Source organism: Pan troglodytes, chromosome 2 (assembly GCF_028858775.2).
Source record: "Pan troglodytes isolate AG18354 chromosome 2, NHGRI_mPanTro3-v2.0_pri, whole genome shotgun sequence".
Classification (NCBI taxonomy): Eukaryota; Metazoa; Chordata; class Mammalia; order Primates; family Hominidae; genus Pan; species Pan troglodytes.
Window position 1 is genome coordinate 146,390,537 of NC_086015.1, and position 1,153,433 is coordinate 147,543,969.

The window sequence follows — 1,153,433 nt, forward strand, 5'->3', positions numbered from 1 at the left end:
AGATACCTTGAGCTCCTCTCTCTGGCATGGCTTGGTTCATGTACCCATTGCTGACTCAATCACTCTGGTCAAGAAGATGTGGGGCTGCAATTTTCCAGGTAGATCCTCATTCTTGGAATTAGTTTATAAGAATGAGAGTGTAGGAGGGTGGGTCCCCAGAGGAAAAAATTAAAAGGTCTTGTACCAGATTTATTTGGAAGAAATCTGAGTGAGGAGATGGAGGACATGAGGACAGTGTTTTCAGCCTTCCTCTGTTATCCTGAGTAATTCTACATTGGCCCAGTCTTGCATATACGTTCAGCTAAACAAAAGCCCGGCAGTTAGTCAGGCCCACCCATGGGATATGGGCACCTGGTTGAGCCCATAGCCAGCTATGTTATCTTTGCTATGGGCTGTGTGTACTAAGAGGAAGTAAAGCCTTTTTATTCCTATAAAACACTGTGTGCTGGTCAAGCCATGTATCTGGGAGGCTGCATTAGCCAGAAATAAGTGTCTTTTCTTGATTTGCATTAAAGCAATGTAAAGGCTAGTAATGGTCCTTTTTCTTACTATGGAAGATGTCAACACCTGGTACCCTTTAATTGCTCAGGGCCAGGTGACCCAGCTTCTATGCCCCTGGAAGAGAATACTCACCCTTTGGGCTTCCATAAATGGATCACTGATGAATGCTCCAATTCTTCACCTTTACAGCTAGAGATAGATAGGAAAAATACCCCTTTACCACCACCACCTCCCAGGTACCTTTTAAAGCTTAACCAGAGAAGTGAGTTGTCCAGCAGAATAGCCCTGAAGTGGCTCCTGCCCATCCTCCCTACCCACATACCATGTTTCATCACAAGAACGGACACAACTCATCCCAGATCCTCCCACATTTTCCCTTGGGAGACTTTCTAGATCAACCCCATGTGGGTCATTAAGATTTTTTCCTTAATCCTTAATCCCCATTAGATAACCCAACACTGCATGTTCCCTTATCCTCACACTGCTCTGCACATCCTAAAGTTTGACCTTCTTCCATTCCTTTTCATCTGTCCAAACCCCTCCACTATGTTCTTAGGAGCTCACGGTCTGTCACCAGCAGATGCAAAATCTCATCTCTTTCCCTGAATGTCCCCTTTAGCTTCTCACTCCAACTGCAACCTTGCTCTCCCCAAGGACACTGCCTCCCTGCAACCCTTTCAGGTAGACACCTTTGATTTTATACCTCATGGACCTTAAAGCCTGGAAAGAGGGTAAGTCTCTTCCTTACTGTCCTTTGCTGCTTCTAATTAATCATTTCTCTTACTTTCAACTTCAAAGACCTCAGCCCCTTTGAAGCACATCATCAGATGTTACCACCTGCTACCCCACCTGGCTGTCATTCACTGACCTTAGTCCTTGGTGCCTCTGGCACTTGCTTGCTGCCTTTATCTCTACCACCAATGATAATGAGAGTTGGCGTTAGCCAAGTGCTTTCTCTTCTCCTGAAACTCTTCTAAGCACTCTGAAAGCATTATTTTATTTAATTCCTACAATGCCATGAGATAGTTGCTATCATCCTCATTTTATAGATGTGTAAACTGAGGTGTAGGGGGATAATTTGCCTAACAGCACACACCATTAGTGAAAGGGTCAGGGTTGGAAACAGTCTGACCCCACGGCATGTATAATGAAACACTACATTAAGCTGCTTCCTTGTCGGTGTTCCTGGCAACATTAACATCTATGCAGTTGACACCCTGGCCTCTCTGTCCCTTGACCTCCTGGTTTCTCTGCCCTATTACAGCCACCCGACCCTGTGGTCATACCCATGATCTTTTCATCAGTTACAACAGCACCATCTCAAAATACCAATTTCATGTTTTCTCCTCCTTGATGTCACCTCCTGTCTTTACAACTCTTCAATTGTAGTCCTCCCACTTCAGAAATTCCCCAGCCTTATTGAAAATCTCAAATCCAACAATTCCATTGACCCTGCCACTATTTCACTTATATCAGCAGCCCTGGAATTCTTCATTTCCTTTTAGTGGATGACGGCATCCGAACGGCGGGAATATTTCCCGATCCAGTTATACATTGCTATGTAGCAAATCACCCTGAGGGTGATTCAAAACAACAATGGTTTTATTTGCTCACAACTCTATGGGTCAGAAATTTGAGCAAGGCTTGGCTGGATGGTTCTTTTTTCTCTATATGGCATCAGCTGTGGTGTTTTATGAGGTTGTAGTCAGATGGTGACTGAGGTTGAAGCATCCAAGATGGTTTCACTTACTTGTCTGGAACCTTTGTGGTGATGGCTGGGATATGTCTCTCTCTGTCATTCTCTTCCTATAGGGATGCCTCCAGGTGCCTAGCCTGGGCTTCTTTACATGGCACCTGGACCTCAAGAGTGAGTATTCTAATTAGCAAAGGTAGAAGCTGCAGACTGCTTAAGGTCCTTCTCCAGAAGTTACCCAGCATCACTTCTGCTGCATTCTATTTGTCAAAACAGGATACATGGTGAGCCCAGGTCTGAAGAGAGGTGAAATATACTCCACCCAAAGACTGTACTGCAGAAGAGCATGTGGAATGATGAGGATTGTTGTGCAGCCATCTTTGGAAACCTAATTTAATAGTGACACAGCACTATGATTTCTCCTTGCAAGCACTGTATCTCCCTTATCCTCTCCCCTTTCCTACTTATATGGCAATATTCCTGACCTGGTCAATCCCAACTATCAGTAGGCTCCATGGCTGCAATTGAGAAGGTGAATATTTCTGGAGAATAATCACACAACTTCCCTAAGTATTCTGACTTTTACATTATTACCAAATAGTCTCTGAAGACTGCTAGACAATCTTATCAGTTTCCTGGATGTTCACTTTCCATTTTACGTCTTGTCTCCCTCCTTAAATCCCGAATAGCACTCCACTCCTCTAGCCTACAGTAGTTAACTAGGTAACTAACCCACTCCTCTAGTTAAGCCTACACTGGGGTTAACTTTATCTCACTATTTATAGAGAAATAGATACAATCAGATTAGAAGTACCTCATTTTTGTACCATTATATCCCTCAATTTACATGACTGCATTTGCAAACTTTGCCTTGTTCTGCTGAAGTGGAAAAATAATTTCTGATACCATCCAAGGCAAACCCTCCCACTTGAACATGGTATCCTCCATCTTTTCTCATCTCATCAAAAATTTCATTCCTACAAATATCTCTTTTCTCTCCAATATCATCAGTTTGTCTCTATGTAATGGATCATTCTCATTGGCATACAAACAGGCTTAATATCACCACCTTAAACGAAAAAAATGAGTCAAAATAAAACCCCTCTTTGACTCCGTGTCCCCCCTCAGCCACCAAGACATTTCTCTGCTTCTCTTCATACAACTCCTCCAAAGAATTATCTATACTTCCTGATTCTAATTCCTCATCTCCTGTTCCCTTTTCAAGGCTTTCCAATTGAGCTTCTGTCCCCACCACTGTGGAAACTGCTTTTATCCTACTGAAGCCTATGGTCAGCTCTGTGTGTTCATGTTACTTGACCTTTCAGGAGTATCCAACAAAGCTGACCTTCTTGAAGCATATTCTCTTGTTTTCAGTGGCACAGCAACTGGCCTGGTTGACTTCCTACCTCATCAGCCACTCCATCATAGTCTTTGCTGATTTCCCATCCTCTTCTGGGTCTCTGAATGTTGGAGTCTCCCTGGTTTCTCTCTGGGCATGTCTTCTTGTTGGTGCACTCTCATCTTGGTGATCACATCTAATCCCATGGCCTTAAATGAAATCCTTCCTCTGATGACTCCTAAATTATATCTCTAGTTAGAGCTTTTCTCCTGAATCCCAGACTTGCATATTCTGCTGCTTATTTCGTGTCTCCTTTTGAATGTCTAATAAGCATTTTAAATTCAACATGGCTAAAACAGAACAGTGGGTTTTAGCTCCTACTTGTACCCTCAATTGCTGCCTCTCACCTTTTCGTTTGAGCAGAGGGCCCCACCATTCATGTAGTATCTCTCAAAAACCTAGCAGCCACAGTTGATTCCTTGCTGTTGTCAACACTCTGCATCTGTCCATCCATTCTCAAGTCATTTTTTTCTACCTCCAAATATATTCTAAATTTGACTGTTTTTCCATCTCCACTGCTATTGCCCTAGTCCAAACCACCACAATACCTGGCTGTCCACCCTACTTTCACTTTCACTGGTTACAACTTATGCTGTTACTAATTGGGAAAGACATTAGAAAGTGGTTAAAATCACAGCATGTGGCATAAGACTGCCTGATTCAAATGACAAACTTATTAAAGTGAGAGTCAACTTATTGAAGTGAATATCACATCATAGCACTCTCTTACTTAAAACCCTTTAATTACTTTGCATTGCAATTGAACAAAATAAAATTATTAATCATGGCTTTAAAGATCCAATAACATCTGGCTCCCCACCAAACTTTCTGGATTCCACTATTGCCTCCCCCTTACCCACTCCATTTCAGCCAACTGGCTTTCTTTTGAGCGAGTTGGAGTGTAAACACTTCAAGTTCCTTCTGGTCTCAGGACTTTGAATGTGACACTTTTGCAAAGTTTCGAGTGGCTACTTTCTCTTCATTCACATCTCAATTCAAATGTTACCTCCTCCCAGAGTCCTCTTTTGGTCACTCTGGATAAACTGAATTCCACATATCCCCTTTTGTAGACACTCTATATAACATTACCCAGTATTCTTCATAGCAATTACTATCTGAAATTAGTTTACCCAATGATATAGTTTGGCTGTGTCCCCACTCAAATCTCATCTTGAATTGTAGCTTCCATAATTCCCACATGTTGTGGGAGGGACCTGGTGGGAGATAATTGAATCATGGGGCTGTTTTCCTCCATACTTTTCTCATGGTAGTGAATAAGTCTCACAAGATCTGATGGTTTTATAAGGGGAACCCCCTTTCGCTTGGCTCTCATTTCTCTCTTTGCCTGCCACCATGTAAGATGTGCCTTTCACCTTCTGCCATGATAGTGAGGCCTCCCCAGCCATGTGGAACTGTGAGTCCATTAAACCTCCTTTTCTTTATAAATTACCCAGTTTTGGGTGTGTCTTTATCAGCAGCGTGAAAATAGATGAATACACTCATCAAATCGTTTCCATGTTTACTATTAGTCTCACTGACCAGAATGTTACCTTTTTGAAACTAATGACTGAATTTTGTTAATTCTCAGAACCTCGACAAGGCTGGGCACATAGTAGGTACTCCATAAATATTTATTGAGTGACTGAACCAGTGCCTTTTGATTTTTTGAATACTGTAAGTTTCAATTCAAGAGCATGAGAAAAATCTCAAATAGCATCAAGGCATAAAATAAAAAGTAAAATTATTCTTTTGTCTGCTTTCAGGACCTCCTTTACCAGGTCCTACTCCCTAGAACTAAGTTGGTTTTAGAAGTTATAGAATTTAGCACTTTACATTACCCCTCTCTTCTCCTGACATTAAAAATCTTATGTTATTATTTAAAATGTCTTCTTTGGGTTACTTTCATAATCATAAACAGCATGCTTAAACCACTATTTCTTGGATACCTATTATGTAAGAAGAGAACATGTATGCCTCCTACACTTCCTTCTACTCTTCTCTGGCCCCTCCTCCTCAGCTTTGATCATTACTTTTACATGATCAAGGTTTATTACATTTATATTCCAATCTGTAACTATAATTAAGTCTTCTGTGCTTTGACGATAGGTTAGTTTCTTAAAATTGAATACCATTAAATAGCAATTGGAAATTATGATTATGTAAATATTATTCAGTGGAGAACCAAGTAGTTTGATTAGACTTGTAGAGAAGGAAAAATAATCCTAAATCACCAAACCTGTGGCACTCAAAGGCAAAAACTTCAATCTTCAAGGTCAAATGGATTTTCTGTTTTTGGCTTCATATTCCGTCTTCATTTGCTCAAAATCATACTGCATTTTAATTTGCTTTGGCTTGACATACAACATTTCTTGACAGCTTTGTTTTGTTTTTCAAAATCTTGAATTGTCTCTCTTTTCTTGTTGATACAAAAAATACAATAATAAAAACCAACCTTTATAGAGAAGTTACTGAGAACCAGACACTAAATATTTTACATGCATTATTTCATTTAATAGCCACAATGACTTTATGAAGTGTAAATTATTATTATTATTTTTGAGGCAAAGTCTCGCTTTGTTGAGCAGGCTAGCATGGAGTGGCACGATCTTGGCTCATTGCAACCTCCTGGGTTCAAGCGATTCTCCTGCCTCAGCCTCCCAAGTAGCTGGTTCTACAAGCATGTGCCACCATACTCGGCTACTTTTTTTTTTTTTTTTTGTATTTTTAGTAGAGACGGGGTTTCACCATGTTGGCCAGGCTGGTCTTGAACTCCTCCCTCGAGTTCCAAAGGCGGATCGAGTTGATCCGCCTGCCTTGGCCTTCCAAAGTACTGGGATTGCAGGCATGAGCCACGGTGCCTGGCCCCAAAGTGTAAATTATTTTATACCCATTTTTCAAATAAGGAAACTGAGCCACAGAAAATGTAAGTCATTGCCTAAGGTCACATATGTAGTTTGTGATTTGAGTCAGGCAGTATGATTCTGGAGGCTGAGATTTTCACCACACTGGTATATCTTTACTTGATTAGTAAGCTTATCAAGCGTCTTAGTTATACTATTATTGAAGTAAATATACTATTATTACTTCAATAATAGTATAGTAAGTATACTATTATTGAAGACCTTTTTAAGGGAGGCTTCTGACTTCCTGTTTAAATTTGTACTTCTGATTTTGATACTGATGCATGGCCGTCATTGTGAGATTTTATTTTATTGCACTTCTGGTTGGGTCCATGTCTTTCTCTTTCTTCCATTTTATTTAACTTTTAACTGACATCAAATGACAAATAAGTTTTTCAGAAAGGGTAACTGGGAAGTAAAATTTCCAAGTGCTTGCATGTTTAAAAAGTCATTGTATCCTCACACCTGATAGATAGTATGACTAGCTATAGAATTTAGGTTGAAAATGAACGTCTATCAGAACTTAACCAGCATTGCTGCATCTTCTAACATCCAGTATGATTGATGAAAAGTCTGATGCCAGTTCTTTTGCATATATATGCACACATATATATTAATACACATACAAGCACACATGCATACACATATATATATGCAAAAGAGATATGTATCCTGTTAATTCCCAGAGCCTAGACAAGGCTGGGCACATAGTAGGTACTCCATAAATATTTATTGAGTATATATATATGGCATATATGTATATGCCCCTCTGGAAGTTTTACTTCTTCTGTTTATTGTTGATATTTCAAAATCTCATGAGAATATATTTAGGTGTAGGCCTTTGTGTTCAGTAATTGCAGCATCCAAGATGGGCTTGCTACTGCTCTAGGAGTTTTTTTTTTTTTCCTATGGGTGTTTTATTTCCTTTCTTCCAACTCCTTTTTTTTCTCATCTTTTGGAACTCCTGTTGGGTTGGTATTAGAATTCCTGGATTGAAGTTAGAGCTATGATACAGTTCGGATATTTGTCCCCACCCAAATTTCATGTTGAATTGTAATTCCCCAATGTTGGAAGTGGGGCCTGATGGGAGGTGTTTGGGTCATGGAGGCGGATCCCTCATGGCTAGGTGCTGTTGTCCCAGTAGTGAGTAAATTCTCACAAGATCTGGTTGTTTAAAGTATGTGGCACCTCTCCCACTTTCTCTTGTTCCTGCTTTCACCACGTGACATGCCTGCTTCCACTTTGCCTTCAGCCATGAGTAAAAGCTCCTGAGGCTTCCCCAGAAGCCGAGCAAAGGCAGGAACCATTTGTTACAGCCTGCAGATTTGTGAGCCAATTAAATCTGTTTTCTTTATAAATTATGCAGTCTCAGGTATTTCTTTATAGCAATGCAATAATGGCTTTACACAATCTATCATATCATTTAAGTTTTTCTCTTCCTTTAAAAAAATTTCTTCTTCCTATTTTTTTCTTTATTTTTAATCTGTAATCTTTCTTTGACTTTGTCTTCTAGCTCTTATATAGTTTTTTTATTTTTAATTTTTGTGGGTACGTAGATGATATATTTATGGTGACATATTTATATATGTTTGTGGGTACATGGGTGATATATTTATGGGGTACATGAGATATTTTTACATAGACATACAATGTGTAATAATCACATCAGGGTAAATGGAGTATCTATCATGTCAATAATTTATCCCTTCTTTGTGTTACAACAATCCAATTATATTCTTTTAGTTATTTTAAAATGTATAATAAATTATTGTTGACTGTAGTCACCCTGTTGTGCTATCAAATACTAGATCTTATTCATTCTATCTAATTCTATTTTTGCACCTATGGTTTTTATTTTGACAGTTATTTTTTAATTTGCAAAACATTGTATTTGTTCTCTGTCCTGTGTTGAAGTGTTTGGTTCTGTTTTGATGGTTGTAGTCTCTTTTCAGTCTGTACATGCCTCCTTGGTAATCAGTCATTCTTTTTGCCTTAGAGATTCACTTACAAGCTGTTGATTTCCCTTAAATGTTTGTTAAACCTTGGCGGCTTGTTCCTTTTTGTAAAAAAAGGATTAGATTGATTAATATGGACCACTAAGGCAGTTTTAAAGTTTTCTTCTGTAGCTGAGTTGATCCATTTTCACAGCAAATCTCAGCATACTTCCCTTCTTAAAAAATGCCAAAATAGGATGGACGTTACTATGCAGAACCACTACTTATGTGAAAAAGTCAGTATTCTCAAGACGCTATGATTTCAGTATTTTTGTCCCCTCCAAAATTCATGCTGAAATTTAATCCTAAATGCAACAGTATCAAGGAGTTGTGGCCTTTAATAGGTGATTAGGCCATGAGGGCTCCCCTCTGGTGAAGGGGAGTCGGTGCCTTTATAAAAGGGCTTGATGGAGGGAGTTTGTCCCTTTCTGCCCTTCTGCCTTCTGCCATGTGAGGACACAGCATTCCTCCCCTCTGGAGACCACAGCATTCAAGACACCATTTTGGAGGCAGAGACAGGATCCTCAGTTAAACATCAAATTTGCCTCTTTGCTCTTGGACTTCCCATCCTCCAGAGCTGGGAGAAATACATCTGTTCTTTATAAATTCCTCAGTCTGAGTCTCAATTTATAAATCACCCAGTTTTTATAGCAGCACAAGCAGACTAAGACTTACAAGAGAAATACTCAACATTTTTATAGGACAGAGCTCTGGCTTTATGTGGAGGCCAATCATGTGGCTGACATGTTCACTAATAAACGTGGAAGTGAGAGATGTAGGAACTCTGGTTTGGCTGTTTTGTATTCTGCCCTTTAATTAATCACTCTGATTACAGCCCCCAGATACATTTTTGCTCCCTGAACCTTTCACTCTGAGCTTGGAGGTTCTCTGCATCTCCTCCAGGAAAAATGGTTCCAACTTCTGCTTGAGCCTTATTTTCTTTGCACTCTGAGATTCAGTTTTCTATGCACCATTAGCTTATTCCCTAATAGAGTCACATCTACTTTTGGCTTATATGATTTCATTAAAGTCTCTGGGTTATATGTATTTGGGGGCCAGTTTCACATTTTATCTAAGTGAAATTAGAATAAAGTGAGTATCATGGGAAGACTTTAGGTAAAAGACATCATGGAAAGTCAACATGTGGTTTGAGGAGAAGATGTGAAGGGGAGTCTGTCTTATAGATGATAGTTCTCCCATGGGTTAATGAGGCTGATTGTAAAGATTGCATACATTAAATACCCTAGAGCAAGTTTGTCTAACCTGCAGCCCATGGGGGCTTTGAATGCAGCCCATCACAAATTCATAAACTTTCTTAAAACATTATGAGATTTTTTTTGCAATTTTTTTTAGCTCATCAGCTATAATTAGTGTTACTGTATTTTATGTGTGGCCCCAGACAATTGTTCTTCTTACAATGTGGCCCAGGAAAGCCAAAAGATTGGACAGCCCTGCCCTAGAGGTTTTTTAATGGTGATAAATTTTATTTTATTTTCCCCCACAAACACCAGCAACATGAACTATCCCCTCCAGCTGCTGAGTATCTCACAGAGTTATTCCCCAGCCATAACCATTAACAGTCCAGTGGACCTCCAGGACTCACAGCATAGAACAATTGTTTGTATCTATATTGACTAGAGAAGAGGCTGGGCATGCTATGCTGGGACCAGCTCTGGCATCTTTCTAACTTGGTATTCTGTGTTTATTTTACAATAGCATACTTTTTCTCCCATAAATATTAGTTTATTGTGAAAATTTGAAAAATTCAGAAGAGCCGAAATATTAAATATCATTCAATATTTCTCCACTCAGAAAAAGGTTAATATTTCAGTGCATGTCTTTCTGATTTTTTGAGAAGAAATAGGTAGTATACAATATATACTTTTTATTTGACTAAAAAATTCATAGCTCATGTCTTTAAATATTCTTCAAAAACATGATCCTTTATGGTTACATGATGTTTATCACATGGCTATTTATAGTTTATTTAACTGTTCTCTACTTTTGATGTTTGAAATATTCCTGAAGTTTTCTGTTATGAATAATACTATGAGGAATTTCTTATTCATAAAGCTTTTTTGTACATTTATTAGTTCATTGAATTAATTCTTAAAATGGCAGATATAGGCCAAAGTGTTTCAATACATTTTGGAGATTTTGATACATAATGGCAAATTGCCCATCTGTTGAGAGTGTATCACTGGATACCCTTTTTGTTAGTGTGTAAGAATCCCCCTTTGCCTGAACTAGCATCTAAACTTTATTATCTTAAAAGAAAAGGGCTGGGAAAAAAGATTTTCCATTAGCATGATAGGAGGAAATATTTTTCAATGTTTCCCCATGCATTTTTTTTTTAATTCTTAGTGAGATTAAACATCTATCTATTTCATTTGCATTTCTTCTTTTGTGATTTTTCCCTGTTCAGATCTTTTGCCCATTTTTTCTGTTAGCGTGCTTCTCCTTTACTAATTTATTTGTAAGGCTTTTAGAGATGAATAATATTGACTCTTCTGTTTTATATATACAAATAGCTATAGATATACATGTATTAATAAGTATAAACAATGTTCAGGTCTATGATTTTTAGAATTTTAGAAAATTGATCAGTTTAACTTTTTTTGCCTAAATACTTTGTATTATGGATTTATTTGCTTTGGCATTTTTGACAGTTAAATCTTTAAAACATCTGTAATTTACCTTTGTGCAAGTGTGGTACGGAGATTTAACTTTATTATCTTAACAAATGGCCAGTTGTACCAACATCATCCACTGAATTATATTTTATTTACCCACCAAATTGAAATGTTATTTTTGAAATATAACTGAGCATTAAGATCTGCTTCAATGATATCAGTATTTTCTAACCTATGCACCTGCTTCCTCCTAAAGCAGTACTATAATTAATGTATTTTTATAATTATTTATAAAAATTATTAGTTTATAATGTATTTTTATAATTTATTCCTATATGTGGTAGACTTGCCTTTTCCAAAAATTTGAAAGCAATTAGTGACTGCTTATTCTTTTGCATAAACTTCAGAATAATTTAACTGTACTCTTTCCTATCCCTAATCTATGGAACCTACTGAATTAAGCCTGTAAATTAATTTGAAGAAAACTAACATGTTTATACTGCTCAGGCTTCTCCATCCAACATGGTCTATCTTTTCATTTATTCAGATAGTTAACTTGTTTTTATATAATTAGCAAAATATTTGCAATATAATATATTAAATAAACCCATAGAATAATGCAGCAATGTGGTTTGGCCCAAGCAGTCCTGGACTAGAAATCAGAAAACCTGAATTTTTGCCCCAACTTTACCACCAACTGGCTGTTTGAACTTGGACAGGAAGTATCGTTGGGCTTTTGTGTTTTCACCTGTAATATGAGGAAGGCTTGATTAAGTTCTCTAAGATTTCTTCCAGCAACAACAGTCTGTGATTCTATGAATCATGATGCAAAATTTGTATAGCACGTGTCCCCCAAAGGAGGAGTAATGTTACCATAGTTCACTGCACCAACGTCACAGGCATCCGCAGAAACTTGATTGGACATATTTACTCCTTAAATGAAATTCACCAAGAAACAGAACTGTGTATACGATGGACATAATTGCATCTCATATATTCAGCTTTCAGTGCTGTAATAAAAACAAATTTAAAACCACTCCGCAATGCCATTGTTGCAGTTCCAAAGCTAGGGTGAGATATGAGCTCTCAATGGGGAGGAGGTGGGCCTCATGTAGGAGGCATGAGCTGTTACCATTTTGCAAAGCTCCAGGGAAGAAAAATAAAAGAAACACAACGGCTTTGAAGGTCTCTGCCAAACTCTTCTTAAGAGCAATAGAATTAGGAGGAAAATGTAGCCTCTAAGAACATAACCAAGAATTTAATACTCCCCCTTGGAGCCTACAAAACAAAAATATAATCATCTTCATCTCATGATTAAAAAAGAAAACACGAAGCACAGTGGCTTTGCTCAATCTCTTTAATTGGATTATAAAGCTGAGATGGAAATTCTTTTGCAGTGAAGTGGCCCAAACGTTATGGCCAGGACAGAATAACTCAAAGCAGAGCTTCAGGTCCACCCAGGACTTTTAATTCCTGGAAATATGGGGTTTAATTTCTACATCGTAAATGGTTTTAACCTGCAAAACTTTTCCTACTGCTTTTTTGAAACAATTCAATTTCAGGAACAATAGAGGCTTGAACTCAGCTTGGTTTTGGCCATTAATAGCTCTCATTTGGATAAATATTTTTGGAAGCTCTTTTTTTCTCTTATAAAAAATGAACTGGTGATGCATAAGCAAATACTCAAAGAAGGGTTTAATATATTGATATATTAAACACAGATAGAAACACAGGACACACTGATGGAATGTATTATGGACGTAAGCCATAAAACTGTTTTCAATTTCTTTTGGTGTTAAGATACAGCATAAGAAACTGGTCAATTTCTGGAGTCTCTTGAGGCAATTTGCATATAGAATGTTTATTGCAGGATGGATGGCAGATGTGACTTTGAATAAGTGGAGCCAGTTCTGAATTTTGCCTCCCATCTCTGTCCAGGCTACCGGCATCTGGAGGATGTGGCCATGCTGCATTAAGAAAAATGATTCAAGCGATTGAGAAACAGTATTAGGTCTTCCTCACAGAATTTATATAATTTTAATTTAAGTTGTAGCAAATTGATGTAACAATGCTGAAGGTTTCTGTGAGATGAGCCCCCTTGAGGAACTCTTTCAAAATCAAGAGAAATATTTGGTTTTCTTCCAGCCCCAGAAACCTTTGATTTTTTTTTAAAGATGGTATAACATAAATTCACTCTGTTTGTATACACTGAGATCTTTTCCCATTTTATTGTGAAAGATAGCTTACTGTGAAGCCTCATTTACAGCCAGATTCTAGGAAAGCATTTAATTATATGCCAGGGGATGAAGTGAAGGTTTATGTGGGTCAAAGAGTGACGAAGATCCTATGAAAAGCGATAAGGATCGAAAGAGGTTCATTTGTCAAATTATAAAACCAAACAGATAATTTTCTTTGACTTCATTCCTACCTAAGAAAGACGTAGTGTGAACCAATCTTCCTGTAAACAGAACAATTCTTCTCTCTAGGGGTCCTGGGAAAGGGGAGGAGGAGTAGAGAGAGCTCCACAGGTTACAGCTCATTTCGGACTTTTCATTGTAAATGCAATGGTGGCAGTGGACGAGGTGCACTTTGTCTTCCAGCTGCTTTCGCGGCTATGCCCTAATGCTGCACATGCCCACCAGCCTCTGCTGTGCTGGTCACTTTTCCAGCCACCCTCCATGGGTTCCTAGTGTTTCTCAAGAGCAAATGTTACCTCCTCAGGGAGGACTTCCATGACCTTGTCATGTAAATGAGATGTACCAGTTGTATACGCTCATGATATTTTGTGGGTGTTTCCTTTTCAGCTCCCACCACTGTCCGTAAATGCGCATTTATTTGTGTGCTTAATTGGCTTCTCTGGCCAGGCTCTACATCCCAGTCAGGGTTCACTGATGCCTTTCCAGCACCTGAAACTGGCCTGCCACAGAGAAGCTGCCAGTAAATCCTTGGGGACAAATGAGTAAGCTTCGTGGTTTTCCAAGGAAGACTGGTCTCTATCCCCCTGTCTTGTCCAGGCAGAATTCGCCACCAGCTTGATTTCCATCTGTCTCTTTTGACTTTCTCTTTTCCTTTCTCTGCCTTTCTTTTCTTTCCCATGTTCATTTGTAACAACTTTATTGGTTTCCTTGTTTTTTCTCCCATGTTGCTCTAGAAGAAAACAGATGGGTAGAGGATTTCAGATGAATACTGAATATCACATCCCCATTGATGAGATCATTTCAGAATTTTCTAAAATTATTCTTCACGGTCACATGGCCAGGGAGAAAATATGCCTGGGTTTTTGAGAGTCGGGATGCTGCTGCCTGGCTTAAATCATTATCAAAGAGACAAAGGCTCACCAGGTTAAAACTGCTGGAAAGTTTTCTCTAGCAGTAGAGTACATTCAATAAATAGTCCTCACCTGGAGGAACGTGGGGTGAGAGCTCCTTCTTTTGTGTGTGTGTATAATTATTTGTCACTTTATCTAAATGTCATATCTGGGAGAGCTTATCTTTCTTTAGACATTTACAATAGCATCTACTATGGGACTGCCAACAGATTGCTTGGCCTGGGAAAGACTTTTTAACAGTGCAATGTTAATAGCATGAGATTTTCCCTTCTTCCCTTTATAAAAATGTGGGCAAATGTGTCAGAAGGGCAATGCTATGCCTTGAGCATAAGAAAGGCGTTCCAGGTATTATTGCCTGTTTGCTGTGTTTGATTTTCTCCATCCTTATTCTCTGGAAAATGAAGTGCATGTGGATTTGGCTCTTCCAGATAAGCAATCTGATCATTGTCAGGGTTAAGCTCATCGGTTGGCTAGCATGATATTAGAAGCTGAGTTGCTGGAGTCACAGAGCAAGCAAACACAGTCATAGTACCTGGAAACTAAATATCCTCTCTTCCCAGTGATGTCCATAGCTGTTTGGCTGTAGGTCAACTCTCTCCCCACCTATATCTCAGCCCGAGAAAGGCTGCCCTGGTGCAAAGCTGCAGCAAGTCTCAGCGTCTCAGTGCAGGCAGGGAGGTCTGTCAGTAACCTAGCAACGTGACAACAAAAGCATCCTCGTGCTGTTCAGCTTTCAAATAATGAAATGATAGTCACAACATTTTGCATTTAAACAGCACAGTTTCCAAGGACCTTAATGTCAGTTGTGAATAGAGGAAAGAAATCACAAGAACCTGCTCCTCCAGGGCTGGCTGACTCCATTATACAGACAGGTAAGCAGAAGCAAACAGGGCACAGAGGGCCATACGACGTGAGCAGAATTAGTGAGGAAGTATACAGAAAAAACTTCTAACTGCTAGAAAAAACTAAAGGAAAAGAGCTGTAAGCTAGCCCATTTTTTCTCATTAAACTTTACAACTCTAGGGAGCAGAGATTGTGTTCTTCATCTATTTTGAAAAGTACTAACCTTACTGATTGTTAAATTATAGATGAATTCAGTGGGTAGGTGGTCTATCTTACAGCCTAGCTACTGAACAGGGAATTAGCTATAGGAGTCTGCAAGACATTACTAATTTTCTACGTGTGTGATTATTCCATGATTGTTTTCTGAAAATGTAACTAATTTCTGATCCAAAGGTAGATACTGTTGTTTGTCTACTCCTTTGATAACAGTGGTGGTTTTAAGAAATGATCACAAATTTTTTGATACTCTTTCCATGGAGGCATAGGGTTTTTATACTCTCTCCTGGAGTCTGGGTAGGCTTAGGACTGATTCATCCAATAGCTTATGACTGACTCATCTAACAGAAGTGATGCTATATAGCTTCCTAGGCTGAATTATAAAAGAGGATCCACCTTCTTTCTTGTTCAATGGAACACTCATATTTGGAGCATAGGGAAGCCATATAAAAAGTCTGATTATCATGAGGCTACCTTGCTGTTTGGAAGTCCAAGCCACACAGTGAGGGCATGTGTGGGTGCTCCAGTTAACCATCCCAGCTGAGCTCAGCCTTTGAGTAATTCCCACTCAGGTACCAGACATGTGAATGAGAAAGCCTCCAATTATTCTGCACCCCCCTAGCCATTTTAGTCTTCTGATCTGAAGCCCCAGATGTCATAAAACAGATGCCAGCCACCCTGCTATGGCCTTGCCAAATGATCTATAAGCATAATTAAATTGTTGTTGTTTTATGCCACTTAATTTAAGGAATTTTCTTAAGCAACAATAACAACTGGGACACCAACAGAACCCCAATTTTTCACTCTTCTCTGCATGCTTATGTCCTGGATAAGGGGCTGTGGCCCTTTCTCAAATCCTGAGGGCAAAAGTTTATTTGTCTAAGGCAATATGGTCATTTTATTTGCTAAGGCAGTATGGTCATTTCATTTCTTTTATAATGTTTTTATATTGGGTATCAACAGGTGATGCAATTCTGGCCAATAAGACGAGTGGAGAAGTTGACTGGGGCTGCTTTGGGAAAATTCCCCTTAGTCTCAATAAGATTTGCAAGATGGGATAGATTTCAGTGCTACCTTTGAATGTTATTGTTTGCATATAATGTTTATACCTGTGGTACCCATCTTAGGGCTGTCAGGGGAGCCACCAGTCTAGGGGACAGGTTGAAGAGAAGAATGGAGAAGCCATGTCCTTGATGATGTTCAACACTAAGGATGCTCAATCTTGGAACTACCTCCACCTTTGAACTTCTTGCTACATAATATAATATTCTAATTGTTAAATCCTTTTTGTGGAGGGTTTAAAGAGATTCAGCCAAAGCTTCATAACTGATCATAGATGTTTCAGAGCATAGGTTCTGGTCCCAGAGATCTAGGTTTAAATTTTGGTTCTGCCACTTATTAGCTATGAAATTTTGAGTTGTTCTGTCTCTGTTTCTTCACCTACAAAATTAGGATAAGAATGTTTTCATTATGAAATTCTTATAAAGATAAAATAATTCATTTAGTAAGTACTTACTCAGTGCCTGCTATGTGCCAGGCATCATTCTTGGCACTGGGGGAAATGGCTTTGAGTGAGACAAGCTTCCAACCCTCCTGGTGCCTAGATTTGTGTAAGGGAGACATAAAAAATGAGTAAGTGAACAAGAGAATCTTAGATAGTGCCAAGTGCTATAAAGATTAAGTGAAGTGAGGTATGCAAAATGCTTAGCATGGGCCTGGCACACAGCAAGCAAGCAGTAATGTAACTTAGTTGGGGCTGCTATAACAAAATGCCGTAGACTGAGTAGCTTAAACAAAAAAATGCGTTTATTTCCCACAGTTCTGGAGGCTGGGAAGTCCAAAATCAAGGCACTGGCAGATTTGGTGTTTGTTGAGGGCCTGCTTCCTGGTTTATGATGGCTATTTTCTTCTTGTGCCCTCACATAGAGGAAAGACAGTGAGAGAGCTCTCTGAGGTCTCTTACAGAGACACTAATCCCATCCATTAAGTCTCTACCCTCATGATCTAATCACCTCACAAAGGTCCCATCTCCTAATACTATCACATAGGAGGTTAGGATTTCAACATATGAACTTTGAGGGGACACAAATATTCAGCCCGTAGCATTCTGCCCCTAGCTCCCCAAATTCATGTTCTTCTTGCATGCAAAATACATTCATTCCATCCCAACAGCTCCAAAAATCTTAACTCATTCCAAAGACAACACTAAAGTCTAAAGTCCAAAGTCTCATCTAAATATTGTTTAAATCAGATATAGGTGAGACTCAAAGTACAATTCATCCTGAGGCAAAATTCCTCTCCAGCTTCAAACCTTTGAAACCAGACCAATTATGTGCTTCCCAAATACAATGATAGGACCAATGTAGGCTATTCCATTCTGAAAGGGAGAAATAGGACAGAACAAAGTGGTCATAGGTCCTATGTAACCTGACAGGGAAAACAACATGAAACCTTAGAGTTTGAGAATAATCCTCTCTGGCCCCATGTTCTACCCTCTGGACCCATAGGGTGGTGGTCCTGCCTCCATGGCTATCCCTCGTTGGGGTTGGGAGGGCGATCACAGGCCCCTGGCTCTCCAGGGCTTGGGTCTCAAGATATAAAGGGGTCTATTATTTTTATTGTTAAAGTTAATACTATTCAAGTCATCATTATGGAAAGCGAGTGACAAAGAAGGCATGAGTGAAGTTTGACTTTGGCCTAAGGGTTGTAGAAAAATGAAGCATGTTCCCCCTGTTTCCACCCATTGGGATTAAGTAGTTGAGGCCTGTCCTCCGCAATGCACTGGTCTGAAATTTTACTGCTTAGGATCATGGAACTCGCTCTTTCTTTGGTTCTGTTCCACCTCAAATAAGCTGGGGAGAGGTGTGTGGCTATTATTGGGTGTGGCAAAGCCAAAGAAGGAGCTAATTCATGATTCTAAGCATGTGAGGGCTTGGCTTGTTATGAGACTATTTTAGCCTTTGTAGCAGCAGTAGTTCTAAATATTCCAAATACCTAGAAATTGGAAAATAATGACAAAAATAACTCAGTGTGAATTTTTATAGGAAGATATCAGCAAGGCATTTATAAAGTATCTTTAAATTGTAGTGATGTCCAGGACAGGTTAATGTTTGAAATGCCTTGACCCCCAGCTAAAAGTGGTAGAGAAAATTCTTTTGTCAAACGGTCCACTTCTAATCCTCATCATTGACAGAGCCTGGAACACCTTTTTTCCTTTTTTTTTTTTTTTTTTGCACTGTCTTATTTATTTCTCTAGTAATGTCTCTAATGACGCTTTTCAGGTTTACTTTTTTTCCCCGATATTCTCGGCTTGTGAGTGATAAATAGTGCTTAAGAACAATTTTGATACCCACATACTTCCAGCTGAGAGGCTTAGTTGAGGGGTTTCTTTGCCTGTGTGTTTTGAAGCGTTGCCTATGCCGTGGTGCTGGTTATGCTGAAGAATAGCTCCTTCTCACATTTCAATTCTCTGAACTGGGTTGGAATTCAGTCTGGCTGGCTTGCTAGGCAGCCCTTTATACTGGGCTGAGGTCTTGAGGCTGCTTCAAGCCCATGGACTAAAAAAACCACCACCAACAAAAAACCCCCCCAAAAAAACAAGTAATGTCTGCCCGGCCCTGGCTGCCAGGCTCTTGAGAACTGCAGCTGTGTGGCCATCCTGCCATGAGTGATAGGCCATGGCTACTGAACTGTGCAAAGTCTCACCTCCAAAACTGCACACACGACCTTTTTTTTGGTGTGTGCTCTTGATTCTGCTCACTGAGGCATTTCCTTGGAGCTCAAGATGTGCATTTTTTAAAAAAGGGGATTGCCTATTCCAAGGGCTTCTTGCAGCTTTGCAAAGAAAACCTGCTGAGTCACCAGGGGTGGCCAAATACTGTGGTCAGAGCTGACATTTGATGGTGGTTTGATGGAAGAGGCCACCTGAAAGTCAATTGTTAAGGCCTTTGAGAAGGAGTGAGTGGGTTCTTCCTAAAGAGGAGTAGGTAAGTAGTTGCCTTCTGGGACTCTATCTTTCAACCCATCTTTATCACTTCCCTCTTTAGTTTATCAAGAAAATAAATGGGCTAATGAATCAGAGAGATTTAACCTGAATTTGCCATTTATACTGTTTGACACTGGACAAGTTACTTAACCTCTCTGAGTCTGCTTTTTTTCTTCTTTTTTGAAAAATGGAAATGAAATAATACTTAACTCACGAGGTTGTTGGAGGATTAGATGAGCTCACTGCATGGCACAGTGCTCAATAAATGCCTCATTTTAGTTGTCTTCTTTGAAAATGCAAGTGTCACATTAAGGATTCCCCTAATACAATGAGTACTCCCTGTCTTAGTCCGTATGGGTTGCTATAACAAAGTACTATAGACTGGGTGACTTACACACAACTGAAATTTTTATCACACAGTTCTGGAGGCCAGAAATCTGACACTGGGGCACCAGCATGGTCAGGTTCTAGTGAGGGTGCCTTTCCAGGTTGCAGACTGCTGACTTCTTGCTGTGTCCTCACATGGTGGAAGGAGCAAGAGGTCTCTTTGGGGCCTTTTTTTTATAAGGGCACTAATCCCATTCATGAGAGCTCCATCTTCATGACCTAATCACCTTTTAAAGGCCCAACCTCCTAATACCATCACCCTGGAGGTTAGGATTTCAACATGTACATTTTAGGGAGACATGTAACGCTCTTTTGTCATCTAATTATCATTAGATAATAGATGTCAATCCATTAAAACAAGGATTGACAGGAATTGGGTAGAATTCCTAATTAGGTAGAATTAGGGTCCAAGAAGAGAAACAGGATCTTGCAGGGTGATAATACCAAACTGGTAATGGTACCAAAACACTGATTTTCTCATCTTACACCTTTCCCTGGGGTCAGGCCCTTTAGAGGAAACTACTATATATATTTAAATAAATATACATATTTAAGAGTTCTAAGGTACATACTTTTTTTCAGTTTAAAATCTCTGAATTTATGGCATTCATAATTAAAATGTTTAAATGGTATGTGAAATAATGCATCTTATAATTGATAGCATCTTAGTTTTCATAAATATGTAATACTTTTAATAAACAACAATAGTTTCAGGAATCTGGGGCCTTCATTGGGATTCCTTAGACCTGCACTGTCTAGCTGCTGGCCACACATGTGTTATGAGCACTTGAAATGTGGCTACTTCAAATTGTGATGTGCTGCAGTGCAATATGCTCACCAGCTTCTGAAGACTTTAGTATGGGAAGAATAATGTTAATCTATCTTATTAATACTTCTTTCATTGATTACATGTTGAAATGATAATATTTTGGATATATTGGATTAAATAAACTATATTATTAGAATTTATTTTACGTGGCTTTTAAAAAAGTTTTACTTTTTTAGGGTGGCTTCTATTAATGCTTCATGTGCAGCTCACATTACATTTCTCTTGAATGGTGCAGCCTTTGAACACAGATGCCAAAGATTATCTGCAGTCACTGTGTAGAAACTGGAAGGACTCCCACCCCAAATTTGGTTTAGATGTCAAGGCTGATATGCTGCACACATATCAATAGTGTAAAAAAAGGTTAGTTTCTTACATAATGAGGCTTTCTGGAGACAGCAGGATAGATCCCAAGCAGGTCCCAAATGGCTTGAGAGCAGGGAAAGAAGACTAGCTTGGGTTTTTATGGTGATTAGGGAATGGGGCCAGGGTGAGGGTTCTGACATCTAGCAGGTGCTTGCATTGCATGAAACTCCAAGGGAGCACCTGGGCTTTCTTATCAGATTTCTCAGATGGGGGACAGAAGGGGAAGAGGGAGGGGGAGGCTTAAAAGCTGTCAGTTTTGAGGGCTGATAATAAGTAAGTCTTATATATTATCTAACCCTGTGCCTTCATTTTACCCATGAGGACTCAGAAACAGAGAGGGGATGTGACTTGCCCAAGGTCACACAGCTAGCTAGTGCAGTGCTGGTGCTGGAATCCAGGCCTCTGGAGACCAGAGATTTACCCTCTCCTCCATAGCACCGCATGGAAAGCCACTGGGAAGACAAGAAGATTGTTTCTCCAGGGGCTGCTTGCCATATTTTGTGAATCTGTTGAGAAGGAGAAAGTGCTGAAGGATGATGGTGAGGCAAAGAGCAGCCACCAGGGTCTCTCTCTTGCTAGGCAGTCTTGGGTGAACTTCGCTGATATTGCTGACAAGGTGGCTCGAGAAAGTGACTTGAAACTTAAATACTAACTCAACATAAAATGAAAAGGAAGTTAAGAGTCTGAAAAAAACAAAATCCAAAAACAAAAACAAACTTGTGAGAACAGAGTGGGCATTGTGCACTCACTTCTTTTGACATTAAAGTGGCTTTGACTCGAGCCAGGAAGCTCACACACCTACATCTTGCTTCAGGATTAAAAACTTCCAAGAGAGGTTATTAGTCCAGGGACAGAGGTCCCTCATTGCAGGAGCAGAGCTTAAATGCTTTACAAAGAAAAGGAAATAAACTCATTGGAATTTGTTTTGATCCTTCCAGGAGAGTTGTTTTGAGAGTACAGTGTGCATTTTGGAAGCCCTGACTGCTTAAAAACACACTTGGGAAGGAATTGGTTTTAAAACCTGAATCTTTGCCTGGCTCTTGGCTTCTCTCAAGTGTTGGTAGGTTAGCGTTTTCTGTTTATTGTACCACACAAAAATAAATCTGGATTTGTTTTGTTTTTCTGATTTTTTTCTACCCTGGAAGTAGAGCAGATTTCTCAGTGAAAATGATTTTGGATAAAGTCTCAAATAATTAATTGCTGGTTCCAGCTGACAGTCGCTGGAACACTGGAACACACTCTCTCCGCTGCCTTCCAGGAAGAACAAGGATGGAAAGAGTTGACTGAGAACCAGATAGAGCTTCCTTTACCATGGCCAACCGAGAGAATTTCATAAATACCTGCACGTAGGTTCACAATTGTCTGGTGAATGGAACACAATGGGCTTAGAAAAGTAAAAGCCATGGACAATACCCAGTTGTATAGATTTAGTTTTGAACTGTCTTTTATTTGGTACTGTCGTTTGAATCTGGGGGATTTTATGGTTAAAATAATACCAACATATATCAAGTACAGATTCCATGCCAAGCCTGTGTAAGGGAGTTTCACATTGGTGATATTATCTCTATTGATTCTCTTACTTACTATCTGAGGTGGGGGCGGGGGTTGTGTTTGGAGGGGAGCACTCACTACTACCTAGCTGTGTCAGTTTTAGCATTGCTGTAAAGGATTACCCAAGGCTGGGTAATTTATGGAGAAAAGAGGTTTAATTGGCTCATAGTTCTGCAGGCTGTACAGGGAGCATGGTGCTGCCGTCTGCTTCTGGGGAGAACCTCAGGAAGCTTCCACTCATGTCAGAAGGAGAAAGGAGCAGGCACATCACCTAGCAAGACCAGGAGCAAGAGGTTGGGGGGAGAGTGCAACACTCTAATTTAATTAATTAATTTTTATTTTTTGAGACGGAGTCTCGCTCTGTCGCCCAGGCTGGAGTGCAGTGGTGCGATCTCGGCTCACTGCAAGCTCTGCCTCCCGGCTTCATGCCGTTCTCCTGCCTCAGCCTCCGGAGTAGCTGGGACTACTGGCGCCTGCCACCATGCCCGGCTAATTTTTTGTATTTTTAGTAGAGACGGGGTTTCACCATGTTAGCCAGGATGGTCTTGATCTTCTGACCTCGTGATCTACCCGCCTCAGCCTCCCAAAGTGCTGGGATTACAGGCGTGAGCCACTGCACCCGGCCACCACACTCTTTAATCAACTAGAACTTGCTTGAACCCAGAGCAAGAACTCACTCGTTACCTTGGGGACGGTGCTAACCTATTCCTGAGGGATCCGCCACATGATCCAATGCCTCTCACTAGGCGCCACCTCCAACATTGAAATTTGGACAGGACAAACATCCAAACTCTATCATTAGCTTTCCTTTGATGCTCAACTTATTAACTTTTTGGATTTAATGAAACAATAAGCATTTCTTTAATTATTAAATAACTAATATTTCTCTAAATAAACACACTACTTAACAACTAATCTGCCAAAACTTAGGAGTTTGAGATGTTTCTCCCCATTTAAACGTAGATTAGCAATTTATTTAATTAAACCCCTTTCAACAGTTAATTTTCACAAGTCCGATGTATCCCATTCTGTCAAACACTCTAAACACCCTTAAGAAGGAGATAAAACAAGCAGTGATTGAAGATCTTATTCTTACGCTTACACCATGGACTTAAATGTTTTATTATTTTTATCCTACTTGTGTCCTTATTTTCACTTTTATTCTCATACCTTCTCAGAATAGCAGTAATTTTACCCGACTAACTTAGACGGCAGATTTCGGGATGCACCAGCTGATTCTTCGTCTGGACAGAGGACCTTTTGGTTTTTAAGTTCAAAATGATTTAAACTATAGCCCTGGTTAGTGGCCCTGGCTGGTTCCACTTTTTAAAAAATTTGTTTCTTTTAGTAGTCATGAGATTTTAGGTTTTTGAGGCTTTTAGGCTTTTGATACTCAACTTTCTCACTGTCCTGAATTGTCGTTATGTTGGCTGGGTCTTTAAGTATTATTGGAAACACAGTTATACTTCCTAGTATCTCATTATTAATAAGTCCACTTAGAGGATTAAGCTTGTGTAGTAAATTATCTGGGCTATACGGTGGATGCTACATATGCCTTTCAGCTCTGCTCCTCAGGACTGAGGCACTTATTCCCTCAGTGGCCAGGGCCATTGCCTGCTAACCGCTCATAGCACAGTCCTTTCCTGAAATTGTCCTAGGATAAAGGGAGCTGCCTTGCCCCAGTGACAAGTTGAAGTGGGGGTACAAATGCCGATCCCCTGGCTTCAGTATGGGACATCTCTGAAGAGCCATTTCAATTTCAGAGCTCCCCATGGGATCAGCTCGGGGGTCTGTTCAGGGGTCTGCATCACCGTTCAGCTTTCCTCTCTGCTCCATCGCTGGCTTACAGGAGCTGTTCCCAAGAGGACACACAAGGAAACCTCCATCTCAGAGTTCTCTTTGAGGGAATGCACCTATGAAGGTTGGTGCCAGGTATAATTTTAAGAAGCAAAATCCAAACTAGGATTTTGAAGCTGGACCACTGACTGCATCTGCATGGGAAACTCCAAGCAAGACCTACAGAAGACTGATTTAGTTAAGTCCCTATTAAACTGTAGAATTATGCCAAATAACAAAATAGCTGCTGTTTTAAGCCACCACATTTTGGAGTGATTTGTTATTCAGTATCAGATAACTTAAACAATTATAAGTAAAAGACAACACAGCATTCTGGGGAGAATGGCAGACATTATTATAACTGATAAAGATCTAAATCGTCTCAAAGGGCAGAACATTGAGTGGTACATATGACTGTAAACTTTTATGGAAGGAGAAGTGGTTCAAGGTGAGACTATGAATGCACTAACAGGCAGTGGTAAATGGCTTGGCTTTTTAGTCAGAGGTCTGAAAGAAGAAATACTGGAAGAATGGGGATAAGGAGGTCCAGGAAAGAGGCACATAAATGGACCTATGGGAATGGTCACAAAGTGTGAGCATCTCTGTAATGCATGTTGATGCCAACCAGAGGGTATCCCATGGAAGAAGCACTAAACAACCATGAAGACGGAATGATGTGTTCAGTTGTCATTGGCCATCCTTTTTACTATTTACCTTAGGGCTGACACAATGCTGTCACAGTGAGTATATCCATAAGGATGGAGTAGCTGTGGTCACTGAAATAGAGGCTTACATATGGGCCCAATGACAGGTATTCCCACTTACCACGGCTGATCTAGCTACTGTCACTACTGAATGTGCTACCCTCCCGCAACAGAGACCAACACTAAGTTCCAATATTGCCCCATCCCTTGATGGCAAGTTGCCTACATTGGGCTCCTTCCACTGTAGAGGAGGTGGAAGTAATTAATTTTAACTAGAATCTACGCATATTCCAGGTACAGGCTTGCCTTTCCCACAGGACTCAGCCAGCATCACTATCCAAACAAAACTGAGTGTTTTGTTCACTGACATGGGATCTGACATAACAATTCACTGGACTGAGGAGCTCGCTTTATAGCAAAGAAAGTATGAGAGTGGGCACATAACCATAGGACCTACTAGTCCCATTATGTACTGCATCCTCCAGAAGCTTTTAGCCTGATAGAACAACAAAATAGCCTTTTGATGGTACTGCTGAGGTGCTAGCTTAGAGCAGATACCCTAAAAGGATAGGGTGACATCCTTAAGGATAGAGTATATGCCCTAAATCAACATTCATTATATGATGCTATTTCCCTAATAGGTAGGGTACATGAGTCTGAGAAATCGAGGGTACATATAGTGGTGGTACAGTTTACTGTCACTTTCCGTGGCCCATTTGAGGAATTTTTGCTTCCATCTCTACTCTAGGTCTACAGTTCCTGAATTTATCCACTAGGCAACACTGTATAAGTCTCATTAAACTTTAAACTATGAGTGGCACCTAGTCGCTTTGGAATCCTTATACCAGGAGACCAGCAAGTAAGGAAAAAGAGTCACCATTTTTGCAGAGTTAATTTACCATAATAACCAGAAGGAAGGACTAGTGTTTCACAATGGGGCAGGAAAGAATATGTTTGGCACCCAAGAAATTGAGTTGACTCTTGTCTGGCTAATTTTGAGGGTAAGTGGTCAGGTGCAGCTTGATGGCCTAAAAAGAGCATGGTAACCAGGAATTTAGATCTGTCAGGAACAGGGAACTCAAGATTGGCAGCGTTGCTAGCTGATGGTGTGGGACATCTAGAATAGGAAGCTGAGGTATCAGTTGAAAGGCTGAGTATCAGTTTCTGCCAAGGTAACAGCCCTCCCAGTTTGCCCCAGACTGTCCTGGTTTTATGACTGAAAATCTTGCATCCCAGGAAACCTCTATGTTCTAGTTGCAGACTGGAGACCAGCTGCAGTGGTGGGATCTGTTAAGTTCGCCCCACTAACCTTTCCCTTGCAAGCTTTCCCAGGAAAAGAGACCAACTGGAATCCTGGAGGAGTTGCTTCTAAATGGGATAGACTTACAAATATGAAGGGAGTGGATTTGAATGGTACAAGGAGTGGAGTGTAGGGAATGCTGTAGTGCACCCAGATCCTTCCTTCCCTATTAAGGAACTCATTCCCCAGAAATGTTGCCTGCTTATGGCTCATAGATAAGTCCCTCTTCAAGAATTTCCCTCAGTCAAAGGGAAGCTGCCTTGCCCAAGGTCATGATCTAGAGTAAAGCCTGATTTAGTAACTGGTCAATGCAGGGGTATGAAAGCCTGGCCTATTGCTTCACCTTGGGCCACTTGGAGGGCCATCCCAACTTTATGATTCCCCACGGGATTGCCTATGGCCTTTCTTGCAATTGTATTTCATTTCAACTTCTTCCTCTGTCCTGTTTCTTTCACTCTCTTATGGGAATTGTTCCCAAGAACACTCCACAGTAAACCCCCTGCCTGCCATCTCCATCTGAGTTCGTTTCCTGGGAAAGCTAGTCTGCAACATGCCATTTCATCATCTTGTTGCACCTGGCTGAACCCTTTGCAATGGGTCACTGTATGTAACCACCATAGTTAACAGATATGATATATAACAGAGACTCCCCATGTCTCTGGTTATGATACACGGCCACTAATTTTTCCATAATTTTTTGGCTTACCGACAACTTTTTTTATGTTCACTATTTCCTGCCAACCCACATTAAGGAAAAAATGCATATATAGTTGCCTTATAATCTCCAGAACACATTAAAAACACTCAAAACAATACTTTGGTTTTATACTTGTAATAAATCAATACAGATTAAGCATAATTTATTATGTTCACATTTCTTTTCCATTACAATTGCCATTTTGAATAATTTATATTAGCATTTTTGTTTTGAGTGTTATTGAGAATTCATGGCCTTTCATGGACACACAAAAACGTATTTAATTTAACTATAAAGTGTGATATCAATCTGTGCTCAAATTATCACAAGTTCCCCAGTCAGAGTCTCTTCACACAGGTTCCATTTACTTTTAATACTGACCGTAACACTCTTTAAAGCTTCCTTACTTATTCCAGACTCATCTGAATTTTCCTTTTCACAAGATATGGAATCTTCTACCCTCAAAGGATCCTGATTCTTCTTATAGACCAAGATTTGAGTGCTAGGGGTAATATCTTGAGTTGCTGATTGGCAGGATGCAGTTGCTGCTATTGGACCACTTTCAGAAATGACAACATTGGAGAAGATAAATTTGTGATCTCAAATTGATGTTACCAATTTGACACTTCATGTTGTTTTACCTTCTTTACTCATGGTTCCATTGATCACTAAGACTTTCTATCATATTTACAGCCTTATTTAATTTTTATGACAATTCTCTGAGGTAGGCATTGTTATCTCATTTACAGATGAGGAAGACGAGGCCTATAAGTTTAAGTGACTTGTCTAAGGCCAGAGGAACAAGTGGCTGAGCAGAATTGAATCCTAGCTTTTCCAAGTCATACTTTTTTGTAGGACTATACTTTTATTCACAGGGCTGAAGTCCCAGAAGCCAGGTTTCCACTTCCAGACCCTGCCTCTCTGGCCAGAGTTGATTGAACCAAGAGTGGATACCTGACCCAAGCTGGACCAACTAGATTTTTTTCTTCCAAAAACTCGGAATTAAGACTATGACCTAGTCAGCCTGGGTGGGTCTTTTGAAGAGAGAGGATGGAGTCTTGGGAGTTGATATTGTTACCTTCTGTTCATATGTATATAGAGACGCTTCTAGGCTGGCCTGCAGAAAGAAAACGAGAAGCAGATTGCCAGATAGATCTCCTCTTTTTGGCTTCCATCCTTCCCTTATTCCACCTTCCTTTTGGCTCCTGAGATACTCCTATATCTTCCTAAACTTCTTTTTTTTTTCCATATTGAAGCCAATTTGAGTTACTCTTCGTTACTTACAACCAATGAGACTTAACCAAGACAGAGGTCCTCTTGTCTGGTCATGTTTGTGGTGCTCAAGTGTTGCTGCACAACCGTTTCTCCCCCTCTCCCTCCTCCCTTCCTTCATCGTTTCTCCCTTCTTTCCTTCCCCTTTCCTCTTTTTATTTTTTTCTCCCAAGACTGCATTATAATTGTGCATTCAGATTACAGAGAATCCCTGTTCTAACCCAAAGCCATTTTCCTGCCAGGAATCCCAGAGCTACAAACTCTCAGCTTCAGAGGGAAAGTGAAACTGAAGAGTTTACCTCCCAGAATATAGCTTATAATCTGTTGTCTGAAGAAAATAAGCAAAGTCATTGTTCTTCCCTAAAGGCAGCCTCCTCTTAGTTAAGTAAGTATGTCTAGTTCTATTTATGTGAGCATCTGCAGCTCCTTTCACTGAGAAGGAAATAACAAGCACCTAGAAGACAAGAGAAAACAAGACAGGATTGTGGCCTTTTACATGTGTTTCGTCATCCTTCTTCAAGAGTCTTTAATATAGAAGAAGAGAGATTTGACAGTCCCTCCACCTGTTAGTGAAGAAGAGTTAAGATGCAGTAGGTTTGTTTAAAAGTATTTGATAAATTCCCACTCAATATCAGTATTCTTGCTTGCTGTGGCAAAGGGAAAACAAACAAAAAGAACCTGGAAATAACCCAGATTTTTGGAAATAGGTGAATGGCTGGGCAAACTATGATACAGCTGCACTTTAGAAAGCTGAGCAGTTATTAAAAAGAATGATTTACAGCAACATGTATTATAGGAGGTGCTCTATCTGGGGCAAAGACTGCTAGTTACACCTCCCCTCCTAGCTCCTCATAAGTCCACCCCTTTCAGTGATTTTTCACTGGGTACATAGCTGCCAGGAAAAAAAGATTATACTTCCCAGTTTCCCTTGCAGCCAGGTATAGCCATGTGATCAGTTAATGAGATATGAGGGAAAGTGAGATGAGCAACTTCTCTGCTGTGTTTTTAAAAGGAGGTGGAGGGTGGGGTGGGATGCCCTTTCTTCCCCCTTTCCTCCTCCATCTTATTTCCTGGAACCTGGCTGTGATGGAAAACTAACTTAGGCCATGAGGATGAGGGGTACTGCTTGGAGAAGGTGAACAATAAAACAGAAAGAGCTTGGATTCTTCAATATATGGCACAGAGTTCCAGAAAGTCCCTGGACTTCTGTTAAGTCAGGCAGAAATAGACTCCTTTTTTAGAAAAAAAAATTAATTTTCATTCTAATTTCATTTTTAGAAAAAATTTCTGTGTTGTTCATTTGAATCTCTGTTACCTGGAACCAAAGCCAGAGTCTAATTAATACCTTATCTAAGTAGAAATAGTAATTTAGTTGTGCAGTAATGTGTGTGGTATAGTATCTTTAAAAATATCTGTGAAACAAACAATCCATCTTGTACATAGGCATATGTGCCCAGAAACATTGAAATGATCATGAAAATGGTGGGAAAGTATATGGCCAAGTTTCTAACTTGGATGCCCTTAGGGGTGGGGAGGGAGGAGGGTGTTCCTGTTTTTCTTTAACATCTTTTCTTGTTGTTTGACTTGTTATAATAATAAAATCTCTTTTTAATTTACAGAAAAACATTATTTCAAGTCTTCTTGAAATAGGAGCAGCTAACATGAAATTGCTTATTTAAACCATGCAGTTGAAGGCTTTTGAGGCAGAGAAGCCCAGCATGTTCTGCTATGGTAGGGAGCTGCATCTGTCCTAGAGCTTCCTATCTGTGGGGTCGTTCTCTCAAACTTACTTCTAGATAGAGGTCGTGCTGGCTCTTTTATGTGGTTGGGTAAGTGCTATTGGGGGAAGACTGATTATTTTGCATTTAAAAAGAAAAACTATTGTGTTTTTCACAAAATTGTCTCTAGATTTGCTTCCATTGTGGAGTGATTATGGGAAGAGGTGGACAGAATGAGTGAGGGGAATAATTAAGCTGCAGGAAGGCATCTTTCTAGTGATTCCCAGCCAGCTGGCCACATTGCCCAAGCTCAGGGTGAGAAGCTCAGGGTGTGTCACACAGCCCTGCATTTACTGCCCATGATGAATACAACAACATCACCCACAGGGTGCAGAGACAGTTACATATTTGTTGATATGGCCTCAGTTGGAAATGAAAATTTGGAAATCATAGGCATCTTCCAGGTCAGTAAGCAGCAATAAAAGCTTTCAAATGCCTTTTCCAAGTTTTGTTAGAATTGTATGTGTGTTTGTGTGTGTGTGTGTGTATGTGTGTGTAGAGAGAGAGAGAGAGAGGAAGAGTATATATCAGACTTTTAAAGTGTCAGACTCAGTTCATCTCTCCTAGATCCCAGAAAGGCCCAGAAAGGAAAGGCCTGGGTGCATTAGTGGAGATTCTCTACAGATGCAAATTTCCCCCACAAAAGGCAGTTTTGCAAGACCACTTCAGTCTGCTGGCAGCCATTTCAAAATATGTCAAAGAAATATGTTTTGGGGTAAAGTATTTTGATTTCTTTCAGTTCCCACTTTGAACTTAAAATAAGTTTCACGTATTAAATGCCAACCTGATAGCTTTGGAGAAATTTGGGTTAGAGGTTGTTAGATAGAGACAAAGGAATGGAAACACAAATTGAGATAAACAAAAAAAGAGCAGGTTTTTTTTTTTTTTTTTTTTTTTGAGATGGAGTCTTGCTCTGTTGCCCAGGCTGGAGTGCAATGGCATGATCTTGGCTCACTGCAACCTCCACCTCCCAGTTCAAGCGATTCTCCTGCCTCAGCCTCCCAAGTAGCTGGGATTACAGGCGCCTGTCACCACACCCAGCTAATTTTTGTATTTTTAGTAGAGACGGGGTTTCACCATGTTGGCCAGGCTGGTCTCGAACTCCTGACCTCAGGTGACCCACCTGCCTTGGCCTCCCAAAATGCTGGGATCTACAGGCGTGAGCCACTACACTTGGCCAAAAGAGCAAATTTTAATATATCATCCCACATCTTCTTTAGCTGGTCTCTTAGTCCTGAGAATAGATCACTTCAGTTAAACAGTTGTGTCCTATTCCAGGAGGTGGCATTGCAGATGAGTGAGGCCTCTATACATGATGCTGGCAAACAGATCTTTAATAAGAGACATTTCTATAGAAACAAATGTTAATGTCTGGAGAAATCTACAGACTAGTTTTTCTACAGTCTCTGAAGCATCTTCAGATTACAGTGGCAATCTAACAGATTCTTTTTGGATTGTAGTTTGGAATTAGGCATTCAGTGAACTTTCTGAGAAGTCCATATATTATTGGGCAAGAAAGTTGTTTATATATAAGTTGCTGTTATTCCTCCTGAAGTTCAAGTCGTCTAGCGTCAGTCTGAGAGTCTTTAAGAAAAGCGTAGTTTTAATTTCTAGTGATTCTAAAGGACTATATTTTGACAATGGTTAAACTGCATTATAGGAGCATAGAAGCTAATTAATTTCCCTCCCACTTTATCAAGGAAAGGGAAACCAATGGCTTCCTTTGGCATTTCGTCCCTTCATAAAGTAGGAAAAAAAAAACCCCTTGGTTTCTCTTTTCTTCATAAAGTAGAAAAAAAGACAGTAAGAATGAAGGGTGTGGCTCATACACATTTGGAGGTATCTCTTTTAGGACAAACAGAAGGCTGTCAAAAAAGTATTAAATGAATTTGAACTGGCGTCCTTAATTTTACATTGGTAGAGTTTGTCTGCCATAATAAAAAGAATATGCATTTTAGGATCAGGTAGATCTGGGTCGAAATAGTTAATTTCCAAGTTACATTAGTGTAATAAGATGTAGAAATAAAACTTTTTTTTGCTATTAGTTTCAGGTAGACCTTCTAGACCATGAAATAACTTACATTACAAAGTGAGGTATGAGACTGCCATGCAGGGCTTGAAAAAGGAGGTGTTTAAAACCAGTTTTGGATTTCTTATCCTCTTCAGCCATCAAGGTTATAAAAGGGTTAAATAGAGATTAGAAGAAGATTTTTGTTGGGAAAGTTGAAGCATTTTTCTTTTAACTCCAGCCTAGGGAGAAGGTCTTCAATGGGGCAACCAGTGGGCTTGACATGTGGCCCAGTGGACAGGCACCTGAGTCATGTTTGAGACATCAGAAAGGCAAGAGACTATTGTTGCTTTGCTTCTCTGAGAGAGGAGTGAAAAGATATTGCTGCAAAGGGGATGACTTTACTCCCCAAGTTGACTGGGGCAGAGAATATACATTTCCTTTTTTGGTTCATGAAAGAAAATGTTCTACTGATATGCTTCCTTTTGACCAGATGTTGCACAGGTGTGTGAGAAAACTGATGAGGGGTTCTCTTAAATAGCAACCAAGAACACTGCCTGGAAGGGCAAGTTGAACCCAGCAGAGAGTGCTGTTGGGTACTGCTGGACTCAGTCGCACGGGAGAAACCCAGTACAGTGGGGGTTGGTGTGTCTCTGAAGAAACCAAAAAATGCCCCTCAAAACAAAGAGTCAGTTGTATGTAGCTATTAATCCTAGAAAGCACTGACATCAATCACACTAATGTGGCCTTTGGGGCTTACTACTAAAGGAGACTCATAGGACCCCAAATGACAATACCTATGGATCTATATTCTATTATAGGAAAAGGATAAAATATAGCATCATCATTAAAGCAAGGATGTACATCTTGGGCAAAGGCTACCTCCCAGCAAGGGGTCTGGAGACACCAAGGGCAAGCTCCAATCGTCTTCCCTCTGTCAGGCCATGGCAGGCTGCACTTGCTCTCTCAGATCAGGAACCACTGATGTGTTCACGGAATACCTAGTAACCAGGGAGCCCAAAGTGGAGTTTCAGCTGGGGTTTCTTATACCCTGCTGATGATATAGGTATATTTTTGCTATGCAACCAGTTGCAATGGCAGAGGCTTTGGGGCAGGGGGCGGGGGGCAGTCTTACTAAGACTAGGTCCAAATAATCAATCTTACTGCTGTCAATAAATAATGCTGACAAGCTGATAAAAAGCACCCAAAAGCTCCTTGGACATGTGGTTATAAAGTGACATTATTAATCAGTTGTTGACCGGAATTGTGCCATGCTGGTAAAATTCTTTTGAGTAAAACAGCTCAGGCTTACTCCACACCTGCTGGGGTTAACCTTCATAACATACTAACTCATGACGGTATCTGTCTAGTAAGAACATTTCTGCCCTTTACTTCTTGCTGCTCTCTAAGCCAAAATGGGGTGGAAGTAGCCTAGAGAACAAAGAAGGAGAATAGAAACTCCAAATGGAGAAAGAGAAAAAGAGTTGACCACATCTATTTTTTTTCTCAAAGCATATCTGATTTGGGGGGCAGGAAGATTTAATTCTAAATGAAGTTAAATCTTGTGACTATTGCATAGGGCGAGAAATAAAACTTTTTTTTTTTTTAACTAGACTGGAACTGATTTTATTATCACAAGTAGTTGGAAACTTTTAAAATTAATGATGAATGACCATAAAACCACAAGACTTGCCTTAAATTTCATCTAGAGGGCAGGGGAAAAATTACCTTGACAAAATGGGTTTGAATGGGTAGGAGGAGAAAATGATCAAGTCATTTGTTGATTATATCACATGAGTTTTATTCTTTTAATATATTGTTTATAAGATATATTGAAAATAAAATTGGAGCAGTGTTAAGGAATGTTCAAGCAAAATCAGAGATGTTAAAAACAAGTAAGTAAATAGATAAATAAAACTTCCCCCTTCCTACTCCCAAACCTAACTATAAACAAGCATTGGAATCTTTTTGCTTTCTTAATAAAGCAAAATGTTTATATACATCATTTGGTCTTAGGGTGAAGGATAAGGGATTAAGGTACAAGTTTCATGAGCTTAAGAGCTGATTAGCAGGATTAAGAGATATCTTGCACAGCTGAGAAGATTGCAGGGTTGAGCCCTGAAAGATGTTCTTCTAGGCCATTAAGGCAGGCAACCAGAAGCAAAATGTCAACTACTTTTTTTCCAGCTCCCTTACGGTTAGTTTGGGACTATGTGGCTGGGTTCTGGCCATCAGATGCAGGCAGAAGTGGTGTGAGTCACAGACCTTGGTTTTTAAAAGCCTGCTGGGTGGACCCTCCAGATTCCTCTTTATCTGCCACTGAGACCTTTAAAGGTCATGCTTTTAGATGGAGTAGCTGCAAGACAGAGGAAGTTCTGATCTGTATAGGGCTTTGCAAGAGCACGTTGAGCCACAGAAATGTTGGGTTAAACACAGGTTAAACTATCCCGACTATTTCATGGGAAAAGAACAATGAAGAAAAGGAGAAGGAACATGAAACAGTTTTCACAAACAAAAGTCTAAAGGTAGAATCAATATTTCTTTTAGGTCAATAGTTGATGGAGAGAAAAGGAAATAGGGAAAGAGAGAAGAAAAGACATTAAATAACTCTACTTTGTGGTTGTATTAAAAATCTTTTAAGGAAGAAAAACATACATATGCATATATATATGCATAGAATTTTCACAAGCTGAACATGTCATATAACCAGCACATGAGTCAAAAAGCTGTAGCCTTACCAGGATCTCAGAAGCTCCCTTCATGGCCCCTTTCAGTCACAGCCCCACAGGAACACTCACCATCCTGACCTCTAACCGCTATGGCTGCAGGTTGACCTTTTGCTTGACCATGTGGTTAAAAAAGAATATCACTCTCCAGCTCCACTAAAGTTTCTGTATTACCCAGAAACCAAGCTTCTTGAAATTTCTTAATTTTTCTAGTTTTTTTTATTACTAGTAGAGAAACAAGTAAAGACAACGAGGAATTAAATGAAACAATGATCACACTGATTTTGATCCTTAGTAAATTCTGTTTTAGTTTGTTTTAATTTTATTTTCTTTGAATAAATCTTATACATTTTTGTGTGTCCATAAGAATTTATAAAATTAGTTATACATATTTCCACAAAAGACATCTTATTACATTTAAAGTTAGAGATTTTATGAGGCAAGTTGTATGGTCATAATCCAATACAATTATAAACAAACAAATACTGGAGAGTAACCAAAATAGCACTACCTAGAGAATAAAAATAAATAGATAATACTTGGTCCAGTTGGAAATAAAAATGGAATTTACAATCTATTTAAAAGCAGTAAAAATAATACTTTATACAAAAACTTTAATGATCACTGCAAAAGCTAGTCTCATAAAAAATTTATAGCCTTAAATATCTTTACTATTATAGAAGAAAGACTACAACTAAACATATTCCCTATCTTAAAGATAGCAAAAATATAAAGTAAACCAAGAAGTGAGGATTACCGTATCTCATCAATTCAAGGCCTGCTTTATTTTTTATTCTGACATCTCTGAAATCGGAATGTGTCCTCAATTTCTGTTGACCACGTAGCAGTGTAACCTTGTTGTTATTGCCTATGCTTGTAAGAACCTGGCTGTCTTTCCTGGTGACATGATTGAAATCCCTTGGCATGTCAGTCAAAAAACCATTTAAGCACTGTTTGGGGAGGGAGTATGAGTACTGGTTGATGTCTGCAATATTTTGAATGACACTTCCAGAAGAAGATAACTAGCATTGAAAACTTACAGAGTAAGTATCAACAGTTTAGAATAAATCTTGGATGCAACAGCAGAACACTCTTAAGAAATACTACATCACCAGCACAGAGGACAATATTATGTGCAAAATATGAACACTGAAGATTGAATCCACAATGATTTAAAAGAGCCGGACTCTCAAGGAGAAGACATTTTAGAAATACCTTAAGCAAAATTATTTTTTCCTTTTATGGAGGCACAAAAGACATGATTAAAATTCATGCCTAAATACATCTAAAAGAGCTCTTCTAATAAACACAAATAAACATTTTAAATGATAAGAAGGCCTTATGTTCTAGATTATGTGAAAGCACTTTGTCTTTCTAAGTGATATCCAAAATAATGATGAAATGTGATAATATAGCCAAAAGCCACAGTTAAAGAAATAGAATACTAAAAGATTTGCATGCATAAATAAACGTGAAAACTAGTTTTTTGAAAAAGTTAGGCTCTTCGTGAGCCTACTTAAGAAAAAAGTGTGAGAGCAAAAACAGACAAGACTAGGAGCAAGAAGAGAGAGCTACAGATAAGGCAAATATTAAAACTGTAAGAGCATATGACATGCAGCTCATTGGCAGTCTATTTGAAAATCAGAACACTTTTTCTGTTGGTGGGTCAGGTAGTAAATATATTAGCATTTGTGAGCCAAGAGGTAAAATCAAAGCCATTACGTGGGCATTTAAATAACCATTTAAAATGTAATCATTAAACAGTGTATAAATCATTCTTAGTTCAGTGGCTGTAGAAAAACAGGTGGTAGGCCTAGGCTTGTGCCCATGGGCCACTGTTTGCTAACTTGATCCAGAGAAAAACAATGATTTCCAGATAATTACCACTTCCAAAAATAAGTGAAGAAGAGGTAGAAAATTTGAATAGAACAATTACTGTGGAAGAAATCAGAAAGGCACTTAAAGATTGCCTAGTAAAAACACACCAGGATCGGATGATTTTACAGCTGAGTAATATCTAATCTTTAAAGAAAAAATAATGCCAGTGTTAATCCAGACCATAGAAAACGATTAAAGATCATAGAAAAAAGATGAAAATCTCCCAAACTTATTTAACGAAGCCTTTGAATTAACATTATATCAAAACGAGTTGTTGCAAAAATAGTACACAAAATATATAGACCAACGTTGCTTATGGATAAAGCTGAAAAAAGTAAAAATGAAATATTAGCAAAAAGAATACAGCAAAGTATCAAATGGATGGTACATTATAACCAAGAAGGGAAGGCAAGAGTGATTGGATATCAATAATTGATCATATCAACAAATTGAGAAAAACCATATGACCAGAGCAATCAGTGCTGAAAGGCATTTGATCAACAAAAACAATAGTAAGAACAGTCCACAGCAGTCATTTATACCAAGAAACTCTAAATGGCAATAAAGAAAAACTACTTAAATATGATAAAGACTTTTTGAAAACAAAATAGAAAATACCATTCTAAGTACTGAAATGCTAAAAGCCAATCAATTAAATTCAGAAATGAGACAGTGGTGCCAACTATTATCTTTATTATTCAATCTTGTTTTGGAGGTCCTGGTGAATATACTGAGGCAAAATGAAATAGTACACACAAGCATGGCAGAAAAAGAGCTAAGCTGATCATATGATTTTACACCTAGAAAAAGAAACTCTAGTTCTAAATGTTTCTAGAACAATTAAGAGAATTTGAGAATGTTGGATACAAGCTTTTCTTTATTCTAGAAAATAAACCTAGAAAATGAACTCTAGTTCTAAATGTTTCTAGAACAATTAAGAGAATTTGAGAATGTTGGATACAAGCTTTTCTTTATTCTAGAAATAAGAACCTAGAAATAGAAAGGGGAAAACATTTCACTTACAGTGCCAACAAAGATGGCATTTTAAAATACGGATAAGAAAGTTCAAAACCTATGTGACATAAATGATAATATCAAAATGGAAGAATATAAATTAACATCTGAATAAATGGAAAAACTTATGTTCTTAGACGGGAAGAGTTAATACTATACAAAATCAATTATGTCAATATTAATATAGAAATGCCATGGGGGGTGGGTAATTGATGATGATGATCTTAAACTTCATATTAAGAAATTTTTCATCGTGGAAGAAAAATGCCTGTGAACAGCCAGTAAAAGTGCAGAAGGAAGCATGATGTAGAGGCACCTGCTTTACTAAGTATTAAAACACTAAGAGCCACCGTAATAAATCGATATGATATAGGCACAGGGATAGCTCTGTAGATTAGAGCACAGATGGACAATTCAGAAACAGATCCCAAACTGTTATAGTAATAAAACAGCACCAGACTGCCCATGACAAGAGTTCTCTGAGATATTCAGCCTTCTGCTTGAATAAAGGGAACCTGAATATCCCAAATCCTGATTTTACCTGGGATATTAATGGTTTCCTTATTTTTTTAAGCCCCAAAATATCTATAATATAACTTTATTACAGATCTCAAACTTATATGAAAATTCTCTATATTAAAATGTGCTGTTTCAATTCAGTAGAGGAAGAATGGTTTATTTAATAAATCATGTGAGTGCAACAGACTATTCATCTGGAGGAAAATTAAAAATGATTCATGTCTAGTATCATTTATAAAAATAAATTCCAAATAGATGAAAGGAATGAGACTTGTAGGGTCTGTTTAACCTGGTGGTCGTCATATCTTGAAAGTCAGCTTTGACTCCCGCGTCTCAAGTTATCCTGTCCCAAATCCTCACAGGCAGAAAGAAGGGAAACTGAAGCTGGCAGGGCAACAAGTGTGGCCAGTCAGAACTGCTTTGCTGTGAGGAGCTTGGAAGTGAAGGGCTTCAACATGAAGGAGACAAGGAAACTGGATATTGAGTAGGCGACTGGCGGTGTCTGCTAAAGAAAGCCAGTTGCAGAGAGAGAGAAAGAAAGTCTCTATTGGTATATTTTGGACATTGGCTGGGATCAATTGCTGTTACTACAAGACAGCATGGCTTACACGTGCTTCGATTTGCTTTGGCTCCTAGCCAGCCCTTTACTGTGGTACCTGCAGCTGCCCCTGGAAGGGCGGGAACACAAACTTCTATCTTAGGGACAGTGGGGAAAAAAAGTCCAAATATATTGTCTAGGAATCTCCCCAACTTTCTAAGTACAGCTCTTTGGCAGGAAAGAAAAACCATAACTACAGCTGCCTCTTCATACTTAACGTATTTTCAAAAAAGAGATGAAAGCTAGAAAACGAAGCAGAAAGGCCAACTGCTTCCTTCACCTACTCTTTTTTTAATTATTTTTTATTTTTTTATTATTATACTTTAAGTTTTAGGGTACATGTGCACAATGTGCAGGTTAGTTACATATGTATACATGTGCCATGCTGGTGCGCTGCACCCACTAACTCGTCATCTAGCATTAGGTATATCTCCCAATGCTATCCCTCCCCCATCCCCCCACCCCACAACAGTCCCCAGAGTGTGATGTTCCCCTTCCTGTGTCCATGTGTTCTCATTGTTCAATTCCCACCTATGAGTGAGAACATGCAGTGTTTGGTTTTTTGTCCTTGCGATAGTTTGCTGAGAATGATGGTTTCCAGTTTCATCCATGTCCCTACAAAGAACATGAACTCTTCATGTTGTATGGCTGCATAGTATTCCATGGTGTATAGGTGCCACATTTTCTTAATCCAGTCTATCATTGTTGGACATTTGGGTTGGTTCCAAGTCTTTGCTATTGTGAATAGTGCCGCAATAAACATACGTGTGCATGTGTCTTTATAGCAGCATGATTTATAGTCCTTTGGGTATATACCCAGTAATGGGATGGCTGGGTCAAATGGTATTTCTAGTTCTAGATCCCTGAGGAATCGCCACACTGACTTCCACAATGGTTGAACTAGTTTACAGTCCCACCAACAGTGTAAAAGTGTTCCTATTTCTCCACATCCTCTCCAGCACCTGTTGTTTCCTGACTTTTTAATGATTGCCATTCTAACTGTCTTCACCTACTCTTCTGCCGCACAGCCATCCTCCGCACGCCCGCTGCTTCTCTCAGGTGACTCCTGGGCCTGACTGTCCCACAGGGCCAGACACCAGAAGCACAGGGAATTGGACGTATCTCAGGCTATCCCCGGCCTCAGCTTCTCCCTTCCCAGCACTCCCTCCCTGAGGGTCCTCCTCCACAGGCTGCTGGGAAATGAATCCGAACCCCAGCACCTGTCTCTGGTAACAGGGCTAAGGCTAAGGTAGGTGAAGGGACCTTAGCCCTGTTACCAGAGACAGGTGCTGGGGTTCGGATTCATTTCCCAGCAGCCTGTGGAGGAGGACCCTCAGGGAGGGAGTGCTGGGAAGGGAGAAGCTGAGGCCGGGGATAGCCTGAGATACGTCCAATTCCCTGTGCTTCTGGTGTCTGGCCCTGTGGGACAGTCAGGCCCAGGAGTCACCTGAGAGAAGCAGCGGGCGTGCGGAGGATGGCTGTGCGGCAGGGCGCAGGAGGCCTGTTCACTGCCCCTAGGGCCTGGTGCTGGCTGGGGATGCTGGGAGAAGAGCTGGCCTGAGCTGTGGCCCCCCGAGGGAGGAAGTGGCACTTTTCCAAGCTGGCTAGGGAGTTGGGGGACATTGAGCTCCCACTGCAAAGCATCAAGCATCGCTGCAGCCATGATACCCATCGGAAGGAGTAAAAGGTGCTGGGGGGAAGGGGCAGCCATAAGAACACCCTGTCTTAGAATCTAGATAACCCTGCCCCCTGCGAGAGAGACGTTTAAAGGCGAGGTAAGTGAGGACAAAGACAAAGCATATCTAGACCCTTCAAGGCTGCTGTTTGGAGTTCTCTGACAGCCAGCTCTGAGTGGGGCTGTGTCCCTGGGTAGTGAGAGAGGCATGGCACTAACAGCACAGCCCCATCTCTCTGGCTCTTGCCAACCACTCCTGTTGGCTGAGCTTCCCCAACATGACATCCTCAGGGTGGCTGCCCCTCAGGAAGCGTGTTTGAAGGAAGAAGTGTGGCTTTGGGGTCAGACAGCCCTGGGCTTGAATCATAACTGGCTCACTCATTCATGAGCTACCTGACCTTGGGCAGGTGGCAAAGCACTTGAGGCTTAGTTTCCTTGTTGTTGATATAGAAATGACAAGCCCTCAGAGAGCTGTCAGAATGATTACACAAAATAATGAAATGGGCCAGGTGTGGTGGCTCAGGCCTGTAATCCCAGCACTTTGTGAGACGGAGGCAGGCAAATCGCTTGAGGTCAGGAGTTTGAGATCAACCTGTCCAATATGGCAAAACTCTGTCTCTACTAAAAATACAAAAATTAGCCAGGTGTGGTGGTGCATGCTTGTAATCCCAGCTACTTGGGAGCCTGAGGTGGGAGGATCGCCTGAGCCTGGTAAGTGGAGCCTGCCGTGACTTGAGATGGCACCACTGCATTCCAGTCTGGGTGACAGAGTGAGACTCCATCTCAAAAAAAAAAGAAAAGAAAAAAAAGAAAAGAAAAGATAATGAAACAGCCCTGGGCACAGAGTTTGGCACAAAGTCGGCCTTGCATCCATGTGAATTTTCTTCATTCTCTGAGGAAGCAAGGGCAGCTCCCAGGAGCCCATGTGGTCCACTTCCCTTCAGTCAGGCTCACCTGGCCCAACCTCAGGCCAGTGGGTGAGTATGGCTTGGTGAGCTGTCTTTTAATTTACTCTTTCATTACACTGGTGTCTGCTACTTTAACTGTTTTACTGTTTATTCCTTTTCCCAGAATAGTGCCTGGCACATAGTAGGTGCTCAATCAGTATTGCTGAATGAATGAATTCATTAGTTTCTTTTATCCTTAGACTACTTTGAGTAAAACCCTAAAAAAATCCATAATTTTCACCTGAACAGTTACTGTCACCTGGACAGTCATCCCCTTTTTTCACTTTAAAGTTTTTCACAAAGAACTACCACATTCTAAAGCCAGTGCCAGGCTTCAGAACTTACATCACCTTATATATGTATTAATTATCACCTTATATATGTATTATCACCTTATATATGTATTAATACACATATAAAGACTGCATCAAAAAGATATATACTTAGATGTAAAATAAGACAAAAATTCTGTATTCTTTAGAAATGACTGGCTACTGGAAATTTACTTCATTGGCCACTTGTTGGTATTTCTTGGCAATCATTACAACTTGCTCTGGAGTTTTGGCAAGGTGAGCAAATCTAACGTTAAAATGGTTTTCAGATGTAATGAAATTTGTATAAAAACTAAACTGAACAACTAATGAGGTTAAAATAATATATTTTGACAATAAACATTTATTAATTTCTATTTTCCTAGTTTATTTTCACATTTGGGAGCCAGTGGTTTTATATTGTGGCCTCAGACATTTTCGTAGGTCCCTGAAGAACTCACATGACATGGGCATTGCACCTAGAGTGCTTTGATGGATAAAATAGTCTCATAGAATTGTAGATGCAGCATGTTCATAATTTATTCTTACATAGAGTGGTTCTAGGTGTTAAGGACATCTGAGGACACTCTTCTAGCTCCGGCCTCTTCTCCACTGAGTCCTGATTCTCTTTTTATGTCCTACCCCACCTACCTTTTTTTAGTTTTCACCCTCTATATTGAAACTGTCTAATACATCAAAGGTGCAGTTCTCAGTTAATCAGACATACCCATTTGCATTACGAAGTCATTCATTTTTGTATTCCCTTAAGAAGGCGGGTTAGTGAATGTGAGCCGAAGGTCGGAAACAGTGGATGAATTCTTTGCGTCACTCAAGGGCATCTTCCCTTCCCAGGTAACCTGGCTGTCCCACGTGGCCTCTGGTAAAGGTGCTTTTGTCTGGAAATCCCCTGGGTGTCTCTCCTCCTCACTTGGCACTGGCTTCTCATCTCTCCAGTTCAGAGAGCAGATGGCAGAATGAGGTTGGAAAGGAGTGGTCGAAGGGCAGATATTTGAGACCTGTTTACTAACTTCCTTAGTAGATTTTTGCTACTCAGACTATGGTCTGAGGCTAAAGAACCCCTGTACCACCTGGAAGCTTGTTAGAAAAGCAGAATCTCAGGCCCTGCCCCAGAGCTGCCAAGTTGAAAGCTGCATTTTAACAAGATTTCCAGGTGGATTTGTGTGCACATTAAGGTTGGAGAAGCCCCGTACTAGTTAACATCACCTGGCTATACCTTAGGCACCTCAAACGTCTACTGCTATGAATCTGACCCAATCATCTGCCCCCACAGCTTGTCCCCCCTCCTCAGTTTCCTCTCTTCTGAATATCTGGGGTGCCTTAAACATAATTCTATCATAGAATTTGTTTATTATATGTTATGTTACACTTTTACTGCTTTCTCCCGATTAGATTATAACCTTCTTGAAGACAGGAATTATCTCTATTAATTTTCTGCCACCAGTGGCTTGCACTGAGCCTGAAATAAGTTTTTGCTTCTCTAGACCTCAGTTTTCCTAAGTATAGGGGCTGGGCTTCATCTCAAAGACTCCTTCCAATCTTAAATTCTGTGATTCTATAGAGCGCCTGAAAAAAATCAGAACTTTAAGGTTAAGAAGCACCTTGGAAGTCACCCAACTCAACACCTTCCTCCACCCCTGTCTTGCCCCACAGTACCCTCATTAAAGTGTAAGGCCTTTTGGCAACATCCACATCAAATGATTGTCCAACTTAAGCTTGGACATCCTAGTGATAGAGAATTTAGTACCTTTGTAACCAGTATATTCAATTTTCAGAAGGCTCTACATTTTTAGAAATGTGTTTCTGTATTTGTGAGGCTACATTATCAAACTGAAAGGGAATGGATATTGAAATAAAATAGAATAAAATTCCACAAGAGCCACTTACCAAGTGTGAGTTGAGTGGGGCAGACACAAAGGTGACCCCAGGGCTTTTGCCCCTGGTGTTCATGCCTTTGTATTATATAATCCTTTTCCTTTGAGTTTAGATTAAGTCCCATGACTTACTTCTAACCCATAGAATATGGCAAAGGTAATGGATTGTTAATCCATTACCTTGTGATTACATTATATTACGTGGCAAAGATGATGCCATTCCCATAATTATGTTACATTATATAAGTCTCCATGTCCCTGCTGTATTATCTTGTTATCTCCAGTGGTGGCTTTAAAGAAGCAAGCTGTCATAACTTCTATAGCCACAGGGAATAAATTCCACCATCAGCCTGAGAGAGCCTGGAAATAGTCCCTTCCCCAGGCAAGCCTCCAGATGAAAACCATCTCTGACTGACACCTTGATTACAGCTTTGCAGAGGACCCTCTTAAGCCATTTCTGGCCTTTTGACCCACAGAAACTGTGTAATCATATATGTGTGTTGTTTTAAGCAGCTAAATTTGTGTAATTTGTTACACAGCAGAGAAAATGAGTACACTGCATAATTTTAGGCATGGTTCTTAACTTCACTGACTTTCTGTAAACCAGAGATGATAATATCTACTACCTAGAGTTGTTGTAAGGATTGGAAACAATTTGGTGGCTGATAGTAGAAAATAAGTGGCAACTTTTCTGCTTGTTGTTATTGTTATTTTCTCCTTGCATCTCCTGAGCCTCAGAGCCAATGTCATGAAAGAGTTGTCTCCATAAGCTGTCTCTACTTTCTTGCCACTCAATCACTGGTCAGCCTTCTCCCCTCTAGTCTTGTCTGTACCACTATATTGAAACAGCTCTTGTCAAGGCTACCAGCAACCTCTAGTTTATATATCCAATGTTACTTTACTCTGTCATCAATTTACTTATCTTTCAAATGATTTTGCTGTAGCTGACAGACCACTCCTTGAAACATCTGGTTGACTTCCATGATAGCATGCACTTCTGGTTTTTCTCTTTGCTGTTCTTTCTTTCTTTCTTCTTTTTCTTCTCTTTTTTTTAACTGTCTTTGGCTAACATCCCACCTCTCCCCAGTCTCTCGGTTCCACAGGGCTTGGTGTTAAACCATCTTTTTCTTACATACTCTTGCCTTATATGCATTCATCCATTTTTAAAATCCATGTGTTTAAATAGCATCCTTAAGTCAATGGATCCCAAGTTTGTAGGTCCTTTTCAGTACACTCTTCTGAGCTCTAGACTCATATATCCAACTGCCATCTGGACTCCTCCATTTGGCTATTTCACAAGCATCTTAAATTAACATATCTAAAATGGAATACTCCATTCTCCATACTCCCAGACCTTTTCATTCAGCCTTCTTCTTTATCTTGATAAATGGTACCACCTTCTCCCAATTTGTTTCAACCAGAGATTAGGGAATCACCCTTGATTTCTTGCTTTCACTCATCCTCCCTGCCCCTGTCGGCAAGTCCTATATTATAACTAAAAAATATGTCATGAAAGTGTCCATTTTTCTCCATCTCTACTGCCACCACTGCAGTTTCCGGAACAGTGGTGACATCCCCCAAAGAACTAATTTTCAGACCACAGCCAGTGATCTTTTAAAAATTTAATTTGAATTATATTATTTGACTTTTTAGAGACTTTTAATGGCATGGCTTTCCTTTGTATTTAAAATAAAATTCAAACTTTTAGATAGCTTAAAGCTCTCTACTATGTGGGCCCCCTCACCATTTTCCTGTTCTTTCTTTTCCTCCATGTCCTCATTCAGCCACGCACTCTGGCTGCTTTAGTGTGGCCCAAATGTCAAATGTCAAATTTCCACCCCAGTCCTGTTTTAGTGTGTCTTTCCGCATACACAATAGTTCATTGTTTGATTGCCAGTATATAGAACAATATTTTTAGGATCTTATAAATTTCATTGAACCTCAATACCTGTTATTGCAAACACATACTTAACTGAGTTGAAAGGATGGCAATATAAACAGCAGTGACCACATTTGCCCCTCAGAGGCAATGACAACCATACCATAATTGCCTTGATTCTAAGGCCAGGTTCTTTCTACCTCAGGGCCTTTTTACATGCTGTTACGTCCCCTGAAATGTCCTTCTCCCTGATCTCTGAATAGCATCTTTTCATTGTTTAGGTCTCGGTTGAAATATAACTGTCTCAGAAATGTCATTTCTTTTTCTTTTCTTTTTTTTTTTTTTGAGACGGAGTTTCACTCTTGTCACCCAGGCTGGAGTGCAGTGGTGCGATTTTGGCTCACTGCAACCTCCGCCTCCTGGGTTCAAGCAATTCTCCTGCCTCAGCCTCCTGAGTAACTGGGATTACAAGTGCCCACCACCACGCCTGGCTAATTTTTGTATTTTTAGTAGAGATGGGGTTTCACCATGTCGGCCAGGCTGGTCTCAAACTCCTGACCTCAGGTGATCCACCCACCTTGGCCTCCCAAAGTGCTGGGATTACAGGCGTGAGCCACCGTGCCTAGCCTAGAAATGTCATTTCTTATTGTGTGATTTACTTTAGAATTCCTTCCCTCTTCTCTCTTACAGCACCTTATTTTATTTCCTGCACACATTATAGTTTGTAAGAATTCATTTGCTTGTTTGCTTGTCTTCCATCTGCCCCACCAGATTATAGGTTTCATGAGGGCAGGTTCTGACTGTTAGGTCAGTAAAACTTTGTTGATAGAATGTATGAATTACTAGGTTGGTGCAAAAGTAATTGTGGTTTTTGCCATTACTGTAATACAAGACTGTATTCTAGTTTTACCCGTTGGAGCCATTCAGAAACAATGTCATCCCTCTTATACAGGCTGCTCCTTCAATTCCTGGAAGAGACTCTGCTCCCCTATCCCAAACAAAAGTTCTTTGTCCCATGAGATAAAATATTTTCAACCCTCTCTTTCTCACATGATTTTGATGTTACTTTATCATTCTGGCAATTTATTCAACAAATGTACTCAATAAAATTATGAATACCAGATTGTTCTTTTGGACAGGTTCCAGTTGTATTTTGTCAATGTTTTTCTTAATATGTGACTCCCTCATCCCTCAAGAAATGTGAGGTCCATAGAGTTGAACAAACTCTAGTAGATGTTGACTGTCCAGCTCAGTTGAGAGTTGACCATGCTTTCATATTCTTTATTTTAATGTCCATATTTTATTCATTCATCCCAAGTGGAAGTTTCACAAAGTCTAGATGAGAAGGTGGCTTCATGGCATTAGTGGGGACATGGGACTGTATCAATTACGGGTCTTTGGGTGCAAGCAACAAAAAACTCAATTACTAACAATGGGCTGAACAATAAAGATGCTTAGTGTCTCCCATAACGAGAAGCTAAGGCTTTAGGCTTGGTTAAAAAGTGGCTCAGTGATGTCATCAAGGACCCAGTTCCCCCCTCTTTTCCTTCTCTGCCATCTTTAGTGTGTGACTTGGTTCTTCAGGTAGCCTCCCTCATAGTTTCAAGTTGGCTAACGTAGCTCCAGGCATCACCAAGCCCAGAGTCTGTAGAAAAGAGGTTTCTTCTCATGCATCTTTTTTTTCTTTTTTTAAAGATCCCAGAAATCTTTCCCACCCTCTCACTCTCATCCCTTCTCATCTCATTGCTCAGAACTAGGTTACAGGCCCACTTCTAAAAAACCAGTGGGAAAGAGAAGAGATTGAGATCACCATGATGGGATCAATTCATGAAGATCCTCTGAGAAAGGCCAAGTCTCCTCTGAAGCACAAGACCCCTAAGCCTTGAATCAATTCAAAGTTCTGTTAGCAAGAAAGACAGGGTGGGGGATGGCAACCAACCACATCTGCTACAGGGTGGTCATGCCTTTTGGTGCTCGGAAGCTAGCTCTATCTCAAAGTTAGCAAGTGGCTACTGTCTCATGAAATGAGAGCCACCCTTTTACAAATTCTCAAGTACTTTGAAGGGAGTTATGTGTTTTCCTGGGTGTGAAAGTTGTGGTCATACTACATTTTGTCAAACCTAAGAAACTATCTAGATGTACTACTACTTTATGAACCTCTAAGATTAAAAAGTTATTTTAAATTCTGACATAATGTCTTAACAGTAGTTGCATGACTCTTGAGTCTGTAATACTGGCCCCTTACTGCTTGGAAATTTCTTTCCTCTCTTGTGAGAGACCTGGCTATTACTCTTACTTTCCGTTGCATTGCTCGATGTGGAGCAAATGTAACTGCTTCATTTTTTGTGGATTTTTTGTTTTATTAGGTGTTATGAAACCATTTGTTGTTGCTTTGTGAGAAAGTATGAAATTGCGTTTGTTCCTATAACGACAACAATTTGCCTCACAAATGTAAAATTTACATCCCAGCCCTGTTCGTCTTTCTGCATACACAATAGCTCATTGTTTGAATGCCAACATGTAGGAGAACATTTTGAGGAACTTTTAAACATCACTGAACCCCAACACCCATTTCGCAACCACATATTTAACTCAGTTGAAACTATGACAATATGAACAGCGGTGACCAAGTTTGCCACTCAGAGGCAATGACAACCATACCATGATTGCCTTGATTCTGAGGCATATTGTGATTTTAAAGATGTTAAAATGTGGGCAGAGAAGCTTGTGGTAGAATTGATAAAATATGGTACATCTGACAAGCTTGCGAGTCTGTGGCTTAATGAAAACGATTGATGGCTCCATGTCCCTCATTAACGCCTGAGAGAGCATGAGCACTGCACCATGTGGAAAATGCAGAAGGCAGGTCACTCGTGGCATGAGTGGTTCTAATTAGATCAGCGAGACGTGGAGCAAGGCTCTTTGCTGAGCTGGTTGTTCAACATGAGTGGTCACCGCCAGTGCTTATAATTTTCTTATTGCTAATTGGACACATGCTTGTGTCTCTGTCACTTCCTGCATTTGTTTTCAGCTTCACTGCACTCTTCATCAAGGCAATAAGATTGTGCTAGAAAGGAAGGAGTGTGTGTTCGTGTGTATGTGTGTGGGAGAGTGAGAGAGAGAAAATGAGACATACTTATACACAGAGAATGAGAAAATAAGCCCACACAAACAGAGAGAAATATTGGTCAGTCTTGTGTTTAGTGAAGAGAAGAAAAACACCTTAAAAAAAAATAAAAAAACCAATTCCTGAGCTGATTGGCTCCATGAGCTGATTGGCTCCAGTCAGCCATGTGAAATGAAGGAGGAAAACACAAATCCTTTGTGGGATTCCGTGGAAGGCTGCATCAGCACGGTTGCCCTCAAGGACCCCCTTTCTGAGATGAGGTCAGGCTCCTGCCGAGCCTGTGTCTGAACACCGCAAGCCGTGGAAAACAAAACCAGGCCCAAGCCCAGACCTCCCTGCTGAGATACAGATTTCCAGGAAAAAAAAAAAAAAAAAAAAAAAAAAAAAAAAAAAAAGAAAAGGAAAAAACATGTGAGAACCATCTTGTCTGATGTCGAGGAATTGAAAAGGCACTTTCTTTTTTGGTGATTCGCTGAAGAAAATAAGCTCTTTTGGCAAAGTTCCACCCTGCCTTTAAAGTTTATTGTTCTTTGGCATCTTGGTCCCTGGACCACCCATTCTGCATGAGTCTTTCCCATGTGGCATGAAGTAGACTAAAATATCATCTTGCGCTTGTCACATTTAGAAAGGAAGAATTGTACTGACTGACATCTGTTCTCCACGTTGTCCTTTCCCCTCGCCCCACAACACAGGCAGGCTGTGGCCAAGGCAGTTTCTGATGTGATCTTAGTGAACCATGTCTTTTTTCTTGTTTCTCCTAGCCCTCAAATCATTAAGTTTGTTATTTTAAAGTTTGATTTTTAAAATTATACTACTTTTATTGGCAAAGAGCAGAGAAAAAGAAAAATTGTTTTTTGCAAGTACTATGTGGTATTGAACCACCACACATTAGTTAAGATTTTGTACTCTGCTGAGTGATAAAATGAAGTTTAAAACCTGGCTCCTTCACTTTAGGCCAGTTAATGCATCACTTTGGTCTAGTTTGTTAAGTTCTATAAATCTCAGTTTTACTTACCTGAAAAATGGGGATAATAATGGAAGAAGCCTCCCCCAACCTTTTTTTGAGGATTAAATGAGGATTGCTCATGCACAGCCATGCACTGCCTGGCACCTGAAAAATGTTTAATAAATGCTAGCCAGCACTGGCACATTGAAATGTTTGCTGGGCTTTAAGTTCCTTATTAGGCTTTAGACATTTAATCACTGTCAACCCATATATTCCCAGAAAGAGGATTCTGGCCTTGACCATGTTTCCATCCCACAAACATGCCTTCCATGGGCAGTTGCATCTACCTCCAGCCTGCAGATGCTTCTCTTCCCAGCCCCAGATTGACAAATTCACTTGCTGATGAAACCCAGCTTACAACTAATACTAAAATGGGACTCACTGATCTTGCCCCAGATGTGCTTTTCCTCTGAGGTTTCTCTTTTTCCATCACTTACCAGTCATTTAAGGCAGAACTTGGGCCTTGCCCAGTCCCCCTTCCACTGAGTCTCCATGTGCCATGTCCCTCTGAGTGTCCTCTGCCCCTCTGCTCTACCCTCCTCACTCCTGTCTTGGAGACCCTCGATTTCCTTGATTACAGTTTTGCTATAATGAACATTTTTTTTTTCTGTTTTTTGAGACGGAGTCTCGCTCTGTTGCCCAGGCTGGACTGCAGTGGTGCGATCTCGGCTCTCTGCAAGCTCCGCCTCCTGGGTTCACGCCATTCTCCTGCCCCAGCTTCCCCAGTAGCTGGGACTACAGGTGCCCGCCACCATGCCCGGCTAATTTTTTGTATTTTTAGTAGAGACGGGGTTTCACCGTGATAGCCAGGATGATCTCGATCTCCAGACCTCGGGATCCGCCCGCCTCGGCCTCCCAAAGTGCTGGGATTACAGGTGTGAGCCACCGCGCCCGGCCTGTAATGAACATTTTTAACTGGCCTCTCATTTCCATTTTCTCCATCTTCCAATCCATCCCTCACTCCGTGGCTCTATTCATCACACGATGCTTCAGACCTCCAGTGGCTCCACATTACCTTCAGCCTAAAATCTGAGCTCTGTAATAGGCCTGCAAAACCCTTCCTGATTTGGTCCGCCCCTTTAGCTTCGCCCATCTCTCATTTTAAATTCTTCATACTGCAGCCATATTGGAATGCTTGGAAGCTCTTCCCGATCAAAGGACATCCCTTAATATTGTATAAATGCTTCCCTTTAGAATGCACTTTCCCAATTTTTGGGGGGATGGTATTCATTTCTTCAGTGTTCGGCTCAGTTGATAACTTGTGTACAGCCTTTCCTGACCCTCACATCTGTGTTAGGTTTCCCTCTCATTGCATTCTAGGCATTCCTTAATCACAACTCTTACTATACTCCTGGAATGAAGAGAATTTGTTGGTTTTTTTAAGCTCTGTATCCATCATACTTTTCTTCAGTCTGGCACAAAATAGAAAAGAAATATTTGTTTCCTGAAAGAGTGAACGGAAGAAGGAAGGAAGGAGGGCATAAGATGTGAATCATTGTTTTGATGGGACTAAGTCTAAGAGTTAGATTGTCTTCTAAGGTACAATGTCTATACATTGATACTTGACACAGGGGTCTTTAAATTATGACATGAATTGCCTTTGCTCCATCTCAGTTACTTGCACATGAAGAGCACCCCAGTTGCTCATTATACTCCTTAGAATCAAAATAACATTGCCCACTAGGGCTAGGTCCTTAGGCCTAGAAGGAATTAACCAGCTTGCTTCCCAGGTTCTGTCCTTCTGACAATGGAGCTCACATAAAGAGTTTAAGTCCGCCGGGTGCAGTGGCTCACGCCTGTAATCCCAGCACTTTGGGAGGCCGAGGCAGGCGGATCACTTGAGGTCAGGAGTTCAAGACCAACCTGGTCAACATGGTGAAACCCTATCTCTACTAAAAATACAAAAAAAAAAAAAAAAAAAATTAGCCAGGCGTGATGGCAGGTGCCTGTAATCTCACCTACTTGGGAGGCTGAGGCAGGAGAATCACTTGAACCCTGGAGGTGGAGGTTGCGGTAAACCGAGATCGCGCTACTGCATTACAGCCTGGGCAACAAGAGTGAAACTCCATCTCACAGGGGAAAAAAAAAAAAAAAAAAAAAAAGTTTAAGTCCACCTTCTCAGCTACTTGTCTTAGGAGTACTGAAGACTCTCAAAGAATAAATGCCAAGATGCATTGGTATATCAACCTTGACTCTAGTCTTTCTCACTGTATATTATTGTTTAGTCTTTTTTTTTTTTTTTTTTTTTTTTTCCCCTAGACGGAGTCTTACTCTGTCACCAGGCTGGAGTGCAATGGTGTGATCTCAGCTCACTGCAACCTCCGCCTCCCGGGTTAAAGCGATTCTCCTGCCTCAGCCTCCCGAGTAGCTGGCGCTACAGGGACGTGCCACCATGCCCAGCTAATTTTTGTATTTTTAGTAGAGACAGAGTTTCAACATGTTGGCCAGGATGCTGTCGACCTCTTGACCTTGTGATCCACCCGCCTCGGCCTCCCAAAGTGTTGGGATTACAGGTGTGAGCCACTGCACCTGGCCTATTGTTTAGTTTTTATGTGCTAGTTTTCATTGTCAAGTGGCTTTGCAATAGTTCATACCATCTCCTCCACTTCAGTTTTATTATTATTTCCTGTTTCTCTGTAACAAAAAAGAAATTTTGACAACACACAAATACATCTGTAGATCTGGGGTGCTCTTTGAAAACTTGTGGGTTTTTACACTTTTTAACAGATTAAGACTTCTGAATCTTCAATTTACCCTGAACATAATTCAGTTCTGAGTATCTCTGGATTAGCTTACTTTTCAAAGTATTTATCATCAGCGCACTGATGGAGCCTTGTATTCTCTACCTAGTTTATTGCATTTCCAGAATTTTTGTACCTTGTTTCTTTAAGTAACAGAATTAAAGCAATGGAGAGGGGGGTAAAGGTAGCATTTATTAGGAGGACTTGCCCCTCTCTTCCATTAACTTCTGCTGACTGCTTTTTCATTCAGTTATTATAGGTCAAAAGTTAGTTTTAGATAATGGTGAATGCCTCTTGTTTCTTTAAAGGATCTCTTAAGTACCACGAAGGTCATGCTCATTCCTTAAGTTAGTAAACTTGGCAAGGGAGGGTACTAGATGCATCCAAGGGCATATAGCAAATGAGCATCCAAGTCTGGGAAGAGTGAACATGTTGACGTGTTGTCACTGCAAGATTTTGCTAATTGTACCCAGATGGTCTGATCTTTTATACTTTTTGTGACAAACTTCCTCTATCGGTCATTATCCTCCTTTATGACTGGATAGAGTTGTTGTTGTTGTTTTTTTCTCTCATAAGCACGGAAATTTGACCTCCTTTAAAGCTGACTCAAGATCCTTTAATTCATAAACTTGTACTCCTTACATACCCAAGACATGGTAAATGGGACTCACAGCTCCTCAGACTTTTTTCTCAGGTGACACCAGCCTGAAGATGAATCATAAATGCCAATTTGGACTCAATGTCCCAAGATCCCCAACATCTTCTCCTAGTAGTTCTCAACTCCTCTGCACACTTGAAAGAAAATTCCGGAACTTAGGCCCAAAATCCAAAGATGTGTGCTTAATTGGTTTGGGGCGAAGCCTAGGCCTGGTTATTTTAGAAAACTTCCTTGAATGATTTTCATCTGTGGCCAGGGTTAAGCATATTTTTGGCTATCTTGCCAATTTGGTGCAAAACCACTTCATCCTGAAAAGCAGGCTATGTAGAGCCATGGCCAAACAGGTCAGAACTTTGCTCTATTTTTAATTTAAGCCACATTTATTTTACACTGCAGATGCCAAAGCAGAATCCTTGGCTTATCCTTGGGAATTACAGACTGATGATATAACTCCTCTGTAAGGAGACAGACGACGCAAACAGAATCACTGAAAAGTCTTCTAGAGCAAGGGGTTGGGTGGAATTTGAACAGAACAAGCTGGCATGCCTTGGGAGTGAGTAAAATTATGCTTCTTGAACCTGTCAGAAGTCCTTGAAATAAAGCAGTAGATAAAAGGAACTAATGGTTATAATTTATTTAGTCTTTCCTGAGGCCCTTGGTTGTTCAAAAGAAGGGGACTCGGTAACCATGGAAGTAACTGGAGAGCTACTAGGGATTAAGGGCTGATTAGGAGATGGGATGCCTTGAGTCAGGAACAAATGGCCATTTTCAATGTGGTCAGGTTCGGTGGGGACCCACACAATAAACTGATCAACAAACTGATTTTTAAGATTCTTTTCTTGTTTTTATTATCCATTTTCAGAGCATCCTTTGAGAAACAAGGTGACTCAAGCACGGGGCTTATCAGCTCTCTGACCTCCTTCTGCCCACCTGTCTCAGCTCATATCCTTCCTTTCACCCCTGCTTGTCCATGACAGAGCAGCAAGGTCAAATGGCTGTTTGTCTGGCTTAACCCAGACCTTGATTCACATTCTGAGAATGTAAGCTCTTCTAAAGTGCTCTTCATAGCACGCTGTTCTTTATAAAAAGAACCATGGACATTGTAGGAACTGTTTTGAAAGGCTGATGGGTTGTGGTAATCCACTTAATGACAGGCAGACAAAGCAAGAACTGTAACCTGAGGAGCTGCTTAGAAATTACGTGTCTCTCCTCCCACCTCCAGGGCCTGCTACATTGGCCTGGAGACCTCATGTTGCCAGGCTGACCCAGGCCCCATGTATCTTAGGTCTTCTGGAAGATTTTGCTTCCCCAGCATCTGCTTCTACTTCTTTTAATCCTAGCACTGTTGTTTTGGCAAACTCCTCATCCCCCAACTCTTAATCCGTGGAATTCAAGCGGGAGCTGATACTACTTCCTCTTCCCCTCAACATATATATCTGAGCTCCAAGGGTGCGCATGTTCCTTGGCCTGGCTAAAGCATGCTACATTCCTTTGGCTAAGTGACTGGTCTAGGGATGGTTACCTGTTTCAAAATGGTTCAGTGAACTTTGGCCTACAGATCTTGTTGGAACTATTGAGAAAGAGACTCTCTCTGTGCTAAGCTGGTGATCAGGGACCACCCTGAGGGGGATTGCTTCTTGACAAAGAGAAAGAGAACAGAGGAAAGCAAAGAGATGGAGCAAGACAATTCTTGACATCTTTTAAATACCTGGATCCAGTCATATTTACCAGATATGCTTACCGGATTTTTCTGTTATATGAGTCAACAAATCTCTCACTCCACCTTTTTCTTGTTAAGCTTGATGAAGCTGTGTTTCTGTCACTCGTAGGATCTTTCAATAAGAGGCCCCTAGTATATACCTTCTTGCACACCTTAGTGTCCTGTCCCATTGGAAACAGTTTTCCCTGTCTCCTTAGGGGCAGGCTAAGGGCAGGGGTACACGTTGAGATAATCTGAAAAATGAGTCTATGCCTCTGAACCGGCAGGAGAGGGATAGGGTGGGGTGGAGGGTTGACTCAGGTGAAAGGTTGATTTTGACAGCAGTTTCCTGGAGCCGATGGTTCTCCCTTTTTGATAACCTCAACAGAGTAATTGTGAGGATGCAGGGAAAGAGGGGATTGGGAATGAATCCTTACGAGCATCTTCTAAGTGTCAGATACTGTGTCAGGTGCTTAACATAAGGTATCTCACTCAGTTCTTACAACAATCTTGTGTATATCATTGTCCCATTTTCACAGGTCAGAAAAACATATCAATAACAATAGCTACTATTCACTGAATGCTATGCTCCAACATTATTTATAATTCTACTTTATCCATTACAATCATAATAATCTGCAAGATATACTATAGATATATTTTAAAATATAGATTATTATCTATATTTTATAGGTGATGAAACTAATGTTCAGAAGAGTTAAGTAAGTTGTTCATGGCCATGTGGCCAAAGAGGACAAGTCTGTATTCAAAGAGACCTCATTTGGAAGCCAAGCTTGATATGAAACAGATTTTGACTTACAGTCTTGTGACAGGTGTGGCTGGAGAGATATTCAGGCTAATGAGGGCTTCTCAGCATGCCTGACTTCGGAACGGGAGGCACAGTCAACAGGACTGTCATGTGTGGCGTTGACCCTCAGTGCCACCTTGGACCTCGGTATGGTGACCACCAGCTTTAGTTAGGACCTTTGGTCAGGTTACTTGCCAAACATGATCTAAAGGAATTCTCTACCCAGAACGCTATAAAAACAAGAAGAAATAATTAAGAACACCGTGTAGAACACAGCTTTCATTCCAGTTTATATATTGTAAAATAAAGCCACACAGATCCTAAACATGCTAGGTGCTCTTTATATTTGAGAATCTGGTGTCAATTACTCATTAAAATGTCAAGTTGGCCAGGATTGGGAGGTGTCTGTTGGGCCCTATTAGTATTCTCTCCTTACATCGTGCCAGTCCTGGGAATTGTGTTGGTCCATGTGAATGTCCTGTGGTGACCTGAGTGCCACACTAACCCAGGCCAGCCCACTTCACATGTGTATCTTCTTCCTGAGGCAGAGTTGGTATCTAAATTACAAAGACTTCTCTTGTCTTTGAGAATGCAGCCACTCAGAGCTCAGCCTTTAAGGATTAGCAACTGTATTTCAGTTGTGCGATTTACTCCTGTTCCCACCCATGGCTCTGACACTTGTGGTGGGCTGAATAATGGCTCCCAAAGATGGCCACATCTAAATCCCTGGAGCCTGTGAATATGTTACCTTACACACTGGAAGGCACTTTGCGAGTGTGATTAAGGCTATTGAGATGGTACTATTAGGCTGAGCATCCAGGTGGGTCCAATGTAACCACGGAGTCCGTATAGAGCAGGGATCAGGTGATCCCAGTTAGTAGCAGGAAACGTGATGACGGACGCAAGAGGTTGGAATGATGCGAGGAAAAGGTTCTGCGCCAAGGAATGCAGCTAGCCTCCAGAAGCAGATAAAGGCAAGGAAACAGCCTCTTCCCTCAGATCCTCTGGAAGGAACCAGCTTGCCTACACCTGGGCTTTAGGTCAGTGAGACTGATTTTGGACTTCTGACTCCTAGCACTGTAAGGTAATAAACTTGTGTTGTTTAAGTACACAGCACACAAGGTAATAAACTTGTGTTGTTTAAGTACACAACACAAGATTATTACCTTGTAGTAATTTGTTACAGTAGCCATAGGAAACTGAAACAATGCTTCAGACCAAAGCTTAGGTGCTGGAGGAATTTTTTTCCTCCAGCAAATGCCTTATGCAACCACCTGCCGCACAGTGTTTTAATTACACATTTGTGAAGACATACTGACTTCCCTTGTTTCAGGTGGATGGGCCTCATGCTTCCCTCTGGCTCTAAGGAGGGAGATAATAACTTTTGGTTTGCGTGCATCCTCAGAAATCCTTCCCTTTACTTACAAGGCCTTTACTTTCCTTTTGCTACTTGAGTTGTGCTAGTCACCACTTCCCCGACCACAGCAGGTGCAGGTAAAAACTGTCCGCTTGCTTGTTCACTGGGTTTTACTGTGACAGAAGGGTTCTCATCAGTTGATGAATTCAACGTTAACCATTTAATTCACACTTACATGTTGCAATGTGAAGATATCCATAGAAGGATAGCCAATGGGTCACTGAGTGTCTTGAAGGGGGGACAAATTTATCAGAGGGCTGCCTCAGCCGGACAGGAGGGTGACTTGACTTGGAATATGACTTGGGTATTGGAGCCAATTAAACTCAGAAGAGACTGATTATCCTGCATTTTATGTCTACAATTGGACATATTTAATGCAAGTGACTAACATGAATACTTGCCGTTTGGGAGCCTTCTTGCCTTTAGTAGGGGAAGAAGAATTATTGGAAGGTTGCTTGGTAGCTATGAAGTCAGGGCAAAGGGAAGTAGTAATATAGAAGACAGTCTTAGAGATATTTAACTCAGGACAGCTGTTTTCAGATGGAGGCACTCTTTTTTAAAAAATGAAATGTTCACTGAAGACCTGTATGTGAGAGTTATCAAGGGAGAGCTTCTCTGGGTGCTGCAGGGGTGGGAGTTCCAGAACGGCCACAGGGTTCCTCCTCCTCACATGCAGTGTCCTCTGAGTGGCCTGATGGTTCAGTCCTGCACCATGGCGGAATAGACGTCCTCGGTGTTATGGAGCTGGACAGGCCCTGTCGACTGTGGGCTCTTTGGGCTTCCCTCTTTGTGTTCCAGGCTACCCGCTCCCCTTTGTGTTCCAGAGTCTGTTCTTAAACTGGGTACAGTGAAATTGATTCAGATTTATTTTGCTAAATTACAATCACATTTGAGTTGTGTTTCTCTGAAATTACACCCTGGCCCCCTTGATTGGAGTTTTCAACATTCCCAATCTTTTCAGTCACACGTTTACAATCTTTTGGTTTATTTCCACAGATGGCTGAACTCATGCATTATTCATGGGTGTTGCTGGTGGTGTCTCAGAGGGAAAATTCATTTCTGAGTGTTTTCTGGGTACCACAGTCACTGCCATGTTTTATGCACATGTGTGGTGATGGTCCCCATTGGGGGCGATGCCTACTCTCCTAACAGGAAAACCACCCATCAGCCTAGCAAGAATGGGGGGTGGGGTGGGGGACAGAGAAAACATGTTTCATGTTTCACTTTTTCCCCAAATTCCTGAATGAGGAGGGATTCTAAGTGTTGAAATTAGATGGTGTCAGAATCAAACTCAGCTTCAAAACTTGAGAAACTCAAGTTGTGATTCTCTGTTCTGTGGCAGTGCAAAATCCTCACGTTTCTCACAAACCTAAATGAGAAATACAATCTGAACGTTCTGGTACAACTCAACCGACAATGAGTACCAGCATCTATCTTCCATGCTTGCACTGAGTTCTGCTTAACCTCATACCCATGTTCTTTACTCCAATCAGTTGCTATTTCAGCTATAGTTGGTTGTGACTTCTTTCTTGTATTTGTGTTTAATGGAAAATGATGTTGAAGCAATAATTTTCTTTTTGCCAAGTGTCCCTCAGGGGCTGCCCGTGTATTACAGCTTCTGGTCTCCCTCTTTGCTCCTTCTTGCTTCTGCCCATGACCAGCTCTTCCCATACCTGGTTCAGAATTCCTATGAATGGTGGAGGAGGAACCACCTGTGTCCCAGAGGAGGAACAGTTAGGCCGGCACACACCTATTTGTGTGTGTGTGTGTGTGTGTGTGCGTGCGTGCATGCACGCTCGCATGCATACTTTGGTTACATTCCATATGGTTTAAACTGTTGTCCTGTCTCCCAGGGAATCAATATTTGTTCAGAGACCCTCAGGCCTACCCCTCTCCCCACAGAGAGCTCTCTGCAATCTTATGCAGCTATGCTACCTGCCTTCAGCACTTGAACTTGACCTGCTAATGCTGCCCTCCAGAATATCAGCCCAGCATGGGAGATGCATCAATGGGCTAATTACATACCATAGAGGAAAGTTTACCCCGCAGAGCAGGAACTCTTTTGAGGTTAAAGCCACCATAAGTGCTTGTGAAATGCTGACGCCTGGAGAGAAAGAGCTAATAATTCCCCCGTCATTTCCAGGCCACCAGAGAAAGCCAAATCTAGCTAGTGTTAGAGGGAGGAGCTGTCATTGTAACAAGTGTGATGACTAGAGGTCATCTTAATTGAGCTGCTAAATGGAGTTGTATTTTTTTTTCCTTTTTAATGTAGAAGGGTCATTGTTTTTATGGCTGTACTTGTTTCATCTTTCTTATAGCTGGCTTGGCTTATTGGCACAGCTGAATGTTGTGGACTGAAAATTATTAGGAGTATTTTTTTTACCTTCAAGTGGAAAGCTGCCTGTACTTCTTCCTAGGCTATCTGTTAAAGGTACTTAGTATAACGTGACTTGTGGTAGGTGAGAGAATGAATTGGATTTGCTTGTAGCTTCTTGGCATGTGTTTCTCAATGTTAGCGCTATATGAGCTACCTACCAGGAATTTGGTATACCTGTAGACCACTATTATCAAGGAAAAAAGGATTCACTACTACTTCATCATAAAATTGAAACTGCATTTAAAATGCAAACCATAATAGTGTTGTGCCAGTAAGAAACATGATACAGTTGATGATCTTTCACCGATATGTCCATGCCCTGTTTGGTGGAGAGTGAGAGCCACAGATGAGTTTTTCTATCTGGTCCATTGCTATTCCTAGTTTATATTTCTCCTAAATTTGAAAATCTTAAGTTGTAATTATATCTTTGGTAATGAAGGGACATGGAGGATGGCCCTGTGAGATTGTTCTGAGTATCTGAAAAGTGCATGACCTCCAAATTCAAGAGGACTTTCTATAGTCTTGGTGCCCACCAGCCCTGACTATCCTACTGTAGAAATCTGGATGTTTCAACAAGGAAGGTAATAGTGAATGGATCCCTCATTTATTCTTTGGTTGTATTTATAACTTTTCTTCCAGTTCTATCACAACATTTAGATGTGGCTTTGAAATATGCTCATTAATAAACCATATATTTCTCTCTCTCAGAAGACAAGAAAATAGTTTTAGAGAATAGCCACTTCCAGGGATGGAGTTGTCTGAAATTTGTTTTTTAAAACTCCAGATGTCTTATCCCCGACGTTAAAAATATGGTATCTCAGCTCTTGAAGTGATAGGTTCAGGACACCGAATGTAAACTGTTGTATGTAATGTGAGCAATGCAGTCGAAATAATTAGCTTTTTAAAAAATGACCTCTTGGCATCCAGTGTCATGAAGTAAAAAGTTATATCTTATCGCCCGCTTAAACTGTGAGCCCCTTTCCCCTTGACATTTAGATCATTTTGGTGAGTCAATGCCCAGAAGATCTTCACATGGCATGCTGAAAAACTCCACACTCTGGGGCCACGATTTTGTGTGATAAGCAACTTTAATGTTAAATCAAGATCATGGCTTAAGATGCCATCTACAAGCCAATGATTCCCATGAAAAGAAAATTTCGGTTGTAGCCTTCTGGTCCCAAGGAGGCTGAGAGATGGAGCAGGGAAGAGGAGCACTCGTCCCCATTGAGATGGCCTCAGGGGACCCAGCCTAGATCACAGAACTCCAAGTGACACACAGACACATGAGCTAAATAAATTCTTACTGTTCGTGTTGCTGAGATTTTGTAATTGTTATGTAGTTGACCCAGATACCTTATTTCTATTACTAACTCTGGAATCTGTTTTCATGCAGCAGCCGGAATGAGCCTTTTAGTCATATTTTTCAGTTACTTATTGCCCCCCGTGATTGGCTGAAATTGGTTCTCATTTCACTATGAATAAAAGCAAGGACTTTACCAGAACCTACCTGAACTGCCCCTTCCCCCTACTGGCTTCCACTCTGACCTTATCCTTCACAGCTCTCCCCACTGCATGCTCTGCTCTGGCCATGCTCTTTCCTTGCTGTCCTTGAATGTTCCAGACAAGTCCAGACACATCTCCATGGTTCACTCTCTCATCTTTAAGTCTTTGCTCAAATGCCATCTTCTCATAGAGGTCTAAACTGATTGTCCTGTTTCAAATACTAACCTCCATCCTACTTCCCATCCTATATTTTCTTACACTGCTCTATCCCCCCAACCCCACTGTGGTGCTATCACTTGGTAATATACCATATAACTTACTTTATTAGTCTGTTTTCACACTGCTATAAAGAACTACTGGAGACTGGGTAATTTATGAAGAAAAGAGGTTTAGTTAACTCATGGTTCTGCAGGCTTAACAGGAAGCATGGCTGGGGGTCTGCAGGAAACTGACAATCATGGTGGAAGGCGAAGGCAAAGCAAATGTGTCTTGCCATGGCGGCAGGAATGGCAGCGGGTGGGGTGGGATGAGACCCCTGCCCCATCACACTTTTAAATTATCAGATTTCCTGAGAACTCACTGTCATGAAACCAGCATGGGGAAAACTGCCCCCATGATTCAGTCACCTCCCACCAGGTCCTTCCCTTGACATATGGGGATTACAATTCGAGATGAAATTTGGGTGGGAACACAGAGCAAAACCATATCACTTAGCTACATCATTGTTAAAGTCTGTCATCTTCTGCTAGAATGTAAGCTTTATGTGGGCAGGAACAGTGCCTGGCATATTGTAGGCACTTATTAAATATACCTCTTGACCTTTATTTAGTCAATAAATATTGGTGACCACTGAGGTTCTCTCTGACTAAAGCAGGGTGTGGAAACACATTTTCATTTGCCCAGCAAAGACCTTCCTGGCCACCCTAATAGTATTTTGTCAGGATGATCCCAACGCATCTTTCCTGGTCTGTCTCACCAGCACAGGGCAATCATCTTCAAAATGGAAAGACTTTTCTTCATGCCTGTAATCCCAGCACTTTGGGAGGCCAAGGTGGGCGGATCACCAAAGGTCAGGAGTTCAAGACCAGCCTGGCCAATATGGTGAAACCCCATCTCTACTAAAAATACAAAAATTAGCCAGGTGTGATGGTACATGCCTGTAGTCCCAGCTACTTGGGAGGCTGAGGCAGAAGAAGGTTGCAGGGAGGTGGAGGTTGCAGGGAGCCGAGATCTTGCCACTGTACTCTAGCCTGGGCAACAGAGTGAGACTCTGTCTCAAAAACAAAACAAAACAAAGCCTTTTCTGTAGCAAGGTAATATGGTTTGGTTGTGTCCCCACCCAAATCTTAACAGGAATTGTATCTCCCAGAATTCCCATGTGTTGTTGGAGGGACTCAGGGGGAGGTAATTGAATCACAGGGACCGGTCTTTCCCATGCTATTCTTGTGGTAGTGTATAAGTCTTATGAAATCTGATGGGTTTATCAGGGGCTTCTGCTTTTGCTTCTTTCTTATTTTCTCTTGCTGCTGCCATGTAAGAAGTGCCTTGTGCCTCCTGCCATGATTCTGAGGTATCCCCAGCCATGTGGAACTGTAAGTCCAATTAAACCTCTTTTTTCTTCCCAGTCTCGGGTATGTCTTTATCAGCAGCATGGAAATGGACTAATACACAAGGGCTTTCAGTAACAAAGGACAAAATGTTATTGTGCATTTTTACTTCATTTATTTATCTCACATAAGCTAAGAGCTGATTTATACTCATTGGTGGTTTTGTCCAGCTGAAAATTGAAATACTAACTTGCAAACAAACATGATCAAAAAGGCTTTTCAGCTTGAAAATTGTGTCCTGGAGTTCACTTTTGTTTCCCCCTCTAAGCATAATCTTTTAACTGGTTCAATAGACTTTTTGGCAAAATTCTAGCTTGGCCCATTTTTGCTGTTATACAACTTTGAATAATGTTCCTATGGCTTATGCTCTTCAACTGTGGGCCAAATTTGTCAATTTATATTGGAAAGTATATTAGTTCATTCTCACACTGCTATAAAGAATACCTGAGACTTGGTAATTTACAAAGAAAAGAGGTTTAATTGGCTCCTGGTTCCGCAGGCTGTACAGGAGATATGATGGATTCTGAGGAGACCTCAGGAAACTTTAAATCGTGGTGGAAGGTGAAGGGGAAGCGGGCATTTCTCACATGGCAAGAGTAGGAGGGAGAAAGAGAGGGGGGAGGTGTCGCACGCTTTTAAACAACCAGATCTCATGAGAACTCTGTCATGAGAACAGCACCAAAGGGGGAAATCTGCCTCCATGATCCAATCACCTCCCAATAGGTTCTGCCTCCAACATTGAGGATTATAATACAATTCAACATGAGATTTGGGTGGGGACACAGTATTATGTTGTACTTGCTCTAGAAAAATTCTAGAGTCTTAGCAGAGTAGGTAAGAGAAGATTCTCTCTGTGCTCTAAAGATGAAGGCAAAGCTTTACTAACCTCATGCCCACTTCTGGCAAGTTTCATAACAGAGGGTGTCCTGTAGGGGAGAGGGGTGTACTGATAATCATGGAGTTCCAGATACTTCACTTTTGTGGTTGCTTATGTGCAGTTGACCTCCTTGTCCATTCCCCTGCCTGGCCACCAGAATGACATCCTATGCTGTCACGGGAGTCTTGCTTACTATACACATCTAACATTCTAAATTGTAGTATTTACACTACTATTGCCATCTCTACTTTTCTGCGCTAGTGAACTACATTTGAGTCATGGACCCATTTTTATTATGGTCAGTACTAACAACCAAAATGCATATTTGACAAATGTAAACAATGATGTCGAAATAAGATGAAAGTATATTGATCAAGATGAGCTCTGCCCTGTTAACTGAAAGATTAGCTGGGACAAACTGACCAACACCATCCTGATAATACATGGACAAATTTTAAAAATAGAAGGACTGGCTGGGCAAGGTAATCCCAGCACTTTGCAGGGTCAGGCAAAGAGGATTGCTTGAGACCAGGAGTTCAAGATCAGCCTGGGTAACATAGCGAGACCCCCATCTCTAAAAAAAAAAAAAAAAATTAAGGTTGCTGGGCATGATGGTGTGTACCTGTAGTCCCAGCTACTTGGGAGGCTGAGGTGGGAGGATCGCTTGAGCCCAGGAGTTCGGGGCTTCAGTGAGCTCTGATCATTTCACTGCACTCCAGCCTGGGCGACAGAGTGAGACTTCCTTCTCCTAAAATACATATAAAATAGGGGTAACTGTGAATCACAGTTAATACTACATTTCAAATGAATGACATGACTAGATGAAATAGTTCTGTTGCTTTATCTCTGAGACTGTCAAATTGCCTGTAGACCCTTGACAGTTAACCAAGCCTGATAAATACTGCTCCAGCCTTGGGGTACTGGAAGTGTAGTCCAGGGACCAGCAGATCAGCATCACCTGGGAGCTGGCTACAAATGCATACCCTCCAGTCCCACCCAGGGGTTCTGAATCTGTATTTTAACAGGATCCTCGGGGCATTCAAGACTCAAAGATTGAGAAGTGCTGCTCTAGACATCCCTTTCTGATTATGATGGATAACAGGAGGGCTGACTTACTCTCAATAAAGAAAAGCAGCAGGTCTTTAAGGATGGCAGTAAACACCAACTTAATTGGCAAATCCTAATTGAATCAATAATCATCTCTTCATTTCTAGCTGGTGCAGACTATGGGGTGGGGCCGGGGGACCGAAGGGGGTTCCTGGTCAAGATTTCACCAGGAAAAGGGTGCCCTTTGAAGACCCACAGCCAAGGATAACTGAGCCAGGATTGAGCCAAATTCTGATGCCATCCTCATCTTTGGATCTGGTGTTAATGAAAAGGAGACAATTGAAAGTAATGTGGTAGATGACGTTGCATGGTCACGGGGGCTTGAAGGGAGCAGTTTTTTTTTTCTTCTTTTGTTCAGGCAGCAGCTGTGGCTCCCTAAAATGATATCCCAAATGTGTTGCATGCCAGGGATTTAGAACTTGATGATTCACAGGTTTTGTGAGTTGGTGCTTTTATAGCCAGACAGTGGTGGCGGCAATGCATGTAGTTACAGCCTGAGGGTTCAGAACCGGAATATACACGATAGCAGCATCTTCATCACTTTGTAGCTACTTTTTAGCCGATATGCTCCTTATTGTCCCAGCAAACATGGCAACACCTCTACAGTCACAGCTTGCTCATGCTCTTCCTTTTTCCTACCAGTCCTACCTAGCTTTTGAAATCTTTATAGCCTATCCCAACTACTGGTTCCTCTAGGAAGCCTTTGATTTTCTGTAACAGATATCTCTCTCTCCTGAAAAGTCTCTCTAATTTAGTGGCTCTCAAACTGGCCGCACATTTTAAAATCACCTGGGAAGCTTAAAAAAAAAAAAAAAAATTTAGGCCACAGCCCAGGCCGGTTAAGTCAGTCTCTGAGTGTGGGGCCTAGGCATGAGTAGTTTCTAAAGTGCTCCAGGTGAGTCCAATGTACAACTGATGCAGGATGTTTTGCTTCTTAGTTCAGCTAAATCTGGGGTCTTGTCTCACGACCAGAAAAATTAGGCATGCAGACACATTGAAGGGTGAGGAGGGCAGAATTTATTAAGGGAAAAGAACGCTGTCAGCAAAGAGAGGAGTTCTCCAAGCAGATTGCCCCCTCACAATTGAATACCAGGGCTCCCACTTGTGAGCTGAAGAGGCCAGGCTCCTCCCTTGCATAAGGTACAAATTCCTGGTGGCTCCACACCATCCTTCCAGTGTGCATGTGGGCCCTTAGTCTGAGCCACTCCACATTGATTTATTTCCCTTACTGTGCATGTGTTAAGGGACGGAGTTTTTCACCATGGGCATGTTTAGGCAAGCCCCCTGTGCACAATGACCTGGGCAGGTGGGAGGTTCTCCAGGGACCCTCCCCTATCTTCCTAGGCATTTGGCTATCTTCTGCCTCTATCACAACCAGGGTGGTGAACCAGTACCATAATCCTTTTCCTTTTGAGCTTCCTTGTAACCCTAATTTGCTATGATTTACATAATTTTTACTTGATCCCTATGCCCACACTGAACTCCCAGAAGTCAGGAGTAGATCTTTCTCCCCTGAGTCCCCTGCAGCCTCTAGCACATTGCTCAGTGCACTTGTACACTGCTTCTCCTTCCTATCATTCACCCCACTGTGGGACCCTCATCAGGAGCTGTGTGGTTCTTGCTGCTCCCATCACCTCCATTTCTGGATTCAGGGATTAGGGGTAGGCAAAGTTAGATGTGGGTATGCTGGAGAGCCTAATGCTTCTAGGAAATTTATTAAGCAAAGTATTTTACTTTGCTAGAAAAAGTGTGCTTAATGGTATGGATAGCTACAGACTTCTTTTTGTCTGTCCAGGAACTTTTTGTTAGAATTATCTACTGCTACATAACAAACTACCCCCAAATTTAGTGGCTTAAGACAATAGTAAACATTTATTTCATGTAGTTTCTGTGGCTCAGGGATCTGGGGGCTGCTTAACTGGGTGACTCTGGCTCAGGGACTCTCATAAAGATGCAGTTACAAGATCAAATAGGGCTATAGTTATCTAAAGGCCAGACTGGGTGGAGGACTCACTTCCAAAGTGTCTCACTCACATGGCTGACAAGTTACTGCTAGCTGTTGGCGAAAGGCCTCAATTTCCTGCCACATGAACTCCACGTGACTACTTGAATGGTTTCTCCCAGAGTGAAGATCCAAGAAAGCAAGGCGGAAGCTGAAATGTGTTTTATAATTATGAGCCATTATCTCCATGTATCCTGTTAGCTACACAGGTTAACGCGGGAGGGAGCAACACAAAAGACTTGATGTTTGCTCACTGCAGGAGCCGCAGATGAAAGGGTTCTGCTTGATCCTCCAGAGGATGGGCATGTGCTGTAGGCTGGCAGGCCAAGTAACTGCCTCTGGGTGAATATGACTGGAGCAGAGGTGGGCAAGTGACCCAAGTGGCCAATCATGGTAGTCCTAGGATTTTGCTAGGGCAATAGGGAGAAAGCTACCCCATGGTCTTGTAGTTTGGGGATTATTAACTCTAAGAATAATGAAAGCTTGGAGCTGCTCATGGACATCTTTGCCATTGCATTGAACCTTTTGAGAATGAAGCCAAAATGGAGAACAGAGAGAGGCACAGCATCTGATGACCTGGTTTGGGTCTATAAAGACCCAATTCAGCTGTACCAAAGCTAACTTCCTAAACTTGTAACTTATGCAAGCAAAGAATTTCTTCAGTTAGACTGATTTTGATTTCTGCTTCTTAGTATCAAATGAGTCTTGGCTAACCCAGGCCTGGAGGTCTGGGGCCTCCTTGCTCACTCTAGGCCACTGTCCTCTCTTCTGTGTGTGGCCATTCTTCAGTCTCTGGTCTGACCAGTGTAAACTCCGTAAACCTAGGGTACATCTACCTAGTTCCCTGTCCCAATGCTGGGGCATTAAGGGTTCTTAGTGCATATTGACAGAATTGTGGTAAATTTTCTTGCAGCCTCGTATAGTGGGGAAAAAATTGTGGTCTTTGGAGCTATACAGTCCTGGGTATAAAACCTCCTCTGTCATTAATCAACTGTGATCTTAGGCCAAGTGCTTAATGTTTCTCGCAGGTTGTGTACATAAAGAAGGGCTTGTAATCTGATGTTCCCAGGGTGGTTGTGAGGATGAAATGAGATCATATGTGGAAAAGTGAGGCCCATATCAAAGGCTGAACTAATATTTTTTTCTCTTACCATTTTTCATTTCCCCATCTAGAGATAGTAGCTGAATGCTACCTAGACAGGACTTAATTCAATTCTGCTTAATCAGCATATTCTGAACACTTGCCATCTGCTAGATGACTAGATAATGGGGTGTCAGGAAGGGTGACTTGATAATTTTGCTTAACTGAGCACTGCCTGTAGACCAAGCATGGGATTGATGAGTTTCACAGTATGACTCTGTATTGCTTTTGGCCACATTATGAAGTAGGGGGCATTTGAATCTTGTTCCTTACATTAGGGTCTTGCTGAGGTGCTCTTCTCCCACTGACCAGTTCCCAGTGGGGAGTGGGGCATGCAGGAGGATGCAGCTAGGCAGAGACACTGGCCACTGTAGTGTTGCCTTGAGATAGTCCAGTCCTTCCTTTACCTATAGCCTTGCTTATTGGAGCTCCCCTTTCTTCCCCACTCATTGCTAAAACTAATCAATCTGTGTGATGAGGTGGGTCATCATGTCTGCAAATTAACGTACTTTCTGGACTCTGTTATTGCTCCTCTGTCCCATCTTCATTTATCCCATTAATGATGCCAACATCAGCAATTCCTAACCTTGATTATCAGCAGTACATTTTAAGGGTTTAATAAATGTTTGTTGAACAGAATGGATGACAGGTTGATGACAGTATTTGAGAGGCATCTGGAACCTTCCAAATTAAATAGGCAAACATCTTCCTTGAACTGCCTGTACACCTAGCCTAACAGCTGCCCTGCCATGAATAATGAATGTACCTGAATGCTTCAAATGCTTCAAGTACTCCAAGATTTTGCTTCAGGGCCATCCTTATGAACATCAGTTCTCCTTGAACTGTGCTGTTGATAGAGAAGGGGCAGGAGACTGGATCAAACTATAAGTAAATAAAGATACAGCATGGAATGTGGTTTTAAGAAACAAATTCCTGGAATGTTCCTTTCAAAAACATTTGAATTCATCAAATCTACTTGTTTTATTTTTGTGAACATTCTTTTTACAGTCTTCACCCTGCCCTAATCTGAAGGGTGGGAGAGGGAGAGATTTATTGCGAGGAATTGGTGGCTTATGTGATTGTGAGGACTAATGAGGCAAGTTTGGTATCTGCAGGGCAGGCCCTCAGAAAGGGTAGGCTGGAACTCTCTGGCATGAGCTGAAGCTGCTGTCCAGAGGTGGAATTTCTCTTTCTTCCCAGAAATCTCCATTCTGTTCTCACAGCCTTTCAACTGATTGAATCAGGTCTACCCAGATTATCTGGCATAATCTTCTTAAAGTCAACTATTTATGAACATTAATCTTATCTACAAAGTATACCTCCACAGCAACACCCAGATGAGTGTTTGAATAGCTGGGACTATATCTTAGCCAAATTGACACATAAAAATGGCCACGATAGGCCACCCTTGTCAACTTGGCACCCATATACGTCTCATTAAATCACATTTAATCTCCAAATAAAGACAATAACAAAGTCATACTTCCTCTTACTGCTACAAGTATCCTGCATACAACTGAAAACACATTAACCTTTCTCCAAAAGAGAATCAAAGTTCTTGCATAATTTTCATTTTCTTTGGATTTTCTATAACTTATTACTGTGATATAACTATTAATATATCTTACGTTAGAAGATGGAGTAAGAGAGGGAAGAAAATAAAAATATTTGCATAACATATATATTCATAACAAAATAAGAAATAACTGTTAAAGTCCTCATTTCTGCAACTGGTCATGTTGCTGTAGTTGGTGTTTATAATTACCTTTTTCCACTATCTATTCCATATTCTATTTGCACTTAGCTAGTTGTGGTTCTTGGGCCCACAGACGAACCCAAAACTTCTATCTAGCCAGCAGCTTCCAGATAATGGGGAACAGAAGACCAGTGAATTCCTTGAGCATGAGCCTATTTTTGTACTTCATTTGCTGTGAAGTGAGTTCCTTGATCAGAAGCAATGCTGTGTGGAATACCATGATGGTGGATAAGACATTCCATAAGTCCATGGATGGTAGTTTTGGCAGAAGCATTGCTTTCAAGGGAAGGCAAATCAATATCCAAGCAAGTAACTGTTCCAATAAGAACACAGTGCTGCTGGGTGCTGTGGGTCACGCCTGTAATCCCAGCACTTTGGGAAGCTGAGGCAGGTGGATTACGAGGTAAGAAGATCGAGACCATCCTGGCTAACATGGTGAAACCTCGTCTCTACTAAAAATACAAAAAAATTAGCTGGGCATGGTGGCACTTTCCTGTTGTCCCAGCTACTCGGGAGGCTGAGGCAGGAGAATCGCTTGAACCTGGGAGGCCGAGGTTGCAGTGAGCCGAGATCGCACCACTGCACTCCAGCCTGGGCGACAGAGCAATACTCCATCTCAAAAACAAACAAACAAAACAGTGCTGTCCTTTCCATGATAAAAAGTGGTCCAGTATAATCAGCCCACATCAGATCACCATTGGTGAATGGTGCCATATTAGGGATTTGGTGTTGGTCTCTGCTGCTGGCAGAATGGGCACTCAGCAGTGGTTGTGACCAGGTTGGCCTTGGTGAGTGAAAGTCCATGTTGCTGAGCCCATGCAGAACCTCTGTCCCTCTACCACCATGGCTACTTTGTTCATGGGATCACTGGCCAGGCCAGTGGCTGGGGAAAGAGACCGAATGGTATACCCAGAAGGGGTCACTCTTTTTGCTTGACTATTAAAATCCACCTCTGCCAAGGTCATTATTTCATGAGCATTCACATGGGACACAAGTATCTTTATAATCTTTGTACATTCAGAGAGGTCTATTCACATACCTTTTTCTCAGACTTCCTTGTCTCCATTTTCCAGTCATGATCTTTAACTCTTGACCAGCCAAAGCACTGGCCACAGCCTATAAATTAGCATAGACTCTTAATGTCTGGCTGTTTCTCCTTCCAAACAAAATGAACAACCAGGTGCACTGTGCACTGGGATTCCTCTTGAGCTCTGTCCTTTAGGAATGTTCCAGAAAGACTGTAGTGCTGTGGTTTTCCACTTTTGGGTGGTACCCGCATATGCAGAACTGTTTGTAGGTCAGATTTGAGTTTTCTCTTCCTCAGGCAACTGCTCCTGTGGAACTCCCCATGAGGCTATATGTGCAGGCTGGGAGAGAAAAGGTAAAAAATAATAGCAGAAAGACTATGGACATTTGGGCTACTTCCTCATGTAAATTATACATGCTTTCATGTAAATTACACATGCCTGCGAGAGCCCGATCTCTTATATATACCATTTCCATTTAATTATGGAGTACTGCTGTATAGGCTCATCTTTATGTCTTAGTGGGTCAGATAACATCCTGTTCATTATGGGCAGTTCAGATCACATGGCAACTTTGTGGTCCATGGTTAAGTATTCAGTCTCTACTAAGGCCAAGTAGCAGGCCATGAGTTGCTTCTCAAAAGGGGAATAGTTATCTGTAAAGGCTGGTAGCGCCTTGCTCCCACATTCTAAGGCTCTGTACTATGATTTATCTAAAGTGACTGAGTGCTGGGGGCAATGGCTCAAGCCTATAATCCCAGCACTTTGGGAGGCTGAGGCGGGTGTATCACTTGAGGTCAGGAGTTTGGGACCAGCCTGGCCAACATGGTGAAACCCCATCTCTACTAAAAATATAAAGATTAGCCAAGTGTGGTGGCAGGCGCCTGTAATCCCAGCTACTCTGGAGGCTGAGGCAGGAGATTCACCTGGACCTGGGAGGCTGAGGTGGCAGTGAGCCAAGATTATACCATTTCACTCCAGCCTGGGTGGCAGAGTGAGACTATCTCGAGAAAAAAAAAAGGTGCCCTACCACAGACTTTCAACAGCATCTCAATTTCTACTCCAGTTTCAAGTACCATCAGATCTGCTGGATCATCTCCAAATGTTAGAGCAGTTTGCACTGCACCCTGGATCTGTTGCAGAGCCTTCTTTTGTTCTGGGCCCCACTCAAAACTAGAAAGATTTCAGGTCACTTTGTGTATTGGTTTTCTAGGACAGTTGTAAAAAATTACCATGAACCAGGTAGCTTAAAACAATAGAAACTTAATCTCTCATTGTCTTAGAGGCCATAGTCTGAAATTAAGGTGTTTGCAGGGTTGCTTCCTTCTGGAGGCTTTGAGGGAAAATCTGTTCCACGCCTCTCTTCTAGCTTCTGGTGGGTTGTAGCAATCCTTGGTGTTCATGGGCTTATAGCTGCATTATTCCAATCTCTTCTTTAATTGTCACATGGCCTTCTTTCCTGTGTGTGTGTGTGTCTTTCTCTCTCCTTATAAGGATACCAGTCATTTGATTTAGGGTCCATTCTAATCCAGTACAACCTCATCTTAACTTGATTCCATCTTCAAAAGCTTTATTTACAAGTAATGTCACATTCATAGGTACCATTTTTTTTGGGGGGTGGGGGTGGGGGGACACAACCTTGGTAAATGAGCGAGAGTAGCAAATGAAGAATAAGTTGCCTCAAATTTAAAGCCATTATGCATCATGCCTTTTCTGGTTATAGGAGGGCAGATGCCACAGCTTATTCTTCACCTTAGAGGGGACATCTGAACATGCCCATACCACTGGCAATTTTGCTGGGGTTGAAGGCCCCTTCATTTTTGTCAGAATTATTTCCCAGCCTCTGACATGCAAATAAATATCTTCCGGTATGTCTAGAGTAATTGCTGCTACTTCTCGTGAGGTCCAAGTAACATCAATGTAATGGACCAGGCATGATGGTTTGAAGGGAAAAGTGATCAAGGTCCCTAAGGACTAAATTATGACCTAGGGCTGGAAAGTTGATATATGCCTCGGAAGCAGGAGAGTGAAAGTGTATTGCTAGTTTTGCTAGCTGAAAGCAAACTGTTTGGGTGGTTTTTACTAACAGGTATCGAGGAAAAATGCATTTGCCAGATTGATAGCTGCGTGCCAGGTACCAGAGAATATGAGAATTTGCTCAAGCTGGCCATTGCAGCTGAGAAGTAGTGTTACAGGTAGAGGCGTGAGTGGGGCAGGAGAGGGTTCTCCCCGTACCCACTAGAAATGTTGGGTGATGATGTGACATTTATCACATTGCCTCTCTAAAAATGATAATTCTGCAGCCAGGGAGAGACAAGCTCCTGATGGTCCACACCTGTTAACATTAAAAGTGTTAATTGAATACAGGCTCCAGGGAGAAACAACTCCTAGGCATGTGTGTTAAGAGACAAAAATGAGTAAAGTGTGATCTTCCAGGGGCTCGCTCCACCTGAAAAAGGAAGAAAGCCTCAGATGGGCATACGTCTAACTCCCTAAACACACTGCACGTGCTCACTTCCCAAGGGTAAGGAGGGCTCTGCACATGCAGGCTGCCCACCCTAAGGGAAGAATCATGGGAAAGACGTGAGCTTATAAAAGTCCTAGGATCAGGATTAAACGGGGCACTTGACCTTCTTCTTTAACCTTCACGTGCCCGCTTGTAACTTCCTTTTTCTCCTGTTCTAAGACCTTTTAAAGTAAACTTCCATTCCTGCTCTGGAACTTGCCTTGGTCTCTTTTTCTGCGTTATGGCCCTCAGTTAAATTCATTCTTCTGAGGAGGCAAGGACTGAAGTTTTTACAGCCCCTTATAGATAGGTCACTGGTAACTTGGGGTTACTCAGATCTTTCCCACTGGTGACAGTAGGGCAGGTGTGTAAGGCCACAGGCACAACAGCAGAAATAAACATTTCTGATTTCCTCCAATCTGTTCTCTCAATTCCTGTTTAGTGAGTGAAATCATCAATCATCATCTAGACTTTAAACTTGGGGTAATTCTCAGCCTTTCCATCTTCCTTAACTTCCATATGCAATCAGTTACCAACTTTGTAAATTTAATTCTGAAACTTATCTAGAACCTGTCTTCTCCATCCTACCTGATACTGCCTTAGTTGCATCTCTTGTCACCTCTCTCTTGGGATATTGCACTGCCGCTGGTCTTACTAGCACCCCTTCTCCTGACAACCCATGTAGTTATATTCTTTGCCTAAAAGATTTCAATAGCTCCCCATTCTCACAGGATTGTGGCCCAGACTCGTGTGGAATAGCTTATAAGTCCTCTAAGATGCCAGGCTGCTTCCTTCAACTGGAAGGCCTTCACTGTACTCTAGTGATCCAGCTCCACCTCCTGCCCCACAGACCAGCACCAATCATGTCTCCTTATCTTTCAAAAACTCTTATCTTTCAAGACTTCACTCAAATGTGGCTACTTTGAAGTGTTTCTTGACCATGCCTCCTCCTCCTTTCCCCTCTCCCATCTTGAAGGCAGGACAGCCCTCAGAATAGACATCTTCTTTCATGGGTCCTCCTTATTTAGACAGAATGCAGCAAGTGTCCATATTAATCATTTACATTTTTCATACCTTTAAATTTATTTTAATAAGCAGAGAACACATGCATATAGTATTGTTGTAGAAAATTAAAGTAATACAGATAAACCAAAAAGCATTCTTGATCTAGTTTTCCTAATCCTACACTGTTTGCTAATTAGACTATTATTCCAGGCTGTTTTTTCACTAACACGTCTTGGAAATATTGCCTTGTAAGTGCATGCATATAGACCCATTTCTGTAGAGTATAATTGCCACAGAGTATTCCCTAGTATTGGCGCTCTGTCATTTACTTAACTCTTCTTCTATTAATGAATATTTTTTTTCCTCCTAGTTATTTAAGCTGACAGGAGTTTCATCTCATTTCCATCTGGTATGTCATAATTCTCTCCCTTCTCTCCTAGTGTTTTGCAGTAACAAACAGTGCCCCAGTGAATATTGTTTTGTACACCTTCTTATGTATAAATGCCAAGGACTTATTTTGTGGAGATACCTAAAAGTAGAAATTCCGGATAGAAGATGTACATATTTAATTCTACATATTCTTGGCACATTTTTGTACTTGGTAGTTTTTTCTCTTCTCATACGTTGGTAAGAGTTCTTTGTATATTCTGAGGAATACTCCTCAGTCTGATATACAACACAAAGTGTGTATACATATTTCTCTCTAATCTTGCTTTAAAATTTGGTTTATTGTGTCTTTTGTCCTGTTTCATATTTTTATGTAGTGAATTTATTGTTTACGGTTTGCATCTGTCTTAGGAAGACTGTCCATATGCCAAGATTTACATATTTTTTGTTTGTTTAGCAGTTTATATTACTTTGAATTTAGTTTTGTATATGTTAGAGGTTATTACCTACTTTTCTTTATTTTTCCAAATTGATAGTCAGTTGGCCCATTAATTCCTACCCCAAATTGAAATGCCATTTTTATTAACTAAGTTTCTAAATATAGAAATTCATGGGTCTGTTTCCGTACCTCGTATTAGGTTTTTCTTCATCTTATTGCTTATTTCTGGGTCAATACTACACTGTTCTAGTTATTAGAGCTTTATCATATATTTTGCTATCTAATAAGAAATCATTCTTTTTTTAGCTGTCTTCTACTAGATGTTTGATGGATGGGACTGAGTCATTTGTCTGAATTTCAAGACTTTTTATATAGTTCGCATCTGTGTATGTTAGATGATATAAATAAATAACCCAGAAGCTATTGGTGCTGCCCTTTGTATTTTCAGGATCTCTGAAAGTTTATGATAAAAATAACAGCTTTTCAGGTTTTTACTCCTTTGATAGCTTAGTACTTGGAATGAGTTATTTCATAGGAATCTTATTCAGAACCAAATTAAATAATGCATATGTTATGTACAAAGCTCAAAAGGTACAAAAGAGAAAAGTCAGGTCCCCTAGTTCTTAAAAGGCAGTGATATTACCAGTTCCTTATTTAACCTGCTAGAATGGTCGCGCATTATTCATCCCGTTCTGCAACTTGGTGTTTTCATTTAACAATAACGTCTTGGAAATCATTCCATATCAGCACATATGCTGTTTTATAAAATGGCTGTGCTATGATTTACTTAACCTGATGGCAATTCATTTGTTTTAGTAGAATACCTTTCATATGTATACTTTGTGGCACATCTAGAATAAAAGTTCTGCACATGAAATTGTTGGGTCAAAGGGTATTTAAAATTTCAGCTTTGATTTATATTAAATTGCCCTCTAAAAAATTCCTTGAAATGTCATGAATGAAGACCCTGATGTCACTTGCTACCAGGCTTCAGACTTGCTCAGACATGCCCAAGTACCACAGGGAGCACCATAGAGGCCGTAGCTGGGAGCCCGGTAGAGGAAGTGAGTAGAAGTATGTGTGCATACACCCATGAATGTGTGTATGATGTACATGATAGGAAGTTCAGGGAAGACCTGTAAGTCAATGAATTAGAGTCCTGCTTAAAGCTCTAGTGATGAGTAGAAGCATTAGTGATTTGCATAAGGCTCTTTTACCTTTATTATTCATTAAAACTGGCAGTAAATAATAGGTTTGAATTTCACAGTCCTGATGCTAATCAAAGCACAGAGCATTTCTTAACATCATAAATTGTTACCCTTACCATAGGAGCATAAAGGGAATTTGGTTTTATGAATTGCTAACTGGGACAGTAGCCTCTGTTTGGCTCTTGGACTGATATAGAGGGAAGAGGGCTGGTAATCACATCACGAAACTGGAACACTGTCTTACAGGTTGGGTGGGGCACAGTTTACTCAATCTTGTATCGTACCTACCTGAAGTTGGCTGGGATACCTGAAACAGCCCAGATTAAATAGGCAGTCATTGTCCACATTAGCAACAGCTCATGATGTTCAGAGGGAAAGAGATTTTTGTTTCTAAGTAGGAAGAGGGTTTTGCCTGTGGGGCAGGAGGCTATTTTTGCTACACCATCTTAGCAAGTTGGTGCTAGTTTTAGATTGTGTACCCTCCCCTCCCCACTTGATCTCATTTCCATCTGGTATGTCATATTTCTCTTCCTTCTCTCCACTCCTGCCCCCTACTAAGGTTTGCCTTTTTTGGGTGGATCTTTTCTTTCCTTGGTGTCTTTCTCCACACAAAGAAAACGCCAAGTTCGCCTCCCTTCCTTTTAGCATGATAGGGACAGAAAAAAAGAGGAACCTTTTATCTTTTTGCCTTTCTTTTCTTTCTTTCTCCTCTAGTATCTATCTCCTTCCCCTATTTTTGTAGCTTTTGTGAACCCTGGTCATCCCTAGTGGGAAAGGCGGCATCTGTGCCCCTCTGCTTGACTCAGGTTTCCCTTCTCTGGGATGCCTCCCCAGTCCATCCCTGCTCTCTTCATTCCTTCAGTGACTTGCCTTGCTAGTCTGTTAGCTGTTTCTGGCCCACAGGATCCCTGCATCTCCCATACATTAGCTTTCAGTGCCCGCTTCACCTGGCACTCTGAGTACAAGAGCTTAGAACCACCAAATCACCTGGAAAGAGAAAATGACTTTAAATAAAGCATTAGCCAAACACAATCATACTTTGTAACAAAAATTTATTAGGATTAAGTCAAATTAGAAAACTTCATGCTCCACCACTTGTCATATTTACCTGAAATGACAAAGTTATACTTAGCTTGAGTATAAAACAACTTGTGCCCCAGAGATTCTGTTTGGAAAGCAAAAAAATTGATGCACATAGCAGTGTGCCTGATACCACCACAGTGAATGTTTAAGGCCTAACAGTGGTCAGCAAAGCATACATTTCTTTTAAGCTTTGGGTCCAAGGAAGATGTCATTCCCTACCTCCTTCAAAAGCAGACTCATCATAGCCTGGGCACCTAGGCCTGGAGCCTATTTTTTCGAGTCTAATATGAACATCTGGATTTCAAGAGGTGCTAGGCTTGAGGTATCTTTATGGCTTAAAAGGCACAGGTCATGCAGCTGAATTAAAAGCTACCATGTTGGTCTCTGGAATGCAGGCCATGAGCCACACCTTGTAAGGGGGAGACCTGAGGCCCTGTCCTTGGCTCCTCAGTGTAACCCACACATCATTGGCTCTGTTCCTCTCGCCCTGCTCCTGCACTGCTCATCAGCTGTGAATGCTGGAATTGGAGGACAGGTTGGGGCTCCTGCACAGTCTGCTGCCAGGTAGAGAGCAACACAGGCTGCAGAATCCTACCCTCCAGCATATCGCGGGGAGGGGGGGACCTGCTGCACAGCCAAGAAGTGACTCACATGCAGGCAAGGACGGGAAGTCTTGTTCTTCAGGCACAACGTGGTATGGGGAGAAGAAACCTGGTTTTCTTGGAATGGTCCTACTAAGCTTGAAAGTGGTGCTGCATTTAGGGCAGGGCACACCCAGCCATAGGCAACCCCTTCGAGCGATGGGAGAAGTAGCATAAGAAGGATGCCAGCAAGAACAATAGGTTCTTCAACTCAGTGTGGGCTCTGGGAAACCATCAGCAGTGGGTACGGAACACTTCTCTGGGCTCTGCCCTGGGGTCACTGAGAGCAAATGGGAGTCAAGTCCTCAAAATAAGAAACTTATCACTTACTAAATAGCTGTGCATTCCCTTCAGCTTAGGAGCAAAATGTTTACTCTCAGAAGCTTTCTTTTCTTACTTTTAAACTCTCCCTAATGGAGGGAATAAAATCCAGAATAGAAGTGAAGGGCCTGGAGAGCCGCATTCGCAGCAGAAATGCCCTGAAGACCCAGCACAGCTGTCCCATCCTCCAGCAGCTAGACTCCTGATACCCCCATCCCCACCCCAGTCAATCCAGTAATCAGAATGGCTGCTGTCAAAAAACTAAATTCATTTGCATAATAGAGAGGGATAATAAAATCTCATTTCTTCAGGCACCAGAGGATCCATGTGACAAGGCTTTGATTCTCTCCAATTTATGCTCTTAATATGTTTTTCAGCCTCTCCCCTGTACTGCCTCATCAGCTTGGCTTGTATTCCTCAGTGAGTCTTGCATTACTTGTGATTACATCTGTACTCTTCATGCCAATTAATTCAACTGGGATTGACCCAAAGTTTGCTCAAGCTTGAGTTCATAGCCTCCCAGGCCGAGGTCTCCCTCATAAATGTTTTCCTTGCCTGGCGTCTGGGGTGAAGCTTTCTGGTCCAGACCTAGCCTTGCAGGAGGACTGCAGGGTGAGGAGGCTTGCTCCTGGTAATTTATGGCTAGTTCATCCTGGTTTACAATGCATTCCACATCATCCTCTTTCAGCTGTTCCTGGTTGGGAAAAGAGAGAGAGGTGTCACTTCATGATGAAGGCAGAAAACAATAGCAGTCCTACAATTTTTTTTTTTTTTTTTAAACAGAATGCATGTTTTCCTTTCTGTAACTGCCCTGTCTGGCCTTGGCTGATGTTTCTGCTGCAGGCATGGTACAGCCTTTCCCTGAGTCAGCATTGAATATCTGATGCTGTACAGCCATAAGGGGTCTCTAAGTCTGAGGTAAGAGGTGTTAAAGAGCATGGTACTTTCATTTCCTCTTTGGGTTAAGGATGTTTCCACCACTGGTATTAACTAGGGTTGACAGGAATTAGGAGTTAGCATAATCCTATGATCTCAGAATAGGGGAAGATTCTCATGTTGGTTTTGTAACATTCCTGCCTATCAAAAAATCCTTGAAACACAGTTATTGCTACTTTTTTTTTTTTGAGACAGAGTCTCACTCTGTCATCCAGCCTAGAGTGCAGTGTTGCGATCTCAGCTTACTTCAACCTCTGGTCTCTGGGGTTCAAGTGATTCCCCTGCTTCAGCCTCGCGAGTAGCTGGGATTACAGGCATGTGCCACCATCACATCTGGCTAATTTTTGTATTTTTAGTAGAGATGGGGTTTTGCCATGTTGGTCAGGCTGGTCTTGAACTCCTGACTGCAAGTGATCCATTCACTTTGGTCTCCCAAAGTGCTGGGATTACAGGCGTCAGCCACCACGCCTGGCCTCCTGTTACATTTTACCTTAAAAGTGTGTCTTCTCAGCATATTTCTTGGGATGAGTATCACAAGTCTAGAAATGGCTGGAAGTCGGATAATGCCAGAAGCTAACTGGATCTGGCTAATAATAATTTTTTCCATACAGAGGTTCCCTTGAAAGAATTAAGATCCCAACTCTTCCTCCACTGGCTTTGGGAAGGCCATACTAAACTACTTGTAGAATGGGCCCTTGCCGGGGAATTTTTAGGGCAGTGGTTTCCAACTTTCGCCTGTCCCAGGATCACATGGAGGACTTGTTAAAATACAGATCATTGTTCAAGCTCAGGGTTTCTGAGGCGGGGCCTGAGAGTGTGAATTTCTAGCAAGTTCCCAAGTGAGGCTGCTGGTTTGGAGACTACTGTTTGAGAACCACTGCCTTAGGCTTCTGTGCCCTGAACACACCTGAGATGAGTTTTTGTCTGTGCACAGGGCTAGCCAGCTGGACACTTCTAAGGGCACTTGCAAACCTAAGACTGTGCTCTTCTCCAATTACCTGACCTCTGATTTGTTAGTAATGATTCTAAGTGCCTCTCAGCATTTTTCATTCCACTCCCTTGAGCCATAAATCACAGGCCTAATATTCAAAACCTCAAAACACAGCAGTTTGTGAGGATGCTTCTTTTACATTTTCTAAGGTCATTTTATGGTTAAAAATATTGGTAACAATAAAAAAGAATAAGCCAACATCAGCAACAATTGACAAGAGAAATGCTTCCTAGTGCAGTGAAGTTTTAAAAAATGCTTCCTCCTCAGGCCGGGCGCGGTGGCTCATGCCTGTAATCCCAGCACTTCGGGAGGTCGAGGCAGGTGGATCACGAGGTCAGGAGATTGAGACCATCCTGGGTAAAATGGTGAAACCCTGTCTCTACTAAAAGTACAAAAAATTAGCTGGGTGTGGTGGCAGGCACCTGTAGTCCCAGCTACTCGGGAGGCCAAGGCAGGAGAATGGCATGAACCCGGGAGGCGGAACTTGCAGTGAGCTGAGATCACGCCACTGTACTCCAGCCTGGGCAACAGAGTAAGACTCCGTCTCAAAAAAAAAAAATAATAAAAAAAGCTTCCTCCTCAATCCTGCAAGTAGCAGGCTTTTTGAGGTTCCTGGGCTCATCGATATTCACCAAGTCTGTCCCACAAGGGATATTCCCTCACCCTAGAGGCCTGAGATTTACTTACCCCATAGGCTTGAGGACTGGTAAGCAGCCTGGAAATCGGACCACACCATTCAGGTAATGTTGTAGTCAGCGGAGGACCAGAGTGGGTTAAAATTGGTTTCAGATACCTGGGAGGCCTGTTAAGGAATACTTGTCAACAGGGAGTTAGGATTTAGGAATCTTACGCTGCACAAACCTTTGTATGCTGAGACAGCTACGTTTGCCTTTAAATCCCCTACTCCCTCACTTAGGAAGAAATTTGCCCTGCAAAAATTGCTGTTTATAATCTTTGTTACACATACTTTTCCAGCCTTCCTGATAGCCTTTAATCATGAAGAAATGGTGGATGGCCCATGCTGCATCAGAAGTGTAAATGTGCTCTTCCCATCCTATCCCCAACTCGATGTCTCATTTGCTTAGAGAATGCATTCTTAAGAATTACCTTAAAGGATAACATAAAAGATTGTATTTTCTTAAAACTGTACACACGCATAGCTTAAAGTGCCAGTAAGTTTTACAAAGATGCAAGAGTTATTTTATAAAATGTTCAGTTATTTTAGAGCTAGGTAGTGAACATAGATTGTTTTCCAAAATACTTACTTTTTCACTATTCAACAGTCACTTTAAACTTCATACATCAATGGATTTCTATACAAAATTATGTAAATAAGTTGGTGCTGGGTTTATTCTGTTGTCTAGCACCTGTCTTTCTCATCTCTTCATTCCAAAGTGCTCTAACAAGAGAAAAACTTGTTCATCTAAAGCCATTGTTTCCTCCAATCTATCAATAATGAAATCCCCAGAGCTGCCTCAGGTTGCCTTATTTTAGTTTTTTTGCTCAAAGGAAAGCAGTGGAATTATTTCAGCATTCCGTCAGAAATGACTTTTAAGCTTTATATTACTTCCTGTGCTGGAGAATATTTCACTTCATCAACTTTCCAAAAAGCTATAGTAAATAGGGAAAGGGAAAAAATGGAGAGGAGTTATCATTGGTTGGATCATGAAGATCCGCAGCTGTGCTCAGGCACTCAGGGCATGAGATGATCTTGGAGATGCCTCTAGTGGAGTCCATCCATAGCTGGATAATTCACATGCCATTCTCATGATGCCCTGAGCATGTGGGCATAGAGGGAAGATGCAGCCCAGTGGAGGCTAAAGAATCTGGTACTTTTGGCTTGATGTATTTGTCACCAAAGCAGGCCATGCACCTGAACGAAGCCTTGTTATGATGTGAGGAGAGTGACTGGGAAGATGTTAGGAGGGCCTGCAATTCCAATTGCAAATAGAAAAGTTGATCCCTCCTTTCAGATGGGCAGCTGTTGTGCCCAGTTAGGTGAAGATATTAAAGTTCAGAGCCTGGTATTTGGTGTAATATCTTGTAAATATATCTACAAATCTGAAAAGCTCTTGATGTTCTTTTAATTTTCATTAGTGTTATTTCTTTCATTTTACGTATGAAGGAATTGAGGCCTAGAGATATAATTTTAAATAATCCAAAGGCTCCCTCTGCTATTTGAATCCTCCAATATCACCCCTAGAAGACAATTCTCAGGGCAGGGTCAGGGTTTGCAACCAGCTGGGTTTTCTGGAGAGCAAAGCACAAGATCTCGCCCCTGCTGGGGAGCTGCAGACTCAGGCTGGGGTACGTGATCTTTCTAGGGTTTATAGTAGGTATGGGTCAATAAAAATGTCTTTATGGAGGTGAGGTGGACAAGATATATGTACAACTGGAGTACAAATTTAAAAAAATCCAGCCAATTTTATTTCCAGGTGGAAGGATGGAAAAGTGACAGCAAGTAAGCAACATTTTTAGTGATGTCATGTTAAAAGAAAAAAAAAAAAGTTTGTCAAGGCTCTGAGCTTGAAAGAGGCCTGAGCAACTTCTGCTGAGAGGCTCAGCATACTGAAAAAGCCAAAATAATGTTACAAAAGTAAAATATAAGTTTAGGATTGTGTAATGAACACCCTTAAAAAATCCTGATGAGGTTATTATCTCTTTAAATCTATGCATAGTAGTGCTCCTTTATTTATGGTTTAACTTTTTATGGTTTTAGTTACCCATGGTCAACCACAGTCCAAAAAAATTAAATGGAAAATCCAGAAATAATTCACAAGTTTTAAATCGTGTGCCATTCTGAGTTGAGTGATATCTCGCACTGTCCATTCCATCCCACATGGGACATGAATCATCCCTTTGTGCAGCATACACATACTGTCTACACTACTTGGCCCCTAGTCACTTAGTAGCCATTGTGGTTATCAGATCGAAAAAGCATAGTGTATACAGAGTTTAGCATATGTGAGGTTTCAGGCATCCATGGGGGTCAGGGAACATATCCCCAGCAGATAAGGGGGTACTACTATATAATGCTATTGGAGTAAATGCTTAAAGGCTAAATGTGTAGCTTTTAGTGAGTATGAGGACTAAACCAAACAGTATCACTTGGCTCCCTCTGTGCAGGCTCCAGGATTTTGACTCAGACCCAGGCATAAATGCCAGCCCTGCCACTTTACTGACCATATGGCCTAGTCACTTATCCTCTGAGCCTCAGGCTTTGTTGTGAATATTGACTGAAATAACATATGTAGAAATGGTTTTAAACCTTGATATGCTATAAAAATGCCACTTACTTAAAAAACTGTCTGAGTAATGTTTTCTGGAGAAACTGGTGTCTCATTGTTTGATAATGATGGGAAAACGATACTGAAGGTAGAGATAAGAGCTTTGTGCTCCAGTCATTTGGTGTAGCACCCAGATTCATGGACTACTAAGTGGATGGAAATTTTAAGGTGGTTCTATACCCCTAAACAGCTATTTTTGTTAAACTTTATTGTTCAGGGGGCTAGCATGAGGTGGTGAGTGAGAGGTGGGTAGAATTAGTTGATGTAAGACTCTCCTGGGAATTACGTGGCATCATTTTGCCTGTCCTGGTATCCAAGTAGCTGTGAGTCAACTGAGGTATACTCTCTGTGGCTGTGAATGGGATACACAGAGTGCGGTCTGCAGCCATATCAAATGTGGAGCAGAGTCTGCTCTCCAGCATCTTGGTTTGCCCAGTGCTTGCTATATATTATGTGCACAATGGATGTTTGGATTTAGAATATAGGAAAATATTCAGGGGTGTATGAGAGATGGAAGTAGATTCAGAGGAACGGTGCCAGGGAAGAATGAAGGGGCAGATTACAGCCAACAAATGAGTTTTCTGAGAGCTAGAAACCTAAGAAAGGGGAAATCAAAGTTGGACTACTTGGGCCTGAGTTATCAGGCGGAGGGGACCTTAGGAAGAGTGGTAGTGGCATAAAATAAGGTGATTTAAAAAACCGTTTTCTTTCACTCACTCATTCATTTGTTCCATCATACACTCACAGGTTTTTGTTTCATGTGCCAAGCTAGTGAGGAACAGAGACAAGGCACCCATACAAGGAAAGGAACCATTACATTACAGAATAGAAAATTCCCTTTTCTCGAAACTGTGGTCTCATGAAGGCAGTCCCCTTCACCTGGATACAGTGTGGCGCTTCTTAGATACTTACGAAATAGTAGTTGAATTAATGAAGGCAACAGGCTCAGAGAAGGTAAATAAATTGTTCAATGGAAACTGCTGATTAGTTTACAGCAGAGCTAGGCCTGAATTCAGGGGCTCTTCTACCACACTGAGCTATCCTTCTTCTGTTATGAAGACACTGAGTAACAGGACTTGCCTAATTGGATAACCAATTTGGAATTGGGGACTTCCTGAGTTCTTCATTGCTGAGCAATGTCTGGAAAGTGGCTGGATCTCCAGGGTTACCTGAATTATTAAAAGGTAAGAAAACTCTTCTATCTGTTAAAAAAAACCCAACTGCAGATTTTGCAAAATGTGTTATTTTTCTCATCAGCTTCCAGAATGGGGGAGGGAGGTTCCCCATTGGGCATTTTTAATATGACTAGTTTTGCTTCTCTAATAAGCTAGAAATGCATTGAGACAAAAAATGTTCAGCTCTGGGGGAAAAACAATGACTTTTCTCATCTTTAAAGGGCATAAGTTTGAGAATAGCAGTATGGTTCAGGAGACATAAGTAAAAGCTGGAACTCTCCCCAGAATTTAACTTGCGTGAAATAGGAAAGACAGTTAGCAAGTGCATTTTCTCCTTTGGTCTGGGCTAACAGCAGGTCCAGAGCTAAATTTGGTGTTTAACTGAATAACATCCAAAATACCTGGTGACATTGATTGATATTTTGTTGTTGTTTACTTTAAATCATCATGTTTTGTCCATTGTATGTTGCTAAAACCAATGGGTACACAGCTTAAGCCTATGGCTTGTATGATGTGGCTTTGCATAGGTCAGTGAGAAGCAAAAACCCCAACGATCCAGCTCCACAAATGAGCACCTGCTCCTTTGAAGGACTAAACTCCATTGCACCTACGTGGACTGAATGTCTGCATCCCCCCACCTTCTAACATAGCTAGGGTTATGTTGAAGCCCTAGCCCCAGTGTGATATTTGGAGATGGGGCCTTTGGGAGCTAATCAGGGTGGGGCCCTTATGATGGAATTAATACCCTTATAAGAAGAGATGCCAGGGAGTTTGTTCTCTCTCTCCCTCTTCCCACCTTCCACAAAGAAGAGGTCATGTGAGACCATAGCAAGAAGGCAGCCATCTGCAAGCCAGGAAGACAGCCCTCACCAAGACCTGACCACTCTATTCTTTCAGCCTCCAAAACTGAGAAAATTTCTGTTGTTTAAACCACCCAATCTATGGTATTTTGTTATGGCAGCCCAAGTAGACTAAGACATCACTTATCTTGGGCCCTCTTTAAAAATCTTTACTTTTAGAACCCTGTGGAGCTGTGTTCTATTTTTCTCTGAACTTGCCTCATCATGAAAATCATCTAGAACGTTTGTTAAAAATTCAGATTTTAAAGACCTCTCTTGGAGATTCTGATTCAGCAGATCTGGGAAGTAAACGAAGACACTGAATTTTCAGCAATCATCCCAGGTGACTGATCAAGTGAATTTGGAATTCTCTGGAGTATTGCCCTCCCATATGAGATTCAAATCTTAAATAGTAGACAATGTTCTTTTTGTCTCCCTATGTCCATAAGCCATCATTTTTAGGGTGAGGGCAGGTATAAGGTAAGCCATAATCCCATTTGTCTCTGAACCCAGACCTATATAATGGTCTCTGCCAGTTGTTGCATCTTGTCTAAGGGCTGGGATAGATACTTGACTCAACAAAATGAATACTCAATGTTATACTTGGGAGTGGATTAACAAATGATCATATCTCAGCTTGTGGAAGAAGACTTTTTGCCTACTGGGAGCATTTGCAAGTGTTTATAGACTTGATAAATGGTCTTGTTATAAGGGTAAAATGCTTGTCAGCACACAGCTGTGAGAAGAAGGAAAGCACATTTATCTCCATATAGGATTTTCAGGAATACTCTACCCTACACCCTTTCATTTATATAGCATTTCCATATGTCTTATTTTCTCTTTACACTTGTAATTGGGTACTATAATCCCATTTTACAGATCAAGAAATGTGTAAACAGATGGCTTTTCTATTCCCTTCTATTCTTACTAAGATCTGGACACTAAAGATTGCTATATACTGTGGGGTGCTGGCAAATGGTTTAACAATTGACTCTCTGTTGGGGAAGAAAGGCTGGATTTGTAGCATTTCCCAATTTCCATGGTGTATAAATACTCCCACCATGGCTAATTTCAAGCTATTGACACAAAGTTACTGACTCTGGAGTTGAAAAAAGTGTTGGTGTGAACTGGCTTCACCATGCCACTGGTTATAGATCTCATGAGTTCTTATGGATATTTCCAATTCAAATATTTCTGTTTTTCAAGGACACAAAGAATCAAATGAGAATATTCCACAATGATTCATTTGCTTTCTCCTAGATTACAGACACAACAATCTCAGAATAATACTGATAATGCCACCATAATAATTACCTAAAACATTAAAATATTTTTGCCATATCCTTGCATTCTGACCTCCCATTTACAAAACTCCTGCAGTATAACTATAGATGGTTGTCATATATTTATATTGTCTGGACATATAGCCATTACAGACTATATTGTTTCCCTCTTAACTATCATTTAGTCCTAGCTAAATGATCAGGTGACTGCTGATCTCATGCCTACCTCCAGGCCTTTTGTCAATTTCTCTCTAGTCACCTTGATTGTCTGAAGCTTGTTCTTCAGTAGAGTTCTCAGCAAGGGTTCATGGGAACAATATTCTGAGGTCTTGTATGTTGATAATAGTTTGTGCCTATTTTGAAAGTCATTTTGCTGGAAATAAAAGCATTGGCTTATACTTTGAGCACATTAAATGTATTTTATTTCTTTTGACATGCAAAGTTGTTCCTGAAAAGTTTAATGAACTTGTGGAAACTTTCTTTCTACCACAAATCACATGCTTCCCCCTGCCCCCCAAGATGCCCAAAGGACTTTTTCTTTAAAGTTCATTAATTTTGTTAAAACTTATCTAATGTTGGTTGTTCTAGGTTGATGTCTCAGGTACATTGTGTGCTCTTTCAATGTATAGTTCCAAGGGTGTTATTTCAAGATCGTTTTTAGGAGCATTCTATTTCCTTGCTTTGCGTTTCTTCTTTAGGGACTCCTGTTCTCTAGATGTTCAATTTCTTAATCTTCAATATGTGTCACTTTCTCTTGAATTATTTTTATTTCTGATTTTTTTCTTCCCCTTCACCTGGTATTTCTCTTAAGATATTATCAATTGTGTTTATTCACTTTGGTATTCCTTCTAATTTAGACTTGATTTATTAAATGATTTTTTCTATTTCTAGAGTTTGTTTTTCTAATTCTTTCATGTCTTGTATCATTTTCTTAGTCTCTTAACTTGTTTGATGTAATATGTTATAATTTTGATTTGTTTTATGAGCATGTCTTTCTGGCATGTTTTCATTGTTTGTAGGAACATTATTCTATTCCACACCCTCATTTTTCTTATAATAGCTCTGTTATAGGAACTGACCTCTATTCGTTTCTATTGTTCACTTTTACGTGAAATTCATTTTCCTAAGAGAATAAGGCAGGATTTAGAAAACTTTCTAAGCTTCAGAGTTCTCTCTTCGGTTGTTTTTTCACAGTGTGAAGTATGGCGGTTTGCATGATGAGCTTTCCTGCTGTTTCCCTCCCCAGCTGATCTAGACCTAGTCTGTCTTTCCCTTGTCTCTACTGACCCTATCCTGCTCAATTCTAATTCCTCCAGGCAGTTTCTTCTCAGTATAGGGCCCTGTACTAGGAGGGAGCCCATGTGGATCCGTTTTGAAAGCTCTCAGGGGCCTTGACGACTCCAGCCTCTGTCTACCTTACTGAGACCATCTAGTTACTACTGTTAGAGAATGTGATAGCCCCAACTCCAGTTCTAAGGATGTTTTCAAAAACACTCCAACTATACTTTTCAGGGAATACCGTTGACTAATTAGAGGTTCTCCTGTCTTCAGGTCCATCCGATGCTACTCCATTGCTTCCTTTTTCCTGCTGCATATACTTGTGGTATTGTTGGTTTGTCTCTGCCCACTTGTAATTTTAGATTTGCTGTAAATGTGTCTCTGGGTTTTTGGTTTTGTTATTTAATTGTTCTGTCTGTTTCTATGTAGGGATTTGGAGGGATTGAAAGGCTATGCTTGTGATGTCAGTGCCATCTTCTAGGAACTGCATTTTATCTGATCTTCTATCTTTGTTGATTAGTAAAGTGTCTAGCATATTACCAAGGAATAGGAGAAACATGATCTAGTTAGATTTTGATATTGTTTTCTGTAGGGGCTGCTTAAGCTGACTAGGAACTGTCCGTGAGTCAAACAGTGTAGCTTAGAATTATCAAAATGAACTTCCTATATCACAACCAGGTGAGTCAGATGATATCTGAAACCATGGTTCTTAACCTTCCCTGGCTGTAGAGTTTTGTCTAAAAAAAAAAACCTCCAAAAAACTGCCTACATGCATGTTATTTGCATACAATTTCACATGACATTTCAGAGAGTTTTCAGATGTCTTGAAACCCATCCATAACCCCCTAGAGACCTGAGTTAGGAAACTCTGGTCAGGGATGATTAAGTATTAATAATGAGGGCAGATTAAAGGCTGATAAAGTGGTATGCTTAGTATCTTAGTTGTATTGGGAGTTGGTTTTAGCAATGATATCTATAGCATCTACCTATCAAATGTTAAGATAACTCTATTTGGCTCCTCAGAGCCAGCCAGGCAATCAAGGGACAGAGAAAGGGCAGTGGAGTTGGTTGGAAAAGTTAAAGGAAAGAAAGTTGTTCTAGGATACCAAAGCAACCAGCTCAAGTAGGGCAAATGGACACAAGATAAACAAGGGGCCATACTGGAATCATGAGGCTGGAGGAAACCTGAGAGTTCATCTGATCTATATCCTTGGATCTTAATACAGAAGAAAGTCGAAACCCAGTGTTTCCCTAAGTGTAGTCTCCTGACCATCTGCATCAGAATTTCCTCTTGTGCTTGTTAAAATACCATTCCTGGGGCCTTGAAGCTAATATCCTTGGGCAGGACCTAGTAATCTGCATTTCAACAATGCTCTGAAAACCACTGGAGCAGAATGGTATCTGGTCTGAAAGGCTCTGAGTTTGGAAGTGTTGCATCTATGAGCTGCATAGTGCCATGATAACAATATAAATTTTACCACTATTAGGTCTTTATACCTTTTCCCTTTGGGCACACAGATCAAAAGATTTCCAGGAATCTTTGCCACCTACCAGATACAGATAAAATCCATTTGTGCCATATGGATAGTGTTACATTTGGCTCAAGTTGTTTTGAAAGAAAACATTTCTGGAGAAGAATGCTGCTGCCACTTGCATAGAGTGAGCCTTGGCTTTTAGTGGCTTTCTGGTTAGAGGAAGTGCCACCAGACCTAGATGCCCTCTGTTAGCTTGTGGTGACTTTGACAACAGGCCTTTGAAGGTCACTTCCCTGACAATTTGTTGGAGAAATGAACTCTGAGAAGCAACTGTGCTCCTCCGTTCCAAGTCTTCTCTCTGGTTTGGGGAAAAATTTCCACTTGATTTCTGCTCCCAACACTGACTGGATGTAGTCCTATAAGCACTAGAGTTTTAGCTAGCTACCCCAGAGCTCACACTTAAGATAAGGGTGGCAGCTCATCCCATACTCCCTGGGGCTGGGTCCCCCACTTGGCTCCCAAAATGGAGTGTGTGCCTGAGAATGATGGTATCCAGCTTCATCCATGTCCGTGCAGAGGACATGAACTCATGGGCAAGGATCCCAGGGAGATGCATAATCATCTCCTGCCTCCGAAAAGATAGGAACCATTATGTCTGCACCAGCAACTGCAGCGTAGGCCCCACAGGTTCAGATTCTCAGAGCACTAAGTCAAAGAGGAAACTACCTTCAGTGCTTACATGGGGAGGGAGACGGCAAACACAAAACGCAAAGGGCTAGGGGTCTAGCTGCTGTGACTGCTGCTCAGTTTGAGCCAAAGTCTTCAAAGCTTTATGCCTAGATTTTTCTCATTACTAAGGAGATGCTAGATGCTGTGTTAGATCTGGTTTGGTAATTATTTGGAGATTGTAATTATTTTGTCTATTAGTTTCATAGGGCTGCCATAACAAAGTACACAAACTGAGTGACTTAAAACTGCAAATTTATTGTCTCAGTTCTAGAGGCTAAATCCAATATTTCTGAAGGCTCTGAGGCCAGCAATCTTTGGTGTTCCCTGGCTGGTAGATGCATCGCTCCAAGCTCTACTTCTGTCTTCACAGGGTGTTCTATGTCTTGACATGATCATCTTCTTACAAGCAAACCAGTGATGTCAGCTTAGGGGCCCGCCCTATTCCAGCACGACCTTGTCTTAACTACATCTATAAGTGAACCTATTTGCAAATAAGGTTGCATTTGAGGTACTGGGGGTTAGGATTTCAACATGCCTTTGTTGGAAGAAACAGTTCAGCTCAGAACACCTTGCTACTTCTAAGTAATCCCAAGTTTTCTGTATTTTTTTTTATTGTAGCAGTTAAAAGACAAGCTGAGTTTGAAGCATAGCTCTGTTCTTATTATCTACAAGTAGGCAAACTTCCTGAGCTCTTTGACCACAAAAAATGGAACTAACTAACAGGAGTGGCCTCATACAGGAGAAGATATACTTTCTAGCACAGTTCTGGGCACATAATAAGCATTCTATAAACGTTAGCTAACATTTTTTCACTGTGTCCCTTGAGTTACAGGTTTCAGAGATACATTTCAACCATCCCAAGTCAATTTACTAATATAACACCTTCCACATGCCCTGCAGTGTTCATAACATTTCTTCTTCTGGCTTCTGGAGCCCTAGGAAAAATATTGCCAAGTTTTTCCCTGAAGGTTTGCTTCTCTTCTCAGAGCAGTGCCCCACATAGAGGTACCAGGGAGGCACTGCTCATTGTTTCATGACTGATGTCACAGTTTCACAGCAGGATTTCAAGTGAGAACTTACACAATTAGGGTCCTGCCATAGGAATGATCCATGTTTCCACACAAGTGAGGTGTTTACTTAGAAGGTGGGTGTCTTCATGTTGGGCATCAGATTTTTAAATTTTTTTATTACACTTTAAGTTCTGGGATTCATGTGCAGAATGTGCAGGTTACATAGGTATACACGTGCCATGGTGGTTTGCTGCATCCATCAACCCGTTATCTACATTAGGTATTTCTCCTAATGCTATCCCTCCCTAAATCCCCCACCACTCAACGGGCCCCAGTGTGTGATGTTCCCCTCCCTGGGTCCATGTGTTCCCATTGTTCAGCTCCCACTTATGAGTGAGAACATGTGGTGTTTGGTTTTCTGTTCCTATGTTAGTTTGCTGAGAATGATGCTGTTCAGCTTCATCCATGTCCCTGCAAAGGACATGAACTCATCCTTTTTTATGGTTGCATAGTATTTCATGGTATATATGGGGCATTAGATTTTTAATGTCACCTTAGAGCAGCCTTTGTTTTTATTTAAGAAAAAAAACAGGGTCTTGCTCTGTCACTAGGCTGGAGTCCAGTGACAATCATGGCTCACTGCAGCCTCGATCTCCTGAGCTCAAGCAATCCTCCCCCCTCAGCCTCTCGAGTAGCTGGGACTACAGGCATGTGCCATGATACCCAGTGAATTTTTAATTTTTTTTGTAGGGACAGGGTTTTGTCATGTTGCCCAGGCTGGTCTCGAACTCCTGTGCTCAAGCAATTCTCCCACCTTAGCCTCCCAAGGTGCTGGGATTATAGGCATGAGTCACCAGGGCCTGCCTAGAACTCCCCTTTCTTATGTTTGTTTCTCCAGTCCCTGGGTGTTCTTGAGGCCACCTTCTAACTTTCCCAAACTCTATGGACTCCTGGCCATTTAGCAAATTCATTAGAATGCATGCCCTGCAGCTCTTTTAGGGAACAAAATGAATACACACACACTTCCCACCCCAGCAATGTTGACTGTAACCCATTGAGTTTGTTATACGAATCCAGGTATGTAACACTGGGTTATTTTTGAGCTATGGAATGAAGACTGTTCAGGAGACTTCAGAAACTTATTTTCTTTGAGCAGACACAAGGAGAGCCCTTTGTCTTTATAGGGTCACATATCACAAATCTCATCTCCTCCTAGACATACTTTTTTCTTCAGATGTAGCCCCTTTGAAGCCTTTTTTAAACATCTGGCCTCTACCTAGAACTACATTTTTTTTTTTTTTTTTTTTTGAGGTGGAGTTTCACTTGATTTTGCCCAGGCTGGAGAGTGCAGTGGTGCCATCTTGGCTCACTGCAACCTCTGCCCCCAGGTTCAAGCGATTCTCCTGCCTCAGCCTCCCCAGTAGCTAGAATTACAGGCTCCCGCTGCCATGCCCGGCTAATTTTTGTATTTTTTTTAGTAGAGACAGGGTTTCGCTATGTTGGACAGGCTGGTCTCGAACTCCTGACCTCAGGTGACCTGCCTGCCTTGGCCTCCCAAAGTGCTAGAATTACAGGCGTGAGCTACCGCACCTAGCCAGAAATACATTTTACAATTGCTACTTAGTACATGCCTCAACATTTTCTCAACCACACACATATAACTCTAAAATCCTTCTGTGATGCACTTAGATATATTCTGTTCCATTCCATTTGTCTTCTACTCTGTTTATACTGGACATTGCTAGCTAGTATCTGCCAATATCCAGCTCTCTTCTTTCAGGTGCCTGAAGTAAGTGCGGCTCTAGGACTAATTCTGGCCAATGTGCTATGGTTATAAAGGGATAGCATCACTTCTACACTGAAACACAGGAAGCCAGCAGGCTGACCCTCTCCCTGTTACAGTGACCCAGGGAGGCCTCCGGTGAAGGTGGTAAAGCCACCGATCAGAGCTGTTTGCATCACTGAATTGCTACATGGAGGACATTTGCCCTAGAGAATCACCACATCCTTAGCAGCCTTTGAGAGAAAATAAAACTTTGCTTGATGAGCCACTAAGAGTTTAGAAATGTTCACCACAGTGTAGTCTAACCTATTCTAATACAGTATTCTATTTCATTAAAAAACATGCTGGTTCTGAGTTACCTAAATGATTCCATGACCCATTATGGGTAGTCACATACAGTTTAAAAATCATTCTCCCACAGAATTGGCCACATCTGTAGCTCCAAAGTGGAGACAGGGAGCACCACAGAAGACGGAGAGCACATACTAGCACTGCCTTCCCTCAGGGTCCCAACTCTTTGGGATGAGTTGACTTGAGGACTACACAGTGTGTGACTACAGAGAGTTAGATTGCAAATGCTTTGGCAGGGGAGGCAGCAGGGACTAGTCCAAAACTGAGTGGTGGACTTTAGATCAAGATTCAGGCCTCATGGATCCTGTGTTTTGTCAATAGGCCTATGTGCCTTGAGAATCCAGACTACAAGTGCATCCTACTTTTATTAAAAGAAACTGCAGTACAAAGGCATGATTGCTGCTACTTTGCTCAAGTGGTTGAGATCAGAGGCCTCCATCATGGTTACGTCCTTGCTAGATACTAGAACTGCACTGTCCTCCACTGATCCTGCCCCACTTACCTTTCCTATCTTATTCCCCACACCGCTTCACAAACTTTAGTTTCTGATAAAGGGGAATCAGGCTCAATGTCACTTATGTTTCACTATCTCTCTGGGCCTTTGCAAATGCTGTTCCCTCCATTTGGACAGCTTTTCCTTTCAGCTTGGCACTTGGAAATCCTAAATCCATTCAATATAGCTCTACTGTCATTGCCTGTGAAGTACTATTGATCTTTTAGTTACCACTCTCTTAGGACTTGTCACTCTCTCTTACATTCTAATTATTCAAGTACAGTTCTCTTCCTGTTGCACTTTGAACCAGAGTTGCTTCTCTTACCTTTATTCATGGTGGGGTTCCACATCAGCAATAACCACAACACATACCCCCCCAAACCCACAACCCACTCAGAAAAATAAGATTTACTAAGGTTGACCTGGAAGGCCTTTCTAGACTATTGAGTTTCCAATACCCACCAAATACTTTACAGACTTTTATCTTTGCATGTTTTGTTCCTATTACCAGAAATGTCCTTCTTCAGTTTGTCTTTCTGGGAAGCCCCATTTATGCTTGAAGCCTGTTGCATAGATTGCTACTTACCTACTCAATATCCAGTCTCCCTCTCCCTCCTTACAATATAAGCCTGAATCTATGGAGGTGTTCTATTTCCTCAGAATGGGTGGCCAATGAAATAGAAGTTCTTGAGTGGAATTCTAGAGAAGCCTCTCAGAGCATCAATTTTGCCCTTTCTGCCTTCCTGTCTGGAATTGTAATGGTAATGGACTCTCTGGAGCTCCAGCAGCCATTTTGGGCCCAAGAAGCAAACTTGAGGATAGAAGCTATATAAAAATATAAAGAAGAAAGATAGGACTGTGGTGGCATCATGGAGCTCTGTTAACCATACATAGATTGTCTAATACCAGACTTCTTTTAGTGAGATTAAACACCACTATTTTCATTAATCCATGGTTATTTGGATTTTCCTGTTATACATAGTCAGACATAATCCTAATGGATACTGGATCCAGGACCCAATTCAAATAGTACCTCTTCTTTGTCACTATTCCTGTGACAAACACAGGAATTTCTTCACTGGGGTTTCCACAGACCTTTCTGTTTCCATTGATTATATCAGAATTATTTGACTATATATCTCCTCTCTTGTTAGACTGTGAGCTCCTTGAGGGAGGGGCAAGTCTCTTTCCTCTTTGTTTCCACAAATGCTTAATGCCCAGTAGGCAGAAATGAGTCTCCTCAATGTTTGTTGAATTGAGACTTGAAAGGGATTTAGGGCTTTATGTTAACATACAAATTCTTCTGGGAAAGGTATTATCTGAAACCTCCACCTTATTTTGGACTTAGTTGATAGTAATATAGTCAGGAAATGGCACAAGACGGTGGCCTTAGGGACAGGGGTATAGGAGACGGGTGGGCACTGGGCTGGACACTGGAAGGAAAGGTGGGAAAAACAGCAGCCATGGATCTCAGCCTGTCTGGATTTCCCTAGGGCAGTTCTTGTTTGCCCTTATACTTCCCTGTATATACAATCTCACTCCCCCTGGAAAGCCCTAGAGGAGACTGCCTGCACTAGAAATGCTTTACATTGCCCTCCAGCCTCACTGAGAGGCAAAGCTGCTCTCCTGAGACTGGGTATCACAGATAACTGGCTCCTCAGGCATATCTGTGAGTCTCTCCTGCAAGCCCCAACCCTGTCCCCTTGGTCCTCCCAAACCACTTTGGAAGGGTGCGTCACTCTTGAGTTGCAAGATTAAATGAATGTGTGTTTGGATAAGACGCTTTCAGGCCCAAGATCAAAGCCTTCACTGGCTGAGGTCTAGACCCCTTTCAGCGTGAGTATAAAACCTCCCTTTGGGGTGAATTATGGGTGCAAACGGAAAGTCCTGCCCATATCCACCATATCAACACATCTTCTCAGGAGTAGAGCTCAGATGGCTCCTTGTAAACTGGCATGCTGAGAAAATGGAACGATGTACTTTCTATTAAAACCACTCAAGTTTTATTGGCACGAACAGGTATGATCCTTTGGTTAAATAAAACCACTAGAGAGCAAATTAAACCATGACTCATGATATGATCATTCTCTCCTTGTAAAAATAATGTTTTGGTAGTTTGTTGTGTGTCCACTTTAATAAATAGTTCCAGGACCTTTTTTTTTTTAATTTGGTAAGGCACAGATCCGGATTTAAGCCAAACCCGTGGCAGGAGCTGTCCTGCTTGCCTTGCCACAGAAAAGAGAAAGCATCGAGTCGTTATACTATTTCACCCTCCTAAATCAAACCTTCCATTTACTACGATTATTTACCATTGCTTTGTAATTGTGAACAGGCAGCTGAGTGGAGCTGGAAGTCTATTCATTCTTTAAAGTGACATAAAGTGGCACTTGGAGTCCCAAATGATAATTGTTCTTTTCTCCTTGTTAATATCCAACTGCTGTTAGGAGTTCTGTGAAAGAAGATTCATTTAATGCCAGCTCTAGAAATTTCTGTGGGATTTGGACCTATTTTTTTTTTTGAAACCCAATTTGAAATCACCCTCAGGAATTGGGAAGGCTGAATTGATTGTGACCTTCAGCCAGAATTCGTCTCTAAATATTTTAGCAGGATGGAGAATTTTCCCTCATTTATATCCCACTACTACCGTAGTGGCCATGGGTGGGAAGTATTCTAAAATATAATATAATACCAGTTTCTAAAATATAATTTCTTTGTAGACATTTCTAACTCAACCTGAGTCTTAGGAAACTAGAATTTAGAAAGGAAACTGGATCTTATGAGATTTCCACTTCAACCTAATAGTACCTCAGTGTCTAGACATTCTCCTAATCATTTAAATACTTTTTCAAAAAACTTGAAGTCTTATGGGAACCAGCCTGCAATGCTGGGAGGGTCCCTGCTATTCAGTCATGTGTTCAGGGGCTTCCCCTACCCCACAATGAAGTCGTTGTTTATGGGTAATCTTCCAAGCCCAGCAATACTTATGACAAAATGATACAGACAGCTCTATATGAAGTTTCAAATACCTTTGATATTCCTATTGATATATCACAAATGGGGCTAGGGAAGGTAAATATGTGCTGATATCAATGGTTCTTTCCACACTATTCCATCCATACTATGGATGAGGTCCTGCTATTCTTGTCCCCAAAGTCTATTCAACTCTCTGATGTTCTGGCTCAAAACTGTACTATATATTTTTAAATCTAGGATACATGTGCAGAACGTCAGGTTTGTCACATAGGTACACACGTGCCATGGTGGTTTGCTGCTCCCATCAACCTGTCTTTTACATTAGGTATCTCTCCTAATGCTATCCCTCTCCTAGCCCCCCACACCCCAACAGGCCCTGGTGTGTGATGTTCCCTGCCCTGTGTCCATGTGTTCTCATTAGAACTACACTATTAATGGTGTCTAGCATTTGTATTGGAAGCTCTGTGCTAAGTACTTTACATGAAAAATCTCCTTTAATCCTAGGAGATAGTTTTATCATTATCCTCATTTTATGGGTCTGGAAACTGAGGCATGGGGAGGCAAAGGAGCCAGCCATGGCTACATAAGTATGAAGTGGTGAAGCCAGGATGTGAACATAGGCTGCAGCACTGTAGTCTAACATGCCCCCTCTTTAACTCTGGAGCTCAGTGCAGCATGATCCCTAGGCTTGAAAAGAGTTTACAGAGCCTCCTCTGAGAAAAGACCTCCACTTCTCTGCATTCTCTGAGGATGCTTCAGCAGCATCATACCTGAGGCTGTCAACCCAGTTGACAGTAACTTGGGAGCTCAGTGGCATGATTCATGGGGCTCGGATTGGTTGGGAGCAGAACTAGCTGCAATTTCTATGGCAGGGAGGGGTTATTAGAGACTTCCATTTGCGATGGTTGCAGTGTTAATATTTTTGCCACAGGTGTCCAGGTTGTTTTAAGGAAAAAGAAGGGGAGAGAACCATGGAACAGGAGCTGAGAACTCTTTCTCCCTGCTTTCTATTAAAGTTTTGAGGAGGTTCTATTCATGAGCTGGGTGTTTTGAGCATTTTAGTAATTAGATTACAGTAGAGGAAGTATGGGATGTGGTTTATAAACCAGAGCCTAGGAAAGGCTGCAATATCAGGGTTAGTAATATGCCCAGAGCTGAAAGATTCTCTTCTCTTTCAACCAAAAAAAGGGAGGTCAAGGTCATGGAAAAGGTGATGGTTTTAGAGGCTGGGAAATTTTCATATTCCATATGCCATCTGCTGACTGAATGCTAGTTATTTTCTCCTAATTGGGCTTCCTTTTTCTGTTGCTGATTTTAAGAGTGCTTTCGAAGGAGGGTATATGTGTGCTCTGGAGGCAGTAGTGGTAGGAAGGGGTGGGGGTCTCAATAAACCTTCCCAGGACCTACTTGAGAGCTTTGGTAAAGCCTTGGGCTGGTGCACACAGACCTGATGGACATACAGGCTGTGACCTTCCTGCAGATTTGGAGAAGGCCAAGCCAAGCATTTCAGAGCTCCTTCTATTGGCTTTGCAGGGTCACAGGAGCCCGATGCCATTCAGAGCTCTTGGAAGAAATCTGACGTTCTGAAAGGAGTCCAAGGCATTCTCAGTACAGGCAGAGGCCAGGGTCTCCCAGATCATTCTTGTTTACTGCCTGGTGACATTCCTTCCAAATCCCAACCTGCCTTTCAGCTGGGGCCTCACAGAATGTTCTTGCTCAGACTAAAGCTGCCATTGTTTTGTGCTGTGGGGCTATGTTCTTTTCTATTGATTCTTCCCAGTTTAGGGATGTGGCTGTAGATCTAGGTGGAGCTGGAAAGCAATCACACCAGATTTCAATGCCTGCAGATAACCCTCAGAATGGCATCTTCTGGTGCTTTCCCCAGGAAGCAAATAACTCAGATTAACACCAAACTTTTTAGCATAATACTTCCTAGTGTCTGACAGACTGTGAAACTGGTACCAGTGCAGGTCACCTTTGGGTCATGATAGCCCATGTCATTAGGAATCTTAAAGCAAAATGAGGCTCCACTAGTTCTGGACCTCACGAGGTGTGCGTCAGCAAAACTCCCCGTGTCTCAGACCCTTCTCTGTCTCGGTACCTTGGTCACCACTGTCCCTACGTACCTTTTCCTCAGTAATTCAGAACTCAAAGGTTGGATTATCTGAGACACTTTCCCTCCTCCTTCCTTCTGGTCCCACTTGTGTGTGTGTGTGGAGCGGGGTGCAGAATAACTGCTGGCAAGTGGGGAAGGCCCAAGAATGCTCAGCAAGACAGCTCAAGATCTGCACTGACTGGGAGGAGGTAGCAAAAGCTGATAACATTTCCTATTTTGTAGTTTGACCTTTGGCTTGGTAAGTTCACATCCTGGGTAAAGGTTTTGCTTTGCCAGTTTAGAAACTCACTAATAAAGCAAACTGATTTATTTGATGACTCGAAATAGCCTATTATGGGGTAGACATCAAAAAGTGCTATGGACAAGAAGGGAAAAAAAAAACCAACCAAATTCCTTTACCCCATCTTTATACTCTGGAAGTCTCCATTCCACTGCTTGCCTTTGCTAGCTTCTCTTGTGATTCTGTCTCATTTGTATGATTCACAGGTTACTGAAGCTGAAAGAACCTGGAGCAGATCGTCCATTGTTCTGAGTTATTCTAGCAAATTCTGTTTCTTTGCCCACACAGTGAAGGAGCTGACTATATAACTGTTCCCTTAGGGTTTGGAATAATTCCCAGTGCTGCTATTCATGAAGTCCAGTACAATTACTTTCCCATTTTCTGCTCAGCACCTTGTCCTTCAGTGCTAATGGAATAACAGTGAGTTCATAGAATTGTTACACCTACAGACCTTCTCACTGTAATTAGGAATGGCCGGGGTGAAGAGGAGCATTCACATGAAGTGAACTGCAAAGGGGATTTTAGAGATTAAAAAATTTCCCAGAGATAAGCAATTTGATTTTTCAAGAAGGGCTCAAAATTACACTAACTTCTTACTTTCAGTTTAACTAGGATGGTATTCTCCAGTAGATTCTGGTCTGTAGAGAAAAAAAGTCTTCCTGGAAAAAAAATTTAGGCTTTTGATCAATTTGTTTTTATTCAGGAAAGCTGAAGTGGAATTAATTTTAAATGTGGAGAACTGGTCATTGCTTCTACTGCTGACAATACTACAATAGGAAAAAATGGAACATTTCCTTCTGAACGGAATTGTAGTGAATTGAGAACTAAAGAGCTTATGGAAAATAGCCTTCAAATGATTATTTTTGTTTGCTTAAATGCTTGATTATGATGATTGTAATTTCAGCTATACATAGAGTATGGGGAAAAAAAAAGCTAAGCCTGGGCTCCAGTTATTAAAAAAAAAAAAACAAAACAAAACCAAAGAACATATCACATTATAAAATCCAAATGCCCATAGGTTTCTTGGGACTGCTAAGTATAAATACGCAGCTCAGATTCTACTTGTTCGCATTTTCAGGTCCAAGGGTTCTTTTAGGATCTCTTTAAAAGACTGCCCTTGGCCTTGGATCACTTTAACAACTTAGAAAGGAAACTTGAATTTTCTTGCTTTGTGTACAAAGGCTGGTCCTCTGAATTACAAAAGGAAGACTTTGGGGGGCAAATAATACATCTTCAGCTGGCTCAGGTTCTAGACATTGGGCTCATTCTGGTCACTGACCCAGCTGGTTGTAGGTACGATGATTTCATGATTGATTGTTATAGAGAGCAGATGCCTCCTCCTACAGCACCATCTACCAAGCAGAGCCCTATTGGCAGTGATGTTCCACAAAGACATTTTTCTTCTTTGCTTGGAAAGAGTAGGATCATAACAGAAATGTGGTCACTTTAATTTCTCAGACCATGATCAAGATGAATAATATTAATAAAACTTGAGGCCAAGGACATACAGCTAAAAATGGTCAGATAGAAGACTAGAGGACTTCAAATGACATTGGAAGATCCAAGGACTATCAAAGCAAGTTAAAGCTCTAATACCCTCTTACCTAAGGCAAAACAGATCCCATTGCCCCCTGCTTCCAGACTGCAAAATGCTCCCTGGTATGTCTGGTGCACAGGGAAGCAGTGGCAAGTGAACAGACATGGCTGGTGGTTGCCTTAGGGAGCTGGTGAATGACTGAGAGCATCCACTGTCAGACTTTAAACCCATTTTAGCCTGAGGCAGGACTGAGACCACCTGATGACAGCTGAGCTGTCAGTGGTAGGGATGACGGGAGGCCAAGGGCTCTGTAATTAGCATGGGTGGGAGGGATGCTTACAGGGCCCTTGTCTACACCAGCTCTGTTGTGGGGCTAAACAGAGGAGCTTAGCATTGGAGGCTCAATTCACTGCCTCCCAAACAACAGCAGCCAGTGATTCATCGTGCCAGTGACAAGGCTGCTCCGGTACAGTTTGACTTGGCTTTTTGTTTCATTTAGTTTCAAGAATGTTTCTGAACCATTATTTTTTTAAATGTCCCTTTGTCTTTACCCTTCCAGCCCTGAAGCTCTGGCGTAGGCTAAGGACTCTCAGAGACGCAGCAAGAGCACTTTATATTTGTCCTGTCCAAAACGAAGCTCACTGTATCGCTTTCTCCCAGATCTGTTTCTCCCTCTCATGCCCCCTGTCTCATTGAAAATGTCATCATCCACTTTCATGCTCAAGCATGGGCGCTACCTCCAACTCTTTCCTCTCCCTTCTGCACAACAGTCAATCCATCCATCAATAAGTTCTGTCTACTCCACCTGCCAAAGACCTCCCCTATCCATCTACCCATCTGTCCATCCATCTATTCATCCATCTACTCCCTTTATCCCACAGCTGCTGCCAGCACCCCTCCCTTAGGTGGCTGCAACCACCTTCTCACTGGTCTAGGGGCTCTGCTGATGGGGCCAGCTCCCTGCTCCACCTCCCCTCCCATTCATAGCCAGAGAGGTTCTTCTGCAATGCTGACCAGATCATGGGACTCCCCGCTTACAACGCCATCAAAAGCTTCCTGTGGCCCTTAGAAGGAGTGTAAACTCCTTACCCTGAGACATGTCTCCTTCGTAACTGCATGTGTTGACTCCTCTCTCTGCTCATCATTTGTACTTGCTACTTCTTCCCCTTAGTGTGGACTTCTCACCACTGTCCCTAGCTATCTTGTCCTCAGTAATTCAGAACTCAAGGGTCAGATGCTCTGAGAAACCTTCCCTGACCCTCCCTCCTATGGTCTTCTACAGCCTGCACCCATTATAACTCAGGGGGAGGAGGGAAACCATGTAATCTATTGTCAAAACTAGGACAGAGTTAAAGGGGGCACCTGTACATACTGTACATAAATAATAGGCATAAAATGGGATGGTCCAAGGCAAACCAGGATGTGTGGTCACTCCCTAATCATGGCATTTGTCACACCTGCCAGGCCTCCCCTACCTCACTTGGCAGACTGCAAGTTCCTTGATGACAGGGAATGACCAGTTTTTAATATAGTTGCTTCCATAGTTTATGTTCAATACATATTCGCTAAATAAATGAGCACAGGGATGAATGTGGCTGAAACAACAGGAATCTGGTCACGCATTCCCAGATTTGAGTCTAATGGGAAGCTATGTGTCTGTAAACACTGCCTGCAGGCCTCCATATCTCACAGAGCTAGGCCTTTTCTGTTTTCTCTGATACGCTGTCAGCCATCACACATAGCATAGAAAAAGGATACATCAGATTGCCTTGCTAACACCCCCCAAATTCTGAATTCCAAAGCACATCTGGCTGAAATAAAGCAGAAGAGTGGGTCCCAAAGTGTGTTCCATGGCAGACAACTACGTTAATAGATGTTAAATGGGTTCTGGGCCCAAATAAGTTATGAAAATTAAGCATCTTTCATTATTGCTGAGACCTTTCTAAACACTGTGAAATAAACACTGTTCCTTAAATTTAGATCCAGCACCTATCCCCTGTATCTCCCAGACTTCATGTACTGTGGAACCTACTTTGAGAATCAGTAAAATCATTTTGCCTGACACCTCTATGTAGGTGACAGCTTGGAGTCTTTCAAAGGCAGGGCCATGCTTTATCTCTTCCCAGTGCCTAGCAAAAGGACCTGACACACAGTTGATGCTCAAAAATGTTTGTTGCATATGGCCTGGAATGTTGTATGTTTAACTGAGGGCAGAAGTGCTTGGGATTGGGTGAAGCCACGCAACTCTGCCAGGCCGGCACTGCAGATGGCTTAGGAACAGGGAAGATTCTGACTGCCCAAAATGACATGGAGAATAGGGAAGTTGATAAAGCTCATCCTTCACATGCCGTCACCCTCCCTTTGAGCAGCACCCTCCTTGTCATCATCCCCTGTTCTGTCCCCACCTTCCCAGTGTCCACTCCCAGCTGATTTGGCTGTCAGTTTCTGCTCGTCGAAGTGCTAAGCCGATGAGACTTAGCCTCATCCAGCCACATTTCCCTTAGATGGTTCCTGCTGACTAAAACCTTTCTGGCCTCAAAGGAGAAGAGCTCAGGTGGTGGAAGGCCGGGAGGCAGGGTTTATTCTGAGTGGGACCTGCCCATGATACCCTCACATCATCTCTCACTCTACCCACTTGTGAGGCTGGCCTTAATCATACGCCAAAGCCATGGGTTCTGTCTCTTCACCCGAAGGGGACAGTCAGGGGGCCTCTCAGGTCAGCACTCAGAAAGGAGCAGGAAAAGTCTATTGGGCTGGAGACATCAGGAAAGGACAAACCCAGCTTAAAATACCTAGTAATGGAGGGGAAAAAGATAACAACCAGAACTTAAATCCAGCTCCCATGGACCAGGTTTAAAAAGTCTGTCTTGAAAGATTTTTTGCAGCATCACTTTACTTTTAGTTTTTCTGTCTGAGGTGCCATTCCTTTTCCCAAATTGATTACATGTTACAGAATGACAAAACTCCATAAAGGTACAAGTGGAATTTCCTCCTTTTCCAATGTCCCTTTTCTGTTTTAAAAAGAGGAGCAAAGTCAGGAAATGCCACAGTGAAATTTTGCAGCTGAGCCAATACGAGTTTTAAATAAGTCCAGCTGGAGGGGCTCTCACCCTACACCTCTGCTCTAAGCCAGTGGGGATGGGCCCGAGAGGAATCCCCCACATAGCCCTGCGCTCTGAAAAAGAAGAGCCATTCTCTGGGCTTGTCCTGGTCTAACCTGCTACTCCAGCTGGATGAGTGGCCATGAGCCAGGAGCTTTAGAACCAGCAGAAGCCTCTCCATTGAGCTTGTGGGATGAGGACACAGAGCCAGAGGCCTTATATTTGGCATAGAAGCCCCTTGCTGGGTGCTGACATGGTGCTTGGCTACCATGGGACAAATAATGATAATGTGTGTAGCCTCATATTACTTCAGGTCAGGTTTGACCTCCAAGCAATTCCAGCTCCAGTCAGATTTGGCATGAAATGAATTATGAAACACTTTTGGTTTTCAGGACTGTTTGGATTTCTGAACTACAGATAACAGCTCGTGGACTTACACTACTATTTCCATTGTACAGATGAATAAATTGAGTATCCGAAGAGTTAGGGAATTTGCCTTGGTGCATACAGCTGAGATCTGAACCCAAATTGGCCTAGATTCAGAGCCCATGTTTTTTTCACGATGTCCTATATCCTGTTACCTCTTGACCACACTGAGGTCCTCTACTCTCCTGTGTTTGCTGAGCAGCCCCTGTAGCTGGAGGTTGTCCTAGAGCTATAAAACGAGGTGTGTGGATTAGAGAATCCCTTCCTATGGTAATAGGAAGGTCCCTCATAATAATATGAGGTCCCTTCCCAACCTCATTTCCATAATGCTATGCAAACATGTATTATACTCTCTAAGATGGGCTCACAGCTGTGTGGACACCTCGGAAGAGAGATATGACCCTTTAAGGATCTCTTGCAAAATGTAGGACCCTGGTGCCTTTTGGACCAAGTGGCATATATGATCCCTGATCCCTCTGCACGTTGATGACACTGTTCTGGCTGTAGCGTAGGTGGTCTTAACTGAGACACATGCCTGGGGCTGGTTAATGCTGCCGCTGCTGGGGGAAATAAGAAAGACACTAATTACACTAAGGCTCTTATTTCTCTTTTACTGGGGAGTTGGGGCAGGGCAGTAAGGAGAGAGGGTTGTCCTTTAAATTAGAGCATGTGTAGGTATAAATCTTTCTCCCATCTATCTTTATTTTGGAGTGTGTTTAAGGTTACGCATTATATGCATTCCTCTCCCTATATACCTCTGTGCTTATATCAATTCATAAATAAAATATACAGCTGCTCAGCTGAAATGTATCACTTGTCTGCAAGATTCCTCCTGCAGGTTAACATCTCCTGCCAGGGGAGCTGCCCCGGTTTTCAGTGACTTTCAATGACCTACTTGTATGCATTGGTTCAGGCAGGGCTTAATAAGTGGCCTGGCAGATATGTGCGTCTGCATGTATTCTTCATTCTTTATTTTAGTATTATATGGCTTTCTTCGGCCAAAAATCAATATTGTATACATAAAGTTAGCTTTGCAATCATACCTTTTCCTATGAAACCTGATATGAACAGAAATTTTTGGAAATGGCTGGGCAGGAGAGACTAATTCATACTGTTTATCATTCCATGGCTGTTTTGATATTGTCATAATTGGCATTTTCCCTATAATTGCCCTCAGTATTGCCAGTACTTATAGGAGAGAGGACTTTCAAAATGAAATACACCTGAGGACTGGGTATTATCGTGGAAGTTCACTTTCTGTTGAATATGATCTGGGATTGAGTTTGGAGACTGAATTTTAGCGTGTTACTGTCAATCACAGCTTATCTGGGTCTTATTTGGCCTGGAATGGGAAATTCTTGAATAATGGGACACTCAAGCATTGGGTAGTCTCAGAGTCAAAAGCTGGTTTAATCACTATGATCAGATTTTAAAATAAGAATACTACAGTATTTACTAATACTGAAGAATCCCACCTTTTAGCAAAAGTCAATGTTTTGAATGTCTCTGTAACCCTTGCAGAAAGTATTCATTGTTAAAACCAAGCATTGAATTAGGAACCAGCGTTAAAAAAATAAATCTCATACACATCTATAAAAACAAATAGAACAAATACAATGAGATAATAAAAAATAAATTCATGTAAAATGTTGTAGAATATACTGAGCCCTAAGTCAAGCACTTGGTGCACTGAGAATAATTCTTTTTCTTATAAAGTAAATTACAAAAAGTTGGATAAAAAAATCAATGGACTATTATTTAGGTTCCATTTAATCTAGGTGCTTTAATAATGTCTTTCTGGCCAAATACAGTATTGATTTTTTATTGTTGTGGGATTCACTTAACCTCAAATAAAACTAAACAAAACTAAACCCAAATCGCCTACTCTTTCTTGCAATTGTTGTTTACAGCACGAAAGCACACACTGAATTTAGGCAACTGAGGGAGGAAGGGGGAGCGATTTAGGAGCCTTAGTTTCTGTCTGCTTTCAACTGACAACAACACCTTTAGTAGGGCAAAGCTAAAGTCCTTACAGTGCATTTTCAAATCTTGACAAGGCAAGGCACTCAATACGTATGCAACAAGGCAGCATAGAAATCTATTAAAAGAGCCTGCTTCGACAAAATGAGAAGTTCCAGTTTCTATTTTACATTAACTTGGTGAGGAAATCAACTGGATCCTAAATTAGCTATCCAAATAATGCAAGAAAATACATTTATAGACAAAGGAGGGCCTGGAGGGGTAGAGGGTAGGCAGTGGCAACCACTAGGGGTTTGAGCCAGCTCCCTCTGAGAGGCCTTGTGTATGATAACTTCTAATAATTGCCCCTTTTAAATCTTACTTCCACTGAAATTCCCAAGTCAGTGTTGCCATTTTGCAGATGAAAGAACTGAGTGGTTAAGTTACTTGCTTAAGGTGACACAGCTCAGGACTGGGATTCCAACCTTGATGTGTCAACATGCAGGTTCTTTGTACACATAGCCCAGGCAATAAATAGGATTATGTGTAAAATAACATTATCATGATGATTAATATTTATAATTTCAATTAATGCTTATGACACAAAATTTTTATCTGCAAAATGAAGAGCCTGATCAGAAGATCATTGAGGGTCCTAAATGATCTTATTTAATGATTTGGCATTAATGATTTAGAAAAAGCTGATGTTACCTCTGGCATGCCCATGAGCTGAATCTGGTTTGCAGATTAGTTTTGTTTTTCCTGCCTGATGTTTAAGATTGTTTTGACAAAAAGTTAAAATAAACAGGAGAGTTTATGTAAAAATCTGACTTCCAGTTTTTCCTGACAGATCAACGGAGACTGCACTCTTAAAAGGTAAGAGTGAGTTCTGAGTAGCAACAATTCACTTTAGATGTCTGCAATTCTCCCCTTTGCCATGGTTCCCATCAATCCTTACTACACTTTGTTACTTGTTTCTTTTCTCTTTCTCAAAGTTATTTGCATGACTTCCTTGCCCTGTAGGCATTTTGAGGTGGCTTTCCTGATGCAGACAGCAGTAAAATCTACTAGAAGAGACTTGCATTCAAGAACGTGCCGTTCCAGTAATCAGGTCTATGATCTTGGGCTAGCGCATTAACCACTCTGAACCTGATTCCTCTTTTGTTATTAATACATGGGAACAAGAATGGTGTGGAGATGATTAAATAGTCCATGAGGTTATACTCAGTAGATGTTAACTGACTCTGAGACATTCTTAGAAAAACATTTCTTAAAGAAAGGTTGCCCCTATCACGAACCCACAGAGGATGTCATTAACTGACAATGAGCCTTCAACCTCTCATATCCATCCTCATAGCTAACCTTTATCATCACCTACACCCTCTTGTAGGTCATTTCTCCCTTCTTTCCTTCCCTCTCTTTCGCTTGGCTGAGTGATTTTTAATTGTGCTTTCAGACCATTTCCAATATACCTGTAATTACATGGCAACATCTTTTCATAATACACAATGGAACAAGTGAGCAGAAGTATGCAAAGTCTCCTGCTCTCCCCTTAACAGCCTTTCACACAACTGCTCATGGCACCCCTCCCTTTCAGAAATGAGGCCCCCATACTTTCTGGTATTGTGGATCTTTCCTGCTTCTTATCACTCCTGTTTAAAGTGCCTGCAATAGTTAATAATGTGGCATTGCCCATCAGAGCTGGATAACTTTTTTCTTGAATTAATTATTTTGGTAAGGATTCTTAACAGGAGGCCTACCCTCTTCACAAATCTTAAGTGCATAATAATAGTATTGTTAACTGTAGACACAATGATGAATGAGGAGTAGATTTCCTAGATACTATTCATCTTGTATAACTGAAGCTATGCCAATTAAACAGCAACTTCCCATTTCTCCCTCCCCAGCCTCTGGAAACCACTATCCTCTCTTTTTCTGTGAGTTTAATTATTTTGGATACCTCATGTAAGTGGAACCATGCAGTATTCGTCCTTTTGTGAGTGGCTTATATGACTTAGTGTAATGTCCTCCAGGTTCATTCTTGTTGCCTCATATGGGAAGATTTTCTTCTTTTTTAAGGCTGAATAATATTGCATTGTATGTATATGCTGCATTTTCTTTATCCATTGATCCACTGATGGACACAGCTCAATTTTATGCTTTGGCTATTGTGAATAATGCTGCAATGAACATGGGATGCAAATATCTTTTGGAAATTCTGCTTTCAATTCTTTTGGGTATATACCCAGAAGTGGGATTGCTAGATCATATGGTAGTTCTGTTTTCCATAGCATCCGCACCATTTTACATTCTCACCAACACTGTACAAGGGTTACAATTTTTCCACATTCTTACCAACACTGGTTATCTTTCTCTCTTTTTTATAATAGCCATCCTAACTGCTGTGAGGTGATATCTTATTGTGGTTTTGATATGACTTTCCCTGATTATTAGTGATGTTGAGCATTTTTTTTATATACCTGTTGGTCATCTGTACGTCTTCTTCAGAGAAATATCAAGTCCTTTGCCCATTTTTAAATTGGGTGTTTTTTGGCTATTGAGTTGTAGGAGTTCCTTATATATTTTGTATATTAGCCCTTTATCAGATACATAGTTTGCAAATATTTTCTTCCATTCTACAGGTTGTCTTTTCCCTCTGATTGTTTCCTTTACATGCAGAAGCCTTTGACTGTGATATAGTCCCACTTGCCTATTTTTACTTTTGTTGCTTTTACTTCTGGTGTCATATCCAAGAAATCACTCTCTAAACAAATGTCATGAAAATATCTCCCTATATTTTCTCCTAGGAGTTTTACAGTTTCAGGTCTGAATTTAAATCTTTATTTTGAGTTGATTTTTGTGTGTGTGTGGTGTAGGGATCTGACTTCATTGTTTCACATGTGGATATAAGCTTTCCCAGTGCTATTCATTAAAGAGTGTCTTCTTTCCCCATTGTGGGTTTTGGCACAATTGTCAGAGATTAGTTGACTGTATATACATGGTTTTCTTGTGTGAAAACATATAGGCCAACGGAGCAGAAGCTCTCTATTTTGGTCCATTTGTTTGTCTATTTTTATGCCAGCATCATACTGTCTTAATTGCTCTAGCTTTGTAGTATAATTTGAAATCAGGAAGTGTGATGTCTCCAGTTTTTTTCTTTTTCCTCCAGATAGCTTTGGCTATTCTTGGTCTTTTGCGGTTCCATATGAATTTTGGGATTGCCTTTTCTATTTTTGTAAAAAATGCCGTTGGAATTTTACTTTGCTAGTATGGACATATTAGCCATATTAAGTCTTCTAATTCATGAACACAGCATGTGTTTCCATTTGTGTCTTTTAATTTCTTTCATCAACGTTTTATAGTTTTCAATGTATAAATCTTTCACCTACTTGTTTAAGTTTATGCCTAAGTATTTTTTGATGCCATTATAAATGAAATTAATTTTCTTTTTGTCTATTTTGTTGTCGTATAGAAACACAACTGATTTTTATATCCTGTAAATTTATTGAATTCCTTCTTGACTTTAAGAGTCAGCCATGATTGTGATGTATGTGCCTGGAAAAAGCAGTGGGAGTAGACCTTGGAATCCTAGTAGTGACAAGTAAATGATAACCGTTGGGTTGGATGCAGGTTTGCAAGGAATCTCAGGCCTAACTTAACCTCAAACAAGAGGAAAAAAAATCACCCATGGAGGCCCTTACAGAAAAACTGAGTTGCATTTTGTCAAGGCAAAGAATGGCTTTTTTATTGCATGAATGAGAAAGGCTAAGACAAGATTTTTACTTTCCCTGTTGAGTTCTACATTAGGTTTAGCCATTTGGAACTAGTGGAAGGGCTTCCCCCCACGTTGATGTTCAGGTTAGCCACTGTGTGTCCATTCCGTGGATGAAGATGGTGATTGGGAATTGGGTGTTTAGAGGTTGTACTGGGGCACACAGACAGGGAAGGAAGCCCATATAGATCTGCAACCTAGCCCATGTAGAACCTCAACCAGGTGTCCATCTCTGCCTATGATTGAGTGAGCCAGTGACCGTTTTGTTCTCCTTGTTGGATCATAGTCCAGAGCCTTGATGCATTTAGTGGCATGAACACAAGCTCTTACTGGGGAGGATGTGGCTCACTAGTACTATCTTCATTTCCCAAGTCTGAGGTGTGGCAAATACATTCCCTAGTCTTCTAAAAACCAAAGCTCAAGGCTGCTCAGTAGGGCATTGGCAATGCTAGACCTGCTGCCTTGGAACAGATGCTGCTGGTTAAGAATAGATTTCTAAGTGTTTCAGGATGCTCAAGTATAGCTGAACTATTTCACTTTTCATGGCTGGTCTATTCTTATACTTTGAGAGCAGCTTCCACAGTGAAGTGAGAACACAGAACATAACAGCACAGGACCTTTCCCAAAGACAAAGAAGATTATTGAGTTAGGCATCCCTGGGGCTTTGAGTAGGCAGATCTCTTATGAAAGCTTGCTCTGGGATTTCTGGAATCCAATCATTCTAGATAGTATGTGTCTTAAACTTTTTACCTTTTCTGCTGGAGGGAAAAGAATGTAGGTGTACAGGCTATGGAACAAATCCTGAGGCCACCATTGACAGTTTGTGATCTTATTCAAGTCATTTCATCTTCCTGGGTCTTAGTTTCCTCACTTCTCAGAGATCATTGTATTAAATGCAGTGATGGGTGAACAAGGTATGTATGCCTGTATTATTGTATGCTCGGTTCCTGGCATACAGTGGGTGCTCAAGAAATGTCAGTTCTCCTTTCTTTCTGATGTTCACATTTTTACTGCCCAAGCAGGAAGTGGGTTGAAAATGTGGAAAGAGCATTTAAAATTTTATCTGTTAGCCATCATTTACTTTCTTCTTCCCAGAACATTACAGCTCTTTCCTAAAGGGTAAAAAAAAAGGCCCTAAGAAGATTAAAACCAGCATGTAAATTTCAGCTTAGTTCAAAGCTAAGCCCCTTAAGAAACCTTTATTTGCAGAGCAGCTCTGTATAGGAGCTCTGAGCAAGCGCAGGGCCATCTGGGGCTGCTTGCTTTAATGGACTGGTTCTCAAACTGGCAACCATCAGATTCACTTGGAGAGCTTGTTAAAAAGCTTGTTGGGGGGACCTACACATTTTTTTTTTTTTGAGTTGGAGTCTTGCTCTGTCGCCCAGGTTGGAGTGCAGTGGTGTTTTCTTGGCTCACTGCAACCTCCGCCTCCTGGGTTCATGCCATTCTCCTGCCTCAGCCTCCCCAGTAGCTGGGACTACAGGTGCCTGCCACCTCATCTGGCTAATTTTTTGTATTTTTAGTAGAGATGGGGTTTCACCGTGTTAGCCAGGATGGTCTCGATCTCCTGACCTCTTGATCTGCCTGCCTTGGCCTCCCAAAGTGCTGGGATTACAGGCGTGAGCCACCACGCCCTGCCACACATTTTTATTCCTTACAAGTTTCCAGATGATACAAAGCTCCTGGTTATGGGCCCATACTTTGGAACCACTGCTTAGTGGGAGGAGGCATGCAGGCAGTTGGGACCCCTGGGTTCTGAGCCTTATCCTGGCTTTAAAGAGCTAGATGACCTCAGGTAGGTCACTTAAACTTTAGAAGACACAGTTTCTCTTTTGTCCAACAATTGGCAAAATGTATGATTTGGAAAAAGCATAATTTAGAGCAGAGATCGCTAATCTTTTCTCTATAGTGGGTGGCCATCCCAGACTCTATTTGAGGGCTGAGGGGAACAAATGTCTTGGCACTTGTAGCCCATTTGGAATGTTTGGCACACAGGTTGAGAAAGTCTGACTGAGTGGTTAAAAGCATGTGCTTTTAAGTCCTGGAAGCATTAGTGTAAGTCCTCACTTTGCCTCCCCAGGTGGTATTTTAGCTGTTTCACCTAGGTCTGAGCCTCAGTTTGGTCATCTGTGAAAAGGGAGAGAGTATTTGCACCTCTATCATAGGGTTGTGGTGAATATCAAGAGAGAATGCATGTAGAGCACTTGACATGCATATTAATTCTTATTAGCTGTTTTTATTTCTACTTCTAAAATTCTGTGATTTGCCCTCCTGCCCATTCTGCACCTCATTGGAAGAAGGAGATAAACCTCTTCAGTGTTTGGAAATGTATAAACTTTTTTAGGGGGAGTGAGGAATGCTTTAAAAGAGTGCTTCTCAATGTTTAAAATGCATTCAGATGCCTGGGGATGTTGTTATAATAAAATGCAGATTCTGATTCAGTAGGCCTGGGGTGGGGCCTGAGATTCTGCATTTCTAAGCAGCTCTCAGGTGATGCCTATGCTCCTGATCCACAGAGCTATGCTATGAGTAAGGCTATGCTTTGAGCAATGGCTCTTAAACTCTATTGTACATCAGAATCTTTGGAGGGAACTTTTAAAAGCCCAGAGTCTGATTTGGTACAGGGTGAGGCCTGAGCATCAGGTTTTTTAAAAGTTTCTCAGCAGCCAAGTTGGAGTACCACTCTTTAAAGCACTCTTTAGTAAAACATAGGGAAAAGTTGAATTGATTTGTGTTCCAGAAGCTGGAAGTAATTAATTTCCCTTCAAATAGGTCCCCTTTTCCCTAGGAGATTTGCAGATTTGCACTGAACTATGGCCAAAATAAGAACCTTTTAAACCTTTATTTTTAAGGCAAAAACCTGTTTAACATCTGCATTCAGGAAGCTGTGTTGTCCAGTAGCTCAGAAATAGGCCCAGGAGAAACAGCATTCAGGCCCTAATCCTCACCACTACCACCTTCACCATGACCTTGGGAAATCTTTTCATGTGTATGTTTCCATATTTTCTCATTTGCAAAACTTGGCTAATCCTGCAGAATGGCCACAGGATGTGTGTATGGTCAGATGCAGCTTTAAAATCACTCCTGCTGCCCAACTCCCAAATTGTTCTGATTTGCTTACTAAATTTTGACATTTGCGCAAAATGCATACTTTGTAAGTCTTGGAAGTTGGTAATATTTAAACTATAGTCTTCTATCTCTCTCCCTCTTTTAATAGTACCAACTGCTTCCTCTTCTATTCACACAAAGTTTAGGTTTAATGCACCCCAGAGCTGCAGAGAAATCAGCAAGAGGGCGGAAATGATTTTTTAAAAGCTGTGGCACGAAGATTGGCCTTGCAGGATTAGCCTTTTTCTTGGCCCTCTAGTGGAAAAGTCCATCTATACTTGAGGGTGGAGGTCATGCAGACAAAAAGCCTTCAGTAGGCAAGAGTAGAATGGAATAGCTGGGTGTTAGGGCCATCCTCTGCAGAAGATGAGACAGACGCATTCTCCAGCAGCAGTCCTTAAACGTTGGTGTGTATCAGAATCACCTGGGGATCTAGTGGAGCCCACAGTGACTCAGGCCTTTGAAGTAGTATAGGGCACAGTCCCTGTGTTTTTGCAGGTTCCCCTAGTGATTCTGACACTGACCAAAGTGTGAGAACCACTGTCCTAGAGTGTTCCGCTTTCCCTTGGTGTTTTTCAGTTAGTGTCTTCCCAACCACATTTCTAAACCCACCCAAAGCTGAAAAGCTTTCTTTTTATGGTATGCAAAATACTAGTTGTATATGTTAATTTTCAAACCACTCTTAATGTCAGTGGAGGTGTTTTTAATAAAACCAGGAGGGGCCAACCCTTGCAGAACTGCAGAGTGGAAATAAAAGAGGTTCAGAATCCTCATTATCTCAACTTGTCCTCCTTCACCCTAGGCAGAGTGAGAGGGCTGGGGAGAGAGGTGTTGCTAGCTGCTGGCCTGGTATATCTCACCTGGCACCTCTGCTAGGGGCTTTAAGACAGTGTTGTCCCACCTTTGTCACAGCGGGCCAGGAACCTTTTGCAACTCTGGATTGTGATGCAGAGGATGAGGAGCACGTTGCCTTGAGCATTAAAGCTATGGTGGATGGGGGATGCTGGAGGCATCAGCCCGCATTTCCTCTGGATGATTGCCCTAGTATATACAGGCAATAGGCTTATACATCTTTTCTTCACTAGCACTCAGCATACTGCCCAGAATACAGTAGGTGCTTAATGAATGCTTGTCTAAAAAGATGGAAAATCGGGTAGCAGAGAAGAACCAAAAGATGCCAGAAAATAGAAAGAAAAAAACATTGAAGGTGAAAATGAGGTGTTTGTATTAATAAATATTAAGAGGAATGAATTAAAGGGCTGAAAAAGCCCAAGAAAGGAGATGCAGGAAAGGCTGGGAGTCCTGAATGAGGTTTGTGTGGAGTGGGGGGAGGAGGAGAGAGCCCCTGAAACAGCCAGATAAGAAGGAAAAATAGCAGGAGGGAAGGAAATAAGAGCAGTGATGGAGGGACAGAGGAAAGCAGTAAAGAGCCAGGAAGATGGCGAGAGGGAGAGCTGGCAGAAAGGACAGATCCTCCAACCAGCCAGCAGGTTTGGTCTTATTCCTTACTGGGAACAGACAGAATGACTGCGTTTGACGAGGAGTGACTCAGGCTCAAGACAGGCAGAACTGGAGGATAAACCCAGATGGGTACAAGTGAAGTGGGTCACTGTCAAGAATCATCACGTTTTCTGGAATTCGATGTTTTCAAATTGCATAATCCTCCTTGTTCTCAATTATCCTCCACAAGAGTGTGGAGTCCCTCCCACGTTACAAGTCCGTCTCAGTTAAGCCCCAGACATGCACTTCTAATACCACGGAGGACTTCTTGGCAGCCTTCCCTGCCCGCCCTCTCCACATCCTGCCCTTCCCCTGCAGAGGGACAACTGGCTCTCCAGGCATTTCCCTTCCGGACTTCCAGTGTGACACACACGCTCTGGCTGCTTTCCTGTCCCCAAAGACTCTTACTTCTCCAGGGCCACTGCCAGCCTAGTCACAGCCTTTGTACAAATTAGAGAGGCCCACCTGGATCATGGGCAGATGAGAACAAGGCACAGTCTGAGACTCAAAGAAGTAGCTGTGTGTTTGTGTTGGGGCTGGGGAGGGGTGTGTAGAGGAGTGTTCAGGGAAAGTTTCAAATAGAAAGTGATATCTGAACTGAGTTTCCAAAGGGGAACAAATGTTTTTCCTGCTCCAGGTGGGTTTTTTTCTTTTTCTTTTCTTTTTTTTTTTTTTTGAGGGAAGGAGGGAAGGAGGCAAGGCCTCTTGGGGGCTGGAACAGCATGTGCAAAGGAGCAGAGGTGTGAAACAGCATGCTATCCAATATTGCTGGTGTGTTCTTGCATGAGAGGCAGCAAGAGGAGGACTAAGTGATGAGAATGAGGTTAGACTAGGTAGGAAGGTCCAGGTGTCTGGTTTTAAGCAAGGGAAAGACACAGTGAGACTTGCATTTGAGGATGATTACTTTGGAAAGATATTATTTGCTTTTTACATATGAGCATACTAAACCTCAGAGAGGTATTTATAAGTGACCTGCTTCATGTGACACACTTAATAGCGGAACTAGAACTTGACTCCACCTTGTGCTAAACCAGGGTCTCCTTACCTACACTTCAGGTCTGGATGACCTCTGAGATTTCCCTTGCAAAACTTGCCAGGCCCATTTGACCCCTCCCAAAAGCCAAAAAAGACTTAGATTCAGGCCGGCAGAGACACTGCCCTTGGTCCCCTAAAAAGATGACTTAAAACATCTGTTTTCTCCATTTCTTAACAGAGGAACTTTATTCATTCCAGGTTAGTCTTTAGAAAGCAAAACCAAAATACTCTACTGGACATTTACTGGCACGGATTTCCAGAAAACATATATATACTGAATGGGGGAAAGAGGATGAAGAGGTCTCTTAGACCTTTGTGGGAAGATGGCAACTAGAGTCACTTCTTAGTCACCCACTGGAATGGTGGATAAGTCAAACTGTATCCATTGTTTTGGGTCTCTTCCTGCCACATAACTTCATAATAGGTCTGCTTATGATAAAAATGCAATTGTTTCAGTATTTCTCCTTTTTCTGCCTCTCATACATAGGTGAGATTTCTCCTAGATAGATGGCCTCAGGGAGAAGAGAGGTGAAAAGAGCCATTAAAATCCAAACTCTGGTTGTCTGAGCCATCCAAGAAACACCCACGTTAATGGCTGTGCCTAGGAGGCGCATATGTTTGACTCCAGAAGCAACAAACACTCTGGTTAGACATGGGATGTATTCCCCTGTTAAGACAAGGAACCGAGAGAGGAATCCAAAGCCTCTTGATAAGTTTGAGTTTTACAAGAGAGGCACTTTGGAATAAGAGGGGATGTTATTGCCTTGTTCAGACATGGCTTCATCTTGGCAGCATTCAGGCCTTGGGTTAAGAACTTGGTTTCGAGTTGACAGACTTGATAAAAGTCCAGCCATGGCTGGCTCATAAACGAGACACCCAAGATCTATCTTCAGAAAAGCCAATATATTTCTATTATCACTGCTGATAAGGCTGATTCTCTTTGAAGTTTAATAATGACTCTTCCAAAAATGTTCCCTCAGACATTCAAAATCCATCTTGTATTAGTTTTTCTAAAGGCTGGTTTAACACCCTCCCATTCCTATTACGGCTTAAGTCCAGTGGTATCAAATGCTTCAGTCTTGACACATGGCTCTGTTTACCTGCAAGCCCAGGTGATGAGCACCACCACCCTTAGGGCTCAGCAGCCCCATACACTTTTCTGCAGCCTAGCTCCTCCTGCTGGTGTTTATAACTCAGGGTCAACAATTAATTTGGGTCTATGAATAATAACTCTGGAGAGTACTTTTATATTCTGATATCTGAACCTGAACCAGATATCAACATTATTATTAATTTCTGGGATTGAGAAAATGATTCCCTTCCATCTACTAAGGGAGTGATAAGGCAAAATCACAACTTCTATATCAATATCTGTTTGCTCAAGAATCTTAAATGCCAACTGATATGGGGCATTTGGGTAGGCTGAGAAAGGGAGGGTTGAGGGCAACTTTTCGAGAAGCTGTATTAAGCATTTCTTCGTTATGTTCTAGCAGGTGACTCGTGTTCCCTCCTCTTAACCCCCTCACTGAATCGCAGTCACTTGGTTAGATCAGCTGCTGCTGATGGGAATGGACATGCTGAGTGCTAAGCCCTTGATGTTCGTTACCACATTCATTCTCCTTGACAGTGATAGAAGGTAGATGATATCGTTTCATAGCTGAGGAACAGGCACAGAGAAGGAAATGTCCCAGAGTCACACAGTTCATAAGTGGTGGCAACTAGGACTTGAGGATCTGAACTAGGTCTCTCTGACCTTAAAGTCCCAAAGGCAATATTGTTGCTTTGGTAAAAATTCACAACCACTGGGGTTTCAACGTCTTTATACAGGGATGCTGTGCTGGAAGTGAGTTGACAGGAAGAGAGAGTCTAGAGAAGAGGCTGCCTATGAAAACACAAATACTATCCTGTGGAATGGTCTCAAGGAAGTCTTTTGGCAGATTTGACAGATCTGTTTAATGAAGAGCAATTCTATTTAAAGCCCCTCACCAAAACTAACTGCCCATCACCTCATTAAAAAAGAAATGACTGAAGATAACAAGGAGTATGTCTTTGGCCAGAAGTGGGCTGGCTGGAAACACGGCTTGAGTTACGGAACTGTCTCCTCAGCTTCTTTCCTGGCTTGTCTCAATTTCTCAGCTGTCAAGTGATGGAAAAGAATGCTCGCTATTCATCAAATTTATATTTATTTGCCAATGGACAAAACGGTCTAACAGTTTCCTTGTGGGATATTCTAATTGACAGTTTAAGCAGATTATGAACATTTGATTTTTTCCCCCCTTGTATGACCTGAAAAATCATAAAAATGGAATTTCTTTAAAAAAAAAAACCCTCTAAAATGTGAGACTGACAAATATGAACATTATTCTCCTTATTGTTCTAATCTAACCTTTCTTCCTGGACTGGTACAATGCTAATGCACCATCAGGGAGGCAGTGGGGAACATAATGGGGCCACCGGACAGGAAAGCAGAGGTTTGTTGGCAGAAGGTTGAGGCCTCCCCAGAGGACCTGGCCCTTTCTGCCCTTATTCTCAAATCCACACACCTTCCTGCCACCACAGGCTCGCCTCATAGAAAGCACTGAAAACCAGGGCAGATGCCTGTACTGTGAACCTGTCTGCTTTCAGTTTTCCACCTACTGTCTCAACCAAAGGTAACATTTGAATCTATCCTCTAGAACTGCTGGGAGAATTAAATGAGATAATGCATGCAAAGTGTTAAGTACTGTGCCTGGCATGTAGTAAGCACTTGAGTTTATTCTTATATCTTTAAAAACATGTCTTGCCTGTAAGCTCCATGAAGGCTAGGACAATGTTCTTTTTGATGAATCACCAGGGCCTGGCACAGTGATAGGTACATGACACAAGCTCAATAAATGCCTGTTAAACAAATACATAAAACCTGACCCAGGTCAGCAGCACCTCCTGCTTGGAATCCTGCCATCACCTGATCTCCCCGCTTGCCCTCTTGTCCCTCAACACATTCTCCACATTTCAGTCAGAGTGATGGTTCTAAAAAATAAATATGCCTATGGCTTCCTTAGCAGAAAATGCAACTCCAGAATATGGCAAACTCACTCCTACACTCTTTGGTATTTTCTCTTCTCAGCCCTGTCTTTCCCTGTTCTAGGCTTTTCTCAAACATGCTTTTCTCTTCTTTCTTTCCTCCTGGCCTGTACACATGCTATTTCCTTACTGTAGTTTGTATATGCATCCTTCGGGTCTCAGTGAAAATCTCACTTTCTCAGGGAGGTCCTCCCCACTCTCTGTCCGAGACACATTGCTCTGTTTTTCTCTCTGTGTCCTTGTCTATGAAACTTATGGTGCCATAGTTTGTCTGTTCTTTCTAATAGAGGGTTAGCTCAGTGATTGCCTGGTTTAGGCTCTGCAGAGAAGATGATGTACAACTCATCCCAATACTGTATTCGGTGCCTCTATGTTGGCAGATTGATATTAGCTATGGGGGCAATGTTTATACCATGGAAACTGGCATATGCTACAAAGCAGTTTTTACTTTTTCTCCAAATAGATGGTTGTTAAACACTTACCAGCACACCACTGGTTAATCCCATGAGAGCAGGAGGTATCTCTAATCTGTCCCACAGTGACTGGCTTATGATAGACCTCTGTAAATATTTACGGATTTAAACAGAAATTGACATGGCCATACTGAATTCTGCACATATGATCTCTTGACAATGATCTTAATGCAATTCTTATTTTTCAAATGAGTACATTTAGGCTCGCAAAGTGTAGTAACTTGCCTAGGTCACAGAGTAAGCTGTAGATGCCTTGAGCCTGCAGGCTGGGTCTTTGCCTCTGCCTATTGCCTTCTGCTGTTGTCTGTCTGCACCCACATTATCTCTAGCCTGGCTTGGGTCTCTGAATAGGCCCTGCAGCCTTTCTGTTCCCAGGCTGACTGGTCCCTCTGGCCTCTGTTTCCTGGTCCTCAGCCTTGCAATGATAGCCAGTTGGCTGCTTACCCACTTTCTTCCTGGATCAAGGTCTCCAGCCTGACCTCTGGGTGAGCCCTGCCTTTAAGGACCTACATGCAACCCACTAGACACAGGACATGGAAAACAGATAAGACTAAGAAGCCTCCAGCCCCATGCCTGTGACTCAGCAGTAGGCTAACCAAATCAACCCAGTTTGCTAGGAACTTTCCTGACTTTACCACTGAAAGGGGATTCCCAGGATTCTCTACAATCCTGGAAAAACCTGGATGGTTGATCACTCTACTTTGCCATGTGACCCATGAGCACACAGGCATGAGGCCATCAGAAGAAGGGAAATCCCAAAGGGGTTTTGAAACCACAGCATCCACTTAACCACTATGGTAGCTGAGCAGTGTGTCTGCCTCCACCTTCACCCTGACCACTGATTCTGTTTCTGTATCTCCATTTTGGTGAGTGGCTGGGACCAAGAATGAGCAATTTAACTTTCTAGGCCTCTATTGACACATATATAAAATGGAGATGAGAATCAGCTACATAATTTATAGGGGTCAGTGAAAAATGAAAATGGGGACCCCTTGTTTAAAAATTAAGGATTTCAGCCAGGCGTGGTGGCTCACGCCTGTAATCCTAGCACTTTGGGAGGCCGAGGCGGGCGGATCACGAGGCCAGGAGATCAAGACCATCCTGGCTAACACGGGGTTTTAGTAGAAACCCCGTCTCTACTAAAAATACAAAAAATTAGCCGGGCATGGTGGCGGGCACCTGCAGTCCCAGCTACTTGGGAGGCTGAGGCAGGAGAATGGCATGAACCCAGGAGGTGGAGCTTGCAGTGAGCCGAGATCGCGCCACTGCACTCCAGCCTGGGCGACAGAGCGAGACTCTGTCTCAAAAAAAAAAAAAAAAAAATTAAGGATTTCAAGATGGTGGCCACAGAGCATTAAACAAAGCATGGGGCCCTTCTGAATGGGGGTCTCTAGGTAACTGCTCAAGACTCATGACTGTGAAGCTCGCCATGGTGATAATAATACCCATAATTGAGTTCTGGGGGTTAAATGGCCAAATCACCAATAGCACTGAGCACAGTGCCTGGCCCAGGGTAAACGTTCAGTATACTGATGGTGGTGATTATTTCTGAGGTTTGGCCTGGCTTCCCCTGGCTTGCTTGGCCTCTTCCAGAAAGACACCTGAATTTTTACCTTGACACTGAAGTGCATCTGGTGATCTTTTGTAAGTCACTTCAGCTTCTCTTAGGCTCAGTTTTCCCCCCATAAAACATGGAGATTGCAGGAAATCTCTAAAGAGCTTACCAGCTCTAAGTCTATTTCAGCCAACTCCGTGACATTTATACACATGAGCAAGGTCTTCATGTTCTTTTCAAAGCAGCTTCTTCCTCCCTAGGCTTGCTAAGATTCTATTTGGACCTCAAGTTCCATTCATATCAAAGAGTCTCTACTTCCAACCCTAATTACATAAATCAAGGATTCTTAGATTATTTCTAAAGTTCCTCTAATTCAAAGGTAAACCCTCTTTACACATGAACAGTCTGAGGCTTGGGAAGGTGGAATGACTTGCCTAGGGTCATATAATGGGATAGGCAGATGGTAGGAATCAAAGCCAGGTCCTCCACAGTATTACATTATTTCTTTCTTGGCTAAAGAAACACCACAGCGTACCTTTATGATTGTGCTTTGCAATTATTCTTTGAGTAATTTATCATAAAAATGAACAGAAAAGCAAAAAAAAAAAAAAAAAAAAGTTCATTTGGGGTCACCAGATGATTTTTTTCCAAGTATGTCTCCATTTTTCTCAAACCCTGGACACCTGACTCAGGCTTGGTTTCATGATTTCTCAGTAGTTTTTATTTAGCAAGGATAAGGGTTTCCTCTCTTCCTAGTTGAGTGTAGGATTTCCAGACCCTTTCTTCTCATGTTTCTGTACTCTAGGGTGAATTCGCAGATGTTCCTTTAAAGGGGCATTTTCTTAACCTTTTGTTTCCCTGTATCTCAAGTGGTCTTGTGGGGATATCTAGTCATTCCCTTAAAAGAAAAGGTTGGAAAGAAGGAAGAAATGTTCTCAGCAATTCCCTGGGTCTGGTCCACGTGAATTCCCACTAGGCCTCTCCATGGGGCATCTGGTTATGAGCCTGGTGGTTGGAAATTTTGAGCTTTTCCCAAGGGTGAGAGTGAGAGGGAAAAAAAAGTCTCTGTCCCTTGAAATCCTGTTGCTTCCTAAAAACCACCCTCGTCTATGTTGCTGTTTTCACTCATGGAGCTCTGACTGGGCAATGGATCTGGCTCACTTTTTAAGTGATTTATTTTTTAATTTAAGTTTGCACTTTTCACATGAACTGGCTCAGGACCAGCCAAAACATGTGTTGCTTACTTGGGAGTAAGACTGTGATTTTATAATTTTTAGGCTTGCTCTTAGTTTAAGCCAGCCTTCTCCTGCTGCAGTGCTGCTGAACTGACAGAGGCTTTAGAGTCAACTGGAAAGGATTTTTTGGGGCTCCCCTCATCATTCATTGGCATCTAGAGCAACGTGCCATTTTCTCCATTTTCAAGCAGCTAAAAAGGAAGACTAAAGGCTCACATTTGAAAGGACTACGATTTTCCAACCAGTTTGAGCCTGCCTGCAAGTGAGCTTTGTAAACTAAGAACAGTTTCCAGTCCACACTTTCTTCCTTCTCCATAAGGCTGGGTAATAATCTCCTTTCTAGAAGAAAGTCACGTAAATCTGGGGCTGCTATGAATTTTCAACTGGTGTCAGACCAACATGAGAGCTAAAGTGCTCAAAGCGAAATGCAGGGGTGGTGTGGCCTTTACAAAACAAAACCAGAAAGTCTTATATCAAAAAAAAAAAAAAAAAAAGCCCAAATTTAGAATCTAAGTTTGTATCAATTTTAGAAATGGAGACTTTCTGCTTCCTGCCCACTTTCCTACACAAGAGAGGCACTCTACTTGTAGAACTTTTGAACAATCATTGAATAGGATGTGTAGGTAGATGGAGCATACACTAGAAGGACTAAGAAAATATCCTGTGTGTGCAGAGAGGGCAGTGATGAGAACTGCCGTAACCAGAAAAGATTATGTTTATGGGGCCTCTCCCATGCTCATGAGATTATATTAACACTAATAAGCACAGGTGGTCATAATTTTTGTGAACAGAGAATCAGAAGGAAAATTTAAGTTCTAGAAAGATATTCTGGGTCTAAAATCATTCATAGCTAAGAGTCAAACTGGATTGTTTATTTGGGAGGATGTCTGAAGTCCTCAGGCCTCTCATTTTGGAGGTCAGGAAGTAGGCGCCCAGAAAGGTCAAGTTACCCAAGGTTGCAAAAGGGAAGAACTCTGTAAACAACTTTCCCATCCACGTCAACCAAGACTAAAACTGGCTTCTCAGCCCATACAGACAATGGGAGATAGTGGTCTTTTCTTTAAAAGCAAGTCCATTGTGTATCAGTTGGCCCTTGCTCAATGGCTCTTGACTTGTCTACCACGACCAGGCCTCCTCTTAGCTGCCCAGCATCTCTCTATTGGGTAAGAGTGTTTATACTTTAGCAATAAAGGAAGGATTTGTATAGGATTTCACAGTTGGCCAGACTTTTCATACACATCATTCTCATGTGTCCCAAACATCTGTTTTGTGAGGTATGTGGTTCCCATTTTAACAGATAAGGAATGACTTAAGGGCATACAATTAAGTGGCAGATGTGGGGTCTGAACCCAGCATTCTTATTCCAATTCAAAATTCTTTTTGCAACATGATAATGCAAGTTGTCCAGGACATGAGAAATTCTTCTCTAGGAGCCAGGTAAAAGCAGATTTCCTTCCTGGGCAGGTTGGGTGCTTCTACTCTAAGTAACTACACTTTTTATCTTACAGAACAAAACAGCAGTAATGGGGAGAATTAGGACCAGGTACAGTTGTATTAGAAGCAGGTGATATGTCAGGTCTCATTACATAAAATAACAATATTGTGAAAACGTCTCTCCTCTCTGTAAGGGCATGTTTTCTCAAGATGCACATCTAATTATGGTGACAAGGGCGGGGAGAAGAACTATGTTCTGAATGTTCTTTTGTCTCTATGTGTGATTCTCACATACTTTGCTCTCATGTGTACTGAAATCAACCTAAGCATTATGAGAATGAAAAGTGAGGACTGTTATTCCATATTTTAGTTTCTTTGAGAACTTCCTAAGGTCAGCCTTAGAAAATATTTTGAAAATCCATTACACTTCCCTATCCAATGGGGAAAAGATTAAATCGGTTAGATTTTTGTGAGATAGAAACATTCTATTTGTCTATTAGACAGAGAAACAAAGCATTAAGCTCAGATTTTTATGGAGAACAAAACCTGGATGCTGAGAATTTTGTCTGTTACATCTTTTTTAAGTTACAGGGATTCAAAATACTGCAGGAAAATAATCAGTTGCCCTCTCACACTGTCAGAGGATATGGCATAACCTACTTCTGTCATTTACTGAACAAGAACTGGTGTGTGAGGTGGATGGTTAAAAATGTATTGCCACAAGGCTCAATCCAATAGCAAGTCAAAAGGAGTAGGAATAAACTTTGGTGGAAAAACAAGTGGTTTTTAAATGGTTGACCCTCAATTGCAATGTCACAAAAGCACCTCTACCAAAGGTCTGGCCTTGCTATTAATGCAAGCATGAGCACTTATATGGAAAGAGCTTGATCTGCTCAAACATTAATCCTTGACTATCTCTGAACCTGTCCCAGAGGAGAGAAGGAAGTGAGCTGCTTGATGACATACGCCAGAGCAGTGGGCATGGCCCTTCCAAGTGGGACACTGGCTTGCCAGGCCAGAGGGTGAGATGGGATCCAGTGAAGCCATCTGTTCCATCATCCTGCTTTTCTTTCTAGTAGCTGAAAACTTACCCTGCTTTACACAGCTGACAGAGAAGTAATTTTCTACACCTTCCTTCAGGCAACTCTCTCCTAGGGTAGCATCCCCAGCCTTCTCATTTTCAAAGCTGAGTCCCTCATGTCACAGTGTTTGGCCACCACCTGTTCATCCTTCAGCATAGCTGATCACTATTTTCTAATCATGTCAGTCATTTGAGGACCGAAGTCATCCCCGGGTTTTGTCTCTTATACCTCTGACCATTGCTTAGGCCAAGATGGCATACCAGCTCTAACCCTCGCTTTACGTCGCCAATGTAAATTTCCCAATCTTCCATCCCCAAGAACATACTCTTCTTTAGATAGACACTTTCTCTCCTTTCAAATATCCTCCTTCAGGTCACTCTTTGGGCAAGAAAGCTAACTAATTCCTCTTAGGAGACCTCGAAGCTATAATATTACACGAGAACAGAACATAGGCTGAGGAAGTTAAAAAAAAAAACTCAACAAAAATACCTATAATTAATTTATCTTTACTGTGGAAAACAAGTACCATGCCAGGGACTCCCACTCATACCATCAAATTAACCCTCATGGAGTCCTTCAAGGTAGGTTTGGCTGTGGCCACTTCCGTGGTTGTTGTAGAGCCTGAGTCTGCTGTGGGTGGAGGAACTGCAGTTCAGTGTCTTGCAGATTCTAAAGCTGTGCTCAGACACATAGGCACTCACAGAGGGCAGGGACCCGGTGATGGGAAGAGTTGCATGCTGCAGATTAAATCATGTCCCTGCCTTATTTTACTTTATTTTTTATCCTTCTATAGCCATAGGAACATAGCTCTACAGGTAATTCACAAAACATACCCAGGACCAGCTAGTTTTGGGATTGGCAGAGTCATCTAAGTTACAGCCCTGCTCTTTCCTGGCAGCCACAATGGCCAGAAACAACTCCTTACCCCACCCAATCCCATCACCTCCTCACAGCCTTTTTGGTCATAAGATTTCTTTATGATCCCTTGCCAGAATATCAACAGTTCTATTTGCCCCCTGAATCCTCCCTCAATATTCCAAGTCTTATTTCCATTCTGCATATAGAAATACCATGTCCTGAGAGCAGTGGAGGACTGAAAGTTCACAATCTTTTGACCTCTTGGCTTTGGAAAACACTCAGGTCTCCCTGCTTCCACCATTCTGGCTAGAGGCCAGGCAGCATCTTCCTCTCTGCCTAGATGCTGCTGGGGAATGGCCCTGGTTGGGGTGACGGCTTTGCAAATGGGCCTGCCACTCATTGGAAGCACAGAGCAGGGAGGCTGACGGGGAGTATATTTCACCTCAATTTCACAATGGGCAGAACTCATTTCTAGGAAGTGATCAGGCCAGGTGCAGGCATGGCTGCCCATGCCCCCCATAGCTGCCTCTCTGCGGGACTACGGATGTGAGGGCATGGGCGGGGTGGAGAGGGAGTTCAGCAACCCTCCTCTGGGCTCCCACTGTGCCTGTGCCCACCTGCATCCTACTTAACTCTCTGTAATGTGATTTTAAGCCTCTGTCTCCCCCATTGGACTGTGGGATCCATGAGAATAGGGTCTACATTTTCTCTTTTCCATCTCTAGCAGATGGCAGTTTGCTAGCACATTACTAACTGTTCAGTAAATGTGTATTGGACCAGTGGAAGGAAAAACATTAATACCTTATGTGGATCACGTTCCTTGCTGCTAGGATCACAAACTGCTGTATCTCATCAAATGTCAGGGTCCTGTGCTCCTTCCTGCTCACAATCCTCCCTCCACACTGTGCTGACCCTTCTCCCACTGACCTGTCCCACAGAGGGGGGTAAGGAAGCTGGCAGACAGAGCCATACCGAGTAGGTTTAAGGGAGGGACGAGGATGGTTCGAATTATAGTTTTCTAGGGCTTGAAAGGGGATTGTGTGAGTGACACAGAACAGCTGTTTCCACTTAAAATTGATTAGCAAGTATCGCTACAAATGAACTCAGAATTTAAAACAAAGCTCCATGGAAACGAATCATTCTAAATCATTCTAAACTGGCTGAAGTAAAGAAGTTTCTCCAGCTGATGACTAAAAAGTTCTCCTTTGGCCCTGCTTCTCCCCACTGGCCAGCCCTCTTCGAGGTTACACAGTAGAGATGGGATGAATCCCAATTCTTCCCTGCTAGCTGCTTGTCACGAATTTTAACTGGCCCCAAGCAAATGCCCTGGCACTGTCTGCAAAGCTGGAGGTAAAAATATCACCGGAGACAGAGGCAGCCGGGTTAGCCTGGCTCTGCTTTGGGGCAAGAGCCACACTCTTGGTGATTAACCTCAGAGCCTCCCTTGAGCCTCTTAGAATTGGTCCATCACTGCACTCAATAGTGAGTAACTGATGGGCTGCTGGACAGTGCTATTTCTATTAGCCCTGCAACACCTGGGAAGTTAAAACATAAAATACTGTTTGGTTTTTGAAATGGTCTCATTAGAGAGTTGAGTCTAATTCACAGAAACAAATAACCCTAAGGTGTGATACTCAAGGAAATTACAGAATCCTTAATGGCATACAATTGGGCAGTCTTAGAACGTCTGATACAGGAGGTAAACCAAACAAAGAACATCAGTTTTTGAGGATAAATTTAAAGTGCCTCAGCTATAAGCCCCAGTAAAGACAAGTTGTAGTATATCTTCTGGTCATCTAACTAATGGAAGTCAGTCACATTTTATTCCCATTATACTGGACACACATTAGCAAGCTCTGATCTCTCTAAAATTAGATCTTTGCAGAGATAGAGTTGGCTCAACCTGACAGGGCTGATGGGTGGTGAGGACCTCTAACGGCAACATGTTCCATCTGGGCAGATATTGTTCAGCTCAGCTTTATAAAGTGTTCTTTGTGCTTCAAGAGGTGATGTACTACTATGTGGCATGACCAAACACAACTCAGTGGCCTACTTATTTTTCCACTTCTGCTTCCCACACAGAATAAGTCCGTAGCTGGTCCTAGCCAAACATCCCTACCCTCCCAACAAGAACTGGAAGATGCCATTTAGTCACTTTCCTACATTTAAAAACATGTGTCAAGATCATGGCTCAGGAACCATAGATAATCAAGACCCAGGGGGTTGTATGTTCTTTGGTCAAAGAGATTGAATGATACTCAGAGGCTGTACCAATTTTAGGTTTTTACATTATCTTCTTTAATTGGAAGAACTCCCACTTGGGCAGAGTTAAAATAAACCCAATGTTTAATGCTTCCCTGGGGTAAAGCTAAAATGTGTATTAATTGTGGAATGGTGGCACGAACACAATCCCATGGCCGTATGCTGTGAAGAGCAGAGAAAGAAACATGGCCTGATCTGGAGAGAAAGTTCTCCAAATGTCAGCTGGGAAGGATCTTTAGCTGGTGAAAAGAGGAAGCAGAGCGGGGAGATGGTGACACCCAAGTCCTCTTGCCCAAAGTTACATCTATAAGGTTCTGTGATAATGTGTCTGGGTTTCTGAGCAGACAAGTTGTATTATACTTGGCTGACGCAGCCAGAATTGACGGACATTAGGGATGGGGAGTTGGAGGGCTTGGAGGTTAAGATATGCAGAAGAAACGGCCCAGGCAGAAACATTTCCCACATCTTTAGCCATTAGAAACCACCTGTCACTCACGAGATAAATTTGGCCCCTTGGGCAAAGGGGGTTGCTGGATTTCTTTCATTTTTGTCATGAATCCATCCAACATTTAAAATATGTCAAGGAGTTTGCCATCAGTGAAGACACAAGTGTAATTATGGCATAATCTCTGCCCTCAAACTTGCTCCTATTTTGGGGAAGACAGAAAGTAAACAGGCAGCTTCGATTTCTTGTGCTCAGTGTGCTGAGAGGGACTGGATGGGAAGCTCTGGGAGCATATAGGACTGGCAGATATTACAAATTTGGTGGCAAGAGGATCTCTGCTATATTGTGGTGCTTCCCAGAAGAGTTGGTTACAACCAGCAAATGATATTCTACGCAGTGAATTGCCTTGGGGATATACCTTTAGGATGGCACTGACAATGATGTATCACAATGATGTTAAGAAGATACCTTCTTGGCCCCATATCAGGCACGTAAATATGAAATAATGCACCCTGGGCATTGGATAAACTCTGACCTTCTGACATGGTCCAAAAATACAACTCTGGGGAAAACTAGGCCTGCTGGGAATCAGGAGGATATAATCAGGGAATGAGAAGGAAAAACATATTGACAATATTAAGAGCAAATTCATACTGAGCACTTAAGACGTTTTACCAGGGTTACTGCATTTGATTCTGTCAACAAGCCACTGAGGAAGGAGCTATTATTTCCATTTCATAGATAGTAACTGAGGCTCAGAGAGCTCAAGTAGCTTGCACATGATCACACAGATACTATGTGGTGGGTGCAGGAGTCAATCTCAATTCTGATCCTAGGGTTGCAGTGAGGATTAAATAAGTTAATACTCCCAAAGTGCTAGGAACAGGGCCTGAAATACAGTCAGCACTCAATAATCGTTAACCATGATTACTAACACAGACAAATCTCTGTCACAGACCTCCTCCAAGAGAAAAACAAATGATCTCCCCTCAAAGAACCAATCTAATGTCAACCCCTCAGTGATTAAAAACACTAATTATCTGGCTGAAAAGGAGGAAAAAAATAAGCCAAGAACTTGCCAGCTCCCTCTGTCCAACCAGCCATCAGGTCCACCAAGAAATGAGAACATGGTCACTGTGGCCAGGGCAGCCCTCCTCAGAGACAAGCTCCTGCCCGAGGAGCTACTGCTCCTGCACAACAGGGCAACAGCCCTCCCAGGAGCCCACACCAAAGGAGAACTCCTGCCTCATTGCCCCTCACTTTCCTCTCAGGTTGGATGTCTCAGTGTTACTGAGATTAAAATACTTTCCTTAGTCAAAATCCTTCTGATTCCCACAGCAGCAGGAGGGTGTGAGGTCTTTATGGGGGCTGAAAGATGAGATTTGGTGAATTACACTTTCCACCCTTGTTTTTCTCCCCCAGAAGATGTAGATCCTCTGGCTACAGGGATAAGCAGACACCTGTTTTCTTTCTTTTAAAGAAAGCAGTGTCTACAGATTTCCTTATGTATTTCTCAGGTTTGAAATGTTTCTATGTTCCATTTTCTTTTCTTTTGAGACAGAGTCTCGCTGTCACCCAGGCTGCAGGGAAGTGGAGTGATCTCGGCTCACTGCAAGCTCTGCCTCCCAGGTTCATGCCATTCTCCTGCTTCAGCCTCCCGAGTAGCTGAGACTACAGGCATCTGCCACCACGCCTGGCTAATTTTTTGTATTTTTAGTAGAGACGGGGTTTCACCGTGTTAGCCAGGATGGTCTCGATCTCCTGACCTCATGATCCGCCCACCTCGGCCTCCCAAAGTGCTGGGATTACAGGCCTGAGCCACCGTGCCCGGCCTCATTTTCTTCCTTCTCTCCCCATCCCAATCTGTTTGGAGGCCTTTGCATCCCATTGGGATTTCTAGTAGATTGTTGTAACCACCAGCAGTGGGGCCGGATGTTGATGTAGTCTTTTTATTTTTACTATTTCTCAAGCTACTTTCAAAAACTACACCTCAGGTTGTTTCACCATTGACTAATAAATGTTCTTAAATACATTTTACCCTTCTCTCAGTAAATCAAGGCTAGAATATTTCGACAGGAAAATGAGAAATAAACAACTGAAAACGATATTAGGAAGAAGCTGTCATTCCTGCAATCTTTAAAATAAAATAGATAAGCAAGTATTTTTGTGTTATTTCTTTGAAGAACTCAAAGTAACATTCAATTAACCCTGTGAAATAAATATGAGAGAAATATTAGGTGCATTTTTCTCATGAGAAAAACAGAGGAGAAAAGTGATTTGCTTGTTCACAACACATAATGTAGTTAAGCAGAGCTTGTAACTACATACAGACCTCACAATTAGCCAGTAAATGTAATAGCTAACCATCGGGAAGCATGAAGTGGCCCAAATAAGACAAAACAACCCATCTGTCACAAATGGCTGCTATTTGTGGGGTACGAACTTGCCAGAGTCCTCACCAGTTCTCCCTGACATGGAGTGGGGTCTCAGTGGCCATTCCTGGTCCTTTACTCCACCTGCGATACCCAGTTCTGCTACCTGCCTGAAGGTATAAGACCCCCTGTCTACACAAATGTGGACGTTGCTTGAATCCTGGAGACTTGTTGCATGGGACAGAGGCAAGGCAAAGAGGGTTAGTGATGAGAGATGCTAAAATTAACTGAAGATCTCTTGGGAGAGATGAGCTTGAGCTTGGCCACGCAAGATGTGTTGTCAAGGTGGAGAGGAAAGTAAAAAGGCATCAGAGAAGGCCACTAGCTCTAGGTCTTTGGGCAAGTTTCTTATCTTGACCTTGATTTCTTATAACAAATAACTTTGACTTATAATAAATAACTGTCAAACTAAAAACAAACCATCTACTATGTAAAGATAACAGAAATTGCCACAAATTTGGCTTCTTGAGTGGCAGCTAATACAATAAATATGGGAGCTCATTCATTGCAGATCCAATCAATAACTGGGTGCTAGTCTAATAACCAGGCCCCTGGTACCTGATTTGACAAAGTCCTTCAAAGGAGTTTGAGAATGAAAGCCAAAAAGACTATGGTCCTCAAGGTGCGCCCCAAACAGCCAGGACGCAGGCTTCCTGAGTTCTCTCCTGGGGAGTCCTATAAATGTCCTTTTTGACCTTGGCAAACCACTTTGGCTGCTGCCTCATGTTTTCTATCTGCAAACAGTAGCTAATGAGTGATACCTTCCCATGGGGTATGGGGTGGATTAATTAGTGAATGTCTGTCATTTGCTTTGAAGACCAGAGCTCTTCCTAATGTAAATGAGAAGTCAACTCCCTGAGAAAAAGAGGCTGCCTCACAGGACAGTGGCTGTTCTCCATCTGAAGGGATAAGATCTTCCCCGCGTTTTCATCTGTCAGAAGAAAGGGGTTTGTTTAATTAGCAGGCAATGTTTTTCTGGAACCAGCCTCTGAATTAGCAAAGAGGCTGCAACTCCCAGTGTATTATTATCATTTGTCTTTTCCGCTGCTGACATTTGCAGTCTGTTGCAAGTCACAAATTCCTAAAGGATAGACGTACTGGGGAGAAAGCTAAGTGGGGAAGGTGACAAGCCAGTAAGGATGTCTGCTGAAATTGAAACTTAAAACCTCGCAAGAAACATCTGCAAGCTTATCTGGGCAAAATGGTAGCAGAGAAAGTCGAGGTCTGGTGGGACTGGGGGTAAACGCCTTCCCATTTTGTGTTTCTATTTTCCTGTCTCTGAAACAGGGATGACAGTCTTCGGCGTTCTGTTCCTTTGGCATGTTATATGGGCTGGTGCTGTCACCTGTGTCCACTGCTTCAAGATTTTTGCCACAGCTTGCTCTATAAACATGAGTTGTTTTTCCATTGGAGATAGATCCCACTTAGTTCCCTGCCACCTGGATGGTATCTTTGGAGTGGCAGAGATGACAGTTTTTAACCACTGTCAAAAGTTATTTTGCTTGTTTCCTTATTGATAGGCTGCCACTCTCTACTGCACCAATGGTTCCACGAGGGCAGGCCCTTCATCCATCTTACTATCGTATCCTCAGTGCCTGGAACTGGCCTGGTGCATAGTAGTTGCTCAATGAATACTGTTTGAGTGAATTACTGCCTGTCGTCTGTACACTACTGTTCCAATGACATCAGATTCCTGTTTAGAAGAGGAGGAAGTTTCCATATCCAAAGCATTGTGGGTTGAATTATGTGTTAGTCTTCTTGTGTTGCAATAAAGAAATACCTGAGGCTGGGTGACTTATAAAGAAAAGAGGTTCAGTTGGCTCATGGTTCTGCAGGCTGTCCAGAAGGCATGGCACTGCCAGCTTCTGGTGAGGCCTCAGGGAACTTTTATTCATGGCAGAAGGTGAAGTGGGAACAGGCACAGCACATGGTGGAGGGTAAGGTGCCACACTCTTTTAAATAACCAGATCGCATGTGAACTACCAGAGGCAGAACTCGAACTTGCTTATCACCAAGGGGATGGCACTAAGCCATTCATGATCAAATCCCCTCCCATCAGGCCCCACTTCCAACACTGGGAATCGCATTTCAACATGATTTTGGAGGGGAAAAACAATCATATGCCCCCAAAAGATATGTTCAAGCCTTAACCCCTGATACCTGTAAATGTGGCCTTATTTGGAAGTAAGATCTTTTGCAGATATAATTAAGATGAGATGAGGTCATAGCATGGATCCCTAACTCCAATATAACTGGGGCCTTTAAAAGAAGAGAGAAATTTGTACATAGAGACACAGACGCATGGAGGAGAATGCCATGTGAAGACAAAGGAAGGGATTGGAGTGGTGCATCCATAAGCTAAGGGATACTAAGGATTGCCAGCAATCGTCACAGGCTAGAAGAGGCAAGGAAAGATTCTTCCCTAGAGCTATTGGAGGGAGGAGCATGGACCTGCTGACACCATCATTTCAAACATCTAGCCTTTAGAACTGTGAGAGAATACATTTCTGTTGTTTTAAGCCACCGAGTTTGTGGTACTTTGTTATATCAACCCTAGGAAACTAAGGCCTGAAGGTTATCACAGTCTAACAAGAAACCCTTTGGGGAATGAAACAGGAAGTCCTGCTCACCGTTGCTTAGAAGCTCCGTTTACTATGACCTCCACTGCAGAGCAAGGCAGTATGTTTTTAATCACAGCAGATTTGTCATAGTGGTAACAGACTGTGGATAGGAAGGGAGGGAAATAGGTAGAATTATTGAAGCTTCCCTTTGTGCCAAGGAACCTCCTGACCCTTGCTGGTCTGTCTGGTCTTCAAGTATGGCCACCTGAGGTTCCTTCCCACATTTCTCCCAGGGTTAGCTTTACTTGGCATGTTCACCCCCATGAATACTACCAGCTCTTCATTGGCTGCCTTTCATTTTGAGGCTTTGTGTTCTACTTTGTGTGGTCTGTATTCTGTTTCTCGTGAAACCACTGCAGCCTGAGTGACAGTTATGTTTTAGGGTATTTTTTCTCATACTTAATGGTTATATTATCAGTAAGGTCCAAAGAGTCAGCTGAAATGGTACATCCATTGCTCTGAATTATACTTCCTTTTCTAACTAAGGAATATTTAAGAATTCAATTCAAATATAGAGGGAATATCAATGGTTCTTGGTTCTGATTTTTAGCTCTTTAAGGAAGACTCTATTCACTCTAGAGTAGTGATTCTCAAACTTGTTTAGGCTATAGACCCTTTGGGAGTCTGAGGATGTTATAGAGTCTCTTCCCAGGTAAGTGAACATCCACACAACATCTGGATGAGGCCTTGTGTCCCAAGTTAGGAACCCTTGTTCTACCCTAACTGGATCATCTTTTCCTTCATCTCAGTTTGGCAAAAAGGGAAGCCACTTGGCCCTTCCAATGACTTCTCAGGAGAAGGGCTAGTTGTTGGAAGACAGTGGAGTCCTGACCTTTTGGTTGCTCTCATCTCTTTTTTCTTTCTTTAGATAATTCGCCAGTGTGATTATTAATCTTATGGATTAACTTGACAGGGACATGAGGTACCCAGATATTTGGTCAAATATTTTTCCGGGCGTGTCTGTGAGGGTGTTTCTGGATGAGATTAACATTTAAATCAGTAGACTGAGCAAAGCAGATGACCATTATAATGTGGGTGGACCTCACCAGTTGAAGGCCAGACTAGAACTAAGAGACTCAGTAAGAGAGTCTTCAATCTCTCTGGCTTACAATTGAGGCATCAGTCTTCTGCCTTTGGACTGGAACTTATACTATTGGCTCACCTGGTTTTCAGAACTTTAGATTCAGACCGAGCAACACCATTGGCTCTCCTGGACCTTCAGCTTACCAAGTGTGGATCTTGGGACTTCTCAGTCTCCATAACTACTGCATGAGCCCATGCCTTATAATAAATGTATGTATGTATCTATCTAATCTCATTGGTTCTGTTTCTCTGGAGAAATTTGACTAATACAACCAGGGGAAGAGGCAACAGGATCTACACCTCATTTTACCTTTGAACTAGTTCTTCCTCAGTGGTTCTTGGCATTTTTTTGTGTATGTGTTCAAACCAGAAACTCCTAGGAATATTTCTGGTGTATTAACTAGTATAACATAGGATGCTTACAGATTTTAAGAAAAAGTCTACCAGACTAGGGAGTCTGACATGGTCTTCACACAACTGTAATCATAAGAGGTGGTTTTGTTTTACTTACGGCCAACTGATCTTTGATAAAGCCAATAAGAACTAACATTGGGGAAAAGACACCAAAGAACACGAATAGACATTTCTCCAAAAAAAACAAAACAAAACAAAACAAACAAAAAACCATACAAATGGCCAGTAGGTGTATGAAAAAATGCTTACCATCACTAATCATCAGAGAAATGCAAATCAAAACTACAATGAGATATCTTGTTCCAGGCAGAGTGGCTGTTATTAAATAGACAAAAATAACAAATGTTGGTGAGGATGTGGAGAAACGGGAACTCTTATATACCGTTGGTGGGAATGTAAACTAGAACAGCCACTGTGGAAACTGCATAACAATTTCTGAAAAAACTGAAAATAGAATTACCATTGGATCCAGCAATCCCACTACTGGGAATCTACCCAAAGTAGAAGAAATCAATATATCAGAAGAATACCTGTTTATTGCAGCACTGTTGACAATAGCAGAGATACGGAATCAACCTAAGTGTTCATCAATGAATGAATGGATAAAGTAAATGTGGTGTATATATACACAATGGAATACAATTCAGCCATAAGAAGAATAAAACCATGTCATTTGCAGCAACATGGATAGAACTGGAGGTCATCATCTTAAGTGGAATAAGCCAGCCACAGAAAGACAGATACTGCATGTTCTTACTCATATATTGGAGCTTAAAAAATTGATTACATGCAGGTAGAGAGCGTAAAAGATAGATAACAGATACTGGGAAGGGTGAGTGTGGGGAGGGGGACGATGAAGAGAAGTGACTTAAAGGGTGCAAAGATACAGTGAGATAGAAGGAATAAATTAAATGTTTGATAGCAGAGTAGGGTGACTATACTTAAGAAAAATATATCGTACTCAAGTGATGAACACCTAAACATACTGACTTGATCGGTACACCTTATATACATGTAACAAAATTTTAAATGTACTCTATATTTGTACAAATAAAACCTAAAAAAAGATAAGTTATGTTTGCTTTTTTCCCTCAAATACAGCTCCATTTATAATACATATGCACCCTGAGGATACTGATATTTAAAAAATGGATTCTTGAAACTGGCTTATGTTAGTCTTTGGTTTGTCAGTTTAAGAAAAAGGTTACCTAATTTTCCAATTATTTAGTTGGTCGTATATACTTTGTCCCAATGTATACATTTTCTTTTCCACTATATTTGTCAGTCTGCTCTTGGTGGTAGAGGTGACAATCCAGGTGGAAGTTACATCCCCCTGAGAAGAGGCAGCTGCTTTTCACTATTATCAGAATCACCACTCTCCTTTACTTGACCTAAAGTACCTGCTCTATTGGGAGGGGGTAGAGGGAGGGGCAGAACAGCACCAGCCTTCCTTGAACAAGAGCCACTGAATTAGTGGGAGCAAGGTGGGGTCATTGCAATGCTCCCCAGGCAGTGGGTGAGCCTTGTCTAAGTCCAGAAACCTCTCCCTCTCCATTCCCACAGCACATCCTGGATCCTGAAGCTCCAACCACAAGCCTAGTGGGGAACCACTGTTGTGTCAGACCAATCTGGTTTTCAGTTGCAGCCAGGGACCTTCCTCTTACTAGTGTGTGACCTAGGACAAGTTCCTTAATCTCTGGAAGCAGCGTGTGCCTAGGGCTGAGTGAGAATGATAGTAAATGGAAAGCACTCGAAGGCAGTGCCAACGAACTGTGGATGCTCAGTAAATAGTAGCTGCTGGCTGGGGGCAGTGGCTCATGCCTGTAATCCCAGCACTTTGGGAGGCTGAGGTGGGCAGATCGTTTGAGCCCAGGAATTTGAGATCAGCCTGGGCAACATGGCAAACCCCATATCTACAAAAAATACAAAAATTTAGGTGAGTATGGTGGCATGCACCTGTGGTTCCAGCTACTTGGGAGGCTGAGGCAGGAAGATCACCTGAGCCCAGGAAGACAAGGTTGCAATGAGCCACGATTGCACCACTACACTCCAGCCTGGGCGATAGAGGAAACCCTGTTTTTTTAAAAAACAGTAGCTTATTTCCTAGCAATCTGCACTAAAACTCTCATGGCAGCCTCTTAAAGGGCTTCCTTTCTCTTCTACCTCTTCCACCTTGTACACTAATTCAGCTTAATCTTTTAAAAATAATATCATTTCCCTGAACAAACATTTTCCATGGAAAAATATTTAATAGTGTCCCAAATCCTTTACTCTGGCTGGTAAAATTGTGGATGCCTAATATTTTCTTCTTTGTTTCTGTCTCTTCTTATTAACCAGAAAAAAAAAAAAACCTTCCACACTTTTCCTTTTTCCATAGTAGTGAGAACAGTTCTGAGATCACTCTCTGGTGGCCCTCCTTGAATTTGTCTTTATTGGCTGTGTCACCATGTCACTTACCCTCCCTCGATCCCAGATTCTCCACACCTGTAAAATACAGTTCATACAAGGACTGAATGAGAAAATGCATGTAAAACACCCAACACAGTCCTTAAGCAATGGAAGCTTGGGTACTGAGAAGTGCCTGTAATACTGGCCTTGTTAAGTATTTGTTAACAGATCAGTGGAACATAATCAACTACTTCTCTCTCATTTCCTAACCCTCTATAACCGAAAACCTTACCCTTGGCCTCAGTTCAGAGTTCACTGTCAGACTGGGTTTTATTTTGGTAGGGTCAGCCTGGCTGTCCTTGTGTTTTCGTCTGTCTCTGACTGCATGCTTCCAAGGCCATGGCACTGTCTTCCACACCACATGGGCAAATCCAGGAGTAGAGGCTTCCTAAATTTTGTTAAGGGTGAGAGTGTTGTGCATAGGAGAAACTGACAGCCAGAGACACTCTTGGAAGGCCGTGGCCAGTTCCACAGGACATGTCCACTTGGGCTGTATGGGGTCTTCAAACCTTTGGACCTCATGCTGGTCAGTACTATGAGCAGCAGCCTCAAAAGGGATAGCTGTGGACTATCTATTGGTGCCTTGTCAGTTACTATTTAAAGCAAGTCCTGCAGACCTGGTCTCTGCCTCTAGGATCAGCTCAGGGCAAACAGAGGAGTGGATCAGACATCACTTGTGCATCTTCTGGAATGTACAGACATGCCCTCAACAAAGAGTTAGGCATCATAATATGTCCTGGTTCAGTATATTGTTTGTATCTGTTTTTTAATGGTTGAAACTCTAATATCACTTGGTATTGGTTTTCTATTCATGCATGCAAGTGCTCTGCGAAAACTTTATGTATTCATTTGTATGTGAGTATTTGTAAAAACCTCAATAAAAAGTTATTAGCAATCATGGAAAGAAAAAGTATAAAAATCTTGGATGTGCAGTAAAAGGAGATTTTGACTATTTTCAGACCCACACTAGATCTCAAGTCATCAGGATTCCTTGAGGCATCGAGGTCACCATTGTCTCTTGCCTAATACAACAGCCTGCTAAGTGGTCTCCAGGTTACTACACTTGCTTTCCTGCAATTCTCCACACAGCAACCAGAGTGATCTGTAAAATAGTCAATTAGGTCACATTATTCCCTTCCTTAAAGCTCTTTGATGGACACTTAGTTCACTTAGAATAAAATCTCCCCTCTTAGCCTTGCCTGCCGGCCCTGCGTGATCTGTCTGCCTCATTGCTTTCTTCAGCCTTCCTTCCTCCGTCTTCTCTCCCTCTCACCATTCTCAGCCACACTGGCCTTCTTTCTGTTTCTTCAATGCACTCAGCTCCCCTCTACAACGTGCCCCCTCCCCCCAGGCCTTTGCATGTGCTGGTCCTTCTGCATGGGATGGTCTTCTCTCAGCTGCTCATGAGGGTGGCTCCTTCTCATTTTCACTTTTAGAAAGCCCTTCCCCAACTACCTTCTCTAATGTAATTCCCCACTCCATGGCTATTCTCCATTGTGGCAAATAATGATCATACTGTGTAATTATTCTACTTGCTTAATTTGAGTTTTGTTTTCTCTCCTCAGTACATTGTTAGATTGTAAACTGCATGGTAACAAGGGCTGTACCTTCTATCCCCAGCATCTAGTACAGTGCCTGGCACTTAGTAGGCACTAAATAAATATTTGTCAAATCAATGAAGTGTTATATCTTTGTGCACTTAAAATTTATGGTCACTGGAGTCTATTAGGGGACCACTTTCTCTTGCCTTGTGCATATATCTTTTCCTCAGCGGTAATGATCTCCTTTTATCTGTCAGTAGATGGAGTATATACACTCAAGGATAAGCCTTCTTAGGATAATTCCAGTTGAAATAGCTCATAAATGGTCCCTGCAAGTATTCTGAGAGTACAGCAAGGAGATGGAAACATAGTCCTCTAGAGTTTCAACTAGAACTAACTTGTAGAGCCTCTTTCAAACAGGAAAGAAAGAGGAAGGAAGTCTAAATTCTCCAAAAATGGCTTTAGGCTACACTTCCTCTCTTAAAAAATCACTACCTCCCACAATTAGAGAAAAAAAAATCTGATAAAAGTAGACTTGTGGAGGTGGAACAGAGTTGGGGTGAATGAATAGTAAAGGAACTTTCCTCTTAAATATGGGAAAGAAGAAAAGGAAAATAAACTTAGACACTGGACCAGATAGTCCAAAAAGGAATCCCTTAGCACATACCATATGGAACAATATGAGTTTTAATTCAAGAGGAAAAGGAGACAGATTTTGGCAGTGTTACTTTTCCAGCTCCTTTTACTACCAGCAGATTGATTCCATTTCTTATGCCCTGAGGCTTTTCCTGTTTCCTGTCATGTGAACTTAGAAGCATTTTCCTCTACCCACTCCTACTCTTAGCCCTCTCCCCTTCCCTATTTTTTGTTCTTCCACAAACATCTTCCATCTATGGCCACCTACTGGAGATACAGAAATATCTCCTAAGATTGTTCTTATTCTACATGCTTGGGGGTAATATTCTAAATGTAACAGGATTAACAGACATTCTGACTTCAAAATCTTGATGAACGCATTCTCATACTGTTCAGCAATGTGGTACTAGGTGCAGATTTTCCAGGCTAAGGGAAAAAAATCATGAGATCATTTTTATGAAGAGCAGTGCAAATTCTTTCAAATTCATTCTAAATTCATTGAGCACTAACTAGTCTAATTCCTCTTTTATGTTCCACTAGAAGTTGCAGACTTAGATTTTCTAAATAGCTTGCAACCCATGTCAACAAGGCATTTTTCTATATGGACATTTTTTTCTGTATGCACAAGTACTATCTATTTTCTCTGCTTACATTTGTTTGATAAAGAATAGATCTCTATAAATCAGAATCTGAGTTTTCTTTAAATAAACAATTACATATGATACTATAATGGTAGATACACGTCATTACAAATTTGTCAAAACCCACGGAATGCATAACACAACCTCAATGTAAACTATGGACTTTGGCTAATAATGTGTCAATATTGATGTTAATAACAGAGGAAACTATGTGTGGGACATATGGAGTATATGGCAACTCTGTACTTTCTGCTCAATTTTTCTGTAAATCTAGAACTGCTCCAAAATGTAAGGTCTATTAATTTTTAAAAATATGAAAGTTTATAATCCCTTGGTTTTCAGATATTTGATGATATCAAAGATTGTTTTACTGAACTACTGTGAATAGCCTGAAAACACAGCAACAGTGAACCATAAAGAGGCATGTAAACTTCCACTATCTTAATGAGATGCTGATGTAACACTGAAGCCTGGATAACCCTAACTGTGTCTGACACATTCCGTTCTCCATCTTCCCGATTCAAAACCCTACACGGTATTCAAAGCCCAGTGCAATGCCATCCCCTTTATCAGAACCTCCAACCCTCCACCTGGAAGTAATTTCTGTCACTCCTACACCCTGGTGGTAATTTGCTTGAACTTTTCCAGCCTTCACATGTTGTACACAGGCCTCTCCTGTTTCTACCACAAGATGTCTTTAGCTGCTAGAAGATGTTTGGATTGTTCTCCTTGATTAGCTTGATTTTTCCCCCTAATATTCGCTTTGTTATGGACCCCAGGGGTTGTATGTTGGTAACAATGCCTGGATCATTCCTCTCTAATAACACTGTCCTTGCCTATCTGCAAGTCTGAATGTTTTGTGATGTTGCATATTCTGCTGTCAGTTTTGCTTGACCACATCTGACCCATTTAGGGATCTTGCCAGAGTCCTGAACATATAACTTATTGCCTACTGTGTGCCCTGAACTTTCCACTCGAGTTGACCTTTGCAAGCAGTACTTGCTCTGAAAGGGTATCAAAGTCAAATGACCAACTTTTAACAATCTAACTACACAAGAACAGGGAGATGTTTCCCAGCCTTAGCACAGCCATGACCCAAACAACACATTGCTCCATAATGCTCACAATAAATCCTATATATTGCATAAAGGATGTTTCCCATTAAGGGCAACCTTACAGCTCTAGCAATGTTTTTTGTCCGTTGAAGGTGAAGGTGTGTATGTGTTTGGGGTGGAGGTGGCGGTAGGGGAGTTAGTTGATGGGTGAGTAAAGAAAACAGATGAGAGTCTGAGACCAGGGGCTGACCAGAGTACTTAGTAGAACAACATGGCCAAAATGAAAAAATAAAGTTGTAGAACCCGTGCAGGTAATTCTCCTTTGCATTGGCAGCATCAGATCCCTATTGACATGTAATTTGAAATCATTGGTTAGCAAAACAATTTTGATTTCCCATTGAGTTCTTTGGGAGGGGGTGCAAATAACATTGGTGAAGCTGGGCTGCCCGACTCTGCCATCCTCCCATATGGCAGGTGTGCAGGCCACCTTGGCCTCCTGCGCGTGCTGCTCCTCATGGGCAGCTGCAGTCCGCCCATCGTCCCTGGGGCTGATGGAGACGTGCTCGCCTCTCTGGCAGAGGGAGCTTCACTTCTGTTCCATTCATCTCCCTAGCTGCTCAGCAGTTCCTCCTTTTGGAGGCTGCTGTTCCTCTCCTCTTCCGGGGCTTGGGCATCCCAGCGGCAGGACCTGGGAGCCCAAGCCCCCGGGCCACGTGAGCCTCGTGCCCCGGTGCACAGCAGCCCCGCTCCTGCCCAGCCGTCAGCGCTCACTTTCCTCCCAGCTTTTGTTCCGCACCTTTCCTCCCTACAGGTTCTGGCACTGCGCCTTGCTGCTGACTTGTATTTTTTTCTCCATGATACAGGAGGGAGGGTAATTAGGAGGAAATCCTGAGAATCTTCAAACTACTGGAAAAAAAAGAAAATGCTGGCGGCGCTATTCATGGAAAGTGGAATTTGGCCTGGCTGTGACCTCCCCCATGCCTGGCTTAGACTCCTGGTGGAGGAGACGGATGGTGAGGTGAGGAAAGCTGTGTGACCCGATCACTGCCGGCCAGAGCAATCGGCAGGAGCAGTGAAGAGGAGATCATTTTAAAGCAAACATGGACTTTAGGGCAGGAGAGTAGAAGGGTAAATCTTTATATATTGGAAGCCAAGGCATTTCTGAATGGAATGAGCTTAGCAGTTTTATTTTAAATTCAGCGCCAAGAGGTAGACAGTGGACTTGCCCTGCATCAAATCTCACATTCAACACTGGGGACAGCTAGCTCAAAATCTGAAAGGGACAGTCATGGTCCCTTTCTAAGGAAATGTTCCCAGCAGTTAACTAATCCGATCTGAATTGTGGAATAAATGGTGCTTTGAAATATGTGTCTCATTAATCTTCATTTAAATGTAGACAGCTAAGTGGTTTGGATGTTATTTTGAGAGTGTCTCTTTAACCAAAAATTTATTATTAATGGCAAATATTTTAGGGCATGGTTGGCTGAATTTTCCTGGGTGTCAAACACATACTGTTTCCTGAAAATCATAAAATGTCCTCCTTCTGTTCCTAACAGAAGTGACATATCCCATTGTCTTGTTTCCACAATGCTTAACTGTGTTATAACAAATGTCAATAGTGAATTAACTATCCCTTTGAATGTTTCAAATGTGACTTTTAATTAAGCACATTAACCTGATATATCATCATTTGAGAAGCAACTAAAATAAGATTATATGAATTTTAAACTTTTGGATGCCCGCAGAACATGAAAAGCACTTTATGAGGCTTGCATTAATGCATATTTCATTATAATGTAATTCTATATTAGATATTCCATTTATGCATAGAGCCAAAATAGTTTCCGCTCTGTAGTGACGCTGATTTAAATGAGTAAATCACAAGGAATCGAGAAATCTTAACTCTTTGTGAATCTCAGCATTATCATGCATATAAAGAAAGTCTTTGTGGGCAGAATCTTACCTTTAGTTAATAGAGTACAGCATTTTTTATTCAAGAGGGATGGGGTAAGAGAGGATGGATGAACTATTCCTTCTGTATAACATTAACTGATTAGAGACAATCCTGAGCATTCCCTGAGCATTTTTCATTTACTCCACATATAGCAGCTGATCAGTTTTGCCACACAGAGCAGTCAATAAGGCTGAAGTACACATGAGAGGGTTATGAGGGGCTGGTGGGCTGCCTTGCCCACATGGGTAAGGAGAACATGTGCAATATTAATGCATAAAGAAACTCTGGGAGCTAGATGCATGCTACTCTGCAGGGCTGCCTTAAAGTATCCTGTGTAATATTACTAATAGACCTTTTACAATTTTTATAGCTTCCCGAGTTATTTTTGAGTCAGTGCTAGCATTCAATTATTTCCTGTTGAATAGGGAACAAAACAGGCCTAAAGACTGAAAGGAAAAGCTGCTGTGGGGAGCGGTCTCTCCAGATGGAAGTTTTCTGGCAGATTGTGATTTGTGACTCAGAATGAGCCCAGATTACTGTGCCATATGGGTGGCAGCAGTGCCTGCAGACACTATTCAGTTATTCAGTAGGCTCCTCCTGAACTCCTACTATGCGTTGGTTACTCGCTGGGCACTGGGAAACAAAGATGACTAAGCGATAGTATCTGCCACCAAGGAGTCCATTCATTTATTCATTCATTCATTTAACCAACATTTACTGAGCATCAATGATGTGCATTGTATATTAGGGGAGTTGAGCACGTAAACATAGAGTAAATTACCATATGGTGTGACAAAATCAGTTATAGGAAAAAAATGCTCTGCAGCTTAGAGGTGGAGAGAGAGAGAAATTATATTTGGGACAGTCAGGAATCCTCACAGAAAATGTGACATTCAACATGAATCTTGAAGTAGGATTAGGAAATTATTGAGAGGAAAGAAGGACAAGGTCATTCCAGACAATGAGAACAGCATGAGTAAAGTCATGGAGTTAAGGTTTCATGCTTGGGAGGAAAAATAAGAAAATAAGAAATAGATTGTGGATGTAGCTTTTGGCTCATAGGGAGGAAATGCAACTAGAGAAATAACTTATGCAGGATCTTTCCTGTCATGTTAGAGTTTGGCATTATTCTGAACGTTGGGAATGGAAAATTCCAGAGCTCCTTTCTGTCTATCCTCATGGCAGATATCCCTAAAATGGCATGAATGGTATTCTTTCCTGCTGAGCCCAGGCCGACCCTTGGAATCTTTCTCTATGTAGGGTTCTAAAAAACCTCAACCAACTTACTGGAACTGGTACAAAGAAGAAGTATATTCACCATCTTGGTTACAGGCAAAGGAAGCAAAGATTTTTAAATAGGGAAATGACAAGTGTGTGCTGTCATTCTCTATCCTGATTTGATTATTGGGAAGACCATTTGAACCGGTGCACTGGAGAATGAATTAGAGTGGGGAGAATCTTGAATCAGGAAAACCAATAGGAAACTGTTTAATAGTTCAAGTCATTGGTTCTCAACCTGATGGCCCACTAATACATTTGAGATGCTTGTTACAAATGTCAATACCTAGGTTCCACCCTTGATGAATTAATCCAGAATTTAAAACAAAACAAAAGCCAAGTGGTTCATTTGTGCCCAAGGGTTGAGATCCACTTGTCTGTAAATCCGATCATGAAAACATTTATTTATTAGACAGAAGAGGTTTTATCTTTTTTAATGTATACTTAGAGAGGCGAGTGGATGACTTCAGGAAGATGGGAAATGATTTGCTTCCATTGGGCCTTTACTCATATAGTACTACTCATAATGGCTGCTTTCTTGATTGTCATCTATATCGCTGCTGACTTATCTATAGATATTTAATCCACCATATCAATCATCTGCATATGTATTTTTTATCCCCAATTTACAGATAAGGTAACAAAGTGTCAGAGACTTTAAGTAACTTGCTTAATGTCATAAGGTAATTGATGCCAACTACAACTGCCAATACATCTACTGTAGTATTTTAAGGGGAAAACTGATGAGAATGTGAATGTTTCTCTCTGGTTCAAAACAAGGTCATCCTTACCCATCAGGAACTGTGCATTTCATGTTCTGATTGGCTCAAATCCTCACTGTATGCACATTGCACAATTGTCCTGCCTAAGTGTGCTTTCACGCTTGTGATTTCTGTGAACAAACAGTACCAAGAACCACCACCTCCCACCCCCTGCCCAAATCAGAGACACGTTGGCTCACTTTAAATATCCTTTTAAAAACATCCATACAAATTGGATTTCTTTCCCTAATTGTTATTTAGCAAGCAAATAATGCTCCATGGCTGCCTAATTATTTGGATTGTTTCAGAACTAGTAAGCAGAAAACTAGTACTAGCAATAGTATTCACAGTAAACACTAGATTCTTGCTTTGTCTGAAACTTCTATTCTAGAGTCTCTCTATACAACCAAGGCAGCTCTCATAGCCAGCACCCATGCTATGCATTTAATTCAACAATGTGGGTCTCATTTATAAGCCAGCAGGCTGCTTCCTGACCTGGGGGATAGACCACGAAGGTTTGGCTTTAGGAGGGGCATGCTACTGCAACCAGGTGAGCCACATGGCTTGCCTAGCAACAAAGAATGCCAAGAACAGAACGCACGAGAGTGAAGAATTCCTGATTTTGAATCCAGTGCTTTCAACTACCAGATTGTATTAATTCCTAGAAATGAAACAAAGTAAGAGATGCTTTATTTACTGTATTTATTATGGTTTACTCTTTTGGCAAAATCTTACGCATTATGTTAGCTTCTTTTTTACTTATCATTGGAAGGAGACTCTAGAACCTTGTCTTTCCAGCTGTTTTTTGTGGAGCCCCAGGATTTCTTAGTGGATGAGGGAAACTTCAGTGGATGTCATGGGGAAGTGAAGGTGAAGTTGCACTCAGCTCTACAATTTCCATCCCAACTTTGACTAGAATAGTTTTGCTTTTATTAATTTTGTATTTGAAAAAATAATCTGCTACAATTGGTACAAAGAGCACTGCACTAGACATAAGAAATCTCTGGGTAAAACATTTGTATATGCCAATCAATTGGACTTCTTGTTGTTTTTAATAATTTGAAAATCCAAAATCCAATTTTGATCCTGTACATGTCTGGAAAAACTGGCATGAACATAGCTGAAAAGAGTTGTTATAAAGCCCATGAACTTGTCTCTTAGGAGATGTCTGGATCCACCTATAGGTGCTCAGTCATGGCCAGTGGAATTAAAATGGGTTTTAAAGATAAGGTCTCTGATTTTACAATCCTGGTCATTAGATTTCAAGAAAGAGCATATATTAGCAGATGGCTGTTGGAAGCAGACATGCTGAAAAGTGATAGATACCACAAGGGAAGATGTGAGTTAAGACTTAGTCACCCACTGCACTGGAGGGACTATCTCATAATGAATAGGAGTGTAGACTCTGAAGTCTGATGGATTTTGGTTCATGACCCAATTTGGACCCTTACTTGCTTTGTGATTTTGAGCCTCAGTGTTCTCTTCTGTAAAACAGGCTTAGTAGCAACCCTTACCTCATAATGTTATTGTGTGTATTAAATGAAATCATGCATGTAAGGTATGTATCAGTTTCTGGAAGACAATAAAGGCTCAGTAATAATATTCTGATTATAAAGTGACCTGAGTCATTTTTTGTTGTAGAAGCCAAAAAGTGCTGAGGAAAACAGAGCATTACAACTATATATATTAGCTAACTCATAATGATAGCCCCAGCTCATAAAGATATGCCAAGATATGCCTAATGAGAAGACTATGTAATGCATTTCAGAAAACTTTCCAAATAAAATCATGTTTAAAGTAACAAATTTTAAGAAACAAGGCAAGATGCTCATTTTGCCACTGCTATTCAACATAGTACTGGAAGTCCTAGCCAGAGATAATAGGCATGAAAAAAAAATAGCACCCATATTGGAAAGGAAGAAGTACAATGATCTCTGTTCACAGATGACATAATCTTATATATAGAAAACCCTAAGGATTCCACAAAAAATCTGTTAGAGCTAATAAACGAATTCAGAAAAGCTGCAGGATTCAAGATCAACACAAAAAATCAGCTGTGTTTCTATACACTAACAATGAACACTCTTAAAAGGAAATTAAGAAAACAATCCCATTTACAATAGCATCATAAAGAATAAAATACTTAGAAATAAACATAACCAAGGAGGAGACTTGTACATTGAAAAGTACAAAACACTGATGAAAGAAATAAATAGACATTCCATGTTTATGGCTCAGAAGACTTAATATTGTTAAAATGTTTACACTGCCCAAAATGATGTATAGATTCAATAACATTCTGGTCAAAATCCCAATGGCATTTTTTACAGAAATAGAAAAAGATTCTAAAATTCATGTGAATCTCAAGGAAATCTGAATATCAAAACATTGTTGAAAAAGAAGAACAAAGCTAAAGGTTTCATAATTCTTGATTTCAAAACATATTACAAGGCTATAGTATTCAAAACTGTGTGGTACTGGCATAAAAACAGACATTTAAACCAATGGAACAAAACAGAGCACCTAGAAATAAGCTCTTGTATGAGCAAATGATCTTTGATGAGTCAGGATCACACAATGGGGAAAGGATAGTCTCTTCAACAAATGGTGTTGGAAAACTGAATATCCATATGCAAAGGAACTAATTCGGACCTTTATCTTATGCCATATAGAAAAATCAACTAAAAATGAATCAAGGACCTAAGTATAAGATCTAAAACTATAAAGCTTTTGGAAGAAAACATAGAGGAGAGCCTTTATAATATTGGACTCAAATGATTTCTTGGATATAGCACCGAAAGCACAGACAATAAATGTAAAAATAGACAAATGGTACTACATCTTCTACATAAATTTAAAAACTTCTGCACATCAAATGAAACAGACAACAAAAAAGGCAACCAATGGAATGGAAGAAAATATTTGCAAACCACTGATAATGGAGTAATATTCAGACTATGTTAAAACTTCTACAATTCAACAATAACAAAATAACCTTATTGAAAAATGGGCAAAGGGCTTGAATGGACATTTCTTCAAAGAAGATATGCAAGTTAACAAGCATATGAAAAGATGCTCAATATCTCTAATCATTAGGAGACTACATAATAAGATATCACCTCATATCCATTAGGATGGCTACTATCATAAAAACAGAAAATAAGTGTTGATGAGGACATGGAGAAATTGGAATCTTTGTGCACTGTTGGTGAGAATGTAAAATGGTGCAGCTGCTATGGAAAACAGTACGTATGTTCCTCAAAAAATTAAAAATAGAACTACCATATGATTTAGCAATCCCACTTCTGGGTATATATCCAAAAGAATTGAAAGCAGAAGCTCCAAAAGATATTTGCACACCGGTGTTCACTGCAGCATTATTCACAATAGCCAAGAAGTGGAAGAAGCCCATATGCTCATCAATGAGTAAATGGATAAAGAAAATGTGGTATGTATAATACATACAATAGGATATTCTTCAGCTTTAAAAAGGACAGAAATCCTGTCACATGCTACAACATAGATGAAGCTTAAGGACATTATTCTAAATGAAATCAGCCAGTCTCAAAAAGACAAATACTGCATAATAACCACTTATATGAGCTATTTAAAGTAGTCAAATTAACTGAAACAGAAAGCAGGATGGTGGTTGCCAGGGGTTAGGGTAGGAGGAAATGGGGAATTATTCAATGGGTATAGAGTTTCAGTTTTACAGGATAAAAAAGTTCTAGAGATCGGTTTTACAACAATGTGAATATAATTGACACTATTGAACTGTATACTTAAAAATGCGAAGGTGGTAATTTTTATGTGCTTTTTACTACATTAATATTTAAAAAAAATTTTTAAAATACAGAAAATCTTAAAGTATTAGCTTCAGTTATCTGGAAAATTGACACAAGGAGCACATTGTTATGGCAGGCACCATGGTTTGCTACACAGTTCCTTTTATTTGTAAAACCCCAAATTATTCCAAATTGGATGACTAAACTATAGCTAATCTATATATTTTAAAGGAAACTATTTATGGATAGTATGGGAGAGAATATTATAATTTTATTAATAAATACTTGAGTCCCTACCATGAGCAAAGAGCTATTAAATTGCTTGCTCAATACCAAGGATATAACTGGCTTTTCTCTCCCTTGAATTGAATTTTCAGCCTCAGAGAGATCAGAAGCTTCCCTCCTTCCACCCCCCACCCTCACTCAGAACTGGCCACTGTGGATTTTCCGAGGCATTTATAGCCTTCTCTAAATTGTATTTTGTAATGTGTACTCTACCCGTATGTCACCTGATAGGAAACATCAGCTGAAATCAGTGATGAAACTGCCTACTACTTCCAAAGAGTTAAGGATAACTCCTTCACTCCTCTTGCTTGTTCCTTGACTGGATCTGATCATTCACACGTCCCCTGATGCAGTCAGGCTCTACTTGAATCTGGCAGAGCAGCTCCTTCACAGGACTGTGGACTTTCCCAGAGCTTTCCTGATGACCTGCTATAGCAGAATCCCCTGGGACACTGGAGAAACATATGGCTCCCTTGGCCCTAACCCCAGGCTGCCGGAATCCCAATCTTTAGTGCCAATGAAGTGAACTCTAAACAAGTGCCCCAGGGGATTCTGAACTGCTTCCACACTTGGAAACCACCACTTTAGAAGCCGCTTGGCAAACCTTGGTGCAGGTTCTTGGGGGAACTAAAGACAGGGAAGGGGAATCTGTAGCCTATGGTGACTTTGGCCTTGTGCCCAGATCCCTTTCTTCCTAGACTTGTGTCCTTTGTTGGACCCAGGCATCTGCCTGGGTTCTTCTTGTCAGAGCTGGAGTGGCACCAGTCATGGTCCCACAGTGGAGAGTAACATGCTTTTAGCTATTCTGTCCTTGAGGAAAAAGGTAAAAGAAGAAAGGAGGGATCTCTGAATGCTAATTAAGTGACTTTTGTGTATAAGAGATGAACATGCATGTCTCTTTAAATTAAAAGCCCTATTCAAACATATACTCACATATCTTTGGAGAGATACAGAATGTGTACTTCTTGTACCAGGCTGAAAAACTGGCTCTGTTATCATAGTGGTCTCAGGGAGTTTCAAGAAACAAAAGAGCTCTCATTGTGATTGCGATGTCAAAGTGTTATGGCCATCAACCCAGTTGTGCCTAAATACATTTTAAGAGGATTCATTATAAGTAAAAATAAACTGTGTTTTCTGTAATATTTCAGCTTGCACAAGGAATGTGACAAAGAGAAGGACATTGTAAATATTTTTGGCCTTATTTGGTCTTGGTATTTCTCTATGTCAGACTGAAAATCCTGACAAGCAGACAGAGCAGTGTTATATTTAACAAACACCTTCATGAAACCCATGGAGAGAAAGAGGGAGGGAGAAAAGCAGTAAGCGAGAGAGCTAGACAGCTCGGTTTAATCATTTATTTCCGATTAAACCATTCCCAACCAAAATTGTATGTACAGATCTTGGGACATAAATACATATACTTAAAAGGCATTCTTTAAAAATAATGCTACACCTGACTGCACCCCAATGGCCTTACAGGTGCTTGTTTTCACTCACAGCAACCACTGGGTAGAGGAAAAGAATCAGAATGGTCCAGGGCAAATCAATCATCTTTATGTTAAAAACAACTTAAAGCTGCCAGGGGATTACATATCCAGGCTTCAAAAGTATTACCAGAGTTATGAACGTGAGAATGGTGCCTGACACGTTCTCCCATTTTAAATATTAGAAAACAGAGATAAGAAAAGGTTACTTGCCCAAGTCACTCAGTTTTTAAGTGAAAGAGCTGGGGGTTTGAACCCATGTGTTTTGAATCCATGTTCCTCAACATCACACCACCTTTAACTTATTACATAAAAGAATGTTATGTGAACTGAAAAATTCTTCACTTCTGTTCTCTGATAAGCATTCCTGGCTTATTTATTAGTAAATTACAGCAAAGGAGTGGTTGAGAAAGCTGGGACCCTTCAGATGCCATAATTTAAATCTTATTGCTGTCTCCTACACAAGGCACTGTGTCAGTTGACAGCTTGAGGGATGGAATTTTGGTTTCTCTGTGCCACCACCTGCCACCAATGGTGGCAATCAACATCAATAATTATTTGTGAGTCTCCTGGAATTCTGCTTTGCTCTATCTCACAATATTCTCATTAGAGCTTCCTCCTGGTGTGGAGGTTCATCGCGTGGCCCCTTGGACAGGGCCCCTGAGCCTCCCTCCCTACTAGTATGTATTGTCTGTCATCTTTTTCTTTCATAATTAATTGCAATTTGCACAGCTGCATATGAGGTGAGTGGCTGGAGGGAAGAAATGCAGCTTCCGGCTCTTTTGCTTACCTACCCAGCTCAAGCCTTGGTTGAGGATTTTCTCTGCTTGAATCCCAGGCTGCTCATTTCTTATGCAGTAGATAGCATTCCTTTTCCCTGCTATCTTCTTTATGTTACATTCCCCCCTTCTACACTGGCATACTATGTTGTTCCTTAACGTAAATAAATTACTCTTCAGATTCTTTTCCCTGATGTTCTTAAGGCTTCCCATCACATTGTATTGCCACATCATTTAAAAATGTTGCAGTAGCTGGTGAACAATAGTTAATGACTAAAAGAGCAGACTGTTGAGAGCTATACTCTGGAATACTCAATAATCACGTCTACTCTGATAGTTTCTTTTCCTGTTCCAAAGCTGAGCTTGGTTGTATTCAGTTCTGATCATTAGGTTCATGTTAACAATTGTTGCTCAATTCACTGTTTTTCAAAATAATTATTAATACAACTCTGGGAGTGACAACTGCTTCTGTAAAAGGATGCTGCTGCCTGAATGATGGGGTGTGCTATGTACAATTATGGCTTCCAAAAGGTATTAACTGACATAAAAAAAGCAACCAAGTCAAAGACTAATGCATAGGAGAAATCTCAAAAGCACTGAGAACATAACATGAGAACTTTTTGCATCGTGACATTGTAAACACAATAATAAGTGACTTGGAATCACGGTTGATTAAACTGATGTTAGAAGCCCTCAGTACTATTATACCACGCTTCATCTCCTGAGCACCCTGTGCTTTGTTGTCAGCCAACAAACTATAATTTCATGCCTGACTGGCCTAATACAGTCTTAGGTTCCAGATTCTGTGCACAACCTCACCAGACCACAGAAGTTAAAGGAAAAGCAAATAAATAAATAAAACAGTAGGTAGAGGTCAAAAGACAATGCTCAACACCAACCTGAAATAAGGCAAGTCTCTCACAGGAATACATTCGGGATTTTACTATCATTTAACTGAAGGACTATTTTGATTACCTGCTGATTCAACATTAACTAGACATTTATTAGAGCACCTGCTTTGTGCCAGGCACAGTGGTAGGCCTGGAGGCTATAGTGGGAAAAATAAAACAGGTACTAATGAGTAGTTGGAATTTCTTAATGGAAAACAAGATGATTCTCCATTGCAACCACTCTATAGCTAGTGGAGGCTTTGAAGAGACACTTAGAGAGGTTTCAGTTCAGATCTTTCCTGGGGCTCACTTTTGTACCGTCTTCAAGATTTCTCTTGGAAAGGGGCATTAACTCCTTATCCTATCTTAGATGCAATCATATTGAGTTTTTGCCCTTACCTTATTCATCAGTTTACATTTCTGAATATACTCATAAAAGGTCTCCTGGTCAGATCTTATCTCCACTCAGTAAAGATTCTCTTAACATCCAGAAATCTATCTCCAGACACCCTTTTATGTGCTCTTTCTAGAATGACAATATAAATGAGTTGGTACAAGAAATGTGAAAAAGAGAGATTGGAAATTTATTGAAATTTGCTAGTTATTAGTGCAGAAGGCTTTATTCACTTCCACATATATTCTGCATTTAGGATCACCTGAACTTTATCACTTTTGCTGGTAGCAGAATAATTAAGCTGAATAGGACACTTAATTCTAAGAAAGTTCTAAAGAAATCCTTAAAATTTTTAAGACTATCCCTCTCACTATCCTTTAGGCTGAAAGTCTGTCCAAATGTCTTTTGGCACTTATATGGAATATGATAAATTCCTTTCGCTGGATGTATCTCAGGATAGCATTAATTTGGTGTGATCGGGAGGTGAATTTCTTTAGGATCTTTTTCACTGTTCATGTGCTGCTTTTGCAGTTCCTTTGGAGTAGTGGGGGCTTAAGGGGGCTTAGCTTTCATAAACTTTTGGTCTTGAGAATATATACCTGAGATGGGGTCGGTTTGGGAGCCTCCAATGCCTGTCAGTTTGGGAACTCCAGAGTAGGATTTTATAAAAATAGTCATCCATTCATAACTGTATTGAGTTACAAGGGAGGGCAAGAGAGTCATCCCAGGTCATAGTCGTACAATGTAAATTTAGACCAAGGGATGAAACGTGTTGGAGAACACCCTGCAATAATCATTATTGGGTATCTGTGAATTTAACACACTTTTCAGAATGGGACAAGTTGCTTGCCATGGTAGGAAAAGCTGTGCCAAATGTTTGAGGAGAAATGTGGAGAGGAATAACATTAGCTTCAGATACCAAATTGCAAATTAAACTTCCTGAGGATTTCCTGAACCCTGTTCAAATAAATTAAAATTTTGTTTACCAAAATGACTCTAATATGCAAATACAGAACACAGTGTTATATAGGTGCTAGGGATTGAAATTTTTTACAATCACATAATTTATTGTAATATTTAATATTATGATAAGACCGTTAATTTATCATATTTTCCCTGTAGTGTTTACTCACATGGATGGGGATAGATCCCGATTTCATGAAGTCTGAAGGTTACTTAATTTTGGAGGCTATTCTTAATAAAAAGAATGCACACTTTTGAATATCAACACTGGTCCCTTACAAAGGACCCATGCAGATGAAGAGCCCTGAAAGCTGAGTTTCACTGATTCTGGGTGAAACTACCTCTGGATGTGGAGCTGTGTTATGGGAATACCGCATCACAGTCAGGACCCAGCTCTGCTGCCACCTCTGTAGGAGGCAAAGGTGGAAACGTGGAAACTATGGTTATAAGGTTCATACTTTACTGACCATCATTGAAGCTGCTTGTTGGGTCCCTTAGGAAGGGATCTCTCAATGAAACAAACATTAGAGCTTCTTATTTTTTTTGAGACAGTGTCTAACTCTTGTCACCCAGGCTGGAGTGCAGTGGCACCATCTTGGCTCACTACAACCTCTGCTTCCTGGATTCAAGTGATTCTCCTACCTCAGCCTCCTAAGTAGCTAGGATTACAAGGCATGTGCTACCATACCCAGCTAATTTTTGTATTTTTAGTAGAGACAGGGTTTTGCCATATTGGCCAGGCTGGTCTTGAACTGCTGACCTCAAGTGATCCACCTTTATGACCAGCAGACCCTGATCTAAGAAGCTAGATGATTCCTCATGAGGTCACTTATAAACCTTATTGCTGATGTATTTCAGTTTATTATTGGACTATCTTAGATTTTAAACACCCCACCCAATGCCACCATCTACGTAGCAACTAGAGCAGGACTCACAAATAAAATAACCTTCAAGGCCAAACAGCTTCCAATAGCCAGATTTGTCAAGATTAACTTAAGGTTTTAAAATCAGGCAATGCTTGCAGACACAAACCCCTGTGGGCACCATAAAATATCACCTTATTTCAAAAGACTGAGAAAACTGAAAATGACCTGAAAAATTCCTATTGAGTGATCTATTTAATCACTCAGGTGGGGTATGGTGTATCTGGTGCATGTTCAACCTCAGGTGCAGGTGCATGTGCATGCAAATATACACGTGCCATGCTTTTAACCATGCATCTCTCTTTGAAAAGATCATTCCTTCTTTCTTATCTATATGTGAACAAATTGTCAAAACAACCTCAAATGCTAGATGATATAATCCCCAAATGCTAGTAATATAAAAACGACTGTAATAATACAAGTGATATCATTGCTGTACATAGAACCACACTTTTACTCTTTCTCAAATCTACAACTGTCCTATTTTCTAGTGTTTATTTCTTTATTCACTGAAATGACTGATATGGGCAGTTTAGACACCCAGAGGAGGAGATAATGGTTTTGATTGTGCTAGATGGTTTGACTCTGCTGAGTGTATCCTATAGACTTAACACCAATAGAGGTCATGGATATCTTTTTCCCACTTCTTTTCCTCTTTATTGTTAAGGAGACTAATTGTGTGTGAGTGTATGACAGGAAATGTTTTGATTTTTTTGTAGTGGCAAGAACAGGAGGGCATTCTTTTAAACATCTTTTCTTTTCCAGGCAAAGCATGGGAATGGAGGATGAGATAGTCAATTTTCAGAATAAGATGTTCTACCAAGATGTAAAGAGGGGAAAAAAAGTAATTTTCAACAGCTAGGCAAGAACTGCCACAAGCAGCAGTCGAAAAAATCAATGGCATGGTTTCCTAATGTGGTCTTGGATTCAGCAAGAAAATACTACAGAGAGAAAACTGCAGGAGTCTCTATTTTGTCCCCTCAAAATGAATTAAATGGTCTAGTGGAAGCTGAAGGACTCTGAAGATGGTGAGTCTACCACTGATTCTTCAGATGGTGTCAAAGATGATTCCTGGTTAGGTATAAAAAGCAGCACTTTTAGTCTGCTATTCATACATTAAAAATGACAGAGAATATACACCTAGAATATTTACCTAGTAGTGCTGCCTTGGAAACATGGTTCTAGGTCTCAGGAGTTTCCCAACAAGGAGTCTTTGTGCTCTTGAGACCTCAACAATGTACTGAGCTGACTACCTCAGCAATATTCTATCTAAACTAACACCCAGGTATAGTGATCAATGGTCTAACCAGCTTGCAAGTTATGGCTGAAATAGTGGTTTACCTATCAAATCCATGTAACTCCCAGAATAATTATGATTCTATCTTTTGCGCTGGCAATTATTTAAATAAAATATTATTTACAAAGGAAACAGCAGGGAGAAGAATCATGTAAATTAGATTCATTAAGTGGACAGATTCACTTACAGTTCATTTTGGAATAATTTATGCCAATTTTCTCTGATGTCATCTGTTGTTCAGGTTAACAATTAGCTCATTATTAACTGACAAAGGTTACTTTGTGTATTGGCAGAGGAAGGCATATTATTTGGGAAAGCTTCTATGACTACCGAGCTTTCATATGGGTGCAAGAGTTTATTTGCAAAAATCCAGCTCTTACTTTCTCAAACAATTCAATATCCTGATGCATTTATCTCTGTATTCTCAGGAGGCTTTGCAGAGGAATATATTTCTCTTTGCTAGTGTATAAGCAGTCAAGACTAAAAGAGAATAGGGCAAAATATTCATTCCAACTCTGTATTACTCTCTATTTTCTAATATATTAAGAGATACCTCTTTTACAGGCCAAGTTACAGATCTCTTAAAAAATCCAGTATGATGATGCCCATTTACAAAATTTTATGATGAGAAAATTAACTTTAAAACTCTTTTACAACTCTACCAAATGTAAGAAATATATGTCCCTAAGAAGGTAAGGCATTAGTCCATTTGGACCTTTTGAAATTCTTTGCTGTTGCTTGCAGTCTTTTATCTGTCTCAGCTGTGTGTAGTTTAGTGACTCTGACCTTGAGGAGGTAACAGAAATGGTGCCTACCATTAATGTGGTTTTTCTTTTAAAAAACAAAATGTTTCCTGGCATGTAATTGTTTTTTTCAAAAAAGACTTGACCCTGTGCAGTATTTTACACTTACATCATTTCCCCATTTATAATTCTTTCTTGTTTTAGTGTGTTGGAGGGAAAAAAAAGTGTTATGTAGTTCTTTAAAAACATTCAACCAAATAATAATAAACAATCGTAAGATTCTGAAGTATTTATCATGACTGTAAACTCTGAGAGCAGTAAAACTGGTAAAAGAGGATTTCCATAATAACTGGATGAGGGAGGACCCAGGAAAAATCTTGAGCTTTTTGCTTGCATAACAGAATGAAGGAAATGCTGAACATGGATTAGGTTTGGAAGATAATTCCTGAGTATGGTTTTGGATATAATGACTGTATCTTTGAGTCATACAAGAGGAAATATCAAATAAGTTTCATCTATATGACTGAAGTATAAATTTGAGTATAAATTCGTTTTTGTTTCCATGTTATTGTAATCCAAGTATACAGATGGAATCACCTAGCAATAGAAGACAGAGAAAAGAAGGGGGCCTTGGATAGAACCTTTATTAGTTCCAGCATTTAATGGAAAAGAAAGATGAACCTGAAAATGGCCAGAAAAGCAGGGGGAAATTCAGAGTATTGAGTTAGGGGAGATACGGGGAAGAGTATTACAAGGAGGAAGCAATCAACAGTATCATATATGTTGCTCAAAAGACACATCAGAGGAGAACTGAAAAATATCCATCTGGTTTAGCAATATGGTGGTCATTGCTGACCTAACAAGCTGCTTTAGTAAAGTTGTTGAGATGGAAACCAGATAAGCGGGTTGAGGAATGAGTAGAAGGAGAGCAAATGGGCTGGGCGCAGTTGAGGATAAAAATGATGAGAGAGGCAAAGCAGGATAGTTGGGTAGTATGGGTCTATCTGAAGTTGTTGATCAATAATAAATAAGGGAACCAGTCTCTGCAGGTGTGTAAATCTCTCCAACAGGGCTCATCTATGCAGATATAGTGTGCCCAAAAGCAACATGTTGCCTTCATCTCTGCTTAGGGTTTGTCCAGATGGGTATAAGAAAAAGATGGTGGAATCCAGACTGTTTGCAAGGGTGATATGGAAATAATGGAGAATGGATTCCAATCTGAACAAGTAGGAAGGTGGAGAAAGGACAGACATTAGTGAACTGGAGTCCCTATCAGGTCAAAGAAGGATCTCTTTTATTCATATGCCACCCTAATACAGCTTGTCTATAGAAGGAGGAAAATAAATGTCCTCTTTCAAGCTACTGAATGCAAAGATTTTTTTTTAATTAAGCTAAAGGGAAAAGAGACCTAGGTCCAGTTTTAACAATTCCCTCTTCCCTAGACTTCGTGGGAGGGCCCAAGCACAGACAAACCCAGCCTTATATATATATTCTTACCTGAATATAGATTTCTCCCAATATGCCAGTTGAAACTCTCTCAGCATAAAAAACCTATGGAAAAAATACTTTTGCCTTTTCACTTGGCTAAAAGAAGATTATTCTATAAAAAGAACTGTAGTCCAGATGATTAAACAATGGAGGGAGAGGATGAAAACCAAAACTTTACTCAGATGGAAACCTCCTTAAATTTTCCCATTATTCTTAATGAAATAAAGGCTGAGCTAACTGCTAGAGAAAACTGATTCTTGATGTTGCAGAAAATAAGCTTAAAAATAATCTTCTAAAGTCTTGTTTCTTTTTCTGTAGTATGTGTATTTTCTGTTCTATTTTAATATTATCTTATTTTTATGAAACCTTTGGTTAGGCTGGGTGCAGTGGCTCATGCCTGTAATCCCAGCATTTTGGAAGGCTGAGTCGGGGGGATCACTTGAGGTCAGGAGTTCGAGACCAGCTTGGCCAACATGGTGAAACCCCATCTCTACTCAAAATACAAAAAATTAGCTAGCTGGGCGTGGTGGTGGGCACCTGTAATCCCAGCTACTCGGGAGGGTGAGGCACAAAAATCATTTGAACCTGGGAGGCGGAGGTTGCAGTGAGCCGAGATAGTGCCATTGCACTCCAGCCTGGGCAACAAGAGTGAAACTCTGTCTCAAAAAAACAAACACCAAAAATTTGGTTAAAATGAAAAGGGAAAGAAATAAAATACTAACTATATAGAAAATGAGAGAAGAAATAGTAAGAACTTTATATTCAAACTCTACAAAATTTTTCAGATGACTCTTGTCAGTTTTCTTTATCAAATAATAAATATGCTCAAGAACAAGTCTAACTTTTCTCTGTTTTTCAGACAGAAAAAGAGAAGCAGATGAAAGGAAATAGAATTTTCTATTTTCTCCTCACCATGTAAGCCTCAAATAAAAAGCATCTAACAATTCAACGATCTTAACTTGGACCTGGTAGGAGACATACACTGAAGCAATGGCTACAACTCCAAAATATACCAATCTGTGAGGCTATGAGATGACAGGTCAAATTTTTCTCAGAAGAAACATCCTAGCTATATTTCGTCATTGAATGTGGCCATGTATTGGCCCAGTAATCTTCACAAGCATCACAACCAATTACTTAGGGCTTTAATAAAGAAGGGACCTTATGTAGAGTTTAATCAGATGGCAGTTGTGGGAAAGAAGCAGAAATAGTTTTGTTTGTTTGCATTAACAAATGGATGATGAGAAAGATAAAAGGGGAAATCAAGAAGATAACCCAAAGGAAACAGATAAATGGAGGAATAAAAATGAAATTCTATCTTCCCCCAAACAGAATCTGGCATAAGAAAATGCAGGCATTTTTGGCTAAACCAGAATTTAGATGGGAACTACATCTCTTTAAGGTCCAGAGTTATAAAGCACAGGGTAAGGAAAGGGCACCCGGATAGGGGAATCCTGTGCCCTGGGTTTTAGTCCTAGCTTTGCTGATCCTCAGTTTCCTTACCTGTAAGGAGAGAGAAATGCTTCTTGCCCTTTGCTATAACAAAAAGACCACCAATATTGTCCCCTGCCCCCACTCAACCACAGTTGTTCTGATAGACTTGGGACAGCTATCTTTTCAACCCTCTCTTCCAAATACTTGAGATGTATTTTATAGATCTGTGAGTAAGCAGCTATTTCTAATTCTGTTTTGAAAGGATTGTTCCAAAACCAAGATGATAAGGGGGATGCCATTAGAAAAATATATTTGTAAGGTGACAATCAATTTAAATTATCTCATAAAAAGATGAGTTCTGGCATATCATAAGTGAGGTAAGATTGCTTCCTTGTTTCTATCAGAAATAGGGTAAAACCAGCTCAGTCGAAAGCTGGATAAGAAGTTAAGCAGTAATTTTTTTTTTTTTTTAAGAGGGAATCTTACTCTGTCGCCAGGCTGGAGTGCAGTGGTACGATCTCCGCTCACTGCAACCTCCACCTCCCAGGTTCAAGCTGTTCTCCTGCTTCAGCCTCCTGAGTAGCTGGGACTACAGGCCCAGCTAATTTTTGTATTTTTAGTAGAGACAGGGTTTCACCATGTTGCCAGGATGGTCTTGATCTCGACCTCGTGATCCACCCGCCTCGGCCTCCCAAAGTGCTGGGATTACAGGCGTGAGCCACTGCGCCCGGCCCGAAGTTAAGCAGCTATTGATGGCAGTCTGTTGGACTTTATTCCATTTATTTCTTTGATTTTCATGTAAGCTTTCTGTGATTGAATCACAGGAAGTTAATATGCCAATTATTTACTTCCTGGGAGTCTAAGAAAGCACCTTTATTTACTATATGCCATCAAACAGAGCTATTACATTTTGTTGAATTTGTAAGGACAAAAACCAAGACAAGTGCACCATATTTCTAGAAAATAGATTCCAAGTGTAAAACAGAGGGCTAGGCATCTCTTTTTTTCATATAAAACCATGAGTGAATACATACTCCTTTTTTATGAAAGTATCTTTTGTTTGGCCAATAAAAAGCCAAATTCTTACAGAATACTTTGTTATAAGCACTTCCATTGTGCAATATAGTTTAGGTTGGAAAAGCTAAAAAATGAACTATACTTCCCAAGCCTATTAAAAAACATGGAGAATACCATATGAGAATCATGGGTTGTCAAGGTCTTAGGAGTTCATGAAATTGTGTCTAGAACGCTTTGGGTACGGGGGAGTTGCTGTTGTGGTTAAAAAACAAGGAGGGGCATTTCCTTCACTTTACAAATGAAACTGGAGCTTAGAGAGACTGGTTCAAGCTCATGCAGCCTGCAAAGCCTGGGCTCAAAATCAGAACTTCTGACTCCTAATCTTGCTGCTTTGTGACTGCTGGGGTTCAACTGCATGTTGAGATTCCCAAGAATCCCCTGATCTTGGGGCAGGAGGAAGCCAGCTGCCCCTGGTCTCTGCTGACTACAGCCATGGGGACCTATTCGTTCCTCAGTCTCCAACTCTCTGCCCCCAGCTACTGGCAGACGGGAGTAACACGCATGTAGCAGTCCCATCTTTGCCTATTTATTCTTTGTGAGGGACACTTAGCATTTTCAGACCATCACTGAGCTGGAACAAAGTAATTTTGCCTGAAGAGCCTGTAGCTGAGCTTAAAGGTGCTTACCTGAAAGGAGAGGGATGGTGATAATCTTTTTGCTCCTAAAGAGGTGGGTCCTGCCAGGTCAGCCCCGGAAGCTCTTTTCTTTGGACAGAACCAGGACAAGCCTCATCCCACAGAACTAGGGAAAAGCTTCAGCATGTGGTTGTGAAGGAAGGTGGGGCCCATCAACTGATGTCCTTTAATAATAATAACAAGAGCAGCCCTTTATCAAGGACCTAATTTTTCTAGGCCCTATGCTATGTATGTTAAGTATAATAGTGTGAATCTCACAAACATCCTGCAAGATAGGTATTATCATTGTCATTGTCCCCATTTTACAGATTATGAAATCAAGGTTCAGAGAGTTCAAGTAATTTTCCCAGTGTCACACAGCTAGTAGGTGACAAAGATCTGAACCTAGCTATTTGACTCATGCTCTGTGCTGTTCCAGGCGATTGAGTCTGAACTTGATTGGTAGGATGTGGTACATCAATGTTGTATTCATAACATAAGTTAACCTGGGGGTTAACTTAAGTGAAGTCTACAGATAGAAGAGAAGTTGATGAGACTGAATTAGCACAAAATACTAAAATAAGTATTCTGCCTATTTTTGAGTAGGATATTAATTGTAGAGCATCCCCCTATGAGAGAGCCACTCAGAGAAAAACAAGTTCACTCAGAGGTTTAGAGAACTCCATCTGCGAGGCAAGGCTGGGCAAGTGGCTTGTTTACCTCAAAGAACTGGCTCAGTAGGTAAATGGAGCAGGTTCATATAAATAGGATTCTACCTGGAGACAGGGAACCAACCACACATATTGTCTCCCCACAAGAGTAGTCTTTCTGCCTTCCTTGTTTCTTTGACTGGCATAAGCAGACTTCTAGTCATGAGGGCTGGAACCCCACAGTCACCTGGGGCTCCTACTTCCTCACAACTGGCACCTGCCTGGCCCTTTCTCTCTGCAGTCCTGGTACCCCCAATAATGCGGCATCAGATTCTATGGATTTGAGGCCAGAGTTTTCTGGCATCTATACTTTTCCTTTCTATTCCCATTGCAACTACCATAATTGAGGCCCCCGTGACTTCTCCCTAATCACTGCTGTTAGCTCTTTCTAAAACAAGACTATGTCACTCTTATGTCTACAAATCATCTGATTCCTCATTATTTACTGAGTCAAATCCAGACACCTTCACCTGATACTCAAAATCTTTTCAGATTTCCCTGAACACATCTTGTTAGTCTCTCCTCCCTGGCCAACCTTATATGTGCCAAGCTGCAATCCTCACTTAACCCCAAGCACACACAATAGTTTTCCACATTTGCACCTTTACTTGTGACCTTTGCTTTGTCTGGAAAAAGAAAACACGTATGTTGTGTTTGGTATTTTCTAGTGTTCAAAGTGGTTTCATTCACCTTTTTCCATTTGAAATTTACAGTTACTCTGTGGGGCAGATATGATTATACTTATCTTGCAGATTAGAAAATAGTGGCTCAGGGCAGGCCTGGAACTAGAGTTCCATAGCTGAGGGGCTGAGGGATCTCTAGCAGCCAGATCTTCGAACTCATTGCTGTGTCCACAGCTCCATGTTGCTTCTCTCTCCCCGTAATCTGGCCTTTACTTCAGCTCCCTCCAGTTGCTATTAGTCAAATTCCATCTTTTTCTCAAAGTTCAGCTCGAATCTACCAACAACTGTTAACTTTTCCAAAATAAACCCAGAATTGAGGGCTCTCTCTCCTTTGTGTTCTCACAGCTCCCTGCTCAACTTGCTGGGTACTTAAAGCAATTAGGGGAAAGGCCTGAGGGTTCCTACACAAGAATTTTATACCAGCAATGATCAAGGTTTTAAAACCTTTTTGATTATGATCCCATTAAGGCATACATGTTATATCACAACCCAGTGTACATGCACACACCCCTGAAACAAGTTTTATGAAACAAAATTTACTTCTAATTTCTCAATGCACTGTGATATTTTCTCTAGTCTACTATTTATTAAGAAGTGCTGGTTAGGAACCCACTAAATTGCTTGTGAGAACCACTAATGAGTTATGATCAGCAGTTTGAAAAACCCTGATTTAAATATTATTATGTCCCTTCTAAATGGCCTAGACAACATTTTCAAAGGTTTGCAAAAGACTGAGCTAGCAAGGAAGATAGGTACGTTCATCAGGGATTTAATCTGTAGTTCCCAACAGGAACACAAACAGTTCTTACAAAGGCTAGGCCGAGAAGGAAGGGCCTCAGCTGGAGAGCATCAACTTCTGTTTGTTGGAAGGTCAAGGAGAGGGATTGTTGGTGAATAGTTGATGGTGTGGGGGAGTACCCATTCCACAGTGGGATATCTTCCAAAGAGTGGGATTTGTAGAAGCCAAAGATTGAGGTGGGGAAGATTTCTCAATAAGGCATATCTCTGGACTGAGAAGAGACTTATGTACTCATCATAAACTTGAATATAGCAGGAAATCAGCTAGAATTTAAAAATAATAAAAATGTAATAAAATTCTTTGTTTATATCTGCAAAATGAGTCTGCAGGCCTTCAGGTCTATAAAGCTGTCACTGAATTTAGTATCATTTTAACTTTATGAAGCACTTGATGTTTGCAAAGTGCCTGTACAATTACCAATTACCATAATGTTCATCTTCTGAATATTTCAGATCAGAGAAGGCCTGAGGACTTTAGACTAAGAAAAGGGGGAAAAAAAGGAAAAAAAGTTGGCCAATCCAGTTAAATACCAGGCTTCTGAGCTTGTACTGCTGGAGTTGTTTACCATGTGGGGCACCTGCCTGGGGTACTCTGGGGACTTCTCTTCCTTCAGCACCCAGAGCCTGCAGTGCACACAGTCAGCCTTGGTCAGCCACCCCTCATGACTGACACCCAACTCGCTGCTCTTGGGCATTCCAGGCATAATTCTGTGTCTACATGAACCAGTGGAAGGAACGGCAAAGGGCTTGGCACCTGTAACCCAAGGGCTAGTCCATAGCGAGGGATGTGGGAAGAAGTGTTTGCAGTTGCTGGGAAGGGGCAGTGAGGAAATAAAGCTGCTACAGTCTTTCCTGTTTGAGGTATTAAACACATGTTAAAGGATTAAGGAAAGATTTGCGTAGCAGCCTGCATGAGCTAGAAATCACTTCTGGCCATGTTTATAGGCGACAGGTCAGTGAAACCTAATACACTGGTAGATTTCAAGGAATTCCAAGGAAATGGCTTCAAGGGATGTCAAAGGCAATGGTTTCAGGATGTGTCTGTTTCCTTTGGAAAAAGGTTAGCTCTCTGATGCTTCTTCCCCTACATTTAAAAGGCCACAGTGCCAGTCACTATTGGCGAGAGGCTGCTCCATGAAGCTGTGTGTGGCTCGGGGGCTGGTGGCATTCTAGTTTATCGGTTTAAGAAGAAAAACAACTTTTTATTTGAAAATGAATTGCAATTCAGATATTTTTGTTAGATTAGTTAAAACCTTTTGTTAGATTAGTTGAAATTCTCCAGTTTCTGACTATGGACAGGAAACTGAAATACTAGAAGACAAGCTTAGAGACTGATCTGGCTTTTTAGCTAAAAAACATTCTAGTAGACTCTGGCCCAAACAATTACACCACTGGATAATTTTCAGTAGTGGAAATTTAAGAATCAATATCTTAATGAAATGATACTTTTTTATATTAACTCATTTATATTGGGAACACACATTGAATGCTCTAAAATAGTTTTCAAAGTAGAATGAAACAATTTGTCTACATTTTTATCCACATAGAAAACTGGTGGGTATTTTGCAGGGCAGCTGTCCTGGATCATGGATTATTTTCAGTTTATTCTTCTCCCTGTCAGATCAGCTTCCATACAGCCACCAGTTCTCTGCATTATAACAAACAGGACTCTCTGGCTCTGTGCTTAAAGTGCTGCATTGGTTTCCTGCTGTCAATAAATAAAATCAATTTTCTTAACCGGGACACATGCGGTCCTACACAATCTGTGCACGTGATAATTCCCTGGTTTCACTTCCCACTAGTTGCCCTGAACTTTTCACCATTTTCTGAACACTCTGCACCCTGTTCAGGCCTGAGCTGTTTCCTTGCCACAAAGTCCTTCACACTCTCAGCCCTGCTCCTTACAGATTCCTACTCTTTTATCACCGACTTCCAAAGTCACTTCAGTGTGGCTTCCTGGCTTCTCCAAAGCTGTTTAGTTGGCTATACCCCTCTCTGGCTTCCATAGCACTTGCTGTGGTCTGAATGTTTGTGTCCCTCCAAATTCACACGTTGAAGCCTGACTCCCAAGGTGATCACATTAAGAGGTGGAGCTTTTGGGAGGTGATTAGGTAATGAGAGTTCTGCCCTCATGAATGGGATTAGTGCCCTTATCAAAGAGGCCTAAGAGAGCTTGTTTACTTTCTTCCACCACATGAGGATAGAGCAAGAAAGTGAATTCTGTGATCAGGAAATGGGTCCTCACCAGACATGGACATTGCTGGGATCTTCATCTTGGACTTCCCAGCTTCCAGAACTGTGAGAAATAAAATTCTATTGTTTAGAAGCTACTAGTCTAATGTATTTTGTTATAGCAGCCTGAACAAACTAAAAAAACACTTTTTTGCTCAGAACTTTGTGATAGCTCTCAGCATTTGTGGCTGGTGCCACCAATCTACCTCATTAGGATGCTGGCATCTTAAGGGCAATCACCATTTCTTTCTTTATCTCTGTGGCTTAGGAGAAGGCAGAAGACTTTTTTCCCCTTAGGGAAGAAGAATTAAAATTCAATTTAGTTAAAATAATTGAATAAAATATAATAGAATAATTATTTTTCTGGGGGAAGAAATATAATTTCTTCCAAACCAAACCAAACCAAACCCAAGCCTCACAGCAATAAGATCTGTGACAGAGAGGAAACTTTAAAGGATACTTTAGCCTGTACCACATCACTCTACCTTTAGCCATCCGAGTAACCAAAAAAGTATAAAATATTAACAAGAGAGAATTCTGATTACAGTAGGCACTGGGAATAAGGGTTTCATGCTTGACTTCAAAGGCTTATTCATTGTCCCTCCAGACCACTTGTTTTCTCTCTGCTGTAATTCTGTACTTTTCAGGTGGGTTATTCAGGCTCTCGCATCTATTCATGCCACACTCATCACAGGACCTTCCCCATGTTACTCCCTATTCTTGGAAAGCTCTTCCTCCCTTCTCATTATTTAATTTCATGTTAGGAAATCCCTGTTCCTCCATGGACACTTTCTCACATGACTGGAAGAATAGCATTTATTTCTTCAACAGGCTTTTCCTCTATTGACCACCAGCATAATAATCTCTTTGCCTGCTCTTTCTCATGAGTTGGTTTGACATACATTGAGAATCATCACCATCTATCTTGTGAAGTGAACCTTAATTAGGGAAGAGACATGTCTGCCCAACACTCTGTGTGATGTCTATCATAGCTTCACATGCAGACAAATGCTGGATAACTGCAGTCTGCGAGCTAGACCCAGGACTGTGTCTCACTGGCAGGTGGTAATATGTGAAGCTGGCAGCCATGGCCCATGCTGATAATGTGTCTCTGGTAGCTCATGAGCTTGTTGGCAGCCTGCAAATATCTTGGCTCCTACAATTGAAAAGGAGTGACCAAGTAATGATTAAAGAACATTTAAACATTATACTCTTTTTTCATGGGAAACAAATATTAAAACTAAATTCAATACTGGCAGCATTAAGGTAATACATATGTTTTTGTAAGTCCTATCATCTTTTCTTTATCTTTCTCTTTCTCTTTTTTTCCTAATAAAATGATTCAGTACTGACCTAGAAATCTTCAGTATAACATCACACTGCTAATAACAAAACACCATGGCTTCACCTGAAAGGTGCAATTGAAAGATTTCCTTTATCACAGTAAGGTACAAGAGTAATAATTATCATCAAAGGCTTGTATTGCTTTCATTGTGGAAGAGAAAAATTGCTGCACTTCTCTATCAAGTCAAAATTGCTATCTGTAGTATAATTTCCAGAAAAATAACTGAGATGATGGACTATAAGTTAGAAAAGTCATAAGTGAAACAACTGCATGTGCAGAACAGAGGACACAAAAGAACAGCTTAACACCCAGCTCCATCCATTTACTCAAAATCAAAGAAGAAGAATTATGTCTGATTTATAGCCCAAGTGAAACCTTTCCTTTATGGAAACTAAAGACTTTGAAATGGTATTAAAATACAGCTGTTGCAACTAAAAATTATTACAAGTATATAAAATAATGGAAATTTTAGTCACTCAGATAATAAATGACAATAATATACACATTACATGATGCCTGTCTTTAAGACATGTGGCTATCAGTAGGTATAAATAATAATAATACATGTAATGAGCACTGTTCTAAGTGTTTTGTGTTAATTCATTTAATTATCAAAACAAAGCTATGAGGTAGGGACTTCCATTATCCCCATTTTTCAGAAGAGCGATGGAGACACAGAATGGTTAAATAACTTTCCTAAAATTACATAACTAGTAAGTAGATAGGCTATAATAGCAAATCAATAACTTCTGGCCACAGACCAAGACTTGCTTCTGCTTGATAAAAACCAACAGTGGAATGTCTGTGTGTTTCTTTATACCATAGATGTGTTCCTGAAAAGCTCTCCATAAATCAGAAGTTTAAAAACAGAACTGTATTGGAATGACAGCTCTGTGGGAATTTCTTTACAGGTGCATCGCGAGTGCCCAGGATGGTGCCTGGCATGTGGTAGACTTGATAAATGTGATAAGTGAGTGAATAAATCGATGACGAAAGTCTAATGTGGTGCTTTGCACTGAGAAAATAATAAATGTATTGAATTTGATTTAAAGGAATTTATTTTATCCACTCTACAAGGGGAGAAGTGACCTTCTGATTTCTTATTTGTGTAAATCTAGATCTTCATATCATTCGTTTAAAGTGAAGTTGAAATATGAAAGCATTTTCATTTAATAGAAATATTATTAAAACTTTTCCAGGGAAAAAAGCAAAACAAAGTAGAGATACCAAAGCTTATGTAGAATCCCAGGATCATTGTGCAAAAATCAGTTACCATCTTGGGATCCACAATCACAGTGGGGAATCCATTGTGTCTAGGTAACAATTCATAAAGTCATACGTGTAGTCACTTGTCAGGTCTCCAGAAGAGTTTTATACCAACTCCAGAATATTGCAATGTATTTAGGCCATAGGGTCTTGAGAAAATTGCGCTATTTAACTGTTTTAAATGTGTTGGTTCTGAGAGGCCAGTGAATCAGTTGCTATCAGTAGGAAGCTGTTTTAATAACTAACCAACTTTACTGATGGATTCAGCCAAAACAGAGGATAGTATGTATCATTCCTATTATGTGGAAGAAGAAATTATGGAAGATCCAAGTTGTTACCTGAACAAAAGACTGCACATGTTTCTAGATACTGTTAAAATTCCCCTGTGTTGATTCCTACCCAAAAGTCATAAGAACACAGGAGTCCAGGAAGAAGCTGATGTTTTCTCCCAGGATTTTTTAGGAGATAGGATCTCACTTTGTTGCCCAAGCTGGAAGGCAGTGGCAAAATCATAGCTCATTGCAGCCTTGAACTCCTGGGCTCAAGTGATCCTCCTGCCTCAGCCTTCCTAGTAGGTAGGACTACAGGTGCATGCGACCATGCTCAGTTAATTTTTTTTTGTAGAGGTGGGGTCTTGCTATGTTGCCCAGGGTGGTCTCAAATTCTTGGGCTCAACTGATACTCCCACTTCCACCCACTAAGGTGCTGGGATTACAGGGTTTAGCCACTGAACCCAGCCTCTTTCAGGAAGCTTTAATTCCACTTCACTTAGGTGCTAAGTCAAAGACTTTCTATGGGATTTCTCTACAGCAGCACCTGTAAGGATATGGATGACCAAAAGCCAACCTAAATACCCCAAAATAATAATAGTATTCTAGGTGTTATTAACCAGGGGGTGGGAGTGATGGCTGCATTGCAGCCCAATGCAAGCTGGGCTCCTCCCTACAGCCAGCTTCCCAGGAGAAGCAGTTATAATGCCATGTGCATATTTATGTGAGGATGCCATTAGAGAATGTGTTTAGGAAGAGCCTTTAGGAAGCTTATTTCTTATGTTTACTTCAAATATTTTGAAATTTTGTTGCTTTCTGAAACTACTTGTGGAGTTATCTTTACATTTTGCAAGTGAGAGCTACCAATGATTTTAATTTATGGCTCTCCTGAAGAGTTCATCCCCCCATGAAATTCTGATGATACCAATGTCTTCCTTTCCTATGCTAGGGACCACCTGTGATTTCAAAGGACTTCGCGACCATGAGGTACAAAGCAAGACTTTGTGAGGGTCAACCATGCCTACCCTCAGTACCTAGTATATTGCCTCCACATAGTGGGTAATCAATAAAGTATCCATTGAACAAAAGATTACACATCCTTTGCTATCTCTCCTGCTTGCTACTGAAAGTAAAACATACCTCTCCTTTAGACAGGTGAGGCTTTTGCTGAACCACCAAAGAAGCTATCAGACTAAAACAACCAATTATACACTAGAAACACTTATGAAAATGGCATCACACTTATGTTAAAGCTACCAGAACTCACCAGATGGGCCACCTGAACTGGGTTCCTTGGATTGCTTAGGTGACACAGCCTGTTCTACTGTTGATTATGAATGCTGGCTCCAAGTCCATCAGTAACCTTGGATGTGCCTTTTTCCTCTCTTGGGCTCAGTTGCCTCATTTATAAAACTGGGATCACAGAACTAACACTCTTTGTTCCTGTGAGAGTTTTTTGTGAAGTAAACTCAAGTCAATCACAAGGCCACAGCGAACTACCCCAGTAAATGATTCATGGGTGTTTCAGACAGTCAGGATAGGGAAAAACCGCAGTACAGGATCATCATTTAAAATGGAAATTGCTGTTCACAATATTCATACCTATGACTTAAAATAAGCATGACTGTGTGGGATATAAAAAATTCTGTCAAGTTTTAGGAGGGGAAGGTTTTTCTTTCCTTTTTTTTGTTTTTAGTTAAGACTAAAATGCCATTTCATTTAAATCTATTAAATACGTGGTTTCCAAGCATCATTTTGAATGCCCCTGATATTTATGTTTACATTTCCTGAAGTGGATTCCCAGTCTGCCTTAGCCTGTATAATATGGGGTCTGGTACCCGCCACTTTCCTTGCCAGACTCTTAAGAATGGGAAATGCAAGCATTTTCAGCATCCACACATCCTGCTGTGGGCTTTTCATTTTGTTGGCAATACCTCAGTGCACTCTTCATTCCAACCAGTTACGGGAAGGAAATCTCCATCCACGTGGCTTTATGTAATTCTGTTACTGTGTCAACTTGCCAATCCATTGTTCTTTGCACTTTCTTTACACTTATAAAATGTTGGCAACCACATAATGAGTCCTTATTTTCAGTTGATGTTGGCATACAGGAAGTGCTAAAAATGATGTTAGGCTGCCCTTTTTATTTTGGAAAGGTCATTCTTATCCTGTGTCATTCACATTTGTGGGGCTAATTTATACACATGTTTAAAGGGAGAGATGGTAAATGAGAGAATGGAAAGAGACTCTAGAAAGGAGACAGTCAAGCAACATCATTAGTCACCTATGAATAAGGCAACATGAGATTCTCATACCAGCTGTAACACTGCAAATCCATGCAAATAATTTTATCTGATGTCTTAAAATATGAATAAGGGGGCATCAATTTCTTCTTCTTACTTCCTCATTATGAGAGATTGCTAGTGAGGATGATAGGTGGCTTTACAATTTTGAGTTTGTTACTAATAAAATCAACATGATTGGTGAGATAAGACATATGTATTCAACGTCACTCAGACAGAGAATGGCTTCTAAGCCAGAGCCAGGCTTGAATGTGCCAGATCGTTGTACTAATAAAACCTAACAAAGGATGGACCAACCACAGGAAGGAGGTCAGCTCAAGCAATAGGGATTTAAGTCTGCTGTGAGTGGCTGTTCCTGTCTAGGGAGTGAGACACTCAGGCTGGCTGTCTACACAGGGTAGCCTGGATGAAAACATTAATATTATCCACTCTGTCTTGCTCTGCTTTCAGACTCACTTAGCAGCCTTCTGATAATTAATTGGATTTTCCTGCTACATCAATGCCTGAAATGAAGGTGCCCTGGATAGAAAATATTGCTTGCTTGCTTAATTGATTCATTCATTCCTTCAACAAATATTTATTGAGTGTCCACTCCCTGCCAGGCATTGTTCTATGCCCTGAGGACATACCAGGGAATGAAAACAGACCCAATTTCTGTCTATGGAAGGCACATATCCTGGTTGGAGGGAACTATTAAAACAAAGTCCATTCTGTGTCGGGTGGTGGTTAAGCGTTATGGTGAAAAAAATAAAGCAGGAAGGAGTGAGAGAGTTAGCTCCTTTTAGACATTTAGATATAGCGCCAGGGAGGTCTCACTGATGAGTTGAATGAAAGAGGTAAAGGAAGGAAGCAAGCAAATGCCTGAGAGAAGAGCCAGTGCAAGGGCCTGGGTGCAGAAGGGTGCTTGGTGTGCCTGAGGAAGGACAGGGTAGCTGGAGCAGAGTGAGCCGAGGGGAAAGAGTAGGATAGGAGGGGCTCTACGGACCAGACTGTGACTTGAGCCTTCTTATGGCTGAAGAGTATCTCCCCCTGCCCATACCTCCCGCTCCACAATGGGGATATGGCAATTTAGGAATTTGGTGTCTGGTTTGTACTTCTGCCTCCTTTGAGCTTGGCTACAGTGAGTCCATCTCCTATCAGATTGAACCACTCCTGGTGTCTCTGAATATTTAACTTTCTGCCCCTAAAGAGTTGAGGATCTGATTCAGAAGTTGGGGATTCCTTCATGGTGGTGCTTTCTGTGTGACCAACAAAAACCTGTAACCTTGTTATCACACCGATATAGTACCAATAAATGTTCAAGATGTGAGCTCTGGACTATATCATGTAAGGAGTCCTAATTATTCATTGTTTGAATGGTGACTTTATGAACATACTGAGACATGAGGGTTTACAGGTAGAGTAAGAGATATCATGGACATAGGAATGTTAATCATCAAGTTTGTTTAGGTATCTTGATGGACTTTAGGGTCAGACTAATCTGGGCTTGAATCATGAAATTGACACTTACTAGCTATGGAAACAAAGTTATTTAAGTTAACTGGGAATTTGTTTCCTCCACATCAAAGAGGGTGGTTGTAAGAATTAAATAAAACAAAAAGAGTAGTTAAATGAAGAGAATTAAATGAAATAACATTCCTCCCTGCTCAGTAACATTAGTTCCATTTCTCATCTCCGCATTTCTCAATTTCTTCTTTGTACTCCATAATTTGGAATTGCTGCCCACGTTGAATCATAACGAACCTTAATTAATCATCAGTTTTGGCATCATAGGCTTCTTTCCAACAGGGGAGCCGCTGTTGCAGCAGAGGCCAACCCAATCAGTAGTACACTTGTGTTGTTATATCTCTAGACCCTCCCAGCCTCCTACAGAGCTGGGGAGGTGGAATGAAGTAATAAATGTAAAGCACTGAACACAGTGCTTGGCATTATTCATCCTCATTGAATGTTAAGTTTTATAATTTTTATTCTGTAGTTTTTGGAAAACTTTTAGGGAAAGGTATGTATATACTACTTATGCTATGAAAAAGAAAAAACAAAACTATGTGAGTGACTGGTTTTATTGATAACAATGGTAAATTAAGAGGGGTTTTCTACCTTTGAGTCTGAATATTAGGCATTAATTGAACATAAATTCAGTGATGATGTGATTATTAGTTTTATGGGTCAATCTGGCTAGACTACTCAGTTATTCATTTAAACCCTAACTTAGGTGTCATTGTTGACACCTAAGGTATTTTGTAGATGTGGTTAATATCTGCGATTGACACTAAGCAAAGGAGTTTATCCTCAATACGGTGTGTGGGCCTCATGCAATCAGTTGCATGGACTTAACAGCAAAACTTAGGCTTTTCTGAGGAAGAAAGAATTCTGCCTAAGGACTGCAGTATTAGCTCTTGCCTGAATTTCCAGACAGAGAGCCTGCTCTGCAAATTTTGGACTTGCCAGCCCCCACAACTGCATAAACCAATTCCTTGAAATAAATCTATATGTATATGATATGTAAAGTACTTCTGCTGATTCTATTTATTTGGAGAACCCTGACTGATATAGGTGTGTATGAAGTTATATATTCTTCTTTTTCTTTTGTCTAATTATTTGTGATACCTCATTTGCATGATGCAATTTTACTGAAATGAAACTAACAGCTCCAAACTACATAGCCAATTTCTTTCAGCCTTGTGACAATTTCTTTTTGGTCCAGGCCAGCAACCTGATCTCAGGATGAGGGGCTAATCTCTACACTGGTGGTGGCTGGCATAGCCTAACTTATGAAGTTCACAGGACACATTGCCTGGGTTCTGGGTGGACAATAGAATGAACATAAATGCCAAATGGATAATTTCCTCTAAAATAACAGATATATTAAGAGGCCACATAGTTGAAACTGTTTGCCTGCTACTCTCTAGGTATAAATTCAGAGCATAGCTAAGATACAAAAACTTCATTGTCTAAGTAAATATATATTTGTGTAGTGATGGCAGCACAGCAATTTCTAGAATGAATGTGCAGGAGGATAAATTACCATGAGAAGAGATATGACTGAGAGTGTAAATCTGCTTTTATTTTTGATAGTCTATCTATAATCATATGGAAATAAACCCCTGATGAAAGTGAGACAAAAACTATGACATCATCTGAATTTAGTGTCACTGCCTTAAGCTAAAAATTTTGATGGACTTCCACTTTTATTTTCTTGTCTTCAAGTTTTTTTTCACTTTATTCCTTTCCTTCATTGTAAAGCTTTCCTCGTAGCATTGTCAGAATTTGAACAAAAACATCTTTTATCTCATTTCTGATTTACCATGTTCTTTCTGTACATCTCATTGTGTTTACTCTTTAGTCAAATTTTTATAATTTTGAACAAACTGAGTTATCAGATACTTATAAGCAATGGCAGGGGCAGATTCTGCTTCCAAAGAGAGATCAACCAGGAGCAAAAACCAGCAATAACTTTCTAAGAACGAGCCTCCCTTAGAGAGACCAGAAAGTCTTCAGGTAGTTACTGAGATACCAGAACCTTTAAGAAATAATTAATGGCCAAGATGGACTTCTCTCAAGATGGTGGTAACCTCCATTTGTCCATAAAACTGAAGACTGAACAAGAAAGGATATCTGGCTATAGATAACAGAGCTATGAAAAAACAAAACTCTAACCTCAAAAACCCTCTATCTTCCACATCACCATTTCATAATTCTTGGAATGCTCTACTTTTGCAAAATTGCTTTTTAATTCTCACATTGTTTTACTTTTGCTTATCTCTGCAATCTTCAATTGGTTTCTCTTCACTTCTTTCTTAATTTTTGCTTTCTATTTTCCAGTCATTCCTCTAATTTGCTTTCCTTTCCTTCCTGCATTTCTCTTGCCTCCCCTCCCCTGTCCATTTTTACCTCTTTTTCTTCACCTATTCTTTGAATTTCCTTTCCCTATTCTTAATTCTTCCTCCTCTCCCACTGATCTGTTGTGGCTTTAATCATTTTTGCTTAGGCACTTAAAATCATCCACTGACTGACACTTTCTCACTGAAAGGAGAGGGATTTGTGACTGGAAAACTAGCTACAAAGACCCAACACATTCAATTTACAGTGCCGTTCTTTCCTTTCTTCCTTGGAGCTTTTACCTGGGATTAGAGATGGATGGCTTACTGCAGCTCACAATGGCAAAACACTTCAGACCTGACTTAGCCCCACGAATCACATGGCAAGGTATATCTGAGCTACTATGTTTACAGTGATTGCTAGATTTTTAAAATTGCCCTTCACTGGAAAAAGCTTATTCAAGTCTGCCTGGAAAACAAAGCAGTGCTATTTTATGATGAACTCTGATGAACTGGACTCATCTCCTTGGCCCACTTATTTTTGTTCCCTGTCCCCACCCCTTCATTTTTTACAGCATGAAACAAAAACAAACAAATGGGTTCCTGGGAGAAGGGTGCAGGAGCTTTGGCTGGGTTACCCTGGCCAGAGGCTGCTGAGACTGTTCATACAATGCCCTCAATCAAGCAGGCCTATTTGACCAGAAGTAAGAGCTTTACAAAGGGAGAACAGCAAAACAGCTTCTTCAGGACTATATGATTTTATCAACTGGCATTATTGTCAGGAAAACCTTACATAAATTTGACTCTGAGAAGTTTCACTTTAGCTCTCTGAAACACTTAAGTATGGACTACCCTGCTTTTTATTTTATGAAATCATTCCTTTTTATAAGTTTGGCTGTGAATTCACTTTACCTTTTGGTGTTTCTTGAAGAGCAGGAGTGCACACTTCAATGATTAAGAGCTTAAAGTAATTCTCTGCCTGCAGCAGGATCTGTGAGATCGTTATTATCAAAGGATACTTGTGGTCAAAGCTATACCACATTCTGAAGAGCCGAGCACTCTCTGCTTTCGTCATGTTTTTATCCAAGTTATTTGCTTCCTGGGGAGAAACAATAGAAAAAGGCATTGGGTAAATAGTCAAAAAGATTTTAATATAAAAATACATGTCAAACCAAATTAAATTTAACTACATTTAAAAAAAACCTTTCTAAGTATAGGCATTTTCATCTAAATGGTGAAGCAGTTTCCAGGCAAATTAGCTCATAAATCTTGCTATGTGGATGAGACCCTTTTGGAGTATTTCAACATTTATTTTTCTTAATAATCCCAATTTTATTAAATAGCTAAGAAATGCTATTTTGACATCAATAAAAATGACATTTCTGCTATAGTGCTGTTGTGGGAATTTTACAGTTTACTTCTGTCAAATTTGGATGATATTTATTTATGGATTACCAAAAGGTCAAGGCTAAAGTGAGGATAATAGTCTAATAAGTGTTATGCTATATTTTATTCATTTTGTTTGATAGAATATTACCAAAGGCTATTGGTTGATTTTTGATATATTTCTGCCTAGATTATGAAGAGTTTTGAAATAGATATTCCTGATGAGAAGATTGCAACAATTGAATGTGCTTGTCTGTCTCTTTTTTTCTTTCCCACAAGGGCCATAAAAGGTGAGAGGATGATAAGGAATTAAAGACAAAAGAGGAAGAGAAAGTGTTTGATGGGTGTTTTTGTGAGAGAAGAGGATGAAATGTGAAAAAAAAAAGGAAAGAAAGTGAATTTTTTTTTGTGAGCTTTAGAGACAGATAATAAAATGTAAGGAGGGTATCCAGTGGCATTTTTACTGTATTCCATTTTGTGTGTTAAGGAAATTTCAATCAGTTGTAATTATCCTTATCATTAAAAGCATTTATATATCTTAATGTGGGCTTTGTTGCTATGTCTGGACCCCCAGTTTTCATGCCCAAGTTGTGTCATGAGTTGCAGTCTGGTAGTAATATGAATAGTCTTCTGAGGATGTAATGACCCACGGAAGACAATGAAAGTCTACTGGACGCTCCACAGCCAGCCCTTAGATGAGCTCATATTGATTTGCTTTTATTTTTTTTTTTGTCCTTTTCTAGCCAGTTCCATCATTGGTTAATGATAAATAGCTGGACACAAAAGGCTGTGTTCTACCCATGAAACATATGTGTACCAGTAGATGCTTCTGTTCTATCCCCCACAAATGAAATGGAACTACAAGAAAGCAAAGTGTGCTTCACTTTTAGTCAGCCATTTATCCTTTGTTTAAAATGGCTGAAGCAGAGACTAACAATGAAATTAAAACCCAAACTTTTCATTGTCTTTTTCATTGATTGTCTTAAGATCTCTGATTTTTCAAGTCTTGCATTTTTCCAAACAGTGTCCGCTAGAGTATCACTGTTCACTTGATGTTGATGGAAATTCTGTGCTAATCATTCAGGAAAGGATGGGGTCTACAGTGTTAAATAGATTTCTTAAATGGAGGACTTCTCATTCATTGCAGCACTATTTACAATAGCAAAGACACAGAATTAACCTAAATGCCCATCAATGGTAGACAGGATAAAGAAAATGTGGTACATATATACCCTGGAATAATATGCACTCATAAAAAGGAATGAGATTATGTCTTTTGCAGGAACATGGATGGAGCTGGAGGCTATTATCCTTATTAAACTAATGCAGGAAGAGAAAACCAAATACCACATGTTCTTACTTATAAGTGGAAGCTAAATGATGAGAACACATGGACACAAAGATGGAAACAATATACACTGGGGCCTACCTGAGGGTGGAAGGAGAGAGAGGTCAGAAAAAATAACTATTGGTACCAGACTTAGTATCTGGGAGATGAAACAATCTATATTACAAACCCCTGTGACACAAGTTTACCTATATAACAAACCTGCACATGTATACTTGAACCTAAAATAAAAGTTAAAAAAGAAAGGAAAATGTAGAACTTCTCAGTCTTTCATTTATAAATGAGCATTGCAAATCTTCAACAGAAAGTGTGTCTCAAAGTTACTTGGCCATGGAATCCATTCCCATTCCCTACTGTGGGACACTGATGATCTTTTCCTGGACATTAGAGTTTCACAGGTCTCTGTTTTCTGATAGGGCCGGAGTGCCATGCCTTGTTATCTATAGTCAGAATTTACGCATATTTCCTCAAGAAAGGAAACCAGGGTGTCTGGTTCAATTTCTATCCTTCCCTATACCTTTCTCGAAGCATTTCTACCCCAGCAAAGGTATCAGATTTGCAAAATGACTGTTGCACACAGTGTTTTCTTCATCATCCTCAAACATCTGCAAATTGTTTCTGAGCCACTGTTTCTCAACAGCATATTGGGGTTCATCTGGCAAAGCAAAACTGCTCATATTGAGCTAAACTAGTTATGAAAAGCTCGGGGCCAAGGGTTGGAACTTTCCTTTTTTCCCACCCTTTCCTTTAAGAATAAGGATACACGGATTTTTATCCATCAACAATCATAGGTAATTTTTGATAGTGGATAATATCTACTGATGACTAGAAAGTCATTTAAAAAGGAATGAGAGCAAATTCCCATTTTTTGTTTGTTTTTAATGTAAGGGTGGGCAGTATTGTGGTGAGCTATACTGACAATCAGGGGCCGGGATTCTGGCAGCCAGTCTGCAGCACTGCAGCTGAATGATGTTCCCAATAATGATGGTCCCAAGCTATTGAATGCCCATTAACTCCCAGGCAGAATGCTAGTCACATTATCCAGCCATTATTTTTTTCAGTCATTAGTTTTTCAATTCTCACTCTATCAAGGTAGGTTGCATTGTACCTATTTTGCACATAGGGATTTTAGAGAGTCCTAGAGAAGGAAAGAAGTGAGTTCAAAGTCACACCACTAGAAGGTAACAATTGGAATTTTAGTCTAGGACTGCCGGACTCCAAAGAGAATGTTTTTCTGCAAGTATCTAATTCAGCCTTTAATTCAAAAGCGCAGACATTCTATTAATAGACTACGTAACTTCATTGGGCTGCAGTTTCCTTGTCTATAAAACGAATTGAGGAAATTGGACTGGCTGGTCTCTTAGGTCCTAATCATATGGAAAAGACTTTTTATTAATGACAACAGTAATAACTATACTTCTTGAACACTTACCATATGCCAGACACTATTCTAAGTACTTTTCATATATTAACACTTCAGATTCTTATAATTATTTGATGAAGTGTGGTCTATTATTATTTCTATTTTACAGATGAGGAAACTGATGTACTGGGATACATATAGGTTTTCAAGAATACTGAGGCCCCTAAGCAGGCAAGATTCCTCTTATCTAGATGGGGCCCCAGGATACAAGTGGAGAGCAAACTAGTGCAAAAGAGGAAGTCAGAGCAATGGAATGCTCCTCCTGCAGGCTGAGATACAGCAGGTATACATACCCCAAAACATAATGAAAATTTAGAGCTCCCCTTAGCTGGGTGAACTGCCAATGGCTTTGAAAATGTCCCCATAGAAACTTTAGTGTTAGGAATTTCTTTAGACTTCTAGATACTGGTTTCAAGGGTTTCCCAGGGTCTTAGAAATCCTCTCTTTTTCTCCTTTTTATTTCCCAAGGGGAATATATCAGAACTCATATGCACTTCTGAAAGAGCTTATACTCTATTTTTGGCAAACCTTCCAGGGATATTTATGGTCAGCTGATGGGAGCAACATACATTAGGTAGTATTTTGGAAAAATATTAACACATGCAATCTCTTTCTAAAAAACTTCATTTTATGTGGGTGACTGGAGATGTTATTCATTTCAATACTTTGTGAGGAATAAACTTGGATCTAATTAGAATAAAACATCTGTGAAATATGTTTTCCCAGGTGGGGAAAATACCACTGATGACTCAGCATTGCCATTTATACCGATCCTAGATAAAATGTTCAGAATATGTCTTAAATATCTTTTGGCCCAGTTCTGGATCCATTCGTTTATTTCTCTGAAGTTATTGATGACTTAATAACTTGGTTATGAAAGGCCATCAATAAATGAGTAGAAATAAATGAATTAGTCTAGTGTGTGCTCTGCTTGTGCACTGAGGGTTGAAGATAAATGTGCTAAGGGAAGGCCAGCCTTTGAAATCACCCTGGAACAGGGAAGGTATCTGATGAGGCAGCACAGAGAGCCAGCCCACGGGAGGGTCCAGATGGGCAGCGGACAGCAGGTAGCATCAATCTATCTGGATTCTTCTGAAGCAGAGATCAGCTCACACCTCAAGGACAATAGATGTGAGCAGTCATCACAAGTTGAATCTGGAACTTGGTGGTATTTTTCTTATCATTAGCAATATTTCTTCTCTTTCGAGGATCTTTATTCCAGAGGGGATGTGGTGTGCATGTTAGAACAAGCATAGGTTCCAGAAACTGAAGACCAAGATTTGAGTTTAGTTACAACATTTTAGTAATAATACTATTATTAATAACCCCAACTCTGAGCCTCATGTTTCACAGCTATAAATGGGAACTGGTGAGTCAAGCATGTTGAGTCTCAACTTTTATTTAACTAGATACTCTAAGCAGCAGAATGTTTGATACATGGGGATTTTCTGGCTCTTTTATTAATCTCTTTCTTTCTGGGAAAATTTTAGAAATGGGCCATTTGATATCTTTTTCTCCTTAAATAGGGCAATAGACCAGAGGTTGGGAAGTGACAGAATAGCATGCAGTGGATAGTTTTCTTTTAGGTGATCCCCTAATACTTAACACCCTCTAGAGAGGGAGCAACAGAAAAATTATGATGGTACTCTGTTTTGTGCTTATTTGAACCCCTGAGAGAAAACAAAAGGTTCTGGCAAGAAATCTGTGAAAAACAGACACCAAAGCAAGAAGGGATTGTTTATTGTATTAACTTTGATGAAAAAGAACTAGGCAAATGTAAATACATTCCTTTGTCAATATTCAAATATGAGGAATTTGCTAAGTGAACTGGATGAACTCTGCTTTGGGATAATCATATGGGATTGCTCCTCATTTCAGGGGGATTCAGTGGATTAAGTGAGAGAGGGAGGATTTTCCTTTCTATTTCTCAAGATTTCATACTCAATATTAATGTCAGTGGAAGTTGCATCAACTGATAACAAAGACAAATAATTATCATAATAAATCTGCAGAGCTCTTTATGGGCTCCAAGGAACTTTTTAAGGTAGTACATATGAATAGAATTTGCTATCAATACGTTTGCCCTACTGTCTCCTTCCAAATTGGAGTATATTTGTATAACAATTTCAAATGCATTGCCTTGATTTTCTAATTACCAAGGAGAGGATCAGATTCCATGCTTCTAAAGAGAAAGAATTCTGGGTTCTGAAGAGGGAACACAGTATATAATTCAAGGGGCAAATAGAAATATTTTTTTCAAATTTACATTTTAAAAGGTGAATCATTAATTCTTAGCCTCTGCATAGAAAGCACTTTATAAAAATATTCTCACCTTCCCAATGCCCAGTTAAATTCATAAATATTACCAGGAAGATAGAGTCAGAAAATACATGCCTAGAGAGAAAAAAACTGAGACAACTAGACACAGATGGATAAAACTGTTAAGATGACACAGAGATCTCACAGATAGACTACCAGATGGGCTTGGCTCATGCTTTAGCTACAAAGAAAGGGCTTGGTCCAGGTAACTTTGTCTGTATAGTAGATCCAAGTTAATCCAGAGATAAATAAATTCTTTGGTTCAGGAAAATATAATATGATAATTATGGTGGTCTTAAAGTGTATACCTATGTATTCTTTGATATTTTTTCCTTTAAAACATGGAGCTTACCTGCAGGTAGAAAGTAGAATTGTGGTTACCAGAGGCTGGGAAGGGTAGTTGTGAGGGAAGGATAGAGAGAGGTTAATAGGTACACAATTACAGCTAGATAGGAAGAATAAGTTCTAGTGTTCTGCAGCACTGTGGGGTGAATATAGTTAACAATAATTCATTGCATAATTTCAAATAGCTAGAAGAGAGGATTTTAAATGTTCCTAATACAAAGAAATGAGAAATGTTTGAGGTAATGGCTATGCTAATTACCTTGACTTGATCATTACACATTGTATACATGTATCAAATTATCATTCTGTACCCTATAAGTATGTACAATTATTACGTGCCAGTTAAAAAATTTAAAATTAAAATCTCTTTGAAGGAAAAAAAAGATGGGGCCTAATTTCTCTTCCTATTGGGTGTGGGTCATACTTAATGGCCCATTTTTAATAAATAGAATATAGCAGAAATGATGGTGTGTCATATCCAACAGTAGGTCATAAAAAGGCATTGTGGCTTTCTTTTTTGCTGTCTCTCTTGGACCATGTGCTCTGAGAAAAGTTGGCTGCCCTGTTGTGCGGACGCTCAAGAAGCTCTGTGGAGAGATCCATGTGGAAAGGAATTAAGTATGCCTGCCAATGGCCAGTAAGGAACAGAGGCCTTCTGCCAACATGGAAGTGAATCCTCTAGGCCCAGTCCAGCCTTCAGATGATTCTAACTTTAGCTGACATCTTGACTGCAACCTCATGAAAGACCTTGCATCAGAAACACTCAGTTAAGTTGCTTTCCAATTCCTGATCCATAGAAACTTTGAGATAATAAATGTGGGTTGTTTTAAGCCACTATATTTTAGGATAATTTTTTATGCAGCAATAGAAAATTAATACAATGATATACTAGAATAATAAATTCCAGATGTGAAAGGTATTGAAATAACGATTTGGAAAGAGATAATAAAATGTTGAGGCCTACATTTGCATAGCTCTTTACAGTTTATGAACTGTTTTCATAAAAGTAACATCTGTGGCATAGAAGACATATGTTCCCTCTTAAAAGTATATCAAAAACTATCGTGGGTCAAATATACCCATCTTACAGATTGAAGATTAAATACAAAGACAAAAAATGATGGACCAACTTAGAGAGAGGAGGAAGTTCACAGCATCTCACTGTAACTGCTTCATTGTATTCTTAACTAATGCCTGACACATATCATAATTCAGTTGGTGTGATAACTCTTTTATATACATGTACACAAGCATATGCATGTGCGCACACACACACGCACCCTAACAAATAATTTTCCTGGAACAAGAAGATCCTGGTTCATGCTAATAACAAAACCCAGAACCACTACTGCCATAGTAAAGGTAAGAGTCTCACGTGTAGATTTGTGATTCCGTTATTTAGTATTTTGTATGTGTCTAAAAACAAAGGAAAACAATGTGTCTCCCTATAAAACCACTTCAACATTGCTTTCACAATGGCTAGCCATGTTAGAATAACTGGATCATAAACATATGATAGGATTCAGGCGTTGGATAACTGGCAGCAAAGGACTGTGATCCTTGAAAGAAGGGAAGAAATGAGGTGAGCCCTCTACTCTCCTTGACTTGCTGCCTGTAAGTCATTCCCTTGAAGGTAAGGAGATAAAGTTCAAGCAGAGAACAGCAGTCTCACTGAGTTGAAGAGCTAGAGATGGGAGTTAGCGTACCGCTGGAGTGGCTGTGTACAGAAAGGAGGAAACTGCACAGAGAGGACACCCAGAAGTCTGTGGAGATGTTTCCCTTATGTCCTTGATTGAACACTGACCTGTACATGCACAGGTTGAGGTTCACAAAGGCTTGCAGGGAGAAACTCTTGTGAAATTGAGAAATAAATGGAGAGATTAAGATCACATAGTGCTAAGAAACACTGCAGTTTGGTCCAGCTAAAGCCAAAAGTCGGCTATTCTATTGAGACCTCAGAAAAAAGCATGCTTTATGAGTAAGGACAATGTTCTAGAATAATGACCATGCCCTAAAACCGAGGATGAAATGAAAATGTATCAAGGAAGGCAAGCATAGAACTAAGGCTTACAAGATTTTAATGGCTTGACTGAATAAAATTCAGCAACCTTTATAGAATACTCCACACTCCATTCAATGTAATATTCATAAGGTCTAGCATATCATAACAACTGCTAGACATGGGAGGAAGCAGGAAAGCATGACCTGCAGCCAGAAGAAAGGTAACCTATAGAAACAGAACTTGAAATGACTCAGATGCTGGAATTAACAGGCAATGGCATTAAAATACTCTAAAAAATGTGGTAGGGAATTTAAAGACAAAGAGACAATAAAAACACAAGTGAATATTTCAGAAGGATGTAAATTGTATTAAAAGAACAAAATGGAAATTCTAGAATCAGGCAAGGGAAGGAAATAAAGGGCACCCAAATTGGAAAAGAAGAAGTCCAGCTGTAACTGTTCACTGAGGATATGATTGTACACCTAGAAAACCCTAAAGATCCCTCCAAGAGACAACTGGATTTGATAAAGTAATTCAGTAAAGTCTCAGGTTACAAAATCAATGTACACAAATCAGTAGCACTGCTGTATACCAACACTGACCAAGCTGAGAATCAAATCAAGAACTCAATCCCTTTTACAACAGCTTCAAAGAAAGATAAAATACCTAGGAATATACTTAACCAAGGAGGTGAAAGATCTCTACGAGTAGAACTACAAAAACACTGCTGAAAGAAATCATAGATCCAAATAAATGGAAACATATCACATGGTTATGGATTAGAAGAATCAGTATCATGAAAGTGACCATACTGCCTAAAGCAGTCTATAGATCCAATGTAGTTCCTATCAAAATAACTATCGTTTTTCACAGAATTAGAAAAAACAATTCTAAAATTCATATGGAACAAAAAGAGCCTGAATAGTCAAAGCAATCCTAAGCAAAAAGAACAAATCTGGAGGTATCACATTACTGGACTTCCAATTATACTACCAAGGCTACAGTTACCAAAACAGCACGGTACTGGTATAAAAGTAGATACCTAGACCAATGGAATGGTCTAAATGGTGCTGGGAAAATTGGATAGCCACATGTAGAAGAATGAAAGTGAACCTCTCTCTCTCTCACCTTATAAAAAAAAACTGAAGATGGATTAAAGACATAAATCTAAGACCTGAAACCATAAAAAGTCTAGAAGATAACCTAGGAAAAACTCTTCTGGACATTGACCTAGGCATAGAATTCATGACTAAGACCCCAAAAGCAAATGCAACTAAAACAAAAATAAATGGGGCCTAATTAATCTAATAAACTTACGTGTAGCAAAATAAATTATCAATAGAGCAAACTACAGAATGGGATAAAATATTTGCAAACTATGCATCTGACAGGAAACTAGTGTCCAGAATCTATAAGGAACTCAAACGGATCAAGAAAAATAACAAATAATCCCATCAAAAGGTGGACAAATGACATGAATAGACATTTCTCAAAAGAAGAAATACAAATGGCCAAAAAATGTGGAAAAATGTTCAACATTACTGTTTGTCAGGGAAATGCAAAGTAAAGCCATAATGAGATACTACTTTACTCCTGCAAGAATGGCCATTATTAAAAAGTCAAAAAACAATAGTCATTGGCATGAATGTGATGAAAAGGGAATGCTTATACACTACTGATGGGAATGTAAATTAGTACAATCTCTATGGAAAACAGTATGGAGATTTCTTAAAGAACCAAAAGTAGATTTACCATTTAATCCAGCAATTCCACTACTGGGTATCTACCCAAAGGAAAATAAGTCAATATATCAAAAAGACACCTGCACATGTATATTTATTGCTATACAATTCACAACTGTAAAGATACGGCACCAACCTAAGTGCCCACTGGCCAATGAGTGGCTAAAGAAAATGTGGTATGTATATACCACTGAACATTTCTCAGCCATAAGAAATAATGAAATAATGTCTTTTGCAGCAACTCAGATTGAGTGAGAGGCCATTATTCTAAATGAAATAACTCAGGAATGGTAAACCAAATAACTTTTGTTCTTACCTATAAATGTAAGCTAAGCTATGGGTGTGTAAAGGCATACAGAGTGACATAATGAAATTGAGAGACTTAGAAGAGGGAGGTTGAAAGGAGCTAAGGATTAAAAAACTACACATTGGGTACCATGTATACCACTCCAGTGATGGGTGCACTAAAATCTCAGACTTCACCACTATATAATTGATCCATGTAACCAAAAACCATTGTATCCCCAAAGCCACTGAAATAGTAAAAAAAAAAAAAAAAAATAGCCATTAAAAATTCCTGGAACCAAGAAGTACAATATTTGGAATTAAAAATTTACTAGATCAGCTTAAGGGCAGATTGGATACTAAGAAGAAAGTGTCAGTGAACTTGAAAAGAGATCAATAAAAATTATGCAATTTGTAGAACACAGAGAAACAAGATTAAAATAGACTAATACCTAAGTGATATGAGAAAAAAATATTAAGTAGCCTAATGTATATAAGATTGGAGGGCTAGAAAGAGGGCAGTAGGAACATGGAGAACAAAAATTTTTCAAAAAGCAATAGTTGAATATTTCCCGAATTTGATGAAAAATATCAACCAAGAGTTCCAAGAAATTCAGTGAACCCAAATTAGGATAAATTCTAAGAAAACTAGGCATATAAGAATCAAACTTCTAAAAACTAGAGATAAGAGAAAAATCTTAAAAGCAACCAGGGAAAGACAGAGCATATTATGTTCCAGGAAATTAAAAAAAATTCAACTGACTTTTATCAGAAAAAATGGAGGCCAGAGGCCGGGCGTGGCGGCTCACACCTCTAATCCCAGCACTTTGGGAGGCCGAGGTGGGCGGATCACGAGGTCAGGAGATCGAGACCATCCTGGCTAACACGGTGAAACCCCGTCTGTACTAAAAATACAAAAAATTAGCCGGGCGTGGTGGCAGGCGCCTGTAGTCCCAGCTACTGGGGAGGCTGAGGCAGGAGAATGGCGTGAACCCGGGAGGCGGAGCTTGCAGTGAGCCGAGATCGCACCACTGTACTCCTGCCTGGGAGACAGCGAGACTCTGTCTCAAAAAAAAAAAAAAGAAAAAAGAAAAAACATGGAGGCCAGAACACAACAGAATGTGATTTTCAAAGCATTGACTTTCAAAGAAAACCATCAAACCAGAATTCTATATCCAGTGAAAAGCATATTAAGCACTATTTAACAGATAAAGAAACAGGAAAATTCCTAATTATAATTGGAGGTTTTATGTTAAATTTTTAAATTATTTTTCAAAACAATTTTTTTGTGGGCACATAGTAGGTATATATATTTATGGGGTACATGAGATGTTTTGATACAGGCATGCAATGTGAAATAAGCACATTATGGAGAATAGGGTATCCATCCTCTTACATTTATCCTTTGAATTGCACACAAGCCAGTTACGTACTTTAAATTATTTAAAAATATACAATTAAGTTATTATTGACTATAGTAACTTTATTTTGCTATCAAATAGTAGGTCTTATTCATCTTTTCTATTTTATGTACCCATTAACCATCCCCACCTTTCCCACTCCCCCAAACACCTACTACTCTTCCTAGACACTTCTAACCATCCTTCTACTCTCTAGATCCATGAGTTCAATTGTTCAATTGGGGGTTTTATCAGTAACTGATAAAATAAGTAGACAAAAAAACAAGTTGACATAATTTACACTTACTGAGCTATGCCAACTGGATTCTGCAGTTGTTTGGTATAGTATTGAAACAGTTGCAAGAATACACATTCAAGTACACACGGAATATTCACCAAGATATATCAATTGGAACCATAAAATAAGTATCAGTACATTTCAAAAGTCTGAAATTGTACAGATTACTATAAAGTCCAAACTGTTTACATTGGCTCATGTGACCTATATGGCAGACTAATTGCATTAGAAGTGCCATTTTTTCAACCCTGTATCTATGGCCTTTTCCATGTAAATCTGCAGTTCTTTTGACCAAATAGGAGTCATTTATTCATACACCTGTTTTTTAGGACGACCTCGTAATTTTCTCTGGTCAGCAGAATGTAGCAGCAATGCCAATGTATCACTTCTGATGCTCAGCCTCAAGAAACCTTGCCTGTTTTTGCTTACATTCTTGCCCTCTGTCATGGCCAGAAGAAAGACATACTCAGGGTAGCCCCCTGGTCCCAGATGAGATGAGAATCATGTGGTGCACATCTAAGGCACTTAAGTCATCCCTATTAAGGTTATCCTAGATCAGCTGACAGCTCTCCAACTCCAGACACATGAGCAAGCCTAGCTCAGATCAGCAGTTATCTAGCAAATTGTAGCTGACCCTAGATATATGAACAAGTCCACTATAGAACAACTGAACCCCATAGACTTGTGAGATAAGTATTTATTGTTCATGCCTCTGAGATTTTGCTTGTTATGCAGCATTATGTGGCAACAGATAACTGATCCTGCCTATATCTCTGACTCATAGCTTATAGTACTCTTGGTGGCTCACTGTAGCTATACTTGCACCTTTGCTATTTCTCGAACAGGTAGGCATGTTCCTGCCTCAGGGCCCTTGTCTTGTCTAGTATGGTCTTCCTTTAGACATCTGCATGAATAAGAGCTAAAGACTGGTTGGCAACTCAACCCTTGCTGGGAGGAAGTAACAAGCAGAGAATGATGCAGGTTGACCCTCTCCTCCTGGGAGACAGTAGAGCCTGCTGCACTGTGAGTTAAGGATGACACACTTTGCAGTAGGAAAAGACCTCCTAGACAACGGGCCCATACTCACAGCTTACTGGGTTTGGGTGAAGGGAAGGATTCCAAGGATGAGGAATATACTCTAGCCTCTTGAAATGAGAATATGCTTGATACTCTCGATAGGGTTGGGAAATGAGGCTGGCCAGGAGTTAACAGGGAAAGGATTACTCAAATGTTAACTGACAGGCTATCCTTACTGGGAAGAAAGAACACGTTTACAGATTGGATGTGGTGCAATGGTGAGAATGAAACAGCTTTGGCCTTTAGTTCTGGTTCAGCCCATCACTGGTTTGTTGTCTTGGGAAAATTAATTCTTTGAACTCCAATTTCATCATTTGTAAAATGGGAGTGATATAGGTATCTTGATTGGTCAAGGTAAAGATTAAATGTGATTATGTATATATACACATAGGTATATAATTGTTAATCACTTAATATATAAAAATGCTTATTAAAGTATAGCTGCCACCTTCCACTTCTTCTTCCTTGTTATCACTCCTACTTTCTAGAACATGTACTTGCAGGAACTACCGGTAAGATAAAAATATAGAATTTAGTCCTATGCAGTAAAAAGTTAGTAGGGAGAGGACATAATTTTGAATCTAAAAGCCATAAGTAAGTATAACCAAAATAAATTCAATGTTGGCCAAGGGAAAACCCAAGATATTTTCTCTGAAATGTTTATTTTATTTTTCTCAAAATACCATTAGTTACAATGACATTGAAATGACATAACATTACAAAAACTCTCACCTGGGTCACATCAAATTTTGAGACTCGTATTCTATTTCTGAAATATTCGTAGAAGTGTAGTGTGAAATTTACACTCTATGAGACTAACTCCAACAGTACAGGAGCAGTACATGCAGAAAGTATGGAAAAATGTTGATAACTGTTAAGTTTGGGGGATGGGTATGTTAAGATTCATTATTCTCTTATCTTTGTGTTTATTAGGAACATTTGAAAATATTCACAGAGAAAAATTTTATTTAATGACCATGATGACCCCACTATCTGCTAAATTAATCTCTTCCCTTCTTGAACCTACTTATATTTCCAACTCTTGCAACTCTGGATGGCCCTGAATAAGAACTATCAATTGTGCAAAAGAACAAATACTTTTATTATTCACCCATGGCCTCTTCCAGGCTTCAAAGGTATTCCAGGTTATGTTTTTCTGGGAGTTAGCAAACAAGTCTTCATTCGCTTTACACCTTTCATATTTTTACAGATACTTTGTTGTGCCCCTTCGTAGTTCTAGTCTTTCTGATGGAAAAATCCTAATCCTTTTAATCCCTGCTGCTCTGGCAGCAGGTCCCTCTGTCAGTTATTGAAGTTGCCCTTCTTCAGACCTTTCTCAGCTCTGCTGACTTTCATGTGCTGCAGTGACCAGAACTGATCCACCCAGGTTACACACAAGAATAAAGGACAACCAAAACCAGAATTTCAATGAAGGGACTTTCAGAAACAAAAGAAGATTGGAAGGTAACATCGAGAAACCATTAAGTAACAAGCATAGTGTTAGAAAATGAAACTGTATGAAAAAAGATGAAAATTATCCTCATCACAACAGCTGGCAGGGTGGAATGGGGAAAATTTATTTTAATGGGCTAATTCTATTACTTCCAAGCTCCAAACCAAACCATCAAGGGTGTCTATCACATTAGAAAAAAACTCAAACCTAACAACCATGGCCAATGGTCTGGCCCCTGCCCCTGTCTGTTTCTCCCACTTTTTCTCCATCCGCTCCCACCTTGCTTACTCAGCTCCAGCCATGCTGGCCTTCCTGCTGCTTTTGTGCACACCATAACTCACTGTGACTCCAATGCCTCCATACTTGCTGTAGCCTCTGCCAGACTACCTCTCCTCAACCCCTTCTCACATGGATTGTTTCCTCCACACATCATCTGGCCTCTGATCAAATGCCACTTCTACCCTGACCAAGTAGCCTCCTCGCCTGTTCTCTATCCTCTGACCTGCTTTACTGTGATCATGCTTTGAATGTATAGAATGCAGTTTACCTTTTTCTTATCAGTGTCCCCCAATAGAGTATATACTCTGGGAGGAAGAGAGCTTTGAATTGGTAACTCCTGAATCCTCACATCTACGTTAGTGCCATAGGAGTGGGTACCAAGAATTACTTGTATGAATAAATGAATGAATACATGCATGCATACCAGTTAAGAGTGGAAGCTCTGAAACCAAACTGTCCGGGTTCAAATTCCACCTCTCCCTTCTGTGTGTTCTTGGGCAAGTTTTGTCTCTGTGTACAATTTCCTTATTTGTAAAATGCAGATAATTATAGTACCCACTCAGGGTTATCTTGGAAATTAAGTGAGCAAACGCATATAAGGTGCTCAGAGCAGTGTTAAGAATAATAGCTAGTGCCCAACGAATATGGGAATGAGTACGATCAAATGGCAAAAGGGAAAAAGAGAAGCAATACTGGCAGCCTTTCTTGAGTAGCAGGAGTTTTCTATTAAAAGACTGAAGGCAAGTGTGGTGCTCCAGTGACTCTCACCTACTCTGAAAAGGTGTGCTTTCAAGTACAAGGAATCAATTACAAGGGAAACTTCCTGTTGTGTGGGAGGCTACCTGAGGGTTTTGTTTCTCACATTTAAGAGGCATAAAATTCACAACTGCAATATCTTCCAGTTCTCAAATTAGCACGTTTGCATGAAGTATGCATCCAGAGTGTAATATCTACATATGGAACATGCTCTCTAAAGCTTTTGTGCCTGGTACAAATAATTGTGTAACACCATTCACATTCTAAAGGTATTGTATGGCAAAAAGGAAAGTTGTGACATTACTAGTTAGCCACAGCTACAAGTTCACATTCCCAAAAGTTATTTTACTTTCCACAACAGAGAACAAAGAAGAAATTTAAAAACATATTAATATATATAATTTTAAATATATATATAGTTTATTCTTGATTTTGAGAGTGTATAATCAGTAACAGCTATAACTACCCACAAAATTTTTAGCCTTTGGTAAGTAAGAAGGGTTTTTGTGTATGTGTTAAGGCTGCCCATTACAAAGATTAACCTATTTGTTAATGCAAACCCAGTTTAATAAATGCAAATCAAGGGGAAACATACAATCCTCCTAAGAATTGGGGTTATGTTACATAATCCAACAGAGCAAGAGATGTTGATAATAAGACAGGTGTTGCCAGGCAAAATGAGAGCAGAGAAGTTCTTGACAGTTTGGGAAGTACCAAAAAACGGTCCAGGTTCAGCGGCAGCTGTGAGGACACTGCAGCTTGTTACCTCCCATCAGAGCCCACTGTTTCCTGTACTTGATACTGAAGATAAGAATTATCCCAATGTGTGGAGAAAACCTCTTTCTGAAACGTAAGTTCTTTGGTAATCAAACATTATCATGAATAAGAACACTTACAGTATATTTCTTAAAAATAAAATCATTTGTAGGTAGCAGCAGTTCAGGAGGAGCCATGTCAATGATAACGCTACTTACTTAACATTTAGATGGTGCTTTATGTGTCCTCTGCAGGAGGCCCCAAGTGAGAAATGTCTTTAAAAACATAGTGAGGTTTCGTATCACTTGAGGAGAGGGTATTATTTTTCCTTCTAATGATGTGAATTTAATATATTACCAATTATTATTTCTTTATTTCCCCTTTGGCCATCAGAAAGCTTACTTATGGTTTGACTACAGTAAGTCTATAAGGCCTTATGATCTACTTATCCATGATTCTTTTTACCCCTCTGGTTTTGACTATCTGCTCTTATTCATATTTTTTACTGATTTTTAAAATTTCTATAAAAATATTTTACTATTATATGTGGTGGTTTAAGCTGCCTCCAATCATTCATAAAATGAGATGGGTTTAGCTTAATTAAGTTGGGTCATTTTCATAAACCCAATTTCCCTTGATTATCGTAAATAACATCCTGGAGAGGCAGACGTTATTATCATTTACATTTTATAGAGAGGGAAACTGAGACCCAAAGGTGTAAACACCTTGCCCAAGACCCAAATATCACAGAGTTTTGACTGTTCTATGTTATGCTATCCTATTTCTCTAATAAAAAAGTAACTTTAATTGCTATAATATCTTCAGGTAAGGGTTATTACTGATTTAACAATGATGAACTTTGTTTTAAAGTGTCACATGAATGAGATAAAATAAAATACATTTAAATTGGAAAGGATTTAGGCTAGTAGGAAATTTTTACCAATAACGCTATATGTGATTGTAGAATATTAGGCAGTTAGAAGAAGATAGAGAATTTTATTTGATGAATTTTATAATTGTGTCTTTTCTTCTTTTAAAGAAAAAGGTATACAAGAAGGACAAAATTTAGATAAAAGTTTTGCTTGAAGGTAGGAGAATGAATTATTTGACCTACACAAGATGAAAATGCTTTTTAAAAATCAGCCACCACCAGACATTACTGACTATTCATTATAGCCCACCAGTGTAAGGAGATGGGCTTTGATCTCCTTTCTAAGGTCGCCAGGCTGGCTCTAATCCCAGTGCTTTGGGCATCCCTGCTGTGCTCCATCCTGCAGTTAGGTGTGTTTCCTGGACCATGGAGTCTGTGGAAACTGCCTGGCCTTGGAACACATGTGACAAAAAACCTCAAAGTACATGACAGCCAGGATGATCACCAACTTAATTTCCCAGCCTTTTCCACAGAGCACAGGCTGCTTTCTTTTTCACATCTGTGTGTGCCAGGAAAGCAGTGTCTTGCCCAGGAAAACTCACCAGTTGTGCCTCATTGATGGCGTTATTGGAAAAACAAGCATGAAATAAAAGAGAGGGATTCCCTTAGAATACAAATACGCTCATAACACAATTCATTAAGCAATATCACTTATTTATGATATTCTCCTATTATATCTATGTCTGCCTACTTCTAATTTCAGCAAAAAGGTGTAAAATTTCCCTACATTTGCTTATTTGTGACAAGTACTGAGTTTAAAATGGTAGTGCAAAACTGACAATGATAGATTCTACTTTGACGTTAGGTTCAAATTCAGTTTGGAGAATGCATTTCCCCTACTTGAGGTGATATGGTTTGGCTGTGTTCCACCCAAACCTCATCTTGAATTCTAACTCCCACAATTTCCATGTGTTGTGGGAGGAACCTGGTGGGAGGTAGTTGAATTATGGGGATGGGTCTTTCCCATGCTGTTCTTGTGAGAGTGAATGGGTCTCACTAGATCTGATGGTTTTAAAAACAGTTTCCCTGCACAAGCTCTCTCTTTGACTGCCACCATCCACGTAAGATGTGACTTGCTCTTCCTTGCCTCCTGCCCTGATTGTGACGCCTCCCCAGCCATGTGGAACTGTAAGTCCATCAAACCTTTTTCCTGTATAAATTACCCAGTCTTGGGTATGTCTTCATCAGTATTATGAAAACGAACTAATATATGAGGGAAGAGCTCATTGTTCTAAACAATTACCCCAAAGGATTTTCAGGTCTCTATAGATAATTGTTGCTCAATTAAGTCAAGGATGGATCACCTAGACAGTTTTTCGGGCCTCAGACCTGATAAATGAGAAGCTATCCAGGAGAAATAAGTCAATTTGTTGTTTGCGCAACATGCATTGGACATACTTTATGTAAATTTCACTGAGTTGGCTAGCTAGCAAGTTGCTGGGTAGGGATTTGAACTATGAAGTGCCTCATTCCAAGAGCCATCATGTACTTTGTAAAGTTTCCAGGCTTCCTGCTGCCATAGAGAGGCTTGCAAGTACATGCTAGTTCTAAGCATTCATATGCTAGAAGTTATCAACACCCTGAATTCCCTTGTATTTTATTGTAATCTCATTTGTTTTATCAGCAGAGGAAGCTCCGTTTAGAAATAGCTCCTTGGTCACATGCTGGACAAACATGGAACAGCCTATGGAACAGAACAATCATATCTCTATATAATGTGCATTGGTTTCTTTGACTTGCCTGGTGTTGTGAGCAAGGGTCCTCCTTCAGATTTTCATCCAGGTCCACGCCAACTCTGTTAAACAAAACCAAAAACTGGTCAATTCCCTGCTGCAGAAGGAATGAGACAGTCTTGTGTGTCAGATGACCTAACCCAAACACAATGTGAATCTGAGAAAAGATTTGGCAGAAAACTATCCTACCTCTTCTTGAATCAAAAGAACCTCAGATTTATACCAAAATAAGAACTTGAACAGCTGGGCCTCAGGATGCTGGAGAAATTAAGCATCAACAGCAGCTCTTCACTACTGTCTTTCCTGGCAAGGTAAGCGTCCCTGAGAACCTAGGACAGCAGCCATCAGGAAAAAGACCTCCATAGCCCCAAAAACACACATTCTGGAAAGAAGGCGACCTGGTACCTCTGCAACCAACCATTCACCAAAATGCCCTGGGAATTTGCGTGCCCAGCCTGGAGCAGGGTTTCTTGAGGCAGAGTAAACAGAACGTTTTTCTAGAGACTCCCCATAGGGAGGATTCAGACTGTGGAGCCTGAGGCATATACTATTTGGGGGCTCTCTCTTTAAGGAAAATAATACAAAAATATAAATACAAAATTGGGAGTGAAAGTGACTCTTCAGAAGGATAAGTTACAAAAAAAATTACATATGTTTTTAAAGCTGGCAAATGCAATAGACCTCTCAAAGCCCAGGAAAAATACAAAACATTTTAATTAATTAGCTGTCTGACACACTGCTAAAATAACTTTCTTCCGGAATTTTTGCCTACTGACTTTGCTACTCTCTTTATATGATAATGATTTTGTATTAGAGAATAAAAAGATAAGGCAGTCTTTCCTCTAGCAAGACTGATCAAAATTGTTGATAGTTGGAAGGCATTAAAGCACTCTTTCTCACACACAGACACGCTTGCTATGTGCCTCACTGCTACAGGGTAATGCCCTGCAAATGCAAGATTTCTGATAAATTTTATTTTATGCAATTCCCATAAGCAATGCACAGTGTACTTATCAGTGTACATGCTTTGTCATTGAATATATTCCTGAATTTCCATTTTGATGAGGCATCAATGAAAACTGCATTTTATACATCTCATGATTAGAAGAATTTTCAACAGAGTCCCCAGTCTGGCTCAGTCCATCTCAAACTTTGTTTTTCCTCCACTACCCACAGACTTCTGATGCCAGGCACCATAGGACACGTTTATATTTAATTCAGCCTTGTGCATTATTCCTGTAAGCTGTTCCTACTCCGGGGTGGACAGCCGTGGCTTAGCCATGCACAGAAGTGACTGCAGCCCACACAAATGTATCGCATTCAATCTAAACTAAATGTACTCTCAATTCAGCTTCCCCTTAGTTGGATCCCCCAAATGCCCACAGCTATTCCAATACCATTTGATCAGAGGAGAAGTATGAGGAAAAGGAAGCTGTAGTGGAAAGAAACAGCAGTTGAACCCAACTGTGTTGAAACTATGTATTTTTTTGCAAATCTTACAAAAATATAAGACCATGGGAACACAGTACTGGGGATCTTCCCAGGGCCTTGGAGGGCCAGACCAAGTGAGGGGCCCTGAAACTCAAACTTCCTCTGTTTCCAGAGAGCGTCCCTCTGCCTGCTTCAGCTGGAGTGGGGCAGGGTGGGAGTGCTGGGGAGAGGTCTGGCCCAAGCTCCACCAGAGCCCTTCCTGTGAATCCACATTTGCTAGACATTTAGGGACTTTTCTTCAACTCTTGTTCCTCATAAACACCTCCCTAATTATCTTCCAGTCCTGCTGTTGGGGTGGGGGAAGCAAGGCCATGTGAGAAGCCTCCAGTCAAGCAAATGTGTAACTCCTTATAAGGAGAACAGTAACGGTAAAGTCCCACCTGTTTAAAATACCTCTGATTCTTCACAGGTAAGTGTCTTCTGGACATGAATAGCCCCATCTCTCTAACCAAGGGGACAAATTAATAGCTATTTATTTTGTGCTGAATTTTTTGCCTTTAGGTCACTGGGAAGAGCCTCTGGAGGGGAGGAACCTTTGATTCTTGGGGTAGAAAAACTAGCTATTTGATTGATGTCATCTGAGAAGGAACAAGAAGGGGAAGGGGAGGAGAGAGGGAAAGGATGTCAGTGAGGAGAAAGGAGAGGGGAAGGGACGAGGGGAGAACAGCAGTGTAGAGAGGGGTGGGGGTGGCCTGCCTCCGACAGTGGGACCCAGGTGTGGAGGCTCCCAGCCCCCTTCTCTTATGGGGCCAGGCCACTCTCACAGCTGTGTGGTGGATCAGAGCCCTCCGGCAGGTGCTGGCTGTTCCCTAGAGGCTTCATTGCTGGATAAGCCCAGATCTCAGGGATGAAGCTGCTGGGCACCCAGGTTGGCCGTGAACTGAACTGAGGATCATGGGGCTCCCACCACTGTATCTGCTTAGGGCCTTTTTCTAGGTCTCTGTCTAGAAACCTGGAGAGGACAGAAATAGAATTTTATAAGAAGCCCAACATTTAACGTTTGAGGCAGCACTGAGGCCTTTCACTAAAGTGGAATCTTTTCTTTGCAGCAGCAATCAGAGCAGACATTCCTGCACAACTAGATGGGGCAGAGGAAGTGGATGAAATTCTTTCATTTGATGGGGACTCAGTAGAAGGAATCTCAGAGACCTGACTGGGAAGAAGACCGTACCTCCTACCACATCTCATCTCAGGGCAGGTCCAGAGCAGGACAAATGCCACAAGTGGCTTGAGGAAAGAGAACCTCCATGAAAGGTGCTTCCCTCCTGGGGAAGCCAGGGTGAACATGGTCCTTGCCCACACAGGGCATACGATTCGGGAGGTTCAATGAGGATAATATAAAAAATGTACCACAGCTTAAGCGCCATGAAGGAAATGATGCCTTCTTTCACTTGTGATATTAGCTACTTTTGATGAAAATCTGGCTAATATATGTTTCTTGGCTACCTGCCTCCTTAAATAGGGTGTAAGGGGGATATTCTAATCTTAACTGGAGGACTCAGCATTGCAACTGGTCCCATAAAGTCTGACACTTGCTGCTTTATAATGATTTCCAAGAGGTGTATGAACCTTTTTATGATCACATTAAATGGTCCCTGACTACTGTCTTTTTTTTTTTCAAATTATTGTAACTGCTAGTTAGATTGCCTTTATTTTTCCTGACTGACAATATGTTGACGTATTGTCCCTATGACCCCCACCCCTTTAATTTACTGTAGGACTAACCCTGACAGTCAAATTTATTTTTATTTTCATTTTCTATCTATCTATCTAATTTAAATATTATAGAAAGGCTTACAATCACACACAATTGTTCTCATAATACCCTTGCACCCCTTCAGACCAACTCCCATTGCCTTGGAGGGCAATTTTCTGCCTTTTCTCAATTGTGATATATAAGCTGACATAGACATACATGGCACCTTCACACAGCATCCCAAGGGGTATGCAAACATGCCAACTACATCTGTATCTCTTACTCTCCTCTTCAAGAAAGCAACTCAGAATATGGAACTGACATTATTTTAGGGCTAACCATGTATCCATTCACTTTAAACAAATTTTTACAGCTCTTTTTAATGCATGAGCATCCACTTTTGTGCACAAAAAATCATTTATACGTAATGAGTTTTTGAGAGATTAGAAAGAAGACATAATATTGTCCCAGTTTGTGGTGTTACACGTATATAGCAGCCCCCAGGTGAGATCACAGTATGAAGTCCAACCTCCTTAGGTGACATCCAAAGGTCTTTAGCACCTCTCCCTCAATGTTAAGCTAGCCACCCTTTCTGCTCATCTGATCTGGACAGTGTCCTGGGTCCGGTAACTGGACTTGTCCTTGTTTCTGAGCCCCGGTACCAAATACAGTCCCTGAGCTCTGGCCATACAATAATCTGCCAGTTTCTCTCCCATGGACTGGACCCCCTCCCTCCAAACTCCAGGCTGGTATTTTGGGCCATGCTGGCCACCACTGAACTTGTGGGATACCCTGCCTTCTTTCCTGAACTCCAAGAACTGTCCTTCCTTCTGTCTGATCACCACCTTGTCCCATCCACCACGATGCCCTTCCTAGGTCTCAGATCTCCCATCACTAGAAGTTACTGAGACTTGGAGTGAAGTAGCTGTACTCCTCCAACTCTGCTCTCTGCTCCCAAATAGAATTCCTTCTGGGCACTGGAGATCACCTTGCTCTGTCTTTGGCGACCCTGGCTCACCCTTTGCTCACCTGTCTGTTTATACCCAGGCATGCAGGGCAAGCTCTACAGTATACATCGGCCCTAGCTGGAATCTGATGACTTCATGATTACCCTGTAGTTGTTCAAGGGTCAGTGAAACCGAGATGTCAAGAGAGTTGTTTGGAGCCAGACTACCTGGGTTGAAAAATGTGGCTCTGCCTCTCACTTGCTCTGTGACCTGTGTCACTCACTCTGTCTCCATCTTGGTTTCCTCACCAGTACAATGGGGATAATTAGAGAACTCATTTCACAGGGTTGTGGTGAGGATTAAATAAGAAAATAGCTTAGGACCTGTTATATAGTAAGTTTTTAAGAATGTTAGCAGCTATTATTGATATTATTATTTTTCAGTACTTATCAGTGGGGCCAGAGCTCAGTTACTGATTACTTTCAGAGATAAGCCCTCCTAGTCCTTGTTTCTGCACTGGGCAACCTTTGAATATATAGCAACCACCACAATTGAGCCACAAGGAGCAGCCAGTGTACAGCAAGCATTTCTGGTCTCATAGCAAAACATTGTTTCTGTTTAAAGAGGGCCAAGTTTCCCAGGTTTTGATTTTTTTAAAATTTATTTTTTTTATTTTTGAGACACAGTCTCATTCTGTCACCCAGGCTGGAGTATAGCGGTATGTTCTTGGTTCACTGAAACCTCCACCTCCTGGGTTCAAGTGATTCTTTTGCCTTAGCCTCCCGAGTAGCTGGGATTATAGGCGTACGCCACCACACCCAGCTGATTTTTGTATTTTCAGTAGAGATGGGGTTTTGCCATATTGCCCAGGCTGTTCTCAAACTCCTGGGCTCAAGTGATCCATCTACCTAGGCTTCCCAAAGTGCTGGGATTACAGGTGTGAGCCACTGTGCCTCGCCTGGTTTGGAATTATTTATAATTTATTGGTAGACTAGTTAGGGTAATAAGGCAACAAAGAAGGAAAAGAAGGTGTCTGAAGAGCAAGGAGAAACAAGGAAGAGGGAAGAGCTGAGCAGAAAGCAAGAAAAGAAAAGGAAGGTGAAAAGGAAAGATAGAGAAATACATTACTATAAAGAACAGGTGCCCATCGTGGATAAATAACTGTAAAGGTGCATGCAGCCTTAGAAAAGGTAAGCCGAGGGTGGAGGGAAAATATAGAGAAATAAATATAGAAAAAATATAGGGAAATTAAGAACCAGTAAAGAATTAGAAAGCAACTAAAAAAGGCTGGTTAAAATTTTATATGATGTTTTGCATTCCTGATGTACCTTTTAATTTTAAGCAAGTTGAGTGCTGCCTCTATGGTATTCAAATGGAAATGAAGGCAAGCATTGCACATATTCCCAGCTGTGCCCTCGTACATCTCACTCCGGGTTCCTCATTTACAATGAGCATCAAGCTCAATTTTCAGAGCAAAACACATCTCTTGTGCACCATAATGCACCCTCCCTTCCTATTGCACTTCCACTCTTTGGTGAGTTTTATTAGACATATTAAAATCTCAGGATGCTCTTATACCCAACCATAGTTAAAAAAAAAAAATGACCCAAAGTTGGGTTTTTCTTAGAGGGAAAGCAAGGTAACTAACAAAAGCCTCACTTTTCTGCTAAAGCCAACAAATTCCATTCTGATTCTTACCACTTAGCATCTCCAAAAAGGCACTGAAATACTACTAGGGCTTAGTTTCATTGTGTGAATTCCAATAGTCTTAGGTGCAGTTTTGATTCTTTTGAGCCCCCTGGTGACAGGGGCTGGGTGGTGGGGAAGATACATTATTTCCTCTAAGACCTGCTTTTGATGGCAAAGTGTAAAAAAATGACATTTTCAGTAAGGGAAGAGTGGCTGGAGATTGAGCACATAAATACAGCTTGACAATGGAGGAGTCTGAAAGATACCCACTGAGGTTTGGGGACTATTGTGTAGCCATGAGAATATCACTTGGGGGCCAACATCTGCTACTGAACCCTGTATTATTTGACTAAATAATCCTGGAGCTTGTGTAAGACCAACATTAATACAATTAATAATTCAAATATTTTAATTTTGTTTTGGGAAATAAGAAAATGAACTAAAGTAAGTGAAAAAACTCAGTTCATTTTGTTATTTAAGTGTGGCACAGTAGTTAAGAATTTAGATCCTGGAATCGGGTTGCATGGATTCAAATTTCACTTCCATTATTTGCTACTTCTATAACTTTGAGACAAATTAACCTTTGCAAATCTCAGTTTTCCCAACTATAAGTGGGGATAAGCATATATCTATTTCATGAGCTATTATAAGGATGAAATGAGTTAATAAAATACATAAAATATTGGCTGCCATCTAGGAAGCACTCATGAAATATTAGTTGATGCTCTCCTTGTTAGTGCTGTTATTATAAGAGAAATGTGTGCACCCTACATTGAGTCATAGATACAATATAGGTTAAAGACAAGAGCGGCTTTTCCATAAATGACAGATGCTAGGATATAAAGGTCAATGATAGGATTCCTGCCATCAATGACCCAAGATCTAATGGGAAAAACAGATCGGAAGCAAAGAACCACAGTATGGTGTGATAAGCATTGAACATTAATTATTTGAACACACCAACAAAGAGCCCAATCAAGATGAGCTGTGGAGCAATTAGGTACGTTTCACAGAGGAGATGGACACTGAAAAGTGAGAATGAGTTTAATGGTAAGAGAAAAGGTTAGGGGAGGGGACTCCAGGCATGGCATGGGCAAAGGCATAGGGGGACAAAGTAGGTTGGAACATCATAAATAGCTCTGTGTGGCTAGACTGTGAGGGTCATGAACACAGAGGTGGACAGAGTTGCTTTGGATGACACCAGAAATTAAATTAAGGCCAAATTATGAAGAACCTTGAGTGCTATACTAATGCTTTTGCTTCTCTGTAGGCAGTAGGGGGTGAAATAATTACATTTATGTTTTAGAAAGATCACTGGAGGTATACATTGTGATATTAAGAAACTGGTGGTTGTCTTCAGGTTGGGATAGAAAAGAAAAAAAAAAGAAACTGGAGGCATGGAGGTCATTTAGTAGTCTACTGTAATGGTCCAACCAAGAGTTCATTAGGGTCTAACTAAGTTAGCAGTGGTGGAAAAGAAGAGAGAGATTTCAGAGATGTATACATGAAGGGGTGGTGAGGGCCATTGTGCATGACAGGCTCACTGTGGGAAGAAGTGGAAAGTACTGAGGTGTTTGAGTTTCTACTCCGGACACTTGAATGGTTCGCCCTACTATTAGCCATATTAAAGAAGGAGAAGCATGTGCATGGGAATTTCCCCCAAGGGACATCCTGTTAAAAGATAAAACCGAAACTCAGGGTCAGTAAGATCAGATCTGAGCACTTCTATTGTGAGTGAAGCAAAGTCAGCTCTCTACATTGTTATCAACTCAAGAAAAATAGCAACCCCCTCAGAGTTGTGTCTAGTTGCTTGTCTGAAGTGGAGATTCTGACCAAAAGGTAAAGTCTAAGAATAAGGAAGGGATAATGAGTTCTTCAAGGTCAAGATCAATGGACTGGGAATATTCATGGAAGCTGGAGAAGGGTGTGGCATGTCAAGTATATAAAGACAGTTTGCACGTCTTATTTAAGAAGGGTTAGAGGGAGAAGAAGGAAGAAAGGGGGGTTCTATAATTTGGGGACATGAAGTATGTGATATGATTGTAAGCCTCTCCATGGGAGATGCAGATGCAGAGCTGGGATGCTGCTGAGAGCAGTGGTGCCCCTCTGGGTTTCCACCACTGCATGGAGACACTGTCATTGACAGGTACTCATATACTTTGCTAGGTCCATTTTTCTACCCCTGGGACTTGTCTCATTACCAAATTGAAAACAGCTGGGTCAAGGATTCATGCAACATTCCTGTCCTGGTATTCCAAGGTTGCCCATATGCCATTTACTTTTCTCCTAGAGATTATGGAGGTGGGATGGATTTCATGAAACTCTATCGGGCTGATCAGACTAAAGAAGGGTCTGGTCTATCTTTAACTCTTTGCTGACACAGTTGACTGAAAGTACTAGGTAACAGCTAAGAAGAGGCACAGAGCATGAACATTAGGAGTTAGACATTCTGAATGGCTGTTCCTATCACTTACTTGTGTGACTATAGGCAGGAAACTGTACCTCAGTTTCCTTTTCCACAAAACAGAGATAGGAATGGTAAATATGTCACAGGCTGTTGTGGGATAATACATGTAAGGGGTGAATTGTTCCAAGATGGCCAATAAGAACAGCTCCAGTCTACAGCTCCCAGCGTGAGCAACGCAGAAGATGGGTGATTTCTGCATTTCCAACTGAGGTACGAGGTTCATCTCACTGGGGCTTGTCGGACAGTGGGTGCAGGATAGTGGGGGCAGCACACCGAGTGTGAGCCGAAGCAGGGTGAGGCATCGCCTCACCCGGGAAATGCAAGGGGTCAGGGAATTCCATTTCCTAGTTAAGGGAAGCTGTGACAGACAGCACCTGGAAAATTGGGTCACTCCCACCCTAATACTGCACTTTTCCAATGGTCTTAGCAAACGGCACACCAGGAGATTATATCCTGGGCCTGGCTCAGAGGGTCCCACACCCACGGAGCCTCACTCATTGCTAGCACAGCAGGCTGAGATTGAACTGCAAGGTGGCAGCAAGGCTGGGGGAGGGGCGCCCGCCATTGCTGAGATTTGAGTAGATAAACAAAGCGGCTGGGAAGCTTGAACTAGGTGGAGCCCACCGCAGCTCAAGGAGGCCTGCCTGCCTCTGTAGACTCCACCTCTGGGGGCAGGGCATAGCCAAACAAAAGGCAGCAGAATCCTCTGCAGACTTAAATGTCCCTGTCTGACAGCTTTGAAGAGAGTAGTGGTTCTCCCAGCATGGAGTTTGAGATCTGAGAACAGACAGATTGCCTCCTCAAGTGGGTCCCTGACCCCTGAGTAGCCTAACTGGGAGGCACCCCCCAGTAGGGGCAGACTGACACCTCACATGGCTGGGTACCCCTCTGAGACGAAGCTTCCAGAGGAACGATCAGGCAGCAACATTTGCTGTTCAGCAATATTTGCTGTTCTGCAGCCTCCGCTGCTGATACCCAGGCAAACAGAGTCTGCAGTGGACCTCCAGCAAACTCCAACAGACCTGCAGCTGAGGGTCCTGACTGTTAGAAGGAAAACTAAAAAACAGAAAGGACATCCACACCAAAACCCCATCTGTACGTCACCATCATCAAACACCAAAGGTAGATAAAACCACAAAGATGGGGAAAAAGCAGAGCAGAAAAGCTGAAAATTCTAAAAATCAGAGCGCCTCTCCCCCTCCAAAGGAACACAGCTCCTTGCCAGCAATGGAACAAAGCTGGATGGAAAATGACTTTGACGAGTTGAGAGAAGAAGGCTTCAAACGACCAAACTTCTCCGAGCTAAAGGAGGAAGTTTGAACCCTTGGCAAAGAAGCTAAAAACTTTGAAAAAAGATTAGACGAATGGCTAACTAGAATAACCAGTGTAGAGAAGTCCTTAAATGACCTGATGGAGCTGAAAACCATGGCACGAGAACTATGGGACGAATGCACAAGCTTCAGTAGCTGATTTGATCAACTGGAAGAAAAGGTATCAGTGATTGAAGATCAGACAAATGAAATGAAGCAAGAAGTTTAGAGAAAAAAGAGTAAAAAGAAGTGAACAAAGCCTCCAAGAAATATGGGACTGTGTGAAAAGACCAAATCTACATTTGATTGGTGTACCTGAAAGTGATGGGGCGAATGGAATCAAGTTGGAAAACACTCTGCAGGATATTATCCAGGAGAACTTCCCCAATCTAGCAAGGCAGGCCAATATTCAAATTCAGGAAATACAGAGAATGCCACAAAAATACTCCTTGAGAAGAGCAACTCCAAGACACATAATTGTCAGATTCACCAAAGTTGAAATGAAGGAAGAAATGTTAAGGGCAGCCAGAGAGAAAGGTCAGGTTACCCACAAAGGGAAGCCCATCAGACTAACAGCTGATCTCTCAGCAGAAACTCTACAAGCCAGAAGACAGTGGGGCCAATATTCAACATTCTTAAAGAAAAGAATTTTCAACCCAGAATTTCATATCCAGCCAAACTAAGCTTCATAAGTGAAGGAGAAATAAAATCGTTTACAGACAAGCAAATGCTGAGAGATTTGGTCACCGCCAGGCTTGCCCTACAAGAGCTCCTGAAGGAAGCACTAAACATGGAAAGGAACAACTGGTACCAGCCACTGCAAAAACATGCCAAATTGTAAAGACCTTCGAGGCTAGGAAGAAACTGCATCAACTAACGAGCAAAATAACCAGCTAACATCATAATGACAGGATCAAATTCACACATAAAAACATTAACCTTAAATGTAAATGGGCTAAATGCTCCAATTTAAAGACACAGACTGGCAAATTGGATAAAGAGTCAAGACCCATCAGTGTGCTGTATTCAGGAGACACATCTCACGTGCAGAGACACACACAGGCTCAAAAAAAAAGGGATGGAGGAAGATCTACCAAGCAAATGGAAAACAAAAAAAGGCAGGGGTTGCAATCCTAGTCTCTGATAAAACAGACTTTAAACCAACAAAGATCAAAAGAGACAAAGAAGGCCATTACATAATGGTAAAGGGATCAATTCAACAAGAAGAGCTAACTATCCTAAATATGCACCCAATACAGGAACACCCAGGTTCATAAAGCAAGTCCTTGAGACCTACAAAGAGACTTAGACTCCCACACAATAATAATGGGAGACTTTAACACCCCACTGTCAATATTAGACAGATCAACGAGACAGAAAGTTAAAAAGGATATCCAGGAATTGAACTCAGCTGTGCACCAAGCAGACCTAATAGACATCTACAGAACTCTCCACCTCAAAATCAACAGAATATACATTCTTCTCAGCACCACACCACACCTATTCCAAAATTGACCACATAGTTGGAAGTAAAGCACTCCTCAGCAAATGTAAAAGAACAGAAATTATAACAAACTGTCTTTCAGACCACAGTGCAATCAAACTAGAACTCAGGATTAAGAAACTCACTCAAAACCGCTCAACTACATGCAAACTGAACAACCTGCTCCTGAATGACTACTGGGTACATAAGGAAATGAAGGCAGAAATAAAGATGTTCTTTGAAACCAATGAGAACAAAGACACAACATACCAGAATCTCTGGGACACATTCAAAAGAGTGTGTAGAGGGAAACTTATAGCACTAAATGCCTACAAGAAAAAGGAGGAAAGATCTAAAACTGACACCCTAACATCACAATTAAAAGAACTAGAGAAGCAAGAGCAAACACATTCAAAAGCTAGCAGAAGGCAAGAAATAACTAAGATCAGAGCAGAAATGAAGGAAATGGAGACACAAAAAATCCTTCAAAAAATCAATGAATACAGGAGCTGGTTTTTTGAAAAAATCAACAAAATTGATAGACTGCTAGCAAGATTAATAAAGAAGAAAAGAGAGAAGAATCAAATAGACACAATAAAAAATGATAAAGGGGATATCACCACCGATCCCACAGAAATACAAACTACCATCAGAGAATACTATAAACATCTCTACGCAAATAAACTAGAAAATCTAGAAGAAATGGATAAATTCCTGGACACATACACCCTCCCAAGACTAAACCAGGAAGAAGTTGAATCTCTGAATAGACCAATAAGAGGCTCTGAAATTGAGGCAATAATTAATAGCTTACCAACCAAAAAAAGTCCAGGACCAGATGGATTCACAGCCAAATTCTACCAGAGGTACAAGGAGGAACTGGTACCATTCCTTCTGAAACTATTCCAATCAATTGAAAAAGAGGGAATCCCCTCTAACTCATTTTATGAGGCCAACATCATCCTGATACCAAAGCCTGGCAGAGACACAACAAAAAAAGAGAATTTTAGACCAATATCCCTGATGAACATCAATGCAAAAGTCCTCAGTAAAATACTGGCAAACTGAATCCAGCGGCACATCAAAAAGCTTATCCACCATGATCAAGTGGGCTTCATCCCTGGGATGCAAGGCTGGTTCAACATACGCAAATCAATAAATGTAATCCAGCATATAAAAAGAACCAACGACAAAAACCATATGATTATCCCAATAGATGCAGAAAAGGCCTTTGACAAAATTCAACAACTCTTCATGCTAAAAACTCTCAATAAATTAGGTATTGATGGGACGTATCTCAAAATAATAAGAGCTATCTATGACAAATCCACAGCTAATATCATACTGAATGGGCAAAAACTGGAAGCATTCCCTTTGAAAACTGACACAAGACAGGGATGCTCTCTCTCACCACTCTTATTCAACATAGTGTTGGAAGTTCTGGCCAGGGCAATCAGACAGGAGAAGGAAATAAAGGGTATTCAATTAGGAAAAGAGGAAGTCAAATTGTCCCTGTTTGCAGATGACATGATGGTATGTCTACAAAACCCCATCGTCTCGGCCCCAAATCTCCTTAAGCTGATAGGCAACTTCAGCAAAGTCTCAGGATACAAAATCAATGTGCAAAAATCATAAGCATTCCTATACACCAATAACAGACAAACAGAGAGCCAAATCATGAGTGAACTCCCATTCACAATTGCTTCAAAGAGAATAAAATACCTAGGAATCCAACTTACAAGGGATGTGAAGGACCTCTTCAAGGAGAGCTACAAACCACTGCTCAATGAAATAAAAGAGGATAAAAACAAATGGGAGAACATTCCATGCTCATGGATAGGAAGAATCAATACTATGAAAATGGCCATACTGCCCAAGGTAATTTAGAGATTCAATGCCATCCCCATAAAGCTACCAATGACTTTCTTCACAGAATTGGAAAAAACTACTTTAAAGTTCATATGGAACCAAAAAAGAGCCTGCATTGCAAAGTCAATCCTAAGCCAAAAGAACAAAGCTGGAGGCATCATGCTACATGACTTCAAACTATACTATAAGGCTGCAGTAACCAAAACAGCATGGTACTGGTACCAAAACAGAGATATAGACCAATGGAACAGAACAGAGCCCTCAGAAATAAACCACACATCTATAGCCATCTGATCTTGGACAAACCTGACAAAAACAAGAAATGGGGAAAGGATTCCCTATTTAATAAATGGTGCTGGGAAAACTGGCTAGCCATATGTAGAAAGCTGAAACTGGATCCCTTCCTTACACCTTATACAAAAATTAATTCAAGATGGATTAAAGACTTAAATGTTAGACCTAAAACCATAAAAACCCTAGAAGAAAACCTAGGCAATACCATTCAAGACATAGGCGTGGGCAAGTACTTCATGTCTAAAACACCAAAAGCAATGGCAACAAAAGCCAAAATAGACAAATGGGATCTAACTAAATTAAAGAGCTTCTGCACAGCAAACGAAATTACCATCTGAGTGAACAGGCAACCTATAGAATGGGAGAAAATTTTTGCAATCTACTCATCTGACAAAGGGCTAATATCCAGAATCTACAAAGAACTCAAACAAATTTACAAGAAAAAAACAAACAACCCCATCAAAAAGTGGGCAAAGGATATGAACAGACACTTCTCAAAATAACACATGTATGCAGCCAACAGACATATGAAAAAATGCTCATCATCACTGGCCATCAGAGAAATGCAAATCAAAACCACAATGAGATACCATCTCACACCAGTTAGAATGGTGATCATTAAAAAGTCAGGAAACAACAAGCGCTGGAGAGGATGTGGAAAAATAGGAACACTTTTACACTGTTGGTGGGACGGTAAGCTAGTTCAGCCATTGTGGAAGTCAGTGTGGCGATTCCTCAGGGATCTAGAACTAGAAATACCATTTGACCCAGCAATCCCATTACTGGGTATATACCCAAAGGATTATAAATCATGCTACTATAAAGACACATGCACACGTATGTTTATTGCAGCACTATTCACAATAGGAAAGACTTGGAACCAACCCAAATGTCCAACAATGATAGACTGGATTAAGAAAATGTGGCACATATACACCATGGAATACTATGCAGCCATAAAAAATGATGAGTTCATGTCCTTTGTAGGGACATGGATGAAGCTGGAAACCATTCTCAGCAAACTATTGCAAGGACTAAAAACCAAACACCGCATGTTCTCACTCATAGGTGGGAATTGAACCATGAGAACACATGGACACAGGAAGGGGAACATCACACACAGCCTGTTGTGGGGTGGGGGGCTGGGGAAGGGATAGCATTAGGAGATATACCTAATGTAAATGACGAGTTAATGGGTGCAGCACAGCAACGTGGCACATGTATACATATGTAACAAACCTGCACGTTGTGTACATGTACCCTAGACCTTAAAGTATAATAATAAAAAAAATTCATTTAAGGGGCTTGGCACAGGATCTAGCCCCTAGAAAATGCTTAGAAGCAGTAGCTGTTGTTCTTGTTGTGGTAGTGGTATTAATAGATATTGTTGTCTTTGCTACTCAGGCCTCCTGAATAAAAGATTTAACTGTGAAGATTTCCAGCAAAAGAGTTATGTTTTACCTTACCTCACCTGTGATTTTTCTCGTGATTTCTGATTCCAGTGGAGGCTTGTTTATGATGGAGGTTTTGGACTTAAGAGTGGGGATGTTCTGGCTGCAGAGATAAAATGTGTGGCTGGTGTTTACATGTATCTGACAATTTAGATATACATTTTGGAGTGTATAAGTATGCTGAAAACATTATGTTCTTTGAAAAATAAACAAGAATAAGCAAGTACATGTTCCAGACACAAATGCAGATCTACATCCTGTACTTTATGTTTGGCACAACTTCCCTTGAGTTTGAAGTACTTAGCTCTGCCAAGATGTAAGCTAATTTCAGGCTACGGATAAGAGTCCATTAGAAACTAGATTGAAAATGAATACACAGACTGATTTCTTTTGACCTAAGCTGCAAGCGTACTGACATCCTTTGGTAGGAAGACAGATGTAATAGCTTATCAAGGCATCTGGCCTTTCTTCCCTAAGGCTTCACTCTGGGTGCCCTGCCTGGGCAATTAGGGATTTATCAGAGTCAAATGCACATCCCCAGAAAAGCTATCCTTTCAAGTGGATTCGCTTTTTAAAATTCTAGTGTTACTGGGTGGGGAGTCTTCTCAATGTCAGACTGAACAAGTTACATGGGAAAAAAGGGGCATTTTATTACGGAATATGAAGTAGTTGTAGGAGCTTTATTTGTTGGTATGAAACCATAAATGGTTGAAAAACAAATCCCAGACTGTCAGGGGTCTGAGCGAGAAGTGGAAAACCTAAAACCTGAAAACCACTGTGGTTATTTCACAGTTAAATAAACAGAATGATATAATGCCAGAAGTGCATCTCCTTCCCTCACTTTTCAGTGTCCCAAGCTACGAGGAACTCTAGGTAGAATTGTGGCCTAATCCCAGCTTGCCATTAAAGACCATGCTTGGTGTGCACCATGGGTCAGCAGTGAGATCTCAGGGTGAGTCTCCACATTGCTGCTCTTTGATGTGCTCAGGCTTCAGTGGGAAACCTGGAAGGGAAGGAGCCTTAATGGGAATGCATTCTCTTGATGCAAGGAGCATATTCTCCCCATGAACATCATTTACAAAATCACAAGTATACTTTGACAATAAGGGGGGAATGCATGGAACATATATTTAATATATTTAAAGAACTGTAAAACTCCTCTATGCAATAATCCAGAAGAACATTTAACCCAGCCAAAGCAAATATTTTTGTGGAGTGATAGGAAAGAATCCTTAGAAGGTAACAACAAAGTTTTGCAAAATTGATGGATATGTACCTACAACACAATTCATTCAAAACATGAAATTCTAATGGTTGATTCTGAACTTCCCCCCCGCCACCACCTTACCACCACATTGGCTTTGACTATTAATAGGGAAAGATGGTTTCTAAGATGTTTTGAGAAGGCTTCCTCCCAAGACATGACTTTCGCTAACTGCCAATGCCTAGACTTCCTTAGCACGGGATAAAGCTCTTCATTCCTTGTTGAGGATTAGGCCTTACAAGGCAAGGACTTGGGAGAGGTAATATTTGAACTTGTATTCACACAAGATACAAGTGAATCAGACTTATTCCTGAGAGCAGAAAGAGATGAGAACAAAAGCCTAAGGCCAACAAAGGTATCTCCACCATGAAGCATGGAAGGCAGGCAGCGGGTGAAAAGGGAGTTGGAGACACAACATTATCATAGTAACAGCTAATATGTAGAATCTACACTAGGTAATATTCATGTATTATATAAAACATATGGAGTTTGGGAAGAGGATCTGAAGTTATTGTAACACCATGTATTTTAGTAATTAAAAGCAAAAAGAGATTTATAACCCTTTTCTTTATATTAACCATTAAAAAGCACTTGCAATTGGTTACTTTAATAATTTTGCACCAGTAAATCTGCTGCTTCAGGCTATCTATCACCAACATCCAGCAGACAGTACAGAATTATTAACCATGTGCACTGAAAACATGGAAAAATAGCCAAAGAAGATTGTTTCACCAACACTAATATATCACTAAAATTAAAATTAAAACAGCTTTGGGATATATAACAGTTGCCAAAACTATTGTTTAAGCCCACAATTGGAAGCAGATTTGATCTACAATCTCTAAAAATAACTGAAATCTTATTTTCATTTGGAGCAGTTAACACTCTGTAAGACCATATTATATTATAGACCATATTAAGACCAGATGCTATTAATAATAAATTCACAGATTTGTTGTATACACACACACACACACACATACATATATATGTACATGCACATATATATCTATATTTCACTTCTATTTTTACTTTTTAAGTGAAAAAACTTCTTCCCTAGTCTCAGAAGAGAATCAAGTCAAAAATACGTCTTAATAATGCATTATCTTGTTTTTTGCTAAAAATGAGTAAATATCTTAATTTTAAAAGGAAAGTTGACAGAAAGACAATGGGTAAGCTAGGAAGCTGCTACTGCATGACACATAAAAAGAGAAGAAAATAATTTTAGTTTCTTGCTGAGACGGATTAAAGTAAATCACTAGAAAAATAATGTTTTTCTCTGGTCAAATCTGCTATTAACCATTGGGCTGAAGTGCATGCTTGCGTGCATGACTATGTTAAAAAGAAATTAAATATTTAAAATTTTAAAAGAGGAAGAATTCATGGTTAACACTAGAATTATATTGAAAACTGCACCTTGATTTTGGAATCAGTGGTTTAAAATCAGGAAAGTGAAAGAAAATTGGCAATAATACTATTGGGAAGAAGTTGTCTTAGAGCAGAAGAGAAAGGCAAAGAGGAAAAGAGTAGCAAGAATATGTTGTAAAACAGGTTCTGAAATTATCATGAAGACTACGGAAAGTGCACAGCATGGAAACAGAATTAGCATCAATTTGGCAGAAAATAACATAATGAAAGTTAATTGGATGCTTGTGGCTAATGTAACACTCAGGCTGTTTTGGCCTATCATTCTAGGAGATCATGATGACAGCTTAAACAACTGTTGTATATGAACTGATATTTTTCCTGACACCACACTATCCACATCCTAAAAGCAGGGCAGGTAGACTATTTCATTCATTCTCTCCTTCACTCACTAACTCACCCACTCATTCATTCATGAAATACCAGTTGAGAATATATCAAGACCATTAGTATATGCTAGATATTGTGGTAGACATGAAAAATTTGTTACACTCATATATATCTTCAAAGTATATACGGTGAGTTTCATCAAACCTAGATGTAGTTCATGATAAGGCATACTATTACTTTATGTACATCTAAGAAGAAAAACGCTGTTAATTATATTTGTGACACCACTGATTATGAGACACATCTTGACTTCAAAAATGCTAAAGTGTGAAAAAACGTGCAGCTGGAATAAATGGATACCCACACAAAATAATAAAAATCCAGGGTTCAATAATAATGTCAAGCCATTACACATACTAGCCCCTGGATATTTCATGTATGGCTAGTATGTTATTTGCTGTCATTGGGGGAAAATTCAAAAGAGTATTTTGAAATCTTTCAAACAAAATGTTCTTTTTATGCTTACAAATTAAAAGATAATTCATGCTCTACTACTCAGCCGTAAAAAAGGAAGGAATTAATGGCATCCGCAGGAACCTGGGTGGAACTGGAAACTATTATTTTAAGAGAAGTAACTCAGGAATGGAAAACCAAACATCGTATGTTCTCACTCATAAGTGGGAACTAAGCTATGAGGACGAAAAAGCATATGAATGATACATTGAACATTGGGGATTCAGGGGAAAGGCTGGGAGGTGGGTGAGGGATACAAGACTCCAAATTGGGTCCAGTGTATACTACTCAGGTGATAGGTGCACCAAAATCTCACAAATCACCACAAAAGAACTTACTCATGTGAGCAAATACCACCTGTTTCCCAAAAACCTATGGAAATAAACAATTAAAAAAACTTTTGACTGAATTTATGCAAAAAAAAAAAAAAAAGGTAATTCATTCCCCTTTAAAATTCTGTGTCAAGCAACTTTTAGTCACTGGGTGGAATCAGAGCCAGGACTAGAGTTAGGCAAGGGAGACATCCTGTCTCTCAGGATCATGCAAGTGCTGAGCATTTGTATGAGCCCGAGAGTGAGTGCTTCCTTAGATTTTGCATCCTAGGTACCTTGTTTGCCTCCCCCAGTCCTGATCCTGGGTGAAGTAACAACTTTGCAATTGTTTTTAATATTTTACCCTTGGATCTTCTGGACTGCTGACTTTTTCATTTTTCCCTCTACATCTACTCTACCCCCTTTTCTCTACATTATCCTGGGCTCTGGAATGCAGACCAATGCAGATGGCATCAATTGGGTTATCGTGCTCTTTGGTCTTGAATAGGTTTAGCCAATAGGAAGCACTGGCAGGATACTGGAAGGAAAGAGGAGAGTGAGACAGGGTATCTATTTCTTCCTTCCTGCCAGGTCACCAGGCTTGTCTGTGTTCTTCTATCAAAGCCTCAGCTCCTTAATCCCTCTCTATCTACCCTACCCAGCTACCCTCTCTGGGTTCTGGTAAATATTCCCATTTGGGTATAGGGTGGTAACTGCTCTCCATTGATTCCAGTCCTGGGGTACTGCACTATTCCTTGTTTTCTAAAACCAGCTCATGTAATAGTTCCTTGCTAAGTTCCTTTAATTTACTCAGCTTGAATGTGCCATTGTTTTTCCTACCTGGCACCAGACTAGTGTAGAAAGCTATTCACATTAGTAAGCATGCAGCAGTAAAAAGGTTTCACTTAAACTGGAAACTAAGTTTTCAGGGACTTGAAATTTCTTAAGAAATCCATAAATATAATAAATCTTAAACATAGTTTTGCTTCCAGTCTTAATGTTAGAATTGTGTCTTTAAATGTTTCTCTAAGGTGCCTGAATATTCATGTACAACTGGACATAGACTGTTCCTATTCCTAGGCTGGATCAGGTTTTCACAAGAAATTCACATACAGGTTGTGGCATCTGACAATGGCAGATGTCAGGAGTGCAGATCATATCATAAGATATAGTAGGACCTACACAGGAGGAATGAAAGTGCTCCTGAACAGAATCCACTTATGATGCCTTAAATCAAAATATGCTTTATTAAATGCTCCAACTTAAACCTATGAATTCCATACAGATGTTAAGAGTTCTCAGAAGTCTTTCTAGAAGCTGAAATTCTACCTAGTGAGGTACATCTCACCATCTCAGATGGAGAAATCTAGATTCTACTGGCCTTCCTGATGATTACCTTGGTGAAACAGTTCATTTTCATGGTGAAAACACCAGTCTCAGAACTGTAAGTGGAAGGAAGCTCAGATGATCGCACCCTACCATGTCATTTTAAAGATAAGAACACTGACACCCACAAAGATTAGCTAATTTGAGAGAAGTTACACTAGTAGTAAGCAACAGAAGAATTAAACAGTTTTTTTAAAAAAATTTTAATTTGGCATGCTGCCTACCTTAACGAATAAAAAGGAAGAAATTATAAAAATTTAAAAATCCTTTGTCATGAATAGACTTTTATGAGAAGATTTAAGTGTAGAAATTATTGGAATATACTTATTGCTCGAGATGTCCATATATAACAATGCAAAGTGAACTTGAAATCTGCAAATATTGCAGTGTGGTAGAATGTGGCATTTCTCAAACTCTAGCAATTTACTTAGCACCTTTGTGGTTTTTTTTTTTTTTTTTTTTGTAGAACTGAAAGATACTTTCTTTAATGTTTTTAACTTTTCTGTCAGTTTTTGCTTCATGTATCCTGGGACCTTGTTGTTGAGTGCATCTATGTTTATAATGGTTATATATTCCAAATGAATTAACCCTTTCATTATTATAAAGTGTTCCTTTTCATCTCTCCATATGTCATAAGTCTATTTGTCTGATATTAGTATACTACTCCAGATCTCTTGTGGTTATTGTTTGCATGGTGTATCTTTTCCCATCCCCTTTCCCTTCAGGATATTTGTATCTTTGAATCTAGGTGAAATTAGTTTTTTTTTTTTAAATTCAGTCTGACAGTGTCTGCCTTTTGATTACATTGTTTAGTTCATTCACATTTAATGTTATTGATATAGTTGGATTTACTTCTTCCATTTTGCTATTTGTATCATATGTTTATTTGTTGATTTTAAAAAATCATATTTTTTGTTCTTTTCTTAGTGGTTGCTCTAGGGGTTACAATATACATCTCAACTTCTTAGACTCTGCTTTGGATTTATAATAACTCAATTCCAGTAAGATGTAGAACATTTGCTCCACTCTTACTTACTGAACCAGAAATAAGATTTAACAACATCCTTTGTGCTGTCATATATATTACATCTATATATGTTATAAACACAATTCGGTGTTGTTACTTTATATCAATCTTGCATCTTTTTAAAAAATTAAGAGTGAAAGAAGTATATTTACAAAGTTTTTCTATTAATCTTATTTACAACTTCTGTTACTCTTTATTTCTTCCTGTGGATTTGAGTTACTGTCTCATGCCACTTCCTTATTCCACTATAGCTTCCTTTCCTCACTCCTCATTTGTGCTATTATTGTCAAATACATATCTTTATATCCTATAGACACAATTGAATTTTATATTGTTTTTAGTTTTAAAAAGAAAGGAGATACAATATGTAATTATGCTGTTTTTTATAGTTAATACATAGTTACCTTTGCCAGCACTTTTTTTTTTCCACGTGGATTTGAATTGCAGTCTTGTGTCATTTCCTTTCATTAAAAAAAACTTCCTTAGTAATTATTGTCAGGCAGGTATGCTAACAACAAATTCAGTCTTTATTTGGAAATGTGACTTTGTTTTCCTTTCTGAAAGATAGTTTTGCTGGGTATTGGCTTCTTGCTGATAGTTTTTTAAGCATTTTATGTTATCTCACTGCTTTGTGGACTTCATTAATTCTGATAAGAAGTCAGATATTCCTATTATTGGAGTTCTCTCGTGTGTGATGAATAACTTCTCTTATTGCATCCAAGATTTTCACTTTGTCTTTCAACATTTTGAGTATAATGTGTCTTGATATGCCTTTCGTTTTCCCTACTTGTAATTCACTGAACTTCTTGAAGGTGTGGATTGATTTTTAAAAATCATATTTGGGAGGTTTTCAGCCATTATTCCTTGGATTATTTTTTTCTGCCCTTTCTCTTCTCCTTCCAAAACTTCCATTACACACATGTTGGTGTTCCAAATGGTATCTCCAGAGGTCTCTAATTATCTGCTCATTTTTTCTTCTTATTTTGTTCTTCTGATTATATACTTTCTAATGATGTACCATCAAGTTCACTGACTATTTCTTTTTCTAGCTCAAATATATAGTTGAGCCCTTTTAGGAAATTTTTCATTTGTTATTATACTTTCACCTCAAGAATTTTTAATTTTTGGTATAACTTTTCTTTTTTCTTTTCTTTTTTTTTTTTGAGACAGAGTCTCACTCTGTCACCCAGGCTAGAGCGCAGTGGCGTGATCTGAGCTCACTGCAACTTCTGCCTCCTGGGTTTGAGTGATTCTCCTGCCTCAGCCTCCGGAGTAGCTGGGATTACAGGTGCCTGCCACCACACCTGGCTAATTTTTTTGTATTTTTAGTAGAGACAGGTTCTCACCATGTTGGCTAGGCTGGTCTCAAACTCCTGACCTCAGGTGATCTGCCTGCCTCAGCCTCCCATTTGATAAATTAGCATTATCATTCTTTTACTTCTTTAAACATGGCTTTTGTTAGTTCTTTAAACATATTTCTAATAGCTGCTTTGAAGTCTTTGTTTTCTAAGTTCCGCATCTGTGCCCCCTCAAAAGCAGTTTGCATTCCCCTAGCCTGCCCCACACATACTCTTTTTTCCCCCTCTTTATTCCTGTACAAGGGCTGCACTAATCTACCTCTTTCCATGTATATGTATTTTTTTGGTCAAAAACTGGACATTTTAGGTAATACACTGTAGCAATTTTGGATTCTCATTAGCCTCCTCCCCCATACCCAGGGCATGTTGATAATTCCTGGTTTTATTTATTTAATGGCTTTCCTAGACAAATTGTTGGAAGTCTATTTTCCTTGCCTTGTGCAGCCTCTGATGGTTACTGCTCAGTTTTCTTTCTCCTTTGTTTTTAAGTCTTTCTAAAAGATGTCCCTGGGTCAGCGTAGCTTAATGTTCAGTTCGTGTTATTTTGGTCATAAGTTATGCTTAAGCCTCTTAAGTCAGAAAGTCTTTTCCTCTTGCTGATGGATCTTTGTGTGGCTTGGGGAATGCTGTCAAAACAGCCCCACTTTCATCCAGGCACTAGTAGCTCTCAGGGGCATCCAAGGGGGTGTAACCTAGCACCTTTGGACCCCCAGGCATGAATGTGATCCCAGAAGGGCCTTTTTTGTCTGTCTTTTTCCCTGTTTTATCTGTTGAACTTTGGTTGGTCTGCCTTTTTGTTTGTTGCTAGTTGTTTCAAGTGCTATTAGTCTCCACTTCATTGCTTGCCACTGAGATGTCTATTCATTTCAAAAAAACCTGAAGGCATAAGTTCCTCCCTGCTCCATTCCAAGTAAAGTCAACTCTCTTGGCAGGGCTGTGGAGCCGTAGACCTCCCATTTTACCTCTCTTGGAGTGATAATATCTACCCTACAAGCAAGCAGTCGGGGAGAGGATGGTGGGTCTCATCTTCTTGGCTGGGCCTACTTTTGTGGATACTCTACCCTCTGAGCAGAAGCTGGGAGAGGAGGTGATAGCCCCACAGTCTTCTCAGTTTTTCCCTCCTGAAATGGCACCTCTGTCTATAAGTAGAAGCTGAAAAGGTGGTGATTGGGTCCCCAATATTCTCAGCCTGCTGCATGTGGGATAGAACCTCTATCATATAGGTGGGAAAAGGGAGCATTATTTTTTAAAACTGCATACACTCAGAGCATTTGCAACACAGAGCTGAGGGTGGGATGGGAAACACTAGTGGTCTGCCTCTCCCAGGGTGAAACCAGAGCTCTCTGACGGGGAACTGGAGGAGTTCCTGTATTCTTGGTTGTATTCATTGGGAGTAGTGTTTTCATAACATTGAAACAGCAGTGGAGGGAGAAGAGCATATTCTGGCACAAATGTCACAAACTTGACATTCTAACAAAATTGAATAGATTTTCTTGAACAAATGCTTCTGGATTCTCTACATACCTTTAGATCAATTTCTAGAGACTTTAAACGTTTTATTTTATAATTTTCACTGGTTTAAATGCCTTTTTTGTTGAAGAGAATGTCTGCCAAGCTCTGCACAGAGGCATTCTGGAAGTCTTGCTTAATTGATGTTTTACAAGCTTAGTTTTATTTTAAAAGCAATAATGTCTATGAAATCATGTTGATATGCTAGCTAATGTGTTAATACCTCTTAACACTCAGGGTACTATAGGATTCATTGGGCCTATTTTAGTTTTGGGGTTTCTCTTTTGAGTAGTTCTACTTGTAAGTAAGTATTGATATTTTATGACTTTTTAAATTATTTCCCATAAATCTTTCAAAACACATAGAGAAAGCTTACTTATTTAAAACGGAGAATAATACTCATTTTGTTTTGTAATTCACATAGATCCATTGGACTGTTTTTGAAATCTAAGATACATTATAGGATCACTAAGATTTTATTTTTCCTGTATCTTTTTTTTTTTGAGATGGAATCTCACTCTTGTCGCCCAAGGTGGAGTGCAATGGCGCGATCTCGACTCACTGCAACCTCCGCCTCCCGGGTTCAAGTGATTCTCCTGTCCCAGCCTCCCGAGTAGCTGGGATCACAGGTGCTTGCCTTTGTATTTTTAGTAGAGACAGGGTTTCACCATGTTGGTCAAGCTGGTCTTGAACTCCTGACCTCAGGTTTTTCCTGTATCTTAAAAAGTATGCTATTTCTTCATTCTAGGAATTATTTCATCATTACTCATTATTCCCAATGATGCTAAAAAAGACCAAATTAGGCCGGGCATGGTGGCTCACGCCTGTGATCCCAGCACTTTGGGAGGCCAAGGCCGGGAGATCACCTAAGGTCAGGAGTTCGAGACCAGCCTGGCCAACATGGCAAAACCTTGTCTCTACTAAAAACACAAAAGTTAGCCAGGCATGGTGGTGCATGCCTGTAACCCCAGCTACTTGGGAGGCTGAGGCAGGAGAATTGCTTGAACCTGGGAGGCAGAGGTTGCAGCGAGCCAAGGTCGTGCCACTGCACTCCAGCCTGGGCAACAGAGTGAAACTCTGTCTCGAGAAAAAAAAAAAAAAAAGAAAAAGAAAAGAAAAAATACCAAATTAATATGAAAATAAAAAGATTAATGGTACTACCTAGATATAATAGTGAAATGAATCATCTTTATTATCCTTCAGTTTTATTATGTTGCCTAAAGTATCACATCAACTGTCAAAGGGATAAAACAGGAAATATTCTCTTTGTAGTCTACTTTTAGCTTTCACAGAACACAATTGAGAATTCAGATCTCATTTCTTATTTCTTACCTATAAGGCAAAAATAACAACATTTACAAAAATCCATTTCAAAATTATTAGACATATGAGAAGACAAATGCAAAGATACAGCAGGACTCTATACTGTAAGGATGATAGTCAAATTGAGTGGCAAAATCTTAGGCTATGATACTGCAGCTGACAATATCCTAGGTGATTTTTTTTTTGAACTCAAGAATCTATGCATCTGTAATACAATTCTAAGAAAAAAAAGAGGAAATATGCCATTCTTATCCAGTTATTGAACAAAAACTTTATGTAACATTTTGTAATATCCCACATTTTTAAAAGAACATATCCATTATCCTTTTATTTTTATGATGTTTTGTGCAGTTGTTCATCTTTAACCAGGGCCTATGGGTTCTCTTAATTTCAGAAAATTGCAAGTTGAGGCTGACAAGGATCTTTAGAATCAGAGTCAGGGCCTAAAAATCCTAGAGTTCATTTCAAAGTCCATTCCAGTTCATGACTCAAGTTCCTCCCACGGAAAAGTGATGGTCAGGATAGGGAAGGAGTTTAAATAATGTCATGATCAAAATTAACTAAAGCAATGTGCTTCTGAAGTTTTGATATGCATACTCATTACCTGAGGATCTTGTTGGGATAAAGACTTTGAATCAGTAGGTATATTAGCAGCTTGAGCTACCGTAACAAATTACCATAAACTGGAAATGGATGGTTCAAACAGAAATTTGTTTCTCATAGTTCTGAGGATTGGGAAGCCCAGGATCAAGATGCTGGCCAATTAAGTTCCTGGGGAGGGCTTTTCTTGCGGGTTGCAGATGGTGGCCTTCTCATTGTGTGCTCACCTGACTTTTTTTCTTTGAACACACATGCTCAGAGAGACAGCACTCTCTTATAAGGACACTAATTCTATCAGATCGGGGCCCAATGTTTATGCTTTCATTTAATCTAATTACCTGTTTATAAGCCCTATCTTTATAGTTACATTGGGCATTAGAATCTGGCTGGGGGATGTGATTCAGTCCATAGCAGTAGGTACTGTGGGGTCTGAGATTCATTCTGCATTTCTAACAAACTCTTAGGTGATTTGGATGCTGGTGGTCTTTGGACCGCATGTTGCATATTGGGGCTCTGAAGCCAAAGGCCCCAGGTTCTGCTACAGGACAGAGTGAGGGTATTCAATGATGATGAGCAGGACAACTCACAGCTAGCAATGTTCATAAGGCCTGTTCAGAAATAATGCTGCTGCTATTAGCACTGTATAATATTTATATGTAAGATGTCACCAAAGAAAGCATGAAGACATGAAGAGAATCCCACAATGGCAGCCAATTATTCAAGAAATAACCTCAGGTGAAACCGCCTCGAGCAGGGTGTCTTTCAGATACCTGAACCTTTTCTAAGCTATGCGAAATTCTCCAGATTAAATGTTCCACCCCTCCAAATCTGAAAGTCTATTTCCAAAATCCCCTTCTTTGGAACATTATTAAAAGTATGTTTTCAGCTAATGCAAAGAGACAAAAACATGAGTATCATAACAAGCAAGTAATGTTAGTACATAGAAGGAAAATAAAACCTCACCTAAATTTCCAAATTGGTACTTTTATTCACTCTAAAGAGGTATGTGCAGCTTAAAAAAAATCAAGAATTGGGCCATTTTGCCATCATTTTATTTGGACTGCTAATGAGCATCACTAGCCAGGAAACATGGGAACTGACTTTACAAAAGATCTGCATAAAAATAAAAGGAAAAGGAAAAGACAAAAGAACCCCTGCCGGGACCGCATTTTGACAATTTCTTGCAAGAGAGGCTAGTTAATTCTGGGCTCAGAAATACCAGTTTTCTCTAGTGATTATGTCAGTGGTTCTCAGAACTACTTTGGATATCTGCGCCTTTCTTTTCCTGGAGCATGAATTGGGCTTGTTTGGATGTGAGGTCAGGCCATAGTGCCCATATTCAGTTACCACCACTGGTATTAACTCAAAATAAAGCTCTGGAGGCTTCAACTGTAAATAGTGTAATATCCTTCTATTTATTCTGATTGAAATATGGCAGGCACAAAAATAGTTATCTGATCTTCCATGGCTTGAACATGAGACAATCGTTTTTGGGATAATGCAGACATTTTCAGGCACAGGTGACACAGCAAGAAGGAGTAACTTGAGGTCTCCATATTATAAGCACCTCTGAGAGTCTAGAATGAATGATGGCTTAGCTGCTCAGTCCTTTGTTTCCATAGCCTCAAACAGTACACCAGAAAAGCTTAAAATCTGCTGCCAGTATTCAATGTTTCCATTTCATTCCGCTTAAACCTTACCAAGGGCCAAGTTAACAAGGCACAAATCAGTGGTAGAGGATTAAGCAAATATACTTTGCCTGAAGCTATCCTTCTGCATCAAAGAGAAAGTCAAGATGGTCTAAGTAGAAGCACAGGATAGAAGCGATTCTTTCCAGCATTTTCTCTGCCTGGTTCTGTTTTCCAAGTGAATATTATTATTGAGCTGCTGCTTTTCCTAGAAGCTATGCAGGAAGATTAACTTGGATAGAAGCAAGAACGTTTGTTAGCAGATTTGTTTAAAAGAGTTATCTTAATATTAAGAGATCTTGACCAGCAATTCTTTTGATTCCCAAGATCGAAATTTCTTGGTGATGTGTTGCTGGGGTTCTGGGCTGCAGGAACAGCAGGAGAAGAAGGACAGTGAAAACTTAAATTGAGCTGAAGTGCTACAGTTGAATTTAACAGTCATTGAACAGCAACTGAGATTGTGTTTAACTACTTCAGGGACACGTCTCTTGAGAAGTTCACTTGTTTCCTAAGTAGGGCATTTGAGTTGAATAATAAAGCCCATTTGAAGAAATGCGGACTTTGTCTCTTTCTACCCCTTAACTCCCTGTCCCAATCTCCTAGGATAGCCCCTCTGAATTGTAGTAGAGGAGAGGGCTGGAGAGGATAGAGCCTTCTCTCTCACTTCAGGGCCCACACTGGACTTCTCCATGATCAGCCTAAATTAAACAGTTTTTTGCTTATTTGTTGCCTTGAGATGCTAACTGCAGCCCTGTACTGGGGACACAAAAATCTGGGGTAAGCAGGGCTATAATAGATTTATAGTGAGTATGGCACCTCTTACAGCCCCCTGCCTGCTTCAGGCATCTCCAACTCCCTGTATTCAAAATTCAACTTGTCTGACCTCTCAAACTTAGTCTTTCTTCTCCATTCTCTCATATATTAATAATATCACCTTCCACCTCGTTACCCAAGCCCAAATTCTTACTCATCTTCGACTTCTCTTACTTCCTATTTTCTACTTCTAGATGTCAGGATCATTTCACTTCCAAAACAGCTTCTGAATCCAGCTCTTCATTTTGATCCTGCTGCTTCTATATCTCAGGACTTTATTATATTGCTGCAGAATTATTTCTACCCTTTATCTTAGGGCATTGCTGCCAGAATTGTCTTCTTTTGCACTTTACTATTCTTCTTCTAATTCCTTAAGTGGGATACATAAATTTTATTTATTTTCAGTTTTTTTTTTTACTTTCATTTTAATTTCTCTAATATACTAAAAGTATTTAAGACTGCATATTTCCCTTTGAGTACAATTTAGCTGTGTCCTATACACTTTGGTATAAATGTTTTCTTTTTTCTTACTGACTAGATAACATTAAATTTTAGCGAGGATTTTCCTATTATTCAAGAGATAATTTAAAATAATGTTTCTTAATTTGCAAGTAATTAAACCTTTTTTGGTAATCATTTGTTGTTGATGACTTACAATACAACTGGATTATAATTAGAGAATAGGGCCTCTAATATAACTCTTTTGTCCTTCCAGCTGAATAATACTTTGGCTGGATGTAGAATTTTAGAATTATGTTTTTAACAATCCTTATAAATTTATTAAGAATTTCTTTATGTCTACAGGTGTCATTTCAGTGTTCTCTACATTCTATTGTTTTAGATAATCAGTAAGTAACCTGTTCTATCAGAAGGTCTGTAAGATTTTTTTTCCCCTCTTTGAGATGTGGGAATTTCACCAAAGTATGTCTAAGGTTTGTTTGTTTTTCCTCTTAATTCATCCTCTAAGGCTCAGTGGGCCTTTTAATCTAAAGGACCAAATATTTCTTTAGCTTGGGTCCTACATTCAATTTTTCCTTCTGCTTTTGGCTTACCACTTTCCTTCCACCTGCTACTTCATATCTTCTGCATTCCCATGGTTAATATGGTAGATCCTCTGAATTTGTTCTCCAAGTCTCTTTTATTTTTCCACGATTTCTACTTTTGAGGGCTAGTTCTGTGTCTTGAGGTATTTAACTCGATCTTCCAGAACACGAACTCTTATTCTCAGCAGTGAGCATTCATTTTTACAATTTGTTGCCTGAATTTAAAAAATTCAGAAATATCATTCTTAGTTCTAGAAAGCCCTTCCTGTGCTCTAATTATATCTTTGTTCTAATTACTTTTATTAATGTCTTCTCTCTTTCCATTAGTTCTACTATAAATAAAGCTGCCATCCCTGGTTGCTCAGCCAGGTCTCTCTTCCCCTGGTTACAAGAGTCCTCTTAAGCTGGTTGCAATTTTTAATTGTTTTATTCATTGCCTATTCATTTTTGTGTGCTCCCTCAATACCCGTACAGGTCTGCCTGTTGGGGTATTCTATCAGACAGGGCAGGGGTACAGAGGCAGGAGGTATGCCAGTAACTATTCTTGTGGGCCAGTGAACAACAAGCAGACAAACTCTTGCCCTTCTGCTAAGGCACTGATTGAATCCTTAGCAGTGGGACCAATACTGCCTATTGGGGAAGTCCCATTTCAGTCCGGGAGGGCCAGTAGTCAGTATGACTTGGTAACCTCATCAAATTCCACACCCTGTAGTCAGGAGAGACATAGTCCCCTACTAAGGGGACAGACAGATGAGCTCCTTCAGGGAACCACAAAATCTAAGGCCTTCTCTTTGAAGAAGGGTGAGACTCTTTCTCTGCTGCTGGCTGCCAGGTGTTGCAAGATGCAATGGAACCAGAAGTCCTGAACTTGCTCTCCCTGACAGGTCCTCTGGACTCTCTAACCTCACTTTTCTTGGCCCCCGAGAAGGAAGTGAAAAAGATAGGGGGCAAGGGCTGTGGTTTGTCTCTGGCAGCCATCTTCTCAGAATCCATGTTATCTCCTAAAGTGCAGGCGTGATGACCCCAACACCCTCAGTGGCCCCGCACCTTCTACAGCACAGCATCCGACCACTAATGCTTTTGAGCTATGCCCTCCCCCGGCTGGAGTTATCAGACCAGGCTCCTTCTCCTGTGTTTGCCATCATGCCAAGCTCCTCACATTCCCCAGACCCACACTGCAAATCCCTCAGACTCTCTCTGTACACAGTCCCCCACATCTGGAAGTCCCATCACTTTCCCTGTCTCTGACTTTTGGAATTCTTTTCACTCTCTAATCCAGGTGCCACTTTTTACAGGAAGCATTAGTTGGAATTTATTCCTCCCTCTTTAGCGCCATCAGAGTTCTTGTTCGTTCCTTAGTGGCAGCACATAATCTGCCTTTTCTTAGATTTTCTGTGCAACCGTCTCCCTCTTCCACCCCAAACTCTAAATAACGTGAAGGCAGGTTCCAGGTCTGGATCTTTCTTCTCTCTTCCCACGGTGTCTTACATGAAATGGGTGCCCAGGTTTTGTAGCAGGAATTGACAATGGCAAGCAGTTACACTGGATATTAGTGGACCAATTCTGATTTTTTCTTACTCTAGGTGGGAGAAAGGGCCAGGAAGCTCTGGCTAAAGTTTTAAACAGAGGAACTGGCCCTGAGCATCCAGGGATTTGTGGGCTTTCCCTTACAGAAAACACCTCTGAATCCTACAGGAGGAACTTCTAATTATTTTCTCCCACCTCTTGGTGATGTTATTGAACAGAGAGCAACGGGGTGTGGAATAGCAGGGACTGTGGTCCTCTATAGCTGCTGAATTTCATGGAGTGCCTCCTTCTCAATTGCCTGGGAGTGTGAAGGCAGTAAAGCAGAAGATGGCTGACTTAGGAAAGACCCAGCCCAGAGGTGTGTGCTTTTCCAAAGACTTGTCACAATAAGGACCAAGGAAGATGAACTGTGAGGGGGAAATGCCTCTGACACTTCAGGAAGTTTGAAAAGATGCATTATGCTGAGAGGTACAGTCCTGGGGGATGCTCAAGAGTTGGGGGTTGCCGTTTCAAAGGAGGCTCATTATACTAAAATAAGACTCACCCACTCATTCCCGATTACAGACTCCCACCTCAGAGAGATATGCTGGAAATGGTGGTGGGGCAGTGGGAGCCACTGCACAAGAGCGGTCCTGTGAGAGAAGGGGAGGCAGCTGGCGGAAAGAGGAACCACAACTTTAAATAACTCTAGAGAACTCTTCACCTGTCACCAGACCTCTATGTGACTCAGGAATGAGCAAAGAAAAGGCTGCCAGCTCTGTCCTTGACCTAGTCTCAACCATGGCTCTCCTTGTGAGCTTCGTGAAGTAGTTGTTCTCACTGTACCATTTTCTTGCTCTTGCTCTGGAAGCCATATTGCAGGCACCAAAATACAGAGATCAGTATTATTAACTGTGTGTGTGTGTGTACGTGCGTGCACATGCGTGTACGTGCGTGCACATGTGTGTACATGCATGTGTGTTATGGTAAAGGTGTGTTAGCATGCTCTAAGCAGTCTTACCTGGGTGAAAATATACTGGCTTTTTCTGGTGAGGGGCCTGTGCTCCCTTTAAAAATCCCATTAAACACACTGTCACCTCAAATAGACCATTTAAAGGCAAGGGCCAGTGCCTCGCCCAGGGCTAGACACATAGCAGGCACTTGAAAAATGTGCTGAAAATGAAATAGTCAGTGTTTGGTGGAAAGGCAGGAATTCAGTCTGATTTTTTCTTGTCAGCTTTCACATGATTTATCAATTGCATTTCAATTCCTCTTTCCCTTTTCACAATTCCTGTCACATGTGTATGTGTGTAGGTATACATGCATTTGTGTGTATATTTGTACATGTGTGCACCTGTATAGAAGTCTGTGCGTATGTATCTTATGTGTGTATGTCTATGTATCTGTCAATATGTGTATATGTCTGCATATCTATGTGTATCTGTATATTTTCATTGTGTTTGTGGTTCTGTATGCATGTGTGTACAAGCAAATCTTGTTTTATTAAGTTTTGTTTTCTTGCACTTTGCAGATATTGCATTTTTAACAAACTGCAAGTTTGTGGCAACTGTATGTTGAACAAATCTACTGGCACAATATTTCCAGTAGAATGTACTCTTTTCAGGTCTCTGTGTTACACTTTGGTGCTTTTAGAGATGTTTCAAACATTTCATCATTATCATATCTGTTATGGTGATCTGTGTCCAGTGATCTTTGATGTTACTGTTTTGTAATTGTTCTGGGACACCACAGACATTGCCCATGAAAGATAGCAAACTTAATGGATAAATGTGTGTATGTTCTGACTGGTCCACTTGCTAGCTGTTTCCCTCTCTCTCTCTCTCCTCAGGCCAGCCTATTCCCTGAGACAGCAGTATTGAAATTAAGCCACTTAACATCACTACCATGGCCTCTAAGTGTTTAAGTGAAAGGAAGAGTCACATGTCTCTCACTTTAAATCAAAAGCTAGAAATGATTAAGCTTAGCGAGGAAGGCATATTGAAAGCCAAGGTAGGCTGAGAGCTAGGCCTCTTACACCAAACAGCCAAATTGTGAATGCAAAGGAAAAGTTAATGAAGGAAGTTAAAGGTGCTACTCCTGGGAACACACCGATGGCAAGAAAGTGAAACAGGCTTATTACTGAAAGGCAGGAAGTTTTAGCCATCTGGATAGAAGATGAAAACAGCCACACTATTCCCTTGAGCCAAGGCCTAACCCAGAGGAGGGCCCTAACTCTCTTCAATTCTGTGAAGACTGAGAGGGGTGAGGAAACTGCAGAAGAAAACTTTGATGAAGCTAGCAGAAGCTGGCTCATAAGGTTTAAGGAAAGGAGCTATCTCCATAACATAAAAGTTAAAGGGAAAGCAGCAAGTTATCCAGAAGATCTAGTTAAAATCATTGATGAAGGTGGCTACACTAAATAACAGATTGTCAATGTAGACAAAATGGTCTTACATTGGACAAAGATGCCATATAGGACTTTCATAGCTAGAGAAGAGAAGCCAAAGCCTGGCTTCAAAGCTTTAAAGGACAGGCTGATTCTCTTGTGAGGGGCTAATGCAGCCAGTGTCTTTAAGTTGATGCTGATGGTCATTTGCCATTCTGAAAATCCTAGGGCCATTAAGAGTTATGCTAAATTGACTCTGCCTATGTTATATAAATGGAACAACAAAGCCTGATGATGCCACATCTGTTTACAGCATGATTTACTGAACATTTTAAGCCCACTATTGAGACCTACTGCTCAGAAAAAGATTCCTTTCAAAACATTGCTACTCATTGACAATGCACCTAGTCACCTAAGAGCTCTGATAGGGATGTAAAAGGAGATTGATGTTTTTGTGGCTAATACAACATCAGCCAGTGAATTAAGGAATAATTTCAACTTTCAAGTCTTATTATATAAGAAATATATTTCATAAGGCTATAGCTGCCATAGATAGTGATTCCTCTGTCACTATCTGGGCAAAGCAAATTGAAGATTCCTCTATCCCTATCTGGGCAAAGCAAATTGAAGACCTTCTGGAAAGAATGCAGCATTCTGGATGCCATTAAGAACATTCATGATTCATGGAAGGAGGTCAAAACATCAACATTAATAGGCATTTGGAAGGAGTTGACTCCAACCCTCATGGATGACTCCTGGAGGGGGTTGGGGGAGTGGGGCTCAAGGTTTCATTGGAGGAAGTAACATAGATGTGGTAAAAATAACAAGAGAACTAGAATTAGAAATGGAGCCTGAAGATGTGATCAAATTGCTGCAATCCCATGAGAAAACTTGAATAGATTAGGAATTGCTCCTTTTGGATGAGAAAAAAATGTTTTGCTGAGAAGGAATCTACTCCTGGTGAAGATGCCATGAACATGGTTGAAATAACAAAAAAGGGTTTAGTATATTATACAAACTTGATTGATAAAGCAGTGGCAGGGTTTGAGAGGGCTCCAATTTGGAAAGAAGTTCTATATGGATAAAATTCTATCAAGCAGCACTGCATGCTACAGAGAAATGTTTTGTGAAAGGGAGAGTCAATTGATGTGGCAAACCTCATGATTGTCTTATTTATAGATATTGCCACAGCCTCCCTAGCCTTCAGCAACCACCACCTCGATTAGTCAGCAGCCATCAACATTGAGGCAAGACCCTCCACCAGCAAAAAGATTACTACTACTCACTGAAGGATTAGATGATTAGCATTTTTTAGCAACGAAGTTTTTTTTAAGGTCTGGATATATATATTTTTAGACATACTGCTATTGCATACCAAATAAAACACAGCATTCTGTAAACCTAACTTTCATATGCACTGGGAAAATAAAAATGTTGTGTGACTGGGTTTACTGTGATATTCACTTTATTACAGTGGTTTAGAACTGAACCCACAATATCTCTGAGGTATGCTTGTACATCTGTATGTATATTTGTATATGTGCACATATTACATGTGTATATCTGTATATATGTGTATGTGTACATATGTGTGTATATGTCTACACGCATTCGCATGTATATACATATCATATCCACTATGAGTGGGAAATCAAATCATTTCATCATAGGAGCTAGACTGAAAAGAGTCTAAATGCCATCTTGCTTGAGTTTATTCCCTGAGTCTTGCAGCACTGCTGGAGGAGGATGGGGAAAGGATAAAGAAGAGGTAGTTATTTTGGTGGGATGGGGTATAGGAGAACATACTGGTATGCTGACGTTTTCCAATCAGTCTAAAGGGAGATACTGATGGTATAGGAGAGAAGGAAGGGATCGCTAAGGAAAGAGAGTGAGAAGGGAGAGAATCCATTGCTCAGGGGAGGAGTCTGCCTTCAACAGGAGAATGGGCGAGTCTTCTACTAGTTTGGGAAGCTCTTTCCAAGTCGGGTGACACTGCTTCACTGCTCTCAGGACAGAAACTGTAGTGGCAGACTTTGAAATGCCCCTACTAAGGACTGAAATTTGCCTTCCCCCCAAAGTTTACATGTTGAATTCCCAACCCCCAACATGCCTGTATTTTGGGATAGAACTTTTAGGACACAGTTAAGGTTAAATTAGTTCATAATGGTAGGGTCCTAATTTGGTAGGACTGGTGTCCTTATAAGAGAGAGGGAGGGGAACAGAGGGAAAGGGAGAATGGAGCGGGGGGAGAGGGAGGGAGGAGGGGGAGAAAGGGATGGATGGAGGGAGGGAAAAAGGGATGGATGGAGAGAGAGAGAGGGAGAGATCAGCCCCTGTCTCTCCATATGGAAGCACCAAGAAAAGACCGTGTGAGGACAGTGAGAAGGTGGCTGTCAGCAAGTCAGGAGGAGAGCCCACACCAGGAACAGACTCCGCCAGCACTTTGATATTGGTCATCTCTGACTCCAGAACTGTAAGTAATAAGTGTCTGTTGTTTAAGGCACCTGGTCTATGGTATTTTGTTCTGGAAGTCCGAGAAGACTAAGGCATTCTTCAATAACTCCCCCCATATGGCCATGGAACTATGGAAGAGCATCCTTCAAGGCCTACAGAGCCTCTAAGGAGTATCAGGATTCTGTAGATTTTGCTTTCCAGTTCAAAGAGCCTCATTCCATGCACTTCTTGTGGTCTGCTGCCATCCCATTCTACGTGGGTACTCAATCCCTCCATGTACTGCATTTAGAAAGCAGACCTAGCAAGAGAGTCTGTTTTGAGCACCAAAAAGTTGACATACAAATCTATGTCAAAAGTTGGCATACAAATCTCTGGACCAGATGCCCAGATGATCACTCACTAGTCACAAAACTAGTAAGTGATAATCCGGGCATCTGGTCCAGAGATTGAATTCTTAACTCCATCCAGCCTTACCATGAAGACTAGGTAGCAGATGTGGGAGGAAGAAATAAGGAATCATAACCTTAAAGCAGATTAAACTCGCTGTGCCTTAGTTTTCTTATTTGTAATGTGGGGACAGTAATATTATCTTTTTAGGCTTGTTGTAAAGAATAAGAAAGTTAATGTATCTCTGGTAAACAGTGTTGGCTCTTTTTTGCTGCTCCTCTCCCTCAAGTTCATCGCAGGTGATCCGAGGCAGTTTCTGGAGCAGAAGCAAGGACATCTGAGGTCTAAACATGAGCCTTTAAAAGAAATTACTTCTTGATTGTAACAGGAGAAGGAGATGGGAACAAGTGAAGCTGGGTGGCAGGTTTGAAGGTGAAAGGTGAGGGGTGGAAGGTGAGGAGGCCTGTTGGTTTCTGTATTCTTAAGTCAGTGTGAAACAAAGTCCTCAGCTGATGAAGAGCATGGAGAAGTGGCTGTGGTTGGTTTGTAAAGGATGCAGAAGGAATAAATTGTATGTCTAAGGGAAGGGCAAAACGAACCTTCTAGAGAAACCTAGTAAGCTTGCTGAGCAATATTGAGTGCCAATTTCAGTCTTGAGATCATGAATTTAAAGTGAAAACAGAGGCTTGATTGTGGGAATTTCTTCCAACATCCAGCAGCCCAGGTGCTGGCAGGGAGAAGGCATGGAGTTGCTTTCTGATTGATTGTCCTCGTTTGCAGGGATGTGTGCCCACTGTGTACTGAAGTCTGCTTTTATACACAATGATTGTGCCAACTTTTCATAATGCATTACGTTAATAATGAAGGGAAATATACTAGAGTTCTCACCTTGCTGCACCTTCATTTTCATTTTCTTGTCCCTTTCCCTTGATACTACATGTGTAAATTACCAGTTTATGGTAATTTAATTTGTGGAATGCTTTGGACCAAGAACCCATTTTCTTAGTTTATGTGACTTTGGTTACTATATTTTCTTTTCGTTACCCTATTAGGGTCTTAATCTCTGCCAAAGCAACAAAGGCACAAGATGGTAATGAACGCTGATACTTACAAAGCACTTACTATGTGCCAGGCACCGCTCTAAGCACCTCACGTAGAGAAACTCACTTATTTCTCACAACAATCCCATTTTGCAGGGGGGGGCACAGAGAGCTTAAGTAACTTGCAAGAGGTCACACAGAGAGTATCAGAGAAAGAATTCAACCCAGGCAGCCTTGCCCTAAAATTCATGCTCAGTACCTCTAAGTTTCTCTAAGTCACTCTTGAAAATAAGGTAAAACATTTGTGTTTCTTTAAAATATTAACTTCCTAGAAAATTTATAATAGGCCCCATCTACCTCTAACGGTGCTATCTCCTTCCGTTTCTATCAGTTTACGTTTATCTCCCTCTTCCCCACGTCACTAAGGATAAAAATTACCAGTACCATCCATCCGGCCAGCTAGCCAGCATGTATTTATGAAGGCCTACCCTGTGTTAGCGTGGGTGAGATGAAGTTGACCAAAACACTCTCCTTATATCCCCAGAACTCACAGTCTAGTGGGGGATCCAGATAAATGAACAGGCAAGTTACAACAAAGGATGCAGATAAACCCCAACAGGCACAAGGCCCTATGAAAAACAAGATACAAAAAGGGAAAGAACAGGTTGATGATGCTGAATTTATTTCAGCCTCTGTGGGAGTCCTTTTAGTGTCTGAGCAGATGCCAACTCATCTGATTGTGTTGGAGAAATACTGTGGCAACAAGATGCCAAGGACTGTGGTCATTTTGTTCTTGCATTTCCCGAACACAGGGAGTATGGAATGCTGGGAACTAAAAGTGATATTCTGAGGTCACTTTTAGCAATTTTGTCTCTTTGTCTAAATGGGACATGGCCAGAGTTCCATGAATAAACTGGACAGGGTCACATCCTAGGTGTGTTTCTGGCCATGATGGGTAATGACAGTGGGCTGAACAGAAAGAAGGCAGATTCTGGAGTCTCTTGCACATTGGGTCCAATCTGTACCCAGACATTTACTGGCTGTGTGGCCTTGGAGAAGACATTTAAGCTTTCTAAATGGCAGTGTTCTAATTTATGAAATGAAGAAAGTAATATCTTTCTTTAGGGATGTAGTAAGGATTAACAACGAGTTTGTAAAGTTCTTAGTACAATAGGCATCCAATCAACTGAGGCCATCAATATTTATTATTACACTTAAGCATGACAGTTAAAACTCTATGGCAAAATTTTCTTAAAAAGATCCTTTCTTGCCAGAGCAGTCATCTACCATCCTAGTTCTGCCTCATCTTGGGAATATCAGAAAGGGTGAAAATGCCTTCAATATGCAACTTATACACAATTGCTATCTTTTGAAGATTATCACTGGGCTGTACTTAAGAAGTGACATGATCATTTTAACTTGTGTTAGGTTGTTAACCTATACAATTACAGTTTATTATTACTATTATTATTATGTAATATTCTGGTGAGAAGAAAGGTGAGGGAAATCAATATTTGATTGTTTCTATCTATGAGGCATTGTGCCAAGTGGTTTTACATACATTTAAATATCACAGTTGCCCTGGGAGCTTGGTGGTAGCATTATTCACATTTTAAAGATCAAGAAACAAAGCTCAAATCAGGCAAGAGAAAGAAATAAAAGGCATCTGAATACGAAAAGGAAAAGTCAAATTATCTCTCTTTACTGAGGATATGATTCTATCATCAGCAAAGAAAATCCTCAAGACTCTGCCAAAAGGCTCCTAGACCTGATAAACAATTTTGGTAAAGTTTCAGAATACAAAATCAATGTACAAAAATCAATACATTTCTATACACCAATAATGTCTAAGCTAAGAGCCGAATCTAGAATGCAATCCCATTTACAACGGCTAGACATGGATTAAAATACCTAGGAATACATCTAACCAAGGAGGTGAGGTGAGAGATCTCTACAAGAACTACAAAACACTACTGAAAGAAATCAGAGATGGCACAAATGGAAAAATATTTCATGCTAATGGATTGGAAGAATATTAAAATGGCCAAAACAATCTACAGATTCAATGCTATTCCTATCAGACTACCAATGTCATTTTTCATAGAATTAGGAAAAACTATTCTAAAATTCATATGGAACCAAAAAGAGCCCAAATAGCTAAAGCAATCCTAGGCAAAAAGAACAAAGTTGAAGACATCACATTGTCTTACATCAAACTATAAGGCTACAGTAAGCAAAACGGCGTGGTACTGGTACAAAAACAGACACATAGACCAACTGAACAGAATAGAAAACTCAGAAATAAAGCCACACACCTACAACCAAAGTCAACAAAAATAAATAATGCGGAAAGGACCCTCTATTTAATAAATGATGCTGGAATGACTGACTAGCTACATGCAAAAGAATGAAAGTAGATCATAGTTTTCACTACAAAAATTAATCTAAGGTGAATTAAAAAATTAAGTGTAAAACTTCAAACTATAAAAACCCTAGAAAGAAACCCAGGAAATACCATTCTGGACATTGGCTTTGGCAAATAATTTATGACTAAGCCCTTAAAAGCAAGTGCAACAAAAACAAAAATTGACAAGCAGAACTCAAACTAAAGAGCTTTTGCACAGCAAACGAAACTATCAACACAATAAACAGGCCACCCACAGAATAGGAGAAAATATTTGCAATAGGAGAAAATATTTGCAAACTATGCATTCAGCAAAGGTCTAATACCAGAATCTATAGGGAACTTAAACAACCAAACAAGCAAAAAACGAATAGTCCCATGAAAAAGTGGACAAAAGACATGAACAGAAACTTTTCAAGAGAAGACATTCAAGTGGACAATAAACATATGAAAAAATGCTGAACATCACTAATCAGAAAACGCAAATCAAAACCACAATATGATATTATTTCATGCCAGTCAGAATGGCTATGATTAAAAAGACAAAAAAAAAAAAAAAAACAAACAAACAAAAACAAAACAGATGCTGGCAAGGGTGCAGAAAAAAGGGAACTCATACACTGTAGATGGGAATGTAAATTAGTTCAGTCACTGTGGACAGCAGTTTGGAGATTTCTCAAAGAACTTAAGACAGAACTACCAAATGGTTAACCCAGCAATCCTGTTACTAGGTATGTATCCAAAGGAAAATAAATTGTTCTACCAAAAAGACACATTCACTTTTGTGTTCATCGCAGCACTATTCACAAGAGCAAAGACATGGAATCAACCCAGGTGCCCATTAATGGTGGATTGGATAAAGAAAATGTGGTACATATACACTATAGAATATTATGCAGCCATAAAAATAATGAAATCACATCTTTTGCAGCAACATGGATGCAGCTGGAGGCCATCATCCTTAGCGAGTTAACATAGGAACAGAAAACCAAATATATGTTCTTGCTTATAAGTGGGAGCTAAACACTGGATACACATAGACATAAAGATGGGAACAATAGACACTGGAAACTACTAGAGGAGGGAGGGAGGAGGGAAGAAAGGGCTTAAAAGCTACCTATTGGGTCCTATGCTCATAACTTGGATGATGGGATCATTCATACCCCAAACTTCACCTATACTCATGTAACAGACCTGCATGTGTAACCCTGAATCTAAAATAAAAGTTGACATTATTTTAAAAAAGGAAACAAGGCTCAGAGCAGTTGTGTCACTGTTCAAGATCACACAGCCAGTGAGTATCAGAGCCAGTGTGGCCCTGGCCCTGTGCTCTGTCCCTATACAGCCTTCTGAAACAGGTATTATTGTCACAGCTATTTACAGATGAAAAATGGCAAATCCAGAGTAGTTCAAGACTTGTTTAAGGTCATAGACATATTGGAGAGGAGATCGATGACCCAGTCCCTGCAGTCATCGACTTTTTCCTTGAGCCTCCTAGAGGCAGGCAATATAGTAGAATGGTTAAGAACACAGGCTATGAGGTTTTTCACTGCCAGAGAAGGGAGTTAAAAATACGGAAAGGAAAAGACTAGAATGAACCCTGTGGTATTGAACTGGAATTGAAGATGTTAGAACACACACACAAATATACATGTAGAAATGAACATATATGTAAATCTCTACTTACCCCCACACACGCGTACACACACACGCACGTGCACACACGTGCGTGCACACGCGTGTGTACACACGTGTGTGCACATGCGTGTGTACACACACACACACACACAGAGTTCCTAATTCTTTTCACCAAAAGGGTCATTCATGAAGCAGCAGTGAGCACACCTAGCACCAGATCTTGGCTTCTAAATACAATTCTTCACGTAAAGGAACCAGGGATCCTCAACAAAATGGTTGATTCCAAGGTCTGGAGCAAGTAAGGTACAAGATGAGCCCAAAACATCTCATTGCGCCAATTAACAATAAAAAGGCTTTAAAATGATGAGAACATGTTGAGGGCGGAGCAGATGGATTAAAGGGGCTCCTAGTGGCCAAATTAAAGACAATTTGAACATCAAAATAAATAATGGTAGTTACAAATGAAAGTCCATTTAATAAAATGGAAAAGCATGAGTCCATGCTGATACAAATGAATAAATGAATGACTTGAAAGTTGATGAGGACTGAGATATTTATATAGCTTCAAAGTTCCTTTCTACAAAATACTTATTAATTATGGGGGGGTAGAAAGAGTAACTTTACAGCAGAGAAACCTGGTTGACACCATCTTAATTAAGTGATCAAAATGCAGGTCACTAGTAACAGGACAAGTCCAAATCACGTGCCAACTGTTGGCATGTGACAAGAAGAATGCAGCACTGCTTCTGTTTTTCCTGTCAGCAATGTACAGTCTGAATGTAATCATGAGGAAGTATCAGAAACACCCAGCATAAGGGATCTCTACAAAGTATCTGACCCGTAATCCTTAAAAATATCAAGGTCATGAAAGTTAATGAAAGATTTAGGAACTGTTCCAGATTAAAGGGGACTAAAGTGACACAAGTAAATGTAACACATGATTCTGAATTTCAGTCTTTTGATTTAAAGGGCTGAATGAACATGTAAAACCTGAATGATTCTGGTGGTTGCATTGTGGTTATGTAGGATTCTGGTTTGTCATAATTAGATGTTAGTGTATTTGAAAGTGATGAAGGATCAAGTGAACAACTTACTGTGAAAAATTCAAGAAAAAAAGGACATTATACTTGAAATCTTCTTTCTTTTTGAGACAGAGTCTCACTCTGTCACCCAGGCTGGAGTGCAGTAGCACGATCTCAGCTCATTGCAAGCTCCGCCTCCCGGGTTCACGCCATTCTTCCGCCTCAGCCTCCTGAGTAGCTGGGGAGTAGCTGGGACTACAGGCGCCCGCCACCACACCTGGCTAATTTTTTGTATTTTTAGTAGAGACGGGGTTTCACTGTGTTAGCCAGGATGGTCTCAATCTCCCGACCTCATGATCCACCTGCCTCCGCCTCCCCAAGTGCTGGGTGATCCATCTGCCTCGGCCTCCCAAAGTGTTGGGATTACAGGCTTGAGCCACTGTGCCTGGCCTGAAACCTTTTAAAGTTTGATATTTTTCACAATAAAAAGTTATCTTCCCAAGAATCAAAAATCTCAAAACAAAAGCAAGAAAGAATACAGATGCTGCAAACAGGGAGAGGAGTGAAGTGGTTAAAAACACAGGCGCTGGGTTTTAATTTTAGCTTTGCCACTTATTAGCTATATGAACCTAGGCCTACGTTATCTGTGTCTCAATTTCCTGGTCTGTAAAATAGGGATGATAATAATAGCACCAACCTTGGGTCCTTGTGAATTTAATGAATTGGCAACCACACAGTACTTAATAGCATGAGTTCTATAATCAGTGCTGAATACCGTTTGTTGTTTTTGTTAGAGGGAGGCAAAATATGATTCTATGTGATCCATTTTCCCCTCAGGGCATTTGCCAGGGAGAACAGTCTGTTGTGCTCCTTCTGACTTGTTTGGAAGGGTATACTTCAGCTAAAAACACTTGCCATGTGGTCAATCCAATTATTCAGGTAGAGGGTTATATATATCGATTTAATAAATGGAGGAAGTTTAAAATTAACAGATATGTTTATAATCTTTTGGTGTACACTTAGTTTTGATGTGGGGACCAATGAGGCTTAGCTTTTTTTTTTTTTTTTTTTAACTATAATCATCATATCAGGACAAAATATTGTATTTGGAATAACCTGGGCATCAGGATGAAGAAAAAGTGATCACACTGACAAGATGTCTGTTAAGCTTTAAAAATATATATGTATGGTTTATTATAAAGAATTAAAGTATATCCACTACCAAGAATGGCTGTCGGTTAACAATGAACATTTTTAAATGGCAATTAAAACAATGTACTGGCTGGAATGGAAATATAGACAGCACTTTGATGTGGACTCTTTAAATTTATTCCTTTTCTGCTCCTTGGGTACTTAATGTCAAACTGAAAAAATGAAATATAAGGGGCTGTTTGAGTTTGAGAATGGGTAGTGAGGCTAATATTTTGCAAGTCCTTTTTGATGCACATTTTTCTGGTCCATCTCCACTAATCAAATTCAGTTTCAAGAACCCAGAGTTCTTTTCCAGTTAGCTTCGGTTGACATGAGAACAGATAGCCTCTGACAAGGCCTTTTTACTCTCTCATTTGACAGTCCTAAAATGTTACTTTAAAACATTTTAGAAGGTTCACAATGACTGTTGCTAACATGACAAGATATGCTCCATCCACCCCATAGAAAAGGGTGAAAAACTCCATCTGGAGCTGAACTCTGACCTTGACCCAGGGATCCATCCTTCTTGACTACGCACCTGCTCCACACTAAAGAGCCACAGTGGCTTTTTTTTTTTTTTCCTAAAAAGACAGAATTTTTGATGTACCTTCAAGATTCCATTTATATCAGTGACATAATGGTGTCAGCTCTTTGAAGGAAGAAAGAAGAACAGGCAGAAACTAGTATTATATCGTTAAGTGCCCAAGAATCAATTACATCCTTGCTGAGACAAGAGGCAATTTTCCCATTTAAACTTCACAGATGTACGGACTGGCAAATTATTGTTGGGTTGTTGCTCCTTTTATTATAATTAACAATTAAAAAACCCATGTTATAATGTAATTAGCTGTTTACTGGCTCTTATTGGCACAGGTTGTAGCAGAGACTTTACTTTCAAGGATACGAACTACTAAAAAAGCATTTTAATCAACCCTTTTATATTCAGTCACTAGTATAGAACTATTTTGGCCCCACAATTAAACCACTGGAAATTTCCAGGCTCATTTGGATTTATAAGAAACATCTTATGGAAACCTATTGTTTCCTTTCTTAAAATACCCAGCTCAGAGTTTATTGATTCTCCATTTCTGGAAAATGTAGTAGCAATTTTTCTAGCCTTTTTGTCCTCCCTTTTGTTCTTGTTCATCCCTAAATAATTTAAAAAATATCAATTTAGGCTCATATTCTTAATGTTTTTCAAATATACCTGCATGCAGCATGCAGAAAAAAACATTTTTGCTCAGGGTCAAGTAGGCATTGTTTGATCACCCAGTGCCATGTTGGAAAAAGGAACTAGAAATAGGAATTATTTACGTTAATAGAAAACTGTTCATAATTATGAGAGCTAACATTTACTATGTGCCAGGCACTGTTTTGAGTACTATACTTGCTGTTCACATATTAACTCATTTAATCCTCACAAGGACCCTCTGAGATAATTTCTGTTATAATCCACAGTTTACAACAGAGGAAATGGAGCTGCCCAGAGGCTGAGTAACTAGGCCATGGCTATAGAACTTGTAAGTGGCAGAGCTGGGATTCAAACATAGGCAACTGACCCCAGAGCCCACACTTACAGCCACTACAGTTTACTGGTATCTACAAGGCATTATTGTGACTGTTAAAGCAAGGCCCAATCAATGTTTGTTTTTAAAAAACAACTCATGAAAACAAAGTAAAAGTTTAAAAAGCAACTACTTTGTATGCTGACTATCAGCACTGATGGGATTACTGAGGAATGTTTCACTTGCTTACTCTGTGCCAGGCTAAAGCATGACATAGGTTAAAATGCCCAGAATATATCCATGGAAATGATGGCAAAACTTTTGCTTGTGTAAAGCATTCATGCACATAACAGATCACTGAAGTTTCCCATATTGCCTTATGTGGTCTCAGACTCTAAATCTAAGAAATGATACCACTATATTTTTGCCACATAATTAAAACCATATAGATATAAATATTTAAGCTACTTTCCACATATTTAAAAAACTGTTCTGAAATCATCTTCCTGTTGCATCAGGGCATCTCATGTAGAAAAGCAAGTGATCTCCAATAATTAGCAAGTAACCTACTTCTTACTTGTATCCTATCCTTTTACAAATTAGGACTTGAGGCAACTCACAAGAAAAGATTTTGAACAAGCATTATATGCAATTTTAAAAAAAATCATGGGATGTGGGGCATATAGAAAATGGTGGTTTCAGAAAACTTAAGACTGGACATAGATACTACAACTGAGCTGGCATTTCAACCTTAAAGGGCCACAAGGCAACGGTGTGATGTTGGTGAAATGTGCCTCAGGTTCTGATAGTTCATCTTTTATCCTTGTTCCCTACCAGGCTGCTAGCACTTAATGCTGATATTTTTCTCAGTCATGTCTCCTGGGGTTGCTTCCCTCAGGGTCTCTTACTTGGCTGTCAGCTCATCTTTCAGAAACCACAACTTGGTATCTGCTCAAGAAACTACCCCTCCCCCATGCAGAAGAATAAAACTGGACTCCTGTCTCTCACCATATATACAAATCAACTCGAAATGAACTAAAGACTTAAATGCAGGATGCAGATTATGAAATTACTAAAGGAAAACATAGGAGAAATGCTTCATGAAATTGAGCTGGGCAAGGATTTTTAAAAATAAGAAAGCACAGACAACGAAACTAAAATTAGACAAATAGGATTACATCAAGCCCAAAAGCTTCTGCACAATGAAGGAAACAAAGTGAAGAGACAACCTAGAGACTGGGAGGAAGTATTTGCAAACTATACATCTGACAAGGGGTTAATATCCACAGTATACGGGGAATTCAGAACACTCAATAGCAAAAAAAAAATTTGATTAAAAATGGATAAAAGACCTGAATAGACATTCTGAATAGACATTCTGAATAGATATTTTTCAGAATATACAAATATTCAACAGACATATGAAAAAATACTGAACATGCCTAATCATCAGAGAAATGCAAATCAAAACCACGATGAGATATCACCTCACCCCAGTTAGAATGCTATTATCAAAAAGACCTCCCCACCCCAGAAAAAATGCTGGCAAGGATGCAGAGTAAAAGCAATTCTTTATACATTGTTGGTAGAAATGTAAATTGGTACAGCCATTATGGAAAATAGTACGAAGCTCTCTCAAAACACTTAAAAGCAGAAGTACTATATGATCCAGCAACCCCATTAGTGGGTGTGTATCCAAATGAAATGAAATCAATGTCACAGAGACAACTGCACACCCATGTTTTCAGTGTACTTCACAATAGCCAAGATATGAAATCAACCTAAATGCCCATCTACAGATGAATGGATAAAGACAGACACATACACACACACAGACACACACACGAATATTAACCATAAAACAGAATGAAATCCTGTTATTAGTGGCAACACAGATGAACCTGGAGGACATTACATTAAGGTAAAGAAGCCAGACACTATGATCTCACTCATGTGGAGTCCAAACAGTTGATTTCCTACAGGTAGAGAGTAGAATAGTGCCCACCAGAGGCTGCAGAGGGGTGGGGATGGGGATCAGGAGAGGCTGGTCAATAGGTACAAATGTTAGAGTTAGGAAGTTTTGGTGCTCTATTACACAGTAGGGTGACTACAGCATGTAAAGGTGAAGTGTACATTTCATGATAACTAGAAGATTTTCAGTGTCATCACCACAATGATAAATGTTGAAAGTGATATGGTAATTATCCTGATTTGATCATGATACTATGTATACATGCACTGAAATATCACATTGTGCCCCCTAAATATGCATAATTATGTATCAATTATAAATTAAAAAAGAAATTACCCCTCCCAGGAGAGCTTAGAGTAGATGAGAGACTTGAAAATGTGTTACAAATATTTATTGTTAGTATAAATGGGACATTTAGCAGAAGAATTTCTTTAGGAACTGAATCAAATGGTAACTTAGGCAGCTATGTTAGGCTGTGAGGATGTTTGGATGAGGTATGGGGTAAGAGTCCAACTTGAGATGTCATAATAGGACTGTGTGAAAGCAGCTTTTGCCTGACAATAGGAAGAGAAAAGGAGAGGAGAAGGTAGAACAGATAAAAGGCAGAGCCTGGCGGAGTCTATTTGTAAGGAGAAGAGTGGAAAGAGAAGTCTATCCGTGCTACCTTTCTAACCACAGTTCAGGCAGTTTCTAACCACATTTTTACATACACTTAGTGAACCAGACATGTCTCTGCTCTCAGCAAGCCCACAGTCTAGTGGATGATGCCAAGAGGCAGCTTCTCTCCATCACTCTGCACATCAGATACCTGCTTGCAGAGGTCTGAGAGGAGGGGACTGCACACCAAGATGGAGATCACCCCTCCAGAGGGAGAGGCTGAGTGTGTGTGGAGTCCTAGTCCTCAGAGCGTGTGTAGGATGAAGCTTCTGCATCAATGCCACGCATGACAGCAGCTAAGCGCTAGTAATACCAGAAGTCAGTACACAGTCAAGTTGTGTTCTCTCACTTGGCCATATAGACCAGCAGAGGAAGGAGGGCCTTAGAGGTCATATCTTTCAAATTTGTTACTTTACAGATGAAGAAACTGAAGCCCAAAAGATGTACTGATTCACTGGATCATGAATGGCAGAGCTAGAAACTGAAACCAGCCACTCTGGTGCCCTGTCCATTCCAAGTTTAGGCTCAAGCCACAGCGGCTTGACAGCTATTAGAATAAGAACGCATTTAGGGGAGACGGCATTTTCAGTCTTATCAGTTGTTTACACTTCAACGTTAATGACTTCATCAGAACCTTTTGGAGAACAGATTTGGAAAGAGGGTGAAGAGAGATAGGCACCTGGGATCAAGGAAAACAGGTTGTGACCACCAAAATCAAGCTTTGCTGACTCCCGGTGGGGCTCATTAATGCACAGCCACAAGTTCTGACCCCATCCCCCAGCCTGTGTGTCTTAATGCTTTATCACTTGGAAGGGGAGGATAGAAACCTCTTTTGACAAAACAGAAGTGACTGCCAGAGTCCCAAGGAAATTCTGAGGGTTACATACACTCACACACAACTTTCTCTTATGGAGAGGCAGATTCCATTGCTGGCATAGGGCCTGGTCCCTACCGTTGAATCAGTGATGTTCACAGGCATGCAGGAAAGGTGGGACTTGGAGGCCCTAGCTAGTCTACCTGGGGCCCTGTGGAAGGGGCAGGGCAGTGATAGCCATAGTGGAGAGTGGGTGCTTCAGCAGCTGTTCTTTTGCTGAGCCCAGATCTGAGAGGGGGAGGCCAATGAAGCTGCATGTGGCCCTCTGGGGGAAGCATCATCTTCACTCACATTGGATAGATTTAAGAATTTGTGTTGGCACTGTTGGTTAGCTGACATACCATATCCACCACCCTTTCAGCTGAGCCACCTTCCAGGTGGGCATGGTCACGTGACCCAGTTGGGCTAGGCAGACTCAAGCTGAAGTCTGTTGGGTAGGGTTTCTAGGAGATTTGCTTTCCCAATTTAAAAAAGGGAGAGCTAGATTCACCTGACATGCTGCTCTCTTCCTTTTTCCTTCCCACAACATGGATACACAGCAGCACTCTTTAGAACCAGCACAAGCCATTACAACAAGGATGACAAAAAGAGCCTCATCATTGATTTTATCCACTAGTTTTGGACTGCTTCCTCTAGGTTTCTTAATACATGAGAAAAATAAGAACCTATTTGTTTAGGCCACATAGTTGGGCATTTTCTTGGCTTTATAAAAGGCATCAGTCCTGGTGGTACTCAAGGCCTTTCACAGTCTGGTGCCCCTAAATCTTTCTCATCTCACCTCCTGCCATCTGCCTCCCTTCTCTAAGTCCCTTTCCTTCAATTCACAAGTCACAGCCCTGGGAAGCCTTCCCTGGAAGAACTAGTTGCACACAGTGCTTTGAGCTCCAGCTTCGTTTATGCCACTATAGCACATAGAACCATGAATTATTTGTTGATTTTCCCAGATTCCTGCAGTCATCTCTTAATTCAACTCTCAGCCCCTACCTTTGCCTCCCTGTAGAATACAGTGTATTCTCAAGACAGCAGAGGAGTTCTTTCAAATTGCCAGTTAGATCACATCCCTTGTTGCAAAATCCTCCAGTAGCTGCCCCCACCTCTTTTTTTTTTTTTTTTTTTTTTTTTTTGCGATGGAGTCTCGCTCTGTCACCCAGGCTGGAGTACAGTGGTGCAATCTTGGCTCCCTGCAAGCTCCGCCTCCCAGGTTCAGGCCATTCTCCTGCCTCAGCCTCCTGAGTGGCTGGACTACAGGCACCCGCCACCATGCCCAGCTAATTTTTTGTATTTTTAATAGATATGGGGTTTCACCGTGTTAGCCAGGATGGTCTTGATCTCCCAACCTTGTGACCCAATTCTTAAAGTGAAAGGCCGAGTCCTTACAATGGCTTATAAGGCCCTGTATGATCTTTCCACCCCTCTTACTTCTCTAAACTCAGCCCCTCCTACTCTCCTACATGCTCACCCTTCAGCCTCACTGGCCCACTTGATGTTCCTCCAATTTGCCAGGTACATCTCACCTTACAGTCTTTGCATAAGCTATTGCCACTGCTAAAATGCTCTTCCTCCTCCCAGTCTTTACTCAAGAGATAACTTCTCAGTGAGGCCTACTTGGACTACCTAATTCAAATCACAGCCCAATCCCATCCCTATAACCCAGACTCCATTCTCTCTTCCTCTGCTCAATTTTTTTTTCTGTACCACTTATCACCTGATATACTATATAATTTGCCCATTTGTTAAGCTAATTTCTCACGGCTTATTTTCTCTTGCCAAAATGAAAACACCCTGAGCACAGGCATTTTTGTTTATTTCAAATGCTCAGAACAGTGCTTGGCACACATGTATTTGTTAAGTGTGTGAATAAATTGATTTGTATAAGATGACTACACACCGGGTAATTACTATGTTCTAAACTCTCTCAGCTCCTGATGATGTATGTAGTGGGAACAGGCCCTGGAAAGGTTCTCAGTGCAGTAAACTCTTTGCCCATTCCAGTTACCTCAACTAGACTAGGCTCATTAATAGGCACAGGGCAAGTATTATCAAATACAGGAAAAATGAGAACTGCAACACTGATTTCTGAAAAACTATCTCATTACAATCACATTCCTACTTCATGCAGAAAAGGAAAACTGGAACAGTTCCAGGGTTTGGAGAGCTTTACCGAGAAAAGGTTGTTAAAACAAGCAGGCTGCCCTGGAATCAGTATTTGAAGGGCTCTCTTCCCCCTAGAATGGTGGCCACCTGGCTGATCTTGCCCACATTATTTTTTTGAGACGGAGTCTCACTCTGTTGACAGGCTGGAGTGCAGTGGCGTGATCTTGGCTCACTGCAACCTCCGCCTCCCAGGTTCAAGTGATTCTCCTGCCTCAGACTCCCAAGTAGCTCGGACAACAGGTATATACCCCCACACCTGGCTAATTTTTGTATTTTTAGTAGAGATAGGGTTTCAACATGTTAGCTAGGATGGTCTTGATCTCCTGACCTCATGATCCCCCCACCTTGGCCTTCCAAAGTGCTGGGATTACAGGCATGAGCTACTGCGCCTGGCCTCTTGCCTGCATTTTATTCCAGCTGAAGGCATTTCTTACCTTTGGACTCAAAACATGCTCTGATTAGACCAGCAGCACCAATCAGCCCTGGTGGTGTTTCAAGGAACTTTCCTTCCTTTGAACTTAACAGTGAAAGGGAGGTTAGCCTTAACAATGAAAGGTTATTTAGATATATCTTTTTGGCCAACCAACCCTTTTATGCAAATCTAACTGCACTTGATGACAGAAATCCATCTTGATAAGTTTGCTCTTGATTTCATGGAAGGGTGGACAGTTCATGTAACAAAGTTTTCTTTAGTTTCCTGACGTGTTTCAGGGCAATAAGAAATCCTATTGACTTTGAAGCTTTTTAAAAGAGATGGTTGCTGGGTCCTTTTGGGGGAGTTTATCCCACAAACAGCATGAAGATTTATTTTTATTCAAAAAATTGTGAATATTTTTTGTGTTTTGACTCTGCTTATCTCTTCAGTGGAAAAGTACTTTGTAACTGATAAGCATTTCAGCAGATCAAGGAGATTCATTACCCTGGCAGTTTTTCATTTTCAGATAAAAATGAGTAGAAATTATCCAATTTCTCTTTTTATAATAACGTCCAATACATTTAATGTTCAATTTCACACTGTCCCTTGATTTATAGCCTTTGCCAGATTAATCGAGATCTGGTGATATTATAAAAGGTGGGGGTGTTCTGTTAACCCTTGAAGCCCAGGAGGCAGGCATACAGAACACCACGGGAAATACACTGACTCTGAAACATACTCCAGAAAGCAATTAACTTATGTTCTATTTATTCGTGTTTCCATCTTGTCCTACCCAGCTCCAAATCTTGAGGAAATAGGCAGATTCCTGACAGCAGCAGAATCTTTCAGAAAGGAGTCTCAGAAAACTTTATTATAACCAACTGGAAAGTAAGCTGGAAGGTGCATATGAAACCTTTCAAATTCTGATGGTTTTGAAGTATAGATAACCTATATCTTCTATACCTTTGCATGCCAGGTTTTTATGAGGATGACTTGCCTTTCACTGTCTACCTCTCTAGGGGGCGCTGTGCTTTGGATGAAGCTTTCCTGGCTCTGTTACCTACCTCTTAACTTCATCTCTCCGGGTCTCAGTGTCCTTATCTTTAAAATGGACACAATAAGATGAAAAGTAAAGTATATGGCACATAGTAGCACTGTATAATAATACCCCCCAAACACTAAATTTCCCTTAATTTAGGCAATGTTTACAGCTCAAGTCCTAGCATCTTTCTCAAGGTGGCTCGTGAACTAAAGTGTGCAATGGTATGCAGACATGTGAATACAGTTCTGTCTGCAAATATATTGAAAATCATTCGATGACAGAAACTAGGTGTTAAATTGTGTTCGTTTGGTTTCCTATATAATGTAACTGCTTCATAGATATTTAGTGATGAATAACTTAAAAGAGAAAGAGGGGCAGAAGGAAAAAAAAGAAACCTCATGGGTTATCCTTTTTGCTTATTTGATAATTCCCTGTTTAGATTTCATTATGCTGGCAACTCCTGCAGTTCCTCTGGGCTGAAGAAGTCCTCATGGAAGAGCAACCTGTAATTTTCCTTTCCAGTGTTCGATTGCAACTTCTAACCACCGTAGCCCCTTCATGCCAGCTTCAGCCAGTCTGAGGGCACAGGCTGGAAAAGAGAATCCTTTCCACTCCTTATTTCTCCAGAATACGCCTATGCTGCCTCTGAAACACCTCCTGCCCATCCCCCCCATCTCACAGCTACTGCCCTAGGTCATCTTATCTCACCTGGATTCAGTCCCATAAATGCCTCTTCCCACCCTGGTCCATGCTAACCTCTGCTGCTGGATCAGTTTGATTCAGGTGTAGCTCCCCTGACTGGGGAACTAAATCCCTCAGCCTAGTCCCCATCGTCCTCCATGACCTCTCCACATTCAGCTCTCTCGACCTCACCTCCTTTTCTTCATGTCTCCCTTACTTTATCCTAATCAAGCTCATGTGGTCCACCCCACGAGCCCCTTCTGACCTCCCTGCCGCCGCTCATTTTAACCTATTCCCTGGTTGCCCAAATCGACCTTGTCTGCAGCCCAGGCCCTGATTTCTCTCAGGCAGGGCTCTCACGCCCCGCCGTCATCAAGCTTTTCCATCTGTCAGCTGGGGGAAAATGGCTTCTGCTGGCATCCCTTGACCTTATCAAGACCTCTTTTAAAGTATTTATCCTTCTCAGTTTTGTCTTACATTTTATAAAATATTATCTAATATTTTATATTACAAAAAATTGTATTTTCAGATGCCTTTTCTCTTCTACCTGATTATACTGTAAGCATCTTGTAGCCAGAACTCATGACTGGTTTGTTTTTGAATTTTAAAGAAGTTTCTTTTGCACTATAAACCCAATTCACCTGATTCTCTGAGTTGGAGGAAAGGCATTGGTCGATAGTGAGAGCCCTTGGGCCCAATGGCGTTGTGTTTCTTAGTGAAGTAGGTAACAAAGTCAAAGTTTTCAAGTAAACAAGCTTTAAATCCCTAAGAAAAGTAATTTAGTTCTTCAAAACTATTAAAATGTGGCTTATATATTTTCACTTCCAGTTATAGTTCTATGGCAAACTTTACTATTCAAAAAATTACTGACTCATTACAGAAAATTGGGAAATGCAGAAAAGTGGGAGCAAGGAAAAATGTCTTCACCAACACATTGCCTGACACGTTAGACTTTCACTATGTTATCTCAAAGGTAGGAATCAATGACATCAAATTTTTTGGGTGATATGGGGCCTTGGAATGAGACGGATGTATGCTGGGGTGGGTTTCAGAAGCAGCCAGTTCAGTGGCAGGATTTGTGGGGTGATAGGAAGCCCCACTGAGACATCTCCCCATAGCCCCCTAGCTTAGTGCCACACAGCCTGAAACAGTACACAAGTGTCCTCCTCTCCACTCTGCTCTGCCAACTCAGTAATACACCTGGAGGGTTAACAGAGTTACACACAAAACAGGATTGCTACCCTCCCTGCAGGGGCTGGCTGGGCCAGTGACAGAACTAGGAGAAACCATGTAGAAAGGAAAATTACAGACACAACAATCCTTTACCCAGCTTTTCTATCTAACCAGTCCCATGGGCCCAACCCATGTTTCTCCGCCCTTCCTCATCCTCAGATCAGGCCTTTCCTTCTGCCCTTCTGCTCTTCTCTTGCTCCGAGTTCCATCAAATCAGCCCTCACAGTACCTTTCCGGACACCAGGGCTGGGGGTGTCCACTGGCACCGGGAGAAGTGGGCTCAAACCTCCACGAGACTTCCACATGCGACCTCGTCTTGCGAGCACTGGGCAGTGGTCCAGTCCTACTGCTGGCAGGGTCACCACATGGCCTCCTTCTCACAGGCATGCCCCCTCTCCTGCCCTAACAGGCTAATGAGCCAGACGTTGACGGCGAAAATTTACTATGAGAGCACTTAGTATTAGCACTAGGAGGCCCTGTTGCTCATCACTGCTCACAAAACATTTTGAGGCCTTCAGCTGGAAAGTGCTATAATTGCAAAACAGCCTCAGCCAGATCTCGTTCAGTCCATCAGAAACTGATAGGTGAGTTACTGTTCTGTTCTAATGAGTCCCTTCCAATTTGGTCAGATGATTTGTGAAAATCAGATCAGAGGCAAAATCTTGCCTTCTTCCTGGTACAGATGGAAGAAGAAACTGTGAAAGTGAGGCTGTCCTGGATTTTGGTATAATACAGCAAAATAAAACATTGCCTTGTTACGGACTGTAATTTGTGACTAATTAGGTATAAATGCATTCTGGCTGGCCAGCTCCAATCTAGAGGTCAGCTGGTGTGTTTCCTAATGGACCAGCAAGAGAGAAGGCAAATGCTCATCACAGGGAAATGAGCGTCCTCAGCTGGGATGAGTCGGCTGTGTCTTTGTCAGCACTGCCACTCTGCCTGGGTGGGGTCTTCCTGAAGCCTTCCTTCTCTGAGTTAACTCTTACTTTTCTTTGATGTGTCCACTCTGAAGTCACTTTCTTCTCAAGGCCTTCCCTCACTCCCTGGATTATATATAACCAGGCATTGAGCTAGATTTCCCTGTTACATCTCAAACCATTGTGCACCATTCATGTAAAGCTCTTATTGGAGTATTAACATCTCACATTTTTGTGAAGAGTTGATTCAACCTATTTCCCCCACCAGACTTGGTCCTTCATGTCAGCAGGACTAGGTCTACTTGAGTTCCCCACTATTGTCCCAGCCACAGTGGGTGCCCCATAGCAGGGGCTCCATACATTTTGAATGAATGAATCACAGACTGCACTGGAAGAGACACTGAAGCTTCCAGAAGTGACACGATTGACCCAAAGATACAGTGCTCCTATGGCAAATTGTATTTTCTTGATTCCTAGTCCCACATTCCTTCCTCTGTTCGCTTGCAAGCCCTCTCCCCTCAGGATGAAGGTTGCTCCCAGAACTGCCCTGGTCCTTGGCCAGACAGGCTCAGATCCCACAACAGTCATCAGTGGACACAGGATGGCTGGAGGAAGTGGCGCCCAGCAAGGGCCCTGTCATACCCAGCTCCCTCAGACTATTACTGCATCCTGCTTCCTTTGAGGCACGATACTGTATTGCACTAAAGATCTAAGACTTTAGCTCAGAAAACAGCTGATATCTACTAGAAGAATGTTAGAGGCCCGAGGCCGCTCAACAGGCAGGAAAGTAGGTCAACTTAAATTCTATATGCAGGGGGAGAGCTACAGTTAAATGATGGGAGACATGTTATGATCCTACTGTTAGGGTCTTGGGGAAAGAACAATTCCCCACCCCCAGTCACTAAACTGGCAGTAGAAACAATTAAAGACCTTAGTTACTCAGGAACATCTATTTCGTTCAGAGAAGAAAAATAGCGCTTATGAGTGTTCATGAAATGATTTCAATCAAGAGCAAGACTATAAACTTAACAGCATGAATGGTATAGATAGAGCCAGGTGCACCAGGAAACACACTGTCTTTAAGTTAAATGGCTAGGCTCTCTCATATGGTCACTAGAAAATTATAGAGGGGAGTTGTTAGCTTGGCATTTCCTTTTTCAATAGTAAATCAATGAATCCTTCATTTTTACTAAATTGTTTTCCTACCCTCCAGGGAAAATATGACACAAGCATAATGCAGATGCAGAAAGGAAAGGCCAGGCTGGGACAAAACATTTAATTAAATCCCCTTTTATAAAACAACTTTCCTTCAGCTTGAAAAATGGATGAAACAAAATGTGCTTATACAGGCAAAACAATTAACCAGGTCCATAACAGTTTATAGCTAGCATGGATCAATCACAGGTGGTAGTCGATTCTATTGCCTGCCATGTGTGTCAGGGCGGTTGGTAGGGGAGGCAGTGGGGAGCTCAGTCTCAAAATGGGGGCCCCAACTCTCCACTCCCCTCACAGAGCAGCAGAGGCTTATGTGGGAGTTGGCAGTGCCCAGAGTTCTGTGTTTAAGGAACAGTGTAGAGACAGGTTCCATCAAGGATCTCCCTGGCGTGTGTTTGTGTGTGTGTGTGTGGTGGAAGCTGGAAGAGGAGTGTGGGGGAAGCCTTCTCCCCATTCCAGCCTGAGAAATCTAGTCCAGTCATTCCCAAACCTGTGCCTGAGATTCACCATCATCTGGGGAGGTTTTTAAAAACACAGATGCCCTATCCCATCCCAGACAGTGGAATCAGTGTGTCGCAGGGCAGAGTCAGAATATTCTACTTTGCTAAGCTCTCAGTCTGGAAAGACCCACAGGGTATGGGGCTCTCTGCTCCATCCAGTGCCCGCTTTGGCAGCAAAGGAAACCAAGTTTGGGGATTGCTCAAGCCACATGGTTCTTGAGTGGGGAGTGGACCCGAGTTACCAGAGACTGGCCCAGGGGACCTCAGCTGCCTATGCTGCCTCCAGAGCCACACCCCACCAACTCCAGGAATGTCAGTGCCCAAGAGGACTCAAGGTCTTCATGGATCCAAGAGCCCAGGGCTTTTGCTGCAATAATATGCTGCTTCCTGTGTTCTTACTAAGGTCTGTTCATTTGTTGATTTGGTCATTTATTCATTTCTTTAATTCTTCAGCATTAAACTTGTATGCTTGTCTACTTCATGCCCAGCTGCAGGTGACGGGGTTATAAAGATAAATGAGCAGTGTCTGTACCCTGGAGAATCATACAGCTTACTAAGAGTGACAGCCTATAATATATGACAATTCTAGGCACTTATTGCTTGCTAGGCACCATTCTGGGCCTTTTCACTGGGTTAACTCTGTTAATCCTCCTCAGTGACCATGTGCAGTAGGTGCTATTGCCCTCATTTTGAAGATGATGAAGCAGATGTGCAGAAAGGTGAAGTAACTTGCCTGAAGTCACACAGCTAAGAAGGGGAGGACCCAGGATTAGCACTCTGTTGCTTAGACTGCCTCTGAGCCGGTCTTCTTAGCCTTGAGCCCATGCTGCCTCTGGCTCAGCTCATTGTAGTTTCAGAGTTCAGTGGGGCACAGGGAGCAAGGGCTCAGTTCTCAGACGGATGAGGAAAGGACCGTGGAGGAGAAGTCACCACACTGAGCACCAGGTAGAAGGCAGGGTAAGAAGAAGAAGTGGGACAAGAAGAGCATCCTGAGCCATGGGGGCTTTGGGAGCAAAGACCTGGAGGCATCTCGCTGTGGGTTACCTGTCACACCTGGCTTGAGAGGTCACAGAGCCTTCACACATGTGACTTATCCCTTTAGTTAGGGGCCAGACTCCTAGGACTATGTCATTCTTCCCTGTATCCCCCCAACTCCCCTCATTCTCCAGCGCACCCAACGAATGCAAAGAGAGATGCAAAGAACACAAGGACCTGGGCTCTGAGAGGAGGCTGGAGTAGCCTCTTAAGGGCTCTGGCAGGTGGGAAGGAGGTGGTTCAGTGGAATGTGTGGCCATGAGGATAAAGCAGAAGTTAGTCATGTCAGAGGCAGAGGTGGCCCTTCTAAAGCTCAGGCACCAACCTCTGGGCCTTAAAATAAAGCCCTCAGCAGTTTTATTGCTTCAGGAGTTCAGAGACTGCCCTGGGGCTGAATTCAGCCTGCCTCTGACATTGTTGGTTTTCCAGAGCAGCAGAATTAACCAATGCATACTACATTGTTTTCATGCTCACTTAAACCACATTCAAACTGTGCTTACAGCAGGAAAGGGACAGTTAAGAAAGAGTGAATGGTGCAGAAAACACAAGGAGCATATGCTGACGGTGGCTGAGAATTTATGTGACTTTTGTTTGTCCCTCTCTTCTGCAGGGAGACCCACCTAGGGATTTTACAAGTGCTGAAAACACAGCAATTTATAATGTTTCCTGTGGGAAATCAACAAAGTCCTTTAAGGCATTTGAATGGTATCTTTAATCTCCACTGTGCTAATGCTGCTTGAGTTCTGGGAGGTTTCCCTTTTGCTTATCATTGGCAGAGTAAGGGGAAACACCCTATTCACTGGGTGCTCTGGAGAATGAGGAGAGTCGGGGTTACAGGGAAGACTAACGTGGTTCAAGGAGTTTGGCCCCTAACTAGGGGGACAAGTCATATACATGAAGGCTCCGTGACTTCACAAGGCAGAGAAGAGATACAGGTCATCCACAGTGAGGTGCCTCCAGGTCTTTGCTCTCAAAGCCCGCATGGCTCACGATGCTCTTCATGTTCCACAGGGTATCCCACCGGGTAAATGAAGCTGTATATGAAACGAGCTGTAGGAACCTGTCTGTGTTAGCCAAGGGCCACAGCAAGCCTTTGCTTACCAATGCAGGTCTTTACTGAGTGTAGTGATACTCTCTTTGATGTGAAATTCCAAAATGACAAACAGCTTGGTGGTAGAAAGCCACTTGAACAGTGTACACCCCAAAGGAGCTTTGCTGGTAAAACTGAAGCTGTTTAAATATATTCATGGACAAGAGGCTTTAAAGTAAGCCTGGCATAACTTTGGGGCATTGTTATTCTACAGAGCTTGGTCTAGAACTACAGATTTAAAGATGCTGTTCTTGAGAATTCTATTTACTGACTTGAGGGCAACTTTATTTGGTGACATCAGGAAGTTTGTCCATTTTCTGTGCTGTGCCCTTTCAGACAGGCTTACTCTCCTCTAGGATCTTACTGTGCTGACATATTCTTGTTAACCCAGTTTTTTTCTTTTATCATTCTCACCTTTCCAACCTTCCTCCCTTTCATCAAAACTTACCCATTCTAAGTTGCATTTTCTCAGGGCCCTACTTTTTGTTTGCCAAAGTGGTAAACAGTAACTGAGAATCTCATGAGTATTCATGAGTAAATGGAATGAGCTAGAATTCCTCTTGACTCTTTCCTCAACTCCTTCCTCCACTTTGTGGTAGAATATCTGCTTAACAGATATTCTAGGTACTCTCTGGAGCTTTAAAGGGCATTTCAGGCCATGTGAAAAAGGGTGTGGAGCTATGCCAGGGAGGGTGGGAAGTGTACTTATGAATAATGTGGGATCCCCACAGAAAACCTCAGATAAACACTTTTAACACAAACTAATATTCCTACTGCATCAGATACCTTAGCAGGTAATTATAGTCACTTTCTTACTAGACATTGGTCTCTCTACTTTTATCAAGAACCCAAGAGTTAGTCAAAGGCATCTTGGCAGTTAAACATATGCATCCTTCAAGCATTTAGTACAACCTAAGACTGTGATTGCTAATTTCACATCAGCCAGTATCTGTACTTTTTTTTTTCCAGAAGAAAAAAACCTTGTTATCTTTCAATGCAGAGTTATATTGAAGTGATCAATGTGTGCTCTGGATGGGCTGTGGTTTCTGTTTTCTATGCCAGCCTCCTTGAGGGCCCTCCTCTCAGAGTTCCCCATCTCTGCCCTGTACTATCAATTTGGCCATATGTAAAGTGTCCTTTAAAATACCTTCTAGGCAGTGTGTCATTTACTCATCCATCCATCCATCCATCCATCCATCCACTCATCCATCCATCTCTACTTATCCATCCATCCAGCCACCTACCCGCTTAACCACCCATCCCCTAATTACCCATCCATCCTTCTACCCACCTGACCACCCATACCCTTATTACCCATTCATCCTTCCACCCACCCATCCCTTAACTACCCATCCATCCACCCACCCACTCATCAATCCAACCATTCTGTGTGGTTTGGCCTTACTGAAATAGGAGAGGGAGACAGTTTGCTGAGGAAGGTGCCTGCACAGTGGAGCTCCACCCTTTAAGATCAACGTAGAGCAAAATGAGTATAAAGTAACAATTTTATACAAACAAGATGGGCTTCCTACAAAACAGTTTCTGAAAGGACTCATGTACTGTTACAGAGCAGCATCTCAGTGGAGATACGCCCTCATGTCAATAAAACAGACAATATATTTTCAGCTCCCAAGTTCAGAATGCTCACCAAGCTCTCACATGTTTAAAAACTGGACAATTATAGCATTGTTGGCTTTTGTAAATTGCTTGCTACCTATGTAAATTCTAACTTTAAACTCACATGGGCTGGGCACGGTGGCTCATGCCTGTAATCCCAGCACTTTGGGAGGCTGAGGCGGGTAGATCACCTGAGGTAGGAGTTCAAGGCCAGCATGGCCAACACGGGGAAACCCCGTCTCTACTAAAAATATAAAAATTAGCCCGGTGTGGTAGTGGGTGCCTGTAATCCCAGCTACTTGGGAGACTGAGGGAGGGAGAATTGCTTGAACCCGGGAGGCAGAGGTTGCAGTGAGCCGAGATTGTGCTACCGCACTCCAGCCTGGGTGACAGAGTGAAACTTCATCTCAATAAATAAATAAATAAACTCACATGTTGCAAGTAAGCGTTATTAGCACTAGAAAGTGAAATGGGACTGGTGAGTTCAGTTAGTAGAGACGAACAAAGGCTTGCTTAGGCATAAAACAAGATGGGAGAGGACATGATGTTGTGTAAGAAAACTGCCAGCCCATGGGGCCCAGTGGGGTGGGAGCTAGGGATGAATGACAAAGATTTTCCTACTAAGTTGGAAGAATGTTCTCTGAGGTTATGGTCCTCTGATTGTTTCTAGTACTTAAGCATGATCAACTGCCATTTGAGCTACATAAAGTATGACTAAGGACTCCATTTACAGCCTCTGGGAAAGAAAGAGTCTTTTGAATCCTCTGTAGCCTGCTCTGGCTAAAGAGACACATTAAGGTATGGTATAAAACAAGCCATCCCTGTAGGGGAACAGATTAGGGCTTGGGGGGCTGGGGGCTGGGGGCCAGACTATTACATTTGAGATACAAAATTACATTGAGAGGCAAGGTTTAAAATCATTTGTCTCACCACATGTTTTCCATTTGTGACTTCTCAAAGCCACAACAAAGGCTCTCCCCTCCTCGCCCATGTGCCTGCTATACTGATAAGGTGAACAGTTTTTTTTTTTTTTTAAGGTTTTCAGCATAATAGTGTTTTAAGACGTAATCTCATTTGCTGCTCCTTTAATTGCTGTTTTGTAATGTTTTATCTATTTTAATTACTGTTTTAATGTGCTGCTTGTACCCTGAGGTGCTTCTGTGAAGGGTACCATTTTAAGAAATGAAGAACTAGATAAACAAATAAATCCACAGGTAAGGGATCATATTAGTCTACCCTGTGTTTAAATGAGCATTTTTAATTTGCCTGGTATTGAGTGTTGACTAGCAATAGTCTCTTTTTCATGTGTAAGGACAGAGGTATGATGTCTAAGGTCCAACACAAAGCATACGTAGAGCTGGGAATAAAAGGCAATATTCCCAAGGGCTGTCCTAATTCACAATAAGTAGAATTTATGCTATCATGTTTAAGTTTGATCTTATGTTCCCAACAATTCTTTAGAAGTAGCAATAGCTCTAATGAAGGCAAAAGTATATATTTTCCACTTAACTGTAGTAGCAATTGAATTGTAGTTTTCTTGGCCAGGAAACAAATTCAACAGACCCAGTTCTTAACCTGAGTCATGTTACCCTTAGTCACACACACGACACGATTGCATTCCTTGGCTTACTAAAGCAGGAAATGGACCAGTGGCTTGGGGTTTCCTGACTGGATAAGTAGGTGGTGTAATGACTTAACATCCCTTCACTCCCCCACGGCCACACCTAGATTTTTATTTCCGTATTTAAGCACAAGCAAGGTCAAAACAATAGATGAAATTTAATAAAACAGTAGTAGTGACGCCTAAATGTTTTTACTGACTTCCTAAAAATGCTTTGGAATCAGCTTCAACTGCATTTATAAATGAAGAAGGAAATGAAGCTCAACACCCCAGCTACGAAATTGTTTGGTCCTAAATTGGCCAGATGCCGAGATTCCCTTTACGTAAACAGGGTCAAATGTGAGGCCAGCCAATTGTAAACTAAGATTCTAGCCTCCTATATTCTTACAGTCGAAGATGTTAATGAAGTTGCTAGGTTTCCACAAAGTTGAAGTGCAACCTCTTCCTATCATGAAGCCCAGGCAGATGCAACCAGCCCAGGTAATGGCACAGCAGCCTAGGCCACTTGGAACAAATGTGGTTCATGGAGTGCAAAAGAAATAACTTTATCATGCCCCACCTTTCCCCAACACACACGTACATACCTACTTTTTCAGACTCTGGAGCGGGGTCCTTGACTTTTTAATAGTCTCAGATAGTTTATTTTTAAGTCCTCTGGTTACTTCTAATCACATAAATAGTCTCAGCTTAGTAATATGTAATAATAACAATCCCTAAATTTCAGCTGGAGTGAGTCTTCCTACCCCATTAGCTTGGGCCTGCCACCAGGGGTGAAGAGGCAATCTTCTTATTTTCCTTCTCTTCCTTACCCCATTCCTAGTTGCTAGCTTGACTTCTCCAAGGTGAGGGGACAGAGGAAAAGGAAGAGGTAAATGGGAAAGAAAGGTTTCATTCAATTGGCATGACTGTGGCATATTTCCCTTTGGCTGTGGTGGATGTTGGAAGCTGGCCCATGTGGGCATTTGTGAGGTCTCTTCAGGGGCCCATCTACCCCTGGGCCCTCTGATGGGCAGTTTCCTGATATGGACTGTGTGTCCATCCACCACTGCCTTGGCCCCTGAACATCTAACTCCATAGCCCCGGTTTTCTTCTGCTGTGATCTTCTCACCCCTTCAGGTAACATTCTAGGTCAGAATGTAAGCCACCTCCACAGAGGCTCTCTCCATTACATCACACATGTCAATCAATAGGAAACACACTCTTTAGATACATTCTTGGTGGGAATGTAGAAACTTCTCAAGCTGTGGCTCACTCTGCTGTTGTAGACCACTTCAGCTAGTTTTTGACACTTTAGATTTCTTAGATGTGAGTCAGACAGTGAGTATATCACTGGGTTCCCCGGTCCTTTGAGGACATGCATGAAACTTGTCAATGGTCTCACTGAAGCCATATCTCATGGGCTTAAGATGAGGACAAACAACTTATTACCCCTTTCACATAGGAGATGTGATTCACAGGTTTACTTTGACCAGTGGAATGTGAGTAGACATGACACATGCCATGTCCCAACAGAAGTTCTTGGAAACTTTGGGAGTTTCAATCCTTTTGCTCCTTTCCTCTTCTACAAGAGAATAGCGTGCTACGGATGGGACTGCTCCTTTAGCCTGGGTCTAAGAATGAGAAAACAGATGGCACGGAGCTCCAAACAGAGTCAAGCTGAGCTGAGCTGCAGATGAACCCAGCAGAGTCAAGCAGATCTGTAGCTGACACCATACCCTTATGGAATTTGAACAAAACACTGATCTTTATGGTTGTAAACCATTGTGATATTAGGACTAGTTCCTGCAGCAAAAACTGGCATATATACTAGCCAAGAGGTGGCCAGGGAGGTATGAGATTAATAAGGTGGAGTGTGTCTTAGAATCCAAGTGAAGAAAGTGTTTCAAGTAAGATCAATTATGTTAAAAGTTTTTGATTGTCCAATAAAATGCAAAGTGAAGCTTGACCATTGGACTTAGCAACGCTGAGGGGAGTATCAAGACTAACAAGAACAGCTTTGGTAGAATGATGGGGCTACAGACTGCTCAGAGTAAGTTTAAGAAAGAGTGAGAAGAAAGGATTGGTAGACACTATGAATTATAGCTCTTTTGAAGGATTTTGCTGTAAAGGACAGCAGAGAATGGGGCTGTAGCTGGAGAGAAATGTTTTATTTTAAAAAATAAAAGTAATTAATCTGGGTTTTAAAATTATCCAGTGAAAAGGACAAAATAATGATGTGAGGGAAAAAAGAGACAAATATTGGAGTAATGTCTTCCAATAAGTAGAGAGGATATGATTAACAGGCAAGAAGAAGGGCGGGCCCTAACTGGAGTGAGGCCAGTTTGTCGGTTGTAATATGGTGGAAGGTGGAGCTTAAGGAAACTGATGCAGGAGGTAGATACACTGGGGACCTCGTGGAAGTTATCTTCTGACTGTTTCTATTCTCTTATGAATTGGAAAGATGATCTGCTTAAAGAGAAGGCAGGGGAAGGGGTGATGGGGGCTTGAGGAGAGAAAGTTGGAACCTGTTGCTCAGCAGAGTGGGAAGGTGAATGAATTAGGGCACTTTGGGATGATTGATGAGCAGCTCCTAAAGGCCCTGAATGCCTACTGGGTGCCAGGCACTGTGCTAACAGCTGAGAGACAGAGGGAAGAGGTCCAGACCTCACTTTTACCCTCAGGAGTCTCACAGTCTAAGGTGGAAAGTTGTCATTCAGATCCATTAGTGAACCATGAGTTACTTCTGGGGGGTGTGATCTATCAGGACGGGAAATGTGGGAATGGGGTGGGAGTACAAAGCAGGAAAGTACCTTAGCTGGGGCAGGAGGCTGCTGATGGGTGAAAGGTTCTCAGGAGAGATGACTGACTCTTAGTGTGAGGCATGGAAGAAGAAATAGGCGGTGTGGCACATTTGGGGGAAATTAAAATGCTTCAATATGGCTGAGATATAAGGTAGGTGTGTATGTGTGTGTGTGTGTGCATGCACACATGTGTGCACACAATCACATGTGTATGTACTCACATGCATGTTTAGAAGAGGGTTATATGTGTGACAAAGTGATTCCCAGAGACAGATGTGTTGAAAGCCATGATCAATATTCTGCCTTCCTGTTTCCCTGTGACATGCACCACATACTTGAAACTACCACCTTATCCCCCTCTAAGCCTCATCTATTGCAAATATACCTGGAGGAAGCCGAAGTTATAAAGTTGTTATTTATTTTTACAGCATGCATTGGGAGCTATGAGACACACTGCACAACCCAATGAGAAATTAATTATGAAGACGTAAACACAGGCCAGATTTCCATTTCACCTTGGTGCCCGACTGGTTTATGCAGACTGAGAATTTGGCTCAGTGACTGAAAAAAATTCCTAGCCAAATGTTTGTGTTGAGAACTGGAAGCAAAAATATTAAATAAAACACAAAACATCAAAAAGAATACTATTATATCATTAATTTTACAAAATACATTTACTCCTATAGTCTTGTGTTTCTTTTGTTGCCAGTAGAATAATTTTCTCTCTGAAAACCATTGCCTTAAAGTTAACCTTGAGAAAATAAAACAGGGCAAGTTGTTTTTTGCAAATGACTTGTATCACTATTTGAAATGGTTTCCAGTTAGTATTCCCTAATGGTGTTCCTGCTAACTTCCTACTAAAATCCTTTTCAAGGCCCAGAAAAAGCAAACAATTCCAATACTACCGAAAACCCTATGCAATGGACAAGCTTGTGTGGAATATCACAGGAGTTTTCAATACTCATAATGCTGACAATGGTTATTTTGAGAAAAGCAAACAGGAGAACAGAGCATTGTTGTCTGTCTAAAGATGGCAGAAACATACTTTGTTCATAGCCCCGCTGTCTACTCCAATTTGAAGAACACGTGCTTGTATCAACCAAAAAACCTATGACAACACATCATAGGGCAGGAATGAAAGGTGAATTAGGGATGTAGTGTCAGCTACACAAAGGCAGGGATTTCTATGTTCTATTTCTGTCTCTTGTTCTATGCTTTATTCATTGGCTGGCACACAGTAGAAGCTTAATTAATATTTGCTGAATAAATGTGAATGAATGAAGCAAAGAATGGGGGATGGAGGATGGCATTTTCAAAGACATATTGCATCCCGTGGGACTAAGTGTCCCATTAGTAAAATGGTAGCCATGGGTGGAGATCCCGGGAGTAGAACGTACTTCATTGGCCAGACAGCCTGGAAACTAAGTGGTAAGGACAGCAGAAAATTCTGTGCAAATAGGGCATAGCTCGAAAGATGAATGTTTGCTAGATCCTGGGCCCCGGGTAATAAATGTTGCAAACTGACCTCTAGCTATGGCTCCAAGAAAAGAATGTGATGAACAACCAGATGAGCATTGAGGGGAGCCAGGGGCAATCCACACACCTGTCCATTGGCGAATACTGAGTCTGGAAAGATTTCTCTATAGTCAAGTACTAGCAAAGACAAGAAAATTAACACAAAGCTTATCAAGATGTTTTACTGAACGAGGAAAAAGGAACATCTTCCTGCAGACCCAGAAAAAATGAGCTTCTGGAATCAGGACAAAGTTTTAGAAAACTGTTAGGCATCCTCAAACGCATGCAATTATCCTGGAGTAATAAGAAAACAATTGGAAAGCCACCAAGGAAAGAAGAGATTACATTGCTGGTGTTTAAGTTCATTCAACCTTATTGGAAAGCAATTTGGCAAAATGTATTTTGAACTTTAAAACATATTCTACCCTTTGACTTTCTAATTCCATTTTTAAGAATCTATCCTAAGAAAGAATTTAGAGATATAATAATTTTACATGAATAAAATAATCACAGTATCATTTATAATAGTCTAAGATTATTCCAGTATAATATGCTTTAATACAAATGTAAATAATTTTGAATTAAAATTTATTTTATATATAATTATAATATATTATATTATATAATATATTATATAATATGATGTATATAATATATTATAATATATAATATAATATATAATATATAATGTAATTATATACAATATAATTATATAATATAATTATATAAATATATAATTATATTATATAAATATATAATTATATAATTATATTATATAAATATATGATTATATTACATAATTATATAAATATATGATTATATTACATAATTATATAAATATATGATTATATTACATAATTATATAAATATATGATTATATTACATAATTATATAAATATATGATTATATTACATAATTATATAAATATATGATTATATTACATAATTATATAAATATATGATTATATTACATAATTATATAAATATATGATTATATTACATAATTATATAAATATATGATTATATTACATAATTATATAAATATATGATTATATTACATAATTATATGAATATATGATTATATTACATAATTATATGAATATATGATTATATTACATAATTATATGAATATATGATTATATTACATAATTATATGAATATATGATTATATTACATAATTATATGAATATATGATTATATTATATAACATATAATATATTGTTATATATAATATATTAATATTATATATAATATTATGTATATATAATACATAATATTATATATAATATTATGTATATTATACAATATACATAATATTATATATTATATAATATACATAATATTATATATTATATAATATACATATTATATATTATATATATTATAATATACATTATATCATATATATTGTAATATATATATTATATGTATATACACTATAATATATACATATATGTATATACACATATTATATATACATATATGTATATACACATATTATATATACATATATGTATATACATATAATATATACATATATGTATATACACATATAATATATATACATATGTATATACACATATAATATATACACATATACATATATGTATATATACATGTGATGTATACATATATGTATATATACATGTGATGTATACATATATGTATATATACATGTGATGTATACATATATGTATATATACATGTGATGTATACATATATGTATATATACATGTGATGTATACATATATGTATATATACATGTGATGTATACATATATGTATATATACATGTGATGTATACATATATGTATATATACATGTGATGTATACATATATGTATATATACATGTGATGTATACATATATGTATATATACATATGTATATATACATATATGTATATATACATATAATATATACATATGTATATATACATATAATATATACATATGTATATATACATATAATACATACATATATGTATATATACATATAATATATACATATATGTATATACACATATGATATATACACATATATGTATATATACATATGATATATACACATATATGTATATATACATATAATATATACACATATATGTATATATACATATAATATATATACATATATCATATGTATATATAACATATATAAATACATATATAATATAATATACATATTATATTGTATATTATAATGTATAATATAATATAATATATTATATAATATACATATTCATTATATTATGTAAATGTAATATATAAATATATAAATAATAAGATAAATATAATATATAAATTACATATAATTTATATATTATGACAAAAATTATTCTAGTCTAATATGCTTTAATACAAATTTAAATAAATAATTTTTATATTAGTTTGTTATTCAGTTCTTGAAAACATAAACTCAAAAGATAGCTAATAAGATTAGAAATTGGTCATGCTATTTTTAAGTAAAAAAATAGAATATCTGAATTTTACAGAGCCAATAAAATTGACTTTAGAAAAACGTACTCAAGTGTTAATAATAATTATCTCTGTGTGAAAGGACTTCAGATGAATTTTATTTTTTAAAATAATTTTCTGGTTTTCTCATTTTAGTTAACAAGCATGTATTATTTTACACTCATAAAAATTAAACACTGCTCAAATGCCTCCTATTGGTTAATGAAAAGTAAAGATTACTGTTTGAAACATACACATGCCATCCTCCTTTCCTTTGAGAATCCCACTGAAATGACAAAAGTGCTATACAAAATTGAATAGACCCATGGTGACACTGAATTAAAAAAGGGTAGGCTTCTTTTGATGGCTAGGTCAGAATAAACTGCAACCCACATAGACACAGGCTGCAGTGGAGGCAGCATAGCCAGAGGGGTAGGTGAAGAAATCCACAGCAGGCTGTGATGGCCATCACATGGGCTCAGCCAACCCACTCCCAGCACTGCAGCTGAGCTCTCTCAACAAAGAGAATGGTTTACCTTAGGGGGACTCATGTGTGGGTGCTATGCCAGAGAAGAAGAGAGAAAGGAGGCCTGAGGGGACATGAAGTGACCCCTAATGTTCAAATTGCATCCTATAGGTAATCAAAGAAAAGCAGACAGACAGTGCCACCAAGAAGAAAACCATTGGAGATGCTTTTGAATCATCTCCAAACACGGGGCAGCTTCATTACTGGCCAACTACAATCTCTACTGCAAATCTAGCACTGGCAAGAGTGTTATTAAAAAAAAAAGAGGAAAAGAAGAGCTAATTTTCATCCAAACATTTCTGTAGTGTTTTTGCAAAACAGCTATCTGTACTGAGTACAATGAAATCTGCATTAAAGCATATTTTGTCTCTAATGGGCAATTCCCTGTCTTAAGCAGTTTCTTCCAAGTGATCCTTTTTGGTAGAATCCAGCACTTATTTTTAAAAACTTTAGTTAAAATCTCATATACTGGTTACACAGTTAATCTTCAGGGTAGATGCAAAATGGGTGTTTCATTGCAACTCTTTGGATTTTACACAGTCATTTTTTAAAACAGTTTCATTAATGTTTAAAACACATACTAGTAAGTAAAAGACTGTAATATATTAAAACATAAGGCTTTATGTTTTAAAAGAGAAGTTAAGGATCCCAGGGAATTAAATAATGTAATCAAAACACTGAAATCTGTTTCAAAGCAGTACTAGTTCACCGATAACCAAAAAAAAAAAAAGGAGAAAAGGGGAAGTTCCCCCTGCTTAATGGTTACAAAAAGGACTTTTCTATATTGCTTTCACACTACATTATAGGTTTCCACATTACCAGGACTAGAGAATGAAAGAAGGGTATGAACATATATGGAGGATATGACCATTTTAAGTTTTACTTTTGGGATAAGACATATCAGAGTAACGCAAAGGCAAATTTGAGTATTTCCTCTCAACATGATATGATTGGCAAATATATACATACAATTAGTAATATATATGATTAATAATATAGAAATGTAAGGCCTTGATTACAAAAAATTATACTGGGAAATTTAATGTACTTCTTTCAGAATCTGACACATCTAGTAAAAATATAGGTAAAGATACAGACAATTTGAGTAACATAATCAAGAAACTCAATTTAATACGAAACTGAATCATCCTAAATGTAATAGTTGAATCAGATGATGATTATTGATGGATGCTAAAAACAGTGGGTAAAAGATTGTTAGAAACAGGATATTTATACTGTCCTTAAGTATCCTCCCACAGATTAAAAACTAATTACAAAGGTAAAAATATACCTTTGCAACTGAGGTTAACACTGTCACCACACGAACAAACTTAGCATTACCAATGGTGGAACAACCTGACCTCATGTGCCCATTAGCACACAACAGTATCGATGAATATTCTTGCCAAAAATATTCAACCTGAATTTCAAGCCTTGACCTAATTTCTAGTTTACAGGAAATATAGCACCGAAAAGAATACATTAATTGTTGCTGTGGGAAAAAAAGCAAGTCCAGGGTGTGGAATAGTGTATGAAACAACTGACCTGGTTTCTTCTGAAAAAAAAAAAAAGAAGGAAAAACTGATTAAAAGGACTAAAAAAAAAAAAAAAAAAAAAGACCAAATGCAACACATTATCTTGATTGGATCCTGAATTTTAAAATATCTTATAAGTTTTTGCAATAACTGGAAAAATTTAAATATGTACTGATAATACTGTCAATTGTTAAAAAATTTTCTAGGTACAGTAACTGTACTTTGGTTATCTAAGAGAATGTCCTTATTTCTAGGTGCAATGACGGTACTTTGGTTATCTAAGAGAATGTCCTTATTTCTAGGTGTAATAATGGTACTTTGGTTATCAAAGAGAATGTCCTTATTTCCAGGTGCAATAACGGTACTTTGGTTATCTAAGAGAATGTCCTCATTCTTAGAAGATGCATGCTTTAATATTTAGATAAGAAGCATGTGATGACTATTCTCACATTCAGATGGTTCAGTGAAAAAGCAACAAATTAAAAACCATTCACATAATTATATTTAATATATATGCATATTATGTATATATATGGAAAGGCAAGAATACGAAATCAGCAATTTATTAATAATGGGTGAAACTAGGTTAAGGGCATATAGATATTTATTTTACTATTAGGTTGAACCATACGAAATTGGCAATACTTGACCATTTTTTAGCTACAAATGACAATTTTACCTTGAATACACAAATTAACATAGGAGACACTAGAAAGGTGACAGAAGACACACCATTAAAAATGACTGAAGGAATCAGAGGGCTTCACAGTTGACTTTGATCTAGGTTTTAAAGACTAGATTATTTCTATATTATGTTATTTCAGAATATGAAAAAATGGAAAAGCCTTTAGTTCATGTTATGAATATAGCATATCCTTAATAATACCTAAACCCAGTAAAGATAGCTCCCTCCCCACAAAGGGAAAAAGAAAACTATAAGACTAATTCAAATTTATTATTATACATACAAAATTTTAGGGAAAAATAGTTATCTTGAGAATGTAAGGATAATTCAGTATCAGGACATCTATTAACATATTTCATCATACTAACAAATTAAAAGAAGAAGAAAACTGTATGATTATCTCAACATATTCTGAAAGTGCTCTCTCTATATAAATAATTCACTGACATTTCTAATCAAAGCTGTAAGTTAAAATAGGATTATTTTATGAGTGCTGAGCACTGCTCAAAGGACATTAACGTGTATCTTTTCCCATTTAATCTTTCTACATTTAATCTCCAGAGATAGATGCTGTTATTACCCCCATTCTACTTTCTACAGTAAATGCCTAGGAGAGAGAATGCTTGGTGCTATGGTTTGAATGTTTTTTGTCCCCTCCAAATTTCACATTGAAATTTAATCCCCAATGCAACAACATTAGGAGTTGCAGCCTTTGGAAAGTGAATGACATTGGGTGCCCATATGAAAGGGTTTGAAGGAGGAAGTTTGTCCCTCTTGCTCTTCCACCTTCTGTCATGTGAGGACATAGTGTGTTTGTCCCCTCCAGAGAAGGCAGCATCAAAGTACCATCCTGGAAGCAGAGAACCACCCTCACCAGACAACTAAACCTGCTGGCACCTTTATCTTGGACTTCCCAGCTTCTAGAACTGGGAGAAAATAAATTTCTGTTCTTCGTAAGTTTTCCAGTCTTAGGTATTCTGTTATAGCAGCACAAAACAAACTAAGACACTGGGTCATATAGTAATTGTATTTTTACCTTATAATACACTGCTAAAGTGATTTACAGATTGGCCGTATTATTTTAGATTCCCACCAGCAATGTATTCTCTCTAGGTGTGTAGCTTTGTATTTTCATTCTCTGAATAGTGTTTTGGCAAAGTAAGGTATTTTCATGATTTTTTCTTTTATGGATGATGTTCTTCATATAATATCTAAGAATCCTTTGCCTAATTCAAAGTCATAAATACTTTCTCTTATGTTTTTTCTCGAAGTTTTATAGTTTTATATTTTGATCTATGATCCATTTTGAGTCAATTTCTTTGTAAGTTCTGAGGTTTAAGTCAAGGTTCATTTTTTGGCCTACGGATATTGTATTAGGTTTCTATTGCTGTGTAACAAACTACCAAACCTTAGTAGCATAAAACAACACCTGTTAGCTCCCAGTTCTGTAGGTCTGATCTCTGGCATAATGTGACTGGATTTTCTGATTAGGATATCACAAGGCTGAAATGAAGGTACTGGCTAGGCTAGGTTCTTGTCTGGAGGCTCTGGAGGAAAATCTTTCTAATCTCATTCTTCTTGTGGGCAGAATTCATTTCCTTGAGGTGTAAACTATAGCTCCCTTTTCCTTTCTGGCTGTCAGCCAGGTATTATTCGCAGCTCCCAGAGGCTTCCAAAATTCCTTGCCATGTAGCCACTTCCAACTTTAAGCCATGATGGCGCATCAAATCCTCCTGAATGTATGAGTTCCTCTTCAAAGACTTGCCAGAGAAAACTCTCTTCTTATAAAGAGGTTCATGTGATTAAGTCAGCCTCACAAGGTAATCTTCCTATTTCAAAGTCTACTGTGTCATATTAAGATAATCCATCATATTTGCAGTTCCAAGGATTATGCAAGGCATGTGTATCAGGATGGGGAGGGGCAGAAAATGCTGGGAGTCATCTTAGAATTCTACCAACCACAGATAGACACTTATTCTAATACCATTTGCTGAAAATACTATCTCTATGCCGTTGAATTGTTTGTTAACCTTTACAAAAATCAATAAGCCATAGTTGTGTAGGTCTATTTATGGGCTTTTTCTTCTGTTTAGTTAATTTATATGTCTATCCCTTTGTCAATATCACATTTTTTGGTTACAGAAATGTTAAAGTGAGTCTTAAAATCAAGCAATCTGAGTTTTCCAACTTCATTCTTTTTGAAAATTGTTTTAGCTATTCTAGTTACTTTGCATTTCTTTCTAAATTTAAAAATCAGTTTGCCTGTATCTACAAAATGTCCTCCTGCGATTTTGATTAGAATTGTATGAAATCTCTTGATCAATTTACAGAAAATTGATGTCTTAACTATATTTAGTCTTCTAATTCATAAACACAGCAAGCCTCTCCATTAATTTAGTTCTTTCTTGGTTTCTGTTATTGGTATTTTGTTTTCAATATACAGATCCTGCATGTGGTTTGTTAGGTTTAGTCCCAAGTATTTACATTTTTTTGAACTATTGGAAGTGGTATTGACTTTATTAGTTTCTGTTTCCAATTGCTCATTTCTAGTAGTTAGATATGCAATTGATTTTTGAGTACTGACCATGTATCCTACAACCTAAAATCACTTATTTCTAGAAGTTTTTTTTTTTTTTAGGTTTCTTTGTTCTAAACAATTATAAAGGCTGAAAATTGGGCACTTTTATTTCTCTCTCTCTACACTGTGTGTATCTTCTTTATTTTTCTTGTTTTATTGCACTGGCTAAGATTACCAGGACAATATTGAACTAGAGTTCCTTCCTAAAATTAGGAACATTTGTCTCATTCTTAATATTAGGGAGAAAGCATTTGGCTTTTCACTATTAAATATGATGTTAGGTATAAGTTTTTTTAGATGTCTTTTATTAGTTTAAGGAAGTTTTCTCTTATTCCTGGTTTGCCAAACTTTTTTTTAAACATGAATAAAAATTAATTTTTATTAAATGCTTTTTCTGCATCTATTGATATGATCATGTTTTTCTTTTATCTGCTAATATACATTTCAGTGATTGATATTTACCTACTAAACCAGACTTGCATTCCTGAGATCAGTCCCACTTAATTGTAATGTGTAGCCTTTTTAAGTATTGCTGGACTTGATATTCTAGTATTCTGTGCAAGATTTTTGCATCTATGTGTATAAAAAAGATTGGACTATAGTTTTACTCTATTGTGATGATGTTTTACTTTTGTATTAGGGTAATTCTGGCCTCTTAAAATGAGTTGAAAGATATTGTTCTGCTTCTGTTTCTTGGAAAAGATTATTTAGAATTAGTGTTGTATCTTCTTTCAAAGAATTTGCCAGTGAAACCATCTGGGCTTGTAGTTTATTTTTTTGGAAGGTTTTAAACTCTAAATTCTATTTCTTTCTTTCTTTTTTTTTTTGAGATAGAGTCTCACTCTGTCGCCCAGGCTGGAGTGCAGTGGCACAATATCGGCTCACTGCAACCTCTGCCTCCCAGGTTCAAGTTATTCTCCTGCCTCAGCCTCCCGAGTAGCTGAGATTACAGGCTCCTGTCACCATGCCTGACTAATTTTTGTATTTTTAATAGAGACGGAGTTTCACCATCTTGGCCAGGCTGGTCTCGAACTCCTGACCTCGTGATCCATCCACCTTGGCCTCCCAGAGTGCTGGGATTATAGGCGTGAGCCACTGTGCCTGGCCAATTCTATATTTTTAATAGATACAGGATGATTCAGTTTATATATTTCTTCTTGAATGGGTTTTGGTAGTTTGTCAAGAATTGTTACATTTAATCTATTTTGTTGAACATATGTGCAGAGAAAATTGTTTGTAGTATTCCCTTATCATCAGTTTAATGGCTGTAAAATCTGTCATGATATTCTCCTTTCTTGCTCTGTTGCCAAGGCTGGAGTGCAGTGGTGTGATCATGGCTCACTGCAGCCTGTCTTCCAGGCTCAAATGATCCTCTTGCCTCAGACTCCTGAGTAGCTGGGACTATAGGCATGTACCACCATGCCTGGCTAATTTTATTTTTTGCACAGATAGGGGTCTCCCTATGTTGCTCAGACTGCTGTCAAACTCCTGGGCTCAAGCAATTCTCCTGCCTTGGCCTCCCAAAATGCTGGGATAACAAACATAAGCCACCTGATCTGGCCCCTCCTTTCATTTCTAATATTGATGATATGAGTCTTTTTCTTTTTGTCAGCGTCACTAAAAGTATATCAATTTTATTGCTCTTTTCAAAGAACCAGGTTTCGGTCATCGATTTTTCTCTACTGTTTCTCTATTACCAAGTCTATTGATTTCTGCTCAAATTTCTTTTTATCTTTCCTCTTACTTGTTTTGGGTTTAGTTCGCTCTCTCAATGTTCTAATCCTGGAAGATTAGATTGTTCATTTGAAAACTTTCTTCTCTTCTAATATAGGTTTTCAGTGCTATACATTTCTTTCTGAGCGCTGCTTTAGCTGTATTCCACAAATTTTGAGATTATATTTTCATTTACTTCAAAATATTTTCTAATTTCTCTTGAGATTTTATCTTTGACTCATGGATTAGTTAGAATTGCATTATTTTTCAATTATTTGGAGATTTTTCAGTTATTTTTATATTTATTTCTCATTTAATTCCATTATGATCAGAGAACAAACACTGTATGTTATCATTTCTCTTAAATTAGAAAAGGTTTTATGACCTATGCTATTGCCTATTTTGCTGTAATTGCAAGCACTTGAAAAGAATGTGTATTATGCTGCTGTTGGGTAGAGTGTTCTATAAATGTCAATTAAATGCAGCTGGTTGTTAGAATAGTTCTTCTGTACCCTTGCAGATTTTCTATCTACTTGTTGTATCAGTTACTCAGGGACAAGTACTGATGTTTGCAACTATAAGTGTTAATTTGTCTCTCTTCCCTTTCAGATTTATCAATTTTTGCTTTATGTATTTTAAAGCTATATTCTTAGGTGCATACACATTTTATATAGTTCTGTCTTTTTGGAAAATAAACTCTTTTATCATTATGTAATTCCCTCTTTAATCCTTGGAAAATTTTCTTGCTCTCAAGACTATTTGATTTAATATAGCCACTCCAGCTTCATTTTGATTGGTGTTTGCATGGTACACCTTTTTTCATTCTTTTACACTTAACCTATCTATATCATTGTATTCAAAGTGTGTTTCTTATAGACAGCATATAGCTGAGTCTTGTTTTTAATCTGCCTTGACAATCTCTTTTAACTGATGTCTTTAGGCAATTTAGATTTAATGTAATTATTGTTATATTTGTATTTAGATCTATCATTTTATTACCTGTTTCCAGTTTGTTTTCTCTATTTTTCCCCTCTGTTTTCCTCTCCTGTCTTCCTTGAAGTTATTTGAATTGATTTGTTTTCCATTTTAATTTACCTATTGAACTTTTGACTATATCTCATTGTGTATGTGTTTTAGTGGTTGATCTAGAAATTACAGTATGAGTATATAATTTTTTACAATATATTTTGAATTAATAGTTTACCACTTCAAGTGGAATGTAGAAAACTTACCACTTACAGGTCCCTCTACTCACTTTCCTTTTTGAGAACCCCATAAGACAATGTTAAAATTTTTCCTTCAATAACCATACATATTTTCAAAACCTTAAGAAAATATATTAAACAGATATTTACTATTTCTATTGCTGCTCCTTCATTCCTGCTGTTCCAAGATTCCCTCCAATACCATTTTCCTTCCATATGAATACATTCCTTTGGCATTCTTTTTTTAAAGAGCAGATCTGCTGGTGAAAAATGTCATACTTTTGTTCAGATTAGATAATTTCTTATAATCTTCAAGTTCACGGAATATTTCACCTGTCATCCTTTATTTTGTTTTTAAGCTAATTAAGTGAATATTTTGTTTTGGTCATTGCATTTTCCATTCTAAATTTTTTATTTATTTATGTATCTTCTATTTCTCTACAGTTTTTTTTTTTCATTTTTCCATTTGTTTCCATTGTGTATGCTCTTACTTCTTGGGGCATGGTTACAATAGCTGCTTTAAAGTCTTGATTCATTAATTCCAATATATGTGTCCATACTGGGTTAGCATCTTGTGAAATATTAAGATTTTTCCTGGATCTTGTGAGACATTAAGATTTTTCTGGGTATTCATATGCTAAAAAAAATTCTAGAAATTTGGATACTATGTTAGATAACTCTGGATCTGGAATGTTAAGTGACATAGGATTTTCCTGGGGAGAATGTTGAGATTTTGTTTTACCAGGTAATCAAACCAGATTTGGTCCAGAACGCAAGTTCTTATCTGCCTTCTGTTGCTGGTTGTTCCAATGTCAGTTAAGTTTGAAAGTCTTTGCAGTTGCCTTTAGATTTTTCCTGCATATGTGATACCCAGTGTCCAGTTGGGGAGCTGGGTAATGTTCTGACTTATAGTTCATTTCTTATTGTCTTTGGTGTATGCTGTTTAGGCTCAGACACATGCATATACAGCCTAATTTTGAGCTCGAAAATTTATAGACAACTTTATAGGGTCGCTTTCTCAAACTCCCTTTTCTCTACAATCTTCTCTACATTTTCTAGCTTCCCAAAGCCTCTTTTCCTGGTCCTCTGGCTAAAAACTCAGAGTTTTAATTTTCCCACAGCGCTGCATATTTTCTATGATTTTCCCATAACATTGCACCTGTTTCCAAGGCTAATCGGTGAGAGGATTAAGAGAAAAAAAAAATACAATGGGAATTCTCCCCCATGATCTTAGGACCAAAGTTCCTCTGGTTGATATTTTAGGTGCCTTTGTAACTGTTGCTGCCATCGTCACCTGTCACCTTATGATTGCTGGGATTGGTGAAAAGAGAATGAAGAAAACAACAACAAATCTAAGGCATATGTCCACTCTTCTGACCCACAAATGTCCCCTTTCCTTTATCTTGTTCCAGAAACAAAGAATTTCTCTTGTAGCTTTCTCTCTCTTTCTTATTTTATAATTCTAGTGTTAAATTGTCTATGAGTCCAGGCCAAGAGATTCCAGAGAGGAAACAAAACGAAAACTCACCACCAGTTCAATAGTACTCTGAATTCTGGTTTATTCCCCTAATATGTCTGTTACCATTTACTTTTTAGAATCCTTGTATAACTGCTACATGCTTTGTTCAGTGTTTTTAGCTGCATTCAGAGGGAGAGAAAGTGGGTGGAGTAAGTGTGCTTACTCCATTTTGACCAGAACTGGTACCCTTCTCCACAGCCTTTGAATAACAAGTTCCATCTACTGCATTCAAAATCACTTTTTTTTTTTTCAAACGTTGGCTGTTACCTAAAGTACAAATACATCTATTACTTAAAGTAAGGACACCATATTGGATAATGCTTTATGATAACAGGCTAATAAGTCTCCTTTAATAGACCAGAATGTCCATTGTTTGGTAAACTTAGTAAATGAGAGAAGCTTATTGATACCGATATTCTCAAGAGCACCTTCAGAGAAGACGACTAAGAACATGGCTTGTGGATCATAGCTGGCAGTTGTGGAGTTAAAGACTGTTATCTCTGGACCTGAGACAATTTGGCACGCAAAAATAAAGCGTATTAAAGAACCCAGATGGCACTGAAAGCAAATTTAGGAACTGCTAATTCATAACAATTGTTATAAACCTAGAATATTTTTAGGTTAAAAACAAGTTACTATAGTTATCCAATATCTCTAATGTAACAAGTCAAACTAGATTGATTTAAGCAATAAATATTTAGATTTATGAAATGTATTGTAGAAGAACATAAAGAAAATAGAACAAAACTGTAAAAGGCAGTACCAGGTATGGAATAAATCTACATTTAAATGAGTAAACTGGTTTTCCATGTTTCATGAGAGAGCATATTTCTCAGGTCTGCAGATTGATATTGATTAAATTGATACAAAGTATACAAATTTGCACAAAATCACTACAAAATATAATACAATCAATACAGCTTGATGAAATGTTACAAATTAAATATCTAAAAAGTTCCCAAGCAAAGATTATTATGTTAAGAAGGAGATAGAAGCATGTTTTAGAAAGAACCTTTTTGAGCTATTGGATAATATAATCCTTTTTGTGAGCATTTTTCTTTAAGGCGTTTATCATTTTAAATGCAGAAATAGGAGTTGCCTGTAAAATTGGTGAGTCTAATTACTATGGAAAATGGACTAAACCTTCCAGAGACTATTTCTATTTCCCATGTATACCATGCTTTCTAAATATAGTTAATTAATAATAGTTTATATGTGTATATGTGTCAGGGGGACAATAAAATAGTATTTGGGTAAGAAAAGGCTCATAGGTATCCTCTGGTACTGTTATAGCAATATTTGTTGAGCACTTACTGTGTGCCCTAAATTCTGTACACACAGAATACTCAATCCTTATAATGTTCGAAAGGGGTAGATATCATTATTCCAATTTTACAGATTAAGAAATTTGAGGAATAAAGACATTAAATTTATTGCTCAAAATCCTACAGCTTTAAGAGAGGGAGGCACAATTAGGACTTGCTCAGTCTAACTCCACAGTATATGTGTGTATTGATAGACTACATTAATATAACAATGAAGCAAACTGTTAAACCCACATGAAACTTTGAATGCTAGAAAGGAAACCAAACAGAACACAATCAATATTAAGATAACTTAATTATATATATTCCTCCATTGTATTAAATTAACATTTCCTCACCTCAGTAATAAAGGAAGTCTGTATGGAAGCAGATATATTTAACTCTGCTATTATTTAAGACTTAAAAATAGTACTAAGGACAGTTCTCTTTTTATCTTTGTATACATATTTGTGATGGCTGTTATCTTAAAACTTTGTAGCCAATGGGTATAAATGATAAATAAATCATTTGAGGATGGCTTTTGGTCATAAACCAAAAATTGAATATAAATATTTAAGTAAAATATTGATTGTGGGCTGGTGTGGTGGCTCATGCCTGTAATGCCAGCACTTTGGAAGTTTGGGATTGAAGGATTGCTTGAGCTCAGGAGTTTGAGATCAGCTTGGGCAATGTAATGAGACCTCATCTCTGCTAAAAATAATTTTAAAAAGATTAGCTGGGCATGGTGGTGCACACCTGTAGTCTCAGCTACTTGAGAGGCTGAGGCAGGAGGATCACTTGAGCCCAGCAGATCAAGGCTGTGGGGAGCTATGATTGAGCCACTGCACTCCACCCTCGGTGAGAGAGCAAGACACTCTCAAAAAAAAAAATTAATAGTAGAAGGATTGCACTATCTAAAAGTTACTCACTCTGCAATAGATGTAAGTCAATGTATGCAAACAAATTTTTTTATTGATTTGGGGAAGAGGCTGACGGCAGGATAGTTTGGGATCCTGAATAGGGTTGGGAGATGAGCATGAGGGTAACAAATTACTATAAGTACCGTAATTCTAAATTCCTGTAATTGAGGAAGACAATCTTCTCCACTTGGCTACTTTGGACTAATCTCATTTTATTTACCCGTAACTGTCCCAGGTCAAAAAGAAAACCTGCACTGAAGAATTTCTGTGTTGTATGAGCCAGTCAGCCCAATCACTTGTGATGGATGAAGATTTCCTGTGTTTGTTTTTAACAGGCCTGTCTTGGTTTAAAAAGTACATTTCTTTCTTCAAAGGATTTGTTAATCAGGGTAGATTGCAGGCATTGAGAATAAGCTCATTTATTCAGGGTGCCAGAAGAATGCACTAGTTGAGTGTGCAGGCCCTAGGCTTAGGCTTCCCAGATTGGAGCCCGATTCTGCAGCCTGGCGGTCGTGTAACCGTGGGCCACGGTGGCAGTTGTCAACCACCCTGGGAAGCGGCTGCTATCATCATCCCCATTTTATAGATTAGAAGCTGAGTCACAAGGAGGTTATATACTTTGCATTTTATTATCTGATATCTGGCACAGAGTAAGCACTCAATACAAGTCAGTTATTATTGTTAGAGTGTTTAGAGGTCAAAAATTGGAAGCTGTAAAGGTTATCTTGTTGAGGGCACTTTTCTAATGTCAGCTGGGAGACAAGTTCTGTGTTAGTCTGGCATTCAAGGCCTTCCACGCTGTGATTCAGATATTGTGAAGAGATGGGTCCTACATTCTCATTTGGGGAGCCCAGGAAAGGTTTGCACTGTGGTATGGGCTCCATTCTCATGAGCTATTTGCTGAAAGTTTCTTGGCTCCATGTGGTGCTGTACCCTAAGCCAAGAATGGGGTTACCATCTTGAAGCTTATTATCTGGTGCCACTGCCAGACAGCTCTGCCCTGTGGTCTTTAATGTTTATTTGTAAGCATGTGCAACCATTTGGTCGATAATCTTGTTTACTGGCTTTTGTAGGGCAAAGCCTAACACCTTTGGTCTTTTATGTTTCCTGGCTAACAGCAGAGCTAGTCCTTGGAGACTCCGGTTGGGTTTTCCTCACCGCCAGTATTAATGTATTCCACAGAAGGGAGGAGAACCAGATTTTAATCAAGAAACCATTCTACTTTATTTTACATGAAAACCTCCAAAATAATGCTGGAGGAGTCTTTTCCTTTTCTCCAGAATTTTAAAAAGCAAAGGTCTGATTTATTTTCAAAATACAACAGCTCCGGGACAAGAAATTTGAATGGTGCTTAGGACAAGACTCAATCAATGGAAAATTTGTTTCACATATAAAGATCATTATTTGTTTCTCTAAACATAGGATCATTACTGTTTTAAAGTCAGTTGCATCAAAGTGCAATTCATATTAATACTATCAATTTTTGCTTTATATAAAACATTTTCTTTGCATCCTACTGTGGTAGTTTGCGGCTGGATGGCAAATTTTATGGGGATTAAAAAAAAACTAATTCAAGTACATATCAAATAATTTCAGAGAGAAAAATGTAGACTCAAGAAGGGAAGGCCACGTAAAGTAGATAAACAAATCACATTTTAATTGAGGGTGTTTGGGTTCATTCAATATCACATTTGTCTTCGCGTCTCTTGGGTTTCTCCATTTATGTCATTTTATTAAAGCTCCAATTTACTTACTTCATGGTGTTTTTGGAGAAAAGTCTGACAAGGAAGTTGGTTAACGAGATGTAGCTCTGTAAACAAGCAAAGCCTTGCTAAATAGAGTCCAAATGATGGGTGACTATGAGTTTAAAGCCATAATGGAATTGAGAATTTCTTTGACAACATTATAAACCATGGTAGGAAAGTGGAGCATATGATGGTATCACTGCAAGTTAGTGCGTATTTGTATACACACAGTGACATATTCTTTAATGTTTATTCTATTACGTCCTATTTCCCACCCACTGATCGGTGCACAGTGACTCTTCCTCTTTAAGTGAGCCCCTCCTCCCTTTAGTATAGGTGCTAAGGAATCTACACTGCAGGCTCAGATTGCCTGGCCCTTGGCAACCCTGACATCTGACAGTATCAATATTAGCTCCATCTCCACTAGGGGTAGGAAGTCTAAACCAGCAGTTCTCAAAATGTGGCCCTGGGACCAGCAACAGAGGCATTTCCTGGATGTGGTAGAAATACAAATTCTCAGACTTTGACCAAGACCTAGTGGATGAGAAACTTGGGCTGGGGCTTAGCAATGTGGGTTTTAATGAGCCCTCTAGGTGGTTCTGATGTTCATTCAAGCTTGAGAGCCATTGGTCTTAACTTTTTCTGCCCTGTATCTATCTGTCTGGGTTTACTTCCTGGGTGCCCACAAATCTATGAACTTCAGTTTTTCCCCTTTAGTTTTCTCATGAATGGGTCTCTGGTCTCTCTGGGTTTCTGCCCTGATGTCAGATTTATACTCTAGTTCCCAGCTGAGATCATCACCTTGCTCACTAGACTGGAACCCTGTCAGCTCAATTCCCTAAACACATCACAGTCCTGCCTTTACTCATCTCCCTCCTGGCTGGTGGCCAAGTCTGGCAATGAACTGGTTGGGCCGTTTGGAGCCAGTTCCTGCTGGGTCATCGCCATGACCTGGCTGCCCCATGCTGTGCCCCCTGGCAAACTGCCATAACACTGGCCAGGCTGACTACCAGGCACTTCACCCCTGGATACCATGGTTCACATCAGTATCTTTCCTTTCTTACTAGGCCTTGTCCTATAACCTGGATAACTGTCCTAACCTGTTTAAAGCCCCACTATAATACTCCTCTCTCTCTGCTGAACCAGATATTAAGGGGCTGCATAAGTTATGACACCTATTTGAAGTCAGTGGATGCTTTTGGAAAACACTTTAAGAGAGGTAGGTAAATACTTTAGGATAAAACATGTTACTAATTTGGGGACAACTTCTTTTGGGGTAGAAAAAGAAATAGTAGAAAACAAATTATATTTTATTACTTTAAGGAAATCCTGACATCACTACTTTATGTTCTGAATATTTGAACTCACCTAATAGTGTATTCAGTACTTGCATTTTGTGGGGACCAGCATCCTCTAACTTGGTTTCCAAGCCCTAATTTTTCCATGCAAGGATCTACTTATTGAATTTTGTTTTCCAGAAACCTAAATACACCACCGTCTTACTAACAGTTCACAGGAGACTCAGTGCTATAGAGTTTAATGCAATCTGTGTACTCATCCATGGGAGCCTACAGGTAACCACCACTGTGAAAGAAATTGCAAGTCACATTTATGTGCTTAGGAAGTAATTCAAGAAGCATTTGAAAACACTCCCTATTCACCTTTAGTCAAAGCCTTTTTATGTGTTTAGCAATATTCACAGTACTTCAAGAAGTCCTTTTTTTCCTTGAATTTGGTTTAATGCATAACCAGTTGGCCTGGTTTGAGCATAAGGTTTCTTATACTAAACTTGTGAGACCTGCAGTGAATGGTTAATGAAAGTGTTTACATTTGTGGTTGTATTCATTTAACTTTTCATGAATTATGTATTCAATCCTACTATGTGCCAGGCACTATACTAGGTGCTGTAATAACAGACTCTTGACTGTAAGAATCTTCTTGGAAGTCCTTTTCTAGTCAGATGGATCTTTACGTGTTGAAGGCAGTAGGTATAAATCTGTCTTATAGATAATCGGTAGGAGTCAGGAAGGGACTGCATGATCATCAAAATGTATAGATTTGATAAATAAAATGTGATTTGCCTAAAGCACTGTTGTTACCTTCTGGGATATGAAAATGAGGACCCAGGTCACAAGAACATTAAACAAAGACAGCCACACTTTAAAATAGATTTACCCCTTTTCACAATTGACACCAGCTACCCGTTTCTGTCAAATTGTCTGCTCCTCCCATACTTCAGGTTTATAGCAATCATCTTCCAGAACTGCTTACTGGAGGGCCACTGACTGAAGCCTTTATCCCTTTTTCCTGTATGAAAGTGTCTAACTTGCGTCTATAGCATCCCTCTGGCTAAGCATATGGCTCACTAAGCAAGTATGTTTAAGCATTTCCTATGTCCCTGTTTCTGTTGTAAGTGCGGTGAGGAATTAAAAAACAATAAATTCACTTTATCCTTTGTATTATAGATTTTTCTGTATCAATCCTACTGGACTGTATCTTGAGGACAAGACCTGTGTCTTATTTTTGTAAACTCCATAGTATACCACATTGTACTGAATACAGATTGTTGAATGGAAGAATTGATAGATGAATAAATAAATTTCTAGGGACAGACTATAAACAGACATCATCCTAGGATTTGGAAGCCTCCTGGAAAAGTCAGTGTGGTTGGTACTATGTCATATTGTTTCACCTTATGAGTGAAGGTCAACTTGACTGCTGGGAAAGTTAGGGTAGGACCTGCCACTGTACTATTGACTAAGTCAGCAATACCAGAAATTGAACAGCGCAGCCATGCCTCATAATGATTTCCTTTGCTAGACGGTGTCACTCACCTGATCTGAAGCCAAGTCAACATGGGGGTTGTTCCTCCTCCAAATACCCAGACAGTGAAGAACACGAGCAGCAGTGTAGTGGTAAACATCATTTGTTTGGGCTGAGATTCTGTGTTCCGAATAGCTAAGGCAAATGCGATCGCTCCTCGCAAACCTTGCAGGAAAAACCAAAGGAGAAAATAAACGCCTTGCAGGTGTCTTTTTCATTTCAATGGATTCATCTTTACAATTTGCTGACACAATTTTTTTAAATTAATCTTTTTATTTTGAGATAATTATAGATTCATAAAGAGTTGTAAGAAATAAAACAGAAAGACACTGTGTACTATTTCTTCAGTTTCCCCTCAATGATATCATGCAAAACTATAGCTCAATATGTCAACCAGAATATTGACATTGATCCAGTCAAGATAAAGAACATTTCTGGCTGGGTGCAGTGGCTCACACTTGTAATCTCAGCACTTTGGGAAGTTGAAGTGGGAAAATCACATGAAGTCAGGTATTCGAGACCAGCCTGGGCAACAAAGCAAGACCCTGTCTCTACAAAATTTTTTTAAAAATTAGCCAGGCATGGTGGCATGTGTCTTTAGTCCCAGCTACTCGAAAGGATCACTTAAGCCCAGGAGTTAAAGGCTGCAATGAGCTAGGATTATGCCATCAGTCTGGGTGACAGAGTAAGACCCTGGCTCTAGAGAGAGAGAGAGAGAGAGAGAGAGAGAGAGAGAGAGAAACATTTCCATCACCACAAGGATCCTTCACATTGCCCTTTTATAACCACACCTACTTCCCTCCCACATACTCACTCCTTAATTCCTAACAACCAGTAATCTATTCTCTGTTAGGATGATTTTTGTCATTTCAAGACAGTTATATAAATGGAACCATGCAGTATATAGTCTCTTGGAATTGCCTTTTTTTTAACCCAGCAAAATTTGCTGGATAATCATTCAGTTTGCTGAATTATTGACAGTTGTTCCTTTTTATTACTGAGTAATATTCCACAGTCTGGGTGTTCTACAGTTTGTTTAACCACACGTCTGTTGAAGGGTATCTGAGTTGTTTTCAGTTTTTGGTTATTACAAGAAAGGATGCTAAAATTTACATACAGATTATTGTGTGAACGTAAGTTTTCATTTCCCTGAGATATATGCCCAGGAGTACAATTACTAGGTAGTATAGTATTTGCATATTTAGGTTTTTAAGAAATCACTCAATTGTTTTCCAGAGTGGCTGTAACATTTTACATTCCTACCAGCAATATATAAGTCATCCAATTTCTCTGCCTCCTTGGCAGATTGGTGATTTAACTTCTTCATTGAATTGCTTTTGGAACTCCATCAAAAACCAGCTGGGTATATTTGTGTAGGTCTATTTCTCAGTTCTGTACTTTGTTCCATTGATCTATGTGTCTGTCCTTCTTCTAATAGCACACTGTCTTAATTATTGTAGCTATATAATAAGCCTTAACATTGGGTAGAGTGATTCTGCCCACCTTATTTCTTGTTTTCAAAATTGTTTTAGCTATTCTAGTTATTTTGCATTTCCATAAAATTTTAGAATAATATTGGCTGTATATACAAAAGAAACTTTCTGGGAACAATTACTTTTTAAAAATCAAATGTGTCAGACAACAAAGAAAACTAAGCTTATGGACCACTGAAAATTAAATAATTAAATGACATTTAAAATTACTCCAGAATGATTACATAGTTTTACAAAATCTATAATCTAAACTAGTATATTAAAACCTGTTTTTTCTTATTTTACTTTTTCTTTTGTAATAATATGCTAATTGCATTTTTATGAATCCATATTAAATATATTTGCAAGAGGTATTAAAGATGAAGGGCTGGGCATGGTGGTTCACGCCTATAATCCCAGCACTTCGGGAGGCCGAGGTGGGCAGATCATGAGGTCAGGAGTTTGAGACCAGCCTGGCCAACATGGTGAAACCCCATCTCTACTAAAAATACAAAAATTAGCTGGGCATAGTGGCGCACACCTATAGTCCCAATTACTTGGGAGGCTGAAGCAGGAGAATTGCTTGAACCTGGGAGGTGGAGGTTGCAGTGAGCCGAGATCGTGCCATTGCACTGCAGCCTGCATGACAGAGTGAGACTTCATCTCAAACAAACAAACAAAAAACAAATACTAGAACTTGAAATCAAAATGTGATGACACTAATAAAAATAGAAATATAGACTTGGAAGAAGAGTAAATAAAAGCACAACTAGCAAAGGAAAGGAGCTAAAATGGAAGGTCTCTCTTGGGTAACACACGACATGCAAGACATTTATAGTCCCTGTTATATTGTGCAATAGGACAAATAAAGATTTATAATGACAGCTAGTATAAGCCAAAGAGGTAGTGATTTGGTTATTTTTGTTGAAAGGTTTGAATCATACATATAAAATCTCAATGATCCACTTTTTATAATATTTATTATAGCATCTAGGTTTCTAAATTTCTAAATCTGTATTCGTACATTAAAGGAATTTTAAAAAGTAGACACAGGGCAGAATGAGAAAAACTATAACCATCCTGGTTTTTGTTTCTAGGTTCTCAATTTAGAATATAACGCTCCTTTCTTACCTCCATGCTGAGACTATTCAAGAGACTAGTGGCGTAACACAAGATCCACAGGATTCGACTAGAGAGACTTAATATGTTTTGCCTGAAACAAGGAAATCTCCGAAAGAGAGAAGAACATGCAATCTGATTATAAAATACCTTCAAGGAACAAAATGTAATGGAGGAAGGAAATTATTCTAAATCTCCACGTAGACATGGAAATGGCCTATAGATAAGGAAGATAACATTTGAAGTAGATATTAATTAAAAAGTTCTTACACATCAGAAATTCTGAACACTTGAGATGGCTGTACTCAAGAAGAAAAGGCCCCACCAGAAGTATTTGTGCATTCATACCCAGCTGGGGATAAGAGTGGGGATATTAATACCCCTTAATACTGGTGACTATTTTAATAGTGTTCTCACCAGGAAATACAAATGGGATCATTAGGGAATGAGAACTCAAGGAAACAGTCGTACAATAGACTTCTGTATCTGAGGAGAGAATTTATAGGTCATGGTAAAGCTCCTAGCAGTGTTTAATCACAGTACAAGATTGGAGCTAGAAAGTGAACTTTCTGGCTGGGAGAGGGGGTGGCTCACACCTGTAATCTCAGCACTTTGGGAGGCTGAGGTGGATGGTAGATTACCTGAGGTCAGGAGTTTGAGACCAGCCTGGCCAACATAGTAAAACCCTGCCTCTACTAAAAATACAAAAAATTAGCTGGGTGTGATGGTGGATGCCTGTAATCCCAGCTACTATGGAGGCTGAGGCAGGAGAATCGCTTGAACCTGGGAGGCAGAGGTTTCAGTGAGCCGAGATCGCGCCATTGTACTCCAGCCTGGGCAACAAGAGCAAAATTCTGGCTCAAAAATAAAAAAAGAAAAAGAAAAAGAAAAAGAAAGTGAACTTTCAAATTTCTCCTTTCCTCAAGCTCATAGTGATAGAAATGTCCATAAAGCAGCACCATGGCAAAGTACGTAACGTTAGAAGTATTAGACAATGAGTTGCTAAGTATTAATAGTTCTCATTGATATAAATATTTGTAGTTTTTTAACTTTGTGTCTCTGTGACAAAGACGAGAAACTAGAATAAAAATTAAAACTTGCAATAAGATGCCTACTGTCAACTATTTCATGCTGGATATTAAGGGCAAGGAGGTAAGCAATCATTAATCTTACTAAGAATGTTTAATAATGTATTGTTATTATGTTAAACTAGGGTAACTATGCTCTTAAATCTAAATTATCTATACATGAGCAATTCTTGGTTTAAAAATATACTCAAATATATGTTATACTGACTTTTGAAAAAATCTATATCTATATATAGAACACTCTATATTTACAGGAGATGCAATGCAGAGATTTCAGAAACAAATGGAAAAGTACAGCCACTATCTCGTGGCAGGTTGAGAAACATTGTTAATCGGGGCCAAACCCCAAGATGTTGAAAAGAGGATGCCTTCTCAATGTTATAACCACCTAAGAAAACATAGATACAGGGTGTTTTTAGAGATGGGATCATCTGTCCATAGCCCTGGTAACATGTGGCACACACGGCACTGCGGCACTGGAAGCACGGGGCTGAGAATGGTGAGGCTGCCGGGTGGACAAAGTGAAGCTAATGTAGAGCTCCAGACGAGGTGGACTATTGTCTATGTCCTACTCATCCTTTGTGACTCTGAAGTTGCTTATCACACATTTGGAGCCTCGATAAATGTGAAACCAATGCTTCATTCATTGATTCATTTAATGTGTATGTATTGATTACCTCCTATGTGGAGGCTCTGGGCATATTGATCCTATCTTCTTAATGCTATGGTTTTGGGCAATAGAGGATTTTAGGATTGAAATAGATTATTAGGGTACCAGCAAAATACTAAAAATGAAAAATGAATATTGACTTAGGATTTTCTTTTTAGCCAAACATTATTTCCAAAAAACACACACCATTTCTCTTAAAAACTCAAGAAATCTAGAACTTGTCAAAACTTGTGTTTTGTATTGTTTTATGGATACTCTGAGTTTGAGTCTTTGGGTTTTATCTTTCTTTTTCTTTTTGTTTTGGCCAACTAATCAAAATAATTTTATACTTTTGAGGGTCGACAGACTATACCATTTCATTTTAAATGGGTTTACTTCACAGAGATTTTGACATATTTCATATGCCCAGTTGGAAATTTAGCATCACCTTGGGGAATAAAGGAATTACCTGCAATTAAATGTGGTTTCATTTAAAATTGGCCTCTAAGGGATTCTTATGTTAATTATGTTGATGTTCTATTCATAACAATAGAAAACTATTGAACCAAGGAAAGCTTTCTAGCAAGCACTCGTGCTGCAGAAAATGTGCAGCTTCCTGTTTATCTTCAAAGGGCAAAAGTGAAGCCTTTAATCAATTACAAATTTGCAAATGTGTTCTGAATAGGTGAAGGTCAGACATAACTGAACTTAAATCACAGGAATATAAATATTTCTTAGGGCATCTTGATTTAAGGTGCAAAGCAATAAACTAAAAGCATTTCCTGAGCACTCACTATATGCTAAGCTTTATCCCAGACACAGTACAAGAATGACAGAGTTTGGCTGCTCTGTTCGTGTTCATGGTCCTACAAACATGACTCTTTTAAAAGGTAAACTGTAAGAAGGTGTATTAGAGATGCAAAAGAGGATACTTTGAAAGTATAGTTTGATGAGGAAAAAGATTGCTATACCTCATGAGGGCCCAAATCGTGAGCATTGTCATGAACTGATGTGCAGCATTTAAGGCACTGAAATAAATGGTGAGGCAAAAGAGACCTTTGTGTACATAATTTTCTATGCCCAAATCTTTTTTTCTCATCTAAATTTTCTCAGTTCTTTTCTCCTATAACCCTCATCAAAACTTCACTGAATTCCAAGTTGTCTTCAGAGCTCAAATGAGACACTGTTTTCTCCACAAAGCCTTCTCTGACATCTGGGTCTGGGTTAGGCTGGGTTATATTCCTAACACAATCCCTGTTTGCCCTATCAGAGCCCTTATTACTGTACCTTGCAATTGGCCAGTTCTGTTTAGCTGTGACATCTAAAGCAATACTAAGCACACAGTAGGCACTCAATAACGATTTGTCCAACAAATCAATGAATGGATGAATTTTCTGATTCTTCAATAATGTCAGGTTACATACGGAAAAGTGATTGATACCTCCTAGATTAATGTAATGGTTTCAGAATAGTTTCTACAAGTTCAGTTTCTGCCTTCTTATTATTTATTGAGATCCTTTAAAACCTTATTTTGAGAGTCAAGAGTTCTGGTATCTGCCCTCAGGCCTGCCCCACAGGCCGCATGACCATAAGCAGGTTACTTCATCTAGATTTCTGTTACCTCATCTCCAAATGGAGGTTTACAACTAGACTTGTGTTTTTTTTTCACTAGAAGTGCACATCAGAATCACGTGGAACTTAAAAATATATGTAGTCACTCATGCCAGCATCCCGACTAGAGATTCTGATGCAGCAGAGGACGAGGTATATGAGAGCCCAGCTCCTCTCATTTCCCACTGCACCACCTTGGCCTAAGACCCATCTCACAACCTGCCTGTGCCCCAAACCACTCTCTGGTCTTGGCCTCGAGCCTCTATTCTCTTCTTCTTCCAGTCCATCTTGTTGATGTTCCTCAGAACAGCTTCCTCAAAACCTAGCTTTATGAGGTCACGATTCAACTCAGCAAGAAGAACCCAGTAGCTTCCCACAGCCCAGAGATACCTCTCACTCAGAACCCCACCCTACTTTTCCTGTTTACTTCCTCTTCTCCATTGAGAACTTCCATAAGCAAGGCAGGTCTCTCTCCTCCCATAAATGACTGTTATCCCCACCTCTGTGCCATGGCCTCACCATTAATTTCTTGCTTCAGTGCTGGATTTCTGCCTTTCCTTTGTGCTTCTCCAAACTTCACCCATTTGAACGATCTTTCTTCCCTCATCCCACTCCTATGAAGTTTTCCTGGAATACTTTAGTCCACTTTGTTCTCTCTTTCTTAGAAATCTAATGAAACATACTGCCAATGCCACTCGTATTATTAAATCATAGTCTGAAATGAATCAGTACTTTAATGTGGTCTTTTTCTCCGACTCCCAATTTTTTAGAAGTTTGGAGTTATATCTCCTTACATAGTTCTTATGTCTTTCATAATACCCAGAACACAAAACTCTGTAAATGCTTTCAAATCGAACTACTGTAGTGGTTTCAGGCCCTCTAGATATGGGATGGTGATATTCATATATTCATTCACTGATTAATTCATTCAGGCTCCAGGTGATAGTGGCAAACAAGACCTTAATTTAAAGGTGCTTCTAGGTTAATTATGTCAGGTGGTATGAAGAAAACCAAAGTAGGGTAAGGGGACAGAGAGTATTTATATGTGAGGGGAGGGATGTTAGCATGGTTAGGAAAGCCTCTCTGGTTAGGTGACATTTGAGCAGAGAACCTAATAGAGGGAGAAGCCATCTGGGTATCTGGAGGAAAATCATTCTAGGCTTCGGGAATAGTAGGTGCAAAATCCTGAGGCAGGCCAATGCCTGGTGTGCTTAAGCTGTGGCAAGGAGGCTGGTGTGATGGGAGCAGGATAAACAGGGTGGAGCTGGGAGGCAGTGGAAGGAGATAATGCCAGAGAGGTGACATAGCCAAATCATACTGGGCTTTTGAATAGCAAGGCTTTTGAATTTTATTTTGAGATAGTAAACTTTAGGAAGGTTTTAATGCAAGATAGTGATAGGATCTGTTCTATGCTTAAAAACTCTGACTCTGATAGGAAAACAGGCTGCTGATAGGAGGCCAGTGAGGAGGCTGCGTTGTTAGTCCAGGCGAGAAATGAATGCAGATCAGACCACTGATGATAGCATGGCAGGTGCTGAATGTATGTCAAAGGTTGATGTTTGTTGATGGGTCAGATGAGGGGTATGAGAGGAGAACTCAGCCCTGGAAGAATTGGGGAAGCCCAGGGGAAGAGCATGTCTGGGTGTATAAGGGCGATCAAGGGTTGTGTTCCCACTTTATTACATCTGAGCTGCCTATTAGTCTTCCAAGCAGAGAGGCTGAGTGAGTGATTAGATATGAGTGTGGAGTTCAGGGGAAAGGTTAGGATCTTTTACTGAAGAGAGTAGAAAGATATGAGGATAGTTGGAAGCTTGAAAAATGTAGGAAGATGAAGTTTATTTTGAAGCAGGTTTGTTCTTGCCTTGAGGCCTTTGTACTTGCAGCTTTTCCCACTTGCAGTGCTCCCCTGAGTCATCCCTTGGCTGTGCCCATCATCTCAGTCCTCAGAAAGGCTGCCCTGACCATCAGACCTAAGTGCTCTCACCTTCACCCAGGTTTTTTTTTTTTTTTTTTTGAGACAGAGTCTTGCTCTGTTGCCCAGGCTGGAGTGCAGTGGCACGATCTCAGCTCACTGTAACCTCCGCCTCCTGGGTTCAAGTGATTCCCTTGCCTCAGCCTCCCGAGTAGCTGGGACTACAGGCAAACACTACCACGCCTGGCTCATTTTTTTTTTTTTTTTTTTTTTGTATTTTAGTAGAGACAGGGTTTCACCATGTTGGTCAGGATGGTTTCGATTTCCTGACTCCGTGATCCACCCGCTTCGGCCTCCCAAAGTGCTGGGATTACAGGCGTGAGCCACTGCGCCTGGCCGTTTGTTTTTCATTGCACTGATCACCATCGGAAATGATCTTGTTTATATTCTGGTCTTTAAGATCTGTCTTTCTGTGCTGGAAAGTACGCTTGGTAAGAGCTGACCTCTGGTTTGCTGCCTCTGCTGTGGCATTTCCAGAGCCAGATGGCGCCTCTCATAGGGTAGGTGCTCTGCAAGCAATGGATGAATGCATAAGTGAATGGATACGAGGAGGTCATTTTTGTGTTTAAAAGTACAATTAGAGGCCGGGTGCGGTGGCTCACGCCTGTAATCCCAGCACTTTGGGAGGCCAAGGCGGGTGGATCACGAGGTCAGGAGATCGAGACCATCCTGGCTAACACGGTGAAACCCCGTCTCCACTACAAGTACAAAAAATTAGCTGGGCGTGGTGGCGGATGCCTGTAGTCCCAGGTACTCGGGAGGCTGAGGCAGGAGAATGGCGTGAACCTGGGAGGCAGAGCTTGCAGTGAGCCGAGGTTGCGCCACTGCACTTCAGCCTGGGTGACAGAGCGAGACTCCATCTCAAAAAAAAAAAAAAAGTACAATTGGAACCCAAAAGAAAATGAGCAGTAGATGGACAGGGATGCAGAACTGTCCCTGATAAATGGATCTATCCTTTAAAAGAAAAGTCCTTTAGATGCATTATTTTGCTGCCTGTCTTTCCATTTGGGACATAATCCATTGCAATTCCTTTTTTTCCCCTTTCACTTCAAATACTCTGAAGAAGTTGATTTAAAAGATTTAATACAGTCTTATTATCAATCTGTTAAATCAAACCCTGGTTTGGGTCTAGAATTGAATTACATTTCATTTTTACCCCTAATGGAATCCTGTGACTTTGCAAAGGGTACCTACTTTAAGCAAAAAATGCCAGTCTGATTTCAAAATGTTCCAGGATAATGCAATCTTGCTACGTGGTTCCATTTTCAGTTCAACATCATTTTATCACATGGAAGTGAAGCCAACAGATTGTTTTCAGTAGGAAAATCTTCTGCATTCAAAAATAAATTGAGTTCTTCTGGAAACTAAGCCTGTGTTAGACAAGTAGAGCTTTCCCTCGTCTCTCTTCCTGAATTTGAATCATTTAAACTTAAGGCTACTAAGAAGAAATGTGATATAACTTCTGTGTATTTTTATGTAAAGAGAAGTTTGTTTTTAGAAGCCCTGGGTAGCCAGAAAGGGTAATTGTAAATAGGATTAGCTCTGTCACAACTCTGAAGTCAACAAGCATAGATGCCTCTGGCTTTGGAAGTTTGTTTTTACGTGGGTAAGATGGATGTAATAGTAAACTGCGGAATAATCAGAATAATCCTCATTACTAGCTGAAATCTTCAACAGAGAGTTTCAAGAGAAAGGCTAGCATAGATCGGAAGAAAGTCAACATTCTGGGAGTAGTACCCAACTTATGGGCAGCTTGTGTTCCAAAGATCAATTTATCAATTTTCTGTTTAGGTCAGTGTTTTCTTTTAACTGGAGTGATTTTGATCCCTAGGGAATATATGGCACTGTCTGGAGATAGTTCTCATTGTCCACAAAGTAGGAGGGAGGAGTGGGGAGGCAAAGGTGCTACTATTTTCCAGTTGGTAGAAGCCAGGGATGCTGTTAAACATTCTGCAATGTTCAAGACAGTCTCCACAACAAAGAATTATCTGCCCCAAATGTCCATAGTTGCTGGGGTTGAGGAAACCTAGCATAAGTTTCCAATTTGGATCTGGAATTGCTTTTTCCCATGTGACATTATAAATAATGACAATATTCCTACTGCAGAGGGGTATTTTGGCAAATATGGCTATCTATCCACCAAAATCTATTCTTATATAGTCCACGATGTACTGTTATAACTGCATAAACTATATTTTCTATAGCAGCTCTTGCAGCTAGGTACAGCCACTTGACTGGTTCTGACCAGTAAAATGAGAGCAGAAATGGTGTGAGTCACTTCTGGTCCAAGGCTTTTAAGCAGCAGCTTCTTATCCTTGGCTTTCTTTCTCCTTTTACCAGCTGCGTATAAATCATGAAGTGGTTCCCAAACATAAGCTATATCAAAATCACCTGAAGGGCTTCTTCAATTTCCCTGCCGCCCCACCCCCCACCCCCTCCCGCCACCCAGATTTCAGGGCTCTATTCTGAGAGTGTCTGACTCAGGAGGTTCGTTCGTGGTAGGTCTGAGAAGCTGCATTTCTGACAAGCTGCCAGGTGATGCCAAGACTGCTGCTCCAAGGACCACACTTCTAGAATCCTTGTCTTAGGGAGTTCTGAAGTCATAAGATGGAAGCAGCCTTGTTATATTTGAATCACTGTCTGTAGGAGAGGCATCCCCCCAACCCCACCCAGTTCCATGTTAACATCAACCCTGGCTTGTGACATGAGCCAGAAAGCAATGGCTACTGTGATTAAACTGTTGAATTTTGGGAGTCTGTGTGTCACAGAAGCTTATATTATCCTATGGTTCTGCATCTGCCTATGCAATGTGTCTCTGTAGAATCACAGAATATTTTTTAACAGCTGAGGAAGCAGGTGCTGGGAGAGCACCTATCCCAGGTTATCCCTATTGACTCACCTGTGACAAAGCACGAAAATCATAGTTAGAGTAAGAATGTGAGTTCTAAGGACAGTTGAAGAAAATCTCCTTCGGCTTCCCTAGGCAAAGGGTCAATCCCAGGCAATGTGTTCAGTGGGTGTTCAGCCTCTTGCCCACTCCCTAACTTTCTGTGTCTTTCTCTTGCTCTAGCTCTGCCCCTTTCTCCAGCATCACTGGCACTTGGGGCCTTCATTTGGCTCCAAGTTCTCCCCAAGCCACCCTAATCTAAAGTGATGTTTTTGACTCTCCAGTGGAAACTTCCATCTCCTTGGGCAGCCAGAATGAGCTTCATGCCAGGAAGAAGGCAATTGGAAGAAATCTGTTAAGGAAGGGTAGCTCACAATCCTTCCTGAGAGGAGTGCATTTTAAATACTTGTTAACACACATGCTTTCACTTCGACTTGTGGCATTTAAAACAGCTTCAAGAAAGTGCAGTGAAATGTTTCAGCCACTGTAGGAAAGGTGGTGCGAGTGACCAGGTTCCTCTAAAAGGAGGGGAAGCCTGTGAATGACAGGCAGGGCACACACTTGCCCTGGGGTCTCCTCCTTCCCTCACATGGAACCCCCATTTCTCGAAGGTGCTTCTGGAACAGTCTTCCAGGCAGAGTCAGCAGGAGGCTGGGAGGTGGGGCTAGGACCCTGCCCTACTCACAGAGGCTTGGTCAGTCTGGGAAGGACTTGGCTGACAAAGCAGCATTTGAACCTCTCCAATATATCAGAACTAATGATGAAAATTCTTAAATTTCTTAATGACCCTATGGATGGATACTTAGCACAAGGCATTTTAAAGTGTAACTGCTTCTTGCTCATTTGCACATATAATTTATTTGAGTCAATCTTATTGACTTCTTTTGAACTCTATCCACAAAACCTGAGGGCAGAATTAGAGGGATTTGTGCCTGGCACAGATAGACTAATTTTTTGAACATGGTTTGCTTGTGTTAATAGTTTTCTAAGGTTTCGTCTACCCAATGCCAACACAAGCAAGCAATTAATAAATAAATTCAGGCAGAATACAGGGAAAATAATGTAGTCCATTTGTTTGCCTCTGTGGACATGTTAATTTGGTTAAAACTATCAGATACTTGTGATATCTGTGACACTTTGGATATCCTAAAAATCTAAATGTACACAGAAGGCTCCTGAACACAGGGAGAGGTGACACACATTCTGGACTGTCTCCTTTTATTACTCAGTTCTCTCAGAGGCTGGCATGTTCCTGTTGTCTGCACCACCTCAATACGTAGGACGGTCTGATTATCCACAAGATCTCGCTAGTGTTTCACACTCAATAAATGTCTAAGTAGATTGTGAAAATTTATATGTGTGAACTTGTTGGGGTGGGGGCACAATATATTTTACTCACAGTAACTGGTATTTTGAGTCGCAACATTTTTTATTTGTTTATTTTTATTTTTAGAGACAGGGTCTCACTCTTGCCCAGGCTGGAGTGCAGTGTGTGATCATAGTTCACTGCAGCCTCCCACTCCTGGGTTCAAGTGGTCTTCCCAACCTCAGCCTCCTGAGTAGCTGGGAGCACAGGTGAGCACCACCTCCCCTGCCTAATTAAAAAAAAATTTTTTTTGTAGAGATGGGGTCTTGTTTTGTTGCCCAGGCTGGTCTCAAACTCCTGGCCTCAAGCAATCCTCCCGCTTTAGCCTCCTGAAGTGCTGGGATTATAGGTGTGAGCCAACAGGCCAGGCTTGAGTTACATGTTTTGTTTCATGTATTGATGCCAGGAGTAAGTCACTGCTGGAACTAAAAGTAAAATATCAATGATTGTCCTTAAATGGAGGGAAGAGAGCAGGAGCCATGGGCCTTTGTCTTTTACAGGGATGTCACTAATGATTGTCCTTAAATGGAGGGAGGAGAGCAGGAGCCATGGGCCTTTGTCTTTTACAGGGATGTCACTAATGATTGTCCTTAAATGGAGGGAGGAGAGCAGGAGCCATGGGCCTTTGTCTTCTACAGGGACATCACTAGCCCTTAGCTTTTACCTCAGGCTGTCCTCAGCAGTGATTTGACAGTCAAACCTTCTTTGGAATAAAACTCTCAGTCTCTGATAGAATGTTTTCATGATACCAGGTGTGAGATTGAGTCCTATCTCTATGAAAGCACTAAAGGCTGTCTTGTCATCTCTGGTGGTTAAAGAAAGTAAAAGAAACTCCCATTGTGAGTATCTCCTAGGTGGTAGTCCCTGTGCCAGGCATATTTTACATGTAGATTCTAGTTTGGTTTTCAACACTGACCATTTAAGGTAAGTATTAATATCCCCATTTTACAGCCTAGGGCACTGAGGTTTGAACGGGATTAATCACACAGTTCCAGGTGGCTGAGCCAGCTTCAAAGCCTGAATTCACTGTACTTCATCAAAACAGTAGTTTCCATCTAGAAAATATTGTGGTGTGCCAAATAGCAAAACCTAACTGGCTGGTTAAAAATGCAAGAGCAGGTAATTTTTATCGTAAATTTACTCTGGAGCAAAGTGAAGAATGATAATGCTTGGACTTAATAATGGGAGAAAACAAGTGTATGGGGCAGGCCACAGTTCTAAGCTATTTCTCAGATATTCTGAATTCATCACAATCACATAACCTTTTCTCAGCATTGGAGACTGTGAGGACTTAATGGGATCTGCAATTCATATGGGTCTACTATACTTGTCTGCTTCGTCACAGCAATGCTGCTTGTGGTTATTCATTATCCAAGATGACTTTTCCTTGTGATTGCTCGACACAGTTGTTAAAACATTTTTTTTGTGGCTCATTTCCTGCATAAGCTGGTTAACCCTATCCCATCTGGAGACCTCAGAAGACCTACTCCCATAGCTTTGCTCACTAATGCCTGCTCCAAGCTGCATGGGGCATCACCTGGGAGAGATGAGGGCTTGGTGGAAGTTCGTCTTCTTAAATGGAGAAAGTCCTGACCTCTGCCCTGTTAGCTTGTTAGTGGCCTTGTACTGGTGAGGAAGAGGCAGTGGCATAATTAAAGACACAAATATGCCTAGGGTAGGAAGGAGATGTAGCATGGGAAGGTAAGAGAACACTGGACTTTAGGCAAAGGGGCTGCAAAGAGGTAAGCTTGGACAAAGGATTCCTGACAGTGTGATGGTATCAAATGGGCTAAATCAAGGGAGGGAAGGAAAGAAAAGTCCAGCTTTTAGAGAAGCCCAGACTCTCAGCTAACTCTTGTAGATAAATTTAAAGAAATCTTTTTTCCTAAGCTGAAGTTGAGTTTAGCCTGATTCTTGACTGAGTGAAATGTACAACTTTAGTTGGGTATATCATTCATTCACCTATTTATATACCAAATATTTATAGAAGCCTACTCACCTTCAAGTAGCGTGCTGGGTGCTTAGGTATAGAGATAAGCATTTTGGATTCACTAAGCTTCCAGTCTAGAGGGAGTATGGGCAGGCAAACTAAAAATCATGGTACAGCTTGATGACTACTAGGGGAGGAGAAGTATTGGGTGCTATGGAAACAGATGAGAATGATACAAACCCAGACCAGAGAAGTTACAAAGGCTTCTTATCAGAAGGGATGTCTAAATTGAGATCCAAAGAATGAAACAAATAAAGTGAGTGAGGGTGGGTGGATGTGGAAAGGGTTCCAGGCATAAGGACAGCCTGAGTGAATAGGGAGGAAGACTTTAGCATGCTGAAGGAACCACAAGAAATTCAATAACTAGATAAGCAGCATTATGCTGATCAGATAGCAAATGGAAGAACAAGAGGCAAGGCTGGCATCTAGGAGGGTCTAAAGCCAAACAGAATGAGATGGGAGAAATGTATTGAAGAGAGAGGTTCAGAAGAAAAACCATGAATTGAGATTCTGTTCTGAAACACGCTTCTCAAACTTCCATGTGCACATGAATTACCTAGGGATCTGTTAGAATGCAGATTTGGATTCAGGGCTTCTAATAAGCTTCTAAGGGATGCCATAACTGCTGGCCTAAGGACCACACTTTTGGATATCAAGGATCAAGACAGCATGGAAGTGTCCCCTTTACATGGGGACTGGTAATTACTGTGGGACGGTCCTGGTAGCTTATTGGAGTTCCATTAGCCTGGATAGTCATAGACATGGATTCTTATTTCTAGGCACTGCTGAAACAATGACCTTGGTTCTTCACTTGAGTTCCATTTATGTTTCCTTTCTGGCTGTGATTGATGTCTGCTGGATAAGGTCACTTTGGGATCAAAGTGTCAAATTGGATTCTCACCATGGCTTGATCAGTTGGTCACCCAAAAGACACTGGGAAAGGTGGTCTACACCTTGGCAGGGGCTCTTAAAAACTGTGCTTCTATAGAACACTGGGGTTCCATGAGCTGCAGAACAGTGCTCCACAAAACTTGAGTAGCAATGGCAGCCTTTTCACAATTGAGAGGGGAAAAAAAATACATGTTTATGAAAAAATTTTCTTAAAGTTTGTCTTCCATGCCTTTTTCTTAATCCTTTGGTGTCAGCAGCTAGTTGAATGTGAACGAGTGCTAGTGCACAACAAAATGAGTCAGGAACATTAATAGCACAGCCTGGCAACAGTTAGTGCTGCTGTTTCATGGTTATGTGAGCTCATGGATGAAGTTTTGTATAAATCCATGTACTGTGGTGACATTTTACCGGTTAAAACTTCGCGTAGTTTTTGTGATAGGACATATTGGGGTTTCAATGCCTTCTCAAAAGTGCAGCAGAAGTCAATGAATTTGAGAAACCGTGTTCGCTGACATATCATCTGGCTCCTACAACCTTCCCAGGTGCTTTCCTAAACTCCCTCCTTGTTAGACAAGCTCAGCAGCTCTGCACCCTGGCTCTTTAGCTCAGTAGTTCACAGTACCCAAGTCACAGTGGTTTCAGGAAGGCTGCCAGGGCTAAGTTGGGCTTGGCATTTCCCCTCCTTCCAGCAACTCCTGGTTCTTATTTAGTTTTAAATTAAATAAAAATCGCAGCACATAGATTTGAGTTAAAACAAGTGGACTGATCTTTGTAATATGCACCACATCAATAGGAAAGCTAATTTGTGCAAAGCACATCTCCTCCTTTAATTTAAACAACAGAGTGTTGCCTTTTTGGTTTCAAGGGAACTGAGAGCTGAGGCGGGGCTGTTCACTCGTGGCATTAACTAGGGCTATGCTCAAGAGCAACAGGAACAGTTTCAGGGGAGCTCAGCATTCCTCTTAAGCCCTTTGTGCTGAGTGTCACACGATATAGCAGAGCAGTTATGACCTCCTGGCCTTGAATTTAAAGAAGGTCTTAAAAATGTCTCAGGGTAAGCTCCCCTAATCAACTCTTAACTGCATTGGAGACACCAAGATCAGAATTTGCATTATTAAAAACTTCTCAAGACAGAGGAGACAGATTCCTGACCTTGACACCCAAGTGGCATTTTCACGTTCCTAGGCGTCATGTGTGTAGACGATTAGCCTACAGAAAATAAATCAGGTGGGATTCATGCTAGGTGAGAAATTCAATGTGGACCCTGACAGTCACTTCATTCAGTTTCATTGGCTTTAGAGGTAATGGGTGGAGGTGGGGGTGGAGTGTGGCAGTAGGGTCATCCATGAACAATGTGAGCTTTACTCAAAAACATTACTGAACTGGATCCATCTACACAGCTTCAAGCTCTTGCTTCAATGCTCACTAAAGGCCTTTCTCACCACCATGAGATGAGTCAGAAGTAGCTAAATCTTTCTTAAACTGTCACCTCCAGGTGCATCCAGATTTGGAGGCAGGTCTGCCTCAGGTTTTGTGGGGCCTGAAGCTTATAAATTTTGAGGCCTTTTTTAAGAAAAATAATACAAAATATCTTACTTATGCAAACTTTATATGCTCATCAGAACACACTGGTAGGGCTCCTCTCAGGATCTTGGACAGGGCCATGTGAAAGGGATCCTAAAGCTTAAGTTTATTAACTTTACAGAGAATCCACTTCTGCTTGGAAAGCTTCTCTGCCCAGTGCCAAAAAGGCATTAAGAAGTTGAGGGTAAAGAAAATGGACAAGCATTTATCATATGGTAGGTGTCACTGACCAAGACAGAAATTTTAGGTTCTTATTTGGTCTTTGAACCCCTGAGGTGTGCTGCCTTACTGAATCAAACTTGAGCCAAACCCAGCTTTCTCTTAAGGGCAGGGCCCTCATCTTTGTCTTGTTCACACAAATACCTACCCAAGAAAGTGCATCAATAAATGTCTGCTGAATGAATGACTATCTGGATGACTGTGAATGAGGAAATATAGAAATAAATCCACACTCCTTTTTTAGACTGAGTGTCATTGTTTACCTTCTCCAAAGAACTCTTTGCAAAATGTTTTGAGCTATGTGAAGAAAGGCTTCATCTAAACTTATTCATGAAGCAGGCCAACTAGATTGTGTCAGAGGGCTACTAAAGTCATTCTCTTATTGGATGAAAAAATACTCTAGTCATAATTAAGAAACATTAAACTATATTTATAATCAAATATTCTTTAAGGGGATTGGCTTTTTCTTCTGGGTTGAGTGGGTTTTGCTCTCACACACCCAGAAAAGGCCAGACAGTGTGTTGTTTGATCTATTTTGTTAACCTTCTCCTCTGGCTTCTGTTACCTTAAGTTGACCTTTCAAGTGCTTTGTCTTCTGGCAAATATATTTAAAACTTTAGGACCTAAGTAATGTATAGCTATCAGAATTCATGCAGAAAATCAAAGCTGAGTCTGGAGCATTCTCTTTTGAAGAAAAATACCACCCTGCGTGTGATGACCTCACCTGATACGTCACCTGATACCTGATGGGGGTCAATGGGTGCAGAGAAGATCCTGAGCCTAGGGCTGGGAGCGGGTGTTGTCCACATATTGGCTTTTTTGTGAACTGGATGGGGGTCAGGTTTGCATGAGGGACATGTTAGACATGCCGGGGTTGGCCTGGATTAGAAAGGACATGATTTTGATTTAACTTTTGTTCTCATGACTTTGAAGGTAAATCTGAGGTTGTGTCATGTAGATGAGAAGTTTCTAAGTTCAAAGTCGAGAGGCCTGGGTTCAACTCAGGGTTAAGAGATTGTGAGCAAGATACACAAACTCCCCATGTCTCATTGTTATTATTTTTTAATCTGTAAAAAGAGACCAATAATGGGATGCTGGGAACATGGTAGAGTAGGAAGTACCAGAAATTTGTTTCCCTACCTAGACAACTATTACACTGGCAGAATTTGTATGATGTAACTATTTTGGAATTCTGGAGTATATTGAAGGATTGCAACTTCTAGGAGAAGGCTTGGGAAGTAATTGTGGTTTATTTTGGTCAATTATAGTTCTTAGCACAGTAGCAAGTCTTCCAACCTTCACCCTTCAGCCCTGTGGCAGGCAGCTGTGCCAAGTGTTCCTGGAGCAGCTTGCAAACTGTTTGCAGGAGCCGGGGTGAGCAAAAAGGACTCTGTTCTCCAAATATCAAAAATCTGCGTTCTGATCACTGATGCTGGTTCTGATCAAAGAGATGCAGACAAAATCGCCACCATTGTTGTTGCACCTCCCCTTACTGGGAAGCTCCTTCCCTCGGCTGTAGTGATTGTCAGGAGATTTAAAGGGCCAGCACCCTTTTAATTTTTTTCACCTTCGATTTTCTTTTTCTCCTTTTGGGGGCCTGACATTAAAGATTAGGTCATTAAAAAATAACTACATACACAGAGAAATTAGGAGGTGACTTTGCAAGGCCAAGGAAAGGCATGGGCTTAGAAAAGACCTGAGGAGACCTTATGTTTATATCTCAGGCTGATTCCCAGAACAGAGACAGTCTACAACAACAAAATCAACAACAATAAACAAACAAACAAACAAAAACCCAAATCCAGCAAACCCTGGGAAAGGGGAAATTTGCTTTCCAGAGTTACCATAATATTAGACTCAAATGTCAAGTTTTTAACAAAAAATCACAAGGTATACAGAGAAACAGGAGAGTATGGCCATTCAAAGTAAAAAAAATAACAGAAACTATCCCTGAAAAAGACCTGATGGCAGATATACTAGACAAAGACTTTTAAGCGGACTTCAAAACAACTGTCTTAAAGATGCTTGAAGAACTAAAAAGAATATGTTGAGAAAGTTAAAAAAAAAAAGATATATGAACAAAAAGGAAATACCAATAAAGAGAGAGACATGAATATAAACACCGAAGAAGCTTCATGAACTCCAAGTAGATGAACTCAAAGAGATGCGGACTGAAACACTTTCAAAGTTTTTAAAGAATGTTGAAAGTACCAAGAGAGAAGGGACTCACACATATAAGGGATCCTTAACAAGATTATCAGCAGATTTCTCATCAGAAACTTTGGAGGTCAGAAGGCAGTAAGCTGATATAGTCAAAACGCTAAAAGAAAAAAATAAAAAACAAAAACAAAAACAAAAACCACTTGTCAACCAAGATTTCTATATGTGGCAAAACTGTCCTTCAAAAGTGAGGGAGAAATTAAGGCATTCCCAAGTAAACAAAAGTTGGGGAGGTTTCATTATCATTGAACCTATCCTTTAAGAAATCCCTCAAGAGAGTCCTGCAGGGTGAAATGAAATAATACTAAGTAGTAACTTGAGCCATATGAAGAAACAGAGAACTCAGTAAAGGCAAATCCATGGACAATTAAAAAGCTAGTATCATTGCATGGTTTGTAACTTCACTTTTTCTTTTCTATGTGATTTAAGAGATGAATACATTAAAAAAATTATCAGTATAAGCACTAATATTATTATAACTTTGGTTTATAACTCCACAGTTTATTTTCTACATAATTTAAGAGACTAATGCATATTAAAGAATTATTAGTTTGTATTTTTGGGAACACAATGTATAAAGATATAATTCTGTAACATCAACAGCCAAAAGGGGTGGGGACAGAGTTATAAAGGAGGCAGAGTTATTTTATGTTTTTCATGTTAAGCTGGAGTAAATTTAAATTAGAATGTTATAGCTTTAGGATCTTAAGTGTAATCTCCATGGTAACCACAAAGAAAATAGCTATAGAATATATACAAAAGAAAGGAATAAAGGAATTTAAACATTTCACTGCAAAGAATCAACTAAACATAAAAGGCAGTAGTGCAGTAAATGAGGGACAAGAATGCTGTAAGGTATATAGAAAATATATTTCAAAATGACAGAACCTCTTTCTTACCAGTAATTACTTTAAATGTAAATGTATTAAACACTCTAATCAAAAGACAAGTTTGGCAGAATGGATGAAAACATATGATCCAGCTATATGCTGTCTAAGGAGACTGATTTTAGGTCCAATGACACAAACAGATGAGAGTAAAAGGCTAGAAAAAGATATTCCATGCAAATACTCACCAAAAAACAGAAGGGAGTAGCTATACTAATATCAGACAAAATAGATTTTAAGTTAAAAACATTTACAGAAGACAAAGATTAATAAAAGTTCCAGTACTGCAAGAAGATATAAAAATTATAAACAATTATAAACATTTACATACCTAATGACAGACCACCATAACATATGAAGGAAAAACTGACAAAATTTAATGGAAAAATAGACAATTCTACAATAATAGTTGGAGACTTAAATATACCACTCTCAATAATGAACATAATAGCCAGATAGAATATAAGTAAGGGAATAGAAAACAGTATGATAAACCAACTAGATCTAACAGACATATACAGAACAATCTACCCAACGAGAACAACATACACAGTCTTCTCAAGTGCACATGAGACATTTTCCAGGATAGATCATACATTAGGGAACACATTAAGACTTCCTAATAAATTTAAAAAGATAGGACAACAGTGGAAGTTAGAAATCAATAACAGATGTAAAACTGGAAAATTCATGCATATATGGAAATTAAATAACATACTTTTAAATAATCAATGGATCAAGAATAAAATCAGAAGAAAAATTAGAAAATACTAAGAGGTGAATGAAAAGAAAACACAACATACCCAAACTTATAAGACATAGTGAAAACAGTGCTAAGACTTACTTTAAACACTTACATTAAAAAACAAGAACAATCTCAAATCAAGAACCCAACAACCTAACTTCGCAACTTAAATAAACAAGAAAAAGAAAAACAAATTAAACCCAGAGCTAGAAGAAAGGAAAGAATAAAGATTAGAGATAAATAGAATAGAGAATAGAAAAATAATAGAAAAAATAAATGAAACAAAAAACGTTTCTTTGGAAAGATCAATAAAATTGACAAACCTTTAACTAGATGGATTAAGAAAAAAGAGAGAAGATTCAAGTTACTAAAATTAGAAATAATAGTGGTGACTTTACTACCAATTCTAGAGAAATAACAAGAATTAGAGAATAACAAGAATAAGAGAGCACTATGAACAATTTTATGCTAACAAATTGAATAATCTATATGAAATGGATACCTTCCTAGAAATACAAAGCTTACCAAGATTAAAGCATGAAGAAATGAAAAATCTGAATTAGACCTACAACTAATAAGAAGATTAAATCAGTAATCAAAAATCTCCTCACAAAGAAAAGCTCCGGACTTCATGGTTTCACAGGTGATTTCTGCCAAACATTTAAAGAGAAACTAATACCAACCCTTCACAAACTTTTCCAAAAACCTGAAGAGGAGGAAGCAATTCTTATCTCATTCCATAAAGCCAGCATTACTCTGATATCAAAGTCAGAGAAAGACACAATAAGAAAACCACAGACTGCTATTCCTTATGAACATAAATGCAAAATTCTCAACAAAAAACTAGCAAATTGAATTCAGTAGCATATTAAAAGAACTATACACCATGACCAAGTGAGATTTGTTCCTGGAATGCAATGTTGTGTACAACATGCAAAAATCAATGAGTGTAATACACCACATTAACAGCATGAAGGAGAAAAGTACATGATCATCTCAATTGATGCAGAAACATCATTTGATAAAATTTAACATTTCATGATAAAAAAAACAACCAACTAGGAATAGAAGGAAACTATCTTAACATAATAAAAGCTGTATATAAAATAAAAGCAAATATCATACTCAATGGTGAAAGACTAAAGTCTTTTACTCTAAGGTCAGGAATAAGACAAAAATGCCCACTTTGACCACTTCTATTTAACATTATACTAGAAATTCTAGCCAGAGCAATTAATCATGAGAAACAAATAAAGGTATTCAAACTGAAAAAGAAGTAAAATTATCTCTGTTTACAGATAATATAATTTTATATGTAGAATTTCCTAAAGATTTCACAAAAAACCTGTTAAACCTAATAAATGAATTAAGCAAAGTAGCAAGACATAAAGTCAACATGCAAAAATCAATTGCATTTTTATACACTCACAGTGAACAATCTAAAATTAAAATTATGAAAATAATTCCATTCACAATAGCATCAAAAATATTAAAATACTTAGGAATTAACTTAACCAAGGAGGTGAAAGACTTCTACAGTGAAAACTACGAAACATTGCTGAAATAAATTAAAGAAGAAATAAATAAAGGGAAACATCCTATGCTTATGGATTAGGAGACTTAATATTGTTAAGATGTTAATACAACCCAAAGTAATCTGCAAATTCAGTGCAGTCCCTATCAAAATCCCAATGACATTTTAAAAGAAATAGTAAAACCTATCCTCAAATTAATACAGATATTTAAGAGGCCCCAAATAACCAAAACAATCTTGAAAAAGAACAAAGCAGAAAGACCCATATTTCCAAATTTCAAAACTTACAATAAAGCTACAGTAATCAAAGCAATGTCATATATAAAAATTAACTCAAATGGATAAAAACTTAAATGTAAGGCCTAAAACTATAAAACTCTTAGAAAAAGAATAGGACAAAAATGTCACAACATTGGATTTAGCAATAATTTCTTAGCTAGGACTCTAAAAGCACAGGCAACAAAAGAAAAAATAGACAAATTAAATTTCTTGAAAAATTTAAAAAATATTGTGCATCAAAATACAATGTAAACAGAGTAAAAAATGCAGCTCATGGAATGGAAGAAGATATTTGCAAATGATATGTCTGATAAAGGATCAGTATTCAGGAAATAGAAAACTCCTATAACTCTATGACAAAAGACCCCATTTAAAAAATAGCTTAAGACTTGAATAGAAGTTTCTCCAAAGAAAATACACAAATGGCTAGTAAGCTCATGAAAAAATGCTTAGCATCACTATTAATGAAGGAAATGCAAATCAAAAGAGCAATGAGCTATTACTTCATACCCATTGGGATGACTACCATAAGAAAAAGAAACAGAAAATAATTTTTGGCCAGAATGTGGAGAAATAAGAACATTTGGGCACTGTTGGTAGAAATATAAAATGGTAAAGTTACATTAAAACACAGTATGGCAGCTTCTCAAAACATTCAAAATAGAATTACTATATGACCCAGCAATTCTACTTCTGGGTATATATTGAAAAGAATTCACAGACAGGTTTTGAAGAGGTGTCTGTGTACCCATGTTTACAGCAGCATTGTTCACAATAGCTAACATGTGAAAGGAACCCAGGTGTCCACTGATAGATGAATAGATAAGTAAAATGTGATCTATACATGCAATGAATATTATTCAGCCTTTTTAAAAGGAAGGAAATTTTATAATATGCTATAACATGGATGAACCTTGAGGATGTCATGCTAAGTGAAATAAACCAATCACAAAAAGACAAATACTATATGATTCCACTTATATGAGGCTCCTAAAGTGGTCAAAATCAAAGAGACAGAAAGAATGGTGGCTGCCAGGAATTGGGAAGAGGGGGAATGAACTGTTCAATGGGTATACAGTTTCAGTTTTACAAGATGAAAAGAATTATGGAGGTGGACAGTGGTGATGGTTGCACATTTTGAATGTATTTAATAATACTGAACTGTATTCTTAAAATGGTTATGATGGGAAATTTTATGTTATTGTATTTTACAACAATAAAAAAATAAAAAAAAGAGAGAACAATAATGGCTATCCTATCTTGCCGTGGCTATGAGTCTCAAAACAGTGCCAATGAAAGGGCTCAGGAAGGTGTAAAGTGACTTTTGAGCATGGTATCAATGATTCCTTTACATAAATATGTAACATTACCATCTCTTCATTTGAAAGCTAAGAAGACAGCTTTTTAGTGAAAAATCCAATGTTCTTTCCACCATGTAAAAGAGTACTATCAATATTAACTTTTAATAAAAATGACATTAGAAATATAAAGAAGAAACTCAATCTCTTTGATGTTCAGATTCATTTCAATGTGAAAAGTGTACGAAACAAAAATCCAGTCAAATACATAAAATAAGTGCACCTCGGCCCAAGATGATTGTGCCCTTGAGTTCAAGCTGATAAGCTGTAACTAACGGTGCCAATGCCAGCAGATGATATGGATGCTCAATATGGAAAACACTGGGTCGCATTCTTTGGACATCAGAGTCATATGTAGGTAGGTGTCCTGAAAATTTGGTATGCTGTCTTTTTAATGATAGGAACTGGCTGATTGGCATTCTCATGAATTAAACTAATAATTTCAACCCCATTAATATGATAGGGTTATTGTTTTTCTTCCAGAGGGTAAGGATGCTTTAGAATAGGGCCAGATAGTAATATTTTATTTTTTATGAACTATATGATTATATATAGTTCACAACTCTGCCACTGTAGTGCAAAAACAGCCGTAGACAGTAAGTAAACAAATGGGTTGGGATGAGTTCCAACTTAATAATATTAATAAAATAGCCGTGGACCAGTTTGGATTCAAGAGCCATAGTTTGCTGACTCCTGGCTTTAGAATATCATAGAAATAAATTCTGGACCTCCTCACATCCCCTGGCTGTACACATCATATTATTGGCCTCTACCAGGTTTTAACGCAGCTCCAATCCTGCCGTTAAACAAACTTAGAAGGTGCGAAAGCCTGGAGAAACCATCAAGCCAGGTGGCCATTTGGGCAGACACTTCACAACCTAACATGATTATCTAAGGCCTTATATTTTTCTCAAAGCATTGTTTGTCAAATAAAGCAATGTTTAAAATGTAATATTGAAGCTTTGAAAATAAGCTGCTATTCTCCAGAGTAAAGTTACTGATGTTTTGATGGGAAAGAAGGAAAAGTGCTTTCCAATTCCTAGAAACGTTTTGAAAAAATGCAACCCAATGCTGGCTTCCCATTTATGAGTGCTCAAGTTTACCTTTTGCTTTCTCATAATAAAAGTCAACTCATTGCCAAAGTTTATTACTATTCTAAGTCAAAAATCACCTAACACTTGGCCGGACGCGGTGGCTCAAGCCTGTAATCCCAGCACTTTGGGAGGCCGAGGCGGGTGGATCACAAGGTCAGGAGATCGAGACCATCCTGGCTAACACAGTGAAACCCCGTCTCTACTAAAAATACAAAAAATTAGCCGGGCATGGTGGCAGGTGCCTGTAGTCCCAGCTACTCGGGAGGCTGAGGCAGGAGAATGACATGAACCTGGGAGGCAGAGCTTGCAGTGAGCCGAGATCGCACCACTGCACTCCAGCCTGGGCGACAGAGCGAGACTCCGTCTCAAAAAAAAAAAAAAAAAAAAAAAAAAAAATTCACCTACCACTCCAACTTCTCATCTTCCTTATGACTCTCTCTCTCTTACCCTAACATGTCTGGAAATGTAAGGAAGTACTGTCAGAGGCCTTCAGTAGGGCAAATTTAATTTTGTATCTCCATTTGTCTGTATTTGAATCAATGACTCACTCTCAGCTTGGGAGATGCCCCTTTTACCGTATGGACCGGGCTAGAATGGCACTGGAGGCAAAACAAGCCTTTTACTGCTTTCAGAAATGTGGATTTTGAGACACTTGGTTGGGTTTAGGTGGAATCTCACAGACCTGGGTTCAAGAATACTTTTGCTCTTGACCAAGTTTCATAACCTTTTTGAGATCCTGAACCTCAGTTTCTTCATCTACAAAATGTGTTAATATTTGCTTCACAGGATTAATTAAAAAATAGTCAGTGGCAAATAGCAAGTGCTAATAAATGTTCATTTCTCTCACTTTTTCTATATGCCCCTATGTACCCTAAATTGTATTTGTTCATGCTGATAGCAGGTTTTATTGTAAACTCTCATGTATCCCCCAATAACTGCCTCTGAGTACATTGTAAGTGTACAGCTACATAGGAATCACGTAAGGATCTCTGCAAAAGGTCTTTGAACAGGGAAAGACTGAAGGTAGGAAAATTAATTGACTAAAGATAAACCATAATCTCCAGAGTTTTTCAAGGTCAGAAAATTCATTTGGTTTATTTTCTTTTGGAAAGGGGCCTTGAGGTATGGTTTAAGCAATTAGAACACAAATGTCTTGAGAACAGAGACCTTGTCAGTTTCATCAATCAGTGCCCAGAACTCATCTCAGGCACCTGGTGAGTGCTCAATTAATATTCGTTTTCTCAACTAACAACTGAGCATACTTAGGTCTGATTTGCTTTTGTATTAACCGTGAGGAGTTTCTGGAGCTTTGCATAAGGAAGGAGCAGGGCTTTTATGGAGAAGGAACACGGGATAAGGGGCACTGGATAAGAGTGGCACCATTTACACACTATTTACCCTGAGCATGCAATTTATGAAATGATAATTCAAATTCCCCAGTATGAAAAATTGATCTGAAATGGGTCAGAGGAAAGTCCAATGTCCACTCTAGGCCAGTTTCTGACCAGATACGATACCTTGAAGCCATACCAACAAGATTCCCTCTAACTTCATTTCCCACTTGGAAAGAGAAATCCTGCTGTTGCTCAGCACTTACGGAGAATCAGCATAGTGTTAGGTACAATGGGATAAGGAGAAGTTGTTTTCCCAAAAGGGTTCTAAATTTTCTCATGGTTTTTCATGTTCTGTAAAATTCTGAGAAAACCAGCAGCACTAACACATAACAGAGTTCACATACCTGAAAACATCATCATGTGCTGAAAGTTCCAGGGGATCTTCTGTTTTCGGCCTAGATTCAGGAGGAAGGAGAGGGGATATATGTTGCAGGCTCTGGCAACAAAAATTGCCAGCTGTAGATAAGCACAGGGAAACATTGAGGAAAGTGTTGCTGCAATGATGGTTTGAATCCTTGAGCTTAAATATTATGTCCTCAAGCTTCTCTACATTATGACCCCAAAACCAGAAATAAACATGTCAATTCACATTTGTCCAACTTGCTTCCAAAATTTATATTTCAAAGTCAAGTTCTTCCCAGATATAATAGAGAACTCTGCCTTTCTTTGATACTTGCTTTAAAATTGTTAGCCCAATACCAATTCAATCACTGTAAATTTTCTAATCACATTTATATTGCTGACGACTGACTATCCTCAATTCTGCTGTAAAATGTGAGGCAGAGACCATTCAGATGCTGTGGCATTATCTTCCCAAGTGGCACTTTAGAAAGGATAAATGTGCTTCTGTTCATGTTTACCATCTTCCTTCTTATCAGTTTATATTTCCTATATCTAGCAAGCTTTGCATACCTTTTTCTTTGGTGAATTAATTTTGAGAGGAATTACCTGTCTAATGACATAATACAACTGTTGCTTTATGTGGCAATTTACTAAAATAAAAGTTTATAAATAAAAGTCTTTGAAAATATTGGTGCTCTTCATCTTTCCCTTTTTGTTGTCTTTGACTCCTTCCCCAATGGGCTATTCTAGTTTGTCCTCAATGGGACGGAGTTATTTGGCAAGAGGTAACTTCCTTTTAAAATCCAGGTTTTGGATGAAATTTTAGGGTTCAGCTGAATGCTCAATGAAAAGAGACTAAGAAGCAAATGCAGATGTTTAATTGGAACACAGTTTATAGAGAGGGATTGCCTCTGCTGGCTGTTCGGATTATCTGTGATCCAAGGTGGCATCTGCCCATCTTCCAAGTGGGAAGAAGGACAACAGTTGCTGACTGCCTTTGGGGACATTCCTAATGGCTCAACATCCTTTCAGATAGATATCCATTCCCACTGGAAATACCTCCTGTCCCAGGCCTAGAGCTAGGAAAACCCCCTGCATTAAAAGTGAGGTCTAGATTTTATCTGTCTTCATAGGAAAGGAAGGGTGCTATCTTATTCAGATGAACCTGTATTTGAACAATGCTTATGGTGTTGAAAGCACATGCATCATGCTAATTTCATTTGATCATCTATCCTATTTTTGAAGTCCTTATTGGAAAAGAGATTCTATCATCTTGCAATGAAAACATTTCCAAAGCTGAATAATCCTGGATGCTTCCTGATATACTCTAATGCAGATTAAGTCTGTTTCTCTATAAAGAATACACAGACATAATTTTTTTGTAAATGATTCATAATTATAGTTCAACATATTTTGAATGCTTGAAAAATAGATTTTCCTTTAATTTCCCCCTTTATTTCCACAGTTTTTCCAAAGTTCTTATCTTGAACCATAATTATTTAATGGAGGTCCTAATTTCTTAGGATGTTTTCCTCGCCTAACTAGAAATCACGTATCTGCCTTGTGTCTGAGCCTTGCAGTGGACTTTAGGAAAGTGCTTTAATGATTTAACAGAATACTCCGTAAAAGTAAGTCATCCGTTATCTTCTCTAATCACCCCATGTTCTGTATTGCAAAGGATACAAAGGCTCCAAGTATAAAAAGAGCATTAAAGATATGATTCTGGAACGTGAACAGTGCCAGGCCCATGTAACAGAAGATGACGTTCTCCGCCAAAAAGTTCATAAATTCAAACAACTGAAACAAAACATAAAACAAAAAACCATTAATTATAACTCAGGTTTGAGTGCACTTACTTTCTTGTAACTGTATTTGACAACTGACTGGGTCTCCTTTATCTGGAAGGCCACCCCTTTGGCCGTGTGCTTAGCCTCTGAAGGAGGATGGAGGCCCTGGCTCTTGACCCAGGGACAGATGCCACAGCCACATCAGCATCCCATTCTTTCCAACTGTAAGGCTGCCAGAGACACGCCTGGGTAATATTAACCAGCATGATCCTTCCATGGAACAATTCCTACTAAGATGACAAAATAGTCCCTGTAAAAGAAACTGAAGCTAAGTGATTTGCTGAAGGTGTACTGTAGTAAATGACACAAAGATTGTTTAACCTCTGTGCACATTACCCAGTAGATCCACTTGACTTCCCAGGTACTGAACAACTGTTTTTTTTAAGCTTAAACTAAATTACCCTTCTCAGGCAGGCAGGAGGGACAAAGTTGGAAAACTTGGAAACCTGAAATAAGGATGAATGTCAATTATATTTTAACATTAGAGTGATTGGTATATTTCAAATCCCAGACGATGAGACTCATTAAACTGACTGATGTAGGTATATCCATTAAATGTCTACAATTTCTAGCTGCTAAAAAGAAAATGATTAATCCCAGGGATCGGTTTATGCAGCAAGAACACAATAGATACATCAAATTCAGTCAGAAGAATAGAGTAATAACATGCTATGATGAGGGATGTTCCCAAGAGTTATTCTTAGACCATTAACTAAACAATTTAAGTTGAACATGAAAAACGTTCTCCAACTTTCAGATTAAAAGTAAAAGGGAAATGTTCCAGGGGCTACAACAAAGGCAGATTTGGAAGACTTTATTTTATGTTCCAGACCTCTCATTTGGAAGTTTCTGAGACTCCATTCCTGGACCTACATAAATCACCATGTTAGGTAAATATCTCTGGAGGCATTTCTCTTGACTTTTTAAGGACTCATTATTTTTTCATGTAATGTATTTACAGCCCCACAAATAATGCCCAATACTGTTCACTGACAGTTGACAGAAAGAAAAGTAGAATCTTGTCAGAAACATTATTTAAAACCAGTAATAGAAAGAAAGGATTAAAAAAGAAACAGCCCTTTGGTACAAGATAGTTTTCTCTGCAGGGGCAGCCATCATCAATTATCCTGAGTGCTTGCTTTACAACCCAGGCTGGCTCATGGAAACAAACACTGTCACCAAAATAACCAGAGAAAATTTGAAAGCAACAGGAAAAATGTAGGGGACAGGGAATATTTTTCTGCCTCATTATATCTTTACTTTTTCAAAAAGTGAGATTTGGCTATTGTCTTAATCTCCTCAGGCTGGTGAAATGAAATACCAAATACTGAATGGCTTAAATAACATAAATTTATTTCTCATAGTTCTGGAGGCTGGGAAATCCAAAATCAAGGTGCCAGCTGATTTGGTGCTGATGAGAGTCCTCTTCCTGATTTGCCAAAGGCCATCTACTTGCTATGTCCTCACACCGAGGAGACAGAGATCATCACTTTTGTGTTTCTTCTTATAAGGGCACTAATCCAATTTCTAAGGGTTCTATTATCACTATCTAACTCCCTCACAAGGGCCTCACCTCCAAATATCATCACAATGGGGATTAGAGCTTCAACATATGAATTTTTAGAGAACAAAAACATTCTGTCCTTAGTAGCTATTTAGTTTTTTAACATCAATAAACAAATGTCAAGGTTAAATTTTTAGTGCCTCTCTTTCTTTTGTCCCCATCCCAACTGTATTTTACCCTAGAGTGAACATTTTGCCACCTGGACTCTATTCAGCCTCTCTTTAATGGCCTTACTCCAATTTCCCTCTGAGGGCCCACTTCATTCCCTACTCTCAGCCCATGTGTTCATGCCTCCCTAGCTCAAATATGGAGCATATAATTTAGGACTAAACCACTCAAATCGGTGCATTTCTTCAGGCAGCATGTTTGGCTCAGAAATGAGTGTGACATGTTTGGGCCCAAGAAAATTCCATTTGAATTCAACAAGTTTAATGCAGGGAATGCTGAGACAAAGGCCCCCACCTTTTCACAGGATGAGAAATCAGAAAGATGCTGGCCAGGAAGCTGCTGGCCAGGAAGCTGCTGGCAGCCATTTTGGGATAACAGAGGAAATGGCCACCTGAAAGAGAAGCCAGTTCCTGATAACAGTATTTAATCTTCTGTATTCAATCTCTCCCAAAACAAAATTTACCCTTGGATTTTTGCATTGAAGAGATCACGAAATCACTTTTTGATTTGAAGTAGGGTTCTATCATTACTCTTTTACAGTCCTGTTTCAGTTAAATGAACAAAACAAAACACTTTTTCACTCTAAACAGATTATAAACAAAAGGGTGTGGGGTCAAATTTTTGTCTCTTTTCAGATAATAAGAAAGTCTGTTACCTTTGTCCCCCTCACCTCTGCCATCCAATTTTGACCTATTCATCATCTTAATGAAAGAGGAGAAGTATATGGAAAAGTCATTTTGTTTTGATTTTTTCTATTTGTTATTGAGATGTGATGGGAATCTTTGCTCTACATTTTACATGGAGGCCCATAATTTTAAATATTTGTTTTAGTGATTTGCTTCCTTTGAATAACCTAGGATTTTAACTTGATTTACTCACTCAACTTATTGAAATCTAACACTTCCCAGCATTACAAGTAACTGTGTACATACACATAGTACAAAAGTTTTGTTTTGCATTAAGGTCCATTTTTGAACCTGCTCTTTGTTCGTGTTATCTATTCTGCTGTCAATACTACACTCTTTTAAATTAATGTGGATCCATAATACATTATAATATTTCATAGTCTAGACTATTCTCACACCCTACATTATTCAGAATTTTCCAGGTTATTTTTGCATGTTTAAAGAAATGTTGCAGCCTGGCCAACATGGTGAAACCCCGTCTCTACTAAAAATACAAAAATTAGCCAGGGATGGTGGTGTGTGCCTGTGGTTCCAGCTACTTGTGAGGCTGAGTCAGGAGAATAACTTGAACCCGGGAGGTGGACGCTGCAGTGAGCCGAGATCACACCACTGCACTCCAGCCTGGGCAACAGAGTGAGACTCTGTCTCAAAAAAATAAATAAATAAGAAAGAATGAAAGAAAGAGAGAAGGAAAGAAAAAAAAGAAAGAAATGTTTTTCTTGAGTTTAATCACCCAGGAAAGTGCATATATCATATGTTTATAATTTAAGATTTAAAAAAAATATTAACAGCATCCCAGAATCACTCTTCTCTCTCACAATATCTCTTTCCATGATTTAACTACTATTAGCACCTCTACCACCACAAATTAGCTTTTCTTGTTTTTCAGTTTTATATGAATGGAATTGGACAATATATACCCTCGCATTTGTCATCTTTGACTCAGCAATATGTTTGTGAGATTCTTCATATTGTATTTAGTTCATTTAAAAAATTATATTAATGTATTACAATGTACTTATTCATACTACTATTAATAGACACTTGGGTATTTTCTAGTTTAGGGCTATGATAAATTTTGCTGCTAAAAATACAGGTTTGCCTTTCTGTAGAATTGTTGGGGCATAGTGCCATGCAGTTTCCCAAAGCGGTGGTATCAATTTGCACTCCAATCAGCAATTCTAGTAGCTTTACATCTTGCCAACACATTTTACTGATGTTTTCTGAAATGACACTTTTGCCTCTTGATATTGCCACTTGAACTTAGGAATCAACTTTTCAATTTCCACAAAACTTACCTATTGGCATTTTAGTTGGAATAGTATTAATTTATAGATAAATTTGGATAAAATGCACTTCTTTTTAATATTGAAGTTTGGATCCATGAATATCATATATCCTTATAATTATTTTGGCTTTCTTAAATTTTTATATAAAGATTTTTCACATCTTTGTTTACATTTATTCCTAGATATTTGATGTTTCTTGTTATTATTGTAAATAGTACCTTTTTCAAAGTTCCTTTTCTAATGTTCGTTGCTAGATTCACATATACAATTGATTTTTAAAATTGACCTAGTATTCAGGGCCTTAGTAAATTTAGTTAATAATTCTCACAGTTTATTGGTAGTTTCTTTTTGATTTCCATAGTCATGTTGCTTTCAAATAAGGATAGGTTTTTTTCCTTTCCAGTCATCACACATTTTGCATGTTTTTGTTTGTTTCATTACACTTGTTAGGACCTCCAGCACAGTGCAAAATACAAGTGAGATATGGGCATCTTTGTTTTTTTCCCAATCTCAAAATGAACATTTTTCACTATTTCTCTATCAAATTTATAGAAATTCTGAACAGATTAAAGAAGTTCCCTTTTGTCCTTAAGTGTTGGTTTTTATAAAATGTTTTTCCTTTACCTATTAAGATGATCATATGGTATTTGTTTTTTCACTTTTAAAATGTTGTTAATTACATTAATTGATTTTCGAATGCTAAAACAGTCTTGCATTCCTGCAATAAACCTTACTTGGTCATTATATATTAACCTTTTTTATATACCACTGGATTTAATTTGCTAAGATTGTGTTTAGGATTTTTGTGTCCATATATTTTATACAGTTTTACCAGGTTGTATTGGTAAAGTTACTCAGGTATCACAAAACAGATTCCTGTTCTCTTCCTTAAATGCTTGGGAAAATTCTAGGCTTGGATTATTTTTTTGTAGGAAGATTTTTAATTACAGATACAAATATTTTAATAAATATGGGTTTAGTCAAATTATTTACTTTTGGATCAGTTTTAGAAAGTTATGTTTTTCAAAGAATTTGTCATTCCATCTACATTTTTGTATTTATTGGCATACAGTTGTTCTTAATATCCTCAATATTTGTGTCTGTATTTATATCTTTTCCCATGTTATTAGGAAGTTGTGTTACTTTTTTTATTCTTGATGAATCTTGTAAGGTAAGTTATTAACTTTATGAGTGTTTTCAAGAAGCAACTTTGGCTTGTCGATTTTTCTGTATGGCACCCTCCCTTCCCATTTTATTAATTTCTCTCTTTATTATTTCCTGCCTTCAACATAGCTTAGTTTAACCTGTTTTTATTTAGTATCTTGATCCTTCAAGTCCTGGATGTCATGGCTGCTCATGTCAGACACTGCTTTTCTGTGTATGACACAGCTTTTCTAGTTGCTTTCTGAAAGAGAGCTGTCCTGACATCTGCAGTCTTTCCTAGCTAGCTCTTCTTGTATGTATATTTTTCCAGGTGAAAACCAATTTTTGTCAGTCCCTCCTACCTCCCAACAATTTTATGGTATTTTATTTTATGGTATTTATAATGTTATAGTATATATATAAGATATCATAAATATCATAAATTTATAAAATACCATAAATACCACAATTTTATGGTATTTATAATATATCATAAATGCAATAAAATTTGCATTTTATTGTACCACAATAAAAATGTATACAATTTAGAACAAAATAAGAGTTTTATAATATTTGGGAAAAAAGATAGATTGTTTGGAAAGATTTACAGTGAAAGTTGACTACTTTGGGTAAAAATCGCCAGAAACCAAAGATGGATTCTAGCTCACTCCTTATACTCAAATTACAGAAAAATAATCAATTTAAAGGAGAAAACAAAACCTACTTATGAATTATTCAATAAGTCATCAGTAATTTTGTACATAATTTTTCAATCGGGAAATTTTATAAGAATTGTTTGTATTAGTAAAAACCTGGAAACAAATATCCATAATATAAGAAATAGTTAAATAAATTATAGTATAATACATTCATGTAACAGCCTATATTTTAGGGAGTTCTATATGAACTAGTATAAAAAGATATCTAAGATCTATTGTTAAATAATAAACAATTAAAGAAATAAAGGATAAATCTAGCTGAGTATTAACATGTACATATCCATGTAACTTTCACTCACTTTATGGACATTTGTATAATTTTAATTATAATGAGGATAATTTTAATTATGCAGATGCCCATAGAGTGAAAGTTATATAAAATTTCTTAGATAAAATTCCTGACATGAGTTGTCCTCTGACGAAGGGGATACGTTTTCTTTTTAAGCATAGTAAAAATCTGCCCTTCAGAAAGAATGAAGCAATTTGCATCTCTACAAATGGTGCAGAGGGTGCCCTTTTCCCCATATTCTTGCCAAAGTAGTTTTTATCAGTTTTTAAAAACCTTTGACAATATGATAGAATCACTTATTTTAAATTGTAGATGGTTGTTGGCATTTTAAAAAAGGCTTCTTTCATGGCAATGCAACAGTACTGATTAGCACTCCTTTTGTCTATTTATATCATGTAACAACATTTCTTTGAATGAACAGTCTTCATAATAATTTCCTTCTTGGGGCATTTAATGAGAATCTGTGGGCAAATTCAATTTTGTTTCATATGCCAAAATCTCCTGAAGACATGTTTCAAAGGGAGAATCTATACAGCAAGACCAGCTGACAGAACCAATTTGACCGTTAGGACTTTAATGCCTAAGTCTGGCCCGAAGGAGTATGCAATCACTGAGGGAATAAACTTATTGGTCAATTTTGGATCAAATTTAAAAAAATAAAAAAAACTTCCACCCCAAAGCCAATAATAATAATCACAATAACAACACATTTCAAACTAGTCAATTCAGTGTGCAATATAAATAACTTCAAATCTACTTCCTCCCCACTCAGGGTCAGTAAAAAATAACTTGACTCAACTTTTTATTTATCCGGTACAGTAAACATTTATTTTGTTTCCATTACTTCACAGTTTGTGAGCATTTGGAAAGGACCCAAGTTAAAAGTAATCTTTGCTTAGCAGGGCTTTTGTTCAAGGGGCAAGGGGAAAGCAAGTTAATAGTGCAAACAAGACTGGGGAAGTATTTAAACTGCGTAAGAGGACAATCTGTGTTTAAAAACTCTGAACGTTCATGGTAACCATTCATATGTTAATTAAGTGACTTAATCTAGTTAGCAAACCATGTTCTCTGAAGACTTATTGGATACTATGCTTTTTATTGAGTTACTGTATTTACTAGAAAGTAAAAAAAGTCATATCTATTTTATAAAATATGTTTATCACTAATTCTGATTGACCTTTCTCTTCTATCCACACAAAAAAATGTAATTTTACCATATTATTATGGTTCATAGGGAAATATTACAGTTCAATATACCTGGCTAATACTAATTAAATTCACATGAATTCCTCAACATAGCTTTTATGAGGCTTGACACAACCTACTGACTTTCATCTACTTGTCTATGAAATGCACTGAAATTCATTGAAACCGAGATGTTAAATAATCTCAAAACTGCAATGAAAATTAAATGAAATGGTTATTTTCTTTAGAATTTTATCTCAGAATTAATCTTGGCTTATATTTTCATTTTACTTGTAAAATTCGTCTTTATTCCTAACTGGGAGCTTTCTACACAGAATATCTCAGATTTCATTTTTATATACTATTAAGTATATCTATAGCTATTTTGAACAAAGCTGGCATATAGGTGAATAATTTTTATTCCTGCATTGGGGAATTTGCAAATAAACATTACAATAAATGCTATTGAAATGATAAACTTTTGCTCCTATGATTTAATTTAATTAATATTTTGGGCTGAGTACGGGGACTCTATTGATGGTGCAGGACAAAGTGGGGCTTTCTAGGCCCCTCCCATTCTTCAGAGGGTGTGGCATGGAAACTGTGTCTAGAAGGGGAGATTCTCAGTGTGGTTGGGAGGTACTAAGTGGGGCAGGGGCTGCACAGCAGCTGAGGGCCTCTCTTTTACTCTCATGCTGTCACTGGGGCTGGTGGTCTAGGAGGCCATGTGGACCATAAGGCCTCCCACCCTGTTGCTGTAGCCAAATTCATGGTCATATCAGGAAATGAGCTTAACAAAGTGGTCATTGAGAGCAATGCCAGTCCCAGCATCAAAAGTGGAAGAATGAGTGTCACTGTTAAAGTCAGAGGAGACAACCTGGTGCTCACGATGCCCAGGATGCCCTTGAGGGGACCCTCCAAAGCCTGCTTTGCCACCATCATGATGTCATCATATTTGGCACAGGTCTCTCCAGATGGCAGGTCAGGTCTGTGACTGATGTTGGCAGTGGGAACATGGAAGGATATGCCAATGAGCTTCCTGGTTCAGCTCAGGGATGACCTTGCCCATGCCTTGGCAGTGCCAGGAGATGCAGGGATGATGTTCTGGAGAGTCCTGCAGCCATCACACCATGGTCTCCCGGAGCGGCCACCCATGGTCTTCTAGGTGGCATTGATGGGATGGATGTGGCCATGATTCCTTCTATAGTGCTAAAGTTGTCATGGATGGCCTTGGCTGGGAGGCTAAGCAGTTGGTGACACAGGAAGCATTGCTGATGGCTGTGAAGTTGTTTTTGCACTTCTCATGATTTACATCCATCATGAACATGGGGGCATCAGAGGAGGGGGCAGAGATGATGACTCTTTGGCTTCCTTATCTAAGTGAGCCCCAGCCTTCTCCATGGTAGTTAATACACTGGTGAACTCCACAACATAATCAGTGCCAGCATAGCCCCATTTGACTGGGGTAGGATCTCACTCCTGGAAGATGGTTATGGGATTTCCACTGATGACAAGCTTCCCGTTCTCAGCCTTGATGGTACTGTGGAACTTGCCATGGGTGGAATCATACTGGAACATGTAGGCCATGCAGTTGAGGACAGTGAGGGGGGTTGTTGATGGCAGCAATATTCACTTTGCTAGAGTTAAAAGCAGCACTAGTGACCAGGTGCCCAATACAGCCAAATCCATTTACTCCGGCCTTCACCTTCACCATGGTGTCTCAGGGATGTGGCTGGGGTTGCACGAGAAGATGTGGCTGTCTATTGAATGGGAGGAGAAGAGAGCTGCTCTTCGGATTTTAATTTTCACTCAGTTCCAAGTACTTAGGAAATATGTTTGAGGGGAACCCAATAATTCTCATGGGCTATAGAGGTGGCACAGGAGGTGAATTATAATAATGACCTTTACCACCAGAACATAAGGATTCTGAAGGCTTTTTTGCCTATTAAGGCCACGGTTCCCCAATGACGCTTCCTCTATAAAGTTGAAGATTTACAGTTACATATAGGTAAAGTGCAATCTTTGGAGATCCTTCTATATCTAAAGCATTATAGTAATATCAATATTACTACTTCTAAAATAGTAACAATGCTAATGAAATTCCAATTTTTTTAGGACCTAAATTGTACTAAGAAATGTATTAAAAGCTTTTACATACTTTAACAATTTTTAAAAACCTTTATGTTACAAAGTCAACAAAACTCAGGAATTGGTAATAATATTCCCATTTTACCATTGGGAAAACTACATTCAAAGGCATTAATGCACTTGCATTAACACAATAAAGGGAAGAGGTCAGTTGTCCTGAGTTTTGTCCAAGGCTCACACCATTTGTGCCAGACTAGGCAGCCTCCCCATTGTATACAATTCAGGCTCTGGAGTGGCAAGATGTTTGAATATTTGTAACACTTTCAAGTTTGCAAAGCATATTTTCATACATACATCTTGTTTGATCATCGGAACAAGTCAGGGGTTGGCAGGGAAGATATCAGTGACTCTGACCATATTTTTCCCAGGTTAAAAAAAAAACTTAAAAGGTAAATTTCTTTGTACCCAATTAGTGGAAGCAACAGTGTGTGGCTTGAGGCGGGGGATACTTATCCTCTCCCAAATATCTATCACCACTCACCCATCAAAGCCAACCCCTCCTACACTCATTCTCTCTCCCTGCCCCCAAAAAGCAAAACCAAAGCTCTTGCCATGTATTTGAAGTTTTAAGACAAACCCTTTTCCAAATAACCCTCTTTTCAACTCAATTTCTTTTTCAGACAAATTCTGTTTTGCCCTGTGCCCTACAGTAACATGATAATGATTATATATAGCTTTATATATGCATATAAATTATACATATAGATTATGTATATGCCTAGAGTAAGACAAATGTCATCCAGTTTGGCAGGCTGGGCCCCAAATCCAACATCAGATTCTTCAAGTTGTTTAGGACTATCCAGTCCCTGTAGTAGAGGAGGTGCACCACTTAAGTGTTCAGAGAGCTGCCCTTTATCATATATTTCTTTGTTTGAGAATTTTGGGGTTCCCTATGCACTCCTGCTTGCTACCCAGCCCTCTCCTGTCTCGTATATTTCATTGTCTTCTTTTAAACTTAATCTTGCTTTTTAAAAACATGAGAATTTCAAAAGCACAGCCTATAAAAACACAACAAAACACATTTTAGGAAGATGAATAGGCATCATTAAGTAAGTAAAGTTAATATAGGATATAAATGTAGTTACAGCTACAAGGAATTGAGCTTCATTAAACTGAATAAATACTGAATAAATACTGTAGCTAGATTTCCTGAAACCCTCAAGCTTATAACTTAAGGGGAAGGCCATTTTCTCTGAATTTGCTTAATTACTTTAGCCAGTAAATACTGATAATAGTATTCATATTTCTGGAAGTTTTCCACTTTGGACTCTTCCCTTTAAAAAAAATTTTTGCTATTAAAGTAAAAGTCATTGCAGGATTTTGTAAGGTTGCATTTAAGTTAATATACATTAAGTTAAGAATAGCTTCTCATGTTGGCACCTTGATAGAGTACTTATCATGATACTGCTCAGAGATATTGGTCATGAAATAGATTGACCTTAGATCCATTTTGATGAATTTAAACACAGGTACACATATGCACACAGAATTTAAACCATAAGACTTCAAGAGTAGAATTACTTTGTAATGTATATAGTCCAAACATCCATCCAATGCCTGATTGCTCCTATATGCTTGTTGAGGGGCTGCTCAACCTGGAACTGAATATTGCCAAAGGCAGAAACCACACTACTTCCTAAGGAAGTGAATGGCATTTTTGGACCTATATAACTGTTAGAAATCCTTCCTTATGTTCAGCTAAAATTTGGCTATTACTTTCAACCACTTCTCCTATTTCTTTGGTTCACAGAAAAATGAGTCACATAGGGTATCATTTTATTTTATATTGCTTGGCTCTAACAGCAGAGAGGGGATTTTTATCAGAATAGTTGCAGCAGTAGGCAATTCCACAGTTTAGGCAGCAACTGCCACTTTTCATTCAACAGTCTTATTAGTTTTGAAAGTAAACATTTTGCTTCTGTGAGTTTGTGGCTGACATATGAGGCCTTGAGTCTAGAATATCTGCAAAGGCTGTGGGACTCTTTTGGAGGACACTTATTTGAATGTAATGCTGGTTACATTCAAACAAGTGTCCTCCAAAAGATTTTCTCAGTAAATCTAATAGTACTGGTCCTTTGAAAGAACAAAAGTTGTAGAATAACACAATTAGTTTCTCTGTGGTTTTGCCAATAAGTACTAACTAAAGAAAATTGCCTAGTTGAAACAATATATTTTCTGTGCAGAAATTAAAATCGTGTCTTTAAAAAATCCCTTAATGAATAAGCCAAGAAAAACATTGATATTAATATTAGGTACTGGTATGGAAAATTCACACAGTATCACATTTTTCAAAGGTTAACAGTCCCTTTTATTTAACTTTTTTTTTATTTAGCTATTGCTGACCTCCTTCCTTATTCATCTTGTGCATATTATCTTAAGATTTTATTTTTTAGAGCAATTTTAGGTTCATAGCAAAATTGAAAGGAAGGTACAGAGATACCCCATATACCTCCTATCCCGACGCACGTACAGCCTCTGTCATTATTATTATCATTATTATTATTTTTATTTTTATTTTTTGAGATACAGTCTCACTCAGTCGCCCAGGCTGGAGTGCAGTGGCACGATCTCTGCTCACTGCAAGCTCTGCCTCCTGGGTTCACGCCATTCTCCTGCCTTAGCCTCCCGAGTAGCTGGGACTACAGGTGCCCGCCACAGCGCCCGGGTAATTTGTTGTATTTTTAGCAGAAACGGGGTTTCACCATGTTAGCCAGGATGGTCTCAAACTCCTGACCTCGTGATCTGCCTGCCTCGGCCTCCCAAAGTGCTAGGATTACAGGCATGAGCCACTGCGCCCGGCCCAGCCTCTCTCATTATTAATATCCCTCATTAGAGTTGTGCATTTGTTACAATTAATGAATCTATGTTGAAGTATCATTATTAGCCAAAGCCCATAGTTTACATAAATGTTCACTCTAGGTGTTAAGCATTACTTGTGTATCTTTTTGTCTTTGTAATTAGCCTATGCTAAACTCTTAGGTGGGAGTATGAAGAATACATGTCTTAGTTCTGGCTTCTATAATAAATATACCATAGACTGGGTGGCTTAAACAACAAACACCCATTTATCACAGTTCTGGAGGTTAGGTAGTCCAACATTAAGGTGGCTGCAGATCTGGTGTTGAGAGCCCATTTCCTAGTTTGCAGATGGCTCTTTGGTTGTATCTTCATATGCTGGAGAGCAGAGAGAATGAGCAAGCAAGCTCTCACGTCTCTTCTAATAATGGCATGAATCCCACTAGTGAGGGCTCCACCCTCATGACCTAATTATCTCCCAAAGGCCCCAACTCCAAATACCATTAAATTGGGGGTTAGGTTTCAACATGGGGGATACAAACATGCAGTCCATAGCAACACATGAAAAAAGGAAAGATTTCTAATTATGTTTTTTTAAGGTGTCTGAATTGAATACCAAAATCCTAGCCATTGCCAGTCAGATGAGTAACAACTGTTTAACACATGACTGAGGATACTCCACTCCATCCACTATGAGAACCATGTGCTCTTTCTAAATTAACATTTACTGCTAGCAACAAACAGAATATTAAGTCCCAGATATCTAGAGATGTGTTTGATCTCTTCAAGCCAACCCAATCCCTTGATAAAAGTATTGCAAACTAAAATACGTAGGATTGAGAACATTATTCAGTGATGTTTCATGATCGGCCATTACACAGTGGAATGCATTAGATCATCAGGACAAACACAAAACACTAGAATCAAACCAGTATTCATTCAAGCAGGCTTTGTCACTGCCAGTGCTGCACCTGTCTGAAATAACACTTAGTTTCATAACCAGCTCGAAGATTTCAAGAGCTTACTTGTTTTATGTTATGTTATTCTCAATAAACATTTTCATTATGTTAGTGTATATTGAGATTCCTTTAAAAAACTTTCTGAATTCGGTAGTTTTATATATTCTACTGTAATGGTACAACAGTAATCAGAACTTCTCAGAAAAATTTCTTTTACCACATTTCCCCCATCTCCAATTTATGAGGAAAAAGAAACGAGGACTAATTAAACTGATTTACTATTTAACTTGACCAAATTCATTGCTCAACTTTTCCTTTCGCTTTTGGGTCATCTTTTGGGTAAGATATAAAAGTAAATATTTTACAATTTAGAAGGTGAAGAGGCACAGATGCTTTTCTTGAGTATTTCAGAAAGATTTTTAATGTAATAAATGGAGGACATAGCACTCAACTTTATACTATATGTAAACAGTGATATTAAAACTCTTAATTTTTGTTCTACAGGTGGTTATAAGTTTACTTGATTTAACTAACAAAGAAAATAAAAAGCTACAACAAACAGTTAAAACTCATTGTCATTAGGCAGATGACTTTGAATTCAATTTCTGATCTATGGCAGAGTGGACTATGGAAAGGCATGCAATAGAAAGCTTGAAGCTTAGAGTAGAACATTGATTCTTTGGGACATGATAAGAAGTTGGAGAGTGTAAAAGAGGCTTTATAAATCAGAGAAATCAATGAAAATGAAAGACAAAAAATATATGACATTTGGATAATGTCATTCAATTGGAGAATAGACTATCAGATAATTTTTATAAAGGCATGGCTATAAATAAATCAATAGCTGATGAAAATTATGTTTGCTTAACTTGTTCCTTTGTAATGGATAGTTAACATATACTGACTGTAGATTGTCAATTTTATATTAAACTCCAGAAAATTCTTATTTTACACCGATTAAGTTTTTTGAGCTTTCTTTTGATGAGATTTATAAAGTTCCCCTCTGTAAAGCCTCTGTGCTGAAGCTACTGCACACCCTTGAGAATATAGGCAAAATGCCAAAAATTATAAATTATTACAGTGTAAGAGTGTATTTCTCTTTGCATCCAAGGAATAAAGTTATATTTCATATAAAGACCATGTATACATAAAACAGCTCTGAATGAGAGCTTTAGCTCTGACTTATTTCTGTGGTTTGGGGTCAATTTTGTTTTTGTTCTAATCTGCTTAGGTGCTTCAAAGTTACCCTACAAAGATCCCTGAGAAAGTGCTCTTGTATATGTGTATTTATGATGATTTTCAAAAATTAGTTTATCTGCAAAAAAATTATATACATATATATGGAGAAAGACTGTACTATAGATATGTGCTAGAAGCTCTTAGTCTCCACTCTCTAGATTAATCCCCTATTTGTTCTGTAAAACATACTGTCTAATGTCCTCTACACACTAAATGCTGACGCTTAGTAAGTTGCTCTCCAGTGTGCCCAGGTAACTTCTGCTTCCACCACATGAATTTTATGCTTAACAAGAGCCATGTTTGTTCCAAAATTTGTTTTTGTCTACTTTAAATTGATATTTGTAATTGCATAATTTGTATAGATTAAACGTGGATATGAAAGAAAGTTGATGTTTTTTTAAAAAACTAAGTTAAATATGCAGAAAGACTTGATAAAATTAAGTTGCTTAGAAAATATTACTAAATTAGTAGTGAGAAGGACAATTGTAAAATGTTGCAAAAATGTATATCCAAATACAGACAGATTCTTATATTTGCCAATGTCATTAATCTCAAAACTAAAGCAATAGAAAAACTAGAAATTCTGGTTGATATATTTGTGGTGTACTTTGTGAAAGAAAGGCAACTCAGAACTGTAATATTCAAAGAAAAAACATTGTCTTTATTAAAAGATTGGAAAATTAATATATAATTTATAAGTGAAAATTAAATACCTGAGATATTTGTGTCATTTTATAGAATGATTCTTTGCTTTAGATGACTTTTCCATTAATTAGCTGGTTCCAATGCACCTAGGCTCTGAGTGTCTATTATTTCTCTACTTCAATTTTTGAAAAATATTGAAAAATTTTCAAATTAAATTTGAAAAAATTTCAAATTTAATTTTTTCATCCGACTCTTATTACGTCTTCTTGTACCTGCTTCATATTACTAACGTTCTCCTTTATCTCTTTAAGGATACTAATTATGCCCATTTTAAATTCTTGGTCCATATGTTCCAGTAATTTTGCTTCATGTTTATGTTCTATGTTCAGCTTTTGGTCTGTTTTCTACTGGTTGTATGCATTGAACATCTTGCTGTTTTGGCCTGTGAGTCACATTTTCCTGGGGTCAAATTTGTTAGGCAAGGTATGTGGGGAAAGGCCCATATACACACTGGAATATCCCCTCAGTAATTTTCAGAAGGAAAAGGGTAAGCTCCAGGTTGGAGAAAAGCTTTAACACAACCAAATTTTTGACCATCAACGTCTGCCTGTTCACTTCTCCAAGAAATTCCTGTCAGGAATTTGCCTTTAAATCTTTAGAATGAAGCAACACTGAAAAGACACGATTTCTTCAGATCCTCCATCTTCCATTAGCCCAGAGAATTTGGGGGTGCAGAAGATCGAGAAAAGAATGCCCACGGGCAATTCTCGCACTTTCATCAAGTTGTTTGGCCCCAGACACCACAATGGATGCCTTGGGCTGGTGCAGTGGGGGTGGGCGGATGATCACCCCAAAACAGTGAGGTAAAGAGGGGAAGGCAGAAGTTAAAATCTTTGCCTGAACCTCTCTTCCTACTTCTGTTTCTGGCTACTGTCCAAGCTATGGCCATCCTTTCCCTTGCCCCCCACGACCTTTAAGACAACCTTGGCCTTTCCAGGTGTTCTCCTAGTTAATTATTACTTCTTCAGCTCCCAGCTTCCCCTCAATTATGCAGTCCCTCCAGGTTTAATTGGGGAGGAAGGAGCCAGCAGCTGAAGCTATTTGCTATCTCGTCAGCACTGATTTTTGTATTCTTTTTTGAAGTTGGAATTGCTGATTGAGAATGATAAATGGTATTGAGGTGTTCTCTACAGGGAAATATGCTCGGTTTAATTTGAGTCAAATTACAGCCCGTGTTAGGAGTACTAAGCCAAGGCTCAGTGGCCCAAGAGGCAGACCACTTGTGCAGTATTAACTCAACAATGTTTTACTCCAGCAATACTGGAGGACCTTGTCCAGGCATAACTCGGGGTATGATGTAGTCTGTGGCCTAAGCCCTCAGCCTGTCTGTGAAGTGGCACACCCTCCTTTCCTTGGATGAAGAAATCATTCATTTCAGATTTCTTGGGACTGACCTATTTTCAGACACTTTGGTCTTTTATCTGCATCTATACATAATTGTGTCTTTCCACCATTTGTTCTATATTTGGTCTAGAAAATAATAGTCATTCTACCCAAAGACATATCATTTCTTATATGCCTTATACTTCAGATGCTGAATACCCTGGAATTTCACCTTGTGGTAAATCAAACTGAATACTCCAAAAAAAGGGTAAAGTCACAAAACAGGCAATTTCTCAAACAACATGTATGGATAGCCCAAAAACTTGTCTGTAAGCTCAGCAAGAGCACCAACCATATTTGTTGTGTTTGTCACTGAACCTCAACTCACAGCGGAGAACTTAGCATATCATAATGCTCCATAAATATCTGCTGAATGAATAAAATTAATAAAAGGCAACTCTCAGGAATTGCTTGGTGGCACTGAAAGTTTGTATAATCATCCTGCACGGAGATTAGGAATATGTAATAAAACGTTATAGGATCTAAAACCTTGAACTGAGCAATTACACTTACTAGAATTTATCCTAAGGAAATAATGTAACAAGTAGACATAGATTTACGTTTAGGATGTTAACTACTTAAAATGAAAAGGGTGGAAAACCACCAAAACATATATCAAAAAGAGAATACTTAAACTACAGGCATACTACAGGAGATATTGTGGGTTTGGTTCCAGACCACTGCAATAAAGCAAATATAGCAATAAAATGAGTCACACACAATTTTTGGTTTCACAGTGTATATAAAAGTTATGCTTACATGATACTGTAGTCTATTAAGTGTACAATACCATTATGTCTAAAAAACAATGTACATGGCTGGGTGCGGTGGCTCACGCCTGTAATCCCAGCACTTTGGGAGGCCAAGGTGGGTGGATCATGAGGTCAGGAGTTCAAGACCAGCCTGGCCAAGATGGTGAAACCCCCGTCTCTACTAAAAATACAAAAATTAGCTGGTCGTGGTGGTGGGTGCCTGTAATCCCAGCTACTCGGAAGGCTGAGGCAGAGAATTGCTTGAACCTGGGAGGCAGAGGTTACAGTGAGCCAAGACCGTGCCACTGTACTCCAGCCTGGGTGACAGAGCAAGACTCTGTCTCAAAAAACAAACAAAACAAAACAAACAAAAGAAATGTACATGTCTTCATTAAAAATGCTTTATTACTAAAAAATGCTAACAATCACCTGAGCCTTCAGTGAATCATAATCTTTTTCCTGGTGGAGGGTCTTAACCTAGATGTTAATGGCTCCTGACTGATAAGGCTGGTGGTTGCTGAAGGCTGGGGTGGCTTTGGCAACTTCTAAAAATAAGGCAACAATGAAGTTTGCTAAATTGAATGACTCTCCTTTTATAAAAGATTTTTCTGTAGCATGTGATGCTATTTGATAGAATTTTACCCACAATAGAACTTCTTTCCAAATTAGAGTCAATCCTCTCAAACTCTGCGGCTGCTTTATCAACCAAGTTTATGTGATATTCTAAATCTTTTGTTGTCATTTCAACAATGTTCACAGCATCTTCACGATGGAATTTCTTGAAAATCCATCTCAAGAAGCCACTTTCCTTGCTCATCCATAAGAAACAACTCATCTGTTCAAGTTTTATCATGAGATTGCAGCAATTCAGACTGTTTTTAATTCTAGTTCTCTTGCTATTCCTACCACATTCGAAGTTACTTCCCCCACTGAAGTCTTGTATCCCTCAAAATCATCCATGAGGGTTGGAATCAACTTCTTCCAAACCCCTGTTAATGTTGATATTTTGACCTCCTTTCATAAATCACAAATGTTCTTAATAGCATTTAGAATGGTGAATCCTATCCAGAAGGTTTTAGATATACTTGCCCAGATCCATCAGAGGAATCACTTTCCATGGCAGCTATAGCCTTACAATATGTATTTCTTAAATAAGAAAGTCAAAATTACTCCTTGATCCATGGGCTGCAGAATGGATATTTGTTAGCAGGCATGAAAACAACATTCACCTCTTTGCACATAGCTATCAGAGCTCTTGGGTGACCAGGTGCATTGTCAATGAGCAGCAATTTTTTTAATTTATGTTTTATTTATTATACTTTAAGTTCTAGGGTATATGTGCACAACGTGCAGGTTTGTTACATATGTATACATGTGCCATGTTGGTGTGCTGCACCCATTAACTGATATACCTAATGTCATTTACATTAGGTATATCTCCTAATGCTATCCCTCCCCGCTCCCCCTACCCCACGACAGGCCCTGGTGTGTGACGTTCCCCTTCCTGTGTCCAAGTGTTCTCATTGTTCAATTCCCACCTATGAGTGAGAACATGCGGCGTTTGGTTTTTTGTCCTTGCAATAGTTTGCTGAGAATGATGGTTTCCAGCTTCATCCATGTCCCTACAAAGGACATGAACTCATCCTTAAAAAGAGCAGCAATATTTTGAAAGGAACCTTTTTTTTTTTTTTCTGAGCAGTAGATCTCAATGGCGGTTTCTTCAAAGAAACCATGCTGTAAACAGATGTGCTGTCATCCAGGCTTTGTTGGTCCATATATAGGGCAGGCAGAGTAGATTTAGCATAATTCTTAAGGGCTCTAGGATTTTCAGAATAGCAAATAAGCATTGTCTTCAACTTAAGTAAACAGCTACATTAATCCCTAACAAGAAGGTCAGCCTGTCTTTTGAAACTTTCAAACCAGGCATTGACTTCTCTCCAGCTATGAAAGTCCTACATGGCATTTTTGTTCAGTAGAGGCTGTTTTATTTACACTGGAAATCTGTTGTTCAGTGTAGCCACCTTCATCAATTAGCTAGATCCTCTGGATAACTTGCTACAGCTTCTGCATCAGCACTTGCTGCTTCACCTTGCACTTTTATGTTATGGAGACAGCTTCTTTCTTCAAACGTCATGAACAAACCTTGCTAGCTTCAATCTTTTTCTCCGCAGCTTTCTTGCTTCTTAGCCTTCGCAGAATTGAGGGGAGGGTCTTGCTCTGCATTAGGCTTTTGGCTTAAGGGAATGTTGTAGCTGGTTTTATCCTCTATCCAGACCACTAAAACTTTCTCTATATCAGCAGTAAGACTGTTTTGCTTTTTTTTGTTATCATTTGTGTGTTCACTGGGGTAGCATTTTAAATTTATTTAGAAAACTTTTCCTTTGCATCAATAAATTGGCTGTTTGGTGCAAGAGGCCTAGCTTTCGGCCTGTCCTGCCTTTTGACATGCCTTCCTCACTAAGCTTAATCATTTCTAGCCTTTGATTTCAACCCAGACATGTGCAACTCTTCCTTTCACTTAAACACTTAGAGGCTATTTTAAGGTGATTGGTTAGCCTAATTTCAGTGTTGTTGTGAATAGGGAGGCCAGAGAGGAGCAAGAGAGATGGCGGAATGACCAGTTGGTGGAGCAATCAAAACACAGACAACTATTAAGTTTGCCATCTTATATGAACATGGTTCATAATGCCCCTAAATAATTACAATAGTGACATCAAAGGTTGTGGATGACAGCTCATGATAACACATATAATAAAAAAACTTAAGATAGTGTGAGAATTACCAAAAGGTGACACAGAGACATAAAATGAGCACGTGCTGCTGGAAAGATGAGGCAGAGAGGCTTGCTCCAAGCAAGGTTGCCACAAAATTTCAATTTGTAAAAATTGCAGTATCTGTAAAGCACAATAAAGAGAAGCACAATAAAATGAAGTATGACTGTCTACAAAAGGCATTACACTTCCGAAGGCTCACCAGCATATACAATGTTTCTACAGTTTTTTTCCCACTAGATACTGTATCACACAGAGGAAGTTCTTCCCTTTTATACCTTGCCAAACATTTTTAAATTAATATGTCTTGAATGTTTTCTATTAAATGCGTTTTCTGCATCTACTGAGAGATTATTTTCTCTTCATTTGTTAATGTAGTAAACTATGCTCACAATTTTCTAATATTATTCTTATATTCCTGGGATAAATGCAGGTTAGTCATATGTATTTTTTTACATTGATGAATTTGGCTTGTTGATTGTTTACAACCTTTATATCTCTGTTTACGAAATTGGCATATATTTTTCATTTTTGTTACTCACATAAACTGATTTTCATTTCTGGAGTATTATCCTAGCCTCATGAAATCATTTGAGGTGCATTTCTCTTTTGTCTTTTCTCTTTCACGGTTTGTATAAAATTGGAGTGATCTATTCCTTGAAAGTTAGGTAGAACTCACCTAGGAAAAATTCTGGGCCTTGTGTTTTTGGGTGAATGGATTTTTAGCTACTGACTCAATTTCTTGAATGATTGCAGGGCTATTTAGGGTTTTTTTCTTCCTTCAGATAGTCAGTTATACATTTCTAGGAAATTGTCCATTTAAGTTTTCTGATGTATTTGCATAAATTGTACACGACATGTTCTTACTTTTTAATCTCCACAGCACCTCCAGTCATGCTCTTCTCTTATAGCATTGCTTATTTTTGCTCTCTCTCTCTGACTTATCAAAATTGTCTATTTTATTTGTCTTTTCAATGAAACAACTTTTGACTTGGTTAATCCTCTTTGTTTCAGTTTTCTTATCTATTTCTTTTTATTTCAGCTTTCATCTTTATTTTTTGCTAAATTCTGCATTCTTTGGATTTGTTCTGTATGTTCTTTTTCTAACCTCTCACACTGGTATCTTAACTCATTAAATTTAAGTCTCTTGTGCCTTTTAACATAAACATTAAAGGCTATAAATGCCTTAATTTCAATTAAATGCTACATGTAATTAGCTGCATCTGGAAAATTCGGGTATGCAGGTTTTATCATATTTATTTTATAAAATTAATTACAATCAAGCAAATACATAAATCTGCTTTTAAAATTAGAGCACTACTGATGACAGAGTCTCCTTTGATTACCCTTCTTTGCTTCCTGCCTCTCCTACCCTATGTAAAATATTTTTATTGAGAGAGGTATATTTATTAAAGTAGTAGTGTATTTTCATGTGTTTTAAAATAGGTATCATTCTGAAAATATGCTGAGAGTAAATTTGCTGGTCATAGGTTTGTACAGGATTACTTTTAATAGATACTACAAAATTGTCCTTTAAATGAGTATATAATTTTTCATCTTCTTGGGTAGTGTGTTAGAATATCTGCTTTCCTAAAACCTTACCAATTCCTAATCTGAGCAACTTAAAATTTTTTTCAGTCCTATGAATATTATCTTATAATCATTTTAATTTGTAGTCCCTGATTAATAGTGAGTTTGAGCAATTTCTGTTTATTGAGTAATTGAAATTCTTGTTTAATAAATAGCATGTCAATTTCTTTAACTATTTTTTTTTTTCCTTCAGCAAGGGCTTTATTTATCAGAAGGGCATTACGCTTGACCTCCAAATTTGGCTGACAATTTACTGATGAGATTCATAGCCTTTGAGTTGCTCTGGTATTTTGACATACTTGCTGGGTTCTGAGCCACATCCTGGAAGGCCACCATAACTTCTGGATCCTGCATGGCGGCAAGAACCTCTGGATCACTAAGAATTTCATTGAGTCCAGGCATTCCGGCCATTCCAGGCATGCCCCCTCCCATTCCAGGCATTCCTCCAGGAAAATTACCAGGCATTCTCCCAGGAAAGCCACTTGGAAAAGAGCCATACTGTGCTCCTGACTGTCGTCTGGCTTCTTCCTCCCTCTGGGCTCTCTCATGCTCTTCTCGAGCCTTCTTAACTCGTTCTATTCTTTCTTTGATCTCTCACTCTTCACGTTTTCGCTCATACTTTCTCCGATGTTCTCCAATTTTCTGTGCCCTAGGTTGAACTTCTTTCAGCATTGCACTAGCATCTTCATCATAATCCAATTTACAGGCAAGGGCAAGTTCATGGGCTGCTTCTTCCCAGTGGCCTAGAAGTCTGTGTGCTTTCGCCCGCCACTTGTAAGGCTGAGCTGAATCAGGATTTATTTCAATGGCTCTGTCACAGTCTTGGATGGCAGCACTTGGCTTCTGTAATTTGACGAAGACACTGGCCCTCTTGGCATACAAAATGGCCAAGCAAGGATTCAGCTTGATGGCATCTGTGAATAAGTCAATGGCTTTCTGGAGTTCACCATCGTTTAGGGCTTCAATAGCAGCCACTTTTTTATCATTTGCCTGATCCATGATCTCCTCCGTTATCTCCGCATTTTCATCTCCCATTTCTTAAGGAGCATCAGTGTCTGGTTCAATCACACCTTCTTTATCAATTTCTAGATCACTTTCTTCACCTGATGGTTCTTCTGCCTTTAAGTCTTCCTCCACCTTCTTACTGTCAGGTTTTTCTTCCTTGGTATTTTCTTCTGATTTAGCTTTCTGAGTAGCAGGTGGTACTTTACCTCCCATGCTCTCCACCCACTCCCTCAGGAAGTGCATTTCCTCGGTGTGCAGAACGCTCGGATCCTCCTTACACATTTTCACAAAGGCCCGAAGCTTGTTCACTTTGCGGGGGTCCATGGTAGGGAGGTGGTGGGCGAAGCTCAGGGGCTGCAGCCCAGTTCCAGGCCCAGGCGCTGGCTCAGCATGACCACGCAGAAAGGGCTCTTTAACTACTTTCTTTAGATTTTTGTGTAATATTATTTGTTATCTATTGAGTAGATATTATGGAATGTTTATAACTGTGAAATATAAAAACATACAACAAATATCTATATGCTCCTCATACAGTCAAAGAGAAATAACATGACCTTTATATTTCAGAATTGCTCTTTACTCCTCTGGGATTCCATCCCATCATGTCCACCGCTGAAGTAATTACTGTCCTAAATTTTGTGTCCCTGATTACCTTGCTTTTCACTATACTTTTATTGCATATCTTAGTATCACAGAAAAATGTATTATTTGGTTTTTTGTTTTTCAAATTTACGTAAGTGAAATAATGCTGCATATATTGCTCAAAATTTAGTTCTTGAAATTCACCCACATGGTTTGGCTATAGTTATGATTAACTCATTTTCCTTGCTATATGATATAAATAAGTGGAAATGTGTTTCCACACATCTATTCTGTTGTTGATGGACATTTTGGTTGTGTCCAGTTCTTTGCTATAACAAACAGTGGAACAGTGGAACTTTGACTATTCTTGTACTTGTCTCCTGATGTGCATAGGAAGCGCTTAACTAGATGGTATTTACTAGGGGTGGAATTCCTGTGTCACAACAACATTTCTACCTGTAGTATGTAAACAAATGTTCCAGCTGCTCCACATCCTTGCCCAAACTTGACATTTGTTGATTTATTTATTCATCCAACAAAAAGCAACTGAGGACCTACTGTGTGCCAGCTACTGTTGTAGGTGCTGGAGATGCAGTAGTGAACAAAACTGACAAGAAAACCTGCCTTTTTGGAACATAAATTATGAGGAAGAGCCAATAAACAAGACAAATAACTTAAACATCTAGTATATTAGATAGTTACAAGAGCTAAGGTAGAAAAAGAAAGCATAAAGGGAGATAAAATGTTGAGGTAGGTGTTGAAATTTTAGGTAGTGTACAACAAAGGTATCACTGAAAGGAGGCTTATTTGGCTTTTTCTTTCCCTAAAAAAATAAAACAGTGAGAGAGCAAGCCAGGTGGACATTTGGAAGAGGGACACTCTAGTTATAGTGAAGAGCAAGATAAAGACCCTGAGAAACATCAAGGAACCTAGAAAGGTTGGAGCAAGAAGTAGAATGGAAGAAGAGGAGATAAGTGTGGGAATCAGGAACCAGGTGATCTAGGAATGTACAAGACTTAACGATGATTCTGGCTTTTAGTTTGGAAGAAGAGAAGGCACTAGAGGGTTTTGAGGAATAAAGGGACATGATCTGATAATGCTTTAACACCATCATTCTAGCTACTCTATTAAGATAGGCCTAGAGAGGGTCAGGGCTGAAGTAGAAAGGCTGGTTAGAAGGTTATTGTCATAGTCCAAGTGGAAGATGTTAGTGGCCTGGACCAGCATGGGGGCAATGGGGCTAGTGAGAAGAGACACAATTCTGTATATATTTTGAAAGTAGAGAGAGGTGAGAGGATTTTTTGAAGGACCAAAGTTGGGATGTAAGAGAAATAAATCAAATAAGACATCTGCATTTTTGGCCTGAACAAATAGAAGAATAGAATTGCTCCTAATGAGGAAGTTAATGCTTGAATAGGCTTTTGGGTGAGTGAATAGGGAGGAAAGGGGGAGGCAATTTTGGATGTGTGAAGTTTAAGATGCATAATAGATATAGAAGGCAAATGGATATGCAAGACTACAGATTAGGAGAAGACTCCAGGCTGGAGATGTATATTTGGAAACTATCAGTAAATAAGTGGTATTTAAATTCATGAGTCTAAATCAGATCATCTAGGAAATGAGTATAGATAGAAAACAGAAGTCATCCAAGGGCATCCCATAGTCATAATTGCTAATATAGTGCTATGGACTGATGTTTGTGTCTCCCTGAAATTCATATGTTGAAGCACTCACTAATCCCTACTGTGATGGTATTCATTTGTGGGAGGAAGTAATTAAGTTTGAATGAGATCATGAGACAAAGCCCTTATTATGAGATTAGTGTCCTAATAAGAATAGACTTGAGAGAGAGAGACCTGTCCTCTGTCCATCATGAGAGGATACAGCAACAAGGTAGCCACCTGCAAACCAGGAAGTGAATACTCACCAGATACAAATCTACCAGCACTTGGATCTTGGATTTAGAGTATAGAAATGTAAGACATAACTGTTGTTTAAACTACCCAGTGGTATTCTGTTATAGCAGTCCAAACTGATAAAGATAGTTAAAAAATAGATCTTATAACATGCCAGGTCCTGTTATAATACTTTACACACAAACACATAACTCATTTAATTATCCCAATAATTCCATGAGGTAGGAAGAATCATTAGCCTCACTTTACAGATGAGAAAACAAAAGCCCAAAGAAGTGCAGTGACTTTCCCAAGAGCACAAAACTAGTATATGGATCAGGGATCTGAACCCAGCTAGTCTGACTCCAGTCTGTGCTCTTAACCTTGTACTGTATATTTCATTTTTCCTAATCTAGTAGTTGTGGTTTAATTTGAACTCCCCACAGGACCACTGATGTTGAACATTTTATGATACACTGATGGCCGTTAAGATTTCCTCTCCTATGAAACACGTGCTCATTTATTTTGCTGATTTTTAAATTAATGGGTAGCTTATCTCCTATGGAACTGAAGTAATTCTTTATTCTGGACACTGATCCTTTGATAGTCATATGTCAAATGGCAAATTTTTCTCCTGTTTGTGACTAGAATTTATATCATTTTATATTCTTTAATTATTTAAATTAAAATAACTGATGAGCAAAAGTTCTTTATTTTAAGGTAATCAAATTGACCAATCTTTTATAATGTTTTGTGCTTTAGAATTCTTTCCAAACTAAAATGATAAAAACTGTCTTCTAAACAATTTATGATTTTTGTTTTTCATATTTAAATCTTTAATCAAATCTAGGTAAATAAATGAAAACTAATCTATACTTATTGAGTCAAGACAGCAGCTACCCTTTTTCAGGGAGAAGGAAGGGGTCACTAAAAGGGGCATGAAGGGGGCTTCTAGGAGGCTGGTAATGTTATACTTTGTGATCTGGATGCTGGTTATACAGTTGAGTTCAGTTTGTAAGAATTCAATAAGTTCCATACATATATGCACTTTTCTTCATGTATAATTAAATAACAAGTTTGAAAAGTAAAATCTGACAGTGTTTCCCTTTTGATGTATGAGCTTAATTCATTTACAATTTTGTTTACTATTGATATATTTGAATTTATTTCTACCACATGCTTTCAAATTACTCTGCCTTTTTCTATACTTTTATATTTGTTGCTGTTTCCATTTCCTGCCTTCTTTTGTATTGATTAATTTTTTCTTTCTTATGTCTCCTCTGCGTAGAAAGTTATATATTCTATTATGATACATGTATTTTCCTTGGGTGGATTACTCTTAATACCCCTTATAAGTACTCAAATTCCTTCAATCTGTTTGCTCTTTATTTTAATAATTCATTTCTTATGTTTTTGTTTTCATCTTTCATTTCTTTAAGTATATATATACAAACTTTATAATCTTTAGTTATTATATTATATAAAAATCTTGAGGTCTAATTCTGTTGTTTGCCACTCTGCTGTCTCTCAATGATTTGTTTCCTTGCAGATTTTAGATTTTGGATTGTGAGCTCGTGTTGGTGGGGCTGTAGTGAAGGTGACATCTTTGTGCTCTTGGCTGAGACTGTGGTCTTCCAAAGATGCTTTTTGACTGTTTTAGCCAGTTGTTCCAAGAGTACGTCCAACCTAAGATTATGTTTTAAATTGATTTTTCAGTTTGTGTCTCTCGACCTCATAGCAATATAAACTTAAACCACAAACCTCATAGTCAAACTTGAGGTTTAAATTTCTTAGGAATACATCTTTCTCCATCTAAAACACACCAATACTTTCTGAGATATTGTAGATACAGTTGCTCACATTTAAGAACTATTTACCAACAAATATATCCCAAAAATCAGACTTGAAAAGAGTTTAAAACCATTATTTGTATCCCTTTAATTCAATCCCTATTTATTTCTAAATATTAGTTGACTACCTTGTGCCAAGATATACAATTCTTGCCTTCAAGGATTTATGGTCTTTTTACACAGAAATGCCCAAAACCTAATATGGCCACCACAACTTCTCCTTCCTATACTCATGACAGGCATTTAGTTGGTCCCAGCTCTTTTTCCATTGATTCTAGAAACTGTCACAGACTGCACCTTCACAACATACTATCACTTTATATGAGTTGTCACTTGGCATCCCCTATCATCTCATCTTCCCTGTCTAGGAGCAAGATCTGTAGCATTTATATTCCCACCAAATATAAATAAACCAGCTTCCAAGATCACAAAAGACTGGGCATTTTCAAGGTGTCAGGAAAACAGCCAGACCTACTAAAGGCTTCCCTTTTCACCTTAACATCAGCCCTTGTATCTACCTATACTAAGACAACCTTGCCACCTCATGCCATTATAATCAGTACACTAGAAAACTATAAAAATATAAAAAACTGTAAGAGGAAATATGCTAAAAATTCCAATAAAACACACCCTAAATCATTACCCTGAAAAAGAGAGAAAGGTTAATAGAAAGAAGAGACAGAGTCTGCTAAGTATCTCATTAGGCCCACTGCCTGCCTCTCATTACATGCACCTCCTGATTCTCATTAGGCCTTCGTGATTTCATTTGGGTCCCAGGTCATTGCTTATTTTCATATGGGGACTATATAACAAGGTCTCTTCCAGTCCCAGAATCCCATGGGGAGAAAAAGAGAAAATGTCAATAACTAATGAGCTGTCAGGGAGAGAGAGCTTTAGCACCTCCAGAATCATATAAAAATTCCTAGTCCATTGGTCTTGGGAGTGACTAACAAAAGGCCAGCATTGAACTTTTTCAAATGAATTATTATTATTATTATTACAAAACAATGCTTAGCTTTGCTTTCAAAGTATATGATTTTATAAGGCAGGAAGAAATCAACTTGTACATTGAAATGAAAAATCTGTATAGAAATAGCTTTTTTCTTTTACAATACTCCAAAACCCTGAAGAACTTCATATTTTTATTAATTTCAGAAAAAATCAATAAGTAAAAACAATTATATAATTAGTTTTATCAAAACTCCAAGCTAATCATAGTAATCACTCCTCCTCATAACTTGTACCTGTTAAGATCTCTTATACTTAGTGTTAAGTCATATAAAGAAAGTGTTGAGGTGGGAAGACACAGCGTGAATCCCAGCTCTTCGGTTGCATGCTGTGTGAACTTGTGAACTTGAAGTCCCAACGTTATTTTATGTAAAATTGGAGAATTTAATACCTACTGTGCAAACTTGTTATATATTTCCCTTTCTGGCAAACATGAAAGGATCGATGAAGGGTAATCATTATCATTATATTTTTCCATAATCCTCTTAATGTCCAGCCCATAGGGATTCCCAATTAATAATTGTTGGAAGACAATAAATCATGACAACATTGTGAATATTCTCTATACCTAAGGTAAGTAGGCAATAAAAATGTAATAAAATATTGATGGTAAATATATTTATTTTTAATTCTGCCATATAAGCTATATAAAACGAAGAAAGAGTTGAATATAAATGTCTCTTCCACCTAAGTCAAACAATGATATCTAATGGTACTGTTATTTTCTGACATGCTGAAAGAACAGGATTCTGTGGTCCTTTCTGAATGTAGACTTTAATGCCTTAGCAGGTCAGATAGAAGACTGAGAAAGGAAGACCAGAATGTAGAAGGAAGATCAAGAAAGGGCTGGGTGTTTCAGAGAAACCAAGTGAAGAGAGGGGTTTTGAAGAATGCTCCTATTATCTACAATGAAAAATGCTACACTGAAGATAAAAAAAAAAAAAAAAAACTAAGAGAGATCTAAGAGCCTGAAGAAACAAATATGAGGGGTGGGGGATGGAAAGGATGACCCAACTCACTGAGACCCAAGACCCTGCTGAGATAGAAGAGGAGAGGGATAGAGGCTGAACTGAGATGGGAGATCAAGGTTAATAGACTTTTTATCCAACTGATGGCCTCAGTTGTCTCTGTCAAGCTGAGGGCAAGATGGTCAGTGAATATGGCCAGGGAGAGATGAGAATAGAGAATATGCAGAGAGAGAAACAGATCAGCTTTAATAAACAGAGGAGATTGTGTCGTGACTACATTTTCTTTTTTATAGGTCAATGGCCATTTTGAAAATGTTTGACAGTACTAAAATCAGCTTATGCATATTTTTTTTGAAATGAGGCCCTATAATTTAATCTACACTAAATCATTCAGACTTTCCAGAGCCCCTATCATTATGACTAATTTGTTTAGTTAGATTTCTTAAGAGTATACATCTCTATCAAGATGAAGCTATGATTTGAATATGGTTTGTCCCCACTAAAACTTATGTTGAGACTTGGTTCCCAGTGAGACAGTGTTGAAAGGTAGTGACTTTACGAAGTGATTAAAATGGATTAATGTCTGTTTTTCAAGACTGGGTTAGTTCTCATGAGAATAGTTTGTAATAAAGTGAGCCTGCCTCTCCTGTTTTGCCTCTTTGTACATGTCTATTTCTCCTTCTGCTTTTCTGCCATGTTACGATGCGATAGCATGAAGCCCACATCAGAAGCTAGCCAAAGATGACTGCCTGATCTTGGCCCTCCCAGCCTCTAGAATCATGAGCTAAAAAAGTCTTTCCCTTATAAATTATTCAGTCTCAAGTATTCTGTTATTGCAATGAAAAATAGACTAAGACAATGAACAAAACATATTGAATGCTATATAGATGTCAAAAGAAATAGCAAGCCTAGGCAAAATATGGGTTACCTATGCAAAAAATGCTAACCAAAGGAGGATGAAGTTAATTTAAGAACTAGTTCTTATCTTTTTTAGACTTATGTTAAATGTTATTTCTCTTTCTAAAATAAATTATCATTTACATTAATACAGATCAACTATGAAAATACCTCATTGTGAACAGTGAGGACAAAGCTTCTGTAAGCATTGATTATATGCCAAACGATATCCCTGTGTGAGGTAGATGCTATCTGATCCATTTTGTAGATGAAGCCTCTGTGGCTTAGGAAAGTTAAGTGACATATTCAAGATCACACAGCAACTAAGTGGCAAGTGTAGACTCTAATCTGGCTCTGTCAGCCTAGTGACTGATACTTTCTCTAGAAAGTGGAGGTAGCATATGAGTCTCATCTTCCCAATCATCCCACAAGCTGCCCTTCGCTCCATGTGTCTCCTGGGGAAGTATTTCATCATTTACTCTGGAAATAGCATTCAAATGTCATCACAACCTTGCAGCATATTTCTGAGTCTGTGAGTACCAAGGAACATGTTGTCCCTTTCAAACATGCCCCTTCACTTAGATAATGTCAGTGAGTTTTTGTGGAATCTGATTTAAATGTATGCGTAAACAGGAAAGAATGAAATAATCAAAATCCACAGGATGTGAGAGAAGAAAAGTAAATGATATCTAGTTACATTTATTTGACCAATAATGACAAAAGAAAAAAGAGAAATTAAAATTAATGGGGAAATTCTTAGTTATAACTGTCAAGCAGACAGTGCAGGATACAAAATTGTACATATACAGTTTATTCTTGATAAATGAAATAGCTACAAAAGACTGAAAGGAAAAAAATGTCAAAATATTAGCAGTTACAGTGGTTGCCTTTAGGCAACAGAATTGTCCTTGAGTCTTATTACTCTGTTTTACATTTATGAATATACTATGCAGTACTGTCATTTTTATAAACAGAAAGATATAACTAAATCAAAGCCATCATTGAAACCTTTTGGCCAGTGGCTGTGATGTCTGGGTCTTTTAAATCCACAGGGGAAGCTAAACCCTCAAACCACAGTCACATCTTCTTGTTTGGGGAAGATAGTGGGCAAAGCAGATGCCTAAAAGCACCAAAAGGAAGTCTTGAGGGTTTGTTTTCTCCTTCCAAAGAAGGGAGCCATCTGCGTCTCTGCACATGGAAGTTTCAATTCATGTGTGTCACAGCCATGAGGACATGAATGGCTGCCCAGGAATGCTTAGGGGCAGGCTGCTTTGTGGGCATTTGGTAACACAAGAAAAGAGGTGGTAATAGCCCAGCAATTCCAGCTATTTTTAATGCAACTCCAAGCTAATATACTTACTTCCTACATTTTAGCATCTATGCCAGGTTTAAAGAAACAGACCTGCCCCTAATTTAAGAGAAGAAAGGCCCCCTCCTGCCCCGCACATTATCCCTGCCATCATCCTTCACAGTGCTGCTGCATCCTGCCTCCTCACAGCAGAGCTCACCTCGAGCAACCAATTCCATTTTAAGGAGACAGAGAACAATTTATTCAACTTCAATTTGCTGAGAGGAAAAACCTCCTATTCTCTAATATTAATTCTTGAAGCCGATTCAAAAACAATTTTTGTTCCTTGCCAGGGTTTGAGGCTTTGAAAGATATTAATGTAGACAGTCTTTGAAATATTAGGAGTTTGCAGCCATTGTGAGGATCCTGAAGTTAGCAAGCATAAAAGGAAGTCTTAGGGCAAAGTATATGTTATTCTGTGTGTTGAAATATATATCAAGCTTCTTGTGGGGTAAGGGGCTTGGGCACCCCTGGGGAACTGTGGACTATATATAGATAAGTGTGACATTCGTTTAAAGCCGATCTGCCCTGTGAGAATGATTAGGTTTACTGGAGAGCTCTATTCTTATTTTAAAGTAAGTTTTTTACATCTCTAGTTCTGAAACACCCTCTATGCAGTTTTAGACATATACGACTTGTCTAATCCACAAGCCTATAGAGAATAGTGATGAGATGATAGCACATTTCGGTGCCTGCATTTCTCTCTCAAAGATTCAATATTTTCATTTTAGCTTTTTATTTTTACCATTTTTCACAGATAGCATGTAATGTATCTCCACTGTTCTTCTTCAAGCTTTATGGTAAGATTCATAAACTTCAGCATTTTAACTGAACACATCAGTCATATTGAAGCACAGTACCTCTAATATGGTTAAAGTGTTTTATTGACACGTGACAAAACTTGACAACTTGTGTTTTTTGTTATTAGAATTTTCTAATGGTTCAGGAGAGTAAAAATTAGATAACAGTAGCACAAGGTTGAAGGAACTTCATTAGGTTGAGTTTGTTTTTTCACTTACTTGACTAGTTGTCTTTGTGCCACATAGTATGTGCTTAGTGGCATTGTGTCAAAATTTGTCAGGTCTCATACAATGAAGATATTCCTATAGATTCCCTGCTTCAGTCCGTCTTATATTTTTTCTTTCTAAAACACAGATGTGCTCATGCCATTGCTTGTAAATCTTGGTTGGTTCCTTCCTGTCTACCGAAGAAAAGCCAAACTGCTTAGCACCACATTCAAGACTCCAGACTCTTCAAGACTTAGCAATAGGTCCTCATCCCTCCCAATGTTTAACCCTTCTTCCCTCAGTGCCTCAGCAGTGGGGCACAACCAAAGGGCTATGAGGACCACAGAGAAGACTGCTTTGCAGGAAGCAGTGGTCCAGGTAGAGGTAAGGGGCAGGATTAGTAGGACAGAGCATGGCACTTGATGTCAAGAACTGGGTAGTGTGCACTTGGAACAAGGTAAGAGGCATTGTCACCAGGCTAGGCTGGATCGTGGTACAGCCAAGGCTAATTGGCTGTAACTGAAAGTAGATCTTTGGAGAGTAGGAGTTGGAGGAGAAGGAAGAACACTGAAAGCCAGAGAGAAATGGAGAAAATCATTTCTATGTCTTTTCCTCCAGGAACCACTTCCATAGGCAGGCTTTGCAGGAATGACAGTTACTCAATGTAGAGAAAACTGGATATCCCTCTTTTAGACTTATTTTGGGCTCAGATTCCTGTGTTCAGCTCTTTGCTCCACCACTGTAGGCTCTGTGACCTCAGTCAGGTTACTTTGCTTTTCTGTGCCTCCTTTTAGCGGCCAGCAAAATGGAGGTAAGAATTATTGTTGGAATTAAGAATTATTAGAAGAATTCAGAATTATTGGAAAGATTAAACCAATTACCTCAGTCGTCTGTACATGATAGGCCCTCAATAAATCTTACCTAGTATTATGATGATTTTGGAAATTTTTTCCTTTACACGTTTAGGAAATAAGAAAGTACAGAAAGCAGAATTTGACTGCAGTGTGATAAGTGGGTGATCAACAAATCTAAGTTTGCTGTGATCTTTTCCCGTTTTAGCACTGAAAGTCCTATATCCCAGTAGTAGTTGGTCACCCTATAACCCTATGAACAACTCTGTGAGGGTGGGAACTCTTTGCAAACAGAACATCAAGCTGCTTAGCACCATGAAAACAGCTGAATCACACAAAATTACCTTTTCTATAAGGTCTAAACTATCAAATAGCAGCAATTTCATATGGTCTGATCAAGTAAAAAGTCCTAGAAGAAGGCAAAGGAGAATAAGCCACCTTCTATACATTAACTCATGCCTGGGTATTTTTGTCCTTCTAGCTCAAAAGTAAAAAAAAAAAAAAAAAAAAAAAGTGTGACAAATATGTCTTAAGCACTTACTGTGTGCCAGGCATCAGACTATCTGATAGGTCAGGAGTTTATTATCTTTACTTTGATTGATCTTCATGACTTATAAGTTAAGAGAACCAACAATATGAAATAGTGGAAATGTGAAGCCATCAAGAGCATTAACTCTAAACAGAAGGAAATAAGTCTAAAGGAGAACATGTGTATCTTACAGATGAGAGGGACAGCGCCGGTGCCATGTGGGAGGAGACAGAGCTGCAGATGAGGAGGGTGAGTTACCCTGTGCCAACAACAGCGGGGTGAGCTAAGGTGCTTGAGGGTAGAGACGCAGTCAAGCCTCTCAAGCAAAAAATGCAGCAGCTAATTTCAGAGTGGGAAATGCCCCTCTGGGAGGAAGTCAGCATCTTATGATCAGAACCGCAATACTAAGATAGCTAAGAAAACACAAATTCAACTTTTAAAACGTTTTTATAAAAACACTGGAGAGAGAAAAAGTCCAAGTTCACTTTGGCTTTTGGAAAAGACCCAGAGGGTTTCTTAATTCATCTGAAGCATTTTGGCCTGAGTTCTATTAAAACATTTTTAATTCTTTGATATGTAATCCTCTCTAGGGGTGTGGATAAAACAAGGGCATTATGAAGTTTTGTTTAGGGAATGTCATCCCATGAAAGTATTTGCCAGTGGATTTTGGAAGGATTCAACACTGTTTTGTTGGATGGTTTTATATACCAGGTGAATTGAACACATGAGAGCAGGGATTTTTACTCAAGAAAACTTGAGAAGAACTGTAACAAAGGGAAGAGAATAGAAGTCATAGTTTTCAATTCCAAGGACTCAGTAACCCATCAATGATTACTGGCTTCTAGGGAGAGAGTTAGATACCAGAGTATGTTGTTAAATGTTTTACATTTATATAAATGTATATAGTACTTATTCATATTTTATAAAGTCATTGATATGTACACCGAAAAGAGAAGAATTGAAAAATGGAAGACTAGGAAGATTGGACACTGTATCTGATGCTGTATTTCCAGTAAATTTAGCAAATAAAAAGTCTATCAAAGGAGTGCCCTATTTTGTTTCTGAATTTCAGATGAGCAGAACAGAAGCCACTCCTATGACTCTAGGACGGAAGAATGAGAATGAGGAAACTGGGGTTGTGCTTGCCGGGAGTCTAACCCGTGCACCACCTGTTATTAGAACCCTGGGAAAGCAGCCTACCATCCAGTTTTAGGTTTGGCTTCTTGAAGCTATTGACGTTGTAGCATGCACTGTACTGAGGGAAGGAAAGGGATACCTGGCTTTGAGTTTAGAGGGCTGTGGCTAACAAGTGGCTATAAGCAAATGAATTATCATGCCTAATAAAATATTCAAGTGATAATTACTAAGTTAGTGATAGAGTTTGGCTGTGTCCCCACACAAATCTCATCTTGTATTGAAGCTCCCATGATTCCCACATATTGTGGGGGGGACCCGGTGAGAGAGAATTGAATCATGGGGGCTGTTTCCCCCATACTGTTCTCCTGGTAGTGAATAAGTCTCACGAGAGCTGATGGTTTTATAAAGGGAAACCCCTTTCGCTTGGCTATCATTCTCTCTCCTGCTTGCCACAGTGTAAGACTTGCCTTTTGCCTTCTGCCATGATTGTGAGGCCTCCCTAGCCACGCAGAGCTGTGAGTCCATTAAACCTCTTTTCCTTTATTATAAATTACCCAGTGTTGGGTATGTCTTTATCAGCAGCGTGAAAACAGACTAATACAGTTAGTAAGGAAAAACTTTGACCAAATGGAAAAGTGTGCATGCATTATCTCAAGTCCATCAGAAATCTGAAAAAAAAACAAAACAAACAAACAAACAAAAAAAACCAACAACACTATTCAAATAGTTTTTGCAACATGAAGAAAAAGGAGACAAAATCAGACAACTGGATAAGGGTTGGATCTGGCTTCTCACTGTTCTGTCAAGATGGGAGTTTCTGATTTAACCAGTGTCATATTGGTGGCTACTCTAACTGAATTCATTGAAAAATTGCCATAATGTGATTCAGGATTTGCCTCTGTCAACTTATCTCCTTTTAGCATTTTATGTTTTAGTTCATAGAATAAAATAATCCCATTATAGATAAGAAGCTTGAACTGCGAGATATAATTATGAGTCCTAATTCCAGCACTCAGAAAAAACACAACAAAATAACTGAAACAAAACCTAACATGCATATAGTGCTCATTATGAGCCACAAACATTTTGTAAAAACTAATGCATGAAAACTAATTTAATCTTTACAACACTATTCATTCAACAACAGCTATTTGGTGAGTACTTTTATAGATTCTGGTGCCATGAAATAGAAGCTATCATTATCCCCATTTATGAGTGAATTTGATACATCAACTCATGCCTCCGCTTGAGCATTTTGGCCTTACTTAGCTCTTGAGATTTCAAATGCTCCCCCGGCAAGGAAAGCAAACCACATCCCCAAATTTCCTTTATCCTGATCTTCATTTATAAGCCTCTAGAGACCCTGGTGAATACAGCTGAATTTTATTTATTTGAGTTCATCTCAAAACAGTGGTAGGGCATCTTTTCATGTCTTTGGAGATAGAGATTCACATGAGGTAGAGAAGAAGCTAAAACCGTGAGCCATCACAGAGTACATCTTCCTGCTGGAAGCAGCACTAAATCAAATAAGACATAATGTATAGGAAGTTTGTCTTAAAAACCTTTAGGAAGAAGGCAGTCTACACAAATCTTCACTGAGTTCCTTCTCATTTCCTCTTTCTTGTTGTATAATACAATATGTGGGTGTAAATTAAGAGAAACATTAGGAAAAATAAGACCAAATAATCTAGGTAATTGTTATTTAACATGTATGAATCTCATTTTAATGAAAGAGATCAATATCATGGCCTATGACATAGTAAGTTTAAAAAGCTAAAAACAAAAAAATAAGGTAAAAAGTAAACAGAAATAAACTTATGTGTAGGGACAGTTCTCAAAGTATGACTTATTGACCTCTGGGACTCCCTGAGACTCTTACAGGTAGTTCATGAAGTTAACATGATTTTCAGACTGTTACTAAGACATCCTTTGATTCTCATTCTATCCTGAGGATACAATGGAGGTTTCCAGAGGCTACATAATGCGTGATAATCACAACGGATTGAATGCAGAAGCAAATCTGAGAATCCAGCTGCCTTCCATTAAACCAGAAATAAAAGAAATTTGCAAAAATAGAAAGTGTGATTTATGTTAACATGCAATGGATTTATCATTATTTTAAAATAAATTACTAAATATTTCTAAAATCCTCATTTTAAGTGTCTAATATGATAAACATTGATACATGTAATCAGTGGTATGCTGCTAGATGTTTAACAACTGGCTCTCTGGGGGGACAGGGAGAGCCCTGATTTGTAGTGCAAGCTGATTCCATGATGTAAATATTCCCACGATGGCAGATTTCAAGCTACCACTGAACCTGGTGTAGATAGCTGGTTCTAGCTGGCTCCAGCACACTACTGGATATAATTCATACAAACAAAAACTCTTTGGGGCCTCAATAGTTTCTAGAAGTGTAAAGAGGTCCTGTTATCAAAAAGCTTGACAACTACCAATTATAGTATAATCACTTTTTTTGTTTAAAAACATCAATGGATATATACTTCTAAAAAGATATACACCAGTCTCTAATACAGCAGTTACTTCTTGAGTGGGGAAACTTAAATTTTACTTTACAAGCTTTTGTACCACTTGAATTTTTATAAAAATCATGAAACTCGAATATAAAAAGGAAAAAAAACCCTCATTTTAAGGTTCAGAACTTGCTCAGAGACCTCTGGTCCTCAGTTTTCAAATGGTAAAATGTAGCCGACATGGGCTAGTTTGAGTAATGGGATTTCTTCCAGCCCTATAACTCTATGATTTAATGATATTTCCACTCATTCTGGTACATATCTCACTTAGATAATCACTTTAGGGATGCTAGGGCCCTTCAGTCCCTCAAGTGACCCAGGATCTCCCCTGTGATGAGGCCTCTGCCCGCAATGCTGTCATTCTTGCCAACGCCTTTTGCCTGTTCACACCTAATTATTCTTTAGGTCTCAGCTGAAGAGTCTCTTCTCAAGGACTTCTCTATCGGGGTCCTTTGTTATATAGCCCCAGAGAACCATGTCACTCCCCTCAGAGAACTTAATCCTGTGTTGTGTGGGCCCCAAGGGGAGCAGGGCCTATGGAGGTTTTCACTAACTGCCCATGTGGGCCCAGGCCTGTACAGAGAACATTGCAACTCATTTATTCACCCACAAATAAAAAGTGATGACCTACATGTGCTGGGCACATTTCTAGACACTGCAATATAGCTGTGAACAAACCAGACCAAGTCCCTGCTCTCATGGGGCTGACATTCCCTGGCTCACAGCGACCTGGGGCCTTGCTCCAGGACGTACCACAAATACATGAGCAGACCCGGGCTGAGAACCCAGGTCTTCCACATCTAGTGCTTGTCCTCCTACTTGCCTTAATTCCCAGATGCTGAGGTTCTATGAAGACTGACCTCAAGACACACAGGATAATTCAATATTTGTATCCTTTGACTTCTGGTAGGCATTAGGCCAGGTATTAATAATTCCAGAAGTCATAGATCCAAAGCAGAAGAGGCTCCAAAAAAGATGAAGACACAAAAATTTGGAAAAATGCAATAAGTGAGGCCACACAGATGAAGTAGTCAGACACATGAGCATACCATATGCGAAACACAGCAAAGCTGACCTTTGTTTTGTTACTGATGCATAACCATAAAAAAACCCTACATCTTTAGATATCATATATCAGAATCATTTGGAGGTAAGGGTATTTTTAAAAATATGTCTGAGAAAGAGAGAGAAAGAATTTAAATAGGCCATTGTTGCAAATGCCTCTGTCAGGGAAAGGTCTTTGTAGTTAAAGTGAAATGGCATTTCTTTGTTAATGAGGTGAACATTTATGAAGCGCTCTATGCACATTTTTCAGAAAATAATAATGTAGATATCTCCTACAATGCAATACATTTCTAGGTTTAGTCCACCTAACCTGTTGTCTAAAATATAATGCAGTTTCCAACATAAGCATCCATGAATAAATTGAGTCATATCTTGCAAGTTGGAATAATTTACAAAGCTATGGCAAATGCTTTTATTAAAGATTTCATATGGTAAAAAGTGGGTATAATAATCACCTTGCCCAGATTTCACTTAAAGAACAGTTTATGGGAAGAAAGCCCACATTTAATACCTTGAAAATTAATCCAGTTATTAGATGATACTTTGAAACTCAAGACCAGTTTATAGTAATTATAGTAATTAAAAGATAATAATGTTTCATGAATCAGGCAAATCTGGAAGTCAAAGGAATATAAAAAAGGATGTTTTGGTGCTTTTTGAAATTTGAAAATAAATTCTAAAATGATTTTAAATAATGTGTAACTTCTACCCAGCAAAGCTACAAATCAAATCAATTCTCTGTTCACCTAGGTCAAAGTTAAAAAAAAGTGTGACCATGAAGTTTGATGGCCTGTACAATGTGAAAATTTTATACTGGTTTCCTCAAAATGGCTGCCCAGAAGTCTGACGTTCATTCCTGTGCTAATTGCTCTCTCCTGGAGCTCACTGCATTAGATGCCTCACCCAGAGCTCTGGAACTGCTACTCTCCAGGGTCAGGCAATGATGCTGCTTGGATACAGATGGTGGGAGTTTTTTTAGCAGGCAGACCACTGGCTGATGTTAAGCTTCAGGGCATTTTGACACACAAGGTTTGGGTTTACTCCCAGGAAGTGTCAGAAGGGCAGAGCTGGGGTCCTGGCACCTACCTGCGCCCCATGTGCTGACCAACAGGGCAGATTTAATAATTTCTTAATGACCCAAGTGGGTGCTAGGCTTGACGTCTGGAAACTCTGGTCAACAAGTTGGGATGCTGAATAGCGGGATCAAAAAGATGTATTTGGATAAATACATTCAGTTTGGCTTGAGATTTTCTTTAAATTGCAACACTTACTGAAGTCATTGGGAAACTATACACCTAACATTTTGCTTTAGAAAAAACCTTAAAAACAGTCACTTTTTTGTACTCTGTGGCATAAGCTGAAGCTTTTGATGCAATTTAAAATCAAGCATTTTTTTTCCCCAAATAGAATTCCAAGGTTGAGGCCTTAAAAAAAAGTGACAGAAAAAGTAACTTTGATCACATGAATCATATACATGTTTGGGTGGACAACAGAAATTAAACCATTCTTCTTTTAAAAGGAGATCTGGTACCTAATTCCTATATGTTACCACTTAAATCATAATCCTTGACTAAAGAAAACATTCAGGAAAGAATAACTTGAAAGCACTGAGAAGGCATATTCAAGTTGAAGTAAAATTAAGCTACTGAAGAATAGACAGACTGGAGCAAGTCTTAAAGACAGGTTAAAACACTTTAGAGTTCTTTCATGAAAGTTGGAATATTTTCTATATCACAAAATCCACTAGTATATAATGTTTCTGAACAGAAAGATACACGTTAAAAGCTAAAAACGAGTCAGGTCATATCTTTTCGCTTTCTGACAACGATATCAGAGCAGTATATTTTAATGTCCAGTTGAACATTATCAGTAAATTTACTTTCTTTATTTTTTGTTTGTTTAACTTTGGAAAACATTGTGTAACTTGCTTAAAATTAAGTAGTAAAATTCACTTTTGGAAATAGGATTTTCTTTATCTATTACCAACTAGTTTAATATGTTCCTTATGGTGATAAGAGATTTTAGAGTACTTTCGACTTAAGATACAAAGGAGCTTTTCATTGGGGAAGGGATTTGGCGAGTAGAATAAGGTATTCTAAGATGAATGCTCTTGAGAATGTTAAAGATTCTACAATTCGTAACCCAAATATATATAATAATATTTTCACATAGATTATAACTTTAAATACACATTTGATTCTTCTTTACATATTTACTCCATTATATCTAAAATGTTCCACCCATACACAGTCCTGAACATTATCAAAGTGTACCTTAGCCATAGTTTCTAAGAAATAGACAAGATGAGTTTTCTCCTAATTCACACATGGTAGAGAATGCTAATTAGAAACACAGCTGATGAGATTTCATTACAGTCTCTTAAACCTCCAGAGAATTGACACTGAGAAGATACTACTCATTGGGGCGCCAAATAATTGTAGGTGGGGAAAAAGTGAAGAAATTTTACTGTTTTCTAGAATTATCTATGGCATAATAGAATAGATAGCAAAGGTTCCTATAGATTCTATACCTAGTAACTTTCCAGATGTGTTTCATGAAATGCATCATATGTAAATTACTATATGAAACTGAAACTGGAAAGTGAGAGGTAAGCTGGAGGTTACTTTTGACTCAATAGAGATGAAAGAAAAGTAGCTGGGTGAGGTGGGTAAAGAACTGGACTTGGAATTAGTTCCAGTCCCAATTTCCCACCCATGTTTACTTGTGTAGACCCATGTAAATTACTTATTCTCTCTGCATCCCAGCTTCCTCCTCAGTAAAATAGTTGCCAATAATAGCCCGCTGGTTATTGTGAGGGTCAAAGGTACTAATTTTCACTAACTGGCACCTATTAGTCCATAAATATTAACCAAATTTGTGTTTTACTAAGTTTAAAATCAAAGAAGTGAAAGTAGATTCCCATTTTTTTTTTATGTAGCCTAACAGTTTTACATGCTGCGATTACTACAATGAATCTGTGCATCTTAAAGTGAAACCTCCATTTGTGAGCTTCAGGCAGGCAAGCAAGTCACTGTAGAAGGGAGCTTGACAATTGTTCTTTTTGGTTTTGACTGTGGGACTGCCTTCCCATATCTGAGAACTGTGGGAATACTTATTTGGGTAATGTCTTAGAAACACCCTGCCTGTGAATATAAATGTACTTATACAAATAGCCAAATCTTGATAGTTCTAAGTCTCCACCTACTCACCCAGAATATAAAATCCCTTGCAGAGTTTTCTTTTGTCTTAAATATTTACAGGACTCCCCAAAGGGATCTTCATGAGTGACATTACTGTGCCCTAGGTCACTGGTTCTCAAGCGCTGCTGCATATTAGAACCATCTGGGAAGCTGGAAACAATCCTGCTGCCCACGCTGCACCTCCTGCCAATTGCATCAGAATCTCTGGGGGAGCCACTGGCCAGCAAGATTTTTTAAACTCTCTAGAGTCCCAAGTCCCAAGCCTATCAGCATGTGGTTTCCCCTTGAACTCACTTGGACAGTTTGGCTCTGATCTGCTGAATCCAAAACCACACCTGCAAAATGACAGGACCTCAGCATCTGGTGTCCAGCATCTGGTGTCTTTCTAGATGCTCAACTCTGGCCACTCTTTAGAATCACTTAGGTAGAGTTTAAAATACTGCAGCTGAGGTCCCACTCCAGACTAAATAAATTAGAAATCCTGGGCATGGAGCCCGGGTATCTGGGATTTGTAAAAAAATTCTAACATGCACCCAGGATTGAGCATTACTGCTCTGGGAGTTTCCAAGAGGAGGGAGCTGGGTGGCATGTGTTGTCAGAGCCTGGAGCTGCCCATCCCTCAGCTGCCTGCACCAACCTGCCCTTGCTGGGTTCCAACTGCAGCCTGTGCTCCCTCCCCACTGCTGCCCACTCTTCTGCCACCTGCCACCTGCAATTTCAGGACTGCCTCACTCCTTAGAGTATCTGCTATGTTTTCTGCCTCTGGCAGCTTAAGCTCCATCTTTGACTGTCTGTCTTGGCTACTTATTTCTCTTCAATTAGCAGGAAGGTACTTCATTTTTATGTGTTCAGTTCTTTCAGAGATGGTCCCTTAGAGTTGAGCATCCACTTAAATTCTTTCAAGTTTACATCTCAGCATTCTGGGGATGGGGTGGGCTCCAGCAGGGTCACTTGTGTTCCCAGGGAAACAATTTACTCCCCCCGAAACGTTACCATTTAGTGCCTCCCTTTCTCAGAGTGCAAGCATACCAGCAGGCAGGTGGGTTGGGAGGGCCAAGTTCATTCTCACAGTGTCCCACAAGAGGATGCTGGCCCTCAGGCTACATCAAACTCCTTTCCATTTATAGGCATTTTCCTCTTAAAGGTTTAGTTATCCTTTCCTGTGTCTGACTTCTTTCATTAGCTTCTTTTCACACATATATCACTACACGTCTAAATCCCAATTATGGATGAAATCCAAATTCCTTCTTTTGGGTTGCCTAGGCCTTAGGTCCATGAACATTCTGGAACATATATAAAGTGTTTTCTGCCTAGAACATAGGGAATATCCTTAAAGAGTGATGTTGCCTTATTCTACAGGCCAGTATATCCAAGTCCTACAAACGGCGCAGAAATTACATGAAACATTTGGCAGGGTCGAATGAGGAAAAAAATGTTCCCTTAAAATTAGACTATTTTTTCCCCTGGAAGGTTAGATTGTCTCAAACTCTTTTAGTCTCTAGTATGCTTGGATGAAGCAAAAGACCCCTATAGACCTCAACTTGGTACTATAAAAGCAAGCCAAAACCCAAAGAATCAATCAGTACAAAGGGGAAGAATAGTAGTGTTTTCCCTAGGGGATACTGCAAATTATTAATTTATGCCAGAAATGAATACAGGCAGTGTCATAATAATGGATCACTATGACACCAGCCTGCAGACCACCATTTAAGAACACCTGAATAAGGACATAAAAAGTTAAAACATAATTTCTTTTGTGGCCCTAGGGAAGACCTCGGCACTACTCACAGAACTGCACATTAACCATCCAGAAACCTGGTGTGTCAGAATTCAGAATACTGAAACTCTGCCAGGACTCATTCCAAGTGCTAGCTCTGATCTCTGTGTGCCTGTCTGTTTCTAGTTGGCCAAGAGATCTTCTATCCCGGCCCTACGTTATAGGCCCCCATACTATAATCAGAGCAACATCTTCAGAAAGAGAAAGCAAGTCAAGGGCTGGGGTATGAAGCAATTGTCCTGGAAACCCCAAATCACACTTTCTCCAGATGTGAGTCTCAATGATCATGTTTTCACAGATCTCTAGGGGAAAAGAACTGTGTGAATTCATATACTTACAGTGACTAAGGCAAGGTTAGACATTCTTTCCTAACAGAAGCATTCCTTTATTTTTCAACAGGGATTTTTCCCTTCTTGTTTGTTCTTGAAATTTTAATTTGAACAAAGCAAGGCACAGCACAAACAAGGAAAAGAAACCTGTTTTAAAGCAGAGATTTTTTTTTTAACAGTTAGAACCAGTGGAAAAATACAACAGTAATAGTTTGTTACCTAGGTATTCACTGTTGAGGCAGGTCTATCATAACAGTTTATTCTCCCTTAAGAAGAGATTGGTCACAGCTGATTCCAATCAAGTCCTTTTTCAATGTAACCCAGAGCAATTGTATTAAGTGACTCTCCTAAAACCAAACTCTTGTTCTCACTTATTAGACTTCCCTCTCGGGTACTTTATTCAGTTATATATCATATCTCCACTGATAGGATTCTTTGGATTTTTGAGCTGTGCCTCCAGAAGCAATTCAATTTCTTTTCTGAAGGAATTGCACAAAGACTTAACGTTTTATTAAATACATTTGCTGCATCTTTCAAGATCATTAAGGAAATGGCATCCTTAAATTTGGCGACATTCTTTAACAAACACATGCTCAGGCACACATATTCAGCCTTGATGTTTTCTGCACTGCATCAATAAAATTTAATTGAAATAAGTAGAAAAATTACAGTAATTTCCATTTATCATTCTAAAATGCCATTATGAGACTGAAGCCCTTCATACTTACACCTATCAAACAGGATGATAAAACTGTAATGGGCTATTAAAGGGGGTTATGCCATTGCCATCCTTAGAAATTTTAAGGTAATAATGGGCAACCATCTCTCTTGAGTGTTATCAAAGCAGGTACCAGGCCAGCTGATCTCCTAAATTCCATTCACATAAAATTTTCCATTATGCATTGAATCAGATCCATACATAGAAGGACATGAAATTTATATGTTGATATCCAAGCTTTGATGATGGCAGTTTTTGTTTTCTTAAAGTGAAAAATTAAGAGAGAGAGAGAGAGAGCGTGCAAGTGAGCACTATCTTTTTAAGGAGTTGGGGCTCTACATAGTGAGAAAGAATACAAAACCATGATTTGGGGGAAAATATAATAAAGAAAATTAATATTTAGAAAAGGCTAAATGAGGTAAGTATACTTTCTTAGGGCTTGGTGGGGATGAGAAAGAAAAATTAAGGGAAGATTTTGGAAACTTGTCAGTAAGACATTTAAAGGTAAATTAGTATGTGCCACCAAGACATTGCCTATTGGGTAGAGATAGTCTTGGGAGGTGACTCTGATACAGAGCCTTTTATGATGGTGATAAAGAAGCAGAATAAAACAACAATAACATTGTTCAAGTACTCTTAGTTATGTAGAATGCTGATGAATCCTGAAGAAAGCAAGCCAGCAGAGGCAAAATGGAATAATATATCTGTCATAAGATAAATAGGTGAACAGGATAGATGATGAGACAGCACCAATATTTTGGTGAAAAAAGAAAAGACTATTCTTGGCTCTACCTATTAAGGCCCTCTCAGGGTTGTAGTAAAGCAGGGAAATAAGAAAATGGAGGAGAGTGGTGATCTGCAGGAACGGAGTTCCCTTCATCATCCTCTGTTAAGGGGACAGGGAAGAAAAACAGAAAGCCCAAGGAGAGGAAGAAGAATGGATTAGTGATAAAAGGATAAAACAGTAGAATGCATAAATAAATTGAAAATGATCAGGATCATGTGTAAAGTTTCATAAATTTAATAAAAAGGGAAAATACATGCATGTAATTTTCTGTAAGAAAAGGTCTATACTCAAATACATACAAAGGACATTAAAAACAACGAGTTGTGATGCACTACTCTATTCTTTGTGTGGCCTTAACTTCTCTAAGACTATAAAATCTGATTAATAATAGTCTTCACCTTGTAGATTTTATGTGAACATTAATAAGAATAACTTATATGAAACATATATGTTCAGTGCCTGACACGTTATAGTGTTCAACAATTGTTGATACTAAATTTTTTAAAACCTGGGTAGGATAGATGGTTTACTAAGAAAATGGATATGGCTAAAATTGAATGAAGAAGCAGAAAACCTAAATATTCAACCATATACGAAATTAAAAGCACTATCAAACAATTACTTCCAAAAATGGCATTGGGTCTCCTGGTACTTTAAAATGTCCACAAATTATTTGACACCCCTTCCCCCACCACCACTTCAAAATGTAAAGGAATTAATCCCCTCCCATTGCTCATGGTCCAATTTTATGGAATCGATTCTAACAAATAGAATATGGCAGAAATGACAGTAAACAACTTTAGAGACACAAATAGAATATGGCAGAAATGACAGTAAACAACTTTAGAGACTAGTTAATCAGAACCATTGCTTCTGTCTTTTTGCTCTCTCTGGTTTCACTTGCTCTGGGCAAAGTAAGCTTTCACATCACGAGGACACCCAAGCAGCCCGATGGAGGACACGGGTGGAAGAACTGAGGTCTTCTGCCAACAGCCACGTAAATGAGGCTCTTGGAGAGAATTCTCTAGCCCCAGCCAAACCTTGAGACACGGAAGCCCTGACCAACAATTTGTCAGCAACCTCACGAGACCCTGAGCCAAAGCCACCCAGCAAAGCTGATACTCCTGGATTCCAGGACTTCACAAACTATATGAAATAATAATACAAGTTTGTTGTTTAAAGCTGCTAAATTTGGGAGTAATTTGTTACACAGCAATATATAACAAATATACCAAATGTTTTTAGAGGGAGGTGCTGTGTATTTTTAATTTACAGTGCATATCCTTTGAGCAATGACCCATGTCCAGGTTGACCCTGGGTTGGAAAACTGGTCCAAGCCCTTGAAGTCATTGAATTTCCCTGGGTTTCAGTTTCCTCCAATAAAATTCTGGGTTCAAAAGTTTATAGTTTCCCTTAGCTCTGAACTTCTTTGATTTCATGACTTAAAATTTCCAACTGCAATTATATGCTATGATAAACAGATTTGTGGGTGAGAAAGTAGGACAGATTTAACTGAGAAGTTATAGTCCATCTACAGCTTTGTCAGATAAAAAAATTTACATAAAATATTTTCACGGAGAAGCATGGATGTCTTACTTATCTTTATTTCTCCCTGGGTCCCAGTACCCAGGACATAGAAGGTACCCACTATTGAAGGTGCCAAATATTTATCTGTGGCTCCTACTATAATACATGTTGGTCGTGGAGTAAAGGCTTCTCAAGTAGGGAAATAATTCTTTCTGGGCACTGAAAGTACAATGTGTTCTTGCCATGATGTGGGAGCTCCACTATCATTAGCATTTAAAAGGAAACACGTATTAGCTGAACTACTAAATGTCCTTTATACAATATAATGAGTTTCATTGAAAAGAATCACCAGCTTAGCTAAGGCGAAATTTAAACACTTTGCCATCATTTATAAATTCAACCCTTCTAGGATGGTATTTTTAAAGATATTTTGAATGACAGAGAGAAGAAAAGTGGTAGAACTCTTTACAAAAGAAATGTAATTAGAGTAATAAAAAAAGGCAATTCTATGCTTTATGAAGATATCTTTGATCTTCTCAGAAGCTAGCGAGGCAGAGGCATTGTTGCCCATGACATTCTCTCTCCACTGTGCCTTGGAACAGGTAACTGGGATGGAACGTGACTGCTTTTGTTAAAAGAAATAGAAAAAAATGCACAAAACCGAATCAAAAACCCACTGTAATGCAAATCAATAAGGCATGGACACACTGCAGGAAACACGCAAGTAATGGAATTGTACTACATCTTTCTTTCAATATGTCAAGATTACCCTAGACATTTGCCTTATGCATCCAACTCATTAAATTTAAATTAATGCATAATATCAGAATTAAATAAAACCATTAATTAGCATATGTTCTCTATTTTTTATCTTGGAATGTTAATGGTCATAATTCATTCACTCATTAATTTATTAATTCAGAAAGAATTTATCTAGCTCCTAAGTTCAAGGCAAAATCAGACAATAAATTTCCATAAACTTTTCATATAGACCACAATATCCTAAGAGTTTAAACAGGACAAAAATATGTCTGGAGTCACAGAAGGTTAAGATAAATTTAGATGTTATATATGTACAGAGTTTACTAAAAAGAAGTGTGGTGAGTGTTAAGATTGATGTCCTGGAAGTCACTTACCATGTTTTCTCATAACTAACCCTTAAAACCACTAATAGAGACAAAAATACCATGAATTGTCCAGTTTTTCCTCAATGATGCTATCATGGTTATCTTTGTAAGACAGAAATCTGATTATTATCATTATCTCTATGCCTAAAAGGCTTAACCAATTATTACCCTTATAGGATAGAATTCTTCCAAGGGGAGCATACTGAGACAGTAAAAGGTTCATCTGGACTTACCTTTCCATTTTCATTCTCAGCTGTCTTCCACACGCTTCCCTTCAGTGCCCCCTAACCTATACCAGCGGCCCACCCCTACCTATTTCTCTGAGGCAACCTGGGACCTAGTCACAGTGTGTTACCTCTGTTTCTGGGACTTGTCAAGCTTTTTTTTTTTTTTTTTCCTATTTTTATTTTAGATTGAAGGACTACACGTGTACTTCTGTTACATGGCATATTGCATGATGCTGAAGTTAGGGGTACGGCTGATCCTGTCACCTAGGTAGTGAGCAAAGTACACAATAGTTGTATTGTCAACCCTTACTCTTTCCCTCCCTGCCTTCTAGTAGCTCTTAGTGTCTACTGTTGCCATCTTTATGTCCATGAGTGCCCAATGTTTATCTCCCATTCACAAATGAGAACATATGGTATTTGGTTTTCTGTTCCTGTGTTAATTTGCTTAGGATGATGGCCTCCAGCTGCATCCATGTTGCTGCAGAAGACATGATTTCATTCTTCCTTATGGATGTGTAGTATTCTGTGGTGTATATGTACCACATTTTCTTTATCCAGTCCACTGTTGATGGACACCTAGATTGATTCCATGTCTTTCTTATTATGAATAGTGCTGCAGAACATATGAATGCATGATTTTTCGTAGACTAATTTTCCTTTGGATATATACCAAGTAATGAAATTGCTGGGTCAAATGGTAGTCCTGTTTTAAGTTCTTTGAAAAATCTCTAAACTGCTTTCCATGGTGGCTGAACTAATTTACATTCCCATCAGCAGTGTATGAGTTCTCTTTTTCTCTACAGCCTCACTAGCATCTGCTTTTTAAAAAGAACAGCCATTCTGACTGGTGTAAGATAATATCTAATTATGGTTTTGATTTGCACTTCTCTGATAATTAGTGATGTTGAGCATTTTCTCATATGTTTCTTGGCCACTTGTATGTTTTCTTTTGAGAAGTGTCTGTTCATGTCCTTTGGTCTTTTGTCCAATTTTCTTTTTCTTTTTCTTTTCTTTTTTTTTTTTTTGAGACGGAGTCTCGCTCTGTGGCCCAGGCTGGGGTGCAGTGGTGCGATCTCGGTTCACTGCAAGCTCCGCCTCCTGGGTTCACGCCATTCTCCTGTCTCAGCCTCCCAAGTAGCTGGGACTACAGGCGCCTGCCACCACGCTCAGCTAATTTTTTTGTATTTTTAGTAGAGACGGGGTTTCACTGTGTTAGCCAGGATGGTCTCGATCTCCTGACCTTGTGATCCGCCCACCTCGGCCTTCCAAAGTGCCCTTTGCCCAATTTTTATGGGGTTTTTTGCTCATTTAGTTGTTTAAGTTTCTTATAGATTCTAGTATTAGATCTTTGTCTAATGCATAGTGTGTGAATATTTTCTCCCATTATGTAGGTTGTCTGTTTACTTTGTTGATAGTTTCTTTTGCTGTGCAGAAGCTCTTTGGCTTAATTAGGTCCCACTTGTCAGTTTTTGTTTTTGTTGCAATTGCTTTTGAGGACTTAGTCACAAATCCTTTCCCAAAACTGATGTCCAGAATAATATTTTCTACGTTTTCTTTTAGGGATTTTATAGTTTAAGGTCCTACATTTAAATCTTTAATCCATCTTAAGTTAGTTTTTGTATATGGTGAAAGGTAGGGGTCCAGTTTCATTCTTCCGCATGTGGCAAGTCAGCTCTCCCAGCACCATTTATTGAACAGGGATTCTTCCCCATTGCTTTTTTTTGTTGCCTGTGTCAAAGACCAGATGGGTGTAGTAGGTGTGCAGCTTTATTCCCGGGTTCTCTATTCTGTTTTATTGCCCTATGTGTCCATTTTTGTACTGGTAAAATACTGTTTCGGTTACTGTAGCCTTATAGTATGGTTTCAATTCGGGTAACTTCATGCCTCCAGCTTTGTTCTTTTTGTTTAGGATTGCTTTCAAGCTCTTTCTTAGTTTTATATTTTTGCATACTCTATTCTTTTTTTGATTTTATCCTCCATGAAATCTGCGTGACAATATCCTAATTAATTCTACACCCAAACTCCAAAACACCCAACCCAAAAACCAGCTTCTCATGAAAACCTTGCCTCCAGTAAGCAATTCAGTTCTCGGTTTCCATGACATGTTGTGCATCCCTCTATGTTAATATCTGCCACATGTGGTTGTTTGTGCATGTGAGTGCATGCATGCATATGCATATGTATGTTTGTGTGCATGTGTATGTCTTCTGCTATATTAGGACCTCCAAAGGACAAGAACCACGTGGTATTTTCCCTTGTCTCCCTGGCTTCCAGCATGGTGCCAGCCATGCAACTACTGTAGTTCTTAGAACACAATTAGTCCATATTTGAATTAAAAAGCTGTAAGGTCTTCAGTCATATCCTGAGATGCTGAGTTGTAGCAATATAAGGTTTCTACTCTCTACCCTAAGGATGCAGGCAGTCTTAGGAAAAGCCATCACAACCACTCACTTAGGAGCTGAGAGTTTTTCCAGGAAGAAGCATTCAGCCCTCAGTATGAAACTTTTCACTCCAGTATGAACCAGGGACTTTGGTTTTTGATTGCCTCATCCTTGGATTTGCTTTGACAACTTCTTGAAATGGTGTACCCAGTGATTTGGCCTCAAGTTAAATGGCAAACTCTAATTCCTCCTCTCATCTGTATGCATTGCAGTCTTTAATCAAGTGATCCCTACTCAACTATAGTCTAAGAGAAAGAACCAGACACATACGTTATGCTCCATGTCAAGTAAAAGAATATTAGATCTAGAGCATGATCCTTAAAACCCAGTCATTTAGTTCAATCATTCATTTTACAGATGGAAAAAGTAAAGCTCATGTGTGTTAAATTAATTATCTGAGGCCCTACCATGAGTACTAGAGGATGGGGGCAAGACCCAGTTTTCTAGACTTTCAGCCAAGTGTCCTTTCCACTATATCTTGCTGCTCCCATATTCCAGATCCTTTATTTGAATTTTCAGAGTCATGCACAGAACATATAATTTGGCTCCCACTGTCTTCTTTTATTGGAAATTTAAATTTGGATTTGCATTGCTGCTTTTCCATTCAATGGCGATAAACACTATAAATATCATCTGGGGGGAATGGAAATAAAATAAGCATCTGGAAAGAATGTGCTATAATGAAGATGTCATTGTTTGCCCATAAATGCTAGACAAAGAATCTGGCTTTTCAAAAGCAAATACATGAAAACATCTATGTCCATCCCAACTTGTATTTGTATAAAAAATTAAAATGTACTGAAATAGGTAGATTTTCAAAAACAGCAGAATCAAATACTATATAAAGTAAATGACTAATTATCTGAATTGGCTGAAAGTATAATAAATACGGCCAAACATCCATTTGTTTTTCCTTCCACCCATTCAAGGTTTACTGAATAAATGATACCCCACAATTGGTGCTATCCCATCTACTAATCAAATGATATTTAGTAAGAGGCAACATAGTTTGAACCACAAAGTAAAACATCTGAGTTTGAGATCTGCTACTTATAAGCCTAGAAAAAACTCTAATACATCATTTTTTTCTTTACTGTTTCATCTCCTTAACATAAACAAGCACTGTTATTTCTCCTACCTTAAAAATAAAAAGATATTTTCTTTGGTCCTACTTCTTCCTCCAGCGATCACCTCATTTCTCTGCTGCCCTTCAGCAAAACTCCGATGAAGTACTTGTTGATACAGGAGGTTTCCAATTTCTTTCCTTTTATTCTACCTTGAACCCATTCTATTCAGGTTTTCTGCCAACATTGTTCTTATCACTGTCATCAGTGATGTTCATTTTCTTCATCTTACTTGAAATTTCAGCAGCATTTGGTATAATTCATTATGCTCCTTGAGACACTCTTCTTTTGACTTCTAGGACGCCATACTTTGCTTTTCTTTTCCCTAATGTCTATTACCTTTCAGGCTCATTTGCTGATTTTGGATTTCTTAACATTGGAGTACCTTAGATTGGTCTTTGGACCTCTTCTCTATCACTGTCTTAGAGATTTCATCCAGTCTCATGTTCTCAGTATCATCTGTATATGATATGCAATTATCATCTCTATATGTTAGTCATATGCTGATGACTCTCAAAATTGTATTTTTCTCCTAGACCTCTCTTCTGAGCTCCAGAATTCTATGTCCAACTGGCTACACAACAGCTCCACTTTGACTAATACACATCCCAAACTTAACAAGTCAACCCTGGGCTCATAATTTTTCCCCCAAACCTGTTACTCTTACAGTCTTCCCTAGCTAATACCGGATACTTCTATTCTTCTAAAACGTATGTACATGCCTGTACTTAAAGGTCTCAAGTGTTTCCCCACCTCATTTGGGCTCTCCATGACCTGTCTCTTCTCACTGCTCTGCTATTTCTCTCATACTCTCCCTTGTTCACTCCATATCAGCCACATTGGTTCTCCTGCCCCAGGGGGCCTCTGTACCTGTCATTCCCAATTTCTCTACAGTTCTGTCCCAAATGTCCACATGGCTCCCTCTTTTACTTTTTTTCAAATATCACCTTGCTGAGGCCTTTTCTGGACACCCAATCTAATATTACAAGCCTGCCTTCCCATCATATACTCCTAGCTACTCTTCCCTGCTTTATTATTGGCCTTATGTCTTACCATGAGTGCACTATATACTTTGCTTATTTATTTTGACTACTATGAAGCTCCTCAACTAGAAATTCTTTTTTTGTTCACTGTTGTATCCCCGGTACCTTGAACAATGGCTGGCACAAAGTAGGCTCTCAAAAAAAATTTGTTCAATGCATGAATGGAATCAGCGATAATAAGAGTTACCTCTTAGGTAGAAAGGTAAGTAGAAAGTAAATGAGATAAGTACTTTGTACATGTTAACGCACAGTAAATGGTAATTATTTACATTCATTTCATCTACCCATGTGTATCTGTTGGAAATAATTTTTGGTGCCAACCATGTGAAGGGAAGGAGAAATTCTAACCAAAAGGGATGCTATGGAAGTACATGGTTTTGCAAGTTAGTCTCAGACAAGGTAAATACAGCCGATGGGAACACCCTGGAGTTTGGCCCAGATAGCAAGCTCCCAGGCCTGTCTGGGGGCGGTGGGGGTGGTGAGGGAATGTGGGAGGAAAGGGGTAGGAGGAAGGCTGGAAATCATCTGAGTGGGTTCATGGGGTCTGTACATAGTCTTCTGGATGGCCCTGGGTGAGACCTCCGGGCTACACTGCTGTGTGCTGATGTCCATCTTGAGTATCCCTAGCACTGCTCAGCTCCCAGGGTAAGAGACAGGGCTTACAGTATCTGTCTGTCTCTAGGACTTGATGTGCACACCCTAAAGCAACAAAGAACTCCAAGTCCAGGGAAACGAATTGCTGCATATGTTCATACACTCTTTAATAGGATGCTTTGGTATTCAAAATACAAATCCTTATGTTGCGTAACAGCATCATAGTGCCTCTGTCATACTGCTTTTTGCCTAACACATAGCGATGTTACATGTGTTTTCATAGGTTGAAGCAGAAATGAAGTTCCTACATCTAAAGGGTCATTATCATGGACAAAACATATCTTAAAATGAAAAAATACAACTTTAAAAAGGCACTCTAATTCTTCAAGCTATAAAGAATGCATACTTCTCTAAAGCCTTTGTATCCAGATATAGCTATTTGATTAACTGGTATAGACACAGTTGAATAGAACTATTTTGTAAATCATGTCATCTTTGAATTTTATAACTCAAAGGTGATTTACATGGATTTCCCTGAGTTTACTAATTGGTTTCCTACACTCTCATTAAACAGTCCTGGCAACAGAGGCAAAGCAGCTGTGTAACTGCTACCTTCCCGTTGACAGTGTGAACACAACATGGGGATATGTAGAGCAAGATACTGTAACCATGTAACATCATATAATACTTCCCAAACCTTTCCCAGTTTCAGAAAGGACACAGTGGCAACCTCTTTAGTACATGCCTCAGCATTTCTCTACAACTTGTAATTCGTTTCCCATGAGAATTTGAACTCAGCTTGCTACACTAGTGCAGAGCCTGTAGTGTGGCTAAGAGCCTCTGACTGCACTCTTTCAAAGTGGGGACCTTAGACTCTGTTTACTACAGTATGGGATGTGCATGTGTATAGGCATGCATAGATATGCAAGTATGTATAAATATGTACATAGGCTGTGTATGTACATATTATAAGAAAAAAATAAGCAGAAAATGACAGATCCTGATAGAAAAGAAATGAAGAAAGGGATGAAAATGAAGTGGAAGGGAATTAGCATTTATTAAGCTTCTGCTATGATCCAGGCACCCCCCAAAAAAGGCAGTGTGGGGAACAAAGATGGGGATATGCAGTTACCTAGATGTTAAGGAAAGAACTTGTAACATTCTCCTTCCTTAAAAGAAAATTATGTAAAAATGAATGCTGGCAACCTGTCAGGGAGGGCTTTTCAAGCCATTCAGAGGGAGAACAGAAGGCTATGGGCACTGATTTTGACTTTGTCTCCCCTAGATGCTGGGCTGCTGTCTTGCCATGAGATGCGTTATCTTTGAAGTTCTGCTGAGCAGTCTAGATAGAATGACTTAAAAGTGCAAGTCCCTAAACAGGGTTCAGCTTCCCAGAATACAAATATGCTCAGAGAACCAAAAGAGGTTAGGAAAAAAACAGCCCAAGACATTTCCCTTTAAGCCCTAGGGAAAGCTAGTAGTATTCAAAATTAAAAGGATTCTGAAAGACTATATGTTGGAGGTTTCTGGATATTGGTATCAGTTTTTGTTTGGGGGGCTTTTTTCTTTTGTTTCGCTCAGGGGGCCTCAAGATTTCTGTAACTGCATCTTGTGATTCCTCTGAGGCATTTGCGGTGATAGGCAGAGGGGAAGGGTGACCTCGCAGAGTCCCTGGGCAGGTAGAGGTAGAGTCAAGCTTGGGATGTGACAAAGAGGGATGAAAGTGATAGCTCATTCTGGAGGGCTTCAAAGTAAGCTTTCAGGAAATCCTGTTTAGGAATTTCTGGTCAATTACAGGTTTTGCTTTGGTTGCTTTTGCTTTCTCTACTCCCACTGCCCTAATATCACATCAGACGTCCTCAGCATCACCATGTTTATTAAAAGAGACCTCTCTACCTCCACTTGCATTTTGGGCTAGATTGCATCATTCAGTCCAATTCTCCATCATTGCCTATGTCCACATTCTTTGCCATATAACTTTGCAGTGCTCTCCCACTGTGGTCAGGGATCAGCTTGGCCTCTGGACTCTGGACTATGCCATATAATTTTCCTTGACCAATGAGATATTTAGGAGATATGATACAAGCACAGTATGGAAATGTAACTTCTTCAACACTGGGGCTTTCTTTTCTATCAGGAGAAGAATGACAAACATGTGGCACTAGCAAAGCCCACCAGTCAAGCCTACTTTAGAATAGAGCCCCCCAAAAACCAACAGACGTATACACAAGCTCAGCTGGTACAAGCAGATGCACCCAGTCCAACCCCGATCAAAATGGCTGAAGCTTGCAGGTATGTGATCAATAAATGATTATTGTTGGATGACACTAGGGTTGTGTGGTTGTAAAAGCTAACTGATACAAGTGCTGTTTGGTCCATGTTCCTCATGTCTGCCAGAGTCATATTCCTAAAATGGAACTACAATGATCTTAAAATTATTTTGCCTAGGACCCTTCAATGACTTCTTGTTATGGGCTGAACTGGGCTCCTCCAAAATTCATATGTTGAAGTCCTAAACCCCAGTAGCTCAAAATGTGACTTTATTTGGAAACGGAGTCATTGTAAATGTAATCAGCTAAGATGAGGTCATACCAGAGTATGGTAGCCCCTAACTCAATATGACCCGTGTCCCTATAAAAAGAGGAAATTTGGTGGTAGACATGCATGCAGGGAGAATGCTACATGAACACTAAGGCAGAGATTGGGGTGGATGTGTCTAGAAGCCAAAGAACACTAAAGATTCCAGAAATCTTCCAGAGGCTAAGAGAGAGAGAGATAGAACAGATTCTCCTCCACAGCCCTCAAAAGGAGCTATCCTGCCAATACCTTGATCTCAGACTCTGGCCTCCAGAACTCCAAGACAATACATTCCTGTTATGTAAGCCACTCCCCATTACCTATAGGTTATAGTCTAAAGTCCTTCACAAGATACGTAAGTCATTTCATGAGTTGGTCTCTGCTCTCACTGTATCCCACTTGCTTCAGCCTTGCCCCATTCACAAGCCATGCTGAACTATTTACAGAGCTTCCACTGGCTGCTCAAGAGATATTGTTCATGCTGATCCCTTGGCCTCAAATGCCCTTGTGGCTACCTTCTACCCTCTAGTAGACCCCAGATCTTTACCTAGTTAACTTCTATTTATATTTCAAGCTCCAGGTTGGGCATCATCTCTGGAAACTTTCTCCTGACTTTCTCAATCCTAACTGTAGGGTGATGTCCTACTAAAGCTCCTTATGCACACTATAGAGGTATTTCTATGACAACACTTATAAAATTGTGGCAAGTTGTTTGTTACACATCTGTGTCCTCAGAAACAGTCTTGATAATGAACCTCTTGAAGGCAGGGCCATAAACTATCTGTTCTTGTATTCCTAGTAGCTAGCATGGTGCTTGGCGCAGAGTGGCTGTGCAGCAAATGTCTGTGGAAAGAATCTGTGTGTTTATGTGGAAATATCCAAACAGATGTGTTCTTGGCATAAGGGAGATATATTCTGCTTGTGTGACAACTGGCAGTTGAGTTTGCTTGGCATCAAAAGCACCCAATTAAAGACCAAACCTCACTTCCTTCTTTTTCTTCATTTCCTTCTTTCTCTATAACTACACAATCTCACATGCCTTATAATGCTTTTAGATGTAAGTGACTGTGAATTATTACCAACTGTATGCCTTTCATCTTTAAGACTGACAGTCTAAGTTCAACATCTCTCAGGAGGGAGAGACTATTATAACTATATTTTTGCTAACCAAGAGAATTGTTAATGGTTATCCCGGAGGGAAAAAAATCTATAAATATCCAACTCGTAATGAAGCCTTAAGCTTACATTCTTCCTTTACTAATGAAACTCTTTCTGACTATACTGCCAGAATTGCTACATAACCATTTCACTGAGAAAAGAGACCAAGTCTGTAGTAAATTTTTTCTTTTACCTGTTTAGTTCTTATTTTGGAATCCGAAGACAGATTGTTGTAGGTATAATGTGCTTGTGTGACTCCACAGAAGAGAACAGCAACTATCCCTGAAATTAAAAAAACAGATCAGTCAAAACCAATTTTCTTTTCCATCCAAGTCAAAGGTTAGGGCTATTCCAGTTGGAAAATAGACTTGGTGTCAGTACAGTTAAAACTGCTAGTAGTTACCATGATAATGAAACCTAGGTAAATCTTGCACTTGCTTTAAACAGGGTTTAAACAGGGTCCTGAAGGATTAAACCTAAAGAAAAACATTAAGAAGTAGATTCTAAATAAACATGAGAAGTAGATTCTTCCTGGAGATAAACGGGTCCCTGTTCATGAGCTAGAAAAGTTATATTTGAAAACATGAACAAAAGACTCCATAGTCAACCCCGGATTTTTCATAGCCAGTGCCAACTACTTTGCTGGATTTTATACTAAATACTGGCATATTTTCTGAAAGATATTTGCTTTCCGCTGTATACTTTGAGTAGCCTGAAGAGGTTCCTGTCATACCATAATTTAGTATTAAAAGTCATGACTGACAAACCTAAGACATCCACAAGGGTTTTGCTGCCCCTGCCAATGCTCCTACTTGCCAAGCAAGAGAGAGGAGACCTTGTTTGCTCCTGTGCCTCTTTGGAAAGGCTGGGTGCTCTGTCCTGCTGCCGAACACACCCAAGGCATTCACTCCTTGAAAGTAAACTGATCTGTTCGTGTGTGATTCCTACCAACAGTGGACCTTCAGTTGCTTTTTGACATCTGCAGGGTTTATTTTTTAAACCACATATCAGCTTTAAAGGTACATGAAGTCACACATACACTAGATGCTTTCTGGAGACAGAGGAATAGTGACCATGAGACCGACACGCTATCTGTCCCTGGGCTCTGTTATTCTCTGTGTTATTGTCCCTGGGCTGGAGTGGGGAAGCAGTGGGAGCTTGCAGTGTACTTTGGATTAAAGATTAACTCAATTGTGGGAAATTGGGCATAGAGGAGGGCTTTGGGAAAAATGAAAGATATAAGTATTCCTTGACTCAGACCAAGGGGATTGAATTGAATTTTAAGCAGCAAAATCTTTCCAACTAAAAACACTCATAAATTAAATGCTGATGATTCTTAAGAGTATAGAGATATGTGAACTGAATACTGACATTTCAAGTGAATCTGCAACAAAGAATTTTAAAGAACTGAGCTTTAAAAAAATATGTAGACTATATGCTTCTATTTACATGTTGGTTATTTTTCAGGTCAGCATTAGATAAAACATTGCTAACACATATTTGCATAAATGTGTAAAATCTACATGACTTATTGCCTTTTAACATTATGCTTCAAAATTTTAGACAAAAGAATAAAACAAGTAGGAAATTTTACCATGAAATATCTATTCAGTAGGCAATTCAACAGATTTTTGGTAACTTCTCAGTTTCTTAGCATCTCTTCAGAAATTCTAAGGCAAAAATGCTTATAAACTATTTTACTATTCACAGAATTTCTATCTTAAAAAGCAACAAATACCAGGGAAACTTTTAGTGTGCTGAAGCACTAAGTACTTCAAAGCACAAGGAGGATTACCCTGTATACTGTTTTGGCATAAATCATTTCTCTTTATTTATTTAAAAATGTGACCTATGTCTGTCTAGTGTGTAGTCTATTGGGGGTTTTCTGGGTGAGGTTTTGCTGACCTGTTCACTGTTTTGACTAGATATTGATCTGTAGAGAAGTAGTGAATAAAAGGGCAGGTGTGTCTGTGTATGGATAGCAAATAAATTCATTGTAAGAACAAGAATAGGTAACAAAGAAGTGTTACAAAGGATAAGGAAGGGACTAAGATTGTCTGAATACCTACTGTGGGCCAAGAACAGTGCTTGTTTAATTTACATCTTCTTATTTACTGCAGTGAGTTACTATCTCACAACAGGCTCACAATGATTAAGCAGCCTCTCCCACTGCCTTCTCCTTTTTAGTAATAGCATCCATTCTTTTTGCTGCCCAGGGGGAAACTTTGGGACCACCCTAAGTGCACCTCTCACTGCAAATCAGCAATTTTGTTTACTTGTCCTTCAAAATGCACCTTGAACCCAAACACTTCTCAACATCTCCATCCCTAGCATCCCTTTCCAAGCCCCCATAACCTTTGGCCTGGATTACAACAATAGCTTCCTAACTGGCCTCCCTGCCTCCCATGGTAGCCCCTAGCAATAACGCTTCTTTAAAAACTAGTCAGACCATGTCTGGCCTTTGCTCAAAACTTTGTAATGGATTCCTGTGGCTTAAAAGGTCCTGCAAGATCTCTTCCTGCCCCTTCCCCACTCCCCACAACTTGCTGACCTCTTCTCTGACCACTCCCCACCGCCTTACCTTTCAATATCCTCTCTAAGTATGTTCTGCCAGGGGCCCTTGCACTTCCTTCCAGGTCCCACTGTTTGGAATGCTCTGCAGATATCCACATGGCTCCTTCCCTCCTTCAGATATCTGTTTAGATGTTACATGAGCAGACAGGTCTTCTCCATCCACTCTGTACAAATTGTTCAGTCTCATCATTCTCTACTTGCTTTATTTTTTTCCTGTACTATATATTGCTACTTGATATTTTATATATTTATGTGTTTATTTTCCGCCTTCCTGCATGATATGGTTTGGCTGTGTCCCCACCCAAATCTCATCTTGTTGTAGTTCTCATAATTCCCACATGTTGTGGGAGGGACCTGGTAGGAGATAATTGAATCATGGGGGCAGCTTCCCTCATACTGTTCTCTTGGTAGTGAATAAGTCTCATGAGATCTGATGATTTTATAAGGGGTTTCCCCTTTCACTTGGCTGTCGTATCTCTCTTGTCTGCTGCCATGTAAGATGCGCCTTTCACCTTCCACCATGATTGTGAGGCCTCCCCAGCTACGTGGAACTTTGAGTCCATTAAACCTCTTTTTCTTTATAAATTATCCAGTCTTGAACATATCTTTATCAGCAGCATGAAAATAGACGAATACACTGTAACACAAGGCAAAGCTCATTGAAGACAGAGGGATTCCTTGATTCCTAATGATTAGAGCAGTACCAGGCACATGGTAGGCACTCCGTATTTGTTGAATAAATAAGTGAACATTCCCATTCCTATTGAACAAGTAAGACACTAAAGTAATTTACTCAAGGTCACCTCTAAAGTGACAGAGCTGAGATCAAATAGTCCATAGCCTTCCTGTGCTTTTCTGCCTATATTAGACCATCTGTGAATGTTTTAAGGTGATCTTAAGCCATCTAAAAAATATTTCTGATATCCCAGGAACTAGCCAGAGATTTTATGAAAAAGATTACATATCTCTCTGAACTAGCTGGGCTTATCATTGGAGAATATTTTCCCTAGTGGCTGCATTGGTTATCATTTCCTTGCCTCCAGTAGAAAACTAACAGGCTATGTTGTTACTAAATATCTTTTGAGTCTTGTGTGGATGGATATGTCATATAAACAACAAACAGTGGAGAATGAGCACACATGACCAGAGGCTTGGTGTTGTAATTAAAATAAAACAACAAAATTGATCTGACCCTTAGTATTAGCATACACAATCATAATTCCATAGCTTAGTAATAAGTTAAATCACACAAATTACTGTAATTAGTATGACTTTTACAAGCCAAACACATTTTGAAAATGTCTCATCTAAATACATCTATTATCTATAAAATTCTCCAACACAGAAACAAATTCAAAGTTGACTGTTTTCTACCTTATGAAAGAACATTTTAATTATCACTATGTTTTTATATACCCATGCCTGAGTCCTAATTGTGAAGCTGTTATGTGAGGTCCTAGATAGTTCTCTTAAACTCTATGAACCTCAGATTCTTGTGTGTAAGAAAGAGGGTGAGGGGGACCCTCAAGGGGCCTAGAAGTGCTTTTTGTGCCAGTCATCAAACCAGTGTCTCAGCTCCAAACCCACGCATCTTTACTGGCTCTGTGATCCTGGCACTGGGGCCCTACAAACCATGCTTTCCTTTGCCAGTGCTGTTGGATCCTGCCAGTATGAAGTGCCAGAAGGTGACTAGAACCCAGTGGAGGAGAGAAGGGCTTGCTTCTTCCTATTTGCCTGCTCTTCCTGCTAGCTTCATCTCAGCAATGATACACCTCAGAAAGGGCAGCCAGGCAGTGTCCTTAGAATTCTGGATCATAGCCCAGTGGTTCCCTCTTAGGAGCTTCTAGATTCATTTCCCTTTACTCTTCCTACTCCTAGGGTTCACACTTGCTTCCTGTAAGTATTACCTCTCTGTTACCTTTATGCACACTTTGTACCTTTTGAGATCTCCACCAACTCTCTACCCAATTTCCTGAATTAAACTCTGTCAATAGCCAGATCGTTTTCTTTTTTTCTGAGTCAATCCTCGTTGATATTCTCTTGTGGGTATCTTCTCTTTCTAAACTTTGATAGTTCTTGGAAACCACAGTTTTCCATTTGAAAATAAAATCCAACTTGTATCTTTGCTGTCATAACTGAGACAATGAGGAACACTAGGGGCAGGCAAGACCATGTGCCAAATCCAAGAGAACTGGAACTCATCCTCTTTTCAGTTGTACCTATGGTTGGAATTGTTATTTTTAAAAAGTGATGTGGTTATATGGTTTGGCTGTGTCCCTAATCACATCTCATCTTGAACTGTGGTTCTCATAATCCCCATGTGTCAGGGGAGGAACCCAGTGGGAAGTGATTGGAGCATGGGGGTAGTTTCCCCCATGCTGTTCTCATGATAGTGAGTGAGTTCTCACTAGATCGGATGGTTTTACATGTGTCTGGCGTTTCCCCTGCTTGCACTCATTCTCTCTCTTGCCACCCTGTGAAGATATGCCTTCTGCCAGAATTGTAAGTTTCCTGAAGCCTCCTCAGCCTTGCAGAACTGTGAGTCAATTAAACCTCTTCTTTATAAATTACCCAGTCTCAGGTATTTCTTCATAGCAATGTGAGAATGGACTAATACAGTAAATTGGCACCGAGTGGGGTGGGGTGTTTTTATAAGGATATCCAGAAATGTCGATGCAACTTTGGAACTGGGTAACAGGCAGAGGTTGGAACAGTTTGGAGGGCTCAGAAGAAGACAGGAAAATGTGGGAAAGTTCAGAACTTCCTAGAGACTTCAGGGACTCAGAAGACAGGAAGATATGGGAAAGTTTGGAACTTCCTAGAGACTTGTTGAATGACTTTGACTAAAATGCTGATAGTGATATGGACAATGAAGTCCAGGCTGAGTGGTCTCAGATGAGGAACTTGTTGGGAACTGGAGCAAAGGTGACTCTTGCTATGCGTTAGCAAAGAGACTGGTGGCATTTTTGCCCCTGCCCTAGAGATCTGTGGAAATTTGAACTTGAGAGAGATAATTTAGGGTATCTGGTGGAAGAAATTTCTAAGCAGCAAAGCATTCAAGAAAACTCAAAACAGAAAACATTGGAAAATTTGCAGCCTGACAATGCAATAGAAAAAATAAAACCATTTTCTGGAGAGAAATTCAAGACCATTGCAAAAATTTACATAAGTAATGAGAAGCCAAATGTTAATCACCAAAACAATGGGGAAAATGTCTCCAGGGCATGTCAGAGACCTTCACAGCAGCCCCTCCCATCACAGGCCTGGAGGCCTAGGAGAAAAAAATGGTTTAATGGGCCTGGCCCAGGGCCCCCCTGCTCTGTGCAGCCTCAGGACATGGTGCCCTGTGTCCCAACTGCTTTAGCTCCAGCTTTTACATGGTGTGGAGCCTGTGGGTACATAGAAGTTAATAATTGAGATTTGGGAACCTCCACCTAGATTTCAGAGGATATATGGAAATGCCTGGATGTACAGGCAGAAGTTTGCTACAGCAGTGGAGCCCTCATGGAGAACCTCTGCTAGGGTAGTATGGAAGGAAAATGTTGAATTGGAACCCACACAGTCTCCACTAGGGCACTGCCTAGTGGAGCTGTAGGAAGAGGACCGCTGTCCTCTAGACCCCAGAATGGTAGATCCACTGACAGCTTGCACCGTGCACCCGGAAAAGCAACAGACACCCAATACCAGCCCATGAAAGCAGCTGAGACAGGGTTGCACCCTACAAAGCCACAGGGTCAGAGCTGTCCAAGGCTGTGGGAGCCCAAGTCTTACATCAGCTTGACATGGATGTGAAATGTGGAGTCAAAGGAGATCATTTTGGAACTTTAAGGTTTAATGACTGACATAATGGATTTTGGAGTTGCATGGGGCCTGTACCTCCTTTGTTTTGGCCAATTTCTCCTATTTGGAATGCAATGCCTGTTCCCTCATTGTATCTAGGAAGTAACTAACTTGCTTTTGATTTTACAGGCTCATAGGCAGAAGGGACTTGCCTTGTCTCAGATGAAAATTTGGACTTGGACTTTTGGGTTAATACTGGAATAGGTTAAGACTTTGGGGGACTGTTGGAAGGGCATGATTGTGTTTTGAAATGTGAGAACATGAGATCTGGGAGGGGGCAGGGGCAGAATGTTATAGTTTGGCTGTGTCCCCACCCAAATCTAATCTTGACTTATAGTTCCCATAATCCCCATGTGTCATGGGAGGGTCCTGGTGGGAAGTAATTGGATCATAGGGACAGTTTCCCCCATGCTGTTCTCATGATAGTGAGTTCTCACTAGATCTGATGATTTTATAAGATTCAGGTATTTCCACTTCTTGCACTCTTTCTCTCTCCTGCCGCCCTGAGAAGAGGTGCCTTCAGCTATGATTGTAAGTTTCCTGAGGCCTCCCCAGCCATGTGGAACTGTGAGTCAATTAAATCTCTTCTCTTTATAAATTACCCAGTCTTGGGTATTTCTTCATAGCAGTGTGAGAATGGATAATACACAGCCTTTATATTGGAACAAGTGGTTTGGAGAGAGAAATATGTTAGACCTAGAAATATTAATGAGGCATAGCCCAGACTTGGATTTATGTCTTCCAATTCCCAATCCCATAATCCTTCCAAAACACAAGCACTATCCTATGGTAGAGTAGCTACTGCGACGTGTAAGACGTTCCTATCATACGTTTAAGCTGAAAGATTATCTGCCAGCATTGTTGTAGAAAGGATTCTTTTCTTAAAGTCTGGATTTCCTCCAATTCTGAAGGCCTGTCATTTTCCTATGTATTACTTCATTAATCCACTAGGATGAACCCTTCAATTCAGTCTTTGTGTGTTTTTTTAAGGTCAAAGAAATAATACTGGTTCTAAATGAAACCTTTAAGCATTTTGAATAGAGGCCAATTTTCTCAATAAGTGAAGACAAGATAAGCTTATAGGCTTTCAAAATTGTTTCAATTTCAAACAAGTCTTCTAAAGTAAAATTTAAAAATATATTATTACCATATCTTCTACTCATAAGAACTTAGTTTTTTTCAAATAAGCTATGAGGTTTAAAGAGAAACTCCAAAAGTCTTCTCCATGTAGAAAAGGATATTTTTAAATCTCTAGAACACAAACCTTCAGATCAAAGGGCATTGAAAATAGTGAGTTCGGATGACTCTGCCCAAGCGACAGAGCAGTTCACCCCACAAAGGAACCCACTCCCTCTCTCCTTCTCTCTTACTGCTGTTTCTTACCACTTTGCCTTGCCTGTTCTTGTCACTCCCAGGCTTTGCTTAATTTACAGCTTATATCACTGTCCTCTCCATATATCAGAAGCCACTTGACCACATCTGGAAGTGCAACTGTGGCCCAAGAATCCACAAGGCAATGATTTCAGGACTCTGGGTATTAATGTACATCTGAGCACCAAATCACCTGGGGATTTAAATGCAGATTCTCCTTCAGTAGGTTTGGGGTAGAGCCCCCAATTCTGCATTTTTATACTATTAGAGGATGTCCATGATGCCGGCCCTTGGACCACACTTTGAGGAGCAAGTCTCTCCCTAACGGTCTGGGTCTAGGTATCAACTCACCCTTGCTAAGAGTTGGCTCTGACCTTGTATGTCCCCAAAAGATATTTTTCCCTTATTCTTGACCTCTTAGCATTTTGGAACAATTATAAGACATCTTCAAAGGAGTAGCACAATTTTTGTTACCCTTTTTTTTGGCTTATAAATATCTTTTGCTAATTTCAAAAAATGTTTTAAAATTATATTTTTGTGTTTTATTCTTTGGTTTTCTTTTCCTAGCTTTCCAGAATTGACATGGTTCTGTGAAGCCATTTTAGTTTCAGAGAGTAATTATTATCAAGAAAATCTGAGAGGTTTTAAATTTTTTTTACTTTACTTTAAAATTATTTCCTTTTCATCCCAACAATATTGGAATGTGAAAAAATTACATAAAATAAAATTGATGATATACTTTACCACCAAAAAGTTGAATAAAACTTTTTCCTTCAAAAAAAAAAAAAGGAAACAAATAAATCACATCTTTTGATCACAATGTTATAAGGCTGTCATATTTTTTACCACAATGTTATAAGACTGAAAATTAACAAAAAAGCATAGGCTAAATAAATGTATCCACTGGAGACTTTCAAATGCATTTTTCTAATTAAAATTTGAGTTGAGGCCAAACGCGGTGGCTCACGCCTGTAATCCCAGCACTTTGGGAGGCTGAGGCAGGGTGATCACCTGAGGTCAGGAGTTCGAGACCAGCCTGGTCAAAATGGCAAAACCCCGTCTCTACTAAAAATACAAAAATTAGCCGGGCGTGGTGGTGTGCGCCTGTAATCCCAGCTACTTGGGAGGTTGAGGCAGGAGAATTGTTTGAACCCAGGAGGTGCAAGTTGCAGTGAGCTGAGGTTGTGCCATTGTACTCCAGCCTGGGCAATAAGAGTGAAACTCCATCTCAAAATAAATAAGTAAATAAATTGAGTTGAAGGTGAAATCAAATGTGAAATTTTAGATTATTTAGAAATAGGATAACAATAAGTTTATACCACATACCCTATCAAAACCGATGGGATAAAAACCAAATAATTATTTAGTGGAAAATTGATAGTCTTCTGTGCGTTTTATCAGGACAAAAAGATTGAAAATAAGTAGATTATTTACCTCAAGAAACTGGACAAGGGGCTTAAAAATAGACCCAATGTAAGCAGAAAAAACTTAACCAAGAAAAATGAAAAAGTAGCCCAAAAAGAATATATGAAAAAGAGGACTTGGCCACTAAAATAAAGAGCTGCACGGTAAGAGTAGGGTCCACACCTCTCAGCCCCTGTGGTATCTTGGGCCTCCATGCTTCACAGGCTGCCATTCTCTTGCCATGGCTACAGGCATAACACGGGTGATGCTGGCCAATAGCTTCACCCTACTGAGACTTAATTTTCTCATCTGGCTAGTGGCTACCTGTCTCACGGTCTGTTTTTTTTTTTTTTTTTTGAGACGGAGTCTTGCTCTTTCGCCCAGGCTGGAGTGCAGTGGCCCGATCTCAGCTCACTGCAAGCTCCGCCTCCCGGGTTCACGCCATTCTCCTGCCTCAGCCTCCCGAGTAGCTGGGACTACAGGCGGCCGCTACCACGCCCGGCTAATTTTTTCTATTTTTAGTAGAGACGGGGTTTCACCGTGTTAGCTAGGATGGTCTCGATCTCCTGACCTCGTGATCTGCCCGCCTCGGCCTCCCAAAGTACTGGGATTACAGGCGTGAGCCACCGCGCCCGGCCGGTCTGTTTTTAATATAATGCAATATGATGGATATTAAAATGCTTTACAAACTCAATACTCTTAAGTAAACATAAGGTTTTGCCATAAATATTAGGAGATGAAAGGAAGAAGACAAGAAGGAATAACTTGGAGAAACTCATTTCAGGGATAAATACAGCAACATTTCCTATTTAACAAGTGACTGGGGGATAGTACAGGCTTTGCACATTCTATGCCCTTTTTCACCTTTGTTGTCTTCTCTTCACCTTTAACTCCTGCATCAAGGAAAGCAGGTAGATATGTGCTTGCTATTCCTAGTAATCTAAACTTAGACAATTCTCAGTAATGTCACAATTAAGCTACCAGACTTACATGAGTGAGTTTGGTATCTGGTATTTACTCACTCAATTGCTAGTTATCTATTGAGATCCTATACTGAGCAAAGCACTGACCATGGGTATGAGGAACACAAGACTGAATAAAGCAGGCCTAGGCCTCAAGCAGCTTTATGTCTCCTAACAGAGATAAGATATATACAAAGACATCTAAAACTGGTAGAATAGTGGGTGATAACAAAGGAATTCTCAAAGGGAGTAATTTCTTTAAGGCTAGAAAAGCTGGGACAGGGATGAGGAATGTTTTCCTGAAAGTGGCAGAGGCATTTGGGTCTTGAGAGATGAGAAAAATTTGGGAGTGCAGGTTCATGGGTAGGGACTTCAGTAAGAGCAAAGGGAAAGAGGCAGGTGATTGCGGGGCATATCTGAGAAACATGCACTTTACCAGCACACTTGGACTTTAATCCATTATAGATAGGGAATAAATACACATGAATTAATTTAAAAATTTTTTGAATACAAAACTTAATAGGAGAAACAACTAATAAACTCTATGCTTAATTGTCAAACTATTATAAGCACTAAGGTATTTATCCTGCATGTTTTGTTAGGCCTAGTATACATAAAATTAGAAATATAAAATATCTAGTATGTCTACCCTCTGCTGGCAAAGTATTTCTTCATTTTCTTTCCCAATAAAAATAAAATCTGATCATTCTGTTTCCATCTCTGCTGGAAAAACAAGCAATCCTTAAATGCAACTCTTACTTTACATGTCCAAGATCTTAGATTTAAATTGGACATATGAGGCCCTGCAGCAATGATGAATGGACTCAACTACATACATCTGGGTCCATGTGGAGTGGGTCATGCTCAAAAATATCTGGGACCTAAAATAAATAAAGGACTCTGAAAGAAATCAGGAGGTGGCCTACAAAAAATAATAAGAGCATCTGACTCATGTTTGTGCGCAACACTGCCTTTCAGTGTTCGTACAGTGAGATTTCAGTGGTGGGCAAGAGCCCAAAATTGACTGCAGGGACTCATTTACACAATTTTGGATAAGAACTAGAACCAACACTTTTTGATAGTATCTAGAAGAACTATTTTGAAAAAGCACAAAGAGGCACACGGTTAAATTCAAGTTAATTGGCAAGCAAAGAAATTTAGGAAACAGCATGAGGAGATCTATGCTTCTTGGGGAAAAATAAAGATTCTGCTGGCAAGTAAATTATTTCCAGAGAGCTCAATTTTCAGAGAACAGTTAAGTCCTTTTGTTTAACACAGTACCATTTATACTGTTCTCCATGACTTCCACTTCTGGACCCTCTCAGAAAGCATTAGTGCTACTAAATATACTATGTCTATTTACTTGTTGATATGATCAAACTTCAATGTGTGGTTGTAAATTATGTAAGAAAAAATGTGCAATACTGGGAGTCAGAAGACATAGGATCTATCTGGTCATAGTTCAGTCACTTTGCTAGTTTGATGACTGATGCAATTTAAATGCATTGCCTCGTCCATTGCTTTCTCCTCACTAAATTGAGGAAGGTAGTCTGTTTAGTGGTTTTCAAGTAGGGGTATATAAGACAATCCAAGGAAGGGAGAAGAAAACGTAAGATCATCATAATTTTAATTAGCACTTTTGTATATTCTAACATAATATAATTACCCTTGTGGGCAAAAAAATGAAAATTAATATATAAGCATATGTTACATAATAAATCTATTTGTTGCCAATAAGGGTCAAGAAACTCTGGCAAGCATTGCTCTAGATGACCTCTCAGCACCTTCCAATTATAAATGTCTGTAATATAAATGGTTCAGTTTTTACTTTGCTTCAAGGTCTGCATACTTGGGATTGAAGAATTGCATGGGGTTTAACAGCTTCACTTGACTTCCTGTCAACTAGATTGCCCAGTGTCTCCCTCTTGACCTCTATCTCCTCAAGAGCTGGGTTCCTGACCTGCTGTCTTATCGCTGACCCACAGCAGTGTCCAGCACACGTCAGGTACTCAAATACACATCTGTCAAAGGAATGAACTTCTACTTCAAGAAACGTTTATGTGCTTTGAAAAGAGAACACAAGGAGATTAATCCTAATTCTTACATACGAATAAATGTTTATATGAATTTATTCCTGGCAGGGTCCGTTGTCTTCTAATATTTAAATTTTCGTATTCAAGACTATGTCACCTACAGCCTCTGCTTCTGATAACATTACTCCAGAATTCTTTTCTCATTAAAAGTTGATGAAGCCGTCAGATACAGAAGTAGAAAATAAGCGTCTGTCACATGAAGCACGCTTTACCTTGACATTAAATGCAGACTTGAAGAGTTTCTAAGACTACAGAATACTGCATTTTTGGACAGGAATATTGATTATATCACCAGAACACAGAAAGAGAATGAATAAGAAAGAAAAAGAAATGTGTCTTGCACTCAGATGGTCCTCTGAGGGGTTTAAGAGGTTGATGGGTTATTTTTCCATGCCACACTTTTATTTATTTTTGATCTAGTAAAAAGAGACATTTCTGACAGGTTTCCTACAACCACTGAAAGTGAACCTGGAACTGAGAAGTCAAAGATTTAACAAAATGGAAAACTCCTTCAGGCAATATGAAAGTATCCAACTTTCCAAAGAGTACAATTACCATCTAGTTCACCATATTTGGCAACTCCATAGTTGGCAGATTAATAATGCATCTGTGGAATATAAGAACATCAATATAGAAAACAGCATGAATCTATGTTATTATTTCTGATTCCTCCAATGCTGAGTATATAGATATGCACTTAAGTGTTACTTCAAATCTATGTTGCCAGGTTTAGAAATTTTTGTTTAAAAATATCCTCTATGTAAATTCTTCATAACATAGTAATGAGTACTTATGCAAATTATCTTGAGGTCTGGAGAAGAAGGAAAGACCTATTTTGCTTAGATCCCTGGCATGGCACCTCAAGTTTTGCTGTTCATTAGGCTTACCCTCCTTACCCTGGTTTCTTTCTAGTTCCCATTTCCTTGGAGTCAGCTAACACATTTACATCAATGTTGCCTAAATCTGTGATCAGCAATCTCACCCCAGAAGTCCAGGCCAGTTGCCCACTGTACTTTTCCATGTGAATATTCTACCCTTGTGTGGAATTCTGAAGGTCCTGGAATGAACTGATTATTGTGTCTCCTTTTGGCGCATGTATTCACTCACTTGTATTCTCCATTTTGGTGAAATCAACCACTGACCCAACGGACATAAAAAACCCGGGAATTATCTTTGACTCCTTTTTCTTCTGCATCCACATGTTATTTGTGCCATCTTCTGACAATTTTCTACATGCCTATGCAGAATATGGGTTCTTGGGAAATAATTTTACCTTTTTCTCTATGACTCCTGGCACCATGAAGAGTTGTTAAATAATGACTGAAAACATTTACAATGAAGAAAGGAGGGGTAAATTTGTCCACTGCTTTAGCTATCTATGCAGGTTGTTTGAATATTGAAATGAAGAGCTATTTGGTTCAAGGAAGTGCAGGTGTGAGTTAATGAGTTATTATGCGAGAAGACATACTTTACACCTGTGTTTATTGAGATGGCATCATTGCATGTTTGTCTTTGGTTCAGTGTGCTGGTTAACTAATCCCCTTGAGAATTGTAGGCACTATTTCTGAAGCTTGAACGCCTAATATTTTGAGCCTCAGGGTTTTGTTTTTTTTTTCCAGCTTGGAAAACACTCACTTCACCTCATTTGTTGGTGAATTGTTGGTTAAGTTGGATTCACCTGGTTCTGTCAATATGAAAGCAAACCAGTTTTAAGGTAAGAGATGTTGGCTAATGACACGTATTTGGAAGCTAAAACTGGCCAGATTTGTTTTGAGAAACAATTCAAACTAAGTCCCCTCCTGGAGATTTGTTTTATTTACTGAGCTCCAGAAATGCATTTCCCATCCAGTCATGCAGTGCATCAGTGGCAAGCCAAATGGAACACATTCACCTCTGAGCTAAAAGCCTTCTTAAGAGTTTGAAAACAATTTTTGCCCAAGTGAGAAATGATGAGATGAGAAGTAATAAGCCAACTTACTTACTCAGACAAGTGAAATCTCAACATGTCCAGTAATAGTCATTTCATTTGGAAATATCTCCTCCTTATCTATTGCAAAATAGACTTTCTCAAGTTCCCCTTTTCCCTCACTGCTTACTCTACAAAAGCCTTTCAAGAACTGACTTGACAAATACATAGCACCTGAGTTCCAAGTGCAGCTTTTCCTATCATGGCAATGTAATTAGGCCCTTGTGATTTGAGGCCAATAGGAGAACAGGCTTAGGGGAAGGGATTGAGATGATTTAACTGTTTGTGTTGTAAACACAACTTGCATGTGCTGAGCACTTCTTTCTTTCAGACACCTTGGTCAATTCCTTAATGAATAGGCCAGAGTGTTACTTGTTTTTAACTTTCCACACTTTCATTTTTTTTTAAGAGTCATTTACTCTCTAGAATCAGATTAGAAAGCCCAGCCCCATTACTTAATAATCAGGACTTCTTTTTCTTCATATTTCTGGATGGCTGTTTTCTTAAATGGAAGTCATTCTAAGCTGAGTAAATAGTGTTCTATACTGTTTAACCTTTTGTATGAGAAAATGAGATATGCCAGTGGCCCTCTTCCCCCTCCTCTGCCTCCAATGAACATAAAATTGCCCTAGGAATCTAAAAATGGAAGCTGTCTTTATTAGAGCAATGCCTGGAAGCAGGGAAATCATTAGACGTGGTGTCAATGTTGCCATTAGAAATCTTACTCTTTGGGTGTTTAATGACAGTCCCTGAAAGTTTGCTTCTGGCGAAAACCTGACCCCCAAAGTCTCAGCTGGGAAACAGATTATAAAAATGAATTTTCAAACAACCTGTCCAGCTGTGCTTTTCGGTTATCTTTATAAACTGGAAAGCAGCTTCTATGACAGGATTCAATTCCATTAGAGATATGCTATAAATAATACTGCTGAAGTATTTTCAATATTCATTTAAAAATAATGGCTCAGTAACCTAATGACTTTTAGAAAACAGGCCTCTGCACAAGAAAAATTCTACCTGATCCAAAATTAGGTAGTCGTGTATACCAGGTACCTCACGGAGAGAATTCCTTAGGGTCATGTATTTACCCAAAAGCCACATTCTGTATGTGTACAATGTCCTTCTATTACAAAGCAATAAATTCCTTTGACTTTAGCAGTAAGGAAAATAGAGATGCCAATTAATAGGATGACTTATTCCAATCCTTTAGCAAGTCAGCTGAAGATCCAGAAGCCAGAGACACATGCCTCGGTGGCTGATTTTGTAAGTATGGCAGACACATCCACATATGTTCTCTTCTTTCTATGCTCTCTGGATTTGTGAGAAGTCCCTAATGTCCATTTCTCTGTACATACTCTCATCCTCTATAAAGACTTCTCACTTGCATTTTATATTCTGCCCAATCTTCCCAAATAAATGTTTTCTCAATGTACTTGTATATTTCAAGCAGCAGAGATTCAGATTTCTGGGTAATAGAAACACCAGCCTTCATTTGCATGTCTAAAAGCCACTTGTTTCCATAAAACCAAGTTCTTGTATGTGACTATTGAACATTGGCAGGTGCAATTTCCAAGAGACTGAGATGAGGTGGCTGCAAATGTGGCCCTTGAAGCAAAAGATGATCAAAATAAATCAAATGATCATCATCAAATTAGTAACAACTGAAAGTGAATGCAGGCGATGTGTTAATGAGCAAGCTGCTTACACTGAAGTGTTCATGATGAATCTGGTAAGAAGCTGAATTGGAAAGGATAATGAACACTGCAAACTGTCTTTAAAAGCTTGATTCTTTTTGTTCGTTTATCAGTATGCACCTGGCATAAGATGGTCCCAAGTATCCTAGCCTAGAGGCTGTGCCGTCTTTGAGACTGTCTTCCCTTCTGATCTGTCACAAAGTTATACAATTTCTTTTGTTGAAATACCTCATGGACTATTCCTTCCTTTGTACCATTTAGATTTCTTTGTTTGCAAGTAATAAAAACAGACTCTGGCTAGCATAATCAGAAAGGAATTTATTGGAAGGAAGTGTGATAGCTCTTAGAAAGGAGGCATCATGGCTGCTCCAGGGATCTGGTGGCAGGAATAAATAAATAGAGGGTCTCAATAGGGCTCTGCTATTGAGGAGGTGCCAGCAGTTATACATCCTCCTCTCTCCCTCCTAAAGTTTTACATACCAGGGGAAGAGTGTCTAGTTGTCCTAGCTTCAGATGTCCTAATTCTCTTTGTCAGGGGAGGGTGGGACACGTTGATTAGAAGATGTTATCCATTGGAGTCGGGGGTAGTTTCCTAAGAAACATTAGGATGCTATTACCAGTGGAAGTGAGAATGTGTTGGGACAGCCAGAACCAACACATGTCCACCACATTCTTCTAGACAGAGCTCTTCCTTTCATGCCTATATGTCTTGATTTTTTAACTTAATAATTGGGAAAATAAGGTTACAGATTAATGCAATTTATGAGATATCATTTACTTGACGTATGGATCTGCTGTGAAATGTTTGGACCAGTGGATGTGTAAAATCTGTAGGAATATTATTGGGCACAGAACACTTACTACCTTATAAAGTGATCTGTTATTCAGGTTTTGAAACTTTTTTCTTTTGTGAGTGAAAATTATTCATTCCACTGCTCAAACGATATTTATTTTGTGCCTACAATGCTTCAGACATTCTTTTGGTGCTGACAAAGCCCTCCTGAACTTGATAGTCTAACTTCCGCCCATTAATACTAATTCTCCATCAGCTCTAATTTTGTACTTTAGAGCTACAGAGAATAAATCAAATAGTGCGGTGCAATCTAGATGCACAGATACAAACAATAACCAGTTAGAAACTATAAAGAAAGAAGTTCCCATTTACTGTAGCACCCCAAAATATAAAGTAGCTGCTAAAAAGATACTTAACAAGAAATTTGTAGGTCTAATGTGAAGACAACTGTAAAAATTTACTGAGAGCCGTAAAATAAGACTCAAATAAATGGAGAGTCATAACATATTCCTGGGTGGGAAGACTTGATGTTACAAAAATGCCATTTCTCTTCAAATTAATCTAAAAATTTAATGTACCCCCATTATAATTCCAAAATTATTTTCTGTTTGGAACCTGTTATTTCCAAGTCCATCAGGGATAATAAATATACAGGTATAGCAAAGGAACTTTTGAATATGGGGAAGAGGAGTGAAAGATTGACCTACTAGATATTAAAATAAACCATGAAGCTGAAATAATTGACACCATGAATATCAAACATTCGGTGGAACAATGGAAAGACCAGAACATACAGATACACATACACATACATGTATGTGCACATACATAGACATTTTAAATAGGCAAAAGTTGATGGGTGTTAGGACAAGTGACTTATCATCTGGGAAGAAAATCAAATCGCTACTATACCCCACACCTCATATCAAAACAAATTCCAGTTTGTTTCTGATGCAAAAACAAAATCAAACAACTTTTAAAAGAAATTATACACTATCATTAAGAAACACTTGGGTTTTCTATATATTTTTTCTTTTTTATTATTTTTTAGGCTGCTAAGTTTGTGGACATATCATTCACTTGGGCTTTCTAAGGAGGCAATACAATTAACCACATAAAACTTGAAAATGCCTATGCCAACCCCTTTCCCTTACCCAAACGAACAAAACAGAACATAGTTAAAAGGTACAAGCACAAATTGGAGAATATTTATGGCCTATATGACAGTCAAAAGGTTAATTTTCTTTTCTTTTTTTTTTTTACTTTTATTTGTTGCCCAGAATAGAATGCAGTCATGTGATAGCTCACTGCAGTCTTGAACTCCTGGGCTCAAGCAATCCTCCTGCCTCAGCCTCCCTGGTAGCTAGGGCCACAGTGTGTGCCACCATGACCAGATACTTTTTTTTTTTGTAGAGACAGGGTCTCACTATGTTGTCCAGTCTGGTCTGGAACTCTTGGGCCCAAGCAATCCTCCCTGCTTGGCCTCCCAAAGTGCTGGGATTATAGAAATGCATCATTGGTCCTAGCCAATTTTCTCTATAGATAAAGAGTAACTGAACTACAATGTGACAAAGTTAAGCATCTCAACACGAAAACAGTTAACAACAACAAAAAAGTGACAAAGGGCATAAACTGGTAGTTCACCAAAGAAGAAATACAAACAGCCAATGACCTGTAATTAAAAAAGCTTCTCCTTCATAAAAATATAATAAATGTAAACCAGAAGAAAATGGAACTTGATTATCAAATTAGCAGTGATTAATAAGATTTGGGGTGGTGAAGACGTGAGTGAATGAGCTTGCTTTCAGATTGCTGGTGGGAGTGCAAGGGGATACAAATTTTCTAAAAGACAATTTGGACAAATTTCTCCAAAAATTTAAATTTTAGTTTTTTATTAAACCAGACATTTTATTTTCAGGCAGTTATATAAATAAAAATTTATATCTCTAGCTATACAGATTATCATTGCAGTAATAATAAGAATATTAAAACCTGTAAATAATCAAAAGGTTGTTACAATAAATTATGTCAAGTTCATATGATGGAGTATTGAATGTTTTGGAAAACATTCACTATAAATTTTTTAATGCTCCATTCATGGCATTTTTTTCATTATAAATTGTTGAATGAAGAAAGCAAGTTACTTAAGAAATATATAGATATATGCATGCACGAGTATATTTAGGTAGGCATATTTAAGTGTATATGTGTGTATAATTATATATATATAGTTAGCTTGACACAGCCAAATATTAACAATTGTTATTAACATGCAATAAGAATATAAGTGATTCTAAATTTATTTCCTTCTGTAAATCTGCATTTTCTAAATTTTCTACAGTGAGTATGGATTACCTTGGGTGTACGAAAAAAATAAAATATATTTAAAAACAGATGTGCTTTGTTTAAAGTAGCAGAACATTTTTTTTCAAATAGAATTGTATGTGAAATCCCAATTTCTGAAACCAATAAAAGGGGTGAAGTATAGGTAGGCGGCCGAGAGCCCTGCTCACTAGACGGATGTTCTTGAGGGCCCACTTTGAAAGGTCAGGGCCTGGGGAATTCTGCTGAGAAATCATTCCATGTTAATACTATCTCTAGGAGCTACATTAAGTGTTGTTAGTGAACCCATACAAGGCTCCACGATTGCTGGTTACCTCTGTAGCTACTCATAAACTATTTAATAGCTCTTTCCATTTTAGTTTACTATATTCATTGTTGTCTATTCATTCAGAAATCTTTTTTTAAGTTTTCTAGATGTTTAGATTTGTATCATATTAGTTTACCTGTGCATTAGAACTAAAATGATTTTATTATTACATGGAAATAATTACAGAATTATAATTTGATGCCACACCCTCAGGTTTTATTGAAAGTTGATATGAGAAATGACCATATGAAGAATGAACCTCCATTTTCCCTAAAATTATTATTAAATACACTGTCCATTCTGGTGTTCAAAGGCCCTTATATACAGATGCATGTGATAAATTCCCCTAAAATTTTAGTATGAAAAATAAAGTTTGCCCACTTTAATAAGCATGACTTTAAAAAAAATAATGCTGTATTATTCCTATATAACTCATCATGTTCCCCTTTTGGCTTTGACTGCCAGAAAGCTCAGAGCTATATTTATTGCCAAACCACAGCAATGAACAGCTGCCTAATTTTGCAGAAAAATTCTGTCCCAGAGCACTTGAGTGTTTACCCTCAACTAAATGGTCCTGTGATGTGCATGGCTTATGTTATGAGTTGTCACAAATCCAATTTGGAAATAGGCAAGGATTAAATAATAAACAAACAAACACATAAGTAATTTGGACTAAGCGGTCTTGGTCTTTGGCAATAGAAAATGCTCACACCTAGAATTTGGTTTGTAGCAAATGTCTGTTAGGCACATTGCCTAAATCTAGTGTACTACTCGGGGGTGAGTCTGCCCCTCGGTACAGCCATGGACACTTGGATCTTTCTGTTACTGAGGTTCACACCCATATTCACCCATCCCATGATGCTGGCTCCTTAGAAGGTGGTCTGTATGGCAGCTCAGTAAGGATATCAGGTTGAAAGGGTGTGAAAGAGCAAGGATCAAGCAAACTAGCAATTTGTTCAGTTTCCCATGGATCTTAGCCTTTAATGTAGTTGATAGAAGAAGATCTTGCTGAAATGGACAAGGAAATAGACAATTTTACACAAATTGACAATTCTTAGGCAATGGTGTGTGTGTATGTGTGTGTGTGTGCGTGTGTTTATTATAACATCCAACAGTAGATTAAAAAATATTAGGTGAGTTAAGATACTTCCTTACCTTTCTAGAAGGTCAAATATTTTTTCTTATTATTAATATTACTTGGATCATTTTATAAGTTAAACTTGAATAGAATACAGAATGTGGAAGAAAGGGAACTAATGTTTTTTGAATGACTGTGATGTAAATGATTTGCCTACATTATTTCACTGAAGGGACATGGCTACTGTTTTTTTCTGAAATGCATAAGCTTTCCAGCTACCTCCTTAATAAAGTTGCAATGCACTAAAATAACAGACTTTGTATTGAAATAATTTAGATACAAAGGCCTGGTAGGGTGGAATCCAGTAATGTAGTCTTGATTATAGTGTCATGAGAACTGGTGGGTGGCTTTCTGTATTGGCAGCAAACACCCGTGAAGCCAACGGGAATAGCTTGGACTGTGTGGCTCTGAGTAAGTTGGGCCAGCTGATTAAAGCAATAGGTTCTCATTACTAAAAAGATTTGCCATGGCATTCACAGGAGAGCCAAGACCAGCCAAGGAGCAACTGAACCAGGCAGTTGCCTGGGGCTCCAACTATTTCCTTCCTACCTACCCTTAGAGGTCTGCTTGATGTTTCACAGATGGAGTTTCATTTGAGGTAGAAATGCGTGGTCCCCCAGAACCCAGGCTCTAAAATTGAATTTCCTGGTTTTAAATCCCACTCCATCACTTACTGTTGGCTGAGTAAACTGGGCATAGTCTTTTACTTTTGAATCTTTCTATCAATTAATGAAATCATCTATGAAAGACAGCTGGCCAGCATCTGGCTCATGGTACACCCTCAATATATGTCAACTTTTATTATTATTTATTATTTAGACTTAAAGTATCACCTATTAAAATGCAAACACCGAGGGAGGTATACCTTGCTACCAGTTACGAAGGATTCTTACCATTCGAATGTCCATTAAGATGTAACGAGCAGAAAGGGATCCAGGATTGAAACCTGGGAGAAGCAGGGAACGTGGCTTGAGGAGAGAAACAGCATTAACATTTTGCTGGAAGCCATGGAGATTCTTCTGCATGGAAAAGCACCCAATTGTTGCAGTAACCCAAGCACAAATCCTCACGGTTGCAGAAAGGCAACCTAATTGCTCAATCCAGATCCTAGGATCTGCAGCCCTTGGGTCTAACGAACTGCCCCCTTTCTATCAACTGTTCCACCTTAGAGGACTCTCTCTATAGACTTTCTGTGGTAAGAGACATTAAACTGTACAGCCACCACATTGGCTGTTTGTTTTCCTACCTGCCGTGGAACATATGTGAAGATCTCAACCACCGACGTGTATGGAGATGTGCCTACCCTAGAGAGCCTGCTTACATTGAAACCTACTGTTAAGAGCCACTGAAAGCCACCACCCTTCTCTACAAAGCAGTTGTGGGTATCCTTTCACACTCTGAATGAAGACTTCTGTTTGAAAATCATCCATCACACTATAAATCAGTCTCTTCAACACGCCTCCTGTCCAGCCAGGAGAAAAGAGGAAAGCATTTAGGAGATGTTCCATTAAGCTGTTTGGTACAAAATGGATGAATTACTATTATTTTTTCTCTCCAGCGTACCCAAGAGAGGCTGATTCTGACCCAAACTATTCACATGCACTATTTAAGAGAGACTTCATTTCACCTCCTGCTAGGTCAGGGAGGGGCACACACCAGAGCCACACACATATTCACACATCCAGTTGGCTGTGCAGCATGAAGCACTGACCTGTTAGGCCGGCAGCCTCGGCAGACAGGAAGGCACTCCAAGAAAGCAGGAAAAACAGGCCGGTTTCCAGCATTGGGAACTCGCACAGCTTGGTAAATTTGGTCAAGTGAGGAAGACAAGTTAAGGGAAACAACAACAGCTTTTACAGCTACATCTCCTTCTTGGCTGAGAATAAAAACTGATCTGGTGATGATAGCTCTAGAGCAAAGTAAAAGAACTGATATTCAGACCTGACTGGAAGGCCATAATTCTCACTGGGACCTACTTTGAAGGCCAGCACGAGTTCCATGCTTCACCGGGGGCTGAACATGCCTGTAAAAATTCAAACCTGTGTTCAGATTAAAAAGGTGTCTTCCTAAGACTATAAATTCAGCTCACTGAGGGCTTAGCCTCATCCCTTGGGATGCACCCCTCAGGAGAGGTGTAGCAGGCATGGAAAAACAAAGCCAAGGAGAGTGTGGGGGGATGAGATGCTGCAAGTATGTCAGTAGCAAGGAGCGCTGCTCCCTCGGGAGTGCAGTCTGTGGGCAGACCACCTGGTAGAGTCTTCTCTCCTGGGGATGGAAGTAGGATCAGAAGAAGAAGTTACATTCAGTGACAGGGAAGCTGCCCATGCCCTCTTGGTATAAGTAGGATAAGGAGAAGATATGTTATTTATAGGTTCCATTATTAATGAACCATTATTATTGGTTCATTTTGACAAGGATGACACTTGGTCAATGGTCTATAAATTGCAAATAGAACAAAGGGATAGTAGTGATTCAAGTTGGGCAGAGAATGGATCATGCGGAGATGATTAGGAGCACGTGATCAATGGGAAAGGGTTACGTTGCAATTGTGTCAATATTAGGCACAAAATGCCCTGACAAATAAGGAGATGTGATCGTGTTGCATTTTTATACTGCTAGAACAAAATCTAAAGAAAATTTCACATTAAGAGATGTTTAGCAGGGGAGCAGGGAGCAAAAGTGTGACCTCTGGAACAGAACATTTTATTCTGATTCTTGACTCTGCCAGTGACTGGCTGTGTGATTTCTCAGCAGAAAATTAACCTCTCTGAGCCTCATTTCTATTCTACGTGAATTGACAATGAGAATAATACCTGATCCTACATGAAAGTAAAATGTTCTGAAGTATGTTAAACATGTTTTGTAAAGTTTTAGAAAGCACAAAGGCAGAATAATATCATGGTTGGGAGTGTAGCATTTGGAAGCCAATTCTACCTGGATTAAAATTCACAGTATTCACTTGGACACATCTCTTGACCACTGTGTGCCTGAGTTTTCCTGTCTGAAAACGAGAATAATAATGCCACCTACCTCAGAGGTCTATAAACTAGTTAATATATGTTAAGTACTCAGAACAGTGCCTGGCATGTAACAAGTGATATGCAACTTGTCTACTGTGGTCTAAATTAATTTTTTTTTTTTTCGGTAAAACATCTTTTTGGGAAATAGAATCAGTAAGGATCTGGAAGCAATTCTTTATCTGCTGTAAAGAATGGGCTGCCCTGAGATCCTTTTACAATATTTCCTTTTGTTACTTAGAGGGAAGTCTTTGTTTCTAGTGAGGTCTGTTCTTCTGAATTCCCTCTTCTAGTTTGTTTTAAAGAGAATGTTCAGGGCAGGTGAGTAACAAAATAGCAATCAGCTATCTAACATTCTTTTCTTTTAATCTCCTCCAGAAACTAGTTCAGCTCTGGGTCTGCAGAGCTCAGAGGTCTACAACCCGAGGAGACGGCCTCAGAATGAAATAGGTAGGTGGTTAGGAAGGTGAGGAGGACAACAGTAAGCATTTATCTCCTTCACAGCCTGTGTTTGTAGAGCCTGTTAAAGACCACCAAATACTGCACGATCGATGTCACCACTGTTACTGAGCCTGTTTCTTCCGTCTCTACACCCTTTCTTTCAGATCTGATGCAATCTTATGCCAGACTTCCAATCTCCAGGAATTTTTTCTTCCCTTATCAACCTGTTCACATATGTTACACCTTCCCCTCACATCAGGTAGAGAAGAATTCTGATTTTAGTTTCTCCACTTAGTGTAGCCTCCAGAGCCCAAAAGCCTGGGTTTGAATCCTGGCCCTGAAATGTCCTAGTTGTTTGGCCTTAGCCAAGTTGTTTAACTTTAATTGTCTGAGTTTCCTTAGCTGTAAAATTGGGATAGTAACAGTATCTACCTTCCAGTGTTCTTGTAAAACTTATCTGATAATCCATGCAAAACACTTAGGGCAATGGCTGGCACACAGTAACGTTTTCAATAAATGTTAGATGATGTGATTATTACCATGCTCACTATTACTGATATGCGATCCTGAGTGAGCTACGTATCCTCCTTGAGCCTCAGTTTCCTCGGGTGTAAGGTGAGGAGGATAATAACTTGTTTTACAGGGTTGATTCAAATGAGGAGATGCATAGAAAGGCTCTGGCACGTGCTAGACACTCACAAAATGTTCCTATCCTTGTTGCTGTTACTCTACTCTAAACAACACCTGGCCTCCACACAGCTCCAACTAAGAATTAAGAGGCAATAGGGAGCAGTGATGAGAGCATGTTCGGCCTCTTGGTTCTCACTGTCTGGGTTTACTTGCTGGCTGCATGACTTGGGCAACAGCTTACCCTTTCTAAGCTTCACATCCAATAAAAATAGCATCTGGTGATAGGATCATTGTGAAGGTTAGATGAGACACTCATGGAAAACACGTCGTAGGCGGCCTGTCATAGCATAAGTACTGGGTAGGTCATTTTTTCTTGTTGGAAACCAGCACTACCTCTTCTGACTGACTTTATTTCTGTCAATGGAGATGCCATGTTACAAGGTTCTCCGGATGAAACTTTGGAGTAGCCTTTGACTGTCTCCTTTTCTTTATCTCCAATAGCCAGCCAATCACTAAGTCTTAGAGATTTTTCCTTCTAAATATCAGTCCCCTTCCTGATGCTTCCCCCGCAGTTCATCATCACAGTTTCCCTTGATTCTAGTCTCCTTCCTCTGATTCATCCTTTGTTCCAGTTCCTCATCTGTATTTTAAAAACAGGACTGTCAGTGTGTCACTCTCCTGAGCAGAAACCTTTGGCAGCTAATTGTGGACGAGAGAAAGAGACTCAGACTCTTTGAAATACCACTTCAAGATATTCCACAAGCTGACTCCATCCCTCCTGAGTCCCCTCATCCTCCATTTCTCACTAGCTGGAGCCCTCTGGTCCTCCCAGGCATGTCTTCCAGATGCCACATTGGTCCCACTGCCATACCTTAGTGAATGCTAGTCTTCGCCTCCTGAATCACCGACTGCTCAGCCTTTGCTCCCATTCTATCTTCCAGGCCATGCCCAAAACCCACTCTGCTTATAAATACTGCTTTTCAAATTATTTTCCAGAATCATAAAGTTGGCCAAGTGTATTATACTATTCCAGACACAACAGCCTCGTCCCAGTTTGAGTGTTTACAGTGTGATAACTTCGATGCGGCTCTGGCACTCACTTTCTATCCCAGTCTTAATGTAGAGCTCATCTTTCTAAGCCTGTCACTCACTGAGGGCAGGGTCCTTGTTTTACACATCTCCTGACTCTTCTTAGATACCCCCAGTAGAATGAAGCATTTTAGCAGCTGCTCAGTGAATGTCTGGGCGAGACCCCATAGAAAAAGGCCCCCAATATTTTGCCTTCTCTTTGCCTGGGGCCTTCACCCCTCTGGCACACTTCTTCCTTCTCCTTCCCCTGAGGTCTTTGGCCCTAGATCTTCTGTTCTACCTCTCTTCTGTGGCTCCACCTAACCCTTATACTTGACATTGGCCTTCTGGCCTTCCTCCTCTACTCCGACTTACTTTTGCCCTATCTGAATGTTCTAAGTGAGCAGCCCACCAGACCAGCTTCTTTCTTTGGCTCAGATTCTCTAGAAACTCCATCTATCATCCCAACTTCCTAACAACAACAAAAAGGAATCAAATGACATGATTGCTCAGCTATGGCACACATATCATTTCAGCATTGCTTGCAGGTTCCCTTCTATAAAGTAGCTGTAGATGCTTGTTTAGACCCACAGTGACCTCTGGCTTGAGCTACCCTATAAGCTAGTGATTGAATAAGCCTGAAAAAGAGGCAGATCATACCCAATTTATCACCCTTAATCAATTGTCTTATTCTTGACCCTGGATCTTCAGTTCTCCCTCTTGACCCTAGTAAGGCCAATCCTGATGGCTCCTGTTCACTAATTTTCCTAGGTGATATTTATTTAAGGCTGTTGATGTCCTAGGATCAGATAGTGTCAATAGCATTAGAACTGACCTTGGGCAAGAAGAGAGCTTGGGCCCCTCTGCCACTGGTACCAACCTATGCCTCCAGGGGTGACTGAGAACCAAGATGGCACCAGTGGTGCCATATGAAACTTGGACCAGACTATCTAGCCTTTTATGGGCCTGGAGGTTGTCCATCATCAGAAGTATTCCATGGATATTGACTGTTCTTGACAGTCCCAGCTTTCCACATACAGACAAAGGATATCAGTGCTGTGATGATGGCATACGCAGACCCCATTGCAAATGAGCCAGCGAAGATTCCCAGGAAATTCCCCACAGACTGGAAGAATGCTGCGGCGTCAAATGCATTTGGATTCTCCTTAGGACTGTAAATGGATATAGAACTGAAAAGAGAAGAGGGTGGAGGTTAGTTAGTGACTTTCATCTCATAGCCCAGATAGGATTTCGCACCCACTTTGGGGAGAGGTATCTTTTCCTGTAATGTTGGGTGCTGGTTGGAAGAGTTAGGGGAAAACAGATACAGAAGGGGAGAGTTGGAGAATGCAGAAATCTTTCTGCTTCCTTATAGCCCCATCCCATGGGATCCATATATTGCTGCCAGTCAGTAAACATTTTTATATTGGAAGGGTCATAAAGAATATTGTTTCTGAGCAAACTAGGCATTAAAACATGGTAGGTATATAAGGAATCTGCTGAGAAGATAGATAACTGTGAATTATTTAGTGGCCATATGTCTTCAGTGCTGTTATATATTCACAAATGTTCCTGATAAAAAGTGCACTTTTATGGCCTGTGCACAAATGGGTGATACAAATCACCGTGTGCACAAAATATTCTGCCATGATCTTGTCATAAACCACAAAGCATTCCTCCTCTCCAGTGTAACCCTTCAGAAACAGAGCACTGATGGTGCTCAGAACATCACAGTACTAACCCCCAGGGAGAGACAAAACCCTCTTTTTCCCACCAAAACAAATGGCAACAGCTGCCCAAGGTCATCTTTTATACCCCAATTCTGGCGGCTGCCAACAGATTTATTTCCATAGAGAAAAATCAGTCCACCAATAGGCAGTCTGTTCACTTAAATATTATTGAGGATGTCATATAAGCTATTTTTTTTTTTAAAACCAGGGCCTCAGATCCCAGAGTGTGAATATGAAGGATAAGGCATGTCCTATTTTAGGAAATATGAACTCCATATTGAGCATTAAAATGAACATATGTGCTAGATCGACTAGCTTTAGGGAGACTAATGAAATGACATTTCAGATTTTTTTTTTTGCAGTTTTTATTTTAATACAGGATTTTAAAAACTAATCAGGAAAAATCAAGAGTTTAGCAGTGGGTTTTGGAAGAAACTCCAAAAGTAGCAGTGTGGAGAGCAAAAGTACACTAGACACATTGACTGAGATTAGATTGGATTTTACGGAGATGTAACTGAATCTTTTATGTTGTCGATGATTAGAGCATGTTAGCTCTCTGACCTGACTTTTGGTATCCAGAGATGACTTAAGAGAGAGCAAGGGGAACCAACTCCAATTCTTCTACAGGAAGATGTGTGGCATCAGAAAAGGTAGTTTTAAATGGTCTTAGTTTTTTCCTGGATGTCTTTAAACCCCCAAAGTAGGCCAAACACTTCTGCTTTGATCCTGTAATTGGATAAGGAAGATGAATGTGGATCTTGAGTGAAGCCTTGAAATGTATGCGAGAAAAGGACTGCCTTTGAAGTGTTTTTCTTTTTTGTAAAGTGTTGTGCTTTGCAGGAAAAAAGGAAAAGTAAACCCGCATCTGGGTCCTTTGTATCTGCAAGTCCTGGGAAAAGGTGTAAAACTCCACTGGTTGTTAGGAAACCTGGTGCCCAAGGCTGTGATGCTTGATGTGTTTGAGTTGACATTCTCCAGCATGTTTCTTCCTTCCAGTGAAGAAACAATAGTGATGAGAAAGCATTCCATTTGCATTCTGCCCTTCAAACAAAGGTTTTTGCACAGTAGCACAGCTTTAGAAGTAATTCTATTAACCCGTGGTTGCCACTAGTAGATCTGACCCATAGAACAAGCACGGCTTTATTCTTCTCTCCACCTCCATAACTTCCAGAAGTGTTTCCCTGGCCTGGTGCTTCTGGAATTCTGAGCACTCCCATCACATCATTTGGCCATACCCTGTACCATTATTTATGTACGTTTTTCTTTAAATCATTTTTATTCAAATTCAGGAGATTTTATTAAAGAATATCTATGAAATCATAAGTTCGATGTGCTAATTATATTTCTTTTTAATATATGTAAAAATAGGTATTTTAGAAAAAGAAAGTTCACCTGTATGTCACCTAAAATCATCTGGGTATGCCCACTGATCTGTAGTCTGTACTTTGGGAAATGTTCTCTTCCTTCCCACTCAACAGGGTATGATCACTTTGTTCGCCAAACTTTGTACCCTTCCTGTGATATTTGACTTAACTGAAGGGAAAGGCTTAATTATCCTTGACCTATGGAGATTGTCCATTGAATTTGCTGGCCCTAAAGCTCCACAGACATATGCACTAGGTGCCTGCCATGTGACAAGTGACATATTTAATAGGTATAGGAAGTGGGAGGCAGGCAGGGAAGAGCATAGAGAAGGGAAGCAGGATTTGATCCAATAAACATCTTATCAAACACCTGACATATGCAAAGCATACCTCGGCAGGGAAGCCTAAGATGTAAATGACAAATAGCTGTAGTCCCAGTGTTAAGTGTGATTTTGTGAGAAATACACAACATTTAATGGTACAAAGGAGAAAAGGGGTACTATTTTAGAATAAAGGAGGTGGCATTTGAGCAAGGTAGCATGTCATCAGACAGAGATGGGGAGAGAGTATTCCAGGCAGTGGAAAGAGTGTAAAGAAAGGCAAGGAGGCAGGTGAGTTCAGGGCAATTGCAAGACATGGCTGCACCTATGTGGGCATGTGTGGTGGGGTAAAGATGGGTGAGGCAGCATTACTCAGAACCTTAAGTTCCATGGTGAGAATATACTAAAGCCCTCACATTTACATAATATTTAGCCCTCTTGTGCCTACAGTATAGCTTTATTTGATCCTATAATAGCTCTGTGAAGTAAGCAAGGCATGTTTTGTTCTCTCTCCTTATCCTTTTCTCTCTCCTTCCTTCCTTCCTTCTTTCCTACCTTCCCTCCCTCCCTTCCTTCCTTCTTTCTCTCCTTTTGTCTTTCCTTCCTTTCTCTTTCTTTCTTTGCATAAAAGACATAAACTAAAAATCAGAGAAACTAAGATCACACAGCTACTAAGTTCACAATGTAGATTTCTTGTTTCTCCCTTTAAAAAGGCGATCATGTTGTGGGGAAACACAAACCCACATCAGGATAGTTGAGTGACAGTGTGATGCTAACTATAAGGACAACAGGAGTTCAGGTACTAGAACATTTATTTTCATGCCCGGGATGGAACATGGGCAGCACCTTCCTGTACACAAGCATAAGCCAGAGTATGTTGACTAGGGCAACAGCACCGTCTCTCCTGGCCCACCAGCAGGTGAGACTCAGAACTTCTCAGGAAATCCTGCTTTCCTGCCTAGCTTTGCTGAGACTGGACTCGGTCTTGCTTCTCTTTGGATGCCCAGGACACAGCCTGTTGTTTGGCACATGGCAGGGTATAAAAAGGCTGACGGAATGAAGGTGTGGGACAACTGGAAAGTAGAAAGGAAGAAAGAAAGAAAAGCATGAAGGAAGGAGGCTTGCAAAAGCTCGTTATCTCTTGAAGCAAATCACCACCCACAAGATTTTTTAGCAGACATTGACTATGCACAGTCATATTGTGGGTACTTTCATGGGTATCAATCTAATCTTGAAACTGACACCTGTGCCTCTTAATTTGAGCCCAAGATCTGATACTTATTGGCTATATGGCCTTGGGCAAGTTACTGCATATTCAGAATCAGTTACCTCATCTGTAAAATGGAGATAATAATAGTATTTATCCCCTAGAAATGTTGCGAGGATATGAGATACATTTAAAACTCTTAGATATATCTTGTGGATTAAGTCGTTCCTTGAGTACTTATATGTACACTCAAAATAAATACTCAGTGAATGTTATTTATCTTCACCGTCATCATCATCATTCTGCTGAGAACTTCCACAAGTCTCACAATAACAACAGAGTGGTCAGTTACAACTATGGGCAAATGGGGTGTGACTGCCGTCAGGGCACACCAAGCTCTGAGGTTGCTGGGGCTGAACTAGTTACTTTTGCATAAGAACAACAGGGTGTCCAGGAAGGAAAGTACCAGGCAGGTACCGCAGAGAAATGGCCATAGGAGTGGGGCTAAAATGTTCTCATGTATTTCATGAAGCTCTTGGCTCAGTGGATCAAGGAGGGAAGGAGTGCCCTCAGCTGTGTGGGCAGGGGTCTGCTCCAGGGACAAGAATAGGCCAGGAGACTCAGCTTGAGTTGCATCTCTTCAAGTTTAGTGGGGGATGTTCTATAAGCAAGTCCTCTGGCTTCTAGTAAGAAATGAGGCAAAAGAAGCAGAAGCCAGGCTGGGCAGGGTGGCTCGCTCCTGTAATCCCAGCATTTTGGGAGGCCGAGGTGGGTGGATTTGGATTGCTTGAGTACGGGAGTGTGAGACCAGCCCAGGCAACATGGCAAAACCCCATCTCTAAAAAAAGTACAAAAATTAGCTGGGTGTGATGGTACGTGCCTGTAGTCCCGGCTACTCAGGAGGCTGAGGTGGGACGGTTGCTTGAGCAGGGAAGGTTGAGGCTGTAGTGAGCTGTGACTGGGCCACTGCACCCTAGCCTGGGTGACAGAGCAAGATCTTTTCTCAAAATAAATAAATAAAAATATATATAAATTAAAATTTAAAAATAAATAAATTGGAAATAAGTCCAGGATATTGATTCATTCTGTTCAACAATAGATTATTCAGCAAAATTAGTTTGATGACAGTGTATTGGACCTATACTCAAAAATAAATGTGTGCAGCATCTTTTATTCAAAAATTTTGAAATGTATGAAGTATCCTAAATTCTTTGATGAAAGCAACATGAATAAGGATCATTTTGCTTACTGTATCATTTCACATTCACAGACATTATTCAGACTTCAGTGTTTCTCTACAATTCATCTTTTCTTCTATATGATGCTCCTGCAAGGAATGGGTCTGATAGCTTAGGCAGTGTTAAGAGCATAGAATCTGAACCTGAGTTCTGGGTGTAAGTCTCAGCTTACTGCCACTTACTGCCTATGTGACCTTGAGCAAGTTATTGAAACCACCTTTATCTCAGTTTCTATAAAATGATGATGACAATAATAGTACCAACCACACTGGGTTGCTATGAGAATTAAATGGATTAATGTTTATAAAGCATTTGAAATGGTGTGTCTCACCCAGTAAGAACTAGATAAGCATTTCTTAAATAAATCACCTCTCTCTCTGAGTGCTTCATTTAGTTCTAAAACAAGCATTTCAAACAACGTTCAATCAAAACCTCTATCCAAACAGAACTAAGATTTTACCACCTGTCTCTCCCACTCTGACTGTCCCAGGCCTACCATCTTTGGGTGGCAGGGATCATCTGATCATATGAATTTGTTTTGTGCAGAATGGTGTGTGGCACATAGTAAAGTGCTCAATAAATGCTAGTAATGAAGAAGAAGGAGGAGGGGGAGAAGAAGGAAGAAAAAGAGGAGGAAGAAGAGATGTTGTGAGTGAGAAATGCTGCTGATAGTGAACATAAAATAATAGGTATGAAAAATATTATATAGATGGCACCACAACAATGCCCTCCCCTCTGTGGCTCTGGCTGCCCTTCCACTGTGGCCTTATGGAGTCATCTCTCTCCTGATCATGATACTCTTCCTCAAGGTCTCCTAGTTTCCAACACCACCTTCCCCTGTTATTCTTTACTGGGGCTGCTGAGATACTTTGCCGCACAGTTACCCACAGAAACTACCCAGCCACCTCAAGCTCCTGGCGGCCCTGGTTCCACAGGACGCTCTCCCTGACCAGTCCTCTCAAATCCCACAGCCTACTCACCCTCCTGGGTGCCCATGCCAATTAGAACAGCCCGCTTCTCCAGCCTCAGTCCAGCCTCACTCCCTTTGTTAACATGAAATCAATGTCGCTTGAAAGCTTATGAAAAGAACATATGAAGTGAACATATTGTATCTCTTGCAGGATTTCTATTAATTTAGTCATTACAGAAAAAATGAGAAAACGATTACTGTAGCCAAAGATATACAAAAGAACCTTCCATTTTCTCTGCCAAATATGTAATCCCTAACAAAAAAATTATTGGCACCAGTTCATTGAAAAGTTCTTGATTAGTTGGAACATACATAAATATGAAATGGATCTTTTTTCCAATCACTGCTTCCAGCTGTACTATATCAAATCCCCCTTTGTGCTGGGTAAGTAGTTCCATTAATGATATCTTGGTCAAATCCCATTATTGAGTTCCTTTCAGTTATTAAAACTTAGTGCAGCCCAACTTAAAACCTAAATCTTCAAAGGTGGATTCCTGTTGTCCCTGCAGAATATTCTAGAGCAGCAGCAGGATGACTGGAAAGGAGGGAAGGCAGCATGCTCCACCTCCTCACACCTGGTGCCAGTGCCTGCTGGTGATGGAAGCCTGGAGGAGGGCTGGGGAGCCCAGCTCTCCTCTTTATGGGCGTAACTGCTTGTCAGCGGTGTGTAGGGTCCCGGCCTGGCCTCAGTCTTTTTGCTGCTTTGTCCCTCTCTTAGAGACCTCTGTTGGCATGATGGCACCTCCATTTTGCTGAGAACCCCTTCACAGCTGCCACAAGATCTTCCAGGTCTATACACTTCCAGCCTATTTCCTTGGGTTGGGTCAGTAGCCACTTGGGCAGCTCAGTGCCTGTCACCCCTTAGGAGGTGAAAGGAAATTCCTTGTGGACAAAGGACAGACAGAACTCAAAGTCATCCCTCTGAGCCTCACCTGAGACAAATGCATATCTGATTGTTTCTGCCCTATAGTTTATGTAAAAATGCAGATTTCACTGAGCCAGACTAAATTGTATATTCAGTGGAAGGCTGATCAAGGACTCAAAAGAATGCAACCTTTTGTCTCTTACCTACCTCTAACTTGGAAGCCCCACTTCCAGCTCTCCCTCTTTACAGGACTGAACCAATGTACATCTTACACATACTATACACTCATGTCTCCCTAAAATGTGTAAGAGCAAGCTATACCCTGACCACTGTGGGCACATGTCATTAGGACTTCCTGAGATTGTGTCATGGTTGTGTCCTTAACCTGGTCAAAGTAGACTTTCTAAATTGACTGAGACCTGTCACAGATATTTTGGGCTAACATCGCCAATCTCCTTAATCTGGGGTTCCCCTGAGTACCTTCCATGGGCCATAGAACACTGGGTTGGGTGGGCTTACCCCACATACTCTCAAGGCACATCAAACCCAAGAGCCTTCAGGTTCTGCTCATGCTGACTCCTGCTTTCAGAAATCTCTAGGCCAGAAGAGGCGCTGGTCTCTGTGTTTTGTGTGAGCCCACACTCTGAGGGCCACGTCCAATAACTCCCTTCCCTTGCTCTGCTTTGAGAGGGCTTTGGCTCCACTGCAGGTTCTACACTGCAGGATGAGCTCACAGCCTCTGTCCTTGCAGGTGGCACCAGCCTTTCCGGGTGATTCCAGTAGACTCCCCTTCCCCTTGGCTTAGGGAAGAGGAAGAACTTTCATGGGAAGGGATAACAGTATAACAGTTTACACCTAAAACACTGCACTTTCCCCCGGGATAACCCCTTTCCTTCCCCACCCTTTCATACACAGATGTGAGGCAAAGGGGATGGGGTGGGGGCGGGGGAAATGAGGCTGCTTCTGATGCCAGTTAAGCCAGCTGAGGGGTGAGCATCCTAACTGCTGGGGAGACTTGCTGCTCTTTTTAGTATGAAACCATTTAGCAACTTCTGTTTTCAGCCATGGTCCCTAACCCCAATCTGGTAAACAGGAAAAGACCCACAAGACCATCATGTGATATTTATGTGGGAGTGCTTCTAGTTTCTTTTCTCCACATCTACAGCTGCCTTGTCATTCTGCTTTTCAAGACACATTTTAAGGACCAACACAACATAAAGGGGCAACGAAAATGTGTAAAAGCTGCTCTGTTTTGTTGGGCCTGGGTGTCACAGGTAGGAAGCAAGTAGATGAAAAACAATTACAGTGCTATTTTGTGTTTAAAATTCTTTATGCCTTAAAAAAAAAGAAGTGGATCCTTATCTATTATTTATCTTTTAATAACTGTATGAACCTGCCCTTTCTCAGATAAGTTGCTTAATTATGAATAAGGAATTGATTTTTATGGGGCCAAGAATTGTGTGTACACATCGGAATTCGTTCTGGCATCTGCCTGCCCATTATTCTGGCTTATGTTCTGCCAAAGGCCAATGAAGCTCTGTCAAGAGAACCTGCTGTAAAACATAATGACTTCAGAAATTGGGGGCATTCCAGGCACCCTGGGAGGTTAGAAGAGCTGCTTCTTAATAATAAGAGATCCTGGCCAAAGTTCACTGAGCTTGAATAAGAACCATAGGGTTTTACCTTCCCAAGAGCCAAAGACCCTGCAGAGTCAAGAGCTGTGTTTGAGGGGGAACATCAATTAACTCTTTCTGCTTCTGAGGGACCATTTAATGACTGCTCCTTAAGAATCCAAATGTATACCAGAGAGTGATTTTCCAAATCCTTGATGAATATCATCTTGTCATTTTGATGTCAGGCACAAGAGAAAAATACATGAGGAATTCCGTGGGAAGGATAAGCTAGTGTATCATGGCTTCCTCGGGAATAATGCAATCTCAGGCTGAATTAATTGATTCATTCCATCCACAAATATTTATTGAACATCTATTAAGTACAGACATTGTTCTTAGCACTGAAGGTACTGCAGGGAACAAAACACAGCTCCTGACCTCATGTTCCTTACATTTCAGTGGAGAAGAAAACATAATAAATAGCTAAGCAAATAAATGTGTAATTCAATGACAAGGATTGAAAAGAAAAATAAAACAGCAAGAGAGGATGGGACAGAGAGGATTGGGATGGTCAGGGAAGGCTTCTCTGACAAAGATTATTAAGTGGAGTCCTGAATGAAATAAAGAGAGAGCTTTCTAGGCGCCGAAGCAAAGCTGGTTCAGTGGGTCTGAGAAGCCACAAGGAGGCCAGCATGGCTGGAGGGAAATGATGGGGAGGACAGTGGTGGGAGTCAGGCTGGAGTCAGGCTGGAGCCGGGCCAGGGCCAGGGCCAGGGCCATGTCTTATAGAGCCTTTCGGGACATTGTTAGGATTTTCTTCTAGGGTGAAAGAGCAGGCACTAGAGGGTTGGGATAGAGGATAGGGGTGTGATGGAATATTCCAGGTGAAGTCTATGTTAGTTACAGTGGAGCAAGGTGGGTGGGAGACAAAATGATCCCATGACACTCTTCAAAGGCTGCAGCAGCCAAGCCTGTCCTCATCAGCCTGGATGCTACCACCTAAACGAGACCTGACAAATAACAGCAGACCACAGGAAAAAAAGTAGAGTAGTGAAGAAAAAGATTGAGAGAAGTATGGGAGTTCAAAGTATAGATTAATTTAGCAGAAACAGCTGCAGTGAGTATTTGAAAGGTGGTTGTGCAGAGGAAGGACTGGATTCATTCTTTGTATTTCCAGAAGACAAGATATAGTCCAAAAGTAACGTATCATAGGAAGACAGATTCCCAGCTTTATATTCTATTTCAAAATTTTCTAATTCTTAGATCTGATGGAAAATGGGATGGGTACTATAAAAGGGTAGTGAATTCTCTGTAGTTGGAGATGCTTTAAACATAGAATAAAAGAGTTACTTGCCAGGGTGCTGTGGAGGAAATTCATGCCCTAGAGAGTTATAATGTGGCCTCAGGGAACCTCCCACCCTGAGGGTCATTGACTTGCTGTCTATTTTCCAATTTCCTCCAGGCCTGGCAGGAAAGGTAGTAAGGTACTTGGCTTTCCTGTGCTAACCCAAATCCCGACATTGGAAATGTCTGAGCACGCAGCCAGTAAGGAGCAGTACTTCAATAGAGGATGCAGATGATTTAGGTTGGAGCCAGGTTGATGATGACATCAAGAACAGTTACAAATTTCAGCACAGAATAAAGCCTTTGACAGATTCCTAAGTGGCTCTGGTCCATTAAGTTCCAACTTTTAAGGTGACAAAGAGGCCTCTGAGTTTAAAATTGGTTAAAAGGGAAGAAGAGTTAAAGGAGGTTTGTTATGAATTATATGTGCATTTTCTTTGAAAGGAGATCTTAAATTACTTTGCAATTTAGCTTGAAACATGTTGTCAGAATTGAATTAGTCTGTGGGCTTTGAGAAATTTTCTCTTATACCTAATATTGAGAGGAAAGTGAATTTGAGATAGTCCTAAAGATAAAAGCAACTTGCAAATTCACTTCTTATTTCTTTTTCTTTCTTTGTATTTCTCTTTAAAGCAGAAATAGGAATTTGAATCCCACTACTGTGAGCCTATTCATTTAAGAAAGAGAGAATAATTCTCATGGCCTAATGGGAATTTCTATCCTTTCTCCAACTTTTCAATTTCTTTAATCCTCATTAATGAAATCTTAGCTCCAAAGAATGCTGTGATATGTGAAATTTTAGTCATAATAGATATAAAAAGATATGGAAAAGTAGGTTAATAGCCACCAAAGATGGAAATCCAGCTAAAATTAAAATATAATCATAAACAGGTGCAAGCAAGACCAAATATTAATCCCCACGGTTGAAAATAGAGAAGGAGGTCAAATTCTCCAATGTTTACTGAGCCCTCAAAATACTATTCCCTGTATTCATTTCTATGAAGCATTCACTATGTGTCAAGCACTATGTTAAGCGTTTTTATAAGCATTATCTTCTTTAACCCTCAAAGTAAACCCCAAAGAAGGTGCTACTATTATTTCCATTATAGATAAGGAAATTATGGTTTAGATAGATTAAGTAACTTTTAAAATTTCCCCTCATTTAATCCTTCCAATCATCTAACGAAAAAAGTACAACCATGCACTGCATAATGACATTTCAATCCACAACAGACTGCATATACAACAGTGGTCTGGTAAGATTACAATATGGTATTTTTTTAATGTATCTTCTCTACGTTTAGATACAGAAATACTTACCATTGGGTTATAACTGCCTACAATATTAGTATAACAACATACTGTACAGGTTTGTAGCCTAGAAGAAATAGGTTATACCATATAAGCTAGCTGTGTAGTAGGTTATACCATCTAGAAGACTTGTGTAAGTACACTCCATAATGTCTGCATGATGACAAAATAGCCTAACAAAGCATTTCTTAGAATATATCCCTATTGTTAAGACATGCATGACTGTATTGTTCTCATTTCAGAGATAAATAGACTCAGGGAGGTTAAATCACTTGCCCGAGGTAACTTGCAGGTAAATGGAGCATCATTAGATTCAGATCTCACCAAGGGAAAGCCTGTGACTGGGGAGTGGAAATGCCTGGCTCTACCACCGGAATGTGCTCACAGAGAAATAACTCGAACATACACCCCATCTTCCTAGACTGAGGCAAAGTCCACTCTTGGAAGTTGAAAATTTCAGGATTTCTAGTACTAATTTGCAAGAAAAAAAATTACATCAGTTAAAATATCTATTTCAATATGAGGAGTTTTGCTGACAACCTAGGGCTACTTACAGGCCAAGATTTCTTAATGGACAACCTAGTGCTACTTACAGGCCAAGATTTCTCTCCTCTATATTGAATGGGTTTTAATATGAAACTATATCCCATATCTCCTGGCATTCATACCAACACCAACTTAGGTTTGCCATCCTACGCAGTTTGTCCTGTTTTTCCAAGTGGTGACTACTGTCTCTTTACAGTAACTACTTATCTGTCTCAGCATCTTCACCTGGAAAATGGTGATAACAATTGTGTTTCCTTCATAGAGTGGGGATTAAATATGTTAATATGTGTATAGTGCTTAAAATGCTACCTACAACATGGAAAGCACTCCAAAAATATTAGCTGTTATTATTGCTATTTGCATTAGCTATATCTTTCACCATTTGCTCAAAAGAAACTAAATAAAAACTAAGCTCTACTTCTAATAATATAAAGGCATTTGGGAATTCCAACTAGTGTATTAGAACATTATAAGAATCTTTTGGGGTAGAAGGAACAATAGGCTTAGAGTTTGATCAAATATTGAATTCATCTTTTTCTTAATAAGGCCTATAGAGCAGAAGGCTACTGGGATAGTATCAAACAAGGGGATGCATGTAAATTGTTAACACTCACTAAGCATGGACGATCCATGGTTTTGCAAATCTAACAAAGCTGAACTTCTAGCAGCCTTTCAGGGAAGGGTACACCGAGGTAGATATACCACAGAAATCCTGTGGCTACACCTGAAGGAAAATGTGTTTGTGAACAGAGGGTGTTTAATAAAGTTGTGTAGACTTGCTGATTAGCAACAGTCAAGGAAAAAAACCCATGAAAACAACGGAGTTTGCTTTCATGGCAAGATCACCAATTCACAGCTCACCACATGCTACATAGAGATAAAGAAGAATCAGCATAGGGCACTTGTTTGGATTGGAGCCTGCAGCGTTTCATAAATGCTGTGTGCTGAGGACTGTGATGAGTGGCTGAATAAAATGCTAGTTTCCTCTCTGGGTCAAAGGAGTCTTCATAGACAATGGGCTGCCTTCTTAATCTGGGTGCCTTTCATTCTCACATTAGATAAACCCCACTCCCATTATAAACAGCTGCCTGAGACAGCCTGAGGGAGTTTCACCTAGTGACAAGCCAACTCCTGGAAAATATTTGCACTGATAGACTCATTCCCCTAGACCCTTCCCTGATCTCCCATTTATTAGCAATTAAGTGAGCATCTGGGCCCCCATCACAGCTCAATTTAATTAAGAATCTGTATCCATCTTCTTAGAGTTGCAGATAATTTCACTTCAGTTCAAGTTATCTTTGGAAGGAAAGCACATAGTTATCTTCTTAAACTAATGTATTTCACAAAGGTAGTTGCCTCATTCCCACAGATTTCAGTGTCATGTGTGAAGCATGGGAACTGCAGGCCAGCAAATCTTATCAAAGGAAGTTTTGCTTCTATGTAATATTCTTAACTTATATGTTTCTAGGCGTTGCCATGAAGTGTATATTCTATAGAGGAGTCCTCTCTGGCATTAGCTCTTCAGGACATGGCTTTATCTGGAATAAGAATATGGACCTTAACATATATTTGAATCTCAAGCCAATACAGCTTGTAAGAACTGATGTATTACTAACTCAAGCAATTAATAGACCTGTCTTGTCCATGCAATAAAGGTAGTTACTAAAACAGAGTCAGAGGCTAGATATAAGGATGAACAGTTCATCTCTCAAGGCCATAGCCATGCCATGGAGGAGCACAATATATTGCTTGGTGCCAGGAACTAGGGCCCTGCATGCTGGAGCAGCCTGGAAGTACCAAGAGGATGGTTTTTACATATCGAGTTGGACAATAGGTCAGAGGCTTGGGGAACATGTAGACTGGAAGACTACATAGGCATTGGGAAGGAGGGAGGTCAGTGGACACTTCAAGTTAGAAGCAGGTAAACAAGCTATCAGTAGCATGTGAACAACAAGCAAGGGACTCAGGAAATCAATATTCTGGAAGCCTGGGGATGAGTGTAAACTGAACATTTGTAAATGCATACATGCAATTTTCTGGAAGAAGATTCCTTAAAACTTTCATCACCTTCTCTATGTGGTCCATGACCCCCCAAAAGGTTAAAAGCCACTGAAGTAGTGATCTGCAAATACTGACAGTAGAACAAGGAGGGAGTGTTCAAAAGCTGAGGCAAATGGCAACTGGCAGAAAGTGAGACAAGAGGAAGAATTGAATAATCAGTGCAAGGCACATGAAACAAGAGGACCTTGGTGGCTGGGCGCAGTGGCTCACGCCTGTAATCCCAGCACTTTGCAGGGTGGAAGTGGGAGGATCACTTAAGCCCAGATGTTCAAGGCTGCAGTGAGCCAAGACTGGTCACTGCACTCTAGCCTGGGTGACAGAGCAAGACCCTGTCTCAACAACAACAACAAAAAAAGTGCCTCGGTAATGGAAGAAAACCTGTGCCCTGGACCATGACCTTTTGCACTCTTCCAGCATGGCTGGGATCAAACGTGGCTGCTCCAGGCTAGCAGACAACATATGTGAGAACACAATTAAATTAATGATAGATCAGAAAGACTGGCTGTTCCTGATGCCTAAGTATATGTAGATAGAAAAGTGAGGTTTTGAGAGTTGTGTTTACATGGGAGTGACTGACAGAGTTGGGAAGTGTAGTGGGTAACACCATGAAGCATACATTAATTTATGGCCTGGATCTGCTCTACTTTCTATTCATGATGTAAATGATGTTAACTGTATTGATTCAATACATCAAAGTCATCTGGCCTGGACTCACCATCCCTGCCACCATCACCAGGGCTCAGCTCTCTCCAGGTCAACCAGAATGTGTGAAACACTGCAGCTCCCAGGCCTTGGTTAAGTTTACCCATGGCTAGATCTTCAAAAGATCCACTGTCTGCATATACATGTCATTAAAGCAAACAGGAGAAACAGGCCTATGCTCCCTGGAACATGGGGGAGAAGTGTTCCTTGAGGGAAAATTTATGAAATAAGTAACACCTTGGTAATAGTAATTAAAAAAAAACTTGGAATGCATATGCCTTTGTCTAAGATGGGTTAAAACGAGAGAATTAAAAAAAAATTTGGAATGCATATGCCTTTGTCTAAGATGGGTTAACTAGAGAACTGTGCATACGGTTCATAAAGAAGAAAGGACGTAGGTAAGGTACGGGCCAGAAGGAGGAGTTGGTACAAGGTGTCCAAAGGTAGGGCTCCTCCTGGGAGCACAGGTGGCAGAGAGTGAGGACTGCTTTTTGATGCTTTCCCTCTACTCCTTTTATAGCAAATCTCTCATTTTCTCTCTCTGTAGTTTTTATTGATCAGGTTTTCTTTTGTATTACCATTCTCACCATCTGATGGATAAGCTACCAGCTAGTGGGTACTGTTGTACTATACTCCCAGGTGGAACCAAGGGTATATACAAAAGGTAGAATTTAATAATTATATCCCAGTGTCTCCTCTGGATTAAGTGTATTCATTAAACTTTTATTCAAACCTATTATCACCTTCTTGGAAAATCCAATTAAAAAATACTTTAGGGCCATTGTTAGGAAACATGCAAATAGAAACAGAGGTGATCCAGTGATAGGAGAGGAGAGTGTCATTTACATAAATAAAATAAAGGACTGTGGCACCTTTCAGATCTACTGTGCATGTGTGAAAGGAAAAGAGAAAGAGGGAGAGGGGCTGTAAAATTTATAGTGAGAAATAGCAAAATCCTTGTTTTTATTCATGAAAAGCCTACCTTATCACTTAATGCTAATGAATGCCATTAAAAGGATGTTGATTCATAATTAGAGATTACAGCACCTTGACTTCATGTGAAATGTGATGGTGAAGACCCAGGCAACCTCAACCATGGGAAAAGTATGATAAACCCCACAAACCTAATGCCAGAATGTGGGGACTATAATAAAATGGAGTCTCAGAGAACCAGATAAGTACCCCTGCCATCCTCTGCCTTGGATTTGCCTAACAATCCTTGGCTATGCCACCAGCCAGTCTGTGTTGGTGGCAATGGAGGGGAAGGAGGGTATTGGTTCTGTTAAATTATTTACATTAAAATGTTCAGCCCTTAAAATTCTGGATTTTAAAATAAGAGCTTAATTTGTAAGTTCCCAAAATGAGGAGAGAGAAAAAAATAATTTCTGGCTTTGCAAACCATAATACAGTACGCTAGTAAGATATAAAAAGGTAATTTGTTAGTAAACTGAGTGATCACCATGTGCAATCCCAGCTTAATTTTAGAGTCTTAAATACTGAATTTGGAAAGCATATATATCTATTTCAGCAAAATGTTCGATGTTGAAATTCTCTTGGACTTTGTGCTTTCTACATTGCAATGTTAATAGCTGCCGTTTATTGAGGGCCTCTTGCAAGTCAGAACTGTGATATGTATCTTATTTACATTATTTGTAATCCTCACAATAACCTCATAGCAGAGATAATATTATTTACATATCACTAGAGGAAATTGAGGAGTATTAACGAGGTGGCCAAAGTCACGTGGTGAGCAAGTGGTAGGACTGACATTAGAATCCTGGTTGATCTGGTTCCAAAGCTCTTCTGCATTTTGATGCTCCCACCCAGAGAACTGTATGTTGGGAAGTTTGTACATCAACGAAGGTTTGTTGTATGTGGTGGTCCCAAAGGGTAAGTTCCTATCTTGGGTCCTATGTAGTCCCCACTGGTAAGGTCTGTAAAGTAACTAGTTTAACTTGTATCTGCACATTTTCTTGGCTCTTTATTTAGTATCAAACCAGAAAAAAAAAATGTGGCCCCAAGGGCTATTCTGAGAAAGAAGAGCCTTTGAAACAGAAATGGAAAAGGATTCGCTTCCCTCCAGACTTTCCCCTATGCACAACAAAATGTTTCTGTTTGAAAGGTGGAATGTTTGGCTTGTTATCTGGGAGGAAGTAGTATATCTGTCCTTGGCTGCTACTAAATTGTACAGATAATTAAAACATTATTTTTCTATCAGAAAAGAATGTATTGCCAAATGGAGATTCCTTTGGGGACAAAATGATGAAAACCTATACCACCAAAGCAGACTGGAGTACATCTAGACAGGATGTCACTAAGAAATGGAACCTGGAAGACTTCTTTTTGAATGCATGATTTCTGCTTCAAAAGACACAAGGATATGGGGCAGTGGTTTCTTGTGACTTAAGCTCATCAGCAGAGGCTCTGTGGAGCTAGTGGATTTGGCCCTCTTTGCTGAGCTGTTGGGGAGATCCTCTCACAAAACCATATTCCTTTTGGCTTCAGAGTTCAGCAAAATTGAGTACCTTTTTAAATGAAAAATTAATTATACTAAGATGTATTTCACTTCAGATGGTGATGATCCATTTTCTACCAACAATCCTTATCAAGCATCTGCTGAGGCTACCTTATCCAGGGAAATGCTTTGACTTCTTATGAAGAGAATGGTATCTCCCTTCTTTATTGCTGCATTACTTTCAACATTCTCTTTCCTGAATCAGGATTTAAACCAATACATCCTTCAATCTTGCTTAATTTAGTGAAAATAAGATTGTTAGAGTTGTATTCCTCTTGAGTCTCTCAATTAAGATCAGATACAATGCTATGAAAAAACTGATTAGGGTGATGTAGGTGAAGTATAGAAATGAGGAAGTGAGAGCAAGAGAGAGCACTGGACAGAAACTACAAGACTGGCAGAAGCTTGTACTGACTGAAAAATTAGCCATGATTGGCAGGACAAAGGATAAATGGGAATAAATGCGGGCAATAAAATAGCAATGAAGATTTCTCTGGAAAGACTCATTCAAGTGGTGTTTAATCCCGGATCTGGCATTGTTGGGTGTACAGTTGCTTGGTTAGTTTAAATGAGGAACAGCCTTGGAAGCAGAAAGGAGGGAGATGGGACCTACTCCTCGTTGCACAATAGATTCTAATATGCTGCTTTGTCCTATTAAAAAAAAAATAATCCCTAGTGGCTGGGCTTTGAGGGGGGAATGTTTTTATGTTTCAGTCATTTTTCTGGACCAGGATGAGATGGAGGGTTTTTGCAATATGTTTCCTATAGCCTAGGGCAAAAACTTTCTCCATGGGCTTCTCTATGTCATCTGAGTGATGAGAGGGAAACAAACCAGGGTACGACATAGTTTAGTAAAGCCTGGATCACATGAAAATTTGGTGGTAAATACATACTCTAAAGCTTTAGGGCCCATAGCTAAAGAAAAAAAATTTGGAATAACTTTTTAAAAGAGATTTGAAATTTGTGAGAGATAAAGCAGATAATGTAAATCCTAATCTCTTCTCAATGTGTGTGTGTGTATGTGTGTGTGCACAAACACACACACACTCATACACAGAGAGACACACACACACCTGGGTCATTTCATCAGGTATCAGAGTTCTTTGGAAGTGAGTGAAGGATTTTGGTTTTGATGGATGTTCTTGCTATACTCAAGGCTTTTTTATCTGTAGCCTTTTTGAAGTTTTATTATTTCCATAAGTTAATATTGATATCATTTTTCGGTTTCCTCATAGATCCTGTCGAATTGTCTGGCTGTTTTATCAAGGATATGGTCTATGGGATCATTAAAATGATGTGACATCATGCTTACAGAATATTTTAAAAACTCATTAAAAACTCAAAATGCAGGGTTTCTCCCTACAATGTATGAAGTCTTTTTCTTTTTTTCTTTTTTAAAGACAGGATCTTGCTGTGTCACCCAAGCTGGAGTACAGTGGCATGAATATGGCTAACTATAGCCTCGACCTCCTGGGCTCAAGTAATCCTCCTGCCTCATCCTCCCATGTAGTTGGGATCGTAGGTGTGCATCACCACACCTGGCTAAGTTTTATTTTTTGTAGAGATTGAGGTCTCACTTTGTTGCCCAGGCTGGTCTTGAACCCCTCGGCTCAAGCAGTCCTCCTGCCTTGGTCTCCCAAAGTGCTGGGATTACAGGTATGAGCCACCACACACCCAGACCTTGTATGAGGTCTTAAACATATGTCACGGTAAATCTTTTTTTTTTCTTCTACGTTCCTCTTCACTTACGTTCTTCGTGTTCAGTAAAAAGAAAGTGCCAGAACATATAGCATGAGCCATTGTAAGATACATGGATGTGCTTTGGTTAAGGAAAAGGCCGAGGCGGATATCCAGGCGAGTATGAGTCAGCAAGTTTGGTGCGCAGGCACACACCTCCACTTATTATATAGCCTGTTCGTGTAAGTTCATGCTTGGCTTGGAGCCACTATTGTCTGTAAAAGGTATAACTGTCCTGTTGACTCTGTGCACGGGGCTTAGCTCTTGGGGGGCTCGGCTCGGCTCAACACGGCTTGACATGGTGGGCACGCTGGCGCCCAGAGAAAGAGAGAGCCAAAGCTGTCCTTCTTGCAGAAAGACAGGAGGGGGCCAAAACACAGCTCAGGCTTGCTTGTGCTCAAAGAGACAAAGAGTTAAGCTGTTGACCCTGAAGGCAAGGGAGAACTGGCCTCGCAACCTTGCGTGGGGGTGGCCAATTCAAGCAGCTGAGACAGAGCGGACAGTGTAAGAAAAGCTGCTCAGGAGAGAGGTAGTTTAAGAAAGCTGTTGATGAGAGCTGCTGCTGAATAAAACCATATTCACCCGCCTATGGCCCCCCGAGTGTTCTTTCTGCTCATCCACCCACTCCCGTCGGACTTCAGCATGGTGTGGACCTGGACCCCAGGATCTGACAGCCATGAAAGATGCTGTTAATCTCAGAATAGAGTTAAGAGGAAATTAAAGCTTACTTTTAAACTATTTTACACTTACTGGCAGGCAGGAGCCAAGTGGTTCCTATAGTCTCAAATGTAGAGATTTATCAAAGCTGTAAGGAAGGTATGGCACTAAAAGGTGCAGAAAACTGGCTTCAATTAACATTCTAATCATCACTGTCAACGCCATTATGCAGCTCTGTGTAGAGTGGCATATTCGGCACTGTGGGGTTAAACATAAGCAGTGGGCACTGCCTTCCCTAGAATCGCAGTATCGAGAGCTGTTGTCAACAGCTCAATTCAGGGCCTGCAGATAAAAGGTTCTGTACCCACTTACCAATTCCCTGAGCTCTGCAGTCCCTGGTAAATTTCTTTTGAACACATTCTCAACTTTTATCTTTTTTTTTTTTAATGAAAATGTTAGTGGGTAAAATCCAGTATAAGGGACACATTATTCTGAGAGCATAGCTTTCCCTACCGATACCAGCGTCATTTCCACTGCTCTGTAATAAGTAGCTGCAGCTGTTGCCATGGCGATTTTCATTTTTAAAAACTGTATCCATACAAAGACAGGCAACGCAGCTGTTTCCATGAAGCATCACGAAATAAGCCCAGATGTAATGGCACTCCTGCCTTTTTCCAGAATTAAGGAGATGTGTCTAAAAGTCCAGGTAGAGCCAAAGGATGGGGCTGTAGCTGTGCCTTGAGAGGAGCCTCCTGCTTTCACTTGAAGCTCAGGACACTAATGGAGGGTAAATTAGTGGCGCTAGTGAGCGTTCAATTTCTACCCAGTTTTCTCAGGCAGATTCTTTGTACCAGTGAATCACTATTTACACTGTGATTATAACTTCCTCCAATAGCCTCCTTTGAAAAAGACACCCTCTTCCTCTAAATCCGCACATGCTACCCCGGAACATTACAAGAACAAGCACTGCTGATGGGGCTCAGTACTTGTTTTTCTGAAGTCCCGTGGCCTCCTACCTACATGTTACTAAAATGCTGCAAGCAAGCAAGTCAACACAAGTTTTTAAAATCATTCTCCACTTTCCAGTTAGAGGAAGCGTGCTGCCTGCTGCTGCCCTTGTCCTTTAATATGGAGGGAGTTTGGTTTTCTCTGTGTGTGGTCTGGTAGGCACCAATAAGGACAAAAAGATACCTGTCAAGCTCACCATTTCCTGAACAATGGTCTTATCTTTCTCAGCGAACAGGAATCTTTTGTTTGTTTCTATTTTTGTTTTGAGGCCATTGATTTGCTAGCCAAGCCAGATGCTGAAAATTATGTAAGTAGAACCCACAGGTGGCCTCAATCCCTCATTCTAAACAAGATTCAAATGAGTTACCCCCTCACTGACCTGGAGAGCTATTTCTTCTGTCACATAGGTGCAGTGCACCAGATGGGACTGTGGCAGAAGAATAGCTAGGTGAAGAAAGCCTACCGTGTGCCTCATGGGGAAAGGATTTTAAAAGAAATTATATTTCCTGTCCATAGTCCCCCATCTCATATAACTATTTAACTCTTAAAAAACATAATTATGTTTCTGAATTTCTTTATATTTTGCCAGTCAGTTACAGCTATTTTGTTGTTACTAAGAGCACTGAATTATAAACAGTATAAACCACCAAATGCCCGGGAATCTAATAATAAAAGGACTTTTCCTGGAAAGCATAAGTAGTTCTTTTATTCTATAGGAGAGCCTCTGTTTGCAAAGAAATACAGCTGTGCTTAACATCTGAGTAGTCAGCAATCTTAGTGGTGGTGGTAGCTATTAATTGTAGTTGAGATGTGACCTACACATAATCCACAGAAGCCATGGGGCTTTATGAGCACAACAGTTGCCTGTGTTTGATTCTACCTTGCCAGGGATAGTCTCCAAGATCCTGCAAAATATCACTTCTCTCCTTTGCACTATTGAGATGCAAATGGCGCTACTGGCTGACCACCGACAAGCTTAATGAGCAATAAGGAATCCAAATTCCTTCAAGGCATCCTTAAATATTAAAATGTCATACATAAACAAAATATGTAATGAACTTCAAATAATTACAACAAACAAAAATCTTATGGGTCCCTCAAGACCTGTAAGAAATCAAAGGGTCTCAGAATATTTCATCTGTCTTATCATTGAAGTAAGATATCAATGCCTCTTCCCATTTAAGAAAAATCCCAGAAACCAAATCAAAACAAAAAATTATGGAGAATGCACTTGTCCAACATAAAGCAACTAAACAGTCACTGTCCCAATAATTGTTCTCTGGCGTTTTACCTACCAGCCTGGTGCTGCTTCCAGATGTTTTGCTACCTTTTTTTTTTAATTAAAAAAAATTTTTTTATAATTATACTTTAAGTTCTGGGATATATGTGCAGAATGTGCAGGTTTGTTACATAGGCATACATATGACATGGTGGTTTGCTGCACCCATCAACCCGTCATCTACATTAGGTATTTCTCCAAATGCTATTCCTCCCCTAGCCTCCAACCCCTCAACAGGCCCCGGTGTGTGATGTTCCCCTCCCTGTATCCATGTGTTCTCATTGTTCAGCTCCCACCTATGAGTGAGAACATGCGGTGTTTGGTTTTCTGTTCCTGTGTTAGTTTATTGAGAATGATGGTTTCCCATCAACGATAGATTAGATAAAGAAAATGTGGCACATATACACCATGGAATACTATACAGCCATAAGAAAGGATGTTTTGCTATCTTAAAGAGAAGCAAGAACTGAAAGAAATTCCCCTGGATGGACGAGAATTCTATAAGTGTGTGAAAAATACAACAAGTAGAACTCATTAATTTATCAGATTTCAATATTAACACATGGGTAAGTTGAGTTTTAAAGCTAATAACTCTACTATTTCTAAATATCAATGATCTGCAGAGATTGGTGACATTCTTTTCCCTACATAGAATTGAGATCACCCTCCCAAAACGCAATAAATCAGAAAGGTTGATCAGCATGAAAATGTCTATGTTGGTCAGCAAACATGGCTAAGGAAAGAATTAGGAAATTATTTCATAGCTATCATGAGGAGCTAAAATAATGAAATATAGGAGATATAGACTGTTAAATTAACCATAAGCCTGAAAACATTCTCTCCACAAATGTTTTCAACTACTTCAAATCCTCTTTTTCACTGTGCCCAAGGCTAAGTGAGAGGAGACCTACTGGGCTGCCTCTCTCACTCCTGGCAGGGCTTGCTGGAGATCAGAAGAATAATGCAGGGAGGAAGTTCTGTGTGATTTATTTCAACTGAGCATAACAAAGTGGTGAATGGGGATGTAAGCGGAAATGCTGCAAGTGTATTTGTGTAAGCACACATTTCATTTCTCTTAGACATGGGAAGTTGAGGGGAGAAACAGTCTCAATAATGACAGTGGGGGGTTATTTTTCAAAATGTCTTGTCTTTGATGTAATTCTGATATTAATGTTTCTATTGAGATTCATGTTTATTCATTCAATGAATATTTACTGAGTACCTCCTGAGGGCCTGGCCCTATTGTAGGTGCTGGAGATATGCAAATGAATATGACATGGAAGGACTCAGGGAGATAGGCAATAAATATACAAATTAACAATCAGTCTTTTGAGATGGGAAATCATTTGTAACCCTCCCCACCCCCAAATTTAAAATAATTCAGAATTTAGAATTACAAAGGGACTTCAACAATATCTCATCTGCATTTCTTCATATTCCCATGAAATAAATTTTGTGGTAAGCTTCATTTTGTAGATTTTGGAATTGAAATTCAGTCACGTTAAGTGACTTGGCGAAATCCATTTCAACAGTCAATGGGGGAGCCAGCGTTTCTATTCTGCAGAACCTCTGCTCTTTCACTGTATCACACACCACCTCCACAGATTGTTTTTAACATTTGTGCATCTATGTGCAGTTTCAAAATCTGGTATTAAACCGCTTTCCAAATTCATGTATTTAACCCTCCCACCTCTGGTGCCAACTCAGCACTGCAGATTTCAAATAAATCATTGCTTTCAAATTAAGTTTACTATAAAGAATCTATTGGAAGGTAATTTGATAAGTGGCTACATCAGATGAAATGTGAACATGACTTTGCATGATCACTGCCCCTTCTATAGACTTTTCTGGAGGAAACACCTTCACTGGTCTCGAGACCCTCTCACTTTGCTACATGGCATTGTGCCATGCCCCCCACTGTTCCAACATTCCCCCCTCTACCCTCGCTGTTCCTGCAGTACCCCTCGCTGCCATCATCACTGCACTCACACTCCCCTGGCTCAGACTTGCTCTGCAGTTCCTGGAGAAATTCTACTTTGTTGCCTTTCCAGCCTATATACAGCAGTATTCCCATGTCCTTTTTTGTTTAAATTCTTAGCCGATGTCTTTCTTCAAGTTTTAAAAACTAATCGTTCTTACAGGTTTTATTTGTCCTTAATATTATCATATAAGAAATTAACTTTGGTGTTGTGTCATTTATTGTCTCAAATAAGCCAAGAGTTAGAGGAGAGCAGGGCTGTTTGACCACATTGTTTTGGCATGTCCAGGGCTTGTTCACTATGGGACCAGCAGCACGTAGTCCAGTCTGGAGCAAAGAGCCTCCTTCCTGTGCATGCTCCTGACATCAGCTAAGGTTCTGGCTCAGGCCCAAGAACTAGGTCAACACATTTCAAGATCTCACATGAGATCTGGGTGAACGTCCACTTCTTAAGATGTTCTCCCCAGTGAGAAAGGCGAGCTGGAACAGGTCAATTGCTCGAAACATTCACTAGCTGCCTTTAGAAGGACTTAGTTAATTTTAACAATTCTTTTACCCTCTAGACATTTTTAATGCTTAAATATCTTAATTTAACTGTTTAATAATAGTTATTGTACTTTAATAAATTTTTCATTTATTTTAATGTTTTAATAGTTTCTTTTAAAAGACTAGGAAATATAGACACAAATGGGGCAGTTCTATAGTCTAAAATGATAGAGGTTAACTCTGTTTTTCCTGGTTGAATATGGTATCTGATGCTTAGCTCTGTATTATTGGGTAAGCTGCTGAAGCTACCCGTACAATAGGGATAATGATAGCACTGGACTTCCCCAAAGAAACCCCTTTAACCTTGGAAAACGGTTCCCTTCATTCAGTTTCAACTCTGTCCCTGAGGGCCATTTAAGATGCAGCCCTCCTAAAAATATAGCATTTGAAATGGCATTTCCAAGATTTGTGGATAAGAATGCTGATGACCACATGTGAGCATAATGGCGCTTTAAAGCCAAGATTTCCTCTTCCATAGTCTATGTACAGAAATCTGCAGCCTCAAGCTCTTAAATTCTTGAGCACATTCAGGTTTTAAGGAAACTGTTGACTTTGACTTTATCAATGTAGAGATGGGAAAGAAATATGCAAACTAGGCCTGCACCTTTTCATACCATTTGTTCCAGGTACATTTGTCTCCTGGGATTGGAATTATATACATTTCTCACTGATCAATAACATAAATATTGACTTTCACCCATAGAAGTCATCTCTGAATGGTCTTCATCCAATACTTAAAAGTGCTCACATCTGAGATTCTAGAAGGACCATCTAAAGTATGTGAGATCCAAGCATGCTTCCAGGTTACTGTGGTAGGCAGCCTTCGAGATGGCCCTCAATGATCCCTGACACTTGGTATTCACGCCCTCTACATTCCTCTCTCACATTGCACTAGGGTGGTCTGTGTGACCAACAGAATTGGCTGGAAGTGACAGTATGTCAGTTCTGAGATTAGATTGAATCCATTTTGGTTGCTCTTTCATTCTCTCACAATATTTCTCTTGAATTATTCTCTCTGGGGAAAGCAAACTCTTGTGCAGCCCTGTAGAGAAGTCTGTGGCAAGAAACTGAAGTTCTCACCCAACAGCCATATGAGCAAGCTTGGAAGTGGATCCTTTGGTCCTGGTCAAGTCTTCAGAGGCTATAATCCTGACCAACAGCTTGTCTGCAACCTCATGAGAGACCATAAGTAGAACCAGTCAGCCTAAAGTGATCCTTAGAAACTGTGAGATCATAAATGTTTGCTATATTAGGCAGCAAAGTTGTGATGTAATTTGTTACACAGAAATGGACAACCGTTACTTAGGCTCTACCTTTGTTTCATAGCAGATCACCAGAAACAACCTGACGTGAGTATTTTAGCAGTGGCTTTATTCAGTTAGGGGTCACTGTTTTACTTTTTGCTTTTACAGAGGGGTGACTTTTAGAAGGTGCATTTGAAGAATTCTTCTGTGTCTTTTGTAAGACTATAATCAAGAACATTGTCTATGACGTCACTTCATGCTTTATTTCTCACAGAATTCGATAACAGAAAAAAACACATTGTTGATGACTTGTGTATTTTCTTTAACTGACCTGCAGAATCATAAGAACTGACGTGCTTTCCTTTTCACTCTGTTGCCAGGATGCTCTGAATAAAATTTAGTTCTAAATTAAGGTCTATTTTGTGCCAGATACACATTTTTTTTTAAGAAAGCAATACAGTTTTTTACTTTTAGTTATCCTTTTTGAAATAAATATTCCTTAGCCCTGTAAGCCCACTCAAGTTCTTTATGGGAGTAATTAATTCAAGGTACTGTGAATTTGTTGATTCCCTGTTACATGCCAAGCAGGGTGCGAAGCTCTGGAAACACAAAGATGAATAAGACAAGAAGTAAGGTTTTCTCTTATGGAGCTCAAAACCTAGTGATGAAGAGCTATGTGGAGAACCAAGCATAAAACTAGGTGACAGACACAGTCTTCATAGAGTAAATGTAGCAAGCTGGGAGTGCTAGTGAGAGAAGATGACTCCTGAGTTGGGATGGCAACCAGAACTGGGCCTGATGAAGAAGGAGAGGCTGGCATTAAGGCTCAGAGAAAATAATAGTTGTCTAGGATGTGGTGAAGAAGTTTAGTACGACTGAAGTGGGGTGGAGTGAAGGTGGAAGTATATAAAGTGCAAATCAAACACAATTAATATGCCTCCGAGTATGTGAGAACACAGTTTACATGGAAGAGATTGCAACACAGTAAAAGCTACTTTTTCCACATTAGGTACTGGCTAAATTATAAATAGCTAACCTACCAGAGAATAATAAAGCCATTTAATAACAGTTTACAGTACTCCCACTCAGCTGTGATATTGTTGAATTCTTGCAAAACAAGAAAGAAGCAATACTTTAGAACTGGAAACACGTCCAATTCTTATTCATTGCCCACAGATTCTGGCAAGTTTTCAATGAGGGCCCCTCCGGTTGAAACAAGTTAGAGACTGAATTCTGGAGGCTCTGCTTCTACAGGAACCATTAAGCGTCACAAAGGGACAAATGCACCAACATGAAGCAGAAGTGAAAGCCCCTTTTCTGCTTGTCTAAACCACATGGAGCCCATTATGTTCATATTTACTACAAGTGGTCTCTATATTTTCTTTACAGGACTTTAGATTGTTGCCCCAAATAATAAATATACTTCCTTTGGAGCGCATCAAAAGAGCAGGGCCAGCATCCTGATCTCAGTGTATTAAAGAAGTGCCTGAGTGCTCAAACATTCAGCAGCTAACCAGATTCATCAGCCCTTTACACATTTGGTAGGATTCTAACGGTGACTTCTTTGATGGTACACCATGACTTGTTCTAATCTTTAGAACAGAAGTTGCCAACTCAGGTGCCTGCAAGGCCACACCTATGATGGAAAGGAACAACCTGTCTGTGGAACCCAGGAGAATGATGGGAACCCCAACACACCAAGCCAGCCGCTATTCACACACACTGGCACAGGGCTGCAGTGTTGGAACATCAACTTTCTGGTTATTTTTGCTTGTTTGTTTAAGAGAAACTGAAAATCTAAACCATTATGTAAAATTTGCCAATTTTTAAATGTTGGCATTGCATATAAAAGATTTAAGCTGTGTGTGGACTAAACAAAGTACATCTGCAGATGAGATCTGGCCTGTGGACCATTTGTAACTTAAGCTTTAGACCATCATATTAGCAGATATTATCTCTGGCATATATTGAAGGAATTATACAGAAACCACTTTTAAGGCCTTAAATTTGTTTTCAGTGACCTTATGACATCACTCAGTGCTGACAGGCGTATAGAACCATGTTAAGCAAGTTATGCAACCTCAGAAAGCCATTAAAAGATGGTTCCAGATACAAGTACAAATAAGCTGATAGAGAAATCTCTCCTGCATTTGTGTATATAAATTATAACAATGTTTTAAACACATAGCTGAACTCAAATCCCCAGAGTTAAGAAACAAAGGGAAAACCCACAGTGAGAATGATAAGCTCTGCTCCATGCTATTTATAAAGAAAACCCTCACAAAAGATGTGTGGGTGCTGCTTTAACTGACCTGAAGAATCATATAAATTAATATCCTTCTCATTTCATTCTAACATTGTCTCACAAAATATTTTAAAAATATACATAGGCTGGGCACGGTGGCTCAGGTCTGTAATCCTAGCACTTTGGGAGGCTGAGGTGGGTGGACCACCTGAGGTCAGGAGTTCAATACCAGCCTGGCCAACATGGCAAAACCCCTTCTCTACTAAAAATACAAAAATTAGCCAGGCATGGTGGCAGGCGCCTATAACCCCAGCTACTCGGGAGGCTGAGGCAGGAGAATTGCTGGAACCTGGGGGAGCGAGATGGAGGTTGCAGTGAGCTGAGGTGGTGCCACTTCACTTCAGACTGGGCGAAAGAGTGAATCTCTCTCTCTCTCTCTCTCTCTCTCTCTCTATATATATATATAAAACCACTATGAAGGGAAGGCAGATAATTTAAAAACATTAAAAAGAAGAGCTAGTAGTGTAAAAAAGCAGAAAGAGAACAGCCTGAAAGATTTTCTAAAACAACTGCATTTAAATAATTAAAAATATCATTAAATTAAATATAAAATACAATGAAAGAATAGGACTCTAGACAATTTGAAAAAGGAAGAATTAAAATCTAGAGTGTAAACCATAGGCAATAAAATTGAAAACTCAGTTGGCACAGCTCAACTGAGAATTAGAACAGGATCTGAGGGAATCATGCAGAACACAGGTTAAAAAACAAAAAGATAGAAAGGTAAAATGTAAAAGAATGTTAATGGGCATGCAGAATAAATTAAAAATAGTCCAACATATATCTGTTGCAGAAGAAAGAAGGTAGGTGAGAGAGGAACTATTCTAAGAAATTTTTTTTGTAGAACTGAAGAAACATATCAAATTCTGAGTGGAATAAGTAAAATAAACACTCAGATTTGCTGTAGTAAAACTGTACAATACAATACATAGAGAGAAAGTAAAATATCAACCAGAGAGAAAAGACAGATTAGCTAAAAAAAGAATAACAATTACAGAGCATATTTTAAATCAATATCAAAAACAAAATAAATACAAAACAATATAAAATATAATTACCTAACATCAACAAAGTTCTGAGGGAAAATATTTGTCAATTTTGAATTCTATATCCAGATAAACTATATTTCAAAAGTGAGGACAAAATAGATTTTTAAGCAAAAGACTAATAATTACTGCTAAATTACTACTACCGAGATAATGTACTAATCATATGCTTTTAGTAAGAGAATCACTAAAGGAAAAACCTCAGAAAGAATAAAACTGAACACAGAGGAAAGAGTAGGTGCATGAAGCATTGTTAAGCAAACAAACTGTTAAACATGTAGAGAAGCCAAAGTAACCACTAATTGTAAAATAATAATGATTACTGAATGGTGAAAAATAAGGTGGAACTAAAACACTAGCAAATTGATAGCATAAATAACGGAAGGGAGGAAAATCATTAAAGCATTTTAATTTATACATAGTGTCCAGGATGATGCTAGGAATATTTGTTTATTTCAGAGCTTGTTAATTATGTATTCTATGTTAATTATGTATGCTAAAATTTAAGGATAATGACTAAAATAATGGAAGAAACTAGAAGGAGTCACTCCATAGTAATAGAACAACAACAACAAAAGGGACATAGAGAATTCAATAATCAATCCAAACAAAATCAGGAAAGAGGAAAACAAGAACCCTAGAAAAAGCATTTACATTGAAAACACAAAATAAGGTATGAGATATATTTATGTATACATATATAACAGGTGTATATTTAATATATATAAATGTTTGGCACGTGATTTATATGTGTTTTAAATGTGTTATGTTTTATAGCACAAATATATTTAACTTATATATGTATAATTTTCACAGGAGTACAAAGAGGTATATTCATATACAGAAGGATATTCACATGGCATTTTTGGAATACTGAAAAAATGACAACACCTCAAAGGTCTAGTAACAGAAAATGCGCAAATAAAGTGTAATATATAATGAAATATTAAACAACAGTTAACATGAATGAATTGTGTCTAGAATTACCAATATGGATAAATTGTAAAAGACATAATGGTGAAGAATAGCAAAAGCAAGTTGTAAAAGGATAACAGAGCAGACTCTTGACTGGCTACCTAAAAGTCATCAATAGCCTTCTTTTTTATTTTTCTGGTGATATTCTCTACTGAGGGTGCTGAAAAGTTAAAAGAACCAGCAACTTGCCCTTTCTTGCAGCAAGGGGTACATCAGTTCTAGCAAATAATATGCAGTGAACATCTGTGGGTGTTTTCCCCTTCCCAAAAAGAAAGATAAAACTTAACAAGAGCAAGGCTTTTGGCTGTTGGTCTTCCCTCTTTGTCCTCCCTGGAATGTGAACTTCTGAGGTTTAGTTTGCTAACTTGCAAGCAACAGGTGAAGAGTCACACACCAGGATAGTGAAGCAGGATGGATAGATGACATTAGCGGGCCAAGGACCACCACGGTGGGCTTTCCCTAGACTTCTTGTTATGCAGACAAACAATATTCTTAGTTCTTTAATATCCTGTGGAAGGACTTTCTTTCTGGTACTGGTAGCTAAATGCAATGTAATTGAAACATATAAGTACAGTATAATACCATTTATGTAAAATTTTAAAAATATAGAAATCTGTTATATATTGCTTATGGGTACAGACAGACATAACGCATATGAAAAACTGGTCAGGAAGGACCCACGTTGAGGTTAAGATGTGGTTACCTGTGCAGAGAAGGGTGTTAGGGGAAGGGAAAGAATAGGGAGGAACAGGACTATGGCTGTTGCTATATTTTATTCTTTTAAAAAGAGTTCTAAAGTAATATCAATGCTAAAAAAGAATCTGAGTGATGAGTGCTAGTTTTTTTCTGTATATAGCTGAATTATTTTAAAACTTTTATCTAGAATAAAATAAATTTGAAATTACGTAAACTCCTTAGCTGTCTATGATGCGACACGGTTCGTTGTGGGTGGTGCTCTGTAATTCCCTTATCTGATCCATTTTCTCACTCCAGTGAGTGAAAGCAGGGTTGAAGATGAGTCTATTCTCCATCAGACTGTGCTATGTATAGATCCACTGCAACCCTAGCAAATGACCTAAGAGAACAGATTCCTGGGAAGCTTTCATGTTGTGTCAGGGTAAGCAAATAACAGTTCTGGACACAGTGTTCCAAAAACATTAGATGACTGCATCTGAAGAATGCAAGCAAGATGCAAGCAAAAAAACATGGTGATTGGCACTTGGAGTTGGTGAAGACAAAGATATGGAATAACGACAAGCTTGAAGAAATCCCAGCTCATGGGTAATTTTCTATAGAATAGGATAGCCTAGAATCAATACTTTTTCAATTACATTTAAAAATTGTTTACACAATCTAGTATTTGGGCAGCAAGCTAGGAATGTTGTAGCTATTGATTTTAAATAAAATTTTATCAATCAAAGATATACCTTCTCAAGGGGAATTTCTTTTTTTAATTCAGAGAACTGAGAGAGTATAAAGTGAAAAGTGGAAGACTTTTCCTCCCTCTCTGACACCCAAGTCCCACTTCCAGACCTAAATACTGTTACCATTCCTTACAGTTCTAGAGATTTTATACATAGATTAGCAAAGTTACACCCTTTCTATTTTTTAGAAATAAGAGATAATACTAAACATATTATTCAGTAAGTTGGTTTTTAACTTAATTTATATATTAGATATCTTTCCACATCGGCTCACATAGATGCATCTACCTCTCTTCAACATTTATAAATGTTATATGCAGTTAATGCATTTATTAAACCAGTTCTGTATTGATGGACATTTAGGTTGCTTTTAATTTTTTGTTTTATAAATAATGTTACAATGAATATTTTTGAATAACTCATCTTTTCCCTACAGATATGAAAAGCTATTTGATTATATTCAAAATTCCCACAGGTATTTGTTTAGATTTTTCTTATGACTCTATTCTTTCATAAATCTGCCAGCCCCTTCCTTCGCAAGCACCAAAGTTTGATGGCTGAGCTTCATAATATATTTTCATATCTGATAGAGTTCACTCCTTAGCATTACTTAGAACTTTCGGAGTTTTCCTTTATTTATTTATTTTTTTATTTATTTGAGAAAAGGTCTCTCTCTGTCACCCAGCCTGGAGTGCAGTGAGGCAATCATGGCTCACTGCAGCCTTGATCTCCCAGGCTCAAGCAATCCTCCCACCTCAGGCTCCCCATTAGCTGGGACTACAAGCATGCCACCACACCCAGTTAATTTCTTAATTTGCAGTAGAGATGGGGTTTCGCCATGTTGCCCAGGCTGGTCTTGAACTCCTGGGCTCAAGCAATCTTCTTGCCTTCGCCTCTCAAAGTGCTGGGATTACAGGCATGGGCCACTATGCTCAGCCCACATTTCTATTCTTGAATGCTTATTTTTCCAGGCGAACTTTACCATCATTTCATCAAGTTTAAAATATCCAATCTGTTTCTCTGAGCAGCCAGCCATTATCGCAAACCCCACCTTGGAGGCTTTCCTCTCTTGAAAACTAAACCAAAAAGGTTCTGGACTAAGGACAACAGGCATGGAGGGAGCAGGAGTGGGATGCAGCCCTGACTACAGGTTGGTGAAGTGAAATCCATAGAACGAACTGTAAGAACCCCAGACCCCTTTCCACACAGGGCTCCCAGAATGTTGGCATTCAACTTAAACCTCCTATGAGAGAAATTATCTGGAGAAATAGACTGGTTCACAGATAATGAGATTTAGAGGTGCCTTCAAATAAAGGCCAGATTTCTTAGTTATCCTACAGTGAGGCTCACCAGTTGATGAGCTTAGAACTTGCCCCTGCTCCAGTCCCTCTTTCTTTTTCACCTCCCTCTTAAATACGGAAAATTCCTACAGAAGTGAGGAAAAACAGAATCAAAAGGACCGAAAAAAAAATTGCAGAAAGCAAACACAATTTAAGGTGCCAAAAAAAACTTCCAAAAACTATTATCAATATTTTCAGAGGCAAGAGAAGATATTGCATTCATGTAAGGGCATAGGAGGCTAGAAAAAAATTTCAGAAAAACAAAAAAGCTTTTAGAAATAAAAATACAAGGATTGAAATGAAAATTTCAAAATTGGAACATAAAGTTGGGGAAATCTTCCACAAAATATTTATATTGATAGAATATAGATAAAAAGATGTTTGAGTGAGTGATATAAAGAATTGAAAAGCAGAAGAGAAAAGATGAGATCACATCAGTTCGTCCAATATTTTTACTAAATAGGTTCCATAAGAAAGAGAAGAGAGAAACGATGAAATTATCAAAAGAATGGCATGAGAAAATTTTCCACATTACAAGATATGAATTTCTAAATTGAAGGGCCCAAACATGAAACATGATGAGTAGAAATGAGCATTATACCAGACACATTATTGTGATATTTCAATATAAAATAAAGATAAGAGTCTATATGATTTCTTGAGAGACAAAAGATAAATCACAAATGCAGTGATAAAAATCATACAGCAGTAGATTTCTGAAAACAGCACTGAAAACTAGAAGACAATAAAATATGTCTTAATTACAGCCTGGGAACCTGAATAAAAATAATAGGTAGACTCAGAGTGGATCTTGGATGGAAGGTCAAGAAATCAAGTATAATAATGTTATACAAAGTAACTGGAGATTAAAGGAAAGAACCCCCTTATTTTTGAGACAGGATCTCACTCTGTCACTCAAGTTGGAGTGCAGTGATTCAATCATGGCTCACTGCAGTCCCGACCTCCTGGGTCTAAGTAATCTTCTTGTCTCAGCCTCCTGAATAGCTAGGACTACAGGAACACACCACCATACCTGGCTAATTAAGAAAAAAAATATTTAGAGATAGGGTCTCACTATGTTGCCCAGGCTAGTCTCAAATTCCTGGGTTCAAATGTCTCAAGCCAAAGTGTTGGGATTACAGACATAAGCCACCATGCCTGGCCTAGGAAACTTTGAAGTTAAAGCCTTGGGTCAGTCATCAATGTCAGAAACATCTTAAAGAATAGATAGTGAGTACTAGACTTAGCCAAGATAGCCTCTTAGCTTGCCCCTATAGAGGGTGGGTCTCTACAGAGAGGCATTGACCCTATTCACCTGCACAGACAGTGATTGCCATTGTCAGTGTCAAGTTTGAAGAGAAATAGATGTCACTACAGCAGCATAGCAGTTAAACTTTGCATTTTCAACCTTTTTCTTTCAAAGTCTCAAACCCTGAACCAACATGAACTTTCATGAGTGCAACCCATTTAAATGGAATATTGTCTGGGAGGAAGAACCAAACTCCATGCAATCCTAGTGTCCTCAGACAGTCTCTCTCTCTCACTTGTGGGATAACCCTAAGTGAATAAGAGCTGGTGTGACTTGAGCTCACATTGATCTTCAGGGTGGTACCCCTGTGCTCCAACATGTTTCCAAGAGGCGTCGGGTATTCGGATGCCAGACCACCAACATGGATGCCTGATCGAAAGCAGAGGTAAATAATTGCTTCTCTGAAGTGATTTCAAGTTTCTCCAACAGAACTATGTGTATTTTCATTTCATAGTATCCATTTATTTATAGCAAAACAGACCAAAATACCTGCAACTAGTCTGAGCCGATTTGAAATGACAGGTATGGGAATTCCCAGTTGAATTCACACCAAGCTACATTTTCATACATCCCTAAGGGCAAATTTTGTGACATCTCTCACCAGAATGTTCCAGCCTGCCAGATAGAGGTGAATACTGTGATTTCAACTTGAATATTACACATAAACAAAAAGAATTATCTCAATAGCAACTTGCTTAAAGAAGCATCTTATAAACCTGAAGCACTTTAAGAACACTAAATTGGACTGATACGGATTTTTTCCCCTAATGTAGAAAGATATATATTAAAAAAAGGCCACAGCAGGGGCTGAAATATGTGACAAACAATTTGGAAACAGCTGTGCTGATTGCAATAGCCTCCCAATAACATACTGCTTGTATTTTCTTCTCAGTTTGATTCTTTGACTCCAGGAAGTACTGGAAAGAAACAAAACATTTTTCTATGGCAAACTGCTTTTAATATGATCAATTACCTTTCCATCTTTATGCTGGGCTATGGTTTAAATTGCATGATTAATCTTTAACTCAAAGAGGTCTGAGGTGTGCTCTGTTTTTCTCCCTTTCTTTCTTTTCAAAAAGCATCTTAGAATTAAACAAAAATGTGAAAAAGGAATTTCAAATATCTATAGCAAGTGGTTTAATTTTTTAGCAACTATAGATGTTAGCTTACTGAAAAGAAAATTAAGACTGTTGTGAAACAGTCTGTGACTTTTATATGTTTAAAGCTCTGGCAACCAGAATCTCCAGAATATGTTGAAACTTCTCAAATTTTGCAATCCAGTTTTATGACCACAAAATCTTCCAGAAAGGTATCTTAAGTGCTTACCAGGTAGTATTAACTAGTAGTAAGTCTGGTATTTCTTACATTTTAAAAAATAATCTGGAATTTGTTTTCATGTAAGTTCTGATGGTAGAATTATAACTTTCTTTTGTTTTTTATAATTGGACAGCTAAATGGCTCAACTTCATCTCCTTCCTCTCTTCTCATTGAATTATAATGCCACTTTTAAACACGGAGTACATGTGCAAAAGTGTCCACAGACATGCCTCTCTTTTTTTTTTTTCTGAATGTTCTATTCTATTCATTTGACCTCTCCATTCCTATCCCCATACCACATTGCAATAATTATAATTTTTTATTCCATTATTCTTTCTACTGCTAAATTGCTTTAGACCTTATTGTAACTCATTTATTCTTTCATATGAAATTAAAATAATTTTGTCCATTCTAGAAAAAAATAGCTCTATTATTCTTATGGGAATTGAATTACATTTTAAAATTAATTTTGGGAAAATTAGCACTTTTATTATTGAGCTTTCCTATCCAACAACATAGTGTATCTCTTTTCTATTCAAATGTTATAATTTCTTTCCTACAGATTCTTTATGTTACCTCTGCTGTGCTTTTAGTTGTCCCTCAGCTCCACAGCAGAAACACATCACCTGAATGAACCTTAGTCCTTCCTTAGTTTCCTCTGGGAGACTTCACCAAGGCAGGCAATAAGGGTACCATCTCTGAGGGTTAAGACAGGTATTTCTATCATTTCCTAGGCTCAATTTCATGTTCCTGCTTCTGGTTAGCTCTCTACACAAGGCTATGTACTCATTTTTGCTATGCCTGTATCAATTTTTGATCCTTTTTCTCCCTCTCACCCTTGCTATGCATCATTTGGCAAGCTGTATATTTAGTCCTTTGATCAGTGCCTTGATTTGATCAGGCTTGCAACCATTTCTGCCTCTCTTTCATACTGAGCCACAAAGCATATTCAAGGATATGTCCGGCTTGGGGGAAAATAGGCTGTACAGAGCTCTCTTCAGATTCCAGGCACTTTAATTCATAGTTCTCCAACAGACAATAGAGTACATCTTACTGACTGCCTAATAAAAAGAGGAGAAATTGCCCTCTGAATGTGCTATAATTGGATCATGTCTTTACTCTCATGGTATTCAATAGGGATCCAAGATGATATAAGGTTTTTTATCTCTCTATTAGTGTGAGAGAGATATAAACCACAGTTAGGAAATCAGAAACTTTCCACTCCCATGATGGGGAATAGAATGAACAATTCAGATTCCACATTTATGGTAACCTTTTATGTATCAGGTGGAGTACTTGGTGTTTTCTGAGGTATTATCTGACTAAGCTTTTCAAAAGATAGCCATGAGCCCACAAATTTGAAATTTAAGAAAAGGTTATGAAAGCTTAAGTCCATGTATTGAAATTATGACAGGTGATAACTGTCATGTTCAGAGTTCTTCAGAGTCCTTCAGAACGCACTGGTCCTCTTGCAAGTAAGAAGAAACGGGGTTCTTGGTATAGGCCCTTATGGACACTGGGGGTGGGACAGGGAGACAGCATGGCTTCTCCAGGGGTGTGCTACCCACAGTGATGCCTGCTTGGTGCTGCTGGCAGCAGCCCATGAACAACATATACAAGTCAGCCAACTTGCCTCAGAGCCTCGTTACTAAACCTAGCAGACCCAGAGGCCTGTGAATTTAGAATGATAATCCCAAGTGCACTGGCCACACCACAGGCACTGACAGTCACCACCAGGCCTATGGTTAAGAAAGCAGATGAAACATTATTATTGGCTCAATGCAAGTTTCATGAGCCTTACAACAAAGCCTATCCTTCCAAGAATAGTTCAAACTCACTTTATGAATGAATCACCTGGTAACTGACCGAGATTGAATACAGGTATAAGAACAGAAATCTTCCAAACTCTAAGAATGGTCCACAGATGGAGACCCTCTCCATCAGGCAGCAATCATTTGGCCCAGACGGTATCTTGCCCATGCCCTTATGCCACTTGCTCCTCCTCTCTGTCTTGTAAGAGTGCTGGCGAAACAAACTGCTTGAACATCAGACTGTGTCTAAGACTCATCACTGGAATTGGATGGAAGAGGAAAAGCATCCCCCTGCAACCTGGTTAACTAGGACCACTCAAGAGGCCTGAATGTGACAATAACTCAGAGTCAATAATAATAGCAAAATAAATGTAGCAAGTATCATTTGATGCGTTTTGTTATTAAGTATTATAAACAAATTTATCATCATTGACTTTCAAAACAACTGCAGGAGGTATATGTGATTATCCTCATTTTATAGATGAGGAAAATAGGTGCTCAGGGAGATTAGGCACCTTCTCCAAGGCTGCACAGTGTAAATAACAGAAGGAAAAATTGAGTCTTCATCTGAAATTTATAACTTTAAATTTCTTTTCTTTTTTTTTTTTTTTTTTTTGTGACAGAGTCTCGCTCTGTTGCCCAGCCTGGAGTGCAGTGGCACAATCTCGGCTCACTGCAAGCTCTGCCTCCCGGGTTCATGCCATTCTCCTGCCTCAGCCTCCCAAATAGCTGGGAATACAGGCACCCACCACCACGCCCACCTAATTTTTTTTGGTATTTTTCGTAGAGACGGGGTTTCACTATGTTAGCCAGGATGGTCTTGACCTCCTGACCTTGTGATCCGCCCGCCTCGGCCTCCCAAAGTGCTGGGATTATAGGCATGAGCCACTGCCCTGGGCCTAAATTTCATATTCTTTACAGTAAAATATTCTGCTTTCATTCACTTTTACCATCTGCACAATTCTAAGAAGTTTAGAGAAGGTTGGTTACCTGATTTTATAATGTAAAACATTAGAAACAGTGAATTAGAAAGAGTTGGGAGACTACTAGAAGTACAAAAATTTATGACTGAAATTGAAGGAGGAGAAAGCTTTTTAAAAACATCCCCAAACACCAAAAGCACCCCCAGAAAACTTCTCAAAACAAATGACTTGGGGACGGTGAATGAAGAGGCAAATAGTTCCATATGTCCTCAATAATCTTTGAGGTTATCACTGGATTATGGCATTAAAAAGGGTTAACCTATATACAGTCTATGCTGCTTAAAATGTCGAGAAAATTTCCCAGAGAATTTTGGGAATAGAAGGGATGCTTAGGGATCATGATGCAGAGCTGACTTATGGACATAAATAATCGAGGTCTAGAAAGTGACAGAGTTGATTCAGCCAAGTGGTGGTCATTGGCAGAGCCCAGCACAGACCTCACTTTCCCTAAATCCTGGCCTAGGAGGCTAACAACCCCTCCTGGCTTCTCCCAAGGATGTTTAGTGACACCTTAGAAACCTCTCATAAATATGGATAAAGAAGAGATATCCTTGTTTGACATTGTTAAATTAGATGTCTAAATTTTACGTGTATCTTTTATCAATTGCTCATTTTTGCTCAATAAATTAGATACTAGATAAGTGCCTGCCTGAGAGATGATCATGCTCCAGTCAGAGAAACCAAGAAATAAAACAAAAGAGAAAGCACAGTGTGATAAGAAGAATGCTCAGGATGAAATGGGAGCCAAGAGGGCACCTAACACAGCTGGGCTTTAGAAAGAGTCAGGCATGTTTTCCAAGGCAGGTGTTTTGCATTCAGTCTTGATGATGGCTGCCTAGGGAATGAGCCAGGTGAATAAAGGAGGAAATGCCATTTTGGGTAAAGGGATAGAATCTATCACCACGTGGAGTCTCTAGAGAAGTATCAGATATCTTACTTTGATTAGGCAAGAGTCAGCAAACTATGGTCAGCCTAATCCATTCTGTTTTTATAAATAAAGTTTTATTGGAACACCAGCCATGCCCATTTATTGACCTAGTGCATATGGCTGCTTTTGCACTACAACTAGTGTCAAGTAATTGCCATCAAAACCCTATGGCCCATAAAGCCTAAAATATTTACCATCTAGCCATTTACACGAAAACATTGAATGAACCCTGGATTAGAATAGATGGAGGCAGGGGGCAGATTGCACACTGGTGGCCCATGGGCTTCATCTGATTGCTATGCTTTATTTAGTCTGCTCATTGTCTTTTCATTTATTAGTTTAAAAGAAAATACATTTAACATTTTAAAATTAGGAGAATTCACATAGAAAATCTAGATTTTTAACTTCTTTTGAAAAATCAGATCTGTCCCTTTTGGACCTACTTTTCAGCATGGCAAGAATTAGAGCTAAAAAGCAGCAGTTGCCTTAAGGTGGGGAATGGGCTCTCCATTTTCCCATTGTCCTTCCCACTCTCTCCCAGCCTACTTCACTTATCTATCTACCTTAGCCCTGTAGGAATCTAAGTTTACAAATTCCTGAAGAGGCTGGAGATAAAGGTGGTAGTGATTCAATGAAGGGCTAGGAATTATTTGTTAAGAACTTTCAACCTGATCCTGAGACGCCAGGCAGCCACTGGCCTCCGGCCTGACAAGACTGGTCTTTTAGAGAACAAGACTGATAGCAACATAAAGAATGGACTAAAGGAGAGAGAGTCCAGAGGCAATGGGATCACTTAAGAGGCTTTTGAATAAGTCCAGAAAGGATTGAGGGAGAGCATAAAGTGGTATCAGAGTGAAGGTAAAGAGAAAATGGATCCTAGGAATATTTGCATGACAGCCAAGAACACAGCTGAGACTGAGATACAAGTAGGAGATCTTGGAGTGCTGGAACCGTGGGAGAAAAGCATTAATATAGACCATTTCCTGAGCCCTCTTAGGGAATTCTCAACAGAGTCCTAAAGTCAATAATGCATAAGGCCTACTTTATGTGGCCAACTGATTGAACTTGTGTCAAGAGAGTTTTATTAAGTACATTGGGAGCTTTGGAGATCAGAAGTTGGAGGAGTATAGAGAGGGTATTTGGAAGGGAGTGTAAAGAAAAGTATTCGATGCCAATGGTCAGAGCCTTCCATAATAGGAGTAGAATATTAGGGTAGCTGAAGGGAGAAGGGGCTTTGTCAGGAGTCTCAGGGCCCAATGTTCATTCCAGATTTGGAAAGTCTGGTAACTGTAGAAAACCACAGACATCCCACAGGGGCTCAAAGACAGTACAAAGTTCATTTGCCACTTCCCACTCTTTCCTAATTCTGTCTAGAAGACAAAAGGTGGTTCCTGATGGTGAGAGAGAGGTGGCCTTAGGACCAACCTGGCACAATGACAGGAGAATGACAATTCTTCTCAGCCTCCTTGGATACACTACAGGGGAGACATTTCTTGCCTGATGAAAAGATCCTGATGAGCCTTCAAAGATATTGTCATCTAACAGTAAGAAGTATCACCTTACAAAACTGAAATGCCACTTTCATCTGTGAACACAGAAATAATATCAAAATAGCTATTTATTTGAAGAAGAAATAAAGCAAGCAGATAGAATTTCCTATCTACTTGGCCTAGTGAAAGACTCAGAGGGTTTAGACCATTCTTCTGAAGACAGAATTGGCAGTTTCCATGGAGCATCACATCAAAGGGACTGCAGAACCATGAAACCCTGCATTTTGAAAATTGGGATAGCTTCCACAATCAAGCTCATCATAACAGTGAAAATAATTTTACAGAAGAGAAAGGATTGTTCTTTAGCAACCTACACACCTCTATCTAACTCATTCAGAAGAGCTGCTGAGGTAATTTTCTAAGCCCTGTATTTTATTGATATTGTAGAGAGATGTTGAAGAATGTCCACAAGGAGTAACTGAAAGACAAGAGGAAAATCAAGGAGGTTAAAAAGAAAACACAGAAGATGCTGCCACTATAAAGATTATATAGTTTCTCAAGCAAAATCCCAGACAGTGTTCAGTTTTTGAGAGAACTTGTCATAAATGCTCTAAGCAGAGTAATTTTGTTTGTGTAAGGGAGAATAAAGAAAGAAAAAGCATTTCCAAACACTAACTAATACTTAGAAAAAAGGAAGCTTACTCAAAGCAAACCGGAACCATTATGCTTGTCTGATGAAAATGGGATTTTCAAATTTGCAAAAATTTACATTGTATACATAATGCAGACACATTTTCCATGCATAGCAGTCAAATATTAAAATCTTTACAGAAGCTTTTATTTTGTGTAATGCATGTATACAATGTTTTGCATTGCCCTAGATAAAAATTCATCTCATGGTGTCATGCTGTGTCAATCCCGAGGAAAAGCAAATAAATCCTCATTTTACCAGGACAATAGCTTTGGGTAAGAGGATAAACTAGCTCTCATTAATCTCCACTCTTTTCCAGCTGAATCCAGAGGACCACCCACATGGACAGCAGTTTAAGAAAGGACCAAGTCGAAGCACTTCTAAGCATACCCTTTTCTTTCTCAGTATCTCAGCAACTTCTGGTCCCGCCAACAGAAGAGGCCAAGTAATAAATACCATTTTCATCATGTTTTACAGTTTACAAAGAGCCCATCGCATTAAGTTTTCACAAAGTTGCACCTGTATTTTGTTGAAGGTCAAATAGGGTAAGAAACTTGTCCAGGAACATTAGGAAGTGGCAGAGGTGGAGCTTCAACCTGGGTGTCTTTGGGTCACCTAATACCTTCCCACTAAACCCCTTATCACAGCTGTATCTTAGCCACAGAAGAGAAGTGAGAGGCTGAGAGAATCCTTCTTCTGGTAGCCCCTGCCTCCATGAGTGATGCTATAGTCCTTTTGTTCATTTGCAGGGAGAATCCTACCTTTAAAAGACTTTTTTGATCTATTTCATTTGACATGTAATTCATTTACCTCACTTCAAAATATACCATATATCTGATCCATCCTAAACTCCTCCACTTTCTAGCTGAGGGGTTTTGGCAAGTAGTTTAACCTCCCTGAACCTCAGTTTTCTCATCTATTAATAGGATAAGAAGTAAGTATAGCATAGTTGTTGGGATTATTAAATGAGCTGGGATATGTAAATCACTTATCAGTACTAATACATAGTAAACACTCAATAAGTGTTAAAATTTAAAAATCAGCAGGGGGCTGGGCTGTGTTGAGTGAGAGGAGTAGTGCACCTGTACAGAGACCTGTGGTGGTGAGCTCAGACAAGCGCCCAGAGGTGGTGGACAAGCACCAGGGAGCCCATGTGGGTGTGGGCATCCAGAACAACTCCTCAGGCAGACTCAGCAAGAACTCAGAGGGCACCTGAGTTGCTCTAGGTGGTAACCAGCCTTTGAAAAAGGAGAAACAAGGGGGTGGAGCCAAGATGGCCGAATAGGAACTGCTCCAGTCTACAGCTCCCAGCGTGAGTGATGCAGAAGATGGGTGATTTCTGCATTTCCAACTGAGGTACTGGGTTCATCTCACTGGAGAGTGTCAGAAAGTGGGTGCAGGACAGTGGGTGCAGAGCACCAAGTGTGAGCTGAAGCAGGGCGAGGCATTGCCTCACCCAGGAAGTACAAGGGGTCAGGGAATTCCCTTTCCTAGTCGAAGAAAGGGGTGACAGATGGCACCTGGAAAATCGGGTCACTCCCACCCTAATACTGCGCTTTTCCAATGGTCTTAGCAAACGGCACGCCAGGAGATTATATCCTGCGCATGGCTCAGAGGGTCCTATGCCCACGGAGCCTCGCTCATTGTTGCACAGCAGTCTGAGATCAAACTGCAAGGTGACAGTGAGGCTGGGGGAGGGGCGCCCACCATTGCCAAGGCTTGAGTAGGTAAACAAAGTGGCCCAGAAACTTGAACTGGGTGGAGCCCACCGCAGCTCAAGTATGCCTGCCTGCCTCTGTAGACTCCACCTCTGGGGGCAGGGCATTGCCAAACAAAAGGCAGCAGAATCCTCTGCAGACTTAAGTGTCCCTGTCTGACAGCTTTGAAGAGAGTAGTGGTTCTCCCAGCATGCAGCTGGAGATCTGAGAACGGACGGACTGCCTCCTCAAGTGGGTCCCTGACCCCCGAATAGCCTAACTGGGAGGCACCCCCCAGTAGGGGCAGACTGACACCTCACATGGCTGGGTACTCCTCTGAGACAAAACTTCCAGAGGAACAATCAGGCAGCAACATTTGCTGTTTACCAATATCCGCTGTTCTGCAGCCTCCGCTGCTGATACCCAGGCAAACAGGGTCTGGAGTGGACCTCCAGCAAACTCCAACAGACCTGCAGCTGAGGGTCCTGACTGTTAGAAGGAAAACTAACAAACAGAAAGGACATCCACACCAAAAACCCATCTGTACATCACCATCATCAAAGACCAAAGGTAGAGAAAACCACAAAGATGGGGAAAAAACAGAGCAGAAAAACTGGAAAGTCTAAAAATCAGAGTGCCTCTCCTCCTCCAAAGGAACTCAGCTCCTCACCAGCAATGGAACAAAGCTGGACGGAGAATGACTTTGACGAGTTGAGAGAAGAAGGCTTCAGACGATCAAACTACCCTGAGCTAAAGGAGAAAGTTCGAACCCATGGCAAAAAAGTTAAAAACCTTGAAAAAAAATTAGACAAATGGCTAACTAGAATAACCAATGCAGAGAAGTGCTTAAAGGACCTGATGGAGCTGAAAACCAAGGCATGAGAACTACATGATGAATGAACAAGCCTCAGTAGCCAATTCAATCAACTGGAAGAAAGGGGATCAGTGATGGAAGATCAAATGAATGAAATGAAATGAGAAGAGAAGTTTAGAGAAAAAAGAATAAAAAGAAATGAACAAAGCCTCCGAGAAATATGGGACTATGTGAAAAGACCAAATCTACGTCTGACTGGTGTACCTGAAAGTGATGGGGAGAATGGAACCAAGTTGGAAAACACTCTGCAGGATATTATCCAGGAGAACTTCCCCAATCTAGCAAGGCAGGCCAACATTCAGATTCAGGAAATACAGAGAACGCCACAAAGATACTCCTCGAGAAGAGTAACTCCAAGACACATAATTGTCAGATTCACCAAAGTTGAAATGAAGGAAAAAATGTTAAGGGCAGCCAGAGAGAAAGGTCGGGTTACCCACAAAGGGAAGCCCATCAGACTAACAGCTTATCTCTCGGCAGAAACTCTACAAGCCAGAAGAGAGTGGGAAAATATTCAATATTGTTATATTCAACATTGTTAAGGAAAAGAATTTTCAACCCAGAATTTCATATCCAGCCAAACTAAGCTTCATAAGTGAAGGAGAAATAAAATACTTTACAGACAAGAAAATGCTGAGAGATTTTGTCACCACCAGGCCTGCCCTAAAAGAGCTCCTGAAAGAAGCACTAAACATGGAAAGGAACAACCGGTACCAGCCACTGCAAAAACGTGCCAAATTGTAAAGACCATCGAGGCTAGGAAGAAACTGCATCAACTAACAAGCAAAATAACCAGCTAACATCACAATGACAGGATCAAATTCACACATAACAATATTAACCTTAAATGTAAATGGGCTAAATGCTCCAATTTAAAGACACAGACTGGCAAATTTGATAAAGAGTCAAGACCCATCAATGTGCTGTATTCAGGAAACCCATCTCACATACAGAGACACACATAGGCTCAAAATAAAGGGATGGAGGAAGATTTACCAAGCAAATGGAAAACAAAAAAAGGCAGGTGTTGAAATCCTAGTCTCTGATAAAACAGACTTTAAACCAACAAAGATCAAAAGAGACAAAGAAGGCCATTACATAATGGTAAAGAGATCAATTCAACAAGAAGAGCTAACTATCCTAAATATATGTGCACCCAATATAGGAGCACCCAGATTCATAAAGCAAGTCCTTAGAGACCTACAAAGAGACTTAGACTCCCACACAATAATAATGGGAGACTTGAACACCCCACTGTCAACGTCAGACAGATCAAGGAGACAGAAAATTAACAAGGATATCCAGGAATTGAACTCAGCTCTGCACCAAGAGGACCTAATAGACATCTACAGAATTCTCCACCCCAAATCAACAGAATATACATTCTTCTCAGCACTACACAGCACTTATTCCAAAATTGACCACATAGTTGGAAGTAAAGCACTCCTCAGCAAATGTAGAAGAACAGAAATTATAACAAACTGTCTTTCAGACCACAGTGCAATCAAACTAGAACTCAGGATTAAGAAACTCACTCAAAACCGCTCAACTACATGCAACCTGAACAACCTGCTCCTGAATGACTACTGGGTATGTAATGAAATGAAGGCAGAAATAAAGATGTTCTTTGAAACCAACGAGAACAAAGACACAACATACCAGAATCTCTGGGACACGTTCAAAGCAGTGTGTAGAGGGAAATTTATAGCACTAAATGCCCACAAGAGAAAGCAGGAAAGATCTAAAATTGACACCCTAACATCACAATTAAAAGAACTAGAGAAGCAAGAGCAAATACATTCAAAAGCTAGCAGAAGGCAAGAAATAGCTAAGATCAGAGCAGAACTGAAGGAAATAGAGACACAAAAAACCCTTCAAAAAATCAATGAATCCAGGAGCTAGTTTTTTGAAAAGATCAACAAAATTGACAGACTGCTAGCAAGACTAATAAAGAAGAAAAGAGAGAAGAATCAAATAGACACAATAAAAAATGATAAAGGGGATATCACCACTGATCCCACAGAAATATAAACTACCATCAGAGAATACTATAAACACCTCTATGCAAATAAACTAGAAAATCTAGAAGAAATGGATAAATTCCTGGACACATACACCCTCCCAAGACTAAACCAGGAAGAAGTTGAATCTCTGAATAGACCAATAAGAGGCTCTGAAATTGAGGCAATAATTAATAGCTCACCAACCAAAAAAAGTCCAGGACCAGATGGATTCACAGCCAAATTCTACCAGAGGTACAAGGAGGAGCTGGTACCATTCCTTCTGAAATGATTCCAATCAACAGGAAAAGAGGGAATCCTCCCTAACTCATTTTATGAGGCCAGCATCACCCTGATACCAAAGCCTGGCAGAGACACAACAAAAAAAGAGAATTTTAGACCAATATCCCCGATGAATATCAGTGCAAAAATCCTCAAGAAAATACTGGCCAACTGAATCCAGCAGCACATCAAAAAGCTTATTCACCATGATCAAGTGGGCTTCATCCCTGGGATGCAAGACTGGTTCAACATATGCAAATCGATAAACATAATCCAGCATATAAACAAAACCAATGACAAAAACCATATGATTATCTCAATAGGTGCAGAAAAGGCCTTTGACAAAATTCAACAACCCCTCATGCTAAAAACTCTCAATAAATCAGGTATTGATGGGACATATCTCAAAATAATAAGAGCTATCTATGACAAACCCACAGCCAATATCATACTGAATCGGCAAAAACTGGAAGCATTCCCTCTGAAAACTGACACAAGACAGGGATGCCCTCTCTTACCACTCCTATTCAACAGAGTGTTGGAAGTTCTGGCCAGGGCAATCAGGCAGGAGAAGGAAATAAAGGGTATTCAATTAGGAAGAGGAAATCAAATTGTCCCTGTTTGCAGATGACATGATTGTATATCTAGAAAACCCCGTCGTCTCAGCCCAAAATCTCCTTAAGCTGATAGGCAACTTCAGCAAAGTCTCAGGATACAAAATCAATGTGCAAAAATTACAAGCGTTCTTATACACCAATAGCAGACAAACAGAGAGCCAAATCATGAGTGAACTCCCATTCACAATTGCTTCAAAGAGAATAAAATATGTAGGAATCCAACTTACAAGGGATGTGAAGGACCTCTTCAAGGAGAACTACAAACCACTGCTCAATGAAATAAAAGAAGACACAAACAAATGGAAGAACATTCCATGCTCATGGGTAGGAAGAACCAATATCGTGAAAATGGCCATAATGCCCAAGGCAATTTATAGATTCAATGCCATCCCCATAAAGCTACCAATGACTTTCTTCACAGAATTGGAAAAAACTACTTTAAAGTTCATATGGAGCCAAAAAAGAGCCCGCATTGCCAAGTCAATCCTAAGCCAAAAGAACAAAGCTGGAGGCATCATGCTACCTGACTTCAAACTATACTACAAGGCTACAGTAACCAAAACAACATGGTACTGGTACCGAAACAGAGATATAGACCAATGGAACAGAATAGAGCCCTCAGAAATAATGCCACATATCTATAACCATCTGATCTTTGACAAACCTGACAAAAACAAACAATGGGGAAAAGATTCCCTATTTAATAAAAGGTGCTGGGAAAACTGGCTAGCCATATGTAGAAAGCTGAAACTGGATCCCTTCCTTATACTTTATACAAAAATTAATTCAAGATGGATTGAAGACTTAAATGTTAGACCTAAAACCATAAAAACCCTAGAAGAAAACCTAGGCAATACGATTCAGGACATAGGCATGGGCAAAGACTTCATGTCTAAAACACTAAAAGCAATGGCAACAAAAGCCAAAATTGACAAATGGGATCTAATTAAACTAAAGAGCTTCTGCACAGCAAAAGAAACTACCATCAGAGTGAACAGGCAACCTACAGAATGGGAGAAAATTTTTCCAATCTACTCATCTGACAAAGGGCTAATATCCAGAATCTACAATGAACTCAAACAAATTTACAAGAAAAAAACAACCAACCCCATCAAAATGTGGGCGAAGGATATGAACAGACACTTCTCAAAAGAAGACATTTATGCAGCCAAAACACACAGGAAAAAATGCTCATCATCACTGGCCATCAGAGAAATGCAAATCAAAACCACAATGAAATACCATCTCACACCAGTTGGAATGGCGATCATTAAAAAGTCAGGAAACAACAGGTGCTGGAGAGGATGTGGAGAAATAGGAACACTTTTATGCTGTTGGTGGGACTGTAAACTAGTTCAACCATTGTGGAAGTCAGTGTGGCGATTCCTCAGGGATCTAGAACTAGAAATACAATTTGACCCTGCAATCCCATTACTGGGTATACACCCAAAGGATTATAAATCATGCTGCTATAAAGACACATGCACACGTATGTTTATTGCAGCACTATTCACAGTCACAAAGACTTGGAACCAACCCAAATGTCCAACAATGATAGACTGGATTAAGAAAATGTGGCACATATACACCATGGAATATTATGCAGCCATAAAAAATGATGAGTTCATATCCTTTGTAGGGACATGGATGAAGCTGGAAACCATCATTCTCAGCAAACTATCGCAAGGACAAAAAACCAAACACCGCATGTTCTCACTCATAGGTGGGAATTGAACCATGAGAACACATGGACACAGGAAGGGGAACATCACACACCGGGGCTTGTTGTGGGGTGGGGGGATGGGGGAGGGATAGCATTTGGAGATATACCTAATGTTAAATGACGAGTTACTGGTGTGCATATGTATACATATGCACACCAACATGGCATATGTATACATATGTAACTAACCTGGACGTGGTGCACATGTACCCTAAAACTTAATATAATAATAATTTTAAAAAAAGAAATAGGAGAAACAAAAAAGGAAAACTTACTATCCCATGACAGATAGACAACCGGGCAGCAAGAGGGTTGAATTTTGGGAGACTGCACTAGCTCCTTTTTTTTTTTTTTTTGAGACAGTGTCTCACTCTGTCACCAGGCTGGAGTGCAGTGGCATGATATCTTCTCACCACAACCTCTGCCTCCTGGGTTCAAATGATTCTCCTGCCTCAGTCTCCCAAGTAGCTGGGACTACAGGCGTGCACCACCATGCCCGGCTAATTTTTGTATTTTTAGCAGCGATTGGGTTTCACTATATTGACCAGGCTGGTCTTGAACTCCTGACCTTGTGTTCTGCTTGCCTCGGCCTCCCAAAGTGCTAGGATTACAAGCATGAGCCACCACGCCCAGCCGACTGCACTAGCTTTTCAAAGCCGTAAGGAGATTTGGGATTTCTTGAAGGCTATTGCACGTGTTTTTGAGAGAAGTTACTGTGAACTTGCACAAGTAGTCATTGATAGTGCAAATGTAACATTATACATGGTGCACTTACAGAGTGCTATGATGAACTGGGGAATAGATATCAGCTTCCAATCTATTGTTTGGCAGCAGCAATCACCACGACAGAGAAAAAGAATATAGAGACTCTGAATATTCCTCAGCCACCACCCAATTCTAGTTATGAATGTCAGCTCCGTTTGTGTCTTGCCACAGGCAAAGCCCTCAAACTTTTGGTGTGCAGCACAGACACAGTATGCCACATGCAGAGGTGGTGACTCGCAGCAGAAGGAGTGGAACTATGTAGTCAGCGGTGGTTCTTTTCTGGCAGACCTCTCACTAACAAAATGAAATTGGAAGAGCCAAAGATCCCAAAGGACTGTGCTGTACAGGTTAGAGTGAGGCAACCTTTTCAAAACCCAACACCAGTTGAGAACTGAATTGGTCCCATTGGCTGATCCCCAGGCCCCTCCCGCTCCTTTTCATTGTTGCTGTCATTTCCTACTGGATGGTGTGAAATTTCTTTGCACTGCTCTGAATTCCCTATGAATGGATTTAGTTCTGAGGAATTACAAGTGAAAAATTTCATCTGTGAATGAGACCAACACAAATAATTAATAAAATACAAAGAGCTAAAACAAATAGTTGGAAGCTGGTAATGAATGAGCTTGGGTGGAGGTGAACATTTACTTCTCCAATTAAACTGTGAGCTGCCAGGAGGGCAGGCCATTATTTACTTAATATATCTGTATTTATTGTATTTGATTTATCTAATTTAATGTATTATGTATTTTACCCTTCTAAACACCATTAGGAAAATACGGCTTTCTCACTGTAACTGCTGGGAAGGAGCATGCTTTTGTTTAGAATGTGAGCAACTGGGGAGCAGAAGCTGTTTTCCTAAGGGACAGCTAGATGGAGGATGGAGGGATGGAGGGATAAAAGGAGAGAAAGGGTACAGATGCACCTCCACTTACGATGGGGTTACATCCCAATAACCTTATGGTAAGTTGAAAATATCGTTAAGTTGAAGATGCATTTAATATACACCTAACCAATGGAACATCATGGCTTAGCCTAGCCTACCTTAAATATGCTCAGGTCACTCACATTCTCCTACACTTGGGCAAAATCGTCTACCATAAAGCCTATAATATAATGTTGAGTACCTCATATCATGTATTGAATACTGTTCCAAAAGTGAAAAACAGAATGGTTGTATGGGTGCTCTTAGTATGTTTCCTACTGAATGAGTGTTGCTAAACACTCTAGTATTTAGAGTTGACAATACTGTAAAGTTGAAAAATCATTACCTCAAAGCATTGTACATTGGAGACCATCTGTATTATAAACACTCACTCTATCATATTTAATGTTAGTAAGATGAACTATAGAGACATATTTTAGTCATTTAAATGACTATGTTTGATTATTTCTGTTAGAATAATCATTTTTTGAACTGCAAAATAATTTTATGGCCTAAACTTTGGTGGTATCAGAGTTCATAACATAAAATTAGAAGACATTTTGTCAACAGTCTCATTTTATAGATGCTGTGAATCAGGCCCAAGGAATGTATTTAAATATGTATTTAAAATATTACAGTCAATACTATTCTATTTTCTCCCAGATTAATATATTCAAAACTTCTTATTGAGCAAAAATAATAATAATGTAGTTCAGTTAAGTATATATATTTTTTCCAAAAGATTAAATCAATCATCAGCAAAGGAGCTACACTATCGACATTTAACTAGTTAGTCTTTTTGGGGTAAATTATGACCATCTCCCTGTTTTCCTCTGTAACATCTGCATGTAGAGAAGTTACTTTTGTGGTGACATCATCAAGAGATAAGGTAATATCTTAAAAATGTAACTGACTGTAATCAGTAACCACACGGGGGAACCACTAAATAAATAAATGGCCTGTCCACCCAAATAATTTATCAATTAATAGACAATCATAAGCTTGACAGCTTGTCTGAGGTCCAAACTACTGACTCAACAAGTACATACTGAGTATCTACTAGTGCAGACAACTGTGCTGAACGATGGTATAGGTTGGTGAGGAAAACAGACATTGTCCCTGCTAGCATGGAGTTTAAAATATATTAGGGAATAATAGACAATAAATGAGTAAACAAAATATAATTACAAATTATGATAAGTGCTACGATCGGGGCATAGTATTTAGAGTTGCCAATATTAAATACTAAGACTTTATTCATTATTGGTCTGAAATTCAAATTTAACTGGGTGTCCTACATCTTTATTTGCTAAATCTGGTAGCCCTACCAGTATATGTGCGTGTGTGTGCGTGTGTGTGTGTGTGTGTATGTGTGTAGTGGGGGGCAAGGGAGAGAGATCTACTAGCTATAATAGTCGGGCAAAATTCATGCCAAGACACTCCATTTAAATTGACATTTGACAGATGAGAAAGAGCTGTCCAGGAAAGGAAGAGGGTGGAATGGTGGGATGTTTTAGGTGGCACTGGGGGTAGAGAATTCCAGACAAAAAGAATAGCATGTTCAAAGGTCCTGAGATGTTCATTCACTCAACAAGTGTTTATTAAGAGTCTATTATGAGCCAGGCATTAGGCACTGGGGATTCAGTGGTGACCAGAACAGAAGCACTCCTTGTCTTCTTAGGGCTGTAAATCTGGAGGACCAATGGAGGATGTCAAGACACAGCAGCAGAGAAATCATTTTTGGCAAGGAGATGAAAGATAATCCAATTATATTATTTTTACTTCCTTAGTGGCTAATATGAGGCTCAATGAAAAAACAAAAACATGTATTTTTTGTTAATTCCACAACCATTTATCCTCAACTTGGCCTGGGGGAAAAAGAGAAAAAAAAACTGACAGACAACCTTTTGTTATTCTTTATAATAATTATCTTTGGGTTATTCATCAAGGAGATGCTTCAAACTCAGTGAGAAGTGAAGTGAACTGAAATACAGAGATTTCACATTTATTTAAATAACTCCTTAAGCCAAGCCATTTAAGTAGGGAAAAAAGGCAAAACCCAGAGAAGCAACAGCAGAAAATAACCACTTGTCTGATTGATTGTGTCTCAAGAACTGCAGAGCTGCTCTAGCAATGTAACCACCTTCTAGGAAGGTGCAGGATAACCACAAATACCTTCCATTTTAGTGAATTGTCTTTTTGCTCTGAACATGCCAGTTTACTTGGGGTGAAGAAGTGATTCTTGTGGATAAGAGCATAAAGCCTTTTCTTTTATCACAGAAGCTAAGGTAGATTCTTTCTGCCTTGACTATTATCGGTGAGATTTTTCAGATAAGATCAATTTTGTTAATGATAATGCAGTTCATGGGGAAAAATAATCAGAGTTTAACTCTCAGGCCCTGGATTGAGTTTACTAAGTGAAAATTTGAGGGGGAAAATGGAATTCTGATTTATCGCTCCTTTTTGAGTTTGATCATTTGAAAAAATTTTAAAAATTAATTCATATTCCAATGTATTTTCTGAATATTATAGACTTTGCTTACAGTGTATTTCTTTGGAAATGCTGTTACCTAAGATTATTTATCAGTTAATAGCTTAAAACAAAATCTGGTAGGATGATTAAAATATAATTAATAATTCAGAGACTAGTTATGTCAAACTAACCTTAAATACACAAGAAGTCTTTTTCCAGCTCGTTGCTATATTTTGGGAATCTTGATATTTTATTTAGTATACTTGCTATACCTCTCAGATTCATATCAATTGCAAATTTGACAAGCCTGCAATCTGTCCCATGATTTCAGTCACTGATAAAAATATTAAACAGGATAAGTCCTTAAATAGAGCTCTCAGCAAAGCTACTAGAAATACTGGATTTTATTGCTAAATAAATCAATACCCAATTACTTAATTTTGCCTACATCTAACTCTAAATCCTTCAAATTAGTCCACAAGTTACTGATGAGAGGCCAAGTGCCTTGCATAAATCCAAACAAAACTTAGTAGGGATTAAAAATAATCCCTGCATTTGGGTCAAAAATTCTAATGCACTTTTGAAAATATAGAAGTAAACTTGTTCACAGGAGAGCAACTACAATGATGAAGGGAATCAGAACTATATCTTATACAGAACTGAAGTAGGAACTGGCAGAGGAGACAACATTTAATTCTTTTTGATAGTTTTACTTTTTCTATTATTTAAACAGCTTTCATATCAAGGAGAGGGTACTCTTGTTCAATATTACAGGTGACAAATTCAAATTTCCACAGGGGTTGGGCAGGCAATGTGAGTGAGGAAAATCTCACTCTTTCACATTTCGTTCCTTGATAGAGACATGAGCACAAAATATATTGCCTTTCCTCTTATCTCTTTCATAAAAAGCCACTGTTCAAACTCAATACCCCATAGCAAATGGTCCCTAGGCTCAGTTTGGAGGTGTTGTGCCTGGGTTAAGGGGAGGGATAGCCGCTTCTTAATGCCAGCTTAATTGTTGTCAGAGGAGATGTATCTGCACTCTCCCAATATTCCTACATCTTCCAGTTTTTTCAAAAGAAACTAGAAATCTGGATTTTTATGCTAGTTCTCTTGATTTTTTAAAATTTGGACAATAAATTTATATTTTTCTAAAAAACACTTTGCTAGTCAATACTGGGCAGGCACAACAATACATAGGCTGCTCCTGACTATGATTCCCACAGGCTGGACCAGAACCAGTGACTTGAAGATATAGCGAAGCAGGCAAGAGATGAGGAAGAACTTGCCTCCTCAACTGCCCACCTTCTCCTGAGATCATCAGATCTAAGCAGAGCAACCTCATGTGATCATGTTGGATATGATTTATATCTGTGACTGGATTACAGACCTTTAACTCCTTGTCTCACTTTGAGAGTCAATGGTTCCAAATAAAGCATTCTCTGGGGATTGAGGGGAGAAAATCAGTGGCTGGCAAGTTCTTGAGAGTGTTTGCCCAAAAGGTAGAATATGATCTCAGCTTTGCAAAATGATTGCCATTTGGAGGCAGATGACTTAGAGGGAATTTCTGGTTGACAAAACAGCAGGCACAAAAGAGTAAAGGTGGAAAGGAGAGTGGCCTGGGATGGGGGTCACAATGAAAAGATTCTAATGGAATGGAGAGTTTATAGCAATTAAGCCTGGGGGTCACAACTGTCCATATCCAATTATGTTTGGCCATCACATGGTTTAAAATAAAAATTGAACCTGAGGCACTTTTTGAGTGCATGTACCCTCCACTTACCTACTGACCCCATCACTTCTTGTCTTGTATCCAGGACCACCACACAGTAACATTACCCAACTGATCCCCAAAATTCTTAGATCTTCCACCCCAACAATAAATTTTGATTTTATGGAAATTTATTTTCCTGAGACAAGTTTATGTACATATAAATTGAATACCTCTTGAATAGTATTACATGGTTAGTAATTTGGAACTTAAAGAAAAAAATAATATAAATGATAAATTTGAGGTTTGGGTTGCAGCTAGAGGAAAGTTTCATTTATATTTTTAGAAGTCCACACGTTAAGTGATAAATCTCATATTTGTCTGATTTGATAATCTGTTCCTATGGTTTGGGAGATGGATGTAACTGTTCCACAAATATGGACACAATTCTGAGCAGGGATATTAGGGCTCCGTCAGGTCTGGTTAGGTCTATCCCGTCCAAGTCACCAAACTAATCAGTTAAACAACTGGTTCGTTGGCCAAAGATTTCACTTTTCAGTCAATTGTCCTGGCATCAGAGACACACGCATTCCTAGAGTTTTACTCTCATCATTTAAAGTCAAGTTTTGCTGTCACACAAATACCTTATGCCTTTTACAAACATCCCTTCATTGGATTCTTACTATGTTCCTATCCATTCATTCATTAATAGATAGAGACCTACTAACAATAAACGGCCAACTCTTATGCTAGTTATAGGTGATCAGGATACAGCGTAAATACAACTTACAACATCTATCAGGTGAGCAGGGAGATAATTTCATTCCAATTAAAAATGCATTTATTTCTTAAATCATTTTTATTACAGAAGTAAAATAGTAATGTATTTTCTGCCTTAAAGATTAAGGCTATGTAAAAGTATACAGAGTAAAAACCCTTTTACTTACATTTATATGCATTGCTATACAGATACAATTTTTAAATAAATACTATTATACACTATACATTTTCAGAAACTTCATTTTTTAACTTAAAATGTCTTAGAGGTTTTTTCAGGCCATAGATTTTTTTAAAGCTCCAAAGTGTGCCATTGTTTGTATGTAGCACAATATATTTAATCTTTCTTATAAATAGACATTTTGACTATTTACATTTTTTTGTTATTACAATGATACAGTGTATAAATATCTTTGTTGATGTAAGCAAATATTTTGTAAGGTAGATTGCTAGAAGTACCTTCACTGAGCACATTTAAATTTTGGCTGATACTGGCAAAAATATTCTTGAAAACATTGAACATATCTATAGCTATACACACACAAGATCTATAAAATACTATCTATTTCTTTATTGTTTCTAGGATTCGAATTTTATTTAGGAAGAGTATTAATATTCTAAAATTCTAAAACATGCTTGCAATGTTTTTGTAGTTTTTCTTAACATTGAGCTCTGTAATCCTTCTAGTTTCATTTTAGGAATGATGTGAATTAGGCATTTAACTTTTCTCCCAAAGGAATAGCCCATTGCCCCACACTATTTATTAAAACACCCAATCTGTTGCCTTTATATTGGAGGAACAATCTGGCTTGGGTTTCATATTCTTTCCCTCAGAAGTGAAAATGTGCTGCCTTTCCATCTTCTGAAATTGAATGTCACTGTGGTCAACTCGAAAGCCAACCTGATTATTTCTGCTCTTGTAAGTGACTTGAATTTTCTGCCTATGTGCTCCCATAATCCTTTCTTTAAGCTTGAAATTCAGTAACTTTTTCAGATTATCTTATGCTGTTGATGATTCCAAATGAAACTTTCCTGGAATCTAGTGGGTCCTTTATGTCTATCTATTTATTACATTGTTTCAGGAGAATATTGTTTTACACCATGTTCTTATGATATTTTTCCAAGTGTTTTCTTCTTCAAAACCGTCCAACTATCTGTCATTCATTTCTGTCATATTCTCTGGAGTCATTATATCTTTGTTCTTTTCTACTTTGTTTTGTGTTATTTCCCCAAATGCGTCTTCTATGTATTTAATAATATTTTCAGTGAAGTTCATTGTATTTTTGTGGCTTCTAGAGTGTCTTTTGTCTCTTTAGTGATTTTATTTATCTCTCCAACATTTTCCATGAGTATTGCCAGCACACTTTTAATCTCCCTTAATTATTTTATATCTCTTCTATAAAATTTTGAACTTTGCTCTGAACATTTTTGTCTGCTTGATACTTAGGAGCATTTGCTTGATGTTTATTGCTTTACACACACACAATATAGAGACAGATGGAGAGATCCATATTTTCTGCAAGTCCTTCAGAATAATGGAGTACTCTTTGTCTACAATTTTTCTGAAATACTTTGATTTTTTTGGGGATTGTGGGCTCTTCTTTGGCTTAAATTCCCTCCATTATTTATAAAAAATTACTTTGCAGTTTTAATGAATATGTACTACTCCCTCCTTTTTGATTATAACTCATCTTTTTAAAAGCCTGACTATTATTTAAACAATAGTACAGGGAAAGGGGTGAAATAGGGTAGAGTAAGCTGAGGCTCACTGCTGTTTTAATTTGGGTTTTGTCCTGGTTATCTAGTGTTGCAGAGCAAACCACCCCACAACTGAGTGACTTAAAATAACAATCAGTTATTTTGTTCACATTTCTGCAAATTGGGCAGGGTGCAGTGGGTCCAGCTCATTTCTGCTCCACATGGTATCAGCTGGGGCAGCTTGAATGGGGTTGCAGCATCCACTTCAAAGATGGATCGCCCACATGTCTGGCAAGCCTTGCTGGCTGTCGCTCCCTCTCCAGGTGGAACTCTCCACAGACTGATTTGGCTTCCTCACAGCAAGGTGGCTGGGTTCCAAGAGTAAGTTCTCTAAGCGAGAGGAGGTGGAAGCTGCTAGTTACTAAAGGCCTGGACCTGGAAACTGGGACAGCATCCCTTCTGTATTCTTTACATTGAAGGTGGGGCATAGACCCATTTCTGGATAGGAGTGTCAATTAATTTGGGGGCTATGTTTTAAAACTGCCACTGGCTGTCTCAAGCATCTGTCACCAAATCTGTTATTTCCTTGCTATTGGGAATACATCTTTTTGTAGTTTATGGCATTCAAATTGAGGTGGCACAGAGAAAAATCCCCGAAGTTGCGGATGAATTATGTTTTAATTTGAAAACTTCTCCTTTTCTTCCATACAAATAGCCTCCAGCAGAGTCCTTGGCTAGGAAACCAGAATGTGTCAGCATGATGTCTATTTGGCTGCTGTTTTGAGGGGTCAGACCATTTCCCCCATTTTCCCCTGACCCATCTAACTGATCTTAACTGTGCTCTAAACAGCAGAATGTTGGATGCTCCTTTCAGTAGTATGATGTGCTATCAGGTCCGAGAGAAACAGACTTGGCTCAGCATCTTACCGTCTCTTGTTTAAGATTTCACATTATTCAGCGGCAATACTTCATACTTAAATATTTCATAGTTTATAGTTTGGAGTTGTGAATACTTTCCTGTTTCAACGGCTATTTTTTTTTCTCTCTATTTTTCAGTGTTTTTCTTAGTTTTAGTTTGTTTTCAGGGAGTCTAGTAGAATAAAACTATTTTATCCTGCTGTCTTAAGCAGAAGCTCCACATGATCTGTAGAATAGGCTTAAAAATATATGTTGTGATTTTAGAAGTGAGTTTACACTGAAGATATAGTTTACTTGTGGGAGAATTGGCTTTTGAATCTTGTCATCCTGTCTCATAGTAGGTCTCCTTATTGTTTGTGGTGTCTTTTTGGTCCTTTACTAAAGTTAAAATTTTTCTTCTCAGATATCTTGTACATTTATTATTTAATGTTATTCTAATTATGTTAGATTTTTAAGATGCTATTATGAATAAAACTGTTTTCCATTACATGTTATCATTAATTGTTGCTGAAGTCCTGGAAAGCTATTGATTTTTGTCTGTCAATCATCTGTCTAGCCAGATTTCTGATTTCTCTAGTATTTTGCCATTTAAGTCTCTCGTATTTTCTAAGTAGACAATCATATCAGCTCATCTATTAAGTATTTTATTTTGATTTTCCCAGTTTTAAATTTTTTAATATTTTTATAGATTTAGGGGGTACAAGTGCAGATTTATTACATGTGTATATTGCATAGCTGTGAAGCCTGGGCTTTTAGTGTATCCATCACCCAAATGGTGAACATTGTACCTAATAGGTAATTTTTCAGCCTCATTACCTTCCATCCTTCCACCTTTTGGAGTCTCTAATGTTTATTATTCCACTCTTTATGTCCACGTGTACCCATTATTTAGCTCCCATTTATAAGTGAGAATAAACAGAAGTGCAAAGCACTGGGGAATGAGATAATCTCCTGAGACTTCTACTTCCCCATCTCTGCAGGAGACAGTGAGCCTGACAACATGCAGAGTACACCACTACTAAAACCTACAAACAAGCAGCATTTGAGCAAGCCATTACACTAAGGCTATCTATAACCAAGGAATTCATACGGAGCCTTAGCCCCCACCCCAAGATCACAAATTAGCAAAGCCAAGTGACCCTACTCAACATATGCAACAGTCACACTTTCAAGGGGAAAAATAAAGTCCCATTAAAATGAATGTAAATTCAAAAATAAGAAGTGACAGTTTCTCCAGACAAGAAGGAACCAACCAATTCTGCCACTATGAAAAAACAGTGTTGTAACACCCCTCAAGGATCACACTAGCTCTCTAGCGATGGATCTTAACCAAAATGAAAATTCTAAAATGACAGATAAAGAATTCAAAATATGGATCATAAGGGAGTTCAACGAGATCCAAGGGGAAGTTGAAAACCAATACAAAGAAATCTGAAAAAAATTCAAGATATGAATGAAAAATTTACTACAGAGATAGATATTTAAAGAAAGCACAAAACTCTGGAAATGAAAAATTTACAGAAGGAATTACAAAATACAGTTGAAAGCTTTAACAATAGATTAGACAAAGCAGAAAAATTTCAAAGCTTGAATACATATCTTTTAAATTAACCCAGTCAGACAAAAACAAAGCAAAAAGAATGTAAAAACTGAACAAAGGCTTTGAGAAATACAGATTTTCCTATTTTGAATTTCTATGATTTATATTTCAAATTTCAGCTTATCCCTGTTTTGTAGATATAATAGCCATTTATATACACCTTAGTAAGTATATATGCTTTGGGCTTTAGTTTTCTATAATGTTGTTTCCCCTTAAAGTTGATCTTATTTGCTTTCATAATCTATATGAAAGCTTTAGCTATATGAAGCTTTAGCGTAACTGACATCTAAAATCTCAACAGGTTTTTATTTTTTAAAGGTGAGAATAGATATGTATACTAAAGTTGCCATCTTGATGAAATGAGAAAACCAACTTAAAGAGGTTGACTGACTTGCTCATTGGTATAAAACTAGTAAATAATAAAGTCAGAATCCAGACTGCCAACCCAACCTTTACTTCTCCATGGAGAAGTAAAACACATACTTTCCACATCTGAGGTTATGTTCTAAGATTAAAGTTTTTCCATGAAAACTTGTATTAGAATTACTAATGAAAAGAAAGTCAACTGCATACATGCATATATTTTTCTACTTTTCCTATTATAAGTATGCTAATGAAAAGGCTAAAAGTGAACAGCTATAAGAACAATAAACAATGTCTGAAAAGTTAAATAGTTAACTGTTACATAAGTAAGAATTAACTCTGCCAAGAAGATTTTCTGAGCTCCATAAAAAGCAAAGTAGGCGGGTGAGAATGGGAATGGGGGGTAAAAATGAAAAAGGATAAACCTCAAAACACATTAGGGTAAGAATTTAATTTAATGGCCCAAAATAGAGCATGCTCACCTTAATGTCATTAGATCAAATTTGACCATTTAACTGCCATTCTGAAAATAAGCCATTTGGCACAGACTTTAGAATTTGACTTTCATATATCCAATTTGAATTAATTGCCTTTAGAAAAAACAGATGAAACTACATCATGATTCTGATACTGCAGGATAATGCCAGGAAGAGGGGAGTCTAAATTCTATGTGAGTTATTTCATCTAATAATTTAGTGGGCATTCACTCTAACTTTTGAAATGAGAAACTCTTGCTGTGAATCCATGAAGAACATCTAAATGGTGAAAGAATTTCCTCCTTTTTCCTTCAATACTGCCTGCCATTCTGGCAACGGGAAAAGTGATATATTTGAGGACCCCTGGGGCAGGAAAATTGATAAGAGTTCCTGACTTCTTTCCCATAAGCAACCAATATTTTAAAGCTATTAACAAGGGAGCTAGGCATTCAAAGACAGTTTATTTATCTTCCAATAGCTGGCAAGGGTGTCAGGCCCTGCAGTCAGGCACAGAAAAATGGGCCCTGAATTCACCCTCTATTGCTGAACAGCTCCTCTTTCCCAAGGTTTTAATCAGATTCCCTAAGCATCCCATGCCCCAGTAAGGCAGAGCCCACATAAAACTGGCAATAAGCCTGTCTTGTAAATTCATTACAAAGCTCAAGTAATATGAGCAGATTATATTCTCCAGGCCAAGAGAGAGCTTTTAATTTAGACCAAAATTATTATTGCATATTGATTTGGCCCCTTGTTCTCTGGAAAGTTTTTTCTTAGAAAAAATTCAGACTTGGTCACCTGAAATAAAAGACATTTTCTTGGTTGCTTAGAATGAGAAGTCAGGTTTAAGTGTATTAGAAAGAAAATATGTCTTCGGATGAAAAATTCTTAATTCAGAGCCCTGAAACTATTTATAGAGTTTCGCCTTTTTGTTTAGCTGCACCTACCCTCCACCCCCTGAAGTGAGAGCCATAGCTTCCTTTAACTCTTGACTTCTGACCCAAAAGCTTAATATGCAGTATTTTAGATTATGTTATTAGAAGCGAGTGTGGCAACCTTTGGAAATCTTTCCTTGCATGAGGCAGAAGTCAAGATTGGTTCTTCTCATAGACAGCCTGATGCCTAGCTATCAACTACTATCTGTTAGTAGGCACTAGCGTGGGCATTCATGCCACTGGTTACAACGGAGGGAATGAGAGGGAATCACTATCAACCCCTGACCAGATATTAAAGGACATTAGATAGAGACAAATGACACTGATGCTTCATGACAAAAGTATACTGTATCAATTAGAAAAAGGATTGGGTAGTCATAAAAGAATCACAGAATCAAACACTGCTAGTCTTCTTCCCAGCTTTGTGTAGTACTGAGAGGGCCAAATTTTATCATCTTACTAAAAGTGAGCAGTTTTTAATTATCCTGAATGTTGGTATGGATTTAGGAGGTCATTACCAAGCACTTCAAAATTTCAAAGACCCATTGGATAAACAACAGCTTTTGTGTGAAGGATGAGCATAAACATTTGACACCCTTCATCTGTCCCTGTGTTTACCATACAACCCTCTGATATTATTTGCTTTCATATGCAGGCCTGCCTATGGGAAAGGCTGCTTTTATCGTATGGTGTTTGGGGTACTTGAAATCCCGATGACAGTAATTTTCTGTGGTGAATTAATAAAGTGGATGCTGATTATAATTCATCTTCTTAAGTACCTTGACGATAGAAAGAAAATGAAATGACCATACCAGCATGGATATTCTGGTCCCTGGATCAGTAATTCCTTTCTTTTTTTTTCTTTCTTTTTTTTTTTTTTTGAGATGGAGTCTCACTCTGTCACCCAGGCTGGAGTGCAGTGGCGCAATCTTGGCTCACTGCAAGCTCCACCTCCCGGGTTCAAGCCATTCTCCTGCCTCAGCCTCCCAGTTAGCTGGGACTACAGGCACCGGCCACCACGCCCGGCTAATTTTTTGTATTTTTAGTAGAGACGCAGTTTCACTGTGTTAGCCAGGACAGTCTCAATTTCCTGACCTTGTGATCCACCCGCCTCGGCCTCCCAAAGTGCTGGGATTACAGGCGTGAGCCACCGTGCGCAACCTTGTAATTTCTTAGTTTATTATGTTAGCACCTTAGTTCCACTTCTGCCTCATGTGTACTGTATTTAGTGCAAGTCATTCTCTTAGTACATGGCTGGCTATATTGGGCCCAGACTAGAAACCATCACTGGGCACTCTGAACTAGAGAGATAACATTTCAAACAAGGGGATAAAATGAATGAGGAGCTACTATGACTGAGTGATGATATATAGCAGAAGACAGAATTACCTCCTCCAACTTTCTCTCAAAACTGGTTTTAGGCCGGGCATGGTGGCTCAAGACTGTAATCTCAGCACTTTGGGAGGCCAAGGCGGGACAATTGCTTGAGCCTAGGAATTCCAGACCAGCCTAGGCAACATGGTGAAACCCAGTCTTTACAAAAAATACAAAAATTAGCCTGGTGTGGTCTGTGGTCCCAGCTACTCAGGAGGCTGAGGTGGGAGGGTCCCTTGAACCTGGGAGGTGTAGGTTGCAGTGAGCCGAGATCGTGCCACTGCATTACAGCCTGGGCAGCAGAGTGAGACCTTGTCTCAAAAACAAAACAAAATAAAACTGATTTGTTGCCTAGAAAAATCATCTCAAAGTCACCTGTGCACATAAAGAAAGATTTTTTAGAGCATCTCCATTACACAGCATAACAACAGCTGACATGGCAGAAAATGTCCCTTGTGTACCACCCACAGAGATAACTTCTCCCCAGAAACTGGAGAGAACTGAACAGGTGGATTCCTAGGTGGGTTGTAAATCTGACAATACGAGAACACGAGGATGTCAGAACAGAGTAAGAGAAACTAGGAAGACAAAGTGAAAGATGAAGAAAGGTTCCAGAGAGAACATGACATGTCCACAATTGGAAACACCAAAGCCACAAAGAAGAGAGCCTAAAATTCTGGAGAGAAAAATGGAGGGGCCCCAAGGAAGATACTTTACCAGTTTCCTAATAAATAGGTAATTTTTTGCACAGTCTGAAATTGTTAAGGGCTACCTACAGTCTCATAGCAGATATAAATTGATTTCAGCATTTCCTTACCAAATTAAAAAGAATTATCTGTTGTCACAGTCTTTTTTTTTTTTTTTTTTTTTTTTTTTTTTGAGACAGAGTCTTGCTCTGTTGCCCAGGCTGGAGTGCAGTGGCGCAATCTTGGCTCACTGCAAGCTCTGCCTCCCGGGTTCATGCCATTCTCCTGCTTCAGCCTCCCGAGTAGCTGGGACTACAGGCGCCTGCCACCATGCCCGGCTAATTTTTTGTATTTTTAGTAGAGATGGGGTTTCACCGTGTTAGCCAGGATGGTCTCGATCTCCTGACCTCGTGATCCGCCCGCCTTGGCCTCCCAAAGTGCTGGGATTACAGGCGTGAGCCACTGTGCCCGGCCTGTTGTCGCAGTCTTTTGCATCATTTTGAGAAGCATTCTGGTGAAGGTAGCTATTGGAGTGAAAATTGCATTGCTCTAATAAACAGGTCTTTTGCTGTGTCTCCACTTTTCCCCCACTTTCTCTATACACATTATTTCTCCCTCTACGACCTTTCAGTGTCCCCTGTCTTTGAATATTGTAGTGGATTATGAGTAATTGTTTCTAACTTATTTTGCCCGCCACTCCCATTAACTATCATCACTATTATTGTCATAGTCATGCCTTATTAGATTTATGAATGTTTCTACCAATTTCTCTGCTCAATTCTCCTTGCTTCTCCCTTATTCTGAGTTTAGTTTCCTATTTCTACTCAATAATATTCTTCAGAAGTTCTATCATTGATAAGTGATGAAGTACCTGAAAATGTATTTAATCTTATTCTTAAATGACATTTTAGTTGAATTTAGAACCTGGGCTGTCAATAAATTTCCTGCAGTACTTTGAACCTATTATTCCTCTATCCTCTAGCAGCTAAGCAGCTATTGTTGCCAATGAGAAAACTATTGCCATCCAAATTGTAAGTAAGTGTAAGTAATCCTTATTGGAAATAAACCATCTCTCCTCTCTGGTTGCTTTTAAAATTTCTTCTTTCTCTTTGATGATCTCACATTTCACAACAATAATCAATCAAATATTTTCTTTGTCTTGCTTCCTCAAATATCTTATAAAGCTGTTCCCCTCCTCTAGGTGGAGGCTTAACCACTTGAGGTCTGGAGCTGCCTGATTCACAAATCTCTGTTGCTCAAATAGACTCTTTAAAATTAAAAACACAACAAAATAAACCTAAAACCTGCAATGTATTTGAATGTGAATTAGTGTTAATTTATCCAGCTCTAGACATAATGTGATGCTTCAATTTATCTCTTTAATTTTGGAAAATTATCAACCATTATCCCTTCAAAATATTGCCACAATTCAATTCTCTTTAGTTTCTCCTTTTGAAATTTTTATTGACGAATTCTGGATTTTTAAAAAGTGCTATCCTCCATATCTCTTAACTAGCCTTTCATATTTTTTATCTGTACTACATGCTGGGCCATTTGCCAACTTTATATTCTGTTTCATCGCTGGGTTTAATATGACATTTATGTCATTCCCTTTAGTTTTTCATGTCAATATTTGCACTTTTCATTTTGAAAAGTTCTTTTTTTCCTATTATACCATTCTTTTCTAATTTTTCCCCACTCCACCGTTTACCTCTTTAGTCTCTTTAGTGTGCTCATTTGATAATCTTTCTCATATTTTTGTAATTTTTGTTTAGTTCCTTAGGGTGCTTGTTCTTCTGATTTACTTTTGTTTTGCTTATCTCCTTTCTTTCCTTTCTTTGCTCAACATGGTGGAGTTATTCTTCTTGCGGCCTGTACATTTTTTATTGTGAGCTCATTTTCAGAAAAGATTCTGTTTTTTAAAAGTGGGATTTCTATGTACCTGGGATGTGAAAGTATCACCTCAGGGCAGTTTCAGTGTATTTGGAAATAGGAAGAGGGGATACGGCTGTGACAGTTGTTTCAATAGTCCTGAAAACTCTCCATGTTAATTTATTGGCTTACATTTCCTGTATCACAACTGCCCAGGCTAGGGATTTTGATTTCTCAAATTCCAGATAGATGGCAAGTTTCGTTGCTATTTCTTAAGGCTGCTCTACACAGTCTATGTGACTGAAGGAACACTTTGAAATTGCAGGCCCTATTCAAAGAGCTTTGCTCAAGTTGTATTACCATGAGTGAACGTTTAGACAGGGTTCTGATTTCCACATGGAAATGGGATTCCAGCTACAAAACCTCTGGGCAGTATATGCTATATAAAATCACATGGCCACTGACAGTGGCAGCTTCCCACTCTTGCTGTGATTTTTCTCTTGTTTCTCACACTTGGAGAATTTCCTTTTCTCTCCTTCAAAATCAACTCTACATTTAGTAATGTTCGCTTTTTAAAATAAAGCCTTTCTTTGAGTTTTTAGTGCATAGGATCTATCATTTTAATCCACCATGTTCTGAACATTCTAGGATCATGAAATATGGTTGTTATTATTCTTACTTGTCCTCCAACCACTTTCTTCCAATAATGGATTCCATGTCACTGGTCACAGGGATGGGAATGTGACTCAGATCTGACCAGTGACCTTGTTTAATTCCCTTTGAGTATTATGTGATTGGCTTATGGGTGATCTTCTGATACAAGCAGAGGCAAACAGAGTCTTTGTGACTGATATGCAAATATTGGGAGAATGAAATGTTATTTTGAGCTAAAAAAAAAAAAAAAAAGTAAGCCTGGAGATGCCATTAGTCAACTTCTCCTGCTTTCTAGAGTAAGCTATCTATCTGCACCATGAAAGAATGAGGCTAGCACTCAGAGACAATCGGGGCCAAGAGAGAAAAAGAACGGATAGACAGCCATGTTTGAAGTCTTAAGCCTGGCATGTCCAGAGTCAGCTCAATCCCTGTTAAACAGGCCAGTGGACAAATTTTGCTGAAGCTAATTTGAATTGGGTTTCTGTCACTTTCATCACTTGCATCTGACTTATATACCAATAAATTAAAGTACATTGGAACTGAGATAAGAAACCATCCACATGGATTTCTTTTATTTATTTTTGGTAGGCCAATTTGTCACGCATGACTTGACACGAGCAAAGCAAGTTCTAAGTTACGGGGTTGAGTTCTGGAGACGCTGCCAGTGAATGTCAGATCTCATCCGTGAGACAAAAGACAGAGTCACAGAATATAACCAAGGTCAAGTCCCAGTAATCTGAACAGGGACATTAAGAGGTAGGGTAGGGGAGATGCCAGAGTCAGGAACCAGGGAACAGGAATGAGAGAAAAACAAACAAGACAGCAGCAGCAGGCAGGGGTGTGGGCAGCACACCGAGCACACAACTTAAAACTGGAATTCAGCTGAGCACTGCTTCCCAGCCTCTCTTTAAAGATCCCAGGGTGGCCTTGCCATTCCTGCCATGTGATGCCACCTGGTGTCTGAAAAATGAAGTCAGCATGAAATTGACTCCCAGGACAAGGAGTCCTTAAGCAAAAACAGCCATAACTTTTTTTTTTTTTTTTTTAATTATGTATCACCCCAGTATCTAGACAGGCATCAAAATAAATGAGTTTCATGCTGATTATCAGTTTTCAAGGCAAATATCAAAGTGAATTACCTTCAGAAAGATGTGTCAAGACATAAGAAACTTGTTCTTAAGTTAAGCAGATTCATGAGAAATACACCTCTGGTTGTGATAACAGTTTCAGTTAATTCTGATCAAAAGGGGACAGCTTCTTATCACTGTGTTTACAACTATGGGTCAAATTGGAGGAGCACTAATGAGGGTTTCTAACAAGGCTTTTCAAATAGTTGGAAGAAGCAGAATGAACATTAAATATCTATCTCTGGAAGAGGTTTTAATGATTAGTATTATAAAACGTCTCCCCATCTGCTTCTGAAGGGGTCTATGAACTCATTCATTCAGTAGTTATTGGAGAACCTACCAAATAATTGCCTATGTGTTGTGAGGGATGGAGAAAATTTGCCTTTAAGGAACTCGAAATCTACTTCAAGATGATGTTACCAAGAGAAAAAATGGAATTATTTTAGGAATATATTTTTATAACCAAACCCTATACATGTAAGCTATTTTCTGAAATGGTTTCTAGGGTGAGGTTTTGTTACGCATATTAAATCCCTTTATAGATATTGTTTGCCTACTTCAGTGAGGAGTTATTGAGGGCCGAGATGAGTGGCTATGCCCATCCAGTCTTTGTCACCAACACTTGGCATAATGTCTGGCACATACTGATCCTCAGTACATTTCTCTTGAATGGTTGGATGATAGTTCAAGGCTCCCCTCAGTTCCACGGTTGCTTGAGTCTTATAGCCATCCAATTACCTTCCATATTAAATTTCCCTCAAGATACATGGGCGGTAAGAAATGTAGTCTTTCAAAATGCCACTCAAAGTGCCAAGCGTTCACTGGTATCACACTTTAAATGACATTATCTAGCAAGAACTTCTCTGCAGCATAACAGTCTCATTTAAAAAGACAAAATTGGTGCTCCATTTCTTCATCTTTTTAAATAATTGACGACATCGAATTTCCTTATAAGCATTTACTTAACAGGGAATAAAGACATGTAGTATGTATTTATTGTCATCCAAGAGTCAGCTGTTTAATGAGATACTTATTTTATCTCTAAGAAAACCTGGAGGCATTTGCACACTGTGGAATTATTTTACGAGTAGGTTTCAGTACAACAATGGCAGTATTTCTGTTTTGCAGATAAATGGCCCAAAACATCCAACATCCTCTTTCTCTTCTATCATGGGTAGAAAAAGAATTTCAGACTTCTACCTCTGTGCGATCTGCACTTAAATGAACATTGCCAATTATTAAGTATGTTAATGGGGATTTTTGGGACCAGAGTCTATCATAAGTAGTTTGCTCTATTTTGGTAAATATATGCAAGCCAAAAGAAAAAAATAAAAATCACTTGTGATTCCACATAACACTTCTGACTCCATGTAATTTATATATAAATAATACAAATGTTATATGTTATTTATATATACAGGTATAATAAAATATATAAAATTTAATAATATATAATTATATTCATATATAATACATATAATGTATGTTAGTATATATAATATATAATTTTAGGTGCATTTGCACATATAAATTTGGCTGTGAATTTTTAACCAAGCTAGATCTTATTATATATTAAATTTTCTTATTTGATAGTTATTAAATATAAATATTATATATTAAATTTCCTGTTTACTTAAAAATGTATTGTGAATATCTTTTCCCATCAATATAATTTTTCTTTATTATTTTTCAAATGACTTCATAGGGTTCCATGATATTAATATGCTATAATTCACTCAACCAACTAGTAACCATTGTGCACAACTTCTTGCTCAAATCAATGCACTCATCTCCATGGAGAGACTATTGCACATGCCCATAATCACTTCTTAGAATAAATTTCTAGAAACAAAATTGCTGGATCAAATGATTCACAAATTCTAATGGCTCAGTAAATACTGCCTTTGTAAAAGTTTTATCACTTTCCTTTTTCACCAATCATATAGGAGGGTTCTCAATTGCCAAACCCTGACTTACTCCAAGTATGATTATTCTTTTTTGAGTCCTGAAGATTTAAATATTTGCCAGGTAAAAATAATACTCCATTGTTGGTTTAATTTGTTTTACTTCATTATTAGTAAAGCTGATCTTATTTAGTATAGCTGTTGTCCATTTATGTTTCTTCTTTTGTTTATTAACTATTTATATCATTTGTCCATTTTTCTATTATGCTTACCTTTTATTATTGGTCTTTGATGATAGGAGTAACAGCAACAGCTAACATTTAATGTGTATTGAGCATGACGCACCAGGCCCTGATTTAGGTGTTTTATGTTTAATCCCATCCTGTGAGGTAAGTGCTATTACTGTCTTTATTTTACAAATGAATCTGCCAAGGCGCAGGGGGATTGAGTAACTTGCCCAAGGTAACGTAAATAATGAACTAGGTATAGTGATGAGATTAACAATTTATCATGTATATTACAAAGACTATGAACTGATCAACACGTGTGTTGAAAATGCTTCCCTTGGTTTATCATTCATCATTTAATTTTTTTGTAGTGGGTTTTTGCCTGCTAGGATTGCTTGACTCTATTGCCATCAAACAAATGGGCTTTTATTTTATAGTTTCTGCTTTTGATATCTTGATCACCTGAAGAAGAATATATAAGTAAATATAATTCAAACACATTAAAAACATTCAGACTGCATAGAAGAGTATAAAATAAAGAGTTAAATTATTTTTCATCCTTTGCCTATATCGTGATCCTACACAGCCAAGGTATCTGATTTTAACCATTTATGTCTTTATTTTTTCTGATTGTTATTCTATGACTCTTAACAATACGCATACATTTTCATTTCTTGACTTAGCAACTCCACATAGCATCTGTTCGTTTCCTAGTATGCCAGATGCAAAATTTTAGTTAGCTTCTCCCTTCCTTTTTTTCTCCTTTTTTCTGCTTAACTTCCACAAGTAATATCAGTTTTGGTTGTGAGCACCTTTATAACTTTAAGTAACATATTAATACTTCAACCTCTATTTTTTGATTTATCAACTTTAGACAGTATGTCTTAACTAAGTGATTCATTCCTAGTAGAGGAAATCACGTGTAAAAATGGTTATTCTCTAAGTTTCCTGGATCATAAAATGCCATATTTATGAAGAAATGTTCACTAGCAGCAGATTTATCTTTAGTAATTTTAATAAAACCAGAGAGATCTCTGTAAGTAGAATGAAAGATATTGATATAAATAAGGGTAGAAATTATATTTATATTTATATAGCATAGGCTATGTAGATTACAGGGCCTTTACAACCATATTACTTTATTTATTACTCAGAATAATTTTGTAATGTATATAGAACAACTATTCTCACATTTTCTAGATCAAGAAATTAGCATAGGGAGTTTATGGCCATACAAAATCACTGTAGTGGTCATCTAGGTCAGCAGTCCCCAGACTTTTCGGCACCAGGGAACTGTTTCGTGGAAGGCGATTTTTCCACGGATTGGGGGAGGGGATGGCTTCGGGATGAAAGGCATTCCTCAGGCATTAGACGCTCATAAGGAGTGCGCAACCTAGATCCCTCACATGCGCAGTTCACAATAGGGTTTGCGCTGCTAGGAGAATCCAATGCCGCCGCTGATCTCACAGAGGCGGAGCTCAGGCAGTACTGCTCACTGGCCCACTGCTCACCTCCTGCTGTGTGGCCCAGTTCCTAACAGGCCACAGACCAGTGCCGGTCCACAGCCTGGGGGTTGAGGACCCCGATCTAGGTTTTGTTTTGTTGTGTTTCTATCCAGCATCCACTTTTCCTTTATCACGGCGGTATTACCTGAGCAATAATTCAACCTTTCTCCAGTCTCAGCTCATGTGCTTCCAATGAAGCTGATTATATACCCTTGAACTCACGGAGCAGGTGACTTAGACCCGAACCAATAAATGCTGTACCTTATACTGACCATAGTGATTATTCCAAGATAAACTGCATCAGAATCTATGAAAGTTACTAAAATTTAGTCTGGGAATGGTGGAACAAAAATTCTTCGTCAAATCTCCTGAAGAGACAGCCCTGGGAAATGCTGGCAGCCATCTTGTAACCAGAAGAGGGCGCTAACCATGAAGTTGAGCGAAGAAAGATTCCTGTTCATTTCACTGGATCCTTGACTAAGCCATTTCTATTACTGGTGTTCAGTTACATCAGCTAATACAGATTCTCTTTTTGTTGACCTCAGTTTGGGCTGGTTTCCTGTCAACTGTAGTAATTGCACAGTTAATTAGTGGCAATCTTGACACCAGATCTTCTGACTCTTAACCTAGGCTTCTTTCTACTCTACCATGCTGCCTCTGAAATTAAGATTTTTGTTCAGGGTTCAAAAACACACACTCCTTGAGATCTCTTCCATATATCTTTTGCCTTCCTTCAATAGCCTATTAAATAACATTTAGAAATGCAAATCTATCATGTGGAATTCATTTGTGAGGCAGTATGCATACATGTTTGAGCATGATATTCCCTTTATGCTTGAAATAAGAGTATGGGTTAGGGACAAGCTAACTTCAAAACTTTTATGTTAAATAAAGTTATTTGCATTTTAGCACAAACAATTCTGGATCATAGTAAATCACAAGAGCATGATATAGCACCCATCACCTGCTGCTACGTACAAGAGTTGTGGCCATCAAATTTAATTATGTTAGGTATCTGAAATTCAGAGCACATTTAACCTAAGCAACAGTATTATAATTAATAATAGGCTTCTTATATTAGCAAAGAAAAGCTGCTTTAATCTAAAATGTGGCTAAATACTAGAGCACAGTATTGCTACAATACTATTAAAAGTGTAAAAATACTAAAACTGAAAAAGATGGTTCTTAAGCAAGGAGGTTTGCTGGCAGAAGATGGGAAGGTAAATAAAAGTATGTGGCTATTTCAGAGGGGCTCTGGGGGCTTGGCCAAGGGCTATAGTCATTAATAATTGGGTTTCACATCAAAATGGAAAACTTTTTTTTCCATGACACAAGAATAACTCTATCACTGTTCTTAAACTTCAAAATCACGCAAAGATGGAACTAAGAGAGGGACAACACAAAAGAGATTTTCATTTGTTCTTCTAAGACACACTTCAAGTACATAGAGTCTGTTTTCAAAAAGTTGCTATCTAGAAAGGCAAATATATATGTAAATCCAATGCTGTGCAGGGGTGAAGCAGAAGCTCAGCCCATGGGCTGGTGGTTCCCAAAGAAGGAGACTGAAGGAAGAGTTGAAAGACTTGATTAGGCAGAACCAGGAGCTGAAGAGGGCAACCCAGGAGGAGTGAGCTTTGTTCAAAGGCATCGAGATACCACTCAGAGAGTTGTGTCAGGGTGCTATACATGGTTTAGTGTGAAGAGAAAGAAAAACGGAGATGCAATGTTTGAATTTTTAGACTGAAAGCCATAGAAAACCTTTAAATGATATGCAAATATGGCTTTCCTAAGGGAACCAGAAAATGGTTGGCAGAGAGTGTGTGGAGATAAGGCATTGCAAGGAGAGGAAATACGTGTGTGTAAATAGATGTACAAAGAGAATAGTATGTGTGCTATAAATTAAGTTTAAGAAGCAAATGAGCAAGTGAGAATAAGTGAAGAGAATGGCACATGGAAATGTGCAAAAAGGAGGAAATGGTGAGGAGCAGACAGCACTGGTAGACAGCCTGGACCAGGACATGGCAGAGCTATAGACCACTCAGCAGAGCTCATGGAAGGAAAGAGCTGGTATTCGAATATGTAAGCTTTGGAAGTCAAATGTTTTTACTTAGGATTACCCTTTATTTTACATTGGAGCTCACTGGGATCACTGTACGATACCAGAATTACCGAAGCTGAGGAGCACAAGATTTCAGCTAGAATGGCAACGTCTCATTCCTAGAAAGGAAGAGCTCTTGCCATGGTGTGAAACACATCTTCTTTTATTAAGACATTATGAAGACATGGGTAGAGAGGTAGGAGAGGCACCTGCAATACCAACCATATATTGACCTGAGGAGATACTACATGGACTATTTCAAATGCTCCCAGGTTGGTGCTCAACAGCATCAACATTTATTCTTAGAGTCTGCATTTTTAATGGAAAACTACTGTGAATGGTAGTCCTGAAAGCAGAAAGGCCAAACCTTCCCTGGTTGTGTCGGCATGATTCTTTCCCAAGCTCATTTGCACTTTAGTGGTTTTGCTTTGCTTGGCCTTTTCCAACTTGGCATCTCAGGCAGTAAAAATGAGGAACTCAGCAGATTTTTAAAGAGTTTTACTCCAAATGTTCTTTTAATGCTAGTATTTCTTGGACAGGGATTCCTGATGTCCTAATTAATTGTTCTTGGTGTTTCTTTAAAAGCATCCTTTAGCATTTGTGAATCTGCCCATGGCTTTTGCTCTTAATTTGCACTCACTGATATTTTCCTTTAAAGCAGGAAAGACACTTCTCTGTGGCCAGGTGAAATATAAGTATATTTGGAGACACACTTGAAAATTGTTGAATTCACTGTCAACTTTGGGGCAGCAGCCTTAAGAAATGTCAACTGGCAAAAAGAAAGAAAAAAAAGAGTAGTGCTGCTCTGTCATTTCTTACTCCCCTCTGTGAGATCTGACTTTAACAATCTTTTGTTACTTCACAGTACATTTTAAACTGCATTCGAAGTAATTAACACCCAGAATAGAATCTTTTTGTCACATTGAATTATCAGATATTGACTTTCCTTTGGGATATCTGACAGTTGCCCAAAATGTTGGTCTTAATCTAAAACCAAGAAGAGACCTCTGACATAGTGAAAGCCACTGAAGTGGCATTTATTAAATATAAATGGTAAGTGTCTAAAGGGGAGGTAAGGAAAGAGCACTGGCTCTCATCCCCCCACCCTAAAATCCTTCCAGCACAAAGGGAAATTGCACTGGTGCTGAGCTGAAGCTCCATCAGTTTCATCCGTCATGTGATGTTTTAAAGATGTATGCATTCCTATACAGCATTACCTTTGCATTGAGAAATAAAGAGTATTCTGACCCTTAGGTTCTGGCTTCAGTCTGCCAATCTGCCCATAAACACAAGGGTTTCTATTAGACTATTATCTGGAAAGTGACTTATATAAGGCAAAAAATTAAATGATATTGATTTGAAATGAAAAAAGCTCATTTATGTGCATTTTAGGAACCTTAAGTGAATCAGCTAAATATATGCACTGAGAAAAATAAGTTACCCTCTAGGTAGTATCTTGTAATAAGCTGGAAACATAAAACCCATTAATAGTATTAGAAATTAGATGCCTAATGAATTGTGCCCATTATGGAGATTTTCTGTGATAACAATTCCTTGAAAAAAGCTAGAGACTGCCCGTATCTCTGTGACATAGAGAAAAGATACAAGTGAAAGCATATTTCACATGATTAAAGAAACATAGGCCAAGTTCTGGTACTTACTATGTAAGGACTATGGCCACTGCATCATTCAACACACTCTCTCCAAACAAGAGTGTGTACAGGTCAGGGTCGACGTGCAGTTCATGGAAAATGGCCAGCACTGTCACTAGGAAGACACACACAAACATGCAGGTTAGCTGGGATGCAGGCATGGAGTTTTCCTTGGCTATGGTCACCGCTCAAAAACATTAATTAAATGCTCATCTTCTCAAATCCAACGACTATACTAACACCAGACCTTTATTCAAAAAATATCTGATGCTTAAGAGGCTTCTCTTGGCTCCCTACTGCTTAAAGAGAAAATTTGAGCTCCAAAGTACAAGTACCCTACAATCTGCACCTTGCTTACCCTCTAGCCTCATCTCCCTCTGCCCTCTTTGCTGCCTTTCTCAAGTCACACTGAACTTGCCATAATTTCCCAAACACACTGTGTAGTTTCTTAACTACCTTTGCATTTTGATTCCTTCTACTATGGCAGCAATTCCTTCCTCATCCACTTGCTACCATCCTCGTATTCCTTAAATACACACACACACACACACACACATACGCACACACACACACACCTCTTGCTACCAAGGACTCATTTTTTTCATTCTTTAAGAACCTTTCAACTGTCCCCCTCCCAACCCTTCAACTGCCTCAGCAGAGACCTGGCTCACTCCTTTCTGGATCCCAGCATTTGGATCAAATCACTGAACTTACCACAGAAAGGACTGGGAGCTCCCTGGAAATGGGGTTCATCTTTGGACACATGGTGTTAGACCATACTCAGTAACTGCTTGATGCATGAATGACTAAATGAATGAGTGAATGAATAAATGAATAAATGTTGTTGCAATGGCCTACTCCTGTGAAGGGAGACACAGTTCCACCTGGGTCTCATTCTGTCCTGAGATCACACTCACCCGTGAAGATGGACTCAATGTTCTTAAGAACAGGACATGAGGATTTGTTTCTGGTTGCCTGCTGCATGGCCTACTACTATATGCCATGTTCTTGTATCGAGCCTCTGTGAGTACATTAGGGCAGTCAATAATCACACACTGATTATCTGTGTTCATCAAAACTATTCAATATCTTGATATTTAAAACAGTTAAGCAGAGTGTGAACAGCAATCATTAGGAAAATGATCCATTGAATTAATTGCCAAGGGGGAAAGAGGGAGGTTGAAAACGATATTGATGGCAAATGTCTAAGACAGAATGGGTATTTTTAATTCTGTTTTTCCTTTCCTATTTCATGGGCGGTGAGGTTAGTAACTGTGTTGTACAAAACATTGCTATGAGGAAATAAAAGCAAGACAGTCAAGTTGAATTTGAAGGTTTTATAAGTAGGATTAAGAAGTTTGGAGCTTGTTCTTTCATAATAGGGAATCATGAAGGGTTTTAATAAGAGAGATGACACAATCTGAACTTTGGAAATAAAGCTCAGGCAGAAGGGCAGAGGGCAGAATGGACACATGGCTGGAGGCTTTCCCAACAATTTCAGTAAGAGATGAGTTGTACCAGGACGGGAAGAGGCCCGGATTCATGCTCCCAAACTCTTACAGGTTCACTGTCCTGGGTTCTAATAGACCAATGACCACTGTGCTTTGTACTTCACAAATATACCTCACTGGTTTTCATCTTCTCTGTGTGCCACAAGCCCTTAGCACAGTGATGATACGACATAGTAAGCCTTTAATGAGTGAACGAATAAGAGAGAACATCAAGGAAGATATAGCAGAGGTGACAGCACCCCAGAGATATTTGAGATGGAAAATTGGTGGGTGTTGGTGCTTGAGAGGCAGCAAGGAATGACTCTGGATTTTGATCTATTGTACAACATGTGACTATATTTAATAGCAATGTATTGTACACTTGAAAATTGCTGAGAGAGCAGATTTTAAGTGTTCTCAGTACAATGACAAAAGCATGCGAAGTAATACATATATTAATTAGCCTGATTTAGCTATTCTGCAAGATATGCATATTTCAAAAAATTATGCTGTGTACATAATATATACAGTTCTTGTCAATTAAAAAGTGTTTTTAAAGAAGCTACTGCAAAATCCAAAAAAAGAAAGAAAATGCCATATGAATTGACATGACAATTGGCCAGATCCCATTTTATCAGGCATAGAATCAATTTTATTATTCTAGCTGAATAGGTCCTATTAATCATGATAGGTAAAATGGCAGAGATCTGCTTTTTACTAGCATGCAGCTGTTAACATTTGCCACAACTTTTAGACATTGCAGTTGGTGGGAAGGAACAAGCAAACACTTCTGCTAAGTAATCTCTTTCTCCTTTTTGGATAGAGTTAAGACACTGCATCTACCCAAAACAAAAAAGTTACAATGGGGTTTGGTTAGCAACATTTTTCTTTGGCTAGGATCTTGTGGAATAAAAGTAACATTTTTTTTTAACTAGAACATTCTATCATGGCCTCTCTATTGTTAACTTTAGTCTCTGTAGCTGTTCATTTGTATCATCAAGCTCTGAAGATGACTTGCAGCCCATCTCCACTTCCATGGAGGTTTCCTAGGCCCAGGAAAAGGAATGAAAGGCCCTTACCCCATCTCCCCACTTATGGAGCCCCTCTGCCCTATGGGGAAGACTCTACACCTGTCTAACGAAAGCTTTGAGCTTTTAAGAGGAAAGGCTTTTAATTGAATATCCAGTTTTGTTCATAACTGCTCTGACATTCCCACAATTCCTTTTGAACAAAGAACTGAACTCTGTTTCATAAACGATGTCCCACACAAAAGAGAAAACTGTTACTTTGCACATTCTTGTCTACCCTGTGAAGAAATGGAATAGTTTTGAAATAAAGCTAGACAGTGTGTCCTACAAGAGGGAGTATTTTGCTGGGAACACAAATGAGTCAAATAGGTGAGTCAGGAAATTAGCCACCCACTCTGCTGCTGAGCTTGGAGCTTTTAAAAAACTCATTTAATTAGCTCCCTGGCAGGGCTCAATCTTACACGCAATGTCCAAGACTCTCTGCAGCACCTCCCCAGGAGAGAATCTCTGGGACAGCTGTGGACATGCACATACCAGCTCTGCCCACACCTTGCAAGGCTGGTAAAGATAACCTAGGTCCAAGGCAGGACTAAAAGTCAATGCCCACGTAAATGAGAGTTCTTGGGACCACAAGAGGAAAACACTCTGGACATCGTGTGGATAGGAAGGGGAAAAGATGCAATCTGATTTCTTAAACCTTTGATTTTATAAGACAATTTGGTCATTTTGTCTTTAACTTACTTTAGTTCCACTCATCTTTTGTGGCAGATTTTCATGCTTCACTTGTGGCTTGGAGTTCCTTCTCCTCTACATACCCTCTTCTTACCTGATGTTGTAGCTAGAGAAAAATTCACTTTGTCTTTCAAATTGATACTAAAAGATACAAGCACATATGATCTTATGCTCAAAGAGATGAACATGCACATGTACACACACACACACACACACACACACACACACACACACACCCCTACCTCTAGGTAAGCATAGTAGAGGAATGTGATAACTGAGAAATGCCACTGAATCCTTGGAGATCTCTGAGAAAATAATTTCAGCCATCAAATGGTAAGGGTCTTTGAGGGGAATGAGTGAGGAGCCAGTGGTGTGGACTGCACTCTGAGAAGCTTTTGATAAAGGATGAAGAGAGAAAAAGCCATAACTTATGAGGTCTAAGTGAGGCTTTCTCTTAGACATCTAATTTATAGGTTGACAAGAATAAGCCAGAGGAAAGAGAGGCTGAAGACAGAGAAAAAGGATGAGAAAACTGCTGGAGCAAGGTCTGGAGAAGGCAGAAGAAAACTGAAGGGCAGAAGGGGAATGTGTCTTTTCAGGAAAGTAAGATCATCTGCTGAGAGTCAGGAGAGAAACACATGAGTTAGAGGCTACGGGAAGGTTGAAAATGTGCAGAATATCTTGGAGGCAGGTAATGCAAGTTTCATGAAAACTGTTAGGGTCAAACATAGGATAATTCTCAATCTGTAAGAGAAAAACTGTAACACTAAAATGATACAATATTTTGATTTTTTCATCATACCAAGGGTCTTTTCCCCTACAACTCTATTATAGCATCAAAACTAATCCTTTTTCGTCTCAAAGATGATAAACACACCTAGTGATAAAAATACAGATCATGACTACATGACTCCATGAGTATCTCAATGTGTTTACTCTTAGATGTTTGACAATTTTTTTTAAACTGCTGTCTTTTCAGCTGACCACTTTCTTGATGCCCTTTCAGAACTTCCAAGTCTTTAGGGCGATTTAGTGACAGCCCCTTCCCTAGAATCTCCATTAGCAGCTCTATGACCCCTATTTTCTAAGTGTTTTACAAGGAATTTAAATTTCAAATGATATTTTAATGTGGCAGCTCTCAGCAACCTAGCACAAGATCTGCCTAGGTCGAAGGACAACAACATACAATAGTTCCTACCCCTGTCCTCCTACGTTGTCATTCAGCCTTGTCAAAATGCTGGCTCTCCCTCGGAGAGTGCTCTCTATGGTTTTCTGTGCAAATCAATATGTGTGACACTTGTCCATGACACATAGAGAATCAAAAACATCTGAAGATTTTGCAGCTGAATCGGTGTCAGGCCTGACAGGTGTAGAACCTTGGTATTCTCATAAACGAGGTAGCATTTTTCCATTTCCAAAAAATGATTATTGTGAAAATGTATTTTCTTTTTCTAAGAAGGAGGATGGAGGAGGAAATTCTCCTGTAACTTTTCCCACTTTCCTGAAAAATTGTATACGGTGAGATCTGAAGGAGAGGCTTTCAAAAAAGTTGTGGTATCTGGGTGCAGGCTGAAATATGGGAATTATTTTGAGAATTATTAAATTCTCAGTGAAGACATAGCAGCAAAATTGATGCATGGATTGATTTTGCCAGTCAAGCTCTGCCAGTCATAATCCTAGAATACAAGTGAAAAGACTAACCCTTCTGAGTTACACGAGAGAAACAATGCCAGATCTACAAAGCTAATGACTAGTCATTCAATTTGTTTAGGTCATTCTAAATTTTAAGTTACACAAAACATCATGAGGAATTTAGCCCTAAAACTTTGCAATTTTATTTTAACCATCAATATGCTATATCATTTTGGTACTGAGGTAATAGTGGAGAATATATGATATGCATGCACACACTTGTAGCCTTCCTCAAACAGGGTTCCTTGGGGAAAACAAGCTCTTATGCCCCAGAGCAATGGCTTCAAAGTGTGGCCCAGGGACCCCTGGAGGTTCCTGGGAACTATCCAGGAAGATCCTCAAGGTCAAAACTATTTTCACAATAACATGAATATGTTACTTGCATTTTTTATTCTAATTCTTTCATTAGTGTACAGTGGAATTTTCCAGAGGCTACATGATGCAACAGATTGAATGCAGAAGCAAGATATGAGAATCCAGCTGTCTTCATTTGCACTACATGTTAGAGAGCTTTGCAGAAATGTGAAACAATGCCACTCTTCTAATTTTTTTGTTTTGGAAAATAAACTTTTGGTAAAAATATGTTATTTACATTAACATGTAAATGTTTTATGATTGTTATTTTAAATAAATTAATAAAAACATGTTTTAGAATTTGTTTTAATTTCTAATATGGTAAATTTTTTTATTTATTCATTTTATTTTTTGAGACTGAGTCTCGCTCTGTTGCCCAGGCTGGAGTGCAGTGGCGCAATGTCAGCTCACTGCAACCTCTGCCTCCCGGGCTCAAGTGATTCTCCTGCCTCAGCCTACTGAATAGCTGGGACTACAGGTGCCTGCCACCACGCCCGGATAATTTTTGAATTTTTAGTAGAGATGGAGTTTCACCATCTTGGCCAGACTGGTCTTGAACTCCTGACCTCAAGGGATCTGCCCAACTTGGCCTCCCAAAGTGCTGGGATTACAGCATGAGCCACTGTGCCTGGCCTCTAATATGTAAATATTGATAGATACACCTCACATAAGCAAAAACTCTTTGGAGTCTTTCCTAATTGCAAAAGGTTTTGATACCAAAAATCTTGAGAACCACTGCCCTAAGGCATTTGTTATATGTAACGAATTAACTTATTTCCTCTCTGTTGAGAATCATACTAGCTAAGCACATCCTTGAGAGAAATGAGAAAATATTCCCTCCAATCATCTTCGGTAGAGCTTAATTCTCTTGTTGAGAAGGGCTCCTGAGATCTTAGTATCTTTTGCCATGCAATAACCAGCTGATTCTTTTGGTATACATGTAGGGGATTTCTAATAACTTTTAAATGAGGAAAATTATTCTTTTTACATTAACTCCACTGTCACATTTCTAGAATCATATTTCTGTTGCTGATATTTATATTTGTTTAAGCCCTTTTTTTTGAAATGTAAGGCTTTGTGGGCAGAGATTTATTATGGGTGCATGATAAAAACACTGACAATCCCACCTCCATCCCTTTGACTTCAAACATGGCTGAGTGGTGTTTGAGAATAATCAATTGCCTTTTTTTGATTAAAAACCAGAAATACAATCCCTAGCAGTCACTGAGAGTAGAAAAAGGTAACCAGAAGGTCATGCAGTTTGGATTAAGAAAAGTAGGATATATTAAGACTGGAAAGGGAGAAACTGGAAAATCAATCCAGGTGGGGAATGTTTTCCAGGTCTTGTATCTGGGAACTTATGGACTGAAATCTGCTGGCACTTTACCTAGTGCTTTAAAATCTTCCCCAAGGGTACCTACATCAGAGATATTCTAAATTTAACATTAGCAAAGAACATAAACATTTAACAAAGATTCAATTTTCTCACCAATGAGGTTTAATGAGCCATGGTGCCGTTTAATGGGGAATCTGTGCAACATGCCCAGTATCTGAGTGACGATGACTCACCCCTTCATACAAGCATTTTCCAATTAGGATTTTCACTTCAGCATTTTTCCTTTTTAAAAATGAAAATGGTGGGCAAGGGTTTATCTACAAATCATGAAAAAACATTAAAAAAGGCCTGTGGAGTAAAAAAGCAGCAGCCATAGTTAGGATGGGTCACCAAAAAAAATCAAACACCAAAAAAAATCAACACTTAGAGGTAAAAATATCACTGTGACCCATGAAATGTAAGAACTGTGAGGAAAGAGACATGTTTAAAAGACAACTGTGTTAGTCATGATCATGGTACACACAAAATAAGAGGGCTTCCCAAACAAATGTTTCTCTTGCTACAAAAAGATATGAAACAAGCAGATATCTTGTACCATCACTTTCCAATCAGTGGATCAGGACACAAAGGGACATTACAGAACTGTTTCAAAGTGGAAGATGAACATTCCTGCTCCTTAAATAGATTAGAAAGTTGCCAAGGGTAAACAAGAGTAATATTGAGAAGAGTCAACACTGGGCCTGTGTGAGATACAGGGAAGAAAAAAAGATGGAAAGAGAGGGGTCATATCATAAATCCCCTATCCCTGTCATCACCCTGTGTGGTAAGCTGAAGAATGCACTCATCCTTGGAGCATATGAATATGTTGCCTTGCATGCCAAAAGGAGTTTTGCAGGTGTAATTAAGGTTATTGATATAGTTTGGGTGTATCCCCACCCAAATCTCATCTTGAATTTTAGCTCCCATAATTCCCACATGTCATGGAAGGGACCCTGTGGGAGGTAATCAAATCATGAGGAAGTGGTCTTTCCTGTGCTGTTCTTGTGATAGTGAGCAAGTCTCACGAGCTCTGAGGGATTCATAAAGGGAAGTTCCGGTACACAAGCTCTCTCTTGCCTGCCACCGTGTAAGACGTAACTTTGCTCTTCATTTGCCTTCCACCATGATTGTGAGGCCTTCCCAGCCATGTGGAGCTGTGAGTCAATTAAACCTCTTTCCTTTAAACATTAGCTGGTCTTGGGTATATCTTTATCAGCAGCGTGAGAACAGACTAATACAGTTATGGATCTTAAAATAGGCAGATCATGTTACATTATGTGGGCAGGTCCAACCTAATCACTGGAGCTCTTAAAAGCAGAAAAATTTATTAGGCTATAGTCAGAGAGATGTAGCTGAAGAGACATGAAAGAAAGGGAAAGTTGGGAAGATCCCAAGTGTGAGAAGGATCCAACACACTGTTCTTGGCTCTGAGATGTAGGGGATCACTTGCAAGAGCCAGAGAGAGAAAAACCTCTTGGAGCCAAGCATGACCTCAACTTTCAGCCCCAAGGAAACAGAGACCTTGGTCTTCTGATGGGGAGAAACTGCATTCTGTCAACAACCTGAACCTAGAGCTTCCTGATGAGAATCTTACCAGTCAGTAGGTTGATTTTCACCTTGTGAGACTCTGATCTAAGAACCCAATTGAGCCAACCTGGACTTCTGACCTACGGAACTGTGAGGCAATATGTTTGTGCTGTCTTAATCCGCTAAGTTTGTGGTAATTTCTCATAGCAGTTCTAGCAAACAAATACACTCTGCTCCCCTCTTACAATAAGAACGACAAAACAGTGGGCAGACCAAGCTCCCATACATTTGGTTTTTCAATATATGAGTTAATGAGTGGAGAGTGGCTAGAATGTCCTCTTAGCTATAGCACAGCTCTCCCTCCCCTTACCCCACCACTGACAGGAAAGAAGTAAGTCACTTAAACAAATCCATGTTTTAGATTATGCTTAACAAGGAAAAACCTGGACCAATGATGAGGCTGTAGATTTTCAAATATGTGTGCCTATGAGGTCCTCTGTTGCTGATGTAATTTTCCATGTGTGTCCCTCTTGGTGCCACTGTCACACACCACAGATCACTCATTTACTCAGAATGCACCATTTTATAGCTCATCAAATCACTTTATTTGAAAGTTTTTACCATATCTGGGCTACACTGTTGAGTGCAATCACTGTGAAGAATTGGTGATGAGATGGGAATGGTGAAGTCCAAACTAGGATGGAAGGTTAACAAACCAGGCAAGCCAAGTCTGAGGGGAGCAAGCCAAAAGTCATAAAGCAGCTCTCACCACAGAAGCAAACAATGGCCATTTTAATTTTCTTTTTGAGCTTTTTTGTATTTTCTAAAATTTCTACAATAAATGTGCACTATTTTTAGAATTAGAAAAGACAGCAATCTACTTATGAAACTGGTAAAACTTAACAAGAACATAAAGCATGGAACTCAGAGTCTCTTCCCCAAGGCCACGGATGCTGTCTGCGAGGACCCAGCCTTCCTCAGGATTTCTCCCTGGGTTTCCACACTGCTCGACCCCACTGTGGCACCTGGCACTGTGAACCCTTCCTGTCTCTCCAAGTGCTCCCCTCCTTTGTTTTGAGGAGACTAGCCCCTTGTGATTTTCCTTCAACACCTCCAGATTTTCTTCACTCTCCTTTGTAAACCCATCCCTTTAATACAGGTGTTGCCCAGGAAAACATCTCCAGTCCCCTTCTCACTCTGTAAACTCGACTTGAGTAATTTCATCAACAACTGGTGATGTCAATCTCTAGTCCATCCCTTCCTCTATTTTTAGTAGAGACAGGGTTTCCTTATGTTGGCCAGGCTGGTCTCGAACTCCTGACCTCAAATGATCCACCCACCTCAGCCTCCCAAAATGCTGGGATTACAGGTGTAAGCCACTGTGCCCGGCCTCCTCTTTCTCAGCTATAGACTCCCATATCCAACCATTGCCAAGACAACTCCTGTTGGAGTTGTTCTACTTGAAAAACTACTTATCGAGCACCTGCTGTGTGCCTGGCACTGGGCATGGATGTCTTACAGATTCCCTACCCACTAACTAGCCTCAGCAACTCTGCTGCTCTTGTTCTTGAATTACAATCTCAAGGAGTGGAACCATCACTGACCACAAACTTTGTGTTTGTATTTTTTAGTGGTGTGATTTATCTTAGTTACAATGGAAAAATCTCCAGCTTTAGAGAATATAATATTAAGAGGCAAGCCACATTTTGTAGTTCAGTGTCTTACAAGGTCAGGCAAGGAGAGAAAAAGAAACCAGTTTCAGAAATGTTCTATTGTACTAGATACTGCAGCATAAACTAGCTCTGTCATTTCTGAAATTTTAGCCCTACAGTAATCCCTTCTGGACTGAAAAATAATATATGAATGAAGAAGTTCAGTTGCAGATAAAATACGTATATGAAAGTAGCATTTTGAGATCGTTTCAAGATGGCCGAATAGGAATGGCTCCAGTCTACAGCTCCCAGCGTGAGCGATGCAGAAGGCAGGTGATTTCTGCATTTCCAAATGAGGTACTGGATTCATCTCACTGGGACTTGTTGGACCGTGGGTGCAGCCCATGGAGTGTGAGCTGAAGCAGGGCAGGGCATCACCTCACCCGAGAAGTGCAAGGGGTAAGGGAATTCCCTTTCCTACCCAAGGGAAGCCATGAGACAGGGTACCTGGAAACTCAGGACACTTGTGCTCTAATACTGTGCTTTTCCAAAGGTCTTAGCAAACGGTACTCCAGGAGATTATATCCTATGCCTGGCTCGGTGGGTCCTACGCCCACGGAGCCTTGCTCACTGCTAGCACAGCAGTCCGAGATCAAATTGCGAGGTAGCAGCCAGGCTGGGGGAGGGGTGTCTGCCATTGCTGAGGCTTGACTAGGTAATCAAAGCAGCCGGGAAGCTCGAACTGGGTGGAGCCCACCACAGCTGAAGGAGGCCTGCATGCCTCTGTAGACTCCACCTCTGGGGGCAGGGCATAGCTGAACAAAAGTGAGCAGAAACTTCTGCAGACTTAAACGTCCCTGCCTGACAGTGGTTCTCCCAGCACAGAGTTTGAGATCTGAGAACTGAAAGACTGCCTCCTCAAGTGAGTCCCTGACCCCCAAGTAGCCTAACTGGGAGACACCTCCCAGTAGGGGCTGACTGACACCTCATACAGCCAGGTGCCCCTCTGAGATGAAGCTTCCAGAGGAAGGATCAGGTAGCAACTTTGGCTGTTCGGCAATATTTGCTGTTCTGCAGCCTCCTCTGGTGATACCCAGGCAAACAGGGTCTGCAGTGGACCTCCAGCAAACTCCAACAGACCTGCAGCTGAGGGTCCTGAGTGTTAGAAGGAAAACTAGCAAACAGAAAGGAATAGCATCAACACCAACAAAAAGGACATCCACACAAAAACCCTATCTGTAGGTCCCCATCATCAAAGACCAAACATAGATAAAACCACAAAGATGGGGAGAAACAAGAGCAGAAAAGCTGAAATTTCTTAAAATCAGAGCACCTCTTCTCCTCCAAAGAATCGCAGCTTCTCGCCAACAACGGAACAAAGCTGGATGGAGAACGAATTCGACGAGTTGATAGAAGTAGGCTTCAGAAGATCGGTAATAACAAATTTCTCCGAGCTAAAGGTGGACGTTTGAACCCATCATGAAGAAGTTAAAAAGCTTGAAAAAAGATTAGATGAATGGCTAACTAGAATAACCAGTGTAGAGAAGACCTTAAATGACCTGGTGGAGCTGCAAATCATGGCCCAAGAACTACGTGACACATGCACAAGTTTCAGTAGCCGATTCCATCAAGTGGAAGAAAGGGTATCAGTGATGGAAGATCAAATTAATGACATGAAGTGAGAAGAGAAGTTTAGAGAAAAAAGAGTAAAAAGAAATGAACAAAGCCTCCAAGAAATACGGGAAACTCATATGGGATTATGTGAAAAGACTAAATCTACGTTTGATTGGTGTACCTGAAAGTGATGGGGAGAATGGAACCAACTTGGAAAACACTCTGCAGGATATTATCCAGGAGAACTTCCCCAGTCTAGCAAGGCAGGCCAACATTCAAATTCAGGAAATACAGAGAACGCCACAAAGATACTCCTTGAGAAAACCAACCCCGAGACACGTAATTGTCAGATTCACCAAGGTTGAAATGAAGGAAAAAATGTTAAGGGCAGCCAGAGAGAAAGGTCAGGTTGCCCACAAAGGGAAGCCCAACAGACTAACAGCGGATCTCTCTGCAGAAACTCTACAAGCCAGAATAGAGGGGGGACCAATATTCAACATTCTTAAAGAAAAGAATTTTCAACCCAGAATCTCATATCCAGCCACACCAAGCTTCATAAGTGAAGGAGAAATAAAATCCTTTCCAGACAAGCAAATGCTGAGAGATTTTGTCACCACCAAGCCTGCCTTGCAAAAGCTCCTAAAGGAAGCAGTAAACATGGAAAGGAACAACCGGTACCAGCCACTGCAAAAACATGCCAAATTGTAAAGACCATTGATGCTAGGAAGAAACTGCATCAACTAATGGGCAAAATAACCAGCTAACATCATACTGACAGGACCAAATTCACACATAACAATATTAACCTGAAATGTAAATGGGCTAAATACCCCAATTAAAAGACACAGACTGGCAAATTGGATAAACAGTCAAGACCCATCAGTGTGCTGTATTCAGGAGACCCATCTCATGTGCAGAGACACACATAGGCTCAAAATAAAGGGATGGAGGAAGATCTACCAAGCAAATGGAAAACAAAACAAAACAAAAAGCAGGGGTTGCAATCCTCGTCTCTAATAAAACAGACTTTAAACCAACAAAGATCAAAAGAGACAAAGAAGGCCATTATGTAATTGTAAAGGGATCAATTCAAGAAGAAGAGCTAACTATCCTAAACATATATGCACCCAATACAGGGGCACCCAGCTTCATAAAGCAAGTCCTTAGAGACCTACAAAGAGACTTAGACTCCCACACAATAATAATGGGAGACTTTAATACCCCACTGTTAACATTAGACAGATGAACAAGACAGAAAGTTAACAAGGATATCCAGGACTTGAACTCAGCTCTGCACCAAGTGGACCTAATAGACATCTACAGAACTCTCCACCCCAAATCAACAGAATATACATTCTTCTCAGCTTCACATCACACTTATTCCAAAATTGACCACATAGTTGGAAGTAAAGCACTCCTCAGCAAATGTAAAAGAACAGAAATTATAACAAACTGTTTCTTAGACCATAGTGCAATCAAATTAGAACTCAGGATTAAGAAACTCACTCAAAACCGCTCAACTACATGGAAACTAAACAATCTGCTCCTGAATGACTACGGGGTAAATAAAGAAATGAAGGCAGAAATAAAGATGTTCTTTGAAACGAATGAGAACAAAGACACAACATACCAGAATCTCTGGGACACATTTAAAGCAGTGTGTGGAAGGAAATTTATAGCACTAAATGCCCACAAGAGAAAGCAGGAAAGATCTAAAATTGACACCCTAACATCACAATTAAAAGAACTAGAGAAGCAAGAGCAAACATACTCAAAAGCTAGCAGAAGGCAATAAATAAAATCAGAGCAGAATTGAAGGAGATAGAGACACAAAAAACCCTTCAAAAAATCAATGAATCCAGGAGCTAGTTTTTTTTGAAAAGATCAACAAAATTGATAGATCGCTAGCAAGACTAATAAAGAAGAAAAGAGAAGAATCAAATAGACACAATAAAAAATGATAAAGGGGATATCACCACCAATCCCACAGAAATACAAACTACCATCAGACAATACTATAAATACTTCTGTGCAAATAAACTAGAAAATCTAGAAGAAATGGATAAATTCCTGGACACATACACTCTCTCAAGACTAAACCAGGAAGAAGTTGAATCCATGAATAGACCAATAACAGGCTCTAAAATTGAGGCAATAATTAATAGCCTACCAACCAAAAAAAGTCCAGGACCAGATGGATTCGCAGACGAATTCTACCAGAGGTACAAAGAGGAGCTGGCACCATTCCTTCTGAAACTATTGCAATCAATAGAAAAAGACGGAATCCTTCCTAACTCATTTTATGAGGCCAGCATCATCCTGATACCGAAGCTTGGCAGAGACACGACAACAAAAAAAGAGACTTTTAGACCAATATCCCTGATGAACATTGATGCAAAAATCCTCAATAAAATACTGTCAAACTGAATCCAGCAGCACATCAAAAAGCTTATCCACCACAATCAAGTCAGCTTCATCCCTGGGATGCAAGGCTGGTCCAACATATGCAAAGCAATTAATGTAATCCATCATATAAACAGAACCAAAGACAAAAACCACATGATTATCTCAATAGATGCAGAAAAGGCCATTGACAAAATTCAACAGCCCTTCATGCTAAAAACTCTCAATAAACTAGGTATTGATGGGACATATCTCAAAATAATAAGAGCTATTTATGACAAACCCACAGCCAATATCATACTGAATGGGCAAAAACTGGAAGCATTCCCTTTGAAAACTGGCACAAGGCAGGGATGCCCTCTCTCACCACTCCTATTCAACATAGTGTTGGACGTTCTGGCAAAGGCAATCAGACAGGAGAAAGAAATAAAGGGTATTCAATTAGGAAAAGAGGAAATCAAATTGTCCCTGTTTGCAGATGACATGATTTTATATTTAGAAAACCCCATAGTCTCAGCCCAAAATCTCCTTAAGCTGATAAGCAACTTCAGCAAAGTCTCAGGATACAAAATCAATGTGCAAAAATCACAAGCATTCTTATACACCAATAACAGACAGAGAGCCAAATCATGAGTGAACTCCCATTCACAATTGCTTCAAAGAGAATAAGATACCTAGGAATCCAACTTACAAGCGATGTGAAGGACCTCTTCAGGGAGAACTACAAACCACTGCTCAACAAAATAAAAGAGGACACAAACAAATGGAAGAACATTCCATGCTCATGGACAGGAAGAATCACTATCGTGAAAATGGCCATAATGCCCAAGGTAATTTATAGATTCAATGCCATCCCCATCAAGCTACCAATGACTTTCTTCACAGAATTGGAAAAAACTACTTTAAAGTTCATATGGAACCAAAAAAGAGCCTGCATTGCCAAGACAATCCTAAGCCAAAAGAACAAAGCTGGAGGCATCATGCTACCTGACTTCAAACTATACTGCAAGGCTACAGTAACCAAAACAGCATGGTACTGGTACCAAAACAGAGATATAGACCAATGGAACAGAACAGAGCCCTCAGAAATAATACCACACATCTACAACCATCTGTTCTTTGACAAACCTGACCAAAAAAGAAATGGGGAAAGGATTCCCTATTTAATAAAAGGTGCTGGGAAAACTGGCTAGCCATATGTAGAAAGCTGAAACTGGATCCCTTCCTTACACCTTATACAAAAATTAATTCAAGATGGATTAAAGACTTAAATGTTAGACTTAAAACCATAAAAACCCTTGAAGAAAACCTAGGCAATACCATTCAGGACATAGGTATGGGCAAGGACTTCATGTCTAAAACACCAAAAGCAATGGTAACAAAAGCCAAAATTGACAAATGGGATCTAATTAAACTAAAGAGCTTTTGCACAGCAAAAGAAACTACCATCAGAGTGAACAGGCAACCTACAGAATGGGAGAAAATTTTTGCAATCTACCCATCTGACAAAGGGCTAATATCCAGAATCTACAAAGAACTTAAACAAATTTACAAGAAAAAAAATCAAACAACCCCATGAAAAAGTGGGTGAAGGATATGAACAGACACTTCTCAAAAGAAGACATTTATGCAGCCAAAAGACACATGAAAAAATGTTCATCATCACTGGCCATCAGAGAAATGTAAATCAAAACCACAATGAGAGAACATCTCATGCCAGTTATTATGGCGATCATTAAAAAGTCAGCAAACAACAGATGCCGGAGAGGATGTGGAGAAATAGGAACACTCTTGCACTGTTGGTGGGAGTGTAAACTAGTTCAACCATTGTGGAAGACAATGTAGCGATTCCTCAAGGATCTAGAACCAGAAATACCATTTGACCCAGCAATCCCATTACTGGGTATATACCCAAAGGATTATAAATCATGCTGCCATAAAGACACATGCACACGTATGTTTATTGTGGCACTATTCACAATCGCAGACTTGGAACCAACCCAAATGTCCATCAATGATAGACTAGATTAAGGAAATGTGGCACATATACACCATGGAATTCTATGGAGCCATAAAAAAGGATGAGTTCATGTCCTTTGTTGGGACATGGATGAAGCTGGAAACCATCATTCTCAGCAAACTATCACAAGGACAGAAAACCAAACACCGCATGCTCTCACTCATAGGTGGGAACTAAACAATGAGAACACTTAGACACAGGGTGGGGAACATCACACCCTGGGGCCTGTCGTGGGGTGGGGGGAGGGGGGAGGGATAGCATTAGGAGATACACCTAATGTAAATGACGAGTTAATGGGTGCAGCACACCAACATGGCGCATGTATACATATTTAACAATCCTGCACGTTGTGCACATGTACCCTGGAACTGAAAGTATAATAACAAAAAAGTAAAAATAAAAAAAGAAAGTAGCATTTTAAAAAACCACCTCCCAATAAATAGCCTATAAACACTTCCACTTCCTTTTTTGAATAGAACTTTTTGGCTAAAAAGTTGATTATCACTGGTATTAGTTTGTTCATCTGCGCATTTGTCAATGCTTTTGATAGTTTCTGGAAAGCAATAGGCAATTAATTCTGTTTACTGAATAAATGAATTAACAAGTGAATGAATCTCTGAAGGTCACCCACCATGTGGTTAGCTCCTCAAGGATCAGAACAGCTCCTTTTCTCCTGTATTCTGCCCTCGTAATCAGGCACTTCTTTGCCCACTCACTGACCTGACAGAACTTGTTTCAAAAAGCTATCTCCATTTCAGTGCAAAATAATAAATTGAATAACACAATTCCTTGTCTGTAGCACCCAGATAAAAGGTCAATTCCTGTCCTTTCTTGGCCACTTTTCAAGAAATCCTGCCCAAGAGGCACCTGTGAGTCTTTATGGAACAAGAAGACCAAATCCCAGTCTGAGACTAGTGGCTGCTCTCCCATCCTAGGTACCTTTCTCTTAAGAAAGCACTCCCTTTTAGGGTTGTACAACTGCTGATCCTGCATTTACATAATCCTGAGAGTGAGTGCCTTCTTAAATTTTACTCCGTAGTTGCCTCACTCTTCCATGGTTTTGACCTCATCAACTTGGCTGAGTCCTAAAAAGAACCAGACAGCAAGGAAATACTCTCTAAGAATTACTGAATCCAATTTGTCTCAATGTACAATGTCTTCTTTAACACATAAATGGAATGTGTGGGCTGGACACTGACTTTCAAAACTTCCATCCTATACGTCTTTGAGCATTACTGAGAATAAACTGCTTTCATTTAAACAGAGACATTCTGTTCCCCAAAGCAGTGAGCCAGAGAGGTCTGTCAACCACAGCTGTTTCCCAGCTGTCCATGGAGCTGTTGAATTGCTTCAAATGGTTTTCAGTATGTTCTTGAAATTTCATCTTCAGAACACCTGGAGCCTTGCTTGATCCACTTTCAACATCCTGAAGCATTTATATAGTTGGTTGTTATCTATTATTGTGTCCAATTCTGTTCTGGAGGTGACTTTCCATAACTAGCTTCCAACTTCTGAAGCAAGACCTTTGTGACAAGACCTTGCTATTCACAACTCTGTACTAAAGTAGAAAACAGTGGTCGGAAACTTGACTGTGATGTCAAACCAACCTGTGTTCAGATCAGACCCCAGCTGTTATGCAAATGAACTTGGTGATCTTGAGCCGGCTACTTAACCTCATTAAGCTTCAAGTAAGCTTCCTTGGTAAAATGGGGATAAAATAATCCCTTCTTCAGGTTTTTGGAGAATAATTAATTGGAGCTATTTATGCAAAATGTTTGGCATATTGTAAGTGCTTCATCAGTGGTGGTTACTGTATTGTTATTGTTCATGCCATCAAAACTATTAGTGGGTCAGTCCAGTATAAAATGGAATGACAGTTTCTACCTGTTTGTTTTTCCTTTAACACTTAAAAATAACTTCAAATGAGAAAAAGTAGATATTATCAAGCAGAGAAATGTTAAAAACTCTTCTCTATCTCTCTTCCTTTCTCACAAATTACTCCCTTGAACTTCTGTATTTGGAAAGAACAGTTCCTATTCTGTGTCCATTTACTTTGTTTTTCTGAGTCTTAGGGTCTTCATCTAAAAATGAGGATGTTGAGCAAGATTGTCTTTAAGGGCCTTCCACATCTAAATTTCTATGGGTCTCGCTCCAAACTCCAAACTGTAGTCTCCAGATGTGGAATGTGTATATTTTCCAAATCATGCGGATGGAGCCCTGATGCAGTGCTGGGATCGGGGTGTGCTTTGCAGGGTTACAGAGCAGCATGTGCAATGGGCAGAACAGTGTCAAGAAAAGTGATCATGAGTTTAACACTTCTCTGCAAGAATGAGGGGAGGGCTGTCATAATTTCAAATGCATATGCCCTTGTTTTGACTGTGACTCTAAGGGTTACCAATACAGGACACTCCAAAGAGCCCAGGGAGACCTTGCTAATGTTCTGCAGGTGACGTCGTCTGTGGCCCTGGAGAGAAACATGGCTCATGGTTCTTCCAGCTGAGCTGTTATCTTCTTCAGCTGGGCAAAATATTGGCTTGAGGTACAGGAGACCTTAAGCTTTCTCAGAGCCTTCTCCCCACCAGGTGGTACTCTGTGTTTACAAAGCTGCCTGGATTACCTCTGTCTTGTCTTTTAGACTACTGCCAGTTGTCGTATCTACCTCCCTCTTTAGACTGGGAGCATGCTGAGAGCAGAACCTGTGTCTGGTTTATTATCCCTTCCCTCAGTAGCTCCTACAGTGCCTATGACATAGCAGGCAATGAACAAATGTTTGTTAAATAAAATCAATTATAAAGTGGGAACTTGACTCTTGACTCTTGGATTTCATTTTCTTCCAAAGCTTGATTGGCACATCACTGTTCTATTTTGAGAAACAGCAATGGTGTAGGACAAAGAATATTGGACCTGATTTGTCTCCCATCTCTGCCACTTACGAGCCTTGTAAATGTACCACTTAAGTTTTTAGAACCTCTGTTGCTTGGAATGGAGATAATTGATCGGCTGTGGTGATGATCAAATTAGATGATATATTTGTACACATTTAGTTAATGGCTGTTATCACTAGATAACATACTCTCTAGTAGACGTATTCAGATGGAGCTTTTAATTTGCTGCCAATCCGTGGCTTTGGGTTGCTTCTACATATTGATTCAAGTACAGCCATTGCTTCAATAATTTTAAGCTGGCTGCAAGTTAGCAAAAGTCAGTTTTTTTTTCAGATAGATGTTAGTGTTTAGTATGTAGCAAAAACACAGTCTAGAAATCTAAGGAAACAATTCCTAGCTTCCATACCTATATTTCATTAACTTACTGTGAAACCTTGAGATAATCTTAAAATTTGCTGCACCTCAATTATTTCACCTAAGAAATGGGTCTTCTCTACCCAAGAACACAATGGGAAAATAACTGAAATACTGTCTGTAGAAGCTCTTTGAGCTCTTTGAAAGAGTCAAACAATATAAATCAAAGCTGTTATTTTTATTTCTGAGTAAACTTGCTCAAGAATAGAATTGAGGTTTATATGATGGAGTTTTACAGACATAGGTTTATGTAGAGGGTTTTAAACTGATGCTATTCCATTGTGCTTAAAACTGAATTGTAAAGACACAGAAAATACAGCCAAGTACTGTTAAACGACATTGTGTGCAGGTTTGAAATGCAGATTGCATAGTAAAAATGGCTGATATGTCTGTGCTCTTTAGAAGCCTGCTGGCTTCAGTGGGAGGTACTCTGGTCTAACATCCTCTGACTCCCTCTGAGGTGTAATTTCTCCCCCCTTGGAATTCAATGAAAACATATGAATATCTCTCACTGCTTCTGTTCTCTCACAGCAATACCAATGCAATCTTTCTCTACCAAATATTAGATGCTAAAAGTAGAGTCATCCAACTTTCTTTATAGATGACAGAGCAAATAATTCAGGAACATAAACTTTATACTATATGAGAGTATTTTTTGCTGTTTATAATATGGCATAAAACCATCTTGATCTCTTCCTGCTTAGCAGATATTAAATGAATGTTGTCTTTGTTCTCTAAGCCAGCCCTGGTACTGAAGGAACTACTTTGTCAATTACATCTTAAATTTTTTTTTTTGTCTGTGAATAGAAAATTATTCCGTTTTCTCTTGAATTCTTGTGTAGAATATTGATAACACCAGTGATGAGAAACCACAAGTGTAATATAGTCTAAAACTAAATGCAGAGGCAGAGAGGGCCAGAAGGTGAAAAAGAACAATATCCATGATTTTAAAAAGATGTGATCCAAACAAAAGAAATAAATGAAGAACACAATTAAATATTGAAACACAACAGTGATTAGAGAGCATGATCAGAGAAACTGAAGGAAAACAAAACTGAAAAATAAAAACTTTTCTGATTATGCCAATGTGAGTAATCTTTTCCTGTGTTAGAGAAATTAAATATTTAAACCTGGAGTTCCACGACGAATGAAAAATATGAGAGACAGCCCAATTAAGTCACCCTTACTGAAGAGGCTTTTCTCCAAAAATAACAGTCCTGCTTTTAATTATAGGTTCTTGGGTCTGTTAATCAGCCATCTTCCTCAAGGCTAAGCTTGGTGCAAATAACAGAGAAGGATTCAGCAAAATGCCCTGTTTAATTAAAATGAATTTAATTAAAAATATTTTTATACACATGACCAATCACCATTATTTATGCAGATGTTCCCACATAAGTCTTTGAAAAGGCATTTCTCCCCCCAACCTTTAAAAAATATGCTGTGCTTCTACAAGAACTACTGTGAAATGAAAAGCACTATGACTGGTAGTTAATACCTATTTTTATCAAAACAGCAGTGCAGCTCACACATCACCCGAGCAGCCGTAACCATAGTAACCCCAAATAGAAAGGGGCTTCAGATTATCAACACGATCAAAGGTAAGACAGTTCATGTGCCTCTGGAATAGTTACACTACAGCAAACTTTAAAGGATAAAGGTGGCTTTTATTCCTACTACTTAAATGTTAAATGAAAATAATGACTTGCAAGTACAGTGTATAGAAATGCCTTTCATTTTGGAAGATTCTTATTTCCTCAAAGTGTTAATAATAGAAAAGATGAAAACTCAATGCTACACATTTCTCCAGTGCTTCTATCTGATTATGGTGAGGGGACAGTAATCATCATTTTGCCAAGTTGGAGAATTCATACAGGGAAAACCCCACCCATAGGAGCCCTGCAGGATGAGAAGCTGGACGAGAAGGCATATTCTGTGTCCATGCACTCAGTGAGAGGATGGCTATGGTTAGTGATGATTGTCGACACGAATTACCTGCAATAAGGTATAGATGGTGACTTAGGGTGTAGACTGGCAGTCAAATCACAAAGAAAATGCACATTTAATTAGAGAAGGAGTGGAACTGGTTTGAAATATCAGTGAAATACCAATCCAAATACAAATCTGTATTTGGCTTTATAATTTATGGTTGGGGTAGGATGGAGTAGGGAAGGGTGGGAGGGCAGGGCATAAAAGGCCAGCAAGACCATACTTATTAATTATATTGTTAATTAATAATATTAATAATATTGATTATTCTATCCGAGGAACTATGATCTAGATAATCCAAAACAGAGACTAGTAGAAAAGGCTTTCTGACAACATTTCCTAATGTTCAATATGTCTAGGGGGGCAGCATCTGGAAACATGGAGAAAATATTCTAAATTTTAAATATTTAAGTGTATAGTAGCTATTACAAAAAGCAGAAATTCCACATGAGGATAAATATAATTTTATTATTTTTTTCTTTTTAGTCTCTTTACATTTGAGATTTACCGTGGAAGTGGATGGACGAGTAATGAAAACATAAGAAAACAAATTCTTTAATTATGGTCATGTAGGAAGAAAATGGTATCTGGAAATTTTATGTTCAGTAATAAATAGAAATATCATGATAGTGTTATCTAAAAATCCAATAAAGTGCCTGAGAAGAATTCACTGCTAATAAAAATTTATTTTAAAACACTTAGCAATTTACAAATAATTTTCTATACAGCTCTTCATTTGATCTGACAAAAATTCTTTGAAGAAATGGAAGGTACTTTCTGTTTTGTTTTGATAGTCTCTATTTTAAGGAAGTGGAAAGTGAGGTTCCAATAAGTTAAAGCATTAAACTGTGATGCTCCATCACCCATGACACTAATCTTGCCTTAATGAACTGACACTTTTGATATCCAGGACGCTCTGACCACCAATCCCAACCTCATTTTTAGGAAATTTTTCTACCCTTATTACGTGCTTATTTTATTTTTAGTGGAAGCCTCCTCTTGGGATTAGTTTATGAGACATCCCTAACTGTGATCCTTTTATGCAGGCAATTTCCCAGGGCCTCTCTTAGATGCTTTCACCCATAAACACACGAGCAGTGCCAGCGCCCTGGTTCACACTTCCCCTTGAAACCAGTGCGCCCCAGAATTAGAGCGACACCTAGCCGTGATTTCAGGTAGTACATGCTAGGAAAGCTTATTTGGGCAAGGGAGACAAACAAGAGACATCAGAGCTGGTGGCATCTCAAGAGGATACTACTCCCAGAGGTAGAAATCTCAGAGGTTTTCTAACAGCACTTTCTACTGGGAACTAGGACTCCTGCAGTTCACATTCTCTGAGGAGGAACTATATGATAAGGGAAGTTTATTATAATTATAATAAAATGTAAGATGTGCACCCTTGAAATTACATACAGGTTCTATCAGTGCAATAAATGATATCTATTTCAGATTAAAAATATCAGTTCCAAGCCTCCTTCATCTCAATAATTCTTGACATTTACTCAGAAAAGCAAATATTTCATTCAGTTTTTATATTCATCGGGGCTGTGGACTAGTGCTACTAGCATCAACGGGACACTTGTTAGAAATGGGGTGTTGGACTTGACCCTGGACCTATGGAATCAGAATTTCAGGAGGCAGAACCCCCTAATTAGTACTTTCAGACTCTCCAAGTGAGTTTTACATTCACTCACATTGGAGAACCTACTAATATAGAGCAAGAAGTAATCTTAAAAATCATCTAATTCCTCTAGGAATATATTAGGCAAATAAGGCCTAGAAAGCTTAAGTGGCCACCTTGAATTTTCCCTGCACATCAGAAATATGCCCTGTGCATAGTAACAGGGATTGAACTAGACCTGAGGTCTCCTAACTCCCAATAATAAAAATAGCATAGTGCTATGACACTTGTCAAGTGCAGGCTGGTTGGGCAAAACATTAGCTAAACAGAGACTTTGACTTTGTATCTATATTCCTCCTGGCTTCTAATTTCAGTAAATGAATTATCATCCATGCATTTAATTTAGGCACCAGACGGGATAATGCCACAGTAAATTTTCTAAATTCAATTAACATGAGCCAGTAGTAGTCTCCTTATGAAAGCCAACAACGAGGGCTCAGGGCTTCATCAAGCACTTGGGATTCTTAGCACACTTTAGCTACTGGAGCAAGCAGAGATGTGTGACTTACATGTAATATGAGAAGTCATTGATTTTCATTTTTTTTTTTTCACTTCACGGCAGACACAATATCATATTGAGTTTGAAGATTTTCCTTTAAGATTTTCTCATTATACTTCAGAGTGATTTACTAATATCATATAAAAATGATTGGTTATTTTCTCATTTTTATGAAATTTTGAAGTTTTCAAGTGTACAGATGTGTTTCCACATAAATCCATAAATGTGATCATAATATGCATACTCTTTGTTTAGTCGTTTGCTTTAATAGTCTTTTTTCTTTTCCTTTTTGGTATGTCTCTCTTTTTTCCACCTCTTCCTCTCTTAAACTCATATCTCCTCTCTCCCCAAGTAACCCAATTTTACAACGCAGTACAGAGGTCCTCAATGTTTTTGGCACCAGGGACAGGTTTCTCGTGGGGGATGGGGAGGAGGGCGAGGTGGGGATGGTTTCGGAATGAAACTTTCACCTCAGCTCATCAGGCATTAGATTCTCATGAGGAGCACACAACCTAGATCCCTCGCATGCGCAGTTCACAATAGGGTTCACACTTCTATGACAATCTAATGCTGCCGCTGATCTGACAGGAGGTAAAGCCCAGGTGGTAATGCTGGCTGGCCTGCCACTCACCTCCTGCTGTGCAGCTTGGTTCCTAACAAGCCACAGACCTGTACCCGTCTGTGGCCCGGGAGGCTGGGGACACCTGACCTAGTATATGTCCTACCAATTTCTCTTTATACTAAAATTCTCATTATAACAATTACACACACACTTGTAACAATGTTAAATTAGATGTTTAAAATGAGAAACAAAGCAAAAACAAACAAACAAACAAAACAAACAAAAACACATGTTATGTAGTGAGATGTACAATCTTAAAAGCAGCTGGGTGTGGTGGCTCATGCCTGTAATCCCAGCAATTTGGGAGGCTGAGGAGGGCGGATCATGAGGTCAGGAGAGCGACACCATCCTGCTCAACATGGTGAAACCCTGTCCCTACTAAAAATACAAAAATTAGCTGGGCGTGGCGGCGTGTGTCTGTAGTTACAGCTACTCGGGAGGCTGAGGCAGGAGAATCGCTTGAACCCAGGAGGCGGAAGTTGCAGTGAGCCAAGATCACGCCACTGCACTCCAGCCTGGGGACAGAGTGAGACTCCTTCTCAAACAAACAAACAAACAAAACAAAACAAACCCATCACGTGTCTGAAAACCAGTTACATGACTCCATTGAACCTCTCTGCCATTTAAGAATGTGAAAGATCCTAGACTAGAGGTTAAGATCTGTGAAGGGAGTTCTTTTACTACTTGTGAGTTGTAAATCTGAACTCCCACATGGGGAGGGTTGTTTGCACATCTCAAGCCTGTAAAAAGAGACTTCCCTAGACCATCAGACAGCTTAAGATGACACACTTGGAGTTTGGGGACACAGCAGATTACTGTTTGACTCTCGCTTTGCCATTATTACATGGGACTGCACATGTTCATTGCTGAGTTGAGTCTGTGATTACAACTCACAAACCAAATATTTTTATCCAGCAAGTCGGAAAGTAGTAGTCCCACACAATATTTTAAGGGGAGACTGGAAGAAAGAAAAGCACTTTCTGTGGCTATACCTCACAAGTCCCACTTTTCAATATAAAAGTTACACACAGATACGCATGGGGGTTATCAATACATAAATTTATAGGGGTGACCACTGCTTTTAAAAATGTGAATCATATTTTTATATACATTTTTGCATTTTACTTTAATAGTCAACAATGCCTGCTGGAAAACTCTCAAGTTAACTGGAAGGGCACTAATTTATTTTTTTAATAGATATACAATATTGTGTAGATGTCCTACAATCTATCATCTTAAAAATGTTGCAGTACACATTCTTGTTCATATATCCTTAAGAACTGGTGGTTTTACTTGTGTGAGATAGCCTCCCAGGAGTCAGATTGCTGGGTCAAAAGGGGCTGTATATTTTAAGGTATAATAGCTTTGCCAAATTGCTTTCCAGAAGTCTGTTAATGATTTAAATGTTCTCTAGAAATGTGTAAAAGTCCACTCTTTCCTGCATCCCTGCCAGCAATGACTGTTACTTGGTATTACAATTGTTGCCAAACTGCTAGGGGTAAAATGATACGCTGTTACTTTAATTTACATTTCCATGACTTCTTGGAAGTTTGAATAACTTTTCACATTTGTGGAACAAGTGGATTTGTCTATGAATTGCCTCTTCAGAGTCTTTTTTTTTTTTTTTTTTTGAGACGGAGTCTCGCTCTGTCGCCCAGGCTGGAGTGCAGTGGCACAATCTCGGCTCACTGCAAGCTCTGCCCCCCCGGGGTTCATGTCATTCTCATGCCTCAGCCTCCCGAGTAGCTGGGACTACAGACGCCTGCCACCATGCCCAGCTAATGTTTTGTATTTTTAGTAGAGACGGGGTTTCACCGTGTTAGCCAGGATGGTCTGGATCTCCTGACCTCGTGATCCACCCGCCTCAGCCTCCCAAAGTGCTGGGATTACAGGCATGAGCCACCGCGCCCAGCCTGCCTCTTCATAGTCTTTGTCAGTGTTTCCGTTACTTATTTCCAGATTGTCATTTTAAAGTGTTCTTTGTGTATTAAAAATAGTAATATTCTGTCCTTCGTATTTTAATAATTTTTCCCCAGTGTGTTGCCTATCTATTGACTGTTTATGGTGTCTTTTCCACTTAAATGTATTCTCTTTTTATATATTCAAATATATCTATATTTATGGATTCTGGTTTTCCATTCTTTGTTAAGAAGAGTCTCTATATCCTTAATCTATAGATATAGATTTATAGATTTTCTTGCAGTAGTTTTTTAAAATTTCATTATTTACATTTTAATTCTTCTAAATATATTTTTGTAAATGGTTATATGTGTTCAATTTTATAATCTAAATGGATAGCCAGTGAATTGTGCTAGTACCATTTGTTAAATAAACCATTTCCCCATTGAATTGAAAGACCACTTCTGTCAGATTATCATTTTTCACTGAAATCTGTGTCTGGATCATCTATTATTTTTTACTGGTCTTGTGCTTCCTAGGCCAATACCACACTGATTTGATTATAATGGCATTGTAGTATATTCTTACATCTGATTAGGTAGGTTACCTCATGGTTTTATTCCACTTTATAAGCTTTAAGATAATCTTATCCAGTTTCAATGTTTAAAGTGGTAAGTTTTCATTGAAATTACCTTAAATTTTTGTATGAATTGGAGGAAAGTAGAATTTTCATGAAAGCTTTCTTCTCATCACCAAGATGGTGAACTATAATAGCATCGGCTACTGCCTTCCTCCACAAAGTCAATGATGAAGAAAGTATATAGAGAAAAGTGGAATTGAAACTAATAACAACAAAAGCCATGAGAAATCTCCAGGGAGAAGGAGCACTGTTTTGGATTGATGTGTGTGGGAAAGCGGTGAGGGGGGTGGGAAGAGTGCAGCAAATCTGGCAATGGGCGGCTACACACAGCAGTAAAAAAAAGCAAATTAGGAAAACAAACAAACAAAAACTGTTTAAGCTCTGCCATTTGGCTTACTTGCATTTCCATGGAGTAATCATTGCTTAGCTCCTTGCCACACAAAGCATGCACAACTGGCTAAACACTGGGGCAGGTGTTCATGGGGGAAATGTCAGGATCAGTGCAAAAGGTTTTGTGAGGTAAGGAGTTGATAAGAACAGGTAGAGACTGAGCAGCCTTAGGCATTCTCTTTCCCTACAAATCCTAGGCTAATGGATTATCAATGTTGTTTCTCCCTTAGGGCCTAAACCCCAACCTGAGAAGTTGGCTAGGCAGGGTTTCTCAACCTTGGCACTATTGACATTTTAGACCAGACAATTACCTACAGTTGGGGGCTGTCTAGTGCGTTTTCAAAGTTTAGCAGCATCCCTGCCCTCTACCTGTCCAATGCCAGTAGTGCATTCCCCCAGCTGTAACAAGCAAAAAATGTCTCCACAGTTAATGTGTTCTAAGGCTTAACATCACTACACTGGGTTAGTGGGATGACAGCAAATGAAAATGATAACTGTAGTTTTGAGGCCCTTCTCCAATATGTATTGCCAATTCAATAGTTGATACTCCTAAAGGAACATGAGCAAAAGTGAAAAATAACTAGACACCTGAGGGTTATAACAACTTAGAGAAAATCAACAAACAAAAAACAGAAGTATTAGAATAGATATATAAAACATTTTCAATAAGTATACTAAATACACTTAAAGAGACAAGAAAATTAAATAAAAGGAAATATCAGGTATGAAAAACATAGCAGTTAGAAAAAAATTATAATAGATGGAATAAATAGGATAATGGATACAACTGAAGAAATAATTTAGATAATGGGAAACCTGATTGAGGAACTCCTCCAGCAGGAAGCAAGACAGATTGAAGAGATAAAAGTACAATTTTAAAATGTTAAGAGACATGAGAGATAAAAATAGAGGTGCAACATATAGATAATATGAGTACCACTAGATTGAAATAAAAATGAAGAGAAATAAATATTTGAAAGAATAAAAAAGAAAATAACTTTGAATCTGTACTTTTATGTCTAAACAAATTGCTATTGAATATGAGGGTATAATTAAGATTTTTCAGGCATACAAGGCTTTGGAAAGAATGTCACACATAAACTGACATTAAAAACATTTTTGAATGATGTATTCAAATAGAATGAAAAATTTAGAAACTGCTGGAAGGTTTATGACAAGTAACAGGGATTATATAGTTTGCTAAAGTTTTTCATTGTTTAAAAAGTACTCCATGAAAAAAATCTAGGAGGAAGAAAAAGATAAAGTATGTCCATAATTAAATCTTCCCATTCTAGAGCATGACTTTTCATTTGTTCATATCTTGTTTTACATTTTATATCCCTTAAAATATTATACCTTTATTCTTTATTAAAATTAGTATCAAATAGTTGTAAGTTTTATAGATATTGAATTTTATTTCTAGAAACTTGCTGCTAAATTTTTTAAATGCTATTGGATTTTGTATATTTATCTTATACTCGGGCACCTCACAAAATTTCGTTTTTAAGTCTAATAGTTTTTTAGAATAGAGTAACATCAACAAAAATGGCAGCTTTATTTCCTAATTTCTACTTTTATGTGATGTTTTATTTTCTTTCATTTTCTTACCGAATTTGCTAGAACTTCTATGCCAGTATCTTCTATTTTTCCCTTTACACATTCTCTGCTTTGAGACACTGACCACGTGAACTACATCAATAAGTTCCCATGCCCTCTGGCTTCTCATTGGATTTGGCCAATGAGAAGCCCCAGAAGATATCAGAGGAGGGGCAGAAAGGAAGACTTAGGTATTTATTCCCTGACATTTTCCCCCTGAAATGCTACCTTGAACTAAAAGTGTCCCTGAACAGAAGGTTATCGCTCTCCACCAGGTGACATATTCCACAAGCTTTCTCCCATTGAATTCTAATGACCACTCTCTCCTCTTGTTGCTTTGAACCTAAGAGTGATAACTGTTTGGCTACTCCCAAGCTCCAGATGCCTGCACTATTCTTTGTAGTTCTTCTACAAATAAACTTTGCAACAAGTCCTCTATAAATAAAACCTTCTTGAATTATCCAGTTTCAAGTTTTCATTTAGAATAATATTTGGTATTAGATTTTGGTAAATACTTTGAATTATATTTAAACAGTTTTTTTTTACTTAGAATTTTTATTAGTAACGCTGCTGCATATTATTAAATGTCTTTTCCTCACTGATATGATTATATATTTTATTCTCTTATAATGTATTGATGTAACAGATTATGTTAATGGGTTTCATGATATTGTACCACTCTCACTTTCATGGTATATTCTGCCTAACTAGCATTATTATTCTTTTGATGGATTTATTTATCTGACAAATATTTACTGATAGTCTCCTCTGAGACAGCTTATATTCTAGGCATTGGGAATATATTGTTGAACAGAATTTCTGACCATGTGCAACTAACGTTGCTGAGTTCTTTTTATAAGATTTCTTATAAGGTTGTTCAAATTATATTCTGACTATTTCAGGAATGTATTTCCTGGGTGTGTGCTCTGTTTATTCTGACCAGTCTTCCTCTCTCAGGCTGCTGAAAAGTCTTGATGTGCTTTTATCTTTCTTTGTCAGCTTTTTGGAGTTTAAGACTGTTTGTTGGACTACCTTCTGTGATAGCAATCCTCTGAGTGGCAGAAGATAGGCCAGTGATGGAGAAGCAGGTGGGCTACCCTTCAGGTACCTGGAGGAGATAGGTCCCTTACCCAGTAAGCAAAGAATCAAATTCACTCATGCAGGCTAATGTCAACTACTACCACCTTCCTACCACCAACGTCCACAGATTTCCACAACCCAAACCAGTTTTCAGGATTCATAGCTTTCCAGTCTCCATCTAAAGACTTCTTTGAAACTGGTATCTAGAGGCTCATGCTACTCATTGTAGAGAAAGCTCACTATCTGTTATTTCTGTAGGGTTTGCATAAAGCTCAAGGCTCCACCAGCACTCAGTTGCATATAGGAACCAACTCCTCTTTGCCTTAGGAAAATCAGATAAATTACAGTAATAAAGGGCAAGAAAGCCAAGTTAAGGTCACTACTTTCCCAGAATCCACTGCTGACCTTCATGAATTTTTTTAAAGTGATTGTAATGTTAAGTTTTGAAATGACTCTCCTAGGGCCAAGTCACTCACCTCTAAACCTTAGTTTGCTCTTTTATAAAACGAGGGTGGTAAATTAAAGGAAGTAGCTCTTTCCACAAAAGTATCCTACAATTTTATTATTTTAAATCATTCATTTTATATCTAAAAGCATTGTGCATACATTGTCTGGATCAATGAAAGCAGCTATAAAAATTTGTATAAGTTGAGAAATTTTAACTAAACTATATATTTTATAATATTTAACATTATATTAGTTTGTCATTTTTGTTGTAATAAATTATCACAAACTTAGTGGCTTAAAATAATGCAAATTTATTATCTTATATTTCTGTATATTAGAAGTTCAACACATGTCTCAGTTATGTCAAATTAGGGTAGCAGAGCTGCATTTCTTTCTGTAGGCACAAGAGGATAATCAGTTTCTTTGCCCTTTCCAACTTCCAGAGGCCACCCAAATTTCTGGGCTCATAGCCCCCTTCCTCCATCTTCAAAGTCAGCAACATTATATCTTTCTGCCCTTTTCTTTTATAGTCACATCTTCCTCTGATTGCAGCCAGGAAAAGTTCTACAACTTTCAGAGACCCATGTGATTAAACTGGGCCCATTCAGATAATCCAGGGTAATCTCCACATTTCAAGGTCCTTAATTTAATTAATCTTGTAAATCCCTTTTTGCTATTTAAGGTAATATATTCACAGGTTCTGAAGATTAAGGTATGGGCATCTTTGGAGGGCCATTATTTTGCCTACCATGAAATTTACTATTAATGTTTTAGGTGTGATGATGGAATTGTGGTTATGTTTAAAATTATATGTTTAAAAAGGGTAGTTTATTTATGGGTGCATTATTTGACCAAGGGTCGAGATAAGAGCTATACATTCCATTTAGATGAAATAAGTAGCAGCTTAAACTAAAAGTGATTGTGTGACTTCTAATATGATGCAACGTGATCGATCAAGCATCGCCTATTGAACATTCTTGCAAAAACTGAGGAATTTGAATCTAAGTAATCAGGACTCTCTGAAGCTAACTTTCACTTACAGAAATATGAGGATGTAGGAACAATTAAATGATACTCTGGGAAGTGACAAATCCAGAATGTGGTACATCTTGTAGAACTGACTCAATTTTCTCAATAATAGCATTTTTAAAAAAGGTAGGAGGGAGCACTGCTGTAGATTAAAGGAGAATGCAGAGAAGAGACAACTAAATATCACTTGTGAAACCTGTTTGAGTTATCAAAGGCAAAGGGCAAAAATCAGGAAAATGTCAGTGTGGATTGGTTATTAGATGATACCAGTGGATTACGGAACAATTTTCAGGTTGGATAGTGCCTTCATGACATGTAAGAACCATGTCCTTAGTCCTAGAGATGCGTACCGAAGTACATAGAGGTAAAATGACAATGTCTGAGATTTGCTTTTAAAAATTATGACCTCTCATCTATAAGAATAGATGTCAAAGTATATTTGTGTTTTATTCAAAGCAAAATTATCACATTACATATATTATACTCCCAACTTTAACCAGGCAACTCACAGACGAATATAGTTGGTCACGGGAGAACTAACCAGGTAGGAAGAATCATGGAAATTCATTATTATCATGAAAACAAGCAAAAATGTACATGTCTCACTGTATTATACTGATGGAAAAATAGCAGCCCCATCTTAGTGCAGCATAAAAATAATGATGACAACATAACAATAAAAATAAGACATATTATCTTATTTAATCCTTATCAAGAACCTTTAAAATAAACCTTATAGTCCCATTTTATATTTGGAGTAACTGAGGCCAAGTGAGTCAGATAAAATGAAGATTTAAACATGACTGTCCTACACCATGAACAGTGTTCTTAATATTCAATGACTGCTCTATTTATTTGATAAGTATTTATTATGTACTGTGCAGAACTCAATGGGCCTTTTATATTGTGAAGCATCTGTGATGATCTAGTCATTAAATATTATCTAGTGTTGATGATGATACAGATAAAGAAATAGATCCTATTAAGCACTTGTGTATTTTGCCTTGTTTGGTGAGAGAACTGAACTAATAATTTACATCAAATAGATTTTTAAAATCTAAACTTGATGAAAAAAATTATGGACTGTATTTTCCAGCTGGCTATGCAGGTTGTCTCCATTTACTCATTTTAGATAAGTATTTACTTTTCATATTGAGTCTACCCAATTTAGGAACATTAAATGTGTCAACACACTTTGAAACCATGCTAATGTAATATAAATACCAAGTTTCTTGAACCTGTGACATGTTACATAAGAGAAAACAGTAATGGGTGTTTCAAAAACAATGCTGAGATTGTCAGGCTTAAGAACTTATTTATATTCTTACAAAAAGAATACAATTGAGACATTTGGGCAGGAGTTTTTTAATCCACTGTCCCCAAGTCAGAGGCTACAGTATTTGTGGTTTAAATGGCACATATACGATATTTGAATCATACAGATATTTACCCTCTTTTATTTCTGAAGCTTGGGGATAAAGTAGTTTATAGGTTGTTATGCATCAAAGCAGAAAAATGAGACTGCGAGGAGAGATTTTAGAAAGCAAATCTCAGACATATTAATTCAATCTCATAAAAATAAATCGCCTATATTTTACCAAATGGTATAATCTATGTGGTGCATTGTATCTGTACTTAATACTGTATTTGTATTTAATACTCAATTTTAAATTATTACAGTATTTCTATTAAGGGTCATGGTTTTGGTTTCCAACAGTTTCATTTCCATATATCTTTATAGCAGTGCTGTCCAATAAAAATATAACTCAAGCCACATATGTAATTTTAAATATTCTAGTAGTCTTCTTAAAAAGGTAAAAAGAAAACAAGTAAAATTAATTTTATAGGATATTTTATTTAACTTGATATTAAGTGAATATTATTTCAACATGTAATTAATACTGTATAAAATTATTAATGAGATGTTTCACTTTTTTCAAATGATGTCTTGGAAATCTAGGGTGTATTTATACTTGCAGCCCATATCAATCTGGACTAGTCACATTTCTAGGGTTCAGTAGCAACATGTATCTCGTAAGTATCATGTCGGATACAGCAACTCTAGAATGTGCCCTATCTAATGTTACCTAAATCAAGACACCCTGGATTAATTCTCTAGGAGGAAAATTGGACAAGTCTCTGAATTAATAATTATTTTCTAGTTTTGAATACTGGATTAATACTTCTGGAGTTCAAAATAGTGCAGCTGTATTTGAGTCTCAATGCAGCTGCATCATGTAAAATGAAGACACTCTAATCCAAATAGGAAACAGGGAAATTGATGAAGCAAGAAAATGCACAGAACACATGTACTTGAATGAGTGGCTTCCTGAAGACCTTGGAGGAAATGTCAGTTCCGTAAATACCAGGATGAGTTTCTGGCATCTTCTGGGTGATTATTTAATACTTGATGCAATGTGCTGAGTTCTTCCTTTTCCTAAAAGAAGCTACTATTTTGAACATCTTCCAACTTAGAAAAAACACACGATTAAAACTGCTTCTTGCAAGTCCACAAACCATAGCTTGAAATGCTCTGGAAAATGTTCAGCCACTGACCACCAGATAAACAGAAGAAAGAAATATTTGCTACATGGTTGGACAAGAGGAAAGGCACATATCTTTGTTTCAGTTAAATATATCTTTGGTGGACAGAAACTGATAAAGCCACTCAGCTGTGTACTAGAAGTCCAGCTATGTGCTAGAAATGCAGCTATGTGCTGGAAGTCTACCCTCACCTTGGGAGACTGCCCTTCCAGGGGCCATGAGACACCTCATCCGCGAGGGTGACCTGGGATACTCAACTGCTTCACATTTCATAATTGAAAAGAGATACCCTTCCACACTCCACACTTTGCCCTAGCAGTTTCTTCCTCAAGTTGTATTAATTCACTGATTTAACAGGTATTTATTAAAAGCTCGCTGTTCTAGATATCAGAACTGTAAGACTGAAAAGAGGAAAAAAATCCAGAAAAATAGAAAAAAATCTCCCACACAGAAGACAAAGAAGTAAATAAATAGGTAAATAAAGAACTAAATAAATTGATCAATAGTGATTAGTAATTAGTGATGTGGAGGAAAGTAAGGCATGGACAGGGGATAGAAAGCTCTGTGATTAGGGGTGTCTGGGCAAGGGGGTGCAGTATTTAATAGGGTGAGCAAGAAAGGCTCTCACTGAGGTGACAGTTGAGCATAGACCTGAAGAAGGTGGGGAGGGAGCAACAAGCGAAAATACACCAAAGCAGCCACAAAACTGGTATGTTCAAGGCTCACGGGTATGCTTGTATCTCCACATATCTTTACACACCTTAAGGACTCCCCTCTTTATCCACCTACCCAATATGAAAGGACATTTCCAACTTGTTAATCAAAATTGTTATCTTGGATAGTCAAATTTACCAAATGAGACCCCAAGACAGCAATGAAAAAGACAAGAGGATAGTATGAGGCTGGACAGCTCCTTGACAAGCTTTGGCTAATCGCAAAATGAGAGCTGTTAAACAAGTCATCTATTTCCAGCTGTTTGGGCTTTTGCTCTCTTAAGTTTTGTTTATCTTTCCTCTCCCATTCCCCATCCTCCTAGTCTCTGTTTTTTGCACACACCAGAAGAGCTGGCTCATTCATTGAGCCCTCTGCGTATTTCTTTCTTTCCCTGTCCTGCCATTTTCCATATACTGTCTCTTTGGTTGTTCTGCCTTTCACTGTCCACTTGTTAAGTGCTGATGATGACCTTTCCATCATCAGCAAGATCTTCATCAGTAAGGAAAGGAGGAGATAAAATGAATCAAATTATAGTCAAATAATCCCAAATGGAGCTAAATCGAAAATTGGCTGAGAGTCTGAAATGTGCAGAAGAATTAGATTTAAGATTAAATGTGTATCCATAAAAGATGAATATGAAGGAAATAATAACACCTAGCTAATATTTAGCTAAGGCTAAATGGGAAAGAATTAATTTTTAAATGGCCAAGAAATGTCAGACCTGCAGAGCATAGGTTTCCTCTCGTAAATTAGTGAGTCACAATAATTTAGGCAATAAATGAATAATTGTGGGGTAAGATTAACTAGGTGTTTTAAGGTTGTTGAAGATCTTAAATTGCACCAATTTAGCAGAGAGTGGGTTCGGCATGTTTTAATATAACAATTAGTTCCCAGTAAAAGAAGAGAATTTAAGGGTTCCTATTCATGTGTGGGTTTCTACCTTATGAGATATCTTTAGCATTTGTTGATTTGAGGTTGGAACCTCAGAATATAGTTAGCAGGCTTCGGGTTGACTTTTATTTTCCCTAAAATAAAAGATTGTTTTAAAATAAAAACCAGTCTCACAGGAATAAAAATCACGGAATGTTAGATCTAGAAGGATATTAGACCTTTAGTTAAAACTTTTTATTTTACAGATGAAGAGTCAGTTTTGTCTGTTAAAAAAAAAAGAAGTTGGAAGCAATGAGAAATACTATCTTCTGCTTCCAATAATGTATAAAATCAAAGTGGCTGCCCAAAGTTGCACAGCTGGTCCATGCCAAACTTGGAAAGTAGACTTGGGCCCCAGGATGCTCTTTATGGTTATGAGCCAATATTGTATTTTAAAAACTTCAGTCCACTCAGGTGTTTGATACGATGCAGATAAGTAACCATCTTACCAAGTTGGATCCCTCCCTCCCTCTCTTCCTTCCCTCCTCCCTCTCTCCCTTCCTCTCTCTTTTCCCTCTTTGCCTCCTTCCTTCCTTCCTTCCTTCCTTCTTCCCTCCCTCCCTTCTTTATTTCTTTTTCTTTCTCTCTCTTTTCCTTTCTTTCTTCTCTCTCTCTCTCTTTCTTTTGAGATGGGGTTTTGCTATGTTGTTCAGGCTGATCTAGAACTCTTGGCCTCAAGCAATCCTCCTGCCTCGGCCTCCCAGAGTGTTGGAATTACAGTCATGAGCCATTTTGCCCAGTCTGGATTTTTTTTTTCTGTTTTAATTGGTTTTCCTGTGTTATCTAAACATAATTTCAGGGGCACCACCTGCCACGGAAGGAGCAGCACTTGACTACAACTCAGTTGTGTTTAGAGCTAGCTGAGTCACTCAGTAGAAGGCAACAAACTCAGCCTTCAGTGTTGGGACCAGGGAATGCTGGTTGCAGTGCTTCTGAACTTGAAGATTTGTGCAAAGGTGATGCAAAGTGAGGCCTGACCCTGAAAGCCAGAATATCTACGTATGGCAGAAGAGAACAACCTTAACTAGCTAGATAGGCTGAAAATTTATACTCTTGAGTCCATGCTTCCAGTGGCTGCCAAGGGACTTCCGCATTTCCCTTGGGCTGTGTGAGAGTGAAATCTTCTAGCAATGACATAGTGACCAGGCCATTCCTAACCCTGGGGATAGGGCAGTCTATCCCTGTATACCACTCTGGGGCTCTGATCTTCAATCTACACCATGGGTTCCAAACCTAAGACTCAGTTTCATTTCATGTTCTTTCAATCAACCTCTCATACCATAAGCAAAATAAAACATGACAAACCAGGAAAACTGTTTGTAACTTATATGACAGAGAAAAGATTAACATTCCTAACATATTAAGGGCATCTAAACATTGAAATGTAAAAGTCTAATGACTCTACTGGAAAAGGGTATCTTATAAATAGAAAAAATATATATATAATTTTTATTATAAATTACATGAATCTTACTCATAATAAAATACAAAAATACAAACATACAATCTTACTCATAATAAAAGAAGTACTAAGCCATGCTATAGGGATATATAAATCCTCACCTTTCATATGGATAAACCCCCCAAGTTTTTATTGTCTACTGCATTGACAAGACTGTGAAGAACAAGTATTGTCATACATTGCTGGTATGAATGCAAACTGATACACATTTTATGGAGGGGAGTTTGGCATCTAGGAAAATTACAAATACATTTACCATTATCTCTTTCCAGAAATGTCTCCCAAAGAAACACTGTCAAAATGTGAAAAGCTATTAATTTCAACACCATACATAATTGCAGAAGAAAGAACCCAAATTTCTATCAATAGAAGACTGATTGAATAAACTATGGGGTACTCTTCGACTACTAAAGATAATTAGAAAGATGATTATTATTATTTATTTTGAGACAGGGTCTTGCTCTGTCACTCAGGCTGGAGTGCAGTGACATGATCACAGTTCACTGCAGCCTCAACCTTCTGGGCTCAAGTGATCCTCCCACCTCAGCCTCCCTAGCTATAGCTGGAACTACTGGTGTGCACCACCACGCTAGGCTATTTTTTTATTTCTTATTTTTGGAGAGACAGGGTTTCCCTATGTTGTCCAGGCTGGTCTTGAACTTCTGGGCTCAAGTGATCCTCTCACCTTGGCCTCCCACAGGGTTGGGATTATAGGTGTGGGCCACTGTTCCCAGCTGAGAAAGATTCTTATATGTTGTTATAAGGAGATCTCCAAAATACTGTTAATTAAATAAAAGTAAGGTGAAGAACCATGTGCATAGCAGCATATAGTGGAATGTGTGCATGTTTGTGTATTTGCTTAAATTTAAAAATAGAAGGGTAAACCGAAAACCAACCAAAATCACTGGAAATTTAGGGTAAAGGAGACAGGGAGAGAAGCTAGATTTCTCTTATTTTGTTCTGTGATTTTCTTTTTAGAATCCTATATATAATCTAATTTTAAAAATTAAAAATAAAATAAAACAAATGAACATTATTATATATTGACTTGTGGCTAAACCACACAGAGAAATTATTTCAAGTGATTTTAAAAAGGGAATAATTTTTAACTGTACATCACTAGTAGGATATATCCAAAGGTTAAAAATAACCACAATAAAATCTTAAGCAGTTTTTAGTTATCATATTTTTAGTAACTATATATATTATACTTTTGAGAATATATGTTTTAAGCAAGTAGGAAATTATATTAATGTGTGGGAAGAAAAAGAGTAGGCAGAAGAAAATAAAAACGAAAATAAAAATTCAAGGCAGTTAAGTTCATATAACACTAAATTTTAACTGAAAATATTATGAATTTGTGATATAATTTCTCCTTTTAAAAAAAGATCTAAAAACCATTACCAATCCAGCAGCAATGCAATCCCTTAGTGCCCAGATTATGGTCTCTAACTAAATTTCCCTCTTAGAAAAAGCCAAGGCCTTTCGGAAAGAAAGGTAATTCCTAGGCAGGGTGCAAGAAATACACAAGATAAGGTTGAAACATCTAGTCTTACTCAAAAGCAAGAAACCTATCAAAAACTGTTGTCATTACAATAAAAGGATACAGGAGAAAGTTGAAGAGGCTCCCACTTGTCAAAAATGGCACCTTTTGATCATGAAAAAAATATAATGACAACAGTAGATTGAAATATATCGTCTATGTAAAAATCCATGTGCTCATAATGATATGTTTTTAAAAGGTCATCTCATTGGTCAAATGTGCAGGATGCTACACAACACATTATTTTGAAAATTAGTAAATAAAGAGAAAAAATGGATCATTTGCCCTGCTTTTGTTGCTTAAATTATACCATTGGGTACTGAAATAATTGAACTGGAAAACTACTTCATTAAGGAGAGTACCACCAGCTAATAAATGCAAAAGGTAGGATTAGATTAGCATACCACTAGTTTGTAACCCCTAATAAATACTGGCTTAAGCAAAAACCATCAATGGGTACTAAAGCCATTGGATAAAATGGGCAACTCTAAAATGTAAAGCTTCACAAACTTTAATGTGCATATGAATCTCTTGAGGATACTGTTAAATTCTAGCATCTGATACCAGGTCTGTGGTTGAGCCTGAGATTTTACATTTATAACAAGTCACTATGTGGTGCCAATCCTGCTGGCCTGAGAAGTGATCCTCCCACCTCAGCCTCCCAAGTAGCTATAGCTGGAACTACTGATGTGCACCATTACACCAGGCTATTTTTTTAATTTTTAATTTTTTTTTTTTTTGAGAAACAGGGTTTCCGCATGTTTTCCAGGCTGGTCTTGACCTCCCTGGCTTAAGTGATCCTCCCAACTTGGCCTCCCATAGGGTTGGGTTTATAGGCGTGAGCCACCGCTCCCAGCTGAGAAAGATTCTTATATGTTCCTAAGAAAGAGAAAAGTAGACCCACATTCGAGAGCTGGCCTGATACTCTTAGCTAGGCCTTGGCATTCTTCTGTTGAACAAAAACAACTTAACAGAATGACATCAGGCAAGGCTATTCTGTGACTATGATGGATCCAGACAAAAACAGTACTATTATGTAATTGTTGATGAACATTGTCCAAACCACAAAACTAAACAAACATCCCCCTATCCTGGCTATTATGAGTGACCACTGCTTCTTTACCAATTGTAGCTTTAGGTTCAATTGAGTCCTTCCTCCTTCTAAATAAGACTTAACTAAGATGCCCAGTCTTGGAGTTATTCCCACTTCCTGACAGCATCGAATCCAGACCAAAGCCCTGATGCCTTAAACCCTCACTAAAATAACCAAACATAAACCGAAGTCCTATAATAAGTCCTTTCTAATACCCACTGAGACATTACATGATTCCCCATGGTATTCACTTTCATTGCAATGAGTAATAAAAGCATCTTGTTCAACTACAGGTTGTGTTCTGGTAGTCTTTGCTAGAGTAGCAATCCAATAATATGATGGATCAGGCTGACAGCCGAGTCACCAATCACTATTTGCCTCTGGAGGTGATGAAATAGAACGGTCCCAGCACCACCTTTAAAGTAATCATACCAAAAAAGTTGAACCTGAATCTGATTAAACCTCTGACTCTAACCATCAGTTTATAAGAAATACAGGGCACTGAGGAATATTTTAAGGAGCTATATTCGATTCGACCACAAGACAAATTACCTCTTTTTTTTAAACAAATAAATGACAAGAAAATAAAAAATAAAAGGGAAACTTCTAGATAAAAAGAGGCCCAATAATCATATCAATCCATTGTAATATGCTGCCCTTGTTTGGATCTTGATTTGTACAAACTGCTATCCAAACAAATAATGACAATAAGACAATTAGGAATATTAAAACAACGAGTAGATTTTGGACAATATTAAAGAATGATTGTTTCAGGTCTTACAATGGCAATACTTACTTTTCAAAACATTTACAAAGAAAATAATATGATTGCTAGAATTTGCTTTAACATAATCCAGTCATGATGAGAGAGTGAGTGTGGAGGGGGTATAAATAAGGTGATTGCCCATATTTGATAATTGCTGAAGGGCATATGCCAATTCTTTTTACTATTCTCCCTATGTCTGATATGCCTGAAAAGTACCATGGTAAACATTTTTTAAAAATATCTTTAAACCACTTAATTTAATACATCATTCTCAAAAAAAGAGAAGATATATTCACTGGAGAGAAATTCAGGATGATAACTCAAAATGGCTACATGTTCTAGAGCAGGGGTGTCCAATCTTTTGGGTTCCCTGCATCACATTGGAAGAAGAATAATTTTCTTGGGCCACACATAAAATACACTAACACTAACGATACCTGATGAGCAAATAGCAAGGTCTGTGCATAAATCTCATCATGTTTTAAGAAAATTTATGAATTTGTGTTGGCCAGCATTCAAAGCCATCTTGGGCTGCATGCAGCCCATGGACCACTGGTTGGACAAGCTTATTCTAGAGAAATAAATTGTAATGACTTTAAAGATCTCTCCCACTACTGAAATTACTTTCTAACCAATTTCTTTAGCACTATCAAAATATTCCCCTTTTCTTTTCTTTCGTAATTACTAACAGATATGTCAACTGCAGGTGAAGAAAAATAGAAATTATTATTATGTAGACACAGGTGATGGTCTTGGGGAGAAACATTCAATTTAAATGTTTGATTCTTAAAAGAAGAAAATGTATTATTTGAGCAATTACCTGGATCTGTAGCAGACATCAGTGAGCCAAAAAATAAACAGTCAGTGAAATGAAAGTCTCCAGTTTTCAGCTGGCCAGCATGTATCATAGCCTTCACAAAACCATACATAATTAACCTGTTGAAGAGAAAAACATGACCTTCAAACATCAAGATGAACCCTGTGTAAACCCATGCTATCATAAGCCACATGCTAATGTTTTTCCTGAATACGTATCATGCACAAATTGCCACCACCCTGCCAAATGACAGCCGTGCTAGGTCTCTGTACACTGGAATCTCTTGGCTATGAAAGACAATTTTACCAAATATCACAATTTATTCACTTGGTAAAAGGTAATGCAACAGTTTATAGTATATTCCAATGAAAACAAGATAAATCTCAAAGATATAAAAAATAATCTGTCAAATGTGGCACAGCAAATCATATCCAAAAACACAGCAGCTGTGCTGACATCTGTAAATGGATTGCTTTTCAGTTTTCCTTGTTTTGTCGCTGGGGGTGTCTGAAAAGGGTTCAAATTTCAAGTCCATCACTGTGATGAGGAGGATATTGGCCAATCACAGGGCACTCAGTCAACCAGTCACTTTATAATAGACGAGTCTCTGCTGCTAGTGGTGTCAGGACACTTCCACACTGGGTAGAGAATCCCTGTTAGGTTAGAGCATGTGTAACTCCAGCTCACTGTTTAAAATGAATACTGAAATAGTTGCATTGTGATCTTTCAAGGAAAGATTACATAACCTTACTGTGCCCACACCATGGCATGCAAATTGTCTGTTTTGGTCATCATTTGCCAACCTATAGCTTTTAATTGGTATTTAATTATTTAACTGATTTATTTTGCTAAGATCCTAGTAGAGGAAATAGAGAGGTGGGTGAACTGAATCACAGTGTAATTTAAGAACTGTAAGAGTCTTTAGAAACTATAGACCATCAAACCAATAGATGGATGTTTAAACACTCACGTGAACTTAAAGTTAGTTCTCAGGTTTTGGGCATAGCTAAAAAGGCTAAAAGTCAGATATTTAAAAATGTCAATAAGAATGCAGATATTTTAAATTCCGTTAAAAAAAAGTATCACTATGAGAGAATATTTCAGACCTACCGGCATTTAAATCCAGGCTCTACTATCTACTATCTATATGATTTTAAGTTATTACTAAAACTTTCTGAACCTGAATATCCATGAGGTAGGGATAACAGTAATAGCCCACAGAATTGTTTTAAGGATTAACTGAGGTAATACATATTTGGTGTCTGGCACATAGCAAATTCTCAATGAGGTCACTGAGGCTAAAAATAATGATCAAAATAGTAGGTAACATTTACTTACCATTTTTACTTCTACACATGCTTTATTTAACTCATTAAATACCCACATCAATGGTAACATTTTTTGTATTTTTAGCAAGAAAACTGAATATAGTGTGATGAAGTAATTTGCTTAAGGTGACACAGCTATTAAGTTGTGAAGCCCAGATGTGAATTGAGAAGGTCTGGCTCTAAAGCCTTGGCTTTTAACCATCACACTGTATTGCTTAGATCAACAGTTCTATATTTTACATGATATGTTATCTCATGTAATACACCCTCAACCATCCCATGAGTTAGTTGCTCTAGGTAGTCGAAAAGACAGCAATTAAGTATCCCTAAGAACTTAGAAATAATTCTACCCTCTGAATTGAACTCTTAAGCCAATCCATAATGGTTTAGAGCACAGGGGCCCAACATTGCTTTGCAAAGCATGGATTCTAGAAGGGGAGGCTGAATCTTAACCAGGCTGAAGGTATTAAATATCTGAGAAAGACTGTCAGTGGGATACAGCATGGGAGCTGGGAAAAGGCAAGTCTAAGAGGCCTCATTCTCGGCAGCTCATCCACACTTATCCAGAGGACAGCACACTGCCGGTTACCAGGTGCACAGTCTCTTGACAAGTATAGGGTAGCTTCATTCAGCTTATTTATTCATTCAAAAGATACTTCTTTTATTACTATTATTATTATTATACTTTAAGTTCTGGGATACATGTGCAGAATGTGCAGGTTTGTTACATAAATATATACATGCCATGGTGGTTTGCTGCACCCATCAACCTGTCATCTACATTAGGTATTTCTCCTAATGCTGTCCCTTCCCTAGTCCCCCACACCACAACAGGCCCCAGTGTGTAATGTTCCCCTCCCTGTGTCCATGTATTCTCATTGTTCAGCTCCCACTTATGAGTGAGGACATGCAGTGTTTGGTTTTCTGTTCCTGTGTTAGTTTGCTGAGAATGATGGTTTCCAGCTTCATCCATGTCCCTGCAAAGGACATGAATTCATCCTTTTCATGGCTGCATAGTATTCCATGGTGTATATGTGCCACATTTTCTTTATCCAGTCTATCATTGGTGGGCATTTGGGTTGGTTCCAAGTCTTTGCTATCGTGAATAATGCTGTAATAAACATATGTATGCACGTGTCTTTATAGCAGAATGATTTACAATCCTTTGTAAATCCCAGTAATGGGATTGCTGGGTCAAATGGTATTTCTGGTTCTAGATCCTTGAGGAATCGCCACACTGTCTTCCACAGTGGTTGAACTAATTTACACTCCCATCAACAGTGTAAAAGCAGCTGTTGTTTCCTGACTTTTTAATGATTGCCATTCTAACTGGCGTGAGATGGTTTCTCGTTGTGGTTTTGATTTTTATTTCTCTAATGACCAGTGATGATGAGCTTTTTTTCATATATTTGTTGGCTGCATAAATGTCTTCTTTTGAGAAGTGTCTGTTCATATCCTTCACACACTATTTGATGGGGTTGTTTATTTCCTGTAAATTTGTTTAAGTTCTTTGTAGATTCTGGATATTAGCCCTTTGTCAGATGGATAGATCGCAAAAATTTTCTCCCATTCTGTAGGTTGCCTGTTCACCTGATGATGGTTTCTTTTGCTGTTCAGAAGCTCTTTAATTTAATTAGATACCATTTGTCAATTTTGGCTTTTGTTGCCGTTGCTTTTGGTGTTTTAGTCATGAAGTCTTTGCCCATGCCTATGTCCTGAATGGTATTGCCTAGGTTTTCTTCTAGGGTTTTTATGGTTTTAGGTCTTATGTTTCAGTCTTTAATCCATCTTGAGTTAACTTTTGTACAAGGTGCTTCTTATTGATCCCCTACTATGTGTCAGGCTCCATGCTAAAGGCATAAATTATATCAGTGAACAAACACAGATCCCTGCCCTCATGGGGCACACAGTTTAGCAGGATAGACAGCAATAAGACACAATCAGAAATTTAAATTATAACTGTTATCTACATTACTTTCTGATCAACACTGGGACATTCTGGACAGTCATGGCATTAGCAGAGAAATGCTCCTCAGTATTCATCCCTTCAGCCTCTTCTGGCATTAGCCCAACTTCACCTTGGCCCTTTGTCACTTGAACTACAGTTCAAATATTGAATATCAATTGGTTCTGGAATCAATATAAACTTTGTGATCTGTCACTATAGTTCTGATTTCTATACCCATTAGTTAATTTTGCAAGTTAGGAATCTGAGGCTCAGAGTTAAAATGACTTGTTCCATATTGTACAGAAGCCATTAAATTGGATATTATAAAAAATATATGTATATATACTACTGAGGTATGGCAGGGTTACATGGAAACTAGAAGCCTCATATACTATTGCTGGAAATGAAATTAAAGTTTTTATGGAAAACAATTTGGCAATTTATTCTAAAAGCATTAATTTTAGAAAATATTCTATAGCTTATTAAATAGTTTCCTATAAATTTATACCAAGAAATTAATAAAATATGTACCAAAAGATGTGAATTTAGATCAAGATTCCTGTTATTTACAATAATAAAAAATTCAAAGCAATCTTCTACATGTCAAATGAATGAATAACATAATACATATGATGACAGACTAATGTGCAACTATTAAAACTGTATATAATAATATATATTAGACAGAAAAATAAATTGGTAACACAAATTATAAAGTGATATATAAAATAAAGTATACTGGGCATGGAAAAGTAAATTATTAAAACAAGTTAATGATTATATCTAATTTTATAAAATTGAGTATACTTAGGCATACATATAAACAGAAAAAGTTAGACGCATACAGCCCCATGTTATTGTTAATAGTGGTTATATAATAGAATTAAATGACTCCTCCTTTTTGCTTTTCTGCATTTTTCCAGTTCTTTTTAAATAATAGCCATAATAAAAACAAAGAACAATGTACATCAGTGAGTACTATTATGGACACAATAGTTACTCATTGTGTTACTTAATCCTCACAATTCTATGAGCTATGTTCTATAATTATTCCTTTTACAAATGAGAAAATTAAGACGCAGAGAGGTTAACTAACTTACCTAAGATCACAGAATTAGCTTGTGACAAACCAGAGTTTGAATCCAGGCAGCTGGACACCAAAGCCTACATACTTAACCACCAACTCTATAATGCTTTTGAAATCAGGAGAAACATGCATGTGTGTGAGTACAAACACACTCACACACACACCCACCCCACATACAGTTTGCTTTTTCAAAAAAGAAAGAAAATTACTTATTTATTCCAAATCAACTCCTTGACTTAAAATAACTATAATTTCAGTCACTTCCTTGAGATAATACAAAAAATAAAAATAAAAAGCCCAGTTCAGTTCAAGCTCATATGGTAATTGTTATTATTACTAATATAGCAATGGCCATTATCACTGCTAATTATAATAAGCCAACAATTACTATGCACCTACAATGTGCCAGGCACTCTTATAAATGGTAGCTATTGTTATTGTTGGCACATTATTAATAAAAACCAATTAGTTATAAATACATTAACTGGGAGGCTAAAAAATGAAGCCACCCATTACCAGTCACCGTATCCTCACAGAGTGGTATATTCTTTCTGTCATCACTTCATAGAAGGCACGATGACTCAGGACAGGATAGATGCAATTTAATGGGCGAGGGAATCTGGTGAAGTCTAGTGCATACAATGCCCTGAAGATGGCAAACCTGAGTCAGATGTCCTCCTGTGGACACTCTGAGGTTAGTGACAGCCTGGGTTACAGGGGTGGACAGAAGCAGAAACTGTCTCATAAAAAGTAAAATCATTAATAACATTGATTTCAACAAATATCCAATTAGTAATATCCTTTGAAAAACAGAGTGCTGGTGCTATAGTGCATATAAAGACAGAAATCCATGACCTGCTCTCAAAGAGTAGGGACTCACAGGATGGCAGTCATAAATTTTACTTTAATAGAAGGCATTGCATAAAAGGGGATTTGGGAAAATGCTTAACATACTCATTTCATTTAGAGTTATGACGCACACACTGATTTTAAATTTCATGAGCTAGTTTCACACTATTAAAGCCCTACACTTAAAGCTATGTTATAAAAATATTTCAATACAAAAAGTTCCAGAAGTTTTAATTGTTTTGATGATTTAAAAATATAGTACCTTAATCTCAGTATTCTTTAAAAAGGAATCCTCCTCCTCCTCCCTCTTCTTTTTTAAAAATAGCCTTCACTAAATTATGAATAGATCACCCGAAAAGGCAGTTTTTTGAATTGTTAGGGATAAGCAAAGGAAGTTGTCAGTTTGGAGACAAAGCTGTGTGGACCAGTCCCATTAACTGTCAGAAAAGCCACGTTCCTGACTGAAAAACCATGTGAAATAGGCCACTATGTACAGCTTGCTCTGCAGTGGGAAAACCCAGGATCTACATGTGCTGGAATCAACATGAAAGTTATGATCTACATCTAAATTGCTGAATTCTATACCCAAATGTCCTTTGGGAAAATATCATGCCCTACTTATTTGTTCAGATTTTATGGATAGTTTCAATCTCACATTTTCTTTTTTCTGAAGCATGTGTTCAAGGGCAATCCCTCTCAGAACTCATAAACTGTGCTAGGCTGGAGAGGACTGGGAAGTTCTCCTAGTGAAATTCATTCATTCATGTATTCATTAATTTACACATTGACTCATTCATTCAACAAATAATTAATAATATACATAATTCCTATTCTAAAAGACTTTTTATTTTGAGATAGAGGTAGAGCAAGACGGTAGAACGAAAGGCTCCAGTGATTGTACACCCCACAAATATAACAATTTAACAACTATCTACACAAAAAAAAGCAACTTAATAAGAACCAAATAGCAGGTGAGCACTCACAGTACACGGTTTTGACTTCATATAGCTAAAAGAGGTACTGAGGAGGGTAGGAGACAGTTCTGAAATGCCAATGCCACTCCTCCTCCATCTCCTGGCAGCAGCAGTGTAGCATGGATAAAGAGAATCTGTGCATCTGGGACAGGAAGAGTGCAGCAATTGTAAAACATTGCACTGAACTTAACGGTGCCCTGTCACAGCAGAAAGCCAAACTGAGCTGAACTCAGTTGATGCCTGTCCACAGAGGAAGTATAAAACCAGCCTTAGCCAGAGAGGAATTGCCTATCCCAGCGAATAGAACTTGAGTTCTGCCAAGCCTCCCCACTGCAGGCTAAATTCCTCTGGGGCCCTAAATAAACTTGAAAGGCAGTCTAGGGTACAAGGACTCAAACTCCTAGGTGATTCTGCAGCTCAGTGCTGAACTGGGCTCAGAGCCAGTGGACTGGGGGCATGAGACCTACTGAAACACCAGTCAGGGTGGCTAATGCAGTGCTTGTGTGACCCCTCCTTCAACCGTAGGCTGCACAGCTCATGGATCCAAAAGAGATCCCTTCCTTCTGCTTGAGGAGAGGAGAGAGAAGAGTAAGAGGACTTTGTCTTGTATCTTGGATATCAGCACAGCCACAGTAGGATAGGGCACCAGTCAGAGTTGTGAGGCCCCTTTCCCAGGCCCTAGCTCCCAGATAACATTTCTAGACACAACCTGGGCCAGAAGGGAACCCACTGCCTTAAAGGGAAGGGCACAGTACTGGCAGGACCCATCATCTGCTGACCAAAGAGCCCTTGGGCCCTAAATAACCAGCAACAATACCCATGTAGCATGTCATGGGCCTTGGGTGAGACTCTGAGACTTGCTGATTTCAGGTAAAACTCAGCACATTCCCAGCCTGTGGTGGCTATGGGGAGAGACTCCTTCCTGAGAAAAGTAGAGGGAAAAGTAGAAGGTATTTTGACTTGCACCTTAGGTATCTGCTCAGCAACAGCAGGACAGAGCACCAGGCAGACTCTTGGGCTCTTGGACAGCATCGGTAGACCTGCCCTAGGCCAGAGGGGAGGCTACTGCTCGGAAGAGTGAGTCCTAGGCCAGGTAGCATTAACCGCAAGCTGACTGAAGAGAGCTTGGGCCTTAAGGGAACATTGGCAGTGGCCTGGGAGTACTTCCTGTGGGCCTATGGTGGTGACCATGGGGTGAGGTCCCTCTGCCTGTGGAAAGGGGAGGGAAGAGTGGAAATGACTACATCTCACAGTTTGAATACCAGCTTAGTCATAGTAAAACAGAACATCAGGTAGACTTGTAAGGATTTTGACTCTAGTACCTGGCTCCCACACAGCACCTCTGGACACATCCAGGGCTTAGGGGAACTTGTCACCTTGAAGGGAAAGATACAAGACTGGCTGGCTTTTCCACTTGCTGATGGTGGAACCCAAGGGCCTGGCAGCAGCCAGGGAGTGGTTACAGCAGGCCTTGGGCAAGACCCAGTGCTGTGCTGGCTTTAGGTCTAACTTAGCACAGTTCCATTGGTGGTGGACACAGGGGTACTTGTTTCACCTCAACCCCAGGTCCAGGCAACTTAGAACAGAGCAAGTCTCCATTTGTTTGGGAGAAAGTAATGGAAGAGAACAATAGTCACTGCCTGGTAATCTAGAGATTTCTCCCCAATTTTACCTAAGGCCTTCAAGGCAGTGCCTCTTCGAGTCTGCAAGAACCACAATGTTACTGGGCTTGGGGTGCCCCTGATGCAGATATGGCTTAGATAATAACACCCAAGTCTTTTAGAATACCTGGAAAGTCTTTCCAAGAAATATGGGTACTATCAAGCCCAGGCTGCAAAGACTACAATAAATAGCCAACTGTTAAAGGCCCAGACAAAGACAAACATCCACAAGCATCAAGACCACCATGGAAAACATAACCTCACCAAGTGAACTAAATAAGGCACCAGGGAACAATTTTAAAGCAACAGAGATATATGACCCTTTTGACAGAGAATTCAAAATAGCTGTTTTGAGGAAACTCAAAGAAATTCAAGATAATACAGAAAAAGAATTCAGAATTCTATCAGATAAATTTAATGAAGAGATTGAAATAATTAAAAAGAATGAAATAGAAATTCTGGAGTTGAAAAATGCAATTGACACTTGAAAGAATGCATCGGAGTCTTTCAATAGCAGAATTGATCAAGCAGAAGAAAGAATTAGTGAGCTCAAAGACAGGATATTTGAAAATACACAGTCAGAGGAGGCAAAAGAAAAAAGAATAAAAAACAATGAAGCATGCCTACAGGATCTAGGAAATAGCCTCAAAAGGGCAAATTTAAGAGTTATTGGCCTTAAAGAGGAAGTAGTGAAAGAGATAGAGGTAGAATATTTATTTAAAAGGCGAATACAGAACTTGCAAAACCTGGAGAAAGATATCAATATCCAAGTACAAGAATGTTACAGAACACCAAGCAGATGTAACCAAAAGAAGACTGCCTCAAGGCATCTAATAATCAAACTCCCAAAAGTCAAGGATAAAGAAAGGACCCTAAAAGCAGCAAGAGAAAAGAAACAAATAACATACAATAGGGCTCCAATATGTCTGGCAGCAGACTTTTCAGTGGAAATCTTACAAGCCAGGAGAGAGTGGCATGACATATTTAAAGTGCTGAAGGAAAGAAACTTTTACCCTAGAATAGTATATCTGGTGAAAATATCTTTCAAATATGCAGGAGAAAAAAAGACTTTCTCAGACAAACAAAAGCTGAAAAATTTCATCGACACCAGACCTGTTCTACAAGAAATGCTAAAGAGAGTTCTTTAACCTTAGAGAAAAAGATGTTAACAAGCAATAAATAATCTGAAGTTACAAAACTCACTGGTAATAGTAAGTACACAGAAAAACACAGACTATTATAACACTGTGTCTGTGGAATATAAACTATTCTGATCTTAATTAGAAAGGCTAAATGATGAACCAATCAAAAATAATAACTACAACTTCTCAAGACATAGACAGTACCATAATACTCAAATTGAAACAACAAAAAGTTAAAAAACAGGAGGACAAAGTTAAAGTGTAGAGTTTTTATAAGCTCTCTTTGCTTGTTTGTTTGCTTATGCAAACAGTGTTATCAGCTTAAAATAATGAGTTACAAGATAGTATTTGCAAGCCTAATGAAAACTGCAAATCAAAAAAAATACAATAAACACATAAAAAATAAAAAGCAAGAAATTAAAACATACCACCAGAGAACATCACCTTCATTAAGAGGAAGAGAGGAAGAACGAAAGAAGAGAAGACTGGAAAACAACAGGACAACAAATAACAAAATGGCAGAAGTCCCTACTTATCAAGAATAACATTGAATATAAGTGAACTAAAGTCTCCAAAAAAAGACATAGAGCGGCTGAATGGATGAAAAAAACAAAAAACAAAACAAGACCCACTGGTCTGCTGCCTATAATAAACACGCTTCACCTATAAAAGTACACATAGACTGAAAATAAAGGGATGGAAAAAGATATTCCATGTCAATGGAAACCAAAAAAGAGCAAAAGTAGCTATACTTATTTCAGATAAACTAGATTTCAAGACTAAAATTATAAGAGACAAAGGTCATCATATAATGATAAAGGAGTAAATTTAGCAAGAGAATATAATGATTGTAAATATATTTACACTCAACACTGAAGTACCCAGATATATAAAGCAAAAAATTTTTGAGCTAAAGAGTGAGATAGACCCCAATACAATAATAGCTGGAGACTTCAACATCCCACTTTCAGTCTTGGACAGATCTTCTCAACAGAAAACCAACAAAGAAACATCAGACTTACTCTACACTATAGACCAAATGGACCTAATAGATATAGAACATTTCATCCAATGGCTAAAGAATACACATTATTTTGCTCAGCACATGGATCATTCTCAAGGACAGGACATATGTTAGATCACAAAATAAATCTTAAAACATTAAAAAAATTAAAATAATATCAAGCATCTTCTCTGACCACAATGGAATAAAACAAAAAAATAGTAACAAGGAGAATTTTGGAAACTATACAAACACATGAAAATTAAGCAATATGCTCCTAAATGACAGTGGGTCAATGAAGAAATTAAGAAGGAAATTGAAAAATTTCTTGAAACAAATGGTAATAGAAACACAACATACCAAATCTATGGAATACAGCAAAAGCAGTACTAAGCAGGAAGTTTATAGCTAAAAGTGCCTATATCAAGGAAGAAAAAAAACTTCAAATAAACAACCTAATGATGTATCTTAACGAACCAGAAAAGAAAGAGCGAACCAAACCCAAAGTTAGTGGAATAAATGAAATAATAAAGATCAGAGCAGAAATAAATGAATTTGAAGACAACAATACAAATGATCAATAAAACAAAAAGTCGGTTGTTTTATTTTGCCCAAGAATGGGCAAATATTTAGTCAGAATAAGAAAAAAAGAGAATGAAGACTCAAATAAATAAAATTAGAGATGAAAAAAGAGACATTACAACTGATACCACTGGATCATTTTAAAGGATCATTAGTCGCTACCCTGAGCAACTATATGGCAATAAATTGGAAAATCTAGAAGACATAGATAAATTTCTACAGTCATACAACCTACCAAACTTGAACCTTGAAGAAATCCAACAGATTTGGATTGGTCCTAAACAGACCAGTAGCAAGTAACAAGATTGAAGTTGTAATAAAATGTCTCCCAGTAAAGAAAAGCCCAGGGAACCCAGTGGCTTTACTGCTTCTATCAAAAATTTAAAGAACTAATGCCAACTCTGCTCAAACTATTCTGAAAAATAGAGGAGAAGGAGGGAATACTTTCACATTCATATTATGAGGCGGTATTATCCTCATAACAAAACCAGACAACGACACATCAAAAAAAGAAAACTGCAGACCAATATCCCGATAAATATTGATGCAAAAATCTTCAGCAAAATGCTAGCAAACTGAATTCAATAACGCATTAAAAACATCATTCATCATGACAAAGTGGAATTTATCCCAGGGAAGCAAGGATGTCTCAACATATGCAAATAAATTAATGTGACACATATGAACAGAATAAAGAACAAAAACCATATGATCATTTCAATCGATGGCAAAAAAGCATTTGATACAGCTTAACATCCCTTCATAAGAAAAACTCAAAAAACTAAAAAACCAGCAATTTCACTTCTAGGAATATATACAAATGAAAGAAAATCAGTATATTGAAGTATATCCGCACTCCTATATTTATTGCAGCGCTACTCACAATAGCCAAGATTTGGAAGCAACCTAAGTGTCCATCAACAGACAAATGGATTAAAAAAAACTGTGGCTCGGTGTGGTGGCTCATGCCTGTAATCCCAGCACTTTGGGAGGCCAAGGTGGGCAGATCACCTGAGGTTGGGGGTTTGAGACCAGCCTGACCAACATGGAGAAACCCCGTCTCTACCAAAAATACAAAATAAGCTGGACATTGTGGTACATGCCTATAATCCCAGCTACTCCAGAAGCTGAGGGAGGAGAATTGCTTGAACCTGGGAGATGGAGGTTGCAGTCAGCTGAGATGGCCCCATTGCACTCCAGCCTGGGCAACAAGAGTGAAACTCCATCTCAAATATCTATCTATCTATATATAGATATATATATTATGATACATATACACAATGGAGGTCTATTCAGCCATAAAGAAGAATGAGATCCTGTCATTTGCAACAACCTGAATGGAGCTGGAAGTTATTATGTTAAGTGAAAGAAGCCAGGCACAGAAAGACAAATTTCACATGTTACCACTCACTTGTGGGAGCTGAAAATGAAAATAATTGAACTCACGGAAATAGAGAGTAGGAAGATTGTTAACAGAAGCTGGGAAGGGTAGTGGGGATGTGGAGGAGGGGAAGTGTGGATGGTTAATGGGTACAAAAAAAAGTTAGCAAGAATGAATAAGATCTCATATTTGTTAACATAACAGGGTGACTACAGTGAAAAATAATTTGATTATACATTTTTAAATAACTGAAAGGGTATAATTGGATTGTTTGTAACACAAAGAATAAATGTTTGAGGTGATGGATACTCTATTTACCCTGATGTGATTATTATGCTTTGCATGCCTGTATCAGTGAATCACATGTAACGCATAAATATATACAGTATGTATCTCCAAAAATTAAAAATAAAAAATAAATTTTAAAAAGAGCTTGTATTTTATTGGAGAAGTCAGCTAAAAGGTCTTTTATGATTTGTCATTTTATTCATATTGTGGTTAAGTGCTATGGAAAGAAGTAGAGAAGGCACGCATGCACACTTCCACCAGCTGGGGAACATTGAAGGATGACTTTGTTTTACAGAAATGACCACAAATTCAGATTTAGAAATGTTGAGATGAAGGAGCTAGGTGTATAGTAAAGGTATACTTTACTAGGTCCATGAAGAATGCAAAGGTGAATCAGACACATGGTTTCTGTTTTCCAGAAGGAGAGAGAAGTCATCTACATAAGCACAGCACATAGTGGAAAGTGCTGAGTGTCCTACGAGAGGTCAGATCATATCCACAGAAAAACAGCTCGCTTTTACTTGCAGACTTAGGAAAGGCTTTGAGAGGAACACAGCGTATTTACTGAATTTTAAAAATACAGCCAGGTGAGGAGAATTCCAACAATGTTTCATCTATACTTGGGATGGCCCATATTATGAATTTTTCCCCTGGACTGCAAAATCTGTCCTACTGAAGGTGGTTTCTTTAAATAGTACAAAACCCAACAGACAAAATATGAATAAATAAAAAAGAAACCCTTCTCTAGTAATCCAGGGAACCATCGCCATCTGCTACCCATTACAGAGATCGATCGGGGAGCGGGGGAATGCCTGTCCTGATTGAGCTGTAGCTCTACTTGTGGATTTGCCTTAGGGCCCAGTATGGGCTATTCTTCCCTAAGGAATGTAAGAGGCTCCTGGAGCCCTGTTGTAGATAAAGCAGGTGCTCAGATCTCACAATAATACTTCATCCATTTGGCCCACTCTACTTAGACTTTGTTCTTTCTGTTTAATTAGAAGGTTGTGGAGAAAAAGAGGATGATGCAGTCAATTTGATGGCTTATGGCATGTTAAAGTAAAACAGGGAGCCAAGCGAAGCCCCATTCAGCTCTGCTGTGGTGACAGGTGAGTCCCCGTCCAAATCCTGTATCGGATATCTTGAACAAGGATCCATGAAGACTGCGGATTGCCTGGCCTTAATCCTCTCTCCTCTGAAAGGGGTGGAGGGAGACAGGCTTTAGAGCAAGCTTGTCTAACCCACAGCCCACAGGCCACATACAGCCCAGGATAGCTTTGAATGTGGTCCAACACAAATTCATAAACTTTCTTTGAACATTATGAGATTTTTCTTAGACTTATTTTTAGTTCATCAGCTATTGTTAGTGTTACTATATTTTATGTATGGCTCAAGATAATCCTTCTTAGAGTGTGTCCCAGGGAAGCCAAAAGATTGGATACCTCTGCATAGAAGGGGAAAGCTGCCTCCAATTTTTGGTCCCCAGTCTGAAAGAGGAGGCTGGTTAGTGAATGGGGTGGGGGCAGTAGGAGATGGAGAGCAATGCAGGGAAGGTTCATTGTTAGGTGCATAAGTGAGTGTGTTAAGGTTGGGAAATTCTGTGCCAGGACATTTGACCATCCCAAAATTTTGTTTGCAAGGGCCATCGCTCAAACAACTACAACCCCACAGTTCTCCTTTTCCCTGGCCTCTACTGTCTTCTTAGCTGTCTTCTGTCCTGTAGTTCTCAGGACACTTATCTGTCATTGGATGGGACTTCCAGTATTGGGAATTTAAGAAGACTGTGGTATGAATAAAAATACATAGGGAGGGATAGAAGGAACAGACAACTTTTGAGTAGCTATTCTGTGTCAAACACCCTATTAGTACATTTTATATATTTTAAAATCTACACACACACACACACACACACACACACACACACACACCCCAGCTGGGAAGCCATCATGATTCCTATTTTATAAACAAGTAAACCCAGCAAGTGATAGAAATTAGATTTAAACAAATGTTTTTCTTCTACTTGTTACTATTTAATTCTAAGTAGAAAATTTAAGATAGCTTTGCCTTTGTTTCCCAAATATAAAGTCAATTACTATGTTCATTGTTCCTGATAAAATGTCTCTGACAGAATATCATAATGAGATGAGCTCTTCAGGCATTAGGGATAATCTATTAGGTATTCCCTTTGGACATTTAACTTGGCTGTAAGAGGATATGGAAAATATCGTGTCTTTCACATTTCCCCTGCAAGCCAGTTCAACATCTGGCTTCATGTGGGTCTAGAAGTGGCCACCAGGTTGTTTTAAGAACAGAAAAGACTGCAGACAGAAGGTTGTGATGAAATAAACTGTCCTTTAATCATGGCTGTGGTCCCAGGGTCCAGGACCCTGAGACATTTAGAACAAAGTTAAATGAGTGCATTTCCCACACATTCTGCTGCCCATCTGCCTCAAACTTGTCACCTTCCTGGGCCTTCCTAGAAGCCCTCACTCACCCTTGCATGTTTGGGTCAGTTTCTGCTGCTATAGCAACCCACACAGCTGCCTGCAGTGGATCAAGCCTCCCTTCTGTGAAGTGCTTCAAGGTTCTTGGAGGAAATAAGATATAAATTCCAAGCATGAGTATGGAATGGGCATAAATCACAATGTTGACAGGCAGTGGGAGGTAGAGATCTACTCAAAGATGAACTAAATATAGGCAAGAACTTGACTCGGCATCCTGATTGTGTGTCTATCATATCCACTATCTGGGAGCATGCCAGCCCACTCAGTTTGAAAGGGGATCCTTTCCACAGAGCACCACTTGGGCCACTCTCTGACTTACCTAAAGCACACCCAGGGGAGAAGAATGAGAGGAGCAATGAAGGCAGTGCAAGACTCGGTCACATTCACTAAAGGCACCATGTACCTCAAATGACAACCTCCTTTGAAGAACTGGCCAGCCTGCACCACCATCCTGGGATGTGTGAACACTGGAATGCTATGAGTTAGCTCCTCACCTTTCTTTCCTCTCTGGGTATCCCACCTTCTTCCATCAGAAAACTATGTTTAATACTCACTGGATATAAGCATTCCTTTCTCACTGCCATCCTTCTCTCAACCTGTATCCCCAGCCTCTATTCACTGACCAGTTCGTAAAGCTCTCTCCTTTATTTCATCTAGGTCCTAAATTCCACGTACACATCATTAAAACCTTAGAAGATGATTCTCAGAATATTCTTATGTGACTAATTTGAGAGACAACACATTTGGGCTATTCTGCCTTCTGTATTTTCTGTTCCCATCTCCATTCCATGTACCCATTACCCAGTCCTGCTAGGTGCTAAGGGGTTCAGAAGATGTGGCTTCTGTCCTCCAGGACTCACAGCTTGGGAGGAGGGATAACAAGCATGTGCAAATAACTGACTACTAAGTGAAAAAATGACAGTTCAGTAAGCAAGCTAAAGCTAAAGTGATAAAAGGTTCAGAGGAGGGAAGGAGAACCATGGTCTGGGGAAGAAGACCTTGAAGGTGAGTCTATCCTGATGAGCAGATAGGATCAGACATGAGTTATAGTAGGAGCAGGAGGAACACAGGGAGTCACTACTGGAAAAAGTAACATGGACCACCAAACACAAATGAGTAGTAATTCACAGGTGTGGGCAGCAAAAGTTGGGTAATTTATTGGTGAATTCTTCTACTATGTATTGCTATATTGTATAATTTAGTGATCTCAAATTCGCTGCATATTAGAATCACATAGGGAGTTCAAAATCATGATGCCAAGGCTGTACCCCAGACCAAGTAAATCAGAATCTCTGTAAGTTGGACCCAGGCATCAGTATTTTAAAAAGCTCCTCCATTGTTACAAAATGCAGTCAGGGGCCAGAATAAGTGCTCGAAATTAATACCTCTGGGGACTCTAATGTCCAGACTAAGCACCTGGGGATCAGGAGGTCTGGGGTGGGGCCTGAGATTCTCCATTTCTAATAAGGTTCCAGGTGGTATCATTGTCGCTGGTCCCAAGCCACACTTTGAGTATGAAACTCGAAATAAGGGTGCTGTTTAAGCAAAATAGCTCAGCCATTAGTGTACCCTGATGGTAATTTCCTTAAGGGGCAGCACTTTGAATTCATAAATGGAGCTGCCTGAGATGCAATTAATACAGGTCCACAGATAGATAAGCACTAAATACCCACGGCTTGGTGACTTGGCCTCCCTGCTGATTTGTGGATAAGAGACAATGATTATTGAATAGCATTGTTACTGAACAGCATGTGAGGATTCAAGGCGTTGTTACCTCCTGACTCCAATTTGAAGCTCCTCATAGTAGGAAATGAAAAAAGGAGTGGGAGAGGGGGAGTGAAAGAATGTGTCATCCACTGAAATTAACAGACCTCCATTATTCCTTTGATCTGAAGCTCCACAAAGACTTGTTTTTTAGGGACAGAGACCCAACCTTCCCTGACAATAGAGAAAGAGACAGATGATTGTTTTGGTGTCATCACAGGTGATGCTCAGCATTGTAATGTCCCACCTAATTTTAAAAAGTGGTAAAGAGAATCTTCAAGTTTCATATCAAATATTTTAAAATCCCAGCAGAAATTGCATATTCATTAAAGAAAAACAAGTTTCTTTGCTTTGGGATGAATTGTATCAACTCAGAAGCTCTAACTGGCAGCACAAACATGGAGTGGTGTGTGTGCATGTGTATAAACACAAACATATACATTTATATACACACACATACATGTACATATAATCTTTCATTAATAACAAGTAAGGAAGCTTTCAAAAGTATCTCAAAGTATAAAATTCAGCCAGGCAAAAGCAGCAAGAGGGGATCCTCCTACCCTGTGCACGCACACGCAGGTATCAGCCATGATTTTTCACCTTTAAAACACATGCATGGTGTGTTTTCTCATCCTTCCTGGAAGGTGAATAAAATTGAGACCCATTATTCTCCTTCCACAGGCCAAGTAACCAGCACAAAGGGTTTAGAGGCTTATTCACAACCCCACAACCCATGTGCTGCCATTTCTCCTCAAATATGAAGCTGCAACATTGTTTGGAATCTGTTGTTTAGGTTTGGGGAGAAGCCACTTAGAAATTATTCAGTCCAGAATCCCTTATTTTAAAACTATGGAAACCAAGATCCAACCAGGTTAATGGCTTGGTCACACTGAACCTGGTTTGTATCAGAACAAAGGCTGGAATCTTAGTTTTCTCCTAAAGAGAGTTCACCAGGGCTGCAAATTTTTTTGCAGATTCTCTGCTGTCTGAGATTTCAGCAAAGGGAATAAAACTTGTGATTTGAATATAACTTGTCTAATCTATCACTCCAGAAAATTTTCCATCCCTTTTCATATCCCCTCAGGTATATTTATGTTCTTCAGCCATAGCATTTGGAAACGGAAAGCCCACTGCTGGTTGCAATAGAATGTAAATAACAAGAAAATGCAACTCTCTGGATTTTCCCCAATTAGATCAATTTTCCGACAAGTAACAAGCTTATAAATAATGTAGATGCTTTAAACATATTTAACTCAAATTAGGATGTTACACTATTTACTCTTTGATTGATGGTTTTAAAATATGTTATTATTAGTGACAAGATAGAATGAACGATTTATCTGGTGAGTGATAAAAATCAAACATCAATTCCTTGCCCTGATTCTTGGTTTTCAACCACATAAATATATTTTTGAAACCTTTTAAATCTAGAACGGAGAGCTTCAACTGGTCTGTTTTGTTTATGATGCATGTAATACAACTTGTTACTTGAAATTTCTTTGCAGTTGTAAAGTGAACTTTTGTAATATTTTGAATCACTTTTCAGAGTACACAGACTTTTTATAGGCTTCTCTTATAATAATAGGTTTTACTCACCAATCAAATATAGGAGAAACCACCAAAATACTTTAAAGAACAATAGAAGGTTTACTCTTTTAAAAAAAATTAAAAAGAATTTTTTTCTTAGAGACAGGGTCTCACTCTGTCACTTAGGCTGGAGTGCGGTGGTGCTCGCAGCCTCCCTCTCCTGGGCTCAAGGTCTCCTCCTGTCTTAGCCTCCTGAGCAGCTGGGACTACAGGTGAGTGCCACCACACCTGGCTAATTTAAAAAAAAAATTTTTTTTTATTTTTTATTTTTTTAAAGAAGAGGACTCAGCATCTTGCCCAGGTTGGTCTTGAATTCCTAGGCTCAAGTGACCCTTCCCACTATGGCCTCCCGGCCTCCCAAAGTGCTGGGATTACAGGCATGAGCCACAGCTCCAGGCCAAAACGTTTACTCTTATAATTATTTCCTTATAGATCCTGAGCTTTGAGATCACTACTCCTGTTTCTCACCACTCCAGCAACAGAAGTATCTGTTAAGGAAGGTAATTTGATTTGCTAAGGCTTGTTATTCACAAGTGTCTCTGACATAATACTAACTGACCAAACTCCAGGGCTAGAGCTACATGGGGCTAAGTCTGAACAATCTACAGAAATATTTCTGTCAACCACCTAGTTATCTGCTCTATACAATACCAGAGAATTGTTATAACTTACTCTTCATCTATGGCCCTGCAACCTACCCACTAATCCCTATCACCTCGATATATGGACTGGCTTTACACTGTTAGCACTGAACTGAAACGTACACCGTTCTGCAAGTCCCCATTTGAGTAGAGTTGAGCAGGCTTTGAATTCAGTTGTAAGGCAGAACTTGGCCTTTATTTACAGATGGTTTCATGAACCATCTGCAAATGAGGGTCAAGAATAATAAATGGCCCAACAGTTGATGATGTGATTTCTTAACAACTCTACTTCTCTGGGGAAAAAAGCACATGCTATTATCAAGCTTGATTTGATCTTTGAGGATGCAGCACAGAAAGAATAGGTGCCTCTTCCTTTATGAAACTGAGGTTCAGAGGAAGAGGAAAGAATTAAGTTTATTAAGCTATATAATAGACTGTTAATTGAGTGACTAATATATGCCCAGCACCTTGGCCAGTTGCTTGGCATAGAATGAAAAAAGATAACGGGCAATCTACCGGGGGTAACAGAGAAGTAAACAAACTATTACAATCCAGTGTAGAAGGCCATTTTCTAGCTCTTTGACCCTAGGCAAGTTAGCTGTTTCTTCTTTTCCTCCATTTTTTGTCCATAAAATGGGCATAATGTCCTCCTTTAGTATTGTTACCAGATAATCACTACTGAATGACTCAATGGATTCTTTAGTTCTTCCAGCTATTACTTTCTTTGGGAAACACAAAAGATGACTTAGCACTAACCATCTCCCTCAAAGAACCAGTGAGTTGAGAAAGGCTTCAATGTGGAAGCTGTCAAGAAAAGCCTTTAGTAAGTTGTTTTCAACAAAGAAACATATGTGTGTTTTTTAAAAATCTAATTGCACTACAGAAAATTGCCAAGACCTTGTTGGGAAGAGATTACTCCTTTAAATGGTTTTTTGTATTGGATCTTGGGAATTTATGGGTGGTTTTGTCTCAGGTGTGTATCAAAGTGACCACTTCTCCCAACACCATCCACCACCACATTTAATTTCAGATCCCCCTGAAGAAAGTAGAGGAAGAACCCAAACAGAAGATGGTAAAGGCAAGCTTTCCAGGAAGTCACAAATAGCTCAACAGGTTTAATCCTTCACATCAGAAAAATATTCAAACAACGCAAAATCCCCAAGACTCAGTGAAGTGACAAGAGAAGATGAAAAGAGAAGGCAGATTTTTCGCAAAAGGAATGGTAGGATGGAGGGAAGAGAACTGTATCAATGGAAGCTTATTGTGCAGACCTTGGGACATACTAAATTCAGTGTATTCAACATTGGCTGGATCTCAGTTAACACAGTTTCTTGTTCAAAACACCCTGTTTGGAAAATGCCTCCTAAGATACTGGAGGTTAGAAACATGTTAGGTGGGTAAGAGTTGTAGGGCTGTGTTTGCTGGCTGGGAGAAACCCAAGAAGGAACATGGTATCCAGAGTTTAGAACTGGAGGGTGGTCATAAGGAAGAAAGAAAAAGGATTTAATCTATGTTGCTCTAGAAAGGCAGGGGAAAAAAAAGAGGTGGATATTACAAAGAGTCAGAGCAGCTTATTGAAAAATTGTCCAAAGAATGCAGTAGAAATGGATGATTGTGAGAAGTAGTGAGCCTCCTTCCCTGAAGAAATTTAAACATTCCTTAAGTATTCTGTAAAGGGGATATTGATTTGTTCCATATAACAGAAAACAGATACATGTATTGTTCTTGCCATGGTCAGGGGGAAGTAGGACAAAATAAACAAACAAAAAACTGATACAGGTGTACTTGGGGGAGCAAATTTGGGAAATAAAACTAGATAACTTTTAAGGTGATTTAAAACTAAAACTTTACGGTTTTATAAAAAGCTGAAGGAAGAAATAAAAGCAGAGACTGTAAGAGGAAGATGGGAAAATGTATAATTAACAATATTTTCTAGCATTTAGTCAGTTATCAAAGCAAAAATTTTAAAAAGGGTGACAGCACTCAAAATCTGGCACTGGATACTGATTTTGTTAACCAGCACTATTTTTCCAAACTTGACTGTGGCTTCTTCACAAATTCTCAGTTTGCGATTAGAATGACAACAGATGAAGTTATTCTTGTCTGTGTCGAAAAACTCAACCTTCCCAGGACATAGAAGGTGGCATTTGCAAAACTCATTTAACTCCTCCGAATTGGGACACAACTCATTTTGCTTTCCCAGATGACCCTACAGAAAGTCTAGCAGCCTCTCTATCACATTTAACACGAAGGATCCTTTTCTGGCTTTGAGGAGGACCTGCAGGTACCTCAAACTCACCACCTGTAAGTCTGAACAAAGGCTCTTATCCAGAACCCTGGCATTATTCCAGTGTCTCTTTTCTTCATGAAGGCACCAATTCCCACCCAGAAAACTGAAGTCATTCTGGACACATCCCTACCTCCTCACCTTATGTGACCCGGTGTTAAACTGCCATTTTACATTTTGAATTGGTTTCAAATTCAGGCATTATCGAGTCCAGTCTAATACATCTCTTCTGGATATTTCTCTAGCTGTTGAAACAGTCTCCCTGTATCTCACTTCCCACCAATGTGTAGCCAGAATGGTTATTTTAAAACACAAATCTGACCATATATCTCCATGCTCAAAACCCTTTTATGACTTCCCATTACTAGTACATCAAATGCCAAAATACTTAACATGGTTATGCCCTCCAAGATCCATTCTCCACCCTTTCCACCAAACCATGTGCCCCAAGAGGCTGATCTATATGGGCTCCATCAGTGGATAAACTTGCTCTCTGGCTTTTAGTTAGATTTGATCAATGGAGGTGAAGGGGCACTGGCAAGAGATCAGAGTGGGGAAGAAGAGTCAGGTTGGGGTATGATATGGTTCAGCTGTGTCTCCACCCAAATCTCATCTTGAATTCCCATGTGTTGTGGGAGGGACCCGGTGGGAGGTAATTGAATCATGGGGGCAGGTCTTTCCTATGTGGTTCTCATGACAGTGAATAAGTCTTGTGAGATTTGTTGGTTTTAAAAATGTGAGTCTCCCTGCACAAGCTCTCTTTTTGCCTGCTGTCATCCATGTAAGACGTGACTTGTTCCTCCTTGCCTTCCACCATGATTGTGAGGCATCTCCAGCCAAGTGGAACTGCAAGTCCATTAAACCTCTTTCTTTTTTGTAAATTGCCCAGTCTTGGCTAAGTCTTTATCAGCAGTGTGAAAATGGACTAATATAGGTTCTTTATTCTTTTTCTTTCAGTTCCCTCTCTTTAGGGTCTGTATGGGCTCCCTTTGTCCTCTGCTCAAAGGCCACTGCTTCAATCAGGTGGTCCTGTCCACACAGCTCTCTTTCCAGGTTTCTAATAATGACTTCATCTCTTTTGACTTCAGATGTTAATGGTATTTCACTCTTACTAGCCCTGGGAAACTGAACTACTTCTGACGTTTTTTGCTTTACCCTGCCCACATAGTTTTCAAGCATCACTCTCTTAAGGAAACCATTCTGGACTCTCCTGAAAGAATATGATCTCCTTATTAAAAGCTTTTATAATGCCTATAGTTTCATAGAACTCAGCATAGGATAAATGATTAATTATGTAATTGATTGTCTTGTGTCTATCTTTCCTGCTAGGATGAGGGCAGGGAACATCTCTGTCTTAGCCATCTCCAGATCCCTGGATCATGGACACATAGGTGCTCAGAAGCTACTTGTCAAATGAAAGCCATGAAAAGAGTGGGGAGAGGAAGAATTAGAGAGGAAGGCCAAGGCAGGAATGAGACAGCCCTGGTCAGAGAGACAAGAAACATCACAAGCCAAGGGCTCCCACACTGCAAGGTCAAGTGAGGGCAGCATCGAGTGTCCTCTCACTGTCATAGAAAACCTGGGGAGGTATGACACCAAAACACTGTTTTGCAGGTCGCATTGTCCAAAGAGGTATGATTTGCCAAAGAGAACATCTTCAATTAAATGTACTTTCAAAATGTGAGGTCTATACCCAAAAGAGTAAATTGTTTTCTGTCTTACTACACACCAAGCCACCATCGTCCATAGCAACTTCACTGTATTTCACATAAGTGTTACTTTGAGCCATTTTCAAAAGAGAAATGGTGCTTTTTCTTTGAGACTCAAATGTCATTTTTTTGAGACAGAATCTTACTCTGTTGCCCAGGTTGGATTGCAGTGGCACCACCATGGCTTACTGTAGCCTTGACCTCCTGGGCTCAAGAGATCCTCCTGCCTCAGCCTCCTGAGTAGCTAAGACTACAGATGTGTGGCACCATGCCAGGCTCATTTTTTATTATTTGTAGAGATGGGGTCTTCCTATGTTGTCTGAGCTGGTCTCAGACTCCTGGGCTCAAGCAATTCTCCCACCTCAGCCTCCCAAAATGTTGGGATTACAAGCATGAGCCACTGCACCTGGCTTTTTTTTATGTATTTTTTTTTTAAGGAAAATCACATACTTAGTTTCTTATTAAGTTTTATCAGTTAATTATCAGTTCACATCAAAGAAGAGATGAGTTAGAGTGTCTTATCCCAGACTCTTGTCAAGTGGAGAAGAGTTGCCAACATTGGTCAGGGAGATTAGGCAGGACTTAGGCAAGTTTCTCCTTTTAGGAGGTTGTGAGAACCAAAAGGAAGAAGGACACTCAGAAAAAGCACCCTATGGAAGCAGTAGGTCAAAGTTAGGAAATCAGTCCAGAATAGGGTTGCCAGTTCAAAAGATGAGGGACAAAGTATTGACACAAAAACAAAACAAATCAATTCTCAGATAAATAAACAATCAAGATGACAACCACAGGGGAGATGCTGAGTGAGCGAATATGCAGCAGGCAGAGAGAAAGAAAAAAGACGCAATTCCCAAGGGAGAATATAGGATGGTACCAACGCCGTTTATGTGGCTCTTTTGCTGTTGGCTTGCACAACTGAGAGGCCTATGGGAGGCAACAGCAATGTGTTCACTGACCACAACTCGTGAGACCAGGGATGGGCAAAGGAGGAAGGGCAAGGAGAGGAGGAATGGAGAGGGAGGACGGCAAATGAATCACAGCCTTCAGCTGCTTCACAATCAGTAGCTCCTAGAGTTTAAAAAGGCTTCCCTGAGAGCCTCCCAGGGTGGGTATGCCATGGCAGAACCCCCTCTGGGATATAAGGGATGTCCTTACACTAAACATAACCTCATACAGATCAATGCTTTTCCAACCATGATGTGCATATCAATCATTTAGGTATCTGGTTAATATGCGGACTATTATTCAGTAGATCTGTTGGGGAGGCAGGCGCTGAGATTATGAATTCTAATACAGTCCCAGTGATACCATGTTGCTGGTCACTGGACTAGATGTTTTGTGTCAAGGTTGTAAACTAAGGTCAAGGTCATTTCCTAATGAATGGCTCTGACTATGGCTTCTCTCTTTAATTCCTCAGCTACGATAGAAGTTGAAAATTGGTTGTTGAGTGGCAGTGAGTGTTTATGAAATTGTTAGAATTAGTGGCTTACAATAAACAGATTATACATAAAAATTCAGGCTATGAGCTTCTCTTGGAAAATAAGAAGATCTGGCAATGTTGGGCCATTGTTTTCCCATGGAAACAATGGAAACAATCCATTGGAGCTTAGTGGTGGCTGCCTGGCTGCCTCCTTTTGATGGGGACACTTTCTACACTTGCCAGGCTGAACTACCCTCATATCTAAGTGGTTTCAATCTTTTACATCACTGGCCTAGTCCCTTTTTGCATTTGTGTTTGTGAATTCTGATATAGTAGTTTGAACCAAGATGCACCCCATTTGTTGGAAGGTGTTTTTCTTCCAGTAAAGTCTTTTTAGTAGTCAATGCAATTCTTCATTTCAGAGAGAGCTATATCACTGGGATTGAGGATAGAAACAAGTCCATACACACAAAAAATCACATTTTCTGTTGCAAATGGCCTTGTCCATTTGCAGATAAGGAAAGGAAAAATGAATTGTTATACAGAGGCAAGGTTAGTAGATCTACACTTCACAATGTGGATGCAATATTCTCAGTGGCAAAAATTAATCAGCTGAACATGTTCAACAACAACTGAAGAATCCAGATGGTTATAGAAAGTTCAAGCCACACAAGTTAAAATCAAATAGGTAATGCGGAGTTAAACAGGAAAAAAAAAAAGATACTGCATCCCACCTAAGCCATTTCATACGAATTGGCACATTTATCAGTCTCTGACTTGAAAACATTAAGAACAAAAGGAAACATTCAGAGAGAACAACATAAAGCTGAAATAACCCCTTTTTCCTCTTTGCAATCTTTGGATGTGCAAACTCACCTACTGGTTTGATTTGTGCTGTTTACTTACATTTTTCTATTCCTCTTACATATTTCTCTCCCCTACACACAGGATTTTGAGAAGAAACTCAGGGGAAAATGTTTTCTTTGCATACTTGTTTCATGCTTTTTTTGAAACAGTATCCATAACACCAACAGCATCCTCACAGAAAGAACATTTCTGCCTTTGTTACAGAATGAAGAGGTTTGAATTAAAGGCACAGACACCAATGTGCCAGCGAGATTGGATCAGGTTCAGCCGTGTCCCAGCCATCCCAGCAGCTCTCACCTGGAGCTGAAACCCTCATGGAGTGAAATGCCTGGGTTCCACCACCTTCCTGGCCCCTTCCCACGTAACAGCTGAACAGGCAGGTTCTGCTATTGCCCTTTAAGCCCTTCATAGCACCTCCCACGGGCTTTTCCGGCTCAGTTCTGCAGCTGCTCACCTGGATCAGCCCACGCAGGCAGTATCTCGTGTATTGAACATTCCCCCTTTTTTCTTCTTTCATCAAAAATTATCAGTCATGAATTCCATTCCTTTAGGGCTTTGATTTCTGAGTTTCGAGGTGACAATTGAATATAAGGTAAAGAGCATTTGACTTGAAATCAGAAACTCCGAGTTCAGCTCTAAGCATTGCTATTTAGTAGCTACTTAATCTAGGACGACTTAGCCCCTCCGTTGTCAGTCTCTTCCTCTGCACAATGAAAACAATACCAACCTAGAGGGCTATTATGCTTACTTCACAGTAGGTAGCTCAATAAATGGTTGTTTAATCTTAAACGGATAAATGGAATGTTAACTTCTTAATGTGTTCTATAAATTTGTATTTGGTTCTTATAGGACACAATACACACTTACTGAGAAGCTTTATCTGTGGGCATTTATGTTCCATGGAAGATAAAGGGCTCAGATTTTCCTTGTGCGGACAGATCTTTGAAGGTAGTTGAGTGACTTGCCATCTTATAGTCTACAAACTTTGGGGTAGGGCTTGCAGCTTCCTCAACACACCTCCATTTCTATCGGGAAACATGTGGGATGCAGCAGCCCAGGGCACCAAATGCACAGGCAAGAGGCCTGATGATGAAATCAATTGTGTATTTAAACCCTGATTTTACTTGGGAAAATGTCCCCTTTTCCTGCGTCTTTAATAAAAATCCATGATGAAAGGCCCCAAGTAGGGCCTTTCAGGGATGGGAGAAATTCATTAAAAGAGTTCTGGATCCTCAGCATTTAGTTGCCTTTGCCCCAATTAATTGAGACACTATTTTATTTGAGGATCTGCTTATTTTCCCTAACAGGGAGATGGTGAGATTCTTTACAATGATGTGGCCCAGGGCAGGTAACATATGTTATTCTTCTTCATATCTTCAATGCCTAGGTCAGTGCCAGGCATGTAACAGGTGCCGAACAGTTTCTTTTTAAGAACATTTATAATAAATGAAAAAGAAGCCATACTGCTATAGTAGTACTGAACTATCCCCAATTCTGATCCTGCATAAACTTTCCAATCTAAATATTACCCTTCATCCTTCATTCATCAACCCATATGCAGATCAAACACGTAATACCTTTTGCAGGCCTTTGTGAAGAGGCCTGCAATCAAAGAAATCAATCGGAGTCAGAGGCCTTCATGCAGTGAGACCCCTTACAGCTTCCTCCTGGAAAACTGCTCCCACGATTGCTCCCACTATTGAGTAAATGCCCAATCATTATTCAATTTATATAATAAATTTACTTTTTCTCTCATATGTTGCTGTAATTCCTAACCCTAATAGTTGAAATTTTAAAAAGGCTTCCAAATGAATATTCTAAACTAAGCCCCATTGATTTTTGTAAAATTCTGATACCACATATATATTATATATTATATATGAGATATTACATCTCATATCTTATATAGTACATAAAGTAAATATATGTAGAGTTATTATATAAGATGCATATATGTACATGTGTACATGTATGTGTCTATATGTATTTTATATATATATTTTTTTCACATTTGGGTTCTTTACTGGAATTGTGAGGCACACATTCCAAGATTTCTGTCCATATAACTATACACATCGCAAGTAATCTGAAAAAGCAAAACAGATTTCTACCTAGGTTCAGGGTTGTTCTCTTCTATTCTTTTCCTGCCAATCAAAGTCAGAACTAGGACTATGAGGCTGGGGCCACCTGAGGAGAATACAGTTGGCTGCCAATGCCTCCGGCCTCACTTGCTGAAGAAAGAACAAATGAGCAGGTACAGAGTTTTATTTTTTCATTCCACCCAGGTGTACCAAGGTGTCAGGAAACCAAGCTTTCTTCCCAGTATAAGCCTCCTTGAAATGTCTCCTAGGCCTGTGGTGTCCTGACACACCCTTTATAATTGCAAAGAGCCAGTATCCCTCCGCGTCTCCACCTTCTGTTACTTCCAGCAATCTCTCTCAGCTGCCCCTCCTAACCTCCCCAGCCACCTGTCCTTAAGGAGTGCCTGTAGTCTTCAGCTGAAACAATGGACAGAGTGCTGGAAAGTGCCTGTCTTAGGTTCTCACATTCAAATCGCTTTTCTGGGTCCAGTTTAGGATGGCAAAGGAATAACAATGAAATATTGGCTGTCTAGGGATGGGAATAATGAATTTACTATTTTAAAGCTATTGCCCATGTGTAGTTCAATCCTTAAGTATTTTCCTTAAGCCTTATCATGGTTAAAAGAACAAAGTCCAAGGCCTGCTATCCCAACACTTGGGGAGGCCAAGGTGAGAGGACCACTTGAGCCCTAGAGTTCGAGACCAGCCTAGGCAACATAGTGAGACCTTGTCTCTACAGAAAATAGAAAAAATTAGCCAAGTGTGGTGGTACATTAGTAAATGCCTGTAGTCCCAGCTGCTTGGGAGGCAGAAGTGGGAAGATCCCTCAGGTTTAGGAGGTCAAGGCTGCAGTGAGGCGTGGGCAACAGTGAGCCACTTCCCCCACACCCCCAAAAAAGTCCACATTACCAGGTATAATCTTTGTACCCTAAAGAAGTCCCCTCTTTAAGTGCCTCTTTAAAATCCCCCTGACATCTCCTAACTGCAACCCCAGGCCAGGTCCTCACAGCATGTGGAAGGAAGACATACACATGAACCAAGCCAGAAACCCCTCATATGGGCAGACAGGAGGAGTTCAACTGGGACTTCCATTTCTTCATCTCTTTTATGCCATGGAATAAACACTTCGAAGTGCCGAGTTTTCCAGTCTGTGCTACTCTGAAAACTCAGTGGTGCCTGCGCAGGTGCAGGTGTAGGTAAGCAGTCTCTGGAGACGCGGTCATCAAGAGTAAAGAGAAAGATCTGGAGGTGAGCCCTGATAGTCCTCCCCTGGGCACTCAGGAGGGTGGTGTATTATTGTGGTGATGCCACAGAGGTGAGAAACCTCCCCTTCAGCTACCTCCCCAGAACTTCCTTGAAGCAGTCATGTCTTTACAGAGTCCCTCACACGAGCCTCGGGCAGAAGTGACGGGTAGATTCAGGAATGCCTTGGTTACAAGGCTCAGCAGTGGTGGAGAGGGAGGAAGGAGAAAAATAGCCACATGGTAACAACTCAGAGCAAGAAGAGAAAGTGGAGAGCCCTTGCTGAGGTGACTTTAATACACTTGGAGTCCAATGGACATCAGACAGAGGTAAATGAGGAAAAGCCTAGCAAACACATTATTTTTTTGAACAGAAGGTGTTTACATTTCAGCAATCCGACTAGGCAGCATCTAAAACAAAAACATTATTTTAAAGATGGCTTTCAAGAAAAAATTTTAAAAGTAAACACAACTTTTAAAAAGTGAACAAAGGGTAGCAGTATCTGTTAAATTTCACAGAATTTGATGGATGGGGGAGAAGTGTATCAAACTGCAATTTTGTCAGGTTCAAAACTGGGTAGCACTCCCCGTTCTTCTTAATCCAGTAGTTTTTTTGCAGGTTAAAATAAGTCATCATTGGCCGGGCGCGGTGGCTCACTCCTGTAATCCCAGCACTTCGGGAGGCCGAGGCGGGCGGATCATGAGGTCGGGAGATCGAGACCATCCTGGCTAAAGCGGTGAAACCCCATCTCTACTAAAAATACAAAAAATTAGCCGGGCGTAGTGGCGGGCACCTGTAGTCCCAGTTACTCGAGAGGCTGAGGCAGGAGAATGGCGTGAACCCGGGAGGCGGAGCTTGCAGTGAGCCGAGATCAGGCCACTGCACTCCAGCCTGGGCGACAGAGCGAGACCCCATCTCAAAAAAAAAAAAAAAAAAAGTCATCATTATCAATAGAAATTGATGGCGCACCCTAAGGAGAAGTCACTGTACCAAAGCCTGGCTTCTCAGAGGCTCACAAAAGCTGTGGAATTCACGTTTGACTTCCCTCCTTTCTACCTAGTCAAAAATCCTCTGGCCTTAATTTTCTTTTCTTGCTGTTTCCCCTTCCTTGTGTCTGGTGACATTTTCTTTTCACTTACCAATTCCTCCCAAATTTTCTTTTCATTCTTAGCCAATTTTGTCTTTTGGGGCCACTAATTGGTCTCTGTGCTACAATTTCCAAGACGATTTTCTATTTATTTACCTGTTCTTTCTACATAAAGCTCAATTATTTCTGATAATTCCTATTTTAATATTTGCTGAGTACAAACAGAGCTCAAGACACCAATAACTTGGCTGTCTCCTAAGTCTCCATTTTATTTAAAAATGAGTTCCTGTGTGGCCCTTATCCCATATCACCAGTTGTAACTTTCGCCAATGCTACCTATTTTTTTCTGTACAACTTTCAAATTGTCATTTTTCCCCTCAGTTTCCTGACTATAGTTTGATAATTACTCTCCACTTCACTCCTCCCCAGTCAACCCAACAGGCTGATTTAGTTCTGGTACCTCTACAGATAAATAAACCCAACAACACATAAATCTGCTCTGAGTTTCAGCATCTGCCTTCTTTAGGTGATAAAAATAATATGTCTCCCTGGGTATGTGATTGATGGAACAAAGATTGCTTTTAGAAATCAACAAACCAATAAGCAGAAAAAAAAAATGAAACAAAAAACAAAGGCCCACGTTTCTAAAAAGCAAGGTCAAGAGAAAAATTTGGTAAGACTTCTGCACACATGGAGTTAGACACCTTAGAGGCCGGTTGTCCTGGGTGGAGGGATTCAAACCTGCCATTGCCTCAAGTTTAAGTTCACTAAGAGGCCAGGATGGTGATGGATAGCACCTCTAAACCTGGTATACACATCCCCGGGGAGTGGGGACAGAAGATGATTTTCACATTTTACATGGTAATTCAAAGGATGACACAGTTTTTAGCCAGAAGGCAAGACTAATGGGTTGTTTGCCCTATTGAAAATGTGTATTTTCAATAACATTTTCAGCACCGTCAGAGCACTGATGTTATACTGGACTCAACTTGCAGGAAGCATATTCCCTGAATATGTGACATTTCTAAACTATATACCTTTTATAATACAAAGAACTTGAAGGAGCATGGTCAGGGGACCAGTTTTCCAGATCAGCCTAGTCCTCTGACATCTTAGCACTGCATTCACCCCTCCAGATGTGTTCCGTGGTCCAGCAGCATCCTGGTTACCTGAGAGTGTGTTGAAAATGCAGAATCCCAGGTCAGAGTACCAACCAGAATCTGCAGATTAACAAGATTCCCAGGTGATTCGAATTTGAGAATTTAAGTTTAACTCAAAGTTTGAGACGCTTTGCCTATTGAAGGAAAATAAACACCCCTGATGGTCAGAGGTACTAGAACAACATTTAAATAATAGCTCCATTATTTAGTTGGTTTCTGGAGATGGAAGTTCTTTCCTTGTCAGAATTGAAGCCCACTGCAGAGATTGTTTTTCTCATGTTGACGTGGTTTGGCTCTGTGTCCCCACCCAAATCTCATGTTGAATTGTAATTCCCAATGTTGGGGAAGGTGATTGGATTATGGAGGCGGATTTCTCCCATGCTGTTCTCATGATAGTGAGTGAGTTCTCACTAGATCTGATGGTTTAAAAGGGTATGGCACTCCCTCATTCACACACTCTCTCTCCCCTTCCACCATGTCAAGAAGGTCTCTGCTTCCCCTTTGCCTTCCACCATGATTGTTAGTTTCCTGAGACCTCTCAGTCATGCTTCCTGTTAAGCCTGAGGAACTGTGAGTCAATTAAACTTCTTTTCTTCATAAATTACCCAGTCTCAGGTAGTTCTTTATAGCAGTGTGAGAATGGACTAACACACATGTCTTCATTGCCCATTGCATTCCCTGTTTGAGTGTGTCTGGAAATTTAACTTCGTGGAAAGCTCTCTTTGGGTAAAGGTGACTGGCCAACATGGGAAATGATGGACAGTTGAGGACAGCCTCATGTAGTTATTTCCTGGCTGGAAAACACCAATTAACATATTTCTCAAAACTGAAACAAAAAGTAGCTCCTTCAAATTATTTCAAATTATGTAAATAGGCTGAAACAAAACTACAATGATTGCTTCTGATGAGAAGAGTCTAATGTGTTAAACACGAAAACAATTAACTTTTATGAAAATGGATTTGGTGAGAGAAGTCAGACATTTTACCTACCACAGAGTATTTAGAGACTTCCTCATGAATGACATTCCTAGGGACTAGAGCAGTCACCCCTCACATATAACATCAAAGGTAGGATGCCAGGAGAGCCTTTCAGTGTCAGGTGGCTCAAAATCCTCATGATACAGCCATGAAAACCAGGACACAGAGTCAGAAACAGAGTTTACACAAGAGACTAGGCTTCACATGGCTTGGTCTAAGCCTCCTTCCTGCTCCTGCCCCCAGCTTCCCCACTGCCTGGGCCCCTACATACATCCTCCAAACTTGAGTATATCACTATTTTTCTGTTGAATTTCTTCAGTGCTCATTTTTTTCCTCCTAATATTATTTAAAGGCTTTGAAGACAGGAGAGGTGTCTTTTTCTTTATTCTAGCCTGGTGATTGGCACATAGTTCACACCAGTTAGAATGGCAATCATTAAAAAGTCAGGAAACAACAGGTGCTGGAGAGGATGTGGAGAAATAGGAACACTTTTACACTGTTGGTGGGACTGTAAACTAGTTCAACCGTTGTGGAAGTCAGTGTGGCGATTCCTCAGGGATCTAGAACTAGAGATACCATTTGACCCAGCCATCCCATTACTGGGTATATACCCAAAGGACTATAAATCATTCTGCTATAAAGACACATGCACACGTATGTTTATTGCGGCACTATTCACAATAGCTAAGACTTGGAACCAACCCAAATGTCCAACAATGATAGACTGGATTAAGAAAATGTGGCACATATACACCATGGAATACTATGCAGCCATAAAAAATGATGAGTTCATGTCCTTTGTAGGGACATGGATGAAATTGGAAATCATCATTCTCAGTAAACTATCGCAAGGACAAAAAACCAAACACCGCATGTTCTCACTCATAGATGGGAATTGAACAATGAGAACACATGGACACAGGAAGGGGAACGTCACACTCTGGGGACTGTTGTGGGGTGGGGGGAGGGGGGAGGGATAGCATTAGGAGATATGCCTAATGCTAAATGACGAGTTAATGGGTGCAGCACACCAGCATGGCACATGTATACATATGTAACTAACCTGCACATTGTGCACATGTACCCTAAAACTTAAAGTATATTAATAATAAAAAAAGAAAAAAATGATCCTTTGTGGAGTAGAAAAAGTGATATAATTTTATTCAACTTATATATTTCTATTTTATAAATGATTCACCTTACCACATAGCCTTAGGTATTCACCTATTGTACCTGGTAATGGTGAAATGTATATTTACTGTATAATTTTTACAGTTGTCCTCTAACAATGTTGAAAATAATTTTAATAGCTCATTAAAATTACTTTGAGAAATTAAAAAAAAAATACTTAGGTGATAGGTTGGTCTGTGCAGTAAACCACCATGACACACGTTTACCTATGTAACAAACCTGCACATCCTGCACATGTACCCCTGAACTTAAAATAAAAGTTGGAAATAAAAAAAGAAAAAAAAAAAAAAAAGAAACACAGTTCAGATCAATGGCTGCTGATGGCCAGGGGAAGGGAAACTAACTGCAAATGGGCTCCAAGGAAATTCTGGGCATAATGGGAAGGCTCTATATTTTGATTGACGTGGTATTTAAATGAGATATAAGTTTGTTGGAATGCCTCTAACTGTACACTTAAAATGGGTATCTTCTATTGCATGCAAGTTATACCTCAATAAAGTTTGTTTTAAAAGGTAAAAAAAATAAGGAATACCACCACAGATTACTTTTTTTGTCTCATAATACATCATTAGAATTGTGTTGTCCCTGAGTATTCTGAACACAGTGTGTGACACCTCCCTTCAAGGGATAAGCTACTTGTCCATGAATAAGCTATAATATAAGTATTTTTAGAGTAAGAGGTTACCAGAGGTGAATGTACATTTTGTGGCCAGAGTTCTAAAATGTATTGACCCAGTTAATTAAATAACATCTTCATTGCCTGAAAAAAAAAAATCTGTCTCTTGTCTCTTTTCTAAAATGCCTGAGGGAAGAAATCATATTCTGGAAGGATACGGTTGATTGGAAATACAGTGACCAAGAGAGTAGTTATCTTTCCTTAATTCTCAAGCAATCCATCATTGCAAAAGCAGCAGCATAAAGTTTAAAGGACTCATTCCAGTGCCTCTATGACTGAACTTACTGCAACTGTTTTTTAATAATCACTGGAGGATTGAGATGAATCATAGAAAATGTTGAACAGAAGAGATCCCCACCTCCACAAAAAGTCATTAGTAAATTGAAAAAAAAATTAGCTGTAAGAAAAGGAGCCACTTCCCTAATGATAGGACAAAATGATAAAAGCCTAAGTAGCATGACAAAAAGAGAACAAACTTGTAATTAACACCATCTGGCACATAGCAGGTATTTAATAATAAATATTCATTGATTGATATCTAGAGATTAAAAAATAGTTTCTCTGAGTACTCTGAGATGAGACAACCATTGAAAACCAAATCTTTTTATTTCTAATCAAAGTAGTGCAAATAGAAGATGAGCTCTGCCAGCCATAAAATTTTGGCAGGATAAAGGCAGGAGCCTTTATCCAAATGTAAATGGTGAATGAAGAAAATCTTATAAAACACTTTCTGTAAGAACACTACTTGGAGCATCAATAGAACCCATTCCAATGACCCGGTGCACTGTCCCCTTTGAATTACAAGCATTTCTGTTTCAGTATATCCCTATCCATGCTACATTAGCCTATGAGAACCAAAATTTCTCTGACTACTCTTTAGGACCGACACTAGTTTCTTTTACTATGATTAGATTACTCTTTAGTGAATCATATTTTATTCACTACCGAGGGCAACGGCTCCTGCCTTTATCCTGCCAAAGTTTTATGGCTGGCAGAGCTCATCTTCTATAACAAAGTAAATCTTGGCTTCAAATTTGGATAGTAAAGAAAAAAGACAGCTGAGAAAATAAAACGAATTATTTTACTGAGCGCTTTCCCCTCAGAGATGAAGAAAATGTTTTTGACAATGACCCATCTATACTTGGGCTATTACTTTTGCTCACCACTGTAGAATCTGCTACTACTGCATTATTTGTCTCTGTCAGCTTAATCATTTAGCTAACATTAATGTGTTTGACAAATACTTATTGATGTCTATTTTGTGCCAGACGCTATATAGAGTAGCTACCATGGCCCCATGCCTATTAAGTCACAGTTATGGCTAGGCTTCCCCTCGTTGCCTGCACAGATTTTTATTTCTTCTCTGTGTTCTTCTCCTTCGAATATTGTCCCTGATAGCTGTTTTTGGGTGCTAGCTGTTAGTGGGTGGAGGTGTTATTAAACTATTAACAGATGATAACCACATTTCTAAGGACAGCAACTATTCTGGGTGAGGCACTCGAGGCTGAGTGTGAACAAAACAGACAAGGTGCTGCCCTTTTTGGGAGTCTACAGACCAAGAGAGGAGGCAGTCATGACTTGTGGTGAGGACACTGGAGAAAACGACCTGTCAGTGGTGGAGAAAAAACTGGAGTGAGATGGAGGGAATGGGAGGAGGAATCTAGGAGAGCATCACTGAAGCTGCAATGAGAAGGATAAGAAGGAGGAAGTAATGTGAAGATCTAGGAGAAGAGCATTCCACGCAGGGAGAGTGGATGGACACAGGCCTTGAGGCTAGAAGGAAGATGACATCTTCTGGGATCTGAAAGGAAGTGGAATAAAGTGGGCAAGGGGTGAGAGGGATGGATGAGCATGGAGAGGAAGGCAGTGCCTTGCCAGTGGTGGTAAGGTATTTGGATTTTTTCTGAAATGCAAGAGAAGGCATGGAATTTCAAGCAGCATGGGAAGGTGTGTGGCCTGTTTTTTCAGAAGGTTGCTGTGGCTGCTGAGTGGAAGCGCAGAGGCCATGAAGGAGACCATTGCCATATTCCAAGAGAAGAATGACAGTGTCTTGGCTTCGGGGAGGGAGGCAGCAGTGAGGACGTTAAGGGGAACAGATTAGAAATATATTTGAAGGAAGAAATCTCCTGGAGTCCTGACTCATTGAATTAGGGGGTGGAGGAGATGGAAACAACAAGTATGACTCTCAAGCTCTGGCAACGAGATGGATGGTGGTCCCCGTAACTGATATGGTGGAGATACATTAGAGGGGAGTGGGTGATGATGAAAATGTCCATTGGTTATGTTAGGATTGACAATGTCTGAGCCTCTCCTCATAATCTAAAGGTTGTCGAGCTGCCCCCTGCTTCAGCTCATCTTCTACCTTTCCCTGCCTCATAATGAAAGTAAGTGCTTTGCCAACACCCAGTTATCCTACCACCAGGCAGTTCCACCCTCACGCCTTATTCCCTCTGCTTAGAACACCCACTCTTCATCACCTGGCCAACTCCTTATCATTTTTTAAAACTTAACTTATGCATCAACTCCCTAAGGAAGGCTTCTTTGCCCCCCAGTCTGAGTTAAATACCACCCCATTGAGCTTCCAAACTTCTATATCACTGTGTTGGCCCTGGAATCTGATAGACATGAGTTTGAATCCAGACTCTTCTACATTTCAGCCATGAAGTCTTGGAAAAATTACTTGACCTCTCTACACTTCAGTGCCTCATCTGTAAAATGGGCATAATAGTATCTACTTCATTGGCTGATGTAAGGAATAGATGACATGAACTAGGTGGTATGCCAGCACAGATCAGGGGTCTATACAAGCTAGCCCTCCTATTCCTGTCCACATGTCTGTGTCCTCCACTGGGCCAGGCCTCCATGATAGCAGGGACTGTGCCTCGTCTTTTTATATCTGTGGATCCTAACACAGTTCTGGGCATACAGGAGACAAAGCAAATACATAACAAATGAAATCCAGACTCCTTGGGATGGCACAAAATACCTTTACTCTCCCAGGAGCCCTCTCTGTCCTTCATCACCCCAGGCTGCTGTACACTCACTCCTCTGCCCCAACTCACCTTACTGTGACTTCTTACCCCCTAGAAGATTCTCACCTTAGACGTCTTCTTCTGGGTTTCCTTATTGTCGTTGTGTCTGCTACTTAAGGCCTTTCCCAGCCTGGCAAACTTTACTGTTACTTGTCTTTCAAAATAAACAAAAATATAACCTACTCTTTGTTCCTGCACAATCTCTCCCTTACTGTATCCCTCAAGGATTTAACCTGGGCAAATATGTTTTATTATAATACTTCCTATTGTATGATAGTTACTTGTTATGTGTGTGCTTTCCCTTGTAGCCTGTCAGCTAAAAAGTACAGAGCCTGATATCCATTTCTATAACTTGTTCTTCAAACCATATCACACAAATAGCAGGTAGTTGTTTAAATAAACACTTGAGGAATTGAAGTGCACATGTCAAGGCCAAGTGAGGTAGAAGTAAATCTGATTCTGACAATCAGAACCAGAGAGGAGGTCCTGAGGATGTCAGGGAGTGTGCCCACTTGTTGGGCCCCTTTGAAAGGGTGGTATTTTGAGGACTTTGGCACGACTGTGAAACTCAAGAGCAAGGATTAGTCTTAAAACTCATCTCCCGCTCTTCCTCAAACCCACCTTCTCCTCCTTACAGGATCTAAACAAAGTTAACTTATCTCTTTTTCTGGTTCACCATTCTCTGGTCTTCCCTTATGATGCAGACAGTACATTTCTACAAGGCCTGCCTCTCTGCATGAATTTATATCTGGGGATGGAGCAGTTGGGATTTCTTTACTCTCTTCTTTGCTTCCGCAATTCTTACTGCCTAGAACATCCTTTCTTCCGGCCAAGTTCTGATCATTCTCTGCATGACCCGTATGACCTAATTCTGACCTGGAGATAAGAACTCATCACTTCTTACTCTTTGTTGCCAAGATATCTTACATATTCCTGTGTTAAATGACTTTTCATATGTTATTATCATCTGTTAACAAGGCATGAATGCTATAAAAGCTGGGCTTATTTCCAATTTATCTTCATAAATTTCGGTGCCTATTGAAATGCCTGGGACATATTGCAAACACTTAGTAAGCAATAGATAAATGGATGGATTGATAATGGATGGATGGGTGAACAGGGAGAATATAAAGCCTTACACCCACACCACTACTAAGTTTTCTAAGAAGTCAGCATGACTTAAAAAAAAAAGAAAAAGAAAAAGGTTTATCGCTAAAGAGGCCATAGGCTACAATTGACAAAAAATCTTGGCTCACATTGCTTATTTTTCAGCTCTGCTTTTTTCATTAGATCAACACACTGATGCCTTTGTGGTCACAAGATGGCTGCAGCATCTTCTTCCAGCCACTACACAGAGACACAAGAGCCTCCAGAGACTAAAGGGCTATCTCCTCTAGGAGAGAGAAAACCTTTCCCAGAAGCCCTCAAGAGACATCCCCCAAGTCTCATTGGCCAGAACTGGAGTACATGCCTAATCACAATCACTCTCTGGCAAGGGGCCAGGTCTCACCAATAGGGATTTACTATTAAATGAGAGAAGAACCATGTGTGTAACAGGTGAATACCTAAACAGTGTAGGGGTTCTGTTAGCAGCAGGGAGGAAGAAAGGTTGCTGAGTAGGCCTCTGATTCCCAAGTCTAAGTTCCCAACCAGTTCTCTTAATTCCATATACACACCTAACTAAGGTTGAGTTTGAACTCTACTGCTCCTTCCTAGGCCTCTGTAGGGCCTGTAAAGGGATGGAGATAGTGCTTCTGCTTAGCTATCAGCCCTCACTTCATTTCCTCTGTCTCTCAATTCTCCAGCTCCACAGCTGCTCTCACCACCTTCTCACCAGCAGGCTCAGCCTTCTTATGTGTCCTCAGTCATACTTCTGAGCCAGGAAGTGCTTGGCTGTACCCATCCCTTTCTAATATCATGTATTCTTACTGTCAATATGGTATTGAATGTAGTGCCCCGTGACAAACATGATTCTCTTAAGATGTGACAAAGTGACTCTTGCTACATTCCTGACCCAGGATATGTCCTGAAGGTCATTGCTTGTCCTTTTTAATGTCTAAGTTGCAGTCACCCCTCTGTATCCATTGCTCTTTTCTGAACAAGTCCTACTATATCTTTTTCCTAGGTTATCTTTGAGCCAAATCATTCCTTTCTGAGTAGTAATATATCCCCATGATCTGTTTGCCTCTATCACTTTCCAACTGTCAACGGATGTGAGACATCACTTGAAATTGTGCTCCAGTGACTCTTTAAGCACTTTTCTTGCCTGCCATCTGTTCAGCTACTGCAATATGTCCAGGAACTGCCTTGATGTCTTAGTCTGGTTCGGTGTCAGCACATGAACTGCCCAACTGAGTTTATTTACATGGCTTCTGTTCCTGAGGATTGGATCTGCTCCAGGAACCCTGTGTTGGTTAGTGACTAGGAGCTGTCACTTGATGTTTATTGGAGCATGTGTCACTGATTCAGAGGATGAACTTGATGACAACAGAAGGCCCAGCTCTCACACCTCAACAGGTAAGCACACTGTGCCATGAATTTTAAATATTTTGCATTGTCTGAAATTTAGTGCCAGCTTATGAGTCTTTGTCAAAAATCCACAAATTCCTTCGTTTAGATTCCCAAGTCCTATTTAGTATTTATTCTGAAATGATCTTACTTTGGGTTTAATCTATGATCTAATCATGGGTAAAGTAGAGAGTCTACCAAGAAAAGTGGAGCAGCTCTTCATTACCCTTTCCTCACATGTCAGAGATACCTCAAATACCATTAGCAACCTGTTTCTCACAAATGAAAATGTGTGTTTATGGCCTTAACCTGAAAGAAAGAGCTTTCTACAATGTTGCCTTCAGTTGCGCATGTGACTGTCTCAATGAGACCCATGAGAATCTCAAGTGTGGATTTGAGGACAACCTCTGACCACTCTGACTTTAACTTCTCATTACAAAGCTATTGCTTAAACGTTTAATGTGCAATTTTACAATAGACAAATCCACCCTTCAGTAGAGTCCATCTAAATACTTTATTAAACTCCTTCCCAGACACACCTCCTGGGAATCCAAGGCACTGTGGAGCTATCTTTTATAAAGGAGATTTTCTTTCTTGCAGAAAATAATGGTGACCAGTTTGTGAACTCCAGAGAAAGAAAACTTGGATCAGAGAAATAAAAGTGGTAAAATATAGCATGATTTTCATTAGGGCAAATTCAGTCACAACATAAGGCTGTCTTACTTTGAATATGCCAAGTGACTCTAACCAGTATTCTGAGTGGTGCAACTAAGGCCAAAAAGTCATCAAAACCATCAATGGCCTGAACATCATTAGGTAATAAACATATTTTTTTCTTATTCTCTACATGAACTGGCTGTTTGCATTTTTCCCAAGTAATTTCTTTCATCAACTATTATTACTTCTGTTTAGTTTCATCTCAGGTCAGTTTGGGCTTCAAAATTCTCAGATTTTGAACTTTATAATGGACAAAGTTTAGAGAGAAAATGGCTTTTGAGTCTTTTCTAAAAAGCCTAGGTTTTGAGTGTCAAAGCAAAGGCCATAAAGGACCAGGTCACAATGCATAAATACAGAAGAATAAGACTTCAGCCAAGCCAAGTTTTCAAGTCCTCTCACACTCAGGCTCAAGTCCAGATCAGAGGCAGTTTTCCAGGCTAGAAGGGGAGAAGAAATGGGGGTAGGAGGAGGGTGAAGAGAAGATTTTACATATTGGTGTGTCCCTGGGCTGGGGGTTGGGTGTTTGAATGGGAAGATAAAGGCCACTCCTCACATAGACTTGGAGCAATTTGAGAGCACAGGACTAATGAATTGTTTTCTAGGTGGACCCCAGCAAGGGAGCCCACCTCATTGAGGTCATAGGTGGGGCCTACCTTGGGAGAAGTAGAGTAGAAAGAGGGGTGTGACGTGCCCACACAGATGAGCCTGAGGCAACTTTTCCCATACACCCTGGTGTGACTCCTGGTAGACAGACAGGCAAGATAGCCAGCAGACCCAAGAGGGCTTGCTGTATACAAACCATGAGAACACTGTGGTCATCTGCTTGGATCAAGGATGAGAAAGTATCCAGGATGTAGATCTAGCCTTGAACTGTAGACAGAGGACAATGAGAGAGCACATGCCCCCACTTTCCACCAATACTACCACACCTGGAATGTAGACTATCCCCAAGAAAAGGGAGGGAGAAACACTTTGAACTGACTGAGGATAACTCGAATTGACTAAGAAAACCTTGAGACTGGGCACAGTGGCTAATACCTATAATCCCAGCACTTTGGGACACCAAGGTAGGAGGATTGCTTGAAGCCAGGAGTTCAAGACCAGCCTGGGAAACATAGCAAGACCCTGTGTCTACAAAAAATAGAAAAATTAGTTGGGTGTGGTGGTGCACACCTGTAGTCCCAGCTTCTCAGGAGGCTGAGATGGAAGGATTGCCTGAATTCAGGCATTTGAGGTTATAGTGAGCTATGATTGCACCACTGCACTCCAGCCTGGGCAACAGAGTGAGACCTGTCTGTAAAGAAAATAATAATAAAAGAAAAAAAAAAGAAAACCTTGAATTGAAACTAAAAAAGATTTTTGGTTTTGCCCCCAGGCATAATGGTGATTTGAGTTGAAAAATAAAGTTACATGGCTTATACACCTGAGTTTCTTGACTGATTTATGTGTGTGCATGTGTGTGTCTGTGTGTTTATAAAATTTATAGAAAAAAAGAAATACATAAAAACCCTTTTAAAAATCTGGGTGGGGAGGTGATAGGTAAGTAGACCCTTGGCTGGGCACAGTGGCTCACGCCTGTAATCCCAGCAGTTTGGGAGGCCGAGGTGGGCGGATCACGAGGTCAGGAGATCGAGACCATCCTGGCCAACATAGTGAAACCCTGTCTCTACTAAAATACAAAAAAATTAGCTGGGCGTTGTGGCAAGCACCTGTAGTCCCAGCTACTGGGGAGGCTGAGGCAGGGGAATCACTTGAACCCAGGAGGCGGAGGTTGCAGTGAGCCAAGATCCCGCCACTGCACTCCAGCCTGGCAACAGAGCAAGACTCAATCTCAAAAAAAAAAAAAAAAAAAAAAAAGATAAGTAGACTCTTCTATAGAGAGATTCATCAATGTGTTCAATGTCACAGAGGTGACAGAGCTGGGAGGTGAACTAAGGTCAAATAACATGACCATGCTGTTTATTCTATCTACTCTTCCTCTCTAGATGGCTAAAGAAAATCCCAGGTAAGTATCTTGTGGCTAAGGCATAATAAAGACAATCAGACTGTGAATTGTGTTGTCACCTGCACTTTGATTGAGATACATTGATTCAATCTGGCCACAGCCCAGTTGAATCCATTTAAGAAATGAGAATAATTAGCATACTCAGATTCGAACACTTGCCGACTCCTCTGGGACACAGAATGCAATCCCTGACAAAATCAGCATTAATATATGAGACAGCCACACTTCCTGTCCTTTTGGTAAAATAAAAATGAAAATAAATTCTCTTCTTTTTCTCTGTTCCCAAAAGAGAAAGCAATCGTTGAGAATCAGCTACCTAAATGAAAATCTTGCTAATGGTTAAAGCTTCTGCAATCAATAATGTGAAGCAGCAAAGTGAACAATAGACCCCTAAAGTCCTAAAATAAAAAGGACTCCCGCCCTTTGGGGAATTCTAGGAATTACTCAATAAGTAATATTTTGTTCAACCCCAGAATCCTAGATTTAAAAAGCTGTACTATTAGTAAAATTAGATTTGCATTAACACTTCAATGAGCCTAGGAAAAGTAATGTTGGAGATGAAGTCTTTTTTCATGGTCTGCCCAACAAAGCCCAGGGCAACGAGTTCTGTGAGTCAATGTCCAGCACAGTACCTGGCATACACGAGCTCAGGAACTGCTGAATGAATGAATGAATAAATGAATGAAGCAATGAGCCAGATAAAAGCTAGAAGGAAAATAGTATTCTGTAAACTCATTCAAACCATAGGCTTCCTTTTGATTTCATGGTCACCAAATAAGTCTTTGAATGACTAATTTGATTTCTCAGGTATAATAATTCAGTGACTGGATAAATTGAGTGGATGCCTCACAAATACTGCCAACAGTATAACGTTAGTGTGTAAGATTATGGGCTTTAGAGTAACAGAGACATGAGTTCAAGTCCTTGCTCTGCTATTTGCTACCATGTGACATTGAGCAAGCTACTTAGCCTCTCTAAGCGTTAATTTTTTTCAGTGGTAATTGTAACTGGGCCATTTTCAGATGTTTTTTCCAGCTTATCTGTTCTTTCCCATGTGCTGTCATTTCCCTGTTTGAAAATAATGACATGAAATATCAAACAGTTATGGGTTATGCAAACAACTTCCCATGTTATAGTTAATGGAAAATGCTTTTATAGAAATCCATACCCTTATATATGTTGTGTTCTTTTTTTGGAACCTCCCATTTGGCTCATTGAACTTCTAACAATTCTTTAAAACCTATGTGTCTCTCTCTCTGGAAAGTTTGCTCTGTTCCTAACTCTCTACCTCCTCCTGACACTAAATTTAGTCTCCCCTTGTCCCACATTCTTCTTTGTACCTGCTTGTAATAATTTATCACCTACTTCTTTCTATCTATTTGTTTATTTGTTTATTTCTCTTCTAGAATGGGAGTTTTCTAAAAGTAAGAACCATGTCCTCTTTGCCTTTATACACTAGCATTGTGTCAAGCGTTCGATTATTCATTAAACAAACATTTACTAATCATCGGCTACATAGCAGTCACTGTTCTAGGGATTTGGATTCACAGATGAACAAGATAAAATCCTGACCTCCTAGAACTTATGCTCTAGTGAAAGCAGATGTTTAGTAAATGTTGAACAGGTACAGAGCACACACTCAATAGAGGGCTCTGTGGAAGTAACTACCCCTTCTTCCATTGTTTACCTAAATTTCTGGGGTATTTTTTTAAACAATAGTGAGAAGATTGAAGATGGAGAAATCTCTTTTCCGTTTGTTCTTAGTTCTCATAATGTTCAAAATAAATGACTATGGTAGGTAATATCACAAAAGACGAATATATCACAGTTCTGTGCTTCTGCATACGAAGGCGAGGGTAGTTAATTGGCTCATAATCAGTTCTTGAGCAAAGGGCTAACATGATAATGGGCCAGTAATGAGACGACTCTTCTGAGCTAGGCTGTCAGCTAATCACATCTGGTTTGTAAAGTATCAATCAGCTCTGAGTCAGTGGGTAGGGAACATTAAGAATGCGGTTACTTCCTAAATAAATTATTTCCCACTTTCTCTGACAATCATAACTGGAGTATTTGAAAGAATTATTTTAATACACTAAGTAGAGCAAAGCTCTAATAATATTCTTTGATTAAAATACCAAGTTACAATATTTTATATTATTAAAGATTTACAGTACTAATAACTCAGTAGACTTCATGCCACATTAATAATGTCAAAACAGTCACATGTTAAGATTTGTTCTGCAAGGAGCATGCTTTTTAGATCTCTTTCATCACGAAAACAACATTTTCTGCTCCAGTATTTTAATTAGTCCTTTAACTGGAATTTTCTCTTTTGGCTCACTGAAAAATTAGCTCCTTTAATTGTTCTATTACTCATTATGTTCCAGGTACATTTAGTGTGCTTCCTGTTAGTCATTTGCCTTTTCCATTTTTTACTATGATGTTCTCACAGGAATTGGAAGCATTTTTATTTTTGGAAGACAGCAGGTAGAATAATTAAGATTGAATCATAGAAATAAAGGCTTGATTCAGAATTCACTCAATATCTAAAATAAGAACCCATGTAATGAGAGTTAAAAAAAAACCAACAAAAAAACCCACAAAACTCTCACGAATGGCAAAGCTGGAGAAGACTGTCCTGATAATACGTGTTCATCTTGAGTCTCAAATATGTCCAGAATAAAGCTCTATGTACTTGGTTTGTATAGAAAACATATTTTCCTTATTAGCTCATTAGTTAATATTACAGTTTCTTCTAATGTGATATCCTATACTAATGTTTTATATGCAGCTACAGAAAACATGACCTTCTAGCATTTCTGTTGGTGGTTTACTTAATTTTCTTTTAAACAAGAATTGTGTTATGGTAGAAAATTCAAAAGTATGAGAAAACTATGAAGTAAGACAGAATACCCAGTCTCAGTCACCCCAGCCTGAGATTTTACCATCAGCAACAGCAGCAGCAGCAGCAAGAACGTATACTCTTACTAAATACGTAAGACGTGTTCACGTGCTCTGTTAATATTTTACATGCATTCTCTTATTTAATCCCTATAAAAACCCTATGAGAATGTATGATGAATTTTTAATTTTTTACATATTAAAATTTTATGCCATGCTTTTTTGTGCATTTCCCTTTATTACAGGGGTTGGAAGACCAAAAACTACATTTCCTAGACTCTGTTACCACTTATATGCTGCATGCAATTTATATTTTGCCATCTAGTGAGATGCTCTATTGCTAGACTTGGGAGACAGGAAGAAGTCAGAAGCCATTCTTCCTTCTGCAGTAGCAGATATGTGGGCCTTAACAGAAATTACTCTTACAATGGCCTCTGAATTCCCTTCCAGCCACATGCCACAGGGCTTAGGGCAGTACTGGATAGTAACAAGATTTCCTACAGTCCTTTGCCTCTGGATGGGATCATTAATTCCCTCACTCTCTGGGACACTGATATAAAATCTAGTGGCCACACCTTGACTTCCCCCTCTAGCCCTTACAACGGTTTTGTAACCTCCAAAATATTATTACATCCTTTTCTGTTTGTGATACCTCGAGTGCATATGTTTCCCTAGTGAAACCCTTATTGTTATAGTTAAATAATAATATTATTCCTGGGCTGTTTTTACTCCAGCAACCAATCCTCCAATTCTCTGAATACCAACCAGGTATCCAACAATTAAATTCAATTCTGGTACTCTCTACCTGGAGTTAGTGTCACATTCCACAAGGTAAAGGACCCAGTCCCATAAGACTGCCTCCATTATAGATGCCAGTTGCAAGACCCAGGACACTTGTAGTTCTGACCCACTGTCTAGAAATTGGAAGTCCCCAAGACCCACTTTTCAGATCAAACATTTTCTGGAATAGCTCACAGAATTTAGGAAAGTGCGTTACTTACAATGACTTGTTTATTATAAAAGATGCAGCTCGGGACCAGCCAAATGAAAGAGATGCACAGGAGAAGGCATGTGCAGGTATGCAGCTTTCATACCCCCTCTGGATATACCACCTTCCTAGTACATTGATGTGTTCTTCAGACTGAAGCTCTCTGAACCCCATGTTTTAGGAGTTTTTATGGAGTCTCCAAGTCATAGGCTTGATTGGGTAAATCACTGGCCATTGGTGAATGAACTCAATCTCCAACCTGTCTCTCTCCCCTCTCCTAGGGTTGAGTGGTATAAGGTAAGTGGTGAAGCTGAAAGTTCCAACCCTCTAATCATGCCTTTGTCTTTCTGAAGACCAGTCCCCACCCTGCAGCTCTCTTGGGGCCCAGCGAGTCACCTCATTACTGTAAATGCAAGTATAGATGAAAGGGGATTGTTATGAATAATAATGAGCTTGTCATCACTCCTGTCAATCAGAAATGATTTTGTCATCACTTCTATCATGCAGAAAATGCCAAGGGTTTTAAGAGTTCTGTGCCAGACACCAGGGAAAAGACCAAGTATATATTTTCCGTTATCCCATAACTTCCATATCATAGTGAAGGACACAAAGGGATTAAAAAACTTAATTAAGACCACCTGGCTAGAAAGTGTTAGGGCTGAGGTTTGTGTTATACATGCTAAAAATCTGAGATACTTTTCTATGAAAGAAAAGAATTACAACAAAGATGATGTTGATAATTGTCACTTATTTACAAAGTTAATACATTCTTACTAGTCTTACTTTATTTTATGATCAATAACCACAATAAAAATAAGGAAGTCCAAGGTCTAAATTTCATTTCATTTCATTTCTCCAAAAATTTTATTTGAAGCTTTTGCCTTCAGGCAATGATATTTTCTATAATAACATATTCAGGGTTAATCTGTCCTTTTGCTTCCCTTAAGCCACTGCCTGAACAACTAGACCAGTGGTTCTCAGTGTGCTCTCTATACCTACAGCTTCAGTATCTCCTGGGAATTTGTTAGAAATGAAAACTCTCAGGCCTCACCCCAGACTTACTGAATTTGAAGTTACTTACTGGAAGTAAGCCTCAACAATTTATGCCTCAATAAATCCTTCAAGTTTGTTTGCTTGTTTTTATCACTGTCCACATCCATGTTGAGATATTTTGTTCCTATCCATGTTCTATCCAAGATGCTATTTCTCAGTCGGGTTTCCATATGGTGAGTCAGAGCAAGAGCATTGCTATCAGGACTGCGTTATTGAAGATGCTGACAAAGTCCAACTTCTACTAAGTGATCCTGGATATCTCTAGATTATGCCATTTAAAGAAGCCGCCAACTTGGTGAGAAGTAGCAAAGTTATGGATTAACTGTTGCTTCATGTAGCATGAAACTGTATGAGACTAAAGGAAGGAGAGAAGCATTGCTACTTTAGACAAAAAATTGAGAGAGAGAGATATATATATAGCCAAATTATTGTTTTGAAATGCCAAGAATGTTGTAGGTTAGGGCTCTGAAGCTGAAGTAGGACTTTCAATGAGCAATGCATTAGGTAGCATGTAAATGGATCCTGTGCATAAATTAATTCTGGATTTCCCAAATTACAGCCATTCCTCTGTTACTGTCAATTTTCATTAATATGGCTCAGTTTTAAAATTAAGCATAATGATATTTGTCCTAATTAATAATGTTTTTGAAATCATAGTTCAGTAGGCTAGTTATATGTTTCTTCTAGTAAAATTAAAATACATGCATATTTAATAAAATAAGTCCATTAAAAACAACTTCCATACAATTAGTGATATGCTTTGATAAACACAAGATTAATTTATTTAATAAATGATCATACCTCCCCATTGGGAAATTCCAGGAAAGAATGCAGACTGACAAGAGAATCTAACTGTATTATAAATGTATAAAACACCTCATTAAAGGGGATAGGAGAAAAGCTGACCTAAAAGATTTTGGAAATGCAGTCTGTAAGACTAAAGCCAAAGGGAACTACACATTAAGTACTGTACTGTAGTTGATAAAGTAGTTTTCCACAGAGATACAGGTTAAAAATTCTGATACTACTATTCATGTGTATTGGAGTTAAACAATTAAGTAAATGGCTTCTCACGGTTGCAGTGAAAAATTACAGATCAGCAAGGGGAGGAGGCTAGAATGTAGATTATATTAGAGTTGGAGACATCAGCAAGAACTCATGTTTAATTAATATAGGTATAGCTGCTTACATATAGAATGATTTATAGATATGTATATATATGCACATTAGTATACACACATATATTTCTTTCCTATGTCATCTGAGAGGGTCTAAAAGAAACCACCCAAGATCCTGGTTTCTAATCTCATTCTCCAGTAAAAGGAATTAAGCCTCTTTGGAGAAATAGCTGTTCCTAACACTGGGTAGGAAATATATAGCATAAGCCTGGAGTATTTTGTAGTGTCAGAAAGTAAGAAAGTGACTCTCCCCGCAAAAAAATCACCCCATTATGTCAAAGGGGCACAGAAACCAATAGAAGGAACTACCAACGGCCAAAGCTAAAATAGCTAAAATATCTGGAGCAACAAAATAAATAATATTGGATTATTAATCAAAATATAAAACATCCACAAGTCCACACTGATATAAATAAAGAATGGTATAAATTAATAAATGGATGGTAAGAGACAAATCTCTTTATGCAGAAGATGTTTCTTAAATGCAGATACTCCAGAAGGTTAAGTAGGGGAACATAACTTGTCACTTCGTAAGTGTGGGTTATGCATAATGACTTCCTCACAAAGAGTACACTATGGAAAGAGGGAAAAATCATAATTCTACAGTGGAGAAACCTGACAAACACTACCTCAGCCAAGTGATCAAGGTCAACATCAATAGTCATAAATTATGCTGACAGTATGTAGTCTTTGATATGATGTAATGAAAATGGCACTTTACCTCGGTGATCTTCTCCCTAACCCATTGAAACCACCTTTGCAAAATTATGACTGAGACAGTGAAAGAGATCTAACTTAACTGACTCCATCTTTCTTCTAACCTCCAAGCTGCCCTTGTTCATTCCTGGGCGTAGGCTGAGTTAACTTTGGGAGAAACTTAGCTTATAGTTTATAGTTTAAACAAAGATGGTAACAGCCCTTTCTCAAAGCAGACCTCCTTCTTGCCTGGAGACTAGATTGCCTTTGTAGGACTAACATTAGCCACAAGATTAGAAATTATGGTTTAGGAGTCAAGCAGCTAGAGGCTACAAGATTCTGACCCTCCTTAAACTGCTTTTAAGATCAGTGCTTGAGATATTTTGCAGACCCTGCACTTGATGGATCAGCTGGCACCACCCAGATCAATAAACTGGCTCATCTGATCTTGGGGCCCTACCCAGGAACTGACTCAGCTCAAGAAGACAGCTCGAACTCCCTAGGATTTAATCTCTGACCAATCAGCACACCTGGCTCACTGGCTTCCCCCAACCCACCAAGTTATCCTTAAAAAACTCTGTTCCTCCAATGCTCAGGGAGACTGATCTGAGTAATAATAAAACTCCGGTCTCCCACACAGCCGGCTCTGCGTGAATTACTCTTTCTCTACTGCAATTCCCCTGTCTTGACGAATTGGCTCTGTCTAGGCAGTAGGCAAAGTGAACCTCTTGGGTGGTTACACCATAACCCCAGTCTAATCATGAAAAAATATCATATGTATTTCAGTAGAGGGCCAATTTACAATATATCTGACCAGTAGTCCTAAAAATTATCAAAGTTATCAAAAACAGAAAACGTCTGAGAAACTGTCACAGCTAAGAAGAGTCTAAGGAGAAATGACAGCTAAATATAAGGTGGTGTTCTGAATGGGATCCTGGGACAGAAAAAGAACACTAGGTAAAAACTAGGAAAGTCAAATAAACTATCAATTAATAATATACCAAAATTTAGTTTATAACTAAGTACAATGTTGGTTCATTAGTTATAACAAATGTACAAAATTAGTGTAAGATGTTAATAATCAGTGAAGCTGTGGGGTGTGGGAGGGTGCAATGGGGGGTTTGTTTGTAATGGAAACTCTTTGTACTATGTGCTCAATTTTTCCATAAATCTAAAACTGTTCTAAAACATAAAATATATTATTTAAAAATTAAAATAAATGCATTACACCTCTCCAAGGAAGCCTGCTGCCTTGTTCCTAGAAGGTCCTCTTCAGATCATTTCAATAGGACTGCTGTGGAGGGCTGTGCCAATTTATGCCAGTTTAGGAAAGTGACGAGGTGCTGAAATTTAGACACTACTCCACTTCCAGAACCCATGACCCAGGTAACAGGCTCCACCAGTAGGAAAGGGACATCAGTATTAGTCGGGCTTTTCCACAGAGACAGACCAATAGGAAGGAAGGATGGATGGACAGATGGATAGATGGATGGATGGATGGATGGATAGATGGATAGATAGATAGATAGATAGATAGATAGATAGATAGATAGATAGATGAGAGGGGATTTATTAGGGGAACTGGCTCTGTCTGCAAGCTGGAGACCCTGGAATGCCCATATCACAGCTTTGTCCAAGTCCAAAAGCCTCAGAAATGGAAGCCAATAGGCAAAGGATAAAGGCCTTAGAACCCAGCAGGCCACTGGTGTAAGTCCTGGAGTTCAAAGGCCTAACAGCCTGGAGTTTTGATGTCCAAAGGTGGGGGAAGAGTGTTCCAACTTCAGGAGAGAGAGGAAATTGGGTTTCTGTTTTGTTTTGGTTTTTGGTTTTTGGTTCTATCTGGGCCTCGAACTGATTGAATTGTGCCTGCCCACAATGAGAGTGGCAGTCTTCCCCACTCAGTCCACTAACTCACATGCAAATCTCCTCTGGAAACACCCTCACAAACATGCCCTAGAAATAATGCTTTATCTGTTCTCTAGGTATTCCTTAATCCAGTTAAGTTGCCACCTAAAATGAATGATACAGAACCTTCGTGTGATTGCTATGTGCTAGTTGTGCACTAGTTTCTCACGGCATGCCTAATTATTTCAAGAATGAATGCATGAGAGTGAGGAGAAGGATATTTTTTTCTGCTGCACAATTCTTTGGATATGAATGCAAGTGAGAGATTCAGCTTAATAACTCCTGACACTTTTAAGCCCCTAGAGGCAGAAATTTGGAGCAAATGACCAAACTTCTGCTTTTATGATTCTATGGATGCAGGTGACGAGCAGCTAATAGGATTAATAGTATTAATACCAGCTAGCATCAATTAAATATTTACTATGTCCCAGATACTGATAACATAGAATTCAAAGTAATTTTTAGCCTTGAACAGTCCAGAATTTTTAGTGCCCCCCAGCTTTAAAGAATTTTAAAGCAAAAAAAATTCTTGGTTTTGCTTTGAAGCCTAACTATGTGCCAGTTGCATCTCTTGCTTCTGGTGTCCTCAGACTTCCACTTTCCTGGTGGAAGCCGCTGATACCCCTGTGCTCTTTAGAACCCTGGGCATATGGCCACTTCACACCCCTGTCAAAGCCATCCCTCGTGGTGCCTCTTGATTGGGAGACTGACTCTCTAAGAGGCTCTTAATTTTGGGACTTCAGGCTGTGTTAATTGGAGATGACAGTCACCCACACATAGTTGTTTCCCCTGCAGGTGTCCTTAACTCAAAACCACTTCAGGGCTGAAAACAGGATAATAAAATATCTCTCTCTTCACGGCCCCATCGCTACTCAGCAGCCTGCCTAAGCCCTGCTTCCGATTTTCTCATCAGTGAAAAAGCCTCCTGATTCCTTTTCTCTCTACTTATCTAGATACTAACTAGAACTTACCATTCTATGCTCTAACGGTTTTAACAGGCTTCAAAAATCTCCACTGGTCTAGTAGCTTTTTTAGTTAAAATAATTAAGTGAAAAACAGCTTTAAATGTTTCCTGAATTAGGCAAATGAATAATGATTAAGTCTAATTAAGTGGAGAATCAGAGGAAAGAGGTATGAGCCTGGGATAGTTCTTTATACCAGGTATTTACCAAGCCAACATCCAGAAGTTTTTAATGAGGCAGGCATGAGATGATATTTATCTGAAGTCTGCCCGCTAAGAGGACCTGCCTTGGATATGGTAGACAGCCCAGAATGCAGAGGTAGGCATTCATTTTTAAATCAGTCCAAGTCTAATGGCCAATTAAGTCCCATTTGTTCAACTTCACCATTCTCTTTTGTTGTTTACTGCTTCACCTTTGAATGCCAGAAGCTTTTTAAAAAGAGCTTGACCTTTACACAAAGGAGCTTTTTCAATTTAACTTCTAATTTAATATGACTGACTATGAAATATACTAGTTTGATGTTCAGGCAATAACTCAAAGAAGAGAGAGATGAGGCTTCCAGACAAAACACAGCATAGAAACTGATAAATGAAAAATACTGATCACTGAGTATTTTTTAAAAACCAAGATGTTTTTATAATAAGCTTCTCTGATTGCAAAGCACTTGCAGATATTTTTATTGATGAAGTACAGCAGAAGGCTCCAGAGAAAGAAGGAAGAGACATGTTTGAATAACTAGTTTAAATTGTCACCACAATTTTATCTCTTGGGCTGTACTCATTTTAAAGCAACACTATTTTTTAAGGTTCATTTTTACTCCTATGTCATAATTCTAGCTCAGCCTAGGAGTCTGGAAAGAACAGAACACTAAAATCATCCTTCATGAAAACTTTACAGCTGTGCACTGTGACCTTTATGGGATTAAACTCTTAGGCCCACTTAAAGTCTCAGGGTGCCAGTGATGCCAATGCCTAGAACATTAGGGCCGCTGTGTATTTTTTGGAAATTCTTTTCATCAAGGTGCCAACCTTGAGCCATATAGGTTTTGAATTTTCATATCATTCCAGGTGCCAAAGTTTACATCTATTGTGTGACAGGCACTTGGAATAAAATGTTGTAGAAGATTAACAAGGTCCTGCCTCAAAGAAATTGCATTTCAATGGAGGATGAAAGAAAATAAAAAGAAAAGATCACTTTGGAAATTGATAATTGCTGTGAATAAAAACATTGACTGGGAAAGCCTTTTGATAGGGTGATCTGATGAGTTCCTTCTACAAGGGGGATACTGGAGCAGCAACCTGGATGAAAAGAAAGAGACAGGTTAGAACAAGGAAAACTACAGGAGTAAAGGCCCTGAGGCAGGAATCAGCTCTGAGTTTCCAGGAAGAGAAAGAAGGCCAGTGTGGCTGGAAAATGGCGAGCATAGGCCAAAGTCAAAAGGTAGGCAGGGTGTAGGTCATGTGCAGCCCAGTAGGCCATGGCTAGTAGACAGAATCTTATTTCCAATATGGTGGAAAACAACTGGAGGCAGAGAATACATGCATGGATCTGGGGACAACAGTGTCAGCTGGGGGACCAGTGTGGAGGCTATTACAGAGGTTCAGGCAAAAGATAATGGCAGCTTAAACTAGAGTTGGGGAAGTTGGGGAGGAAAGGCCGGCAGTTCATTTATTCAAATACTTATTTAGTGTCCCCTGAGTGTCAGATACTTTCCTAGGTTCTCTTTTTTTCTCCATTTGAAACTTTATCCTGAACATTTCAATCATAACCCTCACACAGCACTTAATACACTGTATTTTCGTTTACTTAATTGTTTGTTTCTATGTCTCTCTCACATGTTAAATTATGAGCTCTCTGAGAACATGTATAGGATATAATTTATCTATTTCCAAAACCTAGCTCAGTGCCTGGAATCTAGCAGTCTCTCAATCAATGTGTTTTAGAGTTTAATTGAAAAGATGAATTGAATTCAAGACTTCTATCTCACATTCTCAGGAAAAAAGCTTGTCATCAGGCTCTGCCAATTTGAATACATTTACCTTTTTTTTTAAAGTGCTCAAATAATTTCTTTTCAGGGTGGTGTGGTTTGCTGCCTGCCTATCAAAGATAAAAATAGCATTGATTAATATAAACAAAATTAGAAAAATATTTGGCTAAAATGTCTTGCTTTCTCAGTCATTTGCTATCAGCTTTCCTCCTTAAACATAGAAAAAGGTGACAAAATAAAAACTTTTTTCTCATCACTGATGGTATTCTTTATGATGTCCAAGATGAAGATATTTCTCTCTTCATATTAAACCAGGTAATGAGTTTAATTGTTTTTTCCTTCAAACACAACATATTTTTAAGCCTTTTTTCCCCCTCAAATGCCGTAATTTAAATCATCAGACAATGACAATGCTGTGGTACGCTGAACAATGGGCCCACAAAGATATGAGGTCCTAATCCCTGGAACCCATAAATGTTACCTTATATAAAATGAGGGACTGTGCAGACCGGGCAGGGTGGCTTACGCCTGCAATCCCAGCACTTTGGGAGGCTGAGGTGGGCGGATCATGAGGTCAGGAGTTTGAGACCAGCCTGGCCAACATGGTGAAACCCCGTCTCTACTAAAAATACAAAAACCACCTGGGTGTGGTGGCAGGTGCCTGTAATCCCAGCTACTTGGGAGGCTGAGGCAGGAGAATTGCTTGCTACTGGAAGGTGGGGGTTGCAGTGAGCTGAGGTTGCACCTCTGCACCCCAGCCTGGGCAACAAGAGTGAAACTCCATCTCAAAAAAAAAAAAAAAAAAAAAAAAAGAGGGACCTTGCAGATGTGATTAGCTGAAAAATCTTGAGATAAGGAGATGATCCTGAATTATTCAGGTGGACCCTAAATGCAATCACATCTATCCTTATGATGTACAGGCAGAGAGAGACTTGAATACACCCACAGAGTGGGGGATATGAAGGTGAAGCAAAGAGGGATTTAAGGATGTTGGCTTTGAAGACTAGAGTAATGCAGTCATAACATGAGGAATGCCAGCGGCTGCCAGAAGCTGGAAGAAGAAAACAGGAACAAGTTTTCTCCAACAGCCTCTGGGAAAAAAGAAGCCCTGCTGATACCTTGGTTTGGTGATACTGACTTTGGCCTCCAGAACTGGAAAATCATATATTTCGATTGTTTTAAACTTCCACATTTGTAGTAATTTGTTACAGCAGCTATAAGAAATGAATATAATCATGCTGTATACATTATAGACCTCCTTAGGAACTTTGTCCAGTGGTCCTTTCCCCTCAGGGTAGGGAGCGCTCCCATCTAGGCCACACTCCAGGCACCTGAGACACTGAAATCTGCCCTGATGGTCCCAAGACTGCCCCTGTGTCTCCATGGACCCCTTTCCTAAGTCTGCGATTGAGCCAGAGTGGATTAGCAGCTAGAGATCAGGGCATCTCAATCCCACTGCCTCTAAGTTAGTTGACACTGAACTTAGTTTCAAGAATTCCGAATTGAACTAGCCTTCTTGATCATTATGAACGCATATTTGTCAAGACAGATGTATAGAACATGTTTCTTTAGCTGTCTGGTGACTTGCCGTAGAACTTTAGTTATTCAGGCCCATGATATGCGGGCTCTGTTTGTGCTCTTATCCGGGACCCCACAAATATAAGAGCCTTGTGGCTAGGTCTGGGCTCAGCCAAGCCAGCAAAACTGATGCCATCACCAAAGACATTCAAATTGCAACCCAGTAAATCTGTCAGCCTGCCACAACTGTCCTCATTAAGATGCTTCAAGCCCAATGTCTGGACCTCAACTGGCTGCCCTCTGGATTTGGAAACTGGGTTTCCAACTATTAATATTTGGTTTTCTTTTTCTTTTCATGAAAATTCCCCTCACCAAATGTCTGGCTGCTGCTCTGACCATCCAGCAAATATCCTCTACTACCAAATGGTTCAGCTGACCCTTCATGAACAAAAGGTAACTGAAGGAGAAAATGGACTTACAATGTTCAAAGGAAAGAAGAATGTCATCTCTTCTTTCTTTGAACAGAGGACGGACTGGCAAAGAGTCTCTTTTTGACCAAGCTTTTTAAGTGAACTTCAAGTCTTTTTTTTTCTAGACCTTAATTTTGCTTCATGAATAATACTAATAAAGGTGCAAATATAGACTAATGAAGAAAATTTAAAGCATGTTTGAAACATTATAAACACATGGTTTATATATTTGCATAATATTTTAAATTATTATTTATAAATGCTTCTCACATCTCTTTGCCTTATTTGGAGCATTGCTATTGTGTTATTAAGAACAAAAATAGCTACAGTATCATTCTTTATCATACATGATCTAGATGTTTTCTTTCTCTACTCCTGTTTTCCTCCCTTTAGAAAAATGTATCCATGGTTAACATTAAGAAGAAAATTAGCTGTAAAATCAAAAACACAACAATAATCTAAGAGCCACAACCCACTGGAAAAGGCCACAGCATCGAACAGCTAAGCTAAAAATTCCATGTCTGGATACTTGGTTGAAATTCCCTCGCTCCCACTCAGCAAAGCATCCCCAGATGCCAAAGATTACGCATTCCACTTTATAAGGACTAACGCTGAATGCTTTTTAAATACAAAATTAAAAAGCAAGTCATTCATAAACTTCAGTACTCCATCAGTACCACATCGTTTTGTCATATGTTAACGCTAGAGTTGCGGAGAATGGTTACTTGGGATAAAAGATTTCATTTTTAGTTGATTTCCAGGACGAAGTGGTTCAATAGTTGTTCTGCTTCTTACAATTCTCAGAGAGTTTAAATTGCCCTTGAAATTCTCTTAATTGGTCCGTGAGGTACAGTTATCCCGGTTTCAAGAGTATATTCCTATATGGAAATCTTTGTACACACTGAAGTTTGAGAACTGTGGGCTAGACTAAAATCAGGAACAAAAGGAAAGTCTATATGCAGATGCTCAGGCATTTAAATCACTGTGCCTTTCGGATATGATTAAACTCTACCAGTGAGTAGGGGGAGAAATCTAAATTATGCAGGCTCTCCTGCAGATACTACTCCATTTTTTGTTATAAGATTAAGCCTCCATGATCCTTATTTGCGAATAGGTTTATCATTGTAAAAATAAAAGCTCCTGGCAGACACAGAGAAAGAGACAGAGAGAAAGAGACTCTAAAGTCAGCTTCCTGGTTAAATGCATAATGCCGTATTGTCTTGATAGAGCAGTTAAAAGTGGCCTCAAATTCCCGTGGAAGAGGAAGACAACGCACCAAAAGGGCCTTACAATTCTAACTTCAGTTATAATCATTTATTTTGAACTTTGTTCTAACTTTCAGTGGAGGCTTTAATGACTCCAGTAAATGACAATGTGCTTGAATTTTCACTGGCATTTTCTATTGTCACAAGCTTTAAGTTTCTTCAGAGCCCCAATTCTCTTGCATTATATTTTTTAATACCTGTAATCAAGGCCTTAGCCCAGGTCGTAAGCAAAGCTAACAAATAACTATCTTTCACAATAGAGCTAAAAACAGGAACCTAATTAATTAAAGCACTAATTGAACTTCCCATTACTGATACATTTGTTCCTGCTCTGACATAAACATTAATCAAATTCACTGAATAATTCAGCTCTCCATTTCCCTCACCTGTGTATACAAATCTGCCTGCTGTCCTGTAATGGTGAAAGATGAAAATGTTTTATGATGTCATTTGGTAATATCCTTGTTGAGTACTAATAACTGATAATATTGTATAGTCAAATGGGAAGAGGGTACAGAGTAAAAACAAAATGCTGTTAAATATATATCTATATATATACATACATATATAATTATATATCTTATATATTTATAACAAATATTTGTCTCTTCTTTTAAAAAACAAACCCATGGAGGAAAGAACCTTTTGAAAAAATTTTAAAGAATTTCGCAAGAACTTCTGCATTTTAATGAAGTGGGTTATTTAGATTGCAACTGTATGGGGCAGTAGATTTCCTTTAATTATGTGATTAGATAAATATTTATGTATTTTTTCTCTGTTGAAATCCAAGCTTCCTGTTGAGTCTAAATGCTGGCTCTCCCCTCTCCAGCTGGCAGAACCAGTTTTCAGGGCTGCTGGAGAAGATGCACATCAGATGCTGCTTCAAGGAGATAGGAAGTCATTGTTCATGGGCAGTTCTGTTTTGGAAGCCAGGCTAACTGGGACCATAGTTTGATATTGCAGGGCGAGTCAAGAGTGCAGCTCTTGCTGCTGTCTAAACAGGCTCATGCTGTGTGGAGAAAAGGTTGCAGACTCTCTGAAGGCATCACCTTCTCTAAGTATCTCACCTTAAAACCACCAGGAGGAGGTTACCTGCAGATCCACCTAATTGTTGGTGGTGGATGATATGATGCCTAGCCTTCATCTCCCTTTGAAGATGTAGGATTTATTCCCCCCACTGCGGCAAAGAGGGCCCTTAGCTCTGAGCTCCCTGTGGGGATTTCCTTGGTTGAAGGAAGCCATCTTTCCTGGAGGGCATGCTGCCTTCCAGAGACATCCGATGCTATAAACATATGAAGGCCTGGTCTCCTGTGCCAGTTTAGACAGCTCTGAAGGGCCATCCTGACTCCGGAGTCCCCACTCCTTGGGGTCAGCTGGGGCTTTGGTGAGGGGCTGCATTGTAGTTCAACTTCCTCTGCACCCTCCTACCTCCCACCGCTTCTTTCCACAGGTCTGATCCCAAAAGCACTCCCTAATCTGTGCACAAGAACCTCTGCTTCAGGGTTGGCTTCCCAGGGAGCCTATCTGTGAGAGGGATGACAGGAAGTAAATAGTATGACACTACTCAAGATCGGGCAGACATGGCATCAACAGGCAAATGCTGAAAGGAAGTGAAAGAAAGCAGCTGGGGGTACAGGGAGAAGCAGACCACAGCGAAGACTCAAATGAAATAGGCAATGTTTGCCTTTCTCCTCAGCACTGCGTTGAGTGGAGTGTGATTCTGGGCCAGGGCCTGGGGCATCCTCAGTGAGGCTGACTGTAAGAAAACCTGTTCAGGCCAACATGGCAGCTGGGGAGAGGGAAGAACCAGGACTGGGAGGAGAGGACTACTGTAATCACCTTCAGACACACATCAAACTCTTCAGAAACAGGTTCAGAGTTACTTCAAAGTAGACTTACTTCAAAGTGATGTTGAGAGATTTTAAAATAAACCACAGAGTTCTCAGAAATCTCCTCAGCTGCAGCAGCAGAGTGCACACCACCCCATCCTTATGTGGAAAGAAAATGAGATTCCAGAGATCTCTCTCATTAGCAGAGAGAACAGCAGTCCACCTTTATCACTGGTGATATGGAAACAAACTATTCACAGGCTTCTAGAAACATCTGGCCCCCATTCCACCTGTTTTGAATTCTCTTTTTTATCGTATTAGCCACAGGCAGCCTAGTAAGTCTCCAGATGAGACCGTAAGTTTTAGGCACCGTTGCCTGATAAAGCTGAGACGATTTAACACAAGAGATGCTCACTGTGCTTTCCTGACCAGTGAACAAAGAAAAAGCATAGCGGCCTCCATAGGTCTGCCCAGCTCAAGGGAGGTAAGGGTGAACATTGCAAGAAAGAAAGAAGGTAGGAGCAGGAGTATGGCGGCAACTTAAAATAATGAGTGTAGTTATAATACTTGGTGTGCTTTTGTTCCCAAAAGCCAGCACAAGCCTGGCTGCCTGCACAGAGCCCCAACTCTTGAAAGGGTACCAGGAGAGCTATGTGAAAAGGTTTCTTTTTTTTTTTTTAAGTTATCTGTTAGATGCTCTGAAAAGGGCTTTGTACTGAGCTTAAGGCAGCTCAGTTTAGCAGTAGGTAGAACATTGTTAAAATGGATAAAAATGGGAGATAAGCTTTGCTCCCATAATCTGCTTCCAATGGATATGGAAAAGAAAAGAAGTGGCTCCTTAGAGACATATTGTTGTTGCACTTATTGGGCTCAAAGGCCTTCCTCTGGAATTAATATTTACCTCCAATTACAGTTTCCTGGCGTAAGGAGTCCCTATTGATGATCCTATTCTGAAAAGCTTTGATTTATTGAATGAGTAGGCAAATCCACTCACTTAGGTACTCCATCCCAGAAAGCAGCCAATGAAAACATTAAAATCAGAGCAGGAGGAATGCTTTATTTACACTTATTTGAAGTTCAGACCTTCACTCCTCTCTCCCCACTCCCTTAGAGCAGAATGGCTCCAAGAAGTTTTGCTCTGCTTTTAGAAAGCTCACATCTGCCTCCAGGCTGTAGCTCTGCCTTATTGTATTTTATGACCTTTGGACAGCTTTTCTGCCTCCTTGAAATTGGGATTTGGCCTGCATGAAAAAAAAAGTGTCGATGTATCACTTTGCTCACACTAAATGCATACAAGTTGGTGAATAGAGGACTAGCTGGACTTTGCAGAGACATCAAACATTGATTAAAAGCTCTGCTTTCTTTTCCCCATCCCCTAATTTGCAAGGCGTACAGAGCTCCAGTCCCTTCTCTGGATGGATGAAAGAACAAGGGGGAATTTTATCTCAAGAGAGGAAGCCAACAGAGGTCTTTCCCCTTGCCTAATGCTGCACAAGCATTTTGTTCTTTCCTAGGATCCTTTAGGACACTCTGGCTACAGTAATTGAGTTTCAGCGTGGTGGTTACCTAGAGGGTGCTGCAGGGATGAATGCTGTGCTGTGCTGTGCTGTAGCAGGCCAGGGTCTGATTACCCCTCACTGTAGATGGATGTGGCTGAGTGACTGAGCATGGAGGGGACTTAGTCCTCTGGAGCTTTAAGCCGTGGCCAGCCCTAGCCTTTCTGGGATCACATGCATTACCAGTGCTTCCCAGAGGGATGTGTAATGCTAATAGATGTAAGAGAATGTCTTCAAATTAATGTTCTAATACTTTATATAAGAAGGGGAAGAAAAAGGGGATAAAGAAAAGAACATTTTTAATAAAGAGAGAAAAAGTTCATCACATTTAACTCACCAGAGACTGCCTGCCCACAGGGGACGGACCAAAAATATGTGCAATTTTTCCCTACAATCAAGCATGTCTGGACATCTCAGGATTTCTCTTTCTCCTTCTAGAAGCCAGGAGAAGGACTTGAGGCCCAGCCATCTCTAGAGTTTTGGATCGGCCTTTCAGAGATCACCATCTTAGAGACTCTCCAGACAAAGGTATGGAGAAGAGACAACCAGCTGGTGTGATTAACCACCTGATTCCACAGCAGGGGAGAAGTGAGATAAGAGGGAATGGAAAATATAGCAAAACATAACCATGGCAATGATAAAATAAGGAAAAGTGTTTTTGCAGCCATTCTCTGTTTCAGTAAAAGTCCCAATATGGTAACCCCAGGGTCAGGATATGATGCCTTGGGACTTTTATTCTACTTTTATCCCTCTGAACAGGAGTCAGGTCTATGGCTGGGAAGCTCCTGTCAGTGAATATTTTCTATTCTTTCTTTGTTATGGTTTTCCTTTTCAAGCTCCCAAACATGATTATTTTGCCAGGAGAGTGTTTTCTTGTATGTGAAAGGTTTCAGAGATTGTTTATGAAAAGCATCTGCAGACAATAATTGGGGAATGTGTTAAACCTGCCATCAACTTGCTTTATTGATGTGAGAGCCTAGGTGGGTCCCAGCGCAGAATAGGCTTTTCCCCATGTGAGCGAGTTACTGAAAAGGCTGTGTTGCTGAAAAGGGCAAGTCCAACAGAGGCAGACGCTCAAGAGGAAAGGACAAGGGGAAAGCAGAGGGGTGGAAACTGAGCCAGGAGTCCTCAGACAAAGCCCATGATGATAAAAACAAAAGCCTCTGGAGATGTTCAAAAGGAAAACTGGTTATCACAGAAACTCCTCCAAAACCGATCTTTTCAGGCATTAAGCCACTTTCTCCATGTGTGGTGAGGAGAAATGAGAGAGTATGTATATCAAAAGAACCTCATTTGGGTGGCAGGATTCCCATCTGTTTAGTTTTAGTAAAAGTCTCCCCCTGTCACCTAACATAGCATTTATTTCTGTCATAGAGAAATCCAACCTTGCTTGACTTGGTTTATAGCACCCAGACAAATGGTAATTATCAGCCTGTAATTCCCTTGAGGGGAGCTGATGTTTCAATAAATTATAAGAGCTGAGCTTGAGTGGTTTATGGCACCATCAAAACCTTGATATGGACATATAATCTTATAACCACAATTTGCTAGGAAATAGGTGTTTGCACAATAGGTGATTTAGGAGTCTCCAGTACCTCTCAGAGAGCAGGAGGCCTGCCAGGATGATCCCCAGCAGCCCCTAAGCCACCTCTCAATGAAACCAAAGACACTTCCTCTCTCAAAAGTTTGCCAACGTTTCTCCAAGTTGACCATATTTGGATCTACACTGGTACACACATCTATAAGACTTGGTGATCCCTCAAAATAGTTATGTGACCATAGGTATTTTCTCAAATGCTTAACATGTTCACAGGCATCTCACAGCAAGGAGGAGTTTCACACATCACATCCAAGGACACAGAGAAAGAGGGGGTGCCTAAATCTACAAGCAACCTTGATCACGGTCATTTAATATTAAAATTATAAGATCTCCTGTTTTCAAAATGTGTTAGAGCCGTATTAGAAGCAAGAGGGAACAAGACATTCCATAGATATTTATTGTGAGGCTCCATTGTGGCCACATAGAATTGTCCGGTTAAACAGTCAGATGAAAGATAGAAATATGGCAGGATTGCTAAAAAGCACTGAAAACGAATATTATTTAATTTATTTATAACTTATACCCTCTGACTTCCAAAAGGATTTTGAAGTCACTTAGAATACAATGCCATGATATATATAAATGCCAAACATATTGTATTATAAAATATATTCTATTATATATATGTACAAATGCATGTGTGTGTGTGTGTGTGTGTGTGATTTTTCAAATGTGTCAGAGGAAAAGTGGAAGAGAATTATGTTGGCAATCAAAAAGTAAGTTAAAGCAACTTGGCTCTAAATTTCTCCTTAAACTTCTTGGAAAAAGAAAAGAAGATAAACACTACATAATTCTTGGGGAAACAGAGGTTCCAGTAAGAAACTTGCTCAGTGTCATGCCTTAGGCAATGCAGTGGTGGCTCCAAGGACCAAGTCTCTAAAATACAGTGCCAGGTAAATTGCCATTTGTCACCAGTCAGGTCTTCCACCTGTCTGTACCCACACGATGTCAAACAAATCACTTTCATCCATAGACTGTCTCATACAGAGAAAATATCTAGGGGCGTTTTTGTGCCTGTGGTCACAAAACATGAAGGCCACAATCCCATAACTAGACCTCAGGTTTCAGAAAAGAAAAGCTGTTCTTCACAACAGTGGTAGTAACTAGGCTTTATAAATCCTTGAAATAAACCAATTACTGCTTTTGACAGGCAAAGGCTTTAGCATGAAAGGAGGGTTACCTACCAGTATCATTTCCACACACTACCTAAATCTAGTGCCATGTTTTTAGTGTCCTTTCTAAAAAGCATCTATGCCCCAAGTTGCTTCACAAACTTTGGCATCAACAGCCATTTCCCTTATAATCTTTGTCCTATGTATATGAAACATCTGAATATCAATGTCCAAAGATTTTCAAAAGTACTTATTTTCAAAAGTATTTATTGGTCTTCCACATCTGTGCATAACTGAATCCAGGGCACTCTGGAGAGAATGTTGTTTTGTTGGATAGATAATCTATTTTTATAGGAATAAATGCAGACTGGCTGAAAGTATTAATAGAATAGTCACATTATAAAACTTCATACAATATGTTTAGACTTCAATATCAGCTCAAGAGATCTATCTCACCAAATGTGTATGCTTCTTTTAATTTGACAACAGGAAGTACACAATCCATTCTTTGGTTTATCCAAAGAAGCACAGAGCTGAATCTAACTGAAGTGACAAATTAATCCTGGTAGTTCTACTCCTCTTAATTGATCTCTTAAATGCTTCTGTTTTTATTTTTAATTGTGCTGTTACTGTAAACTGCCTCAAAGCCTTTTAGAAAAGGCATAAATCATGTATAAACAAATGTATAAAATACAAATACTTTCTACAGGGGCTTAGATAAATTGTAAGAGGAACCAGTAAATTCATATCAGAGTACAAGAGAAATTAGAGAATTAAAGTTCTTTGCAGTGTCCCAGGAGCTGCCCCTTGTAAACTATGGTAGAGATGATCCATAAGGCCAAACAATTCACAACTCAAACCAATACCAGGGGGAATTCAGGGTTTGCTTTTCATTTCAATAATGTAGATTTGTGACACCTAAATCAAAGTCACCAGGCAGATTCAAATGCCTTCAAGTTCCAAGTGGGTAACATAAATAAGTGATATGATTAATAACAACAGGCAAGTGGGAGCTAGGCATTATGGAGAAGTAGAAAATGTGCCTCTCCACTATTTAAATTGAAATTTTTATAAAACATGCTTCAGGCCAAACAAAACACATCTCCTGGCCACAGTCAATGGCTCAATGGCCATTTTATGACTCCTGATCTAAATAATCAGTCTATTTCACTCCACTAAATTTTTGCAACAGTGGAACTATTGGCATTTGGAGTACAACAAATTTTTTTACTGGGCAGGACTTTCCTGCTCATTGCAAGTCAATGGATGCCTGACTCTCCTAGGAACCAAAAACTATAATATGCTTCAGAAAACTAAAAATGTCGCCTCTTCCAACATCTCAAACATGTGCCTGCCCCACTACTTATCCAGGGTAAGAACTAGTGTGTCTAATTCCTTGGCTAACTCATTCTATCTCTTGACATTTTCATGTTTCACCTAGTATTTTTGCTTCCTATGATTTTTAGGATTTAAGGATAGTATATTACCTGACCCTTTCCTTTGTCTTACACTGGATTAGAAAGGGGGGTAGTATGAAGAGGTTGGCAGGAAATGTGAAGATAATGAGATAAGGAGGAGAAGGAAAGATCAAAGGCAAGTCAATGCAGTCACTAGGTAAAGGAAACAGCCGGAAAAGTATGTGGGGAGGGAGGCTGAACCTGTCATCTTTGTTATTGCTACCACCACACAGTTTTCCAAAGTTGTTCTCTTTCATCCTCTTCTATCAGCTTGGAACTTTCCCAGAAAGCCCAATTTGAGAAACTCTACATTTTGTATCTTTGGCCTCTAAATAAAGGTAAAATCCTGTCTTAATGACTATCATTTATAACACTCAGTTCTACATAATGAGGCCATTGCCAACTCATGGTCGATAGCCCACACTAACCCAAGGTTACTGGTATGGATATAATTAGCTCCCTTAAATGAAAATCTTATGTAGAACAGATGTATTCTAAAGTCCTTGTTCATTTACCAGCCAACCTAGTTAATATGCCTATTATATAGTGTTACACTCAGAAATAGAAATTACTTTAGAATGATCACATGTTATAATATTCTTAGTAAATCTGGCATCAATTCTCAAAATTGGACTTTTCTTGTTTTCTTTTTTTGCATGGAGAGTTCTTGGTACCTATAGGACTTAATGGCTGCAGACATTCCCCCTGATGGGGCAGTGGCCCTCACATTTTTAAGGAAGGTAGGAAGGTCTCAGAGATTTGAAGACTTGAAGCTGTTTAGAGATAAAGTTGTTAACCGAGAAGAGAAAACGAGCCAAGGTGGGGGTAGTGGTGTGGGAATATGAGTGTCAGACAATTTCAAAATAGAGGATAGTTAGAGATAAGTAAAGCAGAGCAGAAGATTCAGACTGGGGGAAAGTCAGGAAGTGTAAATGATTCTAAGTGTAATGGTTTTGGCAGAAGAGCCAAGACTAGCAGGGCTGAGGGGAACGTGAGGGAAAAAGAGTCCTCGGAACCTTCCTCTAAGTCTTAGTATAAAGTGGGCGTTTGAATGTAATGTCTACACTTAATGACAAAAAAGGGAGGATTGCAAAATGAGAGGTTACTAACAAGTTTCTACGGCCTCAGAAATTGACTCAAGGTAACTGGATATTTTCTTTTAAAATATCTGTACCTTTTAATAATGACAGTATCAAAACCAATATTTATTAGTTATGTTCTTGGCACTGTGCTGTCAACTTTACATGGATTCGTTGTTTTCATCTTCTCAACAATGCTATGGACACCTTCATTTTACAGTGAAGAAACTAAGGAGGTGAGGGTTAAATAACTTGTCTGAAGTCTTGTGAGTACTAAGGGAGAGAGAAAGGATTTACATGAAATTATCTGATCCCATTAGGCTCCCCAGCCTCCTTCCCCATCTAACACTGCTATTTCCTGGATGACAGACCTCTTGAGAGCTACCATGACATCCCCAAGAGTAGGTTCAGAAGCCCTGTGTGTCCTGTCCCCTCCCCAGATCAGAGTTGTTCAAATCAAGATGGGCACATGGTCCCAAGTCAGTCCACTCAGATTTGCCTCCTCAAGAATTTGGGATTAGTGTAGAAATAGCCGGTCAGTCAGTCTGATTGGTCTTATTTATTTATTTTTTCTTTTTTGCTGAGAAACTGTCAATGCAGGCACTATGCAATATCTACCTTATTCTCTTCAGGTCTATTGAAAGGCAGAAGGAGAGAAAGAAGTGGAAGGACATAGAACAGCGATAGAAAGTGAGCCCTCTCTAAATTCTTGATGGGTGTCCAGATCCTTTGAGTCCTGTCTGAGGTCCAGCTCTTTTCCTGTCACCAGATGCAATGAGACCTCCTCTATCCTCATAAGAAATACCCCCTTTTTTTCAAGCTGCTCTGGGTTGGTTTCCATCACTTACAATGAGAGTCAACTAAAATACCATACAGACCTCCAATATATGGTTTCTATCTCCCCATACTTATTTTACTATCCTAAGCACTTGTCTCTTTCAACAGCACTTTCTGTTATCTTGCAGTTGAGGGACCTTTCCTAAATCCCACTGAGATTTAGGCTTAGAATAAAAACAATACTATACACACCAGCAGACCTCCATCATCTATTAGAAAGATTGGCGACAAAATAACCCAACCAAGCCCACTGAAAGTTGGATCTCTGCACCCAAATCTCACACGGTTTATTGTGAATATTCATGAGCACTTTCACATAGGAACTGAACAAATGAATAAACTTAGAGCCATACCTTCCTTTGAAATTCCCCAAATAGTTTACTATCTTGAGTTTGATAGTGTTATAAATATAGAGAATATAGTAAACATTGGCTTTATGGAAATGGTTAAAAAAATAATAACCGTAAATAGCTCTTATTATTTTGAGATATGTCCCATCAATACCTAACTTATTGAGAGTTTTTGGCATGAAGGGCTGTTGAATTTTGTCAAAGGCCTTTGAATGGGCAAAAACTGGAAGCATTCCCTTTGAAAACTGGCACAAGACAGAGATGCCCTCTCTCACCACTCCTATTCAGCATAGTGTTGGAAGTTCTGGCCAGGGCAATCAGGCAGGAGAAAGAAATAAAGGGTATTCAATTAGGAAAAGAGGAAGTCAAATTGTCCCTGTTTGCGGATGACATGATTGTATATCTAGAAAACCCCATCGTCTCAGCCCAAAATCTCCTTAAGTTGATAAGCAACTTCAGCAAAGTCTCAGGATACAAAATCAAAGTGCAAAAATCACAAGCATTCTTACACACCAGTAACAGACAGAGAGCCAAATCATGAGTGAACTCCCATTCACAATTGCTTCAAAGAGAATAAAACACCTAGGAATCCAACTTACAAGGGATGTGAAGGACCTCTTCAAGGAGAACTAGAAAACACTGCTCAACGAAATAAAAAAGGACATAAACAAATGGAAGAACATTCCATGCTCACGAATAGGAATCATCAATATCGTGAAAATGGCCATACTGCCCAAGGTAATTTATGGATTCAATGCCATCCCCATCAAGCTACCAATGACTTTCTTCACAGAATTGGAAAGAAACTACTTTAAAGTTCATATGGAACCAAAAAGGAGCCTGCATTGCCAAGACAATCCTAAGCCAAAAGAACAAAGCTGGAGGCATCATGCTACCTGACTTCAAACTATACTACAAGGCTACAGTAACCAAAACAGCATGGTACTGGTATCAAAACAGAGACACAGACCAATGGAACAGAACAGAGGCCTCAGAAATAATACCACACATCTACAACCATCTGATCTTTGACAAACCTGAAAAAACAAGAAATGGGGAAAGGATTCCCTATTTAATAAATGGTGCTGGGAAAACTGGCTAGCCATATGTAGAAAGCTGAAACTGGATCCCTTCCTTACACCTTATACAAAAATTAATTCAAGTTGGATTAAAGACTTAAATGTTAGACCTAAAACCATAAAAACCCTAGAAGAAAACCTAGGCAATACCATTCAGGACATAGGCATAGGCAAGGACTTCATGTCTAAAACACCAAAAGCCATGGCAACAAAAGCCAAAATTGGCAAATGGGATCTAGTTAAACTAAAGAGCTTCTGCACAGTGAAAGAAACTATCATCAGAGTGAACAGGCAACCTACAGAATGGGAGAAAATTTTTGCAATCTACTCATCTGACAAAGGGCTAATATCCAGAATCTACAATGAACTCAAACAAATTTACAAGAAAAAAACAAACAACCCCATCAAAAACTGGGCAAAGGACATGAACAGACACTTCTCAAAAGAAGACATTTATGCAGCCAACAGACATGAAAAAATGTTCGTCATCACTGGCCATCAGAGAAATGCAAATCAAAACCACAATGAGATACCATCTCATACCAGTTAGAATGGCGATCATTAAAAAGTCAGGAAACAACAGGTGCTGGAGAGGATGTGGAGAAATAGGAACACTTTTACACTGTTGGTGGGACTATAAACTAGTTCAACCATTGTGGAAGACAGTGTGGCAATTCCTCAATGATCTAGAACCAGAAATACCATTTGATCCAGCTATCCCATTGCTGGGTATACACCCAAAGGATTATAAATCATGCTGCCATAAAGACACATGCACACGTATGTTCATTGCAGCACTATTCACAATAGCAAAGACATGGAACCAACCCAAATGTCCATCAATGATAGACTGGATTAAGAAAATGTGGCATATATACACCATGGAATACTATGCAGCCATAAAGAAGGATGAGTTCATGTCCTTTGTAGGGACATGAATGAAGCTGGAAACCATCATTCTCAGCAAACTATTGCAAGGACAAAAAACCAAACACCGCATGTTCTCACTCATAGGTAGGAATTGAACAATGAGAACACTTGGACACAGGAAGGGGAACATCACCCACTGGGGCCTGTTGTGGGGTTGGGGGAGGGGGAAGGGATAGCATTAGGAGATATACCTAATGTAAATGACGAGTTAATGGGTGCAGCACACCAACATGGCACATGTATACATATGTAACAAACCTGCACGTTGTGCACATGTACCCTAGAACTTAAAGTATAAAATAATAATAATAATAACCACCACCATCATACCTAATATCTAAATACATCTTTTCTTTGTAGAATGGTATTTGGGTTATTTTGATGGCCTACCAATTTCATTACAGTAGAATTCAACTGGAATCCTTAACAAATAATTAAAATAGCCCCTGATGGAAGATTAACTTCTATATTCCCAAATAAATCTTTGTAATGGGTTGTTTTAGTAGTGTGGTGATCACCAAAGCAATTTCCCCAAGTGAACTATGTTTTTATGAGGGAGACAGAGGCAATAAAACTACCTAGAATTATTTTCTCAAGTTTATCTGAGCTTGCCAGAGCAATTGATAGACCTGTGTATGAACACAGCACAAGGAGATTGTCTTCTCCACCCTCCTCAATTTTCAGACGAATATACTGAGGCCTGAAGAACAAGAGTCCCACAATATATGGCCAGTGTGGCACTGTCCTCTGATTCTGCTGGTCTCCCTGATGTAAATCCCTTTACATCCTACCCCTTTGAGAAGGCTGTGTGGCTGACTTTTACAGGTTTCATAACCTTAGAAGTTAAGCTTTTCATGGAAGAACTCAGATCAACTCAGACAAACAGTGGGAAGCAATCAGCGGAATGCCAGGCATTGGGAGGGGACCTCCTGGTCCAGGCTCTGCCATTCACTCAGGTGGGGCCTTTGGACTCCATTTGTGAAAAGGAGGAGGCGATGGAACTATTGGCCATAAGGTCTTCATGATATCCTGGAGAGTCCTTATATGTCTGTAGAAGAGCCAGCTAGCCCCACTGCTTAGGCTTTTGGTGGCAGCTTCTAGTGGCTCTCTTACCCAGTGTGCAGCACTGGAAGTGCATATGTTCTTATGACCAAAGGAGTTCATGACCCTCTTCCTTCAGAACCCAGGTAACATGCATGAGAGTCAACCCACAATGGCGTTCAAATATCTGTCAGTAATTATAGCAAGAGCCATTTAGTTCACAGCCTTAGAAATTTACATCCCTCTACTTTTTTCATCTTGACTTTATCTTATTTACTAGACTAGGAACAAAGGAATTTTGAGTTGACAGAATCCAATCATCTGAGTTAAGGTAAATGTCATTATAAACAAATCAGTTCAAATAATTGATGTGTTATTTTGTCACTGTGATTTTAAAGAAAAGCACAAGCCCCTTCCAGTTATCTTTGATAATAAAATACCATCATGGATTTGTACACTCCTGGTTTCTGGTATCAATTCAGCCTCCTGTGATAGGTGTTACTAAAAACCTTTGAAGAACTTGTTTGTACATGCCAGATTTTCTTTAATATACCAACCAGTAAGTAATTCTACTCTGCAGTCTTTCAAAAAAAGCTATAAAAAATGAAGCAAAAAGCAAAATAAAATGTTTGATTTTTTTTTTTCACATTTCTTTTTGTCATAAACCATGGAATATGGCTCAGGATCTCCATCTAGTGGAATCTTTAAGGTGAGAACTCTGTTGTAAAATCTCTTAGTACTGGAAAGTTGGGGATGGGGCCATTAAATAAGACAATTTTTTTTCTACACACATGCATTTATTGAGAGTCTAATATGATAAGTGTGTGTTGCTTCTTTTTAACTAGGAGAATCCATATTTCCTGGGTTACCATTAATAGGTCAGTCTCTACTAAGGTCTCCAAACCATGAAAGACCATCATATGTCATTTTGTTTACAGGGATACCTGGGTTCTTCCTTCTTCTCTTTCCCAAGCTTATATTATAGAATTTCACTTCTTTTTTAAAAAATCCACTCTGACAGGGTAAGGAAAGGGGAAGGAAAAACCTCAGGAAAAGCCATTTTTCTTCTAGTTGTTAATTCTCATCAACAGTCTGATGGAGAAAGTTGTTGATGGTATATAACATACAATGTGAGCTCTCTCAGTTATGTCAAAGAGTCATAATAAGTCATGCTCTCTATGTCATGCCCCCACCCATCTGCTTCTCAGGGTGAACACACCTTATTTCTGTGCAGCAGACTGGAGAAATTTCAATGATAGCGTATCACTTTCCAGATAGAACACTTCTAATTCTTTCTGTCCTTGGAATGTAATATATGCAATTCAACTTATATTCCCACAAGCAGTGCCAACTGCTGCCCTCAGAGTAACTTTTGGAAAACTATTAGATGCACAGTCACCACCTCATGTGGCCACCCCAGTGATCTAGAAAGGCTAAGAATTCCTTCCCTGAATTTTCTATCTTTTCTTCATTATGTCTGGGTTTGTTTGTTGGTTTTGAGGCAGGGTCTTGCTCTGTTGCCCAGGCTACAGTGCAGTGGTGTGATAATGGCTCATTGTAGCTTTGAACTCAAGTGATTCTCCTATTCAGCCTCCCAAATAACTGGGACTACATGCATGCACTACCATACCCAACTATTTTATTTATTTATTTATTTATCTATCTTTTGTAAAGATCGGGTCTCACTATGTAGACCAGACTGGTTTCTAACTCCTGGCCTCAAGAGATCCTCCCACTGTGGCCTTCCAAAGTGCTGGGATTACAGGTGTGAGCCACCAGGCCTGGCCATGTCTGGTATTTTGTTTCATGTGTATGAGTCCATCACCAGTTAAACCAGGAAATATTTTTCTTTCTTCCTTCCTTCCTTTTTCTTTCTCTTTCTTTCTTCCTTTCTTTCTTTCTCTTTCTCTTTTTCTTTCTTTCTTTCTCTATCTTTCTTTCCCTCTTTTTCTTTCTTTCTTTTTCTTTCTTTCTTTCTTTCTTTCCCTCTTTTTCTTTCTTTCTCTCTTTCTTTTTCTTTCTTTCTCTCTTTCTTTCTTTCCTCCCTCCCTCCCGCCCTTCCTCCCTTTCTCTCTCTCTTTCTTTCTCTCTTTCTTTCTTGACAGGGTTTCCCTACGTTGCCCAGGCTGGTCTTGAACTCCTGGGCTCAAGGGATTCTCCTGCCTTGGCCTCCCAAAGTGCTAGGATTACAGGCATGAGCCACTGCACCTGGCCAAGATTCCTATTTTCTAACTTCTTGGGTTCTGATCGTATGAGTGTCACACTGTCGATATGCTACTAGAAAAGATGGGGACCATTTCGAGTGCAGTAGGGATCTCTTGTTATATTTATGCTGCTCAATAGGCTGTTTATTCATTCACTATATGTGGTAAATTAATGTTTATTAAATTGAATTAAATAACACATAATTTATATACTAGTTGTTCTTTATTGCAAAAGAAAGCATCAATTGTCAGATGGTGCTAAAGACTGCTCTCTGTGACAAATATAAATTCGTGATTGTTGATATAAGTGACCAATATAAATCTCTGCCTCAAAATCACCTGGGCCTGGGCCCTGTACAGTCAAATTCAATATTACTTTCATTCATAATTAAGTTTTTAGTCAGGATATATGGTGAAATGATTGCATTAACAGCCCCACTTCCTCACCCTTCCATCCTTTTGCCATGTACCTTTGCAGTGTCCTCTCTGACTGTAGCCTCAGGCATGTAGCCTGCTTCGGCCAATAGGATGTTAGCAGACTTGGCTTAAGCAGAAGCCTAAAAAAGCCTTGTAAATTTTTGCTGTTTCTGTCACATCTCAGCCAAAACCATGAAAACACATCTGTCCAGGCAAACCTGCTAGAAGATGAGAGGCATGTGGCCCAGTCACTTATGTCATACCAGGCAAATATTAGGCACATGAATGAGACCAACTGATACAAGAAGAATCACCCAGCAGAGCAAAGCCTAAAGCCCTGACCTGCAGACTCTTGAGCTGTTATTGTCTTAAGCTACTGAGTTCTGTGGCGGTTTGTCAAGAAGCATTATTGGGGCAATAGATACCTGATAGATAATGCATGCTAAGTTTTGGAATAGCATAGAAGTTCTGTTGGACAACAGTGAGCTGTAAACAAAGACAAACTACAATTTAGAATATAGGATAGATGGGAGTCAGAGAAAACAAAGGTGAGAAAGTGCCTCATATTGAGGATAAGTTGATATTTGAAGAAAGAAAATTTAAAAGGATGTAAAGTCAGACAACAAGGCCAGAATAAATATAAACATACTTAGCTAATATGTATGAAAGGAAGAAAGTCCTGATGTTGGAGGATGGCTACCACATAAGATCTGCTGTCATCACACATTTAAATATAGTGGGGGTGATTGCTTTAAACATTAAGGAATTGCAAATGTGACTATTTCTACAACTGGGTCTGTTTTCTTAGCTGTAGGTGGAGGGTAGACTGGAAAAGTTTTTTTTTTGTTTTTGAGACATAGTCTCGCTGTGTCACCCACACTGGAGAGCAGTGGCCTGATCTTGGGTCACTGCAACCTCTGTCTCCCAGGTTCAAGCGATTCTCCTGCCTCAGCCTTCTGAATAGTTGGAACTACAGGCGCCACCACCTTGCCTGGCTAATTTTTAAAAAATATTTTTAGTAGAGACGGGGTTTCCCTATGTTGGCCAGGCTGGTCTGGAACTCCTGACCTCAGGTAATCTGCCTGCCTTGGCCTCCCAAAGTGCTGGGATTACAGGCATAAGCCACCATGCCCAGCCTTAGACTGCAAGAGTTCTAAAGCTTTTTCCACATGTCCCATAATTCTATCATTTCAGTATACTAGTTTATTGTTTTGCAAATTTATTCTTAAAAGGTATGGTAATCATGGCCACAATTGCTGTAAGCAATGGGAAAGCAGTATCTGTATCATTAATACCACTATGATCTGAGTGCGCTTGAGCTAGAATTCATGAGAATTCTGCTAATATTATGGTTATGGTGTTTATAACACGTTTCACTCAGGAGGTATGCTTCTTGCCTGGACCTCTAGATATTTCTGCAGAGGACAGAGTGAAACAACTGAGGTTGGACTAGAGTAACATGTCCAGCTTCCTGCATGTTATTCATGCCAGCGTGTCTTTGGGCAGGACCGGGTATCAAGAGCTTAGAAGATGAATTTCCAATACTGAGTAAATTTATTTACCCCTTCCCTATCATATACACAGATGAGATGGGGCTGCCTTTCAGGTGATTTGGTTTGTGAAACAGTAAGTGTGTGTGTGTGTGTGTGTGTGTGTGTGTGTGTGTGTTTACAGAAAATTAACTTCAAGGGCCACATTAACTGTTTGTTTGTTTGGAGGGAGGATAGTTCCATGGACAAATGTCTTGTTAACCTCAACTAGAAACTCTCTCTGGCCAGTGACTCGCCTCATTCTTATATACCTGTAGCATCACACCTATTGAAAAGAACACCGTAGACTCCTTGGTTTCTATTATTTTGTGGTAAGGAACTTTAAGTACAGTCTTGTTTCAATGGAGGTACAACAGTTTAGAATTTCTTCAATAGCAAGTGTGTTTGTCTATGCTTTACAACACAATTTTTTTAAAGTTCAATACATGTTTAAAAATTGCCTATTTCTTTGAAGAAATGGCTATTTAGATGCCTAATTTCCAACCATCTTTATCACTTCACGCATTTCTATGCTCTTTTTCCATCTTATAACCTAATGATTATAAAGAGGAAGTTTAATGATTTAGAATTAACTATACAGGTAGTAATTATGTCTCTCACTTCCTCAGAAGTTTTTTAATAATCAAAATATATTTTCTTGAAGAGAGCTGGTATAAATGCTAATGTTTGCTTTGTTTGCTGTAAATTTTGGACAACGCAATTAAAGGTAAATAGATGACAGCTATTGAGATGCTTTCCATAACTACTCCCTTTGCGCTTCCAGCTAGACTTTTCCATCTTTCTCACCACTTTCTTTTCCTTCTTATTCTTCACACTACCTCCTCTCCTCACTGTCACACAGGGCTCACTGACTGACTGCCAGACACCCAGGGTACACACATCAGGGGCTCCTCACTCTCATTTATTCTCAGCGAGGGGGAAAATCAGAGAAACATTTCTACCTAAAAATAATGATGATTCCTGTGATAATAAGTAATCAAAAGAATACCACTTGTTAAGGGGGCACTGCATATCTGGCATTATTCTAAGAGTGTCATGTATATTAATTTATTTAATCTTCACAACAACCTACCCTGTATTTTATGCCCAAGTTATAGATGTTGAGAAAGATTGTTCTATTTTGTTTAAGGGATGAAAGTTTCATCTCTTGGTATGAGATGTACCACATTTCCCTGTGCATGTGCTGTAGTGATAGAATACTTCTTACAAGGCATTGGAACTAGAGGGGATATATCTCATATAACATAGGAGGAACCTGTTTAAGATATCAAAGAATTATTTTAGAGAAAATAACTCCTAATTACGCATACAATAAGACACATAGATTATGTATAATATGGCTAGAGATGTACAGTGGTATATGCATAATAGGTACCTAACAGGTGTTGAACAAATGACATGGCATATTAGTGTTCTGTGCATGTGTCTTCATTCAGCAAAATGTGGAGCCCATGAAGAGAAATGGGATTTCTTGGGAAAGTTTCCAATGCTGACATCCTAATGCTATTTAATTTAAAACAAGATTTGACTCTTGCCACTGTGCAACAGTGTGTATAAATGTTTGTATTTTACCACTTTGACAAAATGTTTTATATTGACATATGAAGAGCAAAAATACAATCAGATCTTTTAGTCTGTCATAAAAGGTTAAGCATGGCATAGTGTTTAAAAGCTTGTTTTTACTCAGGTTGCCCCATTTGCATTTGCTATCTTTGTGACTTTGGCCGAGTTATCTTTTCTGTGCCTTAGTTTCCTCATTTGTATGGGGAGAAGAAACAACATGATAGCATTATCAGGATTAAAGGAGATAAACATATGTAAAATACTTGGCAAGTGATACATAGTCTTATAGATAGTAAATATTATTACTGCTCATAATTAAAAATGAAATAAGGAGCTGCCAAAGTAGATGCAAATAAAATTGTATTTTGTAATCTTAATAATACAAAAAGGGTTTCTCTAACCCTCATTACAATCTAAACTCGCCTGGGACCCTGCTCTAGGAAAGCAGTATCTGTATTATACGTTTCCTATACCCAGAAATCTAATTTCTCTTTATTCCCCTTGATGGATTCATGTAATCTCTACCCATGTTAACATTAGCCAAAACAAGCCCATATTGAATTCAATCGCATAACCAGTCCAGTCTATTTAATGTTTTATTCTTCTGTCTCTAAAGTATTCCTCTGAAACAAAAGCAAAGCCAGAGGTAAGTACAAGAAAACTTGAGAACTGCTTCTTTTCCACACTGTTATAAATGCTCTCTTTTGCTATTTTCTAAGAGTAAGCCCTGTGCCTCCCAAATCTCCAGGAAGCTATGCTAACTTGTAATTCCACGTGAGCTAAAGAATAAAAAGTCCATACAAAAATACAAGAATATAGCAGCAAGTTATGCCCAATACTGACCTGAAACATTAATATCCCAGGAAAAGGTCAATAAAGTACAGCAATTTGTATTAGATAAAGAAGAGCATATGCTCTGGCTGCTATTCAAAACCTTTTCTCCTCAGTGTGACTCAAGGATGGATGATGTTTACATGCAGAATACACTCATTTTAGTGCAGAGGTAAAATAGGCCAAGGGGTGTGTGGAATCCCTAGGGAGCTAACTGCAACTGTGGTTACTTTTTCTCTTATTCAAGAGACGTGTATCTGAATGCAATAAGTATGAGTGCTTATAAATAGCCTGAAATTTATTCTAACTATATTAAAAATATGACTAATTCTCTCATGTTGATACTTTATCATTCATAATAAATTGCTTATACCATTTCATATTTCTTGAATAGGAGGACTCGACCTCATAAATATATGAATTCTCCACAAGTTAATCTAGAATGTAATGCAATCCCAATGAAAACACCTAGTTCTAGATGATCTGGGCGAAAGATTGAACAGGTAAATCCTAACTGAATACTGAAAATAAACAAGCAAGAATAGGCAGAAAAATTCTTGGAAAAAAGGAAGAGAAAATAGCAATATTCCTATCGATATTAAAACATATTTTACAGGCACAATAATTAAGATAGTAAGATACTAGTGCTTAAAAAAGAAAGACAATCAATAAAATAGAATATAACTTTCACTAATGGACCAAAATAAATGTGTGAAGATGGTATACAGCAGAGATGGTATTTCAAACCAGTGGGTAAGGGATGGATTATTCAACAAGTATTCCTAAAAGAATATCTGGGTAACAATCTTGTGTTGGGAGGAGTCTGGGGGAGGGTAAGGTTAGAGCCTTACATCACAACTATCCTACCAGAAATTGGAGACAGATCAAATAATCCAAACATAAACAAACGGACAGATAAGTACTTGAGGAAAACAAGAGGAAGATGTTTAATTTTGATTCAGACTGGGAGAAGCCTTTCTGAGAAAGATCTAAACCCTGCAAAACAAAGGCTCGATAATGTCAGTTATATGAAAGAAAATATCCCTGAAAAAAACTCTCCATAAACAAATGACAAACCAGGAAATATATTTGCAACTCTCATGACAAAAGACTAAACTCATAGACGTAAGAAGAGCTCCTGCAACCTAATAGGTAAAGCACAAAAAGACAAAAGATATGGAAAAGGCCATGCACCAAAAGGAAATACAAATAGCTCCTAAACAAGTTTAAAGAAACCTAGATGACAGGTTGATAGGTGCAGCAAACCACCATGGCACAGTATACCTATGTAACAAACATGCACATTCATGTATCTTGGAACTTAAAGTAAAATAAAAAAAAAAGATGCTCAGCCTTACAGTAAGAGAAATGTAAGTAAAAACTACAATGAGAGATTATTTTCTACCTATGCAAATGACAAAGGTGAGATTAAAAGGTTTGTAGGAGGGAAAATGCCTCCCCTGTAGTGTTCTACTTGGAGCCTTGATTCAGAGCACACAGTAATACGAAGAAGCAAGGGGGCTTCCTAATGGGCCTGAATTGTAGGCTGATGGGACCATCTGCAGGGAACAGGGAGGAGAGTGTTCTCTAAATAGAACCGATGTTCACTGAGTGCCAACTCTTTAAGATGCAGTTATTCATTGTGATATTTATTTTCTTTTTGTGACATTTTGGGCAAGATCATGATTCAACTGTGTATAGTGTATGATGTTAACCGAAGAAGGAAGGTGATGGAGTGCTTAGATTAGATGAAGCCTGCCTTTCCAGATTAATAATATCTTGTTAGTCACACACACCCACACATAGACACACACTCTGAAGTCACAGAGAGAAGGTGCCATGGGAGAAAGGTTAGAATCTCAAGCTCAAGTACAGCTAAAGATGCTGAATGGGGATTTATTCTCTACATTTAACTGTCCTCTTTCAGCCTAACTTGCCATTTAAACTGCAGGAAACACCTTAATTATATCTGGGAATTTTACTGGAATTTGGAGTACACTTGGTTAATAAGACATGATTTCCTCCGTGCTCCTGCTGTTGTCCCTCGTCACCTTTCTTGCTGGGAAAGGAATGGAGCCCTCCCAGGCTCTTTTCTCCTCTTGTCATTACCTGGAGGCAGGAAGCAGAGGACTTCACCTCCTTGTCTCATTTCCCAGGGGGTGGAGAAGGGACCACATCTCATTCTTGAGGGGATGGAGAAGAAGAAGTCCCCTTTCCAGGTCTCCTCCAGGTTGAGCAGGAGGACAGAGGAGGAAATGCTCAGGACGGTCAGAGGGTCTGCTGAGCTGCGGCTGGGCAGATGAGTCCAAGACAGCCTCAGAGCATCCCCAGAATGTGTGTGTGTGTAAGTGTGTGTATTGGACAATGGGAGGGGGGTGAGCAGAATGCTTCCCACTGCCTGAGAGTGGCACAGACATGCCCCAGCCTGCTGGCATCTCTGGTGCTACTTTGCTGCCAGGACAAGCAAGGGTGTAGAAGTGAAGTGTGTGGACACATGCTTGAAATCCAGAGTATATCACCTCTGTGAATCAGCATACCCAACTAACAACCAAGAGCAGAGGGCTCTGTCTGTGACACCTTTGTGCTCCAAGGCCTCCAGGAATTGGACACGGTCCCAGGGAAAGAGACTTAGTTTCAGTTACCCAGCATAGTAAAGCATCAAAACAGAAAATAATTTTAGTTACAGAAAAAAGTAAAAAAGTTTATTCTAGTACACTCAGGCTTGAGGATTAAAATGTATTCAAGTACAGATATTTGGGAAGGAAGGTTCTAGTTAGAAGTGCCTCAAATTCCAGATTAAATCATGTGTAATTCATCATGGAAGCCCAGAGACTCCGTGGATGTTTCTGAGAATTTTCTCTGCCTAGATGAAGCACAAGCTGGTCCGGGAAGGAACTGTAGCCACTACCATAGCACTTAAACACTCTTAGATAAATACCGCAGATGCCTTTTCACCTTAAAGAAGAGACATGGCAGCTATTGTGAGGTGCTGATTAATAAGCTGAGTGGTTGCCCCAAGTCCGGTTTGTGAAAAACAGGTCACAGAGCTGTGATTGGAAACATTATAGATGCTACTGCCCAAAAGTCCCACCTGGATGATGCCAATTTCAGAAGCGTCATATCAGCTCTCCATTTCCATCTGCAGATTTCAGAGAACACTGACAACTTTAGAAAACATGGAAATTGGGTTGATTTTAACTATGTTAAGGATGAAACTTTAAGTGGTCACGGTTGCACACAGGGGAAAAGAAATAACCAAAATCAGAGCTGAACTGAATGAGATGCAAAATTCTATACAGAAGATCATTGTTGGAAATCATGGTGGAGTTGATAGTTTTGTTCAGCCTTTACAACATTTTTTTTTGATGTATGCATTGTTCAAATTACTGGTCCCATTAGATCAATAATTGTATTTTGCTAGAGGTTGTATATTAATCTTCATTGTAACTAGTGGTGTGGTGCTAAATGTTTAATAAGTGGCTTTTTGGGAGGAAAAGCCCTGATTTGTAGCATTTGTAAATGTCCATGGAGTAAGTACTCACACAATGGCCAATTTCAAGCTAGCAATGAGGTCTCTGGACATGGAGTTGGGAAGAGATGCTCAGTAGCATATTCTTACGTTGATTTCCACCATATAGCTACAATACATGTACACAACCTCAAGAGCATGAATAATAATAAAATATAGAAAAAATTGGGAAGCTATGAGTTTTTAGTATTTAATAACTTTGTTTTTATAATTTATATGTTGGTATGTTTATGTAATCTAATTTTTACTTTTTCTTTTTTTTTTTTGAAATGGGGTTTTGCTTTTGTTGCCCAGGCTGGAGTGCAATGGCGCGATCTTGGCTCACTGCAACCTCTGCCCCCTGGGTTCAAGCAATTCTCCTGCCTCAGCCTCCCAAGTAGCTGAGATTAAAGGCATGCTCCACCATGCCCAGCTAATTTTGTATGTTTAGTAGAGATGGGGTTTCACCATGTTGGTCAGGCTGGTCTCGAACTCCTGACTTCAGGTTATCTGCCCACCTCGGCCTCCCAAAGTTCTGGGATTATAGGTATAAGCCACCACACCTGGCCCTAATTTTTAACAATGGTTGTGTTTGATGGCTTGTTCACAAAGTTCCTGAAACATTAACCATTAGGTCTCATGAGTGGTACAAGCCATTTCCAGTGTGAGGTTCATTGCATCCCTGTCTCTAGCATGGTGATTGCCACCCAGTAGGGGTTTTACAAATGTTGGTGAATTAATTAGTTCATTAGTTAATGAGTGACTATTACAGCCTAAAAGTTTTTCAAATGCAAATGCAATAACAGACGTGTTTATTTAACATCAAATAAGGGGATAATTTAAAACAAAAAGCCAAAAATGCATATAAGGCAAAATTCTATTTTATTGCCCTCAATAAATAATCAGTGAACTAGTAAACATCTACTTATGTACTTATGCTACTACGTAGCATCCATATAATTGAACAGTTGGATTTTAAACTCAGCAAGATATAATAACTATGGGCCAACCACGTCACCTTTCAGGACTTGACTCAACTAAAAGGGATGTCTGGGAAAGGTGTGTGGGAGCGCCTTTACTGGGCCCAGTGATACATTTTATTTTTGAAGTTGAGTCAGGGCTTTCCAGGAGTTTGATTTATTATTATTATGCTACCTAACTTCATACAGGCACTGAGTACTGTTTAGGGACACAGGTTGAAGCCAGATGGCTTGGGTTCAAATCCCAGCTCTTCCCATTTGCCATGTGATCTTTGGGATGGCACTTACTCCTTCTGGGCTTCAGTCTCCTCATAGGTAAATTAAAGGCAACAACACTGCCCACTTCTTAGGGTGTGTGTGAGGACTGACTGGATTCGTATATGCAGAGTGCTTAGAGCATAAGACAGAGTAGCCTGTAAGGGTTAGCTCTTATGTTATTATGTGTATCGTATACTATAACTTATAACAAGGAAAAAAGTAAGATGATGTTGGAGAATCAAAAGTTGAACTATATAATTGTAATATCTTCTAATTCTAAAAAGTTTTATATTATACATATATTCATTGGCCTATTCGGAACCTTTCAAATTGACCTGGCACTATCTCTACAAGCCCACACCAAAGCTGGGTGAAAATGCCCCAGTGCGCTCCCCTGCCCCTTTGGGACCCTGTCTGCTTCGCCTCAACTGCTCGGTTGCCTCCTCCGTTCATTTTCTCCTCAGCTTTTCTGGCTTCTCTAATCCCACAGTAGTGTTCCACCACGAACCTTTGTCTTCACCTGGCATAGGAATAGGTAGCCTGGAGTTGGATTTCCCAATCCCACTGCTGATTTTTGTAATGGACTCCAGGTTTCAAGCCTAACACTAGAGAGAACCGTATCTCCTGAGATCAGTTAGATTAGAACCCCCTCTCTAAGGGGATCAAAAACCACATACTTAAAGCCTGAATATGCAAGTATCAGTAGACCAAAGATAGAATTTTAGCCCTGGGGAAACCTTAAATTAACAGAAAATGAAGAGGAAAAGGATTAGACTGAAATCAGAATTGATGAGATTAAATGAACCAATGCTTATATAGTGTTTGGCACTTAGTAGGTATTCAGTAATTAATACCTTACCTGGGACACTGGAGAACTGAATAATAAATAGTTTACTTCTTTCATGCCTCATTACTCATTTATTATCTCCAGGAAAAATTAAGAGGTTACATTAGTTAATACCTAAGTCAACTCTGTCTGGAGAAATTGTCATGTACTTTCCCTTAGATTGAAGTTTGATTATACATAAAGCCATATAGCCCTGACATGAGAAACAACAGTCTTACTGAGTCAGTTTAACTGTTAAAATTGTGATTTATAAATTTTCCCACCAGAGGGCACAATATCAAAGCCAATGGCTGCTGAGCTGCAGCTGGTGTACCGTGTACCATTTACCGGGTATAATTGTTTCATTCTGTTGATTTTGGAAAGGAACTTTAGCTTCCTAGGTGGTGACAGTTGCCCCCTCCTGCTTAACATCCATTTTAATATAATCCACACTTCATTCTTCACATGTTTAGGGTGTGCTTGACTCTGAAATCCGCAAATAATTTTACCAAAATGGCTTTTCACATCTGCTTATTGGAACAGACCTTTTTTTAAAGTTCCAACTTTTCTTTCCAATAGGCAAAGAGATTTTAACTTTGAAACAATCTTGAAATTTAAACTTACAATAACACACCGTGGTGCCTTTAAGCACCGTTAAAATCTAGCTTCAACTCTACGTGGGTGTTAGTGGTTAAAAAGCACTGGGATAATTTTATCAATTTGTTCTGTGCTATGAATCTGGCTTATATGCAAATCCTTGGGACATTGAAGAAAGGTACGTGTTCTTATCTTTATCATGTTCTAAATAAAATATATCACCCTCAAAATTTAAAAGTATATCTTTATATCCAAAATACCACAATTTTCTGGCCTAATTTATGATTGTTTTCTACTCTCTCCAAATATGTGTTTATTTAAAATATTGGCAGTTTGGCAAGATTTTAATACATATAATAGCAAACTATGTACTATTCCTACTCTGAGAAAGGAATAGATAGAAAGGTCATTATTAACAGTACTCTCAAACTTTGGGCCAACGATAGAATTTTTCCTTCATCTATTCAAACCAAATCTTATTAAGGGCATTTACCCCCAGTACTGTGATGTTCTTGTTAGTGATTTAATGGACTGATACAGTGGAGTTATAAACTAGTGAGAAAATATTAAATCTAAAGAGCAAAGCAGGTTATGAAAACAAACTCTAATGCACTATAAAATCAACACTTTCATTCTAAGAAATATAATTTGTGATATTCTTTCCTCCTTTTTTTGAAAGTGAGAGAGTGGGCAATATGCCATTCAAAATAAAAGCTATTTTTATAACTGTATAGAGAAGGATTTTTATAAATTGTCTAATTGGAGAAAATGACTAAAATTGAAATTAATAAAATGAAAAAGACTCAAATATGATTAGATATTAATTTAAAAATCAAGGAAACTCTATAAAGGCAGGTTATTTTACTAGAACAGAATCTTTTCAACCATAAGTAATGTTCTAAAGCAATATTTTATTTCCCCTTTGACATGAATGTATTTCACATATAATCATGGTTGGAATATTGCTTTGATGGAGGAGAATGTATTCCTACATATAGTTATTTTTAAAAGATTGTAAATTGTGAACACTTCCTATCACAACAATTTCATGAATTCAATTAGGGGAATGGTATAATATATTCTCAATATAAAAATTATCTTTTGTGGGGGCAAACAATTTACATTTGGGAGCTGAGTATCTATCTGACGAAAGATATGTTAATTTGGATCTTAGGGAGAACAAATAGGGTCACTAAAGGGCATTTTGTGGCCTCTTCTCTGACCCCATTCTCTCTCAGAAATACCAGTCTGGTGTTGGAGTACCCATCACAGAGATTATGAATGAAACCCCGTTTTACTGGGCTCTTCCTGAAAAATAGCCATTTTTATTTAAAACTGGACAATCAGAGTTACTCGAAGATCAGCTGCCTCAAATAAACTTAGTCCACATGGAAAGCTTAAGACAGGAGGAATGGAGGTAACCCAAATTCTAAGTATCAAACTCTCTCTTCTGCCTGACTCCAGTAAAATAAAATTTTTAAAGCTATAACCTAAAAATGATTTTCTAACTATTCTTTTTTCTAAATGAAATGCACCTACCATGAGAAAATCTTTGAATTGGCCTCCCTCAGCACTGTTTCTCAAACTCTCTGTGGTGAAGAGGCATTAATTAGTTTATTAATTAGCATTATTACTTCCAAACTATTGTCACTGATACTTTTTTTTTTTTTTTTTTGAGGCAGAGTCTCGCTCTGTCACCCAGGCTGGAGTGCAGTGGCGTGATCTCTGCTCACTGCAACCTCAGCCTCCCGGGTTCAAGCAATTCTCCTGTCTTAGCCTCCTAAATACCTGGGATTACAGGCACATGCCACCACACCTGGCTAATTTTTGTATTTTTAGTAGAGACGGGGTTTCACCATGTTGGTCAGGCTGGTCTCAAAATTCTGACCTCGTGATCCACCCGCCTTGGCCTCCCAAACTGCTGGGATTACAAGTATGAGCCACCACGCCCGGCTCGTCACTGATACTTTTATAAAATGCAAAAAAAAAAAAAAAAAAAAAGAGATGTTGAATCAATGGCACTTTTTCATTACAGGATATAAATCCAAATCTTTTATTATTAAATTTAACAGACACTGAATGATTTCAATCACTGTGTATGTTTTTAAATGCTTATTCTCAGGTTTTGTACTTATTCCTCCCAATCTGGGAGCACCGAGCTCACAGATCAGCACTGGTCTACAGACAACACTATCAGTAAGATTGTACTAATGGCCTTTTTCCCTTTATGGCAAGACTGTAACAAAACTTTGATGTATGCTCCTAACTAAATTGTCTGAAGTGTATTAACACTACTCAAAATATGCTTCAACTATCTAAATAGCTATTAACTACTCAAGGTTTAACTGAAGTCCCATTTAGTTTTTGGAATTTTAAAACAAATATCGCACAGCAATTTCACTATGGCGAATACTGGAATTCTTTAATACAGGGGCAATGAAAGCAAAGACGGTTTTCAGAACTGTGTATCAGTGCCTAACTAAGTACATCCCTTGTAATCTCATACAACTAGAAGGCAAGGAGGAAGAAAAAAAAGGAGGGTTAGAAATCATCTGGAAACCATGTAAAAAATATCTTTATAAGTAGCTGTATTTTCCTAATCAGATATATAGAAAATTAGTTAAATTCAGAAGGAAAAAGAGAAAAACCTTCGGGGAGATTTATGTACCTTTTTTTCCAAGAGGAAAACCAATTTCCTTACAAAAAGTTATTCATTGGAAGTAACCAAGCTAAACTGCACATCAATAGAAGTAATAGATCAGTTGAGTCTAAGAAAAGATTAGAGACCCAGCTCCTGAAAAGTATAATTTGGGCTGCAATTGAGTGAGTTAATGCTGGTTGACTTGCATGCTCTGTGTATGTAATTTTCTCTAGAGATTACCCACATTCAATTCTCCAAACTTCTGTGAACAGAGTGCTATTACCAATGTTAGATTCTTTCAATGACATGAATTTATACCTCTAGTGTCCTAAACAATTTCACTGGATTTATAATAATTTCTGGATCTTGCTCCGGGATGTCTTATGGGGAAGCTTTGTATCCCAGCTGGATTAATGGGCAATTGAAATAATCTATGTTTAAAAATTCATATATTATACTGTTATTATTTATCACATCTATCATAAGTCTCAAACTTTACTGTTGTTTTGAATGATTAATAGGACAGTCAGTTTCAAGGGAGGGTAGGCCTCTTAACTAAGGATGAAAAGCATTTGCAGAGATCTAAGAATTAGAATAAATGATATTCTTTTCCATTTGACAAACATTAACTAATAGTATTTGAAAAAGTAATTTAACTTCTTTAATCCTCAGTTTTTTGGGTTTTTTGTTTGTTTATTTTTTGAGATGGAGTTTTGTTTTGTTGCCCAGGCTGGCGTGAAGTGGCACAATCTCGGCTCACTGCAACCTCCTCCTCCTGGGTTCAAGCAATCTTCCTGCCTCAGCCTCTGGAGTAGCTGGGATTACAAGTATGCACCACATGCCTCGCCAATTTTTGTATTTTTAGTACAGTCGGGGTTTCACCATGTTGGCCAGGCTGCTCTTGAACTTCTGACCTCTGGTGATCCATCCACTTCGGCCTCCCAAAGTGCTGGGATTACAAGTGTGAGCCACCACACTCGGCCTAATCCTCAGTTTTAAAATGCATAAAGTATGATAATTCCTGCCCCTGCCTATCTCACATAGTTGTGAAATGCAAATATGGTGAGCTATGTGAAAACACATTGTGAAGAGGGCAAAGAACTATGAAACTAGTATATTTTGCCCATATTTCTAACATTAGAGTAGACGTCCTATGTATGCAGTAAGGTCTTGAAGTGAAATTATTTTCTAAAGCATGTGCCATCCACAATAAACACTCACATTCTTGCAAATGAGTCTCCATTTACTTTGTACTTTTAGAGGATAATGTTTACCTTTTCCTACACTCTCGATTTCTCTGTGCTGGGATAATGCTGTAATTGTATTTAACCCTGTGGAGCTCAGTGGATAACCTGTAAAATAATCAGGTTATTGATTTCTGTAGAAGACTTAAGTTTGTAATCTAGAATAGATACCTTTTTGCTGCAAATTAAAAGTAACACCTTCACAATCATGTAAGCAATTTATCTACATATGTTGGAAGACAGAGATTTGCCTGGGTAGGGAAGAGCCCAGTGAAGGGATGCCAAATTATAAAAAATCAATAGGAAAAACTAGACACATAAGTAGACCTGAAACAAATAGCATGTAAGACCAGATAGCCCAATTAGTAAAAGGTGATGACGTGGTGGTTAGTATTTGGAGGGAAGAAGACGTTGGCACATTACATGCAACCAAAAAAATAATGAAGATATTATGATCATAACCATGGAGAAAATTAGCTTCAGAAATAGAATTATTGAATCACTGTCAATTGGGGATTGATGATACAAAAGGATCACTCATGAAAAGTTCTTATGCAATCATTGCTTTGTTTATAATGTAGTTTGGACACCGAAAGAGGAAAAACAAACCTCAAGAGGGCTAATATTCATTCTGCAAAATGGAAGATATAAGGCTAAACATGGGGAGTTAAGAAAGCATTGTCCTCATAACACATATTCTAAGGGATTGGAAAGGGAGCCACCATATGATGCTAATCAGAGGGAAAGTTTCCCAATGGCTGTCTAGTGTCTGCCTTCTACAGTGTTGGGGATGACTGGTCAACCAAGATGCTGCCACAAAAACTGGCCAAGTGGACAGAGTCCTAGATTCAGAGAGGGACTGAGAATCTTCAATTTTCATCCAGTGTTGGAGCAATAGGGTCATAGGAAATATCTGGTATATACTATTTGCTGTCAAAGAAAGAAATTGTGTACAAAATTTATAACATAAATATTCTTTTTTAAATTAACATACTTTATATTTTTTAGTTGTTTTAGGCTTACAGAAAAATTAAGCAGAAAGTACTCAAAATACATCCCCCTGCCTGAAATTAAGAAGAAAGTATTGAAAATATGTCCCCATATACTCTCTCACCCCATTTCCTCTATTATTAACATCTTGCATTAATTAGTGTGGTACATGTGTTACAATTTATAAGCCAATATTGGTACATTATTACTAATTAAAGGCCATAGTTTACATTAGGGTTCACTATTTGCATTGCACATTCCATGTGGACACTCTTGCTTAAGAATGCTAAGTTTCTAATGTAAATGAACAAAATATTCTATAAGAGTCTATTCTAGTAATAAAAATACCTATAAAAATGCCTTGCTAACCTCTTTAATATTCTAACGAAAAGTTGGGAATTGTTTCAATAAAAGTAAATTGGGGAAATTTAAATCTTTAAATGAGGAGTTAGGGGAGTAAATGAACTCAACGCATGTAAAGGGCCCAGTAGTGGCTGGCACAAAGTAAATGCACAATAAATACAGGCAATTGTTATCATTGTAGTCAATATTTCTCATACGTTGTAGAACTTATTTGAGGAGGTAATATAGTATCCATGACAAGCTGAAGAAAAGATTGAGTAAGCTACTTCACAAACTGCTGCAACAGAGGTTCCAAGAAAAATCCAGTAAAATGAGAACAAATTCACGTAGGTGTTGAAATCACGCTTACATGTTTAGAGGAAACACATGCAACCCCAGGGCAAATAGTCAAGAATTAGATGAAAATAAAGATTGTAGGAACCTATATAATCTAGCAGCAATGGCCTTCAAGATTACAATTGTTCATCAATGTTAACGCAATGAGGTCATCATTCATGTTCATGATTCTGTTGATAATGTAGCTTGCCTTTTGGAAACTTTCTTTACAGCTACCTCTCATGGAGTAGGAATGAGTAAGTAAGGGTGAAATAGAGCAATAAAGCATCGCAGAGCTGTAGTTAAGATTGACTTCTATTCCTTTTATTGGGGCCATTTCATGTTAATGACATTAGAGTGTAATTGCTAAATCAGGTTGAACACCTCCCACACTGGAAGCGCTAAAATCCTTAGACCAGAACACTGGACATTTCTCACTGTGATGGTTCTAAGTGCTTAACAGTATTCTACCAATTATCTTCTTTATGATTCACATACAACATTTGACCCAGATATGTGCACAGACACAGCCATATAAATCTTGTGGATATGAATTATACAATTAATTCATTTGGTTTAGTTTCATTGACACCTGGATAATATGGATTAAATGCTGGTTAAAATTATCTTGATTCCTATAGTCTGTCTGTACTAAATCCTAAGTAAGGTATTAAATCTCTCTACTAGGTTGGGAGTGCGGGATAGCAAATTTCAGTGTGCTTAGGAATTACCTAAGGCTCTTGTTAATATGCAGATAAAGATTCAGGATCTCTGGGGTGAGGCTTGAAACTCTGCATTTCTAACAGGCTCCTGGTGCCACTGATGCTGTTGGTCCAAGGGCGCAATTTAAATTGCAAGAGTAAGTTTAGCTTACAAGTTCTGGAGTCAGTCACATTTTGGAAAAGTTGCCTAAGCAATTTCAGCCTCAGCCTTCTCACTTACAAAAAGGGCACAATAAGAATTATCTCTCTCTACTATTTATTGTGAAGATTAAGTGAGATAATGAACGCTGAATGGTCAGTTTAAAGCCAAGCACACCAAAAAAATGCACCTAAAGAGCTAGCTCTTGTTGTCACTTTTGTTATTTCTATTATCTCTTCGTCAGTGAAAGGATATGCATTTTACAAATCTTTTTATGAACTCATCGATTCATTTGGCAATTAAAAGTTATTGATTAAAAGCAAAGAAATGATAACTAAGAGGCTAAGCCTAGCAGGGAACATACAAAAGGATGGAAAGAAATAGTACATGAGGCCCAAATTGTGATATATTTGACAATCAAAGCCAGAATGAACTTATGGCTGAAGCTAGAAAATTGATAGTTGCCCATGATGGCCTTAATTGCTCTAAATCTGATCCAAAGCCATATTCTGTCAGTTCCATCATTCAAACCGCTCTCAGATCCAACCGAGTAGCATCCAGGTTCAAACTTTCATAACCTCCTAACTGTTATCTTGCTTCCTGCCTTGGCTACCTTATATCTATTTTCATCGTCTGGTCAGAACGACCGTTAAAAGCGCATATCCTCTTTAGCATCCTACAACCTACAGAGTAGGATGCAGGCTACAGGATGCTAAACAGAGGATATGTGCTTTTGAAAGTCCAAACTGCAGAACACAGGTCTCAAGTACTGAGCTGTCATTGCCCTCCATTCCATCTTTATCTCCTACTCCCTCCTACCCATACTCTGGCCTCCTGGAACAACAGGCAACACTGAGGCTCTACCTCGCTGCTGCCCTCCCCCGTGCCTTCCCTCTGCCTGGATTCCTTCTCTCATATCTTTGCCTGGTTCCCTCTTTTTGAAATAAACTTAAGGTCTCAGATGAGGAGTCATTCCCCCAGAGGCGTCTCCTGGCCCACTAAGTGTGGTCTCGCAGTCCTACCCTGGCACAGCACTTACTGACTTACCACTTGATCAATAGGACAATAGGTAAAGTATGGAATATTCACATATTTGTATGTTATCAACCTAAAGTGGATTAACTACAGCTAAAACTATAACATGAATGAATGTTATAAAAATCATAAATGGGGAAAAATGAAATGTAACACTATTTTCATAAAGCTCTAAAGCACATCAAAAAACTGTAATAAAATTCAGAATAAGATTTACTTCTCGGGGTGGAAAGGAAAAGAGAATAGAGAGGAGCAAACAATTATGTTTGACAGTTTTGGTAATATTGTAGTTTATAGTTTGCTGAAAGATTCAAGAATTTTCACTTTTAAATTACTCTCCAAGGCCCGGGAAAGGTGTAATAAAGGCCATAGGGCATAGCTTCTTAAACTTACCTCTCTTCAACTGTTTCAGAAAAGTAAATAAGATGCCAATATCAAGCTTTCACCATCCCCAAAGCTCTATCCTTTCCCAAAGCACCAGCACCAGCCAGACACACACAGATGCAAACCAGACTTCACACAATTGCCACTGATAAGAAAAATGCAGCCACGGAAGAGATTCCCTCAGCAGAGATGTTGCTGCAATTACAGCTAATATGGCCACACCTCCACATTCTCTGCATCACTAATGGTAAAAAGACCAACTGAAGTGATCAACTTAAATAAAACTTTCCCGTAGTTCCCCATTCCAGCTGAGCAGGGGTCAAGTTTCTGTGAATACCCTTTGCTTTGGTACCATAAAAACTTAGTGAGTCATCCTATCTCCCTTTCTTGTAGGTTTATGTATTTTCCCACACAAATTTTATACCCAAAGAACATTATAAAATAGTTCTAAATATACCACTTAAGTCAAAACGGGAGGCATTCACTATATACTGGTTCTGGAATGTCAGTATGTCTAATGGAAGAGGCCAGTGAGTTAGCTCTTCTATGGTCAACTTGATACTCTGGCATGTTTCATTTTTGTAGGCAGAGGTTTCACATCAGGTTCCAAGTCTTATTTTCTTTTCTTTCTTAAAAATTTGTAATTTTTTTTTTTTTTTTTTTTGAGAATGGGGGTTTTACCATGTTGCCCTGGCTGGTCTCTAACTCCTGGGCTCAAGTGATCCACCTGCCTCAGCCTCCCGAAGTGCTGGGATTACAGGCATGAATCACCAAACCCAGTCCTGAGTCATATTTTCTAATGCAAGTTCTTACCTTGATATCTCTGAAGATATTTTATAGTCCCTTCTTATGGTAGATTATTTGCAAAGATGGCTACTGTGATGGAATAAATGCTTGTGTCACCCCAAAATTATTATACTGAAATCCTAACACCCAAGCTGATTGTATTAGGAGGTAGGACCTTTGGGAAGTAATTAGGTTATAAGCCCTCATGAGTGAGATGAGTGCCCTTATAAAAAGGATGCCAGAGAGCTCTCTCATCTTCTTTCCACCGTGTGAAGATACACTAGAAATTGTTCATCTGCAATCGTGAAGAGGGCCCTCACCAGAACCTTACCATACCAGCACCCTGATCTAAGACTTCTAGACTCCAGAGCTGTGAGAAATAAATATCTATTGTTTATAAGACGCCAGTCTATGGTACTTTGTTATAGCAGCCTGAATTAAGACAGTTACAATAATCCTTCCCCTCCCTGTATGCCTACCCTTTTGCAATGCGACATTATTATACTTCCCAGCAAGAGGTGAAGCCTATTTCCCTATGTATTGAATCTCAGCTGCCCTTGTGATAATTTGACCAATACAAGGCAGTGAGAGCAATGTTGTCTGGCTTCTGAGACTGGACCTCAAGAGGCCTTGCATTTCTGTCCCCACTCTCTTGGAATGCTGACCTGTGAGCACCATATGAAGAAGCCTCTAGGGAATGAGAAGCTACATGGATTAAAGATGAACAACCCCACCTGTGCCCCCCTGAACAATCAGCCAACAGTCAGAACCAATCACCAGACAGGTGAGTGGGCCCATCTTAGACCATCCATCCCAGTCAAGGAACTGGATGAATGTGGTCACATGGGTGACCTCAGATGAGAACCACAGAACTGCCCAGCTGAGCCCAGCCTAAATTGTTGAGCCACAGAATTGTGAGCTATTAAAACAACCATTGTCTTAAGCCCATTATGTTTTGGGGGTAGTTTGTGACATAGAAATAGGTAACTGATATACTCCCCTGATTTTTTTTTACTTTTTATCTGAATGGAGTTGATGTGTGTGAGTGTGTGTGTGTAGAAGCAGAGTCACATTTACTGTAACTTGGTTGGAGTAAAATCCATCAGATTTTGGTCAAATCAAGAAAAAAATGACTATGTCTGAGGGTGCTGAAGAATAAAGGTGAGCTGAGTAATTCTAAGACTTGAATTTTTCATTTAAAAGGAATCCCATATTTGGAATCCTTAGGATAGGGTGTTTAATAAGAAGACTTCTCAGATAAATTCTCCTTCAGAATAGAGTCCTCTTCGATTATTCTTACACATTTTTCTTATGTTATTAGGCATTTTTCTTTTTTTACCACAACAATCTTACATATCATTTTTCAACATTTCCTAATTTGGAGTTAGTATTTGTTCCCCTTTTTTATTCCCTCAGGACTTGCTTCATTTTCTCTCCCCTGTGCTGTTATTCTTACTGCAACATCTTCGAGGTTGTGATAGGCAGCTAGATTGGTGAATGACACACGGGCTCACACAGCTCTGACGGCTTCACCTCTTTCACCTCTAAACTACATCTCTGATGATCTCCACAGTCCTCTCCATTCTACCTTTTGTTTCTTTTTCCCAAAACTTCACTCTCCTCTCTGCTGCCAGAAATACAGCCCATGCATACTGTGATATGCATATGAGAAACCACACTGCTATGCAGCTTGGGTTGTACTTGACAGACTAGAGATTATTTTTTCTTATTTGGCTGTGTCAGGGCAGCAGTATATTTATTTTTCTCTTTGACACCAGTGACAGCTATAACTGTGCCCACTCAGAATCCAGAGAGTAAATGAATGCACAGAGGAAGCATGGGGCCTTCCAGCCTAACTCAACACAGCCTCCCTAAGCTCTGCTGTTTTGCAGCTGGCTGAAAACGGAATCACAGAGAGCAGCAGCCCAGACGTAGGCTCCAGGGGCAGTGAAGAAGACATGGTTTGGAGAGAAGGGAAGGGAGAGGGGAGAAACAAGAGAGAAGGTGAAGACAGCTGGGAAAAGAGAATGAAAATATAGTGGCTCTGCAGCTGATAAGAACTGACCAGGAATACTGGCGACATCACTCTTGGCACTTTTTCCTCTCTGCTGCTGCCTGCCAACCCGAGTTGTTCTTATTAAAACACACAGACAAAAACAACAGAAGAATCAGAGTTTCCCAGAAATGGAAGTAAGCAACATAATCAGAGTTTTATAAATCTACTAAATAGCTCCTATCATTTGTTGTCTCTCTTATTTTCTTTTTAATATAATTGATACATGCAAGAGAATATATAGACGATATACACAATTATAAATCATAATAATATTTTGAATACCTAGAAACACACCCAAACCCATGAGCCAGAACATTATCAATCACTTGTCTTTATTTGTTTCTTTTCATTCCATTCTTTTGCCTCTCCCCGAGAAATAATCATACCATTGAATTTTGTTTTAATTCCCCTGCTTACTACATACATGCATATATACCTTCACACCTCCATACATGCTTGCATGCTTAAACAAAATTGTTTTTTCTTGGTCATCTGTGAACATTTTGAAAACATACCATATTACATGTGATATTACAGGACTTGATTTGTTTATTTTACATTGTTTTTGAAATTTATCCATGTCATCATAGATGACTTTATTTCACTGTTTTTCACTGCTGTGTAATATTATGTTATGTGAATTTATTTGCCTATTCTGTTAATAGAATCTGAGTGTTTCCAAGTTTTTGCTATTGTGAAGTGTTGCTACAAATATCCTTATACATGTCTCCTTAGTGCTCATATGTAAGTGGGTCCGTAAGAAAAATACTTAGAAATAGTTATAAGGTATACAAATACAAATGAATTATATAAGAATATATTTATAAATGTAAATATATATACTCATAAATATATATATTGGAGTAAATTTATATGAAACAGTAAAGAACTGCAGTAATAACAGACAAGGTACTCCTGAAGAAGAAGATCCTCTCTGTCTTATCCTACAAGATATACAGACTTATTATGAAGTTAAAATAATTGAAAGTATGGTATTGGTGCAGAGATAGATTATAAACCGATAAAATAAAATTAAAAGTCTAGAAACAGACACCACAATGTATTATAGAAGAGGAGTTGTAGATCCGGAGAAAAGGCAGGGCCACACAATAAGTGGTATTAGTGTAATTAGTTATCCATTGGAGGAAAAATAATTAATTGGATGTTAACTTTGTATCATATACAAAAATGAGCTCCAGGAAATGAATTCACTGTAAAGGGCACAACTTTAAAACACTTTAGAAGAGAATGTCTTTCTGACTTTGAGGTAGGGGAGGACTTATTAACAAAATACAAAAATTCCAACCACACAGGAAAATATTTATAAATTTGACAGCATTAAAATCAAGAACTTCTATTCACTAAAAGACATCATGTATGAACTGGGCATGGTGGCTCACGCCTGTAATCCCAGCACTTTGGGAGGCCAAGGTGGGTGGATCACCTGAGGTCAGGAGTTCGAGACCAGCCTGGCCAACATGGTTAAAGCCCATCTCTACTAAAACTACGAAGTTAGCTGGGTGTAGTGGTGCATGCCTGTAAATCCCAGCTACTTGGGAAGCTGAGGCAAGAGAATTGCTTGAACCTGGGAGGTGGAGGTTGGAGTGAGGTGAGATCACGCCATTGCACTCCAGCCTGGGTGACAGAGTGAGACTCCATCAAAAAAATAAAAAAAAAAGACATCATATCTGATGATGTATACTTCATACATGCATAAACATGTATGAAGTAAAAGAGGCAAACTAAGAAAAAATATTTGCAAAATAAATGAGTATAGATTGTTATGAAGAACATATAAAGAACTCTGGCAAATTAATGAAAATATGACAAAACAACTCAATAGAAAAATGGACAAAAAGCTTGAAAAGGTATCATACAAAAATGTAAACAACTTTATTAACAACCAAGGAAATACCAAAGAAGAAAATAAAATGTTATTTCATGCTTACTAGATTGGCAAAAATTAAGAGGGAGAATTGATACCAGTGCTTTAGACAACAATTTGGCATATTTTGAAAAAATAAATTCATTTCTCAACTCTAAAACTCAGCACATCCACTGTTAGGTATAGACATAAGACAGCCACCAAGTCTGGGAACACAGATAGGTACATAATAAGTAGTTTATTGTTATTACCTCACAGTACATGGTAAAATCATAGCATGCATATCTCCATACTTTATGGCCACCCTGAGTGCATCCTAGAGAAGCCTTTAGTTCTAGCTAAACAAGGAGATATGTAAAATTCTCACCGTCCTGACTTTCTCTTCGCCCAGGCTCTTGAAAAACATACTAATTCTGTGCTTTTGTGGATTGCAGCTTCCTAGAGAATCTGATGAAATGGGATCAATGCAGACTGTCTCCCATGAAAAATTCTCTGCTTCTCTGAAATCCTTCTATGTACCATCTCAGGGTCACTCTTCCCTGGGTTAGAAACCCTGTTCTAAATCATTCTCTTTCCAGGGTTAGAGCTTAAGGAAGGCACTGAGGTACAGATTGGCCTCCATCTATGAAGGACACATCCTCAGGTTTGGGTTCTAGACAAGTAAATGTGTCCTGTCATCCAGGTTTAGAAGTCAGCATTTTGGGGCTACTGAGACTCACCATATCTATCCTAATTAAGAACAGGTTCCAGAACCTGTTCCAAGGGCACTTAGGTCTCAAGGTCCCCAGTTGAGCAGGCACAGTGGCACACAAGAGGGCAGAGGGAGAATGTCCACACAGCCCCCTCACTCCTATGCCTCATGGACAGATGGGGAGAAGTGTCAGGCACAGTCCTATGCTGTGTATATTCAAGAAGCCCAATGAGAAATCAATACTTCTCAAGAATGTTTATATGAATAATGTAAACAACCTCATAATATTTATAAATCCATGTTTTCCTGAGTGAGTTACCGAGTCCAGCATTCTAGCTGATATGGTTTGGCTGTGTCCCTACCCAAAATCTCATGTTGAATAGTAATCTGAATTATAATCCCCATATGTTGGGGGAGGGACCTTGTGGGAGGTGATTAGATCATGGGGGTGGTACCCCATGCTGTTCTTATGATAGTGAGTGAGTTCTCATGAGATCTGATAGTTTTATAAGGGGCTCTTCCCTGCTTCGCTCTCATTCTCTCTCTTGCCGCCTTGTGAAGAGGTGCCTTCTGCCGTGATTGTAAGTTTCCTGAGGCCTCCCCAGCCATGCGGAACTGTGAGTCAATTAAACCTCTTTTCTTTATAAATTACCCAGTCTCAGGTATTTCTTCACTGCAACATGAAAATGGACTAATACATTAAGCAAGTAAAATGGATTCGTACCATCCCTCCAACCACCTTCAGTAAGAAAAGACAGGTTTGATTTCCTGTTTGCAATTATATTCACAGCAAATTCTGAAATATTTAGATATTTCATGATTTCTAGCCATAATGATAAATGTAAGAATCTGAAATTATTGAGGTCTTAGTTTGTCAGACAGATATAATTACTGATACATACTGCCCATTTCATGGAATACTGCAGGACACATAAAGTGTCATTTTAGGAGGAGGAGAAGGACAAGGAGATTCTAAGAGCATGTGTTCTACAGTCAGACTGGCTCTGAGTTTACTACCACTTACTGTATAATCTTGGACAAGTTTCAACTACAGCATCTTCATATGTAAAATAATTATAATAACAGTATTTACCTCATAGGGGTAGTATAAGATAAAATGAGATAATACATGTAAAAAGCATAAGTCAGTGTCTGGCACATGGAAAGAAAATTTTTAAATGAGATATTCTTAAAATTAATTCTCCATTCCTGATCATTTAATGTCCCTTTAAATATTTTTGAAACTGTGAAATTTGTTTTAATTCCTCATTAACAGAGAAACTAAGAGCATATAATTTTTGTTGCTCTTAAAAAGAAGCATTTCATAGGTACTAATGAGTTCTTAGAACAAAATGTATGTGCTGACAGTGAGCTTCAGCTAGGTTGTCATTGTGATATATTGGCATAGTGTATAGGGTGGAGACATAGAGTCAAAGATCAAAGAATAGTTCCCCAAGATGGAGGACATGAATATAGAAATATTTCAAACACATGGACTTTTCTTTTTAGAAGGAGATGGATTTAAAATACTACTTCTCAAGTGATAAAATGGGAGAGGGTACTAGAGAAGGTAGGTGAATTCTTTCCAAGCAATCCATCATTGAAATAAAAAAAGGTTTCTTCAACTTTTTTGCCAGAAGGAATATTGTTAAACTTTCCCATGCAATATGAAAAATGGTTTACATCTAATTTCTGAAATGATATGAAACTAATAAAACTTAAAGACCTTGTTCATGCAAATAAACCCAATGATCTCCATTCCTGTAAAGCATCTGAGTCCAGCTAAAACCAATATTGCTTAGCTACAGAAGGTCACAGCCCACCAGTAGAGTTTCATTCACGTTCCACAATCTCTCTCCATGGCCTTCATGTTCTCATACACTTTGGATGCTGGACTTCATGGCCTTTTGTCAGCTGACTCTCTAGCATTTTCATTCCCACATTCTCTGGCACTGCTACATGAAACCTACTCTCCATCCTGGAACCTTGCACAACGTTCCTGGCACCCATCATAACTAATGCACTTAATGGCATGGAAAATCTGACTTCTTTATCCTTCTCCACTAAATGTCTGCCCAGGATCCACTTCCTCTATGAAATTATTCTCAAAGAGTTTGATCTAACTTCTATTCTGAATCTCTCCCCCTGCCCATTTCATGCAAATCTGTGTATATCTGCATAAACTCAGGCCATCCCTTAAAAATGTGAATTCTTTTTGGATGGACTTCCCAAATAAAAATCTCCCATGTCTATGAGAACTCCTACTGGGATAATGAAGAAATGTGGTATGTTGATGAATATTGATTGATTTATACAATTTCATTTTTTTGGTGCAAATATTCAACAAACAGAAGTAAAGCAGGTTTTTGGCATTAAGAATTTGACTCTGGAGCCAAACAATTTAGTTACTAATCCCAGCTCTATTACTTACCACTGTGTTACTCTTTTTAAACCTCAGTTGTTTCATCTGTTAAATGAGGGTAATAAATAGTATCTACTTAATAGGATTATTTTGAAGATTAGATGGATAATCCATGCAAAGTGCTTTTAAAAAGGGCATGATACGTATCAAGCACTCCATAAATTGTTGTTGTCCTTGTCACCATTTATTTATAAGAAAAATACAGCCAGTCACTTTCTATAGTTTGATTGTATCTCATATAATGGAAGTTACCAAGTTATGAAAGTGTCAGTTTGATCTGAATTTAAGTATGTGCCCTCTTCTTCAGAAGTTCTGAAATTATATATCAAGACTGGCAGCATAAAAGTAAATTCTTGTTTCTTATTATATGGCTCCCAAAACAATTGGACTTGCCAATACTCTTCCCTCATTTTTGCCCATAAGACAGTGTAAAGTCACCTATTACCTCCTAGGGGTCAAATCCAGTGGTACCACAATTCCTATCCCATTTGACCTCTCCTGTGTTAGGTTCTGTGGACTCTCCCTTTTCCTCTTCCTTTGACTTCCAGAACACATGCCCTGTTGGTTTTCTTCCTGTTTTGGGGGTCCAATACTCCTTGGTGCCTTGTGAGTGTCTCTTCTCTTTCTTCAAAATAGTGATGTTCCCTAGATCTCTTTCCTTCTCACTTCACTTACTTGCCCTGGGTGATGCCATATTCTCCCAAGATTTCACCAAGCTAATGACTCTACATTTACCTTTTCTGCCACTGCCTGAGTCCAGGCCTTTATCATTTCCAATCTGGCCCACGTAAATTACCTCTTAAATGGTACCCATTTTAAAATTTCTCCTTCACGCAGCTACCAAAATGACCTCCCTAAAGTATGAATCTGACTTTTCATCCTCAAGCTAAAACATTTCAATGATTTCCCTTACCTCACTAGATACGATTCTAAAATGTTTAGGCTATCTTTCCCTTCTGTATTTTAATGACCCAAATTAAGAAAGTAACTACAAATTTTTGTTGCTCAGATACCCAGTTCAAACTAAGAACACTGTTCTAAAATTTTTCTTAGGACTACTCTTTTATTCAAATGACTTTCCATTAGAAGTTGTTGGACAACCAACAATTTAAAATCTGTTTTAAAATAAATCAAAATAGGTTCTCAACCCCAGTAAATGAAAATCACTGGATCTCTTAAATTGAAATGTTTTAGATAAAGGCAATTATATACAACACACACACACACAAACACACACACACACACAGAGTATATATTGGTGCTTTCTAAAAAAATGATATTGAAAGATCTAAGAAAGAATTTAGATTTTTCATGATAGTGAAAGCATATAATATAAATAAATGCACTTAAATATACTTAAAACCAGTTGTACCAAAGAAATGAGGTAACAATAAAAACTTACTATTCTATAATTTGGCAGCATTGTCCAAGAGTTTAGAATTTGGATCCATTATAAATTTCAAGACCCCATATTATAGAACCACTAAAATAAATCTTTACTACTAACCAAGGAACATTTGTTGTGAGTCCACATGTCTCAGAATCCTCTCTCAATGTGTAGAAACAATGTATAGGGATGTTTATGAATTCAAGAGAAATTGCTAAAGCAAGAGAGGGTGAAGGCGTGCTGGATCAGAAGCAGAAGTTCTGAGTTCTGTTTTGACAACGGCCCTGATTCTCAGAGATGGTAAGATTGAGCCAACTATTTATTCAAGATGTCTCATCTTCAGAATGAGAGGCTGTAGTTACACAGATCTCTCAGGCCCCTGCAAAGTTTAGAAATGTGAATATTTAGCTATTGCACACTCACAGAACAGAAAAGCCCTCCTAGAACACGCTTTAAGAAGGATCAAGTACCCTGTGTCTCTCAGGTCACTCACAGTTTAAAGACCATTTAAGTGTCCAAACTTAATGGGGCTCCCTAATCTATAGGCTTGCAAACCTCCCTTTTCAGGTGCTAAAATCTTTAATTTTCTCACTGCCTTAAACCATTCTGAATATTTTTATATAACATGGCCTGACTTGTTCTAGGCTCAACTCAAAAGAAATTTAGCAGTGCATTCAACACAAAATCCCTCTGCTTACAGGCACAAGTAAAGACACAGCCTGACACTTCCTTGGCCTCAATTGACACACTCTAGAAACTCTGTAAGAGAATGGGTGGAGGCATGAACCGTGTGTATTTTTAGCATCAGTTTCTTGTGCTGGGTTATATCAGCTGTAGACAGTAAAAATCAAGGATAGAGTTGACTGTATCAGATAATTGAAGACATCTGCATCATCACAGTCATAGTACCTGGACATTTTTTTTTTTTTCTGCAGTGGAGCTTTAATGTATTGGACGGGATTATCAGAGGCTGGATTGCCTTCACCATTTGGTACCGCATTTTACTTTATGATGAGCTGCAAGCCAGAGTATATAAAGTGTGACTTAGGGCTCAGTAGCATAATCAAGAAAATACAATGAAAAAAAGAGTCTGCATTCTACAGGGTATTAACTGAAAAGCTATCCCAGTATTAAGCAACTCTGTTGATATTTGGACATATCTGTTTCAGACTGCTGTCTTGTAAACTTTCCTTTAGAAAGAAAACTCTTGGCATATAGTTACTTTTGCACTCCTGCCAAATACAGGTAAGGTCTCTCAATACAAGACAAAAAAGAATGCAGTGAGCATATCGGCATTACTCAAACTAAAAGAAGAATGCAATGCGCTTCACATAACTCAAGGCAAGTGATCCACATTCCCTAAGTCAGAAGTCCAGAACTCACAGAGAAAGTCCAGCAATCCTCTAGTTTGCTTTGATTTGAAGCCTTGTATTTGTCAGAAGCCGCGGAATTAAGTCAGAAAAAACGTACGAATATGTGATATACTAAAAAAAAAAGACAATTTTCCCAGCCAGCAAGAATCCCGGAAGTGTTAGATCCCTCACACAGATCACAGACCCCACAGCCACCTGCAACTTGAGCTCCAAATGTCACTTACCCTATGACGATGCAGGAGATGGCAGTTCCCAAGAAGGCATACGTTAAAATAGATCCTAAGTTTTGAAAAAAGTGTCTCTGGGGAGAAAAAAAGATATTTAATAGAGTACATCAGAATTTTTTCTTAGTGCAAGAGAAAATAAAAATAAATGTATGCAGTTCACAGACCCCTCACTGTTTAGGCAAATTTTGGTTTTGGAGCCTCGTTCCTGGCCTTATTGTGCTAATAGGGACTTAACTGATTATCATTGCAAAGGACTGGAGGGAAAAGTCAAGAAGCAGAAAAAAAAAAAAAAAAAAACCCACTGGAAGATGAGTAGGTAGGGATGAGAGAGACAACTCCCAGAACTGGCTGGACCTGAGAGGGAAGCAAGGAACTGGGCAATGTCTATGCCGGAATCGGGGCAATAATGGAAGACACAGTTTTCATGAAGTTTTGTTGTAAATGCAACTCCTTTAGCATTAAAACAACAACAACAACAAAACTATTCTAAGAGATTTACGTTGGCTGTTGATTTTACTGGATGTCTGACTTCTCTTTTATGTCTTCTGAATGTGATGAAAATAAACTTTAAAAATCTACAACAGCCTGGTGGGTGGCTCACGCCTGTAATTCCAGCAATTTGGGAGGCTGAAGGAAGATTGTTTGAGTACAGGAGGTCGAAGCTGCTGTGAGCCATAATCGTACCATTGTACTGCAGCCTGGGCAAAAGAGGGAGACTGTGTCTCCAAAACAAAACAAAACAAATCCCCCAAACCTACAGCAATTCACTTTATTTTAATGAGTCAGCCACAAAATGATGCTTAGTATTGGGACTGGCAATGAGGAAGGGTTACCTGAACAAATCCAGCCTTCTAAATTTTTTCAACTGCTTGCTTAGGGAAAACCCCATTCCAGTTTTTTGAGTGGGATCTGAGGAGCCAGACCTGACAGCAAGAGGGAGCCTGGAGTACACACAAGAAAATCAGGTCTGTGATGAACAAGCTGCCTGGCTGCTGAAGATGACTGCTCAAGAGGAAGAAAGCCCCAGGAATCTCCTAGAGTGGGAGCTGAGCAGCAGAAGAGCAGCCACATCACCTCTGCATCTCAAAAACCACGTAGGCTGGAGCCTCACTCTGTGGCTCAGGGGATGCCAGTACTTAAACCATTATGTGAATTACTAATGTACAAAATGTGCATAGTCAGGCCATGCTCAAGTAGACAAGTGCATAGAAACTGTAAAACTGGACTTTCCTGTCTATGAGCATCAACAGTAGTCTTGAGTTTTCACTTTAAAGGATAAACTCAATGTTAATTAATAACCAAAGTCTTTGGTTACAATCATCCAGAATAATGCTGTCCAATAGAAATATAATGCCAGCCACATATTTAAAAATTTTTACATTTTCTAGCAGCTACATTAAAATGTTTTTAAAAGATGAAATATGTTTTGATAATGTTTTGTTTAATCCAATCTATCCAAAATACTAACATTTCTACACGAAATCAATATAAAACATTATGGAAATATTTACATTCTTTGAATAAATACAAAATCTTTAAAATCCAGTGTGTATTTTACACTTAAAGAACATCTCGATTCAGACAAGTCGCATTTCAAGAGCTCAATAGTTACATGTGGCTAATGGCCTGTATTCAACAGAACAGGTTTAGAAGAAGTCTAGAATTCTAAGCATGTCAGGTTTGAATCTGCATCACAAATTTAAGATAATGATACTCTTACCAAATAGAGAAGCCCATAAAAATAACAGTTTCTCATTAGTGCTGGTAAAATTCTCTACTTAATGATAAAAGAAGAAAATGATCACTATATATTTACCTTCTTTAGACTATATCCTGCATGAAATATAATTGGTGGCAGTAAAACATTGAAGAAGATTTCTGGATCAAATGTCATCTGCCAGAAAGGAAAAAAAGGATAGTTAGAATGATGATCCTTTGGGTCATTAAAAAAAAATGTTTCAAAAAACAGTTGTAATTGCTTCTGCTAAGCCTTTGTGAGGCATATTAACTATTAACTTGGCAGAGATGAAGGTAGGAAAAAATGAAAATTTGGAAATTCATAAATACAGTATAACTGTAGCTTCTAAAGGTAAAATCTACATACTTCCACACTATAGCTAACAACAACAAAAACTGAGTGAAATCTCTCTGAGAAAAATGTCTTTTTATATATATATAAAATATATATGTATATAAAATATATATAAAAATATATATGTATATAGGCTTCTTACAAGGATTTATTTAAAGTTTTCCCCAAATAAAATATTTTTGGAAATTGGTTCTTTGCTTTCCCTATTTTGTCCCATTCCAAAATTTAAAACATTTTCCAGACTCCATGGAAGAACACACTTGAACTTGAAATTTGATTTTTCTAGTATTTGTTTATTGGGTTTTACTTAAATGTTAAAATAAACTTGGCCATAAAGCAAGTATGACTTGGTATGAAGTGCAGTGAAATTGTCAGGCCTCTGAGCCCAAGCTAAGCCATCATATCCCCTGTGACCTGCATGTATTAAGTCCAGATGGCCCAAAGCAAGTGAAGAATCACAAAAGAAGTGAAAATGGCCGGTTCCTGCCTTAACTGATGACATTCCACCACAAAAGAAGTGAAAATGGCCTGTTCCTGCCTTAACTGATGACATTACCTTGTGAAATTCCTTCTCCTGGCTCATCCTGGCTCAAAAGCTCCCGCACTGAGCACCTTGTGTCCCCCGCCCCTGCCCACCAGAGAACAACCCCCTTTGACTGTAATTTTCCACTACCTACCCAAATCCTATAAAATGGCCCCACCCATATCTCCCTTCACTGACTCTCTTTTGGGACTCAGCCCACCTGCACCCAGGTGATTAAAAAGCTTTATTGCTCACACAAAGCCTGTTTGGTGGTCTCTTCACACAGATGCATGTGAAATTTGGTGCCATGACTCGGATCAGGGGACCACCCTTGGGAGATCAATCCCCTGTCCTCCTGCTCTTTGCTCCGTGAGAAAGATCCACCTACGACCTCTGGTCCTCAGACTAACCAGCCCAAGGAACATCTCACCAATTTTAAATCAGGTAAGCGGCCTCTCTTTACTCTCTTCTCCAACCTCTCTCCCTATCCCTCAACCTCTTTCTCCTTTCAATCTTGGCGCCACACTTCAATCTCTCCCTTCTCTTAATTTCAGTTCCTTTCCTTTTCTGGTAGAGACAAAGGAGACACATTTTATCCGTGGACCCCAAAACTCCGGCGCCAGTCACAGACTCGGGAAGACAGTCTTCCCTTGGTGTTTAATCACTGTGGGGACGCCTGCCTGATTATTCACCCACATTCCATTGGTGTGTGATCACCACAGGGACACCTGCCTTGGTCATTCACCCACATTCCCTTGGTGGCAAGTCAATTGCGGGGATGCCTGCTTTGGCTGCCCAGGGCTGCTCCCCACACCCTTCTCCATGTCTCTAACCTTCTCTTTAAATTTGCCTCCTTCACTATAGGCAAGCTTCCACCCTCCATTCCTCCTTCTTCTCCCTTAGCCTGTGTTCTCAAGAACTTAAAACCTCTTCAACTCTCACCTGATCTAAAATCTAAGCATTTTATTTTCTTCTGCAACACCACTTGACCCCAATAGAAACTCGACAGTGGTTCCAAACAGCCAGAAAATGGCACTTTCAATTTTTCCATCCTACAAGATCTAGATAATTCTTGTCGTAAAATGGGCAAATGGTCTGAGGTGCCTGACGTCCAGGCACTCTTTTACACATCGGTCCCTCCCTAGTCTCTGTTCCCATGCAACTTGTCCCAAATCTTGCTTCTTTCCCTCCCGCCTGTCCCCTCAGTTCCAACCCCAAGTGTTGCTCAGTCTTTCCAATTTTCCTTTTCTACAGACCCAACTGACCTCTCCCCTCCTCCCCAGGCTGCTCCTTGCCAGGCTGAGCCAGGTCTCAATTCTTCCTCAGCCTCTGCTCCTCCACCCTATAATCCTTTTATCACCTCCCCTCCTCACACCTGGTCTGGCTTACGGTTCTGTTCCATGACTAGTCCTCCCCCACCTGCCCAGCAATTTCCTCTTAAAAAGGTGGCTGGGGCTAAAGGCATAGTCAAGGTTAATGCTCCTTTTTCTTTATCCGACCTCTCCCAAATCAGTTAGCATTTGGGCTCTTTTTCATCAAATATAAAAACCCAGCCCAGTCCATGGCCCATTAGGCAACAACCCTTAGATGCTTTACTGCCCTAGACCCATAGGGGCCAGAAGGCCATCTTATTCTCAATATGCATTTTATTACCCAATCCTCTCCCAACATTAAGTAAAGCTTTGAAAATTAAATTCCAGCTCTCACACCCCACAACAGGACTTAATTAACCATGCCTTCAAGGTGTACAATAATAGAGTAGAGGCAGCCAAGTAGCAATGTATTTCTGAGTTGCAATTCCTTGCCCCCACTGTGAGACAAACCCCAGCCACATTTCCAGCACACAAGAACTCCAAATTCCTGAACCGCAGCTGCCAGGGGTTCTTCCAGAACCTCCTCCCCCAGGAGCTTGCTACAAGTGCCGGAAATCTGGCCACTGGGCCAAGGAATGCCCGCAGACCAGGATTCCTCCTAAGCCATGTCCCATCTGTGTGGGACCCCACTGAAAATCGGACTGTTCAACTCACCTGGCAGCCACTCCCAGAGCCGCTGGAACTCTGGCCCAAGGCTCTCTGACTGACTCCTTCCCAGATCGTCTCAGCTTAGCGGCTGAAGACTGATGCTGCCTGATCACCTCGGAAGCCCCCTAGACCATCACGGACACCAAGCTTCAGGTAACTCTCACAGTGGAGGGTAAGTCTGTACCATTTTTAATCAATACAGAGGCTACCCACTCCACATTACCTTCTTTTCAAGGGCCTGTTTCCTTTGCCTCCATAACTGTTGTGGGTATTGATGGCCAGGCTTCTAAACCTCTTAAAACTCCCAACTCTGGTGCCAACTTAGACAATACTCTTTTAAGCACTCCTTTTTAGTTATCCCCACCTGCCCAGCTCCCTTATTATGTTGAGACATTTTAACTAAATTATCTGCTTCCCTGACTATTCCTGGGCTACAGCCATACCTCATTGCTGCCTTTTCCCCAGTTCAAAGTCTCCTTCGCATCTTCCCCTTGTATCTTCCTACCTTAATCCACAGGTATGGGACACCTCTACTCCCTCCTTGCTGACCAATCATGCACCCCTTATCATCCCATTAAAACCTAATCACCCTTACCCTGCTCAATGCCAATATCCCATCCTACAGCACGCTTTAAAAGGAGTAAAGCCTGTTATCACTTGCCTGTTACAGCATGGCCTTTTAAAGCCTACAAATTCTCCTTACAATTCCCCCATTTTACCTGTCCCAAAACCAGACAAGTCTTACAAGTTAGTTCAGGATCTGCGCCTTATGAACCAAATTATTTTACTTATCCACCCCGTGGTGCCAAACCCATATACTCTTTTGTCCTCAATACCTTCCTCCACAACTCACTGTTCCATTTTTGATCTTAAAGATGCTTTTTTCACTATTCTCCTGCACCACTTATCCCAGTCTCTCTTTGCTTTTACCTGGACTGACCCTGACACCCATCAGTCCCAGCAGCTTACCTGGGCTGTGCTGCCGCAAGGCTTCAGGGACAGCCCTCATTACTTCAGCCAAGCTCTTTCTCATGATTTACTTTCTTTCCACCCCTCCACTTCTCACCTTATTCAATATATTGATGACCTTCTACTTTGTAGTCCCTCCTTTGAATCTTCCTAACAAGACACCCTCCTGCTCCTTCAACATTTATTCTCCAAAGGATATCGGGTATTCCCCTCCAAAGCTCAAATTTCTTCTCCATCCGTTACCTATCTTGGCATAATTCTTCATAAAAACACACATGCTCTCCCTGCCGATTGTGTCCAAACTGATCTCTCAAACCCCAACACCTTCTACAAAACAACAACTCCTTTCCTTCCTAGGCATGGTTGGATACTTTCACCTTTGGATACCTGGTTTTGCCATCCTAACAAACCCATTATGTAAACTCACAAAAGGAAACCTAGCTGACCCCATAGATCCTAAATCCTTTCCCCACTCCTCTTTCCATTCCTTGAAGACAGATTTAGAGACTGCTCCCACACTAGCTCTCCCTGACTCATCCCAACCCTTTTTGTTACACACAGCTGAAGTGCAGGGCTGTGCAGTTGGAATTCTTACACAAGTACCGGGACCGCGCCCTGAAGACCTTTTGTCCAAACAACTTGACCTTACTGTTTTAGACTGGCCATGATGTCTCCATGCAGCGGCTGCCACTGCCCTAATACTTTTAGAGGCCCTTAAAATCACACACTATGCTCAACTCACTGTCTACAGCTCTTGTAACTTCCAAAATCTATTTTCTTCCTCACACTTGATGTATATACTTTCTGCTCCCCAGCTCCTTCAGTTATACTCACTCTTTGTTGAGACTCCCACCATTACCATTGTTCCTGGCCCAGACTTCAATCCAGCTTCCCACATTATTCCGGATGCCACACCTGACCCCCATGACTGTATCTCCCTGATCCACCTGACATACACCCCATTTCCCCATGTTTCCTTCTTTCCTGTTCCTCACCCTGATCACATTTGGTTTACTGATGGCAGCTCCATCAGGCCTAATCGCCACTCACCAGCAAAGGCAGTCTATGCCATATATCTTCCACATCTATCATTGAGGCTACCGCTCTGCCCTACTCCACTACCTCTCAGCAAGCCGAACTCATTGCCTTAACTCGGGCCCTCACTCTTGCAAAGGGATTACATGTCAATATTTATAGTGACTCTAAATATGCCTTCCATATCCTGCACCACCATGCTGTTATATAGGCTGAAAGATGTTTCCTCACTACACAAGAGTCCTCCATCATTAATGTCTTTTTAATAAAAACTCTTCTCAAGGCCGCTTTACTTCCAAAAGAAGCTGGAGTCATTCACTGCAAAGGCCATCAAAAGGCATCAGATCCCATTGCCCTCGGCAATGCTTATGCTGATAAGGTAGCTAAAGAAGCAGCTAGTGTTCCAACTTCTGTCCCTCACGGCCAGTTTTTCTCCTTCTCATCGGTCACTTCCACCTACTCCCCCACTGAAACTCCCACCTGTCAATCTCTTTCCACATAAGGCAAATGGTTCTTAGACCAAGGAAAGTATCTCCTTCCAGCCTCACAGGCCCATTCTATTCTGTCGTCATTTCATAACCTCTTCCATGTAAGTTACAAGCCACTAGCCCGCCTCTTAGAACCTCTAATTTTCTTTCCATCATGGAAATCTATCCTCAAGGGAATCACTTCTCAGTGTTTCATCTGCTATTCTACTACCCCTCAGGGATTGTTCAGGCTCCCTCCCTTCCCTACACATCAAGCTCAGGGATTTGCCCCTGCCCAGGATTGGCAAATTGACTTTACTCACATGCCCCGAGTCAGGAAACTAAAATACCTCTTGGTCTGGGTAGACACTTTCACTGGATGGGTAGAGGCCTTTCCCACAGGGTCTGAGAAGGCCACTGTGGTCATTTCCTCCCTTCTGTCAGACATAATTCCTCGGTTTTGCCTTCCCACCTCTATACAGTCCGATAACGGACGAGCCTTTACTAGTTAAATTACCCAAGCAGTTTCTCAGGCTCTTGGTATTCAGTGGAACCTTCATATCCCTTACCATCCTCAATCTTCAAGAAAGGTAGAATGGACTAATGGTCTTTTAAAGACACACCTCACCAAGCTCAGCCTCCAATTTAAAAAGGACTGGACAGTACTTTTACCTCTTGCCCTTCTCAGAATTAGAGCCTGTCCTCGAGATGCTACAGGGTACAGTCCATTTGAACTTTTATACGGACGCACTTTCTTACTCAGCCCCAACCTTGTCCCAGACACCAGCCCTCTAGGTGACTATCCTCCAGTCCTCCAGCAGGCTAGACAGGAAATTCGCCAGGCTGCTAATCTTCTCTTGCCTACTCCAGATTCTCAGCCATATGAACACACCCTAGCTGGACGATCAGTTCTTGTTAAGAATCTGACCCCTCAAACTCTACAACCTCGATGGACTGGACCCTACTTAGTCATCTATAGTACCCCAACTGCCGTTCACCTGCAGGATCCTCCCCACTGGGTTCACCGTTCCAGAGTAAAGCTGTGTCCATCGGTCAGCCAGCCTAATCCCCCCTCTTCCTCCTGGAAGTCACAAGTACTCTCCCCTACTTCCCTTAAACTCACTTGCATTTCTGAAGAACAGTAACAACCCTTATAAGCCTAATACATCCCTTCATTCTATTAGGCCTGTTCATCCTTATCCTACTTTTTGCAACAGGCCTTTATGCAGTCACCCCCACTACTTGGGCAGAGCCCCAAAAACTAGTCATCCCTACTATCTTCTGTCTAGTTTTATTCATCATTCTCTACTACTTATAAATGCCCTACTCTTGTTTACACTGCCGGTTTACACTGCCGGTTTACACTGTTTCTCCAAGCCATCACAGCTGTTATCTCCTGGTGCTATCCCCAAACTGCCACTCTTAACTCCCTCTTAGAGTGGATAGAGGATCTTTGCTGGCAGGGCACCCTTCAATACTTTCACCCTGATGAAGTTCTATTCTTTACTTTTATACTCACTGTTATTCTCATTCCCATCCTTATGCCACCCTCTATCTCTCCCCAGCTATCTCCACCACGCTATCAACCTTACTCACTCTCTCCTAGCCATTTCTAATCCCTCCTTAGCGAACAATTGCTGGCTTTGCATTTCCCTTTCTTCCAGCGCCTACACAGCTGTCCCCACCTTACATACAGACTGGGCGACATCTCCTGTCTCCCTAAACCTGAACTTCCTTTAACAGCCCTCACCTTTACCCTCCTGAAGAACTTCTTTACTTTCTAGACAGGTCCAGCAAGACCTCCCCAGACATTTCACATCAGCAAGCTGCCGTCCTCCTCCACACTTACTTAAAAAACCTTTCTCCTTATATTAACTCTACTCCCCCCTTATTTGGACCCCTCACAACACAAACTACTACTCCTGTGGCCGCTCCTTTATGTATCTCTCAGCAAAAACCCACCAGAATTCCCCTGGGTAACCTTTCACCTTCTCGATGTTCCTTCACTCTTCATCTCCAAAGCCCAACTACACACATCACTGAAACAATTGGAGCCTTCCAGCTCCATATTACAGATAAGCCCTCTATCAATACTGGCAAACTTAAAAACATTAGCAGTAATTATTGCTTAGGAAGACACTTACCCTGTATTTCACTCCATCCTTGGCTACCTTCTCCTTGCTCATCAGACTCTCCTCCCAGGCCCTCTTCTTGTTTACTTACCCCCAGCCCCGTAAATAACAGTGAAAGGTTACTCGTAGACACTCAACGTTTTCTCCTACACCATGAAAATGAAACCTCCCCCTCTAAGCAGTTACCCCATCAGTCCCCATTACAACCTCTGATGGCTGCCGCCCTAGCTGGATCCCTAGGATTCTGGGTGCAAGACACCCGTTTCAGCACTCCTTCTCATCTTTTTACTTTGCATCTCCAGTTTTGCCTCGCACAAGGTCTCTTCTTCCTCTGTGGATTCTCTACCTACGTGTGTCTACCTGCTAACTGGACAGGCACATGCTCACTAGTTTTCCTTACTCCCAAAATTCAATTTGCAAATGGGACCGAAGAGCTCCCTGTTCCCCTCATGACACCAACACGACAAAAAAGAGTTATTCCACTAATTCCCTTGCTGGTCGGTTTAGGACTTTCCACCTCCACTATTGCTCTCGGTACTGGAATAGCAGGCATTTCAACCTCTGTCACGACCTTCCGTAGCCTGTCTAATGACTTCTCTGCTAGCATCACAGACATATCACAAACTTTATCAGTCCTCCAGGCCCAAGTTGACTCTTTAGCTGCAGTTGTCCTCCAAAACCGCCGAGGCCTTGACTTACTCACTGCTGAAAAAGGAGGGCTCTGTATATTTTTAAATGAAAAGTATTGTTTTTACCTAAATCAATCTGGCCTGGTATATGACAACATAAAAAAAACTCAAGGACAGAGCCCAAAAACTTGCCAACCAAGCAAGTAATTACGCTGAACCCCTTTGGGCACTCTCTAATTGGATGTCCTGGTCCTCCCAATTATTAGTCCTTTAATACCTATTTTTCTCCTTTTATTTGGACCTTGTATCTTCCATTTAGTTTCTCAATTCATCCAAAACCGTATCCAGGCCATCACCAATCATTCTATATGATAAATCCTCCTTCTAACAACCCCACAATATCACCCCTTACCACAAAATCCTCCTTCAACTTGACCTCTTTCACTCTAGGTTCCCACACTGCCGCTAATCCTGCTGGAAGCAGCCCTGAGAAACATCGCCCATTATCTCTCCATGCCACCCCCCAAAAAAATTTTTGCTGCCCCAACACTTCAATACTATTTTATGTTATTTTTCTTATTAATATAAGAAGGCAGGAATGTCAGGCCTCTGAGCCCAAGCTAAGCCATCTTATCCCCTGTGATCTCACTTATACGTCCAGATGGCCCAAAGCAAGTGAAGAATCACAAAAGAAGTGAAAATGGCTGGTTCCTGCCTTAACTGATGACATACCACCACAAAAGAGGTGAAAATGGCCCATTCCTGCCTTAACTGATGACATTACCTTGTGAAATTCCTTCTCCTGGCTCATCCTGGCTCAAAAGCTCCCCCACTGAGCACCTTGTGTACCCCGCTCCTGCCTGCCAGAGAACAACCCCCTTTGACTGTAATTTTCCATTACCTACCCAAATCCTACAAAACGGCCCCACGCCTATCTCCCTTCGCTAACTCTCTTTTCGGACTCAGGCCGCCTGCACTCAGGTGATTAAAAAGCTTTATTGCTCACACAAAGCCTGTTTGGTGGTCTCTTCACAGAGACTCGAGTGAAAGAAATGATGTAGAAATTCTTGAATCCAATATCTATCTGCTCTTTGCTGGGTAATCTGAAAATAAAAACTTACTGCTCTCTAAAACTTTCCTGGACTTATTATCTTATTTCCCTACTTCTCTTTATCCTTTATTCTTTCCCCCCCACCTTCCCACATCCCCTACCCCCTGTCCCCCACCCACACACACAGGCATTCATTATTTTACCACTAAGAGCTTCTCACCATTAGACTCCTCATCAAAATCAAATGTATGGGTTTCACAACTCTAATTTACAATTTTCTTCCCCTTTTATGCCTGAATTCTTACTCATCTTTCAAGCTGCCTCTCAAAAGTTACTTCCCTGTGATATCTGCCCGATTTGCCATTCTAAACCGGCCACTCTCTGTTCTGTGATTTTTAGCACTTTGGCCCCTCTTTTGTGGCATCTGTGTTTCATTGCATACTTTGATGATTATTGGTTTATATTTGACTGTTTCTCCTATTAAATTGGGATCGTATCAAGGATCACAGTGATGCCTTAGTCTGCATTGCCTTCTCCTCTGCCAGTGCCTAGCAAATTGCTCAATATATATTTGCTCAACTGGAAAAAAAAACTTACTTTTGAGAGTCAAATGTATTAAAATGGAATGAATTATACCCACATCACAGGTAAGGATTTTTTAATTAAAAATTTTAAAAAGCCAAAAGACAAATTTTGCATATTTTTACTCATTCTATAGCTAAAAATTGAAACAATTGAACTCATGGAGAGAAAGAGTAAGTAGAATGATGGTTACCAGAGGCTGGGAAGGGTATTATGTGGTGGTGGTGGGGGCAAGTGGGGATTGTGACTGGTCACAAAACATAGTTACATAGAATGAATAAGATCTAGTATTTGAGAGCACAACAAGGTATGTATAGTCAACAATAACTTACTGTACATTTAAAAATAACTAAACGTATGATTGGAATGTGTATAGCACAAAGAAATAATAAATGCTTGAGGAGATGGATACCTTCACCACTAAAATTTTTAAAAGCCTCTCTTGGCTTCATGTTTTACTCTGGGCCTGTTTGGGCATTGTCAGAACCTCCCTTCACCCTTCCTCATACTGGCTCTCTGAGGAAGTGAAATTAGAGCTGAGATCCAAAGGCAGAAATGTGACCGAAACAGGAGATGAGTGGAGGAAACAGGATCCCAGCCAGAGCATAATACGCACAGAGATCTGAGGTAGAAAACAGTTGTGTGTAGGCTGGGCACAGTGGCTCATGCCTGTAATCCCAGCACTTTGGGAGGCTAAGGAGTGTGGATCACTTGAGGTCAGAAGTTCAAGACCAGCCTGGCCAAATTGGTGAAACATTGGTTTTAAATATAGGATGAGCAGATCATCATTTTCAGCTTCTGAGTTGATTGTTGCAGTCCAAAAAGTTTTTTTACTCAGGTTTCTGAATGAGCCAGTATAACAAAAGAAATGGTGGAGTGGGCAAAGGCCGTGGAGTGGGCAAAGGCCATAACGTGGGGCCTCACTGACCTCTGGCTTTTAATATATGAAAACTGAGGCACTAAGGAGAAAAACAAACCATTTTATTTCATGATCTATGTTCCTTCTATTATATAAATTATGGGAGTAGTGTTTAAGGTCATGGACACTCAGAGCCAAGCTTCCTGGGTTCAAATCCATCTCTACTAAAAATACAAAAATTAGCTGGGCATGGTGGCTCATGCCTGTAATCCCAGCTACTTGGGAGGCTGAGGCAGGAGAATCGCTTGATCCTGGGAGGCGGAGGTTGCAGTAAGCCGAGATGGCGCCATTGCACTGCAGCCTGGGCAATAGAATGAGACTCTGTCTTTAAAAAAGAAAAAAGAAAAGAAAAGGAAACAGCTGTGTGTGTTCAGAAACCCAAAGGCCAGAGGGGCTGGGTGGAGTGGGCAAAGGCCATAGCATGGGGAGATGGGGTTGAAGAAGACCCAGGTGGAACTGGGCAGTGCTGGGAGGTGATCCCAAGTGGAGAAGGTGCCGTAGAGGGCTGGGCGGGGATGAGAGACCATCTCGATGCTTTAAGAAAGTCACTTGGGTGGCTTCTGCAGAATCCCGGTGAGAGAGGATGGTGGCCGGGAGTTGGGGAGAGAAGGCAGTACCCAAGTATACTGGGGAGGCAGAATGAGCAGTCAACAAGTTAGGTGTTGAGGGTAACAGGAAAGGGAGAAATCACTTCTAGGTTTTTTGCTTAGGTAGTAAGAAAGCCTAAGGTCAAATGCCTGCTAAATCGTAGCTGCTCATCAAACGTTGGTTTCCTCTCACTAGCACATATTCCACATGTCTAGAAAAATTGTTTTACTTACATTTATGAATCAGACATGATTAAACTCCAGCCATTTCTTTTGTTATACTTGCTCATTCAGAAACCTGAGTAAAAAAACTTTTTGGACTGCCACAATCAACTCAGAAGCTGAAAACGATGATCTGCTCATCCTATATTTAAAACCAATGTATTACATTAATTTATTTTCAGAAAATCAATCTAATTCTACTAGGTTTTGTATTTTATAATTGATTCTGGGCTCTTAGTACATTTGACTTTTGGTGTACAAAGCTTGTAATTATCTTTTGAAGAGAAGCACCAATGTTTTGATTCTGTTTTTACCTCACTGACCTCTGGCTTTTAATATATGAAAACTGAGGCACTGAGGAGAAAAACAAATCATTTTATTTCATGATCTAGGTTCCTTCTGTTACATAAACTATTTGGAGTAGTGTTTAAGGGCATGGACACTCAGAGCCAAATTTCCTGGGTTCACATCCTAAGCTCCTTGACTTGGACAGCTATTTAACCTCTCTGTCCTTCAGTTTTCTCATCTTTACAATGGACATAATAGTGTGGTACCTAATTCTAAGATGGTTATAAGAATTAAATGAATTAATATTTGTAAAGCCCTCAAAGCATTGCCTGACATCTAGTAAGCACATTTTATTTATTACAAAAGAAAATAAAATATTTGAACGAATATTTTCAAATCATGGCATTTGAAGAAACTGCCTATTGTCAGAAACTCCTACAGGTTACACAACTGTGCAAAATTTGAGGAAAGATCTTAATTTTTCATTTAAGTTTGTTCCCTTTCTAAGAGTATCAGGAACACCATTATTGATCTATTTTTATGAGGCTTCTTTGAGAATATATCAATGCATATTTGAAAGTTTTTAGCATAGAGATGTATTTCTGAATGCTTGAGGGATGAAGCAGTGCAGCTGTGATCATCTGGAAGAGAGAAACACAGTGGTACAACCTCCTGGACAGAAAATCCCTTGCCTCAGCAGTTTTTCTGCAAAAATCTGGTTAATCACTCAACCAGAACATTTCAATAATGAAAATGCCCCATTCCCTGCATGCAGGTTAACTAATATCCTATTGAATTATATTTTCTGGAGCAGCCAGATGAAACTGGCAGGCTGAGAATGGCATGCAGCATGCAAGGATTTATTTGTGTATACAAAACAGATTTGTGTTCTTTTCAGACTTGCTGTAAGCTTACGAACTGCTAAATCAGAGTTCTGGGAGTAACTCCAAACCCAGACAATTTCTCAGAAATGGCTGGATCTGCTGCTGTACTAACCTCCAGATGGGAATTCCACATGTCATTCTCCCCAGACTTTGTGTTCAAATCGTGGCCTTGGAGGTGGGGCTGTTTTTAAGGCCCAAACAGTTAAAAGGAAATTATTGTAACATGAGGAGAAAAAATCCAAGCGAGGGATGGGTGAGAAGAGCAGAAAGCTAAAAATGTTCCCGCTTAAGCCTTTCATTAGTCTTTTAAGATACAAATCTTATGGACAAGCACTGCCTAATAGAACTTTTTGTGATGGTGGAAATGTTCTTTCCTTGTACTATACAATATGGTGGCCACTAGCCACATGAGCCATTGAACACTTGAACAGTAGCTAGTGCAACTGAGGGACTGAATTTTTAATTTTAACACTGGTAGCTAGTGGCAATTGGAGAGTACATTTATAGATGGTTACTAGAATTTAAAATTTATACTATTTCCTTTTTAGATGTTCTGCCATACTACAAAAGGTGTGACTAATTTGGAGCAACAGACCTCCAACTCTGAGATGGAAACATTATGTATGTCTTATGAAAACAGTGAGATTTTTAAATATTAAAATTCAATTCTTAAAGATAAAATGGGAGAGAGAAAAATATCAATATGTTCACGAGGATGCAGCAAATTTTAAATATTATCTCATATGTGCACCAGTATTTGGCTAGCAATGGCCCAGACATATATTTACAGAGATAATCAACTTGAACACTTCCCAGAGTGGAAAGGATCTGTACCAAGTTAATTTCCAAGTTCATCAGAAGGTTATAGATATAAAATTCTGTTTGGGTCTGAGTATTAAGGAATCCATTGACTCAATATGACTTATCTGGGAAGAAATATCAGTGTTCCACTGAACTACTAAATAAATAATCACTAAAACAACCATCCTAGTGAGGGATTGTGATTTATGTAGTACATTCCTTCCAAAGAGGTCTTTTAAAAACATTGTTTCATCAATTCTGACAACATTCTCAAGTGGTAGCTGGCAAATGCAATTATCCCCATTTTCCAGAGACAGGAGAATAAATTAATGGCTTACCCAGGGTCAATCAATAAGACAGGACTATCACTGGGAATTGGATATATATGCATGGGCAAATGAAATGTGTGCTTTCCAAGGAAACATGAGGCTAACATAACCATTTTAAGCAAGATTTAGGAGTGTTTAAGAGAAGTTGGAACTAAGAAGTAGACTTTTGCTGTTTTGCAATTGCTGATTTTTTTTAAGTGGTTAACAATAATGTGTTAATCATCTTCAATGCTTTATTCATTAAAAATTTAACAACCCTCTTTTGGCTGTGAAGCACTTGAAGATATATTATAGAGAGACTGACTCCATGAAGGTTATAGTCCAAGAAAGGGAAGACGCTGTATAATTGCATCTAAGGCGCTGGGATAAGCTGTAATTCAGAGTTTTCTATGACAGGGACACCATTCTGGGCTTGCTGATCCCCCAGGAAATTTTGATGTTGAAGCAGCATATGAGTTGGATTTTGAAGAATGGGTAAGAGTCTATTTGTGGGGCACTGACATGCAGAACCATGCTCTCCTGCCTCCCCCGGGGGCAGTGGACCAGAGTTCCCCAAACCACAGAGAACACCGGTAGCTTCCTGGGGTTTCAGTTACAGTTGGTAGCAAGGAATTTAAAATATTAAAATAAATGCAGATATATGAAAAAGTGAAACTAAAAATCTGCATCTGTTTTTAATACAAATAGGAGACTTCAAAGGAAACATCATGGCTCAGGCAGCTTTGGGTCACACCTAAGGACAGCTCAAGTGTGTGCATTTCTTTTCCTCTGCCTTAAGTTATGCTTTGGTTTGAGAAGCACCAGAGTGAGAGAAAAAAGAATACTCTCAGAATACCTAATGAAAATATACCACCTAGTAGTTAGATGACCTTGGTCTATTTACTTAACCTCTCTGAGCCTCAGTTTCCTTATTTGTACTATGGGCATGAAAATGCCTGCTTCCTAGAGTTGCTTCTGAGGATTATATGTAATAATGAATTTAAAGGGTTCTGCTCAGTACCCAGCCCTATTTTTCAAGAAGTGTTCACTGGCCCGGCACAGTGGCTCACCCCTATAATCCCAGTACTTTGGGAGGCCGACATGGGTGGATCATTTGAGGCCAGGAGTTCGAGACCAGCCCGGCCAACATGGCAAAAAATGGTCTCCAGTTAAAAAACAAAAACAAAAAAACAAAAAAATTAGCCATGCACAGTGACACACGCCTGTAATCCCAGCTACTCTGGAGTCTAAGGCACGAGAATCGCATGAACCCGGGAGGCGGACGTTGCAGTGAGCCAGGATTGCATCACCACACTCCAGGCTGGGTGACAGAGAGAGAACTTGTCTAAAAAAAAAAAAAAAAAAAAAGAGAAAGAAAAGAAAAAAAAGAAGTGTTCACTAGATCTGAATCTAAACGAAATAAAATATTGAAGCAATGGTTTGAGATTATGAGGCACAAGGAACACCTGGGGAACAGAAATAGACAACGTTGGGTTCCTAAGGAATAGAGGGGAAGGTAAAGTCCAACAGGAGGATACAACCAAGATTGTGGGCCTCTCTCAGATCCACTGGATTTAAACTATGTTTACTCAAACCTGTTGAGCTATTTTACACAAGCAGAATTAAATAATAAAATGGCTACTGGGAATATACTTTATATTACTCCTAAGAAGGGTAATTTGGTAATAGCTATCAAAATGTTAACTGTTGATACCATTTGATTCAGCAACACCTCACCTGAGAATTTATCCTGCAGATATGCTTGCACATGTGTGGAATAATACAATTACAAGAGTATTTATTGCAGATGAAATAATGGAAAAAAAAAATCATTGAGGATGATTGGACCATGGACTAGTTAAATAAATTATGATATAATTCATAAAATGCTCCTGTTAAAAAAGCTGAGGAAACTGCTCACCTATGAAATAATGTGGCTGTGCTCAAAAATGTATTGTCAAGTCAAAAGAGCAAGGTGCAGAATGGCATGTCTGGCGTGTGTAACAGAAATCTCTATGGCCTCACAACACCCGTTTCCTTTTTGTCCTGGTCAGACATGTAGACTACATTTCCTTGTAGTCAGGTGGGACCATATGACTGAGTTCAGGCCAACTGAATATGGACGGAAATAATATTTATCACTTCCTAGTCTCTAAAAATCCCCCAGATTTTCCATGCTTTCTTTCCTTCCTTCCTTTTTCAGCTTATGTAGAGCATTCGGCAGCGGTTATGAATCCCTAGAGACTAACAGAGAGACTAGATTAAAGGAAGTCAGAGCCATTAATGGCTCCAGGAGAGGAACCCAGTGCCCCATCATTGACCTAAAAAGCCACACTGGATTGAGACATGCACAAGAAATAAACATTTACTACATTAAGCCGCTGAGATTTGATGGTATTTTATTAAAGCATTTGTCATATGTTGTGATTTGTGTTGTATTTTTTTAAAGAAGGACATGAAATATTTACCTGTGTATAGAAAGAGTAACTATTGGTTGCTTTGGGGAAGATTGGGGAGAACTTGGTGGCAGGAAGAAGGGCGTTTGGCATAAGAATTTTCGTGTACCGAGTAAGGGACTAGGGGTGACCTTCTCGGTGCTGGTTTCATATCTATAAATACAGAGGTGACCACTGCTTAGAGCAGTACATGCCAGAATTTTCCCCAATATGATACAAACAGAAAAGATAATATTGGGTCAATGAGGCTAAATTGGAAGGAAATTAGGGTTCTGATGAAGGTGCTCATGGCTGAAGACAAGTCTGGGGCTCTGCTTATCCTTGATCCAAGGATGAAAAGATCCATATCTCATGACACACCTGTGATACATCAGCACACCAGCCGGGGAGTACTGGAAAGGCTTTAACCCCCCGATCCTGATCCCAACTTTAATTCACCCCCTTTTAGGGAATAGAGAGTGACTAGTCTGATTGGTGAATTGGAGAAGAGGAATTAAGTGTGTACCTCTCAGCCTCCTCCTCTGTTCACATTGGAATTAGCCTGCTTGATGAGTGAATCCCCTCTCTCTTCCTCCCGCTCCCAAACTTTGTAAGAGCAGAGCCCAGCATGGAGGCCAATTCTGTCCAGTTGGGTCTCTCTGGGTGTGTAAGTCTTTCTAATTCTGGTGTAAAGGTGAGCAAGGCAGCCCCCAGACCAAGCCCCATTATTTTGCATAGTTTTTGCTTTCCATCTTTCTGATTCCTGTATCTATTTATCCGCTGGATACAACATGAGGTAGGCAAAAGAGACAATGAATTAACCCTTCAAGATTCTCATATACTCTTTTGTACCTTTTGAACATCAGGCCATGTGAATGTATTACGTAGTCAAAAATATATACATTTTTAAAGAAGATGTCTGTGCAGATTAGTTTGCAGAGACCTCAAGATTGTCCTGGATGAAGGGAAACCATTGCCAGGCTGCAGTTACCAGAATGAGCTCAAGGTAATGATAGTGGGAATGAAGGTCGTTGCGATAGAATGGAAAGAAAGAAACAAGACCAGGAGACATCCATTCACTCAACATGTGTTCCCTTAAAATAAGCCAGGCATATGGCAGAGAGGACTAGCAGGGTTTGTGGGTAAAATAGAGGTAAAAATAGAAAACTCCATAAGGAACCTATGTTTCTGCACCTGGGTGAGTGACTGAGAGAATATGGCTGAGGAGGAGCTGACTCAGCAGGAGTAAGAGGGGTCAGAAAGGCTGAGGGCTCATGGAGGCTTCTGGTCACTAAGTTGGAGGTGCCTGTACGTCACTCAGAAATATGTGCCTGGTGGCAAAGTCAGGGCCAGGGAGAAATGATCCAGAATCATCAGTATGGAAAAAATGAGTTGATGAGCATAGATGGGGTATCTGGGAAGTGAGTGCCATAAAAAAGAGCCAAGGATCAAGGACAGAATGCTGGAAGGGGATGCAGTGGCCCTACCAGGGAGAGAGACAACAATCAGAGAGAGGAGGAGAATGAAACCTAGGGCTGCAGAAAGCCAGAGAGAGGTGGAGGATGAGAAGGAGCTGCCACTCCTTCATGCAGGGCTGCCAGGTTTAGCAATACAAACACAGGATGCTGAGTGAAATTGGAACTTCAGATAAACATCACTTTTTCAGAATAATTTCGTAATATTGCATTTGAGACATAATTTTCCCCAGTCATTGACTATGTATCTGAAATTCAATAAACAGAAAGAGATGTAAGAAGGCAAACCCCAAAAGTGGACCTGGCTGAGAGAATGGCTGGGGAGGAGCCAACTCCACCTTCCCTACTCTGATGTCAGCTGCTGAAAAAAGGAGTTTAAGGACCAAGGGGAAATCCTTTGGGTTTCATAATTAGGAAGTGGTTTTTGATCATTTCTGACTGCCTTACACCAAGAAGTGGGTACAGGAGGTTAAGGAAAAAATGAGTGATGGCAAGGTAGGAACAGTGGGCTCTGGGCCTTTCACAGGGCAGGCTGAGCAGTGGCTTTTTCAGGAATCTGATAAATGGCTCTTGGATGAACAGGAGGAATAAAGGAGAGGGAGAATAAAAGGACAAAGGCCACAAAAGGGAAGGAAGGAGGCAGGAGAGGACATCAGGAAACAGAGTGGTAAGGGCCAAAATAATTAAGATGTGCTAAGTTAAAAAAATTAAAGAAGTGATCAGAGCAGCAAAATTAATAAATTAATGCTTTTAAAATGGGGAGAAATTTTACTCAAAGACATTCAAATCTGTGGACTGGCCAAATTAGGGGATGGTTTTCATAGTAAAAAAATTAAAAAAGCACTCTTCCATTTCTCCAGGTGTTTACCGAAGAGCCCTCGTACGTGGCAGGCACTTGTCAAAGAAATGGGTCAGACTAACAGCTTAGTGCCATTGACAGGCCATTAAAGGGAGAAGCTGCCTTAGAGGCCACTAGTTGGGGAGAACCGTGGCAGTAATGGAAAGTGGGGACTATTGCCCCCTCCATTCCTGTCTTAGCAGTTTTGACTTCACCTGTTTGACACACTGTGAAGCCCTTTTTTTGTTAGATTTTCTTTGAATGAAGGGCTTTTTGCTATTTTTTTTTTTTTTAAAAAAGGTTTAAAACCCTGACCTAATATCCGCCAGGCGCAGTGGCTCACACCTGTAATCCCAGCTCTTTGGGAGGCTGAGGTGGACGGATCATGAGGTCAAGAGATGGAGACCATCCTGGCCAACATGGTGAAATCCTGTCTCTACTAAAAATACAAAAAAATTAGCTGGGCATGGTGGTGTGCATCTGTAGTCCCAGCTATTCAGGAGGCTGAGACAGGAGAATCGCTTGAACCTGGGAGGTGGAGGTTACAGTGAGCCGAGATCGCGCCACTGCACTCCAGCCTGGCGACAGAGCAAGATTCCATCTCAAAACAAACAAACAAACAAAAAAACAAAAACAACAAAACAAAAACCTGACCTAATATAATTCTCCAGAGAGATTGAGAGACATGTGCAAGGTCAAATTTGTTCAGAGGCAGCACCAAGCTTGGAAATTCTAAACCAGAGATGTTTTTCTCTTATTTTATGTATGTGCTTAACTTCACCTCAAACAAGTTTTAAATGATATGCTAGAGTTGAAGTTCCTGCTCTTCTCACCCAGCCCCGGAAATAATCAATGCCCTGAAGTCAGTGCCCTTTCCTTCCATTACTGTATTTATATATTTCATATATGTGTAGTCATAAACCATAATTAGTATTGCTTGTATATTTTTACTTTATTATATTTGAGACAGGGTCTTGCTTTGTTGCCCAGGCTGGAGTACAGTGGTGTGATCATAGCTCACTGTAACCTTGAACTCGTGGGCTCAAGTGATCTTTCCATCTAAGCCTCCCAAGTAGCTAGGACCCCAGGTGTATACCACCACAACCACCTAATTTTAAAATACTTTTGTATATTTGTGTGTTTTAAAATTGTATCCTAAATACCCTTTTACATTTATTGAATATAAAAGGCATCCTCTTACCTTTCACATTCAACATAGTTTTTGAGAGTTATGTATATTAATATACAAGTGAATCTCATCCATTCACTTAAACTGCTGTGTAATATTCTATGGGATGAACATATCATGATTTGATTTTTTTCCCTTCTCTTGTTACCATTACTAAAAATGCTGCAATGTATATTCTTGTACTTAAGTCTGTGTATACATGTGAGAGTTTCTCCAGAAGTGAAAAATACCTAGAAGTGGGCCTGCTGGGGTACGGGGTATATAAACCTTCAACTTTAGAAGGTATCACCAAATTAGAGGGGCTACCCAATTTATACTTCCATAGTAAAGTATAAGAGTATTTCCCCAGATTTTAGCCAATACTTAGTATTGACAAATTTCTAATTTTTGGCAATCTGGTAAGTATGAAATGATATCACATGATCACTATCTTAAAATTTTTCATTACTAAATAAAAGAACATACACTCCTCATTTATTGGCCTTTGTGGTATCTCTTTAGTGAATTTTCTGATCTCTTTTACTCAGTATTAGTTTTTCTTATTGATTAGTTCTTAATGTAATCTGGTTACTATTCTGCTTTGGTTATTTAGATTTCAAATACATTCTTCTATTCTCATGATCTCCTTAAGCTTTTAAACTTTGTCTTTTAACTTTGTTGATGGTGTCTTTTTCATGCAAAAGTTTATTTTAATGTAGTAAAATTTATTCCATTTTTATATTATTATTTGTGCTTTTGGTGATATCTTTAAAAAATATTTTCCTATCCTGATGTCATAAATATATTTTCTCCTAAAGTTATATAGTTTGATTTTTACTTATGTCTCTAATCCATCTCGGATTTATTTGTGATAAGATGTGAGATAGGGATCTAATTCTTTTTCTTCCCTATTGATAGCCAATTGTCCTAGGAAAATTCATAGGTATTTGGTAATTAATCCTTTTCCCGTTTATTTCAGTTGGCTCTTCTGCCATTTTCCAGTGCTTTTTCAAAGACCCAGAAGACATTTACTCTAATAAATATTTTATATCTGTTATCTGATAGCTGTTTAATGTTTAATAGCCTATTTAATGTTTCAAAATACAGGAAAAGCTTTATACAGATAGGTATTCACTGAAGCATTATTTATATTAGTGAAAATTTAGAAACAACTAAAAAATCAAGCACATTTCTATCCATACAGTTAATTTTTAAAAGTCTGACAGAAGGTTTAGGTTATGATAATAAGTAAGTAAAGCAAGTTACAAAGCTTTAGAGACCATCTGATTTAAGCTACACAGAAAAAAAATATGTAAATGACTGAATGGAAATTTACCAAAATTTACAGTGGTTGCATAATATTGTGGGATTATTTTAATTATTTCAGATAAAATACTTTCTTGTCACTCTAAATGAATATCTTGTAAAGTTACCATTTATGAAGTTATTCTACAAGTGTAATGGAATCAGTAATGAAAATCACATATATTTTTTAAATTATCTTTTAAAGATCAAGGGATAATAAAAGCAGAAAAATGGAAGATAAGAAAAAGTTAAGAACTGGGGACTCAGACTTGTTATATATATATATATTTTGAGACAGAGTCTTGCTCTGTTGCCCAGGCTGGAGTTCAATGTCTCAATCTCAGCTCACTGCAACCTCCACCTCCCGGGATCAAATTATTCTCTTACCTCAGCCTCCTGAGTAGCTGGAATTACAGGGATGCACCACCACGCCCAGCTGATTTTTGTATTTTCAGTAGAGACTGGGTTTCACCATGTTGGCCAGGCTTGTCATGAACTCCTGACCTCAAGTGATCCACCTGCCTCAGCCTCCCAAAGTGCTGGGATTACAGGTGTGAGCCACTGCATGCCCAACCATGATTTTTAAGTGTGGTAAAATATCTGAAAAGGACTAATACAGAATCAGGCAGGTGAGCAATAAGCCCTCATTGAATGTCCAAACCTATTGAGTTTTTTCACTCTTTTCAAAAATTACTGGAAGTCGGCGGCAAATCCCTCCAACTAGAAAACTTAGTATTATGAATGTTAACGGTTAAAAACTGGAGGATCGGCCAGGCGCGGTGGCTCATGCCTGTAATCCCAGCATTTTGGGAGGCCGAGGTGGGTGGATCACCTGAGGTTGGGAGTTCAAGACCAGCCTGACCAACATAGAGAAACTCTGTCTCTACTAAAAATACAAAAAAATTAGCTGGGCATGGTTGCGCATGCCTGTAATCCCAGCTACTCAGGAGGCTGAGGTAGGGAATCGCTTGAACCCGGGAGGTGGAGGTTGCAGTGAGCCAAGATCGTACCATTGCACTCCAGCCTGGGCAACAAGAGTGAAACTCTGTCTCAAAAAAAAGGAGGATCACTGAAATATATACATTTTCATTGAAATTCAGAGAAGCAAAACTAAATTACAGAGAAACAGTGAAGGGAGAACAATGTAGAGAAAAATAACAAGTTATCATTGAGAATTTGTGAGACTAGAATACCATAAAGCTATAATTACTTTTCAAGTCTTTAAAATGCTAGAAGTTAGAAATGTCCCATTGTGAACATTATACATACAAAATTGACAGATATAAACACTGTTATTTCACTGGAGGTAGGTAGTGCCTATGACTCCAGGCAAAATTAAGTGGTGAATTAAGACCAAAACATCTACATAATTCTAAACATTTAACTTGGCAGCATGGAGTTGTAGAAAGGACATTGAACTTGGAGTCAGAAGCCCTGGTCCTAATTGTAGTTCTGTTGTAAATCAAACTTGACCAAGTCACTTAAGCTTCCAGAACTTTGGTTCCTCCTCTGTAGTGTGGGTCATATTTGTTTGTCTTATGGAATAATGATGAGATTGAATGGACAATGCAACAGGAGAAGCCTTTGTAAATAAAAAAAAATTTCCATGGAAAAGAAAATACACTGTCATTATTATAATTTGGGTGGGGCTGAAGTTTAGGATTTGACTTCCTCACATATAACCTGGTACATTTACTATTTGCCAATTAGTCGTAATAGTAAGTAATTAAAAAGAAACTTTCCATAAGGCTGTTACAGTTTTAAAGTTTCCTTCATACACGGTGTCTCATTTATTTCTTTACAACACCTTTTGAGTTAAGTATTTGTGCACACCTCATTTTTACAGAGGTGGAACCAAGGCTCAGAGTTAAGGCCTTAGCTATTTACAAGGCATGTTACTTGCCTTAAGTTACCTACCTTGTAAATAGCCAAGGCCTTGACTCAAATCATAGCTTCTAATTGCAAGTCCATTGCTTTGTTGATAACAACAATAGCAAGTAACAGTTAATATACTTTGAGCACTTACTATGAGCCAGACACTATTCTAAGTGCTTCACATGAATTTTCTCATTTGCAATTCACAATAGTCCTACAAAGTAGTTAGGAATTTGAAGCATAGGATGGTTAATTATCTTACCTAAGATCACACAGCTTGTAAGTGGCATTTGATCCAAGTTATATGGCTCTAGAGATTGGCCTTTTAACTTCAATATCCCATCTCCTACTCATAAGTGGGTTCAGGTCACCCACTCAACTGCTGAATTTGTTCTCATTGAATGCAAATACATCAAGGACAACTAAGTTTTCTAGATCATTGCCATGGCAACAAACCACCAATGGCTAGAGACTCTCCTATGTTTTGCATAAGATTCTTGATGCACAAACTCATCTTTGCTATCTTTGTGACTTTTTGCTAAGGTCAATATCGTACATCCTGGGTTTCCTACCCCTGGCCCTAGATGCCCAAACTCCAGGCCTTCTCATTTTCTGCACACTTGGATTGGCTGCTGCTGGTCCCTTGTGGGCCTGCCATTCATGTGGGGGTTGCCTTACTACCCCTCACTAGCTGTGGTATTGACATAATCATGTGACTTCAGTCTAAGACTGACATGATACCAGCAGGAGAAGAGAAAATAACAGGTGCAAGTGAGAAGAGCCTGGTCCTGCGTCTCACCAAGAGCTACTCATTCCTCAGGAGTCACGAGCCAGGCATCCAAAACAATTAAAACTTTGCACATCAACAATGATTTCTTTCTTTTTTCCAATCCAGAATAGATCTTAATATTGGCTATTTTTTTTATTACAGGCAAAAGAAACTGCTTTCTATCACTTCAGAATATACAGGAGCATCTCAATCCTAGTTTCTTTCTTTGTCTTATTATTATTATTATTATTTTGAGTTTGCATTATCTTTTTCAGACCTTAGCTTTGAAGTGTGTATGCAGCTTCCCCCATCACACGACCTCACCAGGGAGCAACCGGCCTGGGGAAGCTGGACTGGGAAGGGCTGAGTCAGCAAGGACCACAGTCACAGCAGGCACCCTTGAGGGGACTGGGGTGAGCAGGAAGCTGTGTGTGCTGAAATCAGCAGAAAGCATGAATTAAAATTAAATTGGTGCATATTTTTAAATGCATTTAAGCACCACTTTAAATGGTACAATAAAAAGCCACACCAAACTTTCTCCATCATGCGCTCCTCAGACTTCTTACTCCAAGGGGAAATCCATGCCCATTAAGGACAGATGTTATGGAAGGAGAAAAGGAAGTAGACTAATATTTATAACTTGCCTAACTTTAAACGTAACTTTTCTCTTTAGTTCTGAAAGTAACTCTCTAAAGTAGGTATCAATAATCCCTGCTTTATTGATAAGAAAAAATATGCTCAGAGAAATTAACCTACCAAAGGTAAATCTCATCTCAGAGACGAGATTCAATTAGGTCTAACCATAGAACTTTATGCACTTCACCATGTGATATTAGAGGCAGAGTTTGAGCTGAAAATGTGATGCTCTAACAGTAAAATTTCAAGACAATTGTCAAGTAGGAAAGGATTTTTTGGGGACGTGAAAAATGAAGTGTTTAGATATTTCCAATTCTCCTAAAAATGAAATTAGGTAAACCTGTATTTAGTGATGGGCTTGTAAACCATCTTTCTGGAGAAAAACAAAAACAAAACCTCACAAGCCCTGATTTGCACCTTTTGCCAATTTCTGTGGTATAAATACTCCTATTATGGCCCATTTCAAGTTTTCAACAGGCTCACAAAGTTGTTGAATATTTAATAATCAGTTCTCAAAAGCTGGGACAAGCCTGCTCCAGCACTCCACTGCAGTCATTTTATTCCAACTATGTGTTAACTCATCATCTAGGTACTGTTCTCAGGTTTAAAATCTAGACAAAGCTTCCCAGCCTATGGGGGGGTCAGTGTGCCCGGCACTGTGCTGTGCCACTCTGACTCCCCTTCAATGAAGGCTGTGTTGCCCTTGCTGCAGCAAGCGCTGTCAGTCCCTTTAGGGATTGCCAAGACTGCAGAGAAGCACCTCACCCAACGTCATGCACTTTCCAGAGTGACCCACATCAAAGAACAGAGCAATTTGGTGTTTTAGAGGCCTAGCCTTCTGAATCCAACTGAGAATGACTCTGAGGGCTCATTCTAGCTCCACAGCTTCCCAAGGAGGCAGCCACAATTGTTGGGCATGCATCTCAGCTTCATTTCTCTCTCTACTCACTCAGGCTTCCTTCCTCTTCTACTGAAAGGTGTCAATCTCAAGGGCACTTGATAAACGTCCTGCTCACTACACACTACCTTAGGGTCCACCACTTTTCTGGGAACCCATTATATGACAGTTAGAAAGAAAGATGAAGACCACTCGAATTTGCAGGACATTCTTGCTCCACACACCCCAACCTGGGGCAGAACTCGATAAATCAGAGCCCACTTAGTCCTGTGATCAGAAATGGATGTGAAGGGAGCAGCTGGGAGACTCCATAACTCCAGGCAAGCTTAAAAGGCAACAAGAGACAACCAGCTGAATGTGCAGCTTCGTTAGGTCCCGTCCCCTCCTGTGCCCAGCTGTCTGTGGAGCCTACCTCAGGCTGTATCTGCTACTAAACAGGAGCTTCCTAATGACCTCAGGAGAGAACAGGGAAATGCAGCTGGGTGGAACTTTAAATAACTACTCGCTGGAGACCAGCAATGATAAATGTGCACTCTTGCCACAGTTTAATATTTTAGAAGGAACAAAGCAATGGGGAAAAGAATTGAAAGATCCATTGTAAATATTATTTACTCAGACTTAAAGTACAATGGGAAATCTCTTTTTTTCCCTTCCACTCTCTCTCTGTTTTCTGTTCTTTGCTCAGGCTCCTTTTCTCTCCCTCTCTCCCTGCCTTGAATCTCTCTCTGCCTCCTTCCATCCCTACGCAATTATTTGGAGAGCAGACTTTTTAGCAGTTCAGTCCTCTGAGTAGTAAACAACCATCATAGAGCACACATAATTCACCCTGAGGAGAAATCTGAGGTAGATGCTTGGTTACAAAATAGCCAGCAATTAAGACAGGACAGAGTAGCAGTAAAAAGGAGCTACTGACAAGCAGAGAATGATAGATACCTGGTTACATCATCCATTCATTTATCAAGATCCACAGAGAATTCACCATTTGCCAGGAATCATGGAATAAATGTGACCACAAAACAGACCTAGTCTCTGCCCTCCTGGAGCCCACAGTCTAGTGAGACTGTAGACAAGTGACATTGAGAAGACAGACATGAATCAAAACATTATAGAAGTAAATATTAACTTACAACTCAAATAAAATGCAGTGGGGGAATGTCAGGTGGAGCTATGAGACTGCAGACCTATGAGACAAAAGACCTGGATACTGTAGTATAGTAGCATGGGGACATTTGGGGTGAAGATGAGTTTTCTCCCAGAGGTAATCAGCCCCTAAGAACATCCTCATGTCAGGCCAACAGCCCATGCACATACTGGTGCCGCAAGACTCAGAATACAGAATTTAAGATTTCAGAAAAGACACAAAGGATAAATGCTTGAGGGGATGGCTATCCCATTCTCCATTATGTGATTATTTCACATTGCATGCCTGTATCAAAACATTTTATGTAACCCGTAAATAAATATACCTACTATGTACCCACAAAAATAAAAAATAAAAAAATAAAAAAATAAATTAAAAATTAAACATTAAAAAAGATTTCAGAAGAGTGGAATTTTTAAAGGTAGATGTTATCAAAAATATTTAATAGTTACAATAAAAATAAAATTTTAATAAAATATAAGATATTATATTGTTCTCTAAGATGAGGTGTCCATATCCTAGAGAATGGAAAGGATGATTTTGGTGTGCAAAGGACATACTGGAACTTCTGTTTATATTTCATTTTATCTCATCCTTTTAAAAAATTCTAGTTTGATATCTGCTTTATAATGTATAGAGTATATTGATACAGTAGTCCTTACATCCAACTTGTAAATAAAAAGGTATATGGATATATTCTCAAAGGCATTTTACTGGTGGGGTGCATAATAAAAAGTTTGGAAGTTAGTATTTGCGTGGTGCATTCTGAAGGCAAGCTTTCAAAAGTGGCCATGGTACCTCATGGCACTTCATGCCCCTAGGAGCAGAGTGTCCCTGTGTTTCTAGATTTCCAATCCCTATTCCAAGATGATCTCTCTCTTCTTCTCTGCCTTTCTCTACTTTAAAAAATATTTTTTTCTAAAACTTTTTATATATACAAAGTGATCTTAGAATATTCATGAATAAAATGGCAAAAAGCTGGCAGGAAAAAAAAAAACAGAAAACAAAAAACAAAAAACTGTCTTCCAGAAAGCAGCAGACACTTGCTGTTACTTAGTTTTGTCCTCTGCTTTGAAATTCTCTTCTTCCAGATTTCTGCATGGCATAGTCCCCACTTCATTAGGACTCAACTCTGATTCACCTCAGTGAGGCCTTCTCTGCAGGACATATCTAAGGACCCTTCACTCCGAACCTTCTAATTTTGCTAACTTCTCTTCATAGCACTTGCCTCCACTTGGCTCTGGATTACAAATGCTTGTGCTGAACTTCCTTTGTCTATCCCCCTCCAGGAAGTGAAACCCCATGAGCACAAGGACTTCGTTTTGTTCACTACCATACTTGCAGCACCTAAAACCAATGCCTGGCAAATGGCAAGTGCTCAATAAATAAATATTTTTTGAATGACTAAAGGAATGAAGAAAATCTGTGTTGTTCAATGATGAAATCAAAACCAAATGGAATATTTAGAGTCTTTAAATACATTTCTGAGCTCATCTCACAGGCCAAATTTTTGCCAAAAATGTTGAATGAAAGTGGAAGAAAACAGCTAAAGCAAATAAATTTTTAGTTTCTTTAGTAACAGCAGATCTCTTAAATAAGGTTTAGGATGAAAGGAGCTACATCCGCCCAAACAGCCTCATCCCATTTACTGCCAAACTTGACATTCTCTGGAACCATCTCACGTGGTAGGAGCCAAGACTTGTCATGATAGAGAAACACAAATCATGAAGCCCTATTCTCTGTTGAAAGGAAGAATAATTGATAGTATCCTACAAATGCTTCTCCACACCCCCAATGCTGATTTATCATCGTGAAGCTTGCTTTCTCTCAGTGTGCCTAGAAAAGTTTCTTAAAAAATTTCTTTTCAGTCCTTTGTTTATCCTCCCCAAGAGTGTCCTAGTGTTAACTGTACATATTTATCTCATGGCCCAATGACTCTCTCTGCTCAAGCGATTCCTGTTACAGGAAGAGGTTTGCCCCTGGCCTTATTGAAGCTCAAGTAAAGGAAAAGACTAGAAATGCAAACGTAGTTTACAAATAAATATATGAGAATTAAAACTCTGAATGATGAAAAATCAAAATCACCATTAGGAAAAGTTGGATCGTGAGAAAAAAAAAAGGACTTTGATTTATTTATTTAAAGCTACAAAAAATTAATTATTTAATTCTTCAAAAACAAAATTACTTTTAAAAGTCTTATGGTTAGCTGTTTCTATAAGGGCTTCCTTAAAGTAGCTCTAAAATATGTAGTATTATCAACACAATTGAAATGAGCTCTGATGACCTATTTGCAGCTTGGCAATTCTCTTTATTGAAAGAATAGAAAGGACAGATTGCTCAGCAGTGTAACTCACTTCAAAGTAACTTCCTTTACCAAGCGATAGTGTCTACTTGTCACACAGGAAGTGAAGACTTGGCAAAATTTTCGCTGGGTAGTTTCCTTTGACTTTTTGCATTACAGTCAACTTATCTATGAGTGATAGGAAGTGTAAATTTAACTGTATTGACAACTTTTTGATAATCTACTGTATCTGCAAGACTTTTCCAGCCAAATGGCCCACTGACCCTTCCAACTGAGTATTATAAACACCTAACATGCTAAATCAATGATGAATAAATTAATGATGAAATAGATTGATTCATTCATTCATCAGTTTAAAACCACATTTGTGGCCAGGCACTGTGGCTCACACCTATAATCCCAGCATTTTGGGAGGCCGAGGCAGGCAGATCACTGGAGGTCAGGAGTTTGAGACCAGCCTGGACAACATGGTGAAACTCCATCTCTACTAAGAATACGAAAAGTAGCTGGGTGTGGTGGCACATACCTGTAGTCCCAGCTACTTGGGAGGCTAGGGCATGAGAATTGCTTGAACCTAGGAGGCAGAGGTTGCAGTGAGCTGGGATCGTACCACTGTACTGCAGCCTGGGCGACAGAGCAAGACTCTGTCTTGAAAAAAAAAAAAAACACCATATTTGTGATTTGTGATTTTCTCCTACAAATCAACTCCTTCTTCTAACTTTTAACTTCCACATTTTTGCCTCACCACCCTTCTGTGAACCCACATAACCAGGGTAGCAGAGGAAGCTGTTTTTCCTCTTCTTCTGACTAGTTGGGCCAAGCCCTTCACAGCCTTCCTTCCTTGTTTTTCTTGCATCTACCTCTTGGTTACCATCCAAGTCTAGGCTTCATCTGTCTCTTTGCTTTCACTCTCTACCCTGTACACAGCAGGCACACTATCCTTTTGCTTTTGTCAACATTACACTGTTCCTCTGACTACAAATAGAGAGGGCATTACTCAGCCTGGCATTCAGGGGCTTCCAAATCAAGGTCTGCCTTCATTTTCAGCTCTAGGTTTCACTGGTCTTCCACACTTCAACAAATTGGAAATGCTTTTTCTTTCCTGGAATATTGTCTACCCCTTTTCCCACATCCATATCATGCTTTTCCTTCTGCATGGAATGCCTCCCCTCTGTCCCCCCAACACCACACATACTCCTATCATCAGAGTCAATCAACTGCCCTTCTTTGAAATCTTTCCTATTACCCCTAATAAGAGACCATACTGTCCTGTTCTGGATGCCTGTGGTTCTTGTCCCACTTTTTTGATACCTGCCTTTAGTGTTACTCATTCATTTATTCATATGCTATGTTTTTCTCTGATTTACTACTAAACTCCTTGGGACCACATCTTGTTTCAGAATTGAAATTGATAGGACTCAGTTCATTTGTGTTGAAAGAATAAATGAATGAAAGTATGAAACAGAAAGTTATTTTATCATCTTCTCTTCAAAAGCAGGTTTTGAACTTCCTATTGACATAAAATGCAGAAATATTTGGTAGACATTTTGGTATTCCTAAATATTACATAACAAACTTATGTTTGCAAAGCTATCATGCAATAGGATATAGGCCCTAAAGGGTTACAACCAGTTGCAGGTATCTTGTATACACAGAACAATTTGACAAATGGTGGTGGAAACATTGGCTGAACAGATACAGAGCAACATGGTCTAGTTTTATCCTCTTAGAAGGTTGTTTTGAGTTCATCGTCTGCTCATAACATATAGAAGAATACTGTTTTCACCAGTCTTTAAGTGAAAATATTTTTTTTCTTTTCTACACTTTTATCTGTGTTGAGCATGAACAAAACAAGTTTGGCATATGGTGTTTCCTGAAATTTTTATATGTTTAAACATGGCATAAAATCACAGTACATTGCTGCTTATATAAATGCCAACAGCTCTCATATTTTCCAGTTTTATACCTTCTTATTGGAAGGAACTCACAGAGCCATCAAACCAGTTCTGTCTCTAAGCACATCAATGCCTAACCATCCCAGAAATACACGTGCTCTTATAAAATCTTCTAAGAGGCCATTACATAGCACAAGAATTCATTCCAGCCTCTCCAAATCCTGAAGTCAGAAATTTCATCCAAGACACTAAACTATATTTTTCTAAGAGTAAAACCCATTTTCAAATCATGTAACTTTTAGAAACAAAGGCCAAATACTCCCTTTAAAATATATCACAAAGGAAAAGGACCCAGTGGGGCCACACTAATGGCTTCTGTGACTCTGCTGAGCCAGACTTCTTCCTCAACTCTGACCTCCCTGCACTCTTTCTAGCACTGGTCATCTCCTTCTGCCTGTCTAACTGTGAAACGCTCTAGGTCTCAGCCCCAGGTGCCCTGCCCTTCTCTGTCCATGTGGCCTCTCAGAGAGCCTGTCCAGTAGTGTGGGGTATAATAATTTACTCAGGTCTCAGAATTAAGTGCTATAGTCCAAGTTCTATCTCTTCTCTAACCAGTAGTGGGACCCTGAACTCACCATGTATTTTCTCTGGACATTAATGTATTATCCATATATGCACAGCTAAGATTAAAGAATGTCTCAGGTGTCTACAAGCATTAAGCATCCAGGACACTACAATTCTACCAACTCCAAGAATGATAATTTCTAAATACTGTATATTTCTCTAGCCATATGTGCTCTGCCAAGATCTCAGACTCATCAATTATTTATTCATTCATTCATTGTTTAGCAGCTATTAGGCATGGGGCACCAGGATAGGCTTTGCGGATACATTGGTCAGTAAAAAAGGTATGGTCCCTGCCTTTGTGAAGTTTACAGTCTAGTGGACAATAAGCAATGTAAGAATGCTAATAAACAAAAAGCAAGCAAATACATGTATAATTTCAGATGGTGGCAAGTACTATGAAATAAGAGAGAAAGAAACAAGCACATACCTCCCCCAACACACACACACACACATACACACACACACACACACACACACACAAAGAGAGAGAGAAGAGAAGGGAGGGAGGATACAGTGTGAGAAAATGGTAGGGGCAAGCCCTCTCTGAAAAGATGGTACTTCAAGCCAAAACTCTAGTAATGTGAAGGAGGCTGATATTCAAAGGGTAGACGTGAGGCCATTTTAGGTGAAAGGAATGACAGGTACAGAGGTCCTGAAGAAAAAAGTTCTTGTTGTGTTGAGTGAACAAAATAAAAGGGGCTGGTAGATCTGCAGCAGTGGATGTGAAGTAAAGAAGAACAAACGCAGCATCTCTGTCCTCACCATTTCACCTGAACTCGAAGTAGGACTAAAATCCCTAACTCATTTGCCCATTAGCTTCACCTTGGTGATCTTCTAAAAATTCCAAAACCCTTGATACTCTCTAAATCAGTCAAATCACAAACCCAGAGGCAGAACACAGTCATCAGTATGTTTTGAAGCTTCCCAATGATTCCAAAGTGCAGAGAGTTTGGGAACCACTGACTTAAATTGATTTTAGTGCTTAATTTCTTGTTTTGCCCATCTATGAAATGATGAGGTTCAATTTAATGAGGTCGGGTCTCTTTCTTGCTCTAAATTAGGTGATATGTATATGAAGATCCAGGGCATTTGCACCCACCCCTTCCTCAAGTCTTCTTTCCTCCCCAAACTTTTACCCTACAAACTTCATATTCTTTTATCCAGGCTTAAAATCCTGGAAACTTAGACTCTTCTCTTCACACTGTTCCTACAAATCAGGCAGGCTCTGTTGATCCAAAGCATCCAGGTTTTTCATGAAGCCCTCTTCAATTCTTACCTGGATACTCACTTACTGCGGTCTCACCTTCCAATCCACCCTGCCCTGATGGCCATTCTGAGTTCAATCCCTACTGCCTACCCAAAGCCCTTCTCAAGTGCCATCTCCCCAAGAAGCTTATGTAACAAGCTCAAGTACCTATGACAACTAGTCTGTAAAGTTTCACAGTCCTCATAATTCATATGATACAATTTAGGACTGAATTATATACAAGTATCCATTATACGTTGGTCTTATCTCCCCAAATGAATGTTAAATAAATTAATGAAAGAAATACACATTTTATTAATTCCTGGCATATATTAAGCATTCAAACATTATCTAATAGTAGCAATGGTAGCGTTATTTTTGGAAGTAGTAGAAGTGGCAATGACATTGGCAGTGGTAGTGCAGTGGCAATAGTACTAGTAGTAGTAGTAGTGGTAGTAACAATGGTACAATGTAAAGGCCCCATGTTAGCCAGGCACTTTATACACATCATCTCATTTGAACATTAAAACAATCCTGCAGAATAGGTTTTAAGCTCCTCACTTCACAAATAAGAAAGTTAGGGATTAGGAAGCTTAAGAAACTCAAAGAAGGGGGATGGAAGATCTATCTAATCCTAATTTTGTTTAACCATTACTCAGTGTTACCTCCTTATAAGCCTCCCAAAGGAGAATTCTCAGTAAGGAAGACAGGCTACAGGTTGTTCAGTTTTGCAGATTAACTAGTGTCCCCCAGGATTGCCACATAAGCAACAAATGTGTATTGTGACATACTCCAGGTATTTATAAACAAAATCTTTTCCCCTTAAAGCCATGTAATATAGTAAGTATGCTAGTAGATGCCCCTTTCTATACAGGCAATGAGAGGAGGACTTAGGCTGCTGAGTCACCTGTTCCCATCTCCAGACGCCATGATCGACAAGTTCATCTAGAAACTACTTGAGCCACTCAAGGTCAAGTAAACATTTTATGTACCGAACTTGCAGAGCTCATAATCCACTCACTGAAAACACCAAGAGGGCTCCAGCAACTTAGATGTTTTCTCCATCTCTTGCCCTAATTTTTCAAAAGCAAACATTTGGCTCTGAATGCTGATGAAGGAATAAATATGTCAATAATTCAATAACAAAATTTCTGATCAGGCATTTATTGGCAATCCTGTTCAAGAATATAATTGCTACAGCAACAAGGATAATTATCAGCATTTGGTGGGAGGAGAGGTGTCAACCTGTTTGAAGAAATAGTGCTGTATAGAAATGCAGATAAAAATGTGTAGGAGAGTGAAGAGAGAAATAATTCATGTCCAGGTACTAACCAAAGGTAAAACTCAAGAATGTATTTTAATTTAAATCCTATGTTGCTAACAAGTTTAAAAAATATTTATTTTAAAAGAGATAATTTATTATTATCATATAAACAAAAAGAAACACATGGAAGAGATAATCCAAAACAGATAATCCAAAAGCAGTGGCAGATCTAGAAGTTGCTCCACTTTATTTCAGAAATACATTATCTAATTTGCTTTTTTTGTGCTTCAATTTACTTTCCCAAGTCTGATTTAGGCTAATATTATAATTAGTTTGACTTTCCTGAGCCCTTACCAAGTGCTAGGAGGAAGTTAATCTAAAAATGTGCTAGTGGAAGATAATATGAAAACAATTATTATAAATTAGTCATCTTGACTGAGAAAAAATGGCAGACCAAGTACCTCCCCTTCTGTTCCAAACCTCTTAAAATGGAAAAAAAAAAAAGGTGTGTTTTAACATAAAAACTAAGTACATATGGGATAAAAGTGAAACAATGGACTTCCATAGTGTCAGAAAATTCTCAGCTCTGACCTGAAAAAAAATCTCAAATAAGTGATGTGAGATCCTGGTTCTTAGTACACACTTGTTAAACAGGAATTCATTTATTCCAAAGACTGATCCAGGGTTTACAAGGCACCACAAAAGATAACCTAACCTGATTTCTGACCCAGATTCCTGAAAGCAGAAGAAAGTTTTCCTTCCAGTAACTGAAGCCGTTCACAAATTTGCAATTATGAAACTATTTTTAAAAGATGAGTCATTTCACAATTTTTTTCTACCTAAAATTCCTTAACCAAACTGATAGTCACGATTTCTTGACACTGACTGCATGTCAGTGTATTTATACATAGCCAAGTGGCCAGTGTTTTGTGTTGGTAGCCAAAAGCCAGTCGTCCTAGGTTTCAAGGTTTGCAAGTGAAAATGTTTTTATTCTACTCCATTTTCCCTTTGGCTTAAGAAAGATTTGAACTGCACTTTCAGCTGGCATTATATAAAACGGTGCTGAAAGCACATGTGTGAAAACTTGAATCAAGTATCAGGAAAGGCAGAGTTGATAAATGTTTTTTTCTTTTAACCAAATATAACTGTGGCTTGCAGAAAAACAAAAAAGGAAACCTTTCTTTCCTAACTTCTAGGAAAAAAAAATACAGACAACTCAGCTTGTAATAAGGGTATAACTCAGGGTTTGACTCCTTAGTCAATTAACGTCTCCAAAAGAGTGGTGTTAAAATAGGCATATATGTGTGTGTGAATGCATTATATATAAAGTATAAAGGCTCAAATATGATACAATTATTTATACTGTAAAACAAATATATAATACCAGACAGGATCCTTACCTTTTCAAGTATAGCATTTCCTTGATGAGGATTGATGTTGTGCTGACTTATTTCTCTTTTGTATTTATATTCATAAACTTGGTCAGTGATATTAACCAGCAGAGTTGATGGACTGAAAGTTAGTTTTACACAGTCATAGACAGTTCCACTTTCAATATCAGTTGGTGCTGTAGCATATCGTAAAATTAGTCCCATTATAAGGCCTAAAAAAAAAAAGAATAAATAATGGTACTGGAAGAAAGCAATCTAAAATGCCACTATTGGAAACCTATATGATTTGGAACCTTCAGAAGTGACAGGATAAAGTGTTGGGTTATTGCCTGGTCTAGAAAAGTGTTCACCTTTGCGTGGATACCAGTTCAACATAATATAGTGTTAAAATATTTGTAGTGAGCACCATTGCTTCAATACTCAGCAAATCTTCCCATTGTTTTTCTCCCTAGTGGACCTACTAATTTTGGAGAGAAAAGATACCTAACTCCTTCTATCCATCCAAATACTTCAAGAAAACCTTTGCTCTGTGATAGACACTGAGTGATCTAATCAGGAGATGGAATTCCCCTGGGAGTGTTTCTGGTCCACAGATTAGCACAAATCTCAGTTATCCCTATCAGACTTTATTATGTCACACCCCATGGTTGGGGTGAGAGGTGTTCTTGTTCTCTCTCTCAGGACATGACTAAGGCAATATAGTTCTTTTTTTTTTTTTTTTTTGCTGGCAGGTTATCTGTGACCATAAGTAGATCCAGTCCAAGAATGCAGCCAATATACTGAGGAGGGTAGGACTAAGATAGTAGCAGAAGACAGAACCTAGGTGTTGAAGGACATCACAGAGCCACTAGATCAACCAGCCTGCCCTAAAGCTACCCTAACTCTAAATTTCTTGCTGTGTAATACTCCAATTTTTCCGTTTTGAATCTAGTTTCTGGTTACTTGTAGCCAAATGCATTCTAATGATACCACATTCCTTTTCATAAACAATTCAACCTAAGTGACAATCCTTGAATTTTTAAGTTTTTAAACTCTGTTAAGATGCTCATGGCAATCTGATAACTGTGGGCTTTTTAAATGTGGATTTATTAACAAGCAACAGAGAAACATCAGAAGCCTAAACTCTGTCAATTTAAAATTAGGACTGATGTATGTGTTTTGGGATAAATTATCCAGAGTTCACTCTTTAAAACATCTAATTTTGGAGATTTTACCTCTCTTATGAATCTGGTCATCTAATAACCTTTTATTTCTTTAGTAAAACATTTTTGGGGTGCATATTGTGTACCAGACATTTATAGGTATAAAATTAGAATACAGGCCCAGTCTTACAGGAGCTCATTTGTATAAGTGAAGATTCATGAGCAAGCAATTATAATAAAACATGACATGTGCTATGACCGCTGGGAAGCACTCTGTGATACATGAGTATAGACAGGGGGTATTCCGAAGCCCTTTGAATTATGCAAAGCTTGAAATAAATCTTAAAAGGTCACATAGATTTGTCCACGTGAGCTGAATCAGAATGAGTTGGGATCCAGTTTGCACATATGGGTAGCAGCACATAAGAGCAGAGACAGCTGGGATGCTCTCCCTGTGTGTAGACCAGGATCTATGCTCTCCCTGTATGTAGACTAGGATCTATGCTCTCCCTGTGTGTAGAGTTGCTATTGGCAAGTGGCTGCTCAGCCAGGTGCTATGCTTCCTGATTGTCTTGCAACTGGCTGGTTCTTACCAGTGGAAGAATGTTGGGATACTGTGTAAGAAATCACTAGTGATAACCTTACTAACACAATGCATATATACAGAAAGACACAAGAAATCTGGTGCATTTAGGGAGTCACTAGTGGTGTAAAAAGAGAATAAATAGAGAGAAAGAGAGACAGAGAGAGACTCTAGACCTAGACCATAGGCAGAGCCAGGTCAGAAAGAGGCTCCTCTCTCATGCTGAGAGGTTTTGATTTTTAACCCAATGGTAATGTAGAACTATTGAAAGATTTTAGGCAGGGGAGTAAACCAATCAGGCTTTCATGTAAGAACCATCACTTTGGCAACAATGTTGAGAACTAATCAGAGTGAGAGATGAGAATGCAAGCAGATTTCTTTCAAGAATATTTTTATTTTATTATTCCTGCTTCAGTGTTTGGCTGACTCCTCCAGAGTAATTAGAAAAATTGTATCCAAATCTCTGGGAGCAAGAGAAAATAAGTTATAGATACGTAACCCTCTCACTGAGTGCTTGGTCCACCACAGCACAGTAGGCAACCTGCCATGCTCAGTGTTGAATGACGACAATAAAACTAGTCAGGAGCAAGAAGGGAACATAGATCATCTACACTCTACGTGGCTTAGGGTACTTGCATAAGAACATCATTTTTTCAACACACGTTGCTTAGAAAGGATTTAATTCCTAAAAGTTATTCAGCAAGTACCATGAATGACACCATTACTATTCTTTCTACTTCTACAAAGACGGGAAGCACAAGATACTATCTGCATGGGGCCTAAATGGAAAGAATCCATATTAATGTCATTTGTAATTCCTAGTGGGTGAGCCACTTTTTTTTTTTTTTTTTTTTTTACAAAATGCTTTCAAAGAAACAACAAGAAATAAACATGAAGTGTCCACTATTACTTCCCAAGCAGAGAAAGCAAGTCTTTGTCATAATAGTGATGTCCTGGTGCCTAGTGTGGTTAAATTCATACAAGACCTCCAAACCTAAATGGCCCTGACTATCCCTCTGCATTAGCTCTGGCCTCATGCTTCCAGAAGAAGCACATTGAAGTGAACGGAGGAAGCTGCTTGCTGCCATTGTGGCAGAGGTGACCAGATGTAATATCCATGAAAATGTACCTCTCAGATAGATCTCCCACTCTGAGGAGGCAATTGACCAGTGGTCTCAGCTTCTCTGCTCTGGAATCCATCACCACTTTCACATTGAGGTCAGGCTCCCAGCCGATGACTGAACACAGCAGGGATACTAAGGCAAGGAGATGGGGACTCCTCTGAAGGGCAACCATGGCTCAGGGACCCATCATTAATCTTGCCAAACTTTTCCTAGAATTGCACCACAGCCTAAAGATTTCCTACCCAGCTTTCCTTCCTTCCCTCTCTTCACAGGATTGGGCCTGCATCAAAACGTGACAGCTGTCCTGGCATCCTCATGCTCACTCCCCACATTCTCTAAAGGAATGAAAATCTTTTGTACAATGAATCTCTTTCTAGCATCTGCTTCTTGGAGGACCCAAATTAACACACTCACTAAAAGGCTTCAGCCCTCCTTCTCCCCAAACCCCAAGGGTTGAGAAGAAACAACATCTTGCTTGATGGTAAGAGCCGGTGTGAAAAATCTCAGCCTCCTAACACATCTGGTTAAAAAATCCATGCACTCATTTGTGCACCCTTGCTGCAGCAGCGGCAGCTGGAAAATCCTTATTTGTCAGAGGCTGCTTACCCATAGAGCCTCATAATGCTTTTTATAGTGAAACATCAACTCAGTGTTTTAGCCATATGCTGACAGAAATATGGAGTGTTGAATTAATGTACACTGACACAATATCATATATAAGTAGGTGACAGATAAAGTAGGACGGCTAGTAGAAAGAAAATGTTAATGAGAGTAGGTTGTTTTTATACCATTCAAAGATACAAGATTAAGAAAGCAGAAATCACTTGTTCACCGAAGAAGGAAAGAGGAGACTGGCTGCCACGGCTTATGAACAGCACAAAAGCACCACTCTTGTTGGTAAACCATGAAACCAGGCCCCTTCTTGCTGGAGGAGAAAAGAAGCCAGCCTGCCCCTGCAAAGGGATACCCACCCAGTCCATGTGCAAACAGCCCTGGCCCCAGGTTGCGGTTCCTGCATACACAACACTTCTCTGAGATCTGTCCCCTGGCCAGTTGGCAGCATCTCCTTCTCTAGGAAGGAACTCTAGTCTAGATGTATCCCCTGCTTCTTCAAGTCTGGGCATCTGGGTACCTAGGATGACAGCAGAGTGTAGCTGCACTTTAGTGAACCCTGACTTCTCTCCACAGCCTACAAGTCCCACAGAAAGCATGGACAATGGACTTCATTCCTAAAGCACTCACTATCTTAAAATGTCCCTCTTAAGTCCCACCCGTGGGCACCAGAACCCTGATAAAGTCTGTGCTCATTGAACTCCTTCATCTTTGCATTCTGACAGCATTTATTGTTTGAACCACACACTTTAGAAACCAGTTTTATAAAGACATATTATTCAGTGCTTCTTTACAGATCTTGGCTTTTCTCCTCAACCAGACAATGAGACTGTTTAGGGCAGAGGCTCTATGCTGTTCTTTAGGGCAGAGGCTCTGTGCTATTCTTTATTTCTTTTCCTCTAGAAAAGCCAATCACTTTGGGCAGAATTGTAGCCCAACTTTCTCCAAGTGCACAAGCTCCCTGGAGTCAAGAAGAAAAGGATCCTCCGAGTTTATGTAGTCAGTCAGTTACCAACATTTTAAAGTGTCACAAATAAGGAACATCACACCAAATGCTGTGAAGTCCCTGTCCTTGCAGAGTGTTCAACATAACTCTTATATAGCACACGCATGGCATACAGTTGATAGCATGATGTTTGTGAGAGAAGAAAGAAGAGAGGGGACAGAAGGAAGGAGGAAACAGTCTCAGGAGTACTCAAACCAAGGAACATTAGAAAGATGAGCCTTACCTTCCTGAACTGATTCTCATTTTATTATCCACATTGAAAATAAGAGAAAACTCCAGTCCCTTACTCTATTACTCCCTTATTATGTGTTCATGCCACAGACACCTAAGGCATTGCTCTAGGACTTGTAGGAGTTATTATAAAGATAAATAAAATATGATTTTGCCCTTAAAATATTAAAATATCTTAACCTACCAGCCCCTTCCCTTCTGCCAAATCCTGCCATCTTAATTTCCAGTAAGAATAAGGTATAACAAGTATTTACTAAATTTTTTATATGAAGTCTGCATTTCATAACCAATTTCCCTTGCATCTTACTGATGGTCATTCCACATGAGGCTGAAGCATTTTCTTAAAGTGGCTTTTCTTAGAGAAATAAAAAATAGGGACTTACTTTTTTAAAAAGCTTAAATAAAGCAGATTTCAGAATGTTTTTTAAAACACAAAAGTGTTTTAAAGGAGATTTTAATCTCTTTGGCTGTGTTCAACACTATAATTGTGTCCAGACACCATCACACAGAGTTCCCTGCTGCTTGGCACAACTCTGGCCAGATCGCTTTAGACTCCATTCCTATAGGAGCAGAGCTTCCCCAGAGTTGCACAATGCAGCAAGCACAGCTATATACATATGCCTCATTAGACTATTACAAAGGTCTATATTTAAGTGGTACGTGATGTTGGAAGAATTTAGGAGTCTAAAGCAAATGTAGTTAACACATGAAGACTGTAGGAGAACTGAGTTTTGCAGTTCTTTCACTCTCACTGCATTGAGTGGCTACCAAGAATAATCTAGATTCATGAGGCATCGCCAGTTCTCTAAAATAAGAAGATATAGCCTCAAACCATGTAATATTATATAATATCATATTTCAGCCTGGTAAGTGTATCAGGTCCTATTGATCGCCAGCCCAATGTCTATCCTTGTTTACCCCACAAAGCCCTGGTTTATTTGCTGTCCACCCCTCCACACATAGCCATATGCTCACGGGAAGTTGAACTCACTCCAGCTCCGGGGATGTTCTCACTCTCCCTGCTGATAACCGGTTCTGGAATGGGTATGTGACCCTATTCCTGTCAATAAGAAGTGAAGGGAATTTGCTAGGGAGCTTCTTAGAAAGGTTTTCACATCCTACAGGAGAGACACAGAAGAGATGAGCTCTCTTCTTTTCCAGCATATTAATGGGCCCGGTTAGGACACCAGGCACTGGCATAGCCACTTCACTGCCAGCCTGATGTTGAAGTCAGCACTGAAGGTAGCAGAACAGAGAAAAGGAAAGAACCTTGGTTTTTGATGACAACAGTAGGTGCTGAATCAAATAGAGTTGAAGACTACTCTGGACTTCCAGTTATGGGAGATAATAAATGTCTTTATTGCTTAATTCTGTTTCTGTCAGGGTTTCTGTTACTTGCAACTGAATGCATCTTAACAGATAGAAAAGCCATTGGTTTTCCTGTTACAAAGCAATGTACAAAGTTTTAAGGGACCCTAAAGAAAAGACCAACTAACCCCACTCCCTACAGTATTGGAAAAACTTAATAGTAGAGGTTCTCAAGGATGTGTAAGAGTTCACCAAGTAGAGAAGAGGACATGTTGTTTTAGGGAGAGGTATACAGAAATCAAGGAGCCCAGCGTCAATGACGCACATCAAGCAGTTTGCGATGGGCACTTAGGGCAGTGCAGGCAAAGGGCTTTGGCACAGCAGAGGACTGGAGAGTGTTCAGGAGGGAGAGGGTGTTGGCAAGGTGGTCGGCAAGGTGGTCTTGAGGAAGAACCGAGCGAGTTCCTTGTTGGGAGGCAGATTTGCTCTGTTTTAGAGCAGAGGAAACAGCATTTAGAGATAATTATTTGAAGACAGAAAAGAGAATTGAGGGGCAGAGAGGACATGGAGAGGAAGTTAACATCATATTTAGTCTATATTTACATAAGGGACAATTTAGAACGTCTGAGTGGAGGAATTCCAAGATGAAAGGAATAATGCTCAAGGAAGAATGTTCTTTACCATCATTAGAACTTTGTACAATGCAAGACTTTAAGGCAGGGAATCTGTGACATTATTATTTCAGTCACTCAGATTAAAAAAATATGAACTAGGGATTCAAATGTGAGCATAAAGAAGAAGGAAATAGTCTGAAAAATAATTTAAGGAAACCAAATCAGTGAATAACATTTAACTGTAAGATAGTATTCACAAAGATAAGATTTTAACTGCATCTACAAAATTTTTAACTTTTTATTTGATATTTATCCCTTCCCATTTTATAAAAGTCTCTTTTAGAACATGAAGTTAGAGAGATAATATGGGTTTGAACTTCAAATATCTAAATGCATTTCCTAATGTTTTCCCTTTTAGCAATTTAGTTTTGCTCTGAGATTAGTCAGGGATGGAACAAAAAGTAAAAACATAATGTAGTAACAACATATAATGCCTTCTGTTTTTGGTGGGGGAGTTTGTTCTTTCTCTGTTCTCCCACCAACCTTTTAAATTAAAAAAACTAAGGAAACTATAGGTCTTGCTAAAAAGTCACAATTTATTGCTCTGTACTAGCTCACCATCAACTTATTTTGGTGAAGAGTCCCAGAATGATTTCAGAACAGGTCTGGGACACCTGCCAATTAAGAGAACCTCATTAAATTCCGAAGTGGAAAGTAGTCCATGAAGCTAATTAACCTTGTGATGCCTTGTTCAAAGTTTCCCTCTTCTCACAGGATAGAGTCATATGAAAACTGCCAGAAAGTCCCAACCATCAGATCCTCCATCAGAGTGGGGTGTCTAATGTCCACAATCCATCCTTGGTTCCCAACAAACAACACACATACACACACACACACATCACAAGCGCACACATGCACACACATATAACACATATGTAAACATACATGCACACACATAGACACAACACACATGCAAGCACATACAAACACACATACACATATACACAATGTACACACTTCACAAAACTCTGGGATTTCTAACAGTATAATAGATAACTTTTCTTTAGAAACTATCTCAGCCATCAGCTTATATATAGCTAACATCCTTCCTTGCAATCATCTTAGGAAGTTGACAGAAGAAACATAGAAGTAGAGATGTCTAACTAGACGTATACTGAATAAACAAATGGTATCTTACTTTGTAATGTTTATACAACACAATTAATTTTTTTCTCGAACCAGAGATGGAGACATTACAAAGTGTTATAGACAGTGAAAGAAGGACTCTTTAGTAAAGGGAGATGGTCTTCCAACCCTCCCCCTTTCACCATAGGAGAGTAATGGGATAAGAAAGAAATAAGAGAAAACAGAGGAAATGAAACTAGGCACTATATTTCAAGTTTATTTTCCTAGCAAAGTAGTTCTCAAACTTCAGTGCATCAGAACCTCCTGGAAAGTTTGTTAAAACACAGTTTACTGGGCCCCACCCACCCCAGAGTTTCTGATTCCCTAGGTCTGGGCTGTGAACTACATATTTGCATTTCTAACAAGCTGCTGATGGTGCTGGTCAGGAAACACACTGAGAAGCATTGTCATATAAGATAGTAGTTCCTACCAATAAGTCCTCACAGTCTTGAAATTCCATCAAAACCCATACCATCTTGGGCTCATGCACACAGATTTCAGATCTTGGAAAACCCAGAAGCATAGTTAATGGTTCTACCTTCAGTATCTTCCAAAAATTAAATTCAGTTTAACTAACATATAATGAAAGCCTATTTTGCATGATTCATATAAATTCACAGTCCCTTCTCCAACTATTTATAGTACCTGTCCCACCCATTGTTTCAACCATAGGCATTTAAAACCAGAAAGACCATGAACTTGCAACATGACTATCCCTCAAGCTGGGGCAATGTTTCCAGGTAGGCTTGGAATATTTCAACTCCAGCTACTTAATATGGACGTATTTTCATAGTTTTGCTCCCCTTCTGTTTCCCACAGTGGGCTTTTTGCTATAGACAGTGGAACATTTCTGAGGCTTCAAGGTAGAGAAGAAACTTAACTACTTTTACCTTCAATCATTCCCTACCCTGACTTCATGGGACAGTTGCATATCAAGAGCAGACTTGGATGAGAGAACGACTGCAGCCAGAATTTGAGAGTGCACTCTTTCAAAAGAGTGTTCTTGCCAATTATTCTGGGCAGAATTGGTTAAGTCATAAGTTTTCTGAGTTTCTGTTTCCTTATATGCAAACTAAAGATGATCTTGCCTATTTAGCATGGTTGTTGTGAGGATTAGTGATAATGCATATAGTTACATATCTCATTCTCTACCTCTCTTCTGTAAACTTCCTAAGGTACCGTCATCTGGCACGGAGCGAACAGTTAATTAAAAAACAGCAATTATTCTAGGACTACATAAGCGATAGAGGTGAAAGAACAGAGGTTATATAGTCCTGAAGTTGAGTACAGCCCTGTTGATTATCAGCAAGTTACCTTCTCTCTCTCAGTGTTGGTTTCCTTATCTGTAATATGAAAATGATAACACGCCCCCTACACATACAAACACGCACACACACACAAAAACACACCTACGTTTAAGATAGCAGATGACCACATGAAGCCAAACTGCTAAGGTTTGAGACCTAGCCCTGGCATTTAGTAGATGTGCAGCTTCAGGCAAGTTACTTAATGTTTTAGTACCTCAGTTTTCCTACCTAAAAAGCGGTTGTTGTGAGGATTAAATGGGTTAATATATGTAAAGTGCTTATAATAGCATAGTTTATATCAGGAATGCTATTTGTGTTAGCTATTTTTATTTTTGTATATCAACTTTTTGACATAATAGATGTTTAACAAACATCAGCTCTCCATATCCCCACTTCATTAACTATGTAACATTAATTCAATGTAGATTGTATATGATATCTACATAAATAATTTGAATCATAAATCTATTTTCTTGATATGCACATTCATTAGCCTTTCAAACACGGAGCGGGGAGTCCTTCGAGGCACCACAGTAGTTTGCAGTAAAGTTTCATCTGTAGCTTCTTTGAGATTCAGAATATAGTTTATTCATTTATTTAGTTTATTTATTCAAAATATAGAGGCTCTTTTCTTTTTTTTTCTTTTTTCTTTATTTTTCTTTTTTGATACAGAGTCTTCCCCTGTCACCTAGGTTGGAGTGCAGTGGTGCAATCTCGGCTCACTGCAACCTCCGCATCCCGAGTTCAAGCAATTCTCCTGCCTCGGCCTCCCGAGTAGCTTGGATTACAGGCACCCGCCACTATACCTGGCTAATTTTTGTATTTTTTAGTAAAGACAGAATTTCACCATGTTGGTCAGGCTGCTCTCGAACTCCTGACCTCAGGTGATCCATTTGCCTCGGCCTCCCGAAGTGCTGGGATTACAGGAGTGAGCCATCATGCCTGGCCTGGCTATTTTCTTAAAATCAACTTTTAAAAACATACAGAGTGCAGGCCAGGCGCGGTGGCTCACGCCTGTAATCCCAGCACTTCAGGAGGCCGAGGCAGGCAGATCACGAGGTCAGGAGATCAAGACCATCCTGGCTAACACAGTGAAACCCTATCTCTACTAAAAACACAAAAAAGTTAGCCGGGCGTGGTGGTGGGCGCCTGTAGTCCCAGCTACTCAGGAGGCTGAGGCAGGAGAATGGCGTGAACCTGGGAGGCGGAGCTGGCAGTGAGCCGAGATTGTGCCACTGTACTCTAGCCTGGGTGACAGAGCGAGACTCCGTCTCAAAAAAGCAAACAAACAAACAAAAAAACCCCCCCAAAAACATAAAAAAAATACAGAGTGCAGTATGACTTTCATTCTTCCATTATTTTCCCTGTCTCTGGCAAATGTATTAACACATGGAAAACATTGCACAAGTCTCTGAAGTTCCTTAAAAATCAAGTTTTTTACACCAAAAGGGAGAAGAAGTTTAGTATGCTGGGCTCCTAACCATGATTACCTTTCCTGCAGATCCCTTAAAATTAAACCAGAGCTACTCTTGTTTTCATAAAAAATGCTTCTGCAAACTGTGGAATACATAGCCAGTCCTCACTATTAACTTGTTCTCCTCACCTTTCTGACAGGAATTCAACAGAATTTACTGAGCACTCCTTGCAAAATCAGAGCAGAAGCAGGAAGTACTAACAGTGCTGAAATAACACTAACTAAAATCTTGTCTGAGAGAACAGACTGGATATCATTATAGGCTGCCATGTTCTGGAAGGAAAGCTTCTGGTTTGGGCTGGAGTGGCTGAAAGATGCCTGATGGTTGAACTCAGTCTTGGCCTGAATTTTGAAGGACTTTTGCAGCTGGAAGGGAGACATGTGATATCTGTTCCTTTCTTCCCCATTTTATAGATGAGAAAAATAAGGTCAGATGTAACATCACTTGCCCAAAATAATGCATCTAGCTACTGAAAAAAAAAATCATCAAGATTAAGAAACTTAAATCTCCAGGGGAGCACATCAATATTTTCTCTATAAAACATGCCACAGTGGAATAAGTAGAGCCTTGGAAGGACCTTCAGCCAGCGGGAAGGGGGTGAAGTAGTAGGAAGCATCTCCCATAGGCCTGGCAGTCAGGGAGGCTGGGCTGTCCTGGAGGAGGGTAAAATGGATCAGGAGGGTGTAGCCAACATGTCCAACAACCCAATTTAATCCTGAGGAACCTGCAGGGAGTGCTAGGAAGAAATTAATGCCTGCAGAAGATTTTTCAGGAAAGATAATTTTTCAAACCTTGATGATTCACTATGTAATTGTATTTTCTTTAAATCTTGAAAAACTTGCTGTTGAGTGAATTAAATTTGTCCTATTTAACTGTTAAGCACATTCCTAAAGAATCAGAAAACGCTTTAATATGATATAGTTTAATGAATTCAAAATGTAAACTTAGTGCCTTGAAATTTGTTATGTGCCCACTAAACAGTGGCCACAATTTTTACATGAATTCAGAGACGAACTTTTATGGGAAGGCCAGGAAGTCAAAGGCAGAATTCTAAGAGGTTTAAATTGCTCTGTCCCTAAGCTCAGATCCCAGCCCTCAAATGCACAGGATTATAAATGTCCTGTAAAGTATGGCAGCCCCCAGTGATATATAATGGAATTCTTAATGCTGTCAGGGAGCAAGGAGCAAATTACTTTTATGAGCACTGAACAGGGGATACAGGCCCTAAGTGAGTGGTACTAAGTGCACCAGCTGCTGTCAATCAATATTTTAACCGCTAATTGTCATTTATGCTTCCAGTCTAATTTAAATGAGTATCATTATGGCTTATATTTTAAACCAGTTATGGATTCTAATCCTTCAATTTTGAAATGAGAACCATCGAATATCATAATAGATTACCCATTACTGTTCCTGGTGAAGCAAAAATACGGTTATAAAGCTGCCACTAATTTTTATAAGCTTCCTATGACCCTTAATAATAAGAAAAACCTATTTTTTATATAATGGATTATTTATACTATTTGGAGTATCATATGACTCTCTGATTGACACAGAGTCTAGCCAAATGCCACACAATTTTTCTTGGTCTCTACAAGTGTTCATATGATATTTTAAGGTTAACAACTTGAAAATTATTTCTAACAAGAAATATAAGAGAACATTAAACATTCTGCTTGATCACTTTTCTCTGCATTTTTTAAACTGCTTGTTTTCTAAGCCCCTGTTCTCTAGAATTTTTAAATTGGACTCTCAGGTACATTGATAAAATAGACTCAACATCTATCGAGTCTTCTAAAGAACATTTGACACATGTCAAAGGAATACTGGCAGAAAAGCACATGGCAGAATAGGCTGAAGTATTATAGGAAATATGATGCTGGGGAAAAACATTTATCATTCTTGATACAGGACAAGTAATACATTATACAAGTAGTGAGAGCAAGAACAGTACTCGGTGGAGTAGGGGAGTTGCTAGCCAAATTCATTGATAAGCATTAGGTGCAGGTCCACTAAATCTTACAATATATTTCATTACAAGCATATGTGTCTGTAGCACAGAGATGACTGTTACAGTCTACTCTCAAATGTTCACTTCCTTAAGAACAAGAAATTTTAAAAGTTTAACTTTCTTTTCTTTCTTTCTTTCTTTCTATCTTTCTTTCTTTCTTTCTTTCTTTCTTTCTTTCTTTCTTTCTTTCTTTCTTTCTTTCTTTCTTTCTTTCTGACACAGTCTCACTCTGTCACCTAGGCTCAAGTGAAGGCTGGAGTGAAGTGGCACAATCATAGCTCAAAAAGCTTAAGTTTTAAACATAGTTTTGTTTCTTTTCTTCCCCATTAGTTATCACCATGCCCCCCTGCTCTTGCAAAAGCTAAGAGTTTAATCCTTTAATGGAAAAGGGGATTGTACAATGTGGGATGCTGAAAATTCACTCTTTTAGATCTCCTGGAAAAGAGAATCTGGCTAATCCTAAAAGCTTAACCATATGAGGATGCATCTAGATCCCACAGACACATCCTTTCTCCAGGAAAATTATTGCAATAATTTACTTATTTTTAAATATCTTAGCATCTCTTATTAAAGAGATGGAGGTTAAATCCCACCGCAACAGCTAACTAATTACACGACTTTTATCTCTCTAAGTCTTCATTTGTTTGTCTGCAAAATGAGAATGCTGGATTTATTATCTTTAAGGCTCCTTCCCCATCTATGATTCCAAGTTCATTTATAGCTGTTGGAAAATTAATTCACTTGTCATCTCCTTTCCCCTATCATTAAAAAGTGTTTACTAGAGTATCCCATCGTGTTCCTCTGGTGTAGTTTCAGGCTATTTTATTACATTACTGATAGAAAGTTCCTAATAAGTATTTAAGATATAACATTTAGGACATCCCTGAAGAAGAAATGTGACAAGTCATGAATGCCACCCATATGGAGTACTTTCAGAAAACACAGGGAGAGTTCTTTCAGGTGAGCGTGAACCTTAGTAAGACATGCAGATGAGTGAAAGCACATGGACCAGTCATGAGTGGCTATTCAGTTTTGGAAAGTCCCTTCACTTCTCTGGGATTCAGCTTCTGCCTCTCTAAAATAAAGGGGATAGAGAAGATAACCTCTAAAATTCTCTGACATCCTAACAATTATGATTCTATGCCAAGAAAAAGTTAAACATCACTAAAATATGTCTTTTCATTGATCTATATAGTTCAAGATAACTGAAAGATACTCAAAATTTCTAGTAATAGAATACATATATATGCATATCTTCATAATTTTTATAATCCTTTTACATTGCACTGGTTCAGAATTTGCTTTCAATAACTTTACTTTAAAAAACTCATGAAAGAAGAATAGGAATCAGAGAACCCAACTTAATTCCACTCATAAACTTTAAGCCTTTATCTGCCTTAAGAACAGCAATTTAGAGAAATGCTACCTCAATAGCAGTGGTCAATGAAATATTATTTTATTATTTCAAGCACAATTTAAAAATATTTCAGAGAGTTTTGCAGGATTAAAGGTAATCTGGAATTTTTCAGGTTCAAAAGTAAGAGTTACTGTATGTATTGTGAATGCAAAACATGACTGAATTTTAGTAGGTTATCAAAACTTTTACAAAAACAATATCCTCACCATTGAACTTGGTAAATGAGTCATAGATCAATCAAATTCAGGGATGTGAAGAAATCTTTCCCTCTAATAAAGGTTGGCAATCTATTAAATCTGGGTAGTTTTGCTAAAGCACATATGTCCCTTTAATATGATATCAAGAATTACATTGTTTCTGGCTTCTCAGATTCTATTCCATATCCTTGCAGATTACTTATTAGTCAAGTCAAGAGAAAAATTCTGTTCATGATGGAGATAGGCAAATGACAGGAACCTAGGGCTTCACATCTGATGGCATCACTTCCTTTTTGTTTGGCTATTTCTCTCCTACCTGATTGTGATTTTTTTTTCTCTTAAATGAGAGTTTTCTTGTGCCCGTTAAGACCCTCATTACTAGCTGGGAATGGTGGCTCATGCCCGTAATGCCAGCATTTTGGGAGGCCAAGGTCAGAGGATCTCTTTAGACCAGGAGTTGGAGACCAGCCTGGGCAACATAGTGAGACCCTGTCTCCACTAAATTTTAAAAAATAAATAAAACAATACAGCAAAAAAAATTTTTTTTTTTGCATTTGGGTTATGTTTTTTTTCTTTTTTTAATTAAACTTTAAGTTTTAGGGTACATGTGCACAACGTGCAGGTTAGTTACATATGTATACATGTGCCATGTTGGTGTGCTGCACCCATTAACTCGTCATTTAACATCAGGTGTATCTCCTAATGCTGTCCCTCCCCACTCCCAAGCAAAAAATTTTTAAAAGACCCCTAATACCAAGGAATTTAACTCTGTGCTCTGAATGGATCAGCATATCAGCCTCCTGAGCCTGAAACTTCCGCCTTATAGCTCAAGTATCTCACAGTGGGATCCACTTAAGGCTTAGGATTCCTTAGGTTCTCAAATCACACCTATACACTGTTAATATCAGGACATCACAGGATTAGCATATACAATGTGCATTGATCTGTACCCTGAATCTCAGGCTTAGGAAAGGGTTTCAGGATTTCCAAAATGAGGAAACCCCAAATATAGAAGTATGTTATTCGCTATAAATTACAGCAATGCCTTGCCTGTTGCCATTGTGTTCAAACTTCCTATCCATTATCAGGCTGAGATAAGAGCAATGAAGTAAACTATTTCATCAGTAACACCAGTAAAAACTGGTGTCTTTCATTTTACTTTAAAAGATGAGAGTACAGACAGATAATCTCTGTCAGACTTTATTAAACTTTCTGAAAGGAATAATACGGTAAGTTGTCCAGAAAGAGCAATACTGCAGGTGTTAAATATTTTTCCACACCTTGGCCTCCAATACATAAATAAGAGATACATAACAAATAACACTAGCAATGATCATTATAAATTAGAACATCTGAAATCAGGCTAAGAAGTAAAAAGTACTGCATAAAGAAACTCTCTTTTATTTATAACTTTTTATTATAAGAAAATAAGACACTGTTCATATAAATAAAAAGGACTCGGACACAATATTCTCTTAAGAGGGGTGGGGTTAGTTTCTGCAAGTTTTCTTCTTGAAATTAGTTGATATAAGAGGAATTACTCCAGGCATTTTGAAGTGATGTTTTTTCTAGAACTTCGTAATGTTCATCGGTGCAGCCAGTGAGAGAAGGCTGCTCTTTGTGACTGCAGAGCCATCACTTCCCAACATCATTACAAAAACAAACAGCTCGCCCTCGACTCCCCACATGACAATGGACCCGCATCTGTCAACAGACTTGCATTATGTGCCGTGTGAGAACATGACTGTGACATTTGCTCTCGTGACATGGCAAATTTCGGCGGCTTGTCTGTAAAGAGATTAGCATTCGTTACGCTGCAGCATCTTTCATCAAACTAATGACATTTCAATCAGCACATTTTCTCCAGTTTCGGTACTTTGCTATCTGAGCACAAGTCTCTAATTACGCTCAAGCAACAAGTTTCACATCAATCTCACAATTTATGCACTCACCATACACCATTGCTCCTCCAGTTTCATGCAAGAAGCGGAATCGATGATTTTTAAATAACCAGATTGTCAAAATGGTAAGGATGAGCAAAAAATTGAAGACAAGCAGCTCCACCGCTCCCTGATGTTGAAACTGATACTCATCCTTTTCTGACATAACCCTTGACTGTCTCTCCATTCCCCAGTCTTCTTGGGATCCCTAAGATAAAAACCTGGATAAGGGCTATTTTATCAAGATTTGCCTAAGACAGTCTGACTGCCTGAGAATTTCAGAAGAAACACTGCCACTTTAGTTGCTACTTCACAAGCATTCTGCCCTGGCTTAGTATTCAGATGGCTTCTAGTTACAACTTCCTGTTTCTCTCTTAAAGCAGCCCTGTCTCTTTTCAAACTCGAGAGTGTGTGGTTTCATCACTGACTCTTAATGTCTTTAAGTGATTCATCTCATGAAAATATCTTTCATACTGGACAAATCTGAAAGCAATGATGCTAAGATCTTGAATCACGGTCTTATTGTTCCAAATAAGTCTTCTTAAGCTGCATAAATATGAACTGTAGATTAATAATAAAAAAGGTAGCCTTACACTAGCAACGTTTTCTAAGTTCAAAAAGCCAATTCCTGACTCAACTTCACCTAAATGCAAGATCTTTCCTCTCTAACCAAAACCTGCCAAAGTGATGGGGATTGATAGCACAGTTATCAATCAGCCTCTGTGCTCTAAATGGATCAGCATATTCACCTCCTGAAAATATATTACACTGCTTAGCCTGAAACTTCCGCCTCATAGCTCAAGTATCTCACAATGGGATTCACTTAAGGCATAGGGTTTCTTATGCTCTCAAATCATGACTGTACATTGGTTAAGCAAACCTAAAGTGATTTCACAGGATTTTCTTTTTTTTTTTAGTTGAGAAGCAAGAAAGGATTTAGTATATGACTCTGTTTGGCTTTATATAATTGACAGCTGCAGGGCAGCCTTTAAACTCTAAATCAATTGTTTTTCTTTTAACAAGAGAAAACAATGAAAGCAAAAGACAAATAAAATTCCATCCCCATCTCTACAACTGTACTGTTTGGATACGTTGAGACAAAAAAGAAAAAAAACAAAACACATAACTTCGAAAGAGAAACTCACGCAGCCGTCCTCAGCAATACCGCATGCATGGATTTCTCTTTGTAGGGTTCCTGGTCTCGGCATCCAGGACCCACAGAAATCTGCAATAGATCACAACCTCTTCTGTCCTATGGCAAAACAATGTTGCTCACTGAGAAATGGTTCTGCCACCAGAAATGAAAGCTCCGTATTCACAGGATTCTGATCATAAGAGTGATGATTCTTCAGATCATCTTCCATGTGGCAGGTTGCTTCTGTCTGATTTCATATTTTTCTACTTTAAAATAGTTCAAGATAATACCATGGGTTCTGCAGCTTTTTTTTCCTTTTCTTTCTTTTTTCTTAGCAAATGTTATGACCTGCTTGCTTTTAACACTTGATCCTATAACACATTTGGGTATATCCTGGGGTTAGGTGATTTTTTTTTTTTCATTTTACCATATCATTGTAATTTAGGAGTATTAATCACTTATGATCCCCATTTTGACACAATTAATGCTCAATTTATACAATGTGATTTCTTATTGAGTAGGCTGAGCCCAAATGCGTCCTGAAACAATTTTTGTCACTAAAAGCTAAAGGTCAAGCATGTAATATTATTGGGAGCTAACTACCTCCTCAACAAACAGTTTCACCATGAGAGCAAGTCTATCAACCCCTTAATACAAAACTCTGCTGTTTCAGCATCTTTGCTTTGTGCAACTTTTGAAGCTTATTTCCTCTCTGAGTTTAACTTAGCAGAGGGTATTTATGTGTGCTGCAGATGTTCTTCTAACACGCTACCCTTTTTGGCAGGAATATCTGTGATGACTAATATTCATACTGTTTTGAAACCTATCAGCTAATGCTTGCAAGCATTTCATGGAGCTTTGCTAGCAGGTTCTACCTTTATAATTTTGCAACTCCACAGGTTCAGTCGAGTTTTCAGATATACAAGATAACACAAATTCAGAAACTTCCTGTCCTTTTGTTTTTTTGTCATTATTGAATTACTTTGGTTTTCTTTTATCACAATTATTCCATCTGAGTAGAATAAACATTCTCTGGTTGATCCGTGACATCCAGTTTCACTCTTTTAACCAATGAAGCAACTTGACAAAAGATTAATGGCCCATAGAATGTTTTGATTGGCTTACACGTCTTTTTAAAAAGTTTTAGGTTTGATGTCAACACATTCAAATCAGTATATTTAACATTTAAAAAATCATATGGCTTTTTGCAAGAAAAACTTGTAAGATCTGGCACACTGGGCCCTTCTTACATGGCCACAATCTGTTGGGGCTGAGTGGTTGCCTGCTGCATTTGCAGCCAGCTTGCCACAAGTCCATTCATCCCTCTTCTTTCATTCATGGTCCCCGCGTGGCCCCTGTAGATGTTTGAATGTATGACCCCTGCTTTATTCCAGGAATGGAGTACATTCACTATTCCATTGTTCATTCCTGATGCTGCTTCACATTGGGGGGAAAAGCTTGAAGAAAAGGGGCTCAGGAAACGTCTCCAATTCCTCCATCCAGAAAAGGAATTCAATTCTTCCTATTTTGTGTTTTCTTTTTAGAATATCAATTTTTATTTTGCTGTACCAACATAAGTGAGAAAATTAAATGGAAACATGTAACAATAGAGAGTCTACTATGGACCAGAAAATATGCCAAGGAATTTAACTTAGTCTAATTTAATATGCAGAAAGTACTCACCCTTCTCCTGGTGAGTAATTTAAGGCTCAGGGAGATTTGGCAACATAGCCAAGGTCACACAGCCAGTAGGAGTTAAATTACATGTGGGGTGTATTGGCCTTTAGATGGCTTTTCAGCCAGGGTGATCAACTCATCCTAGCTTATCAGGGACTTTCCTGGTTCACTACTGAAAGTTGTGTGTCCCAGGAAACCCCCTCACTCACAGACAAACAAGCAAAGTTGGTCACTCTAACAGCCAAAGTTCCTCAAATTCTCAAATCCTGTACTGTTAGTAATCACTATTTTTCATGAGATTCCTGAAGGAGATATTCACACAAGAAAGAATATCAGTTAAAAATTACACGCTGTTTTGTGACCTGGTAACCAGGATCATTAGTTCCAGGTTCTCAGATGAAATTGGGATGGACTCAAAACTTAGGCACAAGGACCAAAGAGGAATTCTTGACTGTCCCTAAATCTCAACATTAATACCTGCTGGCCACTGCAAGATGCGACACGCAAGTGAGAAGCAGCAAAGAGAAAGAACAGGATGGCCCAGCCTGTTGCAGTCAGTGTGCCCTGTCTCAGCTTGCCCATCCAGCCACAATGAAAGAAAGAACTGAAGAGTGGAACCTCCCAGGCCAGTGTAACTTTGCATGGTGCGGTAATCTCACCCACTAGTGAATGGGACCCAATCAGCTTTATAGAATCTAACCAATCACTTGAGAGCTCCTCATTCTTGTAAGAGGTCATTGAAGATTGTGGGGTCAGGGTGTCGAGAAGCTAAGTTTGCTTTGGGTAGGGAGACATACTGAGAAGTCCCCTCTCCAGCTCCCTGGAGCTCCGCAATGCCCAGTCTTAGTTCTCTCTCAGCCCCTAGGGTTAACAGAGAATGCTTAAGACAACACAGGCCCTGGGTTATAGGAAATTCCACTGTCTCATTCATGTGGCCTTTCCCTTGCTATTTATCCCTCTCTGAGACCAGTGAAATGGAAGTTTCATATTTTGCCCCACCCTACTCCAAGCTTCTGAAATGGGCCAGGACAGGACTGTAATTAAGTTTGCTTGAAAGCCACACAATGTCCTCATCCCAAAATTCATCCCCTATCCTATTTTCAAGCTCACCATAGACCTATCTTAGCTGTCCCCACCTGAAAAAAGTCACATGTTAGCATAAATTGCCCCTAAATTTGAATAATATGGACCCCTCCCATTAGTATATTTCCATAGAGAAATGAAAGTTCAAAAATTTCACGGGTAATTAAATCCCATAGTAAACACTTGGACAATATTAAGCCCACCCCAAATTCACTGTTCAATGCTTGGTTTCTTTCCTTCAGCCTTTATGAAGTCTGGTCTGTGGGATCCAGGGCCATGAACCCAGGATGTGACCCCAACTCCATGTTCTTTCCACTGCTCTTCATTATAGTGGGAAGGTGAGATTAAAAATCACTGAAAACGAGTTAAATTAGAGAATTTGTATCATTTTATTAAACAATGCAAGTGTAGAAATGTGTGTGGCATGGATAGGGGACCCTTTCCTTCTTCTACCCGACAAGCACATTCCAGCCATTATCTGAGGAGGGAAAAATGGGTGCAGACCTCACTGTTTCCCTCTGTGAACTGTTATCTCTGTGTTGATTCTTGATGCTCAGAAGTCCATCACTCAGTGATGACCAGAGAAAAGCGGAATCTTCTTCCACCTGCACTAGAGGCTATTTGGCTGGCTTTGGCCCACCAAATGAGTACTGGATGTTATTTAGGTATTTTTTTCATTGAAGAGTCCCAAAACTGTATACAGCCAGGTTGAAGCAAATCTGACACAATGCCTGTGATCCAGTCATGTCATCCCTATGTCATCAAAGGGGGGACAGTCTTACAGCTGAAGCCTGGGGAATAAGGAGGGTCCCAGATGCAAATTCAGGCCCTCTTCACCCTGTTTCCTGCAATCCCTCGCTTTTGTCCTCAGCTTTCTGTCCACAGCACATCATCTCTTTTCTTTTAGAAAGGACACCTCTTCAATAGAAATAATAAACTTCAGTCTATAGGTCCCCTCTTCTGTCTTGCACATCTTGGAGGGCCCATCATGAGAAAAAAAATTCACTCACGGGCTTCTTGTTTTATTCAGTCTCTGCCGGTTCTGCATAAGGCAGAGGTAATGCAGGCTCATCACAGTGTCTGGAACCTACTCCTAACCCAAGATAAAGACTTCAGGGGTGAAAAGAAGTGAGCTCTGGAGCCAAGGCCAAGAAGGAAAAGATGGAGACATGCTACTCCATGCTGCAACTTGTTTTAGCACAAAATTTCTGAAATAAGAGCTGAGAAAATTCATTTCTTTGATCTCCCATTAAGTGTCCACTTGATAAATTTGCATTCTTCTTAGGATATAACTGCTACTCTGTATCTTACCAAGTAATAATTCTGACCTCACTAGCTAAAAGACACTATGTGTTAAATTATAAAATTTTTGTAAAAACTAACAAAGAAAGGCATCATGCCCCTCACCTCTCCCTGATCTCTAAATTTTTCTCTAAAGAGAAAAAGAGACTTAGGAGAGAAGACAAAGCTCCAGACTAGGAGAAGTTGAATACACTTGGAAATATTTTATGAAATGAAGTATGTCAAAATCAAGCAGATTTGGATAGTTTCACCCCTTAGTTTTTCCCATATTAATTCAAAATCTAGCCTTTGAGGCAGCCTTTGTTAGAGGGTGTCTCTATGTGAGTTCCGTCAAAGCAGACCTTGAGACAAGGACTTGCAGGTAGTTTATTTAGGAGAGGATCCAAGGAATCCCAAGTGAAGAAGTTTGCACAAAGACTAGAAAATACCATTTTTCAAAAATAAAATTTTAATTTGCATTGAAGCCTCATTCATTCTTCATTTCATTCAATTCTGTATATGGTTTGTGCACTTTGAAACTTTAATAATTTATAGCTATGCTCAAAGCAATCCTTAAGTAGCACGTAAGATGAATTTTATTTATGCTTAAGCCAACTAAATTACATAATAAATTCTATGACAAACACTATGGTTCTCTTAGATAAGAAGGTAAATCATGTTCCATGGCCAGCAGAGTTAAAACTACATGTCACCTGTGCAGAGAAAATTCAATTTACTTTGAAATACAATTTTCTGATGGTAACACTATATCTAAAGTATAAGTTTTAAGTTAAAAGTTTAAAACTACGCTGAGACTCTTTGAAGACTGTGACTTGGTGTATCACACACAAACACATACACTGTGCCCCACCCTACCACCCGAGGTCTTCCTACAAATGAATTTTAAATCAACAACAGGTGGTTACATATTCATTTAAATCCAGACCAACAGGTTTTAATGGATGTCATAGGACAATGTGATTTTATTGCTATAAAAATGTCCTGCATTACTGTGGGGAAAAAAAAAACAAATTCACAAAGCAAGATGGAGCATACAATGACAATTTTTTGGTTACATCATATGTAGCTTCAAGAATGTTTCTTTGTTGGCTAGGCTAAATGTGAATTCACAAATAACGACACTTCTACTATCCAGTCAGAAGCTCCAGTATCTAAGTAACTGACAGTCATTTCTAAACTCTAGGTGTGGAAAAGAACTGTTTCTCAGAATATAATCAGAACCTATAAATCTCAATTAAACCTGTAACAGAAACATTGTGTTCTAGCAGCTGTTGGACAGGCTCTTCGAGATTCCCAGGTTCCTCAACAAAATCACTAAAAAGACTATGAATTATGAATATTTGCTTATCCTTTGAATCCTTGCTAAAAGGGTAATTTTAAAAGTTTTTCAGCAGGGTATTTGGGCTTCAAAATTGAGGGACTATAAATAACATACAGTTTTTAAATGTTAAAGGAATATTCTTTCTGTAAAAAAAAAAAAAACAAAAAATGTCTTCCTAGCTTCTTACTTAAGCCATGTCCTTTATGACACTATAATCTTGAGAATTGTTGAAATGGGAAAAAGCAGAACCAATTAATTATCAGGAACTTAAGATTCAAACAGTATTGGATTCCACCAAAATCTACTCTTAAATCTAGATTTATTTCTAAGTGAAAAACAAAATTGTTCTGTTAGAGATTCAACAGCCAAAACCTCAGGCCTTTCCTTTCCACCATGATAACCAAAAGAGAATACACACAAAATAGACAGCTGACAAGAACAGGGTACACCAAGAATGCAAGGCTTTTGGTGAACTTTGTTTGATAATGCGGCTTAGACCAGAGGCTTCCCACATCTCACTTCAAATCTACAGGAAAGCCGAGGACAGCATACTCTGAGACACACTTGCTGGGGTAAAATCTATCTGCACAGTAGAATCTACTTCCAAGTACTCAACCTCTCTATAGAAGGGAAGAAAGGTTGCCTTTTGCAGAGACAGCAGCCAGAAAGAGAATCTTAGGGCTACATCCACCACCCCTCAAGCTTCTGCGCTCATTTTGACTGATCAGATAAAGAGAGAAAAGGCTCAACCTTCTCTGCACCTGAGCACAGGAAACTTACTTCTAGTAAGGCGTGGCCCAGCCAATGCGGTGCTTGGATCACCCACTGACCATCCCTGATCCAAGGGATTAAGAGTGGGATATGCTTTCTATGACTCTTTCAAGAGGTCAGAAGTGGAGGTAGAAGTTTCCTCCTTCGTGGACCACTGTGGAAATGTAGGGATAGAAGCAGAAGGGCTCCCTGTTTTTTTAGTTTTTTGTCGGGGAGGCGGTTTTGTTTTGTTTTATTTGCTGTTGTCCCAGGATTATTGAAAATATTACAGCATTGCAGACAGCTTCAAAGAGCTCCCCGAGGCATCTTGAAATTTATCTCAACTGTAGGTCGAGTGACCTGCAGGTTGGACAGACTGACAAAGTCCAAAAGCTCCAGCATTCACTTTGGGAGGCCGAGGCGGGCGGATCACGAGGTCAGGAGATCGAGACCATCCTGGCTAACACGGTGAAACCCCGTCTCTACTAAAAATACAAAAAATTAGCCGGGCGTGGTAGCGGGCGCCTGTAGTCCCAGCTACTCGGGAGGCTGAGGCAGGAGAATGGCGTGAACCCGGGAGGCGGAGCTTGCAGTGAGCCGAGATCGCGCCACTGCACTCCAGCCTGGGCGACAGAGCGAGACTCCGTCTCAAAAAAAAAAAAAAAAAAAAAAAAAAAAAAAAAAAAAAAAAAAGCTCCAGCATTTCCTTAGTGTCAGGATCTACTTCAACGGTCTCCTGATCCAAGACTGAGATCTCGGGAACATAATTGTCTCTCTTTTCTCTCTCCTCCTCCTGCAGCTTGATGGAGATACCTCTCACTGGGCCCTTCCGAATCCGCTTCATCAGATGCATGACATAGCCTACTATCTTGTTGCGGAGCTTCTTGCTGAGGATAATGGCGATCTCGCACACACATTTGTTCGTGTGGAAGTCGTTGCCTAGGCGCGTGTAGTACTTTTCTATGATGACCTGGGTAGCCTTCTTCGTGATTTTGGTACAAATGTGGCCATGTGAGTGAAGGGCTCCCTGTTAACTCTCCCCAGGTCTTTTTTCTTTAAACCTGTTGGAGCAGGGCTGGTCCACTCGGGAGAGCAAGCCTGCATTGTGTCTGAGCAGGTCTGCTCCTGCGTTCATGTGGTTGCATGTTTTGTATCCTCCTAGGGCTAGTGTGTAGAGTGGCCTAACTGCTGCACTTGAAGGCTGTAAGGAGAATAGGAACTCAGCGAAATTGCCTTAACTTCACCCCACACCAAAGAATTAACATTTCCTCTTATACAATTTTTTTAATTGTGTTGACGACAAGTTGTGTTTAACCACGTCAGCAAAAAGTATGCCATTTTAAAAAATACTCAAAAAATACATTGCAGATACACTATTCAAACATCTGAATTTGAATGTTATTTGATTATTAAATTGTGAGAAAAAGCCCTAAAGTTTGAAATCAAATTCCCCTTCCTTCTGTAAGCTAAATTTGAACTTTTTCTGACTTTGCTTTCTAATTTTGTTGGATTGGGCTCAGTCTCGTGGTGCCAGATTTTCTTCACCAGCTGTGATGTTTGGGGCCATCTTTGGAGCACTAGAATGTCTATAGACTCTTCAGCAACGACAAAGTTGAATGAACCCAACTACAGATTACTCATGCTGAGCCAACAAACAGGAAGCATGAGCAAATCCCATGCTCCTAGAGCAGCTGTCCTAAACCAGATTTTCTGTCCCTAGTTTTGTAAATAGTACCATTTGGGGAAAGGCAGGAACATGAAGAAATGCAAAGTTATAGATACAATATTTTTTGTTTCAGGCTAACCAATATAGACATCAACTGGGCATTTGGTCCAGAGGTTATTATGAGAGAATTTAAATCCACAAGAGAGAAATTGCCCATTTATTGTAACATTGAGCTCCCTGCACCAATGGGGAAATCACTTGTATACACTGTCTTGCCAATAGACAGTGGCACTTAAAATACTTTCCTCTAAAATTTTGAAATGTGCCAGCTTGATACTTCTCCAGTTTTATGCAAGGCTTTGTCAGTCCTCTCTGTGTTCATCTAGTGTGTTTAAAGCCTTTTCATTATTTATTGGTGAAATGATATGACACCTGGACCTTTAACATATACCTTCATAAAATCTTATGAGATAAAGTTAAAACGGAAGTAATGACGACTTTATGGTTGCTGGGGCTACATGATAGGAACGTATGGTATTTTTCTCTCTACTTTTGTGAGTGGTTGAAATTTTTCATAATACAATTTTTTTATGTATTCTTATTTCCCTCTTGATTGTCACATTTGGGGGATCCAGTTCCTCCCTGGGCTTGAATGCTGCCTAGTAATGTATCTTCCATTCCCTCTTTAAGCACATTCATGATATGTGTTCTGCGAAATCCCACCCTCTTTACCTTCTCTATTGCTCCATATTGAGTAGAATTCCAAGAGGGTTTTAGCCTTGCACTGCAGCAGCTTTGGTCCTAGAGTTCTTTTCATCTGGGAACTCTGTTTTATGGATAAAGTTCTCTCCCATTACCCTAGTGGCCTCATTTGGAGGATTACCCTCAGCAAAGCCCTAACTAAAGCCACTGCGGATATTTCTAAGTAGGAATCATTATGCTCTTTTTCTGTTTATCTTTTTTATTTCATTGTTTTCTCTACCCATATATTTTTCTATATTATCATTTACACAATTCAAACTTTTTTTATTTCAATAGTTTATGAGATACAGGTGATTTTGGTTACATGGATAAGTTCTTTAGTCCATTATATCATCTTTACGCCTTTACGTCCTCATAGCTTAGCTCCCACTTACAAGTGAGAATATATAATATTTGGTTTTCCATTCCTGAGTCACTTCACTTAAAATAATGGCCTCCAGCTCCATCTGAGTTGCTGCAAAAGACATTATTTCATTTTGCTTTATGGCTGAGAAGTATTCCATGGTGTATATATATTACATTTTCTTTATCCATTTGTTGGTTGATGGGCACTCAGTTTGGTTCCACATCTTTGCAATTGAGAATTGTGCTGCTATAAACATGCATGTGCATGTATCTTTTTTGTACGATGACTTCTTTTCCATTGGGTAGACACCCAGTAGTGGGATTGCTGGATCGAATGGTAGAGCTTCTTTTAATTCTTTAAGGAATCTTCACACTGTTTTCAATAGTGGTTGTACTAATTTACACTAATACAATGTAAATTATACCAGCAGTATAAAAGTGTTCCCTTTTCACCACAACCATACCAACATCTATTGTTTTTTGACTTTTTAATAATGGCCATTCTTGCAGGAATCAGGTGGTATCTCATTGTGATTTTAATTTACATTTCCCTGAGGGTTAGTACTGTTGAGCATTTTTGTATATATTTGTTAGCTGTTTGTATGTCTTCTTTTGAGAAATGTCTATTTATATCCTTTGCTCACTTCTTGATGGGATTATTTGTTTTATTCCTTGCTAATTTGTTTGAGTTCTTTGTAGATTCTGGATACTAGTCCTTTTTTTGGATGCCTAGTTTGCAAATACTTTCTCTCACACTGTGGGCTGTCTGTTTGCTCTGTCGGTTATTTCTTTTGCTGTGTAGAAGCTTGTTAGTTTAATTAGGTCACATTTATTTATTTTTGTTTTTGTTGCATTTGCTTTTGGGGTTTTAGTCATAAATTGTTTGTCCAAGCCAATGTCCAGAAAAGTTTTTCCAGTGTTTCCAGAATTTGTATGATTTCAGGTCTTAGATTTGTCTTTGATCTAGCTTGAGTTGATTTTTGCATAAAATGAAAGATGGGGATCCAGTTTCATCCTTCCATATGTGGCTTGCCAGTTTTCCCAGCACCATTCATTGAATAGGATGTCCTTTTCCGAATTTATGTTTGTGTATGCTTTGTCAAAGATCAGTTGGCTGTACATTTTTGGCTTTATTTCTGGGTTCTGTATTCTGTTCTATTGGTCTATGTGACTATTTTTATACTAGTACCATGGTGTTTTAGTAACTATAGCCTTGTAGTATAGCTTGAAGACGGGTAATGTGATGCTTCCAGATTTGTTCTTTTTGCCTTGTATAGCTTTGGCTATGTGGCTCTTTTTTGGTTCCATGTGAATTTTAGGATTATTTTTTCTAGGTCTGTGAAGAATTATGACAAAAACAAAAATAAATAAGTGTGACAGTATTTTGATGGGAATTGCATTGAATCTGTAGATTGCCTTAGGAAATACGATCATTTTCACCATATTGATTCTTCCCATCTATGCGTAGGGGATGTGTTTCCATTTGTTTGTGTCATCTATGATTTCTTTCAGCAGTGTTTTGTGGTTTTCCTTGTAGAGATCTTTCACCTACTCGATTAAGTATATTCCTAAATATTTTATTTTTTTGCAGCCATTGTAAAAGGGATTGAGTTCTTGATTTGATTCTCAGCTTGGTCATTGTTGGTGTATGGCAGTGCTACTGATTTGTGTGCACTGATTTTGTATCCTGAAACTTTATTGAATTCGTTTATCAGATCTAGGAGCCTTTTGGGTGAGTCTTTAGGGTTTTCTAGGTATATGGTCATATCATCAGTGAACAGTGACAGTTTGACTTCCTCTTTTCCAATTTGGATGCCCTTTATTTTCTCTTGTCTGATTGTTCTGGCTAGGACTTTCAGTACTGTGTTGAATAGAAGTGGTAAAAGTGGAAATCCTTGTCTTATTCCAGTTCTCAGGGGGAATGCTTTCAGCATTCCCCTTTCAGTATGATATTGGCTGTGGATTTGTCATATATGGCTTTTATTATTACTTTGAGGTAAGTCTCTTCTATGCCTATTTTGCTTAGGGTTTTTATCATAAAGCAATGCTGAATTTTATCAAGTGCTTTTTCTGTGTCTATTGAGATAATCATATGGTTTTTGTTTTCAATTCTCTTTATGTGATGTATGACATTTATTGATTTGTGTATGTTAAACCATCCCTGCATTCCTGGGATGAAACCCACTTGATCATGGTGTATTATCATTTTGATGTGCTGTTGGATGTGGTTAACTAGTATTCTGTTGAGGATTTTTGCATCTATGTTCATCAGTGATATTGGTCTATAGTTTTGTTTTTTTTTTTTTTTTGAGACAGAGTCTTGCTCTATCACCCAGGCTGGATTGCAGTGGTGTGACCTTGGCTCACTGCAATCTCTGCCTCTTGGGTTCAAGTGATTCTCCTGGCTCAGCCTTCCAATTAGCTGGGTGACAGGCACCCACCACCACACCCAGCTAATTTTTATATTTTTAGTAGAGACAGGGTTTCACCATGTTGTCCAGGCTGGTCTTGAACTTCTGACCTCAGGTGATCCACCTGCCCCAGCCTTCAAAAGTGCTGAGATTATAGGCATGAGCCACCGTATCTGGCTGGTCTGCAGTTTTCTTTTTTTTTTTTTTTTTTTGTTATGTCATTTATTGGTTTTGGTATTAGGGTGATATTGGCTTCATAGAATAATTTAGAGAGAATATACTCTTTCTCTATTTTCTGGAATAGTTTCAGTAGGACTGATACCAATTCTTCATTGAATGTCTGGTAGAAATCAGCTGTGAATCCATCTGGTCCTGAACATTTTTGTTGACAATTTTTTAAATTACTGATTTAGTCTTGCTGCTTGTTATTGGTCTGTTCAGGGTTTCTATTTCTTTCTGAAAATCTAGGAGAGTTGTATATTTCCAGGAATTTATCCATTTCATTTAGATTTTCTAGTTTCTGTGCATAAAGGTGTTTATAGTAGCCTTGAATTATTATATTGTTTGTATTTCTGTGGTATTGGTTGTAACATCTTCAGTTTCATTTCTAATTGAGCTTGTTTGGACCTTCCATTATGCTTTCTTTCATGTGCTTTTCCCCAAAACTTTTCCTTTTCCTGACTTTTGAATTTCCAAGCCTTGAAAACCTTTTTCTCACATCATCAGCAGTAGAACTATTCTCTCAGCTACATGTTTTCCTGTGGCAATGGAATATGCCCTAATGTTCCATTTCCTTCTGCTCTTCCACAGATTCTGCAGGATCAGCAGAGCCTTGCTTTCTTCCTCCCCCTCCTGTGTAGCAATGATTGCTGGACCAGAATTCCTCTCCTCTTTTTTCTTTAGAACCAGACAGTTTTCCTGGAGTCTCCCATATGAAATCATTGAGTTCTGAGTCAGTCAATTGCATTAATTGTTCAAATACATCCAGTCACCATACCAACCCAAGTTGGAAAATTCTATCTATAAGCTACCCTCCATCAGCCCAACAGCTAACCCTGGCCTGGAATTGATCTCCTTTGCACCCACTGTGCTACCCTTTACTGTGCTTCATCTTCCCTAAACCTTTGCACAGAGTCCTAACTCTATGTGTTTCCTGGAAATCTTTCCCCAAACCATGGCCATAGAAGTTTTGCCACGTGAAATGACTGTGTCACCTTCAAACTCATCTAAGGATGTTTAATATATTCTCTGCTAATCTTCTCAGCCCTTCTATAACAAATGTCCAATGTTTCTGAAATCACCCCACGCAGCTTTTCCAAGAAGTTTTCCAACTGTTCTCTTATTCTTGCAACTCTAAGAGGACACCTCTCAGAATGCTAGAAAACAAATGACAAAGCTTCCTCAACAAATAAATTAGAAAAAGAAAAAGGGGAGCTGGAGGCAGTTAATAAATAAAAAGAAGTTTAAGGGACATATCAACCAAATACAATGTGGGAGCTTTCTTTCTGATCTTGATTCAAACAAACCATATATTTATACGGTATTAATAAACAATGCTGAAATTACAGTTGGGTGGTGAGCACACTAAAAGCTCAGACTCTATCAGTGCATAATAGACGAATATAAGAAATCTGCACTTGTACCCCCAAATCTACAAAAATTAAAAAGAGAATATGTTATTTTTAAAATGGTGAAATTAGAAAACTAGCTAGATATATAATATGAAGAGATATTATTAATATTTTAGATGTAAAATTATATTGTGGTTAAACTTTTAAAAATTCTTATTTCTTTGAGATAATATAGATAAAATTATATAATGCCTAGGATTAATTGTAAAATACTCCAGCAGGTGCTGGGATTTGGAGGAGGAGTGGGGAGGTACACAGGAAATGAGAATAACCATATGTTGATAACTGCTGGAGTGGAGAGATGGGCACTTGGAGAGTCATTATTTTCTCTCTTCTTTTGTGCATGTTTGGAAATTTCCATAATAAAAAAGTTTTTGAAAAATAAGAAGAATAAAAGAAAAGACAAACACCCCCTCTCAATAGTTTCCTCTCTCTCTGGGCTCTCACTGGAGGAATTAACCTAGTGAGCTCTCATGACCTTGCCTTCTTTATTTGATTTTCATAAGCCCCCCTGCCCTAACACTCCTTAAAAAGATAACAGCTAAAATATTTCTCATTTTTTAGTCGCATCTTTTTTTTTAATTTAATCTGTCTCTAGAGGAGAAAGCTGTTTATCCACCCCATCTTATTTCTTAATGTGTATGCTTTTATTTTGCTTTCATTTTTTCTCATTGCTGTTCTGATTGCAAGACCAAATCTTTTTGTCAGAATTTTCTTTCCCTGATATGTCACTATGCAAACCAAATTCTTAATGACAGGGAGTTTCCAATGGAAAATCTTAAATGGTCCCTCTAAACCTTTGTTCCATAATAAGAGTGGGTTGGTTTGCTTCTGCTTAAAAATTGTGTCATATGCCCTATAGGAGAAAATCCATATTGTTGTTTATCTATTCCCTTACCCTTCTGTGGCTGAAGCTTCAGTAGGGGTCTCTAAAATTCGCACCCATGAGCAGACTTTACAACATACACAGTTTAGAACCAATTTAAGACTTGGTGATAGAAGTAGGGTATTTCCAGGACCCTATGTAGGAGCCTCCCAAGCCCAAGATACTATTTAGATCTTGACGTCATTTACAGAATGATAAAGAAGTCTGAATTTTGGATTAACTAATCTGGAGATGCTGCTTCAGCCTGACCCTGACAACCTGAAGGTCAGCATGAACACAGAGTATTCCGTGCCCCATGGGAAACTCAATTCCCTTTGCGGGTCTGGCTGAGAAGCACTGTATGGGGAAAAAGACACTATGGAAGTAATAATTGTTCTTTTCACAAAACCCTAAAAAAGCTTTATGTAGTGAAGTCCATCTGTTTTGAGGTGGCACTTAACTGGAGTCTTTCTGCGCTCTGATGTACCAGCTGTGTCTATGTTACAAGCCACCGTGAGCCGCCCCATCCCAAGCTGGCCTATATCAAGATCCTCATTCTCCCTGGGTTGTCCTTTGCTGCCCAAGTGTCCATCTTATGATTTCCCAGCCTGCATTTTAGAGATCTAGCAGCTCTAAAATTTTCTCCCACTTCTTTCCAAGATGTTGACTGATGAAGTAAACGCCCGAAGGACAGATAGCCAACTGTATCAATGGCTTAGTGGTGCTTCTGCTAAAGAATGGAGAATGCCACTTAGACACAAAGTTTTTTAGATCCAGAATCTGCACATTCACACTGGGTGTATATCCAAGCCTGCATATAAGACTCTGAGTCCACTCACCCAGCTGGTTACACAGACTTACTGTACTCTGTCTTCAGCAGGGATTTCTGACTATGGAAGAACATTGTCCAGGTGGATTTACTTCATGATGACAAAAGTGGAGACAAGCCTGTTCGCACCTAAAAGCTCAGGGAGTCAAAGAAAAAGAAAAAGATGGCACCTTCCACTGTTATGAGCATAGTCCTCTAGTGTACACCATGGCCCAAAAGTAGCACACTCTGTTCAGAGGGGATGGGAGAGAGGCACAAGCTTCCTCGCCAGGACTATTCCAAGAGGACAGAAGTGTTGGTCAATGTGTCCTTCTCTCTGGGCCAAGCTGGGATCACGTGAAGAAGAGAAAACATTTTTCTCCACAACTCTTAAGCTGGAGGTTTCAAAATTGGAGATACTACATTGAAAAGTTTAGAACTTCAACCAGGTCATCTTATTATAGAAAGTTATAAATTTCAGAAGTTTTTCCTTCAAAACACCATATAACTCTTTGATTTTACTATGGATATAGTAGATCACTTCGTATATTAATGCTTCTAATAATTTTTTCTGAACTCTAAAAACTTTATCCTTGAAATACAGTTTTATATTTAAACACATCTGCAATAATAGTATTTACACATAGCAGAAAACACTATTGTTTTTCAAACATTGTTCTTCTCAAAGTGAGGTCTCTGAATCGGCAACATCAGCCTCACCTGGAAGCCTGTTAAAATGCAGATTCTTTCACCCTAGACCCACTGTATCAGAAGCTCTAGTGGTGTAGAGACTAGAAATCTGTGTTTAACAAGTCCTCTGGATGATCCTGATGCTCATTAAAGTTTGAGGACTGCTTGCCTAAGAGATGACTAGATAGATGTCTCAATCGATACAGCAATAAATGACTCATGTCATAAAGTAAATGGAGCCAATACACAAACAAAAAAGTACTAAAGGCTGATTTAAAAATAAATAGTGTTAGAAGATAAACTTCAGTACATTAAACTTAAATAATTTATTTGAGCTGATGGGAAATCATCAATTGGGCAGCACCAAACAGAGCGGTTTAGGCTCCACCAAAGTGGCTTAAGGTGAAAGCTTTTTTCTTTTTTCTTTTTTTTTTTGAGATGGAGTCTCACTCTGTCACCCAGGTTGGAGAGCAGTGGTGCGATCTTGGCTCACTGCAACTTCTGCCTCCTGGGTTCAAGTGATTCTCCTGTCTCAGCCTCCAGAGTAGCTGGGATTACAGGCACATGCCATCATGCCTGGCTAATTTTTTGTATTTTTAGTAGAGATGGTGTTTCACCATGTTAGCCAGGTTGGTGTCGATCTTCTGACCTCATGATCCGCCCATCTCAGCCTCCCAAAGTGCTGGGATTACAGGCGTGAGCCACCACGCCCGGCTAAGGTGAAAGCTTTTATAAGGTGTTCCCATAAGGAAGACAATGAAAATGTTTGGTTAATGTGCAAAGTCCCTAGTTAGAGGTTAGTTGGCAGTTTCTGATTGGTTAAGCTTAAGTTTCATTTTATTGTTTACATTGAGTTCCTTTCAGGTTGTTTATGTAGGAACCCAAGGCACTGAAGTTGTCTCAGCCTAATGGATTCCCAATTTTTTTTTAACAATAGTAAAATAACTGGTACATAATGTCACATGCAAATAACTACTATACATACCAAAATCTCAAGATGACAATTAATTAACTCTGTGATCAATTAATCAGATTCCAGGGTATTCTTCTTTAAGAAAGAGTTGTGTGTAGCCAGTGCCATATTTTTTCTGTTTTCTTTCTTTTCCTTTCCTTTTTTTTTTTTTTTTCCATGCAGAAAGACAGTAAACATCCTGCTCACTCTTACAGGCATTGCATCACTTCTATTCCCAAGGGTTCAGCATCAACCTGTCTCTGCAGTATCCAACAAGACTGGCCTCTTCTCTCCTCCTTCATAGTTTATCCGATTTCTCCCTCCCCTTCATATCCTCCTCAAAGGGCATCACTGTTTTGAAATAATATTGATTGTGGTTCTGCCCACAGTGCCACTAAAAGCTTTGATGCAAAGACACAAAGATGATTATTATCCAGACATTTAGAATAACAAATAGCATTTTTAATCCTCTATCTTTTCTTTTCTCCTCTCTCTTTTATTCTCAGAAGCTCCTCTAAGATACATTTCTTTCTTCCTTCCTGTTTCCAGTTCTAGCACAGCAATCTGATCCCAGGTCCCTACTGAAGTCTTTCGAATCCTGTGCTTGTCCCATTCTCATCTTTCTTCCCTGTATTTTATCTTATTTTCTTCCTGATTTTATTTTCTGCTTCCCTTCCCCTAGATTTTTTTTCTCACTCCTCTGTACACTCCATCAGATCCTTTTCATTTCCCTGATGCTTTCTCTTCTTCACCCTTCTTTCAACTTATTTCCTCTTTCAACTCAGTTTCAGTCAACAGAGGCTGAGTGGATCTGCAGTTGAGCCACCTGGAAGGCAGATGGACACACTAAGGAGGCCTTGGGACATGGAGGACACTTGGCACCCTAAGGGTAAAGGACCCAAACTTTCGCTGGCTACTCCTGGCAATACAATATTTAGAAGCCAGGATTGGTCTGACATTTATGTTCTGTGCATGTTTCTTCAGGAGTTTGCCCAGTTTGACTCTGCTAGTTTCAAGTTCTCGGTTTCTCTGGCCTCATTTTCCTCCTGCCTCATCCCCACAGCCCTCATGGAATATCTGCTATATGGAACAGGCAAGATTGTAAACCCCGTTGCAATTGTAACCTTCACTCCCTTGTTCTTACCAGTATAACAATAGAGCAGAAGAGATAATAAATAAAATAGGTGTATACAACAACCTTTAAATCCCCAGGTGACAGAGGTTTAAACATCTCACAAAATTCTCATTCTCCCAAGGTGTGCACTGTTCCCATATACTTATCGGCTCCAGCTAGAAATCCAGAGGGCAGGTCAGAATTCTACTTTTCCAGTTTTCTGGAAAGCACATTTCTGGGCAGCTGTCTGCTCCTTGTGACAAATAAGAATTTCTCAAAAATTTCCTCCCCCTTTACGGTGGATTTCTGTTCAGGAACACCCTTGTTTTTTGCTAAGCACCACCCTCTTTAGCTCTCAAATTCAATTGTGCCCCCTTTAATGTCCAGTGACCATTGTTGCCCTTAATATCAGACCAGACCCAAGCATGCTTTTGGTTATTTCTTAAGGATCTTCCCGTAGTATTTTACAAAATCTACTTGAAATAGGCCCGCCAGGCACTTGCTAACAAGTCAAGAGAAAAGAGATAAGCAATAATCATTTAAATCCCAGCAGAAGCTGGTGGAGCAGTACTATCCTGAAAGTCGAATCCCCTTTACTGCCACTCCAATCAGGTTAGATGTTCAGACAGCTTTTATAGTATTTACCTCATGTGCCATCTCTTAGTTGTGTCCAATGTTTTATGGCTTTTTCAGACCATAATAATGACTAACATTGTTGGTGTTGCACTCCATTCAATTTGCCCAACCACCCAATTTAGTGGGCATTATTATCGTGCCCATTTACTACATAAGGAAACTAGACGTAGAGAGAGGAGGTAATTGGTTAAGGAACCATGGGTAGGAAGTAGTAGAGCTGGCATAGGAAATCTTTATATTGGCCTTTTCTGGATTTGAAAATAAAAATAGTAATAATATAGTCTAATTAAGAGATTTTTGTATTTCTGTTTCAGCTGCTTTTTCTTTTTTCTCTCATTGATTTCATATCATGTAAATCTTATTCAGAATTTAGATAAAAGGCTTGGAAATGTATAAATTTTTAAAAATTAACATCATTAATTAAAGGCCAAATTTCTGTTTCATCAAGTACAACATGATCAAAATTGAGAGAACATTTTCCTGGGTTGAAGGTGAAGGAAGATTCTGAGCACCACATTTCTAAATAAAGTTTTGGTTATAAATAAATCTTTGCTTCCTTTTTAAAGAGTGATCATGAACCTACTTCCTGTTTAGGTAGGTAGATATTTCCCTCTTTCTCACTCTCTCCTTTTTTTTTTTTGAGATGCAGTCTCGCTCTGTCTCCCAGTCTGGAGTGCAGTGACGCGATCTCGGCTCACTGCAATCTCCACCTCCCAAGTTCAAGTGATTCTTCTTCCTCAGCCTCCCAAGTAGCTGGGATTACAGACATGCCCAAGCACGCCCGGCTAATTTTGTATTTTTAGTAGAGATGGGGTTTCACCATGTTGGCCAGGCTGGTCTTGAACTCCCGACCTTGTGATCCTCCTGCCTCGGCCTCCCAAAGTGCTGGGATTACAGGCATGAGCTATCGTGCCTGGCCTGGTATTTCTCTTTACTTTTGCTTCTGTTTCAGACCTACTCTTTTACTGCTTATTACCAGATACATCAGTAAAATAAGAGTTAATCTGACATGATTTATTTTATGCCAGGATTGGGTGAGATTCTTGGTGTACAAATAGACAAGTTCACTAATGATAGAATATATTCTTTCCTTGTCCACTTCTAATGTTGGGCATAAAGGCATTTTGTTTACATAAGGAATCCTATATGGTTAGCTTGACTTTATTTTGAATATACATGTAAGGTAAAATTTTAAAAAATTCTTAGAGCTTCTGTGGGCTGTGTCATGCCCTGCGTATCAAATTTACATGAGAAAGCCAATTACACACTGGACTGTTCAATTCTTTGATTTTTAGTTCTGAGTCTGCCACAGGCATATGGTGTCTCAAAGAGAGTTTTTGAAAAACCTTGTTTTCACTTCTTCCCTTGTAAAATGAGATTTTACATTCTTCTAGGGAAATTCTGAGGATTAAGTAACAAATGATGGCAAGGCACTTTGAAAGTACTAAATGGGGTTATTAATAATTTAAGAAAGAAGCAAGCCTTCATCTGAGTTGTTGAAAGGAATATGTGGCATATTTATTTCAACCGTTTATCATTTCATTGAAACTTCCTCTACCTTAAGCTTGAACGACTAAGAAAAACATCTGATTCCTTTTAAAACAGAACTTTAAAACGAGTTCTCTTTTTATAGTATTCAAAGTACTTTCATGCCAGTTATCTTGTTGGGTTCTTACAAAAATTCTGGGAGATATAAATAACATATTTTGTGGGAATGAGGCTGCAAGAAATGGAATACCTTACAAACACTTGCTTAAACAAACAGGGGTTTATTATTCTCACTTAAGGAAGAGTCCGGGGCAGAGTCTCAGGGGTGTCATCAAAGATACAGTCTCCTTCTATCTCTTCCCTCTCCTTTTTTTTTTTTTTTTTTTTTTTTTGAGATGGAGTCTCGCTCTGTCGCCCAGGCTGGAGTGCAGTGGTGCGATCTCGGCTTACTGCAAGCTCCGCCTCCTGGGTTCACGCCATTCTCCTGCCTCAGCCTCCCAAGTAGCTGGGACTACAGGCGCCCGCCACCATGCCCAGCTAATTTTTTATATTTTTAATAGAGACGGGGTTTCACCGTGTTAGACAGGATGGTCTCAATCTCCCGACCTCGTGATCCGCCCACCTGGGCCTCCCAAAGTGCTGGGATTACAGGCGTGAGGCACCGCGCCCGGCTTCCCTTCCCTCTGCTTTCTTTAGTGAATGGGCTTGTTATCTCATGTTATCAAAATGGCTTCTAGAGCTCCAGATATCATATTTATTTTCAAGGCAGGAGGAATGGAAGGAGAGAAACTCCACTAACCACATCTATTCCTTTATAAGGAAAACAAAACTTTTTCCAGAAGTTACCTCAAGCAGAGTTCCTCTAAAACTGGATCATATGACCAAGGCAAAAGAAGTGAGGGCAGTGAGTGTATGGCCTTCTAGGCTCTGTGAAGGAAGGTGGCAAGAAAAAACATGGTTGTTGAACAGCTTTGGAGAAGCCCAGTGCTAGTGCTGATGACGGATGAGAGGCACTAAAAAGTCAGTTTTTCAAGGCGCACAGCAGAGGACATTAAACCAGATCTGAATCTCTTTGATCAAGCAGAAATATCAAACAGTAACTCATAAAATCTACTGATATTTTTAAGGAGTGACCATACTGAGGGCTAGTCTGGGTGCTCTTACCAGATGAGTCCATTGCACCCCCATAACAATGCTACAGCAAAAGAGTGGCTTTCCCCCTTGCAGACATGATAAGCCCTGTTTGCTGTTGTTTTTAAGGAAACATTCTTTATCAGCATTCTAACACCTCAGCCTGCTCCTTCCATTCTTACTCTACTGCACTATATAAAGAGAAGCTCTGGAAGTTCACACTGAATAAATTGGAAAAACGAGTCATTTGACAAAGGACTGCCATGAGGAAGACAACTTTTGTGACTCCCTGTTTGAATCAGACAGAATTTGGGTACAAAAAAAAATTAAAAAGAGCTGAAAGGATGGAATTCAGGGAATTGGGTGCTTATGCAATTGCTGGAGGGGCTGGATGCGTGAAGTCCAGAAATGATTCCCAGTCACCATCAGAGAACAGGTCTGCCAAGGAAGCTGCTACCTTTGACACATTCAGACATGTAGGATTTCAGGAGATACATTTTTGGTTGGTTAACATCAAAACGACTATTAATGCTTGTGATCCAGGGATCAGGGAGCTGCAGCCACTGCCTTCACACCCCATCACAGCTGCCTCTTCAACACACACAAAATTAGTGAACTGGGCTTCTGCTCTAGAAAAACCCAAAGTCCTGACAATCATGTTTGCCAGTAGGAAGAGTCAAAACAACAGGAAACTGGCCCCACCACACATCTACCTTAAATACTCTGTATAAATGCATCTGATTGGAAAACCAACTGTGTATTCAGAACACTAGCTTCGTGGGAGTTTGGGAAAGCTAGGTTTTCTTTAGTTCACCAGCCTTTGCAGGATTCTAGGCACACTTGCAGGAGGTTGGAAATGATGCTGAGTGCATCTACAATTTACATAACATTTCTGTCTCTTTCAAATATGGACAGAAACAGGAACCAAAGTGTTAGCAATAGAAAGGAGTTTTCCATTAGCATATAGCTTTTGGCGGACTTGCTTGCAATGTCTGAATTTACCTTGGCTATAAATTCTAGGGGCAAAAGCTAAATTTAGAATAAATCTCACAGGATATCAGATCTGGTGTTTGGTATACAAAAATAACAGTCGTTGTTCTCTGAAGACTTCTTGTGTGCCAGACACTAATATTAGTGTTTCGAATGTAATTTATTAAAACTCACAATAACCCTATATGACAGGAACTGTTATTAGAGCCAATGTTCAGATGAGGAAATTGAGGCACAGAACTATAATTTGCTCAACATCATAAAGATACCAGTGGTGGAGCCACATTTAACAGTCTGGCTCCAACGTCCAGGCTCCTAACACTTATAGTATATTGCTGCTCCACAAAATCAGTTCAAACATAAAGCCACTGGACGAATTTGCCCTTCACAATTTTTCTTTCAATTTACTATTAATGTCCTTGGTAGTGTCAGAATTAATGGACCTTGATGACTTTTATAGGAATAATCTGATATGATACTGTTATAAAAATTTTGTTCAACTAATTCTATTTGACACTAATTTCTAAATATTCAGATTAAAAAATAAAATTAAAGCTGCATTTTGCTTGACAATCTCCTTGAGATTTAAATTTACACCAAAAGCAATTTACTATTTTGGTAAAAGTTCCTTCAAAGTTAAAAGTGGAGACTACTCGTTTTATAATTTCCCCTTCCCACAAAATAGCACCAATTCTCAGGGGGAGCTCCCGGGGGCCAAGGGAGAAGGATTGGAAAGAAACTGATGGAGGGAGAGCAAGTCCTGCAAATGGCAAACTGAAGATTCTAGCTGGGCCCAGCTGCATCCCTGCCTCTACTTTATTTCAGCAAGGCACCCCTGGGATCTTCTCAAAACATCCAAAATTTTTTCTTTGGTCTAGTTATTTATCACTGTATAAGAACGAACCGTCATAAAACATAGTGGCTTAAAACAACATATCATTTATTTTGTTTATAAATCTGCAGTTTGGGCAGAGCTCGGAAAGGACGGATCATTTCTGCTCTGGTCAGCACCAGCTGAGTGGCCTGAAAGTTATGTGTGTGAAGGCTGGTTCATTCCCAAGTCTGGTGGTTGATGCTAGCTGTCGGCTGGGGCCTAAGCTGGGGTGGTGCAGGAGCACCTACCCCAAATCTTTCAGTGAGGCTGCATGGCTTCCTCACAACATGGTAGCTGAGTTCCAAGGACAAGAAGTTTGAGGGCAGGTGAGAGGAAGACAGTTGGGGCAGCTATGTTACTTGTAATGACTTTACCCTTGAAATTCAAATAGTCACTTCCACACGGTCCCAAGCCTAGCCAGATTCAAGGGGAGTGTCAGTGTCACCTTGTAAGAAGAGCATGTGGGATGTGATATATTGATATAGTTATCTTTGGAAAATTTGATCTGCCATACTCTGTTTAAGGAGATACAAATTGTGTTTCCTAAAAATGAAAATGTCTGCTCCTTACAAACAAGAGTGTTTTTAAGTTTTTAAATGGATAATACATTTGTAGTTCAAAATTCAAACATATACATAAGTGTGTGCATATGTGTGTGTGTGTGTGTGTAGATAGATAGAAATATAATGGAAAGTTTCACTCCCTCCTTACCCCCAGTTCTTCAGTTCCCCTCTGTGAGAGAGGCATATACTATCAGTTTCTTGCGTGTCCTTCCAGAGGTAGTTTTTGCTTCAATAAGCAAATACTGTGCATATACATAGACCTCTCCTCTACCCATTCTATGTAAATGGTATCCTTCCCTTTGGTATTTTATTTTTCACTTACAATTAGAAATCATCATATCTATCTATCATCTATCCATCTCTTCAGTCTTTTTAAGGCTGCTACATATTCCAATGTGGGGATGTACCATAATTTAGTAACTTATCAATAAACATTTAAGGCTGTTTCCAATAAAGTGCTATTACAAACAATACTGCAGTAAATAATGTACCACATCTGCCACTTGGCATGTGTGTGAATATATTTATAGGATAAATTTCCTGGAAGCGTAACTTATAGGTCAACAACTATATGCATGGGCAATTTTGTTCAATTTTTCCAAATCTCAGCATTAATTTTGATAGTGTCTGTTTTGCAACATGTTCCCTAGCACAATGGGTTATCAGACTTTTTGATCTTTGTCAGTGTGCTGGGTGAAAAAAAATGGTTTACCGAGGTAATGTGCATTTCTCTTATGAATGGTGCTGAGCATCTGTGTTGATACCTTTATATTTCATTTTTTTTGAACTGTCTGCTCATATTCTTTGCCCTTTAAAGAGTTATTTGACTAGCAAGGACTTCATTTTTTATCGTTATTAACAATATCATTATTATTTTGCTTTTTTGCAATGAACAGGTTCTGGCCCACTATCAGACATTTGCAACCACTGCTCTATGCATCTCTCAGTGCAGAAGTCAGAAGGAAGGACAGAGAAAGGACCTACGATGGGAATGACTTTACAACAATGGACATCAGAGTAGAAGAAATATCTTTGAGAGAGTTTTTTTAAAAAACGTATTTCATGATTCAATTGCTAAAATGCTTAAAATGCCTCTGAGTGAGCCATTCACTCAGAGCGGCATAGTGAAAGTGGTTCTTTATTTTTAGTAACTTCAATAAAGGAGATATCAAATACATGCCATATATCCAAAGGAGAAAGAAGACCATTAAATGCTAACTTAGATGAACTTTTGTAGGGACCAAATAATTTAATTTTAATTAAATTATTAAATTTAAATGGGGCTTAGCAGGTGTTCTCCCTGTGTGCAGAGATGAGAGATTGTAATAAATAAAGACACAAGACAAAGAGATAAAGAGAAAACAGCTGGGCCTGGGGGACCACTACCACCAAGACATGGAGACTGGTAGTGGCCCCGAATGTCTGGGTGCGCTGATATTTATTGTATACAAGACAAGGGGGGCAGGGTAAGGAGGGTGAATCTTCTAAGTGATTGATAAGGTGAAGTAAGTTACGTGATCATAGGATGGGGGGCCCTTCCCTTTTAGGTAGCCGAAGCACAGAGAGAAGGCAGCATACATCAGCATTTTATGTGCTTATAAGAAAGATTAAAGACTTTAAGACTTTCACTTTTTTTTTTACCATTACCTACTATGAACTTCAAAGAGGAACCAGGAGTACAGGAGGAACATGAAAGTGGACAAGGAGCATGACCATTGAAGCACAGCACCACAGGGAGGGGTGTAGGCCTCCAGATGACTGTGGGCAGGCCTGGGTAATATCCAGTCTTCCACAGGAAGTTGGTGGAGTAGAGTGTTTCCTGACTCCTCCAAGGAAAGGAGACTCCCTTTTGTGGTCTGCTAAGTAATGGGTGTCTTCCCAGACACTGGCATTACCGCTTGACCAAGGAGCCCTCGGAGCCCTCAAGCGGCTCTTATGTGGACATGACCGAGGGCTCACCTCTTGCCTTCTAGGTCAGTTCTGACAGCCCCACATTGGGCGCCATATGTAGGGACCAGCTCTACGGGGCTTAGCAGGTATTCTCCCCATGTGTGGAGACAAGAGATTGTAATAAATAAAGACACAAGACAAAGAGATAAGGAGAAAACAATCGGTAGTGGCCCTGAACAGCTGGGCGCACTGATATTTATTGCATACAAGACAAGGGGGGCAGGGTAAGGAGGGTGAATCTTCTAAATGATTGACAAGGTGAAGTAAGTCATGTGATCATAGGATGGGGGCCCTTCCCTTTTAGATAGCTGAAACAGAGAGAGAAGGCAGCATATGTCAGTGTTTTCTTTTATATACTTATAAGAAAGGTTAAAGACTTTAAGGCTTTCACTATTTTTTTTTAACCATTATCTACTACGAACTTCAAAGAGGAACCAGGAGTACAGGAGAAACATGGAAGCGGACAAGGAACATGACCACTGAAGCACAGCACCACAGGGAGGGGTTTAGGCCTCCGGATGATTGCAGGCAGGCCTGGATAATATCCAGTCTTCCATAAGAAGCTGGTGGAGTAGCATGTTCCCTGACTCCTCCAAGGAAAGGAGACTCCCTTTCACGGTCTGCTAAGTAATGGGTGTCTTCCCAGACACTGGCATTACCGCTTGACCAATGAGCCCTCAAGCTGCCCTTGTGTGGGTGTGACAGAGGGCTCACCTCTTGCCTTCTAGGTCACTTCTCACAATGTCCCTTCAGTACCTGACCTTACACCTGCTGGTTATTCCTAGGTTATATTAGTAGTGCAACAAAGAGTAATATTAAAAGTTAATGATTCATAGTGTTTATAATAATGACTGATAATTGTCCGTGATCATCTCTATATCTAATTCGCATTATGATTATTTTTATTTTAACAATTTTCTTTATTATATTGAAACAGTTTGTGCCTTCAGTCTTTTGCCTCAGCACCTAGGTAATCTTTCACCCACAAACTTCCAAACTCTAGAACTTTGTATCTAGGAAAAATGAGATTTCTTGAGGGGTTGTTCTTCCCCTTAGTTGAGGCTTTCCAGGTAAGGCAGAAATGGATTGTGGATTGTCTGTTGATACAGAGGCATGGATTTTCTGTTGACTCAACTTTTAGGCAAAATTGTTTTGATTAAAATTATAAGGGTAACAATACCTGACTGAAAAATGATTCTTCTGGTTATTTTTTTCTGTTGTAAACACCATCTGTGGGTTTTTGTTTGTTTGCTTGTTCATTTTTATTCACCTTAGAATGTTCCCAAGCTAAAAATATGTTACTTAACTATAGAATAGGGCCAGGCACAGTGGCTCATGCCTGTAATTGTAATCCCAACACTTTGGGAGGCTGAGGGGGCAGATCACTTGAGTCCAGGAGTTCAGGACCAGCCTGGCCAACATGATGAAACCCGGTCTCTACTAAAAATATAAAGAAATTAGGTAGGCTGAGCACAGTGAATCATGCCTGTAATCCCAGCATTTTGGGAGACCGAGGTGGGTGGATCACCTGAGGTCAGGAGTTCGAGACCAGCCTGGCAAACATATAGTGAAACCCCATCTCTACTAAAAATACAAAAAATTAGCCAGGCATGGTGGCGGGCGCCTGTAGTCCCAGCTATTCAGGAGGCTGAGGCAGGAGAATCGCTTGAACCCGGGAGGCAGAGGTTGCAGTGAGCCTAGATCATAGAACAAGATTCCGTCTCAACAACAACAATAAAAATTACCTGGGCATGGTGGCATAAGCCTGTAGTTCCAGCTACTCGGGAGGTTGAGGCACAAGAATCATTTGAACCCAGGAGGCGGAGGCTGCAGTGAGCCGAGATTGAGCCACTGCACTCCAGCCTGGGTGACAGAGCAGGATTCTGTCTCAAAATAATAATAATTATTATTATAGAATGAGATTCTCTGGGTTTCTAATCATCTGCAAAATATCTAGTTTGGCATGGGGGTCTCATCCAGCTGCAGTTTGGGGGATGCCTTGTGGCAATGAACCTGAACATGGGAGGAAAAGGGGAAGGTTATTGTCAACTAAGACCAAAGAGCTGGTAAGGTTCATGTTACCAGGCTGTGATGCAACTGCTTTGGATGTGGCCAACTTTGGATTTTCCTGATACTGGGGACAGTGGGACAGACTAGGAAGTGGACTCCATGGCAAACACAAAGAGAAAAAAAAGAGCATTTTCCCCATTATCTCAAGCCTTTCCTGTTGACCTTATAAATAGCCCAAGTAACTAACTGAACTCCCTCCCCCTTCCTTGCTCTGCCATGTTCTGAGGAAGTGCTTACAAGGCAGAGATACCCAAATAAACCTCAAACTGGGTTGTCTATATTTGCCTGTGTTTGTGTTTTATAATCTTGCTGCTCCAATTGCCTAGGGGTGGTGGAGGGTAGGAGAAACCCAACCTTCTTGTATATGTCTTAGTCTGCAAATAGAAATAACAGCATAGAGTTTTTACAGAGTTCATAATGTGAGTCTGAACCCTTTGATATAAAAAGAAAGTGTTGATTATTTCTCTGTACATGAGGAAAACATTATCTGGATCTAGATACACAGACAAAATGAAAGATAGCAAGTAAGACTCATTATTATCTCTATATAGCCTCCTGACTCCCACAGATAAACTAAACTGCAAGTATTTTTCTGCATGCCATATAACACAACATTCCTTTGGGGTAATGAGAACATTCCTATTAGAAATAAGAGGTTCATTTCTGGGGAAAATGCTGATGCTGTCACTGGCCCTCTATGGGCTCCCTTTCTGGGTTCTTCCTCCCACACTCACTTGTAACACACAAGCTAACTGTAGCTACAATGTCAGCTTTTGATACTTAAGCCTTTACTTCCACCAGTGTGGAGTTTATATAAGGACACTTTGAAACTCAAGACCCTTCCAAATGCCAACTTTGAACATGAAAACTTAGGCACCCATAGTTCTGGAGTGTGTATTGGCAGGGCCTGGGAGAGGAAAGCCCTGAGACAGGAAGGGGTGCTACCAGATGGGGACGGCTCCCTGCCAGCACCAATCAGTCAGGGTTAAAGAGTGTAAGGATCAGGAAAACGTGATGAAATACCACCAGTGTTCTTTCTGTGTAATTCAGGTGGCTTTTCTTCCTCTTCAGCTGCACACCGTAAAGACCAATCCAGGAAAGCAAAACATTGGTAACATCTGAAGTTAAGAAGACTTGTTTGGACTTTTCCCCAAGTTCCTAGCAAGACATTTTTTCTCCTCATAACTAACTTCTGTTGTCAAAGATTTTCTTGATTATCCCAAAGCTGTGTTTTTACACCTTAAGGTCCAAAGCTTGAAGATCAAACGGAGAGGACAGAGCTCTTTCAGGGGATAGAGGAATAGAACTGAAGGAGCCTCCTGAAAGTCTTAGGGAGAGCAATATAACAAAATACCATAAACTGGGTGGCTTCAACAACAGAAATGTATTTCTCACTGTTCTAGAGGCTGGGACATCCAAGATCAAGGTGACAAGAGATTTGGTGTCTGGTGAGGGCGTGCTTCCTGGTGCACAAATAGTCATCTTTGCTATGTGTCCTCATGTGGCCTTTCCATGGTGTGTGCTCATGGAAAGCGGTCTCCTCCTCCTTTTCCTCCCCCTCCTCCCCCTCCCCACACCTTCTCCTTTTCCTCCCCCTCCTCCTCCTCCATCTTGAGGGCCTCAGCCTTATGACCTAATATAAACCTAATTACCTCCCAAAGACCCCACCTCCAAGTATTCTCACACTGGGGCTAGAACTGTAACATATGAATTTGGTAGGAATGTGAACATTCAGCTCATGGTAAGAAGGCTCTGGAAAGTTTGGGTCATTGTGACAAGTTCCCTTGTTTCCCTGTAAGAAGCCTGGGAAAACTGCAAGCCTCTCATTCCTGCTATCAACCCAGCCTGGGAAAGGCAAAATAGTCATGGGTGGGGAGCCTAGGTACAGGTAGGTGAGAACACACTCACAGGGTCTGATCACTCCAGTAGCCTGTGGAGAAGCTGTCAAGAGTTCCTGGACCTTGAGGAAGAGATCCAGAGGAGACTGGGGCTCAAATGAGAAGGCTTGGGGGTCTTGACAACTGGGGGCAGTAGCAAGATCCATGGACATTCTGGCCTTGAAACTTACAGGCTGTGGACAAGATACTTGGACTTTCTAAGTCTCCATTTTCTTATCTATACTTACCTCACAGAGCTGGCATGAGAATTACATGAGCTAGGACACCTCAGGGTGTTAGAACGATGCTCTTGCACATAGCATGTGCTCAATGAAAGCTAGTTGTTATAAACATCAATTGCAAATACTGCCCCAAACACCAAGTGAGATGAGGCTCACTCCCATGGTTCACAGAGCAGGACCCAAGTGACCAAGGGGCCAAGAGACACTGTGGCTGATGTGGCAAGTGGCAAAATGAAGTGACATAGGTAACCAGGGCCAGCAAAAACCAAATGGCACTTCTCTGGAGCCAACTTGTAAATGATGTTCACCTGATTTATGTCAAGCAGAGAAAGAAGAGATGGAAAAACCAAAAGTAACACAAAGGAATTACCCCAACATACTATTTTAAGCTACACCAGATAGAGACACCTTTAGTTGACAAATCAAGCATTTTCTGTCAACTGGTATGAGAAAAGGTAGTGTGAAATGGGACCCATCATGGTAAATAAAGAAAGTTCCTTTTTACACACATCTGAGCCATAGAAATGAACTTAAATCTTGCTAAATGGATATCTGGCCTTGCTTTGTAAGGCAATGAATTGAATTTTACGCATGTTTGATTCCTGTTCATCCATCTGTTGGTCCACATCTGTCAGTGGAAGTGCTAATGACCATGAGCATTCACTGAGCGGAAGTTTCCCTGTCAACTACAATGAGTTTTAAGATAAATTATATATACTTTTCTGATTCTAAAGACAATAAAAATGTGATATTTAAATAAAATATAAAGATGAAAATTTAAATCACCACTTATCCTACCAACCAGAATTTTAACCACAGTTAACATTGTAAGGATTTACTGTTTTTATTTATGCATACATTTTATAAATTATAATCATATTATATCTAAGATATTGCATTTTCCTTTTCTACTTAGCATTGTATCATGCACATTTTTCTAGGACTTAAAGTAAAAATTGGTTTGAACTCATTGTTTTAATTTTTAATTTTTTAAATTGACATATAACTATTGTACATATTTACAGGGTACACAGTGATGCTTCAATATATATAATGTACAGTGAACAGATCAGGGCAATTAGCATATTCCTCATCTCAAACATTTATCATTTCTTTGTCTTGGGAACATTCAATATCCTCCATCTATGTAAAACTATATAATATTGTTAAATATAGTCAACTGACAGTTGTATAGAACAGTAGAACTTACTCTTCCTACCCAGCTGTAATTTTATAACCATTAACAAATCTTTTCCTATCCTCCCCCTTCTCCTTCCCCTTGTCAGCCTTTAGTATCCTCTGTTCTACTATTTTTTTTTTTTTTGAGACAGAGTCTCGCTCTGTTGCCCAGGCTGGAGTGCAGTGGTACGATCTCAGCTCACTGCAAGCTCCACCTCCCAGGTTCATGCCATTCTCCTGCCTCAGCCTCCCAAGTAGCTGAGACTACAGGCACCTGCCACCACGCCTGGATAATTTTTTGCATTTTTAGTAGAGACGGGGTTTAACCATGTTAGCCAGGATGGTCTCGATCTCCTGACCTCGTGACCTGCCCACCTCTGCCTCCCAAAGGGCTAGGATTACAGGCATGAGTCCTCTGTTCTACTCTTTGCTGGAACTGTATGTTAAGTGGAATAAGCCGGGAAAAGAAAGTTAAACACAACATGTTCTCATCTAAATGTGGAAGATAAAAAAGTTGATCACATGGAAAGCATTTTAATGCCTGTTTAATATTCCATTATGTGAGTAAATCAAAATTTATTAAACTTTCCTCTATTAAAATGTAAAATTTGAACTCTTGACCTCGTGATCCACCCACCTCAGGCAATCCCATCTATTCAGGAGGCTGAGGCAGAGAACTGCTTGAACCCAAGAGGCGGAGATTGCAGTGAGCTGAGATCATACCACTGCACTCCAGCCTGGGTGACAGAGTGAGACTCTGTCTCAAAGAAAAAAAAAAAAAAAGTAAAATGTATTACACTATTTCCCTAAGTGTTAGACATTTAGATTGTTTTCAGGTTTTTATTATGATTAATAATGCTGTAATAAACACCTTTTAGTTATCTCAATTGGCAGGTCATATTCTGGATTTCTAGAATTGAAAGTATTAAGTTTTAAAAAGATATGAACTTCCTATATTTTACACTCTTAATTTCAAATTGTTTCCCAAAAATGTTGACTAAATTTATACTTCTTCAAGAGTGTGAGAATGTCCTTATCAACTAGCCAGTGATGAATATTATCCTTTCTTTAAAAATAAAAAACTCTCAGCTGGGTGTGGTGGCTCACACCTGTAATCCCAGCACTTTGGGAGGCCAACGTGGGCGGGTCACCTGAGCTCAGGAGTTTGAGACCAGCCTGACCAGTATGGCGAAAACCCATATCTACTAAAAATACAAAAATAGCCGGGCATGGTGGTGGGCGCCTGTATTCCCAGCTACTCAGGAGGCTGAGGCAGGAGAATCACTTGAACCCAGGAGGCGGAGGTTGCAGTGAGCCGAGATCGTGCCACTGCACTACAGCCTGAGCAACAGAGTGAGACGCCATCTCAAAAAAAAAAAAAAAAAAAAAAAGGCAGTCGTCCATCCACTAATTCATTTATTCAACTAAAACTTAACACATGCCTACTCTGTGCTAGGCACAGTTCTAAGTGTGGGGTTATAACCAAAAACAGAGCCCTTGCCCTCACAAAGGAACAGGATACAAGTAAAGTCAGAAATACCACTGGCATAAGATGGGATGAGGCTGTCTGTGCCAGGGTGTGTAGGGACTTCAATTTTACTCTAAATGTAACAAAAATCCATAAAGAAAGCCCAAATAGAGCAATGGCATGATCTTGTTTACATTTTTAAAGGATCATTCTAACTGTTGGGTGGTGAGTAGAACATAGGAAGGCAAAAGAAGTGTCCATTATTCTAAATCCCTATGCTTCCAGGACAGAAAGTGGAGAGGTGGAGGGGCAGACAGTGAGATGTGGATTCTAGATTATTTGCAAAAGTATTTTTAAATATAATTATGTTTATTAGCCTCTTATTTTGTTGGAAATATATTTCTAGTCTTTTTACTTCTATATTTGCATATAATTTTTGACATACAGAAATTTACCTTTTCTACAATCTGTATCAAATCTATTATTTTCATGTTCGTAATCCTCTTTTGCCTAGAAATTTTCTTTGTTGTCGTTTTATGAAACATGCTATTAAAACTCTAATACTTTCTGTCACAGTGTTTTCTGAGACCTGAAAAAGCTGTGATTTTTTTTAAAGGTGGCAAGTACTCCCACATCCAAAGAGGGGTGCCTCAGCAGCACCAGAGAAGGAGTAACAGACACCTCCATGTGGCACATAGAAAAAGGCCTAAAAATATTGACTACAAAAAAGCCAAGGGACAGTGGGTTTCTCTGAAGAGAATTGCTGTGGTGGGCCCCACACTACACTGAAGGGAGGATTCGGGGGCTCTTCCCCCTCACCTGCAGCCCAGCTGAGGGCTTCCAGAAGGCCACTGTGGGAGCATGGTGTATGTTTTCATGGGCTACTGTGCACCATGTCTGACTCAAGCCACCCCTCAGTAGTCTGTGGGGACAGAGTGGCGGAAATGACCCATGGCAGGAGAGGGCTGCATTCAGGAAATGACAGTGAGTCAGAGTGCTTATTTCTCAGGGACCAGATATGGACAGGAGTAGTGGTGAGGAGGTCAGACTTGTGTTGTTTAAAAGGGACCTTCTATGGTGACCAGCCATCCTGGTTGCCCAGGACTCTCCCAGTTTTCATCTGAAAGGCTCACATCCTGGGAAACTCTTCAGTCTCAGACAAACCAGGGTGGTTCGCCATCCTATACCTTGTGGGAGAAGCTGAGCAAAAAGAGGCAGGGCAACCCTTAGGAGAAAGAGGCTGAGGCAAGAGGCAAGAACTAGCCTATGGAAAAGCTCTGCCCCTCAAGGGATCTGCAACGGAAGGGGTCTGGTAGGGAAATCTTAGGGTACCCCTACCCCCAATGAACCCCTGCATAATAGCCAGCTTTAAACATCTGTGACAGCCAGGGGAGCCAAAGCCAAGACACATCAGTGCCTGTCAGTTACGTCTTTCTGCCCCTTACCACTCCTACTTTTATGACTAAATAAAATAAATAAATGTGGCTGAAGGGACTTTTATTATCTAGAAATGGCTAAATGTTGGGACCTACCTTCCAGAACAGTACCCAAGTACACAAAAGAAAGGAGCCAACATGGCAGGTTTGCAGAGATGGCCATGAGAAAGCATGGAAAGGACTGACTCCTCTGCATCTTTCAATGCCACAGTCACAGTGTGATGCAGGGAATATGAGGGTTTCTTCCCCAGGAGCCAGTTTTCATGGGTCCATTTGCCGAGTTTTAACCCTTCTTTTCTAAGTTTGCATATTAAGTTCTGTTTCGGGTTACCTTTCATTCTCTGTTGATTCCTCTGGAAAGATTCCATTTTCGTTATTGGAGTTTTCTACTGTGTGGTTACATGTTTACTCTTCAAGATACCCTTTAGAAAAATTTCAAAAATTCTCAAGGCTAAGTCCATTAGGGTTTCTATTGAGATAATATTAAAATACATTAATCTGAGGAGGCTCAACATTTTAAAAAGTCTTTCCAGACTGTCTGGGTTGGAATGATGGCTTTGCCACTTGCAAGCTATGTGGCCACAGGCAAGCTATGTAACTTTAAGGCTCAGTTTACTCATTTATAAAATGAGGTGAATAGCCATACTTATTTCAGAGGGTTGTGGTGAGGATTAAAATGAGTTAATAAATGTAAAACACTTGGAGCGTGTCTAGCATGTCATAAATGCTATGCATTTTTTCTTATTTATTGGCCAGAGACATGTTATATATTTGTGTATGGTTGCTTTATACAGGATCGGTTTATCTCAGGCAGAACTATGCTTCTCAGATTTTCCTCCTCTGTATGGTTCTGGTTAGGGTTGGTCACAGGAGAAATTTATGCAAGATTTGGAGGGTGGAAATGCAGTGGCTGGATTCACAGCTACTCTAGTTCATGCAGAATCTCCTCCTTCAGCTTCTCCAAATCTAGGGTGGGTTCATGTGGTGCATTCCCCATGGTGAAGGGTGCCAGTTTATCCTGCATCTCATCTGTGTCATTGAGGCTGGAGGTGATGAAAGATGCAGGTTCCATTTTGTCCCTATTCTCCCCAAATTAAGACCATCTTTCTTTTCAATTTTCCAGTTCCACTGACATGACACCAGCACCAGATGCAGAAACAACAAGCATTGACTTCTCTACTGGTTTCCACAATTGGATAAATCTCTTACTCTACAGCACTCAATGGTTCTCCTTCACTGACAGAACCCTGACTGATATTATGTGTCTCTCCATTTATTCCATTTTAAAAATACTTCTTAGTAAGATTTACAGTTTTTATCATGTATGCTCTGCACATTTCTTGATAGGATAATTAGCTATTTTATGTCTTTTATAGACATTGGAAATTGTATTCTTTGTGTCAGATCTTCTAATAGGTAAACGTAGAAAAATTATTTACTTTGATATATTTTATCTTGCATCTGACCATTGTAGCAAACTCTCTTATCAATTCTGGAAGTTTTTCAGGTGCTCTTTACACCACTTAGGAAGGGAAAAAGTACTGGAAGTGCAATGCCGCAGCCCTTCCCTTTACTTAGGCATGTCTCAGCCTGCCCCATAACAAGCCATTTTTGTTCCCCTTCCATTCTTCCTCCCTTTCCACCCTGGCAGTTTTGGATGCCAGGAAGTGTTTCTCTCTTCTTGGTTCTTCAGCAAAATCTTCAAGCTTTTCTCAGTTGTCTTTTGAAAGATAGTGTTTGTGAAACTCATCCATACCAATCTACTGCTGAGAAATAAAGAGAAAACAACTGTTCTCCTGACTCCCAATTTCTCCCTGCTTTACCATAGCCTTCAGGATGGGTTATCCAGCTCAGCCCACATGATAGTAAAGCTCTTAATGTTTCACCTCAACCAGTGATGATCAGATCAAATTGCAGACTGGAAAAGTAAATAACCCAGAATCTGAATGAACTCGCCTCTGGTGAAATTTCAGCCCCGCAGAAAATTGGGTCTGGCTTCACTCTGAAAATCTAGCCAGAGTCAACAGAAGCTTAAGAAAACTGAAAGAGAAGGCCAAGATTAAGTAAGCAAATCATAAACACTTAGAAAAGGAAAAATTTTCCCCAGTCCATGAGACTATTAAAAATTCACTTCTGAATGACCAGAACATAACATCATTGCTTACATATAAAGGATTATTTTTCATCCACAATTCTTAGCTGAATCACTGGTATTTAACACACAACACAAATTATACTTTAAAATGCTGTAAGTAAAAAAATATATAATTTTGCTTAATGAAAATACCATGCTTGCTCTAAAATAGAAGAAAAAAAGCTTTCCGTTCACTAGGATCTTGGGCCAAATCTGATATTGTATGGGCTATAGGCTAAGAATGTTTTCATATTTCTAAATCTTTGAAAAAAATCAAATGAAAAATAATACTTTGTGACTTATGAAAATTAAGTGAAATTCAAATTTTAATGTCCATAAATAAAATTTTGTTAGAACACAGCCACCTTTTTTATTTATATTGTCTATGTCTGGTTTCACATCACCGGTTGAGTAATTGCAACAGAGAGCGTCCTAAAATACTTAATCATCAGCTGGGCATGGTGCTGCACACCTGTAGTCCCAGCTACTCAAGAGGCTAAGGCAGGAGGATCACTTGAGCCCAGGAGTTGGAGTCCAGCATGGGCAACATAGCAACTCCTTGTCTCTAAGATAAAAAAAATAAATAAAATACTACTTGGACCATTGCAAAAAACAGTTTGCTAACCTCTGGGTAAATCAGAGTGTTTCAACCCTGATACTATCAATATTTTGGACCACTCTCTACTCCTCCCCTTATAAAATATGTCTCCAGACACTGCCAAATATCTCCTGGGGAGCACAAGTCCTCATAATTGAGGCTATGAGGACAATTCAGGTTGCTACAGGGTGAGAAAGAAGAGGGGAACTGAAGAGGGGGCAGGGGAAGGGGAGGAAAAGGAGGATATGGGTCCTGGGCCTTATTTCTTTAGGTTCCAGATAGCTCTACGCTGAAAGAGGATTCACCCCCTGAAGAAGCTTTTTTCCTCAGTGTTTTCTCTGGTTTAATCTTTTGAAACTCTCCTGACCTCAGCATTCCTGACTTTATGCTTGATTTGATCCTGAAGACCAGCTTCCCAGCTGTCTCTAGGATTCCCAGCTCGAGTTTAGTCTGGGATGCAGATATGTCCCGTATTTCTGGAAGTTGTAGGTGGGCTCAGTAGCAGCAAGTTGGCCTGAGCTTCCTGAGGGAGAACTTATTATGAGAGAAATAGGTGCCAAACCCATGAGCTCAGCCCAGGAACATCTGAAAGGAGAGAAGGCTATGAGTACAGTGAGCTGTCTGCCATGTACATTTGTCTCTAGACCCAGTCCCATTGAGGCTGGGACTCATGCCACTAAAATAAACCTGGAAGAGCTATTGATCTAAAACACCGTAAGACAGCAAGCATTTTTTCTATTAAAAAAAATGTTAAACATTGAAAAGTGTTTAATTTTCTGTTTCGATTTCCAGAAAGTTAAAGATACAACTCTCATACAAATATAGTGAGCATGTGTCAAATATTTATCTGATTTAGTGATGAAGGAAGCAACAGAATGAGAAGCTAGTTCAAAACAGAATATGAAAAACTAATACAGCTGATCCTTATTATTTATAGATTTTGTGCTTCAGAAGTTACTCCATGTTTGTATCTTCTTGCTAAAATATATTTGTAAACCCAAAATCAAGACTCACAGCACTTTCCCAGTCACATGCAGAGTTCCTGCAGACCTGTATAAGTCATGTGCAGAGCAGCAAAATGTTTGGGTCACCCAACACACAAGTTCCCAGCTGGATGAATAAGATAATGAGCATTGACTCTATATACATTCAGAGAAAACAAGAATGATGGGATAAAATTGCAAAGCTAGATTTTTTTTAAAGCTGGCCAATGATTATTAGGGCAATAAAACTTTTGTACTAGACAGAACTTATTAGCTGCTTATCAATCTTCTGTAAGTTTGCATCCCACTTTGCAGAGTCTAAGGCATAATCAATGTAAAGTCAAAGTTAAAATTACATAGCGCATCAGATGACCCTTAATCAGGCTTGGTAGACAATGCTGTAGTACAGGGCTTCTCAACTTTGGTAGTATTGACATTTGGGGCCAGTAACTCTGTTGTCGGGGGCTGTCCTATATGTTGTTATGATATTCTCTGCAGCAACCCTGGCCTCTATCCACTAGGTGTCAGTAGCACCACCTCTCCCAATTGTAACAAATACAGACAAATGACCTCTGCAAGACAAAATTGCCCCTGTTTGAGAACCACTAGTCTAGTGTGATTTTAAAAGAAGTTTTTGATGATTTTTCTTGATTTACTCAGGTCTGTTCTGGCTGTTATAACAAAATACCATAAACAAGATCACACATAAAAAAACAAATTTATTTCTCACAGTTCTGGAGGCTGGGAAGTCCAAGATTGAGGTGTCAGCAGATTTGGCATCACTGAGGGCTCATTTCCTGATACATAGATGGCACCTTCTAGCTGTGTCCTCACATGGAAGAAACATTAAGGCAGCTTTCTGGAGTCCCTTTTATATAGAATGGAGCACTAATCCCATTCTTGAGAACATTATCCTCATAATCAATCACTTCTGAAAGGTCCCAACTCCTAATACCATCACAATGGGGATGAGTTTTCAACATATGAATTTGGTGAGGGGGACACAAACATTCAAAGGATAGCATTCTGAAAAACGGAAAGAAAGGTATGCTTTTCCCACATTTGCAAGCACATAGGTTTGAAACCTTCTGCACATGTATCATAATTTGTAGTTATATATATGTCTGTGTGTATATATATGTCTGTGTGTATATATATGTCTGTGTGTATGTGTGTATATATATATATATATATATATACTTCACTTGTTTATTTTATGTCTTATCCACAGTGGGAGAACAAAGCACAGTGCCAGGAACACAGAAGGCACTCAATAATCATTTCCAGTAGGAAGTCATAAAGCTTGACAGCTTCAGAATCGCAGCCTAAGGTGAAGTGTGGGGACTAGGGAGGTCAGCTGCCCGATGACAGACTGTCCTGCTGAAGCTGACTTACTGCTGCCCACAGGTGACATCTCCCTGTCATCTGCCAGAAGGACTGGGGGGCTGCAATTTATAAGGGATGAGACCCTGAATGAGAAGGAAAGGAGAGATCCAGTTGAAACCCTGTCTCCATTTGTACGCATGGGCTGCTAAGGTCTGGGGAATTAGGTGATACTGACATCAGCCAGTGAGGAATTGTCCCAAGGGTGGCTCAGTGAAGATAGGCTGGCCATTAAGGAACAAGAAGGTGGAGGCAGAACAGGCACAACTCCTGACTCCTCCGTTGATTAGCTGAACCTCTCTGAGCCTCAGTTTCTCTACCTATAAAATGGGGATAACAATAGTATGAACCTCATAGCACTATTGCGGTGATTAAATGAGAAATATATGTACAACTCCTAGCACAGTGTCTAAGAACACCTTTTTTAACCAAAAAGGCAGAACCTGAAACCACAGTGAATAGAGGCTGACTGTTCAGCTGACTTGGAAGTCCCTCGAGTACCCTGTATTCTTTTTCTGCTGCTAAGAGTTTGGGGGTCCAGTGATACATTTACAGCAGCAAAATCTGCTACTTTCACTAGTTTATTTTGAAATGTGAAGCAATACCAGTACCTAATATGCAGTTATATTCAGAAATTTGATTATTTTAATAGTTACTAAAAATGTATTGAACCCAATCTAAGAAAGTAGATAAACAATAATACAATGTTGCCTTTTTGAATAGGTCCTGCATGTTGTATTTCTTTTATGTCATAGCTAATACAGCCATACAGTGTGTGTCCTAAAAGAGTTCATATATGTGCAGAAACTGAGGAGTTGTGGTCTCCACATAGGTAACATAAAGCTTAGCCCGAGACTAATCTTCTCTGGTCCTATATCAAATAGTCACGTGGTCTGTATACAGCAGGATATAAATTAATGGTCCAACATGAAAACCGTACTTTTATAATGGAGACATTTTCCACTTTCATTCACAGTGGTTACTCCCACTGTCAATACCTGATAAGTATTTAAACCTTATTTATATCATCTTTTTCCATTGCCAACTCCTCTAAATATAATGACCATCTCTTTCCATGTTCTGTGAAAAATGACCAGAAAACACACTTGGCTACACTTAGAGTTTCAGTCAATAAAGAGCCAACCAAAGCCAAAATGAAGTGTAATTTTGAAAGGCACAGGCAAAAGCATTATATGCCACACTCCAGATATTTTGATTTCCCTGACACATACTTTCCAAAGAACACTTTATTTGGGTATGTGCATGGAAACTGGAAAGATTTCTTTGTTTATGATGTTTGGATAGAAAATATTTCTGATTTAGAACATTTGTTTTGAAAATATTTTAATACACCCTTTTGTTTGGGAGATTTAGGGAACAGTAATAATTTTTGCAAAAGATTTCTCTCTGTTGCTTAAATGTCAAAGTGTCTGTGGAAGTGCTAATGCAGCAGAGTGTAGTCCTGAGATTCACAGCAAATGGAGCTCTGCTGAAGCAGAGTGCAGACCATCTCCGTGGTAACCTCAGGACATCAGTGCATGCTGGGTTCAGATGGGAAGAGGGTCAGGGTCATGAGCACAGCTTCTGGAAAAATTTCCTTCTGCCCCAGTGTTCTTCCAGATCTAAATCATGTGGCTACAAAAATGACCTTTGAAGGTACTTTAAAATAATTTACAGGTATACAGAAGGGTTAATGCCTGGCTAGCAATGTGTGAAGCACATAGAAAGTTTACCCTACAGACTCAGGTGTGCAAGAATGTCATGTTTATTTAAAACAAATTCAACTTTAGTTTATGTCTTGATTTGTCAGAGTTGTTGGGAAATTCAATCTCAGGATTATTAGGCTTTCCTATCAGGTCCGGGGTGGTTCTGGCAATCTTATAGAGAGAAGAATGGTTCAAAGGTGTAAGAAGCATTCAGGAGTTTGATCCCTCTGTGTTACTTACATGCATTAGCAAAAGCCATATGGTTGCTGAAAGTCAGGGGTGCTGCTCTTGCTTGGGCCAAGGTATGAGATTCTGATGACATTCATTTTCTGATATCTCCCAGGACACCGAAGAGGCTTCAGGTCCTCATAGATCTCTGCCCATTTCTCCTCTGGGGAGATCATTTTGCTTTCTTAGGCTGCTTCTGAAGTACCCTCAGAATACTCTTGTCCTGAGGAGCCATTATCACAGTGGTTTCCTTAAGAGTGATCCTGAGCCCAGCAGCAGCAGCACCTGGGAGCTTTTTAGAAATGTAAATCATCAGGCACTACCCCTGACCGACTAAATCAGAATCTCTAAGTGCCCAGAAATAAACGTTTTAAGAACCCCTCTAGATGATTCTAATGCAAAGCTAAATTTTGAGAAAAACTGACCTATCACAATCCTGTCAATTAACTCAGAGTTTTGAAGACGAAAGTATTAGGCAACTTCTGTTTTCAGCGTTCAATATATCACTCTCAGCCCTACTCAAGGCAAAGGAAAGAAGAGGCCTGGCTGTATTCAGAAAATAGACACTAAAGATAAAACATAAGCATGTTTCATTCTTTCTGACTTTTCTATAACAGGAAAACAAAAACACACATTAATATCTCAATAAATATTTTAATAAATTATCCTACCACATAAGGTTTTTACCTTTTTACCAATAATAGGTTTCTGAAATAGCAAGTTCCAAGCATGAGATGTGGTAGCAGTGTGCTGGCTTGGGATTAGGGGTTAGGAATGAGACCAGGAAAGCAGGATAAAAGGTGAAAGAAAGGTGCTACATCAAGTATAGGGAAGAAAGATGAGGTTTCCCTGGACCAGCGTGAACTCTTAGAGGAGCTGGACATCCTAATTTTGTCTCAAAAAGTGAGGTCTCAGAATGGTTTTGAAGTGGTGATTGTAAAAATGTGCTGACCTACTCTTTTGAACCAACCAAAATGTGAAGCATACGGAGCCCTGATTGCCCTGAGATGCTGTGACAGAGCCCTAGTTGTCTGTGGGTTTTCCTCTTTCCTTTTCTCCAAGAGAGTAGAGTTTTACCTGGTCATGTGGCCACTTAGCTAGAGACTACCATTTCCTAGGCCCCTTTGCATCTAGATGTAACAAGTGGAGTGTGAACAGAAGTGGTGTGCATGTCACTTCCAGGCCTGAACCTTAAAACACTGCACACGCAGCCTTCTTTGCGCTTTGCCTCCTATGAGCTGGAAGAGTGAGGTGCTTGTGACCCACCTTTGACCATACAAATGAGGGCCACAACCTAGAGTTGAAGCAGGAGAAAGGGAACCTGGGTCTCTGAATGGCATGTGAGGAAGAGGAGCCCACCAACCTGTCCTGGACCATTAGGTGAGAGACATAATCTTCCTTAATCTACTGATTTGTTGAATTCTTTGTTATAGTAACATATTTTCATGTAACCAATACAAAAACCAAGGACCCATGTGGGGAATCAAAGCCACACTTATAATTCACTGAAGCCCAAATAGCACCAAAAGCCCCACAGCGCCTGGCACTCAGGAGGTGCTCCATAAATATTAAATAGTTACTAAATGAATGAGTATGGCGCCACTAGGAACTGATGAGGCAAGAGAAACCCCACTGTTTCATAAAATAATCTGCCTGAAACTACATCGGGTAGCGAGTTACCGTTTACCATGAGAAGAGCAAGGAGCTCACTGATAGTAACAATGGGTTAAAATCAAATGGGAATTTTTGTGTGTACAGTGTAGAAATGATTGTTAATTACAGAGCAGTCATTTTAGTGCTTTGAGGATGGTAATCACAGTCACCATCATTTTCTAAAACAAAAGACTTACACATGCACAGACATATGCAGACAGGTAAATTCTTTTTTTAACAAATTTGAAGAGACATCATGATTGCTATGTTGTACATTGTCCATAAGAAACTGAAAGCCCATTGCTATAACATGCAGAATGAATACAAAGTAGCTTTTTACTTAATCTGTAAAAGGCATTTTTTTTTTTTTTTGCTACGTATGGCATGACTCCAACTCCATTTGCTAAACATTTTTGAGGGCCTACTATGTGAGAGGTGTTGTATTAAATACAATGAGGAATTCAAAGATACCAACAAAAAATATGAATAAAGATGTAGGAGGGAGAGGGTGTTACAAAACACAGATGTTTAGATTTCCAAGAAATGGCTATTAATTGTATTTGTACCGTCCTGGCTCTGTTGGAACTCTCTGTGGTGTCTCTGTTTAATGCCTATTGCATATGTTGTTCTGAGGTTTAAATGAAATAACATACATAAAGCACATGGTACATTGAGTAACCCCCAGCAAATGCTAGCTTCTTTGTTCATACTCTGTAATGAACAAAACAGCAAAACACGTTTTTCCCAGTGTTTTAAAATTTTGAAATAATTTTCAAACGTTTTCACTGATGATTTATTCTGGAGCCATAAAAATTTTTTTTTGTCTGTCACAAGCCCCTATATATACATAAATGTTCTCACACAGACCCTCATCCAAAGCACGCAAAGAGTATTATTGCATTTTGCAAGCCAAAGGATAATGGGCTATGAAAGTGATCAATTCTATTCTAGTTACTTAAGCTGAAAGCTGGTTTATTGGAAAGAAGACCAGTAGTTTACAGAGTCCATGGAGAACTAAAAAATAAGCCCTCATTTCTATTTTCCCCTAGCTATGGGGGCAATTGTTACAATGTCACTGCTGGCATGGTCACCCTGGAATACCAGATGTGTGCTTAAAAATCTTCATTGGTTTCCGTGACTATCTGTTAGTACCAGACCCTATTTCTGCACCAACTCAGAGCCGCTGAACCCTCATACCTTCAGGCTTGTGCCACGTGCCTGGCTTTCCAGGCAGGCAGTTCAAGAGAGATGGCTCATGGTGTGAAAAGCTCCACTGCAAACATTATCATATCTTTTATTTTATCAATCTCCTACTTCACCTGTGAAGTAGGAGATCAGGCACCCCCCTTGGATGGGGTTGGGTTTTGCATGCTCAATGTCTTGTCACTACGGCTTCTTTGTCAAAAAGCCAAAGCAGCTTGAGGGCTTGTCCAACCTGTTTATAGCTACACAGAGCCTTGCGCAGAAGCTGCCCCTAAGACAGGTTCCATGCTCTCGATAGGGACATGTCTCACATAACTAAGCCAGCAAGTTGTGTCTTCTTGAGATCTGTGAGTAGCCTAATGGTGCATCACTTTGTATTTTCCTTCTCCCCTTTCCTTCCCTTTTCTTCCCTTTGTCTCACTTTCCTTTTCCCTCTCACTTTTGCTTCCTTGGAATTGCACCTCCTCAATAAAAACATGGCATCTGAGCTTTTTTGCCCAGGCTTTGTTTCCTAGGGAACCTGTGCTAAGTTAGCGTCACACCCCTAAATTTTAAACTTCTGGGCTGGAGCAGTCAGTTGGCTGATACTGGGCTACATCCCACATCCTTGCTGCCAGGGAACTGGGAAAAGGAACATCTGCCTCACTTATGATGCTACGATGAGAGGCGGAGTCCTGCCTCTCGTCTATTTGGATTAACCTCAAGTAAGAACAGTGTTTGGATTTTGAACAGGCACAATGGTGACAAATGTTCCCTCCGAACCCACTTGGCCTTAGCAGCTCTCTTCCTGCTCCTGGGTTTCTCTGGGTAGAGTGTCGCCCTCTATGCCGTGTCACCCCAGGGTATTTCCTCCACTTCCATCTCCTAACCCTGCCAAGTCAGTCTTCATCTGTTATAGACCCTTTGGTCTGGTGTGCTTGTTTTTCCCATGTTTCCCATTAGACCACATGTTCCATATTGCCCCATTCTTCCTAGCATCCCCATCCCAGAATGCAAAATTTAATTCTCTTTTGCATTTCACAGTCCACAGGCCAACCAGCCAGCTCTCACACTTAGCCCTCACACTGGTCCCTTGTGTGGTTTAGCATTCCAGTTCTTTGCTTCCTGCAAAGTAAGAGGGGATAGTTTCAGATATAAACAGAAAATGCTGGATATTTTACATCTTTTAAGTAGAGAAAGATTAAGTCAGAACCAGCAAGAATCCAATTCTTTGGATTTGAACAAAGTGACTAGACATCTCGGCCTTTCTTTTGTAAAGAAGTATCTGGGGAAAGGTCTTGGACTGGCTTCAAAGGGGATTTTCCTGTAATTGTAGATGCCCTGAACTATAGCTATAGCAGACTATTTTGCAGCCTAGTCTGGGGAAAATGTACACATTATGCAATTGTTTAAAGATATCATTCATTCAGGTAAACAGAAGTGATAATATTCTTGGTCAGCCCTCACCTGCCATGATTAGCAGGCTCACTCTCAAATAGTACTCAGGATCTTCAGGACATGTTAATGTTTTGCATTTTGTCTCTCTCATTAACACAGATGCTGTGTCTGGCTATGCAGATTCTGTAATGCACAAGGGCACCACATATAAGGGGCATCATTTCCATTATAGACATCATAGATTTATTGTAACAGTTTTCTGGCAGATGGGAGTTAAGGGTTTTGTTTTAACAAATTAATATACCAAATCCATTTCCTGGCAGAAGCAAGTAAAGAGTTACCTTTGAAGAAGAATGGGCACATTTCCTAGTTCTTATAAGGATGTTGTAAGAGGTAGAAAGAGCTCTCTTTGTCACTCCTTCAGCCCAGATGAGTGGACATCATGAGATGCCCTGACTGCTCCTAAGCTGCTTTGTCCTGAGAGTAGACAATGTTATTCACATATTTCCCCAAAGCTCAACTGAAACCAGCTAGAGTGCTTAATGCAACAGAAGGCTTGGAGCTTACAGAGGGAAATAAAAATATAGGAAAAGAAAAAGCAAATATCTTTATATTTCAACTCTTTCCTTCCCTTGGTCAGGTCTGCTGCCCATTTGTCTCTTTAGCCCAAGGGGATGACATGTTTTAGAGATCAGCTTACTGCCTGTAGCTGTAAGTGTCTTTGACCATGTCACAAGGGAGGGGAACATTATATCCTTATCCCAACCTATCTCTAGCGTGATGCCCCTTGAATGCCATGATAATCTCTGCAAAAATGCCACTCTGACAAAAATGAAGAGACTCTACTGCACTTGCTAATGTAACTCAGCTTAGCTTTTTTGTGTCCTGGCTTGGACATTCTGAAATTTAATTTGTCTTTACCTTTGCTTAACAAAAGGGCCATTAATATATTTTTCACAAAATTAAATTTAGGCTACTTCTTAGCTAAAACAACAAATAATTGTCTACATCTCTAGCAGTCACTCCTTCAGAATCACTGGGGTTCAGTCCTTGAGCCTCTTACTACATATTTAACCAGTATTTAAGGAGCTCCTTTTATGGCCAGACCCTGGGCTAAGCACTAAGAATATCAGTCAGAAGCAGGTGTGGCCCAGATTACCTTCCAGCTTGGAGAAAGCAGCAGGTAGATAAATAGGTTCAAGAAACTGGCAAAGGGGTGACCATACAAGTATGTACAGGTTATAGTTGTAGCATGAGGAAATGGTTCTTTTCAACAGGTTGGAAGCAAAGGATTATAAAAGCTTCAAAACGGAGGAAGTTACAAGCAGTTGGCATGGTAAATAACAGGCAAAGGGTATTCCTGTTAGAAGAGCATATGCAGATGTTGTCAGAAAACCCCAAGCAGCTAGGAATGTCTGAGTATAGAAAGGTGGGGAAGTGTCTACCAAGAGATAGAACGAAAACCCTAAGATGTTTCCAGATCAGAACGGGCCTTTTATGTTGTACCAAGAAGTTTTGACCTCAAAAGAACTGAGATGAAATATTTGAATAATAAGAGAGCTATGATTTTATCCCTGCTATTTGAAGAATTGATAAGGTCAAGGCACCAATTCCTAGACTGTCATGGTGGTCCATGTGAAAAATTACAACTTCACGGAGCAGCCCCAGAGCATTTCAGAAGCCGAAATAAATGGATATGGAACATGTTAAGAATTGGGGATCAACAGAATTTGATGACTGGTGGTCCAAGTGAAGCAGAAGGAGATGTGAATATGGTAGCATCCTGGGTTTGTGGGGAGCGGAGGGCTTTTTTGTAGTATTTTTCTGAGAGAGGAAACATAGAGAAGCTATGCATGGAGTGGGGTTTGTGGGGAGCTTTAGGTAAATTAGAGCAGTTCAGGTTCTAAAAGTTTTATCATTTCCATGTCTTATGCACCTGAATCCCTCTGGGCATGCCACATTTTCTGCCTAAGGAACCCTCAATAAAACCTTCACAAGGGCTTGGGAGTTGGGACAGGGAATTGTTCCAGCCTTTACCTTTCCACTTCAGGCAGGACAACACCCATGCATTTATTGCTCCAATTCCAGATTCTCTTGCTTGTTGTCTTCACTGGCCCACCTCACCACAAGAGACTGACTGGAAATCCAGTTTCCATCCTTTACATCCACACACTCCCAATATATCACCAGGAAAATCCCAGTAAAGAGCGAATATGCAGTACTGAACTTTGGAATAAATCAAGTCACATAGTAGAGAAAGTGTAAGTGATATGAATCCATCTGACTGTGAACCTCTGGTTTTCACTTTGGGGTCAATTACCACCTCCGCAGATACTTCAAGACAGGCAGATAACAGCTAGAACCTATGGTTACTCAAGCTTGGAGATCAAAAGAAAATAAGCAGAGAAAAACATATCAAAGAAAACCCCAAAATCTCCCCTGCTGTAGAAATTTTCTTGTGGAGAGGTTAAAAATTTCCTCTGTCGGCCGGGCGCGGTGGCTCACGCCTGTAGTAATCCCAGCACTTTGGGAGGCCGAGGCGGGCGGATCACGAGGTCAGCAGATTGAGATCATCCTGGCTAACACGGTGAAACTCTACTAAAAAGACAAAAATTAGCTGGGCGCGGTGGCGGGCGCCTATAGTCCCAGCTACTCGGGAGGCTGAGGCAGGAGAATGGCGTGAACCCGGGAGGCGGAGCTTGCAGTGAGCCGAGATCATGCCACTGCACTCCAGCCTGGGCCACAGAGCGAGATTCCATCTCAAAAAAAAAAAAAAAAAATTCCTTTGTCTTGGGGTAAAATGTACTCAGAAATTTTATCTTACAGCTTGCAGAGTCATCGCTATTTCTCTTTTTTGTTTTTTTTTTTTTAACTTTTAAGTTCAGGTGTACCTGTGCATTTCTTTAACAATACAGTTCATCTGAGTTGGTTTAGACATTCTAATTAAAAAAAAAAAAAAAAAGTTCCAGCAGGGGTCTCTCTTTGCACATGGTACAAAAAATTCTTAACAGTCACAGTGCAATATTTTTTATTTTGCTTATCCATCTTACAGTGTAAATGAATGTGACTGCAAAATATGTCAAACTCTTTTCTTATATTATTAGAAAATCACTGAAAAGACATTAAGTTTCATCTTATGATCTGGGAGGTGATTAAACATGTGTATTCCCTTTGTGATAATTCAACAAGTAGCAAATTTATAATTTAGGTACTTTTATGTTTACACATTATACTTTTAAAAAGCTTGTTTTTAAGGGTACAATTCCTAATTTTACTTCTAATCATGTTTCTTTGATTTTTTATTTCACTTCTCATGTATCTAGAACATTTGGAATTTTGGCCATTTATGTATTTCATTGAATTTTATACATATTTTACAAATGATGCTTGGTGTGTATGTTTGTAGAGAAATAGAAAAAAATTCAAAAACATAGCTGCAATATTTTTTAAAAACCCATATTTTAAACTGAGGATTATCCAGTAAAAAGGTTTGTATTGGTTTTTGAATCATGAATTCTCAGAAAGAGGCAGTCATTGTTGGCACCCAAGCTTATGGGATGGATCCCAAAGGTCAGATAGATGATGGTTCTGTGATGTGATCTGTGACTTGGTCTGTACTTCTGATGAAGGCATGTCAGCAGGGCCTCCGGCTGAATACTTGGGGCTTCCTAAAGAGGTTTCCTCATCCTGGCTGTCAACCAGTGGACTTATTCTTAGCTGAAGAAACAATGACCACAAACCACCCCTTGCCATTTTAGCAAATCACACCCAAAATACCGTGAAAGAAATGCCTGTCATTTTTTTTTTTAAATCCTATTATAGGCCCGGTGCAGTGGCTCACGCCTGTAATCCCAGCGCTTTGGGAAGCCGAGGCAGGCGGATCACGAGGTCAGGAGACCGAGACCATCCTAGCTAACACTGTGAAACCCCGTCTCTACTGAAAATACAAAACAGAAAAACAAAAAACAAACAAACAAAAAAATTGTCCGGGCATGGTGGCGGCCGCCTGTAGTCCCAGCTACTCGGGAGGCTGAGGCAGGAGAATGGCGTGAACCCAAGAGGCGGAGCTAGCAGTCAGCCGAGATCGCGCCACTGCACTCCAGCCTGGGCGACAGAGCGAGACTCCGTCTAAAAAAAAAAAAAAAATCCTATTAGAATTTGTGGGACCAGATTTCTGCAAAGCACCCAGACTGCTGGTTTTATTTCTATGTTTTAATCTCAAACTTGTGTTATTTTTCTCTTGACTATTTATGACTGCACCTATAATTTCTATTTTCATTCCTTTTTTAATGTCTTACTTATGAAAATCATTTCTTAATTCTACAAATGAAGTATTGACATTTTAGTGGCATCTTTTAATAAAAAATATATTTTCCCTTCCCAAAAAGTTAATATTGGGCCATAAAAACCTTCAGTCCTGTCTGATAATAAAATATAGAAAATATCAATTGAAGACGTTTTATTCCAAATGACATTGCCACGTACTTTTTAATAGTATTAGAGTAATTCCCTTAATTGTTTCATGGAAAAAAATCCATTAAGATCCTTTAATGAAGAAAACGTATATTTGTAATGGACCAAATGGCAATGTGCCCTTGTCTGAAGCAATTACACTGTCCAATAAAGGAAGACTCACATTCAAATGTGGTACCTTTGAACACCAAATATTACAAGAATTCCTAGTCAGCAGGATGCTATGCCGAAAGCACTCCACAAATGGTTTTCCCCTTTCTTACTATCTCGTGGCCTCATTCTAAAGATCTCTTCAATACCTATTAGCATACTAGAGAGTTTCAACATAGACTTTAACATTCCATGCTTATCTGACCCTGGGCTATTAAAACTGGTAAACATTATGAATCTTCTCATTTGAACATGGCTTTGACTATTTTATGTTTCCGCATTTCTTCCTGCCTTGCTCTTTCTTAATGCGAGCCACGTCTCTGCCCTCTGTTTTGCTTATTGTTTCCCTTCTCTCTTGTTTGTTCAGCTTCTGTACAATCATTTCTCTTTGCTCTGGCCCTTGCTCTAGCCTCATGTTCATTTCAGCCTCCGCCTTTTTTCCTTTTCAAACGTCTTTGATTCCAGTTGACAGTTTAAGATTTTTTTTTCTTTTACTTCCCAGAGGCTCCTGTTGCCATAGTGATACTTGATTACGAAGGCCATGACTGCTTCCATTGACACTCTGGTTGCTATAACAATGCCAGTTAGCCAAGAATTCTGTGGAAACTTGTGAGAAGGATGCTAGTTCACACCTTTCTGTGGGACAGCTTGCCAGGAAATGCTTCTTATTTAATGGTTGTTCCTAGTACTAAAACTTAAGTCCGTAAACTTAAGGGCAGCTCATTCTTCAGTAACTAAAAAACAGAGACACCAATATTTACTCTTCACACCATGTAAAATTCCTCTTCTTCCCTGACTTTGCTTGCCCTCTATTCCTAATCTATTAATTTTTTGGTATTAACAATATGTTTGCTATGGGCTGAATTGTGTCCTCCCAAAATTCATATGTTTAAGCCTTAACCCTCAATGTGACTGTTTTTGAAGATAGGGCTTTTAGGAAGTAATTAAGGTTAGATGAAGCCATTAGGGTAGGGTTCTAATCTGATAGGCTTGGTGGCCTTATAAGAAGATACATGTTTTCAGTTATAAGTGGGAGCTAAACACTGAGTACACACGGACACAAAGAAGGGAGCAATACACATCTAGGCCTACTTGAGAGTAGAGGGCAGGAGGATGGAAAAACTACCTATTGGGTACTATGCTTATTACCTGTGTGACAAGATAATGTGTACACCAGCCCCCCACAGCACATGATTTATTTGTAGAACCAGTTTGCACATGTACCCCTGAAACTAAAATAAAAGTGAAACAAAAAAGAGGGCACTTCAAGAAAGCAGCCACCTGCAAGCCAGGAAGAAAACCCTAACTAGGAACCGAATCAGACGGCATCTTGGTCTTGGATTTCCCAGGCTTCAAAAGTATGAGGAAATACATTTCTGTTGTTGAAGCCACCTATTCTATGGTATTTATGACAGCACAAAGTGACTGACATGACACCCTAATATTATTTAACTTCGATAGCTCCTAAGTGCTTTTGATTTTAAAGACATCAATTTCTGGGAATATACCCAAGTAAGAGAATCACAGAATATTGCGATGTGCATTGTCAGTCTTTTGTCTTTGAATACTAGATGAACCAGGTGATAAAAATGGACACATTTGGCCAGGCGCGTTGGCTCACGCCTGTAATCCCAGCACTTTGGGAGGTCAAGGTGGGTGTATCACCTGAGGTCGGGAGTTCAAGACCAGCCTGACCAACATGGAGAAACCCCATCTCGACTAAAATACAAAATTAGCTGGGCTTGGTGGCATATGCCTGTAATCCCAGCTACCCGGGAGGCTGAGGCAGGAGAATTGCTTGAACGCAGGAGGCGGAGGTTGTGGTGAGCCGAGACCACCCCAACACAGTCCATCCTAGGCAACAACAGTGAAACTCCGTTTCAAAAAACAAAAAACAAAAACAACAACAACAACAACAACAAACACACCAATGGACACATTTATTACATTTTTGTGATCCTTTTTGTTGTTGTTACAGCTTTTTTAGTCTCAAAAATATAAAGAAATATGTAACTATTTCCATCTTTATAGATACTATAACTCACCCAAGAAAAGCTGTACAAAATGTTTCTTTTGTTGCAATTGTGTTACCTCCCTAGATTGTTAAGTTAGACAGCTTGCAATCATTCACACTGGTCCTCCCATTTGCGCCACTCACATGAAGAAAGGGAGCAGCCACAGCATCAAAGCTTGCTCAGGACTAACATATAAAGACCTTTTTAGTGACACATGTTCTATTATACAAAGTGCCAGAGGAAGGTCAGTAACTGACCATGCACACCAGAAAGGAGAAATACAAACTTGACATGTTTCAAAGTGTGTAAAGTAAAAGATATAAAAACACAGAATTTTGCTAATGATGTGTTATCGGGTCAATTTATTCATTGGCTCCTACATTTGCCTCCACCAAAGGTGTCAATCAAGATAACATTAATTTATTGGAGCAGATGTGAGGCACTACAATATTTTTTTTAAAAAGTGTCAATATTCTATATTCTCAGGGCATACTTTTCCAGAAAATTAAAGATGTAAACATTCTGGAATTGTTTAATGATTCCTAGAGAATTTCAAGCAAAATGATGTTGCCTGTAGAGTGATATGAAAAGTAGTTTGAGGTTATTATTCTAATTATTCTAATTGTGCTACAAAACTAGTTTCTTTTTCTTATCATAGAACAAGAGCCCCTCTGTTATTACTGTTAATAACAACAACAACTTCCTATTATGTACCAGGCACTACATTAAGTACTTGATACCTATTATCTTCCTCCCCCACCCCCCACCGAGAGGGAGTCTTGCTCTGTCACCCAGGCTGGAATGCAGTGGTGCGTTCTCAGCTCACTGCAACCTCCACCTTCTGGGTCCAAGCGATTCTCCCACCTCATCTCCTGAGTAGCTGGGATTATGAGCGTGCACCACCACACTCGGCTAATTTTTGTATTTTTAGTAGAGACGTGGTTTCACGATGTTGGCCAGGCTAGTCTCGAACTCCTGACCTCAGATGATCTGCCCACCTCAGCCTCCCAAAGTGCTGGGATTACAAGTGTGAGCCACCACACCCGGCCAGATACCTATTATCTTTAATTCTCACTATAGACTTGAAAGCTAAGAAATTAGCAGATGGGGAAACTGAAGTTCTGAGAAGTAACATAACTTGCCTAACTTGCTCACATTTTGAATATTTCCCTTCAGGCTCAGGAAAGTAAACTGACATCACAGCCCAAAACATGATCAGTCAAAGCAGCATATCAGGAAACCTAAGGTTGGCCCTATATTCAGTTGCATACATTTTGGAATCACAATAACTAAATCCAACTAACTGAACAATTGTTACAAATTAACATTATCTTTAATTTGGCTTGTTGGTTTATTTCTTATACTATCTAGGCATCAACCCCCAAGAACTTTTCTTCACCATCATCCCCCACTTACTGAACCACGTAGATTGTAGCTGAAGAATGCAAATAAGATTCATGAAACATTGAGTTTTAGATTAGGTTTAATTATTTAAGGAAACTTCAAACTGGAAATGTAGAAACTTTGATCTCTAAACTGCTGCGGCTTTGAGTGACTGAGTTGCTGAAAGTGTGTTTGTATGTGTGTGTGTGTGTAGAGAAAAAATAGCAAATGAGCAAGAATAGGAGCAGAGTGACTCAAGAGGAATCAGATGTGTTGCTGTATTTTGTAATTTCATTAGTCATTTTATGAGTAACGGATTAGAAATTATTGCAATATATAACCACAACCAATTTTAGGACATCTGCATATTACTAATTGACATATAATATAAATAAATTGCCCTTCTGAGTATTGTGACTTTGCATACACTTTGGTTCCTGGGAATCCCAAGGTATAAATGATTCTGTCTAATACTTGGGTTTCTCAGACCAAACCTTTCATGTTTCTTAAGGGGGAAAAAAACCCTCATCAATAAAATATTCTTCAAAGAACTGTCTTCTCTTTGAACATGCTCATGTCATACTGAGTTTCTCCATAGAAACAAGAGGATTCTCACATTTCTAAGAGATGCTCTCACTGAAAGGATGCTAGAGATTGGAATTTTAGAGATAATAGGGAGAAGGGCCAGATTAATCCAGTGGGAAATTAAGCAATGGCTTGTAGATTATCAGGCTATTCATCACCTGGTCATTGTTCCCTCTGCTGTAGCTATTTTCATGAGCTAACCCCAGAAAGCAAGAAACAGAGGGTGTCTTCCTAGTGCTTAAGTCTTGGGTCATCCAGAGTGCATCCCTCAGGTTACTGTTTAGAATACAAGACAACTTGCAATAAGAAGCAATAACCCTCCTTGAATTATCCCTAGAAATTAGCTAATTGGGAAGTGTTATGGGTACGGTGTGGTAAGAAAAGGAATAGGTGAAGAATCAAGAAACCTGCTTTCTTATCCCAGCTTTCTCATTCTAGGAACAATTTCGAGCCAACTAGTTATTATTTCTGGGCTTTAGTTCCTTCTAAAAATGTAGGGGTGCTTCAAGTAAAGCTTTGACAGTGTCTCCATCACTAATATTATGGCCACTAAACTGAGAAATGAACAGTCTACATTTTAGTAGACTTCTAGTCTACTAAAAATGTAGGGGTGCTTCAGGTTCCTTCTAAAAATGTAGGGGTGCTTCAGGTAAAGCTTTGACAGTGTCTCCATCACTAATATTATGGCCACTAAACTGAGAAATGAACAGTCTACATTTCTGCTCCTCAGACAAGGATGATATACAGTTGTCCCCTGGGGACATGAAACTATAAAGCATTCAAGGGAGGAATGGCAACTGACTGCGTAAATGAGCTTCTGGTTCCTTGACTACAGGATCCTGATGCTTTAGACTGTTAAAGATCTTTCTTAATAACTTATTTACACCCCCTTGTTGCAAAAAGTATTTGAGGTGACTTAGATAACTAGCAAATTAAAATAATTTGAAGTAATTGGACTAAAAGGAAAATGAGCTTAGTCCAAGACCAGCACATCACATATAAAGAGGTGGAAAATTGGATTCTAATCTTCCTGTAGGTGAATTATAAAGAATAGTCAACTACAAAATTCACTGTATCTCTAAGTACCGTGTGTGGTAATGCTGGCTGTAGTATAAGTAGAGGTGAGGTGCTTTGCTTAGGACAGTTATTCCTAGAATTGAAGTAAGAGATTGTATTAGTTAATTCCCACATTGCTATACATAAATACAGGAGACTGGGTAATTTATTTTAAAAAGAGGTTTAATTGACTCATGGTTCTGCAGGCTGTGCAAGAAGCATAGTGGTATCTGCTTCTGGGGAAGCCTCAGAAAGCTTCCAATCATGGTGGAAAGCATAGGGTGAGCAAGCATCTCACGTGGTGGGAGCAGGAGCAAGGGAGTGAGAGGGGAAGTGCTACGCTTTTGCATGACCAGATCTCATAAGAACCCACTTACTATCATGAGGACAATACCAAGAGGGATGATGCTAAACCATTCATGAGAAATCCACCCCCACGATCTAATCACTTCATACAAGATCCCACCTCCATCATTGGGAATTACAATTCAACATGAGATTTGAATGGGGACACATATCCAAACTATATCAGAGATGTTTCTCATGGTTTCTTACAAAGGAGAGATATGTGATATGTCATAGTGGTTTTCAATTGGGATATGAATAGAAGAGGTCCTTGTTAATATACAGAATTATATGTTAGCATATAGAATCATAATCCTAAGTGACAATCTCAGGCTTATGATTAAGTAGCTTTGCATGCGTGCATTTGACAAGAGCCTCAGATTCTTTTTTTTTTTTTTTGAGACAGAGTCTCACTCTGTTGCCCAGGCTTGAGTGCAATGGTGTGATCTCCACTCACTGCAAACTCTGCCTCCCAGGTTCAAGCAATTCTCATGCTTCAGCCTCCCAAATAGCTGGGACTACAGGAGCATGCCACCACGCCCGGCTAATTTTTGTATTTTTAAGAGAGACGGGGTTTTGCCATGTTGGCCAGGCTGGTCTCAAACTCCTGGCCTCAAGTGATCTGCTCACCTTGGCCTCCCAAAGTGTTGGGATTACAGGCGTGAGCCACCATGCTTGGCCAAGAACTTCAGATGCTTTTGATGTAGTCAAGTCCATGGACATGCTTTAGAGAAACCACTCCTCCAATAAAGATGATGTTGACTTTCAAGGGATATTTTTTCAATGGATTCTTCAAGAGAAGCAGATGACATAGGGGCAAAAAAACAAATTAAATAAACTTTATGTGGTCAAAAAGAATATACAGTCTGGGTACACAGCTCTCTCAGGTTCATGTTTGATTCTATGTTAAAATATAAAACATCAAGAAGGATTAAAATATAGGTCACTCCTTATTGTGAGTTTAAAGGTCCTCCCTTTATAATAAAAGGAGGCTGGCAGCAAACAACTGCATTGTTAGACAGAGTTTGTTGAACATCATGTGCAAAACTGTCTTTTATTTTGGTTCAGGTTGATTAATCCAAACCCTACATACTTCACAGAGGAATTGAGATTTAGGACTTGCTTCTTGACTCTCAATTGTCTGCAGTTCCTTAAAAACTTGAAGCCAAATTTTTAAATGGTCGAAGTATCTCCATGTGGCCACCCCTCTGAGGTTGGAATTTGGCAAGCAAACTCTTTGTTTTTGATTCTTTCTCTTGGTCCTCCCCCTTCCTGCCATCCCTTGGTCATTTGGTCATTTTCACTGTCGGTTTGCCTCAATTACCTCTTTTTTTGTGGCAACTTTATTGAGGTATAATTTACATGCCATAAAGTCCACCTGTTTAAAGTATACAATACTTTTTTTTTTTTTTTTTGGAGACAGAGTCCTGCTCTGTCTCCCAGGCTGGGGTGCAGTGGCGTGATCTTGGCTCACTGCAACCTGACGGGGGTCTCACCATGTTGCCCAGGCTGGTCTCAAACTCCTGAGCTCAGGCCATCTGCCCACCTAGGCCTCCCAAAGTGCTAGGATTACAGGCATGAACCACCACACCCTGCCTAAAACATACATTTGTATGGCTTTTAGTATATTCAGACTTGTGCAACCATTACTACAATGAATTTTAGAACATTTTCATCACTTCAACTCCTCCTAAAACCTATATACTTCTCAGCTGTCACAATTGGTTAACTGCCCCTTCCCTCCAATCCCAGGGCACCACTAGTTTATTTTCTGCCTCTGCAAGTCTGCATATTCTTGACATTGCATATAAATGGGATCATATAATATGGACTTCACTTTCTTTTGTGGAGTCTCCCGTCTTCTAACTCTTGTTCAGCCTCTGGTGCTAGTTGGTCTTTTAAAAATTTATTTATTTGTATATATTCATAGGGTATGAGTGCAATTTTGCTACATTGATATATTGCATTGTGATGAAATCACCACCTTCAGCACATCCATCATTGGAGCAACAGACATTGCAGCACTAGGCAGCTAGTTGATCTTAAATTAAAAAGAGCACTAGGAATGGACAAAGTTTCCAATCCTATTTTAGGAGATACCTGAAAGGTAATTACATTCTCTGTTTAGAAATTTTATTTTTCCTTCTTTTTGCATTTCTTTTAGTCTGTTTTATTAAAAGGCCATATCTATCATTATCACCTCAGGAAGTGACTGGGTTCAGGGAAGGTAATGGAGGCACAGGAGGAAAAAATAAAACCTCTGCATCACAGGGATGATGATGATGATGATAATTAATGAATAAATTGTATTCTTTAGAGAAGCTTTAGGTTTAGAGGAAAATTGAGCAGAAGGTATGGCGATTTCCCTTATAGCCCCTGTCCCCACACATGTACAACCTTCCCCACTACCTACATCCTGCTCCACAGTGGTGGTGCCATTTATACAATTGATGAACTTACCTTAACACATCATTATCACCCAAAATCCATAGTTGAAATTTCAGTTCATTCTTGATATTGTACATTCTATGGGTTTTGGCAAATGTACAGTGGCATGTATCGACCATTGTAGCATAATAAGGTAGCATACAGAATAGATTCATTGCCCTTTCTCACAGCAGAAGTTTTTAATTTTAATGAAGTCCAGCTCAATTATTTCTTTCATGAATCATGCCTTTGGTGTTTTATATAAAAAGCCATTGCCATACTTCAAGGTTACTTGGGTTTTCTTCTGATATTTTCTAAAAGTTTTATAGTTTTGTGTTTTACATTTATGTCTATGAACCATTTTGAGGTGTTTTTTTTTGTAAAGAATATAAATTCTGTGTCTAGAGTAATTTTTTTTTTGCATGTGTATATCCAGTTGTTCCATCATCATTTTAAAAAAGACTATTTTTGGTCTATTGTACTGCTTTCACTCTTTGCCAAAGATCAGTTGGTGATACTTATATGGGTCTATTTCTGGGCTTTCTGTTCCATTTGATCTGCTCTATTGATCTAGCTGTCTATTCTTTCACGAATACCACATTATCTTGCTTACTGTAGCTTTATAGTAAGTCTTGAAGTTGGATAGTGTCAGTCCTCTGACTTTGTTTTTTGACTTCAATATTAAGTTGGCTTTCTGGGTTTTTGTTTTTGCCCCTCCATATAAACTTTAGAATCAGTTTGTTAATATCTACAAAATAACTTACCAGAATTTTGATGGGATTAAATTGAATGTATAGATCAAGTTGAAAAGAATTGATATCTTGGCAGTATTACATCTTTCTATCAATGAACATGGAGTATCTCTCCACTTATTTAATTCTTCTTTAATATCTTTCATCAGAGGTTTAGAGTTTTTCATATATAATTATATAATTATAAATATAAATAAGTATAACATGCAACTTATAATTTAAAAATAATTAATATAATTATAAAATAATATATATTTAATTATTCTGTTGGATTATACCTAAGTATAAATTTTTGGGTGCTAATGTAAATGATACTGTGTATTGAGTTTCAAATTCTGCTTGTATTTTTTGCCCATAAATAGAAAAGCAATTGACTTTAATATGTTAACTTTTATCCTGCAACCTTGCTATAATTGCTTATTTGTTCCAAGAGTTTTTTACAGATTCCTTCAGATTTCCCATAGATGATCATGTAATCTACAAACAAGATGGTTGTGTTTCTCCCTTCCCAATCTGAATACTTTTTACTTCCTTTTCTTGTATTACTGAATTAGCTAGTACTTCCAGTATGATGTTGAAAACAAAAAACAAAAAACAAAAACAAAAAAACCCCAAAACAAACAAAAACTTTGTTTTGTTTCTGATCTTACAGAAAAGCTTCAAGTTTCTCATCCTTACATATGATGTTAGCAGTAGTTTTTTAGTTTTTTTTGTAGTTTTTAGGTTTTTTTCTTTTTTTTTCCCTTTTTTTTTTGTAGATGTTCTTTATCAAGTTGAAGAATTCGCCTTTAACCTAATTTGCTGAAACTTTTTGTCATAAATGGGTGTGGATTTTGATAGATGCTTTTTCTGCATCTATTTATATTGTCAAATGGTTCTTCTTTAGCCTGTTAATGTGATGAATTAAATTAATTGATTTGTCAATGTTGAAACAGCCTTGCATACCTAGGGAAAAATAAATCCCACTTGGCTGTTATGTATAATGTTTTATATTCATTCTAGGTCAATGTACTAATTAGTCAATGTACTAATATTTTGTTGGGGATTTTTGCATTTATATTCCAGAGAGATATTAGTCTTCAGTTTTCATTTCTTATAATACCTTTGGTTTTGGTAGTAGGTTAATGCTGCCCCAGAGGATGAATTAGAAAGTATTTCCTTTGTTTCTCTGTTCTGAAGGAGATTGTAGAGAATTTGGTGCAATTTTAAAAAGTATTTCCTTTGTTTCTCTGTTCTGAAGGAGATTGTAGAGAAATTGGTATAACTTTTTCTTAAATTTTTGGTAGAAATCACTGGTGAAACCATCTGGACCAAATTTTTTCAGTTTTGGAAGGTTATTAATTATTGATTCAATGTCTTTAATAGATATAGAGCTATTCAGATTATCTATTTCTGCTTGTGTGAGTTTTCACAATTGTATCTTGCAAGGAATTGGTCCATTTAATCTAGGCTATCAAATTTGTAGGCATAGAGTTGTTCATAATATTCCTTCATTATCCTTTTAGTGTCTATGAGGTCTGTAGTGATATCTCCTATTTATAATGTTTGTAATTTGTCTCATCTCTTTTTTTTTTCAGTTAGCCTGGCTAGAGGCTTATGAATTTTATTTATCTTTTCAAGAAACTATCTTTTGTTTTGTTGATATTCCTAATTGATATCCTCTTTTCAATTTTATTCATTTCTGCTCTAATTTTTATTACTTCTTCTCTGCTTACCTTGAATTGAATTTGCTCTTCTTTTTCTGGTTCCCTAAGGTAGAAGCCAAGATTATGGATTTTAAATTTTCCTTCTTTTCTAACATATACATTTAATGATAAACATTTCCCTGCAAACACTACTTTCATTGCATATTTCAAATTTTGATGAGTTGTGTTTTCATTTTCATTTATTTCAAAATATTTTAAAAATTTATCCTGAGATTTGACCAATGTGTTATTTAGAAGTGTGTAGCTTAACCTCCGAGTACTTTTCTATTTTTCAGCTATTACTCTGTTACTGAATTCTAGTTTAATGTCACTGTAGGCTGAGAGCAAACATTGTATCATTTGATTAATATCTACCATTTTTATTGTTTCTATTAGTTTCTCTTATTTTTCTACTTTGTCTTTCAGACTTTTTCTGCCTTTTGTTGGTTTTATTAGGCATATTATATGATTCCATTTTTTTCTTTTTTTACATGTCAATTATATCCTTTTTAAAGTAGTTGCCCTAGAGTTTGTAATAAAAATGTACAACTAATCCAAGTTCACTTTCAAATAATATTATAACATTTCACCGATAGTGCAAATAACTTGTAATTACAAAATATTCCTAATTCTTCTCTCCTGTCTCCTCTTTGTTGCTATTCATTTTACTTACACATAAGCATACAAAATTGAATACATTGTTGCTATTTTTTGCTATTACTTTTAAAAAAACTAATTTGTTAGTTCAATCAAGAATAAAAACAATTAATGTATTGCATTCATTTTACCTTCACTTGTTCCTTCTCCAATGCTCTTCCTTTCTTAATATAGATTTGAGTTTCTGACCTATATTATTTTCCTTCTCTCTGAAGAACTCACTTTAACATTTCTTGCAAGGCAGGTCTATTAGCAACAAATTGGCTCAATTTTTGTTTGTCTGAGTCTTTATTTTCTCTTCACTTTTGAAGAAAAATTCTGCAGCTACAGAAATTTTGGTGGATGGTTTTCTTCTCTCAATGCTTTTAAATATTTCACTTTCAGACAGATGATTTATTCTACATTCCTTTTGCTTCTGTAGTTTCTGGGGAGAAGTCTAATGTAATTCTTATCTTTTTTCCTCTATAGGTAAGGTTTTTCCCCCTCTGGCTTCTTTCAAGATTTTTTTTTTTTTTTGGAGGTGTGGAGCAAGATAGCAGAATAGAAGTCTACACTGTTCATCCCCACTGCTGGAACACCAAATGTAACAACTATGTGCACACAGAAAAGCACTGTCACAAGACCCAAAAATCAGGTGAGCAAACACAGTACCTGCTTTTAACATTTTTATTATTTTTTATTTATTTATTTATTTATTTTTTGAGATGGAGTCTCACTCTGTCTCCCAGGCTGGAGTGCAATGGCATGATCTCGGCTTACTGCAAATTCTGCCTCCCAGGTTCAAGCGATTCTCCTGCCTCAGCCTCCTGAGTAGCTGGGATTATAGGCATGCGCCACCATGCCTGACTAATTTTTGTATGTTTAGTAGAGATGGGGTTTCACCATGTTGGTCAGGCTGGTCTCAAACTCCTGACCTTGTGATCTGCCTTCTCAACCTCCCAAACCTTTTAATTTTCTATTGTGGAAAGAGACATCAAGAAGGGCAGGAGACAGTCTTGAATTGCCGATGCAAGGAGGACTTTATCTTGCATCTTGGATACCAACTCAACCACAGTAGGATAGAGTATTGGGCAGAGTCATGACCCCCTGATTCCAGGTCCTAGCTCCTGGATATATTTTACACACACCCTGGGCCAAAAGGAAACCTGCTGTTTTGAAGGGAAGGACCTAGTCCTGGCAGGATTCATCACTTGCTGACTAAAGAGCCCTTGGGCGTTGAATAGCCATCAGCAGTACCCAGGGAGTATGCCATGGGCCTTGGTCTCTGAGAAATGCTGGCTTCAGGAGAAACCCAGTACATTCTCAGCTGTGGTGGCTATGATGAAAGACTCCTTTTGTTTGAGAAAAGCAGAAGGAAAAGTAAAAGGGACTTTGTCCTGCATCCTAGGTACCAACTAGGCCACAGTGGGGTAGATACACACAGGCTCTCGGGGTTGCCAAGTCCAGGCCTAGGCTTTGGGACAGCATTGCTGGACATGCCATGGGAAGAGGGGAGCACACAGCACTAAAGGGTGAGTCCCAGGCTTAGCAACATTCACCACAAGCCACATGAATATTGGCAGTGGCCTGGCAGAACTTCCTGTCGACGAGTGGTGGCCACAGGGAGAGGCTTTTCTACCTGTGGTAAGGGAAGGGAAGAGTGGGAAGGTCTTTATATGGTGATTTGAGTGCCAGATAAGCTGCTGTAGAACAGAACATTAGGTAAATTGCTAAGGTTTTTTTACTCCAACCCTGCCACCCAGGCAGCGTCTCTGGAGATGCCCAGGGCCTGGGGGAGCTCACCACCCTAAAGGGAAGGGCTTTGGAAAAGGGTCAGTGCTGTGCTAACCCAGCAAGCTCCCAGTGGTGGTGGCCACAGGGTGTCTGCATCACCATACCCTCAGTTCCAGGTGGCTCAGCACAGAGAGAGGGACTCCATATGATTAAGAGAAAGAAAAAGAGTCTCTGCCTGGCAATCTAAAGAATTCTTCCAGATCTTATCCAAGACCATGAAGGCAGTACCTCTATGCATCTGCAAAAGCCACAGCATTATTAGGCTTGGAGCCCAAGTCCCTTTGAATACCTGGAAAGCCTTCCAAAGAAGGACAGGCACAAACAAGCCCAGAGTGTGAAGACTGCAATAAAGTAACCCTTTGATGCCCAGACACGGAAGAACATTTACAAACGTGAATACCATTCAGGAAAACATGAAATCACCAAATGAACTAAATAAGTCACTGGGGACCAATCCTGGAGAAACAGGGATATATGACCTTTCAGACAGATGATTCAAAATAGCTCTGTTGAAGAAACTCAAAGAAATTCAAAATAACAGAGATGGAATTCAGAATTTGATCAGATAAATTTAACAAAAATATTGAAATAATTAAAAAGAATTAAGCAGAAATTCTAGAGTTGAAAATGTAATTGATGTGCTAAAGAATGCAACAGAGTCTCTTAGGAGCAGAAATGATTAAGCCAAAGAATTACTGAGCTCAAAGACAGGCTATCTGAAAATACATCATTAGAGGAGACAAAATAAAAAATAATATAAAACAATAAGGCATACCTACAAGATCTAGAAAATAGCCTCAAAAGCACAAATCTAAGAGTTATTGGCCTTAAGGAGGAGGTAAAGAAGGAGATAGGGGTGGAAAGTTTATTCAAAGGGATAATAACTTCCCAAACCTAGAGAAAGATATCAACATTCAAGTACAGAAAGATTATAGAACACCAAGCAGATTTAACCCAAAGAAGACTACCTTTAGGTTTTCAGTAATCAAATTCCTAAAGGTTAAGGATAAAGAAAGGACCCTGAAAGCAGCAAGAGAAAAGAAACAAATAACATAAAATGGAATTCCCATACATCTGGCAGCAGACTTCTCATTGGAAACGTTACAGACTAGGAGAGTGACATGACATATTTAAATTGCTGAAAGAAAAAACTGTTACCCTAGAACAGTATATCTGGCAAAAATATTCTTTAAGTATGAAGGAGAAATAAAGACTTTCCTAGACAAACAAAAGCTGAGGGATTTCATCAACTCCAGACCTGTCTTAGAAGAAATCCTAAAGGAAGTACTTCAATCTGAAAGAAAAGGACTCTAATGAGCAAGAATAAATCATCTAAAGATACGAACCTCATTGGTAATAGTATGCATGCAGCAAAACACAAATTAGTATAACACTGTAATTGTGGTGTATAAACATCTTTTGACTTCAGTAGAAATACTAAGAGATGAACCCATCAAAAATAATAATTACAACAACTTTCTAAGACATAAATAGTACAATAAGACAAAGAAAAACAACAAAAAGATAAAAATCAGTGGAAGAACTTAAAGTATAGAGTTTTTATTAGTTTTCTTTTTGCATATTTGTTTACATAATCAGTGGTAAGTTGTCATCAGTTTAAAATAATGAGTAATAAGATTGTATTTGCAAGCCTCATGGTAATCTAAAACTGAAAAACATTAATGGATACATAAAAAATAAAAAGCAAAAAATTAAAGCACACTACCAAAGAAAATCGCCTTCACTAAAAGGAAGACAGGAAGAAAGGAAAGACTGCAAAATAGCAAGAAAACAGATAACAAAATAAAAGGAGCAAGCCCCTACTTATCCATAATAACGTTGAATATAAATGGACTAAACTCTTCAATCAAAAGATATAGAATGGCTGAATAGACGAAAAACAAAATCCAAGGATCTCTTGCCTACAAGAAACACCCTTCACCATATAAAGATATACAGATAATGAAAATAAAGAGATGGAAAAAGATATTCCATGCCAATGAAAACCAAAAAAGAGCAGGAATAGCTCTACTTCTATCAGAAAATAATAGATTTCAAGAAAAACTGTAAGAAGAGACAAAGGACAAAGAAGGTCATTGACAAAGGGGTCAATTCAGCAAGAGGATATAATGATTGTAAATACATATGCACCCAACACTAGAGTACCCAGATATACAAAGCAAATATTATTAGAACTAAAGAGGGAGATATGCTCCAATATAATAATAGCTGGAGACTTCAGCAGCCCACTTTTAGCATGGGATAGATTTCCCAGATAGAAAATCAACAAAGAAATGTAGGACTTAATCTGCACTATAAACTAAGTGGACCTAATAAATATTTACAGAACATTTTATCCAATGACTGCAGAGTACACATTTGTCTCCTCAGCACATGAATCATTCTCAAAAATAGACCATATGTTAGGTCACAAAACAAGCCTTAAAACACTCAAAAGTTGAAATCATATCAAATATCTTCTCTGACCAAAATGGGACAAAACTAGAAATCAATAATAAGAGGAATTTTGGAAAATATACCAACATATGAAAATTAAATAATATGCTCCTTAATGACCACTGGGCCAATGAAGAAATTAATAAAAAATTGAAGAAATTCTTGAAATAAATGATAATGGAAACACAATATACCCAACTCTATGGGGTACAGCAAAAGTAGTAATAAGATGGAAATTTATAGCTATAAGTGACTACATCAAAAAAGTAAACCTTCAAATAAATAACCTAATGATGCATTTCAATGGTCTAGAAAAGCAAGAGCAAACTCAACCCAAAATTAGAAGAAAAGAAATAATAAAGATCAGAGCAGAAACAAATGAATTTGAAATGAAAAACAAAAAGATCAATGAAACAAAAAGTTGGTTTTTGAAATGATAAAGAAAATTGACAAACCTTTAATCAGATTAAGAAAAAAGAGAGAAGGCCCAAATAAATAAAATCAGAGATGTAAAAGGAGACTTTATAACTGATAACTACAGAAATTCATAGAATCATTAGTGGCTACTATGAACAATTGTATGCCAATAAATTGGAAAATCCAGAAGAAATGGATAAAATCCTGGATGCATACAACCTACCAAAACTGAACCATGAAGAAATTCAAAACCTGAACAGAACAATAACAAATAATGAGATTGAAGCTGTAATAAAAAGTCTTCCAGCAAAGAAAAGCCAAGGACCCAGTGGCTTTACTGTTGAATTCTATCAAAAACTTAAAGAAGTAATACCAATGTATTCAAACTATTCTGAAAAATAGAGGAGGAGGGAATACTTCCAAACCCATTCTCTGAGGCCAGTATTACCTTGGTACTAAAACCAAAGATGCATCAAAGAAAGAAAATTACAGGCCAATACCTCTAATGTATATTGTGGCAAAAATCTTCAACAAAACACTAGCAAACCAAATTCAGAAATACATTAAAAAGATATTTCATCATGACCAAGTGGGATTTATCCCAAGGATGAAAGGTTGATTCAACATATGCAAATCAATCAATGTGATATATCATGTCAACAGAATGAAGGACAAAAACCGTATGATTATTTCAATTGATTTCAAGAAAGCATTTAATAAAGTTTAATATCTCTTCATAATAAAATCCTCAAAAAACTGTGTATAGAATAAACCTATCTCAACAGAATAAAAGCCATATATGACAGACACACAGCTAGTATCATACTGAATGGAAAAACTGAAAGCCTATCCTCTAGATCTGGAGTATGGCAAGGATGACCACTTTTACCACTGTTATTCAACATAGCACTGGAAGTCCTAGCTAGAGTAAGCAGACAAGAGGAAATGAGGAAGTCAAATTATGCTTGTTTTCAGACGATATAATCTTATATTTGAAAAAACCTAAAGACTCCACACAAAAAACGATTAGAACTGATAAACAAATTCAGTAAAGTTACAGGATACAAAATCAACATACAAAAATCAGCAGAATTTTATGTGATAACAGTGAACAATCTGAAAATAATCCCATTTACAATAGCCACACATAAAATTAAATACCTAGGAATCAACTTAGCCAAAGAAGTGAAAGATCTCTACAGTGAAAACTATGAAACACTGAAGAAATGGAGGAGCCCACTAAAAAATGGAAAAATATTCCATGTTCATTGATTAGAAGAATCAATATTGCTAAAATGTCCATACCACCCAAGGCAACATACAGATTCAATGCAACTCCTATCAAAATACCAATGACATCTTCAGAGAATTTTTTTAATCCTAAAATTTATACAGAGTCACAAAAAAACCAGAATAGCCAAAGCTATCTTGAGCAAAAAGAACAAAACTGGAAGAATCTTATTATCTGACTTTAAATTATGCTACAGAACTATAGTAACCAAAATAGCATGGTGCTGGCATAAAGAAAGATACATAGGCCAATGGAACAAAGTAGAGAATCCAGAAGAAAAATTCACACACCTACAGTGAATTCGTTTTCAACAAAGGTGTCAAGGACATACACTGGGGGAAAAGACAATCTCTTCGATAACTGGGGCTGGGAAAACTGGATATCCATATGTTGGAGAATGAAACTAGAGTACTATCCCTCACCTTATACAAAAATCAAATCAAAATGGATGAAAGATTTAAATCTGAGACCTCAAACTATGAAACTATTACAAGAAAGCACTGGGAAAACTCTCCAGGACGTTGGTCTGGGCAAAAATTTCTTGAGTAATACCCCACAAGCACAGGCAACAAAAGCAAAATTTGACAGATGGCATCACAGCAGTTAAAAAGCTTCTGTTTAGCAAAGGAAACAATCAACAAAGTAAACTCATCAAACTACTCATCTGACAAGGAATTAATAACCAGAATATATAAAGAGCTCAAACAACTGTACAGGAAAAAAATCTGATAATTGGATTTAAAAATGGGCAAAAGATTTAAATAGATATTTCTCCAAAGAAGACATACAAATGGCAAACAGGCATATGAAAAGGTCCTCAATATCATTGATCATCAGAGAAATGAACATCAAAACTAAAATAAGATATCATTTCACCCTCATTAGAATATCTTTTATCCAAAAGACAGGCAATAACAAATGCTGGTGAGTATATGAAGAAAATGGAATACTGTTGGTGGGAATGTAAATTATAAAAGCACTATAAAGAAAAGTTAGGTGGTTCCTCAAAAAAACGAAAAATAGAGCTACCATGTGTTCCAGCAATCCCACTGCTGGGTATACACCCAAAATAAAGGAAATCAGTATGTCAAAAGAGATATTTGCACTCCCATGTTTATTGCAGCACTGTTCACAATAGCTAAGATTTGGAAGCAACCTAAGTGTCCATCAACAGATGAATGGATAAAGAAAATGTGGTATATACACAAAGGAATACTGTTTAGCCATAAAAAGAATGAGATCCTGTCATTTGCAACAACATGGACGAACCTGGAGGTCATTATGTCAAGTGGAATAAGTCAGGCACAGAAAACAAACATCACATGTTCTCACTTATTTGTGGGATCTAAAAATCAAAACAATAAAACATATGGAGATAGAGAGTAGAAGAATGGTTACCAGAGGCGGGGAAGAATAGTGGAGGAAGGGGGCTGGAAAGATGCTGGGATGGTTAATGGGTTTAAAAGTTAAAAAGAATAGTAAGATTTAGTATTTAGTAGCACGAGAGGGTGACTATGTCAATAATAATTTAATTGTATATTCTATTTTACTTTTTGAGACAGGGTCTTGCTCTGTTGCCCAGGCCAGAGTGCAGTGACATGATCACGGCTGCCATTTCAAGCTCCCAGGCTCAAGCCATCCTCCTACCTCAGTCTCCCAATTAGATGGGACCACAGGCACGTGCCACCATGCCCATCTAATTTTTGTATTTTTTTGTAGAGATGTGGTCTTGCTATGTGGCCCAGCCTGGTCTTGAACTCCTGGGCTCAAATGATCTGCCTGCCTCAGCCTCCCAAAGTTCTGAGACTACAGGTGTGATAAACCACACCTAGCCTAACTGTACATTTAAAAAAGCAACTAAAAGTCTTGAGGGGATGGATACCCAATTTTCCATGATGTGATTATTATGCATTGCGTGCCTGTAACAAAATATCTCAAGTACCTTGTAAGTATACACACCTACTATGTACCCACAAAATTTTAAGAAATATTAAAATTTTTTTGGCTTCGATTTTCTGAAATTTGTATAAGACTAACAAATGCATTTTTATCTTTGTTCCTTTGCTCATTTGCATTTATCCTATTTGGTGTTCTCTGCGCTTCCTGGATCTGTAGTTTGTTGTCTGACATTAATTTGAGGAAATTCTCAGTAATTATTTCATCTCCTTCTTGTATTCCCATTACACATGGGCTACATCTTTTGTAGTTGTTCCACCGTTCTTGGATATTCTGTTCTGGTTTTTTTCTTCCCCCAGTCTTTTTTCTCCATGGATATTGTTTCGGGTTCTTTTATCAGTCTTTTTTTTTTCCCCAATTTTTGAGTTTCTATTGTTGTATCCTCAAGTTCTGAATAGTTTTTCCTTAGCCATGCCCAGTTAACTAATGTAATCATGAAAATAATTAATTTCTATTAATGCTTTTTCTTTTGCTCTCAAGCATTTTTTATTCTTAGAATTTTCATCTAATTACATTATTCATCTGTTCTTGTATGATGTCCACCTCTTCCATCAAAGCCCTTAGTATACTAATCATAGTTTAAAATATATATGGACGAATAATTCTAACATTCCTGTCAGATCTGACTGTGGTTTTGATGCTTGTTTAGTCTCTCCGAAGTGTGTACTTTTGCCTTGTAGTATGCTTTATAAATTTTCGTTGAAAGGTAGACATGATATACTAGGTGAAAGGAATGGGCATAAATAGGCCTTTAGTGATGTAGTGGTGGGACATTTGTTGGAGGGGAAGTGTTCTATTGTCCTATCATTAGGTCTCATTCTTTTGGTGAGCCTGTCTCTGGACCATGAACTTCACCAGTACTTCTCGGTTTTTTCCCACCTTAGAGGGGACAGGAGTTTCATCTTTCCCTTCCCCTTCCTCAGGTTATACTCTGATAAAACCTCAGCAAGTGTGGCTCTGGTAACATTAGTTCTCCTAAGGGCAGCTCTTCTTAAGAACAGACTGTTCTGGCATATCTCAAAATTGTTACTTTTCCCTTCTTGCCAAACCATGAGGATACTTTTCTTCAATATTTACTGTGAGAACCTGGTGGAGCTCCTAGAAGTAAAACTCACAGAAATGTGGGGCCCCTGAAGTTTTTCTCTGTCAGACTTGTCCGCACCAAGCTTCCAGTAATGCATCAATTACAGCTTAAGTTTTTCTACACCAGCACTGGTTCCTGTGGCGGTTTCTGCTCAGGGGTTTCTGCTTCGGTGTGTTGTGATTCTCTACATCTGCCTCTCTCTCTCCCCAATTCTGAGAGCAGCAATCTGCCCTGTGACCTCACTTCTCTGATTGGTCTAAGAAGAGTTGCTGATTTTTTCAGTTTGTTTAGGTTTTCGTTGTTGTCAGGACAAAGTAGCAACTTTTAAGTTCTTTACATGTTGGACTAGAAGTTGGAAGTCCCTGGTGAAATTTCTTAGAAATACATTTTTAATAAGGGCTGAGCCACAAAATTCAAGGTTATATGGCCAAAGTGGTACTTCATTGGCAGTATCTGTACTCCTAAATACTTATTTATTCAACATATATCTATTGAGTCCCCACTGAGTTGTGTACTGAGGCTCTGCAATTGCTGGAGTTACTGGGCATATGGCAGAGAACCAGATACGATCATCAAACTCAAGGAGTTAGAGGGAGGCAAAATAGAAGAAAACATGTAATTTCTATTTGAAAAAGAGCAAGTCATTCCAAACCTGATCTGATCAAGAATATATCTAGAATAATGTAACTCATGACATTCTTTTGAGGACTGATTAATGCTTAAATAATCTCCTTATAAATTTTAATTGATAAAAATTTGTTCTGGGAAATTAAGTGATTTGCCACCCGGATGACTGTCCGTTAAGAGCAAGGTGATCTTTAAACAAATATTCTTTTCTTTTTGTATCTGCTTCAACAATAATTATCTAACCATTCTTGGTAACAATACAATTTCTTACCAAGAAAGAATCTTTAAGTTGCCCTACTCTATCACAGACCTTGTTTTCCTGGAAGCAAAGTTATAATGAAATTTTGACATATGCTCATAACAAAATTGGCTGAAAGCCCTTTTTTAACATTGCAATGGAAATTACTGAGTTGTGATAAAAGTTAGTAAAATGATATGGGGAGTACCTGAGTTTCAGAAGTATGGTGGGTAGTTGTGGAGGTGGGGAGAGGTATTCCTCTAGAAGTGACATCTAAGCTGAGTAGAATGAGTAGAAGAAAGGGCAGTGAGGGATGAGGTGGGAGGAGTCTGAAGAAATAGGGAGTGGCAAAGAAAAACCACCTACAAGAGGAAAGGCAATACATGTGTAGCAGGCCTGTGGCGAACTTTCCCATGTCCCCTGGAGCCTGAAATCTTCCTTGTTCTCCAGCAGTGCACTTCCACCTGCCTGCATCTGCCTCTCTACTGGAGGGCTTTCCCCAGGTGGCAGAGGCCACTTTCCTTCTCCTGTGAAATGCTGGTAAAATGCATGAGAGAAATGACACCCTAAGAATAGCCCTCAACCCCTGCCTGGTATAGTTGATTTGTAAATGCCCAGGTCCTTTTCCCCACATGTGGGAAAATTCTGAGTGAGTTTTATGTTTCCCACTGTTTCCCCACAGGATTTCCCACTGTTTCCCACTGTTTCCCCACAGCCACCCACTGTGAGTTCTGACTTTCTCTTCCTATGTCACGTCACCACTTCCTACCAGTGTTTTCCGTGCTTCCCAAATAAAGTACTTGCACTCCAGTCCTTCACAGGGTCTGCTCTGGGGAGCCCAGGCTGAGCAGCCTACTGGGGGGATTGCAAGCAGCTAAGTAACAGAGTGAACCTGTAGTGTGCAAAGAGGGAAAAAATTAGGTTGGGCTAGAATATGCAGGGCCCTGATTTGCCAGATTTAGCACATAAAAATACAGAATGCCCAGTTAATTTATTTTCAGATAAAAAAATAAATTTTTAATATATGTGTCCCATGTAATACTTGGGATATACTTATACTAAAAAAAAAATCCTTATTTATCTACAATTTAAATTTAACTGCATGTCCTGTATTTTATTTGTGTCAAATAAAATACAAGACACGCATTTTATTTTTATTTTTATTTCTAGGACTTAATTTTTTTTTTAATTTCTAGCTCTTATTTTATGAGACCTCGAAAGAATATGGGGCTTTATCTGTAGGACAGTTTGGCTCCAGGATGAAACATAGATTTGAGCAAGGTAGAGAGACCCATGAGGAGGTGTTACCATTGCCCAGAGGCAAGGCCTGGGCCTGGGGCAGGCAGGAGGATGGGAGAAGTGGATGGAAGGGATAAAGGCATTTGGAAAGCTATCTGCAGCTCTCAGACTAGCCGCCAAGGCAACAGAACTATCTCATTGGATAGAATGGTAGGAGGCTGCCAGAAATGAGTTCAAGATGTCCTGAAAATGCAAGATGGTTTAAAGACACCAAATCTAGCAGTGAAGGTCCTCCCTTTCCCCATCTCCACAATGCGCTCACGGTCATGGAGTGAAGCACAATTTCTTAGGCCCAAACATCTAGCACCCTGAATCAGGCTGCAGGACTGGCTTTGAATCTGAACACTCCTCCCGAGCTGCTCTGGTGTCTTGTGTTACAATGAGCTCAGCTCAGCCTTGTCCCCACATGGGCCCCTCACCAAAGCCTCTGAAAGGGCAGACATGGTGTTTGATGAATTACCAGCTGTGTATGGCAAGGGGCACTAGGAAAAGCAAATTCTCTTGTAGTTCACTTTTTGTCTTCCTTTTCTTTTTGCCTGAGATGGACTTTGCCCTATTAGTCTCCATCTATGATATGTTAGAGTTCCTTAGAGGGACAAAATGGAATATATATATATATATATATATATATATATATATATATATACATGTACACACACACACACACACACACACACATATATACATGAGTTTATTATTAACTCATACAATCACAAGGTCCCATAATAGGGCATCTGCAGGCTGAGGAGCAAGGAGAACTAGCCTGAATTCCAAAACTGAAGAACGCGGAATCTGATGTTTGAAGTATCCAGCATGGGAGGAAGATGTAGGCTGGGAGGCTAGGCCAGTCTAACCTTTTCACATTTTTCTGTCTGCTTTATATTTGCTGGCAGTTGATTAGACAGTAACCATCCAGACTAAGGGTGAGTCTGCCTTCCCCAGCCCACTGACTCAAATGTTAATCTCCTTTGGCAACACTCTCACAGATACACCCAGGATTAATACTTTGCATCCTTCAATCTAATCAAGTTGACACTCAGTATTAACCATCACAAGCCTACCCCTTGTCAACTTGAATCCATACACATCTTCTGAGATCATACATAATCTTCAAATAAAGACAACTATAATGTCATAATTATGCCTAACATAATACAACTATCCCTTGTACAACCAGAAACGCACCAATCCCCAACCCAAATACTATTACATAAAGTTAACAATACTTAAATGCTGATATGAAGTCAATAAATCTTATTGTCACATGATAAAGGAAAAAGGAAATAAAATGAAGATATTTTCTTAGTGCAAGTATATACATGCACAAACATGTTTTTAACAAAAGAGGAAATACTCATGACCATTACAGTCCCTGTTCCTGCAGCTAGTCATGTGGTTGTAGCTGGTATTGATGACTACCTTCTTCTACTACCCATTCTGTATTTCCTTTGCCTTCAGCAAGCACCTCAGCAGGTCGTGTTTTTTTTCCTGGTGGAATGATCCAAACCTTCATTCCTGAAGGGTCTGGGCTATGTGGAGTCCTGCCTGGATTGGGCTGTTGTAATTTCCCATTTACTTTCATCACAGGGCATGGTAATACTAAGAGATGCCCTAATGGATCTCCTGTATTCCATGCATACTCTTCCTTACCTCCGTTGTGGAGTAGTGGACTGATTTCATCTTGTTAGTCTGGGTCAATCACCCCAGCCAACACTAACCCCCTTTTTAGCCTGTTAACTTAAAGGTAGGAGGAACTGAAAGTGTCCAGGTGGCAATCTTGACTTCCAGCTTAATGGAATCATTGTTGTGTCTCCTGGTGGCAGCGTTCCTCCCTCTAGAACTAAGACCTCTATGCCAGCAGAATGTAATGTCATGGGAACAGTAAGCAAAAATTTTGCTAGTGGATCACTTCCACTTCCACCTCTTGATTCTTGGACCTGTGAATTCTGGCTATGGGAGAAACAGTACCATATATTGGATGCTGACTCAGAGCATACATGGCATTCTGGAGAACTTTGCCCCAGCCTTGCAAAGTATTGTCACTTAGTTGGCACTGTAATTGTGACTTCAAAAGGCTATTCCACCATTCTATCAATCCAGCTGCTTCAGGATGATGGGGAACATGGTAAGACCAGTGAATTACATGAGCGTGAACTCACTGCCACACTTCTTTAGCTGTAAAGTGAGGGCCTTGGTTAGAGGCAATGTTATATGGCATACTGTGACGGTGGATAAGGCATTCATGAGTCCACAGATGGTACTCTTGGCAGAATCATTGCCTGCAGGATAGGCAAACCCATATCTGAAGTAAGTGTCTATTCTAGTGGGGACAAACCTCTGCCCTTTCTATGATGGAAGAGGTCTAATATAATCAACCTGCCACCGGGTAGCTGGCTGATCACCCCAGGGAATGGTGCCATATCGAGGGCTCAGTGTTGGTCTCTGCTGTTGGCAAATTGGGCACTGAGAAGTGGCTGTAGCTAGGTCAGGCTTGGTGAGTGGAAGTCCATGTTGCTGAGCCCATGAGTATCCTCCATCCCTGCTACCATGGCCACTTTGCTCAGGGGCCCATTGGGTGATGACGGGGGTGGCTGGGGAAAGAGGCTGAGTGGTGTCCACAGAATGGGTCATCCTATCCACTTGATTATTAAAATCCTCCTCTGCTGAGGTCACCTGTTGGTGCACCCTCACATGGAATACAAATATCTTCACAGTTTTTGACCACTCAGAGAGGTCCATCCACATACCTGTTCCCCAAATTTCTTTGTCCCCAATTTTCCAATCATGCTTCTTTCAAGTCCCTGACCATCTGGCCAAACCATTAGCTATAGCCCATGAGTCAGTACATAATCACATATCTGGCCATTTCTCCTTCCGTGCAAAGTGCACAACCACATGCACTGCTCAAAGTTCTGCCCACAGGGAAGATTTCCCTTCACTGCTGTCCTTCATGAATGTCCTAGAAAGAGGCTGTAGTGCTGCAGCTGTCCACTTTCGGGTGGTGCCTGCATATCATGCAGAACCATCTGTGAACCAGGCCCTAGTCCTATCTTCCTCTGTTGACTGATCATAGGGAACTCTCCATGAGGCCATTGGTGCAGGCTGAGGGAGAGAAGGCAGGGTAGAAGGAGTGGAGACATGGGCATTTGAACCACTTCCTCATGTAAGTTACTTGTGCCTGCAGGACCTGCTCGAGCCTGATCATGTATATACCACTTCTACTTGATGATGGAATGCTGCTGTGCATGACCCACTTTATGGCTAGATGGGTCGGAAAGCACCCAGTTCATGATAGGCAGTTCAGGTCGCATGGTGACTTGATGACCCATATTCAAACATTCAGTTTCCACCAAAGCCCAGTAACAGGCCAAGATCTGTCTCTCAAAAGGAGAGTAGTTATCTGCAGAAGATGGAAGAGCCTTGCTCCAAAATCCTAGAGGCTTCTGCTATGATTCACCTATGAGGGCCTGCCAAAGGCTCCAAACAGGATCCCCATCTGCCACTCACACTTCAAGCATCACTGGATTTGCTGGGTCATATGGCCCAAGTGGCAGAGCAGCTTGCACAGCAGCCTGGACCTGTTGCAGAGCCTTCTGTTGTTCTGGACCCCACTCAAAACTGGCAGCCTTTTGGGTCAGTTGATAAATGGGCTGGAATAACACACCCAAATGAGGAATGTGTTGCCTCCAATATCCAAATAGGCCCACTAGGTGTTGTGCCTCTTTCTTGGTTATAGGAGGGGCCAAATGCAGCAACTTATCTTTCACCTCAGAAGGAATATCTCTACAGGCCCCACACCACTGGACCCCTAGAAATTTTACTGAGGTAGAAAGTTCCTGATTTTTAGTTGGATTTATTTCCCATCCTCTGGCATACAAATGTCTCACCAATAAGTCCAGTGTATTTGCTACTTCTTGCTCACTGGATCTAATCAGCATAATGTCATCAATGTAATGGACCAGTGTGATATCCTGCAGAAGTGAAAAGTGATCAAGGTCTCTCCGAATAAGATTATGACACAAAAAGAGTTGATATACACCTGAGGTAGGACAGTAAAGGTATATTGCTGGCCTTGCCAGCTGAAGGCACATTGCTTATGCTTATGGACAGGAATGGAGAAAAAGGCATTTGCTAAGTCAATGGCTGCATACCAGCTACCAGGAGATATGTTAATTTGCCCAAGCAATGAAACCATATCTGGTACAGCAGCTGCAATTGGAGTCACCACTTGGTTAAGCTTATGATAAATCCACTATCATTCTCCAAGATCCATTTGTTTTTTGCACAGGCCAAATGGCAGAGTTGAATGGGGATGTGGTGTGAATCACCACCCCTGAGTCTTTCAAGTCCTTAATGGCGGCGCTAATCTCCGCAATCCCTTATGGATGTGATATTGTATTTGACGTACTATTTTTCTAGGTAGAGGCAGCCCCAATGGCTTCCATTTGGCCTCTCCCACCATAGTAGCCCTAACTCTACCAGTCAGCCAATGTGGGGCTTCTGCCAGCTGCTAAATATGTCTATGTCAATTACGCATTCTGGCACCGGGGATATGACCATAGGATGTGTCCAGGTACCTGCTGGACCCACTGTAAGTCGGACCTGAGCCAAATTCCTCAGAGCGATATCACCAAATATCCATTCTCATTATGGAGATGAAATAGAAAGCATGTTTGGTATCACACGGCCTTCTCTCTGTGAAGAGCTCTTGTTTCATTTCAACTTTCATGAAGGAAATTCTATACCTGTGGGAATCCACTTCAAAAACAACAGACTAAAAAAGAAAGAAGAAAAATGAAATCCATTATACCAATGGTAGCTTCTCTCTTCTGTTTTGCTCTGTTTCTTCGATTTGTAAAATTCATGCCAAAGACCATTAGGGAACATAATTTGAATTGCTTCATTCCAAAGTTAAAGTGTTGAGAGAAAAAAAAAAAGAGAAAAACTGCAGCAAAATGGAAACAGGCCTTCTTTCATTTTCTAACACATGAAATTGACTCTCACTTTCATTTCTGAAGTTGTATTAAGCTTTTTCCTCAAATTAAATTATAAATACTTGTATCTGACGCTAAAAAGGAACATGCATGAGCGGTTATCTAGAAGTGCCATGTTTCCTGCCCACATTCACATACACACACAGGCACAATAGTGTGTTTGGCTGTGAAAGCCATGCTTCGGACCACACATCCAGCACCGTTGCAGTGGTCAAGTGGGCACCCCAGAGTCTATGAGTCTACTCTGTGTCAAGGATCATTTTGGTTATTTACATATAGTAAATAACCAACTTTCAAATGTGGGAGGACAGAACAATGGTACGGACTTCTGGCCACAGAAGCTTTGGGATCTACTCCCTGTAGTTAAGTGCTTCTTTCTGTGACTGTTTCCCATACCAATGTTGCATACCAAGTATGAGTACCTAGGAGTACTGTTCTTCTCACCCTTGCTCTTACTGAATATATAAAAATTGGACTGACCTAAAATGTTAATGCTGAAAAGCTGAGGTGGCCCTCACTGACAGCCAGCAGCCTTTGTGTGTTGGTATTGGTAAGCTGGCCAGAACTGGCATCTATAGTCATAATTCCTATAATCGTATACTCTATACACTCAATATTTTCCTCAAGCAATTCATTATATTTCAGCTGCCTGTGGGCTCTGCACACTGCTAAGATGTCAAATATCACCAGAAAACTTATGAATATTATAATGAACAGCCAGATGCCATCTGAACCAGTCTCAGCTGATGAGGAAAGTTCTATACTTCTATCTCTAAAGAGTGTCAACCAGCCCTTCTTCAATGCTATAGTGTCAGGAATTTTGCTGCTTTGTGAAAGAACCTACTACATTGTTACATGGCTCTGAACAAGGATGTTTCTATTTGTTTCTTTTGTTTTCTACACTGAGTTAAAATCTGTCCTATAACATCTAGGCTCTCCTCTTGTTCCACCATCCTGCATAGAATCCAATAAGTGAGTCTGCTGATGAAAACTTGCGCAGAGAAAGTAGTTCTCAAAGTGTGCCTCTCAGAGGGTACACCAACTCTCCCTAAAGTCATCTCTCTCCTCTCTCTGGATACAGCATCCCCATCTGCTCTTCACATTGAGATCCTATGTGAGATTTCATTTTCAGAATGGGCTCTTGTGTTCCATTCAAAGAGACCCCTGCCTAATCCCATAAGGCACACAGAGACTGTCCCACCCTGGGCAACCTGTGGACACATGCTGTGAGTGCTCACTCTTCAGGAAGACTGATGTGGTAAGCTTAACCTGGTCTATTCCCACAAGCTAACTTACATAAATTAAATCAAGAGAAAGAGAACAAAAGCGTAAGATGCTTTATAGCTTCCTTTTTGTTGGGTAATTGACCTTCCATGCATGTGACTTTGTAAATCTGGCAGAGAGTAAAGGAAGCTGGCCTGTCATTGCCCAAGATGAGAACAGGAAAGTAGGGCATGAAGTCCTCATTTTCAGTTATCCATTTTGCTTATAAAGAGACAGCTCACCTCAAGGGGAAAGAAAAAGTGACCAGGTTGTGTTGCAGAGTCTGACCATGGATGACTCTCTTTGAGTATCTCCTTCCTAAGAAGGGTTTTTGTTCATTCTTGAAATACATAAAGTAAGATCTCACCTGTCAGGGCTGAGAAACCAGTACAGGTAATATCTGTTACCTCAGTTTTTCTTGAGTAGAAAATGAAGCAACTTTATTCAGAAACTTGACTAATAACTATCTCTTGGCATTTTGAATGTTTTATTCACTACTGTATAAAAAGAATCTATTCATTTAGTTAAGGCCTGGGAGAAAATAAAGTCTTCTATTCTGCTAATATATTCTGAAGAAGGAGAAGAAGAAAAAGCATGAGAAGAGGAGAAGTAGCGGGAAGAAGAGAAGGAAAAAGATGGAGAAAGCAGACAGGGAAGGCGAGGGACAGGGGACTGGAAAAGAAGGGAAAATTTCCAGCTCTTTGGATCTGACGGCTAAACCACTTCAGTTGCCTATTAGGGGTGAGTGGTCTGTTTGACTGTAGCCCTGCCTAGATAATGAGCAAATAACAATATTACTCATATCTACCCTTCGTGTCTCATGATGTCTGCTACATTCTGGGGCTTCACTATCCTTGGGATGGGTCCCTCTAGGCTTTGTAGCCTTCCACTGTGGGATTTCTTAGAGGGTCTCAGTGAGGAAGTAAGCCAGGGCCTGATCTCTATGTGTCCTCAGCCAGACCTCAAAGCTGGATCTCACTTCTTTTTCTTGACCCTTTAGCTAAACTCAATCTCTTGGCACCACTTGGCTCAGAATCTAATATGGTGCCCCCTAGTATTATTAAGAACTACACTAATCAGCCTGGCTCCTCTTGGGCCAGAACTCCCTACATCTCCCTGGTATAATAAAAATAAATGCTGCTCCTCTGTGCCTGGGTTCAGATTTGCTGACATGACTGCCAGCCCTTCTAAGCCAGGAGTTCAAGACACACAGTTGTTATGCATTAAATATGCCCCTCCCAAATTCATAGGTTGAATTCCTAACCCCTATGTGACAGTGACTGTATTTGGAGATAAGTCCTTTATAAAACTAAGGTTAAATAAAGTGATACATAAGGATCTATCCTGATCCAGTAGAGTTAGTTTCCTTAAAAGATGAGACAGAGAAATTTTCTTGCTCTCTCCCCATGACGTGAGGACACGGTAAGAAGGCGACCATCTGCAGGCCAGATAGAATTCTCACTAGAGACTGAAGCTGCCAGATCCTGATCTTTGACTTTCCAGCTTCCAGGACTATGAGAAAATAATTTTCTGTCATTTAAACTATGTAATCTACAGTATTTTGTTATGGCAGCCCAAACAGGGTAAGACAATAGATGAGTAAAAAATGTGCTTGTCTCGCAGTTTTCCAAGAAACATAAAAATAACGTTGGCTTCCAAGTGTCTATCAATGGACACTTTATAAATGGTTTTCACACCCAATTATTAAATTAGATCCTAATTGCAGATCCAAGTGGTACATTAAGGTATTAATTTTACAAAGGGAAAAAATGGAAGGTGATTTGCACAGTATCATCCTGGGAGTCAAAGTCTGAGCTTGTACCCAGATCATGTTCTTTGCATAACACTAAGCTGCTCTCACAAGTCAACCTTCACATTGTGATGTCTTCTGCAAATCTGATAAGGTTTCAATGTCTTCACACAAACATCTACCAAAGTGTTTAAAAGGGGAATTTTTAGTCATGCTTTCTAACCTAAAGGTTACAGATGGGTTTCATCTTGTAGTGACTGCTTGGCATTGGCTGCCAATCCTTTGTATTGAAAAAGATTCTGAGGTCATGCAACAAACAGTACCTAGATCAACTAACAATGTCTGCCATAAGCCCAGGAAGTAGAGTGTGCAGCGTGAGAACTTCGGATTACTGATGCTACTCCAACCCTCAGGATGAAATGGGATGTTTGTGGGTGAACAAACGAACCTTCCAGTGTGAGGAATAAAAATATTATAAATAAGGTTGGTCAAGGAGAATTTTTTTCTCTCTTAGAATTCTTATTTAATTCTCTCTGGTAGCATCTCTGACTTTTCATTCTTCTCTGTTGTTGTGAAAAGTTAGGACCTCAAAACCTAATTCCAGAAGAAATTCCTCCCATGAAGCTTTATATAGAAGATAATGAGTATTTGAGGGAACAAAGACTTTAAGATTTTTACTGCAAATGCAGCAGCAGATTTCATGAAGGACTGATAAGGGGAAAAACTGGTTCTCAAGAACATTCCCAGCAACTGTTTCATAACTGTAGAACAATTGCACGTGTAATCAGAGAGTATACAACTTTGATTACAGTGGATTATACCAAGATACATAATAATTCTACTTTGATTATATGTCAGCAGTTAGGCCTCAAAGGCTTTTTTTAGATAATAATGACTACAAGTTTTACAGGAATAGATCCACGATAACAAGAGACATAAGGAACACGGTAAAAACCCTTTGTGACTGAGGAAGTGGTATCCTGCCCCTCTCCACTCCTCCATTTTAAATGGAGACAAATTCTTTGCAGAGGACAGTAAACCACAAAGAACATTCAGCTTTGAATTTGAATTCTTATCATTCAGTCTTGCATAAACTAGACTCATGCTTTCAAAACAGATACATCCCTAAAATTATTTAAGATGTAAAGTAGCTTAAATAAGACTGGCTAATTTGGCAATAGTTACTGGCAGACAAAACTTCACATAACTGCTTTTCTTACCTAAAGCTTATAAAATGCCACTTTCATTTACCAAAATTGGTGAAGGCTTTCTTATTATGGAAACCAGATAGATAGATAGATAGATAGATAGATAGATAGATAGATAGATAGATAGAGATATAAATAGATATATAGATACATAGATATAGATAGATATATGGATATATATAGATAGCTATATAGATAGATATATAGAGATAGATAGATATAGATAGATATAGATAGATAGATAGATATAGATAGATAGATAGACATGTGACATCATTTTATGATACAATTAGAATGTTTTAATTTCTCATGCTTTTTTTTAAAGTTATGATTCTAGAAGTTAATGCTTTTTCCATTAACTTCTAAAGGCAATTTTCCTAAAGATCTTGCCTGAGCCGCCTTCTACCTGGGTGCTGTGATCCACATGTTCTTTACACCTAATATTTATGTTCCCGAGAAAGGCTCCCTGGTAAAGTAAATAATGCAGTTGAATTTCTAATATGGCTCTCTTAAAATGAAGGTAATAACTGTAAAATTGTGCACAAAGAAATTCAGCAAGCTTGTGGCTCTAGCATAAGCATGGAGATTTCATGTAAAAATGAAGTAAGGAAGATTCAAACCAATTGTTATCTCAGTGACAGGTTTCTCTTCACTAAAAACATGATGCTTTACCCTTATTTCATAAAATACTCATTTTGAAATAAACAATTGGTTTCTCAAATATTCCTTATTTGAAAATAGGGCTCAAAAAAGATAAGACAGAATTAATCTGAATTATAAAATTACACAAATGCCTCAAATTAATTTTTTAAAAGTCATAGAATTGGACACAAAATACTCCATTGTACTTATAGCAGATGTCAAGTTTTTGATGCAAGTTATCAGATTGAGAATAATACTATCTTAACCTCATAAGACACTTTAGTGCTCCCAACTCCCACCTGCTTGTGGCCCAAGAGTCCAAAAGCTGAAGAACATGGAGTCTGATGTTTGAGAGCGGAAAGCATCCAGCGTGGGAGAAAGACGAAAGCCAGAAGACTCAGCAAGTCTGCTCTTCCCAACTTCTGCCTGCTTTATTCTATTGCACCGGCAGCTGATTAGATGGTACCCACCCAGATTGAGAGTGGGTCTGCGTGTCCCAGTCATGGACTCAAATGTTAATCTCCTTTGGCAACACACTCACAGACACACCCAGGAACAATGCTTTGCATCCTTCAATCCAATCAAGTTGACACTCAATATTAACCATCACACACATCAAGTTAATTTCTAACTAGTTCCAAGTATAGCATTTTTAATCCAATCAGCCTGCTTTTACTGAAATTTTATCCAACGCCAAAATGAAAACTTGTTATTTATGTTCTCCGTGATGTAACCACTTATTGCTTTTTCAAGTGACCTTTAAGTTTTATTTTCTGTGACATTCAACACTTGCAATTGAATGGTTGTGGTGGGGGAATAATGACTACAGCTGGGTTAAATTTATTTGCCTCCTTTCTTGTAACCAATTCTCTTGCGTAACATTTATAAACAACTGAAACTAACATTGATTGAGGCTGTTTCAGGAATCTTTCCCAAATCTTCCCCAAACAGTTTTTCTGTTGTTCAACATGAAACTATTAAAAGAATGTCCTATAACATGAGACTTTAAGATTGCTATTTTTTTGAGGAATAAATAATTCTTTTATTATTATTATTCTTACACTTTAAGTTTTAGGGTACATGTGCACGATGTGCAGGTTTGTTACATATGTATACATGTGCCATGCTGGTGTGCTGCACCCATTAACTCGTCATTTAGCATTAGGTATATCTCCTAATGCTATCTCTCCCCCCTCCCACCCAACAGTCCCCAGAGTGTGATGTTCCCCTTCCTGTGTCCATGTATTCTCATTGTTCAATTCCCACCTATGATCGAGAACATGTGGTGTTTGGTTTTTTGTCCTTGCGATAGTTTGCTGAGAATGATGGTTTGCAGTTTCATCCATGCCCCTACAAAGGACATGAACTCATTATTTTTTATGGCTGCATAGTATTCCATGGTGTATATGTGCCACATTTTCTTAATCCAGTCTATCATTGTTGGACATTTGGGTTGGTTCCAAGTCTTTGCTATTGTGAATAGTGCCGCAATAAACATATGTGTGCATGTGTCTTTACAGTAGCATGATTTATAATCCTTTGGGTATATACCCAGTAATGGGATGGCTGGGTCAAATGGTATTTCTAGTTCTAGATCCCTGAGGAATCACCATACTGACTTCCACAATGGTTGAACTAGTTTACAGTCCCACCAACGGTGTAAAAGTGTTCCTATTTCTCCACATCCTCTCCAGCACCTGTTGTTCCCGGACTTTTTAATGATCGCCATTCTAACTGGTGTGAGATGGTATCTCATTGTGGTTTTCATTTGCATTTCTCTGATGGCCAGTGATGACGAGCATTTTTTCATGTTTTTTTGGCTGCATAAATGTCTTCTTTTGAGAAGTGTCTGATCATATCCTTCGCCCACTTTTTGTTGGGGTTGGTTTTTTCTTGTAAATTTGTTTGAGTTCATTGTAGATTCTGGATACTAGCCCTTTGTCAGATGAGTAGGTTGCAAAATTTTCTCCCATTCTGTAGGTTGCCTGTTCACTCTGATGGTGCTTTCTTTTGCTGTGCAGAAGCTGTTTAGTTTAATTAGATCCCATTTGTCAATTTTGGCTTTTGTTGCCATTGCTTTTGGTGTTTTAGAAATGAAGTCCTTGCCCATGCCCATGTCTTGAATGGTATTGCCTAGGTTTTCTTCTAGGGTTTTTATGGTTTTAGGTCTAACATGTAAGTCTTTAATCCTGAATGACTACTGGGTACATAACAAAATGAAGGCAGAAATAAAGATGTTTGTTGAAACCAACGAGAACAAAGACACAACATACCAGAATCTCTGGGACACATTCAAAGCAGTGTGTAGAGGGAAATTTATAGCACTAAATGCCCACAAGAGAAAGCAGGAAAGATCTAAAATTGACACCCTAACATCACAATTAAAAGAACTAGAGAAGCAAGAGCAAACACATTCAAAAGCTAGTAGAAGGCAAGAAATAACTAAGATCAGAGCACAACTGAAGGAAATAGAGAAACAAAAAACCCTTCAAAAAATCAATGAATCCAAGAGCTGATTTTTTGAAAAGATCAACAAAATTGATAGACCGCTAGCAAGACTAATAAAGAAGAAAAGAGAAGAATCAAATAGATACAATAAAAAATGATAAAGGGGATATCACCATCGATCCCACAGAAATACAAACTACCATCAGAGAATACTATAAACACCTCTATGCAAATAAACTAGAAAATCTAGAAGAAATGGATAAATTCTTCGACACATACACTCTCCCAAGACCAAACCAGGAAGAAGTTGGATCTCTGAATAGACCAATAACAGGCTCTGAAATTGAGGCAATAATTAACAGCTTACCAACCAAAAAAAGTCCAGGACCAGATGGGTTCACAGTCGAATTCTACCAGAGGTACAAGGAGGAGCTGGTACCATTCCTTCTGAAACTATTCCAATCAATAGAAAAAGAGGGAATCCTCCATAACTCATTTTATGAGGCCAACATCATCCTGATACCAAAGCCTGGCAGAGACACAACAAAAAAAGAGAATTTTAGACCAATATCCTTGATGAACATTGATTTAAAAATCCTCAGTAAAATACTGGCAAACCGAATCCAGCAACACATCAAAAAGCTTATCCACCATGATCAAGTGGGCTTCATCCCTGGGATGCAAGGCTGGTTCAACATACGAAAATCAATAAACGTAATCCACCATATAAACAGAACCAAAGACAAAAACCACATAATTATCTCAATAGATGCAGAAAAGGCCTTTGACAAAATTCAACAACCATTCATGCTAAAAACTCTCAATAAATTAGGTATTGATGGGATATATCTCAAAATAATAAGAGCTATCTATGACAAACTCACAGCCAATATCATACTGAATGGACAAAAACTGGAAGCATTCCCTTTGAAAACTGGTACAAGACAGGGATGCCCTCTCTCACCACTCCTATTCAACATAGTGTTGGAAGTTCTGGCCAGGGCAATCAGGCAGGAGAAAGAAATAAAGGGTATTCAATTAGGAAAAGAGGAAGTCAAATTGTCCCTGTTTGCAGATGACATGATTGTATATTTAGAAAACCCTATTGTCTCAGCCCAAAATCTCCTTAAGCTGATAAGTAACTTCAGCAAAGTCTCAGGATACAAAATCAAAGTGCAAAAATCACAAGCATTCTTATACACCAATAATGGACAAACAGAGAGCCAAATCATGGTGAACTCCCATTCACAATTGCTTCAAAGAGAATAAAATACCTAGGAATCCAACTTACAAGGGATGTGAAGGACCTCTTCAAGGAGAACTACAAACCACTGCTCAGTGAAATAAAAGAAGATACAAACAAATGGAAGAACATTCCATGCTCATGGGTAGGAAGAATCAATATTGTGAAAATGGCCATACTGCCCAAGGTAATTTAGAGATTCAATGCCATCCCCATCAAGCTACCAATGACTTTCTTCATAGAATTGGAAAAAACTACTTTAAAGTTTGTATGGAACAAAAAAAGAGCCCGCATTGCCCAGTCAATCCTAAGCCAAAAGAACAAAGCTGGAGGCATCAGGCTACCTGACTTCAAACTACACTACAAGGCTACAGTAACCAAAACAGCATGGTACTGGTACCAAAACAGAGATATAGACCAATGGAACAGAACAGAGCCCTCAGAAATAATACCACACATCTACAACCATCTGATCTTTGACAAACCTGACAAAAATAAAGCTGAAACTGGATCCCTTCCTTACACCTTATACAAAAATTAATTCAAGAGGAATAAATAATTTTAAGGAAGAAACTGAAACTCACATGTTATGTTCTAGCATATAGGCAATTGTCCCTTAACTTTCTTACTAGGGTGAGTTGTGATGTCAGTTGTTAAAATTTTTCTTATTACACATATAAAATTATACCATTTATTCTTAATAACAGTACAAATATTAACCCTATGTTACAGGTGGAAAAACTAAAGTTCCAAGAAATGAAATGACTTGGCTAGCATCATATCACCAGGAAATAAAAGAATTGCATCAAGTCCAGCCTAATGAGTTTCCTTAGAATAAAATAAAAGCAAAATACAATAACCTGAGAAATGATCTGAGATTAAGAAGAGTGTTATCTAGCAATCAACTCTGTAATGCCGAAAATAAATTCAATTCTAAATATTATTTCATTACCAAACATTTTCAAATATCCATTGGAATTCTTTTCAAAGCCTTTCCCTTTCTACCTGTGATAGAGTAATTTACTATCAAACAAGGGTTTAAATAATCATTTTCTCTCAATATGTTATTCTTATATTTAAATAATTTGTGCCTATGCTAAAATAAAAAAAACACTCATTCCATACTTACTTTTTAAAACAAAAATGATACATCATTTCCAAGACTTTCTAAGGCTGTTTTTGTTCCTACAACTATATACTAAGGTAGAAGATTTTATTTTCCAGAATCTCAGGGGGATTGTTTACTAAGAGAACACTCAGAAACAACTGCTTTTCTCAGAGGGAGTGTAGGTCAGAATTCGGGTAGATTTTTAAAGTGGTAGAACCTGAGCTAAATACTGTGAAATGCAAGGGGTGTGGATGACAGGATCACTTGCAAAAACATGGGGGTGACGAGACAGACTGACTTTAAAACAGCTGTTTTAAGTGTGAGAACTTGGAGCACTGCTGTATGTTGATGTTGTATGATGCAGTCTGAGATTACTGTGCCACCCCTTTAGGAAGTTGCAAAGCAAATTTCCACCTTGTTCTTCAAGTCTTTTGTGGTTTATTTGGTTGTTATTTTGTGCAGAGGTAGATGTTTGACTTTGTGTTTTGTGTAAAAATTCTTTCTGGGTTAACAGAGAACATAGAAGTAGCTAGCTATGTTCTTGAAGTGGAGGCTGGCTGGAGCTCACTGAACCGCCAAATCCTGGCTTTTGGTCAACATTTTAATATTGAAAAATGCTTTCAATATTAAACCTTTTTATATTGAAACCTTTTAATGTTGAAAAATGAGGACTTTGCTTCTGTCTTCATAAGGAGTGATAAGATCTGAGCAAGTTTCTTGGTTCCTAAAGTGAATCTCAGCTAGAAGACACCGGAATGTTAACAAGAATTCTGCCTCATGGTTTGGAATGCCTACATTTCTACTATGGTCATGTTCTCAGCCTGAATCCAATCATCATCAGAAGCCACTTGATTAGTTCACCTGAAGAACCATTATCAAGGGAATCAGAAAGGCCCTAAGCTCATTTAATTAGTGCATGTGCCCATGTAAGCAACCAAATCAGGAGGAGGCCCTTGTTGGGATGGAATCCTATCAAGCAGAGACACTAACTTAAACTTCCCAGTAAGAATGGTCTTGATTAAAACAAAAACCAAAACCAAAAAACCCTTAAAAGTCCATTGGTTACACTCCCTGCATCTGTAGATATACCAGAAGTCATCTGAAATGAAATACTCTGAAGTCCAACTACTACATAGGTGCTCTTTGACTGAGCAGCACTCACGTTATTGGCATAATCTTTCCTTGGCCATGATGATTCAATCAGGCTCAGCATTGCCAAGATGATTCTCTTTCCAGTGATTTCACATACCTATGGGATTATACTCTCTGCTTTGATCTTCAAGTTTATCAGCAAACAATCTTATATCCTTCATTTCCTACACCTTGCTGAGACCCAAACTGCAGGTTTCTGAGAAAATACTACAATTGCTTCCAAAATAACAGGGCTATAATTTCTGTATGAGAAGCTATGCAGTTATTCATTCATTTTAAAAAAGAATTCCTCCTAAATTTTTATTTCTCCTTATTGCTTAATTTTAATTTTAGAAACCTAGGTAAACTTAGAGATATACAGTCTTGTAAAAAAAGTAAAATGACATTTATTCTTGAAAGCTGAGGTTCTGAACATTAGTAGTAAAAGATATGTCTTCGTAAGTCTTCCTGTAACACCTCCTTTTGCTCCCTTTCAACATTTTTAGATTTGATAGTAAATTTTTTCCTAACCTCTTCATTAAGTCCAAATGGAATTCAAGCATATCAACTTGTACTTATATCGTTTATTTTTTGTTTTTATTTTTGTTTTTGTTCTACACTAAAGCTAAAAAAAAATAGGGGAATGCATTTCAGAAGGCTCTGTGCTTCCTGAGATAATCCAGTATTACAGCAAACACTAAGTTTACATGTCTAAAAAAACAAACAAACAAACAAAAAAAACAGGTGTAGGAAACATCGACTCTATTTCTGAATTGGGTCTATTTCTGCAGCATTCTAAAATGTAAATAATGCATGGAGTCCTTCTCTATCCATTCTTATTAATTATTCATTCACAAGTATTTACTGAGCATCTCTATTCTGTCTAGCACCATATTACATACCAGCCGCACAAGAGAGAACAAGCTTATAGTTAGAGTTAAATGTTTACAAATCTACAAACTTTTTTTTTTTACATTTAACATTAGTTTACTAAGAGTTGCATGACAATCAACAAGACATATGATACAGAGAATTATATTGTACTCAGAATGTAATTTGACTAAATATTGTTTTCATTTTTAGTTATATATTATTTTAATATTATTGGGCTTACTTCTTATGTTTACTATTAATTAGGTTATAATTTGACACTTTTATCACTTCCTGATCAAGGCTAGAATCTTACTTTTTTCAATTTTAGTCAGTACAGAAGGATTTACTAGTATTTATGAGACCTGAGCACTGAGATAAACATTGTTGGAGAAATGAGTCGCAGTCACTACCCTCAAGGAACTTATTATATATTTTTGGGATGATAACATACTTAAACAGCTAGACACCAAGCTGTAAGCTGTGGCCAATTAAATATGCCAAGTTAAACCCTCATATTTATCTTTTTTGATAAAACTACAGATCTTTACCGAAAAACATTAAAAAATAGAAAGACATATGCTTATCATAGATAAGAAAATGTCACTTCTCCCAAAATTGCTGTTATGACTTCAAAGCAATTCCTATCAAAATTCCAACAGGCTTTGTTGCTGCTGTTTTAATTTTTTTCAACTTTATTGCGGTATAATTGACAAACAGGAATTGTACACATTTTCTTTTTCTTCTTTGAGACAGAGTCTCACTCCGTCACCAGGCTGGAGTGCAGTGGTGCGATGTCGACTCACTGCAACCTCCACCTCTGTTTCAAGCGATTCTCCTGCCTTAGCCTCCCAAGTAGCTGGGACTACAGGCGCGCACCACCATGCCCAGATAATTTTTGTATTTTTAGTAGATATGGGGTTTCACCATGTTGGCCAGGATGGTCTCGATCTCTTGACCTCATGATCCGCCCGCCTCAGCCTCCCAAAGTGCTGGGATTATAGGCGTGAGCCACCACGTCCAGCCAGGAATTATATACGTTTAAGATACACACTTGCTGCTGTGATATATTGTGAAATGAGCACCATAATCAAGCTGATTAACAAATTTATGATCCTCATATAACAACTATTTTTCTTTCTTTCTTCCTTCCTTTCTCTCCCTCTCTTTTTTCTCTCTCTCTTTTTCTTCCCTTTTCAGTGAGAACACTTATGATCTACTCTCTAGCTAATTTAATGTATACAATACAGTACTGTTCACTGTAGTCACCACGCTGTATATTAGCTATCCAGAACCCATTCATCTTGCACAACCAAAACTTTGTACCCTTTGAGCAACATCTCCCTATGTTCCCCTACACAACCACTATGGAGGACAGTTTGCAGGTTCCTTAAGAAACTAAAAATTGAGCTGCCACGTGATATTCCACATTTTCCTTATTCATTCATCTATCGGTGGGCATTTAGGTTGCTTCCATATCTTGGCAATTATGAATAATGCTGCAATGAACATAGAAATGCAGCTATCTCTTTGAAATACTGAGTGGGAGAAAATTTTGCCATCTGTCCATCTGACAAAGGTATAATATCCAGAATCTACAAGAAACTTAAACAAATGTACAAGAAAAAACCAACCTACCCCATTTAAAAGTAGGCAAAGGACATAAACAGACTCTTCTGAAAAGACATTAATGAGGCCAACAAACATATGAAAAAAAGCTCAACATCACTAATCATTAGAGAAATGCAAATCAAAACCACAATGAGATACCATCTCATGCCAGTCAGAATGGCCATTATTAAAAAGTCAAGAAACAAGAGTTGCTGGTGAGGTTGTAGAGAAATAGGAATGCTTTTACACTGCTGGTGGGAATGTAAATTAGCACAACCATTGTGAAAGACAGTGTGGCAATTCTTCAAAGATCTAGAACCCGAAATACCCTTTGAACCAGCAATCCCATTACTGGGTATACACGCAAAGGAATATAAATCATTCTATTACAAAGATGCATGCATGCATATGTTCACTGCAGCACTATTCACAATAGCAAAGACATGGAATCAACCCAAATGCCCATCAAAGATATGGTACGTATACACCATGGAATACTATGCAGCCATAAAAAGGAACAAGACCATGTCCTTTGCAGGGACATGGGTGGAGCTGGAAGCTGTTATCCTCACCAAAGTAACAGAAAACCAAACAGCTCATGTTCTCACTTATAAGTGGGAGCTGAACAATGAGAACACATGGACAGAGGGAGAAGAACAACACACACTGGGGCCTGTCAGGGGATGGGGATGGGGAAGGGAGAGCATTCGAAAAAATAGCTAATGCATGCTGAGCTTAATACCTAGGTGATGGGTTGGTAGGTGCAACAAACCACTATGGCACACTTTTACCTATGTAACAAACCTGTATATCCTGTACATGTACCCCAGAACTTAAAATAGAAATAAAAATTTTAAAAAAAGAAATACTGATTTCATTTCCTTTGGGTACATACCGAAAAGTGGGATTGCTGGATTATATGGAAATGAAAAAAATTAATAAATATGTGGGAGCTAAACCACATAATCTTGAAGGACCATTGGGTCGAGGAGGATATCAAAAGGATTTTTTTAAAAATCTCAAGAAAAATGAGAAAACAAAAATACCATATACCAAAAGTAATGCGTTGCAGCAAAAGCAGCACCAAGAAGGATGCTTATAACCATAAATACTTACATTAAAAAAGAAGAAAGATCTCAAATAAGCAACCCAACTTACAAGGTTCAGTTCTTTGCACCTCAAGTAACTGAAAAGTCTAAAATTATCAGAAAAAAAGAAACAGAAAATAGAGCGGAAATAAAAAAATAGAAAATAAGAAAAAAAATCAACAAAATTAGGAGTTTTTTTAAACAACAAATCTTTAGCTAGAGAGAAGACTCAAATAAAATCAAAAATGAAAGAGGAGACATTACAATGAATGCCTCAGAAATTAAACGAATCATAAAGGACTATTATGAACACTTATATGGAAACAAATTAGATAACCTAGAATAAGTGGATAATTTCCTAGAAACACAAAACCTACCATCATTCAGTCAAGAAGAAATAGAAAGCCTGAACAGACCACTAACAAATATGGAGATTGAATCAATAATAAAAATTTCCCAAAGAAAATCCCAGAACTAGACATCTTTATGGGTGAATTCCATCAAACATTTCAAAAAGAATTAATCCAATCCTTTTTAAACTCCAAAACTCCTCCAAAAAATAGGAGGGATATTTCCAAACTCATTTTATGAAGTTAGCATTACCCTGATACCAAAGTCAGATAAAGTTACCATAAGAAAAAAAAAACCCTACAGGTTAATATCCCTATGAACATAGATACAAAAAACTTAAATAAAATACTAGCAAAATTAATTTGACAGCACACTAAAAGGATTATACACCATGACCAAGTATAATTTATCCCTGGGATGCAAGGATGGTTTAATATATTCAAATCAATCAATGTGGTACATTAAGAGAATAAAAGATAAAAACCAGGTGAACATATTAATAGATTTGACAAATCTATTTGACAGAAACATTTGACAAAACTTAATACCCATTCATGATTAAAATGCAACAAAACAGGTATAGAAGAAACTAACTTTAACATAGTAAAGGTCATATATGAAATAACTGCAGCTACCATCATAATCAATGGGGGAAAAGTAAAGCTTTTCCTCTAAGATCTGGTACAGGGCAAAGATGCCCACTCTAGCCGCTTCTATTCAGCATAGTACTGAGAGTCCTAGCCAGAACAAATTAGAGATGAAAAAGAAATAAAAGTCATCCAAATAAAGAAGGAAGTAAAATTATCTGTTTGCAGATGATATGATCATATGTGCAGAAAACCTTAAAGACTCAACAATACATCAAAATATTAGAACAAATGAATTCATTGAAGTTTTAGGATACAAAAATCAACATATAAAAATCAGTAATATTTCTATATACTAACAACGAGCCATCTGAAAACAAAATTAAGAAAACAATCCCATTTACAACAGCAACGAAACGAATGAAATATTTAGAAGTTAAAGACGTGTATACTGAAAACTAAAACATTGATGCACGAAACTGAAGATGACACAGATAAATGAAAAAACATCCTGTGTTCATAGATTAGAAGAATTAATCTGGGAGTAATGGCTTGTGCCTGTAATCCCAGCTATTCAGGAGGCTAAAGCAGCAAGATGCTTGAGGCCAGGAGTTCTGGGTAAGCTTGAGCAACATAGCAAGATCCCATCTCAATAACACTAAATTAAAAAATTAGCTGGTCATTGTGGCGTGTGCCTTTATTTCCAGCTGCTAGGAGGGCTGAGGTAGAAACATCATGTGAGCCCAGGAATTCAAGACTGTAATCTAAAAACAAGAAATGAAAAAAGGATTAATATTATAAAAATGTCCATACTACCCAAAGTGATCCACAGATTGAATGCAATACCTATCAAAGTCCTAGTGGCATTCTTTATAGTAAGAAAAAAAATTAAAGTTCATATGGAACTACAAAATACCTCAAAGAGCCAAAGCCATTTTAAGCAAGAACAAAGCTAGAAATATCACACTTTCTGATTTCAAAATACATTACAAAGCTACAAAACAGTATACTGGCTTAAAAACAGACATATAGTCCAATGGAATAGAATAGAGCTCAGAAATAAATCCATGTATTTATGGTGAACTGATCTTTGATAAAGATGCCAAGAAATGCATAATCGAGGAAAGGATAGTTCCTTCAATAAATGGTATTGGGAAATCTAGATATCCACATGTAAAAGAATGACATTGGACCCTTATCTGCTATCATATACAAAAATCAACTCAAAATGTATTAAAGTCTGTAAGACCTGAAACTGCAAAACTAGAAGAAAAAATAGGGGAAAATCTTCTTGGCACTGCTCTTGACAATTTTTTGGTTATGTTACCAAAAGCACAAGCAACCAAAGCAAAAATAGACCAGTGGGATTGCAACAAACAGAAAATCTTTTGTAGAGCAAAGGAAGCAATCAAGTGAAAAGTCAAGCCACAGAATGAAGGAACGTATTTGCAAACCATGTATCTGATAAAGGGTTAATATCCAAAATATGCAAAAGACTCAACTAAATAGCAAAAGAACAAATAATCCAATTAAAAAATGGACAAAGGATTGGAGTAAACATTTCTAAGAAGACATACAAATGACCAACAGATATTTTAAAAGGAGCTAAACATTGCTAATCATCAGGAATATGCACAACTAAAACCACCATTAGATATCACATTATATTTTGTAGAATTACTATCATCAAAAATACAAAAATAATTCTTGATTAGAATGTGGGGAAAAGGGAATGCTTGTACACTGTTGATAGGAATGTAAATTGGTACAGCCATTATGAAAAATACTATAAAGTTTCCTCAAAGTTTAAAATAGATCTGCAGTTTTTAAATTGTGCAATGCTATTAGGAAATTCAATTGTGCACCAGCATACCCATTAAATATAACTTACTTACAAATTACATACATGTATTTCTATACTAATATCTTACATATTATAGGAATTCATAAAAATAGCCATTTTAAATGAGTGAACTTTAAAAAAATTAAAGAGAAACATATCTTCTAATATTTTCTTCCCGCATCATACTAAAGCCATTTGCATAGCAACTAAGGTGTGTGCACAGTACTTCGAAGACTACTAAACCTGTTCACCAATGTTTAATGCATTTGACCTTAATATTTAAATAATGAATTTGTAAAATGAAAGCATGCTCATTAAGCTATTTTACCGATGAATAAATATTTTTCAAAATGCATTGTGAATTTAATAAATACATGTCCATGTAGGAAAACAATGTAAGAAATATGTTTTTCCTCAAACTTCTTCAATTTCCCTGAAACAAAATTATGTTATGATTTTAGGTTGGTAATTGAAATAATATATGGCATGAAATAAGCATCCACGTTTGGTATTTTAATGGAGAATATAAATATTTTATCTAATAGCTCTAGTTCTTTACTTTTGTACTAATCAATATGAATTAAACTTGATGACATGCCAATATATATAGACTACAGTCATTATATAGTGTCTACAGTTAATAAAATATTGACTAATTGTGATTATTTACTAATTTTTTCTTTAAAAGTAATGAATGTCTTATTGTTTATTGTTATAATTCATCTTATTGCTACAATAATTCTTTTAAAAACTTTTGAACAAAAAGGGCAACAGCAACAGACCCAGTTGCTGAAGATGTGTTGTATATAAAAAATGTCCTATCATTTTAAAATCTTTTATTTTAAAACATAGATATCTGTAAATAAATGTATATGTGTGTATGTTTATATCTGTAAACCATAGGGTTTGCAAAAAGAAGGAATTGATTCCACACAGGAAATTCTTGTAGTAGGTGCTCAAATCTTCAAGATTAAGGATGAAAAGAAAATATTTGAGGTCAAAAGGGAGAAAACAGCTTAAGATACCTCACTAATTATTCCCCAGAGCCTTCAAAAGCCTTACTTTAGATCTAATGCAGAATAAGAATATATTAAATGGAAAAAGGAAAAAATTGCCTCAAGTAAAAATCATTAGCTAGAACATTTTAAAAAGTAGGGATGCCTGGGCCGGGCGCGGTGGCTCACGCCTGTGGTCCCAGCACTTTGGGAGGCCGAGACGGGCGGATCACGAGGTCAGGAGATCGAGACCATCCTGGCTAGCGCGGTGAAACCCCGTCTCTACTAAAAATGCAGAGAAATTAGCTGGGCGTGGTGGTGAGCACCTGTGGTTCCAGCTGCTCGGAAGGGAATGGGGTGAACCCGGGAGGCGGAGCTTGCAGTGAGCCGAGATCGTGCCACTGCACTCCAGCCTGGGTGACAGAGCGAGACTCCGTCTCAAGAAAAGTAGGCATGCCTGTATTTGAGATATCTTGACAAAAGTACTGAACTTCACATCCTTATGAATGGAGAAAAATGATATGAAGAGTTGGGTCATTGATATTTATCTTATGAATATGGCCCCAATCAGAAGGGATGAACATTTTGGTCGATTTATTTTCCATATAGAATGTGGCTGAATAGATGGTGCTAAATGGTCAAAGTGCTGTAATTTTTGACTGGAGAGAATTTTGTCATTACCAGCCCAGGATTTTCTTTTCTCAACCTTTTCCTGCTGCATGGTTTTTTTTTTTTTCCTACTTCCCTCCTCCATACCTTTGTATTTTTCGTTTTATACCATCACAACCTTCTCAGAGAAGGACCTGCTCAGTTCATTCACAATGAGGCATAAATGGTTACTAAAGATGATTGTGCTTTGTTTTAGGAGAAATTGCATTGAAGATGAAGAAATAAATCTCTAAAGGTAAAATTTCAATTGTCAATCCATATCTGAGGGAGACATTTTGGCAAGTCTTTCTCAGCTACCACATTTCCTTATCCCTGATATCTTGCCATGTATGAAGTTAACTATTTGGCAGAGGGTAAGAGTGATCCATGAGTAGGTTTTATGAAAGCACTTTGGTAAGTGTAACTCACCGTAAAATTGTAATTTGGGGAAATAATTATTACTGGGCTACTACACTTTTTTCACCAAATGCCTTTGCTTATAATTTTTATCTAATAGCACACTCATTTTGGTTTTATGTAATCTCATAACGTCTCTATAGTTCTGGAAGGAAATTTTTAAACTTGCAAGTGCTATTTCAAAGTCAAGGTGTTCAGTGTTATCTGTTTAAAGACACTGCGAGTTATAATAGTTGAATTACACTAAATACAGTTCTCATGAATATCTGTGACAACTTCTACTCAATCAGCTGCTGCTCTCTTCCAACAATCTCCTTTTTCTAGCAATTGCCTCTCTTCCACCAGTTCATTCCCTAGTTCTTCCAGAAGGTTTATTGTTTCTACATGAGTCTGCCTTCCTGACCACAGCTCCAGGCAGGGCCAATAATACCTCTCTGAGATATTTTAAATCTTCAGCCTGGCTGTCACTGAGGTGTACAAATCAGTACTTTGTCGGGGTTATATTTTCTATGAGGACAGAAATAAAGACCGAGAAGGAGCTGTGGTGACATTTATTTAGCAGCTTTTGAGTTGTTCCTGTGGCCTCACTGTGATTTTATTGTCCTGAGTCTTGGGGATTGGACACTTCAGTATCCAAGCTACCATTTATTAATAAAGTTAATTTGAACTGGATTTCTGTCAACTGAAGTGCTTCTCATAGAACAGTTCCAGGATCAAGCACACCAAAATCATCAAATTTTTAAATATGCAGATTTGAGACCTAGTTAATAAGAATCACTGGAATTCTGCAGATTAATCTAATTATGACTATTAAACATTTAATAACTGAGAGGAGTGACATACCAAAAATAGGGGGCTTACAAAGAAGAGCCAGGATACGAGCAGGCTTAGCAACAATGTTTACTTTTAATATGTTTGAGTCTAAAATATCCTTGCCATCTAGCCAGCATTTGGGTATATGTTTTCCCAGGGAAGGGAAAGGGGAGTTGATGGGAAGAGAATGTTAAGGTTAAGGAATGAGTGGTTCGTAACTGTACCTACTTTGTTTTCTTTCTGGCAACACAGTTGAACTCTACAAATATTTAGAAAAAACATAGGTAGCAAATAGTTTTTTTCCCCAAGTAAAATGGTGATATAAATTCCTTAGATTTTGACTAAAAGATTTGATTATTGTAATTTTACATTGAAATTAGATGGCTAAGTGAGCCACTTACATATAGATGATCCAATGAATGTAATAAATATTGACCAAGTTTTGGTTGCTTGAAGTACTTTTCTATAAAAGCCATTTCCTATTTCTGTACCCTTGTTCAAACAAATAAAAGTAATTAATTGGGAAACATTTTTAGTTTTGAGTGTACTCAGAAAGTCAATGATTCATCACATTCAATAAAAGGCCATTTTGGAGTCTGTGCTTTGAAGTAAAACAGGAGACTGAATGAAAATTAGGTAATCTGGTTAGAGAAAATAGTAAGACAACAGAGAAAATTATTGTACACCTCCTCCAAGCCCCTTACAATGGCTTAAATTTGCCATACCAAATTTGAGTGAAATAACTCTATATGATTGCAATTAATCCTTAAGGCAACACCGAAGGATTAAAAAAAATGCTTAAGGGGGGAAAATGCTTGACTTTTTGTGTTTCTACAGTGCCTCATTGCATACAAATGTTACTATGGACGTTGCTTTTTATAACAATATCTCAGAACTTTTGATGTTGGATGTAAGAGAAAACTAAACTGTGTCACAAGTTACTGCTGTTCTCCTAAATCTACTTTCTCCTTCTTCCTTAGTAAACAAGTTTTAGCTGGGCATGAAGTTAGACTATATTTTCTTTGTGTATGGACAAAAACTTGTATTGAAATTCTGCAGGAACATCACATTCCATACAATTAACTAGTTTATTAGGGTAATTACTATCCCTGGAAATTAATGATTTCTTAAGGTAAATTTTTTAAAAAATGAAAAGTTAGAGGAATTCTGTAACTCCATCTCATTTTGCTGCAGTTTTTTTGGCACTAAAAGTATATCTTTTTAGTCCAACTATAACAAAATCCTATATCTCAGAATTTATAATTTTGTGGCTATGTTTATGTCACTGATTTTCACACAACTGTTTCAATATATAGAATGTTTGAGAATATAATAGTAGAAGAGAAAAGTAATACATGGTATAATCTTTATAATATATTATATATAATATAATCTTATCTTTATAAGTTCTGGTATAAATTCAGTGTTGGGAGTCAACTCAAAACATTTTGTTGCATTTTTCACTTTTTTTTTTTGACTCTCCATCAGCACCCGCTGCTCAAAACACAGAGACTATTTAAGATGTCAACCCCTTCACATACAATTATTGTGTATCTATAAATTCCTAGGCACTGAGGCAATTAAAATAAAAGTACCAGCCTTTTCCCCAGAGACTTTGCAATCTAAATGAGGAGACTAGACCACTTATTTTCTAAAAATGTAAAACACTTAAACATTATTTTATTATTAAATTATCTAATGAAAAAATAAGAGAATACATAATATATATTATATAGAAAATATATACATACTATATATGTGATAATCACATATAGTGGTATGCTGGTAAATGTTTAACAACTGATGCGCTAGGAAAAAGAAAAGTCTTGTATCTTTTGCCAATTTCTGTAATGTAAATACTTTTATCATGGCGCAACATCAAGGTACTAATGTGAAATCAACTGGCTTACAAAATTCCTTAAATTTTAAAAACCTGCTCTCATGATCTGGTACATGCCAGTTCCAGAACACCACGACTCAAATGTCTAGTGAGATTAGAAATTATTTCTATAGAATTTGCAGAATAATTCACTTTATTAAGCATCTACTAAAAGCAAGTACTGTGTTCAACATTAGAAACAAAAAGATGATTATCGTCTGCCTTCAGATTTTATAGTGTAGTAGGAATGCAATTGGAAAAGTAAATCACTAACTAAACACTACCATTAAGCGTTACAATAAGGGAAACACAAAGGAGGTAGCAAGTCACTAGGTAATGGATTCAAAAAGCTTCCCAATAAGGGAAACACAAAGGAGGTAGCAAGTCACTAGGTAATGGATTCAAAAAGCTTCCCAGTGGTGATACCCGAGTCTGATGTTGGACACAGGTAGGAAGTACTTATTGTCAAGCAGTATTGGTGACCTGACTTTAGCAGACCTAACACTTAAGGTTAGGCAAAGGCTGTGTTTACAGACATTTTGGAGAATGTCTTATTATTATTGTTTCCTTATAAATCTTTTCAAAGACAAACATTTAAAGTAACAAGTATCCATATTCAAATCAATTGATAAATGCCAAAAAATTGAGTGAAATAGTGACTTTTTTGCTAGTGATCAAAATCTAACATCTTAATACCTTATGCCAGCATGTATTAGTCTGTTGTCATGCTGCTAATAAAGACATACCTGAGACTGGGTAATTTATAAAGAAAAGAGGTTTAGCTGACTCACAGTTCCACATGGCTGGGGAGTCCTCAAAATCAAGGCAGAAGGCGAATGAGGAGCAAAGTCACATCTTACATGGTGGCAGGCAAGAGGGCTTGTGCAGCGGAACTCCCATTTATAAAACCACCAGATCTCGTGAGACTTATTCACTACCATGAGAATAGTATGGGGGAAACTGCCCCCATGATTCAATTATCTCCACCTGGCCCCATCCTTGACACATGGGGATTATTACAATTCAAGGTGAGATCTGGGTAGGGACACAGCCAAACCATATCACATCATATACCAAAGAAACTTCCATGGAATGTTAATATCACATTCAAATCAAGATTTCTTGGGTAAGTAAACTTGAAAATATTTAGTGAGGAAAGTCAATAGGCTACTGCAATTCTTTCCAGGGCATTTAATCTGCTCCTGTGCGTTGTGATCTTTTCAGAGCAGGCTATATGTCCAAGATCTTCTACAGAGACTCAGAATTAGTGTTCTAAGAAGCAAACTTCAGGAAGAAGTCCAAATGGCTCATTAACATAATTTTAAAATATATTTTTTTCAAAAGCAGTCTTTGTAGACACACAGCTAGTCAAACCAGTAACGTCTATAATTGCCTTTAAGAAAACATGAAACAAAATCACTACACCTGAGTTCCATTTTATAATTTCTCAATTATATCATGGGTAATGTAACACCTGAGAATCCAGAGAAATTTTAAAATTTCTCTAGAATACTAAAGTATTATCAAACATGAGCAGACATTATACCACTTATTTTTGAAGCTATAATGCTGTTTGATAAGGGAATAAAACAAAATTGTGCCCCAAATCTTGGTTCACTGACAGCATCAAGGTTGACTTTAAGGACAATTATCTCCATGGTAAGAGTCTCCAGAATGGCTCTTCTGCCCTCACTTTCTGCAGAACAGCTTTAGGTACAACCTTTATAAATTCTTTCCTTACTTTTTAAGGCATTTCTTGAAGGCTCCTAAAAAAAGAAAGTTCTACCCTGAGGATTAGTTAACAGTAGACTTATCAGATGTTTTCTAAATGAGAATCAGCAGGCAACTTGTCCTGGAGAAATAGATGGAGAAGCAATAAGCTTTAGTTTGGAAGAGAGGAGAAAGGTTTGTGCACAGTACAAGATTCCCTAGGAGACAGCAGTCCAGTTTTGGCAAGCAGTGAAGAATCTGTGTCTGGATAAGGCATCCTCAAATTTGAAGTTTCTCTATCCTCCTGGCTTCTCATCTCCTACTGATGCCAACCAAAACTCAAGGATGATACAGTCTGTTAAGGTCAGCCTTCCAGGAGACAGTGGGGAGTAAAAAAGGAAGAGTAGGGAGGAAGGAGCAAATGAAGCATAAGCAGCATATCTTCAAAGTCAATTAGATTGTGATTGATGCCACCATTTTGAAATTTTCTCTCCCTTATAGATTATGGCAAATGTTTACTTATTACCCAAAATAAAGTGTGTCTGGTATCTTCAGTATTTTATACTGGGCCAAACAAATGCAGCTTATGACTGGCTGCTTGCTTTTGTAAATGAAGTTTTATTGGCATCCAGCCACACCTGTCTACTCTACAAAGGTAAAGTTGAGTAGTTTCAAGAATGACCATGTGTCCTACAAAGTCTAAAATATTTGCTATCTTGTCTTTGAGAGAAAATGATTGCTAACCCCTGGTTTAGACAGACTTTTGTTTTTGTTCCATTCTAATTTACCAGAATGTTTTCAAAGTGACTTAAAGTTTATATTTTTTGAACTGGATTTGCTCTGTGAAAGAATTCAGATTATTTTACACTAAAAATCAAATTATTGTTAAGTTTGTAATAGTGAGGCTAGCACATGCAGCTGAAAAGTGGCAAAATAAAATGTTTGTTTTGAAAATATCTTTTTTTAAGACCACAAACATCTGGATGTTTCCCCAGACACATAGAACACCACCTGATTAAATCATTTATATTTAGGCAGGTGCATTTTGTTAACACTTTACCTAAAAACAAAGCCTTAGAGGTAGAAATAATAATTTCAAGTATCATCTTTGTAAAAAATATTTCTAATTTAAAATATAAGCTTTCTTGCACTTTAAAGTGCACCAAGAGGTACAAACAAGTATACAACTCTGTCAGAGATTTTGGAAAATTTAAAGAATTTGATATTATCTTTTTTCTTTTCTTTCTTTGGTGACACAATCTTTGCATTTTAATTATGTGAATGATAGAAGAAATGGTGGTGATGTTTTACACAAGATCTCAAAACTCAGAATGAACAATGTATTTTTCATTTATTATATAGTAGAGTATCAACCAAGTGGTATGAGAAGTGTTCCGAGTACTTAAGTTGAAATAAAACATATCTCTTTGTCCTTCAATGTCAGTTCTCTTAATTTCAGAATGGTGTTTGGTTCAATATATCATTAGAGCCAAATAGATTATCTTGAAAGGATCTGGGATTTTGGACCCAACTGGAGGCTTGACTGTTGGTCCAACTACTTTCTAGCTTGTCTGAACCTAAATTTCCACCGAATAAAATGGAGATAATATTGGATAATACTTTTCTTGGAGACGTGGTATGTATAGTGCCTGAAAAAGAATAATGAAATAATAGCTCTTATTTATCGACTATGTGCCAGCCACTAAGCTCAGTGTCATATACTTTACTGTTATTATATCTGATTCACAGATGAGTTAGTTGAAGTGTTAACTTCCAGTTTACAAAGAGCAGCCACTGATCATCTAGTGCCTACTACATGCTGGGGTAAGGGAAATTGTACATATTTTCTCATATAGTGTGCAGTGCCAGGAGGTAGATGTTATTATCAACTCCAGTTTACAAATGAGAAAATTAAGATTTAAAGAGGTTAAATAGTCTGTCAACGTTACACAGCTAGTAAGAGGCAGAACTAGGATCAGAATCCAGGAAGACAAATTCCCAGGGCCTTTGCCTTCGACTTTTACTATACTGCCTCAGCAAGGTGTAGGTATTATTATTATTGCTATTGCCATAGGTATTACTTAAATAAAAATCAATGCACTAAAAACCACAGTGAAGTATATGTCTGAAATTTGACAAACATATTTAGGGAACCAAATAATTTTAAGTATAATCTCTTGAATTGAGAGCATCCAACTTGGTACTGAATTGCAAAGTAGATATGAAGACAACTTCTAAAAGTGAAAATATAACTAAACACTCCAGCCCTGGATCCACTTCCCTAAGCCTTCGAGGAACAAAATTTGAAATTTTTTATTCCAAAGTTATGTTTGCATTCACATCAAACATTTTAAATAGTATGTGCTGCTGGGAACTGACAAACCCCAAAGCTATTATGGGCCTTGTCAATTTTCAAGCGCTGAAAAAGTAAGGTGTAGTAATGTTTATGAAAGAACATGATGCCAGATGTACTTAATGCCAGAAAAATCAGTTTGAGTTCCTGTGTTCTTGTAACCTCACTGCAGATTGTCAGCCCAAGTGATATGCAGAAAATATATAGCTTGCCTGACTGCCTTTACCCAAAGAGTCGATATTATGGAATAGATGGATTAGAATTTCTATTTGAATAGACATTTTTTTCTCTTCTGATTTTTTGTTCATTTGCATGGCTGCTAAAATTTCTGCAAACAAATTACATATAACAGGGAAACTGCTGAAGAACTTTGGTTTTTATTACATTTGAACAAGTTTTGAAGAAAATGTCTTCTAACAATAAAATACAGTGTTCAAATAAAATCAAATACTTGTTGACCCATTCTAAGCAAGCCACTTTGCAAATTCTGCAGGAAGCATAAGACTAGTCCACACCTTGCAACCTGGAAAGAAAATGCTAGAAGTGCAAATAGTTAAGGACTAGTCCTTCTTTTTTGTTTTGCATTCTCATGATTCCATTCTTTCTATACTCATGATGTACCATAATTGACCCTTTGTGTCACCCACTCATTGGAGAATTTCTGAACATGTGAGCATGCCACCTGGTGGTGGATAGATGTTTACCAGGCATTTGCAAAGGATTGATTGAAACTTTTTGGGTCCTTTAAGAAAAAAGCAGTATCCTGAGGCTTCTGATTGCATTATTAATTATTCAACTGATTTGTTCCAATAGTTTTATTTTTTCAGCATTACAGTCAGGTCTTATTCATTATTACCATGAGAACGTTTTAGTAGGTCAGTATAATGAGCCTGAAATAACTAAGGTAAAGTTCTATAGTCTGAGGGATTCCTGTCTTTCTCACGTTGCCTAGGAGCGTAATGAGAATTGAAGATATAGTATCAATAGTGCAGTTCCTGATTCAGAGGTCATGTTGAGAGTGGATTTCATAGGTCTTAAAAACACTGAATTTTCCTTCTTTTTTTTTTTTTGCCATTCTAGGGTGTTAGATTTGACAATTCAAAACCAGATTCTGAAGAATTTAAATTCCAAATTAATCTGGAAAATTTATAATGCACAAAGAACTCATTTTTATGATTACTACATTAAAAGCTTTAAAAGGCAAAATTAAATTTATTCCTAAGCATAGACTGTTTTTATAGTAGCTTTGTATTGTTGAAGATAGAAGAGATTAAATTAATACTTCTACAATACACCTCAGTATATTGTTTAAAATTTATAATAACATGCTGATTTTTGGAAGAGAACCTTAACTGTTCCCTCATCAGTATGTGGAGTTGCCAGATAAAATATAGAATGTCCAGTCAAATTTTAATTACAGACAAATAGTATCGTTTTTAGTATAAGTATGTCCCATGAAATATTTGAGATATATGTTACTAAAGAGAGTTCCTTGTTTATTTAAATTCCAGATTTACCTGGGAGTCTTATATTTTTATTTGCTAAATCTGGCAACCGCATCAGTAGGCTAATGTCTTTGAATGGTTTTTCAAATAGTGCTCATGAGGTCAACTGGCCATCAACACTTTTTACATTCATTCACTCACTCATTAATTCATTTAACAGGTATTTGAATACCTTCCATACTGGTGTTAGCATCAGGAATAGTTTTCCACAAACCCCATACCTCATAGAACACATCCGTGATTCTCAATCTTGTAATCTCAGTATTCTCAATCTATTGTAATCAGTTGGGAAACTTAAAAAAAAAAAAAAGTTAATGATGTCCCAATTGGGTCCCTCAAATATTCTGAATTGCTTGTTCTCGAGTTTTGCCTACTCATCAGAATTTTATAACCTCCCCAGGTGATTATAATGTGTGGCCCCAGTTGCAAGCCACTTGCTGTAGATGAAGACAAATTAGGTTTTCTTAGGCCTTATCTTTGCAATGCCTGCACCTGCCACCAGATGTGCCAATTAATGCTTGTTTCACTGAGCAGATCGACTCTTTTCAGAGAAGCAAATTGGCTTACAATTTTAGCTGATTGAAATTTTTCCAAAGCAAAATAACTCTTTATTAAGCTAGCATTACACATTTTAAAATTAAACCATTTTGCCTCAATTTTAGAACTACGAATTATTTAAATAAATGCATTCATCCATTTACTCAAAAATGTTTATTTCTATCTAAGCACTGGGCACTGTACCAGGCACTGGGGATGGAGCCATGAAAAAGACAAAGCTCCTATTCCTGTAGGAGGGACAATTCTTATGAAAACAGAAAATAAATACTTGCAAGGAAGAAAATGAATAAAGGGGTAAAAAGGAATTGAGTGGTGGAGAGCATTGCAATTTAAATAAAGCAATCAGAAAAAAGCTTCATAGAGGACATTTGACAGATACATGAATGAGGTGAAGAACTGAATCATGCAAACATCTCTGGAGACAGGTGAAAGAAATAGCAAGTGGGAAAGCCTTGAGACTTGAGCCAGCTTGGTGTGTTCCTAGTAAGAGTTGGAAGGACAGCATGGCTAGGCCAGTGTTAAGGGGACAGCAGTATAAGATGAAGCCAGAGTGGTATGTAGGCCCTTAGGCCAAGGTAAGGACATTGAGCCATATTCCAGATGTGATGGGAAACCATTCAAAAGTTTTGGGCTGTGGAGTAACAGGTATGTTCCAATTTACATAATAAATGTATCACTCTGGCTTTCATCTAGAGACTGGGTGATAGGTAATGGTTGGGTAAAAGCAGACAGGCATTTAGGAGACAACTTCAATAGGTCAGGTGAGAGATAACAGTAACTTGGATTAGGGTGGTAGCAGTCAAGGTTTCAACAAGTGTCTGGACTTAGAATAGACTTTGAAAGTGTCCAGCAGTACTTGCTGATAGGCTGAATGTGGATGTGAAGGAAAGAAGAAATAAGAATGTTTTAATTTTATCCATCTTCCAAGATGGAGATAACAAGCTGATACATAAGTTCTAGTAGGGCTATGTTAAATTAAAGGTGCCTAATGATCATCCTAGTGGGCAGGACCATTTGGCAGATATGTACATCTGGAGTTCACAGAAGCAGTCAGGGCTGCAGAAATAAATTTAGATCATCAGCTATACTGAGAGGAGTGTTTTTTTTTCCCCTCAAGTTTAACATATTGGACTGTTTTTAAACAAAGTGGGGCAGTCATTTCCTTTCACAGTGAATTACCTTCTCTAGGAGTTATACCTGTGACCTCTAAATTATACTAGCACTCGATAATGTAATTACAATTATTTACTACAGAAAATGTACATAAGAGAAAACTTGCCCCCTACAAATTTTAAAATGTTCTTGGCAGGCACATGTAAAGCAACCATGAAAAGTATATTGGATGATGCATGAGGTCTTTTTAGACTATAACGAGAGAGGTCTTCTTATGACAAAGAAATGATCATTTTCAGCTATAACTGTGCTTTCTCTTAAAATGGTTTTATCCTGTATTTTAATTTTCAAACAATCCAAAAGTATTTTTAGTAAGTAAATTATGAATAAAAATTAATTTTTATGCTATTGTATTTTAAAAATTAGTTAATAAAGGTAGCATTATTTTTGATAGCTTCCATGGAGAATTTTAATACATCAAGTACATTCTATTATAATAGTCACAAGAGGATATTCAGTTTGTAAAATTGTTGAAAAGCTGAGTTATAGTAGAAAAAACCAGAACTTTAATTTTCAAATTTGCCACTAAACTGTTGTGTGATTGAAGACAAATTGTTTAACTGCCCTGAACCTCAACTTCCTTATTTGTAAAAAAGGCAATCTATCTCAAAAGTCTCCTGTGTTGATAAGCGAAATACTCTTGTAAAGGTATTTTATAAACAACAACATTATATATGAAAGAAAAATACAATAAATCAAGGAATACTATCCCTATTCTTTTAGTAAATGTCATGTATCTCATACTCAAGAACTCATGGCAAATGGCAATGATGCTACCCTCACTAGGATACATTTGTGGAAAAGTATTTTAAACTAAAGGGCATGAAGTCTAAAAGTCTTACCTGTTTTCTTTTTTGTACTTGTTTCTCTGATGATGTTAGTTTATTATTTATTTTTGAGCTGTTAATGTGGTTTGTTTTATCCTTTTTTCCTCTCTCATGGAGACATAACATATGTATTTGAGGTGGACAGACTAAATCTGTTGGGAAACTTAAAAAAAGTTTTAAGTTTTGTTTTCCACTGACTGATGGGAGAAATAAAATAACTGTAAAGACATCCAATAAGGCACAAATAAACTGCAACTCAAGTCTCCTTTAAATTCAAGTGTTAACAACCAAATTATATATTTATATTAGTAACTGATATATTTATGGCTGACAGGTTTTTTTATGAGAGTTAATTTTAAATAGTCAGCAAAACTCTATTGTTGGTCAACATTTAGAATATGGAAACAGTTGCATTAAACAGCAATAGCATTAATTCCTATTTCTACCCCATGTTTCCTGGAACTGTGAATCCTGGCTATGGAAGAAAAAGACACCATGTATTGGACAGATTTAGATATAAATACCCTCCTAGAGAACAGGGGAGTGGCACCAGTTACTTCTAGTGATACACTAGCAAAATTTTTGCTTCCCTTTCTGCAGTAGACCATTTGTGTTGCTGTAGCAGAATACTACTGACTGGGTAATTTACAAAGAATAGATATTTATATCTCACAGTTCTGGAAGCTGAGAAGTCCAAGATCAGCGCACAGGCAGGTTCAGTTGTCTGGTAAGGGCTGCTTTCTGTTTTCATGATGACACCATGTTGCTGCATTTTCTGGAGGGGAGGAACACTGTGTTCTGACATAGCAGAAGGTGGAAGAGCAAGAGGGACAAACTCCCTTCTTCAAGCTCTTTCACACAGGCACCTAATCCTATTTATGAGGGAGGAGCCCTCATGGCCCAATTACCTCTTAAAGACCCCACCACCTAATACTATCACTTGGCAATGGCTGAATTTTGGAAGGGACACATTAAAAGCATAGCATTTCTGCACCTTATGCTTTGCTGGTCCAGAGTTTTGAGTTTCAAAGGGAGGAATGCTTCTAACAGGAGACACAAGGAGAGAACCACGTGAAGACACAGACAACTGGAGTGATGCATCTACAAGCCAAAGAATGCCAAAGATTGCTGACAAATCACCAAAAGCTAGGAAGAGGTAAGAGAGGATTTCCCAACAAGTTTCAGAAAGAGAGTGGAGGCCTGCCAACACCTTGGTTTTAGGTGTCTCCAAAACTCTGAGAAAATAGATTTCTGGGTAATTTTTTAAAGGCACCTAGTTTGTGATATTTTATTAAGCCAGCCTAGGAAATGAATGTAGATACTATTTCAATAAACTCCCCAGATGTAAACAAGGCACAGTATTTGTTTAGGAAGATTTACTGTTTGTGGGGATTTGTTGGATAAGGGGCTATGTCTCCTGTCTTCCAGAAGACTTTAGGAGGGGCAGAAAGGTAAATATGAATCAGATAGTACAATGTTTAAGTAAAAAAATGTTTATGCTCTCCACAATAAAGCACATTTTTTCCATTTTAAGAGAACAATAGGGTGATTCTAGATAGAGAATTATATAGACACATAAACCTGGAGAATATGAGCCAGTGTTACAAGTGTAACAAGGGATGCTTTAACATCCAATAAGGTACTTTCAAACTTTACCAGAGCCACAGGCCTAAAAGACAAAGGAGGTCATTATGTTACCCAAACTCCTAAAACAATATTTGATTTGGGTCAAGGTAGTACAGGCACTCCAGACAGATGGGGGAGGAGGCAGGGAGAATTTTAAATAATCCCATAAGGAAACTCTTAAAGAAGTATAACATCCATCATTTTGTCAACAGTGATTTGGTTAAGTCTGAGATTTTAGAGCAGTTCAATAGAATTTTGATATCTAAAATGTGGTGTTATTTAACTGCTTAGAGCACATTTTAATACATTGATATAATTCAGCACTTTATCACTAGTTACAACAACCAATCTGAAAAAAAAATATATATATAAATGCCACAGCCACAAATTCTTTAGATGTTTAAGAGAAAAACCACAAAACCCCATTTTATTAAAAAAAAAAAAACAACTATGTCAAAAGTGGTTTCAAGAAACAAGTGAGATATATTTAGTAACAGAAAGTGGTAACCAGGAGTTAGCAACCAGTTTATAATTAAAATACCATGAGGATGCAAAGATTAGCTGTGTTTTTATGCAGAAGAACAAGAAACTATAACCCTTTGTCAAGAGCCAGTACACAGTATTGAAAAAGAAATTGTCCAAAGGGACAAGATTGGAATGAAATTATCATCAAATGATTGGGCTGACTTAAAAATATTAATAGTTGGAAGGTGTTGATGATTCAGGATTGCTACATGGTAGAAGGTAGGTGAATGAAAATGTTTTCTATTTGAACTACCCAGCAATACTTCAGTATTACCTTTTACCTGAAGTTTAAGGATATATAAGTGGGATTTGACCATACTCAGGCCTCAGAAAGTAGAAAATTACCCCTGAAGAAGCTACCTTCTGGTATAAAAGGCTATGCCCTCTAGAGGAATAAATATAAGCTATCACCTAGATATATTCATATTTAGAAAATAACAAATTAGTTCAAGCTATCTCCTATGGTCTCTCAGAAATTTTTGTATACGATTTTAGCTTGTCAAGAAAGTGGAAGATCTCATGAAACATTTTATTGCCAGAACTGGAAGTGGGTATATCACTTCTACCACATTACTTTGGCCAGAATCCAGTAACAAGAACATATTCTTATTGCAATTTTGGGAGCTAGTGTTGCTGTTTGCTACTGTTTGGTGATTTTTTTTTCTTTTAGGATTTTATAAATTATAAATTCTTTTCTAGGATTGTAGAAATTTTTTTTCTACAGGGCTTTTACTTCTTTTATTTTACATCTGTATCTCCTCTCTTCCACACTGAGAATCCTGGTTCTCAAGGTCACAGAAAATGATATATTTAGAATACAATTATTCATTTGCTTTATCCCATTTTATAATACAACAGTCTTAAAATAACACTATTAATAGCATAACTACTAATTATGATTACTGAATGTTAAACAAAAATAGTTTTGCATATGTTTTAGCTATTCTTCACCACTCCTCCAGTTAAAAAATATTCTCTACTCTTTCAGATCACATAGCTATTACGTACTATAATCTCTCCTTTTACCTTTTATTTCTTCTTACTTCTAAAGTAACTGTATTTTTAATGCTCTTTTCCAGTCCTTGGATTGCTCTGTCAAGTCATTTCGGATGTCTAAGTCTTGCTGTCTGGCAGATTCCCTAGGAAGTGCTCATGGGAAAAATGGTTTCTGAGTTCATGCTCTACAGTTTGACTCTGCCATTTATACTTGAGATTAGTTTTGCAAGATATAAAATCCTTGGCTCAAATTTTCTTTTGTTGAGTATCTTAAGAAAATTAAGACTATTTGATAATATTGATGTCCTTGTATAACATGTGCTATTTTCCTCTGGATTCCTAAAGAATTATTTTTTCTTTAAAGTCTAGTAATTTTTCTAGGATATGTATTGGTTCTGTTTTTTTCTGGATTGTTATTCTCAGAGAAGAGTGTGATCTTTTAATGTGCATTTCACAATGGTATTTTCAGCAAGTTTTAAATAATTGTTTTACTCCCTAGATTTTTTTGGGGGGAGGGTGGGGACTCCTATATAGGTACATTGTATCTTCTTACCTTCAATCTTTGTCATTCTCTCTCAAATCCTTTTTGCTTCTTCATCTTGTGTTTGGTTTTTAAAAATCCCCCCTTTTATTATTCCTTATAAGGAATTATTTGTTGTGTTTGGGGAACATACGTGTGTGCACATATGTTTTGTTTTATATTTTTTCTGGTTTATTCATTCTTTCTTTTGTGAGCTGTAATCAGCTCATTTCTGAATTTTTCTAATTCTGATTTATGTTGTTTTTAACATCTCATATTGTTTTCTTAACATCATTTAGTTCATTTTAAAATGATTTGCATATGTTGAGTATGTCTTTCTAGTGTGGTTTCATTGTCTACAGGATTATTTTGTTTTTATGGCCATCTTTTCTTGTAGTTACTTGCATGGTATTTCACTTCAGTAGTTTTTCTGTGTTCATTTTTATGTGCATTTAAAAGAACCACATAGCATTTTTAGAATTGGAAAATACTTATCTGAAATGAAAAATATACTGAATAGTACTAACAGCAGAATAGATACTACAGAAGAAAAGACTGGTGAATGTGAAGACACAGCAATACAATCTATCCAAAATGAAACATAAAAATAGATTGAGAAAAAAACATCAACAGTGTTAGTGGCTTGTGGGAAAATTTCAAAAAGGCTCTGTTATGTGTAATTGGACTCACAGGAAGAGATGGAGGAAAATATTTAAAGAAATGTTGGGTAAAAAATGTCCAAATTTGACAAAAGTAGAAACCTACATATTCAAGCAGCTCAATACCTCCCAAATAGAAGTATGAAGAAAACCACACCAAAACACATAATAATCATATTGCTGAAAACCAGTAATAAAGAAAAAAATTTTAATGCAGCGAAACAAGGCACATAACATACAGAGGAATAAAGCTAGGAATGACAGCAGACTTCTCAGAAACCATGCAGGGCAGAAGACAATGAAACAAAATATTTTTTTTTGAAAAAAGTCAACCTACAATTTTACATCTAGAGAAAATATCTTTCAAAACTTGAGGTGATATACTTTATCAGACTAAAAACTTGACAAATAGCATCATTAATAGACTGCAGTACCAGAAATTGTAAAGGAAGAAATGCAAAAGAAAAATGGCACAAGATGGACACTTGAATGAGGAGCATGGGAAATAGATGGATCATTGATTTAAAAAGAGAGATTAGAAGAATTGCTGTTTCAACCTGCATCTGCATCATGTCTAATGGCGCCAAAAAAAAAAAAAAAAAGTAAAATTCAGACATAAGAGAGTCCTCTGACTCATGGAAGGAAGTAGTCTACTCAAATAAACTGAGTATAATGTAAATAAGAAATAAAAAATATGAGAAAAGCTATATTTTCCTTGCCCCTATAGATGTTAATAAATTATCTTATTGTGTCTCATGTAACAAAACCTTTTCAGATAAGTTATACTTTCATTTTGAGATCATAGTTTTATGAAAAAGAAATTGAATATTTAAACAGAGATAAGCTCCTTAAAGCCAAAAATTATTATGGCATTTGAAATTACAAGTGATAAAGCCACTGAAACATTTTACAGGATGAATTATTGTATAGCATTGGCTAGAGTGCAACAAAACACTAAGCCATACAAAATACTAAGCCATATACAGATTGCATTGTTGAATGCCTGCTGGATGAAAAGTCACTAAAAGTAATCATGAAAGCTCCATTTTCCAAACATAGTAACTTTTTGAATGAAATATTTAATTACAAAAAGGAAGACTGGATTGATGTCTACAGAATTGTAATGATTTTGCTGGACTTGCTCTTTTGCTTGTATTTGTCTAATATCAGCACCAAGTAATCATCAAAGATCTTTTATTTGAATATTTGGCATTAAATGCAAGTTGCACTAAAATATTAAAATGTTAAAAAAATATTTTGAACACCATAATTTATTTCAGAACTCCTGTGTTGACATTTGCATCAATGGTTCAAAAACAATAGTGAGTAAAACTGCTAGCATGAATCAAGTCATTGTATTTTTCCTTGAACATACATTTAAAAATGAAAAACAGTTTAATTTGAAAATGCCTTTTAAAAGCTTACTAAGATCTACTGGTCATGCACAGTGGCTAATGCCTGCAATCCCAACACTTTGGGAGGCTGATGGGGGAGGATTCCTTGAGGCCAGGAGTTCAAGACCAGCCTTGGCAACATAGCAAGACCCTGTCTCTAAAAAAAAAATAAATAAATAAATAAAAGAAAGAAAAAAAAGAAATAGCCTGGTATGGTGTTCCATGCCTACAATTCCAGCTACTGAGGAGACTGAGGTGGGAGAATCACTTGAGCTCAGGAGTTTGAGGCTGCAGTGAGCCATGATTGTAGCACTGTACTCAAGCTTAGGTGACAGAATGAGACACAGAAAAATAAATACTCATTTTATTGAGCGTACATTCTTTTAACATTCTGTGTGAATGGGAAATATGAATGATACTGAAGTACAATATCTTTAGGAAAAGCATTTGTGTAATTCTTTCAGTTGCAATCTCAAATAGGGGCTTTTTTCATAGTTTTAGTTGGAACAATAAGTATGATTATTTATTCTGAGTATTTAAAAAATTTTCTTGAACAGAAATGAAGTATATTACTGTAAGGAAAATAATGAAAATAACTTGATGATAGTGTTAAAAAATCAAACCACAGCTAACTCTTCTCTTTAGAGATCTAGATTTGCCAGACCTGAAATTTACACCATGCGTGTGTATGTGTGTAGAGGGGAGGATGGTGGTGGTGGTGGTTCATATTTAAGAAAAAGAATACAAAATAAATACAAAATTAGGTTTAAAGTGAGTATTTATTTAGAATGAGAAAACATCAGTGAGGTAATTCAGATACCTTTCTTCTGAGGTCTCCTTAGGCAATTTAACCAGGCATGTTTACACAGAAATGCTTCTGACTGAAACCTGGCTTCCACTCTGTACCTAAGACTCATTACTATTCCCAGAAACTCCCTGCACTTACAGGGTCTCATGAAAGTGAGGGGACCTGAAACTTAAATTTTTATCAGGTGCAGAGTAAGTCACTCCAACTGTTTCCATTAGAATATGTTTCTCATGATATTATCTGATAGATGTAAATTTAACTAATGAAGTTTTTAAAACCTGTGAAATGCTGAATTTTTACAAACTGAAAACACCTGTATAACCAATATAATGCTCAAGAAGCAGAACTTGAATGGGATCCCAGAAACTCTTTGTGCACCCTCCACTCACTACATGCCTCCTGTATTGCCAAAGATAACTGCTATCCTTATTTCAAATTACCGATTTTGTACTTTATATAAATGGAATCATAAGGTATTCTATTGTGTCTGACTTTTTCTTAACATGTTGAGATTCATCCATATTTTATAGTGGTAGACCATTTTCATTGTATTGTATTCCACTGTGTGGAATTTTAGTGTCTTTATTAATGAACTTTAATGAACATTTGAATAGTCTTCAGTTTTTTGCTATTATGAATAGTGTTCTATGAACATTCTAATTTATGTCTGCTGGTAAATGAATGCATGCATTTTCTTGTGGATAAACACTTAGAAGTGGAATTGCTGAGCCATGGGGTATGAATATGTTCATCTTTAGTAGATACTGCCAAACAGCTGTCCAAAGTGGTTGTACCAATTCAGACTCCCACCAGCAATGTATGAGAGGTGTGATTGCTCCATATCTCTGCCTACTCTGTTACTGTCCATTTTTTCATTTTAGCCATTTTGCTAGGTACACCGTAGTATTACATTATGGTTTTAATTTACATTAGGCTGATAACTAAAGAGGTTGAGACTTGGATATCTTCTTTTTTGAAGTGACTTTAAAAATCTTTCACCTGTTGTTTACCTCCTGGACCCTCTAATTGGGCTTCTTATTAATTTGTATTAGTGTTTTATATAGTCTGAATAGATACCAGTCCTTTGTCAAATATATGTATTGGAAATACTTTCTTTCACTCTGTGAGTTGTCTAATCATTCTTTTAATGAATAAAGGTTAATACAGGCCAGTTGCTCATTTTAAAAATCTTTACGGTTAGAGTATTTTGTCTTTGCCTACATATAGTAAAGGATTGAGCTTGTTCAAAGAAAGCTATGGCCCTTACCCCTGGCAGGTAATCTGTAAACCCTTGGAATGTCCTGCTTCATGAGAGTATCTTTGTTTACCTGGATGCCTTGGGCCATGCCAGTTGTTAGTTCATTCTTGCACTGCTATAAAGAAATAACTGAGACTCAGTAATTTATAAAGATGAGAGGTTTAATTGGCTTACGGTTCTGCAGGCTTTACAAGAATCATGATGCTGACGTCTGCTCAGCTTCTGGTGAAGCCTCAGGGAGATTTCAATCATGGTAGAAGGAGAAGAGGGAACAGAACTATCACAGGGGAACACAGGAGCAAGCAAGCAAGAGTGGGGGTGGGGAGTGCCACACACTTTTAAATGACCAGATCTTGCGAGAACTATCACGAAGACAGCACCTAGCCATGAGGGATCTGCCCCCTTGACTAAACACCTCCCATCAGGCTCACCTCCAGCACTGAGGATTACAATTCAACATGAGATTTGGGTAGGGACAAATACTCAAACTGCATCACCAGTTTATGCTAACACTGTTATTTATGGTTGGGACCTTGGGTCATGTGGTATCACATTGACCTCTGGAGAGGCTGGCAACTCCAAGGTCAGCAATGTGAGAAGTGAGCCATAATTACACCATTGATACCCTCCCCACTCCCACCTCCAGTCCTCTAAAAACAATGGACACCAAGGCTTGGTTGAGCTTCCCTGGTTCCATTGCCACAGGTTCCATTGCCACAGGTTCCATTACATCTTTGCTATAAGTAAGCACTGTCCACACAACTCCACTGGGAGAAGACAACTGGAAGCTCTGTCTGGTCTCTCCTGGACCTTGCCCTATGTGCTTCCTTCTATTTAATTTTAATCTATAAGCTTTTGATATAGCAAACTATGAGTATAATAACTCTGCTGAGTTCTGTTTGTCTAGTGAATTACTAAACCTGAGGGGGGTTTTGGGGAACTGCTGCCTATCAAAGGTCATGCAAATGTCCTCTTGTTTTAAGGCTTTGTTTTTATGCACATTTGGTTACACCACCACTCTAGAATCACTCTTTGTGCACAGTGTGGTATGTGAATTACTAGTCAAGATACATTTTTTCCCTATGTGACATTCACTTCACCTTGCATCATTCATTGAAAAGACCACCTTTTCTCACTGTATTGATGTCACTTTTGCCATAAGTCAGCTGATCTGTATGTTTTTATATTATTTTCTATTCTGTTCCATTAGTTCATCTCACTGTTTTGAACAAATATGTCTCAATTACTAATTCTTTATGATGGCACTTTGAATCCATTGAATCCTCCAGCTTTGCTCTCCTTCAAAATTGGCTTGGCTATTTGTGGCCTTTTGTATATCTATGTGAATTTTAAGTTTGCCTTTTTTTTTTGGACCAAGTCATGCTTTGTCACCCAGGCTGGAGTGCATGGCGCAATTCTGGCTCACTGCAATCTCTGCCTCCCAGGGTCAAGCAATCGTTCCACATCAGCCTCCTGAGTAGCTGGGACTACAGGCAGGTGCCACCACCCCTTGCTATTTTTTTTTTTTTCTAGATACTGCATCTCACTATGTTGCCCAAGCTGGTCTTGATCTCCTGAGCTCAAGTGATCTGCCCACCTCGGCCTCCCAAAGTGCTGGGATTACAGGTGTGAGCCATTGTGCCCAGCCAGCTTGTCAATATATGTATTTTAATCTGCTGGAATTTTGATGAGGGTTATATTGAATTATAAATTAACATTTTTACATCTGTTATCTTTACAGTATTAAATCCAGTAATCCTTGAACACAGTATATACTTTTATTTATTTAGATATTTAATTTCGCTCAATATTGACTTGTAGTTTTCAGTGTAGAGATGTACATCCTTCCTTCAATTTATTCCTAGGTATTTGAAAGGTTTAAAAATGATGCTATTATAATTTATATAACATTTGTATGGAAAACCCAAAAGAAACTACTGCAGTAGTTAATGGTGATGACTATTAGCAATTTTCCTAATTGCAAAGACAATATTAAAAAAGTAATTTTATTTCTATATGCCAACAATAGAAAAATTATAAAAAACATAGGCTAATGTTTTATTTGAAAATTATTTTTCTTTTAATACTGACTTAGAAAAATCTGTGGAATCTGAAAGTAATTTTTTCTTTGAGGTAGGGTCTTGCTCTGTCACCTAGAGTACGGTGGTAGGAACATGGCTCACTTGCAGTCTCGACCTCCTGAGCTCAAGTGATCCTCCCATCTCAACCTCCCAAGTTGCTGGGACTACTGGTGCGCACCATCATGCCTGGCTACTGTGTGTGTGTGTGTGTGTGTGTGTGTGTGTGTGTATTTTTTGTTGAGACAGGGTTTCATCACATTGCCCAGGCTGGTCTTAAACTCCTGGGCTCAAGTGATCTGCCTGCTTTGGCCTCCCAAAGAGCTGGGATTATAGGCATCAGGCACCATGACTGGAGGAAAGTAATTTTAAAAATAATTATTTTCTTAGAATTTTCCCTGAAATGTCCTTTGCAATATATTTCCAGTGTTATGTGGAAAAACAATGTAAAAATGCAATTCATTGCTAGTCATTTTGGTAGGATGATACATTCCAAAAAAATGGATAGACATACATGTTAACTATCGAATGATGTAATGATTTTTACAGAGTTTAACATTCCTTTTAGAACTCCAATAACTGTATTTATTTAACCTGCATACTGATGACTGCAATTAGGGGTCACTTTATCTTAGAATAATTAAATATATCATGATATCCTAGTTTAATCCATTAAATTGTTACTTTCAGTTTGCCAACAAGTTCTTATGGTCTGGTTATCTTATGATTAAATCAGCACAAAATATATTTCACTTATTTATAATTTTTCAAGTTTTATTTTCTAAGTAGCAGGCAAATTCTTCAAGGAAATCTAATTATAACAAAACAGTATGTCATATTTCTATTTCATTTGATGTAATTTAAATTTTAATTCCTGATTTTTCAAAAAATAATTAGAACTTTACCATTTCCCAAATATAAAAGAAAAATGTCATGGATATCAATCTACAGAAAGGCATGAAGCTGCAAAGGACAGAGGAGAAGGTGATGATGTGTCAAATCAGATAGACCAGTGTATCAATTATAGTTCAAAGATGGAGACTCTCTTGGGTGAACCCATAATTCTACTGGCCATACTCCTTGATTAGACTACACTGGATAATAAGACATCTCTATGGTTAGTTCCCCAAAATTAGATATCTTAATTTGCCTATAGAGTTTTATAAGTCCTTTTGTAAGAAGAAAACAAAATGGACATTTCTGGACTATATCATTTTGAACATTAAATACACATTATATTTGATACACAAGTGTAACACTTACCTGGCCTCTGTCTCCCAGCTGTGGCTGACCTTTAAAACTGGCACGGCCATTAGATTGAAGACTATAGCAGGTCTTTTACCTATACAAGTGGTTTCTACAAAAGAAGCCTGGTAAAGAAAACTGACTCAGAAAGAAGGCGGCACTTTTGTTATCCAGAAGAATGCTTTTGCTCTGAACAGGCAGTTGCTGTTCTCCAAGATCTCTGGCATGCTTGCCCAGAGAGAAGAGCTGTGTAGCCTCCATCATCCATAGAGGTGGCAGGAACACCATTTGCACAAGTCAGAATGAGGAAAGGTAGGAGACTTAGGATGTGAGGCTTGAGAGAAAAACAGTTGACAAAGAAGCAGCAAAATTCTCCTAGTGTACACAGCCTATTCTCCTGAGGGGAGTCATATAAGTGCAAATATAACATCTATAGCTACAGGAATTTTTTGTTTGTGCTCTTTTAATATTTATTTTATCTCACTATTTGTCACAAACATGTAATGAACGTTGGTATGCATGTATCTGCCTCCTCCACTGGACTCTTGAGAAACCACACACCCAGAATCTTGTACACGGTTGGAACTAAATAAACCACACTGTTAGAATGCATGCCAATCTTTAAAATAGACTATTGTAATGTTAATTTATACCTACATACATGACTTAATTTTCAAAAGATCTTAACAAGTGGGTACATAAGTCCCCTCTCAGTGATGTGTTAATTTTTTAAATATTTGTAAATATTGTGTTCTGTGCTGAAACAAACTGGAAAAAAACAAGTTTTAAAAATGTACTGAGCAAAAGGAAAATGTGCCTCTCTATTAACCTAGTCAATGTGGAAAACTATAACACTGCATAATATTTTGAATTAATATAAATCATGAATTATAATGTTACAGTTGCATTTGGGCTAATTTGTATTATTCTGACAAGGTCAGAAAATTATATGATTCAATTATTTCAAGCAAAATCATGGTTTTAGTGTGTATGTTTGACAATTCTATTTTTACAACCAATGAAGCCAACTGTTTGATACAGAATCTGTCCTAGAAAATACCTATGTAGAGAGTTATGGATTTAAAATACAATAAGATGTTTTAAAAATTCGGTTAAAATGCTAAACAGCTTAAAAAAAACCCCTTTAACAAAACTGGTCCTTAAGGTACCTTAAATCAGGTAATTGAAAATCATAAATCAGGTAATTGAAACATAAATGGACACTGAAGAATATGGACACGTGAACTGTACTTGCATCTTCCTCATCCTTTTCCTCTCAGTCTCCCCCATCTCAGTACGTGGTGCTAGGATCTGAATGGTTGTGTCAGTTGCACCCCCACCCCTTTGTGCCATAATTCATATGTTGAGGCCTAATCCTCAATGTGATGGTATCTGGAGGTGGGTCCTTTGGGAGGTGACTTGTATTCTTATAAAAGAGACCCCAGAGTGATTCCCTTGTCCCTTCTGCCACGCGAAGACACAGCAGAAACATTTATGAATGAGGAAAACACCCAACACAAAATTTGCAAGCACCTTGATCATGGACTTGCCCCCAAAACTGTGAGAAAGAAATTTGTGTTGTTTATAAGCCACTAGTCTAAGATATTTTTGTTCCAGCCGCCCCAAAGGGCTTAGACAAATGGTAATTCTTACAATAGTTTAAGACAAAAACCATGCCATAATACCTGATGCTTGCCTCTCACATTAAAATCTTGAGTAAACTTTGTTAGCTCTATGTTCACAATATATCCAGAATGTGCTAGTTTTTTTTTTTTTTTTTTTTTTTACCAGCTAATACCCATCATTTCTAGTTTGGATTATTACAATAATACTGAAAGTGTTTATTCCTTCAATTGTTAATCCACCTACTACTGGAACAAACCACTTAAACCAGACACTGTTCTGGGTTCTTTAGTATACAGGAAATTATCTTTTTGGACTTTACAAAACGAATACCTCTTATCCACCCTGAATCTTACTATAGTGCACTGTCCCAGGACATGACTGCCAGAGCACTGAATATAGTCAATATGATAAAATAATTCTAATACCCAAGTAAAAAAATCATTTTCCAGGATGGGCTTCCAATGCTTTGCTTCTAAATCCAACTAACTTGGAAAACCTAATTGGTATGTCATTAAGAATATTCTGATGATAGATCACTATCGGTAAATGATTCTAGTCAAAAGGAATAAAAAGAAATGAATGAAATTGCTATATAAACATTCTTTTTATTTTTAAACATAAATGAAGATGTTTTGGCCCTTACATCTCTAAAAGCGAAGAAGAGAGAAAACTGATGTTAGACTTCGTCTGATTCTAGCAATAAATAATATTTGTTCATGGAAACCTAATTTTAAAAAAATGCCCAAGCTAATTAAGAAATACATTTCAATAAAATGTTACTTTTTATATTTATTCAAATTGGGATATTTGTTATTTTGATCAGCTGAACACTAATTAGAGTTGTAATCATACAAAAAATTCCTATGTTAGCATTTAGGAGATTATGATCACAGGATATGCACAAAATTTAAATACAGTTGTCTGTTGGTATATACCTGGGATTGGTTCCAGGACCCCCGGTATACCAAAATCCTCTCATACACAAGTTCTGCAGCTAGTCCTGCAGAACCTGCTTACAGTAAAAGTCAGCTGTCCTTGGGTTTCATATACAGCATATACTATATTTTTGACCCTCATTCGGTTGAAAAAAATCTGTGTATAAGTACAATTCAAACCTGTGTTGTTCAAGGGACAACGGTATACACATATTTTTTGCTGCAGGAAAGGATAACCAATAAGGCTTATGCCTAAAACCGTACTATATAGAATTCTTGTTAGGGTTTCTCAACAGCACACTATTGAGATGTTGAGTGGGTTAATTTCTTGTTGTTGGGGGTTGTCTTTTGCAATGTAGGATATTTTGCAGCATCCTTGGCATGTTCCCACTAGACAACAGTAGTACCCCACTCCCTAGTTTATGAAATCAAAAATGTCTCCAGACATTGCCAACTGGCCCCTGGGAGGCAACAGTCCCTTGCTGAGAACCACTGCAGTAGAGAATAGAATAGTAATACAATGTAAAACTTTGACTATCAAAATGGATGTTAGTATCAAACTACTATGGTATTTAATTCCATCTGATAACATTTAAAACAGTGATAGTTACTGTAAAATGACATTTTACAATGCACTGGAAATTACATTATTTGCCATTACTTAAAATAATGGTCAAGAACTTTAAACGATCCACTGGTTGAAAGCATCCTGTCGTTTATAGGAAAGGTGAGTAATGCACATTAACCTTCACTTAGAGTTTTTTTTTTTTTTGGAAACGGAGTTTTGCTCTGTCGCCAAGGCTGGAGTGCAGTGGCGCCATCTCGGCTCACTGCAGCCTCCGCTTCCTGGGTTCCAGCAATTCTCCGGCCTCAGCCTCCCGAGTAGCTGGGACTACAGGCGTGCGCCGCCATGCCTGGCTAATTTTTGTATTTTTAGTAGAGACAGGGTTTCACCGTGTTGGCCAGGATGGTCTTGATCTCCTGACCTCGTGATCCGCCTGCCTCGGCCTCCCAAAGTGCTGGGATTACGGGGGTGAGCCACCGCGCCTGGCCCCAATTAAGAGATATTTTGCAAACCCTAATATGGCACTTTAGAACACTATGTTTATCTTGTATAGTTCTAAGACTTTTTTCCTTTTGATGAATGTATTAAGTTCTTGAAAACTATCTCTCCTGATAAACGTCTAGAAAATTTAACTGAAAAGATCAGAGCTTTTAAACAAATGTAAACTACTTAGATGCAGAGCAAATGTTTTTCAAAATTCAAATTGTGTAGACTAGTAACCGTGTTTTATTTCCATGTTTCAAATGATGCCTATACAATTCCAAGCATCTGGAGGCTGAGAATAGTTTAAGAACTCCGAAGACCTACTCGATACAAAGAAGCAGTACAGGTACCTCCTTAATCCTGTTACTAGTTACCTAAATAGTCTCACTATGCCCCGGTTCTCTCAGCTTAATCAGTTTAATGGCAGCTTATGTAGTACTTTTATTGTTTTAAACCAATTCTAAATAGATTGTCTACTATTAATCGAACACATTTATGAGGCATATAGAAAAGATGTCAGAAAGAAGAAATTTGTAGTTAAGTAATAACTTGGTTTGTTTACAATTCAGCAGCAGCAGCAGCCTCACAGCTGAACTACAGCACAGGTCTCCAGAACCATCACACCAAACTCCTTTTCCTAAGAAAATCTCACTTGAGCTTTTAACTCTATATTATATGGAGTTTGGGGATATTTGAAAGCAAGTTAAATAAAATTCCCACCAAAGGCGGCATAAGGCACTAGGCAGAAGTAGCCAAACTTAAGTACAGTAAGTCAATTTCTAGAAAGCTTTGAATATTATTTCAATTTGTCCGTATTCAATGCAAATCGTTACAAAATCACGTCTATTTTGAATTTATTAAATTTCTCAAAGTATTTTTTCAAAATCTGAGTTCTTATAAGAATTTGTAACAAATACCTGTTACAATTAAACAATACTGAAAGTATTGTTACTTTTGATAACCTGGTATAGATGTTTCTTATTAACCCGCTGTAGAGTTGATCTACACCTGCCAGTTACCATGGTCTTCTAAAAGCACTGTTCAAGCCCTAAAATTAACTCAGTTAAGACTCAGTTGTTTAATAACGTGTCAGGAACCACCTGTCCCTCAGACTAAAAATCACTTCTCATTTTAACTACTCTAGCACTAAAAGTGAATAGCATAATAATGTATCTACTAGCGCTACTGCTAAACAGGCCGGGTCCCCTGAAACTTATCCCTAAACACAGTGCTTTCGTGCGGCATCTGCGCCTTACTTTTGCAGTCTGGGGTGACTGAGTCAACGTGACCGTGCGGAGCACCAAGCAGCCCCGGGTCCCCATGGCTACCGCCAGGGCAACGCTTCGTGGCCCGCTCCTCAGGGACCCTCAGGGGCGGCACCGGGAAATCAGCTTTGCGGAGAGGAACCGCAGGGCTCCGGGGACGGGCTAGGGCAGCCGGCGGGTAGCAGAGGCAAGTCTGGCAAACTCTTCCCGGCTTCTTCGCGGCGCTTGGGGCAGACGTCCTGGCGACACCAGGCCGCGTCGGTTCCCCTTCATCCTATTTTCCCTTTAACACGGTGGCTTGAGAACTTTATTTTGTGCTCACTCAAGAAAATTTTAAATGATTTTACAGATACAACCCCAAAGATGAAGCTCCAACAAACCCGCCACTACTCGAGCCTTTCTCACCGTCTTCCTTACAGGCCCCACCCCCTACCGCGAGGAGCACGAGCTGAGAGGAACACAAGCCCCCGTTGGGCACTCCCCGGCCTCGCCCCACCCCCAGGCGCGCACCCAACCCATATAAGGCGAGGGGAGGCAATCGCCCCAGCTCTGCCTCCGCCTCGCGCGCCGTCCAGAGGGAAGGATTTGCAATAGACTTCCTCAGTTCATTTCTTCTTATTCCCTCCTCCCTTAAAGGGCCGTTTCCACAATGGTGAAAGGAACGCACCAGTAAACCACAATAATCATAAAAGATGACTGTAATTATGACTCTTTCTGAAACCAGAAACCGCGAGTTCATGCCCCCACCTCAAGAGCCCGAGCTTCCCCCTCTCTGAACCATCCCCACACCCGCTCCCGCGAGCTCCCGCTTACGCTTTCCGGGCGGCGCGCGACGCGCTCGCTCCGCCCCTCTGGCCCCGCCCCTCTGGCCCCGCCCCCAGCTCCCCTTCTTGGTCTCAGGAGAGCCAGCGCGCACAAGCAAGGGTGTGCGGCTCTGAGACGTGCGTTGGTGCTTGTGGGTGTGAGACATCCTAGCTCCTCTTCCCCTTCCGTGAGTCCCTCCTTTCCTCGCAGACCCCACTTGTCGTGGCTGGCTGCCGCCGCAGCTCTTGTGCCAAGCCAGCAGTGCGCGTGCGCGCGGGCACGGGCGCGCGACCGTCGGGTCCCCGCGCTCCCTCCCCCTCCCGCTCCTCTATAACTTGGCTGGCGTGGAGGAGGCGCCGCCGGAGTCGGAGGGCGGGGAGCTAGGAGGAGGGAGCTCGAGAGTTGTGGAGACTAGTGACTGGGAGAAGTCGCAGCCCGCTCAGGCCCGCGCCTTCCCGCTCCCCGTCTTCCTCTCTCACACACCTACTCCGCCCTCCGCCCCAGCCCGCGCGCTAGCTCCTTCTCTCGCCCGGGGTTCCTGCCGGTAGCTCTCCGGGTCTTGGCGCGGCGGGGGCGCCCCGGGGGTGCCCTCGCCCTCCCGTTGCGGGCGGGCGGGCGGTATGTGGCGCCTGGTGCCCCCGAAGCTGGGCCGCCTGTCCCGCTCGCTGAAGCTGGCGGCGCTGGGCAGCCTGTTGGTGCTGATGGTGCTGCACTCGCCGTCGCTGCTCGCCTCTTGGCAGCGCAACGAACTGGCCGACCGGCGCTTCCTGCAGCTCAATAAGTGCCCGGCGTGCTTCGGCACGAGCTGGTGCCGCCGCTTCCTCAACGGGCAGGTGGTATTCGAGGCGTGGGGCCGCTTGCGCCTGCTGGACTTCCTCAACGTGAAGAACGTGTACTTCGCGCAGTACGGCGAGCCCCGCGAGGGCGGCCGCCGCCGAGTGGTGCTCAAGCGCCTCGGCTCGCAGCGCGAGCTGGCGCAGCTCGACCAGAGCATCTGCAAGCGGGCCACCGGCCGGCCCCGCTGCGACCTGCTGCAGGCCATGCCCCGCACCGAGTTCGCGCGCCTCAACGGCGACGTGCGTCTGCTCACGCCCGAGGCGGTGGAGGGCTGGTCGGACCTGGTGCACTGCCCCTCGCAGCGCCTTCTCGACCGCCTGGTGCGCCGCTACGCGGAGACCAAGGACTCGGGCAGCTTCCTGCTCCGCAACCTCAAGGACTCGGAGCGCATGCAGCTGCTGCTGACCCTGGCCTTCAACCCCGAGCCGCTGGTGCTACAGGTAGGCGCGGAGCCAGGGCAGGGGGCGTCCTGGGAGGGGCCGCGCGTGGGAATCAGAGTCGGGAGAAGTGGCTCAGCCAGCGCTTGCCGCCAGTTCGGACTCGGCCGGGCTGGGCCAGGCTGCAGGCGTGGGAAGGGGCGTCTCCGGGGGAGCCCCGGGGCTGTGCAGGGAGGCCGAGGGCGACCCGGCTGATGGAGAGTCTGCTGTTGTTACCTAGATTCGGGCGCATTTCGGATTTGACTGTGGATCTTTCAACGCCAGAGGGAGTGCGTCTCTTAACACTCCCCAAAATGTCTCTACTGCGAGTTTCCTTCCGCTCTCTACCCTGCCTTTCTGCTTTTATCTGCCGGGGCTTGCAGGTCCGCGGCGCAGACTGTTCACGAGCCCTTGGACCTTTCCTAGTTCTTCTGAAGTGTGTTACACCGCGTTCGCTCTTCCTTTTCTGGCGCTGGTGGCTGGCCTAACTTCGGTCTCAGAGTCTTTGTTTTCGCTCATTTACCTGGCAGTCATTTGGACACCTAATTCGAGGACAAGTTGGGGAGGATGAAGTCGGAGAACGGGACAGTGGTCGGGGTGGGTTTAATCTGTGAGCCGAGCTTTGGGTGGGATTAGAATCAGAAACAGGAAAAGTAAGGCAGCGTTGGACTTGGGGCTGGGAGGGCTTAAGGCCAGACAGACGTTTTCATCCTGATCCTGTGACCTGCCCTATTCATCTGGTAATCTAGTTGAAGGGAGATGAAATATTAGGCCAGGGCGAGTATCAGGGAAGGAGATTCTTGCCTTTCGCCAATTGCGTTGTTTGCTCTCGTCTGACTGTTTTGAAAAGTAATGTGCCTTTTAGGGGAATAGGATGGAATCTTTACTGGTGACATCAAAAAGAGAACAAAAAACAAAAACACTGTTTACTTTCGGAGTATTTGCTTGTTTCTGCACATTCCCACCCAGCTTCAGTGCGGTGTCCTTGAACAGTGATTACAACTGTGGGGTTGTGGTTTCTCCTTCTGTCTGCAGGAAAAGTTACCGTGCTCCTTTCCATGACAAGAGAAAAAAATGACTTAAAAGTTCACAAGTAATTTTGGTATACTTCACATTCTTTCTGGGTTGCTGTCACTGAGGGCTGGAGGTACTGGGTTTTTTTTTTTTTTTCTAAAATGCATGAATAGGAAAGTGCAGATTTCTTTATATTATTTTCTTTTCTCAAGCTCTACACTGCCCATTTTAGCTTTAAAAGAAACCAGCTTCGTTTGATTAGTTCAGCCAAATAATGTAACACAAATATTTGGCCTCAGATGAAACTTTAGTGTGGGTCTTAGTAAATTTTAGGACATCAGAGGCTATGTGTATTGGGTTAATTTTAAAGTCAGAGTGTGTTTTAAATACTGCTGTATCACCTAACTGAATGGATGCATAAAACTGGTTAAACTTTCCTTGAAGAAATTTTCTTTATTCAGTAGTTCCCAAACTAGTCAGTCTCTAAAGGTTTAGCCTGTATTTATGATGTACATACACTTGAACTGAAGTTTCTCATTAAGCTATCTTTAAAAGAGAACCTTGTTTGTATTAGCAAGGTTGGTTCTTGGAGATCGTGTTAGCAGTTTGCTGAAGTAGATACCCGGACAAATTCTCTGAGACCCAGAAATTTAGCAAGGAGCTGTCTTAGTAATATACATTTACTGTACTTAAAATGCTGGCGTCCCTACCGAAAGATTTTTTTTTAAGGTAATTTTGAATAGTGATGTATTAGTAACAACTAATAGTAGAATTGATATTTTAAGAACATTATGTGGCCATAATGTTCTACACTTTTTAAGTGTAGTCATAGCATTGAATTTGAGAAACTTTGGCATCTGATTTACACTAAGGTAAATTTGTGCTTTGTGCAGGAAGGTTTTATATTTTTTTAAGTTTGAACTTCTCATGGCATTCTCAGTTTACTTTGTAGTTGAGATAGTCAAGTGTGCGTGTATCTTGTTTTCTGTTTAACTTTTCCCTCAAACTTACTCTTTATCTGTTCTCATCTTTAGTGATGAAACAGCCTTTTTTGAAAAAGCACAATTATTTTCTTATATATGACACATAATGACACAGCTACTTTGAGTGGGTAAACACATGGGCCATAGGATAAGAATTTGTTTTTAGTATGTGATGAAACATGTCTCCACGTTTTAGAGTGAGGTTTGTAAATTACATTTTTAATTTACACAACCCAGTTCCCAGGAATAGTACTAATACTAATATATGTATTATAATTATAGCTGAGTACGTACTGTGTAATATAATTTTGGGGTCTTTAGTACCAGCCAGTCATATAGGCATGTAATTTTTTAAAAACCTGATTAACAAGCAAGTAGAGGAAGAAGATATTTTTAAGTAAGAGTTTTCAGAGAGCCGCTGCTTTCTTTGTAGAATCACTTGATCTTTGGAAAAAGCTAGTGAATTTACAAGTCTGAACAATATACTTGAGGATTGATGATTGTATAAAACCATCAAAATGAAAGGTATCTCAACATTCTGTGATCAAGTACAAAAGTTGCTGTACAGTAAGTCAAACCATGATGTTCATTACCTTTGTTAGCTAGGAAACTACATTTTTAGTATTTATACAGGTTTTTATAAAACTGTTTATAGCTGTTTACAGTAATACTGGGATATTAATTGATACTTACAGAAAAACTCAGATTTGGCTGTCTATTGCTTCATGTATTAAAAAATATATTTTTAAGAGTACAAGTGTTTTAACAGCTTGAAGAGGAACTCACTTTTTTCCTCCAGGAGAGGGAGCTACTTGTCGAAATTTTGGACAGCTGGTGACAAACTAGATTTTTCTTATATTGTCCAAAAATTAACAACTTCAGGGAAAAAAAAGTCTTTGAACTGACTTCATCAAAGTATTCTTAACAAAACTTCCAGTATCGTAAGCATGCTTCAAAATAAGCATGTAAAAATTTCTTTTGATAAGGTGTTTAAGAACTGAAAAATACTTACGAATTTAATCCATTAAACTCACCTCTTCTGATTTGAAAAAACAGTAAAAAATTGAAGTTGCTATTATTCCTTGAAAGGAGAGGTGAAAGACATTAAGTGTCTAAGATGTTTACACACATACCTTATCTATGTAAGGCTGTAAAGATTTGTGATATAAATTTCCCCATATGAAATGGCATGAGAGTATGGCTTTCTTCTTATTGTTGGATAGTTTCCCTAGTTTACAACAGTTTACCCATAGAATTATTATCTTCTAAAAAATGTTTATAAACATCAAGCGACAAGATAATGCTAGTAGTACGTTTATCTTCTACTCTGATACCCTTTCCTCGTCGTCACATTTTTACTTCACTAAGATGTGTGTATTTTAGTGCCAGGTATACTGTAATCCTACGGAAAAAAAAATGGAGGAGAGGAACTATGTTGACTTTTATATTGTGTAAATAGGAATCTTGAAGTATTCAAAAATTGAGTTGTTGAAGTAATTGGCAAGATCACAAGTTATTGTTGATAAATTTTCCATCGTATTTGTATTTAACCTATTGAATTTACAGAAAGGAAGTGTGTGTGTGAGAAAGAGAGAGAGAGAGAGAGAGAGAGAAATGCTGTCTGGATTTGTTGAAGTTCAGACAGAATCTCTGACTTTATAACCTGGAAGTAGTGAAGATGGTCTTGTTTGTAGGAAATGGAGAAAGCTCTTTGTTGTTTAGGGGGACGAGCTGGGAATGTTACTATTTGTGGAACTTCATTTGCCTTAAATTTTCTGAATCATGGTTTTAATAGGATTTACTTTATTTTTATAGTATATGACTATCATTAAGCTATGGTTTTTAAGCTTTTCTATTCTTGTAAATGATATAATACATGCAAAGCACTTCACGTAGTATCTGGTAAATTGTAAGCATTCAATAAATGTTAGATGTTGAATAAAGTAAAGGTAACTTTAACTGCCTGGTGCATTTGATCAGCTGTTTTGAAGCTCATTTGGGGTATGGATCACCTTAAAAATAATGGTGATTTTGAATATCAACCATACTTTAGTTATACTGATTTTTTTCCATTATTACTTTGATATAATTTTTTGTAGAAAACTTTCAGTGAATGTTGTTTTTGCCTTTAAAAGTAATTTATATAGGGAACAACATATTTTTTAAGTTCACTGGTGAAAATGTAGTTTTTGAAGTAAACAAATAAAAGATTATTTAGCTAACGGTACTTTAGAAAAGTTGATAGATTTTTATTATTGGACTCACTTCCTTCTTTATAAAATGAAGCTATTGGATTAGATCCTTTTCAGCTCCAGCATTCTGGGGCTTTCAAACTCTTGAGAAATTTGGTTTTTATTGTTGTTTTGTTGTTGTTGTTTTCTTTTGAACTTTAACGAGTGGGTTTAATTAAGCTCTTCTGAAAGGGGATTGGGAGTGGGATGCTCTCTTTCAAGCCTTTCTTCCTACCCCCAAATTTTTACGCACATGAAATAAAACAAAACAAAAACCAAAACCTTCCTTTAAGGGGAAATATGTGGAGTTAAGGGTAGCCAAGGATCTTGTGAGGCAATAGTGTGCAAAACGATGTTCCAGACTTTGTTTCAGGAGTTTCTTTTCAAACAACAGTTTAAGGAACCACCTACTTCTCCTTTACTGGCTGTTTCTTTAGTAACCGTCTTCCTAGATTTCGGCTTCAGAACACATTAGAGATGGTTCTTAGTAGAGCAGTTTTTAATCTAATAAATTTTGTAAGTTTTTGAACTTTTTGTGGCTTTTCATCTGAGAGTCCATTGACACTTTTGATTGCTCTTCAAGATAATCAAACAAAAATAATAAAACAATTTTGGATACCTCAAGTCCAAAAAGGGGGTGGGGACTTTTATTTTAGAAAGACCCTAGAAACAGACAATCTGCCTTAAGAAAGCATCACTTCAGAATCAGTAGAGCAAAGTCATTTGACATCCTGGACTAGTTTCTGGACATATCCATATCTTTTGACCATTATGAATTTTGTCCTTTATATACTTTTGTCTAGTCTTTGAACTATTCTTTATATTTCCATTGCATAGGTTAGCACATATTCTCACACATGTTGGGAAATAGAAAGCTTGTTTTTATAGGTCTTCTGGACATGGGTGTCCGGCTTCTCAGGGGATTGTCAGACTGGTTTTTATTCTGTTTTTTTGGTTTGTGGTCTCTGGCTTACTTCCTATTTTTCTGTCATTGCTGCTGACTCTTCACAGAATGCTATTTTTTTCTTTCTTCAGCTTTCACTCATTACCCATATGTTAAATTATGGCCTTATAATTTAAATCCTGCATTTTTCTAATACATTTGATGAACTTTAGTAAATGGTTGTAACATGACTGAAAATTATTAGTGTAAGGTGAGGTTAGTATAAGGTGATAGGAAGTTGTCTGTGAAATTCTTGAGAGCTCTTTGAATTTATAACCAAAAGAACTGAATTTGTCTGTTCATTTTACAATCTGTTACAAGGCATTTGGATTGAAAGGATGGAAAGATGGCCGTAGGAAACAAGTAGCTTACTATGTAGGAGGTAGGTATACAAATAACTAATTATTATACAATCCATGTAATAAGTCCTGTACAAAAGGTATCTATCTATCTATCTATCTATCTATCTATCTATCTATCTATATATATACTGTCACATGACTCAGGGAGGGACATCTCATTGTATATTGATAGGAATGGTACCAGGGAAGGTTTCAGAGATTTTGCCAATAGATGGGGGTGGAGAGTGGGAGGAAGGGTGGAGGGGGCAGTATTGATAGAGCATCCATTTCACATTCTGTATTACCACAAAGTTGTTGGATGGTATTGAGCAAGTCACTTAATGTTTCCGATTCTAAGTTTTTTTAATCAGTAAAATGGAGTTGTTAATACTTACCTAACAGGATTGTTTTAAAGATTAAAGAAGAAAGGATTATTCAAGTAATATCTGTTAAATGTTTTCAGTTGTAAAGCTTTTTACAGTGTATTATTTCTTTGAAAATCAGCTTATTCCATTTTTAGACAGCTATAGTAGTTAAAAGTTCTTTAGTACATTATGCTGATGTCTGTCTTAGAAATGTAAAAATCCTACTTTTCTTATTGCAGACATTCAAATGTCACCGTCCTTACATATACGTAAATCATATGTACCTATTCAGGCTATAGTTTTTAAAAAATAGTAGTTTAAAAGGGGATTAGGGATTTGTCTCATATGAAGTGTAATGAATAGAATGAATATGGTAGGAAAGACGGTTTAGATAAGGATTAAGAAGTAAAAGGCAAATAGTTTCTTTTTTTCTCTGTAAATCATTATTATAGTTTAGTAATTCTATTTAGTACATTGGTAAATGGTAGTACAAAAAAACAGGTTAAGTCTAGACCTTAGACTCTGAGACAGAATCTTAAAAGATTTGTAATCTGAAGTAAGTATGATGCTTCAGTGTCTTCGTATTTTTTCTTTCTAATGCTTTTTTGGGGGTTAACTCTGAAATGAAAAGATCTGACAGTAATTATGTGGAATTGGTCAATAGTGCCAGGAACTGATCTGTATATACCCCTGGGACACAGTAAGGGTCAGTTGAGACTAGTAAACTTATGCATATTTAAAACTTGTGAACAAGTGAAGTGTTTTTTGTTTTGTTTTGTGTTTTTTTTTTGGTGGGGGCAGCATTTCTTAAGCAATTTATTCTAAAAGATAATCTATTTCTATTAAATTTAGTTTTTAAAAATGTGTTTTGACATCAGTTTCCAATTTTAGATACAGCTGTTGGACATGATATTCAGTAAAATAACACAACCTTACTATTTTCAAGGCATTGCTTAATATTGTTGGAATTTGAGGTGGGTGGAAAATGGCATTCAGAAAATTATTTCATGAAATAAATGGGACATATGCTAGGACTTAAAAATCTTGAAATTGTTAAGCTTCTACAGTATTTGCAATGGATTTTGGCTGCTATTTAGCAGTATAAATTAAGAAGCTAAGATCTTAGAGAAATTTTAGCAAAAATTCAGTAACCATTAAATCATCCCCGTAATTTTACTATATCTCCCCTCCAGACAGTTCACCAAACTGTGAACACATTAGTCTGTCACCAGTACAGTTGACTAATCTTTATGAACAGCTGTTATAACATGTGTTACTACAATGGGATTTCATTCAAATTTGGGCTTTAAAAAATAATTTTAAAACTTAAGTTAGCTCTTTCTTTCTTTTCTTTCTTATGTGTCTGTCTGTCTGTCTTTATTTTGACAGAGTCTCACTCTGTCATCCAGGCCGGAGTGCAGTGGCGTGATCTCAGTTCACTGTAATCTGCCTCCCGGGTTCAAGCAATTCTCCTGCCTCAGCCTCCCGAGTAGCTGGGATTACAGGTGCTCACCACCATGCCTGGCTAATTTTTGTATTTTTAGTAGAGACGAGTTTCACCATGTTGGCCAGGCTGGTCTCAAACTCCTGACCTTAGGTGATCTGCCCACTTAGGCCTCCCAAAGTGCTGAGATTATAGGTGTGAAGCCACCGCGCCTGGCCCCTTTCAGCATTTTCTATGCTTTTGATGACATATACTTTCTAAGAGTGTTTTCAAGCTTAAACTTTTTTTTTTTGTAGAAATGCCAGTTATGTAGAAAATCGATATTCACATTTTAGATTGTATGTTTTATTAATAGTTTTTTTGAAGTTAGTTTGTTTATACTAAGAACTTTCAAGTTTAACAAAAATCAGTCTTGCATGGTAACACATCTCTTGGTCTGTACTTATTTTCTCTCTTAAGGCAAACTGCAAAGCTATGTTCCTTTTAATGGAATATTATGAGGTAATGAAGTATTATAAAAGATTTTATATTGTATAAAAGGAATTTTGATCTTTTAAATTTAGTATACAATATTTTTGGTCATGTAGGAGAAAAAAGAATACAAGCACTTTTAAGTAGACTCTATTTTAATCTATTAGTCTCATGTCATTTATTTTTTGTAAGTAAATAAACAAAACCAAAATGTATTCTTTTATGTATCTTTACTCATATATTCCATGTCCACCCTTTTCATGACTGTGTTATGGCATGATAGAATGAAATGGCCTTCTGGCAGGATGGTGGATATTGATCAAAGGGTTATCGTGATATTTTAAAGGCTTGTTTTTTAGAATAAGGTAAATATTCCATAGCATACTGTTTGATTTCAGTATGTAAGATAATCCTGAACATCAAGATTTTGACATGTATTTGTTTTTGCATGGCATACATATAGACCATGCTATAAAGACTGAGTTGAAGATTTCTGTTTGATTCTATAGGTCCCAACATGATCTGGTCCTTGCTTCACTCTCCAGATTCCGTTACCGCAAGTCATTTCCCCATTCATTTCACTGCAGCTGCTTTGGTCTTTTATTCATTTCTGAGAAGATACTTTCAGGCTTTTCATGTGCCTGAACTGCCCCATCTCCAGTCTGCTTAATATTAAACTCATCCTTTAGGTCTCAGCCTGGGTGGAGATCACTTAGGTTAAATAATCAATCTTAACATTATTTTTCCAGCATAATGTTGGCTTCTGGAATGCTCTTATGTAATATATAAACCGTTACCTTTATAAAATCTGAAAAATTCTTAAACAGATGATAAATAAGCAAAAAACAAAAACAGAAACAAAAACAAAACAAAAAATAAAACCCAAAAAAACCACCCCAAACTAATAAAGTTTAACTTCAACAAAAGGATATTGGCTTGAGGGAGGTTGTGTTAATCTATCTTTTGAATTCATTTTGACTCTTGTAAAGATAATTATAGCTTGGCCTAAATTTGCTTCTTACTACCTGTGTGACTTTAGGTAAATCGTTTAACACTGTACTAATAAGATTGAACTGGATTTACAATTGAGGTACAGTTAAACTCTAAATTTCTTGGATTTTACATTTCCTTTATTGATCACATAAAATATTTGATTTTGATCTAGGTAGATTATAGGTTATTTCAGCATTTGGAATTTGTTTTGTGCATATCAGTAATAAAAAGCAAGTTAAAATACTGTGTTTTTATGTGTACACGTTTCCAATTTTTAAGTTTCTTGCATTTTTAGTGCTTGTGGATGCTCTCTACGTTTCTTATAGCATCAGTGCTTTTAAGAGTTTAGTGACTAGTCTATATATTTCATTATGAATTAGAAATTACTAGAGGTCAGTAAAGATGTTTCTGTAATTTAGTGGTTCTTCACTCTATTTGGAAGGGGGTTCATTATTTGTAGATGCCGTTTTAGTAGGTGTTTAGGAGGTGCATGAAGATAAGCATATCTTTTGATGAATGTCTGGAATTGTTACTTAAAAATTTTAAATAGAGAAAGCCCATCAGACTAACAGCAGATCTCTCTGCAGAAACCCTGTAAGCCAGAAGAGAGTGGGGACCAATATTCAACATTCTTAAAGGAAAGAATTTTCAACCTAGAATTTCATATCCAGCCAAATTAAGCTTCATAAGTGAAGGAGAAATAAAATCCTTTCCAGACAAGCAAATGCTGAGAGATTTTGTCACCACCAGGCCTGCCTTACAAGACCTCCTGAAGGAAGCACTGAATATGGAAAGGAAAAAACAGTACAAGCCATTGCAAAAACATACCAATTGTAAAGATGATTGACACTATGAAGAAACAGCATCAACTAATGAGCAAAATAACCAGCTAGCATCATAATGACAGGATCAAATTCACACATAACAATATTAACCTTAAATGTAAATTGGCTAAATGTCCCAATTAAAAGACACAGACTGGCAAATTGGATAGTTAGAACCCACCAGTGTGCTGTATTCAGGAGACCCATCTCACGTGCAGAGACACACACGAAACATTTACCAAGCAAATGGAAAGCAAAAAACAAACAAACAAACAAAAAAAACAAAAAAAACCCAAAAGGGGTTGCAATCCTAGTCTCTGATAAAACAGACTTTAAACCAACAAAGATCATAAAAGACAAGGGCATTACATAATGGTAAACGGATCAATGCAACAAGAAGAGCTAACTATATATACATGCTCCCAGGATCAGGAACACCCAGTTTCATAAAGTAAGTTCTTAGAGACCTACAAAGAGACTTAGACTCCCACACAATAATAGTGGGAGACTTTAACACCCCACTGTCAATATTAGACAAACGAGACAGAAAATTAGCAAAGATATTCAGGACTTGAACTCAGCTCTGGACCAAGTGGACCTAATAGACATCTACAGAACTCTCCACCCCAAATCAACAGAATACACGTTCTTCTCAGCATCATATTGCACTTATTCTAAAATAGTAAAACACTCCTCAGCAAATGCAAAAGAAAATCATAACAGTCTCTCAGACCACAATTCTAATTGCAGTCAAATTAGAATTCAGAATTAAGAAACTCACTCAAAACTGCACAACTACATGGAAACTGAACAACCTGCTCCAGAATGACTACTGGGTAAATAATAAAATTAAGGCAGAAGTAAATAAGTTATTTGAAATCAATGAGAACAAAGACACAACATATCAGAATCTATGGAACACAGCTAAAGCAGTGTTTAGAGGGAAATCTATAGCATTAAATGCCCACAGGAGAAAACGAGAAAGGTGTAAAATCGACATCCTAACATCACAATTAAAAGAACTGGAGAAGCAACAACAAACAAATTCTAAAGCTAGCAGAAGACAAGAAATAACTAAAATCAGAGCAGAACTGAAGGAGATAGAGACACGAAAAACCCTTAAAAAAATCAATGAATCCAGGAGCTGGTTTTTTGAAAAGATTAGAAAAACCAGACCACTAGCAATACAAACTGTTTTGTATTGGGAAGGCTGTTTCATCTACATTTTGTATTGGGAAGGCTGTTTCATCTACATTTTGTATTGGGAAGGCTGTTTCATCTACATTGAAAATCTTTTGATTAGTCACTTTCATTAATTATCTTAGCTAGATCTTCTGGATAATTTGCTATGGTTTCTGTATCAGCACTTGCTGCTTCTCCTTGCACTTTTATATTACGGTGATGAATTCATTCCTTAAACTGCATTAACCAACCTCTGCTAGCTTCAAACTTTTCTTCTGAACTCTGAGCCTTCATAGAATTGAGGAGAGTTGGGTTCTTGTTCTGGATTAGGTATTGGCTTAAGGGAATGTTGTGACTGATTTGATCTTTTATCCAGATCACTAAAACATTCTCCCTATTAGCAATAAGGCTGTTTTGCTTTCTTAACATTTGTGTGTTCACTGGCGTAGCACTTCTGATTTCTTTTGATAATATTTCCCTTGCATTCACAGCTTGGCTGTTTGGGTTAAGAAGCCTAGCTTTCTGCCTATCTCAGTTTTAGATGTGCCTTCCTCACTATGCCTACCTATTGTTTCTAGCTTTTGATTTCAAATGAGATACCTGTAACTCTTTTCATTTGCACACTTAGAGGCCATAGTAGGATTAATAGGCTTAATTTCAGTATTGTTGTGTCTCAGGGAACAGGGAGGCCTGAGGAGAGGCCTCCCTGTTCCCTGGGGATGGCTAGTTGGTGGAGCAGTCAGAACACACACATTTATTGATTCCTTTTTTTCTCTAATGTTCATTTTCTAGTTACATATTTTAGCAGTGGAAGGTATCTTAGATAAAGCCTGTTATTTTACTTAAGGTGAAAATGAGTGTTCATGGTCATGGAACACGTTTTTTTTGATTTAGGATGATAATCCTGCCAGTAGTTTTAAAATCTATTAGAAAACCTTGGTAAGATAAGAGTAATTTTGAGGCTAGGCCGAGGAGAACAGAAAATATGGCTGGGAAAGGGAAACAAGATGAACTTGGACCAGATGTGCTCAGAGTGGAGGTTGCATTAATAGGATATCAGTTTGTCCCTTCCCAACCTTTGGATGTAGGGTAAAAGACACCTCTCAAGAATCTTTCCCTGAATTCTACCCCATCTGCTTCCTGACTAGGAAAGGCCCCTACTAAATGATCCCCTGGGACCTGCACCACTGCTTAGTAACTAACACTTTTCATATTCATAATTATTTGTTTGGTGTCTGCATGCTCTTTTAAAATAAAAGCCCATGGCTAAGTGGAGACTGTTTGGTTCACCCTTAATTGCCACCGTAACACAGTGCCTGATGCCTGGTAAATAACTGCTGGTTAATAGGCTGCAGTGCTATCAGTTTAAATAAAAGTATTGGTTGATTACATTTACACAAGTGAAGAAGATAAGGGAAAGCATAAATACTTTCAGATTTGGTAATAAAGACAGTGTCTTCCCTCTTATTGATCAATTTGGTTCTTAGATTTTGATAAGCAAGACTTGTCATCCTATTTTAGCTTTATAATGTAAAGTTCTCTATTTAAATTTTTTTCAGGTCCATAATACTGGTATGAGTTAGGAAAAAATGAAGTTAATCTCTAATAAACTGTTGAATGTAATAAGAAAATCCAAAGTCATTCCTAGTAGCAATCTCTACTGAAAGGATCTGAGGATGGACCTAGGATATATTCATCAGAATCTCTTGTAATATTAAGATAATTCTTTTGTAGAGTTTTCCGTCTGATGAAGGTTGGCCATTTGCAAAGTATCTTGGAGCTTGTGGAAGAATGGTGGCTGTAAATTATGTTGGAGAAGAACTGTGGAGTTACTTTAATGCGCCATGGGAAAAACGAGTTGACCTCGCTTGGCAATTAATGGAAATAGCAGAACAGCTTACAAACAATGACTTTGAATTTGCACTCTACCTCCTGGACGTCAGCTTTGACAATTTTGCAGTTGGTCCTAGAGATGGGAAGGTAATCATTGTGGATGCTGAAAATGTTTTGGTTGCTGACAAAAGATTAATTAGACAAAGTAAGTATATAATTTTTAGATTTTTTTCTACTCATTTTTTCCTATGTAAAAATAATGTTTATACTTGTAGGAAATGAGCCTTGAATTTCCTCCTTAGATGGCAACTTTAAGCATCTTTCTTTGCTTTATATGACCACTGTCAATAAACAAATACAGATACTCTTTGACTTACTGGGGGTTACATCTTGATAAACCCGGTGTCAGTTGAAAATATTGTTATTTGAAATATATCTAACCTACGGGACATCATAGCTTAGTCTTGCCTACCTTAGACATACTCAGAACACTTACATTAGTCTAAAGTTGGGGGAAATTGTGTAAAACAAAGCCTATTTATAATAAACTGTTGAATATAATTATATTCATGTAATATATTGAATTCTGTACTGAAAGTGAAAACCAGAATGGTTGTATGCGTTCTTGAAATATGGTTTGTACTTTATTTTTAACCATTTTGATGATTCCTGGCACTGCAGCTCTGAGTTTGGTTTGACATTCTGATTATTACATCTCACCCAAAACTTTGCTCTCCATTTACTTTTGAGTTCTTCACGGGATAGATGAGTAGTGTCTGAAGTGTTTTGAAAATTAAATGCCATAGAAGTTTTAAAGCATCAAGAACAAAGCCTGTAGGTCTAGAACCAATTCAGTTAGCAAAACCAAAGGGTTGTTGCTCCATGGTGAGGGTTTTATATTTTTTAATCCCCTCTTTCCCCCTGATAAAAGTAATATGAGTATCTTTTGACAAACAAAGGCTGAGAATTTACGGCACCTGGGGAAAAGTTTATGTGACAGCCATATATTAGGTTGACATTTACTTTTTGCATGATCTTGGCATGATCCTATTAAATACTTGATTTTTCCCACTCCCTTTTTCAGATTTTATACTTACCAGACCACTTTCTGATTATTTCTTGACTTGCCATGTAGATCCTCCTACAGGAAGTGAACACCCTGCTGGAGTATTCTACTCTCTATTTACCTCTTCCTACATCTGTGAATATTGTAGCAGCGTATACTATTCTTTCTTTTTTAAAGTGTACACAAGCAGGTGGTTTTTAGTATATTCATAGAGTTGTGCAATTTTCCTAAGCTTAAAAAAATTATTTCAGTGTTTATAACAATAATTTTTTATAATTCATTTTATGCAGACATTCCTGGAATAATTATTACTAATTCCTGACCTTAGATGAATCCAACCATATGGCTTCTGTATTCTTGCATTTCATACAGTGAGCATTGCTCTAGTGCTGCTTTAACTGTGGTCATTTCTTTTCAAATGTCTCATGGATCCTCTAAATAGTCACTTTGCAAAAGTCTCTGTCTGTTCATTTACTCTCTTTTCTTTCCACTTTCTAGTAAATGACCTTTATTTTATTTCTTCACAGGGAAATTGAGATTTTGCTGTGGCAACTCCCCCAGTGTCCTTTATCATCTAAACCTCATTAAAACAGCAACAGATAGATTCTTCTTTGAGAACTTGTTACATCAGTTATCTTCTTCAGTGTCCCACCTCCTTCCTTTAATATCCAACTTCTCTTGCCTTCCTATAAAAAGTATATATAAGACTCTCTTCTGCTTCTCCTTGCTTGTCCACTGTTTTTAAAAGTATTTATTGCCTTTCTGCTTCCTCAGCCTCTATTCATTCCTTAGTCCATTAAAACCTGACGTAGACCTCTGCCTTGCCATTAGCAACCACCTAATTGGCAAATTTGTGAAGTGATTGTGACTAGTATCAACTTCTCGAAGTTGTTTCCTGCTTTGGAATAGTAACCTTCCTTCTTTTGGACTAGTAACCTTCAAAAAACATTAACTTACTACTCCTTTGCTTAAATGGTTTTAATGACTTCCCATTGTTCTGGAAGTAAAATCCAAACACCTTAAAGCCAGGGCATAATCTGTAATCTGTGTGACTTGGCCCTCTTCTGATTCTTTTTTTTTTTTTCTTTTTTGAGACAGGGTCTCTGTCACCCAGGCTGGAGTGCAGTGGTGTGATCACGGCTCACTGCAGCCTCGACCTCCCTGGCTCAAGTGATCCTCCTGCCTCAGCATCCCAAGTAGCTGGGACTACAGGCACATACCACCATGCCTGGCTAATTTTTAAATTTTTTGTAGAGGGTGGGATCTCGCTGTGTTGCCTAGACTGGTCTCAAACTTGTGGGCTCAAGCAGTCCTCCCACCTTGGCCTCTCAAAGTGCTGGGATTACAGATGTGAGCCACCCCGCCCAGCCTGTGTATATATGTGTTTTTCGAGTGCTTCATTTTTAATACCCCTCCATCTATTGCCCTTGGTGCTTCTGCTACAATGGCCTCTTGTTTTCCTGAACGAATCGGCCCACTTCTGGGCATTCCCGTATGCAGTTTCCTCTTCCAAAAATGTCTCTTCCTTCTTCCCTATACAGCTAGCTATTTGTTTTTCAAGCCTTGACTCCTTCAAGTACATGTGTGCTTATGTGTTCTCAATTTGCCTAATATCCCTCTTACCTCAAAATCATAAGTTTCAAGTCTAGTTCTAGTTGTACATATGACATGCCCACCTAATACCTTATAGCTCCTTTATTTTGTTTATATATAAAATATTGACACTATTATGGCAATTGTACATACCTTGTCATCCAATTAGAACCTTAAACTTTACCCATATACTTAATTATTTTTCCCTGAAATGTTTCTCCAACCTAGCTTTTCATTCTGGGCCATCTGTAGTTGCTCTCATGATCTTAATCCTTCCAATCTTCAGCCCAGAGTTATCTTTCTATAAAATAAATTATGGTCGTGATTACACAAGTTACGACCTATTTTTCTAGCGTCACCTGTATCTCCTTGCCAACTACGTTTCTCACGCTCTAGCCACAGTGAACTTACTGCTTCGTGAACCAAATGGACCAATCCCTTATGTCCATGTCTTTGCATATACTGTGTCCTGAACCTAGAATGCTATTTTTTCCTAGTTTCTTTTCAGATTTGTTTTCTTTTAAGACCTAAATCAGATGTTCTCCTTTTTGCAGCCTTCTACAGCCCCAGGGACAAGTGCTAATTTAATTCCCCACTATTCCTGTAGCATTGTGTCATATTTCTTTATGGCACTTTCTGTGTATGATGGAAAGTCACTAGACTAAACCTGTAAGTGGTAGGGACCTTTCTGAATCTTTCTGCCTAGCGTTAGTGGGCTCCCAGTGAATGTTTGTATGAATTTATATATTTAAATGTTTATGGTTATAATATACTTTTACCTAAAAGTGTAGAACAAATACTATTAATTAGTGAAATATTCTATTTTTGGAAGCAATGAAAACTATTTAAAATTTTTTTTTCTACTTCTGCTTTTCCTCCTTTCACAGATAAACCTGAAAATTGGGATGTATGGTATGAAAGCAAGTTTGATGACTGTGATAAGGAGGCTTGCTTATCATTTTCAAAAGAAATTCTTTGTGCTCGTGCCACTGTGGACCACAATTACTATGCTGTTTGTCAGAACCTCTTATCCAGACATGCCACCTGGCGTGGCACTTCTGGAGGACTCCTTCATGATCCACCAAGTGAAATTGCCAAAGATGGCCGGCTCGAGGCCTTGCTGGATGAGTGTGCCAACCCAAAGAAGCGCTATGGCAGATTCCAGGCTGCAAAAGAACTGCGTGAATACCTAGCACAATTAAGTAACAACGTGAGGTAGTCTATGGTGAACTTTTCTTTTTTTCTCCATTTAAACAGCACTGGCTAAAACTAAACCACCAAAAAACGATCTGAAAAAATGAAATTTGGAAGTGTTACATTCAGAGGATGATAAACTTGCACTGATAGATCTTAATGTTAACATCCATCAAAATAAGACATTACTTCAAAAATCACATGATGCTTCTGCAAATAAGTATGTTCTTATACTTTGGAGGCTTGAGCTGTCATCAGCTGCTCCCCACTACCCCGGAATGCTTGAGTGGATTAATGAATATTGTTAAGCTATTGGAAATGAGTCTGATAGTACATTGGCTTGTGTATCAAAGGGTACTTGGTACTTAGTTTGCATTTACTATCATGATTTTGTGAATCTCTTGCATTTACTTTGAATGTCAAGTCAGATTGGTCTGTTTTATAGGCCGCTTTTTCCTTCTGATGTGTAGGGTTTTTTCCCATTTTTTTTTTTAATTAAATTTTGAAAATTCAGGTTACTGTAGGTGTTCATTTAAATTTTTGATAGTTGTCATTCAGTGCTATTTGGTACATATTTACTGTTAGGGCAGGATTCCCAGGTTTACTGTGTTTTTTTTTTTTTTAAAGAAAGCTAAATATTACATTATGTAAATACTTCTTTTCACCAACTTCTGTAGTTTCACCATTGCATGGTGTCATTTCAGGTTATTTAACAGTTATATCCCTCTATGCCGATAATTAGAAGTGTACACTAAACATGAAGTTTGGCATATGTTGCAAAATGTCATTTTATCTTCTCTAAAGGCTTTAAGAAGAATATACTAGAATCTATATATTGATGTTAATTTTGATTCAGAAAAAAAATACAACCCAGTATCTAAAAAGTGTTAACTAGTCCAAGATAGTAATGCATATGCCAAAGAAATATTACACCTAATCTCATGTTTAGAATTTAAAATAGAATTGGTCAGCTACTTATTCTTACCACCCGACTTCCAGTATTTTAGCTCTGTCATTATTAAATTCAGATCTTCCTGATTATTTTTTCTGTTGAAAGTTAAACTACTGCTTTCAAGTAATTTAAAGTTATCCTACCTTTTATTCATGGGTAGTTTTGCAAAATTAACATGGTAGCCATTGTTTGAATTTAATCGGGCATCATAACCTTTCATTTATTGAGGAACTAATCATTATTACTATAAAGCATACAAATTAGCCAGTCAGCACACTTTGGTCTTCTTTACCTAAGGGTTAAACATCAAAACATCAAATTTAATTATTTGCATAGAAATGTGTGGGCTCTTTAAAAAATGTTACAGTATATAAGTTGACTATCACTAACAGGTAATATTTTTCTATTTGAAGTTGTTACTTTTGTTTACAGCAAAGTTTGATGTAGTGTGCAGTAGTGAGCTCTAGACTGATCTTTTTCTAAATCAGAAAGTGATTAAAGTATGCACAACCAAAGGCAGGTTTTTCTTTTTCATTTATTCAGCAACTATTTATTAAGCATCAACTCTGTGCCAGGCACGTTACTAGCTGCTACATACTGTCTGAACATGACATACGGTTAAGTAACTTTACAATTATTATCAAATACTTCAATGTAGATATTTCTTAAGTTGAAATAGCATTAACTAGGATAATGCTTTCATGTTATTTTATTGTCTTGTGATAGAAATTCAACTTGTACCATCTAAAACTAGGTTGCTATAAAAATAGGAGGATGAAGTCAATAAAGTTTATCCCAGTTTAAAAACTGGAAGGAAAAGGTAAGAGCTCTCCATTATAAAATAGTTGCATTCGGTTAATTTTTACATATTAGTGCATTGCGTATATCAACTGGCCCTCACTGAAGCATTTAAGTGCTTGGAATTTTACTAAACTGACTTTTTTGCAACTTTGGGAGATTTTTGAGGGGAGTGTTTAAAGTTGCCAAACACTCACCTCTTACTCAAAACTTCAAATAAAATACACATTTTCAAAAGGGAGCACCTTTTATATTTGATAAGTTTTCATTATAAACCTTACAATACCAGTCACAAAGAGGTTGTCTGTCTATGGTTTAGCAAACATTTGCTTTTCTTTTTGGAAGTGTGATTGCAATTGCAGAACAGAAAGTGAGAAAACACTGCCAGCAGTGATTGCTACTTGAGGTAGTTTTTTACAACTACCATTTCCCCTCCATGAAATTATGTGAAATTTATTTTATCTTTGGGAAAAGTTGAGAAGATAGTAAAAGAATTAGGAATTTAAAATTACAGGGAAAAATATGTAAGTGAAAAGCAATAAATATTTTGTTCACTTTGCTATCAAGATGTTCACTATCAGATATTTATTATATGGCAGCAATTTATATTTTTAATCATTGCCCATTAATAGACGCAGTAAAATATTTTTGAATCAGACATTTGGGGTTTGTATGTGCATTAAAATTGTCTTTTGTACTGTAAGTTACTGTTAATTTGAATATTTTATTGAACTGTCTCCCTGTGCCTTTATAATATAAAGTTGTTTCTACAACTTTTAATGATCTTAATAAAGAATACTTTAAGAATCACACTTTTCAGACTATTTCTTAACTTCAGATATCCACATTTTTCTTGAGTGGAAAGTGAGTTTGAGTAGATAAGTTACTAGTTTCCTCTTGCATGCACTTTAATTAGAATTTTGAGGGAACTATCTGATTGGGTGTGCACCAGGCTTTAAGGTTATGTGTGTTTTCTTTTTCTGTAGTAGTGAGTTTTTAAAAAACTTTTACCACTAAAATGGAATTAAAAAAAAAACTTCATTATGGAAATTTTCAAATGTATGCAAGAGAATAACATAATGAACAGTAGTATAACTATCATTACACTAACTTCAAAAGTTAACAACATGTGGCGAAACTAGTTTCATCTCTAAACTACTTGCTTCCAGCTTATTTTGAAGCAAATCTGAGATGTATCATTACATCTCAGATTTATATTACGCATTTTCTCCTAGTAAAACACAATACTTTTTTTTTTTTTTTTTGAAACTGATTCTCGCTCTGTCACCCAGGCGGGAGTACAGTGGCACGATCTCGGCTCAGTGCAACCTCTGCCTCCCGGGGTCAAGCGATTCTTGTGCCTCAGCCTCCCGAGTAGCTGGGATTGCAGGTGTGCCCACCACCACGCTCGGCTAATTTTTATATTTTTTGTAGACACGGGGTTTCTCCATGTTGGCCAGGCTGGTCTCAAACTCCGTACCTCAAGTGATCCGCCTGCCTAGGCCTCTCAAAGTGCTGGGATTATAGGCATGAGCCACTGCGCCTGGCCTCACAATACTATTTTTACATCTAAAAAATTAACAATAAAAACTCAGTATCACCAAAGCAGGAAAACTTAAACACCATTGTTTTTCTCAGAAACTCTGGATCCAACTGCAGGGATTCTGAACCACTGGCTGTATACATGGAGCAATTTCATGATCAGTAAGACTAATAACTGAAATTGATTCTAACATGTTGTTATAAATATGTAAACCTATGCATTCAAAATGCTACTAAAACCAGCAACCAAAAACAACAAACTACCTTGGTAACCTTCGAAAGGATATTGAAAAAATCATTCTGAAAACTGCTAAATCGGAGAAAAAGAAACATTTATCTTGCCTTACCTCAGGATGATCAGATTATGAAGGGAAAATTTTGTTGACTGCGTAGAATTATTTCAATTAACAAATGCAGAAGTGTTAGAATATCGCTGTTTTTCAATTCCCATTAATTTGACAAATCTAAGCAATGATCATCAATGGCTTCAGAGGCTATTAGTTGAAAAACTGATGAAAAACCTTGTAAGGATAGATGAGAATGGCAACACCTGAACCCACTGGTCAATCTTACAGTAATGTGCCTTCTGATAAGACTCAGCAGGTACCCAGCACTACCTATGAAGTGTTCGGCCAAAAGACAAAAACCCTGAATCGAATCAAGCTCCTACACCTATCTGTAAATGGAGAGTGAACAGCACAAAGGAACACATTAAAGAACACCATGGGGGCGCAGCCAACAAAATTCTGAACAGGCGATTCTACGGGATAAATAACTCAGTTTTCTTTAACAAGTTGTAGGGAAAAGGAGGAGGGACCATTAAAAGATTTAAGAAACACAAAAATGCAAGTGTTACCTTTGTATACTGATTTGAATAAATCAACTTTTTGAAAAAGTTGAAATTTGAACAACTGAACAATAAGGTGAATGTCTTGGGTAAGCTCATCCATTTTAATTTTGCATCTCATCATGTAAAAAAAACCACAAAGTAGCTACTTTATATTAAGTCATAGTTTACTAATTTATATTGTTAACTGTAAGTTTAAATTTTGGATAAGAATATTTAGTAGGGTTCCTTTTTTTTTCCCCCCCCAAAGATTATTTGCCTCTAGTCACAAAAATAGGTAGTGGTAGAGCTGGTGTTCAGTGTTCTGATTGATTTTTTGATTGACTTCACCAATTTTTCTACTGCCCGAGTTCTTCAGCTTGAAGTCCCAGAAGTATATAGTTGAAGGTAAAATCGTATAATTGTAAAGAAAAAAAATCATTTCTTCAATTATTATAAAGTAGGGGAAGGGAAGATTTGGGAAGGCAAGGAGAGGTAGAAGAATCTCAGGTGACATACAAGATAAAAAAGGGTTAGAGGAGGGTTGAAGAGGGTAGAAAATGAGAGAACTAACATCTCATGAAAGGGTAAGATCTTGTTCCCTTTGACCTCAAAACTTGAGGCTTCTCACATATGTATACAAATGATTTAGATTACTCTTCTCAACATGGATCTACTAATGTATTCTATCTCTAGGGATCTACCTCGGCCTTTTCTTTCCCCTTATCTATGAATATTGTTGAAACTGCAGGCCATGCCTTGTACCCTAAGTTCTAAGAGTATAGACTTGTAAAAAAACAAAACAATACAAAAACTACCTCTTAAGGTGACAGATGATTAAAAATATGCTTGACAGTTATTCAATCAGGCTTGTTATTTTGTTAATTTTAGCCTTCTTTTTCTATCTGTATGTCAGATGTCTATGTAACTTAGTATATTGAAAGAGGTCACCTATAGGTTATTAGATGAAGATAGGAGTAGCAGATGCAGTGCTCTTTTAGTATTTCATTTTAATCCTGGAACAAAACCAATGGTGCTCCAGTATCATTAAGTGAACTAATTTATTTATTTATTTTTTGTACTTGAAGTCATTGATTACTGGTTTTAGTTTCTTGTCATATGTCTTCATTTTTTTTTTTAAAGCTACTCTAACTATACTCAACAGTATCCTAAGGACTCCATGTAAATTGTTTTTCCATTTTTTGAAGAATCACTTAGTAATATTTTTGGGTGGGGAGGAGTGGTAAGGAAAACATACCCACTCTCATTTATTTTCTGAGACTTACCTTAAAAGGTGTGTTTTCAATAGTGTCATCAGCAATTTGGAAAGGCAACTTTTTAGAGTTGCTTTTTACAACAATGCCTATATATTTATAGTAATACCATGGATTGAGTTTCTTTGATTTTTTTTGTCTCATTGGGACACTATGTATATTTCTGTGGTTTTTTAATATTATGACTTCCTGACAAATTAATTTCAAATATTTGGGGAAGGAGAATCGGATTACAGGCAGGTTTTGGTCATACAAACCTAAATAGATCGGTGTACTTTTTGTGAGATGTAATGCAGTTTTGAGGATATTTCTCTATCTCCCTCTAGCAGTATTTTTTAAAGTCATTGCTGTCATTAAAACCATAAATAGAAATCTCAAACAGTTGGCACTCATTTGTTTTCAAGGGAGAGAATATTTCTCTGATGCCATTTAATAAAAGGCAGTTAAAAAGAGGAAACAGACATCTTTGAATTACTTAAAATGAATGCTTAGATGTTTCTGAGAGGGAGAGTTTGAATCTCTTCTTTGACACTTGCCACTTGTGGCCCTAGACAAATCATTTAACATCTGTGAGACAGTTGTCCACACACAGAATTTCCTCTTTGACCCTACTACAGGGTCACTGGACAGATGGGGTAATGTATAGGAAAACACTTTGTAAGCTGTGAAGTGCTATACAAGAATAGTTTAATAATAAATAAACATTGATGGTTTGCCCGGAGAAAAAGAAGGGACTTCATTCAAGGATTAAATAGTTGGTTTCTTGCTAGCTGGCAGGGCACAGCCACCAATGACTTTTACCTCTTTATAATTCAAGACTGTAAACTAGTTTTATCAGGGGAGAGGCATTCAGCAGATACTTTTAGAAAACTTCCTGTGATTTAGATGAATTTGCCAAAGATATGATTTGGCGTGAAGATTTTAAGTTTCCAATTCTTAGCATTTCATAGGATAAGCATTTATAATTAGCTGGGGGAAAAATCATGCGTTTTGAGGGGAGGAGGACTGTTCAAGACTATTAGTATTGTCAAATTATTCTTGAAGTTAACATCTTTTGTTGAAATATCAAAAGTAAGGAAAAATGTAACCATAAGTAACAATATTTATGGTATTATAAATTTATATACATATTAAGTATATATAAATTCGTAAGTTATACTTAAGTATATAGTTATATTAAGTAAGTTATAGTATATGAAACCAGTAAGTCTAACTTAAATGTTAACATCCTCAAAAGAAAAAACACAATAGAAACTAACATGGCAAAATGTGCAAGCTCATTAAAAATCAAATAATGAGTCACTCCATTTCTACCCTCATTGGAAGGAAACAGTATCAGTAAAAATGGTAGAGAATCAGATTGAGTTTTCCTCCTTGGCTTAGCAGAACGTGTGTCTTCGGCAAGGCGGTGGTGGAGGGACCAGGGGTGCTATAAGGCAAAGAGAGAAATCCTAGGGTGGATCCAGACACTTCTTTGCCCTTTTAGATGCCTATACTAAACAAAACTCCGAAAGAAAAACAGGCTGGAGTTGACCTGTGGGTCATAATTTGCCAACCTACATTCTAAATTATTGCATAGTATTTGTGCATAAAAATATGACATACTTCATTTAATCATTTCTCTGGTTTATGTCCAACTTTTAAGTATTAAACATGCTGTTATGAATATCATTATGCAAATAACCCTGCACATGTATGCGTACTTCTGCAAGAAGTGAGAGGTCAAGTACATGTATGAGTACTGCAAGAAGTGCAGGTCAAAATGTGCATTTTTTTTTCAGATTTTTGAGTTCAGGAGTATGCGTGCAGGTTTGTTATATAGGTAAACTTGTGTCACAGGGGTTTCTTGCACAGATTATTTTGTGACCCAGGTACTAAATGTATACCCAATGGTTATTTTTTCTGCTCCTCTTTCACCCTTCTCCCTCAGGTAAGCCCCAGTGTCTCTTGTTCTCCCCTTTGTCCATGTGTTCTCATAATTTAGCTCCCACTTTTAAGTGAGAACATGCAGTATTTGGTTTTCTGTTCCTGCGTTAGTTTGCTAAGGATAACAGCCTCCAGCTCCATCCATGTTCCTGCAAAGGACATGATTTCATTCTTTTTTATGACTGCATAGTATTACATGTGTGTACCACATTTTCTTTATCCGGTCTACCATTGATGGACATTTAGGTTGATTCCATGTCTTGCCTATTTTGAATAGTGCTGCAGTGAACATACACATGCATGTGTCTTTATGATAAAATGGTTTATATTCCTGCAGGTATATATCCAGTAATGGGATCGCTGAGTTGAACAGTAGTTTTGTTTTCAGCTCTTTCAGGAACTGCCACACTGCTTTCCACAATGGTTGAACCAGTGTACACTCTCACCAACAGTGTGTAAGCATTCCCTTTGCTTTGCAACCTCATCAGCATCTGTTATTTTTTGACTTTTTAGTAATAGGCATTCTGACTGGTGTGAAATGGTATCTCCTTGTGGTTTTGATTTGCATTTCTCCAATGATAAGTGATATTGAGCTTTTTAAAATATGCTTCTTGGCTGCATGTATTTCTTCTTTTGAAAAGTGTTCATGTCCTTTGCCCGCTTTTTAATTTTTTTATTTTCTTGTAAATTTAAGTTCCTTATAGATGCTGGATATTAGACTTTTGTCAGATGCATAGTTTGCAAAAGTGTTCTCACATTCTGTAGGTTGTTGTTTTTACTGTGTTGATAGTTTCTTTTGCTGTGCAGAAACCCTTTCATTTAATTAGATCCCATTTGTCAATTTTTGCTTTAGTTGCAATTAGGCCTGCATATTTAATCATGTAAGTTACTTCCAAATTCTCCTCCAAAGATCTTTGCCAACTTAGACTTCCAAAACAGTGTATGAGAATGGGCTTCTTATAGGCTGTGCCAATACTGGCTATTGTTGGTTTATTTTTATAAATATTACCAATATTACCTGTAAAACAGGTAACCTTGCAACTGCTTAGTTTGCAATTGCTTAATTTGTTCATGAGGTTCGAAAGAACTAATAACATCCCCTTACTTTCCTCCTTGATTTAGAATAAGAAACGGATGTAGGAATTAAGAAGCTAGGGAATATCGTCTATGCTGTTGTTAAAGCTGTTATTGTGGTTTATATCCAAGGTAACGATAGTTTTCTTAATACTGTGTCCCAGAATTAATCGTCTCCACTTTTGTCAGAGTGGGGAAACCACAGACCTTCTGCCATTGGCAATCTCCCCTTGAGAAATATACATGAAGAAGCAGAGAATTTGTGATTCATGAGACAGTCATCCTAAAAGGGAAGCGAAAGTGACTGACTGCACGTGCCCAGTTCCTTTCCTCAAATTCACCCATTAGATAAGTCATTGGTGAAAGGGAAAATACAGATTGGGAGTCCTACTTGTAGGAAGTCCTTCCACTCGGAAACTTGAGAAGTAGAAAGTCATTATCTTCCCCTAATCTTAGCTCCAAACTTCATGAGGCTCACCATCTCTCCCATGAGTTTGATCGCCATGTAATTTTTTTGTGAACTGCTTGTTTTATCTGTTGCCCATCCTAAAAGCAGTTGTGGTGAGTTCTTATCACTTAGAATTTTTATTTTATACTTACTAAAAGAGCTAATTTAAACTCTTTTGTTTATCTAAAAGGGAAAATATAAGCGAAAACAAAATGGTTAAAGTATTTGCAAAACATTCTATGTTGAGTTCACCTACTCTCTTGACTCACTTTCTGTCTCACGTAATGATGTTGCCATTATGGCAAAAACAGCAATTACTTTTGCGCCAACCTAATACAATGAGGGGGCATCAATTATGTTCACAATGTTGTGTAACCATCACCACTATCTATTTCCAATATGTTTTATCATCCCAAACAGAAACTCTGTACCCAGTAAGCAATAATTCCCCATTTTTCCTTTTTCTAGCACCTGATAATTTCTAATCTACTTTCTGTCTCTATGAATTTGCCTAGTCTAGATATTTCACGTGGGTGAACTCATACAACACTTTTCCTTTTGTGCCTGGCTTCTCTTGTTTAGCATAATGTACCATATTTTGTTTATCTACTTATCTGTTAATAGATACTTGGTTTGTTTCTACCTTTAGGCTATTGTGAACAATGCCACAGTGAGTCCTGGTGTATAGGTTATCTGTTTGAGTCCCTGTTTTCAATTCCCTGGGAGTGGAATTGCTAGGTTGTATGATAATAATACATTTAACTTTTTGAGGAACCCCTAAACTGTCACACATCTTTTATCTCTAACATATGATTAACACTGTGGGGATGAGAAGGAATTTGTCCACCCTTGCTGCAGTGCTAGTAAGGAAGTGGCACTGACTATGAGCGAATTGGGAGTGATCCATCTCTCAACAGTATACATGCAGGTTTGTCTTATTTGTCTTACAGTTGCAAGAGCTGCCAGAGGTTATTCAATTACATCTTTAGAAACAAAGACACTGTTGTAAGTAAATCTAAGGAGTAGGCCTATGCCCAGAGATACTGAACAATTCATTTTTTAAAGGTTTGAAATGGTAGGTGGGAAAGCATTAAATGACTACTTGAGGAAGGGAGAGAGATTGAGAAACCACAGGCATCATTTGGGGCTTGTAAAGGGAAGAGGCTAGTATGAGGAGGTGGAGAGAGAAGAAACAATTACTTTAGATGTATAAGCATCCATATACCCATATAACAAACCTGCACATTTACCCTCAAATCTAAAATAAAAGTTGAAATTATGAAAAATAAAGAATACCACTCCTCACAAGCACACTCTAAGTGACAGACATTGTGCTACATAATTTAAAGCAAGATAGGTATGCTATTTTCACTTTACATATAAAGAAACTATGGACCTAGAGATTAAGTGACTTGTCCAAGGCTGCAGAGCCAGTAAGCTGCCAAGATGGTATTCGAATTCAGGGTTCTCTGGTTCTTCATGCCCCCAAGCCCTTTTTACAATGCCATACAAACCCTACAAGTTCCAGTAATGGAATTTGTTTTTGACCACCACTCTGTGTGCAGTTGTTTTGGGAAGAGTGAGTCCTCTCTTTTCCCTTTCAGGTTTGCACTGGGACTGGCCATTGCTCTGCTGTGAGACTGCCCAGAGTGTGTTACTCCTTTAGTGTGTCCGGTGTCTGGTTAGTGAAGCACAAAGCTTCATTCCCAAGCTCAAACTGAGCCTTTGCATTGCTGTTATTTTGCTTTCTTCTAACCTTCTCTGTCTACTTTCGGCATGGTTCAATGTATGAAGTATGTCTGCTGAGCTTGGAAGTTCTCCCTCATCAAAAAAACTGCAACTCTGCTTCACAAGGAGGCCCTGTGTTTTCACTGGAAGAAAAAAAAAAAAGGTGGCATACAGGGGTGCCTTCCCAAAGTGCCAATATACCCCACCCCTACCCTCTCAACAGATTCCCCATTTCCCTTCTTAATTTATTTTTCATTTTAAAGAAATTTTGTCTCCTAGGAGCCATATCAAGGGGACCTCTGTCTCTGGGTTGCAGCTATAACTACAGGGGTCTGCAGATCTGTTACTGTTTTCTCTTTTCCCTGCTACTCTGAGAGTTACATTTGCACAGTGCAAACACCCTATTACTTATTTATTGATAAATTGATTGTCATAACATTCTACAATACACTGCTCCCTCACAATGATTTCTACTCAAGAACCTGCATTTATTTTCTACTATCCCAAATTTACTCTCTGTTCTTCCCTCAAGACTTTTAGAAGTCAGGAGCACCAGGGTGAGGAGCAGTAGCAAGGAGCCCGGACTGAGTGCACACTCACAGGGCTTTAGGACACAGAGTGTCTCAGAGGATGCTAACTCAACAACCAGGCTGAGGTGCTGGGTAATAGTCCACAGAATTAGAAAACTTAAACATCTGTCTAAGGGATTGATTGAAAAAAAAAGGATGGTCCCTTCATGCAGTAAAATACTATGTTACTGTTTGCCACTTAAAATGATAATGCAGATATATATTTATTCACTTAGAAACAGGAGTGTATACAGGTTTTGTGGGGCCTGAAGTTTACATAATTTAAAAACTAAGAAAAAAATAGGTTCAGATACTTGGAAAAAGCCTATGCCAATGTGGGGCTTTGAAGATTAAGCTTCATAAATATGCTTCATGAAGAAAGTAGTTTCCTGAACAGCATGTAAAATTTTGTTCTTAGTTTTTTTTGTTCGAGATTGCAGTGGCGCGATCTTGGCTCACTGCAACCTCTGCCCTCTCCAGGATCAATGAGTCTCCTGCCTCAGCCTCCCAAGTAGCTGGGATTACAGGCACGTGCCACCACGCCTAGCTAATTTTTGTATTTTTAGTAGAGATGGGGTTTCACCATGTGGGGCAGGCTGGTCTCAAACTCCTGACCTCAGGTGATCCACCCACTTTGGCCTCCCAAAGTGCTAGGATTACAGGTGTGAGCCACCACACCTGTCCCCTGTTTTTAGTTTTAAATGCATACATAAATAAAATGTATGTATTTATATCAGAAGACCCTAATTGGCTATGTAGAGGACTGTTAGCCAAGGTTATCTGTTGTATTTTTAATTTTGGTGTATTTATTTTCATTTTGTCTGTCTGCAATGTAGTGATTATACATGTGTATTATGTTTATGTGTCTGTTTGCATTTTGAATGTGCTTACCAACCTAACTACAGTGTTTATGGACATTTAGTCTTTAGTCTTACAGTTTCCAGTCAAAATAGTACTTTCCAAGGTGACTTACATCAGCACCTTTTCTTTAAATGCCAGTTGCTATTATCGGGAGTTGGCACTCCAGATATGACTGAGGAAACATACACTAAAGACATAATAGTTGATTGTAAAGATAGAAGGCCCAATAATTCCTCCCATCTTATGTTATACACAGATTCCTTTGCAATGTGACTGTTCTCCTCACATCAAGAGGTAGATTCAGTTTTCTCACCCCTTGAATCTGAGACTGGATTTGTTGCTTGCTTGGGCAGATGGAATGTGCCAGAATGGTGAGACTTGTGGACCTAAGCCTCCAGAAGCCTGGCAGTTTTTGCTCTTGCCTGCTTGGCACACTGCTGCCCCTAAGAAGGAGCCTGAGGACACTCCCTGGAGACATGTGGCTCAGCCAACAGGCAACATCTACTGCCAGATATGTCCATGAGGCCATCGTAGACCATCCTGTGTTAGCTGAACCACCTAATACCTGCAGCCACATGACTGACCCCAGGCAAAACCCACAGAACTGCCCAGCTGAGGCAGCCTAAATTGCTAACCCACTGAACCGTGAGCATATAAAATGGTGGTTGATTTATGCTTCTATCTCTGTCTTTAAGGTTTGGTGTAGCAGTATATAAATGATCCTGGCACTAACCCAGCCTGGGCATTTTTTCATGTTCAAGGAAGTTCTTATAACTTACCCCACACAAGTTTTTAGAATATTTCCAATAAGGCTATAGATCAGCTAACTTAAAACTCTTGCAGGTCACATGATAAACAATGCTACTATTTTTTTTTTTTTTTTTTTTTTTTGAGACGGAGTCTCGCTCTGTCGCCCAGGCTGGAGTGCAGTGGCGCGATCTCGGCTCACTGCAAGCTCCGCCTCCCGGGTTCACGCCATTCTCCTGCCTCAGCCTCCCGAGTAGCTGGGACTACAGGCGCCCGCTACCACGCCCGGCTAATTTTTTGTATTTTTTTAGTAGAGACGGGGTTTCACCGTGTTAGCCAGGATGGTCTCGATCTCCTGACCTCGTGATCCGCCCGCCTCGGCCTCCCAAAGTGCTGGGATTACAGGCGTGAGCCACCGCGCCCGGCCAATGCTACTATTTATACAAATATGAAGTCAAACAATTTTGAAAATTTCATGTTGAATGTATTTCAAATATGAATTTCAAGCAGATTTATACTTGTAAGTATTTTGTTTAATTTTACCCATTTTATTTTGTTGAGACATTTAAATCTTACATGATTTTCATAAAGATTCCTGATGCTGGATCTTTAGAATATCGGAAGATAGCCAGAGGTTCCATTTGTAAGTAAGTGGCTAGATAGAACTTCCACCTCGTAGCATTTCCTCAACCATCATGACCCCTGTTCGGCTTTTTTGCAAATTTAATTTTAATTTTTTGATTCAGCTTTAAAATTGGAAACTTTCTGGCTGGGTGTGGTGGCTCACCCCAAAGTGCTGTAATTGCAGCACTTTGGGAGGCTGAAGTGAGCAGATCACTTGAGCCCAGGGTTCCAGATCAGCCTGGGCAACATGGTGAAACCCCATCTCTACAGGAAATATAAAAATTAGCTGGGCATGGTGGCACACACCTCTAGTCCCAGCACCTCCTCCGGAGTCTGAGGTGGGAGGGATTATCTGAGCCCAGGAGGTCCAGGCTGCAGTGAGCTCTGATGGTTCCACTGCATTCCAGCCTGGGCGACAGAGCATGACACTGTCTCTAAAAAAATTAATTGAATAAAAAAAAAAGGAAACTTTCTACATTTTCTGATTACTCTCATCTGTGTGTGTGTGTGTGTGTGTGTGTGTGTGTGTGTGTATATATATGTACATATTTTGCTTTCTCTTGTCTCAATTTGTATCTGGGTTATTATGTATTTTTTTCTGCATGTTTTCACTTGATGGTTTTGCTCTTTTTCTCCAGTATCAGCCTGGTCAGCTGAGACCCACTATGTCAGGTGAGCTAGGACAGTGCTGACACAGAACTTCTAAGAAAGGCATCCCCTTCTCTCCAGTCTTGGGGATTATCTTTTGGTACTAAAATCACATTCTCTGACACATAGACTGCCCCTGTGTATGAAGGAGCACCAAAATCCAGGCAATACTTGGATTAAGAACAATACTCAAACCCATGGCAAGGCAGCCATAGAAAGAAATGGGTATGTTACTCTTTAGTGGAGATAATTCAATAACATTGAGGGATTACAGCAGAAACTTTTAAAAATACATAACTAATTCTGCTCTTTTCAAAGTTAGAACTGGAAAAGGATGTGAGAAGTTTAGTCCAATAGTTTTTGAAATTATTATGGGCAGAGGGAAATTTGTATGCAAACAAAAACTACTGTGAATTCCCAATAGATATGGCAGATAAATACAGACCTACTCTGACTGATTGGTAGCCATCACCTTGTGCGCCACTAGGGCGGGCCCCAAAATAGGCACTTTCTCAGAACTCTATTACTCTGAAAGACACAGTTTAAAAAAAATTCACTGAATCTGGTTCTTCATTTGGTACCTAAGAAAGCAGATCAGGAATGGTGAAGGTCAGTCTACTCAGGCAATTGGGGCAGTTGATGGTAGTACCTGGCCTTGAACCTTGAAGCCCTGCTTCAGTTCAGGGCTTCTTTCACATACATCCTATTTCTCATTCAATCTCCTTTCACTCAGTAATATTTCATAATTTAAATCTTATTACCAATATTTGAGGACCTCTTCATTTTACCCATTTTGTTTTGTTAAGATTTATTTAAAATGGATATGCTTTTTATATCTATCATAGTAGGATAATGGATATTAAAAAGGTATAGTAAATAAAAGAAGTGGGTGAGGAAATACTTAAAACTGTAAATATTGAATTTATCTTTTTTTTTTTTTGAGTTGGAGTCTCGCTCTGTTGCTCAGGCTGGAGTGTAGTGGCATGATCTCAGCTCACTAAAACCTCTACCTCCCAGGTTCAAGCAATTTTCCTGCCTCAGTTTCCCAAGTAGCTGGGACTACAGGTGCCCACCACCATACCTAGCTAATTTTTGTATTTTTAGTAGAGATGGGGTTTCGCCATGTTACCTAGCCTGGCCTCGAACTCCTGGCCTCAGGTAATCCACCCGCCTCAGCCTCCCAAAGTGCTGGGATTACAGGCATGAGCCACCGTGCCTGGCCAGATTTATCTTGTTTTTAATGGTAGCCACAATAAAAGATCTAAGTTGGAAGGTATTAAATTTCTCACTTGATTCTCTCTCTTTTCTTGGGATGCATACTTTTCTCAAGTACAGATATTTCAGTGAGAAATGATTTGTCCATTCTTAACTGGATTCATAAAGCTAAGTTCTGAATTATAAGTATGCTGTTACATTTTGAAAATTTAGATGAATCTTGGCAATCATGGGGAACATTGTTAAGCTCTGTAGATATTCAGCAATGCTTTAGTTCCAAAAAGCTATCCAGGCTGTCAAAAACATATCTAGGTAATTTGGTCCCTGAAGAAAAAGTAATTCGTGTCATGTCTTTGGAAGAAGAAACCCTTTCCTTTGCTGTTAAGTGAACAGTTTCTTGTTTGATCCCACTTAAAATTCCCAGAAATTCTTTCTTTAAAGTATTTTTACCAAACTAATACTGTGTGGGTTAAGAAGCATTTACTTGTTGCCTTTTTTGGTGTGTTGTATGGGAATAAAAAACTATGAATTCAAGCAGTCAGTTTTTTTTTTCATATTCTTCACGTATGATTTTAATAAAAATTCTAAATCTGAAATTTGCCAACAGCTAAAAGTAATGGTCATATCTGTTTCATGTTTCTATTTAAAATACTCTTAAGTCACCTATTAGGAAATAACTCATCTTGATGAGATTACCTTGAGTTTACATGTCCCCTCATATTCAGTGCTACTTGCAAAAAATTTTATGCCTGTAGATTTTTTAGCTTTGTTCAAATTTTTGGCAAGATTTCTTTTCTGTGTGTGATTTTTGTTTTTTCTTGACAAGTTTCTGACAACCTGATGTTTAAAAAAATATGTGTCTGTGATGTGACCTTCAATACTTGCCTTCACCATTTTATCTTTTGACGCTAAAAAGTTAGCTTGTACCAGGCCTTGAGCTAAACAAAATGTGTTCTCATGCATGTTGCCACATTTTGAGAGGCTGATCTCTCTTTGTAAGGCATTTCTATTTGTGGCTGAATGTACCTAGAGTTACATATGCGAGATACGGAGAAAAGGAGTTGTGGCCACAGGAACTCATCCTTCATCTACTTACCACCTGTCTTCAACAAGACCAAGAAGAAATGTTCAGCCTGTGACCAAATAAGAGACTGTTGAAAAATCATTCTTAAAAGAGGAAAAAGCGTAATCTGAAAATGTGAGACATAGTCATTAATTTTTTTGTCTGTTTACATTTCAAGTCCTCAGGAAACCAAGTTCACTTTTACCGCTATAAAGTGATTTGTGCTGTCTTATCATAGCTAACCATTAGTCCATTAGTTAACAATAAATTTTAGGTGGAATTTCTTAATTTTTGAGCTCTTTTCTGAAGAGTATAGGAGTGTATTTCATAACACTTCAAATGCCTCATATACTTGTTCCCTTGCATTGGCACTAGTATCAAGTGATTATATAGATTGCATTGTCCAGTATGGAAGCCATTAGCCACATGAGGCTAATTAAAATTACTTAAAATTAAATAAATAAAAAATTCAGTGCTTCAGTTACTCTAGCCATATTTTAAATGCTCAGTAGCCACAGTGGCTTGTGGCTACTGTATTGAATACTGCAGATGTAGAACATATGTCCATGTTATTTTCCTGACATGGTTGAGTAATTAAGTAAAATATATTTTAGAAGAAAGCAGTTTTGTACTTTTAAGTATAATACATTTAGATCTCTGCTTGGAAACTCTGTTTCCCTCTGTAACTTGAAAAATATTTAATACAAAGGGCCTGACAGATATGGGTATCTTTAAACAAAACTTTAGGTGAGCTAATCTTTCATAAACATTGCCTTTCCTTTTCTTTGATTTGCTATTGAAAGTATTTTTCCATCTAAAATATATTTTAATCACATTATTAAAAGTTTGAAGAAATGCTTGGATTTCCCCCCTTCTCCTCTGAGCAGCCGCCTTATAAATAATTATGCATCTCTGGTCAGTAGTGAGATTGGTTGAATGAAAGAGAATGTTTAGGACATTTCTGTGATTTCTATTGAGAAAAAAACATTTGTGTGCTTTTCTCTGCAAAATGCAAGGATTTTGTCAAATCTTCGATAAAAATCTCTACTGTAATTTCCACATGTACTCTATGGCCTTAAAAGAACTCCTTCTCATCTTTTGCTTTATACAGTAATGTTCCACATTTAAGTACCATCTGTACCCACCTTTTAGCTCCTTTGCTTCCGCTCCAAAGCTGAGTCACCATCAATAATCTTGTCGTCTTTGAGGCTAGGTCAAGCCTGGAGGACAGTATAAGAAAGATGACCAGGCTTCAGGAAGGAGCGAAGCCAGGAGTTGGAAAGCATCAGTTTCTTTCTCTCCATTTCTTGTTTCAACTTCTTGCAAGTGTACTTTTAACACAGAGCTAACTCCTGGCTGGGAAGACACCCAAAGGCAATTTGTACATAGACTTATAGGATAAAGCTAATGGAGTTCGTAGAGTGTTGGTTACTAGCAGAAGGTTGGGCCTGGGGTGGGGATCTCTTCTAATAAGAAACCTTAGGCCTTGTACTCAATACAGCAGGTCAGAAAGTCGGTGTCCATGAAATCTGATGTCTAGGAGGCCAGAGGATTCAGGAAGGAATTGGAGGAGTATAGCACCTTACTTTCACCTTACTTCTCTTTTAATTGGGAGAAGATTTTTACCTGGGCTCGTTGTATGACTTGTATTCAATGTCAGCTCAACTGTCACATACTCAGAGAGGGCTTTTATGACCTATTTAAAGCAACCCCCATATCACATATAAAGCACTTTGTCAAAATTACTCTGTTTTGTCTCCTTTACAGGCATTTATTTTTCTGGAATTATCTGGTTGGTTTACTTATTATTTGCTCTCTCATTCCTCTGCCTTTCATGATGTCAGAAGTCTTTTCCAACTTTTTTTTTTTGTCTCTAATAGCTAGCACAATGCCTAGCAAATTTCAGGAACACAATAAATATCTGTTCAGTGGATGACTAGGAGCACAGATTACTATTGTAGAATTGGACCTAAGATCAGTAAGTAATTCCAGGACTTAGGAAATTGCGTGGTGCCTTGATGTTCTAGAACTGAGTGAAAATTTTTCTAGTCCTATCATAGGGAGAATCTCCCCTGCCATGTTTCTGGGGCCTAAAAGTACTTAATTATTACATCTGTGTTTCAGTGAAGTTGGGAAATCAAGACTTAGCCAGTTTATGATCAAATCTCAATATAGAACAGGGGAGTATGTGCTCAGAATATAGAGGGCCCTTGGGCACATCTATTCTCTATAAAGAAGGGCTCAGCTGTCTCTGACAGATTATTGTTTCACATCTATTGACTGCCTCCCAGATTCAAGGGAAGACAAATGGGACTATTGGTTAAGGAAGAAGTGGCTGCAGCTATTGTACTGGGTTTCTAATAGGGATTTTTTTTTGTCATTGTTGGTCATGGTAGTTAATGAAGCAGAAATTTAAGTCATCTCTCTATATTTGAAGGATCTGAATTAGATTCTATGAACAGGCAGTATATCTGCCTTTAAGCCTGAGTGTTGGTATTAGGACATATTTTTTTTCTCGTAAAGTTTATCAACATTTCTGATGTCATGAAAGTCAAACAAGGTAATATATAGTTTTCTTTTTTTTTCTTCCTTTTGGGCTTTCTGAGGAATTAACTTTATAAAAAGATAGAAATGAATCTTCATTTAAACAGATGTTTCTTCACGAAGAAAGATGAAGTTTGGAAGAAGTCAGAGAAGCTGGTTAGTTGTGAGCATTAACATTTTTACTAGAACTTCAAAGCAAATGATACTTTCTGGTAACACTGCATTGGAAATGCACTGAAACCTGTAGTCCCAACTATTCAGGAGGCTGAGATGGCAGAATCACCTGAACCCAGGAGGCGGAGGTTGCAGTGAGCCAAGATCATGCCACTATGCTCCAGCAGGGGTGACAGAGTGAGACTCCGTCTCAAAGCCACTACACTCCAGCAGGGGTGACAGAGTGAGACTCCATCTCAAAAAAAAAAAAAAAAAAAAAAAAAAAAAAAAGAAAGAAAAGAAAAAGAAAAAGAAAAAGAAATGCATCAGTCTATATAACCTGAAAGTCATTTTTTTTTTCTGGAATAGTCATTTCTTTGTTTTGCTCTAAGAATAAACTTGTTTTTACAGAGCCAGAATGCATTGCTCTCTAAAGATCAAGTTTTAGCAATCTTAGACTAAACAAATGAGCTTAACTTTAAGAACTTGTGGCTTTCACCACAGCTTCTTCTCCCTGTACTTATGAGTTCATTATTTATACTCTATTCTGGGGAAAATTAAGTAATGCAAGTAAAGACTGCTTATTCTAGAATATATTAGGAAAGGGGAGATTTTAGCATGTGTTCCTCCTAAGTCCTCTTAGAAGAATTTGCACTTTAGGATCATGCACACTTCCCAGGGCTGGTGTGAAAACACACTCAAAATGTTCAGGTCTTCACAGAGATATGTCAGGTACTAATCTCAGCTCTACACCCTCAGTTCCAAACTTCTATGGAAACTGTGCTGGGTGAATCTCATTGACCTTTCAGAAAAGCCTAATGCCTATACAGAGAAGTAGGATGTAAGTATCCTAGACCCCTTTTCCTAATAATACATTTCACTAAGGTTGAGGTATTCTGCTAGTTGGTTGATGACGGGGACTAAAGAGGCAAGACAGTTCATCGGTGGTGATTGCTAGAATGCCAGATCCAACTGAAGGGAGAGAGGAATAGGCAGAGCTGGGTTTCTTCTCTCCTGACTATACATTTGGTTTCTTCATTTCTACATTTGGTTTCCTTCAAGATCTTTTCACCAGCTTTCCACTTCCAGCTAAGATAGAATAATAGAGATTGAACTTACCCTCTTGTCAAAAACAAACAAGAAAACAAAGCAAAATATATGAAACAATGGTTTTTAAGGCACTGGACATCAGGCAATGACACAACTGTGCTGAAAAAGAAAGCTTAAGAATATTTATAGGAATACAAAAATATACAGACCCCCAAAATATAAAATTCACAATATTTGGCATCCAATCAACAACTAGCAGTCATTCCAAGAAACAAGAAGATATGAGTCATAATGAGAAAAATAATCAATGGAAACTGACCCAAAATTGGGTCAAGATAAGGACATCAAAACAGTTATTATAACTATATTCCATATCTTCAAAAAGCTAAGTAGAGTATCTTTAAAAGAATCAAATCAGACTTCAGGAGAGGAGAGCTATAATGGCTAAAATATTAAAATATAATAAGTAGGATAAATAACAAATTAGACATTACAGAAAACAAAAGATCAGTATACTTGAAGACATATAATAAAATTCACCCAAAGTGAACGATAGAGAAAAATAAAAAAGAGCATAAGTGAAGTTGGGACAACTTCATGCAGCTTTATAGGCATGTAATTAGAGTCTCTAAAGGGAGGGTAGAAAAATATCTAAATAAATAATGGCTACAAATTTTCCGTATTTGTTGACATTTTAAACCCACAGATACAGTAAACACAATGAATTCCATACACAGGAAGCCCGGAGAAAAGTACAGCAAGGCTCATCATAATTAAATTACCTAAGAGGAGTGATTAAAGAAATACTTCAAAAGCAACCAAAGGAAAAAAAATGCCATAGATGAATAAAAATAAATGGACAACAGATTTATTAATGTAACAGATTTATTTATGTAAGAATCAATGCAAAATATGTATGTCTGTTCCAGTATGGAGGGTTTTGCTGGCTTTGCTTCCTGCTTTGCCTTCTTTGACACTACTCCAAAGAGGATGTTGGAGCACCTCATTACTGCCTCACAAAGCAGGATGTCCAGGCTCCCTACTTAACTTTTGCTGGCATGGCAAAGTTTTTTTGTTTGTTTGTTTTTGTTTTTGTTTTTGTTTCCGTGGTGTTTGGGTGGAGCATAGTGATAGTTGTCTAAAGTGTTCTGTCTTGCCAGGTTCCTCCCCTCCCGATCCTTTGGGTGAAGAAGGCAGGCTTTTTGTTTGTTTGCACCCATTGGTGTTTCCGGATCACTGGTTCTTCAAACTCCACGTTTGTGATATATAGAAAAAAAGAAAACATTTAGAACTCACCAATTTGTCGTTCTTTGGGTCCTGAGTTCCCTAGGCAGTCTGCCTTCTCTTCACCTTTCAGGGTCTTTTATATTTGCTTTATATAAAATGCACAGGGTTTTAGCTGTATGTCATTGGACAAACATGAAAGATACATTTACTTCATTTTCTAGAAGCAAAAGTCTTGACAACTCATTGTTAACAAAATTGCAAACTTAAATCAGTGAAGAAAAAATAGTTTTTTCAAAAATGTTGCTGGAATATTTGGGAGTCCACATGCAAAAAAATAAACTCTATCCATAACTCACATCACATAATAAAATTATCTGGAAATGTAGATTAAAGTGTAAAACCTAAAACTATAAACTTTTAGCAGAATACATAAGAGAAAATATATATGGCCTAGGCTATTTAAAAAGTTTTTAGATATAATATCGAAAGCACAATCCAGGAAAGAACAGACTGATAAATTGTACTTCTTAAAACTTTTTCTTTTCAAAAGTTACTGTCATGAGGAAAAAAAAAAAAGACAAGCCACAGAAATAGACAAAATATTTGCACAGCACATATATGGTAAAGGACTTGTATCCAAAACATGTAAAAAATGCTCAAAACTCTTATAAGAGAACAAGCAACTCAAAAAAAAAGGGCAAAAGATTGGAAAAGATGATTCACAAAGGAGACATACAAATGAAAAATAAGCACATAAAAAGGTACTTGTCATCATTATTCATTGGGAAAATAAGAATTAAATTGCAATGAATACTACTATGTATATATGAGATTGGTTAAAATTAAAAAGACTGACCACAGCAATTGTTGATGAGAAACTGGAACTCTCGTATACCTTATGTTCACAATATAAAATTGTACAATCACTTTGGCAAACAGTGATAATTTTTTATAAAGTTAAATATGTTGTATGATTCAACTCTTCCACGTCTATGTATGTACTTAAGAGAAATAAGGCTTATGTGAATACAAACACGTGTACACAAATGCTTATAGCAACTTTATTTGTAATAGTCAAAAACGGAAAACTACTCAAATATCCACTAACAACTAAATTGATAAATTGTGGTGTATCCATACAATGGAATAGCACTCTGCTATGAAAGGAATAAACTAAAACATGCAACAAAATGGGTAAATCTTAAAATAATTTCATAGTTGCAGAAGCCAGCAAAAGAAAAAAAATACTGTTGATACTGTTGTGGGTTGAATTGTGTTTCCCAAAAAAAGATGCTGAAGTTCTGATCCCATTACATGTGAATATGACCTTACTTTGTAATAGCATCTTTGCAGTTTTATTAATAATTAAGTTAAAACTATGTCATGATAGGTTAGAATGGGCCCTAAGTCTAATGACTATTATCTTTATAGGAAGAGGGAGATTTGAAGATACAGAGGAGATAGAAGGGAAAAGGCTGTGTGAAGACAGAGTCAGTAATTAGAGTTAGGCTGCCATAAGGCAAGGAATGCCAAGGATTACTGGCAACTACCAGAAGCCAGAAGAGGCAAGGAAGGATAGATACTTCCCTAGAGCCTTTAGAGGTAGCAGAGTCCTGCTGACACCTTTCCTTCAGACTTCTAGCCTCCAGAAGAGTGAGAGAGTACATTTCTGTTGTTTCAATTCACCCAACTTGTGGTACTTTTAAAACCCTAGCCCCAGGAAACCATTGCAAGTACCTACCATATGATTCCATTTATAGACAATTTTTAGGCAATGACTGAAAGCAGATTAGTGGTTGCCTGGGGGCAGGGGTGAGGAGAGGCAGGTAGGGAGCAGAAGGAGAGATTTCAAAAGCGCATGAAGAAACATGATGTTCATGGATATATTTATTATATCTTGCTTGTGATGATGGTTTCATAGGTGTATACACATCAAAACTTAACAAACTTTATACTTCAGGTAGGTGCAGTTTATTGTATGCTGATTGTACTGTGATTAAAAAGAAAAAGATCTCATTGCTGTGATTTTCAGGACAGCATTTTTCTTTTTCTGACTGTCTTATCGAAGTTAGTCATGAATTCTCATAGATGGCAGAGTATACATAAGGGGTTGTAAAGTAATGTCATGTAAGCTAGATTTGGCATGAAGTCCTATTGGCTGGCCCTATTGTATTTTAAAAATCAGGGACCAGGCGTGGCGGCTTATGCCTGGGGCTTTGGGAGGCCCAGGTGAGAGGATCACTTGAGGCCAAGAATTTGAGACTGCACTGAGCTATGATCGTGCCACTGCACTACATCCTAGGTTACAGAGCAAGAACTTGTCTGTAAAAAATAAATAAATAAATAAAATCAGGAGATTACACATAAAATTTTATTATTCTTGATGCTTTAAAAAAAGTAATTAACTCTAGCCACACTGAGTCCTCCTTCCTGTATGGCAACAATTGGCTGTTGCTGGGTAGCAGTTGCCACTTTAGATTGTGCATGCATTTTCCAGTTTTCCTCAGTCCCTGCCTATTACCTGCCTCTCCTTATAGATATTTGAGTTACATGACTGCTTTCTGCTCTAAGTTCGTAAGGAGAAAGAAACTGATTTTCATTTACCTGGCTGCTTCGGTCACTGTACAGTTTGTATTACACATTGTTATTTAGAGTAGTGTCAGTTTCTTTACTCCTTTCTTGCCCTTCCTTCAGACCCAACTTTCAAAACAGGTACCCTTGTGTCAGCTTGCATAGCTACACATGGTCATCAGTGACTTTAAAATGATCAGTTGTAAGGGCTTGATTGAATACTTCTTTTTCCATAGGGGATCCTTATCTCTCTCTCTATCCATCATAATAAAAAGAACAATCTAAAATAACAAGCTCTATAAATAAAAATTCATATAAATGTTAAGCATAATTCATCTAATTTAAATTAAACCCCTAAAATTGTACTGAAAATGGAATTTATTGTATGTCTCTGTGTTTAAAAATTACTATCTTGGCTCGTATTGACATTAAGCCCTCAATGGAATTTATGATTTGGAATTAATGGTATTGCTCTCTAGTGCTGCAGTTATCATACCCTTCGCCTTCCCACAGGAGCACAGGACCTAAAGCCTGTGAGGATAAGTTTCTTGCATTTGCTTTGCAGTCTTTTTTTTTTCTTTATATGTTCACTGTAAAATATGTGCCAAGAACGGACAATATAAGAATATGTAATTCTTGGAAAATAATTCCCCTTTGTCATTTTAATTTGGCATTGAGACTTTCATTTCTATCAGCTGGAAAAAGTGAAAACTAATCTTTATTAATAATGTTCTTCAAATTGCATTTTTGTAATGTTTCAACAGTTTCACTTGTATCAAGCTATCCATATTAATCATTTGTAAAACTTTTATATAAATTCTCTAATAAAATATTAACTGCAAATTTCTATTTCTAAAACATTTTACTTTTTATTTAGAGAATTTGTTATGTCCCTAGGAAACTCCATTCAGAAGAAGAGGCTACAGTAAATCTTTGTAGTCATTGTTGTAGTTCTAAGGGATTTGTTGGGGGTTTAAAGTGACTGAAAATCGTAGTGGCTTTGAAAGCTTAGATTCACATAAAAACCTGCACATGGATGTTTTCAGCAATTTTATTCATAATTACCCAAACTTGGAAGAAACAAAGATGTCCTTCAGTAGGAGAATGAATACATAAATGGTGGTACATCCAGACAATGGAATATTACTCAGTGCTAAAAGGAAATGAGCTATTATCCCATGAGAAGAGAAGGAAACTTAAATGCATACTACTAAGTGAAATAAGCGTATCTGAAAAGGCTACATGTTATGATTCCAACTATATAACACTCTGGGAAAGGTAAAACTATGGACACAGTAAAAATATCAGTGGTTGCCAGCGGTTAAGAGGATGGGAAAGATGAACAGGCAGAGCACAGAGGATTTTTAGGGAAGTAAAAATACTCTATGATACTACAATAGTGGATAGATGTCATTTGCCATTTGTCCAAACCCACAGAATGTACAACACCAAGAGTGAACCCTAATGTAAACTACGGCCTTTGGGTTATAATGATGTCGATGTAGGTTCATCGATTTTAACAAATGTACCATTGTGTTGTGGGATGTTAATAGCTTCGGAGGCTGTGCAAGTGTAGAGACGGGTATATAGGAACTTTGTAGTTTCTGCTCAGTTTCACTGCGAATTTAAAATTGATCTAAAGATAAAGTTTATTAATTAAAAAATTGCTGGTAAGCACTTGGGATTGAGAAACTATTTGACATATTGAAATTAACATGGCTTTTGGAATAAGACATTATTTGAATCTTGACTCCACCAATTTTTAGTCTAACAACTATGAAATTTAAATTTGCTGGGCCTCAGTTTTCTCATGAATAAATGAGTGAGCAATAGTCACCTTGCAGGATTGTTATGAGGAATAAACTGAGATAACTTCCAATAAACTCAACAAATGGCAGCATTTATTATTTATAATACATTTCAAGTCTGGGGCCAGGAGAGCGATCCTCCATATCAGTGGGAGAAGAAGGAGATATGCCCATTGCGGTCTGACTCCCAGGGGTTGGAGCCTTATGGAGTGAATAGATAAAACTACACACTTTTCAGAAGCAGTGTACAGCAGACAGGTAAAAGATTAAAGCTGGCTAGTGTCAAGTATACTGTTTTAAATTTTTTACTCTAGCAGTGAAAACGTGAGATCACCTTAGATAAATTGATGCTATTTAAAGAAATGCCACACATACCCCCACCCCTGAAAAAGCATTGGAAATTATATGTGGAAAGCCTTTATTTCTTAATGAATTTTCCCTTCAAATATTAGAAAGTTTACTAATATTTCCAAAACTAGAGGAAAGAAAAATACATACGTGAAAAAAGTTACTGGAGGCCCCAGTATGTTAGACCCTGATCACTAATCTTACAGAGAAATTAAAACTTGCAAGTAGGCATATAAATGGAAAGCAATGACAGGGAAAATATTCTGAGAAATATAAAAAGAGAAAAACGAAGGCAATCGTGGGAGTAGGTAACCATAAGAACTGTCAAATAGCTTCTTTTCCATTTTCTCCATTACTCCACACCAAAGTTTCCCACTTAAAAACCAAAAATAATATCAAGTGGCAGAGCTTGTTAGTCGGCCATAGTATCCATTCTTTCCTTTCCTCTTTGTAACAGGCCCCTTCCTCCCCCACTGCTTCTCCTTTTTTGTTATTATATTCTCTTTCCCCCTCGTAGCCCATGGACTTCAGGAAAATTCTAGGCATTGATATCACAGACCTAAGATAATTCCTGTTTGGGCCAATGAGACATGAGAGAAGGTTTGCTAAGGGCTTCTGAGAAAGAAATTCTCATGCTCTGAAGAAAGACCCACTGAAGGAGACACTCTCTCTTCATCTAGCCACCATGGAGTTGCAGATGAAAAGCTGAGAACTGCCACAGTTACTTTTGCACCATAGGAAAGTTAATCTATGAACAAAATTAATACACAGTGGAGGACTTAGTGGAGGGACTTACAGAAAAACTGGACTAGAGTTATTGGCTTGTTCAAAGCCTACATTATGCCCTCCTCTGGATTTCTAGATATATGAGCCAATACAGATTCTCCTCTGATTCAGCTGAAATCAGTTTATTATTTGCAGCTGAAAGCTAATATCAACCAACTAATGAACCATTAAAAAATGATTATTTCTGACATGTTGGCTTTTATCGACATTGTTTACAAAAATGTTAAGAAAGATATGGGAAGACCTTTAGGATCATGGCACAGGATAAAAGAAAATCAGGAATTTGATACCCTGGGAAAAATGTTCTAAAGAGGCAGCTGACTTGCCATGTGAAGCTAACACTGGATGATTAAGCCCTTACACTAATGTCCTTTTAATTTACTTTTTATTTGTACAGTTTTGTGAATTGTTATGTTACCTTATACCCATCTGGGTTAGAGACATAGCAGAAACACCATAAATAACTATGTAAGAGAGCTGGAATAGACTCAGTGGAACTTAATCATATCATGGATAATGGAAGCTGAGTAATATTGACAATTATAGCAAAGTTGATGGCAGATAATTTGGTATAAATAGGTTTACTGCAATGTCGAATCTAGATGCAATTGCATTTTAAGACCAGGCTTATTAACAGGTATTTTTAAAAGGATGGAATATGTTATGAAATTGTGGAGATAGAATCACATTGATATTTTCCGTGGTGTGAAAACAACCTGTCTTGATTTTTCAATATACAAGTAATTTCCAGCATACAGGAGACGGCACACATTCCCTAATTATCCTGAATTGACTTTAGCCTGCTTTGAATTTTACTTGTCAATCTTCTTAATGGGAATAGGATTAGAATATCATTGATGTAGAATCAATGTAATACGTCATTCATGATGAAATAAGTATATATCTGTTGAATAAATAAAAGAATAAATTAATTAATGAAGATTATATTCAACCCTGTTTCAATGATTACTTAAGCTACTGGCCTATTTAAGGAGCATCTAGATAGTTAAGATGGTGGATTCTACAAACCGCTCATGAAACTCTTCACATTTCTTTATTTTCGACTTCACTCTACACTTTATTTCTGAGTTCATCTTTCCAGGTACTTATAGAACATTTTCATATGCATGCCCCACAATCAGCGCAAACGTAAATATCCCAAATTAAACCTACTTGTCATTGTGATCTTCTTCCCATCTCTTCACTCCACTTTTCAGTTGGTGGTATAACTTTCTCCCAGTCACCAAGGAATACGTTCTTCATCATCATTGACTTTTTCACCTTTACCATGTGTCTTAGCCATGGAGTCCTACTTATTCTTCTTTACAGTGCTCCTCCTTCCTAGTCTCATGGCTATAGCTATCAGCTCACTCGTGGTAGACATGTAACCCTTTTTTCAGATTCTATTTACCCCCAATTTAAACCACCCTACATATTTTTCCATACTTTAATCTTTCTAAAACATTGTTTTCACTATCGCTTTCTTTGGCTTGAGGACTCACAGTAATTGGATATTGCTTGAAGTTTGAAATCCAGTTGTATTAGACTATTATTCAAGTCTTTTATCATTGGTCTAATATTACATACAAAAGTTGACTTTTAAATATTATCAGAATAAACTTTCTGCTATAAAACTAGATTGGTTTCTGTCATGTACAGACATATTCCCAGTGCCACACCTTTGCTTAGGTTGTCTCTGCCAGAGATGCTCATTTTCAAAACCTTATACAATTCAATCCTTTCCATTGTCATTTTATCTTTACCCTAACTCTTAACCCAGATACCCATGCCATGCTTTCTTTCAGGTCCAGCTAAGTCTTATCTCTGTGTATATTTCTGACTATCTCAGTTCATAATTATTCCTCTCTGAAGGAGCATACTCCCAAGCCTAAATTGTTTGGTGATGTCTCAAGTTGTTTGAAGTTATAAAATTAGATGTCGATATTATGCAGCTTTAACAGGAATGAGCCTTTGGTCCCATCTCTGGCTGGACCCAGGCAGTGGGGAGCCCTGAAGGCATGATTCCAGTTGTAATATAGCTTAATGTTTATCTACTAACTGTGATTTTCCTCTTTGTGGCTTCCCTAGTAGGGATTTCTCTAATGGAAAATGGTAATTAAATATTGACTTAAAAAATCCTTTCTTATGCTTAAGTGCATTGTAGTTGTATAATCTACTCTGTGGTTGGAAAATTCTTTAAGATAATTTAATAATATTTAAAAAAATAGTACTATGTAGACTCTATTATAACCTGTAAAAAACAATACAAATTCATATATAATAATTTTGAGTATGTAAAAACATATGTACTCAAAAAAAGACTGGAATATCAATATTAGTGGTCATTTTGGGTGGTAATAGTATTAGTGACTTGCTATCATATAAAATACGTTTTAGTGCTTCTCAAATTTTCTGCAATAAACAAGAATTACTTTTATAGTCAGAATAAAAAGTAAATTTAATTTTTGAATACATATTTTAAGTTATCTCCCCATTTTTAGCCCATGGCTAGGGCCATAACTAGGTAGAAGGCTTTATCTTATTATGCAAAGCATGTTGGGTCCCTCTTTCTTTGACCTCACACTTCAAAAAGAGGTTCTCCCACAGCCTTGTATCCCAAGATGACTACCCCTGGCTACATAAGAACATAGCCTATGACTTTCAAACTATTGCTTTTCTTCCTTCTTTTTCTTGTTTCTTTTTTTTCTAGATAGAGAGTCTTGCTCTGTCACCAGGCTGGAATGCAGTTGTGCAGTCATAGCTCACCACAGCCTTGAACTCCTGGGTAGCTGTAGGACTACAGGCATCAGCCACTGTGCCCAGCTATATTAGTCCATTCTCATGCTGCTAATAAAGACATACCGGAGACTGAGAAGAAAAGGAGGTTTAATTAGACTTACAGTTCCATGTGGCTGGGGATATGTCAGAATCATGGTGGGAGGCAAAAGGCACTTCTTACATGGTGGTGGCAAGAGAAAAATGAGGAAGAAGCAAAATTGGAAACCCCCAATAAACCTGTCAGATCTTGTAAGACTTATTCACTATCATGCGAATAGCATGGGAAAGACTGGCCCCTTGATTCAATTACCTCCCGCTGCGTCCCTCCCTCAACACATGGGAATTCTGGAAGATACAATTGAAGTTGAGATTTGGGTGGGGACACAGCCAAACCATGTCATTCCACCCCTGGACCCTCCAAATCAAATGTCCTCACATTTCAAAACCAACCATGTCTTTTCAACAGTCCCCCGAAGTCTTAACTCATGTCAGCATTAACCTAAAAGTCCACGGTCCAAAGTCTCATCTGAGTCAAGGCAAGCCCCTTCCACCTATGAGCCTGTAAAATCAAAAGCAAGTTAGTTACTTTCCAGATACAATGGGGATACAGGTATTAGGTAAATACAGCCATTCAAAATGGCAGAAATTGGCCAAAACAAAGGGGTGACAGGGCCCAAGCAAGTCTGAAATCCAGTGGGGCAGTCAAACTTTAAAGCTCCCAAATGATCTCCTTTGACTCCAGGTCTCACATCCAGGTCATGCCGATGCAAAAGGTGGGTTTCCATGGTCTTGGGCAGCTCTGCCTTTGTGGCTTTAGAGGGTACAGTCTCCCACCTGGCTGCTATCATGGGCTGGCATTGAGTGTCTGTACCTTTTCCAGGCTCTCAGCGCAAGCTGTCAGTGGATCTACCATTCTGGGGTCTGGAGGATGGTGGCTTTTTTCTCACAGTTCCACTAGGCAGTGCCCCAGTAGAGACTCTGTGTGCAGGTTCCAACCCCACTTTTCCCTTCCTCACTGCCCTAGCAGAGGTTCCCCATGAGTGCTCTGCTCCTGCAGCAAACTTTCGCCTGGACATCCAGGAGTTTCCATACATCCTTTGAAATCTAGGTGGACGTTCCTAAACCTCAATTCTTGACTTCTGTGCACCCGCAGGCTCAACACCACGTGGAAGCTGCCAAGGTTTGGGGCTTACACCCTCTGAAATCATGGGCCAAACTGTACCTTGGTCCCTTTTAGCAATGGCTGGAGCAGCCGGGGTGCAGGGCACCAAGTCCCTGTGCTGCACACAGCATGGGTGGGCCTGGCCCATGAAACCACTTTTTCCTCCTAGGCTTCCAGGTCTGTGATGGGAAGGGCCACTATGAAGACCTATGACATGCCCTGGAAGCATTTTCCCCATTGTCTTGGGGATTAACACTGGGGTTCTTGTTACTTATGCAAATTTTTGCAGGAAGCTTGAATTTCTCCTAAAAAAAATGGATTTTTCTTTTCTACTGCATTGTTAGGCTGCAAATTTTCTGAACTTTTATGCTCTATTTCCCTTTTAAAATGGAATGCTTTTAACAGCACCGAAGTCAACTTTGGAATGCTTTGCTGCTTAGAAATTTCTTCAGCCGGGTACCCTAAATCATCTCTCTTGAGTTCAAAAAGTTCCACAGATCTCTAAGGTAGGGGCAAAATGCTGCCAGTCTCTTTGCTAAAACATAACAAGAGTTACCTTTGCTCCAGTTCCCAGCAAGTTCCTCGTCTTCATCTGTGACCACCTTGGCCTGGACCTTATTGTTAATATCACTATTAGCATTTTTATAACACCCATTCAACAAGTCTCTAGGAGGTTCCAAAGTTTCCCACATCTTCCTGTAGCCCTTTAAACTCTTCTAACGTCTGCCTGATACCCAGTTCCAAAGTTGCTTCCACATTTTTGGGTATCTTTTCAGCAACACTACAATATACTGTATTAATCCATTTTCACACTGCTGATAAAGACATACCTGAGCCTGGGAAGAAAAAGAGGTTTAATTGGACTTACAGTTCTACATGACTGGGGAGGCCTCAGAATTATGGTGGGAGGCAAAAAACACTTCTTACATGGTGGCAGCAAGAGAAAAATGAGGAAGAAGCAAAAGCAGAAACCCCTGATAAACCCATCAGATCTCATGAGACTTACTCACTATTACAAGAATAGCACAGGAAAGACTGGCCCCATGATTCAATTACCTCCCCCTAGGTCCCTCCCACAACATGTGGGCATTCTGGGAGATAAAATTGAAGTTGAGATTTGCGTGGGGACACAGCCAAACCCCAGTCTAATTTTTTTTAAAAATTGTTTTTTCACATTTGCTGAGGAGTGCTTTACTTCCAACTATGTGGTCAATTTTGGAATAAGTGCGATGTGGTTCTGAGAAGAATGTATATTCTGTAGATTTGGGGTGGAGAGTTCTGTAGATGTCTGTTAGGTCTGCTTGGTGCAGAGCTGAGTTCAATTCCTGGATATCCTTTTTAACTTTCTGTCTCATTGATCTGTCTAATGTTGACAGTGGGGTGTTAAAGTCTCCCATTATTATTGATTGTTTGGGAGTCTAAGTCTCTTTGTAGGTCTCTAAGGACTTGGTTTATGAATCTGGGTGCTCCTGTATTGGGTGCATGTATATTTAGGATAGTTAGCTCTCCTTGTTAAATTGATCCCGTTACCATTATGTAATGGCCTTCTTTGTCTCTTTTGATCTTTGTTGGTTTAAAGTCTGTTTTATCAGAGACTAGGATTGCAACCCCTGCCTTTTTTTGTTTCCCATTTACTTGGTAGATCTTCCTCCATCCCTTTATTTTGAGCCTATGTGTGTCTCTGCACGTGAGATGGGTTTCCTGAATACAGCACACTGATGGGTCTTGACTCTTTATCCAGTTTGCCAGTTGTCTTTTAATTGGAGTATTTAGCCCATTTACATTTAAGGTTAATATTGTTATGTGTGAATTTGATCCTGTCATTATAATGTTAGCTGGTTATTTTGCTCGTTAGTTGATGCAGTTTCTTCCTAGCATCAATGGTCTTTACAATTTGGCATGTTTTTGCAGTGGTTGTTACCGGTCGTTCCTTTCCACGTTTAGTGCTTTCTTCAGGAGCTCTTATAGGGCAGGCCTGGTGGTGACAAAATCTCTCAGCATTTACTTGTCTGTAAAGGATTTTATTTCTCCTTCACTTATGAAGCTTAATTTGGCTGGATATGAAATTCTGGGTTGATAATTCTTTTCTTTAAGAATGTTGAATATTGGCCCCCACTCTCTTCTGGCTTGTAGAGTTTCTGCCAAGAGATCCGCTGTTAGTCTGATGGGCTTCCCTTTGTGGGTAACCCGAGCTTTCTCTCTGGCTGCCGTTAACATTTTTTCCTTCATTTTAACTTTGGTGAATCTGACAATTATGTGTCTTGGAGTTGCTCTTCTTGAGGAGTATCTTTGTGGCATTCTCTGTATTTCCTGAATTTGAATGTTGGCCTGCTTTGCTAGGTTGGGGAAGTTCTCCTGGATAATATCCTGCAGAGTGTTTTCCAACTTGTTTCTATTCTCCCCGTCACTTTCAGGTACACCAATCAGACGTAGATTTGGTCTTTTCACATAGTCCCATATCTCTTGGAGGCTTTATTTCTTTTTACTCTTTTTTCTCTAAACTTCTGTTCTCGCTTCATTTCATTCATTTGATCTTCCATCACTGATAACCCTTTCTTCCATGTTGATCGAATTGGCTACTGAAGCTTGTGCATTTGTCACATAGTTCTCATGCCATGGTTTTCAGCTCCATCGGGTCATTTAAAGACTTCTCTACACTGGTTATTCTAGTTAGCTATTTGTCTAATCTTTTTTCAAGGTTTTTAGCTTCTTTACAATGGGTTCAAACTTCCTCCTTTAGCTCAGAGAAGTTTGATTGTCTGAAGCCTTCTTCTCTCAACTCGTCAAAGTCATTCTCCATCCAGCTTTGTTCCATTGCTGGCAAGGAGCTGCGTTCCTTTGGAGGGGGAGAGGTGCTCTGATTTTTGTAATTTTCAGCTTTTCTGCTCTGTTTTTCCCCCATCTTTGTGGTTTTATCTACCTTTGGTCTTTGATATGGGGTTTTGGTGTGGATGTCCTTTCTGTTTGTTAGTTTTTCTTCTAACAATCAGGACCCTCAGCTGCAGGTCTGTTGGAGTTTGCTGGAGGTCCACTCCAGGCCCTGTTTGCCTGGGTATCAACAGCGGAGGCTGCAGAACAGCAAATATTGCTGAACAGCAAATGTTGCTTCCTGATTGTTGCTCCGGAAGCTTCATCTCAGAGGGTACCTGGCAGTGTGAGGTGTCAGTATGCCCTTCCTGGGGGGTGCCTCCCAGTTAGGCTACTCGGGGGTCAGGGACCCACTTGAGGAAGCAGTCTGTCCATTCTCAGATCTCAAACTCTGTGCTGGGAGAACCACTACTCTCTTCAAAGCTGTCAGACAGGGACATTTAAGTCTGCAGAGGTTTCTGCTGCCTTTTGTTCAGCTATGCCCTGCCCCCAGAGGTGGAGTCTACAGAGGCAGGCAGGCCTCCTTGAGCTGTGGTGGGCTCCACCCAGTTCGAGCTTCCCTGCCGCTTTGTTTACCTACTCAAGCCTCAGCAATTGCGGGCGCCCCTCCCCCAGCCTCACTGCTGCCTTGCAGTTCGATATCAGACTGCTGTGCTAGCAATGAGCGAGGCTTCGTAGGCATGGGACCCTCCGAGCCAGGCACGGGATATAATCTCCTGGTGTGCCATTTGCTAAGACCATTGGAAAAGGGCAGTATTAGGGTGGGAGTGACCTGATTTTCCAGGTGCCGTCTGTCACAGCTTCCCTTGGCTAGGAAAGGGAATTCCCTGACCCTTTGTGCTTCCTGGGTGAGGCGATGCCTCACCCTGCTTCGGCTCATGCTTGGTGGGCTGCACCCACTGTCCTGCACCCACTGTCTGACAAGCCCAGTGAGATGAACCCGGCACCTCAGTTGGAAATGCAGAAATCACCCATCTTCTGCGTCGCTCACCCTGGGAGCTGTAGACTGGAGCTGTTGCGTTTGGACATCTTGGAATCTTTCAGACCACAGGGCAATCAAACTAGAACTCAGGATTAAGAAACTCATACAAAACTGCTCAACTACATGGAAACTGAACAGCCTGCTCCTGAATGACTACTGGGTACATAACAAAATGAAGGCGGAAATAAAGATGTTTTTTGAAACCAACGAGAAGAAAGACACAACATACCAGAATCTCTGGGACACATTTAAAGCAGTGTGTAGAGGGAAATTTATAGCACTAAATGCCCACAAGAGAAAGCAGGAAAGATCTAAAATTCACACCCTAACATCACAATCAAAAGAACTAGGGAAGCAAGAGTAAACACATTCAAAAGCTAGCAGAAGGCAAGAAATAACTAAGATCAGAGCAGAACCGAAGGAAATGGAGACACAAAAAACCCTTCAAAAAATCAATGAATCCAGGAGCTGTTTTTTTGAAAAGATCAACAAAACTGATAGACTGCTAGCAAGACTAATAAAGAAGAAAAGAGAGAAGAATCAAATACACGCAATAAAAAGTGATAAAGGGGATATCACCACCAATCCCACAGAAATACAAACTACCATCAGAGAATACTATAAACACCTCTACACAAATAAACTAGAAAATCTAGAAGAAATGGATAAATTCCTGGACACATACATCCTCCCAAGACTAAACCAGGAAGAAGTTGAATCCCTGAATAGACCAATAACAGGCTCTGAAATTGAGGCAATAATTAATAGCCTACCAACCAAAAAAAGTCCAGGACCAGACGGAATCACAGTCGAATTCTACCAGAGGTACAAGGAGGAGCTGGTACCATTCCTTCTGAAACTATTCCAATCAATAGAAAAAGAGGGAATCCTCCCTAACTCATTTTATGAGGCTAGCATCATCCTGATACCAAAGCCTGGCAGAGACACAACAAAAAAAGAGAATTTTAGACCAATATCCCAGATGAACATCGATGCAAAAATCCTCAATAAAATACTGGCAAACTGAATCCAGCAGCACATCAAAAAGCTTATCCACCATGATCAAGTGGGCTTCATCCCTGGGATGAAAGGCTGGTTCAACATACACAAATCAATAAACATAACCCAGCATATAAACAGAACCAAAGACAAAAACCACATGATTATCTCAATAGATGCAGAAAAGGCCTTTGACAAAATTCAACAACACTTCATGCTAAAAACTGTCAATAAATTAGGTATTGATGGGACGTATTTCAAAATAATAAGAGCTATTTATGACAAACCCACAGCCAATATCATACTGAATGGGCAAAAACTGGAAGCATTCCCTTTGAAAACTGGAACAGGACAGGGATGCCCTCTCTCACCACTCCTATTCAACATAGTGTTGGAAGTTCTGGCCAGGGCAATCAGGCAGGAGAAAGAAATAAAGGGTATTCAATTAGGAAAAGAGGAAGTCAAATTGTCCCTGTTTGCAGATGACATGACTGTATATTTGAAAAACCCCATTGTCTCAGCCCAAAATCTCCTTAAGATGATAAGCAACTTCAGCAAAGTCTCAGGATACAAAATCAATGTGCAAAAATTACAAGCATTCTTAGACACCAATAACAGACAAACAGAGAGCCAAATCATGGTGAACTCCCATTCACAATTGCTTCAAAGAGAATAAAATATGTAGGAATCCAACTTACAAGGGATGTGAAGGACCTCTTCAAGGAGAACTACAAACCACTGCTCAAGGAAATAAAAGAGGATACAAACAAATGGAAGAACATTCCATGCTCATGAATAGGAAGAATCAATATTGTGAAAATGGCCATACTGCCCAAGGTAATTTAGAGATTCAATGCCATCCCCATCAAGCTACCAATGACTTTGTTCACAGAATTGGAAAAAGCTACTTTAAAGTTTGTATGGAACAAAAAAAGAGCCTGCATTGCCAAGACAATCCTAAGCCAAAAGAACAAAGCTGGAGGCATCACGCTACCTGACTTCAAACTGTACTATAAGGCTACAGTAACCAAAACAGCATAGTACTGGTACCAAAACAGAGATATAGACCAATGGAACAGAACAGAGCCCTCAGAAATAATACCACACATCTACAACCATCTGATCTTTGACAAACCTGAGAAAAACAAGAAATGGGGAAAGGATTCCCTATTTAATAAATGGTGCTGGGAAAACTGGCTAGCTATATATAGAAAGCTGAAACTGGATCCCTTCCTTACAAAATTAATTCAGAATTATACAAAAATTAATTCAAGATGGATTAAAGACTTAAATGTTAGACCTAAAACCATAAAAATCCTAGAAAAAAACCTAGGCAATACCATTCAGGCACAGGCATGGGCAAGGATTTCATGTCTAAAACACCAAAAGCAATGGCAACAAAAGCCAAAATTGACAAATGGGATCTAATTAAACTAAAGAGCCTCTGCACAGCAAAAGAAACTACCATCAAAGTGAACAGGCAACCTACAGAATGGGAGAAAATTTTTGCAATCTACTCATCTGACAAAGGGCTAATATCCAGAATCTACAAAGAACTCAAACAAATTTACAAGAATAAAACAACCCCATGAAAAAGTGGGCAAAGGATGTGAACAGACACTTCTCAAAAGAAGACATTTATGCAGCCAAAAGACACATGAAAAAATGCTCATCATCACTGGCCATCAGAGAAATGCAAATCAAAACCACAATGAGATACCATCTCACACCAGTTAGAATGGCAATCATTAAAAAGTCAGGAAACAATAGGTGCTGGAGAGGATGTGGAGAAATAGGAACGCTTTTATTCTGTTGACAGGACTGTAAACTGGTTCAACCATTGTGGAAGACAGTGTGGCGATTCCTTAGGGATCTAGGACTAGAAATACCGTTTGACCCAGCCATCCCATTACTGGGTATATAACCAAAGGGTTATAAATCATGCTACTATAACGTATGTTTATTGTGGCACTATTCACAACAGCAAAGACTTGGAACAAAACCAAATGTCCATCAATGATAGACTGGATTAATAAAATGTGGCACATATACATCATGGAATACTATGCAGCCATAAAAAATGAGTTCATGTCCTTTGTAGGGACATGGATGAAGCTGGAAACCATCATTCTCAGCAAACTATCACAAGGACAAAAAACCAGACACCGCATGTTCTCACTCATAGGTGGGAATTGAACAATGAGAACACTTGGACACAGGGTGGGGAACATCACACACTGGGGCCTGTCGTGGTGTGTAGGGAGTGGGGAGGGACAGCATTAAGGGCTATACCTAATGTAAATGACGAGTTAATGGGTGCAGCACACCAACATGGCACATGTATACATATGTAACAAACCTGCACGTTGTGTATATGTACCCTAGAACTTAAAGTATAAAAAAAAATTTTTTTTTTTTTTTAGAGACAGGATCTTGCAATGTTGTGCAGTTAGGTCTCAAACTCCTAGCCCCAATTGATCCCCCACCTCAGCCTTCCAAAGTTCTGGGATTTCAGATATAAGCCACCTGCCCTGGTCTATTGCTGTTCTTTATCTTGGGTTCTTAGGTAACCCAGCAATCTCACTTCTAAGAATCTACCTCAAAGATTCACAGGTAAAAAGTTAAAAGACATGTACATGCTATTTATTGCAAGATTATATGCAGTAAATGACTAGGAAAAAATGGCAATGTCCATCAACTGGGACTGATTGACAGAACTATATTATATTCATACAAAAAATCCTGTTCAGCTGTTTAAGGAAAGGAGGAATACCTGTGTGTACTTCTATGTAGCAATCTTTGGGATATACTGTTCACTTAAAAAAAACATAATGCAGACAAAGCCGTGCTTAATATCAGCTATTTATACAAGAAAGCAGCATGAAAATAATCTTTCCTCCTTCATTCATTCAACAAATATACATTTATTTGTATCACTAATGACATAGTACATGTATTTTACACCAATGACATTCTTATCAGATTCCCATTAGGAAGATTTATAAGTGAAATTCAAAGACTTGGTGTTATCTTTGATTTTTCTTTTTTTCCTTGCCAGCCCTTTTATAAGTTGAATCCATAGGCAAAAATTCTGTCAATCCTATATGCGAAATACATTCCAAATCCTGTGACTTCTCACCATCTTCTCAACTATCCTCCCACCTGTTATCTCTCGTCTAAGTATAGCAAAACCTGTTTTCCACTTCTTATGTCCACTCTTGCATCATGAAAGCCTATTCTCCATAGAAGAGTCAACATGGTCATTTTAATCCAACTTCTTAAAATCTCCAATGGTTACATAACCCATTTAGAATAAAATCTAAACTCCTGACTATGGCCTATGAGACTTGCTCTGAGTCCTCTTATTCTATCACTTATATCTTTATTAACTATAATTAGGCTACAAAATCTGGTCCTGCAATCTGGCAAGCTGTCTTGCTCAGAAACTTTGCTGTTCCCTCTGCTTAGAATTCTCTCCTCTTAGATCTTCACTGGATTGATTCCTTATCATTCCCATATTGCTTAAATGTCCTTTCCTCAGCAGGGCTTCTCTAACCACCTTATATTAAATATCCTTGATCTTTTTTCAGTTCTGCTCAGTCCCTTTTCTGTTTTTTTTTTCCAGACTGATTTTTCCGTCTCTGAAGTGATGCTAAATTACTAAATTATATTTGTCTCCCTAACTAGAAGGTATGCTTCTGGAGAGCCGACAGGGTCTTTCTCTTGCTGATCACCAAACTCCTGGTCCCTAGCATGTGATAGAAACTCAGTAAATATTTGCTGAGAGAATGAATGTATCTTTATAAAATGAGACTGAGTAACTTACAGATGCTAAATGGGGAAGTGGGAAAGGGGAAATGGAGTGAAAGTGAGAAGTGGTACTGCCACGTAAATTTTCACAGCTGAGAGCAATAGTGAACATCATTGTGTTGTTTTACATCACCACCATCTGGATTTGCCAGAAATATTGCTCTCTGGAGCCCATGTCATTTTTCCTGTGTTTACGGAATGCTCCCAGGGTGTGTGTGTGTGTGTGTGTGTGTGTGTGTATGTGTGCGTGCATGTGCATGCATGAGCATGTGTGTGTAGGCAGGCTTCTCCAATAGACATGAAGAATAATGGACTGACAGTTTTTAGTACTGCTGCTTCCCTTTCCACCAGTAAGATGTTAGTGGCTAAACCCAGTACTCCATTCATTAACACCACAGAGGCTCAGCAACAGGAGATGGGCAGAGTGGTGCTGGGTCCAGTTTTGGGCCCAACAGCAGGGTCTGAGAGCTGGTTGAATGGCCTGCGTGACTTGTAACTCATTCCGTGCTTCATCGTTCCATGTCAACAATGGTCCAGGCAGTATGCCCTCAGGTACTACTGAGTGTCCCCCAACTTCTTAACAACTTTTTTTTTTTTTGACAGAGTCTCACTCTGTACCCAGGCTGGAGTGCAGTGGTGTGATCTCGGCTCACTGCAACCTCCATTTCCTGGGTTAAAGTGATTCTTGTGCTTCAGTCTCCCGAGTAGCTCGTACCACCACACCTGGCTAATTTTTGTGTTTTACGTAGAGACGAGGTTTCTCCATGTTGCCCAGGCTGGTCTCGAACTCTTGGCCTCAAGTGCTCTACCTGCGTCAGCCTCCCAAAGTGCTGGAATTACAGTCGTGATTTACCATGCCCAGCCTTTATCAACTTTTATTCCTCTTATTCTGATATTATATCCATGAGGAAATTGTGGAAATGTATCTCTATCTATCTATCTGTCTATCTATCTGTCTGTCTATCTATCCATCCATCCATCTATCACCTATCTAGATATGTATCTATCTACCTATATATCTATCTATGATTCCTATATCTATGTCTATCTACCTAATCTATCTAATAGGTCGATGATATAGGCATAAGGCCTATCTAGACAGATAGATAGATGATAGATAGATAGATAGATAGATAGATAGATAGATAGATAGATAGATAGAGGGATAAGGCACGTATTTGGGACTTTAATAAAAGAAGCACTCCGAATCTTAAAGATTATGGTGTTTAGACACAAACTCTGAATATCAGTGTGATCACTTCATTCTTTCTAGCTGAGTGGTTGTATCACATGCAAGATCAACATGCTGTGACCTAAACTGTTTTCTTCTCTGCTGCATTGGAGAATTTTCCACTCCCCTGCTGCTCACCTCGCTCCTTTCCTTTCTCCACACCTGTTGTAGCTTATGTCAACAGGAGTACTTAAATGCAACTAGTTATAAGTCTCAGTTTTATTTGAGAGACTGTTCACATTTGATATCAAAAAAATACAAAATGTTTTGATATGTTACATGAAAGTCACCATGACTAGGCCCAAATGAAAATTTCATATACAAATTTTGCAATAGTAGTAATTATTATTATATTTTCAATCACAATTACCCTGAAAATAACTCAGAATATTTTTATATAAATAATGAGCTCAAAAAAATCAAGGAAGTCATACATTTGAAATCCCAAACACATTTGATGAGATCGTATTTGCTTTAAAACGTTTCTTAAACTAAAATTCATATCGTATTTTTATCTAGATTTCAGTGGAGTGGAAAAAAATATACTCCTAAGTGTTCTACAAAAGTTATTGAATTAAGGCCCAGATACCTGCTTTTTTGAAAACAATTAAAAAATAGGAATAAATGGAAGATCAAAAGTTATTCATTAGGATTTATCAAACAGGAAGACAATTAAATGCAATAAATATTATTTTGCTTTGAATAAGTAAAGTTTAAAAAGGATGCAACAGAAACAACTTTAAAAAAATTAGTAGCTTGTTTTGTTTATATTATTAAAATTTGAAACATATAAAAAGTAGAGGGAATACTACAAAAAACTCCTGTATATCTACCAGTTAGATTTATAGTTATTAAAACTTTTGCCATATTTGCTTCATCTATTTTTTCTGAAGTTTTAAAAAATAAATTATGGACATCATGACATTTTATCTCTAAATTCTTCAGAGACCATCTCTTTAAAAATAAGGACAGTTTTCCAAATAACTATAATTCTATTATCACAATTAAAAATATAATAATAATTGCCTTATTCTCTCTACTGAGCTCATAGTCAAATTTTCTATGTTATTCAAAAATCTCTTCTACAATTATAGTTATTAGAATCAGGATCCTCATGAGGGACACACATTGCATTTATTTGTGATGTCTCCTGTATGTTTTAATTTAGAACACTCCCTTTTCCTCCCTTCCTCTTTTTTCAATCTTAATGATATTAACTTGCTAATGTGACTGGTCCAATTGTGTTGTAGAACAGCTTGCTTTTTGAATTTGTTTGTTTCCTGGTGGTGCTGTTTTAACTTGTTCTATCATATTTTTCTATAAACCAGAAGCTCAGTCTTTAAGAGTGATTATATTCAGGTTGAATATTTGTGGGGTTAATGCTTTATGAGTAATGTCACCTACTTTGTGTGGCATCCTATTCCGAGATGCATGATGTATGGCTCTCTCTCCACTGTTATGCCAAGACTGACCCCTGATTCAAGGTGGTCCCAGCCAGATACTTCTCAAAGCCACATTCTTCCCCTCCAATCAACAGTCTCTACAGCAATGCTGTGGCACCACTCATTAGCTAGATTTTAAGAATGATTGCTTTTTTGAAAATAGACATCTTTATATAAGCTCATATTTAAATATACTTAATTTTGAAAAGCCCCTAGAGTATGTGAAAAAAGTCCTTGATTTTGTAATACGGCCATCTAACATCAACTTTCTTTAGAGAGTAATAGAAACACTGTCTTAGACTAATCACTTTAACAAATTAATTTTTCCTGAAGTGTAAGCTCAAAATTCTTTTAAAACTTTCTTTGGTGTTCCACTAAATACAAATACTGACATGTTTCATTCATGCTGCAAAAACTATGATAGCTTTTGCTGTGTAGGCACTCAGGGGTCCTTACACTGTATCTTTTCTGGGACTCTCAGGACGTGGAACACAAGTGTGCTTTGTGTGCTTTGCTGCGCTTCTCAAACTGTGCCTTCTGCCAGCCAAAACTGACCGCTCCTGCTGTGCCAGGCTCTCGCGTCAGTTCCTGGGCTTTTGCCAATCCCTAAACCTGGCAATAGGACTTGTGTTACAAACTTTGTGTTGCTACACTTCCTGCTCACTTTTAAATCCTGGGCAAATGCATTGCTCTTTAATGTTTCTTTGGGAGGGTACTTAAACATTTCTTTTGAATTTTGAACTCTGGGCACGTGGACTTTCTGATGTATTTTTATAAAAGCTGATATAATTTATGCAATTTAAATAAAGATTTAAATAAGTGATTTTAATCAAAATTGTGCATTTGCTATGTTTGTCATTGGGCATCATTTGTCTGTTTAACGGAATATACACTAGATTCATTGGTAGTTTAGCAACATTTCAGAATGGAATCTAGAATGTGGCTCTTGAATTTCATAACACTTTTAGTGACATTATTCTTGGAAATTGTTATATACTTAGAGTAAGCGAGAGAGTAGATCGATCACTTAGTATTTAACTTAGTAGATATAAATCTCAGGATACTTCGTCCTTGTGTTATTTTTGTATTAGGGAAAATATGCTGTTTTAAAGATAGATTATTGAAAAAATGCAAGAGTTAGAAATACTAAAAAGGTGGACAAAGGAGTAGGTAGAAATAGAAACTGATTTATTTTTCACAGTTATGAGTAATCTGCTTTCATTTTTAGTTGCCGCCTTTGACTAGAAAAGATGATACAGTGTATGTTCTCCAAACTGTTATGTAAAGTTTTATTTTTTTCCATGAGTTCTTATGCTAGAAGCCAAAACAATGTTTTTCTGGGCCTAAGTGCATTGCTTGATCTTCCAAAGCCTATTTCATGGTCTGCTAGATTCTAATGGAGGTGGTTGGTAATGAGATAATATTTATTTATATAGAAGATAAATTTACAACAGAGTGCAAAAAGCATGTAAACAAGCAGTACCAGCTTTTAAAAATTCATAGCGAAACCATATGAATGTTCCTAGTTTCTCCAAGAGAACACTTTCTCCACACACACTATAAATTCTTCAGGCACATACTTATAAACATATATATGTTCCAAACTCATGGGGACATGAGTACTTCAGGGTTTCCTGGTGGGTGTTTCCTGCCATCTAATTAAAGCTGTAGCATTCTTATTATCCCCAGATCTATTCATCAGCTCGCTGCCTTTCTTGAAATAAAGAGGAAATGTTCAATTTTCTTTGCTTAAAGTAAGTCTTATGTACCAGTTAAGTGATTTATACATTTCACCATCTAAGAGCAGTAAAAGAAACTTCTGTAGTGTTTTTTGGTGACCTTGATAGCTGATGTCTTAACATTTCCGACTGACAATGTGCAGCAGGCTTCTTGCTCAAAGCTCTACAGTAATTTATTGCTGCATTGCAGATTACAGTTTAATTCCTTAAAAAAATCAGCATTCTGGAGTCCTTGATAATGTTTGGGCTATAGAATCCAAAGCCACAGTCTGCTGCATCTAGGAAGAATCATTCATATAGATAGAACTTAATGTGATTCATAAATATGCTTTATGCCAGAAAACATATAGTGTGTTACCTTGATTAGTGAAAACTCTGGGAATTAATCTCCTTTATAACGAAGTTGGCAGTGTTAAAACTGTGGGAAGCAAAGCTTTGTATGTGGCTAGGCTTGACAAGTGTCTCTACACAGCTTCTACTTGTTCTGCTTAAATAGACAGGGCTGCAATTAGTAAAATTGTAAGGCTTTCAAAATCTACCTCACCTCTTTTTGCCTTATCCACCTTAGGCTAGTGCCTCCTTATTCTCTTCTACTAGAAGAGATTCTAGTAACTCCTAGTTGACTACTGGGAGAGAGAATCCTCTGGTGAGCAGGTCAGAAAGCAATAATCTGTGCCCTGCATTTGCTGTGTTTGGGCAGCAAAATTGTTTTGTTTGCTCACACCTTGTTTTTTTGTTTGCTTGCTTTAATAAAGTAGTTACCTAACATTTGAAAAAAAAGGTTTTTACCTAAAAATTGAGATCAACATCCGTTTTGAAATATATGAAGCTCTTGCAATATTTGTAATGATCCAGACTTTTCCTTGGCCATGCTCAGCTGAAGCTGGGTAATGGTCTGTCCCCTGCAGACAAGGCATGTCCTCTACAGTTACACATCTCTTCCTTTCTTCCCTCCTCAGTGGCTTCACTCATTTTTGTTGCTGGCTAGCCCCTGTGAGCATTTGAGGTTTTGACTGTTGAGTGAGATTTTGGCTCTTGAGTGTGTCTAATAAATGTCTTACCCTGAATAGCACTATGTCTTACAAACTTAAGTTTTATACCTGTTCATTTCAATTGTGAAGGGAAAGATTTGGTTTTCTCTTAAAATAATATCAGACCTTGGGAAGGAAGTGTGGAAGAGAAGCTCTCAAGGCCGGGAAAGTGAAATTGAGTTACTGCTATTAAAAATGAGAGGGGAAAGATGACGCATCAATTTTTTCCCCCAGCATATTCCTCCAACACACCTTCCATACCTCTGTGTCCCTGATGGCAACTATAGGAGTGGCTGGAGCTACATCAAACTGTGTCCATCATTTGAGTGTCTTACTGAAACCTATGCTGCCCTGCCCTTCAACAGGTCAGTTAGTGAGCCTTCTCCAACCAACCACTATTCAAACCTTCCACCTTGACTGTAGAGTTAATATTGTATTTCTTTGCTAATATCCTTTAGTGTGGTTTCTCCTCATTTACTTCTATGCTAAATCTTAAGAGGCCTATTTTATGTTTTCCAGCAGATTTGATGCTATTTCCTTTAGTATTTTGTCGTATTTTCATGCCATATGTCATACTTTTTTTACTCTCCTACATGGAGTTCTGAGGCTAACACCTCAATCTTTTGTATTTTTTCTGTCTTGCTTATGAAATGCCTGATGGATAAGTGTGTCACATTCTCTTCATTAATAGAGGTATTACGGCAAGTGAGTGTTAATGTCCCACTGGAAATAAGCCTGCAGAAATGCTCATATTTTCAACAGGCTTTATTTGCTGAATTTCTCCCTAGTGCATTCTTTCAGAGTAACGTAAGAAAAATGCATTTCTTATGCCTGACATTTGTGTCTTATTGTTTTTACTCACAGTTGTATACGCTGCTACCTAAGGCTGCTTTGTAACATTTCTTGTACTAGAAACCTGTTGGTCATAAAGTTCTCACTCTGGGCACCTCCATTTGGCCTCAAGTTGGGCCTGCTGGCTGAACAATAGATATAGACGGGGACCAACCCTGGTGCATTTCTTCAGCTCTAATCAAGGTAGAATCCTCTATGGTGTTTTTCATTTTACCCCATCTGGGGCTTGTGGTAATGGGATTTTACTATCAAAAATTTCTTGGGGGTGTTGGTGGTATAAAAATAATGTCCAGAGAGGGAGAATATTTCTTTTTCATGTGATCTTAGAGACAAAGGCTTAGTTATTGAAGTATGTCCAGATGAGCATCCAGATACATTCAGCGACTGGAATGTAAACAGACATCAGGGAAGAGTGAGCCACCAGAGAGAGGGCATTGGATGAGGACAGAGGAATAGTGTGAGCTTTAAGCAAAAATCTTGATGGAAGTTCAAGGGGGTGTTCTTTTAATGAATCCACTTTTCCTTCTTATTTTACCTACTTCCTAAGTGTGTAAGCATTTCCAAGCACTCTATCCACAACAATACCTTTAGTGGAGAACTGATCCAGCCAGAGCATTTGGCCCCAAGGGTTCTGAGGGATCCACTTGAATAAAATTTTCAATGTATGGATTGCAGCCATTAAATATATAATTACATTTAGAAGTCATTATGACACTAATACAAATGCAACAAAGTAAAATTTAATTTTTTGACTGAATTTCCTTAAACTGTGGATACAGTATTATATTCTTGGTACAGTATTATTATAGCTAACAAAGAAATTAACTTCTGAAATCAGCACAAAGGCAGCATTTCAGTCAAAATTGCCTTTCAACATCCTTTAAATGTCCATAAAATAAAGTATATATAGCTTTGTATGTCTAGGACTGTACACTAATTCTTATGCATACCGAGTTTGAAACTCTCTGAGTTACATTACATGAAAAAATAAAAGGAACTTCTATATGGAAATATCTGAACCTTAAAACTACTCAGGTTTTACACTAAATCTAAAGTTCCTATAAGTGAATTAGAGATAGGGGAGATTTTAAACAGTTCCTATTTGCCTGCAGATTTACTTCATTCTGCTTTAACATCACATATCTGTAATAGATCATATTTTAAAAGACTTGCCATAGGCGTGACGATTAAGTGAAATAATATGTGTACAAGCAATTGAACTTCTTTTCCACTTTGGATATCTGGTGCCTCATCCAGCCCTAACTGACTCCTCTTTAAGATTATATTTAGGATTACATTTCAGGCTTCCAGCACATATCTAGTTCTGGCCCCACATTTCAACTACTGATTAGGTATTTACTTGGTGGTTCCCTGACTGCCCCTCAAATCCCCACATTGGCCACCTCTTTCTGTCCTCTCCCACCTCCCCTTTTGAGCTTCTCCATGTTTAACCACCATGTCACTGAATGACAATGCTACCCTCTCAGACCCACACATGGTACATCTTCTAGAAAGGAAGGAGAGGGGGTTCCTCTGACCTCTTCCTCTCTCATCTCTTCAGGCACTTGATTAGTCACTAGACTGGATATTACTTGCTTAAACTGGTCTTCCTGCATGCAAGATCTTCTCACATTAGTTCACTGTTCTGTTGCCAGAGCCCAGGTAATCCTTTACCCGGAAGCCTTTAATTGCCCTCACCATCTGCAGCATAGAGATCTCAGCATGGCATCCAAGGCCTCCTTTGATATACTAGTATAATATATTAATGCTAGTATTAATATTTATAATCATATCACTAATATTAACATTAATACTAATAATTATACTAATACTAGTATATATTATATTGTATGTATTGTATTATATTTATATTAATACTAATGATTATATTATATACTAGTATTAACATATTAATCTCATTATATACAATCATGCACTACCTAACAACGTTTTGGTCATCAACAGACTGCATATACTATGGTGGTCCCATAAAATTATAATACTGTATTTTTACTGTACCTTTTCTATATTTAGATACACAAATACTTATCATTGTGTTACAACTGCCTACAGTATTCAGCACAGTAACATGCTGTACAGGTTTGTAGCCTCAGCGCAATTGGCTATACCATATAGCCTAGGTGTATAGTAGGTTATACCATCTAGGTTTGTATAAGTACAGTTTATCATGTTTGCCTGACAATGGCATTGCCTACGAATGCATTTTTCAGAATAAATCCCTGTTGTTAAGCAACACATGACTGTATATAAAACTATATTTAAAATATATGTATGTAATCTCACAAAAATTATGTGTTTGTTTATATATATGTGTAGGGGAGAGAGAGAGGACTGACATATGTTGTTTATGTTTTTATGTTTTGCAGTGCTCAGCACAGTGTCTTAACCATAATTGATGCTCAATAAATGTTTTTAAAGTTATAGATCTCTGGAAATGCATCTTGTCAAAAGAATTAACTTGACACCTTAAACATGAGGAAGAAGGAAAAAATGTTTTTGGCAGAAAATTTAGAATTTGACTTATGGAAATGTGGTAGTTTAAAGTAAATCAGGAAGAAAATATAAATTTCAAAGCAGTTGAAACAATACCATGTTCAATGCGAGAGTCAAGAAATAAGGAAAAACCAGGAATGAAAATATTTGTGCCCGTCAGGGACTGATTGTCTCAGTAACTCTCAACATACACGTATTTTAGTTTAAGGAAATCCATCAATTTGTGCAATATAATTTAAGCACTGTAATCTCATCTATCATCACAGGCATAATGAATATTTGTTCAAAATGAAAGAAAAAAACATGATTACAGTATCATATATATCCAGTGTGGGAAAGAATAGAAAATATAATCTAGATAAGCAAAAAAGTTTCAAAAAATTTTCTCAGAATTATACCACCCACATGTAGTCACTACTATGTTGGCATTTTGTTTCCAATCATATTTTCACACACCACATACACACACACACACACACACACACATTTGGAGGAAGAAGTCTGATGCCAAAATTCTCCCACTTATGTAATATCAAGGTTCAGAAAATGCAAGTGCTCAGGTTCTGCACTGATGTTAAAAAGTTTTTATGATGAAAATTTCAAAATATATGCAAGAGCAATCAGAATTGTTTTAGAAATCCCTTACCCATCTTCAACAGCTATCATCTCATGGCCAATCTTCTTTCGTTTGTGTCCTCACCCATTCTTTCACCTTGTGTGTTATTTTGAAACAAATCTTAGTATGTGTTTCCAAGAAATAAGAATTATTTTCTTAAAAATATAACCAAACACATTACCAAAAAAATTAATAATATTCCTTCTTGTCATCAAAATCCAGTCAGTGTTTAAATTTCCAAGTGTCTCATAAATCACAATTTTTAATGTTTATTTAAAATTTTATTTGAATTAAATTATTTGAATCAGGTCCACACATGATGATTAATATGACATGAAGCCTCTTTTAATCTATGGGTTTCATAATTTTTACTTTTTTTCTTTATTATTTGTTGAAGAAACCACATAATCTGTTCTGTACTTTCCCACAGCAAATTCTTTATTAATTTTGATTTAGATAAAGCCTCAGGAATTACAGCTACCTCTGACTTAACATGAGAAGAAAACACATTAGAAATTATGGACAGATATATAGTTAGCCAGGACTGTACAGTGTCTGAAGAATAGCATTTTGTATTGAAATTTCTTTGGCGTTAAAATCATACACATATGATTATAAAGTTTTCAACACAAATACATGAGCTTTTTTGGAAATTGATATCTAAGAGGGTCTGTCCTTTGGATGGGTAACATGTACTAGTATATCAAATCTCTAGAAGTGCTTGCTAAGTAAATTATTCAATGCCATGGGCTTAAATAATATGAGGGTTTAAATGTCTTATTTTTTGTGGCAAGCTTGTAGAAAAACCAAATAAAACAGTAAAAAACATGCAAAATAAAATAAATAAGTTGCTATTTGAAAAGTATAATTGCTCTGAAACTCTCAAAGGTGTTACACATTGTGCTCTTGTTCATTTGTTTTTTTCAAGAAACAGGGATGTGCTCATGCTGATTCAAGTTATCTGGGTTTGTTGTTAAGATACATGGGAAAGAGCAGAGGAATAGAGGGCTCTCTGTACAGTCCTGGAAGACCTGTAACAGCCATGTGGTCAGGACTCATTGGGGGAACAGCGGTTGTCCTGCAATTAACCAACAGTACTCCTGCCGACCCAGTATCCACTCTAGAAGCTGTACCCTTTGGAGCCAGCATCCTGACTCTGGAGGGGCTCCACATGAGAGTGACCCACTGAGCATTGTCTCTGCTTCTATTGTTTTTGCCTTGACCGGTGGACTTCTCTTCACTCTTGTTTTGTCATGGTTTTGATGCCCTGTGTCTTCTACCACCTTATGACTTCTACAGGATCATAGCTCCTTCTTACCGCTCTTATTCTGAGTATCTCTCCGCTTCTGATGATGCTACCTACTCCTGTCTCCCTGTGCACTTTGCACTCAAACACCCCCTTCAGAGACTCTGTTTCAGTTATTTCCCATTGTTTTTCTTCTTGCAGAGCATGGGGATCAGGTATGCTTTTTTCAGTGTCTACTTTCTGAGTAAATCTATTTGTATACTCCCTAGCTTAACTAGTGGTGTCAATTATCCAAACCACAAACCTGTGAGTCATCCTTTTTCTCATCTCAACTAACCTGATGGCCACTGACTCCTATTGATTCTACATCATGGAGAGTTCCTAAATCCACCTTCCTGATGTCCTTGGCTACTCCCTCATTATCTTCCACTAGAATTATTGTATAACACTTCCCAAAAAGCTTTTCTGTCTCTAATTTCTTCTTTTACTCTAACCTTGACACTGCAACCAGAGTGATATTCTAAAACTATAATTTTTTATGTTATTTGGCTTGCTTTTAAACTTAAAAACATACACATATACACACAACAACAACAGCTCCTATTTGCCTGTGGGATAAAATATAAACTCCTTAAAATGCCTGACAAGGTCCTTCACGAGTCGTCTACATGCGCCTCTCGGGCCTCATTCCCTACCAGCCTCTTCCCCTGAGTGCTGTTCTCCAGCCACTAAGAATTATCATCAGTTCCACAAACAAATTATTGCCTTTCATTCATCTCTGCCCTTTCTTGTGCTGTTCTTCCTCCTTGAAATATCGACACCTTCTGCCACCCTTCTCCACCTATTAAAATTCTACTGCCCTTCAAGGCAAAAGTAAAGGTCATCTCATCAGTGATTCCTCAGGATGATGGAGCTGTTCACCTGCAGTGTTTCCACAATATTTTATGTGCCCATATCAGCCCACGAATGACACTGTTCTGTTGTTATTTACTCCTATGACTGTTTCCACTGCCGCTGTGAAACCTCTTTTAGGATGTAGTCTTTGGCTTGTCATGGTGTCTCCTGATGAGTGCAGGGCCTGGCACTTAGTAGGCATTCACTAACATGCATGTTTGCTGTGTAATAATAACTGTGAAATTATGCTTTGTTGTTGCTGAGTGTTTAAAACTCATGTTTCTGTTAAGGATGCAAGACTGTTGAGATATCATTTCTGAAAAATTACCTTGCTGAAATATGCATAAAATGAGATTGCTGCTAGTGGCAATTCTAGCCGAAGAGGAAATCCATCGGTACTAAATTTCACTAAACATCTGACCGGCAGGTACCACTAGAACTGCTGCATGGGAACAAGGGTTTCATTTTATTTTTTACGAGTGAAAAGTTACTGCTTTCTGATTAAGAAGAAGAAGGGAAAATAAGCCACAGGAATTTTATCATCTGAGAAGCATTACTCTGTTCTCTGCCCTTTTTTTTCCTTTTTCTCCCTTGTGGAACAGATGGATGAGATGCTCTAGGGGAACTTGAACCTGTGGGAAATGATTCAGTGGCAGGTCTTGAACAAGGAAAATCACAAAAATTATTCTTTGACCTTAACACTCATGACCAATAATTACAAGATCTTTTGAAAATTTTGGTGATAAATTGTTGTGAAGTTTAATTCCAGAATCTTTCCTCTTTGCCTTTGTGTCATATGCCTCTCAAGTGATTGTTTCATTATTATTAGCTGAAGGGGAGCTGGTTTAAAATCTTGCAATTTAAGAAAAGATTTAAACTTTAAGTAGAGTTTCTTTGTTTCCATGAAAAATGACACTTTGGAGTCCTCAAGTAGTTGATGTCAACCCTCATGTGACTTTGCTTATTTAGCTGCTACAATCTCAAAAACAAGCAATAAACAGAAACTACAACAATAATTCACTTCATTTTCATTAGAGACAGCTTCTTGTAGTAGTTGTGGAGCCGTAGTGCTAGATTTGAATTTTAGATCTGCAATTCAACTATCTGTATGACCTTGGACAAGCAATGTGACCTCTCCGTGCCTCAGTCTCTCATCTGTAAAATAGGAATTATAAAGATAGATATTTCATAGGGAGTTGTGGATTAAATGAATTGTTATTTACTAATTGCTAAGAACAGTGTCTGGAACATAGTAAGTGCTGTGTTCGTAAAATATATAAATATTCCTATAGGAGTAGACAGTGTATGTAAATGTCATCTGTTACGTGAACTTTTGTAGAAAAAAAAAGGTTGAGAAGTGTAGCCTTATTAGTTTTTAACTTTTTGAAGCACTATCATGTATATTTTCTTGTTTGATCTTATCACAATACTCTGAGGAAAGAGAATGAGAGTTAAAAGTGTTAAAATCAGAATGACTTGTGCAAGGTACTACAGATAATTATAGCACTGAGAGAAGTCACACTAGGTCTCTTGGCTCTCCAAGGGCATATGCATTTTTAAAAAGTTATACTATATGATTAGAAATCAACCCATGGTAAGTTTAAAAATATTTTATTGATAAAATGACAAACTTAGCCTGCTTATTTTTAAAATGCATACAAAGGTAGTTAAAGAAGCATTTTTGTCCAACTTTATTGTGCAAAGTGCAAAGTCTGAGTTCTGATTATTGATTAATTTTGATCTAGTCTATAAGAATATTAATATTTAACATAGTGAAATAACCTTGTGCTATGACTAGAGCTGTTCAGCAATTGTTAGATTCTTTCAATAAATATCAAGAGCTTTTGGTTATTCACACTCTTTGTACCAGGGGTATGTTACAATGAAAGGAAGATCTATGCCAAATTCTACGAAGTGAACCATTACTTATTAACAAAGAGATACTATGGAACCTATTAGGTCTGAGGGAAATGCTCCACACTCTGTCTTCAAACACTTGTTCAATGGGATACTAGGTTTTATTTCCAGACTCTTCCATGGATAAAAGTATAGATTACATTTGGAATCTATTAGCTTTTGGAAACATGGTTGTCATTATTTATTTAAAATCTTCATGCAGGAGGAAAGAAAGAAGGAAGCATATATCAGAAGTCAGACACCTTAATTCTTAGGACTTCAGTTTCAAAGTGGTTCAAATAAATATTTTGAAAATGGGAATATTAACAATAAATTAGACCAAATATGATTTTAAAAAAATTCAAATGTATATTCAAAACCCAGGGAAACATCATAAAGTAAATATAGATGTCAAAATAACTGTAGATATACTTTGAAAACAATTTGAGTTGTTATTATTTGTAAGAACAAAGAGTAATATGACTTTGAAGGGCTCATGAAGTGTGTTACATAGAGTAAAAGTTAAGGACTTTAAAAAATTTAATTGAGATTTTAAATTTTAGAACATATATTGCAAGTTTATTTTGATTATAGGGGGACTAATCTTATCATCATATTCTTTCCTCTTTGGATATGAAAACATACATATTTACACTGTTACATTATTTAGCCTTACCTCTGCCTTTTAAAGTACTATCATTGTTCACTCTAAGAGACACTGGAGAAGATGGACATGATGAGAAGTGAGTAAGAAGGATCTTTTTGGAAGGCAGCAGCAAACTACAACTGCAAGTGAGGGCAAGACGGAATGAATCCTGTAGCCACTGTTAGCCCAATAGTTTTTCCAATTTACACCAGCGTCCTGAAGTTATTTGTCCTGTGCCTCCATGCAGTTCTTCCAGGCTTACATGTTGTGGTGTATACTGTTGTACACTGCACGTATGCTCTTTTTAAAAATGTGCTGAGTCCCATTTGCAGTTATTATGCCAATTATTCTGTAACTTCAGGAGAGTGGTGAAACCTCTGGCCCTGAAATTGCATTATTTTTATAGCCGAATTCTTTTTATTAATTGTAGGAGTCTGCAGTTTCCACCTAAATCAATCTCCTCCTCACTCCTGAGAAATGTAGTCTGGGGATCTGACAAAGTCTTGCATTCTTCTCTATTCTTCGGATCATACCATTCCTTTAAAATATTTATTATTTTAATTACCTTTTTTTATATTTTATGTGGCTTTGTCTGACTCCAGGTCATGCCTTATGGAATCTTGCTAATGATATTTCCCTTGAATCAGAAAACAACTTCTAATTGATGTGTTTACATTTACTTATTTGTATATTCATCATAATAAATGATTCAATAATATCATCTTGATTTTATACAAAACGAAATAGAAATACATTTTTTCTCTTCTTCCTTCTTAGGTTATTTTATGTTAGCTTTTTCTTTTCCATGCATAATTGTGGATTTATGGCTTTTCAGATTTGATGTATGGCAGTCAACGTCAGCCAATTTTGTCTTTTTGATGCTCAGTGATCACAACTTTGGCCAATGGAAGCCCCATTTAGATTGACTTTGTTGTAATTTTGACATGATCTTGTAAACTTTGAAAGCTTTCTAGTTTTTTGGCACAATAAGATCATCTTCATTCGTTTTATACCTTCTTGTCTCAAATACAGCATCAGTCATGTGTCTAAGAAGCCTGGAAAAAATTTACTGGAGGCCAGAACCTGGTATAAGGGTGCTTTGTGAGGGTGGCATTATTTCTGGGATATTCAGTCTACAAAGCTGAAAAACAAGTTTTTTCTTTGTTTTGTTTTATTAAGATTCTCTGTAAAGACATGAGATAATCTTGCTTCATAGGCATATTTCTTATGGGAAATTTCTAATCTCAATCTATCAGTTCAAATTTTAATTCTTGATTTTAAAATACTACCTTCTTTATTTTCTCCTATATGATATATCTTATGGGGCTCTAGGTTCCTAACAAAGTCAATATAAATAGTTATTTACTTCATTAAATGTGTAATAATAATTATTAATATTTACTAGTAACACCATAGTGCCAAGATAAAAATACGACATTAATAAAAACAATAAAACTACTAGAATGAAGTCCAAACATTTCTAAGTATTTCCTTTTGTTTATAAACTGCATTACTGTAAGGACTTGCAACCAGATTACTTTGTTCTAGAAGGTATATAGTCTTTGTGTGGCTACATAATTACTTAGCGATGGATAGTTTGGTTTAGTTATTTTCATTAGCTTCCAATTTGAGGGCTTTGGCATTCTTACAGCTAATTATATAAATTCTAAGAGTAGAAGCTGTTAGCTACTAGTCTTTTCTTGGTGGCTATCGTCAACTACTAGGAGAGAGAAATCGCTCTGCCATGTGATAAAATAAAATGCAAATAGTTTGGTCTTCAAAATTTTGTACATTATAGTAATACCAATATCTTTAATAAAAACATAATCATGACTGCGTATACATTATATCTTAATATATAAGTATTACTGACTTTTTAGTAATATCAGTATCTGTGTATTTTATACATTCAATTAAATAGATTTTAAACTCTGCTAAATAATATCTGTATCTTCCAAGCTTTTAAATTTATTTTGTTTCCTTTTCTGAGCTAAATTAAAAGAAAATTTTCTAATGTATATCCCCTCAAGAGCTCAACAACTCATGACTTAAATTGATATACCAAGTTTACAGTATAGAAATCCAGATCTCACAATTAGGATCATATTAATTCAGTACAAGTCAATCTTTAATTTTGCACCTGGGATCTCAAGGCAATACCTCATATATTACAATTCATGTAATTATCAAAGAACAAAAGATGGATATATAGGTACTTAGATTTGCCTAGAATTATGGGTCAAAAACCTACTGCATATATATTATTGATATCTTTAGTTTAATGAAAGGTCTAATGTACAATGCCATTTTTTCAGAAGCTTTTTGATGAACACAAGTAGATACCTTATTACCTTAGGACTAATGAATTCACATTCTAAAATCTAAGAATATTATAGAACATATCAAAGGCATATCGAAATAGAATGCAATTGGTTTAAAAATAACTGGAAAATGTGGAAGATTTTATACTCGAGAAATTCAGGTGGAAACATTTCTATGGATTAATGTAATTTTTAGATTATCTGGGACCTGTTAGAATGATATTTGTAAAGGACACCCACGTTTACAATTATAACACATTTCAATTGCAATTAATTTCAAAGGAAAGGAAATATCATCTTTTACATGATATTGACACAAAGCATTAATTGGCTCTTTAGTTTTGGTACAGAACTTCAAATTCTTGTCTGGAAACAAATATGCTGTGCCTGAGATTTCCAATTTCATATCCTGTACTAATTACATTTGTAACTATAGAGTATAATGTAAAATTATATTCTTTAAAATTAATGTAAACCAATAGAAATTTTATTCTTACTATACAATATTTTTAAATCATTGTTTGAAATTTAATGATGTCAAAATATAATACTCAAATTGTTAACATAATTCTCGCATAAATATGTAGTGAGTCAAAGATTTATTTAACTCATCAGTGAGGGAGCCACCAGGATGACAAAGCTGGGGTCAAAGGAAGTTTCAGAAAGGAATGCTGAAATAAGAGCACGAAATTAGGTGAAAAACAGGAAAACAAAGTCTTAACCTTTAGGTTTATATTTTCTGCAGAGCAGAAATTATTTACATCCCTACCAAACAAAAATCATTTGCAACTTATCAATTGTCTACAAGTTAATAACTAGCTTTACAAAGTCTGGACTTCAATCAATAGTAAATAGTCAACAAAGGTACATTCCTCAAATCAGCTGACTTTTTAATTTTTATTTCATTTTAATTTAATTGAATTAATTTTTTGAGACAAGGTCTCACTCTGTTGCCCACGCTAGAGTACAGTGGCTGATTACGGCTCACCACAGCCTTGACCTCCCGGGCTGAAGTGATCCTCCCACCTCAGGGTCCAGAGTAGCTGGTACTACAGGCATGTACCACGATGCCCAGCTAATTTAATTTTTTTTTCTAGAGATGAAGTTTTGCCATGTTGCTCACACTGGCCTTGTACTCCTGGACTCAAATGATCCACCCACCTCGGCCTCCCAAAGTGCTGGTATAACAGGTGTGAGCCACTGTGCCAGACCCCATGACTTTTTAGACTATGTTCCAGTATGACAACGAAAGAACACACAGCCATCCTTTTTCTTTATTTCTATTTCTGTGTATTGGATAATTTTTCTTTTCTTTTTTTTTGTTGACAGAGTCTCACTCTGTCACCCAGGCTGGAGTGCATTGGCGTGATCTCGGCTCACTGCAACCTCTGTCTCCCGGGTTCAAGTGATTCTCCTGCCTCAGCCTCTCGAGTAGCTGGGATTACAGGCACCCAACACCACACCCGGCTAATTTTTGTATTTTTAGTAGAGACGAGGTTTCACCATGTTGGCTAGGCTGGTCTTGAACTCCTGACCTCAGGTGATCCACCTACCTCGGCCTCCCAAAGTGTTGGGATTACGGGCGTGAGCCATCATGCCCGGCTTGATAAATTTTTTTCTAACAAAGGCGTTTAACTAAAACAAGACACAAACCCCCTCCTAATTGCAATGAATGTTTTGGAAATAAAATAAGATAAAATTGAATATTTTATTAAAGAAGAAAGAGGTAATTAGGTTGCCTCCTTTCCCAGTTTTCTAGAACTGAAGTTTTTGCTGTTTGTAGATGTTAAACTGACACTATTTCTTCCTCCCTCCTCCTTTTTACTCATTTTCAGAGCCTGACTTCAGGCTCTAATCTATAATCCATCCCTTAACTGTAGCTGGGCTTTATCAGACCAAAGATAGTAACTGTTTTTTTAAATTTATTATTTATTTATTTATTTTTTTGAGCTTAAGACTCTGCTAGGAAACAAATGAGAATTATTTTATATATGTTTTAGTTTCATACACAGACTTTCAGTGTCTTTGTGGTTAAAAAAATCAACTGTTATAGTTAAACAAAATATTCTATAAGATTCAACACATTTAATACTTTTTAACTATATACATTTTTAAAATAGAAATTTTGTAAGGTAATGAATTTGGAGTGCCACTTTCCAGACAATTCATAAAAGTCTTAAGAAATTCTCAACATCATCTGTAATTCAACAGGTTTATAATATGTTTATAATTGTTCAAGTAGGTTCTTTATTTTATTTTTTAGGATAATACAGTCTTTCTTCAATATAAAAGAGATGTTACCTTACAACTGAAAGCAGTGCTGCTCACAACTATACCTGTTTGGATTTATTTAAGCATTTACTCACTGTTTTCTACTATACTAATCATTTTTTCTATTCCACTGTCCTTTGTAATTTAGGCTTACTTGAGGAGAGAGTTTATTTTGATTTACTTCCAATTATTTAAAAGTGAAGGAATGGACAGCAGATCATTTTAATTTCTGAAAAACAGACTTTTCCTGGGGATCAGTCTTTGTTCCATTTACTATAAGTGAGGTTGCCAGTCTTGGCTATTATTTCTAAGGGAGTGACCCCCTTAGGGTTTAGAAACTTCAATAATTATGTTTTGAATATTTGAATATTTAATCTTATATTGAAGTGATTTCACAGAACCTTTCTTGGCATCCCTGAGGAGGGAAATCTGGAAGCTTGTAGGGACTCACCGCAAGTGTGGTTATAAGTCTAGAAACAAAGCACAAAGGTTACTGAGGTAGCTGGGCAGTGATTTATTAACGCCAGGTTTCACAGGAGTCCATGTTCCCTAACATAGTCTGGTGAAGGGACCTGAGTCTCCTCCAAGATACGAGGATTAGGACTTTTGCCCCTGGGGGCTTTTTAGATACCTTTGCAAGTTTGTCTCTAAATTCTGTCTTTTTCTTTGTCTATCTATTTCTGTCTCTGTTTCTCTGTCTCACTCTATACTTAGTGAGGCTTGCAGCCTCTCCCGGTCATCTGAGTGGGAGTCAATTACGAGTTGGCTTTCTTTTGTATACATTTTCCCATAGATACCAGGTTCCATTTGGCCATAATGGAATTTTTCTATTAAGAAAAAAAACTTCTCTTAGCTGATTCAGGTCGTGATGTTTCTAAAAGCCATCAAGAGAATACCTTGGCTCATCCCTGGTACACCAAATTAATGCCGAATGGGGTCCATTTGATTGAAAGTAACTGCACACGGCAAGAACACTCTATCTTCTTGATTGTTGGACATGGGAACATCTGTAAAAGGTGGATCTTGAGTAAGGATAAAAATAGGCTGCTTAGAAAAAAATTATTTATGAAACTTCACAGAAATTATGTTAAGTGGTGGAGACAGATAACAGAGAAGAAGCAAGTCAGAAGAACAAGCAAACACAGAGGTTGGCCTTGGTATGATTCTACCTAAAATGATGAAAGCATGTGAACTGAAAACTGTTCAGGGGAGACTTTCTGGAAGGTAAGACATTATGCATTTTTCCACCTGTAGATGGTCTATGTCTTGTAGCCTACCTCTTGTTTTTCAGGACTGGCTCTGTTTCAGGTTATGCCAAGACTACACCAATGTGTGGTGGGCAAAGATGAAGCATGGCATTTGTCACTTTGGGGGAGGAAGTGATGGGACTGACCACCACCAGCCAGAGTCCAGTGACTATGACAAAATTGTTTTTAACACACAACCTTGAAATTAATGGAAATGTTCATTTCACAAATTTAGGAGACCACAGTGAAAAAGTCAAATACGCATTTGAAAGGAGACTTAAATAAACATTTGAAAAACAAGGGCATCACAGCAAACATTTGAAATATAAGGACGTCAAATATTCCTTTAGAAGAACAAAGGAGAGTATGACATTGAAGGAGTCATTTCATGAAGTTTATTCAAGGCAGTAAACACCTGACGGTTATTTTTGTCGTTGGAATGTTTAACTGTTAGAATACAGGACATAATGAAGTTCTGTGGGTTAAGGAGAGCTTCTTTCATTATCAGCAAATTGAGTGACCTCTCTAAGACTCGATTTTTTCACGTGTAATATATAGTTCTGAGTTTCTAATAGAATCGAGAGAGACTGCATTAGCTTCTATGTGTATGAAGCTTACTTAGCACAGTGCCTGACACACAATAAAGATCAGTAAATGACTATTTAAAGGTTCCCTCTGATGTGGACACAAACGGTGTTCTGCACCCTGGTGAACCAGCCTACACTCTAGTGCGGTCAGAGGACAGGGTCGTCTGGGAAGTGGGGAGGACTCAGAGTCCAGTGGAGCAGTAGGCTTAGAGTGTTTGGCTTGCTGAATTTTTACTACCTAGTTCATTCAAGGGTGGCAGAGTCTGTAAAATAATTTTAGTCCAGGTCAACCATCATTGAGCAACATTTTTTCACCAATGAAAGTTATTTTCTAAACCTCTCCTATGTTGATTAGCAAATATTCTGGTGCAGATGTCAAGAATGGCATTTGAAGTGCTTATTAGGTATCTCTGAAGTGTAGATTTCTGATTGGGTCTTTCAACCACTAATAAGCCACCACTGAAATAAAAATTTAAATGAATTTACATTTACATATCATACTGTTTATATTTAAAGTAAATTACCACACAAATAATTTAACCTCTTAGTACATATTGAGTGAAGTTTAGGCTCAAAATAAATTCTGATCCCGGGATTACTTGAGACATTCCTCTGTCACACCAGACTCTTTATAACATTCTAGTATTATAAAATATTATACAGGGCCTGTATAATATTTTTATCATTTTTTCTCTTTACCAAGATTGATTGGAAAAGCTGCATTGATTTAACTTAGGCATCAGGGTGGTATTCATAAAGTAAAATATTATTACAGAAGATAGTTTCTGTGATAGGAAATCAATCATGTGAGCCCTACAAAGAATTTTAAATCTCATTATATCAAAGTTACAATTTTTCATATTTGTGCAGAGAACTCTCTTAAAGGAGACTGCTAAGGACAGATTGAAGAAAATAGTGGCTTGATGCATATTATTTTTCTTGAGAAAGGAGAATTTGAGACTTAAGAATGCAGTTTTGAAAATATACAAGCATAAATTCACAGAATCTGCCTTCCTCACTTAAAACACTTTATGAAGGTGAAACATAAATAATGAAAACTTTTAAAGAAATTGAAGTGAAAAAATAATGATGCAAAAGTAGAGAATCTTAAACCTAAGAAAATTTTGTTTAATGTTATTTTAAAACAATTTTAGATTTACAGAAAAATTACAAAGTTAGAAGAGTTCTAATATACCCACACTCAGTTTAGCCCATTATTATCTTATACTATCATTATATATTTTTATGATAATAAACCAATTTCAATATGTTATTGTAATAAAAGTCCATACTTGATTCAGAATTGGTTTTAGCCGAGTGTCCTTTTTCTGTTCCAGGAAACCACATTACATTTAGTTGTCATGTTTCTCTAGGCTTGCTTTTCTTGGATGTGACTGTCTCATGATTTTCCTTGCTATGGATGACCTTGATAATTTTGAGGAATACAGGTCAGATTTTTTGTAGAGCGCTCCTTAATTGGAATTTGTTTGATGTTTTTCTCACGACTAGATTTGGGGTTATGTGTTTTTGAAAGGAAGAGTACAGAGATAAATTGCCTTTTTCATTACAGCATATCAAGGACACATGCTATTAACATGTCATCACTGTTGATGTTGACCTTGATCACCTGGCTGAGGTAGTAGTGTTTTTCAGGTTTCTCTACTTTTTCCCGCCAATTTTCCATACTGTACTCTTTGGAATAAAATCATTATACGCAGCCTACACATTTAAGAAATGGGGAGGAATTCTTAAACTTTAAAAACTGTAAAAGTAATGCAGAAAACCAGGAAAATGTGCACACAGAAAAAAAAATGCCTGTATATACCATTTAGTAACTTACTTTTTTTCACCTATGAATATATTGTAAAACTATTTTCATGCCAATAAATATATTTCTACAACACAATGGCAACAGCTGCAGATATTCCATGCTGCTTGCTAATGTACTACCACACATTCAGCTGTCCATTGTTGACCATATTAATACAGAATCTCAGAACACTAAAGCCCAAGGACACAGGTGTGCAGTCTTCACAACCAAAGGCTTAGTGCAGAAGAACTTGGGAGAAGGTTGTTTGTTATCATTGCTTTTTTTGAGTCTCTATTGTGCTATGATGCAGGGAAGGTCATTATTTCCTAATCATATTCTCTACTTTTATGGGAAAAAATACAAGACAGCAAGGTGATATTTAATTTAGTATCTTTCAAGATGTCTCAGAGATGCAGGACAGACATAGGCTAATTTCCAATATTGTCAGAAAAATTATTTGAAACTGGGAAATAGGTCAAAGAAATTGCAGGGTGTTCTTTCAGTGCCGTGCTGGGCTTCTACTGACTGGGACATGTACAATAGGACAAAAGTAAACTTGCAGATTTTTGTGAAGTAGAGACGCAAATAATGTCTGCCCAGTGGAACAGATAACCTTAGTTTATGGCCCTGTTGGGCCTTAGCCAGTTTAAATCTAACCCAGTAATCTTATTCTAACATTTCTTTGTTAAATTGCCTACCTTTTCAAATGCCCTTTGGGCCAGTTTTGGCATTTACCACTTTTCTCATTAAATCATGAGTTAATAAAATTTTTAACATGCATTCATTCTATATTTGCTTGAGAGCCATAATTTGGCTTTTGGAAAATTATATTTTAACAATAGTATATAATGAAAGTTGTTTATACTTGTATTTCAGCACAACTTTAAGATCCTGAAATGTACTTTGCTTATGATGTTTTAGCAGAATATTATTTGCTCTTAATAGAATTTTCTGTATAATCTAATAGCACAGTATTATATAACAATTTCTAGTTTAATGGATGCTTATTAATTGAAAAAACTGTTAACCTGATTATATAAGAATTTTTTCATTCCCTACATATTTATGAAAATATTAGTTTAGTGTAATTACAAAATGGAATAGGAATAAACCTCAAATATTGAAGTTTTAAAGTAAATCTTGACATCATTGTTGGACCTGATTTCTATGCTGAGGTTTGGCTTTACTCAGGGCTTAAGAAACTGTGGCCCGTGAGTCAAATCTGGCCTGTCATCTGTTTTAGTTAATAAAGTTTTATTGGCTCACAGCCATGTTCATTTTTTAAATGTATTGTCTGTGGTTGCTTTTCTGCTACAAATGCAGAGTTGAACAGTTATGGCCATTGAGTAGTTATGGCCAGTTTAGTAGAAGCCATATGGCCCACAAGGCCTAAAATATTTACTATCTGCCTTCTAACAGAAAAAAGTGTGTTGACTTTGCCTTTACCTGTAAAAGGGTATGGCTTTTTGTATAATGGGGTAATATTCTACTTTACTAACAAATAGAAAACATTGGCCGAGAGTGGTGGCTCACGGCTGTAATCCCAGCACTTTGGGAGGCCGAGGCAGGTGGATCACTTGAGGCCAGGAGTTCAAGACCAGCCTGGTCAACATGGCAAAACCCCGTCTCTACTAAAAATACAAAAATTAGCTGGGCATGGTGGTGCGTGCCTGTAGTCCCAGCTACTCGGGAGGCTGAGGCAGGAGAAGTGCTTGAACCCGGAAGGTGGAGGTTGCAGTGAGCCAAGATCACGCCACTGTACTCCAGCCTGGTGACAGAGCAAGACTCTGCCTAAAAAAAAAAAAATAAGTAAGAGAAGACATTAAGCAGAAAAATACCCTATAATAATAATAATAATAGCTATTTTTGTTTTTTGTAACAGAAATAGTTTTAAAAACTTAACCTACCTTTAATATTTTACTGATCAACATATTTATATTTCTTAAATAAATAAACTGAACTTTTCATTCATCAGCTACTCTAATGTAAATAAGCTTTGTAAAATATTTGTATTATAATGTTGACAACTGGTTCTGAGTCATAAGATATTTTAATAGTTCAGTCTGGCAACTAATTGCTTGCCTTGGGCATTATAATGGCTCTTGCTGAGTGAGGAGTAAAGAATGCTTCTGTCATTTTATTCTCAGCCCACTTTCTGGTGAAGTGATGTAAGGCAATAAATATTTGGTAATATTTTTAAAGCTGCATATTGGTAAGTGTTTTTTGGAACAGAAAAGACCAGATTTTGTGTTAGTGCAAAAATAGAAGAGAAATGTAAGTTTTCAAATATTGCATAAAAACATTATTTTCTTGAGTTGGCCATTTTCAGAAAGGAAAACCTTGGGCATTATGTTATTTAAGGAAGGAAATTTTTGAAAATGCCACGTCTTTAAAATCCAGCTAATACTGACGGGAGCTTGATTAGTTTCCAAACTCACTAAGCCAACCTCTGTCTACAATTCTTTCTTCTAATTTTTTAAACATTCATAAGTGATTCTGTTGGCTCTTGTCCTTTAATCTATTGAAATGCTCCCATTCTCTGTTCTGGGCTGTGTGCCTTCTCAACAGATGCTCACCAAGAGTTTCTTTGGGGCCAAAGGGTTCAGTGGCATTTATAGACAAAGTAAACAAAAGGATAATAAGGAAATGATCTTGCCATACTCATCTTTCTGTCTGACCATAACCCTGAACATGACAAAAACCTAACACACACTTATTGAGGATGATGGAGGGCACCTGCAAGGCAACTCATGCTCAGGAGAGGTGGCTCCATGACTCCAGGATTATGTTTCCTAGCTGCTGAGCAATCTCTGAGTGCAGGCTTCCAGGGCTCTCCACCCAGAGCTGTCTCTCCAGCTTCCAAGGTCACCAATAGAATTCGAACTTGCATTAGCTTCTCTATTCTTCCTTTTTTCACACCTCACAGAGGATGCTGGTGGGAGACCATGACGCCATCCTGGGATTCCAGCTCTAAATCTGTGATTTAGGGAGTTAGTTGGGTATATATAACTTGCAGTGCATGCTTGCTGTGTGATGTTCCATAACTAATCATTTCCAGCCTGATCCTTTCAAGTCAGAGGCTTGGAGTTGTCTGGGGATCATCTTGATAACTCAAAGTTTCATAGGTGACTAGGGTTTTGTGAGACTGAATATGCCAGCTTTTAAGACTGGTCAGTTTTAGGCCGGTGCGGTGGCTCATGCCTGTAATTCCAGCACTTTGGGAGGCCGAGGCAGGCAGATCACTTGAGATCAGGAGTTCGAGACCAGCCTGGCCAACATGGTGAAATCCTGTCTCTAATAAAAACACAAAAATTAGTTGGGCATGGTGGCAGGTGCCTGTAATTCCAGCTACTAAGGAGGCTGAGGCACGAGAATCTCTTGAACCCAGGAGTCGGAGGTTGCAGTGAGCTGAGATCACACCAGTGCACTCTAGCCTGGGCAACAGAGTGAGACTCTGTCAGAAAAAAAAAAAAAAAAAAAAGGACTGGTCAGCTTTTGACTCACAACTCAGTTACAGGAGCACCTTCACTTTGCTCTATCTTGCCCATTATGTGCTGTTTAATATGGAGGTTTCAAATTCAAAAATTTAAGCCTGAGATTTTTAATCTCTATTTTTTCTTGTACTGATGGAAAAGGAAATGATGAGTTCTAAAACATGAAATGCTAGGAAGCACTTCATGTGCCTTTAGATGTTCAGGAGTGGAGACACTGGGTCTGTGGTTGTCAATACATTGCTCTGCTAACCCTGGGATGTGGCTGAGTTCATTCAGTTAGTGTTGCAAAATCAGAGCCTATTTTTGTTTTGCCTAATTGGGAAAATAAGGCAATCAATGCTTTTCTAAGTAAACTAAGTTAAAAAAATCATTAAGATAATTAAGGTAATCTTTGTTTAAAGAAGAAAAGTTTGGAACTATAATCAGAATCCTGCTAGTGGGTTAAGAAGAAAATTCTAGACAAATATTCTCCTTTTCTCTGATTCCCATTCTGGTAACTATCTTATTTTTCATTGCCTAATGATATGGATCACTTTTTTTTTTTTTTTAAACCAAACCTGTTCTTTCTGTTTCTACTGAAGTTCAACCTGTGAAAGAGATTAGGTACCCTTATTCAGCTTATCAAGCATGAAACCTTCAGCTGTGCTTCCTCACATTTCCCTGGAACAAATGCATCCATATTTGGGGGCTGGCGGTTCATCCAGGTTGGTACAGCAACAGTTGATCAGGCAATCTCTGAAAATGTCAACTTCAGAATCTCTTCTCGTTGTCATCCATGGACATGTATGTTAATGGAGGTTAAAATAACGACCATAAGGAGAATCTTAATGTTAGTTGTACATGATACTTGAACTTGACAATAACAAAATCTAAATTACACAAGAAGCAAAAATGGAATGACAGGTAATTTTCTAAAGTCAATGATATAGGCCAGCCCTAAATTGAAGGTTATTCTGATAAGGGGAGCTTGGCAGGCTTGCAGACACTGTGTTTAACTTTTGTTTCTGTCAGAGAACTCTCTGAAAGGTGCCAGGTTTGATGGAATTTAGATAAAGACATTCTCATTTCAGCTGAAAGTTGGACATTCCTTTGTGTCTGATTCATACCTGTAATATCGTCAAGTCTGATAGAATTTCAGAAGCACTTCAACATTTTTAACAGTCCCGGTTTCTGAGTAAGCTGTCACAGCATCTCAACTTGGGGGTTAGGAGAAAATGAGGAGAATCATAGTCACTGAAGGTAGGTAAACTTGAGAGGTGCCAAATAATGGAAATTTCTAGTATAATAACATTCAAGAGCAAAAGTGAATCAGCAGACACAAGTAAATTAGAGAGCTTTAATGTGTAAGGATTTAAAGAGCCCAGAGAAAGCCCCCACCCTTGTTTCAGAATTGTTCTCTCACTGCCTTTAAATCAGTTAGAGATTCGTAAAATAAAGCATGGCTCAAAAAGCAGTTATTAATGCTTCATGTGAATCAGTGGACTAGCTTTCTTCTGCAGTGTTGCAGCCTACATGGCATCCTATATGTGTAGGTTCCTATATACATCCAAAAGATAAATAGATAATGAGGTACTAAGGTAGACTGTACATGAGAAGGAGGTTTGAGCAGGTTACTGCAGTGGGTAGAATAGGAGTAGTAATTGGGTGGGTGCTTTGGAGAAAAGGAAAACTGAAAAAGTTTCAAGGGGAAGAGTTTAAAATGCACATGATCTGGATCCTAAATATTTAAAGAGTGGTCTTTCTGGGCCAGCAATATCAGTAGTACCTGGGAGCATGTTAGAAATGTGAGACTCGGACCCGCTGAATCAGAATGGGCATTTCACAGTATCCCCATGTAATTCATACGCAGTCTAAAGTTGAGAAGCACCGGTCTTGTGTGCTTCTTTTGCCAAGGGCCTGTTCAAGCAAAATAAGGTTCTCTGATCTCTCAAGGTCACTGATAGATGCTCAGGATGCCCTCTTGAACACGCAGATTCATGGCCCAAATGGAAAATCGGATTCACTTTTCAGCAACTTCATTTCTCTTAGCAGCTATTTTAGCAGAGAGAAAGGAAATTAAATCTTGTCTATTGCTATGGATAAGGGTGTCTTTGAACTGCTAAAAAGAAGCATACTTGTTAGGAACCAAATCATGTCCTGTGTGAGAGTTAAATAATGGTTATGGAGAGGCAGGAATTTGCAATACTAGGAAATGTAGAGGTAGAATTCACAGCTGAAGTCTTTATCATTATAAAGCCTTACGAAGGTTATTGACTACACTAGGACAATTTTGATAGTTTTTAGGTTTTAGATGAGATTAGGAGAATTTTGTATCAGGAATAATTTTTTAAATATGAAGGAGAAACTAGTTTTAAAAGATCGTTTTCAATACCAAGACACAGAATTAGAGCCAGCTTAAGTGCAATATGAAAAGTAAACTTTGTAAACAGTTTTGGGATGACAGATTCTGATGAGAGAAGTCAGACTATTCTTGATAGGGCTGCAGGAGAGCCAGATAAGAAGACAAAGCAGATGTTTATTGCGAATAGATAAAGAAGAGAGAGTAGCCAATAAGCATTAAGAAAATGCCTGCATCAGTCAGATTCATGTCAGAGTTTTGGAGCTGATATTTTCTTTTTCTTTTCTTTTCTTTTCTTTTCTTTTCTTTTTTTTTTTTTTTGAGACAGAGTCTCTCTCTGTTACCCTGGCTGGAGTACAGTGGCGCAATCTTGGCTCACTGCAGCCTCTGCCTCCCAGGTTCAAGTAATTCTCCTGCCTCAGCTTCCCAAGTAGCTGGGACTACAGGCATGCGCCACCATCCCCGGCTAATTTTTATATATTTAATAGAGATGGGGTTTCATCATGTTGGCCAGGCTGGTGTTGAACTCCTAACCTCGTGATCCACCCACCTCGGCCTCCCAAAGTGCCGGGATTACAGGCGTGAGCCACTGCGCTGGGCTAGGAGCTGATATTTTCTATCAGGTTCCCTGCTAGATGTTAGTGATAATAATATGACCTTGTCCTGCTCTCCAGTTATTCAAGTGAAGACAATTAACCATAGTACAAGCCAGCCTGTGGTAAGTACCATAATGAAGAAGCATGCTTTTTTATTTTTAACATCCTGAACCTCCCAAGAAAATTTTGCTCTTTATCAAAGGAAACAAAAGAGTGAAAATGGACAGGGAGAATAGAGGTAGTTGAGGAGTGGAGGTGGGGGCTGTTTTGGCCTTGTGGTACTTGAGATATGTAATTTGGAAACTGGCAATGCACCTGTCAGTATTTGGCCCTCTTTTGAGGCCTGCAAGAACTCTCTGGTTTGGTACCCAATGCCTATAAACAATTTAGCTTGCAAAAAACACCAGCTCTACTATTAAAATTCCTCTTTAGCTTTGAATCCTTGTTGTGTCTTGGTTGCCAACACTTGGTGGTGGTTTAGTAATATGATTCTTAAATGTTTAAATGTGGTGCATACTGTTCAATTTTAACATGATTGATGAGAATAAAAGTTAACAACTCTCCCCCTGTACAGTACTTAGTTGATTAATTGATTGAGCCCTATTAAACTAAATTACCAATAGAAGTAGGTGTTTGAGAGCTGGAGTGGCCTCTGGCAACTTTAAGAAATAAACAAACTTTGCAGCCTCATCCCTATTACTTGGGATGCTTAAGAAGCCTCTGAGTCCTCAAAGCCTCCCGAGTTCAGGTATTAGCATGAAAAATCCTTGATTATTGCTTCCTTTACATCTAGACTTTCTCATGCTATAATCCACTGTAGTTTTCTCAATCTGGCTCTCTCCATCTCCTTCTAATAACCTAGTGTTTGTGTTTCATTTGTTAGTTTCAGATTAATTATTTTCTGATTTTATAAACTAAGATACTATGATAACTGCTATTATTGTTTTTTTCTTCCCCATAGCATAATTAAGTTTAAATAGCATCGTTTTAGGAGCATCTATGGTGGGAATTTCAGGCACACAGAGAGGCCTTCAGCAAGTTACTTTATATGTAGGGATTTCTTATTTCACAATTAGCAAAACTGTGGCTGGATAGGGGCCGCAAGCAGTTTTTGTTTGTTTTAACTCTGTTTATTTAAACCATTAGGTGCTAATATGTAAATCTGAAAATTACCCCTTAAAATCCAAATTTTCGGTTTCTCTTGATGAGTTAGAAGCTCTGATTTCACTTGGTCCACATTCTCTCGCAGAATGAGTTGACTGGTGCTATGTGGCAGCTACCTTTTTCGGATGGGTCATGTCCTCGTACTGTGTAGTGCAGTGGTGTTTTTCTCATATTCTTAACTTTCCTGACACTGGTGGGTATTTGCATTTGGAAATTCTGGTCTAGTCACTCTGCGTTTGGGCTTTGCCCAGATTTGGGGAGCAAGAAAAACCAAAGAGCAAATTAAATATTTTTGCCTTTTTTGATGTCAAACGACAATTTTAAATATCTATCAGCTCTTCAATAATAATTTTTAAAAAGTCTCTTGGATTTCATAAGTTGGCAAAGTTTTTGAAAGTCACACATAAGTCCTTGCATTACGATGGCTAAAATTAACCATGATACAGAAACTAAGTGAGTTGTCTGCTGAGAATTATCATTACTTTGTAGATATATTTTAGAGGCCTATTGGAAACTAAATCCATCGTAATAAAAGAAGATGCTGAGTAAATTATCTTTAAAAAGCTTCTGCTAACAATCCACTCTAATAAAAACTTCTGGAAATCTAGAAGTTGGAAGTGGCATTTAGCCATATTAAAATCTGTCAAAATGAAATGCATATATTCACTTTCTCTTGAAAATGAGGCAGAAAGTCACATATAACTAAAAAATGATAGGCTTTGAAAAAATTAATGGAATCAGTAGGATTAGTAAGCAAGATATTGTAACATGTTACAAACTTAGCTGTGCTAATTTATGCTTTCCATTAGAGGTGTAAATATACTTGTGTGTCATTTCATAAAGATGAGTTTCCTTCTTAGCCTTGATGATTAAGGTGATTACAAAACAAACAAACTTACAACTGTGAATTGCTTCAAGTTCTTGTTTTGTTGTGGAATTGCTTTTGAAGCAACTAAAGCAGATTAAAAAAAAGTATTGTGATAACTAGTGCTAGAGAAAGTTTGAGGGTATATGACTGGATGTAGAAGAGAAAACTGCTTTTGAATATGCTCAGAATGTGTGGCGTTTGTTAATCTTCACTGATAATTATAATTCTTAATCCCAGAAACAAAATATTGATTTCTCATTTTAACACATCTTCGTATGCCTGCAATAACTTTTGGCACCAGGTTTTCAATGTTTCTTCAATCCAGGCAGGCATTTTTTGAGGAGTGTCTGTGTGTGTACTGGGGGTAGTGATAGGGGCGGTGTTGGGGAATGGTGGTAGTTCATTGAAGATTTGTATTTTCTATAACTGTTTTATTATTCTGTGCTTTTTTTTTGGCAAGTAGACATTGTATTTCATGATAAACTTCCCAATCATGGTTCTGAAGCATAGCAACACTGTTAGAGCACTTTTGTATTTTTTGTTTGTTTGTTTGTTTAAGGCGGAGTGGCTTGTCCTAGGCTAGAAATTCAATGACCCATTCGAAATCTACTCTATTGCTCTTTTGTTTTTTAGCTGGAAGCTGTTAGCTAGGTCTATAAGCCTTCTTCTTGAAGTGTTATTTTTGATAGACAATGGATTTGAACATTGGGTTTTGAATCCAGGAGTCTAGGTCAATTTTTGTTCTTTTCTTTCTGAGGTTGTTTATTAGTTTCATTTAGACCACTTTAGAAAGAAAGAAACACAGAAATTTAACTTTTGAGAGTGAGTTTTGCTGGTTTTTTTTTTTTTTTTTTCATCCAGCTAGCTGTTTCAGCAGCAAATCAGCTAAAGAAATGGAGATGCAGGTGTCTTGACTTTAGAAGAAGAGAGGCTGTCCAATCACCCTTTAACCCTGTAATTCTTGCGAAGGGATTCAGAAACAATGGAGAGAGGCAGGCTTTCCTGAGCCTAGAATTCGGTACTTGTAAGAAGCCTTGGTGATCATTTATTTTCCAGTATTCCTCCCAAATTGTCACATGGGTTAGTCATTCTCCCCTATCTCTTCCTCATAACTTAAGTTTATTTTATGTAAAAGCTTTTGGATTAATATTTTCCATATTTTTTATTAAAAATATCTTGGGCTCATCAAATACATAATTTGAAACTTATATTTGAATTGTGAACATGGATTTTAGTGTCAGTAAAAACTCTAGGGAACTCAGAGGTGCATGGGTAGCCTATTATTAAAATATACATCAGGAGGCTGAGGTGAGAGGATTGCTTGAGCACAGGCATTCCAGGCTGCAGTGAGCTATGATCGCACAGATGCTCTCCAGCCTGGGCGACAGAGCAAGATCCTGTCTAGAGACGAGACGAGACGGGACAGGACGGGACGAGACGTATTTAATGTATAGTTTCTTCTTTCTTAGGGCAATAATACACAGTCATAGTAGAAATATTGAGAAAAGTTTAAAAAAACTTAAGTAAATAGAAATTATTCATAAGTTTACACAGGAATAAATATAGTTTCCTCAAGTATATTGTGTGTGCTATATTTGTATTTTTTTCAAAATTTGAAGTCACTATGTTTTTATATCCTGCTTTTTAAAAATTAAACTTTTTTTCATGAAACATTTCCTGTCTACTTATACATTCTCGAAAAACATTTTGATTGGCTGAATAGCATTTTACTTAAGAAGAAACACAAATTAGCCACCCAGTTTTGAATCATTTAGATTGTTTCCATTGTTTTCCTATTACAAATAATTCTGTGCCATCCTTTTTCCTTAATGTTTTCTGTGCCTTTCTCATTATTTTCTTGGAATAAATTTCTAGAAGTTGAGTGACTAAAACTGTTTTTACTCACATACCAATGACTTCCAGCTTGGAAAATTCCAAGGACATTTTCATTCTTATATTCTCCGACTTCTTAGATGCGTTAGACTTCAACAATGTTTTTAAATCCACAATTCGGCAATTTCAACAGCAACATCCTTTTTCCCCCTCTATTCTCTGTTACCAGCCTATCTTATATATGACCATGGCTTAAAATATAAACTTGATTGACGTTCACTAATTTCTGTTTCCCACACAGATTTCTTTTCTGACCTGTTTTCTGACATCTTCAGTTTGGATGTCTTACAGGCATATCACACCCAATGTCTTCAGATCCAATCTTCTTCCTTGTTCCCTTCCAGCCTGTTCCTCCTCTGAGGTTTGTCCCCATCAATGGATGATACCACCATCTATCCAGTTGCCCAGGTGGTCAGCTGCTCATGCTAGGAAGCTGTTCTTGATAGCAAATACCTCACATCAAGTTCTAGTGCTTCTATATCCAAAACAGATTTCAAATTTATCTCCTACTTCCAGTTCATTATCTTATACCATTACTATTTTAATTATGTCAAAGGCAGAAATTGAACAAAGGAGGAGATTGATTTTAATCAGGCCATTGAAATAAAATAAATCATCCTAATCTCAGCTAGTAATTTATGAGAAAAAGAATGGTAAATTGGAGGGGCTAAAGGGGAAGTGTCTGTGGTTGACCTTGTCACAAATATGGGAGGGAGTCATCTACTAATCTTATGAGAGTCGTGAACAAAAGTAGTAGGGATTTATGTCTAACTCAGATGGGGAAGGGTAGTTCTTCGTAGTAAACCAGTTCCTGGAACACAAAAGTTTGAGGAGATTTTGTCACCATTGTCCTGGAGCACAAGGCCGAGGCCAAACTCAATATTATCAATAGCCTTCTAGTTGATCTTCCTGAAACTTCCTTTGCCCCAAATAATTAATTTTCCATGCAATGTCAAAGGGATCATTTTAAACAGGACCAAGTTATTCTCCTGTTTAAAACTCAATGACTTCTTTATTCCAAGACATAGATTTCTTAACATGCTCTACCATAACCTTACTATTTTTTTGCTACAATCCTTTATTGTATACCTTGAATTGCCAAACTTTACACTTCCCATTCTTCCAGATATCCTCATCCATTTTTCTTTCTCTCTGGAGTCTCTCTCTTGCCCCTTCTCCCCCACTTTATCTGGCTACTTGTCCTCATCCTTCAGTAGTCAGTTTAGATGGCATTTCTCTGAACCCATCTTCACTACCCCATTATTAGGTTAGAGCTTCTCATTATTTTTTTCTCATAGCAACCTACACATTTTCACTATAGTGCTTAAAACCACAAGTGATTGTATAGCTATTTGTAAAACAATTTAATGCTTATTTTTCATAGCAGATTGTAAGCTTTTTGATGTGTGGGATATTGTATATCTTGCTGTCTCCCCAGTCTGTAGCAGAGTATCCGGTTTTTATTGATACTCACCAAATTTATCTTAAATAAGTGAAATAATTGATACTGCCAAATGACCCTTCAGCAATGGTGTAATAACTTAAACTCCCATTTGCCAATTTAAAGTTATGCCGGTCTTCCTGCAACCTTCACCAAGTTGGTAGGAGAAAACTGGTTTTGTTTTATTACAATTTGCCATTTAAATTATGTTGAAAATTTACCTTTTAAAGATATGCTTATTGACTGTTTTATTCTTTTGTGAACTGTCATATCAAATTTTTGATTGGAATGTTTACCTTATATTAATTTTGAGTTATTCATATGTTAAGAGTATTAATCTTTTGTTAATATGAATGAAGACTCTCTCCTTTGACTAACTTGAGTCAGGATCTTCTGAGTCCTCTTTCTGACTTTGCCCCAACCTTAGGGTCTGTCCACAGTCTAGCTGCTTTGTCCACTTAGTCCAGTTTAAGCAAAAATTCTGCTGAGTCAGTTTAGCAAATATCCTCCATCCTTGATATCTTATGAAATTTCTTATCCCTCCACCCTCAATATCTTATCCCCTGGTCTGCCTTTAGCAATAACTCTGTTCGGTTGGTTTAGCCAGACTCCTTCCTACCCTCGATGTTTCCTCTTAGTAACTTCCATCTACTGACCTCTACCCTTCTCCTTGCCTATAAATCTCCACTTGTCCTTGTTATATTTGGAGTTGACTTTGATCTCTCTCTCCTGCCACAAAGCCCCATTGCAGTAGGGAGGGCTATGCTTAGAGTGTGCCTTACTGTTCTTTAACAGTATCAAGAATAATTTTTTCTTTAACGGTTATAGTTATAGATATTTCCCCATTTTGTCATCTACCTTTAAATTTTGCTAATAATAGCACTCTGATATACATAAAGTTTTAATATTTATTACATTCCATCAATAGTTTATTTTATATTTTTACCTTTGCTTTTATGCATACAAAGTTTTCATCTTCATATAAGTTTACTCATCTATTTCTTTCTACCTGGTTTAAATTTAAAAATATATATATTTAAGTATAGGTATATATATATTTTCTTCACTCTTTTTATCATGTAAATTTTATTTTGGTCAATGGTATGAGATAGGTTAATAAGTTTTCTCATATATATTTGAGAATAAGGGAATATTTTATTTCTTGAATTAATATTAAATACAAATAACACAAAATGCTTAAATGTTTTTCTTTAATGAGTTTAAGAATATCTTTAATTTGTTCTTAAGTATTACTCTTCCTTTTATCATCCAAGTTGTTACACATAGCTGTCTTTGACCACGGCTGGAGTGTGTGTTTGTGTGTATGTGTGTGTGTGTGGTGGGGGGCAGCATTATATTGTGGCTTGCTCTTTCTGACCTAGGGCCCCTATTATGTACTATCAGCCATTGCTGATGTGATAGGAATCCACATTGCCACCTTTTTCACATGCTGTACATTCATAATTGACTGGAGCTGGAAGAAAACATCATCTTTATTTTGAGTAATGCTTCATGATATTCAAAACACTTTTATGGCACTTTTTAATTCAAACCTCAAATAATTTCTTGAGGTTGGTAGAGCAGGTATTATTAAACCCATTTTGTAGATAAAGAAACAGACAAGAGAGTTCATTTTGCTTGCTCCAATTAGCACAGCTTGTAGAGGGTGAGTCTGACATTAGAATCTGGCCTTTTAAAATTCTCAGTACAATATCGTTTTAGTAAATGGGAGTCATTAAGATAGAACTTTGTAATAATGACCTGCTTTGTTTTTGTTGTTGTTGCTCTGTATTGTGAAATGAGATTGCTTATATTTCAAGTTCTGTTGGTTTTGTGTATGGAAGCATTTACTTTTTAAAAAATATATACTAACTTTAGATTGGGAACACTAATCAAATTCATAGCAATGCATACAAGATTACTCTGATTACTCCAAAATAGCCTCCATATTTTCCAAATTTATTTTGTTTCTCAGCAAAATAAATTATGTAAAAATCAAATGTCTTTCAACATTTACTGAGAGCTACCTGGACTCACCAATCTTGGCTCAAAATTTATTATAGTTAGAGGTTAAAGCTGGAGGCTTTGGCTGTGAGCTCTGTACTTAAAATTAGAATATAGTCTTCTAAAAAATGAAATTAGTCTTCTCAGAGGAAGGAAAATGATTCCATATTTCTAATCATGCTATTATTTCTTACACTGTAATGCCTTTTTACGTCAAACTTCTTGAATAGTAATCTTCAATTTTTTAATAGCTGGTAGGTATTTTAATCTGGAGTTCTATTTGAACGATTGTTCTGGGTGTTGGCAAGAGTTATACATAATTGTATTTTATTCTTGACTGGCTTCTGGTTGAGAAATCGAATGGCACAAATGTTGAAAGACTAGCTTGCTGTAGACATAATGAAGCTAGCAAAATGAAATCTCCAAAGGATTAAAACTGTAATGTTCTTTACGTTTTATCTGTTAGGTACAGGCTAATGCCACATCTGACTTTTTTGCCATGGGTGAAAAGGAACGAGGGTGAGGGGATGGGGTTTTATTAAAAAAAAGACCAAAAATAAATTAAAAAACCCTCACAACTCCAAAATAAGTGGGAGTAGGTGGGAGCGAACTGAAATCTCAGGCACAGATACCATACTGTCCTTAAATTTTCTCTTTTGAGAATTTACATTTTATTTAAATATCCTTTCAGTGTTAATGAGTGTTGGGTGTGCATGTATTCTTGTTTTTAAAAGGGTAGTTTCTTATAGTTTAGTAAAGTTTGCAGGGGTGAGATCTCAAACCTGGTTTTAATAACAGGATTTATGAAAACATTTACATTGAACTGCAGAGGGATGATTTGAATAATCTAGGAAATTAACACTATATATGAATCCTTCTAGGTTTTTTTAAAATTATAACAATTTTATTTTTATTTTCATTCCCATAGCAACACACTAAAAGAGTCTATAGAAAGTCTTTGAAACTAGAAAATAATCTTTTTTAAAAAAATTTACTTCAAAGAGTTTAGCTCTTTCTATAGGTAACTTTAAAAAATAAAATTCTCACTCATTATTAAAATGTTTATTGCAGAAATTCTGGAAAATTTAGAAAAATATAATGGAGTAAACAGAAAATAACCTGCAGTTCTATTACTAAAAGTTCAACATTCATTTCTCTGTTATTATCTCTTTAGTTTTTTTCTCTTTTTATATATAAATGTAGTTAAAAATATTTGAGACAGCCTTAAAATTCTGATTTTCCTTTTCTTCCTCTTAATATTATACAAAGTTTCTTTTTATATTAATAGTCAGTATTCCTCTACAATATAAAAAGTGTACGGAACCAAGGCCAAGCCATTAATAGGTTATACAAAACCATAGAAACTTGGAAAACAACTGTAGCCAAGAAGTATTCAATTTCAATTGGTCTATGGATCATTATATGTATAGGTGCTCAAAAATATTTGCTCAACGAATGTTGAATTTCAATGTAAAATAATAAAATATGCTAATGAGAAAAAAGCATAATTTTTTCCTCTTTTTCCCCATTTATTATTTTGGGTCCTCTGAGAAGCAGATATCAACATGGGAGAAGACTGAAAGAAATCTATTTGAGGGAACACTTGTAAGGGAAAAATGGGAGGAAGTTGCGAGAGGCTGGAAAAGCTGTGAGATTAGGATCTGACCTCTGTGAAGGGGAGAAGTAAGGAAAGAGGATTGGCTTGACTGAGCCTCGAACTGCAGTGTGGCTCTGAGAAAGTTTCAGCAAGAAGTCCCTGAGCCAAAGTCTCATGCCAGAGAAGTCCCACGCCTTGCAGGAAGGACTTGCCAACTTGCCTTAGTGCTCCGTCCCATTAGTCATTGGCTGAGAGCAGCCTAAGGGAAGCATAGCCTCAGTATTAAGCCTCAATTAAGACAATTGTGGGTTCACAACATTTGGAGGCTTCAGTCAATTATGCTGTCTGCAGCAGGAGATCTCAGTGGCACAGTTTTATGAACACTACACCACAAATTTGCTTTTTACTGGTTTTTACCACAAAGGTTAAAACTGGCATCTATCCATTCTCTCAACATGGACAATTTGCCATCGTAAGTGACTTTTCAAGTCTTTTTGACTTTTTTTCTAATTAGATTCCAATTACTTTCCTTCTTGTCTCCCATCTACAGTGTGTCAGGTTCTCAGCAGTTCTTATGCATACTGTTACAGCCACCCTCTAACTGGTCTCTCTGCCTCTAGTCACTACCTCAACAATTTACTACACAGTGCCAGAGAACTCTTTCTAAAACATGATTCATTCTCTTGCTTAACAACTTTTCATGGTTCTCAGTTACCTTCAGGAAAACCCACACCAGGTGTGGTGGTGCGTGCCTGTAATCTCAGTTACTGGGGAGGCTGAGGAGGGAGGACTGCCTAAGCCCAAGAGTCAGAGGCTGAGCCAGGAGTACAGTCATGCCATTGCATTCTATCCTGGGCAACAGAGTGAGAGCCTCTCTCTAATAAATAAATGAATAAATAATAAAAACAAAATAAATAAAACCCAGATATCATTTCTCCCTTTAGGTCTTCAATGATGCTGTGGGTCAGCTCCCTTGCTTGTCTTCTCATGGCACTCCCTGCATGTCACTGTTACCTCCCGTTATATCAGGCAGTCATCACTTGTTGGTGCATAATTCTTTTATGAACTTTGAGAGCCTTAAGGCTATTTATTCATTCTTCACTTCTACCTTGATTTCATTTCTCCAATGTGATTGAGAATAGACTGATATCAAGCCATGTGAATTTCATTTTTTATTTTATCTGTGTGGGTGTAGATGATGAGTGCTTGATGAGCTATGTAGAAATGCATACTATACAAAATTAAGATCTTCTATGTCTTTCTGAGTGTTGTCAGAACTACTCTTCTAATGTGATCTCATTTGCATTGGGGAAATTGAGGCAGTTTACCAGAATTACTTCTCTTATTCTCTTCTCACATTCTCTTATTCTATAATTTACATTGTTAGTGCCTCTAGAAAAAAATGGTGTCTTCTTCTTAGATGTGCAAATATTGATAAGCTATTTGTTTGTTGTTCTAGTTGCCTTTCAAGGTCCTGTCTTTCTAACTACAGAGGGTCAAAACTTGTCACTTCTGGTTCTTCTTACAGGCTCTTTAACAAGTAAATAATACAATGAAATCATATGCATAAGCACGCCCATTTAAGATAGACACACAAATATTTGGGGTGGGCCGGGTGCAGTGGCCCATGCCTGTAATCCCAGCACTTTGGGAGGCTGAGACAAGTGGATCACTTGAGGTCAGGAGTTTGAGACCAGCCTGGCCAACATGGTGAAACCCTGTCTACTAAAAGTACAAAAATTAGTCGGGTGTAGTGGAAAACGGCTGTAATCCTAGCTATTCAGGAGGCTGAGGCAGGAGAATCACTTGCACTTGGGAGGCGGAGGTTTCAGTGAGCCAAGATTGCGCCACTGAACTGCAGTCTGGGTGACACAGGGAGACTGTGTCTCAGAAACAAACAAAATAACCCTCACAAAACAAAAACAAACAAACAAAATAAATATGTTTGTGTGTGTGTGTGTGTGTGTGTGTAGAGGTTGTTATTTTAGTAGTAGCACAAGTGTTCTTCTTTGGAAGATTTAGTTTGGAGGCCAAAAAACAGCAACAAAAAACTTTTATAAAACACTTGGAATTATATACTAGTCCTGAGGGCAAAGGCTAGAGAAGGACGTCCCTCTTTCTTTTTTCCTTACTTCCTTTTTTCCTTCCTCTCTACCTCCCTTTCTTCAAAAATATTTCTTAACCTCTTTCTCTGTGTCAGGCACTGTTAAAGTTAACAGGGATAATAATTAAATGTAAACTGCTCAGCCTAAGAAACAAGGAGTGGAAGGGGAGAGAAAAGAAAGAGAGGGGACAGGGCAACACGACAGATAGCTGGAGCCTGCGGAGATGGGTGACCAGTGAGAAATCCTGGTGCAGAGCCAAGAGGATCTGTATTTTATTTTTATTTTTATACCAACCCCAGTTGAATGAACAAATGATTGGATGAGCTTTAGTTATCAGCAGCATTTGCATATAGCCCCAATCAAATTATTACATTACTTACCTAAAAACATTTTTAAGGGACGGGCGCAGTGGCTCAGTCCTGTAATCCTAGCACTTTGGGAGGCCGAAGTGGGCAGATCAGCCTGAGGTCAGGAGCTCAAGACCAGCCTGGGCAACATGGCAAAACCCCATCTCTACTAAAAATACAAAAATTAGCCAGGCGTAGTGGCACGCGCCTATAATCCCAGCTACTAAGGAGGCTTAGGCACGAGAATCTCTTGAACCCAGGAGGCAGAGGTTGCAGTGAGCCGAGATTGCGCCACTGCACCCCAGCTTGGGCAAAATAGGGAGATTCTTTCTCAAAAAAAAAAAAAGTGTTTAAGAATGTAAGTATGATTTTGTAGTTATAGTGATCCTCTCCACATCTTAAATGATGGCATACATTTCAGCATTGGGTGTGTGCTAATCTGAACGCATAAAGTAGATGGAGTGATTCCAGTATTTTAAAGTAGTGACTCTTAATACTGGCTGCACATTTTAATTACCTGGAAAAATTTTAGAAAATGCTGATGGCTGTGCCCCATTCCTAAGAATTTTGATATACTTGGTTTGGGGTGGGCAGACTGATTCAACTCTCATGAATGCCCACACAGTGATCATATGCTGTGGGTGGACACTGGGATTTTTAAAGCTTCCCTCAGATTATTGGAATGTGCAACCAGGTTGAGAATCATTTTTAAAGTTGATTTTCTATTGTAGTAAAATATACCTAACATATTTACAATTTTAACCATTGTAAAAAGTATAGTTCATTGGCATTAAGTACACTCAATTCATATTGTTGTGTAATCATTACTGCTATCCATCTCCAGAACACTTTCACCTTCCCAAACTAAAACTCTGCACCTATTAAACAATAACATCCCATTCCCCCTTCCACCAAGCCCCTTTGTAACCACCACTCTACTTTCTGGCTCTATAAATTTGACTATTGTAGGAACCTTGCATAAGTGGAATGATACAATATTTGTTCTTTTGTGTCCGGCTTGTTTCACTTAGGAAAATATCTTCAAGGTTCATCTACATGGTAGCATGTGTCAGCATTTCCTTTTATTTTTAAGGCTAAATAATATTGCACTGTATGTATGTTCCATATTTTATCTAGTCACCTATTGACGAATATTTGCGTTGTTTTTACCTTTTGGCTATTGTGAATAATGCTGCTATGGACACTGGTGTACAAACACTTTTTAAAGTCCCTGATTTCAGTTACTTTGGGTTTATGCCCAGAGGTGAAATTGGTGCATCACATCGCTATTTTATGTGTAATTTTTGAGACACCACTGTACCCTTCTACAGAGGCTGCCCCATTTTACATTCCCACCAACATTGCACAAGGGTTAAAATTTTTTTAACATCCTTGCCAATACTACTTAGTATTATCTATTTTTTATGGTAATCATTTCAATGGATGTCAGGTAGTATTTCATTATGGTTTTGATTTGTAATTTCGTTAGTGATCTGTGATGTTAAATATTGTTTCATGTGCTTACTGGCCAATAAAAATTTCTCCAGAATTTTGGAGATATTTCTATTGTAGTCATTTGTCCATTAAAAAAATTTTTTTTGTTGTTGTTTTTGAATGAAAATTACTTTTAACAGTTCTTTAAATAAATAATTTTCATTTTTTCTGACACCAAGGGTGGGGTGCTTTTCTGATAAAGTACATTTTCGTGCTCCTTCATTATGGTACTTAACACAAGCTGGCTGGTACTATGATTAATTGTCTTCACTTGAATAACTGGAGGGCAGGAAAAAGTCATCTTATGGGTTCATACCTGATAAATCCGAGGTCCTTTGGAAGACAGGCAGGGTGTCAGAGTCCAAGGGAAGAAATTAGAGGTGTATGGGTATTTCAGAAAAGCTCTCTGGTATTTTAGGTATCTTTCTCTGTGTAATGAACTACCCAAACAGTGGTTTAAAATGACCATTTATTTTCTCATGATTCTTTGGGTTGGCACAGGGGTTCTTTTGCTGGTCTTCCCTGGCTAACTCAGGAAGTTGCAGTCATCTAGCAGCTGGGCTGAGGAGGAAGGTTCAAGATAGCCCCACCTGTGGCCACATGTTGGGTCCCTGATGGCTATGTCTGAAGGCTGGGAGCATTCTCAGTCCCAGAATGATGGTCATTCATCATTCAGTAGTCTAGCCCCAGATTCTCTACATGATCTCTGGCTTCCAAGGGGATACAAACAGAAGCTTTAAAACTCTTAAGATCTAGGTCCAAAACTCAAATAGCACCAAAATTAAAGTAAGGCACAGAGCTAACTCAGCTTCTAATAGAGTGGAAGTATGTACAACCTCTTGAGGAAAGGAGGGTGCAGTCACATTTCTGAAAGGACATGGGAATGCCAGGGCTTGTTGCTGCCATTTTGGGACATAATCTACCACACCAGATGGTTCTGATGTCTCCCTAGATATCAGGGGAACCAGCCCCCAATATTTCAACGTAGGTCCTTTCTATTTTCCCTAAGTTTCGGCTGGTCTGAGAAATAAAGAGAAAGAGTACAAAGAGAGGAATTTTACAGCTGGGCCTCTGAGGGTGACGTCACATATAAGTAGGTCTGTGATGTCTGCCTGAGCTGCAAAACCAGCAGGTTTTTATTAAGGACTTTAAAAGGGGAGGGGGTTGTACAAACAGGAAGTAGGTCACAAAGATCACATGCTTTAGAGGGCAATAAAGATCACAAGGCAAAGGGCAAAGCAAAGATCACAAGGCAAAGGGCAAAATTAGAATTACTGATGAGGGTCTATGTTCGGCTCTGCATGTATTGTCTTGATAAACGTCTTAAACAACAGAAAACAGGGTTCGAGAGCAGAGAACCTGTCTGACCTCAAATGTACTAGGGTGGGATCTTTTCCCTACCCTAATAAGCCTGAGGGTACTGCAGGAGACCAGGGAGTATTTCAGTCCTTATCTCAACTGCATAAGACAGACACTCCCAGAGCAGACGTTTATAGACCTCCCCCCAGGAATGCATTCCTTCCCCAGGGTATTAATTATTAATATTCCTTGCTGGGAAAAGAATTCAGTGATATCTCTCCTACTTGCATGTCCGTTTATAGACTCTGCAAGAAGAAAAATATGGCTCTATTCTGCCCGACCCCACAGACAGTTAGACCTTTGGTTGTCTTCCCTTGTTCCCTAAAATCACTGTTATTCTGTTCTTTTTCAAGGTGCACTGATTTCATATTGTTCAAACACACGTTTTACAATCAATTTGTACAATAGTGGTCCTGAGGTGACGTACATTCTCAGCTTAGGAAGATAACAGGATTAAGAGATTAAAGACAGGCATAAGAGATTATAAGAGTATTATTTGGGAACTGATAAATGTCCATGAAATCTTCACAATTTACCTTCAGAGATTGCAGTAAAGACAAGTGTAAGAAATTATAAAAGTACTAATTTTGGGAACTAATAAATGTCCATGAAATCTTCACAATTTATGTTCCTCTGCCGTGGCTCCAGCCGGTCTCTTTGTTTGGGGTCCCTGACTCCCCGCAACACCCTAGAACCGTGACCACTCTGCTTTGAGAGTCACCAGCATGAAAGCTCAACTCTAAAGACTGTTCTATTGCATTTATCTCCCTCTTCTGCAACAACTGTCCTGGTTCTGTGCCTGCTGTTTACAGTCTATAAGGAAAAGACCTATGCAAATTGGAACTTATTGTGGGAATGCATGGAACCATGGCAACAGATTTGTAAACTTTGTATCAGGGCTCTGGGGATAGAGATAGTTCCAAAGAATGCCAGTTTTTAAGTTGGCTGTCTGTAATATAATTTATAAGCATATTTTTCATGGAAGAAGATAGGTAGATAGCTCCTGGACCAGAATTGGTAGAACATTCATTTTGAGTTGTTTTTACTGATTCACCCACAATCTTTCACTGATAGACTTGTGGCCCACAAAACACATTTATGAGACCGCTTCCTGGCTCAGGTGCAGATTAACTGAAAAACTGCACAAAGCAAACTTATTCACTCAAGGATTGCATTGCTTACCTTGACTTTATGACAAGCAGATCAGTGTGGATAAGGAGAAAGAACTCAAGATCATGTCCCGTGTTTACTGCCAAGTTGTGGTGTGACCTTGGCAGGTTAGCTAAGGTACCCTGGGCTTCAGCATCCTCATTTCAAAATTTTCAATACATCTCTCTGGGTTGTGAAAACCAAATAAAACAACTTATGTGACAGCTGGTAGTTGCATTACATACTAGCACAAATATAGCAATTAGCATTCTGAGCAAGGAAACCAGGCATAAAAGTCCTGTTAATATATTATTGTACACTGAGCTCTGATACTGGCCTATGATACCCAAAAGCAATTTCCAGGTGGATTTTATGTTTGCACTCGGCCTCTACTCACCCTTATTAAGTCATGGCTGAAATTTGCTGCTGTGGTTGCTCAAACAAATCCAATTTGTTTGCACTGGTAAATACATAATTAAAAAGGAAATGAAAGAATGTAATTTGACTTACAAAATTTTATCTTAGAATTTGTCACAAGCACATTGTACTACTATATGTCTTGTGTTTGTGCCCAGTTTCTTTCTTAGATTGGTTAGCTTTTGAGGAGAGAAACTGATTCCTTATGATCTTTGGTTCTCCTGTGTTTGCACCAGCCTCTTCTTAAAATTTGGTGATGATTAAAATCAATAGCTTACTTCATAAAATGTGGCATCATTCTCCAAATGCCGTGAAAATTTATGCTTGAGCTGGGTAAGGACATGTTGAGTGAGATGAGTGTATGTGAAACCTCCTGAGGCTACTTTCATTATCAAATTTGGAGTCTAATTACCAGTCTATTTATGTTTAAAGTCCTGTATTTTTTCTGCATAATTCTAAAGTGTCGCTTTATTCACTAGTTTTTAAGGAAAGAAAATTGTGAGAAATTCAAAGCTTGTAAAGTTCCAGAGAAAATTACACAAATTCTTCATGCCTGGGCTTGCATAATCGTCTTGCTTTAGTAAGGAAAGACATATTGTTGTAGCTTTTCTAATAAATAAATAAGTAAATAAATAAATGGACATGTGTGTACACATACATGTGTATGCATTGTATGCCGTGGGGATGATGGAGAAATTCACTTGATTATGATTCTAAAATCTGTCCCAATTTTCTTTGAGGAAAGTGAGGAAAAAAGGGTGAGCAGGCATTAATATCAGAATGGAAAGAGCCATTTCTTAGTGAAAAGTCACTAGATTGTAGGTACAGGTTAGAATTATTCTTACTAGAACATACACTTTCTGTCCTCACTTCAGTTTTGTTTTTATTTAGGAAAAGCCATTGCTGTAGCTAAGACAATGACATTAATCTTTCCTCTTCTTGTAGCTTCTTTGGATGAACTAGCTTAGAAATGACAATCTTTGGAGCCTATGACTAATCATGAGATGTGGCAATTAGATTTTATAGAAAGATGTTGTAAAGAATGAAATCAAAGATACGAAAACATAAAATTGTAAGGAGAATGCTATTACTATAGTAGGTTTCTTTATAAATCTGAGTACCTCACTTTTCCTGGTTTTAAACTTTATGAATATACCTGATTAGTTAAGGAACTGTGGATTTGTTTTTAGAGAAAAAACATTGTGTTCAATTTTAAATATTAAAAAATGCTCATGATATGAAGTCAAGTTAATAGTACGGGTTACTCTTGTGTAAGATAACAAGAGTACCTGGAAGAATTTATATCTTATTCCACCATTGCTGAGGTGAAAATCAAACTGGAACATCAGCAGTTTGTTCACGTATTAATGTGGTATAGTCAGCTTTGGTGTAAACGAAACTCTGCCATTTGCCAGCTGTCTGGTTTTGCAAGTCATTTAAATTTTCTGGGCCTCAATTTCCTCAGCTTTTTAAAAAAGGATGGTTTGAATGTTTTCCCTCTCCAAACCTCATGTGGAAACTTAATCCCCATGTAGCAGTATTGAGAGGTAGGATCTTTAAGAGGTGGTTGGATCATGAGGACTCTGGATTGGAATTGATTAATATACATTCATGGGTTAATGGATTAATGCATAATCATTGGAATGGGACTGGTGGCTTTATAAGAAAAGGAAGAGAGACTTGAGCTAGCACATTCAGCCCCCTTGCCATGTGATGCCCTGTGCCACCTCAGGACTCTGCAGAGTCCTCACAGCAAGCAGGTCCTCACCACATGTGGCCCCTTGACCTTGGACTTTCCAGCTTCTAGAACTGTAAGAAATATATATTTTTCTTTATAAATTATCCAGTTTCAGATATTCTGTTATAAACAACGGAAAACAGACTAAGACACTATTCTATCCAAACTCAAGTGACATACTGACAGCATTTGTTCAAATCTTGGATTTGGGGACTCCTTGCTCTAGGTCCCATGTCTGTGAGGGGAAGTACTTGACTAGAATTAGAAAAAAAAAAAAAAAAAGCAAAAGAACTGTTTCTGTGAATGATGCAACATTTAAACCAGGAGAAACTTTTCCTAATCCACTTTATTCCTCAGGAGGTTGTTCAGACAGTAGCACTTCTCACACAGAACATTTGATTGTGGAATTTCCTTAAGGAAACCATTTCAAGGAGGAGAAAAAAATTAAGGGTTCTATTTTAGTCCTGCTGAATGCACATTAAAATTTACCCTCTTTGATTTTGTCTGTATTCTGTACGTGACTTTACTTTCCTCAAAGCAAGAAATATAGGGAGATCAGAATCTTGCTTTATGAAACTTTAGAGTATTTAAGCTTTCTCTTTTGTATTGTGACTGCTTCAATAGCTGATAAGAATGTTTATTTCCAGAAAGACAAATAAATCTAACTCAACAGATAAAAGGCGGATCTCTGATGGAAAATTGCCATTTGGTGGCTGAATTTTTCATTTATATAGCATAACTTATTTCAATCATTCACATTAGTGTAGTCTTTGAAATATCAAAATTTAATAATATCCCAAGAGACAATTTTTAGATACAATGTATGACTGGCAGAATGATTTATATGATATATATAATTATATAAACAAATGCTAATTTTTCTAAAATGAAAATTTTCAGCTATTCTAAGAAAATCTCTCTACCCCTGACCATCACCCTCTTTCTTTGTCTTTTCCTATAATGGCATTTCTACAAACTTAATCAAGTTGCATCCATTTCCTGAACAGAAAGTAACAGACTAGTGCAAGTAACTGTATGACTGTAGTCCTTATTGCATCACATATTGGCCTTAATTTACTTGCCTTTATCTCTCCTTAGGTTCCACCAAAAGTGTAGGCCTCATAGGGGCACAGAGTTTGGAATTTATAGGCTTGGGTTTATGTGGGAGGAACTAAAGGATGGCGTACCTTACAAAGATTACTATGCTTGGATCCAGTAGAACATCAAACCAAGCTGAATCCTTACTCACCTCTGGACATCATTTGATTATTTACTTAGGTACATGAAGTAGAAAGAATAGTTTATAATTTTTTTCCTCAGTATGATATTGGACTGACTCAGTAATTATTTTTTTCAGGATGTTTACGTAAGTCTTAGAATATATAAAATATAAATGTTTGAAGAAAAAATCACAAGCATTCTCTTATTTAGACTGGGATAGTTTGAAGGATATTCATAATGATCTATCCAAATCTTTTCTAATAGATGATAAGAAAGGTGCTGAAAGAGCTGCAGTAACTTGCACAAGGGCATGAAGTTAGCCAGTGACAGTGCTGAAATTCAAATCAGGAGGTCTGACTTCAGTGCTCTTCCCTATGAACCGTTCCATCTTAGAGCTACGGTTTGAGTATTGTGGCATGAAAGTAGATTCTTTTAATGGGAAAATTCACGTTATTTGAGTCTGGAATGTAAATTATCTTGTGTCCTTGGAAAAAGATATTATTCTGGAGTTAAAGAAATACAACAAAAGCTTGACTCTGATTTTTTCTAAAAAAGTCAGTTCCATTATTCATTCATAATCTATCTAATAAGCCTCATTTACATTTCTAGCAGTTCCAGGTCTGTGTTAGGTCTTCAAGAGTCAAATAAGACATTGTTGAGGACTTCAAGGAGCTCATAATTTAGCACTAACTACCTTTCTCCCCACATTGAGGTGGAGGAAAAGATATGAAAACTTCTGATTTTGTTTGTTTCCTAATAAGTGAAAAGAACATTAGCTTTATGAGAAATTTAGCACACAGATCAAAGTAGTTTATGTAAATGATTTACAAATCAATGTACTTACATTAGAGATGCAAATGCAAAAATTTTTACTAATGGGGATGTATAATTAAAAACATTCGATGACTATATAGTGAGAGAAATAGATTAGCCTACTGATTTTGAACATCTGTATGGAGAAACTATTTTTCTTCAACTGATTTTAATGTTATAAAGGATTGATTCTCAAAATGAGAGGAAAAAACTCTCAGCTTAGACTATGTCTTTTTTTTAATTTGAGAAAAGAGAGTATAGTTTGAAAAAAGTGGTATTTTGTCTGCTTGCTTTAATTCATTTTTGAAATGTGATACTTAAATCTGAATATTGCTATGGGATGCATTTTGTAATCAACCATTATAAGATTCATATCTTTGCTCTATTTTTTGGTTCCTGGTAATGCTGGTCAAGTTCTTTAAATTCATTTAACCACAGCTTTTTTAATCTATAAAGTAGTGGTGTTGCCTAGAAAGGGCAAATTATTAGTGTTCTTCTCTTGAAATAAGACATCTTAAGAGTTAAAACCATATCCTGATGTTAAACAATGGCTTCTAAGGATTAAAATTCCATAGGAACCTTTCAGTTCTCTATGACTGACTTTCACATTGCCTCAAGATATTAACTGTCACTGTTGCCATCATGATAAAATCTTCATATATTTGTTCCATAAAGAAGTACCCAAAGTGAATGCCGCCATTGTGGTAAGATGTAAAATTCTATTATAGATTTAAGAATGAGTTGAAAGATTGGTAAAGCAAGGAAGAGAAGGTAAGTCACAGCATGAAAATAAATTGTACAACATCTTCACCTTCTCCATTGGGATTTGAAATTTCATATTTTTAAAGATCTCTCTGACAAGCAGGGCTGAATGGCATGTCAGTTAACATATTTGATGATAAATTATTTAGTCAGGGCAAAGATGAGAAAGGCTCTTTAAAGACTCCCGGAACATAATAAATTGGTTAGATAAATGTGGAACAAACATAGCCAGTTGAGAAAAATAATAGCAGGTGAAATTTGACGTAGGCAGGTGTGAAGTAGGGCACATGGAAGAACATGATGTACATTTCTTAAACACATTGTATGTGTCTAATTGATTGTAAAACTCTTAGGCAAATGAACTAACAGATATGGTGGATCAATTAAAATAGCAGCTTGCCTGGTACATAAAACCTTTGACAGAGTAAAAGAGCATTTTCTTATTTAAAGCACTATCTTAAATCTTAAAAATATTATATTTATATTCTGTGTGGAATATAGTAAAGAAAAATGGAAAAATCCTTGGAAAATGGCAAGTGGAACTGGGGTAGGGGAGTGGGAAAGCACACAAATAAAATTTTTTGAATGTCTAAACTGTGTCAGCCACTGATTACCATAGTGAATTGCATTACTGGTCCTAATTTTTGCCATTTTCTGTATCCAAGCCCTTTGTTCTATGACTTTTTGGTTTCTCCTACTATAGGAGGGTGTATTTCCATGCTTTATTAATATTCAGAGTGCCATGTCGCTTGCTTTAGCTAACTAGATGTTAGCAGACATGATGTGAGCAGGTGCTTGAAATGGGCTTGTGCAGTTGGGCATGTTCTCTTGTGTTTCTGCAATTTGTGTGAGGTCGTGCCTCAGCTAGCCAGTGGTCTAAGGAGGATGAATGCTCCTTGCAAAGCACTGAGGTTTTGCAGTTGTGGTGGTTAATTTTATGTGTCAGCTTGACTTGGCCACAGGGTGCCCCGATAGTTGGTCAAACATTCTGGGTGTGTCTGTGAGGGTGCTTTTGAATGAGATTAACATTTGATTCAGGAGTCTGAGTAAAGCAGATTTTCCTCCCTAATGTGGGTGACCCCCACCCAATCAGTTGAAGGCTTGAATAGAACAAAAAGGCTGACCCTCCTATGAGTAAGATAGGAACCCCCCAACCCCACCCACCTAAGTGCTTGAACTGAGACACTAGTGTTTTTAGGCCTTTGGACTTGAAGTGAAACATGGGCTCTTTTGAGGTCTCAAGCCAACCAGGTCTTGAACAAGAACTTAGATCATTGGGTATCTCCTGGGTTTTCAGCTTGTTGACTGCAAATTCTGGTACTTTTCAGTCTTTATAATTGTGTAAGCTAATCCTTTATTATTAAATCTCTGTCTCTGTTTCGCTCTCTCTACACACACACACACACACACACACACACACACACCCTGTTGGTTCTGTTTCTCTGGAGAAACTAATACAGTACTTTTTTGTTACATAGCAAACTAATACAGTACTTTTTTGTTACATAGCAATTTGCTAAAATAACATTGAGTTGATATAGTTACAATATTTGTATGTTGTTATATCACTTAATTTTCACAGTTATCTCCTGTGTTATTTTTCTCCTGTGACATTTTTTCCCCTCTTTAACAGATGCAAAAACTCAGATTCTAAGTAATTAAATGCCTAGTCTAAGGTTGTAGGGTGATAACACAGGGTGGCACTAGGGTTTAAATCCTGCCCTGTCTAGTTCAAAAACCTGTGTTCTGTCCAAAATGCTACGTGCCTTCCCGAATGCATGAGAAATTACAGAGAGGAGATTAGAAAGTCAACTATGGTGCAATGGTTCCTTTTGAAGAATTGTTCTAAACTAGTTTTACTATCAAGCTGGATATCACTTGTTGGTGCTGCAGATGTGGGGCCAGTAGTCTAAGCTGATACAGTGATTGTTATAATTGGGTTAAAAAAATGTATAGATGCCTGAGCTACTTCCCATACAAATGTTATACAAGATAGATCTCTCCTTCATCCCTATCACTATGTATTCTCTGTATCATAACATGGGTTACTTATGGTTTTATTATATTCAGGTGGCTCTGAGAGGGTTCTCATTAGGAATGAATGTCTCAGGTCACTTGGTGTAACTCAAACAGCTTCTTTTCAAGCAGCTGGGAAAGAAAAATACTAACCAATTACAATGGAATCCTGGGATCTTGTATTTGATGGATTATCCACTATATTTTACTCCAGCCTAATTATAGTTAATGTCAGCATAAATAAGAGTCGCATAGACACAACCAATTTACTTACTTTTTCTTTATATTTTGGTGACATTTGACTTAAAAAATTAGTTTGCTTAATTCTAGATTGAATAAAAAACTGTATCTTTTCCCCTGTTAGACTTCTCTTGTATTTGATATAGCTTTTGTTTTCAAGGGTTAAGGGGTAAGATACTGCCAACATGTATTAAAACATTATATTAATACTGAAGTCTCAGTTCTAATGCTTAGTGATAGAGTTAGTTAATAGGGTAATCCTGTATTGTTGAAGCTCATGTTTTCTATCTTGACACTTACGTTTTCTCCTCAAAGATTTTCTCCATGTCCAAATGTATTTCCCTGTCTTCTTTAAGTATACAGAAACCTTTTATGGAAGGAGACAGGTAGAATGTGCTTGATTCAACCAGGAATGTGAGAATAAATGTCTAAATGTTTTTATCTGGAACTATGTAGACTTGAAATAGTTAATTCTTGCATTGTGCCTCATGAAGCTTTGTGAGTTGTGATTTTTTTAGTATGAGAACTTCTGAAACAGACCTGGTTTTTAGAGATATTTATGTTTAAAAAGCCTTATTAAGGTTTAATAGCAACTTTTTTATTACCAATTTATTTTTGTATTTCCTTTTAACTGTTTTTATTTCTACTTATAAAAGTTACCTAGACTCAATTTTCTGCATATGGCTAGCCAGTTCTCCCATTACTTATTAAATAGGGAATCCTTTCTCCCTTGCTTTTTTTGTCAGGTTTGTTGAAGATCAGATGGTTGTAGGTGTGCAGTCTTATTTCTGAGTTCTCTATTCTGTTTCATTGATCTGTATGTCTGTTCCTGTGCCAGTATCATGCTGTTTTGGTTACTGCAGACTTCTAGTATTGTTTGAAGTTGGGTAGCATGATGTCTCTAGCTTTATTCTTTTTGCTTAGGATTGTCTTAGATATTTGGGCTCTTTTTTTGGTTCCATATGAATTTTAAAATAGTTTCTTTCTAATTCTTTGAAGAATATCAATGGTAGTTTAGTGGGAATAGCATTGAATCTATAAATTACTTTGGGCAGTATGGCTATTTTCACAATATTGATTCTTCTTATCCATGAGCATGGAATATTTTTCCATTTGTTTGTATCTTCTCTGATTTCTTTGAGAACTGGTTTGTAGTTCTCCTTGAAGATGTCTTCCATGTTCATTGTTAGATGTATTCCTAAGTATTTTTTTCTTTTTTTAGCAGTTGTGAATGGGAGTTCATTCACGATTTGGCTCTTTGCTTGCCTGTTGTTGGTGTAAAGGAATACTAGCAGATTTTGCAAATGAATTTTGTATCCTGAGACTTTGCTGAAGTTGCTTATCAGTTTCAGAAGCTTTTGGGCTGAGACAATGCCCCTTCCTTACACCATATACAAAAATTAACACAAGATGGATTAAAGACTTAAATGTAAAACCTAAAACTGTAAAAAAACTTAAAAGAAAATCTAGGCAATACGATTCAAGACATAAGCATGGACAAAGGTTTCATGACAAAGACACCAAAAGCAATTACAACTAATGCAAAAATTGACAAATGGGATCAAATTAAACTAAAGAGCTTCTGCACAGCAAGAGAAACTATCATCAGAATGAAAAGACAACCTACAGAATTGGAGAAAATTTTTGAAATCTACCCATCTGACAAAGGTCTAATATCCAATCTACAAGAAAACTTAAACAAATTTACAAGAAAAAACCAAACAACCCCATTAAAAAGTAGGCAAAGGACATGAACAGACACTTCTCAAAAAAAGACATACATGTGGCCAACAAACATATTTTTAAAAGATCAATATCACTGATTATTAGAAAAATGCAAATCAAAACCACAATGAGGTACCATCTCATGCCAATCAGAATGGCTATTACTAAAATGTCAAAAAAAAAAAAAAAAACAGATGCTAGTGAGGTTGCAGAGAAAAAGGAACACTTCTACATTGTTATTGGGGGTGTAAATTAGTTTAACCATTGTGAAAGACAGTGTGGCAATTCCTCAAAGACCTAAAAGCAGAAATACTGTTGTACCCAGCAATCTCGTTACTGGGTATGTACCCAAATGAATATAAATCATTGTATTATAAAGATACATGCATGCCTATGTTCATTCCAGCACTATTCACAATAGCGAAGACATGGAATCAATCCAAATGTCCATCAGTGATAAACTGGGTAAAGAAAATGTGGTACATATACACCATAGAATACTGTGCAGCTTATAAAGGAATGAGATCATGTCCTTTGCAGGGGACATGGATGGAGTTGGAAGCCATTATCCTTAGCAAACTAATGTCGGAACAGAAAACCAAACACCACATGTTTTCACTTATAACTGGGAGCTGAATGATGAGAACACATGGACACAGGGAGGGGAACCACACACACTAGGGCCTGTTGAAGGCGGGTGTGAGGAGAGGGAGAGCATCAGGAGGAATAACTAATGGACGCTGTTCTTAATACATAGGTGATGGGATGATCTGTGCAGCAAGCCATTGTGGCATAAGTTTACCTACATAACAAATGTGCATATCGTGTACATATACCTCTGAACTTAAAAGGTAAAATAAAATTAATATGCTAAAAATAAATAACTAAATTCATGTGTTATATTCTCTGTTAAAAAAGTTATGTATGCTCATAGAAAAATGAAAGAGTATAAACAGTATAAAGATTCATTTGTTCATATATAGTCACAATGTAGACTGAATAAGTGAAATTTTGATTATTTTGTTCTTACTTTTTTTCTATGGACATATAGATGCATGCATACTTTCTGACATATATCTATGTATATAATGTACACACACACACACACACACACCTTATTGTGTTTCTGCCTGAAAACATTTCCAGAGTATTTTCCTATGTCTTTATATACATTTTGAAAACATTTATTAATCTTTAATTTTCCCTTCATAAAGGATGATGCTCAAACTTAGTTTTAAGTTATCAACTCCTTGCTGGACATTTCGACCTTGACAATCTTCTTCCGCCCACTTTAATTTAATAGGTCCCAAACTGTTCTCACCTCCTTCTGGAATATTTTTATTTTACTATCCCAATCTCCCTGTTAATGGTACTGAAATTCTTTGGGTAATGTAGTTTAACAATTTTAGAATTATCTTGCATTTTTCTCATGCCTTTACCCTGTTTCCAATTGCTCATTATGCCCCAGTGGTATGATCTTGCCAATGCAATCATTTCATCTTTCTACACAATTGCCTTTGAACAAACCTATAAGGTAGAGCCTGTATCAGAGAAGTACTTATTCTGTTACTGTGGACACCACTTCCACCTTCCATTGTCACCTCCCTAGTTTAGGCAACCATAATCCTCCTTGGGATTATGATGATATTCTTTTAAACAGACTCCAACTTAAACCAAGGCGGGCTGAAAAGTCCGTGAGGGACTATAGAATATCAGCAGTGAAGAAAGCTTTCATCTGAGAAAGAAAATGAGGCTTAGGGAGACTGAGTAATTTTCCCCAAATCAAGTAAGTATAAGTAGCACTAGAACCCAGGTGTCCTAACTCCTAGAGTTCTTTCAATTCCATTATATCTTCTCCAGAGCTTTCTTGGTGTGTGCCAAGTAAACACCCAAAGCTTTAGCTAGTAATTCAAATCCTTCCATAGCCTGACTCCCAGTTTACACTTCCAGCTGACCTCTCATTGTCCTTTGAACAAGGACTTAATTCTACCTGTATGGCTCCTGCCACTCTACCTGCCTTGAATGGCATCTTGGCCTCACCATCCCCTGCCCATGGCCACCTCTGTTGGTTGAAAGGCTTCTCATGAGGCAAAACCAAGATGTACCCTAGCTATTTCAATCAAGCTTTTCTTGAAGCTTCCTGTCGAGATGACATATGTTCTATCCTCTAAACTCCAAAGCACTGGAGTGTACTGTAGTTATCGCATCATAATAATATATCTTTTACATAAAAGTATAGATTTCAACATCCCTACTAAGTTCTAGGCTCCCTAAGGGCAGTGATAGCTAGTTCTTAATCCTTTTTTCATTCAAAGCAAGCAAAACACAGCCTTATGTGTAGTTCAGGATTGTGAAATATCTTTTAGATAAATGAAATTATCTTATCTAAGTCATTTTATCTGTTTAGATAAAGATACTAATTATAAATATTATCACAAATAAAAAAGTCTAATTGTATGAAAATTATGATAAAATTACTAAGTTAACTAATTTTTGATATTCCATGTTAGGGTGTGCACACCACAGAGAATGCATAACATTGGAGGTGAGAAGTAAATATTAGAATTTTTACTTATATTTATTTTTCTCTTTATATTTTAAAAGTTGATATTTCTTATGCAAAATGTATAGTGCATATAAGTTATTACTAAACAACTACATGTAGGTAGATAACTACAAATGAATAAATATGCATATATATTAGAATATGAAGTCAAAAATTATATTGTTGGGTTGAGATACAATCAAGATGTACAGAGAGGAGTTCCATTTCTGGCAATGGTTAATTAAACTGTTCTGGACGACCCTCTTGTTGTCCCCCGATTATAACCTAAACTGTTATTGTTTTCCCAAAATAGCTTGCTGTAACTAAAATCAGAGAAGTTTTCTTATTGTCTGGTATTCAAAATAAATATTATGTGTACTTGCCTAAATTGTGATATTGATTTCCATCTTTAAGAAAAAAAACAAACTCCATAATGATATGAAGCTTTGAGCTGATCTTTATCATGGGTCTAATCATATTTTGCTGGTTTGTGTCAGATGAACCAGGAAATTGGGAAATGTATTGGCTCCTTTCCTGACCTGAAGGTGCTTCTTGTGAATGGACGACATGGCTGCCTCAGCCAAATATAGGACACTAAAATTTTATTTCTATACATAATCAGTTTCCAGATGCACACTGTTGTGAGCCAATATCATCACCCCCTATGCATCATAATTAGGGATAGTCAATAATTAATGAGCAAAAACTGTCAAAAATCTACTTGTACATTCTTAAAAATTGTTTAAGGTGTTTTTTTCCTGGATAGAAATATATATGTAGATTTTTTCAACTGATGATTAATGTTACATTTTATGAGATAGATATTGAAGCACCTGTTTATTTTATGTCATCTATTATAACAATGTAAATTTGCCTTTAACTTTGAATGAGCAATACATTCATATAGTTAAATACTTAAAATGTAGAAGAATTTACAGTGAAAAAAAATCTTTCTTCCAACTCTGACCCCAGTTTTCAAGTTTCCTTTCTGACTAGGAATCAATATAATTAGTTTTTAAGGCATCCTTAATGAGATATTTTATGTAAATACGGGCAAATGTTAGTATATATATTTTTGCTTTTCTTGAGCAAATAGTATCATATTATGTGCGTTTGTTTAGACTGTGCTTTTTTGAGATATTTTTACATCACTACATATATGAGCAGCTCAGTCTTTCCTTTTTCTTTGCTTTTCCTCAGATTTATATTATTTATCTATAGGAATTCAGTACACTATTTTTTAACCAATATTTTGTTGATGAACACTTAGACATCTGTAGTCTTTTGTTTTAAAAAATAAATTTGCAGTAAATTATCTTGTTACCAGAGGTACATCTGCAGGATAATTTCTTAAAAGTTGCTTTCTTGGGTCAGACGGCAGGTACATTTGTGATACAGAAAGCCATAGGCAGTTTACCCTCCATTGTGGCCTCCCCGATTTCCAGTCCTATAAGCAACATATGTAGTTCCTGCTTTCTTGAAGTTTTGTCCCTAGAGGACATTACCAAACATTTGGATGTTTGCCAGTGTTACATGTAAAAACTGGTATCACAGCCTAGCTTTAATGCACATTGCTCTTCTTTTGACTGAGGCTGAGTCATTCTTATGTATTTAAGAATCATTTGTATTTTTTCCTTCAGGACCTGTCTCTTCATAAACTGCCCATTTTTAATTGAATTTTTTCCTAATTGTAGATGTCCTTTTTCTTCTCTTTTTTGTGTATATTAGTGTGTGTATATGAAATAAATCCTTTTTCTGTGTATGAATTGCAAATTTTTTTCTAGTTTTTGTTCTGTTTATTTCAGCTGAAACAGTGCAATTTTAAGCCACCACCTTCCTAAATTTCAGTCAATCTAAAAATGAGAAATTCAACTAAAGGGAAGAAAAATTTGAAATAATTTTTTTGAAAGATTTTTTTCACTGTAAATTCTTCTACATATTGAAGAGAATGATAAATTTTCATTAAGAGTAAGTTAAAAATGACATGGAGTTTATGAAATTTCTTATTTAACAGATGAGGACATTATGAAATAATATAAATCTGAGGAAAAGCGAAAAAAGAAAGACTGAGCTGCTCATATATGTACTGATGTAAAAATATCTCAAAAATGCACAGTCTAAACGAACGCACATAATATGATACTATTTTCTCAAGAAAAGCAAAAATATATATACTAACATTTGCCCGTATTTACATAAAATATCTCATGAAGGATGCCTTAAAAACTAATTATATTGATTCCTAGTCGGAAAGGAAACTTGAAAACTGGGGTCAGAGTTGGAAGAAAGATTTTTTTTTCACTGTAAATTCTTCTACATATTGAAGAGAATGATAAATTTTCATAAAGAATAAGTTAAAAATGACATGGAGTTTATGAAATTTCTTATTTAACAGATGAGGACATTATGGCTCAAAGATGTTAAGTGTCATACACAGTCATACAAAGTGGTGAGATATTATGCAGCAGGCATTGTTAGTCACCAACACAAGGCCATTCCACTTAAATTTTTGGGTGTCCACCCCTACCTCACTGACTCAGAGCTAATCTAGACTGGCTTCAGCCAATCATGCAACCCCAATCCCTTTGCCAGTGATCAGTTTAAGAAGGGGTATGTGAATTGATGTAGTAACTGACTAATGAAATGGGAGGCAAAGTCTGCTGAAGGGTTTCTTCTAAAGGATCTCTGGCTCATGAAAACAGAGACACAGGACAGACACCCTCCTTTTTTTGGTCTGCACATTCCTTTGGGATTTGATGCCTTAAGCTGAGGCAGCCACCTTGTCACCATGAGGAGCACTAGACTGAAGGGAAACCAGGATGATAAGCGTGGCAGAGCAGAAAGGTGGAAATCGCTGGAGTTCTTGTTAATGTTACTGAGCTGCTGAATCAACCAATTTTGGAAACTTCCTGGCCTGGATGTCTAGTTATGTGAGATGATAATTCCTCATTATTTTGGCTAGTTGAGTTGATGTTTTCTATCACTTGGAGCTTAAAGCTTTCTGACACAACCCAGAACTTAAATCTCCCATTCCATGCCAAGTGAAGTTTTTAATATGCCATGGTCTTTGCACATAAATATCAGATACTTATTTTGATGGTGAAATGTGTTGAAGCAGTATAAAAGCAGTATCAAATGTAGAAATACATATTTAAAAAGTTAAAGAAAATGCAAAGTACTTTTCCATGATCTCTCTTCAGGTTGACTAAGTCACTTGTTCTTTATTGTAATTATTTTTCGAATGTATAGAAAAGTTTTGCTTGTTTATCAGAGGTATTTGTGACATTGAAGTCAAAGATGGTCCTGATGTTTTAATTTGTGCTCACTTACAGTAAAAGAGCATGCCTGTGCATTTTTCATCATTCCCTTGTTCTTTTCTGAACCTCCTTGAATTCATTTATTAATTTCTAACAGGTGTGTGTGTGTGTGTTTGTGTGTGTGTGTATCTTTAGGGTTTTCTATATGTGAGATTATATTATCCGCAAACAGAGATAATTTTACTTATTTCTTTCTAGTTTGAATGCATTTTATTTACTTATTTTGCCTAATTGCTGTAGCTTATATTTTCAGTGCAGTGTTGAATGGAAGTAGCAAAGCAGATATTCTTGCCTTTTCCCTGATCTTAAAAGAAAATGCTTTCAGCATTTTATCATTGAGTATGTTCACTGTGGGTGTTTCATATATGGGTTTTTTGTTTACATGATATTCTTCTATTCCCAGTTTGTTTATTGTTTTTCTAATCATAAAAGGTGTTGAATTTTGTCAAATGCTTTTTTTTCTGCATCAATTGAGATGATGATTTTTTGCCTTCATTCTGTAATGTGGTATAGTACATTGATTGGTTTTCATATGGGGTATATAAAGTAAGACCTCTCTGTGTAGCACTCAAAGCCCTCCAAATCCAGCTCAACTTAACTCTCCAACCGTATTTCTCGTATATCTCTCGATTCATTCTTTATGCCAGCACACCTGAGGTAATGCCCCTCCTCCTCTCAAGACCTCACCTATCCTTGCCATTGTGCTCTCCTCTCCTTGTTACTTTCTTTCCGGGCGGGGCACAGCTTTGAGCCTGTGCTTAAGTCCAAATCCCATCCCTCCTATCTCCAATTCCACCTCCTTTATGAAATCTTCTGTAATATCCCCTTTTTCTGCTCTCAATCCAGGAGAGGTATTGCTCCTTATTCCGGACTGCCATAGCATTTTGTTTTAGCCTCTTTAACACATTGATGCCTTACATTTATCTTTATTGTTTTAATCTGCTTCTCTTCTGGCTACTTTCTCCTGATTTTCAAATATTTCTAATTTGCAAGTATGACTTTAAAAATGGAAATATCCAAATAATCTTGAATTCCTTGACTAGACTCTAAGTTCCTAGAGAGACTATTCATATTTCTTTTAATGTTATAACTTTCCAGTAGTGCTAGGCACTTCCAGTGAGATTTGCCCACAAGGCATAGCAAATATTTGTAAAATAAATAAATATGTTGGATACATTGTCATTCATCTCCTCAAATACTACTTTTTCTGCTTGTATGTCTATGTGTCAATTCAACTAGCCATCAATAAATCTCAAGAATGGTTCCTCAGAGTTCAGAAGCAAGGAGTCAATCATACTTCATAATTCCTCAAAAAGAAAAAGGTTTCAATAGTGTTGGGTAATGTTAGTTGGAATAACTACAGCTACCATTCTTGTTAGCCATAAAGTTGAAATTTTTTTCAGAACCACTGCCCTACGTCTGTCCTATTTGTTCCTGGGAGATTATATCAGAACATATACCTACATATCTATAAAGTCACTGCGTCTTATTAGCTTTTAGGGTGGAAGGTAGGTTTACAATTATTTTGCTTTCAATGGACTGATCATAATGTGATTAAAATGTACCTACTGTCATAGTAATATAATTAATTTCTATTATAGATTATATTATATTACAATTTATATTCAATTCTAGATTCTAAGTTCCTTTTGGGCAAGAATATTTATTTTCCCTGTGTCAATTCAGGGACTCCAGGAAACAGAAGCTAAGAACAGAAGCAAGTGCTGGAGATTTACTGAGAGGTTACACTTGTGGAAGATGAAGTGTAGCAGGCACAAGAGTAGGCAGGAAAGCCTTCAGATCAGGATGTACTACTTCTATAGCAAGTACTATGACTTGAGAGTGGGTAGGAGCAGGGATTGAGTGTGAAGAGCCTTACGCTATGATACAGCTGCAAGTCTTGCTCTCAAACTAATGAGAAGCTCTGGTGCAAAGATGTCCCGTAGAGAAGGTATATATTTTGCAGAAATGGCTGGGCCCTAGCACCGCCACCACACTTATTCATTGGCTGGAAACTTCCCGGTGAGAGCAGCTGTGGCTTGAAGACTGTAGTAGGTCAAAAAGGTACTGCATTAGGGTGCTGTCCGCTACCTGTACTTCTTGCAGCAAGTTCTTTCTTGAAGGAAAAGCCAAGCAGCTCCACTCATGGCTGCCACAGCAAGCATGATATAACATACGAACTTGTAAAGAGTAGAACTGTGTTTTATATTTAATAAAATGAGTGTATACATTTAAAGCAGTTTTTTTTCTGTGCTTCTATCAAGGTACATGCTATGGCATGTCTTTCCATGAATAAATATTGCCTTAGACCATTCCTGCTGCTATAACAAAATACCACAGACTGGGTATTATAAGCAGCAGAAATTTATTCCTCACTATTCTGGAGGCTGGAAAGCCCATTATCATGGTGTCAGCAGATTTGGTGTCTGGTGAGAGCCTGTTCTATGGATGGCATTTTCTCCCAGCATCCTGACATGGTGGGAAAGGTGGGAGAGCAGAACGGGACAAAGGTCATGTCTTTGCATGGCAGAAGAGATGGAAGGGCCAGGCAGGTCTTTAAACCCTCTTCTAGAAGAGCACTGATGCCATTCATGGGCGTAGAGCCTTCATGACTTAATGGCCCCACCTCTTATTACCATCACGTTGGGGTTTAAGTTTCAACATGAATTTTAAAGGGGCACAAACATTCAAACCATAGCAAGTATTCCTCAAAATCCAAAAATTACCATAGGCAATGATACATTTTCCCCAAGATTTTCAAGTGCCTTTAAAGTTTGATTGCAAATCATTGACTTTGAATGACTGAATAATTTTCTTCATTCAGACTGCACCATTATGGAATTTGATTGAAGCTATTCCTAAATTCAAATATGAGCTGAAATGCACACTGTCTTATCTAAAAGCTAGTAATAATAGCTCCAACTTGCTGGCATGTATTGTATGACTGCTGTTTACACTTTATGTATGAGTGTATTCATTGAGCTTTCACCCTGAAAGGTGGGTAATATTATCTAGATTTTATAGGAAAAAAGCTGAAGCTCAATATGGGGAAAACTCTCAAGTCAAGTCACATGTTTAGAAAGTGGCAAAACTTGTGATGGAACCAAATCTCTCTTACTCCTTAGCCTGTGGTTTTTCCATTGGCTGAGATGCCACATGGTTTTCACAAAACTAATTATATACACTGGATACAACTTAAGGTCCATGCAAGAAAGGAAAAGAGGAGAGTGAAGTTTTGTTGCACCTTTCTTTATTACTGTATAACTTCAAATATTCTAAAGTTGAAGGCAGCAATCTTTAATTTCTAGTACATAGGATTTAACTGAAGAATATTAGCAAGGTTTTATTACATATCATGCCAAGTAGAGTAATGTGTACACAAATATAATGAATGCATATTACAAATTGTTGTTAAAAGAACTAGTTATATCTTTTTCTTCTGTTTGGATTAACACTTTAAATATTTATGTTTTCCTTTAACAATTTACTATATTTCTGTTCACCAGTGGGTCCTTAATATCAGTGGAAAAATTTACTGAGAATCTACAAACGTGGTGTAGATTGTACTTAATGGAATTTAAGGAAATTAAGGATGTTGTGTATAGAGGGGAACAACACACACTGGGGCCTTTCAGAGGGTAGAGGGTGGGAGAAGAGAGAGGATCGGGAAAATGACTAATGACTACCAGGCTTAATACCTGGGTGATGAAATAATCTGTACAACAAACCCCTGTGACACAAGTTTACTTATGTAACAACACTGTACTTTTACTGCTGAACTTAAAATAAAAGGTTTAAAAAAAGAATGTTCTGTAGAGTATGTTGAATGGAGCCACGTCAGGAATTCACTTTACATTTTTAATAATCTGTTAAAAATTATGTTTTTGGAACAGATATTAGCCTTTTTATGACAAAGGCAGTTTAAAAAAGTTTTGTGACAAAGGCAGTTTAAAAAAGAGTTGATTACTAGTCAACTCTTAGTATTTTTTATTTTGAAATATTATTTGAATTTTTATTTGAAATATTAAACCATGACAGGCAAGTACATTGAATAATATAAGGAACATCTGATACCCACAACAGTGCTCTGTCATATTCAAAGCAATTTAAAAAAATTTTAACTATTACAAATGATGCCACCATGTTCATTCCTTCTTGTTTCTTGTTCATAGATAGGAGGGTTTCTCAAGGAGATATATGAAGAATCAACCGCTGATTTGAAATGAGTGTGCGTATTTAATTTCACTAAATAATACCAAATTTTTCTTTAAAGTAATTTCATTATGCAGGGCATGAGTTACCTGTTTTCACATTTTTATTACCACAAAATGGAATTATTAGACTTTCTCTTTCTAATATAACGGATGTGAAATAGCAAAACATTTTCTTACTTTCTTTTCCTAATTACCAAAGAGGTTGAACAAGTTTTACATTTTTATTGGCCACTCAAGTTTCCTCTTCTGTGAATTGCCTTCTGATGTCCTTTGCCTACTTTTTCATTTGCTTATTTGTCTTTTCGTTACCAATTTGAAGACATTTAAAAAATATAGGTACTATGACTTTGTTATTTCTACCATAACAAATATTTTTCTAGTTTGTCATTGTCTAGGGACTTTGATTACAGTTTCTTTTTGAAGGAACAGTTTCTACCTTTAGGTAACTGAATTTATCAATTTTCCTTTATAGTTTGTGTTTTTGTTGTGTTTAATAAATTCATTTTTTACTCTGGGACAACAAAAATAGCCTGTACTCTTTTCTAAATGTTTGAAAGTTACATTTCACATTGAAGGCTTTAATTCATCTAGGCTTTAATTCATCTAGGCTTTAATTCATCTAGGATTAATTTTTGAAGTGAAGGGACTGGGAATCTATTACTTTTTTGTACATGGATAATTATTTGTCCCAGCATCACATTTAATAAAGCTCTATCTTGCTACACTGCAGTGGTTAACTTTATGTGTCAACTTGACTAAGCCATGGCACTCAGATATTTAGTCACAGTATTCTAGAGGTTTCCATGAAGGTATTTGTTGTTTGGGATGGGATTAACATTTAAGTCATTAGAATATAATTAAAGCAGATTACTTTCCATAATGTGGGTGGGCCTCATCCAGTTAGCTGAAGGCCTGAATAGAAAGATTGACCTCCCCTGTAGAAGGGGCAATTCTGCCAACAGAATTCCATCAGACTTACACTGCAACTTTAACTCTTCCCTGGGTCTCAGGCCCACTGATTATCCTGGAGATTTTGACCTTGCCAGCCTTTGCCTCTGTGTAAGCAAATTCTATATATACAGATAGATAGATAAATGATAGATAGATAGATAAATCTCTAATACACTCATTGATTTGTATGCTACATGATATGGTTTAGCTATGTCCCCATCCAAATCTCATCTTGAATTGTAACTCCCACAATTCCCACATGTCATGGGAGGAACCTGATGGGAGGTGATTGCATTGTGGGGGCAGGTCTTTCCTGCGCTGTTGTTCTCGTGATAGCGGATGAGTCTCATGAGATCTGATGGTTTTAAAAACAGGAGTTTCCCTGCACAAGCTCTCTTCTCTTGTCTGCCGCCATGCGAGATGGCCTTTCACCTTCCACTGTGATTGTGAGGCCTCCCCAGCCACATGGAACTGTAAGTCCAATAAATCTCTTTCTTTTGTAAATTGCCCAGTTTTGGGTATGTCTTTATCAGCAGCATGAAACTGGACTAATACACTATATATTTTCCTCATTGTCAGATATCAAGTTTCTGTGTATGCTTGAGTATTTTTATGCCTCTATTTTGTTTGATTTGTCTGTTTTTCTACTCCTATGCCAATACCTTTCCTACTTCATTATTATTTAATATCTGGTAGGGTAAGTCTTGCCATTTGATTCTTCTTCAAAATTAATTGTTGACCTCTTGTGAATTTTATGATTAGCTTGACAATTTCATTAAAAATCCAGCTGAGATTTTTATTGAAATTGCTTTGAATCCACTGCTTAATTTGATGAAAATAAAGTCTTTATACTATTGAGTCTTTTTATCCATGAGCATGCTATATCCCTTATTAAGATTCAGATCTACTATTATATTATTAAGATAATCTATTACAATTTTTTTAGTCATCTTTAATAATTTTCTCCATCTTTTGTCACATATTCTTTGGCTTTTGGTTGCTGTTTTTTAAATTTGTTCCTATATAACATATCATGTAATATTGTTATTATGAAGCTTTTTAAATTAAAATCGAGTGGCTATCCATTCTCTATTTATTTATTTATTTAGTATGAGATCTGCTAACTTTAATTGGGAACGTGGTTTTCTGGAACAAAACCCACACTTCCTAGTTGAACTTGAAACAAGAAGGAGACATTTCTGTACGTTCCAAACAACAGGTCATGGTATGGAAGTGAATGTGTTCTGTGATACTGTGAGGAAGTGTCCCTAAACAGGGGGTGATGCTCTTCTTCCTCCATTCTTCCTTCTTATTGGCTGGAATAAGAACATGGTAACTGAAGCATTAGGCAAATGGTTTTAAGGTCCTCTTTAAATGCACTGTATACATTTTCTGGATCTTAGCTTCATGGAATGGAGCTTCGAGGTAGTTTTGCAAAAACTCAGTGTTCTGATTTTCAAAGAATTTATAGTTGTTTCCTTTTGCCAATAACCCAAAACGTTAAGGCCGAGATGAGCCTTCTCATTCATTTCTAAAAGTATGCTATTGAATTTTATGTACAATTATTATTTAGTATTTTTGAATCTATGTTCATAAGCAACACAGATATAAATTTTCTTTTATGGTACTCTTATTATGCACTTGTGGTATCTAGGTTATATTGACATTCCAAAATGAGTTAAGTAGCTTTCTCACTTTTTCAGGTTACTGAAATGATTTCTGTAAAATTAATAGTTACTTGAAGTTTTGGTAGAACTGCCTACGTTTGGTAAAATTGTCTCAGTCTAGTATCTTTTTGTCGGGGAAATTTTCTCTCACTGATTCAATTTTTTTTTTGAGAGAGTCTCACTGTGTCACCCAGGCTGGAGTGCAGGGACGTGTACTCTGCTCACTGCAACCTCCGCCGCCTGGGTTCACACCATTCTCCTGCCTCAGCCTCCTGAGTAGCTGGGACTACAGGTGCCTGCTACCACGACCAGCTAATTTTTTGTATTTTTTAGTGGAGATGGGGTTTCATCGTGTTAGCCAGGATGGTCTCGATCTTCTGACCTCGTGATCTGCCCACCTGGGCCTCCCAAAGTGCTGGGATTACAGGCATGAGCCACAGCGCCCAGCCTGATTCAATTTTTTTAATGGTTAATGTTTGATCTCAGCTTCCCTCACTGTGTCTAGCTCCCCTCCCTGACCCCTTACCCCTAGTCTATCTGTCCTGCCACTTCTGGATTTGCTGACCCCACTAACCTGAAGTACTGATCTCTGACTGTAACTACAAGATGCAGTGCAACTGAGACATGATGCATGTTGCGTGTTTGGAGCTGCCTCTTCACTGTGCCTGGAAAGGGAGAGGACCAAACAGGCCCCCTTTCTTCCCCTTTCACCCTGTATCATTAGTCTCACCAAGATTGGCACTCCAAAATGGGCTGCTATAAGTAATTTTCTTTACTGGAAGGCTAGTCTAGCTATTTTGGACTCTCCACTGGGTCTCAGGGAAATCCTGGTAAAGTCTGAGGGACTTTACAACATATTTCAGGGAAGGTTCCTGGTGAGACTTGCCTTTTCATCTGACCTAACAGAGAGTGAGCCAGAGTTAGTCTTGGGCTTCGACTTTGAATCTCCCTGCTCTCACATTCTCCATTCCCATCCCCAGACATCCCTGTCCTTTTCTCCTCATCTGAAAACACTCTGTCTCAAAGGAAGAGGTCTGGGCCCCTGGATCATTTCTCTCTTCTCTCATTTGGTGAATCTTGCTGTCTTGAGTAAGGGAGAGGAGAGGTTTCCATCCCATGAATGGAGATGTAGCTTTCCTAGTTTAAGTTTTCCTTTTGATAGTTCCTCATTATGAGACTCTTAATTTACATACCTCATAAAAGAAGCTTGTTCTCTAAAAGTAAGCTTTAATGTTGGTGAATGGTCATTTGTTTTTCATTTTTTTTCTGAAAATTTGGTCACTATCGAGGCCTTAGTTCTGCCCTATGAGGCACAAGTCAATATTACACTGGTGAGAAGCATTTGGTTTCTTCCTGCTCATCTCAGAAGCCAATTTGCCTTAACAAAAAGCTTCACTAACTTCCAGTAATGGTTCACTTCCACCCTGGAATGTTTGGCCTGTCTATATATTTGGAGTCAGCAATCCACTTATGACAGGAGAGAGAAGTAGGAGAAAGGGGAATTAGTAATTCCTTCCATCCTACATTTTTTTTTTTTGACTAAGAGTATCACCATTTTTCTCCACATTTCTGGAAAGCATGAGGAGTAATAATAATGATCATAATAGTGATAATGATAAATATGTATTAAACCCTTAATGATTCTGTGCCAAGAACTTTACATGCATAACTTTATTTAACCCTTACAAAACCTTATAAATTAAAATTGTTATCTCCATTTTATAGATGAGAAAACTGTGGTTTAGACGAGTAAGAGGCTTATTCTTAGGTGCTGCAAATTCAATCCTAGGTTTAATTCTAGAGACCACACCCTTGGCCACCAAAACTTCTTCCCTATACAAAAAACAACTTGTTATCCGTTTTGAGAGGAAAATTCACCTCCTAAAATTAAGATTTATTGGCTTCCTGGTGGAAAACACCTAACTAAGCAGCTGTGACTACATCCACCTTGAGTCTCTCTCTCCTTGGGAGTGATGGCTGCCACCACAGGCTGCTTTTGGTTGGGGGAGTCCTCTTTTCTCTGGAAAGTTTCACCCTGGGTTAGGCTGGCATGAAAAACAAAAAATATAATTTAGTCAATACTGAGGGAGAACATGAGAAAAGCAAACTAAGAAAAAACACAAAACACAGAAACCATCCAGCTGGCAGTCTTATGATCCACCCTTTGCTTGCTTTCCCCTGGGCTTGTGAGCCTGGCCCCCTTCTCCATCCTGCAGGGCGTTAACAAAGGAATAGGACATATTTTTGCTCACCTTATAGGTGCCTTTTAGGAAGTTGATTTTTCCAGTCCATGAAGTTCCTCTTCCTCCAGCAGTTGGCAAGATTTTCTGGTGATTAACAGAATGTTCTGTCCCTGCACGTATAGACACTTGTCCTGAGCCTGAAGGCCATGATATAAAAATGCCTCCAAAAAATCAAAGCAGAACTGTTGGGGGGGTGGGGACTGGGGTCTCTACTGACATACTCTGCTGTTCATTATCTGTGGTAAAGAAGTTGGCAGAGGAAGCTCACAGCAGCTTGTTTGTTTTACAAAGGAGGTTGTTCTATAGAGGGCTGAATGCAGCACCTGGCCACTGGCCACAACCCCAGTGGAGCCCAGTGTTCCCAGCAGGCCTGAGTGGATTTTGCTGGTTCACTCCTGCTGATCTTCTGTCTACTCATTTCATAGGGCCCAGCCCTACTGAGTGTGGGGAAGACAGAGATCAAGAGGTAGGAAGGGGTGAGAAATGGAGTTTCTAATGGTGCCTCTGCCTATTTCAAGAAAAAAAAACCGGCATCCTATAAATTATTTCTAACCTTACTCTTTTCTGTTCCTGATAGCTCTCGCTACCCTGACCTTCTTCCCAGAAAAGAAATTTAGCTGCAGTGTGAATCCTCTTTCTCAAGGCAATTGTCCCACATAAGCATCTATTGACCTATTTATTTTGGGTTCAGCTTTGGCCTTTAGAAATTTCTTGGTGGTGATTGTTATTTGAGGAGAAGATTTTGCTAAATTTGTGTAATTCCAGCATTTATCTGAGCAAAGCACTCATGATGCTGTGGAACTGCGTTTTACAGCTTCTAGTCTATAATCAAAAATTCCCATTTTGCAGTAGAGAATGAGGTTCACAGAGAATGAGTAATTTACAAAGTGGGATCTGCTGTTTGCTTTCAGAGTGAGGCCTCTCTGTTTGTTTCTTTTTCTCCTTTACTATCCAGCATTTTTGGAGTTCTTTATTTAACGATGCATCAGTAGACTTTAAATGAATAGAAAAAATTTAGATTACCTTCCAAAAGTGTACATGGAAGAGAGAAGCAACGATGTGAGGTCAGGAATTCTGTATGTAGAGAACCATGTTTCCCAGGTCACAAATTATATACGTCTATTTTTTCTTTTTCTTGGGTTTCAAGAGCATCTTAAGATGCTCCAGATTTTTTCTCACATTTGATTCTTGGTTAGTTGTAATGACCCAGGTTGCTGAGTGTCAGGAAGAACTTTGCTCAAGGAAGCTTCCTGTTCAAGGAATTTGAATGACATCTGGGGAGAATCTGGTTCCAACTTCCATTTTGGAGCCAACCTACAGCCTGAATGAAGGAAGCTAAAGAAAAAATTTTACTTATATTGCACTTCCCTGAGTTTTCAGATACTTTGTTATGCAGCATAATTGCAACAACAGCTGGTGAATATACCATCCTTCTCTCTTAGTTCTACTTTCTTATGAGAAGCAACACAATTTCTTCACCTTTGGCTCTGCCTCCATTTCACTGGATCACTTGGGTCACAAAAAGGAGTCTAATATCTCTTTCTCTCTAGGACTTCTGTCTTGAAGTTGCAGCTGGGAAACAACACAATCTATTTTAGGATGTAAAATATTGTGAGCCTGAGGATATAGGAAACTGAATGTTGTCTGTGTGTGATCTCAGATGTCAAGTTATAAAGCTAAAAATGTTGCCTTGTGCTCTGGGAAGAATGTAATCATTCCTTTTGATGGTGGAGTTGGCCTGTCTGGGGCAGCCACTGTGGGGCGTCAGCTGCAGCAGGGGAGGCTCATCCAGGGCTGCTGGCTCCATGGAGCTGGCAGGGGCCAGGAATAGGCAGGAGCCCCACCCTCCTACTGGGCTGGTGAGGCAGGAGCCCAGTGCTCCTGGGAGCAGCTGCAGCCGCGGAACCACGACTCTCGACCTGGGCATCCTGGTGCTCCTAGGGGCCCGAGAAGCCCTCCTGTCCCTGCAGACTCAAGAGTGCCTGCTCTTGCTCCCTGGCTTCACCCTGTTCCCAGTGCCCACTTTAATTTTGGAGCAAAGTTGAAGCCAAGCCCGGGTACTGTCGTGACCTGGCCAGGTATATGCGTGTTTGGGGCAGCATTGACATGCCAGACCCCCTCTAAAACTTTGGCACTAATGAGCTCAGGGAGGGAGGCCAAGTAGGGCTGAGGGTGGCTCAGGGCAGGCCTGCAGGCACCCCTCGGTGCGAACAGCCTGGGTGCCATGAATTACATGTTGATGGCAGTGGGAGGCAGACAATTTCCTAGGCAGGAAGGGGCGGGTCCCCAGTGAAGCCCCACTTTCAAGCCAGGGACAGTCTGAAGCCTTCGACTGGGCTGCCAGTTCTGGGTGAAGTCCACAGCCCAGAGTGAGAACTCATGGTGCTTTTTCTGGGCCCACCCATGGCCACCCGTGGACCAATCAGTACTCACTTCTTCCCTTCTAAGCCCATTAAAAACTCCTGACTCAGCCAGACTCAGACAGACGTTAGGACTACCAGCTGCAGGAAGGAGCTACCCATTGCCAGTCTCCAGTCTGCTGAGGATGACCTGGCTGCAGAAAGGAGCGACCCACTTTGGGTCCTCTGAGAACTGTTCTGTTGCTGAATGAAGCTCCTCTCTGCTGTGCTTACCCTCCAGTTGTCCACATACCTCATTCTTCCTGGGCATGGGACAAGAACTTGGGACTCGCCAAATGGCAGGACTGAAAGAGCTGTAACACAAACAGGGCTGAAAAACGCCCCCTTGCTCACCACATTGCAGATGATGAGAGGAGAGAAGGCTGTGGCCTTTCGGGAAGCCCAGATCTAGGAGCTCCCCAAGCCAGGGCTGTGATACCCTCTTTGGGGTTCTGTGGTTTCTGGCATCTCCAACCTTCTGGGCACCACTGTGTTCCCCTCATCTAGACGCAGGTGCCCACAGTGGAAGCCATGTGTGGTACATCTGGTCCAGCCACAGCTTTGCATGGAGTTGGCACCTGTGCTGATGCCTGGAGCTGCCTGCCCCACCACAGCAGCTGGCATGCCTGGTTGTGCAGAGTGGACAGACCCTGTGCTTGTTCACCCACACACCCTTTGTCACTCCGTGTCTGGCTTGCCCTTGCAGTTGTGGTATCTGGGCTGGTAGCACAACCCGAGCACAACCTGCCAGGCTGAGTGGGCAGAATGAGCTCAGTAGGTGCAAGCAATTCTCAGGCAGAAGGCGCCACCAGCCACAGAGGTTTCTGGCTGGCAAAGCATCACCCCAAGGATCCTGTGACACTTTTACTATTGTTTCATGTTCTTTGGAAAAGCAGAAATAATCACTGGTACTTCTCAGGACGTATGATACAATAAATAGACAGATTAATATAGTGGCTCATTGTGGTTCCGTGGAGTGCTACCTTTGTGCCTCTCCAGAGGGCTAACCACTCCAGACATGGCAGGATCCATTTAACCGGATCCTGCTACAAAGAATCTTTGTCTATGTGTGTGTGTGTGTGTGTGTGTGTGTGTGTGTGTGTGTGTGTGTGTGGTTTTGAGTAGTTATTAAAATCAATGTGTGGCATTTTATAGTTTTCACTTTAGAATTTCTCTACTAGTAAGAATAAAAGAATGTGTTACAGATGACCTCGCCTAATCCATACATATCTACTGTGAATTACCTAAGGACCTAGAAACATTGTGTTGGAAAAATAGCAATTTAAAATAACTTTCATGATACCTTTGGCCAAGAAATTATGAGGAACAATTCCATTCTAAGCAGGTATTTGCATGACTATGTTAGATTATGAAAATAGAAAGGCATGAAAACAGTAGAGTTTCAACAGGCATTACTCCTGATGGAAACCCCAAATTCAAAATTCATGCCTGCATCTGAGTCTTAACTCCATGTGCCCTGTGCTAGGAAGGGTCTCATCCTCCTCTTTCAATCTACATTCTCCTAGTATTTTTGCCTATCCAAAGTCCCACAATCTCCCATTTTTTCCTGACTCATTTTGGTGTTTTTCCTTAAAGCATGCAGATTCTACACCCACAAAGAGTTGCATTCTGATTCCAAGGTGTTTTTCAATCCATCTATACATATATGCATAATCTCAATCAATAGAGATTAAAAGTATAATTATAGTAAGATACCTTCTTCTGTGCTGTGTGTGTATGTGTGTGTATATATATATATATCTGTTTTAAATATCATAGACATGTACATATGTGGGTATATATAGTATATACCTATGTATCTATAGTATTTAAAACATTTAAAACATATTTATATGTACTACTTAAAAATGATACTACAGGGCTTCTGTATATAACTACATAGCTTGTGCACAGTAAACTGTACTTAGCCCTGGATCCTCATACCAAGTGGGATGGGAACTACTTGTCTATAGTACACACTTGAACACTGTGTTAGTAGTATTCTCTAATTATTTTATACATTATATATATAAGGCTTGTTTTCTTGACAGTACAAACTTTGAAAAAAATACCTTTCTTTCTTATAGCGACTAGAGTTAGACACATTATAACAGAAATGAAGTGAGCATGTCTTGATGTCTTTACTTTATTAAGCATCCCACCCTTTCACTCTACACCTGCACAGCCACTCTATTCAGGCGTCATGTTCTTCATCTCCTTCAGGAAGCCTGTTTTAAAGGAAGTTAGGAAGACAAACAGTACCAGTCTTCGAAATTATTTGGCTGTGTCCCCCGCTAGATCTCATCTTGAATTATGACCCCCATAATCCCCACATGTCTAGGGAGAAACCTGGTGGGAGGTGATTGGATCATGAGGGTGGTTTCCCCCATACTGTTTTTGTGATAGTGAGTGAGTTCTCATGAGATCTGATGGTTTTTATAAGGGGCTCTTCCCCCTTCGCTCCTCATTTCTTCTCTCTCCAGCCACTCTGTGAAGAGGTGCCTTCTGCCATGTGAAACTGTGAATCAATTAAACCTCTTTCCTTTATAAATTACCCAGTCTCTAGCAGTTCTTTATAGCAGTGTGAAAATGAACTAATACAGTGAATCATCAGAGTAATTATTACACGTTTTATTTCAGTAATCAAAAATAAAACTCTGTCATAACTTCATACAAGTAAAATGTGTGTGTATGTGTGTTCATACTTAGTTTTAGAATATAAAAGTCCAGAAAGACAAGGATGTAAATTATCTACTTTTATTAAAACTCAATTACTCCCACCCCTTCAACATCATCACTTATAGCAGGAATAATACGGACTAACAGGATGGTAGGGAAGTCCTGGGATCTACAGAACGGCTTTTCAGTTCTGCTTCTGCCACATATACAGGGAGGCAGATGATCACAGAGGACAAGCCCATGTGCTCTGTCTCTGGTCTTGCTGGGTTTGCATCCCCACTTTTCTACTGCTTCTCCTGTTCTTGTGAGATCTTGACTAGGCTATGAGACCTCTCATTGCTCCATGTCCTCACTGGGTAATATCTTTACCTTCCTTCTAGTGTTGCTGTGAGTACTGAATGAGTTTACATAACTAACAACCAAGATCAGTGCTTGGCATAGTATAAACACTCAACTCAGTGTTAAATATTTTCATTATTTCCCTTCTACGAGCTTCAGCTTCCAGATGTTAATATCTGTAAGATAAAAATAGATCAGATGAGGTAAGCATGGGACAGTGCTTTGTAATGCATAAGAACTATTCAAATAAAGGGCATTATTTCTTTTAAAATGCTGCTTTAAAACATAGTGCTGATTTCTTTGCTTTATCTTGTAAATTTCTCTCTAAATGCTGAGTTCTTTGCTTGTGCTATTCGATAGCAGAATCATGTTGGATATTACTTTAGATGCTATTGTTAACATTTAATCCTGATATCTCATAATATACCTGTTTTAAGGATGTATTCTTTTATTAAATGAAGGTGAGAGTCATGGCGGTGGGAATTGTATAGTGGTTGAGTAAAAGCTAACCTGCTTTTTGAAAGTTCAGTGGACAGCTTAATGCTCTCTGTTTATTCTACATATAGTGCAGACGTTTACAGCTCAAGCCCTTAGGGGGGATTTCTGAGAGAACAGACTTTGCTTTAATATGGGAGTGGGTTTAGGAAAATTTTGACTCTGTCTCTGCTATAGAAGCCAGCAGAAGACTGCCATATGTCCAAGTGGTCCTCCACATTCTCCCATTTGCCAGAGTAGGGGTCCTCTTCCTTCTCAACACTCTCCCCAAGCCGTCAGCCAGTTGTTCTTTAGTTGACTGAGTATCCAATTTACCTGGAGAGGTTTTTAAAACCTAGGTTACAGGGCCTACCCCTAGAGTTTCTAGTTCAGCAGGTGTGGGGTGGGGCCTGAGAGTTCACATTTCTAGTAAGTTTCCAGATGATGCTGACACTGCTGGTCCAGGGCCAACACTTTGATAACCACTGCCTTGGACAAATCACCAACTCCCTGTACCTACAACTCACCTCTTATTATCATTATTATTTTTGTTAGTCATTATTGCTTTTCCTGGATACCATTCCTTACCATCCTTATCTATCAAAGCTCAATACTCTTTTTCCTCCGTAGCTTATTTCAAATGTACTTCACTTATAAAGCTTTCTCCAACCCACTCCCAATCACACATGCTCCATCCTTCCCTGAGCCCCCATTACTGCTGTGGTCATGGAATGTGCTCTCTGTATTACCCTACCAAACAACATGTTCCTTAATGACAAATGACTGAATTTTAATTTTTTTTCTTTGATCCTTTCAAATTGGTTCTATAAGAGCATGCAGCAGATTTCTTAAGTGGGATTCAAGTATACAATTATAGTTATGGTACTGTTGGCTCTGTCTTCTGCCCTTATTTGTATAAAATCTGATATTGACTATGGTTAGACCCAGTATGTACATTTCCCAGATTTTTCCATACTGGGAGCCAGGCTCATATTTGATCTATTATATAAAAAGGGTGCTATTTGTTGAATGAGCTGTGAATCTCTTTTTTAGCTTCCTGTTTAATCTTTTTAAAAACAGTTTGTGACAGGAAAGGGAGTGGCTTTTAAATAATCCAAATTTAATTAGAAATGTTGGATGCTAAAATTCAATTTATTTTTCCTTTTTATGAGAGAAGCTCTGTCTCATTCTGTCTGCAACTCATTCTACCCTTTCCTCAAACCCCTTTTTCTTTTTGCCATTTTTCTCTGTCAACGAGTAAATCCAGGGGCTGAATTCCCAGGCGTTTTATTTCTCATGGTAGCATGTGGCTTTGGGCAGTTACACAGACATCCAATTACCAGAGACGTCTAATAAGCTAATAATGACTGCCTGAGGCATTCACTCAGGAGGGGCTTTGGAGACTCTCTCAAAGCTCTTTCTGCTTGCCACCTGCCCAGACACGGAGCGAGTCTTGTATTCACACATTTTCCCCAAAGAAGGGTAAACATGGGGGTTTCCTTGGAGATGGCTTTTCCCAGAGTTTGAATACTTGCTTTTCTCACCCTTGTCCAGAGAGGCAAATTGCCAGGATGTTATACAGGGTTAGTTTCTTGGTTATCTAATACAAGAAAAAATGTTATCCAGACTGTTACTGTGGGAAAGAATTAGAAATAATATTTTTCAAATGCTGCTTTAAAATTCTGTCATTCATATTGTTGTTAACTTCCTTAAGGCCGGCAAAATATACATTTTATTTAGAAGTCAGCTGCACAGTTTTTCAATAAAGAAAAAAATGCTTAAAATTGTTTCATAGTTTATTTGCAGAAAGATTAGCAACCTTTATAAATTAATCCTTCCCACAACAAGTCATCCCAAATAGCAGACCTTCTTCTTTGTTGTGTACACTTGAGTTGGTACACTGCACATCAGTAAACTTTGGCCATGAACTGTGGCCTCAGAAGACTTTCCCAGAATCTGGGAGCCCAATTGGCAGGGCCTGGCATGCCCTCTCAGTGTACTCAGGCTATTTCTACCTATATTTGTGCCAGATATTTTTCAACCTCTTACTCTGTTTTTCAATGAGTTGGGGTTTGTATATGGAAATAAAATAAGAAAATTACATGATAAGAAGACTTAAAAAGTTGATTTATATACTATGTAGTGCTTGTTTACAAGGAAATAATGAAAAATATCTACACATAAAAGTGACTAATCAAATAATGACAAAACGAATTATTTGGGGGAATAAAGGGATTTGAAAGAATGCAATCTCACAGTGAAAAAAATAGCATGAGGTACATCATAGATCTGATCATTAAACTTTCCAGAATACACAATTAAATGTTGTAGGCTATATGATTCCAATACAATGCTCAGATCAGGGCTTGAAAGCATGATTATAACAGAAGACCAGGTAAAGAGGCTAAAAGAAAAAAATATATTTAAATAAGATTCCTACAGTTGAAAAGAACCAGCGTGAGTTATTTATCCAAGAAGAAGATATAAACTTCAACAAAAGCAATATGGAGGAGAAATGTTTAAAGACAAAGGTGAGCAGTCACTGAGTCAATGTCTGGATACTTAGGTTTTTGGGTGACAAGGTAACCTAGAACCACATGATGTGTCTAGTGGGAACAGGCTGGGGAGGTGGGAGTGGGGTTGTGTGGAAGGTAATGTAGCCCTCGTATGGGCAGTGTATGTGCTATGCCGGCTTATGTTTTTATTGCACATCAAACCATTTCCTGGTGCACACTGTGATGCTCTGTTTAACTAGATGCCTTTTGGTCTTTCCAGAGTGGCAGCTTGTTCAGAACAGCCTTATGAGCTATATTCCAGTTCTTTGCTTTGATGAGGTCACACCAAAGTTCTATCAGCAGTTTACTCATTAACTTGGAATAGAAACTGGTTTCCCTGGAAGCTAAGTGAACATAAAGAAGCAGCAACAGTCCTTTTTAGGGGGCAGATTAAATGTGAGATATTGTCGCTGGGATGCCAATTAAAGTTCTAGAAATAGTTCAGCTATAGGTACCTTGATTGGAATCAATGTCTTTATCATTTCCTCAGCTTTGCAGCTGTTTTTGTTTGTGATGTTTCCATTATGACCACTAAAAGAATAATAATAAACTCGAATATAAGTCTCCCTTCTCCATCCAATTTTTAAATTATTTAATGGGTATTTGCTAGAAAAATTCAGGAAATTTAGGACTAGGATTTACGAGCAGAGTAGGAATGAACTTTAATTAGAAGCAGCATTGGGTAAATGTAAGGACTCAGGACGTAGGCAGTCCCAGGCTTCTAATCTGGCTTGAGACCTGTGTGACCTTGGGCAAGGTAACTAAACTTGATGGTCTTTACCTTCCTCATTTGTAAAGCTGAAATAATCACCTCTACCTCACAGAGTGGTTTCACAGATGAAATCTGGCATGAATGCCTGGCACATAACACAGAGCCTGGTCCATAAACAGCCTGCAGTCAATATTAGTTGCTTTGCCCCTTCCTTTATTTTCCAATTGTATCAGTGGCAAAGCTAAATACTTTTTTTCAACTTTGGAAATTGAGACCTCTTTTAGTTGGTTCCTGTATCCCTTTTGACATATACCATATACCCAACATTATGGACTTTTCTTTTTCCTTTTTTTTTTTTTTTTTTTTTTGAGCACATTCTTACTTTCTGACACTACAGGATGCTCCAGGTTTCATTTCCTGACCTAGTCCAAGAATCAGCAATTTCTTCCAGGAATCTTTGGTGTTAGAAACCAAAATCCAGGTTCTAGGTGTACTCACATGTATCATTGTTATTATTAATATTATTTATATACTTTATTCTTTATAAATGTTATAGATTTACAGCAAAATTGAAAAACTAGTCTAGAGAGAACCCATGTACCCCATAATTTCCCCTAGTAGTAGCATATTATATTAGTATGGTAGATTCATTACAATTAATGAAATGTATTAATATTAATATATTATTAACTAAAGTCCATACTTTACTCTGGTTTCCTTGGTTTTTACTTAATGTTCTTTCTCTGTTCTAGGATTCCATCCAGAATACCACATTACATGTAGTCGTCATTTGTCTTTAGGGTTCTATTGGCTATGACAGTTTCTCAGACTTTCATTGTTTTGATGAACTTAATAGTTTTGAGGACTACTGGTCAGGCATCTTTGTAGGACGCCCTTCTGTTGGAATTTGGTGTTTTTCTCATGATTAGGCTGTAGTTATGGGTTTTAGATAAGAATGTCTAGGGATGACGTGCCATTCTTATCACACCATGCCAAGGGTCCATACTGTCAACATGATTTATGACTTGACCTTGATTTTCTGGCTAAGATATTATATGTGTGATTTCTTCAGTGTAAAATTAACCTCTTTTCCCCTTTTCCACATTGTACTCTTCGGAAGGAAGTCACAATGTGTAGCCCATACTTAAGTAGTTGTGTTCCCCTTTTTGAGGGTAAAGTGTCTATATAAGTTATTTAAAATTTATTGCATGGGGTCTTTAGTCAATTTTTTGTTTTCTTATATCTATTTTTACATGCTAGAAATGAAGTGCTTGTTTATACTGGGCAAATTTTAACTAAGCAAATATGTATTCCTTGTTAGATATGCAGAGCCGTGATAGTTGATAGGCATATTTTTAACCTAATGTTAAAATACTTACTTCTCAGTTATTAAATTGATGGTAATGTAGTAAGCCTGGTTCTGTTTCTTTTACTTGATCACCTGTTCCTTAAATATCACTATTTCAGCTTCAATATACCAGAAATATAACTACTAATTAAATTATTTTTCATTTTGAATATATCTCCTAACTTCTACATGGTGAAAATTTTCTGAGTTTTCTGATGATTGACCAGGAAAAATTAGACTGTGATCTTATTTTACATAATAATTGACCACTAAACACACAAAGCAAAGATAAACGTACAGTGAGGAGCACATTTCCCACAATAATTACTGGGTCGTTTCCTTATAAATAGCAGAGTTGTACAGCATCATGTTAAGTATGAGAATGCGTAGACGCTGAGAGGAGTTTAAGGTTAAAAGGAAAACAAATACTCCTGGGGTTTTAATCACTAATTACAGGTATATAAATAACCATTTCTTGGATTTGGAAGGCATTTGGTCTCCTGGATATGATCTAGTTTGGCATATGGGCTTGCCAGGGTTTTTTCTTCCTCCCTTTGTGATCTACTTGAAACTGGAGAGGTCAGGCATGAAGACAGGTGGTGAAAATGTTCAGGAGAAAAATACAAAAAGTTATTGTCTGGATTTGCCAGCAGTTCTATTTAATGACCTAAAGGAGTTGACCCAGAACTATATTTAGATTTTGCAAGATGGCATGCCACAACACACTGTTTATAGATACTCATTTTCTGAAAAACTATAAGTGTTTCATTGAAAAGATTTATACTGATTAGTTGCACCATCTGGTCCATGCAATATATAAGAAAATCTCAAATAGTGAGAAATACCCAATGAAAACAATTTCAACCCAGAGAGGAGTATAGCTGTTTTTTTCTCTTTTTGAACAAAGATTTCTATACATGTTATAAGTCAGCAAAACTTTAATATATTTATGATAATAACCATGGATTATTTTGAGAAAAGTGCTATTTTGAAATCAATTTTGCATAACCTGAACAAACCTTATATGTTTATGTGCCAATGTTTGTACTCCTTGCTTTTTATATCATTGTTTTGTGTAATTTAGGATTTTGTCTATATTGAAGGCCCTGCTGGCTCTGGGATTATTATTTATTTCCTACTATTTAAAGATAAATTAACAAACACCCAGATTCTAGTTCTGTCACCTATTTTGATAGAGTCTAAATTCATGTAAAACATAATTAAGGGGCCGGGCGTGGTGTCTCACGCCTGTAATCCCAGAACTTTGGGAGGCTGAGGTGGGCGGATCACCTGAGGTCGGGAGTTCGAGACCAGCCTGACAAACATGGAGAAACCCTGTCTCTACTAAAAATACAAAATTAGCTGCGCGTGTTGGCACATGCCTGTAATCCTAGCTACTTGGGAGGCTGAAGCAGGAGACTCACTTTAAACTGTGAGGCGGAGGTTGCGGTGAGCCGAGATCACACTATTGCACTCCAGCCTGGGCAACAAGAGTGAAACTCTGTCTCAAAACAAAAAACAAAAAAACAAAAAACAAAAGACAATAACAACAACAATAACAACAAAAACATAATTAGGTTGGTTTCAAGGCACTTCCTGAGGAATCAGAAAAATCTCTTCATCTTGTACTTCAAAGGAGAGATGGTTGAATGTCTGTGAGTTAAAATTTCAACTCCTGGGCTGGGCGCGGTGGCTCATGCCTGTAATCCCAGCACTTTGGGAGGCCAAGGTGGGTGGATCACGAGGTCAGGAGATCGAGACCATCCTGGCTAACACGGTGAAACCCTGTCTCTACTAAAAATACAAAAAATTAGGCGGCGCTTGCAGTGAGTCGAGATCACGCCACTGCACTCCAGCCTGGGCGACAGAGCGAGACTCCGTCTCAAACAAACAACAACAAAAAAAGTTCCACTCCAATCAGAAAATAATGCAGTTCCTTTACTTCATAACGTTCAATTTTTCCCTTAAGGTACTTGATGTTTTACATATATTACTTCATATTTTTTTGAATGTGGACCAGAGTTTAATTTTTGTTTTTTACATTATTTAGTAGAGCTTGAGGCACCGAGAAGTTTAAGTCAATGGGTTTGCCAGAGATCAAGTTTTTGAATTTTAATCCAGAGTTCGTTCTACCAGGATCTCATACTAAGATTCTGAAATCTTTAGGATGACAGAGGTAGGGTAGTAATTTCCAGAAGACTCTTTGCTTCTCTCTTGATCTCTTCCTACACACTCTTCAACATGATCAACTCTGCAAAAGACAACAAAGAAAATCTGTTGATCAAGCAAGGCTAAGTTTTTTAGACCTTCTGTGGGTAAAGGAAAAAAATCACCTTAATCCTTAGCAGTATTTCAGAAGGAGAAGTCAGGGAGGATATTTACAGGGCTTTAGAGCCTGGACTGAGAGATTTTATGGTGGTTCTTACAAGGCAAGAAACATGTTGGGATTGGACAGAGTGTGTGACACAATAACCATAATTATGGTTCAAGGCCCATTCTTATGCAGCCAAGAGGGGAGTGAAGCATTTCTAGCCTGAGACTGCCTTTCCCAACAGTGTGCAGAATGAAACCGAAACTTCTCGCATTGGCGTAGAAAGTCTCTGCATAGTCTGGCCCCTCCTGTTCTCTCTGACTTCAACTTGAATTATTCTCCACCTTGGTCCAGTACGGTGCTCTCATAATAGAGGCCTTGCCTCTGTTCCTGCATTAAGGCCTCTGTATGATTCCCTCAAACTTTCTGGTAGGTCTGTGCCCCCAGACTTGGATAGTTGTCTTCTTCTTGTAATTGTGATCCTATTTCAAAGATATTTCATCAGAGAGAACTTCCTCAACTACTGAATCCAAAGTAGCCCCCTTTGCCCCTACATATTATGTGATCGAATTCTACTTTCTTTATATGATTAGCCATTATTTGAAATTATTTTGTTCGCTTACTTATTATTTTATTGCTGCCTTCCTTTTCATAGAGTGTAAGTAGGGATCTCTTTCTTGTTTAATGCTGTATCTGCAGTGCCTACAGCATTGCCTTATACAAAGTAAACATTTAAAAGTATTTGTCTCACTCTGTGGGAATTTAGCAGAACACTCTCATACCTTGCTGGTGTACACTTTGGCAATGTCTATTAATAATAGAAACGTTCATGCCCTTTGATGCAGCATTTCTACATCTAGGTATCCTGCAGATATACTTGCACATGTGAAAAATTAGGTATATACAATAATATTTCTTATTCAGAAAAGAGTTAACATGGCAAGCCTGAAGGTTGGTTCTTGGCTGGCATCTGGAATTTGGCTGGTAAATAGTTCCCTGCACTGACATGAAACTTTCCCTAAGTGATAAAGCTGTTTTACTCACTTGAGGACTGAACATCCGCGTTTCTTCTGGAAATGTGGAGTGCTTGTAGTTGGTAGGCAGGGTGTGTCTGTATGACCAGTCCCCAGTGAAAACGTTGGTATTGAGCCTCTAATGTGTTTTCTTGGACAAACTTTGCACGTTACTGCACTTTTTTTTTTTTCCTGCTGAAGTAAGGAACACACTCAGTGTGTCATCCCATGGGACAAAGACAACATAGGAAGCCTATGCATGAATTTCTCCAGATTCCTCTTGGATCTTTTCCCCTTGTTGCTCCTGCTACGTATCCATTGCTGTAATAAACCTTAGCAGTTAGTACAACTATATTCTGAGGCTGTGAGTCCTTCTAGTGAATCATGGAATTTGTGAACAGTCTTGGAGAGCCTGGAAACATTCATTGTCATTGTAATTTTTTCCCCTCCAAAACTTAAGACAAGCAAAATGTTCACCTACAGAGGACAAATTATGACACGTACATTAAAAGGAATACTATATTATATTCCTATATGAGGCAAGCCTACATACTGATATGAAAATATTAAACACATATCTTTATAAAGGAATTAAACAGGGTTCAAAGTGTTCTGTGTAATTTGGGTGCTACTCATTGTGCACATTCACATATAAATATGTTTGCAAATGCATAGAATATCACTAGAAATATGTTCAAGAGTCTGATAATGGTTACCTCTGAGGAGAGAAACTTGGTGGCTGAGAGAAAACAAGGGCAAGAGAAGTTTTACTGTTTATGCTGCACTATTATGTTCGCTACTAGCCACGTGTGGCTATTTAAATTAAACTAATTCAAATTAAATTAAATAAAAAATTTCATTTTTCAATATCATTAGCTACCTTTCAAGGCTTAATAAGCACGTATGTGGATAGGGCTACCACATTGAAAAGCACAGCTATAGAACATTTCCTTCATTGCAGAATAATGTTTTAGACAGCACTGATCTACATGCTTTTTTACTGTTGACTATTTATCCTATGTACATGTTTTATTATTCAAAAATTGTTTTAAACAAAACAAAGTATTAGTTGAATGGATGAACAATAAATATTGACTAAATAGTCTCTGCTAACAGACTATTTTGAGAATCTCAACATGTGAGACCAAATCACCTGTTTTTATGGTGGAAATTTACATCTAGTTAAGATAGGTAAGATAAGTAGCAGCTTAAATTCTTAGTACCTTTTTATAAAAGCAAATCTTCAGCTTAGGGGTTGGAGCCAATTCCAGATCTTGGAAGCCCTAGCAAATTTGCCAGAGAGAGTGCCAAGGAGCACAGAGTGGGAGTATTGTCTCCTCCTCTTCACCAGCTCCAGCAACGTATGCCGCAGGCATTTGGCTAGCTTTAACATACTGGTATGCAGAGTAAAACAGACCTCTTTGCTTCTTTGTCCCTCCTTTTTTCCCTCCCATAATAAATAGCTCTTATAACTTCTGTCCAGAAGAAATTATAACCAATTTTGTATGCTTGAGTTGGGAGATGTCAGTAATGGTATTATTAGTGTTTTTACAGTTCAGTTTGGTGTTTATTAAGTGCCAATTGAATAATAAAAGTTCTTTGTTTTTGAGATCCTTATGGTTCAGTATGGAAGATGGGAAAAGGGAACAGATTGTATTGACATAATAGCATTAAGTGGTGCCAATGTAAAGGTTTGCTCAACGTGCAATGAAACATGGAGAAAGGCTACCTGACCCAGTTGTGAAGGATGTGTAAGACATTTTAGGCAGAGAGGATGAGAAGAGCGCTCCAGGTGGGGGCAGGTAATTATGGCAAAGAGAAGAGGTTGTGCAAGAGAATGGCTTGTTGGGAACACTGCAGTAGTTGAATATTAGAACCTAAAACTGCAGGTGGAAATGAGGGCAAGAAGTGACAAGAAAGGCAAAGGAGGCTTAAGTGGTGGGAGGCTTTGTGTTAAATGCTAAGAAGGCTGGATTTTATTTGGCAGGGTTTGGGAGCCTGAAAAGACTTTGATGAGAAGGGTATCATATTTGTGTATATTTTTCTCAATCCATGTTGAGGAAGGGATTTAGTGAGATAAAACCCAGGCAAGATGACCTGTTAGGGAATTGTTACAATCGAGAAAAAAGCTGGTAAGGGCATTTTTGAAATAATACTTTCTATTAGTATTTTTCTCTTTCTTTTCCCACTTTTTTCTACTTCTCCACTTCAGTTTCTTGAGATTATCTTTCAAGTCAACTACTTGAACCCAGGTCCTTGTTGCCGGGTCTGCTAGTGGGAGAATCCACAGTAAGAAAAGAAGTGAGCAGTCAGTAGAGCCAAACACTGCCCAGAAGGCCAGTCAGGTAACAACTGAGAGTCTCCCCTGGCTTCCTCACTATGGAAGCCATGGGTTATTTTTATACAAGCAGTTTCAATGAAGCTGTGGGAGGAGAATCCAGATTGCTCAGATTGCAGGAAACTATGAATGGTTTTGACGGTGAGGAAGAAGAAAAATGGGTGTAGACACAGCTTCTAAAACATTTGGCAAGTGATATGATGATAGCCAGAATGGCAGACAAATCCAAGAGTAGAATTTTTCCAGAATAGGAGAGGCTTCTATAATGGACATGACAGACAGCACTACAATCCTCCCCCTCACACAGTCGCTTCTCAAATAATCTTACCATGGCTTAAAGGACACCAACATATTAGAAAAACGGCAGAGAGATGTAAAAAAGTAGATTATTGATAGTCATTTTAGCTTCCAAATCTAATCATGCTTGAAGTTTCTAGATTTTCCACTGTGCAGCCAGACTTTTGAGTTAAGTGAATAGATTCTCTATCTTACTTGAGTCAAATTGAGTTAGGCTTCTTTAACTTGCAAATTGTGAGTAGTACAAACCCTTCTCTAAACCTCATTGGAATACATTTTTGTTTTTACAAAGCACACACACACACACACACACACACACATTCTATTAAACTGCTAAAACGAGAAAAGAACCAGTACTGAGAAAGTGGTATAATACACAAATAAAGGTGGATAATTGATAAAACAGGGCTCTTTTGAGGACGGTAGATGATGAAAACAAGAACTTCAGTGGAATGACTACTCATAAGTATTTTTTTTTACATTTTATTATGGAATGTTTAATATATGCAGAAAAGTTGAAGAATTGTGAAGGTAGCAATCAAGTATATGCCATCTAAATCCTACCATTAACACTTTGCTACATTTCATATTCTTGCTTTTTTTCATTTATCCATCTTTTCATCTGTCATCAAGGCATCTTCTTTTTGTACGTATTTCAAAATAGTTTGCAGATGTTAGTATACTTCATTACTAAATACTTCAGCATGCATATGATTACTTGATTTCAAAATTTGTTTAACATTATAAATATGTAATATATTGAAAAAATTACCTATGATATCTCTGTTATTCTAATGACATATCTTATTGATCTTTTAAAATTTCAGCACCGTTAATGTTTTTATGCTGTTATTATAATTTTAAAGGATGTTTTTCATTTTCCTTTATATTCAGAATATAGTCCTTTAGAAAATTTTTGAAAATTATAAATCTAGCTTATTCATGTTGCTTTTTAATACATTGCCTGATGGAGAAGTTGGAAATAATCATGCATAAGGTTTGACATATGTCTACTGTTGTCTTGAAAATCAGTTGTATACCACTGACTCTTACATTGCTGCATTGCCCACAGCCTTATAAATGGCCACACCTGAGATTCAATTAATATCTTCTCTGATAGATGTTGATCCTAGAGGGGAAAGCATTATGAGCCTAGGCCTACTAAGAGCTTTAGCTTTGTAGCAGAGCCTGGAAAAATATTTTTTGAGAAAATATAGTTTATTTCATATAGGTAAATATTTTTATAAGAATCCACCTTGGACCTTGTCCTATTCTTTCATTGTATCTAAATGCATTGTTCTCTTTATAGTGTAAATCCTTGCTCTCTGAGTTTAATTTCTAGAGATCTGTATATTTCTTGGTCTGGTACCATATGCTAAATTTCTGCTGAGTCATCCTGGTTGCTAAACATAATCTATCATTGCCCCCTCCCTGTAATCCCTGCTTCCTGACCACACAGAATTCTTTGAACAGTGGCCTAAAGTGACTATGCCAGTGACATCCAGAGGAGCAGGATACAGGGTTATAATGTGGGGCAGAAAATAAATTACAAACCTAGATCATTCACTGTGCTCACATGTATGTGTTTTTTTTAGTTAAGTCATAGGCATCATGTGTCTTAGTGTCCTCTTTTCTATGATAAGGTTGAGCAAAGTATTCCATTGATTGAAAATGCACAAACAATTTGCCTGAAAAAGGGTATAGAAAAGGCATTTCCAGAATCTGAGAGCTGACCTTGTCTTTCCTCTTGGCTCACTCCTGCAGCTGTGCTCTGGATCCCTGTTTCTCTTTTCTTGAAGCACAAGTAACATCTCATCCTTTAAATAAAGAAAAAACAAGTTCTTTGGTCCAATATTTTCCTCTGAGAATGATCTTGCCTCTTTACCTCCTTCCTTAACCACATATGCACACCTGCCATCTCTCCTTTATCTTTTTAACTCCTTACATTACTGTGATATGACTTTAATTGTCACCTTCCAATGACAGAGTTATTTTTCACAAAGTCACTAAATTAATGGACAGTTTATAATCATAATCCTACTTAATTGTATCTAATTTTCTTTGCAACCTAAAGCTAATATTTATTGAGGGCTTATATGTCAGGCCTCAAAATGCTAACCTCAAAACAAACTATAAAGTAAGTACTAGTTTTATCCTTATCTGTTACACGAGAAAACTAAAGCAAAAGAGATTGAGAAAGTTCCTCAAGGTCACCCATTAGGTGCTGGAGCCAGGATCCCAAGCCATAAGTGACTGCTATGCTTTGAATGTGTCTTTTAGAATTCATGTGTTGGAAATTTACTCTCCAATGCAACAGTGTTAGGAGCTGGGGTCTTTTGGGAGATATTTAGCTCATGAGGGCTCTGCCCTTATGAATGGATTAATGGCACTACAGAAAGGGCTTGTGGGAGTGGGCTTTCTCCCTTTCGCTCTTCTGCAACACGAGGCTACAGTGTCTATTCCTGTTTGCCTTTGTGCCTTTTACCATGTGTGGATGCAGCAAGAAGGTCCTCGGTGGACATCAGATACCAGTGCCTTGATCTTAGACTTCTCCACCTCCAGAATTGGGAGAAATAAATTTCTCTCCTTATAAGTTACCCTGTGTGTTGTAATCTGTTGTATCAGCGCACATAGACTAAGGCAGTGACCTGAGAGCTGCTGGATGTGGGATGCTATTGACCATTTTTCCCATTCTCTGACGAATAAACATCCTTTTTACTCCATTTTTCTTCTCTCAAATCTATCCAATTTTCTCTACCTTGCTGTCACTATCCTAGTTAGGAGGACACTTACCTTTCACCAGGATTACTTAAAATGCTTCCCAATCAGCCACTCTGCTTCCAGGCTTTCCCCATCCAGTCCATTTCTAGACCATGGTCAGGGTGACCTCCTAGAAGCTCAAATCTGATCACATCAATCTCTCTGCTTAAAATATTTCAATGCCTGCCTGATTTTCAGCTGAAAATAGAAGTCCCTTTATATCATCTCAGAGGAACTTCAAGATGTGAATCCTGTCAAATTTAACTCTTTGGTTTCATCTCTGGACATGCTTAGTTTGCCTTGTGGACTCTAATCTACCAGCCTTGCTCAAGCTACCTAGAAGGCAGGATTTTAAATGTTCTCACCACAAAGAAATGATAAATATATGAGGTGATAGGCCCTTTTAAAAGTCTCTCTTTTTTGCTCTTATTGGAGAGCTCTTGTCCTCGGTGCCCTTTAGTCTGGTCTCCTTTAAGACATCCCTCCTGGGAATCCTTCTCTTGGCCCCTTAGAGCTGGGCTATGTGGTCCTTTGTGTGCCCTCACAGCTCCCTCCCTAAATGTCAAGCCTAGAGCTTACAATTCTGATTTTTAATTACTCATTGAATATTACCTTCTCCATTACAGTATGTCTTGTTGACTTAGCCCAGTGTCTGCTACATAGTAGGGGCTTATTAAATAGTTGTTGAATGAATGAATGAATGTCAATTTTAGAAACTGAGTAAATCTAAAATACAGACCCCTAAATGCATGTTAGTTGGTTTCATGATGCTTCTGCCCAGAAGCATCCCTTTCCTCACTTATGAAATGGGAGTACCATAGTTCTAATATACTTTTATGCTAAATACATGATGTTAAAGTAGCACCAAGTTTCCTCTGAAAATCTGTAGAGAATTTTTATTATTAACTAACAAGGAAAAACTGGATTAAATGTTTCATGGAGATTTATATTCACTACCCACCCCCTCATTCTTACTTTACTTTTTAATCTCATTTTTTTTTGTGAAGTGGATTGCTTTAGGATGAAAGCTTAATGAACTGAAAGTATTTTTTTGTCTGTTTAATAAAACTATGATCCCATAGTTTTCAATTGGTAATTCAAAGGGAATAATGACAGTAGTGTCAGAAAAGTAGAATCATACATTTTATGTATAGAACAATGTGTCAAAAAGGAGGAACTTATACCGATGTGCTTATAAAGATAAATTATTCTATGAACTATTTTTACCTTGCTTAAAGAACTCTAGAAAACATAAGGAAGTTTCTATTTATTGGATTTATGCTTATAGCTCTTGATTCACTCCTTTCCTCTTCCAGCAGATTTTTTTACCCTGAAATTCACAAGTTTAAGGATGCTTTTCTTTTCTTTTTACATTGTTCACTTCTAACTATTCTAGGATTCTTAAAATAATTTTTGCCTTTTTTTGACTTTTGTAATTTGTAAATGGTTTCCTGAATGGTCACAAAAGCTTTATCATTAGGCTATATTCATTTGGAAGTCACTATATGTATCAGTTAGAATATTGGATTATGTTGAGGTAACAAACAACTCCAAATATCTGTGGCCTCAAATAACAGTTTCATTTTGAATTTAGTAATATGTATTGTGGGTCTACTAGGGGTGGGGCTCATCATAACACTTTAGGAGTCCAAGTTGACAGAGTAACTATCCATCTTGAATGTGGTCAGCCACCATGCCAGAAAGAATAAAGAAATCTTGAATGTCTCCTTCTGGTCATTAAATGCTCCAGAAACACTTCATTTGAGCTTGCAGCTCATTGAACAGGAACAGTTACATGGCTCCAGCCATGGGATGCTTTAAGTTTCCTAGAAGATGGAAAACTGGATATACTTGGCAAGCTATACTGACTACATCAATATGCCCCTGATATCTTCATTTTCATGATAACTTGACTTCCAACAGTTCTTTCTAATAACTTCTTAGTATTTTCAAGAGTAATCCTTATTAGTATCATGCTAGGATTCAAGATAGCCTGTATATCTTATCCTAACTCTGTCTAATGCTCCTATTCAAAGGCATGAGGTCATAGTGCTGTAGCATTACCGTGTTCTGATTGTTGTCTGACTCCTGTGGTGTCACTGCCACACTGTCCTGCAGTTCTGACCTGGGACTTGTTTTTCTGTTCTGAGAATCAAACCATCACTTCTGCATTACACTCACTTCCTTTGCTCTCTCAAGGGCATCAGCATCCAAAGGAATGGTGATATAGCTTGACTGTCTCAACCCAAATCCCATCTTGAACTGTACTCCCATAATTCCCGCTTGTTGTGGGAGGGACCTGGTGGGAGATAATTTGAACCACGAGGGCAGATTCCCCCGTACTGTTCTCATGGTAGTGAATAAGTCCCACAAGATCTGATGGTTTTATCAGGGGTTTCCGCTTTTGCATCTTCCTCATTTTCTCTTGCTGCCACCATGTAAGAAGTGCCTCTCACCTCCTGCCATGATTCTAAGGCCTCCCCAGCCATGTAGAACTGTAAGTTTAATTAAACCTCTTTTTCGTCCCAGTCTCAGGTATGTCTTTATCAGCGTGTGAAAATGGTCTAATACAAATAGGAAGCAGTTATTTCCTGGGTCTAAATTTGGACCCTTGTAAAAAAAGCTTTTGGATCACAGAATCATAAGATTGCTTATATTACTTTTAAAAATGTCTTTTGAACCTGGCTCCCCAAATCCTAGTATTCTATTAATAACTAGAAGGCAGCAAATGCTGTGGAGCACAAAAGGTATGATGCAATAATTAGAATAGGACTTTACCCCAGCAGGCGAAGGGCCATCTATAACATACAACACTCCCACAGTACACTGGGTCCATCTGGTTTCTTTCTTTCTTTTAAATTCACAAGTTGTGCTGTATCATCTGTGACCACCCTTTCATTAACAGGAATTGTAAGGGGGCTTTTTTGGTGTCATTGTCGTGTGTGTGTGTGTGTGTATATATATATATATATATTTTTTTTTTTTTTGGCAGTCTTCAACATTGAGAGTGGAAACATGAATTTATAGTTTGTAATTTGGTTACCTAATCTCCAAATGTGAACGTCAATTGATGTATTACAGGTGTTTTTTCAATAGCATCCTTAACTAATAGGCCCTAGGTAAACCATGGCTTTAGACAGTTTTGTACACATGCTTGATTGCAGGCACAATGCTCAAAGGTGAAAAGAGGAAAACCAACTTTTCTAATTTTTTTCATGCTACTTTGGGGTTCTTTCTTACAACACAATAGTCTTTTCAAGTTCTTCCCCTGCCCTGTTTTATAATCATGACTGAGTTTTTAAAATGTTTAATATCTCCCTGAGCTACATACTATTGTTCTACAAGTTCTTTGCTTTCATCAAATAGTCAATTATATTATCTGTGAATACAGGGAGGCAATGATAGAAAAAAGTGACTCCAGGAAGAGGCAGCTATGGGTAAAATCTTCACCAGGATTCTTTCCAAACAAAATCTTAAAATAAATTTGGAGTGTGGAGCAGAGTATAATAGTGACAGCAGGGTGCCTGCTGCCTACTGAAAGTTGAATTCTGTGTCAGGAATGATAATTACCAGCTCTGAGGCAGAAAAAAACCATCAACTCTGTCCTGATTACTAATTAATCAAGTGCTAAAGGCATTTAAACCAGTGACCCTGTTTCAGAGATCGAAGTTACAAAGTGATGCTTAAGATTTAAAGGAACACTGGGTCCATTTCCAACCCCCCTCAAAAAAAATTAAACACAATATTAAAATAATTCTATTAGGTTTGTTTTGTTTTATTTTGCTTTTTAGTTATGTGTCTTGTCTTTATAGAAGCAGAATTCAACAGAGAGAGAGTGTGGCTATCTGAAGTCTTGGATTTGAACTACAGAGTGATATCCTTGGGAAGGTTCCAGGAGATTATAAAATCCCACCTCCACGTTGATAAGCAAGTCAGATTTATTTTAATCAATGTTAAGTAGTCTTTTACATTGTTTAGCTTTCAAGTCAGATTTATTTTAATCAATGTTCAGTTGTCTTTTACATTGTTTAGGTTCTGTCTTTAGGTAATATATATTCTTTGGTAAAGTTTTAAAAATACAGAAAATAATAAAGAAATTTTTCATAATGCTAATACTGCCTTACATTTTAATATCTATCTTCCATATACTTTATTGTTTTATTGATAGATCAACTTATTAAATTAGTATACCTTCCTTTCATAATCTAATATTTTTATAAACATTTTTTGACATTAAATTTATTTTGTCACATGACTTATTACTGGGTAGTGTTTAATTAAATACATGCATAAAAACATATTTACTCAATTCCTACTATTGGATATTTAGATTGACTCCAATTCTTCACTTCTATAACATTGTAGTAAACATCTTTTTATATAAATATTGGTGTACAACTCTAATTCTTTAGGGTAAGTAGTTAGATATTGAGTCAAAGGAAATAAATATTTTTAAGGCTTTTGGCACATTGCTAAATTGCTGTTCAGAAAGATGTACCAGTTTATATGAATACCAGCTGCATATTTATATTTTTTATTTGTTTATATATTTTTTGAGATGGAGTCTCACTTTGTCACCCAGGCTGGAGTGCAGTGGTGCGATCTCGGCTCACTGCAACCTCCGCCCCCCAGGTTCAACTGATTCTCCTGCCTCAGACTCCTGAGTAGCTGGGATTACAGGTGCCCACCACTACGCCAAGCTAACTTTTATATTTTTAGTAGAGACAGGGTTTCACCATGTTGGTCAGGCTGGTCTCGAACTCCTGACCTCAAGTGATCCATCTTCCTCAGCCTCCCAAAGTGCTGGGATTACAGGCATGAGCCAGCGCGCCCGGCCAAGCTGCATATAAAAGCACTCCTTTCCCTAATCCTCAGCAATACTGAATATTAACCTTTTAACAAGTCTTGAGCAATGAATGAGTGAACATGGAAATTTTGTCTCAATTTACATTTATTTGCTTTCTATTAAGATTGAACATTTATGTAGACTTCCATGAATTCTTTTTAAAATTGTAAATAAGTGTTTTTTCCCTATTTTCTCTTTGGCACGCTTGAATTTTTTTATTGATTAGTATGACATTCTCTATATGTTAAAGATAGTAGTTCCTTCATCTTATATAATGCAAATTTGTGTTATATTTTGTTGTTTACACTGGAATTTCTTTTGTCATTTTTGATGCTTTGAAGTGAGAAATGACTTTCAATTATAATATTAAATATGTAACATAGAGAAAATAATTTAATTTTTCTTGGACTTAGTTGCCTCATTTGTAAAATATATATTAGGAGGGGGATAGAGATGGTTGGGAGGAAGAAACCAGATTGGATGGAGTATCTGTTGCAAGCTTTTCAGATCTAAACTTCTATGATTCCATTACTTGCCCATTCTGTCCTAATTGCTGAATATAATCAAGCCTTTTTATGGAAATGTTTTTGATCTTGTATGTTTTGGGCATGCATTACCATTGCTTATTAAGTTACAGTGCTACAAATTCAGGGTTAATTTTCTTTTAATGAAGAAACTTCTGCATATCCCCAGGGCTTTTTTTTCTGTTAAATTGTTGTAAACCATTTCCATTTAAAAAACACCAATAGCTTTAATGAGTTAGGCCTGCCACTTTCATGGAATAACAGCTAATGAATGACCTTGCAGACAGAAATGTGCAACACAATTAGGACTACCAAAGTTTTCTTCCTGACTCTGAGCCTATTTAACATTTTCATCATATGCATGGACACACACACACCACCTCAGAAATATAAAATAATGTTCTTGTGGCTATACTGTTAATACAAGAGATACTGCAGTTTACACCTGAAGCCATCAGCAGTGACGTCTGGTTGTTAAGAGACACTTCAGTTTGTTGACAGGTAATTCTTACGGTGGGGTATAGCTATTGAGTTTACAGATGTCTGATTTCTAAATTTATGTAGTCTATGGAATAGTCTCTATTTTTATATTAATATTTTAGGGAGAATAGCCTGAGAAAGTCCCAAAGCATTTCCCTTGTATCAGAACAATAGGTTTCGCTTCATGGTATTGGCAGTGTTGAATAGGAAGATCTTGAACTTGTATGTGTGTATGGCCTACCTTGATAAATTACAGGAAACCTCTCCAAGGAGCTAAGTGATTTTCTTTTTTGCCCTTTTTTTGCATTATTTAATGAAAAATACTTATTGATCACAAACTCTAGAAACTGACATTTCCTGCAGAGAAAGTCTGTAAGGAACCCTGACTCCAGGCTGTTTCTCGTTAAGGTGCTGTGCTTCCTGTTTTGTTCATTATAGTTTTGAAAGATTCATATTATAGCCAATTTTCTCAGAAAAGTTTAGTTTATAATAACCTAGAATCAGCAATTTATTTGTAGTTAAAATGTTACTGCCTTCCTCAGTCTCACTGGGAGAGGGTCTGGATCATTTCTCCTCAGGAAATCATTGCCTTGAGCTGAAATATACTGGAATCCTGCTACTTCCCTGAATTCCAGCCCTCCAACCCAGTATAGTTGTTTTAACTTTTTGCCTTCCATCACTGAGTACTTGAGGATGGTTCTTGCTGTTTTGGGGTATAAACTAGTGCATTGAGTATGATATTTTTGAAAGCTTTCTAATTTAGGTCTTCTTTTTGGTAAATTCTCTTCTACCTTGTCCACCATTTGTGGCACAACCATCAAAGCTAAGTCTGATAAGGATTTCATACAAGGGAAGGAAGACAGGAAGAAAAAGTAAAGAAAAGCTCCTTATAGCAGCTTCAGTAGGATTGGGGAAGGAGGAAGAGTGAGAGGTAAGAGAGACAAGGGTGGACAGAGGAAGCCCCATTTCCTTTCTCTGGCTTGGCCTGTGCATGGTAATTATGCAAACCAAAGGGAATGCTGTGGACAGAGTTCTCCTTTGACTTTTGTTTTTTTTTTTTTTGGATGCTATGAGAAGAGTATCTTGCATCCTGCCCTCCTGTTAACCTGGAACAAGTCACAACTGGGAAACTCCATGGCATAGCCTGAGAGGAAGATCTAAGTTTGGATCTCTGAGCTTCTGAGCTTCATTTGGCTGGTGTGTGATCTGAATAGAATCCAGACACTCTTACAAGGTCCTGTGGGAGGTGTGGAGGTTAGCTGGCTCTCTGGCTGCTCACCTTCCTATTGCAACAATAACAATAGTAATCAATACTTACATAGTGCTTATATGTGACAGATACTGCTTCAAGTATTTTATGTTGATTAATTAATCCTCGTAGCAACTCTGAGAGGTAGATACTGTTATTATTACCCCCTCCTGATTTTATAGATGAGGAAACCCAGTCACAGAGATTTTAGTGTCTCATCCAAGGTCACCGTTAGTAAGTGGTAATGTGAAAACAGGCAGTTTGATGTCAGAATCTGAGAGATGGCCATTGTTAAGAGGGAAGTGACCTATAAACCAGGGCTGCAGGGCAAACTGCCTGGGCCAGATCTAGGATGCCTATAGCAGCGGCAAAGGTTAGCTAGAGAGGACTGTGAAATCTTGACTAAATGAAGAGGTAGAGAAGTGATGAACTATATTATTTAATAGCAAATGATAGAACACAAATCCATATAAGCTACCCTCTTCACCCGCTGCTCCAAGAGCATGTTAGTCTCCATCTATACCCACTGCCAACTTGAGAAGTAAGGGAGAGAAGGAGATGTTGAAGACCTCCATGGCAGCTTTTATCACCATAAGACTGCATGACCCAATTAATGGTTCAAATGATGGGTTTGGAGTGAGAATTTTCTGTTGGCTAAAATGTAGTTTTGTGTCTCTGCCACCCTGTGGGTGGGGCTCAGGAAGAAACCTGAATCTCTTACAGACAAGTTAAGGGAGGAACATTTTCTCTGGATATCTGGATGTTCCAGCAACAGTATCCAAAAGACTGGAAGTTATTTTCTTTTTCTGTGCACACTAAAGTACTAGAGTACAGTTTTGTCATCATCCATGGGGAGATGAAATTAACCTCTGATGTATTATTATTATTGTCCACAAACCAGAGTGAAGTATAACTCAACCAAAAGTATCTAAGTATTTTTTGTTTTGTTTTCTAGGTAAAAACAATTTCTACAAAGAAACTATTATTCCATGACTCCTGAATTATTTAAGATTACTGAACTGCATTTTTTTTTTTTTTTGGTAAAGTAACAATTAGAACACAAGTCCCTTCAGCCCCACACAATTTATTCTGGTGGTTAATACAGGAGCCAATTACCTTTTTATTTCCAGAAGGGTAGGGAATAGTCATGTCATATGGGAAAATTGCTTAATTTAAGAATTATATCTATTTGCCCTTGACAAAGACTTTCTTGACTGTTCGATATGGAGAAGGTCCAGGCAGTGGGTGGACAGTGCAGTTCAGACGTTCCCGAGCCTGTCTCAGCAGGATAGTGCGAATGCCTGGGGTGCTTCTCGGGTTGACAGAGGTCCTCAATCACACACCGGGATTCTCAAGCAGAATCTGCCTGAACTACTTGAGGGCAGTTTGGGACCTAAACAAGCCTAGAATCAAAGTTTTGATGTTATGTGGCTTATGTTCTGGGAAATATGGGGGTTGGATAAAATCTTTCATAGACTTCCTAGAGGTTTCTGTCTTCTTAGGGTAGAACGTCCCAAACCTTAAGCATTTCAGGACTATCTTCATTATGACTACCTGTGGTATTATTTATTTAATATATATTTAAAAAATGGATTCACTATGTCAACATAAATACATTTGTTAAAGTATGCAGATTTGTATGATTATCATCAATGATTAAGAAAAAGAAATCTTTGCCATAAATAGGAGGTCATAATCAATATAAATACAGAAACCAAAGCAAAATAGTAATATAAAAATCTATTTAACTGCTATTTCCTGCCTGCAAAAGGCTCTGAACTTGTAGCCTGGCCTTCTGTTTTTGTGAAGGGAGATCAGCAAGTGTCTAAAAAGTGTTAAAGGACTATTTAGTACCAATTTAGACTTTTTCCTTGATGTAAATATGTTTGAAAGACAATTGTAAAGGCAATGCATATTGCTTTTTATTTATTTTTTTACTATACTTTAAGTTCTAGGGTACATGTGCACAATGTGCAGGTTTGTTACATATGTATACATGTGCTATGTTGGTTTGTTGCACCCATTAAGTTGTCATTTAGGTGTATCTCCTAATGCTATCCCTCCCCCAGGCCCCCCACCCCATGACAGGCCCTGGTGTGTGATGTTCCTCACCCTGCGTCCAAGTGTTCTCATTGTTCAATTCCCACCTATGACTGAGAACATGTGGTGTTTGGTTTTCTGTCCTTGTGATAATTTGCTCAGAATGATGGTATAAATCATGGTACTATAAAGGCACATGCACACGTATGTTTATTGCGGCACTATTCACAATTAGCAAAGACTTGGAACCAACCCAAATGTCCATCAATGATAGACTGGATTAAGAAAATGTGGCACATATACACCATGGAATACTATGCAGCCATAAAAAAGCATGAGTTCATGTCCTTTCTAGGGACGTGGATGAAACTGCCAATGTGTATTACTTAAAATTATCTGAGTAAATTTTTGTGAGAATGGAAATATTGATTTAGGAGAAACTACATATTTTTTCCCTAAGACAGCAGTTTTCCTCACCCAGTCAGGGGCTCTGGAACTTTGCTGGAACTACTGAAGTCATGGAGAGCTTGGGAGCAAAAAAATGGGGGGGCCTTCAATTGGAATCCAGCCATGTAGTGGACCCTACTGCCTCTCAACCAACGTGATCCATAGTATAGTATATCACAAACTCCCCAGCATTTTCTCTTTATTTTGAGATAGAAAACATGCAATTAAAGGGGAAAACAGACACTTCTCATTTGGGTGCTCCAACCACAGTACATTTCTTGACACATATAAGACGGTTGTCTTTGTGGACACTGAAAAAAATTGCTGATTGACTTTGAAAGGAAGTTAGTCAATATCTGGTACTGCAATGTGTGGCACTGAGAAAGTTAGAGACTGTATTAATTTCCTGTGGGTTCTATAAAAATTTGCCACAGATTTATTGGCTTAATATAACAGATATTTGTTTTCTCACAGCCCTGGAGTCCAATGTGGATACCCAGATTTCACTGGGCCAAAATCTAGGTATCCACTGGGCTGTGCTCCCTTCAGAGGCTCTAGGGGAGAATCCACTCCTTGACTCTTTCAGCTTTTGGTGGTTGTCAGCATCCCTTGGCTTGTGGCTGCATTACTCTAGTCTCTGCCTCTATGGTCATTGTAACCTCCCATATTGTGTGTGTATTCTCCTTCTGCCTCTGTCATGGTTAGTTGGGACTAAGTTGACACAGCTATAACAAATTTAAGCCACACACTAGATGACTTAAACAACACTTATCTATGATAGTGTTGAGAAGTCTAAGATCAAGGTGCTAGCCGACCTGGTATCTGGTAAGAGCTCTCTTCCTTGTATGGAGATAGCTGTCCTCTCAATATATCCTCACGTGGCTTACAGAAAAATAATCTCTCTTGTGTTTCTTCTTCTGAGGACACTAATTCTGTTGGTGAGGGCTCCACACCATGATGTAATTACCTTCCAAAGGCCCCACCTCCTAATACCATCACCTTGGGGATTAGGATTTCAATATATACATTCAGAGGATCACAAAATTCAGTCCTTAACATTCTGTCTTGTAAGAATATTTGCGATTAGACTTAGGATCTACCAAATAACTCAGGATAATCTCATCTCGAAGTCCCTAACTTAATCATATTTTCAAGAACACTTTTAGCAAATACATTAACCTTTTCAGGTTCCGGAGATTAGGATGTGGATGTATTTTGAAGGGTTCATTCTTCAGCCTGCCACAGGCAGGGAGAGTTATCTTGTTAAAAAAGGGAGGTAAGGTTTGTAAAACTCCCTCTATGAACCAGACACTGCGTTGCATATTTTGTCTGTTAGCTTATTCACTCCTGGCAACAATTTCGTGAGATATTGTCCACATTTCACAGATAAGAAAACTGTAACAGAGAGCTTAAAAACTTGTCTAAGATAACAGAACTAGCAAGTGGCAGATGCTTTAACAATCACAGTTTTTCAGCAGCCAAGTCACATTATATCACCACCTCACTGATCTTATGTTACCAGGTGAACATACTCTGCTTTCCAGAGTGTATTGGATCCGGATGGGATCTGCTCAAGCTCCTTGTTTTCTGCTGAAGTCACCTTTAATATAAACTTGCCATGACAGGCCAGAGTGAAGACACGCTTCTAGACAATGTCTTGTAGCCCTGACTGTACTGAATTCATGAGTGAATTTAGACATGTAGACTTTTTAAAATAAAATGAAAAGAAGCCGTAGTGACTACAGCACATCACATATCCTTATTTCATATCCAAACTGCTTCAGAGTTAATCAAGTGTTCAGTCGTTTTGTTGAATTAATCAACCACAATGATAAGTTGTTTATCTTGCCTATAGGAGGCAGAAACATTCAAACTGTTCACCTTCATGCACACTTTCTTTGTGTCTCTGTAAATTATTTTTAGTAGGTGCTGTAATTGCTGCTAAGATGGAGCTTCCTAAGGCTCTTAAACATGAACCTGTCCAACAGCTTTGCTTTGACAGAAGTTTTGCAAGGGTAATGAAACATTCAGACAGGAACAATCTTGCCTAAGACACTTCATTCAAGGTCTAGTCTTGGGGAAATATTAACAATGACCTTCATGTGTCCCCCTTCAATCCAATTGAAATTAGAAAGCACATTACGATGAAATCTTTTTAGCACCATCTGGTTAAATGGGGTTTTCTAATTGTCTGTGTCATGGGCTAAGCCTAAAAAGGAAGAGTGGCAAGAAACTAATTCCCTACAGACAAAAGATGTGTTGATGCTATTTAAAACGCCTGTCAGGGCCTGGTTTCTGAATCCCAAACATAATGCTGCTTTACACGTAGAGTGGAGTAGAAGTAACCAAGAGATGCAGGGGGCTTTCTGTTGACACAAAACATGAATAAACAGATCTCAGGCAGGCTTTTCTAAGAGCATTCAGTATTTTGCCCCAAATGTAAACCTTTAACAGCTACATGCTTATTTTTGCAGAGGTGAGTCTAAAACACAGGCAGATTTTGGCGATCATTTGCATAGGAAGAAACAGACTTCACACTTGTGAGTCAGAGGTGTTTGCTTTGGAGGGTTGCATTTTCGCTTTCTATGCTGGGTGAAGTGAGGGTGTTGTCTTTCTGTGTCCCCTTCCTCCTATCTCCCAAACATCACCTACAGGCTTTCCCATGAGAATTCAACAGCTGTTCCTTTCCAATTCCTAAAGGTTTATGCTGTAGCTCTCCATTTATCTTGGACGTTCCCCCTGGGTTGAGCTTATTAACTTATTGCTTTGCCACTGCAGAATTTATTGCATAAAAGAGCTGGCTGCTGGCTGTGAGCTACGAGTAGTAAGTCCAGAGTTTAAGCCCTTATGAATTAGAGTACCAGATGCATAAGTAAGATAAACCTGTTCTCCTTCTAGCCCTTGGGATGAGATTTCTCCCTTCCGAACTCACCTTCCACAGAGTTAACAATTTAGATTAAATTAGTTCAGAACACAAGAAAGTAATTTTCATTTGTAAAGGGATTAGTTATTTTTCTTCTTCTTAGGCAAGAACAGCAATCTAAATACAAAGATATATTAAAATGGGATTTCATTTTTTAAAATGGCTTTCACTAGTACAAATAATAACGTGAAAAGAAAGCTATTTGGGTAATGTTGAATAGCATCTGGCCATGGCATTTTAATAACTGTAGGTAATAAATTTAAGGTTTTAATTACCTATGCTAGTATTTTAATTGCTTTACTGAAGTATACCAATGTGGACTAATGATGCTTGTCAGGACCCTTCCTCCAGGAGGCTCACAGAGGTATTGATCTATCTGGTCCTAGGGTAATGTCCTAGGGCCGCACAGAAGGGAACCAGAAAGGAAATAGTTTTTGGCTTAGAATAATTTATATTTCAAATGCATCTTAATCTGTAACAAATTTGGTTGAATACTTTATACTGGGGAAACTCTTATTCCTGCGATAAAATATAATCAAATGCATTTCATGGTAAATGAACTACTCAGGTTTAATGAATTTTTCTTTAAATATGGAGTTAATATTCTATTTTCGAATTACTTTTGTCCAGTGAGTGTTTAAGTGAGTGATTACTCAAAAATTCTATGGAGTTGTTTGTAGACACCAGGAAAATGGAGATAAAATGTGAGTTCCTCATTTCCATTTGCTTAAAAAGTACAACTATTAAAAATAATCACTATGGAGATTCTAAAATGTTGGGAAAATTCACACTTTTCTGTAGATCTGGTGACTTTTGAAGGAAATCGTGCGGTCTCTGCTTGCCACCTGCTCCTTTGGTCATAGATTAATAACATCTGACCAAGCATGAAGGCATGCTGGGGCCATCTGCCATTACACATAGCAGGATGTGTTTCAGCTTTCCCAAGTAGAATCCTGATTAACTACATGATGCCACTCTTAGTCGATGGTTATCCTATTGAGCTGCATGACCCAGTTATTTTGATAACAGGAATTTAGTACTCATCTTGGTCAAACCAGAACTACTTAATCTTTTTGGTGGTGGTTCAAGGACTAGGCCATCTATATAATTTCCATGATAATTATGAGCTTTCTTTTCTATTTATGTAGTAATAGGCTGTCAAATCAGACCTTTATATTTGTCTCTATGCTTTGATGTGGTCTGCAAATTTGAGAAAAATAGATACCGAGAACCTCCACATTCTAAGTGAATTGAATTCTCTTCCTTTCACACCAACCCCTCACCTCCCACTGTCTTCCCCAAAAAGCACCCCCACCTTCACTGCCACAGTCATCATGACTGTGACCACTGTTCTCTCCACCAAGATTTCTTTATGCTCTGGCTTTTTATTGCCAAGGAGCCTTGAGACTATGGATGATAGAGAAGTATGCCCTACTTGCTAGGTATTCATGCTATAAAGGTTCTTATGAGGCAGAGACCCAACCTTTTCCCAGGCTCTTCTTTGGAATACGGAGGAGTCCCAGTGCTATCATTATTGACACTCCAAAGGAAGCCCACCCAGCTGCCTGAAAGTGGTGAGCCCAATGGAAATGACATCAGCCCAAGGACTAAGAGGACTTGAGCAAACTGTAACTAGCTGAGCCACGTGGGGCAAGCCATTTGACCTCAAAATGTTTTAGTTTTCTTTTAGTCAAAAATTAAAGACTAGAATCAATGCTTTTAAATTGTGTCATAAAATGTCACAGTTACGTAGAGCAAATGGCTAGTCTTCACACCTCCCTTCCTTCTTTCTCCCACATGGAACGAGACTGATTGCCTGGCAGTGCAGCAGCTATCTTGTGACTATGAGGCAACTAGTGTGAGGATAAAGGCTGGCCCAATTCAGATTGTGGAATTGGCCCCAATGGCATCATTTAGGTGCCATCCCTCCCCTGGACTGCCTTTTCTCAGCTTCTTGCTGTGCAAAACAATAAACTCTTATACAGTGAATCTACTCTTAGTTGTTTACTGTTGCAAACAGCTGAATGCTGTTCTAATGAAGGCAGCCTTAAACTAGCGCTGTTCATCAGACAGTTCTGAGATCAGTAACTATGCTTAGCTTACAATTACTATTTTGTAACCATCTGTTGTTAAAAATGCTGTCTCTATTAGATACTTGAAGGTTTTTAATTTCTTTTAATGGGGGAATATTTTGCATCCCTGCGGATAATATTCCTTTAATGTTCTTTTATAAATTTCTTGTCTTCAGATGGCAAATCTGAGCACCATATTTATAATTTACGTTTTCCTTTTATATTGAAAATAGAAGGTGATTCAGAAATCAAAAATGAAGTATTAAATTGGGGAAACTACTCCATTATTGACAACTAGTATAGTTAATTGTGGTGATTTTTCAGACTAAAAGAGAGGTTTGTTCTCTTATGCCCTAAAAAATCTTGCTAATTTTTAGATAAGGAGACACTCATTTCTTTTTGCCTTTAATAAGGCAAATACAATTATTGCTTACAAAACTGGCTAGGCACGGTGGCTCATGCCTGTTGTATTAGGCTGTTTTTCCACTGCTATAAAGAAATACCTAAAACTGGGTAATTTATTTCAAAAAGTGGTTTAACTGGCTCATGGTTCTGCAGGCTTAATAGGAAGCATAGTGCTGGCATTGGCTTCTCTTCTAGACAGGCCACAGGAAGATTACAACGATGGTGGAAGGCAAAAGGGGGAGCACACATGTCACGTGGCAAGAACAGGAACAAGAGAGAGAAAGAGAGAGTGGGGGAGATAAGGTGCCACACACTTTCTTTTTTTTTTCTTTTTTTGAGACAGAGTCTCACTCTGTTGCCCAGGCTAGAGTGCAGTGGCGCTATCTGGGCTAACTGCAAGCTCCGCCTCCCAGGTATATGCCATTCTCCTGCCTCAGCCTCCCCGAGTAGCTGGGACTACAGGCGCCCACCACCAAGCCCAGCTAACTGGGCTTTTTTTTTTTTTTTTTTTAGTAGAGATAGGGTTTCACCGTGTTAGCCAGGATGGTCTCGATCTCCTGACTTTGTGATCCACCCACCTCGGCCTCCCAAAGTGCTGGGATTTCAGGTGTGAGGCGCCATGCCCGGCCAGTGCCACACACTTTCAAATGACCAGATCTCCTGTGAACTCAGAGAAGAGCTCACTTATCTCCAAGAGTATGGCCTAAGCCATTCATGAGGAATCTGCCCCCATGATTCAAACACCTCCCACCAGGCCCCACCTGGTGGGGGACTACATTTCAACATAAGATTTGGGTGGGGACAAATATCCTATTTATATTGCCTGAAATCCCAGCACTTTGGGAGGCCAACGTGAGAAGATTGCTTAAGCCCAGGAGTTCGAGACCAGCCTGGGCAAGATGGCAAGATCCCATCTCTATTTAAATAAACAAACCCTGAATACTGAATGACTGGCAATTTTAACTTTGGAATAAAACTTGGATCTGAATTGCATTTTAATAAGTTGAATTAATAAGTAGATACTTAAAATCTTTAAAAAATTAAATTGAAATATTCTAACATTTTATGTATTTACATCTTGATAACTATCTGTGGATTGCTAAAATAAATTGAAATTCAACTCTAGTCTTTAAGCAAACACAAAAAGCCTTTGGAACAGGATTCTGGCTTGAAATTTGAAAATGTTGAAGAAATGTTTGGTTGAAAGATGTAGTGGAAACATGTTACCTAGGTTACATGAATTTATGATCAAAAATATAAAATGGATCTTTTAAAGCATATAATCCACCCCCCTCCAATTTAAATATATCTGAAATCTGTTGCCAATTTGATGACTCCTGCTTTATAATGCCACTCATATTCTTTATATTGAAGGCAAAACATCTTTCCAAGAGAGTTAATATCCCTATTTCATAAACACAATAGTTTATTTATAACATGCCATTTCTATCATAGGTCACTGGAGACAGAAATCAGATTTTATTTGAAAGAGTTCAGAATGGTAATGAAAACCTTAGTTTAGATTTTTTACTAATATATTAAATTTCTATAAAATAATTTACATTCCTACAACAAAAGAGGAAGTATAGAGTAATAAAAAGGATGTGGCCTTCATAATCAAACAATTTGTATAAGAATTCCTGTTCTCCCAAGTCCACCTGTGGAGGATAGTTGTTTGGCTAATCTAACACCCATTCCCAGCCTCCTTTTCTTTGTTCATGAGAAGTTGAGAAATTAAGATTCCAGCTTCCCCAGCCTCCCTTCCAATGAGACTGTGTGACTCAGTACTGTCCAATAAACTGTAAGGGGATGCTGCCAGGGCATTTCTAGGAAATCTTTTCATTAAAAAGAGAGAAAAACATGAGGAGAAAGTAATTCTTTTTTTGCCATCACCCTTACTCCCTTTTGTGTTGGATCTGCACATGGGTAAAATGGCCACAGTCATCTTAGGACCAAGAGGGTGAGGGCAAGATGATACCAGTGACCCTGACCTAGTGCCCCTACCTTGTTGAATCGCTGGCCCAACCATGGGGTTACCAGCTTTCTGATTCCTTATTAGATGATTTAAAAAATACTTTCATTGCTTGTAGCCATAAGCATTTCTTTCTGATGTATGACCTTTACTATCATTTGCAAACATTTTGACTTTTCTGAGCTTCAATTCCCTTTTCTGTACAATAGAAATGACAGTACTTAATTCACAATTTGTAGCTATCATTGTGTAAGGATTTGTTGAATAATGTATTTGAGTAGACTAATATAGTAGAAGTTCACTGATAAACACAGTTTGATCATAAATACTTTGGATTGTTGTGTGTGTGTGTGTGTGTGTGTGTGTGTGTTCAGATTTTGGGATGTTTGCATTATACTGATTGAGCATCCCTAGTCTAAAAAGCTGAAATCTGAAATGTTCCAATGAGCATTTCATTTCAATGTCATGTCAGTGCTCAAAAAGTTTCCGATTTTAGAGTATTTCAGATTTCAGCTTTTCAGATTAGAGATACTCAACTTGTAGCCCTTTTTGGTTACATTAATGGAGCCATGTTGCCTTAACCAACTTCAGAAAGATAGAATTTAATAACATTCTACTGGTTTAACAACACTACATGATATGTTTTAACTTATTTACTTCTCATTTAAATCTTCCAATAAATCTATAGGGAAGATATAATGCTCCATTTACAGATGAGGAAACTGAGGCTTAGAAACAGAAACTGTTCCAAGGTCAAACAGTTTGAATGTGTCAGAGCTGGTGATTGTGCCCTAATGATTACCCTCTAAGCCTTGGGGGTTAGGAAAACCCTGAATAGGGAACATGAGAAGGCACCAAGCCAGAGAAGCAGCAGATTTCACCTGCAGCCAGAGATGCCCAAGGTGAGTGCCACTGAGAGATACTGAGAGCTCTGTAACGTGCATGTATGTATCTATGAATGTGGGGCGGGGGGTGCAGAGGGGAGGACTTGGGAAGCAACTATGACAGAGGACAAGAGCTGTGGCTTAGAAACAGGAGCCAAAGATCGGGTCCAAAAGAGCAGATAAAGTTAGTGGTGAACTCACATGCCTTCATGAGCCAAAATGGTAACATGAATTTGTGAATCTGGTGGAAGGAAGACAAAAAAGGATGGAAGGGACTGGCAACTGGAGAGAGGGTACATGCCCCCTGTAAACATATCATTAAAAATGTAAAACACCATGCTAATAAAATAAGACATGTACATGGAGAGTATTTGATTCCTGGCCACTGGTTTGTAACCTGGAAAGTAATGCAGCAGAAAATAGAAGCCCATTTTGCAAATGACTTCTTAGTCCAAGCTTTTTTCTTTAAAACATGTTATCTGGCATGCATTTACTCTTTCATTTAACCATAGGTTTTACCAATCAACATCATTTGGCATCTTTGGACCAGGTACTGTGCTAGGGTTGGGGTTATTAAGACTCCAGAATGGAACAAGACACAGTCCTGTCCTTAATAGAAAGAATATCATATTTATAAATTGTAGTAGTACATGAAAGGCCTGAAAATAGCTCTCTCGCAGAGTGCATTGAAGCACAAAGGACAAGGCAACTTATCTTCAAGGAGTGATTATGGGAGGCTGCCCAGAGAAGTGAGACTTTACTGAGTTTATCAAAAAGAATAGGGGGAGGATTTTGCTTTTGCTTTATAGAGTATGCGTGAAATGGAGGGCAGTGGTCAGAGAGGGGAAGATTAAGGAAAAGTAGCTCTGCTTTAGGCAATAGATGAGAATGATTTTATATATATATATATATATATATGTATATGTCAAAGTTTCTGGTTTAAATAATTCATTTCTGGCAGAAGGATCAGCATATGCAAAGGCCAAGAGACAACAGAATAAGGGAAGGTGTATTGCTTATCAATACATAAAGCCTTAAAGGAAGGCCAGATAATGAAAAGCTTTTATGACAAGAATTTAGGGTCTTTGGATTTCATCTTGCAGGCATTTGAAGGATTTTAATTGGAAAAATCAAGGGTAAATTAGCATACAGTAGGATAACTCTGGGCTCTCTGAGGACGGTGGATGTGGAAGGAGCAAGATTAGAGAGATGGGAGCCATACAGAGGCTTCTTTCATAGCATGGATAAAATATGATAAAGGATTTGACTGGGATATGAGAAAGGAGGGAACTGGTAGGAGAAATAGGACTTATGATACTAGGCTGTGCTTGTTGCTTAGAAAATGCAGAAGAGAGAGAGAAGCCTAGAGTAGTGGCTCTCAAACTCTAGCAAGCAACAGAACCACCTGAAAGGCTCCTAGTAGTCCTTGGCTGGGAACTTGTTTGCATTTCCAACAAATTCCTAGGGCATGCTGATGCTGACATTGCTGGTCTGGGAGACACACTTTGAGAACCACCGGTCCAGGTAACTTGCAGGACTTTGCCCTGGGTAGGTGACCATTTAAATCTACTCTTCCATAAACTTTAGAAGTTAGTGCAAGTATTGAATTGGCAGACCATCTTATTAACAAGTTATAAATAGTTTGTATCAAATAAGTGCTCAGATGAGAAGTTCATAATTTGCAAAGCCTCTGATTTTTTTTTTTTTTTTTTTTTGAGACCGACTCACCCTGTCACCCATGCTGGAATGCAGTGGTGCGATCAGGAATCACTGCAGCCTTGACCTCCTGGGCTCAAGAAATCCTCCCATTTATCAGTCACCCAAGTAACTGGGACTAAAGGCACAAAGCCTCTGATTCTAAGAAAGACTGAAGTGAAAAGCTTTCTAAACACCAACAGTTTTATTTTCCATGAATGGTAAAGTAATTGAGATAGGGAAACAGAGGGAATCTTATTAATTTAGATTTCTATAATTGGCAACGTAGAATAATTTGGAGAGATTATCAATGGAGTTTCTTTGTAGTAAATATTATAAGAACTTATAAGCAAGCAAATAACAAAAGGATTGAAATAATAATTCATACCATGTAGAAAGTAATTTTACTAGGAAATATAGAAAATGTTATTTTCTCAGATGAGCATCCAGAGATGAGCATTATCTTTGGCTGGAAGATAATAAATAAACCTATTATTTCCTGAGGCTTTTTATAGATTCCTACTGTCTTCTGATTCCACTTTTCTATGGATTCATCCAGCCATTGCAAACATATTTGGGTGTTTGATGGTACAGCTGTGGCTGCTGCGAGCACATTTTAAAAATGTGGTCCTGGGACCTCCACCAAAGACTGCCTGAAGTCAGAATCTCAAGGGATGGAGCTTTGAATCTATATTATTAGCAGCCTCACCAGGTAATTCACACTCACACTGAAGTTTGACAACCCCTAGCATAGATATTTGGCTTTCAGGGATAAAAGATTTTCTTCTCTCAAGAGAATAAATTTACATCACTTACATTTATAGTGACCTAGCTTGCTGTGACTACACTTTTGTCTCTTAACAAGCAATTGTAATAGGTATTCATCTCAGTCCACAAAATGATGCATAACAAATCAAATCTCTCTCCACTTCCTTCCCTCCCTTTCTCTCTTCCTTCCCTCCCATGCTGCCTTTCTGTCCAACTCAACTCAGTGTTTATTGTGAGCTCTCATACCTTTAGAAAATTAGGTTTTAATTTTTTTGTGCTATGGAACCCTCTGGCAGTCTGGCAAAGTCCAGGGCCCCTTTTTGGAATACTTTTTTTAAATGCACAAAATACAATACATAGAAGTACAAAGAAAATGCATTAATTAAATCTTAGATATTGACTGAAAATTTTAAAATCTAATTCCAATAGTAAGAACTCCAATTGTATTCGAGAAATGGATATATTTTTTAAAAATTATTAAAAATAAGACCCATGGGTATTCTAAAAATTGCCACAATTTTGTAATGATTAGCATAAATAATATTCTGAGATATCAGCAACAACTCTGATGTCACGTATTGGGGAAAATTCAGCCAGATATTGGGCAAAATTCACCCCCGATATTTCACGTAGGTTCTTTTCTATTTTCCCTAAGCATTGGCTGGTTTGAGAAATAAAGGGACAGAGTACAAAAGAGAGATATTTTAAAGCTGGGCATCCAGGGGTGACATCACATGATGGTAGGTTCCATGATGCCCCAAGCCGTAAAACCAGCAAGTTTTTATTAGTGATTTTCAAAAGGGAAGGGAGTGTACAAATAGGGTGTGGGTCACAGAGATCATGTGCTTCACAAGGTAATAGAATATCAGAAGGCAAATGGAGGCAGGGTGAGATCACAGGACCACAGGACCGGGGCGAAATTAAAATTGCTAATGAAGTTTCAGGCACCATTGTCATTGATAACATCTTATCAGGAGACAGGGTTTGAGAGCAACCGGTCTGACCAAAATTTATTAGGCGGGAATTTCCTCGTCCTAATAAGCCTGGGAGCGCTATAGGAGACTGGGGCTTATTTCATCCCTACAGTTTCAACCATAGAAGACAGCCACACCCAAGGGGGCCATTTTAGAGGCCCACCCTCAGGGGCGCATTCTCTTTCTCAGGGTTGTTCCTTGCTGAGAAAAAGAATTCAGCAATATTTCTTCCATTTGCTTTTGAAAGAAGATAAATATGGCTCTGTTCCGCCCAGCTCACCGGCAGTCAGAGTTTAAGGTTATCTCTCTTGTTCCCTGAACGTTGCTGTTATCCTATTCTTTTTTCAAGGTGCCCAGATTTCATATTGTTCAAACACATATGTTCTACAATTTGTGCAGTTAACGCAATCATCACAGGGTCCTGAGGCGACATACATCCTCCTCAGCTTATGAGATGACAGGATTAAGAGATTAAAGTAAAGACAGGCATAGGAAATCACAAGGGTATTGACTGGGGAAGTGATAAGTGTCCATGAAATCTTCACAATTTATGTTCAGAGATTACACTAAGGACAGGCATAAGAAATTATAAAAGTATTAATTTGGGGATCTAATAAATGTCCATGAAATCTTCACAATTTATGTTCTTCCACCATGGCTTCAGCCGGTCCCTCCATTCGGGGTCCCTGACTTCCTGCAACAGTCACATAAAAGTGTGACTTCTATTGGTGACAGATTTTGCCTAACTACTTGCTCTGCAGACTCATTTTGTAATCGAAAAAGATACCAAATATTATTCAGAAGTTAGTGGAAATGAAGATATTGTTTGTCCCCCTTCTAAGTTCTAGACACCAGGTTAAAGTGCTCTAGTAAGTTAGAAACTTAATCAGCTTGTTAAAGATCATCTCTACCTTTGTGCCTTTGCGTATAGGTTCTAGGGGCTTATCTGGAGCTAGTGTTTGTGTTGGAGTGCTGCAGTTTTCCACTGTCATCTTTTCCTGCTGGTATTGGCTAAGATGTCCACAAGTTGCTCCTCAGATGTCAGTGTATGCAGGCTGCTGCTCTGTCCATCTTAATTCCTTTTCAGAAATCTCCATTCGCTCCATTGGCTCCTTCTGTCTTCCTCTGTGGCACTCTGCTGTTCTTAAGTCATGATGGGGCGTGGAGACTGTTGTCAGACATTCTCATACCTAGGTACATAGTGCCGCCATTTTTTCTCTGGGTACTTATCACCTCCCCAGGGCTCTACCTGGAAGAATTCCTGCTACTCTGGGGTTGTACAAACCTATTTGAGTATTCTATGCACTCTCCCTCTTTCTTAGCATAGGAGCGGGGTTGGGGTGGGTGCTTAGGAAGAGGGCACCATTCTTACAGCTCACATAGCACCTACACCATTAACGCCTTCTCTGTGACTTTTCTTTCTCATTGCATCTTTGAATTAGAATCCCTTTCTAATCTTGTGGACAGATAGGGAAGAAAGAGTCTTTTCTTACTGAACAAATACTATTCTAAACATGGTATCCATGAGTTCTTTCTAACACCCTTTTCCTTTGAAACACTTTTGTTCTCCTCTTTCTGCTGTAACATGACTCCATGAGGTAATGACCCTTATATTAGGGAGAAGACCCAAGAGTGAGCATCTCCAGTATGAGTTAGGGTACAGTTTTGTTACTGTAGCAAGGAGGTCCTAAATCATATGGCTTAAATGAAAGAGAAGTCTGTTTCTTCTTGTGGCCAGCATGTAGGAGTGCCATTGTCCTATGTAGTCACTCAAGGCTTCAGGTTTTTTCTACAGTTTAGCTTCATTTATCTCTTTGGTGTCTTCTATGTGAAGCTTGGGTAGTCTCAGTGGGAAGTGAGGATTTCATTTTAAGCAAATTTCATTTCATTTTAAGCAAATGGAACAAGAGTTGCTCAGAACACTTTCACTCATATTCTATTCATGAGGACTCAGCTACAAGGTGACTGACTCCTGAGTAAAAGAGAGGCTGGGCAATGTTGTCCTACCAGGGCAACCAAATGCCTAGTGAAACTCTCATATTTCGGAAAAAGGTTAGCAGGAATGGATTTTGGAGGAAAAACTAGCAGTCTGTCACAATTATTTTACATACCCCCCCCCCACCCCCAGCTATTTTTGGCCAGCCACTTCTCTAGATGTTAAGCTAAAGATTTGGCTTATATCATAGAGTTTCCCTTAATGCTTGAGCGATATTATTCCAACCCTGTTTCCTCGAGGATGGAGGAGATGTCTAGGCGAGGACATCTGTGTGTCTTCTGCTGTGTTCACTGCTGAATTTAAGAAGCCTCTGGGCACATATGGAAACTGGTAAATGTCCTGACAAAGGACTGCAGGCAGGGAGAGGAGCTCTGCTGGGGAGTCCTCATCCTAAGGAAGGAAGCCTGCTGAGGTCAGTAGAGCCTGAGGATGAGGCCTTTCACACTGGAAGCGAGGAGTGCAGCTGGTACAGGGTGGTGTCGCTTAACCACTGATAGCACATTTGGGTCCTTGGGAGGAAATATAATATGTAACTAACACTCAAAAGACTATTACCAAACTTAGTAATATATTTGGACCAACAATGCTGCTTTTGAGGACCATTCCAGTGAATTTTTATTTTTTATTTTTTTTATTTTGAGATGGAGTCTTGCTCTGTCGCTCAAGCTGGAATGCAGTGGTGCAATCTTGGCTCACTGCCACCTTTGCCTCCCAGGTCCAAGTGATCCTCCCACCTTAGCCTTCTGAGTAGATGGGTCTACTGGTGTGCACCACCATGCCTGGCTAATTTTTTGTATTTTTGGTAGAGACAGGGTTTCACCATGTTGGCCAGACTAGTCTTAAACTCCTGATCTCAGGTGATCCACCCACCTGGGCCTCTCAGAGTGCTGGGATTACAGGCATGAGCCACCATGCCTGGCCTCATTCCAGTGATTTTTAACACACCTAGGAGAGCTGATTTCCTCCCATTGTGCTCTAATGATGACACAGCCTGACCCCTTGCAGACCCAAGAGTATACCTCTGCGGGACTGTGGAGCCTGAGAGTGCTCTAAGGGAGGGGGACCCTCCAGGTAGGAGCAACACAAAGTAGCCTTAAGTGCTTGGTGGAACTGGTATTAGCAATGCAGTGAGCATTATGCCTTGAAGAGTGCTGGTTCCAACTAACAAGGAGATTTCTGTATCCGCATGATGACTGCAGAGGTTCTGAGGAGCAAAGCAGAGCAGATTAACAGTAATGCTTGGGGAGCAGCTTAGACAGTGGTGAGTAGGCTTGTGGTTGAGCACATGTGAGATTCCTTCTGGACCCCCTGACACAGGCAGTTTGCAGTGGGCTAGAGGTCTTGCTTAAGTTGGTGTGAGCTGGAACCAGGGCAATTGAGGTATATAACGTAGAGAGCTGTATTACTTAGGCAAGATGCAAATAATTCTCCTTTATTGTTAAAAAATACTTCTATTTGATAAACTCCATACCTCAAAACTCCGTAACTGAAACAGGTACATGCCTTTGATAAAGTTTAATTTATAAATTAGGAACAGTAAGATATTAACAATAACTAACAATAAAATAAGAACAATTAAGTAAAATAGTGTTACTTGAATACAAGCCCTGAGATACCATGATATTTGGTCTGATAACCCAGATGGCTACTAAGCATATATAGTGTGAATACACTAGACAAAGGAATGATTTATGTCCCTGGCAGGATGGGGTAGGATGGTGTGAGATTTCATCATGCAACTCAGAACAGCAAGCAATTTAAAACCATGAATTGTTTATTTCTGGAATTTTCCATGTAATATTTTCAGACCACAGTTGACTTCAGGTAACTGAAACCATGAAAAGTGAAGCTGTAGGAAAGCGAGAACTATGGTATTAGAAAATAGAAATAGTACTAAATTCTTGGGAGAAGCTATACTTGAATTTAGAAGCTCATTTTTATGTAAGAAACTAGGACTTGGGTGAATCCTCTGTTGGGTAAAACCTAAGCAAAAAATGTACTTAACAAACATTTATGTAGATTTTACCATGTGCCAGGAATTGTTCCAAGTACTTTACAAATTTTTACTCTGTTAGTTTTCATGATAAGCCTAAGAATTATGTTGCCTCATCCTCAGTTTGTAGATAGGGAAGTAAATCATGAAGAGACAAGTAACTTACTGCAGATCACACAGCAACACAATGGCAGAGCTGGGATTCAAACCCAGTCAGCCTGGTTCCCACTGCTTCTCCAAAGGTGCAGACTGTGTAAGGAGTTCTGGGTAATGTCTCTCTCTCTCTCCGTCTGTCTCTCTCTGTGTGTATGTGTCTGTCTGTCTCTCTCTCTCTTCCTGTCTCTCTCTTCCTGTCTCTCTCTTGCTCTCTCTCCCTCCTTTCCTCCCTCTTCTGTTTCCTTACCTAGCTCCCCCTGTCACCCCCACCTCTCTGTCTCTCTCTCTCTCTCTCTGTGTCTGTGTGTCTGTCTGTCTGTCTCTCTCTTCTTCTCTCTCTCTTGCTCCCTCTCCCTCCTATCCTCCCTCTTCTCTTTCCTTCACTAGCTCCCCCCTCATCCCTGCCTCTCTCTGTCTGTCTCTCTGTCTCTCTCTGTCTCTCTATCATTGCTGAGGTGCAGTGCTTCCATTGGTGATTTCTGCAGCCTGGTCACAATTACCCTGTGGCACTCCAAGAAGCCAGCACTGGCACAGCTGACACATCTTCAAGTCTCTATCAGCACAGGACCCACCACAATCAAACATGACACAACTGAGGAGGGCCTGGGACTCTTGCCTTAGCAGAATCACCAGGCAGAGTCATAGAGATAGAGGCTTGCGTGGCTTTGCTGACACAGCTTGCTTGCCTCAAGAGGCTTCTGTAGGGGCCAGGGTGGAATGGAAGGGAGTTAAAATTCCCTCTCAGCAAGACATCAGGGGTTGTAACTTTCTCTCTGCACCTTGCAGAGGTTGTAATTTATGCTGGGGAAAGTGATGGAACTTCACGCATTAGATCTAAGTCCTTGAATAACTTTCCTGATCCAAGATTTGAACAAAGTACAGAAGTGTTTAAGTTGTTGTTTAGACTTGCCAGAGAACAGAGAAGTGACTGGAACGAGTTGCCATAAAAGGAAAACTACTCATTTCCAAAGCCTTTGCTGAAATGACTGCTGTACTCAAATTTCAGATTTTCCCTGTAACGTACAAAACTAGGCAGATACTTTTGGTTCAAGCTGTGCTTGTTTTATCTTAATGACATAGGAGGATTCAACAGCAGAAAACCAGGGAGATTTTATTTCTCAGATGTAACCTAGAATGGTATTTAGTGGGATAGTGAAATAGATTGAGAATAAGTTGTGGGTGGAGAGCAAAACTTAAACAAAACAAAACAAAACAAAACAAACTTTGAAATGTTCCTTCTTGTGATTGTCATGATACACCAGCTTTCAATTCTCTTATTTTAGCCCTTGAATTCCTAGGTGCTGTGATTTGGTTGGAGTAGACAAAGGGGTCCTTCATTAATGTGTAGTAATTTCCCAGCCAAAGCCCCATCTTGGGACAGACTGCTTGTCATCTGCCTAGTTGTTTCACTGAGTCAAAAAAGGGAGCATCTTTTCTGTTATAAAAAGGCAATTCCATTTTTAAAGGCTGGATAATTGTATACAGTTTAAATCAACCCTGAAATAATATTGGAGCCTGATCAGATTCTGATGTTAAAATAGATATCTTGGGACGTTTCAACAGTTTGATGACAAAAGCTCACCTCCTGGGATTTATAGCCTGAGAGGCTTTCATTCAATTTGGAAACAAATTAAATGGAAATACTTGAGCAGAAAAGTGCAGCTGCAAACAACATGTGGGGCTCAACATTTACCATAAATATTTTAAGATCAAAATATATATTGATCAGCTGTGGATGAGTTTAATAAAAAAATGTATATTGAATTCTAACTAGATGCATGGTAGTGTTTTACAGTGTGAATAAGAGATAGTTCTGACCTCAAGAGGTTTACAAATTAGATCAATTTAAGAAAGCATCATGGTTTTTAATCTTTTTGGGATCATGACCCTGGATTGATTAGGGTTAGATTAAGCTGGAAGTGGCAGAAGCCCCCCTGCTAACTGTGACTGAAACAAGGTAGTAATTTATTTTCTTTTCTTTCAAACACAAGCAATTCCATAACTGGAATGTAACCTCCATGATCATCAAGGATGCATCTTGTGGGTGTTGATTCACTATTGTAAAATTGTACCTTTGTGTTAACACTGAAATTCTTGGAGATTTTCCCCCATTTGTTTCTCTTGCATATCAAGTTCATGATAAAGCCATTTAACAAGGCCCCTTGACTCAATCACTTTGGCTGCTTTTAATGACTAGCTCAAGGAGCTAGATGGCATCACCTTGGTATAAAGAAGAAAGAGCTTCAATACCAGAGTCGTCTGTGTTTAAAACGTCATCTCCACTATTATGCACTAACCTGAAAGAGGCAAAAGCCAGTAAACAGTTTAGTTGTGCATATGCCCCATTATCTAAGAGTAGATTCAGTGGTAATAATTGTTCATCAGACTAACATGTGATATGCCAGTGCTCTATGTTTACATTCAGGGAGGAAGAATGTAGATTCTACATGAAAAATGGTGACAAAATAGCTTGGTTATTTAACATGATCTAAATTGAGCTTGGTTACTGTTGTAGAGGTTCAGCTTACCACCTGTCATAAGTTCTTGATTATTCATAACTTAAAGCTTAGGAGTTGTATCATAATTAGAAAGTCAGAAAAATGCTGCACAACTTATGTACAAATGATGAGGTTGCTCAGTGCTGAGAAAACCTCCAACATGATAATACATCAACTGTCCAGTGAAAATGTGAATTTAATATATCCAATTCCATTTTATCTTTCTTTTTTGAATTATTGAACAGTAAGTGCTGAGAGTTAATTTAATTATACTCTTAATGGCATACTATATATATATATTGTACCATATAAGGCTTCAATCTTAATTTAATTTTATTTTCCCTCTGTTATCCCCAATCCCGTTCTTCTCCCTTATATAAAATTTACTTTAATGTGTTTGATAAATATCCTTTAATAGATCTAAATTCTTGTAAAATGTGTAGGGTTGTTTTGCGTGTATCTGTATTTTAAATTTCTTTAAACATAACTCTGTAGATCTAGTTATACTCATGTTGCTGTACATCCATCTAGCTCTTCATTTCTAACTGTTGCCTTGGATTCCATGGCATGCAACAACACTACTTTACTGACCCCTTCCCTATTGAGCTTTAAGGTTGCCTCCAACTCCCTGATGTCCCCATCAATACTTTTGATAGTCATATTACCTGAGACAAGACACGGGAAATAGAAGCAAAAATTGTCAGTACGAAAGTTTCAAGCCCCTCGGGGCTATTGATTTCTTTCTTTTTATTTTTTATTTCATTTTTATTTTTTTTGAGAAAGGGTCTCACTTAGTCACCCAGACTGGAGTGCAGTGGCATGATCTTGGCTCACTGCAACCTCCACTTCTGGGCTCAAGCAATTCTCCAGCCTCAGGTCCTGAGTAGCTGGGACTACAAGCGTGAGTCAAAAAATGCCTAGCTAATTTTTGTATTTTTTGTAGAGATGGGGTTTTGCCATATTTCCCAGGCTGGTCTTGAACTCCTGAGCTCGAAGCAATTTACCTGCCTCAGCCTCCTTAAGTGCTGAGATTACAAGTTTGAGCCACCATGCCCATCTGGGCTATTGGTTTCTATTCTTGTCATTTTCCATAGAAGCTGGTCAATGCTTTTAAGGCATTCTCAGAGTTGGAACTGTAAAACCTGCTAGAACGTCAACAAAGCTTGACAACAGTGGTCCTCAACTGTGGGTAATTTTGCTTGAGGTTAAGGGACATTAGGCAATATCTGGAAACATTTGGTTGTCATAACTGGGGAACATATAACTGAAAATTGGTGAATAGTAGAGACATAGCTAACATCCCACAATGTAGGACAGCCCTCCACAACAAATAATTATTTAGTCTAAAATGTCAGTAGTGCTGAAGTTGAGAAACTTTGTTATGCAGAATTATTTTTAGCTCTGCAAGTATTCCCTTTATACATCCTTTGAGTTTTGGTCTGGTTTGCTTGCTTGCTCTGGCTTCCTTGCTATACTGTTATACTGATGTTTCTTTTCTTATTTGTCCTCCTTTATTTATTGGCTTTTGACTCGTGCTTTGTCTTGCTTCTCTAACTGTGGTTACCTGTTTTGATTAGGTTCATAATATTCTTGGCAACTTCCATCTGCATACCTGCAGATAGGTTTTACTTAAGGGGTTAATTTGATTTTCCATCTCAATTCTTCCTACTCCTCAATATAAGACCACAATATTTCTTGCTGTAAATTAATAACTTGACATTCTGATTCATACATGCTTTCATCTGTGGAAAAAATACTGCTTACCGAATAATCTCCCTTCTCTACTTCTGCTTTACTAACGGCATCTATATTTTATTCCGGGTGAAATAAGTATTATGTTGGTGCAAAAGTAATTATGGTTTTGCACCATGAATTTTAAATCAGTATAACTAGGCTCAAACACATCCTTATTAATCAAAAATGACAATCAACACATTTTTACCAATGAGAAATAAGTTTGTTTATTCCAGTAGCATAAAAAATTCATGCTTTGGGATTTGACGAACTCTTGGAAAGCATTTTCTGCATCCTGCTGGTTGTGGAAGCAATGCCTCATGGTATGGAAAAGATACTGACCTTCAAATCTAGAGCAAACACCAAATTTCCAAGTTGATCAAGAAAATAGTGAAGAATTAGTATTGATTTTAGAAGTCTATTTCAGGAAAAAAATATTTTCTTTTTTCTTAGATGCCATCTCTAAATGGTTTGCATTTTTTGTGGAACTTAAGAAACATGTGGACTTTATTTAAGGAAGCCAAAAGCCAGTGTTGAGAGGACCTGGGCCAACAGATGTGCTATGTCTTTCATTAAAGGCTTGCTGAGTGATTGATGGGTTAACATTGCAAGACTTTAGTTAGCTGTCTCCATTCTGTCCTAGAAAAAGGTATTTCATATTGCTAAGGATGTATTATGGTGTTACTGTATTTATATCTGCTCTTTACACATTGAAAGGAGGTTGTGCCATTATAGCTAAGGTCATAGAGGGCTACTATAAAGGTGATAGTGATCTCTTCCTCAACTGTGATGTTCTTTTGTGAGACTGGCTGAACAATAGCATTATCAGTATCCCTTTCATTCACAGGTTTCAAGGCTTGATATTTTGACTGTAAGACTAACCTCCTAAGGATGTTTCAGAAACTACAAAATAAAAGTGAGAATAATCCTTCTTAGAACACTGCAGTTGCTGAAGTAGAATGAACTTCGTGGACGTGGAAATACCAATTTTACCACCTCAGAATAGAATATGTACTTAACCATGTAAAGATCTTGCCAGATCAAGGTATAGAGGTGTTACAGGAGCTGAAGGAGACTGGGGCTCACTGTTCCTAGTCCTTGAAGGTTTCTAGGCTACAGTCTGAAGCCTGGGGGAGGCCCTTTCATTTCTCTGTGTACCCGAAGTACTAAGGCAGGCCCAATGCTTGGGGCATTCACTACAGAGATTGTTGTCTGAATAAATGAATACCGAGTCACTTGCATTTACTCAGGGGGGCTTTATGAAACCCTGACCAGTGTCTAGCTTTGATTCTCTCTCTTCCTCTCTTTCTATTTATCTATCTGTCTTACAGCTACTGACATAATCTTGCTGAGGGCATGAAAGACATTAGTTAATTCCTGGGACATGGCTTGAAAATGGGAACCATCAGCACATAACCAGTAATTAAATGGATGACCTTAAATCTTTTTTTGTTTGTTTTGTTTGAGACAGGGTCTCACTCTGTCACCCAGGCTGGAGTTCAGTGGCAAAATCTTGGCTCACTGCAGCCTCGACTTCCCAGGTTCAAGTGATCCTCCTGCCTCAGCCCCCAAAGTAGCTGCAAGTACAGGCGTGCGCCACCACACTGGGCAATTTTTTGTATTTTTAGTAGAGATGGGGTTTTGCCATGTTGCCCAGGCTGGTCTCAAATTTCTGAGCTCAAGTGATCCACCTTCCTTTGCCTCCAGAGTGCTAGCATTACAGGCATGATCCACTGTGCCCTGCACACCTTAAACCTTTAAGTCTCTTGAGACAAACTTATTCTTCAAGATTTTAATGAGATTGTTTTGAACTCCAAGCCTGTTGCTTTTCTCAACATCTCCAAAGATCTCGGAGCTTAGTTTTTCTTGAATCACTTTAGTTTTGAGTCCCCACTTCTGAACTGTCCCTTTTCTGCTGTAAATTTCACGTGCAGTCTGTTGCACTCAACATCATCATGCTGAACATTATCTCCAGCCCTTTATTTTCCAAAGCAGAAGGAAGTATGCCCTAAGTAGCAGGCTTCCTGTGGGGAAACCGAGGTATGAAGTGATGAAATCATTTGCCCAAATTCACACACTAGTAAGTTAGAAGACTGCAATGTGTGCCATGTTATCAGAGACCTTGCAGTCTGTGACACGCAAACTATGACCTTGAAAACTGATGAAAAGTGCTGCAATGGTGGAGAATGGAGGGTGGTGGCAAGTCACTCTCCCTGGCAGAGCAAGAACACCTTCTGGCAGGGAAGATCATTTCACATTTGAGTCAAGATTTGAAGGACAAACCGGTACTTAAATGTTGGCGGGTGGAGGTGGTACTGGAACATGGTGGTATCCTGAAGCACCAAATATGGAAAGAGGGAATGATAAATAGAAGGCCACTTAGATAAAAGTGTGCTATGCTGAGGAGTTTGGGTTTTATTCTATGGGCATCAGGAGACCATGGAAGGATTTTGAATGGGGGTGTGGCATGATTCGACTTGCAGGTTGTACTATTTTATGAGTCTCCTGCTCTGTGGTAGTATTCTTCCTTCTGCAGCCTGTTACTGATGCAAATATGTAACCTGGTTCTATGCACTCAGGAACTGTTTAGCGCAAGGTGAATCACTGTGAAGTAAGCACTGTATCTAGCATGCCATCATTTCCTCCTCAATTATAAGGAAATCACTTTCTTCTCCTTCAGATCTCTGGGTGTTTGGCTATTCCAACCCACAGAAGACAGCTTCAGAGCATTGAGCCACATTCTTTCCAACTTTATCCCCAGTCTTCCTTTGGAAACAGAATCACAGCTCATGGAAAAGAAAGATCACCTCATCCAAACCACAGGCCACTCATTATATGTGACCCGGTCTCAGTCAAGCCTCTATGACCTACCCAATCAAAATCTCTACTCTTCTTCATTAGAGATCTTAGGGACCCAAACCAGAAGCCACTTCCCTTCTTTGCAAGTATCTCAGGAATGAGGTTACCTGTTTCACACTATGGCTGTTGAAGGCATAAAGTGTGCTCAAGAGAGACTTTCACTGGTTCTGAGAAACAACGCTCTTTTAAATATGGTGAAAGTGCTCTCTTATAATTTATTTAAGATGTCATAAAGTTTCTGCCAACTCTTCCGTTTCAAACCTCAACCTCAAATTCTAAACTGGAGCACCGAGCAGCAATTATCCTAAAATCCTCCTAATCATTTGGCCATAAGTAACCTTTCCCCAGACAGCCTAATAACAAGAGAGTTTTCCTTCAAAGGAAATGTTCCAAACTTTCATTTATAATATTTTTTCCCAGGGCAGTTGAAACTGCCTGTAATATTTACAAGGTTTATTAAATGGAAATAAAATTATCTTAGTAAGTCTTTACATTCATATTGAATTTCTGAAGTCACAGTTCTCTTCCAAGACTGGTGTGAAGCAAAATGATGTTGTAGGAAATATTTACTCATACCGTTTTCAAAATTTCTATCTCCCTCGATGTTTGCTTTGGGATTTTATATCTTTTGGTGACTGTACAGTCATGCATTACCTCTCCCAGAGTCATTTTCATTTTGAAACTAATTGCTACTTCACAGGGTTCAGATTTACCCTGAGACCTGGATGAACACAAGCGGGTGGGTTTGGGTGAACTCTGCTCTTCTTTAATGAATATCCATAGGTATTCATTAATTAACCTAGGGAGTGATAAATATTTAGGGAAATAAAGTCCTGATCTGTGTTTGTGATTTACTTTTGGACTTCTATAGACATTCTCAATGGATGTGGGGGCCAGGGAGCCTGACATGAGTAATCGTAGGATTCTATATGTATATGATTATTTGATTTCTGTTTACCTTTCCCATAGGACTGTTAGCTACATGAGGGTGAGGACTATGTCTGTTTTTTTCTCATTATATTTCCAAACACAGCATAGGGGACATATGCATAAATCAATATTTCTGGGGAGAATAAAATGGCCTAGAAACCACTTCACACACACAGACACCCCCCTGCCCCCGACAACACACATACACACACACATTGATCTAAAGGGAAGAGTAGAGTTCAGAGACTGAAAATCTGTGGCAAATAATAATTTACTTATCATCCATATAGTCTTAGATAGTTTAAAGGTTCTAAGACTTAGCTTCCTTATATGAAAATGAAGATAATAATACCTGTCCGCAGGCTCATAAGACTAATTAATATAAACACAACAATTGACACAGAGCTTGCCCATAGCAGGAGCTCAATAAACAATCAGCTCTCTTTATTGTCCTGTGGTGCTATCTTGGGACTGTCTTCAGATGAGACTGAGACACATCTGATAAACACTGGTTGGGTGGGATGCTCAGAAGGCTCTTCTCCATGGGAGCCTCAGTGGTGGAAGAATCTGGGTATGAGAAAAGGGACTTGACGGTATGGAGTAAAATCCTGGCAGGAAAGAACACATTACAATTTGTGTCCAGGTAGGAGTAGAAATTTTCCAAAGCATGTCTCCAAGAAATATTTTTTTTCCTTTTCCAGTGGCTGGTGTCCAATATGAGCAGTAAAGGGCCAAGGGATGGAGAGATTTGGATAATGAGTGTTAATACAGCTTCTTTGAGGCTGGTCAGTTAGTTTGGAGGTATATAACCAGCTGGTATTTTTACTGTCTATTTAATGAAGTATAAAGGAAAGAAAGCTGGATCTGCAACCAGAAGTCTCACTTGAAGTAAACTTAGTTCTCTCAGTTCTGTTACTTACCAGGTATATAAATACCTTTCCCCCGCTCCGAAGTTTAGCTTTCTTATATGGTTAGATGGTGATCATATATTACCCTAAAGAATGAGAATGATCTTAAAGATCAAATGAGATAAAGTGTGAAGTACCTGGCACATACTGGGCAGTGAGCATGTTGACTGAATTGAATTTTAGGGGCAGCAGGTCTCATAGAATTTTGCACTCTACCATCAGCTAGCTGTGTCCACTTCAGCAAGTCTTTAATAATTGTTGTCTTACTAGATTTTGCCTTGAAACAACTTATCAATACTACAGATTTCTTAGATCAATTTCTACCTTGCCTAAGTGACCAAATGTTCTATTTTTTTTTCATTTGGTTTTTAATTATTTGCTAATAGTGGTTACTGGTGTGACAGCAACTTCATTCCTGAGAAAGAATTTTGAAGGAATCCCTATGATGGTCCCAAAAAGGCAAGATCTTATTGGACTTATGCTAGATCAAACCAGTGAGGCCATTTCCTAAGTGATGTTTTTCAGAGGAACTCTGGCTTCATTATATCTAGAACAACTTTGGGACTAGGTTTGGCCATTTATACTCTTTTTGGACAATTTCCTAATTTATAAAATAGGAGATGTTATGTTGGAGGAGATGAGTTAAAAACAATAGTAACTCAGTGCTAAGATCAATCAGTCCTGAAGAGAACTTAGCTACTTTACTCTGAGTTAGACCCTCCAGCTTTAGCAAATGTTAAGCTTATAATAGAATAAGTAATGAGAAATTAATTAGCACCTTGTATTATTTTTCTCTATTGTATGTTCTTGCTAAAGAAACGAGAGGACTTAGTTGGGCTTCTTTCCAAGGTCTGAGCTCTCCTTGTCAATGGAGAATTAGCAGACTTTTTTGAAAACAAAGAAAACTAAAAAGTTTTAATCATAGCAGACATTACTTAAAGAGCAGGAGACAATTCTGATGGTGCTTTGTGTTTCCAATGTGGAAACTCTAACCAGCAGGTTGGTTTCACAAACATCCAGTAGGAAAGCAGGAGGGATGTTAGGTTACCTAACAAGGGTCTGCCAAACAGCACCCTGGGGGCCTTGAAGGGAATGCCTGCCTATGAGTGCAGGGGGCTGGTCACCAGACTCAGTGGAGTTGCCTCTCATGAAGCTTGATGGAGATGCAGTGGAATTACAGGCCTTTGAAGGCGTTTCATAGGTCTAGTCTGTGAACATCCTCATCGTCAACATGGCGGACTGAGAATTAAATGCCTCATTCTTATCTTTGTAGGCTAAGGTCCTAGTGTAATGGATATAGAGGCGGGGGAACCACGTAAATTTATAAAATTGGACACCTTGTTGACCATGGTCAGCAGATGCAGGATTTTAGTTAATATAGTAAAAGTAAGAAAATGTAGCATGTCTTTAAAATTAAGTGCTGTTGAGCAATTTCTATTAAATTGGTGCAAAAGTAATTGCAGTTCCTGCCCATTACTTCCACTGGCCAAAAAACCCGCAATTACTTTTGCACCAACGTAATGCATGTTACTAGCCTGCCTCATCCTGGAATAAAGAACCACTCCCTCAGTAAGTCATTTACATGACTAAATGAGGCTGTTCATGAAATGATATTTTTTTGTTTTGTGTATGGAAAATTTTCTTAAAAACAAAAGCAAAACAAAGCATCAAATTAGCATATTAAAAATTTAGAAACAGTCTAAATATTCATTAGTGGAAATAAAGTGTGAAATTTTAATGCAATGAAATTCGATGCCAATATTTCTCAAACATTAGTGTGCATCTAAATCATACAGGGACCTTGTTAAAATGTAGATTTTGATGCTGTTGGTCTAGGGTCAGTTCTGAGATCCTGCATTTCTAGCCGACTCCCAGGGCCCCTGATGCTGCTGAGCCACAGGCACCACCTCCAGTAGAAAAGTACTATCCAACAGTTAACATGGACCAGAGCTACATTTGCCAAGATGAATACATCTCAAAAATATAATGGTGTGGTAAAGAAACAAATTGCAGAATGATATGTAGATTATAATACTATTCACATAAAATTTAAATGATTCAAAAAATGTTGCATATTGTTTCCTGAAACTAGAATGAAATAAAAGCATAGTGAAATAAAGTACGGTGAAATGAAAGTATGAAAACAAGCACAAGAATGAGAAACATGAAGTTTATAATAGTGGCTAACTTTGGGTACGGGAGAGAGGAAAGTAACTGGGGAGATTACATAGTGCTTTAAATGATCTGTTATGTTTATTTCTTAAACTTGGTGAGTACAAAGGTGTTTAGAATATTATTTTCTGTATTTTTGTATGTCAACATTAAGACTTAAAGGGGTATATGTGTGTGTGTGTGTGTGTGTGTGTGTGTGTGTGTGAGTTAATGCAGTAATCCGGTAGAGATTCTGTATGAAAATTTGAGCCTTTTCTTCCCCCTTATCACTTGTTTCTTAGTTGAACAATTGCAGCTGAATTTACTCTTTGGAGATGTGGAAGATGGTTAAAATACAGTCAACAGTGTTTTATTTGTAAAAAAAATAAAAAATTTATTTAATCAGAAATATGGCATTTTCTAAAGTAATTTTAGCAGTTTTTTGTTTTTTCTGTGATAGGTAATTCTACACATACTTAATTGTTAACATTTAAAATTTGCCAAAGAATAAATGTTGACATTCTGGTAAAAGAAGAGCTCATAACACATTGGAAGTGTGCTATTTTAAAAAAGCTCATATTGTATCATTAGTCACAGGTAACTTTGATGTACTTAAAATGAAACTATTTCTGTTTAAAATTAGTTTTAATTTTTTTCTAAAGGAAATTAAAGAAGGACTAGGTACTTTAATGAATAAAATGCATGGCGCAAATGGAAAGAAAAGGTAGGACCTACAAGATATAAATGAACAAATGATACCAATAGAATTCTCACAAAGAAGGAATACAATTAATATACAAATATCTAGACTTAAGTTCAAGTTCACGAGGTTCAAAAAAGTGCATAATAAAACAGCTATAAATGATCAGTTTACCCTTTTACTTAGCAAAAACTTTTACTTTATAAATTATAATATTTTGTGGAGAATTTGGCAATATAAGTACTTTAATTTGTTATTGGTGTTAGAGTAAATTGTAACAATTTGAAACACCATTTGGCAATACATGCCAAGAGTTCTAAAAATGCTCATATTGCCTAGTGAAGAATCTCTTTTAAGAATTTTATTGAAAGTCCAGAAAAATATATATAAATATTTTTTCTTTCTAAATATCCTTTCTTTCTTTCTTTCTGTCTGTCTGTCTGTCTTTCTTTCTTTCTTTCTCTTTCTTTCTGTCTGTCTGTCTGTCTGTCTGTCTCACTCTGTTACTCAGGCTGGAGTGCAGTGGCACAATCATGGCTCACTGCAACTTAGAACTCCTGGACTCAAGCAATCCTCCTCTCTCAGATTCCTGAGTAGCTGGGACTGAAGGTGGGCAACATCTTGCCTGGTTAATTTTATATTTTTCTATTTTTATTTTTTTTGTAGAGATGGGGTCTCATTATGTTATGAACAGGATGGTCTTGAATTCTTGGGCTCCATCAATCATCCTACCTTGGCCTCCCAAAGAGCTGGGATTACAGGCATGAGCCATCACATCTAGCCTGCATAAATATTTTCATCACAATATTGTTTAAATAGTGAAAATTTTGAAATAATTATATTGGTTTGGACACCAAAGGAGGAGGATGGGAAGATGGGATTATACATTTAAGAAATTTAATAGTCAAAATGTGTGTAAAAGATAAAGAAGAGAAACAGGAGTTTGGCAAGAACCTTCAGACTAAGATGCAGGCCTGACACCAGTAAAAGGCAAGTAAAAAAGTAAATCATTTTAACAATTTGTCTTTTTTCAATATTTTTTCATGTATTTCTGTATATTGTTTTATATTTTATAAACAATGTATAGTGGGAAATGTAAAGGAATTAACTTCAGTCTGTTAATATTAATTACCTAATGATTAGGATAGGAATGGGGAAGGGTGAGCTGAGTAAAAGGAAAAGGAAACAAAAATATTACAGCAAAAGAAATATCAAAGTAAAATCCCTCCAGATATTTAGTACTGAAATTTAGCAGAAATTCGCATTTAATTTTAAATTTCAGGATGTAATATTATTTACCTTTGGTAAACAAATTTTATATCACCTTACAAATTAAAATTAAATTATGGATTATTATGTATATGTAAACTCTCAAAATTTAAGGACTTTCAATAATATTAACATGGGCTAATTTTTAACGTAAGCCTTTTGGATGACTATACCCTGCCCTTCTTTCACTGCCCTGACTGACCTGCCTCTACTCTCAATAACACAGCTGCTAGGAATTCTGTGGCCTTCTCCAATGCCACAATCTCTCCCTGTAGGTTAGTGCTATTTAACTAAATGACAGCTTTAATATCAGCTACTACGGCAGCCTTTAAGCCATTCCTGATTAATTAGGACTTATACCACACATGTAGTTTAAAGCAATACTTTAGACTTAAACATAAAACCCAAAACTATAAATACCCTGGAAGAAAACCTAGGCAATGCCATTCAGGACATAGGAACAGGCAAAGATTTCATGACAGAGATGCCAAAAACAATTGCAACAAAAGCAAAAATTGACAAATGGGATCTAATTAAACTCAAGAGTTTCTGCACACCAAAGGAAACTATCAGCAGACTAAACAGACAACCTATAGGATGAGAGAAAATTTTTGCAAGCTATACATCTGACAAAGGTCTAATATCTACCATAGGGAAGTTAAAACAGATTTACAAGAAAAAAACAATAACCCATTAAAAAGTGTGCAAAGGACATGAACAGATAGTTTCAAAGGAAGACATACATGTAGCCAACAATCATATGAAAAAAAAGCTCAGCATCACTGATCATTAGAGAAATGCAAATAAAAATTACAATGAGATATTATCTCACACTAGTCAGATTGACTATTATTAAAAAGTCAAAACAATAACATGCTGGTGAGGTTGCAGAGATAAAGGAAAGCTTTTACACATTGGTGGGAGTGTAAATTAGTTTAACCATTGGAAAGACAGTATGGCAATCCTCAAAGACCTAAAAGCAGAAATCTCATTTGACCCAGCAATGTCATTACTGGGTATATACCCAAAGGGATACAAATCATTCTATTATAAAGATACATGCACACCTATGTTCACTGCAGCACTATTTACAATAGCAAAGACATGGAATCAAACTAAATTGTCATCAGTGATAGACTGGATAAAGAAAATGTGATACATATACACCATGGAATACTATGCAGCCATAAACAAGAATGAAACCATGTCCTTCACAGAAACATGGATGGAGCTGGAGGCCATTATCCTTAGCAAACTAGTGCAGGAAGAGAAAACCAAATACCACTTGTTTTCACTTGAGAGCTTAATGATGAGAAAACATGGACACATAAAGGGGAACAACACACACTGGGGCCTATTGGAGGGTGGAGGGTAGGAAGAGGGAGAGGATCAGGAAAAATAACTAGTGGGTACTAGGCATAATACTTGTGTGATGAAATAATCTTTACAAAAACCCCGTGACACAAGTTTACCTATATAACAAACCTGCACGTGTACCCCTGAACTTAAGATAAATAAAAATTTTTAAAAACCTCAAAACTAGTACTTTAAAATACAGCAACATGCACACAATCTATAAAATATACAGCAGTTGACACATTTAAGAGTAAAAAAAAATCTGCTTAAACATCTTGATATGAAGTGAACAAATGATAAAAGCAGTTCTCTTTTCAAAACCAATCTGCCATTTCCAAAATGAATTATTCAGACTCTAGGGGTCTCTGTCCCGTGGTGATATTTACTTGTATGCATTGGCTACAATCTTGGAGTCCCGATAGGATTAAACTTTCTGGTTGGTTTAAGGTTGCTGTAACAGCCCGGAATTGATCTTTGGGCAACTTAATTGGTGTGATTTCTGCCTCCTAAATGAAGAGGCTCACTTATCCTCAACCCTAAATCTCTAAATCTGTTTATTTCTTATATGCAAATATAAGTAGCAAGTTGGCATAGAATTTTAACCACTGCTATTTATTTGATGAACCCTCACTACAATCATACTTATCTGGGCCAATTTTGTACTAATTACTGGACTGGGTTCTGACTTAGAATATTTTTCAAAGAAATTATAGGGGACCCATTTGCTTGAAATAGCTATATACTAGCTTGTTTCATAATATTTGGTTTGATTTCATTATGATGTAAAGGAAATATTCCAGATTCCCTCAGAATGTTGTAGAAATACTGAAAATGGCCAATAGATAGATGTCTCTGGAATGAACCTTGATATTTCTTTATGTGAAATTTTATCAATAAAATTGCTGTTGACAAGTTAAATATGCTGAAACATCTTTGCTTTGATGTAAAACAAAGTTGATTTAAGTCAACATCATGATTACGAAAATTTGCGGGGAGGACTGTTGGCTTAAAACAAAACTAAATCCAATCAAACTCACACAAAGCAAACCAAACCATCCAAATAATGACATTCTTACCAATGGCCAATACATCTTATTTTGTCACTAAATATGAGACAATGTTTTATGCTTAATATTATTGGTTCTGAGGTTTCAGACCTGGGTTAAAGTTCTAACTTTGCCAATTACTAGTTGTGAAATATTGTGAAGCTATTTAAACTTTTTAGGCCTCAGTTTTCTCATCTGTAAAATGAGATGTTAGAAGGACTAAGTATAATAATAATATGCTTATAAAATAGTGACCAATTCAAAATAAGTGCTCCTTAAATATTGGGACTTATGAGTCATAAAATACTGACAGGCAGTGTGTACCAGTATCTCATTTATAAAAACCCGTGACCTGTGACTAGCATCTGGACTGATTGGTTGATGTCTGTGCCTATTTGGTGTCCTTGGTGTATTAGTAATTAAACATTTGTTAATATTATCCTTAGGTAGTTGTATGTCATGAGACTATTTCAATGCTAGGAAAAAAAATGAACTGAGTAGCCTCTTCATTTTCTAACTTCTACTACTTCAAATTCTGCTCCTCTTACTTTTTAGATATATCTTCAAAAAATAAATAAATAAATAAATAAGCCAAAACCAAAAACAAACAAAACCAGAAAATCAAATCCAAACCACAAAATACTTCCTTTGGAGACCAATGTATTGATATTTGTCTAAAGACAACTGTAAAATGTAACAAACAAACAAGAATAGCAAAACACTAAATATCTACTATTGTTTTCAGAAAATCTTCCCTAAGCTGTTGAACTTTTAGGTACTGCATATATTTGGCTGTCAGGGCAGTGTCTTTCTTTGCATGTAATCTATTGGTTGAACTGTTTTTAGAGCAGACTTTCTTTCTTCCCTTCCATTGTTTTCCTACCTTTCTTCCTTCCCTCTGTTCTTCCTCCCTCCCTTCTTTCCTCCTCACACTTTCTCTGATTTTTTTTTTTTTTTTTTTGAGACGGAGTCTTGCTCTGTCGCCCAGGCTGGAGTGCAGTGGCGCGATCTCGGCTCACTGCAAGCTCCGCCTCCTGGGTTCACGCCATTCTCCTGCCTCAGTCTCCCACGTAGCTGGGACTACAGGCGCCCACCACTACACCCGGCTAATTTTTTGTATTTTTAGTAGAGACGGGGTTCCACCTTGTTAGCCAGGATGGTCTCAATCTCCTGACCTCGTGATCTGCCCGCCTGGGCCTCCCAAAGTGCTGGAATTACAGGCGTGAGCCACCGCGCCCGGCTCTCTTTCTCTGATTGTCCATAGAGGAGGTGACGTAGTCTTTGCTGAGTTCTAAATTAGGAGACCTTGGTTCCAGTTCTAACTTGGCCGTTAACTTTCTGTGTGACTCTGGCCTCCCCACATAGCTTGCCTGGTCGTCAGTTTTCTTTTGGCAGTATGGTGTGTGTAAATGATAACTATCGTGTTTTAATAATGATGTTATTTTGACTGAAGGTATAAGAATTCTTAAATCTAAACCATTTTCTCTCCTTAATAGCTCTACATTTGAAACAAACAGAATGTAAACCAAGAATAAAATGGCAAACATATATAAAATTAGCAATGGCTTTGGTCGCCAAATTTAGACAGTTCTTATGAGAATTTGGTTGACTCCTGAGAAAGACTCTTTTTTTTTCTCATTTTGGTTTTTTGTTTTGTTTTAACATGAAATAGGTCAAAGGAATTTTAAAACAGAACTGGCTTTGCCTATTTTTTCTGCTAAGCATTGCCCTGCTTCTCTTACCCAATAGAGCTGAGGATAAGGAGTAAAAGAGAAATCCAACAAACACTCAGCAGCTGGGCCACCTGCCTCAGTGAGAGAGCAGGAGAGAGAGAAGGAGGAAAGGAGGGAGGGGGACTGAGAGGAGAGAGACCAAGAATCTGACAACACTGGTACAATTGACCATTCAGAAATGATAGTGGGAAGGAACAATCTTAAAGTCTTTCATTACTGACCTCTACCTGGATCCAGTAATGACATTGGTACAGTGTGCAATGTAACCTCTTCTGCATGTGCCTGGTGCATGGTGGATGTTCAACATTTGTAGTGGTAATTGACAAACCTGGGGTGCTGTGTCTTTTCAGCTGAAAAAAGTCATCTTTGGCTGTTTCCCTAATCAGGGAATTAGAAAATTGAAACCAAGGATTATATTGTAATAACCTGAGTTGAATAAGGCTTTGTTTGAAAGGAACTGATGACTTGGTTTGAGAATAACAGTAGCTGGAGAATCGATCAATTTTGGGACTCAGTCCTAGATCTCTCCGTAAATCAAATCTGGCGCAGTTTAGTGATTAAAAGCACAGGCTCTGAATTTGAATCTCAGCTCTGCTACTGACTAGTTATACAACCATGGAGAAGTCATTTGACTTTGTACCTCAGGGTTATTTTCAACTTTAAAATGAGAACAACTACTGTTACCTATCTGTGCAATAAATTATTTAACCTTGCCCAAAGGGAAGTCTGGACTTTGATCTTAGCTACTGGAGATTATCTCTAGGCCCTTGGAATGTCCTGCCTGTTAAGAGCGTCTTTGTTTACCTGGGGGCATTGACTATGCCAGAAAGTCTAACAATGTGATTTATGGTGAGGCTTTGAGTCATTTGGTATTAGCTTGACCTATAAAGGGGCTGGAAATTGAGATTGGTTGCATAGGTAGTTGACAATGGAGCCCAAAAAAAAGACTCTGGACACCAGAGCTCAGGTGAGCTTCCCCATCCAGCAATGCTCTCTGTGTATTGTCACATATGATTGCCAGGATTTACACTGTCCCCAACACTGTGCCTCTCCCCTTGGCTGCTTTTAATCTCTATTCTTTAGCTATAATAAACTGTAACTGTAAGTATAAAAAGTTTCAATGTGTTCCGTGGGTCCTTCTAGTGAATTAGTGATCCTAAGGGTAATCTTGAGGACTGGTGAATTCAACTGATGTCAGAGATGAGAGCAGTCTTGTGAACTGTTGTATTAGTCCATTCTCACACTGCTATGAAGAATTACCCGAGATTGGGTAATTTACAAAGGAAAGAGGTTTAATTGACCCACAGTTCCACATGGCTGGGGAGGCCTCAGGAAACTTACAATCATGGTAGAAGGCAAAGGAGAAGCACGGACCTTCTTCACAGAGTGGCAGGACAGAGTGAGCACAAGCAGGGGAAATGCCACACGCTTATAAAACCATCAGATTTGAATCATGGGGTGGTTTCTCCCATGCTGTTCTTGTGATAATGAGATTCAAATACCTCCACCTGGTCCTGCCCTTGACAGGTCGGGTTTATGGGTATTACAATTCAAGGTGAGATTTGGGTGGGGACACAGAGCTAAATCACATTAACTGTGTTCTAAATTCATGCTATCTTGTAGGAGTTGTAGAAGATTAACTTAGATAATATATGTTAGGGCACTGATAATAGTGCCTGGCTCAGAGTAAATCTTAAATAATTCAACTATTGTGATTGTTATTGTTAGTTGTATCTTCTGAAGTAAGACCATGCTGAGATTGAGGGGCCTGAGAATTCATTCAGCTAGCATTGCCAAATTTCTCAGATAAAAATACAGAAAATATTTATACTATAAAAATTTTGTTCATCTGAAATTCAAATTTCACTGGGCTTCCTGTATTTGATCTGGCAACCCTAAACATTGCCTAACTACTTTGTAGGTGAAGAGGCTAGTATCTGCAGAGGTTAAACATGCCTGTGTCCACAGTTAGAATGTGGTTGGCCTAGAATAAGAATGAAGATCTTTTGATTCTCAGGCACTTAGAAAAAAGAAACAAAACACTAAAGTATGCCACAGAGGAGAATTCCCTTGGGTGGAAGACTAATAAGGGAATGTAAAATCTGGTGATATATAATGAAGGATTTTAACTTTGTACACCTACAGTCGCTTAATCAGGAAACCCTGGGAAGTCTGCTGAGTCTATCTAGGGAGTCATCACTTGACAGTGAAATTTAATTTTATATGCTAGGACAGGCCATTTGAAATCTATTCTGAGTAGAAATCTATTTCAGAAATCTATTCTGAGTAGATTTTATTTCTACCCAATGTCTTGATACCATAAATATTTTTCTTGCCTGTTTAAAAGAAATTGGTATTTTCTAGGTACCTGTCATATATAGAGAGTATTGCTGGTGATATTTCCCTACACTTGTTTAGTCCTTTACAGTTATAAAACATCTGTACTTCTGTCTCCACTATAACTTAGAGGAGTAGATCAAGAAGATAGTAGAATCTCTATTTTACATATGAGGAAACTGGGGCTTAAAGAACTTTTGGCATGCCCACAATTGCTGTTACGCTGAGCAGAAAGTATTAGATCTTCCAACTCCCAGTCCAGAGATTTTTTTCGCTATACAGCAATTCATGATTCCAGACATATATAGGCTAGATTAGAAATGAATTACAGAGCCACTTCTTTTCATTAGGGCTCATTTGTTTGGTAATTCCATTGTTAATGCTGAGTGATGTAATGGGAAGGAGTAAGATTTCTACACCAGACTGACAAGATCTACCCCCACCTTCACCATGTAGGGGCTGAGCTACTGGGCAATTTAACCTCCATGAGCCTCAATTATAATAGCATATGTCTGAGGTGGCTGCTGTGTGCATGAAAATAAAACGATGACAGTAAACTGTCTCACATATGTAGAAGAAACTGTTCAGATGTTAATATCCTTTCCTTCGATATCACTTAAATAGTGTTTATTTAAGCAATAAAGTGAAGTATTCATCTTGATCACTACGTTTTGATTTTGGAAGAGAAGATTGAGAATTTGTTCACCAATCAAATTTTTAGACAATATTTCTTCTAAATTGTTCCCACAGGTTGCTAGTTTTTAAATAGCATTTGGTTTTAAATTATACTTTTATAGTTTAAACATTCATGTTTAGCTTGAAGGTTCCATGTAAAGTTATTTTTCGTGTGTGGCCTAAAGCTGACTGTTTTAAATGAAACTGTTTATTTTGCAGATAATTCAGTAACAATCCTGTTTGGACTTTCATACCCTGAATAGTATCAGGTTTTACAAACATATGAGTGAAACATGCTTATGTAAACAACAGAGGTGCTTTCATCCAAAACAAACATAGCCTTCCCGAGAATCATGAGGATCAACTGCAGACTTGTCTATACAACCTGCCTGACTAATGTCTGTAGCATATTTGGCCACAAAAATTGTTTGAATCATCAACATACGCATATATAAGCTGACTTCACAATGTGCTACAATCTAATTGTTGTGTTTGGGAAGGAATTGCAGGACCACTCTGACCTCATTAAAAGCAAAGCCAGTTGATTTAGATTCATGATTTTGAAAGACTTCAACTTGATTTTGGACATAAAAAACATTGAAGGATGAGAAAATGTTGATTTATCCTCTTAATTTTCTGTGATTTTATTAAATCCTTTGCCCTATCTCCCTGGAATATTTAAAAGGAGAAGCTTTTAGCTCTTTGCTGTTCTCTTAGAACATTGACTGCAGATTGAATTCATCTGGGTAGTTTTTACTTCCCTGATACCCAGTCTTCACTTAGAACAAATAAATTACAACTTCTGGGAATGGGGCACGGGCCTTGGTATTGTTTTAAAGGTCTCCAAGTGCTTTCAATCAAGATTCAACATCTACCTCAGAATAAGACAAATCTTTTTGGTCAGAACAGTAGTTTCACCCAGCTGAACGTTATTGTCACCTGGGGGACTTTGGAGATGCTGTCAGTGCTCAGAGCCCCATCCTAAGGTCCTCTGATTTTTCTGGTCTGGAATTTTTCACTATTAGATAGCAATTTCCCCTTAATTCATATCTACAGCTAAAACCACAGCTTTGATCCCCCAGAGCAAATGCAGTAAACTCCTTTTCTTGTCTCTGCAAATGTCTGGATGGTGCTCAGATATACAATTCCCGGGTTTCATTGTATTTTATTGGATACTATTACTTTCCACTTCCATACATGTGCTCACATGATTAAAACAAAAGAAAAAGATGAGTAAGTATTTCCAAAAAGACAAATTGTGCAGATAAGAGGAAAAAATTTTTTAAAGGTCAGAAATGTTAAACCAACACCAACAAAAACTCAACAGTTCACTTGATTTTGAATGTTTACAGCCAGAAACTATGCTACATTTCTTGTGCATTCTCTTGTTTAAATGTCACAATTTTGTGAGGTGAAGATGATTGTCAACCTCAGTTTTTAGATGTGAACACTAAAGTTATACTGAGATTTGTTTATTTCCAAGGTCACATACCTATTAAGTGGCAAGGTGTCAAGTCTGAGATTTTACCCTACTCATAAGCTAACAAGTTAGCTTCTCCCAGTTTTATGAATGCTGGCAAAATATATGAGACTCCTGGTCCCAAAGGTGTCAAAAGACAGCAGGCAGCATGAGTTTCATGTTCCTATTGTTACTCCTGCCCCCAAAGGGTCAAAGAGGTAAATTACAGGTAGATCCAGATGGATGCTGTGCATGCAATGGGGTTTGCATCATAGCTGAGCAACCCCAAGCTTAGGAAATTGCTAAGCTATAGTATGAATGTGTCCCCTCCAAACTTCAGGTGTTGTCACTGTGATAGTATTGAAAATGGAAGTCTTTAAGAAGTGATTAGGCCATGTGTACTCCTTCTTCACGAATGGGATCAGGTACCCTTATAAAGGGGCTTGATGTAGAGCAATTGCTTCCTTTTGTCCTTCTACCTCTCACTGTGGAGGATGCAGCAAGAAGATCCTCAGGTTCTGGTGCTTTGATCTTGGACTTTGCAGCCTCCAGAACTTTGGGAAATACATTTCCGTTCTTTACAAATGATCCAGTCTATGGTATTCTCTTATAGTAGCACAAATGGACTAAGACAAACCCCAAGCTTAGGAAATTTCAAACTTTTAATGAGCTATGTGCAAACTTATTCAACATTTGTCTTGGATGGAGGCATCATCTTAATTATACTAGACAGCACATCAACATGCTCTCTTGGAATATCTCTGTTGTCCAGGATTGTTCACTATACCAATATCTTTGGCAGGATATTCCAAAATAAAGGCTATATGTGCTTCTGCTAGCAGGTTGTGCAGAAATATGAGCTATCCATGGAAAAAGTTTTCCAACATGGAGTCATAATTTGAGCTCAGATGGTTTGACTTTAGTCTCTGTGCTTTTAAGCTCAGTACAGCCTCTCCTTTATAAACTAAAATGGGCACTCAGCAAAGACTGGAGGATGCAGCTCAAGGGGTGTATTTGCTCAGTTTTACACTACTATGAAGAACTACCTGAAACTGGGTAATTATGAAGAAGAATGTTTAATTGACTCACAGTTCTGCATGGCTGAGGAGGCCTCAGGAAATTTACCACCATGGCAGAAGGCAAAGGGGAAGCAAGAAACTTCTTCACATGGCAGGAGGAGAGAGAGGAGAGAGAGGAAAGAGATAGGGGAAGTGCCACACTTCAAAACCATCAACTCTCATGAGAACTCACTCACTATCATGAGAACAGCAAGGGAAAAACCACCCCCATGATCCAATCACCTCCCACCAGGTCCCTCCCTAAACATGTGGGATTGCATTTTGAGATGAGATTTGGGTGGGGACACAAAGCCAAACCATATCAAGGGGATAGAGTGGGAAACTGAAATAAGTGTTAAAGTTAAGAGATAAATTAAGTAGTTACATGCCGTTTCCATTTTTCCTGTAATGATCACTGACATTTGATATGAATTACCTTTACCAGTAGATAGTCTCCATCTTATTTCTGTTTAGCTTGAGTTTCTGGGGTAACTGACATTCTTTACTCTCTATACTTCTGCTGGCACCTCCAGAAGTCAACGAAGGTGTAAAAATGGAATATTTTTCATGTTAGAATATCATGCCAGGGGATGAGGTCTTGGAGCTTTCTCCAGGATAGAATGACTTTCTTCATAGCACCAACATTGTAAATAAGACATTATTATCAATACAGTATTGAACGATCACCAGATTGTGGGTCCACAATTATATTGTTTCTATATGAAATATCATTTTAGGCAAGCAGCCTTTGAATGAACTTTGGAATGCAATTCACTATAAATATAAATGATATTTTAGTAATATCAGTTATTGTATATATATATATATATTTAAAGGCAAATTTTAAAGCCTAATTTGTTATTTAATGTAACATTATCAGGTGCAATATATTATCTAATAAATTATTCCATGAAAAAACTCAGCAAATCGCTGAGAGAAAACATCTTAGATACAACAAGGTTGAGTGTATTCTAATATCATGTGGATAAATTACTCAAATATATAATCTAAGAGTAGGATAATAGAATATAAACTGAAATGGTGCATACATTAACATGACATGAATTATATTGTTTTTAGATATAGAGTGTCTGTTTCTTAATTTATAGATGGATACAGAGGTTCAGTGAGTGCTTTCCTGGCTTCCTACTATTATGAAAACAGCCAATAATTATCTTAATACTTCCTGAAATGATCTACAAGTAACTCAAATTGATGACAACTTGATTGGTGCCAAACGACTTGGCAAAGAGTCAGAGACTTCTTTGAACACGGCCATTTATGCTGACCTGCTCTGTAACTCAATATAATGTGATCTGACCGATGCTGCATAATGTTAGGCATCTAGTACAAAATTGGGAAGCATTGCTCTCTCATTCTCATCAACATGAGAAAAAAATATGGCTCTGAACTATAAGTGTTGTAAGGGATTAATTTTCTTCTAGCTATTTGCTGGTTTAACATGAGACCATTGAGCCTGGGACAACTGGCCTATGTAAATAAGCTAGATATGTCCAGAGGGACTGTTGATGCTTCGCCAACCAGAGGTAATGAACTGGCTGATAAGTGACAGGGAGTTGAAAACAGAGACAAGATTTTTTCGCAGTGTAATTTTCCTGTGAAGTGATAGCTTAGCGACATCTACTCCTGTATTCTAAATATCACTGTTTTTTAAGGCTCTTTATTCTCAACTCTTACCATTCCTACCTGTTACTGAGGTTGAAAAGATAATCCACTTATTTACTTAAAATTATCCTTATGAGGCTGGGCATGGTGTCTCACACCTGTAACCCAAGCACTTTGGGATGCTGAGGCAGGAGGATTGCTTGAGGCCAGAAGTTCAAGACCAGCCTGTGCAAGTGAGTGAGGCCCTGTCTCTACAAAATTTTTAAAAGTTAGCTTGGCATGGTGGGACACCTATAGTCCTAGCTACTCAGGAGGCTATGGCAGGAGAATAGCTTGAACCCAACCATTCACAGTTGCAGTGCACTAGAATCACACCACAGCACTTTAGCCTGGGCAACAGAGTGAGGGGTCTCTAAAAAAAAAATCCCAATGACATTTATGGAAATAGATTATTTCCCTAAATATGCCAATCTAATAATCTTTGCCAAGGAGTAAACCGACATGGTGGTGGGATTTGGGACAGCATGGCATGACTTCTAGTTGTTATCATGGTGACATTTTTGTGAACTTTCCATTTCAATATGTATTACATGGATCAATTTTTTTCTATTTTGTTACAGTCTTCTTTTCATTACCACATGATGAACTTATTTTTCTGAAAAATATTTTATTTTTAGCTGCTTAAAAAGATCATATTGGCCAGGTGCGGTGGCTCATGCCTGTAATTCCAGCACTTTGGGAGGCCGAGTCAAGTGGATCAACTGAGGTCAGGAGTTCGAGACCAGCCTGGCCAACATGGTGAAACCCTGTCTCTACTAAAAATACAAAAAACAAACAAACAAACAAAAATAGCCAGGCATGGTGGCAGATGCCTGTAATCCCAGCTACTCGCGAGGCTGAGGCAGGAGAATCTCTTGAACCCAGGAGGTGGAAGTTGCAGTGAGCTGAGATCATGCCATTGCACTCCAGCCTGGGCAACAAGAGCGAAACTCTGTCTCAAAAAAAAAAAAAATTTCATGTCAATTTTGGGGTTAAATTTTAATAGAAGCTATTTCTTAAAACCTATTCATTAATATCACTTAATTATTAAACAAATATTATACGTGAATCCACAATGAACCAAGTAGAAGGCTATATGTTGCAGACAAAGAGATGAATTATTAATAGTCTCAACAATAAGGAGTTTATAGCCTTGCCTATCAGAAGAAGCTTCGGTTCTTCTTGCTATGTAAATCACTTGGAATTCTAACTAGCTGGTGTAGGTATGAGTTTTCTAAAATTGGGGATACAACTAGATGAAATGTGTTAGATTAAATATGTTCATTTATTTCTGGTCTTTCCTGAAACCCTACTAAAATTACACCAAAGGAATTTTAGAAAGTTAGAAACCCACAGAAAAGAAAGAAAAATGAGAAGATTACAGCAGACTAAAAATATAAACCAATTTTTTTAAGTGCCGGAAAGGTAGTGGATAAGTCATAATTGACTTATCAGATTATGTAACTCTTACATCTAAGCCTGCTGATATGAGAGCAAAGAACCAAGCCAGTTTGTCCTATAGATACCTAAAAAGGCTGAGGAGTTGGTGATACCAGGTACCTCAAGATGAAGAACATAGGCTTGGACAGAAAGCAGGAAGATCAGTTAAAAGTCTTGAAAGTATCAGAACACCAGATCCCCCTCCCTGACTCCAAGTGATTTTCTTTCTCTAACCCATTAAGAAGACCGAAGTAAAGTTTTCTCTCTGCAGGTGCTGAATCAGACAAGTTCTGATCTGGAGAATACTGAACACACCTCTGATTTGGGGGGGTGGCTGTGATGAGCTATATTGAAACCACAGAATTTAAGTGAAAGGTACATACTATATTGTGAGATCCTTATACCATCTTTTCCCTGTTTGGTTCCTAGAATGATCTCAGCTGCGTGATGTCTCTAGGAAGGAGATGGAAAATTGCTTTTTTGGGGGAAAACTAACTAGCCTAATAGAAAATTTCTACACACTAATTTTGCGATCCCCAATGAAATGCCTAGTTTTGTTTGTTTGTTTGTTTGTTTGTTTGTTTTTTGAGACAGAGTCTCGCTCTGTCACCCAGGCTGGAGTGCAGTGGCACGATCTTGGCTCACTGCAACCTCCACCTCCCAGGTTCAAGTGATTCTCCTGCATCAGCCTCCCGAGTAGCTGGGACTACAGGCATGCGCCACCATGCCTGGCTAATTTTTGTATTTTTAGTAGAGACAGGGTTTCACTGTGTTGGCCAGGCTGGTCTTGAACTACTGACCTTGTGATCCGCCTGCCTCGGCCTCCCAAAGTGCTGGGATTGTAGGTGTGAGCCACCGCACCCACCCCTAGGTTTTAATTTGATCATGTTATAGTAAAGCTCACCAGTTGTCAAGCTCAATCATGTACTGTATATAGAGCTTCTAGTCATCGCTTCAGTGCCTTGTTCTCAAAAGTTAAAGAATAGTTAAAAATCACATTTCAGGGAAACTTCTATAAGAAAGAAAGGCAGAAAAGTGGAAGAGAGGGAAAAGAGGGAGGAAGAGAGAGCAGGATAAAAAAGTCAGATGAAACAGGCAATTAGCTAGCAGGCAAAACCACATACACAGACACATAGACACCTGCACACACAGACATCCCTCCCACACATATGGTAATTAAAGTTCTCATAGAGATTGAATACATAAAATAAAAATGAGGGAACATAAAATAAAGAGCAGTCAGATAACAAGAGCTCTTAGACATTAAAAAAGAAAATGGTAACATAAATTAAAATAGAAGGCTGGAAGATAAATTGTAAAAGACCTTCCAAAAAGTAGAAGTTAAAAAATCATAAACTCAGAAGGCCCAACTTTCAACTAATATTAGTTCCAGAAGGAGAGAACAGAGAAAGGAAAGGAGAAGAAATTATCAAATTATAAGAACATTTCCCAGTTTGAAGAGCCCACCAATATTCTGTCAAGAAACATTAAGTTCCTACTAATGCATGTCATCTGGATATTTCAGAATGTCGTGGTCAAAGTGAATAACATTAAAAAAGATTCTAAAATGAAAAAAAGGTCACATATAAATGGATTATAAATCATAATGTCATTACAGTAATGTGAGAACCTAGAGCAGGGATTGGGAAGCTGTATTTGCCAATAAAATTTTACTGGAGGACAGCCATGCTTATTTGTTTACAAGTTGTCTATGGTTGCTTTGGAGCCAAAACAGCAGAATTGAGTCGTTTCAACAGTGAGCAGATGGCCCACAAATCCTAAAAGTTTGATATCTTCCTCTTTATAGAAAAAAATTGCCATTTCCTAAATAAGAAGATAACTGAGTGATGCTTTCAAAATTATGAGAAAATACGGTTTACAACTGATAATTTGTTACCACCCACACTAAAAATTAATTATGAATGTAGAATAATGGCCTTTTCAGACATGTAAAATTTTGAACACTTACCTCTTGAACATTGTTTCTCATAAAGCTACTAAAAGAGATGAAGAGGATTTGCAGGGAAATTGATTAAAACAAATTTCAAGATGAAATCTGTAGAGCAAACAATATAATTTGAGGCTAGCAGATGGAAGGTTTAGTAGGGATATTCTGATGGATAAATAATATTGCTAGAATAGTTGAAAAATACATTTAGAGTTGAAGCCCTTGAGATGACTTAGTGGGAGGTACACACACATTTTAAATCAAATACAAAATAGAAGGCAAGTATACCATCAGAGAAGCAAAGGTTTATATAAGAGAGAAAATATGAGAGCATACTTAGTGGTTTAACTGGAAACCATATTACCTGGCCTCCCAAAAGATGGTATAACCATATTTGGAAGATGGGGATGAGGAAGTATGTACAGCTATGTGTGTGTTTGTGTATGGGGAACAGCACATACAGAAGCTAATCTTCCTCTTCTGTGTGAGAATTAGTTACTAGCAATTTAATTATGTTATTATGACATATACATATAAACACCCTAAGAAAAAACTAAAAGAGATGACGGTGTTGATATAGTTTGGATATTTGTTTATTCCCTATCTCATGTTGAATCCCCAGTGTTGGAGGTGGGCTTAGTGGGAGGTATTTGTATCATGGGAGCAGATCCCTCATGAATGGCTTAGTGCCTTCCCCATGGTAATGACTTGACATGACAGCTGATTATTAAAAGGAGCCTGGCACCTCCTCCTCTCTTCTCTTGCTCCTTTTCTCTCCACGTGGCATGCTGGCTCCCTTTGCCTTCCACCATGAGTAAAAGTTTCCTGAGGCCTCACTAGAAGCTGAGCAGATGCCAGCACCAAGTTTTCTGTGCAGCCTGCAGAACTGCCAGCCAAGTAAATATCTTTTCTTTATAAATCACCCAGCCTCAGGTATTCCTTCATAGCGATGCAAAATGGACTAACACTAATAAGAAGCAGTGATTGCTTCTCTTTTTTTCTTTCTTTCTTTTTTTTTGAAATGGAGTTTTGCTCTTGATGCCCAGGCTGGAGTGCAATGGCACTATCTTGGCTCACTGCAACCTCCACCTCCCCGGTTCAAGTGATTCTCCTGCTTCAGCCTCCCAAGTAGCTGGGATTACAGTCGCCTGCCACCACACCCGTTAATTTTTTTGTATTTTTAGTAGAGACGGGGTTTCACCATGTTGGCCAGGCTGGTCTCAAACTCCTGACCTCAGGTGATCCACCTGCCTCTGCCATTCAAAGTGCTGGGGATTACAGGCTTGAGCCACTGTGCCTGGCCCAGTGGTTGCTTCTTAGAAGTGAGAATCAGTTGTTGGCAGAATTGGGAGAGGGAAGAAATAAGGGAGAAGACAACTTTTTTTTTTCATTATAAATCTGGTATATTCTTTGTTTCTTAACCTGAGAACTTCTATGACTCTCATTAAAGTGTAAATTAAATCTTAATTTAAAAAGGGAGATCTAAAGGTTGGCCATTTACTAATTTGAGCCTATCTGAAAATTTTAAATTGTCAGCGTTCATGTACAAAATCAGATGTTCATGCATGCTAAAATTTTTTCAGGGTTAAGTGCTACCATTTTGCAGGTTTAAAATTTCCCCATTTTTGTTACCCACAGCTATTTCAGAATGAAGGAATAAATCTAAATCACTGAGAATTTGAAAATGGTTCACCTTTCTAGAAACGGGTCAAATCTTAAAAGGAAAAGGAGTGAAAATATAATTTCTTTTTAGCAGTTCCAGCAATATATAATAAAGACAGTCATTGCAAGATTTTTAGAATGTAAAACTAACTTTACGGTAGATGGTTTAATGCCAGAAGAAAGTTAATATTACATAATTATAAAAGATGAGGATAAATATAAAAATGACAGATACAAAAATCTGTTCATTAGACTGAAAGATTATATGTGTGATTTGGAAATTTCAACTACGTTCTTACAGAAAGGACTGAATGCACAGTAGCCATAATAACTGCTGCATCTTTTATGTAGGATTAATAATACACTCTCATTGGTAATCATGATTTATAATGCAGTGCATATTTTATAAAGGTTCAATCACTTATCTTCCCAAAGAAACTTTTTCTCTCAAGTGCACTGTTGGAACTAGAAACTAAAAGTTCACTAATGCTCTTACTAAAATTCACAGAAACATGGTAGTGCTCTTAGAACAACTAGAAACATAATTTACTTGAATGTCAAAGAAGAATAGAAATTTATGCATAAATTTCTGGAAATATAAGAAAACTATGAGAACTGTGAAATTTTCAAGACTTTTTTTTGTTGAGGCGAGGTCTCACTCTGTCACCCATGCTGGAATTCAAGACTTTTTATTCCTATCTTCAAGAAAATAATTAAAGTGATAAAGCATAAAAATATGCAAAATAGTGGACAAAGGTAGTTAAGAATCAACATCATACTGTAGAAAAGGCAGTTATTTTTGTAATCTGGTTGTTAGCAAATTCTCAGATTTTAGAGTTCCATTCTCCTGATTTTGTCTAATTTAAGGTTATTTTTGTAAAGTAGGTGTGGTACAACAGCCAATTGCTATTCTTGAATTTCTTAGTAAAATACAGGAGATGCTGTAGTCAAATACACACTCTTCATTTCTGATTTGAGCTTCTCCATCAAATTAACATGCACTCTCTTACCAAAACAAGCTAGATGAGAAATAGAAAATTGCAAGGCTACTACCATATCTTTCTTGCTCTTTTGCTTTAAAATTTAATTTTAAAAAGTTTATTTCAAATAATTCAATTGGAACTAGCTCCTCAAGGAGATTTTTGGGGTGATACTAGAAAGGGAGTTAAATACAGAAAGGAAAAAAAGCTCAGCAAATACTTACCACAACCCTTTGGCTCTTGTGGCTGCCTGACAATCATCTCTTCCCAGAAATAACCAGCTTACCATTGAACAGTTATTCTTTATGCAACCAGCATCACAGTGCTCTACTTTGCTTGGAAGGAATGATGGCATAATGTAGGGATTTATATAAATATTAAGCATTAGCTAATGGTTTCACCACGTGTTTGGAAAATTGAAAGGAGTATCAATGGGGGATAGTGGCAAGAAGATCTAGAATAAAAATCTAGATGAATCTCTCAAACTTAGCCCCCCAGTGCTCACCTCAGTCATTGTAAAGACTATTCTTAATAATCAAGTGGGTAGGATGTTTACTCTGATTTTGTAGTGATTTACCAAGGCTATCCTAGTGCTTTTTAAAGGAGTTCTTAAAGAAAGTGGTTATATTTGTGGGATATACTTCATCATAGGCTCAAGAACACACACTTCTCGCCAATGCTGTCCCTATTTCTACTATTGAGACTCCCATTTACCAGAGAGCAGCTACTAACCTAGGGCATTCATACAGTTTTATACTTCTGTGACCATCCAGCTATCTGGTAGCAGATTGATTACAATGAGACTTCTTTTCTTCTAAAGAATGCATTTTTAATTGCCGTCGCCAATTGGCTTATTAAGGCAAAAATGATGGATATAACAGTACAATAGAAATATCAGTGTGGAAATTAGAAAACCTGGAGTCAAAGCTCAGCTTTACAATATTTATTTATTTACAATAAGCCCTCTCAGTCACAATGTTCTTCACTTTTACAATAAGAAAAATAATCCCTATCTCCAGTGTTGCTATGATCATTAAATGAGATTTTTTAAATGAAAATATTTACAAAATGTAAAGCAGCATAAGTAAGTGAGCAATTACTATTAATAATTAATGGACCTTTGAGTATATTTCAGCTTGTTTTTCAGAAAACCAATCAAAGAAAGACAGCATTTATTCTTTAATCCAATAAACATTTATTAAATTATTACTCTGTGTCTGGAAATAGGTAATAAAAATGAAACAGTAAACAAAACAAAATTTCTACTCTCATAAAGCTCATGCTAGGGGTCACATAGAAAATAAACAAAATGCAATAAATGTAAAAAATTAAGGTTACTTCAGAATTTTTTTAATGTTGGTAATACAGTAAATGAAAGTGACGTGGAATAGGGTCATTGGGAGAGTTCCTTTACTTTGCATCTGCAAGGAATGGCTGTTAGAATTAATAAGGAGCCAACAGTAGAAATGAAGAATTTGCCCATGAACGTAGTCAAGTAGGTATGTCAGATAAGAACATGGTGTTCAAAAGAGGAGTTTAGGCTCAGACATAAATTTGGGAGTTTTCAGCATCTGGAAGCTGTCTAAGGCCATTGAAAAGCATGAAATAAACTAATGAGAAAATGCTTTACAAAAATTAGAAATAATCTCGTGTGTGAGTTATGGGCAATTCATGTATTTATAGATTAGATGGAAGAGAAGAAATTGCAAAAGAGAGTAAGATTATATGGCTAGAGAGGTAGGGGAAAAAAACGCAAAGTATGAAGTCATGGGGCAAAAGAACAGAGTGTTTCTGGAACAAATAAGTGATCAGTTATGTTAAATACTGCTAAAATTTTCAGAATTATGAAGAAATAAATGTAATTTTTGGATTTGGCAATACACAGGATATTGGTGACCTCGAGAAAAGCAATTGTATGGAGTTTAAGTGGTGCAAGATAGATTAGCTGTCTGAGGAATCAGTGGGAGTTGAAGAAAGGTGGATTCCATGTCAAAAAGATTACAAAGACAGATCCAGTAGGTCCCATATCCATGAAACAGGAATTCCAAAAGGCAAGAACTAAGATGACAGAATAGAAAAAAATAAACGTGTAACAGATTAGTCGACTTCAAATACAAATTTGAGTCTTCAGAATTATAGGACTCATTAAGTTGCAGATACTTTTTTCAACTTTTTATTATAAAAAAGTAAACCTAAATAAAGGAAGACAGAATAGGTTAATGAGTCCTCATGTACTATGTACCCCCATCATCCAGCTATAATTATTAGCCTTTAACCAATCTGATCTACATCTTAACCAATTTTCTTCTCCCAAATTGTTTTGAATTAAATTCCAGGTACCCTGTTATTTCCTCTGTATATATTTTAGTATTTATTTCTAAGACAAATAAAAACTTTAAAAAAGCATAACCATTATGATTTGCAAAAAATGAATTGATAATATTCCTTCTTATCGTCAAATATTAAGTCTATTGCTTGAATTTCTAATGGTCTCATCAATGTTATATATTTTTTTCAATATGTTTGAACCAAGATCCAAATATGGCCCTTGCATAGAAATTGGTTGATAAGTGTCTTAAGTGCCTTTTATAGGTTTCCTCTCTGTTTCTTTGCTTTTATAATTATTTGTTGGAGAAACTGTGCTTTTTAATTCTGGAGTTTTTCATTATGAAGTCTGTCAATTGCCTCCCTGGTGTGTTGAATAAAAAGATCTTATAATCTTTGTATTTCTTAAAGGTTAATATGGACCTGAAGGCTTGACCAGAAAAATATTGATGCATTTTTGTTTGTTTGTTTTGCCAATGCTGCTTCATAAATGCTCCTATTAGAAAGCATACAATGTCTGGGTTTTTGTCTTTTTGTGATATAAAATACAATTGATCATCAATGCCTAGATTCATTATGGTTTGAAAAATGGTGGTATTCTGATTCTATCACTCATTTGTTATTAGCTAGAATACTTCTCTAAAAGAAAATTTCCTTCATTGTTATCTGGTTACCTAGTGGTACAGTTATATAGGAAATGCAGAGTAGATGCATGAGTCTTTTCCCTATTTACTAGTTTTCAAAATTATGAGTTGGTTCACTAATATTCCATATACTTATTTTTACATCATACAGACTTATAGATCTAAGCATTTATCTTATTTATCTTATTAATGCTCAGAATTTTTATCATTGATGTACATCGCCTCTTTGGGTTGACTCCTAAGTTCTTTTGAACCCTAGTAGTATTAGAGAGTTTCCTTGCCACATGGTATGGCAAAGTACACTGGATTACCTTATATAATTTCTTCTCCAGACCTGAAGCCAGCCATTTCTCCAGGGCCTCTGATTCCTTTCAGTGGATAATAGCATGTGGTGACCACCAGCAGGATGCTAAGAGCCCTAGAGCTTAAAGTATATATTTAAAAAAAAAAAAAAAAGTAGGAACCAAAAAAAAAAAAAAAAGAGTGTACACTATGAATGGGTTGGTCGTTTTCTTCCTGGCTTTTTTTCTTTTTATTCAGAGTTAGGAAATACTTTTATTTTTTAAAGGAAAATTCATCATAAATTTGCGCTGGTACTTTTTGACACAGGATTCTTTCAGTGAAGCTTTGCCGGCCGGAAATCTCCATGGCCGGCCTTGCCTCTGCCCGGTCTTCACTCAAGCCTGCTGGGCCCTCTCCACCTACTTGGTCCATCAGTCTGTGCTTGGCTCATCCTAGCAACCTGGATCCCGCACCCGCTATGGCACCGTGCTTGGCTGGAGGCTGGTCCGAGCGTCCGTGACTAGCTTCCACCTTCAGCGCCAGCTTTTGGGCAAGGGGAACGCAGTGGAACCCAAAAACTCGGAGACATCAGCAACCACGGAGGCCCAAAGAGGTGTTACAGCTTCTGCTCAGGGAGTCCCAGCTAGGGAATGAAACAGTTCTGTCTCTTATTCCCGCCGCTTGCAACTTGGTGAACAGGGGCATGTTATAGCTTGTCCATTCTCTCCTCCCATGGCTTGGCAAACAGGGGCGTGTTACAGCTCTGGCTTGAGGAGTCCTGAGGTCTGAGCCCCCAGAAGGGTTGCAGCTCTTCACTCCCATGTGTGGCAAATGGGAGCAGGTTACAGCTCTTTGCATTCACACCACAGGCAGCTCCGCGAGCTGGCCAGGAGCATGTTACAGCCCCTTTTTGCTTCCACTGTTGGATGGGTTCTGGATTCTTTTCCCATGACCAAGAACAATGAGATACGCAGACACTGGAGAGTGAGAAAGGCAGAGAAGAATTTTACTGAGCAATACAGAAGCCCTTGACAGTGAGAGGGGACCTTAAGTGGGTAGCCCCCTGTGTGAGAAGGGGCCTGAAAGCAGGTAGCTCGTCTGTGTGGCTGAGTCAAGAGTTTTTATAGGTTTGAAATGAGGAGGCGCAGGTTGTAGGTAGCTTTGGAAGAGGCAACATTTGATTGGTTAAAAAACATTATTCAAAAAGAACCAATGAGGAAGGAGTGGGAAAAAAGTTCTCACTCCAATCACGGACTCTATCCGGAACTGCAGCTTGATTTTCAGGCTTTAAATTTTTTTTGGTTTGAAGGTTGGGTTTCACTGGGGACTCACCTCTGTCTGCCTAGGAATTTGTCTGTCTCCTGCCACTATCGCTTTCAATTCAAATGAAAGATTATGAGGGATTTTACTTAACCATTTCATTGTTACAATTGCATCTCCTTTTACTTATTCTGAGAGTTCTCATTCTCAAAAACATAAGGGAATTATAGAATTAGAATATCACATAGTATTCATAATTTTTGCCCGAAAATATACCCACAACAGATTCAGACTAATAATACCAACAATTCACTTATAATTACTAAAAATGTTTTTAAAATTTATTTTAACTTTTGGGTATATCCTTCTAGGGAGCTACAATCAAATTACTGTTCCTTAAAATTACTTGGAACAACATTGTGCCATCAACTAAATGTACAGTAAGTTTACTTTAAAGCTTTTATTTTCATTTTTTAAGGATTGCTTTAAAATCATTTTATTTAGATTTATGTAAAATTTAAATAAACAAGATATATCCAAAGAAATTTAGATTCTATTCCTTCCTGTTTCTTTATATTCTTTTTCTCCTTTTAAAGGAAATTACTCTTTTTATTATGGTTATTTTTCTATTGTTTGCTTTTTAAGACAAAAAATAGGTATTTGTCTTCATATCTTTCCATTCTGTGCTAATTGATAGCATTCCATGTGCAATTTTCTTCACCTTGCTTTTTCTGTTTTTGCTTTTTTAACTTAACAATTTATCTTGGACATCGTTCCATATTAGTAAGCAGAAATATTTCTCATTTTATTTTATTTATTTATTTATGTTGAGATGGAATCTTGCTCTGTCACCCAGGCTGGAGTGCAGTGGCACGATCTCGGTTCACTGCAACCTCCACCTACCGGGTTCAAGTGACCCTCCTACCTCAGCCTCCCGAGTACCTGGGACTACAGGCATGCACCACCACGCCCAGCCACTTTTTGTATTATTAGTAGAGACAGGGTTTCACCATGTTGGCCAGGCTAGTCTCGAACTCCTGACCTCAAGTGATCCAGCCTCCCAAAGTGCTGGCATTACAGGCGTGAACCACTGCACTTGGCCCTCATCCCATTTTAGACTTGCCTAACACTCTACTTTGTGGGTGTACCCATAGTTAATATAATTAGCTCAAATGAAGGACATTTGGGTTTCTACCAGGTCATAATCTAGCAATAAATAGCTTTGTGTAAATGACCTCATATTTTTGCCAGCATATCTTTGGGAAAATTCTTAGAAGTGAATTGCTGGTTAAAAGGTAATGTATAAATAATTTCACTAGATAGGAACAAATTACCTGCCATAGAAGTTATATATTATGTATTCATATGAACAATGTATGAGAGAGCCTGGTTTCCCATTGGCCTCATTGATAGATAATCTTGTCAAAGTTCAGATTTTAATAGCAGGCAAAACTAACAACCATGACACATCTAGAATATATCTTAGCAAAATTTGGGTTTTTAGGACAGAAAGAAAATCTGCACACATTTTTTGCAGGTGGGAAACTTCCTCCCTCTTGGACTTATCAATCTAAAATAGGTTACCTACCAGGGAGTTAGGAAACACACACACACACACACACACACACACACACACACACAACTACTGAAGATTCTCAGTAACATTAAATGCAAGAGATATTGGAATAGTTTTTTTTCAAAGTTTTAAGAAGATTATTGCCACCAAAGCATTCTATAATCTATGTAATTATATTTATTAAAGCTTTATAAATAAATTTTAGACAGGCAATAATTTGGAAAGTAGACAAACCAAATAGCTTTCCTGAAAAAATTGCTGACAAATCTTCTCTAGCTACTTAATAAATGAAGCCAGATAAATATCTACATTATATAAGAAAATCGAGTAGCAAAAAATAATTATGAAATATGTGGTAAATGTTAATTTTAAAGAGAGAACACAATTAGAACACAAAAACCATGAGTTGAGTGTGGAATAAAAGAAACAAATACACATAAGCTAACTTTCTTATCCTGCTGATGGGAAATTCACGAGTTTCTTTTCCATTTTTTATTTTAATAGAGAAATAAAAGCTCAATTTAAAAAAGTTAATTTAACTTAAAGGTAAACATTGAAAATAACTATGGGTACATCCACAATGTAGAGCGTTACGCAACTCTAAAAGGGAATGAGGGCTGGGCAGGGTGTCTCACACCTCTCATCTCAGCACTTTGGGAGTCCAAGGCAGGTGGATCACTTGAGAAGAAAATGTTGAGACAACTTGAGTCATATAGCAATATTAGAGAAGAGAAATAAAGCAAGAAAGCAAAAGAAAAAAGAAAAAAACCCAAACCCAAGTAAGAACAACAGCAACATCAACAAAAGAAAACTATGCTATTTGCATCCAACACACCTAAGACAAAGTGATTCACAGGGAGATATTAAAAATAAAGGAGTACACATCAGGAATAGTGAATATCTGTTATATTTTCTTGTTATCTATTTTTGAAAACTTTTCTATGCTTGGAGAATTTTCTACTTACATGTTTGGCCTCCTCAAAGTAGAAACTAAAATACTCCTTTTGTCAGTGTCTCTTGCAGTAAGGCAAAAACACGTGACTAGGCAAAATTGATTAAACTCATTAGTGCCAGACTGTGGTCCAGAAGTGAACAGTATTAGAAAGGAGGTTCCATGAAGAATCCATTTTATTAACCATGCTAACCAGTATAGTACTTAAGCAGTTTGCTCTCAGGGGTGGATTGCCTCCAAGACTGAATTCCTGGCACAGAATTATTATCAGTATTAGATGCAAATGAAGTCTTATCACTGGCAGTCCTGTAAATTCTACTCCAAAGTGCTCAGTGTTGGTAGCAATGGCTATTCCCTCACTGGGCCAGTACTACGATGTGCTTGTGAGCATTAATTCTGGAACCTTAACCTTTAGCCTGTTCCTCCATCCCTCTCAAAATTTTTCCAGCTCTCCATATCTTTATAATAAACTCATTTTCTGCTCAAATCATCAAACTTAGCTTCTTTTGTTGCTGTCTGATTGATATCGACACTGATTCCCAAAATCATTTTAGAAAACAGAAGCTCAGGCAAATAGGAGGTATCTGAAATTGGTTATCTGATCTGATTCAGGCTGAAGGCTCTGAAATTCAACCAGTATAAAGCCTCTTGGCAAGCAATGTGAAACAGTCTTCTAATTCTCATCTGTGGTCACCTGCAATGAATACACAAGGCAAGTCTTTCAGGGAAACAGCACCACAGCCAGAGCCCTATGTAGGGACATAAGAAATTCAGACTATAGAGTGAGTGCTTACTTCTAAAGAGATTTAGGAACTTAAAAAGATTCACATACTCAAACTCTGAGGTTCTGGGTTCAATATATAGAAAGAAAACCATAGAATTGCTCTGTATTAAAAAAAAGTTAGCTCAATTGTGTCGTACAGCTGAAATACATAAAAATCAAATTCAAATTTTGATCCTGAAGCTGCCACTATTTCTCAGTTAAATTCACTGCCTTGTCAGGTCTCTTATGTGAAAGTTAGGACTTTGGAAAGAAATCTAGATTTAGGGACATATAAACTTGAAATGGATTGCTCACATATAGCGTGTTCATTTACCCCCTGTGTTTCCCAAAAGGGCCCTCAAAAAAGACTCTCTTCAATAATGCTTAGATGACAGCAGCCCCATCATCTTTGAAAAGTGCTCTACAACTGTTCCCTATTCATTTGGGATGCTGGCAGGAGACGCTGCTGTTGAAATGGGATGTTTCATTTTTAAATGCAAGGACCAGGTACTGGAGTGGTCAGTTCCCCAGAGCAGCCCTTAAATGCAAAGGCATGGCCTGGCACGGTGGCTTACGCCTGTAATCCCAGCACTTTGGGAGGCTGAGGCGGGCGGATCATGAGGTCAGGAGATCGAGACCATCCTGGCTAACACGCTGAAACCCCGTCTCTACTAAAAATACAAAAAATTAGCCAGGCGCGGTGGCGGGCGCCTGTAGTCCCAGCTACTTGGGAGGCTGAGGCAGGAGAATGGTGTGAACCTGGGAGTTGGAGCCTGCGGTGAGCTGAGATCGTGCCACTGCACTCCAGCCTGGGTGACCGAGCGAGACTCCATCTCAAAAAAAAAAAAAAAAAAAAGGAAAGGCATGACCTAAGTGTGGCAGTTGGTAAAAGGGTAGGTGTGGTCATTATAATGGTTTAACCCACAGGTATTTATGGTTATGGGTAATTGGTCATTGCTTCTTAGGCTGTAAAAAGATGAGAAATCCACCAGGATCCTACTTGACTTTTCTAATTTAAAAAACAAAATCTGGTGAACTGAAGTCTGACTTGAGAGTCTTAGCTTTCTATTTAAATCTCAAACCTTCATCTATTTCCACATCTAGAGTTACTAAAAAGAGGGAAGGCTTTTTTGAGGAAAGATCAGGTGAAAAATCTCACAAACATGTACAGAAAACCACTTAAGTCTCTCCCAAAACGTTATGTGGCCATTTGCCAGAGTAACTAGGTGCTAGGGAAAGAGAACTAGTGAAAAAAAAATGTTGAAAATTGCTTTGAACAGACATAAATCCTTAGTCCTAGAACATAACCTTTGTTCATTAATCAAGTGCTTACATAGTGCAATAAAAGGGATTTTTACCCAATTTGACTTCATGGGTAGGTCAGTGGCACTGTGAAACCATTTTATCTGGCTATATTCCAAGTTCCTTCTGTCTATTTAGTTAATATACTTAGCAAATGGTAGAATTTTTACCGTGACTTTTTTTCCTAAGCTTTTGAGTGAGAGATATTATGATACAAAAACAACAACAATAACAGAAACATGTAGAAGTCTCTCAAGTTTCCCCTTTCACTAACTGAAAACCAAAAGCAAATTTTTTACCAAGTTATATCAGTAAGACAAAATACATGTCAAAAGACAGGAGATCAATTTCATGGAAACAGAAAGGCTTACTCCCTTATTGAAATTTGAGTTCCAGCAGTAAGCGGCTTCCAAGAAAAATCTCTGTAAAGGTAAAGGGAAAGTTACTGTAACTTGGATTTTGAAAGCAACGTTTATTACAATTGAGAGTGAGGACTAAGCTCTGATTTTTTATCTTGCCCAAATTCCTGCCTAAGATGTCTAGAGAGCCATGCCCTAGAAACCATAAATTCTCATCAGATGGGTTTTATTTGGCCTTATATATTGTGACTTACTTTTCAGTCTAACTCTAGAATAACATTATGAGACAAGGAAAAAATATTTAACCCCAAAATATATTTCCTTGCCATACATCGAAATTGCCCTGCAAAGTCTCTTGTGGTAAAAATCCACATTCTATAGAGAATCCGCTTCTCCCTTTGTTTTCCGTCCTTTCTTTCCAGATCCAGGAGATAATCAACTAAGAGCCAGGCACTCTTTTAGGTCTGATAAGAAACATTTTAGAACCTGCTCTCTCTCTGAAGTCTCCTGTCTGAGAGATTTCTCTGCACAATAAAACTTGGTCCTCTAAATCCTTTTTCTTAACCCGATCATTCATTTCCATTAATCCCAGGTCTTCAGATAAACTCAACCAATTGTCAACCAAAAAATGTTTACATTTACCTATAGCCTGGAAGCCCCTGCTTTGAGTTGTCCCACGTTTCTGAACCAAATCAATGTATTTCTTAAATGTATTTGATTGATGTCTCATGCCTCCCTAAAATATATAAAACCATGCTGAACCCTGACCACCGTGGACACATGTTCTCAGGACCTCCTGAGGGCTGTGTCATGGGGCCATGGTCGCTCATATTTGTCTCAGAATAAATCTCTTGAAATATTTTACAGAGTTTGACTCTTTCCTTCAACAAGAGTATAACTTAATTTACTATTGCTATGGACTGAATGTCCCTGAAAAGTTGTGTGTTGAAACTTAATTGCCAATGTCATAGTAATAAGAAGTGGAGCTTTTGGGAGGTAATGAAGTCATCACAGTGGAGGCTTCACAAATGGGATTAGGGTCTGTATAAAACTCACTTCAGGACATGGATTTGTTCTCTTCTGCTCTTTCCTGACATGTGAGGATACAGCATATGTCCCCTTTGGAGGATAAACAGGGTATCTTGGAAGCAGAAAGCAGCTCTCCCCAGGTACCAAATGTTCTGGTGCCTTGGTCTCAGAATTCTCAGGCTTAAGAACTGTGAGAAAATACTTGTATGTTCTTTATAAATTATTCAGGCCGTGGTATTATGTTAGAGCAGCACAAACAGACTACTACATCTATTGTTTCTTTTTGGGTAAATTTCTAGAAAATCCTGTATTGAGGAAAAAGAAGCTGGCACCAGATCGGGACTTGCAGTGGTACATTTGAGCTTGAAGAAAAATCAACCAACTTTAGAAGCACATCTTAGAATGGGGGCAGTTTGACAGTAGAGGCAGGCTCAAAGAGTGTGTCAATCTTGTATGTGATCCAGGACAGTATTGTGAGAGCCAATTTGATTGCAACAAGCAATTTAGTTAGCACTGACATTCTATAATTAATTTGTCAATAAATTTTCCTTCATATGTTTTTCCATAAACAAAATAAACTGTGCAAATAAAGTCTCAGGAACAAGGGCCGTGAGAGGTTCATGAGTGAGAGCGAGTCAGCTGGTGGCTCTCTGACAGCCAAAAAAAAAAAAAAAAAAAAATTGCTCATTGTAAATTATCCGGGTAGAATAGCATGGTAGATTTCAAACTATTTTACTATATTCTAGAGAAATTGTTAACTTATTGTGGATATAAAGATTCATGAAACTTTTGCACCTCCATTCTTAGATAGGTTTTCTGCAGTAGTGCCATAAACTTTCAGCAATACTTCAGATAAAAACATCTAGCATTATGAGACACAGTCAGATTAGATAACTCCTTAACTCCTTTTCTTAGGACTATTTTCTTATCACTTGTGCTGTTATATTTAATTATATGGCCTATTCATGAATATACATACAATTCAGCTTCTTCTGTTGATCCTTACTTTAATATGATTCCTTTTATTTTAGAGTTGCGATAGTTAGAATATGGAACAGAATGAGACTTATTATTAAGACATACCTTTAATTATTTAAAAATGTAAATATAAAGAACATTAGAAAAATGATAAAACACTCAAATTTCATTTAAGATTAAGTAAATTAATATTTCATTAATTATTCCAGATTTTTAAAATATGACATATATATCTAATGCCGTTTCTATATTCCTTCAGCCTACTCCCTCTCCTGAGAACACTAACCTGACATTTTGGGGTATTTACTTCCTATAATATGTGTCAATATACAATATGTTATATTATTATGTATACTTGAATATATGCATGCCTCCTTGCAAATATAAATCTAGAGTTGGATCCTACTTCCATCTTCCTCACCACAACAATTGTCCATAAATTTACCTATAAATTAGCAATAATATTTCTCCTATTTTTTTCCTGAGATTTATCTATAATATATGCATCTAGTTCACTCATTAATACTAAGGTATGGGATTTCATTATGTAAATAAACTATGGTTATTTATCTTTCTCTAACAACTAAGAAACAGATTATTTCCCTTTTCCACTATTCCTAAGTGTTGTAGTATCAGCTTCAAACTTGTATCTTTGTGTATGTGTGATATTATCTCTACAGTGGACACCAAGAAATGGTATTGTCAGATAGTCTCCAAAGTAACTAAAATTCTACATGTTCACCAGAAGTGTGTAGTTTCCTTTCTGCTATTTTTTCACTAATACTTGCTGATAACTGACATATACATTTTTTTCTAATTTGTTGTATAATAGCATTTTTTCATTTTAAATTTTGTTTTACTCCAGTGATAGGCAGGCCAATGGTTCCCTGACAATGTCCATATTCTAATTCCAGGAACCTGTAAATATGTTATCTTATATTGCAAAAGGGACCTTGCAGATACGATTAAAAATTTTCAAATAGGAAGATTATTCTGGATCGTCTAAGTGAAGCCAATAAAATCACGGGTCCTTATAAAATGGAAGACAGAGGCGGAAGAGTCAGAGGAGATGTGATGACAGAAGCAGATGTGAGAATGATTCAATTGCTTGTTTCAAACATGAAGAAGGGCCACAAACCAAGGAATGAGGGCAGCCTCTAAAAGCTAGAAAAGTCATTGTTTTTTATTGAATGGTGGACATCATGCATATCAAATTGTAGAGGTCAGATGATATTATATTCCTCCAGAGAGGATTAACTCCTATGTGAATCAGTTGAGGTGAAGGATGTTAACCTGATCAGAACTCTAGTCCTTGTCTTCTTGGCATGGTGGTTTCCAGAAAATTCTATTCTGCTTTTCTGAGCCCTTCATTTCCTCACTTGGCAGACCTTCAGCATCCTTGCCTGCATAGCTTCAGAACTTTGCAAATGTCTTGAGGAGAAAACCATCAAGTCTCCAGCTGAAACCATTCCTATAAAATTTATAAAATTAATCAGGGAAGAAGAGAAGGGGAGAAATGAAAATCAACAAAGCTTACAGCATGTTTGGCATTAATCATTAGTTTATCTTGCTCTCTGATCTGCTTTCTCATAGTTGTACACTGCTTCTTGCCCCAGAATCACATAGGCCATGTCACTCCTTAACTGCTCTATAGGTAATAACTTGAACATGGTGAAATATTAGTTTTTCATTTGAGATATTCTTTTAGGTGGTATATACCAGTGAAACTACTGATGTCAGCTAGTCTGAAGGACCCCAAGAGAAGCTGACTCACCAAATAATGCAGTTTCTACATCCCGTTGATTTCATCCCCTTTACCACAACCAATCAATCACCCCAGTTTTCCAGCCCCTTTATGATCCTTTTAAAAACTCCAGCCCAGAACTCCTCAGGGAGATAGATTTGGGGGTCTCCTCCCATCTCCTCTCTCAGTGCCTTGTGATCATTAAACTCTGCTGCAAATCCTGCTGTCTCAGTGTATTGGTATGTTATGACTCAGTGGGCATATGAACATGTTAGTCATGAAACACAACTACAGAAACATTATGCCTTCAGTTTTATTTTTACATCTTTTTAGACCACCAAAAATTTATGCTGGATTTTCTATTCTTAGAAGGATTTTTCTTTCTATATAAAAATACCAATTCTTAGCCGTTTGCCCTGTTTCCTAAATCAGCAATTGGACTAAGAAGAAAGTAGTGCATGCTGGGCACAATGGATCATGCCTATACTCCCAGCACTTTAGGAGGGTAAGGCAGGGGAATCACTTGAAGCTGGGAGTTTGAAACCAGCCTGGGCAACACAGTGAGACTTTGTCTTGGAAGAAAGACAGAAAGAAGGAAAGAAAGAAGCAGCTGCAAAATGTCAGCTCATGGCTCCACTGTCTCCAAACTCCAGACCCCTTGGATTTTATTGCCTCTGTTGTCCTCCAATAACACCTCCAAACATGTAATTCTTGTTTTTATTCAGCTTTTCCTATTGTCTTCACAAGGAATATTAGTCTGCTACAAACTACTCTAGCTTACCTATAATTAGGTTATTGTCCTATTACATAAAATTCTTGTTTGTCATGTCTCCTGAATCAACAAGTACTCCTGTTTGTCATGTCTCCTGAATCTTGCTTAGGTACATCTTTTTTTCCATGTATTTTGTTAACTTTTATTGCAAACTAACTTTTAACAAGGTTTGCTTTCTCTATTAGTCTTGCGTGGTGTGAGTTGAAATCAGGTCTCTCCTTAGGCACAGCCATTCAAGTATTATGGAATTTTTCTGGGGTCTCAAGTGGTATGGTTCCAATGCTACTTTTCAGTCCCTACATGAACATTAAAACCCAAGTCTCTAGATTAATAGTACTGATTCTTTCTCTCTGGGTACCTTCACTGTTCTTTGATATGCACATAAGATTGTTTTTCAGAACCATCTTGATGTTTAACATCTGAGATTTCTCCCACTTCCCACCTTCTTCTCAGGTTAAATTATGTGTCAAAAACAAAATATGTTATATTTTATCTAGTTTTTCTAAATGTTAGAAGTTTTTAATGTAATAGTCTACCAGTTTGGTTTTTCTATGGATTATTAAAAAAAGGATTAGAAAAGCTAATTTGTTAAAAAAAAAAAAAGGCTTTGTAATCCAGTAAACCATTTTAGGCAATTGAAAATAAGTATATTTGTTATACAAATTAGAAAATAATTTTATTTTTCATATTTATTGAAATAGATTGTTAGAAATATTTTTGGTCTGATTTCAGTTATTTCATATGCTTGAAAGAAAGATGCCAAGATGCAAGAAACAAAGCAAGGTAAAACAAATATTCCATAATTATGATTTATCACCCATCCAAATCACTGAAGTTATACAAAGTTTTAGTTATACCAAGAAAATAATTTTATTTATTAAGTGTACAGCCCTCGGTACCCAAGGTGATCTCTCATCTAAGTAACAATGAGGCCAGATTGCTTAGCTTCTGAGATTAGAGAAGATTGAGTGCATTCAGGGTGGTGTTGCCATAGACAGGAAAATAATTTTAAAATAATTTCAACTTCAACACTTGAAACAACTTGGCTAGTGTTGTGGTTTGAATATTTACTCCCTTCAAAACTCATGTTAACATTTGATCTCCAATTGAGAGGAGGGGCCTTGAAGAGGTGATTGGGTCATGAGGGCTCTGTCTTCATGGATGGATTAATCCATTCCTGAATTAATGGACCAGTGGATTAATGAGTTAACATGATGACAGGACTGCTGGCCTTGTAAAAGTAAGAAGAGAGTCCTGAGCTAGCAGGTTCAATCCCCTCTGTCATGTGGTGCCCTACACTGACACCAAACTCTGCAGAGTCCTTATCAGCAAGAAGGCCTTCACCAGATGTGGCCCCCTGACCTTGGACTTAGTTTTCATAACTGTAAAAAAAAATTTCTTTTCTTTATAAGTTACCCAGTTTCAGGTATTCTGTTATAAGCAATAACAAATGGACTAAGACAGCTGTTAAAATTTATTTTATCCTAAAATTTTTTCCAATGCTGCCTCTTGCTACCAATGAACAGAATAGAAACAGTCCTTTGCAAACATAGTAGCATTTGAATATATCATCTATTTTCATGCAGCTGTATCCTCCTTTGTCCTTTACTAAATTCAATGCTAAGATATCTTTTTTTTGTATATGATGAAATACTTAGTAATATTTGAAGCAAAATAGTCAATTAAGACAGGAATAAGGCTTTTTGATTACAACAGGCATTTGAAAACCTTTATTGTTGCACAATGTTAAGCCATACCTAACAAACTATACTGAAATTGATGGGTAGATTTTACATTGCTTGATGAAATTGTCACCAAGTGGGCTTTTCCCTAAAAGTCAGAATTGAAGTCATTTTATGATCCAGTAGCAAACATCATTAGTAGAGATGGTGGAGACTTCCTGGGTGTTTAATGCATTCTGGGAAACCAACACAACTTGGCAAAGTCTCTCTGTGGTTGCTTTATAGTGCAGAACCTCACTCTGCGTAGTAAAAATAAAACCAAATTCATTTGGGCACAGTCTTTTTGTTGCTTTATTTAATTTTCACTTTGGCATATGGCCCTTAAAGCTTTAATAGGGCAGATGTGGCTTTGGAAGGGCTTACTAATCCAACTTGGTTAATGACTTTCACGGTAGAAACCAGCTCAGCAGTTTTTTCTCAGTCCACAGTTAGTTCCTATTCTCTTTGATTTTTCCTTTGGTGGAAAACCTCTCCATGGGGCAACCTGTTATCAGTAGACATTTTCCTGAATTTTGAGGTAACTACCTTCAAGTTTCTGGGTTGCAAAGATACAGGTAGAGGAAATGCTACTAAAACTGAGCTACTGATACCTAGAGAGAAAAATAAAGAATTGTGTTTGTATTTGCAACTTCTTTCATGATGCACAGCATGATGGCTCCAGATTGCTCTGTGGGATAGAGAGTTGATTATGTTAGGTTAGCATTCTAGAAAATCCTAAATGGATTAGCATTTTTGATGATCATTGGTGTTTCTGATGTCAGTGAGGGACCATAGAAAGAATATGGGCTGTGGAGCCAGGCAGTCTGTTCTTCAGGTCCTGAGGGCCTAGTCTAGATTTTTCTCAGTCCACTTTCTGACAGTAATATATATTACTACTTACCTCATAGGATTTTGTAGGGATTCAGTGGCAGGAAGTGGTGTTTCCTGAACTACAGTTATTTACATACCATATGAGGATTTTTAAAAATCCTTTATGTGGGTTCTATTTGTATTATTATTTACATAATATTTTAACAATCAACACTCTTTCCCTCATGTTTTAAAAAATTTATGCTCTTCAGCCTTATTAAAAGCAATACTTGCAAAAATTTAATCCACTAGTTATATTGCTTCATTACACATTAAAATAAATGTAAAGTTATCTTTTGTGCATTATATTAATAAACAGTCCTGGTATTATGCTCAGATAATATTTAATACAATGGCCTTACTTGTATTAGTCTCAATCTCCCACTAGACTGTAAGTTAGCTGATAGCAGGGGCTTTTATTCAATTTATTTACTCTGATGTCTTTGATGCCTAGCACAATGTCTGGCACACAGAAGTCCTCAAATTGTCTGAAAATTACCCTGGGATTTATTTCTTGTTTACTTAGAAAAAGTGTCAGACTGGAGAAGGGGTGACTTCTCCCCATAGGCATGCCTGCACCCAAACTCAGCATTCCACAACACTGGAGGCTTCCTCCCTCTGGCAGGAGGACCTATGCTTGAAACAAATTACCCATGAGCTCTAAGAGCTGAACAATTGGCTTTCCCAGATTACTGTGGAAACCTCTAAAACTTCGCCTGGTTTGCCTGATTCCCAGTATTCTGGTGATCACCACAATTTCACTTTGGCCAAACTCTTTCTTCTTTCCCTATCACCACTCTCTCTCTTTCTCAATCTCTCTCTCTCTCTCACACACACACACCCACACCCACACACACACACACGCACACACACACACTCTGACTGGTTGTTTGCATGTTTGCCTTATAAAAAGGTTAATCAACAGAATGGCAGGGAGTCTCCTCTGGAACCATCATGCGTGGTGTGTGAGTGCCTTGGCCTGGACACATCCGCCTGCGTGAAGATGAAAGAATAGAGTCCCTATGGCTTTTCGTTTCTTGTAACCCCAGGCTTGGCTTATAAGTTTCCTCACTGAAACCTTTTCCTCAGTCCATTCTGTGTGAAGTTGTGGAAATCTTTTCAAGCCCTTCTTCATGACAGCTGGCACGCAAAAGGGAACGCACCCTGTATGACCAAAAGATGGCAGGATATATATGTAATCTCATGTTCTGTCAAACGAAACATTCTGAAACCAGAACATATTCCACACAGTGCCCAGTCCCTGGCACATAGTAGTATATAATAAATATTTCTTGGCCCCATGATGAATGGATGCACGAATACTTGTAGTTGGTGAAAGCATAAATGGCTGAAAAAACTTTACAAGTTTTTTCATGTTTAATAAAGTGCAGAAATATTAGAAGAGCAGTAAACAACATAAGTTGGCCGGCATTTATAAGGTATGGTCTATTCTAGTCAATCACATTTTCTTAAAAAGTGAAGCTTGTTCTTCAAAGCATATATTTGCTTTTTGAGTAAGCGCTCTTTAAAAAGTTGCCTTACTTATCTGAATTATATATTACACATAATTTAACCTTGTCCTGAATATTTATAAGTAAAAACAGGATTTTAGAAACAATTAAAGGAGATATAGATCTAGAAATTTCAGGGGTATTATTCTGAGTAATTTTTGCTTGGCTACAAAAATAACATATGTAACCAAAAGACACAGACACGAAATGTATAGAATGTGAATGGTGCTTGGTAGGATTCTCTCCCTATCTATTTCCACAATATTTATCTTCCATGGATACCTCCTTAAAGAAAGAAATTTGGAAAGATTATATACTATATTTAATCAAATATCTTTTCCAGTGTTTGTGTTAACATTGAATTTTATTTTTTCTTTTTAATTTTTGTGGTTACATAGTCAGTATATATAGTTATAAGGTACATATGATATTTTGATATAGGCATACAATGTGTAATAATCATAAGGCGGTAGTTGGGGTATCCATGACCTCAAGCATTTATTCTTTCTTTGTGTTACAAACAAACCAATTATGCTATTTTAGTTAATTAAAAGTGTACAATAATTATTTAATTATTTGGCAGTCATCCTGTTCTTCTACCAAATATTAGATCGTATTCATTCTATCTGACTATATTTTTGTACCTATTCGCCATCCCCGTTTCTATTGCCTCACCCCACCACTACCCTTCCAGCCTTTGGTAACCATCATTCTATCTTCTGTCTCTATTAGTTCAATTATTTTAAATTTTTTAGCTCCCACAAATGAGTAAGAACATGCGAAGTTTGTCTTTCTGAACTTGGCTTACTTCACTTAACATAATTACCTCCAGTTCCATCCATGTTGTTGCAAAGGACAAAATCTTATTCTTTTTTAATGGCTGAACAGTACTCCATTGTGTATATGTACCACATTTTCTTCATCTACTTATCTGTTGATTGAAACTAGGTTGCTTCTAAATATTGGCAATTGTGAATAGTGCTGCAATAAACATGGAAGGACAGATATCTCTTTGATACACTGATTTCCTTTTTTTCTGGGTATAAACCTAGCAGTGGGGTTGCTGGATCCTATGGTAGCTCGATTTTTAGTTTTTTTGTTCCAAACTGTTGTCCATGGTGATTGTACTAATTTGCATTCCCACCAACAGTGTATAGGGGTTCCCTTTTCTCTTCATCCTCTCCAGCATTTGTTATTACCTGTCTTTTGGATAAAAGCCATTTTAACTAGGGTGAGATGGTATCTCATTGTGGTTTTGATTTGCATTTCACTAATGATTGATGATGTTGAGCACAGTTTCATATACCTATTCTCCATATGTGTATCTTCTTTTGAGAAATGTCTATTTAGATCTTTTACCAATTTTTAAATTGGATTATTTGTTTCATCCCTATTGAAGTGTTTGATCTCCTTGTATATTCTGGCTATTAATCTCTTCTCAGACGGGTAGTTTGCAAATATTTTCTCCCATATGGTGGGTTGTCTCTTTGCTTTGCCGATTGTTGCTTTGCTGTGCAGGAGCTTTTTAACTTGGTATGATTCCCTTTGTCCATTTTTCCTTTGCTTGCCAGTGCTTGTGGGATATTACTCAAGAAATCTTTGCCTAGTTGAATGTCCTGAACATTCTCAATGTTTTCTTTTAGGAATTTCACAGTTGGGGGACTTACATTTAAGTTTTTAATCCATTTTGATTTGATCTTTGTATATGGTGAGAGATAGGGGTCTATTTTCCTTCTTCTGCATATAGATATACAGTTTTCCCTGGAACATTTATTTAAGCAACTGTCCTTTCCTTAATGTATGTTCTTGGCATCTTTGTCAAAAATGAATTCACTGTAGATGTGTGAATTTACTTCTGGGTTCTTTGGTCCATTGGGCTATGTGTATGTTTTTAGGCCAGTATCATGCTGTTTTGCTTACTATGGCTCTGTAGTATAATTTGAAGTTAGGTGACATGATTCATCCACTTTTTTTTGTTGTAGTTAGGGTAACTTTGTTCTGGGTCTTTGTGGTTCCATATAAATTTTAGGATAATTTTTTCTATTTCTGGAAAGAATGTCATTGGTATTTTGATAAAGATTACATTGAATGTATAAATTTTTATGTGTAGTATAGAAATTTTAACAATATTAATTCAATTCTTGAACATGAAATATGATTCAATTTTTCTGTGTGTCCTCTTGCATCAATGTTTTATAGTTTCATTGTGGAGATCTTTCACTTCTTTGCTAAAGTGTATTCCTAAATATTTTACTATTTTATTTTATTTGTGGTATTGTACTTGGTATCTTTTTATTTTATTTTTATTTTACTTTATTTATTATATTTCTGGTATTGTATATGTTATATTTTTCATATTGTTTTCTGTTGCCATATAGAAATGCTAATAAATTGGTATGTTGGCTTTGTATTCTGTATCTTTAATGAATTTAACAGTTCTAATAGTTTAATTGTGGAGTCTTTATGTCTTTACAAATATAAGATTGTACCATCTGCCAACAAGAATAGTTTGACTTCTTCCTTTACAATTTCTTTCTTTGTCTGGTTGTTCTATCTAGAACATCCAGTATCAGTGGAAAACAGTAGTGAAAGTGGGAAGCTTTGTCTTGTTCCAGCTCTTAGAAGAAAGGCTTTCAGATATTCCCCATTCAGTGATACTACTGTGGGTCTGTTGTACATGACTTTTATTGTGTTGAAGTATATTCTTTGTATAACCAGTTTTTTTGAAGGTTTTTTTAATCATGAAAGAATGTTGAATTTTATCAAATGCTTTTTCAATGTCAGTTGAAATAATGTGTTGATCATTCTGTTGATATGATATGTCACATTGATTGATTTGTTTATGCTGAACCTTCCTTGCATTCCTGGAATAACTTCCACTTGGGCGTGATGAATAATTTTTTAATGTATTGTTGAATTCAATTTGCTAGCATTTTGCTGAGAATTTTTTTTTTTGAGAAGGAGTCTCACTCTTTCACCCAGACTGGAGTGCAGTGGCGCTATCTCGACTCACTGCAAACTCTGCCTCCCGGGTTCACACCATTCTCCTGCCTCAGCCTCCTGAGTACCTGGGACTACTGGTGCCCGCCACTGTGCCCGGATAATTTTTTGTATTTTTAATAGAGACGGGGTTTCACCATGTTAGCCAGGATGGTCTCAATCTCCTGACCTTGTGATCTGCCCGCCTTGTCCTCTCAAAGTGCTGGGATTACAGGCATGAGCCACCGCGCCCAGCCTTGCTGAGAATTTTTGCATCAATGGTCATTAGGCATATTGGCCTATAGTTTTCTTTTTTGATGTGTCATTTTCTGGTTTTGATATCAGTGTAATACTGGCCTCTTAAAATGAGTTTGACAGTGTTCCCTCCTCTTCTATTTTTCAAAATAGTTTGAGTAGAATTGGTATTACTTTCTTTTTAAATGTTTGGGGAAATTCAGCAGTCAAGCCATTGTGTCCTGGATTTTCTTTAGGAAACTTTTTATTACAACTTTGATCTCATTACTTATTATTGGTCTGCCCAGGTTTTGGATTTCTTCATGGTTCAATCTTGGTAGGCTGTATGTGTCTAGGAATGTATCTATTTTTTCTAGGTTTTCCAATTCACTGGCTTATAGGTGCTCATAGTAGCCACTAATGATCCTTTGAATTTCTGCAGTATCAGTTATAATGTCTCCTTGTTCATCTCTTATTTTACTTATTTCAGTGATATCTTCTTTTTTCTTAATCTGGCTAAAGGTTTGTCAATTAAGTTTGTCTGGTTAAAGGTTTGTCAATTTTTCTTAGTCTGGTTAAAAGTTTGTCAATTAAGTTTGCCTGGTTAAAGGTTTGTCAATTTTTCTTAGTCTGGTTAAAGGTTTGTCAATTTTCCTTCTCTTTTGATGAACCAACTTTTTGTCTCATTAATTTTTCGGGTTTTTTGTTCTAATTTCTACTCTGATCTTTATTGTTTCTTTACTTCTACTAATTTTTGGTTTGGTTTGCCTTTGCTTATCTAGTTATTTAAGATGCATCATAAGATTGTTTATTTGAAGTTTTTTTTTCCTTTTTTGAGGTAGATGTTTATTGCTATAAACTTTCCTCTTAGAACTGCTTTCACCATATCCTATATGTTTTGGTATGTTGTATTTTCATTTCATTTTTTTGTGAGAATTTTTTTAATTTCCTTTTTAATTCCTTAATTGATCCATTGATCAGTCAGGAACATATTATTTAATTTCCATGTATTTGTATCATCTTCAAAATTCCTTGTTATTGATTTCTAGTTTTATTCCATTTTGATAAGAGAAGATGCTTGATATTATTTCAGTTTTTTCGAATGTTGTAAGACTTGTTTTTTGTCCTAACATATGGTCTATCCTTGAGAATAATCCATGTGCTGAGGAGAAGAATGTGCATTTTGCAGCCATGGATGAAATATTCAGTAAATATTCATTTGGTCTACAGTACAGATTAAGTCTGATAATTATTTGTGGATTTTCTGTCTGGATGATCTGTTCAATGTTAAAAGTACGGTGACAAAGTTTCCAACTATTATTGTATTGGGGTTTATCTCTCTCTTTACCTCAACCAATATTTGCTTTATATATCCAAATGCTTCAGTGTTGGGTGCATACATATTTACCACTGTTGTATCCTTTTGTAGAATTTACCACTTTATCATCATGCAATGACCTTCTTTGTGTCTTTATAATTTTTGTGTTGAAATCTATTTTGTCTGCTATAAGTATAGCTACACTTGCTCTTTTTTGATGTCCATTTGCACGGAATGTCTTTTTCCATCTCTTTATTTTCAGTCTATGTGTGTCTTCATAGGTTTTAGTGTGTTTCTTGTAGGTAACATATTATCAATCTTGTTTTTTCATTCATTCAGCCATTTCATGACTTTTGATTGAAGAGTTTAGTCCATTTACATTTAATGTTATGTTTGACAAATAAGGATTTACTCCTGACTTTTTGTTACTTGTTTTCTTGTTGCTTTGGGTTCTTTTCTTCCTTCTTTCCTTTCTTTCTCACTTCCTTTTAGTGAAGTTGATTTTCTCAGGAGGTATGTTTCAATTTCTTGCTTTGTATTGGTTGTATCTGTATTTGCAGTGTATTGGTTGCATGTTTCTTGTATTGCATTTGCAGGGTATTGTTTGCATGTTTCTTTTTTTTTTTTTGAGATGGAGTCTTGCTCTGTTGCCCAGGCTGGAGTGCAACACCATAGTCTTGGCTCACTGCAACCTCTGCCTCCCAAGTTCAAGTGATTCTCCTGCCTCAGCCTCCAGAGTAGCTGGGATTATAGATGTGAGCCACCACATCTGGCTAATTTTTGTATTTTGAGTAGAGATGGGGTTTCACTATGTTGGCTAGGCTGGTTTTGAACTTCTGACCTCATGATCTGCCCGCCTTGGCTTCCCAAAGTGCTGGGATTACAGACATGGGCGACCATGCCTGGCCTGGTTGCATGTTCCTTAATTTGATGTTGCTATAAGGCCTGTGAATAATATCTTATAACCTATTGTATTAAACTGATGACAACACTGATTACATAAACAAAGTAACTGATGAGTAAAGAGAAAACTAATGAAAATTCTACACTTTAACTTCATCCTCCTGCATTTTAACTTTTTGTTGTTTGTATTCATATCTTATTATACTATGTCTTGAAAACTTTTAGTTATTATTTTTCATAGGTTCATCTCTTAGTCTTTCTACTCAAAATATGAGTAGCTGACATACCATAATAATATGTGTAATATATTCTGTATTTTTTGTGTACTTTGTTTGGCCAGTGAGTTTTGTACCTTCAGATGATTTCCTCCTGCACATTAAAATTCTTTCTTTCATATTAAATCCCTTTAGCATTTCTTATAGGACAGGTCTGGTGTTGATGAAATCCCTCAGTTTTTTTTAATGTATGGGAAAGTCTTTATTTCTCCTTAACATTTGAAGGATATTTTTGCTGAATATACAGCAGCACTTAAGTACTTTATTCCTTCAGCACTTGGTGTCATGCCACTCTCTCATGGCCTGTAAGGTTTCCACTGAGAAACCTATGGCCAGATGCATTGGAACTCCATCGAATGTTATTTGTTTCTTTTTTCTTGCTGCTTTTAGAATCCTTTATTCTCGAACTTTGGGAGTTGGATTATCAAATGTCTTAAGGTAGTCTTCTCTGGGTTAAATCTACTTGGTTTTCTATAATCTTCTTGCACTTGAATACTGATATCTTTCTCTAGGTTTGGGAAGTTCTCTGTTATTTCCCTTTCAATAAACTTTCCACCCTAATCTCTCTGTCTCTCTCTCTGTCTCTCTCTCTCTCTCTATCTCCTCTCTCAAGCCAATAACTCTTAAATGTGTCCTTTTGAGGCTATTTTCTAGATCTTGTAGGTGTGCTTAATTTTTTTGTTATTCTTTTTTCCTTTTTTCTCTGTGTATTTTCAAATAGCCTGTCTTTGAGCTCACTAATTGTTACTTCTGCTTGATCATTTCTGCTGTTTAAGATAATTATGCATTTTCAGTATGTCAATTCCATTTTTCAGCTCCAGAATTTCTGCTTGACCCTTTTCAATTATTTCATCTTTTTGTTAAATTTATTTAATAAGATTCTGAATTTCTTCTTTGTGTTATCTTGGATTTTATTGAGCTTTCTCAAAAAAGTTATTTCAAATTCTCTGTCTGAATTTATATCTCTGTCTTTGGGATTGGTCACTGCTGCCTTATTTAGTTCATTTGGTGATGTCATGTTTTCCTGAAAGATCTTGATGCTTGTGGATGTCCTTGGTGTCTGAGCATTGAAGAGTTAGATATTTATTACAGACTTCACAGTCTAGGTTTGTTTGTACTTCTCCTTCTTGGGAAGGCTTTCCAGATATTCGAAGAAACTTGGGTATTGTGATCTAGTATTTGGTCATTGCAGCCTTGTCTGCCTTAGGAGGCACCCTAAGCCCAGTAAGGCTATGGATTTTGCAGACTGGCTGAAGCACCTCCTAGGTGGTCTTGGATAAGACCCAGGAGAATTCCCTGGATTACCAGGCAGACTCTTATTCTCTTCTCTTACTTTTCCACAGACAAATGGAGTCTCTCTTTCTGTGCTGAACTCTCTGGAGCTAGAGGAGGATTGATATAAGCACCCCTGTGGCTACCATGACTAATACTGCACTGGGTTAGGACTGAAGCCAGCACAGCAATGGGTTTCACCCAAAGCCCACTTTGACAACTGCCTGGCTACCACTTATGTTCACTCAAGGCCCAAGGGCTCTACAATCAGCTGAGTGTCCTCCACTTCAAGGCAAGTTCTTCTTGGCCTTGGGCAGGTCTGGAGATGTTGTCTAGGAGCCAGAGCCTAGAGTCTGAAACCTTAGTAATTTACCTGGTAGTCTGTTCTACTGCAACTGAGCTGGTACTCAAGCCACAGAAAAGTCTTTCCTACTTTTTCCTCCTTTTATCCTAAGCAGAGGAGTCTCTACCCATGGCTACCACCCACCCTAGGCTCATGGTGTGTACTTCCTGGCTACCACTGATATTCACTCAAGTGCTCTTGGTCAAAGTCCAAGTGCTCTTCAGTCAGCTTATGGTGAATGCTACCACTCCTGAATCTCTCTCTTCAGGGCAGTTGGCTTCCCTCTGCCCGAGGGCAGGTCCAGGAATGCTGTCCTTGAGCCAAGGCCTGGAATCAGGAACCCCAGGAGCCCACTTGTTACTCTACTCTACTGTGGCAGAGCTGGTACCTAGACTTCAATACAAAGTCCCCTTTACTCTTCCCTCTCCTTTCCTGAAGTAGAAGTGGTCTCTCCCTATAGCCACCACAGCTGGGAATGTGCTGGGTCACACCTGAAGCCAGCATGGCTCTGAGTCCTACCGAAGGCCTACAGTGAGTATAGCTTGTATTCTTGACCCTCCATTTCAGCGTCTATCTGCAGAACAATACAATGCTGATTTTATTCCGATCTGAAATTCTTTTGGTAACTTTAGCTGGGACTCCATTCAATCATGGATGTGTAGAAGATTCATGTGTATAGACTTGAATAGTTAATGTTTATGAAGCACATTCTATTGCCAGCTGTCTTCTAAACACTTAAACTTTACATTGATTTACTCACTCACTTAATCTCCATTGCAACGATATGAAATAGTGACATTACCACCATTTTATAGATGAAAACTGAGGCTCAGAATGTTTTGGTACTTTCTCAAGATCTTACTGCTAGAAAAGATGTACAGTCTCCTCAATGGTTGGAACTTGCTTCATCCTTGCTACCTTAGTGTGGTGTATTTATAAATATCTTTGGCTTTACTATGTTGATCATTTTTGGTGACCTGCTTTTCTTCAAACTAGACATCTATCTTCCTCCATTCTCTTAAGTTATCATTGATGCAAATTTTTTGTTTGGAGATAATTAAGTCTAATCATTAGTGGAAAGCATAGTATAGTGTTGGAAACAGTTTTAATATTAATGTCAAACTTTACTATGGCTAGAAAATTATTTAGCAGATTTCTTACTGGCATGTCCTCCATAGAGCCTCGGCACATGTCACACCATTCTAACTATGGGGCCTCTCTTCTCTCTCTTCTCTCCATTCCCACGGCTTCACATACTCTACTCTGGCAACCTAGGGAAAAACAAAATTCCTTTCACTTTACTATGCAGGGAAGTTCACGTTTCTCTTTTTAATTTCCTCTTGTTTCAAGTCACACATGAACTCTTACTTTTCCTGTCCAAAGAAGCTGTTCTAAATATTTTCCTAAATAAAAAACCACCTTCACTAATATATGTAAATATAACTATACTTATTTTTTAAATTTTAAATACTGATATTTTTCTTTTTTACTACATCTATTAATAGCAAAAAAGTAAAAAAGAACTTAAATGTGTGATTATAAGAAATTTAACAAATAAAAGACATTTCCATAGGACAAATTATGTGTTTAGTTATACAGGAAAATGTTCACTAAACAGTAAGTTAAGAAAACAGATTGTAAAAGATTACACACAACACTATGTGCAGCTTGCTACCTTATTTTTAAACAAAAGATATCAGGACCCCTATTATATATACCAACTATTATTTGTCACACACTATAACTAAGTGATCTTCTCATGGCCTATTCTAATATGTAAGATCATCTGCTTTTACTCAAACACTGCTAGCCACTGTGATTCCCTAATACTACCTTTACAAATGGAAAATAATTACTAAGGGCTTTCTCTGTGCTTAATATAGTTCTAGGCACTTCACAGTTATGAACTCACTTAAAGTCATTCACAACAACCCAGTAAGGCACATCTCACTACAATCCTCACTTTATAGCTGAATAAACTGAAGTACAGATAAGTTAAATATCTGTTGAATTCATAAAGCAGCAGTAGCAAAGCCAGATTTGAACCCAGGAAGTCTGGTTCTGGATCCTACACTCCTATCTACTAAGCTTGAGTGTTTATCTTCTTGCCTCTAGTTCTCAGATAACATTTTTTCCTACTTCAATTGGTTCTGCTTCAGTCAACCTTGGCCATTTCTAATGTGTGCTTCTCTGTTAGGGTGGATAGAATAGGAGTGCTTAGAATAAACATCTAACATCTTAAATGAATAACCTTAATTTTATGCAAAATATTAAATCAATCATTTCTAATCAAAGGAACATTTATAATAGCTTCACTGCCTCTCCCATATAGAAAGGAGTTGAGCCTTTTCTTCATTTGTAAACCTCTTATTGTTTCATACAGGTATAGAGTTTTTTCCAATAACTGAGTGGCTGGAATTCTGGTTGTCAGAGGCTTGAGATGGTGATTATATACTTTTATATACTTTATGTTACTTGCTGGTCAGCCGCTTCATTGTCTGTGGAAGAGCTCAGAGATAAGAGGGTTTAGTAAGCATCTGGTGCCTCCATTGATAAACTTGGAGAAACCCCACACATGTAAATAATGGATTGTAGCTGAAATGTTCTTGTATTTATGCCTAATGAGTCTTGGGTTAAGAATGATGGGTAGGGGATTTCCATATAGCCTAGTGACACTGATAACAGGTTTGACAATAGGCAAAGCATTTTCTTACCTGATCTGGTTTAGTCAGGCCCTTGGCTGGCCCTGGAACATCCATGGCTCCCAGGATCCTCAGTGGGGAGAAGGTAACAGCCAAGCTGGCAGGAGAACAGTAGGTCTCACAGTACTTTATTGTAAGGTTATGTTTTCATCTTGTTGCAATCTCTGGTTGACTGGACAGGAGTTTCTTCTTCATGAGGGTATATCATAAATGAGTTACCACACAAATTCTCTGTAAAAACTGGCATTTCTTCATATCTGCCTTCAAATAGTTTAGCAATCAATTTCTCTAAAGTTTCCTGCTTAAGAATTATTTTTTTTTCATGAAGATCAAAGCCAGCTTTATAAGTGAAGGTGCTAAAAAGGGTGAAAATGACACTGATTTCCAGCAGATAAGATTAATACTTGTTGTTTCACCATGGTTTCCAAAACAAAACAAATGATAATCACTAAACATGAAGCTCCTGGGCAAGGAGTTTGCTGGCACATAAACTGATTTTCCTTGCAGACGTGGCTGTCTGCTTCCTGTGGCTGCAGTGGGAGGGAAGGTTTTGGAGGACAGTGTGAGATGATTGAAGAGCAAATGCCTTTGCCCTGAATTTTTTACCTAGTCTTTCCAGTTGTTTGACATAGAATTCTGCTCTCCTCCCCTCCTCCTGTTCTTCCAATTCTTATTTTATACAATTAAAGGTATCCTTTAAATAAGTACACATAAAAAATTGCAATGTAAGACCATCACATAATCTCCCTTTAAAAACCGTGGGTTCATTTTGACGTGTAAGACTTGCCTTGTGCTACTGCATGATACCATCTTTTGGGTGTTAGAGTACTGCCCTGTGGCCCTTTGACTGGGTTGCTTTTGTTATCACAGTATGTCAACCATGATTTGCCCTGTTGTGCAGTTGTGCTGTCAGTAGCTTTGTTTTGACAGTTTTAGTTATGTTTCTCCTTATAGCATATTGTCACACATACACTGGCAAGAAGAAATGTAGTTTGCTAAATAAAAATCCTCCAGGAAAAGGAGAGAAGTCTAATAGCTGTTTGGACAACTATAAATGATTTTTGAGTTAATGTGTTTCATGTCGGGACAAGACCCACTTCTAGATAATGTAAAAAATGTTTTAATATATAATTTATGAGAAACTAGAGGTTTTAAAGAAAAAATTAATGGATTATTTTATCCATTAAAATATTTTAATTTTGCACAGATTCATATGAAATATTGGTGAAAATAATGATGTGTTAAAACCTATCTCAATTATGGAATAAGACTTTGCACATGCTGTGCTTTACCAAAAGAAATTATTTCTCTTTGTGTTTCTGTTTGCTTGTACTCTCAGAAGGCCTATGACTCTAGAAAGGTTAAGAACCATAGTGTGCTGCTGGTACAGACATACGCTGATTATCTGGCACACCAAAGAGCTAGGTTACCTTGGACACATCTGATGGCAAGCACAGGACAATTATACCCAGAAGGCTCTGTCACAGGGTATCTTGATGTCCAGTCAGTATTTCTCTTTTAATTCTATAGGAATCTGGAATATTTCCATGATTGGGATAGATGGAAAGGGGCCACATAATGGCCCAGAAGACAAAGACCCTCAGTTTGCCAGCTATTTAAGCATTTCTGTATCCATCTTTGATTTGGAGGGTCTGAACTAATTCTATCCCTCAAAACCAGCCCTTACAATTTCATATGCTTCCTCTTTCATGATAGTCCCTGAGCCTAGAAAGTGGGTGCTTGTGTAGTTTTAGCAGAGTGTTGGCAACAAAAAGCAGATTGGGTTCAATGGGATCCAAATGAGGAACATTCGCAGGCTTTTTCAAATCATCTGTAGTTTTCAGAATACCATGATTCTGATTTTCTTGGAAGAAGTAAAGCAACAAGAGATAACTAACATTAATGATTTGACAATCAAAAGATAAGTTGTGTGTCAGAACAGAAAAAAGAAGCTGTTCTATTAGGCAACTCAAAAAGAAAGGTCAGGTCTGGATTCTAGTAATAGATATGTTATAATTTTACTTTGAAACTTAATTTCTACTCTGTATTCCCCTCTTTTATATAATATAAAGATAAATTATATTCTCTTTTATATTCTTTTTATATTCTCTTTTATACAATATAAATACAAATTATATTCTCTTTTTTTTTTTTTTTTTTTTTTTTGAGACGGAGTCTCGCTCTGTCGCCCAGGCTGGAGTGCAGTGGCGCGATCTCGGCTCACCGCAAGCTCCGCCTCCCGGGTTCACGCCATTCTCCTGCCTCAGCCTCCCGAGTAGCTGGGACTACAGGCGCCCGCTACCACGCCCGGCTAATTTTTTGTATTTTTAGTAGAGACGGGGTTTCACCGTGTTAGCCAGGATGGTCTCGATCTCCTGACCTCGTGATCCGCCCGCCTCGGCCTCCCAAAGTGCTGGGATTACAGGCGTGAGCCACCGCGCCCGGCCTATATTCTCTTTTATAAAGAGAAATTATAGTAAGGCCAATCTGTGTGCAAAATAAGTTTTAGTCTTATTATATTTGGCCAGATTATTTGCATAAAGTGCAGCAAGGAGATTGGCCATATACGCTCCTTTTAAGTTGGCTTTGCTAGAACTTAATTTTTTTTTATTATACTTTAAGTTCTAGGGTAAATGTGCACAACGTGCAGGTTTGTTACATACGTATACATGTGCCATGTTGGTGTGCTGCACCCCTTAACGCGTCATTTACATTAGGTATTTCTCCTAATGCTATCCCTCCCCACTCCCTCCACCCCACGACAGGCCCCAGTGTGTGATGTTCCCTACCCTGTGTTGAAGTGTTCTCATTGTTCAGTTCCCACCTGTGAGTGAGAACGTGCGGTGTTTGGTTTTGCTAGAACTTAATTTTAAAATATGTTACTCCAGACAAAGCCTTGGTAAAATAACCAGTGTCTCCAATTGTGTCCTTGTGTCCTGTTACAAAAGAAAAAATATTCTTACTGAACTTATGCAAATAATTATATTACCATAAAATAAGAATTCTCATGAATAGTTTCCAAATTTTGGAGAACTCAGGTAGAGAAAATGGTAAACTGCTCACGAAAGTGTACTTTACAATCAGAGTAGCAGCCTTTCAAATATGATGTTGTCCTTTCACCTTGGAACTGCCATCCACAAGTAAAGCAGCTCTTTGACAGTGAAGTGAGAGTTGTTTATCTGGCACTTCAAAATCCAGCAGCTCTTCACAATTCCAGAGTCAGTCCTGTCTTCCTCCTAGTGTGGATGAGGAAACAGTTGAGCTGTGGACATCGGTGCATTGACTTTCGATCATGCCGTGGAACCTGGGGTTCTCCAGGTATCCTATCCTTATAGACCAATCATATCAACTGAAGAATAATGAGGGTCACAAATATGGAAAGGAGAGCCTTATTTCTCATAAAGGGTTGTAGCCTGCTGGGTAGCCATTCTGACAAGTTGGGAAGTGTAGCCTCTGGCCAGAAGCCAGAAACTTGGCACTTCCTAGGTCATTTTTAAAATACAAATTTCAGCTGGTTAGCCCAAGAGAGCATGAAACTATTCAACTCTTGGTTGAACTATTCAACTCTTGCTCTTGACAATAGCAACAATAGCAGGTTTTAGTTTTTTAAGCCTGTAAGTACATTTTCTTTATCTCTAATCTCAAAACTCCTAGCTTGAGTTTCTTCAAAATGAATTTTTTTAAATTTGAGGAGCACTTGAAATAAAAGCTTAGCCTTATGAGTAAAGTGTTTATTATCTGATATGTATATGTGTGTGTGTATATATATGTGTGTGTGTGTGTATGTGTGTGTGTATATATATCTTATATATATGTGTGTGTGTATATATATACATAAAGATATATATATATATATATATCTTTTTTTTTTGAGACTGATGCTCACTATATCTTCTAGGCTGGTCTCAAGCTCCTGGGCTCAAGTGATCCTCCTACTTCAGCTATCTGATATGTCTTAAGTCAGGAATCTGTTATGTGGCTTCCTAAATAGATCAATCTTCTAACAAATTCTAACAAGTCAAGATTTTCCTAATTGGCTTTTCACTGTCTTTCAAACAAAAGATGAACCTTTATGCACTGTATTAGTCAAGGGTCTCTAGAGGAACAGAAATAATGGAATACATATTCTTATATATATATAAACATATATAAACATATATATATAAACATATATATATATAAACATATATATATATAAAGTTTATTCATTATTAACTCACATGATCACAAGGTCCCACAATAGGCCATCTGCAGGCTGAGGAGCAAGGAGAGCCAGTCCAAGTTCCAAAACTGAAGAACTTGGAGTCCAATGTTTGAGGGCAGGAAGCATCCAGCATGGGAGAAAGATGTAGGTTTGGAGGCTAAGCCAGCCTCTCTATTCATATTTTTTCTGCCTGCTTATATTCCAGCTACACTGGCAGCTGGTTAGATTGTGCTCACCCAGATGAAGGGTGGGTCTGCCTTTCCCAGCCCACTGACTCAAATCTTTAGCAACACCCTCACAGACACACCAAGGATCAATGCTTTGTGTTCCTCAACCCAATCAAGTGGACATTCCGTATTAACCATCACAAGTCCACCCCTTGTCAACTTGATCCCACACACATCTCCTCAGATCATACATAATCTTCAAATAAACACAATAATAAGGTCATAATTACACCTAACATAACACAACTATCCTTCATACAACCAGAAACACACCAATCCCCAACTCAAATACGATTACATAAAGTTAGCAATACTTAAATACTGATGTGAAGTCAATAAATTTTATGTCACATGATAAAGGAGCAATGAGATAAAATGAAGATATTTTCTTAGTACAAGTGAATACAAGCACAAACATGTTTTTAACAAAAGAAGAAAATACTCATGACAATTACAGTCCTCATTTCTGCAGCTGGTCATGTGGTTGTAGCTGGTATTGATGACTACTTTCTTCTACTACCCATTCTGTATTCCCTTTGCCTTCAGCAAGCACCTCAGCAGGTCGTGGTTTTTTTCCTGGTTGGGTGACCCAGACCTTCATTCCTAAAGGGTCTTGGTCATTTGGGGTCCTGCCTGGATTGGGCTGTTGCACTTTCCCACTGACCTTAAATACAGGGCATGGTAATACTAAGCTAAGAGATGCTCTAATGGATCTCCTGTATTCCATGCATACTCTTCCTTACCTCTGTTGTGGAGTAGTAGACTGATTTCTTCTTGATAGCCTGGGTCAATCAACCCAGCCAACACCATCACTCCCTTCTTAGTCTATTGACTTAAAGGTAGGAGGAACCTAAAGTGTCCAGGTGACAATCTTAACTTCCAGTCTAATGGAATCATTGTTCTACTGGACACACTCCCAGTGGAAGTGTTTCTCCCTCTGGAACTAAGACCTCTAGGCCAGCAGAACGTAATGTCACAGGAACAGGAAGCAAAACTTTTGCTCATGGATCACTAGGGGTGATGGTGAGTGGTGCCACTTCCACTTCCATCCCTTGATTCCTGGACCCATGAATCCTGGCTATGGGAGAAACAGTACCATATATTGGACACTGATTCAGAGCCTACACAGTCTTCTGGAGAGCTTTGCCCCAGCCCTTCAATGTATGGTCACCTAATTGGCCTTGTAATTGTGACTTCAAAAGGCCATTCCACCGTTCTGTCAATCCAGCTGCTTCAGGATGATGGGGAACATGGTAAGACCAGTGAATTCCATGAGCATGAGCCCACTGCTACACTTCTTTAACCATGAAGTGAGTGCTTTGGTTAGGGGCAATGCTGTGTGGAATACCCTGATGGTGGATATAGTATTCCGTGAATCCATGGATGATAGTCTTGGCAGAAGTATTGTCTGAAGGATAGGCAAACCCATATCTGGAGTGCCTATTCAAGTGAGGACAAACCCCTGCCCTTTCTATGATCAAGAAGTCCAATATAATCAGCCTGCCACCAGGTTGCTGGCTGATCACCCCGAGGAATTGTGCCATATCGTGGGCTCAGTGTTGGTCTCTGCTGCTGGCAAATTGGGCACTCAGCAGTGGCCGTAGCCAGGTCAGCCTTGGTGAGTGGAAGTCCATGTTGCTGAGCCCATGTGTAATATTCATCCCTGCCACCATAGCCACTTTGTTTATGGTCCCATTGGCCAATGACAGGGGTAGCTGGGGAAAGAGGCTGAATGGTGTCCACAGAACAGGTCATCCTATCCACTTGATTATTAAAATCCTTCTCTGCTGAGGTCATGTGTTGGTAAGCACTCACATGGGATACAAATATCTTCACAGTTTCTGACTACTCAGAGAGGTTCATCCACATACCTCTTCCCCAAATTTCTTTGTCACCAGTTTTCCAATCATGCTTCTTCCAAGTCCCTGACCATCCAGCCAAACCATTGGCCACAGCCTATTAATCAGTATATAATCGCACATCTGGCCATTTCTCCTTCCATGCAAAGTGTACAACCAGGTTCACTGCTCGAAGTTCTGCCCACTGGGAAAATTTACCTTCACTGCTGTCCTTCAGGGATGTCCTAGAAAGGGGCTGTAGTGCTGCAGCTGTCCACTTTTTGTTGGTGCCTGCATATTGTACAAAGCCATCTGTGAACCAGGCCCTAGTCTTTTCTTCCTCTGTGAACTGATCATAGGGAACTCCCCATGAGGCCATGGGTGCGAAGAGAAGGCACCATGGCAGGAGTGGAGACCGTGGGCATTTGAGCCACTTCCTCATGTAACTTACTTGTGCCCTGAGGATCTGCTTGAGCCTGATCCCGTGTGTACCACTTCCATTTGATGATGGAATGCTGCTGTGCAGGACCACTTTATGACTAGATGGATCAGACAGCACCCAGTTCATGATGGACAGTTCAGGTCACATGGTGACTTGATGACCCATAGTCAAACGTTCAGTTTCCACCAAAGCCCAGAAATGGGCCAAGAGCTGTTTCTCAGGAGCAAAGTACTTATCTTCTGAAGATGGCAAGGCTTTGCTCCAAAATCCTAGAGGCCTCTGCTGTGGTTCACCTGTGGGGGCCTACCAAAGGCTCAAAATAGCATCCCTATCTGCCACTAACACCTTAAGCACCATTGGATCTGTTGGGTCATATGGCCCAAGTGGCAGAGCAGCTTGCACAGCAGTTCTGGACCCCACTCAAAACTGGTAGCCTTTTGAGTCACTAGATAAATGGGCTGGAGTGACACACCCAAATGAGGAATGTGTTGCCTCCAAAATCCAAATAGGCCCACTAGGCCTATTGGCCCACTAGGCGTTGTGCCTCTTTCTTGGTTGTAGGAGGGGTCAAACGCAGCAACTCATCCTTCACGTTAGAAGGAATATCTCAACAGGCCCCACACTACTGGACCCCTAGAAATTTTACTGAGGTAGAAGTTCCCTGAATTTTAGTTGGATTCATTTCCCATCCTCTGGCATGCAAATGTCTCACCAATAAGTCCAGTGTGTTTGCCATTTCTTGCTCACTGGATCCAATCAACATAATGTCATCAATGTAATGGACCAGTGTGATACCCTGTGGAAGCAAAAAGTGATCAAGGTCTCTTCAAGTAAGATTATGACACAAAGCCAGAGACTTGATATACCCCTGGGGTAGAACAGTAAAGGTCTATTGCTGGCTTTGCCAGCTGAAGGTAAATTGCTTCTGGTGGACCTTATGTATAGGAATGGAGAAAAAGGCATGTGTCAAGCAACAGCTGCATGCCAGGTACCAGGAGATGTGTTAATTTGCTCAAGCAATGAAACCACATCTGGTACAGGAGCTGCAATTGGAGTCACCATTTGGTTAAGCTCACAATAATTCACTGTCATTCTCCCAAGATCCATCTGTTTTCCTCACAGGCTATATGGGAGAGTTGAATCGGGATGTGGTGGGCATCACCACCCCTGTGTCTTTCAAGCCCTTGATGGTAGCACTAATCTCTGCAATCCCTTTAGAGATGTGATATTGTTTTTGAAGTACTATTTTTCTAGGTAGAGGCAGCTCTAATGGCTTCCATTTGTCCTTTCCTACCATAATAGCTCTCACCCTACCAGGTAGGGGGCCAATGTGGAGGTTCTGCCAGCTGCTAAGTATGTCTATGCCAATTATGCATTCTGGCACTGGGGAAATGACCACGGGATTAGTCCAGGGACCCACTGGACCCACTGTAAGTTGGACATGAGCTGAAACTCCTTGAATTACCTAACTTCCATAAGCTCCTACTTTAACTGGAGGACCACGGTGATGTTTTGGGTCCCTTGGAGTCAACATCAGCTCAGAGCCAGTGTCCAGTAGTCCCCAAAAAGTCTGATCATTTTCCTTTCCTCAATGCACAGTTATCCTGGTAAAAGGACGGAGGTCTCCTTGGGGAAAGATGGGAGAAAGATTCACTACATAAATTGATGGTAATGTGGTGGGGTCCTTCCTCAAGGGGACCCAGCCTTTCCTTCATTCAAGGGGTTCTGGGTCTTTAAACTGTCTCAAGTCTGGAAATTGATTGAGGGGCTGTAATTCTCTGTTTTTATAATTCAAATTAGTCTTTTATTCATTTAACCTAGAAGTTCTCTGCTTGTGTAAATTAAGTAGGAATGCAGTAGGCTTCTTATCAATTTCACTTCTAGGAATACAATGATTAATTAGCCAGTGTCAGAGCTCTACATGTGTCAAACTATTCTGATTGCCACTTTGCCTCTGCTGTTCATTATGGCAGCTACGCCCACGTTGCCTTTCATGGTTGAATGCCGCCACTTGGATCCTGCCACCTTGGGATTCAATTATTCCCACTGTATTTAAATTTTGTAGCTGAGTGACTGTGGTTCCCACTGTTAAATCTGACATACAGAGAAGAGCAATTACAGGGCTCTTCAAAGATGCAGGTGCTGCCTTCACAAATGTATTTTGTAAGGCACTGGTCAAGGGTATATCTTCTGGACCCTCCTAGCTGGGATGAGTACGTCTAAAGTGACGAACCCACTCTACCATCCAATCTCCCTAAGCCTTTGGATCCCTTCCTCTACATTAAACCAAGGGAGATCAGGCATTTCCAGCTCACTCACAGTGGGCCATCTTTTAATCCATATTTCAGCTTACCAAACAAATAAACTATTAGAACCTTTTTTAACTCCCCAAGCTGCAACATTAAATGTAGAGTCCCTACTCAGTGGGCCCAAATCAATAAATTCAGCCTGATCCAACTCTTTGTTCCTTCCACCGTTATCCCACACCCATCCCATGCCTGTTCTCCAGATTTATGTTTATATAAATTAGAAAACTCAAGCAGTTCTTTTCGAGTATAGTGTACCTCCTCATGGGTCATACTGTCAATGTCACCTCTAGGGACCTGCCAGGACTTTAGTTATAGGTCTAGAAGCAAACAGGGGTGTTGGGGTGGCTCTTAAGGAGAATCAACATTATCTTGCCTGGCAACTGCCTCAGGGGAGACCATCACTATTGCCTCAGGCAACACAGGGTTTATCTCCTCAGACAAAGATGGAAAGGTGGATGGCAGCGTGGGTCGGGGAGGGGCTGTTGCCACCACTCGGGTTGGGGAAACCGTTTCTTCTGACAAGAAAGGTTCATCAGAGTTTACAAACTCAGTCTCCCCAGCTTCATCAGGGTCCTCCCACACATCCCCATTCCAAGTTGCAGGGTCCCATTCTTTTCCAATCAGTGCCCTCACTTTAACAGTACACACCTGGTTAGGCTGTGCATGCACCTTTCCTTGCAGGTCAGCCACTTGCATGATTAGAGCTTGTGTCTGTTTTTTCACAATTGCAGCCCTTTCTATACAGGAGATAAGACTCTCACTCAGGGCAATCTTAGCAGATTTGAGGATCAGTATCTGCTTCTGAAGCTGGGAGATAGAATCCCCGAGTTCATCATTTTCTTTCATCACTTTGTCCACTGAACTTAGGAGTAACCAACCAGCTTCTTTATGTTGTTTTCTCACATATGGTCAAAGTTATTAGGTAAAGAGTCACTAAACTCTTTGCCTCTCACGAGTGATTAATCAGGAGTGGTTAAATGCATTTATTTTGCATAACTTTCTAAACAGTTCATGCCAAGGACTATCAGTGTTCTCCATATTATTAGGAGTAAATTCCTTAACATTTTTGGGTCTAATCATACTAAGCAGCCAACTCCAGAAACCCCCATATCAATGAAAGAACTCCATCCTTAATATTCTGTTTCCCTAGAACCACTTCTGGTACCAAAATCTATATTTGTCAGGGTTCTCTAGAGGGACAGAGCTAATGGAATATATATATATTATATTATAAATATTCCAAAAATGGAATATATATATATATAATATATATATATATATATATATAAATGGGAGCTTATTAAGTATTAACTGATATGAACACAAGGTCCCACAATAGGCCATCTGCAGGCTTAGGAGCAAGGAGAGCCAGTCCAAGTTCCAAAACTGAAGAACTTGGAGTCTGACGTTTGAGGGCAGGAAGCATCCAGCATGGGAGAAAGATGTAGCCTGGGAGGTTAGACCAGACTTTCTTTTCAAATTTTTCTGCCTGCTTACATTCTAGCCACGCTGGCAGCTGATTAGATTGTGCACACCCAGATGAAGGGTGGGTCTGCTTTTCCCAGCCCACTGACTCAAATGTTAATCTCCCTTGGCAACACCCTCACAGACACACCCAGGATTAATGCTTTGTATTATTCCATCCAATCAACTTGACGCTCACTATTAAAGGTCACTTGCACCCACCTCTTTGCTCATGTTGTTCCTTTTGCTGGAGATTCCTGATGTCCTTTTGAAATTTTCAAACTATTCATCCTTCCTGGCCAAATTCAAGTAACATTTCCTTATTTTTTCTCTAAGACACCACTACTTATCCTTTATTTTATCTTAAAAATGTGCTTATGTTCCTAGAGCTTATTTTGTTCTTATATTCTTGCTACCTGACTTTATGCCTGTATTTCTCAATGACTGTAAATTACTCAAGTGCAGGGAACATTTTTCTCTTTACTTCAATTTCTTATGTAAAGAGTGAATGCTCAGTAATTGTAAACTTGATTAAAAGACCCTGAAATAGGTCCAGGTACATGGAGCACATGGTAGAGTCTATAAGCCTCTTGTTTTAGTGATGTTTCAGCTTATGGTGCCTCAACATTTTTGGCTGATGTACCAGTGAAGTGGATGAGCCTGACAATATTTTTCTGCTTTCATGGTGGACTTCACTGTTATGTTTTGATTATTCTACTCAAGAGGAATTTGAGTATATTCACTATAAGTGGCACAGATACAATAGAAAATTTAAAAACAACATCAATCAACTAACTTGAAAAGTAACATGAAACAAAAGGCCTGAATAACAAAAAATGGGCAGGGGAAAATTTAGCTAGAAAGCATAGCTTAACTAAGGCAATCTTTTGCACATTTACTATATGGGAACATTGAAAACCTTTGCATACAGCATCTCTGACGTAGATAAACTAGAGGTTGCTAAGGCACTAGATGATTGATTAGCGTATTTCATAAGCATTAATAGGATAAGTTGGATTTTTCAAGATCTGTATAGAAAACAAATATTGAGATTTCTACTAAATATCTCAAGCAGAGATATTCTGAGCTGTTGATACAACTTTCCAATCTAGGACCTCTTCTACCTGATTACCTGCTGCAGGGCTGATAGCATCAAATTGAGTGGAAAGGAGACATTAAACAATAAGTTCATGATCCTTGGGAGCTAAGCAATCCATTGGCAGCCACCTCCAGGTGTATAAAAATTTCAGTAATATTTCCATGCAAAGACTGCCACCAGTAAGAACCAAGGGTCACTAAGAGGTGTAGCTTACAAGCAGCTGACAGATACACCATCCCCAAGCAAAGGTTTCTTTAACTTTATCCTATCTTAAAGCTAACTTAAGCTAGTTAGCTAGCTTAAGTAAAAGCAGGATGAAAGTAGGCGTTGTTTACGAAGAACCAGTGGAGTTCCATTGAACTGAAAGGCAGATGGTGGATCCAGGTGGAAAGGTCAGAGACAGGGGGTCCCTCTTCTTCTCTTGGCCTGTCTGCTTCACCTTATATTTAGTTGGCAGATGCTTTTCTCTGCTTCTTTGTGCAAGGACTAGATGTATCACCATGAGGCATGACTCCGCAGTCCTCAAATTTAGATGTCCTTAAAAGTTAAATGTCATTAGATAAGTGAGTGGAGTCACTGAATCTTAACTGTAACCTCATAGGAGGGATTACTCCGGCTTAGGTCAGTATCCACCCTAATTGAACTAAGAGCGGCAAAAGGGACAGAGGGTTTTAGAAGTTTACTGCTGAAGAGGGTTTAGGGGAAAGGATAGAACCTGGACAGCCACTCACAAATGTCTCATTTAATGAGTATAGCAGTGGTTCCCAACCTTTTTGGCACTAGGGACTAGTTTCGTGTAAGACAGCTTTTTCATGGATCGGGCTAGGGTGGGTGGGAGGATATGGTTTCAGGACGATTCAAGCCCACTTAATTTGTTGTGCACTTTATTTCTATTATTTTTACATTGTAACAGATAATGAAATAATTATACAACTCACCTTAATGTAGGATCAGTGGGAATCCTGAGCATGTCTTCCTGCAACTAGACAGTCCCATCTGGGGCTGACAGGACACAGTGACACCCAAAGTGTGTTGCTTATGTCCAGGCTACTCATAATCTCATTTTGATTGCTGTCACTGCAGAAAACCCTGCTTCACAAAGATAGGATGTTGGAAATGGGAGCAGGCTTTTCAGTGCTTTTTGGCAATCTCAGGATATTCCACCTTGACTTTAATCCAGAATGTATTAAACACACTGTCTCAAACACACTTTTAAGGCCACTTTCATTTGTGATCCCAAGAAGTTGATCCTCTTCTAGCACAGATAAAGTCAACTTCCCTGGCATATTCATAAATAGGCCAAGGATCCAATCCTTGCCAATTAGGGAGTCTTGTGTGGTTAGGAAGTAATGCTCAAACTCTTTTGAAAGCTGAGATAGGTGATCACGCAGCAGCTGGGAGAAAGAAGGCCCCAACTCAGTCTCTTTCTGTATTACTTTTATGGTATGTTTCTCTTTACAAATGGAATGCTTTTAACAGCAGCAAAGTCACCTCTTGTGTCCTCGCTACTTAGGAATTTCTTTTGCCAGATACCCTAAATCATCTCTCTCAAGTTCAAAGTTCCATAAATCTCTAGGGAAGGGACAAAATGCCACCAGTCTATTGCTAAAATATAACAAGAGTCACCTTTGCTCCAGTTCCCAACAAGTTCCTCATCTCCAGGCTGAGACCATCTCAGCCTGACCCTTATTGTTCATATCACTATCAGCAATTTTGTCAAAGCCATTCAACAAATCTCTAGGAGGTCCCAATCTGTCCCACATTTTCCTGTCTTCTTCTGAATACTCCAATCCAAATTGTTCCAACCTCTGCCTGTTACCCAGTTCCAAAGTCGCTTCCACATTTTCGGGTATGTTTTCAGCAACACCCCACTCTCCTGATACCAATTTATTGTATTAGTCAGTTTTCACACTGCTGATAAAGACATACCTGGGGCTGGGAAAAAGAGGTTTAATTAAACTTACAGTTCCACATGCCCGGGGAGGCCTCAGAATCATGGTGGAAGGTGAAAGGCACTTCTTAAACGGTGGCAGCAAGAGAAAATGAGGAAGATGCAAAAGCAGAAACCCCTGATAAAACCATCAGATCTCATGAGTCTTATTCACTACCATGAGAACAGCATGATGGAAACCACTCCCATGATTCAAATTACCTCCCATTGGGTCCCTCCCACAACACATGGGCATTCTGGGAGTACAATTCAAGATGAGATTTGGGTGGGGACACAGAGCCAAACCATATCACTTTCAAAATCTCTGCAAATGTTTGAAACGTGTCAGACAATCCCAATGTTCACTCCTTGACCCCATAATTTCAGTTTGGCTTTGAATGCAGCCACTTTATCTGCCTCAACTTGAACACAGCTGTCCTTCTCCCCTTAAGTGACAAATTGAGTTTGCTGAGGAGGTTGAATATGTCACACAAGCAAGTTTTGAGATTCATCTGTGTCACTGAAATGTGCTGCCAGTGGTGAATGTTTCTCTAAAAGAAGTATCGGCCCTCATAACTGAAAAACTCTGGCCAGTGAGCTATCTTTAGAAAGTCGTCTCACTTCTGTGTATGAGAGAAGACGTGTGTGCTGTGTCCATCTCCTCACAGAGCTGCAAGAACAGACACGAGTGAAGGGCATGTACCTTAATGTGGTTGATAATTTTAATCACATTCTGCAAAACATTGTTAACTTCACATGACGTTTTTGACTAGCCAGCATTTCTTTATGAATGACACAGTGCATAGACTCACAGTGACTTCTTTGACCCAACTAGTCTTTGACCTGGACAGAAAGCTGTCCAGTCATGGCAGCCGCTCTGTCCATGCATGTACTGACACAAAACAACCAATTCAGTTTTCCTGATATGTAATCATTCAAATACTTGAATAGTTTTGCAGCTGTGGTGTTTGTTGGCAACAAAAGTGCACATTACATATCTCTGTGCACATCCACCTGAAAAATATATTGTACAGAAGCAAGCATTGTTGCCTTGTTTTCAACATTTTAAATTATGTTTAAAATATAAATTGCATTCCTGAGTCAGCCTAATCTAATACTCATCAACCTGGCTTGCGCACCATGGTGACTCATTAATCCTCTCTAACAATTGTGCCTCAGTATCCTCTGCTATTTTATCAATTCATCTAGTTATGGTGCTAGCTGAAAGAGAAACATGTGCCACATTTTGAACTGCAGACTGAAGCATCTCCTAAAAGTTCATGACAAATGTCCTTAGCAGCAGATGGGATCAACTCTTCACCAATAGTAAAGGGCTTCTTAGCTTTAGCAGTGCAATTAGCCACTAAGAATGATACTCTCTGTGCAGATACATTTAATGAAGTGGTTGCCTTCAATAATTGTGTCTGTTCTTCATGTTCACATTGTTTTTTTTTTTTTTTTTAGAAATTCCAAAGGCTTGTCTTTATTTTATTTTATTTTATTTATTTATTTAGATGGAGTCTTGCGCTGTTGCCTGGCTGGAGTGAAGTGGCACAATCTCGGCTCACTGCAACCTCCGCCTCCGGGTTCAAGTGATTCTCCTGCCTCAGCCTCCTGAGTAGCTGGGACTACAGGCGCAAGCCACCACACTCAGCTAATTTTTGTATTTTTATTAGAAACCGGGTTTCACATTATTGGCCAGGATGGTCTCGATCTCTTGACCTCATGATCCGCCCACCTCAGCCTTCCAAAGTGCTGGGATTACAGGTGTGAGCCACTGCGCCAGGCCAAAGCTTGTCTTTTAATGCAGGGTGCTTGGTCTCTTTGTGAAGCAGTTTTGAAGGTTTCATGGCTTTGTTGGATAACCGGTTGCCACATATTATACAGAATGGGATTGAAGAATGTGAATCAACTGTTGCAATGAAACTGTAATTTAAGTGGAACCTTTGTTATTTTCTTTTAAATGCAGTTTTCTTTTTATTGGCAGTCTTAGAGTCTTCTACTGTCTCATCATTGAGTCTTTCCCGCTTTTCAAAGAAGCTCTCCAGTGATGTTTATTTTTAACTCGTTTTGGCTAGGGTTAGCTTGTGGGCTTACCAAAACCATGACTGAGACAAGTGTGCAGTATGGGAATGAGGCACGGATGGAAGTGGTAAATAAAATAATGGGTGGGCCATGCATGGACTAAAATGTGTCAGATTCAGACTTAAAGCCTGCCACTGGATGCAGCTGTACAACTGAAGTATATCAACTGATTTGCCATATAAAGCCTGCTACCAGATGCAACTTAATTGTCACTTGCCGCTCACTGATAGGATTTTGATATGAGTCTGCAAGCAATTTATTTATTATTGTCTCTGTGCAGTCAAACCTCTCTACTAATGTTAATCTGTATTTTCAGTCACTCCACAGGGCTAGCAACACCCTCTCAGCTCCACCTCAGATCATCAGGCATTAGATTCTCATAAAGGGCATGCATCCTAGATCCCCTGCATGTGCAGTTTACAATAGGGTTCACATCCTTATGAGAATCCAATGCTGCGGCTAATCTGATGGGAGGTGGAGCTCTGGTGGTAATGCAAGCAATGGGGAGCAGCTATAGATACAGATGAAACTTCGCTTATTCATCTGCTGCTCACCTCCTGCTGTGTGACCTGGTTCCTAACAGGCCAGGGACTGGTACCAGTTTGTGGCCCGAGGGTTGGGGGCCCCTGGAATATAGGACCACATTTGCAGTGTAGAGAACAACCAGGACATTCAGTAATTAGCTTTTATTTCTTAGGTTGTATAAATAAATATTTTGTACCTTAATAAAGGCTGTGCCTTGATCATAAATGACATTACATGGAAGTACTGAGTCTCAATCACTGTTGTAGAAGGCAAAAGAATGAAGTTCAAACACACTTGTTGAACCAAAGGAATGAATAATTGCTTCCATCACCATTTCTGCACTTCTATCTTGACAAAAGAAGTATCTGAAAACAGCAATTACTGATTTTAACAATAGTTGACATTTCTTGCTGTGCACATTAGTCAGTATTTACCCTTCAGGTATGACATTAATACTAACCCACGCCTAACACTTTTTTAGATACAAATGATTATTGGTTCCCTTTGAGCCATCAAGAATGATGACAGTTGTGGAGACAGTAGCAACTGGCAGCAACTACCTCCTTTTTTCACCACTCCTATAGGGCTTCCCAACAGGACTGTTGTCTTCTTGGGTTACCACTGGCTCCTGGTCTTTTCTTCTCCCCATGGGTGCTTGTTCTGGTTTTTAATACTCCTATAGGGTCCTCATGGCTCCACAGTCATAACATCCACACTCTGATCCAGAATATGAAGGCATGCTTTATGCTTTACACATTTAAAGTGAAATGTAGACCTCTATGAAAATTATGCTTAAAATATAAATTGCATTCGTGAGTCAGACTAACCTATGGCAAACTCTTTTTAAATTTTACTCTGCAATACATTTCTTTCTTCTTTTATTTTTTTAACTGATGATTTTTTTTTACATTATGCTGTGAGGCTGCTATGTGTTAACCCTGATGACAGTGATATCAAAATTATGATAGTGTATGCTCCAGTAATTTAACAGAATGAAACTTAGCATCATCCATTCTGAATCATTAATAGAAAGCTCGATGCTGGGTGAGCTTCAGTGAAGTAGGAAGGAAAGGCATAGACATCATGTGTAGAAAGGTTATGTCAAAGCAAACTATTATGACCATTTGAGACTGTAATAGTTATGTATCTTTCAATTTATGTTTCTATTGCTGTAGAAAATATAGTGGACTTTTACTATTCTACTTTTTCTTCAATTTGCAATCTAATTTCAAGTAGCTATATTACAGGAACTTTTTCATTCTTCTCTCATATCACTGAGCACATAGCAGGTGTTCAATAAACGCTTGTTGATTAATTGATATGAACAAATAAATACCATACTTGCAAAAAGTGTCCTTGGGTTTTTAATAATGCTTATAAAGGCTCAATGTAGTATAGAATACCATACAACACCGTTTTTCTGCTTTCTTTTTATTCCTAAATAAATCAGATGGGGTTGATAATGTTAGGTGTTCATGTCACTGTGAGTCTGGTGTGAACTGGCAGTTAGAAGGCTAACAGGGTGAGGAGGACATCTGCCTATTAGGGTGACCCGGCATGAGGCAGAACCTGAGCAGAGTAAGGGAGAGACCCATGTGAGTGGGTGACCTTGGTGGGGTGTCATTGTCTGAGGAAGTTGAGGAGGGTGTTCATGTGGGGTAGGGGCTAAGATGAAGAGTTAGAGTCTGAGTAGGGTAAGGGGGACATGCAAACTGGCTTTTGAGTCCTTGGATGGGGAATAGGTGATGACAGAGATGGAAATCTGGCTACATACAGAGGAATTGGTTAAATAAATAAATAAATATATGAAAGAGAATGGGAGTTAGTTTCTTACTATTGTAAAAGGGGTTGGAAATATAGCAAAGGAGAAGAGTAGATGAACCCTGAAGATTGGGTTCAACACTACTGGTGTGAACTCATGATTTTTAATATAAATAGATAAAGATAGATAAAAAATACAGTTGTGTATTTATAAACACTCTGAACATTGGTGTATGTGTGTTTTTGTATGTGTTATGTACATACACATATATATCCACTTGCTCTGTCCACTGAGAAGACTTTGGAGCAGCTATTTTCCACAAGAATGGACCCAAGGGTTCTTTGAGAAACACTGCTTTCAGGTCTGGAGCAGGGGAAGTTTGGTGGGTCTAGGTCATCTTGTGGCAAAATAAATAACTCAGACCTTCTTGGAGGTGTTTCCACTGGCTGAACCATGTTATCCTTGCATATTAATATAACTATGATTTTAATAGATTATAACCCACTGATAAAACAAGAAAGCAGGAGTCCATGGTGATATAATTAACAAGATAATTATATCACAGGATATTTAAATAGTTTAGAAGTATATCATCACAAAAAATTAGTTAGAAAGGAATTTCACAGTGGAGAAAGATGGGTGGTAGGTCTCATGTTAATCTAATGATCAAAGTGAATGCCATTATCAATGAGACAAATTAAAATTATGTCCCAATTTTAATACCAGAAATGTATAAGATCAGGTAAATCCAGATTGGAGAACATTACAAAATAGCTGGCCTATGATTGGCAAAGCATCAAGGTCCTCAAAGTCAAGGAGAAAGTGAAAACCTCTTGCAGCCTAAAGGGGACTAGAAATTCATAAAAGTAAACACAACACGTGAATCTGAATGCTTAGATCACTTTGCTATAAGGACACTACTAGGACAACTGGAGAAACTTACTGTTGTCTACAGATTAGAGAATTTTATTAGTGTTAATTTCCTGATGTTGATAGTTATATGATTATATAAAATAATGTCCTTTTTTTGCTGGAAACACAAAATTTGGGATTGAGGGACAATGGGACATGATATCAGCAATTTATTCTCAAGTGGTTTAGGAAAATAAAAGATTTTGTGCTGTACTTCTACATTTTTTCTTAGTTTATGATTATTTTTAAAATATTACAAGAAATGCCTCTTGAATTCAGTGTAAGAAAGTGTGAACAAATTACTTAAAATAAATTTCAGAAGTTATTCCTATAATTTTATCTAATGATTAATTAATGCATCTACAAGTGTTGTCTTCATACAAATTTTATTAAGTTATCCTCTTGTATAAACCTAGAAAGAGCAAATTGGAAATGTTCCTCTTGAATATTTTTAGAACTGGCAAGAATATTTCTTCAGGTGATAGAGAATCAGAACTATCTGAAATTCTCTGGAAGCACATTTTAAAAAATGTTTACATCACATTTTGATTGGCCATATTTTAAATAAGAATTCTCATTAGTATTCTTATTTTCTGATCATAATTGATCCCACTCTTGATTAGTTAATATAATTCTTTTAAACATCAACTATTTTTCTGTGCTGTGATAACAAGTGATAGCTTCAGGATATACACATATATAGGAATACAGGACTTTTAATTTATTACTAAATGGTCCTAAGATTCTTATTCTTTTCCTCCCTCCCTTTCTCACACCTTTGCCTCTCCTCGTCGCCCCCCTTCTTTTCCTCTCCTACGAATGAGAAAATGCTAATTATTGCTACAAATCTTCAATACTGTGCTAGAGGACTAACCCCAAATAATAATTTTGATAAGAAAAAAGAAAGAAGAATCGTTGGAAATGAAGAGTCATCTGTCATTATCTGTAGATGACAAGATGATGTAAATGGAAAAATCATGGAATTTAATGAACAAGTGTATAAGAGCAAGAGACTTAAACTATTACAAATAAAGGATTTAGTTTTATGAGAAGGGCCACTGTGAATAATGCCACTCTAGTTTTAGTCTCTTCTTATCCAGGTGGAAAAATTAATTTTATATTGAAAAGCCTGGTTGTTTTCATAAGAAGTCACCTTGTTTTCTTTAGAAATAAAGCTTCTATGGATTTATGTCATTATTTGGAAGAAATGTCATTACAGAAAATAGAATTGGGCTGGGAGACAATCAATTTGCTGTTCCCCCAAACATCAATTTTCAGATATTCACTTCACTTTTCATCTTCTTATGCAAAATCGTAACACCAGCAGATTCACATATTCAAATACATAAAAATTTATATTCTATATTTGCAATGGAGTTCCATTCTTTTTTTATTTGTATGACCTTCTGACTTATTGAAATTATTATTATTGTCTTAATTACTTTCATGCATCATTGAATGCTTTTTGAACCATTGGTCCAAATTTTCAACTAGGAGTATTAGCTCAGCATGATACTTAAAATAGAAAATACTAAATTCACAATTATAAGAAATATATTGCAAATGGTGACAAATTCATCAGCAGAGACAAAAATACATTATGTTAACTGAAGAATAGGCAAGAAGAATGGCCTGCAACAACTTTTCAGAAGGTGATGATTATTAAACATGTAACAAGGCTTCCATGCAAATCACATCATTTGACATTTGACATTATAAGTTTCTGAAATGTTTGTTAACATAATCACTTCATTAATTTTTTCTTTTGAAGCTTCCATGTTCTTTGCAGGCCCGTTGAATAACCACCGTGGACCACCAGATGTCTGTAAATGTCACTTGAGGAAACCCTGATCTATAATACATATTGAGAAAGGAGAATTGAAGCAGCATTTGGGTTAATTAAAATTACACTGAAGTGAAATAGCTAAGCTAAGAGAAGCCACTCACCACTGTCCTGTCTTCATGCATATACTTCTTTCTGCATATTATTATTATTATTATTATTATTATTATTTGAAACAGAATCTCACTCAGGGTAGAGTGCAGTGGCACAGTCTCGGCTCACTGCAACCTCTGCCTCCTGGGTTCAAGCGATTCTCGTGCCTCAGCCTCCTGAGTAGCATGGATTACAGGCACCTGCCACCATAACTGGCTAATTTTTGTATTTTTAGTAGAAACAGGGTTTCACCATGTTGGCTAGGCTGGTGTTCTGCCCACCTCAGTCTCCCAGCGTGATGGGATTATAGGTGTGAGCCACCATGCCGGTCCCATGTATTTCTGTCTGAGTAGATGCTCAGTGCCATTTCCTAGCACTGACCTTGGGCTTGATACTTTCTTCTACATTATATTTAGGGCCTTTTTATATGGAGTCAAAGTGTGAAAACATCCATGATGATGATGGTGCTTTAGAAATCATTGGGTTGTTGGTTCTGACCCTCATGGGACTTTTTCCCAATAAAGTCCCTTAGATTTTGTCTGTTTCTCTATTTTCAAAAGGATACATTAATCCTCAGTTTAAGGGAAATTTTTAAAAAATATTTTCCAAAAAAATTAACTGTTAACTTTTTTGGTTATTATAAGAAAGGAATCTTTCTGAATTCATTTATTATGATATTTGATGCTTTTAGATAAAGAAAGCCAACAAAAAACTTCAAATTGCATAGAGACATATTCAAACATGGTGGAGTCCTTAGAACATTTGTATAGGCATGTGGCTTTTGATTTCTGCATATTGAAGGCATTGGACACTTTAACAGTATATTTATTTGGGTATGAAAAAATCACATAAAAATGTATGTATGTATATGAGTGGAGGGAGAGAAACAGGTAGAGACCTGAGAAACTCCTACTTCATGATACTCCAAGGAGGATTCTCTTTGCTAACCTTATGTTTTCTTGGCTTTGAAATGGAAATATCTGGTATTTCCAGCTTGGATGAAATCACACAATTCTAATGAGTTTTCTTGATACTTGCTCTAACCTGATTCAGGTCAGCTTATTGCTTCTTTCTTGTAGTCAAAAAGCAGAGGAACAGGAGGTAAACCTTCCCTTTTTCATTAATGTTTCAGTAAGTGATCTTAACTCAAGCACTTCTAATTAAAATGTAAAGATCATTAGTATGCACCGTTAATAGAGGTTTTTCTTTCAACTCAGAATGCTTCGGATGGAGGTGCCAGGCACACTCCTACACCCACCGGTGCTGAACAATTGCTTCTCTTGGCAAGGTTTCAGAACAGCTGGGGGTTTCTGTCTGTTACCTGAGCTGCCGGTGACAACTGCAACTTATGTCAGGCTCAGGGGCAAGGAAACAGGAGGCAGGGCTGGAGGAGCCAGGAGGAGAAAAAAAAAACTGCAAAGGCAGCTTTTCCCTTCTTACTGCTATCAGTCTCTCAGGGTTGGTATTGCTGAATGAGAAAGAGGGAGATATATGCTAATGCTAATAAGAAAGGCATTAAATAATATTTTAAAATTATTTACTCAAAAAGAAAAATAAATTGAGATGTATACTCATATGGTACAGATCATATTTTTTCCTTTTGGGGTTGAGGAATTCAAATATCTATGTAATCCCCAATCATGCAAAACATTTCAATTTGTGATATCTTTTCCTGAAGATTCATATTACTTTTGATTTGATATTTAAATTGAGATATTAACTGCTATTTGATGGTAAGAAATTTTAATTGTAATGGCTACATTATTTCATTTTGAATATGAGAATTTTGATTAGTTGAATCTTTAAAGGCCTATGATATATGTATGAGAATTAAATGGAGATTTAACCCAACAGCTTGTAATACTTATGGCTTATTTTATATGTATTGGGCTAATAAGACTAAATTGAAGAGATATAATAAAGAACAAGTTAAAACGTAGACAGCTAAGCCAATGTCCTATTACATGGCCTTAATCTTAGGGACATTAATATGGGGATTTAAGATAAATCAGAAATAAGAATTATGTCCATTGTGTCCTAGTCACTCTAGTAATTATAGAAAACTTTTGTTAATTTCTTGTTTTTATTTGCTTCTCTATGCCATCATCTCAACTTCTAACCCATTTCAATTAAGTTACAATATAATTAGTGTTTCTATTAAAATATTTGGAGATAATAGAATAAAAATAGTTTCTTCTATAATCAGAGTTATTGTGTTGCCTTCATTTGGGTTATTTGTGATTTCAAATTTAGTTAGACTCAGTGGCAAGTGCTCATCATATGCACATTTATTTTTATGCCTTTCATCTTCTTGATTAATCATGTTTGAACTATTTGAGGAAGATATTTGAGCATTGACTTTATACTGTGATTTTATAGAAAACTCATCTTAGATTTAGAAGGTTCGAAGACTTTGAAAACTCAACTATACAGTGATGGGAAGTAGATGACTATTATACGCTAGCATACCTGCAAGAAGAAGGTGCTGGGTTTTAGTCTGCATCATAAATTTAATTTTCAATCCACACATGAATTGTTATAACTTAAAGGCATCAATAGATTCATCTACTTACTTTGGCAGAAAGACCGAGTGGTAGAAGTAGAGTTGAAGTCAAGGAAGAAACATTATGAATGACTGTCTTTTATAATAAATACAGATACTGCTCAGCTTTTCCTTTAGATAAAATTATTGGAATATATTGGGATAGGCCCAGTTGTTACTTTTTTTCCCTAATAGAGATTATTTGTTACCTATAAATCAATGGATTCAATAGTCATAGTTTTATAATAGTTTATGATTTTCATGTAAGCATTTACAAATAAAAAATAGATCATATGTTTCATTGTTAAAATGTCTCATATACAAATACTTACTCATTTAAAAATATATGTGAGCATCTAAAATGACCAAGGAATTAACTCTTAGATATTGAGAATTCACCCAGTAAGCCAAACGTAAATGTTCTGTGAAAGAAGACTGATATGGTTTGGTTCTGTGTCCCTACCCAAATCTCATATTGTAGCCTCCATAATTCCCACATGTTGTAGGAGAGACCTGGTAGGAGATAACTGAATCATGGGGGGCAGATCTTTCCTGTGCTGTTTTTGTGGTAGTGAATAAGTCTCATGAGACCTGATGGTTTTATAAGAAGGAGTTTTCCCACACAAGTTCTTTTTGCCTGTGGCCATCCATGTAAGACGTCACTTGCTCCTCCTTGCTTTCCACCATGAATGTGAGGCCTTCCCAGTCATGTGGAACTGTAAGTTTATTAAACCTCTTTCCCTTGTAAATTGCCCAGTCTCAGGTATGTCTCTATCAGCAGTGTGAAAACGGACTAACACAAAAACCTTGGGAAAAACAAATTGTCAATACATTCCAAGTTGAGCTTATCAGAGCCCACAAAACTATAACCCATTAGAACAGTGATTTGGAAACTTGAGTGGGCATCAGAATCACCTGGACAGCTCATTGAATTCATATTGCTCCACTCCACCCTCAGAGTTTCTAACAAGTTCCCAGGTGATGCTTATGCTGCTGTATTGGGACCACATTTTTGAGAACCACTGCATTAGATGATGTCAATAAAAATGTTTTAAACAATTTCTTTGCCTTATTTTAGATTCCAATTGGGCTAAGATTTTAATTTTTTTCCTGTGAAGCTCATCAGAAAAAATGACCTTAACATTTTGTAATGTCACTACAAGATGCTGTCTACAATTATTTTCACACTCATTTGGGTTATAGATACATGTCAACCAACATGCATGACATATATCTGATATATATATTTTTATAATGATGTAGTATCTATATCTACCATCTATCTAAGTACATGTTTATCTCTATCATCTATCAAAATATTAATTTATGCTGGATTTGTTTGAATTCCATTAAACTCCTAAATAGCTTAGTAATTTTGAATTTGAAGTTGGGGATGGTGGTTTGGAAAAGGTTACAAGTTGGTGGAAAATCTCTAAGGATTTAATACCACAGTTCTCTCAAATTGACCTTAGTGACCCATCACTGTCTTTGCAGAGAAAATTAGTAAAAAAAAAAATCATAGGAGATCTTAAAATATCAAATGTCTTAAACGATTCTATCATTTTATGAAAGTGTTTCATCACTGAGATATTCTAATCTCTGAGATTAATGATATTGTAAAAATATAAAACTGCAAGTATATGTGAATAGTTACTTTGGATTGACTTATGTATATATTTTGTTTCCTTTCCTTTAGATTACATACTTTCTCATCTCCTCAATCCTAACAGAATTTTAAACATATAGTCAATAGCATAATCCTAATGTCTGTAAAATTCTGCCTGGCAACTAGGTTGATGGGAGCAGATGTTAGGCAAATAACTGTGGAGCATCTATGTGAGCTGCCCGCTCTTCCTTGCTTGAGCTCATACAAGAACTTGTACTCTTTCTCCTTCTTCAGCTCCCACTTGCCTGCACTTGATGAGAGATTTAAAAATCAGGGAGCATTATAAGGGGCAGGCTTTTTAGTGGAGGTGTTCCCCTCCCTTCCCCCAGGAGTCTGAGTGACTGCTCTCAGTGGGTGGAGAATGCCCTGAATGTGGACATACCACCTGCCTCTATTGCCTTACCTCCACATCTCCTGTTATCTTCAGAGAAGTTAGGTAAATAGTTGAGGCTCCAAGTATTTTTTGGAAGGTTTCCTCTGATATTTTTCCAACACAGTTTTGACATTTGGGGTGTGGCAGATTAGCATGTATTTCTGAAAGTTTAGCAGTTATGTCTACTAATAAATTTTAAAATCTTTATTTGATTGGAAACTACAAGGGTATTATGGAAGTGGAATTATAGTTGTATACATAAAGTGTTGAAGTATATTAAGAGGTGGAGGTCATATTCACAGGGACTCCAAAAAAGAGTGAAAACAAAAGATGACACATGAGCAGGTTGAAGCATCCATGGGTAATTACATATAGCTATACATGTAAAACTTTCAAACAGTAACATTATGTAATTGTATATGAAGGCATTCAGTATATATTTCTCTGAAACTTTCTTTTTTGACTTAAAATTTTATCCTGAACATTTGTCCATTTTGGTACATACAGATGTACTTTGTTCATTTTAACAGTGATCTGATTATCTGTTTCATGGTTAAATTCTGATTGATTTAACCAATATCCTGTTAATGGACTTCTACCTCTCCATTTTACTGCTCTAGCCAATGATATTGCAATGAAAATGTGTGTGTGTGTGTGTGTGTGTGTGTGTGTGTTTGTGAATATGTGTGTATACATGTAGGAGTGTTTTTATAAGATGGATCCTCAAAACTAAAATTTCTCGGTTGATATGTATGCATGCATATTTGAAATTTTGAGTTATTGTTCTAATTGTCCTTTAAAATCTTTTTACCAGTCTCACCAACAACATTGAAAGTGAATTTTTTTACAACATCAAGAATAATTTTTTTTCACTCCCTCAGCTGTTAATAAGATATTATGATAAATGATGACTGGTATAGAATAGCTATTCCAATTTATATTCATCTGATCAATATTGAGGTTTTCATCTCATGTTTATTAGTTACTTGCTTTTTGTCCATAAATTTCCTCCTTGTACCTGTTGATTATAACAATTCTTTTCCTAAATAGTATTCTAACACTTGTATAGTTTTATTTTACATATTCACATCACTAAACCCCTGGAATCTTGGTTTGAATAAGGGAGGAAGCAGGAATCTAAGTTTATTTATTTTCAAAAAAAATAGCAAATTCTTCAAATACTATTTATGGACTAAATAATTAGCGTAATGATTTGAATTGCTACTTTCACAAGATAAAATATTATCTTATGCCTGCGAAGTATCTGAACAAGAAACTTCATTGTTGGCCAATCTTTTTCCTGCCATGTATTGTAAGGAATGCAAATAACCTACAGAAAAAACAGCATGTGCAAAGACCTAGAGGCATCAGTAATGTGCTTTGGAAAATTTGGAATTTTTAGCGTAGTTGGAACTTTAAGTTTAGGAAAAAGATTACAAACATTATTAGAAAGTCCATAACAAAATCAATGAAAAACATACCGTAATTAAAATACAACTCTCCAACAGAAGCATGACATTTATTTATTCTGATTTGTTTTAGATAATCTATACCAGGGACCTATTTCAGCCCTTTCTTATTTTTTATAGAAGGTCAATATGTTTAAGTACAGTGCTTTAAGAAGCCTTTCCCTTTTACTCATTATTATTATTAGCATTTTAAAGTAAGCAATGTTATCATTTATATTTCTATAGTTTCCATCTTTCTTCTGGGAAGAGGAAATGCTGAGGGAAAAAAATGCACTGAGAGCTCAGTATTTGCATCAACTCTTCCCAAATTTCTGTTTTAATTTTCTGCTGAGAAAACTCTTTTCAAACTTCTCTTTTCCTCTCTCTCTCTTTTTTTTTTTTCCAAACAGAACCTAAACATAAGATTACGTGACAGTGGGAGGTAGGGCATACAAGCAGACAGACTGTGTATATTAGAGTTTTTGTTACTATTTTTTTCATCTTCAATGTTGATTTTTTTTGTAAGGCAAATACAGTGTCCTCTGTGCTGAAACATATCCAAATGTTGCCTATTTTGATTAGATCTTTCAATTATGGTTATGAACTCTAATTCAAGGTAAATAAACACCCGTAAATAAATCTAGGCACTTATAGTCAACTCATTTTCACAAAGGCCTCAAGAACATACACTGGGGGAAAGGACAATATATTAAATAAATGGTGCAGGAAAAATTGGTTATTCATCTGTAGAAGAACAAAACTACATCCGTATCTTTCACCATATGCAAAAGTTAAGTGAAAATGGACTAAAGTCTTAAATCTAAGACCTGAAACTATGAAAATACTAGAAGAAAACACTGGGGAAGCACTCCAGGACATTAGTTTGGGCAGAGATTTCTTGCATAAGACCTCAAAAATACAGGCAACCAAAGCAAAAATGGACAAATGGGATCACAACAAGTTAAAAAGCTTTTGCACAAAAAAGGAAACAATCAACAAAATGAAGAGACAACTTACCGAATGGGATAAAATGTTTTCAAACTATTCATCTGACAAGGGATTAATAACCAGAATACACAAGGAGCTTGAACTCCTCAATCAGAAAAAAACACAAATAATTCAATTAAAATAGGGGCAAAAGATCTAAGTAGACATTTCTCAAAAGAAGATATACAAATGGCATACAGGTATATAAAAAATTATCAGCATCACTAATCATCAGAGAATACAAGTGAAAACTACAATGAACTATCATCTTACTCCAGTTGAAATGACTTTTATCCAAAAGACAGACAATAAGAAATGCTGGTAAGGATGTGAAGCAAAGGAAACCCCTGTACATTGTTGGTGGGAATGTACATAGAACAGCCATTATGGAAAACAATATGGAGGGTCCTCACAAAAACTAAAAATAGAAATACCATGTGATCCAGCAATCCCACTGCTGGGTATATATCTAAAAGAAAGAAAATCAAGACATTGAAGCGATATCTATGTGCCCATGTTTATTGTAGTGCCATTTACAATAGCCAAGATATGGAATTCCCCTAAGTGTCCGTTAACAGATAAGTGAATGAAGAAAGTGTGATATATATACACACAATGGAATATTATCCAGCTATAAAAAGAATGAAATCCTATCATTTGCCACAACGTGGATGGAACTGGGGGATATTATGTTAAGTGAAATAAGCCAGACACAGAAAGACAAATATTGCATATTCTTACTCATATGTGGGAGCTAAATAAAAAGAGAAAACAGATATCATGGAGACAGAGAGTAGAATGATGTTTACCAGAAGCTGGGAAGGAGGGAATAGAGAGAGACTGGTTAATGGATACAAAAATATAGTTAGATAGAAGGAATAAGATTCAGTATTTGGTACCACAATAAGGTGACTATAGTTAACAATAATGTATGTGTATTTCAAAATAACCAGAAGAGTGGAATTGGAATGTTCCTAACACAAAGAAATAATACATGCTTGACATGATGGATACTGTAATTACCCTGATTTGATCATTACACATTGTATGTTTGTATCAAAATATTGCATTTGCCGTATAAATATGTACAACTATTATTTAATTAAAAAAAAAACAAAAAACCCAATTACACTTTTATGTGGTTAGAATACTGTCTCTTTTTATTCTCTTTTCCCATTTCCTGCCTATCATGTATTCAGATAGCTGCAGGCAAGAAAAACATCTTCAAAAGTTATTTTGACTGAAATTAGCATCATTTTTAAGATTTAATCATTAAGATGTAATTAAAGTGCCATCATGTGTACTTTTAAATTGCTGATTGAAATCCACGTCTCAATGTAACCTTTTTCTAAACATCATACCTCTCTATACCAAACCCAAAAGCCCCACATTGTTTTAGATTTACTAATACAATCAACATACTATTCTACAACTCCAAAATATTCATTGAAAGCTATTTAATTCTTGTTGTTGTTGTTGTTGAATGGTTGCATGTTTAAGGGTATTTCTTTTCTAATATTGCGTGCAGATATTGTACTGAAACTATGAGAAAATAGGGCAAGGAGTGTGAGAGAATGCTGTTTATAATGATTGGTGGCACTCAGAGCCTTACATTGGGATATAATGCTAAATTGACTTTTGCAGAAATACACAACTTGTTGTGAAGCTTTGGACATTTTCCATAACCAGTGGTGCCAGATCCTGGAGGGGCTGGGCAGTCTGGGCAAAGACAAAGTAAACAAGTCAGTAGAAAAAACAATGATTAGAAAGACTGACCTCTGAACCATAACATCTCTGAGCTCCCAAAAAGGTCAACCTAAGTTTGGCAAATACTTCAATCCTCCTGGTGACATATAACCTTGGATGTTGATCACTCAAACTTTTATTGTTGTTTATATCTAGAAGTGCAAGTTCTGGGAGGATGCCAAAAGTTTTGTGGTTATGATGTGTGGGGTATATTAGTTGGCATTGCTGGCTTGGGAAATCTATTGTTCTGAAGTGGAAAACCTGCTTGTTTAACATTCTCTCTTCCCATTCTGGAAAAAAAAGTGCGACTAGTTTCTTTCCAGAAACCATATATATATATATATATATATATATATATGTATATATATATATATTTTTCTTCTAGTATACTTGGAAAGGAAATCAGAGAGTGGTTCTCTCAGTACTGAGGTGCCCAGACAAGACAATGGCACAGTTGAAATAAAAAACTGCAGAAAGACTGATGACAATCACTTACTTAAGCACCGAATACTGGAGTTGTAGCTTAGGTTGAAGGTTTGAAGGTGTCTGACACTGCCTTTTTTACCTTTATTTTTATTAAGAGAAGGCAAATAGACTGTGATGTTTCTTTTTTTCTAAAAAAGTATTAGAACCTTGTTAATTATGGTAGAGTGAACATGGGCAGGAAAAGGAAAATATAATTTTAAGTATAATGGTGCATGCTGGAAACACAGATTGGCAAGCATATGGGATTCTGGCATCTGGACAGAAGCCTTCATAACCATCTGCTTCTCAGAGGTTACTTTGGCAATTTTTGCAGCAATTCCAGTGATTCACAGGTCTGGGCTAACAATTTTTAGCAAGCAGCTAAAGAGGGCACAGGAACATAGAGGCAGTTACTCAGAGCTTCTGTCCACACATTAGTTTCATTTTCCTGGGTATTATGTCACTTTAAGATAATCTATGTGCCACTATTTCATTGTGATAGCAGCAGATGTTACTTCATGCTAATATTTTTTACCCGTTTTATTCACCAGGTGACACTCAGTTTTACCTTGGGAATAAATTATCTCTTCTGGTTCCATGAGATGTGAGGAATATGTGAAAAGACTTGAGTTCTTGTGTGTTCTGAAGTGTGAAGACCTAACTGGTTACCTCCAGCTCTCCTTGACTTTCTCATTCTTCCTCATGTTCCTGGGAATTTTAGAAATTCCTGCATGTTTTCAATTCTGAATAGTGCCGCAATAAACGTATGTGTGCATGTGTCTTTATAGCAGCATGATTTATAATCCTTTGGGTATATACCCAGTAATGGGATGGCTGGGTCAAATAGTATTTCTAGTTCTAGATCCTTGAGGAATCGCCACACTGTCTTCCACAATGGTTGAACTAGTTTACAGTCCCACCAACAGTGTAAAAGTGTTCCTATTTCTCCACATCCTCTCCAGCACCTGTTGTTCCCTGACTTTTTAATGATCGCCATTCTAACTGGTGTGAGATGGTATCTCATTGTGGTTTTGATTTGCATTTCTCTGATGGCCAGTGATGATGAGCATTTTTTCATGTGTCTTTTGGCTACATAAATGTCTTCTTTTGAGAAGTGTCTGTTCATATCCTTTGCCCACTTGTTGATAGGGCTGTTTGTTTTTTTCTTGTAAATTTTTTTGAGTTCTTTGTAGATTCTGGATATTAGCCCTTTGTCAGATGAGTAGATTGCAAAAATTTTCTCCCATTCTGTAGGTTGCCTGTTCACTCTGATGGTAGTTTCTTTTGCAACCCAAATGTCCAACAATGACAGACTGGATTAAGAAAATGTGGCACATATGCACCATGGAATACTATGCAGCCATAAAGAGTTCATGTCCTTTGTAGGGACATGGATGAAGCTGGAAACCATCATTCTCAGCAAACTATTGCAAGGACAAAAAAACCAAACACCGCATGTTCTCACTCATAGGTGGGAATTGAACAATGAGAACACATGGACACAGGAAGGGGAACATCACACACTGGGGCCTGTTGTGGGGTGGGGGGAGCGGGGAGAGATAGCATTAGGAGATATACCTAATGTAAATGACGAGTTAATGGGTGCAGCACACCAACGTGGCACATGTATACATATGTAACAAACCTGCACGTTGTGCACATGTACCCTAAAACTTAAAGTATAATAAAAAAGTTTAAAAAAAAGAAATTTATAAATGTGACTAAATCCAGCTAATGGATTGAAAAAAAGAATAAGGTTTCAAAAACAAAAAAAAAAAGAAAGAAATTCCTGCATGTTTTCTAGTAACTAGGGTGGTGTCACATAATATTCTACTAAAAACTCATGTGAACAGTCATTTAACTCAGGACCACTATGGTTAATTATAAAGTAAAATATTGACTAGCATAATGCATTTTAGATTAAATCTTTATAACAAATTTTTATTATCAAATACTACTTGTTGAGTATTTATAATGGGTCAGATAATGGAATAAACATTTTAAATGTAAAAGATTGTTAATACAAAGATGTAAACGGAAGAGCTTGTGGGTGAGAATAAAAATGGTACAGTCCTCTCAGAAGGGCCATTTGTTGGTGTTATCAGCATCTTAAATGCATGTGTCCTGTAATGGCTCACCTCTTCCTTGTTGCTTTACTAGAACTACATTCTATCTATGCTGTAGAAATATTACCATATACACATAAGGCTGTATATGGTAATTGTAAGATTGTTTGTAATAAATAAAAATCAAAAGCAACCTAAATGTCAATTAATAGGAAAACTGTTATGTATGTTTTGGAAATGCCATACTATGGAATATCATAGAACGATTTTGAAATGTGAGACAGATCTCTAAGGACTGATGCGGAAAAATGTTCATGGCCAACTTTTTAAGTTCAAAAAACACACCCTTATTTTTGAAGTGTATGTAGAGCATATGCCTATGTTTTTGTTAAAGAAACCCTCATATATATATATATATATAAAATTAAATCTGTAAGTGCATGTAAGTCATGTATTATGAACTGAGTGAATATTTGTGTCTCTCCAAAATTTATATGTTGAAGACCTAACCCCCTTTGGGAGATAATTAGGGTTAGATGAGATCATGAGGATGGAGTCCCTTGATGGGATTAGGGCCCCTATAAGAAAAGGATGAGACTAGAGCTCTCTCTCTCCATCATATGAGGGAAGCAAGAAGGCAGCCTTCTGCAAGCCAGGAAGAGAGCCTTTATCAGAATTCAACCATGCTGGCACCCTGCCTTCAGAACTGTGAGAAATAAATGAGTGTTGTTTAAGCTACCCAGTCTATAGTTTTTTTTAATAGCAACCTGAGCTGATGAAGACAATATAGGATTCCGGATAGACTCTATTGCATGACTATCTGTAAGATGAGGTGGGAAGAGGGAGAAATTCTCCCTTTTCCAGCATATACTTCTTTATTGTTTGAATATATGTCAAGTACACATTACTTTTATAGTTGAAGATTGGGAGGAGGGAAGGAGGGGAGGAAAGAGGGAAGGAAGAAAGGAAGAAAGAAAAAAGGAAAACTACCACTCTGAAGGCCCAAAGTCCACATTGCTTTTTCATGAATTATTCTGTTTACCATTTGCAGAATATGAAGTTACCAATTCTAAAGCCACTTCCTCCTTGGATGACCTTAAGGGGGAAAAAGAAAAAAGATACCCTCACATCCTCAGCTCCTCCTATAAAATAAATGGGCTTTACAGAAGAGACTATTATGTTTTGTGAAGTATTTTCAAATATATCGTTGAAGGAAACTTAAACAGAATATTAAGTTGGAATTGGATTGCATTCCCCTTTGAAGGATTAGGTTCTAAAGTCATGCCTTTCCTGTCTACTATGTCCTTTTTTGTTTTCTTCTAGATTAGAACCTAGTTGGAGTCCTCTAACACGCTTATTTTTCTATTAAGCAGAGCCATCAGAGTTCACCTGTTCCCTATTGTCTCAAAGTGTTTGCCCTTCATTTTTCCTTTAGACTATATATGGACTGTTTAATTTTGGTTTGGATCTTTAGAGAAATTCCAAGAGACACTCTTGTTTCTAAAACATGTAGAGAGGCTGGGTCTTCAGAAGTTTTCTCGTGGTTTTGGTGAAGGCTATAAATGAATGATTTATTTATAGATAAATAAATCCATCCAAGATGCTTTGCAGATTGATCACATGAAAAGTTGAAAGAAAGAAAAACAAATCACAATATCAGACCTTAACTAACTCAAGTCCACAAATTGCAATTTTGAGGGGATCGTGCATAAAAATCTCTTTTAAGCAAAATTGCTCAAGTAATTCTTGTTTATCTTACTGAAGACTAATAGTTGGAAATAAATTATCTGGTATTGATCACAAAAGCCCATGAATGAGACCACAAAGGCAAATATTTCTGACTTTCTGGTGAAGCTCATATTGGCATGCAAGCTTTGTCCATAAAATGTGTCTCTTGCTTATGATAGGATGTAGGGGTTATGAGTAAGACAAATACCAGATGTGGGGAAGGATGTTCAAGTGTTGCAATGGGAGAGAAAGTTTTGGCTTAAGAAAATCTGTAGAGTACCCTTCTCTCAAACAGAGGTACCAATATTATCTGTTCTCATACTTTGGTGAGCATCATAAGACTAATCACATTTTATAAATTCTGTGAGTCAGATGTGCCCCTTTCTTTGGGCTCTCAGAGATCTGAGGCTGTTGCAGGGATTTCTGTTAGTGGTTTTGAACAGCTTTTAAACAAAAATCAGGTTCCCTGATTCTAAGTAATTTTTATCTGTAATGGATTATTAGAGCTACAAAGAAATGCTCAACAAAACCTCCTATCCTTAGGGATTTACAAATAGTGGAAGTGGTATAAGATGGTGAATGTCAGAAAAAGAAATTGTGGTTTATTTATTACAGTAAACCTCGAATTCATTTTCAGTTATCAAAAAACTACAGAGCAAGAGTCTATGTCATATAAACAGATATTTATTTTTCTATTTTAAAAAGTTGTTTTAGGGAAAATTCCAAACATACTCAAAAGTTGAGAGAATAATGCCATGAAGTTGAGTACCTGTTACCCAACTTCATTAATTAACAACACTCTGTCATTTGTTTCCATTTTTGCCCAGTTTTTTTTTGGAGTATTTTAAGGAAACCCCAACATAATATTGCCTTACCCATAAATATTTCACTGTAAAAAAGACATTGAAACAAAGATTAACCAAAAAATATGACTATATATACATAACAAAGTTTCATCTACTGACTTATTATTTGAAACCTCAAATTGTTTTATATTTTATATGTTGCCTCTACTTTAAAGTGAACAGCATAAGATTATCATAAGAACCATTAATAAAATAAGCTCTAAGATAATTTGTAAAATAATAGATGTTAAAGCCTCTTAAAAAGCAAAATTATACTCTATAAATGTTTACATTTTAAACAGTTGTTTGTTTTCTAAAAAATAATACAGTCATGACACAACATACAAATTTTTAAATTATTACTGTTCATTAGCCAAGAAATAGTCAAGAACAATCAAAATAATTTTAAATATTTGCTTATACTATCCATAATCAAGAAAAATATAGAGTTATCCATAAGATAATTACATTCATTTATTTTTTGTAATTCTCTTACCCAGTAAAGTCCTCAAAAATATGAAAGGTGCTTATTGGGTTTCATCCACTGAATTGTAGTTCTAATTAATAATGCATTAACAATCAGTTCAGTACTGAAAACTCTGTTTCAAAGTAGATGCTGACTATTGTGTTTCTCATTCATCTACTCATTTAGTTTAGAGAAGACTGACAGACTCAGCAACCCACTTGCAAATATTGGTACTTTCTTGTTTTTTCCCATACTTAAATGCAGTTCTCAAATGCTGACTTGTTCCAAGTCTTCTAGCCTGCAGTGATGACTTTGACCATTTGGATTTAAATAAAGCTGCTTCAACTCCCATAATGAGACTAGGAAACCCTGTGAGAAATTCCTTTTCCATCTCAATATTTCAGGGGATCTTTGTGGGATTCAAATTCATTATTATCTCCTCTTGTTCTACTTCTCTGTGTCTACTGAGCTCCCAACTTTTGAGCATTCTGTTATTTTGCTGCCTACCATTATCGCATACTGGATACTGTCCAGATCGTTTCACCTTCCAAAGGACCATCCTCACAAGACTGCATGATCAGCCAACTTTTACTGGTGTTTTGGGAGTAATTCAAGAATAATTATTTTATAACTGCCATGATTGCCTTTGGCACATCCCTGTCCCCTGCACACCTACAGATGACCAGCTCCACCCGCAGATGGCCGTGGCATTCAGTTACTTTGCTGGGCATTTCCCTCTCCCTCTCTTGCCTAGATCCTTTATTGTGTCCCTGCCCTTGAAACTTAAATTTCTTACCTTCTCTGCTGAATCATTCAGTTCTCTTTGACTAACTTATCTGACTGATGGACTGTGCCTGAGTGCTTCACCTTTCGTATTTGGAAAACAGTTTTTCTAAACCCACAGCATATCATAGGGAGAAAAACATGTCATTCTCCCAGGAGATGGGGACTCTAGTCAGGTGCAGCTTTAAATGGCAATTTTTGCCTTCTTGGCTACAGATATTCTCATCTTTATTTTTCTCTCTTCTCTCTCCCTTCTTTATTCATCTCTCTCTTTATCAAACCACTCATCCATATACACAGCATAACTATATGTTTGAGTAAGGGCAAACTCACATACACATAACCCTTCCTTGACTGTTCCTGAGCTCGCTTCTCCAGAAAGCACATAGGAAAATATGGTGTGGGCAAGTTAGGCTTCCTTGTAAATGTGGGAAAATTCTCGTATGGGTTGCTTCCCACATATGCCCCTCTGGATGATAAAGTAGATGGATTCTATGAAGACTGTTTCATTGCTGGGAAGCCAATAAATTTTCAGAAGCCTTCACAGGATGATAGAGTCTGGAGACAGAGTAACAGAGAGAACCCAAAACAGACATCCCTTTACAACATGACCACTTTACTTTTGCTTTGTTTACATATTCTAAGACTGTAAGCTTATGTTTTTGTTAGTGAGCCAACTTAATTTTTCAATAGTCTTATCAAAATTTGACTCTACAGCATCCACTCATTGGCTTTGGGTCTACTCTCTGGAGTCTTACAAAATAAGTTTATTCATTCTTTCAAAGAACAGCCTTTCAAATATTTGAAAACAATTCTAATTTCCCCATAAAGTCATCTCTTCTCAGGCTAAATATCTTTTGTTTCTTCAACAATTCCTTTATTTTGTATGTTCCAGACCCCTTACCTTCCCTATTGTATTACTTTGGAGTCATTCCATTTTGTCACTATACACTCTCAAAATGCCTTATCTAGCAGAATAACTTGTACAAAACAGATGGATAAATGCCGAGAGAATTTAATTTAACCAAGCATCGTACTATATCCAGTGCTGGGTCCATCTTTCATCTGGACATTACACTTTTATTAATACAACATAAGATTGCATTAGCTTTATTACAAATCACATTGACTTATAATGTAATATCTCCTGACATTTTTCTTATAATCTTACATTCCTTCATTTGCATTTGGTTATCTGATTTCCTGAATCTAAATGCAAAAATTTAAGTTTATGCTTATATATTTCATTTTGTTGGCTTTATCCCATCTTTTCACCCTTTCAAAACCTCAGAATTTCAATCTCATTATCAAAAATATCAGCTTTTCCAACATTAATTGAGTCATATATAAATGCATTGGGTTTAGGTTTACCTTTTGTCTCTATCCAAGGGTTTGATTGTTAAGGTAAAAGTTCATTGCAGTTATGGACTTGTTACTCTTTCTTTGCTTCTGGCTCTGGCTGGCATTTTAGGACCACATGCCTTTTGGGAAGATTGCAGGATATGTATCAGATCTGATCATACACAAGCATAGTCAGCCACCATGTGGCATCCGTGGAGTTGTCCTCCCAGCTTCCCACCTCTATATGTCTTTTAAGCATCCACATACACAGATTCTCACTTCTTCTGTCACTCAGTACCCCGAAGAGCACGGCCACTGCCATCTGTTTCCAGGCACCAGGCCTGGATGTTGCTGTGGTTGAAGCCTATAATTTTCCCATGCTGTGGTCTCTCCCAGGCTCTCCTGCTACTGCTATTTCCCTGAATCACCCAGGGTGCCAAAGCTCTGAGTGTTCAGCAGCAAAGTAGAGGGAGAATATCGGCTTCTAATTTTAGTGTTCTGTGTACCCTCTCATTTGACAATATTTTTGTAAAAATTGCTTGTATTAGTTTTTGTTTTTCTTGTGATAATGCTGTCCCACAGACAATACCAACATATGTGTGTTTTACAAAAATCAGCATTTAATTTTGACGATGGATTCATGGATTGGCTATGGCTCTGCTGGACTCAGGTGGATGGACTAAGCTTGTAGGCTGCAGGTTGCACTCAGATTACTCCCTAAATCATCTACTTCAGCTTCAACAGTTACTTGGGGTAAGTGCTTCTGACAAATGGCAGAAGTTCAAGAGTACTGAGTGGAAACAGATAATACCCCTTAAGACTTCAGAATGCACTGCAACTTATGCTCACATACTATTAGCTCAAGCAAGTCACATGGCCAAGAAGTGTATACTCTAGTCATAGTCAGCCATGGCAAGGACAGGGAAAAATACATTTTGGAGACAAATCTTTCATTTTTATGTCTTTCCTTCACTGTCTTTTTATATGCTACATGAGTCTAGAGAAGGCAGGAGAAAATCCCTTTGATAAACACCATATTAGAAATACCTCTTTACTGTGAGATACAGAGCTTTGCATTGGCTCTATTTTTCCTCTACCTTTACGATTTTTTTTTTTTTTTTTTTTTTTTTTTTTGAGACGGAGTCTTGCTTTATAGCCCAGGCTGGAATGAGTGGCACGATTTCAGCTCACTGCAATTTCCGTCTCCCGGGTTCAAGCGATTCTAGTGCCCCAGCCTCCCAAGTAGCTGGGATTACAGGTGTGACCACCATGCCTGCCATATATATATATATATATATATATATTTTTTTTTAATAGAGATGGGGTTTCACCATGTTGGCCAGGCTGGTCTCAAGCTGCTGGCCGCAAGTGATCTGCCTGCCTCAGCCTCCCAAAGTACTCGGATTACAAGCATGAGCCACTGTGCCTGGCCTTTTTCCTCTTCCTTTAAAATGTTTTCTCTTCCCGAGAGCATCCTAGCAGAGACCACAGCAGGGCCACCTCACCAGTTTACCAGGGATGCCCAAACCAGTTTGAAACTAGCATTAGGCATATTTATGCTCAAGTTGAGGAGGTTTTGTGTCCCTGTGATACATTCCGAATCAATCTATTTATGGGAAGAGGTGAGACTCTATACAGTACAACTGTAAAGCAACTTCATTTTCTCTCTATCTGCCTCTTTTAACCTGCTCAGGGCAATAGTTCTTTTCCACTCTTTCCTCTAGGTTGCCAGCAGGTAGGGAGGAGAGGTAAGGGCTGAGAAAGTTTGTTTTTGGCTGGTACTAAGGAAATCTGGTATTTGTTTCTCTTGACCTTGTCAGGTATTTAAAGCTGAAATTTTGTCTTGCAGGAGCACCTGTGGGCATCTTTCCTCAATGCCCAGACTGCAAATCTCTAACACGGTGAGAACCTCTCCTGCGAATGGTTGTTTACTTATGCCCCGTGTTCCTTCTGCCAAAATAGCCCTACTTCTGGCTTGGTGCCCAAGGAGCCAGCCCTTTAGTGGGTTCCACATTTGGATTTGGACACACACACACACACACACACGCACCGCTTTGATCTGCTGTCAGTGTTTTGTTGGAAATCAGAAAATAATACCCCCAGATGAGGGCCTTAGAAACAGCCTCAGAAGCAAAATATTTTCTCTGATCTCCTTCTGTTCATCTGCCTCTCAGTCCCATTCTCCCATGAAACGAGCTGTAGAAGCTAGAACCTGTCTTCCTCAAGGCTAGTCATAGAAACTAGAACTCCTTTTCCCCCAAATCAGTCATAAAACCTAAAAATATCACCCTAACTTCCCTTCTACGTTTCTGTGTTAAAAACTGGCCATAAAGAAAATTATCTGACTTACCTTATTTGATTTTAGATCATAAGACCTTCATTCCAGAGAAAATGCTGCCCCATTCCCAGAAGGCCAAGAAGAATCTAGCCAGACAGGCCATCCTGGGTTTCCCCACTCAATCTGTTAGATCTTACTCTTTTTATCCAATCATATTTCTACATGGCTGTCCATACTTTGTTGAACCTAAGCATAAAAATGGACAATTTCCCCTGCAACTTTGGGACTTCATTTTGAAGGCTGCTGTACACACATTAATTATAATTTTTATGCCTTTTTTTCCAATTAATCTGCCTTCGTGAGTTGATTTTTCAGCAAACCTTTTGAGGGAAAAGGAGAAGCTTTCCCTTCACCCCTACAGTTCCCAGTTACTGCCTCTTTATTATTGTCACAGAGGGTTTTAGCTAGTACCATTTCAAAACTGAGACACCATTTTACTGTAAAACCTAAATTCCGAAGGGCTACTTTGAATAGTCCCCAGGAAGTGCCTCTTCTCATGTGACTGAGGCCAGAGAAAAAGATTCTACTCTCTTCCCCTCTTGTTCCCTCCACAAGGTGGGCAATGGTATAGGTAGAATGGAAAGGATATGTGAGGGAACCTGCTGCAGCACATTGATGATTTTCTCCACTGAGACTCTTCTGTATTCTTGTAATCCCTCAAAGTGTGTTTGGCTGGCAATTGCCGAGCATGTTTTTGGCCTCTCCTTTTTCAAGCCTTTCATAAGTGGTCTAGTGCCCTTATATTTTTGGAATGTGGAGATACCTGCAATGTACTGTTGGCATCTCTTATTGTTAAATCTAGAATTTTAGGCTCTTTGAAGTGAGAGATCTGAATGTCTCACTCATTTCAAAAATGAGAAAGTCAAGTCTGAGAGAAGCAAAACAAATTTTCCAAGATCATGTACAGCTTTTTGCTATAAAAACCCTAAAGCTATGTACAATATGTGCTAATAACCTATATTTTCTCAAATTTACCACCTTTAAAATGGCATAATTAAAAATAGAAGGTCAAGGGTTACTGTAAAGGTTAAATAAGTTAATGTGTGAAAAACTTTTAGCAGAACTTGGCACAGAGAGAACACTCTTCTACCTCTCCTTCTTTCTCCAAAGGCCTGTGTGGCCAATATTGAGAATACAAGCAAACAGAACTAAAAGTACCATCCATCACCAATCAATTTGGCAAAAATTATCTTTAAAGTTATAAGTCCTCATATTTTCAAAGAATGAGTTGTAGAAACCTTCCTTCCCTGCTGGTGGACGTCCAAATGGCAGCCTAATTTCTGCTCTGTCTATAACATCAAACAATTTAAGAAAAAGTTGTATGTTCTAAAATAAGGGAAGGTTTTAAGGTAAAATTGACCATCCGTACAATGAAACATTATATGACCACTACAAATGCATTGACAAATATAAAAAAATCATTAAATGAACAAAAGCAATTTTCAAAACTGTGGTATAGTATGGCATTAATTTTGAAAACAAAAAAAAGAGATTTTGTATATTTTATTGCTGGAAGGATAAACCTAAGGTTATGAACTCCAGAGGTCATCTTCAGGTAGCAGGCTATTAGTGACTTTTATTTTTATTCTTATCTGTGCTTCTCAAACTTTGTACAATAAACATTTTTTTCTTAAAATGAAAAAAAGTATTGAGTGGAAGGTGATTGTGAAGTTGAAGAATAGTGCTAAACTTTAGCATGGCTGTTTCATCAGAATTATGCTCTGTTGGCCAGAGGAAGGCCTAACTCCACGGATGTGTGGAAGGCTATGCTCACTGTGTGATACTCTGCCCAGGAGCAATGGTGAAAATGTTGAGAATAAGAGATTCTTTTCAGCAGGAGCAGCTGTTCCGTCTGAGCGTGAGCCTCCAGGGCTTCATAACATGCTCTGGAAACTGTTGTGTAAAGACAATAAATCTGACAAGAGAAATAAAGGAATGCTTTAAGTCAGTGAAACAGTTGGCAATGGTTGCTTATCTGGAGAGGTTGATGAGAAATAATAGACTCTCCACTCATTTTATTTTTCTTTAAAGATAGTAGGATAGAAAATGAGTTATGATGTTACAGGAAAATTGATGGGCGAGTGGACCAAGTCCATGCACTGTTTCCTTGATCTATAAAGGTAGAGAATGTCTCTCTCATGGGGGAGAACTTTCCCCTTGTTTTACTAGAAAAGCATTCAAACTATATAACCAGCAAATGTTCAAATATTCACATAATGGCTGTCAGATGAGTTCAGTGAGCTATCTAACAATTTAGCAAGTTTGGTACTTCACTTTACTGAAAGGCAGGGATAAAATTTCTATATTATATTGAATTTAAACATTGCTCACACTAAGAAAATAATGAAGGATCAATGACAACTGAATTTCAAGGTATTTCTTTCGAACAAACAGTAGTTGAAAAGTTGAATTTGTAATTAAAATAAATATTCAAAACTCAGTACAAAAATTAAAGCTATTTACATGCAGAAATAATTTATTTTTATTTGGCCTTTACATATGTGTGTGGGGGGATGTTCTTTTGGGGAGAAAAGAGAAGATGGTTATCTGCTGTTTCATATAATCCTATGGAAATAAAAAATGACACACTATTTTATATTTAAGCTCTGGTTATAATAAAATATAACTCTAGATATCACTTAGATGAATATGCTCTTCCAAATATGAAAACACTTGGCTCAAAAACTAGATTGTCAGATGGCTTCAATTGAGAGAAATCATGTCAGACATGTAATGTTTTATTAGGGTGTTTGGGGTAACCCCTGTGGTTATGACCTATGAATTGAGGTGATCACAGGTCTTGCAGACATGAAAGATTGGTATATTGGATCATTATGAGAGAGGTTTAGACTTCAGCTCCCTTGCAATATATTCTTATTTATAATGACTTAAATTGAGTAATTGTATCTACAGTATACAGATCTCTCATTTGTTAAAAGATTCATCACACAAAGGTTCCTGTTGAGTTCTGTTGCAAGAACCAGTGTTTTACCAGTGCAGAGACAAGTGTATGCTCAATATTTTCTGTCTTGACCATGGCAATTAACTGCTGGTCTGTTGTCAAGTATAGGTCATAGCAGTGTCAGTATAAAGCAAGATTGTAACATGAATTCTACCCTGGAAAAAGCAATCCAAACAGGAAGAGGACATAACAATGAGAAAGGCAGTGGAGAAATCCACATCTTTGCCAAGGGCAGTGTTTTTCTCAACCAGAGAAAAGATCCAGAACAATTGTCAAAAGAACACTATGGTTGGGAAGGAGAAAAGCAATAGAACAACTTGGCAGGCAATGATCACAATTGATTTGATGATATTTAAGTGGACAAGTAACTATTAGAATGACACCTCATTCAGAAACTGATCGAGATTCAGGCTTAAAGGCCAGGAAACTGCAAAGCTGTGATAAAGCTTTCACTACCAATAATTGCCCTGCTTTCAGCTAAAAGGCTGAAAGTGCATCAACATTTCAGTTATTGGGTTTAATTTGTTAATATGCTTTCCAGACAAAAAGACTTTTAAAGAATTCAGAACAATCTACAAGTTTTCTTCTTATAATACCTTGCTTTAACCAATTTCAGATATAGAAAATTGAAATAATGTCCCCCATTAAATTCTCATTAATATTATCCTGACTTAGGGCATTCTATTGTTTTGGACACTTGGCACAGGAAATAAATGTGTTGACCACTGACCTATTACAATGAGGGTCAGATATACTTAAAGTTGACAATACTTTAGTTCCTATAGATTTATGTTCACATTTAGGGTGATTAAATATTAATTAGACCCCCTTATCTCATGAAATGCTAGAGGAAAAATAGTAATTTTAAATGGTATTCATAGCTTCAACCGCGATGTAACTTATCAAAGACATCAATAATATATCAAAGAATTGAATATTAAAATAGTATTTTGTCCCTACAGAAAAGAAAACCTGTATTAAAAGCTTTGTAAATGTTTTAATTCTGCAAAAAAAAAAAAATTCTTTGAGCCCTCAAGGAGAAAGAAGTTACAAAAAGACAAAGTATTTTTGATAACCATAGCCCATTTAAGGTCTATTAATGTACACCTGGTTAGTAATAAAATGTAAAAGTATTAATTTTGGTGAACTGCATGAGTTTTTGATATATCCTTAAGACTTTTTCCTTTGGTTATAAAAAGTGTGTTTGATAGTGGAAGAAAATTTTCTGCCACAATATATTCCTATCACTGAGACATAAATGGATGTTTTCAAGGTTTGAATTGAAAAATATGTTAATTCTCCAAGCTTTCAGATTTCAGGGAAGATTGTTATTGCCCAGAGAAGAACAAAGAAACTATTAGATTTTTTACACTCTTAAAAACTCAAAACTGTTCCATCATTCAGATAAAGTCGGGGACTTCATATTCTCTGATGGAATGTTTTCACAGATAGATGATTCGTTTTTTTTAAAAAGCCTTACCAGGTGCTATGTTTTATAGTATTGTATGTGTTTTGACATGTGGTTAAGCTAATAAAGGGAGTTAAGGTGAGATGTAAATTTTCTCATTAATTTTTAAAATATAATTTCAGCACATTATTTCTTTAAATTTGAACACTCCCAAGTGATTTACAATGTCCTCGCATATTAAGATTATTATGCTTTCAAAACATAATACATAGGCTGTGTAATAACATCAGATATGAAGGGCTTATTGACATTGATGTATCTGTGTTTCATAGTAAACAGTGGGTAAAATAATACCTGGAGGCTTGTAAATCTGTGTTTTTGTTCTCATGAGAAGCAGATTGTGAGGTGGAGAATTGTGTGCAGGAAGTTTAACAGGGAGTGAGTTCAAAAACAATACTTGTGGAAGAAGAAGGAAGCAGGATTGTCAGCATGAGAAAATGGGCTTCAAGGTAGATACATCAAAGCTCTCAGATGATTCCACAACTCTGCAGGAGGAAAGGAATGGATCTACCAGGGTTATCCTGAATTGGGACAATGGGACTGGTCCCTCGTATCCAGACATCAGCCAGGTAGAGGATGTAGGCCCAGAAGCGGAGGTGCAATTGTTCATGAAGTGGCTCTTTTCAGCCCAGGGCAAGCTCCAGAAGAAATCTAGGTTGGGAGCAATCTTTCTTGCAGGTTCTGGGGTAATTAGTGCTTCAGTCCTGAAGGGGGTGCTGGGGGCAGTGTGCTGCAAGGATAGTCTAACTCTTGTGTTATTTGGTGTGACTTACTTGGCAACAGAATGGGAACAGCTCCTTCAAGACAATGGGGTAAGCCTCTTTCACTCAGGGGAAGCTTACAAGAAGAAGGTTAGAAAATTAAGCTTCAGGCCCATTGCCATCCTTTTCTACTATCAGCTAACACTTCTGCTCTTCTAGGTGGCTTACTGGGTGGGGTAGTCTAGACCCTTATCTTTGAGTCCTTAGTTATGCTGCTTTTAGGCATGGTTGTTGCACTTGTTTATTTACTGTCAAAATTTCAGAAGAGAGTACAGAGACTATCCAGTGAATCTGTGTGGCCGAATATGTTTTTCTGACCCTATTATAGCAGCTTTAACCCCTTTGGATCATTTGAATTAATTACTCTTGCCAGTAAGGAGCTCTTTTCATTGCCTGCTGGTCTCTTGGCAACAATACTTGAAGTGACTGAGCAAAAGCTGTAGTTAAAACTTGAATGTCCTTTTACCGTGTTCCTGGTGAAAATGTTACTCCACTGGGAACCAGAAATTTTTTCCCCAATATATACCTTAGCTATGCTTTCATTAGGCTCTTCCATTGCTCTATCAGACTGACAGCTTCTAGGTCGTACCAGTAGGTCCCCTGATTTTACGTCTATTGCTACACCTCCTTTGCTACAGAACTGGTTCCTCTGATCTGAGGTGATATGTGTGAGTCCAGGGTCAATGAACCAAATATTTTAAGCTTTAGATAGTGATGCCAAATGAAGCCTTGAGGACAGAAGAGGCAAACCCATACCCAAAATATGTATTGATTCCAGTCAAGCTGGATGATTCATTGCCTTTTACAGAGTAGAATGTGGTCCATGTAGTACAGTTGTTACTAAATGGAAGATTGGGATAAAGGGATGATGTCTTTTTGTGGACCCAGTTTGGGTCTCTGTTGCCAACATGTTGGACATTCAGGAGGGAAAATAGCTAGACAAGCCTTGGTGAGCTGGGCTCCATGCTGTTGGGCCTATCCATAGCTTCCTTTCTTGCCACTCTGACTTACTGAACATATTTTTTTGAGCTATGTCTGTACACTTATCATCCCAGAGGCAGGCACTTTTCAGTTGACCAAACCATTCCGTCTGTTTTGTTATTTATTGCCTCTTCCAAGGAGGTTAATTTTGATGAGCACTAGCATGTAATACAAAAATATAAGGATCTTCACATAGGCTCATTCACATTCCTTTTTCCTAGAATTACTTGTCTTTGATACTTCAGTATTTCTCTTTTTCAGACTTCTGACCAACCAACTGAGCTGTTTGCCTCTTTCAGTGAATTTGTAAATATTCTGACCTTGGCGCATTCATTTTTCAATAAAAGTAGATAATCACTAAATGCACTGTCCTAATTCTGTACTTTAGGAAGATTTACGCCACTGCTGTCTGGCTAGCCTGATGAGGACTGACGTGTAGTTACAGTTTATGAAAATACTCTACATGTCTACATGATGGTTCACCTATTGGGAATTGCTACAATCTCTAAATTGGTTCTTTTCCCATTACAGATATTTTTAGTATCATAGGGCACTCCAGATTGTGTGGTCCAATTGATAAAGCCACTGGTAGCATCACCTACAAGTCTTTTCCTGCTCCGAGCCCCATTAAAGGCTGGCAGCCTTCATTTCAACTGGTAAATGGATCAGAGGTGCTTCCAGGTGTAGATTATGTTGCCTCCAGAATGTGAAGATTTCTATCAGATGTTGTGGGGTTTTTTTTTGGTGGGAGTTGAAAGATGTTATAATTTATTCTTACTTTGTAAGAAATATCACAGAATATCCCAGAGCACAGGAAACAAAAACTTTATTAATGAGGCAGAGTTCTGCAACTTTGTACAGTCCATCTCCAATCTTCTGGACGATGTGTGTCTTACTAAGGCCACCAATTCAGTTGCTATTTCCTGCTCATTAGTCTAAGTAGCATGATGTCATCTATAGAGTAGACTAATAAGTTCTTTACAGTATTACAATGGTTCAGGTGTCTTTGGACTATATTATGTCAGATGAGAAAAGGATTAACATATTCCTGAAGCAAGCATATAAATATATACTGTTGTCACTATCACATGAATGTTTCTAATCTTCCATTCTTATAGCAATGAAAAAGAATATATTTATCAAATCAATGGTTGAGTATTATGTACCCAAGCATGCACTGATCCTCTCTAGAAAAGATTACATATTTGTCACAGCACCCTCCAGTTATTCTACAACTAGGTTGAGTTTTTGGTAGGGTGGGGTAGTGTCATTCAGGATCTATGTGGGCCAGATAATAGCCCAGAGAGTTATGAGGGGGATGAGCATACTGAATTTTTTAGGTCATTAAGTGTGGCACTAATCTTTCTCCCTAGAATGTGATAGTCTTCTTGATTTATAGTAGGAAGTTTCAGAGATTTCCACCTCGTATTTTTCATTATAAGAGTTTATCTCAATATCCAGAAACCAATATCGGGGTTCTGACAATTAATAAGTATGTATATTCCAATCATACTCTGTTGATCATTGAAGTCACCACTGGGTATGTTCATGAACACTCTGGACCCAAAGGGAACTTACCTAGGGGCAGTGTCTCATTTGCTAAGTAGTACCCGTAAGTCTTATTATAACAGAGATTAGAAAAGTACCTGGTTGAGAGTTAATCCTCACAAAAATTTATTGAAAGAATGAATGGACTTCTTTTTTTCTGCTTCATATTTCCATAATCATCTGTATTATATGTTTATCATTTTGCTTCTCTGTTTGTCTATATGCACTGCTTGAGTGTAAGCTCCATGAAGATATAAAATTTATGTTATCATTATTGTATTCCAGCTTTTAAGAATAGTACCAATCACATGTTGGGCACTTAATATCTGGTAAATAAATAAATGAGTTGAACATATGGAATTCCATTATACACATAATTTTTGAATCCTAATTTTGATATTTTATTATAAGGCACCATAAAGTTTTAAAATAGCTGCATAATATTCAATTGTAAACATGTATAACAATTAACGACTCTGTTTCCTTATTTCTATAGTTTTCTTTTGTTGATAGAGAAATTACTGTACTGAGAAATTTGCTGAGAATCTGAAACTACCAAAGGAATTAATGGCAGCCAGAAAAAAAATCATATTTTATTGGGACTAGTGAACCATTTACTTAGAATTATAGGCTCAGAGAAAGGTAAAACTGGAAAGGAACATAACAGTTAGTACTTTCCCCTTCTCATTTTATATATGAAACCAATATGCATGCTTGACTTTCCCAAGGAGAATCAATGAAGACTGCCTGAAAAGCTACATACATATTTCATAGATAAACTCAAAACCATGTGACTTCAAACTCAGCTACAAATTTATCCAATGACTAACAGTAGGATAATTCATGATAAATATTTTAGCCACACTCTATACAATTCAAGCCATTTGACTCCCAGGAATACTGTCTTAATTAAAATTGTTTTGATTGGAAGCAAAAGAAACTAACTTGAGCTACCTTAAACACAAACAATATGAAAGAAAATAGTTTATAAGTGGAAAGAAACCAGGAATGTTGACTGGCTGTAGCTATTGTTTTGGGCTGCCCCGCAAGAATTCTTCCACTCTCCATTTATAAGTTATAAGTTTTCTGTCTCACTCTTCCACTCAGGACTATGAGGTGGATACAGAATGCATTCTTGGCCAGTCAGTGACTATTCTCCTAAACACATTTATTGGTTCACTGTCTATCAAATGATCTTAGCAGGTCAATCAGAATACTCATCTTAAACTGATAACCCAGATGTCGGAAAAGAGGTTCCGTTGTTGCTAAGGTTGCTCAGCTAGAAGGGTTTATATCTGGTACCATCAACAGCCATTTTCCCCATCAGATAGAAGGAGCCAGGCAGCAGAATAAAACCAGGCAGAGATGAAAGCAGAAACAGAGAGGGCATCTTTGCCATTACTAGGTTCTAAATTCTAGTCCTCCTAGGCATTGGTTCCTACTGTCCTTCAATTTCCTTCCTTCCTTCTTTCCTTCCTTCCTTCCTTCCTTCCTTCCTTCCTTCCTTCCTTCCCCCTCCCTCCCTCCCTTCCTTCCTTTCTCTCTCTCTTTCTTTCTCTCTCTTTCTTTCTTTCTTTCTTCTCTCTTTCTCTCCTTCTCTCTCTCTCTTTCTCTGTCTCTTTCTCTCTTTCTCTCCTTCCTTCCTTCCTTCCCTCCTTCTTTCTTTTCTTGTCATTTTTTGATACAGAATCTCACACTGCCACTGAGACTTGAGTGCATGCCATTAACATGGCTCACTGAAACCTTAACCTCCTGGGCTCAAGCAATCTTTCTGCCTCAGCCTTCCTAGTAGCTGGGACTACAGGTGTGTGCCACCATGCCCAGCTAATTTGTCATTTTTTTGGAGAGATGGGGTTTCACCATGTTGCCCAGTCTTATTCTCTATGTTTCTCTCAGATATATGAACCAACACTTTTTTTGCTTAAGCTAATTTTTGTTGTTTCAATTATTTGCAACCTAAAGAATTCTGACTGTGGTTAAATACAGTAAGGAAGGAAAAAAAGGAATACTAACTATTAAACTGAGGCAAGTTACAGAACCCAAGTGCTACTGCACTCCAGCCTGGTGGCAGAGCGAGACTCCCTCAAAAAAGAAAAAAAGAAAAAGAAAAAAAAAAAAAAGAGAACCCAAAAGTAAATAGGTATTTCAAGGATCTGAAATCTGCACATGGACAGCTTCAGAAATTTAAAGAGTATTGTGTATTTCTCTCTGTATTCCTTTCAAGTATTTTCTTCAGTCTTTGTATGTTTTCATTCTTCTTTTTCAAGATATTGTTTACTTCCTTTCCCATGCACATGTCAGGTGGAGATGAGTGGTTCACTTCTCTTAAATTTATATCACCTTTGTACAAATTTTGGGGGAAGAGAGAATTAGGCCTAGCTGGGATCAGGGGCTTATCTAATTCAAATCATCTGTGACCAGGGTTGCAGGGTCTCATATTATAAGCGTGACTAGTGAAGTCCTTCCCTCATGGATGGAACTAGTTTCCAGAAGGAGAAATCTACTGTAGGCTGACAGCCCCCAAACACCGACTGTAGCTATTTTATTCAGGTCTCCTTAGTCTCTCTTCTGACTATAGATCTTGAATATTATAGGAAATTATGAATTGAAATTTTTCTTAATATTTTTCAGGTTTACCAACTTGGATACAGAAAGTTGGAGTATAAATATGCATCCTATTTTACTTAAATAGTATTCTAATCACTTTGTGTTCAGCAATGTCTTATGTCATTATGGAAAAAAAATTGTTGATTCTTCAGTTCTTTTCATAAAGCGATGCTCAAAGTGGATTCTCTCTTGTAAATGAAAGAAAAATCCACTAAAGTTTATCTATATAGTGATTAAGCTGGTACATTTAGCCGGTACGATGGAAAATACTCTTCAAAATTCTTGACACTCAGTTTTTCATCCTGAAAACCATACCATTCTGAATAAACCAGGGAGCCTTTTACATAAGGTTTCCTTCATGAACAATTCCTATTTTTTCTCTAAGCTACTCACTATTTTCTCTCTAAGCTACTCCAATCTTTGCTATCAGTAATGGGTTTAAGTGAAAACAGAAAGAAACATGTAAGCTGGGCCAGCAGTTTGCAGAGTGTCACTATATTCTGTTTTCTGTTTTTCATTTTTCCTTTGGCCTAACATTTACTCTGACCTTATCCTAACTTCCAGTCCTTATCCCTGCAGTAAAAGTAAGATACCAAACATGATTGTGGACAATTTCTTTTTCCAAAAGAGAGTAAAACACCCTGATTTTGTCAAACAAAAGCCCTAAGCATTGAGCTGGCCAGTTGTTTAGCTGCTCTAGTACTGGATTCATATGTGTGGAGAATATCAGTGCAGCTCCCTGTGAAGGGATGGGAATGAGTCTCTATGAGAGTAGAAGAGCTGACAACTTTCTGTGCTAATTACTTTCCATTCGATTCTTACCCTACCTCACATCATTTTAAAAGAAAATCTTATGATGCTAACCCTGGTGTTGGAGCCACAGCTGAAGCTTGACAAGAACAGTGTGGTATTTTCTAACATGGATCAACATGGTTTGCAGAATAAAGAACATTTGTAAAACATACTGGAGTGTGTAGAGCACACCATCACATGGGGGCTAGGGGAGGGAAGTAGAAGTCTGGGGAGTTGGGGAAATGGAATCATCTAGCTGCTTAAGGTAAGGTCACAGGTGACATTTCTTGTACAAAATGTATCTCGTATTAAAGGAAGGAGAGAACAAAAATGTAATAGGGAGAAGTGATGCTGCTGGTAGGAATGGTTGCAGCTGGCCAGTCTGTTCTGTCTAAATTGTGGGACAGAGTAATGAATCCAATTGCAAGAATGAAGAAGTGTTGATTTTTCTTTCTAGGAAAACAGTCTCCCGTTTTTATGGCCATGATATATCACTGAATTTTCAAAGTGGAACTTAGATGACTATGGAAAGAAGAAAATAGGAAGATCAATGTTGGAAACCTACTTTGAGATGTTTCCTGTTCTGGTAGCATTCCACTTTATACATGTCATAGCAAATTATTTTCTCTCAAGATTTTCCTTTCAGTGTGAGATCACTCTCTTTACCCAGACTTTCTAGAATTTGACTGAAGCTGACTGGAATATACCAAATTATAGTCTTCTACAGTTTTTTTTCATTTTGTATTCGATTATTTTGCCTATCATTTCTGCCATTCCTGGGTATATTCCTTTTGTGTCTCAATGAAATATTTCTTCTAGTCACAAATTTTATTTTTGTTGAAATATTTGAATGTGAATTTTGTGAATTCTTGATAACTTACACTAAGGCTTTACCTATATACTTTTTCATGCTTCCATACTTTATTCAATCTCCCCTTTTAATAAGTCCCCAAATTGGATTATTAGTATTCTTTTCATGCTTTTCTTCACATAACACAGTAACCTTTCCTGGTATAATTTAAGCTAATATAATAACCACAAATATCAATGATATGAATGGATTTTACTCTTACCTGATAAACAGACATTGCTCAAAGGGTTTTATAGTTATTCCTTGGTGATTTCACTTAAGGATAATGGTTTAATTAATGACGCTTCATTATTAGTATTTATTTACATTTCCCATGTATTTTAAAACTTTTTTTCAGCTTGATTCTGAGAATTATGTTATACATCTTATGGTTAGAGAAACTGAGACAAGTTCATAATTAGTAGAGATTCTCAGGTTTCTCATAAAACTGCTAGTACAATTGCAGAGATATGGCTTTTCCAAGCCTATTCTATTGTGACCGAACTTTCTACTCACCTGAAGAGACCCCAGTGAGTACTCCACAACTTTTGGCATTGCTTTAAATCGATTGCCTTTATGAACAAGGTTGTCCTTACTTCTCATCCCTGTGGCATAATTAAAACAAACTGTGTACATACTTAATATTACTATATTATGTATTATGCATATATCATATATACTTCTGTTTACTATATTAAAACCAACTCAGAATTTTAAAAATGCTTTCATATTTTTAACTGATTGAGAATTTAAAATCAAATGCATCTGCAACTAACTTATGTATTTGTGTGGAAAGACATCACCACAAGCAAAGGCTTTCCCATTTGCCATCCACACTCATCTGACCAGTCTTTATGGTCTTGTTTTGTCATCTGGGATTTAAAGAGAACTGCTGCACCTGTAACTCTTCTAGGCAACCTAGTTGACAAAAGCCATAAGAGCTAAGGAACTTGGGCAGTTGTAAAGCAAGCAACTTCTTCCAGCCACCTCAGTAGTGCATCCCATTTCTTTTCCCTCACACTGACCTAAAATCAATGAGCCTCCTGCTAGATCATTCTGGTAGTGCATACATTTCAAGGTCTCTGTTTCCTACAATGCAGAAGCCCTGTAAAGCTACAGAGCCATTTCCCCCAGGGAGGCCTAGAGAAGGAGACCCAATCAGGGGGACCTAATATAAATAGCTGGAGTCCTAGGTTTGTTTATTTCCCGACTACCTCTCTGAATTTCTCCTTTAATATCCACTGACCTCAATAAGAACTTGCACAATTGGAATTTTGATAAGATCTCACCACTTCAAATCCTGCTGTAGGGAAAAAAAGAGTCCAGATCAATCGTGCTGGGGCAGTTTGGGGCTATAAATCGTACCAGACATGTCAGTTGTATCATCACCCATTATTCTGTTCCTGCTTTTGCCAGAAAACCTGGTTGTTTTCTAAGTGGCTTGCTTTATCATAAATATTCTGATTTTATGTAGGATTTTTGTTTGTGGCAATATTTTCTTTTCATGTAGGAAATAGAAACATAACAAAGATAACACTGTGTTCTATGAGGGATGTTTTAGAAAAGATAACCTGTCTGTGTGTGCACATTCATGCAAATTTTCTTCCCTGGAGGAGCCATTCAAACATAGGATTTTGGATAGATTATTTTGTCATTTCCTTATTCTCTAGGATCATACTAATTATAATTTAAGCTTCTTCATGTTTGTTTACTTTTATATTTTTAATGTGATGTTTCTGGTTTTGAGGGGCATGGCATTCGATCATTAGAAATTATTGCAAAACTTCAGGAAGCAAATAATTTTTTTCTTTCTTTCTACCCTTAGAATATATTTACCTTTAAGTAGATTTAAGAGAGAGTTTTATTTATCTCTACTAAATCAACTTTATCTTCTTAATCTAAGTCTATATTTTTTATCTATTTGATTCATCAATTTCTTTTAAAAAATTTTTATGTGTACATAGTAGGTGTATATGTTTATGGAGTACATGAGATATTTTGATACAGGCACAATGTTTTTGTGTCCATTAACCATGCCCACCTTCCCCACCCCTACTATCCTTCCCAGCCTCCAGTAACCATTCTTCTACTCTCTATGTCCATGAGTTCAATTGTTTTGAGTTTCAGATCCCACAAATAAGTGAGAACATGCAAAGTTTGTCCTTCTGTGCCCAGCTTGTTTCACCTAACACAATGACCTCTGGTTCCATCCATATTGTTGCAAATGACTGGATTTCATTATTTTTTGATGTCTAAATAGCACTCCATTGTGTATATGTACCACATTTCTTTATCCATTTGTCCATTGATGGACACTTAGGTTGCTTCCAAATCTTGGCTATTGTGAACAGTGCTGCAACAAACATGGGGGTGCAGATATCTCTTTGATATACTGATTTCCTTTATTTTTGGCATATACTTAGCAGTGGGATTGTTGAATTATATGGTAGTTCTATTTTTAGTTTTTCAAGGAACCTCCAAAGTGTTCTCCATAGTGGTTTTGCTAGTGTAGATTTCCACCAAGAGTGTATGAGAATTCGCTTTTCTCCACATCTTCAGCATCATTAGTTATTGTCTGTCTTCAGGATAAAAGTCATTTTAGATGAGTGAGATTGTATCTCATTTTAGTTTTGATTTGCATTTCTCTGGTGATCAGTAACGTTGAGCACCTTTTCATACACCTGCTTGCCATTCGTGTGTCTTCTTTTGAGAAATGTCTGTCAGACATTTTACCCTTTTTTTTTTCATTCAGTTGTTAGATTTTTTTTCCTACTGAGTTGTTTGAGCTTCTTACATATTCAGGTTATGATCCCCTTGTCAGATGCATAGTTTGCAAATATTTTCTCCCATTCTGTGGACTGTCTCTTTACTTCATTGATTGTTACTTTGCTATGCAGAAACTTTTAAGCTTGATATGATTCCCTTTGTCCATTTTTGCTGTGGTTGCCTGTGCTTGTGGGTTATTACACAAAAAAACTTTGCCAAGTCCAGTGTTCTAGCGAGTTTCTCCAATGTTTTCTTGTAGTAGTTTCATAGTTTCAGGTCTTAGATTTAAGTCTTTAATCCATTTTGATTTTACTTTTTGCATATGTTGAGAGATAGGGGTCTAGGTTCATTCTTCTGCATATGCATATCTATTTTTTCTCAGCACCATTTATTGAAAGGACTGCCCTTTCCCCAGTTTGTTTATTTTATGGAAAATGAGTTCACTGTAGATTTATAGATCTGTTTCTGGGTTCTCTACTCTGTTCCATTTGTCTGTGTGCCTGTTTTTATGCTGGTATTGTTTCATTTTGGTTACCACAGCTCTGTAGTATAAGTTGAAGTCAGGTAATTTGATTCCTTCAGTTTTGTTCTTTTTGCTGAGGACAGCTTTGGCTATTCTGGGTCTTTTGTGGTTCCATATAAATTTTCAGATTTTTTTTTTATTTCTAGAAAGAATGTCATTGGTATTTTGATAGAGACTACATGGAATCTGTAGCTTGCTTTCTGTAGTATGGAAATTTTAACAATATTAAATCTTCCAATCCATGAACATAAAATAGCTTTCAATTTTTTGTATCCTTTAAAATTTCTTTCATCAATGTTTTATAGTTTTTAGCTTTCCATTTATGATTTTGTTCTATTCTGCTCTTTAGTCCATTTGCTAATTTCACTTTTGATAAATATACTTTAAAAATTTAACATTTCTAATTGTTCTCTTTTCTTGAGTACACTATCTTCTCAACTCTCTCTGAAGATATCAATTACCTTTTTCTTTTTTTAAAAGTATTCTGTTGTTATGTATCTTTGCTACTTTTCAGGGAGCAGTGTTCTTGTGTCTGCTGTTTTGTTTGCGCTTGTCTTTCATTGTGTTATTTTTCCTGAGCCACGTGGTGACTCTCAATCGCCTGTTTCTTTTTGTATTTGAGACCCTCTATTCCTCAGTTGATGGAAGCTCTTCTGATTCCCTGTGGTTGTCTACAGTGAATGTGGTGTTTGTCGGGTGAGAGCTATGATGTGTGGGTTTTACCCATAGCTTGCCTTCTGGTAGTTTAAAACTAAGTGTGATACTCTCATCCTTACTGCTTTGCTTTATGAACATGTGCTTTTTCTACCTGTTGCTCAACACAAATGTTGAAGGAGAGAGATGCCAAGCAGCACATTTACTTCTATACTTCCCATTTCCAATAATTGTGCTGCATCCCTCTTAAGAATCCCTGACAATAGTACCACAAAGTCTGAGATGTCCTTGGAGCCAGCCTCACAGTCCCCATCTGCATGTGGTTGAGCCATGGTTTCTTTCCCCAGCTTTATCTTGTTTTCTATTTTTCACAGATTTATCCAAATTTCTGATTCACTATTGACAATATTTCTTGTTTAGTCATGCTATTATGGATTTTTGACATATGAGCTTATTTAAGTATGTAGCTAGTTATATATTCAGAGGAAGTTGAATAGGCTCAGTCAGCAACTTTAATCGTTTCCTTCTCTTTTAGTATTACTGTAATGTTCAGAGATATAAAAGATTGTGGTTACAGATAGTATCCTTCTTTGTCTATCCTTCTTCTTTTAAGGATTCTGGTCTATTTTGACTAATCTTTAATTAAGATTTATTTTAGGACACTAATGGAAATATAGTTCATTATAAAGAATTACTGTTGAATTAAACAGAGCTGTTCTCCATTCAAATAAGAGTAACTTCTAATTTTCTTAAGGATTTCTTCAAATCCTCAAACAATATTTTAGAATGCAGCACAAGCAAATTTAAGAAGCCAAATCTCAGTTTCATTAACAATTGACAAAATACCCACAATTACTAGCAATAGGAGAAAAAATATAGGCTATAGTAATTTCTCACCTAATTGACCTAAATTGACCATCTCTTTGATAAGTGATTTTCCTCTTTGGAGTTAAGCAGTGAAACAGTTTTCCCTTTTATCTCATCCTGATAAAGCAGAGTGACAAGCAATTTAGTAGAACCAGTTCTAAGTTACACTGGCACTATGGAAGGCTGGTGGGCTGGCTCCCGTGATGTTTCTGGTAGCTAGACTTACAGAAGATTAAAATGAACATGGCTCTAAAAATATTGTGCTGATACTTTCAGTTTCTCTAATGCTGTATTCAGAAATTCAGTCCATTCTTGGATCCAAATATTTTGTTGAGAGACAAGGTATTTTTGACTTTTTTGTATTAATCTTCCAAAAATCCAGTCCAGGTGGAAATACTTAAGAAATTAAGCAGGGAAATACAGCAACTTAATCCTTGGGTTTCCTGCCAGAAATAACATACTAATGCAAAGAAAAGATGATTAAGTAGAAGGAAATGCCTCTGTTAGTGAATGTCCTTAATCAAAGCTATTGGGATTATTAACTGTATTAATTTATCTCACAACTTGATAATTTTTGTTTCTGAGGTGATGAAGCACACTGTGATTTTCTTAGTTCTATGAGGTATATGAACACAATTAGCTGTATTAGTAGCTTCTTTCTTGACTCAAAACAACTGGCAAATTTCAAAGAAAGGAAAGTAGGGAAGGGGAAAATAATATTAATAGACCTTGGATGCTGAAGGACCATTCAGTCATTGTCAGGCCAAAGCATCACAGGAGGGACCTGCACTGGAGGTTATCTGTAGGGATCTGGCCACAGAGAATAGAATCCAGAAGAGAGAGCTTTGGCAGGCCTCACAAATAAAAGGTGGCTCTTTGAAAAATAGACAAAAAGGAATATACAGTCACTATGGAGGAATCTGGACTCAAATATTTGATGAATATGATGATGATCCCACATAAATGGAAACCAAAAAGACTAATTAGTTCCAAGATGATGGGAGCTGGTCCATTTCCATTCCAAGCTTGCATTTACAAAACAAGCACAGTCATAAAATTATGACTTCTGTCTTCTACTTCCTTAAACCCCAAAAGAGCAGAAAAAGACAATATCACAAAAACTGTCTTACCATACTTTCACTTTCTGAGCAGAAAAAGACAATATCACAAAAACTGTCTTACCATACTTTCACTTTCTGAGCAGAAAAAGACAATATCACAAAAACGGTTTTATCATATTTTCACTTTCCTGATACATCATTCTTTTTATTCTATGTGTCCTGAAGCTTAGCTGGGCTGCAAGCAAAGCGTCTAGGAATTAAGACATCCTGGGCTGAAAAATTCAGGTTAAGTTTGAGCTGATTCTCTCCTTCCTCTCTCTCCTTCCTTCTTCCAAAAGTCTTCCCACTATGTGCTGATCCTCTGTCTTGCTACCAAAGATGTAAAAGAAATAGAGATTAAACAGAGTGAAAGGGAGAGACAGATACCAAGGGAAGACACAGTGAATGGGAAAGAAGGGGAAGGACAATGAAGTGGAAAGTTAAGAAAGAGCAACAGAAAGCAAGAGAAGAGGCAGTTGGTGAGCATAACATTTTGGTCTAATGAAATTAAATATTGGGCAAAAGCTTTAGAGGAAACATATTTATTAAAGAAAGGATAAATAAGTATTTGGTGAAGAGCGGGTAATATATATAATGAGAAAATCAGGTAAGATGAGGAGACTACAAAAGGAAAAAGCCTATTTTGAAACATTTTCCAATGTCGATCCCATTTTTGGGTCATTCCCACCTTTTACTGCAGAATGTACAACATCTCCAAACCATTTTCTTGAGTTTGTATGCTTTGTTCTTGATAAATGTTTGATGAATGAATGGAGCATTAGAAAAAGTTGATATTCTCTAAATTCAGGTTTAAAATTTAAGCCTCCAAAGTTAATATCTATGTCTTAGTCATATTAGTAGATGAGTGAAGGGATAGAAATGGGGAGAGAGGGAAGATGTGAAAAGTACCCAGAATGTTTCTGTGTCTACATGCAGATATTGAATCTCTTAGTGTATGAAATCTATGATAATATTAAAATGTTTATGAGTAACCCAGAGTTAGTTCTACATGCTTCCAAGTATTTCAGAGCTTTGAAATCCATTTGTTCTCTCATCAGTGGAGATAATGTCTCCTCCTCATCTCAGAGGTACACAAGAGTAGTTTGGAACAGATGAAAACCAATCCCAGCCTAATGATAAGCATGTGAGATGGATTATATCTGTCTTCTATGCTCAAGATGGTTACTGATTAGACATAATCTTTGGAAATGAAAATGAAACGACGATTTTAATATATATTGAAAAAAAGTAGATGAGCAGATCTCTGCTTGGACAGCAACTGTCTAAGCAATAAAGATTATAGCCTAACTCAGCAGTTTTTAAGTGTGTTTTCTCCTTTTTTGGAATGATAATAATCACCAGTGCGATGTTTTTGACTTTTTTCCCTAGAGTAATGATGTAGTCGCTAATCATCCCATTAACTGAAATTACTTTTAGTATTGGCTGGAATGTAGCAAGATGCTCAAATGGTTAAAAATAAATATTTTTTAAAAGAATAAATGAAGAAGAAAGGGGAAAATGTGAACAAGGAGCTGTTTGTAATAAGGAATACAGTAAAAATACATTCTGAGAGCGAGATTTTGAATTTTTTTCAAGGGAATAATAGATAGGTTTTTGTTTGTTTGTTTGTTTGTTTGTTTTTTTGTCTAAAACACTGCTCTGTTTTGCTTTCTTCATTTTGCCAAAATGCTTTGAGGGGACGACCTATTTGTTAGCCTCAGGAATCTTCTGCTTTTCATAGTAACGTCCAATAACAAAGCAACGTCTAGACAACATATTATGCACAGAATGTTGAAAGTGAGGAGAATCAGTCTTGAGTGTACTCAGGTTAGGAGAGGAAACTGGATTTACTTGCTAGGATAACAAACCACACAGGCCTCTGAGGGTCAGTGCATTCATCAGTGTGTTCATGTGATGTGAGTGTGTTTATGTGCTCAACTTGCACAGGATTAACCACACATCAATTCAGAGTATGACCTGAAGGTAAACATTGACATTGGCTTTTTTTGAATGTGTGAGATCATTCACTTCATCCCTACTACATGTGTTCTGTTTCAAGTTAATTTGGTTTGCTGATGGAAGGTCATTGAAGTCAGAAATATATGTGCAACATGATTGGAAAGATCTGCTGCTGGATTTCTTTAAGACTAAAAATTACTGGAATGATGAAATTTGTTTCAAGTAACAACACAACTCTCACTTATATAGGCCACACAACATCTCATTTATATCCAAGTTGCTTAAATGACACATTCTACTGATCAAGGAATAGTCAATAAGCTAAAGGTAAGGGTTACAAAGTCTTCTGATCAACCAAAATATTATGGTCTTTGACAAAACAAAAAACTAACAGACAAAAAAACCTTCTTATATAGCATCTATTTATTCTTTAAGTTTACTTTTACCGGTTTTTTTAATCTGATTTCTTAGATTACAGCAGATCAAAAGTAACCAATTAGAAAGAGAATGGTTTGTTATACTTTAACAGAGTCAAGAAAGATGCCCATATAGTAAAGGAAATATTACAACTTGGCCTGTATGGTGATTTGAAAAAAAAAAAAAAACTACTATTAGAGAAGGCCTGAAATTTTCTTTTTTTGTTGTGTCTCTGCGGGTTTTGGTATCAGGATGATGCTCGCCTCATAAAATGAGTTAGGGAGGAGTCCTTCTTTTTCTATTTTTGGAATAGTTTCAGAAGGAATGGTACCAGCTCCTCTTTGTACCTCTGGTAGAATTCGGCTGTGAATCCGTCTGGTCCTGGGGTTTTTTTGGTTGTTAGGCTATTTATTGCTGCCTCAATTTCAGAACTTGTTATTGGTCTATTCAGGGATTTGACTTCTTCCTTGTTTAGCCTTGGGAGGGTGTATGTGTCCAGGAATATATCCATTTCTTCTAGATTTTCTAGTTTATTTGCGTAGAGGTGTTTATAGTATTCTCTGATGGTAGTTTGTATTTCTGTGGGATCAGTGGTGATATCCCCTTTATCGTTTTTTATCATGTCTATTTGATTTTTCTCTCTTTTCTTCTTATTAGTCTGGCTAGTGGTCTATCTATTTTGTTAATTTTTTCAAAAAACCAGCTCCTGGATTCATCGATTTTTTGAAGGATTTTTTGTGTCTCTATCTCCTTCAGTTCTGCTCTGATCTTAGTTATTTCTTGTCTTCTGCTAGCTTTCGAATTTGTTTGCTCATGTTTCTCTAGTGTTTTAATTGTGATGTTAGGGTATCGATTTTCAATCTTTTCCACTTTCTCCTGTGGACATTTAGTGCTACAAATTTCCCTCTAAACACTGCTTTAGCTGTGTCCCAGAGATTCTGGTATGTTGTGTCTTTGTTCTCATTGGTTTCAAAGAACTTACTTATTTCTGCCTTAATTTCGTTATTTACCCAGTAGTCATTCAGGAGCAGGTTGTTCAGTTTCCATGTAGTTGTGCTGTTTTGAGTGCGAAAATCCTTAAAACAACATTGCTTTGCTTTCCAGGGATATATAGTGTAAAGGCATCTAACTCTACACTCTTCAATGGCCTCTAACATGTCAATGTAGAAAAATTGATGACAAAGACATTAAAAAATAAAAAGACAAGAAAATTTATATTTTAGAAGGTAGGAAAGTGTGTAATATAAACATATTACACATTTAGCTATTTAAACAAATGGCTAAAAAAGCATTGGTGCTTATTGGGGTCAGACTCTGTATAAGAAATATGACAGATTACCTCTTAATGTTGAGTAAATACGGATTTGCTACATATATGCATGACTTCCTGTGTCTTTATGAAAATATATATCCTGAGGGAGGAGCTGTTTACATTAAATATTAAATTCATTCTCTTTACAACAATTTTTCTGCTTTCCAGAGCTAAGAATTTTGGAAATAATCTTTCTGGGTCGTATGCTTGGGAAGGTAAACTTATCTTTAGAGCAGAGCCAATTACACCTTTGTATGTGGGTTTGCAGTTTCTAAAACACAAGCCAGGAAGTTCTATAAGGCAGAAGCCAAACTGGTGAGAATTTTCTGTATCACATTTCCCTTGACTTCCTTGCTCATATAATTTCTTTTCCAAATATGAAACTCAGTTGCACATTCCAAATTCTTCTCAAGGCAATAAACAATTGATCTTTGGCCAGTGACAAGGGAACAATGAAGTTAAAGTAATGGGACAAAGATAATGGGAAGAAGGTTGAAAAAGTTTCATGTAGCTATAAAATTGTTCAAGAATATAATCACTTTTTGGCTATCCCAGAACACAAAAACCCTTCCTGCCAGTTTGGTCTGGCTCTTTTGTACCTGGCTGGTCCTTTCTGAAAGGGCAAGATTTCTCTTAAGACATTGGAATGACTCCCTTTATTCCATGATCATATTTGTTAGTATTGCTCTTAGTTTTCCATGTCTAACTTCAAGAACACATTTCCAGAAAAATTTGATGAGTTCTCTTTTTTCTTAAATGAAAATATAATTTTTCTGCAAGTATTATGTTGGTCGATAAATAAAATAAAAAATCGATATGTACTTAAGAAAGAGTTTCATGGCACTATCATTCCCTGGGGTCTCTGGCCTACCTCCTCTACACAGGGCCTATGTGGGAAACACTATTGACAGATTCTCCAAACAGAGAAGGTGATTAGGTTGGGCAGTTCAAAATTCTTTAAACTGAATAACTAATTGCAGTTATCAAGCATTCTCATAATATGATATCTGCTGAAAGGCAGACGTAACCTGAGCCAGGTTTCTATCTCTTCTAAGTTGTAAGTAATCACATGTATTTCACTATTGGCAATAGTTTATCTTTCATTAAAGGTCACATGTTGCGCTAATTTATTTGAAGAACCTCAATAGGCTTATTTTTTATTCATTCTGAAAGATCTTTGGTTTTAAGTAGCCACTTTGGTTTCAAGTAGCTTCAAAAGATAGACGTGTAAATTGTACCTCCACCTTTGCTCGTGTGTAGCATGCAAAATAATATTGCTTACTTTAACATGCTTAACAAAGAAATATTTTTGACTCAGACTTGGTTTGGTGATGATGCTTGATATCCAAATTCCTGCTTATGAAAATTCACTTTTAGCTTTTGAAGTTCTTGAGTGATGAGCACTTCTTGAAGTTATTACAATCTTCTGGAATTCTAAGGCTACTTAGGTTATATCTTTCTCCTCAATCCACTAGTGTAATAATGCAGGTGATGATATGAGACCCTAACATGCCTGCCCCTCAAAGCCTTTGCATCGAAGAGGTGGGGAATCATCTTATAATTTTATTGCTGATTATATTCTCCATGTAATAATCATGAGAGAGGCAGATATGAATGTGAATAAGTTGACCTTTTGGCTAGAACCCGTGATATTATAGCATTTTATTTTTTAATCTTTTTCCTATAAAATGACAACTTTCTGTGTTACTCAGGCTAAAACGTAGATTTTATTCACTGAGTGAAAATGAGACCTAAGAAAGGGAGAACCTAAACTGAACCCCATAAATAATTGCACAGTTAAAATGGACCTCATAAAAGCTGGCAATATTTTGACATGGTGATAACTATTCATGCATACATCATGTCTCGTGATAACAAAACTAAATTTCAATAAAAACCTTATAATTTAAATGCATTCGCCTTTCCACACACAATGTTACTGAAGTCTTATTGTATTTCATAACTAAGCTCCTAGACATTTCAAAGATGCTCAAGAAGCTTGTGTGTCTGGCCCAAGTCAAACGTTAGTGGAACCTGATTCATCAATTATTTAGGTATCTTTGAAGGATTCCTCTTGAAAGGAAACATTTTTGTAAACAGATGTTAATAATAGCGCAATTTATTTAAGATGTTTTGGTAAAAACAACAAATAATATGATCCTGGGAATTGACAGGCTTGTATTGAACAGTGTGTTTACTTTGGAAAGCTCACAATGGATACACAAGCATTTAACACGACACTTTAGCATGTTTTCAATATTTGTTTATTTTATATTCTAAGCCATTTTAGTGACTATCCTAGAAAGGCTTATGTGAAGTTTTAGCTTTTATTTATTTTCTCCTTTGGGGCAAAGCTTCCTGGTAAAACTAGCTGGAATAATTCTTCAACTAAAAGAAAGGAAGAATGTTGCATTCAAATATTATGCCATTCTGTCATCTGTTCCATCATTTCCATTGGTGTTGTTTGAGTTTGTTGTCTATGGCTGCTTAAAAGAAAAAGGAAAAAGAAAAAAGAGAGAAAGAAAAAAAAAGCAAAAAAATAGAGTTTACTGTATGTTTCTGCCTGTAGCCTTAAACAGACATCTGGTTTACATTTTCTGTGTGTTTCAGAATGTTACTGGCTCTTGAAAACATGGCAGAAAAAATAAACCTGGAAAAAAAATTAGAAAGGCTGTTTCAGAATGAGACTAAGGAGGAATAATGAGGCTGCAACAAGATCAGAAACTAGAATGACCTACTTCTTTCAAGGAGATAAGAAAGTCTAACTTTCCCCTCCCCAAAGGAACCTATGCATGTAAGCAACATGTTCTTCAGGGGCAGGGCCCACACATGTGCCATTCTCCTGCATCAGAATGAATCCATCAGGACAAACACCTTCTGTTTTGTCAGCCACTCCTATTCTGGTATGCTATTTTCTCACTGCCTTCTATAGTTAGCCCTAAGAAGAAGAGAGGACGATCTGGAGAAACCTGAGGCATATTTAAGTTTAAGGAAAAACAAAACCAGAAAACGGTGTTTACTCTTTAAAAAAATCTTCTTACCTTACTTAACCTCTTTACCTTTCTAATCGTCCCCAAATCTAGTTAATGCTGTGATGTTGTGCCATTAGGAAGTAGTAGAAAAGCATTTCCAATTTAGAAGGCATAGGTCTGGGCGGGAAAAAGTCAGTGGAAAACAGTACTTTTGGAGAAAAAAGTGTGCTGACACTGGGTGAGGGCTGGAAGAATCAAACCATGACAAGGAGAAAACATGTAGCATCTGCTGTTTCTGAACAAAAATCTCTTTTTGCAAAGGACCTGATAATGCTCTAAATTGCTTTAATGAGTCATACTATTCATTTATCCCAAATTTTGAGCAGCACGCAACTCAGTAAAATCTCAACACAGGGCTACATTGGTTATTTATTTTCTTTCAAGAAGTGCTTCTACTCAGCAATGCACTCAAGTTCCCAAAGGTTAGCTATATTTGGCTTAGCATAATCTATATAATTTCAGCGCCACAATTAATGAGCAGTCTTTTGCAGTCTCCTCCAGGAATTTGAATGTAGACATAATAACTTGTCTGATATTTTTTAAATAATGACTTATTTTGTTCTGTTTCCTGACCTGAAAAACATGACTGGTCAAGAAAATAAGTTTTGTCCATCAGAGCTTTAAGTGATTTAGTCTGCCCACTTTGAGCCATAAATTGGTGGAGACAGAGAAATGAAACCGGTCCCTTTATATGCTGGGGCTCCTAAAATGATTCATTCTGATGAAAAGATCTTGAGTCCAGTGGGTCTGGTTTTCTTTTTTACAAGGCTTATGAATAATGCTTTAGAAACTGGTTAAGCAGTGCCTTCAGTTCCAGTTTGGACCATGTTATTTTAATTTTCTTTATATCTTTATAAGAACAATAAATACAAACCTTACTTTCATTATCTCATTTTGCACTATCAGGATTGTTCATTCTGTATTTGGGAATAGCATCTCTGTTTCCCCCCATATTCTGCCTTCTTCCTCTTCCTTGCTCCAGTTTCTTCTTATTTTTTGTTACTATGATGACTGAAAACCTCGGTTCATATTTCAATTCTACTACTTTCTATGTGTTCTCAGGCAAAGATATGCCTCCATTTCCTCATCTGTACAAAGGAAATAACAATAGGATCTCTTCTTAAAAGGTTATTATGGGGTTAAAGAATTTGACACACATATAGGACTTAGAATAATGTGTGACCCATTGTAAAGTTTGGTGGTTATCAGTGGGAATGTGTAGGTGGAAAGTATTCGTGGAGCTTTTAAATGATGGGGTTAAATGAAAGAACCCTACCAATTTTATTTTTACAATACCAATATTTTATTCATGGGAAGAGATTTTTAGGTGCTCTTATTGAGCTACTCAAGGCTTCTTTTGTGGAAGTACAGAATACAAGATGCTTTGGCCAAGGAAAATCCACCAGTAGCCAAATAAACAGTGTGCAATAACAATAAAAGGGGAAGTAGTGTGCTCATGAGTTGAAGACCAGCCAGTAATTTAGTACAATCTTTCTTGAGGCCAATTTGGCAAAATGTATCAAAAGACTTGAAATTTGCATGCTTTTTGACATAGTAATTTCACTTTCGGGTATTTTTCCCAAGGACATAACTAAGGATGTGGGAAAGACTGTGCTCCAAGAATACTCACTAGAGCACTCTTTGAAAAAATAAAATTTGGGAATTACCTAACACTCAGTTGGTTGTGCTTTCAAACAACGAACCACTATGCTGGGGGAAAACAAACATATTTTTTAACATGGAAACATGATCATAATATCTTAGTAAATAACTACAACTTCAAATGCATAACAGTTTAGTCTCATGTAGTATGATGGAGAGGGGAGTTTAAGGGATTGATTATTCCCCCAGTTGTTAGAGTGGTCCTCTTTGGGTGGGTAGAATTGGGTATGGTTTTAATTTTTTTCAATAATAGGTATTCATTATTTAATTATTTTTCCAATAATAGACAGATATTGTTTTTTCAGTTTTAACTAAGCTGTCAAATGTAAAGTGAAATGCTCAAAGAGATTTAATCTGACGTTTGATTTTTAAAAGTTCTAAGAAACACTCTCTCTGAGTACACATTGTACGCATGTATTGGCTTTCAGAGACCTAAGTTTCATCCTTCGTTCTACAACTGACTGTTGAACAAAATTTTATTATAAAATTACAAGCAGTTCAATTCTTTGTTTTCTTAGCTGTGAGATAGCTAGAGTGATGATAAAGCCATAAGGCTGTATGGATCACATAAAATCGTGGATTTGAAAGTAATTTGAAGGTTGTAGAAGTATCGTTTGAAACTAATTAATCTGGAAGAGCAATTAACTCTGCTGAAGAGAGGGATAAATTATTATTGAACAGACAAAATAATGTGATTCCTTTGCAGTTCATTTTCTGCAGGACTATCACTTCCCAGGATTCTTCACAGAATACCTGATCAGTGCTTGAGATAGGTACTGAAGTGTCCAATTATTTAATAAACTGTTAACTGTTGGCTAACAGTAAAGTCAATGTTTAGTTTTTTTAAAATACAAAAATAATCAGGGCAAGGAAAAAGTCAAGAATTCTCTAAGTATAGGTTTAGCAACTTACTCATATACTATTGAAAAAAATATGTCATAAGAGAAAACTCTTATCAGTGAAACCTCCTACATGCCTTGACATGGAGCTGTAATTACATTATGAAAGATAACTGGCTAACTTCAGGGCAAACCCTCTGCCAGAATTAAAGATGATATAATAGATGCTTTATTAAAAAACTAAAATATAATTTTTTTTGCATTAAGAATAAGTGAAAATGTAGCTTAATAATAACAGCTAAAATATATTTACTACTTGCTTCTCAGTACTTCTATTTTCAAGTAAATTCTTCTATTCCCAAGTAAATTCTTCTATGTAACAAGAATTATGCCAAGTAACTTGCTTGTGTTATCTTAATCAGTGGTTCTCAAAGTCTGTTTTTTAGACCAGCAGCATCAGCATCACCTGGGAAACTGATAAAGATACAAATCCTAGGGCCCACTCACAGCCCTCTTGCATCAGAAACTCTAGAGGTGGGACCCAGCAATCAGTGGTTCAACTATCCCTTCAGGAGATCCTTATGTGTGCTCAGTTTGAAAGCCACTGATCTAAATTAATCCTCATTATAATCTAATAAGGCTATTGTTACGATCCCTATTTTTATAGTTGATGAAATTAAAGCTTATAGAGAAACTACCTCCACACAGTCCTAAGCTTAAACCATTTCTATTAGCACCAAAAGTTCAATACCCTCTACCCTTCCTTTAATTTGACACCTTTTTAAAACATCGGTTTTCCCTGGGCATGATAGGGATTGCGAAGGGGAAACTTGAGCTACCCATAGAGATCACCAAAATGGTGGCCATAGGTCATCCACTAGTGTTGCCAGAAGCAGATATCAAAAATATTGTTAAATATTTAAAGGTTTGATTTTATTTGGGGGGAAGGGCAGATTAGATTTTTTTTTTTTTTTTTTTTGAGATGGAGTCTCACTCTGTCACCCAGGCTGAACTGCACTGGCATGATCTCAGCTCACTGCAACCTCTGCCTCCTGGGTTCAAACGATTTTCCTGCGTCAGCCTCCTGAGTAGCTGGGATTACAGACATGTGCCACCACACCCGGCTAATTTTTGCATTTTTGTTAGAGATGAGGTTTCACCATGTTGGTCAGGCTGGTCTTGAACTCATGACCTCGTGATCTACATGCTTTGGCCTCCCAACGTGCTGGGATTACAGGTTTGAGCCACCGTGCCTGGCCCAATATTTTTATTTGAAAAAGGCTTCATTGAGGAGGCTATATTCATTTCATGATGGGTGTCTTTCAGTTATTAGAAATGTAAAAAACTTGAAATCGAATGGAAAAAAATCCTTTATCTTTTAGAATTAAAAAAAATCAGTTTCTCATCTCTCTCATGGTCCTTTTTACAAAGAACAACTCAGAATGCCTTTGGTATTTCTTGTGGCCCACCTAATAGTCATTTTTTTTCTTTCTCTTTCTTAACACAGCTTTGCTTTTATTCAGTTACTTTCTCTGTGCGGGCAGCTGTTTGAGGTATCACAAGCCTTAATTCCAGAGGTTAATCATGATTGATACAGCACTAACTATGGCCTAGGGTCACCTGGGGAACTCAGGCACATCTAGAACCCAAGCCCCATGCTATTTTAACTAAATTAGAATCTTTGGTGATTGGCACCCTAGTCAGGATTGAGCAGTCAGGATTGGCTGTACCAGTCATGGGGCCTCTTCCCTTACCAGTACTGTGGGTGTACTTGTGCTACAATGCCAGCAGTGAGACATTAAGGCATATGTGGTAGAGGGCTTGTTGAATGATTTTTCTCAGTGACATTTATTTATTTATTTATTTATTTATTTATTTTTTATTTTATTTTATTTTATTTTATTTTTTATTTATTTTTTTATTATACTTTAAGTTTTAGGGTACATGTGCACATTGTGCAGGTTAGTTACATATGTATACATGTGCCATGCTGGTGCGCTGCACCCACTAACTCGTCATCTAGCATTAGGTATATCTCCCAATGCTATCCCTCCCCCCTCCCCCCTCCCCACCACAGTCCCCAGAGTATGATATTCCCCTTCCTGTGTCCATGTGATCTCATTGTTCAATTCCCACCTATGAGTGAGAATATGCGGTGTTTGGTTTTTTGTTCTTGCGATAGTTTACTGAGAATGATGGTTTCCAATTTCATCCATGTCCCTACAAAGGATATGAACTCATCATTTTTTATGGCTGCATAGTATTCCATGGTGTATATGTGCCACATTTTCTTAATCCAGTCTATCATTGTTGGACATTTGGGTTGGTTCCAAGTCTTTGCTATTGTGAATAATGCTGCAATAAACATACGTGTGCATGTGTCTTTATAGCAGCATGATTTATAGTCATCAGTGACATTTCTTAAAAAGAAGTCCATAAGGAGAAATAGTTTGCTTCCTTAGGATGATATTACATTTGCATGTGGTACCTGCAATTGTCACAGTTGTCTTGAAACCATGAAGATGAGTTGATGTGCTATGGATGGCTTAGATGAAGGTTAAGAGTCTGCATTCTTGATGCTGTTGGCCTAGAACCACTTTATCTTCAGATTTATTTTAATGTGTAATAGTTAATACCCTTTGATTTTAAGGTATTTTCAATTTTGCTTTCTGTTACTTGCAGCCAGAAACATGCTCAACTCACCTGCCCTTCAAGTGTATACTAATGGTACCAATTCTGGTTTACTATATGGTTTTATTCAAAGCCTGGGCTGAGGCAACTGATGTTAGAAAGCAATTAGTGGCCAGGCATGGTAGCTCATGCCTGTAATCCTAGCATTTTGGGAGGCCAAGGTGGGTGAATCACTTGAGGTCAGGAGTTCAAAACTAACCTGGCCAACATCGTGAAACTCCGTCTGTACTAAAAATACTATTACTAATACTAATCATCATCATAATAATAATACAAAAAAAATAGCCAGGCATGGTGGTAGGCACCTGTAATCCCAGTTACTCAGGAGGCTGAGGCAGGAGAACTGCATGAACCCAGAGAGTGGAGGTTGCAATGAGCCGAGATTGTGCCACTGCCCTCCAGCCTAAGGAACAGAGCGAGACTTAGTCAAAAACAAAAACAAAAACAAAAACAAGCAAGCAAGCAATTAGGGCAGTTCTCAATTCAGGAGATGGGTGGCGATGGGGTAAATGTATAGTTAGAATCACCTAGGTAGATATTACAAACACACAAATATCCTATCTCAGCGCTTTGGGAAGGGAAGTATATTGGAATCATGAGGTTTGAGAATTGTAGACAAAAGGAGAACTGAGGAAATGTATTTTGAAAAAGCTCCCTAGGTGATTTAGATATATCTCCATAGATTTGCCATTCACTGAGAAATACTAATTTAAGAAGCCAAAATGTAATTTAAACTCCAAATTTCAACTCTTTATTAAGCTAGAACACAAGAAATATCTCGTATATGTTATAGCCTAGGAATAACTATATTGTGTTAAACTGACTTTTCCTTCTGTCAGTCTCCTTTACAGAACCGTGTAAAGGTTATCTTCAATGTGAATATTATCTTCGATATTCACAAATTTGTATGTACTTGGATATAAAGACATACTTTGCATAGCTTTCTCCCCCCTAAAATTTCTGGGATTTTTTGGAAGACTCAAAAATACCTTTACAAATTCAGTACTCCTGTTGTTTGCTGTGGCACCCAGCAAGCCAGGTCTCCATCGCCAATGCCCTATAGCAGGGTTGTCACCATTGCTGGGCTGGAGCTCAGTTCCAACTAACTAAGTTACTTCTGGTTCTACTAGAGTGTCACTGTGGCCCACTGCTATTCTTAATCTTTATAATACTGTTGCAGCTCCCCTAGCTTTCACAGATGTAGCGAAGAAGTTTCTGCTCTTTATTATACTGTTAGGATTTGCCATATCTGAGTGTTTTGGTCACAAAATGCAGAATTCAGTGAAAGAGTCCTTTCAGCTCATATGTATAACACTTCCTTTTGTGTGTCCCTAGAGTTGTTGGCTGAGGACAGATTTTCATGGCCGGAAGCCACCACTTCCCTTGGACATGCATGCGTTGGCTGGGTACTGGGAGCCATATTTCGTTTCCTCTTAGAGTAAGTTCTCTTTCAAAGCTCTCATGGCTCTTTCTACAGTCTGGCTTAGGTTGGGCCCTTCTGGCCCACTAGATTGGCTGGTATGTCTGAACATCTGTGGTGTTTGTGGTGGAATGCTTTTTTTGTTTTCCCTCCAGAAGGTTTTCTCATCCCCAATACACATCAGTAGATGCAATCATCCAAATGTTAGTAGATGTAAATGTAGGAAATGTAGGATGAACGTATCTAACTTGGGGCACCCAAGACCATTACCGACTCTGTCCTGCCAAGATACCCCACACTCTTACATTTGTAGAATTAGAATATTGTATGCCCATTTCAATGTTGAATGTTTCATATATAGACAGTCATGTAAATTTTTTCTTAAGGCTAGGAAAGTCTTTGTCATTTTTCTTTTAGCAAGCATTTTTGAATGTTAGCTTACAAGGTACTAGGGTATATGCTGGTGATGCAAAGATGAGTAAGGCATGGGCCATCCCCACAAAAAATTCAGTCTGTAATTAGGGAGGCAATTAGAGTACTGTTTGAGAAACGTTGTAATAGAGCACTTGAACTTGCTTTTCCTATTGTTTGAAAACCAACTTTCCATTTTTTTTTAGGGGGGAGGTGGGCAGGGGGAAAGCTCCTGTAGTTCACAGCTCAGCTGAATTTTCATTTCCCTGAAAAGTATTCCAGGAGAAACAAGCCACCACTACCCCTTGCCCTCCATTTTTTTTTTCCCTCCACATTTTAAACCTTGGATTATATTGTCTTGTTTTATTTTTCTAACAGGACTTGTGTCTGCAATTATCTTGTCTGCATATTTGTAGTATAAACAAATAAACTGTCTTGCACACTGCTGAGCCCTCAGTGTTTGTAAATGTGTTTTGAAGACAATCATGAATAAAATAACACAGATACCTAGACACCTAGACCCCCCACCCCCCAGAGGAATTAGAACAGCCTTGTTAAAGCTGGAGATGCGGTTTAAACACTGAGATGGAAACAGAAGGGTCTAGGAGTACACGCAGGTAGATAACAGTATATAAAATGCTCTCTGGGGAATCAGGAGGTTCAGTATTGCAGGCACTGGGACATACGGTAGCTAGCAAAGGGCAGGAGGCTGGCCAAGCATCCAGGAGATGTATTACCACGGAGTGAGGGCTTATGCATGAGCTGAAAGTGGCTACATTTATACTTTAGGAAAGCCAAAAGTTATTTCTCCAACTGAGATTCACAGCATATGGATCAGGAATTGCTTTCTGGGCTGGTTAGGGAAGGAATAAATAGAGATTTGACTCTTAGGGGCAGTTTTGTCTTGTTGCAGGCTGGCATCCAGTGCCACATTTTTGAAGATGCGCTTCATTACTAGCTTGTACTTTGCATCCTTCTCCTCTTTTATGCTGCTTTGGATCCACCCAGAAGCTTGAACATGAGGTTGTCACCATGTCTTACAACTTGATATTTTCACAAGGGTACAGTGCCTGCTTGTTCACCTTTTGGGGAGCAGGGCTGTAGGGGCAGGAAGAGTGCAGGTGAGGGGTTCTTCTTGAGAAATTGAAAACTATACCAGTTATATTTTTCTCTGCTTTGGTTCTTTTCCACCATCCACCGAACTCAAGCAGTGCAGGGGCTATACCCTATTCATCTTCATTCCACCCACATTTAAGAGTGCTTTGCAAATCAGCTCAATAAAGACGTGTAAATAAATGTTGTGTTTAGAGTTAAGTTTTGTCTTCACCTGTGATAGACTTCTGCATCTGTGTTCTTCCAGGTGTTAGCTAGATTGTCTTTCGTTTGTATAATAGTTGTAGTTTTATTGGAGTTGTGCAAACTGCCTTGTCTCTAAAATGAAATCTTAAAAAAAAAAGTTGGTTGACATTTTATTTTCCTTTAGCTCTCTCCTAGATTTTCTCTCCTCAGCATAGGACAGGTGAAAGTAACACTGCCTTCAAAGACAGTCCTGGGGTTGAGTCATGATTCTTGCACATACTTATGATGGAAAATGGCAAATAATTGCCCCACACTGAACCTTAGTTTTGTCTTCTATAAAATGAGACAATTAACCTGTTGTAGGGGGTTGTGAAGATTTTAAAAAGGTAATATATGAATAAAGCTTTGCACCCTGTCACATGATAAGCATTCATTAATGCCAGTTTCTAAACTCGGCTTTCTTCCATGAAAACCAAGTTAAAATATCACCTGCAAGTAGTGAGCCAAGTAAAGACTTCATCCTATGGATAACTCTTGCTCTGTGCTTTGGGTATTTTTACTAGAAAATCCCCCAAAGCTACTTTGATTTCTTTCTTGTTTCAACACTTTGGTGAGTTATGACCATGCCAAATGTCACTGCTGAGAAAGATGAGGTACATAGAGAGCATAATACCCTCTGCATCTTAAGAACCAAATGTGAGCTGTTGCCTCCCACTTGGTATTTCTACATTGCACATGATCATTAGGTAGGAAAACAGGCATTTAGCTTAAGACTGCAGAAGTTGCAGTGTTTGCTTAATGATTACTACAGCTTGCTTTGTAATTATGATTGCATGGGCAATCCTGCACAATCCAGGGAACTTTTGGAAAGTAATGACAGTAATTTACAGCCATGTGGTTTTGTGTGGATGCTTAAGTACTTGGTCTGTGGCCTGCCTGCATGCTCCATTGCCTGCTTGATGGACCCATTCCCCACCTGCGCTACTTTCCCCCCCTCTTTATGGAAACACTGGAAGTGAACGCTGAGTTTGTATGAAAGACAAAGAAAAGAGAATGTGTGTTGGGAAAGGGAGACTGAATCTGTAAGACATTCTTTTCACTGTATTCTTACCTTTTCAATTGGCGAAAACAATTCACAGTTTTTATTTATTTTTTTTATTTTTTTCTTTTTTTAAAAAATGGCAATTATCTTTTTTTTCATTTCTTTTTTTTTTTTATTATACTTTAAGTTTTAGGGTACATGTGCACATTGTGCAGGTTAGTTACATATGTATACATGTGCCATGCTGGTGTGCTGCACCCACTAACTCGTCTCTCACTCATAGGTGGGAATCGAGCAATGAGTTTTTATTTTTTTTAAAGAAAACTATAAAATATAAAATTAATGCAAGTTAGGCACTTTAGTGAATATCTAGAGTTTAAAATAAACTTGGAAAATTCCTGTAGGCTTCAGGTAAACTCCTGTGAATGTTCCCTTTCAACTGTGTATTTTTAGATAATTGAAAACTAATTTAAGTAAATTTCCATGGCTTATGGTTACTTATAAGTATGTTTTATTAATGATGACAAGCTCCTTCAAAAATAAAAGCACCGTTCTTGAGTCAAATTCAGATTTTTGAGGAAGCACAGGAATGATAAAGGGAAAAGAGGAATTGAGCCTCCAATTTCTGTCTGTTGCTTTTGAAAATGTGCCACATCCTGAAAGAAAATTCTGCTTATGTGTGCCACAGTCTCCAAAAGGAAAATGAAGATGTTGGTTAAATTTTCAATAAGCCAGCCCTAAAGAATTTCCTTTGAAGTTGTTTTATATGCTTCTCCACTGAAAAACTTTAAGATAAGTTATAACTCTGCTTTGTGCTTTGAAAATAAATTCAGCACATTAATTGTATTTATGGGGGAAAGTAGTAAATGTCCCAGAATGAATACACAGTCATAATTTACTCAGATGGAACTGCTACTGCCCATAAACTTCTCCTCCTCGCCTCTTCTGGTTTATGACATCAGCCAGCCTTGCAAATGAATCACTGCTTTGTGCACCCTCATATCCTTGTGGTATGTAAATTTCCACTGAATGCTTATCGAATAGTATTATTACATATTACATATTTTCTTTGCTAATTTTCCAGAAGATTAAATGTAGTCTGTATTTTGTAAGAAAGGCCTCAGTTATCTGAGCTACAAATCCATATAGATTCAGAACTATCTGGGCACCACTGGAAGAATGAGATGGCTGCCAGGGATATCTTTGCATTAGGAATTGAGGGGCCTTATGGGAAAACTTCAACCTGGCAAGAGAGAATTGAGTATGTGGGCTTGGTCTAATACATAGCTATGTCTTTGCTGTCAGATACGAGAGGTGACTAATGCATTAATTGTGTGTAATGCTAGTCCAATGATCACGTATCCACTGTTGAGTTTTAGTGGGGATATTGCATCATAAATTAAACAATAAATAATTATATTTTTACACAAAATCTCTTCAACATGTTAGGAGCAAAAGGCATCTTTTCTTTGGGATTAGGATAATAGACATAGCAGTAAAGGATGAGGGAGAGAAACCCTCCACCTTGGCAAGGGAAACGTTTTGGCTTGGGAGAACTGAAGCTCCAGATAACCCATGTGAGGTGCAGTGAGGACTCCAGCACAACAGTGGTGGCAGAGGCTCTTAGCCACATCAGATCAGTATCAGGAGAAAACCAGGGGCTTGAAGGGATGAGAGGACCTCAGCCTTTGGTGTGATCTGCTGGCTTTCCTCCTTCCTGAATAACAGGTGAGGCTACTTCTTGTAACACTAGGAGCAGCTGAGGCCTGAAGAATTAGTGGCTACTGAGAGAAGGGACTGTAAGCCTTCTTGTGCTGGTCCTTAGAGACTTGGAAAGAGAGCAAGTGACTGCAAGTTCTGAAAGGTATCTTCACAAGGCTGGGGATCGAACGACAGAATAATGCTGGTTGTTAGTAATCCTAACACTCTTTTTCTGTCTTCAGGTTTGTGTGGTCTGAGAAAATGGAAATAACTTCTTTGTGTACTTCAAAGTAATTGATTTTTCTCCTTATTCAATTAATGTTGTTGATATAAATATATTAGTGAGTAAAAAAGAAAAATCACCAATCCATTATAAAGCCTTCTCTATCCCATTTGGTGATAACTTAATTATGTGCTACCAAATAATGTGCATGGTTTTCCAAAGAAATATCATGTGATTGACACATATTCTATATGATCCCCCAAATTTGCATGGATTCTGTCTTCTATGACAAAAGTGTCCACTTTTCTAATGCTTCCTGTGCCACCAGACCTAGAAGATATGGTAAGAAATAAGATCATGTGAATTTTCACCAGCAAAGACAAAATAAACCAAAACAGAAAATCAAAAACCACAGATAAAAGAAAAAAAGAGAAACCACAAAAATCCTATTCACATCTATTTGAAGAGGGTGGAGGCTACAATAACAACACGTTTAAAATGCTTTTCAGGCACTTTTTCTGATTTCTCATTGTTTATGCTATTTGACTTCCCATGAGATTATCCCAATTTTTTCTGTCATAAAAATATCAAACAAGGTTGTTTCTGTTTTTGGTGTCGCTTACCTGTTTTTTGCATTGAGTGACTCTAAGAGATATTTGCATCTAACCCACATTGTATTTTTAAATACATAAGATGTTATCTATCGGTTTGAATATTTTCCAAACAAAATTTTAATAAAAGAAAGATTTAAAAAGCAGAAGCCATGTAAACTGTTTTATAAAAGTTAAAAAAATAGCAAAGGAAACACATACACACAAACATGCCATCAAGTGCCATCACTAGCCAGTTCTTATCCCATTAACATAGTTCTTTAATAATTTAAAAATAAATGACGATAAAGGAAGCATAAAACCTGTGAGAAGAGGTTACAGTGAATCTACAGAGATTCCTAATATACATATTAGGAAAATGAATTAAAAATGCTCAATTCAAGAAGTTATAACAGCAAAATAAATTCAAGGAAGGTAGAAAGAAATTATTAAACCTAAAAGTTTAAGTTAAAGAAACAGAAAACTTTTTAGAAATGTTAAAAGTCAGAACCTGGCCCTTTAAAAGTAATTGATTTATGACAAGTTTGATAGAAAAATTAGAGAATGAGCAATAGCTGCAGAAACTGAAGCAATTAAATATTATAAAATAATTATATGAAATGCTTTATGCAGGAAATTTGAAAACCTAAATTAAATAATTTAGTTAACATTAACTGAAAAACGTCAAAACATCCAGATAGACTAATACTATTGAAAATTATTGTTGATGCTAGTGCAAATTAATACTCCTAGAAAGGTCTAACAAAACTGTAAGGGCTATACCATTTCCATATTAGATAAAAATTTTCAGAAATAAAAATAATGAAAAATTCCAAACTCAACCAACTCAACCAATGAGTTTTGACTTATCTGGATACCAAATCCTAATGAAAATAATATAGAAAGGATACTATCTTTAGGTATTCAAATTGTTATTTTTTAAATTTAGTTTGTACTTAAAAACTAATTACCCAGTTTGCAAGATACTATGAAATGCTAAATTTACCTGTTATACTTAAAATGTGATTTAGTTTTCAAAAACCTTATGTGCATACTTTTCCAAAATATGCCTGATTTGGAAACATGTTTTATTAAGGAAAAATATCTAGTGGGGGAAGAGGAACTTGAAAGCAAACAAGGATTGAGTTCAAATTACCATACTGAGAAATATATTACATAAAATTACAAAAAAAATTTTAATTATATATAAGCATAGGAAAACAAGAGAGTGCCATACACAAGCTATAAGTTTCTGAAAGAGAAAACATAAGATCAGATCTATGGACAAAAATATATAAGATAAAATACATCCAAAACACATATAAGAATATTGTTATGAGAATAGAATATGTAGCTATTTCGTTACTACAAACCATGAATAAGTTAATATAAAAATAGACAGGAAGATTGGGTACTTTTTTTAAGGGTTAATAATTAGAGATCGACATTTAGAGCTTTTGGATAATAATATCTCCCCCTCTGCTATTCCAATTTTGCTAAGTAGAAATTGAAAGCAGTATTTAACCACTAAAGCAGAGGAAACGATCTGTGAAGTTTCATATATAAAATAGTATGGTATATAAAAACATACGATAATATTATAGGTAGTTTCTGAGTCTGAAGAGGTTCACAAAGCCTCTCTATCCAGAGGATTGGCACATCCTGCCTACCACCCAAGTCAAGCTCTTATTCATAGGATGGAAAGTGGACTATAGTAAACCACATGCACAAGCAAACAGTAATTTTGAAATACAGACTCAATAAGCATTTGTGACAAAGTGACAAGATGAAAGAAGTATCACATTCAATTAAATAATGAATATCCAAGGAAGCAAAGTTGATAAAGAAAATAAAGTTTATAGTAAATATATGGATATTGTCAGTCTTTTCATTATACAGAAAAAAATTAAACTTTTGGCTTTGAATAAAATTTAAAAATAATTATCAAGGAAGGAACATAGCTGAAAAGTAATGTGGTGATATAGAAGACAGAGGTGATGAATTCTACATAAAATAAAGCCATGAGATCAAATATGTGAAACAAAGGTTAAGAGACATAAGGAATGGATTCAGAAGTTTCAACAGCCATATGAAGTAAAACTTTCAGAGGACACTAAACAATCGAAGAAATAATAAGAAAACTTAAGAGCTAAAGAAAGAAATTAGTGAAGTACTGTCTTCAAAGTTAAGATCCTCTACTCAACACCGTTGAAGAAGGAAAGCAGAGTGAAAATACCTTCAAATGGAAATCAATTTATCACCTGTAATCCTTTTCTGAAATAATTACCTAAAGAAGGTATTCAGTAAATGTAATCATAAGTACAAAAACGAGAAAGACTTCACATACAAAGTGATAAGAAATAAAATTTATACAATTAATTCTAAATCTGAGTACTCTTGATGCCTAATATAAAAATAAAATATCCCAAACAACTTGGGAGGCTTCAGAGAACAACACAGGTTTGAACTGGACAGATCCGCTTCTATGTGTATTTTTTTTCAATAAATACATTGGAAAAATCTTTTGGAGGTTCGCAACAATTTGAAAAACCTCAGATGAACCATATAGCCTTGAAAATATAAAAAAATTAAGAAAATGGTGTTTCATAAACGCATAAAATATATGTTAATACCAGTCTATTTTATCATTTACTACCATAAAATATACATAAATCTATTTAAAATATTAAAATGTATCAAAACTTATGCACACAAACTGCATAAAACTGTATATAATGCCATTCCCACTCAACAGAAATGTAAACAAACATAAAGGTGAAGTTTTAAATCATAACTACATTAACATTATAGCACATACTCTACTACCTTAATTCCATAGCTACACCTGTTGGTTGGAATTGCATTGTGCTCAATTGTTGCAATTATCCACTCAAAATGGCGTGAGCCGCTAATCATTTCTGCTTGAGTATTTCATCTTTCTAGTAAATTGTGTACCACAGTAAAAAGTGATCTCTCGCAGTTTTTGCATACTTTTCATTGTGTTTAGTGCAATACCATAAACCTTTAATAACATCACAGGCCCCATAAGAAGTGCCACTAGTGATGCTAGAGGTGCTCCCAAGAAGCAGAGAGAAGTCATGACATTACAAGAAAAAGTGGAATACTTCAGTATGTACTATAGATTGAGGCATGCAGCTGTGGTTGCCTGCCATTTCAGAAAGACCATTTATCTTGCCAGCAGATAACATAAACTTACGGTATTGATACATACAGTACAGTACTGCACATGTGTTTTCTCTTCCTTATGATTTTCTTAAAACATTTTCTTTAGCTTACTTTATTGTAAGAATACAGTACATAATACATATAACATACAAAATACATGTTAATTGTTTGCATTATTGGTAAGCCTTCTAATCAATTGTTTATGTTATTGGTAAGGCTTCTGGTCAATAGTAGGCTATTACTAGCCGTTACATTTTGGGCGAGTGAAAAGTTATATATGGATTTTAGATTGAACATGGAGTTGGTACCCCTATGTCTGCATTGTTTAAGGAGCAACTGTATTTTTAAATGTCTAAATCTTTAGATATAGAAAAATGACCAGTACATTTACAATTATTAGATTTAAAAAATTGATTAAAGAAAACTGATCATAACCAAAGTCAATGACAAACAGCTCAGTGTCTACTAAAAAACCTTGTGTTCTCCCTTCTATTACCTAAAACTTTGCCAACATCTATATTTCTCATCTCGCCTCTCTGTGGTTTCAGTGATGGAAAGTTAATGGAAATGATGGGTGACGCTTTTGTGGTAAGGGAGTAAGTAAGAGTCCAATGTGCTGTCCCTAATGGTTTAATTCCACTTCTGCCTGGCTGCAAAAGACTCTGAGTATCTATGAATTGGCAGACCAACAAGACAGAAGAAATTTGGGTTTCTTAAATATCCTATGGAGTAAAGCTACTCAACAACCAGGAAATTCTGAGTTGTACTGTTACATGAGCAAGAAGTGAACTTTTATTGTATTAATTCCTTAAAACTTTGGATTATTTCCAAACCAAAGCTTTTTTTTTTTTTTTCCTGTGGCTTTGTAACCCTATCTGTGAAAGAAACTATCACCTTTAACTGGAACATTTCTGTTACAAACACTTTAAAATATGTAGCAGAGGGTTGAAAATTAATGAGTGGGCGGTGAGTAAACAGGTATTAGTCAATGAAAAGATGGATGAAGACTTATAGTATGTAGTATGGAAACATGTGACAAAACAGTTGCCTGCAATAATTCAAATGAAAGGCAAAGTGTCCACCAGGCCTATAGCTCTATGGGAAGAGGTTGGAAAAGAGATTGTTAGTAAGGTGTGGTGGTTATCCCTTTTAAGGTATTATGAAAAAGAGGTGAGCTCAGGCAAAAATTGACTGGTTTGAGAACAGATACTAAATAAACAAACAAACAAACAAAAAATACCTAGACAGCTAAAAATTTGGGGCCTTTTAGAGTTGGATGAGCTTATTGCTTTTTAACCCCACATATTAAGAGTTAACACTTTTTAAAAGGCACAGAGCAAGACAAGCCTATTAAAACTTCACGGTTAAACAAATGAACTAAGATCTAAATTAATATAGTTTCCTTCCCTTCCAAACCTATTATTTAGATGACCTTTAGGGAACTGCCTTTTTGTTGAGAGAGAAAGGCCTAAAAAAAGAATAAAGAGATTAAATTTGTAAATTATGCCTCAGAAAAACATTTGAATGTAGTTATAGGTACGTAAAATTGGCTAGATGCAACAATTCACAATATTTGAGGAGATTGCAAAACATCCTTAGGAACTCAAACTCACATCAAAAAGAGTTGTGCAGTGATACCTATACAGCATGTAATGAGATCATGTTCCACAATGTCTACTCTATCCATGGAGAATAATGAACAATGAAGAAACTTGTGCACAGTTGAGCTAGGGGGTCACATACAGTAATGGATAAGAGAAGAATCAGGTTCTAATCAAGGAAATACTACCAGGATATAGAGTTTTCAAAATGCTTGCCTACTGGCTAATGAGTAATAACTACTGTGTGTCATCTCCCTTTTCACCTGTCTCATAGTGGGAATTTTTACTTCAGAATAGAGTTGGTCAAACAACAAAAAGAAGACTCAAATGAGCAACTTAAAGAATGGAAAATAACTAAATTTACTGAGGTGATTAAAATTATTACAAAATTATAAATATAAATGTATGCGAGGACTCTTGAAAATCTGCATAAAATGGCTAATTTCCTAAGGAAATGTAAATTGCCAAAAATAATTCAAGAAGTAGTAGAATATCTGACTAAATCAATACTATTTAGAACATTTTTAAGAATACCTGACTAAATCAATACTATTTAGAACATTTTTACGAGTAGTCAAAGTTCTACTCCTAATAACTGTATCAGTGCAACATGAATTTACTATCAAAGTCTATCAGATTTTCAAGGAAGATATAACTTCTATTTTTGAGAAAATGTTCTAGAGCGGAGGTCCCCAACCCCCTGGAACCTATAGGTCTGTGGCCTGTTGGGAACTAGCAGGAGGTGAGCTGCAGGCAAGTGAGCATTACCTCCTGAGCATCGCCTCCTGTCAGATCAGCAACGGAATTAGATTCTCATAGGAGCAGGAACCCTATTGTGAACTGCGCATGCGGGGATCTAGGACGTGCGCTCCTTATGAGAATCTACCTAATGCCTGATGATCTGAGGGGGACAGTTGCATGCTGAAACCACCTCTGCTCCAGTGCGTGGAAAAGTTGTCTTCCACGAAACGTGTCCCTGGTGCCAAAAGGCTGGAGGCCATCGTTATAGAGCATAGTAATAGACAGAAAACTTTCCAACTCAATGAGGCTAGCATTACCCAAATTCCAAAGTCTTAACGAAGTTCTCATCCTTCCCCCGTGTACACATAGAAATACTGTGAGACAATAGCACTAATGAATAATACGGGAACACCCTAAATATTAGCAGAACAAATTCAAAGTTATATTAAAGAAAAATTGAACATGACCAATTAGGTTGTATTTCAGGAATGTAAAGATAGTACATTATTTAAAAATATGTTAATCTCCTCTCCTGAAAGATTAATAAAGGAAAATAAATAATATTATCTTATTATGTGACAAATAAGATTAAATACTCATTCCAGATTAAAAAACAAAAACAACAAACATCAATCTCCTGGGAATAGAAAGAAATCTTTTTCATCTGATGTAGAGTATATATCTACAGAAAGTTAGAAAGAGGACAAAGATGCCTGCTATTAACTGCTAATATTTGAAATTATGTAACAATTTGTAATTAATGTAAAAAGTTAATTGTTGATATTGAAAAGAGAGAAAAAACTGTCACTACTTACAGTGATTATGATCATTAGACTAGAAAATTCAAGAGAATCAACTGAAACACTTAGATTAAAAATGCAATAAGTTTACTGGGTCAATTTACAACAACCATTCATTTCTTATACACCAGTGATAACAATTGAAGCCTATAAGAAAATAAAATGCAGCTAAGACCAGCAAAATAAACAATAATAAAAATTCTAAAATACCAAGAAACAAATCTTTTAAAATATTATATTTAAGAATACGATTTTCCAAATGCAACTTTACTGAGTTATATAAAAGGAAATCTTAATTAATAAGTAATATATACATAAGTAGAAAAATTAAAATAATATTGCAGAATTTTGAAAGGATATGGAAAGCTAGAAAAAAGTCTCTCTCATCCTAAGAACAAGAAAAAGCCAGAAAATCTACAAAATCATAATTTTTCTCAAAACCATGAGTTCAAGAATGAGACTCAAATGAGATTCAGGACAGCTAGCAAGCCAGAAATCTAAGGAAAGAAAGGCATCTCCAGGAAACATGAAGATGTCACCACTGTCTCACTTGTAGAACAAGGAAAACAGGTCCACCATAAAAAATAGGTAAGATGTTTTCAGCTAAGCTTTCACAAAATTCCCACGCATTAAGTATGAGTTTGCATGCACTTGGAGGCTCTTCTTAGAGTATTTCACGGGGTTTTCAAGAGGAACAGTACTTCTAGGGTAGGAGACTAGAGAAAGCTTACTTTAGCGGGGGCAGGTTTGTATAAAGATAGTGGCTGCTGCTGTGAGAAAAGCATGAAGCAATTCATTGTCCTTTTCTCCTAGGGAACAAAAGCCTTAAGCCCCTAGAGAAGGGTGGCAAACAAAGATGACCCCAGGAACAAGTGAAATCTCACTGTTGTTTGGGAATAATAATGATTATTATTAATCCTCCCTCTTTAAGGGAGGGGCAGAAAAATGTCTTGGGCCTATAAATAGCCTATCACTAGGGAAAGAACAAGATCACTTAGAAAACCTCTTCCTTAAGACCCAGAATATAAGTCAGAAAACAAACAAACGAAGACAATTTTTAAAAGATTAGACTACACAGAGACACCAGGGATATGTGTACACAGAGGAAACAGCATCTTCCCACATGGTGAGAAGATGACTATCTGCAAGCCCAGAAGACAGGCCTTAGGGGCAAAACACCCTGTTAACACCTTGATCTTGACCTCTAGCCTGCAAAGCTGTGAGAAAATACATTTCTGTTATTAAAGCCCATCTAACCTATGGTATTTTGTTATGGCAGCCATAGCAAACTAATATAATTCATAATTCAAAATATATCATAGACCTAAATATAAAGCCTATACTGGAGAACTTCTAAAAGAAAATATAGTAGAAAATATATATGACTCTGAGTTAGGCAAAAATTTCTTAGAGAAGACACCAAAAGCATGATTCATAAAAGAACATATTGATAAATTGGACTTCACAAAGTTAAGAACCTGTGAGGTCTTTGATAGACACTGTTAAGAAAGTGCAAAGGTAAGCCCCAGACTGGAGAAAATATACACATCTGATAGAGAACTGTATCCAGAATATGGAAATAATTTTCAAAACCAAATTTAAAAAGCCAATGAAAATGGACAAATTATTTGAACAGATATTTTTCCCAAGGAGATATGTGAATGGCAAATAAACACACAAAACATGCTTAACATCATTAGCCACAAAGGGAATTGAAACCACAATGTGCTATCACTACACACTTATTAGAATAGCTAAAGCAACAAAACAAATCAAAAAACCAAATCAACAATTCCAAGAGTTGGCAAAGACGCAGAGCTACTAGAACTTTCATAAGCTGCTGGTGAGGATGCAAAATAATATAGCCCCTTTGAAAAACAGTTTAGCATTTTTAAAAAAGTTAAACATACATTTACCATATAATTTAGCATTCCCACTCCTAGATATTTACCTGAAATAAATAAAAACTTGTATTTACATGAAAATCTTATAGTGAATATTTTTAGCAGTTTTGTTTCTCATCCAAAGTGAAAACAACTCAAGTGTCTTTCAACTGGTAAGTGGCAAACTGTAATGTATCCACATAACAGAATACTACTCAGCAGTAAAAAAGGATCCATGTTCTAGTACCTTCATCCTCAATCAGATGAATCTCAAGCACCTTATGCTAAGTGAAAGACGCCAGCCTCTAAAGGCTACATAGTGTATGATTCCATTTATTTGACTCTATGGAGGAGGCAAAACTATGGAAACAGAAGGGAAGATCAGTAGTTGCCAGAGCCAGGGTTCTGGGGCAAGGGTTGACTATGAAATGACGTGAGGGATGTTTTCCGTGGTGATGGATCCATTCTGGATCTTGATTATTGTAGTGGTACCATGACTGCATACATGTGTCAAAACCTGTGCACTAACAACATAAATTTTACTTCTTATAAATAATACCTCATTAACTTGGCTTCAAAAGATAGGATTTGAAGAAAGAATAAGATAATAATTGAGTTAGCTTGGAGAGGGGCAATTCTTTCCAAAGCGGGACACAAAGATAGCAACCATATAGAAAAAGGGCTGATTTGAATACATAAAATTTAAACTTCTGCATTACAAAATACACTAAATATAAAGTTAATATGTTTTATTATACTGGAAATATATTTACAACATATTCAACTGCCAACACGTTGCTATCCAGAATATCTACAGTTGCTATAAAATAGTAAGAAAAATAAAAATTATGCAGTTGAAAAATATCACAAACATACATTTCAGTTCATCAAAGTAGATAATAAAAACAAGCTAATATAGTTGATTAGAAAAAAGTAAATTAAAAATGAGATATCTTTACACATTAGATTGGCACAAGCTGTTGATGTTGCCAGGCAAGTAGTCTCTCTCATACACTCTGTAGGAGTGCAATATGGTGGAGCCTATTAGGAAAGCAATTTTACAATATCTATCAAAAGTTTAGCATTAACTATTAAAGTTTAGCATAATCTATTAAAAGTTTAGCATTTAACAAGTTCACTACCAAAATTTTACCTTATAGATGTTTTTATTTTTAACTTTTGTGGGTACATAGTAGCAGTATATAGTTATGGGATACTTGAGATATTTTGATACAGACATGCAGTGCATAATATCACATCATGGAAAATTGGTTATCCGTAACCTCAAGCATTTATCCTTTGTGTTACAAACACTCCAATTATACTCTTAGTTATTTTTAAATGTACGATTAAATTATTATTGACTACAGTCACTCTGTGTGCTGTCAAATACTAGATCTTATTCATTCATTCAAAAGCTATGTTTTTGTGTCAATTAATCATCCTCACCACCCTGCCCATTACCTTTCCCAGACTTGTAACCATCCCTCTGTTATCTATCTCCATGAGTTCAATCGTTTTGATTTTTGGATTCCACAAATAAGTGAGAATGTATAATGTTTGTCTTTCTGTGCCTGGCTTACTTAACATAATGACCTCTAGTTCCATCCACGTGGTTGCAAATGACAGAAACTCATTCTTTTTTTCTGGTTAAATAGTACTCCATTGTGCATATGTACCACATTTTCTTTATCCATGCATCTGTTGGTGGACACTTAGGTTGCTTCTAAATCTAAGCTATTGTGAACAGTACTGCAACAGACATGGGAGTGCAGATATCTCTTCAATATACTGATTTTTCTTTCTTTTACATATGTACCTAGCAATGGGATTGCTGGATCGTATAGCAGCTCTATTTTTAGTTTTTGAGGAACCTTCAAACTATTCTGCTTCATAGTTGCACTAATTTACATTCCCACTAACAGTATATGAAGGGTGCCTTTTCTCCACATCCTCACCAACCTTTGTTATTGCCCGTCTTTTGGATAAAAGCCATTTTAGCCTTACAGATTTTCTTTTAATATTGTACTATATGTTCAATAATAAATATTTTTTAAATGAACTAAACAACTGTCAACAGGGGAAATGTTAAGTAAATAACTATGCATAACTATTCTATACAACCAGTTAAAAGATAGAATAAAGGTATATGTATTTACACAGAAATTTTGGTGAATCACATTATTAAGGGAAAAATAAATTGTATTTTAATATATAGATTTTCATCTCTTTCGTGTTAAAAAATTAATCAAATGTGTGTGTATTATCATATAAATCAAACGATTTTTGTCAACTTAGTGGTTACCACCTCCTGTCGGGATAGGGTGAATGAAGAGGAATGTTGAGGTTTTGTCCTATAAATTTTTCTATTGCTTGAACTGTTACATTGAGAAATTACTTATAACCTATATAGTTGAAAAAAGAGAACATAAAATGGGGAAAATGAATTGTAAAATATATATTGTGCTATGCTGCATAATGCCTGTGTTTTGAAATGCTTTTTTTAAAAAAATTATAATTGTCCAAATATTTTGTTCAAATATTTTGGTCTGGTAGAGTTTGAGTTGTGATCACTGAAAGCATCACAACTTATTACTAACAATGTGTGCTTCAGTGTGTCATTATTTACAACCTTTACATAGGAAATCGTTTGTCTCTACAGGAATTATTTCTGCTTCCTTCTCTTGGGACTCTTTACTAGGTAATGCAAACATTCTCATTGGGATATGTGATAAATATAATATTATGTAGCTAGTTCCTGATAATGCCTGTTTTACCACAGGGAAAATTCAGAGCCAGATTTGAGTGTATGGGTTTTCTTTTTCCATCAATGTGAAACCAAGAAGGAAATATGACATGCTCATATATAATAACTCTTTACAATATAGACAGCCCGTCACATAGGATTTGAAGCACTTTGCATGTCAGTGTTTTGTTTCTTCAGTGTCAGTCACTCAACAGTTTAGGCTTCCATCTGATGGGAAGGTTTCACTATTAATCTCAATCACATCCTTACTTTGCTCAGAAATGTTCCACCATCAATCACTCATTACGTCTCCTTATTTTCTTGAAAGATGGTGTTATTACACAACTTGCCGCAGGCCATAGAAGAGATCAGATGTAATGCCTAGAGAGAAATACCAATTCCTACCAAACTTGTTGATACGAGCGCCAAACTATTTATAGTTTGCTCCCTCTAAGGAATCTCTCTTTTGCAGATCTAAGTTCAGATTTGCTACTCAAAGTATGGATGTGTTTTCTAATTCTAGAAAAATTGTCTGTATGTTTTATAAGGACCATTGAGGGTTGAGGGATTCTTCCTATTTAAGGAGTCAAAGAAACTGGGTACTGAACTCTGAAGTTGGATCTCAAGAGTGATAGATACCAGGGCTGTTCATAAATATTCAATTTCTTTCCTCTTCCCAGCATATGAAAGGGTTACATGATCTAATCCAATTGCAATTATATGTGACTAAACAACTCGTGTTAATCTTTGATATGTGAAGAAAGTGATGAGTATCTCTTCCAGGGGGCAGTTTTAAGGAGCTATTATGTACTTTGCTGTATTTCCCACCCCCAGCTCCCATAAGAGTTATGGGCACTGTTCCAGACAGTGGCTCCTTCATCAGCCTGTGTCCTAGAGTCAAAACAGCATGAGGCAGAGCCACATGTGTGATGACATGTGACAGGGTGAGGAAAATCTTCACAAACTGATGTTGTAAGCCTTTGAAATTTTTGGATTGTTTATAGCATAAACTAGCCCATTGTAACTAATAACATTTTCCTGATGTCATTTTCTCCTAGTCTGAAATCCCAAAATTTCATAATGAACATTCTAAGCTAAAAACTGTATAATTGCCTTTAACAATTTTTGTTTTATAAGTTGGTGTAATGTAACATTGATATTCTTAAAATTTGTGTGTTTAGAATCTTCTGTCTAAGATGAAATTTAGTATTTCAGTTTTCTGACTAGGGGATTTTCATACTGAGAAATAAAATTAGTTATTATTTTATTCATGCATATTTCTCTTAAAAGTTAAACTGTGACTTTTTATTTTTTACCCACTCCTGGGAAACCTAACTAGGAATCACTGCAGGCATTATCTTTGTTATTCCTTCAATGAAAATTCTAATTGTTTCCCCATATCATGTTTGCTATTACTAAAAGTAATAACTATTATTCATTGAATGTCTGTGTTCTAAGCTTAATTTTTGGTTGTTTACACATATTATTTAATTCAATCCTCATAACATCTATGCATGGTAGATGACAAACAGGCTCAGAGAGATTAAGTAACTGTAGTGTCCAGGAATGTTAGGAGAAGACAGCTAAAAATCTGAGAAAGAATGTTGAGGTAAAACAGAGACCAGGAGAGTGGTATTTAGAAATCCAGTGGAAGGAATCCATTTTAGGAAGTGCTCCAGTGTGCAAAATGTTGCTGATAGTTGCAGAAAGGTGAGGAATAAAAATTGACCAATGACAACATGGGAGCCATTTTGACCTTGACAAGAAAAGCCTTGGGGTAATGGTGGGATAAATCTGCCTGGAGAGAATAGGAGGGAGACGAATTAAAGATGGCAAGAGTAGACAGTTCTTTCAAGGAGTTTTGCTATAACCAAAAATAGAGAAATAGGACAGCAGCTGGAGAGAGAAATTATGCAGGGAATTTTTTATTTCAAAACATACACAGGAGAAATAATAACGTAAGTGTATTTTCAAGAATGATCCAGCAGTATTTTGTAATTCTCACTGCAGAGATCTTTCACCTCCCTGCTTAGCTGTATTCCTAGGTATTTTATTCTTTGTGGCCTATTATGAATGGGATTGCATTCCTGATTTGGCTCTCAGCTTTGATGTTGTTAGTGTATAGAAATGCTACTTATTTTTGCCTATTAATTTTGTATCCTGAAACTTTGTTGAAGTTGTTTATCAGATCTAGGAGCTTTGGGGCAAAGACTATGGAGTTTTCTAGGTATAGAATCATATTGTCTGCAAAAGAGGTAGTTTGAATTCCTCTCTTCCTATTTTGATGGCTTTTATTTCTTTCTCTTGCCTGATTGCTCCGGGTAGGACTTCCAGTACTATGTTGAACAGGAGTGGTGAGAGTGGGCATTCTTGTCTTATTCCAGTTTTCAAAAGCGAATTCTTCCAGCTTTTGCCTATTTAGTATGATGTTGGCTGTGAGTTTGTTATAGATTGGCTCTTATTATTTTGAAGGAAGTTCTTTCAGTGCTAGTTTGTTGAGGATTTTTAACATGAAGAGATGTTGTGAGAGCTGCAGGGGAAGTTATGTCTTCTGAAGGATCCCAGGGTTCAATTAGAGCTAGAAGATGAGGAACACACTGAGAGATGAGGTTTAAGATAGACATAGGAATTTTTCTGATGACCTACTGTGAATCCTGGAGATCAGAGAGTAAGAATTTCAGGTCCTGGGGCAGGACGGGAGATGAGAGCACAATGCAGAGCCATTGGGAATTAGAGTCTGGCCTAAATGGGAATAACAGCATAATGAGATTAGACTTGGTGGGCATACCAAGGGGTAGCAATGGCTAGGAGAGGGGCATTGCAATTTTGAACACACTGGCCTTCTTTTGACCCCTACAGGAGAAAGGTAGGAGGCCTTGACAGGCGTGTTCTTAGTGCATGGGACTCACTCAGCACTTCCGCTTGCTCTTGACCTTTGCTGAAAGGGAAACCCAAATGACTAAGTGTGTGGAAAAAAAAGGTTCAGATTCACTTTACACTTTGGAGAAATTAAAACATGAGAATAAATTCTTCTCTATCCCATTAGACTTACAAAAATTAGAAGTTAGATAATATTAGATATTTAAGAAAATGGGAAGAAATAGGACATTTCATGTCCTCATGGTCAGAAGGCAAACTGTTGGAGCCGTTCTGAAGAGCAACCTGGCTGTAATTAGACAAATTAACATGCTTATACCTTACCCTACCAATCCAATTCCAGGGCATATCTGTCAGAGGAAAAGTTTGGCTGATCTATGAGTTTAGCTGGCCTATGAAAATATATTCACTATAGCAGTCACTTGTAGTAGTAAAAGTTGGAGGCACCCTAGACATTCAGTATGGGTGAGAATAAGAAAAATATTGTGTATGCACATGATGGAACTCAACATGTTTGTATCAGAAGAAATGAGCAAGATTTAGACACAGCACATGAATATGTTTTAAAGATGCAGTGCCGGGTGTGCAAAAAAATGAACTGATATTTAGAATACAATTTGGTGTAAATTAAATGTCACCTATAAGAATACCATATATTTCAGAAGATGTGCATACAATAAAGATGTGAGTTAAATATATTACAGTGGTCCAAGGGGGAGAATGGGGCTGGAGGGAGGGATGAAAGTGAAAACAAGCACATTCAAATAAAATAGAAGAGGGATTTATAAAGATGATAATAGCCCAGGAAAGAAGGACTCTGGTTAACTCAACTATACACCTGAAGTTTTAAAAAGAAAAAGAAATTCTTAATGATCCACTTTTTGCTTATTAAACTAGTTTTAAATTATGCATTTTGTTAGCCAATAGATTAACTTAATAGATTTAAATAAAGAACAAAAATTTAAAAGTTAGCTGGTTGAAACTAAGCATTTCTTGTTACCGTTCTACTTCCACCTAAATTATTTTTGCAGTAAGTGTTTATATCAACATCATAAAGGTGTAAGCAATGAGCTTCTGTAAAACAGTGAGTAATTCAAGAATGAGGACAATGTTAACCATCAGTGGATCTTTAATGCTAATGAAGGTACATCCATAATAAGTTTTGCTGATCAAAATTAATTTTACACATAGAGGAAATAAGAGGCAAAGCAATCTTTATTAAATGGCAGAGAATTAAATCCTTTGAATGATGTTACAGAGGCTGCCAAGGTAGCATGAGCAATCACTAAGTTGTATGATTATTGGTTTCTTGGGCAAGAGGAGTGTGTCCCATGGAGTTCCTATCTGTAGTTAACACTGCAATCTTATACCGACTGTAAAACTTGAGTAGGGTCTGTTTAGTAATTTACGTAGTAGTAGATTACATAGGCAAACGTGTGTCATAGTGGTTTGCTGCACAGACCATCCTATCACCTAGGTATTAAGCCCAGCATCCATTAGCTATTCTTCCTGACACTCTCCCTTCCCCTACCTATCTCCAACATGCCCCAGTGTGTGTTGTTCCACCTATGTGTCCATGTGTTCTCATTGTTCTGCTCCCACTTATACGTGAGAACATGCAGTGTTTGGCTTTGTTCCTGCATTAGTTGCTGAGGATAATGACTTCCAAGTCCATCCATGATCCTGCAAAGAACATGATCTCTTTCCTTTTTATGGCTGCATAGTGTTCCATAGTATATATGTACCACATTTTCTTTATCCAGTCTATCATTGATAGGTATTTAGGTTGATTCCATGTCTTTGCTGTTGTGAATAGAGTTGCAATGAACATACACATGCATGTATCTTTATAATAGTATGATTTATATTCCTTTGGGTATATACTCAGTAATGGGATTGCTGGGTCAAATGGTATTTCTACTTCTAAGTATTTGAGGAATGGCTACACTGTCTTCCACATGGTTGAACTAATTTACATTCCCACCAACCGTGTAGAAACGTTCCTCTTTCTCTGCAACTTTGCCAGCATCTGTTTGCTGACTTTTTAATAGTAGCTATTCTGACTGGCATGAGATGATATCTCATTGTGGTTTTGATTTGCATTTCTCTAACGATCAGTGATGTTGAGCTTTTTTTAATAGGTTTGTTGGTCACATAAATGTCTTCTTTTGAGAAGTGTCTGCTCATATCCTTTGCCCATTTTTAATAGGCTTGTTTGTTTTTTGCTTGTAAATTTGTTTAAGTTCCTTGTAGACTCTTGATATTAGACCTTTGTCAGATGGATAGATTGCAAAAAGTTTCTCCCATTCTGTAGGTTGTGTGTTCACTCTGATGATAGTTTATTTTGCTGTGCAGAAACTCTTTAGTTTAATTAGATCCCATTTGTCAATTTTGGCTTTTGCTGAAATTGCTTTTGGCATTTTTGTCATGAAATCTTTGTCCATGCCTATGTCCTTAATGGTATTATCTAGATTTTCTTCAAGGGTTTTTATAGCTTTGGGTTTTACATTTAAGTCTTCAATCCATCTTGAGTTAATTTTTGTATAAGTCATAAGGAAGGGGTCCAGTTTCAATTTTATGCATATGGCTAGCCAGCTCTTGCAGCACCGTTTATTAAATAGAGAGTCCTTTCTCCATTGGTTGTTTTGTCAGTTTGTCGAAGATCAGATGGTTGCAAGTGTGTGGTCTTATTTCTGAGTTCTGTATTCTATTCCATTGGTCTATGTGTCTCTGTATCATGTACCATGTACTATGTACCAGGACCATGCTATTTAGGTTACTGTAGCTTTGGAGTATAGTTTGAAGTCATCTAGCATGATGCCTCTAGCTTTGTTCTTTTTGCTTAGAATTGTCTTGGCTATTAGGGCTCTTTTTTGGTTCATATAAATTTTAAAATAGTTTTTTCTAATTCTGTGAAGAATGTCAATGGTAATTTAATGGGAATAGCAATTAATCTATAAACCACTTTGGGCAGTATGGCCATTTTCATGGTATTGATTCTTCCTATCCTGGAGCATGGAATGTTTTTTCATTTGTTGGTGTCCTCTCTGATTTTTTTGAGCAGTGGTTTGTAGTTCTCCTTGAAGAGGTCCTTCACTTCCCTTGTCAGCTGTATTCCTAGGTTTTGTTTTTTTTTTTAACTATTTTTATGTCAAATGTGAAGATTTGGCTCTCTGCTTACCTGTTGTTGGTGTATAGGAATGCTAGCAATTTTTGCACATTAATTTTATATACTGAGCCTTTGCTGAAATTGCTTAAGCTTAAGAAGCTTTTGGGCTGAGGTGATGGGGTTTTCTAGATATAGTATTATGTCACCTGCAAACAGAGATAATTTTACTTCCTCTTTCCTATTTGAATACCCTTGATTTTTTTGTCTTGCCTAATTGCCCTGGCCAGAACTTCCAACACTTTGTTGAACAGAAGTGATGGGAGAGTGCATCCTTGTCTTCTGCCAGTTTTCAAGGGGAATGCTTCCAGCATTTGACCATTCAGTGTGATATTGATTTTGCCATTTTTATAGTTTTGTTCACATATTGCATCTTTATTATTATCTCTGCTAACTACAGCTTAAAAATGCAGTACATCATATTTTGCAAATGGTGTGTCATTATTTCTCTTCTATTTTATTTATGATAGTTCTTTGAATGAATTTATTTTATCATGTTTTTCACATGTTCCTATAACAATTCAAATAATGTAGAGATCTCTGTTCCCATCCATACACTTCCATGCCACCAACTCAAAATATAACCAATATTAACAATTTTTTTTGCATAGTCTTCTATATTTTATATTTTTATAAGAGTATTTACACAGATGTAGGTATTTTTCTTTTTAAAAATAAAATGTAATCATGTAATCATAAAAATAATTTATGCTTATTTTGAAAAACATACTAAGAAATAATCACTGTTAAAATTTTCTGTATTTTATTTTTTATCCTTAACCTTTTATGTTCTAAAAATGCTGAACAATTGAACAATAAGATACATGATATTGCATTTTTAAAATGGAATATCGTGAAATATTAAAAAGTCATGCAGATATTTCCTTTTTAATTATTTAAAACACAATTTTAGATAGTTATTTCATATATATACAAATACATGCATTTTTAACCAATTTCCTATCATCAGACATCTTATTCATCCTAGAATAACATTAAGTAACAAATGTGATAGAAGCATTTGTATTTTATTATTGCTTTTAATGAGAAGACCTCTAGTGCTTTATTATTGGTATACTATTAACTAGTGGATTTAGATGTTCTTTATCATGCTCCATAATTACTTTCTGTTTCCACTTTGCTAAGTTCTTGATGTCCAGTTTGTTAAAATAAAAGATTTATTTGAGAATTTTAAAATGTTATTTCTATTTGTGCTGAACTGATCAATTGCTTTATTTTAAAAAATGATTTGTCTCTAATAGATTTTCTACTTGTAAACTTATTTGTATCTGAAAGTCTTACCAAGTTCAAATTCTTCTGCCACAACACATCATCTGAAGAATTTAGATTCCCATTAGATTATATTAAAAGTTAAAAATTTAACTGTTGGCATGAAATAGTGATTCAGCTATTAGAATTTGTATTTACCATGAACTGGAAAAGCCTACTGTGCTTCATTTGGAATAACCCCTCTCTGAACTGCAGTCAGAAAGTGCCACCAGGCAAAAACCTTATTCTTTTTTCTTCTCTCAGGAATAACATTCCTACCTTGTATGTTTTCTAATATCTGTAGAATTATTTGGTATAATTTTGTCTAAATTTTTAGTTGGTTTTGGTGGGAAGCAAGCTGATTTGAATTACTACCTTGTGGCCAGAGTGGAAATCTAACAGATATATTCCTTAAGTAAAATGTAGATAAACTTTATCACAATACTGTTTATTTCATTCATGTTTAGTGGATATCTATTGTATTTGGGCACTTGTAAGGAGTTCTTGGTGCAGGTTCTATTATATTGTATACCAAATGAAAACTTCTCATAGTTCTAGATTATTCACTTTACTATTTTTATCAGAAAAGATCTTAAAAGAAAGATTACAGCTAATTTTTACATAAAGGAAAAACTCAGAATCAAATATTAATATAAGTTGAAATAATCTGTTGTATACTCATCAATATTTAATCAAGATTAACCCAACTAATAGGTAGAGCTTAGGTAGTTATATAGGGGTGCATTTTTCAGCTCACTTATACTAATGATGTCTTTGGGTTGGTGTTATTATTAATATTTAATCTTTTTTACATTAAAATTGAGAAATTTATTGATTTGTTTTTAAGATAGTAAGCAACATTAAAGAAAATACAGCTTAAAATAGTTAAAATGACCCAAAAATTTTAATGACAATTTTACATTTATGGCTAAATGAAAATGAATAGTTTTTAATAATTAATTCACTTAAAAATGTTTGCTTAATAATTCATCAAAATTAAACAGATACAAGGCTAACTGGGATCTGGGCACCTTGTAAAATAAAGTAATGCCCCTTTATCCTTCTTGAAAAAGTTGTGATCCTAATAAAACAGTGGTTTTGTTCTCCCCACACAGGCCACCTTTCCATTCTGTCACTTCTCAGTGACAATGTGTCAATTCTCAGTATTACTGGTTTGTGTGAATTCAAATTTTGGTTCCACTAAAAATATTTTCAATAGACAGTCAGAGAAATATGACCTATTTACCCTCTACTTAGAGAGGGTAAATATGACCTATTTATCATCTACTCAGAATCAGTATCGTAACATATTTTGGTGAGGTCAAATGTTCTCACATAATTATAAATATTAAAAGGTAAAATTTTTAATATTTCAACTTTAGGAGACATTACATTAAAGCCCTTCTATGGATGAGAATAACCAATCACACACACAAAAAAATCAAACACAAATAATTTATGCTTCAAAGACAATTCTTTTAGAGTACATTCTTTTTCCCTACATTAGAAGTTATAGATGATAGAGTCTTCTCTGAGAACCTGTACAGGGCCAATCATAAGAAAAACAGTTTTCTTAGGCTGGCATCTTTCCTGCAGTAAGACCACTTGTTTGTGATGAGAACAAATGTGGTTGACAAAAGTGACAAGTCCTGACTAATAACTAAAGCAAGGAAGTTTCATTTTAACTGACAACTCAGAATATTTATACTGCAGTTTCTTGTGAGATTTAATCATGAACTGACAAAAATTTAGCCTCTGCCAGTGTAACCTAAGGAATCTGACATTTGAAAGAATCTAACTGATAAGTTCAATATCTCACTATTTAAAATGATCCCCTATCTTAATTCAGATCCTGTGAATGTCAGTCTTTAGACCACCTTGTTTTATTTTCCCCAACCAACTGCTTTCGTTAAATTTTGCTTTAACCTTATGCTTGCTGTTTTTATAAAGGGTGGTCTGAATGGAATTTTTGTGTTTTCTAATCACATAATTGAAGCGATGTGTTCTGATGTGCCTTCTGCGTGTTTTCATGTCATAAATTCCTGCTTGAGTTTAGTTCCAGGAAGTAACACAGACTGTAGAGACAAATCTGTGTACTTTTGTTTGTTAGATAATGAAAAGAATGTGGTTCAACATGTTATTCTTTGTGTTCTAACTGGCAGAAAATTTGGGGCTCAGTTCAGTGTCCAACCAAACTGTCACCCATTGCAAGAAAAGAGTAATATCTACTTGCCTTTGGCCCATTTGTATGATTAAAACTATGTTGTATTCCTAATTGGTCTGCCACTGCAGGCTCCATTTTTGACATCATCTCATTTTTTTTTTCTTAAATCAAGCTATCCATTTGTACGCTACTAATTTCTTTCAGGCATTTTCCCCATAAACTTTTTGTAAAGCATCAGTGATTTCACCATTCTTCCACCCAAGATTCACTATAAATTTGGTGATTTCTCTTACTTCAACTTTAGTAAAATTCATAATGTTCTGATAAGAGCTTTTTTCAAATTGATGTCTTATTCTTGTTAGTACTCCAAACTAGATCCTGTTATAATATGGTAATATTAGCTGGGTGCGGTGGTTCACACCAGTAATCCCAGCACTTTGTAGGGCTAAGGTGGGTGGATCACTTGAGCCCAGGAGTCCGAGACCAGCCTGGGTAACATTGCTAAACCCCATGTCTATAAAAAAATACAAAAATAAGCCAGGCCTGGTAGTGCATGTATGTAGTCCTAGCTACTTGAGAGGCCGAGGTGGGAGGATCACCTGAACCTGGATAGTTTAGGCTGCAGTGAGCCGTGATCATGCCACTGTACTGCAGCCCGGATGACAGTGAGAGAGACTTAGTCTCAAAGAAATGAAAATAGAAAAATAAAAACATGTTAATACAAGTTTATTTTGGTGCAAAAATATTTTGATGCAAACAATTTTGAAGTCCATGTATAGTTTTTTCATAATATACATTTTTCATGAACTTTTTGAAGACTCCTTGTGTATGTGTATGTGTATGTGTTTGTGTGTGTGTGTGTGTGTATGTGTGTGTGTATTTGATTCCAAATATTGGCTACCATAAATGCTGCAAGGAATCTGGAAGTGCAGATACCCTTTATATACTCACTTTATTTTCAGTGGAAATATACTCAGAAATGAGATTGTTAGGTCTTATGATAGTTTCATTTTTAATTTTTTCAAAAACATTCACACTGTTTTCCATAATGGTTATTCTAATTTACATTCTCACCAGCAATATATGCAATATATAAGGGCTTTCTTTTCTCCATCTCCTTGCCAAACTTGTTACTTTTTGTCTTATTGATAGTTGCTATTTTAACAGGTGTGAAATGAAAATTCATTGTGGTTTTAAATTGTATTTCCCTAATTACTAATGATCTTGGGCATTTTTTCATATACCTGTTGGCTCTCTGTCTTTTGAGAAATTTGTCTTTAGATTCTTTGCCCATTTTTAAATCAGATTATTTGTTTTCTTATCATTGAGTTGTTTGCATTATTTGTATATTTTGGATATTAACTCCTTATCAGATATTTGACTTGCAAATATTTTCTCTTACTCTGTAAGTTGTCTCTTCATTCTGTTTATTATTTCCTTTGCTGTGCAGAATTGTTTTCGTTTGATGCAATCCCATTTTTTAAGTTTTATTTTTGTTGCCAATGTGTTTGGAGACATACCCCCAAAAATCACTACCCAGAACAATGTCAAGAATCTTTTCCCCTGTTTTCTTCTAGTAGTTTTACAGTTACAGGACTTACATATAGCTATCCAGTCATCTCAGCATCAGTTAAGTTTTTAACACATTTTGAGTTGATTTTTGTATAATGGTGTTATATAAGGGTCAAATTTTATTTGTCTACATATAGCTATCCAGCCATCTCAGCATCATTTATTGAAGAAACTTTCTCATTGTGTGTTCTTCACCCCGTTGTCAAAGATAAATTAGCTGTAAATGCCTAGATTTATTTACAGGCTCTCTATTCCACCTGTTGGTCCACATGTGTGTTTTTTATGCCAGTAACATGCTGTTTTGGTTACTATTGCTTTGTGTACTATATTTTGAAGTCAGGTAGTGAGAAGCCTCTAGCTTTGTTCTTTTTGTTAAAGATTGCATTAGCAATTCAGGGTATTTTGTGATTCCATACAAATTTTAGGATTTTTTTTCTACTTTTGATATTGGTATTTTGATAGGGATTGCACTGAATCTGTAGATCACTTTGGGAATTATGAACATTTTAATGATATTAATTCTTCCAATCCATGAACATAGGATATCTTTCAACTTGTTTGTATCCTCTTCAATTTATTTTATCAATGTTTTATATTTTGTATTGTAAAGATTTTCACCTTCTGGTAAAGTATATTCCTAAGTATTTTATTTTTTTGATAGCTATTGTAAATGGCATTGCTTTCTTAATTTCTAGTTCAGATAGTTCACTATTATTGGCATATAGAAATGCTACTGATTTGTGTGTTGATTTTTGTATTCTGAAAATTTATGGAATTCATTTATTCAAATAAGTTTTTATAGTCTATTAGGTTTTCCATATATAAGATCATGTTGTCTGACAATAGGGAAAATTTGACTTTTGTGTTTCCAGTTTAGATGCTCCTTATTTCTTTCTCTTGCCTAATTGACTAGGACCTCCAGTACTATGTTAAATAACACTGGTGAAAGTGGCCATCCTTGTCTTTTTCAACTTTTCCCCATTCAGTATTGAACTGTGAGTTTGTCAAATATCTCCTTTACTGTGTTGAGATGTGTTTCTTTTATACATAATTTGTTGAGAGTTTCTAGCATGAAGGGATATTAAATTTTATCAAATATTTTTATTTCTGTGTATTGAGATAGGTTTTTGTCCTTCACTCCATTGATGTGATGTATCATGTTCATTGATTTGCATATGTTCAACCATCCTTATATCCCCAGGATGAACCCCACTTGATCATGGTAAACAATCTTTTCTGATGAGCTGTTGGATTCGGTTTTCTAGTATTTTGTTGAGGATTTTTGCACCTATGTTTATCAGACATATTGGCCAGTATTTTTCATCTTCTATGTTTTATTCTACTTTTGATATCAGGGTAATGCTGGCCACATATAATGAGTTTAGAAGAATTCCCTCCACCTTAATTTTTGGAATAATTCAATAAAAATTGGTGTTAGTTATTCTTTAAATGTTTTCTAAAATTCAATCATCGAGATCCTGGGTTTTTCTTTGATAGGAGATGTTTCATTACTTAATCTTATTGCTTTTTATTGATCCTTTCAGGTTTTGTTTTTCTTCATGATTCAAGAAGTATGAATCTGGTGGTTGTATGTTTACAGGAATTTATTTCTCATAGGTTTTTCAGTTTGTTTGTATATAGTTGTTACAAATAGTCTTTAGTGATTCTTAATATTTCTGTGGTATCAGTTGTAATGTTTCCATTTTAATCTTTGATTTTATTTGAGTCTTCTCATTTTTTCTTAGTCTGGCTAAATGTCTGATGATTTTGTTAAACCCAACTTTTTGTTATATCTTTTTTGTATTATTGTAGTCTTTATTTTATTTATTTCTGCTCTGAACATTATTTCTTTACTTTTACTATTTCTATTTTACTATTTTATATTTCTATTTCCTTAGGTTCAACATTAGGCTGTTTATTTGAGCTCTTTCTACTTCTTTTTTTTTTTTAATTTAGCCATTTATTGCCATAAACTTTTCCCTTAGAACTGCTTATGCTGTATCCCATAGGTTTTGGTATGTTGTATTTCCATTTTTACTTGTCTTGAGATATTTAAAATATTTAAAACTTTTCTTCTCTCTTTTTTTAATGGCCTATTTGTTGTTTCAAAGCATGTTGCTTAATTTATATGTATTTTTACAGTTTACAAAGTTTCTTTTGTTATTGATTTCTAATTTTAGGCCATTGTCAGAAAAGGTACTTGATATAATTTTGATTTTAAAAATTTGTTACAACTTGTTTTGTAGCCTCACATATGGTCTATCCTGAAGAATGTTCCCTGTGCTGTTGAAAAAAAAAGTGTATCCTTCAGATGTTGAATGGACTTTTCTGTAGGTAACTGTTAGGACCATTTGATCCAGAGTGCAGTTTAACTCCAGTGTTTCTTTGTTGATTTTCTGTTTGGATGATCTGTATGTTGCTGAAAGTGGGATGTTAAAATCACTTACGATTATAATATCGCAGTCTATCTCTCCCTTTAGGTCTATTTCTATTTGCTTTATATGTTTAGGTGCTCCAGTGTTGAGTACATATATAATTGTTGTACCTTCTTGCTATATTACCTCCTTAATTATTATATTATGGCCTTCTTTGACTCTTCTAACAGTTTTTGATGTATGATTGATTTTATCTGATGTTCCTATGGATACTTCTGCTTTTTCTTAGTGTTCGTTTGAATTAAATATCTTTTTAGACGTCCTCACTTGGTCTAATTTTGTTTTTACAGGTGAAGTGAGTTTCTTGTAGACAGCATATAGTTGCATCTTGCTTTTCTTTTTTTTCATTCAGCCATTTTATGAATTTTACTGGACAATTTAATCCATTTACATTCAAGGTAATTATTTTTGGGTAAAAATTTACTCCTGTCATTTTGTGACTTGTTTTTTAGGTCTTTTCTTTCCTTCCTTTCCTTCCTTCCTTCTCTCTCTCTTTCTCTTTCTTTCTTTGTTTCTTTCTTTCTTTGTTTCTTTCTCTCTTTCACCGTCTTTGTGGCTAAGTGATTTTCCAATAGTATGTTTTGATTTATTGCTTTTTACTTTTAGTGGATTTATTATAACTTTTGCCTTGTAGTTACCATGGGGATTACAAAAAAACCTTATCGTTATAATAAGTTATTTTAATTTGGTAGTGACCTAACTTTCATTACACAAGAAAAGATAAATATTCTACACTTTAACTCCATTCCACTTCATTTTGTATATTTGATGTCACATTTTACATCTTTTCATATTGGCTATCCATTAACGAGTTAATATAATTGTATCTAATAGTTTTGCCTGTTAGGGTTCATACTAAGATATAAGTGGTTTATGCAGTACAATTACGGTATTAGAGTATTAAATTAAGTATAACTTGTTTGTGTACCTATTTTCCCAATGAGTTTTTAACTTTCGGATGTTTCCCTGTTACATATTAGAATCTTTTTCTTTTCATTAGTTTGAAAAACTTCCTTTAGCATTCCTTGTAGGACAAGTCTTGTTGAAATTAATTTCATCTGCTTCTGTCTCCTTGGGAAAGTATTGAACTTGCTTTTATCTCCAGAGGACAGCTTTTTTAGGTACAACATTCTTAATTGGCAGTATTTTTGTCTTTTTCTTCCCATTCAGTATGCTGAATATATTCTGCCACTCCCTCTTGCCTGCAGTGTTTCTTCTGAGAAGTCTGCTGCCAGGAGTATGGAAGTCCCTTATATGTTATTTGCTTCTTTTCTCTCACTGCTTTCAGAATCCTTTGTCTTTGACCTTTGAGCAATTCATTGCAATCTGTGATCAGGTAGTCTTATTTGGGTTGAATTTGTTTATTTTTTTTAAACCTTTGTTTAAAAGGTTTAACCTTCCTGTACTTCCTGTAGTTTATATCTTTCTCTTTGTTTGAAGGAAGTTTCTGTTATTGTTTCTTTGAATTAGTTTCGCACACCTTTGTTTTTCTGAACTCTCTTCTCTTTATTTTTGGAGACAGGTCTTACTATGTTGCCTAATCTGGCCTTAAATTCCTGGGTTCAAGTGATTCATTTACCTCAGCCTCATGAGTAGCTGTCATTACATATGCATGCCACTATGGCTGAAATCTCTCTTGAACTCCAATAACCCATATATTTTCTCTTTTGATGTTGTTTCATAGATCCCATAGGCTTTTTGTTTCTTTATTTTTTCTCTTATTTTCTAACAGTTTGTCTTCAAGCTCACTTATTCTTACTTCTGTTTGATCAGCTCTGCTGTTAATGCTCTCTCACATTTTTCATTTCATTCATCAAATATTTCAGGTCCAGGACTTATTATTATTATTTTGATCTGTTAAATTTCTCCAAGTTTCAGAATTCTTTCTGTATGTTTTCTTGAAATTTGTTGAGCTTCTTTAAAACAGCTATTTTGAATTTTTGTCTGATAGATTACACATCTCCATCACTTTATAGTCAGCCTCTGAAGGCTTATTCTGTCCATTTGGTAAGGTCATATTTCTCTGAATGTTCATGATGCTTTTGGATATGTAGTGTTGTTTGTGCATTGATCAATTAGGTATTTATTCCAGTCTTCACAGTCTAGCTTTGTTTGTGCCTGTCCTTCTTCAGAGGACCTTCTAGAGATTCTAAGCAGACTAGCTGTTATGTTCCCTGAGTTTGTGACCACTACAGCTGTCTCAGAGCTAGAGGAGGATTTAAGCCCAGGATTGACATGAGTCTCTGGGGATTCTGAGGTTGACATGGCTTTTTAGCTCATATAGACCTGAGAAAGACCTAAGGACAGTACCTTGGCTGTGTGAGAAAGCTGGTCTGGGACCTGACCAGTTGGTCCCAGTGTCCCAAATGGGCATGCATCTCAGTAGCACCCTGTATTAGTCCGATTTCATGCTGCTGATAACAACATACCCAAGACTGGGAAATTCATAAAAGAAAGAGATTTAGTGGACTTACAGTTCCATGTGGTTGGGGAAGCCTCACAATCATGGTGAAAGTCAAGGAGGGGCAAGTCATGTCTTACATGGATGGCAGCATGTGAAGAGAGAGAGAGAGCTTGTGCAGGGGAACTCCTCTTTATAAAACCATCAGATCTTGTGAGACTTATTCACTATCATGAGAACAGCATGGGAATGACTTATCCCCATGATTCTATTACCTCTCACTGGGTCCCTCCTACAACATGTGGGGATTCAAGATAAGATTTGGGTGGGGACACAGCCAAACCATATCATTCCACCCCAGCCTCTCCCATATCTTATGTCCTCACATTTCAAAACCAATCATGCCTTCCCAACAGTCCCCCAGAGTCTTAACTCAATTTCAGCATTAACTCAAAACTCCACAGTCCAAAGTCTCATCTGAGACAAGGAAAGTCCCTTCCATCTATGAACCTGTAAAATCAAAAGCAAGTAGTTACTTCCTAGATACAATGGAGGTACAGGCATTGGATAAATGCACCCATTGCAAATGGGAGAAATTGGCCAAAACGAAGGGGCTACAGGCCCCATGTCAGTCCAAAATCCAGTGGGGGAGTCAAATTTTAAAGCTCCAAAATCATCTCCTTTTATTTCGCGTCTCACATTCGGATCACAATGATGCAAGGGGTGGGCTCCCATGGTTTCAGGCAGCTCTACCCCTGTGATTTTGCAGGGTACAGCCTCCTTCCCAGCTGCTATCATGGGCTGGCATTGAGTTTCTGTAGCTTTTTCAGGTGCATGGTGCAAACTGTCGGTGGATCTACCATTCTGGGGTCTGAAGGACAATGGCTGTCTCCTCACAGCTCCACTAGGTGGTGCCCCAGCAGAGACTCCGTATGGGGGCTCTGACCTCGAATTTCTCTTCCACACTGCCCTAGCAGAGGTTCTCCATGAGAGCCCCACCCCTGCAGCAAACTCCTGCGTGAACATCGCAACATCTCCATACATCCTCTGAAATCCAGAGAGAGGTTCCCAAACCTCAATTCTTGACTTCTGTGCACCTGTAGGCTCAACACCATGTGGAACCTGCCAAGGCTTGGGGCTTGCACCCTCTGAAGCCACAGCCTGAGCTGTTTGTTGGCCCCTTTTAGCTATGGCTGGAGTGGCTGAGATGCAGGGCACCAAGTCCTTAGGCTACACACAGCAGGGGGACCCTGGGCCCAGCCCACAAAACCATCTTTTCCTCCTAGGCCTCCAGGCCTGTGATGGCAGGGGCTGCCATGAAGACCTCTGACATGCCCTAGAGACATTTTTCCCATTTTTCTTGGGGATTAATATTGGGCTTCTTGTTACTTACACAAATTTCTGCAGCTGGCATAAATTTCTCATCAGAAAAAGGGATTTTCTTTTCTATTGAATTGTCAAGTTGCAAATTATCCAATCTTTCATGCTCTGCTTCCCTTATAAAGCTGAATGCCTTTAACAGCACCAAGTCACATCTTGAATGCTTTGCTGCTTAGAAATTTCTTCTGCCAGATACCCTAAATCATCTCTCTCAAGTTCAAAGTCCCACAGATCTCTAGGGCACGGGCAAAATGCCACCAGTCTCTTTGGTAAAACATAGCAAGAGTTACCTTTGCTCCAGTTCCCAACAAGTTCCTCATCTCCATCTGAGACCACCTCAACCTGGATTTCATTGTCCATATCACTGTCAGCATTTTGGGGAAAGTCATTCAACAAGTCTCTAGGAAGTTCCAAACTTTCCCACATTTTCCTGTCTTCTTCTGAGCCCTCCAAACTGTTCCAACCCCTGCCTGTTACCCAGTTCCAAAGTTGCTTCCACTCTTTTGGGTATCTTTTCAGAAGCACCCCACTCTTCTGGTGCCAATTTACTGTATCAGTCCGTTGTCACACTGCTGATAAACACATACCTGAGACTGGGAAATGTACAAAAGAAAGAGGTTTAATGGACTTACAGTTCCACATGGCTGGGGAAGCCTCACAATCATGGTGAAAGGAAAGGAGGAACAAGTCATGTCTTACATGTATGGCAGCAGGCAAAGAGAGAGAGAGCTTGTATAGTGGAACTCCTCTTTTTTAAACCATCAGATCTTGTGAGACTTATTCACTATCATGAGAACAGCATGGGAAAGACTTACCCCATGATTCAATTACTTCCCACTGGATCCCTCCCACAACATGTAAGAATTCAAGAAACCATATCACACCCTGCATGGTTCCTCAACTGCAGCAAGAAGGGCTGGAGCCAATACTGGGCCCCCTCAGGGTATACTATGAGACAGAAGCTGGTTAGTCTGTCTCATTTGTTTTGCTGGGTAGACATCTCCCTACAGGTTCCTGTACATAAAGGATAGTTTCCTGACTGCAATGAGAGTGGGGAGAGCTGAGAACTCGGCTCCCTCCGGATCTTCTGTGGGATGGAGGCTGGTGATCCTGTCTCATTGGTTCAGCAGGTACTTCTCTCTTAGCAGGTCCTTACATAAGAGTCCTCAACTACAGTGAGAGGGGCCAGAGCTGAGACTGGGCATCTTGGGATCTGTTGTGGAATGGACACTGGTGAGCCTACCTCATTAGCTCAAATGGGAGTGCCCCTTCAAGCATGTTTCTGCACAGGCAAGATAGGTCTCTGACTGTAGCATGAAGGGCTGGAGCTATGACTGGCCCCCCTTGAGAACTGCTCTGGGACAGAGGTTAATGAACCCATCCCCTCTCTCAAATGGGTACACATCTCTCAGTATGTCCCTGCACAGGTGGGGCAGGTCTCTGACTGCAGTAAGACTGGCCAGAGCTGAGATTGGATCCCCTAAGGATATGCTGTGGAATGGAGATATGTGAGCCTGTCACAGAGGTTCAGACCCTCAGGCATTGAGATATGGTCAAGTTTACCTATGGGTCCTTTGGCAAGCAGTTCTAAGCTAGGACCTCAACTGAGAGGTCTGGAGCCATGCTACAGGAAAACTTTCAGGCCTCTGCTGAGACAAATGTCAGTAGGCACCTGAAATTCTCCACTGAGGCACTAGTGTTTGTGATTACTGCTGGACCTCTTGGCAGATGGTTTTGATTATAGGCTTGAGGACAAATGCGGTTGTAGCCAAGCTATTTTAGAAATGGGACTGTTTCTGGGTTTGAGCCTGGAAGAATGATCAGTGGGTCTGCTAGTTGGATGCTGCTCTTGCATTCCAAATGTCCTTCATAGGTCTTGGGTGTCACTGGAATTTCACAACTTCCTACCTGAATCCTGAAACTCCCACAGAGAGACTTTTGTCTGTGGATGGGTACAGAATTCTTGTTGTGGGGAAATAACCAGGTTGCCTCCCATTTCAACTTGCTGGCATCATTCCAGCTTTATTCTTTATGCTCAAGATTTTTCTGCTACTTGGGATCTTTTGTGAGCTTTTATGGTTTTATACAAATTAAAAAATGTTTTTTCTATTTCTGTGAAAAATGCTATGGGAATTTTGGTGGAGATTACTTTGACTCTATATATTGCTTTGGGTAGTATGGATTTCTTAATAATATTCTGATATCTTTCCATTTGTGTCATCTTCAGTTTCTTTCATCAGTGTTTTATAGTTTTCAGTGTGTAGACATTTTACCTCCTTGATTAAATTTTCTTTAGTATTTCATTTGTTTATTTGATGCTTTTATAAATGGATTTGTTTTTATATTTCTTTTTTGCATAGTTTGTTGTTATTGTACAGAAATGCTGCTGATTGTTGTATGTTGATTTTATATCTTATAACTTTACTAAAATAGTTTATTAGTTCTAACAATTTTGGGGAGAAATCTTTAGGGTTTTCTATGATTTCTAAACTCATTGTCATCTGGAAACAGGATATTTTTACTACTTTCTTTTTAATTTGGATGTCTTTTGTTTCTTTTTCTTGTCTAATTGCTCTGGCTAGGACTTCTAGTACTATATTGGTAGAAGTGGTAAGAGGGAGCACCCTTGTAATAGTTCTTAAATGTTGTGGTGGTATAACTTTAGGACTATTAGTTTCAAGATCATGTCCTGTTTTAAACTGAGATATTCCTGCCTCTGCCACTAGACACAGGATTATTTTAGAGATAAGACATGCTTGGAGGTGCATCTTCTATATGTTTTAACTAGTAGGCTTAGCATCTCCTCAAAGTGATTCACATTTCGGAAGCTGAGAGAATGCAGCATCTGTCATGAATTAGAAAAGAAGTGGTCTTCTCAGTATATGCTGCTTATGAAACAAGCAAATGACTGGTCTACTGTATATTAGAGATCCTGGGCTCTAGCCTCACATCTGCTTCACTCTCAGCTGATTGCCCTTTAGCAAATCACTCCAGCTTTCTGAGCTTCAACATGGTATTCTACTAAAATGAGGAGTTTGCTTTTCTAATGTGTTTTTTATCTCCCAAGTTGCATGATTCTACTTTAGGGGTCAGGCCTGCAGTATTTTAGATATTCACAAAGGCAGAAGCCGCTCATTTCTTGCTGAACTGAGAAACCATCTACAGTTGTCCCACAGTATCTGCAAGGGGAATTGGTGTCAGGGCCCCCTGCAGGTACCAAAATCCATTAATGACCAAGTTTCTTGTATAAAATGGTATAGTATTTGCATATAACCTATGCACATCCTCCTGTATACTTTAAATTATCTTTAGATTACTTATAATACTTAATAAAATGTAAGTGTTATGTATGTTATCTAAATAGTTGTTACACTGTATTATTTTTATTTGTATTATTTCTAATGGTTGTATTGTTATTTTTAATTTTTTTTTAAAAAACTTTTGATCCACAGTTGGTTAAACCACAGAGGCAGAACCCACAGATACAGAGAGTTTGCTGCATTGTTAGTCACTTTTTTCTTTTTGGTGAATTAGGTTAAATAAAGTCCCTGTTTGTCTTTTGTCCTTATTTGAGGGCACACATTCTCAGAAAATCTGCAGTGCTTTAGGTTTAAGGGCTGGCAGTATTGAGACTTCCATTCACAGCCAGGTAGTTTTTGTGAGTTTATAACTTAGTTTGCTGAGACAAGTGACATGCATAATAGAATTGCCACATAGTTGTATATGAGATCACTGTGTCTGCCAGCTGAGTTCAAAATGAAGAGAGCAAGACTGCATTTCACCACCTCTGCAAAACAGAGGGTGATTTTGTTGCTTTTAAAGTTTACTGTGTACTGACATACAAGTGTGAGATAGAGCAACATTTTATGCACAACCAGTAATATATCTGGGTTTAAAAAAACAAAACAAAAGGAATAACTGTCTTGTTCTTGATGATGCCTGACAGATAAAGTGTTAGATATTTTGGAATGAATTAAGAAAGCTGTTTTCTTTTTCTGGTCTTTAATAACATTCTTTTTGCAGTAATCAAATGAAAGAATGAATTTAAACTAAAAGAACACATTCCCAAACCAACTTTATTTTCATTTCCTGCCTTCAATGTCTAATCACCTCCACTTGCTTCTCTTTCTACTTCTTTCTAGTTTCTTCCCTCCAGTGAGTATATTTAAAAAGATAACATTTTCTTTTTGGGGAGAAGGAAGAATGATGAATGCAAGACTGGAGTCAGGGTGGTCAATTAAGAAATGATTGTGGTTACAATAACCCAGGTAAGAAGTGATGAGATCCTCAATGAGGACAGGGTCAGTAGGGATGAGTAGGGAGCAGTCTTGAGAAATACCAATGAAGCAGAAGGTCTAAACTAAGTGACTAGGAGAAATCCAGCAAGGTTTTTATCTTCTGACTTGAAGGATTAAGGGTTTGTGGTAGCATCATCAACCTGCAGAGGACAGCAGGCTTGGGGAAAGATTGTGAAGTCTGTTAAGAAAACATGATTTGAGCGGCCTGAGGCCTCTTTAAGTTGTGATGTCAAAGAAATAGTCGAATACGTAGGTCTGTTGCTTAACAGAAATTTGCAATACTATGAGCTTGATAATATTTCTATTTTTAAAGCCAGGAGAGTGAGTCAAAGAGGTCATTTACTTAGGAAAGTAAATTTACAGTAGATGGCAGATTGGGCACTAAAAGTCATATGCATTTTGTCCTTCTTTCTTTAAACAGCTGCAGTGAGTCTTTAAAACAAATGCCTAGAAAGTTGTCTGAGCATTCAAAGCTTTTTCTGTGAAAAATCTATATTAGAGTATCTTCCTGTCATCAAAGAAAACCATGCATGAGAAAAAGAAGAGTCTGGAAGAAGTTTCAATGTTAATATATAATGACATTTCACCTACGTCTCATCTATTCTCTTTCAAAATGTGGACTCCTTGCCCTAGAATCAGCACACATGCTAAAAACATAGGCTTTGGATGGGATCTGGGAGGCACGCAGACCTTGACAATTCTGGCGTCTGCTGATTCTACTTCCTATCAAATAAACCATGTTTGTTTGATGCTGTGGTTCCTGTGGTTATCATTCAGATAGGGGGCCAGAGAGTTTATAAGCAGAGGAACTGGACTCTTCTATTCTAGCACTGTTGGTGACCAGATGGCTTCACTTTCTTCTTTTTCTTTCCTCTCCAGACTCCTTCCTCATCAACTTTTTTATTTTTCTTTCTCCCAAAAGCAAATCTGCCTCAACCCCAGCACTGATTGCTAGTTTCCTCCTCGGCTAAAAGCTTTTAACGTGTTTACTCTTTGCTCCAGCTAACCCAGAGAAAGTGAGAACCCTGTGCCAGGTAATCCCTGATCTTGACCAAGAAGCTAACAGCTGTGAAAGGAAAATATCTTGGGCGCCTTTAACCTGGGAACTGCTTAGGGCAAATATGCCTCCCATTCTATTCAAAATCATCAGCTATAGGCAGAGAGGGTCCAACAAAAAGTCCTTATTCCCACCCGAGAAAAATTGTATGCCCTCCCCTGGTTACACATGGACTTGCATATCAGGACTGCCACGTGTTTAATAGAACATTAGATCACTGCCATTATACTTGAAGAGATGGTTACAGAAACTTTTAAAAAGTATTTTCCTTCCTTGATTCTTAGCTCTTTGCTCTAAATTTTACTTGTGCCATCAGCATAATCTCAACAACTATTTTACATTTCAAGCCATTTCATTCCATTACCTAGAGTTGAGTGCTTTGAAGCTGCCATGAAATTTTTATAGACTAATTTTTTAAAGTACCACAAATGTGAATGAGAGGAACTATATGTTATAATATCAGAATGCAAAAATACCACTTTATATTTTCAGATTGCTTTGAATGTGATGATTCTGTGGGGCTTTACAGAATACACAGTAAATGTAGCATGATTAGAAAGTTTGCGTCCCCAAGCTGGCACTTCCTGTTAGCCCTTACTAAGGGCTTTGGTAACTATATAAAACGGGATGCTCAGTAATGCATAAAATGAGTTTAAAATGCCTATTTTAAATTCAATAAGTTTAAGTACAGTTTTCCCTTGGTATATGTGAAGGATTGCTTCCAGGATTGCCCACATTTACGAAAATCCACACAAACTCAAGTCCCACAGTTGGTCTTGTGGAACCCATGTATATTCGGGTTTTGTATCTGTAACTACTGTATTTTCCATCCTTGTTCGATTGAAAAAAAGCCACATGTAAGTTGACCCATACAGTTCAAATGTGTTGTTCAAGGGTCAACTTAGGGAACATGTGAAGAGCATACCACTGATTAAGGTGAATAAAGACAAGCTTTATACCAATAATGCAAAATTTGTCAGGTGGTAATGAGTGAGGCAAGATAGGCAGAAAAATTCACTCCAATGCCCTTCTAGTAGTGTCTTTTCTTTCAAGATAATTATCAGGCTTTTGTTGATTTGCTTTGTTCTTAAATTTACTTCCTCTATGGGACTTTTCTGATAATGCTAGTCTTTTGCAGTAATTAGAGCTCTTACAAGACTTCACTCTTTATACTGCATTGTCCTGTTTGTCTGCGATTAACTGGGCTTTGGCAAATAATATCATTCAGTGATGTGGGTAGAAATGATCTGGCAGGAGCTAGTGGTGATATGGAAGATTTTATCTAGGACACTTCATCCCCAGTTCATTCTGCAACCCATCAAGTGCCATTTTCTTTCCACTTAACAAATACTGTTCTGTATTGTTCTAATCTTATTATTTATTCCATTGGCCTTAATATGCCTATTCTTCTGTGAATTTCATGCATGGCGTTAAAATGACTGTGAATAAAAATTAACCTTCACTTTTACTATAAATCAGTTAATCCCAGAGTTGCAAATTACTTAAATACGTCTGTCTTAGTCTTTTAGCCCTTGTGCCCCAGCTTTCTTTACTTTTTGGTTCAATGGGGTAAGATATAAGAAGAAATTGTAAACTGTAATAAAAAGTAAAAAGGATGATGAGAAAACTTCTCTAATTTGGTGATTCTCACAATTTATAAGCAACAATGTCACTCAGAGGTGACAGATTGCTAAAGCCACCGCTACCGTCCCCCAACCCCCAAGATTTCTGATTCAATAGTCTGGAGTGAGCAGATAATTTGCGTTTCTATCAAGGTCCCAGGTAAAATGATATTGCTGGTCTGCAGATCACATTTTGAGATCTGTTTAAGTCCAATGAAGCATTGAATGAATTAAAATTATTCTTAATCTTTCATTTTTCTATTCCATGAAATAAATCTTTTCTCTTTCCTTCCTTCCTTCTTTTTTCTTTTCTTTTCTTTTCTTTCTTTCTTTCTTTCTTTCTTCTTTCTTTCCTCTTTCTTCTTTCTTTCTTTATCTCTGTCTTTCTCTTCTCTCTCTTTCTTTCTTTCTCCTTCCTTCCTTCCTTTCTTCCTTCTTCCTTTCCTTTCCTTTCCTTTCCTTTCCTTTCCTTTCCTTTCCTTTCCTTTCCTTTCTTTTTCAAATGCTCACTCTGTTGCCCAGGCTGGAGTGCAGTGGCATGATCATGGCTCACTACAGCCTTGACCACCTGGGATCAAGCAATCCTCCCACCTCTGCCTCCCGAGTAGCTGGGACCACAAGTGTGCATCACCATGCCCAACAATGTTTTCTTTTATTTCTTGTAGAGACAGGGTATCCCTATGTTGCCCAGGCTAGTCTTGAACTCCTGGGCTCAAATGATCCTCCAGCTTTGGCTTCTCAAAGTGCTGGGATTGCAGGCATGAACCACTGCACCTGGCCATTTATCTTTTTCTACTCACTCAGTTCAATCACTTTAAATAAATAGTGGTGTCCTTTAGCAAGACATCAAAGCCTCATCAATTTTTGCCACCTTAGCTCTTCACAGATTCTTTCTCCATCCCTTCAACATGCGTCCACCTACCCCTTTGGCTATATAGTTGGGCTTCCCCAATGTTTCTCAATCCTGCAGCCTCTTAATGATATCTTTGAGAATAATTATCCTGGGTTTACCCAGGAACTCTCTTTAGGTCAAAATCTAATGTTTTCACAAAATAGTGGATAAGACACTTGGCTATTTCCTGGTTCTTCCTCTTGACTATAACACATGGGTTGGGAATGACTAATGAACAAGATGAAGCCCCTGGGTGAACACACATCTTCTTTCCCAGGGAAAGGTTATTAATTTTTGATCTATCCCTTTAGTTACTTCATCCCCACACTCCCTGTTAGTCAAATAGCTAAATAGAAAGCAAATATATGGAAATAAAATGAAACAAACCTATTGCTCAGTGGCAGCAATCTTGCTGACATTTGGGCTCTTTCTCCACATTCTGCAGTTTATAGGAACTAAAAATCATTCCGAACTTACAATAATATAAGATGTAATAAATATTCCTGATTGCTGTCATTTACTGAAGGTTTTAATAAGTGCCAGTAGACTACTGTTTTTCCATGCATTCTCCTTTAAACTACAAAACAGCTCCACAAGGCAATTATGACAGTTTTTCACTGAGAAAAGTGAACCTTAGAAATTTGAATAGTTTGCCTCAAACTAATCCCTCAGTTAATATTTGGTAGCACTGACATTTGTGCTCAGATCTATCTGATTTCAAAGTCTATCATGTTCTCAACTCTATCATGTGAAGGTCACCAGGACACTTGAAAAATATATAACCACTCTGATGAAAGGGAAGCATAATTTTGCTATGAGAAGCCAGCTGCAGCAAATGTTAAGTGACTAGTAACTAATGATAATAAAAGTAATAATCACAATAACATTTATTGTAGGCTAACTCTCTTTCAGGCCATATGCTTCACATGATTTTTCTTATTCAATCCTCTGAACAACAGTATGATATAGGTATTGTTACTATCATTCCATAGACGTGAAGACTCAGAAAGATTAAGTAAGTTACTCAGGGTTCTATGCCCCCTTACTCTGATATCCCAGTAAGTCAAAATGGTATATCATAGTCAGTTCAGATGGTCTGCTTTAACAAAATACATTACAAAATACATTAGGCTGGGCTATTTATAAACAACAGAAATTTATTTCTCACAGTTCTGTAGACTGGGAAGTCTGAGATAAAGGCTCCAGCAGATTTGGTATTTGGTGAGGAGGGCTTGCTCTCTGCTTCAAGATGGTGCTTTGTTGCTGTGTCATTGCATGGCAGAAGCAGTGATAGGGTGAAAGGAACTAAAGCTGTGTCCTAAAATCCTATTATAAGGGCACTAATCTCATTCATAAGAGCCCCACCTTATAGCCTAATCATCTTCCAAAGAACCAACCTCTTAATCAGTTCTAGGTTTGGCTCTGGCATCAATCACATCAAAGCTTGCATTTGTACAGTGCTTTAGAGTTTCAATGGATTTTCAGTGCATTTTAATTAGTTTACTTTCTGACTCTATGCAAGTTTCATAGAGTCAGATGATCTGTGAAACTTGTAAAATAGGGTGGTGAGATAAGTTTTTTCAGGCTACTTTCCCGACATGCTCTAATTACGTGAGTCATTCTCATAAATTTTGTCCACAATTCTGCTTTCATTTCTAGATAAGCAGAAGATGAGAGACATTCTTTTCATGTTTTATAATAAACTTTTACTTACACAAATCTCATGTAAGCATTTAAGAGAATAAAACGTGCTCATATGAAAGCAAACAGTACAGAATTCTAAAAGGTGAACACTACCTTTGTATCCTGATTCTCATCTTCCCCATCTCATATCCAGAAGAAAGAACTCTTAGGTTTATTTAGATTCTTTAAAATATATTCTGTATAACAAAATCAATTTCCAAACCTTCTTTCCTGTAGACACCCAGACTTCCTTCTGAGGGGTAAGTAAAAACAAAAACAAAAACAAAAAAACAAAAAAAAATAGAATAATGGTATAATGCATTTTGTTGATGTGTTTGCCCATATTTGAAAGAAATAAGAAGACAACAAGACCTAATCAAGTCTAGTCCCTGGGAACATGTTAAATTTGTCAAAATTTGACTTCATTATCTTCTACTAGTTTATGGAATTTCTTAGAGTCTTCTGAGAGTAAGGCTGTGTTAAGCACCTTATTAGCCAGGTAGCCCAGCACCACCCCATGGGGGCAGGGGAAGGCAGCAGCCATAGTGGCCCAGAGCACAGACCTTCCACCTGGACCATGTGGATTTAGATCTCAGTGCTGATCCTCACTACTTGTGTGCTTTTGAGCAAGTTACCTTTTTGCCTCAGTTTCCCCATTTGTAAGGTTGTTATGGGTATTACATAAATTAACATTCAAGAATTTCAAGTGCCTAGAAAACAGTAAGCACTGAACAAGGGTCTATTAAATAAAGAATAAAGAATCTCCTTCTGAAATAATTTCTGATAGATCATCTTGTTCATAGTTGTTCCTGAATGCCTAACATGAATCTAGGACAATTTTAGTTGCTCAATTAACTTTTTTTTAAATGAACTATATTTGGATATTTTCAGAGTTAGGAATCAGAACTCCATGAATAAACTCATTTCATAGTTGAATAGTTCTAGATAATAGAAAATATTTTCTTCTAGTAAGTCAAAAGTTGCCACCCTTATTTCTACTCATTACTCCTAGTTCCAAATGCTGCAACACCTCACGACTACTGCAGACCATTAAATTGGTGGCAGCTCTTTATACATTTTGAAGTTTGCTTTCCATTCTTTCTCTTTTTAGGGCTAAACATTCCTGAAGAATTATATTATAATCTAGCATCCGGATACCTTGTCTCCTGGACTACCAACATTTTCTTCTCAGAACTTTCCTCCTTCTAGCTTTACTCTACTCACAAAATTTTTTAGCTATTTGAGAATCCTTAATACGGCTGAGTAGTGATTTTTTAAAATTTATCAAATGAAGCTTTATCTGACTGTGATTCATTTGTTAAAACTCATTTCTATGATAATTTGATCAATTAACTCAAGTTATTTACGCTTTATAGAAGTTTCATTTGGTATCAAGAAATAAACTGAATAAACAATTACAAAAATATGTTACTTTAGGCTTTTGATATATTTGATTTTTGTTTTCATTGTTCTGTAACTTGGTAAGCAAGACACAAGAGTAAAAAGCTTTGGGCTTTGGAGTCAGGCTGACTTGTTTTCACTTCTATCGGTGTTATCATGGACAGTGTGCTATGCATAAAGCATTTGGAAGAATTAGATGCAATAGTGGATGTGAGATCAATTAGCTCAGGTTTTGCCACATAGCAGGGCACTTAAGAATTTTAGTTGTCTTTCTAATGTGTCTCTAGTTTTTTGGATTCCATAGAACTTGGATCAGACCCTAATTATGTTTTTACCTTGATAGTTGTTTGCTTCTCTCCTTCTAATCTTTACTCTATTATTACCGGAACTATATTTCTAAAATACAGATTTTGTCATATCACTGGCCATTGTAGAAACTTCTGGTGACATCTATTGCTTAAACGAGAAAGGCTTTCTTGCTGAACAAGACACCGTAATCTATTTTCCTAGCTTTACATCTGGCCATTTCCCCCTTTTCCTAGTCACATCGTGCAGGCAAGACTGACAAATGGCAGACATTTTTACATCTTTGGACCTTTGCACATGTAGTTATTTTTAACCTAGAATGCTTTCCACCTTCTGCTTTACAATAACCTGTTACCTTATTAAATCCTTCCTGTTCTTCTGTGTTCAATTCAGATGCCATCTTTTCGATAAAGACGTCCTTCCTGGATCTCCTAGACACAATCATTTGCCTTTTTTTTACTGGCTTAACATTGCTTACACCTGTTTTATAATTCATCGTATTTTAGATATTTGTTCATGTGTAATTATAGTTGTAATCCCATTTCAGGTAGTACCTTATAGTTGTAAAATATTTCCACTTGCATTTGATCTTTATAATCATTCTGCAAATCAGGACTCTCATTTCATGTATGAATCAAGTTGGAAACAATAGAGTCTCTGTTGAATAATGTAGAATTTCAATAATTTATATAGCATTTATATAAACTTCCTGTGTGTGAGGCACGAGTTTAAATGCCTTGCAGGTATTAATTCCCTACTGTAGCTAGTAGTAATATCGTAAGTTAGATATTACTACTGTATTTCACTTATTTAAAGATATATCTTGTTCCAGTAACCTATTATTGCATATAAAACTCCCCCAAATGTAGTACCCTAAAATAACAAGCATTTATTCTTTCCATGAGGCTAGAGGGTGGTTCTGTTGATCTGGATAGGCTCGGGTGTTCATAGATGAGCTTGATCATATAACTGTGGTTAGCTATCTGTAGGCTGGGGAATAGGCCATCCTAGCAAGACCTTGGTTAGGATTAATTGGCTCTATTCCACATGGTCTCTCATCTTTCCAGCAAGCTAGCTGGCGTTTATCTTCCTGGAGGCAGCAGAGTTCTAATACCGCAAGCAGAACCGTGAAAGACCTCTTAAGCCTAGTTTTGGAATGGGTGAACAATGAAGCTCGCACATTGTATTGTCACAAAAAAGTCATGAAACAAGCAGAGATTCAAGCGTTGGAGAAGTAGATGTCTCGATGGGAGGAGCTGCACATCATCTGGCGAAATCTATGGATTTGGGGACAGGAAGAATTGGGGCCATGATTGCAATTCATCTACCACACACCTTTTTTCCTCCCATTGTAGCATCTCTAAAATTGGTCTTATGATTAATATTGTCTTGGAGTGGCTTCAGCCTGGATTTTCATCAAATTCTTCCAGAGGCAATTGGGATTTGCTTTTGCCAGTCACCTGTAGCATGATCAACCTCAATTTTCTTTTGAGGTTTTTCAGACCACACTAGCAGTGTTAATTTAGCCTGCAGAACTACATGGCTACTGGCTGTTGTTCATGTCATCAGGGAACATAAATTTTCCCTTTCGCCATTCTGGGCCAAAGTGGAGGCATGTAAGTTTTCTGGTAACATTTTCTGTGGGTCAGATCGTTTTCTCATTTTCTGTGCATTGAGGACATCGTCCTTTGGTATATGTACTTTATGAAGGGTTTGCTCTTTATCTCCCCATTTTTGGTGATTTTTCTTTTGCAGTAGTAGAAAAATAATGGTGTGTCTTACAATCAAAGGCGCCTTAGATAAAATATAGTATATCTTTACTTTAAAGAAGAGAAATTTGACCCAAGGTGAGTTTAATTAAATTGACAAAGACATAACAGACACAGCTATTAAGTACTAGAAGAAGAAGAATGTAAGTCCAAATAGTCTATAGCCACTGCCATTACTGAATTTATGAAACTAAATATTTAATCTTAAAAATTACATTATAACTTAGAAATATCCTTATATTATGCTTTTTAAAATTATTTATTGATTGATTTTTTTATTATTATACTTTAAGTTTTAGGGTACATGTGCACATTGTGCAGGTTAGTTACATACGTATACATGTGCCATGCTGGTGTGCTGCACCGACTAACTCGTCATCTAGCATTAGGTATATCTCCCAATGCTATCCCTCCTCCCTCTCCCCACCCCACAACAGTCCCCAGAGTGTGATGTTCCCCTTCCTGTGTCCATGTGATCTCATTGTTCAATTCCCACCTATGAGTGAGAATATGCGGTGTTTGGTTTATTATGCTTTTTATCACCTGTTGTTTGGATAATCTTTTTTTCTGATAGTAGATGGGGATTACAGTATAAATAATTTAATATATAACACATACATATGGGATGTAAAGTAAATAATATGCTTCATCTTCCAAGAAATACATACTATTAATGACCTAACTTAACGAAGTTAATAATATATGTGATTCAAATTGTGTGGTAAGGCGATTAAGAGAGACTTCCCTGCATTTTTTTTAACATTTCTATAATCACCCCAGTGTAATTATCTCTGTCTCCATCATTGTATAATGCTGAATTCCCCATTAGGCCTATCACTTTATCTTTTGACTAACAGCATTGTTTATCTACAAAATTATTCACTGTTAACTACAGAGGCCACATAATTATTTGACTCACCCAAACTCTTTAATTCAAATAATTAATATACAATGAGCAATCAATAACTATTACTTAGAAGGTAATTAATTAAGCCCCCAATAACAAGAACATTTTTATATAGCTGTACAGTTTTCTGATGTAAACATTTTAATATTAAGTTTTTTAATTTTGCAAAGAAAGAACTATATTTTTGCCCTAAGTTGTTTTTTTTCCACCTAGCTTTAGAGTTTAGGAATATTAAAGATTTTTTTAATTCCATACATGTTGAGATAAGCTCTGAAATATTTTCCAATAAAGAAGCACAAGTTTTCCTTAAGCTGTAAAGCAACAGTGGGATATTAAATATTTAAAACCCCCACAAAGTTTTCTCTCTTAGCTGCCAACCCTCTCTAAAAAAATGCATTAAAAGAATTCCCTCCAGTCTCCATAAAGTCCTCACATTTCATTAATAAAGGTAATACCTTTTCCTCTATGCTGTAAATAAATCTAAAATTTCTTCTTACTGAAAACTCCTCAGAGTAAACATATACAATTTTTTTTCTTATCAAGCTGTAAGGAGGCCCCCAAATAGATTTTTCCCACCTACAAATAACCAGGCAGTAGTTATTGGGAAGTGCCATATGTTTCTCAATCTGGCACCTTGGTAAGTGGCTTTTTAATTTTCTTCCAGTTGGAGATGTGCCACGTCAAACTGTAATACTAATAAATAAGACAAATAGTTCAGCATCTTTTTAATTTCTTAAGTATCTTTTTGGGCATATTTAACTCACCAGAATTGGGAGTTGACATATGTAATATCCATATTTCTTTTGGGTAAATAAAACAGTGATTTACTAATGAATAAACATTCTTCAATTATTTTTTGACGCTTAAGATTCTCTCTGAAATGCTGTATTTTAAAATTTTGGCCTCATTTCTTTTTCTGCTAGCCTTTTACTTGGTAGTTCTCTCTTCTTGCTTTTTGCACCGCGTTATGTTAGCTCAAAGAGACATTTCTTTCAGTCTCAAAGTGTGACTAAAACATAAAATATTAAGCTGCAATTTTTGATAATCACATAGTGACTATGGTAATATGTAAATGTTTCTCTTTCAGAGTCAACATTTCAGGTAACTTTGTTCCCTTTAAAATTCATTTTTCAGTCTAAATTCATTTATGTTCAGCACAAATCTTTAAAAGTTATTTTTGCTCAACGTATTATTGGTGGGTGATATAGTAACATTAAGAATAAAAATAGTAAATAACATCACACTAGGAAATGTTTTAAATGATTTATTTGCCACAAGATAATACAGTTAAAGAAAATGTGTAATGCTTTTTAGTTTCAAAAACTAAATGAAAAGACTGCTTAATACACGCATAAACAAACTGCGCAAGGAGTAGATGTGTTGTATTGACTTGAAATTTACAGAACTACCATAGTGTAGAGAAATTCTGAAAGCTTTTCTGTTTTTTCTTAACCTGTTGAGAAGTGGAATGAAATTAAGCCTGGGTGGTAGCCTCTGAAGATGACTGCCATCACTTCTGTCTGTGTCTGTGCATGAAAACCACTCCTCCTTCCAAAGGTACAGCTGAATTCTTCTCCCTGCAATTCTGAGCTGGTTCTGCAACTGCTCCAATTAACAAAGTGTGGTGGAAGTAGCATTCCAGAGGCTTTAAGAGGACAGAGAGCTTCCTATTCCTTCCTCTTGCAGTATTCCCTTTTGGAACCCAGGTGCCTTGCTATGAGGAAACCCTAATAGTTGCATTGGATAGCTCCACATATAAAATACCTGGGTGCTCTGGATGACAGCCCCAACTGAGCTCTCACCTGGCAGCCAGCATCAATTTTCAGCTATATGATTAAGACTATTTGGACCTTGCAGCCACCTCAGCATCCCACTTGTGTCACAGGAAGCATACACACACATACACACACACACACACCAAGCAACCCAAATGTATGGACATGTGACTGGTGTAAGCATGTGATTCTGAGTAAGGGAAAAGACAAGACTAGGCCAGATAATTGCAGTGATCTCTGAGGGATCAGGGAAACCAAGGGACAAGGGAGTGTGCAAAGCAAGTTTAGCATTCTCAACTCTTCACTTGTTTAGTTTCTCATAATGAATCTGAGGTGAAGTAATGTCCTTATCAAGTGTTCGGGATTAACGAGAAAGGACTAGATAATTATCTAAAAAGTCTGTCTTTCTTTTAGCCAATCAATATGCAGCAAAGCTCTTCTTAATTTAATAATAAATATATATCCAAAGTACACCTGGGGTTGGTCAAGGGTCAGGTATCCTTCATCCCATCCACTGCCCCAATGTCTTCTCAAAGAGTGCTGATCTTGTCTTCTTTCCTCCTTTAGAACAAATTCTGTGCTATCAGTTTGTGTTCTTCCCCTCTACAACCCCCTTCTTGTTGTTCTCGAGAGAGCTCCTAATCCTCTCATTTGGAGAAGGTATTTTGAGGGAACCTCCCTTTAAGAGTGTATCCTCAAAGTCTGCTGTCTCCAAGACAATCCTACATTTCACTGCTGGTTTTAATGCCAGTTTTTCTTAGCGTTATTAAGGATGGTTATGCTAAAATGGTTCCAGTCTCTCTTTTCTGTTCTCAGTTGCTTTATAGAAGCCTTTCTTGTTTTTCTTTGCACTTTGTATTCTGTATCTTAGGCAACCTCTCTTGGCCCCCACCCCACAAACCTTCACAAAAAACAGCCTCAGATTCAAAATCAGTGTTTTATTTTTTTAAATTGAGTTTTATAAGAATAGTTTTAGGCCCTCAACTCTTTTGATGAAATTAGTCTACTTATGTAGATAAAAACAATTTTTCTCCCCCAGAAATGAAAAATGCCCTCGCTTTTGTTACTGAGAGACCAACAAGACCTTGTTAAATTTAAATTTAAATTCTGTGTAGTTCAGAATGACTCATCTGAGTGGCCTACAGATTTTCAGGATTAATGAATCTTTTCCTTTATTAATATCTCTTCACAGGCTGAGCATGGTGGCTCATGCCTAAAGTTTCAGTGTTTTGGGAGGCTGAGGCAGGAGGATTGCTTGAGGTCAGCGGTTTGAAACAGGCCTGGGCAACATAGCAAGAAATTTAAAAAATTAGCTGGACATGGTGTTGCATGCCTGTAGTCCCAGCTACTTGGGAGGCTGAGGTGAGAGGATTGCTTGAGCCCAGTAGTTCGAGGCTCCAGTGAGCTATTGATACACGAGATAGAAACAAATTATTTAGGCAGATAATGAGGGCAAAAGATTCCTTAGCAGAACTTCCTTTCTAACAAACAGCAGCGCCCAAAATTATTTTTTTCTAACAAAATCATCTTGAAAGATTGAGCTGCAAACATAGATCAGGAAGCTGGAATCTTGCATGGGGAATGTTGGCAGCTGCATCAATAGAAAAGCATTACCTGGGGGCCAGGCATGTCTACCATGGAAGCTCCATTTTCCCTTTTTCATTAGCACATGTACAGTAAGACAAATGGGCAACATGGCGCAGCTCAGGCTGAAAACCCACCTGCATAATAAAAGACTGTGGTGGCGGCTGCCAGAAATTCTCACCCTATGCAAATGACACACCTGTTTCTAACCAGTTTTTCATGCCCTGTGTAGATCAGACACTGCCTCCCCACCAGCTCATCTATTAAGCCCCCTGCATTTCATGGCAGATCGACAATTGTTTTTCCAGGACCCCTCTCTGTACCAGAGAGCTATTCTCTCTTTCACCTATTAAACTTCTGCTCTTAACCTCACTCTTTGTGTGTCCATGTCCTTGATCCTTGTGGCCATGAGACAATGAACTTCAGGTGTCACTCCAGACAGTGAGACTGGTTTTCTATGATAGTGCCACTGCATTCCAGCCTGGGTGACAGAGAACTTGTCAAAAAAAAAAAAAAAAAGAGAGAGAGAGAGAAAATATCTCACCACAAATTTTTGGGATGCCAAAGCCTCTGAAAGAGAATATTCAGGGACAAGAGACTAGATATTAAGGTATTCTTTTCACATCATGGTAAAACTTCTCCTCGCCCAACCATGTGAGTGACTGCTTTGCTTATGTATCCCTGACTCCATGGTCTCTCCTGGCTTCTCACTGGTCTGGTTTCTGAACTTGGTGGCAGTGTGAGGCTGTTCATTTAGTTCTTTTGTTAACTGCTGCTACTGGCTACTTTAAATGATTTGGTGAAGTATACTTGTCCCTGAAGGTATTGAGACTGTAGGAAGTAATTTTTAAGAATTTTAAAGTAGATAAAAACACACACAGAGGCATGACTTAAAAACAACTATGAAACAAACAAAAAAAAACTAAAATAAGGACATTATAGCAGGAAGAAAATACTTTTCTATAACAAAAGCAAGATGAAGTCAAAGCTCAAAAATCATTGAAGTCCATTAAGTCATCCAAAGTAGTTTATACATTATTGGTATGAGACAAAAATGTGGACAGTTAATGGCAGGTACTGACGCCAACACAATAACACCAGGATCAATATTAACTGTATGAAAGGTTTTGTAAATGGAATCTAATAGCAAATCAATCTATTTTAAAAAAATTAAAACATATTATGAAATTATACACTCTAAAATAACCAATTATGACTTAGTTATTAGACTGTACTGATTTTTTGATAGGGTGTTCAGAAATATAGGGATCATATAAAAGTAATTGCTTAAAAATGCAGAGGAACTGTGAAGTATCACTCTTTTTCTGAAGAAAAAAAGAAATAAAATTACATTTCAAACACTTAAAAATAAAAACAAAGCTGGCAGATAATAATTCAGGGCAATTTAAACATAGATTAAATCAATTTCTTAATTTGATAAAATGCCCAGCTCTCAAGCATGGAGAGAAGCTTATTTGAAGAACTGGGACCCTTGGGTATATAGAGGTCATTTCTGTATTAAAGAGGGTAATGCATTATTTGCAAAATGCCACTCTTTGTACACATTTGTGATGAGTTTCTTGAAAATTAGTAATAGTCTTCAGAAATAGCTACTGTCAGTCTCTGTGGATTCTCACAATGTATATTGTACCATAAATACCACATTCATTACTAGTAAGATTAAAATAATATATTAGTAGGACGAAAATGGCTGATGACAGATGGTCTAACCCTATATTGGCATGCACCAATGGGAAAAAAAAAGGTATTTTATTTAGACAAAGAAATACAATAAAGCATGATAGGAAAAATAATTCATTAAAAGTTTAAATAATCTTAGTTGCAGTTCATCTTATATCTCAAAAAACTCCAATTTTTTGGGAAGCAGAGCAAGATGACAGAATAGAAGACTTCACCAATTTTCTCCCCACACTCCCACAAGGACACCAATTTAATAACTATCTACATAGAAAAATAACATTTATTAGAACCAAAAGTCAGGTATGAGGACTCATAGCACTTGATTTTAATTCTGTATCTCTGAAGGAGGTGCTGAAGAGGTAGATAAAACAGTCTTGGATTTCTGACACCACCCCTATCACCCCCTGACAAGGGTGGCAGGTTGCAGAGAGCATCTCTGGGCTCTGGGGGAGGTAGAACACAGCAATTGTGAGGCATTGAACTCAGCGCTATCCTATTAGGGCAGAAAGGAAAACCAGACCTAACTCAGCTGATGCCTGCCCATGGAGAGAGCATTTAAACCAGCCCTAGCCAGAGGGGAATCACCAGTGCCAGCAGGCTGAATTTCAGTTTCCATAAACCTTGTCGCCATGGGCTATAGTGATCTGTGCTCCAAATAACTTTGAAAGCCAGCATAGGCCATAAGGACTGCAACTCATAGGCAAGTCCTAGGGCTGAACTGAGCCCAGAGACAGTGGACTGGGATAGAGCGTGTGATCTACTGAGGCACTAGGTAGGGTGGCTAAGAGAGTGCTGGCATCACCCCTCCTCTAACCCCAGGCTGTACAGCATGCAACTCCCAAAGAGATCCCTTCTTTTCACTTAAGGAGAGGAGAAGAAAGACAGGGGAGAACTTTGTCTTACATCGTGGATACCAACATAGCTACAGCAGGATAGGGCACCAGTCGAGTCATGAGGCCCCTGTTCCAGGCCCTCGCTTCTGGATGACATTTCTAGATACACTGTAGGCCAGAAAGGAACCCACTGCCTCAAAGGAAAGGACCCAGTCCTGGCAGCATTTATCATCTGTTAACTGAAGAGCCCTTGGACCCTGAATAACAAGCAGTGATACCCAGGTGCTACTTCAAGGGCCTTGAGTGAGCCTCTGAGAATTGCTGGATTTAGGAACCAGCATGGCTACAGAGAAGTGTAGCTCCAAATGGGCTCTTAGTGTCCCCAAATCCAGGACTAGACTCTTAGATGGCATCTCTGGACCTGCCCTGGGCCAGAAGAGAGCCCACTCCCTGAAGGGTGAGTCCCAAGTTAGGAAACATTCACCACAAGCTGACTTAAGAGCCCTTGGGCCTTAAGGGAAAGTTGGTGGTAGTCTGGCAGCACTCTTCATAACCTGTAGTGGTGGAGGCTATGGGGTGAGTCTCCTCTACCTTTGGAGAGGGGAGGGAAGACTGGAAAGGACTGTGCTTTGTGGTATGCATGCCAGCTCAGTCACAGTAAAATAAAACACCAGGCAGATTTCTAAGGCTTTGGACCATAGTCCCTAACTCCCAGATGGCACCTCTGGACCCACCGGGGAGCTGGGGGCACTCACCACCCTAAAGGGAAAGACACAGACCTGACTGGCTTTGCTACCTGCTGACTTTACATCCCCAGGGCCTTGAGCAAACAAAGGGAGTAGCCAGGGAGTGGTTATAGCAGGCATTGGGCAACACCCAGTATTGTGTCAGCTTCAGGTCTGACCCTGCACAGTCATAGTGGTGGTGGCAAAAGGGGTGATTCTGTCACTCCACCCACCCCTAGTTTAGGTCACAACACAGAGACACTTTGCTTGTTTGAGAGAAAGTAAGGGAAGAGAACGAGAGTCTCTGCCTGGTAATCTACACAATTTTCTCAGATTTTGTCCAAGACCATCAAGGCGTACCTCTATGAGTCTGCAAGAACCATGGCATTACTGGGCTAAGTATGCCTCCTAAAGCAGATACAGCTTAGATCACAACCCTCAAATTCTTTTAAATATCTGGGAAGTCTTCCCAAGAAGAATTGGTACAAACAAGCTCAAACAGTGAAGACTGCAATTAATGCCTAACTCTTCTGTGCCCAGACACCAAAGAACATCTACTAGCATCAACACCATCCAGGAAAATGTGACTTCACCAAATGAACTGAATAAGGCACCAGGGACCAATCCTGGAGGAAAAAAACAAAACATATGTGACTTTTCAGATGGAGAATTCAAAATAGCTGTGTTGAGGAAGCTCAAAGAAATTCAAGATAACAAAGAGAAGGATTTCAGAATTCTATCAGATAAATTTAATGAAGAGATTGAAATAATTAAAAAGAATCAATCAGAAATTCAGGGGCTGAAAAATGCAATTCGCATACTGACGAATGCATCAGAGTCTTTTAACAGCAGAATTGGTCAAGCAGAAGAAATAGTTGGTGAGTTTGAAGCCAGGCTATTTGAAAATACACAGAGGAGAAAAAGGGAAAAAAAATATTAAAAAAACAATGAAGCACACATACAGGATCTAGAAAATAGCCTCGAAAGGACAAATCTAACAGTTATTGTCCTTAAAAAGGAGGTAGAGAAAGCAATAGGGGTGGAAAGTTTATTCAGAGGGATAAAAATAGAAAACCTCCCCAACTTAGAGAAAGATATCTATATTCAAGTACAAGAAGATTATAGAACACAAAGCAGATTTAACCCAAAGAAGACTACCTCAAGGCATTTAATAGTGAAACTCCCAAAGGTCAAAGATAAAGAAAGGATCCTAAAGCAGCAAGAGAAAAGAAACAAATAACATACAATGGAGCAGCCGACTTCTCTGTGGAAACCTTACGGGCCATGAGACAGTGGCATGACATATTTAAAGTGCTGAAGGAAAGAAACTTTTACCCTAGAATAGTATATTTGTTGAAAATATTCTTCAAACGTGAAGGAGAAATAAAGACTTTCCCAGACAAACAAAAGCTGAGGTATTTAATCAACACCAGACCTGTCTTACAAGTAATGCTAAAGGGAGTACTTTAATCAGAAAGAAAAGGACTTTAATGAGAAGTGATCACCTGACGGTATAAAACTCACTGGTAACAGTACACAGAAAAACCCAGAAAATTATAACACTGTAATTGTGATGTGTAAACTACTTTTATTCCAAATGAAAAGACTAGCCAATGAACCAATATAAAATAATAGCAATTGTCAAAACATTGACAGTACAATGAGATTTAAATAGAAACAACACCAAGTTAAAAAGTGGGGGAATAAAGTTAAGGCATAGAGTTTTTATTGATTTTCTTATTTGTTTGATTGTTTATGTAAACTGCTAAGTAGTTATCAAGTTGAAGTAATGGGTTATAAGATAGTATTGTCAAGTCTCATGGTAGCCTCAAGAAACATGCAACTAATACACAAATAATAAAAAGCAAGAAACTAAATCATATCACCAGAGAAAATTACCTTCACTAAAGGAAGACATGAAGGAAAGAAAGAAGGAAAAGACCACAATCAGCAAGCAAATAACAAGGCTGGGTGCGGTGTCTCAGGCCTGTAATCCCAGCACTTTGGGAGGCTGAGGCAGGTGGATCACAAGGTCAGGAGATAGAAAACATCCTGGCTAACACGGTGAAACCCCGTGTCTACTAAAACTACAACAAATTAGCCAGGCATGGTGGTGGGCGCCTGTAGTCCCAGCTACTTGGGAGGCTGATCCCAGCTACTTGGGAGGCTGAAGCAGGAGAATGGTGTGAACCCAGGAGGCGTAGCTTGCAGTGAGCTGAGATCGTGCCACTGCACTGCAGCCTGGGCAACAGAGCAAGACTACATTTAAAAAAAAAAAAAAGCAAATAACAAAATGGCAGGATTAAGTCCTTATTTAGCAATAATAACCTTGAATATAAGGGGGTGAAACTCTCCAATCAAAAGATATAAGAGTAGCTGAATGGATGAATAAACAGGACACATTGATCTGTATTTACAAGAAACATACTTCACCTATAGAAACACACATAGACTGAAAACAAAGAGATGGAAAAAGATAATCCATGCCAATGGAAACCACAAAAGGGCAGGAGTAGCTATACTTATGTCAGACAAAATAGATTTCAAGACAAAAATTGTAAGAAGAGACAAAGAAGTTCACTGTATAATGATAAAGGGATCAATTCAGCTATATATTGGCTCCCAGTAAATATATATGCACCCAACACTGGAGCACCCAGATATATAAAGCAAATATAATTAGAGCTAAAGTGAGAGATATGTCCAAGACAATAATAACTGGGGACTTTAACAAAGAAACTTCAGGCTTAATCTGCACTATTGGCCAATGGGATCTAGTAGATATTTACAGAACATTTCATCCAGCAGCTGCAGAATACACATTCTTTTTCTCAACACATGGATTATTCTCAAGGATAAACCATATGTTGGGTCACAAAACAAGTCTGAAATCATTGCAAAAAATTGAAATAATATCAACCATCTTTTCTGACCATGATGGAATAAAACTAGAAATTAATTACAAGAGGAATTTTGGAAAATATAAAAATACATGGAAATTAGGCAATATGCTCCTGAATGACCAGTAGATCAATGAAGAAATCAAGAAGAAAATTTTAAAATTTCTTGAAACACATGATAATGGAAATACATCCCACCAAAACCTATGGGAAACAGCAGAAGTAGTACTAAGAGGGAAACTTATAGGTACAAGTGCCTACATCAAAAAAGTAGAAAAACCAAATAAGCAATCAAATGATGCATCTTAAAGAACTAGAAAACCAAAAGCAAACCAAACCCAAAATTAGTAGAAGAAAAGAAATAATAAAGATCAAAGCAAAAATAAATACAATTGAAATGAAGAAAACAATACACAAAAATCAATGGAATGAAAAGTTGAATAAAAATTGACAAACCTTTAGCCAGACTAATTAAGAAAAGAGAGAAGATACAAATAAATAAAATCAGTAATAATAAAACAAGACACAACTAGTACTGCACAAATTTAAAGGAACATTAGAGGCTACTATGAGAAACTATATGCCAATGAATTGGAAAATCTAGAATAGACAAATTCCTATACACATACAACCTACTGAGATTGAACCAGGGAGAAGTCCAAAACTTGCATAGACCAATAACAAATTATGATATCAAAGTCTTCCAGTAAAGAAAAGCCTGCAGCCCAATGGCTTCACTGCTGAATTCTACCAAAACCTTTAAGGAAGAGCAAACAGCAATCCTACTAAAACTATTACAAAAAACAGAGGAGGAGGGAATACTTTCAAATTCATTATATGAGGCCAATATTACCCTGATACCGAAATCAAAGACACATCAAAAAAGAAAAAAAGGAAAACTGTAGGCCAATATCTCTGATAAAAATTGATGCCAAAATCCTCAACAAAATCCTAGCAGACTGAATTCAGCGATACATTAGAATGATCATTCAACATGACCAAGTGAGATGTATTCCTGGGATGCAAGGATGGTTCAACATATGCAAATCAAACAATGTAATACATTGTATCAACATAATTAAGGATAAAAGTCATATAATCATTTCATCTGATGCTGAAAAAGCATTTGATAAAAGTCAACATCACTTCATGATAAAAACGCTTGAGAAACTGATGTAGAAGTAACATAACTCAAAATAATACAAACCGTGTATAACAGACCTATAGCTAGTATCATACTGAATGGGGGAAAACTGAAAGCCTTTCCTACAAGATCTGAAACATGACAAGATGTCCACTTTCACAACTGTTATTCAGCATAGTACTGAAAGTCCTAGCTAGAAAAATCAGACAAGAGAAAGAAATAAAAGTAATCCAAGCTGGAATGGAAGAAGTCAAATCATCCTTGTTTGCAGATAATATAACCTACTTTTGGAAAAATCTAAAGGCTCCACGGTTTGTTTGAACTGATAAACAAATTCAGTAAAGTTGCAGGATATGAAATCAATATACAAATATCAGTAGCATTTATATATGCCAATAGTGCAAAATCTGAAAATAAATAAAAAAGTAATCCCATTTATAATAGACACACATAAAATTAAATTCCTAAGAATTAACCAAAGAGGTGAAATATTTCTATAATGAAAACTACAAAACACTGATGAAAAATACAGGACACTAAAAAATGGAAAAGCATTCCATGTTCATGGATTGGAAGAATCAATATTGTTAAAATGTCCATACCACCCAAAGCAATCTACAGATTCAATTCAATTCCTATCAAAATACCATTGATATTCTTTAAAGAAATAGAAAAAAGAATTCCAAAATGTATCTAGAACAACAAAAGACCCCAAACAGCCTAATTTATCCTGAGCAAAAATAACTAAACTGGAGAATTCACATTACTTGACTTCAAATTATACTACAGAGCTATTGTAATCGAACCAGCATGATATTGGCATAAAAAGAGACATGTAGACCAATGGAACAGAATAGGGAACCCAGAAACAAATCCACATATGTACAGTTAATTTATTTTTCACAAAGGTACCAAGAACAAAAACTGTGGGAAAGACAGTCTCTTCAATCAATAGTGCTGGGAAAACTGAATATCCATAAGCAGAAGAATGAAACGAGACCCCTATTTCTCACCATATACAAAAATTAAGTCAAAGGGGATTAAAAACTTACATCTAAGACCTCAAAATATGAAACTGTTATAAGAAAACATTGGGGAAAATCTCCAGGACATTGGTCTGGGCAAATATTTCTTGAGCAATACCCACAAGCACAGGCAACCAAAACCAAAGTGGACAAATGGGATCACATCATGTTAAGAAGCTTCTGCATAGCAAAGGAGACAATCAACAAAGTGAAGAGACAATTCACAGAATGGGGGTAAATATTTGTAAACTGTCTATCTGAGAAGGGAATAATAACTAGGATGTATGAGTGGCTCAAACAACTCTAATTTGTTGTTAGAAAATCTAGGAAAAAATCTAATAATTCAATAAAAAATGAGCAAAAAATTTGAACAGACACTTCTCAAAAAAGACATACAAATGGAAAACAGGCATATGAAAAGGTACTCAATATCATTGATCATCAGAGAAATGCAAATCAGAACTGCAATGAGATGTCATCTCATCCCAGTTAAAATGGCTTATAACCAAAAGACAGGCAATAACAAATGATTGTGAGGATGTGGAGAAAAGAGAACCTTCATACATTGTGGGAATGTAAATTAGTACAAGTACTAAGGATAACAGTTTGGTGGTTCCTCAAAATGCAAAAGATAGAGCTACTATATGATCCAGCATTCCCACTGGTGAGTATATATCTACAAGAAAGGAAATCAGTATATTGAAGAGATATCTGCACTCCCATGTTTGTTACAACACTATTCTCAATAGCTAAGATTTGGAAACAACCTAGTGTCCATTAACAGATAAACGGATAAAGAAAATGTGGTACATATACACAATGGAGTGCTGCTCAGCCAGAAAAAAAGAATGAGATCCTGTTATCTGCAACCACCGGGATGGAACGGAAGATCATTAGGCTAATTGAAATAAGCCAGGTACAGGCCGGGGACAGTGGCTCACACCTGTAATCCCAGCACTCTGGGAGGCCTAGGTGGGTGGATCACCTGAGGTCAGGCATTCAAGACCAGCCTGGCTAACATGGCGAAACCCCATCTCTACTAAAAATACACAAGTTAGCCAGGCATGGTGGTGCACACCTGTAATCCCAGCTACTCAGGAGGCTGGGGCAGGAGAATTGCTCCAACCCAGGAGGCAGAGGTTGCAGTGAACCAAGATTGCACCACTGCACTCCAGCCTGGGCAACAGAGTGAGAGACCGTCTCAAAAAAAAAAAGAAAAGAAAAGAAAAGAAAAGAAATAAAGAAATAAGCCAGGTACAGAAATACAAACTTCACATTTTCTCACTGATTTGTGGGTTCTAAAAATCAAAACAATTGAACTCATGAACATAGGGAGTAGAAGGATGGTTACCAGAGGCTGGGAAGGACACAGCAGAGGTACAAAGAAATGTGCTAGGAATACGTTTTTGAAAAAGAAGACATTGTTATTGGAGTTCTGAATGTAACTTTAAGACAACTAATCAAATAAACAGTTAAAATCAGTGAAACTTAGAATTAATTCCGAGAAGCAAGACTTATAAAATATGCATAACAGAAGTTATCTTATTCATAATTTGGGAACGTGTACATACCATGTTCTCCTTTGGAAGATTCACAATGTGAATTTAACTAAAGCATCTGCAAAGTCCTGTAACAAAGATAACATCTATCAGTGTTTTTGAAAACATATTATTTTTGTCCAAAATGTGTGTTCCTCAGTCCCGACAGGTTCATAAGACACTGTATAAAATTCTTTCAGTGAGACTAACTTTGTCAGAGTCCTTAGAAAAGAATTATTGCAGTAGGAATGATCAAAAGGAGAAGGAAAGGTACATTAAGTCTAATTGAAAGTACAGAGGAAAAACAAAAAAAAATAGTTATGGTCTATAACTATATAACTAAAATATGGTCTCAAGGATCCTAGCTGCCAGTAAGGGTCCCTCCTCAACAGAGATGGCTGAGAGGCCCTGCAGCATGTGGGACTTACTACTGGGCTTGGAGTCGAGGTGTCCCAGGTCAGCTTAATTTTGGGAAAAGCTGGTGAGAAGCTTGGTCCAAATCACCTGAAAAGAAAATCACTTGCATAGTTCACCTGAAGAACGGATCTCTATAATGGAAGCAAAACACAATGCTGGACAAAAATCAAATAAGCAAAAGCAACAAACTGAAAAGGAAATGCGGAGTAAAAAAGAACTTAAAAATTAGAAAAATAAAAGAAAAAAGAGCAAGAAGAACCAGTAACCTCAGCCAAGCCAGGGACTTATATACGTGCTTGGAATTCCAAAGTAGCGGTTCCTTATGAGGAATAACTAAGCCTAGTAACAAGGCTGAGGATAATCTATGTGGCTTTCTCATGCTTTCGTCTCAAGAACTCTTTACTCTTAAAGAAAATATTTTGAGGACCACAAAGAGGATTTTTTATTGATATGGGTTACATTTATCAATATTTACCTTATTAGAAACTAAAACCTCTAGGATGCTTCAAAAAAAAAAAGAAATTATGGAGGAAAAAAAGTACAGTATCATGCAAGACAAGAATAGTAAAGAGGGGGACAATTAAAACTCATCAAATAAATGGGCTTACTGGAGAATGAACAAATTTGACAAGGGTCACTACCAGAAATTAAAGACTTTTTCAAATTAACATATTCATTGAACAGAAATGCACCTTTGTGCACCTGTGTGTTCTAGGTTCTATGCTGAATACTAAGGATGTCCAAATGAATTAATGCTGATCTGTTTACAAACTAGCAAGGGATAAATAAACTGACATTTGTAATGATGATCCAAGAAGATAAGAGTGCAACAGAGGTATAAACCAAGTGTCTCAGGATCACAGTGAATATTTAATATGTTTGTATTGTGTGGTTCAGAGTTATCCTGGAGGAATGTTATGACCAATATTCAAATCTTAAAGGCAAGGAGTATGCCAAGCAAAGTTAAGAAGACTGACTTTTGTGATGTAATCTTAGAGTTATTTGATATATTATCTGAGGAACAACTTTGAAGGCCAACTGGCAGAATATGAACATTAAATATTTTAATACGAAAGCTTTTCTTTCCTTTCTTTGCTGTGTTAGCTAAAACCCCAACATCTGGAGATTATAACCCCTGCTCTTTTGAGTTTCCAATAATTTGGGATCTGGCATTATTGGGCCATCAACTCCTACTGTGAAAGAACTAGAAAAGCATAGACCTAAGAAGATAAAAGAAAGAAAGAACTACTTTCTCAAGAAAAGAAAGGGAAATAATTTTCTACATAGAAGTCCTAAGGAGGAGAGCTACACTAGGTGGACCCTGGTCTCCTGGGAGCTGTTTTTCAAGGAGCTTCCAAGATAGGAAAGGGACCAAGGAAAACTAGTTGGATGAGCTCTGGGAAGAAAAGTTCTGGGGTATATTGTTCAAGTTCCCTACAGCTTTGTAGGACTGAGACATAACCTCCAGATTACTAGCCTTCACTAAAGCAAACACTTTACAGAGTTTGAGCTCTTCTTATTATTGTTCATTAAAAACTTCACTTAGCATATGGCACTTTACTTCCTGAATTTCTAGGATGAAGGATACCCATCCATACTATATTATTTAGCTATTGCTGCAATAGTGCTGCCTAACAAATCATCCCTAAACTTGATGATTTACAACAACCATTGTTTATTATTTTTCAAGAGTGTGTAGGTTGGCTGGGCTTCGGTTTTCTGCGGTCTCCTTCATGGACTTGCAGTGGGTTGGTAGGTCAACTGAGGGATGACTGATCTAGAGTGGCCTCAGCTTTGATAAATCAGATATTTTCCATGTGGTCTCTCATCTTCTAGTGAGCTAACCCATGCTTGTATTCACGGCAATGTCAGGAAGCTGAAAAAGAGGAAGTGCACAAGGCGTTTTGAGGTCCAAACTCCTATTGTCACATTCTATTGGTTGAAGCAACTCAGAAGTTCAGCCCAGATTCAGTAAGTGGGGAAATAGATGCCACTTGATGGGAAGAGCTGCAAGATTAAGAGCTAGTTTAAAGGAGGGGGAAAACTGGGGCCATTTTTATTAGCACTCCACTACATAGACTTTTTGACTTGGCCCAGTTCCTATCTGCTTCCTTCTCAGTCAGTTCAAGGGCACCAATAAATCGAAGGAAAATGGAGTGGTGGCCTGGCTTCCTAGTGATAAGTGGAGCATCATTCTTCTTGCACTTGGGTGAGATCAGTTGACTGAGCTCAGACCCCTTGACTCTGGACAGAGACTAGTGGCATCTTATTTTAAATTTTAAAAGCAGTAATCAACATTTAAAAGGGAAAGCAACCTAAACTGCAATGGGGTGCACACATAAGACAGAAATTTAGGACACAGTAATGGCCACATTTGTAGGAAAATAAGTTTTAAAGCTAACGGCAGAATTTGGAAGTAGAGAGAGGAATAACAGAGAGCAAAACCTAAAAAAGAATTAGACACATTATCCTTTAGGCACAAACAAATTAAAAAGTTGGTTGAAAAGTAGATGAAGCTCATTACAGATTCTATGCTGCAGCCTATGAGTGAAGGTGTTGCTCTGACAATGCATGCAACTTCAGCAAAACATTCTCTAGATTCAGCTGAGTGCTCTTTGTCCTCTTAGCGTTGCTGTCTTCCCTTCATCACTGAAATCCTTAAAAACCCCACACAGAATATTAAAGTGTTGGTGGTTGTATAGAGTAACTATGTAATATATTATTTCTATTCATGATTAATCAGAATGAATACCATAGGCTTCATCTGCATTTAATCAATATGTGCATGTGTTAGCAAGATTTCCGACTTTCTCTACTTTTTTTTAATAGTGATCAGGAAACCAAAAAGGTTTTTTTTTTTAACCTAATTTCTGATTAAGCAAATTATAAAGACCATAGAATGTTGTATTATGAGAAAAGACTAAAGAGACTAGAGTAATTGAGACTTTGAAGCATAAGGTTATTAATAAAGTTATTAAAAAATGAGATAGCTTATTATACAGAAAATGATAACCATTTGCAACTTGTTGGAAGTGAGAAAATTGGAAAGTGGATAACAACTGCAGCATTAGGGAATCTGGATATAAGGAAGACCCTTCTGGTTGTGAGAATAAATCTACCATGAACATCTTTGAATGTCAGGGATAGTGAATCACAGTATTTCTAAAAATTTGAGATTTATTTCTTTTATTTTTTATTTTTTTTTTACTTTTCAGTACTGTTTCTTTCCATTTGGCCCATAATAAAAATGGCATACAAAATACCCTTCTGTGGAGTCTCACTGCTTATAAATTTGTTTTACATAATATTTTTGCATATCTTATTTCATACATTTTCCACATTTTCCTTCCTAGAATGTGAGGGATACTTTGTCATTCTTTGTGTATGTGTGTTTGAGTGTGTGCATGTTTAAGATGTGGAAATGTGAACATCAGCATCTTAATTATGTGTCCTACCTTATGTTAAATACATAGTAATTAAATATGATGTTTTTTAAATGTAAAGTTTTGATCTAATTTGCTATTCAACTATAATATTGGATTGCAACAAGAATAGACTATTTATTTTTATTCATGGCTACCTGGAGAATTGTGGCATCTCTTTAGGATAATGTTACCATCCTGCAGAACATATTGGATATTTCCCGGTTGCCTATCAAACAAATTCCAGACTGTTCAGCCTGGGACTAAAAAGCCACTCCGTCTCTCCAGAACCTCCCCCTCCTAATCTTCCATGTACCTAGTTCCCTAGCATCTCTGTGACATTCTCTTCTTCACTTCCTGGAACCAGCCTGAAAACAGGGTAGATGATATAGAATGTTAGGAATTGGGGACCCTTAATCCATATGTGGACTTCCTCTTTTAAAATGATAAGAAATCCTCAATAAGAAAGAAAAAAATTGCCTACATATTTGTAAGGGGCACTGATTTGGAAATAGTAGAGATGTCATTTCTCCAAGCAGCTTCTACTGTTTTTCTGGAGAAGTGGTCATCAGCTGGCAGCTGGGAAGCCACACCTTCTTTTGTCTAGGCATAAATCCTGGAGTGGTAGGTGACAAGGTGAAAGTCTTTGTGCTTGAAAAAGATAATGTCTGGTTTCCTTTCCTACACGAAAAGGATAACAGAGGCTAGTATTTCATTCTCTAATTTTTATATGTATTCTCCATTTTAAAAGTCTATTCTCTCCTATATTTCTAAATCCTGTCTAATTAGGCAGAAAAAATAACACCATACTTAGAGTGAGACAAACCTTGAGATGTATCTTGGTCCTACCATCTACCAGTGGACAGTCTTGGGCAAGTCAGATAGCTTTTCTTGAAGTCATTTTCTTTGCTCTAAAATGTAGCTAGTTAATTACCTACCTAGCATGGTAGTTGTGAAGATTAAATAGGAGACAGTGTGATCATTTAATCAGTGTGTGTCCATTGACTCAGTGTGTTTCTTACACATACTAGGTACTTAGCCAAAATATAATTGGAAAAATGTAAATGTTCTTTGCTTCACTTTCAAAAGAATTTCAGTTTTGTAAACACTCATTAATCTTCTTCATTTCTACCTGTACTTCAGGCCTTGACTTTAGTATATATTAGAGCACTTTTGGTATTAATAGATTAATGATTTAAGCATAGATTTAGTGACTTCTACATATTGAACTGGCTACTGTGTGGGTGGATATCAATATACAGGCAACAATTACAGTAAGAACATATATTAAGTGCTAAGTGGACAGGTTTAGACTGTAATTACAGTTGAATCCCAGTAAAGAGACAGACTCTAAGAAGTAATGATAATCTAAGAAAACAATAGATGCAAGGTGACTTAAGCAGAAGCTAGTTGAATGAGTTGGGTGTACTAGGTGGCATAAAGAGTAAGCCTTTCCAGGTGGGGAATGGCATGAGTCAAAGCACAGATATCAACAGGTATGTGGTTTTGCTATGATAAGATTGTTTTTCTCGAGCCTAGGATGCATTTAGATGACAAGGATATGGAGAGCACTTGTATTTTTGATAGGAAGGGGAGATGCAGATTGTAAAGAGCTTCAAAACCAAGCGAGATTTAACTTTGGTTCAAAAGCAGCAGGGAGGTGGTATGGGCCTATGAACAAAAATGTGATATAAACAAGACCTTTTGTTTACTGGCCATGTGTAGAATAAATTGGATGAGGAAAACAAAGATTATTTAGCAGCTTTTGACACAATGCATGCTGTGATAGTGCAAGTCTGTACTTAGTTGTCCTGGGGATGAGCTGAGAAAGACCTTAAAAATTAGAAAGAGGCTAGGCTCATACCTGGATTTCTAGCACTTTGGGAGTCTGAGGTGGGAGAATCACTTGAGCCCAGGAATTCAAGGCCAGCCTTGGCAACACAGCGAGACCTTGTCTCTACAAAAAAATAAACAAAAATTCGCTGGGCGTAGTGGCACACACCTGTGGTCCCAGCTACCCAGGAAGCTGAGGTGGGAGGATCACTTGAGCCCCAGAGGCAGAGGCTGCAGTGAGCCCTGATCACACCACTGCACTCCAGCCTGGGTGACAGAGTGAGATTTTGTCTCAAAAAAAAAAAAAAAAATTGATGGTATGGATATGACTAGGAAATTTTCAGACAAACTACTGACAGGATTTAGAGACAAATTTTGGAGGGAGATAAGACAACTGGTGTTTATAAGTTGGAAGACAAAGTAATGGTGAAATTCTTATGTAAAGTTGGAAGAAGGGTCTGTGTTTCAGGAAGATCATGGGTTAGGCTTTGAGAATGCTGAGGTAGTAGAAGGACACCCACATGAAAATGTCCTATAGGCACTTGTAGATATTGAAATCAATATAAGTTTAAGGTAAGTTTCTTACCACTATTCTGATCCCGAACTCAAACTCTAACCTCAACCCTAATTCTTACCATTGTACCAATATCATTCATTAGTGATGACAAGAAACAACTGGCACAAGAAAAAGAAAACAATAGAGAAAGCCTGTCTCTTAAGGCAAAGTAGATTGATTGCATTCTCTCTCTGCTTCTAGGCAGCTCTTTCATTAATGGATTGGATAATTACTACAATTTTGATGAAGGAAGAGTCTTCTTTGTGTCTCCTTCTCAGATATATTGAGTGATATTTCTTCATGTAGCCATGCATTTTGTAGGATCCAGGCATCCCAAATCTTTTAAAACCATAAATTTAAAAAGAGCACAGCTTTCCAGTTTCTGGTTCACTGAGGCCCTAAGTAGAAAAATCCATGTTATATCAAGATTCAAGATTTATTTTCCTTCTCTCTCTCTCTCTCACCCTGTTCCCTCCCTCTCCTTCTCCTTCCCCCTCCTTCCTCTCATGCTTCGTATTAACTGAGATGAGTCAATTGAAAATAAGTGAATAGTTGAATTAGTCAAAATCTAATCAAATGCATCATTACACTGTTCTAAACCTTCAATATATAGATTATTCAGCATATTCCTGAAGAATTCAAGGCAAACTGAGTCTTGAATTTTATGTTGCCTACAGCAGCATCCAACAACTTTTTTTTTAATTTTAATTTCATTTTATTTATTTATTTATTTTTGAGACGGAGTTTTGTTCTTGTCTCCCAGGCTGGAGTGCAATGGCACGATCTTGGCTCACTGCAACCTCTGCTTCCTGGGTTCAAGTGATTCTGCTGTCTCAGCCTCCTGAGTAGCTGGGATTACAGGCACCTGTCACCATGCCCAGCTAATTTTTTTTTCTTTGTATTTTTAGTAGAGATGGAGTTTCACCATGTTGGTCAAGCTGGTCTTGAACTCCTGACCTCAGGTGACCAACTCACCTTGGCCTCCCAAAGTGCTGGGATTACAGGTGTGAGCCACCACACCTGGCCCCAACAACTTTTATTTCTTCTTCATAACACAGTTATGTAGAAATACCAAGTTATCTGGTCTTCACCTTCATCCTTTAAAAATAAGTCAAGTGCTGGGAAATGTGCCTTCATCACTTTTTGGTCTTTTTTTTTTTTCCTTTTCAATAAATAGTCCATATCACAGAACAGATGCCATTTACTAATCATTAAATTTGTTTTGGAATATTGTCTTTGTTTTCTTAAAGCTCAACTCAACTCTGTCAAAGCCTATATGTGCTTTTTGAAGGATAAATATCTCCAGATTCCTGCTAAAGATGCTGCATATTGACGAAAATGTGGTAGGTAGCCTGAAGGCCATTATTCAGAGAATCCTCAAAGGGAATGTAATTAAAAAGGATTAGATGAGGCTGGTTCCTCTCCTGCTTCTAATGGGAAGGCTGTGAACCCCTCATGTTACGTTATTACAGTGGATTCCATCATTTCCCAATGCTACCGACTCCCTCCAGCAGGACACCTGCCCCACAGTCACTAAGCACAATATTTGTATAAATGGAAAAACGAATGCTTCAGTTCACTGATGGTCTCAGCAGAGGAGGGGAGAATGATGTAGCAAACAAGTAAGTCCCCAATTCCATTTCATGGGCAAATGAAATAGTCTCTGTTGTAGTAACTTATAGAGCATCACAGGTAACCTTTCTTTTTCCGAGAGAGAGTGAGAGACCAAGATAAAACTTTTATTCCATTTGCTGAACTGGGAAGCACATTGTGTGGTAACTCACTTACTCAGCTACTGCATTTGATTGTACTGACTCTTACTGTTCAGGACTTTAGTATATTATTTCTAGAAAACCATATGCAGAGATTGCTTCTATTTATGAATTCTTGATGGTTTCTGCTTCCTCATATGCTGTATTTCTCCTTCTGATTGATGGCAGTGGAATAATTCCAGGGTGAAAGTGATATAAGGCTAAGAGATCAACATTATTTCCATGGTGAATTGATTACTTTCCTCTGAGTTTATAGTACCTACCAGCATTGCAAATTAATATGGTTGATGCACTTAGTTATTCTGAATTCTGATTGTGTCTTCTATTGAAATGCAGACAGCTTAGACTTTAAATATTGCAGGTTTACAACTCATAATAAGATGGTAGGTCCTGTGAACAAGAAGAGGTATTTGTATCATGTCTGAATAGAAAATGTTTTTGAAATAGTTGTGGGTCACTACCTTGGATACTATATTCTGCAACATGAAATATATGCCTAGCAGCCATCTATTATTCATTAGATAAACATGCATTCAATTTTAACGTCTGACTTTAGGTTCATATCTAGGAGAAATGAACAAATGTACCAATAACATGGGATAGTTATACATAATGTATATACACATAACTAACAAATTATATATGCAAATATGTCAAACTACTATGTAGTTTTAATGTGATTTAAAAATTGTTCTTATGCATATGTTATAAATTTAGATGTAATTAAAACTTATAGGTTTGATTTTTTGTTTTTAGATGTGCAGCCTTCCTATTTTTGAAGGTGAGTTACTGAGAGAGGAATCATCAATTGTAAAGGTTTTGATTTTTGGCGGAAATGGGGTTGTTGCTACTTTGCCACTTATAACTTAACATACCTCCATATAAGACTTTAGAACTATGAAGACTTTTGTAGTTACCTCTTTTAACGACCTCAGATTCCAAGCGTGGTAGTGCATTTTGCACTGCTGTAATGGCATACCAGATGCAGAGTAATTTATAAAGAACAGAGGTTTATTTTGCCTCATGGTTCTGTAGACTATACAAGAGGTGTGGTGCCAGCTTCTGCTTCCAGTGAGGCCTCAGAAAGCGTACAATCATGGCAGGCAGAGAAGGGAGAGAAGACATATCATACAGCCAGAGAAAGAGTAGAAGAGATGTCAGGCTGTTATAAACAACGAGCTCTCATGTGAACTAACTGAATGAGAATTCACTCATCAGCAAGGGAATGACACCAATTCATTCATGAGGGATTTACCCCCATGAAACCAAACACCTGCCACTAGGCAGCACCTCCAACATTGGAGATCACATTTCAACATGAGATTTGGATGGGATAAACATCCAAATTATATTTCCAGGTCGCTAAACAGAGGTTCCAAGCATCAAGTGACACACAGCAGGTCAGGCCACTCTTCACTGGCAGTGCTGGCATTCTGACCCAGCTCATTGCTCTTCCTACCTTGTTATGTTTTATAGATGCTTTAACTGCCTGCAAAGTGGAGTCTCAATTTCCATATTCTGTAGCTATTTTTATTATGATTGTCTTCAGGATGTTTCATCCTAAGCTTGATCCCTTCACAAGAACAAAAGAAGATGTCATTATAAATACAAAGTGTCATTGTTGTGGAAAAAAAAAAAACATGTTTGCTTTAGGTTTATGGATATTAGTATGAACAAATGTTTGGTCAAACATGTCTTTAATAAATATTGATCATCAAGATTGTGAAAAATAAAATTCTACATTAATCTTGCTGTGCAGTAAAAACCTTTGTTTCCTCAGTTGAATTCGGAGGACACATTCAAGTCAGGATCTGGAAGCTGTCTTGTTAAATGGCTAAAATCCTAGTGCTGTTCTGAGGCATCGTTAATACACATGAGGGTTTGTTAAAAACAAAATTTACTCTGGGTTATTTTTTTTAGGAGTGTGAAGAAATGACCTTCGATTCTTAATATAATTGATGTCACCTGGGTAAATATAATTGTAACAGAAATCCGTGTAGATATATTTAGGTAGAACCTGATCATTGGCAACTTTACTAGTACAGACATTACAGGTTGGAATTTATCACTTTCATATTACTTTGTTTTATGTCAAAAAT

The 1,153,433-nt window shown here is 38.5% G+C and overlaps 3 protein-coding genes, 2 long non-coding RNA genes and 2 pseudogenes across 6 annotated transcripts; 3 read left to right on the forward strand and 4 right to left on the reverse strand.

Moving 5' to 3' along the window:
• Positions 1 to 77,087: 77,087 nt before the first annotated feature.
• On the reverse strand, positions 77,088 to 659,866 carry SLC9A9 (solute carrier family 9 member A9). The gene is made up of 16 exons (XM_001162912.4): positions 659,466 to 659,866; positions 643,311 to 643,513; positions 608,343 to 608,420; positions 606,524 to 606,600; positions 505,647 to 505,762; positions 464,729 to 464,834; positions 390,990 to 391,128; positions 386,494 to 386,599; positions 364,494 to 364,582; positions 307,446 to 307,559; positions 305,765 to 305,876; positions 279,073 to 279,226; positions 193,926 to 193,980; positions 175,405 to 175,484; positions 80,712 to 80,817; positions 77,088 to 78,791 (listed from the first exon to the last, which is right to left on the reverse strand). The coding sequence occupies exons 1-16, from the start codon at positions 659,638 to 659,640 to the stop codon at positions 78,564 to 78,566; spliced, it is 1,938 nt and encodes a 645-aa protein (XP_001162912.2). The 5' UTR covers positions 659,641 to 659,866; the 3' UTR covers positions 77,088 to 78,563.
• On the forward strand, positions 145,206 to 159,015 carry LOC104005776 (uncharacterized). Its single transcript, XR_001713695.4, has 4 exons — positions 145,206 to 145,482; positions 155,074 to 155,336; positions 156,170 to 156,297; positions 158,696 to 159,015. It is a non-coding gene; the product is annotated as an uncharacterized LOC104005776 (long non-coding RNA).
• Positions 329,137 to 330,450, reverse strand: LOC134809606 (hsc70-interacting protein-like; annotated as a pseudogene).
• LOC129143455 (ubiquitin domain-containing protein 2-like) lies at positions 439,601 to 440,145 on the forward strand (annotated as a pseudogene).
• Positions 659,867 to 667,027: 7,161 nt separating the features above from the next.
• Positions 667,028 to 689,717, reverse strand: LOC129143584 (small ribosomal subunit protein eS17-like). The gene is made up of 3 exons (XM_054681374.1): positions 689,352 to 689,717; positions 667,426 to 667,748; positions 667,028 to 667,124 (listed from the first exon to the last, which is right to left on the reverse strand). The coding sequence occupies exons 1-3, from the start codon at positions 689,715 to 689,717 to the stop codon at positions 667,028 to 667,030; spliced, it is 786 nt and encodes a 261-aa protein (XP_054537349.1).
• A 91,536-nt stretch (positions 689,718 to 781,253) lies between these two features.
• DIPK2A (divergent protein kinase domain 2A) lies at positions 781,254 to 803,898 on the forward strand. Of its 2 annotated transcripts, none has more exons than XM_516799.8 (3): positions 781,254 to 784,883; positions 797,385 to 797,688; positions 801,030 to 803,898. In XM_516799.8, exons 1-3 carry the CDS (start codon positions 784,227 to 784,229, stop codon positions 801,359 to 801,361), a joined length of 1,293 nt encoding a protein of 430 aa, XP_516799.2. In that variant the 5' UTR covers positions 781,254 to 784,226; the 3' UTR covers positions 801,362 to 803,898. The 2 variants fall into 2 exon arrangements, with proteins under 2 accessions (XP_516799.2, XP_003310081.1); XM_003310033.6 differs by lacking the exon at positions 781,254 to 784,883 and adding an exon at positions 784,936 to 785,456.
• A 157,956-nt stretch (positions 803,899 to 961,854) lies between these two features.
• Positions 961,855 to 970,153, reverse strand: LOC129143536 (uncharacterized). Its single transcript, XR_008547127.1, has 2 exons — positions 970,022 to 970,153; positions 961,855 to 962,056 (listed from the first exon to the last, which is right to left on the reverse strand). It is a non-coding gene; the product is annotated as an uncharacterized LOC129143536 (long non-coding RNA).
• Between the last annotated feature and the right edge of the window lie 183,280 nt (positions 970,154 to 1,153,433).

What these genes read in the sequence shown, in the direction of transcription:
- SLC9A9 (XM_001162912.4), bottom strand. Translation starts at nt 659,640, where the DNA reads ATGGAGAGACAGTCAAGGGTTATGTCAGAAAAGGATGAGTATCAGTTT. An exon ending in TGGAGGAGCAATGGTGTATG is followed by an intron (nt 643,514 to 659,465) that starts GTGAGTGCATAA and finishes TTTTTTTTTTAG; the next exon opens with GCCTTATAATGGGACTAATT. An exon ending in ACCCTTGCTCACAACACCAG is followed by an intron (nt 175,485 to 193,925) that starts GCAAGTCAAAGA and finishes GTTTCTCCCCAG; the next exon opens with GAAGCAAATAACTTGGATAA.
- LOC129143584 (XM_054681374.1), bottom strand. Translation starts at nt 689,717, where the DNA reads ATGTCCATGGATCTTGCTACTGCCCCCAGTTGTCAAGACCCCCAAGCC. An exon ending in GTTACAGTTCTAGCCCCAGT is followed by an intron (nt 667,749 to 689,351) that starts GTGAGAATACTT and finishes GAGAGTTAACAG; the next exon opens with GGAGCCCTTCACTCACATGG. An exon ending in GTAGATCCTGACACTAAGGA is followed by an intron (nt 667,125 to 667,425) that starts AATGCTGGAGCT and finishes CCTCCCAAAGTG; the next exon opens with AATGCTGGAGCTTTTGGACT.
- DIPK2A (XM_516799.8), top strand. Translation starts at nt 784,227, where the DNA reads ATGTGGCGCCTGGTGCCCCCGAAGCTGGGCCGCCTGTCCCGCTCGCTG. An exon ending in CCGAGCCGCTGGTGCTACAG is followed by an intron (nt 784,884 to 797,384) that starts GTAGGCGCGGAG and finishes ATTCTTTTGTAG; the next exon opens with AGTTTTCCGTCTGATGAAGG. An exon ending in CAAAAGATTAATTAGACAAA is followed by an intron (nt 797,689 to 801,029) that starts GTAAGTATATAA and finishes CTCCTTTCACAG; the next exon opens with ATAAACCTGAAAATTGGGAT.